The 1,065,000-nt window shown below is 37.3% G+C and overlaps 13 protein-coding genes, 6 long non-coding RNA genes and 1 pseudogene across 30 annotated transcripts in view; 11 read left to right on the top strand and 9 right to left on the bottom strand.

The window, feature by feature from the left end:
- The window catches only part of otud7a (OTU deubiquitinase 7A), a 106,831-nt gene extending 26,308 nt beyond the window's left edge, over positions 1-80,523 (bottom strand). The window contains exons 1-7 of one of the 2 annotated variants that reach the window (XM_048157810.1): positions 80,377-80,523; positions 34,389-34,510; positions 27,234-27,364; positions 9,558-9,740; positions 7,920-8,138; positions 2,363-2,464; positions 2,057-2,184 (exon numbers count right to left, since the gene is read on the bottom strand). In XM_048157810.1, the coding sequence (XP_048013767.1) occupies positions 2,057-2,184; positions 2,363-2,464; positions 7,920-8,138; positions 9,558-9,740; positions 27,234-27,318 (717 nt within the window). In that variant the 5' untranslated portion in view covers positions 27,319-27,364; positions 34,389-34,510; positions 80,377-80,523. The other variant, XM_048157811.1, reaches the window with a different exon arrangement.
- Positions 80,524-85,156: 4,633 nt separating this feature from the next.
- On the top strand, positions 85,157-126,843 carry LOC125247385 (proprotein convertase subtilisin/kexin type 5). Its single transcript, XM_048158640.1, has 16 exons — positions 85,157-85,462; positions 89,477-89,680; positions 90,013-90,081; positions 92,375-92,417; positions 97,861-98,006; positions 102,538-102,732; positions 103,817-103,903; positions 104,080-104,275; positions 106,657-106,880; positions 107,129-107,371; positions 107,795-108,040; positions 110,017-110,215; positions 114,068-114,273; positions 117,792-117,892; positions 118,726-118,897; positions 125,432-126,843. Exons 1-16 carry the CDS (start codon positions 85,255-85,257, stop codon positions 125,830-125,832), a joined length of 2,940 nt encoding a protein of 979 aa, XP_048014597.1. The 5' UTR covers positions 85,157-85,254; the 3' UTR covers positions 125,833-126,843.
- Positions 126,844-133,271: 6,428 nt separating this feature from the next.
- LOC125247386 (beta-1,3-galactosyl-O-glycosyl-glycoprotein beta-1,6-N-acetylglucosaminyltransferase 3-like) lies at positions 133,272-135,400 on the top strand. Its single transcript, XM_048158641.1, has one exon. It carries the CDS (start codon positions 133,916-133,918, stop codon positions 135,398-135,400), a length of 1,485 nt encoding a protein of 494 aa, XP_048014598.1. The 5' UTR covers positions 133,272-133,915.
- A 34,126-nt stretch (positions 135,401-169,526) lies between these two features.
- On the top strand, positions 169,527-172,506 carry LOC125247844 (beta-1,3-galactosyl-O-glycosyl-glycoprotein beta-1,6-N-acetylglucosaminyltransferase 3-like). Of its 2 annotated transcripts, XM_048159357.1 has the most exons (2): positions 169,527-171,096; positions 171,184-172,506. In XM_048159357.1, the coding sequence occupies exon 2, from the start codon at positions 171,186-171,188 to the stop codon at positions 172,428-172,430; it is 1,245 nt and encodes a 414-aa protein (XP_048015314.1). In that variant the 5' UTR covers positions 169,527-171,096; positions 171,184-171,185; the 3' UTR covers positions 172,431-172,506. The 2 variants fall into 2 exon arrangements, with proteins under 2 accessions (XP_048015314.1, XP_048015313.1); XM_048159356.1 differs by having other exon boundaries at positions 169,527-172,506.
- Positions 172,507-184,744: 12,238 nt separating this feature from the next.
- On the top strand, positions 184,745-186,646 carry LOC125248011 (beta-1,3-galactosyl-O-glycosyl-glycoprotein beta-1,6-N-acetylglucosaminyltransferase 3-like). Its single transcript, XM_048159565.1, has one exon. The coding sequence runs from the start codon at positions 185,181-185,183 to the stop codon at positions 186,483-186,485; it is 1,305 nt and encodes a 434-aa protein (XP_048015522.1). The 5' UTR covers positions 184,745-185,180; the 3' UTR covers positions 186,486-186,646.
- Positions 186,647-187,046: 400 nt separating this feature from the next.
- Positions 187,047-191,997, top strand: LOC125247896. The gene is made up of 5 exons (XR_007180197.1): positions 187,047-189,515; positions 189,960-190,026; positions 190,614-190,694; positions 190,839-190,926; positions 191,461-191,997. It is a non-coding gene; the product is annotated as an uncharacterized LOC125247896 (long non-coding RNA).
- Positions 191,998-199,100: 7,103 nt separating this feature from the next.
- On the bottom strand, positions 199,101-201,625 carry LOC125246550 (E3 SUMO-protein ligase ZBED1-like). Its single transcript, XM_048157495.1, has 2 exons — positions 199,851-201,625; positions 199,101-199,751 (listed from the first exon to the last, which is right to left on the bottom strand). Exons 1-2 carry the CDS (start codon positions 201,324-201,326, stop codon positions 199,350-199,352), a joined length of 1,878 nt encoding a protein of 625 aa, XP_048013452.1. The 5' UTR covers positions 201,327-201,625; the 3' UTR covers positions 199,101-199,349.
- Positions 201,626-203,728: 2,103 nt separating this feature from the next.
- On the top strand, positions 203,729-206,693 carry LOC125247002 (annotated as a pseudogene).
- A 266-nt stretch (positions 206,694-206,959) lies between these two features.
- bnip2 (BCL2 interacting protein 2) lies at positions 206,960-232,738 on the bottom strand. 6 transcript variants are annotated; one of them, XM_048157801.1, is made up of 12 exons: positions 231,900-232,738; positions 225,651-225,746; positions 223,344-223,417; positions 223,044-223,229; positions 216,382-216,564; positions 215,901-216,003; positions 213,516-213,647; positions 212,184-212,270; positions 211,992-212,090; positions 211,677-211,712; positions 208,535-208,582; positions 206,960-207,933 (listed from the first exon to the last, which is right to left on the bottom strand). In XM_048157801.1, exons 1-11 carry the CDS (start codon positions 232,247-232,249, stop codon positions 208,570-208,572), a joined length of 1,359 nt encoding a protein of 452 aa, XP_048013758.1. In that variant the 5' UTR covers positions 232,250-232,738; the 3' UTR covers positions 206,960-207,933; positions 208,535-208,569. The 6 variants fall into 6 exon arrangements, with proteins under 6 accessions (XP_048013758.1, XP_048013760.1, XP_048013754.1 ...); XM_048157803.1 differs by lacking the exon at positions 211,677-211,712; XM_048157797.1 differs by lacking the exon at positions 208,535-208,582.
- Positions 232,739-233,614: 876 nt separating this feature from the next.
- LOC125247947 lies at positions 233,615-238,239 on the top strand. Its single transcript, XR_007180204.1, has 3 exons — positions 233,615-234,597; positions 234,744-237,567; positions 237,679-238,239. It is a non-coding gene; the product is annotated as an uncharacterized LOC125247947 (long non-coding RNA).
- A 21,319-nt stretch (positions 238,240-259,558) lies between these two features.
- On the top strand, positions 259,559-275,026 carry LOC125247562. The gene is made up of 3 exons (XR_007180111.1): positions 259,559-259,752; positions 261,815-262,015; positions 274,354-275,026. It is a non-coding gene; the product is annotated as an uncharacterized LOC125247562 (long non-coding RNA).
- Positions 275,027-302,727: 27,701 nt separating this feature from the next.
- On the top strand, positions 302,728-305,437 carry foxb1a (forkhead box B1a). Its single transcript, XM_048159431.1, has one exon. It carries the CDS (start codon positions 303,733-303,735, stop codon positions 304,624-304,626), a length of 894 nt encoding a protein of 297 aa, XP_048015388.1. The 5' UTR covers positions 302,728-303,732; the 3' UTR covers positions 304,627-305,437.
- Positions 305,438-315,525: 10,088 nt separating this feature from the next.
- LOC125247363 lies at positions 315,526-378,862 on the bottom strand. Its single transcript, XR_007180067.1, has 3 exons — positions 378,395-378,862; positions 344,092-344,174; positions 315,526-316,648 (listed from the first exon to the last, which is right to left on the bottom strand). It is a non-coding gene; the product is annotated as an uncharacterized LOC125247363 (long non-coding RNA).
- A 2,401-nt stretch (positions 378,863-381,263) lies between these two features.
- Positions 381,264-392,123, bottom strand: anxa2a (annexin A2a). Its single transcript, XM_048158616.1, has 13 exons — positions 392,024-392,123; positions 391,181-391,241; positions 390,770-390,860; positions 389,991-390,085; positions 389,655-389,768; positions 386,618-386,708; positions 386,464-386,543; positions 386,280-386,339; positions 385,753-385,846; positions 385,570-385,665; positions 384,626-384,684; positions 384,347-384,469; positions 381,264-381,840 (listed from the first exon to the last, which is right to left on the bottom strand). Exons 2-13 carry the CDS (start codon positions 391,229-391,231, stop codon positions 381,781-381,783), a joined length of 1,014 nt encoding a protein of 337 aa, XP_048014573.1. The 5' UTR covers positions 391,232-391,241; positions 392,024-392,123; the 3' UTR covers positions 381,264-381,780.
- Positions 392,124-397,304: 5,181 nt separating this feature from the next.
- On the bottom strand, positions 397,305-431,713 carry ice2 (interactor of little elongator complex ELL subunit 2). The gene is made up of 15 exons (XM_048158501.1): positions 431,553-431,713; positions 431,365-431,466; positions 426,119-426,413; positions 425,886-426,005; positions 425,079-425,213; positions 424,870-424,986; positions 423,799-423,955; positions 423,535-423,719; positions 420,292-421,147; positions 419,728-419,894; positions 418,637-418,766; positions 402,648-402,732; positions 402,343-402,393; positions 401,730-401,970; positions 397,305-397,724 (listed from the first exon to the last, which is right to left on the bottom strand). Exons 1-15 carry the CDS (start codon positions 431,564-431,566, stop codon positions 397,503-397,505), a joined length of 2,877 nt encoding a protein of 958 aa, XP_048014458.1. The 5' UTR covers positions 431,567-431,713; the 3' UTR covers positions 397,305-397,502.
- Positions 431,714-434,971: 3,258 nt separating this feature from the next.
- On the top strand, positions 434,972-447,303 carry LOC125248064. Of its 2 annotated transcripts, XR_007180230.1 has the most exons (7): positions 434,972-435,239; positions 435,472-435,524; positions 436,804-436,946; positions 437,048-437,172; positions 437,275-437,347; positions 446,442-446,568; positions 446,656-447,303. It is a non-coding gene; the product is annotated as an uncharacterized LOC125248064 (long non-coding RNA). The 2 variants fall into 2 exon arrangements; XR_007180231.1 differs by lacking the exon at positions 435,472-435,524 and having other exon boundaries at positions 434,974-435,239.
- Positions 441,885-816,947, bottom strand: roraa (RAR-related orphan receptor A, paralog a). Of its 2 annotated transcripts, XM_048159652.1 has the most exons (11): positions 816,588-816,947; positions 546,132-546,161; positions 460,396-460,481; positions 457,697-457,838; positions 454,249-454,644; positions 453,427-453,548; positions 452,966-453,098; positions 449,723-449,830; positions 446,668-446,778; positions 446,403-446,515; positions 441,885-443,923 (listed from the first exon to the last, which is right to left on the bottom strand). In XM_048159652.1, the coding sequence occupies exons 1-11, from the start codon at positions 816,739-816,741 to the stop codon at positions 443,759-443,761; spliced, it is 1,560 nt and encodes a 519-aa protein (XP_048015609.1). In that variant the 5' UTR covers positions 816,742-816,947; the 3' UTR covers positions 441,885-443,758. The 2 variants fall into 2 exon arrangements, with proteins under 2 accessions (XP_048015609.1, XP_048015610.1); XM_048159653.1 differs by lacking the exons at positions 546,132-546,161; positions 816,588-816,947 and adding an exon at positions 518,876-519,314.
- A 35,877-nt stretch (positions 816,948-852,824) lies between these two features.
- Positions 852,825-870,874, bottom strand: LOC125247996. 2 transcript variants are annotated; one of them, XR_007180213.1, is made up of 4 exons: positions 870,784-870,874; positions 854,856-855,078; positions 854,181-854,715; positions 852,825-854,094 (listed from the first exon to the last, which is right to left on the bottom strand). It is a non-coding gene; the product is annotated as an uncharacterized LOC125247996 (long non-coding RNA). The 2 variants fall into 2 exon arrangements; XR_007180212.1 differs by lacking the exon at positions 870,784-870,874 and having other exon boundaries at positions 854,856-856,614.
- A 102,248-nt stretch (positions 870,875-973,122) lies between these two features.
- Positions 973,123-984,085, bottom strand: c2cd4a (C2 calcium dependent domain containing 4A). Its single transcript, XM_048157658.1, has 3 exons — positions 979,932-984,085; positions 974,778-974,971; positions 973,123-974,666 (listed from the first exon to the last, which is right to left on the bottom strand). Exon 3 carries the CDS (start codon positions 974,633-974,635, stop codon positions 973,262-973,264), a length of 1,374 nt encoding a protein of 457 aa, XP_048013615.1. The 5' UTR covers positions 974,636-974,666; positions 974,778-974,971; positions 979,932-984,085; the 3' UTR covers positions 973,123-973,261.
- The window catches only part of tln2b (talin 2b), a 193,318-nt gene continuing 107,683 nt past the window's right edge, over positions 979,366-1,065,000 (top strand). For both annotated transcript variants that reach the window (XM_048157655.1, XM_048157656.1), the window contains exons 1-3: positions 979,366-979,562; positions 1,062,276-1,062,449; positions 1,064,951-1,065,000. The exon at positions 1,064,951-1,065,000 is cut by the window's right edge and continues 48 nt beyond it. In XM_048157655.1, the coding sequence (XP_048013612.1) occupies positions 1,062,314-1,062,449; positions 1,064,951-1,065,000 (186 nt within the window). In that variant the 5' untranslated portion in view covers positions 979,366-979,562; positions 1,062,276-1,062,313. The remainder of the gene's footprint in view (positions 979,563-1,062,275; positions 1,062,450-1,064,950) is intronic.

Raw genomic sequence — 1,065,000 nt, forward strand, 5'->3', positions numbered from 1 at the left:
ACTGCAAGATCTGAAGTAGGTATGTCAAATAAAGGCGACATACAAAATATGCAGTGCTGGGGCCCCCCTAAGGACAGGTTTGGGAACCACTGGACTATACATTATCCAGCTGGTACGATTTTCTTTCTGACAGTGGTGACAGTTCAATAGATTGGGCTGAAAATCAGTTTGAGAGCCGTCTCAATTTATTGCTAAATTTGACACACTTATACTCTTGAGTTATAGCACGAAAAAAAATGTAATTGAATGGAAAAGCAGAAGGTTGTGTAAACATAAGGAAATACCTCTGAACGTATTAAACACATTTAAAATAATTCCTCTGCACATGCACTTTTCATTTTTCATTTTTCTACCCTGTTTTATCTCAGTGGCATCAGTAAGCACACGTTCTAAAGGAAACACACCCACACGTTCACTCTCATCCTCCTCTCACACTCCCATATGCACACAAACATTTCCACTCCATCCACACCCACTCGTTTCATACGACTTTAATCACTGATACTCATTCAGCAGAAGCTGATTCAAGAGCTCTGGGCCTTCAGGACAATGAAAGCAGTACTGCTAATAAAAAATTCAAGGATCTGCTATCGATCACGCTGCTGATTTCCTGTCCTCCGGTATGCTGTTACAGCAATAAGCTCTTACGCTAAAAGCTGTGGAGGAAACGCACAAGCTAATCAGCAGGGGTGTTTATGGGGAGAGCCATTATGAACTGCAGGCTAATGTTTACGCTTTACAACTACTCACTTGGCAGACGGCTTCTTACCAAACTACTTGCAAGAAGTGCCTTTATTGCATTTGTAATATCTAAGTAGGAAGCTAAGGAAACAAAATCGAGAACTAAAAGGAATGTAAACATTGACAAAAAAACGATCACAAATTAACCCAGTAATAGCATAACATGCTGCTAGTTAGTAAAGTGAGAAGTAAAGTTGCAGTTTATCTACATAAAAGTTTTTTAAACACTTTATGGTAAGTATACACCTATGTTTTGAATATGTTTAAATCAATAAAAAAACTGTTTTTGGTATGTTTGAGGACTTGTGTAAGACATGCTAACATATTAGCAAAAACTTGCTAATAGGCTAGGTGCAAAATGGCAAAAAAATTGAGCCAAGGAAGGACTTTATTTTCTTCTCTTATAATTGTCAATATCCATAACAGAAACAGAAGCAATTTAGAACAGAGCGAATGGTGATAATAAACATTAATGCTAATTATTTTCATTTAAAAATGTTGTCGGAGTTGAAGGTCTCTTGGGTTGCACTTCGGGTGACCCGAGTTTGAGTCCTGGCTCGTGGTCATTTCCTAACCCCGTCCCCCTCTCTCTCCCACTTTGTTTTCTGTTCTCTCTTCAGCTAAACTATCTAAATAAAGGAAAAACGCCATAAGTATACCTCAGTTTCTACACATACATTAGGCTATACGTACAATATGTGGCATAAATTTCACCATTGGCATAGCATGAGCGCAACCAGATTTTTATCGCACATACTTTACACCTTGAAGTTTTTGCAACAATTACTTTGTCCACAAGGTGGCAACACTGGCCTTGGCCATTGTTTCATTAAAAAAATAAATGAATGAGACATAACAACAATAAACTACTGGAGACACAATAACAATAGACGGTGTGAGGGGTTGAGAGATACACGCAACTCTCGTTTATACAAGTACAAAGACATTTTTAATTCGCTCATAACTTATGAACAAACTTTCTTCCAGTAACTTTAATGTTCATAAGAAGCTAATAATGTTCTCAAAACACTTTTTTTTCCCTGAATGTTTTAGTTGGATGTTTTTTAATGTTAATACTTTAACGTTTCAGAATGTTCAGAGAACCTTCAAAAGTAACGTTCTCATGATGTTTCCAAAATCATAAACTGTGATGTTCACTTAATGTTCGCATAACCAAGAAAAAAACATTTTAAAACATTTTTTAAAAAAAATTGACTTTTTGAAAGTTCAAAGTAAAGTCAAAAATAACATTTTTAAAACTTACGCTAGCAAAACGTTCTTAGAACCTATTTTTGTTAGCTGGGTAGTTGCCAACCTCTTTGTTCTGTTGAGTCTGTTGCCACCTCCACCTCCTCTTCAGAGCTTCTCTCTCTGCTCCGCTCTTCATCATGGCATACAGACTCTTCCGCAGCACCAGATCCCGATCATGGAAGCCCCACATTCCTGGAACACACAGACATACGACACCAAGTTAGTCAGAAACACACAACAGCACAATTTAGCCTATATTTCTAATTAAAGGAAAATCACATGAAATCTGTGACTGAACACTTCTCTTTTGTCCAGATGTTACAGATGTTCATGTAAGATGTAACATTTGAGTATGAAAGTTAGTTCTCACCTAAAGAAGCTGCATGCAGAAGGCAGTTGCCGTCTCCTGTTGTGGCTAATGGCAGTAGCTTCTTACAGCTGGTGCACATGGTGGACCACCAGTTCAAACGACCTACAGAATGGTTTAAACACACTGATGTTACTTAAACATGGACTAATAAACACCATCCAACATCCCATCACACTCTTAAAACTAAAACTTATCTTTAAACCTTAAAAAGTTACTGGTCATACTGGCAATTATCTTTATTTAAACGTTTTGTGATTCTTTTAACATTGGGAAATTGTGATATTTCTGTTAATTTTGGACCCTGAATCATAAGCTTGTTTAGCTTAAAGGGTTAGTTCACCCAAAAATGAAGATTCTGTCATTAATGACTAACCCTCATGTCGTTCCACACCCGTAAGACCTTCATTCATCTTCTGAACACAAATTAAGATATTTGTGATGAAATCCAAGGTTTTTTTTTAATTTAATAGAAAGCAACATAATTACTGTCATTCAAGGTCCAGGAAAGTAGTACAGACATCATTAAAATAGTTCATGTGACTGCAGTGGTTCAACATTAATGTTATGAAGCGACAAGAATACTTAACGACTTTCGCCTTAAGTATATCAAGGCCTTAAAGGGTTAGTTCACCCGAAAAATGACATTTCTGTCATTAATTACTCACCCTCATGACGTTTCAAATCCGTAAGACCTTCGTTCATCTTCGGAACACAAATTAAGATATTTTTAATGAAATCCAAGCGTAATTTCCGAGTAATTTGCTGTCATTCAAGGTCCAGAAAGGGATTGAAGACATTGTTAAAACAGTTCATGTGACTACAGTGGTTCAACCTTAATATTATGAAGCGACAAGAATACTTTTTGTGCGCAAAAACAAAACAAAAATAACGACTTTATTCAACCATTTCTTCTCTACACTGTCAGTCTCGTAAGCAGTGAACACAGTGCACTTTCGTGTTTACGTCCGAACGCCGGCTCATTATTGGCCGAGGCTTTAGTGATAGTGAGCCGGCATTCAGACGTAAACACAGAAGTGCTACACTGCATTCACTGCGTATGAGTCTGAAAGGGTAGAGAAGAAATTGTTTAATAAAGTCGTTATTTTTGTTTTGTTTTTGCGCAAAAAAAGTATTCTTTTCGCTTCATAATATTAAGGTTGAACCACTGTTGTCACATGAAGAACAATGTTTAACAATGTTTCAATACCTTTCTGGACCTTGAATGACGGCAAATTACTCGGAAATTACGCTTGGATTTCATTAAAAATATCTTAATTTGTGTTCCAAAGATGAAAGAAGGTCTTAAGGGTGTGTAACGTCATGAGGGTGAGTAATTAATGGCAGAAATTTCATTTTTTGGGTGAACTAACCCTTTAAGGCCTTGATATACTTAAGGCGAATTTGAAGAACGAACTGGTGTGAAATCAGGTCAAAATGATGTTTGGAGTTTGTTTCAGGAGTTTGAAACAGCTTGTCAGAGGGAACTTTCTGGAAAAGTTTGCTCTGACTGGTAAACACGTTTTAAGTACCATTAGTCTGTAGTTATGATGTAATAGGTGGGTGTGGCTCTGAGGCTCCACCTTCTTTTACATGGAAATCTCTTGTTCATTTCTTCTGTTCAGTCCATCGAGGTCAGACGCGAGTAAAAACATAAACTGGAGAGCCGCTTTATAGTAGAAATTTAAGTTGTAATTCTAATTGAAAGAGACACTTGAACAGTTTTTTTTTTCATGTTTAATACTATAAAAAAATACTATACTGTAAAGCTGCTTGCTTTAAAGCAAACTATTTTATCAAGTAGTATCTTAATAAACGTGACGTGACTATTGGAGTGCCGAATTGCAGAGCTTGTGCAAGCATATCCTCATTACTATGATCAGATGCTTTCTTAAAGGTGCTAAAGAGGATCTTTTCGTCGAAACCAAAGACTGTTAGTGAGTTTTTTAAATGAGCGCATGCGTAAGAACAACCCCCCTCCTTCACAGCTCATTTCAAGGGAACGCCTCCCAAAACTCGTGCACAAGTATTGGAACACGAGTGTTTACCATCGGCATTCGCCGTGTCGTGTTTTTTGGATTCATTATGTCGGACTCACCGCAGGTAACTCATAATCTGCAGTTGTTACTCCTGTCTCCTGACAAAAACATTGCATGCAGCGCCTGTGGAGTGTGGAAAGTTACTGGAGCGCACAGCCGCGCTCGTCTCTCACAAGGAACGTCACGGCAGTGATTGACAAGCCAGAGGGCCAATCGTTTACGTGATGATCGCGTAAACGATTGGCTGATGTTTTTAAGGCCCTACCTCGTGCACAGATGATGTATATTAATATTATTACTTTCAGTGCACCTAATAAATAGTCTTTTATCAGTTAGTAAAGACAGTTTCAAGTAATATTGCAAAAATGTATAAAACAAAACATCCTCTTTAGCACCTTTAAGTGCCGTTAAGTAATTTTTTGTTGTGTTTATTTTGTCATTGAGAGGAAAGTGTGCGGCACAAATTTACATATTCATCTAACAGCCGCTCTCAACAGTGTAGGTGGTGTCTGTATGTTCGCTGAAAAGATATTTCTTTTTACCTCTGAGTGAACAACGAAAAAGAACTTCGCAATGAGTATATCAGGGCCTTTAGTTATAATGTATAGCACACAAAGCATATTTTTTTTCATGGCATGCAGTAGCAGAATAAGCAGTCCTCTGCAGCTCTCGGCCCTGAGGCGGTTTGCACTGGGCATTGACCTATCGCCCACTCTTTTCTCTGGAGCTGGTAAAGCTCACCGCGGGCGAACGTCAATGCCTCTACCCTCAGCCCCTTTGCCTCTCTTGGGATAGGGTCTTCCTCCCACAGTCCAAAAGCATTTCCAAAGCCCCGAGGCCATGTCCAAACAGTTAGCATTTTGCTATAGTATATAGCTTGCACAGACTGGAAATGGGTCTGTGTAAGCGGGACCCCCCAATAATTAGAAATGGCCAAAATGGTCCCCCCAATATTTGAAATTCTCTGCATTTACATTTTTAGTCTGGTCTGCCTCTGTGGTCTAACAGTGTTCGTCAATGTCAACAAGATTGAGATGGCCAATGAAATCAAAGTAGGCGGGGTTTACTGTTCACAGAAGCAGAATGTGAATTCCAACGAGAAGGTTCAGTTTAACACTGAAAGACAGTGAGGTAAGACGTAAACAGTGAAACTTTTAATATATAAAAACTGTTTTACAATAGAAATGTTAAACGACCGACAGTAACATCCAGTTATGCAAACTACTTGACTTTATTCTTAAAGGGGCTCTATGTTAGATTTTTTACTTTAATAAAGCATAAAAATATCCCGATATGTTTGCAGATATTTAGGAAACATGCTAAGTTCACCTACTTGTTTCTCAGAAAAACAATGCTACAGCCAGATATTCTACTTTGAAAATATGCGTTCCGTGTCGGAATGTCTGTTTTTGTTTTGGTCTGTGTGAAACGTGTGCTGCCAGTTTATCCAATAGTATTTCAACATCACAGGTTGCCAGTTGGCGGAAAACACCTCGTATTGTAGCCATGGAAACCAGCAAACAAACTGTGTCAGAGAATCGCAGATTCTACCTGACCTACAAGCCTCTGCATCCATCTAAATATCTCTATGAACAACAGCATATTAAAACAGATAAATCAACTCATCAGCTTACAGTGTTTAAGTCTCCTCAGCTTTCATTGTCAATTGCGCTCCCTATTGTTGCTGGCAACCGCGTCTTTGAACGAGGGAGCGGGCCAAACAATATTTTGAATTTGGACTGCAGTACCTATTTTGAACACTGGGTGTCATTATTACATAGAGGCCCTTTAAATATGGCCATTTTGTATTGAAAGTTTACGTGATTTATGCAATTCCTAACAGAGTGTGACGAGACCGAAAACATTTTATGTTTTCAACATATTAGGCGTACAAATAAAAATGCATATGTGCATATTTTAATGCAAATATTATATTGCAAATAGTTCAAAATGGTTATTTCTCAACTAGAATTAGACCTCGAATTTTCTTTACTGTTCTATTTCTTTATGCGTTATAAAAAATTGTTTTATAACGCATAAAGACATGATTTCGGCCTTGCCTACTATTGATCTTTTCCTAATTAACTATCTAGTTTAAATCTAATTTAAAAGACATGTGCCAATTTCTTAGAAACTTTATTGGTTTTATATGGTTTTGTACCACTTTCAAGAGAAGATTCAATTTAATGACACTAAAAATAGAACAGTGTTGTAACTATCAAGGAAAATGAAAAATTTTTCTTACACCTTGAATAAATGTGAGCGCATGTATCTTAAAGGGATAGTTCACCCAAAAATGAAAATTTGATGTTTATCTGCTTACCCCCAGGGCATCCAAGATGTAGGTGACTTTGTTTCTTCAGTTGAACACAAATGATGATTTTTAACTGCAACCGTTGCTGTCTGTCAGCCGTATAATGCAAGTCAATGGTCACACAATCTATAAGAGTCAATAAACATGCACAGACAAATCCAAATGAAACCCTGCGGCTCGTGACGACACATTGATGTCCTAAGACACGAAACGATCGGTTTGTGCGAGAAACCAAACAGTATTTATATAATTTTTTACCTCTAAAACACCACTATGTCCAACTGTGTTCAGCATTCGCTTGGTGAGGTCTGAACGCGCTCTGACAGCGGCAGTGATGTCTAGCACTCATTGAAGTATATGCGCAAGACATCACTGCCGTTGTCAGAGCGCGTTCAGACCTCACCAAGCGAATGCTGAACGCAGTTGGACATAGTGGTGTATTAGAGGTAAAAAATTATATAAATATTCGGTTTCTCGCACAATCCGATCGTTTCGTGTCTTAAGACATCAATGTGTCGTCACGAGCCGCAGGGTTTAATTTGGATTTGTCTGTGCAAGTTTATTGACTCTTATAAATTGTGTGACCATTGACTCGCATTATTTGACTGACAGACATCAACGTTAAAAATCATCATTTGAGTTCTACTGAAGAAACAAAGTCACCTACATCTTGGATGCCATGGGGGTAAGCAGATAAACATCAAATTTTCATTTTTGGGTGAACTATCCCTTTAATCATAAAAAAAAAAAAAAAAAAAAAAAAAAAAGATTATCTTTTTCAAGGTACTTTTTTCACAAAATATCATTTACTATTACATTTAAATAATAATAATAAAAGACTTATTGACTTTGAGGACTGTATGGGGGCCTCTCTATGATATAATTTTCTGTTTTATGATTTTTTGTGCATGTTGATTGGACTACATGACTTAAATTTAATGGACAAAGTTTTTAAATAAAAAGAAATGAGCTATGTTGTTTGGGAAGTGCAGGTTTGTGTTCATTGGTCCGCTTGGCTTTGCTGTTGATCCAAGATCAGGGATTAGTTTAATTCTGTTGCTGCTGTGTTGTGTTGACTCTAGCTAGTCTTATGCAATCAAAGCTGACATTAGTACTGATCATAAATCTGTGTTTATCATCACTGTAACGAAGGGCTAGACTTTGGATTCGCTCCATCACTGATCTGAGAGCAGCGTTTATGGCTCACCGGCCTGCTCCAGGGCCACCATAGTGGATTGCTCTATGAGGTCACGCTCGATGAAGCTGCGGAAGTCCTCGCTGTACACGCTCAGGTCGGGCAGCTGGAATGTGTAGATGGGCATCTCCAGGGGGAACTGTTCCCTGGCACAATCCCCTGACACCTGCAGCCGGGCCAAAGACATGATGGCAGAGCTGGCATGGGAAATGCCTCGAGATAGACGCTTCTCTAGAAGAGAGAGAGAGAGAGAGAGTGGGAAGAGATGTGAAATAAAAACAGATAAGATTTACTTTCTTAATAAATGTTCTTGATCTTTTAATGTTTAAAATCATCACTGCACGCATGTACGCACACACGCACTCACAATCAATCAATCAATCAATCTAGAGCTGTCAAGTCGGTAAGCAAGTCGGTGCTAAAATTTAAAAATGTGATGCTTTGAACACTGTTGAGCGGATTCATGAACACGTCTGATTGGCCTTTGTGTTCACGAGCTCAACAGATATGTCTGTGATTGGCTTCAATGATCAACGCTTCAAAAACATGATGTAAATAGTCATCAATGACGCTCCTCAGATACACATGAAGGCTTCTGAAAGCAGGACTGGTCCGTGATAGACGCCTGCTTTCAAACACTCCCGCTTTCAAAACGCTTTCAAATTCAAACACTTGCGTGTGCTTTTAAACGTTCCAATGTGTTGATCATAGTAGCCAATCATAGACATATCTGTTGAGCGCATGAAAACAATAGCCAATCAGAGGTGTTTACGAATCCACTCAACAGCGCTCAAAGCGTTACATTTTTAAAATTTACAATTTCAGTACTGACTTGGTACCAAACTCTCAATCAATCAATCAATCAATCTGAAATAATTTTTTAATTACATTACAGAGGTTAAATGTGTCAAATTAAATGTCTTTTATGTTGTCTTCAATGCTAATATGATCTAATAGTATATGAATCAACTGAAAAACTGTAATATGTAAAATATAACTGTAAAATTATAATTTTTGTGGCACTATTGTAAATGAAACTGCATTCATTGGTCAGAAGAACAGATAGCTCCACCCCATACTCACACCATTGGTTGAGCCAATATTGTTGGGCTGTTCCCAAACAAACAGAGCCACAGTGTTTACACTTCTCAAGGAAACCAACCTACAAATGGCTAACTTATACTTGTCTCTGCATATTAAAGTCAGGATGAAACAGGAGTTGTGACAGATCTTTTTTTTCTTCACAGTGATGTACATTTGAGTGAAACAGATTATTGAAAAAGGAGAAAATATAAGGTGGGGACTTGGCTCAATCCATCAATTGTTGGCAGGATGGAGGCGGATCTGAATGCAAGCTTGATGTCGATTGTTAGAAAGGGGCAGGGTTTAAGTGGACAAAATTATTGGAGAAGTCACCAAAGAGAAGTCTGTCACTTCAACGTTATGACATCTTGATGAAGGTCAAAAAATTTTTAAAAAATGAAAAATGCATAGAGGAATTGCTCACAATCAGATCAATAACATGTATTTAGAAAATATATAGATGAGGTAAATTTTCATTTCATGCCGAGTTTAAACTGGTACACTAGAAAATAGAGAAAACACAGCAATAAGTCACAACACAAGGAGCTTATAGAGAGCTTTGCTCACCCTGAGTGTTGTCCTCTTGTTTCTGGGGGCATTGCTCAGTCTTGCTGATGTGCTGCGGGGTGCTGCTACGCTCCGGCTGCTTGTAGTAACGGCCCTCATTGAAGACGTGGGGCAGGTTGGCCGTGTGGACCTGCCGGAGCTGCTCATAATCATTGAGAGCGGCGCTCAGGTCCCAGTTTTTACCTGATCCACCACAGACAAACAACAGAATTCATGATACATGGTGAGAATATGCTAATGATTTAACGTACAAAGTTTTCTCCTATGTTTTCGGCAGCAAAGAAAATAATCTTGAAGAAAAAGTTAAAGGCTGCATCCTAAATCACATACTTCCCTACTATATAGTAGGTGAAAAAATGTATGGTGACAAAAGTATGTCCGAATTCTCATAAGAGAGTAGGCAAAAAGTACCCGGATGACCTACTACTTCTGGGGAGATTCTGAAGTGTGCATACGATGGACACTTTACTATCTCATGAGGCCATTGGAGAGGATTTGTGAATGGCAGTCGAAGCGAAGGTCACATTATAATGACAACCTGGCGAATGTACTATGTCCAATTTACATGCACACTACACACATATAGAACACGCATTTTAGCAGTCATGAAGTACTTATTCAAAATAAGTACCTACTCAAGAGAGTATAGTTGCGTCCCAAATGATGCACTATACACTAATACACTATGTACTTATGCACTCATCCATGTAATGTGTAAGGTTATTTTGTCATTTAACAACGAAGTTAAAAGCTGCGACAGTTGAGTGCATGAAGTGTCCAACATTCCACACTTCGTTTTTTCCGTTAATTTAGTGCATCATCTGGGTATTTAAAGTGAACTTTTTCTTTTTGGAATTTTCTGTGTGAACGCACTACTCGCACTATTTGTACTTAAAAACATCATAGAATAGTGCATAAGTATGCAAATTGGGACACACCTTATGTGATTTCGGATGCAGCCGTAGTTAGCTAACTCAATAACGGCATATCCTGTTTAATGGTACATATTAACTATATCGTAGTTAATATATCTTGAGGACTCTAACAGGGTTGCCAGTGTAACCCCTCTACCCAGGTCCTACTCACCCCTACTCACCCCGCCTCAAACCTGGGTCTCTGGCGTGGGAGTCGGACGCTCTAACATGGAGGCTAAAGGCTGTAACCTCTAGTATCAGTCGCTAGAGCATCTCTTGAGATCAGAGGAGTGAGGTTTACTCGCACAGCGACTACTAGCTGGCCTCCGTTACACTCACCCCTGTAAACCTCACTCCCATCCGGGTCACGGCACCAATGTAACCCCTCTACCCATGTCCTTCTCACCCCGCTCTGTGCGGGCCTCGAACCTGAGTCTCCGGCGTGGGAGTCGGATGCTCTAACATGGAGGCTAAAGGCTGTAACCTCTAACATCAGACGCTAGAGCATCTCTTGAGATCAGAGGAGTGAGGTTTACTCGCTCAGCGACTACTAGCTGGCCTCTGTTACACTCACCCCCCTAAACCTCACTCCCATCCGGGTCACGGCACCAATGTAACCCCTCTACCCATGTCCTACTCACCCCGCTCTGCGCGGGCCTCGAACCTGAGTCTCCGGCGTGGGAGTCAGACGCTCTAACATGGAGGCTAAAGGCTGCAACCTCTAACATCAGTCACTAGAGCATCTCTTGAGATCAGAGGAGTGAGGCTTACTCGCTCAGTGACTACTAGCTGGCCTCTGTTACACTCACCCCCCTAAACCTCACTCCCATCCAGGTCACGGCACCAATGTAACCCCTCTACCCATGTCCTACTCACCCCGCTCTGTGTGGGCCTCGAACCTGAGTCTCCAGCATGGGAGTCAGACACTCTAACATGGAGGCTAAAGGCTGCAACCTCTAACATCAGTCGCTAGAGCTTCTCTTGAGATCAGAGGAATGAGGTTTACTCACTCAGCGACTACTAGCTGGCCTCCGTTACACTCACCCCCCCTAAACCTCACTCCCATCCAGGTCACGGCACCAGTGTAACCCCTCTACCCATGTCCTACTCACCCTGCTCTGCGCGGGCCTCGAACCTGAGTCTCCAAGGTGGGAGTCAGACGCTCTAACAAGGAAGCTAAAGGCTGCAACCTCTAGCATCAGTGAGGTTTACTTGCACAGCGACTACTAGCTGGCCTCCGTTACACCAGGTTTGCATAACAAAACCAGCTCAATTTCTATTCAAAAACCCGTTCAATCACGACATTGCATTGCATTCCGTCCTATATATATATATAAAAATCATGAACAATGTTTTCATGCCCACTAAATAGGAAGTGATTGTTAATGAACGTGACCTGGTCTTTATCTTTCATTTCGCTGAGCCACGGTTTGAGGAGTACTGCTAACTCCCATAGGGATTTTCAATCTAATCCCAATTACATCACCTGCCAACACGAGTGCCACAAAACGCCACATCAAACCCTAAACAATGAAGTTCCGCTTCACATCAAGCCTGATAATAAAGAGAGACAAAACGCTTGTGGTTTTTCTCCAGCGTGCTCTGAGTGAAGACAATTTGATGACAATTTGATGAAAGAAACAATAAAGATGTGTTTTTGTTCAGTTTGTTTTGTATACAGAAATATAGAAAGCACAAACCAAGGAAAATTGGAGGAAGATCACAAGAAAGCTAGGGAAACCAAACGCTCTAATGTGAAATGACAGTCACCTCAAGACTCCTACACACAAATGCAGCTGCTTCCATGTCCTCCAGCTACTGTCTTATCTCCATAACCCAAAGGCCTCACAGGGACCAAAAAAACAGGTCGTTCTAACCGTCTACAGGGAGATACAGCGTGTGTGCGTTTCAGGATTTGCCTGTATTGTGGAAACCAAATGTCCCTGCAAGGATAGCAAAACCTGAAATCACCTACATAATGTAAAATTATATATATTTATATAATATACTACTTTTATATACACACTGTGCTGGTCCTAAACACCTATATATTTAAACGCCTATATAATATTGTAACTGCGCATTTATAATGATGAAGTTGCTTAAATGTAATTTTTCATGTAAATATTCAAATATATTCAAATACATCATATATATACAGTATATATATTTATATATATACATATACATACACACAAACATATATATGCACAAACGTTTATGTTAGATGCGATTAATTGTGATTAATCAATTTGACAGCACTAATTTAATTACGTAAAAATATGTATAATTTACAATATATTATATATAAAAAATAATAGAAAGCAAAGTGGAAATAAATAAAATCTTACTTCTTAACTTTTATAATCTGAAGCCTAGCATGCATTTTGTCTAGCTTTCATTCGGACAGTCTGAACAGGGTTTTTACATTCTTACTGCAGCCTATGCAGCACCAGAATCCACATCAATCAATACAAATCTCATTGTAGTTTATCGATTTGTGCATCCTTTGACCAGCCTGAAATTTTAAAAGACATTTTAAGGTTTAATCGAATGACCGCTCAGCACCTCTGATACATGCGTTTCGCAGTTTACTAAGCATTATGGGTCTCAATCAATGTGCTGAAGGCGGTGGATGGCAGCTTCCTGTTGACGTCCCCTTCTCTGTCTGTCCTTTAGGTGTACAATTGGATTTTGTAGACATTATTACATATTGTGGATACAATCAGACCACATAAATATAAAATATCTCAATAATTTCTGAGGTCAGTGCTTTTGAATTGTAAAGCTGGTTACAAACATGGTCAAACACCTAATTTAATTAAACAAGTACCCTTGGGAGCTTTGGCAGCAAAAGGTTTGCAGGGTTTTAAAAGAAAACATCCTGTTCAATTTTAAAAATCAGCTATGTTCAATAATGATATTGAACTGATTCCAAATATTCTCACATGTGAGTTTGAGACATATATTTATATATCTTTTAACAATTTACTTTTAACATTTACTCTTTTTTACCTAAGTGTGTATATATATATATATATATATATATATATATATATATATATATATATATATATATATATATATATATATATATGTGCAATATTAACTGTACTGTTTATAGTAAATATTAATAAAATAAAAATATAACAATATTTATGTTATACTTTTATACTATTTTATAATTTATATTATATTATATTATATTATATTATATTGCTTTGAATAAAAGCATCTGCTAAATGAATAATAATAATGTATATTTCAGTTCTGCGGGCACAGATTCTGCAAGGGCCTGGCTGTAATTCAGAGCAGTACAACCAACTTCCATGCAAGTTTCCTTGTTCAAACAAGACAAAATGAGCAGGTAAAGAATGGAACTGGACAACGAACAACTCTAATTTGGCGCTCTTCTGTGTCTTTGCTAATGAATGAGGACATTTGCAGTCCTTCTGCAAGATGTTACTACAGTAATTAACCTTTTCTTTTCCCATTAATCAGCTACTCTGCTTTATCTACGTTGGGGAGACTTTGCTAATACAGTGACATGTGCGAACGGTCAATCACCATGTGATGTGAAGGGACGACACACTGGATATCTCACAGTGACAATCACGTCCGTTTCTAAAATGAAAAATACTATAAGCTGACTGCATACTGCACACTATATACACTGTATTTTACTAGTATAGTATATAAAACACATTATTTAACAACAAATGTTTCAAACCGTAAATTCAAAAAAATTATACGTTGGATTTACTTATGTCAACAGGTTTCACGTAACTGGGTTATGTTGCATTTAATTAACATTGTTTATTTTAGTAAACTTAAAGGATTAGTCCACTTTTAAATACACTTTTCCTGATAAATTTACTCACCCCCATGTCATCCAAGATGTTCATGTCTTTCTTTCGTCAGATTGAAGGTCAAAATTACAGTTTCAGTGCAGCTTCAAGGGCTTTAAACGATACCAGATGAGTAATAAGGGTCTTATCTAGCGAAACGATCGGTCATTTTCGAAAAAAATACAACCGTTTATGCTTTATAAACAAAATATCGCCTTGAACGTACTTTCCGCTTCCGCATTCTTCATAACGCTTACGCTGAATGTTCTACGCCTTCCCTATTCTACTTACGGAACAAACGCGGCGCCAGTTTCGTTTTTTTCCGTAACTTGAATAGGGAAGGCGTAGGACATTCATCATAAGCGTTATGCTTATTGCATTAGTTATTCCTCATCTGGTATCGTTTAAAGCCCTTGAAGCTGCACTGAAACTGTCATTTTGACCTTCAACCTGTTGGTAGCCACTGAAATCCACTGTAAGGAGAATAATCCTGGAATGTTTTCCTCAAAAACCTTCATTTCTTTTCGACTGATGAAAGAAAAACATGAACATCTTGGATGACATGGGGGTGAGTAAATTTATCAGGAAAAGTGTATTTAAAAGTGGACTAATCCTTTAAGTTTATTACATAAGGTTAATTCAGTGTCATTTAGTTGAGTCAAGTTAACATTCTTAATTTTGTCCAAAACTATTACGTTTATTTATCCTAAAATTAATATCAAAACAAAAATTTAAATTATTAGTTTATTTAGTGAACAATTTTTGCGCTATCCAGCTCTGTGCAAAGCATGATCGGAAGGGCAAATCCTGTTCCTAGTTTCTGTTATGCTATTCAAAGTTGCCCTGACACACTAAACCGACGCTCGACAGCCGACGACCAAGTAGCACGTTCGTTCTGCGCCTGCATAAGATGAAATGCCTTTCCGTACCAGCAGGTGGCAGTAGCTGAACAGCCAATCAGAATGATTAGATGGTCCGACTGACCGATGAGCTCCGACGGCGATTCAACATGTCGAATTCGGCCGAAAAAAGCCGCCGAGGAACAACTTCAGCCGACGGAGCGGAACATACTGAGAAAACTTAGTCGGCTTTGTATTTTCCTGCCTTGACACAACTAAAATCATTTATCTCAACTCAAATGGATTAAATAAAATGGTTGAAAAGAATCATGTTGGACTAACTTAATTTACTTAAGAAAACTGAACAAGCATCAAATGTTATTTTTGGCCTACTTAACTGAAACATTTTTTTTTTTTTTCAAAACAAGAATATTGAGTTGAGCCAAATCACACCTGTTTCAAGTCAGTTTAACACAATGCAATTGTTCAATAAATAAACTGAACTTATCGTAAAATAATTTTTTTGAGTAGTATTAGAAATAGTAGAAATATTTGTATACTATACACAGTATACATACTACATACTGCAGAAATGAAACTAGTAGTTGTGATACCTTATCAGTCCTTTAGAGGGTGACAATACACCCCTCATAAACCACAAATATACCTTCATTAGTGACACTAAAGAATTTTAATTTTATTTTATTTTTTATAATGGGCCTTGTTGAATAGCCATCATGTAATGTCATCTCTCAATCACAATAGTGTCTCTCTGAATAGAGCACAAGGCTCATACCAAAATGTCTGCCAGTGTCGGCTGAGTCATTTTTCCCAGAACAAGCGTACAAAGGGCCTGTGCCTGAGATGAAACACCGAGGCCCTTCCCGCTCAGCTTTCCACAACAGCTTCTGTGATGGTGGTTCCGCAGGGAGCCATTGGAGGGCAACAACAGCCAGGTGGGATGACGTGTTAATGATGAGTGGCACTGACAACCGGGGACACATCATTCCCCTGCCACGATCTATCAGTCAATCAGACCTAAACACACAGCCAAGGATCATTTGAGCCTTGTGGCAGATCTGAGGGCAGTTTTGTTAGGTTTGGTAGGTGAAAAGTTCAGTGAGAAATTTTGTTCTCAAAGAGCTCCAACTGTTTGTCTTGTCAGGGTGAAAGAGTAAGATTTTTGTTGTGAATATATATTAGCTTTATAACAGTATTAGAGAAGCACAAACGTTTCCCAATATCCTTAGCAACCACATAACAATGCCAATCATCCACGCCAGTAGGTGTCAGTGCAAAATCCAAGACTATTGTATTATAAGCACACTTTTACAGTAGTTAAGCTACCGCAAACAAAAAGTAACTATGTTAGCTTTCCTTGTGAAAAAAAAAAAGAGTACACTTTAGCATAATTTTAAAAAGAGTAGGGTACTTATTACGGAAATAATATACACTTTAAAGCAAACTAAATGTAGCTCCATTTTAGACTGCTTTTTTGACCAACTTACATATGACTTAAAGGGTTAGTTCACCCAAAAATGAAAATTCTGTCATTAATTACTCACCCTCATGTCGTTCTACACCCATAAGACCTTCATTCATCTTCAGAACACAAATTAAGATATTTTTGATAAAATCCGATGGCTAAGTGAGGCCTGCATTGACAGCAAGTTAATTTACACTTTCAATGATACTAAAGACGTATTTAAAACAGTTCATGTGACTACAGTGGTTCAACCTTAATGTTATAAAGCGACAAGAATACTTTTTGTGTGCCAAAAAAAACGAAATAATGACTTTATTGAACAATATCTAGTGATGGGCGATTTCAAAACACTGCTTCATGAAGCTTTGAAGCTTTACGAATCTTTTGTTTCGAATCAGTGGTTCAGAGTGCGTGTCAAACTGCCAAAGTCACGTGATTTCAGTAAACAAGGCTTCGTTACGTTATAAGGGTTTCGAAATGTTTCAGAATTTCAATGGTTCACGTGACTTTGGCAGTTTGATATGCGCTCCGAACCACTGATTCGAAACAAAAGATTCGTAAAGCTTCGAGTAATTAATAACAGAATTTTCATTTTTGGGTGAACTAACCCTTTAAGTACATATTTATACATAATTTTATGATTATTTGTACTGCCGAAAGTACTGACAAGCATTTATGGTCAACTAAAATATACTTTAATGTCATTTCAGGGTTAGTAAATCTTGGGATAATTTTCATTTTAAAGTGAACCAATCCTTTAATGGTTAGTTAATAGTGTGATTTGGAGACTAAAGTGTGACCTTTTATTTTTATGAAATTTGCAAATTCCCCACAAGTTATTTTTTGGTTTTATTATTACAGCCTAAATAAAATAACTTTTTCAAATGCTGAAATGTTTAATTTTTCATAACCATAAACTTTATTTTTCAGAAATATATATAAAATTAGTCTGAGTAAACAGAATGTTTTATTTTATAGAAATGAAAACTAGTTTAAAAGCGACAAGAATGCAGTCATGCAATGTCCGTTTCAATTCAACCGGACACTGCATTCCCATAAATATCTTCGGGACAAATCCAGTTGCAACATACTGGACCTCATTCATGAAACACAAACAACAACAATAAATTTAAAGCAAGAATTTACATAAGAATGGTTTTACAAACAGTTTAAACAGAATGTGTTCTGTTTCATGAATGAGGCCCATTAAATAGACTCTGTTTTGTTCATGACACACTAAACATGACATTTACTCTGACTGTTAGCTGATGTATCAGAACTAACAAAGAAATTGAAGACTGATCTAACCTCAAATTTACTATGGTCGGACTGTTTTTAGTGTACAGTGGTGCACACAGTGTTTAGAAGTCAATACACACCCTTACTAAGATCCTGGTGTTAGATGCCTCATGTCGTCTGTGGAGCGTGTCTTGAGAAAAGACTTCTGGGGAAAAAATAGCTTGCAAACTAACAATCAGGGGTAACTAGCATAAAAGCAGGGAAGTTAGCTACATTTTTAGTAGCATGATTAGCCCAGCTGTTTTCAAAATAATGTAGCTTCAGTAGCAAGCTGTTTTGTTTCTGTTTTTTTTGTGTGTGTGTGTGTGTGTGTGTGTGTGTTTTAATACTAAACAGAAGTGTATTTTCTGTGCCCAAGTGAGCTGAAGAAATGATCAAACTGGAAAAACAGCTGGGCTAGTCATGCTGCAAAAATGTAGCTAGCATCATTGCTTTTATGCTAGTTACTCCTATTCAGCAGTTTGTAGGTTACCCCCCCCCCCCCCCCCCCTTCGCTTCTCAAGACACACTCTACAGATACACTCTTATAAAATGGTTAAAGGAGGCAACGAGTTTGAAGCTTAAGAAAGTGCACCCATCATAAACGTACTCCACATGGCTCCATCGCGACTCTCTCTCAAATCGATTCTGAGCTTAGTTTTTAAACAGCAGATGGCACTACTATACCAGTGTTAATTTTGACAGCAAATTTTGATTTAGTTTTAGTCATAGTCTTTTAACTAAAATGCCATTTAGTTTTAGTCATATTTTAGTCATTGGAAATTGTTTTAGTTTTAGTCTAGTTTTAGTCGACTAAATATCATAAGATTTGAGTCAACTAAATCTACCGCCAAAGTGGATGGTTTTTGACCATTCAAGTGCAAAAAGACACGAAAGAGCAAAATCCAGTACTTTTTTTAGGGATTTACACACTTATCATTGAGGTACTATTATAGTTTTCGTTTAAAATTTTTATTAGATTTGATTTAGTTTTTCTGCTTTCATTGTAATTTTAGTTAAAAGTTTTAGTAATTTTTTGTGTGTTTATGTCTTTTAGTTTTTGCTTTTAAATGTCTATAAGTTTTTATTTCTGTTTGTTATTTTAATACCTCAGGTTAAGCTAAAGCTTAGAAACTAGAAGTTTACATTTTTTATATATATATTTATTTTTTTATTTCAGTTAACGTTTATTTCAAGTAATGAAGATTTCTTTGGTTTTAGGTTTAGTTAACTATAATAACCCTTATACTTGTAAAATATATTGAATAATGTGTCAAATAATGTTCTTAGTCTTTCCTTCCTGTGACATAAGATACAGTAGTTTACTATGAATTAAATAGAAATTAAATTAAATACAGTTTATTGTGTAAACAAAATAACAATAATGACCAGGAAAAATAATAATTATAAACCATCCCGAAATACCCCGTGACTCTTATTCTGAAATGTCTGCACTGTAGCAGGCTGTTCATGAGGGCGATAAATATGCATTCTTACAACCGTCTAAAACATCCTACCATATAAACATTGTGTAGTAAACATTGTCATAATTCATCAACATTAGCTTATAAGCAATCGCTTGGCATAAATGTGCGCTATTCATTAATTGCAAAGCAGTTTGAAGTGCCGCTGCGCGAACCTGTAGAGGGCGCAATAGCGCCGCGTTTCCCGTGGTTAGATCAGCACGTTACACTTCAAATGTGCGTATCTTCCACACAGGACAGCAGTCCTGAAGAGATATCTTCCCAAATTGTCCCTCTCTTTCATTTTCATCTCGTTTTTATTCATTAACGAAAATTAGAGTAGATTTCAGTCATAGTTTTAGTCATTCAAAACGCATTTTTATTTAGTCATCGTCTCGTTTTCGTCCGTGAAAAAATGTCGTTGACGAAAATTATGACGAAAATTATTCGTCAACGAAATTAAAGGTCCCGTTTTTCGTGTTTTTTTGAAGCTTTGATTGTGTTTATAGTGTGCATTATAACGTGTTCATGTTTCGTGTGTAAAAAAAAACAGTATTTTTCACATAATTTACTTATCTGTATACCGCTGTTTCCACTGTCATAAAAACGGGCTGATGACTTCCTTGTTCTATGAATTCCCTTCTTCAGAAATACGTAACGAGTTCTGATTGTACCAGCGGTTCCTGTGTTGTGATTTGACAGCAGTTTAGCGCATCTTGCCCGGAAAGGTCACGCCTCTTACCATAACGTGGAGATGCATGCGCTCAGTGTTATTGTAAACATGTCTTTAATTTTACCCTATCAATTTGAGCCGGAATCAGACCCGGTGATTGGACTGCGGGATGAAAATAACAGCGCTTCGACGACATGGCGACAAACACACTCTACAAACGCAACTCTTGTGTATTCCTGTGGGCGGAGGTTAGTCAAAAAACTGTTTTAGTGACGTCATTAAAGAAGGAAGTAGAGGGATGTAGTCCAAACTGGCCGTTCGATGTAGGCGACTTCTGTTAAATAAAATATCTCGCTTGGCATTGAACTTTGAGCTTTAAAATTTTACAGATTTTATTTATACTCTAACAACAACATTACACACTAACTAAAGTTTGAAACATGGGATCACGAAGAACGGGACCTTTAACACTGTACTATACATGCTTTAGAAACACTCATTCTCTGCCTGCTTCCAGTTCCTTTACACACATCACTTAAACCTAAAATAGTCATTCATAAAGTTCAAAAAGGTTGAAGCGAATTATAAATCTCACATTATAAAAGCATTCTGAGCTGAGGTGCAAGTATATTTAACCTCTTACATGACTACGAATGCACTAGCGCTCTCCAGCACTCTTCTTTATGAGCATTTGAAAGTGTGTGGTTAAAAACTAACCTAGAGCGCCATCTGCTGTTAAAACTAAGCTCAGAATTGATTCTACAGGACAATATCAGGATCGATCCAGATTCATTGTATCAATCGAGAATCGATGTATTGTCCCAGCCCTACCACCAACCATATTCAGTTTACGAGGGAAAAGTAATGCCTCTCGCAGTTCAAAACGCTTACACTACGTCCTACACTTTGTGAAAAAGGAAGGCGGTCTGGCAGAAGCTAAATATTTAACATAATAACTTGTTAAATATGAATATTTTTCTTACACAAATGCATCGCTTCACTTCAGAAGGCCTTTATTACCCCACACACCCACCCCCCCATATACAACTAGGATGGCTTAAGGGTGAGTAAATCTTGGGGTAATTTTCATTAAAGCGAACTAATCCTTTAACTACGAATTTTGCCTCAAACTCCTAATTACCGCTTATTAAGTACTAATAAAAAGCAATATGCATGCTAATAAGCAACTAGTTAATAGTGAGAATTAGAACTTAAACTAAAGTGTTACCAAATAAAACCCAAAAATAACCATTGGAGAACATTCTGTATAAGTTCTCTTTAGGTTAAAAAAAACCTCAATGTTCTGGGAAGGTTCATTTTTGGTTATAAAAAGAACCTACAAAGAATGCTCCCAGAACATTCTTATTTGGTTCCCAAAAAAATAACCAAATGGGAACATTAAGGGAATATTCTGTGTTTGCTGGGATGCACTGCAGTCAGCTTTAAACAGACACATACACCTGCAGTGTCTCAATCTCTAGACCAATAAAGGGCCGTTCACACTCTGTGACTTGAAGTGACCAAACGACTGGCACAAAGTGGCATGAGAGACAGAGACTATTGGTATGTTGTGGGTGTTTCCAAATAATTTGTGATCAGACTTTCAGAAGCTATAAACCAGCGGCGAAAACGCCTACTAGTAATATAGCAACATGGCGGCACAAACAAGGCATTGCAGACATATACAGAGGTTACTGAGTGCATGTTACATAAATATATCGGTCCGTGCAGTGCTTCGTGAGCACTTGAGAGTGTGCGTGATGGCTGGGATGCTGACAGCTGGCAGGGTCTGCACTTGCGGCCAGCCTTTGACTAAGTAGTCCAGTTTATGTCTCATTACATGCTCCCGTTCAATACTTCCACTTCTTCCTGTGCGTATGCATGGAAGAGACGTTCGACCCTTTCGAGGGATGTTGAGGACATTCCTGCCGTTTGCTTTCTGGGAACCAGCTCAGCATCACGTTTAAAAACTTCTGTGATACAATTACATAACCACACAGTGGGAGAAAATCACAATTTTATTTCCAGGCCTAATAAGCCATAAACATGTGGATAGAGTTTGTTTCCCCAAGCTTTTTTGGGTACAAAGTATGTTTTGCTTGACTGCAGTGGAGTCATTTATTTGGGATCTAGCGGGAGGACTGAAGGCACTTCATAACCTTTTCATTCATAACTACAGCTTGTTAGAGGCAGGATTGTTTTCGTTGGAGTGAAATGTCAGCGGTGGGGCCATTAAAAGAGCATTAACAAACTGCTAATTCTGAATAACAAGCCTCAGCCTCACTGTTTTTACAGCAGTGCCTCACATTAGAGCAGTTAGAACTGATCTGAGAACAGTCTTGTGGGTTTTTTGCAATTGCTAAGGATAGATTGGGGCAGGGAGGTGCTGATCCTAGATCTTTTTTTCTGAGGAACATGCTTGCTATAAGCATTTAACAGCTATCTATTAACAGAGTCCTCAGAGAAGGGTTTAAATGCACATTAGCACAGAGATAGTAGGATTGCTTATGCAACATCTAAAATAGCTGGTTCAGTGCATTCACTCTAATATATGACATGATTTATGGAGAATAAATGCTGGATCGGACAAAACACTCAGCAACCTGCTTAATCTATGGAAATGAAGTAGCGGTTGCATCATAAGGGGCTTTCGCACCAGAGCAACCTTTTCATAGTTCCTAAAACTATTGGCTGAAGTACTTGGATTTTGCCATGTTCGCACCGCAGGAACTAGGAACTGGGAACTCCTTTTGGGGGAACTAAATTAGCTCCTACTTCAGAGTTGGGTCTAAACCAGCACTATAGGAACTATCAGTGACGTAAGTGTACATTGATTGGCCGAACGCATGTCAAACACTGGCATTTTTAAAAAGCCGTGTAAACATATTTACTTCACGAACATGGAAACCAGCGATAACGGCATTTACCTGTTGTCTGCGGGGTTGTGTTGTCTTCTCCGCCTCGATGATATGTAATACCAAAAGTTGTCACAGGAGATTTTGTCTCTTAGCCCCAATTTTTGCTCTTTCAGTCACTTAAATTATGCGTTTACATTCCATCTCCGTTATCACGAAACCCACAACAAACACAACTCCGATCACGGCATCCTCCATTCAGTTTTTAATGTTTGTAAATGCCGCACTTAAAGACGCCATTGTCGGCCACTTCATAGTTCCTATTCCCGATGCGAATGCAACCAGGAACATGGCCCGGGGGAGAAATTAGTTTTCTGGGAACTATCCTAGTGGCTAGTTCCTATAACTGAGTTTCTAGAACTATTCGGTGCGGAAGCCCCAATATATACATATAAGTACACATGTGTGCCAAGTTTCCTTTTTGTTCTGTCTTCCCTGTCTCCCTGTGACCTATAGATTTAGTATGCGTTAGTCAGTTCTTTGATTTATCATTCTGTTCACCTGTTGTCTCATTAATAAACTCATTAGTTACCTTTGTTTTCTCCATGTATTTAAACCCTGTGTTCTCATCCATTCTCTGTTCGTCTTTGTTTGAAGTGGTTTGGTTAATATTCTCTGTATTTCTCCTAATGAGTGTCATCAAAACCTTTTCAATGGATTATTCCTCATCATGCATTTACTTATTTAACCAACCCATAACAGTGTCCCTGTCAAAAATAATTTCCAATGTCCTTGGAAATATCACCAGGGTAAGACTGATGTGTTTCTCTTTACTCCAACATTCTGTTAAAAACAGGCTCCAAACAGATTAGTAATATCATCATGTGATGATGTGTGATGGTCTACGGTGTGGGCCTCAGATTGAGGTGGCCTTGGCCAGGCAGGTGAAGACAACACTTGCAGCTGAACAGCCACCTATAGCTGATGCTGAGTGAGGCCCAAGCTGAAGCAGGTGTGCGTTTAGGTACATATGTACACTTGTATTCACCCATTATAACCTGAGTGCCTTAAAAGCTAAAAGTCATACTGGAGTAATACTGTTCTCTTATTTTTTCTACTTTCTTGTTGTTGTACCCCCTTTTTTTTGGCTTCACAAAATCTAATGAGCTGCCTCACTGCTATCATCTAAAGCAGCATCCTAAGAAAATAACAAATAGTGGTCGTCAAGTCTGCCATCATAAAAATGCACATTGATTTTATAACATATAATTCTGTTTATGATGCTGTAGGATTGAAAGCCATATAGTTCATTCTTCTCCACCTTCATGTTCTCTTGTTCTTCTTTGAACATCGTTTCTCAAAAGGGTGCACTTCTTTTCTTTTTCTGGCTCTCTTCTCTGTCCTGTTCTTTTCTATAGACGGAATATTTCTCTCCCCTCAGCCTTGCCTTGTTGTTTGTCGATATGTCTCTCACTCTTTCTCTCTTTGGCCCGTCTCCTCAGGACAAAGTGCGCTTGTGTGCCAGTGACTGCGGCCCTCCACTCCTCAATGAGTTCCACTCAATGGGCACAAAGGTCTCCTGGGGGGAGCCTGGTCATAAAGCCATCACACTGGGCCCTAAATCTGCCCCGCCGCCCACCGTGGCAGGCCCTCCGTGCTGCCAATCAGAGCAGAAAGTAGACCAGCACAAAACCCTTATCACAGCAGAAAACCAGAACCCTTGGGACAGTCTGGAATGAGTCGAAAGCATCATCAATGAGCCAAAAGGGACCAGGCAGTTGAAACACAGGTCTAAGCATACTGTGCTCTGGTCTAGACAAAGGTTATTACAATAGACTTCATTAAAAGAGAAGTTGCACATCAACACACTACACTAGAGAAAACAACTTAGCTTGAATTAAATCTCAAGCACAGTGCCACTGTAGATTTGATGGTGCATTTTGCGCTTGACTGAACCATAAATTCAACACAAGCACACCTGGGGAAAAAATCAAACCTAGACACACAGACAGCACACAAACAGAAGGAAAGACGCCTATCATCATTGCCTACATTACTGTCACAGCAGTACTGTAAATCTAGTAAAGCTCAGCAATTTACAATAGACCTGACTATATTAGGTAACACCAACAAAACTCTGAAGGAGTCATATCATTATAAATTTAATTCAAATGACTAATTTCATTTATGAAAGTCATAAAGGCATAACTCCAATCCACAAGGGGGCGAGCGTGGTAGTGCAACACTGTTTGCTAACCGCCACAACCGGAAAAAGAGCAGAAGAAGAAGAGACAATCTATGCATCAACCCAAATCAAGAGCCCTGTCCAAATACCCACACTTGCGGACTTTGCACTTGACCACTTGTCTACTTACATGACGTATTTCCTGTATTTGGCTCAAGTGTTCAAGTAGGTATGAAGACTGCAAGTGTGTGTAGAACTTTTGATTACCCGATGGGACACACTTATAGTCTAGCAAAAGAATGTTTACAGAGCTTTTTTTTTTTTTTTTTTTTTTTTAAATATTATTTCCAGTGCTGTTCAGTGGTCGCTATGTAACTAACAGAAGACACAATATTAAAATTGTGGTGCTTCTTTAAGTGATAAAAAGCAGTTGCAAATGATGTACAAAATACACACAGCCTACCCATCTTTGCATCAATAAAATGTGTAACACTTTATATTTTACTACCAAATTATATGTAATATATAATTAATTTAACTTACAGTCGAATGTTTTTCTTGACATCTCGCGATTTCGGGGCATGTGAGTTCCCGAACATAATGCATGATGGGATATGCTAGCCTCAAATAGCGCTGATCAGGCTCAGGTGCTGGAACAAGAAGTTCAGTCTCTCTTGGCGAAGGAGGACATAGAGCACGTTCCTCCTCCCAAGAAGGGATTCCGGGTTCTACAGCTGGTACTTCATAGTTCCAAAGAAGGATGGGGGGTTATGTCCCATGATAGATCTACGTCAGTTAAACCGTACTCTAAAGAGGTACAGGTTCAAAATGTTGACAATTCAGCTTATCATGAACCAAATCAGATCTGAGGACTGGTTTGTCACGATAGGAAAGGACACATACCTCCACATTTCCATCTTTCCTCAACATAGGAAGTTCTTTAGGTTCGCTTTCGGGGGCAAAGCTTACCAGTATTGCGTTTTTTCTTTCAGTCTAGCATTGTCCCCTCGCACCTTCACAAAGTTCATGGATGCAGCTCTGGCTCCACTGAGATTTCAGGGCATTCTAGCCCAGTCTCAAGAGATGGCGATTCGGCATCAAGATGTCGTCTTAGCCCCCATAAGGTTCTTGCGGGTAAGACTAAACTCCAAAAAGAATATGCTTTCTCAATTTCAGAGGACAACTTTTCTAGGAGTACTTTGGGACTCGGTTACTATGCAGACGTCCTGTCGAGGCAAGGGTGAAGGACAAGGGCTGGTCTTCCCCACACACATTTTTTGTCAGTATGGTGCAGTTTCGTTCCCCATAGCACTGACATCAGTGTTCCCTCAAAAGGGAACGTCTCAGGTTATGACTGTAACCATGGCTCCCTGAGAAAGGAATGAGACACTGTGTCTCCTTGCCTAAGAGCGGCTTGCTTTAGCCTGTCAGAAGCTAAATTTGCTTTGTTCCGGGTATCCTTTATAGCTTTCTAAGGTACTGCACATTGCGTCACAGGGTGATGTTGCACCAATCAGGATTGGAAAAGTTGAGGCATTCCCACTGCGTCAACATCAGACGCTGCATCTCTTTCCCTTCTCAGGGAACCATGGTTACATTTAAGCCATTTGAGGTGACATAAAGCAGTGAAATCTAAGTTGGTGAGTTCTTCACTTTTTAATTACTCTTCCCATTAATACCAATATTTGTTCAAACTGATTTGTGGATGCAGAACCTGCATGAAAACCATAGGTGGGATTTATCGCGTGAATGGCCAGTCATAGTGCAATGGAGGCACTGACACTTCTCATGTGACTTTTCCCTATTCATTCTCAATTACCCCTGACCAAACCCACGGCACGGTCTAGGAAGACTGTTAAAACTCAATGGGCTTGAAGGAAACACCACTAATATATACAAAAGATATACTGTTTAAAATAAAGACCAAAAATATTTGGATTGGTTGTAAAACATTAGTAGATGAAGTTTGTAAGGACTGACCTAAATATTTTTAGGGACATTAAATGAGGTACTGTTAAATGCACCATTAGGCGTCTACAACTAATAAGCACTAAAACATAAAAAATAGACATCCAATACTTGCACATCATTCCAAAAACAAAAAAAAGAGAAAAAAGAACGTGCAAATCTCTTACCTTCTAGCAGGTCTCGTGCCAGACCCGGTTCTGCCCCTGTGGACCGAACAAAGTCTGACAGGACCGCATCCATGTCCAGAGTCATGGGATCATGTGGCTGCGCTGCCTGCCCTGCAGCTTCACACTCTCATCTACAAAGAAATAACATAAACTATCATATAATCAATCCAGAACATAATATAAAAGACAAAACATCAACAAAAAACAAGGGCTGAGCACAAAATGAAGCATTGCCATTACGTCAAGCTGTTATTTGCAGTTCTAAAGTTGCAGTTGATCACATTCAGATTAATCAGAGATGAATGTGGCCTGATGAATGAGTGATATGACTGAGAGGAGTGTCTGGAAACTGATCTCACAACAGCTGACGGTGAGACACCTGGATATGATTAGCCCACCGTACTGCTAGGAATACTAACAAACTCCCAAAGAGAACGTGGGACGCAGCTGTTGGCCATAATGTGGCTTAATTAGAGATAAGAAATAGTGAGATATATTGTGCTTAGGTTACTAAGGTTGATTTTTTTTTCCAGATGAAAACTGATAAAAACAATGACAGCCAATCAGAATCCACCCGACCTTAAATGCACTCAAGTTTTTAAAGTGACAGACAACAAAACTGCAGTATATGTGTATTGCAATATCATGCAATGCTGTGGACACTAATAGTTATTGTTATAGTTATCATTCTTGGTGCGAACGGGCCTAAAGACATTAAGTTGTGGTGGGTCAATTACCTGTTGTGTGTGTGTTTTGGTGCGTTCGCAGTGTCACATGGCCATGTGAGTGAGTCATACCGCTGGACAGCGGACAGACTGGTGTGAGATTTCAACACTGTGATGACAGTATGCGGGCTGCGTGTGGGATTTTTATGCTGGGCTATACTGGCTGACATTCTGCTCAAGGCCTTTTTTGTCATTGCCTTATGAAGTGCGCCATTGTTTGATGCTGGTGAGATCAGTCCAAACCAACTATGCTGGCGGGAGGAGGCAACACCTACAGGTTAGCTGCAATAACAGAGGGCTGTTTATCCGTGCACGTGTGTTGTGTGTCAGACGACCGGACCGATGGCCAGCAGCTTCCGTACCGTCTACGAAGCGTGACACAAAAATTAGAGGAATGTGGAGCTGCCCACAATGGAGAAAAAGCTTAACTTCCCACTACTGAGTGCAACAGAAAAAGCTTAACTTCCCACCACTGACCCGAAACATGCTTTATGATGTGTTCCCAATACAAATGGGCAATGATTGTCAATGATAAAAAAAAGAAAAATATGGCTATATTGGGGATGTAACGGTACATGTAACATGTAACGTGTGGTAATGCAACACTGTTTGCTAACTGCCACAACAGGAAAAAGCGCAGAAGAATAAGAAGAACAGACGATCTACACATAGATATGTTTACGTGTAATCTCTCAACCTGTGTTTCAACTGCGTAAAGACATCAATAAAACAGCTTGAGAATAATATCTCACGTAGCATTACATTTACCTCAGGCAAGTCATTCAGTGTCCACAGCATGTTAGTTCACTAGAGAAAAGAACTCTAGAGGGGAGTGTTTCACTAAATATATTACCTATATTAGCTTATATATTCATTATATTTACTTTACCTGTTAGAAATGTCTTATTTAATATGTTTAAATAAATTTGAAATTCATTTAAAATTTAAAATTAAAATTTAAAAAAATTTTATCCTTAAAAAATGTTGATTTTTACCATCACAGCAACACACAGCAACAGTGCATGTTAAAGGGTTAGTTCACCCAAAAATGAAAATTCTGTCATTAATTACTCACCCTCATGTTGTTCCACACCCGTGAGACCTTCGTTAATCTTCGGAACACAAATTAAGATATATTAGTTGAAATCCGAAGGCTCTGTGAGGCCTCCATAGGGAGCAATGACATTTCCTCTCTCAAGATCCATAAAGGTACTAAAAACACATTTAAATCAGTTCATGTGAGTACAGTGGTTCAATATTAATATTATAAAGCAACAAGAATATTTTTGGAGTGCCAAAAAAAAAACAAAATAATGACTTATTTAGTGATGGCCGATTTCAAAACACTGCTTCAGGAAGCATCGGAGCACAAATGAATCAGTGTATCGAATCTGCTGTTCGGAGTGCCAAAGTCATGTGATTTCAGCCGTTGGCAGTTTGACACGCGATCTGAATCATGATTCGATACACTGATTCATTACTCTCCGAATCTTCCTGAAGCAGTGTTATGAAATCGTCCATCACTAAATAAGTCGGTTTTTTTTGTTTTTTTTGGGCACCAAAAATATTCTCGTCGCTTTATAATATTAATATTGAACCACTGTACTCACATGAACTGATTTAAACATGTTTTTAGTACCTTTATGGATCTTGAGAGAGAAAATGTCATTGCTCCCTATGGAGGCCTCACGGAGCAATCGGATTTCAACTAAAATATCTTAATTTGTGTTCCGAAGATTAACGAAGGTCTTACGGGTGTGGAACAGCATGAGGGTAAGTAATAAATGACAGAATATTCATTTTTGGTTGAACTAACCCTTTAAGTATGTTCAATGAGATTTTATTCTCAGAATGCACTGGTCAACCATTCACACCTGTGTTTGCATACTTGCATGAGCATGTTTTCGGCCACTAATCTAAACCGAACAGCCGAGAGCGAATTTCCAAATTATACAAATCCAATGCACTTTGAGTAAGACTACAAAACCTGTAATAACATTCTGCTACAGCCATTAGAGAAGCCTGACTAACCCTGCAGAATTAAATGTAAGATTAGACCATTCATCCTCTAAAAGAATGAGCACATTAACAATACCGGAGGCTGCTTCTTTTTGTGCTTTTTGATAGGTCACATTTGTGCTCCCAGATGTTGTCAGGTTCAAACAGATGACTGAACGACATATTCAAATACAGCCTGATGACCTTTACACAAACTGTGTAGTAATGGGGGAAAATAAAAATATACAATATAACATAATAAAAAAAAAAAAATATATATATATATATATATATATATATATATATATATATATATATATATATATACAGTACAGTCCAAAAGTTTGGAACCACTAAGATTTTTAATGTTTTTAAAAGAAGTTTCGTCTGCTCACCAAGGCTACATTTATTTAATTAAAAATACAGTAAAAAACAGTAATATTGTGAAATATTATTACAATTTAAAATAACTGTGTACTATTTAAATATATTTGACAAAGTAATTTATTCCTGTGATGCAAAGCTGAATTTTCAGCATCATTACTCCAGTCTTCAGTGTCACATGATCCTTCAGAAATCATTCTAATATTCTGATTTGCTGCTCAATAAACATTTATGATTATTTTCAATGTTGAAAACAGTTGTGTACTTTTTTTTTCAGGATTCCTTGATGAATAGAAAGTTCAAAAGAACAGCATTTATCTGAAATACAAAGCTTCTGTAGCATTATACACTACCGTTCAAAAGTTTGGGGTCAGTAAGAATTTTTATTTTTATTTTTTTGAAAAGAAATTAAAGAAATGAATACTTTTATTCAGCAAGGATGCATTAAATCAATCAAAAGTGGCAGTAAAGACATTTATAATGTTACAAAAGATTAGATTTCAGATAAACACTGTTCTTTTGAACTTTCTATTCATCAAATAATCCTGAAAAAAAATATTGTACACAAATATTTTGTACAATTGTACACATTAAATGTTTCTTGAGCAGCAGATCAGCATATTAGAATGATTTCTGAAGGATCATGTGACACTGAAGACTGGAGTAATGATGCTGAAAATTCAGCTTTGCCATCACAGGAATAAATTACTTTGTGAAATATATTCAAATAGAAAACAGTTATTTTAAATTGTAATAATATTTCACAATATTACTGTTTTTTACTGTATTTTTAATTAAATAAATGTAGCCTTGGTGAGCAGACGAAACTTCTTTTAAAAACATTAAAAATCTTAGTGGTTCCAAACTTTTGGACTGTACTGTATATATATATATATATATATATATATATATATATATATATATATATATATATATATATATATATATATATATACACACACACTGTAAAAAAATGTTGTAAAAAAACCAGCCAAATTCTGACAGTAACATACTGTTTTCCATTAAAACAGTAATGTGCTGTAGAAAACAATGCATTATGGGCAATATTTTTCACAGTAAGCAACTACTGTTAATTTATAGCCCATTTTCAACAGTAATCTACTGTATTTATGTATTACGGTTTTGTGCTGTAGTACGCAATGCATTGTGGGCTGGTGCGTTTTTGAAGTACTGTAAAATACTGTATTTTGTTTTTACGGTAATAAGCTGTAAAGCAATTTCACAGTATTCGTACCGTAGGATTACAATAGATTGCTGGCGACTCTGCTGCCAGCACATTATCGTTATTTTACACAGACATTTTTTACAGTGTACAAATATATACCTCAATATTCAGTGGTAAAAATGATAGACAATTTGCTTATAGATTCATTTATTGCTTATAGATTCATTAAGAAAGTTAGTAGGGTAATCATGTCAAGGACAAAACCTACTTGCCCCTTTTTCTAAGTACAGTACTTCTTTTGTACATATATATCATACTTACTATTAGGGCTGCATGATATTGGAAAATTGCAATATTTTGTTTTTCTGCAATATACATTGCAATATGAAAATATATTTTCACCAGATGACTTGAATAGCTCTATTTGGAAAGAATTAATCATTCAAGAGTGAGTGGGGTGATTTTTTTTGAGAGGAGTGCATAAAATATATGTATATAATTTTTATTTTTATTTTTTTTTAATTTTGCTTTGAGGAAGGCTGAGCAAACATGAAAAATGTGGGTGTTCATACTTGGGTTTACTTTTTACAAGAAGCAATTCAAACCTTTACTGAAAGGTAAGCAGAAAGTGAAAGTAAAAAAAAAAAAAAAAAAAACGGCAAAAAACTATTCACTTGAAATGCCACATTCCCAATTTTTGATCAATTCAATATGATCATAAAATAATAATTATTATTTATTGTTAATCATTATAATTATTATGATTTTATTGTGTATATTATTAAATAATATATAAAAATAAGAAATATATTGTAATAATACTATTGTACTGTTTTTCTTATTTCTTAATTTTCAAACGTTAAACAATCAAGCTTTTTTTTTGTAAATGCTGTGCTTCACTCTGAAATATATTTAATTTAATCACAAGCCATATTGCCATATTGATTTTATTTCAATATGTATATATATATATATATATATATATATATATATATATATATATATATATATATATATATTGTGCAGCTCTACTTATCACAATTCAAAAGATAAGCAAATAACAAAGAAATGGCTAATCCTGAACCTGTATATATCTATCTTTAGACGTTTCTGTGTTTTAACATCAAAAACATATATCTCCAACATTGCATTGCCTTGCATTATTTATCAGAAATCCCAGCACTTTAGCAGCAGTTTAGCTGACCCACTTCCATCCTGCTCTTTGCATTGTGAGGTACATGTGGGGCTGCGCTGGGCCTCATCGTAAGCAAAACCAGTTCAGTAAAGCACTCAAACCATTAGCTCAAAATATCCAGCGGTTCCAGAATGTATTTGGATATAACTGTTTATAAAACACCTCACATGAACTGCCCACTGCCTGACCAGTTCTGTAATATATATAAAGGCAAATACCATCACAATGAACTTCATCCAATAAAACTCAAACATAAATATATCAAAAGTTTAGTACAATCTCAGCCAAATTTCCTTGCTAGCATGTGTTTAAGATCTAGATTCAGTGTGAGTTATGGTGGAGTTTATCCTAGATGTATATCAGGTGGCCACAGCCAATTAATTTTTTTAAAATAAATGCTTTCTGCTAGTTTTTCAAAGCACATTTTGAAATCGTTTGTGCCCATTTGGGTGCTGATAACAGAAATATAATATAAGCAATATGATACTCGAGGCTGTACTGTATTGTGAATAAGTCACGGTTGTTAGCCTGCAACCCCTTTAGCTGTGACTTATTCACAATACAGCACTAGCCAAGGGTTACCACACAATACAAATATTAAAGCCAAGAATATGTAACAATGCAACTTTCATGAATTAAACTCTTACTAAAAGCCTTCCCTCCGCCGGAAAAAATAGTCCTTGACTGTGAACAGCAACAGAAGTTACATTATTACGCCATTAGATGGCGGCAAAGACTGTCTTTATGCGTGTGTCAGTCAGTAGCGAAGACTTTTACATTGAAAAGACTGAATTGTTGTGAACATGGAACTAGATACAACTGACAAATTCTTTGACTAGCTCTGTCAGTCATGGGAAAACCCCTTAACTGTTAAAAGGACAAGATGATCGGACATTTAAACAGATTTTTTTATTATTATTTTTTATTATTTTTTTATATTTTTTATTAATATTTTATTATGAACATAGGACTGACCTGAAGGAAAATGCTAAATCTGAATGCAGGTAATAAACTCGCTCACTCAATCCCTTTCTCACAATACTTTTCTACATAATACAGTACATTTCAATGAACAATATCAATTGAGAACATACAGTTTATGTTGCTAAGAGTGGTTGCTAAGGGTGTGATGATACACAGAACCGTTGAGTGAAGCGGTCATAGCCGTGTTTTATCGTGAATAAAACACAGCTATTGACCAATCAGAATCAAGGACAGGAACTAACCGTTTTATAATATAATATAATATAATATAATATAATATAATATAATATAATATATATAATATATATATTTGCTGTATACCATCATATATATATATATATATATATATATATATATATATATATATATATATATATATATATATATATATATATATATATATATATTATACAAAGAACAATTTCTAGCAGCTCACCATGACTACAAAATGTATATTATTTTAACATTTACATAACTTTTTTTTAAGTTTTGTTTTTTGCCCAGGTAAATAAACACATGCGGTGCAGAAATATGTCAATGAAATTATCCAGTGGCGGTTATTAAAATTCTATGTAAATTTGCTTTTATCAGGCTTCCGTGGAAACAGATTCCGCGTGGGCATCGTAATGTTCCTGTGAAACAATCTGAATAAATGCCAAGCACATGAATAAAGGCATTCTTACTTTCTGTGTTCTCAATGGGAGTTGAGCAGCCACCTCACCACCATGGTTATGTCTGAGGTCACACACTCCTCCTGTCTAGTCCATGGCTGGCAGGTGAGGAAGACTCAGGCTCAAATGCAGGCCTAGAAAAAGAGAACGAGAGAGAAAACGATTAGTGAACAAATCTCACAAACTCTTGTGCCCTATAAACCACAGTAATGTTGTCTGACTTTAGGCACATTACGCAAGTGTGACCCAATATCCCACTGACCCTCTTAAAAACCCCTGCAATCTTATATTGCTGTTTTTGTTCAAATATTCCCTTAAAAACACAGCTGTGAATACAGAAATGATACAATGTTGAAAACAGTTGTGCTACTCATTATTTTTGTGGAAACTGATACATTTTTCAGGATTATTTAATGAAAAGTTTAAAAAACAGCATTTGTTTGAAGTCTTTTGTAACATTTTAAATGTCTTTAATGTCATTTAAATGTAATATGTCCTTTTCGAATAAAAGTATTTAAACAAAACGTAGTGACCTCAAAGTTTTGAGAACATATATTACATTTTTAAATGTATGATCATCTAAGTTAGTGAAATTAGCATACATTTTTTCAATATTTATTGTGAAAATTATTTATGAATGTCAATTTTACACATATTACAACCAACTGTTTTGGCACAGTTTTTTCGAAAGTTAGTCAACTTTTTTTTTTTTTTTTTTTTACAAAGGAAGCAACATTGTCAGTGATGAAAAGCTTGAGATGAAATATGAGTTCAAAGGAAAAAATCAAGGTAAATATCACTTAATGTGGATATTTTATTGTCTTGTCATTTCATTTCAAGCCTCAAATTGGTCAAATTCTGCAAAAAAAAGTGTTAAAATATTATATAATTGTATATTTAGCTAAGATATTAGTCTTAGCAAAGCCAAAGTTCATTGCCAAAGACGGAAAAAAAATTCCTGAAAACATACAGCTGACCACATTACATAAGTATCGTTGCGCAACTGTGTGCGAGTGTTTATGTTGCTGCGTCTGTCTTAGCAACGTAAATATATGTTTGTTCTCTATTGATTTTGTTCATTGAAGCTTAGTAGAAGAGTGTTCTACTGCATTCAGATTTAGCATTTTCCTTCAGGTCAGTCCTATGTTCATGATAAAAAATCCTTTGAATGTCCACTGCGATATCTTGTCCTTTTAACAGTTAAGGGAATTTCCAGTGCCCTGCTGACAATCAAAGCATTTTTCATTTGCGTCTTGTTCCATGTTCACAACAAGTTTCAATATAAAAGTATTTTTACGACTGAGTGACTCGCTCATAAAGACAATCTTTGCCGCCATCTAATGGCATAATAATGTAACTTCTGTTGCTGTTCACGGTCAGGGACTATTTTTTTCCAGCGGAAGGAAACCTTTTAATGATTTTACTTCATGAAAGTTGCATTGCTACATATTTTTTGGCTTTAATATTTGTATTGTGTGGTAACTGTTTCATAAAAGCATTAAGCCCTGTGAAGCTGTGGTTTACAGAATTTATAACAGCTAAGGCGCGTTGTTATGAATTCACTGTAAACCATGGCTTCTTGGGGCTTATTGCTTAAAGGAGCACTCCACTTTTTTTGAAAATAGGCTCATTTTCCAACTGGTACCACTTTTAGCATAGCTTAGCATAGTTCATTGAATCTGATTAGACCGTTAGCATCTCGCTCAAAAATGACCAAAGAGTTTCAATATTTTTCCTATTTAAAACTTGACTCTTCTGTAGTTACATTGTGTACTAAGACCAACGGAAAATGAAAAGTTGCGATTTTCTAGGCCGATATGGCTAGGAACTATACTCTCATTCCGGCGAAATAATCAAGGAACTTTGTTGCCGTACCATGGGTGCAGCAGGAGCAATGATATTACGCCTGCTTGCCTTGCAACCATGGAGACATTTGTGAGAGACGCTGCGTAACATCATTGCGCCTGCTGCACCCATGGTACGGCAGCAAAGTTCCTTGATTAATACGCCGGAATGAGAGTATAGTTCCGAGAAAATCACAACTTTTCATTTTCCGTCGGTCTTAGTACACGATGTAACTACAGAAGAGTAAAGTTTTAAATAGGAAAAATATCGAAACTCTTTGGTCATTTTTGAGCGAGATGCTAACGGTCTAATCAGATTCAATGATTTATGCTAAGCTATGCTAAAAGTGGTACCGCCAGACCCGGAGATCGGCTGAATGGATTTAAAAATGGTAAAACTCAACTGTTTAACTCTAGGGGAGTTGGAAAATGAGCCTATTTTCAAAAAAAAGTGGAGTGTTCCTTTAATTTACACTATAGTATGCTGTTAAACAATCCATCATTTGAGATGTTGAAAACGATACTGCAGTAAAAATGTTCATAACATTCAGGGGAAAAAGCAAAAATGTGTAAAATGAGATCCATATTTGATAGATGGAACATTTCATTAGATCAGAATTGAAGAAGTAGAGATGAGGAATGTGAGAGCCGAGTGAAGACAGAAACTTGAGCCCGGTATTCACTGATCACAGTGATGTAATGCTTTACATGAACTCGTCCTCATGTCCCATGAGAGAGGAACATCACTCTCCTTCATGACAGATGACAAAGCCTGTCAAGCATCCGATAACAGACATGAATCACAGTGAATTTATTAAGGTATTTCTGAGATGACGGAGCAAGTGTAGTATAGTGTGTGTGTGTTTCTGAAATAGCCATACTTCTGTGGACAAAATGGCTGATAAGTATCTTCAGAGGTCAGATACATTTGCTTATATTAATGTTTTTGAACAAACCACAGGACCAGTTCTAGGATTTCAACCTACCCGAATATGAGTCGTTGTTACTTAGAGGACTATTTCTTGAGAATGAATCATTTGTCTATTAATCTAAAAATGGTATTAGTCGGTGTCTTAAAAAATAAGAAATAAAACAACAGAAAAGAGATGCCATGCTAATTTATCATGGTTTTACAGTAGCAACTAAAGTAAATTTGTGGAATAAGAGATGTGTGTGTTTGTGTATATTATGAGGTCATTCGACAGGCACAGAAATAATATGCATACACAATACATATTTGATGTTTCAGCAGGCCCAAAAGTCAGCAGTTTCTACGGCAAGAGCCCTTTGAGCTGCTGTAACCTCAAGAAGAAAGAATCACAACACATAATTCACAGCTATGCATGCTGTACATTGTCATTTCATTCAGCCCTCAGAATGACGGCTCACAGCTCTGACAAGCCATTTATAGAATGGCTGAGTCTCATTTCACTGCATTAGACTGGGGAAGAGTGACAGACAAAGAGATGGACATCTACATTAGCCCAAGGGTCAAAGGTCAGGGCTTTTAGGAAAAGAGGTTGAGAGAGGAAGAGAGGAAAGACTAGTGTCAAGGGACTTGTGTCAATTCTACCCCATTTACGGCCCTTTATATATGAATGCACTCCTAAAAATATTTTATTTTCAAATTCATTTTACCAGAATTTATCAAAATTTACCGTCTTACTCTATTCCTCGAAAAATGGACCAAAAATATTTATTTCAAATTTAAACGCTCTCCTGTTTTGATCCTTGAAGCCAATCACAGACATATCTGTTGAGCTTGTGAACACAATGGCCAATCAGAGGTTGAATGCTGAAATTAACATGAACTAAGATTAATAAATGCTTTATTAGTATTTTAATTGTTTTTCAGGTTAACTTATGTAGTTAAAGGTGCTGTAGAACGTCTTTTTAAAAGATGTAATATAAGTCTAAGGTGTCCCCTGAATGTGTCTGTGAAGTTTCAGCTCAAAATACCCCATAGATTTTTTCAAATTAATTATTTTAACTGCCTATTTTGGGGCATCATTAAATATGAACCGATTTAGGCTGCGGTCCCTTTAAATGCTTATGCTCCCCGCCCACGGAGCTCGCGCTTGCCTTAAACAGCATAAACAAAGTTCACACAGCTAATATAACCCTCAAAATGGATCTTTACAAAGTGTTCGTCATGCAGCATGTCTAATCGCGTAAGTACAGTGTTTATTTTGATGTTTACATTTGATTCTGAATGAGTTTGATAGTGCTCAATGGCTAACGGCTAATGCTACACTGTTGGAGAGATTTATAAAGAATGAAGTTGTGTTTATGAATTATACAGACTGCAAGTGTTTAAAAAAATTACCAGTCTTGTCTCCGTGAATACAGTAATAAACGATGGTAACTTTAACCACATTTAACAGTACATTAGCAACATGCTAACGAAACATTTATAAAGACAATTTACAAATACCACTAAAAATATCATGTTATCATGGATCATGTCAGTTATTATTGCTCCATCTGCCATTTTTCGCTATTGTTCTTGTTTGCTTACCTAGTCTGATGATTCAGCTGTGCACCGATCCAGACGTTAATACTGGCTGCCCTTGTCTAATGCTTGAACATGAGCTGGCATATGCAAATATTGGGGGCGTACATATTAATGATCCCGACTGTTACGTAACAGTCAGTGTTATGTTGAGATTCGCCTGTTCTTCGGAGGTCTTTTAAACAAATGAGATTTATATAAGAAGGAGGAAACAATGGAGTTTGAGACTCACTGTATGTCTTTTCCATGTACTGAACTCTTGTTATTCAACTACGCCGAGGTAAATTCAATTTTTTAATTCTAGGGCACCTTTAAATTATGTTAACAACTGAAACCTTATTGTTAAAAAATGTTAAAAAAAAACACAACAAAATCCTTGAATGGAATCGTTCAGGGGTCCAAGAGGGGTTTGATTTCCCTTGATGCCAAATTTAATGAGCCAAACTTGCAGCCACTGCTAAATTTGATAACTTTTTTCTCTTCAGAAATGAACACCCACAGTTTCTGAAGAAAGCATTTAAAAGTATAGATGGAGGTAATTAGAAAAACTGGAAAAAGAACATACTTTGTTTAAATATAACTTCCACCCACATGTGCATTCACAGAAAAATGAACCAGTTTGTTTACACATAATGCTGCACTGACCTGGCCGCACAAGGACCTGCAGCCTTCTAGTATTTATGAGCCCACGTTAACAAGCTAGAAAACATTCACAGTAAAAGTGTGAGCACGAGAAAGACCCTCGCTCTCACCTCCACCTACGATCTAATCTCTAAAACACTTTCCACATGGCTGCAAAGCCTCACCTCTGCCACACCGTTCACAGTCGACAGAGAAGCCGTTGTCACCATCAACAACAGCCACGCACTCATTCATCACATTTCCCTGTTCTCCCGCTGATCATCAATGTTTCCACGGCTAAATTTAACAGGGTAACCTTCAGAATTGCGCTCAGAGGCTGTGAGGTTTATTTTCAGAGTGTCAGACGTCTGGCAGAGGTGGAAAAATGTGCCATCACACCCAACTGATATGCAAAGCAAGCGCGAGAATTATGGGAAGCAATTACTCACAATTTCTCCACAATATGTACATTGAGTCAGTGTGCATGTGTGTGTACAATTATTAATCCAACTTAAGTTAAGTTATAAAAACACACAAAAACGCTAATATTACAAAGACAAAGACATATTAAATATATTTTTTGTACAAATTCAACAGTATTGTTGTAACGATGTAATAATGTTATGTACAATATAACATGATATAATTTATATACACATACACACACATATATTAAATATTAAATTAAATAAAAACGATGCAATATGTATAATAATCATATATAATATAAATATAAATATATATATATATATATATATATAAATATTCGTTTAATTATTTATACATGAAATAATTCTTATTAATATTAATTAATTAATTAATTAAATTATTTAATATATAATTTTTTCTTATTTTTATTACTTTTTATATGCCCCCCCCAAAAAAAAAAAAAAAAAAAAAAAAAAAAAATATATATATATATATATATATATATATATATATATATATATATATATATATATATATATAATATTATAAACATTAACATCATGATTTTCTGTTAAGCTGCTTTGAAACAATATATATTGTGAAAAGCACTATGCAATTAAATTTGACTTGAATATAATATAATATAATATAATATAATATAATGTTCATTTATGTGATTATTTGCTCATAATGGTTTCAATATATATTTAATATTATAAATTTGTATTATTACATATATGTGTATTACATTATATATATATATATATATATATATATATATATATATATATATATATATATATATATAAATTATAGTATGTTAAAATTTACATTACATTATACATTATATTATTATGTAGTTTATATTTTTCAATTATATTATATTATATTATATTATAATATAATATAATATAATATAATATAATATAATATAATATAATATAATATAATATATTATATTATGGAAATTGAACAGTTACACACTTAAGCGTTGCTGCTAATGTACTGATACTTTGGTTATATTTGTTTGCACTGTGTTGTGCAATTATATTCCACTGTATATATATTACTTTGAATATACTGTGATATTATATTGCAGTTATTTATACTATGTGGATTGTACGTTTTTCCGATGCAGCTGGTCTCTGAGAGCTAAATACATTTCGTTATATTTTTATAATGACAATAAAGTTTTCTTCTTCTTCTTCTTCTATTGTCAAGGTTATGTTCCATTCTGTTGACTTTTATTTTGAATTTTCTGTTCTGTTTCCTTTAGTTCCTCTTTCCCAGTTCTGTTTAGTTTTAGTTTCAGATTATTTCCTCATTTTTAGTTACCCATTAGTTTCACCTGTGTTTAGATTGTTTGCCTTTGTTCAGCTCTGTATTTATAACCCTGTTTCAGTTTTTCTTTGTCAGTTCTCATTTTGCACTTGGTGTGGTTTGAGATTTCTATTAGTTATCTCCAGCGATCTTTTGAGATTAGCCACACGCTAACAATATATGCCCGACATATTTTATTTTGTCTAGAGACATGGAACCGACACTGCTGTAATGTCTATAAAATGTGATGAATGCTAATACTCAAATGAATCCATCGCTGATCTATGAAGCTTTGGTAAAGATCTCTGCTGACACTCCTGGACATAATGAGCAACATCCATCGCACCTGCCAATAGAGACACAGCATTCACACAACATCTGTGTGTGTTGCATTATTCAAGCGTTCCTTACTCCTTCTTCCACAGGTGCTCTTCAGGAGCATACACATTACACACACACACACACACACACCTGGCTGCGTTCCCTCACTCTGAGCCTTCAACATGCAGCCGATTACCTCATAGACCTGCAAAGCCAAAGAGACACAGCTGCAGGTCTAGCAACCCCAAGGAATTCTGGGATACAAGCCCAGTGATGAAAGTAAGACTCAGGACATGTCATGCAGTGCTCATTCACCCATGTGTGCTTTAACAAGGCCAGACTCAGAGTTTACAAAACCGTGTGCTGCCTTCTATAAGAGCCTCTCTATGACTCGCACACTGACTGCGTACAAGGAGCCATTCAAACCTTCTAATGACTCGCTTTCTAGTTCAGTCAAAGGTGTTTTTTCATATTAACTGAGTCATTAAAGGGATAGTTCACCCAAAAATGAAAATTCTGTCATTTATTACTCACCCTCATGTTGTTCCAAACCCGTAAGACCTTCTTCAGAACACAAATTAAGATATTTTTGATGAAATCCAAGAGGTTTTTTTCATTCCCCCATAAAAGCAATGTAATTACCGTCATTCAAAGTCCAGAAAAGTAGTAAAAACATTGTTAAAGTAGTCCATGTGACTACAGTGGTTCAACCTTAATGTTATGAAGCAACGAGAATACTTTTTGTGCACAAAAACAAAATAAAAATAACAACTTTATTCAACAATATCCTCTCCTACGCTGTTTATGTTCAGCGCTTCCAGGTTCTACGTCAGAACGCCGACTCAAGATTTTATTGTCAAACAGTAGAGACCATTTTTACAATCCTATCAATACCTGATGGCTAAAAACGTTTTGTTTAATATCCTGTTTAGCTATTTAGGCACAATATGGAAGATTTTTGCATTAAAATATCCAAAAACCATTAGAACAATGTTATATATTTTGTTGTCTTGTGTACTTACATTATCCCACATGTTTCCAAGAATGTTTAAAGGTGCCCTAGATTCAAAAATTGAATTTACCTCGGCATAGTTAAATAACAAGAGTTCAGTACATGGAAAAGACATACAGTGAGTCTCAAACTCCATTGTTTCCTCCTTCTTATATAAATCTCATTTGTTTAAAAGACCTCCGAAGAACAGGCGAATCTCAACATAACACCGACTGTTACGTAACAGTCGGGATCATTAATATGTACGCCCCCAATATTTGCATAATGCCAGCCCATGATCTAGGCATTACACAAGGGCAGCCAGTATTAACGTCTGGATCTGTGCACAGCTGAATCATCAGACTAGGTAAGCAAGCAAGAACAACAGCGAAAAATGGCAGATGTAGCAATAATAACTGACATGATTTATGATAACATGATATTTTTAGTGATATTTGTAAACTGTTTTTCTAAATGTTTCATTAGCATGTTGCTAATGTACTGTTAAATGTGGTTAAAGTTACTATCGTTTCTTACTCTATTCACGGAGACAAGAGCCATCGCTATTTTCATTTTTAAACACTTGCAGTCTGTATAATGCATAAACACAACTTCATTCTTTATAAATCTCTCCAACAGTGTAGCATTAGCCGTTAGCCATGGAGCACAGCCTCAAACTCATTCAGAATCAAATGTAAACATCAAAATAAACACTGTACTTACGCGATTAGACATGCTGCATGACGAACACTTTGTAAAGATCCATTTTGAGGGTTATATTAGCTGTGTGAACTTTTTTTATGTTGTTTAAGACAAGCGCGAGCTCTTGGGGCGTGGAGCACGAGATTTAAAGGGCCACACACCCTGAATCGGCTCATTTCTAATTATGCCCCAAAATAGGCAGTTAAAAAATTAATTTAAAAAAACCTATGGGGTATTTTGAGCTGAAACTTCACAGACACATTCAGGGGACACCTTAGACTTATATTACATCTTTTTAAAAAAAGTTCTAGGGCACCTTTAAATCCAGAGAAATAAGCAGTTTTAACCAGGACACGGAGCGCTTCGTGTGTTGCCTATCAATGATATCATACCCGTGTTACCCTCAATTTCCGGTTTTATTTTGTAGTAACCATAGAAACACCAAAGATGTTTAATATATTATGTGTTTTAATAGACAGGTGAGCAACTGTTTGGACACATTAATCGACAGAAAACGAATGTGTTATATAGCTCAACACAGTAAGAGTTATTGTTTAAATCTCGTTTTTTTATTTACTGTGAGTACCATGTTTTACCATGCCTAATATCGATCTACCTGTGCAACAAGTGTCTCATAGAAGCCGCCGAGTGAATTATAACAACTTTCAACATACAAATGTATCTAATATGATAAACAGCGCTGCTTTACCCCAAATACGCTTGACCGGAAGAAGCAGAAGTGGCGACTGCGGCATAATAAAAGTCCCGCTGCTCTTGAGCCATGTGTCACGCTCATCTCTCGATAGCAATCATTCTCTCGTTCCGCTCCAACATCAAACTACAGTAACGTTAATAATCTCATCCATGAACATGATTTCTGCTCGAGTGCTATCCCGATTCTTTTCCTCCAGCTGTGAGGTGAAGACGACACCTCCCATGATTCTGCGAAATCAAGGCGTCATCAAGCTACGCCTTTGTTTTGAATAAGCGACCTCTAGCGCCTAAAATTTACATAGTGTGCCTTTAACTAATAGTAAAATTGAGTAAAACCACCATTTAATTCAAAAGGGATAGTAAGTTGGCAGTCAAACTACAACCACATCATGTGCGAAAACCATATGAGTGCAACAAAGTGCCCCAATGTTCCCATTGAACACACATTAAACAAACATTTTCCTCATAAATCACTTATGCAATTACAGCATAGGACAGTTATAAAGATAGAACAAATAGATGAGTCTAATTATGGCTCCAGCACTGGCTCATTTGGCTCAGTCTCTGATATTGTGTGTTTTTGTATGTCGAGCGTCTGTTGTTGTAGTTCTACTGCATGTTGTGCAAAAAGCTTCTCACGATCAGAAGAACTTGCTTCTGTGCTGAAGCCCGTGTCACCACAAGAAAAAGCATCAGGTGAGAGGTAGAGAGAAACAGAGAGGTAGAGAAAACAGACCACAGCAAAACCACACAGTAGCCTGTTTACTGTTTGCAAACAGTGAGAAACTAGCCCAGAGATCAAATGTGTGATAACTTAATACTCAATACACAACAGAGAGAAAACTCACATAAACAAACATTGAATGAGTGACCCAAATATCATATAGATTGTTGAGGTGGACGCTTTTGCTTTAGGCCAATACGTAACCACTTAAAAACCATTCAAAACATCCCAACAATGGCCAAATAGCTTCTTACATAACAACCATTCATTCTGAAAAGGAGGGATGTTAAAGGGTTAGTTCACCCAAAAATGAAAATTATGTCATTAATGACTCACCCTCATGTCATTCCAAACCCATAAGACCTCCGTTCATCTTCGAACACAGTTTAAGATATTTTAGATTTAGTCCGAGAGCTTTCTGTCCCTCCATTGAAAATGTATGTACGGTATAATGTCCATGTCCAGAAAGGTAATAAAAACATCATCAAAGTAGTCCATGTGACATCAGTGGGTTAGTTAGAATTTTTTGAAGCATCGAAAATACATTTTGTATTTTACATTCTGTGGAATCAATTCAATGGAATCAATTCAATGGAAAGGATTCCGGAAGAGAAGACAATGCTGAATAAAGTCGTAGTTTTTGTTATTTTTGGACCAAAATGTATTTTCGATGCTTCAAAATGTTGCGGATGTCCTAATCACCAAAAACAACCACGGCGACATAAAAGTGCATTACCAACGCAACAGATGAATGGATTCAATGGAATCAATTCAATGGAATCAATCCAATGGAATCAATTCAATGTAAAGGATTCCGGAAGAGAAGACAATGCTGAATAAAGTCATAGTTTTTGTTATTTTTGGACCAAAATGTATTTTCGATGCTTCAAAAAATTCTAACTAACCCACTGATGTCACATGGACTACTTTGATGATGTTTTATTACCTTTCTGGACATGGACAGTCTACCGTACATACATTTTCAATGGAGGGACAGAAAGCTCTCGGACTAAATCTAAAATATCTTAAACTGTGTTCTGAAGATGAACGGAGGTCTTACGGGTTTGGAACGACATGAGGGTGAGTCATTAATGACATAATTTTCATTTTTGGGTGAACTAACCCTTTAAGTGTAGCACTTGGACATAACCAAATAAAATTACAAAATTAGTCAAAAAATAGCCAATAAATAAATAAACAGCAGCAGCAGCAGCTAACAACCAATCAGAAGACCCTAGCAACACCCTGGCAACCATCCAGAACAAACTCAAGCATTCGCACAACTCTACAGAAAATGTAAGAATAGTTCTGTTACATTTATATTGTTGTTAATTGCTAATCGTTAATTGCAGCTAAATTCCATTTCTCGACTTGAATCCCTGTAGACATGCTTCTGGCTGCACATTGCATGTTGTTTGCACTGCTGACAAGTGAGAATTTAACTGAGACTAAGGTGCCCGCACAGCACTATTTCCATCAAACATCATCCCTTAACATTAACACCGACTTCCCATCTGGTGCTTTCTACTTATTAGTAGGCCACAACTTTGATGTATGAATATTTATGAGCGCAGTCAGCTCTAGAATGTGTTGGAGGACGAACAACACTGTGCATGATGACCGATGATGAAAGTATGGAGTCATAACATACCAGAACATCCTCACGGAGACACATAAAAGGACATGGATGAGCATGTGTGTCAGCAAAAACACACAGGATAACTATGCTAGCTAACTATGCAAAACAGATGACTAAACTGACAAAATTGTCTGACAAAACTTTTATAAAATGTCTAATTAACAACTATCAGTCCTAAATATTAAAATACCGAATCCAAATTGCCATACTATAGAGTGGATAGTACGAAATCTGTTGATCAGATTGTTAGCATGCTAACATTCAGAAGCCTGTTGTCGTTGCTGTTACTGTAGGTTACAAATCCCAACTGATGGCTAATTACAAGCACCTAATTTATCCATGTTCATTGCTGCTGTGAGACAAATCAGAAAACACTAAAGTGTTCAGGGATTTGAAAGAAGAATCAGCACCCTCCTGTGAAACTGCGCCTCCTTTATATTTAGCAACAAGCCGGAGAAGATTCAGTCTCTCAGACCTAGTTAGAGAGAAACACTCCAATGTTCAAATGACGACATGAGTGATCAAAAAGGGAAAAAGACAAGTCGCAAAGTGAGATTTTCCCTAAACTCTTCGCAATAATGTTTGAAATCATGACTAATTGAATAAACAAGGTGCTTTTTTGTCTAGATCTGGTAATTTACTCATAAATACATAAAAAATGCTATTCATACATATATGACAATACAGTGACTTGAATACTTCTAAAAAGCTTATTTTTTAGATGAATGCTGTTTGATAATTATTCAGCATCAGAACTGTTTTCAACAATGAAAATGATGAGAAATGTTTCTTGAGCAGCAAATCATCATATTAGAATGATTTCTGAAGGATCATGTGACACTGAATAGTAATGATGCTGAAAATCCAGGCTCATAAATCATCTGCTGTGTTCCTCACTATATTATCAACATGTTTGAGTTTGAGCAGTTCAACTGAACTAACACAGAAGTACAAGACGGTCTAATTGTAAATGTAAATCTAAAACACATGCACTTGATATTTTGTTAAAGATATTGTCTCTATGGGCCGCACAGCCTCATGGGTTCACTTCACCCACGTGACCTGCACCTGCACACCAGGGAGGTATGGGGTTTGGTGTTTTGCTGACTAAAATCAGCCGACAACCCAGCAGCTTGAGGCATCTTGATGTGTCAACAAGCCCAAAACAAACACTACAGCATATACTCAGTGTTCTCCACAATATTAAACTTTTCTTTCTTTTTTTTTCATAGAAAATGATCCTGTAAGCTGTATCTCCACTTCCTACATGTTCAGAAACAATACATAATATTCCAATTGTCTGATTTAATACAACACCAGGGTTGGCGCCAGGACCCACGAAGTGACCTCGTGGCGCCTGCTGTACAACATGCATTGTTCTCCACCATCATGACAGTTGAACTAGTCAAAATATAATAGTGAAGAATTATACATGGAATTTAAAACCTGAAACTTTAAAGGGGTAGTTCACCCAAAAATTAAAATTCCGTCATCATTTACTCACCCTCATTTACTCACACCTAGTCGTTCCAAGCCTGTAAAACTTTCATTCATCTTCAGAACACAAATGAAGATCTTTTTGATGAAATCTGAGAGATTTCTGTCCCTCCATTGACAGCTATGGGACTACCACTATGAAGCCTCAAAAAGTTCATAAAGAGATCGTAAAACTAATCCATATGAATTGAGCGGTTATTACAATTTTTCTGATCACTTTATATGATGAACAGATTTAATTCAGGCTTTTATTCACATATAAACATTCATCAACTCACACATCAGATATGGTAAACGGAAGCTCAAGCATGTTTGATTGACGCGTTTGAGAACCAATGAGGTTCATTCTCCTGTTTCACAGGTTCGGTTGAGCTTCTGTTTAAGTTCGCTGATCAATGTTTATATGTGAATAAAAGCCTAAATTAAATCTGTTCATCATATAAAGAAATCAAGTCTCTTCCGAAAATTTGGGCCAAACCGTTCAATTCATATGGATTAGTTTTACGATCTCTTTATGATCTTTTTGAAGCATTAAAGTGGTAGTTGCATAGACTGTCAATGGAGGGACAGAAATCTTTCAGATTTAATTTTGAATATCTTCATTTGTGTTCCGAAGTTTTACCAGTTTGGAATGATTTGAGGTGAATCAACTAATCAATTAAGGCCACCTAATACAACAACTCATCATTAAAGGTGCCGAAGAACATGTTTTCAAAAGATGTAATATAAGTCTTAAGTGTCCCCTGAATGTGTCTGTGAAGTTTCAGCTCAAAATACCACATAGTTTTTTTTAAATTAATTTTTTTAACTGCCTATCATTATAAATGCGCCGATTCAGGGTACGCGGCCCCTTTAAATCTCGTGCTCCACACCCCAAGAGCTCGCGCTTGCCTTAAACACCATAAACAAAGTTCACACAGCTAATATAACTCTCAAAATGGATCTTTACAAAGTGTTCGTCATGCAGCATGTCTAATCGCGTAAGTACAGTGTTTATTTGGATGTTTACATTTGATTCTGAATGAGTTTGATAGTGCTCCGTGGCTAAAGCTAACATTACACACTGTTGGAGAGATTTATAAAGAATGAAGTTGTGTTTATGAATTATACAGACTGCAAGTGTTTAAAAATGAAAATAACGACAGTCTTGTCTCTGTGAATACAGTAAGAAACGATGGTAACTTTAACCACATTTAACAGTACATTAGCAACATGCTAACAAAACATTTAGAAAGACAATTTACAAATATCACTAAAAATATCATGATATCATGGATCATGTCAGTTATTATCGCTCCATCTGCCATTTTTGGCTGTTGTCCTTGTTTGCTTACCTAGTCTGATGATTCAGCTGTGCACAGATCCAGACGTTAATACTGGCTGCCCTTGTCTAATGCCTCGATTATGGGCTGGCATATGCAAATATTGGGGGCGTACATATTAATGATCCCGACTGTTACGTAACAGTCGGTGTTATGTTGAGATTCGCCTGTTCCTCGGAGGTCGTTTAAACAAATGAGATTTATATAAGAAGGAGGAAACAATGGAGTTTGAGACTCACTGTATGTCTTTTCCATGTACTGAACTCTTGTTATTTAACTATGCCGAGGTAAATTCAATTTTTGAATTTAGGGCACCTTTAAAGTTGACATGAAATGGAAGTTACGATAGTCTTTTCTTCCCTGTTGTTTCATACATCCGAGTGAAACAGCTTGTTGAACAAGAATAAAATGTAGGGCGGGACTTGATTTTATCCATGGGGAATTGATTGGATGGTTGTGGTTTGCTATTGGTCGATCTCATGTGACTGACAGGTTATCCCGCCCTCATGCCAGTAAACATGTCATCAGAGAAGAGAAGAGATAACGCTGCAAGAGGGAGGGGAAGTTATTATGATTAAAGATTACGAGGGCACATGCATTTTAAAAAAAATAACGACGTGCGCTTATGGAATACTGCAATTTTCCATAAAAAATAAAAATGGTCAACTTCATGGTGACTTTAAGTACCTGCAGAAGCATGTGTTCTGTGTTTCTGGAGATCAGTGAGGCTGGGCAGGGCAACACTGTGCCCACTGGATGCCAGGAACACCAGATGGAGTCTCCACACCCCTCTGCTGGGCTCAGTTTAATGCCAGCTTTTCAAATTAGACTCTAATGTGCAATCTAATAAGGGTGATGATGATATAATATTTTCTTTAGCTACCGCTACTCTTGGTTTTGGAAAACAAATTCAAAACACAACTAAGTATGACATAATATATTGTTCTCAGAGTTTCAAAATGAATGAAGTGTACTAAAACTTTTTCCAAGCATAAATATAAACAGAAAACAAAATAATATATTATATTTGTAGCTATATGTTTGATATATTTATATTTGGCAAACTACTTTAATATGTATAATTATATATATATATTTTTTAATTATATATTAAATGATTTATATCACATTATGACAATATTACAAAAATATTCTTACATACTCTTAATAATAATAATCTTAGCATGTTTTGAGTTTGTATCACGATCGAATAGAAATGACTAAGTGACGGTCAATCTCTTTTTCATCAAATATATTAACCAACAAGACAATTTTTTCCAATTAAAAAATATAAAATATAAATATTAAATATAAAAAGTGTATGGTAATGACAATCCGCACAACATTAAAGACAGTTATGAATAAGCTGTCTCCGTGATCGTGTTTGCTGTGTCTTTGCATTCTCAGGAACAGATTCTTCACTGATATCTTCAGATCTTCACAGATACCAGACTCATTCGCACTTCAGTTTACACATCTGTCATGTGGTTAAACACTTCACTGCATGTGACATGACAAAATTGGGGTTATTTTCATGGCCTCATTTCAGAGAACCCATCTGGTTTTATCGATATAAAAAGATCACTTGATATCTAAGTTACAGTTTTGTAGCCTTTAGTCTGTGTTGTGAGTTGTCAAAATTAACTATTACAGGATATACAATACAGATTTAATATGTCTGCTTATTAATTTCTCTTGAATCTCTTCCCTTGGGAAAATAGATAAAAAATGATTGATGACTCATCCTGCACTGCAGATTGTTGTCCAATCAAATGCTCTCCAGAATGAGAATGCCCCGCCCCCTAAAATCACCTGTGATCAGCAAGCACCAAATCAAGTATTGTTTTTGTTTGCTTTGCTTTGTTTTGTTTTTTAAATTATTCTTTGATGTTTTATGACTAGAAATATTTTTTTCCCAGTATAATTATAACCAAAAACAATTGTGGTATTTATGAAACAAAATTTGGTATGTATCTTTGTTATGATTGTTTTATTTTTCAGTCACTTTTTCATTTTTTTTTTTTTTTTACTATTTTATTATAATATTCAAAATGTTAAATTGCTAGAATAAAAATAATTTTTTTATTTTATTTTAGTGTACACCTAAAAGTCGACAAAATTAAAGGTGCAATATGTAAGAATTTTGCTGTAAAATATCCAAAAACCACTAGGCCAGTGTTATATATTTTGTTTACTTGTTCAATTACTGGCGAGTGAACGCACAGAGTAACATTATAACATTTTCAACACACTCAAATGTATCTAATATGATAAACAGAGCTGCGTTACCTCATACTCATGACCGGAAAAGTGGAAGCGGCGCCGGCGACTGTGACATAACAAAAGTTCTGCTGCTCGTGAGGCATGTGTTGCGCAATTTCCCAGCGGCCTCGTTCAGCTCCCACAACACTCAGTCCTGCTCTGCTTCATACTACAGTAACGTTAATAATCGCATCCATGAACATGATTTCTTCCCGAGTTCTATCCCTATTATTTCCAGCGGCTGTGATGTGAAGACCACATGGCCCAAGATTCCGCCTTTGTTTTGAATAGGCCTCTTAGCGACCTCTAGCGGACAGAAAATATTACATTTTGCACTTTTAACTCTTAATATACACATTTAAAATTTCTGTTTAATTTATCTTCCCTGGGAAAATAGATAAAAATGATTGATGACTCATCCTGCACTGCACAGATTTTTGTCCAATCAAATGCTCCCCAGAATGAGAATGCCCCGCCCCCTAAAACCAACTGTGATTAGCAAGCACCAAATCATTTATCTAGTCTACTTGCTAGGTTTTTTTTTAATTATATTTTTGAGTTTATTTGTCCTTAAAATGCTCCTCTATATGTTCTGTCCAAACTTCCTGTTTCAACAGGAAATGCGTCAACACGGGGAAAATAATTGGGCTTGTTGAGCGATTTTAATTGGGTCTTTAAAATAAATAATTGCCAATGCAATTGTACAAATCAGTACATTCAAGTCTGTAAAGATCCACATAGTAACAACAAGGATTCAGCCAAAAGAAATGCTTGTAAAACGAGGTCTCTGGTTCTTAATGGACGATGAAATCAAACATTTATCTTTGTGTGGACTTCAAATCAAATTCTCGATAAACTGTGCTACAATTTTGTGGTAAATGTAGAGACAGAAAGAGATTGCGATTCAGTTGTGACATCTTGTTCCAGCCTGATGTCATGATGTCTGGTCTAAACATGACTGATGAGCTAAGAGGCTTATTCAGTACACTGAGTCTACGGTACATTTGCCAAACCAGACATATTATGATAATGTGTTCAGCTGTGAACTGAAAACCTCTTTTGAATTTCCTGTACAAGACAAAGCTGCAATTTAAACTGTGATTCTAAATGGCTGAAAGATCAACAAAAGCCTTATCTCACAATAAAATAGTTTTAAAAAACAATTAATCACAGCTGTAAATGCACTAAGATCAGTTGTGATGGCTCAGCTGTGCATAAAAAATGTATGAATAGGATAAAAATACTCAGTCATCATAGCTATCATATAATATCATCGTTTTCATGGCATGGATATCATAAAGGTAGTACAAACCCGATTCTAAAAAAGTTGGGACACTGTACAAATTGTGAATAAAAAAGGAATGCAATAATTTACTAATCTCATAAACTTATATTTTATTCACAATAGAATATAGATAACATGTCAATGTTGAAAGTGAGACATTTTGTAATGTCATGCCAAATATTGGCTCATTTTGGATTTCATGAGAGCTACACATTCCAAAAAAGTTGGGACAGGTAGGAATAAGAGGCCGGAAAAGTTAAATGTACATATAAGGAACAGCTGGAGGACCAATTTGCAACTTATTAGGTCAATTGGCAACATGATTGGGTATAAAAAGAGCCTCTCAGAGTGGCAGTGTCTCTCAGAAGTCAAGATGGGCAGAGGATCACCAATTCCCCCAATGCTGTGGCGAAAAATAGTGGAGCAATATCAGAAAGTTTCTCAGAGAAAAATTGCAAAGAGTTTGAAGTTATCATCATCTACAGTGCATAATATCATCCAACGATTCAGAGAATCTGGAACAATCTCTGTGCGTAAGGGTCAAGGCCGGAAAACCATACTGGATGCCTGTGATCTTCGGGCCCTTAGACGGCACTGCATCACATACAGGAATGCTACTGTAATGGAAATCACAACATGGGCTCAGGAATACTTCCAGAAAACATTGTCGGTGAACACAATCCACTGTGCCATTCGCCGTTGCCGGCTAAAACTCTATAGATCAAAAAAGAAACCATATCTAAACATGATCCAGAAGCGCAGGTGTTTTCTCTGGGCCAAGGCTCATTTAAAATGGACTGTGGCAAAGTGGAAAACTGTTCTGTGGTCAGACGAATCAAAATTTGAAGTTCTTTTTGGAAAACTGGGACACCATGTCATCCGGACTAAAGAGGACAAGGACAACCCAAGTTGTTATCAGCGCTCAGTTCAGAAGCCTGCATCTCTGATGGTATGGGGTTGCATGAGTGTGTGTGGCATGGGCAGCTTACACATCTGGAAAGGCACCATCAATGCTGAAAGGTATATCCAAGTTCTAGAACAACATATGCTCCCATCCAGACATCGTCTCTTTCAGGGAAGACCTTGCATTTTCCAACATGACAATGCCAGACCACATACTGCATCAATTACAACATCATGGCTGCGTAGAAGAAGGATCCAGGTACTGAAATGGCCAGCCTGCAGTCCAGATCTTTCACCCATAGAAAACATTTGGCGCATCATAAAGAGGAAGATGCGACAAAGAAGACCTAAGACAGTTGAGCAACTAGAAGCCTGTATTAGACAAGAATGGGACAACATTCCTATTCCTAAACTTGAGCAACTTGTCTCCTCAGTCCCCAGACGTTTGCAGACTGTTATAAAAAGAAGAGGGGATGCCACACAGTGGTAAACATGGCCTTGTCCCAACTTTTTTGAGATGTGTTGATGTCAAATCAACTTATTTTTTCCCTTAAAATGATACATTTTCTCAGTTTAAACATTTGATATATCATCTATGTTGTATTCTGAATAAAATATTGAAATTTGAAACTTCCACATCATTGCATTCTGTTTTTATTCACAACTTGTGCAGTGTCCCAACTTTTTTGGAATCGTGTTTGTAAAAAAAAGGTACTAAAAACATATTTAAATCGGTTCATGTAACTACAGTGGTTCAACCTTAATATTATAAAGCGACGAGAATACTTTTTGTGTGCCAAAGAAACAAAATAGCGACTTTATTCAACAATATCTAGTGATGGGCGATTTCAAAACACTGCTTCATGAAGCTTTACGAATCTTTTGACTCGAATCAGTGGTTCGGAGCGCCAAAATCACGTGATTTCAGTAAACGAGGCTTCATTACGTCATAAGCGTTTCAAAACTTCAATAGTTCATGTGACTTTGGCAGTTTGATATTCGCTCCGAACCACTGATTCGAAATAAAAGATTCGTAAAGCTTCAAAAAAATGTCATTTACAAATCAGACAACTTTTCTAATACAGATTTTCAGTGAAAATATTCCATATTATATGTGTAAAAATCTCTCTTACAAGATGTTTCCTGTCAAAATTCAAAGCAAACGTAGCTTTTATTTATTAATTAAAACCATAATGGAACATTTTGAGGTCCTCTGTTTTGAATAATTTCTGTATTAGCTTTCTATTTTCTGTGAAAAGAAAGATGAAATTGATATCAACCACAAACACATGCCTTATTATTATAAACATATGTTCCAGAATGTTATACACACCATGGAGTTTGTGAAGCTAAAGGGATATTGTTACACTGGACACTGAACCGCAGTCACGGGAAGTGCTTCTGCTGTCGGAACCTGCTCGAAAGCAGCAGATTCAATGACTGAATTTCAATGCAGGGTAGAAAAGGCTATTCAGCCTCTGAATCAATCACTCACTTCCAATCTCTCTCCTCCTCCAGCCACAATGGTTAGCTTGTGAGTGTGTGTGGGTATGGATGCAAAAAGCCGGACGGAAGTATGGGAAAGAGTATATGTACCGGATCTGCTGAAGAAGACTCAAGCCTTTATCAAGAGCATGTCAATGTGTTCGGTAATAACTCCAGTCGTACAAGGTACCACCAAACAACTGATTCTAAATCTCAGTGTTTATTATTTCCACATCCTGATAATCAGGATTCCACTAAAGCAAATGGGAATAATTAAAGATATAGTTCATTATTTATTTCGATCAAAACCCTTATGACTTTCTTTTTCTGCGGAACACAAATGGGGATATTTTAAATGATGTGCTTGTTGTTCTTTTCCAGTACAGTGAATTGGAAGTCAGAAGATCACGTCAGAAGACTAGCATATAGTGGTCATATGGACTACTTTTACTGTGTTTTTTGTCATTTTAAAGGGTTAGTTCACCCAAAAATGAAAATTCAGTCATTAATTACTCGTTCTACACCTGTAAGATCTTCATTCATCTTCCGAACACAAATTAAGATATTTTTGATAAAATCCCATGGCTCAGTGAGGCCTCCATTGACAGCAAGACAATTAACACTTTCAGATGCCCAGAAAGCTACTAAAGATATATTTAAAACAGTTCATGTGACTGCAGTGGTTCAACCTTAATGTTATGAAGTGACGAGAATACTTTTTGTGCGCCAAAAAAGCAAAATAACGACTTTATTCAATAATATCTAGTGATGGGCGATTTAAAAAAAACTGCTTTATGAAGCTTCAAAGCTTTATGAATCTTTTGTTTTGAATCAGTGGTTCGGAGCTCGTATCAAACTGCCAAAGTCACGCCCCCCAGTGGTGAACCACTGAAATTTCGAAACACTTATGATGTAACGAAGCCTCGTTTACTGAAATCACGTGACTTTGGCAGTTTGATACATTCACTGATTCGAAACAAAAGATTCATAAAGCTTCATGAAGCAGTGTTTTGAAATCGCCCATCACTAGATATTGTTGAATAAAGTCGTTATTTCATTTTTTTTGGCGCACAAAAAGTATTTTCGTCGCTTCATAATATTAAGGTTGAACCACTGTAGTCACATGAACTGTTTTAAATATGTCTTTAGTAGCTTTCTGGGCATTGAAAGTGTTAATTATCTTGCTGTCAATGGAGGCCTCACTGAGCCATCGGATTTTATCAAAAATATCTTAATTTGTGTTCTGAAGATGAATGAAGGTCTTACGGGTGTGCAACGACATGAGGGTGAGTAATTAATGATAGAAATTTCATTTTTGGGTGAATTAACCCTTTAAAGCTTGACAGACCTAATCCTCATTTGCTTCAAATAAACTATTTGGATATTCCTCAAAAATTCACCTTTGGTGAATTGAGAATGAGAATGATGACAGACTTTTATTTTGTATATCTCATGGCTGAGCATTGTATGGAGAATGACTAAGAATCACTTTGAAATGAGTGATTAACTCTTACTAGCTGAGAAAACATCTATCTGCATATATGATTCCTTTTCACAACTATGGCATTTGAGGAAATGGTTTCATTAATTTTAGATGGGTTTATTAATGCTGGTTCGTCTGACACATTAGATTCAACGTGCACTTCTGTACAAATATTACCAAAGATCAATGAGGTCGGCCACGGTGGATCTATCTCATCTCTTGCATGAGCACTTAGAGAGCTGACTTCTGCGGGTTCAGGTCAAGTCTTTTCGCATGGAAACAAGGAATGGGGTTAAGTGTCGTGAGGAAAGCGCTTTTCGTCACCCCCTCCTTCCCTTTCTAACTCTGTCCCTGGCGCCTCGACTCGTGATCTGGCACGCGACGACATCTCGGAACATCTGCATCTGCGGCCGCCAGTCAGACCCGTCTGGGCGTGTAAGTGTTTGTTCCACCAGCTGACAGAAAGCTCAAAAATCCAGTTCTCACTGCAGCAGCAGATGCTGTAGCCAGCAACAGGCGTCTACACAAACCTGATGGAAGGAGATAGGCATTGAAGGCGCAAACGTGCATGTTGGAGGCCAGCAAACCAAGCACCTTGTAATATACTGGTTTACACTTTACGTATAGTCAGTAGAATGTCGAAAATAAAGTGTTACCATATACTGAAGCAACAGTTTGTGTTGACCTTAGAATGCCTATATTGTTCATAACACCGATAAAGACATATTGGCAACTGATTCATGCACCAATCATATGCATATGTTTAAAGGATTAGTTCACTTTCAAATAAAATTTTCCTGATAATTTACTCACCCCCATGTCATCAAAGATGTTCATGTCCTTCTTTATTCAGTCGAAAAGAAATTAAGGTTTTTGATGAAAACATTCCAGGATTATTCTCCTTATAGTGGACTTCAATGGACTCCAAACGGTTGAAGGTCAAAATTACAGTTTCAGTGCAGCTTCAAAGGGCTTTAAACGATACCAGACGAGGAATAAGGGTCTTATCTAGAGAAACGATCTGTCATTTTCGAAAACAATGTAAATGTATATGCTTTATATAAACAAATAAGTTCCGCCAAAACCGCACTTTCGTATTCTTTAAAAAGTTTACGCTGTATGTCCTACGCCTTCCCTATTCAACTTACGGAACGAACGCAAGGCCAGTTCCATTTTTTCCGTAAGTAGAACAGGGAAGGTGTAGGACATACAGCGTAAGCTTTTTAAAGAATACGAAACCACTAGGAAGGTGATCATTTGTGTTTATAAAGCATATACAGTTGTATTTTTTTTGTAAATGACAGATCGTTTCGCTAGATAAGACCCTTATTCCTCGTCTGGTATCGTTTAAAGCCCTTTGAAGCAGCAATGAAACTGTAATTTTGACCTTCAACCGTTTGGAGGCCATTGAAGTCCACTATAAGGAGAAAAATCCTGGACTGTTTTCATCAAAAACCTTAATTTCTTTTTGACTGACGAAAGAAAGACATGAACATCTTGGATGACATGGGGGTGAGTAAATTATCAGGAAAATTTTATTTGAAAGTGAACTAATCCTTTAAACAGGGTTGTTGCTAGCTGGGCGAAAGGTAGTGACGATTCTAGTCAAAATAATGTGAACTTTTAAAATGAATAGAAATAGGTATGCAATAAAATTTTAAAGAGAACCTATTATGCCCCTTTTCACAAGATGCAATATAACTCTCTGGTGTCCCCAGAATGTGTCTGTGAAGTTTCAGCTAAAAATACCCTACAGATCATTTATTATAGCTTGTCAAATTTGCCCCTATTTGGGTTTGAGCAAAAACACACCGTTTTTGTGTGTGTTCCTTTAAATGAAAATTAGGGCGGAGCTTTAACAGCTCGCGCTTCAGTTGCTCAACAACAACAAAGCCGGAGAATCTCACGCAGCCAAAATGATGATTGTCAGTAACGGTGTTCAGCCTTACATTGTTCAAACTGGAGTCGACACTGAAGGAAAGAAGTTACAACTTTTAGAAAGCATCTGGACATTTCTGAATGGTTAGTGGATAAATTTATGTAGTTGCTGTGGAGTTGATTCAACTCATCAACTAGCATGTGCCGTCATGTTAATCTTTTGTGCAAAACCCGTATGGACGGCCACTATACATAGCGTACCTCTTTGCCAAACAGAGCCATACATATTTTGATCTACACCAAAACTTATGTGACAACTTTTTTTTATAGGATGACATCAATACGCACATAATTTTATCAGTAAAAGGCGAATTGGTTGGAAACAGGCTGTAGACAGCAAATTTCGCAAACTTTTGCTCTGTCAACAACAGATTAGCTCAAAAAGTGGAAGGAAACTTGGGTATTGACACACAGACTCTTGTTTTTCTTTTTTCTCTTTCTGTGGTTGGGCGGGAACATTATTTTGTTCATGTAGTTCTTGTCAAACGCACTAATTTTCGTGCACAACAGTAGCCCTGCAGCAATAAAAATGGCTAAAAAGATTTTCCAAATTAAAAGAGCCAATTTCCTCTTGTAAACTCAGAGATGTTGATTTGTATGGAATTAAATGACCAATTACTACATTTGTCAAAAATCAGTAATTGAACTCAGTTGGTGGTTTGGTTCTGAATGATGGGAGAAACACATTATCGTTTCTGATTTAATCTGAAATAAAATCACCAGCTAATGCCTGTAAATGGTAAAATTTTCCCACATAAAAAAAATTACTGTCCACATAGAGGTAAGGCAAACAACAGACTTAGCTTAGCAGCTTTAGCATTCTCTGTATGCATGGCTTTGGTCCAATCCTTTTCTAGTAAAGGCTCTGTGTTTGGGCCTGGACTCTCCACGGATTGGCAAGGGAACAAACAGAACCAACATGGCTTTGAACGCAGCGGTAGGTTGGGCCGGCTGAGCCAGAACCGGGCCTCTCATTGTGTCTCTCTCTTGTTCCTGTCCTACTTTTCAGCCATCTGAACAAGAGCTCAACTAATGCAACATCAGTTGACCCAAATCTAGAGGGGTCCATCAGGTGTGATATACATGAAGACAATTCCAAAGATTTCCCTAAGTGATTTTGTTTATATTTCCAGTGTAAGGCCCTACGATTTCTGCAATGGAGAATACACAGACAGAAATGTGGACTTCAGTCATAAAAATGGAATTTACAGTATAACACAGAACGTCACAGAATTTGACACATTTTGGATGAACAAATCAAAAGCAGGGCTGTACAATAAATCAATGATATGGACAAGAGTTTTTGAATATTAAAGCACAAAAGACTACTATTTAAATATGAAGTTTGTATGTTCTGCATGTCTCTGTGTGAATGAGTTTCTACAGTTTAGTCTACTACACATATACTTAAGCAAAAATTACATCTTATGGCCAGAACACACCAAACCGACGCCGACGAACTAGTGGCGATGAAAGCAGACTGCGGGGTTGGCTCACGTCGGCAGTGTCTGTGTCCAAAGTTGCCCTGACACACCAAACCGACGCTAAACAGCCGACGGCCAAGTAGCACATCAGTTCTGCGCCTGTGTGAGATGAAATGCCTTTCCGAACCAGCAGGTGGCAGTAGCTGAACAGCCAATCAGAATGATCAAATGGCCCGACGGACCGACGAGCTCCGACGCCGATTCAACATGTCGAATCAGCCGAAAAAAAGCCGACGAGGACCAACTTCTGCCGACGGTGCGGAACATACTGAGAAAACTTAGTCGGCCGACGAAGAAAAACTGCCCGACGGCCAACCGTCGGCTTGGTGTGTTCCTGCCTTTACTATAGCATTTCACCATTTCATTTGAGAAAAACCTGTCATATCATATATACAGAAACTTAAAGGTCTTCATGACAACCTGTCAAAATAAAAGTTTGGTATAACTTAAAAAAAAAAACTTTTTTTGCTATTAAAAATTGTATATTTTACTATTGTACAGTATAATGTACTTCTCGAAGTATTATTATTATTATAAATTATTACAACTTTATTTTTTAAGCACTATCACAATTTTTTCTCCATGTTTTAATTTTAATAGTAAACTTTTATTGTGTAGCATGTTTGCTAAAAAATAAAAGGAATCATTATATTTTCTTTTGATTACATTTTAAAATATAATTTAATCATTTTTGCTTGATACCTTCATTTTATTACACCATTTTTGATAATAAATTTGTATATCATAAATTCAGAAAAACTAACAACACAGAATTTCTAGAAGGAAAATCATTTTATACGCCCCATTACTGGAAAAATTTTAATAAATGATTAAATTGTTAAAGTTATATAAATTGAATTGGTTAGACATGCTTTATGATTATTTAAATTTAAAATGGAATCAAGAAATTTTTAAACGGAAAACACAGAATTTGGGAAAAATATAACAGAATTTGAGAAAAACGTAAGAGATTCAGCGTATTCCATATTGTCTTTTTATTTTAATTTTATTTTTTTAAAATAAATTGTTATTAAATTGTATTATAAGTCTCATGATTTCAATTATAATAGACAAATAGGCGTTTTGATTCATAATATTTAAATTAACCATTAAAAAAAATTAAAAGAGAAAAAAAAGAATTTTGGAAAAAATAAAATGGAATTCATAGGGCCCTACTATCAAAATAATTAGCATTTCCACGTCTGAGGGATGTACAGTATATATAACAAACTAGCTTGTTAGATTTTGTCAAACATGACAAACTAACATACTTTAAAGCTCGAGCATCAAGCATATCTGACTGATGACATTACACCGCATTTACAGACAGTGTGGGTGAGGGTTGATCATTTCTCAACTTTATTGGTTCCCAATTGCTTGAATAGTCAACTATGTAGTTAGTTTTGGTACACAACAGCTTGTTGTTGCCTCGTGAGAGAGTGCTGATGGGAAACAAAGGCTCAGCGGGACATTAGGTGGAGCTGACGTGTCTGTTGAGATCGCTTTGCCTGCTGCGTGTCAGTTTGTGTCTGGGCTGTCATTTTCTTGCACCCATCCCCCATAACAGAGTAAACGGCACAGTACGAATGTCACCGCTGGCCACCAGCCCTTCATCATGCGCGTGTGTTTGTCCAGCAAGGGTGTGTTTGTGCCAAAACACTCAGTGTCCCTCTTGATTGAATTTTCACTGTCTCACTTCACTGTGTCTCAGTGTGGCTTTCTTCCAGATATGATTGACATTGCCCCTCTCTTCCTTTAGAGAAGAGCCCAAACATCCATATCCTTCACCCCTCCTTCATCCTACTCTTTTTCGCCTTTCCCTTCTCTTATGCTATAGAGAGATGCTTTCAGTCTCATCGGATTGTTTTAATTCATGTCCTACTTCTGCCTAGTTGAAGCATGCAGACATCCTCCAAACGTAGTAGAATGGCCTACTTACGTCCAGTGAATATAATATGGAAAGAATATGAAGTTGTTCACCCAGCTTCAAAGAAAAAAAAACTTTTGAACGTTAGTGCACTGTAAAAAAGAATTGTTGGTTTAACTTAAAAAAGTAAGTTACCTGGTTGCCTTAAAATTTTGAGTTCATTGAAATTTAAAATTATAGTTAATACAATGAAGGCGATTGATTTAATCAACATAAACTCAAAAAATTATGTTATCTGAACCACATTAATTATTGAAGTTGATTTGACAAAAAAAAAAAAAGTCTTTACTGCATACAATTCACCACAAGGACTGTTGGGTAATAGTAAAGAAATAAGTTTACACTGAGTGCACATAGTGGCCATAAAAGGGGGCGCTCATGAGCATTGTTCTGAAACTGAAGCTGACAAATAGGACACACTACAGTCTTGTGGACTTCATGGACATGTGCAAACAGACAACTTATCAAGTTAGACAGCAATTAACTAGTAAAAGTCAACCTAAATGGTGTTTGTCACAAATTTTTTTCCCAAAATGTAGTAAAATGTCCATCACAAACTAGAGTGGATTTCACAGCGGGAAGTTATAGGAACTCAGATTTAGGAACTAGCCAGCAGGGTGGTCCCCAGAGAATTCATTTTCCCCTAGGGCCATTTTCCCAGTTGCATTCGCACCGCCAGTAGGAACTCTGAAGTGACGTAAGCCGTAAGTCATTTAAGCGCGGCATTCAACAACGTCATCAACTGTAGGATGGAGGACGCCATGATCGGAGCTGTGTTTTTGTTGTGTGTCATGAGATTTGTGATAACGGAGATGAAATGTAGAAGTTATGCGATTGAAAGAGCAAAAAGGAGTGCTAAGAGACAAAGCCTACTATGACAACTTGCAGTGCTGCATATTATCGAGACAATGCTGCAGACAAAGGCAACAGGTAAATGCTATCTTTCGCTATTTTCCATGTTGGTGGAGTTAGTTCCTTGAATAAAAATAGAGGGTGCCACCAGTGTTTCATATGGCATGCGTTCAGCCAGTCAACGTACACTTACGTCACTGGTCACCATTGTGCTGGGTTAGACCCTACTCTGAAGTAGGAGCTAATTTAGTCCTCCCAAAGGGCGTTCCTATAACTAAAATCGATCCCAGTTCCTACAGTGCGAACGTGCCAAAAACCGGGTACTTCCGCCAATAGTTATGGGAACTATGAAACTGTTCCTCCAGTGCAAAAGCCCCTCAGGATAGAGGTAAAATAAGGTGACCTCAACTCAGGGCAAGTTTACATGACAACAATGTACTAACAATGTACTTTTTTGACGGCAACATTGTCAAAATGATCACGGATCCATGTAAACAATTAAAAACGCTGTATTATACCGCCAGGCCAGTAGGTGGCGATGTCACATGAGTATGAAGTCACACTTTTCACAAATATGCGTTTTTGAATTTTACACAGAGACGATAACGGTATCGTTTTCAAAAATGTGCACTTTGAAACCTGTTTTCAAAAGTTTGCATTTTCAGGCCCCCCAAAAAGCTGTTGTTGTGTAAATGAATGGTCAAAAAGCATAAAAGTTTAAATTTTTAGTTGAAAAGGTTGTCATGCAAACGGCCCCTCAAAAGTAAAGTATTTTAAGAGTTATTACATTTTGATGAAAGAATATTTCAATGGAATAACATGTAACAATGAATTGTTCTCCATATGACACATTCATTTAGCAGAAATTGTACATTTTAGCTGCTTTTTTAAGCTAATCCTACACCACCCTCCACACATTTTAGCTATTGTTCACAAAACAGAAAAGACCATGTCAAATAAAAACAAAAGCAAAAAAGCAGCCTCTTACAAAATGTCTAAACACCTCCTCAATTAAAAGATAAACAGAGAAACTTGTTGATAATGTTAGCACTGTTAACACTTAGTGGCCATTAGGCTACTTAATATTGAAAAGTAAAGGGGGAAACGTAGTGCTCAAAGTACAGTGCAAGTTGACTAAAGGTAAAGTCATAGCCTAAACATGTTTAGCTGTAGCTTCAAAATCAATGAAATTGAAGACACAGCTTCTCAATGTGGATTTTACTGTGCTGTTTAAACCACAACACGCTATTAGCATGCTAACTGTGTGTGTAAATGTATAGGCCTATTAGCTTTGAGACAAAGCAGCATGAAGACATACTAACCACTATTGAACCTCTTAGGCAGCATAACTAAGGATTATTTACTTCTGAAATCATTGGGAGTGAATGAAATACTCCTTAAAAGTGCATGGTGATACAATGACACATGCTAACAACATTACTGCAACATCCAGTAAAACACAGGGCTCCTACACAGGGTAGGTTAAAAACCATTCAAGTGTGTACTGAAAGTCCCATTCAGATTTTTCTCCTGCAGCTGTTCTTGAACTACAATGGAATCAATACCAATTTCATTTCCACATCCTCCTCAAATGCAAACATCTTATAGATTCCTGTAAATGAATCAGTGTTTGAGTCACACTCGTCTAATGTGCGTAACCTGTTAAAAAGCAAACCCGTCAGCTAATTAAATTTCCAGGCCCACACAGAATTGTTTTTTTACATTTTTTTTAGCTTATTCTGGAGGAAATTTTAGCAGAATAGACTTAAATATGGTAATAAAAATCATTCCATGACAACACAATCAGAGGTTCACGGCTAAAAAACGTTTTTTTCTGATGAAAGAAATACATGAATGAAGAAAAAAGCCAAAATATGAAATGCCATGGAATAATATTTACTGATTTTTTTGTAGAAAGGACAAAATGACAATGAAAATCAGTAAATATTCTTCCACAGCATTTAAAATTTTGGCTTGCATCACTATTTATGTTTGCCTTTCTTCAGAAAAAAATATATATTAAAAAAAATCAAAACATTTCAGCCAAGGAAGTTTTTAAAATTTGGCCAATTAGACATGGAATGACACATCTGCAAATGAACCAAAAATATTTACATTTATTTTGAAAATTTTAAATAAAATATTTAAAACTATTTAAAGAGCTTCTGTCCAAAATCCTTTCAAAATACAATGTCTAGTTCAGTCATGAAACTCTAGATGGCACAGGATATGTAACAAGACATACAGGCCAATCAGATCCTTAAAGGATTAGTTCACTTTCAAATTACATTTTCCTGATAATTTACTCACCCCCATGTCATCCAAGATGTTCATGTCTTTCTTTCTTCAGTCAAAAAGAAATTAAGGTTTTTGATGAAAACATTCCAGGATTATTCTCCTTATAGTGGACTTCAGTGGCCTCCAAATGGTTGAAGGTCAAAATTACAGTTTCATTGCAGCTTCAAAGGGCTTTAAACGATCCCAGATGAGGAATAAGGGTCTTATCTAGAGAAACCATCGGTCATTTTCGAAAAAATACACCTGTATATGCTTTATAAACACAAATTATCGCCTTCCAAGTGGTTCCACCAAAACCGCACTTTCGTATTCTTCAAAAAGCTTATGCTGTATGTCCTACGCCTTCCCTATTCTACTTACGGAAAAAAATTGAACTGGTGTTGCGTTCGTTCCGTAAGTAGAATAGGGAAGGCGTAGGACATACAGCGTAAGCTTTTTGAAGAATACGAAAGTGCGGTTTACGAAAGTGAACATGAAAGTGAAGAATACGAAAGTGACGGGGGTGAGTAAATTATCAGGAAAATTTTATTTGAAAGTGAACTAATCCTTTAAATGAGTGTAACTTCAGTAGATCCAATCAAGAATCATCTAGATCATTACCTGACCCCAAACAAAGCCATAACCTCTACCATCAAATGTCAAAACACACGGCCTGTGACCTTCAGTAACCCTGTCCTCAAACCTCCATCATAAGAGCTTCTCACCCTGTCCGTCTCAAATATGTTCTTCAGCCTCACGCCAGCGAGTCCTGACCTGACCCAACGTCTGTCGGATTGAGGGGCATATTTAACCTGTCAGGTCCTCCGTCCCATAGCCTCTGTTCCTGGTCCAGTCTCTGAGCTGTCAGCCAGATTCCTCACCACACTTTGAGTTTCTCCACAGACTGTCAGTCACATCTGAAGTTTGACTCTCACTTCGGCTTATGAGGACATGCTGATCTTTCTTGAGGACATCTCTACTAGGCAGTAAGGCATGTGACTTGTTTTAGTCCTGCCCTATAAGGGGTGATGTAATGATGTTTGGTTACAAAACACTCAAGAATCAATTAAGTGAATTGTGACTATATTGTTGGATGAACTGTTTCTTGAAAAGCTATGAGTTTACAGTATTTAAATTGCAGTATGATTACATAATCATTTTTCATTTTATCTGTATTTGGTTCAGTATTGTGCTGTTCATTTCTCCTACTTTTACATTTTGATTACTTTTGCCGTCATCTAACACTTCTAAAACACAAATAATTTAATAACACTGTTAAATGTAATCTTTAGCAAATCTCAAAAAATGAAAATCCATTTTTCATACTGCGAAAAAAAATACATAAATGAAGAAGAAAGCCAAAATGTTAAATGTCATGGATTGATATTTACGGAGTAATCCACTATTTATAATGAAAATCAGAACATATTTTGGCTTTCATCACTATATGTTTGTCTTTCTTCAGAAAAAAATATTAACAAACTCAAATATTTTAGCCAGGGAAGTTTCTGAAATTTGGTCAATTAGACGTGGAATGACAGTTTGCAAATTAACCAAAATATTTACATTTAATTTAAAATTTTAATAAAATATTCAAAAATATTTAAAATAACCATCTTATTTTATCTGCCAAAATTCAGTACACGCTTAATCTCTGGTCAGCATAAACTGGGATTGTCAAACTGTTTCAGGCTCCGTTTACACTAGTGCGTTTTCATTTTAAAACGCATACGTTCTGCTACGGTTACGCCTGTCGTTTACACTACGCCGGCGTTTTCAAACCTCGAAAACAGAGACCCCGTTTTAGTTTGAAAACATCGGGGTTGCGTTTCAGTATGAACGGACCAAAATAGAGACTTTTGAAAACGATGGCATGGCTTGCCCACGTTCGCACTGTGTATCCTTGACGACCGTGTAAACAATAACATGGAGACTGAACTGCAATCTTTGCTAGCTTTGTTGTCATTTTTAGCAGCCATTGTGCAGTTAAACACTGAATTTTTTTAAACGGTGCCATTCGAACGTTTTTTTTACAAGATGTAATATAAGTCTAAGGTGTCCCCTGAATGTGTCTGTGAAGTTTCAGCTCAAAATACCCCATAGATTTTTTTTAATTAATTTTTTTAACTGCCTATTTTGGGGCATAATTAGAAATGCGCCGATTCAGGTTGCGGCCCCTTTAAATGCTCGCGGTCTCCACCCCCCAGAGCTCTCGACTTGCCTTATCATTGCATAAACAAAGTTTACACAGCTAATATAACCCTCAAAATGGATCTTTACAAAGTGTTTGTCATGCATGCGTCAGATTATGTGAGTATAGTATTTATTTGGATATTTACATTTGATTCTGAATGAGTTTGAGGCTGTGCTCCGTGGCTAACGGCTAATGCTACACTGCTGGAGAGATTTATAAAGAATGAAGTTGTTTATGAATTATACAGACTGAAAGTGTTTAAAAATGAAAACAACGACAGCTCTTGTCTCCGTGAATACAGAAAGAAACAATGTAACTTTAACCACATTTAACAGTACATTAGCAACATGCTAATGAAACCATTTAGAAAGACAGTTGCTTACCTAGTCTGATGATTCAGCTGTGCACAGATCCAGACGTTAATACTGCCTGCCCTTGTCTAATGCTTTGAACATGAGCTGGCATATGCAAATATGGGGGGCGTACATATTAATGATCCCGACTGTTACGTAACAGTCAGTGTTATGTTGAGATTCGCCTGTTCTTCGGAGGTCTTTTAAACAAATGAGATTTATATAAGAAGGAGGAAACAATGGAGTTTGAGACTCACTGTATGTCATTTCCATGTACTGAACTCTTGTTATTTAACTATGCCGAGGTAAATTCAATTTTTAATTCTAGGACACCTTTAATACTGCAGCTGCCTACATGCACAAGAGGCAACTGTTTACACTTCTACGCGCACACCCAGTGTGCATGAACGGTCATGTGACATGCGTTTTCGTTTCTGAAACGCTGTGGAAACGCCAGTGTAGACGGGGATCGTTTTCATTTTAAAACGCTGCCTTAGAAGCTGCAAATTCATTATAATTCCTCAGACAGGTCCACATCCCACAACAAGCTGCTTGACTCGCCATATTCTCCTTAAAAAAAAACTCTGCACTCATCTGAAGTGCTTCTGTATGAGAAATATCACACAATCTTAACCTCACCAGCACACATCTTGTCAGTGGACACTCTTCATTCATATGCGATTAAAATGAACATTATCACTAAGGTCAACACATACTACAACTCTAAACCATGTCAAAGTTAAATTAAAAGTCTTCAGGTAAAGCACATGCCCTTTTACTAAGTGTAACAGTTACATTAAACTAGGGCTTCAACAATAAAACAATAAAAATCAAATGAAAATCGAGTAATTGCTCAATAAATCAAAACTTGAATGAAAATAATAGACATTAAGCACATCTGTGTGCTGCGCATGGAAATCGTCCACCAGTCATGTCATTTTACAGTAGGGAATAATGCATTTCTATGGACACATCTCACAGACACACCTGAAACACAGTGGAGGAGACAAAAGTGTTCAATGCAAACTGTCCTAAACATGAAAATCTCATAAGCACTTTAAAGATCCCGTTCTTCGTGATCCAATGTTTCAAACTTTAGTTAGTGTGTAATGTTGTTGATAGAGTATAAATAAAATCTGTACAATTTTAAAGCTCAAAGTTCAATGCCAAGCGAGATATTTTATTTAACAGAAGTCGCCTACATCGAACGGCCAGTTTGGACTACATCCCTCTACTTCCTTCTTTAATGACGTCACTAAAACAGTTTTTTGACTAACCTCCGCCCACAGGAATACACAAGAGTTGCGTTTGTAGAGTGTGTTTGTCGCCATGTCGTCGAAACGCTGTTATTTTCATCCCGCAGTCCAATCACCGGGTCTGATTCCGGCTCAAATTGATAGGGTAAAATTAAAGACATGTTTACAATAACACTGAGCACGTGCATCTCCACGTTATGGTAAGAGGCGTGACCTTTCCGGGCACGGTGCGCTAAACTGCTGTCGAATCACAACACAGGAACCGCTGGCACAATCAGAACTCGTTACGTATTTCTGAAGGAGGGACTTCATAGAACAAGGAAGTCATCAGCCCGTTTTTATGACAGTGGAAACAGCGGTATACAGATAAGTAAATTATGTGAAAAATACTGTGTTTTTTTACACGCGAAACATGAACACGTTATATTGCACACTATAAACACAATCAAAGCTTCAAAAAACCACGAAAAACGGGACCTTTAAACAAATTCATATCATAACCACAAACTATACAGGCAGCCTGTTAACTGTCAGTGTCCTGCTACTACACTTTGTTTATTGCTTTTTTTTCTCTATTACATATTATAGTAATCATCATAAATCTGGTATCATTTGAAAGCTTAAAACTGGACATTGTGTTTCCATGAAAACGGTACTTAATGGGCATGATATACACATTAAATTTGAAACAAAACTTGTTTAGACATGAATTTTGCATTTTTGAGCCCAAATAATTTTGTAAAACATATATTTTATATATAATGTTGTTATATTTTGTGTAAAATGTTGGTATGTTTAGTTCAGTATATGCGCACACCAGCACTTGTTCACTGAAGTCTGAATTTTAAAAGTTACCATGAAATCAAAACTGACAATTCTTATATAACTACCCAGAATTCTTTGCCACTTGAACCTCTGAAAAAGAGGTGCCATAACTAAAACGTAGAGATAAGGTGTCCGAATTTGCATAATTCTGCTCTTTTCTATGCCATTTTTGAGTATAAACAATGTGAGTAGTGTGTTCACACTGAAAATTGCAAACAACAACGAAACAATTTCCCGATAATACTTAAAAAAAAAAAAAACTAGGGCTAGGACAATAAATCGAGAAATGATTCTGGATTGATTCTGAGATTTTCCAAATGCATCGCAATTCTCTCCTGAATCGATTCTGAGCTTAGTTTTTAACAGCAGATGGCGCTCTAGGCTAGTTTTTAACCGCACGCTAAAACGCTCATGAAGAAGAGTGCTCGTGCATTCGGCTGAGTCTGAGAATGTAATTGCACCTCAGAATGCTTTTATGACGTGAGATTAATGTAAACAGCCCACACAAACACCCTTGTAATTCACTTCAACCTTTTTGAACTTTATGAATGAGTATTTTATAGAAGGGAATATTGTATAGGCTGTTTCTAAAGCACGTAGTGCTAAAACTAAGCTCAGAATCGATTCAAGAGAGAATCACGATGCATTCGAAAAATTATCAGATCCAGAATCATTTCTCGATTTATTGCAAAAATGTATTATCCCAGCCAGCACTAAAAAAAAACAAAAAAAAAACAGCCTCGACCAATAATGAGACGGCATTCTGACGTAGAACCTGGAAGCACTGCACTGTGTTTATTACATCAACAGCGTCAGAGAATGACAGGGAAAAGAAGAAATTGTCGAATAAAGTCGTAATTTTGTTTGTTTTTTGCACACACTTGTATTCTCGTCGCATGGACTATTTTAGCCATGTCTTTACTATCTTTCTGGGCCTTGAAAGTGGTAATTAAATTGCTGTCTATTGAGGGGTGAGAGAGCTCTCGGATTTGATCAAAAATACCTTTATTTGTGTTCCGAAGATGAACGAAGGACCTACAGGTGTGGAACGACAAAAGGGTGAGTAATTGATGACATTATTTTCATTTTTAGGTGAACTAACCCTTTAAAAGTGATAATTCTGTCATCACCTACTCATCCTCATTCAAACCCATATAACTTTCCTTCTGTGTAAAGCAAGAGGTGAATTTCTAAAGAGTATGCAGGCAGTCTTCAATATAATGAAAGTGAATGAGGACTGGGGTTGTCAAGCTGCACAATGACATGAGGGTGAGTAAATGATGACAGAATTTCCATTTTTGGTTGAACTCTTCCTTTCACGAGATCTACAAGTACTCGCTGATTTCCCCTGGGATAACATGGGATTAAAAACACTGATAGAGCCCCTGCTTAGTGTCCTCACAGAGCTTCCACATTTCAGAGATCCCACCATGACATTTCAAATACTACAGATTCTCACACTACTCCTGACTCTTATAAGGTCTCAGAATTATCTATCTATCTATCTATCTATCTATCTATCTATCTATCTATCTATCTATCTATCTATCTATCTATCTATCTATCTATCTATCTATCTTCCTTTGTGGATGAATTTGTCTATGAAGCTATACTGGCAAGCTTTTTCTTGATGTGTCTGGAGTATCTGAGTATCCATATGCATGGCCTGACAATCCAGTAGGAACGTTAACACCGAGATTAGAGACAGAGAACGTGAACAAGGGAGATTTCAGGAAATTAAAGTCATCACAGAATGACCCGTCCCATCTACAAAACCACTCTCTGACCTGGGCAACCCTTCCTGATTTTCTCCCGCTGTCTTTTCAATCCCTACTTTCTCTCTCTGACCACTCCTCCCTACAATCCCTTTTACCCTCTGGGTGACCTCTCCCTGCCTGTGGACAGACCACTTAACATTGCTTCCCCACCTGTGGAGCCGCGGAGGGAGCGGGTAGCACTTCAAAGCCCCGTGCAGTGATTGAGCACTGATTGCTGTGGGCCACTTGACTCATTTCATCTCATCTCAAGGACTAAAACTTCTGGAGAATGAGGTGGGAGGTAGATGGAATGCTGAGGAAAAACATTCTGCGTTTGATGGGATGAGCTTCCTTTGTAAGTCCATTTGAGCAATGGTCTTGACAACTTTTACGAAACCAAACAATCAAAAAAAGGACAATATATTTCACTTTTCCAAAAGTTAACTGCCAAATACATCAGTTATTTGCTATATTTAAACCACTTACATGTTGACACTCTAAATATAGCCTAGTCTAAAAATGCAGAGGATGTTATGCTTTATAGAGTTTCGTCTTAGGAAAAAAACAGTATATTAAATTTTCCCTCACTCTTGATTACATTTACATTTGTTCTTGGCAGACACTTTCCTGCTACAGGGACTTACAATAAAGTGCATACAATGTGTTTATGCCAATTAGTAGTTAAATTTGCATTGATGTGCCAAGTTTGAATATGCATAGACAGGGAATAATGATGATGTAAAATTTCAAATGACCAGAATTTAAATAAAAAAAAAACAAATGGCTTCAGAAGACTTGGAATATAGCAGACAAATATGTATGGACTAACTTTTATGGTGCTTTTGGGGGCTTGGGGATAGTTCATGGAAAAGAGCATCAACATACTGCAAAACATTGAGTTCTACCAAAAGCCTAAAGTATACTTCGGCTTTTATGCATACAATAGGGTATACAGTGCGTAGGGTGACCATACGTCCTCTTTTTCCCGGACCCTTCCTGGCCAGGATTTCTATTGCCTAAAATGTCCTAGTTTTGGGAAACACATCAGAGTAATTTGACCACTAGCATGCAGGCATTGTACATAATCGACCAATCGTGGCTTGTGAGAAAGCGGGATCTACAGATAGGGCTGTCGCGGTTAAGGAATTTCCCTTGCGGTATTTTTGAGTGGCTCAATAGCGCGATATGCGGTATTACCGCCATATATACATATATATATATATATAGAGAGAGAGAGAGAGAGAGAGAGAGAGGTCATATTCAATAACGAAACTAAATAGAGCACTGAAGTAAAGAGAATGTCAAAATAAGGGTCTACAAAACAGAACATAAACCTGACAATAAGATGGTAGAGCTATTGTTGTATGTATAATAGTTAGTTTCGATCCTCGAATCTGACAAAACAAGACTTTCTGCTGATATTTCACGAGTATAAGCAGAACTAACGTTACGCTGCATTCACACGGGGCGTCAGCGTCAACGCTTGACGGAGGGCGTGTCTGAAGCTTGTGTTGACGCGACCGTTATAGTGATTACAGCCAATCACATTACTTTCCGGTGTTGCACGAACGCAGTTGGCTGCGACTGCTCTAGGGTATTTGCATAGGGCGATCTGATTGGATGACGCCTGCGTTGGCGCTTGAAAAGTTGAGAAATCTTCAACTTCTGCCGCTTGGAACGCGAGTGAAGCGACGCAACGGAACCCACAATTCAGTTCGGCAACGCATGGCGTCACCCATTCAAAGTAAACGAGAAGCGTTAACGCCGGCGCCCCGTGTGAATGCAGCGTTACTCATCTCTGTGCGTTCTAGACGGCAGTCAGTGCAGTTACATTGTTGTGACACAAGGTGGCGGCAAGGGACTGTCTTTGAGTCTTTAAATCGTTCATTCAACTGCACGTTCAAAAACGCAGATTCATTCAAAAGAGAGATGAAATGAAACAAGCTGTTGAAATCATTTTAACGTTGAGCGTCACTTTATAAGGCTCAGCTGACCAGTAATGCTTCGATGCTAAGGCAGAGATTTCGCTATCCTTGGACACGACAACTTTTTTTCACGAATATATGTCTCGGCCTGAAGGACAGACGCAGGTAATCGCACACGCTCAGTCGATCTCTCTCACATTCACTGTCTGTTTAGGCTTGTTTAGTGCAAATCTACGGAGCCTCTGTACAAATCACCATGGTACACATTATGCTTTCATTATTACCTTATTTAATATTTAGTACATGTGTATGAAGTGTAAAACGAGAAGGACATAGCCTTTCAAAAAATAGAAAACATGCAAATATCGCGGTTGCTGCGGTTTTTGCAGTGTTCTGCGGTTGGCTCGTCAAAAGCGCGGTATTACGAAATTGCGGTTATCGCGACAGCCCTATCTACAGAGAACAGTCAAAGCATTGAAAATACATTTTAATGCATGCGGACTGTCAACAGAAACAGTGGCATGCAAAGACTTCCACGTAGAAATTGCGTTCCAAAATCACGTTCCATTTCGGTCGCACCTCGATACGACCGAAATGGGCACTTTCACTTTAACGAATAAAGGGGCGGGGGCTCAAGCCATTTTAGGCGATTTAGAAATCCTGGCCAGGACATGTTCGGGAAAAAGAGGACGTATGGCTCCCCTAACAGTGCGTAATGTAAATTATATCATCGTATCGACGTATTTTTGTAGGCCAACCTAGAAACTCGCATCACCCTGGTTCCTTCGACAAAAACCAAATAGGACTTTTTTGGCTTTTGGGTTATTGCAGAAAATAAGGTCTGTGACTAACAAAAGCTTATGATTCTTACACATTTTGTTCATAAAAATCTTTAGGAATTTAGGAATTTTGAAGCTTAAATACATTCGACAGAAGTCAAAAGCTAACAGTAGGCTATAAGCTAACTACACAGTCTTCACCATCAACGTCATCATCACTACACACCAACAACTCTTTCAGTCTGTTTAAAAATTTTTCCCTGAAAGTTCGAGTTATAATAGTTTGCAAGAGCATGATTATAAACAAAACGAGGCTGCGAAAGCATACTAGTGAGTAGATGAGTTTACCTGTTCGGCTGATGAAGTTTAATATCCCAACAATCTCTGTAGTCCCATTTAGCTACTTGTTAGCAACCGCCATTTACGAGACAAGTAAAAGCTTTATAACAATCACAAGAGGGAATTACTGATGTATTTTATATCATAGAATAAAACATGAAAATACCTTGAGCTTGTGTTCACCACATATCTTGTTTCAAGAAAAACTCATTGACATTAGGACAATGGAACTGCAAGTGTTAAAATGCTAACTCGTTTCCAGGGTTTTGCCTATAAAAATATGTCATCCCTGCTCCACTCTATTGTACGCATGTAGCTTGATCCTTCTAACCACACATGCTCTGTATGTTCACCTTGCACATGCGCCTTGAATTTTTAGTTTTTTAGTTTGTCCACAAGGCCAGAACAATAGATGCCAGCGTTGACGAGCCCTTGGATGAAGGGGTTACACGCAGCTCTAGTTTAAATAAGTTCAAAGACATGTTATCGCTCATTACTTTTGGACAGAAAGAGTGCAGACACTGGACAAGTGTGAAACTTTCTCGTGCGCATGTGTTGAGCGCCTATGTTTGCATTAGGGGTGTAGGAAAATATTGATACACGTGAATATCGATTTTCAAAAACACTGTATCCATATTTATTTATTCATGTTTACATCCAAGATTTGTGTCGCTGACTTTGTGTTTGGTTAAACCCGACCGCTGGATGGCAGTGTTATCTCAGAACATAAACTGTGACAAGAAGCGCAAGGGTGCATCGTTAGCGTTAGCATTAGCATTATCAGACCTAGCTCACAAGACGATAGAATTATACCAGCTCCCGCCGCGGTGTATAGAGCTGAAGTGTGGCGTCATTCTGGCTTCCACTATAAAGAAACTACTAAAGAGATCGACAAGAGTCATGTTGTTTACAAAATAAGCCATGCTAAAATCCAATACTTGGGAAACACATTGCTCATTTATCATCCGCTCTGCTAATTTTCAAAAGAATATGTAAATATGTGCTGCACTCTTTCCTCTCAATAACAAAAACACAATAAAAATGACAGCAGTGGCAGCAGCAAGAAAGCATCTGATTGTAGTGATGTGGATGTAAAATATATAAATGCCATATAAATGCAAAGTTTTTACTCAGGTTTTATGCATATGGTGGTGTGTTCAAGACAGAAACTTTTTTTCCCCCTTAAAATAGATTCTCTTACTAAAAAAACAAGAAAAATCTCAATATATCGCCTTTCTTACAGTATCGCAATATATCGTATTGTAACCCCTGTATCGTGATGCGTGTCGTATCGCCAGATTCTTGGCAATAAACAGCCCTAGTAGTTCGCATACACTTATTAAATGGAGCATAGGCAATTAACTAACATAATCATTATAAGAGTATTTAAAAAAAAAAAAAAAACATTTACTTTTACATATTTGTGAAGTGGAAGTAATAAGAAAAACCAAAGAAAAATGATACATCAGTCATAGAGTTCAAAACAGTGGATCTCAACTGGTTTTGCTTGACATAGGACATCAAGTGGCAATCCAACAGATCAATTCAAATTTAAGATATTTAAATGTTTTCTCGCTTTTAAAAGTTGATAAGCTTACTAATTCTTTTAACTATCGATGGCATTGTTGCCATTATATTGCTTGCATTTAGCATTGTTTGTTCCCTCTGTTCATATCCCAAGTGATCTCTTTTGACAAATGAATGAATTTTATGTCAGATTGTGGAGCCGATCTCCAGACTGATCTCAGCTCTGCTAGTAAAGTGTTTATGACATGGACAGAATTCCATGTAGTAACTGATCAGTTGCCAAACATTGTCCCCTGGTGCTATGTCGCACACACAGGCCCTCAGTGGCTGCATCGGCAGGGTTTCCACTTTGGTGCCTTGCCCTGATCATTCCATCTGTCTCCAAATCATCCTCTTTTCTCTGTTTTGGAAAAAAATGCTAGAGTCTTACAGACTGGGTCAATAGGGGCATGCTGGATTGTATGACAGCATCTGAAACAATCAGATCAAGGTCATATGTATTCTTGTGTGCCACCTTCTTGAGTGAAGCATCTAAAGGTCTGCACCGACAGACACTTTGTCGAGTTTTGTCGGATCGGTGTGTTACCTCTGTCTATTGGCATCTGTTGGAGCTTGCTTTCACCTGTTTCAAAATTTCCCCTCTGGGATCAATAAAATAACTCTTTATCTTTTTGCTATTTTCTCATGCTTTGAGTTTAACCTTGAGTCCTAGTAGGATTAATGGCTGTCAACTCAGATTATTTATTATGTACACCTGTTCAACTGCACGTTAATGCAAATATCTAATCAGCCAATCACATGGCAGCAACTCAGTGCTTTTGGCATGCAGACATGTTCAAAACGACCTGCTGAAGCTCAAACTGAGCATCAGAATGAGGAAGAAAGGTGATTTCAGTGGTTGTTGGTGCCAGAGTTTTTTGTAACCTGCTGATCTACTGGGATTTTCACGCACAACCATCTATAGGGTTTACAAAGAATGGTCCGAGAAAGAGAAAATATCCAGTGAGCGGCAGTTCTGCGGATGAAAATGCCTTGTTGATGCCAGAGGTCAGAGGAGAATGACCTTTGGTTCGAGCTGATAGAAAGGCAACTTCAACTCAAATAACCACTGGTTACAACCGAGATATGCAGAATAGCTCTGAACGCTCAACACGTCGAACCTTGAAGCAGATGAACTACAGCAGCAGAAGACACACCGGTGCCACTCCTGTCAGCTGAGAACAGGAAACTGAGGCTACAATTCACACAAGCTCATCAAAAATGGACAATAGAAGATTGGAAATTCGTCACCTGGTCTGAAAGTCTCGATTTCTGCTGCGAGATTCAGATGGCAGGGTCAGAATTTGGCGTGAACAACATGAAAGCATGGATCCATCCTGCCTAGCATCAACAGTTCAGGCTGCTGGTGGTGGTTTAATGGTGTGTTGGATATTTTCTTGGCACACTTTTGGCCTCTTAGTACCAACTGAACATCGTTTAAACGCCACAGCTGACCTGAGTATTGTTTTTGACCATATCCATCCCTTTATGACCACAGTGGACCATCTTCTGATGGCTACTTCCAGCGGGATAACGCACCATATCACAAAGCTCAAATCATCTCAAACTGGTTTCTTGAACATGACAGTGAGTTCACTATACTGAAACAGACTCCACAGTCACCAGATCTCAATCCAATAGAGCAGCTTTGGGATGTGGTGGAACGAGAGGACGTGCGGCCGACAAATCTGCAGCAACTGTGTGATTCTTTAATGTCAGTTTGGACCAGAATCTCTGAGGAATGTTTACAGCACCTTGTTGAATCTATGCCACGAAGAAATAAGGCAGTTCTGAAGGCAAAAGTGGGTCTAACCCGGTACTAGCAAGGTGTACCTAATAAAGTAGCCTACTGTATATACTGCATATTTTTAAAATCACCATTACGAAAAGCTCAAAGAAAAAACAAAGGGATGCTAGACACAAACCTTTATAAAGCTTATCTGCACATTGCCAGAAATGTCTACCTTCAATGAGTGAATGTCTCCTCCTGTTACAGAGAAGATGTTAATAAGAAAAGAAAATATTTTTCAAGGGATTCAATGCACCTAGAGTCAACAAGTCAGCTGGCGATCTTGTGGGTGCTGTTTGATGCTAAAACAAACAGACAAGAGCGTTAAAGGCAACTAGTTGTTTTCTCACGTCATATAGTGCGAGAGAGACGCTCTCAGAATGAACGTAGCCTAAGCTTTCCGATTTTACAAACATACTCTTTTGGCATGCTACTTTTTTTAACCAAGGCAAAGCCACAATATCCAAAAAATTAAATAAAGCTTAAAGGTGCAGTCAGTACATTTTTGTCATAAAAGTATAAGTGGTGTTGGACTCTATATTGACACCTACTGGCCTGGATGCATGAAGTTTGTTTACTAACTGCAATTGTTTATCGTTTCTCGTTTCTCTGTTTATGCTGAGATGTATTTTCTTTATATGTAAGCAATAAGGTATGAGAGGCTGTGTTGTATCGTGAATCGTTGTTAGGCACGAAGCGAAGCGGAGTGAACCCCTTCAGCCATGACTTATTCACGATACAGTACTAGCCTCGAGTACCTTATTGCTTTTATAAAACAGTTACCACACAATACAAATGTTAAAGCCAGAAATATGTATTAATGTAACTTTCATTAAGTAAACGGTCACTAAAAGCCTTCCTTCTGCCGGAAAAAATAGTCCCTGACTGTGAACAGCAACAGAAATTACATTATTACGCCATTAGATGGCGGCAAAGACTGTCTTTATGAGTGTGTCAGTCAGTAGCGAAGACTTTTACATTGAAAAGACTGAATTGTTGTGAACATGGAACTAGATACAACTGACAAATGCTTTGACTAGCGCTGTCAGTCACGGGAAAACCCCTTAACTGTTAAAAGGACAAGATAATACATCGGACATTTAAACAGATTTTGTATTATGAACATAGGACTGACCTGAAGGAAAATGCTAAATCTGAATGCAGGTAATAAACTCGCTCACTCAATCTTTTTCTCACAATACTCTTCTACATAATACAGTAAGCTTCAATGAACAATATCAATTGAGAACAAACAGTTTACGTTGCTAAGAGTGGTTGCTAAGGGTGTGATGATACACAGAACCGTTGAGTGAAGCGGTCATAGCCGTGTTTTATTCACGATATTGACCAATTAGAATCAAGGAAAGGAACTAAGCACTGGCTTAAAGTACTATATAAAGAAAACAGTATTTTTGTTATTAGTAATAGAAATATTAGTAACTCTGGTCATGTGATCTCAAAATGGCACCTGAGGGGGTGATCCACTCCATGTAGAATAAAAGAGGGATTTTTTTTTTTTGGAAACTTATCTGCCTAGAGCAGTGATTCTCAGCGTTATATGATTAAACAACATTTTGAACAATTCGACAATATAGACAGCATAATTACTTCTAGAATGATGACAAAAGTGCTCCGTTAAAAGTTACAATTTAAGGAGTACAATTTCGGGAATTAACATTGTGGAAGCAGGATGGAAGAATCAGTCTCTACAACATAATAAAATATTTTAAACTCAAATTATTATTATTATTATTATTATTTTCAGAGTATAGGCACAAGTATTTATTTATTTGGTAACTAGCCACTTTGTGACTTGCTATAATGCCCAACTAACTGTACATTATCCGTTACATACCTTAATTTATTTTAAATAATTATAAATAAGCTCCCTAGACAACTTGGTTGAGAACCACCAATCTAGAGAATACATCTCAGTATTTTACAAATGTTTCCAAAACAGTTGTGAATTTCTAAAACTTTGTTTGAGCAAAAAATGACTCAAAAAAAGCTCAAATAAAAGAAAAAATATTGAGCCCAACAGCCCGGCTCAGGGCCTAAACGCACCATTGGATAGCAAGTAGGTTGTTTACAGGTACCTTCTTCAGCCCATAGCACCTATAAAGTAGGTAATTTATTAAAAGCATCCATAGGCTTGATAATCAAAGAGCCTTTCTGACATACTCAAACTGATTTCTGCTTGGGATTTGTGCATATAGAGGCAATGAACAAGAATGCATCCACCATCATCCTCCTCCTACATCAAACATACGCTATATTTGATCATTATTTTGTAATCCATGAACGGCTGTTTCCTTTCAGCCTGTTACGCAACACTCCCAGCCCATACTGATATATAGTCATATAATGTGTGTACAGACAAAGAAAATTCAATCCCCACTCATATCGCCATGCATTTGATGATGATGCTCTGGAAAGACGCCCTTACCTCAAATCCACCAAATAATCGGCTATTTATTATGCCACCCAAGTTCCTTTGTTGAACCCGACCTCGATTGGGAAAATAAATAAATAAAAAACTGTATACCCGCAAGATGCGTCTTATAGCGGTCCGGCCACGTACAGAAGACAGGTGCACCTGCCCTGGCTACGCAACGATTCCTACAGCCTCTTATTGCACACAGATGCTCCTTATGTCAGTTGTCTTGTATTTAAGACGCGTCTTACCGTTCCTCAGTCAGTCCTTAGTGTATTCCTCATCGTCCATATATCAGTCCGCTCGAGAATGGCTTTAAAATCATATGCCCAACCCTCTGTATTCTTTCACATCCTCATGTCATTCACTGATGCAGCAGTGCCACCGAAGACACGCCCACCTCATCTCTTACCCCCACTTGAATGACGTAAAGGAGCAACAGACCCCGCCCACATCCCCCTTTCACGCCTATTGATTGACGTAATAAATGAGCTACAGACCCCGCCCACCACTGGAAAACAGCTGCCTGTTAGGACTGCTGGCTCAGTCTACTTTTTTATACGATATTATTTGGTATAAAAGCGAAAGACTATTAAAACATGTATTCATTTTAATAATAATAATATATATATTTTTAATGTTGATAGATAAAGGCATGTTTTTTATCCTTTTTGTTTTAGTATATGTGGTTCATTTTTATATTCAATGTACAACTAGTAGACTACTGAATTTACATAATCTTTTATTTTTTATTTTATAAAATAGAAAGGTTGAATAGAAAAATAAAACAAGTAATACAAATATTTCCATAATCGTGTTTTATCGTGTTTCATTTTCTCAAAAATGTCTTTTCTCAAATGTCAATTAACAGAAAGGGGGCGGTACTTGGCGTTGATTGGTTATTCCTTTACATTTCAGCAGAGCCGTTAAATTGGATAGTTTTTTGTTTTGTTTGTTTTTTTTTAAAAAAAAAAGCAAAACATAGTCTACTCATCTAATAATAAATAAATATCCCTCTATGGTACGCAATATGATATCAATGAGGAAAAAAAAATATTTGTGTTGTTTTTCCTGCTTAAAATTGGACACTTTAACAATATATCAATAAACATTTTCATATTTTTTAAATTTATTTAATTTTTATAAGTTTGTTGCCTCGAGGCAACATTGTACCACAATGGAAAAATGTAAACATTTGGCATTTTCATGTAGAAAAAAGTAATATATTTATTGAAAACATCAATTTATTTAACTAGACACTTGAACAAACAAATGTATCTAGTTTTTAATGTATTAAAAGTTTGATATTTAATAAAAAGTAACATTTTATATCCAGCTGTTGCCCTCAGGCAACATTGTACCACAGTGGAACAAGTATTGCCAAACCATCATATTATTATGTTATTAAGTTATCATATCCATCTTCATTCTTATGTCCATCTTCTCTCTCACCCTCACTCTCTTCCTGATGGATTGTCACTATGATTTCATCTTCCTCATCACAGTATGACTCCTCATCCTCACCATCATCAACTGCCAGTGCTACCTGTTTTATACCTTTATGAAATGCTATAGAAAATGTGCAAATCATAATATGCAGATATAGTATGTGAATTACTATTCTTATAAGTGCATTACAAAATCATGTGAAAATGCCAACATATTTAGATAATTCTAACTCTTTTCCTTACAAATATAATACATTTGTATTCAAACCTATTATGCCTGTATGGCCTTATGCGATTCCATTATGGTACAATGTTGCCTTGAGGCAACACAGTTTTTTGTTATTTTCTCTAAAACATTTGATGATATATAACGTAAAGTTCTTAAAAATACTTCTTTACTTGCCAGTGAAGGTGACAATAAGGTTTTCTACTAAAACAAAACAGACCCTGTAGTTTGAACTGATATATGAACAATACTGTACACTCTGACGCCCTCTGCTGGTCACGTGTCTTCATAGATTTGCACAGCAGTCAGTACATACTCTAGATTAACAGGTTATGAATCAGGGTCCTCTAAAACATAATTTTTCTGTTCTTTGAAAGCCCTTATAATGGATATAAGACAAAAATATGAAATATTGTATAGCTGTCAATAACACTTTATTTTCCATTCCTTTTAAATCCATTTAGGGTAAAAAATTAGGAATGTTTTTGGCAAGATATCAAAATGATCCACAGAGAATATATTGTTTTGTACCTTAGGCTACTTAGCGCACACAATCTGTTTACCGATGAGGCCAAGACAGCTTCACAAGAGCTGAAGTCCTCCGGGACAGAAATAGGAGAAACGCACAAGACAATAATATCATGCAGCATGATCATTTCATCAATCTGGAATGTATGAAGTCAAGAAAAACACATCAGATCTCATGTACTTTGGCAAAAGAAGTGTAAAAGGCTCGAAAAGAAGCTTTGGAACTTGTGAGACTTCCTTCAACAGGAAAGTGACCCAGAACAACAACCACACTGGAGTGGCTTTAAACCAACAGGTTAATGTGTAAAAGGTTAATGTCTTTAATCCAGTTTTTGCAATGGCCTTTAAAATGCTCACATCTATCTTGGAGTTAGTGAAAAAATATACCAAAAAGAATGTGCAAATCTTCTATAAGAAGCTTTTTAATAAGATGTGCAACAGAGAGACCCATAAATATAACTCCTTCAATTTTGACAAATATTAGGCTAACTATGGAAACTTTTAAAACTAATATGTGATATTTCTCCATTGTGTGTGTGTGTGCATATATATATATATATATATATATATATATATATATATATATATATATATATAATTTGTTGGTCCATTATTTATTTAAATTATTTATTATACTTATTTAATTACTAAAAATAAAAGACAAAATGTCTGTGTGTGTGTGTGTGTGTGTGTGTGTGTGTGTGTGTGTGTGTGTGTGTGTGTGTGTGTGTGTGTGTGTGTGTGTGTGTGTGTGTGTGTGTGTGTGTAAAAAAAAATATATATAATATATATATATTGAATATAATTTTTACATATATATATTTGGAATATAATTTTATTTTATAAAAAATAATTTGTTGGTCCATTATTTATTTAAATAAATTATTTATTCATTAATATAAAATTAATTTAAAATTATTTATTAATTATATTCCAAATATATATATATATATAAAATATTTTGTTGGTCCATTATTTATTTAAATTATTTATTATACTTATTTAATTACTAAAACTAAAAGACAAAATGTCTTGTGTGTGTGTGTGTGTGTGTGTGTGTGTAAAAATTATATTCCATATATATATATTTGGAATATAATTTTATTTTATACAAAATAATTTGTTGGTCCATTATTTATTTAAATAAATTATTTATTCATTCATTAATTTAAAATTATTTATTAATTACATTCCAAATATATATATATATATATATATATATATATATATATATATATATATATATATATATATATATAATATTTTGTTGGTCCATTATTTATTTAAATTATTTATTATACTTATTTAATTACTAAAAATAAAAGACAAAATGTCTTGTGTGTGTGTGTGTGTGTAAAAATTATATTCCAAATATATATATGTATATATATATATATATATATATATATATATATATATATATATATATATATATATATATTGAATATAATTTTTACATATATATATTTGGAATATAATTTTATTTTATAAAAAATTATTTGTTGGTCCATTATTTATTTAAATAAATTATTTATTCATTAATTTAAAATTAATTTAAAATTATTTATTAATTATATTCCAAATATATATATATATATATATATAAAATATTTTGTTGGTCCATTATTTATTTAAATTATTTATTATACTTATTTAATTACTAAAAATAAAAGACAAAATGTCTTGTGTGTGTGTGTGTGTGTGTGTGTGTGTGTGTGTGTACGTGTAAAAATTGTATTCCATATATATATATATATATATATATATATATGGAATACAATTTTTTATATATTTTTTTATATATAATAATAATAATTTGTTGGTCCATTATTTATTCAAATAAATTATTCATTAAATTAATTGATTACTAAAAATAAAAGACAAAATGTCTTTCAATATATATATATATATATATATGTGTGTGTGTGTGTGTGTGTGTGTGTGTGTGTGTGTGTAAAAATGTATAATGTTTTACCATATGGTAATATGTACAGTGGGCTACCATCATTTCTATAATTTATAAATATTAATAAAATAATATTTTATATTTTGCCACTGTATATAAATGTATACATTATAAAATGCTTGGTACCGATTGCTGTTAAATATTGTCAGATGAATTATATTTATATATTTTTATAGTATAACATTTTACAATAAGTTTTCATTTGTTAACATTAGTTAACATAACCTAAGAATGAACAATAATTCTACAGCATTTATTAATCTTAGTTAATGTTGACTTCAACATTTATTAATACATTTATTTATTTATTTATTTTTACACATTTAATTTAATATTATTATTACACTGTAAAAATATTGTTGGTTTAACTTAAAAAAGTAACCTGGTTACCTTACAAGTTCATTGAAATTAAAATTTTTAGTTAATACAATGAAGGAGATTGGTTTAATAAACAGAAACTCAAAATATTATGTTATCTGAACTACGTTATTTATAGAAGTTGATTTGACAAAAGAAAAAGTTATGATAACAAATAATGAATTTTTACAGTGTATTATTATAGATTATTTTATTATATATTAATAATAATAACAAGAACAATAATATATATTATATAATGCATTATTGTATTATATAATATATTAATAATACTATATTATTATTATTATATATTATAATGGGGTATAAATCGGTATAAATAATGAACTACTTTGCATTACTGTTAAATATTCTCAGTCAGATAAATTATAGTAAAAATATTATAATGTGCAAACAGAGGTTGAATACTTTGTCCTTTATCAAATAGGACCAGAGGAATGGGTGGACCCCAAAGGCCTGTTGACCAATCCCCTTGAAAGCAACTTGTTGGGCAAGTTTTGTTGTTTAGACGCTCGTTGTCATTTGGCAGTGCAGGACTGACCCACTTCATTGAATGAACCGTGAGTGTGTGTATGGCGAATAGATGCGCTGTGGAACACCGCGAACGATGAACGCCGGTTTGACGCTGTTTACGGTATCATTATGCTTCTTCGGTTTTATTCAAGCCAAATCCCAGATGCAGTCCTGTCCCAGCGGACAGTTCTTGCTAAAAAATCAGTGCGTTCTCTGTCATCCCACCTGCACGGAGTGTGAGGGTCATGAGCTATTCGAGTGCACCGCTTGTGGTTTAGGTAAGTGATAGTTCACTATTACAGAGTGTAGTTTAACTTTGAAGTATGTATTGAATCAAACAGGTGCCTTCTTTGGGTCATACATATCCCAGCTGTCAGTGTGCGCATGCGCAACTCTCTCTCTCTCTCTCTCTCTCTCTCTCTCTCTCTCTCTCTTTAGTGATGTCTATTTACTTTGTGGTAAGATTGTAGAACATTACGGTAGTCAATGAAATTCATAGCAAGTTATAACAAGGAAAACCTTATGCAGAGTTGTTTGTAAGCAATTATTGTCGCTAGCTATATGCTGAATTCAACATGGACACAATAAAAAGATCTATTAAATGCGTTCTTACGACCTGAAATTTCGATATTTAATTAAAATGTAACTCAAAACTCATCTTAAAACATTTTGGGTTGTTTTGGCCATTGTGGTACGAATCTGTAGCAGCATTGTGCAGGTTCACAAAAGGGTTTTCCAAGAGACAATTGGGAAGGCAAACCTCCCAGTCCTCCCTCCACAGCTGCTGCGGAAAAACAATGAAGCTGCTCTCCCTATTTATCAACGTGACAAAGAGTGCTTTACCTCAAAAGAGAGTTTGTTTAGTGACCTCAAACATGAAAGTGTCGTGCGCACTTTTAATTACAGGAAGAGTTGAAATTAAGGTCATTTTAACACAAATTAATCGACTATGTTATTGAACAGTAGGCCTAATCAACATTGCTGAAGTTTAACTGCCAAACACGGAAGTGGGAAAAACTGAGACCACTTCCTTTTTTATCACTGTGGAAAGCTGATAATGTTTCTGTTTGGACAGTTAAAATTTCTTCTGGTATTTTCTTAGCCTCAGTCCCAGCAGTTTCAGATTTACTGAGCACTAAAGCTAGCCTTTTGGTCTAGAAATATATATACCAAGTAGTAGTAGAAGTAGGCTATATATAAGTGTAACGTCTTTTCTGTTGTCCCAAATGACGTACTGTACACTATGCACATATACTGTGCATATCTACATTTTATAAGGCTAATTTGTAATACAGCATCAAAGTGTGATAGCTTCTTTCCTCAAGAAACAGAATTTTTCATAGTCTTTTCTTCCCTGTGATGTATATTCGAACAAAAAGGCTTATCAAACAAGAAAAATGTTGATTTTGTCCATCGAGAATTGACTGGATCATTGTCGTCTGCAGTTTTCAGCGTGAACACACTACTCACATTGTTTGTACTACAAAATGGCATAGAAAAGTGCAGAATTACGTGAACTGGGACACACCTTATCTCCATGTTTTTGTTATGGCACTTCTTTTTCCGATGGCAAAGAATTCTGGGTAGATAAAGGGACAGTTCAGCCAGAAATTAAAATATTTTCCATACAATGACAGTGACATAATGACCTCATGTGTCAAGTATTACATCCATAAAGATTTCCAAGTCGTACAATAGCTGAGGAACAGATCAAAATTTAAGTCATTGTTTACTAATCTTGCCATACACTGTAGCTTTCAAATCAAATACAGTATCTTCTGATACATAACAGCATGCAGATTTGGAACGTCATGAGGGTGAGTAAATAATGACAGAATTTTAAGTTTTGGTTGAACTATTCCTTTAATAATACAGAATGAATACGCAAACTCTGGTCTTTAGCAAACCAAGCCACTCTTTTGAATTCTGTTAGTAGGCGTTCATGGTTGCCATTCCTCCTTTTCAAGCATCTCAAAGAAGAGTGCTGTAACTCTTAATCTCTCTCCCAGGCTGGTTGAGGGGGGAGGCCTTGCATCCATCAGTGTGTGACGGCATTGCCAAAAGTGCCCATTCACTTTCCATAGCCCTTGTTTATGTGTCCTGGTCATGGCAAAACCTGTCAGCCAGATAGTCGCTACTGTTTCTATTTAAAGAAGAGTTCATGATGGACACAAGCAGATGTTAATATTTGAGTTTTCTATTTTAGTTTATATCAAATTTCTGTTTATTCCTGTGATGGTAAAGCTGAATTTTCAGCATCATTACACCAGTCTGCATGTTGCATGATAATATGCTGATTTGCTGCTCAAGAAGCATTTTTCATTATCAATGTTGAAAACAGCTGCTTTATATTTTTGTGGAAAGTATTTATACATTATGGTAATGATTTGTTGTACCACAACATTATTTTTTTTACTCACAAATAAATGTTGCAGTAATGACAATTGGGAGTTCAAATGCACTTAATTGTCATGGAAATAATGTCAAAAAATATATATTAGTCTTAAAAATATCACATGCTCATGCTTTCATGACATTCACCCATGGTTGCTAGTGTTGGAATTACCTCTGACCATTGTAATAATATTAAACATGCTGTGATTTATTAAAAGGAAGCTAGTTATCCATTTAACAGGTAGGACAAAGGACACAAATTCCTTACAAGAGATCCTGACATTGTATATATTTACACTGCTCATAAAAATGAAAGAAAAACTTTAAAAAACATATCAGATCTCAATGGGAAAAAATATCATGCTGATATGGACTGGGTAATGAGTTAGGAATGAAAGGATGCCACATCGTTTGATAGAAATGAAAACTATCAACCTACAGAGGACTGAATTCAAAGACACCCTGAAAATCAAAGTGAAAAAATGATGCAGCAGGCTAGTCCATTTTGCTGAAATTTCATTGCAGCAACTCAAAATTGTACTCAGTAGTTTGTATGGCAACCACATGCTTGTAAGCATGCCTGACAACGTCGGGGCATGCTCCTAATGAGATGATGGATGGTGTCCTAGGGTATTTCCTCCCAGATCTGGACCAGGGCATCACTGAGCTCCTGGACAGTCTGAGGTGCAACCTGGCATAATGTTCTATTGGAACACCAGAGGTGGTCTATTGGATTTAGGTCAGGCGAGCGTGGGGGCCATTCAATGGTATCAATTCCTTCATCCTCCAGGAACTGCCTGCATACTCTCGCCACATGAGGCCGAGCATTGTCATACAGGAGGAACCCAGGACCAACTGCACCAGTGTAGGGTCTGACAATGGGTCCAAGGATTTCATCCTGATACCTAACGGCAGTCAGGGTGCTATTGTCTAGCCTGTAGAGGTCTGTGTGTCCATCCATGGATATGCCTCCCCAGACCATCACTGAAGCACCACCAAACCAGTCATGCTGAACGATGTTACAGGCAGCATAACATTCTCCACAGCTTCTCTAGACCCTTTTACGTCTGTCATGTGCTCAGGGTGAACCTACTCTCATCTGTGAAAAGGACAGGGCACTAGTGGCGGACCTGCAAATTCTGGTGTTCAATGGCAAATGCCAATCGAGAAAATGCCAATCGAGCTCCACAGTGCCGGGCACTCAGGCCACCCTCATGAAGTCTGATTGTTTGGTCAGAGACATTCACACCAGTGGCCTGCTGGAGGTAATTTTGTAGGGCTCTGGCAGTGCTCATCCTGTTCCTCCTTGCACAAAGGAGCAGATACCGGTCCTGCTAATGGGTTAAGGACCTTCTATGATGCTGTCCAGCTCTCCTAGAGTAACTGGAATCTCCTCCATGCTCCTGAGACTGTGCTGACACAGCAAACCTTCTGGCAATGGCACGTATTGATGTGCCGTCCTGGAGGAGTTGTACTGCCTGTGCAGCCTCTGTAGGGTCCAGGTATCGCCTCATGCTACCAGAAGTGACATTGAACCTAGCCAAATGCAAAATTACTGAAAAACAGTCAGAACAGATGAGTAGGGAAAAAAATGTCAGTTGCCTCCACCTGTAAAACCATTCCATTTCAGGAGGTCATCTCATTGTTGCCCATCTAGTGCACCTGTTGTTAATTTCATTAACACCAAAGCAGCTGAAACTGATTAACCTCCCCCTCTGCTACTTAACTGACCAGAACAGTATCCCAGGGATTTAACTGACTTGATGCTAGTCTCTGATTAAAAAGTGTTCCTTTAATTTTTTTTGAGCAGTGTATATATATATATATATATATATATATATATATATATATATATATATCCCCATGTCATGTTAAATTAATTTTGTGGGTCATTGCAGATGAGGAGGGGAAAGAGCGTTTTCTGTATCAGGGTCACTGCAGACTACACTGCCCACGAGAGTTTTATCCAGACCGAGACGAGTACACCTGCCTTCCATGTATGCCTAATTGTGAGATCTGTGCTGATGCCAACGTGTGTGCCAAGTGCAGAGAAGGATACAACCTTAAAAGTGGCATCTGTCTAACAGTCCTGTGTGGAGTTGGTAAGTTTATCTTTTAATAAAACTAATAGTGAATTCTAATACAGCGTTCCAACATGCAGAAGTTCCATTTAATTAGATCATGCCTGATTTGCATATTTAAACATAATTCAAAGAGTGTGTCGTATAAAACGATTATCTTAACGTACTGTGATTAATCAACTGTAGTGTTTTGCTTTACACACATCTCTCAGTTTAAACGAATCAAATGAATGAAAACAAACTGGAACTGGAATCAAATTTGAGGACAAGAACTAGCTATTATATGACTTCTAAGTAATCATGTAACATTTATATACAAAAAGTCTGACACTCACAGACATTTGCTTGAACAGGTCAGGTTCAGGACCCGGATACGCGAGAATGTATAGACTGCAGTATCGGCTGTAAAACATGTTCCACAGGTAAGTAACGCACACTTTTAATGGCTATGTGTATAGTATTTTATGTTTCATAATTTCAATAATGCAATATTATGTAATTTCTGTAAAAACAGAAAAAAGAGACAATTTCTGTCTTCCTCTGAGCAAGTTTACAACTCTTTGTTCAATTCTCAGATGATTTTCACATGTATGACATTATTTTATGCCTAATCCTGATTTTAAGGTTCGAATTCTGACCCAGGCTGTGTATCTCTTTTGAGCTAAGTTGATCGTTGATTGGTTGATTGGTGGCAATGGTTCTATGATCTACTTAAAGGGATAGTTCACCCAAACATGAAAATTCTGTAATTTTCTCATCCTCAATTTGTTCCAAACCTGTATACATTTCTTTTTTCTTTTGAACATAAAGGAAGATATTTGGGAAAGAATATGAAGAATATGGGAAACTGAACAGCTGTGGGACACTATTGACTTCCATAGTATTTTTTTTCCTACTATGGATGTCAACGGTGCCCCAAAGCAGCCTGGTTACAAACTGTCTTCAAAATATCTTCCTTTATGTTCAGCAGAAGAAAGAACGCAGACCCAGATGAACCCAACGGGTTGCAACGAGCACACAATGACAAAGGAGATAAAAAAGACTTTAATCATTAATCCACTGATTAGGGAGAACAATAGAGGAGGGAGGGTGTGGGCTTTGAAGGAGGATGTGGAGCTAGAGACCAAGGAGGGGCTGACAGAGGAAACCACCATGGAGGAGGCAATGGAGGAAGGTGCCAGGGAGGAGATAGCTGATGTCCCTAAGCACAACCATAATAAAGGCCCACAGCGGAAGCAAAGGTGGGAGGAGCCAGGGTGGAGTCAGAGGTCCGGCCACCAGGATAGTTGGAGACACAAGCAGAGCTGAGGAGACACAGAGAGTGGGCGACATCATAGGTCCTGGAGGCCAAGGTGGAGCCAAGGTTCCTGAAGACGTAGGTAGAGCCAGTGGGACTGAGGACCAAGGCGGAGCTGAAGGGAAGGAGGAGCCCGACAGAGCCGAAGGGATGGAGGGATGAGGCGCTGCTGAAAGCCCGGACGTCTGTGGAATAGGTAGAGTGACAACAAGGGAGCCTGGTGGAGCTGTATAAATGACAGTTCCAGGTGGAGCCAAGGTGGAGCTGACTGGTCAATGGAGTGACGAGCTCAGCAACCCAAGGCGGAGCCAGGGGGACCACTTGCCAATGCGGAGCTGGAGACTGGAAGACCCGAGATGGATCCAAGCAGCAGGGTGGAACCAACAGAGGAGGAGCCTGATGGGAGCTAGCAGAGGTTGGGCCAAGGAAGTGGCTAGCATAGGCAGAGAAGGCAGGAGAGGGAGGCTGGGACCTATACGAAAGTTGTATTGACCAACGACGCAGGAGACTTGGAGCTGTGCAGGACCAGCGGAGATGCAGGAGACTCGGAGCTGAGACAGGAAAATAAATAAAGTTACAAATAAAGTTACAGAGACCCTGCATATCTCACAGGAGTAAGGGTGGGGCTCCTGTCCATTCCCTCAAACTCCATGAGGACAACAACAGGAATGAATGATTTTGCCAGCCCATGCACTTGGTCAGAACTTCGTTGGGCTCAGGCTCTGGGGCCTCATGCATCGGATATGGCATCAAGGTGGGCTCGGGCTCTGTGTTTGTGTTGAGCTCTGGCATCCTGTCCTTGATGGGCTTGGTTGGTGGCTGGCTAGGCTCTGAATGAAGTGAATGAACATCCACAACTCACCAGCACCCACTCCACATAGGCGGCAACATTCCCCAGAGGACTATCCACTTGCATGCGTGCCTTGGACCACTCGCTGAGGCTGGTGTAGAAAAATATGCAGATTGAGTGGTCTGGATAGTGGATGAGGCATGTCAGATCTAAAAATTCTGTCGTGTGGTCCTTGAGGAAGTGTTCTCCTTGCTCCAGTAAGGAGAAAGCAGGTGCACAGCAATTAAATCCATATTGAATCGCCATAGTAATCTAATCTAGGTTCAGTTTTCAGTCAGCAACGTGTTGCAATGAGCACACAATAACAAAGAAGATAAACAAAAACAGTCTTTTTTATTTTTAAAAGTGCATTAAAGCTGATACATATATGTAATCTGAAAAATCTTCATTCTTATTTTCTGAAAAAAATAGACATGATGGAAATTTGCAAATATATCTGCTTACAATTTTTTTATGAAAAGATATAATATATTATAATACCTTTGTAATGCATACAGTACATAAAGGCTTTAGGTAAAGTTCAAGATCCAGGGCTGTGTAATCATTGCCTGTTTTGTGTCCACAACAGATGAGCCGGAGGTTTGCAACAGCTGCACAGATGGCTACTTCCTGTAAGTTTCTATTGTATTTTTTAGAAATATTTGTCTGTTTATTTCAGCTGCTATGCAATTTAAGCTATGTTGAAGTTTTCTGGAGAATTTTGCAGGGATACTTTAAAGAGAACAGAGGTTTGATTGTGTGTTTCTCCCTGTGTTATGGCCTCCAGCTATTGTGTGCATCAGATTTCACTTTCAGTCAAGTCTCACACGGTTACCTGAGATCCAAGCTGCTCGACATAGAGGCACCTCTTATGAGTTTTTCCCTCAACTCACTCAATCTGTCCTTCTCTCTCTCTCTCCTCACTAATTTGAGCCCATCTCCTCCTCGCTCGGTTGAAGCTGAAGGACTTTCTTTGCTCAGAGAGTTGGAGTGTCTTGTACGAGAATCCTGACTAATGAATGTCCACTCAGAGAGGAAAAGAGCAATGTTAATCCCCCTGAACATTCCTCATGCTTTCATTGTGCTTGAACCGTTGCCATGGCAGCTGTTGTCCGCCGTCCCGCTCAAACATCTTGCTTAAGTGTTGAGTTCCAAAGTGAGGCACCTCTGTGTCTCAGACGGAGCACTTGATCGGTCATGCTTATCAACTGCTTAACTAGAATAAGATATGTGTTTAACATAGTGCAAACATGTGGTTTATGTAGCTTCATTCAGTTTATCTTTACGTTAAGATTTATTTGGACTCTTTTATAGTTTTAATACATGGAGTACCAGTCAGACATTTGAAGACAAAGTTTTTCTTTATTATTTCCATTTTCCACATTTTAGAATAATGATAAAGTCATAAAAAATATGAAATGACCAAAAAATGAGACTAAAATGCAAAATGTTTATATTTTAGTTTCCTATAATCATTGTCCAATGTCTGATTACAACTTTTGATTACAACAACTTTTTTTCCCTCACAATTGCATGTTTATACCTCACAATTCTGACTTTATATCATGCAATTCTGACTTTATAAATGGCAATTGTGTTTATATCTCGCAATTGCGAGAAAAAAAAAGTCACAATTGTGAGATATAAACACAATTGCAAGTTTATATCTCACAATTCTGACTTTTTTTCTCGCAATTGTGAGTTTACAGTACATCTCACAATTCTGACTTTTTTCTCAGAATTGTGAGATATAAACAATTGCGAGTCAGAATTGCATGATATTGTAACAAAGCGGGAGTCATGGTAAGATCCAAATGCAAGCTTTATTAAGAATGTCGTACAGGCAGGGTCAATCAGGAGCAGACGAGAACAGCAAGGGACAGGCAGAATCGTAATCAGGGTGCAGGCAATGGTCAGGACAGGCGGATATCATTCACAGAACAGTATAACAGGCAAGGGTCAGGACAGGCAGCAACGGGTCAAGAAACAGGAACAGGCAAGATCAAACACAAGCAGACAGGATAGAAGGAACGCTCAGAATTGTCACTAGGAATCAAGACTTCGCGGTGAGGTGGTGTGTGTATGAGTCCTTTATAGTCCAGGTAATGCGCATCAGCTGGGTGTGGTGATTAGTGTGGAGTGTGCATGGCTGTATGTGGCAACAGGTGATTGGTGGAGTGAGTGCATGTGATGGGATGATGGGAAATGTAGTCCGGGGAACTGACAGGATTTGTGACAGATATAAAGTCAGAATTGCGAGTTACAAAGTCAGAATTGCATGATATAAAGTCAGAATTGCAAGTTATAAAGTCAGAATTGCGTGATATAAAGTCAGAATTGCAAGTTATAAAGTCAGAATTGTGAGTTATAAAGTCAGAATTGCATGATATAAAGTCAGAATTGCGTGATATAAAGTCAGAATTGCAAGTTATAAAGTCAGAATTGTGAGTTATAAAGTCAGAATTGCATGATATAAAGTCAGAATTGCGTGATATAAAGTCAGAATTGCAAGTTATAAAGTCAGAATTGTGAGTTATAAAGTCAGAATATCATGATATAAAGTCAGAATTGCAAGTTATAAAGTCAGAATTGCATGAAGTCAGATTTACGTGATATAAGGTCAGAATTAACTGATGAAAAGTCAGAATTGTGAGATATAAAGTCAGAATTATGAGTTATAAAGTCAGAATTGCATGATATAAAGTCAGAATTGCTAGTTACAAAGTCAGAATTGTGAGATATAAAGTCAGAATTGCAAGTTATAAAGTCAGAATTGCATGATGTAAAGTCAGAATTGTGTTATAAAGTCAGAATTGCATGATGTAAAGTCAGAATTACGTGATGTAAAGTCAGAATTGCAAGTTATAAAGTCAGAATTGCGTGATATAAAGTCAGAATTGTATGATGTAAAGTCATAATTGTGTTATAAAGTCAGAATTGCATGATGTAGTCAGAATTACGTGATGTAAAGTCAGAATTGAAAGTTATAAAGTCAGAATTGCATGATATAAAGTCAGAATTGCAAGTTATAAAGTCAGAATTGCGTGATATAAAGTCAGAATTGTATGATGTAAAGTCAGAATTGTGTTATAAAGTCAGAATTACATGATGTAGAGTCAGAACTGTGAGAGATAAAGTCAGAATTGCAAGTTATAAAGTCAGAATTGCATGATATAAAGTCAGAATTGTGAGTTACAAAGTCAGAATTGCATGATATAAAGTCAGAATTGCATGATATAGTCAGAATTGTGTTATAAAGTCAGAATTGCATGATGTAAAGTCAGATTTACGTGATATAAAGTCAGAATTACGTGATGTAAAGTCAGAATTGTGAGATATAAAGTCAGAATTACTGTATGAGTTATAATGTCAGAATTGCAAGATATAAAGTCAGAATTACGAGTTATAATGTCAGAATTGCATGCTGTAAAGTCAGAATTGCGTGATATAAAGTCAGAATTGCGTGATATAAAGTCAGAATTATGTTATATAAAGTCAGAATTATGTTATATAAAGTCAGAATTGCATGTTATATAAAGTCAGAATTGCATGATATAAAGTCAGATTTACGTGATATAAAGTCAGAATCGCAAGTTATAAAGTTGAGTTGCAAGCATTTACTTGATGATGAACAGTTATATTATGAAATATTATTGCTATTCAAAATAAACTTTTTCTATTTAATACATTTTACAATATAATTTATTCCTGTAATGCTGAGCTGAATTTTCAGCATCATTACTCTAGTCTTCAATGTCACATTTCTAGCTCCTGTGCATGCAATAAATCAGAAGACTGACTGGTCAACTTGAAGATTATGTTCTTCCCAAATGGTCTATACAACAGATTTAAGAATCATGATAGAATTATGACAGAAGACTTTTAATTAAATGCCCTCTAGATGATCTTTCATTCTGTTTTCATTTATCAGAGGTCTATTGCCGAATGGTTGATTTGAAGGTTTGAAGGCTGAATAATTTCAGCAACACTGCCAAAGGCAGGTGTGTTGTGGTTTTGGGATGGTGTTCATTTCTCTGGTGTGGTTAGTGTTCTCTGGTTACTCTTCACCCAGTCTCCCTCTGTCAAAGCACTGAAACAAACTGCCTCGGGCTCCCATAGTCTCAACCTTCATTATACTGTATCCCTCACCCTGAAGGTGGAGCTTGTGAATCAGAGTGCGTCTTTGATTCAAAAGTAAGTCTACAAAGACAGTTGCTGCTATGAAGCTGCTCCAAAGTCTTTGTAAGCAAGTTTTTCAAACAGGTCCAAGAGATAGAGGGGTATTGAATTTGTTCCAATTGATACTGAGGCTAAAGAGTAAAGAGTTTTGTGCTCATTATTTTAATGGTGCAAAAACTTATTTCATATTCACACACCATACAGTTTAACCAGCAGCTCAATTCACTAATTTACCAACTGTGTTGAATTTACAGTAAATTCAATCATTAGCTTTGTTTCCAAAGTTGCGAAAAATAAAAAATATTTTACAGATGAAATGGCGATGGAAGCATGTTTTAAAGAGAAAGAAATTGAAATTGGTGCAAAACAGAAATTTAAAAAAATAAAAATTGACACTACTGTGGGGTGCTTTTATTAAATGTAATAAATTACCTGTGATTTAGTGCACCAGACAAAACGTTTTTTGTTTTTTTTTCTCTCTGAGCAGATTATTCAGTCACTTGACTTTTTTGATGCACGTCCAGGAATTAATTGGGTAAAAATTGTAACTTTTTTGATTTTCATCTTTTTTTTTGGACATTGCATAGAAAAAATGCACCAACTAGCATTCTTTTTCGGCACGAACCATTGTTATTTTAGTATCATTGAGATACTAGTATTGTTTTTATTTCTATATTCTTCTTCACTTTAATTTTAGTTTTAAAGGTGCCCTCGAATGAAAAATTTAATTTATCTTGGCATAGTTAAATAACAAGAGTTCAGTACATGGAAATGACATACAGTGAGTCTCAAACTCCATTGTTTCCTCCTTTTTATATAAATCTCATTTGTTTAAAAGACCTCCGAAGAACAGGCAAATCTCAACATAACACTGACTGTTACGTAACAGTCGGGGTATACGCCCCCAATATTTGCATATGCCAGCCCACATTTCCAACAGTGTAAAAGGCATTACACAAGGGCAGCCAGTATTAACCTCTGGATGTGCACAACCAAATCATCAGACTAGGTAAGCAAGCAAGAACAATAGCGAAAAATGGCAGATGGAGCAATAATAACTGACATGATCCATGATAACATGATATTTTTAGTGATATTTGTAAACTTTCTTTCTAAATGTTTCGTTAGCATGTTGCTAATGTACTGTTAAATGTGGTTAAAGTTACCATCGGTTATTACTGTATTCATGGAGACAAGAGCTGTTGCTATTTTCATTTTTAAACACTTGCAGTCTGTATAATTCATAAACTCAACTTCATTCTTTATAAATCTCTCCAATAGCATTAGCCGTTAGCCACGGAGCACTATCAAACTCATTCAAAATCAGAAGTAAACAATATAACAGTATACAATACACACATAATCCGACGCATGCATGACGAACACTTTGTAAAGATCCATTTTGAGGGTTATATTAGCTGTGTAAACTTTGTTAAGGCACTGTTCAAGGCAAGCGCAAGCTCTGTGGGCGTGGAGCACGGGATTTAAAAGGGCCGCAGCATAAAATCGGTGTGTTTATAATGATGCCCCAAAATAGGCAGTTAAAAAAATTAATAAAAAAAAATCTATGGGTATTTTGATCTGAAACTTCACAGACATATTCAGGGGACACCTTAGACTTATATTACATCTTTTAAAAACATAATCTAGGGCACATTTAATCATTTTATTCTGTTTTTGTCATTTTTACTATTTTTTTTTTTTTTTTGCGCAAGGCCGTGCGAATTGCTGTGTTTATGGAATTATCTGACAGAAAAAAGCTTAAATGGCTTCAAAATTCTATAAGGGCTTATCCAAGCATACAACAGCCCTCAAATATTATGTTGAAGGCCTGCTCACCTTTAAAACAATGCAGTCAATATGCGACAAACCTTTTTTGTTTATCTATCCATAAAGATACAGACACCAGTGTCGTCAGCACTGTCCCCAGAGGACCTATGAGGACCGGGGTAGAGGACTGTGTATCAGCTGCCTGGAGCCATGTGTGGACTGCCGGAGTGATGCCTTGTGTCTCGCTTGCCAGAGCGGACACTTCCTGAACAGTGTGTACTCTACTTTTGTTTGCTTTCATTTTCCTGTCTGATAGCCATAGCTGTTTCAGTCACATTACTTTGGCTGGTTAAGTTTAGCCTATAAAGCGTTCATTATTGTATAATGTTTATAAATTAAATCTATCATTTAAATTGATACTACGTTAAAGCTGTTTTTGATTATCCAATGGTGAAACTCCAGAGGGTTGAAACTACAGTCACTTACACTGAACAAAATTATAAATGCAACACTGTTGTTTTTGCCCCCATTTTTCATGAGCTGAACTCAAAGACTTTTTCTATATACACAAAAGGCCTGTTTCTCTCAAATATTGTTCACAAATCTGTCTAAATCGGTGTTAGTGAGCACTTCTCCTTTGCCGAGATAATCCATCCACCTCACAGGTGTGGCATATCAAGATGCTCGGGGGGGGGGGTTTGGGTGTCAGTATCTGGTGTGACCACCATTTGCCTCACACAACAACACATCTCCTTCGCATAGAGTTGATCAGGTTGTTGATTGTGGCCTGTGGAATGTTGGTCCACTCCTCTTCAATGGCTGTGCGAAGCTGCTGGATATTGGCAGGAACTGGAACACGCTGTCGTATACGCCGATCCAGAGCATCCCAAACATGCTCAGTGGGTGACATGGCCATGCAAGAACTGGGATGTTTTCAGCTTCCAGGAATTGTGTGCAGATCCTTGCAACATGAGGTGATGGTCGTGGATGAATGCCACAACAATGGGCCTCAGGATCTCGTCACGGTATCTCGGTGCATACAAAATGCCATCAATAAAATGCACCTGTGTTCGTTGTCCATAACATACGCCTGCCCATACCATAACCCCACCGCCACCATGGGCACTCGATCCACAACGTTGACATCAGCAAACCGTTCACCCACACGACGCCATCTGCCCTGTACAGTGAAAACCAGGATTCATCCTTGAAAAGAACACCTCTCGAATGTGAGCATTTGCCCACTCAAGTCGGTTACGACGACGAACTGCAGTCAGGTCAAGACCCCGATGAGGACGACGAGCATGAAGATGAGCTTCCCTGAGACGGTTTCTGACAGTTTGTGCAGAAATTCTTTGGTTATGCAAACCGATTGTTGCAGCAGCTGTCCAGGTGGCTGGTCTCAGACGATCTTGGAGGTGAAGATGCTGGATGTGGAGGTCCTGGGCTGGAGTGGTTACATGTGGTCAGCGGTTGTAAGGCCGGCTGGATGAACTGCCAAATTCTCTGAAACGCCTTTGGAGACGGCTTATGGTCGAGAAATGAGCATTCAATTCATGGGCAACAGCTCTGGTGGACATTCCTGCACTCCCCCAAAACTTGCGACATCTGTGGCATTGTGCTGTGTGATAAAACTGCACATTTTAGAGTGGCCTTTTATTGTGGCCAGCCTAAGGCACACCTGTGCAATAATCATGCTGTCTAATCAGCATCTTGATATGCCACACCTGTGAGGTGGATGGATTATCTCGGCAAAGGAGAAGTGCTCACTAACACAGATTTAGACAGATTTGTGAACAATATTTGAGAGAAATAGGCCTTTTGTGTACATAGAAAAAGTCTTAGATCTTTGAGTTCAGCTAATGAAAAATGGGGGCAGAAACAAAAGTGTTGCATTTATAATTTTGTTCAGTGTATATTGAAACTCTGGAGAGTTTTATGTCAATAATGCTAATATAAATCGCCATAGAAATGTATGATAAATAAATCACAAATGTATGATAAATATAAACAGGGCTTGACATTAAAGGTCCCGTTTTTCGTGTTTTTTTGAAGCTTTAATTGTGTTTATAGTGTGCAATATAACATGTGTTCATGTTTCGCGTGTAAAAAAAAAACACAGTATTTTTAACATAATTTACCTATCTGTATGCCGCTGTTTCCACTGTCATAAAAACGGGCTGATGACTTCCTTGTTCTATGAAGTCCCTCCTTCAGAAATACGTAACGAGTTCTGATTGTACCAGCGGTTCCTGTGTTGTGATTCGACAGCAGCTTAGCGAACCTTGCCCGGAAAGGTCACGCCTCTTACCATAACGTAGAGATGCATGCGCTCAGTGTTATTGTAAACATGTCTTTAATTTTACCCTATCAATTTGAGCCGGAATCAGACCCGGTGATTGGACTGCGGGATGAAAATAACAGCGTTTTGACGACATGGCGACAAACACACTCTACAAACGCAACTCTTGTGTATTCCTGTGGGCGGAGGTTAGTCAAAAAACTGTTTTAGTGACGTCATTAAAGAAGGAAGTAGAGGGATGTAGTCCAAACTGGCCGTTCGATGTAGGCGACTTCTGTTAAATAAAATATCTCGCTTGGCATTGAACTTTGAGCTTTAAAATTTTACAGATTTTATTTATACTCTAACAACAACATTACACACTAACTAAAGTTTGAAACATGGGATCACGAAGAACGGGACCTTTAACACCCGCCAACCCGCCAAATGCGGGTAGATTTCAGCTGTGGCGGGTAAGACAGCCACTCCCACTAGCCACTTTGGCGGGTTGAATATAATTTCAGTTTACAGCCAAATGATCGTCGAAGATCGTCGTAGCACAAAATTACAATCCAATCACACAATTCGTTATTTACGTGCAGTTAGTGAAGGAGGGATAGGCGGAATTGCGCTGAATGACACACAACAAAAGCGCTCTCTCGCGTGCGCTCTCTCTCTGTGGCGCGCGCGATCAGTTCTCCTCGCGCCTGAATAGTCAAATACACGTGCACACAGATGTCTAAATGTCCATCGTGTGGAGTATCTCGCGTGAATACAGTCGGTTATGGCTTAAGTGGACGTAAACAGGTGGGTAATAACTGGATATGCGTCAGTTACGTCCATGCATTCAGCAACCCAATTAAATAGGCCTACCTGTCTGTCATTAATGTTAATCAAACAACAAAAGATGTTAAATGTAGGCTATATGTTAAATAAACCTACTGTATCTGAAAAAAGATTATTTTTAATGTACTATTGTTTTTGTAATTTGCTTCTTTGTTCTTTTATATAGCCTAACACAAATAACTTATACAATTTCTCATATTAGCCCATGCTCATATTGTCTACCTCTTGCCCACCTGCATACCAGCTGATATACAATGTAGTCTTGATTTGGGTGGTCAATCTGCATTTAAAAGTTTGAAAGGGTTTTAAATCTTCTAAATCAAGTAAAATGACTCAAAATAAAGTAATTTAAGCATAACAAAGTCAACTTTAATCATATAAAATGTAATTTACCAACAGCAAAATTGTGGCCAGTGAAAATGCTGAGTGGCTAGTAACTTTGGAAAACCACTAGCCACAGTGGCTGGTGAGCAAAAAAGTTAATGTCAAGCCCTGAATATAAATGTTTATATAATATTTAAAGTTGAAGTAATTCTGCAACACTTACGTCACCAAACAGAATTGAAAAAAAAAGTTTCCCAAACACTACCATTTTGCCATTGGTCGATCAAATTTACATACATGCATGAATAGTTCAGCCATGAAACTCTATTTGCATTCTGATTGGTTGTTTCAACTTCCACAGCCAATAGATTTCACATAAATTCATTATTACTTCCCTTTATTACCACAACGCATCCAAATGAACACACCAATACTGTGCGCTATACGAATTCTTATTCTAGCCCTCCTCCTCCCCAGCACCACCTGCATAGATCAGCTACAGGGGGTCTCAGCATGTTTCCATTAATTTTATGTTCTGAGCATTTAGCAGAAGCACGTCGTAATTATTTAATTATCATGTAAATATGGTTCAACAAGAAAAAGGTTGAGAATGCCTGATATATCACTGCATGTGCTTCAGAGAAAGGACACATTGTACACAGCAGCATTCACTCATTTGAATAGGAAATATAAATGGGATGCAAATATGGTTAATGCAAAATTTGACTGGTCCATTCATGCAAAGTAATATTCATGTTTTTGTGATTATACACTATCAGTCCAAACATTTACACACATTTACTTATTATTAATACCATAATATTATATGAAATAACACAACTGACTCTTGGCAATTTATAACCTGTTAATCGCTACCGTTCAAAGGTTTGGGGCCAGTAAAATTTTTTTGAAAGAAGTCTCTTATGCTAAATTTTTTTGTTCAAAAATACAGTAATATTGTGAAACGTGTTACATTTCTTATTATTATCAATGTTAAAAACAGTTGTTATACTATTTTTCATGGAAGCTACTTTTTTTTTTTTTTTTTTTAAAGAAACAGCATTTATTTTAATTAGAAATCTTACATTATACATCATTTACTGTCACTTTGATCAATTTAATGCATCCTGAATAAAAGTATTAATTTATTTCAATAGATCAATAAAACGTACTGACCCTAAACCTTTGAATATGTCACAATTGAATGCAGTACGTATTGTTCATAGCTGTGTTAGGTAAACTACTATAAAAATCACAACACTAATGCAAGAGTACACTAAAAATAAGAGGATAAACAATTCTCAGTAAGTCTTTGGACGTAAATTTACATCTTTTTGCATTCAACCTGTCAGATGGCACCTGTGTGAAGGAGTGCCCAGCAGACACATTTAAAGACACCAGAGGGTGGCGCTGTCAGCCCTGTCACAGCTCCTGTCTGACCTGCCACGGCCCTGGAGTGAGAGACTGCAACAGATGCAGTGGCTGGAGCCGCCCAGTTTACGGGAAGTGCCCGGTGATCAGCTGCCCGGAAGGCCAGTATGTTGATGGTGAGAACTTCTGCCATGTAATATAAGAACTATAAAAAATGATACATATACCCTCCGTTGAAAGCTTGCTCTTTATGTCTGTTACACTTGCTGTGATACTGCCCTCTGTTGGCAGTACTACACTTAAAATGTGCTGCCCTGTGGTTCAGCAGGAATTCACAAACTGTTTAACACAGAATTTTTTTTTTTCTTTTTTATAATGTTAATATTTTTTATGCTTTTATTTTAATTTAATGTTGAAATTAATGTGAAATTAAGGTTTCAAGTTTGGAAATCCTCAAATCCCTAATATTTTTTAACAGTATAAAATGGGGGTTGTGTTAATAATTTGCTTTGACCTTCATTCAATGACAATAAAGATCCAATTATTAGTAACACTTTATTTTACAGTGTACTTACACATGTTACTATAGTAATAACTATAATTTATATGCATAACCTAACCCTATAGTAAGTACATGTAGTTAATTAATATTTCTTTAAAAATAAAGAAATAAAGTGTTTAACTTCCTTAAAATAAAGTGTAAAGTTTAAGCAGAATGTGAGCTGTATACACGAAAATATAAGGTCCTCGTCAGTGTTGCTTTATTATTATTTATATTCTATTATAGTATTTATATTATTATAGTGTTATTATTATAGTATTATAATAAATGCCTAATATTTTGAACAAACCTTTATTTTTAGATTTTCATTTTTCATTCATTTTAGTTTTAAGTGTGAGTAATTGTATTTGTATTTATGATTTTTAACATTTAACATAGCTTTAATTTTAGTAATTTAAGTACTTGTCAAAGCAACATTTATAATTTTCATTTAAGTTTTTAATCAGTTAAAGAAAATGATTTTAATAGTTTTATATTTGGGGTTTCTTGGCATCAAAATGATTGTTTGTATTTCCTAAATTTATACTGTTTTCTTTTGCTTTTTTTAAAATATAAAATTCTAATAAAAATACTAAAAAAAAAAAAAAAAAAAAAAGGGGGAAAAAAAAGGGAAATAAAATACATGTAGTAAATCAAGCAAAACTAATAGTTTAGATACAATAACCATGTATTTTTGTATATATTTTCTTACTCCAAAGGGGAAAGTCGCACTTGTCATTACTGTGATGTTTCCTGCCTGACGTGTTATGGACCCAAGGCTCAGAACTGCATCACCTGTGCTACCGGTAACGTATAGGTCAGCTTTCCTTTCCCTCCCACTTGATAAACAGACTGTAAACATTTCCTTTTAATGAATTTATGGTTTAAAGGGAAGAACTTGTTGAATAAATAAGATAACTGCCAGGCTAATTGGTCTCTGTTTGCTTTTCTTAACTATTCTAATAGCTGTCTTGTTTGCTAGGATACATGTTGGAGCAGGAGTCTGTCTGTGTAGACCGCTGCCCTCTGGGTTTCTTTGGAAATAGCTCCAGTCTGCTATGTGAGAGGTGTTCTGCTAACTGTGAGGCCTGTGAGAGCAGAGACGAGTGTGTGAGCTGTAAGACGGACACTTACCAGCTCTATCTGTTTCAGGGCAGCTGCTGGTCCGAGTGCCCAGAGTAAGTCGCTATGGCTGTAACTTCTGGAACATGCTTTACAGGCACCCCAAAAATATATGGACATTTAAAATAAGGCAGCGGCTATTTGCACTAAGTGAAAATAGCATATTTTCTTAGCAATATATGGTATTTACACTAAGTGCAAATAGCTGTAGCTGTTATTTACACTGAAAATAGCAATATATTCTATTTACACTTAGTGACAATAGCAGCATTTTCTTTATTAAAGGTGCCCTAGATTCAAAAATTGAATTTACCTCGGCATAGTTGAATAACAAGAGTTCAGTACATGGAAAAGACATACACTGAGTTTCAAACTCCATTGCTTTCTCTTTCTTATGTAAATCTCATTTGTTTAAAAGACTTCCGAAGAACAGGCGAATCTCAACATAACACTGACTGTTACGTAACAGTCGGGGTGTACGTCCCCAATATTTGCATATGCCAGCCCATGTTCCCAACATTATGAAAGGCATTACACAAGGGCAGCCAGTTAACGTCTGGATATGTGCACAGCTGAATCAACAGACTAGGTAAGCAAGCAAGAACAATAGCGAAAAATGGTAGATGGAGCAATAATAACTGACATGATCCATATCATCATGATATTTTTAGTGATATTTGTAAACTGTCTTTCTAAATGTTTCGTTAGCATGTTGCTAATGTACTGTTAAATGTGGTTAAAGTTACCATCGTTTCTTACTGTATTCATGGAGACGTTATTTTCATTTTTTAAACACTTGTAGTCTGTATAATTCATAAACACAACTTCATTCTTTATAAATCTCTCCAACAGTGTAGCATTAGCCGTTAGCCACAGAGCACAGCCTCAAACTCATTCAGAATCAAATGTAAACATCAAAATAAACACTGTACTTATGCGATTAGACATGCTGCATGACGAACACTTTGTAAAGATCCATTTTGAGGGTTATATTAGCTGTTTGAACTTTTTTTATGTTGTTTAAGGCAAGCGCGAGCTCTTGGGGCGTGGAGCACGAGAATTAAAGGGGTCGCAGCCTGAATCGGCGCATTTATAATGATGCCCCAAAATAGGCAGTTAAAAAAATTAATTAAAAAAAAAAACGATGGGGTATTTTGAGCTGGAACTTCACAGACACATTCAGGGGACACCTTAGACTTATATTACATCTTTTAAAAACATGTTCTTCGGCACCTTTAAATGGGATGCTGCCTTATTGGGAGAATAAAAACCCTCCCTAAACCTTCCCCTAACCCTAACCAATAAACAGTTTTAATATTATTAAAATTTATTTCTCGCAATTCTGACTTTTTTCTCAAAATTGACTGTTTATAACGCGCAATTGCAACTTTATATCACGTAATTCTGAGAAGTCAGAATTGTGAGATAAAAAAAAAAAAAATCGCAAATTACCTTTTTTTTTTTTTTTTGTTACATACTTATTTGTATTCCAAAGTATGTTAAAGAATTTAAATTAGGTTACAAAACTTGGGTAATCTAACAAAATACATCAAAATGACTTTTTAAAGCATGTATTTTGTAATCTGTAGTGAAATACTGTACATTTTAAAAGTAACCCTACCCAAAAATCACTTTTGATATTATTAAACACTCATTCGCAGTTTATTTCCACTTTTAGAACATTATTTTCATTTTTATTAAAAATAAAAGCGAATTTGGCAAAAGGCAGATTTGAACCTGTGTCGATCGCGTTAAAATCGACGTCTACAAGCTTACTCACTATTGCTGCACCACTGAAGACATTGAATTCCACGCATCTTTTTTAAAACTTGAGTGGCCTAACCAGACAAGGGACACTATTTGCACTTTGTGTAAATAGACACTCCATTAAAATAATCAACGGTATATACTGTACATTACCCGACCTAAAAAGCCTCAGCATCCATCTAAAAATCTCTATAAAGAGGAGCATATTAAAACAAGATATCGTCAGTGCCGATAGCCTAGTGGTTAGTGCACCGACATATGGCGCAAATGCATTCATGACGACCTGAGTTCGATTCCCGTCTCGAGGTCCTTTGCCAATCCTGCCCCCCTCTCTCTGCCCAATGCTTTCCTGTCTGCTCGCTACTGTCCTCTCCAAATAAAGGCACAAAAAGCCCATAAATATAAATGTGATAACTCAATAAATCAACTAATCAACTTACAGTGTGTAAGTCTCCTTGCCTTCCAATGTCAATTGAGCTCGCTCCTGTTGCGTGTCCTCAAAATGGCAACCCGCGTGAGCATCGAGTCTGAGGAGAAGGGGGTGGGGTAAACAATATTTTGAATTTGGACTGCAGTACCCATTTCAACCACTAGCTGTCATTCTTACATACCGCACCTTTAATGAACGCAAGAGAAAAAAAAAAACTTGTATCTGTTGTTTTTCTTGCAGAGGTTATTTTGAGACCGAGCTGGGGACATGTGAACCCTGTGATGAACTCTGTCTGACCTGCGATGGCACAAGCACGCAGTGCCTTTCGTGTCGAGAAGGCCTTCATCTGGCCAACGGGCAGTGCCAGCAAAACTGCGGCCCCATGAGCTACGCGGCAGAAGACGGCACATGCAGACGCTGTGCTCCTCATTGTGACGTGTGCACCAATTTTTACACCTGCACTAGTAAGTGATTGTTACTGCTGAGATCATGTGCAAAACTTCACTAAAGAGTAGAAACAGTTACAGCCAATATAAACACGGAAAGCCATTTCACTTTAGCACTTTAATTTTACCGGTTATATTATCCTGTGTGCCATCTGTCCATGTGCAAGGAAGTTTACAGATCATTTATAACACATTTTAATTACTTTCCATGGAATTTAGATAATGTATTTGGAATTCAAATATATTGTGTAACTATTTAATTTCAGGATGCAGTTTTCTCTATTTGCTCTTAAACGGGGCATGCAAGGCTGTCTGCCCCAAGGGTTACTTTGAAGATTTGGATCAGGGGCTCTGTGTGAGCTGCCATTCCACCTGTGGCACCTGCTCTGGTCCTCTCTCTGACGACTGCGAGACCTGCTCTTCCCTCACCCCAAAACTCTACGAGGGCACGTGCTTGGAAGTGTGCCCAGCGGGCACTTATTACCAGAGCTCTGATAAGGAATGCCAGGGTAAAGTATACACTTGCATTACACAGTATTACACATGCAGGTTAAATTTGTTTTATTGTCTCATAACTTTTACAGAGAAATATTGCAGACACTGGACAAGGATGAAACTTTCTAGTGTGCATGTGAACAACATTCCAGTCACATATGAGTGACACGTTTATGTCAAGTTTAGACTTACAACCAGGGTTAAGTGCTTCTACATTAGTGTTTTTCACTTTTCATTTCAAATCAGGTAGCAACACTGGCCCGACCTGTTGTTGTCAAAAAAGAAACGGATGAGATGAAACAACCAACTACACATAACCTAAGCATACTGGTTATATGAAAAACTGATAAAATAATTGTGTATATATGTAGATAAATGCAGCTGATATGCAAACAAATACAAACATTTTGTCATAAGTACCATATGTGGCTCCGTAGAATGTCACCAGACCTGTGCGCGCTGTGAGGGTCCTGAGCCCACGCAGTGTCTCCAGTGTGAAAAGGGTCTCGTTCTTGATCCCAACACCATGATGTGTGGAGTTACAGGGGATTCAGACTGCCCACCCAGAACCTTCCTCCAAAACAACCAGTTCATTTGCCAAGCATGTCATCGGCTCTGCCAGTCCTGCGAGGGACCGGGACCCACTGACTGCCAGACCTGCGCCCTGCCCAACTACCTCCACAGTAAGAATGACTTCAACTTGTCAATACATTTCTATTTTTGTATAGATCTACTACATATTTTTCATGCAAATAAAGTTTTAATTGCATGACAAACAAGTAATTATCTCCCAAATGAAAGTGTGCCAAAATGAGTCAACTTATATCTATGTATGTTTGTATTAACTTGGCAGCTTGCATGCTGTTTTCTCTATGTGTGCACTTCCAAAGAATGAGGGTGTGGAGATTCAGTGGTTAAAATTAATTTTAACTGCTTCTCAAATGTCAGCGAGGTCGACACAGGATTTGAAAAATGCTTATCATTAAAGATGGGACAGTACCCACTTTATTTGGACCTAATTGCTTCACTGAATCACAGACTATAATTATGATTAATTATTGATGTATACATTTTCTATCAAATGTTTAAAATACATAGTGTTGTGTTTTATATGGTGTACACCCAGTGCACAGCTGTAGGTCTTTGCTAACTGGTTAAAGTGTTAGTTCACCCAAAAATGAAAATAATGTAATTAATTACTCACCCTCATGTCGTTCTACACCCGTAAGGCAAGATAACAACAAACAACAGTTTATGCTTTATAAACAAAATATCGCCTTGAACGTACTTTCCGCTTCCGCATTCTTCATAACGCTTACGCTGAATGTTCTACGCCTTCCCTATTCTACTTACGGAACAAACGCGGCGCCAGTTTCGTTTTTTTCCGTAACTTGAATAGGGAAGGCGTAGGACATTCAGCGTAAGCGTTATGAAGAATGCGGAAGCGGAAAGTACGTTCAAGGCGATATTTTGTTTATAAAGCATAAACGGTTGTATTTTTTTTCGAAAATGACCAATCGATTCGCTAGATAAGACCCTTATTCCTCATCTGGTATCGTTTAAAGCCCTTGAAGCTGCACTGAAACTGTAATTTTGACCTTCAACCTGTTGGTAGCCACTGAAATCCACTGTAAGGAGAATAATCCTGGAATGTTTTCCTCAAAAACCTTCATTTCTTTTCGACTGAAGAGAGAAAGGCATGAACATCTTGGATGACATGGGGGTGAGTAAATTTATCAGGAAAAGTGTATTTAAAAGTGGACTAATCCTTTAATGTTATGAAGCAATGACAATACTTTTTGTGTGTGCCAAAAAAACAACCAAAATAATGACTTTATTCAACAATATCTAGTGGTGGGCGATTTCAAAACACTGCTTCATGAAGCTTCAAAGCTTTACGAATCTTTTGTTTCGAATCAGTAGTTTGGAGTGTGACTGCCAAAGTCACGTGATTTCAGTAAACCAGGCTTCATTATGTCATAAGTGTTTCGAAACTTCAATAGTTCACCACTGGGGGGCGTGACTTTTGATACGCGCTCCGAACCACTGATCCGAAACAAAAGATTCGTAAAGCTTCATGAAGCAGTATTTTGAAATCGCCTATCACTAGATATTGTTGAATGAAGTCATTATTTTGTTATTTTGGCGCACAAAAAGTATTCTCATCGCTTCATAACATTAAGGTTGAACCACTGTAGTCACATGAACTGTTTTAAATATGTCTTTAGTAGCTTTCTGGGCATTGAAAGTGTTAATTATCTTGCTGTCAATGGAGGCCTCACTGAGCCATTGGATTTCATCAAAAATATCTTAATTTGTGTTCTGAATATGAATGAAGGTCTTACAGGTGTGGAACGACATGAAGGTGAGTAATAAATGACAGAATTTTCATTTTTGGGTGAACTAACCCTTACAAAGAGACAGAATCTTCAAAAGAATTATTTTCAGACTCCTTGAGAAATGAGGTGTTGCAATGTATATTATGAAAAAAAGAAAGTGTTTTTGACCTTGATGCTTGTAAACCTATTGAAGGAGGCTATCAAAACAAAATTAGGAACTTAAAAATAGCATAATTGGGGCACTTTAACATGTTTTGGTGTTTTAATCTGCAAGTTCTACTTAATTTTACTGGTTTAAACAGACTGTGTTTGTGTTCCAGATGGTTCGTGTGTGAGCAAGTGTCCTGTGGGAACTTACAGTGCCCATGAGGAGGCTGACGGGGTAGACCTGGGTTTCTGTATGCCCTGTGATCATGTGTGTGCTACCTGCTCTGGGGCGTCTCCCAGGGATTGTCTGAGCTGTGCACCAGGCTACCTTCATCTTCTCTCTCATCTCTGTGTTAGCCATTGTCCCACAGGGTGAGATCATCTTACACACACACACAACAAAATTTCATCCATCCACTGGTAATTAAGAGCTTAGTTAATAGGAAAGCAACTAGTATGAGTACCAGATTTTGATTAAACTGATTGCCCCTTAAACTTTTCATAACTTAAAGTATTTTAAAATTGAGTTTAGTTAAAGAATGACTTTGACATAGGTCAAATTGTTATGGCAAGATGAAACGGCAAGGTAAGAGCCTACAAACAATGGCCTGATGAACCACAGACAGGGTGTTGAGCGGTAAAAGCTCATCAGTGCGTGAGGGCAACAAAGGCCATCCCATCTGGTCCAAACGGACAGATGGTTTACTGTGGCACAAGTCACAGAAGAATTTAATAATGGTTTTAGGAGGAGTCACAACACTCATTGCATCACACCCTGCTGCGTATGGGGCTGCTAGGATGGACTGTGATGCTCTAAGCAATATTCTGCTGGGAAACTTTGGCTCTGGCCATTTATGTGGACGTAAATTTGACACGTGCAACCTATTAAACATTGTTGCAGACCAGGTACAATCCTTCATGACAATGGTGTTCCCTGGCGGCATTGGTCTCTTTCAGCAGGATAATGAACCCTGCTACATTACACACATTGTTCAATGGTTTGAGGAACATGATGAAGAGTTCAAGGTGTTGCCCTGGCCTCCAATTTCACCACATCTCAGTCCAATCGAGCATCTGCGGGATGTGCTGGACCAACAATTCCGATCCACAGCGGCTCCACCTCACAACCTACAGGACTTGAAGGATCTGCTGCTAAACTGTAGGTGCCAGATACCACTGGACAACTTCAGGGGTCTTGTAGCGTCTAGCGAGTTTGTACTGTTTTGGTGGCATGCGGAAGACCAACAGCATATTAGGAAGGGTGTCATAATGTTTTGGCTCATCTGTGTAGATGTGGGTGCCCATTGTAATTGCTCGGTCAATTCTTCTTCTTCTCCGAAATGAATCGCAATTTGGAGGGCCTAAACATGTTTGAAATCTCATGAAACTTTGCACACGCGTCAGAAGTGGTGAAAATTTACATCTGGTAAGGGTTTCAGAATTAGGTGTGGCAAAATGGCTCAATAGCACCACCTGCAAAATTTCAATTAAAGGTGCCCTAGAATTCAATATTGAATTTATATTGGCATAGTTGAATAACAAGAGTTCAGTACATGGAAAAGACATACAGTGAGTCTCAAACTCCATTGTTTCCTCCTTCTTATATAAATCTCATTTGTTTAAAAGACCTCCGAAGAACAGACTGTTACGCAACAGTCGGGATCATTAATATGTATGACCCCAATATTTGCATATGCCAGCCCACGGTCCCAACATTATCATTATGAAAGGCATTAGACAAGGGCAGCCAGTAACATCTGGATCTGCACAGGTGAATCAACAGACTAGGTAAGCAAGCAAGAACAATAGCGAAAAATGGCAGATGGAGCGAATAACTGACATGATCCATGATAACATGATATTTGTAGTGATATTTGTAAATTGTCTTTCTAAATGTTTTGTTAGCATGTTGCTAATGTACTGTTAAATGTGGTTAAAGTTACCATCGTTTATTACTGTATTCACGGAGACAAGAGCTGTCGCTATTTTCATTTTTAAACACATGCAGTCTGTATAATTCATAAACACAACTTCATTCTTTATTAATCTCTCCAACAGTGTAGCATTAGCCGTTAGCCATGGAGCACAGCCTCAAATTCACTCAGAATCAAATGTAAACATCAAAATAAATACCATACTTACATGATCCGATGTATGCAAGCAGTATGCATGACGGACATCTTGTAAAGGTCCATTTTGAGGGTTATATTAGCTGTGTGAACTGTGTTTATGCTGTTCAAGGCAAGCGTGAGCTCCGGGGTAGGGGGAGCACGAGAATTAAAGGGGCCGCAACCTATATATCGGTGCATATTTAATGATGCCCCAAAATAGGCAGTTAAAAAAATGAATTTAAAAAAATCTATGGGGTATTTTGAGCTGAAACTTTACAGACACATTCAGGGGACACCTTAGACTTATATTACATCTTTTAAAAAGAAGTTCTAGGGCACCTTTAAGCGCCCTTCATGCTACATTTCACGGACAAGTATGAACTTCGGTAGACACATGTAACAGCCAAATACCTACAAAAAAGTCCCTAAAATCTGAAAACCCAACAGGAAGTGAGATATTTTGAATTTTTTCTGCAAAATTTGTGCAGTTTTTGTCATTTCCAGATGTTGTACTTTAACAAACTCCTCCTACAGCTTTAATAAGATCAACATCATTTTTGGTCAGTCTAATCTAAAGGCCTTTGCAACGTTAAATTGCGCAGATCTTGAGTTTTCGCTGAAGGACATGTCCGTGGCGGCCTGACAAATTTTGATGTTTCGCCATGAAACAGGAAGTTGTTGTAACTCAGACATACAGTACAATGTCGGATCTGCCCCAAACTTCACATGTTTTATTAGAGTCCTGGCCTGAAGACATCTACGTGGCAATATTCAGTTATAGTCAACGAGCCACCTGCTGGTAGCAGGAAGTGTGGCAAATACAAATGACTGAATTAGTCCTCCGATATTTATATAGTTAAATGCATATTGCCCACTGTGCTCTTCCTAAAGCCACAGGGTGGCGGTGGATCCAGGTTCAAGGGATGTTTCATCGCTGCTTGCAGCTTTAATTAACATTTTTTTCCTTTTCTATTTAGAAATTTCACTACAAAATGCCAGCTCATTGGTCATTAAGTGTCAAACATGAAAAACAAGTCAAAAATAACCACATTAAACAGAATATTTCACACAAAAAAAGACAAAATGTAGGGCCTAAAATGAAGTCTCAACCAAACTCAAAAGGATTTAAGGATACATGATTAAAGGATACAGCTATCAGAGACATGTACATTGACAGCATGCGACTGCTTTAGGTTGTAACCTTCTGGAGGCCTTGCTAAAACTCTATTAAAGGAAAAAAGCAACTGTTGGAATATTACCCTTGAAAAGAGCTATGTTGGTAAGAAACAGTTTTGTCTGCAAGCTAAAGATGACAAGCTTTGTATTCAAGGACATATGGGGACATATCGGGGACGCAAGTTTACAATAATTGTAAGTGCGCCGCAAGTCAACACCATTAAAACATGTAAAGATGCTTTCCAGACAAGAAGCAGTGAGTTTTTGTTCTTTTTCCTAGCATTATTATCAATTGATTATTATTATTATTAGTCTAATAGGCTGCATTCCCACTAATTCGCAAATATATTTTGACATATCAGACGTTTTGACGATCGTTCTGAATAGTCGAAGAAAGAAACTCTATGCATTGAAGAATATTATTTCTTCTTCCACCACTACTATTAATTTTACTGTGTGTTCCCACACAGCATGCACACGTCGCGAGCAAGAGCCCGGCTAGCTCAGTAGGTAGAGCTTTAATCAGATCAACATAATATATGGTCAGTCTAATCTAAAGGCCTTTGCGATGTTAAATTGCAAAGATCTTGAGTTTTCGCTGAAGGGCATGTCCGTTGCGGCCTGACAAATTTCGACATTCGCCATGAAACAGGAAGTTGTTGTAACTAGGGCATACAATGTCCGATCTACCCCAAACGTGGATAGAGCATCAGACTTTTAATCTGAGGGTCCAGGGTTCAAGTCTCTGTTCGGGTGAACAAGCCTGTTTGTGTAGCGGTACGGTCTCTAGACATGTTGAGATGTGGTGCTCAAATTGGAAATTCAGGTTTGAGTCTGGCCTGTTTTGATCTCATTACACATTAACTTCCTGCCTCCTCTTCATTGTATGCATACTGTATAATAACAAGAGATACATGTCTTGATGTCCCTTCCTCAGGTATTACAGCTCAGGGGAGCGCTGTGAGAAGTGTGACCCTTCTTGTGAGCAGTGCACGGGCCCAGGCCCGGACGCCTGCAGGGTGTGCACACCTCCTTTGTTGGACCTGCAGGGCACCAGACAGTGTGTGAATCAGTGTCCGCAGCGCTTTTTTGAGAGCGGGCACAGCTGTAGACAGTGCCACACCAGCTGCAAGTCCTGCACAGGTACTTCTCTTATCAATGTTTTCACATTTTATGAGATTCTGTAATGCCAGCATCTACCGTGCCCTCCACAAATATTGGCACCTTTAGTAAATATGAGCAAAGGCGGCTGTGAAAAAAAATCTGCATTGTTTATCTTTTTGATCTTTCATTCAAAAAATTCACAAAATTCTAACCTTTCATTGAATGAAAAGAATTGAAAATGGGTGGAAAAGCTCATTATGAAATAAATGTTTTTCTCTAGTTCATGTTGGCCACAATTATTGGCACACAGTTATTGCAATGTCCTTTTCCCAAGAGAACAGCTCTGAGTCTTCTTCTATAATGCCTGATGAGTTTGGAGAACACCTGAGAAGAGATCAGAGGCCATTCCTTCACACAGAGTCTCTCCAGATCCTTCAGATTCCAGCTCCATGATGGTGCTTCTTCTCTTCAGTTCACTCCACTCATTTTCTTTAGGTTTCAGGTCAGGGAACTGGGATGGCCATGGCAGAAGCTTCATTTTATGCTCAGTGACACATTTTTGTGTTGTTTTTGATGTTTGTTTTGGATCATTGTCCTGATGGACGATCCAACCACTGCCCATTATTGGATTTCTAGCAGAAGTGGTCAGGTTTTGATTTTTTATCTGTTGGTATTTGATAGAATCCATGATGCCATGTATCTGAACAAGATGTCCAGGACCTCCAGCAGAAAAATAGGCCCACAACATTAAAGATCCAGCAGCATATTTAACCGTGGACATGGGGTACTTTTTATCCATGTGTGCACCAAACCCATCTGGTGGGTTTGCTGCCAAAAAGCTCTTTTTTTTAGTTTCATCTGACCACAGAAGCCGGTCCCATTTGAAGTTCCAGTCTTGTCTGACAACTGAATATGCTGGAGTTTGTTTTTGGATGAACAAAGAAGGATTTTTCTTTTAACCCTCCTGAACAACTTGTGGGGATGTAGGTGCTGTTTGATAATTTTTTTTGGCTTTCTGAGACTCAAGACTCAACTAATTTCTGCAATTCTCCAGCTGTGATCCTTGGAGAGTCTTTGGCCACTCAAACTCTCCTCTCCTCACAGCACATTAGGACGATTTAGACACGTGTCCTCTTCCAGGCAGATTTGTAACATCTTTAGTTGATTGAAACTTCTTAATTATTTCCCTGATGGTGGAAATGGGGATTTTCAATGCGTTAGCTTTTTTCTTATACCCATTTTCTATTTTGTGAAGCTCAACGATCTTTTGCTGCACATCAGAACTATATTATTTGGTTTTACTCATTGTGATCAATGATTAAGGGGATTTGTCCTTTGTGTTTACATATATTTGTACTCCTGTGGAACAGGAAGTCATGGCTGCACAATTTCATGCTCCTAGTCACCCTGGTGTGCTAAAAAAATGTAAATGTGAATGGGAATATACTTCAGAGATATTTTACACAGAAGAATTTCTAGGGATGCCAATAATTGTGGCAAACATGTATTGGAGAAAAACATTTATTTCATAATGAGCTTTTCCCCCCATTTTCAATTCTTTTCCTTCAATGAAAGGTTAGAATTTTGTGATTTTTTTTTTTTTTTAATCAAAGATCAAAAAGATAAACAATGCAGATTTATTTTCACAGCCGCCTTTGCTCATAATCACTAAGGGTGCCAATAATTGTGGAGGACACTGTACATCATTATATGGTGGCCCTTGTTTGATCACAAAATGTCATTGCAAATAGATGTTCAGTGTGCTAAAATACATGCTATAGAAACAGCTATGAAATAAAACCGGTTTACTGAACTAACAAGAAAGTATATAATACCTGGAAAAAATCTATTTGCATTCCTGTTCATCTGTAAGGAAGATAGGCCAGAACAGGTTTCTCTGGAAAAAAAGATTTGAAATCTAGTAGTTAGCAGGAAATCATACTTACTAAAAGGAATATTCTAAGTTAAAGGTGCAATATGTAATATTTTTGCAGTAAAATATCCAAAAACCACTAGGCCAGTTTTATATATTTTGTTTACTTGAGTACTTACAATATCCCAAATGTTTCCAACTATTTGTAAATCGTTAGAAAATCATAATTTTAACCAAGGCTCCGGCACGTGTGAGGAGTCGCATGTCAATTGCGTCATATCCGCGTTACCCTCGGTTTCCGGTTTTATTTTGTAGAAACCATGGAAACACCAAAGATGCTTTAAATATATTACATGTTTTAATAGACAAGGGAACAACTGCTTGGTTACATTTATAGTCAGAAAACTAATTGTTGTTATATAGCTCAACACGTTTAGTTTTATTGTTTATATCTAATTTTCTCGTTGTTTTGCGAGTACCATGCTTTACCACGCCTCAGAGAAAAAAACACTATTTTGTCAAGTAGCTAACATAGCATAATCAGATGCAGCTTTATTTTTAGTAACAGTAATACAGCATTTTCTCCATCATACAATACGTTTTAAAATTAATTGCATGCCACCCTCATGCCGTTACACACCTGCAAGACCTTCGTTAATCTTCGGAACACAAATTAAGATATTTCTCCATAGCCAGCAATGACATTTCCTCTGTCAAGATCCATTAATGTACTAATAACATATTTAAATCGGTTCATGTGAGTACAGTGGTTCAACATTAATATTATAAAGCGACGAGAATATTTTTGGTGCGCCAAAAAAAAACTAAATAATGACTTATTTAGTGATGGCCGATTTCAAAACACTGTTTCAGGAAGCTTCGGAGCATAATGAATCAGCGTATCGAATCATGATTCGGATCGTGTGTCAAACCGGCAAACTGCTGAAATCACGTGACTTTGGCGCTCCGAACCACTGATTCGACACAAAAAATTCATAACACTCCGAAGCTTCATGAAGCAGTGTTTTGAAATCGGACTTCACTATATAAGTCGTTATTTTGTTTTTTTGGCACACCAAAAATATTCTCGTCGCTTTATAATATTAATATTGAACCACTGTACTCATGAACCGATTTAAATATGTTTTAGTACATTAATGGATCTTGAGAGAGGAAATGTCATTGCTGGCTATGGAGGCCTCACTGAGTCATCGGATTTCAACAAAAATATCTTAATGTGTGTTCTGAAGATGAATGAAGGTCTTGCGGGTGTGGAATGGCATGAGGATGAATAATTAATGACAGAATTTTCATTTTTGAGTGAACTAACCCTTTAAGCTCAATCAACAGAACTTATGGCACAATGTTGATTACTACGAAAATGAATTTCAACTGCACAAAAGGCAAAAGGTAGCTCTTGAGGTTAATCTTTAAACATTAAAATACTCATTGTTTTAATAATGTAGCCACAAGATCAAGCATGTCGTTTGCTATGGCTAATTTCATGTGATTTCAATGATTAACATAAAATAAAAAACAATATTGTCAATATTGTCATATTATAAAAGGAAATATTAACTAGTGGTTTAGAGATTTAAGGAAATGAAATTCTGACCTCAAAATAACCTCAGATTAGCATCTCTTTGAAAACCTTTCTCTTATGCGGGTTTCTGTGATTTTGCAGATAACACTCCTCAGGGCTGTTTGACATGTGACTGGGGCAGCGTCCTGCAGGATGGCGTGTGTTACCCTCGCTGTGAGGAGAGTCGATATTACTCGCAGGGTGTAAGTGCTCATGAGTGTGTGTGAAAGTTTATCCCTGTATTTATAGTATCATCTCATAATTTACTGCTGTTTATGTGAACAGATGAAACAGATGAGATTTAATCCAAATGTGAGCCATCATCACCTGCCTGTTGTAACAAATGTTCGTCTTTTAAATTTCATTAATTGATAAGTAAGGAAATATACTGTATAGCCATTTAAAATATAGAACAGCTTCATACCTGAAAAATAGTGTCATGTTCCTTGTGCAAGACAATGATATCAGACACTATACATTATGAAAAATCTTTCATGTTTAGTTGTGTGTTGGGGACAAATGTGAAGAATGATGGATTCTTGTCTCTTGCATATTTCCCCCTAAAGCAAAAAACAGAATTATAAAATATAACAACAGATGCACAAATTGACCTAAAAGAATATTAGGGGTTCAGTACAAGTTAAGGTCAATTGACAGAATTTGTGGCATATTGTTGATTACCATACACATTAATTTCTAGTTTTCCCTCCATTTCGTAAAAAAAAAGTAAAAATGTAGGTTAAAGTGAGATTTGTCCAAAAACATTAAAATACCCAATGTTTCAATAGTGTAGGCACAAGACGTGAATAATACACCATCATAACCCTGAAACGAAAAAAGGGCTAAAAAATGTTTTAAGAAAAGTATATGATTCACATTTCTGATTTGAAATAATTAAAAAATGTGTCCCTTTTTCATTGTAATTTTTTTAGTAAAAAAAAAATTCTTTCTTCGTTTTTTTTAGCCAACAATGCACTGCAACTGTCATACAGAACAAAAGGTTTCACTCAACATGTGTCTTTTTTGATGATTTTAGGGAGTTTGTGAACCATGTGACGAGTCCTGTAAACACTGTTCGAGTGCCGGGCCCCAGAACTGTCTCACCTGTCATCCGGGTTTTGCCCTACATGCCACTGACAATCAATGTTTGCCCTGCTGCAAGTCTGGGCAGGAGGACAGGAAGTGCTGTCTCTGTGATTCAGCCTCAGGTATTGCTCTTTAAGCTTCCATAATTTACATAGAAAAGTGCATGCATATTTACATTGGGAGTCATATATTTACTGCCTTACTTACTTAGCATATTATCTATATGAGTAACAAGCCATAGAACAGCTTTTTGTGAGGAACAGATTTACTGAAATTCACAGAAAATCCTCCTCTCCTATAGCTGTCAAATCGTTGTGATTGTTTAATTAAAAAAAAAAAAAAAAAAAAAACTCAACCAGTCACAAAACACTAAAAACATATAATGTTTTAGTTATGCATTATATATTGTTTTCATTCACATTGTATTTTGTGCACAGTTTCACAGCCAGAAATGTTTAGGTCTAATTACATTTGAACAGTTCAGTTAAATAAACTGATTCAGTTTTCCTTTCACAAACCTTTACTTTATACAATAATTTTACTTGTTTTTGCTATTATTTTACAAATATTATATATATATAATATTTGTAAAATAATAGCAAAAACAAGTAAAATTATTGTAGTAAAATTAAAATTATTAAAATTAAAAGTAAAATTATTAATTATATATATATATATATATATATATATATATATATATATATATATATATATATATATATATTACATGTAATCTGGATTACGTAATCAGATTCCAAATATCAAGTACTTGTAATTAGAGTAAACTACTTTTTAAATTACTCGTAGTCAGACTAGTAATCATGTAATCCATAAAAAAGTAACAATTATTTACACAATGACAGTAAGTTGTTCAGAATTCATTGATTCTCCTAATTTTTCATTTTTTTTTATCGTTTATATTTTTTTCATAATAAACCTGCCGCTTATATACATTTGTGATTCTTCGAGTTTTTCCAGAGGTGAGGGGGAAATATAGATGAAATATAGATGAATATATATGAAATAATAATAATAATAATATATGAAATATTTGATGTAACAGTGAATTTCATGTTTTTTAATATTTGTTTTTGTAATGTTGCTGTTTTCTAAATTTACTTAATTTTAAGTAAATATGTTTTAAAATCCTAAGATGTGATTTTGTTTTATTCAGTATTACTATCAGAAAACACTAACAGGTACATTATGTTACGGGTGCTGGTTGCAGAGACGAGACGTAAACGGAAATCCACAATTAATGGGTCTTTAATGAACACAGGAGCAAAACGAACAACCAACACATATAAGATAACATTTAGGACAGACAAGGAGTGAAGGGAGTGAGTCCATTATATAGGGAGTGATGATGATCAGGAACAGGTGCAGGTGATCCGTGATGATGGGGAGATGACGAGGGAAGTGAGTGCAGGTGTGGAAACACGAGGAACATGGGAAATGGAGTCCTGGAGACGAGGGAACTGTGACACATTAGTATTTTGAAGTATTAACTGTCCATACATGCACTTTAAAAAGAATCTGTTGAGGCTCTTGTTGGTGAATAGAATATTTTTTGGAATATATTTTTTCCTTTGTGTCTGTCAAAATAGTACAAGATTTTTTATTTTTAATGAATTTCGAGCCAAATGAATAGACCAGTCAAATTCAGGTTTTCTTTCCTCCTCAGAAGTAATCAACAGTCCAACTGTTACAATGACTGGTACTGTGTTTTAATTAAGTCTGGGAATTGTAATAATAACTTTTTAATAAGAGTAAAAATATGGGTGTAATATTGTGCATATTTTTTGAAAAATGCTCCTCTCTAGATTTTTTTTTTTTTTTAACTGTCGAGTTTATGGTCATTGAATGCCTTTCCTGAGGTAATTGTAACATTTTTGACATTTGTTTGCAAGCTGTTTTATTGACGTCTTTCTGTACTTGAAACAGAAACTTCGTTCTAAATCAAAAGTTACCTGATCTGTCTTATCTGTCAGTATGTTGTCTGTCTTCTTTGATCTATGTATTTTTCACTTCATGAGAAAATGGTTGTTGCGTGAGAACAGTGAGTCTGAAAGAGAGTCGGTGGCCCTGCTTGACAGCATTTTTTTGTAGTTACTGTATGCTAAACATTATGTTTGTTATGTTTTATGCTATGTGAAAGGTGACCTAAAACGCCCTTTTTACAAAATGTATTAAACGTCTCTGGTGTCTCCAGAATGTGTCTGTGACGTTTCAGCTCAAAATACCCCACAGATCATTTATTATAGCTTGTCAAATTCACCCCTATTTGGGTGTGAGAAAAAACACGCGTTTTTGTGTGTGTTACTTTAAATGCAAATGAGCTTCACTTTCCAGAAGAGGGCGGAGCTTTAACAGCTCGCGCTTTGGTTTCTCAACCAAAACAAAGGTGGAGAATCTCACGCAGCCAAAATGACGAATGTCAGTAATGGTGTTCAGCCTTACACTCCGACAAACCGGACACTGATGGAGAGACTTTCTGAATGGTTAGTGGATAAATTTATGTAGTTGCTGTGGAGTTGATTCAACTCATCGACTAGCATGTGCCGTCATGTTGATCTTTTGAGCAAATCCAGCTTTGAATTGACCCTCTTCTGTGAAGCAATCCGGCGTAAAATGACGGCATGGAAACAACACTTTACTACAACAACTCTTCCTCTTCTCTAAAGCAGCCCAACATTGCCTCGCCCCCTTTATTGTGTGTTCTCAGGGGCGGGGTTTATGTAAATTTTAGGATTAGTGATGTCACTAACCCGGGAAGAAGCTCGTTGTAGTCCCTACCAGCCATTTGTTGTAGCCCTTATAAAGCGATTTCTGTAAAAGAAAGTATCTCCTTTTGCATTGAACTTTGAGTGTTGTAACTTTGCAGATGTTGTTTATGCTCAAACAGCAACATTACACACTAACTAAAGATAAAAAAAGTGAAATCAGAATCAACCACCCCTTTAAACTCCCACATTTTACGGGTTTGACTTCATTTGCACTATGCACTCCGAAGCGCCGTGTCTTCTTCTATTGGATTGGATCCGGGAGGGCTGCATTACAGTATTGCGCTACAGCGCCCCACTGGTCAAACTGTGTTATTGCAGGCCCTTCAAATAGGTCATATGAGATCAAAAGACTATTCGACAACAAAAATAATTTTTTATTGTCAACATTGTCGATTATGTCGACTAATCGTTTCAGCCCTAGTGCATAACTCCCTGAGGTCTGAGATCGCGCCGGCGCGTTTTGCAGGATTTTTTTCACATTGCAGCAAAACAGACTTAAAATACTACGTCATTTCTTGTCATAGAGACATAAGTAATATATCAATTGAAACTATAGAATGTCTTCTTTTATTTGTGTACACTCAGAGTAAAAACACAATGTTGTGCTTTTTGTAAAATAAAGAAAACTAACATGATGCGTGATCTCTCCTCTCCCTCTGAACGAACTCCAATCTGATAGTTCTCAGAAAATGAACTGTAACTTATGAATACTAATGACAAAAAAATGACACTTACGTCTAAAGAAACGTTAAGATGTCAGGTTTTAAATCGTATAAGTCAAATCAAAAACAAACATTCTGTGTTTATGTAATCTGTATGAAAAGAGAGCCATGTCAGAAGTCTGTGATTCAGCTCATTACCCGCTAATGCGGCCACGCCCACGGAGCCAGCGCTATTCAGACACAAATTCAGAGGCAATACATGCATTCATCATCTCAATCGTGTATTTATTGTCTTGAAAAGTGTTTATTTGGATGTTAAAGAAATGGTTAGCGATCTCTAGAAGACATGCAGTTAGTTCCTAGTTCCTTTTCTTCTTTATATGAATTTGTGGCCTAAAGGTGTACAGAGAGCGCCCTCCAGCTGCAAGTATGAATTAAAAACACCATTCCTGAAATGTCCTCTTCTTCTTTAGAATAATTTGTGGACTAAATGTGCACAGAGAGCGCCCTCCGGCTGCAAGTATGAATTAAAAACACAGTATCCAGCACTCATAGTGATGACAATAAATATCACTTCTCAGTATAGAAAATGGACATAAATATATAAGAATCCATCAATATTTCTCCAAATGTGCATGCTTTTAAGCTAAAAGCCTATATGAAATGCCAGAGGTAACATAATTGTTCAGACACTTTGCATCACAGAAATAAATTATATTTTAAAGAATATAATAGAATACAATTATTTTAAATTGTAATAATATTTCACAGTATTGCTGTTTATGATGAGCTGAGACATGATTACAGAGGGTTTTTTTCACAGCCTACCTGACTGAAAGGCCTCATTAATATGCAAGTCATTTCAGGTCATTATTATGCAATTATTTTGTCTTCTCAGGCCTAAATGGCCCATTATTCATGCAGATTCACGCCTCCACGCATACTGTGTTTCTTGACAAAAAGTGTCTTACAAAATTTAAATCTCTCTATTGTTTTATATGAAAGAGTAGTCAGCATAATTTTTACATAATTCTGAAGCAAAAACTCTAGTCTACAACCTCCAATAACTAGAAGTCTTGTGAACACAGATTTAATATACTTTTTTTGGCCTTATTTCAGTGACTTAAAGGGATAGTTCACCCAAAAATGAAAATTTGATGTTTATCTGCTTACCCCCAGTGCATCCAAGATGTAGGTGACTTTTTTTCTTCAGTTGAACGCAAATTATGATTTTTAACTGCAACCGCTGCCGTCTGTCAGTCAAATAATAGCAGTAGATGGGAACTTCAACTATAACAGTAAATAAAACTTGCTTAGACAAATCAAAATTAAAACCTGCGGCTCGTGACGACACATTAATGTCCTAAGACACGAAACGATCAGTTTGTGCGAGAAACCGAACATTATTTATATAATTTTTACCTCTAATACACCACTATGTCCAACTTCGTTCAGCTTCCTGTTAGTGAGGTCAAAAAACGCGTTCTGGTGACGGAAATGATGTCTCGCTCACATACTTCAATGAGCACGAGACATCACTTCCGTTGTCAGAGCGCGATCAGACCTCACTAGCCGGAAGCTGAATGGAGTTGGACATAGTGGTGTATTAGATGTAAAAAATTATATAAATACTGTTCGGTTTCTCGCACAAACCGATCGTTTCGTGTCTTAGGACATCAATGTGCCGTCACGAGCCGCAGGGTTTAATTTGGATTTGTCTATGGAAGTTTTTTCGACTCTTATTGTTCAAGTTCCCAATCACTGCTATTATTTGACTGACAGACGGCAGCGGTTGCAGTTAAAAATCATAATTTGCGTTCGACTGAAGAAAAAAAGTAATCTACATCTTGGATGCCCTGGGGGTAAGCAGATAAACATCAAATTTTCATTTTTGGGTGAACTATCCCTTTAAGTTTTTTGTTTTTTCAATAACCACGCATAAACATTATTCCTTCAAAAATACAAACATGTGCATACATGTTCCTCACATATTATTGTAGCCTAGTTTGTGCTGAATACAGTGTAATGACAAAAGTGTCATTACACTGTTTGTATTTTTGAAGGAATAATGTTTGTCACAACACATTCCTCCATAACCATCATTAAAATTTTGTGTGACTTGTGCCACAGTAGACCTTATGTTGGCTCAGACCAGATGGGATAGCCTTCGTTGACATCATGCATTGATGAGCCTTTGGCGCTCAACATCTTTTTGCTAGTTTGATGTTTGTCCCTCCTCGGACCACTGTTGGTAAATTCTCACCACTGCTGACTAGGGGTTGGAGGGAAAAGAAATGGATTCATTGAGGAAAATTTCAGAATTTAGTTTTTAACCGCAGATGTGCGATGGCAGTATTTGTTCTTTAGAAACAGCCGTATTCTGCTTACTTTCAATTCCACACACATACACAAGCACAAAAACCCTTGAACCATCCATAAAATAGTCTTCCATAAAATTTGAAAAGGTTGAAGTGAATTACTAGGGCAATCACAGGCTTTATTGCAGAGGATTTATGCATTGTGAGAAATGCGTGGTTGCTTGATGTTACACTTACAATGTGCGGTCTCGCCCACCATTATTCCTGTGGTATCTTTGTGATTTATGCTTTTTGAAATGCAGCAAGCCTATTTCAGTACACTCACTTACTGACAGACAGCTGCTTTCAAAAGCTCACGCAATGCTCGAAATGCTCAAATTTCAAAATGCTTTTTTGAAGTTTAATGTAAACACAGTAAGTTATGTCTTAAGGCAGGGATTCCCAATTCCCACATTCCTGGAGCCTCCCCAGCACTGCACATTTGTATATTTTTACATTTTGAATGCATTACTTTAAGTTATATGTTGAATTCATGTTTATAAAAAAGACGCTGTAGACCGTGACGTCATATCACGACCGTTACAGCATCCGAAGAAATTTTGCACGTTCAAAGTCTAGTGTGACCGCGGCTTGTGCTTCTACTTGACTGCTGTAGATTCATTTCAGTGTTGATACTGTTGACATGGAAACACATAATTCCCAGACCTAATAATTCTACCCAGACCTTATGGCCTTGTTAGGAGATGATCAATGATATTCGCTTCACCTTTGACTGGTCATAATGTTTTGGCTCATCAGTGTATGTATCAAATGTGTGTGTGTGTATAATATTCATGAGGTTTTACAGTGAAAAGTCCCATTAATGCTATTATGTTTTTTCTTCTTTACAGCATTGTGTCTTGAGGCGCCTGTACCAAGTAAAACTCAGGATGACATTATTCTAAGGTCCCATGCGGTACAGCACGCATCTGCAGCCTTACCTGCTGCTCTGCTGCTAGCCGTAGTGCTCGCACTAGTTGTGTTTGCTCTGGTACAGGCAAGGGCCAAAAAAAGGTTATGCTGGAGACGGAGCTATGAACGACTGAGCGGGGAGGCCAGCAAACAGTCCAGTTCCCGGCCCATGCCCCACGGAGTACCAGAACCAGAGGACAGCGGAGACGAAGCAGATGTGGTCTACACCAGCCGAGATGGATCTGTCTATCGGCGCTACGGTTTCATCCACGAGCCAGACACGGAAGAGGAACAGGACGAGGAAGAAGCTACTGAGAATACACATCTCAACAAAACCTAAAATATGGTCACTAAATATTCAAATTCTACTAATTCTTTACACGCACACTTCTGTGGTCAAAACTAGTGGTCGACCGATATAGGGTTTTTTGATGCGTGATGCCAATGCCGATATCTTAGCTGGTTGGCCATTGGGCCGATATAAAGCTGATATATATATATATATATATATATATATATATATATATATATATATTGAACTGCGAAATAAACAGATTTATTCTTTAGATTGCAACTTTAGCGATAAATGTGCACTTCAAAAGATTTCACAGCTGGATTCGCCAAAGTTTGTGAAAGTTTAGATTCAACCGATTACATCGGTAATTTTATATATTATATTATATAAATATGTGTATTGCTGAATGCTGACAGTGCAAGAAACTCTAGCATTTGCTTTTCTATAACTAATAATAGGAAATTATTCAATTATAAAAGCAAAAAACTATATTATTTTTAATATGCCATCTAATAATTTATTAGACAGAATGGTTAGACAGCAAACTAATAAAGATGGAAATGGGAGCTCAGAGGCTCAGGCGCTGGTGGTCTCAGCGCTTTCAAAATAAAAGTTGCCAAAAAAGCCCTGTTTCCGACATATCGGCCAAACTGAAAAAATTATTGGCGATGCAGATCATTAAAAAATGCCAAATATTGGCGAATATATCGGTCGACTACTAAAAAACCTACAGGATTGGAAGATGGTAACAACAGACAACCCTGTGTACTTAATGGTAAATTGATACATGATAGCATCTTTTTTATGTTCTTTTTTATACATTTATTCCTATATACTGTATATATTTATCTGGAATTTCAGAATATTCATGCCAGCATCTGTGTAGATCACTTTATTGTAATATAACCCTCTCTGTAATGTAATGTTTGTTAATGTTATTAATGATGGGTACCATAAAGTGGTACCAAACATTTTTTGGGTGATTAAAAGGTGACAGTTTATTTAGAGATCTGTTATATTTTCTTAGTAAAGAATATTAAATTCATTTCAGAAAAAGATAATTTCCGTCTCTTTATTAGAAAGCCAAGAAAGTCTTGAAAATGTCTTTGCATACACTGTAAAAAAGTTATCACAACCTGTTTTTTCTTTGGCCATATCAATTGTCGCGAGTTCCCTCCTGGGACCTAGCATTGGTCATAGGAGCCTTAATGGAAACCCCATTTGAGCCCTTGGAGTCGGTCTCAGAATGCTGACTCTCAAAGTGGCTCTGTCATTTGCATTAACATCACTAAAGAGAGTAGGAGATCTTTCAGTAGCCTTGTCCTGCTTAGGCTTTGCAACCCAGACTGGACTACATTCAAGAAATACGTCCTGCGGCTCTTGAGCTAAGTTGATCGTAGAAACCATTGGTGGCTATGGTTTTACGATCTACTTATGCTTACGATGCTTTTGGGAAATGCAGCCAACCTAGTCCCATGGAAAGACGTACCTGTGGGAACGTTTTTGCGAAACGTACCAATACCTACATATCACTGCAGTTTCCAACAGAAACGAACACTAGAGGCAATAAAACAGCAAGCGCTTTTAATCATTTTCATATTATGTTATGTTATGACTTCAAAACGCTTTTATCAATGTGCACGATTTGTAAACGAATATATTTTGGACTTTGCGTCGCATAACCAGTTCCTTATGTTTCACTTTTCTGACATAAGCTTGCTCGGTAGCTCAGCTGACGGAGTTGTACTTAGGACAAGGAAGCCTTGGGTACGAATCCCGTGAAAGACGAGTCACGGTAAAAGAGATCAAAACAAGCTAAAACGGCACAATTACGGATGCTTTTAATGTCAAATTTGCTATTGTTAAGACTATCGGTAGGTTTAGGTGTAGTGTTGGTGGTACTTTATTTTAAAACGTAATGGAAATTTCAAATCAGAACTGTGGTGATTCGTATAAAAACCAACATCATAAAAACGTACTATATTCACATTTATCTGTTCCACTAAAAAGGGAATGCCTCAGGTTACGCATGTACCCCAGTCCCTGAGAGGGGAATGGGGCGCTGTCATACTGCCATGCCCCGGTTACGCCTGTGCATCTTTCTTCTGATAAATTGAATACTTCAATGTGCATTTCTGGCATCTATTTATGGACTCTGAGATGTGCTACGCTACATCAGTGACATCCATAAGTTTGGCCAATCAGATTGATGTGTGGACATGTGTTTCAGACACTGGCTCACACAGAAGCGCTTCCATAGCGTCAACGCCATGACGCAGCATCTCTTTCCGCTCTTAGGGAAAGTTTTCACTGAACAAGACAGCCTAAATCCAATCCTTTTTGAACTGAGCAAACACATTCAGTTTTTAATTGTAGTGTCTGTTCTACAGCTGAAGTGTCTGGTCTCTAACTGAACTAAATGACTTTTATCATGGGGGGGCGGTGCCACGGTGGGCAAGTGAGGTGCACGGGGGTGGATATATGGGATGTGGCAGTACATACTGCCAATAAAAGAAAACCATGGTCAGAGATTCCAGAATCTAATACTTTAAATTAGGGCTGGGCGATGTATCGAATGCTTTTGTCACGCGCATTTCTTCAGTAAAGCCGGTTCCCTGATTACCGCTAAATCGTCATCACCTGCTTTCAAATGGAGCGGCATTTAATAGACAGAGCCGTAGATCACTGATAAGCCACGCAATATCGCGTTCAATATCGATATGTATCGCCGTCGATAATGAACACGATATTGCGTGGCTTATCAGTGATCTACGGCTCTGTCTTTTAAATGCCGCTCCATTTGAAAGCAGGTGATGGCGATTTAGCGGTAATCAGGGAACCGGCTTTACTGAAGAAATGCGCGTGACAAAAGCATTCGATACATCGCCCAGCCCTACTTTAAATTTAGTCACAGTCACATAAAATACAGGTTAGTATAAGATTAAGTAGAGTTACATAAGTAGGACCTGAAACTACCTGTGTGAGATTAAAGGAATCCACCATGAGGTTGTGTTGTGCAGCCTACGCAAATATTAAAATCTCCCAGATTTAACAGCTTGTCACAATGAGGTACCAGGTGTGATAAGAACTCTGTGAAAACTTGATAAACCATCAACTGGCAAAAGTCTACAGTAATATTGATTCCTGAACTGAACTGAAGTCCCAGGAACTAAAAAAGTCATTCAAAATGAAAGATTTGTTAGAGTTCTGGCATTAAATAAAGCCATTTTGACAGAAGAAGAGGTTGTAATTGCAGATGCAGATGAGGCTGATCTAGTTTTTACAGGTGAGTTTTCCAGCAAGTGAATATGATCAAAGTTAATACCACCACTCGCAGCAAACTGTCTAGTGGCGAAATGATGGGTAGTTGACCAGAATGGCGAAATAGCTAGTGGAGGCATGGTTTAGTATAAAGCTTCTCATAGTAAGTGCAACGAGACCCCCAAAGAATATAAAAAGGGCAGTGTGCAATCCCCAGAGTGGCACAGACATTGTAGGTTTCCGGAGGCAAACAGGAGAATGAATTCAGACACAACAGCTCTGAGGTAGTGTAAAAATCTCTACGGTAAAAATTCATCATATTAATGGCCAGTCCACTAAAACAGCAAAAAAAGAAAAGAAAAAAAAGCAACCCATCTACACAACCTGGTTAAGAGAACACAAAGCCAACACTGAATAAAGTAGGGTTTGGGACAGGGCAGAATCCAAATGGAATCTAGGCAAAGTAGCGACAACAGTTGAATGAAATGGAACAAAACACCCACAACACACTGGAGACTAGTGACAGACAGACACACCAACATTCACTCAACCAGAAACACCTTAAAGGGATAGTTCACCCAAAAATGAAAATTTGATGTTTATCTGCTTACCCCCAGGGCATCCAAGATGTAGGTGACTTTGTTTCTTCAGTAGAACACAAATGATGATTTTTAACTCCAACCGTCGCGGTCTGTCAGTCGTATAATGCATGTCAATGGGAACTTCGTCTATAAGAGTCAAAAAAACATGCACAGACAAATCCAAATTAAACCCTGCGGCTCGTGACGACACATTGATGTCCTAAGACACGAAACGATCAGTTTGTGAGAGAAACCGAACAGTATTTATATAATTTTTTACCTCTAATACACCACTATGTCCAACTGCCTTGAGCATCCGGTGTGTGATGTCCGAAAACCGGAAGTGATGTCTCGCGCGTATACGTTAATGAGTGCGAGAGATCACTTCCAGTGTCAGATTGCATTTAAACCTCACACACCGGATGCTCAAGGCAGTTGGACATTGTGGTGTATTAAAGGTAAAAAATTATATACTGTTCAGTTTCTCACACAAACTGATCGTTTCGTGTCTTAGGACATCAATGTGTCGTCACGAGCCGCAGGGTTTCAATTGGATTTGTCTGTGCATGTTTTTTTTTACTCTTATAGATGAAGTTCCCATTGACATGCATTATACGACTGACAGACCGCGACGGTTGGAGTTAAAAATCATCATTTGTGTTCTACTGAAGAAACAAAGTCACCTACATCTTGGATGCCCTGGGGGTAAGCAGATAAACATCAAATTTTCATTTTTGGGTGAACTATCCCTTTAAGGTAAACACAACAAAAACTGGTAGCACTTTACAGTCCTGTTTTGCATGAACATGTACTTTTAGTAGTAATGACTTCAACTGGGTAATAACTAGGTACTAGCCTGGAACTTAACCCATGTAGTTACCTTACATTACTCAGTACTTTTGTGGTAAGTACACTGTAAGTACATTGAAAGTGCATGTAGTGTAAAATAAACTGCAACCCAAAAATTAAATTCGAATCACCTCCTTGTCTTTAAAAAAAAGCACAAAAATCTGTATTACAGTGAGATACTTATAATGGAATTGAATGAGGTTAATCCGTGAACTCGTAATTACCGTAGTACAGCCACAAGACCAAGCACATTGTATTTTGCTAATTGCTGCGATCATTTCATGTGATTTCAATGATTAAAACTTGTCTGGTCATTGGGCAACCTTATTGTCCAGCCCATACACCAGTGTACACGTCATCAGAGCAGAGGTGTTGTGACGGAGAGGGGAACGTTAATGTTTCTGATTATGAGGGTAAGATAAATAATTTATAATAAACACTGAAATGTTCCATAAAAAATAAGAACTGTCAATTTCAATGTCATGATGACTTAGTGGTGACTTATTATAATTTAATAATAATTGTCACGAATCCAGTCAGTTCCGGACTCCATTTCCCATCATCCTCCACACCAATCACCACACCCAGCTGTAGCTCATTACCTGGACTATTTAGGACACACACACACACCACCTCATTGCGAGGTCTTGTTTACTCAGTGTAGCTTTTCTGAGCGTTTGGATCCTGTCTGCCAGTCTGTTATTGATCCTGCCTGTTTCCGGTTTACGATTCTCTGCCTTCTGCCGTTGGACTGTTTATTGTTATCTGGACTGATAACAGATAACTGATATCTGCCTGCCCTGATTTACTGCCTGTATCCTGACCACGATTCTGCCTAGCCCTTGCTGTTCCTGTTTGCTGTTCTGCTTAGACCCTGCCTGTATGACCATGCTTACTTTTGTAATAAAGCTTGCAAATGGATCTCTGCCTGAGTCCCGATTTGTTACAATAATATTATAAGAGGAAATATTTAATAGTGGTTTAGAGATTTATCAAATCTCAAATTTCAGATTAGCATCTAGTCTAACAGCAACATGTTTTCAACATTCTTCAGAATAAATGGTTACCTTTGATCTCATCCTTTATCACTGGGTTGGCAGTGGAAAAATTAAATGTTTTACAATCACATTGACAATTAGAGTTATTAGTCTTTGGACTGTAAATCATGGTGATTTTATCATCATTAATAAATAGCCAACCTCACTTGATCTTTTATCTTGGCTTTGCCACAGCAAAAGTATTTTCTAAACGCAATAACCAGAGGAAATCTAACATATAAGGTCAAGTGACAAGTGCCCAACTAAAGGGAATGCTATAATGGTGACTTCAAATGAAAATTATTTCAACAAAACTTTGCCTAGAGCTACACCTCAGTTAATTTTCAATAACTTTTGTACATCTAAGAAAGAAATAAAGTCAGACTGGTTTCTAATGAGTGAAAATTGTAATGCTGTTTGGGGAGTTCTGCATAATTTTCCTTATTTACTTTGTTAGTGCAGATTACAAGTAGTGTTTTTATTAATCTTGATGATTCATATTACAAAAAAAACAGAACTTGCGTCGAGTCAGTTAAGCTTTTTCCGTACGCTGAATAGGGAAGGCATAGGACGTAGTGTAAGCTTTTTGAGTTGTACACTTTCTTCGTAAGCAGAATACGGAAGGCGATCTGGCAGAAGCTAGATATTTTACTTCATAACTTGATAAATATAGATTTTTTTTTTTTTTACAAAAAAACCCATTGCTTCGCTTCAGAAGGCCTTTATTAGGCCCTTATTATATAGGCACCCTAGAGCCGTATGGAGTATGTTTATGATGGATGGATTTGGATGGAAGCACTTTCTTCAGCTCAAACTCGTTGGTTCTCTTCACTGCAATTATAAGGCTTGGATGCGTCAGGATATCTATTAACTTAAACCTATATGATTCCATTGGGAACACCATCTACTGCTGAGACGTAATTCATTCAGTGCAACACTCACAGTGCATTATGGCTATTCTCTAGCTGTTGAATGACTTTGTGACACTTGTGCACTTGTAAGACATTCTCCATATAGTCACACAATAGTTTTAAGTGCCACTGTTTCTTGAAAGCAAAAGTACGATCATGGTGCTGGTGCACAAAATTATTGTAAATGTAGCGCATTACATGTGACAGTAACAGTGATGACTCAGTGCAAACACAATCCTTTCGTCTCAGCTCAATAAAACTAATTCAGCATTACAATCATTGCATTTCTGTGAGCATTGTGATCTTCCTTTTTAAAGTATTCATTTCATCATTTTGTGGTTTAAAGCAAGGATGATCACTGAAAACAACTTGGGCTAAGTTCAAACTTTAACAAGGCATGTATAGTTTTACAAGGAACATTTTAGTTTTGGTATACCTCCACAATTGTGTAATCTTTTGATAAGAGGCAGCAAAAAAAACTAAAAAAGTGAAATGAAATCCAAATGGAATCTAGGCAAAGTAGCAACGCATTCGAATAAAACTGAGCAAAACACACACCAACCTCCTTGCTTTAAAAAATCGTAAAAATCTGGATTAAAGTGAGGCACTTATAATGGAATTGAATGAGGTTAATCTGTAAACTCATTATTTTAATAGTACAGCCACGAGATCAAGCATGTTTTAAAATAGTCAATTTCAAGTGGTTATGTAAATATTATAAAAGGAAATATTTAATAGTGGTTTAGAGATTTAAGGAAGTGAAATTCTGATCTCAAAATAACACATGCATGTTTCTTTTTATCTTTTTCAACATTCTTCAGAGTATTTGGTTACCTTTGATCTCATCCTTTATCACTGGGTTGGTAGTGCAAAATTTCAATGTTTTACTATCACATTGATAATCAGTTATTAGTCTTTGGATTTGACCAGTGAATGCTAAACAATCACTTTCAACTGTTTGACTATTCCCACAAAATGAGAGAAAGAATTTTGGTGCATACTTGCTTATATACTGAAACTTCAAAACAGTCTATAGAATACTATATAAGATAGACTGGTAATACAAAAGCCTTTGAAGGTAAAGAATATTAAACCCGTGTCATATCTAGTAACAAAAACATAAAACAAACAGCATCCTCAAAGTGACCAACAGATTTAAAGGCTAGTGTAAGATGTGATACAATACTTTAATTGTTACTCTAAATCTCCTTTACAGTTTTGCAAAATGAATTTGTTTTCAGAACATCTTTGGTGTACAAAAAGTGTATAAAGTTAGAAATCAGAAAGAGCTTTATATTTAGAAAGAGCTGTGTTAAATATATTAATGTATAAATAGTGTTGTGTATTGCACATGTTTATTGCCAAGTGGGGGAATTGACTGTTCATGAGATGGATTGCCTGAGGGAAGAAACTGTTCTTATGCCTGGCTGTTTTGGTGTTCAGTGCCTGGGTGTTATTTAATGATATTTTTTATTGACTGCAATATCGGATGATTACACCCTCCTGGTTGGTGATATCCATGTCACCACTGTGTAATAATTATTCATCTCTTTTGCGGAAGTCCGCCCTTCTCCTTTGTATTAGATTTGGTATCTTGCCACAAAATAGGCTGTTTCACACCTCACTGGTACAGGTTCCTTGGCAGTTGTTTCTGGAAAATGATCATTGGAATGAACTGAACATGAGATTTAAAAATCAGAGGATTCTGAAAATAATCTCCATCATTTCAATGTCCCTCTTCTTACTGATCTATACAGGACGAATGACAAATTGCCCTCCTAAGAAAGAGCTGGTCTTGAAAAACTTCCTAAAGCAGGATGTTGGAGAACTACAGGCTTGTTCTGCTATTATTCAAGGAGACATGGACGGAGTGGACAAGGACATTTTTAGGAAGCTCCTGACCTCGAAAAAAAGAACATCCTTGCTATCTGAGTCATTCTATCTCAACGCAACCAAGGATTGTCCATCCTACATCCGAGACAGAGGGTTTCTGATGGTTTCTCTCAGTAAAGAGGAGAAAGATTTCCCTATTGCTTACTCCATGGTGATCCATGAGAAGATTGAGATGTTTGAAAGGCTCTTAAGAGCCATTTACACTCCTGACAATGTGTACTGTGTTCATGTGGACCAGAAGTCTCCTGAGATCTTTAAAGAAGCTGTTAGGGCCATTGTGTCCTGCCTGACAAATGTGTTTATGGCCAGCAAACTGGAGAATGTGATCTACGCCTCCTGGTCTCGAGTTCAAGCAGACATCAACTGCATGCAGGATCTGCTCAAGTCACCTGTCCAGTGGAGGTATCTGCTCAACACCTGTGGCACTGATTTCCCTATCAAAACCAATGCAGAAATAGTTGAGTCTCTAAAACACCTGAATGGAAGGAACAGTTTGGAGTCCGAGGCCGTAGAGTCCAAAAAGTGGCGCTGGCAGTATCATCACAATGTTACGAACGTTGTGACTCGGACCGATGTTAAAAAGTCACCCCCGCCAATAAAGAGCCCTATGTTTGCAGGAAATGCTTACTTTGTGTTTTCAAGAGAGTTTGTGGATCACATTTTCAAAAGCAAAGAGGTTCAAGAATTCATGGAATGGGAGAAAGACACATACAGTCCAGATGAACACATGTGGGCTACGTTACAGCGGATGCCTTCAGTACCAGGATCCAACCCTTCAAACAGAAAGTACGAGCAATCGGACATGAACGCAATTGCTCGTCTAGTTAAATGGAGCTACCATGAAGGAGATCTAAAGAGTGGGGCTCCCTACCCACCATGCACTGGGACGCACAGACGGGCGGTGTGTGTCTATGGAGCTGGGGACTTGAAATGGATTGTGAGGCAACACCATCTTTTGGCAAACAAGTTTGATCCAGAAGTAGATGATGTAGCTATCAAATGTATGGAGGCTTTTTTAAGGTACAAAGCTATTTATGGTCGATCATTACTAACAGTTGATAAATCTGACATTATTTTGTGATGTTTTAATGACAGGTACAGTAACTATTTGTATGTTTTTCTAAATATTATATTAATCTTTTCATGGATATAAATGTAAATGTAATAAAGTATATTATATAATTAAGTTATATTAACAGGATGATGAAAACTTTAAAATACTTGAAATTAATTATTTTAAATTAAAAGATCAATTTGCATTTAAAAATTATTTGTACAATTTAAAGAAGCTCTGTGTTACAATTAATACTTTATATAAACTTTTGGTAATATCTTTTGGTAACATTAATAGATCAATATTTAGACTATGAAACCTTTCGGTGTTATTAAACCTAATTTGTGTTAGTGGAAACATGTAATGCATTATTGACCTTCATGACCTTAGATGGTTGTCTTTACATGTCTCATACAGCTATCATGAGAACAACAGAATAAAATGAATAAGAATAAAACTCAAACTGACGATTCTCTTATGACTCTTGGTTAATTTACTTGTTTGAGCAAATTAATTAATTACAAAACAAGTACATATTTGTACTCTGGAAGTGGGGCTAAATGAGTAAACAAAGTTACTGCATTCCTGACATGGGTCAGACCCTCAGTCACCTCTCAGATACCAAATACAGACATTGCCTGTAACATAAATACCAGAATAGATACACTGGCTTTAAGAAAATTATGATTTCCAATTAGGGATGTTCAAACTACCATTTTATACACAAGGTGCCCAAGGTTAATTCAGGGGGTCCATATACCATGAGAGAAAATAAGTGTATAACCCTAACCTGGCATTATAAAGCATGAATGAAATGCTGGGTTAAAAATAACCCAATTTAGGATAAATATGGACAAACCCAGCGATTAAATGTTTAACCCAAGTGGTTCTTAACTATTGTTTAAAAATGACTATATTGCTTGCTTAAAATGAACCCAAAATAGGTTGGAAACGAACATTTATTAATGTGTTAAATAAATGAACATTTATTACCAAGTTTAATAAATAATAATTAATAAACATTTATTAAATTGATTATTAATAAATGTTCACCTTTTGATTATTACTGTTGTCTCTATTAATTATGTATATGATTTTTTTATTTCCAACATATTTTGGGTTCATTTTAAACCAACAATATAGTATTTTTTAAACAATAGTTGAGTTCAATAAAACTGCCCAATCGCTTTGTTCATATTTAACCCAACTTGGGTTGTTTTTAACCCAGCATTTTTAGATTGTATGATTGCTGATTACTTCACATTACCCCACCTATACATTCCTATACTGTAACTTAAAGGATTAGTTCACTTTCAAATGAAAATTAACCCAAGCTTTACTCACCCTCAAGCCATCCTAGGTGTATATAACTTTCTTCTTTCTGATGAACACAATCTGAGATATTTTAATAAATATCCTGACGCATCTGTACTTTATAATGGCAGTGAATGGGACCCACAAGTATGAGCTGAAGAAAGTGCTTCCATCCACATCCATCCATCATAAACGTGTACTCCACACGGCTCCGGGGGGTTAATAAAGGCCTTCTGAAGCGAAGCAATTTAAAAAAAAAAAAAAAAAAAAAAATTTGTATTAAAAAAAAAAATCCATATTTATCAAGTTATGAAATAAAATATCTAGCTTCTGCCAGACCGCCTTCCGTATTCAAGTTACGAAGAAAGTGTAAACTGGCGTCGCGTCAGTTACACTTTTTCCGTAAGTTGAACAGGGAAGGTATAGGACGTAGCGTAAGCTTTTTGAACTGCAAGAGTTTTACACTTTCTTCGTATGTTGAATATGGAAGGTGGTCTGGCCTTCAGGATCATTTATTGTTTCCCTTTATTTCCTTATATTATCATTACGATTTCCCTGCATTTTTACAGTAAGTTACTGGGAGCACGGTTGCCAGCAAGTTGCTGTATTTCAATTTACAGTCATTGTACTGTAATGCAATTTACAGTATACAGAACAGTACTGTATTACTACAAAACAGTATTTTACTGTATTTTTACTTTCTAATTTGATTTACTTTACCACCATATCTATATTGATACATTATTGCTAAATAATACTACTTAGAATAATTACTAAAAATGTAGCACTGAAACCCTATTGTAATTGTTAGATTCTCTTTCGACAGGACCTGCTGCGGCTGAGGTGAGTAGGAGACTGAAGTCGTGGGGCTCGCAGGTGGAGTTCGCAGATTAATTCAGAGAGGTGTGATTATTTTTCGTTCATTTGCGGCTGACAAGAGCAAGCTGCCGGATAATGATGTGTTGTCTCTCTCATTGATCTCGCTCCTTGCTTCGATCCATGAAGAGCAGGACAAGGCTGATGAGATCGATGATGTTTTTAATAAAAAAAATAAAAAAAACTGAGCGCCCGCTTGTCCTGCATATGATGAGTTTTTGGATGTTATGTCCTGTACCATGGCGAGATTAGATATGTCGTGGACACGCGAGAAGTCAGAGCCCCTTCGCGGTCACCTTGTTGTTTCCTGTTGGTACATAACTGTCACACTTTGGCTGAGTTGTAAGGTTACCAGGACTGATCTGCTCTCTGTGAGCCTCCGTGGTGACTACTTTGTTTTAACAGGGTGTGTTTTACTAAGCTTCTGTGTTTTAGACGTTGCTAGGCCAATATTAGAGGCCTCTCTCTGTAGAGCTCCACCTACTGACGATGATGAGTTGTTAGGCTTTTTAGCCTCCTTAGCTGTTATTATAGGAAGCGCATTAATGCTTGTGAGGCCCCTGCTTTTTCTAGCAGTGTTGTCAAGTTGTTAGGTTCTCTTTGAGCCTCCTTGGCTACTGCATAGAATCTGCTAACAGAAGCATCATGCTGCATTGATAGCAGTGTTTTTATTTCTTAGCGTTGATAGGTCTTCTCTCACTGGAGTGATATTTTTCTGAGGTCTATGCTCCCCCAGTGCTGTTTAGATATTAAGTGAAAGTGGTTGGCTCTCTGTGAGCCTCCTTACAGGATGTTGTTAGGTCTTCTCTCGATTTAGAGAGTTGTCTTTTGAGACCTCCGCTCCTAGAGCTTGGCTACGTTTGCTAAGTCGTTAGGCTTTCTCTGAGCCTCCTTGGCTACTGCGGGTGTCGTCTGGCCTCCTCTCACTAACGAGAGTTATATTTAGGTCTCCGCTCATCAGGACTCCACCAGGGCAACAGTTTGAGTTGAAGGCTCGCTGTGAGCCTCCTTGCTAAACATCCTGAGTGTGGGGCATTGTTAGGCCTCCTCTCAAGTCGTTCTGCTGAGGCCTCTGCTCCTAGAGCTTGGCTATTATTTGCTAAGTCGTCAGGCTCTCTTTGAGCCTCCTTGGCTATTATGAGCATCATTAGGCCTCCTCTTGTTTGTGAGAGTTTTTGCTTTTTGAGAGTTTTTATTTAGGCCTCCTCTCTTTAGAGCTCTGCCACAATAGCAGTTGTGGGTTGTAGGCTCTCTGTGAGCCTCCTTGCAAGACATCCTGAGTGTGGGGCGTTGTTAGGCCTCCGATTAGATAGTCGTTATGCTGAGGCCTCCGCAACTAGGGCTCGGCTATTATTTGCTAAGTCGTCAGGCTCACTGTGAGCCTCCTTGTCTAATTTGAACATTGCCATATCCCCTCTTATTAGTGGGAGTTATCTTATTGAGGCCTCTGCTCTCTACAGCCCCACTAGGGTAACAGTTATGAGTTGAAGGCTCTCTGTGAGCCTCCTTGTAAGCTATCCTGAGTGTGAAACGTTGTTTGGGCCTCCTCTCAATAGGAAAAATCGTTGTGCTGAGGCTTCTGCTCCTAGAGCTCAATTATTATTAGCTAGGTTAACAATTACAAGTTGTAGGCTTTCTGTGAGCCTCCTCGTTGGATATCTTGTGTGTGGAATGTTGTTAAGGCCTCCTCTCGATAGGAGAGTCCTTTTTTCCGAGGCCTCCGCTCCTAGAGCTCGGCTTTTGTTAGCTAAGTCGTCAGGCTCTCTGTGAGCCTCCTTGGCTAATATGAGCATCGTCAGGCTTCCTCTCATTTAGAGACTTACCTTTTTTGAGGCCTTCACTCTCTAGAGCTCCACCTGGATATCAGATGTGGGTTGCAGGCTCTCTGTGAGCCTCTTCGCAGGTTTTCCTGAGTGTGGATCGTTGTTAGGCCTGCTCTCAATAGGAGAGTCATTATGCTGAGGCCTCCACTCCTAGAGCTCGGCTTTTGTGAGCTAAGTCGTCAGGCTCTCTGTGAGCCTCCTTGGCTAATTTGAGCGTCGGCAGGCCTCCTCTTATTTTAGAGAGTTGCCTTCTCTGAGGCCTCTGCACTCTAGAGCTCCGCAGGATATTAGTTACAGGTTGCAGGCACTCTTTGAGCCTCCTTGTGAATTGTCCTGAGTGTTGAACGTTGTTAAGCTTCCTCTTGATAAGAGAGTCGTCATGCTGATGCCTCTGCTTCTAGAGCTCGGCTAGGTGGTAGGGTAGCGTGCTAGGTAGTTAGGTTCTCTTTGAGCCTCCTTGGCTGCTTATCTCAGTTTGAGTGTGTTAGGCCCCCTCTCAATCTGGGAGGTATTATTTAGGCCTTCACTCTGCAGAGCTTAGTGGGCCAGCTGGACTCAACCCGGCACTGCCCTTGGGTTAGAGTGTTGTCAGGCCTCTTGCTGAGGCCTCCTCTCTCCAGGGCTGCTTTCGGAAATTGAGTGTTCTAGGCTCTCTGTGAGCCTTTTTGGAATCTGGCCTGAGTATGAACGTAGCTAGGCTTCTTCTCTTAGAGTCTTCCTTGAGGCCTCTGTTCTTGAGAAGCTCCTGCCTGGTTGTCACTGATGTGCATAGGGATGACTTAGCTCAGCCAATAAGGCATTCATCCCTTCAGCATGGCAGCATGGGTATTTCGTTCACCAAAGCGACCCCTAAGGGATGCAGCGTGAGTTTCCTTTCGAAAGAGAAACGTCTCAGGTTCCCTGAGAATAGGGAATGAGATGCTGCATCCCTTTGCCATGCTTCAGGCATTCCTGCTCGTTCTCCTTCAGACATGAAGTGGGTGACGTTATTTCCATGTGCCCTTTTATACTCATGTACACACCTGTGGTGACGTCATAGGCTACCGCCTGCCAATGTCAAGTTCATTGTTGTGTTTAGACACTGTCATACCGAGGCATTCCCCATAGCAACCCCTAGGGGACGCATTCGTGAGCCATAGAATTGCTGAAAGACACTGTTCTCCTATGTCTGCCATTTGGAGATCATTGATTGTAGAAACAGAGCCAATCAACAAAGGGAGCCCTTTTTGTTCTGTTGACTTTAGAAAACAGATAGTCAAGCAACGCCTCTCTGACTGTAAGGTGTAAATTCGCAATCTTTATCAGGAAACTCAGACTTGCGGAGACATCCCAAGGTGCAAAGCACCACAGGCCATAAAGAAACAATCTCCAGGAAAACCCCCCTCTCTCTTGATTATGCATTTCAAAAGACATTCCAGGGTTTCTTTTAAATCAACAGTAACTTCAATTAATTCACTTTGTTTTAACAGAAAGAGTCTCAGGAGTCCTGCCAATGATAAGAACTAATCACCAGGAGTAGCATTAATTTAGACATATGTATTATGCATGTCTGTATATAACCTGTGGAGTTTTTTTGAAAAGTCTACCTCAATTATGGGAAGTATATGCTGTTTGGTATCGTTGTGATGGATGAATGATTTACAGTATTTTGATGCAAATGATTTGTGTAAGATGTATCACATTTGAACTAGGAAAGTTAATTTCTCAAAGTGCTGACCAAACTCTATAAAGTTTGAGAACAAAGGACCAGTTGGACATGCTAATTACATGCGAGACATAGAAGAGTTGGGCTTAGGACCTGCCCAAATCCATATCTGATTGGTTAAAATACTCTAAAGGGTGGAACCGACATACCTGTTTAAAAAACAATGTCATGCATTGTTTTGCTGCTTTTTGCCTTTGCTTTCGCAGATTCGTGCAGACCTACCATCATCCTGCCTGCACATTATACCTCTTCAAGAGCTCACTAAAACTCATCAACACCCCTGTACGAGTCGGCGTTTGACTTCGCCAAAGAAAATACTCTCAAAGTCCTCTGCTTCTGTAATGATGGGTCAACGGCTTGAGGATCCATTTGCAGCGTCTTTATTAAGACAAGACAGCACAATACAAACAGGGACAAAGCAGTAGCGTAAACAGGGACAGGCTTGGGTCGAGACAGGCGGCAATGAATCAAGGTCTTACAACAGGCAGGGATCATGGCAGGCGGCAAGCAAACAGAGTCCAGGAAACAGGCAGAGATCAGGGTCGGCAGCAAAGGTTCACAGAGGTAAGGCAGTCCAATCGATAACAGGGAAACAGTCCACAAGAAAACGCTCAGAAATGATCACCAAGGCAAATCAAGACTTCGTGGTGCATGGATGCGTGTGTGAGTGTTTTATGGAGTGAGTGTGATGTGGTGCAGGTGTGTGCGCAATCAGTCCCAGGAATGAGGGCCTATGGGTAATGTAGTCCAGATAGGAACAACTCAATATTCCGGTGACGGCTCCCTCCAGCGGCCGGGATGAAGAGCCGCGGGAGCCGTGTTCGTGACAGCTTCCAGCAAATCCTCGAGACACAGAGAGAAATTTACGCAACAACGCGTAACCCGGCAACCAACCCGAGAAGATTCCTTCCTGCAAAGCCAATAACCCACTCATCATTGAACGCTGTCCCTCAGAATTCTTGACCGACCTCCAGCAAAGCAGCGCTGCAAAGATTCCTGCAACTACGTCACAAAGGGAACACATGCTTACAGGAGCATCCCACAAGCAAGTAACACATTCTCCTAAATTTTGCTGAGCTGGTGCAATTTTTATTAAGCAAACGAACAACAGTTGAATTGCTAGTGTATTAATTAGAGATGCTCCGATCAGCATTTTTGGGGCCGATCACCGATTACCGATCACCAAGATCATGATCTGCCGATTGCCGATCACTGCCGATCACAGAATGGCAGGGGAATGGGAATCTTTTATCTACAATCTAGCAGAGTTTGCACCATTTGTAGAAAAGAAACTAACTCTAAATTAACTGTATTGAGAAAAAAAAAAACTTAGTTTTGGATCTGATATAGTTGAGGAACCAACTATATCAGATCCAAAAAATAAAATAATGTAAGCTACTGTATGCCAATGCCATCCTTCCTAAATAACAAAGCAGAGAAACAAGGAGGCCAAGCAGATAGTTACCAACCAAATGGATTCCATAATTCTGAACGTGATATCTTCGTACTATCCTTGCTGTATGGTTCACGTCGTTTAAATGCATCACTCAAGCCTCGTTTACACTGCACGCGTGTGCGGTGCGGCTACAGGAGCTGATACGCGGCCACTCTAGTCAATGCTCGCGTTTACACCAGCCGCGCCGCTTCGCTAAAGATAGGCGCCTCGCCTATTTTTGACGGACGCTGCATCCAAGACGCGCAGCTCAAATACAAAATAAAGACGTAAAGTTAGCCGTTTGCAATGTATGTCGTGATGAAATCCCTCGAGGTGGAAGCAAGCAACGTCATTTTAACACCACTAACATGATTAGGCATCTTAGAACACGCCATACAACTGAATATGCCGAGTATGAGAAACTAAACCAGCCGAAGCCAACAACATCCCCATCCCTCAACCAGCCGACTGTGTGTGAAGCCTCGTTTACACTGCACTACATTGCAAACGGCTAACTTTGCGTCTTTATCGGACACTTTGAAAAACTTCCAAACGGGAGAACTCATGTTGCCACTGACAAGCTCCGCTCTGCTGTTGTGTACCTGTGCGCCGTGCATGCATGTGTGAAAAAGTCGCGCGAGTAATTTACGTCACGTGATCGGCTTTTTTGATCGGCGCTTTTGGAGTTCGCCGATCAAGCTATTTTTAGCCAATATCGGCCGATCATGATCGGTAGCCGATCAATCGGAGCATCACTAGTATTAATTCTCTCAGGTTGTGGTCGAAGAATAGCGTTTAAATCTAGACAATTGGGAATCCATTCACTTTGTTAACAATCTCATCATTTCCCTGTAACTGTACGAATGTGTGTGTGTTTTCATTAGATTAGTTTGTGTGTATTAGAGTGTTACAAGGAAGACGAAGGAAGACGCTCCCAGGAAGACGAAGACGAATATAGAAATCCAACAAGGTTTATTTACAAGACTTAAAGGTAATCCAAAAACGTAACAGTGTGCTACAACACGAGTTAACACAAGCAATACCAGACAACAAAAGAGTGAAAAGGCAGGAACTTAAATATAAGGCAAATGAGGGAACTAATAATGAACACTTGTGATGATTAAATTAATTACCATGACAACTAAAAGGTGGCAGGAAAACAGAACAAAAGGAAGACATGTGACATATGAAAACAAACTAAAAGCTAAAAGTCCATGAAACTAAGATGAACATAACATAACTGTAACAGAGTAGTTTAATAAAGTCTTGTTTTGATTTTTTGCATACATCACTGTCTTGTGCAGTGTACTTAAAAATTACTGCCTTAAACTTAAGATTTTTGCTACCTTGCTCATATCAGTAATCATAACTTTATATTATTACCGTTGGCCACGGGATAATATTTTGTCCAGAATTGATAAAATAACCTAACCTCAATTTTTCGTTGGACGGTTGATAAAGTGTTAAATATTAATTCTGAATCAATTACAGTTTAATTTGGTTCTTATTCACTGCAATTTAATAACCTTTGAGTTATAATCGATCCAATTAGCCCTTACAATTATGACCACTGACAGGTGAAGTGAATTGCTAATATATTCAATATATTATCAAAAACCACAGCCAATCAGAAGAGAGGCTCTCTCTCAGCAAGAGCACAGCAGACACAATGAAACAGGCAAGTACATAGTAAAATTCACAAATATTACACCATTTAAACATTATTTAAAGTACAGTGCAAAGCATAAAAGTGATGCGATCTGGGAAAACCCGTCGGATGTCGCAATGGAACGTTTTCAGTAAAGTAAAAAATAGGTCGAATGTCATTTTTTTTTTTTTTGTCAAAAATGGGTTTTCTTAAAATTATCATTCTATAACATCTTGTCTATCATCTCTGAAAATATCTTGGCAAAATTCTTCTGTTAAGTGCAGAAAAATAGCGATTTCTAGTGGCAAGGCTGTCTGTCTCTAACGTTGCCATTTAAAGGTGGTAAAGAGGATGTTTTGTTTTATACATTTTTGCAATATTACTTGAAACTGTCTTTACTAAGTGATAAAAGACTATTTATTAGGTGCACTGAAAGGAATATTATTAATATACATCATCTGTGCACGAGGTAGGGCCTTAAAAACATCAGCCAATCGTTTACGCGATCATCGCGTAAACGATTGGCCCTCTGGCTTGTCAATCACTGCCATGACGTTCCTTGTGAGAGACGCGCGGCTGCGCGCTCTAGTAACTTTCAACACTATATGCGCCGCATGCAATGTTTTTGTCAGGAGACAGGAGTAACAACTGCAGATTATGAGGTGAGTCCGACATAATGAATCCACTAAGTGTGTGCGCGGCTTAACAATTGTAAGGCCGATTATGAATGTAAATTGATACTTATGACTGATCGCGCTCAAACGCGTCCAGTCAGTTGCTTTCAGTCTGCGATTACAGTCGGTGTTCAAATTCCATGTGAAAGTAATCTGCTTCAGGAGCAGGAAACTATTGCTGTATGTTGAGCATAGTCAGAATGTTTTAGCTAGTCGTAAAATGTGCATCATTTCAAACGCTCATTTCAAAAACTCAGTCGACGAAAACATCCTCTGTACCACCTTTAAGGGTGTACTCACACTAGGCGCTCTGAACCGTGACGGAGCGCATTTGACCGCCAAAGCCCGGTTTGCTTGACAAGTGTGATCACTCCGTTCAGTGCCCAGGCGCGGTTCGTTTAGCCGGCCCTGGCCCGCTTGGAAGAGGTGGGCCAGAGTGTGGTTCGGTTTGGCTCGAGCACGGTTTGCATGCATTGTGAGCGCTAACCGTGCCCGAGCACAGAACAGTTACTACTTTTGTGTGCGCTACTGTCATCATTACGATGGTAAACATCTTTATTACTACTCTGATAGTAAACGTATCAATTCATGTAATTAATTTGAATTATTTGGGTTTATAGCGGGTGGGTCATTCTACAGAAACGTCCACTTTTGGTATGACAAAATGTCTTAAAATATATTTCTTTTTTTAACATTTAAACTTAGACCACATTATTATATTACACTTGGACTTTATGAATACACATAAATGACAGCTTAATGATTTTTTATTTTTTTTGTACATTTATTTAAAGATTGCATGTCCCCTTTTTTTGTCACTGGTGTTACCTTACTACTTTGGCATTTGTAAACATTTTTATGAAATATTATTTCTCAATTTTTTTCTGCACATTCAGTCAGAGTTACAGATTAATAATAATAATGCAAAAAATAAGGAGATTATGTGTTATTTATTTTAATCAGGTTAGTTAAAAGTGTGATTGAATGATGTTAATTCGATTGCGCAACCATGTATTTGCTATAACAATAAAAATCTTTGAAAAACAGTTATAAACCAGTAATGATGCAATCCTTTAAATCTTAATTCTTGAGTGTAGCAGAATTCAATTAATGTAAAATTATTATCATGTCACATATGACATTTTATTTAATGTGACAGACAAAAAACAGTAACACCAGTGACAAAATGAATCACCAGTGACGTATACATAAGACCAAAGATCCTTAATTTTTCAACTAGAATTAAGTAGTTTGGACTAAATTTTTACATTTGGTGTACAATAAAAGACTATCGTTGACACTTAGTGAAAGCAGTCAGTAAAAGATCATAAACAACATGCACTAACAGCACTAAAGTCGCTGCACTGAATTTAGCCAAATCCCCTTAATTTAGCCATATCTGACCAAAGGAGGATTAACAATGAGAAAGAAAAGTTAGAATCATGTAATCTTAGTGCTTTTTTATGCAAAATAACTAAATGAATAGCTTTAAATAAAGTTTATCTATAAACGGGTAACACCAGTGACGGTGACACCAGTGATATTTTCATAAAAAGGTAACACCAGTGACAGTAACACCAGTGACATTTTTCATGAAAAATGCATTTTACAAAATGGCTGCTGCAAGGAATCAATCCACATGTTGTGAATCATGATATATTCACTAAATTAAGTAATTTAATCCATTTGTATTCTAGTTTTTTATAATTCCCTAGCAATAAAGTAGGTCACACCAGTGACTTCAACTAAAAGCTTCATATGAAAACATGATTTTATAATTAAAATATCTGATAACTGAAAAGAGATAGTGGACTTTCCATTGGCCTTTCTTCATTGATCTTCAGGAAATAGAAAGAAGGAAGTCAAGTGATGTCATCAGTGTGATTTTTTCTTTCAAAATAAGAGATTTTTGTTAAAGGTAACACCAGTGACACAACACCAGGGGACCACTACATTCATTAAAAAATGTATAATATTTATTTAGCATTTGGTTTTTTTATGTCATTTACATTATACATTTGATAGTTATGCATACATTATTGTATTTGAAATGGTAGAAAAACCTGTTTGTGAGCTCAAAATAAAGCACGTTCCCTCTGTACATGACTGTGGGGACGAGCACTTCTGTGGCGCTTGGAATTTTTATAATTAATTAAAAAACAAATATTGCCACATTGATGGCTCAACAAGGTTTCATTGTTCAAATAACATATTGTTTCATATTAAAATATAAAAAAATTGTAATCCTAAAGTGTTTTTTAAGTGTAATATTTCTGTAAAGTCTAGGGACAGAAAAGTGGACGTTTCTGTAGAATGACCCGGGTATAGATCTCACCTTATTGATGAACAGGATTTGTAGTTTGTGAGTAAAGCTGCAAATTCCTCCATTAACGTCAGCTGTCTTTGTTATAATCCTCTGATATACGTGCAAGTGAAAATCGCTGCGTGGCATAAATTATAAATATATTATATTTATAAATATATTACGTAAACGCTCATTATTATGGTTTATTCTCTCCAGTATTTAAGAAATTAATATAAATGTGATTAGTCAACTAATGGCTTAAATGAACAACTACTAGTCGACTAGAAAAAAACTTATTTCATATATTTTCGATCCAGCATGTCACAAAGGGTATTCTGGTCTGAGCTTGCGCTCCGCTCGCATGTTCTGACACACTGACACACACACACATATACACACACACACACACACACACACACACACACACACACACAGAGCATCGTAAATTATTATCAATTTAAAATTACATTTGTGTATGACTATACCTATTTCTTTACAACAAAACGCTTTGCAGGTCCATCATCTCTAGTCACACACCAATCATCATCAGTTAGGCTAGCCTATGTGTCCCACCCCAACACACACACCAGCTCAATTCAAGTAACGCTGCATTTTTGTCAGTAATGGTAACGGCATTGTAACAGGGGAAAAAGTAATTAGTTTGATTACTCGTTACTGAAAAAAGTAACGCCGTTAGTTTTATAATGGCGTTATTCCCATCACTGGTGATAGGTAAAATTTTACCTAAACTTTTCGCAGATCACATCACAAATGAGTAGACCCCTTCTGAACAAATACAAAAGATGTATTTTCTTTATGATCACCAATACATTTCATGGAAAGATGGCAAAACTAAAATGTATTAAACATATACATAATAAAAACTGAGACTGTCATTAATAGCCATAAAATAAGTAAATTAGCCAATTTTGTTTAAATTAAGGATTGCAGAAATGAGTACACCCTAGATTTAATTCAACAAATGTATAATATTCTAGCACTTAGTATTCCCTCCATAATTTTGAATATACTGTTCCGACCCTTCTTGGCACGGAGTGTACAAGTTCATTACAAATTGTAACATCTGTGTGTAACTCATGGATGATGAGCTAAATGCCCTGATCTTTAATGGGGAGTGTTGCTCAACTCGCTTCTACAGAATCCCCCATAGGCAAAGACATGAAGACATGTGCACGAGCCAAAAGAGAATGTTAAAGTTCAGCATTTTTTGATAATTATATAGAGAGTCAAACAGGCCCAAGCAGTTTTGTTCTGATGATTGATCTGCTGCCAGATTGGGTAACACTTTATAATAACGTTCAGTTATAAGTCACTTGTAAATTATTAGTTAATGATGAACTAATAATTTACAAAACATGATTATATGTTCATAAATGACTGATAAGTGATATGTTAACATTTTATGAATGTTTTATTAATTCAGTTATAGGTCATTTATAAATTATTAGATAATGTTAAACAAATCATTTACAAAACATGAACATACATTCATATATGATTAATAAGTGATATGCTAACATTTTATTAATGTTTTATTAATTTGGCTATAAGTAATTTATAATTTATTAATTAATGATCAGTGATTAGTTAATGAGTATTAGTAAATTATCATTAGTAAATGATCAGTATATGATTTATTTATGAAGTTGTAAGCTGGTCTGTGTTCAAAAGCACAAACATGCAGGTATGCTAAAGCACTATTTTTTAAGAAGAGTAATTTATTTGTTTCGAAGTGGATAAACATTTATAAATGCCTTACAGTCAGGTGATTCCTGTGGATTATATTAAATCCTTTCACTCATCAGCACAGACTTGTGTTCTGTGTGAAGTGTGTGGGGTCTAGTGATGAAGTGAATGTCTGAACCGGTTTTACCTTCCACTGAAGCTCATATCAGGTGCACAGAGTTAAACACTCCATGTGTGTCAGAGAAGACAGCTGTCTATACCCTCACCAGTCAGCACTTACACTGCACTACACACTACAAAGTGTTCAACACCTGTTATAGATGATGTGTAAATGCATGAATAAATCATTTACAAAGCTTTCTGCATACCCTATTCTAAAGTGTAAACTATTCTTCACTTGTAAATGTGTTACACATCATTTGTAGACCTTTCTTACCTGTTACAAATTATTTGTATATGTATACAAGTCATTTATAACACTTTCTGCATCCCCTATTCTAAAGTGTAAACTATTCATCACTTATAAATGTGTTACATATCATTTATAGACCTTTCTTTCCTGTTACAAATTATTTGTATATGTATACAAGTCATTTATAACACTTTCTGCATCCCCTATTCTAAAGTGTAAACTACTCATCACTTATAAATGTGTTACATATCATTTGCAGATGTTCCTGTTACATGATCCATCTCACTCCATCACTTTACCCAAGCTTAAAATTTACATTATTTAAAAAAAAATAATAATAAAATAAATAAATAAATAAATCAACACTCTGCCACCGTTTAACCAGCACTTAAAGGTCCTCTAAGCGATGTCACGCGTTTTTAGGCCAAAACATTTTTTTTCACATACAGCAAACATCTCCTCACTATCTGCTAGCTGCCTGTTCCCTGAACACACTGTAAAAAAACGCGGTCTCTGTAGTCGCCACAAGCTCCAAAAATGACAACAAAAACAAACTGGTGCAGCCTGGACCACGAATTATAATAAACATGCTCCAGCCAATAACCGACAAGAATGATTTTAAATGCGCGTTCATGACTGTTTCAGGAAGCACGGATGGGAGGGGAGGAGGAGGCGGAGGGAGGGTCTAGCTAGCCTCTGTTTTGTTTGACAACACTTCGAACGTCAACAGGAAGTTACTCCGCTCAGGATCGCTTAGAGAACCTTTAATCATTTAATTTTTTATCTTGTTTTTCATGGAACAGCTCCTCACCATAACATGAAAACGCACCATAAACAGATAATAAACGTAGTCCATTATTTCGTGCATTATTTTCAAGTCTTCAGAAGTCGTACGATGCCATCGTGTGAGGAAAATATTCTTATAACGTAATATATCCATTATACATTAATAATCGTATCAATCCACCGTTTCATAACTTTCAAATTAAAATTGGCGCGTCTAACAATACGACACAGGTTTGCGGCATTGACGTCAAACCTCGCTCCTTATTGGCTGTCACATGTGATTTGCGACTACCATAGAGTGTTTGCGACATGCTGAATTTAAGTTGCTGTGTTAGATTCAACGCTACTCTTAAAAGGATGGTAATGCAGATCAGAGGAATGTTTGCAGCGATTAAACACTTTAATTTCATTCTGTTACTCACACAAAATTATGATTTGCTGTCATTTCGCTGGTAATGTAGCACACGCGTCATTTTGTGTGTTCTGTATAACGTTACTGCTTTTTGTAATGTTTTAAATAAATTATTGGGTAACACTTTACTTGAAGGGGTGTGCATAAGACTGACATGACACCTTCATAATCATGACATGACACATGTCATGAATATGAAGGAGGTTTTATGCATGTTTATGACAACTGTCATTAAATGTCATTCGCTCAATTATGTCATTTTTAATGCAAAGATGACATTGTTTGAGATGTCTTTGTTATGACAACTTGACATAAACCAACACATCATAACCTGTCAGTGTCTTTGTCATGACAACTTGACATTAGCAAAACATCATAACCTGTCATAAACATGACATAGCAGATTAATTATCAAACTTAAAAAAACTACTTAGCTTTATGGGTTAACATTACATTACATTATTTTGGTAACATTTCAGTATAGGGAACACATATACAAACGATTAACTATGACTTTTCCCTCAATAAACTCTTAATTTACTGCTTATTATAGTTAATTGTTAGGTTTAGGTATTGGGTAGGATTAAGAATGTAGAATAAGATCATGCAGAATAAGGCATTAATATGTGCTTTATAAGTACTAATAAATAGCCAATATTTTAGCCATATGAATGCTAATAGTAATAAGCAACTAGTTAAAAGACCCTAAAATAAAGTGTTACCATTATTTTATAACAGTGTCATCTTTTTTACAAAATTTGAAATTGTCTATTATCTGACCTTCTGTTGAAGGAAACTTAAAAAAAAAAAAAAAAAAACATGAAATGAAAAATAGTCATGACACTGTTATAAAATTATTTGTCAGAGTTTTGTCACTTAATGACATTTTAATGACAAGTTCAATTTGTACCACTGTACTTGAGCTCAAGATACATATTTATGACACTATTATAATGGCCTCATGACAGCCAATGTCAAAACCAACGACATGACAGTTTAATGTAATGTTAACCCATAAAGCTAAACGATGTCAAGTTGTCATGACAAAGACACTGACAGGTTATGATGTATTGGTTTATGTCAAGTTGTCATAACTCAGACATCTCAAACAATGTCATCTTTGCATTAAAAATGACATAATTGAGCGAATGACACTTAATGACAGTTGTCATAAACATTCATAAAACCTCCTTCATATTCATGACGTGTCATGTCATGATTATGAAGGTGTCATGTCAGTCTTATGCACACCCCTTCAAGTAAAGTGTTACCAATTATTGTGATTAATGTACATTTATCTGCCTGTTACACTACGTATATTGTCAAAATGGTTATGCTTAAGGTTATAGGGTGGAGTAGGGAGCTTAAAATTATTCTTTTTATACAACAGTATATCAACTAAGATAACAGTCACTGTTAATATATCTATATTGCGTTTTTATTTTTGTGAAGTGGCTAACAAGTGGTCATGTTTAGGTATAAGGGGTGAGTTAGGGGCTCAAAGATATCTATATAATAGTAAAATATATTTGCATAAAAATATTATAATTTTTATATGAAAATATATAATTCAAATATCGGGATTCGTATAGATTTTTATATCCTGTAACTGAAAGATATACTTTGCATATGGCAAATAAATGGTACATTTACAAATTGCAGTTTGTACATAATTTATAAAGAAGATCTGCAAATGATATGTAACACATTTATAAGTGATGAATAGTTTACACTTTAGAATAGGGGATGCAGAAAGTGTTATAAATGACTTGTATACATATACAAATAATTTGTAACAGGTAAGAAAGGTCTACAAATGATGTGTAACACATTTACAAGTGAAGAATAGTTTACACTTTAGAATAGGGTATGCAGAAAGCTTTGCAAATGATTTATTCATGCGTTTACACATCATCTATAACAGGTGTTGAACACTTTGTAGTGTGTAGTGCAGTGTAAGTGCTGACTGGTGAGGGTATAGACAGCTGTCTTCTCTGACACACATGGAGTGTTTAACTCTGTGCACCTGATATGAGCTTCAGTGGAAGGTAAAACCGGTTCAGAGATTCACTTCATCACTAGACCCCACACACTTCACACAGAACACAAGTCTGTGCTGATGAGTGAAAGGATTTAATATGACCCACCTGAATCACCTGACTGTAAGGCATTTATAAATGTTTATCCACTTCAAAACAAATAAATTACTCTTCTTAAAAATAGTGCTTTAGCATACCTGCATGTTTGTGCTTTTTTTGTCATAAATACTTAAGTTATTATAAGTGATAAATAATGTCTTGACTAATAACTTATAAACCATCTACTAATGATCTGTTTGATTTATTTAAGATAACTTACAACACATTTGTAAATTGTTAGCATAATACTTGCTAATCATTTATGAACGTATATTGTAATGTTTTGTAAATGATTCGTTCATCATGAACGAATAACTTATAAGTGTCTCATAACTGAACTAATAAAACATTCATAAAATGTTAACATATCACTTATTAATCATATATGAACGTATAGCCATGTTTTGTAAATGATTTGTTCATAATTAACAAATAATTTATAAATGACTTATAACTGAATTTATAAAACATTCATAAAATATTAGTATATCACTTATCAATCATTTATAAATGTATATTCATGTTTTGTAAATGATTTGTTAATCATTAACTAATAATTCATAAATTACTTATAACTGAACGTTATTATAAAGTGTTACCCTGTAGGGAATCACCTATTGCACCTTTAGGCCACGTGTCCATCAAAACGCTAGGCGCTCTGCTTAAAACGCCTATCTATGAGCACTTCAGAGCGCTTCAGCTGTGCAGCATTTTTTTTTCAATTGAGACGTTTTGTTGCTATGATACGGAATATCTGCCACTCTGTTACTTATAACTGATTTTGCAGGTAATTTGTTTCAGACTAAAAATGTCGACACAATGTGGAATACTTGCTATGTATGTTCGGAGACCAGCAATATTAATTTCTCATCCATTTTGTTCCTTTATCTGTTTGTTGATGTTGTACAGCAAGAATGTTGTGACAGTTGGCCAGTGCTGTATTTGTCCCGCCCCTCCTCCACTCTGATTGGACGGCTGGCTAAAAAGTGACAGTTTTTAAATCGTGCCGATTTCAGTGATCATGTCTCTTAATCGGTGGTTCTATGTCGTACAGTGAGAGAGGTTTAAAGACGGCCGTTTTCCCGGTCTTGTGACCAAAGATAGCCTACGATAATTTTCTGACAGTGTCAGAAATTCAGCATGATTAATGCACAGCTTGTTTGCTGCTACGACCTACGTCTACTGACCAGCCAATGAAAATGCGACATGAAATCAACACGACATGGTGCTAAAACTTAAAACTGCTTACCTCAAGCTCTTTTCCCTTCTTTCGCCATTTCCTTTTTATTTTCAGCACACATAAAACCTACAACTGCCAAAGTGTGATTCAACGTGGTCTTTTTGTTTACCACTAGCGCATGCTGATGACGTTTTATTCTTCTATAGAAACTTGAATCAGAGCCTACAAGTTAACAGGTGACTGAACGTACAGTCTACATGCATGTCATACCCAAGTTTAGTAGATCCATGTCACACAGTATGATAAAGTAATGAACTTATAGGATTGCTAAAATTGTGCAGTGTATCCTGGGCTTAATACACCACTATGTCCAACTGCCTTGAGCGTGGCTTAAGCCGAGTTCAGACTGCACGATTTTCAAAGCAGTCACTGGGTCACTGTTCTTTTCACACTGCATGACTATCTTGGCCAGCATTCAGTCGCTGCGGTGTTCATACTGCACGATGGATCGGCGAAAGTTTTTACACTGCATGACTTTACAATTGGAAGAATCGCCGACAACTCTGTCTGGCACGCAAACTACGTTTCACAACCAAACACACGCGAGATTTTACAAGGAAACAACGTGATGCGCGTATCACGCATGCAAGACCGTTATTATTATTATTAAAAATGGTAGCCCACAAGAAGCTTGCAATGAACGAGCACTGATTTGCCTGTGATTTCGGGCATTTGTCGGCGATTTCTCAAAACCTGTCGGCGAGCCAAAATCGGGGCTAAAATCGTGCAGTCTGAACTCGGCTTTAGGTGTGTAAGCGCTTTTGATTGATTTTAATCGCTTCTCATTGTCGCATCGCATCTAGTGTGGACAGACAAATTGCTCGTCGCTGGAATCTTATCACATCGCGTCTGGTTAGGACACGGTGTAAGATGCGCATTTAAAACACAGACAGAGAAATGGTATGAATATGGAACACTACAGTACAGTACAAATCCGACCCAAATGTTTAATGTCACGATTGTTACCATCTATTTGATCATCATATCATCACTTATGCATTTATTAGCTGGTAAAGTTGCATATATAAAGATAGTGACATGAGAAAGCAAATTGTTCATGCACGAGGCATCAGTGTTTCCGTCTCTACACAATGGACACAACCCTACGTAATCATAGCAAGCGATTGATTCAAAATTTGGACTAAACCACTTAATTGATGTGGATTAGTTTTCCGATCTCTTTTTATGAAGTTTTTGAAGCGTCAAAGTGGTAGTTACAAATGCACTCTATGGAAGGAAATCTGACAACATTCTGTCAATCAGAAAGATCTTCATTTGTCTTCCAAAGATGAACGAAGGTCTTACAGGTGTGGAACGACATGAGGGTGAGTAATAATAGAATTTTCATTTTGGGGTGAACTAACCCTTTAATTTGTCGAAAAGCACTGGCACAAAATGGTAGGACCAAAACACAGTCCTAACTACTTCCATAATGTTGTCAAAACAAACTGAATTTTTGTTTTACACTGAAACAAACAGGTCTAACTGGTAGATAACTATACTAATTATTTCCACAAAACAAACTGAATAGCTGTGTGATGGCCAGGATTTATGCCACACATGATTCTTATATTTTCATCTTTGCATTGATCAATAAATGAAAAGACTTTACTATATTAGTTTGTTTTAATATCTTTATTTGTCATTGTACCAAGTCAGTGCATGGGCTTAGTTATTTGGCTAAAGGTTAAAACATTAAAACCAGTTAAAAATCATCTTTGGCTAAAATGTAATGTTAAAAACATAGCTAAACTTGTTAAAGTTCAATTTTTAATTAAGATGACTTGAAATGTTTGGTACCTGATGTGTTGTAGGAATGGACCAGCCTAGTGACAAAGAGGTTCAAACAGGAAGTTTAACTGTTTTTATGGGAATTCTAAAGGAAGTGAGAATATACCAACTTTGATTTATTAGAGGGGACATAGGAAAATGTGACATCCTGATCGATGTGATTTTTGTTTAAGAGAATTCTTTTTGCATTAAATACAGAGTTCAGGCATGAAACTCTAACCGAACACTGACTGATTCTTCTACACTATGGCACCAGCCAATCAGAAGTATTTCCAAATTCACGCAACCATATATATCGTACCCTAGCATGCGATCGACATGCTGCGCAATGTGAAAGCTCTGTTATCCCTCCTCCTCCTCAGCGCCACCTGTTTGAGATCTGATACGGGGGTCTACCATTCTTGCACCAGCCTTTCCTTTGTTTGTTATTTTTGACTAAGCTGAACATATTATTGTATTTGCTCAGCAGCACCAACATAGCAGATTTTGTACACCAAAATCAAGCCATGTATACTTCATGTCCTATGCCAATAAATGCTGGTTGAATTTAATCCACTCCGAGAGTTGTCATGACTGAACTAAAATTGATCCAAGGCTCTAAATTTAGTTAAATGCATTATGTTTATTCCAGAGTTTGTGTTGTTACTGATGTGAGAATTTATATAGTTTTGTTTCCCCCGTTTTTGTTTTAATTGATGCTGGCCACCCCTTATAAATTCAGTGTATGTCTTGTCTAGTAAGTCGGTAGCACTTTATTTTACAGTATGTGTACTTTCCTGGTACATATATAGTAATTATGTTGTACATACAGGTAAAAGAGTAGTAACACAAGGTACTTACCTGACATGTATGTACATGGAAACTAACAAGAAACACTACTGTACTTTCCAATGGTACATACATGGTAATTACTTTGTACCTATAGACAAGTGTTGGGTAATAACAGGCTCTTACTTATAGTGTCCGTATATGGTAACTAACAGACACATTACTGTACTTACTAATTGTATATACACAGTAAGTAGTACTTACAGACAAGAGTGGGTAATAACAAAGACTATAGACCTTATGTAGCCCCGCCCCTTTTCAGCGTTGCGCTCGTTGTCTTTTGACTTCCGGTTTGTATTTCCACAGCGATATTACATTTATGAATGAACTGCTCGTTTTAAAATCTTCCCGATCTACTGACATTTGTTAAGACACCTGCTTTAAACATAACAATGCTCATGATAACTTTCATAAACTCTACAAGAAGTAAATCCACTTAACAAACGAATTATTCTTTGACAGCGATGCCATAGAAATGAACAGAGCTACCGCAAAACGGAAGTTCAAAGACAATTTTATAAAGATGGCGGTGCGCTTGTCTCTCTGGTAAATAAGGTCTATAGAATAACACAAGACATGTCACTCGTATTGTTTTGAATGGGAGAAAGTGTAACGCGCAATATGGCAGAATAAGTCCCGCCTTCTAAATAAGAACCAATCGGCGATTGGTAAAGTCATCGCGTCACTGCAGCGGCCGTTAGAAGCACTGGTTTCTATAGAAACAGTCAGACGCGCGCCTCCGAAATGAGGCACAAGAGACGCGCATTTAGGTTTGCGCATGCGCATTAGCTTGATCCAGCCTGAAAAATACAGTTTTTGTCATGATTCGAGAGTTTGGAAAAAACATTTATGAGACAGCTGTTGTCAGATTTCATTGGTGATTTCAAATATGAAATTTAATCGTAAGGTTGGCGAACAGTTTTGGAGAATTTGATGTTTCCATTCAAAGAGATGGGAGCTGCATGATGCCCAGGATGCCTGAGAGGCATTTCAAAGATGGCCGCCGAGTGAAATGGCTTGTCTTAAAGGGACTTTGGTAATAACAGGCACTTATGTGTAGTAACTAGTAAGACACATTAGGCTACTGAACTTATTAGTGGTATATACATGGTAACTATGTTGTACTCACGGACATGTGTGGACACAAATAACGGACACTTACTTGACTACTGTGAAACAAATGTGCTTACCAAAATGATAAACTGCACTAACTTTACAGTACTTCATAGTGTTAATACTTATCAAGTATTTCTTTTAAGCAAGGCTTTTGACATGACAACTGAGTATACCAAGTACAGTTGTAGTGTTACTGATCTGTTTGTATGTCATCAAAATACCCCATTAAGTGAATTATTGTCCTGTAAAGATTAGGCAAGTTGAACCGCAAAAGTATATCAAAAGAAGTATCTTGTACCAGCTCATACCCCACTAAGTAATTGTAAATTAGCATTAACTAACTGTATATTACTAGTATGTTCATAATAATCATGGAAATAGGACTTAAAATAAAGTACCCTTGTACATAAACATCAAGGAATACGTGATCCATGAGAATACGTGTGTATTTTTACATAAAATGTGGGTCTACCACACGTACATTTACTTACGTTTTCATACACACAAAGACGTACAACACTGACGTATTTAGAGGACTAAAGTAAAAATACTTACATTAACAGCAATAAAAACGTAAATCAGGTAATGTAAAGTTTGAATGTAAATTAATTCCCCTGTAATAAAATCATGGGATTAATGATTTTAAATCTGTTGTATGTATTCAATTGTCATATCAATACATGTTAAATGGGTATGTTTTGGTTCAGGATGGGTTTAGGGATCTTACATTTATCTACAAAATTATAAAAGGGAAATTATACATATATCTTTATGACATGAAAGATTCTTAAATACTTTAAATTTTTTCGCTCTAAAAACGTAAGTATTTTTATGTTTTAGTGCTATAAATACGTAAATATTGCACGTTTTAGCACCTTTGTGTCTTTGAAAGTTAGGTATGCTCTTACCAGGTGTAACTTACACATTAATTAACTGGTATATTCACTAGTAAGTTCATAGTAAGTACATGGAAATAGGACTGTAAAATAAAGTGCACCCTTGTACATAAACATTACATAGGAATTACCAGCTCTTTAACCTTTGTAATAATAATAAGCATTTTAACACAAGTAGTAAGTACAGTAATGTGTCTGTTAGTTACCACACATAAGCGCCTGTTATTACCCACACTTGTCTGTAAATACAAAATATTTACCATGTACATACCATTAGTAAGTACAGTAATGTGTCTGTTAGTTACCACACATAAGCGCCTATTACCCACACTTGTCTGTAAATACAAAATATTTACCATGTACATACCATTAGTAAGTACAGTAATGTGTCTGTTAGTTACCATATACGGACACTATAAGTAAGTGCCTGTTATTACGCAACACTTTTCTATAGGTACAAAGTAATTACCATGTATGTACCATTGGAAAGTACAGCAGTGTTTCTTGTTAGTTTCCATGTACATACATGTCAGGTAAGTACCTACCCACTCTTTTACCTGTATGTACAACATAATTACTATAGGCTATATGTACCAGGAAAGTAAACATACTGTAAAATAAAGTGCTACCAGTAAGGCTTACTTATTGTATCCTAGAAAGGTGGTGCTGTTTGTGGCTATGGACTATTGTTTGTTGTGATTTTCTAATCCATCACAAGGTGTATTTTCTTTAGCACTGTTAGAAACTGGTAGAACTAAACAATAGGCCAATTTCACACTTCTAGGTTTTTGGCTTGCAGATTGGCCCATGCAGGGTAAACAGCGATGGCTGAGCCTAATAGGAACTAGTTTGGGAATCAAAGTCTTTGTAAGAATTAAATATCATGACAATGTTTAAACCATTTTGGTGACTTATTGGTGAGACTACAAAGCTCTAATTAAGGAATTAACATTTAAGAACTAATTCGAAATGACGTTATATCATTCTCTGTGTGGACTGTGTCTGTTTGGCGCAGATGTGCATTATCACACTCCATGTAAAAACAGTGGGTCTCATTTAGGGCTGCACGATTATTCACAATTTTATCGCACACGATTTGGCAAAGGCTGCGATTATTTTATGTGCAGCTTGTCAGAGCTGTCAGTAGTAAATGCTTCTCAATCTGAAAGACAGAGGGCGATCTAGCGCAGAAACTGCAAATATGCCATGCTGCCGAAGTAGAACACGCATCATTCCATGAAATCCCGAAGGGATGAAGAGTGTAGGGGTCAAAAAAACTCTTTTTTTGGAGCGCACTTCTGCGTCATCTTAACGAGACAATCAAGGAGGATAGACTGTGCAAGCTGTGCCTTTTCTTTAACGTTAGTTTATATATTTATTTATTTTTGGTTTATCGCACCATATTGTATATTGTGTCTATGTATTTGAAACATTTGCATGGACTGATAAAGGGAGCTTAAATTAAAGGGAAACTTAATTCGTTTCCTTAATTAGTTTTGGAGGTGGCTGATGGCTGAGTAACGCGAGACCTCACGAGACCTCACGAGACCCGGTGCGTGATCTAAGATGGCGGCTCCCGTCTGCTAGATTGTTTTTGTTTTTCTCTCATTGTTTTTTCCTTCCACACCTCTCATTTCGTCTTTTTTCTCTGTTTCAAAACCGGATTATAATATTATACATAGTGATGGGAAACTGAGGCTTTTTGAAGCGTTTGAGGCTTTCATTAAATTGTGCCGAAAAAAGGTTCATTACTCGAAGCTTTTAACACAGTGCGCATTAGCGACATCTGGTGGTCAGACTTGTTTTCTACACCATATCTAGCAGATCTACGGTTTGAAAAAGCATGTGACCAGACAATGCTTCGGAAGTCCGTGACATACGGAATCACTTTTGTTTTGGATCAATACAGTTCTATCTGATCTAAACTAATCTCATCTAAATTAATTTGTGACAATGAGACCACAACTCCTGTCATGTGTAGCCTATTCAACGGATTCACATATTGATCAATAATATAAAATATACAATGATGTTGTAGCCCTATGGGAATTTTTGGTATTTCTTAAAATCACTATTTTTATTTTGTTTATTTTTCTTTAAAATGTACATTTCACGAGGTTAAAAATGTTTAAATAATGTATATGTGTTAAAAAATTAAGTAGTAAAAATAACTCACCCTTAAGAGAGATCCAATCAGGAGTCAGGGTGAGAGGTCGCGAGGAAGCAGCAGGAGGAGGAGTCTGAAGAAGGAGAGAAGATGGAGAGACATGAGTGAGAACTGCGCTGTGACTGTCACGTTAGAAATTGGTAAAACACCAAGTTTAATGCGTGTGATAGTAGATGTACTTGTATACTGCACGAAGAGTGAGTTACAGACATTTGACTGAGTTTACAGTGTGAAATTGAATGGTTTTAAGGGACTCGGTTAGAGTTTTCCCTGAGGAGAAAGTGAGAACGGCTAGTCAGCACGATTTAGTTACACAGACTTTGTCAGCGAGTAGCCTGCTCGGTTGCCCTTTTGTGCATCGTCTGAAGAAGCACTTATCTCCAGAACCATCCTCTGCTTAGCGGTTGGACGACGTCTTCAATCACCAGCATCGCAAGCATCGCGTTGCCGCGGCGGGAAGGACGACGCGCCGATCAGCGTTACACAGCAGTGAGTTTTTTCTTCTGCGCCACGGCGCGAAGCGACCATTGTGTTTAAGGTCTCCCCGTTCTCAAGCAACGCTACAGGCCTGCACCGTGTCCAACTCTGACTGTCCGGGTATTCATTTTATTTCATTGAGTGGCCATTTAGTCATTTTGCCGGCTTAGTTTTCATTTTGGGGAATTTAATTGTTTCATTTGAATTGCATATTTGATATTTTAACTGTATATATGTACATACTATTTTTTTGAGTAAATAGTTCAAACAAATTTCTGTTGAAGATTTGCATTACATTGTGTTTACAATATTGATCATTTTGATACGTAAGGCAAGATATTATTGAGTTTACCGAAGACTGGTGTAAAGTGAAAGTGTTTATCACTACTGAGTAAGATAAGTGACTTGTAAATTAATGTTTATTGCACTTATAATATTGATAGTCATTCGAACAGGGTGAATATATTAATGTAACTATAAAAGTTAAGGTTTATTTAACCAAGCATTCGAGATAGCTGCATACAGTTAGTGTTTTATTTTAATTTGGTTATAAAGACATTGTATGATCACTTTGCATTAAGTTTAAAAGCTGCCACTAAGGTAAATGGTAAACAAGTAGGCCGTAATAATTAGGGAATTAAATTTAGCACATTAATTAATATTATAGAGAGATTTTCTAAATAGGAATTCGGGGAGCGCACCCCACAAAAATAGTTAGACACGCTAGGGGGCGCTACAATGTGATCATAGTTGATAATTTTGGATGAGATGTTTAACCCGTATATTCTGTTCGGGGTCTCTGAGACCCCAGCAATAAAACATGATTAAATGCATTTTCCTTTTATGCATCAGGTGAAGCACCAATTTTTTCAAACCAGCTGTCCCGATTTTCCAATACTGCATGACGTTTGAAGCTTCAAACGCCATCAATCACGTGGTATTGTCATTTCGATACAAGCATCGGTACAGTGTGTGATACAATAGTGCTTTGAAAACTGCGTCGGAGCATCGGAGCCCCGGTATCAACCGTCCCATCACTAATTATACAACCTGTATCATTTCAAAGAATATATTGACGCGCATTACAACACATTCTGCTGCACCATGACCAGATCATAACAAAAAAAGTAAAGGTAACCCCATTCCAATCTCCAAGAGACCTCGTCCCGAATCACCTTTCAGCCCAAGTACAACGCCATCGACATCACCCAAACCGCCGTGCCGCACTGAGGTAAGCGACATTTTGCTCTCAATTGAAAATAAACTCACCGGACTTGATACCAGGATTGCACTGATAGAAGTCATACACAAGGAATTCGAACACTATAAACATGAAGAACTGGTTCAGAAGCAAGGCAGACAACTCAAAGGCACAAACTATGGACTCAATGAACATTATCCAAAGGACATTCTCGAACGTCAGAAACAACTATTCCCAATCCGAAAACAGAAAATAAATGAAGGAAAAAAGGCAATCATCACAGTGGACAAATTATACATAGATGGACAACTATATCGCGATAAGGACATTACTCCCTGGCTTTTCTAAACACTTCACTTCCATTCCTGAGCCAATAACTGCCATAATCATAAATTGAACTAAACACACTCTTTCTTTGTTTCTTTGTTTCTTTCCTTTAATCTATAAGATGTGGTCCTACTTTTGCACCTATGTCTCGTGTCCCCCTTCCCATGTTCCACCGTATGTTTGTATTTAATGGTTTCTGTTTTGTTGTTGCTGTTTTGCTGTGTATATTCTGTCAGTTGTGTATCTGTATTTTTGTTAGTCGGCCAACAACATTGTATTGTTATGCACACACACATATACACTACTACACCCACTCGAATACATACACTGACATTTGTACGGTACTAACAGGCCCACACATTAATATACATTTATGTCTATTTTTTTTTACTAAAACAAGTCATCTATCACTTTTGTAACCTGGAACGTTTGTGGATTTGGTTCTCTGACAAAGGTCAAAGTTTTTAATCATTTAAACAAACTACAAGGCGACATGTGTCTCCTGCAAGAAACGCATCTATCAGAATCAGATTATAACAAAGTTAAATCATCAAAATTCAGTCATTTATTCTCAGCTCACTACAATACAAAGCAAAGAGGAGTATGCATTCCAATCAATAAAAAAAAAATCTCTTTTGTTCATAACTCCACCATCACAGACCCTGAAGGACGTTTCATTATCATAAACATCTCCATTAATAATAGCCCAGTCACAATTGGCAACTTGTATGGCCCAAACACAGACGACCCATCCTTTTTCCAGACCTTTTTCGCTTAAATTTTTCTAATTGTCCAGTCATAATTGCAGGCGATTTCAATACAGTTCTAGATCCAACAATAGATAGATGTAATAGTTTAGGCAATAAACGCATTTGGAAATCTGCAGAAACCAGAAAACAGTTCATGAGTGATTCTGGTCTTGGCGATAGTTGGCGTCTACAGCATCCTAACAGTAAGGAATACTCATTTTTCTCACCAGTACACCACTCATATTCCCGCATTGACATCTTTCTCACCAGTAATTCTATCATATCAAATATTTCTGAATCGAAGATCCATCAAAAAGTCATTAGTGATCATGCCCCGGTAACATTAAAATGGAACACAACTAGTCAACATAATCTCACTACCAGATGGCGATTTAACACATCTCTTCTGAAAGATCATGATTTTGACAGTTTTTTTAAAAACAGAGTGGGCATGCTTTCTAGAGACGAATGACCCCCCAGAATCATCTCCATCTATTCTGTGGGAAACAGGGAAAGCAGTATTAAGAGGAAAAATAATTTCATTCTCCGTTTACAAAAAAAGGAAAGTAAAGGATCAACAAGCTGAACTGGAACAAAAAAAATCAAACTACTAGAAGATATTAACATAAATAACCCAACAGAAGAAACAGGATTCATTAAGAAAATATAAACTCAAATTGAACGAATTAATCAACATACATACACAATTCCTAATTCACAGGCTACGACAAGAAAACTTCCATCATAGTAACAAATCTGGTAAATATTTGGCAAATCAAATCAAACAAAATAAGGAAAAAGCTACAATACCAGTGATTATGTACACAGCAGGGAAATCCACCAATTCACCAGAAGAAATGGATCAAATCTTTCAAAATTTTTACAGTAAATTATATTCCTCTGAAAAAGATCCAGATCAGAAAGACAGTGACTCATTTCTCAACAATATCAACCTACCTCAACTAAGTAAACATCAAATAAATACTCCTGAATCTCCCTTATCAGAACATGAACTTTTTAATGCCCTCAAACTCATGCCAAACAATAAAGCACCAGGCCCTGACGGATTCCCTGCTGAGTTCTACAAACACTTTTGGTCCATTTTATCACCACTCTTCATCCGTATGCTTAATGAATCAAAACAAAAATCAAAACACCAGATAGTATGAACACAGCCACAATTTCACTCCTCCTTAAACCAAATAAAGACCCAACATCACCGTCAAGTTATCGTCCGATTTCCCTAATCAATGTAGACATTAAAATCATCGCCAAAGCACTAGCACATAGAATAGAACAAGTCACACCATCTATAATCCATCCAGATCAAACCAGTTTCATCAAAGGTAGACTTTCATCCAACAACACACGTAGATTTTTTAACTTCATGCATTATTCATCAACTCAAAAAAACAAAACCATCATAGTTACTCTCGATGCAGAAAAAGCTTTTGATAGGGTCAACTGGAAATTCCTGTTTTCCACATTAGAGAGGTTTGGTTTTGGGGAGTCATTCATTAATTGGATCAAAATTCTGTATACATCACCTTCAGCCACTGTCATCACCAATGGACTAACATCACATATCTTCACACTGCAACGGGGGACTAGACAAGGATGCCCGCTCTCCCCTTCATTATTCACCATTTTCATTGAGCCATTTCTCATACTTGTACAATTCAAATGCAAACACTCCTTCTCTCCTGTAGCTTACAGTTTAGCTTAATGTTTCCCCCAGGCTGTCAGAGCTGTTTGGACTCAACTTTACTCCATTACTTAAAACAATAAATGATGACCTTCATCGCTGGATGAATTTACCACTATCCATTATGGGCAGAATATCAGTAATTAAAATGACTATACTCCCTAATCTAAACTATTTATTTACATTGACTCCAGTACTACCCACCATCACCTGGTTTAAATCACTAGATTCAATCGTCACTAAATTCTACTGGAAAAATAAGACCCCAAGAATTAAACTGACTACACTACAGAAACCAAAAACACAAGGAGAACTGGAAGCACCACATTTCTACCACTACTTTTTGGCCAATCAGCTCCAAAATATATACAAATGGATTCATCCTAACCCATCAGAAAGCACATGGCTAGATGTTGAACAGTCAATTTGTAAGGACATTAACATTTCAGAATTACCTTTCTATAATCAGACAATCAAAAAGCATCACTGTTTTTAAACGCTGACAATAGCCGCAGCTCTGACAGCCTGGTGGAAATTTTATCAAATCACAAACACCCCTCTTGCACCATCTAAATACACCCCGATCTGGAATAACCCAGATTTCATAGTTAACAAGAAGCCACTCAACTTGCGCACATGGGTAGATAAGGGCATCACACAACTTCAACACATCCTCCTTAATAATAACTTGCCACCATTTTCCCACTTGGTCCAAAATACGGCATTGGGAGTAATTGTTTTTTGGAATACTTATAAATCAAATCATCTATTCAATCAAAAATCGATACTCAGACAATCAATCTAGACCTTTCCCCTCCAATCTCAGAGCTAATTAATATAACCTCCCCAAAAAAAAACTACTCTCCAAAATATATAAAATAATATCCAAATCAGACAATACATTAAGCCTACCCAATGCTAAATGGGAATCAGATTTATCTATTGCTCCCAATGCCGCTTTCTGGACACAAATCTGCAAAAATATCTACTCCATGACAAAAAACGCCAACTTACAACTTATACAGTATAAAGTACTTCATAGTTCTCAACTTACTGGACGGAAATTATTTAAAATGGGTTTTACAGACACCTATCTACACGCTATTTGGGATTGCACCTCGGTTAAAAAATTCTGGGCAAACGTTACCGACTCACTATCCAACCTCATGGGATGTCACATCCCGCTGTCTCCCTCCCTCTGTATATTAGGTGACATATCCATAATCAATTTAAACAGTACAAACAGTCAATTACTCCTAGTGGCTCTAACTACCGCCAAGAAAACTATCCTCATGAACTGGAAATCAAGGAACACCATACACATTGCAACTTGGAAAAATTTAGTAATAGAGTACATCTCCATGGAAAACTTGTCTACCTCCACTCAAAATAATACATCAGAATTACATCCTTCTTGGTCATCTCTCTTTAACTTCCTAAAGTCCTGAATCCACTGACCTTCTTTGTCTGAAGTCATCCTCAATGATATACCATAAATATTCACACATGATTGGTGGGAGGGGGGTCAGGACCCTGGTTAGCTGTGGCATACTAGTCCTGCCATGTGTCGTTCTGAAGCCTTGGGCTTTCACCCCAGCTTGTACCTTCGCATGGGATTTCTTGTCTCCATACATATCTGCAAGGAGGAATGGCAGAGGATCCCCAAATCCATGTGTGAAAAACTTGTTGCATCTTTCCCAAAAAGACTCATGGCTGTATTAGATCAAAAGGGTGCTTCTACTAAATACTGAGCAAAGGGTCTGAATACTGGACCATGTGATATTTCAGTTTTTCTTTTTTAATAAATCCGCAAAAATGTCAATAATTCTGTGTTTTTCTGTCAATATGGGGTGCTGTGTGTACATTAATGAGGGAAAAAAATTACCTTAAATGATTTTAGCAAATGGCTGCAATATAACAAAGAGTGAAAAATTTAAGGGGGTCTGAATAATTTCCGTACCCACTGTATATATATATATATAAATAATAAGTAGTTATATATATATATATATATATATATATATATATATATATATATATATATATATATATATATATATATATATATATAATCAATGAATTAAAACTACCCACCGATAAATTTGAGCATGGTCTGAGTGGCTGTATAAGCAACAAGCAAGTACAAATTTGTAGATTATATAACAGCAACTTGAAAAACATTCAAAACAAAAAAGAAAAGAGAAGGTGATGTAAATTACTAATGTTGTGTAATTGGCCTATTATAATTTGCATGTGAACTGAGTTTGTCACAAGCACATGAGAGCTGGTCACCTTGATGTCTGTCAAGGTTTGGTACTATTTTGGAAGTTGAGATTAGCAGTATAGCTTCTGGAATAGTGTTTGCCATTTATTTTGGGTAATTGAACATGTAAATCTCAAGATTACTTTGTTCAAACCCATTAATAAATGAAAATGTATTACTGCAGTCTGTGATAACACCTCAACAGAATGCAAAAAAGGGGAAGTTAACAAATGACACGTTGAGCAGTAATAGCTTTGACTGGAATGTGGATTGCTTCTCATACTTGTACAACAACACTCCTTCTCTCCTGTAGCTTACAGTTTAACAACATATCAAAACCAAAAGTCACACAACAGTCATGCACCTGCCTCAAAGTATCATTGTCATAGCAGAAAAAGAGCCCTTGCCAAACAACTGTCACGAAACTTAAAGCAAACAATTCTTTAATTTTAGTTTTGAGCCCTCAGGCATAGAATCTTCGGTAACGCTTTAGATTACAGCCCGGAAATTACAGCGTAACTTTCAATAAATTATAGTGTAACTATACAGTAAGTATGTATAAATATTTTATAATTGAGGGGTACGTATGACATACAACTAAGGGGTAAGTATTACATTTGCATTTTTTTTATTTATTTATTTTTTATTTATTAATTACTAGGGATGGGCGATATTATCGTTTGCGATAAATACCGTTGAAAATTCTCCTCATGATAAAAATTTGTCTCCTCGCGATAATTACGATAAGTCTAGTTGTTGACTTATTTCGTGCGCGACCGATTCACTGTTCATGTGTGGAGTTAAAACAAGCATGACGAAAGACGTGAGGCTGAGGAGCAGCTTGTTGTTAAGCGAAGAGTTCCCTTCACAATTTGGAACTGGTTTGGTTATAGAAAATCAGATGTGGAGCAAACTACGGTAATCACTATAAACAAATGTTCAATGAATGAGCCGTATGTCATTCACGCCATCATCACCCGGGTTTTGATAGCGCGCGAGTGCAGGTGAGACCTGAACATCTCACGTTGCTACTGTTTAAACTAAACTCATTTAAACCTTGCCAGTTGCCACTTTAAACATTCAACTGTAAGACGCAAAAGAGAACTTGCGCGCGCTGTGAGGAGATTTATGTGTACTCATCCGAAGCGCGTACACGGAGAGCTGCGTCAGATATATTTTGTAAACTATCTGAAGACATAGTTAGGATTGTTACTTTTTGATACAGTTAGGGCTGTTACGGTCGGCATGACAATCGCGCGACATATATATATATATATATATATATATATATATATATATGAGGTCGCGTTAACTGTTGTTGTTTTTTAGCAATGACGGAAAAAATATGAAGGCCGTCCGTCAGATTACTGAGGCTGATGTAGCTTGTAAATGTAATTCCCACCCCTGCCCAGTAGGTGGTGAGCGCGCTCCAGTGTGGCAGCAGAGCGCGAGTTCAGTCTCCAGAATAAAATTATGCGTTTGATTACAAGCACACAGTTTAGGTATATTTATGATAATAAAGTTATGATACTTATACTTAAATAATTCAGTTTCTAATCCAGTTCATTTTGTTTTAAATGGTTTGTTTTCTTATTTTTCTTGCTGAAAAATGACGGAAAAAATATGAAGGCCGTCCGTATATATATATATAATTATCGTCATTGGTATCGTTATCGCAATAAATACCTGAAATTATCGTGATAATTTTTTTAGGCCATATCGCCCATCCCTATTAATTACTTACCCTGTAACTACATGAAACAAGAGTGTAACAAGCTCCACTTTAATTTACGGCCCGTAATGTCATATTTACCCTGTAACTACATACAAATAAGAGGATAACAAGCTCCACTTTAATTTACGGCCCACACTGTCATACTTACCCTGTAACTACATGAAACAAAATCATATTTCCCCATGTATTAAAAAAGATTGCAATAGTTCTTTCTATTTGCCTTGAAACAACTTAATCAGTGCACTTTCTCGCTAAATTGCTCCCAAACATAAGATTGTTGTCTATCATAACAGTATAAGTACCCCTTAGTTATAAAATATTTACAGTATAAATAATTTGTTATTTTCCTGGTTGTTACCCCTTTATTCCCAATACTTTAAATATTGTTCCCCTATACTTACACATACTTACTGTATAGGTACACTATAATTATTGAAAGTTACGCTGTAAATTCTCTGTAATTACGCAGTACTTTCCGAGCTGTAATCTAAAGTGTTACCGAATCTTCAAGTCTGATAGCCACTCTCCCTCCGCTACATAATTGGTGGGGGGTGACGTGCGAAAGGGGCATTTGCAAGGTTGTAATCCACTAGGTGACGCTAGTGTCACAGAAGCTATATACTTGACCTTTAAGTAAAAAAAAAAAAGTTTCAGAAAGGCAGTAAATTAAACAAGAAAACAATGAAAAAAATAAGCAAAAGCACAATGGAATATCTGCTGCCTTTGACATCACCGCTCAAGAAAGTAATTAGTAGGGCTCTAGTCTAGAGCTCTCACATAAACAATTCACATACATAATTTAATTTGATGTGACCCTAACAGTATATTATGCCTATTCTCTAGTCATTGAGTGTATGATTTGGTAACTTCTTAATGTGGTTCATTATGGGATTGAATGACTGAACTATATAATTTAAATTGTTGTTTCAGACACCACTATGAAATGTGTCAAACCTGAAATAGGGAACAACTAAAAAGGGGCAATTTTTAAACACAATTTCAGTTTGACAACCAGGTTTAAATTAGGCGTGCTGTTCTGGTTCATGTATCTTTCACAGTCTGCCCATCTGAATGTTTGTACTTACTTACTACACAGTCAGTTAGTAGTAACGTGAGAACAGGAAGAAAAAAAAAAAAAAACATGTTTTCTAGGTTGGGTACTTCTCTAATCACAAAATAGTTTCAAGAGCCATCGATTTTTTTCTTGAAACACAATATGATCATGGCATGCAAAGTTATTAAAAAGTAGAAAAAAAATGTAGCTGACAACTCATTAGGCCATTTTTCACGTTCAGCAACATTCCTTCAGCCCCATGCAAACATAATCCATTCATCTCTTTCTGTGAGGATTATGTGCTTTTTTTTAACCTGCCCAAAATATTCATTACTATGGCTATAGACCACTGACAAATGCAGGCATCTTTGTACAACAATACAGGTATAGAGAACACAAAATTCATTAATTCAAGGTTATAATGTCTCTGCAGAAATACATAAAAAACTGAAAACTGCATTTAGACTACTATATGAGCTAAAGGAGTGGCAATAGGCTATGAACTTATCCAACACAAAGTTAACATACTTACAATGAAACCTTTGTCAGAAAAGCTACAGATCTGGCAACTAATAGATAAGATAATCAGTTTCCTCAATGAGACCACTAATAGTTTCAAAATCCAGTGTAAGACACATGATACTTGTTACTTAAATTTTCCTTAATGTTTAAAAATGTATTTTGTTTTAAAAACATCTTGGTGTACAAAAAGTTTACAAACCTTTTTGACCGAATGCTCTTTTTGACTGTAATATCAGACAATCACACTTTCCAAGAAGATGATAGCCACACCTCTGCTGTGTAATTACTGTGATTTTTTTGCAGAGGTTAGCCCTTCCCCTTTGTATGATTTGTTAGCTGTCGCTTCCTGACACACAAGAGAGGCTGTTTTATACCTCACTCACACAGATCTCCTCTCCTGGCAGTTGTTTATTGCAGGTTATAATCTTAAATAAATTAACATGACATTTAACAGATCAAATCAGATGATTCTGAAAATAATCTCCATCCTTTCTGTGACTACAGCCATGTCCATCCTCTTGATGAACTATTCAGAACAAAGGACAAATTGTCCTCGCAAGAAAAAGCTGGTCTTGAATCACTTCCTAAAGCAGGATGTTGGAGAACTACAGGCTTGTTCTGCTATTATTCAAGGAGATGTGGACGGAGTGGACAAGGACATTTTCAGGAAACTTCTGACCTCGAAAAAAAGAACATCCTTGCTATCCGAGTCATTCTATCTCAACGCAACCAAGGATTGTCCATCCTACATCCGAGACAGAGGGTTTCTGACGGTTTCTCTCAGTAAAGAGGAGAAAGATTTCCCTATTGCTTACTCCATGGTGATCCATGAGAAGATTGAGATGTTTGAAAGGCTCTTAAGAGCCATTTACACTCCTGACAATCTGTACTGTGTTCATGTGGACCAGAGGTCTCCTGAGATCTTTAAAGAAGCAGTTAGGGCCATTGCGTCCTGCCTGACAAATGTGTTTATGGCCAGCAAACTGGAGAATGTGATCTACGCCTCCTGGTCTCGAGTTCAAGCGGACATCAACTGCATGCAGGATCTGCTCAAGTCACCTGTCCAGTGGAGGTATCTGCTCAACACCTGTGGCACTGATTTCCCCATCAAAACCAATGCAGAAATAGTTGAGTCTCTAAAACACCTGAACGGAAGGAACAGTTTGGAGTCCGAGGCCGTAGAGTCCAAAAAGTGGCGCTGGCAGTATCATCACAATGTTACGAACGTTGTGACTCGGACCGATGTTAAAAAGTCACCCCTGCCAATAAAGAGCCCTATGTTTGCAGGAAATGCTTACTTTGTGGTTTCAAGAGAGTTTGTGGATCACATCTTCAAAAGCAAAGAGGTTCAAGAATTCATGGAATGGGAGAAAGACACATACAGTCCAGATGAACACATGTGGGCTACGTTACAGCGGATGCCTTCAGTACCAGGATCCAACCCTTCAAACAGAAAGTACGAGCAATCGGACATGAACTCAATTGCTCGTCTAGTTAAATGGAGCTACCATGAAGGAGATCTAAAGAGTGGGGCTCCCTACCCACCATGCACTGGGACGCACAGACGGGCGGTGTGTGTCTATGGAGCTGGGGACTTGAAATGGATTGTGAGGCAACACCATCTTTTGGCAAACAAGTTTGATCCACAAGTAGATGATGTAGCTATCAAATGTATGGAGGCTTTTTTAAGGTACAAAGCTATTTATGGTCGATCATTACTAACAGTTGATAAATCTGACATTATTTTATGATGTTTTTAATGTTTTAAATTGTTTGTAAATATTAGATATATGGATTTTTTTATTTTTATGAAATGTGTTATATGTTTAATACTACACTTTAATAAATAAAATATAAATTATATATAAATTATAAAATATATATAATATATGTTTAATACTACACTTTAATAAATAAAATATAAATTAAAGTAATAGTTTGGGTTTTAAAAATCATTTGTACTTTTTTGTAGAGAAGCTTTCTTTGTGTTACACATAATACTTCATATAAAGATGTGACATTAATGAATTTAAATCAGAATTAAAATACTTACAGAGTACAAAAAAAAAAAAAGATCTCACAAGCAAAGGTAAGAGATTATATATAATTTAGATGTGTGTCCGTGACACAAGGTACATGACCAAATTCAAACATTTAAATTTATGATAAACCAACTACTACTTGCTTGATATTGTGAGGTAACGTATAACAAATATATTTAAAAATGCAAATTTATCTCAACATAGAAGATATGATTTAAAACAGAAAAAGGAGCAAACACAGGATGTGGTTAATATGTGACACATGCACAGAAGAATTTCCTTACACCTACATAATGTCTTACAAAGCAGCTGTATAGATGTATAGATATAGCATATGTGTGAAGTCACAGCAAAAAAGTGTTGGGACATACCTTTGGAGGAGAGACCCTTACAAAAAATAAGTTTTTTCAAGTGTACTATTAGTAGGGGGAGAGTGGGGTAAGATGAGCCATTTTTACTTATGTGGCCCTCAAGATAAGGGAAAAGGAGGTAGAAGTACAATGATAGTATTTCAAGTAATTTCAGGATGTTTCCTATCATTTTAAATGATCAGAATACATCTATGACAAAGGGTACAGAAAATATGGCTTCTTATAAAAAAAAAGTGTTCCTCTGGCTCAATTTACCCCAGGTTAGGGGTAAGTTGATCCGCGTCAGTGGGTGGGTGCAAACTGACCATCTAACTGAATCTGAAAGAAAACCCATGTGAAATTTTAAAGATAATAAACCTATTTTAAAAACTAATTTAATTATCAAATTTCCTTTTACAAATATTCTTTGTAAAATAAATATTTCTTTTTTTAAAGCTAAATTAAACAACATAAAACCAACCAAATGAAGTTGAAATTTCAGCATCTTTAATTGTTTGCATTTCTGAAACAATATGTTGAACATCAAAGTTGTAACCTTCCTATAAACAGACTAAACAGAGAGTTTGAGTAAAATTAAATAAAAACTAAATAAGAATGATTAAATGTCAGTGAAACTAATAAACATTTTAGGTTCTTGACATGGTAGTTTTTCTGCAATGTCGACCATGTTATGCCATTAGAGACTACAGGTGGAAAGATATATATGATTAAACATCCTCTGGTTCATATCAGAGAAGGATTTGGTGTACTTGTCTTGTACACTGTTCCTATCAAATAAACTCAAAAATAAAGAAAAACTAAACCAGTTGCATACTATCACATTGAAATGACACCAGTATGAGTTTTCTGAAAGCATTGTCTTTTAACCAATGATGATCCATTCCGTGAAACATCTGAACCATTATTATCTTTACAAATCATTCATTGAAACTTGTTCTGCAAGCTCTCATGTCAAAGGTAAAACCCTTTATGTATGAATTTAAATAAAGTTTAAGCAAGTGAAGTATCTCAGTGTGTGTGTGTTGCTGTTCATATTTTATGTTCTTATTTTACAAAATCAAAACAATTAAACCATTATCTAACAAGACACATAAAAAAGGATAGTTCACCCAAAAAACAGTACATTTTAAGTCATAATGTACTCATCCTTGTGTTGTTACAAAACCTTATGACTTGTAGCACAAATTTAACACCGCTCTTTTCTATTCTTTAACATTTTATAGTGACCACATCTGTTTAGATGGATAAAAGTTTTCATTTTTTAATGGACTATTCCTTTAAAATTGAATGTAATACATATTTATACCATTTTATATACAACAAATCTAGTAAACGTTGTGTAATATTTTGGTACATTTACATTACATTATAAAGGATGATTTGCTTAGAAACTGATTACAAGGAAGAAATTTTCAGCTGAAACTAACCAACCTGATGCCAAATCTAGTTTATTTCAAGTCAATGGCTACCGTCACTTTGAGAGTCAAAAAACATATACAGGCAAAACAAAATTAATACTCGTGGCTCCTGGCAGTCCATTGAGTTCTTATGAAATGAAACAATTGGTCTGTGCAAGAAACTGAACATTATTTATACCACATTATTACGCATAATACACAGTAGGTATATGATGGTGAGGAAAATCTCCCACTGATTTTTTGCTGCAGGGCCCATTTTGGTAGCCTGATTTTTGTGGTGCACTTGAAGGTGGATGTGGGTATGTCTGGCTTCTGCGATTGATTTTTTGCTGAGGGGCCCATTTTGGTAGCTTCATTCATGTGGTGCGCTTGAAGGTGTGCATGTAAATTACAGGTGTTACTCCGGATGCTGCCACCTTCATCAGGCAGTTTACATATTGCCTCAATGTTTGCAGGTTCAATATTACCACTGGGTTTAAATCCAAAATATTGCCAAATAGGCGCTTTAACATTTCACATTGAAACCAAATCGTCCACCGTCTTCTCAGTCAGCTCGCCTCACTCTTGTCACATGATAAATGAAATCTGGACAATCAATTAGAATTCTCTCTCTCACCGATGGCCCGACACCGATTCTACTTTGAAAAAAAATGGCCACATCAGAATAGAGCCAACGGTGCAGAACATGCTGAAAAAACTAAGGCTTGGTGTGTCCCTGGCTTAAGCTTGACCACACACTAGACGATTGTCAAATCTTAAAGGGTTAGTTCACCCCAAAATGAAAATTATGTAATTAATTACTCACCCTCATGTCCTTCCAAACTCGTAAGACTTTCGTTTCATCTTCAGAATGTAAATAAAAAAATTTTTGACTGAGAGATGTCTGTCCCTCCATTGACTGTCTTTGCAACTACCACTTGCTTCAAAAAGTTCATAAAGAGATTGGTAAACTAATCCATATGAATTGAGCTGTTTAGTCCAAATTTTCTAAAGAGACTTGATCGAGCGATCTCAGATTTCATCAAAAAGATTTTTATTTGCATTCCGAAGATGAACGAAAGTCTTACGAATTTGAAAGGGTGAGTAATTAATGACACAGTTTTCTTTTTTGGGTGAACCAACTCTTTAACTGATTTTAAAACTGTGGGAGACCATAGACATAAGGGCAGTTTCAACTGATTTTTAGCATTATAATCCTCCGAATGCACACACTAGAAGATTCATCCAGACAATAGCTGGGTTTCCATTCAAACGTGAAGTGAATCTTTTCAAATTTCGCGAATTAGGTGTGTTTCCATCAAGTTTTTCAAGCAGATGATGGTGGTACTGGTAACCTAGTAACCAACAGTGACTAAAACACAGTGACAGAGCGTTCGTGAAGCCCAAAAAAACAGCGATCGGGAGCAGAAAATTAATCTTCTGTCACGTTAGGCACAGAGACGAGAGGGTAAGATCCATATGCAGCTTTAATGGGGTAATCCAAACACGTAATCTAAAGACAGGCAAGGGTCAACTCCATAGAACAGTCCATACAAAAACAAAGAAAACAATAACAGAAGCCGGTGACAGTAAATGAAACCACAATAACAAAAGCAGAAACAAACCAGCAATGAACGGGATAATGAGTCCGGGAAGTGGGTTATGGGAATTGAAGTCCAAGTGAGGTGAACAATAGTCCGTGTTGGAGTGCCCTCTGGTGGCTAAATAGGGCACTCCAACTGGTGATCATGACTTCGTAATGACACCACACAGTTGAGGATTTTTTTGGACAAAGAGTGGGTTGCGAGAAGCCTTGAATCAGGCCACACCCCTCAGATTGTTGGGCGTTACATATTGAGTCCAAAATCAGACATAGAATCTTCAAGTTTGAGGCCAACCTAATCCACAGCCTCGGCAACCAGTCCTGGAGCACAACTTCCTGTCACATAATGATGTATGCACAGGAGCTCAAACTTTGAGAATCCATAAAAAGTCAGTCTTCCCAACTTTGCGGCATCCAGGATAAGCACAAGTACCATTTTGCTGAACAATACAATACACGTCTTCCCTCTCTGTTGTAAACAAACAGTGTCAGCTCATGTGTGAGTTTACTCCGGTGCATATGTCATCATGTGACAGGAAACTCACGCTCCAGACCGCTCAGGACCATTTGCCGAGGCTGTGGATTACAGGTAATAATGTTGTAAATAATGTTCAGTTTCTTGCACAGACTGATCGTTTTGCTTCATTAGACCTCAGTGTATCATCAGTAGCCATGAGTATTAATTTTGTTTTGTCTGTATACAGTATCTCACAGAAGTGAGTACACCCCTCACATTTTTGTAAATATTTTATTATATCTTTTCATGTGACAACACTGAAGTAATTACACTATGCTATAATGTAAAGTAGTGAGTGTACAGCTTGTATAACAGTGTAAACTTGCTGTCCTCTCAAAATAACTCAACACACAGCCATTAATGTCTAAACCGCTGGCCACAAAAGTGAGTGCACCCCTAAGTGAAAATGTCCAAATTGGGCCCAATTAGCCATTTTCTCTCCCCGGTGTCATGTGACTCGTTAATGTTACAAGGTCTCAGGTGTGAATGGGGAGCAGGTGTTTTAAATTTGGTGTTATCGCTTTTTGTCATTCAACATTGGAGTCTGATAGAGTGCATGCAGTGTCTAACATTCCGCACTTTGTTTTTTCAGCTAATTGTCACAGACACTTGTGAAAAAAATGCTGTAAAGTGAGAATGATTTCAAAAATAATGCTATAAATAATTTTTATTTTTCAATTTATTTCTATGAACTACATCACATGAATATTTGGAGTGATCATCCTATATCCTACATGTCACATTTCAGGGTATGACACCGGCTCTTCCTGTTGTTTGTCTTGTCCTGTCATTTTTCGGCAGCTCGTGATTGGAGTAATCAGCACTACGGTGCTGATCTCCCACACCTGTCGCTCGTTCCCTCTACCCTTTATATGCCCAGCTGTGTCTCCCCTTGTTGTCAGTTGATCACTTCATGTCGCGTGAATGTTACATGTCTGCATTGCGTTTTTGCTCTGTGTCTCACCTGTTTTATTTTGTGTTCAGGACCCTTAGACAAGGAGTTTAAGCAAAGTCATTTTCTCTTGCTTGTCTCGTACTCGTCTTCTGCTGGGTCATCCTGTCACCTGCTTTCTCGGTGATCTCTCCTGCCATTTTCTGCTGTGTGTGCACAGATACCATGAGAGCCACCAGTTTCCTCAAACTGTCACCTGTTACTTTGACTGTTTCATTTCTGTGTGTCAGGTTACTTTGACTGTTTCATTTTTGTGTGTCAGGTTACTTTGACTGTTTCATTTTTGTGTGTCAGGCTCATTTCTATCACAGTGCTCATTGACTTTTTCACTACAGCCTTCCTGCTTCTCAACAGAGAAGTTGAGGGTAGCCTTCATCATCATGCACCTGGCCGGGCTTGCTAGAGAGTGGGGAACAGTTATGTGGGACAATGAGCACGATTGCTGCAGTTCATATGAGGATTTCTCAGCAGAGCTTTGCAAGGTATTTGACCGTTCGTCACTGGGCACCGAGGCGGCACGGGAATTGTCGCTGTTACAACAGGGGACTCGGTCCGTATCAGAATATTCGATCAAGTTCCGCAGTGTCCTGTGGGTGGAATTTGAAGGCACAATGGGACCATTTTCTCCATGGCTTCGTTGAGCACATTAAGGATGAGATTTACTCGCTGGAATTACCCCCTACGCTTGACGGATTGGTGGACCTCGCTATCCGGGTTGACAACCGGATTTCCATTCGTTCTCAGCATCGAATGAGATTTGGGTTTCGTTCTGCCAGGTCGCCCTACCACTGACGAATCTCACTTCCACATGAATTCATTTCTGTTGGTCAACGCAGGCTCAGAAGGCGTTTGAAAAACTGAAGAGCCGCTTTGTTTCGGCTCCGATTCTCACTAACCCCGACCCGTCTCGTCAATTCATTGTGGAGGTGGATGCGTCAGAGGTAGGAGTGGGAGCAATTTTGTCTCAGAGGTCACCTTCGGATGACAGAGTACACCCATGCGCATTCTTTTCTCATCGTCTTACTCCTTCGGAACGGAATTATGACATCGGGAATAGAGAGTTACTGGCTGTTAAGTTGGCATTGGAGGAGTGGCGTCACTGGTTAGAGGGCGCGGGGGTTCCATTCTTAGTTTGGACCGACCTCAAGAACTTAAAATATATTCGGCCCGCGAAGAGGCTAAATTCTCGGCAGGCTCGCTGGGCATTATTTTTCAGCCAGTTTATGTTTATCATCTCCTATCGGCCCGGTAGTAAGAACGGTAAGCCAGATGCGATCACAGATTTTTGAGGCTGAGGCTAGTCACACTTCCCCGGTGACCATCGTGGCCCCCAGCCAGGTGGTCGCGGCGGTTACTTGGGGAGTGGAGTCCAGGGTCCGTGAGGCGTTACACGATGTATGCTGTTAGTGCCCGAGTCGGTCCGAACTGCCGTTCTTTAGTGGGGTCACTCATCCTGTCTAGCTTGCCACCCAGGAGCGGCTTGAACGTGTGCGTTAATCAAGCAGCGGTTCTGGTGGCACCTCACTGGCGCAGGATACTCTGGAGTTCGTTTCAGCCTGTCCGGCGTGTGTGGTGGGTAAGGGCTCTAATCGACCCTTGGCAGGGCTACTCCGACCGCTGTCAATCCCTTCAAGACCCTGGTCACACATAGCCATGGACTTTGTCACGGGCCTACCCCTGTCTAGTGGCAATACCGTGGTTCTTACCATGGTGGACAGGTTCTCGAAGGCGGTTAATTTTATTCCCCTCCCCAAATTACCAATTTCAGCGAGGGAAACAGCGGTCATTGTCTTTGACCATGTTTTTCACATTCATGGCCTCCCGGTGGACGTGGTTTATGACAGGGGTCCCCAGTTTGTGTCAAGGTTTTGGACAAAATTCTGTCGACAGCTGGGGGCAACGGTGAGCCTATCCTCCGGTTATCACCCGCAGACGAACGGTCAGGCTGAGCGAGCCAGCCAGGACTTAGAGAGAGTCCTGCACTATGTGGCATCGGCAGAGCCGTCAACTTGGAGTTCCAGGTTAACCATGGTCAAGTACGCACATAACTCACTCCCGGTCTCATCTACGGGATTATCACCCTTCCAGTGCTGTTTAGGCTACCAGCCCCCATTATTTCCCTCCCAAGAATCCGATGCCATTGTTCCGTCCGCACATTCATTTATTCAGAGGTGCCTTCGTACATGGAGGCTCGCCAGAGAAGCCCTTTCCCGGACTGGCGAGAGGAACAAGGCGTCGGTGGACGCCTTACAGTGATTATGTTACAGTGATTTTACGAGTTAAAAACGGACATTTCAAGGTAGCTAATGTACAATAAAACGTCTCAGGTTACGTATGTAACCCTTGTTCCCTGAAGGAGGGAATGGAGACGTACGTCAGTAGTGACCAACGAATTGGGATATCGCTAGAGAGCCCTATCAGCTTCGAGTGAACTAAAACAGGCCAATGGAATTGGCGTGCGATATTTGCATAATGCGCACCGCCTCCGACAGGTGTATATAAATAGGAAGCAGATGCAATCGCACTCTGTTTTTCGCTGAGGAGACAACTGGTGTCCGCACAGCAGCGAGGGTACAGAAACTGTGGCGACGAGACGTTCCCTTTCAGTCGCTCACGTTCGACGTACGTCAGTAGTGACCGACGAATTGGGATCCCAACTAAAGCACCACAGTTACGAAACCCCTTCCAGTGCCCAGCGCAAGCTCTAGCCACCCGTCGCACCAACTGGAACGGTGAAGGGGGCGAGCTTTACGGCGAGAGAGTTTACTGCTGTTTTACTGAATACCCACTAAGTAAACTAGACCAGGGTTTCTCAACCACATTCCTGGAGGCCCACCAACCCTGCACAGTTTGCGTGTCTCCTTAATTAAACACACCTGATTAGGGTTATCAGCTCATTAGTAGTGACTCAAAGATCTAAAATAGGTGTGTCAGACAAAGGAGACATACAAAATGTGTATACAGAAACCGATGGCAGCACAACGGGTTGCAGTGCTGGTGAGGCGGCAGGGGCCCGTGGAGCAGAGCTCGGCGGGGAAGCCCTAACCGTGATCCTCAGATTACCCTGCCTACACACCGCCGAACCGTCATTCCGACTGGAGCCGGAAAAAACGGCCGAACAGGGCATAGGGGAGGGGACCCCCGCTCCCTGAGAGTTAAGGAACGAGAGTCTAGATCTCAGCACTGCGATAGTCATGTTCCCGCAGTGAGAACATGAACTATCCACAAAAGCTGCTTCAGCATGCTGAACGCCCAAACACATGATGCAACGATTGTGCCCATCAGCAGGGACCAGGGAACGACCGCACCCAGTAACGCACAGACGAAATGACATCTTTGTAAAAGACGCAGGGTTCGTCTGTGAAGCTCTTTTAGAAGGGGAAGAACAGCTCTCTCGTGCTGAAGCACGCAGGGAGTGTCACGATGTGTTCGGGTACACCACTCCCCAAAATGCAGGAACCGGCCCAAATCACAACCGTACAAGCGTGCTTTTAAATGGGATAGGTTTGCTGTTAAAACAGCAGTTGAGAGCTCAAAGCTCAGCCTCCTCGTTGAAGCTCGTGACCTCGCTGCTGTGCCGTAACACCAACAGAAAGTGCTGACCTCTTCAAAGGCTCGTTTAGAACACTCAAATCTTGAAAAGCTGGAGAGACCAACCGGTTGGCTCCGAAGCGAAAGACAGAGTGCGATTGCATCTGCTTCCTATTTATATACACCTGTCGGAGGCGGTGCGCATTATGCAAATATCGCACGCCAATTCCATTGGCCTGCTTTAGTTCACTCAAAGCTGATAGGGCTCTCTAGCGATATCCCAATTCGTCGATCACTACTGACGTACGTCGAACGTGACCGACTGAAAGGGAACTTCATGAAACTCATCAGTAAAGTTTCAGCCATCATTCGGACGGGGATGATTTTTGGAGTATATTCTTTATATTGCCATCAGGATCAGTGAATCGGGATAAAGGCTATACACGAATTATGATCATTCACAGATCCCCAGCTAACACGTACGGTGGCCCAGTAGTGCACAACACAACAAAATTAAAAAAGCAAACATAAGTTCACAACACAACGAAATAAAGCCACAACACAACGGAATCAAGCCACAACACAATGGAATAAAGCCACAACACAACGGAAATGCTCCCGACCACTTGGGGGCTCTCAGAGCTCGGTAATATTACTATTCCTTGCCACTGTTCTATAAAGTCGACAGCTTTACAAAGATGTCAATACCATGATTAGTTTTAAGTATGTAAGCATTGTATATCGACATGATATATTAATTAAAAATCAACTACGTTCACAATAGCTTCATATTTATACTTGTGAATGCTTTGACGTGATACCCCGGTGCATGATAAAGGGAACATCCACCAATTCCACCAAGTGGTTAAAACGTATAATTTGTATTCATTAAAATTACTTTTAACATTTAAAAACAGACATGTTCAAATTCCAAAGGTTGTTAGTTCCTGTTGGTAAGACTGACAAGCTTTGGAATTTGAATATGTCTGTTTTTAAATGTTAAAAGAAGACAGAACAGCAAGAGTTACAAAAAACACAATAGTCGACCGTGTTGTAGAGCGCTCGTTTGAGGGGATTAAAAGATACCAGCAACTCTATTTTAAATAAGTACAAAGACATTTTATTGTAACTATTTGAGCGAAAAAGACGAGACAAGCATGAATCTCTCTAGTGCGCATGTGTCGAGCACTTGTGTTCGTGAACGCCATCAAAGTCTCGAGACTGCGTGCAAGTAAAAAACAAAGTAACCTTATTTTTCCATGATGAAATGCAGTTGACATTCCTCAAACTTTGCAGTGTGGGAGTTGCTGTGCAGCATGAAAAACAAACCTTTTATTCTTAATGTCAATGCGTTATAAACAGAAAGCAAGCAGAGAGCGCTTCCATTACAGATCTGTCATCACATCATTGAGCTCACGGAGAATATCTTATTTATCATGTTTACAACGTTGGTTATAATTAGATAATTCATGAGATTGTGATTGAACATTAAAAAAAAAAAAAAAAGATTTTTGGATTCTGACCAAATTAAAAGGTAGGTAATAATAATACAAATAATAAAACATTTATTCTCTGAGCATAAATAGGTGCTATAAAAAGACTATAAAAAAGCGCAATGTTTTCGTCTTACGGACAAACTCTCATCAGCCAGTGAACAACAGCCAAACCTTAAATTTCTTGAGAAAACAATGCAGACATTTCAAATGAATAAGGATTTCTTTTCATCAGTTCTTGTTTTTCTTTATGCATTTCTACATTAAGAATACAGCAAGACAAGCTATTAATCCTTTTTTTATGCCATTTATCATGTTAAGTGACACTTTAAAAAGGACACCATACTATTAAGACTTAGCTAGATAATAAACTGCACTTTTAGTAAATAAACAGTAAAACTACAAATATTAAGTAGGCCTAAATACACTGCGTTCCAAATTATTATGCAAGAGACAAATCAGTAAGATTTCTATACAATAAACATTCAGATTTTAGTTTTTCTAAGAAAATGTTTGTTCGTTTATTTATTTATGTCTTTTTAGATAACTGGTATCAATCTCAGACAAAATAATTTGCCAGATGCCAGACAGTTATCTAAAAAGACATGGATAAATAAACAAACAAACATTTTCTTAGAAAAACTAAAATCTGAATGTTTATTGTACAGAAATCTTGATGATATGTCAATTGCATAATAATTTGGAACGCAGTGTAAAAGTCTTACGATCCAAGTTATAATTTGTGGCCCTTCGCGTTGTTAAAATGCGGCACTCTTGGCCTCTGAACTTGAGTACCCCTGGTCTAACAAAATATAAATTTTAAACCTCTTTTTACTGTACCATTGTTTAAGAACCCTCTACTTCCTCTCTAAGCCAATGCAGGACGAGAGACCGCCCCGATTGTAAAGCAAAACGTGATTGGTTGTAGCGAGAGTGTGCTGCGATTGGTCAGCGCCACGTGGCTGTTATCTGATTGGCTTGAGGAGTCGGTGGGTGGAGTCGACCTATTTGTGGATTTGTCTGAGATCCTGACGCTAGAATTGTTTCAGAATCCACAAATGCGTGAGGTGATTCATAAATGCGCAGGAAGAGATCCACAAATGCGTGCAGCGATCCACAAATGCACAGGTGGTGATTCACAAATAAATGCAGGCAGAGTTGTGCTTGTGACATAAAAACATATTTGTGAATATGTTTTTTTTTTGGAAATCTCATTTTATTTATTGAATTCAATTAATTTTTGTGAAACTCCTTACATATATTTGTGGATCTCATTCTATTCATTTCTGGATACAATAATTTTTTGTGAATATCTTTACATTTTTTTGTGGATCATAATCTATTTGGTATTTTGCTACAATCCTATCTCCATACCCTAACAGTATATATGCCTATTCTCTAGTCATTGAGTGTATTATTTGGTAACTTCTTAATGTGGTTCATTATGGGATTGAATGACTGAACTATATAATTTAAATTGTTGTTTCAGACACCACTATGAAATGTGTCAAACCTGAAATAGGGAACAACTAAAAAGGGGCAATTTTTAAACACAATTTCAGTTTGACAACCAGGTTTAAATTAGGCGTGCTGTTCTGGTTCATGTATCTTTCACAGTCTGCCCATCTGAATGTTTGTACTTCCTTACTACACAGTCAGTTAGTAGTAACGTGAGAACAGAAGAAAAAAAAAAACAAACAAAAAAAAACGTTTTTTAGGTTGGGTACTTCTAGTCACAAAATAGTTTCAAGAGCCATCGATTTTTTCTTGAAACACAATATGATCATGGCATGCAAAGTTATGAAAAATTAGACAAAAAAAATGTAGCTGACAACTCATAAGGCCATTTTGCACATTCAGCAACATTCCTTCAGCACCATGCAAACATAATCCATTCATCTCTTTCTGTGAGGATTATGTGCTTTTTTTTTTTTACCTGCCCAAAATATTCATTACTATGCCTATAGACCACTGACAAATACGGGCATCTTTGTACAACAATACAAGTATAGAGAACACAAAATTCATTCATTCAAGGTTATAATGTCTCTGCAGAAATACATAAAAAACTGAAAACTGCATTTAGACTACTATATGAGCTAAAGGAGTGGCAATAGGCTATGAACTTCCAACACAAAGTTAACATACTTACAATGAAACCTTTGTCAGAAAAGCTACAGATCTGGCAACTAATAGATAAGATAATCAGTTTCCTCAATGAGACCACTATTAGTTTCAAAATCCAGTGTAAGACACATGATACTTGTTACTTAAATTTTCCTTAATGTTTAAAAATTTATTTTGTTTTAAAAACATCTTGGTGTACAAAAAAATTTACAAACCTTTTTGACCGAATGCTCTTTTTGACTGTAATATCAGACAATCACACTTTCCAAGAAGATGATAGCCACACCTCTGCTGTGTAATTACTGTGACTTTTTGCAGAGGTTAGCCCTTCCCCTTTGTATGATTTGTTAGCTGTCACTTCCTGACACACTTTTCTGGTATATTAACAAGAGAGGCTGTTTTATACCTCACTCACACAGATCTCCTCTCCTGGCAGTTGTTTATGGCAGGTTATAATCTTAAATTAACATGACATTTAACAATCAGATGATTCTAAAAATAATCTCCATCCTTTCTGTGACTACAGCCATGTCCATCCTCTTGATGAACTATTCAGAACAAAGGACAAATTGTCCTCGCAAGAAAGAGCTGGTCTTGAATCACTTCCTAAAGCAGGATGTTGGAGAACTACAGGCTTGTTCTGCTATTATTCAAGGAGATGTGGACGGAGTGGACAAGGACATTTTTAGGAAGCTCCTGACCTCGAAAAAAAGAACATCCTTGCTATCCGAGTCATTCTATCTCAACGCAACCAAGGATTGTCCATCCTACATCCGAGACAGAGGGTTTCTGACGGTTTCTCTCAGTAAAGAGGAGAAAGATTTCCCTATTGCTTTCTCCATGGTGATCCATGAGAAGATTGAGATGTTTGAAAGGCTCTTAAGAGCCATTTACACTCCTGACAATCTGTACTGTGTTCATGTGGACCAGAAGTCTCCTGAGATCTTTAAAGAAGCAGTTAGGGCCATTGTGTCCTGCCTGACAAATGTGTTTATGGCCAGCAAACTGGAGAATGTGATCTACGCCTCCTGGTCTCGAGTTCAAGCGGACATCAACTGCATGCAGGATCTTCTCAAGTCACCTGTCCAGTGGAAGTATCTGCTCAACACCTGTGGCACTGATTTCCCCATCAAAACCAATGCAGAAATAGTCGAGTCTCTAAAATACCTGAACGGAAGGAACAGTTTGGAGTCCGAGGCCGTAGAGTCCAAAAAGGGGCGCTGGCAGTATCATCACAATGTTACGAAAGTTGTGACTCGGACCAATGTTAAAAAGTCACCCCCGCCAATAAAGAGCCCTATGTTTGCAGGAAATGCTTACTTTGTGGTTTCAAGAGAGTTTGTGGATCACATCTTCAAAAGCAAAGAGATTCAAGAATTCATGGAATGGGAGAAAGACACATACAGTCCAGATGAACACATGTGGGCTACGTTACAGCGGATGCCTTCAGTACCAGGATCCAACCCTTCAAACAGAAAGTACGAGCAATCGGACATGAACGCAATTGCTCGTCTAGTTAAATGGAGCTACCATGAAGGAGATCTAAAGAGTGGGGCTCCCTACCCACCATGCACTGGGACGCACAGACGGGCGGTGTGTGTCTATGGAGCTGGGGACTTGAAATGGATTGTGAGGCAACACCATCTTTTGGCAAACAAGTTTGATCCACAAGTAGATGATGTAGCTATCAAATGTATGGAGGCTTTTTTAAGGTACAAAGCTATTTATGGTCGATCATTACTAACAGTTGATAAATCTGACATTATTTTATGATGTTTTTAATGTTTTAAATTGTTTGTAAATATTAGATATATGGATTTTTGTTTTATTTTTATGAAATGTGTTAATATGTAATATTAATTACATATATAAACATATATGGTCCCACTTTATATTAAGTGGCCTTAACTACTATGTACTTGCATCAAAAAATAAGTACAATGTACTTATTGGGTTCATATTGAATTGCAAAACACTTTTGCTGCTATTGAGGTGGATACGGGTAAGGTTAGGGAAAGCTTTGGTGTTATGGGTAGGTTTAAGGTTAGGGGTAAGGTGTAAGGGATGGGTCAACAGTGTAATTATAAATGTAATTACAGAAATTAATTACAGATGTAATTACATGCTAGTATTTTTAAAATATAAGTACAATGTAAAAACATGTATGTACACAATAAGTGCACTGTATCAAATGATTAATTTAAATGTAAGTACATAGTAGTTAAGGCCACTTAATATAAAGTGGGACCACATATATATATATATATATATATATATATATATATATATATATGTAATGTTTAATACTACACTTTCTGTGCAGGTCATATTATTATGATGCTAAATGTCAAATAAAATATTAATTAAAGTAATAGTTTGGGTTTTAAAAATCATTTGTACTTTTTTGTAGAGAAGCTTTCTTTGTGTTACACATAATACTTCATATAAAGATGTGACATTAATGAATTTAAATCATAATTAAAATATTAACAGAGTACAAAAAAAAAGATCTCACAAGCAAAGGTAATAGATTATATATAATTTAGATGTGTGTCCGTGACACAAGGTACATGACCAAATGCAAACATTTAAATTTATGATAAACCAACTACTACTTGTTTGATATTGTGAGGTAACGTATAACAAATATATTTATAAATGCAAATTTCTCTCAACATAGAAGATATGATCTGAAACAGAAAAAGGAGCAAACACAGGATGTGGTTAATATGTGACACATGCACAGAAGAATTTCCTTACACCTACATAATGTCTTACAAAGCAGCTGTATAGATGTATAGATATAGCATATGTGTGAAGTCACAGCAAAAAAGTGTTGGGACATACCTTTGGAGGAGAGACCCTTACAAAAAATAAGTTTTTTCAAGTGTACTATTAGTAGGGGGAGAGTGGGATAAGATGAGCCATTTTTACTTATGTGGCCCTCAAGATAAGGGAAAAGGAGGCAGAAGTACAATGATAGTATTTCAAGTAATTTCAGGATGTTTCCTATCATTTTAAATGATCAGAATACATCTATGACAAAGGGTTCAGAAAATATGGCTTATAAAAAAAGTGTTCCTCTGGCTCAATTTACCCCAGGTTAGGGGTAAGTTGATCCGAGTCAGTGGGTGGGTGCAAACTGACCATCAAACTGAATCTGAATCAAACCCATTTGAAATTTTAAAGATAATATACCTATTTTAAAAACTAATTTAATTATCAAATTTCTTTGTAAAATAAATATTTCTTTTTTTTATAACTAAATTAAACAACATAAAACCAACCAAATGAAGTTGAAATTTCAGCATCTTTAATTGTTTGCATTTCTGAAACAATATGTTGAACATCAAAGTTGTAACCTTCCTATAAACAGACTAAACAGAGAGTTTGAGTAAAATTAAATAAAAACTAAATAAGAATGATTAAATATCAGTGAAACTAATAAACATTTTAATCAAAAGGTTCTTGACATGGTAGTTTTTAGTTGTCGACCATGTTATGCCATTAGAGACTACAGATGGAAAGATATATATGATTAAACATCCTCTGGTTCGTATCAGAGAAGGATTTGGTGTACTTGTACACTGTTCCTAAACAAAAATAAAATAAAAACTAAACCAGTTGGGTAATATTACATTGAAATGACACCAGTTTATACTTCAGATTTAACTTAAATACATTGCCTTATGTGGGGGAAGTCAAAACGCTGGCTCAATTTACCCCACAGCATTTGGCTCACTTTGCCCCATAGCTGCCATTTTTGGAAAAGCTAGCTAGCTTACCAATTCAGAATAATATTTAGCTAAATGACTTGAATGGTTTTATACGTTGCTAAATCACCAATATGCATCATAAATAGTTTTAGACCCGGACAAATTTGCTTTGATGTAACAGCCATTACATCTGTTATGTTAAAATTTAAATTTGACAAGCCAAAAACATTTTTTAAAGTAAATAAGCGACTTCCACTCCTCCCATGTGCTTCTCCTTTTCACAGTCTGGCAGAAATTATGGGTGGTTCTAAAATATATGGTCAAATGACAATAAAATGGTACAATTGCCAAGATACAGGGGGTGGGTCAACTTACCCACTGGCTCATCTTACCCCACTCTCCCCTATACTTCTTTCAAACTAAAAAATAATGTATACTTTCAGTCTACCTTTTATGTATTTCTCAGAAATATACTTTATGTACTTCTACTGCTGTATATTTGGCAAATACTCTTGTACTCAATTTTTTATTTATTTAATTAAAGGTGCTCTAAGTGATCCTGGGTGGAGTAACTTTCTGTTGACGTTCAAAGTGTTGTCAAACAAAACAGAGACTAGCTAGACCCTCGCTTGGCTTGGCTTGTAGTTGTGTTTACTCTTTTGATTGAGTAGCCTATTAAATACCTTTTTTCCCATAGTTTTACATACTGTCTTATAAACTTACATTGTTTTAAAATATTGATTTATAAAGAAAACATACTGTACACTGTAAAAAGTAAAACATTGGAGTTTTTCGTTTGATATATTTTTTTTCATTCCAATAGCCTAAAATTATTAGATTGTTAAGTAAAATTACATTTTGTAATTTATTTGTCTTTCAATCTATTTTCTTAGATCGATACAATATAAAATTATAACATAACAATGTAATTTAAATTATACATTCGATCAAACGACTTTTAATAGATTAAGCATGGTTTGCGCATGCGCACACATGAAAACTCGAGAGAAGGTTCTGGAAGAGACCGAACGCAGCAGAAGCGGCAGAAGTCGGAGGAGGCGCGAAGCGAACAGGACACGTTTGTCAGGTAAGGGAGGAATTAACCAAAATTGTATGTCTGTGTTATCCTAGCGTTAACATTGCGCCATTTTACAGCTAACGATTTTCCTGGGAAATCCAAGAACTTAATATTATAGACCGATTGAATGGATATTATGAAAGGAAAAAAAATATTTTTTCGCTCTGAATGTTGTAAAAAAAAAAAAAAGTTGTATTCATGACTAAAGCTTTAGTATATTGCATTTCTTTGCCGAAAGAAATGAATCACCTCATGCGAGTGACGTGTAACGTTTCCCGCTCAGAGTTTAGGCTTAACGTTACTGGCTCAGCTCCGGGCGCTCAATGCCATTATGAACGCGGATTTTATGTTTTATGTTTTAAATTTGCGAAGGCAGGAAATGAATGTGAGAAATTAATTTACACTTTGAAACTGTAAAACTAAAACGGATTAATGTTTGGATTTGAATTTTAGGAAAGCTGCTGCTTGGTAGGCCTAGTTCCTGGTGCCAGTTTTGGTTGTCCAGTCTTCGCTGACACTGGTAAGTTGTTTTTGCCATGGAGGGGAGTTGGGGGTTGGGGTCAGTAGGTGATTCGTGCATTACATTCAATACTTATTGCACTGATTCAGGGCTGGAGCAAATGATTACATATGCTGTGTCCCAATTCGCCTACTTGTACTAATGTTACGTCCTAAAAGTATGTACTCTTTTTGTGGAGAAAAAGTATAAACTTTTGAGTGTGTAGCAAAAGAGTATGCAAGCTTTGGGAGATACTACTTTGTCATCTTTAACGGACGGATCTGTCGCGTGCATCCTGTCATCGTAAACTGGCATGTCAATCATCTTATCACAGTTAAAATCCTCCATTCAATCTATTTTAATTTCCTACCTTTTCGGAGAGAAATGTTGTAGCACGTTCATCTACCAGTCGTGTGTTTTCCATGCGGAGACTGTCCTTGTGTGTTTGCAATTTGAATAGGCTATAATGATTCATTTAAAAGTTAATGGCTTAACGTATCTTTGCAAATGTTCAAAATGCTGCTGCAGTTGCAATATAATGTAGATAACATTGAATAAATACATTTTTGCCAGGTAAGATACTGATAATTAATTTACTTATGTTTCAGAAAGATGACAATTTAATATTTGACTGGGAAGAATTGCAAATGTTGTGGGAGAGGTGGCCAGCACTTTTTAAAATGGAAGAGGTCAGTTTTGGTGCAAAACTATGTTGATTCTTGTTCATTTGGTATTCATAACAGTAATATGATTACAGCTTTTGTTACTAATTTAAATAATTTGGTCAATTATTAATCCCAAACTTTGTATTTTCTGCTGTTTTAATTTTTTAGATCAGTGCCGAGTTCATGAGAATCACAACGGAAAAAGGGTGGCGTGACAAAGGAAAAGAATGGCAGGATTTTACATCGTTTAGATGAGGTATGTACAATTACGACTGAGTCAGACTGAATCAAATATGTTTGATATTACCTTAACCGGTCTGTTCTATGGTCGCTATGACAGGGTTGTAGATTAACTTTTTTTGCGCGTAACACTGGTGCTACAAAGGTTAAAAGATTTTTAGCACCAGTAGCCTGAAAGTTGTCAGCACAGACTGATTTCTTTTGTAGCATGTGTGACTAACATTGTTAGCCTTTTCAGTGTGGTGTTATATGGAGGCAATCTGCATGTGGCACAGCTGAAGTGTTATGGATGCCCTGGTTGTTTTAAAGGTTGTATCAGCGATTGCAGGCCCAAACATAAATGATCATATTCATCCTTATGATCCGCTAGCTGCACGCCCCATAAGCAGGCCGTCAAAAAAAACGCCTTTGTAGGCAGCCTAGGGTCTGAGATCTGTACACAAAAACAATAGACCACAACAGTGCTATCAACCACTCAAAACCAAAATAGTGTTTAATTTTCTGAGATACTGATACACTCTTTATTCATTACTATGTATTGTCTTGCCAGGATATGCCAGGTGATGGACTGGAGCAAACAATGGCCGTCTTAATCAGTGAGACAGACAGACACCAGGGTTCTCATTGAGTCCACAGAGGTCCTCAGTAACGTGCCCTCAACCGCAGCTGCTGTAGCAATGCTGTTTGGACTAACATATGTGGTATACCTCGAGTATCCAAAAGAACTGAAATTCACTTGAGTTTTTTCTGAAAGTTTTAATGGAACTTGGCGCAAGAAAAATGACCCCCAAAATATGTCGCCTCTCCACTCTGCTGCATAGTCAATGACTGACTGACAGCCTCCATTTCAGTGCTTTGATGATCACAGGATGGCAGAAATTCTTTCACCCCAGTCTCCACTACATCGTATTAGTAGTTCAGTAGTTGTTTGTTGTTTACTGGATGTGGCAATATCTATGTTTTGTATTTGATTTACATTTATTTCTCTGAATTACATTTGTATTTGTAAAACAATGTTTGTTTTGCCAAAAAAGTCTAATCTTAAAAACAGTGATTTAATAAATCTTTTAAAATAATGTTTGATCTGACTCATTTAAAATATATATATATTGAGAGAATTTAATTTTTTTTAGATTGTCAATTGTAAAGCATTTTATATTACTTGCAATGAATACATATTTCAGATTGAAGAAAATTAAATTTAGATCAAGTCTCTTAAAAACCTTTTTTTTTTTAATTTAAGCCAATTTAAAATATTGATTTACACCAAATTCAGAAAAGAGTTTGCATGAAATGCAGAAAATTAGTTTGAACTGAATGGTTTCTGAACATTAGGTCAATGTAAAATCTTTATTGTGAATGGTTACTTCAATTTTATTAAGTTAATCCAATGTTTCACTTTTTACAGTGTATATGTTCCTAATTCTGAGTGTGTACATTTTTGTGTAGTCCACTGGTAGTGTACATAGGAATTTATTCAAGATCTACTTAACTCTTTCTCCGCCAATGACAGAATTTTCCATTATTTATGACACTATGGCCCAATTTCACAGACGGGGCTTAGACTGAGCCAGGATTAGGCCTTAGTTCAATGAGGGCATAAAGCTGCAGTCTGTAACTTTTTTGGTTAATTTTTGAGCAAGTACATAACCAGCCAGTGTTCAAAACTATCTCTTTACTTAAGCCCGATTCACAACAGTAAGCTTGTAATAATGTTTTATAATAAAATTATACTGGTGGATTTCCACGGGAAATTGGAGCATGCAGCAGTTTGTCTTTGCGTCATTACGTCACGTCTTTAAACAGAAAGGAAGGAGTCCCAGCTAGACTATGCATATTGGATGCTGCTGATATGCATTTCTCACAGCAGCTGAAATAATTAAACTTATCATTTTGATGGCGGATTGTAATTCAGAAGATTGGAGATTCACCCATGGTCAAAAGCAAAAGACTTCGGACTGCGGAGTGGCTACAGAAATTGAAATCTACAGGTAACGCTAATACAGCACAATTTGCAGTACAAATGAAAAACATAGTTTTGTACTCAAAAGTTTACTATGGTTACACTTAAAGTATACTTAATTATACTTTTATACACTAAAAAGTGGGCCAATTTAGTCCCAAGTAGTACTGAAATAGTACACTTGCAAGTATACTACTACATAAAGTATTCTAAAAATATACTTGAATTTTTCTTAAGTATACTTAATAAAATTAATTTAAAATATACTTATTTTTTTGCAACTTATCTTTAAAAACAATGCTTCATCATCTATGAAATATCTCTAGAATGTCTCTAAGCACTTTTTCACACAGGGCCATGTGGGTTTGGATTTTGTTTTCCCTTCATAATAAAAACCTTCATTTAAAAACTGCATGTTGTGTTTACTTGTGTTATCTTTGATTAATATTTAAATTTGTTTGATGATCTGAAACATTAAACTGTGACAAACATGCAAAAAAAGGAAGGGGGCAAACACTTATTCACACCACTGTATATGAAGGATGTTATGAAGGGCTAACTATTTTTAAAATTTATAAACATGAATGTGAACTTATGCATTAGATTATGGAGTAGCAAATCCTGAAACATGAAAACAAGTAGCAGCAGCAAAACCAGAAGCATGCAAAACTTTTGATAAAATTTCCTCCTACTCAGACCACAGAACTCATTTGAACAGTATTGCATTGTCTACACAGGAACCAAAACTACTACTAACAACTATTAAATTACTCTTAGAAATACAAATCAGCATTATAACTTTACAGAGTTATTGGTCTATATAAAAAAATGAGGAAGAGCATTTAAAATGTCTAGTAGTATTTTTTTTAATAATGTTTACAAACACTACAATCTGACAAATGACACATATCCATAAAAAACATGATTACGCCGGTCCGGATATGAATATGAATTGTGATCCGCATTCTAAGTGTTGTTAAACTCGTGCAGAAACCACATTTGTGTGGTTATACTAAATATTGTTTAGTCATATTTTCGATGCATTGGTAGTTAAACTCCAGCTTTGACTGCATTGCGGGGAAAATGCAAAATACTTTTGTGATACTGTAAGATACACGACACGCAAGCTGAACATGCAGAGGTGAACGAACAGCACTGAAAAGGTCTTTTGTGGCATTTGTATTCTCTGCTGTAATGTGATCTAATGCATAATATGCAGTGACTAGATTAAAAGAGTTTATTCTTATGAATAATGTGAGAAAAGCTCAGAAACTGATGACATACTCTCCAGCCACGGTATCCAGCCACCACTCCGAATAAGCCTTTACCATACTTCCGCTGCGGCCTGTATCAATGGCTATGCCCATAGCACAGGATTGTTGTGATTTATGTAAAATTCAGCTCACATACTTCTTCTTAAGACACCAACCTCAGTTTACTATCATTAATTGAGTATTGCGAAACAAAATGGTATGCCAGAACTAAGCCAGATTGTGGCTTTGGAGAAGGAATGTAACCTCCTTACTTCCTGTTCGATCATCTTACAAACTGTAACAATAGTGAGTAATAATTAACTGCTTAAGTGTGTTATTGATCATTTTTGACTTAAAGGGATAATTCACCAAAAAGTGAAAATTATCCCATGATTTCAAGCCATAGGTGTATATGACTTTCTTCTATCAGACGAACACAATCGGAGTTATATTAAATAATGTCCTAGCTCTTCCAAGCTTTATAATGGTAGTGAATAGAGGATGAGATTTTGAAGCCCAAAAAAGTGCAACTATCCATCATAAAAGATAATGATGCAGCTCTAGGGGGGTTAAAGGGTTAGTTCACCCAAAAATTTGATATTTTTCTTACACAAACACAACACTTTGCTTCTGAAGGCCTTTATTAAAGGGTTAGTTCACTCAAAAATGAAATTCTGTCATTAACTACTCACCCTCATGTCGTTCCACACCTGTAAATCCTTTGTTCATCTTCAGAACACAAATTAAGATATTTTTGATGAAATGTGGTGGCTCAGAGAGGCCTCCATTGACAGCAATGCCATTCAAACTCTCAAGATCCATGAAGGTACTAAAGACGTTGTTAAAACCGTCCATGTGACTGCAGTGGTTCTACAATAATTTTATGAAGCGACGAGAATACTTTTTGTGCGCACTCACTGAGCCACCGGATTTCATCAAAAATATCTTAATTTGTGTTCCGAAGATGAACGAATGTCTTATGGGTGTGGAACACCATGAGGGTGAGTAATAAATGACAGAATTTTCATTTTTGGGTGAACTAACCCTTTAATAAAGGCCTTCAGAAGCGAAGTGTTGTGTTTGTATAAGAAAAAATATAAATATTTAAAACTTTAAAAACTTAAATAACTGGCTTCCAGCAGACGACCGTACGTTAAAATGATATAGGGGTAGCGTAAGCTTTGATGCCTTTTGCTGTTCAAACAAACAGGGCTGTGCAACAAACTCAAGATCCTCCTCTTATATCGTAATCCTCTGACATTTCTTTTCAAAAATTCTCGTTTTATACTTCTAATTTGTGACCGGTGTTTTGTTTTGCTCTCTCCTCTGCGCTTCTGTCATGTCAGAGTTCACTCTTTCGCCGTAAATTGGAAAATGGATATTTTTCTTACACAAATGCATCACTTCACTTCAGAAGGCCTTTATTAACCCCCCAGAGCCATGTGGTTATCTTTTATGATGGATGGTTGCACTTTTTTGGGCTTCAAAATCTCATACTCTATTTACTGCCATTGTAAAGTTTGGAAGAGCCTGGACATTATTTAATATAATTCTCATTGTATTCGCCTGAAAGAAGAAAATCATATCCACCTAGGATGGCTTGAGGGTGAGTAAATCATTTTCATTTTTGGGTGAACGAACCCTTTAACCCTTGAGCTGAGAGCTTTAAAGTTGGAGGGTTTTTTAAAAATGACAAATTTTCCTTAACCTTCTCAGTCGCCCCAAGAGGCAAGCAACCACAGCTAGTCTGCACTGGAAACCTGACCAGTGAAGCCCGCCAGTTTGTTATTGTTGCCACAAATGACAAAGTTGTATTTCACTGGAAGATAAGAGCCTCACCTGTGGCTTGGATAAGTTGTTCCAGCGCTGCTATCATCACATATGTGAAAAGTCAGTTGTGGGTTTTTTTTTTTTTTTTTTTGTTTTTTTAAGGACTGTTGAAGTTTAATATTTTGATGATTACTTTTAGGCTACTCGTATGCTGTGGAAAAGATGGCGGAGTACAGACTTGTAAAAATTCCTTCTGGTCTGCCACAATCATCAGATAAAGGGTTATCTGCCTGATAAAACTGGAAAAAGAACTGTTTCTGCAGTCTGAGTTTTGTTTTTATTGTTAATATTCAATGACAATTAATGTGTTGAACTCAAATTGTTTACTTTGTGTTTTATTATTTTAACAACACATTTTAGGTGTAAGAATTGAACACAGTCTGAGTCAATTTTAACACATTCTTTCTAAGAGTGTAAAATAAACTGAAGATGTCAAATTTTAAAGGTGCCCTAGATTATGTTTTTAAAAGATGTAATATAACTCTAAGGTGTCCCCTGAATGTGTCTGTGAAGTTTCAGCTCAAAATACCCCATAGATTTTTTTTAATTAATTTTTTTAACTGCCTATTTTGGGGCATCATTATAAACACGCCGATTTTATGCTGCGGCCCCTTTAAATCCCGTGGTCCACGCCCACAGAGCTCGCGCTTGCCTTGAACAGTGCCTTAACAAAGTTTACACGGCTAATATAACCCTCAAAATGGATCTTTACAAAGTGTTCGTCATGCATGCGGCATGCATGCGTCGGATTATGTGAGTATTGTATACTGTTATATTGTTTACTTCTGATTTTGAATGAGTTTGATAGTGCTCCATGGCTAACGGCTAATGCTACACTGTTGGAGAGATTTATAAAGAATGAAGTTGTGTTTATGCATTATACAGACTGCAAGTGTTTAAAAATGAAAATAGTGACGGCTCTCTTGTCTCCGTGAATACAGTAAGAAACTATAGTAACTTTAACCACATTTAACAGTACATTAGCAACATGCTAACGAAACATTTAGAAAGACAGTTTACAAATATCACTAAAAATATCATGTTATCATGGATCATGTCAGTTATTATTGCTCCATCTGCCATTTTTCGCTATTGTTCTTGCTTGCTTTCCTAGTCTGATGATTCAGCTGTGCACAGATCCAGATGTTAATACTGGCTGCCCTTGTCTAATGCCTTTTATAATGTTGGAAACTAGGGATGTAACGATATCAAAATCTCACGGTACGATACAATTTCGATATTGACCTCACGGTACGATATTTATTGCGATATTGTGGAAAAGCTCACAGTATTGTTAAATAGCTCACGATAGTGTTTGTGATGATAATAGCGAAAAAATACTGACATTTATTCTGCTTTTGCCAGTCAACAGGCAATTTATTGTTGTATTTATGGATCCATGACAACATAAAACGCTGATCACATAGTGCTTTTAAAGTGCAAGTTGTAGTCAGGAACATCAATATTCTGTATAGTAATATTTGGTTGCATAACTGATTCTTCTGTGCAATGTTCAAGTTAAGAAGCAACTAGAACAATTGTAAACAATAGGGAATTCCCTTTAAGTGCAAACAAAGATCAAGTTAAGTCAGGTTTAAATGTGCAAGGCAAATACACTGTGTGCAGAATTATTAGGCAAGCTGATTTTCTGATCATATTTTTTTTCCAAGCACATTTTACCAATTCCAATCCACATCAATCTTAATAACTACTATTAATATTGTTTTTAATCATTTATAAGTGATATATAATTGTTCATGAAGGCTGGAAATGAAAAATGCCTTATATTCAGGTGTGCAGAATTATTAGGCAGGTTTGCTTTTACAGGCAAAATGAGCCAAAAAAAGAGATTTAACTCAGACTGAAAAGTCAAAAATTATTAAATACTCACGAGAAGGACGCAATACTAATGCAATACTAGAATTTGCAAAGTGAAAGCATGACCAAGGGAAAGCAAAATGCTCATGGGGTCAGCGGGGTCATACAAAATCAGGTGGAAAAGAAAAGACACATGTTAACTGCAAAAGATTGAAGAATTAAGGTGAAGAATTAAGTGTGAAACCATCAGGAACCCTTTAGTCTCCAGCGCCACCATTTTCCAGAACTGCAACCTACCTGGAGTCTCCAGAAGTGCAAGGTGTCAGGATCTCAGAGACTTAGGTTAGCTAAAGAATCCTAAAAAATGACCCGCTCTTAATAATAATCACAAGCTGAAATGTTGTGAAATACATGAAGACTGGGTTTTTATAGGCTTTATAGACAGACAGCTTGAGAGTGACTCCTGAAGGACCAGCACCACATCCTCTTGTACCACTGTTTGAAGAATTTATCTTCCAAAATCTGGCAGTAAGGTGTGGGAGTTTACTTTTAGTCCCTCTCTTATCCTGAAATGTCCGTCTTGCAGAGATGGACTAAAAATGATCTTCCAAAACTTACTGCCAGATTCTGGAAGATAAATTCTTCAAACAGTGGTAAAAGAGGATGTGGTGCTGGTCCTTCAGGAGTCACTCTCAAGCTGTCTGTCTATAAGGCCTATAAAAACCCAGTCTTCATGTATTTTATAACACTTCAGCTTGTGATTCTTATTAAGAGCGGGTCATTTTTTAGGATTCTTTAGCTAACCTAACTAAGTCTCTGAGACACCTTGCACTTCTGGAGACTCCAGGTAGGTTGCAGTTCTGGAAAATGGTGGAGCTGGAGACTAAAAGGTTCCTGATGGTTTCACACTTAACTCTTCACCTTAATTCTTAACTCTTTTGCAGTTAATATGTGTCTTTTCTTTTCCACCTGTTTTTGTATGACCCCGCTGACCCAATGAGCATTTTGCTGTCCATTGGTCATGCTTTAACTTTGCAATTTCTAGTATTGCATTAGTATTGCGTCCTTCTCGTGAGTATTTAATCATTTTTGACTTTTCAGTCTAAGTTAAATCTCTTTTTTGGCTCATTTTGCCTGTAAAAGCAAACCTGCCTAATAATTCTGCACACCTGAATATAAGGCATTTTTCATTTCCAGCCTTCATGAACAATTATATATCACTTATAAATGATTAAAAACATTATTAATAGTAGTTATTAAGATTGATGTGGATTGAAATTGGTAAAATGTGTTTGGAAAAAAAATATGATCAGAAAGTTAGCTTGCCTAATAATTCTGCACACAGTGTAAAAGCAGCCTTTTAAAACTGGTATTTAGAAACATAACTTAAACTTAAATAAAATAGTCAGTCAAAAAGCCTTTTAAAAAAACACTGACCTATCATTTAGCTTATATTCACGTTTTTCATCAGAAAGATCAAAATATCTACATTGCAAGGGAGAAGAAAATAAAAACAGTAAAAAAAATCCTTAAACAGTCTGGCAAAAAGCCTTCTGAAAAACACTGAACTATCCTTTAGCTAATGTTCAAGTTTTTCTTTAGAAAGATCAAAAGATCTACATTGCAAGGGAGAAGAAGAGACCTCTGGGCATTTACAATATCCCCTGCTGTTGAAAATACCCTTTCACTGGGCACCGAGGTAGCGGGTATACACAGGTAGGTCTTTGCTAATGAAGACAGAATAGGATACCGCCCTGCATTGTCTCTCCACCACTTAAGAGGGCAAGCAGACAGAGAAACTAATGCTTCTTTGCAGTAAGAGTCAATTTCTGCCTGAATTCCACCTGTGACTTGATTACTGCTAAAAGAAGAGCCAAGGAGGTCCTCAAGGGCATGCTTCTTTAGAGGAGGCACAAAGCTCGCGCTGCTGTCGTCCAGATCTGCTGGATGTGGGCTCCTGGGCAGCACATCTTGGTCCTGGTTCATAAATGATAAAAAGACATTATATCAGCATTTTGTTACATTTTATTGTATTTCTCTCAATTTTCTCTATGGCACAGCGTTAACATTTTTTACCTGTTGTTGCATCTGTGATGCTATTCTTTCAAAGACGTCCTCTCTCTCTCCACTGCCTAGATGTTGCAAGGTCCGAAAGCGTGGATCCAAAGCACTGCTCTCCTGCATGAACTTTTCATCCTCTCCTTGGTATCTGTCAGTAAGATCCTTCAGAATGGCTACCTTCATCAGAGCAATGGCATTTGAGTCGTGATTATCTGTGGCCATGCTGTCTTGAATCATTTGTTTTAGTGGTGAAATGAGAGATATTGTTGGTTGCAACTCATCACAGAGAACAGTTGTGGCCTTTTTTATTGATAAAAGAATCTTCACAAGATCCTCTGCATTTGCAATGTCAGATGTGTCCAAAGTGTCAATTTCACGTGACTTGTGTCTCAGTTCATCACTCAGTAGGGCTGCAGCAACAGCTTGTTGCTGTTCAAGGTAGCGCTCCACCATGTCCAGAGAGCTATTCCATCTTGTCACTACATCAATAATGAGTTTATGTACAGGGAGATTGAGTAGTTTTTGTTTGGTGGTCAGCACGGCTGTGGCTGTAGAACTGCGGTGAAAAAAACTAGCTACACGTCTGACTCTACCGAGGAGGCGGCTCACTGCGTTGACCTTTAAACCTGCTTGGGAGGCCAGGTTTAGTGTGTGCGCAAAGCACCGTATGTGAGGGGACAGTTCGGCTTCCTTTACTGCTACTCGCATGTTGCTTGCGTTGTCAGTAACAACAGCGATCCTTGTTCCAATCTTGTCCAGCCCCCACTCTTTGACTGCAGATTTAAGGACTTCGGCTATGTTTACACCAGTGTGTGATTCGCTAAGCTGTCTAGTTTGTAAAACGTAACTCTGCATTTCCCATTCACTCATCAAAACATGTGCCGTAATAGTGATGTAACTGTGAGTCGCTCTGGAAGTCCACCCATCAGTGGTAATAGCAATGCACTCAGACTGTTTAAGGTTCAACATGACACGGTTTTTTGTCTCACGGTAAAGAGCAGGGAACACAGTTTGACTAAAATGAGCCCGCGACGGCATTTGATGCTTCGGCTCAAGCTTGGCCACTAACCTTTTAAATCCTTTGCCATCTACTGCAGAAAAGGGACGTAAATCACACGCTATGTATTCCGCGATGTACCTCGTGATTTCTTGAGCCCTTGCGCTGTTGTGTGGCATAGTTGTTGAAAATGCCTCCTTCAGGGTTTTTTGACCGGACAGGACTTTCTTTGTGAGAGAATCTGCAAACTTTTCGGGATGATGGGTTATCAGATGACTTCCCATGTTGCTTGTGTTTCCTGCGTTGTATCGCAGTTTACTGTGGCAGTGCTTGCACTTAGTCCATTGTCTGTCCACCACCTTCTCTCCTTTTGCGTTTTTTGACACGGCGAAACCAAAATGTTTCCAGACATCTGATTTAAAAGCTGCAGGGGCTGGCACAATCTCATCTTCGGTTTTGTTGTTTTCATCCTTACAAGTATCGCTGTCGGCCATGCTGGCTTGCTGTGAGCTTGTGTGGACAGCGTGCAGCGTGCAATCCTATTGGCTTAACAACGGTTGTTGTGACGACGCAGCGCAAAGGATCATGGTCTATGTAGTTAACAATGATTTGTTCTGTGGGACTGTTTATTCCTCTTGCTTTTTGACGGACACCTGTCCTTTTAATATTGTAACCCAACCACGACGATATCGAGACACGTTTACCACCGCGATAGCGCGATATCGTCAATATCGTTACATCCCTATTGGAAACGTGGGCTGGCATATGCAAATATTGGGGGCGTACACCCCGACTGTTACGTAACAGTCAGTGTTATGTTGAGATTCGCCTGTTCCTCTGAGGTCTTTTAAACAAATGAGATTTATATAAAAAGGAGGAAACAATGGAGTTTGAGACTCACTGTATGTCATTTCCATGTACTGAACTCTTGTTATTTAACTATGCCAAGATAAATTCAATTTTTCATTCGAGGGCACCTTTAAGTGGTTAACCCTGATAGACCCTGCTTGTAGATGCCTTAAGCACTCTATTAGAAAAGCTATCTTTTGCTACTGACAGCCATTCAAAAGTAACCGTGTGTTGTGTCTTTCTTTTACAAAGAGCATATTAATTTATACATTTTCAATATATCATAGTAGATGTTTTACCAGTGCCCAATTTTGTGATGAGAGATCTTAAAAGCATGAAATGGGACTCTATGCTGCCTTTCATGTCAAGGCTCGTTTATTATGGAGCCAATCATCGTCATCACATTTTTTTAAAATTATTATTGCTTCTGCATAATGATTATTAATCACAGCCGAATTGATAGTCTCAAAGTTGTGTTGTGGGGTTCTGTGTTAACCGAGCAACTACAACTAACCTCCACACCTTAAATTACAAAGCTTGTTTGATAAGCTGATTTTTGGTGACCTCTGCTGGAGACTCCTTTAAATAGACTCTAATTTAATAGACTAGAACTGTATGAGAATATAGTGCCATGTAGAAGAAACTCTTCTACTCAGAATCTCAGAAACTCAGAATGGCATTCTTTTTACCGAACCTAATGTGGACTCCCAAAGCAGATAGTGTAACTTCCTAAAACTGCAGTAGGCCAACCCGAGGCTGACATTGCTTAAGTGGTAAGTCCTTACAACAGACTAGGAATAAAATAATGACAGAATGTTGATTTTATACTCACCAGTATACTGGTGGTATCTTTCTTTCTTCAGTGAAACACTTAGCAGCTTTTCCGTGCAATTCAAGAACACGGTGATTTAAACGGCAAGCACAATAAAAGAAAAAAAAAGTAGTGAATACAACTGGTATGTAATGTTCCAAGTATTCTGAAGCCATATGAATGATTCGTGAGAGAAACCACTGAGTCGTTTTTCACTAGTGTCTGCTGTTGCGTTCAAATATCGAAAATGGCGCCTTTAGAATAACACAAGTGTCACTCGAATTGTTTTGAATGGGAGAAAGTGTAACGCGCAATATGGCGGAATAAGTCCCGCCTTCTAAATAAGAGCCAATCGCCGACTGGCAAAGTCATCGCGTCACTTCAGCGACCACTTTGGAGCAGACGTCACAATGACGTCACTTGCAGCTGCGCGCGCATAGTGGTTGCAGAAAAATAGCGGTAGCAATTGGAGGAAAATAAGAGAATAAGAGAAAAATGTTTTGTTGTGCCTCTGGATGTTGGAATCGGAAATCAAAAAATATAGTCTTAATTTTGAAAGAAAACCATCGTTGAAAACGTCCTTTGAAGCTAAACGGAGACGTTTCACAGACTGGACTGATGACACCTGCAAGGATTAGTCTACTATTAAAGCAGGAATTTGATGTAAACAGTAAGTCTACATAATATTCACATATGCAGTTCAGAGGACATACATACATAGCAGTTACAGCATTGAAATAATATTTAAACCTATAACATTTCACATAGATAACTTTTAAACAGTCTATACAATTTTAATTTCACAATTCTGACTTTTTTCTTGCATTTGCGTGTTTATTACTCCCAGTTCGGACTTTATTCCTCGCAATTGTGAGTTTATTTCACAATTCTGAGGGGAAAAAAGTCAGAATTGCGGGATAAATTGCAATTCAGAAAAGACAGAATAACGAGTATATCTCACAATTGTTTTTCTTTGTAAGAAATGTGAGATATAAACTCAGATTTGCGAGAAATAAAAGTCAGAATTGTGAGATATAAACTCGAAATTAACTTTTTATTCTTTTAATTCATGACAAACAAAAACAAAACAAAGTTGTACGCCTCAAGAGACTTATACGCTTTTAGCTTCTCCTGAGTATAGGCTATACACTTGAGGTGTCAATCAGGTAAATATATATCTCTGGCCACTGGATGCTTGGCCATTTCGTTTCATCATTTAACCACTGACAAGGTGCTATGGCAAACGGATCCGTAGCTGTATCCCACTCGGTAATGTTAATTTTTTTGAAATAACAGTGCTTATCGCTGGGTGAAGCTGCTGTGATATGCCGACAACATTTTAAAAAAATAACAAATCAAAATATTCTATAATGTTTCTAAATCTTAACTACTTTGAACCGCTTCGTCGTAACTCTCTAGTCGTACTGGTTATCACTCCCGGGTTTTCTGCAACCACGATGCGCGCGCATCCCGAATGTTTACAAACAGTAAATAGGCCTATAGAAACAGTCAGACGCGCCACTCCGAAGAGACGCGCATTTAGGTCTGCGTATGCGCATTAGCCTGATCCAGCCTGAAAAATACATTTTTTTTGTCATGATTCGAGCGTTTAGAAACAAAATTTATGAGCCGGTTGTTGTTAGATTTCATTGGTGATTTCAAATATGAAATTTAATCGTAAGGTTGGCGAACAGTTTTGGAGAATTAGATGTTTCCCCATTCAAAGAGATAGGAGCTGCATGATGCCCGAGAGGCGTTTCAAAGATGGCCGCCGAGTGAAATGACTTGTCTTAAAGGGACTTTGCTTTAGTTCTTACAGGTCACCTGACCAATGATCGCAACCGCGTGTTATATATCTTTCAGAGCACTGTGGCCAAAATCGGGCACCCATATCCTTGTTAGTTATTTTATATGGAATACTAGTACGAAGAAGGGAACTAAAATGGGTTAGCAAATCGGAGCACTTAAGTAGTTACAGTGCGCCAGAGGAAAATAATAATTTTACTTTGTAACCATATGCACTTTGTCAGATTTGATGTTTCTTGTTTATGATAGGTTTTGTGTTCTGTCAAATTTAAATTGAACAAATGATGACATACAATTATGACATACAATTATATTATATACATTTTATAAATGCCAGATTGAGGCGAGTTGAAACCTTTTAAAGTAAAAATAAAAATGTATACTTTATTAATTACAAAATCTGCTGGCCAAAAGGTAGATTTTTTTTATTATCTTTATTTAGTGGTTTCGTTAATTATTTTGTGCTTCGTAATTATTTTTGTGACTTACATTTTTTGCCTATAAGCATACAAAAGCCTGTTCAATGATGACGGATTTCTTTGTAACAACTTACCCCATGTAATACCTATAGTCTAAAAACATGCCCAACTGTTTGGGCATATACCTACATGGTAGGCTATTTTATTAAATGCTTTTTGTAGCTTGTGTGTCTTTACAAAAATATACTTAACATCTTCACTAAACCGCTTGTATCCATTAGTATTCTTTATCTACATTTATACAACCTGCATTTGACTTTACAGACAACATCCTTATAAGCATGTTTTTGCCTCTACACAGCTATGATGAAAGGAAATGTCACTTAATTTTCCCCATAAAAATGAATCTGTGGCTAGGAACCAGGGCTTCCCCCATGGATGAGCGGTCCCTACCTTGCCTACTGTTTCCGCCTTAGCTATTGCTGAATCTCTGTGGTATATGAACCTGAGAGGCTGTTTCATACCTTAGTGGCATAGCGAGAGTAGTTTCTGGAAGGTCTGGTTTAAAAATGATAAAGAATTGAAATGACATTTAATAAGCATAGGATTCTAAAAAGAATTTCGATTTTTTCGCAGAGTACAACACTGTTCCTCTATCTGCTGAACTACATAAGGAAGGATTGCCCTTATCATGGGAAACTGGAATTGAATCACTTCCTAAAGCAGGATGTTGGAGAACTACAGGCTTGTTCTGCTATTATCCAAGGAGACATGGACAGAGTGGACAAAGACATTTTCAGCAATCTGCTGGCCTCGAAAAAAAGAACATCCTTGCTATCCGAGTCATTCTATCTCAACGCAACCAAGGATTGTCCATCCTACATCCGAGGGTTTCTCTCAGTAAAGAGGAGAAAGATTTCCCTATTGCTTACTCCATGGTGATCCATGAGAAGATTGAGATGTTTGAAAGGCTCTTAAGAGCCATTTACACTCCTGACAATGTGTACTGTGTTCATGTGGACCAGAGGTCTCCTGAGATCTTTAAAGAAGCAGTTAGGGCCATTGTGTCCTGCCTGACAAATGTGTTTATGGCCAGCAAACTGGAGAATGTGATCTACGCCTCCTGGTCTCGAGTTCAAGCGGACATCAACTGCATGCAGGATCTTCTCAAGTCACCTGTCCAGTGGAAGTATCTGCTCAACACCTGTGGCACTGATTTCCCTATCAAAACCAATGCAGAAATACTTGAGTCTCTAAAACACCTGAATGGAAGGAACAGTTTGGAGTCCGAGGCCGTAGAGTCCAAAAAGGGGCGCTGGCAGTATCATCACAATGTTACGAAAGTTGTGACTCGGACCAATGTTAAAAAGTCACCCCTGCCAATAAAGAGTCCAACCCTTCAAACAGAAAGTTCGACCAATTGGACATGAACGCAATTGCTTGTCTAGTTAAATGGAGCAATCATGAAGGAGATCTAAAGAGTGGGGCTCCCTACCCACCATGCACTGGGACGCACAGACGGGCGGTGTGTGTCTATGGAGCTGGGGACTTGAAATGGATTGTGAGGCAACACCATCTTTTAGCAAACAAGTTTGATCCAGAAGTAGATGATGTAGCTATCAAATGTATGGAGGCTTTTTTAAGGTACAAAGCTATTTATGGTCGATCATTACTAACAGTTATAAAATCTGACATTATATTATGATGCCAAATACTGTCAGTATGATTTTTTTTTTTTTTTTAATTAATTAATTGGATAGAAGTGTTGTAAGAAAATGTTTATTTAGTTTTTGAATTCTATACCTTATTGAAAAGATACAAATTGATCTATGCTACCACTACTATATATATATTGTAAATGTATTAAATATTTTTATATTACACAAAATTGTCTAAATTTATGTCATTCTATCCATGAAAGCTAATATATAATGTTTTTTTTTGTATATATATATATATATATATATATATATATATACACACACACACACCATTTACAGTTATCAACTATACATTACTGGCCTGAATCTTTGACATTACAAAGTCAGTACTCTGAAATATATGAAGTACAAGCAAATATAATTTGCAGGTTTCTATTTTGTTCTAAAGGAGCTTATAACAGAAGTACAGATACCACTATGTATAAAAGCACTTCATCATGTCCTGTTGTCTGTAAGGGAAATGTTGACACAATGTTGAATAACGATTGCAGTGTTGTATAATATTCACGATGACAATGTAATTTTTGTGTGGAAGTTTACTTGCAAGAACATAACATACAAGAACCCCACCCCTCCCAAACCATTAAAGAATGTGAATTGGAAAAATGTTACTGGTTCAATACATTTTTGATTGTTTCCTTACCATCTCCTTTGAACATTTCTCCACGTTCTCAAATCAAACAAGACATTCAGCAGTAAACAATATGTGGTATAACTATGAGATGTTCAGTGAGCAGATGACAAACAATGCCAGACTGTGGCCCTAAAAAAGCATTTCAGTCATAAAAATATATTAATCTTTCTCCTTTATCGCCTTTTGATATAAATATAGATATTTAAATGTAATGTAATGAACATGCATTGACTAGTTCGAAAACAGAGTGCCTTAACTAAGAGCAAGATATAAGAACTAGAACATGTTGACATTATTTACTTATTGAAATGATACATAAAAGGTAATTAAAATGTTTAACGCACAGAAACCAGATGCCATCTGACAGGTGTTTGGCACACAAATGCAACAGGCAGAAAAAAAGTTCATAAAGTAACAGGCAGTCGCAGCTTTAAAAGGGATAGTTCACTCAAAAATAAAAAATCTGACATCGTTTACTCACCCTCATGTCGTTCCAAACGGAAATGACTCTTGTGTGAAACACAAAAGGAGATATTTAGCAGAAAGTACAAGTTGCTCTATTCCATTCAATGAAAGTGACTATCAAAAAGAGCAGCTTCTTTTGTGTTCCACAGGGAAAAAAAACAAAAAAAAACATGGGTTTGGAATGACATGAGGTTAAGTAAATGATGACAGAACTTTAATTTTGGGTTGAAATATTCCTTTAAAAGGCACTTTTCTGACATCAATATCTTGCGTTCTCCAGTTAAAAGAAACCCAATACATTCTTTAATTCTTCCAGCTTCTTCAACTCTTCTTCTGACTCACTCTGGCACTGCAGCAGTTGCTATCTCCACTTTTCCATGCATGTCCTTGTCAATCCTAAGAAGAAAAAATAATGATAACCATAAGGGATAAGAATTAAAAACATACCAACACTTCAGTTTGATTCGAAAAGAACATCTTTTGATTTTTTCCTCACACAATTTAACACAGAGACAACAAAAAGACGGTCTTATGACTTTACACTCAAAGGTTTAGTTTGATCACCAAGACAACTTTTTGATTGAGGTTAAAAACATTGTTATACAAACAAAAGGCATTTAAATCAATTAATGTGAAACTCAAGTCAGTTGATTCTGCATTACAAACTAGTTAAAAACATTTTATGAAGACAATTTGAAGCTTGTGCACGTTAAGCTGGTGTGGGTGGTTTTCAATGTGTTGTCATAAGTTTGCTAAGAAGGTCTGTGTTAGGAAAACAAGGTATTTGAAGTGTATTCTGACTCTAACTCTCTGTTTTTTCCCTATTATGAGATTTAAACAATGCATTCTTTGATGTGTAGTGGGACATGCAGTGAGAAGTGAGAATGTGCATCAGCCAGGCATGCATTTGAAAAAAAAAAAAAAAGTAAACCACCAGTGACTTTACTGTTCAAATCCTTCACCATGAAGTCTGATTTACTGGCATGGTCATACATACCACACTAACAGCAGCAGAACTGAGAGGACAGAACGTCAGAATCTAAATCTGTGAGACGTTCATTACAAACACAAGTAAGTTAGTGCATATGGCCATAAACCTGAATTAGAAACAGTTATTGGATGACTCAGATTTGGAGTATCACTAGCCTCCAATGTTCTGTCTAAACAACACACTTTCATGCAGACCAAAACAATTAATTTGGTAAAAAAAAAAAAAGCTAAATAAGCTTTTCAACTGGATTTTATATATGGCCACTTTATTAGGTACACCTTGCTAGTGCCCGGTTGAACCCCATTTGCCTTCAAAACTGCCTTAATTCTTTGTAGCATAGATTCAACAAGGTGCTGTAAACATTCCTTAGAGATTTTGTCCATATTGACATGAAAGAATCACGCAGTTGCTGCAGATTTGTTGGCTGCACATCCAAGATGTGAATCTCCCGTTACACCACATTACAAAGCTGCTCTATTGGACTGAGATCTGGTGACTGTGGAGGTCATTTGAGTATAGTGAACTCACAGTCATGTTCAAGAAACCAGTTTGCCAACCATCACTGCCAATAATGCACCTAAAACTGTCAATCAAAACATTAGCTGAGTAGGTACTACATTTGAATTTAAATTTACTTCACAACAGCTGAAAAAGTATGTTCTATATAGTATGTATGAAATCCGGACATACTACATCCGCCATGTTGTTACTGTCACATGACCTACCAGCGTCAGTTACATCCCTTCAACTCCATTCACAAACCCGTGGCCACATGGGATGGTAAAGTGTCCATCGTATACGCACTTCAAAATCTCACAGGAAGTCATCCGGGTACTTTTCGCCTACTATGAATACTATGAATTCAGACATACTACTCTGTTCACATACCGTTTTTCGCTTACTATATGGTAGAGAAGCATTCGATTTCAGACGCAGCGATTGTCTCAAACGCACACTGTAGTCTAACGTGGCATATAACAGAGATTTTAAAAATAATGTGCACATAAATGCCGTCATTCAGGCTGTTCACAATATATTATAACGCATTTAGGCAGCCTGAAATCATGATGGCTTGAAGTAGGCTTGCTGGGATAGACGGTGTTGCGGCTGAACATCGGCTGATATCATCACTTGCCCATCACCGTTTTGATTTTTTATAGTAATAAAAATCATATAGTTTAGTTAGAGAACAAACACTAGAATTAAAAACTAAACGTGTCTGCTCAATTCAGCGTGAGCCGAACGAGAATCGCAGCACAGATCAGCAGCAGGAGTTAGATTTTACCTCACTTTTGACTGACAAGGCGATGACGGAAGATTTGGTTTCAAAGCGAAATGTAAAAGCGCCAATTGAAGCGAGTTTGACATTATACTGTTTTGTTGTTGTGTTTTTCATTAAGAATAATACTGAACCCACCATTAAAGGTGCCCTAGAACTTCTTTTTAAAAGATGTAATATAAGTCTAAGGTGTCCCCTGAATGTGTCTGTGAAGTTTCAGCTCAAAATACCCCATAGATTTTTTTTAATTCATTTTTTCAAACTGCCTATTTTGGGGCATCATTAACTATGCACCGATATATAGGTGGCTGCCCCTTTAATTCTCGTGCTCCCCCTCCCCCGGAGCTCACGCTTGCCTTGAACAGCATAAACAAAGTTCACACAGCTAATATAACCCTCAAAATTGTTCTTTACAAGATGTTCGTCATGCATGCTGCTTGCATACATCGGATCATGTAAGTATAGTATTTATTTGGATGTATTACATTTGATTCTGAATGAGTTTGATAGTGCTCCATGGCTAAAGCTAACATTACACACTGTTGGAGAGATTTATAAAGAATGAAGTTGTGTTTATGAATTATACAGACTGCAAGTGTTTAAAAATGAAAATAGCGACTGCTCTTGTCTCAGTGAATACAGTAAGAAACGATGGTAACTTTAACCACATTTAACAGTACATTAGCAACATGCTAACAAAACATTTAGAAAGACAATTTACAAATATCACTAAAAATATCATGTTATCATGAATCATGTCAGTTATTATTGCTCCATCTGCCATTTTTCGCTATTGTTCTTGCTTGCTTACCTAGTCTGATGATTCAGCTGTGCACATCCAGACGTTAATACTGGCTGCCCTTGTCTAATGGCTTGATCATGAGCTGGCATATGCAAATATTGGGGCGTACACCCCGACTGTTACGTAACAGTCGGTGTTATGTTGAGATTCGCCTGTTCTTCAGAGGTCTTTTAAACAAATGAGATTTATATAAGAAGGAGGAAACAATGGAGTTTGAGACTCACTGTATGTCTTTTCCATGTACTGAACTCTTGTTATTTAACTATGCCAATATAAATTCAATATTTAATTCTAGGGCACCTTTAATGTAATCGCCGCTCCCAAATTGGCACATGAACATGTCTACATGCCTAAATGTGTTGAGCTGATTGGCTGATTAGATATCTGCGTTAACGAGTAGTTAAATAGGTGTACCTAATAAAGTGGCAGGTGAGGGTGTATTATCTGGATAATTTAAGAGCTTAGTAAATAAGAAATAAAGAAAATGCAGAATGTTTTCTTCTTCGTTTTATGTCATACCTTGACAGACATTTTTTCCCCAAAAACATTTTAATAAAATGTTGTCCAGTCCTTTGGATCTCCCTGTACTTTTTATATTATTTCTATGTTTTTGATTAAAAATTAAGTAAAATTTAAAAAATGAACTAAAAGCAAAGTAATATTTATAGTATTAAATTAAATGGAGTCTACCAAAATGAAAGAATCTGAAACCGCAACAGTGATAGGCAAAAACTACAGTAAATATTGCTAGCCTCAGTGGATTTTATAATGAAAGGTCAATGCTGCAATTTCAGAGCAAGTCAAAGCTTTTCGCTTTGGAAATTTGACAAATTGTACAAATCAGCTGCATTTACAACAAATTATAGTTAGATGGCACACACAGAAGGAATTTAGCATCTTGATGACAATCAAGGATGGAAAAAAAAAGCTCAAAAAGCAACTTTTGGGCCAATGACCAAGTATAGGTGGACACTTAATAAAGCCAAACGCTTAATTGTTAGTTTCGTGCAATTCAGATAAAGTCTACAGAGATCTGGCAGGGATCTCTGGAATGAAAATACAGATACCTTTTATGTTTTTTCCTATTTTTTTCTTCGTCAAACCTTAGAGGAAAGGCAGGGAGAAGGGGTTAGGGCATAGAGAGTTTCTGAAGATACAACAGCCAACAGAAACTAGTACTTAGCAGCAGATCAGACTTTCAATACAATAATTACGAAGCTGGAATACTGCCGAGAGAAGAAAACAGTATGGAAACTTCAGTATGGAAGGTAATTTATGTATTTAGCATAGCTTGTTCAGTGAAATGTATTTACAGTAGAAACTGATCATTTCCAAACAAAAACCAAAGGAAGTAGTGTTCAGGCAGGAGGAGGGATACTTACTGTTTAATGCAGTCTGGTATGGAAACATACTCCATCGGGACAAGCTCAGCCAGGTCTGTCAGGCTGTACACATACTTGATTTTCTGGCTAAATTTTGAGCTGTAATTGGAAGATTTGCATTGAATAAGGCTGCATTAAGATATGAGGCCACTGCAGAAAATCATATCTGAAGATAACTAGAAAAGGACTGACCTTATAAAAGGTTTCGTGAGGGCCAAGAGAGTGCGAATAAACCAGGACGGGTGCACAATTATCAAAGACTTCAAATTCTTCCTTAACCTTTAACAGAATAAGGTTGTGCGAACATAAAACTAGAATTTTGTTTCCAGGGTTCAGAGATTGTATACATTAAAGGTTTGAGAAAATGTTATTATTAATTTTTCTAAATATTAATTTTTTGTAATATGATTAAAAATAGATTAAAAGGGATAGTTTGAATGTCGAAATATACATTTTATAGTATTACAATATAATATAACAAAAAATATAATGTATTTAAATTTAAATAATTATTATTTTTTTTATTTATTCAAATGTTCATTATTATTAGTGTGTTTTTACACATTATTGGTAGTTTAAAGGATTAGTTCACTTTCAAATTAAAATTTCCTGATAATTTACTCACTCCCATGTCATCCAAGATGTTCATGTCTTTCTTTCTTCAGTCGAAAAGAAATTAAGGTTTTTGATGAAAACATTCCAGGATTTTTCTCCTTATAGTGGACTTCAATGGCCTCCAAACGGTTGAAGGTCAAAATTACAGTTTCAGTGCAGCTTCAAAAGGCTTTAAACGATACCAGACGAGGAATAAGGGTCTTATCTAGAGAAACCATCGCTCATTTTCTAAAAAAAAAATTTTAACCATAAATGCTCATCTTGAACTATAGCTCTCTTTTTCTTCTTCTCTATTTGAATTCCAGCAGTGTAGACACTGCTAAGTGTATTACTGCCCTCCACAGGTCAAAGTTTGAACTAAATTGTCAAATACAATAAGCTAGTGCAAGTATATAACAATTAGTTCAAACTTTGACCTGTGGAGGGCAGTAATACACTTAGCAGTGTCTACACTGCTGGAATTCAAATAGAGAAGAAGAGAGCTAGTTCAAGATGAGCATTTATTGTTAAAACGTATACAATTTTTTTATTTTTATTTTTTAATAAAACGAGCGATGGTTTCTCTAGATAGACCCTTATTTGTCATCTGGGATCACTGTAAACTGTAATTTTGAACTTCAACCATCTGGAGGCCAGTGAAGTCCACTATAAGGAGAAAAATCCTGGACTGTTTTCATCAAAAACCTTAATTTCTTTTCGACTGAAGAAAGAAAGACATGAACATCTTGGATGACATGGGGGTGAGTAAATTATCAGGAACATTTTAATTTGAAAGTGAACTAATCCTGATCTGTGTTTGGAATGAAATGAGAGCGAGGATAAAGACAGAATGTTCATTTCTGGGTGAACGATCCCTTTAAATTACTCAAATGAAATTCTGTTAGTAAACACTGTCAAAGAGATTCTCACCTTCGATCTATTTGCTGATAGCACTTCCTGAGCCAGCCCACACTCGGCATCTTTCGGCGCGAGGTGGCTCCATTCAGGTATACAATCATATAGTTCTCAGCTACAAGCAGTTCTAGGGTTCCTATGACATACCTGAATGATACACAAAATGTTAGTTGCAAAACTACCTGAGGTTTGAAGCATCAGGACTTGTCTACATCACCTCAAGAGACTGAAGGTGCAGTCACATTAGCGAAATTTTGGCAAATAAAGGAAAAAAAAGGTACATTCTCAATAGGATATTGATCAATGGTTTGACAGTCACTTTTAAATCAAGCAGCTTTCTGTTGGACAACAAGCCAAATCCACATAACCCACTTGAAAAATTTCAAAATCTGCATGGGTAAACATTTCGCCCTCACGCGAAATTCCCGATTGTGTGGATTCCTATTGAAATGACTGAAAACAATGGTAAATGTGACTGCACCTTTAAAGATATCTAGACATGTCAGTTAGTTCAACAGAAAAACTTGAATCATTGGTCTCCAAAACAAACACAAAAGAGCCTCAGGTGGCACAGCTATGGACTACAGAGTCAAAATCATGATGCATATTGTTGGGGGGAAAAGACATTACTGCAAAAGGAAAAAAAAAAATGTATGCTATGACTGTAACCCAAGAATTGCGATATTTTGCATATGAAAAGGTCAGGATTTGACTTCTACATGTCCATGAATGTGTGTTGACGAGATTAATACTGTATATAGTGTTTGTCGTCAAATAATTTATCATAATTTTCGTCAACGACATTTTTTCACGGACGAAAACAAGATGACGACTAAATAAAAAACAGTTTTAAATGACTATGATGAAAATCTACTATCATTTTCGTCAACTAATAAAAACGAGACAAAAATTATAGAGGGGGATGATTTGGGATAATATCCAGTCAGAACTGCTGTCCTGTGTGGAAGATGCGCACATTTGAAGTGTAACGTGCTGATCTAACCGCGGGAAACGCGGCGCTGTTGCGCGCTCTACAGGCTCGCGCAGAAGCACTTTTTTACACAAACTGTATTTAATTTAATTTCTATTTAATTCATAGTGAACTATTGTAGCTTCTGTCACAGGAAGGAAAGACTAAGAATATTATTTGACACATAATTCAATATATAGATTTTATAAGTATAAGGGTTATTATAGTAAACTAAAACCATTAAAAAAAACAAAAATGTTATCTGAAATAAAAAAAATAAATAAATAATTTTTTTTTAATTCATCTAATTTCCAAGCTTTAGCTTAACCTGATGTACTAAAATAACTAAAACAGGAATATAGAGATCTAAAAGCAAAAACTAAAAGACAAACACACACAAAGAATCTTTTAACTAAAATTACAATGAAAGCAGAAGAACTAAAAATCAAATCTAATCAATTTTTAACAAAAACTATAATAGTACCTCAATGATAAGTGTGTCAATCCCCGACAAGTACTGAATTGAGCTCCCTTAAGTGTCTTTTTGCACTTAAACGGTCAAAAACTGTCCATACAGTTGGTACAGTTGGTTGTCTTAAGTGAACATGAACAGTTTGGAGAATATCAGATGTATATCAGTGTACTGGATCTGTGTATTGTTAGAGAAATGCTTGCTTAATGCATTACAATTTATCTAAACCCTTTAGATTTTAGTCGACTAAATGATATTAAGTCGATTAAAACTAGACTAAAACTAAAACAATTTCTGATCACTAAATATGACTAAAACTAAATCAAATTAAAAACTGACAGGTTTTTATCTGTCCAAAATTGAAAAAAAATCTGTTTACAAGTGATTGGTCAGAGGAAAAATAGTGGCTCAATTCACTAAAGTTTCACAGTCCTTGAAAAACACAAATATTGCAATTAGTAGCAACACATATTTCATCAGTGTTGTCTGTACACTATTTTTGCAAAGACTACTGGAGAACTATTTGACTGTAATTGGTCACTTTACATGTAAGAGTTACTCTTACTATTTTTAAGTGTTCTTGACAAGAATAAGGTTAAGTTTACACAACAATGGTATACTAAAACTGAAAATAATCCCCGTTCACACGGATCCACAAAAATGACTAAAAATGCTGTATTATTTATGCCAAGCCAGTAGTTGGCGATGTCACTTTGTAAAGAAACACTACGCGCCTATAGACTGAACATGTAATACGCATACACATTGCATTTTTGTTGTTTACATGGAGAAGATAACGGTACATTTTCAAAAGCTTGCGTTTTCAGGCCACCAAAACGCCATTGTCATGCAAATTAATGGCCAAAACATAAAAAGTTTACCATTTTTAGTTGAAAATGGTGTCGTAAAAAAGGCCCCTAAGTCATATGGAACATCACAAGAAACATCTAGAACTCACTTGAAAAGATTGTCCATGATGTATCTGTAATTTGGTTGATTGCTCTCAGGCATAAAGCAAACAGCAAAGACGATGATGGCATTCAATCCATCGCCATAGTAACCTGTGAAAAAAGGGAAATATGTTTGAAAGTGGCCACTGGCAGACGTTTGAAGGTTAGTTTGCACTTTTACAGCTATTAAACAAGTTGACTGATCAGCTCATTGTGGAGTCTGTGTAAATGGCCATTATATAACAGCATGCAAAAGAGGCGCTTAGAATGAAAGCAGCAGCTGTTTGTTTGCAAAAGGGAGGAAGTGGAAAAAGAGGAGTGACAGACGGTAACAGGCGCTTCTGGCTGAAAAGGTGATCTAGAAAAGTGAGAATGCCACAAAAATATATTTGGTTTCACCCACTGACAGTTTGGAATTCACTTCCTGAATGGTGCAAAAAGAAAACGTCCTTGTGTAAATAACACACATGGAAATGTGTGGTCACTGACCTCCATGGCTGATAACCCTCTTGTAGGGCTCAATGGCCTTCATGTCCACTCGGTGCTCCTGCTCTCCGATACGGAAAACTCTCCAGCGACGGCCCTCCTCACGTTCCTCTGTGGTGGTGTACTCCCGCACCGACTCCACTCCTTTACGCAGCAGGTCTGTGCTTTTGGGTTTTGGGAGATCATCTGATGAGGGAAATAATAGGGTGTTATCCATTTAAGATTTGTTTGTTTTTTTTGAGTGTATGTGCGGCGTTTCCTTCACGGTTCAGTTCAGTGACTGTATGATTGGGAATGATGCTTTACCGATTTACAGTTCAAATGAAAAATAAATAATAATAATAATAATAAAAAAAAACATGTTCCGATAAGAGAAATCTGCCCCCCCATCCCCCAAAAACAAATTATTTGCACTTGTCCTATGGTCTTTTGGTTTAGCAGTATCAACTAGAAATGTATTTTATTTTAATATTTTAAATATTTTATTTATTTTTTTCCTCACAATTGTGAGCTTATACCTCGCAATTCAGACTTTATAACTCATGGCTGTGAGTTAATATCTCACAATTCTAAGAAAAGGTTTGAATTGCAAGATATAAAGTCACAATTCTGAGAAACGTCTTTCTGCGTTTAAAGTAATAATTACGAGATCTAAACTCACAATTCAGGTCCACGACTGACTTGAGAAGGCAGAATTTCACAATTGAGTTTATATCTATAAGTATTTGCAATTGATGGTGTGTCTCCCTTCGCAGGGCACACAGTTTGATTAAACGTTTCTCATGTCAGTCTCTTGCATGGTCGCGTGAGAAAAGTCGTGGCTTTCTTTCACCGCAGTGCACAGCAACAGCTGTGCTCACAGAAAAGCAAAAACGCTTCATGCTTTGCTTTAAGAAGTTCTGGGGCCGTTCACAATTGCGTCTTTTCCGCAAGTCAGTTATTATTTCAAATGTAGCCGCGCGGCAGGCGCGCCATAATGGGACACGCTGTCGCGACGCGCAGCAATTCTCAACTTCTCAGTGCCGCAGGAGGTCGTGTTAGATCAGCTATGGCCTTTCCGTAACAAAACATCAAAAGCTCAGCCGAACAGCTGACATAGCTGTCATGGTGTTTTTATATCTTATCTCCATCAATAACTTGAAAATGCAAGGGTGAAATCATTTATCCTTTGAAACATCCTATCCTCTGGAGAGCTCAGTTCATTTGCATGCGCTTTGGAAAGAAGGAGAAGCGGTGCGGCCGCGCCTTCCACGCGTTTTTAGACGCGATATGTGAACGGCCCCTATTCATAATTCTAAGTTCATGTTAAATTTAAAAAAAAATTTCAGTGACAGACAGCCCTATTCAACTGTTAATTTGAATCAGAAGGTTTTTATTAAAATTTTATATTTATTTATTTTATTGAAATGTGATCTTGTATGTACAACAAGGAAAATTATTGAAATTTGTTCATGTTTTTTTAATAAATCTTATTTGAATTTCAGTTTCATTTTGTTCAAAATATCGTGATACGTATCGTATCGTGAACTCCGTATCGAGATACGTACCGTATCGTGACCTGAGCGTATCGTTACACCCCTAGTTCACGAGCCGCTTGAGCTGAGGCGCTACAGCAATCTGTCACGACACTTTAAAGAGCCACAAAACAGTTTTTATTGTTCGAATTTCTTTTAAAAAAAGTTACACAATTTGAAAGCTTGGGCTTTGTTTAATATCATAAGTAGGGATGTGCACAAATAGTCGAATAGTCGTTCTGTAATTAATATTCGAAAAATAAAAATACTATTCGAATTTTACTAATGTTGCTTTGCTGGCCGTAAATGCAGTGAATCCATGATAAATCCTAAGCACTAAAACTCGCAGTTATAACTAAATGCACCGGGTGGCGCTGTGGAGCGTGTTTAACAAGTTTATTTTATTTGATCGTCACATAATGTTGTCGTCTGCCTCGCAAAGTTTGGAATTACTTAGATGAAAATGATCTTACAAAATGGAATTACTTTTGATCAAATTAATTAATGAAACTGAGTTATCATAATATCAACACCATAATGATAAAGCACATGAAATCTAAATACCCGTCGAGTGAGGAAAGACAGCTGTCCATCACTGCATTCACGACAGGTAAGCGCAGCTTTAAGTCATTCCCTAGTGAACCAAGATGATAACTTATCTGTTAGCAAAATGATTTTGAGGCATATGCTTCCTTTAAGTTTCATGGAGGGAGATATATTTACGAACAGAAAACAAAGTGCTAACTTACTGTTTAGAAACTTAGCTTAGCACACAGTTATATTATATTATCTTTGTGTCTCTGCAACGTCTGTCAGCACGGCTCGTTTTCTGACAAGAGCATATGGATATTATTGTTTTTCTCAACATGAACATGTGAACAATATGAACACGATAACCATATATTGACTCGAGTGTATATACGTTTTGTACAATAACTGGCGCTGTCTGCTTTATTAGTATTTTTCCCGCTCGCGCTGCTTGAGATTAAATGCTTTTGTTCTTAATATTTTCTGTTTACACATATTGTTTAATGCTTTGAACTAAAAGAAAACCTTAAGATATAATGTAAGCTTGTTGTGTATATTGCCTAATTGTAAGCTTGTTCAGAAATGGTTACTAAATATTGATGAATATAAAACAATAACGTCTTTCTCGTTTAACCTCATTTAAATAAACGAATATTCGTTTTTTACGAGCCCAAATATTCGAATACAATATTTTGGAAAAATGCCCATCCCTAATCATAAGTAACCTGCTCTGTCTTGTCTGTCGACGTGTTGTCAGTGTCCTCTTTGCTCTGCAGTGTATTTTTCACTCTGTGTGGCGTGACAGCGCCATGGCTTGTCGGACAAAGCAACAGTAACTAAGGGGGGGCACTGTTGCCAACTATTTTCAAAGGAAAGTAGCTAAAGCCTGCCCAAAAAGTCGCTAAATGTCGCTAGATGACGTCATGGGTAAATTAGCATATTCGTGACGTCATCACGCCGGTTGCATTCTGCCTGCCTAATGTGTTTTCTCTCCTAATCCGTGCTCACATAGCCTACTGTATTTTAATACAATATAATATAATATAGCCGAATGTCAAATAAAGCTGTTCTCATATATATATATATATATATGCCTATATAATTTTTTATTTTTTTGTCCGGCAACAAAACGCGTATGATATAATGAATGACATTTTTATACATTTGTAAATTACATGAATTCAGAGAGTTCGGAAACTGGATGAACTAAAGCTCTGTGATAGTGAGTAAAATAAGTGATAATAAGCACACGAGAAAAATGGAAATTAAAACCATCAAACTAAATTCTTTAAATATAAAACAAAGGAGAATCAGAAATAGTGTTTGGTCCGTGGCAACACTGTGTGCTCGTATGTACTCGCTCATTCACATCTGTCAGATGCCGTGCACTCAACGGTGCTGCTGCTCCTCTCAGCCGCTCAATGACGGCAGCGGGAAAGCAAGACCTCGCGCTCACAGGACAGTGCTGGTGACATTTGAAAAGTTACTGAGGTTTGTCCAAAAAGTCGCTAGATTTGTCGCTAGGCGCTTTTTTGAAAAATTGTCGCTAAAGGGGTCTGAAAAGTCGCTAAATCTAGCGACAAAGTCGCTAAGTTGGCAACAATGAGGGGGGGAGGTTTTTGCGAAGGGTCCATTCTGACATTATAACTCACAATTGCAAGTTTGTATCACAATTCTGAAACAGAAAAAGTCAGAATTTTCCGATATAAACTCGCAATTGTGAGAAAGAAAAAAAAAGTCAATTAAAATTTGTATTCAGTGGCCGAAACAATCTTCCATATAAACTTCCTAAAAGTTCAAAACAAGGTACAAATGAAAACTCTGTTTACTCGCTTCTGTGTGCCAGAACACAAATGAGCACATGACTATGATAAAATAAACTCTTTTATGTGTACATGTCTCTATGAAATTCTTAAACCTGTAGCACAAAACTGTCTGTATCACAAACGTTGGCCAAAAATCTCAGGTAGCATCGCATATATTTCTTCAATAGGGAATAATCCTGAATCCATTTCAAGATGCTCCAAAATGTTCCGAGATGGCAGATTAGAGGGAATTACATGAATTTTATTCAAGTATGACAGAAACGGCAAGGATTATTCGCGTGTGCAATGTATTTTCTGAGCTTTTTAAAGGTCCCTTTCTTCGTGATCCCATGTTTCAAACTTTAGTTAGTGTGTAATGTTGTTGTTAGAGTATAAATAAAATCTGTAAAATTTTAAAGCTCAAAGTTCAATGCCAAGCGAGATATTTTATTTAACAGAAGTCGCCTACATCGAACGGCCAGTTTGGACTACATCCCTCTACTTCCTTCTTTAATGATGTCACTAAAACCCACATTCCCACAGGAATACACAAGAGTTGCGTTTGTAGAGTGTGTTTGTCGCCATGTCGTCGAAACGCTGTTATTTTCATCCCGCAGTCCAATCACCGGGTCTGATTCCGGCTCAAATTGATAGGGTAAAATTAAAGACATGTTTACAATAACACTGAGCGCATGCATCTCCACGTTATGGTAAGAGGCGTGACCTTTACGGGCACGGTGCGCTAAACTGCTGTCGAATCACAACACAGGAACCGCTGGCACAATCAGAACTCGTTACGTATTTCTGAAGGAGGGACTTCATAGAACAAGGAAGTCATCAGCCCGTTTTTATGACAGTGGAAACAGCGGTATACAGATAAGTAAATTATGTGAAAAATACTGTGTTTTTTTACACGCGAAACATGAACACATGTTATATTGCACACTATAAACACAATCAAAGCTTCAAAAAAAACACGAAAAACGGGACCTTTAAAAGTATGTAGCGGTTAGCTTAGCAACATGCTAATATAAGACAACAGGAATCAACTGTATGTGTAACTTATTTGAGCTTTTCAAATCAGTCACTTCAAATTTGATTGATATATTGTCTTAGAAGGGAGCTGCCAATGTAGACAGTAGGTAGCAGTAGACAGTGAGGCAGCTAACTAGGTTTTGGAACAGAGCTAATGCTAATACACCAGTACCTACATACATGCTAGTGAAAATATACTTGAGTTTTTAACAGCTCAATATAAATTCATCTGTTATAATGTCTAAGAACCCTTTCACTTTTGTCAGTTTCTTAAAACACTTAAGTACACTTTGCAATAATTTCGAATGACAAATTTTACTTTAAAGTATATTTGAAAACATTATGTTGCAATAATCATTTGCTGTTCTTTAAAGAACGCAAATTTTGATGTGTTGACAAACATACTTAAGTACGTCTACAGTACCTGATTATAATTTTAACTGTAGTGTTATTTAATATAACATTTAAAATGTATATTTTTTAAATGTATTATGTGTAATTAGAATCTATTTAAATACATTACTTACTTAAAAATGACATTAAAGTATATTGAAGTTTACCATAAATGCTTGTAAACTTTAACATATGAAGTTACATTTAAAGATGTACTTAAGTGATTCTAAATGTCAAGAAATTGCATTTAATATAAATTTAAACTATAATACATTTTAATTTAGTTGTTAATAACATGCAATTAAGTGTCTGAAAAGTACTAAATGCTAAATTCTTTTTCACCAAATAAAGCTGCAGTGTTTTTGCCTTTAAAGCGGAACTCAGTAAGATTTGCAAAGCTCCCCCTACAGTTTCCTTCAGTCAATCACACTGTCGTAAATACTCCAAGCGCAGCTCTGGACTACAACGACTACAACGCTCACCAGCGCAGTAGTTTTGGCAAATACAGTACAAGAAAGAGGAGGTGGGTAATTTGCAAATACAGTACACTCGATGGAGGTGGTTAATTTTAGAAATTGTCTTATAAAGTCATAATATATACATTGTTTTTGAATTACCGTAAAGCATTTTGTCACTCTCGCATGAACGTGAGGCGAGATTGTGTCGGGTCGATGCAGCTCAACTTGCAAGTGCTGTATTCTGCCGTATATGTGCCAGAGGGGGTTAGTGCTCACCTCAAACACACCACTACAAGTCAATTAACCATCGTAAGGACTTAGAAAACTTTTTATGAAGGTAAAAAAAGTTACTTAGTTCTGCTTTAAATTCAAAAAGTGATTTAACAAAAATGATCAGGACACCAAAATGAGGCTGATTAACAGAATCAGATCTGATGAGATTGGAGGAAAAACCATGCACAAATCAAAATCCAACCATCAAAATTTTCCAACACAAAAACAATGGATAACGTCTGATTTGTAGTGCCATTTCAAACCATACCAAAAGGGTGATATCTCAAAAAGAAAATGAAATCAATGTTGTAGGACTTGATCAGGGAGTAAAAACATCCAGTCAGGTAACCTTACCACAAACCGCAGGCCTGTAGCCTGTCGCAAACCAATGAGAAGAAACAATCCTTCCAGGACATAGAGAAGAGAGCAGCGGGACAGAAAAACAAAACAAGAACACATAATACTGTTTAACTAAGAGTTATTGCACAAAGCTGGTCCATGAAAAGATCTCTGTGCTGTTAGTAAGGAGCATTTCTACAGGATCAGAAAGACACAAGTTTGCAAAAGGCTGCAAAATGACTAAATAATTCGATTAGTCGCTGTTAGGGATTATGTTATGTTAAACCATTAACATTTAAAAGGTTAAACCACCATCATACCTTCCCACTCAAACTCGTTGCTGTTGTCTGAAGGGGTGTCTATATCATCCAGGTCCAGTTCTGTACTCTCATCCAGCTCATCTGACAGGATCGAGCCTTCACTGTGGTCTAGGTTTAGGCTGATTTCCGGAGCCAAAAGTTTCTTTTTAGTTTTCTTTGCACTGTTTAGTCCGTAAGACTGTGAAGCTGCAATTTAAGTTAAAAGAACAAAAGCTAAATAATAGTTTCCTGACAATAGTAAAAAATGAATAATTCAATCTACATATCATGTATATTTGAGTGCATATCATTATGGCTTACAAGGTGCTCCTTCGCCAGAAGACCCAGTGAAAAGCTCCTCATCAAGCTGAATATCTTCCTCCTCTGGAAGTGGCCTGGCAACCCAAATAAAATATATATATTTTAGGGCTGTCAAAATGAACGTGTTAATTTTGTGATTTCTGTTTAATAAGTTAAAAATATTTAACGCAATTAATGGAGCATCTTTTACTTTATATGATCAAGCTGTCATTCATTCAAATGCTTTTAAAACATTCAAGCATGATAAGACAAAAACACAACTCAAATCGACTCTATGTGAGCACAGACATTTAGCGCACACACACAGAAAGCTGCTTCTCAGACAGAGTTCTCTTTCGCACTTGAATGGACAAAAACACACAAAATTATGTCAAAATTCCCGTTAGTGGAAAGTATCCTTGTAAGCACAATGCTAAATGAGTTATAAAGTCTTAAAAGAATGTAAACCTGCTGTCAATGTTACAACCCGAATTTCAGGAAATGTTGGGACGTTTTTTAATTTTGAATAAAATGAAAAATAAAAGACTTTAAAAATCACATGAGCCAATATTTTATTCACAATAGAACATAGATAACATCAATGTTTAAACTGAGAAATTTTACAATTTTATCCACAAAATGAGCTCATTTCAAATTTGATGTCTGCTACAGGTCTCAAAATAGTTGGGACGGGGGCATGTTTACCATGGTGTAGCATCTCCTCTTCTTTTCAAAAGAGTTCGAAGACGTCTGGGCATCAAGGTTATGAGTTTCTGGAGTTTTGGTGTTGGAATTTGGTCCCATTCTTGCCTGATCTAGGTTTCCATCTGCTGAAGAGTTTGTGGTCGTCTTTGATGTATTTTTCATTTAATGATCCACCAAATGTTCTGGATAGGTGAAAGATCTGGACAGCAGGCAGGCCAATTCAGCACCCGGACTCTTCTACGATGAAGCCATGCTGTTGTAATAGCTGCAGTATGTGGTTTTGCATTGTCCTGCTGAAATACACAAGGCCTTCCCTGAAATAGACGTCATCTGGAGGGGAGCATATGTTGCTCTAAAACCTTTATATACCTTTCAGCATTCATAGTGCCTTCCAAAACATGCAAGCTGCCCATACCGTATGCACTTATACACCCCCATATCATCAGAGATGCTGGCTTTTGAACTGAACGCTGGAAGGTCTCCCTCCTCTTTAGCGTCTGTGATTTCCAACAAGAATGTCAAATTTGGACTTGTCTGACCATAGAGCACTTTTCCACTTTGAAACAATCCATTTTAAATGAGCCTTGGCCCACAGGACACGACGGCACTTCTGGACCATGTTCACATATGGCTTCCTTTTAGTTGGCATCTGCAGATGGCACGGCGGATTGTGTTTACCGACAGTGGTTTCTGGAAGTATTCCTGGGCCCATTTAGTAATGTCATTGACACAATCATGCCGATGAGTGATGCATTGTCGTCTGAGGGCCCGAAGATCACAGGCATCCAATAAAGGTCTTCGGCCTTGTCCCTTACGCAGAGATTTCTCCAGTTTCTCTGAATCTTTTGATGATGTTATGCACTGTAGATGATGAGATTTGCAAAGCCTCTGCAATTTGACGTTGAGGAACATTGTTTTTAAAGTATTCCACAATCTTTTTACACTCTTTCACAGCTCTGCCCATCTTTACTTTTGAGAGACTCTGCCTCTCTAAGACATCCCTTTTATACTTAATCATGTTGATTTGAAAGTCTTTTAGTTTTCATTTTATTCTAATTTAAAAAATGTCCCAACATTTCTGGAATTCGGGTTGTAATAAAAGAACTAAAACTCTCACTCACTTACTCACTGCTCTTTACTGAATAACTATTGTAGCTTTAACAAGCTTTTAACAAGTTTTATTTGTAGTAAAAACTTATTTTAGTAACTATTTGAATATTATTTTGAAATGCAATTTATTCCTGTGATATAAAGCTGAATTTTCAGCATCATTTCTCCAGTCTTCAGAGTCATATTCAGAAATCAGTCTAATATGATTTTGTGCTCAAAAAACATTTCTTATTATCAGTGTTGAAAACAGCTGTGCTGTTTCATATTTTTGTGGAAACTATTTACAGGTTTTCAGGATTCTTTGATTTAAAAATGTAAAACAATGTAAAAGTCTTTAGTCTTTACTGTCACTTTTGATAAATGTAATGTGTCCTAACTGAAGTAATAATTTCATTTAAAACTCTTATTGACCCCAAACTTTTGAATGGTAATGTATGTTGCAATACATATCATGAAAAAAAAGGGAAAAAAGAAAAAAAAACACAGCTATCATACACATACATAACAGCCTACCTGGGGAAATCCTCATCTTGCCACTCCTCCTTTAGCTCCACCCCTTCCATTCTCAGCCGTGCCTCTGTGGTCGCCACGGACTCCTGGTGCTCAAAACTGAAGGAAAAAGAAAATGACATTAGGCAACTGTTTTGACTTTAAAAAAACTTTAGTTCATAGTCTGTTATTCACCCACTAAAAAAACCAATACGTCCGAGCTGAAAGAGTCCAGAAGTCAAAATCCAACACTGGCTGATAGTCATTCATCACAGAGCTCAATAGTTACAGAGAAATGGCTGAAAAGAGTTTTGAACTGCCTAATAAGACCATTGCACATTAAGACGCAGTGTTATGGCATTAAAAAAAAATCCATATGGGCCTCTTTGGTGCGTTAATCTCAAATACAAAGGCATGTAAACCCTTGAGGACTTCATACACAACAAATTCTGTTACATACAAGATAAGCTCTTTTACAAATGGAAGTAGACGAAAGATTTTCACCTTCTTTGGGGAAAGATTTGGGTGGTGACTCTGAAAAGGCTTGAAATTCTTGGACTGTGTTCAAAGTTCAATGTTTTGCCATAAAGAACAAACCCGCTTTAATTTCTTGGAAACGGAGCAGATTAGGATGCCCTTCTTGCTAGAACTAAAGTCATTTCACAGTGAGATCGTCGATAGGACGGGATGCTCCTCAAGAATACAGGGTTGATATTTTATATTTAATTACCAAACACTAGATCCAATGTTTGAATACATTTATGATTTAGACTGTAACAGAAGAAAAAACAGAGAAATGCATTGTCATGAGATGTGTTCAGGCTGAAACTAAAACTATAAAAAAAAAAAAAAAACACACACATTTTCATTACTTGAAATAAAATAAACGTTAACAGAAATGAAATATACAAAAACTTAAAATTATTTTATTTCAGCTAGTTGCCAAGACAACATTTTCCATGTTCATTTAGTTTAACTTGATGTTAATAACATCATAGTAACAAATAATGTTCATCTTCTATGGGGTTTTCAACCCTGTTACCATAATTTGGTATGCGTCTAAAGAGTTTAAAACCCTTATTTGGGTGATTTTTAAAAATTAACATTAAATAAACATCCACTTTAAACAGAAAGTATATATATATATATATATATATATATATATATATATATATATATATATATATATATATAACTATGCCAGAATTGGCAACGGGATTGAAAATAACGGGGTAGCTATTTTGAGAGCAAATGTTTGTTTGTAGCAGTGTTATTTTAGTATAGTATATCTAGTATTGTGGCATTTAGCTTTTTTATATTTGAAGTTTCAATTTAATTTTAGTTTATGTGCTTTTATCATTATTTTTTGTTTAGCGATTTTTTTCATTTAGCTTTATTTTTCAATTTTAGTACTCAATTTAGGACTTGATCAGGGAGTACTTTAGTACTCATTTCAGTTAGTTGCCAAAACAACATTTCTAAGTTTTTCTAACATTTCTAACCTGAAGCTAAGTTGATACTTATATTTTAGTTTATTTTTATTTATTTAAATACAGTAAAAATAGTTCATTAGTTAACACAATAGCTAACGTCAGATTTAACAATGGAGAGTCAATAAAATAGACATTAAAAATTTCTGCTTGTGTTACTTCTAGTTCATTTGTCACACAGGAAATAGAGATAAGATTGCATACTTCATATTTTGGCGAATACATGCATATCAATTATCCAGATATTCCATGTATTCGGAAAACATGCATACTACACACAATATTTAGACTGCATACTGCAAAAACAGCATATAAGTATACTATTTTAAATGCATGACTTTCAATAAAAAAATAAGTTTCTATATAAAATACGCTTTTCATAACCTAAAAATATCTAATTTCCATCAACTTTGTCCTGTTATTTGTGCGTGTGTGTTTTGTGAGTACGGGCTGTTATGTCTTCCGATTTTAATGAATGAGGCACAGCAAAGGAGTCATTCATCCACCAGCTGTTTAGTCATTTCAAAGAGAGGCTGGCGCTCAGATGTGAGGGGGAGACATGGACACTGGTTAACTGTGGATGGGAGCTAATTGCCATGCCATCCATGTGGTAGCTGTCATACTCCTCCAGGGGGAATGTCTGCTGCTCTTTATGCCACCCTTCCTAGAAGAGATCTGCAACAGTTCACACTGTTGTGTCATGGGACACAACGCCGCATGTTTTCTCATGTCAGTTTGCTAAAACTAGCTTTATGTAAATGACTTTCTTCTTTGGAACACACACAATTTTTTTTTTTTTTTTTTTTTTTTTTAATGATGTTGCAACTGTTTTTGTCCATACAATGAGTCAAAAGGGGTCCAAAACAACTTTGGACTCGACTGACTTTTACTGTATGGACAAAACCAACATTGAGATATATATATATATATATATATATATATATATATATATATATATAAAACAAACAAAAAAAATGTGTTCATGACATGAGGGCGAGTATCTTTTTAAGATTTTTTTATTCGATTTTAAATGGATAGAATATTCAATGTTTGTACACACTTGAGGTCAAAGTAGATGACTGAATAGACTATACACACCTGGAGACTGTTATGAATATATAACCTGCAGGCGTATATCTTTTGCATGTAACCACACCCATAAGTAAGTGACAGTAACAGCACAGAATCAAAAGGCACTCTATGAATAGGGTGCAAAATAAAGTGTGAAACTCAAAAATCAAGTTTTATTAACGGTCAATTTTTTTTTTTTTTTTTTTAATAGGGTTTTCAATCAATTTGGTATGTGTCTAAATAGTTTAAAATTACACAAATAAAATTAAAATAAAAACTAGTTCAGAATTGGTAACAGTGTTGCAAATAACAGTAGCTAGTTTGGGAGCAAATGTTTGTTTTAGAATTATTTCGCATTTATTAATATTCTGAATTTGATTTTTTTTTTTTTCAGTTTTCATTTTAATTTTAGTTTGTCTGTTATGTGCTTTTGTCAACTCTTATTTTTACATCAGTTTTAGTGCTTTTAGTACTTCAACTTAAATTATTTCAGTTAGTTGCAAGTAGGGCTGGGCGATGTATCGAATGCTTTTGTCACGAGCATTTCTTCAGTAAAGCCGGTTCCCTGATTACCGCTAAATCGCCATCACCTGCTTTCAAATGGAGCGGCATTTAATAGACAGAGCCGTAGATCACTGATAAGCCACGCAATATCGCGTTCAATATCGATATGTATCGCCGTAGATATTGAACGCGATATTGCGTGGCTTATCAGTGATCTACGGCTCTGTCTATTAAATGCCGCTCCATTTGAAAGCAGGTGATGACGATTTAGCGGTAATCAGGGAACCGGCTTTACTGAAGAAATGCGCGTGACAAAAGCATTCGATACATCGCCCAGCCCTAGTTGCAAGACATTTCTAATTTTCTGAGATTTTCATCTAATACTTATTTTAGATTATTTCAGCTTTATTTTAATTAATGAAAATGTTTTTTTTTACCCTTTTGCATGTAATTAAAGGGGGGGGCTATAATGCTATTTCATGTATTCTGACTTATTTACACTGTTAAAGAGTTGGTGGTGAGCAAAACTGCATCAAATGTCTGTGTTTTGTTGGCAATTGGCAAGCAAGTGCATAAAATGTAAACAACACAAACATTTTTGTTTCCTTTTTATTTATAATGATGTCACAGCTTGCAGATGATCTCTACACAAAAGCTGCAGGAACTTTGCTGCCGTACCATGGATGCAGCAGGCGCAATGATATTACACAGTGCCTGTGACCCCCTGCTTGCACAGGGAGCGTGCCTTGCAACTATGGAGACATTTGTGAGAGACGCTGCGTAATATCATTGCGCCTGCTGCACTCATGGTATGGCAGCAAAGTTCCTTGATTATTTCGCCGGAATGAGAGTATAGATCCTAGCCATATCGGCCTAGAAAATCGCAACTTTTCATTTTCTGTTCGTCTTAGTACACGATGTAACTACAGAAGAGTCAAGTTTTAAATAGGAAAAATATTGAAACTCTTTGGTCATTTTTGAGCGAGATGCTAACGGTCTAATCAGATTCAATTAACTATGCTAAGCTATGCTAAAAGTGGTACCGCCAGACCCAGAGATCGGCTGAATGGATTCGAAAACGGTAAAACTCAACAGTTTAACTCTAGGGGAGTTGGAAAATTAGCCTATTTGCAAAAAAAAAAAAAGTGGAGTGTTCCTTTAAAGGGATAGTTCACCCAAAAATGAAAATTTGATGTTTATCTGCTTACCCCCAGGGCATCCAAGATGTAGAGGACTTTGTTTCTTCAGTAGAACACAAATGATGATTTTTAACTCCAACCGTTGCCGTCTGCAGTCATATAATGCGTGTCAATGGGAACTCCATCTATAAGAGTCAATAAACATGCACAGACAAGTCCAAATTAAACCCTGCGGCTCGTGACGACACATTGATGTCCTAAGACACGAAACGATCGGTTTGTGCGAGAAACCGAACAGTATTTATATAATTTTTTACCTCTAAAACACCACTATGTCCAACTGCCCACCACATCCGGTTGGTGAGGTCTGATCGCGCTCTGACAACAGAAGTAATGTCTAGCACTCATTGAAGCAAAGCGCAAAACATCACTTCTGTCATCAGAACGCTTTTTTTTTTTTTTTTACCTTACTAACCGGATGCTGAACGCAGTTGGACATAGTGGTGTTCTAAAAATAAAAAATGATATAAATACTGTTCGGTTTCTCGCACAAACCGATCGTTTCTTCAATGTGTCGTCACGAGCCGCAGGGTTTAATTTGTATTTGTATGTGCATGTTTTTTTGACTCTTATAGATGGAGTTCCTATTGACACGCATTAATCGGCTGACAGACGGCAACGGTTGGAGTTAAAAATCATCATTTGTGTTTTACTGAAGAAACAACGTCACCTACATCTTGGATGCGCTGGGGGTAAGCAGATAAACATCAAATTTTCGTTTTCGGGTGAACTATCCCTTTAAAGGGTTAGTTCACCCAAAAATTTAAATTCTGTCATTTATTACTCACCCTCATGCCGTTCCACACCCATAAGACCTTCGTTAATCTTCAAAACACAAATTAAGATATTTTAGTTGAAATCCGATGGCTCCGTGAGGCCTCCATAGGGAGCAATGGACACTTCCTCTCTCAAGATCCATAAAGGTACTAAAAACATATCTAAAATCGGTTCATGTGAGTACAGTGGTTCAATATTAATATTACAAAGCGACGAGAATATTTTTGGAGCGCCAAAAAAACTAAATAACGACTTATTTAGTGATGGCCGATTTCAAAACAATGCTTCAGGAAGCATCGGAACACAAATGAATCAGTGTATCAAATCTGCTCTTCGGAGCGCCAAAGTCACGTGATTTCAGCCGTTGGCAGTTTGACACGCGATCTGAATCATGATTTGACACACCGATTCATCTGTGCTCCGATGCTTCATGAAGCAGTGTTTTGAAATCGGCCATCACTAAATAAGTCGTTTTTTTTTTTTTTTTGCCGCTCCAAAAATATTCTCGTCGCTTTATAATAGTAATATTGAACCACTGTATTCACACGAACTGATTTAAATATGTTTTTAGTACCTTTATGGATCTTGAGAGAGGAAGTGTCCATTGCTCCCTCACGGAGTCATCGGATTTCAACTAAAATATCTTAATTTGTGTTCCAGAGATTAACAAAGGTCTTACGGGTGTGGAACGGCATGAGAGTAAGTAATAAATGACAGAATTTTCATTTTTGGGTGAACTATCCCTTTAACATTTGCCAAAAATAGAACTTTTTTTTGTTGTTGTTATTAAAAAAAAACAATCAAACAAGTCCAGCCCAGGTGAAAAAAAAGTAACGCAAAAGTAATGTAAAGCATTACTTTTCATAAAAAGTAATGCAATTAGTTACTTTTTTAGGGAGCAAAGCAATATTGTAACGCATTACCCAACACTTTATATCAGTGTCAAACGACTTCACAAACTAGAATAAAATGTAGGGCGGGACTTGATTTTGTTCATGGAGAACTGATTGGAAGTTTGTGGTTCGCTATTGGTCGATCTCATGAGTGACAGGTTGTTCCGCCCTCACGCCAATAAACACGTCATCATCAGATAAGTTATTTTGATTAAAGATCACGTTGGCACTTCTTTTTTTTTTAAGGTGCACAGATAAACCATTTATAATAAAGACTGCTATATTCCATAAAAACAAGGATTGTGAATTTTGATTTCACAGGGACTTTAAAAACATTACCTTCCATTGTGTTCAGCGGCTGAAGAGAGAGTGTGCAGTGGTCGCACAGGAGTTGAAGTCCTCACGCCTTGTTTTTGTCTATTGTCTGGAGTCGCTGCTTCCTGCGGCGGATCTCCTGTTCGGATCCCACTGTTCCCATTCGCCAGTGAATTCCCTGTTATGGAGTCGTCAGGTAGTTCTTCCGCAGAATGAGCCGATGATAATGATGTTGGGCTACTTATATTTCTGTTTTCTTGCGTCTCAAATGTCCGGTTGGGTGTGTCTGATTCGGGATTACTTTTGTTAGCGTTCATATCACTCGAGTCTCTCTGGTTTGAGACTTCTTCAGTCGCTATCACATCTGTGGCCATGATCGATCACGTCGGATCGATTATTATCGATCAGCAAAACACAAGAAAAACAATGCTTTGCACGAAAAACAAACCTTAATAATAAACCAATCAGGTCTTTACATAATCTAAGATATCTCTGATTAATATTAATACTTATAATAGATTGTGTTTAAAATACGAGCGTTTATGTGGCTATCAAGTACGCTGAAAAACAATCTTGTCCTTTTAAGTAAACTCCCCGATGAGTGTGTTTAGTGCGCAGTCAGTCCCTTTTCCTCTCCTGCTTCCTTCCTACAGCACAACTGCTGTCAGTTTAAAAGATATAAAGGTGAGAATGCGTGTCAATCATATCAAAACACATGCAGATAATACTTAAAATGGTCGATAACGGTCTAGAGGACAGTTTTAATAGCTGACAAACTCTGCAGACCCATCTCATCTGTTGCTTTAACCGGCCGTCATTCTTCTTTTGGAAGTGTCGGGGAAATTAAGGTGAAGTCTGACTCAATAATACCCAAACTTCCGGTCCTTATTTTGATCTCATTCAAAATAAAAGTCTCCGGTTTCTTTACGAATGAGCTCAGAAATTAACATTTTTATTTCTGTAGATTTTTTTAAAAAGTGGAAATATTTTATTTAGTGTTTATTTCGTCAAATCATGCGAAAAGTGCAAAACTAACATTTAATTGTGTGTATGGGATACATAGAATGCTAGCCATGAAATTAGCCTTAGCAAGACTTTCCATCACGTTGTTCGAGATGTGGTGCAAATGACATGGAGGAAAAGTTTGTTTGTTTGTTTCGAAAATTTCGCATAGACTAGTTAATGAAACCCGATATGCCCCGCCAGTGGACATTGTGACCTAATGAGTCGATGTTATAACATTAGGCTGTCAGGTATAGTAATACACTAGATGGCGGCAGAACACTATAGAAGGACCTCGCTAATAATTGAAGATTTGTGATTCAGTCTACACTGAAATCACAATATATTAGAATAACATGATTTATTTTAGATGAATGTTTTTATAGCTACTCCGTGTCAGTACCAGGAGGTTTAGTAAACAGAAAATATACAAGTTATTTTTTCCCATTTTTGGTGCCTCCAAAATCTGGACAAAAGTAATATTTATAAAACTGTTTTAACTTATTTGATTACAAAAATACAGCTGATTATAATTTAAGTCATTGATGTTTTAGTGATTATGCATGTCTACAGCAGAGACTTCTTTTATCAGTCTGTAGTTTCAAGAGCAAACAACATTGACTTTTATCACACACACAATATTATATACATACATATATATATATATATATATATATATATATATATATATATATATATAATACATACACACACACACACACACAGGTGTATACATATTTTACTTATTAAGATTTAAGCTTACACATATGGTTGAATTATTGAAGAAAAAGATCTGTTACAGCAAGTCATCACCATTTTAGTGTTTTAATATATATAATATGTAAATCTCTGAAATTATTTTGAAACGCCAGAATTTTTTGTCAATATAGAATATTATGAGAATATTTTCAAAACTGAACCACTGAAAATCAATGTCCATTTCAAAATGAGCAATTATTATGAGCAAAAACCATTAATGCAAAGACTTTTATTATAAACTATAATTATTCAAATAATTATAACTTATTTATAATAGCTTATAAATGGCATCGGTATATAAATATTTCACTTTTTTTTTAAATAACAAAAACAATTAGATAAAACAATCAATATTCCCCAAGGAAGTGATTCATTTAATGATGAAGTCCATGATTTATTGGTCTTGTCTTTTTATTAAATGAGGTTACTTCATACTGCATGATGAGAACGAGCAATTAGCGTATGCAAATGAGAGAGGACTCTGAGCTTTCACTAATTTTGTGACAGAACAAAGAAAATTTACAGAGCTTATATCTAAAATGCAAAATAGTCACATTAAAAAAATATTGTACCCAAGATATTTTCTTAAATTGGACTGATTTTCATTGCAGCATCATATTAACAGGATATGGATGCTGCATAATGTCTTGGTTGCTTCTGGCTATGGGAGACTGATAAATGTACCACAGATATCTGCGATGTGTGCTCAGGATCATTGAGTATAATCACTAATTAACATACTGCTATTTGCTCTGTCTGATCGAACGGCCTCATTAAGTAACAGATAATCCCACAATATTCAAAGTTTACAGTACCTTTTTGTTTCTGCTCGCTGAGATGTTTGCCGAGGCTCCATACAGGCGTTATACACAAATAAAGAGCAGATGCTGACTTTGATGTGTGAATTTGTGCCCCCAAAAAAGTGCATATCTGGACCATCAGAATTACCCTGGATGTGATGGTTAGTCGTGGATTTCTCATTAACTAAAGTAAATTTGCTTAATAACACATTAAATAGGTTGCAAACAAGATGTTTTATAGCTTTTCTCCTTTCTAATTATCAATGTTTGTTGTCTGATATTACAATGTCTTATTTTCTCCATACAGATGGACTGAGATATTTGCCAACATCCAAAGGATGGTGTTACAAGAGTAAAATACATTACAGGAACTAGTGGGAAGAATAAAATATTGATTTGCTTGTATGCAAATGAGCTCAAATATGCTCATTCCTCACAAATAACCTCTCCCCTCCTCAAACATTTGGAAACCTGTGTGTGATCATGCTTGAGAAACAGATGTGTGTACAACGGGATTTGATTCCGTTGACATCCGGGGTGAATACGATTCCCTTTCTCTCCGTCAGTGTTGTGAATGTTTCAAAAGCAAACTTTCTTTTTCCTGAGTCGGGGCGCGAGTTCCGCACAGAGATGTTTGATGTTTTCCTCTTGTGGAGCTCGACGAGAAGAAGCGAGTTCTTAATTTATGAGGACATAACAAGGAAGCTATTAAACAAACATATTTCCCTGCTTCGGCTGGCATGAAAGAGCCACTCAGGGCGAGAAAGCCCGCGCTTTGGTTTTGCGAAAAGATAATTGCCTAAATGTTTACAAGTTAGCAAGAGTTTAAATCGCACTAACGGTTGCGCTAACAACGCATCATTCAAGATGACCGCATATAAAGGTAACAAAAGGAATTAAAAGGCACTTTTCAGTGTAATACCAAGAGGCTATAACCAATTTAAGCGATTATATTGAGGGATACAGCATCCAATTTCCACAAGTGGGGCAGTGGGAAGTGTTTAGGCTAGTTGAAGTACACGTCTTAATGAGAAAAGACAAAAAAAAAAAAAAAAAAGAATCCATGTGCATGATTTATGCAGTCTGTTTCTAGGAGCACATACATAATTATTTATGATCGCTGAGCCCGAGAAAGACGCGTGGAGAAAGAGAAACTGGTAAAAAATTCAAAAGCAGAAGTAGTTAAATGAATATTTAAGGGACTATGAAATATTTAACGGAAACAAATGAGAAAAACATTTAAAACAGCATGATAAATAATAGTGGGAGTTGTCGGGTGGAGAAAAAAAGCGGCTGCCATGAGGCCTTAAACATCCGCGTGGTGTCTGATCCCGGCCTCGGCGATTTGTTTTCCATATGCCCGTCGTTACGGGGGCACGGTCAGTGTATGAGGGCTGGCGCGTTGCAGGGGAATATTAGCTTTTTGTTGAGAGCGGTTGGATGGATGCCATGGGCTAGTCACAATTTAATGTGTCGACTGGTCTGGTACAAGTGGAGGGCAGGACACTGGCATTGACGAGAAGAAGAGGTGATGTTTTATGCCAGAGGACGGTGTTCTGATGATTTGTTCGACAAGGAAAAATGCTAGGCTACCTAACAGATTGTGCTACCAACATAACATTCATATGGTGTGATGTGGTTTGAGGCTCTATTAGTGTCCAAACTTACCTCAAACCCTAACCCTACCCTTAAAACAATGCAAATATAGTGTTGTTAGCACATTCTGATAGGTAGCATTTTTCGTTAAGACACCGGGCTCTACCTGAAGAGGACAAATATGAAGAGTGTAAGGATTCAGGTAATTTGTGTGCTGCTTTTAACAACAACAACACTAACAACAATATTTGATTTTTTTCCCATTATTTACAGGTAAAAGTCCAAATTTTAAACAGAAACAGTGTAATAATTCACATTTAAGCCTACTTCAAGTAGATTTTGTAAAGTAAAAATGGCAAACCAACACAGTAGTAATTGTTTATCATACAAGAGTAATCAAAAATATCGTTACAATCAAACTTGTTTTAACATTACAATAAATATAGACCAAATAATATGCAAAATTATTAACATGATGCAGGCTGAATTGGGTAATTGACCTTTTTATGTTTGAAAATGAGGTCATGTCATTTACAACATGTGGAAGCATATCCAGATCCTTTTTAAAGTTTATAAACCAATTTATTTGCATGATTATATGGTTTGTAGCATTTTGCTTTTTTTTTTCTCCCTGCTGTCTATAGAGAACAGTCCTATTACCCAATTTTGCATTGCAAATCACTGTAATATACATTATATACACTGAATACACAATATATTCATTATTGAATATTGTAGAGTGTAACTGGAAAAAGCAGAATAAATAGAATAAGATTATATAAAAGAGCAAACAAGTGAATTTAGAGCATTTTTTTTCCAATTAGCATTAAAGTGAGAATTTTAATTTCCCAAATGACTAAAGTATAGTGAAATATTTTTCGTATATAACACAAGTAAAGATTTTTTTTTCTTATTCTTTTAACCCAAAGACTGACGTGGCACCATATTATGCATCTTAAAATTCAATATATTGCCGGGCAATCAAATATGAGAGATCTATAAATGTTTTTATTTTGATGGGGTTTTTTTTTTTTTTCTCTCTTTAGAAAGAGTTGGTAAGTACATCATTCGTATGGTCTTGTTTTTTGAGTTTTTATTTTCTGGCAACAGTCATTGGCCTCTTGTTTAATTTCCATTTTTCCAGATCTGAAAATAATTAAATCAGCAAACAAATAATTAATTGAGTCAATGAGAACAATTAGTTCAAAGACGCCTTTGAGAATTGGTCGTGCATAGTGAATTGGTTAATTATCATACTACAAAATAATTAAGTGGAAGAGCTCTCTGCATGTGTGATACTGCATGTGAGTAGTATTGACTTCTTTTGCATATGAGAAGAAATGGAAACGTTCTGTGGATGTTAAAGGTTCTTAATGAAACCATCAATTCTTATAAAGAAACTTTAGTTTTAAGAGTGTATGCTGCTCTTTACAGTCCCCATCCACTTTCATTATATGGAAAAGAGCAGCATGAATATTTGTCAAAACATCTCCATTTGTGTTCCACAGAAGAAAGAAGGTTATACATGTTTGAGGGTGAGTAAATAATAACTCAATATTAATTTTTGGGTGAAATATTTATACATTTATTGGCATTCTAGAAGCTAAAAAAAATGATTTTAATGTCTGAAACCGTCTCTTTTACAGGTCATCAAAACCTGGATTGATTTTTTTATTTACTCTAATCATTGCACATAACTGTCTTGCATTGGCCCTTGACAAAAGTAATGCAATGACACCCATGTTAAACTCCATTATAATGCGTACTGAAGGTTGTGACACTAATCTCAGTGACCTACACGGCCCATACATCAGAGCGCGTCTATCTGCTGACAGCGTGCTGTATCTAGGGGCCCATGCTGCCGGAGGAGCCACGAGGCAGAGCGATCGGAGCCGTCGCTGTAACCCTGTCCGAAGTCGGAGATCATTACCCCCGTGACTGATGTGCGGGGCGGCCCAGAGTGAGCGCGTTTATTTCCCTACGCAGGGGTGGGTGTCTCGGCCCCATGAGGAGGACAGCCCTTCACGTTTTGTTAGCGTGGTCATGGCTCTCACGTTAAATCGAGGCCCTCTAGCGCACATACGCCTCAGCTTATTCTCCATCCTTATTTTAAGAATCATCCTTCTGTGGATGCTGTGCTTAATTTTATGAGAGAGCAGATATATTGCTGTCATTTTGACAGCATATAAAAAATAATAGCTGTTAAGTATGTTAAGAATAAGGAAAAATGTAAAGTTAGCTGGTCATGATTGCAAAATAAAGTTTATTTTGTTATAATTACCAGCTGACTATACGTTATTCTGCTTATTACAGCATTTTTTAAAATACATTAAGTGAATAAATGGACATGTTTTATTAATATTATATTAGTATATTTTAGATTTATAATATCAAAATAGAACTAATACAAGGCAGCTTTATAAAGAATACCTATATTTTGTAAACTATAATATTAACTACTATTTAAATTGTTTTGACTGTAAATTAATTGCTTGGTGTTTTTTTTTTTACTTCCTTAATATGTCAAGAGCCATGCAGTGCTGCTGTTCTACAGTGGCTGCAGAGGATCGAGTGATTGTTCCTTTTACCATAACACTGAATCTTACTGTAATTTACAGCCCAGGCCAGATATAAACCTTAAGTCAGATTTTACTACTAAGGTGAAGTGTGGCATTGCACATTACAGTGTAGTATTTTCAGACAAGCTCATAAAGCAGAATAATAGTAGTGTTTGCATCTTAAAGATGGCTGCACATGGCCCAGATAGATGACCTGGCTTCACTTTTACAAAACTAACGACCAGAGCAGACCGCTGCAGCTTTGCCATCCAAAAACTTCATTTCACACATTCAGCGTTTTATAAATGCACTCTTTAATTTTTCCATTTATTGCCCCGTGATTAAAATCTCTGGCCCTGTGACCTAAGGGATCATTCTGAGTGATAATGAATGGGATCAGGGCAGAAGCCTGGAAAAGATGGCATCTCGACACATCTTCAAGGTTAACAATGGAGAACAATGGACTGTGTCTTGTACCCTAAAGTGATGAATGAACTGTTTCTAGCATTTCAATAAGTGCCATTATAATAGATTGGACAGTAACATAACAACTAGCATTTCATTTGAAAGCATAGATTTGTGGTTATAAAAATTGTCTTTAAAAAAGTTAAATAAGTCTGCATTACATTTGTTACTCCAGTAGGCTACATGACGACAAAAAAGTCTGTCTTTGTAACAGTTTCACTGAAGCATTCATTCAGCCGGTTCATTCAAACTGCTGATTCATTCTGGAACAAAGCAAGTAAATGTAATATGAATGAACCATTGAATCATTCATCTAACAGATTTGTTCAAAAATACTGATTCATTCAGAAACGAAACATTGAGAAGCATTGGTAAACTTTGGTGAACTATTTTCACTTGGAGTATAGTCTACAACACTTCTAGCATATCTTGGAAAAATGTTAGTAACTTGATATTAACATGACTTCACTTAAGCGTTGAATGAAAGCATTATCAGTCGCAATTGTATTGATATTTATTGCTCATTAATTGTTTAATTCAGTTTACGTCGAAAATAATTATAGGCTACTTTTTTCAAATTGTAAAAAAAAGTTCAAAACATTTTAAAAGACTCGCTGATTAAATGTTTACTGATACGAATGCTGTGAATTACAAATTATTTTATTTTTACTCTTTAGAATACTGCAATCCTCTTTGACAGTTATCGTCAATGGAATATTACCCTCATAATATTGGTTCATCATAAATTGTAGTTATTTTAGGGGCTTGACATGGCAAATACAAAGCAAAATTAAATATAAATACATAGGAAATGAACAAAGCCCCTATGAACAAGATTTGGGGAAAAAACAAGAAAAAAGCAACGTTTGTTCCCATCCATCACAGTGGTTTGTCTGTCTGTCAGAAATGCAACTCGGACGCGCGAGCTGTCAGTGCTTCCCGTTTGATGTTTCCTTGCTTTGACTTCAAAATTCTCAGGATATAAGCACAAACTCTGTTTGAGCTGTGTGGGAAAGGCCTATTGACAACTGTCGATCCATTGATCTATAGCAGGGGACAGAATCTGATGGTGTTGCAGCTAAACTTATAATTGCGTTCACTATCATAAATGTTTAACCGATTACCGGTGCGTACCGGCAAATAAACACCAACAAATCCGCAAGTAACTACCTTGCTATCCCGGTTTTCCTGTCCCATAAAGAATTTAGCATCTCCCTCACAACCAACCAGACGACTACAAAAATACTTCCCCCTTTCTTTTTTTTTTTAAAAGAAAAGAGGAAAAAGATGAAATATTTTCTCTGTGGTTTCTGAGACCTCTCTGTATTTCAAGTGATACTGACCTAAAAAGGTTGATCAAAGCCAGTTGGAACTCTGCAGCCTGCAGCAAGCAATAAATTGGACCATTCGATGTTTTTGCACTGACAAATTATTCTCCTGAGTCCTAACATTCTTGGTAGCAACTCAATTAGCTGGAGACAGATGTAGCAAGTATTCAACATTTAATGTTTAATAGATTTTTCAATATTTTAACATTCCTAGCCCTAGTTAGAATGGAAATGCTCCATTTCATGAAAATAATAACTATTTGCTTATAATCCCCACATAAACGGTGAGTTTGCGCGGTGTACGTGACAGCATCCATATCTGCCTGAGACGGTTCTCGTTCTGTTTAAATCCCTGCAGGCTATTCTGTCGTGTTGAAGTGGCTCACAGCATCTCTCCTTTCATGTGGCTGTTAAAAGACAATATTTCTCCTTTTTTTGTGGAGGATAGACTTTCTCCAGACACCATTCCTCCTGCTTTAGGCATGGATGATGGGGGGGGAAAGAAAATTTGACTAAGAGATGGATGGAACAAACCAGATGACCTCTGAAGTCACATATTAACTTATATTTGCTGCACTCATGCACATATAGCTTTTATTTACCTTATTTTAGGGAGTTTTCTTTTTGTAAACAGCTTTGTATTCATCGTTTTTAAATTTTAAGTATTAAAGACATACAAAAAGGTAAATACTTCATAGTCACCCTCATGTCGATCCAAACTATGGTGCTACAAAAGTAGACCATAGTTAATGGCAGCCATGTCTGTCAAACTCAAAAAAAGGCCAAAAATGTAATTTAGCTCCTGAAAGGACTCAAACCAAGCTAACAGGAAATATTCTGAGAAATTTATGGCAAAGTTTTTTCAAAGCTTTGAACAAACATTCTTCCTGTAATGTTAGAATATTCATTCAAAGTTATCTGGTGTTTAAAAATGTTCTCAAAATGTTAGGCAAAAAAAAAAAAAAAACATTTACTGAACTTTATCTGAAATATTTAGTTCATCTAACTCAAAAAAGGTTGTTACTACAACCCAAATTACGGAAATGTTGGGACGTTTTTTAAATTTGAATAAAATGACTTTCAAATCACATGAGACAATATTTTATTCACAATAGAACATAGATGACATTACAAATGTTTAAATGGAGAAATTTTACACTTTTATCCATTAAATGAGCTCATTTAAAATTTGATGCCTGCTACAGGTCTCAAAAAAAGTTGGCACGGGGGCAACAAATGGCTGAAAAAGCAACTAGCAACTAATTAAGTTAAGTGATATCAGGTCTGTAACATGATTAGCTATAAAAGGGATGTCTTAGAAAGGCAGAGTCTCTCAGAAGTAAAGATGGGCAGAGGCTCTCCAATCTGTGAATGAGTGCATAAAAAGATTGTGGAATACTTTAAAAACAATGTTTCTCAACATCAAATTGCAAAGGCTTTGCAAATCTCATCATCTACAGTGCGTAACATCATCAAAAGATTCAGAGAAACTGGAGAAATCTCTGTGCTTAAGGGACAAGGGTGAAGACCTTTATTGGATGCCTGTGGTCTTCGGGCCCTCAGACGACACTGCATCACTCATCGGCATGATTGTGTCAATGACATTACTAAATGGGCCCAGGAATACTTCCAGAAACCACTGTTGGTAAACACAATCCGCCGTGCCATCTGCAGATGCCAACTAAACCTCTATCATGCAAAAAGGAAGCGATATGTGAACATGGTCCAGAAGTGCCGTCATGTCCTGTGGGCCAAGGCTTATTTAAAATGGACTGTTTCAAAGTGGAAAAGTGTTCTATGGTCAGACGAGTCCAAATTTGACATTCTTGATGGAAATTACGGACACCGTGTCCTCCGGGCTAAAGAGGAGGGAGACCTAACCAGCATGTCATCAGCGTTCAGTTCAAAAGCCAGCAGCTTGCATGTTTTGGAAGGCACTATGAATGCTGAAAGGTATATAAAGGTTTTAGAGCAACATATGCTCCCCTCCAGACGACGTCTGTTTCAGGGAAGGCCTTGTGTATTTCAGCAAGACCACATACTGCAGCTATTACAACAGCATGGCTTCGTCATAGAAGAGTCTGGGTACTGAATTGGCCTGCCTGCAGTCCAGATCTTTCACCTATCCAGAACATTTGGCACATCATTAAACGACAAATACGGCAAAGACGACCACAAATTCTTCAGCAGCTGGAAACCTAGATCAGGCAAAAATGGGACCAAATTGCAACACCAAAACTCCAGAAACTTATAAACTCGATGCCCAGACATCTTTGAACTATTTTGAAAAGAAGAGGAGATGCTACGCCATGGTAAACATGCCCCCGTCCCAACTATTTTGAGACCTGTAGCAGACATCAAATTTGAAATGAGCTCATTTTGTTTCTCAGTTTAAACATTTGTTATGTTATCTATGTTCTATTGTGAATAAAATATTGGCTTAATGTAATTTGAAAGTCTTTTAATTTTCATTTTATTCAAATTTAAAAGACGTCCCAACATTTCCGGAATTTGTGTTGTACTTGTTTCAGAATGTTCAGAGAACATTCAAAAGTAACGTTCCCATAATGTTTGCAAAATTATAAAATGGAATGTTCCCTTAAAGGGATAGTTCACTCAAAAATGAAAATTGTGTCATCATTTACTCAACCTCATGTTATTCCAGAGAAGATATTTTGAAGAATGTTGGTAACAAGACAGTTGATGATACCCATTGGCTTCAAAAAATACTATTGAAGTCAATGGGTTCCCTCAACTGTCTTGTTACCAACATTCTTCTTTTGTGTTCAACAAAAGAGAGAAATCACAATTGTTCATTTTTGGGTGAACTATTCCCTTAAAAATTTTTTTAAAACATTTTAAAAACTGGACATTTTGAACGTTCAGAGAAAACATTTTCATAACTTAATAGGAAATCTTCTGAAGTCATATGACCGTGAGGAACAGGCTTAAATGTAAATTCTTATTCACTGATAATCTCCCAATGGAACAACAAGAGGATGAATAAATTATGTTTTTTCTGTCCTAAACAGATAATGTGTGGTATTAGCAGTGAGGCCGGGATGTCCATTGTCATTAAATGGTTTGCCAGAGAGCGGAATCATGGGAAGACCTAAATATATGACATGCTCTCGTTGAATTATGGGGCCACAAAAATAATCACATCAAGATGTATGTGTCCGTATAACATATCTGCTTCAACCTGCCCCATCGATCACTTCATCAAAGAGCCAAGGTTCTGGAGTGACAGGAAAATGTGCTTAAACTCTCATTGTTTTGGAGAGGGCATGTCATATTAACCCTTGGAAATGAAGTTGTACCAGTGGTCTCCCAGCCAGATTTTTAACGGTGACTGATCTAAGTGCTTTTCAAGCATCATTTATCACAAACGGCTGGACGGTCATCCGGTATGACATAAAGATGTAACTGATCTTCATAACTAGACACTAGACAACTGGAGCGATTTGGTTTTGGCCAGCCTAGACTGTCTTGTCAGGACAGTTGCACCATTTAACGTATAAATATTGATATAATTAGATATTGCTGATGTATTTTGAATTTAATTTGCTTAATAAACTAAGCTGGTTCCATCAAATATTTTCAAGAGAAATTTTAAATAACTTATTGTTTTAAATAACTAAACTAATATTAGTATTAAAAATTAATAATTTACATATTATATATTATTTGAAAATCAGTTACAATATTTTAAATGGTAAACAAAATAAAAATAATATTAACAAAATTATGTTATGGATAAATAATATTTAAATGTGATTATAAAATATTTTAAATAATTGTTTTATTATTAACTTGTAATTTAAATAGTCAATAGTTTTAAGTAATAATAATATAATTACATAATATTTTAAATAATGAATTGTTTATTAAATATTTTAGTAATAAAAATATTATATAAATATTATTATTGTTATTAGTAGTAGTATTATGAAATGCCCTAAAATGACTGCAAAATGTGTTTTTATTGCCTTGTTATGAATATGAATATTTAAATGCTGGGCATTATCAATAAGCATAATTCTTATTGCATTACTGACTAATTATAAAGAATTATAAGATGTCAGCTTAAAAAGTAGATCTGATGCCACTAAACATTGGCACTGCTGTTAATGTTCAATGTTGTGTTACAGATGAAAGCCTGGTTTTTATTGACAGAACTTATCTTTAATTACATTTTTAAATTAATTCTCATGGTTTATTTGTTTTAATGTCGGTACATTTCAAAAGTAGCACCGTCAATATAAATGTGAAACTGTGTGCTTCTGGCGTAACATCAAATTTAATATGCATCAACATATATGTGTGGAAAATATTCTGTTTTTAGGATCACTAAAACCCCTGAAACACTCGATTAAATTAGTGAAGAACACACAGAGACATAATAAATAACATAAAATAAAGTCTGAGTGAGTGAACCTTCTAGAAAAATAACAGCTCAAACAACCCATTTACCACCATGAAACAACATAATAATCCCTCTGTCTCCGGGGTTAAGTGGAATGCCAATATAGTATTGACAAAATGTCAGTCTGGTGCACTGAGTCCTTGTTCACACACTGCTTTATTCGTGTATAGAGCTGTGTGCAGACAGACGCGCAAGTTTATCACTCAAGGTCAAGCCATTCAATGGCGTGACAGGCTTAAGTTTCATTGATTCATGTTTGATAGCTTTATACTGAAACAATGGGCCGTCTTTGTTGGGTTTGTTGTAGGCAAGTGTATAACTGTTCTGTGAAAGTCATTCTTTAGAGGTACACAAGAATGCTAATTCTCTTGCTGCCATTTTTTTAGCTTAATTCCAAGAATCGTAGCATTTCGCAAACCAACAGTGACCTAAAGTTGACCTTTTCGTTGAAAGAGTGCCGTCTTCTATTCATTGTTCATTAAAAAAACGGACCTTTCCCCAACTCTCAGAGGTAGCAGCAGAATTGCAAATCTCTATTTCTCTTCAGAGAGTGTCTGCCTGGCTTTAGCAAGCCGCTATCCATTGGTTTTAGAGCTGAATGCAGCTGTGAGTGGGAATTGGCAGCAGTATAACGGCTTTTATTGCTACACATTGGCTCAGTGGGTTCGAGACTACCACTGTGCATAATTAACTGCCAATGAAATGTTCCCTTGAGTCAATCTGTCTGCTTTATTAACAAAGTAATGTGGTTATGCTTTAATTGGCTCTTTTATTGTTAGCCAAATGAGATCAAATGATAGAACACATGGTTGCAAAGAGGAGACCATTAGTGGTCACAGGCTCTATAAGTAGATGTTACAGAAAGGTGTAATGTCTCCATATCCTGCTTGTCATGATGGGTTTTTGTTTGTTTCCGTGGCTCAGTGTTGGTCCCTCAGAAAGTGACATGTTTGAATACAGCTAGCAAACTGTGGTTTGTTTTAAAGGAGTTTCTCAGTGTAGTTTCAATGAAATCTATAGACCGTATTCAGAGAGGCGCCATGCCATTTATGAAAGCGATAGTTATAATTTTCTACAGCTCATGTTGTCTGGAGTTTGTTTTTTTGTTTTTTTTGTCTACTGAAATGTCTTGGAAAGATTTTTTTGCAGTGTTTTGTCAGCAGAACAATCCAAAAACACAACATAACAGTTTCACCCACTGAAAAAATGAATGTCTATCCCTCACAGCCTCGCTGTCATTCCTGTTAAAAATCAAAGATGGCGCTGCTGTGAATAAGGTCTATGGAAGCTTGTTTCCATAATCAGCATTTTTTTAAATCTGAAAATCTGAATTGTGACTTTTTAGCATTGTGTGAAGTTATAGAAACATAGATGTTGGTATGGCTGCTAACACGTAACTTAGCAAGCTACGTTATTCGGGTTAGCAATAACAAAAGTATGTGGCTACTTTCTTTCATTGTATCTTCTTTAAGTTCACCTAGAAAGCTCATTTGTACGAGTATTTTGAAAGTAAATTGTGATTATGGAGGCTTTTAGCACTAGTGCAACCAAATGAGTTGCAAAAGATGCACATTTAGGGGCCAGATTTACTAAACTGCGCAAATTAGCATGAGAGCGCAATTTTACAAATGTGCCAATGGGAGTGGCAAGTTTTGCTGATGTGCAAATTAAAGAACACATACGCAGTCAAATCATTTACATAATGACCAACGCAATCTACCAAATCTAACGCAAACATTAGTAAATCGCGTTGCGTGATTCATTTACTCTTCTCACATAAATTTTGCGTCTGAAAGGGAAACTACTACAAATGTATATGCAATAAGGTCAGCTGCAAAAACAACTCAGTCCACGCCTTTTCAGTGCTAATTTTGCACTGCGTGTCTTTAGTAAATCCCGACAGTAGTTTTTTAATGCCAAAAGAGGGTTTGCGCTGGCCTTATTTTAATGATCTAAGCACATTGTCTGAAGAGCAGGTTCACTTAGGGATTGGTGTGCTGGTGCGCGTCCCTGTGTGTGTAATAAGCAGAGTGTACAAGCGTTGTGCACCCACATATAGGCGCATATTACTAACGTGCCCTTTAAATAACAAAAAATGTATTGTGGCATTGACTTTAGACCAGGTTTTTGTTGGTCAATGGCGCAGTCGTTTTCAGTTGCCTCAAAATAGCAACACGCCAACAGTGCGCCTGAACACATCTCGTTTTCAGACCAGAATGCCCATGGGTGCAAGTGCATTTGCTATTTAAACTACGTGGGCACTAGACGTAAAAATGATAAGTGCGTTGGGCTGAAACTAGCAAAAAACACTTGCAACACACCTGGCGTTGCATTGCGCTGGGTGTATGTGTCACAGACACGTCAGGTTCCACCTCACTCCCTTACCCACGCACCCAATCACCGGAGTACTGATCACCGCCACCTGCAACTCATTATCACAATCATCACCTCACTACTTAAGCCCCACACTCACACACACACATTGTCCGGTCTCGTTCGTTATACACAAGTTGTATGCTTACCTCAAGGACTCCCAAAACGATACTTACCTGTCTCCATACTCTCCATCGTCTCCATCGTCTCCTGGTCTCCTCGTGTCTCTACCTACCTGTGTGTGTGAGTGTTCCCGTCTGCCAGCTCCAACGCCTTCTTCTGCAACATAAACAAAGGACAGTATTACCTCTCTTTCATCTCCAAGTTCATCTTATCCATCATTGCATTTACCTGTTGCTCTGCTGATTGTCTCAATAAACCCCCAAACTGCTTCTACATCTGTCTCCGGTGTCTATACTGTAACAGAAGACCGGACCATAACAGCTTACAATCAGCATGAGCCGTCAAGACCCTTTCCAGGAGCTCGTGGATGCAGTTCGGCGAGCACTCACTCCTCAACCACCGTCACCATCACCAGCACCAGCCACCGCTGCCACAGTCACCTCTACTTCGCCGGTATTCACCGCCAGTCCCATGGCCAAACCGGCGCCCTACTCAGGATCGGCGGAGGATTGCAGCGGATTCCTCCTTCAGTGTGAGCTGGTCCTGGAGATGCAGCCGCACCTCTACCCCACCGATACGGCGAAAATAGCGTTCATTATTTCCCAACTGCAAGGTAAGGCCCTACAATGGGCAGATTCGCTCTGGACTCAAAATGGATCAGTTGTCAAATCTACACGGCTTTCGTTACCCACTTCAGAGAAGTCTTCGGAAAACCTTTGGCAGATTCTTCAACTGGTGAGAAATTGTATAAACAAGGAAATAAGACTGTTAACGATTATGCCTTGCAGTTCAGAACGCTCGCCGCAACCAGCGGATGGAATGAACAAGCCCTCATCACTACCTTTCGACAAGGTCTGGAGCCTAACGTGCGGCTGCATCTCGCTGCATACGAGGACTCCATAGGACTTGAAAGATTCATCCAACTCGCCATCCGCGTGGGTTCTCGTATGCAGTCGTGTCTCCTCGAGCACCAGGGCCAGTCACAGACAACACCTCTCCTCCGTCGGTCCGAACCCGTCAGCTCCCCAGAACCAGCCCCCGAGCCCATGCAAGTGGATAACTCCCGTTTGTCACCCACAGAAAGACAGAGAAGGCTGACCCTGAATCTATGCTTATACTGTGGATCTCCTGGGCATGTCATCTCCACATGCCCAACCCGTCCTCCTCGACCTGTGGTGAGTGCTATCATTCCCTCTATCCAAAAGATGAAACCACTCTGTAGTAAACTACTGTAGCTTCCATTAGTGGCGCTCCTCGATTCAGGGTCCAGGAAATTTACTCCGGCGCCCTCTGACACCTCGGGATTAATGCCTTCTCCTTCCATTCCAGTGAGCCGCAAGTGATTCGCGCGTCACTGGACCCCTTAAACTGCACGTGGGTATCTTCCACACCGAATCCATCCATCTGCTGGTTCTGGAGGAATCCACCGCTGACGTGGTTCTAGGGCGCCCGTGGCTGGAACTCCACAATCCCAACATCTCATGGCGCACGGGCGAAGTCCTGAAGTGGGGCGACCACTGTTTCCCTGGCTGTTTTCCAGAACTTCCCATTCCAAGATCTCCTCTCTCAACAAGTCTCTCCATCAACGCTACCTCCATCGAAAGTCCCATGGAAAAACGCTCCGTCGAAGTTCCACCCGACTACGCCCCCTTCAGTGACGTCTTCTGCCCGCAACGCGCCTCCAAGCTTCCTCCACACCGGCCATGGGACTGTGCCATCGATCTGTTACCGGGTGAACCAGTGCCCAGGGGACGCATATACCCCCTGTCAGTGCCGGAGGAGAAGGCCATGGAGGAATACATCAAAGAGGCCCTTAATCAAGGATACATCCGCCCGTCTACTTCCCCTGCTGCTTCAAGCTTCTTCTTCGTGGCCAAGAAGGACGGAGGCTTGAGGCCTTGCATTGATTACCGCTCATTAAACAAGATTACAGTCAAATTCCGGTATCCACTTCCCCTCGTCCCAGCGGCCCTGGAACATCTCCGCGGTGCCACTGTGTTCACCAAGCTGGACCTCCGCAGCGCGTACAACCTCATCCGGATACGCGAGGGGGACGAGTGGAAGACCGCCTTCGTCACGCCCACCGGCCACTATGAATACCTAGTTATGCCGTATGGCCTGGTCAACGCCCCCTCCGTATTCCAGGACTTTATCCATGAGGTGCTCCGGGAGTTCCTCCACAAGTTCGTTCTCGTGTATATTGATGACATCCTCATCTACTCCCGGAGCTTGGCCGAACATCGCCACCACGTTGCGGAGGTCCTCAAGCGCTTACGGCAGTTCCATCTCTTCCTAAAAGCAGAGAAGTGCTCGTTCCATCAGCCCTCAGTTCACTTCCTAGGATATGTGATTGACCACAGTGGCATCCGGATGGACGAGGGGAAGGTCTCTGCCATCCAGAACTGGCCCACTCCAAGTACCATAAAAGAACTCCAACGTTTCCTCGGATTTTCCAATTTCTACCGCCGATTCATCAAGAATTACAGCACCATTGTCAGTCCACTCACCAACCTCCTCCGGAAGCAGCCCAAGTCTCTGTCCTGGTCCCAGCCTGCCACAGAAGCTTTTGAGCTCAATCCTCTGCCCGTTCCTGAGAGACCCTGGTCACACCTGGGAGTGGATTTCGTCACGGATCTCCCAGAGTCTGATGGTCACACCTGCATTCTGGTCGTCGTGGACCGTTTCTCCAAAGCCTGCCGTCTAATACCCCTGGAAGGTCTACCGACTGCCATGGCCACAGCGGAATTAATGTTCAACCATGTCTTTCGTCACTATGGAATCCCCGAAGATATAGTCTCTGACAGAGGACCTCAATTCGTCTCTCGAGTCTGGAAGGCGTTCTTCTCCCTCCTGGGTGTGACCGTCAGCCTATCGTCTGGATACCATCCTCAGTCGAACGGGCAGACGGAACGGAAGATCCAGGAGATCGGCCGCTTCCTGCGTACCTTCTGTCACGGCCACCAGGACTCCTGGAACCAGTACCTGGGTTGGGCCGAGTACGCCCAGAACTCCCTCCGTCAAGCCACTACTGGATTAACACCTTTCCAATGCGTACTCGGTTTCCAACCCCCACTGTTCCCCTGGGACGGGGAACCCTCCAACGTTCCTGCAGTTGACTACTGGTTCCGGGAGAGCGAGAGGGTATGGGACTCAGCTCACCACCAGCTGCAGAGAGCCCTGCGCAGGCGCAAAATGACAGCCGACCTTCGGCGCTCCCAAGCTCCAACCTACCAACCGGGGCATAAGGTCTGGCTGTCCACCAGAGACATCAGGATGCGCCTGCCCTGCAAGAAGCTGAGTCCCCGCTTCATTGGCCCGTTCACCATCCTTCGACAGATCAACCCCGTCACCTACAGACTACAACTCCCTGCACAGTACAAAAGAATTCATCCCACTTTCCACGTGTCACTATTAAAACCTCACCTCCCTTCTGTTCTTCCTCCCACAGAACCTGACGTGGCAGCCGCCGAGCCCCCCCTTCCACTCATCCTGGACGATGGAACTGCTTACGTGGTGCGAGAGATCCTGGACTCCCGGCGCCGTGGTGGTCTCTTAGAATACCTGGTGGATTGGGAAGGCTATGGCCCCGAGGAACGCTCATGGGTCCCCAAGAATGATATCCTTGATCCTACTCTGTTACAGACTTTCCACACCAACCACCCAGACAGACCTGCCCCACGACCTCGAGGACGACCACCACGACGTCGGGGTCCTCGGCCCTCAGGAGCGGGCCGTGGGAGGGGGGTACTGTCACAGACACGTCAGGTTCCACCTCACTCCCTTACCCACGCACCCAATCACCGGAGTACTGATCACCGCCACCTGCAACTCATTATCACAATCATCACCTCACTACTTAAGCCCCACACTCACACACACACATTGTCCGGTCTCGTTCGTTATACACAAGTTGTATGCTTACCTCAAGGACTCCCAAAACGATACTTACCTGTCTCCATACTCTCCATCGTCTCCATCGTCTCCTGGTCTCCTCGTGTCTCTACCTACCTGTGTGTGTGAGTGTTCCCGTCTGCCAGCTCCAACGCCTTCTTCTGCAACATAAACAAAGGACAGTATTACCTCTCTTTCATCTCCAAGTTCATCTTATCCATCATTGCATTTACCTGTTGCTCTGCTGATTGTCTCAATAAACCCCCAAACTGCTTCTACATCTGTCTCCGGTGTCTATACTGTAACAGTATGATAGGTTAGACAAGTTAGACATGATAGGTGTCTAACTTTTTTCCCAATGTATTTTATCATTCTTGTGCTGTGAAGTTGGGATGTTTTGTAGCTTTTCTCAATCAACAGTACATAATACATATACTAAACTTAACTGACAATGAATTATGATTAAAACCATTTCACCACCATTTTCTCAGAAAGATTAAAAAACTGGCAGTTGTGACTTGTGTTGACGTTCGAATGCACTCTAATAATGTTGTAAATGCAATAATTTCTACTTGACTTGAAGTTGAAGGCAGCATTACTGTAAGGTAAAAGAACATCATCCCATAATTGATTGCATCGCTTCAAGGTCTTTTGTAAGCTAATTGAATCGAAAGGCAAACATATTACATCTTTGAAGCGACAACTTTGCTCAAGCGAGATTCAAAACTGACATTTGCTGTAGTTGAAGGTTTCACCTGAGGCAGAACCAGCCCTCAGCTACAGAATAATGACTGTGATGTCATTGGTTGTCAGATTTAAGACTGATTAATCATATTTCATGGAGAACACTGGAGATTTCTGCTGCTGTTACTGATCGTCGCAATCCAAAAAGCAGACAGTTATCCTTTAAACGTAATCCTCTAATTTATAGGTATATTTATAGGTAATTTTTTGCACAAAAATGTTTGCCTAATGCTAATTTGTCTAGATTCTAAAATTACTTTATGTGAGTAAACAAGACGATGATGATGTAAACTCATTAATATTAATATTTTAAATTTCTCAACATTTCTTAATGCTATTTTTGGTCTCATTGGTGTTCCAGACATTCTTTTTAAAATGAATTTATTTATCAGTTTAAATTTAATTGTTCTTTGGAACCCAAATACAATATTTTGTTAATTTAGGAATTAATTTTCATGCTTTATATATATTTCCTATAGGCAAAAACAAAGTATCTACAGCTGAATTCTGCTCATGGGAAACACTTGGTTCATATTCTGAACTATCTAGATGTGATGTAGATCATATCCATTTGTACAACCTCAATTTTTGCCTGATCAGTCTACAAATGCAAATACTGGGCATGTTATTGTAATTTTGCATAGCATTAAAAAAGCTGGCCCAAGTTCTTCATTCAAGGGTGTAGATCATTAGTATAATTGTATTTATTCCAGCCAAATTTGTAAGAACACCCTGTGGAAAAGAAAACCTGTTGTGAGCAGATAATTATTTACATCTTTCCTGTGAACAACATGTGCTTCACTTCCTGGCAACACATGTTCAGTCTGAAAATGTCACAGAAGTCTCGTGAGTTAGATCTCGGCGTTTCGGAGGGCCAGTTTCCCACCTGTCCAAACTACTGTTTGCACATGGACTGTGGCCAGATGAAATCAACGTTTGGCAAACAGCTCCAAAGAATTACCAAGGGGCGTCAACTGAGTCTGAAACCATTCAGAAAAGTTTCAGAAACAGAAAGGACACCTAATCTTATGCGAAAACATAACTATTTTACAAGGTGGCAATTTCAAATAAATTTGTACAATGTTAGGGCCTGTTCACACAGAACACGTTTTTTGCTGTTAAAAATGTGAGACGCAGGTCAGTGTAACACAAAAATGGCCTCTTAAAGTTGATCAACGTGTTTTTAGAAGCCCCTGCCATGCGCAAGACGATACAAAAGACATGAGACGCTAACGTAACAGTCAAACACATCCGTCTAGCACGTGTTTACATAGAAAAAGAATGGAAAAGTAGTGCAGTGTAATAAAAAACTGCATTCTGTGTGGACGGCCCCTTATTAGTATGAAAACATAATTTTTTAGAAAAGCATGAAGCTCCACCCCTAAACCTAACTGTCAGTGGGGCGCAAGCAGATTATATATCATACGAAATAGCCACAAATTGGCTAAAATGTAAAATAGTTGCAAATTTGCCATGACTGCATTGTGTTGGAACCTGATTTCACCAAGTGCACTATGTTCCTGGATCAATCTTTGTTGATCCTGGAACAATATTCCAATCAACAAATCAGATTTTAAGGAACAAGTTTACAGTTTGTGTCAAGTTTACAACCAGTGTTAGATGTTTCTACATCAGTAGCTGTTTCCATCACCCTGTTTTTATGCGCATTTTTGAAATATTGCATCAGAAACGAGTGATGGAAAAAAGTTTTTACGCTCGCTTGACGTGGTTTTTGACTTGTGCGAAAAAGAGTTAATGCGAATAATGGGAGATTGAAACGCTTTTGCTGAATAAATTCTGACATTGCAAACATTAAACCCACATGACTAATCTGCTATTTCTGCTGATGGTGTTTTAACACTTTATGTTTGATTCTGTTATGGATGTACTGGCGTTCGCTGTATGTGTGTGTGTGCAATGCATTTACCCCTTGGGGCTTGCCGTAGATAGCCAAGGGTCATAAGCACTTTTGTACTGGAGTGTCGTGGGTTTTTCAGAGTTGTCCTTTCACAGTTGTGTGACGCTTAACAAAGTCAAGAAGAGTCTTATTCTTATTATTATATAATCATAATTGTTTAGGTGAACCCTTCATGAACACTCGGCTACAGTGTTTTATTTACTGTTGGTTACTAGCTTACCAATACCACTGTCATCCACTCAAACAACTTGATGAAAATGCACCTAATTCGCATTTGTCTTTTTTCTTTTTTGCGAACTTTAAAAAGATTCGCTTCACGTTTGGATGGAAAACCAGCTAGTGCCTACATATCATTTCCCTCTGATTTTAGGGATAAGTTAGGTAGGTTAGGTTTAGGGGTAGGGATATGGTTAGGTGGTTAGGAAAAGAATGTTGTTCCAGGATCAACAAATATACTGCCCAACCAAAAAAAAAAGAAAAGTGCTGGAGTAGACTTTACAGAGTGCTCATCTCTTGCATTGTCAATACAAGATCTTGTTATGTTAATGTTGTGATGTTATTTCCATCAAGAGGTGCATCAATTTTTGGTCAAGATCTTGTATTGACAATGCAAGAGGTGAACACTCTGTAAAGTCTACTCCAGCACATCCCAAAGACTTTCAATGAATTCTGAACTCAGAGGTGCCAATGTGTGCCATTCTTTCACAATTTTAACCCTGGTGAATCTTGACATTGTCATCCTGGAATATGGTCATTATATGTCTACATGGTTGTTTAAGAAATTAAAAGCTAGAAACATAATCACTGTAATAATGTAATAATCCATTCATAGATTCTTAAGTATTTGCCTATTAAAATCCAAACAGCGACTTTTTTTTGACTGGGCAGTGTATGTTGACCCAGGAACGCATCTAAGTTGGCAAAATCAGGACGTGTGTTGGGTAGGACCGTAAAAAGGCAGCTTTGACTTTTCTGTTGCAATATCACCGGAGAAGTTTTCTCCGAGCGTAGCTCAGAGAACACAACCACAGGCCTGAACCGAGACTGCAAGGACATCAAACACACCTTCAATGTCTTCAAGGGATTCCAGAGGCCCATTTCCTATCGTATTTTGCTGGCGTACGCTCTAAACAGCAGGCGCAAATCAACAGAGAATTACCTGCAAAGTAGGCCTAAGTTCCTCTCTTCCAAAAACTGCATCATTAGCATCCTGCCAGAGATGGATGGTGACTTTCTGCATCAGCTGTTGGCCGCCAGAGAGAGGGACCGGTGGGCTCCTCCATTCCTTGGCCTGCACGCTGACCTGCCCCTGGTTCTTATTTAACAGTCACGAGGCCATGACCCGAAATAAAGCAGAAAGAGAGACACAAACCAAAAAAAGAAGAAAAAACGGACTTGGCAGCAGGACCAGAGTCCCACCGTCCCCAAAGAAATTAGAGGCAGTAATCATTCAGAGGCAGTTAAATGTTATGGATGCATACGGTTCCGTCCTCCATCCTGATTCTGCATACCTGCCTGCCTGCATCAGGACAAAAGGCCATGGTTGGAAGTGTCCAATTTTACCGTGCTTGACAGGTCAAAAGTGACGAATGGCAGCCATTGCTGAAAGAAGGTTACGTTTAAACACAGTGCAAGGCAATGAGGGGGAATACTTCCCTGACAATGAATGCTAAATCATTGTCAGGGAAACTAATGATAAGGTATCATAAGACAACGGGATAGCATGACGGATCGGCCGCGATCTCGCACACCTTAATCACACGCTGTCTGTTTTCCCCCAGCATTCATCTTTATTTTGCATAGACATGCACATATTCTCCTGCTTCTTGAATGGATACATCAGCTTGTCAGCGCGGGTGTCACACAAAGCTTTATTTAAATTGTACATAGCAGGGTTCTTTGTTGTGAGCCCGGATGATGAATGGAATCAAATAATAATGGCAAAGAATGTCTCAGCTGCATTGAGCTCCTAGAGTGAGAGCCACAGTCATTGCAAAACCACCTAAATAAACTCACAGTGAGGAGATATCATTGAATTTGCCAGAAAATTTGGAAAATTGCATGAAAATTATTTCCACATTAGCATTATTATTGACAATTTCATGTTAAACCCATATTTTGTGTGATTACTTACACAACAAATAAATAATGCAACAAAAATGTGCAATTGAATTATATTGAGTAATTATATAAAATTATATAAATTATATATTATATTATATTATATGTATATATTATAAATTATATATTATATTATATTATATTATATGTAATTATATAAAAAATATATAATAATGTGACAAATTTTCATGAATATAAAATTTTCAGTATATAAATTGGGTGTTTATAAAAGATATCTTCCATTTAAATTTTAGGTTGGGGTCCCTCACCCAAGGATGATCATATTTGGGGGTTGAAAACATTGAAATCCCCTGGATTACATGACATGCGTAACTGCATGCAATTTGATTATGCAGCATTTCATGTAATTTGATTCAAATTTCATCATTGATCGATTTATTTTTTGTAAGGACAGATATTGTGCATTGGAAATCATTTAAATTAATACAGTCTTGTCACCAATAAGCAATAAGCAGCTCCTTACTTCCTGTCTGTAACTAAACATGCTAGACCGCTGTTGTGCAAATCTGTTGCACCTGTTGTTGTAATTTCAAAAACACACAATTGAGAAGAACAAACAGAAAATAAGCCGGAGAACGCAAGGAGTGATGGTGGCATCTTGACAAGTCTTTAAGTAATTCCTACAAGAACAAACACCCCGGGGCTGCCTGGCTTCATTGCTTAAGTTGTTGAGAGGATGGCATCAAAGCACATTATGAGAGCGGCACAATTATTGCATGTGGCTAAGTGAGGTAGTATGATGGAGGTGTCGACTTCTATTCATTTGTATGTGTTTGTAATTGTAAATGCACTTTTTTGGTCAACTTTGTGTCTCACTTTGTGCCCATACTAATGGCTTTGAATAATAATTAAAAAAAAAAAAAATGTAGGATTTTAAAGTTTACATTTCAAATTATTTATTTGTTTGTTTGTTTGTTTCAAAACAACACTCTGTGGTTAAAAAAAAAATATATATTTTTCAAAAAACTGCATAGCAAAACACCTTATCAACTGCATAAACCCTGGTAACAACTCACAACACCATAGCAACCACATAGCAACACCTTGGCAACCACTTAAAACACCATAGCAGCCACCCAGTATGACTTTAGCAACCATCTAGAACATCCTAACAACTGCATTGCAGCACCCACAACACCTTATCAACTGCACATACTCTGGCAACAACTCACAACACAATAGCAACTGCATAGCAATGCCCTGGCATACACCAAAAACGTAGTAATCAACCCAACATGACTTTATCAACCATCTAGATTAGAACATCCTAACAACTACATAGCAACATGTGAAAATACTCAGAACACCTTATCAACTGCATACACTCTGATAACAACTCACAACACCCTAGAAACAGCATAGCAACACCCTGGCAACCACCCAAAACACCATAACAGCCACTCAGTAAAATGTTTTCTTTTGTGTTCTACAAAAGACAGAAAAACATACAAGTTTGGAACAACATGAGGCTGATTAAATAATAACAATTTTCATTTTGTTGGTACCTACATTATGGATTTCAACAAACACCTTACCTGTAACTTGTCTTGCACCGATTATGTTACAAATATAAACAATACCTCAAATCATGTGGCTTGAGAAGGGGTATGGTATTACATACAATATTTATCTGGCAAATAATAAAATGTACAAAACAAAAAAATCCCCTAAACCTTCACTGAAGGAGGAATATTTTAGAAACTTGGCAACACCCTAACAATTGAATAACGACTTTCTGAAAACACTTGACACTTAGAACATCTTTGCAACACCTTAGCAACATCCTGGCAACCACCCACAGCACTCATCAACATCTTAGGAACCACCCAGAACAGTCTTACAACTACAAAGCAACATGCTGAAAATAGAACACCTTAGCAACTAAATATTCTGACAATGACTCACAACTTAGCAACTATATAGCAATGCCCTGGCAACCACCTAAAACATAGAAACCACTGGGCAACAACTCACAACACCTTAACAACTGTATAGCAATGACCTCACAACCACCCAAAACACTATAGGAACCACTGAACATAACTTTACCAATCATGTAGCACATCTTAACAACTGCATAGCAACATGTTAAAACACTCAGTACACCTTATCAACTGCATAGCAACACCCTGGCAATGATTCACAACACCCTAGCAACCACATGGCAACACCCTTGCAATGACTCACAACACTCTGGCAACCACCCCCCAAAACAAACAAACAAAAAAACAAAATATAGTAACCACCAGTATGACATTATCAACCATCTAGAACATCCAAACAATTGCATAACAACATGTTAAACACTCAGAACACCTTATCAACTGCATAGCAACACCCTGGCAATAACTCACAACACCCTGGCAACCACCCAAAAACCCATAGTAGCTACTTAGCATGATTTATTAACCATCTACAACATCTTAACAACTGTATAGCATAACAACTTATCAACTGCATACACCCTGGTAACAGCTCACAACACCCTAGCAACCACCCAATATGACATTAGCAACCATATAGAACATCCTAAAAACTGCATAGCAAAACTCACAACACCTTATCAACTGCATAAACCCTGGTAACAACTCACAACACCATAGCAACCACATAGCAACACCTTGGCAACCACTTAAAACACCATAGCAGCCACCCAGTATGACTTTAGCAACCATCTGAACATCCTAACAACTTCATTGCAGCACTCACAACACCTTATCAACTGCACATACTCTGGCAACAACTCACAACACAAAAGCAACTGCATAGCAATGCCCCTGGCATCCACCAAAAACATAGTAATCAACCCAACATGACTTTATCAACCATCTAGATTAGAACATCCTAACAACTACATAGCAACATGTGAAAATACTCAGAACACCTTATCAACTGCATACACTCTGATAACAACTCACAACACCCTAGAAACAGCATAGCAACACCCTGGCAACCACCCAAAACACCATAACAGCCACTCAGTATGACTTTATCAACCATCTAGATTAGAACATCCTAACAACTACATAGCAACACTCACAACACCTTATCAACTGCATACACCCTGGTAACAACTCACAACACCCTAGCAACTGCATAGCAACGCCCTGGCAACCACCTAAAAAAACCATAGTAACCACCCAACATGACTTTATCAACCATCTAGAATAGAACATCCTAACAACTACATAGCAACATGTTAAAATACTCACACCTTATCAACTTCATACATCCTGGTAACAACACCCTAGAAACACCATAGCAGCCCTGGCAACCACCTAGCAACGTGTTAAAACACTCAGAACACCTTAGCAACCACATATCAGTGGCATTCCTCATAAAGTGCAATGTAGTTTAATAATGCTGCTTTATGATTCTCCAATGCTGTACAGTGAAAACTCCTGCTCATTAGTAACAGGCCCAGCCACCAATAAAGACAACCTCCACCTCGCTCTAGGTTATGTGGACACCAAGCGCCCAGGAATCTCAAGGACGTATCACTCTCCCAGATTAAACAATATTCACTCTCTGTCAAACTCTCCATTCCCAAAACCGCCACGCTGGAGGAAAATGAGCCCCCGCTCGGCCCCCTCTCATGCTTGACAGAGAGAGTGGGGGAGATCGCTTTGGCCTGAAGGAGAGACCAGATAGTGAAATAATCTTTAATCTCTGTCCCTTCCAGGCACCGGCAACACCTGTTATTCTTGATGGCGTCAGGCAAGAGGGCAGCGCGCAGCCTCGTTTTAAAGCTGGTAATTATTGTACTAATTATTCACATAGGTGCCAGGTGATTACGGACGTTCAGGTGAATGCACGTCCTGCACAGCACCAGATGAGACCGGTGCGCAGTCGCTCCTATCCCTTGTTTCCCTTCCAGATATTTGACCTCTTGTGTTGTTTGCAATCTGCACTCGGGGAGCGGAATAACAGGCAGAAACTTTTAATTGCTGGGAAACACTGCTCAAAGACACAAGCTTTAGCCATCTGTTAACTGTTTAGATAGACTCTTTTTTTTCTCTGCGTCTGAACGGGAAGAGGATGTTGTTTTTACGAAAAACAAAAGAGGAGCAGAGGGTTGCTACTGTTTTTCCTTCGTTAACAGATGCTCTCCGCACAGGAAACAACACTTATTTGGATTATACACACGACGAGTTGTTTGTGGTGTTGTACGTTGTTAGAAAAGCGAAATCGTTGGAAAAGCAAATGTAATGTGAGTGCTGTGTTGCACTCTGGAAGTGCACGCCTTCCGTCATCTCATTAATATTCGATGAATCAAATGATTATTTTTGTGTTTTAAAGACTGTATATTTAATTAGGGCCTGGAGGGAATATGGTGCCTTTAAGCCAAATTTATCTGTCCTCAGACTGAATTTAATTCAATTAATGGTGAGAGACCAGAGTTATAGATTTCTCGTTCTCCCTCTCTTTGTTGATAGCGACACCGTTTTCATGAATTTTTCATTCTCAGCCACCAGTTTTGAGGCAATTAACCAGCTACCGAAAATTTTATTCCACTTCTTTTTTTAAAAAAAAAAAAGAAAGAAAAAAAGAAGGAATCTAGTGCTCATTATTGAGGAAGAAATTGGCCTTTCTGTCATCATTTACTCAGATCCAAAATGGTATGACTTTCTTTCTTATGTGGAAAACAAAAGGAGAAGTTTAGCAGAATGTCCAGGCTGCTCTTTTCCATACAATGATAGTGATGTCTATGGCGTTTGTATTTGAAACTTAAAAATGTCATGTGGCGTAAAAGCAAAATCATTTTTTTTTTCTTAAATATATTTAAAAGGTAAAAAGTATATCATCAATTATTAATTCATAAAAATCATTACATATTTGGGGAGTTGCACCACATTTCACACCCTGAACTAACCTTGCTTTGTCATAAAAAGATATGAAATAAGAAATTATTGGATATTTTAAAAAACGTATTGACCTTCACACACAGTCATTAGGTTCTTTCTGCATGTTAGTTGCACCAAATGACAGTTTTTTTAAAAAGTTAAGTGCACTGTAAAAAAGAATGTTGGTTCAACTTAAAAAAGTAAGTTATCTGGTTGCCTTATAATTTTGAGTTCCTTGAAATTAAAAATTTGAGTTAATACAATGAAGGTGATTGGTTTAATCAACAGAAACTCAAAATATTATGTTGTCTGAACCACATTAATTACTGAAATTGATTTGACAAAAAAAAAAATGTTGTGATAACAAATCATGAAAATATTTTTTTTTAAAGTGTGATTTTGTTAAGTGATATTATTTCTAAGTAATAATAACAAAGGATTATACTAAACTACCTAAGGGTTTCTTTTCTAGAACTTCTTTATTTTAATGAGGCTTTTTCTTCACTATAAAATCTCAGCTCAGCTGCATCACCCTGACATTTTTGAACTTTAATTCAGGAATAAAAGAAAGAAAATCATACTTAAAATATGAAATATTTCAAGTTTTAACTAGCACTACAGATTACGTCTATTCAAGCAGGAGTGCAGCATTAATCGGCTGCTACTTTCAAAATGATGTTCATTGACATTATTGGGGTCGTACAACAGAAATCATTGTCCAGTTCTTAATCCACATAATGCCATTTACGGCGTTTTCCGTAAGTCTCAAGAATGATGCCAGTCGGCTATTACACGAAACAAATCAGAGGAATTTAATGACCACTTTGAGCCGCTACTGTAAGTGTTTGAGCTACATACTGCAGATCAAAGGTTAAGTGAGAATGAAAGCAGCACATTTATCCCTTTAAGACTGTTTTGTGAAAATTGCTTCATTTGACGGTGTTAATGTCCTTCCTCCTTTATCACTCAGATTGCCTGACTTATAAATATGAATGTCTGCTCTGCTCGGCCCGCCTCAAATCCCCGGTGGTCACTCTGTCTGCTCACACGGCATATGATGAAGCATTCAAACAAGGGGGGACGTAAGTGACAATGACACTACAAAAGCTCAACGATGAAGCCAGACAGGATCTCATTACGGCACAGGGCTGTTAATGATAAACTATCACAGGTCAGTTGGGAAAACTTGTGTGTGTGACTCTTTTTGTCCAATCTATTAAAATTAAATGCAATTCATACATACAATGACTTGAATGCACCTCTTCTATGATGTTTTTGATTTCTGATTTAAAATTCATTTACATTTTTTGAGGGGCATAAAGTAAAAAAATGTCAAGATAAAATAGAAAAAAGCCTCACTAAAAATATGAAATTCTAGTTCTGCTAAATCGTTTATTTGTTTTTTTCTTTTCTGCTTATTGGCTATTAAACTTTTCTTGAAAACGTTATTTTCTAAACTTCATTTAATGGTCTTTTATTATGCTTTATTATTTGCCCTTTTAGAAACTTGACAGACATGGTCACTTTGAACTGTCTAAAATGGCCTCCATGACAATTCTTTAAAAGTTCTCCTTTTGTGTTCCATGTCTTGTGTTGCTCATAAATTTAAGGACTTAAAGGGTTAGTTCACCCAAAAATGAAAATAATGTCATTTATTACTCAGCCTCATGCCGTTCCACACCCGTAAGACCTTCGTTAATCTTTGGAACACAAATTAAGATATTTTTGTTGAAATCCGATGGTTCAGTGAGGCCTGCATAGGGAGCAATGACATTTCCTCTCTCAAGATCCATTAATGTACTATTTAAATCAGTTCATGTGAGTACAGTGGTTCAATATTAATATTATAAAGTGACAAGAATATTTTTGGTGCACCAAAAAAACAAAATAATGACTTATTTAGTGATGGCCGATTTCAAAACACTGCTTCAGGAAGCTTACAGGTTTACAGGTGTGGAATGACATGAGGGTGAGTAATAAATTACATTATTTTCATTTTTGGGTGAACTAACCCTTTAAAAATGTCATGTTGTGTAAAAGTAATAGCATTTTTTTCTTATATCTTAAATAAATACATGTCAGTGAAGACATCCTAATAATTTTTAAGTTTTTCTAGGTAATATATATATATATATATATATGAAGACTTCAGATGCAAAAGCCTCTAAGTGCCATCTTAAAATTTCTTCTTAAATGAGCATTTTTATCAAGCTTGTATGTTTATGTTCAGTAATTTCACTTTAATGGCAATGAAAATGACATATTAATTGCCATTAAAGTGAAATTACTGAACCTAAACATACAAGCTTCATAAAAATGCTAATTTTAGAAGAAAATTTCAGACGGCACTTAGAGGCTTTTGCATCTGAAGTCTTCATATATATATATATATATATATATATATATATATATATATATATATATATATATATATATATATATATATATATAATTTTTTTTTTTTCCACAAATATCATTTATTATTAAAGGTCCCGTTTTTCGTGTTTTTTTGAAGCTTTGATTGTGTTTATAGTGTGCAATATAACATGTGTTCATGTTTCGCGTGTAAAAAAACACAGTATTTTTCACATAATTTACTTATCTGTATACCGCTGTTTCCACTGTCATAAAAACGGGCTGATGACTTCCTTGTTCTATGAAGTCCCTCCTTCAGAAATACGTAACGAGTTCTGATTGTGCCAGCGGTTCCTGTGTTGTGATTCGACAGCAGTTTAGCGCATCTTGCCCGGAAAGGTCACGCCTCTTACCATAACGTGGAGATGCATGCGCTCAGTGTTATTGTAAACATGTCTTTAATTTTACCCTATCAATTTGAGCCGGAATCAGACCCGGTGATTGGACTGCGGGATGAAAATAACAGCGTTTCGACGACATGGCGACAAACACACTCTACAAACGCAACTCTTGTGTATTCCTGTGGGCGGAGGTTAGTCAAAAAACTGTTTTAGTGATGTCATTAAAGAAGGAAGTAGAGGGATGTAGTCCAAACTGGCCGTTCGATGTAGGCGACTTCTGTTAAATAAAAGATCTCGCTTGGCATTGAACTTTGAGCTTTAAAATTTTACAGATTTTATTTATACTCTAACAACAACATTACACACTAACTAAAGTTTGAAACATGGGATCACGAAGAACGGGACCTTTAATTCATAAAAAGATATTTAGGGAGTCACACCACATTTCACAGCCAGAACTAAGTGAAATAAGAAATGAACTGATATTTTAAAGGTGCCCTAGAACCAGTTTTTAAAAGATGTAATATAAGTCTAAGGTGTCTCCTGAATGTATCTGTGAAGTTTCAGCTCAAAATACCCCATAGATTTTTTTAATAATTTTTTTAACTGCCTATTTTGGGGCATCATTAACTATGCACCGATTCAGGCTGCGGCCCCTTTAAATCGCACGCTCCCTGCCACCCCCCCCCCCCCCCAGCTCTCAACTATAATACAGTGCATTTACAAAGTTCACACAGCTAATATAACCCTCAAATGGATCTTTACAAGATGTTCGTCATGCATACTGCATGCATGCGTCGGATCATGTGAGTATAGTATTTATTTGGATGTTTACATTTGATTCTGTATGAGTTTGAGGCTGTGCTCCGTGGCTAACGGCTAATGCTACACTGTTGGAGAGATTTATAAAGAATGAAGATGTGTTTATGAATTATACAGACTGCAAGTGTTTAAAAAATGAAAATAGCGACGGCTCTTGTCTCCGTGAATACAGTAAGAAACTATGGTAACTTTAACCACATTTAACAGTACATTAGCAACATGCTAACGAAACATTTAGAAAGACAATTTACAAATATCACTAAAAATATCATGTACTCATGGATCATGTCAGCTATTATTGCTCCATCTGCCATTTTTCGCTGTTGTCCTTGTTCGCTTACCTAGTCTGATGATTCAGCTGTGCACAGATCCAGACGTTAATACTGGCTGCCCTTGTCTAATGCCTTGAACATGAGCTGGCATATGCAAATATTGGGGTCATACATAATAATGATCCCGACTGTTACGTAACAGTCGGTGTTATGTTGAAATTCGCCTGTTTTCCGGAGGTCTTTTAAACAAATGAGATTTACACAAGAAGGAGGAAACAATGGAGTTTGAGACTCACTGTATGTCATTTCCATGTACTGAACTCTTGTTATTCAACTATGCCAAGGAAAATTCAATCTTTCTAGGACACCTTTAACAAACTTAATGACCTTCACACACAGTCATGAGGTTCTTTTTGCATGTTCCATGTGGCACATGACATTAATTTGGAAGATTTTTAGCGATTTTGTTAAAATATCAAACAAAAGATTATGCTAAACTATTATGCTAAGTATTTCTTTATTTTAAATAGGCTTTTTTTTTTCAGGGCAGCCTAAAAAAATTATTATTTCATTTCAGGAATAAAGGAAAGAAAATTATACTGTTTTAGAAAAAAAAGCATACAGATTTGTAGCAACAACTACAAGACTTAAATATTTGCTCGTGTAGGGCATCAACACGGGAAATGTCTTTTCATTATGACTGTACATGCAATCTTTTCTTGTTTGACGTCCATCTTTGTCCCTTTGGTCTTTTTGTATGACAGTAGCCACATGTCATAATAGACAGACCAGAGAGCTCAGGCCCAAACACCTAAATTACTCTGCGGTAAACCAGACCTGTCCAAAGATCTCCTTCCATCATTCAAGTGTAGAAATTTATCCCATCTCCCAGCCCTTTTTCTACTTTTCATCCTCTGTTTCTTTCTTTCAAGTCCCAAATCCACGGCGGTATTAGGTGAAACAGATTGCTCGGCGCGCATCTAAACCCACAGCCCACCTCGAGGAGAGCCAAGTCCAATGACAAACATAATTCTTCAAGGAAGTTTGGAAAGACTCGGGCAGGAAAATGGAGTTTGGCGACGGGGTGTCTCGAAAAGGTCAAGATTTGCTGTTTGGAAGCCTAGCTCAAACATAAATGCTCTGTAATACCAGTTCGGGTGATTGCTTTACTCTCTAGACAATGTCAATTTTGTGGAAGGAGTTGCAGATTAAGTCGCCGGTGTGTCAAGGGCCCTCGTGGGTGCCGGTGTCTAGTCTCGGAAACAGGTCCTAAAGCCCATGCCTATTACCGCAGCCACCCACAGGACAGATGTTTAAAGCTTAGGGGCGCAATGGAGAATAATAGCACATTAGATTCTTAATGTCTCCGCTGATGCCGCGCTCATGCGGGAGGAAACTCTCTGGTGGTCCAAACACCTTGCCCCTCTTTTCTCATCCCTCCCTGCTCGCTCATATTTTTCTTAGCTTCGGTTGCTCTATCTCTCCTCATGCCACTTGAGCGATGAAATCCTACCCCGGAGCAAGGCGCCACACACACCATTCATCAAGATATGACCCGCTCAGATGAGGGAGAGGATACAATGGGCTAATGAACTCATTAAAATGTGTGCGCGTGTCGGCGCGAGTGGGCGGATGTGGACGTTTGCACGAGAGCGTCTGCCGTGTGTGTTTAATGTATATGTTTGTGTAAAAGGGAAAGAGGGAAAAATGGCCCGCCGATGTAAAACCATTAGCCCCACCTCACAGTTCAGATTGCCAGCATCCATCTTCGCAGATATGATGGCTGTTTAAAGCGGTGATGTATATCTACTGTGTGCCGTATTCAGAGGCCAAGAAAACTGACTATGATGAAAAATTATTCAAGATGCAGATCCATCATTTCAGAATTGCCCCCGTCCCTCCAGAAAAAACACACTTATACGGTTAAGGCACATAATGTACAAGAAGAGCTTTTATTCCTGTGTTTATCTTGATTATGAGCTGCGCTTATTGAAGTGACATTTAGTATGCATCAATATTTCTACCTAATAATTATGGGTGACAAGAAGCTTCCTCTCAGTTTTAATATTCAACTGTCACATATTAAATAAGGAATATATATATATATATATATATATATATATATATATATATATATATATATAATTTACTTTATTTTGTCGTAATTATGAACGATGAAAAAATTATTAATTTAACAAAAGAAACTTAAATTTACAACATTTTGCAAAAGGTTTGTAAACATACTTTGTTGCAAAAATTAATAAAAATTACTGAACATGTATATTTATATTTATAAAATTTTAAAAATTAGAAAAATTAGTAAAATAACACATTGTGGTAATGAAAATGTTGTGGTCTAAATGATAATAATTGTAATGAAAATTGTCACAGTGCCAAAAAAAAATCATAATACAAAAATAGACAATTTTTATTATGCAAAATATTCTGCAAACTATATCTTCCATATTTTGGGATAAAATTGACATGTTCCTGACAAACTTCACCCTGTCATTGTGATTACATATTTGGTTACCCATATTCTTTAAAATATCTTTTTTTATGTTTAGCAGAAGAAATAAATTCATATAGGTTTGGAACGACATGAGTAAATGTTAACAGAATTTTCACATTTGGGTGATCTATTCCTTTAAAGGGTTAGTTCACCCAAAAATAGAAATTCAATCATTAATTACTTACCTTCATGTCGTTCCACACCCGTAAGACCTTTGTTAATCTTCAGAACACAAATTAAGATATTTTTGATAAAATCCGATGGTTCAGTGAGGCCTCCATTGACAGTAAGATAATTAACACTTTCAATGCCCAAAAGCTACTAAAGACGTATTTAAAACAGTTAATGTGACTACATTGGTTCAACCTTAATGTTATGAAGCGATGGGAATACTTTTTGTGCACCAAAATAACAAAATAAAGACTTTATTCAACAATATCTAGTGATTTCAAAACACTGCTTCATGAAGCTTTACAAATCTTTTGTTTCAAATCAGTGGTTTGGAGCGCCATAATCGCATGATTTCAGTAAACGAGGCTTTGTTACGTCATAAGTGTTTCGAAATTTTAATGGTTTACGTGACTTTGGCAGTTTGATACGCGCTGAACAACTGATTTGAAATAAAAGATTCGTAAAGCTTCATGAAGTGTTTTGAAATCACTAGATATTGTTCAAAAGTCGTTATTTTGGGGGGTTTTTGGTGCACAAAAAGTATTCTCGTCACTTCATAACATTAAGGTTGAACCACTGTAGTCACACGAACTGTTTTAAATATGTCTTTAGTAGCTTTCTGGGCATCTGAAAGTATTAATGATCTTGCTGTCAATGCAGGTCTCACTAAGCCATCGGATTTTATCAAAAATATCTTAATTTGTGTTCTGAAGATGATCGAAGATCTTACAGGTGTGGAACGACATGAGGGTGAGTAATTAATGACAGAATTTTCATTTTTGGGGTGAACTAACCCTTCAACAATGATATTTTACATGCTCATGTCTACATATGTAAGATAGAATCAGTTCTGCACCCCACCCCCTCCTTTAGAGACCCCCATCATCCCTTCAACCCCAGCCGGGACTGGAGGTACACCTTCACGAGAAGAGACCGGGAGTAATTCAGTCCGTAGGCTTAATTAATCTTGTGTCTGATTTGATGAATGGCTCCCAAATAGTGCTGTAATGGTGCGATATCTCTCAGCTCGGAGGCTCCGCTGTTGACAGAGGCTGTGTGAAAGTCAAAACGGGAGCGCTTCACTCTGGGCTTTGTTTGCAAAGTTCCTCTAGTCTGCAGTCATAACACACACACACACACACACACACACACAGCATATAGCCAGTTTGCCCATCTCATGCTGTGTTACTCAGTTTTGACAAAAAATGATTTGTTGTCTGTAAAGAAAAAGTGCAGCGCCTCGGGGGGTAAACACATTAGTGTGAGTAATCTAATGTTGATCTTTCTAATGAGAGGTGCTTAAATGATTTTAAACATACTACTCTAGTTACACATTTGGGACGCATTGAAGTTGACTTTACAATGTGTATAAAGCCATCAGTATAGCAAGGTCATTATAATGGATGGTTGTTCTTTGGTTAATTACCTGTATAACGCACTAATTCCCTCAAAAGTGAAAAATAGCATTTAGTGGATTGCTTTCGTTGTGTTTGGAGTCTGTTTACAGGATTCAGTACAAGTTATCACAAGAAAAAACAATGCAAAAAATGGAATCTACAGTAATCTATTTACAATGGAAGTCTATAGGGCAAGTGTTTCAGACAGTTTAAAAGCCGAAATATACAAATTTTTGTTAAAGCACTTTTATACATTATGTTAGTAGTGAGTTAATGAGTTAGTAAGCAAAGAAACACTGTGTATTTAAACGTTTGCAATGTTTAGTCCAATAAACTTCCATTGTAAGACATTATTGTAAACTACAGTACTACAAACTACTGTATTTAAATCTAAGATTTGCCAGTAATATATGTAGTATATGTTTATATATTATATAAAATGTTTAATTACATTAATGGTAAAACAAATATATATTTTTGCAAGAACAGTAGGGTATAAAATAACATAATATATTAATAACTTTATACATTGCATTTACAGTAGGGTATAAAATATATTAATAACCTCATATTGCATTTACAGTAGGATATAAAATATATTAATAACCACATATTGCATTTACAGTAGGGTATAAAATACATAATATTTTAATAAATATACATATTGCATTTACAGTAGGATATAAAATATATAATATATTAATAACCACATATTGCATTTACAGTACAGTATAAAATATATAATATATTAATAAATATAAATATTGCATTTACAGTAGGATATAAAATATATAATATATTAATAACCACATATTGCATTTACAGTAGGGTATAAAATATAGTATATTAATAACCACATATATTGCATTTACAGTAGAGTATAAAATATATAATATATTAATAACCACATATTGCATTTACAGTACAGTATAAAATATATAATATATTAATAAATATAATATTGCATTTACAGTAGGATATAAAATATATAATATATTAATAACCACATATTGCATTTACAGTAGGGTATAAAATATATAATATATTAATAACCACATGTATTGCATTTACAGTACGGTATAAAATATAATATACTAATAACCATATATATATTGCATTTACAGTAGGGTATAAAATATATAATATATTAATAACCACATATTGCATTTACAGTAGGGTATAAAATATATAATATATTAATAAATATACATATTGCATTTACAGTAGGATATAAAATATATAATATATTAATAACCACATATTGCATTTACAGTAGGGTATAAAATATATATTAACCACATATTGCATTTACAGTAGGGTATAAAATATAATATATTAATCATTATAAATATTGCATTTACAGTAGGATATAAAATATATAATATATTAATAACCACATATTGCATTTACAGTAAGGTATAAAATATAATATATTAATAACCACATATATTGCATTTACAGTAGAGTATAAAATATATAATATATTAATAACCACATATTGCATTTACAGTACGGTATAAAATATAATATATTAATAACCACATATATTGCATTTACAGTAGAGTATAAAATATATAATATATTAATAGCCACATGTATTGCATTTACAGTATGGTATAAAATATATAATATATTAATAACCACATATTGCATTTACAGTAGGGTATAAAATATATAATATATTAATAAATATACATATTGCATTTACAGTAGGGTATAAAATATATAATATATTAATAACCACATGTATTGCATTTACAGTAGAGTATAAAATATATAATATATTAATAACCACATATTGCATTTACAGTAGGGTATAAAATATATAATATATTAATAAATATACATATTGCATTTACAGTAGGGTATAAAATATATATTAATAACCACATGTATTGCATTTACAGTAGGGTATAAAAATATAATATATTAATAACCATATATTGCATTTAAAGTAGGGTATAAAATATTTTATATATTAATAACCACATACATTGCATTTGCAGTATGGTATAAAATATATTATATCTATATATTTATTTATTTATTTATTTATTTATTCATTTAACTTTTCTTTTAGAACTCCAAACTAATTTTGATTTATATTTCAGCTCAAAACAAAGACATGTTCTTGTTAAATTTACTTGTAGGATCTTACAATTCAAATAACCATAAACACTCCTTTTAATTTGTCATTTGTTGGGACGTCTCTGAGGAATAAGAACGCAGAAAGAGATGCAAACAATAACAATTACGCAACTTAAAATCTAAAACTCACATGCATTATTAATCCCCCGGTAAAATACGTTTTCTACCAAATTATTGACAATCTGTTGTGCTGAATGAGGGATACGAATATGCCTGACACTGACAGTTGTTGGTTTGGGATAATAAAGTAAAACCCACCTCTTTAATCTTTAATAGACCCTCACTAATCCCCTAGTTTAACTGGCAGACCCTAAGGGAGCGTTACCGCTGTCTGCGCCACCATAGTGCAATAGAGAGGCAACACGCTCCTTTGATCCATCCAATGTGATGCTAATTTCAGTCAAATTTCAGCATATGGAAATTTATACTCCTTTTGTATGCGTAAGTCGCTGGGTGTGTGCGCGCGCGGGTTTTTGTCTCTGGCATTATCTGATTCGCCATGCCAAATATCACATCTCGCTAACCTGTTAGCCTGTTCCGCAGGCGTTTTAAAGGTTACGACCATCAGTAAGGCTTAAACTGTGTGCTTTTTCTGGCACAAGGATCAAACTATCAGGCTACAAATCATAAAGACTGCACGCTTGTACCGGAGACGCTAAGTTTTAGCATGACTAGCGTGGACGAGCTAACAAACGGATGGCAGATGGGCCGGACGTGTTGAAGATGGGCGATTCGAGGGGTAGGTGATGAGATTCAGAGGCCTCGTCCGGCCCGTGGACTTGATTAAACTAATCTCATCTCTATCAAAGCGTCGCCGGGCGAGCGGACCTGCCATTATTCATGGGCCTGGGGTAATTACAGGCAGGGGGTGGTTTGTGCCGGTGGGGGGAGAGAGTGATGGGATGCTGGTCCTCTAAGCTCTCATACCTTCAGGCTACCAGGGCCCTTGCTTACATTGTGCGTGGGCCTCCTTCATCCCTTGGCCCAATGGGTAGGGTATATTGTAGAGGACCTTAGTGGAGCCCCTTCATCCCGTTTGTCCCTGATGACAGGCCTGCAGGCAGCCTGCAACAATCAGTATACTTTCTGGCATTGATTTGAAATTTTAGGAAAAATAATAGACCTAGTTAACACCTAGTTAAAAGCTATATACCATTCAAACGTTTTGGGGTCAGCAAGATTTTTAAAAATGTTTTTAAAAGAAGTCTTTTATGCTCATTTAGGCTGCATTCATTTGATTAAAGATACAGTAAAAACATTAATATTGTGAAATATTATTACAATTTAAAATAGCCATTTTATATTTGAATATATTTTAAAATGTAATTTATTCCTGTGATACAAAGCTGAATTTTCAGCATCATTACTCCAGTCTTCAGTGTCACATGATCCTTCAGAAATCATTCTAATATGCTGATTTGCTGCTCAAGAAACTTTTATTATTATTGTGAATAATTTTGTAGAACCATGATACATTATTTCAGGATTCTTTGATGAATAGAAAGTTCAAAAGAGCAGCATTTGAAATTGAAGCAATAGCAGCAATAGTAACGTAAGCTATCCAATCAATTTCTGAATGGGAAAAAAAAACAAAAAAAACAAGTCCCACCCTTCATTAGGTGTGTTTGACTTGATGTCAAACACTGATCGGTCCACGCATCGCCACTTCAAGTCGAACACACCTATTTTTTCCTTGTTCAAGAAGCCATTTTACTCGAATATACGTCACAGTAGGGAAAAGACTATCGCAGCTTCGGTTTCATTCATCGGGTTAAAATCTCTTTTAAAAAATAAATCTTACTGACCCCACACTTTTGAACAGTAACGCAGGTAGATTAATAATGGATCATTGAGAATAAAAATACAATAATTCCACCCAAATTTGATGGTTACTATTAGGGTTGGGCAATATACCGGTGAATATGATTAACCTTAGAAATTTGTCAACAGGTAGAGATTTTGGACGATCGTCTCTATCGCAGTTTCGCTCACGTGACATTGCTGTGTTGCTTGGTTGCTAAAACGTATTGTTTACATGCGTTTTTAAGCATTGTGGTTTAAAAACAAGTGATTTTAAACCACTGAAGAGCAGCAAGTAGCGAAAGAGAACTCATTTCGCTATATGAGACACGCACACATAAATCCACTGCTCATAAAATGTGCGAGTAGCCTACTAAAATTCTTTTTGCCGCGTAATTGGGCTTGAACTGTTAAATACATGTACTTACATGTCAAAAAGCCCCTCTTTGCAAGTATCCTCTTAAACACAGTCATTTATGTCTTAAGTGAACGTAACAGTTGAGAAAGAAAACACGTGTAACAGTATATTGGATCAGTGCATTCGGTCTTAAAGTGACAGCAGCCTAATAAACCTGCTGCTGTCTGTCATTAATGTTAATTAAACAACAAAAGAGAGATTACTTTATACAATTTATGTAGTATTTCTGTTGCCTGAGTCATTGCAGGATAGGGCAGCGAGGAAACAAGTCAGCTTTTATATATGTATATATATACACTGTAAAAAATGATGTGATTTTAACAGTAAAAGACTGTAAAAATGCTGCAGTGAAAAACTGTCAATTGGTTTACAGAAAGTTTCCGTACTATATACGGTGAATAACTGTAATAGATCTAACGGTACATTTAATGTAATTTTATGGTAAAATACCATTAAATTCACAGTTTTTGGAAGTGAAAAATAACAATTCATTGTAAAATTTAAAGTGAAAATCTGTAAATTGACATTCCCACAATTCCCTGCGTGACCCTTCACATTTGATATATTTTCGTTGAAATAACTCTGTTTCTTCTTAGTTTTTCTCATTTTTTTCTAATCAGTTATGTACATTAGGGTTTTATGTTACATCTAATGTTGTTAAATTAATGTTTATTGCATTTTTAAAATTTCATGCATGTTACCATGATGGTGTTTAGTGTGTGTGTGAATGACACTGTGTGCACCTTCTATATGTTAGTGTTGTCCTTCTCAGCTTGTGGAAAATCTGCTTGTGATGAACTTTGATTCATCATGTGACTCTTATCACCACTGTGTTTGGTGAGAGTCAGTGTATTATAAAGGTACAAAACAGATATTAGTACTTCATTAGGTTGGTAAATTAACATTATATCAGTTAATGAAATACGTTATTTTACCGTAAATTTAACAGATGTTTTTTTACATTGCTACTGTATTTTTTACAGTAAAGTTCTGGCAACCACAGCTGCCGTTTTTTTACCGTAAATTTTACTGGGATTTTTTTACAGTGTATATATATATATATATATATATATATATATATATATATATATATATATATAAAATAATGTGCATGGTTAAGTCGTTTATCATAAATACTGCAATATTCCATTAAAAAAAGACGTTTTACGATTTTATGGTGACTTTAAAGTGTGTGTATTTTGTGTTTTCCCAGAGCCATTAAAGAAAAAGAGACGGCTGGTGGACAGTGACATTATGGGAGGAAGATGCCATCAGCATTTAGCAGTTTAAACTTCCCTCAATTGTCCATCTGTCATGTATCTATAAAAGACTCTTTCTCTCTCTCACGCACACACACACACACCCAACAAATTCACTCATGCTTTGTGATGGATTAATCAAGATGAAGAGGCACTTGCCCTCTGTGGTTCATCTGACAGTGCTGTCTGTCACGTCAAAGCAGTTTATCTTGTCTAAAAACAATCACAATGTGAAAAATTAGGAAATCTGCAGTTCAATTTTATTAGATAGTACATTAAACAAATATAGTAAAAGTGGCTGGGCAGAGATTTATGTTATGTGGGAGGATCTAAATTATTTACTATGCTGGAGCCTCTGAGGACCACGAGAGATAATTTATCTGATAAAATAACATGCATATTCATATGCCACAGTGTTTTTGAGGACATAAGAGATTAATTGTGTGTGTATCATTAAAAGTTTTCAGTAGGGATGCACAAAATAAAATATTTTATTTAAATGTTATATTATATTACAATTTATATTTTTAAGCATTTATCTTTGTTAACATTAGTTAGTAAAAATCGAATTGTTGTTTGTTCATGCTAGTTCATAGTGCATTAACAAATGTTAACAAATACAACTTTGGACCTTAAAAATGAGTAAATGTAATTAAATAAAAAAGTAAATTTAAGTAAATTTTGAAATTACCATGGACTAAGATTAATAAATGCTGTATTGCTCATTTTTAGTTAATGTTAACTAATATAGGTAACTTACCTATATTAGCTTACCTATACCTATAACCTATAACTTACCTATACCCATTTTATATAAATATATATATATATATATATATATATATATATATATATACAGTACAGTCCAAAAGTTTGGAACCACTAAGATTTTTAATGTTTTTAAAAGAAGTTTCGTCTGCTCACCAAGGCTACATTTATTTAATTAAAAATACAGTAAAAAACAGTAATATTGTGAAATATTATTACAATTTAAAATAACTGTTTTCTATTTGAATATATTTCACAAAGTAATTTATTCCTGTGATGGCAAAGCTGAATTTTCAGCATCGTTACTCCAGTCTTCAGTGTCACATGATCCTTCAGAAATCATTCTAATATGCTGATCTGCTGCTCAATAAACATTTAATGTGTACAATTGTACAAAATATTTGTGTACAATATTTTTTTTCAGGATTATTTGATGAATAGAAAGTTCAAAAGAACAGTGTTTATCTGAAATCTAATCTTTTGTAACATTATAAATGTCTTTACTGCCACTTTTGATTGATTTAATGCATCCTTGCTGAATAAAAGTATTCATTTCTTTAATTTCTTTTCAAAAAAATAAAAATAAAAATTCTTACTGACCCCAAACTTTTGAACGGTACACTGTAAAAAATGACCGTGATTTTAACAGTAAAAGTCTGTAAAAATGCTGCGGTGAAAAACTGTTGATTGGTTTACAGAAAGTTTCCGTACTATATACGGTGAATAACTGTAATAGATCTAATGGTACATTTAATGTAATTTTACGGTAAAATACCGTTAAATTCACAGTTTTTGGAAGTGAAAAATAACAATTCATTGTAAAATTTACAGTGAAAAACTGTATATTGACATTCCCACAATTCCCTGCGTGACACTTCACATTTGATATATTTTCGTTGAAATAACTCTGTTTCTTAGTTTTTCTCATTTTTTTCTAATCAGTTATGTACATTAGGGTTTTATGTTACATCTAATGTTGTTAAATTAATGTTTATTGCATTTTAAAATTTCATGCATGTTACCATGATGGTGTTTAGTGTGTGTGTGAATGACACTGTGTGCACCTTCTATATATTAGTATTGTGCTTCTCAGCTTGTGGAAAAGCTGCTTGTGATGAACTTTGATTCATCATGTGACTCTCATCACCACTGTGTTTGGTGACTGTCAGTGTATTATAAAGGTACAAAACAGATATTAGTACTTCATTAGGTTAGTAAATTAACATTATATCAGTTAATGAAATATGTTATTTTACCGTAAATTTAACAGATTTAAAATGTAAAATTCACATGTAACTCCGTAAGTATGTTTACGGTTTGATGTCATTTTTACAGTATTGTTCTGGTAACCACAGCTGCCGGTATTTTTCCGTAGAAACAACGGGATTTTTTTTTACAGTGTAGTGTATAATGCTACAGAAGCTTTGTATTTCAGATAAATGCTGTTCTTTTGAACTTTCTATTCATCAAGGAATCCTGAAAAAAAAAGTACACAACTGTTTTCAACATTGAAAATAATCATAAATGTTTATTGAGCAGCAAATCAGCATATTAGAATGATTTCTGAAGGATCATGTGACACTGAAGACTGGAGTAACGATGCTGAAAATTCAGCTTTGCATCACAGGAATAAATTACTTTTTCAAATATATTTAAATAGAACACAGTTATTTTAAATTGTAATAATATTTCACAATATTACTGTTTTTTACTGTATTTTTAATTAAATAAATGTAGCCTTGGTGAGCAGACGAAACTTCTTTTAAAAACATTAAAAATCTTAGTGGTTCCAAACTTTTGGACTGTACTGTATATATATATATATATATATATATATGCAAGAATGCATGTGTATAAATATATTTATCAATTAATTATTCATTTATTAATATTATGTTCAAATTCCATGAAAAATAAAATAAAAAATTCCATAAAAAACGTTGAAAAATTCATAAAGCTTGGATATTGTCCTGATCTGCTCCGAGACTTGGGTTGAAGATCCAAATGCAAAAACAATCCAAATGAGCAACAGGGCAGAAAACAGGCAGAGAATCAAAAAACCAAGACAGGAATAAAGAGGCGGTCACACTGCACTTTTCGTTCCATTGACTTCCATTCATATGCATGCGAATGCATATTCACTGCATTCCAAAGTTCAAGTGAACTCTGACCTGCGATTTCGCATCACATGAAGACATGAGACCAGTAGAAGATCAATTCGTCATGGCATGACCTCTTGACTGAATTAAAAGAATGATATTTTTGCAGTAAAGTCGAGTAGGTTGTATATTGTTACATTTTGAATGTATCACTATATGTCATATGTTAAATTCATGTTTATAAAAAGACGCTGTAGACAGTGATGTCGTATCACAACCGTTGCAGCATCCGATTAAATTTCGCACGTTCAAAGTCTAGTGTGACCACGGCTTTACACTCAGAAATGCAGTGTAACAACATACAAGACTTCGCAACAAATGAATGAACACACAAGGTTTAAATAGGCAAACATGAAGGAGATAATGACAAACAGGTAGAAATAATCAGGACATGATGAGTCCAGGCAAAGGATTATGGGAAACGTAGCTTATGAAACAGTAAAGGAGAAAGGGGTGCCCTCTGGTGGCTATTATAGGCACTCCAGCTGGCAGGCGTGACAGGTACAGTATATATTGTAGTTTGATTGGTTTCTAAATATTTTTTTAATTTACATGGTTTTATCCTCTCCAAATAATTATCTCTTACTTTTTACATACATTCTATACAGTACAGTATAAAATCATTGTCAATGGAAAGTCCCCATAAAACATCGAAACCCAACGTGTGTGTTATTTATATTTTAGAATTTACTTTAATTTAGCTTTTACACTTTCATGTCTTCAGACATTTTTTTTTTGTATGCATGTTATGTACTTAAAATGCAATCTGCATTCGTAGCAAACAACCATTTTTGAGGATGTGTTTGGCATAAACATAGCCTAACTCAGATTTTGTTTAACATAATCAGGCATCTATATGCTGCTTTCATATGGACTATTGCAGTTGTCAGGGACAATGGTTGAGCTCTTCCCCTGTGTCAGTGTGTTATGTGTGGGTCTGGGCTGAAGAGACCCATGGGGTTCCTGCTGGAGGAAGTGGGAGATGATGGGAGAGATGGGAGTAAGTAATTAGATCCTGGGGTGAGAGCAGGTCTCTTAGACACGGCCAGTGTTGTGTGGATCCACTCCAGGCTGTGTTTGCTGGTTCTTTGAGCTTCACTGGCCCACAGTCCTCAGGATGTTTTCCAGTATGTCAGCCCGCAGAACCGGGCGATCCCTTGAGACAGGCATCCAGTCATTAGCAACTGGCCATGGCGCAAAGATCTGAGAGAACAAGTTCAACACCATCAGTTCCAGGAGCGTCTCTTTTACTGTCTGTTTTGGAGTGCAGATGTATGGCAATAACAAGTTGCGGTCAAAGGTCCGATTCCTTTGTTTGAGTCGAAGAGAGATGAAAGTTTTGTTTTGGAAAGTATCTTTTTTTATTCACGTTTCTCAGATCTGAATGAAACCCCTGAGCTACAAAACAAGTTCGTAAAGCAGTTGAAAGCTGTCATGGGTAGTAAGCTTCACGAACTTGCTTTTTTTTGTCTCCCAAGGGATGTTTGTACAGAAACAAAATCAATGAGACATGTCAAGGGAAAAAGAAATATGTACCTGAGTTCTGACTGTCTGCAAACTTAGTTTTGGTAGCTTTACACACAGTTTTTATAACTTATGTATTTTAGTTGTTTTTGGTTTTGTTTTTAAGATACAGATTTTACAGAGACTCAAAACAGTGTCTTTATTGTTATTGTACAAAGTAGCAACAAAACAACAGTCTTAAAAATAATATTCATTTATTAAAGGGGCTATATGTAAAATTCAGAAACCCTATTTATTAGTGACACCGGTGGCCGTTAAGTAAACTGCAGACAGAAACTATTGCACATGTAATGCACAAAAGACTGAACATGATTCAATGCCCCGATATACTCAAGGCAAAGTTATTTTTCATTGTCCTCTTAGGGGTAAAAAGAAGTTGGAATATTTTGCAGCGATATACTGTTAACAAACATCCCAATGTTATAGTACAGAATGGAAGAGCGGCGCATGTAAATGTCACATCCTTTTGATTTTTTTCCGGCAAAACGACCCAAGTCCTTCACATAAAAATCAGTCTACAGGCAATCTAGGAAGTTGGGGAAAGTTTCATTTATTAAGTTTCATCACAAACTGTTCACACATTGGCAATAAAAAGCAATTAAAACACTATCAACATAAAAGCCAGTGGCAAATTCCCGTAGGACTGGCCGAGATTAAGCTGTTCTCTGCGGGTACATGAGCGCTGAACGGTCGCTAACGGCCTGGAGCTCGCATCTCTGAAAGTGTCTAAACAAATTTTCAAGTAGGCGCTGTGTTTACATATAAATCGCATATCTGAGGTCTAACCAACTATATTCTCGCCTAAAAACTCTTAAAGGGTTAGTTCACCCAAAAATGAAAATAATGTCATTAATTACTCACCCTCATGTCGTTTCACACCCATAAGACCTTCGTTAAACACAAATTAAGATATTTTTGATAAAATCCGATGGCTCAGTGAGGCCTCCATTGACAGCAAGTTAATTTACACTTTCAGAAGCTACTAAAGACATATTTAAAACAGTTCATGTGACTACAGTGGTTCAACTTTAATGTTATGAAGCGACGAGAATACTTTTTGTGCACCAAAATAACAAAATAAAGACTTTATTCAACAATATCTAGTGATGGTGATTTCAAAACACTGCTTCATGAAGCTTTACGAAGCTTTTGTTTCGAATCAGTGCTTCGAAGCGTGAACGTCACGTTATTTCAGTAAATGAGGTTTCGTTACGTCATAAGTGTTTTGAAATGTCAATGGTTCATGTGATTTTGGCAGTTTCATACTTGCTCCGAACCACTGATTCGAAACAAAAGATTCGTAAAGCTTCAAAGTCGTTATTTTGTTTTTTCCGCCCACAAAAAGTATTCTCATTGCTTCATAACATAAAGGTTGAACTACTTTAGTCACATGAACTGTGTTTTTAGTAGCTTTCTGGGCATTTGCAAGTGTAAATTAACTTGCTGTCAATACAGGCCTCATTGAGCCATCAGATTTTATCAAAAATATCTTAATTTGTGTTCTGAAGATAAACGAAGGTCTTATGGGCGTGTAACGACATGAGGGTGAGTAATCAATGACAGAATATTCATTTTTGGGTGAACTAACCCTTTAAAACTACATTCCGTTACAAAATAACAGTAGTATCTATAAAAAATATAGTGGTTTTGCTCGTCCGCCATGACACTCGCTGGAGTTTTAGATTTAGTTAATGATAACAAGACTGGTATATGTATAACTGCGAGTATAGCAGAAAAAGACAAGAAATGAGCCAGACTCAAACTCACTTTTCCCACATTAGCACCACAGCTACTCAACCGTCATATTAATAATCATAAAATCATATAAATTAAAGAAAGAGGTGTGAACTTGTAATATAACTAAATACGGTTTGGTCTCCGTTATGTTATAGAGCTGTTTGTGTGAAAAGTAAGGAAATGTAAGGAAGCCGAGGGGTCTTAACACGCTCTCCATTTATTTTTTACTGGTCTCAGCGGTCTCATTCCCACCAACTGCTGTGGACTCAGCATCTATTCTAATTCGGTCAAACAAGCACAACATCTCCGGCCGTTTCTCCCCTCCATTAAGATGACTTAAGTGATTTTCTCTTTGCGTGCGGCTTAAGTAAATCAAATACGTCTCTCAAGCCCAGTTATTAAAAACAGTGTCCTTTCGTTCGCCCACCCCTTCTCTATCAAAGCACAGCAATCCTGATTTACACAGTCGAAAAGCCTCCACCGCCGTATCCCACTACCTTCCCAAGGAGATCGAGTAATTAAATTGGTACTTTTTACAAGTCGTACTCAATAAATCTGAATAAATTAACAAGGCATTACTAAGACTGCTACATTAAATTTGCATAGTGTATTTAATGAATATGCAACTGCAAGTGAAAAGGTCTGCTACTGTGAACCCTCCAAATTAGCATAACTACTTCCAGCATGTTTCTTAAATAATGCTCTCATTTGCACATCACTGAGTTGGCTAATTCTAACTTCAGTCAGGGTAGCCTTGTAATTAAGACTCTCGCTTTAATTTTTAATGAAGTTTGTGTTACATCAATCCTGACAGTAATGAGGGGGACATGGAAACAAAAAGGCTTCTAATAATTAAATTCACAAACCAGTTCTAGGGATAATAATTCCTGAGGAGGAATTACATGACTAATTATTAATTAAATATTCATACTGTTGCATGGGCTGGCTCACTTAACTGCTTGTCTTGTAGCAGCTAATGCCGAGATGTAAATCGTCTTTGCTATCACCGCGTCGACTCAAAGGTCCTGGATCCTTTTTAGTGCATGATTAATCATGTTGACACCTCAGATGAAATGCTTTTTATTGGCCGCGTTTATTGAGCCGTTTTACCTGAGTTGGTTTAGCTCCTGTTGAGATTCATTACCAAGCTTTAAGTACATAAACAAACCAACGACGTCTAGTTACGATGATGCACGCATTAGCATTATCAGCATACCGTGTTTGTCAATTTCACAGGCTAGCTTCAATATCCTAGGCCATTTTTGTTCAAATCACACCTTTTTGTGATAAAGTACAAACCTTTGTGCTCCCTTTAGCATTTAGCATTAGCCTTTCAGCCTCTAGCATTCGCTCTGCATTTATCTGACAAAATTTCCAAATGGCTTATTTAACAGTATGTTGTTTTTGACCTTTTCCATTTGGTTATTATCCACGACGCACGGCCGTTCTTGATTTCTCTCTGCGGTCTGAAGCGGTCCATTTTAGCATCATTAAGGTGCTGAAACGGTCTTAACATCTCGGCAGTCTTTGGTCCCAATTGAGGTTTAAAGGCAGAGTCAGATTTCCCCATTTAAAAGGCAGCGTGGCTAATTAAGCTTGGCTAATCAGCTGGTTCGTGTCAGCCGGAGTTTTAGTGCCTGTCTCAGCAGATATCAGTGCGTAGTAATAGCGCTAGGCTAATTGCTACAAAGAGGATGACTGATACCTGCTGAAATTCGCTTTGCCCCCTGACTGCCAACGTGCGTCTATTGACCACAAGAGAGAAAACTGAACACTTACTGCTACTAGAAAAACAGCATTCACTGTTAACATATTAAGAGGCCTAGCTGTTGAAAATGGGATTTAAAACTCAAATGTAGCTTAGAAAAATGGATTATATGTTTGCATTAGCATCCTAAGTGGTCAAATATCTGAAGTCTCATGGTAAGAATGTCAGGACCCTTTAGCATTATGCTTTGTTATGCTAACTGAGTGCTAATTCTTCAACTGTGGACAGATGTCCACTGTATGCTTGGCCCAGGTTCTGATTTTAAAATATGAAAATCCATTATAAAATTATTATTTATTTTATTTTCAAAGCTATAATCTAATCAAAGAGTGCAATTCTTTAATTATGCTATTTTAAGGGTTGCTAATTTTGTTTTAGAGGTCTACGACAATATGTTTACATGCACCCAAGGTTAAAAAACACTCAGAATATACGTAACCTTATTTATATAGCATCACATTTTTTCTCAAATGGTGTCTGAAATGGTTCGATAAAGGATTCAGTCTCTCTAAACTCCTCCTTTCCAAAAGCCTACTCTGAAGAAAAATAAGAAAAATTTGAAAAATAAGAAAAATTTGGACATCTTCATCCTGTTCAAAAGTTTTCACCCCCCGGGCTCTTAATGCATTGTGTTTCCTTCTGGAGCATCAGTGAATGTTTGAACCTTTTTTAATAGTTGTGTTTGAGTCCCTCAATTGTCCTCGGTGTGAAAAGTTAAATCTCAAAATCATATAGTCACTGCTGGAAAGGGTTCAAATATGCAAAAAATCCTTGAAAACTGAAGAATCTGCAGGACCTGGAGGATTTTTCTGAAGAATATTGGCCAGTTTAACTGTTCAAGACAAACAAGGGACTCATGAACAACCATCACAAAACAAACAGTCGTAGATCATCCAGGTAACCACACACAGTATTAAGAACAAACTTTTGAACCGGGGCATTTTAATAAATTCAGCTATTTTTTTGTCTTGTGGACAAAAACATCTTTTATGTAAAATATCTTATCGGGACAGTACTAAATAAAAAATAAAATGCATTTTGTATGATCTCTCTTATTTTGTTAAAATTATTCACATTTTCATAGATTCTACAAGGGGTTCCCATAATTTTTCATCGTCTACTTTTCCAGTTTAAATTGTCTCGTCTATGAAAATTCAAATTTAGTTTAGCCAAATGATAGTGTGTTAACATTAGCATACCTCATGCACAGTTATACTTCATGCTATTTATTTAGGGATATTTTTACTATATTTTTAAGGAGGCATAGAATATGGGAGAATACGGAAGAGGATTAGGGCCAAGCAATAATAAAAAATAAAACCATCCCGAGATTAAAGTTGTTAAATTTCGAGAAAAAACTCGTTAAATTTAGAGAAAAAATTCGAGATAAAATGTTTAGAATAAACTTGTTAAATTACGAGAAAAAAACTCATTAAATTACGAGAAAAAAACTCATTAAATTTCGAGAAAAAAGTCGAGATAAAATGTTGCGAATAAACTTGAATTCTCAACATTTTATCTCGACTTTTTCTCGAAATTTAACGATTTTTTTCTCATAATTTAACGAATTTGTTCTCGTAATTTAACGACTTTTTTCTCATAATTTAATGACTTTATTCTCAACATTTTATCTCGACTTTTTTCTCGAAATTTAACAAGTTTATTCTCAACATTTTATCTCGACTTTTTCTCGAAATTTAATGAGTTTTTTCTCATAATTTAACGAATTTGTTCTCGTAATTTAACGACTTTTTTCTCATAATTTAATGACTTTATTCTCAACATTTTATCTCGACTTTTTTCTCGAAATTTAACAAGTTTATTCTCAACATTTTATCTCGACTTTTTTCGAAATTTAATGACATTTTTCTCGTAATTTAATGAGTTTATTCTCAACATTTTATTTCGGCTTTTTTCTCAAGTTTTTTCTCTAAATTTAACAACTTTAATCTCGAGATGGTTTTAATTTTTTATTATTGCTTGGCCCTAATCCTCTTCCGTAGGAGAATGACAGTGACATCTACAACTAAAAATAATGTAATTTATGTAGCTTATGTAAAAAAAAAAAAAAAAAAATTTTTACAACTGCTATAACCAAACCTACCCTCAATATTAACATTATCTCTGAAGAGCAGTTCATATTTGCTAAAATAGCACTGCTATGCTTTATGGTGTCATGACATTTGGAGTTCTCTCTATATTAATTCACAATATTTCATGCATTTAAGTGAATGTATGGGGTCCATTAGTATAAAACCGGGGTCAAAGTTCAGCTTAAAGCCATAACTTATGGTTCACAATGCAGCTGTGAAATGGGCCTCTAGGTCATATTACAAGTCCAAGGCATTCGGCTCAAAGATAAACCATGTAACCAGCCAGATTTAACAGGTACAGCTGAAAATCTTCTGATTTTGATTTGACTGAAAAGGCCGAACTAATGCAGATCTGTTTGTTTCAGCTCCATTTCAGCTGTAATAGATCAGTCAGCGGTACATAATGTTAAGCTGAATCAACATTTATCTGTGCTCATGCTTGAATTGGTTCATCGGTGTGCATCTGTTTCTACTTGGACACAGTTGTGAATCTGGTGCTTATAGCGATTATTCAGATTAGCACACTTAGCCATTCCAACATAATAATCACTCCATTAACTGCTAATTTCCTAAATTGACTCGTTTTCATTTTGTATTTAACCCCGAAATGACTGAACTGCCAAGAGTGAACTGTTGTTTGGTGTTGGGTAATTTACCTTTCACAATTATTTTGTTACCATCTAAAGATGATGGCATGTAAATAGAAGTCATTTAAAGGAATAACTCACCAGTAACACCAGTTTACAATAAGGTTTCATTTGTTAACATTAGTTAAAGGGATAGTTCACCCAAAAATGAAAATTATTCAATGATTTACTCACCCTCAAGCCATCTTAGGTGTATATATCTTCTTTCAGATGAACACAATCGGAGATATATTAATAAATATCCTTGTTTTGAAGCCCAAAAACTGCATAAATATAATCCATATGTCTTAATAAAGGCCTTCTGAAGTGAAGCAATGGGTTTTTGTGAGAAAAAAAATCCATATATAAAACTTTAGAAATTAAAATAACTACCGTACCTTCAGAAGAACTCAAAAGAATTCATTGTTTTGCCCATACAGTGAAAGTCAATGGGCTTCAAAGTTGTTTTGGATCCAACTGACTTACATTGTATAGACAAAAACAGTTTTATCAGTTAAAATAATCAAATTATCGTCCTTTGTGATCCATTTTCTGGGAACTGACTCCATGCCACGAGTCATTGATGGACGATATACCATATTCTCCTTTACAAAGATCAACTTTCCACAGGTAAAAAGCTCCATCTTTTGTTCTCTTTTTCTTACTGTTGCTAAGGAAACAGATTTTTGAAAGTCAATTATTTGGGCTTGTAATGGTTTTTGCCTAGATAGGGGAATTGCACATTTCCCTAACTATATGAGTTAGGCTCTTAAAGCTACAGCGGTGCAGAAGTCATACGGCTGATTTCAACCATCCAGTGGTACTTGACATTTGTCAGATCTGCACGCTGTGGTTTTTCCTTCATAACCCCAGTACGGCACGCTCCCCCGGTGCTCGTCTTCACCGTCTCTGACAGAGTAAATGTGATTAGTTTCTCCATTTCTTTTGCATAACAAGTCCACATTCAAAATTAGAACATGATTAGGAGGCAATCAAAATTGGATCATGAAGGTGGGCTGATTTGAAGTCGCACAGAACAGGTAGCTGTGAAATTAGATTGTACATTTTTTGAGACTGCCATTTTATAGGAACGAGGCATATTTTCAAAGTTTCTTTAGATCATCAAATCACATTTTTAAAGCTGATTTCAAACTACTGAGTGAGGATGAAGTTATTACTTTTCCGTTTAGCAGAAAAAAATTCTGCTGTTATTTTTCCATAACCGAATGAACTGAATTTCAGAACATAAATTGAATGAAGGAAAATACACTTTCCTTCCAAACAATAATCCTTTTTTTGTGATGCGTTTCATGAGTTCCAATTGGATTTAACATGGCAAATTGTACTTGTGCCATTAATTCCTAATCTCTGATTTGCACTCCAGTTGTTCACCACTGGCTTACCAGACCGCCCTTCCTGAGAATGTCATTACACGGGATGTAATTAGACGAATAGACCGTACGTCATGATTATATTTAAAAGAGAGTAAATCCATTGAACCATAATCTGTGATTGTATTGCACATAAACCGTAAATAGAGGAGGTATTGACCTTTAGAATTGTCTAGCTGACATAGTTGTTTTGCGTCTGTGTCATTTTTATGCTGTTTTATTGCTAGAACCCTGACACAAGGCATTAAATAGCCTCTCTATAGAATAACAGCACTATTCCCTTCAAATACTGTTCTGGATTGTACTTATAAAACTATTCATATAAGGTTAAATGTTTAAGTGTGAGGAAAAATTACATACAACAGCGAATCTCAACTGGTTTTGCTTCATGACCCATGGGCATCAAGTGCCGGCCCAATACTGTACCAAAATCTGTCATTATACACACATATATACATATATATATATATATACGAGATGTATGTGTTTGTTTTGTGTGTGTACACATCCTAAGCATAAGCCCAGAAAGCCCCACTTCTAAGACAGCATGTGAATACTGAATTGAGTTCTCTTTCTCGTCTTCTTGCGCTTGAACAGACAAATTCACACAAAATTATCTAAAAAATGTTTGTCTTGCCGAGTATCCTCGTAAACACAGTCGGTTAGGTCTTAAGTGAACGTAAGCTATTGCTATTATTTGCTTTTATTTTATTACTGACCGTCTACTTGTCTTTAGTAATATTTAGTAGAGATTTATTAGTTAGTAGTTTTTGCTGTGGTACCAAAATTGGAATCGAGAATTGTGAAATTTCACTGGTATATGATATTTAGTATCACAACCTTATTAAGGTTGCATGAATCAAACACAATGAAAACTATTTTAATTGATTTATTTATTACATTTTTGTGGTGGGGCCAATTGGGCCATATATAAAAATTTTTTTTTTAAATAATTAAATATAATAGTATAATGCTTTGAAAATTCTATATTAATTTATAATAAAATATTTATAAAAATTACTCCTTTCATAATAGTTCATATATATTTAAAGGTGCCCTAGATTATGTTTTTAAAAGATGTAATATAAGTCTAAGGTGTCCCCTGAATGTGTCTGTGAAGTTTCAGATCAAAATACCCCATAGATTTTTTTGTATTAATTTTTTTAACTGCCTATTTTGGGGCATCATTATAAACGCGGCAATTTTATGCTGCGGCCCCTTTAAATCCCGTGGTCCACGCCCACAGAGCTTGCGCTTGCCTTCAACAGTGCCTTAACAAAGTTTACAAAGCTAATATAACCCTCAAAATGGATCTTTACAAAGTGTTCGTCATGCATGCGTCGGATTATGTGAGTATTGTATACTGTTATATTGTTTACTTCTGATTTTGAATGAGTTTGATAGTGCTCCGTGGCTAACGGCTAATGCTATTGGAGAGATTTATAAAGAATGAAGTTGTGTTTATGAATTATACAGACTGCAAGTGTTTAAAAATGAAAATAGCGACGGCTCTTGTCTCCGTGAATATAGTAATAACCGATGGTAACTTTAACCACATTTAACAGTACATTAGCAACATGCTAACGAAACATTTAGAAAGACAGTTTACAAATATCACTAAAAATATCATGTTATCATGGATCATGTCAGTTATTATTGCTCTATCTGCCATTTTTCGCTATTGTTCTTGCTTGCTTACCTAGTCTGATGATTTGGTTGTGCACATCCAGACGTTAATACTGGCTGCCCTTGTCTAATGCCTTTTATAATGTTGGGAACATGGGCTGGCATATGCAAATATTGGGGGCGTACATGTTAATGATCCCGACTGTTACGTAACAGTTGGTGTTATGTTGAGATTCGCCTGTTCTTCGGAGGTCTTTTAAACAAATGAGATTTATATAAAAAGGAGGAAACAATGGAGTTTGAGACTCACTGTATGTCATTTCCATGTACTGAACTCTTGTTATTTAACAATGCCAAGACAAATTAAATTTTTCATTCGAGGGCACCTTTAAGTATAAAAATTAGTTATTTCATAATTTCAGCATATTACATACTCTGGATTTTTAATAGAGTAGATACTGGTCAACAACTTTAAACATGTTTGATTTGTATTATGAGCAATATGCTTCTGTTTGAGTGTAATAATGTTTTGATGGCAAAAGATTTAGTTATTCAGAATTAAGGTTATATGATTTGTCTAGGGACTGCCTTTTTCCTATTGGTCTCTGTGGAGGTTTTACTGCAGGGCTACTCTCCCTGGACACTCTCAGTTCAGATAGCATCTCCTGTATTATTAATCACACATGTGCTCAGTGGTCTGCCTGATGTCTTAATCACGCAGCTCTCAGACTGTTGGAACATATGGGCCTATACGAGACCGTTATCATTGCTTTATTTGTATTTTTGACCTTCAAAATGTTCACAGTCTAAAACTTGCTTGTAATACAGTTCAACGACTGTTTTCTTCCATTTTTAAAATTGTTTTCATGTGAAGCCCATGCACCCTAATGTAGTGGCCACCCGTAGTCCCGTTTTCCCATAACCCCACTGCTCTTGATTAGCACTTCTCAGCTTCAATAATTGATGGAGAGCTCTTGATCAACAGTTTTCTCTGAGAAACAATGCAGTAGTACCTCCAAACATTATATATGCATTAGATGACTTTTCTTGCGCCAGTCAAGGGGCTCCTTCATATCGTTAGGCAAGATTAAACAAGCGAAGACGGTGCCGTACATGCGTTCGCCATTAGCATTCTTTAGCAGGAAGCCAAATATTCCGGTACGCCGGAGCCCCGCATTAGGCGCCATCTCCTGCCCTTTGATTAGCCATGGATTAATAGTACCATTCCGGCTTCCTCCAATCCCACACTGTTTTCGGCACAGGTTAGCACATCTTATTATTAAACAAATGAATTAGTGCTTGGAAATGTGTCATGCATATTACCTTGCAGCAGGAGGCACACAGGGCTGGTCAACTCCCGAGGAGCTCGGGAAAGATCCGCCATGCTCAGTTGACTGTTTGCCTGGCCCTATTAACAGCGCCATGATTTACCGGGGGCCCCTTGTTTGTGCTCGACAACGGAGATGCTGTTAATTCGGGCCGGCGTAAATCAGGCCCAATTAAAGTATTTGGATGTCTGTGACAGGCCCTAACTGCTTAAAATGATACTCAGCCATAAACAAAGACACGGGGTGGGCAGGGACAGCAGAGGGTGGTCTAACATGAGTTAGCGAGAGGAGGCGAGTCGCATCTTAAATATAAAGCCTATTGTGTGTTAAGTGGCTAACCTCATTAGCACAATGCTAATGAAAGAGAAAAATGCAGCAGTAAGGACATTTCCATTTGAATATTTTGTAGCCTCAATTTTGTTTACATGCACTATTTTTTGTTAAACAAAAATCCAATTTCAGATTCTAAAAAAAAAATTCTGTTTATAGGAACCTTGCAATCCGGTTCACATATTCATTTACATGTGCATTACCAGCACTATGTCACAAAAAAATTGTACGTATTTAATGAGGTAGCTAATCCGTACAAATTCGTACAACCTCACTCATACGAATTCATATGATTTTTCTAAACCCCAGAGACGGGTAGGTTTAGGGATAGGGTTATGGGTAGGTCATTCGTACGAATTCATACGAATTTGGCAACTTGTCAAATACGTACGATTTAACAAAAAACATACAAATTTGTACGAGTGAAGTCGTACAAATTTGTATGGATTAGCCACCTCGTAAAAAGACGGCATGTTCAAAAATGGAGAAAGCTGCCGATATAATGTTACAAAACTACCGCAAATATAATAGCTGTTTTTGCCTTGAAGTCATATCTAAAATAAATCTGACATATATGTCAGAAGAGCTTTTTAGTATATATTTAGTAAATATTCAGTCTTCTCCACTGACCAGTTAGTAAAGGCCTGTTCACACCAAGAACAATAACTATAAAGATAACTATAACGATATCTATACATATACATATAACGTTCTGTTTATTATAAGCAAGCGCTGCAGTTTTTCGTTGCCAATTTAAATGCTGGAGCTCTTTAAAGCAGGATGGATTCTGATTGGCTGTCAATGTGTTTATCGTTCATCAGCTGGGAAAAATCGTTCTGAAGATTCAAGATTCCAATGATTTTGTTCCTCTGTTGTTATTGTTAAAGTTGTGGTGCGGACTTCAATAATTATCATAGAATTAGAATGCTTAATAAAACTTTATAGTTATCATTATTGTTATAGTTATCGTCCTTGGTATGAACGGGATTTAAAGGGATAGTTCACCCAAAAATGAAAATTCTGTCATCATTTACTCACCCTCACATCATTCCAAACCTGTATGAATTTATTTCTTCTGCTGAACACAAAAGATATTTTGAAGAATGTCAGTAACAAAACAGTTGATGGGCCTGACTGACTTCCATAATATTTTTTCCCAACTGTTTGGTTACCCATATTCTTCTAAATATCTTTGTTTGTGTTCAACAGAACAAATAATCTCAAACAGGTTTGTAACAACTTGAGGGTGAGTAAATGATAATAGAATTTTCATTTTTGGGTGAACTATCCCTTTAAGACAGGACATATAAATAAATATATGCATGTTCGTACAATGTAAAACGCATATTTTTGAATCCGACTGAAAAATAGTCAGATTCAAGAATTTACATGCTTAATTTTTTTTCCTGTTGATCAAATTACTTTGGTCTACACAACCCTTCCAATCCAATCAAAATTGAATTTAAATCGAACCCCATTCGATTGATTGAGTTTACATTAAAACTATTCAGTCCGATTGAGCCATCAATCTGATTGCTAGCAGATTATTTGAGTGCATGTAAACGTAGGCAAAGTCTGAAGATCTGGATAGTCTACAATCCATTCACTTCGGTCCCCTATGCATGACCGGACCCCGTTTGTTTCTTGTAAAACACTTTTTTTTTTGTATCTGAAAAAATATGTATCCGCACCTCATTATCCCATTACCTGCCCTTGGGATACTTTTCACATTGTCCTGATGTATAAAAGGTGTTTTTGTTTATCAGTGCGGTAAACACTAATTTAGGCTGGGGTGCGTGGCATGCGGCTGTGATCTTTAGCGGTTTTAGTAGTGTCCTGGGAGACCGAGACATCCCCAGACGCGTGAGATGAAAGATAGATGGAATGCCCCCTCGCCTGGTCCCAGTTGGCTAAGTGCCTCTCGCTCATTACCAAGGTCTCTATGAGCATGTGGGCCGCACGGAGCCACCCAGCCTCTCCTGATCATATTAAAAGCAGAGCTCATCTGATGACGCCATGCTGTTTACCAGAGTGCCTCGTAAGAGATATTGAGGAGGTGTGTGAGGTCGAATAGTTTACTGACGAGGGAGGGTCATGGGCGTATGTCGTTAACCTTAACTTGTAAATTGGGTTATGGTGTGTATGTTGTCAGTAGATTGTTCTAACAATATTCTTTCTGAAATGTGCTTTTCAGACTAAGCATACATTTGATTGACTTTTGAAAGTTATTTTAGAATCAAACTAAAGGTTGCTCAGCAAGATTTTTCAGACAACATCCAGTGATTTCAATAGGAATCAGTGCAATCAGGAATTTCGTGTGAGGGTGAAAGATTTCCCTACGCAGATTTTGCTTGTGTTTTAGTTGGTTGAGCAAATTCGCCACTTTTAACTGCTTGGTTTGAAAGTGACTTCTGTGTGAATGGTACTTCATTAATCTGTACACTATTGACAATAGACAACTGGACTTTTTTGCCCACAAAATATTTGCTGAAATTTCGCTAATGTGCACCTTAAAGGGTTAGGGTTAGAAATCGCATACTCTTGAGTAGGTACTTATTTTGAATAAGTACTTACTTTTCAAGAGCTAAAAAATATGTTCTATATCAGTGGTTCCCAATCCTGGTCCTGGAGGCACCCCAACACTGCACATTTTGCATGTCTCCTTAAACAAACGCACCTGATTTAGGTCATCAGCATGTTAGTAGAGACTCCAGGACCTGAAAAGGAGAAAGGAGACATGCAAAATGTGCAGTGTTGGGGTGCCTCCAGGACCAGGATTGGGAACCACTGCTCTATATAGTATGAATGTGTGTAGTATAAATGTAATCCGGATGTACTACATTTGCCATGTTGTCATCATCATGTGACCTACCAGAATCTGTTGAGTTGCTTCACTGCTATTCATAAATCCTCTCCCGTGTCCTCAAAGGATAGTAAAGTGTCCATCGTATGCACACTTGAGAATCTCGCCAGAAGTAGTAGCTCATCTGGGTACGTTTTAACAACTTATTTATGAGTACTGTGAATTCGGACATACTACTTTTGTCACATACTGCTTTTCGCCTACTATAGCGTAGGAAAGTATGTGATTTTGGACACAGGCAAAGTGTGCAACACTAACTAATATTAGCTTGGAGATGGAGTCAATAAGAACAAATGCACAGCACAACACAACACAAGCTAAAAAAAAAAAAATATTGCGGTTTCACAGTAACAGTGACATAAACAATATTAATTTGTAATGATTCAATGAGGTCAACTACAATAACACATGAAATAAATTCTTATACAATGTTAAGGACAATGCAGAAAGAGCCATTCTGTACTGTAATGTCAATGCGTCATGCAAAGAAAATAGATTAATTCAAACCAACAATAGTCTCACATAGCCAGATCTATATAGTCTATAGTTTCAAATATAGCAAACTATCATTAACAGTATAATTTTAATTACCTCATCTGTCGATATGATGCCCGTGAACTGCAGAGCTGGTGAAAACATATCCAGATTGTACATCCATCTTAACGGCTGCGAAATGCTTTGTCTCACCGCTGTCATTTTTGTTACGTGTTTATTTTGTTACTGAGAGTAAAGTGAGCAGCACATAGCCTATTTACATATATTAATCTAAACGTCGCTCTCAGCAGTGTGTGCAGGGTCAGGATAACAGTATATGGCTGCAAAGGTATTTCCAACTTTTATTTACTTAATTTACTAAACGAAGAACGGAAATCGTGAGTATATCGGGGCCTTGAGTCTCTTGTACGTTACATGTGCACGTGCGCACGAGCAATGGTTGTTGGCTGCAGTTCGCTTAAAGGCCACCAGTGTCGCTAATAACAAGGGTTTCTGAATAGAGGGTATGCGTCGATGTTACTTTCCCGCCGAAAACGCGCTCCCTCAGCTGGACTGAGTGCCAAATAAAGAATCTACTGCGTGACTGGATGTAATAGGGGAAATTGCGGAAATGCGAGTAGGCTAAAACACCAAAGGTCGGACTCGAAAGTGTTTCTTACAACTTGTCAAATAAACTAATCCATGGATATTGACATGCAGCCAGGAGTCGTGTTTCCTGACATTATGTTCCTGATTTGACGCCGGGGAAATACATAAAGCAAATCTGCCTGTGAATATTTTATATAGGCTAACTACAATATAGGTAGTTTTAAATCCGCGTAATCACTTATATCAATGTTATATATATCGTCATATTGTCCAGCCCTAAAACATATATAGTTTTATAGTATAGTCTTTGTCAGTGTTTATTTTAAAACACAATTATGCAGAATATAAGATGGAAAATATTTAATTGATGAGTTGTCAACAATACAATATGTATGATTTTACCTCAAAATCCAACAACTTTACACAAAATTATAACTGCAAATCCATGTTTCTCTGCCTGGAGTCCAGCTGTTTCTGTGAATTTCAGTGATCCATTTGCTTCTTTTTTCTGTAGCTTTCAGCAGTCTTTAAATATATACCTCAGGTTTTGAGTCAAAGCTATTTGTACAGTCAATCGCAAAGCTATTTTTCGTTTTGGAAGTATTTTGTGTGTTTTTCGCTGCATTCAGGCTGAAAACCAATGCTGCCGCTCAGTCTTTTGCCGCTTAGCGGGCGTGAGTTATAACAGTCGACGGTGACGTCACGTGCATACCCTCTATTTTACATATTTTATTTCATAGACTGTAAAAATATATGGACGACGCACCTTAACTCTCTTCCATTGTAGTAAGTCAAGCCGCCAGTTTGTCTATATGGCGCTGACATCTTGAGTCTTGAGTCTGCACATAGTGAACTTGAAACCCGAGTCTGCGCAGTATTGAGCACGAAGTTGAGCCGCGAATCGCGATATCAAGGTCCCGCCCAAACTCAGAACAACTTATTATTTCGGTGTGAAATAAACAGTTATGGAAAAGTTAAAGCTCCAGTCACCTTGCGAAGATCCAGAAAAAAGTCAGTTGCCGCCTCAATTGCTACTTTACTCAGAGAAACTTCAGCTTCAGCTGTCAATCATGACGTCATACTCCTGTTTTTATAGCATCAAATAATAACTAACTAAAACCAAACTTATTTAAAGAACGAACACTTGAACTAACACCAGCGTGATAATAACTGCCTAAAATGACAGAAATTGTCTTTGGTACTCACTGTGTTTGCACAAGGATTCAAATGAAACCATAAGGGCTCAAAATGAATCTGAGCAGGGATTCAAATAAATTGAACCATTTAAATCACTTTTTGTTCAGAGCAGTGAAGAGAAAACAGTAAACAATGCCTATTGTAAACACCTCACGATCCGATTACCACATGATCATTAATGACATTTTTAAGGAATCTTTAATTTAAGGAAACATTACTAAAGAGTTTGTTTTTTAATGTGATATAATGTGTTTGAGAAGATGGAAGATCTCAGAGGTCAAAGGTTATGTGCACTCAAGGGCCAGCTCTGAGTATTACAGTTAATTTCATTTGACCAGACATATTGATTCATGACATGTTTGTATATTGTGTGTAACTTAGAAATGCACTTTTATTCTCATAGTTAACTAAATTACTATAACAATGCATACTCAGCTTGCATATATATATATATATATATATATACAGAGAGAGAGAGAGAGAGAGAGGTATGAAAATGCAAAGTAAGGAGGTAAGTCTGAGTCTACAAAGAGTTTAGGTTAGCCAGTCTGTTAATTATTTATAATTGTAGTAGTATAAATAAATTAAGTTAAAGCAGTTCCATTCCTGGATGTTTTTGCCATCCACCATTACTTACAAGCTGAGCAGAAGTGGCTTCACTTGAGCTGCTGATCAGTTTGGAAGGTACGACATCCAATAACAAACTGGTATACAGTGCCCCTGTGGCTGTCATGAATTATGCGGTGGTTTGTTACACACACACTAACACAGACACACACACATTCCTGGTCACACTCTGCAGCACAAATACGGGCCCCAGGTAGAGCGCTCATCACTCCTGCTGTTCTTCTCCATATGGACCCAATGAACTGGGGAGAGCTGAGACCCTCCACATGCACACATTGCCCCTCACACACATACACATGTGCCTGCAAATGCACACGGGGAGATAGACAGGTGTCGTTCATTTTGTAGCCGTTGCCAGCTGTGTGTCAGTCTGTATCTAACAAATGTCACAGTTGTGTGCCAGATGTCTGTCAGACACAGGTGGATGAGGTAAAGACTTGATCCTTTAGTTTTAAAGGCTCTTTCCTTCCTCAATACATCCCTCCATACAGCCATAATGATATTATATTCATCTGTGCCATTGTGAGCAGTATGAAATAATGGTCGACTGAAAGTGGGCTGACTGTGGTGAATGTAGGAGCTCTCCGTGGTGCTGAAAAACATCCAGCTGTAAATATGAGTATGATTATGCTGCAGTGAAAAATGTTAGTCACACGCCATCCACTAATACTATCTAATCTTGCTATTTTAGTAGAAAAATAACAATGATCATATAATTAAATAGCAAAAGACATTTTATTTGAATTCATTTCAGACTCAACTGGGTTTTACAAATGAAAAAGAAATGACAACAATATAAATTTGTGATGTTGACATAGTATTTAAAAATAGAAGTATATATATATATATATATATATGGTGACGGGTCATTTTTTTTTGTCCAAAGGCCTTAATAATAATAAAAAAACAAAGATATGTCATCCAAAGTATGTAAGGTAGTACAACTAGATCTCTTTTATTGAATGAATCCAAAAGGTTTTAATTATATTTTGCTACATATAAAGGTATTTTAAAGATTTTGAAGTGTCAAAACGTCATTAGGTTTAATCGTCCAAAGGCCAATACAGCCATTTCATTTGTGATTAAAATATCTTAAAATGTAATAAATGTAAATATTTTTTTATTCTGGCATGATTTTATAACATCATATTTCAGCATAGTGCAAAATGGTATTAACATTCAGTGCTTTGTTATGCAAAAGAATGACCAGAAAAATGAATTTCATTGATGTCATTCAGAGAAACCAATATAAAGGGACCATTTTGGATCAAGTCATGTGGTCAATATCATGTGACAGGATGTGACATCATTCAGACACCTGCAAAGGACCACATCATGAAGCAAAGTAACTAACTCTCTCTTAACTATTTGAAAAATTAATGTTTTCACTTGCTCATACGCATGTCTTGAAACATCAGGTCATTCGGTACAACCGCTATAAAATATGGAAAATGTTCTAATATTATAAAAACTTGTACTAAACATACATATTTTTTGTCATTTTGCTAGCTAGCTATAGCTATAGATATCTATCTATAGATATCAGCCGGTTAGCATATCATCATTCGGTATAACCAAAAGTGTCATTCAGTAAAACTGAAATATAATATAATATAATATAATAATAAACTCCACCATATATATATAAATAAATTTATTTATAAATAAATAAATACATACATAAATACATACCAGCTTGTTTTTTAACTCACAAATTAGCTAACTATCTCACTTTTATTACACCCATTGCATTTTGTTATTCTTTTGCACACCGAAAAAATATTTAAAAATGTTTAGTGTATCAGACAAAGCCCCATGCAGCATACCAACATAATAAATAATAGCCTAATAAACATTATATATATATCTCATCTGTTGGGATAAGACCTGAAATTAGTAAGATCAAGTTTACATTTATTAATTCAGTTCTCAGTAAACTCAACTGTCTCAGTTGTATGTTTGCCCCCACCTGATGGCCGAATGAAGAACTACCTCTTTATAATCTATCTATCTATCTATCTATCTATCTATCTATCTATCTATCTATCTATCTATCTATCTATCTATCTATCTATCTATCTGTCTGTCTGTCTGTCTGTCTGTCTGTCTGTCTGTCTTTTGTTTGCATATTTCCACTTTGGATTTGAAGAAAAAAAAAATGGTCTGGACAAATGAGTCTTGACCGGCCTTTTAGTAAAACCCCTTTTGATTCCCTCAACGTCCCCAACTACAGTCAATTGAGACATCCTCCACACCTGATGTGCTGTATAATGAATGCCTAATTTATGTAATTAGTCCATTAACTGTAATCCCAGCATATGTTCGGCATGCCCTGAAGGCGTTGTTCTCCCAGGTACTTCTTTTTGATGTCACTGAGAAGCAGCTAATTAATTTTACATGCATACTAATATGGGACTCAGCTTAGCGCGCTAACCTTTGTATTTATCGCTGTAACCTTTGTGGGAAACGAAGGAAATCCTGCAAATAACATCAGGAATAACAATATTGCGTTTTCATGGTGTATTAAAATACCACAAAAAATATATTTTGAAATATCCTATATTTATTTATTGGTTTGATTGCAGAGTCCATGTTATAGCCTACATATTACTCTAGCATACTAAAACAAGAATAGTATTTAAATAGCCTGCACTATTTTCATTAATTTCATTTATTTAATCTACAAAGGCTGAGCTCTGTCTGCAGTAGTATATGATTGCACCGCGGTTCCTTTAAGTTATGTGATGATACAGCTAACAAACCATAAGCCCATAATTAAGACAAAGTCCATCAAACAAATGAGGGCAGTGTGAGATAATAGCGTTTAACTGGATTGGCGCACGAGCCCCTCCCCTATAGTTTCTCTCGCCACTAAAGGCTTTTGAGCGTCGTAATGAGAGCCCTCTGTCTGCTAATTAATTGACATTCTCTTGAATATTCATATGCCGCATCACAAATACGCTCTTAATTGCAGCGTAAAACATCTCAGGGGAAGCAAATCGCCGCAGACTTCATTAAAACAATGCTGGTCGGACTCTAAAAGGTAGGATGAGTCAGATGTAAAGGTCCGACAGGTGACCAAAAACTCCCCGCGTCTTCTAACGCGCCTCAGCACCTGATCACGTGTTACTGAAGATAATGTAGCCTACGATAAACACACAAACATGACGACCAAACCAAACTTCGTGTTTTTCCATAAAAATCGTTTATTGTTATGAATTATAATGAATTTTGTTGGCATAGTATCTCGAAATAGTCATTTTGATTACATGTTAATACAAATGTTTACAATGTCAATTAGGCCTACACCGCCAGCCAGCCATTGAAATTTGTTTATTCATTAGTTCTTTGATAAATCTACATTGCCTGCAGAAAGATGAGGCTAATAATGCGATGAAATAGCTAGACATTGAGTTGACGGAGAGCTCAGCTGGTTCTGCTCCACATGCACAACATAGACAGAGCGATTAGCAAACAGGCTAATAGGCTAATAATAATCTTGTATAGTATCCTGTATTCCAGTAATAATTATATGCCAGCTATATCTTTTGGGTAATTTATGTGATTTATATATGAGACGATGTTCTGTTATTATTTGTATGTCTATTAAGTAATCCATGTGTCATTACTCACTTTTTCAATTTTTTTCAATGATTACTCACTTTTTCATTTTTTTTTTTTTTAATGATTAAAGGTCATTTTGATATGTTTTGTGACTAAACTTCTTGAGAAAGTGAATGTTGGCATCAGTAGTTTGGTGTGATTTTTTATTTTGTTTTAATTCCTTGTAGAAAAGCAAAGCAGGTTTTCTTAAAGATAGCCTACTATTTAAAAAATATAAATATGATTATTTTTATTTGATAAAAATATGATTTATATGATTATTTTTTATTATTCAAATTATTATATTAAATAGGCTAATGATAATAATATGTCATCAAAGACAGTATGGTGTAACCGACCCTTTTAGGACCTTGTGTGTCAAGATCATTATATTTAAAAAAATCAAAAAAAAATCATGTTTTATCAAAAGGAAAGGAATATTTGAACACATGGTGTAACCCCAATAATTCATGATTTTGTGCGTGTGTCTATATATATATATATATATAATAGCCTATACAAATATATATAAATTATTGCTGTTATTGTTTGTGTTTTTGTTTGCTGTTTATATTACACCACTTGACAATAAAATATTGGCTATATATATTATAATGTCCCTGCACGGTTTCGCCTCCTTTCGCTCCTTGCATGGATGTAAAAGGCAGAGTGAATATTTCTCCCCCGTCCCTCCTTTTTTTCCTGGGTGGCAGCATATCCCAAAGTTGATTCAGTTTGACAATATTGTTTTGCTATCATTCGCTGCCTTACAATGAATGGCATCGATCCTCTTTTAACAACATTTGTTTCCTATTGTGTGGCGGAGGGCAGACGTGTGAAAGTGGCTGTTTGATTCTCTTTTTCATCCGCGTGACCTCAGCCTTTGTGTCCCATCGCCCTGGGAATGTCACGCCTCACTACTCTACTTTAAGATGCTTCAGAAAGTGCCTTTGTTTTTCTGCCTTTTTCAGACGCACACAAAATTGTTCTCGGTCCCTCCAGCTGTAAAAGATACTTAAGACTAGAGCCCCCGGTTCACAAGTGCAATGCAATTTGGCTTAGACCAACCTTTGTTCAGCTTGTACAAATGACCAAACTCACTCGCACATTATACAGTTGATCTACTGCTGCAGGGACTCGAGCCATTCAAGAATCGTGGTGGCATTTGCAGTGCGCCATTCGAGCATGCACTATCCATAGCGCGCGGGGCTGGAGGGAAGAAAAAGCAGCAAATCTTCAGCGAACAAATACACGCTGCTCGTCCTCGTCACATTGGTTAACCGTTAAGTTAAGGACAAAGCTGATTTCCATGACAGCTGCCGGAAACTTTATCCCGCAAAAAAATAAAAAAAAAGTGCAATGAGTTGGGTGGTCCCTCATCACAGGTTGATACTGTGCCATTGTGCGCGTGATTAACTGTGAAAACATTTGCCTGAGTGTCTGTAGGATCAGCGGAGGAGCGCACGGGCGACTGGGCTCATTTGCATAATATTGCAAATATATTTTACACGGTACACGTGTAATTAAAAGGTCTGGGAATGCTTAGCATTACAGTAGACCCAAGACTGGCGATCTGAAAAATAGGATTGTGTAGGAAAATGACGCTATGTTTTTAGAATTTTTGTCCAATTTAAATTTGAATGTTTATATATTTTAATATGTTAGTTCGTTTAAAATATATAATAATTGTTATTTTGGATAAGTAGATTTTATCACCAGAAAATAACATAGGCTAATAAATGTCCATGTTTTCATTTGGCGTTTATGTAGTGAAGTAGGATTTAACAACAGTTTAGGGATACGTTGTAGAATTGTAAACTATTTTTATTTATAACCGACAAATTTGTGAATATAATATAAAACTTTGAGACATGTAGCTCAAAACTCCCCTGATCTATACAGACGTTGAAAAACACTCTTGTTCATTTACATTTTTCAGAGGTCTGAGTGCATTATTTTTATGCCTTTTCGAGGGCCTCCTTTCTTTCCTTGAACACTAGAAAGTCACATAGTTGTTTTTCTATTGTTTCTTGTCTGGGTAAACATTTGGGCAGAGAAATAAGTCGTTTTTAAGAGCGGTAGATACACACAAAAACACAAAATCTCTCTCGCTGAAGGTGTCGGATACTGTCAGATTCATTGAAGAATACTTGCTCTGTCACACAACCTCGACGTTGCTTCCCAAAGACAGCCTCAGAAGAACTCTGGAAAACTTCATGTGAAAGAAGCCTGGAAAATTGGAATCCTTTGGCCCTTTTCTGTCAATACACAAGCAGAGGAATGACAAGTTAAAAGAAGTACTTCACGGCGCAGCGAGAAGCTGCATGACTTCCTAGCTTGGAAAGAAAGTGTTTCTGAGACGGTGATTGTGTGGCAACCAAGGAAACTATAACGCTTTGCTTGGTACTTTCCTCCTGTTTTGTAAATATTAGCTTCCTGGTAAAAGTCTTTTTTTTTCCCGCGGTTTAGATACAGACCTCTTCCCTCCAGCATCTTCCAAACAGGCATCAAAATAAACAATGCGTATTGCTTCTAATCACTTGTATGGTTGATTCTATTCGCGATCCGTCAGAGCAGTCAGGGGTCTCATTGGTGGATTTATGGAGGAAAATTTGCATAAATTATGAGCAAATCCGCGAGCTCGTGTGTGGTCCATCGCATTGCAAACTCGCCAAGCGGAAAGGTGGCCCTTGGTGAGCTCTGAAAAAAAAAAAAGCTTGAATGGCTATTGCTCAAAATAGGCTTCCATTTGGTTTTCACATTCATATAATTGACTTATGGATATTTTATACAGTTTTCACAACGCCACTCTGAAGGCTTTATTTGCATATCTGAAGTACTTTTCAGTTTGCTTTACATGAGCACAAAAGCCCGCCTGGCATTATGAAGTTTCATTTCAAGAAGGTTATTGTGTGTGTGTGTGTGTGTGTGTGTGTGTGTGTGTGTGTGTGTGTGTGTGTGTGTGTGTTTGTTTTGTTTAAATGTTTGCCCATTTTCTTGTGTACCCTTTAGGTCATGTCAATTGTGTGGCTTTAGGAAAAATAGACCTATCTCACACTTTTACTTTTAAAATAAAAATAATTCTGAATTATGTTATATTAACATATGTTGGAAGCCTTAATCTGTACATAGGTCGTGTCTTTTTATATGTATCCTGTCGTCGGCTTTGTGAAGAGGTTTCTCAAGTAGGTATTGCTGTTAATATTGCAGGATGTGCTCGCGCATTTAAACCCGCAATAATGAGATCTGGCTACATCTTTAAAAGTAAGCGAATATTAATCATTTGCAAAAATGTGCTTTGATTTGTTCACACTTTACACTACAGTGTTAATGTGTATTTGCATAAGTAAGCACCGTGTAATACTAATGAACTATGTGTAATTATTTAGTAGCACGCATCGTCATTGTTATTAATTGCATCGTAAATATGTTTTCATCATTATGCCATAACAAGATTTTGTCACAACAACTTCTTTCATTTCAACCAAATTTTCAGATCGTTAAATTATCAATGAAATAAAAGCGGCCGTGAAATAAAATAATACGCGACGGTTGAAATTTTCATAAAAAAATTAAAAATAAAAAATTCAAGGCGGCAACTGAACTTGCGTTTCAAATTCAATATTTTTAGTGTGATTATAAAGTGTTTTAATAAAAATATATATCGCCTGACTGTAGTAAAAGACCATCCGTGAAACGTTTTCTAGATGCTAATAAACATATGCTTATGGGCTAAATGACACATGTATGACTCCCTTGGCTCATTATAATAACGAGGCGCTCTGGTTAGTCATGTGGAAAAAAAAATGTGTCGCTACATGGTTTAATTTGCCCTCCACATGTTTACGTTGGGATGCAATTGACATTTTCGCTCTAAGGAGGCATAACAAAGCAGGCAAAAGTCATACGAACTGTGTCATGACAGCAAGACAAGCAAAAAGTAACTGTGACGATACAATGCAAACTGCATGCAAGTTCCAGCCAATTTCCATGTCAAACATCCCATTGCTCAGTAGCTCCATTTGTACGTGTGAATTGTAGACCAAGCACCCTACGAAGCGCACAGAAAAGTTCACACACATACCTTCACACACTGTTACCGGGTGCCATCGCAGTTCAATTCCGGTTGCCGAGCCTTTTCACCCCTTTGCTCTGTCTTCAAATGGAAATGATTTCTATTGGCCCAAGGTGTCCGTGTAAATAGGTGTAAATGAAACCAGATTATGCCTTTCTCCCAGCCCCCCTCCTCCCAAGGCGATTGTCATGTGATAGCAAAGAAGTGGCACATTAATGAAGCGCCTCTACAGGGGTCTTTTCTGCCCATGTCGCCACATAAAACTATCAGATGGTTAGAGGAAGGACATGGAGGCAGCCACTTAGCTCTTAGTCTTATCAAGAAAGAGGGAGAGAGAGAGAGGATCTGGTCCATTCAAGCTGGCCTGGGAAGAAGGAAACCCCTACTACTACTTCTTCTTCTTCTTCTACAGCTTCTTTCGTGAGTTCACAGCTCCAGAGAAGTGAACTTGCTGGACGAGTCTCGGCTCTCTTTAAAGAAAAACTTGCATACGGTAAACATTTCCAGCTGAATTCCAACACAAAATTTGGACAGGATGCCTAGACCCGGGAGAAACACTTACAGCGACCAGAAACCGCCGTACTCCTACATTTCCCTCACCGCTATGGCCATCCAGAGCTGTCCGGAGAAGATGCTTCCTCTCAGCGAGATCTACAAGTTTATCATGGACCGTTTTCCCTACTACCGGGAAAACACCCAGCGCTGGCAGAATTCCCTGCGCCACAACCTCTCCTTCAACGACTGCTTCATTAAAATTCCCCGGCGCCCGGACCAGCCCGGCAAGGGCAGCTTCTGGGCGCTCCATCCCAGCTGCGGCGACATGTTCGAGAACGGAAGTTTCCTGCGACGCCGCAAACGCTTCAAAGTGATGACATCAGAGCACCTGGCACCCAGCAAGCCCTCGGACGCTGCCCACTACCTCCAGCAGCACGCCAAGCTCCGGCTCAGCGCCCTGGGCACCCACCTCCCCCAGATGTCCAGCTACAACCTGGGAGTGTCCCAGCCGTCCACGTTCAAGCACCCGTTCGCCATCGAGAACATCATCGCCCGAGAGTATAAAGTGCCAGGGGGGCTGGCGTTCTCCACCGGGTATCCCCTGCACAACCAGCTGACCACAGCCTGGCCCCATATGTACAGCACTAGCGTGATGGACAGCGCGGCGCCCATCTCCATGACCAGCAGCGATTACAGTGCCTACGGTGTGCCCATCAAGTCGCTCTGCCACGGCGGACAGACCTTACCGGCGATCCCCGTCCCGATCAAGCCCACCCCGGCGGCGTTGCCTCACCACATCCCCGCTTTCCTGTCGAACTCTCCCCAGTCGCTGAGCCCGACCTCCCCGCAGACAGCGACCAGCCAAAGCAGCCCTGCCACCCCGAGCGAGACCCTGACGGGTCCCGCGACGCTGCAGTCGGTCGCTGTGCACTGACACCTGCGAACTGGGCCTCCCTATACTCCAAAGTTGAATTTTAATTATAGACCTTGAAAAACACTGGCTATACAATCAAGGCAAGAGCTATCTATGTTGCAGTGATGTTAATTTATGTGTATGTGTTGAGATTTTAAGTGTTCCAATCACATGGATCGACACGGATATCATATTGTAAAATGGAGAGTTTTTACATTTTAAATATCCAGAATTTATGTGTTTATTCGAATGGGTTGACTGCTGACAAAATCCAAGCACTGCGATCTGCTTCGTGTTTGAATCGCACAAGGCAAGTGCTCGTCGTTTTACAGGTTATTATCTCCTACTATATTTGTTAGTTCATCTGAAACGTCCGTAAGTTGGAATCGCTCACTACTTTCATGTAGTTATGCTACTAACTTTCTAGACGACTAAACTTGCAAACCAAAATACTTGATCTAAAACACACACAAACAAGTACACGTATGGCAAACTTGAAAAAAGTTTAAATATAGTTTAGGGTCATCAAGTAAATATGTGAATAATTGCAAATAATTGATATTGAATTGTGTCAAATGCACTTTTTAGTTAGATGTTTTACATTCTATTTTGCAGGAAATGTTTTGTGAGCGTTTTATTTAAAGCCGTGGTGACCATGTGTATTAAATGCCGTACATTTGTACTTTTTGTTCAGATATGAAGCATGCCTTTTCCAGACTTTGTGTTGTTTTGCTGCAAGCATGCGTGCTTTTAAAATATGTGCAAAACGTCTGCATTAAATTATAAACTTGGTCATCAGAATATTTTTTCATTAAAATTGTGTAAACTTAAACAATCACTCTTGTATTCGTTTGTGAATTTAGCTTATGATTTTCTCTTTCCTCACACAGACTAGCTATGTACACTTCCACGTAAAAACAAATACATGAAATATTATTATTATTATTATTATCATCAGAGAATAATGCTGAAATGCAAACACTATAATTATAGATACTTTTTCTCATTTGCTGGAGTAAATCTATATTTTAATTTAATGTTAATAATCTTATATTTTCTTTATTGGCTTTTGATTTTAGATATGTACATTATAGGATATGTTGTCTGAACATCTTTAACGGTATAAAATCGCTCATCGGATCAGGCAGGTGAACGCGTTTCTTCGAGGAAAAGCACAACCGGCGGACTGGAATAAATGAATGAAGCTCTTGATTAGGATGCATGAAGTTACTGTGCCGCAGTCACAGCACACACAAGCGGACTCATTCATCAGCACAGCCACTCACTTCAACACCACGAGCTTTAAACCTTTACATTTAGCGACATTTCATCAGAAGACAGAAATAATTCGTTTCTGAGATTAGTTTAATTCTTAGTGAATTTCACCAGATTGTATTTTATTTTTCCATACTCGTATTCTAAATATAATTCAATTCTCAAAAACTAAAAAATAATAATAATAATTCAATCACCCTTTATTATTTTATCGTATAATTTACCTTAACGTTACATTTCATATTTATTATTATTTCATATATTAGCATTGTTTTGTTTCCTGATATTTTTACCCTATGATTTCAACATTTTCCCCCCTCTTTTTACTCTCGGATTTAATGGGGGGGTCCATTGATAAAGGATATGTCGCGGTCAGAATGCGAGAAACAGGTGCATTGTTTGCGTCCCCGCATAGAGAGCAACAGCCTTCTCCGGGATATTAAGCAAATACATTAGAATTCCGTCACTTTATGCAATTGAGCTGATCAAATAAAGGGTCCCTGGCCACTTCATTCACCCTCATTCACTTGAATAGAAAGTGCAAAGAATTGCAAACTTAGACTGGGCCACCGATGTAGATTTAGTCTTTTTTCAGAAAGACAAAAAGGCCGATTTCTCACAAACACATAGCTGACTGGGGGACTAGGAAACGAGTTCTGAGACCCCTTTGGAATTTAAATCCAACCCCTCCCCCTGAGAGACTGTTTGCACAACACTGCAAGTTTTTTTTTTCTCCACTCTTCCCCTTTTTTTGCTTTTCTTTTCTTTTTACTTTCCTTTTCGGGGTTTGACATTGTGTTGCATTGATGTTTACTCTAGGTTATCATACCGATTTATACAGAAGTGTATGTTTAGTTTTTAAAAGGAGAAAAAGCATTTGCTTAAATTAATAATCTAAATAACTAATATGTAAATAAATAGAATGTTTAACAGGGCTAAAATAAATGTACTGTCCTAAATATTTTTTTAATTTTATTTATTCCCGTATTTTAGAACAAAAAATAGACGTGTTTTACAGACAAATGTGCACAAAACTATTTTTAAAATTATTTTTATTTAAAAAATAATCAGACACATTTCGCAGCAGTAAAATAAAATGTCAAAACGTATTTATATATGATTTTTTTAATTCATTTAATTTAAAGAAGATAAAATGGATAAATCAACAGGCATGTTTAAAATGTCCAAAAATATATATTTTTTATTATTATTGTACTTTAAAAAAGATAAATAATAGACATTTTACTGAATCAAATGTATTTTTCTTCTTATTTCAGGCGCTTATTATATTAATAACCTGTAGATTATTATTTTTTATTTATTTTATAAGAAAGACATAACATAACCAGTGCTGCTAAACAAGTTACTGATAATTAAAAAACATAATTTATTAATTAACTTATTGCACTCCGAAAAATACTGGGGGTTTTTTTCAACCCAGGTTTGGGTCAAATATGGACAAACCCAACCGTTGGGTTTACAATTTTCATTTAAAAATTTAAACCATGGTTGGGGTTGTCCCCAAAATGGGTTAAAACAACACGGCATGTTTAGTTATCTGTCATATGGCTAATAAAACAGTGTAATTTTATGGTATTAAGAACCTTAAATTTCCATACAGTCCCAGCGCACTCTCAAAATACTGGGTTGTTTCAACCCATGTTTGGGTTATGGACAAACCCGACCGTAAATTTCTAAATCCAACGGTTGGGTGTGTCCACATTTGACCCAAACATAAGTTGAAACAACCCAGTATTTTTTTAGTTATTATCTGCCAGCATTTTTTTTTTTTTTTTTTTTTTGCACCTTTACCTTTCACAAAGCGTTTATTTACAAGAAACACAAATTGTGACGTCCATCTCTCGTTTGTTTGCCCTTTTCAGATCAACACTGTCAGGCAAGTCGTCCACCGTCATTATATGCTGGAGAGCAGCAGCAGCATTAGTTTGTTGTGATTTCAGGGCTCGTAATAACGAAGGCTTCAGTTGTCGTTGAGTGGCTTTCTCTGTTCATTAACTCCAACGTGAACTCTGTTGTGTAAGCAAAGACAAAACGATCCATCCACTACATGATCCACTCCTACAAAGAAGAAGGTCATCCTAGGCAGGGGGGATAAAATATAGAGCGAGCCACGCAAAACCACAATGTGGTAGTTTAATTAAAAGAATTCATTACAGTGGGAGCTCAAGGTAATTAGCATGCATAATTTATGATTTGCTTAATGCAAGCCGGCCGAGGCGTCGGTAATAAACTCGACTTAACCTCCAGCGGAGAGAGATGAAATGGACAGTGGACGGTTGTTTATCGTCGAGCAATAAGTCAAATCCGTTTGACAGAACTTTGGTTGATTCTTGGCTTTTGCTGAACTCGAATGACTTCATTTGTTTTGTAGGATGAGGAGTGAACTTGGACTCAGTCAGCAAAGGTAACGAGTAAACACGGTGTTGTTGTGTCAGATGGATGGTTTGAGGGCAAATGGCGCCAAAAAGTTCGTTAAACCAATAATTTTATATCACGGGGGGTTAAACTGACAGGATGTAAATCAAATCGAGTCTTGTTTTAACTTCTTCGCACAAACTGGTGGCGGTTCTTCGTTATTCTTCTTTTTACCTGGACTTCTCCGAAGGTCTGTGCTGACAGAATGAGGCCAGAGTTTGGTTCAGCTCCGCTCTCCTCATGTTTCCACTCATATTATGGGCTGTCAAGATGCTGTTTGTAAAAGCGTAAAAATTAATCGACGCTAAGCAAAAGTTGCATCCAGTTTACTCTGCAAATGTGACAAACCGCACCGCTGGAGGAGGAACGGATGTGTGTTTATGCTTTGCTGATGGCTATTTTGCTTTCTACTTTGCAGCCACACGTTGATTTTTACTAAAACAACTGCAATAAACAAATATATTTATGCTCTCAGTGCATGCTTAGCAAAAAGTAGCTGCTTTAACTGAGGTAGGCACCCATTGTTATAGTGGAGGTGCTAGGAGGCAAAAATGAAAGGATTTACTTACTAACTAACTAACTAAATAAATAAATCAATCAATAACGCGAACTCTGTTGTATAAATAAATAGCGTCATTTAGATGACGAAAATAAATAAATAATTTTGCATAAATAAAACAGTGAACTCTTAAATAAATAAATAAATAGCATCATTAGATAAATAATAATGCATAAATCACGCGACCTATGTTGTGTAAATAAATAAATAAATACATTTGCATAATAAATGAACAATAGCGTCAAGATGAATAAATAAATAAATAATATTGCATAAATAAAACGTGAACTCTTGTGTGTGCTAATAAATAAATAGCATCATTAGATATAAATAAATAATAATGCATAAATAATAAAATTGCATAAATAACGAGAACTCTGTATAAATAAATCATCGGCATAATAAATAAAAATGGCATCATTTGATTGCATAAAAATAAATAACGCGAAATCTTGTATAAATAAGTAAAGAAAAATGCATTAATAAACATTAAATAAATAAATAATTTAGCATTATTATATATAAATTAATAATAATGCATTAATAATAATGCATAAATAACGCAAAATATGTTGTGTAAATAAATTTTTGCATAATAAATAAATAAATAAATAATAGCATCATTAGATGAATGAATAAATAAATAATATTGAATAAATAAATAAATAAATAAATAAAAACAAACTCTTTTGTATGTATAAATAAATAAAATTGCATAAAAATAAATGGCATTATTAGATATAAATATGTAAATAAACAAATAATGCATAAATAATAATATTGCATAAATAATGAGAACTCTGTGTGAATAAATAAATAAAACTGCATAATAAAAGATGCATTATTAGATGAATAGAATAAATAAATAATATTTAATAAATAAATAACATGTAGTCGTGTATAAATAAATAAATAAAATGACATAATAAATAAACAATAAATATCAACTAAATAAATAAGTATGTATGTATTTTGGTCCTTTACACAGCTGCCAGCTTGATCCAAACAGATTTCACACTTAATAAATCTGATGTCACTGCCATATATCTTTATGTTGGGTACATGTAAATAATCTCATTATAGCACAAGCTTCAGAGACTCAGTGGACCCCTCCAGTGGGGGTCAGGCTGGTCTCAGACGCTTGTTTCCAGGTACGATGGACACCAGAGACAGTGGGGTTGGGGTTGAACACCCTTGTGTGCATGAAATTAGAATGTCAACATCTGATTCATGCTGGTGGGCAGTAACTGTGAAACAAATTATGTCAGTGGGAGGCATCGCACATTTTCTACTCTGCTGCGGCTATGAGCTGAATGTGGGGCAGGACTGGATTCCTTGAGAATTAGAAAGAAAAGTAAATGTTTATAATGCAACTGAAGAAAATATGATACAAAAGAACTCGGAAACAATACATTCAGATTTAAACTAGTAGTCGAGGAAGCATACATCCAAAATCAGTATATATGTAGTTTATATTATATTATAGTTTCATGTTGATTAATTAAATGTTTTTCCATGATTATTAGCCAAGTTTTTAGAGTCACGACAGATATTATCTTGAGTTTTCTCCATTCAGGTGCACCTGGTCTCTTAACTTATTAAGATGTTAAACGCATTTCCTCCCTGTTAGTGTTAATGGGGCTAACTTAGCATAGCAGGGGCAATAAAAGAGTTCCTAATTGTTATTCAAGATAAGGATGTGTATTGTCTCAGGAAGGTGATAACAGGAACCATTAGCCGGGATCTTAGTTTTTTAAAGGTCTCTACTTTCACCTGAACGGAGGCTGTCCTGTCTTACCAGTTCATGAGGTCAACTGAACAGCAGTCTCAAAGCACATTTGTTTGAATTCACTGCTTTGCACCTAATTTATCAGAGTGTGTCACCTCATGGTGATATTAATTATATCCGCTGTGAAATATTGCAATATTAGCTGTAGGAAGAGTTTGCTGCAGGACTTCATATTGAATCCCCAGATGTTTTGAAGCGCTTTGAGGATTGCTGTTCCCATGTTCAATAAGAGAACCCATAAATTAACATATGTTCTGACACTTCGAACATCTAACAAAAAGCCAAGCCTCCATTACTGAGTGAAGGCACGCTGAAGCCTCCAGACTCTGCAGGGCTGTGCAGGTTCAGACAGAGCCCAGCGTGAGTTTTTCCTCCTCCTATTCATCACGCTTCAGGCTTCGGGTCTGTCAGTCTGGGCCTCGGCATTCCACGCCGCCAATCCGAAGCTGGAGTGCTTTCCATGAGCACTCTGCAAATATTATTCCCCTCATCTTTGGCTGATTCTGGCCAACAGCCTGTGATGTTAAATCTTGGTTTTGACACAAATTGGAGAATGAACGTGCGGGAGGCTCGGCAATGGCGTTTAGTGTTGTTCAGCATTGTTTGTTTTGGAGGACAATAACAGTTTGGCAAGAATCCAGGTTTTTGTGGTTATGAAACTGAGCATGTCTGTACAGTGAGATTGCTGAACTGAGGATAATTTAGGTGTAGTTGGGATGAATTTGGCTATATAATTTATTTTGACGTAGGGTACATTTTAATTGCAGTCTTGATATTTTTATATTGTGAAATACTGTCTTATATATATATATATATATATATATATATATATATATATATATATATATATTATTATTTTTATTTTTTTTATTTTTTTATTATTGTATTGTATCCTGAAGCCCAAAATCTCAGTATCATTATTTTATAAAAAATATATTTGGTAAACACTGAAACCACACTAGGGTACATTAGAAGAAGGACTAATTATGCAATTAAGATTTTAACAAAAATCTCAGGACAAAGGTATTTTCCATAAATGTCAAGTTGGGGCAAGTTGTCACAGTAATATCAATATAATTAAAAAATATGTTGCAGTTTTAAACCGTTCATTAATGACCATTTTTGTCAGCCAAAACAATTACTTCGTAGATTTTTATTAATGAACTTTGTGTTTCATAATTGTTCTACTGTTTACATTTCATTAAAAAGCCCCTAAAAAGACAATAGTATATTTTAAATACAGATATAACATTAATATTGTAAGTTATGGGCCTAATTGGTGATATGTTTGTAATATGTATGTTAATTAATTAATTAATTATTCATTATATGGTAGCAGTATATTTAAATGCAATGTTACATATAGAAAGCTTTCAGAATTATTGGTAAATATTTTTGATTAACAATAAATCTTACACAGTCCTAGATATGTTGAAGCACTTGTGTCAACCACCTAACCAGATTAATATATATATATATATATATATATATATATATATATATATATATATATATATATGGCATATTTTAATGATATTATGAAATGAATATATTATTATAATTAATTTAATTAATTCTTATAATTAATATTTATTAATATTTATTATAATAATTATTATTATAATAATATACAACTATATTAAAATAACTTTTGCCAGTCTATAAACTATTAACAGATTTATAATATAATATAATCAGGAAGAGAGAAATCTTGGTATAAAACATACAATTTTTGGTTTAGCTTAACCTTTCTTTCTCTTCTTCTCCCTTTCTCTCTCTGTCAAAACTCATTTAACTGCAAACATAAACATCTCCTTTTAATGATGGGATGTAGCAGATTTGGCACTTGGGTGTTTGGGTGCTGAAGGGTCTTCACTGCAAGGCGTTAAATATGTTAGGACAGTAACAGTCTCTGTGGATTTTTTAGTATCCTTGCTATTTCCCCTGCTGCGACAAGCTAATCTATCACCATAGATCTTATCTCTGATTCTGCTGTGGTAAGTCACACCCTGTGCCGCCACTTCAAAGGCCGGCGGGGCGGCATAGGTGCGGGAGGGAGGCTGGGAGAGCTGAGAGCTACGTCCAGGGGTGAGAAGAGATGATGCTGATTAGTGGTGTTAGGGAGGGGCCACTAAGGGTGGGGGGAGGGTGGGTGGTATTTGGGTTCTGGAGTGCCGTGGCTGGAAAGGAGGTTGAACAGAGGTGTGTGCCTTGACAGCAGCTGTCTCTGTATCCTTTTCTCTCTTGGTATTTCTCTTTTCTTTGTACCGGGTCACGGCACCAATGGAGCCCCAGCGATTCATTACACACACTGGTAATTGCTAGCTGGAAAGATCTGTTGGATTATACAGTTAGAGGTTCTATCTTCTCCTAAACTAATCAAAAAAGAATGAATGTGATAAAAATGTTGATAACTGGTTAATTGCGAACAATTACGAAAAAAAACAATGCTAAATATAATTGCTAACATGGGGTTGCATGTCATGCCTTCATTTTCGAAAATCATGAATAAGACCAACAAGGTCTATATAGGACTTTAAAATTGTGGTTTTATTGGGTATTGGTCACAGATTAAGATTGGTAAACCTCAACGCTTTTTTCAACGCTGTCTCACGACCAATTCGCACATATTTTACAAGATGGCTAATTCGTACGAATTCGTACAACCTCACTCATACGAATTCATACGATTTGCCTAAACCCCAGTGACGGGTAGGTTTAGGGGCGTGGTTAGGGGTAGGTCATTCGTACGAATTCATACAATTTGCCTAAACCCCAATGACGGGTAGGTTTATGGGCGGGGTTAGGGGTAGGTCATTCGTACGAATTCATACGATTTGCCTAAACCCCAGTGACGGGTATGTTTATGGGCGGGGTTAGGCGTAGGTCATTCGTACAAATTCATACGATTTGCCTAAACCCCAGTGACGGGTATGTTTATGGGCGGGGTAAGGGGTAGGTCATTCGTACAAATTCATACGATTTGTCTAAACCCCAGTGACAGGTAGGTTTAGGGGCGTGGTTAAGGGTAGGTCATTCGTACAAATTCATACGATTTGTCTAAACCCCAGTGACAGGTAGGTTTAGGGGCGTGGTTAAGGGTAGGTCATTCATACAAATTCATACGATTTGTCTAAACCCCAGTGACAGGTAGGTTTAGGGGCGTGGTTAGGGGTAGGTCATTCGTACGAATTCATACAATTTGCCTAAACCCCAGTGACGGGTAGGTTTATGGGCGGGGTTAGGGGTAGGTCATTCGTACGAATTCATACGATTTGCCTAAACCCCAGTGACGGGTATGTTTATGGGCGGGGTTAGGCGTAGGTCATTCGTACAAATTCATACGATTTTCCTAAACCCCAGTGACGGGTATGTTTATGGGCGGGATTAGGCGTAGGTCATTCGTACAAATTCATACGATTTGCCTAAACCCCAGTGACGGGTATGTTTATGGGCGGGGTTAGGCGTAGGTCATTCGTACAAATTCATACGATTTGCCTAAACCCCAGTGACGGGTATGTTTATGGGCGGGGTAAGGGGTAGGTCATTCGTACAAATTCATACGATTTGTCTAAACCCCAGTGACAGGTAGGTTTAGGGGCGTGGTTAAGGGTAGGTCATTCGTACAAATTCATACGATTTGTCTAAACCCCAGTGACAGGTAGGTTTAGGGGCGTGGTTAAGGGTAGGTCATTCATACGAATTCATACGATTTGCCTAAACCCCAGTGACAGGTGGGTTTAGGGGTGTGGTTAAGGGTAGGTCATTCGTACAAATTCATACGATTTGCCTAAACCCCAGTGATGGGTATGTTTATGGGCGGGGTTAGGGGTAGGTCATTCGTACGAATTCATACGATTTGCCTAAACTCCAGTGACGGGTAGGTTTAGGGGTGTGGTTAGGGGTAGGTCATTCGTACAAATTCATACGATTTGCCTAAACCCTAGTGACGTTTATGTTTATGGACGGGGTTAGGGGTAGGTCATTCGTACGAATTCATACGATTTGTCTAAACCCCAGTGACGGGTATGTTTATGGACGGGGTTAGGGGTAGGTCATTCGTACGAATTCATACGATTTGCCTAAACCCCAGTGACGGGTAGGTTTAGGGGTGTAGTTAAGGGTAGGTCATTCGTACAAATTCATACGATTTGCCTAAACCCTAGTGACGTTTATGTTTATGGACGGGGTTAGGGGTAGGTCATTCGTACGAATTCATACGATTTATCTAAACCCCAGTGACGGGTATGTTTATGGACGGGGTTAGGGGTAGGTCATTCGTACGAATTCATACGATTTGCCTAAACCCCAGTGACAGGTAGGTTTTGGGGGCTTGGTTAGGGGTAGGTCATTCGTACGAATTCATACGATTTGCCTAAACCCCAGTGACAGGTAGGTTTTGGGGGCTTGGTTAGGGGTAGGTCATTCGTACGAATTCATACGATTTGCCTAAACCCCAGTGACGGGTATGTTTATGGACGGGGTTAGGGGTAGGTCATTCGTACGAATTCATACGATTTGCCTAAACCCCAGTGACAGGTAGGTTTTGGGGGCTTGGTTAGGGGTAGGTCATTCGTACGAATTCATACGATTTGCCTAAACCCCAGTGACGGGTATGTTTATGGACGGGGTTAGGGGTAGGTCATTCATACGAATTCATACGATTTGCCTAAACCCCAGTGACGGGTATGTTTATGGACGGGGTTAGGGGTAGGTCATTCATACGAATTCATACGATTTGCCTAAACCCCAGTGACATTTATGTTTATGGGCGGGGTTAGGGGTAGGTCATTCGTACGAATTCATACGATTTGCCTAAACCCCAGTGACAGGTAGGTTTTGGGGGCGTGGTTAGGGGTAGGTCATTCGTACGAATTCATACGATTTGCCTAAACCCCAGTGATGGGTAGGTTTAGGGGCGGGGTTAGAGGTAGGTCATTTGTACAAATCCATACGGATTTGGCAACTTGTAAAATGCGTACAATTTAGCAAAAAAACGTATGAATTCATACGAGTGAGGTCATACAAATTTGTACAAATTAGCCACTCCGTAAAATATCACACCCATATCACTGCTTAACCTGCTCCCATAAAACTTTAATATATTGCAGCATTTTGACCAAACAAGGTCTTCATCAGGCCTATCTGAACACCTGCCAAAGTATGAATGTGCGCAGTACTTCAAAGTACACATAGTTAACCATTTACTTGCCCCATGTTATTACAAACCAGTATGATTTATTTCAGTATGAGATATTTTGAAGAATGTTTCAACTTTTTTCTATACAATAAAATTCAATGGGGTCCAAAACAACACTGGTCTCCAATGACTTTTATTGTATGGACAAAATACACCGAGACGTTTTTCGAAATATCTTCTTTTGTGAAAGAAAGAAAAGGTTTAAGTTATATTAATAATTTAGCATACTGTTTGTGGTAATATTTATAACTTTTTGTTCCATTGGTTCACTACTTGATCTGGGTCCTGAAGCAAAACCAGTTGAAACCACTGTGGAAACATACGAGATCCATCAACTGCTAAGAAACATCCATCAGCCCCTGGGCTTCATCGTTGTACATTTGAAATCTACCACACTGTATTCAACTGCAGAGGAAGCTGATAGTTGACTAAAATAGGCCCCTGTGACATGCAGATGGATGCCTCTTGTTGTCGAATAACAAGGCCCCATTGTCCCGCTAATGTAACTCCATCGGTCTTTGATCCAATCCCATGTTGTGACGATCAGTGTGAAAATTCCCCGTCAAGAGCACGATCCACTACTTTGTCTTTTGTTATCGTGATAATCTGCCGCATTCAAATTCGACTTTGTTCTTTTGTCTCTTTGTCGGCTGAGCACAATGCAGGGTTAATTAGCAGCCGCCGCAGCTCTCCGCGTTCCTCCACTGTTAATCACACTTGAAGTGTCCTCTTCAGAGTCAGCGACTCTCATCAGCGCCTCACTGCAAACACGGCCAAGGTCCAGCTATTAACAAACAAACAACAAACAGAGCGTTGTTAATCCCATCTTTAGGTGACAGAAGAATCGCATCTGTTCATGGTCAGCATAGAAATATCATACAGTGTAACCAGGTGTGGATGAACAACTGATTTTAAGTCATTTTAAACAAACATTTTGAATGATTGCTTAATCTGGCATTTGAGAGACAAGTTTTACATTTTTATCGGTATGTGCATTCTCTGGGATTCGAACCCGTGACCTTGGCTTTGCTAGCGTGACGCTCTACCAGTTGAGCTAGATTAACAAAAACTGCTTGCCAGGTGAAAATATACTTAATTTAATGAATACTAATACCATTTAAAATGACTGAAATCAAGCTAACTTCATGAGGTTACACCAACAAAAGTATTTTTAGGGGTCAAACACACGTTTTCAATGCTAGAGTTACAATCATTCATTAATCATCAATCATTAAAAACCCATATTGATCATCGTTCTGAATATCTGGGTAAGTGTGTGTATTTAATATATGATTTTATATGATATGATTCCATATTTGTACTTGATATGGAGTGCAGAGGCAAAAGAGATTGGTTACAATTTGGGTTAAAACCATGACACTTATTTTTCACCCCCAAAACTGATTAATTTATTTAAAAATACATTAAAAATTCAATTAATGGAGTGACAATGACCATATTATATGGCAAAGTCAGTTCAGGTTGTAAAATGTCATTGTGGTGCGACTACCCAAAAACAAACTCAATTGATATTTGTATAATATACTATTTAACTTTGAAAAAATATGTTTAAAATATTTAAGTAATTATTAGAATGTATAGACTAACATATAATCAATTTAGATAATCAAGTAAAATATATGACTTGGTTACACCACATTTTATTTATTTATATCAGTCATTAAATTTAAATCTTTCTTGACAATGGTAGAAAAATATTCAAAACAATATGAAACCAGTATGAATACAAATAGTACACTTCTAAGAACTTGGCATATGTGTATTAAATTATATTTTTGCTTTTACTCTTATTTGTCATTGATCTATTTACACTTATTCTCTTGACAGACACTTTTATCTCTGGGAATCGAACCCATGACCTTCCTTATAACAGCCTGTCCTCATAGACCGGATCCGAAAGCTTTCCTCATGTCGCATTTTCTCTCAATATTACCCTTCTTCAGAGCAAGATCTCCACGTTCCCTGGTGGTCTAATTTATGTTAAGTCACCAACCTCCCCCATGGCTGTTTTGAAACGTCTGCGAATGGAGACTGTATTGGTGCAGACTAGCGCAGCGCAAGAGTCCCCCGTGAGATTACTCTCCACGGGAAAGAGCCACTCACCGAAACCATCTGCAAGTCCATGGGGCAGTTTGGGAAGAAAGACCAGACTTCTAAAGATCTCCACTCTCAACCCCGCTTCCCGTGCAAAGCGGGTAATTAATTCTGATTCTGAGGAAGTCAGCGGCTGTCCTTGGATCAGTGGCATGTGTAATACATGGAAACCGGTTCCTCTGGGAAAACTGCTTGTCCTGGAATGGACAATCGAGCTCTTCAATGTTTTGAAGCTGAAGGAAAAATCTAGGCTCCCTACAAGTTAAACGCAATTGGCAGCAATTGTATGGAAGCTTGTTTTGGCCATGGAATAAACAAATAAAAATGCGAAAAGCTTTTTATCTCACAATTCTTTTTTCTCAGAATTGCGAGTTTATATCTGACAGTCCTAATTTTATACCTCGGAATTCCAATTTTTTTAGTCATAATTAAAATGTATACCTTGCAATTCAGACTTTATAACTCACAATTTTTACAATTCTGACTTTTTTCTCGCAATTCCAAGTTGATATAAATTCAGAATCACAAGAAATAAACTCAGAATTGTGAGATATAAACTTGGAATTGCGAGAAATACAATCGGAATTGCAAGATATAAACTCAGAACCGTAAGATATAAATTCGAAATTGCGAGAAATAAACTCGGAATTGTGAGATATAAACACGGAACTGCGAGAAAGAATCTCAGAATTGTGAGATATAAATTCGAAATTACGAGAAATAGAACTGTGAGATATAAACTCAGAATTGTGAGATATAAACTCAGAATTGAGAGATATAAACTCGAAATTGCGAGAAATAAACTTGGAATTGTGAGATATAAAATCGGAATTGTGAGATATAAACACGGAATTGTGAGAAGTAAACTCAGAACTGTTAGATATAAACTCAAAATTGTGAGATATAAACTCTGAATTCTGAGAAATAAACTCAGAACTGTGAGATATAAACTCAGAATTGTGAGAAGTAAACTCAGAACTGTTAGATATAAACTCAAAATTGCAAGAAATAGAATTGTAAGATATAAACTCAGAATTGTGAGATATAAACTCGAAATTGCAAGAAATAATCTCGGATTTGCGAGAAATTCAATTGTGAGATATAAAACTCGGAATTGCGAGATATAAACTCGGAATTGCGAGAAATAAACTATAGATATAAATTCCCAATTATCTTTTTTGTTTTTTTGTAAAAAAAAAAACAAACTTGTAAAACGTCGGCCAATACTGAGCCGGCATTCTGACGTAAACACGGAAGCCTGCACTTCGTTCACTCCATCAACTGTGTATGAAAAACAGTTCAAATTGTTAAAGTTATTTTTGTTTTGTTTTTGCACACAAAAAGTATTCCCGTCACTTCATAACGTTAAGGTTGAACCATGTAGTCACATGAACTATTTTAAGGATGTCTTTAATACCCTTCTGGACCTCAAAAGGTGCAATGACATTGCTGCCAATGTGTGGTTCAGATCCCCTTGGATTTTATCAAAAATATCTTAATTTGTTTTCCGAAGATGAACGAAGGTCTTACGGGTTTGGAATGACAATGAGGATGTACTTAAAAACAGAAATTTCAATTTTTTGGGTGAACTAACCCTGTAAGGTTAAAGAAAATGGCTGGTAAGAGTAGTTATTGTAAGTATTTTTAAGACTGTGTTGGAAGTTCGAGTGCATATTAAAGTTAATGTGAACTTTGAGTTATTCTAATAACAGCCAGTAAAAATAACAATGAAAATAATAAAATAGCAGGTCTATGCACATATAAAACACATTTTGCATTGTTGAATTTTTTATATTCTCCTCATGACCATTAGCCTCCGGGTAATGTGTGTTAGTTACAGTATCTGTTTACACATGTAGATGCTAATGAACCTTTAATAAACAAGAAATAGCGCATTTCTGAAGTCAACGGCAATGATACGCTGCCAACACAATCCCAAAGTCACAAAGTTCTCCAAGGAGCGTTTTCCTTGCCCAATCGTAAGAAGAATGTAGGTCGTTTTAATTAATTTGCAAATGCGTAGAATGATGAAATATGATGAAATTAAGAAAAAGCGTACAGTTTTTAATAAACCATTAAAAGGAGAAATGCATTTCCGGAAGCAATTAACTTTGTGCGGACCTCATCCGTATTAATGCATGAATAATTTATCTGGAGTTTGTGGATATTCTTTTTGGCTTCTGTTTACAGTCTCTTTCCCAACTTGTGATACCGATCAGATCTTCAAAAGTCACACTTGCCACCCTTTTTCATGTAATTTACATAAGCACAAGTTTCTGCACATTCAGTTCAGAGCTTCACCTCAGGGCGAAGCATAACTCACGGCTCCTGTTTAGAATTGGATTGACTGGATTGACTGGATAACTGGCTCTCTGACCTTCTTCAAAGACCACTGCACTGACGCACAAGGTTGAATACCTCTGCTTGAGTTTTGGAAGTAATTGATCATGTATGTTGATCTAGCATTTCAACGTATAACTATGTAGAATGTTGATGGACCTACATCAACTGAATAACTTTTGTAACGTCTCTAATCTGTTAAGTATTTGAAGTATTTGAAGTATTGACCTTTTACCGCAGTTTTACTATAGTAACAATAAGTGTAGTAAGATCATAAGGTGTACTATGGTTATTTAGCAGCAATTTTGTAGATTCATTTATTTTGGCAATTAAAGATACAAGTCATATTAAATTACATGCCTGTCGAATAATAACAAAATCCATTTAAAAACAAAATAATACTACAAAAAATTCAGTGTTTTGGACACATGTATGAAAAAATATTACATGCATTTTCTTTATATTGTTTTCCATCCTATAATATTTTTATTTGTTTATTTGCATGTGTTATAATTAGTAATAATAATAATAATAAAAATTCCAAAAATATTTATGTACATAACAATATACAACCAGCATTTGTTTGTTAAAAAATATATTTTATAATCCTTATAATAAAACTAAATAATAAACAAAGAACTATATATATTATTATGATGATGATGTTTCATTATTATTATTAATAACAACAACAACAGCAATAATTAAAGATATGTATGGAAAAATTGTTATTTGTTCTGTAAATAAATAAAAACAAATAACAATTTTAGATTATTATTAATATTATTATAATTATTAACAACATCAACAATAATAATCTAAAATGTGTTATTTGTTTTTTATTTACGGAACAAATACATATTTTTCTAGAAATGTGACCTATAAGTATATACAAACATCTAAATATATATACATCTAGTATTATGATGATATATCATTATTATTATTATAATAATAATAATTATTATTATTATTATTATTATTAACAATAACAACAATAATTAAAAATATGTATGGAACTATTGTTATTTGTTCTGTAAATAAATGCAAACAAACAATAATTTTAGATTATTATTATTATTATTATTATTATTATTTTAATTATCAACAATAATAATCAAATTGTTATTTGTTTTTTTATTTATTTACAGAACAAATACATATTTTTACAGGAATGTGACCTATATCAATGTATATAAACATCTAAATATACATATACATCCAAATATATTCTCAAAAACATACAACCACATTCACATATACCAAATAAGAACACACAAATAGTGAACAAAGAACAAATCTACTTTCTTTTTATTACTATGACTAACTTTTAAAACAAATCCCATAGTCTGCTTTATTGAAGCCATTGTTTACCTTTGGCTAATCTGGACTTGCTACAAATGCCAACGTAAAACTATGGTTACGATGCAAGAACATGGCTACAGAGCGAGCCAAAACTTTCCACAGTTTCCAGTTGACATCTAGCCAAGTAAATATGGTACTGCTGCGCGTCCTGTCCATTAGCCAGCTAGCTCTATGTTCGGCCAGTGTAAATAACCATCTCAATAACAAACAGAGGAATGCAGGAGCCAGTGACTCAGTGTGGGTAAGCCTGTACCGGGCCACTTTAATGACGCCGTCAATGGGGCCTATGCAACACTCTGCTAATTTCTTTTCTTTGGCTTCATTAGGTGGCACTGCAGAGGACAAATAAATCACTGAAGCAAAGTGGAAGAGAAAGAGAGAGAGAGAGGGGTCTGTTGTTTTGTCGCCCCGGGTCACCAAAGTCAAACAAAGTCACCTCTCTTGGCCCCGCCGATGACTTCCGCAAACAAAGCCAATGGTTCTATTATGGGGCAAGTGGATGTCTGGACACAAAACAAGTAGCAGGTAAACCTGAAAGTTCACACTAGAAGTTTCACTCCGTTCTCTCCACATCCCCCTGCCCTTTAAAACTCATCGCAACCAGGACAGCGACCGCAGCGATCTGAAGAAGGGCTCTCGAGCAACACCATGTCCCCGCGAGGGGGGCCGCTCACTCTTTTGAGCTCTTCTCCAGCGGGGCTGTAAAGCGCTGGCCTCCGCAGGCCACAAATCAGCTCCTGAAAGCAGGCATGCATCTTCAAAGGGTGGGCTGCCCCTCTGTGATATACGGCCCCCGCCGAGAACAAGTTAGCCACGGCCAGTGTCTTTGCACCTGGGCCATTATCAGGCGACCAGGATCATCTCCTCTCACCACACATTCAAATGTACAAGTAGCAGATTAGGCTGACTCAATCTTCTTTCCTTCTGAAGGATAGGGCGAGGGAGAAAAAGAGAAAGAAAGAAACCTCCTCGGACTTCAAAAAGAGCTCTCCGCTTCTGTCCTTCTGAGAGAGTGAAAGGCCCGGGAGATGAGAACGGAGGGGGGCTTGTGTATTCAGAGAACTAATTCAGAACTGATTCCTCTAATACACTCCTGAAACACTTTTAATTGTGTTAGTTTGCATTCAAAAGGCGCGTTTGCAGCTTTTAATTGGCGAGCGCTTTGAAATAATTGAAATGTGTGACTTTGTGGGGGACAACTTAAACAGTTCTAATGTGCTTTGCTGGTAGGTGCGGGCCGTCCATTATTCCCTCATTCTGACACTGTGCCATTTTGAAGGGGTCTTGATCTGTTCTCTAAATAAAACAGCTATCAAGGTTTGGCACACCAGTCTGGAACAGTACACACTACATTATACCAAGTAATTACAGTTAGCAATTAGCTTTAAACAAAGCTCTCATTGTGGCAAAGTGTTAATGACCTTTGACCAAAACTATAACTGCAAACAAAACTTTGTTGACATTTTTTCTTAAAGGGGAAGTGTGTTATTTCTTTCAGATTTTCAAAAAAAAAACAAAAAAAATCTCCAATCCAAGCTTAATATAGAGAGAAAATAGGTTTAGGGACCCAAAAGGTTTAAATAATCTGACAAAAGCATTGCCACAACCAGTGGCATGAGTTTGGGGGCGGAACTACAGGGGAAACTTTAAAAATATCTGTTTGTTCAAACAATGGAAGACAGGGGGGAACCAGTTTGGTCATGAAATTATGTACTGCCCTATTAAACTCTAGTTTAACTATAGTTAAAGACCTTTGACCAAAATTATTATAGTAAATAACAGTGTTGACGTTTTTTTAAAGGGGAATCGTGTCATGTTAATATCTCATATATTAGCTTAATATACAGAGACGACTAAAAGTAAGACATTTATAGGTTTATTTCCCCCAAATAATCAAAATATTAAAAAATACTGTGCTGACAAAGCAGAAACCTGTTTGAAAACTGTCATATTTTGTGATGCTAATAGAAATGGCAAATTAGCTTTAAAGATATCATTGATGTAAAGTGTTAATGACCTTTGACCAAAAATATGGCAGTGAAAAACAGAGTTGAATGTTTGATTTTTTTTTTTAATGTTAAAATAGCATCTCCTATCAGAGATGACTAAGGCCTTGTCCACACTTTTTCTCTCCATTTTGGCCTTCCGTCCACACTGAGACTGCGTTTTTGTCAAGGAAAATGCACTCTAAAAAAATGGTTCTATAAAGTACTGAAAGTGGTTCTTTGGCTCGTAATCATAGAGGAACCACTTTAAGTGTAAGTAAGTAAGTAAACTTCATTTGTATAGCACCTTTCACAGATATAGATCACAAAGTGCTTCACAGAGTAAAACAAAACTAACAAAATAAAATTAAACAAATGACAAAAAAAAACACAAAACAATAAAACAAGCACCCCTACAACCCATTTAACCAAAAGCCTGTCTAAATAAAAATGTCTTCAGCTGCTTTTTAAAAGAATCTACAGAATTTTCCGCACGCAATGACAGGGGCAAGGCATTCCAGAATCTTAGGTGCAACTGCTTGAAAAGACCGGTCACCCCGAGTTTTAAAATGAACTTTGGGAACCATTAAAAGGTTTTGGCTTGAAGACCGAAGAGTACGGGAGGAAGAATAAGGGGTCAACAGGTCAGTAATGTACTGGGGGGCCTGTCCATGCAGAGCTCTAAAAGTCAAAATTAAAATTTTAAAATCAATTCTGAATTTGATGGGAAGCCAATGTAGTGAGGATAATACTGGTGAAATATGAGCCCTTATGCAGGTTCCTGTTAAAAGCCTGGCTGCAGCATTTTGCACCATTTGAAGACTACCCAGCGAGGATTTATTTAAATAAGTAAAAAATGAGTTACAGTAATCAAGACGAGAAGAAATAAAAGCATGCATCATCTCCAAGTCCGATTTAGAAATGTTTCTGAAATATTAAAAACAATTTTTGACCAGCTGTCTAGAATGACTGTCCAAAGACAGTTTGGTCAAACATAACACCAAGATTTCTGAGGCTCGTCTGAGCAGAAGAACCCAAGGAGCCAAGGTGCTGTTTAATTTGAGATAACTTATGGTCTGGGGCGAAGATTAAAGTTTCAGTCTTTTTAATATTCAATTGTAAATAATTAAATAACCAGTTCTTTATGCAGGACAGGCAGTCCAGTAAATCAGTTAACTTGTCAAACTCAGAATCTCTAAAAGAACAGTACAGCTGGATGTCATCAGCATAAAAGTGATAAGATACATTTTTAAAACCATGAATTATTTCACCAAAAGGGCGAATATATAATAAAAACAAAATGGGACCTAGAACTGAGCCCTGGGGTACTCCATATGTCAAGGGGGTCATCTCTGACAGAATATTATTAATTGACACACAAAATGTTCTGTTGCTCAGGTAGGAGGAAAACCAGAAGAGCTGTAAAGCACCAAATCTTTGGGCTTCAGTGGTTCTTCCGCGGTTCTTTGGGATGACTGAGGTGCTATATAGCACCGCTACCATATACAGAACCTGTTTAGCCCCTGTACGGTTCTTCACCGGTTCTTTGGGATGACTGAGGTGCTATATAGCACCGCTACCATATACAGAACCTGTTTAGCCCCTGTACGGTTCTTCACCGGTTCTTTGGGATGACTGAGGTGCTATATAGCACCGCTACCATATACAGAACCTGTTTAGCCCCTGTACGGTTCTTCAGCGGTTCTTTGGGATGACTGAGGTGCTATACAGCACCGCTACCATATACAGAACCTGTTTAGCCCCTGTACGGTTCTTCACCGGTTCTTTGGGTTGACTGAAGTGCTATACAGCACCGCTACTGTATACAGAATCTGTTAAGCCCCTGTATGGTTCTTCAGCGGTTCTTCAGTGGTTCTTTGGGGTGGTTAAGGTGCTATATAGCACCACTGCCGTACAAAGAACCTGGTAAGCCCTTTTAAAGGTTCTTTACGAGCCAAAGAACCACTGTTGGTGCTGTTTAGCACCATTTTTGTTGAAGAAATAAAATGCGATATGGCACCTCTTATGGGTTCTACATACCACCATTTGACAAAGGTGCTGTAGAGCACCTTTAAAGATATGGTGCTACATAGCACCAAATGTGGTTCTCCTATGATTACGAGCCGAGAACCACTTTTAGTGCTATATGACACTTTATTTTTAGAGTGTGGAGCTTTTTTGAAAAAGCTCTCCAAAGTGGATACATTTGAAATGCCGTTTTCGCGTTGTAGCGTGAATGGCGAAAACGGAGGTATTTGAAAACGATGCCGCATGTTTAGTCATGTGACGCATATTGTACCCATATAAATCTATAGTTATACCGGCATTGTTGTACCTGCTATTTACATTTACAGTATTGCTCAAGATAAAGGCTCCTAGGTGAATTTACTCACATCTGCTGTCCTGCGTGGCAAAATATGATGACAGTTGCGTTTTAAACACGATTTTGAGCGCGACCTGGATGCAACAGTGAATGATGCAATATTATACTAATAAAATGATCGTGCCAGAAAAATAGCGTGAGAACTTTATTATATCTGCTCTCTCTGCATCATCTCGTGAGCTTTTAGTATGTTGTACGCACAAGCAGTAAGGTGATTTAAGCATTTTCAGACGTTTTAGTGTGAATGAGCAACTTTTGGAAAACGCTAGTGTGGATGAGGAGAGTTTTTAAATGAAAACTCAGTTTTCAAATGTCTCCAGATTAATGTAGACGTAGCCTAAAAGTAAGACATTTATAGGTTTATTTCCCCAAAAAGTTTAAATAACTGTACAAAATATCAAAATATTGCAATGTCAAACAGAACTGGACTTTTGGGATGGAACTGTGGAACTATCTGTTTTCCGAACAATGGTAGACGGTGAGAAACCTGTTCGAAAACATCATGTCTGGTGATGCTAATGATCCATAATTTGCATACAGCTCCTTTAAACAAAGCCCTCAATATGGTAAAGTGTTAATGATCTTAGACCAACACAAACTAATATAAAAACTGCACATTTTCCCTCGTAATTACTCTTGGAGACAGCAGGTGTTACAAAGTGCAAGAGTTGCGTTTGTAAAATTCATCTTTGTGTCTTAGGAAAGTCAATTTTTTTTTCCCCTCTCACCTCGGCAGTAGATCAAGATTTGTTTGAAATTCAACCTCGCCTCATGTCTTGCGTTGCAAAGCCGAGCTGTGCTCACATTGGCACAGAGCTGTGAGCTGTCAATCTTCTCTCACCTCTTTTCTGCCTTCTTCTTTTAAATACTTTTATTTGTCATGGCAAGGTCTGCTGAGTGTGACAAGGTGTTGTAAATCTGTCTTATACCGGGTTACTCATCCATGTTACAGCCTTATAATGGATCCGGGTTGACGGGAGTAGAGTGAGAGGAATATTTTGGTGGATTTCACAAAAGATGGCGGCGTAGGCTATGTCGCTGCATTATTATTTGATTCGTGCACTTTTTTTTATTTTTGAGCATATTTATGGGCATTATATCCCATTCACGTCAGTTTATCAAGCAGTCTGCTGTTGCACGTTTAGTTTGTGTTTCAAAGCAAATCCCTGAAAACGCTCTACTCCTCCACGAATTGCGAGTCATTCTCTCTTGAATCATTTTAATCCTCAGGGGGCTCAAACTCTGGCTGTCATTTCATCGGCCAGTGCCAGAGCTTGGGCTCAGAATAAAACCAGCGTAGCGTGAATATCATTCTGTGGCCGCATGAGCTGCCTTGGTGAGCAGTGGGTTTGAAGAGCGAGGCGTCACGGCCCTCCCTCCGAATGCCTGCCGTCTACTCAGCAACCCTACAGTGAAAGGACCACCCACTTAGGCTTGAGAGGGGATTTCAATCCTGCGTGCGTGTTCTGGGCTTTAGCCCCTTTTTGGACACTGTTTGCTGTTCGTCCGATTGTGCTCGAGGCCTTCTTCGCTCCTCAACGTCCTGTGGTTAAGCTGCCTTTTTTAAAATATTCGGTCAAAGGATGAAATGGGATGAGCGTTCATGTTGAGAGATGTCCGAATCAGATGAATTGGAGATAAGATGAAGTCAAGATGCGTGTTGACTTTACGAATTTGCTTAGAAGAAAATCCTGTTGTGATAATGTGATATAGCTAAATTGGTTTTAGTCAAGTCACTTTTATTTAATATAGCTCTTTATATAATACAAACGGTTCCAAAGTCAGCTTTATAGGGATAAACAGGAAAATAATTAACAAAACTTATTGTAGTGAAGTATTAATGAGATTTGACTAGTGTTATCGTCATTACAGAATATTAAAATGAAAACTACTGTAAATGAAAACATTTTATATAATATGTACTGTGCAGGGCAGATTACTTTCAAATTGTAGTCCATTACTGATTACAAATTACATTACTAAAATTGTAGTTAGTAACAATCTAGATTCTTATTTTAGGTATTCTGATTACTTTTGGATTACTTTTAGATTACTTCTGGCCTAAATCGTTTATCACCTAGATTTGAATGGGATTATTGTGTACCATATAACAAAGAGAAAGAAAATATTTTCCATTCTTTGTTATCAACAACATGAAATGCACTAAGCATTACATTATCCCAGTGTTTCCCAAACTGGAATTAATGAAAGAACTGCAGGGGGATTGTGAGTTGATGAAAAGCTAATGATTGATTAAATCATAAAAATGTAAAATTAAAATGAATAAATGAATTAAAAATAAAAAAATATATTAATTAAATACTAATAAATAAATAAATTAAAAAAATATGAATAATTTTCTGTAATATAGAAAAATTACGAGTACAACATTTTTGGAATCCGATTATGTAATCCACATTACATGTAATCAGTTACTACTACTACAGTTACTAAATTATATGTATATATCACTTCCGGAACTGATGAAAATTCAGTTCGAAAATTTTTTGCAATTCTGGAAGTAACAGAAAACTCTTTCCCATGACCAAAAAATTGCTTTCTAATCTACTTTGCAACTGCAATTCAAACACTTTTCATTGTTTATGTACTTTTTCCAGCATGGCTCTTTTGCTCAGCACTGCCCGCCAATTCTGTGAGGTCTTGTATGTTTGGATTCCCAACTTCAGCGCTCCACCCTAACACATTTGTCCCCAACTCCCCGTCTTCATTTACAACCTGTTTTTATCAGCGCGCCTCACAAAGCACAACAAAACAGGGGGAGGGGAGTGGCTCTTCCCCGTCGGGGCCCGACATCAACGGCAACATTGTCCGTGAAGCCCTTCGGTATCTCCATCCCCTAGTGCAATATACAAATAATCATTTCCATATGCAGCGGAAAGGGTCACGGCATTAGCAGAGGGAGGAATGCTTTCGGAGGGAAATATTGTTCAGCAATGACACAGAAGTAATTTGGGTCTCGCTGAGTGATTCCATCAGGGCCTTTTGTCGCCTCAAAATGTTTGACCCAGGGGTCTGTGTCACCCCTGTTAATGGCCGCCAGAGTCCTGTGACAGTCGGAGAAAGTAAAACATCTCGCAACTAATAGCGGGCCTCTAGAGGCTCAGGCATAAATATTTAAGCGCTCTTGGCTTGTCCCGAATACTAGGGGGTCTCCATGCCTTGTTTGCACATAATGCGAGTTGGAGAGTGAATATGAATGCGATAAACAATCGAAAACTGTACGCTTATCAAGCGGCCCGTCTTGTAATCAACACGAGATTGGTGAACGCCATTATATGGGAATACAAACATGCTTTTAATCCACTTATGTCTTTGGTCCAGAACTCAGGCTAAAGATCTAAGTCTAAACTAAAACAGATTAGCAATGTGATCTCATTTGCGCAGTGTTGCTAAGATTACATCCATCCTTTCCTCATTGAACACCAAATTCTGGAGACTCTCATAAGACTCCATTTCTCAAAGTAAACTTAATTAAATATAGGAGCCGTTGAGGTGGTTTGACGTGCCATGAATGATCGTCCCCACGAACAAAGCTGTTACACAAGCCGTCGAATTATCTCTGTCAAACTTTGGCGTAATCTGACCTGATCCTCTTAAAAATATTTAAATGAAGGCATTTGCACATCAATGGGAGCCATGGCAACCTTGTGTATATTCTTCTTTGGGGCGCCTCTTTAACATACGGCTTTAGAAAAGCACATCTCTTCCGTCATGTTTACAAACAACAAAACAAACAATTCCCAAAAGAAAGAGCTGGAGTATTTTAAAACATCATGATGGATGGAAAGAAAAATGCAGATGACTGAAAAGGAGGGAGCTAAGCCGGAGGAAAAAAGGATCCAGCTAAGTTTAACTTCCTCTCGGAGTTCGGTCTGTTTGATATTATCCTTCAAAGACCGCCGTCTTTTCCCTGATAATTTCAGAGAGTGTTTTGGAATATATTTCAGGCATATCCGAAGTATGAAGTAAGCTGGGGACGTTCAAACTCAGGCTGAAAGAGAGCAAATCTCCCTCTTGTGGTCGAACGTGGAGTCTGCAGCCAATGATTGGCCATGCAAACTCAAGCTTTTTTCTTTCAAATCTGACCCCTACCTTCTTCTCCAAATAAAAATATAGCTAAAAAAATAAGAAAGTCAAAGAAATACACCCCACGCACCAGCCTGTTTGCATCAACCACCATAAATATGGAGATGTTTGTGAAAATAATAGCACTTCCCCATGTACTTCATTTCCATACTGGGAAAACTGTTATGTATTAATATAGCTAGTGGCCTAATTGGGTTCTGGGAGAGCGGATTAATTAATTTGTGGCTAATAGGCACAAACATGAAAAAACAAACTTCTTTACTTTTTCACTCAGATAGAGCATAGCATTTTTAAGCAACTAAAGTAAATTATGCAGATTGTGTTGATTATGCCGACAAGAGAGAGTTCTGTGGGAGGCATCTTAAAAGACTTACTTTCCTGGCACCAAACCAATTGAACATTTCCATAATTAAATCATGTTTTCTTAAATTACGTTCTATTTGGCTTGAGTCCCTGTGATGTATTTATTCAGTTCATAGTGAATCTTTTCGCTTTTACGCCCTGCAAAAGTTGGGATATTTTGGGGTTAAGTCCGCAACCGCTTGCATTTACGCCTACAGAAATGCTATATACGCATATAGGTTGCTTAGTAAGACAGTTCCCTTTGGTACATCCTGTTTCTATACTTCCAGCACAGGTTTGACAGGCCTCGGGATGATCTGCGAACAAAAATAGAGCCAGGGCGACGCCCATCAGCACAAAATATGCCTAATCAGCAAAATCCCAATTAGCAAAATGGCGATTCAATGTCACCTTGCCATTTTCAGCAGAACATTTTTATTGAAGAAAGATTTAAATACCTACACAAGCTTCGTCAAGAGGGGGTTTTTTTATAACTAGAGGCGAGTAAAGTGTGTCAGACCCAAAAGTCGCAATCGGGGGCGTTTTTTACTTATTTGGTTGCAAAAGCAGCCCAAGCATTTTACAGATAAACCTATTAAATATTAATACCAACTAATGACAGTCGATGTGCATAAAGTTGCATTTCCAGCCCCTCTAAACCCTCCATGGTCTCCATCCAGCCTTTCTTTGCGCAGTAAATCAGCACGTCTCTTCACATGTGATAATTCTCCAAAGTTAAACAGCCATAAAAGCCTAAGGAACTCTGACCTTCACCATCTAACTAAGCAAGGAAAGCCAATGATGTGTACCGGTCCGTAGTCACGCTGCTTGCGTTATGATAAACTACGGGCCCGCGGTTGCTAAAAAATAACAGTATGTCTTCGTTGACATATATAGGACCGGCAATTCAAAGCGATCCCAATTTATTTAGCACTAAAATATTTTATTGTTGGCTATAAAGCATATGGCAGAGGGGAGAGGGGAAGGACGAGGATGTCTTGACAGCAGGGCTCCTCCGGCTGCATTGTTCACCTCCGAGGAGAAACTGTCTAAACTTATAAAGGCCTCTCAGAGTGTCAGTCAGGCTGATGGTTGTTGCAGGAGTTCTGCTTTTCTTTTGAAGGCAAGGATTAGACTATACAATTTTGTGATCAAAATTATTCCTATTTTGCAATGAACAAAACTGTGACACAAATAACATATAATGCAGTACTACTCAGCCTGTGTACATTGTTTTTGTTATACACAACACCATATTTTAACACATAATTTATCATCATTTCTTTGAAGCATGTACAGTGTGTTTTATTTAAAGGTTCTGAATGAACTATCAATTAACAATATTTTTATAATATATAAAATTACATATTATAAAAATATTAATACTTTATATTATAACAATGCTATATATATTGTTATATTATGTTGTAATAAATAAAATATATATATATATATATATATATATATATATATATATATATATATATATATAGTATATTTTATATATTACAACATATAACAATATATATAGCATTGTTATAATATAAAGTATTAAAATTATTATATTTAATAACAATAAATACAATAATATTTTTATTTAATAAAAATGAAATTATATATAAATAAGTTTACATTTTATAATATTATCACTGGTTAATGTATATTATTATTAGTATTATTATATATTTAATATAATAATAATATTAATAATTTATTAATAAGAATAAATAAATAAACAAACAATTATTATGAATTAATAAATGCTGTAAATTATGCATATTTAAAGCACTGTTATATATATATATTATTATATGTATTGTGTAATAATAAAATTAATTATATTACAACAATCAAATATGTAAATAGAATAAGTATATATTAATAAGGTTATATTTAATAATTAATCGTATCCAAAATAAAAGTTTGTGTTTACATAATGTGTGTGTGCTGTGTATAATTATGTATGTATAAATACACACACATGCATGTATATATTTAAGAAAAAATTGTTATATTTATATATAAAATATTTATATTTATATATAATATAAATATATAAATATATGTACAGTTTATACATGCAAATATTTCTAAATATATACATATATGTGTGTGTATTTAAATACACAAAATAAGTATACACAGCACACACACATATATTATGTAAACACAAACTTTTATTTTGGATGCGATTAATCGTTTGCCCAGCATTAATTAAAATATAATATTTCATAATCTTGGTTAATGTTCAGTCAATTAATCAGTCAATCTTAGCATAAATATAAATTTGTGTACAAAAAAAGTAGTTAAAAAAATAAATAGGTTTAGCATGCACAATGATGAGCACATTGCTAATCAGCATTGTATTATGGCTGCGTTCATGCATATTACTTTCATTGAGTGCAAATGTAAACACAATCCACTAAATAGTCAGTTATACTGATCACACTGAGTCCCAGTGCCGAGCCTCTCTATTATAGTGCATGGTCATTAACAATCCCATAATGCATGCAGACTGAGAGGAAATAAGCCCTGACTGCATCCTCTGCCATCTCTGCCCTTCACAGCTGTCATGGCAAGATCATAAACAGCATTTATAACAATCTGGCTTTGGGGGTGAGAGTGAAACGACTCCCCCTCACCTTACAGTACAGCTTCCATTCAGACTACAGAAGTCACAGGCTTTATCAAGCTACTGGCTTATGAGTTTTTTTTTTTTTTTTCTTTAATAAAGCACTGAATCATGCATTTCTGCGTAACTTAAGAAGTCACACAAATGCAGTCAATTTTATTAATTAATTCCTGTATTATTTATTGTCAGTGCTGTTACTCATTTCGTATGACTGCTTGACCTGAATGTATTTTCCAAACGCACTGAGTACATTGTCAGTTTCATTTGATTGATTAATTAATTAATCATGGAAATGACCAGAATGCTTTTAGAAGGGATGCTCAGCACATTCCCACATTTATTTGCGAGCTTTTACATAACGCAAACAGCACCAGGCTGAAACAACGCATCCCCTCCTAACAAGAATTTAAGAATTTAAACTCACCGGAGAGAGAATATCTTCTAGGTACATCGTTAATCATAATTAAGCGAAGTGTGACAGCAGCTTAGAGGCCCTTTTACTGAACCACCCCCTCTCATCCTAAAGGAATACTGTCTCATATCTACATTCACATGGATCAGGTGGAAAAAAAACATAAGGTGCATATTACGTTGAGTTTTAGCACTATTATGCCATTTGGCCTTGTATTAAGGCAGATCATCAAGGGTTTTGACCTCTTGTAGTGGAGAGCCCAAAGGCTTCTGGGATGCCGGTCCCTCTAAGTTATCTGTCTGCCTTGCAGATCTATTACTGTTCTTTGCACAGGGCTAAATACCATTTAATTTAGCCATGCTCCCATATTCATCTTCATCTGGTGATTTATGGACTTTGTATGACTCCAGCTAGGAGCAGGAAATCCTTTTTTAGCCTGTTTTTATCAACGTATTTAGCAATAACAAGTATTATTACAGCTGCAAGCAGCATTGAAAGGGCCCTCACACCCGGGGCCACCACCACCCAGTGGCCTTAGGAAAACAGTGGGTGATATGCCCAAATAGTGGGCGACATGCATTCAAGCAGGAAAATATAGGAGAAATATGACAAAGTCATTTCGATGTGTCACACTTCCTGCTGCCAGCAGGTGGCCCTTTGACTATAACTGAATATTGGCATGTAGATGCCTTCAGGCCATAACTATTATCAAACATGTGAAGTTTGGGGCAGATCAGACATTGTATGCCTGAGTTACAACAACTTCCTGTTTCAATTGCACACATTAGCACTTAGCCAAATGTTGCATGATTTAACGTGTTTCTAGCATGTTTGGTATGTCGTGGCATATTTAAATGTGTTTTTGGGAGTGAATTACAGTGTAAAGCATGCCATTTCCTGTTGCCAGCAGGTGGCGCCATGACTGTAACTGAATATTGGCATGTAGATGTCTTCAGGCAAAACATGAAGTTTGGGGAAAGTTGGACATTGTAACAGCTTCCCGGTTAATGGCAAAATATCCCTTTGTCAGGCCACCACGGACAGGCCCTTCAACAGAAACTCAAGATCTTTGCTATTTAAAGTCGCAATTTAACACCTATTAGACTGACCAAATATGATGTTGATCTGATTAAAGTTCTAGGAGGAGTTCGTTAAAGTACAACGTCTAGAAATAGCAAAAACTGCAAAAAATTTGCAGAGAAAATTCAAAATATCTCACTTCCTGTTGGGTTTTCCAGTTTTGCACCCAGGGACTTTTAGGTATTGGGCTGTTACATGTGTCTACCAAATGTCATATTCGTACATGAAACGTAGAGCGAAGGGTGCGTGAATTTGTGTAGGTGGTGCTATCGAGCCATTTTGCCTCACCTAATTCTGAAACCAATATCAGACGAAAAAAATGTCACTACTTCTGACGTGTGTGCAAACTTTCATGAGTTTTCAAGCATGTTTCGAGGGGCCAGTTGGTCTCTTAGCCTGACTAGCTGAGAAGAGTCCAAAACAAAGTCCAGCCTAGCCCAGCTTAGAGACCAGCTAAAACCAGCATACAGAATTGGTGGGCTTATGATTTTTTTTGTTAGCAGGTTAGGCTCAGGTCTCAGGATTGCATATTTATGTGCATTTCCCTTAGTGTGTTAGGATTCACAATCATATTTACAAGAGGACTGGAAGATTTGTTTACGTGGGGTTATGTTTAACCTGTATTCCAGGCTGAGGAGGAAGATGAATTAGTCAGTGTACCATTACCCCATCATGTGGTCCCTCTGGGGAGTTCCCTCCTCCTTCTCATCTTCCTACCACTGATAGACATGGTAAACAACACATGGATAAACAACCCGAATGATATGTCTTTAAATCCTATTAATCTTCTTTTGTCACAGTTCCCACTTGCTTCAAAAAGTGCTATCAATGCTGTACAGTTTAGGTGCTGTTTTTGTGGGTAAATGGACATGAAAAAGATCATTTTCTGTATCAAACTGTTTAAAATATATGAAGTGATTAATTTAAGGAAAATGTTCCTGTGGCGACATTGTGTATGTTGTGTTAGAAGTGAGACCCACTGTCTTTGACTTTGAAAACTCCTGCTTTAAACCAAACAGCTTTAAAATATTAAACATGAAAAACATTGTCAGTGTTACTTTTAAATGAGAATTACACTTCAATTTCTACTATAAAACAGCTCTCAAGTGTTTGTTTTCACTTGTGGATGGAAATGAAGTTTCCCATTTCAAAGAATGTGGAGTCTCAGAGCCACACCCACCTATTACATCATCAACACTGACCAATGGTAGTTTGATGGTGTTTACCAGCCAAAGTGTACTGTTCCAGAAAGTTTGCTTTGGCAAACTGTTTCGAACTCCTGAAATGAACACAAAACGAACTTCGTTTTGGCTCGATTTTGTTCGAAATGCAGTCACACCAGTTTGTTCTTCGATTTTGCTTGAAGTATATCGGGGCCTATAGCAAGCAAAGGGTTACATCGAGGTCAACTCCAAAGTGAAGATGCCCCCAATGCATGTTTTTTTTCCCTCTCTTGCTTTCTTTTCTTCTGCCAAATGAGTGTTCTCCATCCTTGGAAAGGGGGACTTGTTAATTGCCCTGTGATGCCATAGTGCCGTGAAGCTCTATGACAAAATGAGTGTACCATCTGTAGCAGCTGCTAACTGCAGGCGAATGCCCTGGGAGTCTGGCTGCATGCTGCACTGACAAACCCTGCAAACTCTGAAATGTGTGGGGTGCAGCAGGTCCAGCAGTCCCACAGGTTAAATTATTCAGCCCTTTAAACTTGGAGCAGGCTGCACAAGACACCCGGAGGTAAAAAAGCCTCTCAGAGTCTCAGTCAAAACACTTGAAAGAGTTACATGTGTTCCAATTAGATGTTTGCCAACCTACAAAGCAGATGACTCCCTTCATTTGTTGCTCTGACCTGTCAACTCTGGGCAGGTGTTTGACTGAGTGTACTTATTTACCTAAACAGTATGACTGTTAGATATTTAGTGGCCAGACTATTTCAATCTGTCATACTCATTATTATATTTGTGCAACAACTCTTTTCTTTTGAGACAGCAAGAAAACGCTTAGTGAGAGCCTATAGCAACATCCTAACTAACAATGTCCTAAAAACCATCAGCATCCTTGCAACTACCCAAAACACATTAATACCCTCCTAGCAATGCACTAGCAACCATCAACACTCTAGAAACTCCTAGCAATGTCCTAGAATCCACCCAAAACACATTAACACTCTCCTAGCAACCCTAACAGAAACCAAAACATTAGCAACCCCCATCAATGCCCTAGCAACACTAGCAAACTCCTAGCAATGCCCTAGCAACCACAAACAGCCTATCAATCCCCAGCAATGCCTTATTAACCACCAACACACTAGCACCCCCAGCAACCTCTAAAAACACACTAGCAACTCCCTAGGAATGCCTTATCAACCACCAACACACTAGCACCCCCTATCAACGCTCTAGCAACCACTATCACACTATCAATCCCCTAGCAATGCTCTAGCAACCACCAACACCCTAGTAACACCCTAGCAATGCCCTATCAAACACCAACACACTAGCACCCCCTAGCAATTCCATGTCAACCACCAACACACTAACACCCCGTAGAAACCTCTAAGAACACACTAGCAAACTCCTAGCAATGCCCTAGCAACCAATAACACCCTAGCAACACCCTATCAACCACCAACACAGAAGCACCCCTAGCAATGCCCTAGCAACCTCTCAGAAAACACTTGCAAACTCCTAGCAATGCCCTAGCAACCTCTCAGAAAACACTTGCAAACTCCTAGCAATGGAAAAAACACATTAACACTCCTGTAGCAATGCCCTATCAACCATCAACACACTAGCACCCCTAGCAACGCTCTAGCAACCACCAACAGCCTATCAATCCCCCAGCAATGCCCTATAAACCACTAACACACTAGCACCCCAGCAACCTCTAAGAACACACTAGCAAACTCCTAGCAATGCCCTAGCAACCACTAACACCCTAGCAACACCCTATCATCCACCAACGCACTAGCACCCCTAGCAACCTCTCAGAAAACACTTGCAAACTTCTAGCAATCCCCTAGCAACTAACCAAAAACACATTAACACCCCTGTAGCAATGCCCTATCAACCATCAACACACTAGCACCCCCTAGCAATGCCCTAGCAACCACCAACAGCCTATCAATCCCCCAGCAATGCCTTATCAACCACCAACACACTAGCACCCCTTTGCAACTGCATAACAACACCTTAGAAACCACCCTTGCATTATGGAGGCTAGTTTTGCACTGACATTTTACTCACATTTTCTTAGGTATTAATATTATGCAAAAACATCTGGATAGATTTCTATAGACGAATACCTTAGCATTTCTGTTAAATAGACAATCACAGTCTGACATACTACTTAAACATTTTTAAATTTTGAGAGTATAAGTTGACAGAAAGTGAAGGAGAAAATAAGATCCATGAGGATGTGAAAAGGATCTGGAAGGAAAGTCCCAAATGGCCGACAGCCGGATTCTGTTTGATTTCATAAATAATTTGAGTCATCAGGGACACACATTGTTTTAGGCTTAAACATGTTGTTTACTGATGCCACATGTTTGAGGGACAGACACCGCTGTTGGTACACAATAAGAGCCCTTCAGGATTTGGAGAGAATGAGAATCTCACCCTAGGCTCCAATGCTTGGCAAAGATATAAAAGACTTCTGGGAGTGCTGGCTGCGTGTGTGTCTATGCAGTGATTATATGTTTGTGTCTAAAATGGTGTTAGTCCAGAATACCTAGAGGTGCTTTTGGTCCCAGTTGAATGATCTGCATCGCCTCAGAGCGCCATCTTAGATGCATTAATGAGACACGCCTCATCAAATGATGTGGGAAATTAATCAATTCTTCAAATATGTCTCTGTCCCTGCTCACCCACACCTGTTCACCCTCTACATTGCTGCCTGGGACATTCAATTATTTAAGCACTTGGTTAAAATAAAATAAATAAATAGCTTGTTTTGATTTTTAAATCAGTGATGCATAGCTCATTTTAAGAAAAAAAAAATCATTTACATTTTTTTAATTTAACTTTATTCTTAAAATTATGACACTGAGTTTGACAATTTTGATGGATTTTGACTAATCGCAAAATAACGGCAAAAAAAAAAGTTTAAAAATTGGACTTTTTGCACATTTTCTTGCATACCCCGCCTAGTGGACAGAATATGTACAGCAGAACAATTTTAATGTAACATTTAACAGGCTAATTTATTTGATGTGCGGCTATATAAAACCATACACATCATCATCACCTCACATATAACTCTCTATGTGATCGTTTTATTCTGAAATGTTTGATCAGAAATACATCTCCACATCAGAATCTGAGAGTCAGTGGAGAAAAAAAGATGAAAGAATATACTGTCTTTGCCAATGGCCAAAATCCCACTCCTGCTCTCTCAGTAGACTGAGGAACTATAGGAAAACAATAAACGTAATTCCATTTCCACCCGTATCCTTTGAGGCATTTGGCATAAAAAGAAAAAAGGAGATTTCATTTGGAAGTGCTAGTTTGAGTCAAGCATCAGCCTGCCGTCTCTTTGCATGTCTCATGTGAACTGATGCCGGTTTGGCGTGTTGTTCAGGAAAAGAAAGTGATGTGAAAGTGATGCGAAACAGCAGGAAGCACACAGCCTTCTTCTCAAAGCACACAGCGTTCTTCTCAAAGCATTTCAGTCAGCGTCATTGCCCAATCACGAAAAATCATTGCATTAAGTTTACAATATTTTTTTTTTTTTTACATATTTGATATACCTAGCATAGAAGCCCATTTCCACTACATAAGAAAAAAATCATGCTTTGGTAAAACATAATTAGGACATAAAAGCCCGGTTTCACAGACAGAGTTTAGCTTAAGCCAGGATTAGGCCTTAGTTAAATTAGGACATTTAAGTAGGTTTTTAAAATGTCTTAGAAAAAAAACAGTGAGGCCTGCATAGACAGCAATGGTAGTTCCTCTCTCAAGATCCAGAAAGGTACTAAAAACATATTTTAATCAGTTCATGTGACTACAGTGGTTCAACCTTAATATTATAAAGTGATGAGAATATTTTTTGTGCACAGAAATCCCGAAATAATGACTTTTTAACGATCTCTAGTGATGGCCGATTTCAAAACACTGCTTCTGCGCTTTACGAATCTTTTGTGTCGAATCAGTGATTCGGATCATGTATCAAACCTCCAAACTGCTGAAATCACATGACTTTGGCGCTCTGAACCACTGATTCGATTCGTGAAGCTCTGAAGCTTAATGAAGCAGTGTTTTGAAATCAGCCATCACTAGATAGTTAAAAGTCATTATTTAGTTTTTTTGGCGCACAAAAAGTATTCTCGTCGCTTTATAATATTAAGGTAGAACCACTGAACTCACATGAACTGATTTAAATATGTTTTTAGTACCTTTATGGATCTTGAGAGAGGAAGTACCATTGCTGTCTGCAGGCCTCACTGAGCCATTGGATTTTATCAAAAATATCTTAATTTGTGTTCCGAAGATGAACGAAGGTCTTACAGGTGTGGAACGACATGAGGGTGAGAAATATATGACATTATTTTCATTTTTGGGTGAACTGACCCTTAAAGATATTTCAGTGCAAGTTGCTTTCAGTTAAAACAGCTCAAACATGCATTTTAGTCTGTGACTAGACTTAAGTCTGTGAAACTGGGCATATAAGTAATAATAGTTATCATGAGGTAGATAGTCAAAATTATGAAACACTAAGTCATAATTATGAGATTAAAAAAAAATGTCTAAATTGAAATAAAGTAGAAATTATGATAAAAAGTCAAAACTGTGACAAAATTCAAAATTATGTAATAAAAATTGACAATTTATTTAAATGTTTTAAAACTAAGAAACATTACAAAGAAAAAAGAAGAAAAATAATTATTAAAAAATAATATACTGTGTATAAGCATAAACATGTATTTTAAAGGGGTTCAAAGCAGTAAAAAGAAAAAACATACCATAGGAGCATTAGAAGAGACTGGGAATCAGTCAAACAATGGAGTTTGGGTCAAACATATGCTAGATAGAGCTGCCATATTTTAATATAAAAATACTGTTTATGCTTATGTCAAGCGAGTTTACTGTGTGAGTAAACCTCACTCCTCTGATCTCAAGAGATGCTCTAGCAACTGACACTAGGGGTTGCAGACTTTAGCCTCCTTGTTAGTGTCCAACTCCCACGCTGGAGACCCAGGTTCGAGGCCAGCGCAGAGCGGGGTGAGTAGGACCTGGGTGAGCGGTTACATTGGTGCCGTGACCCAGGTGGGAGTGAGGTTTAGGGGGGTGAGTGCAACGGAGGCCAGCTAGTAGTCGCTGTGTGAGTAAACCTCACTCCTCTGAACTCAAGAGATGCTCTAGCAACTGACACTAGGTATTGCAGCCTTTAGCCTCCTTGTTAGTGTCCAACTCCCATGCCGGAGACCCAGGTTCAAGACCCGTGCAGAGCGGGGTGAGTAGGACCTGGGTGAGGGTTTACATTGGTGCCGTGACCCGGGTGGGAGTGAGGTTTACGGGGGTGAGTGTAACGGAGGCTAGCTAGTAGTCACTGTGTAAGTCAACCTCACTCCTCTGATCTCAAGAGATGCTCTAGCGACTGACGCTAGGGGTTGCAGCCTTTAGCCTCCTTGTAAGAGTGTCCGACTCCCACACCGGAGATCCAGGTTCAAGGCCCGCGCAGAGTGGGGTGAGTAGGACATGGGTGAGGGGGTTACAAATGCATCTAACTCAGCAAAATCAGAATGTACTTCTATGGCATATCTGTGAAAACCTTGATTAAAAAAAAAGAACTCCTCTCTGTTGTTTTGTGTAAATGAACTATAATAATCTGACAATTGCGATCTTGAATCGATTAATTAGCATAAGTTATTATTCTACCACCTGTGTGTGACCATGGCTGCGTCCGAAAGCTTAAAAATGCTGCCTCGGGAAGATGCATTTCAAGGTAGTAAGGTGTCAAGGCATGTCCGAATCCAATGTTAGCTTCACTCCCTGTCTCCTGAGATACCTTCATCTGATCGATTTTTGAAGGCAGCATAGATGTATCCTCTGCTGCCTTTGATACACAACAATCTTGTGCTTGCCATTCTGTAACAGTTGAGCTAAAAAAAATAAAGATGCCATCTGAAAGTTGTGGTTGGTGGTCAGTTTGTGTGTAAATGTACATTTTTGACCAATGTTTTCCACTTCTGATGTCAATTACTATTGAAGTAATTAAATATTTGCTTAGTCATCACTCTTGCTGTAGATCATTAAGCGAAATCAGTTTCGTAAGGTCACCTTCGTGCGCAAATGCTGCCTACAAAGTCATTGCCTGATAAGGCAGTGAAGCAACAAGTTTTCGGACACAGCACACGTTACTACAGTCGTGACTAGCTAGTTAATTTCTCCAACGATGCATCGTACTATGGTAGCTAAGCAGGGAGTTATGTCGTTGTATGAGAAACACACCCGTTTCCCATACAATGGCGTGGCTTGCTGCTTAACAACCATATGGTTTTCCCACAATGTTGGGGAAACTAACTAGCTAGTCATGAGTGTTTCCTGAAAAGCTTTGTCGCATATCTGTCGTTTGAACCACACTGGTTCATCGATATAGTTAATGACTTCACACAGGTGGTGGAGTAATAACTTCTGCTAATCTGTTCTAGATCAAATTTATGTCAGATTATTACTTTAATAATTTAATGAACATGACAGCTTTTTTGTTCTCAGTTGTTTTGCTTTATTTCCAGATGTTTCATTCAACCGCAGGTTTCCTCTTACATCACTCCAGTGTTCCCTCAGCTTACTAGAGCACGTAACACATATGCGCACTCTTCAAAAACAGTCCTTTAATTCTCTTGACAAACTAAAAGACATGGAATGGTATTTGTATATATTTGGAATGAAAGGTATAGAATACTGCATGCTTATTTTGCTCAAGATCATGATCTATGTCTATGTCATTCTAACAAGAAACTATACTTCCAACCACACAACTTTGCGATGCTGTTTGCAAATGTCCGTTCAAACTATGGTTTCGGGAAACACCGAATCATTGAACTATGCTGGCAATGATGGAACTTGCGACCATAGTTGGCTAAAAATGCTTTTGTGAAATGCACCTCTGAACAAGAACTCTGATTTAATGACATTTGAAGGCAACATTATCGCCCCCTTGAGGTTTGTTACTGCCACATAAAAGCAAGAGTACTCACTTGCAATGTATTGGACAATGCATTTGCATACTTGCATAAAGTATGTTTTTGGCCTTAGCTGTCCTGCGCTTGTAAACAACAGTGTGAATCAAGCTACCCTCCTCATCCTCTCCACAATACACTTCAGCGAGTCAGCATGGTGCCAATTAGTATGTTTGAGGCAAACATATGCCCCTCCTTTTGTTTTGGATAAAAGCATATAGATGGTATAAATTACAGAGGACAAAAGATTGCTGAGTGTTTGTATGTAAATGTTTAATTAACCCGTGTCTTGATGATTGGGATGGTATAGAGCGCGGGTATTAATCCACTAATAGGACGAGCGACTGCAGAGGGAAGCACACACAGCATGACATATTAATTGGAAACAGCGTGATGTTTCACTTACATACATTAACATAGCCAGTAATTCACAGTCTAATAGGATGTTTGTGTTTGTGCTTTCTCCAGCTATTCTGGGGATAATAATTCTTACAGCAGGTTCTGTCAAAATTTCTAAGCTCTAACAAAAAATAAAAATAATTTGTAAAATCACATTAAAAATTAAAAACCTAAAAAGTATTTCTTATTTTTATTATTTGAATGCACATGTAGAATATACAAAATATATTTATTTTATGTATTGGTTTATATAAATAGGGACTTAGAATCATATTTTGAAAATAGCTGAAAATATGCATTGTACATATAGAGAATATAGCATATGCTAATTTGCATTAAAGGTCCCATCTTCTCTCTCTCTCTAAAAAAACAATTGACAATCTAAATGATTATAACAATAATCTATTTCAATAATTTTAAATCAATAATTTCAAATATGCATACAGCTCTGGTTTGTTTTAAATCAGTGCCTAACCACCACATATTACAAACAAATCCATTTCCAGCAATTCTTTAACAATTTTTTATTATGGATTCATTACATGTAGGAACCCTGAAAGGCCTTCTCTAAGAAGACCCATTTAGGCGCATATGTGTATTTGATTAGTTTTATATTTACTTTAATATTCACATAAATATATGGATAATTCCTGATCACATTTGATAACCCACAGAATGCTTAAGATGAGGTAAGTCGTGTTTCCACATCTCGGGCTTGCCTAAATCACAAAGCCATGAAGAAGGGCACAACGATTCCGTCTCTAAGGAGCATGTTGTTTTGCCTCCGAGGTATGAGTTGGGTTCAACGAATTTTTTTTTTTTTATTTAATCACAGTGTGCATGCGTTTGGCGGAGATGGCAATTATTAGCACCAAAACCCGCCGTCCTTACCGCGTGTGACGTGTTCCCCAGGGCAGTTGAGACAGGGGCACGTGGGGCAGCCTTTCCCGCCATGAAAGACCTGACAGATTCACCTAGAGAAAAATGCAGCAGTTGATAGTTACCAAGGTTACCTTTATTAGAAACTAAACATGTTCACATGCTAAATTTCTGATAGTGAATTGATAAATGTGATAAATGCGTAAAAGTCTGCTCTACAGGCCCGTTTTCCCCGACAAAACACACTTTTCAAGGACCACATGCTATTTAGTAGGCTTGCTATGCTGCGCATTCACTCCAAAACTTTGTTGTTTTAAATATTTGCCTCCTCATGCTAATAGACAAACACCCTTTGACATATCACACACAATGAAATCTTCATGAATATTTAATAGAATTAAATATAAAGACTCCACGACTTGTTTCTGCTCTCGCGCTACTGTTTGCTCCCCTGCAGATAGCAACATAAAAGCTAACCTCAGCTAGTCACAGAAAACACTGCTCTTTGAGTCCGCTATTCTGAGCGAGCGGAGCAGAATAAAAACAGCTAGCGCTCGAAAACTTCATTTTAAAGTCAACACAGGTATATAAAGGAACTAAGATAAGTAGATTTGAAAATAAAACAACGACAAAAAGCTAAACAAACTCCTCCCTTATTGAGTAAACATGTGTTGACAACACTTCGTCACCGTGGCTCTCCTTTCTCGCGCTTTTCAAGGTGGCCTATTTCGCCTGTTCTTAATGTCAACAACCTTATAAGTATTAAAAATGGTATAATGATTATGAATTAGACGACCTGATCAATTATTCATACTTATCACGAATTCAGCCTTCCTAAACAATTATAGTTTTGCCGAACGACAGCGCGCGAAGCGCTTCCCGCTATTTTCTGAGCGCTCAGGGAGACAAGGTGACGTGGGAAGGCGCCGTTTGTGGGAGGAAGGATGAACCCTGAGGAGATTTTCAGGGAGAGAAATGATACGCTCTTTTCACAGCCGTCTCGGAAGTACGCGAGAGATCATATTGTCAAGTCTTTGCGTGTCTTCTTGCTTCTTTTGTTTTCTCCTCGCATTCAAAATAATCCCCCAAGCCTACAGCAATCAGTGCAGCGCACGTCCGATTCAGACGGGAAGCGTCGAGGACGGGGTGGGTCCCTGGTCCCGCGCACCAGGGGAAAGTGACAGCCTGTCTAATTGGGACTAATCAAGCAACTGGGCGCGCGCAGAGACTGTCGCGATCAGAAAAGAAGCGACATTGACCCACAGAAATAGGTACCGCCGTAGGCTGCGTTCATATAACAGCGCGGCTGCATATTAGATCCACCTGCCTTTGCTAGCGTAGATTCATCTCTTTGGTCAATAACAAAAAGGAGAGCGAGCGAGAGAGAGAGAGAGCGCGCGCGCGAATGAGAGAAAGAGATGCATTGAAAAGAGCCACGCTTGACAAATTTCCCACCGCACATTAAAAAGGAGCCGTTCTGAGGATAATGCTACATTATTCTTTTTTATTCTTTCACTCAGAGCTATTGCTTTGAATTACAGAGGAATCTTTGTTAAGAATAAGACGGAGAGGAATCAAAAATTCATCAGAGAGAGTTCACGATGGGCTGAGGAGAATGTATTTTTGTGCTGGAACCAACATTTGCGAAAGTTCCATCTCCTTAAGCAATTATTAGCGGTGATAGTTTGACATGCTCAAGAGTTGTCAACAACTGACTTTAAACAAAGTACAAAGCAGAAATAAACAGAGCCTGGGGCGAAATTAACTTGGGGACCAGCCGCTCTATGAATTATAAATGGCTATCCATTACCACGGCGAATGGTGATACCAGGAGGCCTCGTCAGTGCGGAATACAGTTGTGAAGGGTGTGAAACAAAGCAGGCGGTGAGAAAATGAACTAAACACTGTGTTTTGTGTGTTGTAAAAGATATAGCAAATGAATGACCCTTACTGAGTGGATGAACTTTCCATAACCGTGGCACACTTCTCAGTAGAAGACACTGCATCCATTTATTCACATTTTCAAGAATATTTTAACACTGAGACTTTTAAACTGATGCAGTATAAATGTACTTTATAGCTATTAGCTTTGGTGGCAATTTAGGTAGAAAACCGGATACACTGCATAGCATGCAGTATGGTAGATTATTATGCAATTATGTATATAATGTTATACATTATTTATTATTGTTGTGTGAAATTGTTATTCACTCATTCATGCACAACATTTACACTGGCCTCATGCGTTTCTACAGTGGAACATTTTTAATCTTCTTCATTAGCAGGTTGATCAAGAAAGGTTCCCACCTCTAGAGGTTCAGGATTTGTACTGTGAAAGAACACATACCTTCAGAGCATTTCACTTTCCTTTTAATCTCAGGATACAGCAGTGGCACACATATTGACCCCTGTCAACAAAGAACTGGGAGAAGACTCACCCCCAGAGGTGGATCTGTTGAAGATATATGAAAGCCAAAGCGGTCAACATTGATAAAAGCTATCAGCCATTTCAACTCGACAAGGGACCCGTGACTGCAGGACATCTGTGAGAGGGTGAACGACTTGATTGGCACCAGGGATAGAACTTAAATTCCCAGTTTTCCGTCCCCGCAGAACTCCACCAAAGGCATTTTAGGCCGACCAACCGTATCCTGAGACGTCTCATTAATGGGAAAAAGAGATACAGGAACTAAAGAACATGTAGCAGGTACTCCCAGCTGGCATGTAGCAGGAGGCTTTTTACATAATTTAAAAGTGAAACTTTCATATCAGACATTTTCAATTCAAAAGTGTACGGATTTATTCGGCCTGATTGTCTGTGGAGAACGAAAACCATCCCTGATGAAAAGCCAGATATCTTTTTGCTACACCTCTGCAAACTTCAAAAAGGCTGTAAATACAGTCGGTACAAAAACACTTGAGAGAAAAAACAAAACTTCTGACTTCATTTGAAGTAAACCCAACATTTGCTCTCAAAGTAATAAAGGATCAACAACCTACTACTACGATTGACGGGTCTCGGTAATTACTGCTTCCGCGCTCGTGTAATCGCATTACGATGTGTTAACCAATATATTTATTTATCATTATTCTGTTTAGATTCCCATCTAAAAACACAACCCATCTTCAAAAGTAGCTGTGATGCTCGCTTCGCTGTAGCCTAGTATATTTGAGGTGACTTGAAACAGTGTCATGCAAATGGCACGCACTTAAACAACAAACCCTAAAGGTGTTGTTTTGGAAGTAAAAAATATATATCCGCAGTTTGTTTTGAATTAAAAGTCGCTGCAAAAATAAATAGTAGCAGTAAACAGCATTAAGGACAGTGCAATGGCATTACAGTGCCCTATACAATGTATTTATTTATTCTGCACAGAATTATTTATGATCAATTCATATATGCGATACGAATGCCTTGATGCCTTTGACAGTGATTAGAGGCTTAAAATATGTCTCAAAAAGAAAGAGACAGGCCAAGACAATGGTCAAAACAATACGTCGCATAAGACTGAGCGTCTTTGTAGACACCTAATAGTCCGTTATGCCTCCAAGACATGAAGATGGAAGGTTTGAAGACCAAAAGGCACGCATGTGTTTTGCATATGCATTGCGATTGCGCCAGTGCGGGTAAGGAGGGGTCCAAGCATGAGTGACGGCCGTCATCTTACAGTCATTTTGTTCATAATTAAAATGAACACTTTGTTCTATTATCCATGAGAAACCATCAATGAGTTAACAGACTACCTCTACCAGCCTTTCTTTGGTCAAACCTGTCAAACGCCTCTCCACACTTGAAGGGATGCTAACTCTACGACTCCACATCAGGTAATTACCACTACACACTTCACACCAGCTTTGGGCAGCTCCCAGAAGTATTTGCATTTTTATGTATAATTGGCCCCAAACATGGCAGTTTGATGCCATGAGGACTTTAGAGGAGGGACAGATGGTGAAACGTCGTAGCGAAATGCAGCGTTCCTCATTCATCTGTGCTTCGCTTGTGCATGAAAGCATACGATGCTGTCGCGGAGCTCTTTTTGATTGATTATTCAAAACAAAACTCCACAGCACGAAGCCCAGCGTTGAGCCACTGAGAAGTACTCAAATAGCAAAGGAGTGCAGGGGTCTGAGGAGGTTTTTTTTTTTTTTTTTTTTTTGAAGAGCTGACTAGCCAACGGCGAGCATATCCTTATGCTTTTAGATCCTGTTTTAATCTTTCCCCTGGTTTTAATGATCTGCTTCCTATCCTAGAGTTAAGTTCTTCATATGCCAAGTTCTTGCCTTTACAGAGTGCTCTGAAATGAAATGTAAGCATATATTTATTTTTATAGTTTAAAGGACTCAAGGCTTTGGCAGAAATACACATTTCTGCACTGGAATTAATAAGCATCGTGACACTTGAGCACTAGCCAAAGAGGCTGCAACTAGACTCACATTTCTGTTTTGGTTTTGCTTTCTCAACCTATCCTGAACACTTTTAATTATTTCTCAATAAAATTTCAGAGCAATAAAGCTGAACTATATAATTTCTGTCACTTTCAACCACTTCTGTCCTGATTTCTTCAAGGGGAGGGTCATATGGGTTGGTAAATGTATAGTTTTTTCAGATCTTTTGATGTAATGGACAAAATAAGCTTGCACAATTTACGTATGAACACGCACAGAGGTGAAGGAAAACATATGGAGAGCAGCAGCTTGTGCATCTTTGTTTCTGCTCTGACGCTGCAAGACCACGCAGAACACTGTGAGTGAGTGTTAGAAATCAGGAATGGTGAGAGAACATTGTGCTTGGTACATTTTTCATCTTCAAACCAAACTTGGGTCTTCAGCTGATATAGTTTAAATTCCGCCTGGCTAGTGTGCTTCCCATAATGTTTACGCGTTAGGTCAGTAGGAGAGTAGGTGGTCTTTTGCACTGTTCAAACACATTCGACCACATGAATGTTTACACTACGAAAGCAATCTGGTCGAATGCGCTTTCGACTACCTCTGGAAGTGGTCTAAAGTGGACAAGCTCAAAGCGTTTTAGACCCTGTTTACACCTGTATTTAGCATTGTCCACTTGTGATCCGATCGACTAAAACACATCTTAACTCTCAGGGGTCGGCGGTCGCACCGGCAATACCACCTCGGTTTTTTCCAGTGCGAAAGAGACTCAAAATACTCTGTCAATTTTGGACATACAAATAAGAGTTATACAGCATTCAAATCTGTGGAATATCTTCTTTTATTTGTGCACACTTGCAGTAAAAAGTACAAACATGATGCACAATCTGTCATCTCTCTCTGAATGAAGTCCATTCTGATACCCCTGACAGCAACATAGTGTCGGCCCAGATCCGGCCCACATCTGGTCCGCGTGTAATCCACTTGTACCAGATGTGGGCCACACTATGTTGCTGTCTGGGACTCCTCAGAAAATGAACTGTAACTTAGAGAATACTTGACTACTACACATATGTCTAAAGAAATGTTGAAATGACTTGTATCATTTAAAACCTGACAAATCAAAAAACAAATATTCTCTGTTTATGTAATCTGTTTGAAAATAGTCGTTTGCGACCTCATTATCCGCTAATGCGGCCAAGCCCATGGACAGTGCGCACTATTCAAACGCGAATTCTGAGGCGATCCATGCAAACAAAGTCAACAACGCCTGCATCAACTCGAAAAAATGCATCAAGCTTAGTCAGATTCATGTACTTGCATTATTTTCACATCTGGTAAATATGTAAAAAACTAATTGGCATGACTACAAAATTACTTCAACACTGCAGAAGAAAATATAAGCATAGTTTCCCCCAGAAATTACAACAAAGCAGATCTATAATATATTAATTCATTAATTTTAAGTTTAAATATATTTTTACAAATAATTTTTTCACATCCCATTTTTCTTCCTTGTTGTGAATCTACTCACAATCATAACTGTACAAACAACATGTTCATTCCAATCCAAATTATAAACACTAACCAATGATGTGCCATCATTTCATTTCATTCAAACAAAACACAACTAGTGAATTAAATGATTCACCAAGAACTGTACATAAAAGTAAGACATTCATCCTTTTTCCTCAGACACCCCTATAGTTAAGTTAATCATATACTGCTCAACTTCTCCAGCACAAGAATGAAATATTTATACTTATTCATAATTGGAGAAATAAAAAAGAAATATAGCTGCGAGCAGCGATGGCGGGCCCAAGCCCGGTGGCACCGCCACCCCGGTGGCTTCAGGGCAACTGTGCACAGCGGGCAATAGGCACTTAAAACGGTTAAACATCAAAGGACTATGTCAAATTCACTCCACATTTACTGCACTACAAGGTGCCACTATAGAGCCCCTCCTCCCTGCCCATTTTCAAAGGATTACATGTGCCAAGTTTTAACATTATTCTGATGAATTTTGAAGCAAATCAGGTAAAAATAAGAGGGTGATCTCAATGTATGCTGAAAGTGACACATTTTCTGCTTCCAGTTGGTGGCGCTATGACTTTGAATCACAATAGTCACATCCATGTGATCAGCCTTGTACAACGAAGACTAAGCCGAAGTTTCATCAAAATCAATTAATGTATGCAGAAGTTATAACACTTTGTTTCCCTTTTCTTGCCATAAATTCGTTGCCTCGCCACGGCCAAACCGTTTGAGATATCCAAAATCCGTTTGCAATTAAACAACTTCAATGTGTTAGCAACAAGTTAAAAAAAGCTTGGTGTAAATTGGATAAACCCTGTAGGAGTAGTAGTATAAAATTCATAGCCTGTTTTTTCAAAAAATTAACATTCAAACCAAAATAGCTGACTTCCTGTTGGTCGGAGCTAATGAATGTAAATTAGAAAATTGTCCGGCTTGATGAGAACAATATGTGTACCAAGTTTGGTGACTGTAGGAAAAACAAACCCCCCCACTTTTGTCAAAAGGTGGTGCTACTGAGCCCTCCACCACGCCCATTTCTATGGCTTTGTCCATGTCTACTGGTTGACAATATTGATGTGTGTGTCGAGTTTCATGCAATTTGAAGCATGTTAAGAGCCTCAAAAACACTCAAGAATATTATTACAGTTTGACCTGTTGCCATGGCAACAATATTTCAAATATCAAAAATCCTGTCATAGGTCTACATCTGCTGTGTATTGACATTACACTGATGAAGTTTGAAGCAAATCAGGTAAAAATAAGAGGGTGATCTCAAAACATTTCAAAAAGTGATACACTTCCTGCTGCCAGTTGGTGGCGCTATAACTTTGACTCACAATAGTCACATACATGTGATCAGACTCCTATAACGAACACACTTGTGAAGTTTCATAAAGATCAATATATGTATGCAGACGTTATAACACATTTCCTGTTTCCTTTTTCTCGCCATAAATTCGTTGCCTCGCCACGGACAAACCGTTCGAGATATCAAAAATCCCCTGGCAATTTTTAATCATCAGTGTCTTGACTTCATGCTGACCGAGTTTGGTGGCGATCGGATTAATCGTCTAGGAGGAGTATATCAAATTCCAGAGCATGCGTTTTTCAAACAACCCTTAATAGCTGACTTCCTGTTGGCGTGACGTTTAACTTAGAGCACGAAAGTTGTTCGGCCCGATGAGGTCTATATGTGTACCGAGTTTCAGACTAATACGTGCAAGCGTGTTTAATATATGGACCAAATTTTCAGACCTTTTTCAAGGGGGCGCTGTTGAGCCCCCTGCCACGCCCGGGTACCAGCTTCTGCCCGGCCCTGTTGGCCGCGGATTCCAATGTGTGTGCCAATTTTCAAGAGTTTTTGAGCATGTTAAGGCCCCCAAAAAGCCCCGGAAGACGGAAAAAAAAAAAAAAAAAAAATAATAATAATAAATATAGCTGCGAGCAGCGATGGCGGGCCCAAGCCCGGTGGCACCGCCACCCGGTGGCTTCAGGGCAACTGTGCACAGCGGGCAATAGGCACTTAAAACGGTTAAACATCAAAGGACTATTTCAAATTCACTCCACATTTACTGCACTACAAGGTGCCACTATAGAGCCCCTCCTCCCTGCCCATTTTCAAAGGATTACATGTGCCAAGTTTTAACATTATTCTGATGAATTTTGAAGCAAATCAGGTAAAAATAAGAGGGTCATCTCAATGTATGCTGAAAGTGACACATTTTCTGCTTCCAGTTGGTGGCGCTATGACTTTGAATCACAATAGTCACATCCATGTGATCAGCCTTGTACAACGAAGACTAAGCCGAAGTTTCATCAAAATCAATTAATGTATGCAGAAGTTATAACACTTTGTTTCCCTTTTCTTGCCATAAATTCGTTGCCTCGCCACGGCCAAACCGTTTGAGATATCCAAAATCCGTTTGCAATTAAACAACTTCAATGTGTTAGCAACAAGTTAAAAAAAGTTTGGTGTAAATTGGATAAACCCTGTAGGAGTAGTAGTATAAAATTCATAGCCTGTTTTTTCAAAAAATTAACATTCAAACCAAAATAGCTGACTTCCTGTTGGTCGGAGCTAATGAATGTAAATTAGAAAATTGTCCGGCTTGATGAGAACAATATGTGTACCAAGTTTGGTGACTGTAGGAAAAACAAACCCCCCCACTTTTGTCAAAAGGTGGCGCTACTGAGCCCCTCCACCACGCCCATTTCTATGGCTTTGTCCATGTCTACTGGTTGACAATATTGATGTGTGTGTCGAGTTTCATGCAATTTGAAGCATGTTAAGAGCCTCAAAAACACTCAAGAATATTATTACAGTTTGACCTGTTGCCATGGCAACAATATTTCAAATATCAAAAATCCTGTCATAGGTCTACATCTGCTGTGTATTGACATTACACTGATGAAGTTTGAAGCAAATCAGGTAAAAATAAGAGGGTGATCTCAAAACATTTCAAAAAGTGATACACTTCCTGCTGCCAGTTGGTGGCGCTATAACTTTGACTCACAATAGTCACATACATGTGATCAGACTCCTATAACGAACACACTTGTGAAGTTTCATAAAGATCAATATATGTATGCAGACGTTATAACACATTTCCTGTTTCATTTTTCTCGCCATAAATTCGTTGCCTCGCCACGGACAAACCGTTCGAGATATCAAAAATCCCCTGGCAATTTTTAATCATCAGTGTCTTGACTTCATGCTGACCGAGTTTGGTGGCGATCGGATTAATCGTCTAGGAGGAGTATATCAAATTCCAGAGCATGCGTTTTTCAAACAACCCTTAATAGCTGACTTCCTGTTGGCGTGACGTTTAACTTAGAGCACGAAAGTTGTTCGGCCCGATGAGGTCTATATGTGTACCGAGTTTCAGACTAATACGTGCAAGCGTGTTTAATATATGGACCAAATTTTCAGACCTTTTTCAAGGGGGCGCTGTTGAGCCCCCTGCCACGCCCGGGTACCAGCTTCTGCCCGGCCCTGTTGGCCGCGGATTCCAATGTGTGTGCCAATTTTCAAGAGTTTTTGAGCATGTTAAGGCCCCCAAAAAGCCCCGGAAGACGGAAAAAAAAAAAAAAAAAAAAAATATATATATATAGCTGCGAGCAGCGATGGCGGGCCCAAGCCCGGTGGCACCGCCACCCGGTGGCTTCAGGGCAACTGTGCACAGCGGGCAATAGGCACTTAAAACGGTTAAACATCAAAGGACTATGTCAAATTCACTCCACATTTACTGCACTACAAGGTGCCACTATAGAGCCCCTCCTCCCTGCCCATTTTCAAAGGATTACATGTGCCAAGTTTTAACATTATTCTGATGAATTTTGAAGCAAATCAGGTAAAAATAAGAGGGTGATCTCAATGTATGCTGAAAGTGACACATTTTCTGCTTCCAGTTGGTGGCGCTATGACTTTGAATCACAATAGTCACATCCATGTGATCAGCCTTGTACAACGAAGACTAAGCCGAAGTTTCATCAAAATCAATTAATGTATGCAGAAGTTATAACACTTTGTTTCCCTTTTCTTGCCATAAATTCGTTGCCTCGCCACGGCCAAACCGTTTGAGATATCCAAAATCCGTTTGCAATTAAACAACTTCAATGTGTTAGCAACAAGTTAAAAAAAGCTTGGTGTAAATTGGATAAACCCTGTAGGAGTAGTAGTATAAAATTCATAGCCTGTTTTTTCAAAAAATTAACATTCAAACCAAAATAGCTGACTTCCTGTTGGTCGGAGCTAATGAATGTAAATTAGAAAATTGTCCGGCTTGATGAGAACAATATGTGTACCAAGTTTGGTGACTGTAGGAAAAACAAACCCCCCCACTTTTGTCAAAAGGTGGCGCTACTGAGCCCCTCCACCACGCCCATTTCTATGGCTTTGTCCATGTCTACTGGTTGACAATATTGATGTGTGTGTCGAGTTTCATGCAATTTGAAGCATGTTAAGAGCCTCAAAAACACTCAAGAATATTATTACAGTTTGACCTGTTGCCATGGCAACAATATTTCAAATATCAAAAATCCTGTCATAGGTCTACATCTGCTGTGTATTGACATTACACTGATGAAGTTTGAAGCAAATCAGGTAAAAATAAGAGGGTGATCTCAAAACATTTCAAAAAGTGATACACTTCCTGCTGCCAGTTGGTGGCGCTATAACTTTGACTCACAATAGTCACATACATGTGATCAGACTCCTATAACGAACACACTTGTGAAGTTTCATAAAGATCAATATATGTATGCAGACGTTATAACACATTTCCTGTTTCCTTTTTCTCGCCATAAATTCGTTGCCTCGCCACGGACAAACCGTTCGAGATATCAAAAATCCCCTGGCAATTTTTAATCATCAGTGTCTTGACTTCATGCTGACCGAGTTTGGTGGCGATCGGATTAATCGTCTAGGAGGAGTATATCAAATTCCAGAGCATGCGTTTTTCAAACAACCCTTAATAGCTGACTTCCTGTTGGCGTGACGTTTAACTTAGAGCACGAAAGTTGTTCGGCCCGATGAGGTCTATATGTGTACCGAGTTTCAGACTAATACGTGCAAGCGTGTTTAATATATGGACCAAATTTTCAGACCTTTTTCAAGGGGGCGCTGTTGAGCCCCCCTGCCACGCCCGGGTACCAGCTTCTGCCCGGCCCTGTTGGCCGCGGATTCCAATGTGTGTGCCAATTTTCAAGAGTTTTTGAGCATGTTAAGGCCCCCAAAAAGCCCCGGAAGACGGAAAAAAAAAAAAAAAAAAAAAAAAAAAAAAAAAAATATAGCTGCGAGCAGCGATGGCGGGCCCAAGCCCGGTGGCACCGCCACCCCGGTGGCTTCAGGGCAACTGTGCACAGCGGGCAATAGGCACTTAAAACGGTTAAACATCAAAGGACTATGTCAAATTCACTCCACATTTACTGCACTACAAGGTGCCACTATAGAGCCCCTCCTCCCTGCCCATTTTCAAAGGATTACATGTGCCAAGTTTTAACATTATTCTGATGAATTTTGAAGCAAATCAGGTAAAAATAAGAGGGTGATCTCAATGTATGCTGAAAGTGACACATTTTCTGCTTCCAGTTGGTGGCGCTATTACTTTGAATCACAATAGTCACATCCATGTGATCAGCCTTGTACAACGAAGACTAAGCCGAAGTTTCATCAAAATCAATTAATGTATGCAGAAGTTATAACACTTTGTTTCCCTTTTCTTGCCATAAATTCGTTGCCTCGCCACGGCCAAACCGTTTGAGATATCCAAAATCCGTTTGCAATTAAACAACTTCAATGTGTTAGCAACAAGTTAAAAAAAGTTTGGTGTAAATTGGATAAACCCTGTAGGAGCAGTAGTATAAAATTCATAGCCTGTTTTTTCAAAAAATTAACATTCAAACCAAAATAGCTGACTTCCTGTTGGTCGGAGCTAATGAATGTAAATTAGAAAATTGTCCGGCTTGATGAGAACAATATGTGTACCGAGTTTGGTGATTGTAGGAAAAACTAACCCCCCCACTTTTGTCAAAAGGTGGCGCTACTGAGCCCCTCCACCACGCCCATTTCTATGGCTTTGTCCATGTCTACTGGTTGACAATATTGATGTGTGTGTCGAGTTTCATGCAATTTGAAGCATGTTAAGAGCCTCAAAAACACTCAAGAATATTATTACAGTTTGACCTGTTGCCATGGCAACAATATTTCAAATATCAAAAATCCTGTCATAGGTCTACATCTGCTGTGTATTGACATTACACTGATGAAGTTTGAAGCAAATCAGGTAAAAATAAGAGGGTGATCTCAAAACATTTCAAAAAGTGATACACTTCCTGCTGCCAGTTGGTGGCGCTATAACTTTGACTCACAATAGTCACATCCATGTGATCAGACTCCTATAACGAACACACTCGTGAAGTTTCATAAAGATCAATATATGTATGCAGACGTTATAACACATTTCCTGTTTCCTTTTTCTCGCCATAAATTCGTTGCCTCGCCACGGCCAAACCGTTCGAGATATCAAAAATCCCCTGGCAATTTTTAATCATCAGTGTCTTGACTTCATGCTGACCGAGTTTGGTGGCGATCGGATTAATCGTCTAGGAGGAGTATATCAAATTCCAGAGCATGCGTTTTTCAAACAACCCTTAATAGCTGACTTCCTGTTGGCGTGGTGTTTAACTTAGAGCACGAAAGTTGTTCGGCCCGATGAGGTCTATATGTGTACTGAGTTTCATACTAATACGTGCAAGCGTGTTTAATATATGGACCAAATTTTCAGACTTTTTTCAAGGGGGCGCTGTCGAGCCCCCCTGCCACGCCCGGGTACCAGCCTCTCCGGCGTCCTAATGGCCGCGGATTCCAATGTGTGTGCCAATTTTCAAGAGTTTTTGAGCATGTTAAGGCCCCCAAAAAGCCCCGGAAGACGGAAAAAAAAAAAAAAAAAAAAAAAAAAAAAAAAAATAATAATAATCCTTAGAAGAACAAGAGGGCCCTGCGCGAATTTTCGCTTGGGCCCTAATAAAAAAAGACAATCAAAAATGAAGGTGAACAGTCACGCTGTCATTATTATCAGCCAAATTGTTAAGGTCTGAATTTTAAAGCATTTCTTCTTGATTTCCCAATGTCCCATACAGGCCTACAGATCTTTGGTCCTCTTAAAATATGTTTATAATGAAGGGCCCTCACAAGGAGGCTGTCTAACATTATTAGCATGCTTGGCCTTTTTATCCTACCTGCCCCCCTCAGGCTCCAAGTACACCTGATTTGGTTTTTCTCTCTATCTCTCTCTGCCATAGCCCAGCAATACTTCAAAAACGAACCCTTCAAAAAAGGGTGGAACAGTTAGCATATTCCCCCCCCCAAAAAAGAAAGAACAGATCTTAGCATAGGCCATGATTAAACATAGGGATCAGAGTACGTAGAGCGAAATGAAAATTTTAAAATGCCCATGTCTTGGATCTGAGGTGTCATTAGCATTGTTACAAAAGATCAAGATGAGAGAGAACAAAATGAGATTCACTAGTACACGAGTGCTGATAAGCCAAAGATTTCATATTTCAGAAAGTGCTAATGACTAATTGCATTCATACAAAGCTCTTATTATCACATCTACTATTAGCTTAATATTTCTTATAAACCATTACATTACATACACTATTATCTTTATTTACACTATACCGTTCAAAAGTTTGGAATCAATACGATTTTTTGTTATTCAGCAAGGCAAATAATTTTATCAAAAGTGACAGTAAAGACATTTATAATGTTACATTTATAATGTTAAAGGGTTTCTATTTCATTAAATACTGTTTATTTTTAAATTTTTATCAAAGAATCCTGAAAAAAAGTTTCCATTCAAATATTACACAGCACAAAAGTGTTTTCAACATTGATGATAATAGGAAATATTTATTGAGCAGCAAATCATCATATTAGAATGATTTCTGAAGGATCATGTGACACTGATGCTGAAAATTCAGCGTTGCATCACAGGAATAAATTATATTTTAAAATATATTCAGATAGAAAACAGTTATCTTAAATGTTAATAATATATCACAATATTTCTGTTTTTACTGTATTTTTGATTAAATAAATGCAGTCATGTGTACAGTAGTGTGTACAGTGGGTACGGAAAGTATTCAGACCCCCTTAAATTTTTCACTCTTTGTTATATTGCAGCCATTGCTAAAATCATTTAAGTTCATTTTTTTCCTCATTAATGTACACACAGCACCCCATATTGACAGAAAAACAGAATTGTTGACATTTTTGCAGATTAAAAAAGAAAAACTGAAATATCACATGGTCCTAAGTATTCAGACCCTTTGCTCAGTATTTAGTAGAAGCACCCTTTTGATCTAATACAGCCATGAGTCTTTTTGGGAAAGATGCAACAAGTTTTTCACACCTGGATTTGGGGATCCTCTGCCATTCCTCCTTGCAGATCCTCTCCAGTTCTGTCAGGTTGGATGGTAAACGTTGGTGGACAGCCATTTTTAGGTCTCTCCAGACATGCTCAATTGGGTTTAAGTCAGGGCTCTGGCTGGGCCATTCAAAAACAGTCACGGAGTTGTTGTGAAGCCACTCCTTCGTTATTTTAGCTGTGTGCTTAGGGTCATTGTCTTGTTGGAAGGTAAACCTTCAGCCCAGTCTGAGGTCCTGAGCACTCTGGAGAAGGTTTTCGTCCAGGATATCCCTGTACTTGGCCGCATTCATCTTTCCCTCGATTGCAACCAGTCGTCCTGTCCCTGCAGCTGAAAAACACCCCCACAGCATGATGCTGCCACCACCATGCTTCACTGTTGGGACTGTATTGGACAGGTGATGAGCAGTGCCTGGTTTTCTCCACACATACCGCTTAGAATTAAGGCCAAAAAGTTCTATCTTGGTCTCATCAGACCAGAGAATCTTATTTCTCACCATCTTGGCAAACTCCATGCGGGCTTTCACGTGTCTTGCACTGAGGAGAGGCTTCCGTCGGGACACTCTGCCATAAAGCCCTGACTGGTGGAGGGCTGCAGTGATGGTTGACTTTCTACAACTTTCTCCCATCTCTCGACTGCATCTCTGGAGCTCAGCCACAGTGATCTTTGGGTTCTTCTTTACCTCTCTCACCAAGGCTCTTCTCCCCCAATAGCTCAGTTTGGCCGGACGGCCAGCTGTAGGAAGGGTTCTGGTCGTCCCAACGTCTTCCGTTTAAGGATTATGGAGGCCACTGTGCTCTTAGGAACCTTAAGTGCAGCAGAATTTTTTTTTTTTTTTTGTAACCTTGGCCAGATCTGTGCCTTGCCACAATTCTGTCTCTGAGCTCTTCAGGCAGTTCCTTTGACCTCATGATTCTCATTTGCTCTGACATGCACTGTGAGCTGTAAGGTCTTATATAGACAGGTGTGTGACTTTCCTAATCAAGTCCAATCAGTATAATCAAACACAGCTGGACTCAAATGAAGGTGTAGAACCATCTCAAGCATGATCAGAAGAAATGGACAGCACCTGAGTTAAATATATGAGTGTCACAGCAAAGGGTCTGAATACTTAGGACCATGTGATATTTCAGTTTTTCTTTTTTAATAAATCTGCAAAAATGTAAACAATTCTGTGTTTTTCTGTCAATATGGGGTGCTGTGTGTACATTAATGAGGAAAAAAATGAACTTAAATGATTTTAGCAAATGGCTGCAATATAACAAAGAGTGAAAAATTTAAGGGGGTCTGAATACTTTCTCTACCCACTGTACGTGTATGGGCTTATATTTGTGAGGATGCTGATATTTAGAATAACAGTATGTTTGTGGCGCTCCAGACAAGAGTATGCTTGCGGTGGATAGAACAGAATGACCTCTACTGACGATGTCATCTGTGTGCACTAACTACATTAGTGAGTTTAGGTGCAAAGTGTATATGTGTCTTGGAAGAGGTAGAAAACCTCAGGCATTTGTGAGCGTGGTTTTTGTCCTCTTTTTGTGTGGGTATATCATGCTGCATGTTATTATTTACAAAGAGTGTTAATTAACATCCCTTTTAAATTCCCTGTTGTAGTTTGTATTTGCAGTGCTGACAGATAAAGTAGTTTAGCTGTGCATACCGCTTCGGGACAGGAAAACAAAACTGGTGATGCTTCTGTTTTTTTCCTGTATTTTACCCCTTGTGTGGGATCTGTTGATTAATTATGAAGCAAGAAAGGTAAACCATATTTAAAACCACAACAAAATGGTTTGCCAACCACATTTTCTTTCCAGTGTTTACATATACTAACTATTGAAACAGGAAGCTGGGGCAGGATATAAAGAGTGCAACATTGCTCGTCCACTTTTTCAGTGGCCTTGGTTCTGAAAATATTTTTCCTATACGGATTTAAAAAAAAAGTGTCTGTGTTAAAGAGTTAAAAGTTATAAGTCATGAACCAAACAAACCAGCTATGAGGTAAATGGAAGCTTGTTTCCACCGTGGAATAAAAACAAAGGTCCCACTTTATATTAAGTGGCCTTAACTACTATGTACTTACATTTAAATTAATCATTTGATACAATGCACTTATTGTGTACATACATGTTTTTACACTGTACTTATATTTTAAAAACACCTGCATGTAATTACATCTGTAATTAATTTCTGTAATTACATTTATAATTACACTGTTGACCCATCCCTTATACCCTTAAACCTACCCTTAAACCTACCCATACCACCAAAGCTTTCCCTAACCTTACCCGTATCCACCTCAATAGCAGAAAAAGTGCTTTGCAATTCAACATCAACCCAATAAGTACATTGTACTTATTTTTTTTATGTAAGTACATAGTAGTTAAGGCCACCTAATATAAAGTGGGACCAAAACAAAAAACAAAAACAAAAACAAAACAAAAAACAAAGTAATTGTGAGTTTTTATCTCAACTGAGGGGAAAAAAGCCAGAACTCTGAGAAAAAATAATAGTGATTTTTTTATCTTACAATTATGACATTTTTCCTCACAATTTTGAGTTCAAATTTCACAATTTAGATTTTATATCTTACAATTGCAAATTTAATATTGCAATTCTGACTTTTTTCTTGCAATTGTGAGTTTGTCTTAGAATTCCATGGAAAAAGCATTCAAATATTTAAGTAGTTTGAGAGCATAGAGAAATTGACTTCAGCAGGGTCAAGCTGTCCTGCTTAAAAAAAAAAGCCACTAGCCACTTCCTGGTTTTGGAAAGTAAATAGCAGCAAAAGCAAAACACATCTAATCGGAGACAAGTGGTATTTATATTCTCATTTTAAAGCATTTGACAAAAACAATTTTTTAAATGTTTATGTGCTATACTGTAGGTTAATTGTGTCAATTTTTAGAAGTAAATATCGTACAGACAAAAAAACAACAATGGTCCTAAAATGGACTTATGTGTGTTCTGTCTATGATGGAGGAGGTGATATTTTGGTGACATCTGGGATAATTACCTTTTATAATATATAAAGATTCATACATCACAAAAGTGTATTTTCATGCTGACATCTGCCATAAGAAACAGCGATAAGAGTTTTCACACAGTTTAAGTAGAGGACGCTTTGTGCTGTCTCCCTCTGACAGTTTTCTGAAAAGAGAAGAAGGAAAACATGTGTTTAAACCCATTTTTTTTTTTTTTCCTTTTCCTCCGGGTTCTCCAGAGAATGAAGAGCTGGTAGCCATTTTGAAATGTGCTGGTTCAGGATCAGTGTGCGTATCCCAGGGCAGCACTTTGATCAGTCCTATACCTCCAGACTTCACCTGCAGGTGATGCCGTGTGTTGTGGTCTCAGTGGTCCATAAGCACTCCCCGCACCCACCTAGAGATTTCTGATGAAGCAAGGTTCTTCCAAACACTGTACTTGTCGGGTTGGTCTTCTCTAATATAAAGTTCATAATTAGTTGGGTTTTTTTTCTGCAAAAAAATTGCTTTGGTGTTCAGAGTAGTTTTTCCCGGTATTGCTATGTGGTTGCTAGAGTGCTCTGAGTGGTTTATGCTGTGTTGCTATGCAGTTGTTTTATGGCGTTGATATGTAGTTGCTTAGGTGTTCTTAATGGGTGTTCGTGTGTTGCTATTGTAACAGATGCCAGCTAGTAAGAGCTGTGCGAGTAAACCTCACTCCCCTGGCCTCAAGAGGCGCACTAGAGGCTGTGGTCTTTATTGCCCTTATTAGTACCCCGCCTTCCATGCTGGAAACGCCAGTTTGAATCCCATTTGGAGCGGTGCAGGATTAAACCGGAAGGGTTAAATTGGTGCCGTGACCTGGATGGTAATGAGGTTTGGGGCGTGAGTGTTACGGATGCCAGCTAGTAGGGATGTGACAAGACAGGTATCTCACGAGACGAGATGAGACTTGAGATTGAGTTCACGAGACGAGACAAGATTTTTACACACTATTTTTAAGAAATCCTCAATGGGGACATACATGACTAGAAAAGATATTTTGCAGGTGTATTTGAAATGTTTTAACTAATCATCTTGTAATCAATGTCATTTCAGTTCTACTTTCTGAGTATGAATTATCATATGCAGTAAAAGACAACAATACTCAAGCACTGTAAAAGGTTTTGCCACAAACTCAACTGACTTGACTTCTCTTCTGTATGATTTCAGTCTCTTCAGACCTTACTGTACATGATTTATGAGCTTCTACAACTTTCGACCTCCTAACTGAACTCCTTTCCACAAACTGATCATAGAAATAAACAGTGTAAATAAAAATGGTAACACTTTACAATAAGCTCTCATTTATTAACATTAATGTATTAACCAACATCAACTAACAATGAGCAATATATTTGCTACAGTATTTATTAATCTTTGTTTATGTTAGTTAATAAAAATAGTCATTAATTGTTAGTTCATGATAGTTCACAGTGCATTAACTAATGTTAACAAATGAAACCTTGTTGTATGTGCTTAATAAGATTAAGAGAAAACTGTTATTCATTTTTAAGGTAACACTTTACAATAAGTGCAACCATAATCGCACTCTCTCAATATTCAAAGTGCAAATAAGACAAATTGTCCTTTGATACAGAGCTAAGAGATGGTTACAACTACACAGCCCAGCCTAAAATAGCTTTCATATTGAGAGATATTTGCATTCATCAGAGAGCCGCTTTCAAAATGCGGGGTATTGAAATCACGTTTGAATGCGCGTTCGCGTTTACTTTCACTTTCGCGATCGTGCGTACTCTGTAAATTTGGAGCGGCGGCGACCATTATCCAACTGAATTAAATGTTTTTTTATTTAAATACAAAGCAAAACGATAGTGGAGGCGTAATGTAAAGGTAGCGGTGGCATATTCTTTCCTTATCATCCTAACCACTCTGTCATGGCAACATCACGAGACTACTTTTTGCCTCGACGAGAAATCTCGTCACATTTTAGTCTCGCGAGATCTCGTGACACCCCTACCAGCTAGTAAGAGCTGTCTGAGTAAACCTCACTCCCCTGGCTTCAAGAGGTGCACTAGAGGCTGTGGTCTTTATTGCCCTTATTAGCACCCCGTCTTCTATGCTGGAAACACCAGTTTGAATCCCATTTGGAGCGGTGCAAGTAGAACCGGAGGGGTTAAATTGGTGCCGTGACCCGGATGGGAGTGAGGTTTAGGGGGGTGAGTGTTACGGATGCCAGCTAGTAAGAGCTGTGCAAGTAAACCTCACTCCCCTGGCCTCAAAAGGTGCACTAGAGGCTGCGCTCTTTATTGCCCTTGTTAGTGCCCCCGCCTTCCATGTTGGAAACACCAGTTTGAATCCCATTCGGAGCAGTGTGAGCAGAACTGGAGGGTTGACATTGGTGCCATGACCCGGATGGGTGTGAGGTTTAGAGGGGGTGAGTGTAATGAATGCCAGCTAGTAAGAGATGTGCAAGTAAACCTCACTTCCCTGGCCTCAAGAGAAGCACTAGAGGCTGCGGTCTTTATTGCCCTTGTTAGTGCCCCCGCCTTCCATGTTGGAAACACCAGTTTGAATCCCATTCGGAGCAGTGTGAGCAGAACTGGAGGGTTGACATTGGTGCCATGACCCGGATGGGTGTGAGGTTTAGAGGGGGTGAGTGTAATGAATGCCAGCTAGTAAGAGATGTGCAAGTAAACCTCACTTCCCTGGCCTCAAGAGAAGCACTAGAGGCTGCGGTCTTTATTGCCCTTGTTAGTGCCCCCGCCTTCCATGTTAGAAACACCAGTTTGAATCCCATTCGGAGCAGTGTGAGCAGAACTGGAGGGTTGACATTGGTGCCATGACCCGAATGGGAGTGAGGTTTAGGGAGGGTGAGTGTAACAGATGCCAGCTAGTAAGAGATGTGCATGTAAACCTCACTCCCCTGGCCTCAAGAGGCACACTAGAGGCTGCGGTCTTTATTGCCCTTTTTAGCGCCCCCGCATTCCATGCCGGAAATGCCAGTTTGAATCCTGCTTGGAGCATTGCGAGTAGTACCGGAGGGGTTAAATTGGTGCCGTGACCCAGATGTGAATAAGGTTGGGGGGTGAGTGTAACGGATGCCAGCTAGTAAGAGCTGTGCGTGTAAACCTCACTCCCCTGGCCTCAAGAGGCACACTGGTGGCTGCGGTTTTTTGGTGTCCTGTTTAGCGGCCCCCTGCCTTCCATGCCAGAAACACCAGTTCGAGTCCCACTCGGAGAGATGCGAGTAGAAATGGAGGGTTGACATTGGTGCCATGACCCAAATGGGAGTGAGGTTTAAGGGGGTGAGTGTAACGGATGCCAGCTAGTAAGAGCTATGCAAGTAAATCTCACTCCCCTGGCCTCAAGAGGTGCTCTAGAGGCTGTGGTCTTTAGTGTCTTAATGGCTTAATGGATCGGAGTTGTTTTTGTGTGTGTATGCAGTTGCAAGTATTTACAGAGAGCATGTAAACGATTAAAGGGATAGTTTGGCCAAAATGTAAATTCTATCATTGTTTACTCAACCTCATGTCATTCCAAACCTGTATAACTTTGTTTCTTCTAAAGTACACAAAAGAAGATATTCTGAAAAATGTTGGTAACCAAACAGTTTAATTTCTCATAATATCTTCTTTTATATGCCACAGAAGAAAGTCATACAGGTTTGCCACAACATGAGAGTGATTAAATGGTGACAGAATTTATTTATTTATTTGCGTGAACTATCTATTTAATACACGTTTAGTACAAGTTCGAGTTAATCTATAATGCAATGTAATTCTGCGCACCCTTCTCTGAAAAAGAAAGTTTGCTTTGTGTTTTTCAGGCTGGTTAAAAGGGCACCGTGTCTGCCAGCAGCAAAGAAAAAGAAGCAAACAGGCAAATATTTCTCCCATAGTTTGTGTGATGGCTATAGGCAAGGAACCAGATTCTGAGATACATTTCTATGCTCATTTGCATTGCTGAAAGCAACACAAGCAGGTCAGTCTGTCCAAGCTACATTTAAGGGCACTTACAAAGCTCTGATAGAGAGTTTGATGGATAGCAATGCATTTTGAGGATGTCAAGTGAGAATACAGCTAATTTTCCAAAAATGCATTAGCTAAGTTCTCATTGGTCAACAAATGTGTACGTCAAAGTGTACTGCATAATTTCTGTTTGCTTGGAGCACAACTTTCACAAACCCTTGCACTTTTTTCTTCTACGTCCTTGTAACATAACCTCAAGAACATTGTGCTTTCAAATATACAAACTGCACATTCCTCAGCCGAATCAAACCAGTCAAGAATACAGGGAGCCGAGTGTGCATGAAAAACAACTGCTAGTGATGAAGATATTTTTTTGTATCTTCTTTTTTTATTTCACCTCTTGATGTCTCTGATATTTCCTTCTTCAAAGCTGTAACGCTCTACTATGCCCTAGGGTTAATTAACATGTACCAAACACTGAATGATCAGAGAGAATCGAAAAGCTCCATAGGTTAAGTGTCACATGGGAAACGTGTTGTCAGCCATGGATTCCTCCCGCCCAACCCCCTTGTTCTTTTCAAAGTGTTGTGATAGAGCAAGCCGCAATGAATTAACGGATACTTTTTCAAAACTTTGAATTCATTGTGGCAGAAAAAAGAAATCAGGTATTTTTGGATTCAAACCTTGACATCTTGCCCCCCTGACTTCCTGCATGAGTAGAAAACACAGCAGTAATGTCTATCTATCTATGTATCTATCTATCTATCTATCTATCTATCTATACAAGACTATTTAAATTTGCTTTAAATTAATTAATTGTAACAGTAAAGATATTTACAACATTACAAACTATTTCTATTTCAAACAAATGCTGTTCTTTTGAGCTTTTTTGTATCACGGTTTCCACAAAAATATGAATCTGCACAACTGTTTTCAACATTAATCAGGAAAATGTTATGGAGTTTCAAATCAAAATATGACTTTCTGTTTACGAAACAGGACATTGATTTCATACATGTCCACTGTAGAGGACACCAGGACTTAAATCATGTTTATCAGGCATTTTAGGAGATACAACAAGTGAATAGGGAAAGAAATTATATATCAATATTCCTATTAATTTAGGGGTGTGACGAGACCGGTATCTCACGAGACGAGACGAGACTCGAGATTGAGCTCACGAGACGAGACAAGATGGCGAAATGCATGACTAGAACAAATATTCTGCAGGTGTATTTTAAATGTTTTAACTAATCATCTTGTAATGAATGTCATTTCAGTTCTACTTTCTGAGACTGAATTATCATCTGCAGTAAAAGACAACAATACTCAAGCACTGTAAAAGGTTTTGCTACTAACTCAACTGACTGACTTCTCTTCTGTATGATTTCAGTCTCTTCAGACCTTACTGTACATGATTTGTACTGTATTCATCGGGGAGCCGCTGTCAAATGCGGGGAATTGAAATCACGCTTGAATGCGCGCTCGCGTTTACTTTCACTTTCAACGGTCGCGCGTACTCTGAATATGGAGCGGCGGCGACCGTTATCCGACTGAATTAAATGTTTTTTTTTTTATTTAAATACAAAGCAAAACGACAGTGGAGGCGTAATGTAAACGTAGCGGTGGCATATTCTTTCCTAATCATCCTAACACTCTGTCATGGCAACATCACGAGACTACTTTTCGCCTCGACGAGAAATCTCGTCACAGTTTAGTCTCGCGAGATCTCGTGCCACGAGATCTCGTCACACCCCTATATTAATTATTAGATATTATTATGAAAATGCTGCCAATTATTACTCCCATTATTACACTTCTTTTTTCATTGCATGTTGTTCCAAGAACACATTAATATGCAAATTAGATACAGTGTATAGATACATTGTATTGAATGGGAAAACCCATGTATGGCTATTTTACCCACATATTGCATAAAGTAAAATGGTATATCAATTAATTCCATTATATCTTTCATAAGATAGTTGAGAATCATCTTTATACAAAGTTTGGTTAAAAAAAATCCTGAAGCCTAAAAATGGATTGGTGATTAAAAAAAAAAAATTCCATTGTTTTTGCCTATACATGTCATTTAATGACATTTTATTTTTTAAACAACTTAGTCCTGGTGTCCACTACAGAGGACATAGCATAACATATGAATAAAATAAAATGTTTCGAAAATGGTTTTTTTTCTAATTTGTTTCTTATGCTCTAAACAATGTAATGACGTGAAAAAAATACTAAATTCAAAAAACTTTTTTTGGGGGGGTCTCAGGAGGATATTAGAATAATTTCTGAAGAATCATGTGACACTGAAGACTGGAGTAATAATGCTGAAAATTCAGCTTTGATATCACATTAATAAATTACATTTTAAAACATTCAAATACACAATTATTTTAAATTGTAATCATATTTCACAGTATTATTGTTTTACAGTTTTTTTTAATCAAATAAGATGTCTTAAAAAGACAAAAAAATCTAAAATTCTGAAATTAAAATAAATTCACATCTGAACAATGCTCTGCTTAACTATAAAATATTTTTTATATAAAATTAAATCAACATCAAATATAATATTATATAGTTTCATTTTCTAAAGAAAGTGTGAGTGATGCAAAACTTGTCGTCATTATGTTATAGTAGCATTGTTATGGAGTTTCTAAGGTGTTCTGAGTTTTTTAGCATATTGCTATGCGTTTGCCTCAAAGTCAAAAAAGCCCACAGCCAAGGTCTTTAAAGGTGCCCTAGATTCAAAAATTTAATTTACCTCGGCATAGTTGAATAACAAGAGTTCAGTACATGGAAATGACATACAGTGAGTCTCAAACTCCATTGTTTCCTCCTTCTTATATAAATCTAATTTGTTTAAAAGACCTCCGAAGAACAGGCGAATCTCAACATAACACTGACTGTTACGTAACAGTCGGGCTCATTAATATGTATGCCCCCAATATTTGCATATGCCAGTCCATGTTCAAAGCATTACACAAGGGCAGCCAGTATTAACATCTGGATCTGTGCACAGCTGAATCATCAGACTAGGTAAGCAAGCAAGGACAACAGCGAAAAATGGCAGATGGAGCAATAATAACTGACATGATCATTGATATCGTGATATTTTTAGTGATATTTGTAAATTGTCTTTCTAAATGTTTCGTTAGCATGTTGCTAATGTACTGTTAAATGTGGTTAAAGTTACCATCGTTTCTTACTGTATTCACGGAGACAAGAGTCATTTTTATCTCTCCAACAGTGTAGCATTAGCCGTTAGCCACGGAGCACAGCCTCAAACTCATTCAGAATCAAATGTAAACATCCAAATAAACACTATACTTATGCAATTAGACATGTTGCATGACAAACACTTTGTAAAGATCCATTGTGAGGGTTATATTAGCTGTGTGAACTTTTTTTATGTTGTTTAAGACAAGTGCGAGCTCTTGGGGCGTGGAGCACGAGAATTAAAGGGGCCGCACACCCTGAATCGGCGCAATTTATAATGATGCCCCAAAATAGGCAGTTAAAAAAATTAATAAAAAAAAACTATGGGGTATTTTGAGCTGAAACTTCACAGACACATTCAGGGGACACCTTAGACTTATATTACATCTTTTAAAAACATGTTCTTCGGCACCTTTAAACATGGCTCATGTCCCTCCTTCAATGAAAGTGTTGCAGAGTTTAGCAAAACCATGTCATATTAGCTAGCTACACATTCAACAACACTCAGCTCTGAAACAGCTGCTCTGAATAGATAGTTACATTCACACAGCACAGAATATGGCTGCCAGTCCAATCAGTTTGGAGCAAAATTTTGTAGCATTCACACACAATTGATTATAAACCAGAGTGAGAACTGAATTCTGTAACTGAACTGACTCTCCTAGGAGTCACAAGAGAACATATGTAGTGTGTACATCAAAAAATATAAATAATGAGTCTAGAAGTGACTCATAAAGCATATTTTATATCCTTGATAAGAACTCCAGCAAATCAACAACGATAAGGAGACCTTTAGGATTGTATGTTATACAGGTAAAAATGAAATGTTTCTTTAGTGGACTAATTAATACGCAGTACTCTTCTCTCTCACTGGCTTGCGGCTGACATTTGGTTCATGCTTGAGTGGATGCGGGGCAGATTTCCATCTTTTGCATGACGGGACTGTGGTGTGTGTGTGTGTGTGGGAATGGCTGAAGCAGTCTAGCGCATGGCCTCACAAGGACACTGGCGACGGGCCCGTCTTCAGGAGACGGGATTAAGGTAGCGTGACAATCGTGTATTAAAAGCACTTTGGCCCAATCCGACTGCATTCACAGGTTAGAGGTTCAATGGCAGATGGTAAAATTCACACATGCAGAAACACAAGGAGACTGAAAGCAGGAGGTTGTTTTGTGTTCCTCACAAATGTTATTGTATTATTATATCACTGGACAGCAGGGTTTTGTCCTTTATAAAATTTAAATTTTGATATAGTAAAATATTAATTTATTCTATATTATAAAATTATTTCATAAAAATGTTGACTTTTTAAAATATAAACATTCAGAGCACCATTTAGTATAGCATAAATGTTATGCAAATAATTAATTTATTAAATTAATAGGATGAAATATGTTGAATGACATTTTGTGAAATTTACACAAGGCAAAATGGACGTCCTTTTTCTACCAATATTGCTTGGGTAAGATATGCCATTTGTGAAAGAATTATTCTTAATATTGAGAAACATTTTAAGGATTTGAACAAACAGAAACTGCTACGGCCATCTTTTCTGGTTAAACTCTGACTCCAGCAGCAAATGCTTTTTTCCAGCTTGCCCTCATTAACCCTGAATCACTCAGGAAAAGCGTCTGTTTTATAGCCAAGAAGCTTGTATTAATATGCAACCTCCCGTAATGTTTGTCTTAACCAGTTCTCAAGAAGTTACGATTACAAATATCTTGTCTGTACACACCACGCAGTGAGTCGCTGGCTTGTACAAACAACCCGGAGAGTCGTGGCAGCTGAACAGATGATTAGAGCCACTTCACGGGCAATCATGATTAGCGCCGTTGGCTTTGCGCCACCTTTCCACCTACCGACTGACTGCACCGCATGACCAACACACACAAAATGGAAAAGAAGCCAAGACTTTGTGTGCCAGACTGTAGTAAATCTTTCACACAATGCAGAAGATCAGGTATTATTCTTGATCTCTGTTTTTGTCATATAGAAAAGACCTGATGAAACATTGCTTTTGGGACAATCACAAAAAAGTAAAAAACAAACAAACAAACAAACAAAATGCAAATGTGGCACTTCAATTGCCTATGCATCTTGCTAGGCTAACATGTTTTTTTAAGAAAACAAAGTTTTCAATTAATGACTGTTATTTTTGTATTATTTATAATTTATTATTATTGCAGTGATTAATATAGTATTTTACTCTTTTAGTTTTGTGCGTTTGTCATTTTATGTTAGTTGAAATATTTATATTTAACCTATATTCAACTTATTTTAGTTTTAGTATTTGTAGTATTTCAACACTCTAAAAAATGCTGGGTTGTTTCAATCCAAATTTGGGTTAAATATGGACAAACACAACAATTGGGTTAAAAAAATTTATTTAAAAATATAACAAAAAAGTTGGGTTTGTCCATTTTTTACCCAAATTTGGGTTGAAACAACCTAGCACTTTTTAGAGTGAACTTAAACTCATTTTATTTCAGTTCATTCTAATTTTTGTTTAAGTTTTTTTACGTTTAAGTTTCATATAATATTTATTTTTTTCTTTTATTTAAACATTATTTCAATTAGCTACGTTTTAATAGTTTTAGTTAACAATAACAACACTGACTAAAATGTCAGAAAAAATTTTTTTTTTATTCTTACACATTCTTTTCAAAACGGTTTTCAATTTTTTTTTTCAATAATGTATTATTATGGTTGCACCATTTGACAAATTTTGCTATCAAATTATCTGATAATTTCACATTTTCTGACCATGACAATCATGCAGGTCTACTGGTGTATTTTCTGTGATGTAATCTCCTGTTTTCTAAGTTTTTTAAAATTTTATTTGGTCATGTGACAACAAAATGGCTTCCTGGATGTTCACTAAAGCACACTGACTTGGATTTGGCAGACAAATGTTTTTCAAATATAAAATATATTTAACAAACAGTTCAAATAAAAACTGGTTCACTACTTATTTTTCATGAAATAATAATAAAATAATGACTTTTTTATGAATTTCATCCTTTTAATTGTTTTTTTCTGTCATTTCAATCTCAGAATATTTACACCACCTTGACAGTTTTTACATAAAACTTCTATATTCATTATAGAAAAGGTCTATTCATTGTATAAATGGCATTTTAAGGCATGTTTTGAAGAAATGAATAGATTTAGACAAAAAAAAAAAGAAAAAAAAAAAGAGCATCTCACTGAGCCTTTAGCAAAATTCTGAACAATTTCAACCAGTCCAAACAACACTCAGGCTTCTCTATTGTTTTGCAAACCTTTGGAAAAAAAGACTCCTTTTCTCCAAGTCTTCAGTGTGCAGTAATGCTGCTATAGCACTGCTTGCGGCTTGAAAAGAGGCTGAGGCAGAGCAAGCTAGAGAAAGAGAGAGGATGAACCCAGGCTTTGCCACAGGGAGATCTCAAAGCGTCAGCGCACAGGGGAGAAAGACGGGGCTCCCTGTAGCAGCCCTCAAACAGACAGGCCTAAAGCATTACATACTGCTGATCACACTCACTAAAGGAATCCAGCGAACCCGCCCTTTCTTTGTTCAGCACATCAGGACAAGTTAGTGTTTCCAGCCATTTTCCTTTCTTTGGCTAAAGTATAGTTTGGTTTCCCAGCACAGTATTAGTTAAGAGATACAGCACAGTGCTTCAGTCAATAAATATTCGAACAGATTTCTATTACACCAGCAAATACAGTTAACCATACATGCAATAATATTACAATATACATTTAACATTTACTCACTAGTCTAAAGTTATGTTTAGCAAAATTTAGCATGTCCATGCAGTATACTTTCCCCCTTTTGGAAAAAAAAAAAAAAAAAAAAAAAAAAAAAAAAAAGGGGGTTTTGCAGTGAGGCCATACTACCATTTTTGGTTCCCCAAAGAACCTTTCGGTTTTCCTTAGGATAAAAACTTTTTAATAATCTAAGGAAGACTTTTCCACTATAAAGAACTGTTTCTATGGATGGTAAAGGTTCTTCATAAAATAAAATTATAAAAATATATAAAATTAATTTATAGTAAATACTGCAATATTCTACTAAAAATAAGAGTTGGCAATTTTGATTTCATGGTGACTTTAAAAGCGGGACTGATGTGCCCTTCAAGTGGAGTCAGAAATATCGTAATTACAAGTTCCAAGCACGAGTTATAAAGCGAAGTTGCTGATTTAAAACATGCTGGAAACACTGATCTATAATACAAACAATATAATATAATATAATAGAACTATATTAAATATAGATATCAGTAAGCAGAAATCAAGTTTGTAGCAAATGGTGTAAAGTTAATCACTCAACTTTGACTGTTTGCTTCCCATTTACCATGTATAAGTGAAATAAATTATTTTTTTTTTTCATCATTTTGAATTCAGATATAGTTATTTGGATTTATTGTTCACAATATAATGCTACTTCTGTGTTTTTGCCAACTTGAATGTATGACGTTTCACAATAGCGAACACCTGACTCAAGGTACAAGATGGTCGAGGTCCAAGGTGCATTTGAAGGCAGCAACAGACATGTTTTTCCAGGTATAGATCAGTCACATGGCATTTACACATAAAACGACTGGCTCAGAAAAATGGCCATTAAACAAAATGGCGGCATCCAGGTCAAAATAAACAACAGGGCTGCACAGCAAAGTTATTTTTTCATTCTTCACTTAGGGATAAACAGAAGTTTGAAATATGCAAGAAGGGGTACACTGTTAGCGAACATCATGACGCCACCTACGCAATAGCAACATAAGCTCACAACAAAAACACAGCAGTGAGAAAACAGCAGTTAAGAAAGCATCTGATTATAGCGATGTGGATATGCACTAGCATAGTTATAGAAACTAGCCACCAGGGTGGTTCCCAGATAACTAATTCCCCCAGGCCATTTTCCTGGTTGCATTCGCACCAGTAGGAACTGTCAAGTGGCCGACAGGAACGTCTTTAAGCGCAACATTTATAAACGTCAGCAACCAGTGGATGGAGGACGGAGCTGTGTTTGTTGCACTCACGTGCACAGGGGCGAAATCCCCTTCGGTAGAAAGCACATTCCTGGCTCCTCGTTAAAAATTGCATTCCCAGGGGGGTGGGGGTGGGATCCCCCTTGGTAGAAATCGCAAGGGCACCACAATGCGTCCGCAAAGGGCACTATCACGATCAAAGGGGTAGGGGCTCAAGTCCCCCCGCCTAAAACTAAAATCATTCCTAGTTCCTGCGTTGCGAACTTGCCAAAAAGCGGGTACTTCCACCAATAGTTTTAGGAACTATGAACGTCACATCATGTTTATTTATATACCACTTCATACAATAGATTGCTTTAAAGGTGCCCTAGAATTAAAATTGAATTTACCTTGGCATAGTTGAATAACAAGAGTTCAGTACATGGAAAAGACATACAGTGAGTTTCAAACTCCATTGTTTCCTCCTTCTTATATAAATCTCATTTGCTTAAAAGACCTCCGAAGAACAGGCGAATCTCAACAAAACATCGACTGTTACGTAACAGTCGGGATCATTTATATGTATGACCCCAATATTTGCATATGCCAGCTCATGTTCAAGGTATTAGACAAGGGCAGAACGTCTGGATGTGCACAGCTGAATCATCAGACTAGGTAAGCAAACAAGGACAATAGCGAAAAATGGCAGATGGAGCAATAATAACTGACATGATCCATGATATCATGATATTTTTAGTGGTATTTGTAAATTGTCTTTCTAAATGTTTCGTTAGCATGTTGCTAATGTACTGTTAAATGTGGTTAAAGTTACCATCGTTTCTTACTGTATTCACGGAGACAAGAGCCGTCGCTATTTTCATTTTTAAACACTTGCAGTCTGTATAATTCATAAACACAACTTCATTCTTTATAAATCTCTCCAACAGTGTAGCATTAGCCGTTAGCCACGGAGCACTATCAAACTCATTCAGAATCAAATGTAATACATCCAAATAAATACCATACTTACACGATTAGACATGCTGCATGACGAACACTTTGTAAAGATCCATTTTGAGGGTTATATTAGCTGTATGAACTTTGTTTATGCTGTTTAAGGCAAGCGCGAGCTCCGGGGGAGGGGGAGCACGAGAATTAAAGGGGCCGCAGCCTATATATCGATGCATAGTTAATGATGCCCCAAAATAGGCAGTTAAAAAAATGAATTAAAAAAAATCTATGGGGTATTTTGAGCTGAAACTTCACAGACACATTCAGGGGACACCTTAGACTTATATTACATCTTTTAAAAAGATGTTCTAGGGCACCTTTAAAGCAAGCAGTTTTACAGTATTAGGGGTCATTTACACCACCATTTTTCAAATAAGAACGGAAAACTTTTTATGCATTTTGGCCATTCATTTACATGACAATGCCATTTTGGAAGCCTGAAAACGCAAACTTTTAAATCAGTTTTAAAAGTGCAAGTATTTGAAAATGATACCGGTTGCGCATGTGTATTACGTGTTCAGACTATAGGCTCATAGTGTTTTTTTAAAAAGTGACATCGCCAACTACTGGCCTGGAAGCATAATGCAGCATTTTTAGTTTTTTTGGTGGATCCTTGTAAACGGTGACCTTTTTGACAATGTTGTCATCTGTACACGAAAAACGTGAAGGAAAAACATTTCAATTTTTAGTACATAGTTGTCATGTAAACATACTCTTAAACATAAAAAAAACAGTGTCAGTATTGCTTTCAGTTATAATTAAAACTTCAATTTCTACTATATTTGTACTCAGGACTGTCCACGACAGACTGAACAGCAAAAAAGTATTGGAGAAGATTTTCACTTCAAAGAAGGCGGAGACTCAGAGCAAACCTACCAATTACATAATGGACCAATGGTAGTTCAAAGGTGTTTAAAAGCCGGAGCGAACTTTTCCAGAAAGTTTGCTTTGGCAAGCTGGTTCAAACTCACAAAAACAACTTCAAACAAACTGCATTTTGGCCTGATTTCATTCTAAATGACTTCACACCAGTTTGTTCTTCAATTTAGCTTGCTTGAAGCATTTCAGGGCCTTTACCTAGCCGAGAAACTGCCATTGAGAAGAATGGGAATGCTAACGGATATCTCCACAAAACTTACAATTAAGGAATATTCAACCATGAGTCAATAATTGTATACAGTCCCCACAACAAAGACAGGAAGGACAACAGTGTTTTTCAGTGCTGTTGTTTCAGTTATAGCCTGTGCCGTGGTGACAGAATGACTCTTAGCAGCGCTTCCTCTGTTGTCTGAGTTTGAGCTTCATAAAAGGAAGCTGTCATGACAACACCAAAGGCACCAACCCCATCTTCCCATCCAGAGAGAGCGTCTGCTGGAGACGGGCCACCTCTCAACACGTCAGTCCTTATGCGGAGCCCGTGTGCCCAGAGGCTAGAGTACAGAGGCTGGGGTCGGTGTTTACCATACGCACCGCCGACTACACCACTAATGAACGCACGGGACAGCCGAGACCTTCGAAATATAAAATAATGAGAATTAAGGAAATATTAATCAAACTCTGGCATCCTCAGACTGCTTGTGTTTTAGGTAGCTGGTGAGGATGTTGAGCAGCTCTTCTGGCCTAGCCTGTGGAGATACTGTTTTCCAGAGGACATGGGATCACACATGCACACACACCGACATAAGCAAGCACACTATGTCCCATTATGACTGGGAACTTCTCTAGTCTAGTCCATAATTAAATACCCAGCACTGCACAAGTAGTCAGGCAGGCCATGGGCATCAATACAGACGACAAGAGGGGACGAAATCTGTATTACACAGCCCCCTCTTCATGAGGACTGCTGTCTACTAGCATCTGAACAGCTGTGCTCTCTAAAGGGACATTCACATAGCCAACTGTAGCAACTAATCAACCGAGTGTAGTCCGTTTTTATTGGCTATGTTCTAGCATACTAGTCTTACCATTTCCAGAGTATATGGGTCATTGACGAATAAGGTTTTTTAAAGTGTAAAAAAACATAATGGAGATTTAATTCATTCTGAAGTTTTATTAAGTGTTAACAATGAGATTATGTGGTTTTTATAATCAATTAAAGGGTTAGTTCACCCAAAAATGAAAATCATGTCATTTTTTACTCACCCTCATGCCGTTCCACACCCGTAAGACCTTCGTTATTCTTCAGAACACAAATTAAGATGTTTTTGTTGAAATCTGATGGCTCAGTGAGGCATAGCCAGCAATGACATTTCCTCTCTCAAGATCCATTAATGTACTAAAAACATATTTAAATCAGTTCATGGGAGTACAGTGGTTCAATATTAATATTATAAAGTGACGAGAATATTTTTGGTGCACCAAAAAAAACAAAATAACGACTTATTTAGTGATGGACGATTTCAAAACACTGCTTCAGGAAGCTTCGGAGCGTTATGGATATTTTGTGTTGAATCATGATTCGGATCGCATGTCAAACTGCTGAAATCACGTGACTTTGGCGCTCCGAACCGCTGATTCGACACAAAAGATTCATAATACTCCAAAGCTTCAAAAGTGTTTTGAAATCGGCCATCGCTATATAAGACGTTATTTTTTTTATTTAATTTTTTTGGCGCACCAAAAATATTCTCGTCGCTTTATAATATTAATATTGAACCACTGTACTCACATGAACTGATTTAAATATGTTTTTAGTACCTTTATGGATCTTGAGAGAGGAAATGTCATTGTTCCCTATAGGAGGCCTCACTGAGTCATCGGATTTCAACAAAAATATCTTAATTTGTGTTCTGAAGATTAATGAAGGTCTTACGGGTGTGGAACGCCATGATGGTGAGTAATAAATGACAGAATTTTCATTTTTGGGTGAACTAACCCTTTAACACTGCTTTTGTCAGTTTTAACAAGATGGACAAAATTTGTCACCAAAAAAGTCATTCGGTTTAACCAAAATTTCGGTTTTACCGAATGACACTTTTGGTTATACCGAATGACGATATTTTCCAAAAAAGCTAACAGACTGATATCTAGCTAGCTAGCTAATTAGCTTGCATGAAAGAATTTGTGTTGTGTTGTAACTCGTGGCGAGAGATTGCTCAAAACTGCGCATGCGTTGAACGCCTGTGTACGCGGATGAGTCAAATACGCATACAAAAAAAGTATACCCAGGACTTTAATCAGCTTGCATGTGCCTTGAATTTTTTTTTTTTTTTTTTTTTGCACTAATTATTTTCTCCACAAGGTTACAGCACTGGCCCAGGCATTTCACAGTCGAAATAGAAAAAAAAGGACACGAAAAACAACAACACACAACTGAAGACGACCGCTTGTATGAGGGAAATGAAAGGATACCCTCAACTAAAGTCTAAACAAGTGCAAAGCCTTTTTTCAGTCATAGAGAAACAGCGCAGACATTGGACAAAAATGAACCTTTTTTAGTGTGCATGTGTCAAGTTCGCGTCACAGTTTCGATAAACAGCACAAGCTAGGCTGAATTTTGCAATTCTACTCTCACTAAACCTATAGAAGGTAAGAATAAAGATATGGTCTAAATTTTAAAAGTATCTTCCGATTCCAGCCCAAGTTCAACAGTAATATGAAACAGTAGAGTTCACGTGATCCGTTTTACAGTCCATGGTAGGCAAAGTAAACTGACGCTGCTTAGCAAATCGCTGTGTGTGAACGGAAAATAACGAAAATACAATAGGCCTACATGATACTGTTTTCCCTTTGAGATCCACAGACAAACCCCCTTCACCGAACATTAGATTAATGTAATCATATTTGAACACACTTGACCACAAGCCATTTGAAAAACGTCAATCATTTTCTCTTCCCATACCGGCGTGTTTTCATCGAGGCCTCCTCGTGTTGTTGGTGATGTGGTCTCCCTTTGACATTCATGGGCTCCAGGTCTCATCTGAATGATTGAATGCCGGCGTTTGCCGTGCTAAATTGCGTCGTTTCAATCCGGGAGAGAGTTCCCTCCGGATTCCGCGCGGGTCCCGATGGGCCAGAGCCTTCGAGAAGAACAGCATGTTGTACATCCACATAAAACGGAAAAAATATGAGAGGTACTCTCCTCTTTATGACACAGAAATTAATCTGTCACTGGAGCTCGAAGTAAATCTCAGGCCTGCTTTGCAAAATACTGTTTTAACCCCCTTTACTCTGTATTTTATCTTTTATTGGCAATAAACATAAAACAGCACAAAGGGGTAATGTCCTCATCAATATTATCTCAAAATGATAATAAATTTTAAGGCTTATAAACTTTAGAAGGAATTTTCGTCCTCTAGTGATCTGAATGTAGATCTTCTTTAGTTGTCTGAAAAAGTTATCTGAATAACATTTTTATAGCCTAATATTATTGTAAGAGAATTACACTCATTCCTTGCACTTCTATTATATGAAAATAATTTATTATTTTACCCCAAATTATTATAGGCTACTTATTTGCATAATTTCAGTGTTTATAAAGCTGTCTTTTAAGCGATTTTTATTATTACCCCTTTCTTTTTTTCTTTTGGTTAAAAAAAGCATTATGTATCCTATAAGTATGCATTTTTATGTATTTATGGCATTTCAAGTATGCATTTTTATGTATTATGGCATAAAAAGTCACAAAATTAAAATTTAATGCTATTAAATATTTAAACACATAATATTTTTATTCACACAACAGCTAGAAATGCACTCATTTGTGCAACAATAATAACCTGTAATGTTTTTAAATAAATTTACATATTTTGTAACTAATTTTAAAATTAGATTATATTCTAATTATAATGGGATGAAGGCCACTATACAAAACAAAATGGTAACACTTTACAATAAGGTTGCATTTGTTAACATTAGTTAGTATAATAGTTAACATGAACTAACAATGAAAAATGATTCCAAAACATTTATTAATCTTAGTTAATATGAAACATTTAACCTATAAATACATTAAAATGAAAGTTGGATTGATTATTTAATGGGCATGAACTATACTATATTTGAAAAAAGACACACACATATATATAAATATATATAAATCTTTTTTTTTCTTCTTTTTTTTTTGTTCGTTAATTATAATGTACGTTCATTATTTTTTCCCTCTATGCAGTAGCTAAAATTTCATCCCTTTCTATTTGTAGGAAACATCATCCATGTGAAAAGCTGTCCAGTTCAAGATCTCCAAGCGGCTGTGCGGAGAGAGGTGAGAGATATCTAGGCCCTTTATTCATTTTAATTCCTATCTTACTCCGATCGTTTCTCTCTCATTAGGTTTCTCTCTCTATAAAGGAACGAGGCCTGCTGGGGCCGTTGGAAATGCATTGTCAACTCTTCAGCGGATCTCACCCTCAGAGACCACAAACTAAACAGGGGAAAGATCTAGTGGAGGAACCTCTTTCTGGTATGCTAATCAAGTTAGCTGGAGGTTAAATTAACATTTTTAATTAAAAAATTAGCACCAAACAAACACAGCAAAACACACTAATGATTAAAACATCTAAATAAAGCCTCCTCGCCAAAGAATGAACAGGAGAAGGCAGCGTGAAAACAGTTTTATTGCTCCCATAAAGCACGTCTAGAGAGGAAATTCACATCTAAATGACATTGAGTCGTTGGCCGATTATGTAGTGAAATGAATGGACTGGCTGAGGCGTGTCAATATGTTGTGGGTGATTATCATGGAAATGATTGGGTGTTAAAATACGACGCCGGATTCCCTCAAGTATCCAGTCAGGGAAAGTGTTTTGTAATTAAACCCTTTATGTGGTGATATGTAATTCATGTATGTAAAGCATATTTAAATTTGATTCCAAGCAGAATCTCAAACAGCAGAAAAATACTCTCTCTTTTCTAAGTTACTACTTTTTAATTTCTTTTAAAACTAAAGGGATAAAATATGTTAATTTCATTGGAGATCAAATATTAAGTATTTGTTATTGAATGAAAAATAATAATTAAAAAGGCAGTTGCAAACATCAAAGTAATCCCACAGCAAGTGGTAGATGTTTTCTGGCTTTCAGCCACACAAACGCACCCTGTGGCTCTATCGCTCTCTAGTGGAAATACATAATAAATGCAACCCACTACTTGCAGCTGATTTACAACTTGCAAAATGCCTAAAAAGTATTTGGGTTTGTAAGATGGAGGTTTACCAACTTTTTAATGCCAAATGCGAGCAAAATATAGTGATTCCCATTCGAAGGACCTCTTTCCTAAAATACAAAGGCAGCAAAAGCAGATTCATTTATAGTGTTTGAAAAGAAAAAAATATTGTTATAATATAAAGACAATGTATTCTTTAAATATGTTTACAGTACTAAAGGCAAAAAATTAATACATTATTTGAAAAAGTTATAATAAATAATTAATTAAAATAATTAATAAGTAGCATTTATTTGTGTAGTGTTTTCACAACAGTGGTCCAAAGCATTTTTTCTTGTTACATTTTTTTAATCAAAAATTTGCAATCCCCTAGTACCCCTTGTAAACATCCAATAAATAAATGTATATTTTTGAAAACTAAAGGCTCTTTAAAAATGTGTAATATGTGTATATAAAATTTTACAAGACATTTTAAATTGTTCATTCATGTTCAAATGTAGTGTCCAAATAATTCTTTGAAGGCTCATTGTATCTAAATCTCATATAAATGCAAATAAAAAAGTCCAACATATGACTGTTACTTTAGAAGACAAAAAAAGAGGCAGAAATTAATGTTTTGTTTTATTTCTTAGAATAGAAAAAAGGGGTACATCTGTCTGTTCAGAAAAGTGCGCTAATATCAGTCCACTTTATTGCTGATTCAGTTTACAGTGGCTAAATGGCACATTTAGATCTTCCATACACTCTTAAAAATATAGGTTCTTTATTGGCCTTAATGGTTCCTTGAAGAAGCTTATTATCCCTGGATCCTTTCCATTCCACAAAACGTTCTTCCTAGTGGAAAAAGAAAAATAATGGTTCTTTTAAGAACTGTTCACTGAAAGGTTCTTTGGGGAACCAAAAACCTTTATTTTTAAGAGTGTAGTTCATGTTGCAATCCTTCTTAATGGAAAACACATGGTTAATTCCAGTCTAAGCGAGTGTATGTTTATTAGATGCCTGTCTCTAAAGCTGCAGCAGGGTAGGGACTATATTCAAGGCCAGGCACAGGAGATCTATGTCTGAACCTGCGCAGAGCTTGAGTCCTTCTCGCAGTCCTTCTCAGACTCTGTTGGTATGGTTGATTTAATCGTCTCCACCGCACAGGCTCAGCAGGGCCTTCTGGTAGTCTCCCTTTGTGTGCTCCTGAGAAAATTAAACACAGATATAAAGCAATACATATTTAGAGGCTCCTCAATATCTAATCCCATAGGATCGGCCTTCTATGAAAGCTTGTTTCCGCCATAGAATAAAAAATAAAAAAGGTAATTGGAACTTTTTATCTCACAATTCAGATTTTTTCTCGCAATTGCAAGTTTATATCTTGCTATTCTGACTTTTTTTCCTCAGAATTGTGATATAAACTCTCAATTGCAAGTTTTAAAGTCAAAACTGCGAGATATAAAGTTGCAATTCTGAGACATAAAGTCGAAATTGCAAGTTAGAAAGTTAGAATTGTGAGATACATTATGAACTCATAATTCTGAGAAATAAGGTCGCAATTGCAAGTTATAAAGGGCGCAATAAATAAAGAAAAATGTTAGAAACGTGAGATAAACTCACAGTTGTGAGAAAAAAGTTAGAATTTTGAGATATAAACTTGCAATTCCAAGAAAAAGTCAGAATAGCAAAAGATAAACTCGCAATTGCGAGAAAAGTCAGAACCTAGATAAACTCGCAATTATGAGGTAAAAAAGTCAGTATTGCGAGATATAAACTTGTAATTGCGAGAAAATTCAGAACCGAGATAAACTCGCAATTATGAGAAAAAAAGTCAGAATTGTGAAATATAAACTCGCAATTGCGAGAAAAGTCAGAGCCAAGATAAACTTGCAATTATGAGGTAAAAAAAGTCAGTATTGAGAGATATAAACTTGCAATTGCGAGAAAATTCAGAACCTAGATAAACTCGCAATTATGAGGTAAAAAAAGTCAGTATTGCGAGATATAAACTTGTAATTGCGAGAAAAAGTCAGAATTTTGAGAAAAAAGTCAGAATTGTGAAATATAAACTCGCAATTGCGAGAAAAGTCAGACCCGAGATAAACTCACAATTATGAGGAAGAAGTTAGAAGTACGAGATATAAACTTGTAATTGCGAGAAAATTCAGAACCTAGATAAACTCGCAATTATGAGGTAAAAAAGTCAGTATTGCGAGATATAAACTTGTAATTGCGAGAAAAAGTCAGAATACCAAAATATAAATTCGCAATTTTGAGAAAAGTCAGAATTGTGAAATATAAACTCGCAATTGCGAGAAAAGTCAGAACCGAGATAAACTCGCAATTATGAGGAAAAAGTTAGAAGTGCGAGATATAAACTTGTAATTGCGAGAAAATTCAGAACCGAGATAAACTCGCAATTATGAGAAAAAAAGTCAGAACCAAGATAAACTCGCAATTATGAGGAAAAAGTTAGAAGTGCGAGATATAAACTTGCAATTGCGAGAAAAGTCAGAACCGAGATAAACTCATAATTGTGAGAAAAAAGTTCTCAATTCGCAATGTGTGAAAAAATCAGAATTGCTAGATATAAAATTGCAATTGCGAGAAAAAATTGAGAACCAAGATAAACTTGCAACTGAGAAAAAAGTCAGAATTGCCAAATATAAACTTGCAATCGTGAGAAAAAAGTTAGAACCGAGATAAACTCGTAATTGCGAGAAAAAAGTCAGAATTGCCAAATATAAACTTGCAATCGCGAGAAAAAAGTCAGAACCGAGATAAACTCGTAATTGAGAAAAAAAGTCAGAATTGAGAGATATAAACTTGTAATTACACGAAAATGCAGAACTGAGAAACTCGTAATTGTGGAAAAGTCAGAATTGCCAGATATAAACTTGTAATTATGAGAAAAAAGTTAGAAGTGCGAGATATAAACTTGTAATTGCGAGAAAATTCAGAACCGAGATAAACTCGCAATTATGAGAAAAAAAGTCAGAACCAAGATAAACTCGCAATTATGAGGAAAAAGTTAGAAGTGCGAGATATAAACTTGCAATTGCGAGAAAAGTCAGAACCGAGATAAACTCATAATTGTGAGAAAAAAGTTCTCAATTCGCAATGTGTGAAAAAATCAGAATTGCCAGATATAAAATTGCAATTGCGAGAAAAAATTGAGAACCAAGATAAACTTGCAACTGAGAAAAAAGTCAGAATTGCCAAATATAAACTTGCAATCGCGAGAAAAAAGTCAGAACCGAGATAAACTCGTAATTGAGAAAAAAAGTCAGAATTGAGAGATATAAACTTGTAATTACACGAAAATGCAGAACTGAGAAACTCGTAATTGTGGAAAAGTCAGAGTTGCCAGATATAAACTTGTAATTATGAGAAAAAAGTCAGAGCTGAGATAAACTCGCAATTATGAAAAATAAACTCATAATTGCGAGAAAAAAGTCAGAATCACGAGATATAACTCGTAATTGCAAGAAAAAGTCAGAATTGTGAGATATAAACTTGTAATTACAAGAAGAAAGAAAGATCTCACAATTCTGGCTTTACTTTTTAGAATTGCGACTTTATTTCTCAGAATTGTGAGATATAAAGTCGCAATTACCTTTTTAATTTTTTTATTCAGTGGCAGAAACAAGCTTCCATACTTTTCCACCTTGGTATATAGTAATTGGAAAACAGTATTACAGGAACGTACAGCAATGGTCTGGTACAGAGACTTTCCGTTGTGGGCCTTGAACTCTTGTCTGATCTTTTTGAGGTCCACCTCGCACCTGGACACCATGATCCGGGTCAGCACCTTTTCCTTCGCTCCTTTGCTCTAAAAGACACAAATACGCAACATTAAAAGAGTAGCGCACCGCCTGATGCAATTCTCCTGCAAGACATCTGAAACACCCGCAGATACATTACAGATGAACTTTTTAATACTTTCTTCCAAGCCCATGAAAGTGTTAGTAGATGAAACGTATTTTACCTTCATGGCGTCTTGAAGTCTGTTGGCGAAATACAGCTGTTTGTTTTCAAAGCACTGAACTAAGGAACAGAAGATGTGGAAATTAGATTCAGCTGCTGGGTTAATAGTAGCTTTCTGACTCATAAAAAAACTTTGGATTTGACTTGAACTTAAAGCCTTTTCTAAAGACTTTTGTGGCTTTTAGTCAAAGTCTTAGTTTTAAGGTAATCTACACTACCGTTCAAAAGTCTGGGGCCAGTAAGATTTAACTTTTTGAAGGAAATTATTAATTTTCTTTTCTTATTTAGAGCTACTTTACAGTAGAATCAAACTTTGCATCATTGAATCATTATTTTCCTGTTATCACTGTAAAGCTGCTTTGAAAGAATCTGTATTGTATAAAGCACTATAAAAATAAAGGTGACTTGACACAGAAAACACTTAAATTGTAGTAATATTTCATAAGATTTCTGTATTTTTGATCAGTCTTGCTGAGCATTAGTGACTAAATGTAAACAATTGCAAACTTTTGAATGCTAGTGTGTATGCTAAAGTTGAACAAATTTAACATATATAGACGCATTTAAAATTAACTTTGTCTTCCTGCAAAATGGACCAAAAAGTTTGATGATTAAGAAAGAGAATGTCCCTCCTCCAGAATTATAAATACCACCTCCATATGACTAGCATTAGCAAGTAGCTTATCATGCTTTTGCTGTGTTTCTTTGGTTCCACTAATGCTCATACTTCATTTCCTGTTCTAACCTTAATTTATTGAAGCAAGTGGTTGAAATTGATTTATTTTTAAAGTGTCTTAATTGCTTGATTCAAGGTTAAAGGCTAGCTATACAAAAACAGATGAGCACTTTGCTATATCCCGCTATATAACTTCCTGTTTCAACAGGATATACATCAGCACTGGAAGGAAAACTGAGCTTCATTGGGTCTTCAAAGTAAAGTCTCACCCAAGGTAAGGAAGGACTTCTCCAGATCTCCTTTCACCTCTTTGCGGATGCTCTCCTGCATGTCATAGGGGCTGTAGCTCTTGTATCTGTCAAACACTGCAAAAAGAAACACGAAATTCAAATTAATTATATGTGTGCTGTTATCTTATGGGATGCAAAAAGGGGTTTAAAAGGCTCTCGAACCTTTCTGGAGGTGAGGAACGCTTCTCTCAGACATGATGGAGATCCAGCACTTTACATCAGTGCCTTTCCGTTTGACTCCTGCCTCATACAGGGCCTACACAGAATATAAATATAGCAATATTTAAAATAAATGGAAATAAATAGTAAATTGATAAATATATAATTTCTATAAATCAACAGTTTATATATAATGTATTATAAACAAATGTATTTATTATTTATTAAATGTATTTTATTTACATTTTTTAAGGTTAAATATTAATATTGTGTATTATATATATATATATATATATATATATATATATATATATGTGTGTGTGTATATATATATATATATATATATATATATATATATATATATATATATATATATATATATATATATAGTTTAATAGTTAAACTGAAGTTTAAATACTAATATTAAATACTTTTGCTCTAATATATGCTTGATTTCCAAATAATAAATCCACATATTTAATCATTTTATGTTTCAATTAAATGCTGAGAGATAAACCACAAGAACTTACTCTGGCATCTTCATCGATTTTCTGGTAGTCAACGACGGAGCTGGGCTCATCTCTCTTGGTCTGATGTCCATCATGGTTTGAGAAATTACAAATAATATGTTAAACAGAAATTCTCAGGATCTTAATTCAGACTCTTAAATGGTTCCACATACTATTTGAAGTACACGAGAAATGTTTACCCCACCTCAACCAGAGCCAGCAGGAGTTTAGCAAAGTCTCCAGAAGTATCTCCAGCCACATCCTTCTCCAGGTCCTTCTTGAACACTGCGATAAGGCACGCAGGTTTATATCACAACCACATGCTTCTAATAAGTGCACTTAAATACTCCCATACTCACATTCCTTGTAGACTTTCTTAATCTCCAAGAGCTCAGCATTGCTTCGAGAGCAGACAATCTCAATCAGAGACTCTTCATCTGTTCCAAGACCCTGAAAACACAGATATTATGCTTTTGAGAACCTTGACATGTAGATTTAACTCCCATTTCTTCTAAGCAATAAAAAGTGTCTTTAAAGAGGCCTTTTTAAAAATCTTGATTGTTTTTGAGGTCTACTAGAATGTTTTCAGGCTTGAATGTTCATAAATCACTTTGTTTTCCACGTATTTGACATTGTTGCAGCACCTCTCTTCCCAGTCTGTCAGTAATGCTCTGTTTAGTTCCTATCTCTATGAAGCCCCTCCTTCCAAAAAGTGCAATGTGATCTGATTGGTCAGCTGGACCAGTGTGTTGTGTTTGGTCAACCGCTTTGTGTGTGTTTCGGAAATGTCACACCCCTTACTCTAACCGTGAATTTCAACACACTACTAACTCAACCAGGCTTAGCCCCCCATTTTTTTGCATATGCCTATGACGGGAATTATTTAAATGAGTACAATACTGTACAATACTGAGTACAATATTGTGATGTGTACATTCCTGGAGTTTGTCAAAGAACAAAAGTTTTGCGAGGGAATGCAACATTTTTCAAAGAACATAAAACTTTTGCCAGGGAACGCAACATTTTTCGGGGAAGAAAACTTTTGCGAAGGAATGCAACATTTTTCGAAGAACATAAAACTTATGCGAGGGAACAAAATTTTTTGGGGAACAAAACTTTTGCGAGGGAATGCAACATTTTTCAGAGAACATAAAACTTTTGCAAGGGAATGCAACATTTTTCGGGGAAAATATACTTTTGCGAGGGAACCCAACATTTTTCGAAGAACAGAAAACTTTTGCGAGGAACGCAGCATTTTTCGAAGAACAGAAAACTTTTGCGAGGAACGCAGCATTTTTCGAAGAACAGAAAACTTTTGCGAGGAACGCAGCATTTTTCGAAGAACAGAAAACTTTTGCGAGGAACGCAGCATTTTTCGGGGAAACTATACTTTTGCGAGGGAACCCAACATTTTTCGAAGAACAGAAAACTTTTGCGAGGAACGCAGCATTTTTCGGGGAAACTATACTTTTGCGAGGGAACCCAACATTTTTCGGGGAACATAAAACTTTTGCGAGGGAACGCAAAATTTTTCGGGGAACATAAAACTTTTGCGAGGGAACGCAACATTTTTCGGGGAAACAAAACTTTTGTGAGGGAACGCAACATTTTTCGGGGAAGATAAAACAAGGGAATGCAACATTTTTCGGGGGAACGTAAAACAAGGGAACCCAACATTTTTCGGGGAACATAAAACTTTTGCGAGGGAACGCAAAATTTTTCGGGGAACATAAAACTTTTGCGAGGGAATGCAACATTTTTCGGGGGAACATGAAACTTTTGCAAGGGAGCGCAACATTTTTCGGGGGAACATAAAACGAGGGAATGCAACATTTTTCGGGGAAACAAAACTTTTGCAAGGGAATGCAACATTTTTCGAAGAACATAAAACTTTTGCAAGGGAATGCAAAATTTTTCGGGGAAACTATACTTTTGCGAGGGAACCCAACATTTTTCGAAGAACATAAAACTTTTGCGAGGAACGCAACATTTTTCGAAGAACATAAAACTTTTGCAAGGGAATGCAACATTTTTCGGGGAAACTATACTTTTGCGAGGGAACCCAACATTTTTCGAAGAACATAAAACTTTTGCGAGGAACGCAACATTTTTCGAAGAACATAAAACTTTTGCAAGGGAATGCAACATTTTTCGGGGAAACTATACTTTTGCGAGGGAGCCCAACATTTTTCGAAGAACATAAAACTTTTGCGAGGAACGCAACATATTTCGGGGAACATAAAACTTTTGCGAGGGAACGCAACATTTTTCGGGGAAACAAAACTTTTGCGAGGGAATGCAACATTTTTTCGGGGGAACATGAAACTTTTGCAAGGGAACGCAACATTTTTCGGGGGAACATAAAACAAGGGAACGCAACATTTTTCGGGGAAACAAAACTTTTGCGAGGGAATGCAACATTTTTCGGGGGAACATGAAACTTTTGCAAGGGAGCGCAACATTTTTCGGGGGAACATAAAACGAGGGAATGCAACATTTTTCGGGGAAACAAAACTTTTGCGAGGGAATGCAACATTTTTCGGGGAAACAAAACTTTTGCGAGGGAACCCAACATTTTTCGAAGAACATAAAACTTTTGCGAGGAACGCAACATATTTCGGGGAACATAACTTTTGCGAGGGAACGCAACATTTTTCAGGGAACATAACTTTTGTGAGGGAACACAACATTTTTCGGGGAAACAAAACTTTTGCGAGGGAACGCAACATTTTTCAGGGAACATAACTTTTGTGAGGGAACGCAACATTTTTCAGGGAACATAACTTTTGCGAGGGAACGCAACATTTTTCAGGGAACATAACTTTTGTGAGGGAACGCAACATTTTTCGGGGAAACAAAACTTTTGCAAGGGAACGCAACATTTTTCGGGGGAACATAAAACGAGGGAATGCAACATTTTTCGGCGGAACATGAAACTTTTGTAAGGGAACACAACATTTTTCAGGGAAACAAAACTTTTGTGAGGGAACGCAACATTTTTCGGGGAAACAAAACGTTTGTGAGGGAACGCAACATTTTTCGGGGGAACATAAAACGAGGGAATGCAACATTTTTCGGCGGAACATGAAACTTTTGTAAGGGAACACAACATTTTTCAGGGAAACAAAACTCTTGCGAGGGAACGCAACATTTTTCGGGGGAACATAAAACTTTTGCGAGCGAAACCAAGGTTTCTTGTGGGAATGCAAAACTTTTGCGAGCAAAGGCAAAGTTTCTCGGGGGAACACGAAGGCTTTGACATCATTTTTCCTCCTATCTCTTATTTTCTTCCTTCACCATGTCCCTTTAGGGGCTCATACAAATAGCAATACACTCTAAAGAAAACTGAAAATGTAAAAAAAAAAAAAAACATAATATGTCCTCTTTAATGTTCACCTTGATGGAGCCTTTGATTTCAGAGGCATCATACTGGGCTGTGCTCTTCATGAGGCCCAGGATGACAGTTTCCAGAGAGCCAGACAGCGCCCCCTTCAGGGCTGAGATCATATCCTGAAGAAATGTGAAGAGTGAGCATTATTATGAAAAAGATGGAAAAGGATACATAAACACACAAGTACATAAGGGGCTTTTGCGGCAGAGGAACCTTTTCATAGTTCCTAGAACTATTGGCTGAAGTACCCGAATTTTACTTAATTAGTTCTCGGGGAACTATCCTAGTGGCTAGTTCCTAGAACTATTCAGTGCAAAAGCCCCTACAGTATATATACTGACCTTCTTGGCCCTCCTTTCATATGCAAAGGCGATTTCTCGCCTTTGGTTATATGTCCGTTTAGTGAGAACATCAATTATGGTTTGCTCGTCCACACCTAAAACAAACAATCATATTTATTTATTTATTTTTAATCAGAATGTAACTTAGCCATATGAAAATATCATGTAAAACTAGACTTTTTTTGTGTAGCGATTTTAAAATGTTAATTAGACAGAATCAAATATATTGAATATAACATGTAAATATTTAATTTTCATATTAGGGGCATAAAATGACACAAAAATCGAATTAGAAAAATGCTAACAAATGCTAATGTAATTAGCAAAGGTCATACAAATCTGTTCTGTTTGGATATTTTTGGAATGTTTGGTAAACTTAAAGATGTTAAATCAGACAAAATCATCATTTTCGCATTTAGAACCTTAGTAGAATATTAGTCGAGTGTTTATAAAGCCACTGAATGGGAGGAATCTTGTTGCTGCAATCAGGCGTTGGCCTGAAAATGTTCCACATGCGGTTCAATCCCTTCCAGACAGGATGATGACTCACTTCTACCACTGCTGCCCGTTGTGACCAATTTTTACTTCATTACGGGGTACAGCACACAAAGAAAAAGGGCGGGTCAAGGCCCACGACCAAACATGAATGTCTATTGTTTGTTTAAAGGCTCATCATCATCAAATTACAGGCTTGAACAAGATAGATGGCACAAATACATCTGGCCCTCTCACATGACCTCATCATGTTCCAGTAGAGGGCAGCGGTTCAGCTCGCTTACCTTTAGTTTTGATAGCGGTCTCAATTCTGGCAGCATCCTTATCTGGATCAAAGTTAGGTGCTGGCACCACAGTAGGGTACGTGGGGTCCCCCTAGGGTGGAACAATGCGGTAATGCCATAAATAGATGCTTTCGATTGATTGATTGATTAATCATTACATTATCATGTGGAAAATTATGAAAGCTTGTTTCTGCCACAGAATAAAAAAAATACAAAAGGTATTTATAGCTGATAATTCTGACTTTTCTTGCAATTGCGAGTTAACATCTCGCTATTTTGAGGAAAAAAGTCAGCATTGTGAGATAAAAAGTCACAATTACCTTTTGTATTTTTTTATTCAGTGGCAGAAACAAGCTTCCATAGAAAATAGACATCTTCACTATGGATAAAAAGGCTTGTATGAAAACTTACACCACCCAGTTGGAGAGTGAGCTGCCCTAAGAACTCAGAAACCAAAGCCATCCTGGATTTCCTGTGGAGAGCAGCCACACCTATTAATTTCCATGATATTTTGCTTTATGTGCTGTAAATTGAATTACCAACTGATTTACATTGGTTTTCTGCAACCTAAAGTGTACAGAGAGCAGTCTGGATCTTGAGAGAAGACTTTGAGTGTCCCATCACATGTTTTAGAGAGTTATGTAATGCTGAACAGCACAGAGGGCATGCCAGTTCACAGGGAGAACAGTACTTCATTGCCCCATCTTATGTTTAGAAAAACTTAGTCACTGCCAGAATGACCCATGAGTCATTAAACAAAGCTTTCCTAACAAAAAACACATTATTTTGTTATATACCATCAAGAAAATAAACTGTGAGAAGGAACTTTTTTAAATGCAAAAAGCTACACATAATGTGCAGCAGTTGCTAGGTAATCAGACAAAACAGCACCAGTAAATAGTCATTTTAAAAAAAACAGCATTTGGTAAATCCTAAGCAAACAGACACACCCATGAGAGTGCATGATAGGAAAATTCTTTGAAGCAAGTGAGGCAGATCCATCTATTTCTCACAATGAAATAAGGTTAATGTTTTAAGTGTTAATGATTTAACACAATCCTGTAGCCTGAGGAGTCTTTTTTTTATTTTGAGAAATCTGTTTATGTGCATGCAAAATTGCTAATGTTAAAAGAAAAAAAGTTTATCTTGAAATATATTGTACTTGTAACATAACACATGTAGTTATTTATTTTGAAAAGTGCCTTATACAGAATACAGAAGGTTAAGAACTAAAGAAACAAGATTTGTACTTACTTCAGTGATCAACAGATCTCAGATGCTGTGCAGAACAATCCCAGCTATGAAGTGTGAGATGGGTGTGGTGATTAAATACCAGAGGCGGTCCAGGAGTCTCGAGGTCTCGTCCTCAAATGAAGGTGGGCTCCACCCCGCTATGACACGCCCCTCTCACTCTGTCCAACTCGTCATGGTCTAAAAAGAGGTGGAACCTCTCAGAGTATGAAAAAGGAGGAGGAAACTGTGGCTTATCGTTTCTGATCTGAAGGAAAATTAAGGATGTGTTGGTAAACCATTTGTGAAGTGGTAACTTTGAAGTCTTAAGAGTCTTAAAGGGATCCCTTTAAGACTTCAAAGTCACCACTTAAAAAATGTAATTTACTCACCCTTGTGTAGTATCAAACCTGACTTTCTTTTTCTTTGGTGACAAGCATTGCCAACTAAAAGTACTAAAATAACTAAAACTGAGAAATAAATTAGCTAAATAGAAATATAAAAAATAAAATAATAAAAATTATTTCAGATAACAACGTTTACATGACAACGATGTACTAAAAATGTTTTTCATTTACGTTTTTCATGTACAGATGACAGCATTGTCCAATTGATCCCCGTTCTCGTGGATCCGCGAAAATTATATGTATTATTCATGCCTGGCCAGTAGGTGGCGATGTCACTTTGTAAAGAAACACTACGTGTCTATAGACCGAACATGTTACACACATGCACATGACATCACCATTTTCACAAATTTGCAGAAACAATAAAGGTATCATTTTCAAAAACTTGCAGTTTGAAACACATTTTCAAAAGTTTGCATTTTCAGGCCCCCAAAATGTCATATGCATAAATGCATAAAAAGTGTCGCGTAAACGGCCTCTAAAACTTTATTAAAGTGAAAACTGGAAATATAGAAATGAAAGCTAATTTAAAATATTAAGGCCTGTACACACCGGGACGAATATCGTGCGGGATTATCGCCGACGTTTAACGCCTCGTGACTAAACAAAGGGCGCCAATGTGAGTGTGCACACCGACGCGAAAAACACGAGGCGTAAAAGCGCCATTTTTTTTAAAAATGCCTCGGGTTCATTTTTTTCATTTGACGCGCCGCGTTAAAAACTGCCAGTTCTTGGCCACACCAATAGATGTGTATTATTTCTGTATTTTTTTCTGTTTGTTTGTTTGTTTTACATTAAAGAAATATAGTTGAGAATGTCTATTTCATAAATATGTTTATTTGCACTACCGTTCACTTGCACTACTGTCATTGTTTATTTATTTGCACTACCGTTTCTGTTACCATTTTACCATCTCTCATATGTCTCATATATATATATATATATATATATATATATATAAAAAAAAAAAAAATATATATATATATATATATATATATATATATATGTATATGCCATTTTTATCTTCTTTAACTTTATTAATATCATAAATATGTTTATTTGCACTACCGTTAAGCACAAGCGCCACATACTGGCAGGGAGTGAATTTGCACGTCCACTCTGCGCATCGCCAGTGAAAATCGCTTGGGTATGAACACAAAAACGTCTCGAAAAATGCTGGCGATAAACACGTGCGATATTCGTCCCGGTGTGTACAGGCCTTTAAAGGTCCCGTTCTTCGTGATCCCATGTTTCAAACTTTAGTTAGTGTGTAATGTTGTTGTTAGAGTATAAATAAAATCTGTAAAATTTTAAAGCTCAAAGTTCAATGCCAAGCGAGATATTTTATTTAACAGAAGTCGCCTACATCGAACGGCCAGTTTGGACTACATCCCTCTACTTCCTTCTTTAATGACGTCACTAAAACAGTTTTTTGACTAACCTCCGCCCACAGGAATACACAAGAGTTGCGTTTGTAGAGTGTGTTTGTCGCCATGTCATTGAAACGCTGTTATTTTCATCCCGCAGTCCAATCACCGGGTCTGATTCCGGCTCAAATTGATAGGGTAAAATTAAAGACATGTTTACAATAACACTGAGCGCGTGCATCTCCATGTTATGGTAAGAGGCGTGACCTTTCCGGGCAAGGTGCGCTAAACTGCTGTCGAATCACAACACAGGAACCGCTGGCACAATCAGAACTCGTTACGTATTTCTGAAGGAGGGACTTCATAGAACAAGGAAGTCATCAGCCCGTTTTTATGACAGTGGAAACAGCGGTATACAGATAAGTAAATTATGTGAAAAATACTGTGTTTTTTTACACGCGAAACATGAACACGTTATATTGCACACTATAAACACAATCAAAGCTTCAAAAAAACACGAAAAACGGGACCTTTAATCAATTCTATAATAGTATATAGATGATACTAAAATAACACAAAATAATCATATCATCACACAGTTGTTTAACACAGAATAAGTTCATGTGCTTTAAAAATAATAATAAAAAAAAAAAAACCTTAAAAGCACATTTTATTTTAAAGGCCCAATGTGTAATTTTTCACCGCTAGAGGTTGCCTATTCAAAACAAAGGTGTAGCTTGATGACGCCGAGATTGAGCGTGGAATCTTGGGAGACGTCGTTTTCACCTCAAAGCCGGTAGAAAAGAAAACAACGTTTATCATATTAGATACATTTGAGTGTGTTAAAAAATGTTATAATGTTACTCTGTGCGTTCGCTCGGTCGTTGCTATGAGACATCTGTTGCACACTTGCAGTAAGCTAGATTAATATTAGAATATAATATTAATATATTCTATATAATATTATACTATTATGTTGAAATTTGTGTTAATTACGTTATTGATTATTTGTTTATTATGTGTGTATGTATGTATGTATGTATGTACAGTACAGTCCAAAAGTTTGGAACCACTAAGATTTTTAATGTTTTTAAAAGAAGTTTCGTCTGCTCACCAAGGCTACATTTATTTAATTAAAAATACAGTAAAAACAGTAATATTGTGAAATATTATTACAATTTAAAATAACTGTTTTCTATTTGAATATATTTCACAAAGTAATTTATTCCTGTGATCAAAGCTGAATTTTCAGCATCATTACTCCAGTCTTCAGTGTCACATGATCCTTCAGAAATCATTCTAATATGCTGATCTGCTGCTCAATAAACATTTAATGTGTACAATTGTACAAAATATTTGTGTACAATATTTTTTTTCAGGATTATTTGATGAATAGAAAGTTCAAAAGAACAGTGTTTATCTGAAATCTAATCTTTTGTAACATTATAAATGTCTTTACTTGTCAAAAAAATAAAAATAAAAATTCTTACTGACCCCAAACTTTTGAACGGTAGTGTATAATGCTACAGAAGCTTTGTATTTCATCCTTCGGATGAGACGTTAAACCGAGGTCCTGACTCTCTGTGGTCATTATAAATCCCAGAATGGCCTTTGAAAAGAGTAGGGGTATAACCCCGACATCCTGGCCAAATTTGCCCATTGGCCTCTGTCCATCATGGCCTCCTAATTATCCCCATACACTGATTGGCTTCATCACTTTGTCTCCTCTCCACCAATAAGCTGGTGTGTGGTGGGCGTTCTGGCGCAATATGGCTGCCGTCGCATCATCCAGGTGGATGCTGCACATTGGTGGTGGTTGAGGAAATTTCCCCCTTCAATATGTAAAGCGCTTTGAGTGCCCAGAAAAGCGCTATATAAATGTAAGGAATTATTATTAATTATTATTATTATTATTATTATTTCAGATAAATGCTGTTCTTTTGAACTTTCTATTCATCAAGGAATCCTGAAAAAAAAAGTACACAACTGTTTTCAACATTGAAAATAATCATAAATGTTTATTGAGCAGCAAATCAGCATATTAGAATGATTTCTGAAGGATCATGTGACACTGAAGACTGGAGTAACAATGCTGAAAATTCAGCTTTGCATCACAGGAATAAATTACTTTGTCAAATATATTTAAATAGTACACAGTTATTTTAAATTGTAATAATATTTCACAATATTACTGTTTTTTTTACTGTATTTTTAATTAAATAAATGTAGCCTTGGTGAGCAGACGAAACTTCTTTTAAAAACATTAAAAATCTTAGTGGTTCCAAACATATGGACTGTACTGTATATATGTATATATGTGTATATATATATATATATATATATATATATATATATATATATATATTTTTTTTTTTTTAAACTTGAGTTCGAAATAAAGACTACTACTACTATAACTACTACTATACTATACTATAAAGCGTCTTCGGTGTTTCCATGGTTTCTACAAAATTAAAACGGAAATCGAGGGTAACATGGGTATGATGTCATTGATAGGCAACGCACGGACACGGTCCGTGTCCTGGTTAAAATTGCTTATTTCTTTGGATTTAAACATTCTTGAAAACATCTGGGATAATGTAAGTACACAAGTCAACAAAATATATAACATTGTTCTAGCGGTTTTTGGATATTTGAATCCAAAAATCGTACATATTTTGCCTTTAAACAGTGTATTCATGTTTTACAGTCCATACAGTGAAAGTCAGTGGGGTCTGATGTTGTTTAGTATTAAGTATAAAACAATAATTCAATATTATATAAAAAATTAAAGTATTAATATAAATAAATCAGTAATACTAAAATATAAACATTAGACATGTCCAGATCTACACAAATACTAACACACCCTTTTTGACCCAAAGGTCGATGCAGGCCACGGCCCATGACCTGTCCACAGTGGTAATGCAAACGACTGACGTATTTCTCTGGTGGGTCTTTCGTCAGTTCGTAATATTACACCCTGGGCAAGAGCACATACATTTATGATTCATGCTCTGCTAAACAACTATGCAGATGGAATGATTCTAAACAACTGCCAGCAAGGTGAGAGCAGATTATTACACCACAGAATCGCTTAGTTTAATGACCGTAACTGAAACTAAGAGCACAACAGGAGCATCATACTCAAAATTCTACAAATTGTTCTGTTAAAATTGAAAAACAACATTTTTATTAGACATATAACGTGTTATATATAACCTGTTCTCAACCGTCACATTCCTTTTCTTCAGTTGTGCAAGGAGTTTTACTGAAATGCACACACACAAAGGCACACTTTGAAAATCCACGGGTGAAAGTAGGCTGTTTTAAGCAATGCTAAAATGTCTATAGGGATAGACTAATTCTAATCTTGCATTATATTTAGTATGGAGAGTATACATATTTGAACATACTGTAGGGTGGGTCTCTAATTTTTCAGACTCACCCACATCTTTCTCTCTGACACTGAATTAATATTAGAAACTTTTTACAATGAAAAAGGTTTAAGGAACACAAGAATTGTATTAGAAGTTATATTAAACAACATTTTTTATTTCTTGCTGACAAAATAATACAAAATAGAACACTTTAATGTTAACGGTTTCAGTGTTGTCACAGATTCCTTCAAAATGTACAAAATATAGACATACACAACATACACGTTTTTTGTTGGTTGTACATAATATTAAAGTGGTTGTAAGTGCTTTTGAAAAAAATCAAGTACAGAAATCAAGATGGTGTCTTTTCACCTTCACTAGTTTGGCTAGTTTGCAGGTCTTTCATTAGCTTGACTCTCATGTTGTCCACCCATCCCTGTGTCTTACGAGCGCCTTTTTTATTCTTCTTTTTAGGTGATTGATTCGGATTGGCTGGTTTAGTTGTGCTGGTTGCTCGTGGCTGTCTGACAGCATTTTTTCTTTGCTGTTGTTTAGGTCCTGTCCCAACTTTTGCCTGCATGAAAAGTAGAAAAGTTACATTTGATAAATCATGACATACAGTCAAAGCAAAAATTATTCAGACATTTTTGATATATTTTTACTAGTGGGTGCAGGACACTTTAGTTCATTTATGTAAGTGAGGATAGCAAAATAAAGTAAGCTGTGACATATTATACCCAAAAATTCTTCATACAGTGGACTACCAGTAAAACTGATAAAAATTTGGAAACAAAAATTATTCAGACACTTTGACCTGACCATGTTTTGCTTAAGTTTTGCACAGTTTAACTCTGAGATCTTGTCATATTTTATTACCATGTTTTTAGACTATAGTGAATAAACTGTATTAATGAATGAAATGTTCAAGGTGTCTGAATAAATTTTGATTTGACTAACAAAATTTGGATGTTAGTATTGCAGTTTTAGACTAAAGGCTGTTGGTTCAAATCCCAATAGTGGATGTCCATGAACTGGAGAATTACAGGAATCTCTTAATTTTCTTTTCTTTTTTTTCGTTTTTTAAAGAAATCCACCTCCAATGTCCTAGCATGCCTTAGGACATGCATAAAGAGTAGGCATGTCGTGGCATGTGGACAGTGTGAGTTCCCACTTCCCAGGTTCTGACACATGTTTCTGCTTCAATTAAATTTTAAGTGTCATGTTTCCTCAGGCAGTGCTTCAGTAGGGACCAATGCAATGATGTAAGCGTGTTACACAGCGTAGAGTAGGATGGGTGTGATCTTTACAACCTGTCTCAACACACATCACAGTTGCAAGAGCATCTGACCAGCGTATAAAGAGAACGACCACAATCATTCAAAAACAACCATTGAAATTTTATATTGTGCCGATATTAAAATTTTCAGATACTGACAATTATGTTCATGTTATGGCCAGTAATTGATAAATGGATAATATTAAAATATGACTATTTTGTTAAAATAAAATAAAAAAATCATTTTGACATTTGCTAAAGACTACATTTAACGGTGTTTAAATTAAATTATTATATATCAAAATTAACTTTAAATAAGCTTTAGATGATGACAAAGGTCTAAATGCAAAAATAAGGGAAATGAGCAAAGATTAGTAATACCACAAATTTTGCAGTTGGTTGCGGTGTGCTATTAGAATCATTCACGTCTGTTGTATAATACCTGAGGTTATGGATTTGAAGAAACTGTAATCCTAAGTATGAGCAGTCTTTGCTATGGCAAGCATCACTATCACTAAGAAGCAACTCGGAAATTAAGTGAAAGAAAGTTAGGCACTACTAAAGTGAACTTACTGTTGCACCATCAATTGTTACTCAAACAGATTCATGGCATAACTGCCAGACCATCATGGGTGTGGCAACTGTGCAGGAATGTTGCTTTTGAGATATTATCGAAAAAGTGTCCACTTGGATTATGTTGTCTGAGTGTGTGTGAATATATTTGAGTAAAAGATGCATATCCCTTTTAAACAACTTTAAGTGCTTAAGTCACTGCTTGAACCAGCAACCTTACATTCACCAACTCTTAGCTTTAACCACTACACCACAATACATGGAAATTAGGAGTTTGTATCACGGTTTCAGTATGGTATGCTATGTGCTATGTTCAGGGAAAAAAGGACAAATTAAAATAAAGAAAATAAGAACAAATAAACTACAAGCAACAGCACAAATAAATACAATAGAGTAAAGATTCAAATAAAATAGTGCTTTTCAGGTATCTAATAGTAGTTTTCAGATAAATAAAATAAATAAAATTTATAAATAAATAAATAAATAAATAAAGAGCAGTGAGTGATTTCTTTGTCATTTGTTGTTTAATTAACATTAAAAACATAGGCAGCAGGAATAGGCTTCTTTTCCTTTAAGACATAATGCACAATTATTTTTGACTGTTATACGTTCACTCAAGACATAACCGACTATGTTTGTTAGGATACTTGCCAAGACGTGCATGTTGACAATTTTTGTGTGAATTTGTCCGTTCAAATGCATGACTTGAAAGATAACTCCATATTTGCGCGCTGTCTGAGATAAAGGGATGAGCGCACACAAATCTTCTCACAGCACGCGCGAGTTCTTTCTAACTCATAGCTATAACCACCACACTGCCGAAATACTGGATAAAAGGCATGTTGCAGGCTAAATTCAAACCTAAATTTTCCACATAAGCACCACACTTCAACATGTCTGAAGCACACATGTGAACCAACAACCTTCCATTTACCAACTCTTATAATCACTACAACAGAGAAATACTGGATAAATAGTATGTTGCATTTCGTCAGTAAAGCCGGTTCCCTGATTACGCTAAATCACCATCACCTGCTTTCAAATGTAGCGGCATTTAATAGACAGAGCCGTAGTTCACTGATAAGCTACGCAATATCGCGTTCATTATCGCAGATGAATCGCCTTCGATAATGAACGCGATATTGCGTAGCTTATCAGTGAACTACGGCTCTGTCTATTAAATGCCGCTCCATTTGAAAGCAGGTGATGGCGATTTAGCGGTAATCAGGGAACCGGCTTTACTGACGAAATGCGCGTGACAATCGCATGCAATATATCACCCAGCCCTACTTCCATTTACCAACTCTTATAATCACTACAACAGAGAAATACTGGATAAATAGTATGTTGCAGGCTAAATTCAAACCCAAATTTTCCAAATAAGCACCACAGTTCAACAAATCTGGAGCACACATGTGAACCAGCAACCTTCCATTCACCAACTCTAGCTTTAATCACAACATATGGAAACACTAGATAAGTGGTATGTTGCAGGCTAAATTCAAACCTAAATTTTCCATATAAGCACCACAGTTCAACAAATCTGGAGCACACATTTGAACCAGCAACCTTCCATTTACCAACTCTGAGCTTTAATCACAACATATGGAAACACTGGATAAGTGGTATGTTGCAGGCTAAATTCAAACCTAAATTTTCCATATAAGCACCACAGTTCAACAAATCTGGAGCACACATTTGAACCAGCAACCTTCCATTCATCAACTCTGAGCTTTAATCACAACATATGGAAACACTGGATAAGTGGTATGTTGCAGGCTAAATTCAAACCTAAATTTTCCATATAAGCACCACAGTTCAACAAATCTGGAGCACACACATGAACCAGCAACCTTCCATTTACCAACTCTTATAATCACTACAACAGAGAAATACTGGATAAATAGTATGTTGCAGGCTAAATTCAAACCTAAATTTTCCATATAAGCACCACAGTTCAACAAATCTGGAGCACACACATGAACCAGCAACCTTCCATTTACCAACTCTTATAATCACTACAACAGAGAAATACTGTATAAATAGTATGTTGCAGGCTAAATTCAAACCTAAATTTTCCATATAAGCACCACAGTTCAACAAATCTGGAGCACACATGTGAACCAGCAACCTTCCATTTACCAACTCTTATAATCACTACAACAGAGAAATACTGGATAAATAGTATGTTGCAGGCTAAATTTAAACCTAAATTTTCCATATAAGCACCACAGTTCAACAAATCTGGAGCACACATGTGAACCAGCAACCTTCCATTCACCAACTCTGAGCTTTAATCACAACATATGGAAACACTGGATAAGGGGTATGTTGCAGGCTAAATTCAAACCTAAATTTTCCACATAAGCACCACACTTCAACATGTCTGAAGCACATATGTGAACCAGCAAACTTCCATTTACCAACTCTTATAATCACTACAACACAGAAATACTGGATAAATGGTATGTTGCAGGCTAAATTCAAACCCAAATTTTCCACAAAAGCACTGTAGTTCAAAATGTCTGGTGCACACATGCAAATCAGCAACCTTAAATCCACCAACTCTGAGCTTTAACCACTACACCACACCACCTTTGGAAATACTTCATAAAAAATGTTGCAGGCTAAATTTGAACTGGAATTTCCCACATAAGCGCTGTGGTTCAACATCTCTGGGGCAGACATGTGAACACTGGGCTACATTTCAAAGTGAAAAGATGGTCATACCGGAATGGGTGGACGTGGGGGGAAGGTGCAGGGCGGTCTGTTGTGTTTCTGGTGAAATGGCAGGACATGCAAGGGGTCCAGGGGAACCCAGGGAACCCCTTGCGACACAGCAGGGGGGCCGCAGTGCGCAGCCTGCAAGTGGTACAAACTGCGAGCAGCCTTGGTCTCATTGCTGGCTTTGAAGATGGTCACAAAACCCTCACGAGGTTTGTGGACCAGCAGGTACCGTCCTTCCTGTAAACTGGGAAAGGTGTTAAAAGAGATAAGCTAAAAAGCATAGAGATTGGCTGCTTTATTAAATACACACCATGCAAAACCTATTTGTGTAATCATAAAATACTTTCACATATCCCAGCTTAATATGCAGAGACAACTATGTTTCAATATCTCGACCAGCCCAACACAGCACCAGTGGCTCAACCAATGGCGTGCATTTTGGGCGGGACTATCTGTTTGCCTGATCAGCGGCAGGGGGAATGTTCTTTCAGCTGGTCGGCACAGAAATTTCACTTTTATGGACGGATTGAAAGACTTATTTCACATTAGGAAATGTAAATCTTGCAAATGGTAAAGTAACAAATTTAAATGGATATAAGAAGTCAAAGAAACTCACACTGAGACTTTTTTCAGTAAGTGGTAGAGTGTGTTTAAACATCTAGTTGGCCTGAAAAAGAAATATTGAATCACATTAAATTCCATTAAAACTTGTCTGAGATATAGCCTAATATTAATGCAATATATACTTATTAATATGTTTAAATATAAAAACTAAAACAAATGAATAATACATTAAAAATAATTATATATTACAATATTTCACATAAAAATCTGTGAGAATTTGTCAAACATGCACGCAACAAAAGAAAAGGCTAAAACTTTCTGAAATCAGGGTTTTATATAGTCGAGAGATTTACTCACTTGAAGTCACAGGTGATGTGCTGAATCCAGTCGTCAGGTAACTTCTGCATCTGAGCCACTTCTGATGTGTGTGCATTGATGCGACCTACACACACAAATAGGTAGATTGCTCATTTCTCTCTCTTTTAATAGTCTATAATCTTCTACTTAACGGTCAATATCTAAAGAAGCTAAAGTCAGCGTTGTTATTGTTAACTGAAAGTACTACTACATTTTCATTAATTAAAATAAAGCTGAAATGAAATAAAAACTAAAATAGACAAAATGTTGCCTGAGCAACTAACTGAAATAAAACAAGTTTGAGCCGAACTACTAAAACTGAAATAAATTAAAGCTAAATAGAACTATTTAAAACAAAAACACTGAAAAATACAACTAAAATAACTGAAAACATAAAAATGAAAGCTAATTCAAAAGCTGCAGTGCCTTAAACCAGCTTGTAGTCCGTTTAAACTGAAGAACAAATAAATCGCTGTCCACAGGTGATGCAGAACAGAAGGACATGTATTGACCTGCAACACAAACTGTGAGAAGATGTTGCAATGACTGTTCACACATTGTCTCGTGTCTGTCTATTGTCATCTATGCCTCATAATATTTCACACTGATGTCGTTCAGAGTTCATGCCAGAAGAAAATGAACTCCACGCCCATACTTGTTCATCTGCGAATGAGAAACTCTGCTCTAGCCTTATGCCAAAGAACACAAGACGATAAGGACATGATGAAATTTCAAGTCATGAGCCATGGATGAGCCACAATTGGAGCAGTTTATATGTATTAATTAATTATTAATAAATAAAAAAATACCAATGTGTCAATAACTGATATAATTCTGATACATTTCTCTGCCGTTTGTATCACTCGGTTTGTCCGTGTTACAACGCTTTGGCTTCTTTTGAGCAAATATAAATAAATAAAAATAAACTTGGTCATATTTACCAAAATGTCAATTAATCGATATTCACACTACCACACCAATTCAGCATATTACAATGATTTCTGAAGGATCATGTGACACTGAAGACTGGAGTAATGATGATGAAAATCCAGCTTCATCACAGGAATAAGTTTTGTAACGTTCATCCTGCGTCATTCTGCGATTACAAGATGGCAACTCTGATTCTGTTCAGAGCTGTTGACATCCAGCGAGTCATTAATGATTTGTTTCTATGGCAACACTCATAACACTAAAATCCACATTGTTGCAGAAAAATACTTAATCACTATCCCTTGTGAAAAAAAGTGTGCTGAATTGTAAGAACTGCGCACTTGTAGGTAAAATTTTTTACTTAAAAAAAAAAAAAAAAAAAAAAAATTCACTTTGCAATGTCAAATTAAAAGTTTTATTTATAGGGTTAGTTCACCCAAAAATGAAAATAATGTCATTTATTACTCAACCTCATGTCGTTCCACACCCGCAAGACCTTTGTTAATCTTTGGAACACAAATTAAGATATTTTTGATAAAATCCGATGGTTCAGTGAGACCTTCATTAACAGCAAGATAATTAACGTCTCGGTTACGTATGTAACCCTCGTTCCCTGAAGGAGGGAACGGAGACGTATGTCAGTAGTGACCGACGAATTGGGATATCGCTTAGAGAGCCCTATCAGCTTCGTGTAAACTAAAACAAGCCAATGGAATTGGCGTGCGATATTTGCATAATGCGCACCGCCCCCGACAGGTGTATATAAATAGGAAGCAGATGCAATCGCACTCTGTTTTTCGCTGAGGAGACAACTGGTGTCCGCGCTACAGCGAGGGTACAGAAACTGTGGCGACGGGACGTACGTCTCCGTTCCCTCCTTCAGGGAACGAGGGTTACATACGTAACCGAGACGTTCCCTTTCAGTCGGTCACGTTCGACGTACGTCAGTAGTGACCGACGAATTGGGATCCCAACTAAAGCGCCACAGTTACGAAACCCCTTCCAGTGCCCAGCGCAAGCTCAGCCGCCCATAGCACCGGCTGACGGTGAAGGGGGCGAGCTTACACCGAGAGAGTCTACTGCTAACCACTACCCACTAAGTAACTAGACTACACTGGGGAAGCGAACCCGTAAGGGACGCTGCGGAGACCACTACCTACCCAATGGGGGAGGAGTTTACGTGGGAATACACATATGGACTGGCCCGGGGGGCAGTACGCATATGGAGTCCCTGGGATGGCTCCACCTGGTGGGGGGAGACTCATCTGACAGGTGACAGCAGAGCTGGCTCTGCTAAGGGAAAGACACGGACTCGGCCCGTAGGGAGTTTTAAACCGTGGATAATTACTCATATGGGACCGCTCACGTAGAGGGGTCACGACATATGGGCCCCAGCCAACAGACAGCGTCAGCGACGGATGTAGGCCTGGCCTCAGACACTCCGCAATGTCCGAGCCGAAGGGGGAGGCGGAGGAACTCGACAGGGTTCGCCAAGCGGGGAACTCGACTGGAGTGAAGTATGCACGTATCCGGCCAGTGGCGGGAATGGCATTGCAAGCCGACACTTAGAGCAGGTACAACACGTCTACCGACTAGTGGATGCGAGTACACGTGAAGATACTGGCTCTACACGTAGGCTATAAAACCTAGCGAACGTGTTAGGTGTCGCCCAGCCCGCAGCTCTACAAATATCTGTCAGCGAGGCGCCATGAGCCAGCGCCCAGGAAGAGGCCACCCCTCTGGTAGAGTGGGCTCTCAACCCGAGCGGGCAAGGCACGCCCTGGGATTCATACGCCAAGGCGATGGCATCCAGTGGGCCATCCTCTGCTTGGAGACAGCCTTTCCCTTCTGCTGGCCTCCGTAACAGATGAAGAGCTGATCTGAGGTCCTGAAGCTTCGCGTTCTATCCACGTAAACGCGCAGAGCGCGGACGGGACAGAGCAAAGCTAGGGCTGGGTCTGCCTCCTCCGAGGGCAGCGCTTGCAGGTTCACTACCTGATCTCTGAAGGGAGTGGTAGGAACCTTGGGCACGTATCCAGGCCGGGGTCTCAGGATGACGTGAGAATCACCGGGCCCGAATTCTAGGCACGTTTCGTCGACCGAAAATGCATGTAGATCCCCTACCCTCTTCAGGGAAGCCAATGCAACCAGAAGAACCGTCTTAAGAGACATTAGTTTCAGATCGACTGATTGCAAAGGCTCAAAGGGATGACCCCGGAGAGCTGTGAGAACCAGGGTCAAATCCCAAGAGGGTACGGAGGAAGGGCGAGGAGGATTTAATCTCCTCGCTCCCCTCAGGAATCTGACGATCAGATCGTGTTTCCCCAGGGACTTACCCTCAACTGCGTGGTGATGTGCGGCGATAGCGGCAACATACACCTTCAGGGTGGAGGGAGACAGCCTTCGCTCCAACCCTTCTTGCAGGAAGGAAAGCACGGATCCGACCGAACATGATCGGGGGTCCTCTCGGCGAGAGGCGCACCATTCGACGAACAGGTTCCACTTCAACGCATAGAGACTCCTAGTGGAAGGAGCTCTAGCGGAAGTGATGGTGTCTACAACCGCTTGCGGGAGATCACTCAGAACCTCCGCATCCCGTCCAGGGACCACACGTGGAGGTTCCATAGGTCGGGACGCGGGTGCCACAGGGTGCCCCGTCTCTGAGTCAGGAGGTCCTTCCTCAGAGGAATCGGCCAGGGAGGGGCTGTCGCGAGGAGAATGAGGTCTGAGAACCAGGTCCGAGAGGGCCAATACGGAGCCACTAACAGAACCTGCTCCCCGTCCTCCCTGACCTTGCACAGGAGTTGTGCGAGAAGGCTCACTGGGGGAAACGCATATTTGCGCAGACCCGGGGGCCAGCTGTGTGCCAGGGCATCCGTGCCGAGCGTGCCGCCGGTCAGGGAATAAAACCACTGGCAGTGGGCAGTTTCCGGGGAGGCAAACAGGTCTACCTGGGCCTCGCCGAAACGCTGCCAAATCAGCTGGACCGCCTGGGGGTGGAGCCGCCACTCGCCCGCAAGTGGAGGCTGCCGTGACAGCTCGTCGGCTGCACGGTTGAGCACACCTGGGACATGAGTGGCCCGAAGGGACCTCAGATACTTCTGACTCCACAACAAGAGATGGCGGGCGAGTTGCGACATGCGACGGGAGCGTAGACCACCTTGACGGTTGATGTACGCAACGGCCGCAGTGCTGTCTGAGCGGACTAGAACGTGCTTGCCTGACAACAGCTTCTTGAAGCGGGCCAGCGCAAGACGTACCGCTAGCAACTCGAGGCAATTGATATGCCAATGCAGCTGAGGCCCCGTCCAAAGACCTGCCACTGCATGCCCGTTGTACGTGGCCCCCCATCCCGTGGCAGAGGCATCTGTGGAGACCACAGCGTGCCTGGACACTTGTTCGAGGGGTACTCCGGCCCGCAGGAACGAAGGGTCCGACCACCGGACAAGGGTGCGACAGCAGCTCGGTGTCACGGGGACACGGAGCGTGCCGCACTGCCACGCCCATCTCGGGACCCGGCCGCGGAGCCAGTGTTGAAGCGGTCTCATATGAAGCAATCCGAGCGGCGTGACCGCAGCTGCAGATGCCATATGCCCCAGGAGCCTCTGAAAATCTTTCAGTGGAACCGCTGTCCTGCGCTTGAGCGAACTCAGGCAGTTCAACACCGACTGGACGCGCGCCTCGGTGAGACCGAGATAAGAGATCCTCTGCCCAGGGGCGAGTTTGCTCTTGTCCCAGTTGACCCGAAGACCCAACCGGCTGAGGTGAGCTAAAACCATGTCCCTGTGTTCGCACAACTGCTCTCGCGAGCTGGCCAGGATCAGCCAGTCGTCGAGATAGTTGAGAATACGAACGCCCTGTTCCTTGAGGGGAACAATGGCCGCCTCCGCAACCTTCGTAAAGACGCGGGGTGACAGGGCCAGCCCGAAGGGTAGGACTTTGTACTGATATGCCCGACCCTCGAACGCAAACCGGAGGAAGGGTCTGTGTCGAGGCAGAATCGAGACATGAAAGTACGCGTCCTTCAGGTCTATTGCTGCAAACCAATCCCGGGGACGGACGCATTCGAAAATGCGTTTCTGCGTGAGCATCTTGAATGGCATCTTGTGAAGATACCGGTTCAGGACGCGCAGATGTGGGAGAGCAGATGGAATACTCTCCCGAAGGGCAGGAACCTTCCGCTCCAGGTTGGGCTGGGCACCACGTCCGCGACCGGCACCCTGCTGTTTGGCTGGTGTAGGCTGCTGTTTTGCCGACTTAGCAGGGGCGGAGGCAGACGCAGGCGGGCGCCCTCGGCGACGAGCGGGCTGAGGCTGAGCCGCGGGCGGCTGGGTGGAGGCAGCAGCGGACCGCCGTGGCATGACCTGTCTGATAGCCTCAGCCTGCTTCTGTGCAGCGGAGAACTGTTGGGCACAGCTCTCCACCGCGTCGCCGAAAAGGCCGACCGGAGACACGGGGGAATCCAGGAACCGATGTTTGTCGGTCTCCCTCATGTCTGCCAAGGCCAGCCAGAGGTGGCGTTGCTGGACTACCAAAGTAGACATCGCCTGGCCAACAGAACGCGCTGTCACCTTCGTTGCCCGGAGGGCAAGGTCAGTGGCAGCGCGCAGCTCCCCAAGCAGCTGTTGGTCAGGACCTTCCTGGGGCAACTCCAACAGCGCTTTTGCCTGGTAAACCTGCAAAAGGGCCATCGCGTGCAGGGCGGAGGCAGCCTGCCCACAGGCACTGTAAGCTCTCTCAGTCAGAATTTACAGGCCCGGGACGGGAGACGCGGCTCACCGCGCCAGCCAGCGGCCGTTGGACACAACTGCATCGCAACAGACCGCTCGACTGGCGGGATCCTCACGTATCCCCTGGCTTCCCCGCCGTCCAGGGAGGTGAAGGCGGACGAGGGACCAGGCCCTGTACGAGCCCTATACGGAGCTTGCCAAGACCTGGTCACCTCATCGTGTACTTCCGGGAAGAAAGGCATTGGGGTGGGACGCTGGGTTTGACCAGCGCGACCCCCCCCCAAGTACCAATCGTCCAACCGAGATGGGCCGGGACAGGGTGGAGGGTTCCACTCAAGCCCGACGCACAAGGCGGCCCGGGAGAGCACAGCCGTGAGCTCGGGATCTGATTCGGGCAACGCTACCGTCCCGGGCGGCAGCGCGTCCGGATCTTCCTCCCCCGAGGACTCAGGCTCACCTTCCGATGCAGCGGTCGACATCCGATCCGCCGCCGGCACACCAAAGGTAACGGCTGGACAGTCCGTAGAGGGCCCAGCGGAAACCAACGGTGGCACGATGGGTTGCGGTGCTGATGAGGCGGCAGGGGCCCGAGGAGCGTTTCCGCTCGGCGGGGAAGCCCTGACCGTAATCCTCAGGTCACCCTTCCTATACACCGCCGAACCGTCATTCCGGCCCGGGCCGGAAAAAACGGTCGAACGGGGCACAGGGGAGGGGACCCCCGCTTCCTGAGACTTCAGGAAGGAGAGTCTCGACCTCAGCACCGCGATAGTCATGTTCCCGCAATGGGAACATGAACCATTCACAAAAGCTGCTTCAGCGTGCTGAATGCCCAAACACGAGATGCAACGATTGTGCCCATCAGCAGGGACCAGGGAACGACCGCACCCATTAACGCACAGACGAAATGACATACTGTCAGGGTTCGTCTGTAAAGCTCTTTTAGAAGGGGAAAACAGTCAACTCGCTCGTGCCGAAGCACACAGGGAGTGACGCGATGTGCCAGGTACACCACTTCCTGGACACACCGAGGAACCGGCCCAAATCGCAACACACTTCACTCTTAGGCGTGTGCTGTGAAAACAGCAGTTGAGAGCTATAGCTCGGATCCTCGGGAGCTCGCGACCTCGCTGTAGCACCGTTACACCGGCACACACGGCTTGCTGTGAATCCTCTTCGAGGCAGTTTAATTCACACAAAACAGTCTTCTTAAACAGGACACCACTGAATGGCTCCGAAGCGAAAGACAGAGTGCGATTGCATCTGCTTCCTATTTATATACACCTGTCGGGGGCGGTGCGCATTATGCAAATATCGCACGCCAATTCCATTGGCTTGTTTTAGTTTACACGAAGCTGATAGGGCTCTCTAAGCGATATCCCAATTCGTCGGTCACTACTGACGTACGTCGAACGTGACCGACTGAAAGGGAACTACTTTCAATGCCCAGAAAGGAACTAAAGACATATTTAAAACAGTTCATGTGACTACAGTGGTTCAAACTTAATGAATCTTTTGTATCGAATCAGTGGTTTGGAACTGCCAAAGTCATGATGTGATTTCAGTAAACGAAGCTTCAATACTTAAGTGTTTCGAAATTGCAATGGTTCACCACTGGGGGGCGTGACTTTGGCAGTTTGATATACACTCCGAACCACTGATTCAAAACAAAAGATTCGTAAAGCTTCGTAGCTTCATGAAGCAGTGTTTTGAAATCAGCCATCACTAGATATTGTTGAATAAAGTCATTATTTTGTTTTTTTGGTGCACAAAATGTATTCTCGTCACTTTTATAACATTAAGGTTGAACGATAGTCACATGAACTGTTTTAAATATGTCTTTAGTAGCTTTCTGGACATTGAAAGTGTTAATTATCTTGCTGTCAATGGAGGCCTCATTGAGCCATTGGATTTGATCAAAAATATCTTAATTTGTGTTCTGAAGATGAACGAAGGTCTTACAGGTGTGAAACGACATGAGGGTGAGTAATTAATGACAGAATTTTCATTTTTTTGGATGAACTAACCCTTTAAAATACATTTTAAATTAAAAAAAAGTTAAATATTTAAAAATATTTGTAATGTATTTAAAATATTAAATAAATACATATTTAATACATATTTAATAAATATTTAAAATATGTTAAATGGTCATGATTTAAAGAAGCGCTCTTATTTTGACGTGTTGACTACATACTAAAGCACAGGTAAAGTACTTTTAATTTTAACTGTAGTGTGTTATCCAATATTACATTTAAAGTTAATATTACATGCACTAATATTAAATGCACTAAATTGCAACATCATCATCCCAAATACTTTAGATTTTCCCAGCAAAATCATGCTTCACATAAAAAGGTTAGACTTTTATAGACAACCTAGGAAGTCGGGGAAGGTCTCGTTTTTTAAGTTTCGTTACAAGCTGTTCATACATTGGCAATACTAAAAGTGTTTCACTTGAATTAAATTTAAACTATAAATGACATGCAATAAAGTGTCTGAAACATTACATTCAGTTTGCACTATTATACTGCACTAAGTATATTCTTTTGAAGTATATTATTATTATTATTTTTTTTTTTTTTTAGAAGTATGCTAAAGTATCCTTTTTCACAAGGGATATTATTTCACCACCATATGCTCTTGCAAAGTATTTAAGAACACATGAAGTGTACCAAGTAAAACTAGATATAATAAAATAGTGCTTAAAACAGAAATGTGTAGAAGTACTAATCGTTCCAGCTGTAAATACATTCCTGGGCAATATAAATAGGCCAAGCCCAAAATGGCTGAACACTATACTTTTAATTGTCTTAACTACAAATTATTGGTCAGGAAATTAGCAAGATTTAAGCAAATGCACAACTTAAAAAGCCATTGCTGTTTAAGAAAAACATCAAAGGCAGAAGTTGTGTGTGGAGTGATAAATCACAATGAGACCCGAGTTGCATGGTGATGCTGCAGAGTGGTGCCTTCTAATATCTGCTGACAAATATAATAATAAATGCACCTCTACCACAGTGAAGCATGGAGGAAGTGTGTCATTGTGTGGGGAGCCTTTTTTTGCTGCTGCTATTGGTGAGCTACTTCACCGTGAAAAGCATTTAATTGTTTGGAGCACAGGAGAATGTTGCAGAATGGCTTGCATCCCACAAATGAAAAGTTGTTTTCTAAAGAGGAATGAGCAGATGTCATTTTCCAACAAGACAATGCTCCTGTCCAAATTACAAAGTAGTAGCTTGAGAACAAGTGCACCAGGCTCAACAGTGTCATTTTGGCTGCGTGAGATTCTCCTGCTTTGTTGTTGTTGAGCAACCAAAGCGCGAACTGTTAAAGCTCCACCCTCTCATGGAAAGCGGGCCAGGAGCAGCAGCTCATTTGCATTTAAAGGGACACACACACAAATGGCGTGTTTTTGCTCACACCCAAATAGGGGCAAATTTGACTAGCTATTAAAAAAAACAGCTATAATCTGTGGGGTATTTTGAGCTGAAACTTATCAGGCACATTCTGGGGACACCAGAGACTTATATTATATCCTGTGAAAGGGTCTCCTTTAAAGAAAACAGAGGGGAAGGCAGTTCAGTGCTAAGCTACTTTATCTACAATATTTGTTTTAATTTCCTGACCAGTGATTTGTGATTAACATGGTTAAGATCATTAAAAGACCACTAAATATTTTGCCATTTCTTGGCCCATTATTATTTTTTTGCTTAGGAGTGTATGTACAGACTCATCGCTGTGATATCAGCCCATTCTGTTATCACTAGGGCTGGATCCTGGACTAGACCCAAAGAAAAGATTAGATTCCTTTAATAAGCCAAGAAGAATCTCTAAAGCAAACGATATGCCAAGAGCGAGGCTCTTCTGCATTCTTCTGTGATTCTAAGTTATTTCTTCCTAGAGGCACAGACTGTTGTCATGCATATTTTACTGGCATTCTTGGTGTCACTGTGAATGTTTTAAGTGGATACAAACATCACAGATCTATCTAAATACATGCATTTTGCTAAACTCTCCAAACTTCAGTGGTCAGAAAAGGAGTATCTTTTCCTCTTTTTCCTCTGATGGTGAAACCCAAGTATCCCTACACCCACACTTGACTTGTCATACATACAGTTGCATTCTTCTACAGCCATTTCAAAGTTGCAATGTTGGTTGCTATGGCAACTCTGACTCAAAACAATGAGTCATGAGTCATGAGAGAGGCATGCTGGGAGTTTGCGGGAAGTTCACTTCTGTGCTGACTCCCTTATTAACAAAACTTACACTTGAGAAAATACATGGCTACTTATGCCTGTCTGAATTTGCTTAATTCAAAAAATTTTATTTTAATTTCCCTGATGGCATTTTGCAGGGTGATGCAACTAATATTTGTCAGTCGTGTGATTTACACTTAAATGGTTTTTAAAAAATAGGGTTTTTTCAATTAAAGGTACCATTTCGCACGTCCTGATATTGCTGAGTTAGATGCGTTCCTGGGTCAACATATCTTGTTGATCCTGGAAAAACATTCTAGTCTGAAAATTTAGTCTTAACCCCATTCCTACCCCTAAACCTAACCCTACCCATAAGTTATCCCAAAAATCAGAGGGAAATGATAGATGATTAACACTGATGTAGAATCACCAATTCACGATTTTAAGCCTAAACTTGACATAATCTGAAAACTTGTCCCTCAAATCTGATTGGTTGATTTGAATGTTGTTCCAGGATCAGGCCCGGTACTAGGCTTGCTTGACTGGGGGGGCAATCACAAATTTTGGTAAGGCAGCATTTTCTAGGCTAATATTCATAGCTAACTTTTTGTTTTTTTGATTCATCAAGAATCCTCTTGTGGCTAACAAGTTATAGGCTATAGCCTAATTTGTACTGGCTATGTAGGCCATGTGAATTATTTATGGACATAATAAGGGGCGGAGCCAGACATTGTAAACATTCGGGGCTTAACCGAAATCTATATTTGTCCAATGACATTTTAATTTACTGACATGAAAGGAGCGTTTTTTGTAGTATTCTTGGTTAAAGTTCATAAAATGTACATTATATACCATCATCTAGGGGGGTCCGGGGGCATGCCCCCCGGTAAGAATTTTTTGTGTATTTTAAGGTTAAATGCATCAGTCTGGTGCACTTTGGAAGCTCAAAACTGAGAGCTTCAACCCATGTACAGAGTGCAAATGGAACAAAGAAACAGCATTGACTTGTACCTGGTCATGAAAGAGGGCTCAAACATCTTTTTATTTGTGATATAGAGTCTCAGTCTACATTGTATTTTCGGATGCACACTTCTCTTTAAAACACGCAGCACAGAAACCTCAAACCTGAAAGATTCAGGGCTTCTGGAAAAACATTTGGGGTTCCAGCCCCCTTAGCCCACCCCTAGCGCCGCCCCTGGATATAATGTTCAAATTATTCATTGTTAACGAAATTACTGAGGAAATGTTCACTGACAGCTATCTCAGCATGCAGAAAATATGTTCGGCTGATGCAGATGTGATCCTCATTGTGATATTTTTTTTAGGCTACTTGCTTGAAGATTAGGTGTACACTTGTTTTCGACGTGTTTTCTGATTAATGTTCGTTACTTCCCAGTTCGCATGTTTTTGGATTTTAAGTCCATTTTTGTGAGATTAAATATCATTATAAGCATAATATTCACTTTTTTTTCTGTGGTTAAAGTGGCCGATCCTTATTCAATAGATAAGACGTTTTTAATGTTTATGTAGGCTTATTCATTTTTATTGTTGGCTGCACATTTTTGGGGGGGCACAAGGAAATTCTGGGGGGGCAATGCCCCCCCCCCTAGCCCCCCCTAGACCCGGCCCTGTCCAGGATCAACAAAAATTTTGACCCAGGAACATGTTGAACTCAGCAATATCAGGTTATGCTACCATTTCAGCCATTGTAGCAAAGTAGATTCAAGTAAGAAGTAAAATACAGTCAATTTTAAAATATTTTGTCTTGCTTTATAAAACAAATAATAAAAAAATGAACCAATATGATAAAATAATAAGCAGCACTTTTTGCCTACATATATTTTCACTACAACTTTTAAAGCAAATCAAATTAAAATGCTTTAATTTGATTTGAAGATGTAAACAACTCACTGAATCTATTATGAATTGATTCATCCAAATGTTTACCTACATATATTTTTGCTTCGTTTTAAAGCATGATTTTTTATTTTTATTTGATTTGATAATGCAAACAAATCACTGAATCAGTTGAATTAGTTATAAATTGATTAACTGAAACGGTCTGAACAGATTCACAGAAATGATTAAAGGTATTAGTTAACCCAAAAAATGAAAATTCTGTCATTAATTACTCACCCTCATGTCATTCCAAACTCGTAAGACTTTTATTCATCTTCGAAACATGGATGAAGATCTTTTTAATGAAATCAGAGCTTTCTGTCCCTCTGTTGACAGCTACGCAACTGACACTTTCAAGCCCCAGAAAGGTAGTAAAGGCATCATTAAAGTAATCCATGTGACTCCAGTAGTTTAACCCTCTGGAGTCTGAGGCTGATTTGGGGCCTGGAGAAGTTTTGACATGCCCTGACATTTGTGCTTTTTTCAGTTGTTCATAAACATATTAATGACACAAGTGTCATTACACTGTATTCAGCACAAACTAGGCTACCATAATATGTGAGGAACATGTGTGTACATGTTTGTGTTTTTGAAGGAATAACGTTTATGCGTGGTTACTGAAAAAACAAAAAACTTAAGTCACTGATATAAGGCCAATAAAAGTATATTAAATCTGTGTTCACAAGACTTTTGGGTATTGAAGGTTGTAGACTAGAGTTTTTGCTTCAAAATTATGTAAAAATTATGCTGACTACTCTTTCATTTATAACAATATACTGATTTAGTTTTTGTAAGACACTTTTTGCCAAGAAACACAGTATGCGAGGAGGCGTGAATCTCCATGAATAATGGCTCATTCTCACCTGTGAAGACAAAAGAATTGAATAGTAATGACCTGAAAAGACTTGCATATTAATGAGGCATTTCAGTCAGGTAGGCTGTGAAAAAAAACTTCTGTGATGTCTCAAGCTCATCATGGTATATGAAACATACAGAAAAAATTTATTACAATATAAAATAATGGTTTTATATTATACTTTAAAATATAATGTATTTCTGTGATGCAAAGAGTCTGAATATAGGCTTTTAGTTTAAAAGCATGCACATTTGGAGAAATATAGGATTCTCATATGTTTATGTCAATTTTCTATACAGAGGAGTTATTTTTTATTTAATATTCATTGTTATCTCTATGAGCGCTGGTGTTTGCAATTCATACTGCAGCCGGAGGGCGCTCTGTGCATTTTAGTCCACAAATTCACCTAAGAAGAAGACGATATTCCATGAATGGTGTTTACCAATTCATACTACAGCCGGAGGGCGCTAAAGAAACAAAAACTCACTTAAAACTTATCAATAGAAGAAAACAAACAGGAATTTACTGAATGTCTTCCAGAGATCGCTAACCATGGCTTTTTCATCCAGATAAACAATTTTCAAGGCAATAAATACACGATTGAGATGATGAATGCATGTGTTGTCTCTGAATTTGCCTGTGAATAGCGCTGGCTCCGTGGGTGTGGCCGCATTAGTGGGTAATGAGCTGAATCACGGACTTCTGACATGGCTCTCTTTTCATACAGATTACATAAACACAGAATGTTTGTTTTCGATTTGACTTGCACGATTTAAAACCTGACATTTCAACGTTTTGTTAGACATAAGTATGAATTTTTTGTGATTAGTATTCACTAAGTTACACTTCATTTTCTGAGAACTATCAGATTGGACTTCGTTCAGAGGGAGATGAGAGATCACGCATCATGTTAGTTTTCTTTATTTTACAAAAAGCACAACATTTTGTTTTTACTCTGAGTGTATACAAATAAAAGGAGATATTCTATAGTTTCAATTGATGTATTACTTATGTCTCTATGACAAAAAATGACAGAGTATTTTAAGTCTGTTTTGCTGCAATGTGAAAAAAAACCTGCAAAACGCGCCGGCGCGTTTTTAGACCTCAGAGTGTTAACCTCAATTTTATGAAGGCACACGAGTGCTTTGTTTGCACAAAAAAAAAAAAAAAAAAAAAAGATTTACCACTTTATTTACAAAGTATTAATCTCCTACGCGGGAGCAGGCGTTGTTACATGAACGCACAGAGGAGATTAATGTTTTGTAAATAAAGTGGTAAATTAGTTTTTTTTGCGCAAATTAAGCACTCATGTTGCTTCATAAAATGGAGATTAAACCACTGTAGTCACATGGATTGCTTGAAAGTGGTAGTTGCGTAGGCTGTCAATTGAGGGACATAAAGCTCTCAGATTTCATCAAAAAAATCTTCATTTGTGTTCTGAAGTTGAACGAAAGTCTTATGGTGCGTTCACACCAGATGCGAATGAACCGTTAAAGGTGCCCTAGAACTTCTTTTTAAAAGATGTAATATAAGTCTAAGGTGTCCCCTGAATGTGTCTGTGAAGTTTCAGCTCAAAATACCCCATAGATTTTTTTTAATTCATTTTTTTAACTGCCTATTTTGGGGCATCATTAACTATGCACCGATATATAGGTTGCGGCCCCTTTAAATCTCCCGCTCCCCGCCCACAGAGCTCGCGCTTGCCTTGAACAGCATAAACACAGTTCACACAGCTAATATAACCCTCAAAATGGATCTTTACAAGATGTTCATCATGCATGCTGCTTGCATACATCGGATCATGTAAGTATAGTATTTATTTGGATGTATTACATTTGATTCTGAATGAGTTTGAGGCTATGCTGCGTGGCTAAAGCTAACATTACACACTGTTGGAGAGATTTATAAAGAATGAAGTTGTGTTTATGCATTATACAGACTGCAAGTGTTTAAAAATGAAAATAGCGACGGCTCTTGTCTCCGTGAATACAGTAAGAAACGATGGTAACTTTAACCACATTTAACAGTACATTAGCAACATGCTAACGAAACATTTAGAAAGACAATTCACAAATATCACTAAAAATATCATGTTATCATGGATCATGTCAGTTATTATCGCTCCTATTATCTGCCATTTTTCGCTATTGTTCTTGCTTGCTTACCTAGTCTGATGATTCAGCTGTGCACAGATCCAGACGTTCTGCTCTTGTCTAATGGCTTGAACATGGGCTGGCATATGCAAATATTGGGGGCGTACATCCCGACTGTTACGTAACAGTCGGTGTTATGTTGAGATTCGCCTGTTCTTCGGAGGTCTTTTAAACAAATGAGATTTATATAAGAAGGAGGAAATTCAGTGTATGTCTTTTCCATGTACTGAACTCTTGTTATTCAACTATGCCAATATAAATTCAATATTGAATTCTAGGGCACCTTTAAGCATGAGTGATTTACATTTTAAGTCAATGCAAAGACATCCTGTGGCGCGTTTCGCGCAAATTGAGCATTTCGGGCAATTTGTGCGAGTTGAAAAATCTTAACTTTGGCAAATATTGGCACCACGTTAACCAATTAGGAGCTTGCTCTAGTAGTGACATGATTACGACGTAGCGAGCGGAGGCAGAAATGCGAAACAACAATGGACAAAATCATCGTCGCTATATGTGGATACCCTGCGCTGTACAATAGATCTTTGTACTTTTATAGAAATAGGAATAAAAAGGATCTTGCTTGGAAGAAAGTGAGTGAGGAAGTCGGACAATCTGGTAAGTTGTAAAAAACGCTCTTTACTCAATTTGAGCTATACATATACACATATTGAGACTACAAGCTAGCTAAAGCCGGCAAATTGAGCTTATTCGCCATATTTTACAACTACTTTCCCGCTGACGAGTTGATGCGTTTATTCAGTGGAAGTGTGCAGAAAGAAGTGGAAGAGTCTGAAGCCCCTCCCATGACGCAAATTCACGTCTGTTGTGAAGTGAATTTCCTTTGTGAATGAAGCGAATTTCTCGCGCAAATTAAGCGAGTAAACTCAAAATATTCAAGCGTCCAACTACGTGCAAATAGCACGATTTATTCATATAAGTCGCGTGTGGTGTGAACGCCCCATTACAAGTTTGGAACAACATGAGGGTGAGTAGTTAGTGACAGAATTTTCATTTTTGGGTGAATTAACCCTTTAAAACTCAAACATTTTTGCTACTGAAGTTAAAGACTCGTTATAATGCTCTCATACTACATATGACTCAGGTGACATTTGAATTAAACAGATTCATGACAGATTCAAGATAAAAGTCATGACTTTTCATGACTGCTAAAGTAAAAAAACAAAACAACAACAACAAAAACAACAGATTCCATCAAGTCTCTTACTTATGAAAGACACGGTACTGGAGTGAAGAAGTTTCTCGGCCCACAGCTGACAGGCCTCCGTGTGGGTCAGACTCTCGGCTCCGTAGCACAGCTGATACTCCAGCTTTGGTAAAACATGCACTGGGACGGCCTAAATAAAACCAGACTCAATCATTATCCACTCAAATGGCAGTTATGAGTCACTACACTCTATAAACTGATGCAGAAGAGCATTTTTTTTCAGGACAAGCAGTTTTGACCTACGTTTGTGAACCACTGACTGGAAAGAATCTGTTAATACACTGATAAGACTTAAAAGTTGACTCTACAGCTCCGCACAGGAAAGCAGACCGTTTAAACAAAGGGAGTGGGGGACATTACTCAACCATGCTTAAAATATAAAGAATAATGCCTGGCATGTTGACATACTAACTCAAATCCAAAAAGTCAATAAAAGTTTGCGACAAATCACTGACGAAAATGATAATAATAAGATACAATCAAACCAAATTTTTTTCAGACACCTTGAACATTTAATTCAATAATACGTTTTATTCTCTATAGTTTAAAAAAGTGGTAATAAAATATGACAAGATCTCAGAGTTAAACTGTGTCAGAAAAAAATAATCTTAATTATGTCAGATAACACTTAGTTCACCCAAAAATGAAAATTTGATGTTTATCTGTATAAGCAAAACATGGTCAGGTCAAAGTGTCTGAATTTCTGGTTCCAAATTTTTATCAATATTATACCCCAAAAAAATTGAAGAATTTTTGGGTATAATATGTCACAGTTTACTTTATTTTGCTATCCTCACTTACATAAATGAACTAAAGTGTCCTGCACCAACTAGTAAAAATATATTAAAAAATGTCTGAATAATTTTTGGTTTGATTATTTATTGTGACTGTTTGCACAGGAACTTATGAGTCTGATGATGTTTGAAACTCTTGGGGTGTAAGGCAAGGCAAGGCAATTTTATGTATACAGCAATACAATTTCATATACAATGGTAATGGCAATTGTAATGGTATCCTTCAACCTGGGCAAATAAAGCAACATTTTCACAAAAGGTGTATTGTATTTGTGTATTAGCATGGGTCCACCTCACCCTGAAGGTCTTTTTGTCATGTCTCGGGTGAGCGATGTCCACACTGCTGCGCACCATGAGCAGAATGTCCAGCAGGCTGTAGAGTTTGTACAGAACACTGCCCTCTGCTGGAGGATCATAGTCCATCTCATCCTCAGCACTGACCTGAAGATCCTCCCTCAGAAGACCTGTGATAGATAGATAGATAGATAGATAGATAGATAGATAGATAGATAGATAGATAGATAGATAGATAGATAGATAGATAGATAGATAGATAGATAGATAGATAGATAGATAGATAGATAGATAGATAGATAGATAGATAGACAGACAGACAGATAGATAGATAGATAGATAGATAGATAGATAGATAGATAGATAGATAGATAGACATTTAGTGCAAGAAATTGACTAATTTGGGCTTAAAATGCTAAAAATATAAAATATGGCCCCTTTAGATCCTAGTGATATTATTAAATCACGTTTAAAAGGACATTTGAATAACCCCACAAAATGTAATCTGAGCACAATTTCACTACACTTAACGTAGCCTTTGACTGAGATGGTGTTTTAAGCACTAACGTTTTCTTTGAGGGGCTACCAGCACAGGAACGGCAGCAGGCAGTGTGGCGTCCTCTCCCTGTCCCTGTCCCTCTCTGGACTCTAGGTACGAGGTCACACACTGTTTGACCAGGGAGTGTGTTTTCGGTTCTGGAGGTTTATCTTCTGGGACAGGCGGTTTCACAGCCTCCTGGTTCTTGCTAGGCGTGGATTTCAGCATGGCGTCCTGCATCCGCAAAATCTGTCCGAGCTGATCGCACTCGCTGGATATTCTTGGTCTTTTGATGCCCTTCTTTGTTCCTTTGCCCAGAGGGTTTGTGGTGCTTGGTGTTGCAAGGTCGGGTGCTTGGGGGGAGGACGTCTCACCTGGTATCACCTGGATTTGAAGTCTCTGCGGGGAGACAATGTGATCTATAACTAGTCGTTCTTCATCAGAATCGGAAACCTGGTCCAATTTGTCTTCCATCATCTGTCTAGGCCGCTTGGTGGGAGGACATTTAACAGAAGACACTTTTGAATCTTCACTCGCACTTTCCTTTTCGGAAACGACACTTTCATCCATTGCACCTTTTTCTCCGTCAGCCAAAGATGAGTTTGTTTCTCCTTGTTCCTGAGCCATGGTCAACTCAAGGGGTTCTGTGGGAGTGTTTTGAGACACTGAAGTGTGCTCTGTTGTACCAAAAGAGTCTGTCTGTTTCTTGGGGTTTGGGATAAGTTGAGATGGATTTGTACAAGTTGTTTTTGGTTCATTCTGTTCTTTCACTTTCACTTTCTTACTGGGCTTGTAGGACTCCCCAAATGACTCCAAGTCTGTTAGATCAGTCTCAAAATCCATTCCAGCATCATCAACTGAAACCACATTCCTGGAGATTTTGTCCTGGGCAGAGTAAAGAAAAGTAAATATTATTTACAATGCAACATATTTATACTTTAAAGGTGCACTAGATTATGTTTTTAAAAGATGTAATATAAGTCTAAGGTGTCCCCTGTATGTGTCTGTGAAGTTTCAGCTCAAAATACCCCATAGATTTTTTTTTATTAATTTTTTTAACTGCCTATTTTGGGGCATCATTATAAACGCGCCAATTTATGCTGCGGCCCCTTTAAATCCCGTGCTCTCCGCCCACAGAGCTCGTGCTTGCCTTAAACAGTGCCGTAACAAAGTTTACACAGCTAATATAACCCTCAAAATGGATCTTTACAAAGTGTTCGTCATGCATGCGTCGGATTATGTGAGTATAGTATACTGTTATATTGTTTACATTGATTCTGAATGAGTTTGAGGCTGTGCTGCGTGGCTAAAACAAACATTACACACTGGAGAGATTTATAAAGAATGAAGTTGTGTTTATGAATTATACAGACTGCAAGTGTTTGAAAATGGAAATAGCGACGGCTCTTGTCTCCGTGAATACAGTAAGAAATGATGGTAACTTTAACCACATTTAACAGTACATTAGCAACATGCTAACAAAACATTTAGAAAGACAATTTACAAATATCACTAAAAATATCATGATATCATGGATCATGTCAGTTATTATTGCTCCATCTGCCATTTTTCGCTGTTGTTCTTGCTTATCTAGTCTGTTGATTCAGCTATGCACATCCAGACGTTTTGCCCTTGTCTAATGCCTTTCATAATGATAATGTTGGGACTGTGGGCTGGCATATGCAAATATTGGGGGCGTACATATTAATGATCCCGACTGTTACGTAACAGTCAGTGTTATGTTGAGATTCGCCTGTTCTTCGGAGGTCTTTTAAACAAATGAGATTTATATAAGAAGGAGGAAACAATGGAGTTTGAGACTCACTGTATGTCATTTCCATGTACTGAACTCTTGTTATTCAACTATGGCAAGATAAATTCAATTTTTCATTCGAGGGCACCTTTAATTTCTCTGTGGCAGAGCTTTTATTATGACACAGTCACCGGCGCCGCTTCCGCTTTTCCGGTCATGAGTATGAGGTAACGCAGCTCTGTTTATCATATTAGATACATTTGAGAGTGTTGAAAATGATGTTATAACGTTACTCTGTGCGTTCGCTCGGCGGCTGCTGTGAGACACTGTTACACACTGCAGTAAGATAGATCGATTTTAGTAAATACTGGATGGCTTGTGTTGATAAATGGCAGGGAATTAATTTTAAAACACTGTATGATGGAGAAAATTATGTATTACTGTTACTAAAACTAAAGCTGCATCTGATTATGCTGATGCATGGTAAAGCATGGTACTCGCAGCAAAAAAAAAAAAATAATCAAGAAAATTAGATTTAAACAATAAGACTAAACGTGTTGAGCTATATAACAACAATTAATTTTCTGTCTATAAACATAACCAAACAGTTGTTCCCTTGTCTATTAAAATATGTAAATATTAAAGCATCTTTGGTGTTTTCATGGTTTCTACTAAATAAAACCGGAAACCGAGGGTAACGCGGGTATGACGCAATTGACAGGCGACTCCTCACACGTCCCGGAGCCTTGGTTAAAATTGCCATTTACCTCACGATTTACAAATAGTTGCAAACATTTGGGATATTGTAAGTACTCAAGTGAACAAAATATATAACACTGGCCTAGTGATTTTTGGATATTTTACTGCAAAAATATTACAAATTGCACCTTTAACTACCATTTTTATGCTGACGATACCCAGGTTTACATCCACTCAAAACCGGGTCAAGATGTGGACATATCCCATCTTTCAAATTGTACGTTGGAGATTAAGGTATGGATGTCTAACAACTTCCTGTGCTTGAATAGTTCCAAAATTAAAGTCATGCTTCTTGGCTCTACCCATCAACTGCTATTGTTGTGCTTGCTTGTGTTGTAAAGCGCTTTGAAAAAGCAACTTTTAAAGGCGCTATACAAAATAAATGTATTATTAATAGTCAAAAAGATAATTAACAGATTTATAATATAGTTGTGTAATATAATTGAACAATATAATATAAAATATAATAAGCAAACATATATATAAATACTTAGAAACATTTCCTATTATCAAAGTTTAAAACATTTTTGCTGCTAAATATTTTCTGTAAACAACCATTCAAAGGTTTGGGCCAAGTAATCCAAAACGAATTGCTAGTGAAAAATAATAAATTCTTTTTTTTTTTTCTTTTTTTTTTTAAATGAGCCAATAATTACAAAATCTTGTTAATATTTAATCAGCAGTATTTATTATTTATCTATTCTACTGTTTGGTGTTTTGTGTTCCTCTATTTACACTGAATTCAGTAAATTCAGCTTACCTCAGGAGGAGGGTTCATTTCTAAAGAGATCTCTTCTGAAGCGAGGAAAAATATGGGTCGTGACACAGTCTTCTTGAATGCCAGCTTCACGCTCTCCTCGTGAAACAGCAGACTCCTCTCTCTCCAGCTCATCTCTGTCTTCAGCAGGGGAGGATCTATGTATGCCGTCTTACTCTGACTGCTGCCTGATAACAACCACAACATTCACTGTGACACACAGTTGACTGGATTACAATCTTCTGGTCTCATGAAATGACCCCTCACCTGTCATAGGGTTCATTTTGACCCAGATGGGCAGTTCCCATGCTTCTGTGAACTCCGAGCTGTTATTCAAGAGCTGAAGGAAAGCCTCTTTGGATAAACACACTTGTGGCTCATAAGTAGCGCTGAGTTTTTCAGCGTTACTGTCATTGCTGATGGCCTGCGAAAATTAAGAGGCATCAGAATTCAGACTCAAGAGCTATATTTGATTTCCACAGGCACATTAAATGAATTCATGAGGTGTGGGGACAGAATTTTTTTATGGGTGGCGCCTACTTCTCTTATTGGAGGTCTTGGGCCCCTCAGTCATGGGCTCCAGCTCCTGGTTACCCAGCCTAGTTACTAGTTAGTAAGTTTATTCTATCAAATGCAGTATATCAGAGTGATAATTCAAAACAAAGGCACCAGTGACCCCTAGTGGTTAAGATCACATTTTGCAAGATAGAAACCCACATGCTAAGTCTAAGAAAAAAGGGGCATATTTGGATCCTTTTGCACCTGCAAATTCAGGAAAACAAAGCATAATTTTAGCATGATTAATATATTTTGTATTATATTATTGTATTTGTACAAAGGACATATTTGGATCCTTTTCCACCTACAAATTAAAAGTAAAAATATGCAAAACATTTTTTTTTTAAGGAAAATGAAGCATATTTATCATGATTCATTTTTTTTGTTAATATTATATTATTATTATATTTGTATTATATTATGACATTATTTACATGACAATTTATCAAGTTTCTTACCCCAATTTCTAGTAATAATAATATTAATAGATTATATAAATGGTATGTAATATTTATATATCATGGTAGCATTTGTAGTACATAATTTAGTTCGATATAGATTTTAAACAGGATGAATTTTTTAATGAAAATACAAAATTCTTTTTGTAGAAAAGGTGTGTAATTGTACTTTTGTATTTTGTCATTAGTTTCATGACAATGACAACATACAAATAAGGGAAAAAATAATTTTGGGGTAAAATATGGCCATTTTTTTCTGATATTTGTCCATATGAAGACCAAAGACCAGTAAAAATGACACATTTATAGACAGGCTACTTACAGTGTGTGCTGAAGTTGCTTTTTTAGCTGGAGGAACCACATTTGACACGGTCTCATAGTCTACTGCAAGTTGAGAGTCTTCTGGTATCACTTTTTTCTCTAGCATGTCTATTTTACCCTGAGGAGAAAAACAGTAGACATAGATGAAACAAACAGCAGTATATCACACATTTAAGATAATAATAAAAAAGAACTATAGAGTAAAAGTACCATAGCAAGAAGCTGTTTTTCAAAGTTGAGAGAGATATCACACACAAACTTTACATTGGTCAGGCTAGTAACCTCTTGAATGCTGTAAAACTGTGGGAAACTCTTCACATGTTCCAAGCAGGCTGCGAAATATTCCTGTTGGGGAAAATATACAAAAATGATCCATCAAATATTCAATAATGACAAAAAAACAAAAGAAAGAAAAAAAAAACAAAAAAAGATACAATTATAATAAACAAAAAATAAATCAATCAAATACTCAAAAACAATTTTGAAATGAAAATTAACAAAATAAAATAATAAAATATCAATCATAAAAATTGATAATGAAATAAAAAATAGAAAAAATAAAATAGTATTATTTGTGTATTTTAATATTTTAATTACAAAATCATCAAATATTCAAAAATGATAATGAAATATATAAAAGTGATATAGTAATAAAAAAATAAAATGGAAACAAAAAATCATGAGTAAAATATTCACAAACAATAATGAAATCAAATCAAATAATAAAAAAAATGAAAATATATAAAAATCATGAGTAAAATATTCAAAAAATGATGAAAAAATAAAAATTACAATAATAAAATTTTTTAATTAAAATATAAATATAAATATCAATAAAATATTCAAAAATGATAATTAAATAAAGAAAAATAAAATAAAATAAAAAATAAAATTACAAAATGATACAAAAATGATAATGAAATAAATAAAAACTATAACAAAAAAAAAAAAAAAAAAAAAAAGCAAACGAACATCTGAATAGTAATACAAAAAATTAAATAAATAAATAAAAAATACCTCAGAGTAGCGAGTACTGCCTGGTGGCATATAGTTGTACCGATCAGCGCATGCTCTAGAAACATCCTGTAGGTATTTCATAAACTCCGTCACCTCTTTCCTCACACGCTCCATCAAAGGCTTAGAAATGAGAGACAAGATTAACCACATGAAAACTGCCTTGCATCCATGTACAGCAATCAAAACTGTCCCAATATTAAAGTCAGGCGGTCGAGACTTGAGATGATCTATACCTTTGAATATCTGACAGGCCTGCCACAGAGAATGGCGAGATATGACCTGCGCTGCTTTGCGTTGATGGTGGTAAAGCCAGTGTAGGGCACGAGCGGCTCAGGGAAAGCAAAAATCTCAGTGGTCTTCACAGGTTTGGGTTTAACATGATTTTGAGACGGTTTGCATTCAGACGTGGCCTCATCTGAAACAAGGCTGTTCCTGACATCTGAATCTTCATCACACTTCACAGTCTTTACTTCTGCTGAGGGTCCATCTGGCTTTTTCTCATCTGTCTCCTCTGGTTTGACATCAGAGCTTTGAAGGAAATAATACATGATACACCTCAATAATATATCATCATTTAACCCTGGCAGTCTTCCATCATTTTCCATATATATGTATATATAGGGGAGAGCGGGGTAAGTTGTCACACTCTTCATAACTCCAAAACTAGAGGCTCTATCTCAAAAATCAAATAGCCACTTTGTGTGACTTCTTCTTTAGTCAACTTCCTGTTCACATGTGGTCAAAATCGCTCTAATCTGAGGTTAGCACAATTTTCTTATTTTTTGTCTTAAAAAGTAAAAAATTTGCACTTTAAATTTTATGCAATACAACTTTGTTAGATATGAATGTTAAAAATTATTATTTTGCACAACATAGAGGAGACAATAACGTGTCTTTTGATACTTTAACTGACGCGCTATGTTGAGCTCACCTTGAGATTTAGCAAACATTAGCACACATGTCAGTTTGGGGCAAGTCGTCACATGATGTGACAACATGCCCCAGTACAAATAAACACATAGAACATGCTCAAAAAAGAGGTTCAACATGTTAAAGGGTTAGTTCACCCAAAAATGAAAATTCTGTCATTTATTACTCACCCTCATGCCGTTCCAAACCTGTAAGACCTTTGTTCATCTTCGGAACACAAATTAAGATATTCTTGTTGAAATCTGATGGCTCTGTGAGGCCTCCATAGGGAGCAATGACACTTCCTCTCTCAAGATCCATTAATGTACTAAAACATATTTAAATCAGTTCATGTGAGTACAGTGGTTCAAGAATATTATAAAGCAACGAGAATATTTTTGGTGCGCCAAAAAACCCCCCAAAATAACGACTTATTTAGTGATGGCCGATTTCAAAACACTGCTTCATGAAGCATCGGAGCATAAATGAATCAGCATATCGAATCATGATTCAGATCGCGTGTCAAACTGCCAATGGCTGAAATCACGTGACTTTGGCGCTCCGAACCGATGATTCGATACGCTGATTCATTTATGATCCGAAGCTTCCTGAAGCAGTGTTTTGAAATCGGCCATCAATAAATAAGTCGTTATTTTGGGTTTTTTGGTGCACCAAAAATATTCTTGTCGCTTTATAATATTAATACTGAACCACTGTACTCACATGAACTGATTTAAATATGTTTTCAGTACCTTTATGGATCTTGAGAGAGGAAATGTCATTGCTCCCTATGCAGGCCTCACGGAGCCATCGGATTTCCGAAGATAATTTTTTAGATATTTTTAGATAATCTAGTGTGACAACTTACCCGCCGATGGGGCAAACTGTCACAAGTGCACATTCTCTATTCAATAAAATTAAAAAAATAAAATTAAAATATGCAAAAATCAATCAAATATTCAAAAATGATAGTGAAATAAACATAAAATTAAATAAAATATTATTATTTTGTATATTTTAATGACAAAAATAATCAAATATTCAAAAACGATAATGAAATATATAAAAGCGATATAGTAATAAAAATAAAATGGAAACATACAAATATTTTCAGTAAATATTCAAAGCCAGAGAAAGTTCAAGTGCACATTCTCTATTCAACAGTAAGGTGACCAGATTTCTGAAATGGAAACCGGGGACATTTCCTATTTGAGTGGTCAAAATACCACCAAAATCTCATTTGTTGTTTTCCAATAATTAAAAAACGGGGACAGTGCATTTTTTATTGTTGTGGGTTCCACATTTTACATTAATAAATATTATGATTTAATTTTATTATTAGATTTTTGGTCTGGTTTTAATACAATTCACCAAAATAACTAGCCAGTAGGCCTAACTACAAAAAACTATTAAACTATTACACTATTTTGAAAAATCACATTACAAAATATGAGATAAATAACACAAATAATATTTGCAACATTTATTATTGAATTTAATATTTTCATTTTTTTTAATGAGCTGTTTATACTGTACGAAATTACAACTTTTGTCCAATGACATTTTAATTTTCTGTTAACAACTTTACTGACATGAAAGGAGCTTTATTCTTGAGTAAAATTCATAAAATGTAGGCTACATTATTTTCCCACTGTAATTTATAAAAATATGTTTGGTGTACCACCTCTAGGGGGGTCCGGGGGAATGCCCCCCCGGGGAGAAAATTTTGTACATTTTAAGCTTAAATGCATCAATCTGGTGCACTTTGGAAGCTCAAAATTAAGAGCTTCAACCCATGTACAGTGTGCACATCAGGGGCGATTCTAGGGTCAGAGCTTTAGGGGTGCTGAGCACCCAATGAGCCCCACTGCCACCACCCACCCTCTTTTCACACAAAAACCAAAAATATGTCTATTGAAAAATAACTTTATCATTTTAACATTGATTCAACTAACTCCAAAATCCAGATTTTTTTTTCTTTTTTTTTTGCCTAGTTATTAATTGAATAACGAGACACAAATTCAATCGTGTTTGGTCCCATTTATTTTTGATCACAGTGCATAGGCTACACACAAACTTTTAGTCCAAAAGTGCGCACATTTGGAGAAATGCACGTTTACCTCAGATTTCATTAGATGTAATATAAGCCGGGCCGCACGCCGGGTTTTAATTACCGAGGTCAGAAAATGTAGGATGCTAGGGGGGTTCGGGGGCATGCTCCCCCGAGAAAATTTAGATTTCCCTGGTGTACATATGTGCATTTTAAGACGTTTTAAGGCCAAAAAATTGGATAACAATAGCTTTAAAACCATGTCAACAAATACATGCATGCCTGCACAGTTTTGAGGCAGCTTTAATCGCATGTTTGGTAATTTCATGACTTAACTTACAACAGAACAACGACGGTCATTGCTCGCAGTTTCTTTTGCGCTTTATTTAAGCTATAATAAAGTAATTATGCAGCACGCGCCGGCGCATTTGCGCATGCAATTCTTGAGTGCGCGCCGCGAGCACAGTATAACGGCTGATTGGACAGTCGTGTTAATTTTTCTGAGTTTTACCGACATAGCCTGACAACATCTCTTCTGACTGCAGTTCACTGTTGTTCAACTGAAGCTCCCTCGTCGTCACCTGCACCTTTTCCGCGCTCGTTTGACTTGCGCCTGGCACTGAGGCGAGGTCGGAACGCGCGTCTGAAAAGTGTCCTGTTTGTTGTGGTCGTAAAGAGACAGTTCTATATAAACGCAGCGTTTTACTTGGCGATGTTTTAAAAAAGATTTATATTTTTGGTATTTTATATGCTCTGTTGGTGGTTTGAGGAGTAGCATCACCCAGGGGGGATATTTTTTTTTATACTGACTCCAGTAGGCTACTCACCGATATGGTTTCGGAATCGGAACAACTCTAGGTAAAAGGAAAGAAGTGTGAGAGCTTTGGAGCAGCTTAGTTGATTCACAACACTACATAACGGGTTCTCACTCTGCGTGTGTTTCGCGCTGGATGACGGTCGTGCTGAGCGGTGCAGGTACAGAGAAGTAGAAGAAGAGAACAGGATGACACCATTTGCTAAGGGGGATGTTTTCATTTTCATCCTTAACACATACATTTTAAACCACAAACTACGGAGTATGTTTTGGACATTATTTAACCTTTTAAAAGACGAACAAAAATTTTTAGAAAGACATTTCTTACTCCAAGTTTTAGGGGTGCTGAGCTCCTTTTTAGGGGTGCTGAAGCACCCCTAAAAAAGGGCTAGCCTCGCCCATGGTGCACATTGAACAAAGAAACAGCATTGACTTGTACCTGGACATTAAAGAGGGTTCAAACATCTTTTAGTTGTGATATAAAGTCTACATCGTTTTAGGTGTTTTAGGATGCCAAACAATTATTACAATAAAATAATAATATAATAATGTTTTAGGCCTATATAATTATTCATATGACAATAATATCCATAGGCTATTCTAACAAACGCAATAAATTATAATTATAAATTATTATTTTTTTTAGTTAGGGTACTTTACACAACGTATAGGGAAATTAAAATACTAGTTTGTAGCCAATTTCTAAGATAAATCCTTGAGCTTTAATTTTGATCACCAAATCGCCAGCTGATCGTGTGAGCAATGTGCGGTCTTCTCTTTAAAACACGCTGCACAGACAGACTGTATATTTACTTAATCACTGTATTTTGCTGTTTTATAAGGCACAAAGTCATATCATAGTTTCGATTTTAGTTCCTTGGCAAAATACAACGTAGAGACCATTTATGTTTTACATTTTCGGTTTATTATGAAACGGTGGCGGCGCACAGGATCATTAATGGGAAACACTGAATGAATGTTTAGCTGACACGTGCTAAAGTTGTCATATCAGTTGATATTGAAAACCCTTCAACCGGACCGAACGAGATCTCGAGGCCTGCCGCTGCGCTGAGTAAGTGACAGGAGGCGTACGTGGCTCTGTACAACTGCGGTGTGCGTGAACTCGCTGCCGGTGGATACTGTAGAAAAGCGGTATTGAACTGTTTAACATATTTTAATAGAGAGATATGTTTAGAAAAAAAATATATTTTGACTGCACTATTAAGAAACCTCTATGCTGTATGCTGGCCAGACTTTTTTGCAATGTATTTGCGGATTATTTTGAACGAGATATAAAACGGGGACATTTCCGGGGACAGCTCCAGTCGGGGACGGAGCACCAAAAACCGGGACTGTCCCCGGAAAACGGGGACGTCTGGTCACCCTATTCAACAGTCTACAACTCCGTAATGAGATAAGATATGAAAATGTAATGAATTCAACATATGTGCCCAAGACTTCCTTCTTTCATTTGGTATGACATTTATACCATTGTGATGTATGGTGCTCAGTCAATGTTAGACAGTGTGACAACTTACCCCGCTCTCCCATCCATCCATCCATCCATCCATCCATCCATCCATCCATCCATCTCTCTCTCTCTCTCTCTCTATATATATATATATATATATATATATATATATATATATATATATATATATATATATATGTGTGCTTATATAACTTATACGACCACAGACACCCACCTTTGTAAAAGAGCGTATAGTTCTTTAACGTTAGGCGCGAGGGTGAACTTCTCAAACACATCTCTCGAGAACACGACAGGACCAGTGACAGGAGCATCATCCCTGCGGACAAACGAACTCTAATGACACTATCTTCATCACAGTTATCAATAACACGTGTTTATTTAAAGAATCATGTTGTCACCTACCATTTTAACTCCATGGCCGCAGACTTTTAAACTTAGATGCAGTTCACATCATCGTTAAATCATTGTACCGACTGACTCTTGTCTCTCACACGCTGACGTTCCCTCATATCATAACAGTGCGCCGCTTGAATCTTCCGGGAAGAACCAAAACATGACACAACGGTTCCGCTTCTGATCTGTAATTATTCTATTCGTAATTATTATGTGGTTATTGGTATAATAAATTTGTGCTAAACTCCGGTTAGTAAAGTACTTGCAGTGATATAAAGTTTTGTCATAAAATGAAAAATACCAATAGCTTGATTTACAAAGTTTTTGTATCAGACATTGTGAAAATCGCTCTTTCTTGAATCAAAGTGTACATAATTTAAACTAGGTAATACTGAAGTATAATTAAATGTGGATACATTTGATATATGTTTGTATTTACTTAGTAAAAAAGAATTAGTTCACTTTCATATGAAAATTAGCCCAAGCTCACCCTTAAGCCATCCTAGGTGTATATGACTTTCTTCTTTCTGATGAACAAAATCTGAGAAATATTAATAAATATCCTGACGCATCCAAGCTTTATAATGGCAGTGATAGGGTTCAATGAGTGTGAGCTGAAGAAAAAGCTTCAATCCACATCCATCCATCATAAACGTACTCCACACGGCTCCGGAGTGTTAATAAAGGCCTTCTGAAGAGAAGCGATGCGTTTGTGTAAAAAAAAAAAAAAAAAAAAAAAAAAAAAAAAAAAAAAAAACATATTTAACACGTTATGAAGTAAAATACTTCGTCCTGCGTCTTCCGTATTCAAGTTGATACACCTTGGATGGGTGAGTAATTTTCATTTTAAAATGAATCCTTTAAGTTCAATGAAACATGGATACATTTTATTTATTTAATTACTTAGGCTACCTATAACCAACCAATTATGTTTATGCAAAGACACTGACTTAAAGGGTTAGTTCACCCAAAAATGAAAATTCTGTCATTTATTACTCACCCTCATGTTGTTCCACACCAAAAGTCCTTCGTTCATCTTCAGAACACAAATCCGATGGCTCAGTGAGGCCTCTATAGACAGCAATGCCATTGTAACCCTCAAGGTCCATAAAGATACTAAAAAGATATTTAAATCAGTTGTGAGTTCAGTGGTTCTATCTTAATATTATAAAGCGACGAGAATATTTTTGTGCGCCAAAAAAACAACTTCGGAGCTTTACGAATCGAATCAGTGACTCGGATCTTCTATCAAATGGCTAAACTGCTGAAATCATGTGACTTTGGCGCTCTGAACCACTGATTCGATTCGTAAAGCTACGAAGCAGTGTTTTGAAATCGAGGTCATATAATTAGAATATCATCAAAAAGTTGATTTATTTCACTAATTCCATTCAAAAAGTGAAACTTGTATATTATATTCATTCATTACACATAGACTGATATATTTCAAATGTTTATTTCTTTTAATTTTGATGATTATAAATGACAACTAAGGAAAATCCCAAATTTAGTATCTCAGAAAATTAGAATATTGTGAAAAGGTTCAATATTGAAGACACCTGGTGCCACACTCTAACCAGCTAATTAACTCAAAACACCTGCAAAGGCCTTTAAATGGTCTCTCAGTGTAGTTCTGTAGGCTACACAATCATGGGGAAGACTGCTGACTTGACAGTTGTCCAAAAGACGACCATTGACACCTTGCACAAGGAGGGCAAGACACAAAATGTCATTGCAAAAGAGGCTGGCAGTTCACAGAGCTCTGTGTCCAAGCACAATAATAGAGAGGCAAAGGCAAGGAAAAGATGTGGTAGAAAAAAGTGTACAAGCAATAGGGATAACCGCACCCTGGAGAGGATTGTGAAACAAAACCCATTCAAAAATGTGGGGGAGATTCACAAAGAGTGGACTGCAGCTGGAGTCAATGCTTCAAGAACCACTACGCACAGACGTATGCAAGACATGGGTTTCAGCTGTCGCATTCCTTGTGTCAAGCCACTCTTGAACAACAGACAGCGTCAGAAGCGTCTCGCCTGGGCTAAAGACAAAAAGGACTGGACTGCTGCTGAGTGGTCCAAAGTTATGTTCTCTGATGAAATTAAATGTTGCATTTCCTTTGGAAATCAGGGTCCCAGAGTCTGGAGGAAGAGAGGAGAGGCACACAGTCCACGTTGCTTGAGGTCCAGTGTAAAGTTTCCACAGTCAGTGATGATTTGGGGTGCCATGTCATCTGCTGATGTTGGTCCACTGTGTTTTCTGAGGTCCAAGGTCAACGCAGCCGTATACCAGGAAGTTTTAGAGCACTTCATGCTTCCTGCTGCTGACCAACTTTATGGAGATGCAGATTTCATTTTCCAACAGGACTTGCACCTGCACACAGTGCCAAAGCTACCAGTACCTGGTTTAAGGACCATGGTATTCCTGTTCTTAATTGGCCAGCAAACTCGCCTGACCATAACCCCATAGAAAATCTATGGGGTATAGTGAAGAGGAAGATATGCCAGACCCAACACTGCAGAAGAGCTGAAGGCCACTATCAGAGCAACCTGGGCTCTCATAACACCTGAGCAGTGCCACAGACTGATTGACTCCATGCCATGCTGCATTGCTGCAGTAATTCAAGCAAAAGGAGCCCCAACTAAGTATTGAGTACATGCTCATACATTTCATGTTCATACTTTTCAGTTGGCCAAGATTTCTAAAAATACTTTCTTTGTATTGGTCTTTGTATTGGTTCTAATTTTCTGAGATACTGAATTTGGGGTTTTCCTTAGTTGTCAGTTATAATCATCAAAATTAAAAGAAATAAACATTTGAAATATATCAGTCTGTGTGTAATGAATGAATATAATGTACAAGTTTCACTTTTTGAATGGAATTAGTGAAATAAATCAACTTTCTGATGATATTCTAAATATGACCAGCACCTGTATATTGTTGAAAAGTTGTTATTTTGTTTTTTTGGCGCACAAAAAAATTCTCGTCGCTTTATAATATTAAGATAGAACCACTGTACTCACAAGAACTGATTTAAATATCTTTTTAGTACCTTTATGGATTTTGAAGGTTACAATGGCATTGCTGTCTATAGAGGCCTCACTGAGCCATCGGATTTAATCAAAAATATCTTAATTTGTGTTCAGAAGATAAATGAAGGTCTTATGGGTGTGGAACAGCATGAGGGTGAGTAATAAATGACATTATTTTAATTTTTTGGTGAACTAACCCTTCAACATTTTGACATATTACTCATATTTTCCTCTGTCTTGTTCGAAGATTTCACATTAATTTATTAAGATTTGGCCCTATACTAGATATTATGCTACAATGGTATTTTAGAGAAATACTTATTTTATTTATAGGTTGACTTCTGACGTGTTAAAGTAATTATTGGAAACCGCAGACTTTTATTATGGCAAATTGTTGTCGGTTTAAAGTCCCCCTGGGCAATAATTTTATCCCTTAAAACTCATCTTTCATCACCAAAATGACATATTTAAAGTTTTTTTCCCCTGTGAAATAGCTTGAATGTAACTCTAGTCTACACCCTTGCTTTATTTAGTAGCTTATTCATCTATGAATATGCTGATTAGCCCCGCCTCCACTCACTCGCACGAGCTCGAGAGATCCACTGAACTGAGGTAAACGCTGCACAATGCTGTCGTCTTTTACAACGTCGGAGTCGGACACATAACGGTAATTAATATGATTAGCCTTTTGCCTGACTACATTATCAAACAGCTAATAATGAGTTGCTAATGTTTCACAAACCATGTTCCCGTTCGCCGTGTCAGAGTTAGACAGCAGCCTTCTAACAATAAGTATCCTTACAAACGCTTCGAACAAGATTGACGCTCAGAAAGTTCATCATAATATACATAATACACCTGCTATATTGCTAAATCCACCCAATTTTTCATATCAACAGAAAAATATACCGGGATAACCTGGCTTCTCTTAAGACTCCCCTGCTTCAGAGCGGTAATTTTTTAAACTGTCTTTAGATCACTGCAGTTTTAAAGAGAAAATACTCAGCAATGGTGTTGACTTATGAATTTACACATGGGTTGTTTTAAAGCATATTAATATCACCACATAGACACATAAACAACATTAAAATCTTGATTTTCACCACAGGAGGTCTTTAAGTAAACTCTGCAAGCCACTTCAAACTAAATGAAGCCATAGGTCTACTCGTGTGTGTAGACAATTTTAAAGTTTATATTGCTGCCTCTTTGAGAAAAAAAAAAGTCTGATCTGGTATTTTTAGTAGGCCTATATTGTCACATTTTTTGTTATTTCTTGTTGACTGACTTTTTAAAGGATTAGTCCACTTTTAAAAAAATTTTACCTGATAATTTACTCACCCCCATGTCATCCAAGATGTTCATGTCCTTCTTTCTTCAGTCGAAAAGAAATTAAGGTTTTTGATGAAAACATTCCAGGATTATTCTCCTTATAGTGGACTTCAATGGCCTCCAAACGGTTGAAGGTCAAAATTACAGTTTCAGTGCAGCTTCAAAGGGCTTTAAACAATACCAGACGAGGAATAAGGGTCTTATCTAGCGAAACGATCTGTCATTTTCTACAAAAATACAACTGTATATGCTTTATAAACACACATTATCATCTTGCACGTGCTTCCACTTTCTGTATTCTTCAAAAAGCTTACGCTGTATGTCCTACGCCTTCCCTATTCTACTTACGGAACGAACACGGCGCCAGTTTCATTTTTTTCCGTAAGTAGAACGGGGAGGGCGTAGGACATACGGTGTAAGCTTTTTGAAGAATGCGGGAAGTGGAAGCATGTGCAAGACGATAATGTGTGTTTATAAAGTTGTATTTTTATTTTATTTTTTTTCAAAAATGAGCGATGGTTTCTCTAGATAAGACCCTTATTCCTCGTCTGGTATCGTTTAAAGCCCTTTGAAGCTGCACTGAAACTGTAATTTTGACCTTCAACCGTTTGGGCTCCATTGAAGTCCACTATAAGGAGAATAATCCTGGAATGTTTTCATCAAAAACCTTAATTTCTTTTTGACTGACGAAAGAAAGACATGAACATCTTGGATGAAATGGGGGTGAGTAAATTATCAGAAAAATTTGATTTAAAAGTGGACTAATCCTTTAAATATTCCATTCCCATAACAGCTTTTCAAATGTTCTTCCACTACGTCAAATACAGGAATTTTGTAGTTCTTTTTTAAATGTTGTGAGATTATTCTGCTTCTCCACTTCCATCTCTTTCATTTCTTTGAAGACTGTGTGGAACTTCAACCATGAAATGCATAAAGAAGTATGACACATTGAATAAGAGCCCATTACAAGCGGTAAATTTTATTATGGGATAACAGCACATAAAGCACATCTAAAATCGATGTGTCAAATGCACTTTTAATAAAGGTAATATTAAAGGTACAGTTTCTAAGTACAATATAACAACATTCATATTAGAATGAAAAGTATTTAAAAGACAACATTAAATTTCTTATTTTTCTTTACAGCGGTATTTACAAAATGAATCAAAATACTTATTTTCATATTTAAGAATCAGACAAACAGAAGGAGCAAAACCACTATTGAGAAGAGACTATCTCCTAAAGAGAGTTCCAAAGAGCTGAATAAAAAGGTACATGATCAACTGTCCCCATTTTAAGATCAGTAGCAAACATGTGACGTAAAAATATGTGACAACTGCAAACCGTTCTCTGCTTTTTTCCCCCCATCGCAGGTAAGCAGGAGAAAAATCCATCCCGTCCTGCCCCAGCCCTTGTGCCTCCCCTTCAGCTCAACAAGAAATAGAAGTATGCATAATTTTACATACACATATGAACACTTAAAATACATTGCATTAGTCATTTTGTTTCATAATCATCAACTTAAAACCTAATTGGCAGGAAACAACCGGGAGAATACGGAGTGGATTGTCTATTGTCCGCCAGTTTGTCTCTGCAAATATCCAAACAGGGTTCGTGTTCAAATACATCCAACCAGGGTGCAACTGACTGGATGCAATGTCCCATAACCACGTTAAGTTGTTCGGAGGAAAAGAAAGAGTAGCTTCGGGACATCACAGAGACAATAAAATGCTGTTTCCATGGCTATAAACAAACATGAAATGCCTCATTTACATACAAAAAGACAGCCAATGAAAAGAAAAGTCGGTAACACAAGACAGAATTCACCTACGTGTGCAAACACAGTCATTTGAGTACGTCGAGAACGGTGAAAACAATAACGGACGAATATAGTTTCTGCATCCTGTACCACTGAGAGGCACTCAGCGTTGTTTGCTATGTATTATTGCAAGTAGATTCTGCCTTGCTACAAAGATAAAAACAGGAAGTTTCGCACAAAACTTCGTACGACCGCCTTTGTTCTGTACAATTTATAACACTTAACCGTTGTGTGTGTATGTAAGTGAGCGGATGTCGATAGAAAAAAAACGAAGCGTGTTTTTTAAAAAAAACAAACAAAAGGTAGAATAAACGAAAAAACGGAGGAAGCCAAAAAGTGGCAGACAATCCGATACTTTATCGCGTGTTTAAAGTCCTTCCAGAAAATAAGCACTGGTTTCGAACAATCAAAAATAAACACAATACTGCTGCTTTTTTCCTTTTTTTTTAAGCATGAACAATCGTCTTTGTTGCAAAAAAATTCTAAATTGCGATTTACTTAGCCGATACTTGCTAATAATCTTAAAAGTGGGAAGGAAACAAGCCGCGTCCCAAGACTAGCACACTGATACAGGTACTTGCTGGGTATTTGAAAGTAAATTTACCACTATCGTTAACTTTATCGTTATTATCATTATTATTATTATCATTATTTATCGAGTCCTAATATCAATAATCAATACTCAGTGAAATGAATGGACTAAGAGGGCGGCCTAGTCTATGAATCCATAATTTTTCTTCACAAAAGTAACTTACCTAGCACCACACGTCAGTATAACACAAAAATTAATGTCCGCACACCCTACCGCTAATCGAACTAAGTCTAAAAGAGAGAAGTATACTCAGAACAGAGATATTGTACAGCATGATGTGTCTGATAAAACAGATAAATATTTGCACTGAGCAGGTCTTAATAGCAGTATTTTCTTCTTACCTATACAGACAGAAGTTACAAAGTTACTTTTATACATGTGATCGATAGAACATTAAATATCGTGAATTAAAAGCCGAAAGGAGGACAGGGAAACGTAGCTGTACAGTTTACAGGCCATTTGACGTTCGTAGTTCTCCACCCGGGAACAGAACTAGTCAATATACAAATAAAACAAACAAACAAAAAAAATTGCGAAAAAAATTTAAACGCGATAAATAAGAAAATGTATTTACATGCAGATGTTCAAAGCCTATGCACAAAATGAATCATAATACACCATATATATTATTGCTTGACATTCGATTATGGCTAAAGACTTTTCTTTTAGTCTATTATCTAAACATAGTTCACTTTTAATAACGTGTCAGCTGTGCTTTTGGAAAGAAAACGCAAGGAAAATGATTGACGTAAATCTTAGTAACACTTCAACCTTCAGCTCGAATGCTGTCGCGAGCATGACACGTTCAATCTGCTGATCGGAACTGCGTAAAAAAAAACGGTAAATGTGCCTTTCGACCAAAGTTCAAATGTGAGTGCATAGGCCTTGCGTTTGCATAAATCTAATCGAAATGTTAACGTCGAGGTGCGGTGTGTCATGCTTGTACAGCCTCGTCAAAGGGATTCAAGCTCAGTGCTACGAAAAACATTTTAAATTCTGGGGAAAAAAAAAAAAACTTACGATCTTACATACAATTCACCATCTCACCCTGCTGCGTCTGATCTTTTAAAGCCTTGTCTGGGGGTTTGACCTTAAGCAAACATTACAAATAGCACAAACACATACATTTCCGCTTCTCGCATCCACATTCGGACGTATATTGCTTCTCACATAGATAAAACAAAAAAAAGGGGGAACCACAGTTTAAAAAAAGAAAAAAAAGTAAAACAATGTACAATAAAGACCAAGGGAAAATATTTGAATCTTCCACTGATAAGAGAAACACAGGACTTTTCTCTTTACATGTCTAAAATACCACAGATCCAGAGGTGTTTAAGTACCTTTGCTTGTATTAGAAAAAATAAATTTGTCCCAAAGTTCTACCTCATAGCATATTGCTTTAAAATGTCTAACTACACTGACAAAATACGACATGCAAAAAGTGGCAAAACGTGACTTTACTACAGCTTTTTATCAAACTGACTTGATCATTGGACAGGCAACCGCAAAGCTTGTTCATCAAGGGGACTCCACAGCAGTGGTTACCCTGTAGAAACCCGTATTTGTCTCGCGTGACGATTTGCCCGCGCGGACGTCTGAAGGTGGAGAAAATCATGAAGAGGTATTTGGCACATAGACTCAAACAATTATGAGTGACGATCAGAACAAATCCCCATCCAGAGAAAAACAAAACTGGAAATTAGCGTAGCACGCTTGAGGTTATTATCTTGCTTTGTTTGATTTTAGGGAATTAGATCTTGGAGCTCTCTGGGTGATTTGATAAAGCCAGTGGCCTATGGGGCAATTGAATGAAATGACGCGTTTTGTCTGGTTTATGATGTACCGCTGTCTTCTTTTGACTTGACAGCACAGATGCTAGTGAATAACGGTGTGACATGAGCACATAAATTGCGGAAAGATTTTAAAAAAATGAACGGTAACAGATGAGCATGTGTTCCCATTTGTAGTTTTGTATCATTACCAGGTTCGTTTGGCTTCAATTCTGTTCCTAGTGAGCCGTCTTGCTATCTACATAGGAAGTATCCTCTGAAATAGCACCTTCTAAAGGCCTGTTTACACCTGGTATTAAGATTTTTGAATTTTGGTCGATCGGATCACAAGTAGATGACACATTCCCGTTTACACCTGTTTCTTTTGTCCACTTTCAACCACTTCTGTCCTGATTTCTTCTTTTTGGGTGCACAATTTACATATGAACGCTCACGGAGACGACGGAAAAACATATGGAGGGCATCAGTTTTGTTTCTGCTTTGAACGCTCTGAGTGCGTGTTAGAAATCAGGAATGGTGAGAGAACATTGTGATGGGTACATTTTTTCATCTTCAAACTAAACTTGGGTCTTCAACCGACAAAGTTTAAATCCCATCTGGCTAGCGCGCTTCCCATAATGTTTACGCATTCGGTCAGTAGGTGGAGAGTAGGCGGTCTTTAGTGTCTGTTCAAACACATGAGCGTTTCCACTATGAAAGCAATCCGGTCGCGTTTTCGACTACCTCTGGAAGTGGTCGAAAGTGGACAAGCTCAAAACGTTTTAGACCCCGTTTACACCTGTATTTAGCGTCGTCCACTTGTGATCCAATTGTCCAAAACGCATATTTATACCAGAGCCATAAATGTTAGGTAGATATGTCCTTTTTAATAACATTTGACTATTATTTATCAATTCTTTTTGGTACTGAATGATATTCATAATTTTGCTCTTTTAGTTGTTGTTACTCATACACCATGCGGGAAGAGCGTTTTTACAGATACAGATTTTTTTTTCGCAGTACATTCTGGGATTAACTTGAAATTTGACCAAAATGAAGTAGTGAGGGAGCACGTTTACTTCCCAACTTTTTCCGTGTCGGAAACAGGCTAAAATGCTGTCTAGGTAGGCAGCTCACTAGGTTTTGGAACTGATCTCATTATCTCCCTGCGTTCTCAGTTGTCCCAATATTACTCTCCCTGAGCCGTGTAGTATACAAACTGCTGATTTACAAGGAACTAAACGAACCTGGATTGTCATTCACAGATTGATGATGTATTGTAGTAACCAGGACTTCTTGGGAATGCATTGCACAGACTAATAGTTTGTCAATAGTAGAGAACTTAAATGTAATAAAAGCGCCATTCTTTATCTGTATTGAACATGCCATCAAGATCAAATTATTGAGCTTTATATGCAACATAGAGCTGACTAACTTGTTTAAGCTACCGGCTTCAAAATTGAGTTAGACAAGACTCTTCCCTGAGGAAAATACTTTGTATCATGGAGAAAGAAAAAAAAAACAAAGACATAAAGCTACCAAGATCCACTCAAATTTGGACAAAATGTCAGTTAGCAGGTTGTAGAGGTGATCAATGATGTTTTTTTTTCTGGATTATATTGGGATTTTCCATACGCCACTACATAGTTTTACTGGAATGTTACAATACAACAAATTTTTTCAGACTCAAAAAAGCAGGAAAGACCACTATGGCACATTCAAGAGACGTACAAACACGCGCAACACACAACAGTTAGGTATTCCAAAAAAATAGCACTTTTACTACTATTGTCTTGTTCTTTGAAAAAGACAAAAAAAAAAAAAAAAAAAAAAATCATAAAAAACACACAAATTCTAATTATTGCAGGATTAAGTGCTATATCATCCTTCGTTCTTTCCCTTTTTTTTTTTCTCTCATAGGCTTCATAAGCACTGTACAATGTTACAAAAATAGAGGATTTCAACCAGACAAGGCTTTGAATATTTCTCTTTTTTCGTCTTTTTTTTCCCCACTCTTACGTTCCCGACGAGCATTGTTGCTGGGCAAAGACCCTCACAAGAGCCAGTTTAAGGAAAATCAGCTGTTCACAAACCAGATCTGACTCCTCCACATGGTCATGTGGTGCACCACCACTAGATGGAACCATTAAACAGCATCTGAAATGTGTGGAAAAAGGGTCCACCATTTAATAGACTCTGTGTGCTTAGGTTTGTCCTGCAATGGGACAAAATAACAAGAACTAGAGCTTGATCTGGAGTTTTACCATCATAGCTCCCGTTTAAAGTGGAACTATGTGATGGAAACATTGAAAAATTTGCCCTCCCAGGTCATGTGATCCACCTTTCCCAGCACCAACCTCCGCCTCGCGCAAATAAATACACAAACACGCACTCAAACACGCACCCACCCTCAGCAGCGTTAGGGTTTCCAGCACTCGTTCTCCATAACCGTGGTATTTATACATGCAACACATCACTAGGTAAATATACAAGTCTTAAATTAAAGAAAGGTGCAAATAAAAGTGCCTTATCAATTTTTCACAATTAAGAATAGTCTAGCTACTAATATCATACATGTTATTTAAAATAGATTCTATAAACATTTTTTTTTTCTGTATAGTTTGTACTTATGACCAAATACCCTGTAACACGTTAGAAAACAGGTGGAATGGACCCTTGCATTGCATTGATGTTGGTGGTCGGACCGTTACGTTACGAACACCATTCTGGAGAGGGACTTAATAGCAGATGGCCTTAAACGATATCACTAAGCTAACTATGGTAGATGGAGTCTCTGACGGCTAAAAGCAATCGCGCATATTACGACTAGAATTACCAGAATTCTACGTTGATCCTTCTTTTTTTCTTTTTTTTTTTCGATTGTCCGTAGAAAGGTGCTGTTTTGTGTCAACTCTGCGTTACACTCCTCCTCCGTATCTCTCTTTCTCTCTCAATTCATGTTCTTCTTCGTTTGGTGCTGGTTTGACATCCCCAAAAAAACAAAACAAAAAAATCCAAGCGACGTATGTTTCTACGTAGACTTTTTTTTGGTGCTACAATAACTGCTGGAACAGTTCGGATAATCGACTTTTTGATCTCAACTTTTTTGTTTCATTCTCTTGGCTTGAAAAGGGCTTTAAACTGTGTTCCTCTTCCTGTAAAAAGTTTAAAATGCTGGATTCCAGGCGAATGCGCTCTGGGAATCGTTTTTCCGCTTTGGAAACGAGTCAAAACAATTTATGCTGATTGTGACAAATCGCCAAGGGACCGTTCTGGAAAGGTACGCGTGGACTCTTCAGGTTCAGTCAGAGAGAGAAAGAGAGCGAGGGAGCGTTCGGAAATAAAACAAGTGTCTTCATCTTCTCATCCTCTCCCCTGGGCTCCGAATCCCACCTGTGTCAGTAAAAGAAGGGAACAAACCCCAAAAATAAACCACTGGAGTCAAACCCAGTCCATTACCACCTCCTCCCCCACGAAAAAAATCACAAGGGGGAAAAAAAAGAAAAAAAAAAGGGGGGGGGGGGGTGTGTGTGTGTGTGTGTGTGTGTGTGTGTGTGTGCAGTGTGTCGTCCGTCCAGGTGTGTGTATGTGCAGGGCACTGCTAAAGTGTCTCAGATTTATGCTTGACATTCCCCACGGTGTGACTTCCCCCCGGGCGGGGCGGGCGCGGGGAAGCGCTACCCGTCAACGGGCATGGACTGCTCAAAGTCTGATCCGAACAACTCCTTGTACAAGGGGGGGAAGTGGGCGCGGACAATGTCTGGGTATATTGCTTTGAATGCCGTCAGCTTTTCCGTATGCCGGCTGCACAGGGCTCGCAGCGTGGAGACTTTGCATATCAACTGCAGAAAGAGAAAAAGAGAGAGAGGGAGAGAGATTTTAATTTGGTGGAAATGACCCTGTGGTACTGGGTCAAAAGGCAAAAGGCAGACCCACTAATCCGCAGACACAACACAGATGGTCCCCGGTTTTTCACATGACATTAACTAATCTTTCGGCCGCCAGACCAAATATTGCTTTTCAGATGAAGTCATACATGAAATCCGCTATTTATTCATTCATTCTTAATATTCGATATCATGATGTTTTCTAAAGACTGGTCGGAAATTATATCAGTTCTGTTAAGGCCTGTTCACATTAAGAATGATAACTATAAAGATAACTGTAACGATAACTATGCGTTCACACCAGCGAATAATAATGGTCTGTTTGTTCTCAGCTCACGCGCTGCAGTTTCAAAGTGTGTACAACATGTTTTTGCTGTTCTTGTTGCATTTACACGTATTTAACCAGCAGATGTCCTCAATATGCTCTGTTTCGATTGAATAGCTAGTGTAATCGATCTAATCTAACTGTGAATTTAGCTGACGTAGTCAATATAGTGGAATAAAAACAACGCCTAGTCGTTTTCACTGCAACTTCAAAGGAAGCAAGACAATGTTGTCGGATACCTGAGGTAATTTTATTTGACACTGTTTGCTAGCCTAGCAAAATGATCTCATCGTTAATACTTCTCACCATATGACCGATTGCTTTCCATGTATCGGTTTTCTTTAAAGTATCATTGAAAAGGGGGTTTGACTTGTCAAACAGTGGTGGCTTTTTCTGGACCTCTGCGATTAACTTCTCCGCAATGTCATCTGCCATTTTAAATGCGCGAGCCCTTAAATTAGAATGGATTCTGATTGGCTGTCAGTATTATTATCGTTCAACAGCTGGAAAAAATCGTTCTGAAAGTGATCCCAACTATACCGTTTCTCTATATCGTTATAGCTGTGGTGTGGACAGTGCCATTCTTTTATCTTTAGAATGATTTTAGAACACTATCTTTATCATTATCTTTAATAGAGTGCCTCAGGGATGACGCATTTTTGTAGGCAAAACCCGGAAGCGAGTTAGCATTTTAGGACTTCCGTTTCCAACGCCGTAAAGTCTATGGGTTTTTTGAATGGGTTTTTGCTAAATAGCCTGAAATAAGGTCTGTGGTTAACAAAGCCTCTAAATATTTTCACGTTTTGATCTATGACATAAAACACACCAGTTATAACCCACTTGTGATTTTTTTAAACTTTTACTGTGTCTTAAAAACGGCGGTTGCTAACAAATTGCTAAAAGGGACTACTTCCTTTGGCAGGGACTTTAGACGTCATCATGACAAACAGGACATTTGGACAGCATTTTTTCATGAAAAAGTGGATAAGTATTAATAACAGCGCAGATCATGATCAGCGAGCATGTTTTTAAATAAAGTTGTTTTTTAAATAAAGTTTGAGGAGGCTTGGTGGTGACGACGTTGATCCGCGACTATGGTGTGCTGTAGTCCGTTTATAGCCTACTGTTAGTTTTTAATATCTGACGACTTTATTTAGGCTTCAAAATCTATAAATGTTGTGTTCACTTGTAAAGATTATCTTGATAGACAAAACGTGTAAGTGTCATAACCCTTTGTTAAACACAGAGCTTATTTTTTGCGATTTTCCAAAAGTCTATGGGAAAAATGAATAGGCTTTCAACCGAGGGAACCCGTGCGCCGCTAACTTCTGGGTTGGCCTACAAAAACACATCATCCCTGGGGCACTCTATAGTTATCGTTCTTTGTGTGAACGGGCCTTTATTGTTAACTAAAACTAAAGCTATTAAAAATAATTTTCAGTGATTGAAATGAAGCTGAAATAAAATAAAATATAAATATTAAATGAAAAATTTAAATAAAAGAAAATGAAAATTAGAAATGTTGACTTGGCAACTAACTGAAAAAAAAGTTTAAATTGAAGTACTAAAATTAATAAAACAGAAATAAAAATAAAATAAAGCTAAGTATAAAACAAATTAAATCTAATTAAAATGACAAAAGCACAAGAAAATGACTAAAACTAAAATTAAAAAAACTTTAAAATAAAATAAATTCAAAACATTGGTAAATTCTATAATAGTAAATAATGCTAAAATCACACTGATTTAATTATTCTCTAAGATTTTAACAGAAAGTACATTTTTTTAACAGAAATAAACAAATTTGTTTGTTTATTTATTTAATAATTTATTTTTTTATACATATAACTTTACTCTAATACTTAAAGTAAATATTTGCCAGATAAATATTTTAATAATTTGCTTTGGTATGATGACCATATAAAAGCTAATTGTTTAATTTAATTTAGGAAAAAATGTCTTTATAAATGTCACGCAATATAAATGTTACATTTAATATGTATCTTAATATTGTGTCTTTAATCCATATTTATTCGATAAAACAATATATAGATACATACATACATCACATCTAATGACATCATATCCTGTTCCTTATGTGTACAGTACCTTTGTCAGTATGCCGTCCTCTCTGTGGTTCTTTTGTAGAACATGTTGGAGGGCCAGCTGGATCTTCTGCTGGAGTTTCTCCACCTTCACCTTCTCCTGGAGCCAGGACCGGTCTAAACACAGATTTTCAGATGCCTTTAGCATTGGTGCTCTCCAATGGAAAATGGTTTGAATCCAATCAATACCTTTCCTCCTTTCTTTGAAAATAATTTTTCAGACAAACAAGGTAATTTATAGGTAAACTTTAACACAGAGCCGGGCTTACCTGCAGACATCAACACGAAGGCGGAGAACAGGGCGATCTCGTCTTCAGAGAGGTGCATAGAACACAAGTTTTTCCCAAACTCGAAGACAGAGCTGATCAAGTCGTCGCAGCCTGTCACCGTGGAGACGGAAAGAAAAAGTCGGTAAAAAAAAACTGTGAGACGGAGCAGTAGACAGCGTCGGGTAGACACTTGATCTTTTAGCATGAGATGTCGGGGTGGCACAGAGGTAAAAAACAATACAATCCTTCAGCATAACAGAATGATTTTTCCCGCCATGGGTTTTTCCCCTCCAGGCTAATCATGCTTTGGCGAATGAGAGGGGTTATGTAAGCATGACTGGGGTCACTAACAAGACTGGATAAAAGCCATGACTCAGAGCTCGCACAAACACTGGGAGATCGTCTACAGCAGCACTTCTCAAACTTTCCAAGCCAAGCACCACCTAGAGGGAATGTTCCCTCTAATTTTGTCTTTCATTTTGAATGCAAGCATTAGGACAGGGACATAATATAAATGTAGAAGGATCACACTAAATCGAAACACAATATGCATGAATATACACAATTTTCAGAATAAAAATATTTTAACATATTCATATTTTAAGAAATAAACATATTTTGGTCTGCCTAAAAGCATTTCCACTATTTGAGTCAGGTCATCTTTATGTGGGAAATAGACTTTAAAATCAAATAAAATATCTTGCTTTTTTATATCAATCACAGCTTGAAAACTTGAAAAAATTTATTATATCATTTATTAAGTGATATGCTTAGTCTAAGACACAAAAATATTAGACTTTTAAATAAATTGGATACTAGAAATTAAGCATTTAAAATGGTAAATAATCGAAACAAAATATCCAAAGTTGTGTCAAATACAAACTGTTCACATATTTACATATTTTGAGGAAGAATAACTGGCCTTTTATATCAAATGCAGCTTGAAAACTTTTAAACATTGATAGTCAAAATGCACAAATCTATATTAGGCTTTTAGATACTAGAAATTTATCATTAAAAATGGCAAATAATTTAAATGAAATATCCAAAGTTGTGTCAAGTACCACCTGTTCAAATATTTCCATATTTTGTGGAAGAATCACCCTAATGCTAAAACACACAAACACCACAGCAGTATTATTTAGAAAGGATTGCGTCATGTTTGCATGAATTAATATGCAAATCTTGCATTCTGTTTCAAACGCATAAATAATAAATATACTTTAGATTATTCTTCTGTCTGTTTAGAATGATATCTTGCCTTTTATATCAATCGCAGCTTGAAAACATTGTTCAACACAACACCTATTAAGTAATAATGTTAGTTTTAGATGCACAAATCTATATTATACTCATAAATAAATCAGATATTAAAAATTAAACATTGAAAACTGATAAATAATTTAAATAAAATATCCAGAGTGTGTTGAGTACCACCTGGGGGCACTGCACCACAGTTTCAGTTCTACCAGTTTTAGAGCTACTGGCTGAAAGCTTGGCAAACACATGTAAGCTTGTTAAAGGCGCCACACAAACGACAGGAATAAGATATTACACTCGTTATAAGGCTGAGGACGTCCACAAGAGATATGATTGAATAATCTTTCAGACTGTGTCATCTTGTGTCTAGATTTCTCATAATTGTGTTTGTTTTGGCACTCTGCTTTCAGCCCCAAAAGGTTTCCGATGTGCATGCATAATGACAGAGAAGGGATTTCACTAATGTCACGGCATTCAAACATAAATGCTATTTGCTTACACTAGAAAAACTCTACGCCCAGGCTAAGGCTGTTTAGATGGCGGGTTTGATAAAACACTCCTGGTAGACACTCAATCTTGCTTATTCAGTTCCAGACGCCCACCATATGCAGCAGCTACAGGAGCACAACTGCAACCCTGAGCAGCATCCTCAGTGAGGAAACTAACTCCAGGTGTGGTGGATATGAGAATCTAGAGCCGATCTGGTGTGCTTTATTCGCTTTTGTACGCACTTTATTTTATATAGTACCAGTAACGCTTTACAATATGTAATATTTGTTAACATCAGTTAATGCATTAACTAACAAGAACTAACTAGGAGCAATATAATTTTACAGCATTTATTAACCTTTGTTAATGTTAGTTTATAAAAATGTTCATGTTAGTTCACATTAATGTTAAAAGATAGAACTTTTGATCTTAGTAAATGTTGATTAACATGAACAATGATTAATACTTGCCGTAAAAGTATTTTTAGTTCATGTTAACTAATAAAACCTTATAGTAAAGTATTATAAAGTTAAGAGTTATTTAAGTAAAATACATGCATATATTTTCTTTGTATTGTATTTTACTTAAATAACTCTTATACTTAAAATACTTATTTTATATAACTCAACAATAAGATACTTAACACCATTTCAACCTAAATTTACAGTAATATTTACTATAAGGTTTTATTAGTTGTTATTTCTTATTTATTTACACACTTGTGCCGTCAAACTGTTGTATAAACGCAATATCACACTCGTAGCCGTGCGATATGGCTGTATATCAGCACGCCTACGGACGAATCACAGTCGTGCTGATATACAGCCATATCACATGGCTACTTGTGTGATATTGCTCATATTATATACACCCAGTGATGGGGAAAGTTACTTTTAAAAGTAATGTGTTAGAATGTTGCATTACCTTCTAAAAAGTAAATAATTACATAGTTAATTTTTATGTAATGCGTTGTTAGTTTTGCGTTATGAAACTGAAAAGTAATGTGAATTACTTTTTAACAAATAACATGGATTACATAATTATTACATAATCAGATTACTTTCTGATGTAACAAGTAAAGTAACATATTTAAATTATTAACACCAGTGGCAGATTTTGGACCCTGTGTGTACAAAACAACTTTACGTTCCTTGCAGTTAGGCAAATTGGTTAGGGTCTGCCTGCATTTGAATGCTGTTGCCATGTGTAAAAAAGGTCCTTAGCTTAAGCAAGACACACACATATAGTATTCCAAACACAGATTTTCCACTTCACATACCAAATCCAAGTGGGTTTTGTAACTCACCTAATGACTTAAAGACATCAGGCCCGGCATACTTTCCGTCAAAATAGACTGTGTTGTTCTGAGGGTCGAAGGCACGGCACATTCTGACGAACACCACCTCCAAAGAGCCTACGCACAGATGAGAGACAAACAAAATTGTGATTTTATATAATCAAAAGCAGAAACGCTAGAGAAATATGTGAAGGCAAATGCTGCTAACTGCATTCTCACCACTGCCACAGGGTGTGCTATAGCAAGCATTTGGCCGTGTGTCCACCAAAGCATTTTTAGTCAGCTGAAAACGCCTATCTGAGAGCACTTCGGCATTGCGGTTTTTTTTTTTTCAGCTTTGTTGCTATGATACGGAATATCCGCTGCACTGTTACTTGTAATTGATTTCGCAGATAATTTGTTTCAGACTAAAAATATCGACACAATGTGGAGTACTTGCTATGTATGTTCGGAGACCAGCAATGTTAATTTCTCATCCATTTTGTTCCGTTTTCTCTTTTTTGATGTAGTTGTACAGCAAGAATGTTGTGACAGTTGGTCTGTGTTGTATTTATCCCACCCATCTGGCTAAAAAGTGACAGTGATGAGTGCAGCGTTTTACTCCAAGTTCAACATTCTTCAACTCGAGGCGACCGGTAAAAAATGCCGAGCACTCAGCGCTTGAGCGCAAAAAAGACGTCTCATTATGCTCCTGCCGTTTAAAAAACACGGCACTCCCATTGAAAACAATTGGGAAAATATGCTAGCTACTGGAAAAAAAGCTTTGGTGGACACACGCTCTTAAAAACACGGCGCTCCCATTGAATACAATTGGAAAAGTATGCTAGCTACTGGGAAAAAAAGCTTTGGTGGACACACGCTCTTAAAAACGTGGCGCTCCCATTGAATACAATTGGAAAAGTATGCTAGCTACTGGGAAAAAAAAGCTTTGGTCGACACACGCTCTTAAAAACGTAGCGCTCCCATTGAATACAATTGGAAAGGTATGCTAGCTACTGGAAAAAAAGCTTTGGTGGACACACGCTCTTAAAAACATGGCGCTCCCATTGAATACAATTGGAAAAGTATGCTAGCTACTGGGAAAAAAAGCTTTGGTGGACACACGCTCTTAAAAACGTGGCGCTCCCATTGAATACAATTGGAAAAGTATGCTAGCTACTGGGAAAAAAAAGCTTTGGTCGACACGCTCTTAAAAACGTAGCGCTCCCATTGAATACAATTGGAAAGGTATGCTAGCTACTGGAAAAAAAGCTTTGGTGGACACACGCTCTTAAAAACATGGCGCTCCCATTGAATACAATTGGAAAAGTATGCTAGCTACTGGGAAAAAAAAGCTTTGGTGGACACACGCTCTTAAAAACGTGGCGCTCCCATTGAATACAATTGGAAAAGTATGCTAGCTACTGGGAAAAAAAAGCTTTGGTGGACACACGCTCTTAAAAATGTAGCGCTCCCATTGAATACAACTGGAAAGGTATGCTAGCTACTGGGAAAAAAAAGCTTTGGTGGACACGCTCTTAAAAACACGGCGCTCCCATTGAATACAATTGGAAAAGTATGCTAGCTACTGGGAAAAAAAGCTTTGGTGGACACACACTCTTAAAAACACGGCGCTCCCATTGAATACAATTGGAAAAGTATGCTAGCTACTGGGAAAAAAAAGCTTTGGTGGACACACGCTCTTAAAAACGTGGCGCTCCCATCGAATACAATTGGAAAGGTATGCTAGCTACTGTAAAAAAAGCTTTGGTGGACACACGCTCTTAAAAACGCAGCACTCTCATTGAAAACAATTGGAAAAGTACACTAGCTGCTGGAAAAAACTCTTTGGTGGACACACGGCCTTAAAAACACAGCGCTCCCATTGAATACAATCGGAAAAGTACGCTAGCTACTGGGAAAAAAAAGCTTTGGTGGACACACGCTCTTAAAAACGTGGCGCTCCCATTGAATACAATTGGAAAGGTATGCTAGCTACTGTAAAAAAAGCTTTGGTGGACACACGCTCTTAAAAACGCAGCACTCCCATTGAAAACAATTGGAAAAGTACACTAGCTGCTGGAAAAAACTCTTTGGTGGACACACGGCCTTAAAAACACAGCGCTCCCATTGAATACAATCGGAAAAGTACGCTAGCCGCTGGAAAAAACACTTTGATGGACACACGGCCTTAGCGTAAACAGTCTTCTACAGTAAATGTTCTCATTTAGGGGTGTGTTTCCTAAAAGCATCATTAGTCACAAGTTCCATTAATCTCTGTTGGTAACGACGGAACTTGATACCATAGTTGCTTTTAGAAAAACGCACCCCAGGTTGATTACTGTCATAGCAGAGCAACAATTTGAAAAAATTTGAGTAAGCTGAAATTAGTTAAGCTGTCGACATGTTTATTGTTTGCTACCTGAATAATAACACACATGTGGTATAATGGTCCAGACATTTGACTTTAGGTTTGTTATGTGAGGTTAATATTTGCATACTTGCCAGAGTATGTTTCTGGCCATAAGCAATGTCATAAACAAAGCTTTATTAAGTCACCAATTGGCTGTTTTTTTTTTTTTTTTGAGTAGTGCTGTGTGTGGCTCAGGTGGAGTGTGTTGCTGTTATTGTTGTGAGTGGGAGCAGTAATTCTACAGCGGAGTGCTTTGGTGAGCACAGGCTTAGAGGATAAAAGCCACGTAATAGAAGCCATTACGGAGCTTTAGAAAGATGCCGGTGGTTTAAAATGTCATGTCAGGAGAGAGCGCTCACTCAGTATTTTGTTAATAATTTTGGTCCGGCCTGGCACAAACAAACACTGAAAGCTGTTGCGATCATGACGGGGACAGGGTGTGAGTGTGATGTAGCACTTTGGCCCATTATTTGTGAGGAGATAGTGTGCAGTGGTGGATATCATCTCAATAGTGCCTTATTTTTCAAAGAGCTGACAGATTGTCCCGATACAGTTTTCCTGTATACACAAGAGATACTCATTTGAAGCGCGACACCTCCTGGTTTGTGACATCGGCTGTGTTCAGAATGGAATACTTGCTATAAATACTTACTGTGCAGTGTACTGCTTTTAAATGGCAAAATAGTATGCAACAAAAATACTTTAAAGAGCAGTATTCTGTACATAAACCGCATACTGTGCACGGTATACATACTGCTAGTAGTATGCGATTCAGAAGCACTGCAGCAAAGGATTATTTGCGTTTACGCCCTGTAAACTAAGCCGGGATTGGATGATGGTGATGTGAACACACACTTTACCTGCTTTGAGAAGCACTATCTGATCATTCTGACAGAGTTCCATGAAGCCGTCGATGCGCTTGGCAAACTCCACCACATACTGAATGGCCTCTGTGATTTTAATGGCACACAACTGCCACATGACTTCCCTGGGCTGAGGGGAAACAAAATACAAAACCATTTGCAACAAACGCTTTAAAGAGGCTGTGTTCTTTTGTAGCAGTCATAATCCAGTTTGCATTTATATGACCATTTTATACTCACTCACTGACCCTTAGAAATAAACAGGCTACCATATGTACAGTAATTGTTTGTGGTTACCCAGGGTTGGGTAACACTTACGTTAAGGTTATTACACTTTTACAGCATTTAAACACATCGCAATATCAATGTCCTTGCAAGTTACAACATTAAATTGAAAACATCGCTGCCTGAAGCTTATGAAAGGCTGTGTGCGGCTTTTCAGGAACATGTGTGTTTACCTTGTTCTGGTAGCTCTCCACCTCCTCCTGAAGGAATGCCTGCCAGGTCATTTGTTGAAGTTCTTCTCTCAGGTACTGACACGTCTCCATGTGGGACTTGGAAATGTTCTGGGCCAGATGTTCTAAAACACAACGCAACCTACCGTCAAAAAAAACCCTGTCGCGCTTGACTGCACTTAACGTACAGACATATTGAGCTGTACTATATATATGCATGTGTGCACGAGATGGCATTAGCATTATAAAAAGGTTCTTCCTGCTGGTGGATTCATTTACGCTTACAGAAATGCTGTAGATCTTTCAAAAGATGCAGCATTTTATTAATGTCTCCAATCAAGGAGCTACACTGTAACGGTTTATGATTTGAAGCCAATTTAGAAGCTTGTTGACTGTCTGTGCTTCTATACAAAAGGAAAATAGGACAGTACTTTAAGTACAAAAGTGAGTGTGTGTAATTCATGGGAACAAAGGTCATATTTGCTTTCAGCAAGAACGAGAAAATGGAGACGAGAGAAAGAAAAAAAACAGTATAAAAATTCAATCATGTTGAAAACACATCTGTTAAAAGGAGTCCCAGAGCAGGAGGGGAAGCTAAAAAAATGATTTCCCTTGGCGCGTGCCCTGCTGGATCCTGATTGGCCCTAATTAATGGAAACTAATTAGAAAAAAAGAGGTTCTTTTAATGAGTCTTTGAGATGAGTCTCCAACCTAATGCTATTTTAAGACACCTTTAGCAATGTTTGCCCCACGGTTGGGTTCTTCCCCCTAGTACCATCCCCTTACCCAGAATCTACTTTGCCATTCTTCAGAATTGTCACTTACCCAACTCAGCCATGGAAACGGTGGGGGACGTCTCCCCGTTGGTGAAGGAACAGTAGGGGAAGAAGCCTGAACCCGGGGTGAAGTCGCAGATGGGCTCCGGCTTGATGCCGTTGATGTCCAGGCCGGACTGATCGGGTGAGGGTTGGATGTCCAGGTAGAAGCTGCTGACGCCCGAGTCAGGCTTTGTGCCGTCGGGTGTGTGGCCGTTCATGTAGCCGCTCAGGTCATCATGAAGCTCGGTCAGGCCATTGGTGGAAAGGCCGTAGGTAGGTGTAAGGGGTTCGGCCTCACCGGGCTGCTGCTGGTGGTCCCGCTGTTGCTGCTGGAGCCGGTGTTTCTGCACTTCCGCATACAGGCTGTCCCGCTGTTTCTTCGACATCCGACCGAACTTCACCGCTATAGGGGGCAAAGACATTGTATTAAGAACAGAAATCTCTCTCAAATTGTGACAGCTTCCCTAAATATGATCAAATGCAAGTCTAAACAGGTTGGTGCGCCAACCCAACCTCATGAGAAAATGTAACTGTTTTATAAGGTGGCGATTTCATATGAATTCATACAATGTAATTTGTACGTGTAACATGAAGGTCCACCCCGCTAGACCTAACCCTCAGTGGGGCGTAAGCAGATAGTATGAAAATGTATGGATGAGATCATATAAATTCATACACATTTACCACCTCTTTGACAAAATGTAACAAACTTCCATGCAAGTGTGTTGGGTGTGACTTCCTTGTCAATTGAATGTGCTTATCAAAGGGGGAATTCCCATTGGTGCAATCAATGTGCAATCAACTCAACCTAGGGTTGAGTGCCTTGCTCAAGGGGATGACTGGCTCATGGTTTACATTGACCAAACCAGCAACCATTTGGTTACCAACCACCACACCAAAACTACCCTTGCAGAAGGGTACTTTCAAGACTTCACCCCATAGCCATTGTTACTCAAGAAACAACAAAAGGCACAATCTCTTTTCCCTGAAGACTCTGGCCTTTGAAGGGGAGCTTAGTGTAGTGGCATGGAGAGTACAACTAACTCCCAGGAGCGGGTTTTAATGTCTCTCAGAGGGTATTAGTAGTGTATTGGGTCAAAAAACAAAAACACAAAACACTACTTGGTAATAGCATTAGCTTTTTCCTGCTTTCTACCAAGTCAAAATGATCCAAGAACAGAAAACCTGACTAGCATTAATCACCAATTTACAAGCACTCACAAAAAGGAAAGGCCTTCGGTCGCAACACCTTGAGGAAGTGGCAGAGAGACTGTATAGCTTAGAAAGAAAGAGCAGCTACAGCTTCAACCTGTCTTTGAACTGCAGGAGTGTTAGAAGAACAGGAAGCTGGGGACGAAATACAGTGCGGATCAGATATAAGTGGAGATCAAGTGCTCGTAAAAAGGAAGGGCGCCTGGCAGAGGACAAGTTGATCTACTGATGGCTGGAAAAAGAGATAAATGTACTGGAGAGTTTAGTGGGGAATGAGGGGGATAATGGGGCTTTGACTGTTGGAGACAAGAGGAGACCAGAGAAGATGAGACAAGACAAAAGAGAAGGACAGGAGAAGAGACAATATGTGAGGAGAGAAGAAAAAGAAAGATTTCAGGAAAGAATAGGAGAGGAGAAAAGAGATCAGAAGAGAGGAAATGAGGCAAGAGGAGAGAAAACAAGGTGGGATGAGACTTGAGGTTGCGACTTGAAAAGGGGAGATGAGAGAAAAACAAGAAGACATTTGAGTAGAGGAGACAAGGTGAGAGGAGATAAGATGTGGAGAGGAGACTGGAGACAAGTTGAGACATGAAAAGAGGAGATAAAATAAGAAAACCAGGCATGAGAAGAGGAGATTTGAAGACAGGAAAGGAGACAAAACATGAGAAAATGGAGAGAATGAGATTTGAAAAGAAAGCAGGAGATGAGAAGAGTTGAGAAATGTGGAAACAGACAAGAAGAGAAGAAACAGGATGAAGCTAGAAGATTTGATGAAAGAAGTAGAGATGAGAGGAGACAAGAAAAGAAATAAGATAAAATTGAGATTTGAAGAAATAAGTGGGGATGAGAAAAGAATAAATGAGACAGAATGAGAGGGGAGGAGCTGAGAGAAAAGACAAGACGAGACAAGAGGAAAGTGAATTAGATTAAAGGTGAGGAGACAAAATGATATTCTAAGAAAGTAGGGGATGAAACAAAATGAGAACAGAGGATCCAAAATGAGACTTGAGGACAGTACAAGAGATGAGAGGAGAAAAGTGCAAAGGAGACGACACAAGACATGCTTGGAGGAGACATGAGTGAGGTGTTTAGAATCAGCTCTGAATCTGAGGCGCATGAATGAAAATGAGTGGAGGCCTAACGTCGTTGCAGACGTGTGTGTGTGTCTGGGTAAGCTCTGTGTCTCTGTCCCCATGTAAGGAAGGCAGATGGGGACTGGTGAGCTTCAGTCGGAGTGAAGTCAGAAGTCACCTTGCCTGTCCTGGTTGTGTGTGAGAGAGCAGCCCGGTAGACTCGGAAGACCTGGCCTGATTTCATCCTCCTGTCACGGGCCGTAGTCACACAGCCCAGCCGGAGGCCCAGCAGGGGGCCTCCACACACACACACACACACACACACACACACACACACACACACACACACAAACATACTCTCACCTGGGCACCCGTTAATGCTGCTCACCTGCATTGGCTTTAATGAGCCTGCTTTAATGATGCTCATTTAATAAAAGCTACTTGCTGTCAGATTCTCCACCCTGACTGAGCATGCCCCGCAGTCCAGAACCACAACTGCCTCTTAAATTCATCTTGTCACAAGTTTGGTGAAAAATTAATGAGTAAGGGGTGCTGACAGAACAGGTACTCTACTTAAATGACATGGCAAGACTGGGGACAAAGGTAAGTATTGAATAAAAGTAGTAAAGGCCATTGCATTGTCTACTTAAATGTTTTCTTGAAGTCCTTAATGTATCGTAAAAATTTAGCCATACTTTATTTGTATAAAATGTCTGTGAAACCAGGCCTACAATTATGTGGAATTTCCAAATAAGCTGAAATTGTGTAAAATTACAAAATATACAAAAATATATATTTAATTGTGGTTATTTAGGATACCTATGAACTTAGCCTTTTTAGACATTTAGACATTTTATTCCAAAAATTCTATTTATTAAAAAAAAAAAAAAGATTTCAAAATATAAAGAATGCTATTAAACAAAACATCATTTGAGATGGAAATTACACTGGTGGAAATGTATGTCCATTGTTGGATCAAAAGTTTTCTATGATATGTTCGTCTTTTACTCTATTTGTTGCAATCAAGGTTGTAACTGAAAAACACTCGCTGTCAGGTTGCACGTTCACTTTACATGCTGCTCTACTTGGTATTTTGCATGCATTTGATGTTCTGTATCTGTGGAGACTCTGTTCTCCCTCTGGTGCCTGCTGTACTGGACACGGACTTACCGTCACGTGACATGCCCACGGCCAGACACTTCTGCAGCCTGCAGTGCTGGCAGCGATTCCGGCTGGTGCGGTCAATCAGGCAGTTCTTCTGACGCGGGCATGAGTACGCAGCATTGCTCTGCTGACTCCTCCTGAAGAAACCCTACAGGCCCCAGAGACGGACAGAGAGAGGGTTGGTTAACCCATGCAGGGCTCAACAATAAGGACTTTTTCATTTCTGCTGGCCCGGCAGGGGTCACTGGTTAAGATTTTTACCAGTCCCATCACAAAAAAAAAAAAAAAAAAAAAAAATTTACATTGTAGTTTTAGCTACACATTTTTAGATATTTTTCATGTTAAATTCTTTAATAACAATAATAATAATAATAATACATTTTTTTGATAATTTGCACTAACAGCTGCAAGTTATATATCCTTGTCTGCACATTTCTAAATATTATTTATATAAAATTTATTATAACATTTTTATATCATATTTATATATAAAACATATTTATTAAGAAAAACATTCTAATTTATGCCACTAAACTATCACAAATTATTCTTGCAATTTTAAACCTTTATCTTCGCCATGTATTTATGTTAGCAAATCAACAAAATTGACCTCAAACTCATGGAAGCTTGATTCTGCCACTGAATACAAAATAAAAAAGGTAATTGAGACTTTTTATCTCACAATTCTGACTTTTTTTCCCCGCAATTGCAAGTTTACATCTCGCAATTCTGACTTTTTTTCTCAGAATTGAGTGATATAAACTCGCGATTGCAAGTTAAAAAGTCAGAATTGCGTGACCAACGCTATCTTACGACCAATTTGTATGTATTTTATGAGGTGGCTAATTCGTTCGACCTCACTCGTACGAATTCATACGATTTGTCTAAACCCCAGTGATGGGTAGGTTTAGGGGCGGGGTTAGAGTTGGGTCATTCATACAAATTCATACGAATTTGGCAACTCGTAAAATACGAACGATTTATCAAAAAACTAATTTGTACAAGTGAGGTCGTACGAATTTAGCAAGGTGGCAAATTATCCAACTTGTAAAATATATATGAATTGCCGTGAGATTGGTTTGGAGTTGCAATTGCGTGTTGTAAAGCCAGAATTGCGAGATATAAACTCGCAATTCTGACTTTTTTTTCTCAGAATTGCTAGTTTATATCTCGCAATTCTAACTTTACAACTCAATTGTCTCGCAATTATGACTTTATAACACACAATTTGCAAGAAAAAAGAATTGAAACGAATCTTGGGGTCATTTTCCCCCCTAAGAATTGTGAATCTCGGATCAGAAAAAAAATCAGAATTACGAGATGTAAATCGCAATTGTGAGGAAAAAAAGTTCAGAATTGTGAGATAAAAAGTCAAAATGATCTTTTCAATTGTTTTATTCTGTGGCGGAAACAAGCTTCCATGCATCTATACCTTACAAGTGCATATTATTCCACATGAAGTGCTCATAAAAAAAATATTTCTGTGGCAAATGCTGAACAGATGGTGGCAGCTTTACAAACATTTGCCTCGATCATATAGACATGTTTCCCTTTAGTCAAGATACATCTGAGCAACATAATTCAGCACGATAACTATAAAAAACAATTTGGAACGAGTATTTTTCCTCATTAACAATTGGCACGGCTAGTTCAGAGACGGGTGAGAAAGGTAGTAAATAATGGCGAGTTTGTGCAAGGTTATTAATGTTGAATAACAGAGCCCGAACCCGGTGGTTGGCTCGAGGGGGGGAAGGAGTGGGCGCCCACGTTGAGTTGATTTCTCATCCTTTTGACTTAATGAATTGATTCCAGCTCGTCATTAACACACCCCACTCCACAGCTCCATACACATATGTCTTAATTAGTTGCTCATTGGCTGTTTAATTACTAGAAAACAGCTGACAGCTGCCAAGTTGCTTTCTAATGGCAGCCATTATGAAAGCGGGGTAGGACTGCCGGTGACAAGCAGCGCTCCTTAATAATGCTATGATTTATGGGCCGGAGCGTTGTGCTCGCACATATCATTAAATGTCTCTGTGCCTCGAGTAATTAGTAACCATTAAAGATACATTTCAGCAGTTTATTCTTCAGGCTTGCGCGTTTCTGCCGCCGTGTGAGTGACGGAAGGAGATGCTGAGCAGAGAGTCTGTCTATTGTGCGGGAAAACAAAAAACAAAAACACGGCGTTCAGGAGCCGCGTCCGCACGTTCGTTTCTGCCGAGCCTGCTCGCGGAATGCTAACGAGTCGCTCCGGTGACAGGCAGCAAACAGGAATACACAATAAGCACAAAATTCCTCTTTGCTGAGTGGACGCCGTGTTTGAAAAATGCACAAAAAGAGGAGCTTCGGTGGGAAAGAACGGGGGGGGGGCGTTGTTTCAAAACTGCTAACGACGTGCTGTGATCTAAAGCGCTTCCTAGTTTGACGGTTTTATTAAAAAAAAGATGGTAAAGAAAAACAAGACAAAGGGATTATATTGTTGTCATACTGTAATTGTGATGTTTTTAGCAACTGACTACATGAGTTATTAAGACTCAGATGTTTGAAGAATTGTGAAGTCCTGTAACCACAATAGTAGTTGTTTCTTCTTTAGATAGACAATAATCCAAAAGAAACTTCTCTGTTATTTTCCAGAATGTCTCATTTGTTGGCTTTTCCCGCTTTTTCTTTGTCACACACGCTGACAGGGTTGTTTAGCTTCTTACCTTGCAGCCCTCGCACGTTATCACGCCATAATGGATGCCTGATGATTTGTCTCCACAGATCTTGCAGGGAATTATTTCGATTTGAGCTGCGGAGAAAGAAAAGAGAGAAGGTACTGTCAGGATTTTTCACTGTCACCAGTCACCACGCAACACCTCCTCCACGGCTGCATGTTGCGACATGAAACGGCGCCGAGCTTCAAACGCATCACGTCCCTGCCACCCTCGGCTGCGGCGTATTTGGAGGAGGCCATTCTGACTTTAAACAGAAAACCCTCAAAAAGCATGGCAATCGTGATGTCAACCCGTGACTTAGAAACAAATGGAATAGTAATAAATCACCAATATTTTCTCGCAGAGCCTTTGGGCAGTAATATCAAGAGAAACCTGATTCTTTACCACATGACTGGACCTTTTCCGCCACTGGAATATTGGTTCAAAGCTGCCTGTTCAAATCAAAAACCGCCAAGCAGTTTTACCACCTCAGAGACGAAGTTCAGTCCAAGAGGCCTAGTGTTGACAAAAAGATGATGACAAGAAGGCTTGAGTATTTGAGGAAAAATCTGGAGAGGTTTTTTTCACTACATTAAAAGAAATATGTCATCCAAAAATAACTTTTTGTCATCATTTACTCACCCTCAAGTCATATGACTTAAATTTTTTCATGAAACACAAAAAGAGATATTTAGCAGAATGTTCACGTTGCTCTTTTCCATACAATCAAAGCACATGGTGACCAAAAGCTGTCAAGCTTCAAAAACAACAAAAAAAGCACTCTAAAATTATCTAAAGGTAATATATGTGACCCTGGACCACAAAACCAGTCATAAGGGTCAATTGAAAATCCGGAATCTGAGGGCGCAAAAAAATCTAAATATTGAGAAAATCACCTTTAAAGTTGTCCAAATAAAGTCCTTATCAATGCATGTCCACTCACAAAAATTAATTTTTGATATATTTACGGTAGGAAATTTACAAAATATCTTCATGGAACATGATCTTATAATATCCCAATAATTTTTCGCATTAAAAGAAAAATCGATAATTTTGACCCATACAATGTATTGTTGGCTTATGACAGGTTTTGTGGTCCATGGACACACAAGTGCTATCTTCTGAAATCTGACCGATTTTTGTAATCATATCATATTTACGTTTATGCATTTAGCAGATGCTTTTATCCAAAGTGACATACAAAAGAATAAGTTATGTAATGAAACTCTGTCATTAATGTAGCACGTCAATCACGACTGGTTTTGAGACACAAGAACCAATAATGTTTGGCATTATTGATGTCAAACCTAGCATGACATGGTTTGACACACCATATTTGAATATATACCAGGGCTGGGACAATACATCGATTCTCGATCGATACAATGAATCCGATATTTTCTCTCTCAAATCAATTCTGAGCTTAGTTTTAACAGCAGATGGCGCTCTAGGCTAGTTTTTATCCGCACACTCTCAAATGCTCATGAAGAAGAGTGCTGGAGAGCGCTCGTGCATTCGGCTGATTTATGTAAGTGGTTAAATATACTTGCACCTCAGCTCAGAATGCTTTTATGATGCGAGATTTGTAATTCGCTTCAACCTTTTCAAACTTTATGAATGATTATTTTAGGTTTAAGTGTTGTGTGTAAAGGAACTGGACTGTACAAGTGTTTCTAAAGCACGTATAGTTGGAATATAGGGTTGCAATATAGTGCACAAGTTGTATGTGCTTTCAGGAGCTCGACAGCCCCTAGTCCCCATTCACTTTCATTGTATGGAAACGAGCAGCATGAACATTCTTCCAAACGTCTCCTTTTTTGTTCCATGAATGAAACAACATGTGGGAATAAAAGATGACAAAACTTCAATTTATAAGTGAACCATTCCTTCACAGAAGTACACTTGATATTGATTCCGACAGATAAAACCTGGCACAATTTGTTTAAAAGAGTCAAAGTAAAGGCCACGGCAATATAATCACATCAAAGGACCTGAACCAAACCTCTGGCCATTGCAAAATAGACCTTACCACGCAAGAGCTTCACTCTATATTTAGCCGGATTACAGCTGAACAGTCACTGTTTAATGTAGCCTAAGCATTTTATTTCTACTTGACAGAAATTGCTCCCTCTACTTCTCTTAGATCCCGAGCCAAAGTTCCCCGCAGCTACTTGCCTACCTCCAGCCAAAATACTGTGGCTCGATAATATTTTAGTGAACCTTATAAATCCAATCATACGGAATTAATTTGAACGCATCAAATTGCCACCACTGAGCGATGCATCCGCCGCGGCCCATTTCATCATCTGCCCTCGAGCTCCCGTTGTGTCATCTGGATAATGTCAACGTCCCCACGGCGCGGCCAAGGGTCTCTCTCTCCTGTTCTCTTTCAGCTCTGCGCTGCTGATCCACTAACCCTGTACGCTCACAGTTGGTACACCGTCCGTTTGGTCAACATGCCTGTAAACGGCACATTAGCCCGCATTTCATGTTGCGGTGATCGCTGATATTTGTTCTCCTCAGGAGAGCTTCTTTCTGGGAATTGGCAGATCTGCTAATTCAATATCTAACGATCATGTTATTTTTTTTTATTATTATTAATAAGGAAACCATAATCATTTCTTTTTTGTTGCATTTGGCAAAAAAAAACAAAACAAAAAAATCACGGCCAGTGCACTCTGTTGTTTGTTTTTGTGTTCTCTCGGCATGAGCATTAGCGCGCCAGTGTGTTCCTACTCCTTTAGCATTTTCAGCCTCATTACTTACATAATTTGTTCTGACATGCACTCACAACAACTGAAGCATGCTGTAATTAAGGCTGGCTGTGGTTGAGGTCCAGGAGAGAAGCTGCAGTACCAGGCCCCTGCCAGTAGGTGGCAGTCTAGGGCTGTGAGTTACGTCTTTCCCAGACTCGTAATCCCAGCTTTCACGTTCTGCCCTACAGGCTGAAGCGGCTTGCGCCTCCACACTGCTGGCATCACAGACTACCAGGCTGCGGGTTCGAGCCTGCGGGGCCAGCCGCGGCTCGCTCCCTAGGCGCTGCTCAGAGGGCCCTTCGTTTTAGCCGGAGAGAAGCAGGTACACTTGCTGACAAAGCTCGTGCCACATCAGTCGAAGGCGTAGGAAGTGAAGAGGGCATAACGCTGTGCTGGGCACTCGGGTTTGGGTCTGCCTGCCGCAAATTCTCGCTCTACTCTCCCTCTCGCCAGGCCTCCACATGAAACACTCACAAAGCTCTTTGTCTCCTGCCTGGCTCACGCTGCGGGTTGCCGTGCTGGATCGGAGCTTCCTTTGTCTACGGAGAGCGCTAAACCAAAATTGTTCTGCTGAAAAAAAAAAAAATCCTCACAGCAAGATTAGGATGGGGAGTAATTCATCCAGCTCCAGTACAAACACACTTGCCTAATAACACACACTGTGAGATATTCAGTTGCTCGAACAGTTCCACATGTTTACAGGGTGGTATTTGCCAACACTGGATAACTGAATAACTTCTGGGGAAAAATACTATGGTATATATATATATATATATATATATTATAATGGTTAACAATATATTTATTTGAGAAATCTGTGGCATTAAATACACACACACACACGTTATATATATATATATATATATATATATATATATATATATATATATATATATATATAAAATGTTGTTAATATATTGTTAACCATTTTGAAAGCAAACTGTGACTTAATAAAAAAAAAAATATTTGTTTTAAATCACAGTATGGTTTATAAAGAGTTCACAATGTATTTGCTAAAAATGTCAATAATAATAATAATTAAAAATATAAATTCGCTATGCTTTTTAAAGTGTTCATAATAATAATCATAATAATTGTTGTTATTGTTATTGCTATTATTAGACAATTTTCTTTTAGTTAGCCGTTTAGAAAGCATACTATCTTAATTGTTATAATTAAAATTACAAAACATTAAATATGCTTATTTTTATTATTATTATTATTATTATTATTATATGAACTTTTTAGAAAGCATATTGTGATTTTAATTATTATTATTAAGATAGGATGCTTTCTAAAGGGCTAATTAACAATGTATTTATAAGAAAAATGTCTAATAATATTAATAATAACAACAATTATGATGATGATTACAATAAATACACTTAAAATTATAATATGCTTTCTAAAGAGTTCATATTATTATTATTATTATCATCATCATCATTATATGTACTCATTAGAAAACATTGTGATTTTAATAATGATTATAATTATAATTATTATTATTAAGATAGTATGCTTTCTAAAGGGCTAACTAACAATGTATTTATATGAGAAAATTGTCTAATAATTAACAATTATGATGATGATGATTATTATTAATGCATAAATACACTTAAAATTACAATATGCTTTCTACAGAGTTCATATAACAATGTATTATTATTATTATTATTATTATTATATGACTCTTTAGAAAGCATATTGTGATTTTAATTATATAATTAATAATTAGACAATTCTAATACAAATACATTGTTAATCCTTTAGAAAGCATACTGTGACAATAATATATATATATATATATATATATATATATATATATATATATATATATATATATATATATATATATAAATAATTAAAATCACAGTATGCTTTCTAGAGAGCAATATATTATAATATATTCATAATATACTTATTTGCAAAAGTGACATCATAATAATTATTATTATTAGACATTTTTCTCATATAAACACATTAACCCTCTAGATAGCATACTGACTAATAATAATAATTATTATTGCTATTATTAAAATCACAGTATGCTTTATAAAGAATTCATATTATTATTATTATATAGCCATTTTTCTCAAATAAATACACTACATAGGTTAAAAAAGCCAGATGTTTATCACACCACAGACAAGAAGTGGACTGATACTGCATATCAGACAGCGTTCATGCCATACACCGCTGCTGGTCGAGATGGTCTCAGCCTACGGGCATTATCAAACACACCACAGACACACAACACACACAGTGTTACACAAATGAAAACGCACAGTAAAAGGGCACAGGACCATGGTAATGCTAAAGATCAAACCCTTGCACTAAATGACTCCCATTGTGCCTACACTGAAATGTGTGGCAGCAAAGAGTAAATCTGATGCAGCTTGTTAGTTGGGTCTGCTCTGTTGTGACTTCCTGGAGCCCACTTCAAGGTCACTGAGTCAGAGCTGACAGCGAGACAGAGCCCTGAGGAGGAGTGACGTGTCACTTTGCTGTCCCCTCTCCCTGCTAATGCTATCTTTCTCACCGTCTATCGCCCTCCATCCCTCTCTCTCATTCTACATCCCAATCGCAATCAGGCCCCGTCTCTGCCATGCCCTTTAAAGCCCTCAAATCAAGCCTCATGGGAGACAAGCCCCTGCTCTTGCTAACAGAAGCCCCTCAGTTTCTACTAACATCAAACACACTTGTCACTTGCTCACCAAATGGCCATTTTAATTGGTACGGCACATAGTTCATGCACATAAATTCAGACTGAGGCCATATTTCATAGCACACCATCAGCCGTGACAGTCCGGCTCTCTGAGACTGCTCAGCCATGCTGCACCACAACTGCAAAACACAGCAATAATGTGTCTCACTTTTAAGAACGCATATGATCGTCTGATATTTAAGGGAAAAAGAGCTGTATTCTGTATAAAATCAATGCAGGATGTAGTTTGTCCCATCTTTTAGCCTTTGTATTTAGGCTACTGCATTTGAATCAGCTTAACATATAACAAATACTGAAAAAATTAAAAAAATATGAATGTGAAATGCAGACTAACAGCTCTTTGCTAAGTTACAGGCGAAGCTAGGCTAGGCTAAATTGCTAGGCTACATTTAAAATTTGTGTAAAACTTCAGTATGACACTAATTTTTTTTAACAGATGCAGTAAAATGATATGTTAGTAGACCAAAATCAAAGTGATTGTATCAAAGTGAATGAATTTTAGCAGTTAATAGCAAAGAGTTTCCTTTATTTTGCTAAATGAAACTGACTGTTCCTTATTTTCCTCTGCTAAAGTTGGAACACATTCACACTTTAATTCAAGTCTTTCTTGACAAAACTGCAAAAGAATGAAAACCGCAGCAAAAGGTTGCTCATCAAAAAGTAGAGACAATAATAATTTCACCATAATGCCTGCTAACGCCTCAGCGCTAACTGTCACAGTCGCCCTGTATTCTTTAGCGCATTAGCGCTGACATCAGCATCACAAAGGCGCTCATTCTCCATGCTGAGCGCTTCTTAAAAGTGCTCTCTCCTCATTTGTACCTGAGGAGCTTCGTTCTGAGTGAGGCGAAAAGTGTGATGTTGACACAATATATTGAAGGCGTGTGAAATATTCAGGAATGTTCGCTCGCTAATGGAGGTTTCCAGGAGCCCGCTAGTGGGGGAGGGTTGATTGCTAACTTCACCAGAGTGCTCCTTCCTGTCTGCGCATACAAAATGCTAAGGTTTTTTTCTGTTCAGCAGTATTAAAACATCATGATCTCCATTTCTGCACACAGACGTCAGTGATATTGTTCGTCTGGCGTGCTGAAAATCAAGCTACGTGACTAGCGATAGGCCAAAGCGCTAACAACGCATTTGTGGCACACTTCCTTCTGCATGCAAATCATCACAAAATGCCTCTAGTTATTCCCACTCTGGGCTAAAATCTCGCTGAATTGTTGGATTGTTGACATAACCTGGTGGGATTAGGATTATCCGCTTATGCTTTCAGGACACATACTCATAAAGCTGAGAGCTTAACCCATTACACTAGTACACCAAACATATAGCCAACACTGTTTTTTAGCAAATCTATTAGTGTCTCCACTAATGATCAAAATATGTACCATGAAACCTTATAGCAGTGTTCACAGTGACTAGCAGTGACAAAGCAACTGGAAATCATTCACTTTTATTGCAAGTTGTCAATTTCTGGCCACAGCGACCACTTGAGGTGTAACTAAAGCCCAAAACGCGAATGCTAGCATATGCGTACAGCTGAACACATGTGCATGTGTGTGTTCAGATGCCGCCTTCAGGTGCTTTAGGAAATTTGATAATTTTCACTTCTGAAGTCATGATTATAAGCCTATCGCAGTTTCGACATGAGACGGCATACATGTGCAATTTTTTTACCTAGGAAACCAACGCTATCTCACGACCAATTTGTACGTATTTTACAAGGTGGCGAATTCTTTCGAATTCATACGATTTGTCTAAACCCCAGTGACGGGTAGGTTTAGGGGAAGGTCATTAGTACGAATTCATATGAATTTGGCAACTCGTAAAATATGCACGATTTAGCAAAAAACAAACAAATTCGTACGACCGAGTTTGTACGAATTAGCCACCTCGTAAAATATGTTCGAATTGCTGTGAGATCGGGTTGAGAAAAACACACAGAGATCATCAGCTTTCGTTTCTGCTCTGACAGCCGCAAGACCAGCTGAATGCTCTGAGTACGTGTTAGAAATCAGGAATGGTGAGAGAACATTGTGATTGGTACATTTTTTCGTCTTCAACCTGAACTTGGGTCTTCAGCCGACAAAGTTTAAATCCCTGGCTAGCGTGCTTCCCATAATGTTTACGCATTAGGTCAGTAGGCGCCGAGTAGGCGGTCTTTTGTGGTTGTTCGAACACATTCGACCACATGAGCGCTTACACTACAAAAGCAATCCGGTCGAATGCATTTTCGACTACCTCTGGAAGTGGTCGAAAGTGGACAAGCTCAAAACATTTTACACCCTGTTTACACTTCCACTTGTAATGCGATCGACCACAATGCATCTTAATACCAGGTGGAAACAGGGTCTATAACAACATTTGGCTCAACCAAATGCATGAGTTTGGGATGTAGCTAGATGTTTGAACGGTCAAACTTGACTGAAAACAGTTATTGTTTTTGCAATTCCACTTGGTATCTTTAGTGGCACAAAAATTGCATACTGCACCTTTAAATGCAGCAATGCCATGGGCCTGCACTGTGTGTGTGTGTGTGTGTGTGTAGGAGGTTGCTAATGTGCTTGTGTGTTGACAGCTGTCAGTGACCAAATGACGCAAGCCAGTGGGCTCATATCAGGGGATTATGTAAGTGATTGGACAGCCATGCTGGAATTGCGCAAAGTGCCACATTACAGCCAGATTAACAACGGTCCTTCAGGCCAGAGAACACGGACAAACAGCAGTTTAATCAAATTCCTCTGAAATGTTTCACTGCTGTTCCAGATTGTTTCTGTAAATAACGTAGCCCGTGTACATTATCCAAGCACCCTCTGTGGTACGACACAAACCTCTTGTGCTATTCGGGTGGGTTAAGTATAGGTTTAAGAAAATCTCCAGTTTAGGGAATCTGCTAGCTTCTGTTTGATAAGCTGGTTTTGTTGCAAGAAAATCTCACAGATTTTTGTGATTTGGCCAAGTAACATCACAAAAAATAAGTTTACTTCCACTTCAAATTTCAGAAGAAAGAAGGGAAGGTTATTTGAATGTCAGCTTCACAGGACAGCCATATTCCACCCACACAAACGTAAAAAAACAAATGTGTAATTTTTGTTTAGGGATTGTAGCATGTTGAGCCATTACCATCACTGACCTCATGTGCTATTCTGGATGTCGCGAAACCAATTTAAATGCTATGAATGCTAAAAATTTTGCCATCACGCAACAAAGAGAGCTGGTTTCAAGTCTGCAGACCGGTGTAGAGACAGCCGTTTGATCACGTGGGTTTGTTTGTTAGCCTGTGCGCATGTTTGTTTGTGCTTCCCGTTTAATTCCCCGCGTTTAATCACGGTCCGCCGCCATGATCCACAGTCATTTGAGACCACTGGAGAGCTGAGAAGATCAGAGGAGATAAGGATGAGCGAGCAGGAGAGAGAGACAGAGAGAGAGAGGCAGAGACGAGAACTTCTTATTCTTTTCCTCTTGTTGCTCCTGTAAATCGCTGAAGTGGCGGGTTCGACCCAGTGCTGGCTGCTTGCCTTTGGGCAGCTTTCAGGAGTGAACTCATGCATGCATCTGTGTGTTTGTTTGTGTATGAGGCCATTAATTTTTCAGTGCCACACACAAAACTCAAGATCCCTCCCAGCAAACACAGCAGCTTGTGTTACCGGCGCACTTCTAGATGTACCCAACCGGCTCAGTCAAATGCATTTTGACATGCCATATACAGAGCAGGAGTGTTTCCCAGTTGGTAGTAAGAAGACATCTCACTTCAAGTGACTTTTTCTTGTTTATTTTGTACAGGTATAAAAATAAGGTACTTACTACTGAATATATATATGAAGAGTTCCATAGCAAAAACCTCTAAGTCCATCTGTCATGTTTTCTTCTGAATTAGTTTTTTAACCAGGTTCCTATGTTTAGGTTGAGTAATTTCACTTCAATGGCAATGAAAAGGTTATTAGTCAGTTATTGAAATGCCTTATTTTCAAAAATGTCACTTCTGTCAATTCATTAGTATGTAACGGATTGCAAAAACCTCTAAGTCCACCTCTTTGGACAACTGAGACCGTTTGCACCTGGTGTTTTCATCCATCTCTTTTGCCCACTTTCAACCACTTCTGTCTTGATTTCTTTGAGGACGGGTCCATGGGCAGGTACATGTATGAGCTTTTTCAGATCTTTTAATCTAACGGACAAAATAAGCTAGGCAATTTACTGTACATATGAACACGGCCAGAGACGACGGAAAAACACACAGAGAGCAAACTCTGCAGGACAGTGGCCCTCCAGGACAAAGTTTGGAGACCCCTGCTCTATACCCTTGCTTCATTTAGTATATGCAAATCTATGAATATGCTAATTAGCCCCGCCTCCACTCACTTGCACGAGCTCAGAGATTCACTTGGTCAACAAACTGAGGTAAATGCTGCACAATGGTATCGCTCTTTACAACGTTGGACACATAATGTTGCTACTTAATATGATTAGCCTTTTGATTAACACTCTGAGGTCTAAAAACGCGCCGGCGCGTTTTGCAGGTTTTTTTTCACATTGCAGCAAAACAGACTTAAAATACTCTGTCATTTTTTTGTCATAGAGACATAAGTAATACATCAATTGAAACTATAGAATATCTCCTTTTATTTGTATACACTCAGAGTAAAAACAAAATGTTGTGCTTTTTGTAAAATAAAGAAAACTAACATGATGCGTGATCTCTCATCTCCCTCTGAACGAAGTCCAATCTGATAGTTCTCAGAAAATGAAGTGTAACTTAGTGAATACTAATCACAAAAAATTCATACTTATGTGTAACAAAACGTTGAAATGTCAGGTTTTAAATCGTGCAAGTCAAATCGAAAACAAACATTCTGTGTTTATGTAATCTGTATGAAAAGAGAGCCATGTCAGAAGTCCGTGATTCAGCTCATTACCCACTAATGCGGCCACGCCCACGGAGCCAGCGCTATTCACAGGCAAATTCAGAGACAACACATGCATTCATCATCTCAATCGTGTATTTATTGCCTTGAAAATTGTTTATCTGGATGAAAAAGCCATGGTTAGCGATCTCTGGAAGACATTCAGTAAATTCCTGTTTGTTTTCTTCTATTGATAAGTTTTAAGTGAGTTTTTGTTTCTTTAGCGCCCTCCGGCTGTAGTATGAATTGGTAAACACCATTCATGGAATATCGTCTTCTTCTTAGGTGAATTTGTGGACTAAAATGCACAGAGCGCCCTCCGGCTGCAGTATGAATTGCAAACACCAGCGCTCATAGAGATAACAATGAATATTAAATAAAAAATAACTCCTCTGTATAGAAAATTGACATAAACATATGAGAATCCTATATTTCTCCAAATGTGCATGCTTTTAAACTAAAAGCCTATATTCAGACTCTTTGCATCACAGAAATACATTATATTTTAAAGTATAATATAAAACCATTATTTTATATTGTAATAAAATTTTTCTGTATGTTTCATATACCATGATGAGCTTGAGACATCACAGAAGTTTTTTTTCACAGCCTACCTGACTGAAATGCCTCATTAATATGCAAGTCTTTTCAGGTCATTACTATTCAATTCTTTTGTCTTCACAGGTGAGAATGAGCCATTATTCATGGAGATTCACGCCTCCTCGCATACTGTGTTTCTTGGCAAAAAGTGTCTTACAAAAACTAAATCAGTATATTGTTATAAATGAAAGAGTAGTCAGCATAATTTTTACATAATTTTGAAGCAAAAACTCTAGTCTACAACCTTCAATACCCAAAAGTCTTGTGAACACAGATTTAATATACTTTTATTGGCCTTATATCAGTGACTTAAGTTTTTTGTTTTTTCAGTAACCACGCATAAACGTTATTCCTTCAAAAACACAAACATGTACACACATGTTCCTCACATATTATGGTAGCCTAGTTTGTGCTGAATACAGTGTAATGACACTTGTGTCATTAATATGTTTATGAACAACTGAAAAAAGCACAAATGTCAGGGCATGTCAAAACTTCTCCAGGCCCCAAATCAGCCTCAGACTCCAGAGGGTTAACTATATGTAACGGACGTTGACCGGTAAGAGCCGTGTGCGTAAACCTCACTCCCCTGATCTCAAGAGGCAGTCTAGGGACTGACACTAGAGACTGCGGTTTTTAGTCTCCTTGTTAGAATGCCGACTCCAATGCCGGCGGACCTGGATTCGAGTCCCGTTTAGAGCAGGTGGTATGAACAGGACCTGGATGGGAGTGAGGTTTAGGGGGGGTGAGTGTAACGGACGTTGGCCAGTAAGAGCTGTGCACATAAACCTTACTCCCCTGATCTCAAGAGGTGCTGTAGAGACTGTGGTCTTTAGAGTGGTTAGAGTTCCCGACTCCTATGTCGGCAGACCCGGGTTTGAGTCCCGCTTAGAGTGGGCGGTTTAAACAGGAGGGGTTACATATATATTATCAAATAGCTAACAATGTGTTGCTAATGTTACACAAACATATATATAATTTCAATACTGTGTAATAATATTAGGCCTATATCAAAGTAAGAAATTCGTCATTTGAATGAATCAGTTGAAAACTTAAAACACCATTTAATTATCCACTGCGATCCAAAATATACAGTGTATTTGTATTATTTAATTTATTTCTTAATTGCAGGTTTGCATTAACCTAATTTTTGAGGCAATCCTAAATATTATTCTTCCTTGTGGTGATTTAATAGTGTTCAAAACAGTATCTTATCTATTTTGGCTACAATGGAAGGTTGGTTGAAATGATGTTTTTTTTCTGATTAGATAAATTAAAACATTTTAAATCATTTTACAGCAAATATATAAATCACGAGGAGTGAGATGTACATCAAATAAGAGTGAATATAAGCTATACAGCCCAGCCCTAGTCCTCATTTATGCGTTCTGTGGCAAGAGATTGAAGAGCTTTCTGGCTGCGAGTATGAGCGAGACTGCACTCATGGGAACAGAACAAAAGGATGGGGGTTACGATACAGACAAGTTGCGCGGAGAGGAGCATGTGTGCCAAACTCTCTCCTCCGCCCTGCCCCGACACCCTTTTTCTCTCTCCTCCTGTCTGTCTCCATCTCTCTTTCCTCCTGTCCTCCTCTTCTCAGTGACAGGCAAAGCGTTTCCATCGGAGCAAGGAAGTCTAGAGCCACAGGGCACGCCACCTCTCGCTGTGTCACCGTGCACCTGAATCCCACGGGAATGAGAGACAGGGAAAGGAAGACGAGAAAGACGGAGAGAGAGATGTGCATTTGCATCGCGCCGTCTGTGCTGTGTTGCTCCAACAAACACAAATCAAACGCAGGCAAACCTTCCACATGCATAAACATTTATCTTCGATTTGAAAAGGAGCCATTATCGCAATCATACGGTGCATCAAACGGATTTTAGACCAGGTCTAAATGTGTCATTTGTTTGTAAAACTGTCAGGAAATTTTGTGCAGTTGAGCGAAAGCTCACCATTGTCTATTTTTGTTTACGAATGCCATGTGTGGCAACGCTTGACGTTGCACATCGCTGAGGCTTAGAATCATTGAAGCTGAAACATCAGAGGAGCCATTTTTGGAGTCATGCTCCTGCAGTTTTTTTTTCTTTCCTGTGTCGGAAGATGTTTTTTCCTCATCTGAAACCAGTTTCCAGACTGCTTACGAATACGAATGGGACTCTGCCAGCCGGGCAGGAGAGGCCACGCTGATCTCTAACATGCAATATGAATTTGAGCCTTGTATGGCTGATTTAATCTTCGATTGGGAGCTTCAATCTCCTACAGCTGAGTGCTTTAGTTAAACACCAATCAGATCGCATCGAGCTCTCAGGGGAGCCAATCCAGCTCAATGAATGACAAAACAATAAAACACGGAGGAATGAATATATATATACACTCAGAAAACCTTTGCACAACAACAAAGAGGCTTGTTCGACGGCACAAGGGAATTCTGTTTCCATGTGGTGCTGATGTTTTATACCTGTAATTGCTGCATTAATATGTAATTCCAGCAGAAGCGTCAAGGCTGTGGATTAGAGATGTGCAAAACTAAATATTTTCTAGTCCTGAACATCTAGTCCATTAATCGGTTTTAAGGAAGTGGTGTATATTTAGGCTGGTTTCGGGTTTACCTGACCCCATTTACCTGTGTTTCTTAGTGGCTGTTTATATAAGACATGTTTTTTTTGTGTTAAAAAACTGATACAGCATCTAAAAACTTAACCCTTCCAGATGACCCAAACCCGCAACCTTTGGGTTACAAGTCCGACTCTCTAACCATTATCTATATATATATATATATATATATATATATATATAAGTGACGTGTGGCCAAGTATGGTGTCTCATACTCAAAATGTGTGCTCTGCATTTTACCCATCCAATTGCACACACAAAGCAGTAAGTATTTTTGGTGCGCCACCCGGGGGAGCGATTAGGTGTTGGGTGCCTTGCTCAAAGGCACCTCAGTTGTGGGTAACGACCAACATTTCCTGCTGGTACTGAGACTCGAACCCATGACCTTTGGGTTACAGGTCCGACTCTAACTATTAGTCCACAGCTGCCCCCAGAAATAGTCTGCGAGGCGGCAATAGCACTATACTGTATGTCGGCGTGCTGCCCACGAGGCTATCGGCGGCGACAATACATATGTACTACCACAATCACTGACATTCCTATTCATACTAGGGATAGTCTGCTTTAAATTAACAGGAAAAATACAATATAATTTGCTTACTATGGTTGTGTGAGAAAAACAGACATGTTTGATTTGGACAGCATTAAAATCATGTAGTCTGTGGGTCCAGCGCTACCAAAAAAAAGTGGTGAACAAGGAGAAATGGACATCAGGAAGCCACTATTCTTAGGAGAGAGTATGTGTGCTGGTATTCCAACTAATAATTTAACCACCCACACACACCAATCACAAACCTGATTGACTCAGGCCAAATGGGAAAGCACTGACTGATTTCTACAGAGAGCGTTTTCACGGCAGCCAGCAGGGTTTCCTAATGGACAGCCAATGGGACACGACGAGCCGACCTGCAGCTGGGTCTCTAACACCTGACTGCACAATGTTCCATCCACAGCACCCCGCGGTTCCACTCGGCAGAGATACACTGTACAGCCTGTAATCACTGTGCAGTGAATTAAAGACAAAGCTAAACACATAGGACTACATGTCTGGTTAAGCAGTTTCAAAAGTGGTTAGATTACAGTGTGGCATCGAATATTACTTATTAATGGGCGGTGTTGATGAGTTTCAGGTTAAATACTGTACATTTCAAAAGTGAACCTATGTACTTTCTTAACTAGGGCTGGGTTAAAAATATTGATTTCTCCATCTTAATGAATTCTCATTTTGATGAAACAATATTGATTCTTAAATTCCAAGAATCGATCTTTTAGTCTATGCTGTTTTCAGTTAATGACTGAACAAAACTTTGGATAAGAAACATCTGTCAATTTTATAACGAAATTGAAACAATAAACACCATTTTGGCATTTTTTAATGTGGCGTGACAGATCGCTGTAGCACCTCAGTTCAAGAGGCATGTGAATGGATCATCTCTTCTGCTTTCCTACTAATTATAGCATGGAATAAACATGAACATCAGAAGGTATGTTGAAAGATACGTTTCATATAAACGTGGAATGACGCCAATAAATTACATTTACCTCAGAAAAGCCATTCAACGACCATAAACTTTTTAAAAACGAACTTTACAGAGAAGCATTTTACTAGTTCACAGCATTAGTTGAGAGAAAAGAATCGCAAGCCTGTGAATCAAAATCAAATTGATTCGTGAAATTTGTGTCAATACCCAGACCTATTCTTAACACAAGTTCCTGGTCTTATTGTCAACGATTCATTGGTGCGCATTCTTTTAAAGCATGGATTTAACTCCAACTTGCCTCAACACACCTGCCTGGAAGTTTCTAATATGCCCAATTAGACCTTGATTAAATTCTGCAGGACAGTGGCCCTGAGTTTGGAGATCTTTGTTCTAAAGAAAAAAATAGCTCAGTAATGGCAATTCTTGTCCACTGACATAACCAAGTAGCTGAAATGCTATTAAGACACCATTTTAGCAAAATCACTGTTGGTCTGGCTCTTGTATTCTGGTATGTAATATCCATTTTTCACAATACACTTTATCCCAGTGGATGAAAAAGTTCTGTCCTACATTTTTCTCATTTAATCTTCCTTTTCACAGATATTTCACCCAAAAATGAAAATTGTGTCACCATTTACTCACTCAGGTTCTTCCAAACCTGTATGATTTACTGTCTTCTGTGGAACACAAAAGAAAATGTTTTGAAAAATGTACCAGTGTTCCAATTCGGACCCCACTGACTTCCATTGTATGGACAAAAACAGTTTAATCATTCTTCAGAATATCCCCTTTTATGTTCACAGAAAAGGAACAACGAATGGTGACAATTTTCATTTTGGGTGAATTTATTTGGTTTTACCACTAAATAAATTACAACTCAAACTATTAGTTTGTAAAACAAAACACCAAAAACTACTTACGTTGGAAGTATAAGGGCCAATCATTGTACGATGAAAACCAGTGTTCAATTAAAATAAAGACCGAAGTATAATTTGGTTGGTTGGCCTCTAATAATAAAACATCATAAAAAAATGTTGCCACAACCCTAGTTAAGTGCTATAACTATTGATAGATGTGCAGTATCCAGCTTTAACTGGTTGAAACCGTGTTGCGTTGGCTTGCGTATGTGTGTGTGTGTGTGTGCACGCATACACATGTGTGTGGCTCTGCTGAGATAGTTGAGGGATAAAGCGTTCCATTTACCCAGAGACCAACTCTGCTTTTCTGCTCGTTTCAGGGGAATCGGACCAAACACCTGGCCTGATTCCTTACTCAGCCGTTCCTTCCTTATCCAAGCCTGCATTCACACATAAATCATTAGCCGATCCTTTCCTTCCCAAATGTCTACTTATCCTCAGATTTTCAACCGCCCAACTCGCAACTCCTTGTTATTCACTCGGGCCTATTTGTTGAGTTCTGTTTGATTCGATCGTACGACACCAGCATTGTTGTTTTGAACCGTCTGTCTGTGCAGGCGGGCGGCCTCGCGTTTTGTCTTTCAGAGTACAGTAGGGCACGCTCGGCGGCCCCTGCCCCAGCTGGCCCTGTCTGTCAGCCCCAATAACGTCTCCGGTCTGCTCAGATTGTGTCACCCTCCTAACCATCATATCAGTTTACATAACAAGTGATGTGTCCTGGGCTCCAAGGTCAAAATAGTCACAGTCACTGCCTTTACTGAGCGAACCACGGTAAAGAGTACACAACAATCCTGAGAATGCAATTAATAAAGTTCAGTTCAACATTTTCGATTGAAAATGCTAAAAATGACATGCATACCACCTGAAAAGATGGACTGGAGTGTGTGAGTGTTTCTAACCCAGACATACTTCAGGGACAGAACTGATGAAAAATTCCCAGACATTCGTTAACAATTGACATCAAGGTACAGAAAAGTATGACATACTGAAAAGCACCTCTATCCCTCAAGATCTGGACAATTTTCAAATGAAAAATGTTATCTACTCTGACTAACATCCATTCAAAGAAGGAAAAACAGTTGAGTGGATCGATACAAATTTCCACTCCCGGCTCAAAGCTTTCTGTAATCATTCCACTCCAGGTTTTTAATTTCTCCCTACTCCGAGTTTGCTCCAATGTGCATTGTAACTGCTCTATTTTTAAAGTTTGTTTGGATAATACTTTACAGTAAGGTTCGATTAGCAAACATTAGTTAAGAACAAATAATGTGGATGTTTATAAATGAACACTACCCAAAATTAATAAATGTCATAAAAATGTTAGCTATTTTTTAATTCATTGTTAGGTAAAGATACCTAATTTAATAACTAATGTTATAACGAAATGAACATTATTGCAAAGCGTAACCCTTTTTAAAAAAATGCTAAATCATGTTGGCGCTAGAGTTGTCAAAAGTACCGACTTTGGTATCAAGTTGGTACTGAAATTTAAAAATGTGACACTGACCAATGTTGAGTGGATTCGTAAACTCCTCTGATTGGCCACTGTGTTCACAAGCTCAACAGACATGTCTGTGATTGGCTGCAATGGTCAATGCTTCAAAAATGTTGTAAATATTTTTTTATTATGTGCTTTTTACCATGTGCTTTCAAATGTTGATCATAGTAGCCAATCACAGACATATCTGTTGAGCGCGTGAACACAATGGCCAATCAGGTGTTTACGAATCCACTCAACAGCGCTCAAAGCGTCACATTTTTTAAATTTCAGTAATGACTTGTGCCAAAGTCTGTATTTTTTACAACTGTAGTTGGCGCAATTTCTGTACAGTTGTGAAGAGAGTGACATATTTGATTTTATTTCCATATGTGAAAGAAACTTGACATACACTGATGTCATCAACACTTTTTACCAAAAAATATCTCGCATTCCCCTCTCCATCATTAATTTCAATCACTTGATTGTTGTGTCTTGTGAGGTCTAGAAGTGCGTTTTTTAAAAATCTGAACTTCTTTTAACTTGAGCACCGTATTTTTAGATTCTTGCTGACATGCAGTTGCATTATGGGCCGTTAACGTGTTATCCTCGTATCGGAGCGATCTTAGAGCAAGAGATAACACAGACACTCTAAAAACGCTCCAGGCAAAAAACATACAGCTCTGCTTCTGCTCCGCATTGCTCACATACTCAGGTTAGAAACAGTATGTAGTAACTGCAATTAGCTGCAATTTGAAAACAACAGACGTCTTCTGGCATTTCAGTCACTGGTAAAGCACTAGGTAAATGTGTGCGTGTTTGTATGTGTAAAATAGTGGGATTTTGTGTATATAAGGGAATGGATTCATTACTCAACACACTGGGTAATTCTAGCCTTGATGAGAAAGCATTATACCACCTCTCTCTCTCTCTCTCTCACCATCACATTCTCTTCCCTCCCTCCAGCTACCTGAGAGTGCTGCTCTCTTGTCAGTGAAGGAAAAGAGCAGCCAAGGACAGGCTAGATGAATGACATCAATGGCTTCACCAAGGCACTTGCAAGGATGTGTGACTGAGACAAATGGTCCTTGTTACATTAGAAGGCGATACCGAATCCTGCCATTCTCTGATGGAGCCCTGATAGAGCTGTAACCAGACGCACCCAACCTTTCCACAGATCCGCTGCGTCATGGGACCTCCGAAAGGCAGCTTTCTCAGGCATTCAGCTGGGGCGCCTGCTATCTCTGTGTCTCTCTCTTTCTCCTTCTCTATTATTCTCAGTCGTTAGCTGCTGTCTCCGTAATACCTGTTTGCTTATATATCGTCAGACCAGTAGTTTCCTGTCCTTATAAGAGGTTAGTGAAAGACATTTTAGGACCAGTACATTTTTTTTTTTTACATAATTTCCATGGCAATTAGGATTTCCTCCCCACCAATTCTTATTATCATAATGCAATCGATCGATCGTTTGATCGATTGGTCGAGCGATTGGTCGATTAATTGATTGATAGTTTGATCTTTTGGTCGGTTGATCAATCGATTGATTGAGCGATTGGTTGATCGATCAATCAATCGATTGATCGATCAATCAATCGCTTAATAGATCGATCAATCATTCAATCAATCAATCAACCGACCAAAAGATCAAACTATCAATAGGTCAATCAATCAATCAATCAATCAATCAATCAATCAATCAAATTCAATCAAATTCAATCAATCAAATACAATTATTTAATGTAAAAAATGTTATTAAAATAATAATAATAATAACAATAGCAATAGTAAAATATACAAAATAAATAAATAATCCTAATAAGGTAATGCCAACAAATAATTTCATTGTGTTGAGCTGAATGTAATTTCTTCAAATTGCAAATATAATGACAAAAAAAAAAAGATAAATTAAAAAGAATATTGTTTTAAAGCTGCAGTCCGCATTTTTCCTCTTTGTCGCCATCTCTGTTTGAAATATGCGATTGCAGTCATATGCGGAATAGTTATCGTTACGCGGGTTGCGCATCGGCATGGCTCGTCAGCGCGGATGAATCTAATGTTTGCTGTCAATCACTACACCCATGTGGATACTGTACTTCAGAATCACAGATTCTACGTCTTGAAAGTATGACCAAAATAAGAATTTCACTGGAAAATATCAGCTGAACAAGTAAGTTACATTTCTGCCACTTTTGTTCTGACCAACTGAGGAAAAAAGCATTAGGCCTACAATAAATTGTGCTGTCAATGATGATTAAATCTAACGATCGCTTAGCTCGGATCACGCTAAACCATGCAAATTATTATTACTGTTATACTTTGTTCTCAAATTGTTAATGTTAACAACATCAGCATTGCGTGACTATTATGTGTATTTAGTGTTTATTAGCGTTAACTGTAGATTTCCATTTCTGTAGCCACTCCACAGTCCAAAGTCTTTTGCTTTTTGACGACAGATGAATCTCCAGTTGTCACTGATGATTGTCAGTGTCACATTGACATTTAATTATTTCAGCTGCTGTGAGAACAGGCTATAAATGATCCGTTACCAGCAGCATCCTCACGTGATAAAACCGACTAGCCTGGACGGGACTCCTTCCTTTCTGTTTACGGACGTGACGTAATGACGCACAGACGAACTGCTGCATGCTCGAATTTCCAGTGGAAATCCACCGTGTCGCTCTTATTATAAAACATTATTACAAGCTTACCGTTGTGAATCGAGCTAAGATAAGGAGTTTTGAACACTGGCTGGTTATGTACTTGCTCAAAAATTGATTTTGGATAATTTTTAACCAAAAAAAGTTACAGACTGCAGCTTTCAGTAAACATCTAATGAGGATCACAGCAATTAAAAAATGTGGATTTTGGGGGTAAAATGTGTTAAATTGTCATGAAAGTAATGTCACATGCCAAAAATAGGGGGGGAATTGACCGGAAAAACTGACAGGCTTTGTGAGATTCACCCAACAAATTTGTAGATGAAATGTCTTTATTTCTCTTCTGTCTGCCAGTTATAATGGTTGCTACGGCCCTGATGGATGGAGAGAGAGAGAGAGAGAGAGGGAGCGAGAGGGATGCTGGGAGAATGATAGAGATGAATCTTTATTCAGAGGCAGTGAAACATCTTTGTGCACTATAAAAGGTATGTTCAAGTGATGCCGTTCTTCAAGATGAAAAGCCACTGAAGCATTTACTGCGCCCTTGTACAAACAGAATCACTGCTAATGCAGACCGATCCAATTCAGATTAGTAATGTCAATATTTACCTCTTAAAACATAAACAGCCTGGTGAACTTACATTTATGGGCACAAAACGCTTAGATAATTCACTCGGATTTGCAATGTAAACAGACAACTTATATAAAAACGTGTGTGCAAAAATGAAAGATTATATACATAGTTCTGTCATGAAACTCTAGATGGCACAGGCTGATGGGTCTTAACACAAGCTGAGGATAATTACAGAGTTAACTACTGCCACAAGCTGATTGGTCCATGTCACATCTGCAGCCAATGAGCTTGTTGCTCACACATTTAAATGGCTGGTTACATTCACTATAGCAGTTTGCAGCAATAATCTACAACAACAGCAGCAGCGTAGCAAATCTATTCCACCAAGACCAAATATATTAACATTGTCATATCCATTACCATGCTAACAATCTTCTGAGAGCTGTTATTATAGAAATATATATATATATATATATCAGTTTAGTTTTGCAAGGCACAGAAACTGTTGTATATGGTTATCAAATGTTAAATGTAATGATGGCATATTACTGGTCCACTGGGCACGTGACAGTTCCGTCAACTCCGAAACTCACGCATATCCTTATCGTTGATCCCTGATATGTTACACTTATGACCTGAGCAGACAAACATTCCTTGATCCTACAGTGTGAAATGTGGCCTCACACTCTCTGCTGTCAAACTGAGTTCAGAGACGCCTTACAGCAAATCTAGTCCCCCCTCCATACAAGTGTTTTCACAGCACTGGCCTTGTTCCATTCTGCACGCTGTTATTATACAGCCAGCTGAAATGCATTCTGTAGCAGTAAACGAAGCTAGCGTCAAGCATTGGTTTGTGTTTATGTGAGTGTGCGCTACCTCTATGTGAACCTACCTGCCGCCCAACATGGGGAATTCTAATCCCGGCCAATGAAAAGACATGGCCAGATTAATGATTGCATAAATACATCACAAATCCTGTGGAATTATACTGAACCACAGAGCCACATTCAGCAACAAGGAAAAAAGGCTATTAGAGTCAGCTGATTCGCTGCAAATCCCAGAGACCTGGAAGCCTTCTTGGGTTTTCCTTTACTAGCCTCGTTAATACTTGGAAAGAGAGTCGTTTGAGGATATGGGATGCTTGGCATTGAGGTGTTTAAGGAGCACCTCATCAAGCACCACCAAAAACATGTCACTGTACAGTAGGGCTGTACAATATATCAAAATAAAAAAAATAAAATCTATTACTGCGCTTACAGTTGTGCCAATCATGTTTACACACTGTCTCCGAAACTTTTGGATTGGGTTTGATAATTCAGATTTTCGGCATTTTTAGCATCCGTAGCAAGCATTTTGAGAGGTGTTTTGATAATTCAGAGCCACCGTACACTGTAAAAAATGACCGTGATTTTAACAGTAAAAGACTGTAAAAATGCTGCAGTGAAAAACTGTCAATTGGTTTACAGAAAGTTTCCGTACTATATACGGTGAATAACTGTAATAGATCTAACGGTACATTTAATGTAATTTTACGGTAAAATACCGTTAAATTCACAGGTTTTGGAAGTGAAAAATAACAATTCATTGTAAAATTTACAGTGAAAAAACGTAAATTGACATTCCCACAATTCCCTGCGTGACACTTCACATTTGATATATTTTCGTTGAAATAACTCTGTTTCTTCTTAGTTTTTCTCATTTTTTTTTCTAATCAGTTATGTACATTAGGGTTTTATGTTACATCTAATGTTGTTAAATGAATGTTTATTGCATTTTTAAAATTTCATGCATGTTACCATGATGGTGTTTAGTGTGTGTGTGAATGACACTGTGTGCACCTTCTATATGTTAGTGTTGTCCTTCTCAGCTTGTGGAAAATCTGCTTGTGATGAACTTTGATTCATCATGTAACTCTTATCACCACTGTGTTTGGTGACTGTCAATGTATTATAAAGGTACAAAACAGATATTAGTACTTCATTAGGTTGGTAAATTAACATTATATCAGTTAATGAAATACGTTATTTTACCATAAATTTAACAGATTTTTTTTTTACGTTGCTACTGTATTTTTTACGGTAAAGTTCTGGCAACCACAGCTGCCATTTTTTTACTGTAAATTTTACTGGGATTTTTTTTACAGTGTACAAGCGAACGGCAAAATCCAGAATGGCGTCTGACAAGTTGGTCCACTTCGTCTCGCAGCACAAAGCACTGTATGACAAATAAAGTGCAAAATACAAAGACGGAATATAAAAAGAGATAATTGTGGAACAGCTTGGAAAACAGGATGGTAGTTACTGATTTCTTTACGCAATCTTAGGATTGGATGGACCCAATATTTCCTATTTCCTTCTTTTTCTTTTTTTAAGAAGAGAGAGTACAACAAAATCATCCTCACTGCTTGAGGACTCCATTTTGTATTGTTTTGCGAATTTTTTCGCTCAGTGTGCAAGTTTTCTGTGCGCGACGAATTTTTAGGATGACGACTACGAAAAAAACGCATACAAAAATTTCGGACTCAGTGTGCAAGGACCTTCACTCTAAAACCAGCAGAGCATATTTTTATTTTCAACCTGTCAAAATAAAAGCTCAAAGGGTTATTATTTGAAAATGAGGAAATTAACATATAAATATCGGTATTGTAATTTTACAGTAAAATAAAATATTTTGTTACTCAATTTTACAGTGCAATTGTGTTATTACAATATATTTCTTATTTTGATTAATATTTTATTTTTAATAATATTTCACAATAAAATCACAATAAATATTATTTTATAGTCATAATGAATGTCAAAAACTACCGAAGCCCTGAACCGCATGGTGGGGATAAAAAAGAAAACTTATGGTGGGGAGGGAAAAAAAGAAAACTAATATCGTTATTTCGACATAATATCACATTATTTCGACATATAAAGTAGTTATTTCAACATCATAAGTAGTTTTTTCGACACACAACTCATTATTTCAACATAAGTTGTTATTTCGAGATATTAAGTCCTTATTTTGACAATACATCTCGTTATTTCGACATATTAAGTCGTTATTTCGACATAACTCGTTATTCCGATATAACTTATTTCAACATAATATCTTGTTATTTCGAGATATTAAGTCATTATTTCAACATAAGTCGTTATTATATATCAAGTTTAAGAAATGACGCACAAAATTCAACATCTTCAGTGGCGCAGCAGTAGCGAGTTGGCTCGCGATCGCAGTGGGTTCGAATCCGCCTTTTGCCAAACTCGCTCTTCTCTATTTTCCCATCACAACACACCAGAAAGGCATTTATTTTCAATAAAAACAAAAATAATATTCTAAAAGTGGAAATAAACTGCAACAACGAAATAACGACTTATGTCGAAATAACAACTTATTATGTCCAGTTTTCTTTTTTTCCCACCATGCTGTTCAGGGCTTCCGTAAAAACAGTGGGAATGTGGCCAATTAAAATTAAGAAACAATTTTCAATATTTTTATTCCAGTGAAGCTTTTCCTAAATCGTTCAGCCCTAAAATGATTTTGCCATTAAAAAAGTCTTTAGAGGAAAAATTTTGTTTTTTAAATTTTTATTATCTATGCAGATGAACTCCCCAACAAAATCACCCAATCATTCTAGAATTCAAGTCTGGTGAAAATTCCTATTTTGTTTTTTAAATAATCGCAATATATATTTGTAGAACAAATGCATTTTATTGTCAGGTTTTTTTCCAATATCATGTAGCCCTAATGTACAGAATAAAAATCATCACCACAAATTAAAATCAAACCATTATAAGATTCTACGAGACAGCTCCGCTCAAGCCGGTGAAATAGGAGGAACGTCCCCCTCCCCGCTCCAGGGGGCTGTTCTTCAGAACGAGTACAGAACACAACCCCTTGGCTAATGAGGGGTGACATAGGCCCCCTCTGAGGGAACCCTGCAGGCGGGACCCCTCCAGGCACATTCATTAAGAGATGAAACAGCGTGTCCTGGGGCAGTGCAACTATCCGCCTGGATCCGGACATGTTTAATCTGGGATCCTGAGAGGGACGGCGTGATTGGACACAGCTCGGCTGGCAGAGCAGAGGGAGCCAATGAGAAATTCAAGGCGGTTGCCTACACTGAAAAAAATTCTAATAAGATCAAAAGTGCACATTAATCAGTCGCGTTCATCATATTTGTGCTGCGTGTTTGCCATTTTCTTCATAATATCCCTTCATTATTGGGAAAAATGGGGGAAGAAAGGAATCATTTGAATTCAATTATACAGAAAAAAGACCAAGGGCCATTGGAACTCTGCTAATTAGCATGTAGGCTTTGTATCATGAACCCCGCATACCCTTTTATCCAATTGTATTTTAATATATTATTGTGGAATCTCAGTAATGATGGTGAATGTGGTACGTGTCCTACCAAAAACATTTCTACATGGGCCGCAGTGAGCAGATATCGAATGCTCTTATCATAGCCGTTCATCATTAGCTTCGTGAACTCTCGTATTTATTACCGATGTCTCTTTGTGCTCGTTAGATATGTAGAATCCGTTTCTTGTAATTAGTAACTCCTAACCTTTGGAGCTTCTAATCCCGGCTGAATTGCGGATTTGTACATCAAAGCTCACTTTTCCATATAGCCGGGTCCTCGAAATTTGAGAACTCGCAATTATTTGTATAGCGCGGATACAAACAGCACTTCTCCCTTTTCCTCTTTCAGCCAGAATCCCGTGGGTTTGCAGTAAAGACTTCCTAATCCACTCCAGTCAAATCCAAATATAGAGTTAACACTGCATCCCAAAAACTCTAATGCTGCGCCTAGAGACGAGCTGCGCACGTAAAGTGGAAATGGCTTTTCGCTCTTTTTTTATTATTATTCACATTGTAGATTAGATTTGTTTGGTGGCTTAACACATGCATAGCGATTGCTAACGTGCTCAACCAGTGTGAGTGTGACTGCTCTTTGCAGTCTGTTCCCTCTGCCATTAATTGAGAGTTAATTAAACAATCGATGTTCTCTGGCCTGGCCGTCTAATGTCACAGCTTGTCCAGTGCCTCTGATAATGGGTTCTTGATGTTGATTGCTGCTGAGGTTTGAGGGGAACACAATGTGTAATGAATGTCAGCCTGTTTCCACCTCAGAGTGAAAAAATAAAAGTGGTAATGAGCTATAGTTGCAACTGTGACAAATAATTATGAGAAACAGTCAAGCTTTAATATGTCAAGCTAAAAAGTCGCAATTATGAGTCACGTGAGTTATAAAGTCATAATTGATAAAAATAAATTCATATTGTGAGATAGGAAATCACAATTGTGAGAAATAGTCACAATTATGAGACATAGGGCCAGATTTACTAAACAGGGCATATTAGAAAGAGCGCAATTCCAAAAAATGCAGATGGGAGTGGAAAGTACTGACGACGCGCAAATGAAAGAACACAGACGCAGCCGGATCATTTACATAATGACCAATGCAATATATTAGCATCTGGTTTAAGACATGCTATTTTTAGGCAGTAAATAATGGCACAAATACCAGTAAATTGACTAGCACAAACCTTAGTAAACCACCTTGCATGATTCATTTAAATACTCTCCTCCCATATTTTTTTGCGTCTGAAAGGGAAACTCCTACTAATGCAAATGCAGTAAGGTCAGCTGCAAAAATAGCTAATTCAGCGCTAATTTTTCACTGCGTGTCTTTAGTAAATCCTGACAGTAGTTTTTTTAACGGCAAAAGAGTGTTGTGCTGGCGCAAGCTGTTAGTAAATCTGGCCCTTAAAGTCACATTGTATAACAATTGTCTCATATTGAATCACAAATACAAGTAATTCACAAATACAAGAAATTAAAAAGAAAAAAGCAATTATGAGAAAAAGTCACATTGTGGGATAAGTTATAAGGTCACAATTGTTAACGTGATCAATTTGAAAATTAATTTGATAAATATATTGTCAGATATATGTGAGATAAAGTTGTAATTATTATGATAAAGTCACATTGCATAATACTCACAATTACAAGAAATAGATGCAATTCTGAGAAATAGTCCCTATTATGAAATATTACGTCACATTGTCAGTTATATATTCGCAAAATTACTAGAAAGTCACAATTATAAAGATGAAAAGTTGAAAAATAACTTGTGAGACTGTCCCAATTATGAGTCACAATTGATACAAATAAATTCACATAGTGAGATACAAAATCACGAAAGTTGCAATTATGAGTCACATCGTGAGAAAGAAATAGTTGCAACTTTGAGAAATCACAATTATGAGAAATAAATTCACAGCGTGAGATCCAGTTGCAATTATTAAACAATATAAATGAGAATTACAATTACACAATTACAAGATATAAATTTTAAATTACAAGTAGCAATTATGAGAACCACAATTGTGAGATATAAAGTTGCAATTAAGATAAAGTCACATTGAGAGATTTGGAGTTACAAGAAATAAAGCTGGAATTCTGAGAAATAGTTATTACCATTATGAGATGTCACAGTTGTAATTTCGAGATATAAGCTGCAATTATGACAAATGCATTTGAAAGTATTAAATAAGAAATATAAAAGAAAGAAGAAAGATCTGAGATATAAAGTGGCAATTTTGAGATACTATATTGCAATTGTGATATACAAAGTCATAATTATGAGTAAAGTATTATACTTTGAGGTAGAAACAGGCTTCCAAAAAGATGAGTGTACATAGGGAAAAATTGGGAAAGGTTTCCACACAATGCATGAAAGGGCACTAGTGCAATGTGAGCCTGGAGCATTAACTGGCTTTAATAGGAAATAACATATGCAAGACTGTGATTCTGTGACACAGAATATGGGCATACAGTCAATCTCACCATGACACATAACTACGCTTAACACATTCCCTGAATATGAGCTGAAGAGATTTTTTTGAACCCACCCACGATTATGCTCTAACCAACAAGTCATGTGTGAATCTGTGGAGAACTTGATGATCACACAGTTTTAGGCTTTTTGTGCATGCAATGTTTTATTGCCTGTCAGGTGAAAATTGTAAGTCCAATTGCCTCAACAAGCACCACAATTTGAGGTATCAATCATGTCTACAGCACAAATGGCAGGGAGGTCAATATACTCTTAAAAATAAAGGTTCTTTTCTGGCATTGATGGTCCTATGAAGAACTTTTAACATCCATGGAATATTTCCATTCAAGGTTCTTTAGATTATTAAAATGCTTTTCACACTAAGAAAATAATGGTTCTTTTAAGAACTGCTCACTGAAAGGTTCTTTGGGGAACCAAAAAATGGTTCTTATAAGGCATTGCTGTGAAAACCCCCTTTTGGAAGCTTTATTTTTGGTTTAGGTTTTTTGTTTCTGAGCAATACTAAAACTAATGCCTGCACTGGCATTAGTACTTCATTTTGTACTTCATTGTACTTCAAGTCATTGTACTTCAAAATTTGAAGCACACTTTTTTTTTTTTCCCCAATGGTCCACTTTAGACATTCTACTAAATACAAAAAGTAACTACATGCCAACTAATTCTCATTAGAGTTAGGTTAGGTGTTAGTTCACATGTAGTTGCAAAGTTACTTATAGTCGGTAGAATGTCTGTCGGTGGACCATCAAAATTAAGTGTTGGTAAGCAGACCGTCTACTAATACTCTAATGGGGCGTTCACACCAGTGCGCGAATACATTAAATACATCTAACAAGTAGGCTAAAGACCACAGTGTCTAGTGTCAGTCGCTAGAGCACCGGCTTACCGCCTACGTCCTTTACATTCATATGACTTATGTAAATACATGAACTTAATTTAACTGCGTTGTTTCAACTAAAAATTAATATTGCCAGCTTTACTTAAGTGTTTGTTGAATCAACTTAACATTGCTGAGTGAAACGCACAAATTAATGTTGACATAACTATAACTCGGCAGTGGATCCGTAGTTCCCAGCATGCTTTGCAAGGGACTGCATTAGGAGAGTAAATTTAGGGATTAAAGTGTTATTTTCAGTATTGTTCTGTAATGTTTTTGAATTTTGTGGTTATGTACAAGAGTGGTGCCTGTGTTTAGGCTGTGAGTACATTTTGTAGAGCAAATAGTTAATTTAATAAGGTAAATTAAGTCAATAAATGTGTTCAACTTACGTAATAAACAACATTATTAAGTAGACTGCACATATAAATATTACGTGACATATTCAATGATTTGTATTTACTCAAAGACATTTTGTCACCTTTACTTGAATTTCTTTTGTTCATTCAACTAAATTGTTATTTGGACAAATTACTCAATATAGTTGTGTGGAATCACTTGACACTGCTTTTTTAAGTAAATCCAACAATTCATTTTTTTGAGTGTATACATGGTAATCCTACCTAGCATGATATTGTGCTGCTGAGGTAAACATGCTGTTGCTTCACTATCCTGCTGTGGTTTTACATTCCCAGTGCATTAAAGAAACATAGAATTACTTCAATCTTAAAACACGGTTCCTGTTAAAAGTTTGACACCATGTTCGTATGAGCTGTCCTTTTGTTGTCCCACTGGCTAATGATTAGCTTGAGATAAATAAACAATGACGGTGAGGGGTATTTAAGGGTAAACAGATACTCCACTAGAAACACAACTCAGAGGGGACAATCTCCTTCCTTACAATTCTGAAAAAAGAGATGCCTCACGCAGACTTAAATTACCGCGCAAGTAACCGAATACTCGCTAGCGCTAGTCAGGTATGGACGCTTCAGATGCGACTCAATGTTATGGAAAATCGCTATCTGTTACAGCACCAATAGAGATTCATAGCCCTGTCAGGCCTATGTCTTCATATATAGTGAGATTACAGCAAGGGCGAGTGCGTCTTCTCAAGTCCTCGTCGCACATGTCAGATTTATTGTTCGATAGAAATATAACATATGAAAAACTCTGAACATGGCTTTGAGCGATAGCAATAACCTTGCACGTACCAGAGCCATGATTAATGGCCGCACGCGCGGACAGATCGTCGGGGGTGGAACGCTCCGCAGCGGCTCGTTTGCCGAGCTCGGCGCCGCGGCGGAGACTGAGAAAATATCCTCGCGCTGTAACAAATTGCATTGTCTGTTTATTCCAGTCAGAGTTTATGAAAGAGACAGACAAACAGGAGGTTGATGTATTGGCCTCATGTCACGGTATGGCAAGCACATTCACACATACATTCATCTCTCCGTTTAGAAGCCAAATGATACGTCTAATTTGCTGCGAGCTCAGTTATTTTTAACTTCTCCAGCTGTCAGATAATGGAGCTTGACTGTCAGCGCCGGTGTGTGTGTGTTAAAAAGGTTGCACTCTTTTTCAATTTACCGTTCTGTTTGAGTGAATTAGAAAATCCACATTCCATTAGTGGGGATGATTGACATGTCTTTTTTTCCTTATCAAAACCAAAGGCAGATGTTAAAAAGAGAGAACGAGAGTTAGAAAGGGAAGAGAACCCGAAAGGGGAGACAGTTGACTGGGGTTGGAAACGCATCTTTTCCCAACAGCTATCTGAACTGTTTTGACATTCCCTCCCCAATAATTACAATGCTGTGAATTTGCCTCAAAAAAAGCTTCTTCTGAAATCACTTGAAAGAGTCTTTTTCTCTCGCGCTTATTAATTAGATGAAACTATGTCTGTTCTGGATTGGGTTGATTCGCAAGCTTTCTAAATAAGCCATGAAAGCTTTCCATTCATTGTCTTAAAATCTGTCTCATGATGTTTTAACGGGAATCTGCGTGCAACGTTACAAAAGCCCAAGGCTTGGAAACGCTCTATGTTATTCTCATTTCATCTGAAAAAGAAAGTTCACAAAGGGGTTATTGATTGTCAAAAAACTATGTAAAAAGAATTAATACAAGATAAATCAGTCATAGTATGCTAACAAGAATTCTATAATATTTAAGTTTAATCAGATTCATACACAACATGAAATTGTTACTTTTTAAATATATATTTGGTTAAAGTCTGTTACAGTTTAACCCACATTTTTAATGTTGTACGTTAAATTAGGCCTGGGTATCGCCTAGAATACACATCAAAATACGTGTCTCACAACTGAATTCATAGCAACAAAACACAATATCATAATTGGATTATGACAGAAAGAAAGACAAGCAACACACCAAACACGCAAGAAACAGTCGGTTTCAGAAGTAAAAACTCCAAATTTTTAAAGACAGCCTTACTGTGAGCTACGGGTTTGTTAATCGATAGCATTTGCTTCTGTTGAAGCCGTCAGGCTGCATTATATCAATGTAGTTTTTAAAATAATCGTGTTTAAAGGTGGGGTAAGCCATATTTTAAAAACACTGTTTGGAAGTTAGTCGGGCCAATACCAACAACAAACTTGTAGCCAATCAGCATTAGGGGGCGTATGACAGTAGAGGAGAGAGAACGAGCAAGAGGGGGATTTGAAGAAAGACATTGGAGGGTGCGTTTTGGAGGCGGAGCAATGAAAAAAGGGGTGGGTTTCTTTGGGTTTACTTTAAATATCAACAATGTCCAACAGCGTTTTTGAAATATCGCTTTGAAATACCCACCTTTAACAGCGGAATTTGTGGTGAAATCTACATTAGAGTGCTAAAACAAGCAAAACACATCCAAAAGATCTTTTTAGCTCCACCCACTCAGTCAGTCTGGTTTTTTTACAATATTTAAAAAATTTTTTTTTTTTTGTCAGAGCAAAACTGACTAATCGTTATATGGCGAAACACAAAATTGACTAAAACAAAAAAACACTGTAAAACATAACACTGCCCACAATGCACTTTTTTCTTCACCCCTGGAGGCCTGAATAAGTGTTAGGATTCCCAAAGACAGTGTCTCTCACTTTGTCTTTCTCACCCAAACACAAACATACACACGCATGTACAATTTATTTAACAGCTGGGGCAAATGGACTGGCTGGTATTCTTGAGCACTTGTGATGAAGACGAATCTGAATGCCTGCTGTAATGAGAGCTCTCATAATGGATCTTGTGGCATCCTCACTTCATTTGATAGCAGTGTAAATCTTGCTGACTATATGATCTCAGCGCTGAGGAGGATTCGACAGAATGTGACCAATGAAGCTAATATTACCACTGAAAATACTAGCATATGTTGTACTAGTCCCTTAGCCAGGGTTCTTAACTTACTTAAAGGTGCCGTAGAATTAAAAATTGAATTTATCTTGGCATAGTTGAATAACAAGAGTTCAGTACATGGAAATGACATACAGTGAGTCTCAAACACCATTGTTTCCTCCTTCTTATATAAATCTCATTTGTTTAAAAGACCTCCGAAGAACAGGCGAATCTCAACATAACACCGACTGTTACGTAACCGTCGGGATCATTAATATGTACGACCCCAATATTTGCATATGCCAGCTCATGTTCAAGGCATTACACAAGGGCAGCCAGTATTAACGTCTGGATGTGCACAACTGAATCATCAGACTAGGTAAGCAAGCAAGAACAATAGCGAAAAATGGCAGATGGAGCAATAATAACTGCTATAATAACAATAATAACAACTTCATTCTTTATAAGTCTCTCCAACAGTGTAGCATTAGCCGTTAGCCACAGAGCATAGCCTCAAACTCATTCAGAATCAAATGTAAACATCCAAATAAATACCATACTTACGCGATTAGACATGCTGCAAGACGAACACTTTGTAAAGATCCATCTTGGGGGTTATATTAGCTGTGTGAACTTTGTTTATGCTGGTTAAGGCAAGCGCGAGTTCCGGGGGAGGGGAGCACGAGATTTAAAGGGGCCACAGCCTGAATCGGCGCATATTTAATGATGCCCCAAAATAGGCAATTAACAAAAATGAATAAAAAAAAAATCTATGGGGTATTTTGAGCTGAAACTTTACAGACACATTCAGGGGACACTTTAGACTTATATTACATCTTTTAAAAAGACATTCTACGGCACCTTTAACCAGAAAGATTACCTTTGTCAAAAAGCATCACCAGAATAGTGATAAGTTAAATACGTTTAGCTGGTCAACAGGATGGTCCATCAGATGCTAGGCTAGCACCAACCACCATAAACTGACCTGTACCAACATATCCATGCTAGTCTAATTTGGTCTTTTAACAGCTAAGAAAGTTTTCATAAAAGATCTAATAAAAACGATTTAAAAATATCAAATAAGAAGATAGTATAAGAAAAGAGTTTATGCTAATGCAGACTGATGAAAAACATGTCTCCACTGAACTGTTTACTCACAGGAAAACCTTTGCTAATATTGGTCTCATGGAAGAGGTCTGTATCCAATACTACTCTGTTTTCAACTCCTAACAGAAATATATGAGAAAATGGATAAAAAACAACAAAGTTCGATCTAAGTTCATCTCCAACGGCGAACCTATTGCTAATGCTAATGCTAAAGCTGACTACTGCATCTGACCATTCTCAAGATCTCTCCTGCGCACTTTTGACAATCCAAATCATCTTGACAGAACAAAATTGTGCGTAAGAGAGACAGATAAAGATGGAGAAAGAAAAATAAGAGAGAAAAACAGTAGCAACTGGAAGAGAGACAGTCTGGAAATTTCTGGAAAGATGCTAAGCGTGCTCAGGTCTTGAAATACCATGCCAAAGATTAAATCTAAACCAGGCTTACAGGTAAATGTAGTCAAGTGTCATGCTCAGGTGCTGACCTGACTCCAAAGCTCAGGTAATTCAGGTCTGACCTCACCCTACTGTAGTTAACTGCTTAAAAGCACTAGTGAGAGTTTCTGTAATGATTATGATGCAATGGACATAATTAAGCATTATTATTTGCCTCAGAAGTGGGAAACCCAAATATTGTAATGGCAAATTACATAATTATTTCATGTTCTGCCCTAAATACACTTTTAAGTTTCACAATTATTCTCAGACCTTTACAAAATCAACATGACATCATGTCGTGGTTCAGATGGCATGACCTCACAGTGGTGGAATATTTAAAAGTGCATGTTCTTGATTACATGTCTTTATTTCAGTGCCACTAATCAAAATCAGATGACTTTTCCTGAAAGTAAACCAAGGAAAACTTCTAGTTCATATTTTCCAGAGAGCTGGAACATTTTATTGACTCCAAAGCCGCCTCTGTGCTCGGTTTGTCAATATGGAAATCTCAAATATCTAATAGCTAATTTGTTTTCAGAAGAGCTGGCCAATAAGGAAGAATATATCCCTTTGGCATGAAGTGTTATGTAAAAATGTCTTTTCAAACTCCATGACATAATTAGAATAAGCGCATGTTGTCAAATTATATTAGTCTGTATACTTTACCAATAAACAAAGCCTACTCCTTTTATACACAGTATACGGTATGATGCTAACAGCTGCTTCAGGCTTTTTATTTAATTGAAATATGAGCAATGGAAGTCTAGTATGGATTTAGTTCCTCACAACATTCCACTTGTACTGTTTGGCCTTCCATTTCCCAGAATGCCACTCTTAGGTCCCATGATGCAACAGAATGGCATTTTCAGTTCTAAACTCTCAGCCTACTACATAGATTACACTGCTCTCTTCTTCACAATCCCAGCACACAAATTGCATTTGGCTTGTTTGCAGGAATAAATAAATGACTGGCAACTCTGTCGAAGACGATCGTGTATTGCTTTGGGTGATTTTTATTTTTTATTTTTTTTTTTTTCGCAGAATGAGCCATTGTGGAGCTGCTCTGCGCTAGTTAAATTACAGAGAGGGCTGTAGCGGGGGACTCCTCCTGTCGCAATTCTCTCGGCGTGTTTGTCAACAGCGTAGCCTGTCTATAATTGGTGTAATTGTCAGGTTAAAGCGGGAAAAAACAAAAGTGGGCTAATTTTGCTTATTTTGGCTCGACCAGGGCCATGTCATTAACCAGGACCAGGGATTTGGGACTTTCATGTAAAGATTGAAAAAGAGAGAGAGGGGGGGTTGATAAAAATGGCTGCCTCTTATCTCTGCTATGCATATGAAAGGCTTATGCTGTCTCCATGACAGACTCTACGCCTCGTCAGTGTGGGATTCACTGAGGTAGAGTACAGCAAAGGACAGAGACAGAGAGATGAAATAACGTAAGGAAGGCTAGGAATCATTTTATACGTTTATGTACATGTGTAGGTGTGCGTTTGTATTTATGCATCTGCATGTGTGGCTGTGCATTCATGTGGGGGTGTTAAGCGAGAGATAAAAAGAACGGAGTTGGGGGGGGGGGGGGGGGGGGGGGGGGTATGAGAAAGAAAGAGTCAAGATTACAAGCCACCCTCTGAAAACACATAGTCACCCGCTTGAGAGATTAAAAAAAAATAAAAAATACTTTTTTTTTCTCCTGTGCGTCTTGGCTGAGGTTCAGCCTTTTCAAGTATGTTGTCAAAACAGAGAAGTGTGCATTTCTTTAACAAGCTCAAACCCGCCCCTTAATCTGTAATGAATACTTAATCCGAGGTGTAATATAGCACCTATAATTACAATAATGAGGAAGGGTATTTGAAGAGCCAATCATTTTCATTTCTAAGCACTGCTGTAGTGGTTATTCATCTTATTAATCAACGTTCTCTGAGCCTCTTCTTCTTTTGTTTCTTCGGTTGTGCATCATTCCCAAAATAAACAACATGTCTCTTTGAGCTACAGCTGTATAATTTGTCGGTGCAGCAAAGGCATTTATCTACAAATTTATTTTCAATCTGAGAAGTGCTGGTGTAATGAAAGCCGAATCAAAAATGGAGACAGGATTATTTTAGTAAACAGCAATACCGCCTTCCTGGCAGGGTGTGGGAAGGTGGGTCACATCATGTAAACCTCGTTGCACTCTATTGCATTTTAAGCTGCCTGTATGGGATGTTCATAGGCAGGTACTTTCTGTAGGAAGTGGGGTGGCAAATTTCCCCAAGCTTTGTGAAAACATCAAATTATGATGAATATTGTAAAGGTAATTTCCCATTTGTTATTTCACCAGTTCAAATAAGAGCTGCCCCCATTGCTCAGAGGGAATGCTGGGCTCCCTTGCATTAGCAGGGTCATGTCCTGTTGAGAATTGAATGGAGAATGCTTTTTATATTCCAATTAAATTCCTGAATTTGAATTTAGGTAGCAAACAGGATGCATAATTGCAAATTGATTTTGAACGTAACTTTTAAATAAAAAGTCAAAATCCAGGACTGAAAAAGTTTGAAAGTTTTGAAAAAAAAAAGTATAACAAGCCTTGAAGTTTGAAGGTTTACATGACTTATGGACAAAGGGAGCACCAGATAGATAGATAGATAGATAGATAGATAGATAGATAGATAGATAGATAGATAGATAGATAGATAGATAGATAGATAGATAGATAGATAGATAGATAGATAGATAGATAGATAGATAGATAGATAGATAGATAGATAGATAGATAGATAGATAGAAAAAAACTTTTGTTCAACATCATTCCCCTGACAGACTTCAGTTATGTGAAATCCCTTTCTTTAAACCCTGAAATCAGAGGATGGTCCATCAAGGGCACTTGGTTCCATCCTGTATTAAAGGTGCTCCCATCATTGTTCCCCATGGATCTGCTACAAGAGCCACTGATGGGGCTTAGAGACACTGTCTTCAAATCCCGACTTAAACTGACGCCTCTGATCAACCAACCAGTCATTTCAGTTCTAATTAAAGAAGGCCACTGAAGTGAATCCTCTTCTGGCTGTAAACAAGTCCCCTAAAGATACCGGTCTAAGGCTTACTCTTTTAAAGTAGTGTTATGAGGTGGGCTTATTTCTTTCAATCCAATAGCTTTTCTGGTAGTGGTATGGGTGCAGACCAAGTGCACTCAATCCTAGACATGGAGGTCCACCATCCTGTAGAGTTCAGGGCCATGTCAAAATGGTACCGTACCCTTATCCTTGGTAGAAGCTAATTTGAATTTGGTGAGTGTTTTGCAGCAAGATTTACCATCTAGACATGACCACAGTTTACCTGGCTGTGATTTTCAAGTAAACCCAACAACACTGGTAAGCTAGTTCAGTTATGTTTAGTTACTATTGTAACAAACATCAGCAGTAGTGGACCTCCAAGAGTTAGCTGAAACTCTAACCTACCTTGCGCCCTTCTGATGGGATATCGTGGCCTAAGAGGAGAAGCTGAACCACTTCAAGTAAGACCTGGATTTTCCTTCACTGCTCAGCTAGGCTTTTAGAGTCCACTATCAGCAGCAGGCTAGATTTTAGAGACTGCCATTGGTGATCACTAATGGTAATCATTAGTGTCTTTTTTCAAATGTATGCGCTCATACTGGCATGCACTGCATGTGGACAAAATTAAACACACAAAGGACAGCGTGCCAGCCAGGCCTAAGAGGAATGACGCTTCCTCCATCTACTATCACTCCCACACATAAACGTTCTGTACATTGTTCACCCAGAATTCCCGCCAACTCTTCTCTCCAAAAACAGAGAATCCCCTATTCACCCATTGCAAGCTTTGTTTAACACATTCGTTCTTGGTGACAGATGGATAAAGGCAGTGCGACTTGTGGCGAAAACATCAAGGCAAGGCAGCTGTCCGTCAGGGCTGCGAGGCGGCTGACGGGATAGGAAAATGTGCAGTATGCCGATAAATATTTAATGCAAACTAATGCAACGCATGACTCTTCCCCACTGGCCAGAGGGAGGGGAAATGAGAGCAGGTAATTATCCCAGTGCCCGAAGGCCAAAAATGATGGAGATTGCAGAAAGCAGGGATATTTAGCCCAGCTAATGAAGGCTTGCGTTCTCCTGGTAGGCAGTGGGAGGTGAGTGTGCATCTCTATGTGTGTGTGTCTGTGTGGAAAAGAGGAAGATAGAGCTAGCGAGAGAGTCCTGTGTGTTTCAGTCCATGCAGGCGGTGGGTCTTGATAAGGCATGATTACATAATGCACTATCCAGCGTACTGTGTGCTAACATTGGAGCTCTCTGCCGCCCCATCCCTTTCTCTCTCTGCAGGACCTGTCCAAACCAAGCCATCACATACACACTGGCCCCAATAGAGAGCAGAGCCTGAGGCAGCAGCCAGTGTGGATTACTGAAAGGAATCCTCGCCTTGCGGTTTAAGATCTTTTTCTCCTGAACCTCCTCTAGGATAAAGAGTGTTTTCAGTATCGGCATTAGGCAGGTTCACCTTTGCTGGACTGAAACTGAGATTTGAACCCGAACTCAATCTCATTCTATACCTGCCATCTGCAAAAAACATGGTCTAATGTAGCGCTATTCTGAAGAGACAGTCCCTGCTACAGATTATATCATGGTTGTGGATCCAAGTAGTACAAATCATCATGTGAGGTCAGGGCATTTCATTACCACCTGCTTTGAACCTGTCAAACAAAATGTTCTTCCTTAAGCCTGGCTTGTTTAACCCCGCTGCGTCATCTCCCCTTCCCTTTTCAGTAGCTCTCCAGCATAGGCAAATCGAAAGCAAGCACTGAGTTTGTGCAGCTCCTCGCAATTCTTATGAAAATTTAACCATGCCATTTAGATTCACATGCTCTCCCTAGCTAGGGCACCCACACACTGGCATTGAAATTCTTAATTTTGTTCATCCCAGTTGGTAGAGGAAATGAACGGTAACAGGATTCTGATTTGCACGATAACCTTCCACCTCTGAACCTGTCCAATCAGAGCCCTCTTTATCATGTTAATCTGAGAATGTGTGCGGTGTGGATGCTAAGAAGGAACACCACCTATCCGTAGTCTGAGTCAACTGACTTTGTACACCAAAATGTCAATTCCAATGCTGATCAATTACAGATTAAGTAACTGTGTAGAGGTTAGCATAGAGTGTAATGTAAACAAAAGTAACTAAAGTAACCAGGTACAGCTTTGTATAACACTTCAGCTCTCAGGTTTGCTTTACAGTACTGTATTTTAACATTTCTCATTATGTAAAACACAAATGCTACAGTTTATTTGAGCTCATTTAAAGGGATAGTTTACCCAAAAATGAAAATTATCCCATGTTAATATTAATAAAGGCCTTCTGAAGTTAAGCAATGGGTTTTTGTAAGAAAAATATTCATATTTAAAACTTTATAAAGTAAAATAACTAGCTTGCAGCGGAAGAGTAACCTCTGACCCGGTGCATGACGCAATGATGAAGAAAAACAAGACATCGGTCACGAATTAGAAGTCTAAAACAAGAATTTTTAAAGAGAAATGTCAGAGAATTTCGATATAAGAGAAGAGGAGCTTCATTTTGTTACCCAGCCATATTTCTTTAAACTGCAAGAGGCGTCTAAGATTACGATATTCCTACATCCTACGCTGTACATCGCATCAGGAGTTACTCTTGTGCCGCAAGACAATTTGCACAGTATGCGTACGGTTGTCTGCTGGAAGCTAGTTATTTTAGTATATAAAGTTTTAAATATGGATATTTTTCTTACAAAAACCAATCGCTTCGCTTCAGAAGGCCTTTACTAACCCCATAGAGCCATATGGATTATATTTATAATGGATGGATGCATTTTTGGGGGGCTTCAAAGTATGCCCCCCGTTCACTACCATTATAAAGCTTAGGAGAGCCAGGATATTTTTAAATATATCTCAGATTGTGTTTGCCTCAAAGAAGATAGTCATATACACCTAGGATGGCTTGAGAGTGAATAAATCATGGGACAATTTTCATTTTTGGGTGAACTCACCCTTTAAGCTCTAGTAAAGCAGGAGGGAGAAAAATACAGTGAAACAAAGAAAAAGACAGTGTAAGAGTCATGAGTTGTGGGTTTATAGGGCTAGGCCTCCTGCTATTAGAGGCAGAGTGGTGCAGATCTGTTGTTTGGAGAGTTTGCACAGAGAGGAGCACATCTTTCTCCCTCCTGTCACCAACACTGCATGAGCACCAGTACACACACACACTTGTACACACCTTTACTACACAAACTTGTCTGTTTGCTAGCCTGCTGTGCGCTGGATACCACACACAGTTACGATCATTTCACCTTACCCCTCAACAAGCTAACAAACACAGGTACAAACGCACACACAAGCTCTCCAACACTCCGCACACATGCAAATTCCCGTTTTACATAATTAAATGCATCATTTAAAATCAGGCTTTGATGGTTCCTCTAGTAGCACCTTGTCATGTGGTTGCAGCAAGCGTCTGGGACTGTGATAATTGCATCCCTGTAGTAGAGCTGCTGGGCTGTGCAGCAAACAGGGAATTACCTGCCGGGTCCAGCGCTCACATCCTCACCACACTTGCAGAGAGCCTGGTAGACAACCATAGCATGTTGGGATGTAGACAACATACGCTCACATATGTATGAGCTTGCCTATTCACAACGGTTCTTCAAATGTGGAAGAACGGTATCTTCTGATGCTGTAAATGAACGAATGGAATTTTTTTACGAATTCTCCGCTAATGTGGGTTCGCTTCACGGCATCCTCTGGGAGGAACGGAAGTGGTTGCAGTTGGTGGGGCCACGCCAGATGGGGGTGGAGACAGATGTGGTAGATTCACGGGTGTTATTAATGGAGCGCTACCATCCCAAACGACCTTGAGCCGAGTAAGCAACCCACCGCAAGAGCGAGGACGCATCCAAACTGTATTTAGACAACAAACAGCAGGCACCGGGGGGAAACACGGTGAGCAATCAATGCCACAATTCTACCTCTAATCCCATCTCAAAGACTCACTGGCTGTTCCGCCAACACTCCGGGAACGATCACGCAACCAATCATATTTTATACCGCAATGCTCTGTGCACCAAAAATAGATCTCGATTCATGCCGCATACGCACTAATTCCATAAATCTCAATTTGTTTCCTGCATTATGGGAGATCTGGGCTGAAATGAATCGTTTTACCATTTTTTGAATAGGTTAAAAAGTAAAGCACTCATCTTTGCATGATTTACTCAGTGCATTTGTTTGGGGGATGTGCTGTTATGATATCAAAATCAATGAGGCAGTCTTACAACAAACATAACAGTCATATTATCTCAGTGGAAATTATAATACACTATTAAAAACATCCAGCCAAAATGTAATCGAATATACCAGCAGCCCGAATATATCCCCGGGTTGTGCAGACCAAATAACAATGTTAAAAAATGTGCATATTAATTGCATAAATAAATGTTGCTATGGTGTATAATCAATTACAATTATAATGCCAAATGTTCTTCCCAGATCAGGTCTTTGAGACTCCACTAATGAGCTGATGAAATAAAAAAAGGTATGTTAAATCCAAAATGTGCAGTGCTTTGGTACTCCAGGGCCATAAATCAGACATGTTAATACAACTGGTAAAAATAAATATATACACACAAATTATACATTTTATATTTACCTTCTTTTAGAAAACACTTTTATCCAGCTTTATTTTTAGTAACAGTAATACAGAATTTTCTCTATCATACAATACGTTTTAAAATTAATTGCATGCCAATTATCAACACAAGCCATCCAATATTTAATATGATATTCTAAAATCGATCTTACTGCAGTGTGTAACAGTGTCTCACAGCAGCCGCCGAGCGAACGCACAGAGTAACGTTATAACATCATTTTCAGCACACTCAAATGTATCTAATATGATAAACAGAGCTGCGTTACCTCATACTCATGACCGGAAAAGCGGAAGCGGCGCCGGCGACTGTGTCATAATAAAAGTTCTGCTGCTCGTGAGGCGCATGTTGCGCAATCGCTCCAGCGGCCTCGTTCAGCTCCCACAACACTCGGTCCTGCTCTGCTTCATACTACAGTAACGTTAATAATCGCATCCATGTACATGATTTGTTCCCGAGTCCAATCCCTATTCTTTTGCACCGTCCGTTGAGATGGAGACCACATGTCCCAAGATTCCGCTCTAAAACTTTGCGTCATCAAGCTACGCCTTTGTTTTGAATAGGCTTCTAGCGACCTCTAGTGGACAAAATTATTACATATTGTACCTTTAATTCAGTTGGATAATGGTCGCTTCAATCCCATCCAGCTTGCCCAATGCGAGCTGCAGAGTTGTATGTAGTGCAGCAGGAATCAGAGTTCACTGATCATGTGATGAGAGTAAGTGACGAGATGACTGACAAGACCATGGCGTAGGATTTGTTGCACAACAGATCTACAGAGCCTAAACCTAAGCGTCTGACAAATGTCTTATCTTGTAGAATGCGTGCTCAGCACCGCCACTTCCTATTCACAGAGTACGCGAGATTGAAAAAGCGAAACGCGAGCGCGCATTCAAACGCGCTTTGAAAGCGGCTCACCGATGCATGCATCTCTTAGTTCTGCTTGAAGAAAAATTTGGTCTCTAGTTGCACTTTGAATACTGAGAGAGTACTTTGATTGTGGTTACACTTATTGTTTGCATTTAATAAGACTAAGAAAACATTCATTTTTATTTATACTGTTTTTATTTCTATGATCAATTCTATGTGTTATTTGTGGACTATAGTGTGCACAGAGCGCCCTCCGGCTGCTGGTATGTTGAACACACAGTAGTCAGTGTATACAGCGCTCATATGACGACAGCAGCGTGTTTTGGGCAAAAATTTAATAAAAATTACTCCTCTGTATAGAAAATTGACATAAACGTATGACAGTCCATCAATATTTCTCCAAATGTGCATGCTTTTAAGCTAAAAGCCCCGAGGGATGTTATTTTGTGGAGCTTTTTCATGATGATCGTACAGAGTTTTTTTTCTCAATGGCTGAAGCTGACGCTCATATTTCAATGAAAAGGTAACGACTCCGTTTCTCATATTCATAACTTCCGACGCATATTAACAAATAACGGTTACTATACGATGTTGAGAGTAAAATAAAGATTAAAAATTGATCTTTTTAATGATGTATAGTTTGTCAAGGTAATTACATTAAATCTAACAGTAAATTTGAGCTAATTTAAACAAAGAAGCTTCGGTGCGTCAGCGCGCCAGTGCAGGTTAACAGGTTAAAGGAAAAGGAGTTCAGTTAGGAGGTCAAAAGTTATAGAAGCTCATAAATCATGTATAGTAAGGTCTGTAGAGACTCATGTGAAATCAGGAGAAAAGCCAGTCAGTTGTGTTTGTGGCAAAACCTTTTACAGTCCTCAAGTATTGTTGTCTTTTACCGCAAATGATAACTCATACTCAGAAAGTAGAACTGAAATGACATTCATTACAAGATGATTAGTTAAAACATTTCATATGCACCTGCAGACTATTTTTTCTAGTCATGTATTTCATCATTGAGGATTTCTAAAAAATACTGTGTAAAAATCTTGTCTCATTTCATGTCTCGTCTCGTCTTGTAAGCCAAATGTCTCGTCACACACACGTATAGTGTATTTTTACATATAATGTTCCAGGCATCATTTTCTTTTTGGGGTGGGGTAAATATTTTTTTTTTCAGAGACAAACTAGCTGTTTCAGCTAAATATTCAGGCCGATTCAGAGTCCTACCCTGCGGCCCACAAAAGAACTATGCTTCATTGGGTTCACTGTGTGAGTTTCAGTGCTAACCTGCCTTTCAAGGACACAGTGATGACATTTTTATATTCCGTGTTTAAAAAACCGAGAGTAAAACTGTCCCGAGAAGTGTTTAAGAATTCATCGCTCTCACACAGTCCCTCTGTCCTTAGATTTAGAAGATGTGCAGGACTCGATTGATTTCAGCTGGAATTGATCAATAATGCAGAGCCGGCTCGCAGTCTGTCTGTGTATGAGAGAATAGAAGGAAGAGAATATTTTTACTATCGGCTCGATAATTACCGCAGGGATCGCTAATGAGAGGCGCGCTGTAAACGAACACAATAGCATGCACTGTTTACTTAAGGTTGCTCAAGCTTGGGAAAAAGAGCGAAAACAAAAACACACACGTACACAAACACACACGTAAATCCCTTTTGTATAAATTATGAAACTCCCTAAACCTCTAAACCAAGCAACAACGTATCCCACAACAGATCAAAGGCTCGGCCTAATCAATGCCTACGAAATATGTCAAAGATCAAAAAACGAGACTCCTCGACCGGGCCGGGCGCCCATTATTGTGCTAACGTCTCCCAGAGCATTTTCACACTCCTCTCATCAACAGCTTTGTTTACAATTTCAGCTCATAATTAAAGCTAGCTGGAAATCTGGTGCTAGAGTAGCCATGAGATTCGATCGTAGCGGCGAAGAGAGAACATTCAGCAGCTGATGTTAAGGACGCTCAGCCGCTGATCTGGTTTAATCTCGGGGATGTTTGTAACACATCACTGTAATGAGCTCCAATGAGCTCCTGTTTTCCTCTCGCATGCGTTAATACCGGTTTAGACACCGGGCGGTGGGAGAAAATGCTTTTTATAACAAAGACATTTGTGCGTATGCAGATTTTGGTGTCTGTTTCCTTTTGCCTTTTACTTGTAAAACGTAAACTGTTAAAAGCACTAAACGTGCTGTTGAGATGAGATCAGGCAAACAAACCCACCCACACACACACACGCATACGCAGTGCACAAATGTTTAATTTCTTTACCCTTTTCTGTCTTTCTCTGTGGTCTCCATACAGAAACACGCACACACAAACCGCACGCCAGCCACCACCTACACAAAAGCAACTACACACATCTTCCTCTCAACGTCTCTCATGCATCTCGCAACAAATCTCTTCGCGTCCCTGCTGTCTCAGACAGTGTGGTTGCAAAAGTCTCACGTAAGGACATGTTTTGTCTCTCATCCTCACAGCGGTCTATCTGTTTGTACATTTCATAACTTTTTTTTTAATGTGTGAAATCAAGATTACAGCCTCATTGTCACAGACAGACAGTTTTTGCCGGAATACAAGGGAGATTGGGGTAAACTGTGCCACTTTTTTTTGTGAGAGAAACATAAGGTAATCTAAAATGAAATGTAGAATCGTGACAAAACGTGAGTCACTTCATTATTTTTTTCTTAAAGCCCACATAATGCACTCAGTCTTTGTCTGGAAAGAGATTTCACTCTTTGCTAAGACAAGACGCCATAATTCACAGCCGCCCACATTGTGTAACTGGTAACAGAGTGATGGTATTCATAGAGTGACACTCTTAAGACGAGTGCTGGTCTGAGAGGCTGTGATAGTGATTCAGAAGGTTCTCTGTGGACGAGCGTGTTGTGTCCTTCAGTCGACATATGAGACGAATTAATGCTGCTATCATCGCCAGTCCAGTCCCTCGAAACTATTGACCAAAACAAAACGAAACAAAGAACAGAGTAAGGAGTGCAGACAGCTGCTGCGGCTGTGTAATGACCAGTCGTTGCATGGAAATGAAGGTCGTGGTTGTGATCTCGTATAGCCACAGATCAATTAAACAGGAAAAAAGGAAGAGTGAGAAAGTGATAAATACAAATTTTTGGGCTGATTCTTTTTAAGGTGTATGTGGGAATTTCCAACACGTTTCCTATTAAAAAACAGCAGCAACATACATTTAGGCTACCTGACATGCAAAACTGGTGGGATTTCCAACTAAAGCATTAAACATATAAGATATAGGACGTAAAGGGATAGTTTACAAAAAATTAAAATTTTGTCATCATTCACTCACCCTTATGTCGTTCCAAACCCATAAGACTTTGACGCACATAGAAGCTTCCATGAATATATGTGAATAAAGGCCTAAATTAAATCTGTTCATCATATCTCTTCACATCTCTTCATATGGATCAATTCTATGATGCCTTTATAACCTTTTTGAATCATCTAAATATTGGTTACCTGGACTTTCAACAGAGGGACAGAAATCTCTCAGGTTTCATTAAAAATAACTTTGTGTTACAAAGGTTAATGGGTTTGGAGACATGAGGGTGAGTAAATGACAGAATTTTCATTTTTTGGATGAACTATCCAAATCCACCATCAATATACAAGTATTCAAATTATTTTAACATTTTAAAATATGGTACATCAGTTTATTATTAAGCATTTTAGAACACCACAATTATGTATTTAGTCCAAAGATTTCATGATGTGCTACTATTTTAGTTTGGATATGTTTGGATTGGTTTGTGTTCAAAAGTTAGGTACTAGTTAACAGGTTAATGTTACTAAAAACATCTATCTTTAATGTATTTGGAGTCCCTGGGTTTGCTGAGAGTCTGTGTGCATGATCCCTGGGTCTGTAAAGATTGAAACCCCTGCTAAAATTTGTTTTCAGAGAATGCATCCTGATTATCTTAGCAAGTGTCTTGTTCACTTGTGTAAAATATAAAACATAAACCTTACTAAATTACTCATTAAATGTTATTCCTCTTTGTCTAAAAGCATTTTTTGCTGTGTATTAGGATGTCACGATTTTAGGGGGGATTGGGCCAATAAAAAGACAGAAATGTGGACTCTGAGTTCACTGCCTCTGTGCTGATGCGGCTCTTGTTCGGGATGGACGGCTTCACAGTGTACTTCCAGACAGAGGAAAAGAAAGAAAAAGGGAGGGAGAGAGAGGAAGAACAGACAAGAACCTGTGCTCAGCAGAGGGAGAGCTCTCATCCAGAAACAAGGAGCCCAGGGGAACAACAAAAGAAGAGAGATGGGGTAAGAGAGGAGAAAAAACCTTCAAAACAACAACAAAACACTACTGGCTCTCCAGAGTGGACTCTGGGTGAATGCCAAGACTCAACGTAATCTCTGAAAGTAGATAGATAGATAGATAGATAGATAGATAGATAGATAGATAGATAGATAGATAGATAGATAGATCGATAGATCGATAGATAGATAGATAGATAGATAGATAGATAGATGGATGGAAACAGGCAGTCAGATAGATAGATAGATAGATAGATAGATAGACAGATAGATAGATAGAAACAGACAGTCTGATGTATGTATGGATGGATGGATGGATGGAAACAGGCAGTCAGATAGATAGATAGATAGATAGATAGATAGATAGATAGATAGATAGATAGATAGAAACAGACAGTCCGATGGATGGATGGAAACAGGCAGTTGATAGATAGATAGATAGATAGATAGATAGATAGATAGATAGATAGATAGATAGATAGAAACAGACAGTTCGATAGATAGATAGAAACAGACAGTCCGATGGATGGATGGATGGATGGATGGATGGATGGATGGATGGATGGAAACAGGCAGTCAGATAGATAGATAGATAGATAGATAGATAGATAGAAACAGACAGTCCGATGGATGGATGGATGGAAACAGGCAGTCGATAGATAGATAGATAGATAGATAGATAGATAGATAGATAGATAGATAGATAGATAGATAGATAGATAGATAGATAGATAGAAACAGACAGTCCGATGGATGGATGGATGGAAACAGGCAGTCAGATAGATAGATAGATAGATAGATAGATAGATAGATAGATAGATAGATAGATAGAAACAGACAGTTCGATAGATAGATAGAAACAGACAGTCCGATGGATGGATGGATGGATGGATGGATGGAAACAGGCAGTCGATAGATAGATAGATAGATAGATAGATAGATAGATAGATAGATAGATAGATAGATAGATAGATAGATAGATAGATAGAAACAGACAGTCCGATGGATGGATGGATGGATGGATGGAAACAGGCAGTCAGTCAGATAGATAGATAGATAGATAGATAGATAGATAGATAGATAGATAGATAGATAGAAATAGACAGTCCGATGGATGGATGGAAACAGGCAGTCGATAGATAGATAGATAGATAGATAGATAGATAGATAGATAGACAGACAGACAGGCCATGGATGGATGGAAAGAATTGTGCATAAACGGTTTCTGTAGGAGATTGTTAAAAAGGAGCAAACAGCAAAAAAACAAAAAAAAGACAGAGACAGTCAGTCCAGACTTCATCGTCTTTGGCATCTCATTCTTAATCAGTGCAGTGTTGGGTAGAATGGATGCTGACATGCAAACTGCTCTGCACAACAGGGAATGAGCTCCTAATCAGTAATCAGACTGTCTGTTTAAACGGTAGGGGCTCTTGGTTTCACTCTGGCACAGGTCAAGGGCCTCTCCACAGTCCCTCTTCCCTACTGCGGTACACCCATGCTTGCTACAGAGCAAACCGAAACCCCTACTGTCAACCCCACGGGACTCTAACGGGCAAACAATTCCTGTCATCTCCAGTGTCAGCGTTCTGTTCTTACAAGCATCCAATTGATTTTGTTGCAAAATGGTATTTCTAAGGAACGTATGTGGAAAGAGTTATGAATTCGGTTGAGGACATGCTGATAATTATGCTTGGGTTTCTACTGAAAACACAGTGTTTTTCAAAACTTTTTTAGAATGTCAGAAAAGCTCTAGTGATTTTATTGTATGCTTTAAATAAACAAATAACAGATAAAAATCCTTTCATCTTCATCATTAAAACGCAGGCATGACTTAATTTATAATAAATATATGTGCATATATAACACATTTCAGAGGTCGGTAGGGCTGAGAATGGTTGGCTTTGTTGTTGTGAAGAATTAAATTCATGCCATGTGGTTTGTTTAGAACACAGCAGGCCTAATCAAAGTAACCTTGAGATACAATTTCACGCTTAGACTGCATGCAGACTTTTACAACACGACATGCCAATGTTTCTTGTGATATAACTACAGTCGTGCTCATGTTTCTGTATGAGAACTATACACTGACAGCAGTTAAACGGCAAGCATTTGTGTGGTTGGTTGAGAGTAGATGTTCATACTCAACTGAACAAGGATCAATTACAACGGTCCTGTCATATCAGATCCCTCGGTGTCGCGAATAATGTCTGGCCACTTTGTCTATGCAAATCGCTTTCAGCGTGAATGTGGTGTGCAGTGTATTCAACATCTTTCACAATGCCACCTAGTGTTCTGGAGTGGCATTTATATTTCAATTGTTTTCATATTTGAGTGAGTACAGGTGCTTGATCAGGGGGAACATACTGGATAAGAATGGAACAGCGGGACCCTCGATGGCCCCGGCAGGAACCCCTCTAAATCAACTCAATGTTGCTCATCTCCCTTCTGCAATCAAGCCTCCCACTTGAAGCTGCTTCTATTGTTCTGCCCTTCCTCCATCTCTCTCTTTCAGTCCTTTTCCCTAATCTCATAAAAATTCAGAAGGATACTCCTACATTTTGCTCCTCTCTCTCCTGCCATTCTTGAGAACATTAAAGCTGATCTCCATGGTGAAGAAGGGAGGATGAACTCTCTGGCCTCTCAAGTATGCACTCTGTGGAACCCTGCTTTTCCTGTGAACCAAAAGTGAGGCCTCTTTTTTGATATGTCATACCTTTTTTGTTTGTTTCAAGCTTCAAAATACACCTTTATCTGACTTTAGGACTGATACCTGAATTTAAAACCCAACATTTATGTCCCCAAGTACTTGGAAGACTGCTTGATGTACGTATAAAAGAAGATACTCATACATTCGTCATTGCAATGTGAAAGGAAATAGAGAAAAAATAAACACTGTAAGAATAGACCTGCATTCTCACTCTGATACCTTCGTGGAAGCTTCATACCCAAGCTGTGCATAAAACATGCAGTATAATCAACATATTGTATAACATATCGATAATACAATACAGATTAAGTCTCGGACATACAAGTGAAATCCAAATCTGCTCAACATAGCTCTGACAGTCAGCGCCGATAGCCTCGTGGGCAGCACCGACATATAATGCCGTTGCGCTTCGGGCAACCGGAGTTCGAGTCCCAGTTCGTGAACCTTTCCCAATCCCGTCCCCCTCTCTCTCCCACTCTGCTTCCTGTCTGCTTACTGTCCTATCATAATAAATGCAAAGACACCAAAAAAAAAATATAAAAAAAAAAAACATAGCTCTGGCAAACTTTCTTTACTGATCTAGGATCAGCATCAAAACCTCCACTTGTAACCTTTGGGAAAAAAAGACAGAGATCAAAACTCCTGGATCAGGCTCTGTGGGTTAAGGCTGATTTATACTTCTGAGTCGGAATAGAAGTGGCAGAGAAATGGCAAATAGGTAACGACTTTTGTTGCAGTATGACTGCATGTGTCACCTGAAACAGAGCGTATTCCATTCCTATGGAAGTTGAAAACGCTCGCTCTTCTCCAAGTGCTCCGCGCCAGTTTTTTGACCTGAGGGAGGGGTTCTAGCAGACCAATCACAGCGCTTGCCGTCCGCGTAGAATTGACACATTGTTACATTTTTGAAGAGGTACACGTCAGGCTACGCGTGGTACAAACAACCTACGGCGTACACTCGACGCATAAGTATAAATCAGCCTTTAGGAATGACTTGAGGCAAGCCCCAGATGGATGGATGGAAACAGACAGTAAGATAGATAGATAGATAGATAATGCTGTTGCACTTCGGGCGACTCGAGTTCAAATCCTGGTTCGCTAACCTTTCCCGATCCCGTCCCCCTTTCTCTCCGACTTTGCTTCCTATCTGCTTACTGTCCTATCATAATAAAGACAAAAACGCCAAATATATATATATATATATATATATATATATATATATATATATATATATATATATTTTTTTTTTTTTTTTTTTTTCAGATAGATAGATAGATCGATAACGCTGTTGCGATTCGGGCGACTCAAGTTCGAGTCCCTGCTCGTGAACCTTTCCCGATCCCGTCCCCCTCTCTCTCCCACTTTGCTTCCTGTCTGTTTACTGTCCTATCATAATAAAGGCAAAAACGCCAAAAATAAATATATATATAAAAAACATAGCTCTGACAAACTTTCTTTACTGATCTAGGATTGGCATCAAAACCTCAAGTTGTAACCTTTGGAAAAAAAAAAATCGAGATTTCTCCTGGATCAGGCTCTGTGGGTTAGGAATGACTTGAGACAAGCCCCAGGGGTCTCTGCTTATGTCACAGTGGGGTCACCGAAGAGTGAGGAGAGAAAAGGAGACAATCAGATCTCATCTACCTCCCATGGGTCACCCTCTTTCTCTCAATCGTTCACTCTTTCCAAACACAAACAACTACACTCCTTCATGTATGCCTGCAGTGCAGATTTGATTACTGGCAAACCCTCGGCAACCCTTTCCGACTCTTGTCAGAGAAACCGGGTCAAGTCTGTGAGCTCACAAGAAAGATGATACCGGTTCGATGGAGTTGGGATAAGAGGGCTGACATCTTCAGGGTAGAAAGAGCAGGTTTGTCTGTCTAAAAGGATTTGATTTACCCAGGGATTAATAGTACAAAAGCACAGGTTTGAGGAGTAGGGATCCTGGGAACTACTGTACAGAAGGCAGGGTGGCATAGTCAGCATGCTCACCTGTTTAGGGGCAAAGAATGGGGAGAGCGTCCGAAACCCTGGTCCTGTACATCAGAGTTTCTGTTGCACAATTCTCCATTCTTTTATATTTGAGTCTGACAAAACGCAAAATCGATAATGCTTTTCCCCCCATTTCCTCTTTGATGCAACTTCAAAAGGTTAGTGGACAGCTCTCAGAGGAGTGTTCAAAAGGAGGAAGGAGGAGCAAAAAAGAAGATAAGGAGAAAAAGACACTCCCTGAAGAAAAAAAAATACTGAAGGGGCAAAACAACGTGCTTGGAATTGAAGTTGTGAAAGAAAAGCCCGGTGCGACTAGGAGCACCTTCAATCACCACTGTGGTTTGCCGCATTCAGCCAGTGAGAATGAGAGTAAAGAGCAAAGCGGTCTCACGCAATAATCTCACCTGCACCTGCAGGAGTGCATGGTGGACACCATGTGCACATAGACCTAAAACATACTGCGTGATTACAGCTGCATGTATATCAGTTAATAAGTTACACCCAAGGTACACCTAACTAACCTTGGTGTGGAGTAATAGATACAAGCCTCATTTAAATCTCAAAAGATTCTGTAAACCCTGAACTGGTGGACCCAGGCACTCTTTGAAGACAAATGCGGCAGTGTTTGTCTGGGACCCCTACACTTGTTCTTGTGCAGCCCATCTACCCGCTTCCTCATTCCCATTGTCTTCAAATGAAAACAACCTCATACTCTTTTCCAACTGCATTTTAGTGTGAGAATAATCACCTTTCACCCTACTCTGTGTTTGAGAGGGTAGAGTGTTTGTGCATGTGCGCTTCATGCGAGCACTCTCGGTGTGTGTGTGTGTAGGTGAAGCTGGACCTGTGGTGAATGTGTTATCAGTGAAGTACTGTGAGAAGGAGAATTCTGGCAGGCCTGAAATACATTCTGACAGCCTGAGACATCAAAGGATTCCTTACGACTGTGCTCTTAACGTGGAGTCAATGTAGGAAATTACTCCGAAGGCGTGAGACGACTATCTTTCTGAACAGTCAAATCTCACAAACATAAAAAAAATAAAAAATGATGCCTAACGAAATCTAAAGCAAATGGTAAATAATCAGTAGACTTTGTGTGTTTAGTCAACAGGAAACAACATTCGCAACCCAATTAGTTTCGTAATGCAACATTTCCGTGTGAAATGGGATATTCAACAAAACAAAAACAAAAAAAGAGGGGACTTGAGTTATCTGACAGGAATTGATTGGATCACTGGCACCTGCTAGTTGACACTTACTTAATATTCTGGGTTCATTACAGATTAAGCCTAATCAACAGCACTTTGATTACCACAAAAATTTATTACAATTTTTCCTTAAAACAACAACAACAACATTTTGTTGACAGTGAGGCGCTTACAATGAACCGAAGAGGGCCAATCCATAAATGTTAAAATAACTCAATAGTATGTTTCAATAGTATGGCCACAAGATGTACATTTTTACTTTTTTTTTTGCCATGACAATGTATCATTTAAAGGTAGGGTAGGCAATGTTTTCATAAACACTTTTTGTTATACTGGTTGAAACTGTCCTCACATTCTGATAGCAATCAATAATAGAAGTTGCCTAAAAATTAAAAAATAAGTCTCAGGACCAAAAAAAGTTCCTTCAATCATTGCATTCAATACGATGTCCTATCTGCCTGTCAACATATGTATTTCCATACCATCACATGTAATCATTCCGTTCCATGAGGCTATGCAGAGTTGTAGACAGACAGTCGCCGAGTGCCACAAACAAACAGCGGCTGCATTTTACAGTTCCTCCTGAACCAAAACAACAATCTTAGGCTGCGTTCATGGCACACCATGTTATAACCGTAATTACGAGATGGCAACACTGTTCACGTCCTCAGACTCGGATTTATGCGTTTCTATGTCAACACTATCAACGCCAGAATTAATCTGCAGCAGTCAAGTGGTACAAGTAAGAGCTCTGCAAGTTGTTTACATTTATTATTATCGTAATGTAATGTGCTTTGAGGCATGAGGAAATGTAACGGCGTCTCTCAATCGTAACGCTTTGCAGATTCTTCTCTGACTTCATGTGTTTTGAAGGAAGCGCGGCTTTTGAGACACTCTGAATGGAGGGTAGGATCTTATGCTTTCAAAGCTAGCTTGCTATTGCTATCCTCTCTGAAATTTCCTACCCTACCTTTAAAACCCTAAGATGACCATAACAATGGCAATAACCACTTTTTAGATCAAAACACGTTTTAACAGAAAAACTGCTTTTCACCAAATTCAAAGCTTATTTTTTTCCAAAAATCAACCCAATTTACTTATAAAAGCCTTACTGTAACACACTGTTTTTTTTTAAGGGATAAAAACCAGGGTTTTTTCAAAATCGTATTGAGCCTGGAATATTCCTTCAAAAGGCCTTGGTGATATCAGCTGATAAGGAAAGTGCTGAAAGAAACGTTTTGAACCTCAATAATGTGTATTTAAGTAGATAGGATTAATAATTGTTTCATGTTGACAAAATCTAATGGGATAAAATTAGCACAGGTTTCATTGAGCGGAGACAGAAGCATCTGATGTAACAAGGATCTTTTTTCTTTGGAGTGGAGATTGTCTTGCCTGCCAAGAGGGTGAGTCGAGACTGGCACATGGGACTCATGCCAAACTGTCCGAGGCGCCAGGGCTCAGATGTAGCGTGAGGATGGGTGTGTCCGTGCATGGCATGGGTAACCAGGAGAAGTGCCAGACTACAATTCTTCAGAGAAGCTTTTCCTCCCTCTCCCCCCCTCCCCCTCTCTATTTTCTACTCTCTTTCGTCTCGATTTCACTCATTCATCCGCTCCACTTTCTCTCCCTCACCATCTTCAGACTGTCCGGATGCTTTGTCACACACACACACACACACACACCACTGGAGCTAAATCAAAAATCTATGCTCTCAATGGCCAGTCAATATCTCATTAAGCAGTCACCGTGCCCAAGCTGGCAGGTAATGCATTTCATAGTTCTGACACACACTCATACACACTCCGACAGTCTCTCTCTCACATGCCACACACTGTAATAACCTGTGGAAATGTGGCACTCAGTTTCTTTCACAAGTTGTGATGGAATATGTTCACTCAACCTACAACGATGACAGACTGTGTGTTGTGTTGTCTATGTGTGCGTGTATATGCTCTTATCAATCCAAAAACAACTTCCACATGCCAGGATTGATCCCATGGTTTGATCCAGTCATGTCTTTTGGCAGGTCTAGACTGGACTAGATTAAACTAGATTACAAAGCAGTCAGACACATGCCTATCATTTAGAATGCTGCACTGCCATTAAAGGATCAGTTCACTTCAGAATTAAAATTTCCTGATAATTTACTCTTTCTTTCTTAAATCGAAAAGAAATTAAGGTTTTTGAGGAAAACATTCCAGGATTTTTCTCCATAGATTGAACGGGTTGAAGGTCCAATTGCAGTTTCAATGCAGCTTCATGGTAATGGTCTTATCAAGTGAAACGATCAACTCATTTTCTAAAAAAAAAAAATAATAATAAAAAATTGTATACTTTTTAACCACAAATGCTTGTCGTGCACTACTCTGCAATGCGCCACACATTACGTAATCATGTTGGAAAGGTCACGTGTGACGTAGGCGGAAGTACCGCGGAAGGGTGAAAAACACTTTTTTTTTTGTAAAGCCTGTTTGACTTAGTATTTACTTCCTCGTTACGTCCGCCTACATCATGTGTGACCTTTCCAACATGATTACGTAATGCGTGGCGCACCACAGAGATAGTGCAAGATGAGCATTTGTGGTTAAAAAGTATACAATTTTACTTTTTTAGAAAATGGCTGATCAATTTGCTAGATAAGACCTTTATTCCTCGTCTGGGATCATGTAGAGTCCTTTGAAGCTGCATTGAAACTGCAATTTGTACCTTCAACCTGTTAGTAACTGTTGAAGTCCACTATATGGAGAAAAATCCTGGAATGTTTTCCTCAAAAACCTTAATTTCTTTTCAACTGAAGAAATACAGACATAAACATCTTGGATGACATGGGAGTGAGTAAATTATCATTTAATTCTGAAGTGAATTAATCCTTAATAAAAATATAAGTAACCTCCCTGAAGCAAAATTCTGATATAGCATACTCTGCAAAAGAGTTTATGTTCTCACATTGTGCTGCCATTTACAAACCTCAGTATTCAAAAGTGCTGACAGAGTTAACGCCTGTGCTGTTAAACAATGATCTGCAAGAACATGACCACAGAAGTAGAGAAATTATGCAATACACAGCTATTGCGCCACCCCTGGCTACCATAAGAATGCAACAATTTTTAAATAGCTTTCTTACAAATTTCAGAAAACAAGAGGATGATAAAGTTCAAGTATAGCTATTTTTTTTTTTTGCCCATCAGAATAAAATCTCATTCTGACCACGAACCTGCCACTCAAACAGGCATCTGAATAACATATAGGCCTGGTTTCACAAACAGGGCTTAGACAAACCAAAGGGCATTTAAGTAGCTTTTATAAACGTGCCTTAGAAAAAACATTACTGGTGTGCATCTTGAGACAAAACAATGGCACTGACATATTTTAAGAAGTTTCTTTCAGTTAAAACAGCTCAAAATATGCAGTTTAGTCTGGCGCTAGCTTAACCGGGGGTTAAGATGATAATCCCTCCCCCTCTATTTTAACACAACTTTCAAGAGCCATCATTATTTTTCTTCAAATGTGATTTTTTACATTTTAAAACTGCCAAAAATGCTTAAAATGTTTAATGCAAAAACATTAACACCATACCAAGTGGCATAATATCTAAGCTTAAATATCCATAAAGTTACCGAACTCTATTGCGCCACTAAAGAAAGAGTCCACTTAACACTCCATGCTGACCAGTAATCTTACTCTTTATTTTTAACCCTAGCTTGTGGGCTACATCTTTACTTCACCTTAATCTGATTTTGCCTGCCCTCTTTCTGTCCTTTGTGGCTAACTGGATTACAGGCAATCTTGTTAACCTCTGCTGTGTTACCGAAGAGCCCAGAGAATCACACTAGTCAACAGCACTCTACTAGTCTAGCGACTAAAGAGGGAAAGAGCAAACCACTAACGTTCACTTCAGCATGCAAATGTTATTTGCCTTGACTTTGTTTGTAACGTCTACATGCGTATACATTCATTCTAGCCTGGTACTTTTCAGAACACGTGCAGCAAAACACAGATTTCAAACAGCTCTTTTCCAACACACTTTATAGCTTATTAAAGGGTTAATTACCACACAGATGAAACAGGCCTGTTTTTTTCAGTCTTTGGCACATCAAACAACTTTCTTTAATTATGTAATTAATATTTGGAGTTTTCATCTTAATTGTGTGGAGCAGGCTAGCTCATTTGCATAGGGTAATGAGAGGGATGTTTCCATTACAGGTAATTAGGTACTTGAGAGGCAAGTGTGTGGCTAGAAGGCTGGGAAAGAGGAAAGGAAAAAGGAGGGATGACGGGTACGATCGGAAAAAAGACTGATAACCGTATCACGTTACCTAACAAGGAGGCGTTAGCGTCTGTAACGACATGCCTGTCAAATGACTTAGGCTAGTAATTGCCTGACGTGAACGAAATGTGGTTTCACAGCGAAATCAGTGTCACAATCAGTCGACTGCTCTGATAATGATGCTGAAATTATTCATAATTCTAATATGACATTAAATTCTATGAATGCATTTACAAAAACAAAAACAACAACATAAATAGTAATTATTCATGATTTTAACTTTCAGCAATGCAAATGAAAATATGGTCCCACTTTATATTAAGTGGCCTTAACTACTATATACTTACATCAAAAAATAAGTATGGTGGTATGGGTAGGGTTGTAATTACAGTGTAATTTAAAAAAAAGTGTAATTACAATGTAATTACAATGTAATTACATGCAGAGTTTTTTTTTTAAAACATAAGTACAATTGAAAAACATGTATGTACACAATAAGTGCATTGTATCAAATGATTAATTTAAATGTAAAATGTTAAGGCCATTTAAATACAATAGAAGATGTCTAAAAATACACAATTCTATCAAAATATTGTAACTGATTCACTGCAATTATCAATCTCTAGTAAGTATCAATCTCTGTAAGACATTAGTAAATTATTAAATAGTTAGACACACTGTAGATGTGGTTTGATTGTAAGATTATGGATTCCTCCAGTCTCCAAGAGCTCTATTTTCAGTTTGTAAGCCTCTTCAGAACAACCCACACATGAGACCCGGGGTCAGAGGCTATCTCATACACCTGCTCCATCTCCACAACACAAACTTGCACGATCTTACCCACAATCACACATACACACACTTTTAACAGCCACATGCATGCAAAAAGCGAAACCCACATGCACACTTAAACAAGGCGCTCTCATATTCAGATGCAGGTTCAGGTATGAACAAATCAAACACTCAAAGATCAGAAGAAGACGAAAACATGTGCTTCACTGCAATTCCTTGCTAAATCAAATATGCATAAATATTCAATTAAGCAATAAGGCTTAGCGATGCATTTTGATGAAAAACTCAATACATTAATATGTATGCTATTTAACTGAGCCTCAACATACAGATAGCAGAATTACGAGGCGGTTCAGTGTTGTGGTAATGCAATAACTGCGAGTGCAGTGGAGGTGAACTGTCGAAAAGCTTTCAGTGGGAGATTCACCGAGAGGGTGCGAAGGAGAAGAGTGGTGTTACCGCGGCTCAACACCAACATCCATTGCTTTTTCCACTCTCAACACCTCTCGCCTAATACAGAATGACAGCTGTGTGTGTGCTCGTGCAGAGAGGAGGGGGTGTGTGTCATGGAGCGCTAATGGATCGGAGAGTGTAAATGTGTTTTAAAGTGTATATATACAAAAGAAAGACTTCAAATGAAAAGCAATGAATATGAGCATGCAGGTTATCCAGCCCAGAGGCGGCGGACGAGTGTGTGTGTGTGTGTGTGTGTGTGTGTGTGTGTGTTATGGCGGGGGGTTGGGACCGCCGAGCAGGATTACGGAGGCATGATCAACACCAGTATAGTGGTGTGGCGTTCACCCTGGTTGTTCACGGCCCAAAAAATAGGTCAGTGGTACACGACACACGCCGACGTCAACCAAAACGACAGGCAGTCGACATGTCCTGTGTCCTGACTCAAACTCTCCTCGACCTCCAACAACACAAACACGCACACAAAAACTCTCGCTTCTGACTTGGGACAACAGGACCCCCGGTTCTTGAAAAGCTGGCTACTTAAAATAACCAAAAAATATTACATTTGCTTTCCATTTATCTGAGATTTTCCAGTGCAGCTCAGGAATGGGAAAAACCAGGTATCAGCATCTTTTCTTTCTTCTTTTGACATTCAGCTGCTTCAGAACTTTGTCATTCCTATCAAAGCACTAACTTAATTTCCTTGCATAATAGAAATATATGACAATGCCACAACTTAATTCTACTGGAATAAAAACTTGCACAAGCCAGCAACTCTCTTTCTCTCTCTCTCTCTCTCTCTCAAACAGAGAGTTGGCTGACTATAAATAAAGCCCTTTGCAAGCTCGACTCGCTGGCAAAAAAGGAAGTTTACAAAAAGGACAGACAAAGCCCCAGCATGCTTTTCTCCTCTTACCTTTCATAGCTGAAATCACAAAATACATCATTAAGCTCGGCGGTCCATAGGCGAGCGGTCTTGCGAGTGCTAGCGCGAGCAGTCCACTGCTGTTTCAGCAGCAGCTGGCCAGCATAGCTCTGCCGCTCAGCTGCGCTCGCATGACCACACCAGAATCCATGTGACTCTGACATCAGCGCTCTCTCACTCTTGGGCCCGCCCCCGGGTTGTGATTGGCAGAGGAGCGGCCAATGAGAGGGGAGGGGGAGGAGAAAAGGGGGTTGGGTCTTTTTCTACAGACTGCAGTGGCTGTGACCGGGGCTGATGGGATGGTTGAGGGGGGTTCGGGGCTGCTGTCACTGTCTCTTGTGCTTTATCGCCAACAAGAGAAAGTCATAACAGAAGCACAACGCAAACAAGTTTTTTTCAGCTCTCAATCATGATGGTAGAACAATTTCAAGAATGTTTAGAGTGATATAAAAAAGTAGTGACAAAAAAATAGAAGGCGTTTTAAAAATTATTATAAGACTATTTAATGTATTAAGTATTGTGAAATTATTAAATTATTAGCTTAAGCTAAATTACAGAAACATGCCATCTATCTATCTATCTATCTATCTATCTAAAGTTATTATAGAATAATTACATTTATTAAGTGACAGTGAAATTATTAAGATACAACTTAAAAATTATTGGATGCAACTTAAAAATTATTGGCTACAACTTAAATTTTACAAGTTACAAATTACAGACACATGATATGATCAACCTATGGCCCTTCAAAATTTAAAACTTGACTAACATTTAGTGTGATATAAAAAGTAGTGACCAAAAAAAAGGCAAATAGAAGGCATTTTAAAATTATTATAAAATAAGTAGTGTGAAATTATTAAATATTAAAAAAAGGCTTAAGATAAATTACAGAAACATGCTATCTATCTATCTAGGTGTTAAAAACTTATTATAAAATGATTACATTTATTAAGTGACAGTGAAATTAAGCTACAACTCAAAAAAATTAAGTTGTAGCTAATCATTTTTAAGTTGTAGATAATTTCACTGTCACTTAATAAATGTAAACATTCTATAATAACTATAATACATTACAGACACATGAACAACCTAGGACCCTTCAAAAATTTAAAACCTGACTAATATTTTGATAAAAATTCTGTAAAAAGCAGTTCAATAACTTCAAAATAAATAAATAAATAACTGCAACACACACACACACACACATATATACATATATATATATATATATATATATATATATATATATATATACATATATATATATATATATATATATATATATATATATATATATATATATAGTTCCTTAAAATACAAGAGGCTCTAAACAATTTTTTATGTCTCGAATTAGTAGACTGTACTATCGTGTAATTTAGTGGACACCAGTTCTTCACAGTGCCTGGGACATGTTCCCAACCGACAAACACCCCTAGTATGTATTTGTATATATATAATGTAACTAATGCTTTAGCAATGCAAAGTTTATGCCAATAAAGCTGTTGAACAAAACAGGAGGGGTAGAAAAAGGCAAGAGTCAAAAAAAATGTCATGTTTTCTTTTGTCTTGGCGCTTTGACGGCAGTCTCTCGCTTCCTGTGTGCTAATATTAGACGGGCAGATGAGGCTGCAAGCAACTCCAGATGTTTTCAGAGAGAGAGAGAGAGCGTGTTACTGGCCGTTTCTCTGACCTCCCTCCAGGAGGCTGGTTTCATCTTTTCCTCTCTCGCTGCTTGGTGTCCTGCCTGCTGAGAGAGGCGCTCACACGGGCTGCCCTGGCAGCTGAGCTCCAGAAGATAGCAGGAGAGAGAAGAAGAGAGAGAGACTCATACTGATCCTTCCACCACACAGTGACTGTCTGATGAGTTTCACTATCTCACCATCCTTTTCATTTTCTCTCTCCATCGCTCCGTCGGAGACCCCCTCCCCCTTGTGAGCTCTCTCTCTCTCCCTCTCTCTCTCTCTAATAATCTGCTCAGGCTTCTTAGCAGCTGGCTGCTCATGATTCTGGTCTTAGAGAGAGCTGGCTCCGGCCACAAACCAAACCCAGCTCCATTTTGAGCCTCATAAATGAGCCCCTGCTCTTCTCATCTCCACCCTGGACTAATGTGAATCTGAGATAGCAATATTTCAGTGCTTTAAAAAGAAAAGGGGGGTTGGGAATAATATTATTAAAGCATCTTCTATAATATAACATTGAGCTGTTTTTTTAACTGATGCTATTGCACTGAAAAAAAAAAGAATTGTTGGTTTAACTTAAAAAAGTAGGTTCTGAGTTCATTGAAATTAAAAATTTGAGTTAATACAACAAAGGCGATTGATTTAATCAACAGAAAATCAAAATATTATGTTATCGGAACCAAATTAATTAAGTTGATTTAACAAAAAAAAAAAAAAAAAATAAAAAATATATTTTTGTAATAAATCATGAAAATATTTTTTTTACAGTGTGTCAATGCACTGTGAATAATATATAAATTAATTAATATCTACTAAAATGCACGATTGTAGTGGATTTTTTTTAATAGGATTTATTCCCCATGTAATTATAATTTAAATAATTTAATTATAATTTAAATAATGGATTCATGAATTATCAAATTACACACACGCACACACACACACACACACACACACACACACACACACGTTGGGTTTCCATATTTTATGGGGACTTTCTATAAACATTATGATTTTATACTATAAAATTATATATTGTACATTGTAAAAAAGAATTGTTGGTTTAACGTAAAAAATTAAGTCACCTGGTTGCCTTAAAATTTTGAGTACACTGAAATTAAAAATTTGAGTTAATACAATGAAGGCGATTGGTTTAATCAACAGAAACTCAAAATATTATGTTATCTGATCCACATTAATTATCTAAGTTGATTTGACATAAGAAAAAAAATGTTGTGATAACAAATCAGGAGTATATATATAGTTTTTACAGTGTATCCCCTAACCTGAACCCAAATTTTTTATTTTTTATTTATTTATTCATTTGTCTTTTTTTTTTAGTATGATTTATAAGCTGTTTTCCTCATGAGGACCAAAAAATATCCCCACAAGGACAAAGATTTCTGTTACTGCCATCGATGTGGGGACATTTTGTCCCCATAAAATAGTTACTGGTTTTCCAGGATCTGTGTTTTACTGATAAGCTCTTGTAGCAATGGTATTTTAATAGAAACTATTGTTAGCAAAGTACAATTTGTTAGCGTTATAAACATTTCTGTATGTGTGATAGGCTATGGGTAAAATCACTGTTTACCTGAACGGCTGTGGTTGCTATGCTAATTTAACACTAAATGAGCAGGAATAACTGTGCTGTGAATCCCCTGAAAAAAAAAAAAAAATGCAAATACACACTCCACACCTGATGCCATAAATCTCCGAAATTACCGTCTGATCACGACCTCTTGTGTGATCCATTAGAGGCAGCGAAAATAAATTAACTCATGTTATGTCAACACTAATCCGTCAACGGTCTCCGCTTAATAAGCAAAATATAATTTCCCCTCCATGATTATCAAATGAGGTGTATCATAGCTGAAAATTAGCCACGTCGAAGCAGCCGCAAAGTTGAATTAGCCGCCGTGGAGGTAGTTTAGCTCGTGTCACGCTGTGCTGTTAGCATTAGTGCTAGCAGTGGGCTGTTTTGCCTCCATTAAGCTACTGTGTTTTTGACCGTGTGGTACTCGCGCTCTTTGGATGAGTCAGTCCAACTGCAGCTTGTGGTAAGGTTAAACTGCTTTGCTCTGTTGAGATACTTGTGGTCGGTAGGTAAGCAACAGTACTGTGGTTAGAGCAGACTGCTGAGAGAAAGGGTTTCAGAACAGCGTGCCTCTGGGCAGTGCAGTTCAGGTGCACACGTGTGTACGTGGAGTGGAAAAAAGGCTACATGTGCTCTCGCATGCAAAAACTAACAGCACGTTTTCATCTTCCTAAACCTTTAGATCTCAGTGCGATAACCCAAGATTAGACTTCAAATACGTTATCAGTAATTGTGAAAAAAATGTCTGTGGCTCTGAGAGTTACAGATGAAAAGGAAAGTGGAACATTTATCGTGTGCACGATTGTTTGCAACTGTAGCTCATACAACTTCTCAACTTTGCATATACATTATCACATGATATGGCACCCATTATATAGCCAAAGAGTATCAAATGATAAAACTGATATACAAAAGCATTACTCTCTACAAAATGCTAGGCTTTTAGACCAGTGAGGCATGTCAAATCACACTCTGTAATTTCCTAGTATGTCCCCAACTAGTCACTGGAGACGTTGGCATCTACAAGGTGTCAAAAATCAAACTGTGAAGAACTGCAACAATCGACGGAGGAATTAAGTGGTGTTAATGACAACAGCTGCCACCAGACAGGCCTCGTCTTCTCTGCTCAATGCCCTGGAATGCATTTCTCTCTCTTTTAAACATGGCTTTCCCAAACTCAGAACCAAGGGCTGTGGAGTTTGATGGCAGTCTCAGAAGATGCCACCTATTTTCAGGCAATGAATTGATTAAATTGGTTTGTTCAATCACATCACTAACCCAACCTAGTGACCGTGAATTGCCAAGTAGGACACGTTCCTGGATCAGCATCCTTAATGGTCCTGGTACAACCTTCAAATCAACCGATCAGATAATAGGGATAGGGATAAAGGGTTAGGGGTCAAGGGCTTGAACAATGTTCTTCTAAATAAAGCAGTTTTGTTCAGATTTAGGGTTGATATTTGGGATAGGGTAAGAAAAGGTACTTTCAAGAGGAATGTTGTTCTAGGATCAACAAGTTGTTGATCCAGGAACATGTTTTAATATGCGAAATCATGGTGACCAGTGAATCAAAACCTAAAACTGATGAATGTGATTTCACAAAGTACAACATGTTACTGGATCAATGCCTTTGTTGATCCTGGAACAAGATTCCAATCAACCAATCAAATTTGAGGGACAAGTTTACGGTCTATGTCAAGTTCAGGTTTACAGCAAGGGTTAGGTGCTTCTACATCAGTGTTATTCACATATTTTTTTCCCTCTGATTGTAAGGATAGGTTATTAGGTTAGGGATAGGACTAAATTTTGAGACAGAAATGTTGTTCCAGTATCAACACAATATGTTGATCCAGGAACATGTCTCACTTGGCAAAATCACGGTGAGCTCCTAAAACTGGTCGCTTTGAATTCGTCAAGTAAAATATGTTCCTGGGCCAACGTCTTTTGTTGATCCTGGAACAACATTCCTGTCAAAAAAATGTAGTCCCACCCCTATACCTACCCCTAAACTTAACCCTAACCATCACTTACACCTAAAATCAAAGGGAAACAATTGGTGAATACGAATGGTGTACAAGCCCCCAAACCTGGTTTTAAGTCTAAACTTGATATCTACAGCTAACCTATCCCTCAAATCTGATTGAAATGTTGTTCCAGGATCACATACTAATTGGTGAAATCAATCACCCCCTAGAACCACAAGGCAAAGATTGGTTGACAAGAAGTTCCTGTTCCAGGAACAATAACAGATGTTGATCCATCCCACTTTTGTAAATAACATGAAACATAATACAAGGTGAATGAGTTCAGGAAAGTGTACAACCTTTGTTTACACCACGTTTCATGTGCCATTTTGCCTCAAGCATAGGTACAATCCAATCAGGTTCTTCATAAAACATGAGTAAAGAACCCTAACCCAACAAGGTGATTTTCTAACCGACTTATATCAAATATTGGCCCAGCGTGGGTGTATCCCTACCAAAGTACAGTGTGGGCCAAAGGTGGGCTGTGTCAATCTTTCCCTGTCTCTCTACATAAACACAGCAGCTCTAGTCAAGTGTCTGGCTCTCCACCTCCTGATTAATTCAAGCAAATGTATTTATTGTAAACAACCCCTGTGGGATGGAATTCAATTGAGAGGGGACGCAGAGCATCCACTGGTGCCCCCGAGGAGCCAGTCGGAGGACTGCAGCCGATAATGGGCTCATTAGCAGTCTGTCAGTAGCATCCCACGCACGGGCAGAACAGCAGCTGATCCTCTATCCTCTTTAACTCTTGCCTCTCCTCAACACTGAAACCACAGCTCCATGGAGGGAAGGAGTTTGCTTTAATGGAAAACATAGCATGTAAGTGAAGACAACTTGAGCTCTAAATGCCCCTCATACAAGTGTGAACGATTCGTCAGCACATTACTTGAAAGAAAAAAGTTTGTTTTCATAATGTAAAAAGCACTAGAGGTTACTAGAGGCATATAACTGGAGAAGATTGACTATTTATATAAATTGGAGAAATCATTACGCTAAATAAATTGTTCTTGAAGTTTAAACAGTAGAGCATTAGTGCTGACAATGGCAAAAGGCCAGTTTTTAGTATGGTTTGAGCTAAAGAAAACAACATTTGTGATACCAATGTTGTCAGATTTTATTACTGATTTGAAATGTGTTATTTGAACATAGTTTGGACCAATGAATTTTGGTCTTTCTCAATTCAAGTAGATAAGTGTTATAAAATGTAGATATTTAGAAACTCTCCTGAGGGGTTTTATCATACTAACAGTAGCATGCTAACAGTAACTGTTAACAATGACTGTCAAAAAACATAATTTGGACCAAGAAAGTTTGGTCTTTCTCAATTCAAATAGATGGTGCTGTAAAATGTAGGTATTTAGAAACTCTCCTGAAGGGTTTTATCATGCTAACAGTAGCATGCTAACAGTAACTGTTAACAATGACTGTCAACAAACACAATTTGGACCAAGAAAGTTTGGTCTTTCTCAATTCAAGTAGATGGTGCTGTAAAATGTAGGTATTTAGAAAATCTCCTGAGGGGGTTTATCATGCTAACAGTAGCATACTAACAGTAACTGTTAACAATGACTGTCAAAAAACATAATTTGGACCAAGAAATTTTGGTCTTTCTCAATTCAAGTAGATGGTGCTGTAAAATGTAGGTATTTAAAAACTCTCATGGAGGGATGCTAACTGTTAACAGTGACTGCCAACAAACTAAAACACTTTCATTGAGGTCTATCCACTATAAAGCACTGCTGCTAAAACAGCTAAAGCTCAACAAGCTAAGAAAAAAATCTTGTTACAATCTCAACCTCACCAAACAACTAGTTGGTTTTAGAACAACTGACTCTGATCCTAATTATTTCACACTGAATATTCTGTTTCATTCTGATATATTATGTAAGTTAAATGTGTTACAAATGCTGTTTCAAGTCATATCTTACTGCACCCAGACTAGCCTACACACCAATATTGTCACAAGCAGCTATAACTTATAATGTGTTATGTTTCTCAGCACCCAAAACCACATCCTTACATAATATACACAGTAGCCTGTGAGCTACAGTCACCTACTCTTTGTTTCAAGGTTTATTAAAATGTCCTCTAAACCTAGAGGGAAAATGAAGAGGATGATGGTCTCACCGAAACATTTCGATCTACAGCTCACAGGAAGGAACTAATATCAGTCTATCAACAACATACATCCAACAACATGATCACCAGATAGAGGCCAAAGCTACTGCTTTATCTAGATTAAGCCAAGAGTTTCTTTTACAGACCACCCTGACGGGAGTAACAACAGATATATCATTGATGTGGCACTTTCTCGTAATGCCGAAAGTGACACAGCAACCAGCTCAGACCATTACTGAATTAACAAGTCACCCCTAAATACACACCAACAACCTCAATATGGATCAGTTTAATATATATGCCGAAGAGTGCGGGAGCACAATATCAAACCGTAAGCGCACAAGCCCATATAAAACAATCATAAACCAATTTAGAGCCATTCCAGGCAATTTCCTGTGGCTTCCATCTGAGAAGAGGACTTCAATAAATCACTCCGACAACAAGGGGAATATCTATTTCCAGGATAAATAGACAAGACTATTGGGCTTCTTTTCGTTCAAAGAGAGGGAGACATTACAGGGGGAGTTCAAACACACACACACACAAAAAAAAAACAACATTGAAAGGATTAGTATGTTCTTTTCTTTTGAGAAACATTGATTTGAAATTTTTAGCACTGATTTAATAATCCAGAAATGATATCTAATTGAGATGTTTGATCAGAGACATGCATAACCACCACACAAAAAGGTATCATCATTAAAAGCTATTCTTTGAAATCAGCATTGAAGTGTTTGATTTCTGAAGACCACTTTCTAACTCCAAATGTCATGTTTGAATCTCACAGAAGACGAAGAAAGGGGGTTATATGACCAAAAATGAATCCCCTCATCAAGATCCAGACAAAATGTGCTCCCAGTAGCATCGAACAAAACCAAAAATGGGCCAGTTTCTTCGTTAGTGTGCGATATAATGACACTATGCTCCAAAGAATGACTCAGCCTCAGTTTGGGAAGCAATTATTGAAAATGGGCCAATGTGATTGGTTTCATTGCACAGTTTGGATACCACTTTGGGGAGACGGCTTAAAATAAAATATTGCAAAATACCCACTTTTTACTGGAACATGTCTGAATTAATTTTCAGGTTTTATATTTAAAAACTGCAGGCTTTTGTTGAAACTCTTTATAGCTCTTTTATTTTCTGACTAAGAAACGTTTCTTTTTCCCAAAAACATTTACAAAATCATCAAAATGTAATTGTGCTGTAAGCAAAGATTAATAATCAACAAAATAAAAGGAGCCAAGTCACCAGACGAAACGTCTAGAGCAAATACAAACAGACTTGCCAAGAACAAAGCGCGGAGACCAGAGACAGAAAGCTCTGTTTGACATGTTACTCAAACAAATCTCCAATCCTCCTCTACACTGAGCGTGTTTACTTCAAATTAAATTTGAACCCTTCCAGGTATTAATAATATGGAGACGTTTGGCAGTAAACAATTTGATAAGCATTAAACTCCCCTTGTGCTCGGTCTAATTGAAAACATCAGATGGCCCCAAGCGGCTGTTTGCTTGCTGTTGCCGTCGATGTTGTCGCTGCTCGGTTAGTTTTAATAGAGCAGAGATGTCAAACCAATTTCTTTGTCTTTGGGCATTTTCTCGTGTTGCCGACGTGGCTGAAAGAGACAAACAAATAAATGTGTTTATGAGATTAATTTGAGAGCGGTAGAGAGAGGCAGTCAAGGTGAGCTGTGAATCGCTAATAGCAAGGACAAAAAAATAAGGAAAAAAATGCTCAGAGGACCGAGGTGAAAATACTTCAAAAATGAGAATAAGTGCCTCAGGTGTGGGATCCTATTTAAGATCATATCAACCGATAGATTTAACCGACTGGAGGATTTGTGCTTCACTACGGTAAATGTGTATCGCCTTAGAGCTTAAGAAAAGAGAATAAAAAATGAGTTTTTCTGTCTTAAAAAAATATGCGAAGATCGCATCCAAGTCTTTGGAAAGAGAGTTTGAGAGAAGGAGACAAGGAGGAGGAGGGGACATAACACCATGTACCGGGGTCTGAACCGGGGCCAGGAAGAGATGTTCAGCATCCTAATGATCTCTTTCTTCCTCCCCGTGAAGCCGCACGAATCTCTCTCTCACTGAAAAAAAGGAAGTGGAGGTGATTGGGAGGGGAACCTCGCTTGTGTCTCTACAGGAAGTAGGGCAGGTGATTTTGAGTGTGATAATTACGGTCATAACTAGGCATGAGGGATAGGTAATGGCCCTTCTTATCCTTCATGTGGAGCGTCTGCGGTCACGGCGACTGTCGTCGGCAAAAAGCATGATTATGTTTTTCTTTGCGCGCTACTATGACTGCTGTACGAGCCACGACGACTGCTGAAAAGGGCAGCGGGGGAGCGTGGCCTTTGAGGGGGAAGTTAACGAATGAACTTCATTATTGAGGAGCATACCGGGGAGACCCCCTGGAGCGGGTGATGTATTACCCCGTGTCAAGGAAACACGCAACGCCCTCCCCCAAAACACACTACATCCTCAATGCCAAACGACCACATCAAATCTAAAAGAAGGCATAGGTGAACAGAAAGTTTATTTAAGATAAACAGAGTAACAGAAGACAAAGGCATTCATACTGAAAAAAACACCTGAAAAATAGGGATGTAAAAATAGGTTTACTTAAGATTTTGTAAGGAATAATACAATAAATTGGCAACTGTACAGTATAAAAAGAAAAAAAAAAGAAAAGAAAAAAGATATGAGTAAGTTTACATAAATGGAAATAAAAAATAAGAGTAACCCAATGTGGTAGCTGTACAAATTAAAATAAACAACTTTGAAAAATGCAAAAGAATATGAAAAAAAAAGAATAACACAATAAATTGGCAGTTGTACATAAGGACCAAAAAAAAAGAAACACAAAAACAATTTTGAAAGAAGAGTTGACAAAAAACTAAATTTTACTTAAATTATGGCTTGAAAAATAAGAGTAACCCCCCCCCCCCACCCAAAACAAAACAAACACAATAAGACACAAAACAAAACGTATGAAATATTGAAGCTTAATTTTCAGGTTTTATATTTAAAGACAGTAGGCTTTTGTTGAAACTCTTTATAGCTCTTTTATTTTCTGACTAAGAAACATTTCCTTTTCCAAAAACATTTCCAAAATCATCAAAATGTAATTGGGGTGTAAGCAAAGATTATTAATCAACAAAATAAAAGGAGCCAAGTTACCAGACGAAACGTCTAGAGCAAATACAAACAGACTTACAGCCAAAACAAAACAAAACAAAACAAAACAAAACAAAACAAAACAAAACAAAACAAAACAAAACAAAACAAAACAAAACAAAACAAAACAAAACAAAACAAAACAAAACAAAACAAAACAAAACAAAACTGGCTGCAGTACAAATAAACAACTCTGACAGACAGGGTTGTGTAAACTAAATGTTTACTAAAGATGCTGCATAAAAAATAAAAAGAGTAACTCAAGAAAATGCCAGCTGTACATAATGACAAATATATAAATACTAAAACATTTTTGAAAGTAGAAAGGAGTTAAAAACATAAGTAATGCAAAAAGAGCAACAGTATATAATAAAAACAAATGAAAAAAAAAAAGACAAAAAATGAAAAAAGTTGAGTAAACAATGTCAAATTAAAAATGTAAAAGAGCAAGGCATTAAATGTGCTGTCAATAATGAAAAAAAAAAAAGTAGTGCAAAATATGCAAAGGTTGACTTCAAATGGCCATTGAAAAAAATAAGACTAATGCGAGTAAATGGCAGCTGAACATACTGGGAAAACTGGAAAAACAAGGTAAAAAATATGAATTAATAAATATTAATATTACTTTAGATAAAAACAGTTACATAGAAAAAAAAAAGTAAAACTATTTAGGGAAAAACAAAATCAACTTCATTTGCATATACATGTTGTTGTTGTTGTTGTTGACGTCAGTTCTCTGATGTATGAAAGTACTTTCCAAGCAATAAGGTCAAATTGGCTTTCAACCACAACTGTGGCACGCAATAACTCTTCTCAATAATTTTGCAGTCAGAGGTGCGTCACTCTACCACATCGCTCTACCACACAGGAGCAAACCGCAGAGACCCTCCACCTCTCAGAGCACATATTCAGCTCATTTATTAGGATTTACATTGTCCTGCAACTTTCCCTCCAACTAAAACACCATTATACTCCTCCAAGATACCGTAGCTGTGGGAGAGGCTTTCTCCTGAAGATTGAGGGAGTTCTTGAGGCTACGATACTCCTTGAATTTGGCCCTTTCGGTAGGCCCAAAACAACATTCTTTTTCTTTCTCCCCTTGCATTTTTGAGCTCCTGGTCAGAGGGCTCTCAGCTTTTCTCTTTTACTGTTGACTTATGAGTTAGCCAGGGATGTTTGGGAGCTATTTATCATGGGCCTGGCTCGTCCTGCACCCTCACACATTAGTAATGTTCTCCACCGAGGAGTAGGCCTGTCACAGCTCTCTTCCCCCAGAACCTTTGAACAAGGTAGGTCACGGCGAGGCCTCGTGCATGCCCCACTTTTAGTCTTTCATGGCACCTTTAAGTTCGCCCAGGCCCGGTGCGGACGGAGACGGCCTAGGGGCATCGTGGTTAAGGATTGATGCTTGTGTGACTTGAAACGGAAGAAGCGACAGATCTTTTCCATATTGTGATGTACAACCGAGTGTTACGGATATATGAAAAAGAAAAAATGTAGGGCGTGGACTTGCTTTAATCTATCGATTGTTATTTGGATGTTGAGATGTGGGCGTGGCTCTCAAAAGTGGAGACTTGAAGGGGCAATGCATATTTCAAAATAAAATCTATAACATGCATTTAGAAAAAAGATAGGCTGAATTTTCATTTCAAGCAATGCATTTCAGTATGTGCATTACCTGGGAATCGAACCTACAATCTTGCTGTTAGTAGTGCAATGCTCTACCAGTTGAGCTACAGGAACAGAAAAGTACCGGAAAACATAAGGGGTGAAAAGATGTCTCCTATAATCAGTAAACAAAGCGGCAACCTCATTGGGGGAATTTAAAAAAATCCCCCCAACCTTAAGACTAGTTCTTACATCTCTTCCTGTTTTCAGACTTGTCATTTTATTTTCTGTTTGGACGACAAATGCTGTTTGAAACCAAAACACGGGATTAAGGGATAAAGTTGCTGCACGTCGACCTTGATTCAGTAATCCAGTACATTATTGGGTAAATGTACATTTGTCTCAAGAACACAACTCCTAGAGGAGTGTAATCTCTCTCTGTTACGACAGCTTCTTAACGCAACACAAAATGTGATGAGGGCTTCTTTCTGCAAATCAATCTACCTTAAAATTCCTCCTGAGCTATTTGTAATCTGCGAGGCTAAGGAATATAATATTAAAGGCACCGTTCACCCAAAAATGAAACATTGCCTTCTTATCTTTCTTCCGTGAAACACAAAAGGAGATGTTTAGCAGAATGTCCTGTCTGCTCTTTTCCATACAATAAAAGAAAATGGGCATGGATGCTCCAAAAATCACATTAAAAGCACCATGATAACAGTCTAAATTACTTGTATGCCATATTTCACGTTTTCTAAATTAATGCCGGATAGCTTTCTGTAAGAAACAGACTAAAACGTATGTCATTAAAAGCATGTAGATGACATTTGAACTTCTTTTGTGTTCCCTGGAAGAAAGAAAAACATACATGCTTCAAAAAACGTGATCGAATTTTCATTTTTGTTCTAAATATCCCTTTAATATTCCTTCAAAACAACAATTACCATTAATTTTCAGGAACTATAATGCACTTTAAAAGGTTCTTGAGTTTTATGTTACAAATTTGTACACTTTTTCTGTGTTCGTCTGCAGTGTGTACTGCAGGGTGCAACCGATTTGAATTATGCAAGCAAAAATTAAAGAGGCGAGTTCTTTAATGACCGTGTGGTGAAAAATGAAGTTGATCTTTGGAGCGAGTCCACCACATCATTAAGGAGTCTGCCACTTAATCAGAATGGATACAAAGCCGGCAAGGTGCTAAGTGCGCAGGTGGAGTCGCGCTGACAACCGCTGATACATTAAAACACTGAAAATGAGGGAAAATGGTACAGGTAGAGGAGGAAACAAGACCTGAAAAGGACAAAAAAAGCAAGAAGTTTTCCTTCCTCTGTTTTAAAAGGATGGTTCACCCCAAAAATGAAAATTCTGTCATCATTGCATACCTGTATGACTTTCTTTCTTCTATGGAAAACACAGATTGAATAATGTGCCAGTCATTGCTTTCCATGCAATTACAAATAATGATTACTGTATCTTTCAACCCTCAAAAAGGATGTATAAAAAACATAAAAGTGCTCCATATCACTTATGCACTATATTTCAAGTCTTCTGAAGTCATATGATAGCTTTGTTAAAAGCTTTGTTTTAATTTTTGGGTGAACTATCCCTTAAACACAACTTTCATGAGGACCAAAAGAGACACACAGCTCTAATCTCTCAGATACAGCTTCTGCAGTCTGTTCTTCTGCAGCTATGAAGTGGTTTTCCAATGGTTTTTAAAGTATCTCTAATTTGAAAGACTGATCTCTTTGAAAATCCCAGTCTTTTGCATGGTTTATTCAACAAAATTACAAGTGAATAATTTAGAAACAGAAGTTTTACAGGATAATTATAGTTCTCATTATTCCAGAGTGCATAATTGTCTCTGCACTTCTACAGTTATTGCCATTGTAACTCACATAATAAAGATGGTTTGTGAAGAGGCATAATTCTTAAGGTTCAGCATAATATCCTTATTTCCACAGTGACTAAACTGAAGATTATGTATATATACGTTTGGAATCATACGATTTTTTACCTTTTTGAAAGTCTCTTATGCTCACCAAGACTGAAGACAAGAAACATTTATTATTATCAATATTGAAAACAATTGTGCTCCTTCACATTTTTGTGGAAACCCTGATACTTTTTACTTTTTCAGGATTCTTTGATGAATAGAAAGTTAAAAAGAACAGCATTTATTTGAAATAGAAATCTTTTGTAACATTATAAATTCTTTACTTTCTCTTTTTGATCAATTGAATGCGTCCTTGCTGATTTAATCGATCAATCTGTCAATCGTTCAATCAATCAATTGATCAATCGATGAATTGATCAATCAATCAATCAATAAATCAATAAACCAAGCAAGCAACCAACCAAGCAACCAACCAACCAACCAACCAATCAAACAAACAAACAATGAATCGATCAATCAATCATTCAATCGATCAATAAATCAATCAACTGACCAACCGACCGATCAATACATCAATACATCAATACATCAATACATCAATAAATCAATAAACCAACCAACCAATCAATCAATCAATCAATCAACCAACCAATCAATCAATCAATCAATCAAACAAACAAACAATCAATGAATCGATTGATCAATCAATAAATCAATAAATCATTCAATCGATCAATAAATCAATAAACCAAGCAACCAAGCAAGCAAGCAACCAACCAATCAATCAATCAATCAATCAATCAATCAATCAATCAAACAAACAATGAATCGATCAATCAATCAATCAATCAATCAATCATTCAATCAATCAATAATTCAATCAACTGACCGACCGACCGATCAATACATCAATAAATCAATAAATCAATAAATCAATAAACCAATTAACCAATAAATCAATCAATCAATCATACTAACCCCAAACATTTGAAACAAATATTTGCCAGAATAAGCTGCAATGTGGACCAGGTCTTATGCCATTTAGTCAAAGCTCTGGCTGTGGGAGACTATGTGTGTCTTCTGTGTATGTGTGCGTGAACGCGTCTGCTTGCACGCACCAGACCGTAGAGGAAGCTAATGATGGCACAAGGACATTTCATCAGCACCATCTTAAACATCAGCAGTCAGCCTCCATCAGTGGCGTTCATATCTGCAGGAGCCAGATGACCTCCGTTTCTGTCCTGCCCCATGAATCAAAGCCCTCATTTCATGCTGACATGCTGCACTTGTCGGCCACTGGACGGCTGCGCGAGACAGAAAAGTGATGAGACATGGTGAAAGTGGGGAGTGACAGATAACCGCTTTAGCTTGTACAAGGCCGTACCACTTTACCGAATGGCAAGGAAGGTGCACTATGGCGCCGCCCAAATGCCCACGCAGGCACGTGCCTGTCCACTGTCACTGCAAAGTTGTAATCCACCTTAGCAGATGGAGCTCTGTATACAATCCACAGCAGCAAACACGCGTTGTGTGCATGACGCATGTCACTCGCTGTTGTTTTTCTAGGCTGACATCTCTTCACAACAAGGTCTTTCAGGTCTTCACAAAGGGACAGCACGGCTGGAGAAAAGCTGACGAAGCTGAAGATGGCACAAAGCATGCCCACCATAGAGGGGAAGAGACAGATTATGTGACTACAAAGAAACTGAAGGGGGCCCAGTACCCATCCTTGAGTAACCCCTACTGTAACAACCCCACACCAGACCACAGCCTGGTCAAAAAGGACACAAAAGCAACCATAATGCCAAACCTCTCTCATTTAGACAGCGTCAGCCAAAGAAGGTGATGGAAGAGCAAAAAAAAAAAAAGAAGCCTTGCTTCAATTTATATAATTTATGCAAAAAAACGCATTCACTATGGCCCATTTGCAATTCGGCGAAATGGCCGATCATAATGCTTTTGCTGAAAAATGAGGAGCTGTCATTTTCTGTGGATGGAAGAAAAAGTATCGAGGGAGAGAGAAGAAAGGGATAAAAATCATGCTGTCCTGGTTTACGACAAATAGATGTCTCTATTGATTTCCTTTTTACTGAAGCGGCCCATCCTTCTCTGTTGTGAATATACTGACCTATTTCTGATAAAAAATGGCAGGCTATTATGGATTAAAGCAAAGTGTCCAAAAAGAAAATATTCTTTCCATGGCACAAACAAATGGAAAAAAGATGAAACATAATCTATTGTTAAAATTGGAGAGTGTCAATTTGAATGTGCTGCCTTTTTTTCTGCCGAGTGTCTCTTGTTGTTTGAGGATGGAAAACTTTGGGTTTCTGAGGCATGCTGAGAGCAAAATCGCTTCGTCAGAAAGCGCACTCCTGGGACGCTCCGTCCATTCAAAACAGTCTCTCCTGACGAGCTAGTGTTCACTTCATTTACCAAGCACTTAGCCAACTGGCGTGATAAAAAACATACACCGTAGCATGCTGTGACCATCACTTCTCTTGATAGAGGACATATAACAAATCTCTTCCATATGTCAGTCTTTACAAAACAAGATGTTGAAGGTCACGCCTTGGTGACTTGTTGCTCCTCGATCTCGTGTCACTCTTAAATCCTTTCAATACTTTCCAGCCCTTCATCTGGAGCACATAACCAATCTTGACGAAATCATCATATAAATTTTTCCTCTGAGAGGCGGTATGCCAAATCAAGACAAGATGATTAAATGTATTTCAACAAATAGGCTCTCCCATACAACTCTCATTTACGTTTTAGCTGTACAATAGAATATGTCAGACCACTGCTGGGATGCATTATTGGCTGTGTACAGCATGATTATGTTTAATAAATCCCTACAGCGTTAGATTATCCATAGACGGCTCTCATCCAAGTTCAAGCAAACAACCTCGCTACAGTGACAACTTATAAATAATGATTCATGAAATGCCATAAAACAACGAAGACAAGGAAGTTGTGAAATGCATGTTTGATAAATCATTTGAATGGGTACTGTTTATCACGGTTTTTTTCAAGTCGGCTTTCCTGCTCAGTCAAGATTTGTTTAAAGCTCAACTTCAGGCTATTGGGCGTTTTTCATATTGGTGACTTTTCTAGTTAAATGAGGATGTTTTAAAGCAAATATTTGTTAAATTCTAAAGCAACAAATTGTGTGTTTAAAGGGATAGTTCACCCAAAAATGAACACCCTCAAGTTGTTCCAAACAGTTGATGGGCCCCACTGACTTCCATAGTATATTTTTTTCCATATTATGGAAGTCAATGGGGCCCAAACTGTTATTAAACATATAATGAGAACAATTTGTTGTAGATAAATTCTTATGATATTTAGTCGACTAAAACTAGAACAATTCAGATGCCTAGAATATTAATAAAACTAAATGGCATTTTAGTCAAAAGACTATGACTAAAACTAAATCGCAATTTGCAGTCAAAATTAACTGTGAATGAATGAATAGGTTTTATTAGCAAATCTAAATCTAATTTTTTTTTTAAAATTATATCTTAAAGGTGCCGTAGAACGTGTTTTCAAAAGATGTAATATAAGTCTAAGGTGTCCCCTGAATGTGTCTGTGAAGTTTCAGCTCAAAATATTTTTTTTCATTTTTTTAACTGCCTATTTTGGGGCATCATTTAATATGCGCCGATTCAGGCTGCGGCCCCTTTAAATTCTCGTGCTCCCCGCCCCCCGAACTCTCGACTATAATACAGTGCATAAACAAAGTTCACACAGCTAATATAACCCTCAAAATGGATCTTTACAAAGTGTTCGCAATGCAACATTTCTAATTGCGTAAGTATGGTATTTATTTGGATGTTTACATTTGATTCTGAATGAGTTTGATAGTGCTCCGTGGCTAACGGGCTAAAGCTAACATTACACACTGTTGGAGAGATTTATATAGAATGAAGTTGTGTTTATGAATTATACAGACTGCAAGTGTTTTAAAAATAACGACAGACTTGTCTCCGTGAATACAGTAAGAAACGATGGCAACTTTAACCACATTTAACAGTACATTAGCAACATGCTAACGAAACATTTAGAAAGACAATTTACAAATATCACTAAAAATATCATGATATCATGGATTATGTCAGTTATTATTGCTCCATCTGCCATTTTTCGCTATTGTCCTTGCTTGCTTACCTAGTCTGATGATTCAGCTGTGCACATCCAGACGTCCTGCCCTTGTCTAATGCTTGAACATGAGCTGGCATATGCAAATATTGGGGGCGTACATATTAATGATCCCGACTGTTACGTAACAGTTGGTGTTATGTTGAGATTCGCCTGTTCTTCGGGGGTCTTTTAAACAAATTAGATTTATATAAGAAGGAGGAAACAATGGTGTTTGAGACTCACTGTATATAACTCTTGTTATTTAACTATGCCAAGGTAAATTCAATTTTTAATTCTAGGGCACCTTTAATCAGTCTATTCTATACATGAAATAGAATAAAGAGTACATACTAGGTTTTAATTTCTAAATATTTTAATTTTATTTGTAGATTTGCAAATACACCAAAGAGAAACAAACAAAAAAAAAAAAAAAAAAAATGTAACGGCGAAAGTTGGCATCAGCTATTCATTGTTAGTTATTTTTATACATGCGAGGGTCACAAGAGGAACCTGTATTGTAGAATGACCCATTAATACTTCAGAGAGGTCGGCCATAATGTCTTAATCGTTTGATTGAGATTAGCATGGCTGCCTCTTTGTGACTCTCTCAGTGCTGGACGGGGCGGTAAACAAATGAACTGGCAAGGGTGAGGCCATGCTTCTCAATAAACACTGACACAGCCTGTCCTCACTATGGAGACAGATAAGCCTTCTCTACAGCTCGCTCACTCAAATTCTCCCTCCTTTTTTCCAGAATTCATTTCAATCAATCTGTCTTTCCATTGCTTTTTCTTTCTCTCTGCCTTTCTTACCATTTTTCTATCTCTTTCTCGCATTGAATCAATGTCTCTGCGTCCATGCGGTCACGACTAACCTGTACGGGACTCAGGCGGGCTCCACTAACACTCCACTACAGCTGTCGCTCTCTCTGTGCCGCCCTAAACAAGCAAATACTTCATTTGCTCAATACCTGTCATCCATGACTAACAGCATCAAGGCAGAACAATGCGTTAGGAGAGAATAATTCTCGATAGAATAACAAACCATGGCGTAATACCGAGCCCATTTATCTTCTGCGCTTCATACCCGGAGCTTCTGACAACTTCGGAATATCACATAAATCTAGGCAGATTTCCATGCATGCAAGTAGATTGCGTGTTTATTATTCGGTATTTGCCGGGAAATAAGACATACATACAAAATAATCTGATTTTGAAGACTCCATGAATTCAAAAATGAAGTTGTGTGGCTTTTAGTCAGTGTGTGCTAACTTTGACACTATCTATGTGCTAATTTACTCCTAAAAGTTTATAAAAATGAACTGTTAGCACATTTATTTAGAATCTACAGTCATTTACAGTCATCTACAAAAATCATTAAAAACACTCAGGGCCGTGTCCAAATTTTTGTCCAATCAAATATCCTCTAGAATGTCTTTTTCCCATTTCCACCTGCCTCCAACTAGCAATAACTAGCAAATTATGGTTCATAACTACGATTTAGAGGACCTTCGATTTACCCTCATCACAATGTCCCTTTTTCAATAGGAAATACGTTGATGCTATAAAAGGTGCTTTTGCACCGGGTAGTTCTAGGAACTAGCCACAAGGGTGGTTCCCCGAGAACTAATAGTTCCCCCAGGGCTGTTTTCCTGGTTGCATTCGCACCACCAGTAGGAACTCTGAAGTGACGAGAGTAAGCTGCACTTGTTGTTGTGACTTTTATTTTGACAGCGCGGTGGACCTTTATTTTGACGCCGCTGAGAACGCCAGAGCCTTAGCAGCACACAATGCTCACATTCTCTATCTTCATTAATTTACGATTTGTCTATCTAATATGTTATTTGATAGAACTGTTCAAAAGAAAGAACACAGTATATGAAAAAGTATTAGCATTTGCCATGTGGTTTTTGTCCAGTGTCGCTAGCTGAGCAGAAATACATAATCATGTTTTGCGTGGTCCCCTCAAAGTCGCGTTGGATTTTCTCCTTAACTCGAAAGGTCCATCTATCATTGTTTTCGATGTTCATAGAGTTAGTTTGTGGAGTAAATATATAAGCTATAAACTGTGTGTACACAGCTTTTTTAAAAATGGCGGGTGCCGGTGTTCCGCGTGTGTTCGGTCTATCAACTTACGTCACTGGTAGTTCCTATAGTGCTGGTTTAGACTCTACTCTGAAGTAGAAGCTAATGTAGTTCCCCCAAACTAAAATCGTTCCTAGTTCCTGTGGTGCGCACACAGCAAAATCTGGGTACTGCCGGCAATAGTTCTAGGAACTATGAAAAGGTTCCTCCGGTGCGAAAGCCCCTAAACCGTTCTTGTTAAGAGACTGTAAGTACCTATTAACTAAACCATTTGCAGGTTAATTTCATATGTAAGCACTGTGTCTCTGTGGTATTTTCAAAACATTGCTCTGTTTGTTTGAATATCCCGACCTGCTAAGCATAGCAACATTGGCTCAGCCAATGGCCCGCGATTAGGGCAGGACTGTTTGTTTGTTCAACCAATAGCAGACAGGGGGAGTGTGTAGGAAACCTGTTTAAAAACTGATGGCACAGAAATGACTCGCTTCAGCTGAAGTAGCCAGACATGCAAACATGCTGTTTAGCTGCACAAGAGCTGCTATCTGTTACTGAGTACTAGATCCATGGCCCTAATCATTTTGCTGATCTGTTTTTTTCTTTTTCCGAGGTGCAGCGACTTGGCAAGACAGACGTTTTCTCTGGCCATGGATCAGCCCTGTGATATGAGAGCTAAGAGACACACACACATACCTAAATGCAAACATACATATGCAAATAAAAGATTAAATCCTAGTCTACCGCCTGTAATCACCTAGTACATCTTATCAACATTTCTTGTCATTCTCCCAGACAGGTAACAACAACACCAACGCATCTCACTAAAGCAAAGACTGGACTCTACTGCAGTCTAAATATGAATCCAGGACAGAGTCACATTCTACCAGTGCTTTGAATTCAACTCAGGCATAATTACATGAATGTGGGAATAATTAGCAATATCAAGTCAGTGGCAGGTAACAATTTTCAGAAGTTTAGTACATGAACATGAACCACACCACAAAATATGCGCTTGTTGAGAAGAGGTGATCCATTACTTTTCTATGCAGTTAGAATTACAATTTTCACTTGGAACACAATAAAATAAACAAGTGAAAAAATTCTGTCAACTGACACTGAAAGAACCAGAATATCAAAATTTGGGGGTGGACACTTTTTACATGGACAGTAATAAACCACCTAGTAACAGCCTAGAAACTACACATAAAAACCCAAGAAACTGCATAGTCACATTTGAAAAACACCATCTTAGCAACTTTGCACAGGAAAACACTTATATTTTCTTTTACTTAATCAAGTTAATTCCAGTCTGAAAAGCTTGAACAAAAGAATTCACCTAGAAAACAAGTACTTTTGCATTAAAAGTCCTACAGAACTTTTATAGGACAATATTTTTGTTCTGTCATTTATTTAAATTCCTCGGAACACCCTGTTCTTAACGGGAGACATCCAAGTACTTTATTCCTGTCTGGTGTTGTGCTTTTCCTCTCAAAGAGCTATTAAACAGCACTGTTTATCTAAAGAAAAGAGTCTGTTGCCAGAACGAACCACATGGCCTTGCAGTAGCACTATATAAAAAGGCCGGCCGTAAAACTGTCAAGTTCAAACGCAAAGAAAACCATACATGAAACCGTGCTGTGAAACAGAGCCTGTGGGGAAAGTTTCAGACAGTGTATGCCACATTCTCAAATGACTTGAGAGTGTCTATTCTAATCATACAAATGACAACTAAAAGATCAGCATTTTCAGAAATGTAACTTATTCTGCATCTTATTCTGTTTCAAAAGTATCATTTTTAATACATTATTTTGCCCTTTTATTAAAAGCAAATGAAATGGGGGATGGACTTGAACTTGTTTGCTAACTGCTAGGCCACAGTTCTGACAAAATTAGAAACTTTTGTATTTTGTAAATTTGTATGCTGTATTAACTTAATTATGGTAAACAAATATATTGCCCAGGCCAATAAATCAATGATTTTCGTCATTGCTTCTGTCGATAAATGTGCTAGACTGGGTGATTGTATGAAGAATTTTCTTAAAGGGGGCATATCATGAATTTATTCTCAAAGATGGATCGATACCAACTGTTCATGATCCAATTTTCTTTCTGAATGTGTCTCGTTAGCATGTTACTAATGTACTGTTAAATGTGGCTAAAGTTACCATTATTTCTTAGTGTATTCACGGAGACCAGAGCCATGTCTTTATTTTAATTTTTAACCCAAAAACGCTTCCAGTCTGTATAATTCATAAACGCATCTTCATTCTTAATGAGTCTCTTCAACAGCGTGTAGCTTTAGCCACGTTAGCCGCGCAGCTCGCTATCAAACTCATTCAGAATCGAATGTTGGCAAACATCCACAAAATACGTGCCATACCTATATGATCTGATATGCTGCATCACAAACAGTTTGTAATGATCAATTTTGAGTTATATTTGGCTGTGTGAGCTTCACCTGTATTGTTTTTTCCCTCAGTGTATTGGAATCGTGAGCTTGGGGGCAGGGAGCACAAGCTCATTTGCATTTAAAGGTACACACACCAAATCAGCATATATTTTTTCTCCCACCCAGGCAGTTAGAACATGGTATAATAAAAAATCCATGGCACATTCTGGGGACACCTGAGACTTATATTACATCTTGTAAAAAGGAGCATAGTAGGTCACCTTTAAAGTTTATCTGCAGAGGAGGTAATATATTTCTTTTAATGGGCAATGTGAAATTTTTTTTTTTTTTTTTGCATTAGCCAATTAATAGTTTTTGAAAGTTTGTTTGTAGTTTTGAAAGTTTTTTAATTTTGAGTAAAATTATGTAAACATTCTCATTCGTCATGATTAAGCTGTATTATTTATATCTGTGCATTATATTGGCCACGATAAAAAAAAAAAAAAAGAAAAAAAAAAAGTAAAATTCAACCTGAATGTTTGTTTCTGACATTGGATGTTCATTTATACATAGGCTTTGTCTCTGTGGCACTTCAGAATAACATTGAGTTGGTCAGAGAGGCTGCTGGTGGGTCGTAAAGAGGAGAAATGAAGTATCTGTTCTCTTTGAGAAAGTGCTCAGGCTTATTAAGGGCTGAACGTGCAGCCAGGGGAGGCCGAGAGGGAGCGGGAAAGTGCCTGCTAGCCAACAGCTGCCCTGTAATTTATATTGATGAGGGGACCGGTGGGTTGCTTCCACGGTTTTGATCATTCAGGCAAGAGTGGAGAGATGAGTCTGATGAGTCTGTGTGATGTGTGTGTGGGTAGATGAGAGTTTGCAAAGAGAGTGTGTGGTTAAGACTGCAGGGTTACTGCTGTCACGGGTTGTTGTTTTCTGCAAGTCAAAACAGGTAAGAATACTATTTTTATAGAACCAGAAATGCCAAGTGTTGTTATGGACTACAAAATACAAAAAATGCATATTATAAAAACCTTAGATAAATATAAACTTTTTTTCAACAACTGTAGAAATGAACAGTGAATTTACAGGTGAAATCATTTAAATGAAGGTAGTTTAATGCTTTTACATTACACCGTAAAAAACTGGAATACACTACACAACTTAAAGGTGCCATCGAACGTTTTTTTTTACAAGATGTAATATAAGTCTAAGGTGTCCCCTGAATGTGTCTGTGAAGTTTTAGCTCAAAATACCCCATCGATTTTTTTAATTCATTTTTTTAACTGCCTATTTTGAGGCATAATTAGAAATGCACCGATTCAGGCTGCGGCCCCTTTAATTGATTAAAACTCTCCGCCCCCTCCTGAGCTCTCGACTCTATCATTGCATAAACAAAGTTCACACAGCTAATATAACCCTCAAAATGGATCTTTACAAAGTGTTCGTCATGCAGCATGTCTAATCGCGCAAGTACAGTGTTTATTTTGATGTTTACATTTGATTCTGAATGAGTTTGAGGCTATGCTCCGTGGCTAACGGCTAATGCTACACTGTTGGAGAGATTTATAAAGAATGAAGATGTGTTTATGAATTATACAGACTGCAAGTGTTTAAAAAAAATGAAAATAACGACAGTCTTGTCTCCGTGAATACAGTAAGAAACGATGGTAACTTTAACCACATTTAACAGTACATTAGCAACATGCTAACAAAACATTTAGAAAGACAATTTACAAATATCACTAAAAATATCATGTTATCATGGATCATGTCAGTTATTATCGCTCCATCTGCCATTTTTCGCTGTTGTCCTTGCTTGCTTACCTAGTCTGATGATTTAGCTGTGCACATCCAGACGTTAATACTGGCTGCCCTTGTGTAATGCTTTGAACATGAGCTGGCATATGCAAATATTGGGGGCGTACATATTAATGATCCCGACTGTTACGTAACAGTCGGTGTTATGTTGAGATCTGCCTGTTCTTCGGAGGTCTTTTAAACAAATGAGATTTATATAAGAAGGAGGAAACAATGGAGTTTGAGACTCACTGTATGTCATTTCCAAGTACTGAACTCTTGTTATTCAACTATGCTGAGGTAAATTCAATTTTCAATTCGATGGCACCATTAAAAACCTAGGTATTGTTAACTCACCAACTAAGAAAAACTGGGCATCATACTTACTAAATCACATAAGACTTTCAAGATGTTCCTAACACAACAATCTCAAGCAGAAAAATGTGCCTTGTTGCTAGGAAACACATGACAAATGAAAACATGTTTTCTAAAATAGGCCCAAAACATGTTTGATATCATCAGTCTGAAGCTAAGAAACTGAAGTCTGTGGCCACCCTATACTACGTGATTTTCTGTGAAATCTGGCAATCCAAAATCTGCAGATTGGCTCCGACTGTTGGAAACTAGTGTCGACTCAAAAATCTGGGCAAAAGATGTGTGGTGTATTCCAACCTTAACCCTCCAAATGAAAGGAAATACATAATAGCGATACCATTTTTAACTAAAATCTTTTTGTGTTTTAGCCATTCATTTACACAACAATGGTGTTTTGGGGGCCTGAAAATGCAAACATTTGGAAAAAAGCTACAAAAACACATTTGTGAAAATTGTGACGTCATGCATATGCGTAATTACATGTTCAGTCTATAGGCATGTAGTTTCTTTACAAAATGACACTGCCGACTACTGCCCTGGCATGAATAATATGACTAACTTTTTCATTTTCGCAGATCCATGCGAACAGGGATCGTTTTGCCAACATTGTCGTCTGTACACAAAAAAACGCAAAGGAAAAACTTTTCAGTTTTTAGTACATCGTTGTCATGTAAACGTACCCTAAAAACAATAGCATATTTTCTGGGCTGGTTTTATTTGGTATTAGGCTAGTTTGAGTTAGTTTCGATTGGTCGTTAGACTGTCTTTTTCTCACAGTCCTGGCAACCCTGGATTGGGAGAAATGTGTGTAAATGTATGTTTTGTAGTTATAGCCTTGGGTGTGTGTGTTTGCATGAGCATGTGTATGAGCACGTTCCAGTTCAGTTGCTTTCATGAATGCATTATGGCTGCATATGCGGTCTAGTCGATTGTAAAACGCAAATTTACACAACCCCCAACCAACACACACATCCTGTACATTCTCTAGCTATAATCTCAGCTGATCCCTTCATTAAAGTCAGCATGAACACCATTTTAGTTTCTTTAATGCGCCGTATTTGCAAAATAGGCTAATTTAGCTAGTTACAAATGCTAATTTCTTTCATATCTGGCAAGACCCTTTCTCTACCCATTATGTATCATTTAAACCCTTTCATTGTCAAACAGCAACCTTTGACCCTTGCCACCAGCCTTAACTTGTCATCTTCACACTTCATTCTCTTTGTATTTCTCTCCAACTGCCTCTCTCGCTTTCTCTGACACGCGTCATTAGCATTTCTTTCATTGAGATTAAATAGTGAAGTCCGGTCCGTGGCTTTGAACCCTCTTACTTGAAACGTTCTTTGATTTCACTTCCTTCTGTTAAGGAGAAGTGATCAGCAATGTAATTAAGATAGCAGTAGGGCCCTGGAAGAAAGGATGAAAGATCCACCATTATGCTGGATGAATGGAGAAGACAGCTACAACTGGATATTTCTAAAGCCTTTCAACAAGTCAAGTGAATGTAGACGGATGAAAGAATGGCAGTATTTTTATGTAAAATGACAAGATGAGCTTTCATTAGCTAGATTTACAGCTGACTAAAATGCAAAACAAATACAACCTCTCAGGAATCGGTCAGTGCTAACTAACTAGCAAAACTACTGTTTTCAGTAGCGACTGTAGGTCAAATGTTTTCAAAATAGTGTTGATTTTCTAGTAACAAGGTACTTAGCAGTTTGTAGCAGAAAAGTAGCAGTTAGTGTGACAAACTTGACTAGTTGAACTATTTTGTAGCTTGACAAGCTACATATTTAAAATAGCTTTCCCAGCACTGAAGTTAGAGAAATGTATCCAAAAATCAGCTTTTAACATCTCTCTTTAGAAGCTCAGGTGTGAAATTGAACCGACCTGCAACCTCAACAAAACTTTGAACCAAGATCAAGTCACTGATATACATAATCTGTAGGATGCGCCAGGTCCCGAAAGGTCACGTATGCAACCTGTCAGAGATTCAACAGTCTTCCCTCCAGACCTGATCCCTATCTCTCTCAGACACTTATCAAAAGGAACGTATTTAACCCCGCTCACGAAGGTCATGCACAAAACCGCATCCTTGTTTTCAAAGAGCAAGCAGAGTAGATAATATAGCACCAGTTCTAAAAAAAATGTGATTCCTATCAAGGATTCAGATTTCTTAAATGAACAATAGCAGACAAGCTTTCTTTTTTATACAGTGAAAACATAACTGTGACATAGCCTATTGTTGACCACACACACACACACACACGCACATGGATAAGATACATGGAGAAAAAAAAAGAAATAAAACTTCAAAAACCTAAATTATATATAAAGAAAAAAAAAATACTCACACGTGTGTGTCTTCTTTGTTACTGAAATACCTGCAAGAGAGAGATACAAAACAATAACATTAAATTTATTTTTTCATTATTTCACAAACAGTATGTAAAAATACAGTTGTGTACAGCTGAAACCAATGTAAAATACAGAAAAAGCTGACAGCAAATTGGAACGGAGATGCTGTAAGCCGTGACATTGACCGAGAGCCAAAAGCTAGCTTTGACTGTGTTAATGCTTCCTAGCACTGCCACAGGCTGTGTCTAAGCAAGGTCAGGCAGGTCAGTATGTTGCCGTCACACGGACCAGGCAGTTGCCTTGCTGTCACAGTTGACCTCCACGCAATGAAAATTAACAGGAAATCACATACAGAATGCTAAACAGATCTGTGAATATGTTCATGTCTGTCGGAGTAGCCCAGAAGCCCCGGGTGCATCTTTATGTCTGACCTTATAAAGCATGACTAATGCCACAGAGGCATGGATGGATGTGTGTGCGTGTTTCTGAAACAGAGGGTCCCATGTGGACCGAGCATGCTCATGCTCTATGGGCCAGAGCAGACTAATAGATCCCACTTGTCATGCGGAAGCAATGGCTAATTTTTCTACAGCTTGCATTGGAAACTCAAGGGACGTCGAGCTGACATGATTCAGTAATTCCACAGAAAATAAAAAGAGGTCTGGCCGGCGATAACGATGCTTCAGATGTTTTTTTGAGGGAAGGGGGAATACACGTCAAAGACAGTAAAGCAAATGAGCAGGCACACGTGCACACAGATGCACCTGAGGACACGCCAGCAAAAACACAGAAAGGACCCAGAAGCGAAACTTGAGGCACTCCGATCAAGCTTCAGGATCAACAATGCTATCACTGGAAGCGCACTGTCCAACAACAACATTACACAAAGAAACAAACAAGCAATAATCCTCTTGTAACTTACACCTGCAATCAAATCACAAAGCACTCAGCGTCGGGGTAAATGGCAATGACCAAAATATGACGTCAAACTGTGGCTAATAGTAACATTGGCTAAACACAAAGGTCATTCTAGGAGCCAGTGTAAATGAAAATATTACTTCTATCATCATTTACTCATTCTCATGTTATTCCAAACTCATTAATCGTAGTCGCACAGAAAAGAGTGACCAGTACAAAATTTCATCTTTTGTGATCCACTGAAGAAAGTCATAAGGTTTGGAATGATATAAGTGTGAGCAAATGATGAATTTAATTCCCTTTAAAGGAACATTTCTGTTCTAATGGTGTGAAATTATAACAAGGAGGGTCCAAGGTAATAAGCCATTTATCCCATCTATGGTTTACAAATGAAATAACTGTCCAATAACTGTTATGGTTAAAACTCTGGCTGGAAATAGGAAGAGTCATTGATATCACCCTATTTATTCACTACAGAAATGTATTTTGGTTTAGTTTAGGTAGGATTCATAACATTCAGTCTTGTAAGAGTGGATGACAGGTTTCAGTAGTTGATTACAAGGTGAGAATAGCTAAAAATAGACTATATATTTCCAAGTTCAAAGCAACATGCCGGTAAAATTCAACATGAAACAGCATTCAAAAATTAATAGTCTTTTCATATTCTAAAGGCAACACTTTCCCAATATATCTTCTTTTGAGAGAGAAAGTCATGCAGGTTTGGGAGGTTTTAGAAAAGCTGCATTACCTACAACAGGAGCCTATAACAATGCCTAAATAACCATTTAATGCCATAAAGGGGACCTATAATGCCCCTTTTACAAGATGTAATATAAGTCTCTGGTGTCCCCAGAATTCAGCTCAAAATACCCCACAGATCATTTATTATAGCTTGTCAAATTTGCCCCTATTTGGGTGTGATCAAAAAAAAACGCTGTTTTTGTGTGTGTCCCTTTAAGGCAGGAACACACTAAGCCGACGCAGACGAACTAGTGGCGACGAAAGCAGACTGCGGAGTTGGCTCACGTCGGCAGCATCTGGGTCCAAAGTTGCCCTGACACACCAAACTGATGCTCGACACCAGACGGCCAAGTAGCGCGTCCGTTCTGCACCTGCGTGAGATGAAATGCCTTTCCGAACCAGCAGGTGGCAGCAGCAGAACAGCCAATCAGAATGATCCACCCCTCGCCCGACGGACCGACGAGCTCCAATGCCGATTCAACATGTCGAATCGACCGAAAAAAAGCAGACGACGACCAACTTCAGCCGACGGTGCGGAACACACTGAGAAAACCTAGTCGGTCAACGAACAAAAACTGCCCGATGGCCGACTGTCGACTTGGTGTGTTCCTGCCTTAAAATGCGAATGAGCTGCTGCTCCCGGCATGCTTTCCAGAAGAGGGTGGAGCTTTACATGGCAACATGGCCTTACCCCCTTTGTTGTGTGTTCCCAGGGGCAGGGTTTATGTCAGTTTTAGGGTTAGCAATGTCACTAACCCGGGAAGAAGCTCGCTGCAGTCCCTACCAGCCGTTTGTTGTAGTCCTTAAACAGAGAATTCTTTAAAAGAAAATATCTCACTTTGCATTTAACTTTGAGCATCGTATCTTTGCAGATGTTGTTTATGCACAATAGCTTTGTGAACGTGCTTGTAAGAGAAGTACCTGAGGAGTAACCACAAAAATCACACAACACTGAGGAAAAAAAACAACATATTCCATCACCATGTAAAAAAATGGCCACTTGCACATGCAGCATGAAACAAAACAGGTTGCACTCTGTGGTTATCAGATACCTCATGAACTTTGCTAAGAAGACTGTGAGGACACCGTCAGTCTTTGATCCAACTTCTGTCACTATCACTCATTCTTGGCCTGTCCTCCCTCTCTATCTCTCCCTCTCTCTCCATGCGATCCCCATCCTTATTCTGTAGCACTATCAGCTATCTGTCTCTGATCCTTCCCAAACCACAACAGCTATTCTGTCAATGTCACTTACAGATATGAAAACCAATCTTAACACAAAAAAATGTACTTGCTCGGAAATCATTACTGTCAAAAAGAGGACGCTAGGCTCGGTCAGAAAAATGGCCTGTTGCTAGGAGAGAGAAGGGAGGGGTGGGGAGAGAGCCCACTTCCTCCTCTAGGTGTCATTGGGAGGGCTATGATTGGAGGGTGCAAGGGGAAGGGGCCAGGGAACCAATGGGTGAACAGAGTTTGGAGCTGGAGGGGGTCTGGGTCTAGGCCCTGACACCAGTGAAGCCTGCCAGGTTATGTCTACTCCACTGGAAGATGGGGTGATGGGTCAGTTTGGAGGTGAATCCATCCTTGACAGATGGAAAAAGCTTGTCCGGCCTTCTTCAAAGGACGACATCATGATTGCGGTCACAAAGTGCTGTGAAATTCAGCAACTGATCATTCTACTGGAGGACAGTAAACAATAGATGCAACAGATAGATAGAATGGTAGAAAAAGAGAATGTTAGAACGACAGAAAGAGATAGATAGATAGATAGATAGATAGATAGATAGATAGATAGATAGATAGATAGATAGATAGATAGATAGATAGATAGATAGATAGATAGATACTGGCTCTGACATAAAAATAAACTTGTTATCATTTGTGGACATGAAAGTCAACTCAAGGTTAAAGATTTATTCATGATAATTTCCACTTTTTGCATCAGCCAACCAAAAGGTCATCTTTCCAGATGTCTACAGGTAAGTCATACAAAACTGATATAATCTAGACATTATTTTGTGTGCATACAGTTTTTAAATTATCAAACCATTCAAAAAGACTGTTTCTAACCCATGTCATTTTTAGCTATAAAAACAGAATTTCACAATCATAATATATTACTGTTCATAAAAACTGTCAGGGACAAACAGTGCTGATAAAAATGTTCTGTGTATTTCCTGGAAAATATTCTAAGCATGTCCACAGCTATCATTCATTGCTTTCTTCCTCTTGTAGATTCCATATGCCGAGCACACTGATGACTGTTTGAAGTTAACCTTTAGCACATCTGCCACAGAAGGCCAAGTCGTCCACATTCCTGCCAGGTAAAGTCGTCTGTGTTGCAGATGGGAAAAACATGGCGACAGCGTCACACTGATCTGGGACAGCTTCTGCTGGTGAAACCGTGTCATGTTCATGTTTAAGAAATAGAAAAAAAGATCTCAGACCTGTACAACAAGGTAGGGTCTTTATTCCTTATCCAAATCCCAGTGTAAACAGATAAGAAACATGGTGAAACCAGTCTCATATCAGAACATAAAGGATCTATGCAGGGTCCAAATTAAATTTTTGGACCCTAGACGTGAGCAAGAAGCTTCTGTCGCTACCCAACCAGCGGGACTAAAGAGCGCTATGTGTCTGGGTCTGTCAGGCAGGCTGTGCATCATAATTCCAGCTTCCTTAGCGCCTGACAGCAAATGATTATCATGGATGGTTATTGTCAGCGAGGCCTCTCCGGCAGGGTGCTTGACGCGCTGCGCTAGGGTTCGGCACTCCGTGACATTCAAAGTTAGAGTCTCCTTGACGTAATGGAGCTGTCCCCTCACCGAGCTAATGGGAACGATCCATTTAACCTGTGGCAGAAACACACAGGCGAGGAAGTTCCTAATGCGAGGCCAGTCCCGTGGGGGGGCCCGCTCAACGTTCTCTCTTCCCCCCCGGCTGCTGCCGGTCAGACTGCTTGATTCATTGACTGCTGCTTCACACTTATCCTCATTCACTGTTCAGTCTACGGAGACCAGCGAGGGAGGAGGACAGTGGCTCTCTCAGCCATACAAGGACAAGGCTGGTATAGACACCCCTGGAAAAGTAACAGCTGAGTAGGGGATGACAGAGATAAAGATGGGTGGCTTGCTTGAGGGTTGGTGGACCCCAACGCAATTGTGATATATTGGAAGAATGGACTTTGGTTTATGCTACAATTACACAAAATGGCCCTGAACTGAATGCAATTTGTATTATAAGAACAAAAAAGACCTTCCTTTTTTTTTTTGGTAGGCCTTTCGAGACAAGAAAAGTTCTTGGACATAATTCTGCAATAAAATCGAAGAGTGGGCCCTCTTCTGTTGCTAGACTTTAAGACAATAAGGGTCATCAGAGCCGATAGCCCAGTGGGCAGCACTGCAATATGTAATGCGACTGTGCTTCGAGCGACCCAAGTTCGAGTCCCTGCTTGGGTACCTTTCCCGATCCTGCACCCCCTCTCTCCCAGTTGGGTCGGGTCGGGAACCACTGCTCTACACTTTTCCTATCTGAATAAAAGCAAAAATAAATCTTAAAAAAAAAATGACATTGGTCGGAATCATGTCTGCACAACAGTTCAAGATTTACAGTCAGTGTACACGTGCTAAACCAGTGGTTCTCAACCCACTGCTGTGCATATTTTGTATGTCTCTCTTATCTGACTCACTCAGTTCAGTTCATGGAGCTCTTTCCTAACGAGTTGATGACCTGAATCAGGCATGTTAAATAAAGAAGACGTACTAAATGTGCAGAGTGGTGGGTCCCCAGAAACGCTGAACTAAACAATAGGCCCCAAACTCAACCTATTGAACATGGCTACGTTTCCCAAATGCCTTGTAAGCACAAGTTGATTGTAAAGACCTACTGGTTTCTATGATCTGCTTAGGCTTACAGAGCTTTTAGTAAATTCAGCACATAACAGTAAATACTAATGGACAGTTCTATAAATTGAGGAGTGGACCTTCAGGTTTGGTGGTTACAAAAATGGGGTCTGGATGGACTAGTGTCAATTAACATCTCACAAATTTTAAAAGGAAGTTGTGACAACCACAAATGTTTGTATATATGGAGATTTCCCTCCACTTCTGTTTGAGGTACAGCATCATCAAGAGACAAGATTATGCCCATCCTCCCTCTGACAATAACCTTTTATGAATCATTCATCCTGTCATCTAAATTATAGAAAACATTTTGGTTTCCCAGACACAGACGTCTTAAGCTGGTCAGAAAATAACATGCGGTGCACATTCTTTAGCAGATTATGCATGCTCCTGAGTATTGCCTAGCTCAAAAATGTACAGTAAATTCCTGTCTAAACATACTATGCAGAGTATGGAAAGCATTATCTTTCTTAGATAATCAAATAGATAGCATATTGAGATTTATTATGTTTTGTTATTATTTTATTTTTAAAATCTTTAGCATTGGAGTTCTATGGAGTGAATCTGACTCTGAGGTTAACAGTAATTAGAAACTGAGGATCTTTGGATAACCAATTTTGCAAAACCAGCACTGATCTCATCTCCACCCATATCCCTTATTATGAAAACCAAGAATGCTTTTGCAAGAACTGTGCTATGATCCATACAAGTCAAGCAGTTTATTATATCCTTCATGTACGCATACTATTGAATAGTATATAAAGTGTACTTTCTCATGACAGATCACCTTGTAAATCATTAGTAGAGTTATTTAATCAGAAAAGAGGACGGATGTCATCCAAGTTTTGTTTCGTCAAAGTCATTCTCTTACCCGTTTTGCACTGACACACTTAGCCTTATTATACTTCATAAACTTTCAAATGCAAAATGCAATGATTAAAAAAGCTTGACGATTTTCATCATCTCTCCTCCTAATATTCTAAAACACTTAAGGAACTCCATAGAGAGGCCTTGCACTCTCCAGGGAGGTTCAAGAGAAAAATGACTTCATCTCCAGGCGCTGTTATTTCTGGTCATTTCTAATTGGTTTTAACTAAAATCAAGCCGTCGTGGCTGGCTCCACAGGTTCCCACTGAACAATTCGCCATCTGACATCTCCACAAATAGCAGATTTACATCCAAATTAGTTTTAGAGGACGTAGAAATTACATTGTCGTAGTGTCACGTTGAAAAGGAGAACATGACGAGAAACCAAGCAGAAGTTTGTTGTGGAGACAAATCATGTACAATAGAAGACCAGAGTAAACAAGTAGATGAGCATTTCTGGAAGGAATCTAGAGCAGTGCTTCTCAACTTGATTAAATCCAAACCCAGTTGCATTTTATCATTAGCAATTTTTTCCTTGCTGTCCTAATCAGAACAGGCCTGTCACCACAATAACCACTGATCTAAAGGTCACAGAAGCTCTGGACATCCAAAACTTCACTGCATTCCTCAAGCTCAGGAGTCTCCAGGTAAGTCCCCAAAATTGTCTGGTAGCTTGTGAATAACACATAGCAGCAAAGGGGATTGACGTAGGCCCAGGAAGGGCACATGAACAGCAGGCATGGCTGGCAGGCAGATTGGAGACTCCGACGGAATTTTAATTGTACCGCAGGGAGTCCGGACGATAAGCGCCATTGTTATTGCTAAGATGCAGCACAACAGAAGCTCATTCAGCCGAGTGCTTAAACAAACGATGATTACGGCAAATCGTTCCCACAACACAGCAGAACCATTACGGGCCCAGGCGCAGGAGTCGTTAGTGGCGCGCACGTGAGAATACAGTAATCAGCTGATCGGAAGGAAATACGGATAATGTGTAGTTATTCCTCAGAATGCTGACTCTACATTTGCTTGTGGCCCACTGCGGCTGCACGCCATTGCAGGCAAGGTCCATTCGGACATCTATGCCTGGCTACGTTCATACAGTAGAAAAATATGGTGAAAAACGTTCACACACAGTTCAGATATAAACCAGAGTGACATCTGGACTCTATAATCTAAATGGCTACCTAAAAGAGGGGTTCTCAACTCTGGCCTTCGAGGTCCAATTCCCTGCACAGTTTAGCTCCAACCTTCAAATCAATCTCACCTGCCTATAACTTTCGAGTAATTCAGAATACCTTGATTAGCTTGTTCAGGTGGAGCAAAACTGAAAGTGGGCATCGAGGGCCAGTTGAGAACCCCTGAACTAAAAATTTCAGGATTTACAATCAATTTTGAGAGCGAGTTTGATACAACTGGGCTATGTGAGCAGAACAGCAGTGGACTAGTAACGACTATGCTAAAAGGGAACTGACTTCAGTTATTTGTAGCTGCTGTTTAAACTGGGAGTCATACCTGATAGTAAATACTTTTATAATTTGTCAATCCCTACACTTTTGTTGGCATCTTCAGCTCATTCAGATGATCAGATAGCAGACATGACTCGGGAGGATGGAGGGCCCCGTCCTCTCCCACACTCCAGCATTCCCATTCCTTAATAATCTGTTCGTGATCCCCAGCTGAGCTCCCCATGAAACTTGAACCCACCATCGTAAACACAGATCCCAGCATTCAGCAAGACCACCCTGTAACATATTTGACTGGACCTCTGTGACACAGAACGTCCCACTAAAGTCGTTGGTTTAGCCATGTTCATAAAAACAAATTATGCTCAGTCTATGCTGACATGTTTGGATATTCATCCTTCGCTAATATTTCCCATGCTAAGAATTACATTCCATGTAGCGCTTGCATAAAATGCTCAGATGTGTTTACTTTATGGTGAGAAGCTAAATTTGCCCACGGGTGAAGGCCAGGACAGGGAGTGTACAAAATAATTAAATGAATTTATTTATCTATTTATTTAACAAACCAAAGTCGTCTCCTCGGGCGGAGATTGCTGCCGCATTAACCAATTGCGGACACAAGAGAAGAACTAATCTTTCAGAGTGTGTGCGTGTGAGAAAATCAGTGTTGTGGTCTGTGGTTCAGCTAAGGAATTTGAGTTTTATGTCTTTCTAACCAGACTTCACACTCCTTGCTGCTCTATAAGGCTGACTTAACAAAACACCATAAATATATATGGAGACATTTAACATATCTGTGAGCCAAGAGCTATTTCAGGTGCCCATTCGTCAAGCATACTGGACATTGCTCACCATATGGGAGCTCGAGTGATCAAGATGTAACTTTTGTCATACAGTTGGAACACAGCCAGCCTTTTTTTTCCATATAAAATAAACAAATTGACTTCTGTTATGCAGAGAGATAACAAACAGGATGATAGTATGGATGTAGAACCAATATAAGAGAATATCTTTATACATTTTCTGATGTTTGTCTATGCAAAATTCATCAACATGATGATATAGCATTGTGGATGATTGCCAAGGAATTGTTATGGTAGGTAGCTACGGTGTTCTGGATGGTTGAAGGGTTAGTTCAACCAAAAATGAAAATTTTGTCATTAATTACTCACCCTCCTGTGTTTCCACATTCGTAAGACCTTCGTTCATCTTCGGAAAACAAATTAAGATCTTTTTGATGGAGTCTGAGGGGTTTCTTTCACTTTCAAGGTCCAGAAAGGTAAGAAAGACATATTTCTGTGTGACAAGTATTTGCTGAGTTTCATTCATTTTAAAACACATTTCAGAATTGACTTCACTGAGAGGGAGATATCAGATCGCACATCATGTTCGTTTACTTTATTTTGCGAAAAGCACAATTTTTTTTTTTTTTTTTTTTTTTTGTGAGTGTACACAAAAAAGTACACACTTAACACTTTAGAATGATGTATAACACTGGTATGTGTGATCAAGTAAGTATTTTGAGTCTCTTTCACACTGCTAAGAAAAAAGCAAGGTGGTATCACCGGCGCGACCACCGACCCGAAGGTGTTAAAGTACTCCATGTGACTCCAGTGCCTTCACCTCAGTTTTAAGAAGCGACGCAAGTTCTTTGTTTGTGTAGAAAAACATAATTTAGTACTTTAAAATATTGATCTGCAACGTGCATTAACGACACATGCGTGTGTGTTCAGACTCACAACGCACATGCGCGAGTGTTTACGAGAGCACCACGATGCATACGTTTTGACATTGTTGCATGAAAACACTTTGGATAATATTATTTTGTAAATAAAGTGGTAAATTATGTTTGTTTGTTTTTTTGCAAAAAAAAAAAAAACTCGTAATTAATGACAAAATTTTCGGGTGAATTTTTGGGTGAACTAACCCTTTAAGGCATTACTGAGTAGTTACTAAGGTGTTGTAGATGGTTGCTGAGCCATTGCTACGTGGGTAGTAAGGTGTATTAATAAAAGCACATTCAGCTGTGTGTTGGAAAGCACAACAGTTCTGCTGTGGCTTTTGTTGGAAATATTATTTTGTTGCAAAATAAAGCAAACAATATGGAAAATACTGTGTTTAAAATGTACGTCACTTAAGCCTTGGGTATGCTTTGGTTTTTTTTATGCATACGCTTCATTTGACTCATAGCCTATGCATACACAGACGCTTGATGCATGCGCAGTTTTGAGCAATCTCTTGCCATGAGTAAATACCCATACCCATGTAAACATCTTTGTATTCTTCCATGCTAAAGTTGTACAAATGAGGGTACTTTCTACCCCCTTTGCACAATCTCTTGTCTATATAGGCCTCTATTGTCACTGTAGCTTGCATGAGTTCCGGTCTGTTCCATTTATGCAGTTTTTCTTTGACTACCTTGTGAATAGACGCCCCCAGGGCACAGTTGCCAAAAATTAACACGCATGTGCGCATTTACACATGGTTACAAAAATTCAGCGGTGCACATACAGTATGCGCATACTCTTCTGATGACAAAATTCGTGTCACGCGCAATGTACTCTGATCCTCGTGTATGTATAAAAAGTGAACTATATTTTAGGCTTAAATATTACCTTTTTGTTTGTTGAACTGTTGTATAAAATCAATGTCACATTTGAATAATCGGGAAAAATAACATTTTTGCTCATATGTGTTTAACAATAAAAACAAGAAGAAATCACACAGGGTATATTTCTGTATCAAAGAGAGTTTGAGTCTTAAATAGATCTCTATGCACTCTCTGTGTCTATAATTGTTCTTCAAGCTAGTAAATCCCCACTTTTACAAAGGTACATTGTCAAGAACAGCAGTAATGTGGCATGATTTGCTAGGGCAGCATAGTTTGCAAGCAACCTATCATATGCACGCTGCTTGTGCGGATGCAGTCAGATTTGACCGCAAAAGATGAGGTAATTTGATTGGATGTCACGTATGCCTTTTATGGCACTACCATTTTCCTGTGTTTACACTAGATGCACCATTTTGCCTGTTAGAAATACATGCTTGACTTTAATGTTATTTTAAAATGGGGTAGAATTAAATGAACAACAAAACTCAGCATTTTGCTCATGTCTGACCATCTTTATCACCGCACATACCCCCAGGGGTAGGCGTACCCAAGTTTAGGGAACCACTGATCGAGATGATGAAAGACATTACCATCATGATCATAATTTACATATGGATAGATTTACAACTCAGCAGTAGCTCCCACTGATACAGTGGAAAGGATGTCTGTAAGAACAAACTGTCCTTGCTGAGAAACCACAACAAGCCGTCACATGATCTTCAATTGCATCCACAGACTGGCTAAGCAGCAATTGGTTCTTGAGACGTCTGCAAAGCCCGGACTTTATGACTCATAATGAACACAACGAGAAATTCCATCCCAGAGTTTCCCGGTCTGTAAGCTTGCTGTTGATTCATCTCAAAATGTCAATGCAAAAATCAAAAAAGCACAGCAGATGTATCAACTTCTAAACGTGGCAGTGTGGATTGCAGCTTACATATCTTCTCTTTCATCTCACCATCCACCGAGTGTGTGAACTTTGAGGCAGCTAACGTCGTCTTGAGAAGTGTGGGTCGTCGTACTTTCCAAGGCCAACCACATCTAAAGGCCACATCTACCGCGTTTACCCTCCCTAAGCATTTCACTTGAATGTTTTTCTTTTCCCACCAGCCATCTCTCAGACACCTTTCCACTGGTACAGCAGACAGACTTTTAAGCTAGCGGCTTGAGTGCAGATGAATTAAACATTCCTTATAATCCCAGTCAGAAACAACATCCAGTCTGGCGTGTGTGTATTTGAGTAAAGTGGTGTAGGGAACACGCTTCCCGCTATCCGCAGGGACATCGGCCTATACGGCATGCTGGTCTCAGCTCATTGAATTGAGGAAACTGTAATGGTGAAACCGGGAGGAAGACCGGAGAGTCCACTTTGTCCACATCCTACACCGGCCAATAACGCTAATTGCCCCGGCAAACCTCTCAGGTAATAAAGCCCCCTATTAGCTGAATTACATGTCTGTCAATCCTCTAATTAATGTCACAGAATTACTGCAAACCCCTGGTCCAGGAGAAGGGAAGAAATAGGAGGATCTTTCAAGATGTTTGCGAGAAAGGCAGTATAAACTCTCTCTCTCGGCTACTGTACGCGGCCGCAGCCGTGCCTGGCACTTAGTTCCGCATGTATCTTTCATGTTTTTCATAATTAAAACCTGAGAGCTCGGCCAACACTCTTCCTAGTGTGCTGTGAAGATCAAAGGGGCTCTTGTTACAGAAGAGAGTCGATCAGAGAAGTCACTTTCCAGCCAACGGGGTTCAGGCTTAATGCTTCAATATCCTGCACTTATTTGGAAGTATGTGACGTGGGGGGCCAATGAGGCGGACGGCCAATGACCAAAACAAACTGGTATCTCCTCCCTTAAACAATTTAGAATGACAATATTTGTCAACATCTAACATTTTAACATAAAATAAATTGATAAAGTGCCAACAGGAAAAAAAAATAAAAAAATATATATATATATATATATATATATATATATATATATATATATATATATATATATATATATATTGCTTGCACATACAAAAATTGTCACAGTGACTAGCATGAAAAAAAATGGTGAGAAACGGTATTGCCAATTTAATCAAATGATCTGAGGTATCATTCATGTCACGGTATGGTAAAGGTTTGGAATAATTATTTTTTCAATGTTTTTGAAAGAAGTCTCTTATGAAGTCTCTTATATCACTAAGGCTGCATTTATCAATCAAAAAAATACTGTAAAAACAGTTATATTGTAAAATAGTATTATAATAAAACTGTTTTCCATTTTAGTATATTTTGAAATTTTATTTAATTTTATGATGCAAAAGCTGAATTTTCAGTAGCCATTGATCCAGATATCATTGTATGTATATACACACACACATATATATATATATATATATATATATATATATATATATATATATATATATATATATATACACACACACACAGAGACATAACTTAGAAAATATATTTCCTAATATACAGGAATCTATACATGTTCGGGAACCACATTACCACCTATGAACACACATACCGCCTCCTGCTCTCTTGAGAGAACAACGAGGTTGAGGAAACACAAGGGCACTAAAATATAACAAGTCTAGTAATCAGTGAAATGGGGCCATTTATTTATTAATTTGTCCCATTGACTCTGAAGTAACATGAGCCTCTGGGGCTTTCTGTCTGAAAGCACTGGCTGTATAAATATCGCTTTCTCTTTTGATGAGAAGACAAATCCATTTCCACTGCAGGAAACAAGTCTTGGCATCACTGCCAAACTAGTTATATGACTGGCGTTTAGTCAGTGACTCAAACATCACTAAAATTTTCTTCACTACACCCTATGGCTATTTTGTGATTTTAATAAACAACAACAAAAATCGTATCACATTTGATTGATACAAAGCTAACTGTGATGCTAACAAGAAGAGGCACTTGTTTACTGAAAAAAAAAAAAAAAAAGTGGCAGTGCTAATAGATACTTGGTAGTTTATTGCCAAGTTACCACTTTGTGGAAACTGTAGGTCCGGGAAGTTCTGCAAAGGCTCATTCTCTTGGAAAGGATTGGTGTGCGAACATGGGATAGAGCATTAGCACCCCATAATTTATGTGTTTCAGTTCTAGCCAATAGCACTGTAGTTTAAAAAGCAGACTCTACCCTGCCAAAAGTAGATGACAGTGTCTGATAAAATGATTTCAAACTTTAATACAGTTAACCAAATACAAGTATTGAGGACCTCAAAGCTAATGCCACAAAAAATAAAAAATAAAATTCATGTTCAAATTAGTCAAATGAGTCCTGAATCAAATTCAGACTAATTCTAATTCATGACATCTCTCTGCACTTCAGCTTCTCTAGAATCTTAAGCGTCCCGTCCCCTAAATTATTAAATAGATGGTCACTTGTTCACACAATTACTATTTTCTATATGATGAATGGCACATAATGCACAATACAGGGGATAGGGAATGATTCAGACAGTATAAATATGCTTTCCATCCATGAACCACCACAGCACGCTCCGGTCCAGAGACTAGAGAGCACAGAGCGGATCATATCCGCAAGTCAGCGCAGACCAGAAAACGTATCGGACCCATTTGAATTCTCCACAGAATACTATATTTTAAAGCAATATGGAGGAGATTAGGAGGAGAAACGGTTAGAGATAAGAAGGAAACTGAGGCTTTACCAAGCTCAACGGCTCTGGCCGAGCTGTGATATAAACAAAACGCTATTGGCTATTTAAAAAAAGGGGAGGAGCTGTTCGATATGTCCCACCCTGTTTTCTCGTTTCAGTAGAAATTACATCAAGACACTGAATAATGCTGCACGTTTCAAAACATTTCAGTGGGCCTTTAAGGACTGAAGTACTTGATTTATTTTATTTTATTTTATTTTATTTTATTTTATTTTATTTTATTTTATTTTATTTTATTTTATTTTATTTTATTTTATTTTATTTTATTTTATTTTATTTTATTTTATTTTATTTTATTTTATTTTATTTTATTTTATTATTTTATTTTATTTTATTTTATTTGTGGGCATAAATCTGAAAAATGAAAAAAGCCAAAGAGGTAAGAATAATTCTTACATTTTGCTTCTCGTGTAAATGTGTCTTGTTTTAAGTATGTTTAAATATTTTACTGTACAACAAGACAAAAATATTTTTTACAGGTACCTATAGTTTCTACACTGCCAATTACAGTCATATGAAACGCAGTCAAAAGGAATGCAACGTAAAGCTCTCAAGTGTGTAGTGACCCCCAATTTATAACAAAACAAGAGGTTAACCACAGGACATAGTCATAGAAGGGTCCATACATCCCCCCAACACATAAAGGAAGTAGCCTTGCAGTCCAGTAATTATTAATGACAAAAGTCTATAAGCATTCCATTAGGTGCAAGCAGCTGTCATAAACATCTTAATTAATTTACAAAGCACACGACTGGGGAATTACGACGATGTGAAAATCTGCTTCCCTCTGCCGCTCCATAGCACTGGAACAGATCGGGCTTTTAAATTTTTAAACACGTCTTTCATGTTCTCCAGAGCACAAAAAAGCCTTTGAACAGTCATCTTGTTAGGAGACGCACCTAGCAGCACCGCTACCTTTTGGGTTGTCCCATGGTCCCTTTTTCCGCAAACAGGTGACAAGGCTTTACAGTTCAAGTTTAAAGGGATAGATCACCTGCAAATTGTTTTAAACCCTTAAAACTTTTCAAATTACGTAAAGCACAAAAGGAGATGTTTAGTAGAATGTTCACGCTGCTCTTTTCCATATAATGCCATTTTGTGTTCTGCACAGGAAAGAAAGTCATACAGGTTTGGAACCACATAAGGGTGACTAAATGATGACAGAATGTTCTCTTACTGTATAAGCTGAGGTTCTAATTGTTTTGGTATAAGTTTGTTACACCATAAACCTCATCAATGACTCGGAAATCAACCAAAAATTCAGGGGAAAAAAAGTCCTCTTTTAAAAACAACAGCTGTCACGGATATGATTGCATAAGAACACTGTCTCCAGAGGGAAGGAGAGAGAAATAGAGGCTGTTTGGCCCCCACGGGACCAAGGTAGGACTACCACATTGCACTATTGATGCTCAACTGGACTTCCCAAAGAGTATAGCTCAACTACAGTCAAACTACATATTTGGATGCAAGCCAAATGTGTAATATTATAGTTTACAACAACAGCGTTGTAGCTCTTTTTCATGGTTACTACTAGGCTTCTGCCAGCGGATTGAAAAGTACCTTGTTACTGGAAAACCAGCTCTGTTTTGAACAGCTGGAAGGATGAAATAACCTGGAAGCTAGTAATGACTATTAGCAAGCACTAGCATCTGATTCTCAAAGACACTCTCAGTCTTTCTGCCACCCCCACCCGAATATTTGCATAACCCACTCGTGTGTTCAATGCTAAAACAGTCCCAAGGCTGCTGATCAAAGTCAGCAGTCAATTCACATTACAATACATTGATTTGATGCTTCCTAACCTTGCTAGTCTTTACTTAATGGCTGTCAAAAGCCTTAAGCACATGATAGACCATCACACATCCTGTTTGTGTTACTGCATATTTTAGGGGTGTAACGGAACATGTATTCTCCTCAAACCGTAAGGTACAGACGTCACGGTACGGTTCATACAGTCAGTCACAGGCAATTCTCACTCTATTCCAGAAAGGGGACGCTGTTTGCTAAATGCTACAACAGGAAAAAGTGCAGAAGAACAACAGAAAATCTATGCATAGATATTTTTACGTGTAATCTCTCAACCAATGTTTCAACCATGGAAAGATATCAATAAAACAGCTTGAGAATAATCTCTCACATAGCATTACATTTACCTCAGGCAAGTCATTTAGTGTCCACAGCATGTTAGTTCACTAGAGAAATGAACTCTAGATGGAGCATTTCAATAAATATATGCACTATACTACCTTATTTATTTATTATATTTACTTTACCAGTTAGTAATGTCTTAATTATTTAAATTGAAAACAAGTTTTGACAGTAACTGTGTAAATGATTATATTTCAAAAATGAATTGGAAAAATAATTTACTATAAGTTAATATATAATATAAGTAAATGCAAAACCTGCCTTATGTGCAATTTACATGTTTTTATTTGAGTGTTGATTATTATATCAAAAAACAAATAGCAACTGATTTTCATAGAATTTAATATATCTTTCAAATATAGTTGGATGCACAAGTTACAAAAAAAAAAGTATATTAATTTATTATTATTATTAAAATAATAATAATAATTGCTATAACTCAGCTTTCTGAAAACATAGTTGGATGCAATACGGGTTACTAATTAAAAAAGTCTACTATTAGTAGTCTATTATTATTATTATTATTATTATTAATGCAAATCTGAGCAGTATTTATTTGACTCAAAACAATTAAGGATTCTCAAGTAGGAAACACTACAAAACTAAACAATGCCATAATGTACCTAAATAATAATAACAATAACAATAATTCATCTACCTTTCTGAAAATATAGTTGGATGCACAACAAGTTACTAAAAAGTGCATTTATTATTATTATTATTATTATTATGGTCCCACTTTATATTAAGTGGCCTTAACTACTATGTACTTACATCAAAAAATAAGTACAATGTATTTACTGGGTTCATATTGAATTGCAAAACACTTTTGCTGCTATTGAGGTGGCATACGGGTAAGGTTAGGAAAAGCTTTGGTGGTATGGGTAGGTTTAAGGGTAGGGGTAAGGTGTAAGGGATGGGTCAACAGTGTAATTATAAATGTAATTACAGAAATTAATTACAGATGTAATTACATGCTGGTATTTTTAAAATAAAAGTACAATGTAAAAGCATGTATGTACACAATAAGTGCACTGTATCAAATGATTAATTTAAATGTAAGTACATAGTAGTTAAGGCCATTTAAATAAAGTGGGACCATTATTATTATTAATACTAATGCAAATCAGGGATCTCAAGTAGGAAACACCACCAGTTTCTAATATTACATAATACTTCAATGTAATACTTGAATGTTCACAGACGCCACTTGTCCTTATGCTGCAGCTACATTCGTTTTGAAGCCTGACATCGGAAGAAAACAAAACGGAATAAAAATTGCCTCGGTGCAAAAACTCAACTGGAAAGGTCACCTCTTTCCAGCCTTACAGCTCTGCTGCCTCATGCTCATCTGATGTAATGAAGGAGGAATCGAGTTGCATCCCTCCCCTCTGTGTCCAAGATGGTATCTCCCACTACACTGTATGTGCTGGGGGGGAGGAGGGTGTTTTTCTTCTTTTTTAGGGGAAAGCCTGTCAAAACGTATCAACATCGCTGACATGGCACAGTGACACACTGACCCACAACCGCCAGAGGAGAATGCGTGTGTTACTGCGAGAGGGAAAAAAATAAATTAATAATAGTAAAAGAAAAAAACAGCTATCGATTTATGTAAGAGCGCTAGTCATCGTCACATTGGCTTAGTGGTGTAGGGACTCTTTAATTATTTCTCAGGAGCCAGACAAAATCAGTGTGCCGTGAAGAGACTACATTGATTTCCCTTCAGCCAAAGCAACATACTCACTCTGTGGCGGCCCACGGTAAAGTACTAGAGAGAAGGAAAAGGTGTTTGTCTTATAAAGGAGCTCTGGCACCCAAACAAACGGATGTTTCTCATGACAGAAATAACGGCCAAGTCATGGCAGTCAAAAAAAGTTAAGGATGGGATAAATAAATACGCTCCTGCATCTGAATATGCACACTTCCCTGTTGTATAGTATCTAAAAAGCAGTACATCAAAACAGTTTAAGGGGACCTATTATGCCCCTTTTCACAGGATGTAATACAAGTCTCTGGTGTTCCCAGAATGTGTCTGAAGGTTCAGCTCAAAATACCCCACAGATCATTTATTATAGTTTGTCAAATTTGCCCCTATTTGAGTGTGAACAAAAACACACCATTGTTGTGTGTGTCCCTTTAAATGCAAATGAGCTGCTGCTCCCAGCCCCCTTTCCAGAAGAGGGCGGAGCTTTAACAGATTGCGCTTCGGTTGCTCAACAACAACAAAGCAGGAGAATCTCACGCAGCCAAAATGAGGATTGTCAGTAACGGTGTTCAGCCTTACATTGTTCAAACCGGAGTCGACACTGATGGAGAGACTCAGGAAGAAGTTACAACTTTTAGAATGAATCTGGACGTTTCTGAATGGTTAGTGGATAAATTTATGTAGTTGCTGTGGAGTTGATTCAACTCATCGACTAGCATTTGCCGTCATGATAATCTTTTGTGCAAAACCCTTATGGACTATACATAGCGTACCTGTTTGCCAAACAGAGTCATAAACACCAGGCTAACGTTTATGATTGCTATCAAATGCTGTGAATGGTCTAATATTTTTTCCAAAATATCGCTCAGACAGAAACGGTTCTTTTTTAGCTTGCCAGGGTCAACTTGCAGGCTATCCAAGCTAACAAGACTCTAAATAGTGCCCGTCTATGCAGCCAATGACAGAACAATTAGCATTCTTTGCTCGAACTTTTCCCATGACCTTAGAACTGGTACACCCACAAAATGGAGGCACCGTGGGTGGAAACGTTCAGATTAAAGGGCGGTAATATTATAATAAGATTCCCTTCACAAGTCACAAGGGAAGCGAAATCTGAGCGGCTCGTTTTTTCACATGCTTGCAAAGAAAGGCTTACCAAAACGCCATTACTGGGTTGTCCTTTTTCACGTTTTCTGGTTTGGTAGATGCACCTGGGACCCAATTATTGCACTTAAACATGGAAAAAAAAGATTTTTATGATATGTCCCCTTTTAAATGATGAGCTGTGGTGCTCTTATAGGAAACACAGGTTCGAATATGGCTTGCAACCTGTCCATTTTTCTCCTTAATAGTTACCTGCTACTTTCTCCTGTCTGTAAAGCTGTTTGAAACATGAAACATTGAAGTATAGGGAGGCAGGAAGGCATCAAAACAATAGCCAATAATCCTGAGCATTTGATTGGTCGAAAAAATAAAAATGAAGGAGTGGTAGAAATGAGTTAAAATAAGCTTAAACAAACAGGTATTCATGTTTTTGTTATAATTAAATTTTTTACAGAAAATTCAGCAATGTAGTCAATCAAACTTTTTTTTATCTGTATAAGTTAAAAAAAAATATCAAAGTCTAAAAATATATCCCAGTGGTGGGATGTTTTAAAATGATTTCCTCGCGTTAAGGATTTTGAATTAATTGCATGCTTAAACGTGCTAACATTGACAGCCCTATTTTAAACGCTAGTGTATTTATTAATCATAAAGCATGTGATTCTGTAAATAAAAAATAAATTCCTTTAAAATAATTATTCTATTTCTAAGCATTCTATAATAAAAAAGCCTGCCTTTAAAAACATTCGATAATGGATAGTCATAAAATGAAAATGAAGCACTTCTTCACAGAAATGGCCAAACACAAATGGCAAGCTGTGGCTAACACCTTTGTTTCTGATTGATGTTTGTAGGATGAGTTGCAAACGTCCTTGTGGTTCACCGTAGGCTGGTGGTGGTTGTGCATGTTCTTTTCGGGGAACTAAAATTAGCACCCCATGTGTATTTCCTGCCCGCAAAAGAATCGAAAAAGCACAAACAAACAAACAAGCAAACAGCAAAACATCTTTCAACTCGTTGGAAAATGGTACCTGCGAATGCGTGGGTACTTAACACATTAAATGGCCTCGAAAGGTCTTTCATTCAAATCTATAAAAAGGCCATGAGAGAAGATGATACATTCTCTCCATAAGCCCCACCTGAGGTAAGATACAGCTGTCGGTTGTCGGCATGAGCGCACAACCGTGAACAGAGCATGAACTAATTCGCACTGCAACGATGCATGCATGCATGCGCTTCCCATGTCTAGCCAGACATTTTGTAGAGACTGTGTTAAAAATGCATTGTTATGGAAAGAGAGGCTCAGTTGAGAGCTACACTAATGCGACGGAGTCTCGGTTTGTACCGTCAGCATCACTCCAGCTGTTTCAATAATTTATGAACATGGTGCAGTGGCGAAATGGGAGGGGTTAATGACCTGGGGGGCGGAGTTAGTGCATTTACATCCAATCGGTTTTAATTATTCAGTCAGAAAAAGTGTGCAATTCTTTTGCTGCATCAGAAATCATGTACTGTCTTATTAAGAGCTATATTTGAATTTGAATTTACTTCGTGACTGTTAAAAAAAGTATATTCTATATACACTGTAAAAAATGCTGGGTTAAAAACATCCCAAGTTGGGTTAAAATTGGACAAACCCAGCGGTTTATTTTAGTTAAAGGATTAGTCCACTTTTAAATACACTTTTCCTGATAAATTTACTCACCCCCATGTCATCCAAGATGTTCATGTCTTTCTCTCTTCAGTCGAAAAGAAATGAAGGTTTTTGAGGAAAACATTCCAGGATTATTCTCCTTGCAGTGGATTTCAATGGCTATCAACAGGTTGAAGGTCCAAATTGCAGTTTCAGTGCAGCTTCAAGGGCTTTAAACGATACCAGACGAGAAATAAGGGTCTTATCTAGCGAATCGATCGGTCATTTTCGAAAAAAATACAACCGTTTATGCTTTATAAACAAAATATCGCCTTGAACGTACTTTCCGTTTTCGCATTCTTCATAATGCTTACGCTGAATGTTCTACGCCTTCCCTATTCAAGTTACGGAACGAACGCGGCGCCAGTTTCGTTTTTTTCCGTAAGTAGAATAGGGAAGGCGTAGAACATTCAGCGTAAGCGTTATGAAGAATGCGGAAACGGAAAGTACATTCAAGGCGATATTTTGACCGAAAATGACCGATCGATTCGCTACATAAGACCCTTATTCCTCGTCTGGTATCGTTTAAAGCCCTTGAAGCTGCACTGAAACTGGACCTTCAACCTGTTGATAGCCATTGAAATCCACTGTAAGGACAATAATCCTGGAATGTTTTCATCAAAAACCTTCATTTCTTTTCGACTGAAGAGAGAAAGACATGAACATCTTGGATGACATGGGGGTGAGTAAATTTATCAGGAAAAGTGTTTTTAGAAGTGGACTAATCCTTTAACTCAACTATTTATTCAACTTTTTAATTTCCAACCTATTTTGGGTTCATTTTAAGCCAGCCATATAGTAATTTTTAAACAATATTTGGGTTAAATAAAACTGCCCAGCATGTTGGGCAAACATTTAACCCAACCGCTATAAGTTAAAACAACCCAATTGCTGGGTTTGTCCATTTTCAACACACTTTGGGATGTTTTTAACCCAGTGTAATGAATTATTATTCATTAAACATATTAATAAATGTTCATTTCCAACATACTTTGGGTTCATTTCAAGCAAGCAATACAGTAATTTTTAAACAATAGTTGAGTTAAATAAAACTACCCAGCAGGTTCGGCAAACATTTAACCCAACCGCTGGGTTAAAACAACCCAGTTGCTGGGTTTGTCCATTTCTAACCCAACTTGGGTTGAATTTAACCCAGCATTTTTTAGAGTGTAGTATGAATATGGGTAGTATGAATGAAATTCGTAAGTACTATATCCGACATGTTATTACTGTCACATGACTGACCAGCGTCAGTTGTGTCTCTTCACTGCCATTCATAATTCCTCTCCCGTAGCCTCATGGGATAGTAAATTGTCCATCGAATGCACATGTAGCCGGAAGTAGTAGGTCACTCGGGGACTTTTCGTCTAATGTTTTTTGATAACTATGTATTCGAACATACAACTCTTTTGGTGTAATGTTTTTAGTATATTATATAGTAAGGAATTTGATTTCGGATGCAGCATTTGTCTTTAGATGTAGCAACAACAGGTACTGTAGCACCAAAAAAACAAAACAAAACAAAACAAAACAAAACAAAACAAAACAAAACAAAACAAAACAAAACAAAACAAAACAAAACAAAACAAAACAAAACAAAACAAAACAAAAACAAAACAAAACAAAACAAAACAAAACAAAACAAAACAAAACAAAACAAAACAAAACAAAAACAAAACAAAACAAAACAAAAAACAGTTGACGGAATAGTTTCAACACATCAGACTGCTTTGAGACCTGAGGAGTACTTACTTATCCATCAACTATGAGATGTTAAATGTTCAAATGTTCATATGTTCAACAGATATGTTAAAGTCCAGATGTGTTGAGTTTTTATGTACTCTACCTAAACTAAAGAGACATTATTTTTACAGCACTGCTTTGATAAGGCAGCATATTAGCTACGCTAACAAAGGTAAACTCAGCAGAGGCAGATCTGAACGTTCTGTGATAAACAGCTGGCGCAGCGAGCGGCTTATCTAGGGTGGGTGTGTTTTTAATCTAGTTATTAATGTCGTAAATTAGCTCGTATAATTGAATGTTCATATAACATCACATCCTTCCCCAAAGAATTACTATTGGACTGCTTATAATAATATCTTATTTCCCAGATGAATATTATTGGACTTGAGAATAATTCCATCACTCGGCTAATTCTGGAGACAAAAGGGTGGAGTGGATCTTTGATAAGGGGGCTATGGTTGGTAAAAGAAGGTAAATGGTATAAGATGAACGTTGTTTGACTGGTGACAGCATGAAAAAAAGACAATGTTCTGCCAATACATATCACCCAGAAAAGGAACAGTTTGTGTTTGAACAGAGAAAGATTGTTCTTGTCCACTTGTGTTTTAGGGCAGGGACTCTCAAATGTTTTTGTCAGTCGAATCCCATTGAGCTAAAATATTACTTGAAGTCCCTCTGAAATTTTAAGTTAATATTTCAGTAATTTAACAAACACATTCACAATTCTCTAATATTGGTTAATAGTCACATTACATATATATATATATATATATATATATATATATATATATATATATAATATATATATATATTTACATTTTGTTTAAAATTATATATATAAGAGCGTGTTTTATTTGGATTGTTTTGAATGTTTTTAAGATTTAATTATAACTAGTTTTTCATCAACTTGTAATTTATTTTAAAGATGTTTATTACTTTGTTTCACAAAACAGGAGCCATTTAATATGGAAGCTTGTTTCTGTCATGAAATGAAAAATTAAAAGAGGTATAGAGACTTTTATCTTACAATTCTGACTTTTTTTTTCAGAATTGCGAGATATAAACTCACAATTGCGAGTTATGAAGTCAGAATTGTGAGATATAAACTTGCAATTGTGTGTTATAGTGTCAAATTGTGAGAGGAAAAGACCTTTTTTCCTTCAGAATTGCAAGTTTATATATGACAATTCTGACTTTATAACTCGCAAATGTATATTATAAAGTCAGAACTTCCAGATATATATATATATATATATATATATATATATATATATATATATATATATATATATATATATATATATATATCACAACGATTAACATTATAACACGCAATTGCGAGTTTACATCTCGCAATTCTGAGAAAAAAATAATTTTGAGATAAAAATTCGCAATTACTTTTGACAGAAACAAGATTCCATAATTTAAGGACGAGCTCCACAATATTTTAGAAATGACCTCTGGCACATGCTCAAATGTTTCCACCTGCTTTGTGATAGGAAAGTTTTGGATTTTCTTGGACAATTTATTTGGGATACTTCAAAGAACAGGAAAAGTAAAAAAGTAAAAGGAATGAAGAAAGAAAAGTAGGAAAAGAAATGGTGTACATGCCAAATCAGGTCTGATTAAATTCATTTTTTTCCCGAACTCTGCCGCTGAATCAAAACGCATTTGAGTTGAGCTGCAAAAATGTCATCCGAGACAAAAGTGATTAATTTCAGAACCGATGAAAACACAGAAAAGCAATCTCGAACATGAGCGCGTGATTATTTCATGAATTCTAAATAAAAAAAAAAGAAAACACCTGACATAGAAAATAAATTTTCAAAAGAATATTGCAAGAAAGAAGAAGAAAAAAAAAATAAAATGCAACCAAATTATCTGGAGGCTTTTTTTCCCCAGCCTTCCTCCACTTCTCTTTCCTCAGTCTTTGGAAAAGAGAAATTTATTTCTGCCTTCATCTCTAAATTGGATGCAATTTATTGCCTCTACAAAGCTCGTTTTTCACCGGCCGTGGCAGCCAATGCGTATCTGCCTCCTCAGTGTGGCCTCGGGTGCTAATATGCAGAAAGTGGCCGCGGGGAGACGCGACTCGGTGAAGGGGAGAAGGGAGGGAAAAGCTGGGAGACACAGCCCAGAATCAATCCATGATAGAGGGAGGGAAAGATGAGTGTTTACTCATAGAAATATGGCCGCTCGGGATGTCAAAGGGGGAGAGAAAAAGGTTATATAACTGCTAGGCTGAATCAGAGAGACCCAAGCAAGAGAGACGGACTGATCGGAGGAGAAATGAATAACCAAAGTGACACAAGACAGCACTGAGTGATCATAGGAGCAAGTAGGCTTATGTAGCTAGACAGATTTTTAGGTAAAAGGCTAAATATGCATACAGAGTTGAGAGAACAGGTCATAGGTCAGCGGATTTTGAGTATGTTGTGTCGGCGGAGCGTATCACGTCAGCTAGAACAGGAAATGTGACATGCAGCAAACAGGAAACACACAGGCAACCGTCTCTTTTCAAGAACAGACATCAGCTACTGTGCAAACAATTCATATGACTTTTTCTATGCGAGATTGCCGTGGTCACCGCAACCGTGCAATTCATTAAGTCTAGGGCTGGATAACTTCCAAATTGTTCAGGGAAGTATTGCCACACGTTTGAGTAATTCTCTGCACTTGTTGGATCGCTCCTGTGGACTTTCAGTGTTGCCAAGCATTTGTATTAAACACAGGAAGCGACATTACCTCTGCTTACAAAGTGCAAAACTGCGGTTTGACACGAGCATCTCACTCACCCTCACACTTTCACTGTTTCTCTTCCACAAACGTACTTGCCCACACTTCTCCCTCAGTTAGCTCAAGGTGCAGTCCGTCCAGCGACCTTGCTGTGGAACGCCTACACAGGCAATGAATAAGTATCACATTTCCTTCGTTGACAGCTGACACAGTCGGGCCCAGGTGATATACCAGACATGACAAGTGATTCTAATTAAACGTTGAGGCTAAGGATATAAAATGGCAGGTAGGGAACAAACCCTGTCCGGCCAACCGGCACACGCTAGTCCTAATCTGACGAGCCGGGCTTGTCAGGCCCCGCTCATCGGTTCCGTCAAACTCGGGCCTGAATCCCAGGAGGAAAGTGACAGTTTTCCACCCGAGGGGAAGACGGGACTTGGCGAACCCCTGCCCATCGCAAACAATAAACACTAGGCAAAAGAAAAATCGAGAGCCGGCGTAATGTGGAGCCAGAACCAAGCTTTCGGGCTTTACGAATTTGTCAGACTGCTGTTCGACTGAATGAAGTACAAATGAAGCACTGCCACCGCTGTCCCCAGGCTTAGGTAATACCTGTCAGACTTCCACTTGTTTTGAGGTAGAAACCAGAGACACCTTGGAACCGAACTCACCTGGAGCCACGGGTGACAAGAAACATACATGTTTAGCTTCTTTCTTGTTCGCCGTGACATTGTTGTGTCTCCGTTTCTGTAGATGCTGAAGGTGTTTTGTGTAGCTTCTTTAGAGAAGCGAAGACAGTTAGCAGCTTACTCGGAGGAAAACACAAGCAACGTCGCATTTTTACATCCCGAGAACATCAGGGAAGGTCAGAGTTAGACTTTTCCCACTCCCCACCCGGAATCAAGGCTTACCAGCTGACAGCCCATCATCATCAGGGTTGCCAATGTCACCAGGCGGGGGAGGCTGCCAGTTGGCGCTAGATGGTAGGAGAGCGATTCTCAGGAGTTCGCCAGGAAATCTGTATTTGATAATGCAACTTCACACTCCACTGCCTTCCTCCTTAACTCAATACATCAGACTTTTGGCGTTGTCTTTTCTATACTACAGCAGTCAAAGCCAATGCCTGGCATCCACGGCCGACTAACTTGTTTCAAACAGCGGCTAATGAAGGATGTAATGCCTCTCGTTGTGAGGTGTGCTTGTTCTTACATGCTGAATTTGATTATCGTTCAAGGAGCACTTTCACAGATGAACAGGAAGGGTGGGATGATTATTTTATTGTGTGCTTTTTCTTTGCAATTAAGATTATACATTCGAGAGCTTCTTCCGGAGCTCCTGAACCCTTACTGTCCACATTATGGCGATGCATCAGGGATGTTATAAGTGTCTACGATGAAGAAGAGGAAAAATCTTTTTAAAAAATCTAGTTTACTTCAAATTATTTTGTTTTGAGAAAAAAAGCATTTAAATATTCACATATTTTGCAATGAGGAAGTAAGCTATTTTTCTGTGAATTCTGTGAATAAGCTATTTTTCTTCCGATTCATTAGCTGCTATATAACTGGAAGCATAGGCGCCGATCCCGTGGGGATGGTCGAGCACCCACGGAAAAATACCATTGATTTTAACCAATAAAAAAATCGATTGGAGCTTTCAGACACGATCTTCACCCTTTTTAATAATTTATTTAAGGCTGTTTCTATGGCGATATTTTAATGGCAAAAAGATATCAGCGAGAGCATGACTCGCGACAACACTCGTGAAAAAAATGTGCTTTTGGGTTGAAATTGTCATCTTGCTGCATATAATGCAAATGAAACATCCAGTTGATTGAGTTAACCCTTAAATGCATACCTCGGGTCTTTAGTGACCCGGGACGTCATTCACTACCCTCCTCCTCGTTCATTTTTTAAAGTTAGACATCAACCTTCTTGGTATTCCTCAATCAATTCATTATAAAGAATATAACAAGAAAAAAATCATAAAATTATAAAATAATGCCTATTTTTGTATTCATTTTTTGTAAAAATTGTATAGGGTCGCTAACGACCCGAGGTGTGTATAAGTGTATGTATATTTTTTCTGCACAACAATAATTGAATCTTAGGTTACGGAATAAGTGCAATTCACCTTTATTCCACAAGGTGGCAATGTCTGATACACAATTCTGAAGTGACGACTCATTCAGACAGAAAACGAAATAAGAAACATGAAATGGCTCAGCGATTTACTGCAGAGCAAGTACTGAACGCAATCAAATATGACTGTAACTGTTACTGGATGGATCTGGTGAAGCTGTTAGTGATAGAAATATTGATTTTGAAGATGTTGAAAATTATATAGTTTTGAGAATATGTTTGAGATCGCGAATGGGCTCATATTCGTGACCTCAAACATAAAACTAGCCTATTATTTGCTGAATTTACTGGGAAATGAGCTCTGACGAGGACAGTGGTGATGGCATAAAACATCTGCTCAAGCTGAGCCCTTTCAAGCTCCAAAAGGTAACAAAATATGATTTATTTTATTCTTCTGTAATTGTTAATCTAATATCAGAGGAGTTTTATATTATCACGACAGGTAGAGATCCTTCCGTGTTAGATATAGATCCGGGTCGATAAAGACCCGAATATGTAATAATGATTGGCGAAACAGTCATGCATTTAAGGGTTAAATAAGAAGCGAACTAGCACTGAAACGTGTTGTTTTTGAAATCATGCTGAGGAACTTTGTGGCTCATGCGCGTCAATCTATCGCTTAACTCTTCTTTCCAGGGAAATTACTAACAAAATGTGCACAAACATGTCCCTACTCTTTATATACAAACATTAATTAACTTTTTTGAACTTTATGAGGAAAAAAAATATATGAGGGCAGATTCGAACCACTGATAATTAGAGCAAGGCTGAACCTCTGACTTTATTAACAAAAATTCTACCACGAGATCGGCGCCTATGACTGGAAGAATGACAAAATGCTGTAAATGGTAAAATCATTTGTGCCACTAACCAGGGTTTATGATAACAATAATATGAATTAACACTTAAACGCACAGTGCGGGTCTTTAGTGACCTGGGATGTCATTCAATACCCTCCTCCTCATTCATTTTTTAAAGTTAGACACCAACCTTCTTAGTATTAGTCTTAGTAAAATTATATAGTGACCCGAGGTGTATTTTTTTTCTGCACAGCAATGAACCTTTAATGACTGAATAAGTGCAATTCACCTAAAACTGATACACAACAATGAAGTGGTGTTTCACTCATAGTTACTGCAGGCAGAAAACAAAAAATTAGGAAGTATCATCAGCAAAACTTGAAATGGCTCAGTGATTTACTGCAGTACAAGTACTAAACGCAATCAAATATTAGTATCACTTTCACTTGATGGTGAAAATGATAGTTTTGATAATGTTTGAGATCGTGAACATGAGCCAGATGCTGAATGTACTGGCAAATGAGCTCTGACGAGGACAGTGACGATGGTATAAAACATCTGCTCAAACTGAACACTTCCAAGCTCTGAAAGGTAATGCTTTATTTTATTCTTCTGTAATTTTTACTCCAATACCAGGAGAGTTTTATATTATCGCGACAGGTAGAGATCCATCCGTGTTAGATATAGATCCGGGTCACTAGTGACCGGAATATGTAATAATGACTGGCAAAACATTCATGAATTTAAGGGTGAAAATAATATGATAACAAATAACAGTTTTCAATATCAATAAGCATAACGGACAGTTTTTGTACTGCTAAAATAACAAAGTGGATGAGACCGGAAGCCTTGACACAAGGCTATGCCGTCTTTTACTTTATGAATAAGGTGAATAAGCACCGAAGTTATTTATTTATTTATTTTTCTAAAAGACTATGCCAAACCATAATGAATAGAATTCTTTTCAGTGTTGTACCACATTAACATTTTTGACTATATGCCAACCAAAAAACAAATTAAAATGAATTTTACTACAGAAATTAAAAAGGTGTATTCAAGTCAGTGTATAAGCAAATAGCACAAACACATTTTTTAATATATTAATAAATAAAAAATCATTGATGCATTGACCGTTGGGTAGTAGGCAACTGGGAAGTCAAACAAAGGGTGCAAGAATGCAAGACTACATCATCAAGGGTACCATTTGGCACCTTGTTGTAAAAGCTTTGAGGTCCACAGAGCTTCACCCTGGGTGCAATAAACGAATGGATGACGGTTCTTGTGAAGGATCTCTTTTTTTGAATACTTGCTGTCGTCAAGCAAGAGGATGAAAGATCTGAGTCGAGCTTCCCTCTCATGACAACCCAGCTGGCTGAGCTTCAGCTCTGGCTGAATATACGGGGAGTAAAGATGATTTGCCAATGCAGCCAGGGAAAGATATTCAGCTCCTTCAAGTCAAGCAGCTCTGAATAGTACATCAAGATTATTCATACAATATTAGTTCCAATCCACTGCTATGAGGTAAGAGTTTAAAGTCAAGCAGAGGTGTGTCACTGACAGATGAGAGCCCGATAAGGTAATTAAACTATAATCTATCAGAAAGATATTGCATCAGACTGATCTAAGGTCAGTTTTCAAGTTTCTTTTATATGGCTTTGTAAATGTTTAATGTATTGCTGAACTGTTCACGGGGAGTCCTGCCAGCATTCTGAGAGAAAACGCACTAACTGCTTCCCTGTGCTGTCTGGCCCTGAAGGAGGGAAGAAGGATGAAAGGAACAGAAAGAAGTTGTGTGCTGTACCATGTTTAACACCTCTCTTCCAAACATTTTGGGACTTTAAAGCTATCATTTCATTAAATACCATTTTTTTATATATATTGGGGTCCACTAATAAAGTTAGTTTATGCAAGATTTTAAACTGCAATTACATCTTTTCTTATTTTACGAAATATGCCTTTTTGAGCTTTTTTCACCCTCATGTTGTTCCAAACCCGTAAGACCTCTGTTCATCTTCAGAACACAGTTTAAGATATTTTAGATTTAGTCCGAGAGCTTTCTGTCCCTCCATTGAAAATGTATGTACGGTATACTGTCCATGTCCAGAAACATAATAAAAACATCAACAAAGTAGTCCATGTGACATCAGTAGGTTAGTTAGAATTTGTTGAAGCATCGAAAATACATTTTGGTCCAAAAATAACAAAAACTACAACTTTATTCAGCAATGTATTCTCTTCCAGAATCCTTTCCATTGAATTGATTCCATTGAATTGATTCCATTGAATCCTTTCATCTGTCGGCGTTGGTAATGCACTTTTACATCGCCGTGGTTGTTTTTGGCGATTAGGACAACCGCAACATTTTGAAGCATCGAAAATACATTTTGGTCTAAAAATAACAAAAACTACGACTTTAGTCAGCATTGTCTTCTCTTCTGGGTCTGTTGTCAATCCGCGTTCACGACTCCGCTTCTTTTCTTCTTTCCTGTTTTACGGCGGTTGGCATCCAGCTTATTGGTGCGTTACCGCCCCCTTCTGCTCCGGAGTGTGGTTCACGACTCCACTGATGTCACATGGACTACTTTGATGATGTTTTTATTACCTTTCTGGACATGGACAGTATACCGTACATACATTTTCAATGGAGGGACAGAAAGCTCTCGGACTAAATCTAAAATATCTTAAACTGTGTTCCAAAGATGAACGGAGGTCTCCAACGACATGAGGGTGAGTCATTAATGACATAATTTTCATTTTTTGGGTGAACTAACCCTTTAAGGACAAATATTATTTAAATGAATAAAAATATTTTAATAATATGGAATTAAGCATTTAACATGGAAATAATTTAAAGGACAAAAAAAAAAAAAAAGGAATATATAAAAATCAGCAATTAATAACTTAAAGTCGGCATGAAACAGAAGTTGCGATAGTATTTTTTCCCTATATTGTGACATATATCTGAGTGAAACAGCTTCTCAAACAAGACAAAAATTAGGGCGGGACTTGATTTTGTCAATGGGGAACTGATTGTGAATTGGTTGTGGTTTGCTATAGGTGGATCTCATGTGAGTGACAGGTTGTCCCGCCCTTGTGCCTGTAAACACATCATAGAAAAGAGAAGAGGAGAATTGCATAGTATTTTTTTTTTTTCCCATACTATGGAAGTCAATGGGGCCCATCAACTGTTTGATACAGGAATTTTCATTTTTGGGTGAACTATCCCTTTAAAGTGCGGTCAGATTATCGAAATGTTTCAGAAAAGTTTCATAAGCAAAAAAGATCCATTGTCAACAATGTAGCGATTTATGAAGCACAGCTTACACAAAAGTCACCTTCAAATTGAGCAGTTTTATGTTGGTCAAGGTGGCAAATCTGAATGTCCAACCCATAGCAAAAACTGTGCGGAGAAACACAGCATTGGCTATGCAGCCCAATACGCAACAAACTGTGATGCACTGTGTATTCTGACACCTTTCCATCAGAACCAGCATTAACTTCTTGTTTATTCCACCCATGACCCTGTCACCAGTTCACCACTGTTCCTTCCTTGGACTACTTTTGATAGATACTGACCACTGCAGACCGGGAAAACCCCACAAGAGCTGCAGTTTTGGAGATGCTCTGTCCCAGTCGTCTAACCATCCCAATTTGGCCCTTGTCAAACTCGCTCAAATCCTTACGCTTGCCCATTTTTCCTGCTCCTAACACATCAACTTTGAGGACAAAATGTTCACTTGCTGCCTAATATATCCCACCCACTAACAGGTGGCGTGATGAAGAGATAATCAGTGTTATTCACCTTACTTGTCAGTGGTCATAATGTTATGCCTGATCGTTGTATATATGGTATAATATATATATGGTATTATGGTGACATAATACTATAGTGAAGTACTAAAGATGATAAGCCAGTCACAAATAAGCACTGCACTAAAAGCATTCTGTGTGATTTTCAGGTGTGGCAAACCCTCTCTCTCTCATTTCACTCCTCTGTTCTATGTCCACTCCTGCCCCTCTATTTTGGGTGCCTTTACAAAGCTGCTGATGTGATTATAGAGGATGATGATTACGGTTACATAACAGCATCAAATTAATTTACTGCCCGCAACACAGCGGCAGGAGGAAATCACACTCCCCCCTTTTCTTTCCCTCTCGCTGCTCTGCTGCTTCATGCGTCAAACATTTCCCATCTGAAGCTCCTCCTTCATACAAGCACACATATTCACCCCCCTCCCCGGCAGTCCATTAAAGTCACATCAAGGGGATTAAGACAAACTGGGTCAGTGGAGCACTGCTGTGGAAAAAAAAGCGAGAGGCAAACAAACCATGGCCAAACATCACCGCCAACCTTATAAAGCAGGGGGGGTTGGGGGCTGTACCGGGATTCATAGGCCTGGGGATTGTGTCTGGCTGGGGAAAAGGAGCATTCTTGCAGGCATGGATGAGTGGAGGGGTGTGGAAGATCTGGCCACAGCTAAGATCTCACGAGGGCCCTACAGGCCTGGCCGTAGGAAGAGAAGCCAGGCACATGGTTTTTGTTTTCTGTCTCTCTCTACTGTGTTTCTTCTCTCTCTCCAAGAAGCAAAGACTGGCTCTTCATGATGAAAAGCACTGGCCGCTATGGTGTAGCTCCGTAGGGGAATCGTATGCCAACTTCATGCACACATACTGTACTGTTTTGGGACGCGCTTGATCATTTTGAGTCGAACGTCGCAAAGAGCCGTTTGTGGAGAAATGCCAGCCAAAAACTTGAATTTGGACCCCTTTTTTGTTATTTAGGTAAAAAAAAAAAAAAAAATGTTTTACAACATACATCCATCGGGTAAAATATTGATTTTCTATAGTATCGCAATCTGTCTTTAGTCTATATGCTTTCTTCAGTTGATATGCAAATAAAATTTCACACCTATCACAATAATCGCAATATCATAAGACATTTTGATAAAACAGTCTCAGCTTTCAAATGATGCCAATTTTATCACCAAATTCAAGCAATAATGTCAGTTTGACTTTTTAAATCTGCCTCAGTGCATACGTCACAACAAAGCGTGCATGAACAATCGTTCTTTGCTACTATATATAGCATGAATAAGCATGAACATCAGAAGGTATGTTAGGAGATACAATACAGCTTACAGAAACATATCTCATGTAATCGGCCAATCAATACTTCAGCCATGGAGAAACGTCAATAATACAGCTTATGGACCACGTCAACTGACGGTACATTTACCTCAGGGCAGTCACTCAATGTTCATCGCTCTTTAGTTTGCTAGACAAATGAACCTGGGAAGAGCATTTTGCTATATAAATTGTTAAATACACACAGAAAAAAGTTCACTCAGAAAATGCTTGTAAATTTCAAATAATTACAAAGAAAATGCAAGTAACATTGAATTAAAGGTGAAATGTAGACAGACTGAAATAGTATTTTCTTGTAAAACGTACTCCAATAATGTTTTATTTACAACTTTGAAAAAAAGTTTCACTATCTTTCGTATACAGTATATTCATTATATTTTTACTCAACCTGTCTTATATGTATTAATTATAAATTTTTTAGTCAATTTGACTTTCTCAAACACGTTATGACAACCACCATTTAAATAATTATATCTCAAAAGCTGTTTGAATAGACATTTTTATGGAGCCGGTCCTGAATATTTAGTGGCCTCCATCAAACTTCCCATCATCTCCTGTGGCAACAGTACTGCTGATGTCAACACAACCAACTCTTCCAAAAACGTCTCTCTCTCTCTCTCTCTCTCTCTCTATCAAAAAAAAAAAAAAAAAAAAGTAGAGTCCAGCAAAACCGGCATAGAGGTCTATATTAGAATAAAGTCCGCCAGCACCTGAGGCCCAGCGCAGACGCAAACCATCCGTTTGAAATGAGTTCCCTTCAGAAGCTCTAAATCATGAGATTTGTTCATATTGACTTGGCTACACTGTCCTAAAGTGCTTTTTAAATGACACCAGAGGGAATTTCTCGGTGCCAGCTACACATAAAAATATATGAGATCTAAATGGAGACCATAAACTGCACTCTGAAACAGCACTTTATGCTCAATAAATAAGATTCATGGAACGACACAGAGATGGTCATTATCCCGCAATACTCCCAAAGCACAGCTTGAAATGAGCTGAGGGGGATCTGGCTGTTGTGATTGGGTGTGATGAGGGTAGAATGTGTGTGTGTGTGTATATACAGTATACTGTATTATAGTGTCATAATACCAACATTTTAATAGTCGATATTGGTAACAACTTTATTTTACAGCGTCATTGTTACACGTTACATGTAGTTACTGTAGTAATAACTTGAAATTATGCATAATTACATGCAATTAACCCTAAACCAAACCCTCATCCTAACCCTAAACCTATAGTAAGTACATGCAGTTAATTATTATTACTCAGTACTTAAATGTATAATTACACTGTAATACTGACAAGTAACCCTTTACTTTAAGGTCTCCTTGTTACAGTGTAATTATACATTTAAGTACTGCGCAATAATAATTAACTATATGTACTTACTATAAGGTTAGGGTTAGGAGTAGGGTTTGGTTTAGGGTACAGTGCATGCCATTATGCATAATTTATAGTAACTACAAGGACACTGTAGTTACAACTATTGGAACTGTTTTATTTCAATAGTTTTTATATTTACCCATTATTTTTAATAATTATAAGTAAAACACAAACAATTAGCAAGTTGCCTTCTAATATCGTTCAATTAAACACTGCATTAAAAAGATCAAATGAAAAGTTAGTAATAAAATGAAAATCAAAGAAACTACAGGAAGTGGCAGGTCTATTGCACTTAAACTTTAAGACTTAATGCACAGATCTATTTTGATATATCAGATTTTTCATCTGACATCAGTCATTTTTTTCATCAGAATTGGAATTTACTGTTGGAGTTTAATTTCACAATTCTGAGAAAAGAAGTCAGAATAGCGAGATATAAACACAATTACAAGAAAAAAGCCAGAATTGTGAGTTTATATCACACAATTCTGACTTTACAACCAGCAATTGCAATATATATATATATATATATATATTAAATTATGAGAAAAAAAGTTAAATTACGAATTTGTTCTCATAATTGAACGACTTTTTTCTCGTAATTTAATGACTTTTTTTCTCATAATTTAATGAGTTTCTTCAACATTTTATCTCAACTTTTTTCTCGAAATGTAATGACATTTTTCTCATAATTTAACGAATTTGTTCTCATAATTTAACAACTTTTTTCTCGTAATTTAATGAGTTTATTCTCAACATTTTATCTGGACATTTTTCTTGAAATTTAACGAGTTTTTTTTCTCGTAATTTAATGAGTTTATTCTCAACATTTTATCTGGACTTTTTTCTTGAAATTTAACGAGTTTTTTCTCGTAATTTAATGAGTTTATTCTCAACATTTTATCTGGACTTTTTTCTTGAAATTTAACGAGTTTTTTCTCGTAATTTAATGACATTATTCTCAACATTTTATCTGGACTTTTTTCTTGAAATTTAACGAGTTTTTTCTCGTAATTTAATGACATTATTCTCAACATTTTATCTGGACTTTTTTCTTGAAATTTAACGAGTTTTTTCTCGTAATTTAATGAGTTTATTCTCAACATTTTATTTCGACTTTTTCTCGAAATTTAACAAGTTTTTCCTCGAAATTTAACAATTTATAATCTCGAGATGGCTTTATTTTTTTATTATTGCTTGGCCCTAATCCTCTTCCGTACTTCTTCAAGACGTACAAGCTTGGTGTCTTTTATGTTGTAGAACAAAACATGAAAACATCTTTAGCTTGTGTTCACCACAGACCTTATGTCAGGCTTTTAAACAATCACATTCAAAATCCCATTGATTTCAAGATGATGGAACCGGAAGTTCTAAAATGTTAACTCTTTCCAGGTTTTGGCCAGTCATTTCTGCAGCTGTCAACAGAAACCTTTGACGGTTTTCACAGAGCGCATACACAAATACACAAGGGAACATTTGAATCAGTGTGTTCTGGATTGACCCGATACTTGGTACTACCTGTACTGCAGAAAGGCTGGTATTGTTATGTTTTTAAAATTGAAGTATCGACTTGGTACTTTCCTTTATTATTAAGTCAACCTACCAATCAGTGTGCTTTAGAAAGCGCATTCTAAAACAGCTTCAGATTGAGTCACACTGCAGTACACTACCATTACATCTCATGTCAACTGCCCAGTTGGGTAAAAATCCCTGATGTACACATAAGCACTGCATTTTATTGGGCCTGCACTGGTTTAGCAGACTACAACACAGCACAACTTGTAATTTTCCACCATATCCTGCAGGTTACGCAGGCTGTGACTCCAGCTTTTTCTGAAAGCTTAGCTCTATTTGGTCTGATTCTCCCCCGTGACCGCGTGAGCCTGCGAGCAGGAGAAGATCTAACATTCTCTGACAGCAGATATTCCAAACACTTCCTCAAGAAAAACTTTCCTTTCAGCACTCATATCCTGGCAGATCCTTCCTCTCTCTCCAATAAAAAAACTACTACAACTGTGCAAGCACTCTTAATTATTGTGCATTAATGTTACAAAGTCTGAATCTCAGCTGATGAAGGCCGACTCTTCTTTATACTTATTTAATCTTCCTTTCCTCCTCTCAGTTTCATTTTTCCTCCTCCTTCCTTCCTTTTACATGTGTAATATTTCTCTAAGATAAACTCACACTACCATTCCAAAGTTTAAGGTTGGTTTAAGGTTTAAGGTTGGTATTAAAAAGTAATACGCTCTATCTACTCAATAAAATTGTGGCAACAGATTACAAGCAATATTATTAATTAAATTCAACATATAAAAATTGAGTTAGAATTAATCAAATTAATTCCTTAAAAGTCAACCATTTAAAATGTGTAAAATTAGCAAACACCATTACAAAAACTACAAACTGACATAAAAAGCAAAGAGTCAAACTGCCCAACTAAATGAAACACTGATCACCATAATGGTGACCAAACATTAACATCAACATCTAAACCTCTGTTAATTCATGTGTTTCTCTTTCCTTCAATGATTCTACTTGTTATCAATAGGTGTCTTCAATGTTGACAATATATTTGTTGACAGATGTTGACAGATATTTTTGTTTAAATTTGACATGTTTTAAATGGTTGATATTTAAGGAATTAATTTGATTAATTCTAACTTAATTCTATTTGTTGAATTTAATTAATAATATTGCATGTAATCTGCTTATGGAGTAGATATAGCGTAATACTTTTTACAGTGTACGTTTTTTGAATGTTTTTGAAATAAGTCTTTTATATTCACCAAAGCTGCATTTATTTGATGAAAAATACAGCAAAAACAGTACTATTGTGAAATATTATTACAGTTCAAAATAACTTATCTATTTTAAAATATTTTAAAATGTATTTTTTATTTTTCTGAATTTTCAACATCATTACTCCAGTCTTCAGTATCACATGATCCTTCAGAAATCATTCTAATGCTGATTTGCTGCTCAACAAATATTTATTATTGTTATCAATGTGGTTAAATTAATATAAAATTCAAAAGAACAGCATTTATTTGAAATTGAATTTTTGTAGTTATATATGTCTTTAATGTTACTTTAGTTCAATTTCATATATCCTTGCTAAATAAAAGTATAAGTTTCTTTCAAGAAAAAGAAAGTGTCTTTTTTGCAATCTCCCACGAATATTACATGCATCTAATGCTCAAGTGGAGAACTTCTGATCAATAAACACTCCAAGAGAGGCTTTTTTTTGTTGTATTATTGAGGATGTAATCTTGTCTGGAAAGAAAGGGCAGATGCACAATGCCATCAGGCAAAGAGAGATTTCACAAGCCCGTCGAAGCTATCTGTACTTCAGTAAGAGATGAATGCTATAATTTGCAGATGGATGGTTGCAAAGCAACGTGCCGCACACAAACACATGTGCGGGAAAGAGAGAGAGAGTGAAAGAGAAAGAGGGACCAGATGCTCAGTCTATGAAATGACAGCCATTAACTAATCAGCTACAGTTTATGTAATTGTTGAACATCTTTCAAAGCAAATTGTGTACATGGGTTATCAACTAAATAAAAGCAAACATTTTCTTGCTCTCTGCCTCCCTCTCATTTCATGTTCATTATATCATCATCTGGCAGCCGTTTGCCTGCCATCCTTTAGAGCGAGACAAAGAGCAGAAAGAGACATAGGAGTCGTACCCTCAATCACTGGCTTTCAAGGCCTTATTAAAATTAAATTTGATAATGTCTAAAACATTAATAAGCACAGGATAATCTCACTCACTCAGTATTGAAACACCAGTCTGATAGATCTGTCTTCAGTATGTCTAACAGTGCTAACATTGTCAACATCCAAAGCTAATCTACTCCTTGCATGATGCTATGGTGCGTTGATACATGGTTCCAGATATGTTATGAGTGATTTTTAGTGTTCTGAATGTTTTTAATGTGTTGTTATAGAAATTTAGGTGGCTGTTAGGTGGGTACTTCCTTGTCCAAGTCTAAATAGCCCACCATCTCTGATATATTCTGAAATAAATATGGCTCAGATTCCTCCTTGAGTGTAAGGCTATTTGATTAAATCTGTAACATGTATGGTAAAAAATAAATAAGATTCTTCTGAAAGTCAAATAATGGCTTTGGATAAAAGATGAAGAAGGGCTCACGATAAATGTTAAACTGATAATCATGACTATTTTGCTTAAAATTGATTATTGTAAGAGAATGTCAACTCATACGCAGCATTTACTTGAACTAATTTCCTGACTTATATACATATATATATATATATATATATATATATATATATATATATATATATATATATATATATATATATATATATATATATATATATACATATATATATATATATATACATATATATATATATATATATATATATATATATACATATATACATATATATATATATACATATATACATATATATATATACATATATACATATATATATATATATATATATATATATATATATATACATATTTTAAGTTATGAAAGCTGGTAAAACTAAAACAGTGACAAACAACAACAAAAACTAAAAAATACTTTGGTTGCGTAAGTGCATTTATTCATAAACCACAATTGCAAACAATATAGTTGAGATTCATGTTTGAATTTATTACAATTGGTCACTGAGAAGGTTTAGTGGTACTAAATAATAAAAGTAATAATATAAGCAATAATTAAAGGTACAAAATGTAATAATTTTGTCTGCTAGAGGTCGCTAGAAGCCTATTCAAAACAAACGCATAGCTCGATGACGCAAAGTTTAACTCCCTCGGGTCGTGGTGTGACCACCGCGTTTTTTTTCTAACCAATGTGAAAGAGACTCAAAATACTCCGTCAATGTTGCACATACAATTAAGAGCTATACACCATTTTAATCTGTGGAATATCTTCTTTTATTTGTGTACACTCAGAGTAAAAACAAAATGTTGTGCTTTTTGTAAAATAAAGAAAACTAACATGATGCGTGATCTCTCGTCTCCCTCTGAACGAACTCCAATCTGATAGTTCTCAGAAAATGAACTGTAACTTAGTGAATACTAATCACAAAAAAATACACTTATGTCGTAAGAAACGTTGAGATGTCAGGTTTTAAATCGTGTAAGTCAAATCGAAAACAAAAATTCTGTGTTTATGTAATCTGTATGAAAAGAGAGCCATGTCAGAAGTCCGTGATTCAGCTCATTATCCGCTAATGCGGCCACGCCCACGGAGCGAGAGCTATTCAGAGGCAAATTCAGAGGCAATACTTGTATGCATTGTCTCAATCGTGTATTTATTGTCTTTAAAAGTGTTTATCTGGATGTTAAAGCCATGGTTAGCGATCTCTAGAAGACATGCCGTTAGTTCCTGGTTCCTGTTCTTCATTATATGAATTTGTGGACTAAAGGTGCACAGAGAGCGCCCTCCGGCTGCAAGTATGAATTGAAAACACAGTATCCAGCACTCATAGTGATGACAATAAATACTGAATAATAAATATTATTCCTCTGTATAGACAATTGACATAAACATGAGAATCCATCAATATTTCTCCAAATGTGCATGCTTTTAAGCTAAAAGCCTATATGAAATGCCATAGAGGTAACATAATTGTTCAGACACTTTGCATCACAGAAATACATTATATTTTAAAGAATATAATAGAATACCATTATTTTATGGTATGACGCAATTGACAGGCGACTCCTCACACGTCCCGGAGCCTTGGTTAAAATTGCAATTTTCTTACGATTTACAAATAGTTGGAAACATTTGGGACATTGTAAGTACTCAAGTGAACAAAATATATAACACTGGCCTAGTGATTTTTGGATATTTTACTGCAAAAATATTACATATTGCACCTTTGAGTGTACATCATTTATATGCTTCATCCCAAAAAAAAAAAAGCCAAAAAATTGTGTATGACTTTTCACGCCAAAAATAATGCAGTCTTAGGATGTGTTCACACTTGCCATGTTTGGTTTGATAAAAACGAACTCTGGTGTGATTGTTCTGTTAGTATGGTTCATTTGAATAAGTGTAAAAGCTGACATCCAAACCCTGGTACGCACCAAAGAAGTAGGCCGAAACCCCTAAAAATATGGGTCTCCGTCCGCTTCTAAATGAGCTCTGGTGCAGTTCGACTGAAATATGAATGCAACATGGATCAAAGACATGTAAATGAACTAAAAACAGGTCAGGATGTCACAAGATGTGACCCTAAAAAGGACAAAATGCTCAACCATACCGTTTTTTTCTTGTCATAGTTGCGATTTTGCCCATTACAGATCAGTATCAGAACAGCGTCTGCTCACAGCAGATTTTTGATTGTGTGTGTGACGGAGGGATTCCTGCCGCTGTTTTGACATCTTTACAAATTTTATAAGCTCTTCATGAGTTGTTAGCTCCATACCATCAAATGTTCGCACATACAGCGGGCAAATTTAGCACAGAACACAGCATTGATTTGGATGTTTGACAAGTTTCGTCGCAAAATACATTTTTGTATGTTTATGTTTGGTGTTAAAAATGGCAGTGTAAACGCTAAGCAAACCAGGACTAAATGCATAATTTTCTCTTTTGGTCTGGAGCTGAAATACAAGTGTGAACACACCTTTGATGAATACTAAGTGAAATATGTTAGATGTGTTGAAATGGCTGAACTTTGAGTGGTCTCACATTTCGTATAATTTGAGGTAAAAGTAACCGAAAAGCATCCTAAAAGTGTTTTCACTGAATATGTGCATGGTTGAACAAACAAGGGAACACTGCACCGCTGAAAGCAAATCAATGTTGTGGTAAAGATGTATTTCCACTACTGTAACCTGATAAACACACCGTCTGATTCACGACAAACTCCTTCCGTGTTCATCACGATGACTTGTGTTGACTGTGTCTGTGAGACTATTTCTGTCAGAGTGTGTTTTTTTTCTTTTCTTCACAACCTTAAATTGAAAGAACAGGATGGTCTTGCATTGCACTAAGTAACATCCCTCATCTGATTTAGTCATTCTTAGAATTGAGCGTGTTCTCGGAAAAGCGTCTTTGATTTTAGAAATTGGTGCATAATCGCTGAAACTGAGGGGACTGAGTGTGGTTAGTCAATTCATTACATGATTACTGTGGTTACAGTGCATTTTTGTGTTGAAGAATCTAAGAATCAAGGACTAAGAAAGAAGATCTGTTTTCAAGTGAATTTACTGTACACGCCAAAAGACCTTCACTCTTTGGAAAATGTCATTAACAGAGGATAAACAACCAAAGGGTTTGTTTTAAATCAACTGTGGTAGTTTCATAATGAAAAAAGAACAAGCCATTTCCTTCAGGGCTTTCCTACAATGGATGCAGTTTCAGAAAATGTCTTCTATACATCAAAAATGGAATATTGGAGAAAACATTTCTGTTTTGCATAGGACTGGATAAGGAGAATAAATGTTGAAATTAAGTGTTAATTTATTTGTTTTTAGTGAAAGACCTTCAAAAAAATGAAAGACCTGTTAGTGTTAAATGCTGTTAGATTTGACATTGAGTTTTTGTGGTTATCACTGTGCTGAAGAATAGATACACGAAGGTAAACACTACATTGACTCTATTAGCAATGACTGCGCCAATGCCAGTGACAAGTAATATCTTACTTGTTCATTAAATATACATGTTCAATAAGTTATGTTAGCTGTTGACTTGAACTGAAATTGATAAGATTAATTGGTTCCAGGGCTACAACTCTGGTAGTTGGAACAACTTAATTTTTTTGAGTAAGCAAAATGTTTATGCTACAAATGATTAAAGGAACACTCCACTTTTTTTGAAAATAGGCTCATTTTCCAACTCCCCTAGAGGTAAACAGTTGAGTTTTACCGTTTTTAAATCCATTCAGCTGATCTCTGGGTCTGGCGGTACCACTTTTAGCATAGCTTAGCATAGTTCATTGAATCTGATTAGACCGTTAGCATCTCGCTCAAAAATGACCAAAGAGTTTTGATATTTTTCCTATATAAAACTTGACTCTTCTGTAGTTACATCATGTACTAAGACCGACGGAAAATGAAAAGTTGCGATTTTCTAGGCCGATATGGCTAGGAACTATATGGTACGGCAGCAAAGTTCCTTGATTATTACGCCGGAATGAGAGTATAGTTCCTAACCATATCGGCCTAGAAAATCAGTACACGATGTAACTACAGAAGAGTCAAGTTTTAAATAGGAAAAATATTGAAACTCTTTGGTTATTTTTGAGCGAGATGCTAACGGTCTAATCAGATTCAATGATTTATGCTAAGCTATGCTAAAAGTGGTACCGCCAGACCCGGAAATCGGCTGAATGGATTCGAAAACGGTAAAACTCAACTGTTTAACTCTAGGGGAGTTGGAAAATGAGCCTATTTTCAAAAAAAAAAGTGGAGTGTTCCTTTAAGTTCCTCTAACTCAATGCAGCTTGTTGGTTGAATGTAAATTCACTCAAAGATGTCATAACTCAAAAACCTTGATGCGAACTGTTGTGTTATTTTTTGTTATTTTTAAAGAGTGTACTTTAAAAGATGTATACTTTAAAATATCTAGCAGATATTTACAAAGAAAATCAAATGGGAAAAAGTGTACAAAAACACGTTCTATATTCACGTTCCCCAAGTCAGACTAAAATAGAGGCATAACAGCTGCATGGAAAATTACTATAAAATAAAGTTAATATTTTTCATATTTCTAATTTTTGCCCTGCAAAGTAAAACATTGTAGAATGGTGCATCACGATTCAGATCATCGCTGGTGAGATTAACAAATCTGACCCTCTCAGCAAATGGCTGTGACAGTGTGAAATTTCTTGGGCTTGTTGGCTGAGGGGATGAAAGTCTATGAAAAGAAAAACGGATGAGATCCGCATCCCAAAAAGGAGCCCACTGCTCTAATCTCTGTATTGTAACGGCAAAAAGACGAGTGACTCACATTTACGTCACCATTTGTTTGGGCTTTTTCTTTCCTCACAAATTTCCCTTCCTGCTCCCTCCGTCAGTCTTGCCTTCAGGAGAAGAAGCTGCGCTTTGGAGACGGAGCTTTTTATTTGAAAAGAGTGGGAGGCAGTCGAGAGGGTGTTTTAATCGCTTGTATAAATATTTGCATCCGCATGGCCTGACCCCCTGAACCACCTATTACTCCATCTCTCTCTTTCACTTCCCCTCTCGTCTGGGCTCAGGGGCAGACAGACATGCTTCTTTACCTCTGCCACTCATCCATTACGCATCCCTCGTTCACTCCATTCGTACGACTGCAGAGTTCCTCCACAGCGCAGGCCAGCTTTGATCTGACTCAGTATTCATGAGGCATCTTAGAAGTAGAAGCGCAGCTTCCAGATCAGATTTGTCCTCTGGACATGTAGGATGTATCTGATCTTAGACCAGCAAGAATCTGATCTTAGACCAGCAAATGTGCTCTGAATTTTAAAACGAGTGTTTTTTTTTTGTTTTTTTGTCAAAAAAATGAAAGTCAATGGGGTCCAAACAACATTGTCTGAACCCCATTGACTTTCAAAATATCTTCTGTGGTCCATGGAAGAAAGAAAGTCATACAGGTTTGGATCAACATGAGGAAAAGTAAATGACAGGATTTTCATTTTTGGATCTAATCCTTTAAGATAGAAATGTTTAGAACTTAAGCAAGCCTTAATTATTCAATTGTGATGGTGGGTACCTGCGTCGACAGGGACGATGGGTACAACTATTTAGTGTTTGGGTGGATGTCCCTGCACATGCTCAGCCCTCCCTGTCCGACAGCAGTCTCCACAGAACGTGTGCATCTTTAATTGTTCGGAGGTAAAAAGACTCATCACAATTATAGAGCATTCAGCCAGACTCGGAGCTCATTTAACTCGAGTCATTAGGGAGCCAGAATCCACTAAATACAAATTCCGTTTCTACCGCTCCAGGGCAAAAATACCCTTCTTTTCTTTTTTCTTTTTTTAAGATTAATAAGATAAGAGATTAAAAAAAAAAAAATCTAAAATAAGGAATAAAACTATGATACATTGGTTGAAGGTAGGTATCACTCAAAATAGACTGTCAGCTTCTCTGATAATCATTTTCTTCATGTAGATACCTAGTGGTACTTTACACATATACATATATGTATATATATCAGTGGCGTGCAGTGGTGTTCTGAAATGAGGAGGCACATTTTATATTTATTTATGAATCAATGTAAATTTATGTGCATTACTCTTAAAGTTGACACATCTTCCTTGGTAAATGAACGTTACTTTAGAAAAGAAAAAAAAAAAAAGAAACCAAATACAATTCTATATTGTAATTTTACATTAACAATGTATTGTAATGTTCTGTTTATCAAAACCAAGTCAATCTCATCTAGTTAGTGTTTTAAGCATTTCTACATTCATTCCAAAATAATAACTAAAGGCAATAATAATTTAAACAACATATTTTATTTGTATATTGATGTTTTTCTTTTTAATTGTCAACTTAGGCTATTTTGGATCATCAGTCATGCTCCGTAAACACCGTCTGTCATAGACACGAATTGTATTTTTAATTTCACCAAGCTGATTGCACTAAAAACCCACAGTCATCATGATTTCAGTCCATTTCAAGTTTGATTTTGACGTGACAAAAAGCGGTGATATCTAACTGGGCGATCTGTTTACTTACTTTTCAATTAGTCTTCCCATTGACGTCATTATCTGTTCATTCAAACTGACGCGCACGTCAACAAGAGGCGGGATTTATTGCACAAACCAATCATAACCAATTACATCCGATCATAGCGCGATGGAGACATTGCCTCCTCTCACGTGACTTTCCCCCATTCATTCTCAATTACCCCCCACAAAACCCACCACACACCGGGGGTCTAATGGTTTTCTATGAGAGCAAAGGGAGGCATGACTCCTGCTGTAACTTCACCTGCAGGTGTCGCTGTTGGGCAGTGTTCCTTTAGAAATACGCATGACTTGCGCTCTTTTTAATGTCATAATTTGTAATATTTGTGTTGTTTTATATGTAATATGGATTATTTTCTCATGCTATTTTTTTTGAGGAGGCACTGCCTCCCTTGCCTCCTCGGGGGAAACGCCCCTGATATATATATATATATATATATATATATATATATATATATATATATATACATACATACAGTACAGTCCAAAAGTTTGGAACCACTAAGATTTTTAATGTTTTTAAAAGAAGTTTCGTCTGCTCACCAAGGCTACATTTATTAATTAAAAATACAGTAAAAAACAGTAATATTGTGAAATATTATTACAATTTAAAATAACTGTGTACTATTTAAATATATTTGACAAAATAATATATTCCTGTGATGCAAAGCTGAATTTTCAGCATCGTTACTCCAGTCTTCAGTGTCACATGATCCTTCAGAAATCATTCTAATATGCTGATTTGCTGCTCAAGAAACATTTATGATTATTTTCAATGTTGAAAACAGTTGTGTACTTTTTTTTTCAGGATTCCTTGATGAATAGAAAGTTCAAAAGAACAGCATTTATCTGAAATACAAAGCTTCTGTAGCATTATACACTACCGTTCAAAAGTTTGGGGTCAGCAAGAATTTTTATTTTTATTTTTTTGAAAAGAAATTAAAGAAATGAATACTTTTATTCAGCAAGGATGCATTAAATCAATCAAAAGTGGCAGTAAAGACATTTATAATGTTACAAAAGATTAGATTTCAGATAAACACTGTTCTTTTGAACTTTCTATTCATCAAATAATCCTGAAAAAAAAATATTGTACACAAATATTTTGTACAATTGTACACATTAAATGTTTCTTGAGCAGCAGATCAGCATATTAGAATGATTTCTGAAGGATCATGTGACACTGAAGACTGGAGTAATGATGCTGAAAATTCAGCTTTGCATCACAGGAATAAATTACTTTGTGAAATATATTCAAATAGAAAACAGTTATTTTAAATTGTAATAATATTTCACAATATTACTGTTTTTACTGTATTTTTAATTAAATAAATGTAGCCTTGGTGAGCAGACGAAACTTCTTTTAAAAACATTAAAAATCTTAGTGGTTCCAAACTTTTGGACTGTACTGTGTATATATATATATATATATATATATATATATATATATATATATATATATATATATATATATATGACATCTACCAATCAGCTTGTGCCAGTAGTTAATGCTGTAATTATCCTCAGCTTGTCTTAAGACACTTCAGCCTCTGCCATCTAGAATTTCATATTTTATATGTATATAGTGATCTTATGTTACAAAAATGTTCTATTTCAAATAAATGTTGTTCTTTTGAAGTATTACGTATTAAGAAGTATTAAGAAAAGTATTAAGAAGCACAGTTGTTTTCAATATTTATTAAAAAGCAGCAAATCAGCATATTAGAATGATTTCTGAAGGATCATGTGACACTGAAGACTGAAGTAATGATGCTGAAAATTCAGCTTTGCCATCACAGGAATAAATTACATTTTAAAATATATTCAAATAGAAAACAATTACCAGTAATATAAAGTGTAATAATATTTCACCAATATTACTTTTTTTGACAGAATAAAATTTAAAGAATCATTAAGAATTGAAGTAACTTTAAAGATAGTGTTTTTTTTTTTTTTTTTTCGTAATTCCAGAATACCTTCCTGTCTCATCTTAACATTAAAGACAACTATAAGTCATATATAGAGTTGACACTCTGAAAAGTATAAACACTAACTCTGGCGTTTTCAAAACATTTGAACAATCCGACCAGCCTGACATAGTAACACTGGCTCAACCAATGGTGTGAGATTGGGGCGGGGCTATCACTTTATCCAACTAATGGCAGATGGCGGAGGGTTCATAAACAATTTATACTATGCCTTTCTGCTTGGTAACCCAGAAAATAAACACTTCAGCATTAAAGTTAAAGGCACTTACTACTAGCCAAGGTGTTAAGAGGTACTTAAGACAGGAGATAAAACAAAAGGCCCACGGTTGCTGTAATTTTATCTACAGCAAGCTGCATTTGATGAAAGCATAAGACTTAATGGCAGTCATGACACAAAACACACACTTCTACCTTTGAACTGAAGTAACGGGTTTAGAGCTGCAATCATTTTTGCCAATAATAACTGAAGTAGTTTGCATATTGATGATGTATGTGTGTTAGCGAGACATCCGAGGAAAGGTTTCTAATATAAACAGTCAGTGAGAGAGAACTCAGCTTAGCACGGGGTCTGAAGTGAAGGACGGGTGTGAAATCCATCTGCGTTCCAACGCTTCGGCCCACCAGCGGGAACATGCTCACCTGTCAGCATCCAGTGCCGAGTCACTCGGCTGCCCACCCTCAGCTACTCCTAACCGTCTACCTGTCTCCGTCTCTCACCACTGCTGTCAAGGGCCATGATGCAAAATAAATACTTGCTCAAAACTAAATGCATTGTCATCCACCATACTGTGTGTCTCAGGCCGCAGACATACTCTAGGATCAGTGCTATGTCACAGATCACTGCTGTTATTGTTAGCTATAACTAAAGATATTACAAATTATTTCAGCAGAAATCAAATAAAATATATTAAATGGAAATAATAAAACTGAAAAATGAGTTGAAGTACTAAAATGTATGAAATCTTGTTTCCACCACTTTTTTAAAAAATAAAAAACGATTATTGCAACTTTTTATATGACAATTCTGACTTTTTTCTCACAATTCTGACTTCTTTTCTCAGAATTGAGAGATATAAACTCACAATTGTGAGAAATAAAGTCAGAATTGTGAGATTTAATGTCAGAATTGCGAGATATAAACAATTGTGAGAAATAAATTCAGAATTGCGAGTCAAAAACTCACAATTGCGAGATATAAACTTGCAATTCTGACATTTTTCTCGCAATTCTGACATTTTTCTCGCAATTCTGACTTTTTCTTGCAGTTCTGACTTCTTTTCTCAGAATTGTAAGATATACAGTAAACTTGCAATTACAAATTATAAAGTCCTATTCTGAGGAAATTTTTTTAATATTAATATCTAAAGTTAATATCTCACAATTCTGACTTTATAACTGAAAATTGTGTGTTATAAAGTCAGAATTGCGAGATATAAACAATTCTGAGAAAAAAAGTCAGAATTTTGACTTTGTCACGCAACTGACTATAACTCGCAATTGCGAGTTTATATCACACAATTTTGACTTTACAACTCTCAATTGCATGTTATAAAGTCAGAATTGCGAGATATTAACATTTCTGAGAAAAAAGTCAGAACTGCGAGTTTATATCAGAATTGAGAGATGTAAACACACAATTGCAAGAAATAAAGTCAGAATTGCGAGTCAAACTCACAATTCCGAGATATAAACTTGCAATTCTGACATTTTTCTCGCAATTCTGACTTTTTCTTGCAGTTCTGACTTCTTTTCTCTGAATTGCAAGATATAAACTTGCAATTACGAATTATAAAGTCCTATTCTGAGGAAAAAAATACTTTTTTTTCTCAAAATTGCAAGTTAATATCTCACAATTCTGACTTTATAACTGACAACTGCGTGTTATAAAGTCAGAATTGCGAGATATAAACTCGCAGTTCTGAGAAAAAAGTCAGAATTGCAAGTTTATATCTCAATTCTTACTTTATAACTCGAAATTGCGTGTTATAAAGTCATAATTGCGAGATATAAACAATTCTGAGGAAAAAAGTCAGAATTTTGACTTTATCACGCAACTGACTATAACTCGCAATTGCAAGTTTATATCACACAATTTTGACTTTATAACTCTCAATTGCGTGTTATAAAGTCAGAAATGCGAGATATTAACATTTCTGAGAAAAAAGTCAGAACTGCGAGTTTATATCACTCAATTCTGAAAAAATGTCAGAATTGAGAGATGTAAACACACAATTGTGAGAAATAAAGTCAGAATTGCGAGTCATAAACTCACAATTGCGAGATATAAACTTGCAATTCTGACATTTTTCTTGCAATTCTGACTTTTTCTTGCAGTTCTGACTTCTTTTCTCAGAATTGTAAGATATAAACTTGCAATTACGAATTATAAAGTCCTATTCTGAGGAAAAAAATACTTATTTTTTTCTCAAAATTGCAAGTTAATATCTCACAATTCTGACTTCATAACTGACAATTTCGAGTTATAAAGTCAGAATTGCGAGATATAAACAATTCTGAGAAAATAAGTCAGAATTTTGACTTTATATCACGCAACTCACTATAACTCGCAATTGCGAGTTTATACCACACAATTTTGACTTTATAACTCTCAATTGCGTTATAAAGTCAGAATTGCGAGATATTAACATTTCTGAGAAAAAAGTCAGAATTGAGAGATGTAAACACACAATTGCGATAAAAAAGTCAACATAAAATAGAAATATTATAAATATATGTTAAATATTATCTGATTGTTGATTCTATTCAAAGTTCTGTATAAATCTGAAAAGATAAAACTATAGTAGACTATAGTAGTGTTTTTTTTTTTTTTGAATGCCTCGAATGATTCAACCCAAGTGAAGGATCACTCAGGTGAATCCTGCAGGTTACTTCATAAATTTCATTACTATTTTGAATGATAGTCCACTCCATAGTCCATATTCTTAGTCCATTAACCACTCTTAAAATCAGAATGAAAGCATTCGATCTGCCTCAACACTTCCTGGATAGTCTAAAGACTTGATTCTCCCTGCAGAGTAGAAGGTAAACATAACATTTTGCCGGCTTGTTGTTAACTAAAGCAGTAAGTGCAGCCCCGGGGCAGTGTTTACTCTCGTACCTGCAACCCCTCGACTGCACTGCCCTCAGACTATTCTCCCAGTGCATGTCCTCCAAACCCCCAATGCCTGGTCTTCAAACAGAGCTCGAGACTAGCACAAAGCAAACAAGGGCTCGGTTCAACTTGGCAATGTTGAGCGCAAGGGGTTTGCCTGCAGATTCCACAAAATAAACGCAACCAAGGCGTTGCATAACATTGACAAGAACAAGATTTTCTTCAAACTAGCAAAGGGCCGTTTTGAAACTCCAAACATTATTGCCTCCCTGCAGGGGCGACTTTTGAGCCTCTGAACGAGCCAGACGACAATTTGAAGTTTATTTATTTATTTTTTTTTATCAAATATAATCATTGTGAGACAAAAGAAAAAGCACTTTTTTTCTAACTCCAAGATCATCTACTCAATGCGACATCTTCACATTGAATCGGGTCCCAACTTAACCTCAAATAACTGATCATTTTAGATCTTCTAGGTGGGTTCATTTTCCATTGATTCTTTTGGCTGGCATCCATGACAATAGCATCATTTATAAACATGAACATCCAGATGGTGACAGGCATCAAAGCCAACCCAGCTCCCCTGTAATCTGCACACTGGCTTCCACTCGCAACACCTCCATTAAAATGAATAACATGCTGTTACCGTTGCCCAGCCCTCCCCTTCAAAACAAACTCTATAATTCACCCACATGCAAAAAAAAAAACAACAACAAAAAAAAAAATCTAAATTTTTAGTGGTATACACACACACACATATATTTTATATATTTATATATATATATATATATATATATATATATATATATATATATATATATATATATATATATAAAAAACTGTCCCTTTATAGCACCTAATCATTTATGTCTCCATGTGGCCCCCCACCTCTTTGCATGAGATTGATTTTTAATAAGCAGAGGTATCATCCATCTATCTATCTATAAGTGTCACCTCAGTTCTCTTTCGGGGATAATGTTCTTATTGTATGCAATCCTCTGGGTGCTGGAAGTCATGCTGTCTTTACTCAGAAAAGCAGAGGGGGGAGAGAGAACTGTGGGATTAGAGTCTCCGACCTCCCAGCGCCAACTATCAAAAGCTCCTAGGCCCCGAACGGGACTGAGGACTCAGCAACACTGTTATTTCCTGATACCTGCAGACCACGAAGCGCTAGGCCAAACACATATAAATGTGCTCAATTACGAAGCTGCATCTGATGAATGTTTTCTGGTTAATTTTCAAAGAGAACCATATCTTGTGATTAACTGCAGAATAACAATTACTGACAGAGAATGCAGAGTTTATGTAGCAGATTCAAGTGTAAAATGGATTTAAAACAGAGAGCAAAAACAGACACATGCAATGTTATTCATCTCAGGATACTCAGCATACATATGTCACCACTTTTCACAAACAGGGTACAAATTAGGGTCTGAAGTGCTTAAAAACCTCAAACCTTAAAAATAGAGATTTAAAAAAAAAAAAAAAAAAAAAAATTGTCAAATGGTCTGTTAAAAAGAAAGCTCTCAACCAAATCACTAATCTAAAAAGGTCAAAACAGTTATTATTCTATGTTTTATTTTCTATTGAGTTACCCTGTTAATAAAATTTAGGACATGTCTAAATACAGTTTTATATGGAAGCTTGTTTCTGCCATGAAATAAAAAAAATAAAAAATATAATTGCGACTTTTATCTCACAATTCTGACTTTTTTTCTCACAATTGCGAGTTATAAAGTCAGAATTGCATGATATAATGTCAGAATTGTGTGATATAATGTCAAAATTGCATGATATAAAGTGATAATTGCGTGATATGTCAGAATTGCATGATATAATGTCAGAATTGCGTGATATAAAGTCAGAATTGCGAGATACAATGTCAGAATTGCGTGATATAAAGTGATAATTGCATGATATAAAGTCAGAATTGTGTGATATAAAGTCAGAATTGAGTGATATAAAGTCAGAATGTGAGATGTAAAAATTGCGTGTTATGTGCAATTGTGAGGGGGAAAACAACTGACGTTTTTTTCTCAGAATTGCGATACCTCACAATTCTGACTTTATAAGATGCAGTTGCGAGTTTATATCATAATTCTGACTTTATATCTCACAATTGTAAGTCTGCATCTCACAATTCTGACTTTTTCTCGCAATTGCAAGTTATCATCACACAATTCTAAATTTATATCAAAATTCTGACTTTTTTCTCACAATTGCGAGTTATAAAGTCAGAATTGTGATATATAGCGTCAGAATTGCATGATACAATCTTGCGATTGTGATAAAAAAGTCAGAATCGTGAGATAAAAAGTTGCCATTACTTTTTTTCTTTTTTTTTGTTGCGAAAACAAGTTTCCATAATTTTAAGACCTGACTAGTACTCTGTAATAATAATAATAATAATAATAAAAAAATAGACGAATATTAACATTAAATAGATATACAAAAAAACAAACAAACAAAAAAAAAACTCTGGGTTGAACATTTGTGTTTACATGCATTTTTAATGCTATGGTTTACCTAACATATCTAATAATAAAAAAAATTGCAAAATTACAAACTTAACTACAAAAATAAGTAAAACTAAAAATTTTATTGACAACATATTGACAAAAAAGCTTATTGACAACATATTGAATATTATACCTACATTTGTAGCAGTTTTCACTATTTTTTTGATGTTTATGAGATGTTTGCTGGAGAAAAAAAAAATGTTTAAAATACAGTACAGTTTTGCCGATGTACATGTGATTTTCAAATGGGTATTCACTGACATTGCCGTTCCTCATCTGGAACCCTCAACAATAGGTAATAAGAGTGATCCAGGATCTTCCCTGAACATCTACTTGGTTTAAGAACATGGCTTCTGACCTACAGTACACTGCACTGAGAGCTGGGAAAAGAGAGGCCCATCTGTCTATGTGAGATACACAGTGCCCTTAACAGACTGCGAACAGCCCTCATACTCCCTCTGCCTCCTCTGGGGACTTGAGAGGACTGGACAGAGGCTAGTCAGCAAGTGCCAGGTCTGTCCAAGGTCCAGGGGCACTTCTGGACCCATCAGCCCCTGCTGCTGGGAGCAGACTCAACTCTCAGAGCCCTAATATGGAGAGTCATTATCTGTGGACTTACTGCCTGTGATCTTAACCTCATACAGTGAAGGCGAATGAGAACCATGGAAGTTCATTAGAAAACTACTAGTGGGAACAAATGTGAGAGCACTCGTGCACTTTCTTCTTGACCTGCATGTAAAAATCCAGAGCAAATTAAGCCACACCCCCACTTCGGCAAATTCTTATCAGCGATCGCAATTTCTTAGAGAGCGAAAGAGGACTTTGGCAAAAGAAATCTTGGGGAAATAACCCATCATATATGCTTCTAGGAATCTGATGGTATCAATGTTGTTGGCACCTAATCTGGAGATCAGTGTTCCAATGTGAAAGAGAGATAAGCAGGGAGATCTGTGTCTGAAAGTCAGAAAAAAGAGCTAAGAGCCATTAGACGAAAGCCTTATCCCTTTATGCCTAGAACTCAGGGATGAACTGGCACTATTATACTGATTGGTTGAATCATATTTAGCAGAAAAGTTTCAGCAAAATAGAATATATGTAAAATATTCTATTTTGCAGAAGCTTTAAATGTGAATCAGAATTTATAATTATAATTGTATATTTAAACAAATTAGTTTAATATATTTACATGTTTAATTTCCTACAAAATTACCATAGTGTGCTATATACAGTTACATTTTAAAGGGTTAGTTCATCCAAAAATGAAAATTCTGTCATTAAAGGTGCTCTAAGCGATGTCACGCGTTTTTAGGCCAAAACATTTTTTGTCACATACAGCAAACATCTCCTCACTATCCGCTAGCTGCCTGTCCCCTGAACACACTGTAAAAAAACGCGGTCTCTGTAGTCGCCACAAGCTCCAAAAACGGCAATAAAAACAAACTGGTGCAGCCTGGACCACGAATCATAATAAACATGCTCCAGCCAATAACCAACAAGAATGATTTTAAATGCACGTTCATGACTGTTTCAGTAAGCACGGAGGGGAGGGGGAGGAGGAGGAGGAGGGAGGGTCTAGCTAGCCTCTGTTTTGTTTGACAACACTTCGAACGTCAACAGGAAGTTACTCCACCCAGGATCGCTTAGAGTGCCTTTAAGTACTCGCCCTCATGTCGTTCCACATCCGTAAGACCTTTGTTCATCTTCAGAATACAAATTAAGATATTCTGATAAAATCCGATGGCTCAGTACGGAAGAGGATTAGGGCCAAGCAATAAGAAAGAAATAAAACCATCTCAAGATTAAAGTTGTTAAATTTCGAGAAAAATCTCGTTAAATTTCGAGAAAAAAGTCAAGATAAAATGCTGAGAATAAACTCGTTAAATTACGAGAAAAAAATTTGTTAAATTTCGAGAAAAAAGTCGAGATAAAATGTTGAGAATAAACTCGTTAAGTTATGAGAAAAAACTTGTTAAATTTCGAAAAAAAAAGTCGAGATAAAATGTTGAGATTAAATTACGAATTTGTTCTCATAATTTAACAACTTTTTTCTCGTAATTTAATGACTTTATTCTCATAATTTAATGAGCTTATTCTCAACATTTTATCTCGACTTTTTTCTCGAAATTTAACAACATTTTTCTCATAATTTAACGAATTTGTTCTCCCAATTTAACGACTTTTTTCTCGAAATTTAATGATTTTTTTCTCGTAATTTAACGAGTTTATTCTCAACATTTTATTTAGACTTTTTTCTCGAAATTTAACAAGATTTTTCTCGAAATTTAACAACTTTAATCTCAAGATGGTTTTATTTTTTTTTATTATTGCTTGGCCTTAATCCTCTTCCGTAGCTCAGTGAGGCCTGCATTGCCAGCAAGATAATTAACACTTACAAACGCCCAGAAAGCTACTAAAGACATATTTAAAACAGTTCATGTGACTACAGTGGTTCAACCTTAATGTTATGAAGCTACAAGAATACTTTTTGTGTGCCAAAAAAACCAAAATAACGACTTGATCAACAATATCTAGTGATGAGTGATTTCAAAACACTGCTTCATGAAGCTTAGAAGCTTTACAAATCTTTTGTTTCGAATCAGTGGTTCGGAGTGCGTATCAAACTGCCAAAGTCACGTGATTTCAGTAAACGAGGCTTCGTTACGTCATAAGTGTTTCGAAACGTTTCGAAATTTCAATGGTTTCAATGGTTCGATGGCAGTCTGATACACGCTCCGAACCACTGATTCGAAACAAAAGATTTGTAAAGCTTCAAAGCTTCATGAAGCAGTGTTTTGAAATCGCCCATCACTAGATATTGTTGAATAAAGTCGTTCTTTTGTTTTTTGGCGCACAAACATATTCTTGTCACTTACATTTCTGAGGTTGAAACACTGTAGTCACATGAACTGTTTTAAATATGTCTTTAGTACCTTTCTAGGCATTTGACAGTGTTAATTATCTTGCTGTCAATGGAGGCTGTCAATTTTTATGAAAAATATCTTAATTTGTGTTCCGAAGATCAAAGGTCTTACGGGTTTGGAACGACATAAGGGTGAGTAATTAATTACAGACATTTCATTTTTGGGTGAACTAACCCTTTAAGCAAGAAAATTACTCATAACTGTATCTAAATAAAAGTGTTAAGCGAAACCCAATTATGAAGAGAAAAGTTATTAATTGAAGCTGTATCCCTTTGGTGTCCCTCAGGTGTCTGTTTTGGGCCCATGAGTTTTTCAAACAAATCACAGTCGAGAAAAACAACAACGATCCCATTAACCTAATAAAAACATCATTCATAATGACAAAAACTATAGTGGTCTATAGTGTAGTGCAGTGCTTATTTTAGATATCCCCGGCTCTATTTGTCCCATACCTCTGTTCCTTTACAGGAATCCTCTACAGCTCCCTTAGCAGCTTCCCGCACCCCATCTCTAATTACCTGCTTTACTGTATCTGCAGTCCGATAAAATGCTAATTTCGCAGCACATTAATTCCTTCAGGCTGAACAATAAGCAACACAAAGCCACAGCCCTGCTGTCTGGGGTAAAACGAGGAGGAGGGGTGATCGAGAGAGAAGCTGAAAGAAAAAGAATGAATGAGAGAGAGAGAGAGAGAGAGAGGACGGTTTTCCCCAAGCAGGACTGTGGAGACGGCTTGAATTATCCAGAGGTCAATGAGATGAAGTAAGAGTTCATTGATTGGCCGTTTGAAAAGCAAACAGAAGTGTTGAGAGAGAGAAGGGAAAGCGATGATCTATCGGCAGAACATGAGCAGAGGTTGCCAGGGCAGACCGGGTCAGGATACACCCCTGGGACAGCACTAGCAGATTGAGAGAGACGGGAAGGTTACAAGACGCTGTATCATTTAAACTGCACCTGTGGAACAGAGAAATGCCAGCCCAAGAGAGAGGGACAAATGTCTGTCTGCGTCTACGGCATCAAGTGTGGACCATATGTGCCCGAGTATGTACTTACTGTTGCTGCACAACATGCTGTTACACAGCATGCTTTCTTTTTTAAGGCATTGCCTTTTTATAAACCAACACTATGGGAAGTGACAAGAAAGTATAAAGAGAGGGAAATGTCATTTCTGAGGAAGAAGTTTACCAGGTTTGCGGCATCAGACCTTTTTTGTCAGTCAGGTGGTCCCTTCCCGTCTCTAACTGAGCAGTTCTTGGCTACAATAATATGTTAAATGTCTGGCTTTGTTGGAGTACTCAGGCTATTTTATCTGTATTATTTGTTCGTTCATTCCTTTGTTCACTCTTTCTTTCTCTTCAGCAGGCCAAATCCAAATCTGAGCAAGCAAAATAGAAGGACATTACATGCTTCGTTGACATCTTGGGTTTCACCTCTTTCGCGCCGTAGTCTCTGGATTAGCCGCCAGCTCATACTGGGTGCTTCAGAAATCAAACAGTTTCAAAGCTTAATGACTTTTGCTTTTTAATGGCTTTACTTACGCACCTCATTTATTCCTTTCCGACTCATGATGCAGTAATTAACCAGATTTTTGTTTAATTTCTTAGAGGCCATCAGGACCACTGGAAGAACCGAAAGGAGAAGAGGAAGAGCGCTTAAAGGGTTAGTTCACCCAAAAATGAAAATTCTGTCATTAATTACCCTCATGTTGTTCCACACCCGTAAGACCTTCGTTCATCTTCGGAACACAAATTAAGATATTTTTGATAAGATCCGATTGGCCTCCATTGACAGCAAGATAATTAACACTTTCAGATGCCCAGAAAGCTACTAAAGATATATATTTCATGAAGCTTCGAAGCTTTACGAATCTTTTGTTTCGAATCAGTGGTTCGGAGAGTGTATCAAACTGCCAATGTCAGGCCCCCCAGTGGTGAACCAATTGAAATTTCGAAACACTTATGATGTAACAAAGCCTTTTACTGAAATCATGTGACTTTGGCAGCTTGATACACACTCCGAACCACTGATTCAAAACAAATGATTCGTAAAGCTTTGAAGCTTTATGTTTTGAAATCATCAATGATTAGATATTGTTGAATAAAGTCATCATTATTATTATTATTATTATTATTATTTTTTTTTTTTTGTGCACAATAACATTTCGCTTCATAACATTAAGGTTGAACCACTGTAGTCACATGAACGTTTTTTTTTTTTTTTTTTTTTTAATATGCCTTTAGTAGCTTTCTGGGCATTGAAAGTGTTAATTATCTTGCTGTCAATGGAGGCCTCACTGAGCCATGGGATTTTATCAAAAATATCTTAATTTGTGTTCTGAAGATGAACAAAGGTCTTATGGGTGTGGAACAACATGAGGGTGAGTAATAAATAACAGAATTTTCATTTTTGGGTGAACTAACCCTTTAAACTGAAGGATGATAGGGTGTTGGTTGGGCCGGAGAGGGGGGGCAAAGCTCAGACTCTCTGAAAGGGACACATTTCAGTCCACGGCTAAGCTGCTCTCTTCTCGGTCAGTGATAAGCTAAGCAAAACAGTGATCCATGCACAAATCACTTCCTCTGCAAGTACACAGGAGATTCACATTTGTATAAAAGTGCCTGCGAACTAACTTGTTTTCAATTGTCTTGATTCACTGGAGCATGATGGACATTACAGCCATTTGAATGCCTCCAATAGGCACCATATGTTTGCCCAGGGCCCCTGGCCTGATCTTTGAAAAGGTTCCCGGTAGTTTGTTTTCCAGCAGCGAGGAGATATATCAATGAGATCAGGCGCACAAGTACATACATTCAAACACAAGGTACAGAAAGAAAAGTTTAACAACCCTATAATCTCGTTAATCCAGTGGAACAGAGTTTGAACCATGAGGGACAATGCGGGCATTCTGTCATTCCCAGAAAAGACGACACGGAAAAGACCAGTGAAACACTGGGCACTTTCAGAACGGTTGGCTTTCATTCAGTTGGATAAAATAAAATGTTACATCATAACTTGTTAACCATCTTCCTACTGGCCGTGTCTGTTTCCACTGAGGGTGTGGAGGAACGGGTAGGGTGTGCATTGCCCTGAAGCAAGCAAACTTGCTCTGTTAGCAACTTGGAGGATCTAATTTGCAAGATGTCTGCAAACGTTTATCAAAGGCAGTGACTCGAGAGGTACCTCTAGTTTGGGAAGGTCTGCAAATCTTCAAGGAGTGAACGGCATGATGTTTGTGTCCTTAACCCTAACCCTTTAATTAAAGTCTTACGGTTGGGTGTGGAGATTTATCGGGCATTACATAACGCAGTTGCTTTTACTTTACACGAGTAGAGCGCTACAAGAGAGGGATCTTCAAGTCCCTTTCATCTTAAAGAAGGCTCCTGGAGTGGGCCAAATGTGCAGAAATTCCTCACTCACTTATTCAGCAGAAACACATCCACTCTGCTTGTAGAGTCGAGCCAGGAACTCATGAGAACTGCATTGAAACGCCTGCAGTAACTTAGTACCTCATAATCTGCACCGTAAAATGCAGGAGTTTTCCAAGAATTTCACTTCAGACAGGATGCGCTCAGCTATCTCTTCTCCCTGGGAGGCGTCTCTGCCGAAATGCGTTAACGCGGCGGCCAGGGCACGTCTGCTGCTGCATGCGACGGATAATCCGAAGTATTCCTGCAATGTCTGTGAGCTACACCCCACTACACTTTCTGCATGAATAATCGTGGAAGAGCCGCATAAATTTACATGGCCTTCCAATTTCCCCAAAAAGTCAGGAAAACCCTTTTTTAAGAGACATGACATCTAATGAAATGTAAACCACATTAGGAGAGAGGAAAAGGTAAGAGTAATGTTAGACATGCCAGGAAGTGCAGGCATGTGTTTATGGAGGTATTCTGCAAATGTGTTACAGAGGTGCAATCAATTACTCTAAACATTACTATATAAAAATAGCTTTGTATAATGAGCAGCCTTTCTAACATAGCTTCCTATGATGGAACGAAACGATTTCATACATTTCATGTCCTCTGCACATGAGACTTGAGTTTTGAGGTTAGCATGTTGCTAAGCTAAAAACAAAACATCTAATAAACATAAAAATGCAAAACTACATAATCGTGTGCAGTCTAAAATTAAATTACATAAAGAATACCTGCTATGCTGCCTTGGAATTAGGCTAAAACTAGAATTTGACCACTTGCTTGCTGTTTTTTTTTTTTCAGGGTCTCACAAGTGAGCGCTGTATTTTTAGGATGTTTTAAGAGGTTTTTGAGGAAAAATTTCCAGGATTTTTCTCCATATAGTGGACTTCAATTGGGTACAACGGTTTGATAGTCCAAATTGCAGTTTCAATGCTGCTTCAACGGGCTCTACACGATCCCAGCTGAAGAATAAGGGTCTTATGTAGCAAAATGATCTGTCATTTTCTAAAATGTATATACTTTTTAACCACAAATGCTCATCTTGCACTGCTCTGCGATGCACTGCATATTACGAAATCACATTGGAAAGTTCACACGTGACATAAAAGTCTAACTAAAAGTCAAACGCCCTTTACAAAAAAAGGTAAAACAACAATGTTGGAGGATTTTAAAGGTGCCCTAGAACTTTTTTTAAAATGATGTAATATAAGTCTAAGGTGTCCCCTGAATGTGTCTGTGAAGTTTCAGCTCAAAATACCCCATAGATTTTTTTTAATTCATTTTTTTAACTGCCTATTTTGGGGCATCATTGAGCCAATTCAGGGCTACTGGCCCTTTAATTCTCGTGCTCCACGCCCACGGAGCTCGTGCTTGCCTTGAACAGTGCATAAACAAAGTTTACACAACTAATATAACCCTCAAATGGATCTTTACAAAGTGTTCGTCATGTATTGTATTTGATTCTGAAAGAATTTGAGGCTGTGATCCGTGGCTAACGGCTAATGCTACACTGCGTAGCGACGGCTCTTGTCTCCGTGAATACAGTAAGAAACGATGGTAACTTTAACCACATTTAACAGTACATTAGCAACATGCTAAAGAAACATTTAGAAAGACAATTTACAAATATCACTAAAAATATCATGTTATCATGGATCATGTCAGTTATTATTGCTCCATCTGCCATTTTTCGCTATTGTTCTTGCTTGCTTACCTAGTCTAATGATTCAGCTGTGCATAGATCCAGACGTTAATACTGGCTGCCCTTGTAATGCCTTTCATAATGTTGGGAACATGGGCTGGCATATGCAAATATTGGGGCGTACACCCCGACTGTTACGTAACAGTCGGTGTTATATTGAGATTCGCCTGTTCTTCGGAGGTCTTTTAAACAAATGAGATTTATATAAGAAGGAGGAAACAATGGAGTTTGAGACTCACTGTATGTCATTTCCATGTACTGAACTCTTGTTATTTAACTATGCCAAGATAAATTCAATTTTTCATTCGAGGGCACCTTTAAAGTTGGAGGAGAAACTGAGATGGAGTTTTTCACCCCTCCTGCGATACTTCTGCCTATGTCACGCATGACCTTTCCAACGTGATTACGTAATGCGTGGCACATTGCAGAGCAGTGCAAGATGAGAATGTGTGGTTAAAAAGTATTATACATTTTTATTTATTTATTTTTTTTAGAAAATGACCAATCGTTTCACTAGATAAGACCTTATTCCTCAGCTGTAGAACCTTTTGAATCTGCATTGAAACTGCAATCTGGACCTTCAACCTGTTGGTAACTGTTGAAGTCCACTATATGGAGAGAAATCCTGGAATGTTTTCCTCAAAAACCTTAATTTCTTTTTAACTGAAGAAAGAAAGACAACTAATCCTTTAAACAATTAAAAAAAACACACCTGGAAACTCCTTAGAATTCAGTATAATTAAGATACCTAAATGGAATAACCTTTGGATCTAAAGTGCATCTACAGTATGATGCCTTAAAATGCTAGATTTTGGAATAGAGCAAAAGAGTGTGTGATTAGCAAACATTTTTCAAAGTTTTTTGAGATCTCCGATGTGAAATTTTGATGCCTTTTCTCCATGTCATATTCTAGCATTTTCATGAAGCATTTTCCTGATGTGATCTTACGCAATAGGTGCCACAAATGAAACGACCACAGTGATCAGAAATCACAATAAGGCTCTACACTTCTCCACTATGCTCTCTGATTATTCATGAGGGCTTTTGAGAGGAGATCATATCAGATTTGATGGAGATCCATCAGAGTCTGACAGACGTGCCACTCCATAACCTCTAACTTGCCACTTCACAAACACACCGCAGAACGCTTCTTCGTAAAATTCCCTTCGCAATCAGCAACAGACTTGTACGATCGTGACAATATACTAATCAGGCTCTCTCTCTCAACTCTCTCTCTCTCCATTTGGCTCTTCAAGGCTGGGTTCACGCTCGCAGAAGACTGTTTGCTGAAATACATCCCTTTCGCTGCTTCTGCCAGACATCAGGCACTACTCCTGCCAACTGTCTCTACCTTCTCTCGCCTATTGTTTTCATTGGCTCTCCTGGTCTTTTTTTCTTGACTCATCTCTTCCGCTTGTAACTCCCTCCTCATCGCTCAGTTCTCTTTGACTATGTTAGCACACTAATATGCTACTCTTGCTATTTCTGCAGTACATACACAAAGTACATTACATACACATGTGGATTTTAAAGGTATAAAAAAAAGAGAAAAAAAAGAAAACTCTGTCATCATTTGTTCACCCTCACGTCTTTCCAAACCTGTACGACTTTTTCTTTCATTCAACACAAAAGAAGACATTTTAAATAATGTCTTTTCTCTTTTCCATGCAACAACAGAATAGCCATAGAAAGAAATTGAGGAATAGGAGTCATTATTCATTAATAGTCATTACATTAAGGTAGATAAAAGTAAAATTTTACTTTTACTTGGCTGGACTGCCAAAACTTAAGGCATTTTGCATAAAAAGAAATAAAAGTAATATAACAGTCAAACCACAGATAAGGTGACGCTACTCAGGGAATTAAAAAACATACTTAATGAGATCAATGCAGCATAGAGTAACGCATGTCTGCATATAATATTAAAAAAAAACAGTACAAAAAGTGAAATTTAAGGTAAAAAAAAAACAGCAGCTCGTATTTAATTTCAGATATAATAATTATACTCTGAAATGTTTGTATGCAATTTGGTTGCACATAAGGTAGTTTTCATAAACACTTGTCTTCATGACAAATTTATTCAAGCATACATATGTAATTAACAGTAAATGCACTTCTCTCTAGTGTTTTTGTTTTTATTTTTATGCCTAACTAACGAACTGTGAACATTGGATAACTTTCCTGAGGAAAATGCAACATTAAAGTAAGTGACTTTCTGCATTTGAAACTGATTAAGCAATGAGACATGATTTATTTTGGTAAGTTGTACTGTATCTTTCAACATACCTTCTGATGTTCATGCATGTTTTTCATGCTATAACTTGTATTAAAGTGGAAGAGATGACTGTCACGTCACATTTAAGAGTGTCCAAACTCTATTTATTGTTTGAATTTTTGATAAAATGGACATGATCTGAAATAATGTTTGATGTAGGGAAAAACTGCAGACCTGGCAACCCTGCCTTGAACTACGGGTGATTCATAGGGTCAAACAGAGCCTGCTTTAACTTAATTCTTTTTTTAACTGTTAATGTGTTATTGTCTCATTAACTTGCCCTAAATTCAACACAAGAGATTTCGTTTTTCCGCCCCCTTTAGATTGAGAGGATATAATTGACCCTGATCATTGGCTGTTTTTAAACAATCGGCCGATGACTGATAGTGAAAATAATTGCTTTTATGGGCTGGTACCAATTATTGGCCGATTCATCTGTGCATCTTTGCAGTTTTACAGCAAAAAATGCAATAAACATGAATTTAATAACATAAGATGCAACATAAAACCCTAATGTACATAACTGAGAAGAAAAAAAAAACTAATAAGAAATAATTTTTCAGTGAAAAACCATGTCAATTTAAGTTGGTTTTTTTTCACTGTAAATAATAATAAGACTGGTTCTTTTTTACTTCCAAACATTGTACATTTAAAATATTCTATTGCAAAATTGCATTAAATGTTCTATTAGATACTATTTCATGTATAGAGTAAAGGAACTTACCATTAACAAATTAACAAGTTTTTACCATAGTATTTTTACAGTCGTTAACCGTTAAAATTACATTTTTTTTTTACAGTATACTGTGCAAAATACAGAAGGCTATTCTCTTCTGAACACAGCTTATTTTTTTTCTTTTTTTTCTCTCTGAACTATAGCACCTCCCCCCCAAATATCTGCTCCTCTCCGTCTGCTGCTGCTGGATGTTCGTTGCTCGCCTCCTTGTTTTCCCAACAACGCTGCAACTGCGTCTGCCGTCTGGCACAGCTGTTCTCGCAGGGTCCCCACGGCCTCTTAAAAAAGGCAATAAATCAATCCGGGCACTCAATACAAGCGGGAAATTGACCAATTAAAGTGGCCCAAGATGCTTATGTTCAGGCGGACGATTTTACAAATTGGCCATCTATTTAGACTGGGGACTGGCAAATTCACTGGCTGGATTCAGTCCATTAGTGTTTCTCTCTATCTCTGTCTCTCACTTGTGGTGGTTTGACACTCATCGGTGTCATTTCACCAGCACAGATCAACATAGTCAGGCACCGTGTGCTGGTTTAGAGTGCAATCTCATCTAAAACCGATCTGAAATCCTTTTTTATTACCCAAAATTCCTCCTTACACTGTTTAGTTAACACTTTGATGTATGAATTATTGAATCAAAATTACTTCAAACCAAGAATATGATCATGAAAAAAACAAATATAATAATAATGTTCCCATTATAAGTTATTGAATCTATTTTTATAGCTATAAATCACCTCTAAATAAAAGTGGATATTATGTTACTGTATAGGATGAATTATTTCAATTTCTTTCATCAGTTTTTTTAAACAAGGTATCAGCAAAAAGCAGAAATCAGACTATGTTAGCAAAATAAGCAAACTATTGATATTGGCAAATGTTGTTCTGAGTAATTGGATTAAAATAATTATATGAGATACTTTTTTATTAATAAAAATACACTGTAAACCCTAATGCTCAAAATAATTAATTGGTTTGAGTAGGACAAACTTAAATTAAACAAATTAAGTATTTAGCACTTTCTTTTTCATTCAAGTTCACAGCACTGACATATTTTAAGTAAACTGAACTGTTTCATTGTTTTGAGTTTTATGAACTTATTTCTTTTAATTTGAACAAACAAACTTAAGTTTAACTGAAACTGGGCTGGGATTTCTATTTCCCAGCATGCTTTGACCATGGCACTCAAATAGGAGAGTAAATGCTAAAATTAAGTGTTATAAAATGTTTTTTGTGCAAGATTAATATTAAGTGGGGGATTTTGTAACGATTAATGTTTTGTTATGCTAATCTAGAAGAGTTTCTGTTAATATGGGTTTTTGGAGAATTACTATCAGTGACAAGTGGTGTATGCGGCTTGATTTGAGAGCACGTATTTTAAATCTTTATATTGATGTACTCATTCAGCAATGCTACAACATGCTATTGCTAACATGTTAGCAAATTAGCATTGTCTGAATTAGCTTGTTATAGCTAGCTAAGTTTACACTAATAAAAATGTTTACACTGAGGTTACATGATAATTTTAAGTTAAATGTATGAATTAGTACTCAAACATTTCAAGTTAAGAACAATTCAAATGTATGAGTACAAAATAAAAATCTGCCAGTTCTGCTAACTTAATATTACACATTCTCAAAATTTCATGTTTTGGACTTTACTTAATTAATAGGTCGGCATTCACATTTCACATTCGGTATATCTCCATATATGCCTCTATGTTGACACAGCAGGGTCATATTTCACCATTTGTAGTATGACTGTTATTGTAAGGCTGATTCCAGAGCCCAGGACTTCATTTCAGTGTTATTTGTGCTGCTTTCAGAGTCCGATTACGCCCTCTAAGTCAACCAGCCAGCAAATCTGTGCTGAAAAATGAGAAATGCTACAGGTGTGCCGGCAGCTGTTTGCAATTTTTCTGTGTGCTGGCTTTTTATGGTGCCTCAAAAAAATTCATTATCATTTTTTCCCCCTTTAATGCACGTGCATGTATGTTTGTGTCAAATCTTTTCTTGTGTTATTATCAATCTCAAGGTAATGATCCGGTAAATAAACAGATGTATGGATGTTTCTCTATATTCTGTCTCCAGTGACTAACGAACTGCTCGTTAGTGCTCTTCTTCCTCGTCACGTTGTTTTATCATGAGCAAACGTGTAGCACCCAGAGTTTGGTGCTCAACACTGTTTTTTGTTAAGTTAATTTATGGTACTATGGCAACCGACAACGACAACACCATCTGATCTACATCATCCAAGGTCTGTTTTCCTCCATAAGTCTTGACTTCTACAAACAATTTAAAAGAAGAATAAAGAGTCAGAGAAACGAAACAGAAGAAACACGCAGAATCATAAAAGTCCAAAAAAACTGTGGTTTCTTTTTCTTTTTTTTAAATAAAATAAATAAAATTGTATAAGTTGGTCACAAAGGTAGATATGAGAATTTAACAATTGTGATTACAACCCTACCGTTTCCCGCATTAAATGGCCAAAATTATATACTGAACAAAGATACTAAACAAATGCTATTTACATAACATATTCATGTTATTTATTTATTTAAATTGTATAAATTTAAGTCGTACACATCACAACATCCCTCATTTAATACTTTTGTCTTTTATGAGTTTAATGAAGAACTCTCGTCTTCTGTCCAAACATACCGCGCTATCTTTAAAGAAAGATCGACTTTTATATACGTCAGGTGACCTGTCAATGCGGAAAAACTGTTTTCATTGCAGTTTTGCGAAATATTATTTTTTCGAATTGCCTGAAAACCACCTCATGCAAGCATAAAATTGTTTTGCGATATATGGGAGTTTTTGCGAAATGGACATGTTTCCATTGGGCGTATTTTCAATTCGCAATTTTTATTCGACTTTTACATACGTCAGGTGACCTGTCAATGCGAAAAAACTGTTTTCATTGCAGTTTTGCGAAATATTCTTTTTTCGAATTGCCTAAAAACCACCTCATGCAAGCATAAAACTTTTTTGCGATATATGGGAGTTTTTGCGAAATTGACGTTTCCATTGGGCGTTTTTTCAATTCGCAATTTTTATAGAGTAATGGAAATGCGGCTAGTGAAAGTGACATGTGAAGGCCAAATATGATAAGCCATGTTCTCTGCTTTTAACCCATACATGTTAGTGCACACACTTTAGGAGTAGCGAACACACACACTCGGAGCAACGGGCAGCCATTTTTGCCGTGGCGCCTGGGGAGTGATTGGGGGAGTTAGGTGCCTTGCTCAAGGACACCTTAGTCATTTCCTGCTGGTATTGAGAATCGAACCAGCAACCTTCAGGTTACCAGTCTGACTCTCTAACCATTAGACCTCAACTGCCCTTTTTAATAATAATAGGTCCTCTAGTAGAGACTTTGTAAAGGGCATAATAGGTCCTCTTTGATTCAAGTTGCTTTATGACTGATTCATTAAAAATAATCAGCTCATAAAATTCACAAATTAGACTCCACTGGCCATGTTTTTTTCATATAATCAGCAAAGACAAAGCAATTGAAAGTGACCTCAGCTGTCAATTTCACAGAACTAATTCCTGCCACAGGAAAATGACATTTTGACAAAGCTGATTGGCTAATGGCTCCACACAGAGACTTTCACTAGTGACATTTATGATGCCAATGACTACAAAAAGGGGAAAAAATAAGTCCATTTCACACTTTTCTTCCAAAAAATACTTACTTAAAGAAGTGTGTGAACTACAGAAGAATGAAAAGAGGCAGCAAAGGCACGTTGTGAAGCTCAGCGCTGGTAAAATGGACGGCACTTCATCTATTGAAGAGGCAGAGTGAAGACGCATGAACTTTCACCACCCTCTGAGACATACACTTACTAACCATCATTCGCTCTCTCTGTGTTCAATGATGGATGCCTTATTAGACCCACTCCAGCTTACCCTGATCTGAGATCTGCTTTCAGAGTCTCCCTCGTGATGTCTAAGTTACGAGTACAGCAGCAGCAGCAGGTCTTGGATCAGCACAAACAGGCAACCTCAACCCAGAGCTTTTAAGAAAGAGCCGTAACGCGAAGCGCCCTCCGCATAAGCTTCACGTGTGCCTGTTAAGAAATCTCAATGCAAATTCATATTTCACACATCTGAGTCAGAGCTTTATGCTCTGCGGGAGAAAATCTTCCACAGTAGGGCCAACAAATCTGATTTTTTTTCTTTATATCTGTAATTAAATTTCGAGGGATGTGATTTAAAGCTCTGTCGCAACACTGTAACCTTGCTTTTCTATTTCGACTTATTGGACTTAAATATTTTACCGTATTGCATTTTTAGATGCATTTTTTTCGGCCGTAATTGCGACACTATTACAAATATTTAAATAATACAATAGAGTTCAAGCACTTCCATTTTTGATGCCATCAATTACCTCCTTATTTCTCAATTTCAGCCCGTTAAATATTCATATGACTCTGTAATGAGGGTGAATAGTCCGAATCGTTCACTGTCCCTCGCGGCGGTGCAGCAGTGGACGCGGACCGTGATGAATAAAAGCAGCACATTAGAGCTCGCTGCTCGGCCCACTCGGGGCTTTTCTGGCTACTTTGTCTTCTGGTTAGTGGTGGTAGAGTGCTTCTGCCTGCAGGTGCTCCGCTTAATAACTGCATTCTTCTGCTGCGGCACACATGGAGCATACTGTCGTGTTGAGTTAGCATGCCCCAACACGTCTCAGACTGTGCGTCTGTGTGGGAGGAAGGAGGGTTCATCTTCAGGAGCATTTCATTCGCTATGGAAAACATGCACGTTTTGATGCTTGTCAGAGTTGTTAACAAGATTGGTGACGTCACAGATGTCAGTATTTTTTTTTTTTTTTTTTTTTTTTACTGTGTAAATTAAAGAATTAGTTCACTTCAGAATAAAAATTTCCTGATAATCTTTCTTCAGTCGAAAAGAAATTAAGATTTTTGAGGAAAACATTATATGGATTTTTCTCCATATAGTGGACTTCAACAGGGTTCAAAGGGTTGAAGGTCCAAACTGCAGTTTCAATGCAGCTTCAAAGGGCTCTACATGATCCCAGATGAGGAATAAGGGTCTTATCTAGCGAAACGATTGGTAATTTTCTTTAAAAATAATAATAATAATAAAAAAAAAAAGTACCGACCCAGAGTTTACAAGTGTGGAGAAGGAGGACCGTTCAAAAGTTGTTGTATGTTGAATGACACATATTTATATGTCTTTGTGCTAGTTTACTGTTTAAAATTGTCCTTTTGTGTGCATATCCTGGATGTTTAAATCTTTTGAAACACTGGATCGGTAACTTCCACCTACACCATACGTGAGCTTTCCAACATGATTACGTCATGCGTGGCGCATCGCAGAGCTTGTGCAAGATGAACATTTGTACAGTATATTTATATACATTTTTATTTTTTTTTTTAGAAAATTACTGATTGATTTGCTAGATAAGACATTTATTCCTCATCTGGGATCATGTAGAGCTCTCTGAAGCTGCAATGAAACTGCAGTTTGGACCTTCAACCCGTTGGTAACTGTTGAAGTCCTGGAATGTTTTCCTCAAAAACCTTAATTTCTTTTCAACTGAAGAAAGAAAACAAACAATTTGGATGACATGGGGGTGAGTAAATGATCAGGTAAATTTAATTCTGAAGTGAACTAATCTTTTAAAATTGTAGGCTGATTAATGGAAGGATCCTTTGTGACAACTTTCCCCAAACAAATGAGCTGTGGAAAAAAAAAAAAAAAGGGAAAAAAAAAAAAAAAGGAAAAATGTGGAGATATTCAATAGCTGTTTTTTGTGTAGCCAAAATGTAACTGTATGTGTATGTCAGTGTTGTTATCATTCTTTAAAAAATGTTTTCTGTAATTGAAATAAAAAAAAATAATAATAAAAAAAGCCAGTCACATTACAAACAATGAACATGACAATAGTCATTTACAACATGTAGTATAAAAAAGTACTTGAAATAAAGCTGAAATAAAATCAAATATTACTATTAGATGAAAAACTTGAAAAAAATTAGACATGCTGCCTTGGAAACTAACTGAAATTAAACATGTTTAAATTAGGGCTGTCAATGTTAACGCGTTAATGCATGCGATTAATTCAAAAATCATGGAAGCATGTGAAATTGCGTCATAACGTAATTTTCGTCACGCAGTTAGATGATCTTAAAGTCCATGCTGATTATATCAGAGATGGCAGAGATAATTATTCATTCCAGAGTCTGTTTTGCTTTCAAACACGAACTGTCATTTTCTGTCATTGTATCTGAAGAGCGCGAGCCCTCTCATATCGCGCTGTTCCTGTCTGAACGGAACGTCGAAACATCCCACTGCCAGATGATATGAAAACTATGTTTCTCAGCTAGATAAAGCAAACCAGCGTCTTGCTATGAAAGTGTTGATGGATGATGATTGCAATCTAAGTAAAGACGATTGCGGTGACGTACAGAAGCACACGTGAGTCCGTTATATTGATGCACAATCAAGTCATGTATGAGCGCTCTCGATGCACTGATCGCACATTGTTTTTATGCACAGATATATTTCAGTACATTCACATTGTTTTCACACACATTAAGGATAATGTTTGGATTTGTCCTGTGTACGTTAGTATATATGCAGGTCAAGGCGGTTGGTTTATGTTTTTTTGGCATCTCCATGTGGTCCTGTTCAGTATCGCAACTTGACTGCTGCACATACTATATACACTGTGAATTCTGAAAGGTTTTTTTTTTTTTTTTTTTGCTGTGATTTTTTTATGGGTGCTTTGGTGTAGCCTTCATAAATGTATGAATTATATGAAATCATATCATTTGGTTATTTGGTGTAAAGACATCTAAATTTTCCTTGAAAAAAGCTGAAAAATACAGTTTTGTGAAAATCACACTTCAATCTGATGGTTCACTTTGCTGGATACAGGAAATGATGGCAACATGGACGTGTTAAACAAGATACATGGTGTATGCTTAATTTCACGATAAGTGTGCGATTAATCGCGATTAAGGGTGCATGATTAATCGCAATAAAAAAAAAAAAATCTATTGACAGCCCTAGTTTAAAATAAAGTACTAAAATTAATAAAACTAAAATAAATTAAAACTGAATAGAAATATACTAAACAAAAACTAATAAAAATGACAAAAGCACAAAAAATTACTAAAATGTGAACTAAAAATAAATGTAAAACTGTATATATAAAAATATAAAAGCTAAATAAAAATATTACTACATACCATAATATTATATAAATAATACTGAAATAACACTGATGTTTAAACAAAAATTTGCCCGAAAAATATTCACTGGAGTAAAAAGCACAACAACTAGCCCTGATCGCCACTATTTTAAAGAAAAATAGAACTGAGGGTACAGGAATTAGTTGAAAATACAGATTATGAGATGTTGCAGGCCAGAATCGAACCTAAATTTCCCACATTAGCACCACAGTTCAAAGTGTGGCACATCCATGCTATTGCAGTCAAACAGCTTTCATGCAGCACTGAAGCACTCCAGAAAACAGACATTAAAAACCTTTTTTTTTCCTGCAGTAAATAAGTTTAAAAATCACTGGAATTGCTGAAAAAATGAAAGAGACAAATAATTAGAATGGCATGCTGGGAGCAGAATGAAAAGGAGTCGTGGCGCTATCAGTTTTGATTGGGGCACAGACGCGTCGGCCTCAGCTGTGCAGAGAAGCTTTCAAGTCAAGGACCCTATAACACGCCTCCTTCCCAATCCAATTAGCCTCCCGTCCTTCCGCAGAATAAGCAACCGAGACTGTTCGCTAAACGACTCCAGATGAACTGCTCGTATCATTGTCACATCCATCGACTCTTCCTCTGCCAAACTGTCACCCCTGCAGTGACCACACGACTGACTTAACACTATTTCTAAAGTCAGGCTAATAGGGTGTGAAATAACCAACAGTTAAACCACTTAAACGGAGAAAGAGAGGGTTAACATAAGGTCTGTGGCAAACTCAAATGATGAAGTGACCTTCTCTAATGAGCCGTTTCTCCGGTGGACTGCTTCTGAATGCGTCTCTGCTAAATGATCAGCAGTTTTTTGTTGTTGTTGTGGACCTTCAGCCAAGAGGTTTTTACATTATTTTGAAAAGCAAATCCATAAACTAACACCACGAATCTCCATCGCCAATGCAAACAGAAAGAAAGACACACGATCACATGCAAAAAAGCACGCATGCATGCGCACACACAAATATACACTAAGTCAGCAAGGCTTGGCAACTATCGTACACAGATACATCTTCATCCTTTCTGTTCCCATGGTAACGACTGAAATCGAATTCCCTCTAGAACTTTGGAACAGCGATTCCCTTTTTTCCTCTGTATCATTGCAAATAAGAAGATAAAGGATGTCGGTGCCAAACTAGAATCCATGTGATCAGTGCTGTGTTTTAGTTGTCTTTCCAGACCTTTAGGAACCTTTATGATTAAAACCCTTGATTCTGACAAGTCTGGTCGGTTTGAGACCTGCAATTTGTGGAACTTTATTTAAAAGGAGATTGTTCCCGGTTCATGAATACTGAGAAAAGTAAATATGCGCAAACTACTTTTTTAAAGCCCATTTTTTCATCGTTTTGAAGTTAATGGGAGATTTCAATCACAGGAAGTGGCTTTTCATTTCTTTTATCACAGATACTTATGGAAGCGTGTTTCCACCACTGAATAAAAACTATAAAAAGGTAATTGTGACTTTTTATTTTAACTTTTTTTCTTGCAATTGAGAGTTTACATCTCACAATTCTGACTTTTTTCTTTTATACTTTTTTTCTTATAAAATTGTGTGACAAACTCCTAATTACGAGAAAAATAGTCTTGCTTTCCTCAAAATTGGACTTTATAAATCGCAATTGCAAGTTTATATCTCACAATTCTTAGAAAAGAAGTCAGAATTGCAAAATATAAAATCACAATTGCGAGAAAAAAGTCAGAATTGCAAGATCTAAACTCGAAATTGCGAGAAAAGAAGTCAAAATTGCAAGATATAAAGTCACAATTGCGAGAAAATTATTTGAATTTTGAGATATAAACTCACAATTGCAAGAAAAAAGTCAGAATTGCGAGAGATAAAATCACAATTGCAAGAAAAAAGTCAGAATTGCGAGATATAAACTCACAATTGCAAGAAAAAAGTCAGAATTGCGAGATATAAACTCAAAATTGCAAGAAAAAAATTCAGAATTGCGAGATACAAACAATTGCAAGATATAAACTCATAATTGCAAGAAAAAAGTCAGAATTGCGAGAGATAAAATCACAATTGCAAGAAAAAAATTCAGAATTGCGAGATACAAACAATTGCAAGATATAAACTCATAATTGCAAGAAAAAAGTCAGAATTGCGAGATACAAACAATTGCAAGATATAAACTCACAATTGCAAGAAAAAAGTCAGAATTGCGAGATATAAACTCGCAATTGTGAGAAAAGGAGTCAGAATTGCAAGATATAAAGTCACAATTGCAAGAAAAAAGTCAGAATTGCGAGATACAAACAATTGCAAGATATAAACTCAAAATTGCAAGAAAAAAATTCAGAATTGCGAGATACAAACAATTGCAAGATATAAACTCATAATTGCAAGAAAAAAGTCAGAATTGCAAGATATAAACTCGCAATTGCGAGAAAAAATTCAAAATTACGAGATATAAACAATTGCGAGAAAAAATTCAAAATTACGAGATATAAACAATTGCGAGAAAAAATTCAGAATTGCGAGATATAAACAATTGCGAGAAAAAATTCAGAATTGCGAGATATAAACAATTGCGAGAAAAAATTCAAAATTGCGAGATATAAACAATTGCGAGAAAAAAATCAGAATTGCGAGATATAAACAATTGCGAGAAAAAATTCAGAATTGCGAGATATAAACAATTGCGAGAAAAAATTCAGAATTGCGAGATATAAAGTCACAATTGCGAAAAAAGTCAGAATTGCAAGATATAAAGTCACAATTGCAAGAAAAAAGTCAGAATTGTGAGATATAAACTCAAAACTGCAAGAAAAAAAGTCAGAATTGCGATATATAAACTCAAAACTGCAAGAAAAACAGTCAGAATTGCGAGATACAAACTCAAAACTGCAAGAAAAAAAGTCAGAATTGCGAGATACAAACTCGCAATTGCGAGAAAAAATTCTGAATTGCGAGACATTTCCGAAACACGTTCAAAATAGTTGCCCAATTACAGCACACTGATCCAGCCGACCAATCAAAGCACAAGACTTTGTAAAAGTGCACAACAGGTCCTCTTAAAAAAAAGTCAGTTCAAGTATCTGGACAGCAGTAAAGCAATTCAAAAACTAGATTCAGAATCTCTGACATCTTTTTGTGTCATGTCTCAGTGAACTACTGTCATACATCTCGACTGAAAACAGGTTAGCTATAGGGGTTAGCAGATTGACGTATTGAGCTTCATGCAAGCGAAGTGTCTTTTACCAATCCCGTTCCTCCCCTTGTCCCCATTGATAAAAGTGGACCACAAATTCGATACAAAACCAGTTTGAAGTGAACACTACAGAGCAACTCCCACCAATCCAGACAATTACTCTAGCGGTCTGACATCCCTCCCAGTCTGGCCCTCAGCCAGTGGGCTGAAACCCCATTGTGTGTCTACGGTTTCCTCTCTCCAGCACATACATCACGGGTGGACAGAACACTGTGGTGGAAATAAAAGGGACAAGCAAGCGGCCGTATTAAGTACAACAGCGCGCCATCCATAACCGTCAGCATTAATAGCCATGCCGGCCATTTAATTTTTCATCTACAATGAGGCCAATTAGAAAGAGTTGAAACGAGCCTTTGGAAGGATGCCCATAATTTACAAGCCCAGTGTCACACAACACTGAGGTTCTCCAAACCATCCCTCCCCTTACCTGCCAGAATTAATGGCTTCAGACAACATAATTATCCCGGCTAATCTGGATTATTTTTGTGTGTAAACCAAAGACGGCAACAGTTTGATGAGCATCTGAGGTGAGTTGTTGCTCATCCACAGATCTTGTGTGGTGAGATACACCATGAAGGACTGGGTGGAAACAACAGCGATTTTAAACAATGAGTTCAGACTGAAAAAGTCAATGCATACTGCACATTTCAGAGGGTAAATTATATTAATTTGACTTGAGAGGCAATTTACAAATAACTATAGTGTCCTTTAGTGGCCAATTTCTTCCATACTTATTTAATGAAAATCAACAACAATTATTTTGAACTTTACTGCCATCATTAAGCTCATGAAACATTTAAAAAAAAAAAATGTTCAAAAATGTAATAATTTGTTTTTCATATACTTTTACTCCACAAATCTATCATAATCTAAAAAAAAAAATGTACAAAACAGACACTGTTTTTACACTAAAATCACAAAGAATTGTTCAATATTTTTATGTAACTATTTTGAATAATAATAAAAAATAATAATAATAATCATAATAATGTGTATTATTATTATTATTATTAAATAATTAATCATTCGCAACAACAGCAATAATAATAGTAACAATAATGCAGAATTAATACAAATTACTAGTTTTAGTAATTACTAGTTTTATTATTATTATTATTATTATTATTAATAATAATAATAATAATTGTAATAAGTGTTATTAGTAATATTACACTTATTTAATAATAATAATAATAATAATTATTATTATTATTATTTGATTAATAATTACTAATTATTAAATGATAATGATAATAATAATAATAATAATAATAATAATAATAATAATAATAATAATAATACACATTATTATTATTAACCATAATACTATTTTTGTATATAAAATATCAACAATAGTAATAATACAAATAATTAATACTAATTAACCTATTTATTATTATTATTATTATTATTATTATTATTAATAATAATAATAATAATAATAATAATAATAATATGTGCTAAAAATAATAATAGTTATTTACTATTGAGTAATTATCAAATAATAATAATAATGACAAGAACAATGACTTATTTTAATAATAAAAATAAGAGTCATTTTATTATTGTTATTATTATTATATACAAATTAATAATGATTAACTATTAAATAATAATAATAATAATAATAATAATAATACTACACATTATTATTAACCATAATACTATTTTTGTATATAAAATATCAACAATAGTAATAATAATACAAATAATTAATACTAATTAACTTATTTATTATTTGCAATAATAATAATAATAATAATAATAATAATAATAATATGTGCTAAAAATAATAATAGTTATTTACTATTGAGTAATTATCAAATAATAATAATAATGACAACAACAATGACTTATTTTAATAATAAAAATAAGTAATTTTATTATTGTTATTATTATTATTATTATTATTATTATTATTATATACAAATTAATAATGATTAACTATTAAATAATAATAATAATAATAATAATAATAATAATAATAATAATTATTATTATTATTATTATTTAATAATCATTAATAACACAAACAATAATAGTATTAATAATAGTAATAATAATGATAATTATAATTAATAATTACTTTATTTTATTATTATTATTATTATTGTTATTATTATTATTATTATTATTAAAACATAAAAATAACACATTATTAATTAATAATAATAATAACAATAATAATAATAATAACAACAATGATCTAATAATTAACCATCATTTTTTGTACATAAAATTTAAATAATAGTAATAATAATACAAACAATTAATAATGATTAGCAATAATTATTTGCATTAATAATAATAATAATGAGTCATTTTATTATTCTTATTATTATATATTAATTTAAAATGATTAACTATTAAATAATAATAATAATTATATTATTATTGAATAATTAATAACAAAAACAATAATAGTAATATAGTAATAATAACAATACAAGTAATTATTACTTTGTTTTGTTATTATTAATATTAAATCATAATAATAACACATATTATTAATTAATTAATTAATTATTATTATTATTATTATTATTAATTATTATAATGTTGTTTTTTTATATTAAATTGAGCTCTAGATAAGGACAAAGCTCAGCTGTCAGTATCCTAAGCTCAGAAAATAACGAACTTCCCTCAAAACAAGAATTTGCAAAGCTAGTGGGGAGTGAAACTCAACTACATACGCAGGAAGCAGTTTTTATTTTGCATTTGGCGTTGTGATTCAGGATCTGTGCCTTTGTGAGAGCAAGACCACAGCGGCCAAACGTGCAGGTGCATCAGCAGCCTGTGCTCGCCACACCTGCTCTGGGAACAGCTTCCACCTACTCAACCTACCTGTTGAGTCTTGACCTCTCTGACTGTCGGAACGAGATCTCTGTTCACAGACACAGTGAATGTGACGGCTTGGATTGTCTGTAGAGAGATTTAGGATTTCCATGAGGATTCATTCTCATGGGCTTTAGATAAGCAAGAATCACGGTTCCCACATGATTTGACCAATCAACTTCCATGACTACAGATTTGTAACAATCATTTGATTCAAACCAATAATCATTCATTTGACTAGTTATATCAAAGTCCCTTTAAGACAAGTCATTTCACTCAGCTTCCATCTTGAAACGCCTCTCAGGCATCGAAGCGCAGCTCATTTTTGAACATCAAATTCTCCAAAACTGTTGACTAAGCTTACAATTAAATTTCATTTTTGAAAACACCACTGAAATCTGGCAACAACAGTCTCATAAAGCTTATTTCTTATGTTCAAATAGCTTGTTTTTCATGCTAGAGCAGCAAACGCGCATGCTAGTCATGAGCGCGAGTCTGAGAACGCTGCCTGTTTCTATAGGAACCAGAGATTCTAACGGCAGCTGCAACAGCGCGATGACTTTACTAATCAATGATTGGCTCTTTCACTTAGAAGGCGGGGCTTATTCGCCATATTGGGGGTTGCACTTTCTCCAATTCATAAATAATAGGAGTGCACTGTCTTCCTATATAAAGTCTTTGGTTATATTGATTCAATATATACGCATAAAAATCCGCCTATGTCATGCGTGACCTTTCCAACGTGATTACGTAATGAGTGGCCCATCACAGAGCAGTGCAAGACAAACATTTATAGTTAAAAAGTATTTACATTTTTATTATTTTTTTTAGAAAATGACCGATCGTTTCGTTAGATAAGACCCTTATTCCTCAGCTGGGATCGTGTAGAGCATTTTTGAATACGTTAAAGGATTAGTTCACTTTCAAATTCAAATTTCCCGATAATTTACTCACCCCCATGTCATCCAAGATGTTCATGTCTTTCTTTCTTCAGTCGAAAAGAAATTAAGTTTTTTGATGAAAACATTCCAGGATTTTTCTCCTTACAGTGGACTTCAATGGAGCCCAAACGGTTGAAGGTCAAAATTACAGTTTCAGTGCAGCTTCAAAACGTTCTACATGATCCCAGACGAGGAATAAGGGTCTTATCTAGAGAAACCATAGCTCATTTTCTAAAAAAAAAAAATTTAATTATATACATTTTAACCATAAATGCTCACTACTTGCACTAGCATATTGTATATGACAATTTAGTTCAAATTTTGACCTGTGGAGGGCAGTAATACACTTAGCAGTGTCTACACTGCTGGAACTCTAATAGAGAAGAAGAAGAGAGCTAGTTCAAGATGAGCATTTATGATTAAAACATATAAATTTTTATTTTATTTTTTAGAAAATATGCAATGGTTTCTCTAGATAAGACCCTTATTCCTCGTCTGGGATCACTGTAAACTGTCATTTTGACCTTCAACCGTTTGGGCTCCACTGAAGTCCATTATATGGAGAATAATCCTGGAATGTTTTCATCAAAAACCTTCATTTCTTTTCGACTGAAGAAAGAAAGACATGAACATCTTGGATGACACGGGGGTGAGTAAATGATCAGGAAATTTTTATTTGAAAGTGAACTAATCCTTTAAATTGTTTTGATGTCTAAACAAAAATCATTGATTTTACTTTTTAGTGTTTTATTTTTAATTTATTAGGACAAAAAGTATAAAATTTTAATATCAGCCATAACAATACAGCACGTCTGTATCTGCCAGAACTCTTCCAGGTCTGTAATATGCAAATAACCTGATATTTTCAGCTTTTCTACATGGAAATCCTAGAGAATAAGGTCCTGATTATAGTACACTGACACCTGCTGGGAAAGTCCAAATCCCTGTAAAGTTAACGGAAAAGAACAAGAGTAGGATACTCAGCAGATATATGTTGCTCCTGGGCTGGACGAACACAAGTTCAGAGATAAAACACTTCAAGTCGAACTGATCAACCACTAAAACTGATACGATTAGTCAGCATGGGAGAAGTGATGGAAAATTTTGCCGGGAGCAAAAGCTAACCTCTTTTTTGGTATTCCGACTTGACTGGGCACACATAAAGAATCTCAGCCCAGCCATGCACAAAAAACCTGGAAGTGCAAGCCAGATGTGGAGGCACATGTTCAAGCCTGTAACCCCCCCAAAACTAACACTCACAGCCACATCCCCCTCCCCAATGCAGATTAGCCCATCCTGGGGAGACGAGATAGCACTCGAGGGGGGCAGGTTTCATTTGGCTCCCGAGGCCCCATGAGGAGAACAACTCCACCTGTGCAGTAATCAAAAACACAAGTGAAAAACACCCTATTTTGAACAGCGTGGCATCCTAATGTAAAAGTGGCATGTGGGCACATTTGAAGTGGGTTGTGATTGATCCCCAGCTGCTTGGGAAATTGTCCACCGTCCCTGAATTCAGGTCAGAGTGATAAGAGTTGTGGGTAGGGTCCTGGAGGAGCGGCCCCTCCGCGTGCTCCGCTCCAGGTGTGAGAGAGAGCGCGCATGTGTCTGTAGGACGGGTCATGCCGTACCGGTCGACGTGATAGAAACGGGTGACGTCCACTTCACTGATGCATGGCACATATCAAACAATGCTTCTCCACAAAACCAATTTAGAAGTCTAGCTGTTTGTGCACTCGCTTATTGAAAATGACAGCTGTCGGAGACGTGGCCTAGCAGTTAGTTCAACAGGGTCCAGGGGAGACTGCTTTGAATCGAGTTTGAATAGTCTCAACTCATAATTTCTTGACCCCTCTCTACTGACTGTGTCAATAAATAGTGTCAAAAAGGCAAGTAATTAAAAAGTATTAATAATAATAAACTATATATATAATATATAAACATATGGTTCATTGACGAATACGGTTTTTAAAAGTGTAAAAAAACATAATGGAGATATAATTAATTTTGAAGTTTTATTAAGTGTTAACAATGAGATTATGTGGTTTTTATAATCAATTAACACTGCTTTTGTCATTTTTTACAGGATGGACAAAATTTGTCACCAAAAAAGTCATTTGGTTTAACCAAAATTTCGGTTTTACCGAATGACACTTTTGGTTATACCAAATGACGATATTTTCAAACAATGCTAACAGGCTGAAATCTAGCTAGCTAGCAAAAGGACAATCAAACATTTTATATTTAGTACAAGTTTTTAAAATATTACAACATTTCTCATGTTTTATAACGGTTGTACCGAATGACCTGATGTTTCAAGACATCCGTATGAGCAAGTGAAAACACAAATTTTCAAATAGTTAAGAGAGAGTTAGTTACTTTGCTTCATGACCATGTGGTCCTTTGCAGGTGTCTGAATGATGTCACATCCTGTCACATGATATTGACCACATGACTTGATCCAAAATGGTCCCTTTATATCGGTTACTCCGAATGACATCAATGAAATTCATTTTTCTGGTCATTCTTTCTCATAACAAAGCAACGACTTCTACACATAATTTTAATAGCATTTTGCACTATGTTGATATATGATGTCATAAAATCATGCCAGAATAAAAAATATATACATTTTTAAGATAGTTTAATTACAAATGAAATGGCTGTATTGGTCGTTGGATGGTTAAACCGAATGACATTATAGAATAGAATGACAATATTCTTAATTTAAGCAAGAACACATACATATAAATATATATAAATAAATATATATATATATATATATATATATGTAAACTCACTCTTTATAATAAATAATAAAATATTTAGAATAAAATTCTAATAAACATTTTTTTTGGTAATTTTATTGTATGTGTGCATGCAAATCCCTACATGCCAAAAATGCTTTTAAACCGCTTCTATCGACTTAAACTGTGAAACTGCTGAAAAAACATCTTACACAAAAAATGTTTAAAATCTAACAAAAAAAATAAAAAAAATAACAGTTATTCTTTTGATATTCTTCAAACTACACTAAAGGACTTTCTTTGTAGATGGTTTTATTGAGATTTAAAAGCTGCACTTATAAAATAAACAGTGCTGAAGACAGCAAACAACATCTGCACCACACACACACACACACACACCTCCTCTCATTCTCTTCCAAACCTGGACCACAATCAAAGACTTCCAGAGGAGGAGTGGAGAGCTCTGACAGAAAATGTAATAAAAACTACATGAGCACTCATCCATTTCTAATGGGGCTTCTTTAAATCTTGAAAGGGAGACTTTCAATAGTGCATTAGTCTTTTTCCTTTCTTTGTTGTGTTCCTTTAATGCTTTCCCACAGAAATGTATGCAAATCTCTGGCTAATGCTAACAGCGATGACAAAGAGCCAGTTCCTCCCTGAATCTGTGCCATCCAGAGGACTGCCGGCCAACCCAGACTCTCTTCTTTGATTTCTCTCCGTTTAATAAAGTCATCTTAATGTTTGCAGCAATACAGATCACTGACAACCACCGCCTATTTACTTTTCATTATAGCATAAATATGCATAAGATCCAGCCTAATTATACATGCATTAACATATAATTTATATTTTACATTATAAATATACTGTAAATATGTTAATACCTGTAATATATATATATATATATATATATATATATATATATATATATATATATATATATATATATATATATATATATATATATATATATATATAGATAGATAGATAGATATATGACATCCAAAGTATGTAAGGTAACTATATCTCTTTTATTGAATCCAAAAGATTTTAATTATATTTTTCTACATATAAAGGTATTTTAAAGATTTTGAAGTGTCAAAAGGTCATTCGGTTTAACCATCCAAAGGCCAATACAGCCATTTAATTTGTGATTAAAATAACTTAAAATATAATAAATGTATATATTTTTTATTCTGGCTTGATTTTATAACATCATATCTCAACATAGTGCAAAATGGTATTAAAATTATACGTAAAAGTCGTTGCTTTGTTATGAGAAAGAATGTCCGGAAAAATGAATTTCATTGATGTCATTCGGAGTAACCAATATAAAGTCATGTGGTCAATATCATGTGACAGGATGTGACATCATTCAGACACCTGCAAAGTACCACATGGTCATGAAGTAAAGTAACTTACTCTCTTTTAACTATTTAAAAAAAATAATGTTTTCACTTGCTCATACGCATGTCCCGAAACATCAGGTCATTCGGTACAACCGCTATAAAACATGGAAAATGTTGTAATATTTTAAAAACTTGTACTAAATATAAATTGTTTGATAGTCCTTTTGTTAGTTAGCTTAGCAAGCAAAATTGACCACAAACCATTTAAACAATGTCAGTTCTAGGCATATTGTGTTTCAATGGCAGATTATATGGAGTAACTTACTACAATGTCTGTGACTTATTCACATTATTTATGAAATATTTCATACGGAATATACCAGATGCTAAATATAAATCCCAAAGAGATGTTTCTTGCTAGTGTCTGTGTGTTAGAGTGGCAGTGTGTGTGTGTGTGTGTGTGTGTGTGTGTGTGCTGCGTACTGTTGTCACTGAGTGATCTGCCTCTACGTTTGTTCACAAACTACTTTTCATTTCTCCACCCAATCCCTCTTGGCTTTCTCTCTTTCTCTCTCTCTCTCTCAATCAGTAGAAAAGCCCAGCAAAATACCCCCCCCCCACCCTCCCCTCCCCTCGCTGGAGTGCAGAAAGAAAAAAAAAGAAAAAAGCCAACGTGATCCTCTCTTGAGGGAAATCAGATCCCTGTAAGAGAGCCGGGCCATTCACTCCAGGATACAGATACAGAGCCGCCAACGGACACCAGCGAGAGGAAACGATACTATCACATAGAGAGGAATAAAGGCCGGATTATACCAGGCATAGAGACACTGTAAATGGCATGAAATAAAACCTAAAAATACTGCAAAAGGAAAAAAAACAACTACGGTTGTATAAAAAAACTCTCATTCGATTACAAGAATGGTTATTGAACATCTGCATCCTTATGATAATATTGCAGTCCTTAAATGAAGTACTATTTTGCCCTATCATGGTATTTTGCACATTTAAAATGCTAAAATATTTTTTCCCGCAAACAAATTGTATATGAATTAATACTTTGCCCATCTCACATGCAGTTTCCAAGGTGTTCTGAGTGTTTTTAACAAATATATATGTTTGCTAGAGCACATTTTAGCATGCTGCTATACAGTTGATAAGGAGTCATTTTAGCATGTTGATAAAGATGCTAAGCTAAAGGTTTGCTAAGCTTCTGTAAGTATGTTTTTATATTGATATACATTATTTTTAGCATGTTGCTACACATGGTAAGGTTTTCAGAGTTCTTTTTAACATGTATGTGTTTGCTAAGTTTCTCAGAGCATGTTTTAGCATGTGGTTGCAAATACTTTTGGGAACCATTTTAACATTTTAACAATTTTAATAAGTGGTTGCAAAGGTTTTCAGAATCATTTTTATCATGCTGCTATGCCATTCCAAAGTTTTGAGTAGATTTTAATGTGTTTGCTACTCAGCTACCAGGGTTTTCGGAGTAGTTTTAGCATGTTGCTGTGTAGCAACATGCTAAAGCTACTGCAAAAAAACTGAGTAGTTTTGGAATAATTTTTAAACAGTTTTTCATTTACCAAGCAAAACAAAAAAGTCCACAAAAGTGTTAGCACATCTTGACAAGCCAAATGATTTGATATATCATTCATTTGTTAGCAAAAACCAGAAGAAAAAACATAAATAAACCCTTGCTGTTTGCACATACTGTAGCATTAACATGGCTAGCATCTGAACTACTCAAAGAATGACGACAAAGCAAACCGAAACATCCTAAGATTAAGCGCTCTGGCCATATTTTGCCTGAAAATGCTGTCTAGGTAGTCAGCTCACTAGGTTTTGAACCTGAACCAATCACACTGGTAACAGCGAAGTCAAAAACAGAAAAGTGTTGCTGTAGCTTCTATTCAGAACACACTGGTTTTCCCAGCCTCTTTATCCGCGGTGAGTGAACAGGACAACAGGGCAGCCATTTCTTCTTGTCAATACCCACCACATCCATTCTCACCTGGCTGACACCTTTTACTGGTCAAGGAATGAATCAGTCACACTTACTGTTCTCCCCAGGTACTGTAGACTAAAAAAGGACATCAACATGAAGAAGGACTACAGCGTTTCCCTGTCAGCGGCGGCCCAGAGGGTATGGTGAAAAATCGCCATCGATAAAATAACATTTTTCAAAGAGCGTTACTGCTCTTTTAATCTTCGCCCGCGACAATGGATGGCTTCTGGGATGTGTTTCATTTCATCTGAACACAAACAATCTTTCAAAGGGCTTAATAACAGTTACACAAATGAGCATCATTAATTACCTGCTAATGGAGCAATGACTGTGCCACCTTGTACCGCGCTGTTGTTGCGCTGGGAGATCGGAGCGGGAGGCTATACATATATGCGCAAGTGTTATTAGCCTCATTGCTTGGCGTTTTTTGAATTGTAAAATAAGATAGTTAGTCGCGTGATATCTAAATGCAAATGCTATCAATACGCCAATTTGGGGTCAATATAGTATAAAACACATAGATTTGGTCCTGAATGCTGATTGGTCAAATACAACATTGTGGCCATGCTAAAAAGCATTTTTGAATGACAATTTGTGTCCTTAATAGAATTTTTATACATTGAGTTTTGGTGGTCATGTTGGCGATTCAGGCTTGAGTCCAGCCTGCAACGAGTTTCGATCATGAAATATCGCAATAATAATTGGCTTTGGAAAAAAGATATGCAAAAGTTTGTAAACACCTTCGATGCCCAACACTGTGACTCAACAAGGGAAAAAATACTGGGCCTCATAATGAAAAATTAACTACTTTTATATATGGGTAGGTATATATTTTATATAACATGGACTTTTTTTAATCAAGATATTAGGTTGAAATGTACATATTTAATTTTTTTTTTTTTTTTTGCCTTCACTAATTCATGTAAATAGGTGCACCAAATAAATATTTAAATAAATATATATTAGTAAATATATTAAATCTGCATAAATGACAGAAAAAAAGTTAGATGTAGATTAATTAAAGCATTGTTTTCCACTGGACACTGTTGAAATAGCTTGAAACAGCCACATAATATGTTCATAAAACCATTCATACGTACATTTTTGCATTCAATTAAATCAAACAATTTACATAAGAATAATTTTATGATTTTTATGAGAAATTTGATCTGCTTGTGTTTCATGAATGAGGCCAAATATCTCCAAAGATACATAATTAGAATCAAAATTAAACAACAAAAACACAAACATTTTTTGTGTTTTCTCGCTAGATAAGAGATTATTCATCAACCAGCAAATACAGCTGAATACACTTGGGGCTGACTTAACCGTTGATGAATTAAAGACACAGCAAGCCATCATAAATTTGGACACCCCGGTGTTGTCTGCCTTGTGATAAAGTGCGTCGCTGGATGGGCGCCGCTGCTACGTGTGTATCTTTCAACCGGCTGCCACTTTATCTTCCACATCCTGCACGATTACATCTCCTGGGTTCAGGTAGGGATCCATCATGGCTATTATTACCTGAAGTCACATGCCACATCTATCACCCACTAAGGTTACTATAACCTCAATATTAAGGGAGGAAAAAGATCCACTGATAAACAGTAGGAGAAAAGGAATGGCCCGCACGCTCAAAGGTTTCATCTTCCTTTCACTTTTAATAAGCTACTCAGAGGAATAAAGATTACAGGCCATATTTAGCATGCAGAACAAATCAGGGTGCTACTCGCCCCGCGCACCTGCTAGGAGCTGCTCATTAGAGGCCTATGGTAATAGTATGGAGACAACCTCTGATTGAACAGTCTAGCTAGATAGCGCTACGCTCCAGCTAATGTTCACGCTAGGCTATACGTTACATTAGACTAGAAACATTTGCCAGAAATGACCTCTGTTCCAAAGTGAACTTCATACAGGAGACTCGACTCACAATTGATTTTGAAACTAGTGAGTATGATGTTAGCATGTTGCTAAGCTAACAGCACAATACTCGAAAAAGAGAACGCAACTCGTGCAAACAATGAGTAAAATAATTATTTTTGACACTTGACACTTAAATTTGTCTAAAATGTGGCAGCATGTTAAGATGTCTTTGCATATGAACCCTTAAAACAACCCTCAAAATGTCGCCTGAAGGTGTGTTACATTTACCGCTGTTCAGAGAATTTTTGCAGACGAATTCCCATCATTTTAATAGGAATCCACGCGACATGGAATTTTTTTGTGAGATCGTTGGACGTTGGAAGTTGGACACACAGATTCACTGCATTGACCAACAGAAAGCTGCTTGGTTTGAAAGTGACAACTGATTTTGAACTTAGCATGTTGCTAAGCTAACAGCGCAAAACTCTAATAAAGGATAAAAATAGGCAATTCACACAACATTGAGAAAAAATTCTGATTAAACTATTTATTGATATTTGTTCATACTGAATGAAAAATAGGTTTATTTACCATCAACATTTCTCTCGTCTTGTGGGCCATATTGGATTTCTTCCCCAACTCATCTCACTGCAATGACTTCTGGGATTGCCTTCTCAGTGAAGGATACATGTAATGGCACAATTAATTTTTGCTAAAATGAGGCACAATTGATAGAAGGCAGCACGTTAAGATAACATCTTTCAGAACAGCTACACGTATGAACCCTAAAAATGTTGCCTCAAGGTGCGGTCACATTTGCCGTTGGTCTGGAAATTTTCCCAGATGAATTCCCAGTCATTTCAAAAGGAATCAATGCGCTGAGAGTGAAATATTTCCCTACACGGATTTTGCGACAGGTTGGATTTATGCGTTGACCAACAGAAAGCTGCTTGGTTTGAAAGTGACAACTGATTTTGACGTTACCATGTTGCTAAGCTAACAACACAATAAGGATAAAAAGACGCAACTCGTGAACATTGAGTAAAATAAATTTCTTATTAATCTATTTTTGATACTTTTCGTTACTGAATGAAAAACGAGTCTATTTAACATCAGTTTTTCCACCATTTTTAATTTTTTTCCCACTTATGTCACTGGAAAGGGATTGCCTTCAGCAAAGTATACATGCAATGCCACAATTATTTTGGGCTAAAATGAAGCACCTTAGAAGGCAGGATGTTAACCCTTAAATGCATACCTCGGGTCTTTAGTGACCCGGAACGTCATTCACTACCCTCCCTCCTCGTTCATTTTTTTAAAAGTTAGACATCAACCTTCTTGGTATTCCTCAGTCAATTCATTATAAAGAATATAACAAGAAAAAATTATAAAATTATAAAAGAATGGCTATTTTTGTATTCATTTTTTGTAAAAATTGTATAGGGTCGCAAACAACCCGAGGTGTGTATGAGTGTACATATATTTTTTTGCACGACAATAATTGAATCTTAGATGACAGAATAAGTGCAATTCACCTTTACTCCACAAGGTGGCAATGTTTGATACACAATGCTGAAGTGACGACTCATTCAGACAGAAAACGAAATAATAAGAGAAACATGAAATGGCTCAGCGATTTACTGCAGAGCAAGTACTGAACGCAATCAAATATGACTGTAACTGTCACTGGATGGATCTGGTGAAGCTGTTAGCGATAGAAATATTGATTTTGAAGATGATGAAAATTATATAGTTCTGAGAATACGTTTGAGATCACGAATGGGCTCATATTCATGACCTCAAACATAAAATGGTAAAACATAATTTGCTGAATTTACTAGGAAATGAGCTCTGACGAGGACAGTGATGATGGCAAAAAACATCTGCTCAAACTGAGCCCTTTCAAGCTCCAAAAGGTAACAAAATCCGATTTATTTTATTCTTCTGTAATTGTTACTCTAATATCAGAGGAGTTTTATATTATCACGACAGGTAGAGATCCTTCCGTGTTAGATATAGATCCGGGTCGATAAAGACCCGAATATGTAAGAATGATTGGCGAAATAGTCATGCATTTAAGGGTTAAAATAACATGTTTTGGAAGAGTCTTCCCACGTGAACCCTTAAAACGTTACCTGAAGGTAAGGCCACATTTAAAGTTTTTCTGGGAATTATCTGCGAAACAAATTCACAAGATAAGGATTTTTTTTTTGTGAGAGCGAAAGATTTCCCTATGCAGATTTTGCAAATGATTCACATCGTTGACCAACAGAAAGATGCTTGGTTTAAAAGTGACTTCTGTGTGAGCTTTGCTTCATACATCGCTGCACTTTTGACAATAGACAATGGACTTTTTTGCTTGTGAAATGTCACAGAAATTTCACTAATATGACCACATCTTAAGTAGGCAGCTCACCAGGTTTTGGAATGAGCAATGGTTGTGTCAAGCTAGTGGCTTGTTACAGTACGTAGCTCTGCTGTTGGGCTGCCAGGTGTAATGGAAAGTAAAAATAATGACTTTATCGGTGCGCTGAAAGACGCGACTAATGCTAGTGAAACGGAAGGGTGTTCAGTCAACCGTTTCATAAAAAAATCAATATAAAACAAGTGGTAGGAAAGTAGTGGCTAAGCCTCTTTCAGGATTACTGAAATTTGGCAAGGACAACATCAGGTCAAGAGGTCGGAAGGAAACCAGGGTTTTAGGATACAGCAAACAAACAAAGCGAACATTGCAAGGCTAGTCACTAAGTCACGAAATCATTCAACCCCATTCAAGTTCGTAATATAATTCATATGCAATAACACCACCCTGGTCCTGCTCTGCCCGTTTTATACTTCAAATTACACTTAGATCAGAGCATCAACTCTCATAATACATTCAAAGCAATTAAGTTCAAATATATGCAAAGGATTATTTACTTTGAAACCAGTCTTGTTATTCTGCTGCATATCCAACAACAACACTCATTACTGTGGCTTGGCATCAGAGAAAGTGGAGGGGACCATGTAAATATTTAAAGCCCCCACAAATATATAAATATTCATTCCAGAATGATTTGATGCGCTAAATAAATAATCCCTTATTAAATAAATGACAGCCTAAATAAAACTTTAAAAACAGGATCTAGGGAAATGAAGATGAAATGAATCAGACGGGGTTGGAAGGGATGGAGGAAGTGAAAGAGGTGGGGGAGGGGGTGGTGATGTCAGTTATCACTCCACTACTTTCAATACCTGATGCCAGCCATGCAAAAGAGCCAAACTAATTAAAGACGAACCACCAATTAGATGAGCTTTAGCTGAGGGAGGGACCAAAGAGAAGCCCAAAGAGGAATTCATCCACCTCCAATGGTTAGGGCCCATCGGAAAACTAAGTCTATATCAGATGCCCAAAAATGGCTAGTATTTGAAAGTAATCTTTGTTTCTAAATACACATGACATTAGACATACACCCTTTTTTGGACCTGTTAAAACTTAATATAAAAAAATAAAAAAATAAAATAATATCTGAAAACTTTTAAATTATTTGCTCAGTTAACAAAAAGTAAAAATAAAACTATTTTAAATAAATAAATAGTAGATTTTTTATATAAAATAAAACAACAACTAATACAAATATCAATAAATAAAATGATAGAGACTGACAGACAGACAGATAGATAGATAGATAGATAGATAGATAGATAGACAGATAAATAGATAGATAGATAGATAGATAGATAGATAGATAGAAGGATAGACAGATAGATAGATAGATAGATAGATAGATAGATAGATAGATAGATAGATAGATAGATAGATAGACAGACAGACAGACGGACGGACGGACGGACGGACGGACGGACGGACGGACGGACGGACGGACAGATAGAAGAATAGAAGGATAGAAGGATAGAAGGATAGAAGGATAGACAGACAGACAGACAGAAGGATAGACAGACAGACAGACAGACAGATAGATAGATAGATAGATAGATAGATAGACAGACAGACGGACAGATAGACAGACAGACAGACAGATGATAGATAGATAGATAGATAGATAGATAGATAGATAGATAGATAGATAGATAGATAGATAGATAGATAGATAGATAGATAGATAGATAGATAAACAGACAGACAGAAGGATAGACAGACGGACAGATAAACAGACAGACAGACAGACGATAGATAGATAGATAGATAGATAGATAGATAGATAGATAGATAGATAGATAGATGGACAGATGGACAGATAGACAGACAGACAGATGATAGATAGATAGACAAACAGACAGACAGAAGGATAGACAGACAGATAGATAGACAGAGAGACAGACAGACAGATGGATAGATGGATAGATAGATAGATAGATAGATAGATAGATAGATAGACAGAAGGATAAACAGACAGACAGACAGACAGACAGATAGATAGATAGACAGACAGAAGAATAGACAGACAGACAGATAGATAAACAGACAGACAGAAGGATAGACAGAAGGATAAACAGACAGACAGACAGACAGACGATAGATAGATAGACAGACAGACAGATAGACAGAAGGATAGACAGATAGATAGACGGACAGATAAACAGACAGATAGACAGACAGACAGATGATAGATAGATAGATAGATAGATAGATAGATAGAAGGATAGACAGACAGACAGATAGATAGATAGAAAGAAATACTGATTGCTTAGACAAGTAATATCACAATTATTCATGCTTGTGCAACTTGTCTCGTTTGTGCTACATCGATTAATCACTAAGAGTTAACAAGCATCCATGTTCACATCATGTCACACTTCTCAAAATAAGTCAAACGTCAGATCTTTTTGCTGTGACTCATATATCCTCTCTCAACATTTCCGGCGAGATCCACAGGACAGCGCCACCTCTCATCTAATCCCGCGGCCACGCAACTGCACCTTTATGGCGACTCAGCCTGAGCTATAACTCACCGAGCGGCGGGAACACGGCCTTTGTGATGGCCATGATTAGTCTTTTGTGTTCCCAGGTAGAATAAAGATGAAATTCTACAGGCCAGTCATTGCAGATCTATTTTCAGCATACTCCAAAAAATTATTTCTTTTTCGCTCGCAGTCTATCTTTTTGTTCTTTTTTTATGCCTCTTTTTGAAGGTTTGATATGAAGCCCGCAGGGTCTCGGAAGATAGAGGCTGCTCTGTGGGGAAATACAGCAAAGAAACACAATAGGAGCAATCTTGTCCTTTAGTATGCTTTGTACTTCACTGGACCCCGGTGTGGTCGAGCCATTTAGTACCTTTTTTCAAACCTCAGCCTTTATTGTCTCACTGCACTTTACCTTCACATCCGCAGTTCATTCACGTCACTAGACTAGGAGGATAGACACACAGCATAGACAGCAATGAGTTTCTGGGATAGTCTACCTAGAATTTAAAGTTTTATCATCATTTACTCTCCATCATGTAGTTCCAAAAATATAAACAGTGAATTTTTGAGGAACACTTTTCCATATAATGTTAACTGGGTGAATTGAGACTGTGGTGGTCAAGCTCCAAAAGGCAAAGTGATTCATAAGTTGAGCACTATATTTCAAGTCTTCTAAAGTGTGTCCTCGCTCTCAAAAGTTCAATAAACAAGCTCCAATGTCCAATTCACAAACAAATTGTTCATTTGAGTCGGATGTTTTCAATAAATTGGCTATTCAGATCACAAAACTGGATTGAATGATTCATACACAAATCAGTCTGATCCAATTTTCGAATCACATGCAAACAATTTGTTCTTTTGAGTCTGATCTTTTAAAAAATAATCAGTTAGTCCGGTTCACAAAAACAGACTGAATGATTCCTACTGTACATGAATCGGACTAGTCCAGTTTTCGTATCTCACGCGAACTATTTGTCAGACTCATATAAATCGGTTAATCCAGTTCACATAAATGGACTGAACGATTCATACACGAATCGGAATGATTCAGTTTTCGTACTTCACACAAATGATTTGCTCTTTTGAATCTGATCTTTTCAATGATCCTTGTTCATAAAAAAATAGATTGATTTGTACACAAATCGGAATGATTTGTGATGATATTCACATGAATCAGTTAATCCAGTTCACATAAACATACTAAATGATTCACACACTAATGAGACTGATCTGGATTTTGGTTCGCACGTAAACAATTTGTTCTTTTGAGTCTGATCTTTTCAATAAACCCTTTTTTCGGTTCACAAAAACGGACTGAATAATTTCTACACAAATCTGACTAATCCAGATTTCAAATGTCAGGCAAACAAATCATTTTTTTGAGTCTAAACTCTTCAATGAATCAGTTAATCCGGTTTACAAAACCAAACTTAATGTTTCTGACACAAAACGGACTGATGCGGTTTTCGATTCTCACATGATTTTGAGTAAGATCTTTCAATGAATTAGTTAATCCAGTTCACAAAACCGGACTAAATAATTTGGAAATTAAATTCATTTGATCACATTGTTAACGGCGGTTGATACCACCTGTGCGAAAGAGACTCAAAATACTACAATTTTGGACATACAAATAAGAGTTATACATCATTAAAAACTGTGAAATGTCTTTTTTATTTGTGTACACTCACAGTAAAAACAAAATTTTGTGCTTTCTGAAAAATAAAGAAAACTATCATGATGCGCGATCTGCAGTCTCTTTCTCAATGAAGTCCATTCTGATACTCATTAGAAAACGAACTGTAATTTAGTGAATACTAATCACACAAACATGAGACATATGTCGAAAGAAACATTGAAATGTCAGCTTTAAAATATTATAAGTCAAATCAAAAACAAATATTCTCTGTTTATGTAATCTATTTGAAAAATGAGAGATGTCAAATGACTATATATGTATGTATGTCATTTTGAAGCTTGACAACCCCAGTTCCCATTCATTTTTTTTTTGTTATTCACTATACTGAAAAGATATACAGGCCAGAATATTCACTCTTCAATGGTGCTTCTCGGATTAAAGAAAGTCAAGTGGATTTGAAACAACATGAGGATGAGTAAATGATGACTACTTTCTTTTTTGGGTGAATTCCTTCAATAAAACAAGCTGTTTTCTGCAGGTTTAGTACACTCTGCTTTCAAAACACCAGTGCTATGCAAATACAGTATGTGACGAGGGCCCGAGATGTGATAATTATGGGCTTATTTGTTATCTGTCACTTCTCTTATTGCTCAGGGACATCAGGCGAGTTTAAAGGGGCCCATCAGAGGGGATCGCATTTGCTGGAGCACCAGCGATGATTCAAAGAGAGGCAGACACCCATGCAGTTGAAGAACCTGTCAATAAACTGTCACAGTGACAGCCATGTTCTTCTGAGACCCGCAATGTGTGCCGACTGCTTGGAAATATGTCACTCACAGAGGCAGCCAGCTTTTTCTATCAGGAACCAGAAAAAAAAAAAAAAAAAGTGAATTTGAATTTGCAAGGCGACTGAAAACAAATCTGGTTTTCGATTTAGTTATTAAGTGTTGTATATGCAAAGAGTGAAAAGTTCATAATTCTACGAAAAAAAACTTTATTTGATTACAAAACTGACGCAAACCCTGGTAGAAATGTAAAATAAATAAATAAAAGTAATCTTAGTAAATTACGCAATTATAAAAGACAGTAGGGTTCAAAAGTCTGAGACAATGAAATTGGTTCTAATTTACATTTTTCTAATTTAATTTCTCATTACAGATTATATTATGAGCAAAACAATGAGTGAAAAGCTGAAATTAAAAAAAGAACATGAATTTATGAATGTTTTATTATTTGGTCTGTCCATATTTTGCTTTAAAAAGACAGCAGCACTCGAATGTCACAAGTGCACTTTGGTTAGTGAACTAGAAATAGTGCAGATATTTTTTTGTTAAAACATTTAGCTATTATTATTATTATTAACACCATTAATTTCGAGTTTTAAATGTGATTTAAATTCCAGATTTTGATTGTAGTCTCAGATTTTTGGATGCCACTATATCTATTCAATTGAAACAATGGATGATAACAACAAACTGACAAACAGAGTATAGTAATAATAATAATAGGTAATTATTTTATCTATGTAAAGGTGTGAGCAGAAGTGCAAAGAATACGGTGTGTTTGCCACACACACTTTCTCAAACACACTGTTCAGTTCCTTTAGCTAAGCATGTCGTCTGTCCTTGATCTATATCACGGCATATGAAACGTGATAAAGGTATGTTGTTCGTCATCCATCTTGATTTGCTAGCATTACCAGGTGTATGTATAAGCACAGAGTACCTGCCACTTAGTGGAGGAACCCTGGAACTGTAACCGTGTGTGTGTGTGTGTGTGTGTGTGTGTGTGTGTGTGTGTGTGTGTGTGTGTGTGTGTGTGTGTGTGTGTGTGTGTGTGTGGGAACTGGAAGCAGCAGTGTGTGACCTCGTAAGCGGTTGCCATCGTAACCATCACATCATACGCACACTACACTGTGTTCCAAAGGTCACTAACAGGTGTGATCTAACAGTCCTGACAAGTTAACAACCTTTAAGAGGTTCGACTCCAAATACGGAAAATAAAAACACTGTTTTATGCAAACGTTCAAGATGTGACAGAAAAGTCTGAGAAATAACAGATGTGCATGTGTTTTGATGGAAAAAACCACAGGATTTGTAATTGACACATTACAGCTGCACCTTTATACAAGCTAAATAAAACGTCTTGGTTGTTGGCAGTTATACGATTTATCATTCCTCACAATTTAGCTCTGCACGTTTAACAGCATGTCTTGTAATTACTTAACAGTTTCCTAACTACTGCTACAGTACTTTGTTACATGTCTGAAATAGTACTAAAGTAAAATGAAATTGCAAAGTAAAAAAAAAAAAAAAAAACGTGAACAATAATTTAGATAGCCTTGTCATAGATACAACAAGCTACCCCCCACAAAACCTTGTCATAAAAACAAACTAACCTCGACAAAACAAAACAAAAACAAAACAAACCACAAAATAAAACACCTCATCATAAATACAAGTTAACCCCCACAAAACAATACCTTGTCATAAGTATAAGCCAACCTCCACAAAACAAACAATACAAACCACAAAACAAACAAACAAACATCATAAATACAGGCTCAACTCCACAAAAACAAAACACCATGTCATGAATACAGGCTAACCTCCAAAACAAAACAAAACAAAACAAAACAAAACAAAACAAAACAAAACAAAACAAAACAAAACAAAACAAAACAAAACAAAACAAAACAAAACAAAAAACCATGTCATACATACAAGCTAACCTCCACAAAAAAAAGAAAAAAAAGTCATAGATACAGGCTAACCTGTACAAAACAAAAATAAAACATAAAACATCATAAATTCATAAATAAAACTGTCATAAATACAAGCTAGCCTCCACAAAACAATACAAACCACAAAACAAAACAAAAAACATCATAAATACAGGCTCCACTACACAAAAACAAAACAAAACGAAAACAAAACAAAACACCATGTCACAAATACAGGCTAACCTCCACTCCACTCCACCAAACAAAAACAAAACAAAACAAAACACCATGTCACAAATACAGGCTAACCTCCACTCCACTCCACCAAACAAAAACAAAACAAAACAAAACAAAACACCATGTCACAAATACAGGCTAACCTCCACTCCACTCCACCAAACAAAAACAAAACAAAACAAAACAAAACACCATGTCACAAATACAGGCTAACCTCCACTCCACTCCACCAAACAAAAACAAAACAAAACAAAACAAAACAAAACAAAACAAAACAAAACAAAACAAAACAAAACAAAACAAAACAAAACAAAACAAAACAAAACACCATGTCATACATACAAGCTAACCTCCACAAAAAAAGAAAAAAAGTCATAGATACAGGATAACCTGTACAAAACAAAAATAAAACATAAAACATCATAAATTCATAAATAAAATTGTCATTTTATTTATGCCTCCACAAAACAATACAAACCACAAAACAAAACAAAAAACATCATAAATACAGGCACCACTACACAAAAACAAAACAAAACAAAAACGAAACAAAACACCATGTCACAAATACAGGCTAACCTCCACTTCAGTCCACTCCAGTCCACTCCACTCCACTCCACTCCACTCCACTCCACTCCACTCCACTCCACAAAACAAAACAAAACAAAACAAAAAACAAAACAAAACAAAGCTAACCTCCACTCCACAAAACATAAAACCTTGTCATAAATACAAGTTAACCTCCACAAAACAAAACAATAAAACCCCCTAAACTGACAAAAAAAAAAAAAAAAAAAAAAAAAAACCTCAATAGAGATGTCAAACAAAAGCAAGAAAAGGCCAAGTATAGTCTAAATCTGCACTATTTGTTTGCAGACTTGATTGTCATCTAATGCAATGACATTTTCAAGTGCGTCCAATTACTTTACAGGGCTACTGTATGTGAAGAGTTTTGCTATTTTTCATTTATTTACTTTTTTAATTATTAGACTCGCTTACCTTTATGATGTAATTCAGAAGGAGCAGACCAACACACAGCACCAATTCAGAGAGAGAGGGAGAGAAAAAAAGGAGAGCAAATCAGTACCATAAACAGCACATATTACAGAATTTATAGCACGTTTCCACTACATCAAACAAATAACCCCCCAGCATTTATTTCTAGACTACGCTCATAAAAATGCCTCCTGTATGCGTTGAGATACTCTGTTACACACTACATACTCTGCACTTACAGAGAGAGAGAGAAAAAAAAAACATTCCTAATGAAACAAATGAAGGTACTTTATCAAAGGGCCCTATCAAGATTAGATACGTGCCTAAAAAAAGTCAGAGTTTATGAAAGAGACCCCTACTGGAGGAGGAAAAGAACCAGGGGCTCTCATAAAACCATGCCTACGTCATATTTCAAAAGAAAACAATAAATACATTTTCATGCATTTTTTTTCAAGTTTCCATGACAATTAATAACATTTCCCATCAAATTCTCATTACCGCAACACCTCCACACATTTGTCAAATGTAATTCATATTATTAACATTTCAATTAACATTTTACTGTATTAAAGAAAAAAAAGTATAATTTGCACAAACTTGTTTTTAAGATCAATATTTTTTGCATCTCATGGATTTTTTCATGACAATTAATCACCTTTTCCATCAAATTCTCATTACCGCAATGCCTCCACACATTTCAAATAACATTTTACTGTATTAAAGAAAAAAATCAAGAGGGAAAAGTATATTTTGCACAACCATGTTTTAAAGATTATATTTTTTGCATCTTATATGTTTTTTTTAAGACAATCACATTTCCCATCAAATTCTCATTACCGCAATGCCTCCACAAATTTGTTGAATGTAATTAACATCATTAACATTTCAATTAGCATTTACTGTATTAAACAAAAAAGCATAATTTGCTTGTTTAATAACTTGTTTTTAAGATTTTTTTTCATGCATTTTTTCCATGACAATTAATAACATTTCCCATCAAATTCTCATTACCGCAACACCTCCACACATTTGTCAAATGTAATTCATATTATTAACATTTCAATTAACATTTTACTGTATTAAAGAAAAAAAAGTATAATTTGCACAAACTTGTTTTTAAGATCAATATTTTTTGCATCTCATGTATTTTTTCATGACAATTAATCACCTTTTCCATCAAATTCTCATTACCGCAATGCCTCCACACATTTCAAATAACATTTTACTGTATTAAAGAAAAAAATCAAGAGGGAAAAGTATATTTTGCACAACCATGTTTTAAAGATTATATTTTTTGCATCTTATATGTTTTTTTTAAGACAATCACATTTCCCATCAAATTCTCATTACCGCAATGCCTCCACAAATTTGTTGAATGTAATTAACATCATTAACATTTCAATTAACATTTTACTGTATTAAAAAAATAAATAAAAAATCAAGAGGGAAAGGTATATTTTGCACAAGCTTGTTTTTAAGGTTTTTTTTTGCATCTTACGTTTTTTAAGACAATCACATTTCACATTTGCGCAATGTTTAAAATACTCTAATTTGAGTTAGTTGACAATTAGTTGCAAAGTTACTTATAGTTAGTAGAATGTCTAAAGTAGACCATCGAAACAAACTTTACTGTATTAATGAAAAAATAATATAATGACTTCAAAATCTCTATAAAGGCAAATTTATTTTCGTATTATTGACATTTGTGTAAATGTATAATTGCAATATTTTAAACTCATGATTAATGCTTACGAAACAACGTGACATTTTCAGAACAAGTTAAAAGCGTCAGCATAAAAGCTCCTCCACGCACACAGAGAGGTTGGTACCCAACCTGAAAACACACACTCGCACTCATTATCGACACAGGTGGGTGTAACCCTCTCGGTACGGCTCTCTGTGAGAGCTGTCGAAAAGCTGAATCACATCGGCTCTGACGCGGCGTCAAAGCCCTCGGCCTCCAGCGGCAGTGAGACAGATAACGTCCGATGAGCTGTGCAGTGTAATTGAAGTGTAGATTACTATCAGCCATGTGTTTGCCAGATCAAAAACCCTTTAAAAATACACACAGAGTGCTCGTGTGGAGCGGGCAGAGCTTTGCTTGACTTTCTGCTACCACAGCTAAATGTACAGGAAATTGTAAGCCATTTACACTGAGGATTGAGGCTTTGTACTTGTAAAAATGAGGGTGAGGATTTGCCATCACCTGAAAACAAATCACCACATGGACAGGAAAAAAGAGACAGAGAGAGCGAGCGAGCGAGAGAGAGAACAAGCAAAAACAGGGTACTAATAGTTTTTGTCCAAAAACGGCCATGCTGCACAACCCCACCCACACTCAAAATCTCATTGGTCCAAAGTTCAGTACGAATTAGCTGTAAATTAAAGACCAATAATGTCCTGATATGGATAAATGGAAAGTTTTATTTTATATTATATTATAACATATATTATTGTATAATAAATTACATATTATATTATATTATATTACATTATGTACATTTTGTTTCCCTTAAACGCATACCTCAGGTGTTTATCGTAACAATTTACTACCCTCCCCTCAATCATTTTTATATAGTTAGACATCAACCATCTCAGTATTCCTCAATCTATTCATTATAAACAATATAACAAGAAAAAAAAAAAAAAATATATATATATATATAAAAAAATGTCTATTTCTTCTTTTTTTTGTAAAAAGTGTGTATGTAATCGTGTGAGTACATTTTATCCGCACAACAATAATTGAATCTCTGATGACTCAATAAGTACAATTCACCTTTATTCTTCAAGGTGGCGATGTCTGATACACAATGATGAAGTGACGTTTCACTCATAGTTACTGCAGGCAGAAAACAAAAGAATATGCAAGAACTGAAATTGCTCAGCAATTTACTACAAAGCAAGTAGTGTATGCAATCAAATATTACTGTCACTGTCACTTAATGGTGCATCTGGTGAAGATCAAAGTACTGATTTTGAAGACAATGATAGTTTTGAGAAAATGTTTGAGATTGTGAATATGAGCCAGATGCTGAATGAACTGGGAAATGAGCTCTGATGAGGACAGTAATGATGGTATAAAACATCTGCTCAAACTGAAGCCTTCCAAGTTCCAAAATGTAATATAATATGCTTTATTTTATTCTTCTGTAATTGTTATTAAAATATCAAGAGAGTTTATACTATTGTGGCAGTTTAAGATCCATCAGTGTTAGATATAGATCCGGGTCGCAAAAGACCCGAATATGTAATAATGATTGTCAAAACATTCATGCATTTAAGGGTTAAATGTAAGGGAGATAATGTACATCTAGCCAGTTTTATCGCAAAATAAACCTCTTCCTGAACACCCTGTTTGAGTTTATTTAGTGATAACAACCATTGCACGCTACTTCCCGCATAAATAATTGGACACAAAATATGGATTTTTGTTGAAGTACACAAAACTTCCACAAAGAAAACTAGTTTCTAGCAAGTGGCTTTTAGCCAAGATGACTGAAGAAGTTCAAACTAGATGAACATTTAAGCAACAATATCATAGTACTATTAATAAGGATTTAATTTTCAATACAATTGATAAATATGAGCAGTGTTTTTTTATGAAACAAGTGAGAGCAAGTCTGTTGTACGCTATGAGAGACAGACTTCAGATACCCGGATGGGCGGTACGTTATTCAACGTTGCTATTGACGAAGGCAGTTATTGGGGAGTAATACACCTCAGAACGTCATGACTGATCAATCAGAAGCAAGTATTCCAGAGAGCCGTCTATTATATTAGTAGTAAATTTGGTTTGAATCAGCATCCTATCAGGTACCAAAAGCAGGTAGAAAAAATAGGTACGAATTGCACATTCATATTTTATAGTCTGGGTAAGGCAAGTGTGAACCTGATGAATTTGGGCTCATGGGTTGAATGACAGACGAGACAAGAACTAAAGCATCAGTCATGGGGCAGAAGACATACAGCACAAAGCCACTGTGATCACGACCACTGTTTGATGGTATCCAAACTACAAGCATGGTTCTAAAAGATATGAGGTCCAAAAGCTGCTAGAAAGCAAACTAACACAGAAAAACAAGACTTTCTGTAGAGTGTTAAAATGTACTTACTGTAGTGTTGTCAAAAGTATCGACTTCAATACCAAGTTGGTACTGAAATTTAAAAAATGTGACGCTTTGAGCACTGTTGAGCCGTTTCGTAAACACCTCTGATTGGCCTTTGTGTTCACGCACTCATCAGATATGTCTGTGATTGGCTACAATGATCAACGCTTCAAAAACATGTTGTAAGTAGACACCAATGACGCACTTCACCAAGATACCCCTGGTCTAGACTCTATATTTTGGCCTCAAAATATGGCCCAGTGTCCTCCTTCAATCTAAGTCTATGGTATTTTTCATAAATCCAAACCCTATAAATAGCACAGAATCAACTGCACAATTTGATGTTCATGTTTGTAAAATGATAAATTATAAACAGAAGCTGAATTCTTAGGGTTAGGGGCTTGCTCAAATCCTTAACTCTAAGTAAGAGCAATAGTAACAGTGACTGCTTTAGCAAACAGCACAAGACAGTCGGAGTGAGAGAAGGCTCCACAGAAGTCTCGTAGTTTGCTCTGTTCTTGAGGCGTCCCTCATTACTGTACCTCAAGCTGCATTCCAATCACCCTTTGAAGTGCTTTGAGCTGCTCCTCTCCATGAAAACGAGCACCGTTAATCCACTTGTTAATTAAGAGCGTGTTTGCAGGCTCATGTCTGAAGTGCCCCTTTCTCCTTGAAAGACTTGAAGGGCCTTGAAAGGAGATTGATATCAAAAGGAACCAACTCGATTTTTCACTGATAAAACGAGAGAAGCCATATGCTGACAAGCAGGCGCTTTAATACGTTACTCGTGCGTCGGATCATACCACCAGACTCGAGTGTTTATACTCCGGGCTGTTGCTTACTTGCGCACAGTGGCAGAATTTCGAGAGTCTTCCACTGAAGGAAAGACAAAGCAAGCACCTTGATTCGCTTCTTTGAGAAGCGAGTTTTGTTCTCTGAGCTGTGCGAGGAACTTGGCGCCTACAGTGCAATTCCTGGCTCAATGTGATTAACGCACTTCCTTCCTTGAACCAAATGAAAACACACTAAGAGATTTAAGAGAAGTTTTTGGGGTTTTCAGAGGGTGGAAGGCATGGGTGTCACTTTCATAAAAAGTAGTAGTAGTTGTTTTGTCACAAAATGGCAAAGGCTGAGCTTATTAATGTTTTTTATGATATACTCAAAGTATATAGTTTTGGTAGTTTGTAAGGCTAGGTGTCACCAATTATCTCACATTTCACTTTCAACACGAAGATTCTAATCCACACTTATTTTTATTCACGTGAATGTTATTGTATTTACCAAAATTTCAACCTAGGCTTGACAGTAAACTGCTGGTGTTGTCAGCGTTTTTTGTTAACCCGTACTCCACTTTGTTTTTTATTATTTTTACTGGCACTTTTTTATTCATGCTTCTTTAGTTACTCATTTCTTTGATCAAACCGCTCACCCTCTCACTTATCTTACTTAAAACATTTAAATGATCTTATGTAGACTTGCTTTTTAAAATCAGTAATAAAACAGTTGCTTCTGACAACAGGGATAGCTAGTATATCTGCTTAGCATAGCGTCAAACGTGACAATTCTAAGATTAATATACGGTGGCCCAGTAGTGCACAACACAATGAAATTACAAAAAGCAAACATAAGTTCACAACACAATGAAATCGAGCCACAACACAATGGAATAAAGTCACAACACAACTGAATAAAGCCACAACACAACGGAATCGAGACACAGCACAACGAAATAAAGCCACAACACAACGGAATCGAGACACAGCACAACGAAATAAAGCCACAACACAACGGAATCGAGCCACAGCACAACGAAATAAAGCCACAACACAACGGAATCGAGCCACAACACAACGGAATAAAGCCACAACACAACGGAATCGAGCCACAACACAACGGAATCGAGCCACAACACAACGGAATAAAGCCACAACACAACGGAATCGAGCCACAACACAACGGAATCGAGCCACAACACAACGGAATAGAGCCACAACACAACGGAATCGAGCCACAACACAACGGAATCGAGCCACAACACAACGGAATAAAGCCACAACACAACGGAATAAAGCCACAACACAACGGAATCGAGCCACAATACAACGGAATAAAGCCACAACACAACGGAATCGAGCCACAATACAACGGAATAAAGCCACAACACAACGGAATCGAGCCACAACACAACGGAATCGAGCCACAACACAACGGAATCAAGCCACAACACAACGGAATAAAGCCACAACACAACGGAATAAAGCCACAACACAACAGAATAAAGCCACAACACAACGGAATCGAGCCACAATACAACGGAATAAAGCCACAACACAACGGAATCGAGCCACAATACAACGGAATAAAGCCACAACACAACGGAATCGAGCCACAACACAACGGAATAAAGCCACAACACAACGGAATCGAGCCACAACACAATGGAATCAAGCCACAACACAACGGAATAAAGCCACAACACAACGGAATCGAGCCACAACACAATGGAATCGAGCCACAACACAACGGAATAAAGCCACAACACAACGGAATCGAGCCACAATACAACGGAATAAAGCCACAACACAACGGAATCGAGCCACAATACAATGGAATAAAGCCACAACACAACGGAATCGAGCCACAACACAACGGAATAAAGCCACAACACAACGGAATCGAGCCACAACACAATGGAATCAAGCCACAACACAACGGAATAAAGCCACAACACAACGGAATCGAGCCACAACACAGCGGAATAAAGCCACAACACAACGGAATAAAGCCACAACACAACGGAATAAAGCCACAACACAATGGAATCGAGACACAGCACAACGAAATAAAGCCACAACACAACGGAATCGAGACACAGCACAACGAAATAAAGCCACAACACAACGGAATCAAGCCACAACACAACGGAATAAAGCCACAACACAGCGGAATCGAGCCACAACACAACGGAATCGAGCCACAACACAACGGAATAAAGCCACAACACAACGGAATAAAGCCACAACACAACGGAATCGAGCCACAACACAATGGAATCGAGCCACAACACAACGGAATCGAGCCACAACACAACGGAATCAAACCACAACACAACGAAATCGAGCCACAACACAACGAAATCGAGCCACAACACAACGGAATAAAGCCACAACACAACGGAATCGAGCCACAACACAACGGAATAAAGCCACAACACAACGGAATCGAGCCACAACACAACGGAATCGAGCCACAACACAACGGAATCAAACCACAACACAACGGAATCGAGCCACAACACAACGGAATCGAGCCACAACACAACGAAATCGAGCCACAACACAATGGAATCGAGCCACAACACAACGGAATCGAGCCACAACACAACAAAATCGAGCCACAACACAACAGAATAAAGCCACAACACAATGGAATCAAGCCACAACACAACGAAATCGAGCCACAACACAACAGAATAAAGCCACAACACAACGAAATCGAGCCACAACACAACAGAATAAAGCCACAACACAACGGAATCGAGCCACAACACAACGGAATCGAGCCACAACACAACGAAATCGAGCCACAACACAACGAAATCGAGCCACAACACAACGGAATCGAGCCACAACACAACGAAATCGAGCCACAACACAACAGAATAAAGCCACAACACAATGGAATCGAGCCACAACACAACGGAGTAAAGCCACAACACAACGGAATAAAGCCACAACACAACGGAATCAAGCCACAACACAACGGAATCAAGCCACAACACAACGGAATCAAGCCACAACACAACGGAATCAAGCCATAACACAACGGAATAAAGCCACAACACAACAGAATCGAGCCACAACACAACGGAATAAAGCCACAACACAACGGAATCAAGCCACAACACAATGGAATCAAGCCACAACACAAAGGAATCGAGCCACAACACAACGAAATAAAGCCACAACACAACGGAAATGCTCCCGACCACTTGGGGGCTCTCAGAGCTCAGTAAAGTTAGTTTTCCTTGAAATTGTTCTATAGAGTCAGCAGTAATATCAATACCACGATTAGTTTTAACAGTATGTAACCACCGCATATCGACATGAAATATTAATTAAAAATCACCTACGTGGAAAATAGCTTCATATTTATACCTGTGAATGATTTGACGCGCTACCACGACGCATGATGAAATATTAATTAAAAATCACCTACGTGGAAAATAGCTTCATATTTATACCTGTGAATGATTTGACGCGCTACCACGGCGCATGATGAAGGGGACGTCTGCCAATTCCACCAAGTGGTTAAAATGTATAATTTGTATTCATTAAAATTACTTTTAACATTTAAAAACAGACATATTCAAATTCCAAACTTGTCAGTCTTACCAACAGGAACTAACAAGCTTTGGAATTTGAACATGTCTGTTTTTAAATGTTAAACAAAGTCATTGTAATGAATACAAATTATACGTTTTAACCACTTGGTGGAATTGGTGGATGTTCCCTTCATCTTGCGGCGTGGTATCGCGTCAAATCATTCACAAGTATAAATATGAAGCTGTTGTGCACAAAGTTGATTTTTAATTAATATTTCATGTCGATATACAATGCTTACATATTTAAAACTAATCATGGTATTGATATCTTTGTAAGACTGTCAACTTTATAGAACAGTGGCAAAGGAATACTAATATTACCGAGCTCTGAGAGCCCCCAAGTGGTCGGGAGCATTTCCATTGTGTTGTGGCTTTGTTTCGTTGTGTTGTGGCTTGATTTCGTTGTGTTGTGGCTTTATTCCGTTGTGTTGTGGCTTGATTTCGTTGTGTTGTGGCTTGATTTCACTGTGTTGTGGCTTTATTCCGTTGTGTTGTGGCTTTATTCCGTTGTGTTGTGAACTTATGTTTCCTTTTTTAATTTCGTTGTGTTGTGGACTACTGGGCCATTGTATTAATATCCTGTTTTTCTCCAAGATATACAAAACCACAATATGCTCCAAAATCACTATCAGTCATGTTTGAAAAAAATGTGCTTCTGTGGTCCCATGTTGCTTTTTAAGAAAGAGTGAGACAAAAAATATATTATTTTATAAGATTATATACTGTCATACAGGTTATGTCAATTAATATTGCATTATACCATTCATATATCACAGATATATCCTTGCAATCATGTGTCTATGTTTCACCAGTCAAAATATCTCTATACAGTTGATGTTCATTTACTGGAACGAAAGATAAAATTGAATGCACTTTTAGCACCACTCACTGGACATTTAATTTCCTAAATGTGGTGGTACACACAACAACCAAAGTAATAAAACGTTGCCAGATTCACCAGATTTAATCTCTTTCGAATAAAACTGAACACACTTTCAGGGCTACTCAACTGACATTTCATTTCATTTTCGTTTTCTGAAGTGTGGCGAACTGTATATACAAGGCTGTTGATTTAACATGTTAATTAATTAGTTATGGAAAAATAACGCAAAAAAAATGATTTAACGCACCTGCCCGCAATGCCCATTCAATGGCCCATTCATAAAGAGAGCCATTTACTTAGTTCCTGAATGAATCAGCTGTTTGAATGAATCGAATAAATGAATGATTCAATGACTTGCTCAATTTCACAATTTTCCTTCGCTTGCGGCACATAAAAGAAGAGATACTGTAAAACATTTCAGCTGGTTAAACTTAGAAATGTAAGTTCACCTGCTGCCTTAAAAATGTGAGTTAACTCAACTTGAATATAAGCTTTGTTTCAACTCAAAAATAGTCAAGACAACACATTACTTTAAGTTAAAATGTAAACTTAAAGTAATATGCATTGTCTTGACTATTTGTGAGTTGAAACAAAGCTTATCTTCAAGTTGAGTTAACTTATGTTTAGTTGAGCTAACTCACATTTTTAAGGCAGCAGGTGAACTTACATTTCTAAGTTTAACCAGCTGAAAATGTTTTACAGTGATTTGGAAGAATGTTGGTAACTGTTTTGGTCTGCAAATATACATAAATACCAATTCAGATGTAGCATCTGAAAAAAAAAGCCTTATAGTTGTAGCCTAAAAGTTTATGTGTAATAAATTCTATGTTGAATCAAATAAAATATTTCTTTATAAAGCTATTTTTTTTATAATTTGATGCTTTTTGGAAAATAATGGGAAAGAGAAAAAAGTGGGAAAGAATGCAAACACATTCAAGCTATTTCATTAAGTGGTTGGGACAATATCCACCATGGCACTAAAGTGGTTAGGACACATTACAACCACACCCAGGTTAAAATATGGCTGTTGTGGAAGGGCAAAAACAGGATTTTGGATGAGCTGGGTGGGGCCAGACAATGTGCGATTGTCCATTTCTCTCTCCTCTTCTGATGAATGTTCTGTCGTTCTTCGGTAAACAGGGAGAAGACCTAAAGAAAAGAGAGGCGTGCTCTTGTTCTCACTCATTCCTCTCAGCCCTGAGGGTCTTACCAAGGCAAAGACATAGGAACCAGGCTTTTGCACGGCCCCCCAAACCCCCTACTGTGCCAACAACTCTCCTCTTCTGTTCAATTAATGAACCATAAATAACCCAATGAAGGTGTCAAGAACGAACGCAATTTATCACGGCTTTCACCACTACACTTCACGAGAGAGACCACTCATTCATAGCCTTGCTGTTTTGGCCCCAAACAGAGAAACACTCCCCCCCAAAAAAACAACAGGGGAGTGAAAGAAAAAGATTTATTCCTGCTTGAGCGCTCCAGTCGCAAATTTTTCCTGCACAGGAACTCACAGGTGCAGCGATTTGACAAATAAGCCGGGAGCGGCCGACCGGCTGCCTTTGTTAGGGTATCAAAGATAGAGTGGCAATAAATTTGGTTAAGAGAGAGCGACAACAGACTCGCTGGGCTCCCGTGGGGGCTACACATTAAAAACACATCCTCTTGCCGTCTGGGTTATAGATCACTGAGGCTGCTTCAGGTTCTTGATGAAAAAAAGAAAAAAAAAACTAGACGTAGAATTTCAAGGATATTAGATTACACAAATCTGGAGAACTGCAGCAAAGGGTTGAGAATGAAAAATATTCTAAAACTTTAAAGAAATTTTGCTGTTGGGTGATTTTTGTCACGCAAAATGCAAATCATCTTTTGTTGCCGTTATTTAATAATTCTGACTTTTTAACTCGCAATTGCAAGTTTAGATCACACAATTCTGACTTTATAACTCGCACTTGTGAGTTTATATTTCGCAATTCTGACTTTATAATTGCCATTTGCAAGACTATCTCACAAAATTCTGACTTTATAACTCGCACTTGCGACTTTATATCTCGCAATTCTGACTTTATAACTCGCAACTGACCTTTGCTGGGAGTTTGACTGACAGGCGATCTAACCAATCATAACTCCGAATTACTGCATGAGAACATGATGTGTGGCGTGAGAGTGACATGGCTTGTCGGACATAGCAACAGTAACTAAAGGGGGCGGGTCTTTGCCAGTGGTCAATTGCGAGTTTAGATCTCGCAATTCTGACTTTTTAACTCGCAATTGCAAGTTTATAATCACACAAATCTGACATTATAACTTGCAAATGAAAGTTCGTTTCACAAATCTGACTTTATAACTCACAATTGCAAGTTTAGATCACACAATTCTGACTTCATAACTCGCACTTGTGAGTTTATATTTCGCAATTCTGACTTTATAATTGCCATTTGCAAGATTATCTCACAAAATTCTGACTTTATAACTCGCACTTGCGACTTTATATCTCGCAATTCTGACTTTATAACTCGCAACTGACCATTGCTGGGAGTTTGACTGACAGGCGATCTAACCAATCATAACTCTGAATTACTGCATGAGAACATGATGTATGGCGTGAGAGTGACATGGCTTGTCGGACATAGCAACAGTAACTAAAGGGGGCGGGTCTTTGCCAGTGGTCAATTGCGAGTTTAGATCTCGCAATTCTGACATTATAACTTGCAATTGAAAGTTCGTTTTACAAATCTGACTTTATAACTCACACTTGCAAGTTTATATCACACAATTCTGACTTTATAACTCGCACTTGTGAGTTTATATTTCGCAATTCTGACTTTATAATTGCCATTTGCAAGACTATCTCAAAAAATTCTGACTTTATAACTCGCACTTTCGACTTTATATCTCGCAATTCTGACTTTATAACTCGCAACTGACCTTTGCTGGGAGTTTGATTGACAGGCGATCTAACCAATCATAACTCCGAATTACTGCATGAGAACATGATGTATGGCGTGAGAGTGACATGGCTTGTCGGACATAGCAACAGTAACTAAAGGGGGCGGGTCTTTGCCAGTGGTCAATTGCGAGTTTAGATCTCGCAATTCTGACTTTTTAACTCGCAATTGCAAGTTTATATCACACAAATCTGACATTATAACTTGCAATTGAAAGTTCGTTTCACAAATCTGACTTTATAACTCACACTTGCAAGTTTATATCACACAATTCTGACTTTATAACTCGCACTTGTGAGTTTATATTTCGCAATTCTGACTTTATAATTGCCATTTGCAAGACCATCTCACAAAATTCTGACTTTATAACTCGCACTTGCGACTTTATATCTCGCAATTCTGACTTTATAACTCGCAACTGACCTTTGCTGGGAGTTTGACTGACAGGCGATCTAACCAATCATAACTCCGAATTACTGCATGAGAACATGATGTGTGGCGTGAGAGTGACATGGCTTGTCGGACATAGCAACAGTAACTAAAGGGGGCGGGTCTTTGCCAGTGGTCAATTGCGAGTTTAGATCTCGCAATTCTGACTTTTTAACTCGCAATTGCAAGTTTATATCACACAAATCTGACATTATAACTTGCAATTGAAAGTTCGTTTCACAAATCTGACTTTATAACTCACACTTGCAAGTTTATATCACACAATTCTGACTTTATAACTCGCACTTGTGAGTTTATATTTCGCAATTCTGACTTTATAATTGCCATTTGCAAGACTATCTCACAAAATTCTGACTTTATAACTCGCACTTGCGACTTTATATCTCGCAATTCTGACTTTATAACTCGCAACTGACCATTGCTGGGAGTCTGACTGACAGGCGATCTAACCAATCATAACTCCGAATTACTGCATGAGAACATGATGTATGGCGTGAGAGTGACATGGCTTGTCGGACATAGCAACAGTAACTAAAGGGGGCGGGTCTTTACGAATGGTCAATTGCGAGTTTAGATCTCGCAATTCTGACTTTTTAACTCGCAATTGCAAGTTTATATCACACAAATCTGACATTATAACTTGCAATTGAAAGTTTGTTTTACAAATCTGACTTTATAACATCACTTGCAAGTTTATATCACACAATTCTGACTTTATAACTCGCACTTGTGAGTTTATATTTCGCAATTCTGACTTTATAATTGCCATTTGCAAGACTATCTCACAAAATTCTGACTTTATAACTCGCACTTGCGACTTTATATCTCGCAATTCTGTCTTTATAACTTACAATTGCGAGTTTATTTCTCGCAAATCTGACTATATAACACGCAATTGTGAGTTTATATCACAGTTCTGACTTGATAAATCATGATTGCAAGTTTATATCTTGCAATTCTGAGAAAAAAGTCTGAATTGTGTGAAAAAGAAACAATTACCTTTTTTATTTTTTATTCTGTAGAAAGAGAGCTGATATACTACCAAAGAGGAAAGGGTCAGAGGAATATATTCGGAAGAAGAAGAATTGCAATCAAGCAAGAGCTAGGCCTCGAGTTAATATTGGAAAAACTTTACAGAGCTAGAAAGATGTTATAGAGAGTGGAAAAGCCTGAAAACAAAGTTGCTTTGTTTCTGCTCACAATGTGAGTAGCATTGGATTTGCTGTTTCAAAGAACCAAGATATGCTGCTGTTGTTGTTGTTAAATTACCGCTGATTCATCCACACTTGCACAAGCTGTCTGATGCACCACACTGATAAAAATGGTTCTGTGGTGAAGTAAGTACTGCAGAAAAAAAAAAAATTGAATTGAATTGAAGTTTATGCAGGCAAGAATAAAATAAATAGCTTTAAAGAAGACCTATACATATCTATACATATCTTTCAGTGCATGTTTATTTTATTTATTTATTTATTCATTTATTTTGACCTTGTAATGTTTAATGAAAATGTCATAATCGATCTTCAAGACCGCCTAAACCTTTAGTTGTGACTTTATGTGGGTGCCCAAGTCCTGTTTTTTTTTTTTTTGGTGTCAGAACCCTCCACACTCCCCCATAATGTGCACCCTGCTAGGGTTGAACATTGTTTCTTTAAGCTCGGGCTGAACGCAGCAAGTGCTTGGCAGGAAAAAAAGAAAAAAAAGAAAACTCATTGAATAATATATGACAGCTCGAGTTTTGAATTCAACATTAAAAGTGATGACGTGCGTACAAACTCCACTTTATTTTAATCTCCAGATCCCCGAATCAAAACCTCAGGCTTAAAAGCAAATGTTAAACAGCCTCTCTTCTCACTGAGATCATTTGCAAAGAAAAAAAAAAAAAGGGAAAAAACACAAGCAGGAGCTGAATACATCTGAATATAACCATTTTTCCGCCTGCAAGCTAAGCCGGAACTAGAGTCCCTATGAAATCCTGCTAAACCAATTAATGGTTCCTGTTAACCCACTCATCTTTAGAGAAGGATTGTCTTTCTCAATAACACAGCAACACCTCCCTTTCTCTGACAGAAAGAAAAAAAGTGCCACGGCCCACACGCGCTAGCCGCTGACAAAGGAAAACCAGTTTGGCATCAAGATGAGAGAGTGTCTTTCCCGTTACAGAAGTCCTCATGAGCGTCACTCTTCCTGCGTAACACCTCTGATTCTGGGCATTTGTATCACATCTACTGAACCCCCGTATCTGCTCACACCCTCTCTATACGTAAAACAACTCTCAAACTGGAATTAGCACATATTACAAAACGGAAAATGCATTCAGCTTGTCTAAAAACAGAGCTCTGACGTAAAATCGACTAGTCTGTCTAAAGGAATGTATAATTGCGCTGGTTTAGTCAAGTACACTAGATACCAATCGGATGATTTTCTTATGAGGGCATTCAGAGAGATGGGACTCAAAAAATAGGAACAAAGTAGTTGAGATGCATTTATAGAAGCTGAATTTTTTTTTTTTTAAACTGACATGGCATTCTAAAACAACATTCAAGGCACAAAACACTGGAAACAGGGAGACGTGACTGTATGTCAGCAACAACAACAAAAACTGGTAGATTATGGTGTTAATAAGACCAAGGACAAGGGTTTTATTCCCAGGAAAAATATGTACTGATAAAATGTAAAAATTGAAGTTGCTTTGTATAAAAGTGTCTACCAAGTGCATAAATGGGTGAATCTCATGAAAAAGTGTATATAAAAATATATATTTTGCATACAGAAAATAAAGTCTATACTGCTAATTCTCATTATTGTACGAGAACATAATTTATTAATTAATTTACAGTAGTGCTGCAAGATTGATCAAAATTAACCACTTAAACCGTTTGGCTTAGTGCGTTTATGAAATCGCAAAGGCTGCGATTATTTTTTTATGCGCAGCTTGTCAGTGAAGCACAGCTCTGTGATCAGAAAAAGCAACACACGTCAAACAGCTTTCCAAACATGAGAATCATTTATGAAACTCTAGTCCAATAAAAGACAACATTTAATAACATGTCAGTGCTTCCCATAGGTTTGAAATATACCTGCGGTGGTAGCCGGGTGAAAAATCCTCCTATTACCCATGGCACAAAAATGGTATACTACATGTGACAAACAAATAATGTATGATTTTTAACAGTATTTTTATTTATTGAAATTAATTTTAATTACATAGCATATTACATTTAATTACATATTAATATTATGCATTATTATGCTTTGTAAATTATGCAAAATTACAGAATTTAAATGGTTCACCTTTTCCTATGTTCTCCTTGCTTTCATATAGTGTCTCTCTCAGTGAATGTGACACAGATTTTACTAGTAAAATTTATCAAAAAGAATAATATATGTGTCAAATAATGTTCTTAGTCTTTTCTTCCTGTGGGGGGGGACTACAATAATTTACTATGAATTAAATGGAAATCAAATTAAATACAATTTATTGTGTAAACAAAATACCAATAATGCCCAAAAGAAGAAGAAAAAAAAACGTAGCATGTGACTTTTAATTATAAACAAGCCCGAAATACACCGGGACTCTTATTTTGAAATGTCTGTACTATTGCAGGCTGATCCTTCAGATTCAGACTTTGTAATAATTCATCAACTTGAGTTCATTAGCAATCGCTTGGCGTAAATCTGCACTTTTCATTGATTGAGAATCACTACGAAGCAGTCTGAAGCACTGTTGCGCGACAATGTAGAACGCGCAACAGCGCCCCCTTGTGACTTTGCAAAAAGCAGCGCCCGTGGACATGTTAGCGGAAGTAAACAGTTCTGACGCACACATAACGAGCAGGTACGAAACGACTAGTTATTTGATCGCGGATGGTTTAATTATCTTGGGCGGATATAAAAGTATAAGAGGATAAAAATAATAAAAGCAAAAATGCGTCTCCAAATATACTTGGGCAGCAGTTATTATACCTGGGCGGCCCGCCCAAGTAAAGTCTATGTGTGGAAAGCACTGCATGTTTTTACCCCAAACTCACTTCATAATGTCAGTCGAGTGTTTAAAACAACATCCTTCTGTGAGATGATATGGTTTCTTACACAACATGTTATTTCATAGTATTCTATACAGTGATAAAGGCTATGTCGATTAGCATTGCATTATAAATATACTTTATTATCATGAAAATATCTGAGAAGGCTTGAAGAACTCCATATGATAAACCATATATTGTCATAGTCGTGTGTTTATTGGTTATGTTTAAACAATCAAAGCGTTTCAATCTCCATTCAGCTACAGCGATAATAATATGATACCCATAGGGATTTCTTGGAACAGTAGCCACATTTTCATTTGCGCAAAACTTTTGAGATATTTTCGAAATATCGATAAAAACTATTACGAAATTACGCCATTTCCATTAACCGATGTTATCCGACTAAAACGTCTTTTTTTCCTCTCATGATAAGTCATTACAAAAATCATGGCAACGGATGTTGGTAGGTTTACGTATAACCCAGCCACTGCACTAGCAATTATTTTCAATCAAAGGAGACGTAGACATGCTATCAAAGCATTTATGACATAGCATTGATAAATTGTGGCACTTCTTTGCTGTTTAGAATCCAGTAGCCCGTAATACTTTTGACTTTTACGAGTTTAATGAAGAACTCTCATCTTCTGTCCAAACATACCGCACCCTCTTTAAAGAATGATCGACTTTTACTTACGCCAGGTGACCTGTAAATGCGAAATTGCAGTTTTGCAAAATATTCCTTTTTCGAATTGCCTGAAAAACCACCTCATGCGAACGTAAAAACATTTTTGCGATATATGGGAGTTTTTGCGAAATTGATGTGTTTCCATTGAGCGTATTTTCAATTCACAATTTCAATTTGCACAATTTGTTATCTTTCTTCTGCGGGGCATATTTCGAGATATTTGGGGTACGTTGGAAGCATGGCCTAGCAGTTTGCCCACGTGTCGGGACGCAGACTTCAAATCTGTTTCACATCATTTCCAAATCCATCATTTGGCTTCTCTCATTTCCTGTCTATTCTTTCCACCCTCCGCAATAAAAGCAGCAAAAAGTCAAAATATGAAAAAGACGAGACTATTAAACCAACAAACATTCCAAAAAATGACAATGTGCTGCTAGAGTGCTCATATACTGATCTGGTGCCAGTTTCCTCCATCCTAACCCCACTGTCACAGATACAACTAATCTGATCCTAGACCAACATTAAAGGGCGGCAGCATTAGGCACAGCTCAGCAAGATAAACGACATTTTCTAAAATCATGCTGACATTTTCAATTATCATGCACAAGGCACTGGCACGGCAAGAGCAGGTTTGTCAGGCTGAGGCAGACATTCACCTTATCGCTCGAGGAAGAGTCCGGCGACTGAACAGAATGGGGCTTAGGGACAGAAATCTGGACCTGATTGAGGTCTGGACAGAGGTGGAATTGGACGTGGGCTGAAAACGAGGATAAAGAAGTGGGTGTGGGCGGCACTCGGATTGGTAGATGCTCCGACTTCAACCTGGCATCTACTTGAGGGGTCTTGGCTCCAATGAAGACCTTCAATGAAAGGCTACGGTGAAAGGTCACAGTCTGTGGTGGGTTTTTTGGTTGTGAGTGTGTCAAAAACAGCCAGGTTTGAGTTCATTTCTTCTCAGCAGATCCAAGAAGAGTCAGTGAGGCGGTTAGAAAGACACTCCAGCAGCAATCGTCAAGTTGACACGGAAATTAAATATTTAAAAGCCATAATGTCGGAGTTCATTAAAATGACATTTTAAACAGAAATGTGATGTACATAAATAAGGAAATCCTAAAAGACCGTTAGAAAAGGCATTGGGACAGACCGGGAAAGACCATTAATCTCCCATTGAGGAAAATTGAAAGTTTGTCAGAGGATAGAGCGAAAGCCTGATTTCAGAGGAGTCGGGTAAAGCGAGCAGTTCAAATTATGCAAAACATGGCGACAAGAACAAGCAGGTGTCTCTACATTTCTCCACACCTTGTCTACACCGCTGCTCTTGTCGCTGGAAGGTACGAGCTGAAGTGCTGCCAAAGCTAGCGCACCAAAAACACTCTACGGGCATTTCAGAGAAACTTCTTGGGAAGGTTTCGTGATTAAATACGTCTGGTGAATGCAGAAAATGGCATCTAAACTGCTTTTGAGACCGAGAATCGGTTCAACCAGATTTCAATACTCAACACAAGGACTCTCTTGTGAAATTACATCAGTCATGGTGTAGTTTCGAATCAAGGACTGCATGATATTATGATTAGATCAGTGACATCATATCCTGTGTATACAGCTCAAACACATATTTTAAATAGAAGATTTAGATTTCATTTATTTTATTTCACATTTAATCTTAAATATGTGTAATATTTATTATTTAATACATTATTTATATATCAATCATATATCGTTCTAATTTTTTATTTATATATTCTTATATATGTTTATGCGTGTAAATAATAGCTGAATAATTCAGCTCATTAAAACAATGCAGTTATCAAAATGAAATGCAATCAGCTGATTCTTAACTAAAATGAAAAAATCATAACTAATATTACAAACTTCAAGAACTTATATTTACTAACATGTTCTTATTAACCATTAAAGTACAGTTTTTATGCACTAACTACTAACATTAGTTAAAAAACCCTGATATATATGTTATAAAAGCAATGATCAGCACAAAGGTAAACACAGATATATTTAAGTGCTAAAAAAAAAAAAAAAAATCACAAGTTAATGGAAAATCTTTACTCATTATTTGAAAACATCAATCCTATTCTATACAGACCTGTAAACACGAAACGGCGTGAAACGCGTGAAGACACTTCTACCAAAAAAAAAAAAAAAATCATGTTCGAGACTAATTAAAAGAAAAAAAGTTCTAGAGCAAATGTATTTTTTCTTTCAAAAACATATTTATATATATTCAATAGTTTGGGGTTGATATGTTTTTTTATGTTTTCGAAAGAAGCTCACTAAGGCTGCATTTATTTGTTCAAAAAAACAGTAAAAACAGTAATACTGTGAAATATTATTACAACTTAAAATAACTATTTTATATATGAACATTTTAAATTGTTATTTATTAGCCATTACTCCAGTCTTAACTGTCACATGATATGCTGTTTTGCTGCTCAAGATACATTCATAATTAGGCAGCGGCAAAAAAAGATGGCGAAAAAATATAAATAGCGATAGATGCTATTTACACTAAGTGCAAATAGTTGTAGATGCTATTTACACTAAGTGCAAATAGCATATTTTCTTAGTGATAGATGATATTTACACTAAGTGCAAATAGTTGTAGATGCTATTTACACTAAGTGAAAATAGCATATTTTCTTAGTGCTAGATGCTATTTACACTAAGTGCAAATAGTTGTAGATGCTATTTACACTAAGTGAAAATAGCATTTTCTTAGCGATAGATGCTATTTACACTAAGTGCAAATAGTTGTAGATGCTATTTACACTAAGTGAAAATAGCATTTTCTTAGCGATAGATGCTATTTACACTAAGTGCAAATAGTTGTAGATGCTATTCACACTAAGTGCAAATAGCATATTTTATTAGCGATAGATGCTATTTACACTAAGTGCAAATAGTTGTAGATGCTATTTACACTAAGTGAAAATAGCATTTTCTTAGCGATATATGCTATTTACACTAAGTGCAAATAGTTGTAGATGCTATTCACACTAAGTGAAAATAGCATATTTTCTTAGCGATAGATGCTATTTACACTAAGTGCAAATAGTTGTAGATGCTATTTACACTAAGTGAAAATAACATTTTCTTAGCGATAGATGCTATTTAAGTGCAAATGATTGTAGATGCTATTTACACTAAGTGAAAATAGCATATTTTCTTAGCGATAGATGCTATTTACACTAAGTGCAAATAGTTGTAGATGCTATTTACACTAAGTGAAAATAGCATATTTTATTAGCGATAGATGCTATTTACACTAAGTGCAAATAGTTGTAGATGCTATTTACACTAAGTGAAAATAGCATTTTCTTAGCGATAGATGCTATTTACACTAAGTGAAAATAGCATATTTTCTTAGCGATAGATGCTATTTACACTAAGTGCAAATAGTTGTAGATGCTATTTACACTAAGTGAAAATAGCATATTTTCTTAGTGATATATGCTATTTAAGTGCAAAAGATTGTAGATGCTATTTACCTTGTAGATGCTATTTACACTAAGTGAAAATAGCATATTTTCTTAGCGATATATGCTATTTAAGTGCAAATAGTTGTAGATGTTATTTACACTAAGTGAAAATAGCAATATATTCTATTTACACTAAGTGACAATAGCAGCATTTTCTTGGCGATATGCTATTTACACTAGGTGAAAATAGTGATAGATTCTATTTACACCATGTAAAAGTATCAGTTCTTTGCAATAAGTGTAAATAGTAATTAGATGCTATCTATATACTTTATATTGGCAGATACTATTTACACCTCAGTATTTTTGTACATTAACAGGAGGCAATAATATCATAGAGTATAAATTATTTTATTTATTAAAATTATTAAATGGACACCTTCCTCTAACCCTAATAAACACTTTTAATATTATTAAACACTCGTTTGCAGTTTATTTCCACATTATTTTAATTTTTATTGAAAATAAATTCGAGCTCGGATAAAAGGCGGTTTCGAACCCGCGTCGATCGTGTTAAAAGCCAGGACTTCGAGCCTTACTCGCTACTACTGTGCCACTGAAGACGCTGAATCCTGCATGTCTTTTTTAAAACCTGAGTAGCCCAACCAGACGTTGGTGGGCGGAGCTAGTGTAAATAGCGTTTGCCAACAAGGGATGCTATTTGCAATTAGTGTTAATAGACCATCCGTTATTATTATCAGTGTTCAAAGTGGTCACCGTGATTTTGCCAAGTAAGACATCCTGCAACAACATTCCAATCAACCAATCAGATTTGAGGGACAAGTTTACCATTTATTTCAAGTTTAGGCTTGCAACCAGGGTTAGGTGCTTCTGCATCAGTTTTATTCACATATCTTTCCACTCTGATTTTAGGGATAGGTTATGGGTAGGATTAGATTTAGAGGTAGGAATAGGGTTAAGACAAAATTTTCAGATGGGAATGTTGTTCCAGGATCAACAAAATATGTTGAAAAGCACGGTGACCGTTGAAAGCAGTTGAGGAAACTGTGATACCAGGATTTTATTAAGTACAAAAGAATGGAAATTATCAAAGAATTTGAAATGGAATGTCTATACTGTCACTTTTGAACAATTTGAACAAATTTTGAAAATTGAATGGTAGTAATATTGATATTGAATTTTAATATCAGCTATAACGTGAAAATAATTCAATATTTTTATACTTTTATTGACTCAATTAGAACACCACCACCAAAAATCTCTACCTAGTTCACACTTGTCTACTGTTGCACAGTTTACATATCGTCAAGCCATACAGCCCTACTTTATCTCCTGTTTTTCATGCTGTAAGCAACTGTGTACTTCTTCACCTTGAATAACTTTACCAAGTGCTCATCCATCTATCCATATTCTCCACTCACTCTCTTTCTTCCACTAAACAGTTGGCCCTTCCACTATTATTACCAAGTGTCCTTCAAACAATTCTTCCAGACGACCATCACTCTAGTGAGCCATAAGCTTCACTGCCACCAACGCATGAGCTCCCATCACGCCGACGGCTGGATTGAGACGTTCCATCAGAACGCTGTCAGCAAAACGGAGGCAAATTCGCCACGAGTGTTCGGTAACACCGGGAGGACGTGGATGTGAGGCGGCGTTCGGTCATTGGATGAGGATGTGAGGGGGTGAGTTTTTATTTGAGTCTGAAGCTTGAGTCACAACATCAAATCCTTTCTAATCCTTAGTGAGTCATTGCGTAGACGCTAACAAAAAGAGGCTGTCTTCCCTCATTAGGGTGCACATGTTCAAAATCAACAACGCATCTAGAATTCTAGGAGCCAGTTGGCAGATGGTGTCATCACTTCTTATTGTACAACGTTGCCAGATTTTGCTTAAAAAGTGAGATGGGAGGAACTACAAGTGTGTATCGAATTTAGACTTTGATGATGGACATAAAACAACTTTGATTAACAACATCTGTCACTTTGTTTTAAATCAGAATGTTACTTGAAAACATTGCAGCAACGTTTATGTAAATAGCTTAGACTTTTTTGCCACTTTTTTTGCTTATTTTACAACTTTGTATATGTAAGTACGGTTGTTCTGTTATCGTACAGTATTAGATTTTAAAAAAAAAAATGTCATCCAAAGTATGTAAGGTAGCACAACTAGATCTCTTTTATTGAATCCAAAAGGTTTTAATTATATTTTGCTACATATAAATGTATTTTAAAGATTTTGAAGTGTCAAAAGGTCATTCGGTTTAACCGTCCAACGGCAAATACAGCCATTTCATTTGTGATTGAAATATCTAAAAATGTAATAAATGTATTTAATATATTTTTTTATTCTGGCATGATTTTATAACATCATATATTAACATAGTATAAAAAGTCGTTGCTTTCTTGTGAGAAAGAATGTCCGGAAAAATGAATTTCATTGATGTCATTTGGAGTAACCGATATAAAGGGACCATTTTGGATCAAATCATGCGGTCAATATCATGTGACAGGATGTGACATCATTCAGACACCTGCAAAGGACCACATGGTCGTGAAGCAAAGTAACTAACTCTCTTTTAAATATTTGAAAAATTCATGATTTCCCTTGTTCATACGCATGTCCCGAAACATCAGGTCATTCGGTACAACCGCTATAAAATATGTTGTAATATATTAAAAATGTGCACTAAATATAAAATGTTTGATTGTCCTTTTGTTAGCTAGCTAGATTTCAGCCTGTTAGCATTGTTTGAAAATATCATCATTTGGTATAACCAAAAGTGTCATTCGGTAAAACCAAAATTTTAGTTAAACCGAATGACTTTTTTGGTGACAAATTTTGTCGAAATTTTGTCGAAAAATGACAAAAGCAGTGTTAATTGATTATAAAAACCACATAATCTCATTGATAACACTTAATAACGCTTCAAAATTAATTATATCTCCATTATGTGTTTTTCGTCAATGACCCAAATAATTCTGTGATGCCTAAATTCATTTGTAGCATTTTTTTGTAATTTTTTTTAGTGATTTATATTATTTAGAAAAAATTTTGAATCTTAATATTTATTTGCCATTCATCTGCCAGAATTTTAACATAAGTGCATCCTTAATAAAAATAGACAAACAAAAATAATTAAAAAAAATTGGCCAATAAGATAATTTTTATATTTGAAAGCCGATATAATTTTATATAATTTGATTACAAAGAGGGTCTCACCATTAAAAGCCATGTCCCAAGCACACCATTATAATGATGTTATATTATTTTATTATAATAAGTGACTCCAATCATATTTCAAGCAATTCAAAACCATCATGGTGCGCATCTGAAGTCTGAAGTGTCTCAGAAGGAAATAATCCATTATTTATCACAAATTTTCTTTTTGGGCCGATAACCGTAACATTAAAAATTAACATATATCAGCCGATACTACGGTGGCCCAGTAGTGCACAACACAACGAAATTAAAAAAGCAAACATAAGTTCACAACACAACGGAAACAAGCCACAACACAACGGAATAAGCCACAACACAACGGAATTAAACCACAACACAACGGAATAAGCCACAACACAACGGAATTAAGCCACAACACAACGGAATAAGCCACAACACAACGGAATTAAACCACAACACAACGGAATAAGCCACAACACAACGAAATAAAGCCACAACACAACGGAATTAAACCACAACACAACGGAAATGCTCCCGACCACTTGGGGGCTCTCAGAGCTCGGTAATATTACTATTCCTTGCCACTGTTCTATAAAGTCGACAGTTTTACAAAGATATCAATACCATGATTAGTTTTAAGTATGTAAGCATTGTATATCGACATGGTATATTAATTAAAAATCAACTACGTTCACAATAGCTTCATATTTATACTTGTGAATGATTTGACGCGATACCACGGCGCATGATAAAGGGAACATCCACCAATTCCACCAAGTGGTTAAAACGTATAATTTGTATTCATTAAAATTACTTTTAACATTTAAAAACAGACATGTTCAAATTCCAAAGGTTGTTAGTTCCTGTTGGTAAGACTGACAAGCTTTGGAATTTGAATATGTCTGTTTTTAAATGTTAAAAGTAATTTTAATGAATACAAATTATACATTTTAACCACTTAGTGGGATTGGCAGACGTTCCCTTCATCATGCGCCGTGGTAGCGCGTCAAAATCATTCACAAGTATAGGCCTAAATATGAAGCTATTTTGCACGTAGGTGATATTGAATTAATCTTTCATGTCGATATGCAGTGGTTACATACTGTTTAAACTAATCGTGGTATTGATATTACTGCCGACTCTATAGAACAGTGGCAAGGAAAACTAACTTTACCGAGCTCTGAGAGCCCCCTAGTGGTCGGGAGCATTTCCGTTGTGTTGTGGCTTGATTCCGTTGTGTTGTGTCTCGATTTCGTTGTGTTGTGAACTTATGTTTGGTTTTTTAATTTCGTTGTGTTGTGCACTACTGGGCCACCGTACGATACCCATATGGTGGCCGATATATCGTGCATCCCTAAAAAAAATTAAAATTACTGTAAAATCCAGTTCTTAAAATGCTCCAATCCATTTTACATTTAAGTTGCAGATATTTATATTAATATTTTACTTTTAAATAAGGTGTGTTCAATGGCATATTAGTTTTTGCTATCGTGTTGAAGTTGGCATTGACATTCCAATGTTTCCAGGTAAAATATTTCATAATTTATCCAATATTTCTAAATGAATGAAAGAACTCGACACCTACGGTAGAATCACATGATCATATATGACAAAATGGCTTTCTTAAAGGGATAGTTCACCCAAAATTTTAATTCTGTCAGTGGAAAAGCAGCAAAAGTTCTCACAACTTGTTGCTCTGTGAAACACAAAAGTAGATATTATGAGAAATGTCTCAGCATTTTTGTCCATACACTGGAAGTCAATGGTAACCAAAACTGTTTTCTTCCGAACATTCTTCAAAATATCTTCTTTTGTGTGTTCTTTTGGAACAACATGAGGTTGAGTAAATGATGACTCAATTTTGGTTGAACTATTCCTTTAAACAAGTGACTATGGTATGTATATTTAGCTAACAGCCTTGTAAAAAAAATGCTATTTGTAATTAGCTGATAATGTATAGTGTATCTAGGTCCCTTTTATTTCTCATGTGGTTTTGCTATCAGTATTAGTGGGGCACACTTGTGTCTCGGAGGTGTTGATGGATGGCTTAACACAATATATAAATTATATAACAGCGGGTAAACTCAATACACCCATTATTTCTCCATGCTTTTTTATTTCGCCCCTGCAGAAGCTACAGTAATTTATGCCTCCCCTTCTCCATCCTTTTGGACAAAGTGGAAAGATACAGCCCACTTTGCTGACAGCCGCCACCGAAAAACAGTGATGCACAAACAACAGTGGATGTTTTCTCAGCTTTCATGCACGTTTTATTCTAGGGGCGAGAAAATCAGAATTTAATTAAAGGCGCGGGTATTGATTTAATTGTAACAGTATGTTGATGACTCATGATTGATTGAGGGTTTCTAGATTGTCAGTGGGAGGTCCGGAGCAAAATAACGACTCCTGGGTTTTTCTTTTCCATTAGCTATCAATCTTTGTTCCCCTTTTATTTGGGAAATTAATTTTGTGTCACACATAAAACGACACTCAAATCATCACAAGTCTCCTTCGGCAACCGCAGGCCAATGCAAAGGTTGCTTTTTCTTACAAATGAAGGCAGATCTGTTTAAATGTCAGAAAGAGAGAGAAATGTTTCATAAAGCTTGGGAAGGGAAAAACAGAGTGCAGCACACACAGTCTCAGCCAAGTTGGAGAGGCAAAAACTTCCCTGAGATGGATATCCGTGCACTTCCTGTGTCTCAGAACACTTGATGTGGCATGAATGTCCAACTATGGGATTTCTCAGACTTGCTATTCTGAAGATAAAAATTCACTTTTTTTCAATAAAAAGGTGTATGTACAAAAGATAGCAAAAAGTTTTTTTTAAGAAATTAATATTTTAAATAAGCAAGGATGCATTAAACTGATTAAAAGTGAGAGTAAAGACTTTGATAATGTTACAAAAGATTAAATAAATGATGTTCTTCTGAAATTTCTATTCAAAGAATCTTGAGAAAAATGCATCACTGCTTTTACAACAAAATTAAAATGTTAGGTCACTCAAAAAAAAAAAAGAAAAGAAAAAAGAAATATGTCATTTACTCATGTCGTTCTGAACCTAAAAAGTCACCAGGTTGCCTTGAAATTTTGAGTTCATTGAAATTAAAAATTTGAGTTAATACAATGAAGGAGATTGGTTTAACCAACATAAACTCAAAATATTATGTTATCTGAACCACATTAATTATCTAAGTTGATTTGACAAAAGAAAAAATGTTGTGATAATAAATCAAATTTTTTTTTTAGGGTGTATAAAGACTTTTGTTCATCTTCAGAATGATTTCTGTCCCTGAAAGTGTATTCACCCAAAACTCTGATGCTTCAAAACATTCATAAAGAGATAGTCAAATAAATCCATGTGATTTGAGCAGTTTAATCCAAATCTTCTAAAGAAATGATCGCTTTATATGATGAACAGATTGAATTTGGGTTTTTATTCACATATAAACACTGGTCAATGAACATAAACAAATGCTCAACCATACTTACTTTAGACCTACTACGCACGAGAACAAACCTCACTGGTTCTTGTGGAAGCTCAAACGTACTGCATGACACACTGAGAATAAATCTCATTGGATTACGCATGTCAAGCAAGCATGCTTGAGCTTCTGTTTATCAAAACTGAATGCTGTAAATAGTTGCTGATCAAGTTTTGGGAGACAGAAATGGTTCATTAAAGTCACCCTGTAGTCAGTACTTTTATCTTAAAACTAATCTTTGATTACCAAAATGACATAGCCTATTTAAATGTTTTTTTTTTTTTTCCTGTGAAAATAATTTCTTCAAGCCTTAAAATAGCTTGAATGTAACTCTACACTCATTTAATATACACAGAATCATGAATATGCAAATTAGTCTCCGCCTCCACTCAATCATATTAGCTCAGAATACCTGATCCACTCGGTCAACTTCACTGTAGTAAATGCAGCACAAAGGCAATGTCAATCCGTTCACGGGATTGGTACAAACTTATTTGTGGCGATTTCAAAACTTAAAGGTGCCCTAGAACGTTCTTTCACAAGATAATATAAGTCTAAGGTGTCCCCTGAATGTGTCTGTGAAGTTTCAGCTCAAAATACCCCATGGATTTTTTTTTTATTCATTTTTTTAACTGCCTATTTTGGGGCATCATTAACTATGCACCGATTCAGGCTGCGGCCGCTTTAAATCTCGCGCTCCCTGCCCCCCGAGCTCTCGACTATAATACAATGCATAAAGTTCACACAGCTAATATAACCCTCAAATGGATCTTTACAAGATGTTCGTCATTCATGATGCATGTATGTGTCGGATCATGTGAGTATAGTATTTATTTGGATGTTTACATTTGATTCTGAATGATTTTGAGGCTGTGCTCCGTGGCTAACAGGCTAACATTACACACTGCTGGAGAGATTTATAAAGAATGAAGTTGTGTTTATGAATTATACAGACTGCAAGTGTTTAAAAATGAAAATAGCGACGGCTCACTTGTCTCCGTGAATACAGTAAGAAACGATGGTAACTTTAACCACATTTAACAGTACATTAGCAACATGCTAACGAAACATTTAGAAAGACAATTTACAAATATCACTAAAAATATCATGATATCATGGATCATGTCAGTTATTATCGTTCCAACTGCCATTTTTCGCTATTGTTCTTGCTTGCTTCCCTAGTCTGTTGATTCACCTGTGCACAGATCCAGACATTAATACTGGCTGCCCTTGTGTAATGCCTTGAACATGAGCTGGCATATGCAAATATTGGGGTCATACATATTAATGATCCCGACTGTTACGTAACAGTCGGTGTTATGTTGAGATTCGCCTGTTCTTCTGAGGTCTTTTAAACAAATGAGATTTACACAAGGAGGAGGAAACAAAGGAGTTTGAGACTCACTGTATGTCATTTCCATGTACTGAACACTTGTTATTCAACTATGCCAAGGTAAATTCAATTTTTGATTCTAGGGCACCTTTAAAGCATATTAAAAACACCAAATAGACATATAAACAGTATTAAAAACTTGATTTTCACCACAGGGGATCTTTAAAAATATCTTCATTTGTGTTCTGAAGACAAACAAAGTCTTAACTGACATAAGAATGAGTAATTGATCATTTTTATTTTTGTGTGAACAATCCCGTTAATGTCAACAAAATTACTAAATTAAGCTTGCAAGTGATGTTTGTTAAAGGCACAATGTGTAAGATTTTTGGATTAAAATATTACATGTTGATTTGTGTACTTACATTATTCCAAATGTTTCCAATAATGTTTAGATCCAGAGAAATACGCAGTTTTAACCAGGATACGGACTGTGTCCGTGCGTCGCCTATCAATGACATAATTCCCGCGTTACCATCGATTTCCGGTTTTATTTTGTAGAAACCATGGAAACACAAAAGACGCTTTAATATATTATGTGTTTTATTAGATAGGTGAGCAGCTGTTTGGATACATTCATCGACAGAAAACTAATCATGTTATATAGCTCAACACAGTAAGTCTTATTGTTTAAATCTCGTTTTCTTGATTTGCAGCGAGTACCATGTTTTACCATGCCTAATAATGATCTAGCGTACTGCAGTGTGCAACATAGCAGCTGCCGAGCGATCGCACAGTGAAGACAACACCTATCATTATTCCGCAAAATCAAGGCGTCATCAAGCTACGCCTTTTATTTTGAATAAGCGACCTCTAGTGGCGAAAAATTACATATTGTGCCTTTAAGGAAGAAATGGTGATGTTCTACTATTTTTCAAATGTTCCTTTCAAAGACCTCTTTAAAAGAAGCTATTTTCAGATTTTGCAAACTTCTTGGGACACTTTCTACATCCAGAGTGAAATGTACCGACATCTAGTCATCAATGTGACGGCTCTTTAATGTTCCACTGTGTTGTGTGACTAGCGTAACATACGCTGCAATAAGTGACATTGTTCCCTCCAGCCTCGTGGATTTAATTAGATTTGATAACTTGTTGTTTTATGTCAGTAACTGCAGCTCTTGGCACTTTCCCTTACAAATTTGTTCCCTCTCTTTCACTCCATCCATTTTCCTTCCTTTCTTGCTCTCTGCGGTGGGTCTGATGCTCTCCTCTGCTACTATACCATTATACACTGTAGTTCAGAAGTGAAAAGACAACATAACTACAGCACAATTGCTCATATCCTTGTGAAAATGCTGAAAATTGGCTTAAATAAATCTGAGACAGGTCTCTAGCAAAAAATACGAAACTACTAAATCATTCAAACAAATATTTTGTGCACTGATGCGACAATGTAACCTTGACTTTTTTGTTTTTATTTGTAAAATAAAAGCATTTTTTTTACAATTTAATTGGAGTGAGGAAATTAACATTCATTTCTGTGATTAATGTGAAGTGTTTAACCAGTTTGATGGAAAAATAACACATAATATGATTATTTGTGATTTAGTTAATTAGGTAAACATCATTATAAATAAAATACAAATATTCTGATACATTTTCATTAAAAATACTGACCAATTTACACCCCTAGATTTTATAAAGGAAATTACCAGTTACTTGAGACATCCATGCAATGTGAACGGCTTTGTTTACTATAACAGATTTGAAAATGCATTCATATCCAGTATGCCGCTTCACTTTGGCTTTTACAGACACCTTTTGACACATGATTTTGCAAGGATTGTCATATGAACATCTCACAGCAGTCAAATAAAAAAGATTGATGCACTGCAATACTTGGTGTATCTGCACTGTAAAAAAAAACTGCAATAGTTATTGCACTGTGACTCGTGTATCGTAACAATAATAATGTATCACAGCGATTCCCATTCTGGTTGACCTTCCTCTCTCTGATTTAGACTGTTGAAATCTAAACTGAGACATGAGGAAGACTGATTGATTTTATACTTTGATTAGGTTCAAGTTCTGATATTGCGGTTCAAAATTGCAACTTGACGTAATAATGTAGAATTTTATATTGGCTTTTTTTTTTTTTTTTTTTTTTTTTTACAAAAGCTTTAAAAGTATGGAGGCTTGTTTCCACACGGGAATAAAATTTTTAAAAAAAGTATTTGCAATTGAGAGTTTATATCTCGCAATTCACACTTTATAACTCGCAGAGTTTGTCTCAAGTGAGAAAACATCCGCACTGCGAGATATAGTCGCAATTGAGAAATAAAGTCAGAATTTCACAATTCTGACATTTTTTTTTCTCACAATTGCGCCTTTACTGTATATCTTGCAATACTTTATCGCAATTACGACTGTATATCTCATAATTCTGACTTTTTTCTCACAATTGCGAGTTTACTGTATCTCATAGTTCAGAATTTTTTCTCAATTGCGAGTTTACTGTATATCTCATAATTCCGGATTTTTTTTCAATTGCGAGTTTACTGTATATCTCATAATTCTGAATTTTTTCTCAATTGCGAGTTTACTGTATATCTCATAATTCTGAATTTTTTCTCAATTGCGAGTTTACTGTATATCTCATAATTCTGAATTTTTTCTCAATCGCGAGTTTACTGTATATCTCAATTATGACATTTTTCTCGCAATTGCGACTTTATATCTCGCAATTGACATTTTTCTCACAATTGAGTTTACTGTATATCTCGTAATTCTGCCATTTTTTCCTCACAGTAGTGAGTTTATTTCTCGCAATTTGCATTTTTCTTGCAATTGCGAGTTTCTCACAATTTTGACTTTTTTCTTGAAAATGCGAGTTTATATCTCACAATTTAGACTTTTTCTTCACATTGCAAGTTTATATCTCGCAATTCAGACTTTTTCCTCATAATTAAGATAAAAACTCGCAATTCTGAGAAAAAAGTCAGCTGCCAATTGTGATTTTTTATCGTAATTTGCACTTTATAACTCGCAGAGCTTGTCTCAATTGAGAAAAACATCCGAACTGCGAGATATAGTCGCAACTGAGAAAAAGTCAGAATTGCGAGATATAAACTCACAATTCTGAAATGTTTTTTTCAATTCAGAAATTTTCTCAATTGTGACTTTACTGTATATCTCGCAATACTGTTTTATTCGCAAGTATGACTATATATATATCTCATATTTCAGAAATTTTCTCAACTGTGACTTTACTGTATATCTTGCAATACTGTTTTATTCACAAGTATGACTGTATATCTCATAATTCAGAAATGTTCTCAATTGTGATTTTACTGTATATCTCGCAATACTGTTTTATTCGCAAGTATGACTGTATATCTCATAATTCAGAAATTTTCTCAACTGTGACTTTACTGTATATCTCGCAATACTGTTTTATTCGCAAGTATGACTGTATATCTCATAATTCAGAAATTGTCTCAATTGTGACTTTACTGTATATCTCGCAATACTGTTTTATTCGCAAGTATGACTGTATATCTCATAATTCAGAAATTGTCTCAATTGTGACTTTACTGTATATCTCGCAATACTGTTTTATTCGCAAGTATGACTGTATATCTCATAATTCAGAAATTGTCTCAATTGTGACTTTACTGTATATCTCGCAATACTGTTTTATTCGCAAGTATGACTGTATATCTCATAATTCAGAAATTTTCTCAACTGTGACTTTACTGTATATCTCGCAATACTGTTTTATTCGCAAGTATGACTGTATATCTTATAATTCAGAAATTGTCTCAATTGTGACTTTACTGTATATCTCGCAATACTGTTTTATTCGCAAGTATGACTGTATATCTCATAATTCAGAAATTGTCTCAATTGTGACTTTACTGTATATCTCGCAATACTGTTTTATTTGCAAGTATGACTGTATATATCATAATTCAGAAATTCTCAACTGTGACTTTACTGTATATCTCGCAATACTGTTTTATTCGCAAGTATGACTGTATATCTCATAATTCAGAAATGTTCTCAATTGTGACCTGTATATCTCGCAATACTGTTTTATTCGCAAGTATGACTGTATATATCATAATTCAGAAATTTTCTCAACTGTGACTTTACTGTATATCTCGCAATACTGTTTTATTCGCAAGTATGACTGTATATCTCATAATTCAGAAATGTTCTCAATTGTGACTACTGTATATCTCGCAATACTGTTTTATTCGCAAGTATGACTGTATATCTCATAATTCAGAAATGTTCTCAATTGTGACTACTGTATATCTCGCAATACTGTTTTATTCGCAAGTATGACTGTATATCTCATAATTCAGAAATGTTCTCAATTGTGACTTTACTGTATATCTCGCAATACTGTTTTATTCGCAAGTTGCGACTTTATATCTCACAATTCAGACTTTTTCCTCATAATTAGGATAAAACCTCTGAGAAAAAAAGTCAGCTGCCAATTGTGATTTTTTTCTCTCAATTTTTCACAATTGCAAGTTTGGTAACACTTTGGTATGGGGAACACATTCACTATTAACTATGACTTTTGCCTCAAATTCTTAATTTACTGCTTATTAATAGTTTGTTAGGTAATTGTAGCATTTAAGTTTAGGTATTGGGTAGGATTTAGGGGTGTATATGGTCATGCAGAATAAGGCATTAATATGTGCTTTATGAATACTAATAAACAGCCAATATACAAGTTAATAAGCAACTAGTTAAAAGTGAGAATTGAAGTCAGAACTGCTAGACAAACTCAAAGTTGCGAATTGCGAGATGTAAACTTGCAATTGCAAGAAAAAAAAAGTAAAAAATGTGAAATAAAGTCACAATTACCTTTTTATTTTATTTTATTTATTTTTTATTCTATGGCACAAACAAACCTCCATACATATTCAACCAGAATTTAGTTAGAAACTAGTTTCATAATGTTCATTTTACTGTTTTAGGTCTTTTATTTGCAACATACAATGTGGTTTGCATTATAAAATGTGAAATGTATTATTTTCTTAATGAATAATCATCTTTTGATTTGCATCCAACGAGTTCTACTATAAATAAAAAGAGAAAATCTAATTTTTTTTTATCAAAAAAAGGCACTGCCATGTGGTTGTTTAAAATAGAAATCATTATTATGTTGTATTTCCAGTGTTGTGAAATATATTGTTCTTCTCATATTAAATTGGTCATACCGCACACCTCTACCCAGCACCGATTAATCTCATGTTAGAGGACAGTAAGGTGAACACAGCCAAAAGACTGTATCTGTACCATAAAACCCTTTTGCGTTCATTTTTCAGACAGACACCTGACGCTCCGTATAGAACCACTGATCAATATTTAATCTGGAGAAATAAATTGCGTCTGTTTGTCTTTCATCTTACGAGGGAAATGTATGTATTGTGACAACAGCAGCGACGCGTTAATCAAATAATGGAATAGTGATTTTTGGAGGGGCGAGCGAGCGCGGGACCTCGCCGCTATATTAACCGTAACCTCACGCTGTTGACATGATGCATCTCACGGCCGCTGTCTTGTTACCTCAGCGCGGATCATCTCAGCCTCATTGGATATCTAAGAAAAGATTTAGTTCCCATGTGTGCGTTGTGCATAATATGCTGTAACATGCGCGGATATCACACGCTTGTACTTTTGACCTTCCCAGCGCTGACAGTGAGGAACTATTTTTTTCTCCATTTATTCTCAGGCCCCTTGTCTTCGCAATTACCGCGTTCCAATCTCTCCTCGTCCCCACAGTCACCCACAATACCCAGTAGGATCGCCGGTCTTTCTTGTGGTGGAGCAATTACCGTCCCTATCTCCCTGAAACAAAAAACTTTTAGACTAGGATATTAGGAAATGTCAAATTCAGGTTAGATTTCCCTTTTCTCCATAGGCGACGTGGTTTCCTCACTCGAAGCGTTGCTGTGGCCATACTACATAATGCATGAAGCTCACTGGCTACCCCTGCAAAACATGGTTACCTCACATGCTTTACAAGCAGACAGAACTAGTATACAGCTCTAAATACTGGATGACTTTGAAAAAAGTTTCAATATAAAACTTGAAAGCATCAGAGCCTAGTGATTAGCTGTAGCATGTGAAGCCATTGTGCTCATGCAGGTAATGCAGGTTCGAATCTGGCAGGTAAAAAAACAAACAAACAAAAGAATAGTATTTCAATATGACCATATTTAAAAGTATTTACACTAAACAAAATAATTAACAGCTATAAAAATTGGGCCTATAAATCACCATTATAATGTGTGAATTATAAGTACAGATTATAATAATATAATATAATATAATATAATATAATATAATATAATATAATATAATATAATATAATATAATATAATATAATATAATATAATATAATATAATATAATATAATATAATATATGACACAAGCCTGGTTGGTTGGTCTGTGAAGTCTCAGTTCATTCAATTCAGAAAAAAGGTCCTTGACAAGGTTTTTAAAAGTGTAAAAAAAAAAAAAACCATAATGGAGATATAATTAATTTTGAAGTTGTGTTAAGTGTTAACAATGAGATTATGTGGTTTTTATAATCACTGCCTTTGTCATTTTTTACAAGATGGACAAAATTTATCACAAAAAAATAATTTGGTTTAACCAAAATTTTGGCTTTACTGAATGACAATATTTTCAAATAGTGCTAACAGTCTGATATCTAGCTAGATAATCAAACATTTTATATTTAGTACAAGTTTTTAAAATCTTACAACATTTTCCATGTTTTATAGCGGTTGTACCGAATGACCTGATGTTTCGGGACATGCGTATGAGCAACTGAAAACATGAATTTTTCAAATAGTTAAGACAGAGTTAGTTACTTTGCTTCATGACCATGTGGTCTTTTGCAGGTGTCTGAATGATGTCACATCCTGTCACATGATATTGACCACATGACTTGATCCAAAATGATCTCTTTATATTGGTTACTCCAAATGACATCAATGAAATTCATTTTTCCAGACATCATTTCTCATAACAAAGCAACGACTTCTACACATAATTGTAATACCATTTTGCACTGTGTTGATTTATGTTATAAAATAATGCTAGAATAAAAAATATATACATTTATTACGTTTTAAGATATTTTAATCACAAATGAAATGGCTGTATTGGCCTTTGGACGGTTAAACTTCAAAATCTTTAAAATACCTTTATATGTAGCAAAATATAATTAAAACCTTTTGTAATTACGACAAGATCAGAACAATGAAGAAACTGAAAACAGGCTCTATACTGAAAGGAAATGAGAAACTAGTGGATCAAATCAATCAAACAATGAATAACCATGGAAACTAATGTAAATGAAACATGATACAATGAAAAACCTACTAAGCGGCTGTTTACACGACACCGTTTTTAACTAAAAATTGAAAACTTTTTATGCATTTTGGCCGTTGACCGACAACGGCGTTTCATTAAAATTGATTTCAAACTGCAAGTTTTTGAAAACAATATCATTATCATCTCTGTATAAACTACAAAAAAAAAAAAAAAAAAAAAAAAAAGTGCATTTGTGAAAACGGTGACGTTATGCGCATGTGTATTACGTGTTCAGTCTATAGGCTCATAGTGTTTCTTTACAAAGTGACATCGCCACCTACTGGCCTGGCATGAATAATACAATGTTTTTGGTTGTTTTTCGCAAATCCATGTGAACGGATATCGACAACGTTGTTGTCTGTACGCGAAAAACACAAAAGGACAAACTTTTCCATTTTTAGTACATTGTTGTCGTTTAAATGTACCCTACGAAGTCCAACTCAAACTCAGAAATAACGTGACAATTTCAAACTAGTACTATATACCTTGTTTTTAATGTAAGAGTGGGTGCGGCCATTTATAATTTGAATGTGAGGCTTCCGGTGTCATTCGCTTGTATGTATTTTAGCTGTACAAAAACAATCTGTAACGCTACTTGACACTGCCAACTGCTTTTGTTATCATAGAATTTCCATTTATTAACGTAATCAAACACACTGGTTTGTAGAGCAAATAGTTTTAACATTTACTGCATTTTGTTATTTTTCTGGTTAATTACCTAAAGCAACTAAGAAATCGGAAATCTCGCACATTCAAAGAAAATAGCTTACTTCCACGTTGCAAAATAAGGTGGATAGTGCAAAGTATCTTTAAATGTCTAAAATAAGTGTAGGTGCTAACTTAAGTATACTGGTCCATACTTATGCAATTTATTTTCCCACTACTTTTTGAGGAATATCCCTAGACAGACTCATCTATCTATCCGTGTAAATTCAGCGAGTGAGTCAGTGAGTATGATATGCATGGACACTGGGCGTCTTATCAGCGTCCAGCAGGACAGGCTAATCTCACTCGAAACCGCCACCTGCGTTACTTCCCTCCTCCCGCTGCCAAACACCGAACAACACAACCCATCACTGACAATCCATCTCTCTAGTTTAACATTTTGCTGCTCATTTTTGCTGTTCAAAATGTAATATGATGTAAAATGTGACTAGCTACACATTTTGATTTGTGACTGATGACGTGAACCTAGCATAATAGCTAAAGTAGTTTTCAATGAGCCATTAGTGTGGTAATGTCTAGGGGAGGAAGGAAAAATGCTTAAAAAAAACCTAATCTTGAACACCTCAGTTTGTTGGACACTTATCTTCATAGGCCTTATAAATATAAATAAATACATAACAATACATCAGGATTTGTTTTTCAGAATCAGAAATTTCTGAATTGTGAGGTGCCTAAAGATGACAGTGTCAGGAGAATGGACGAGACGCAACAAACAATTTCCAGTGATCTGGTTTTAAATGAAAGCAGCCCACAGACGGGAAGGGAAGTAGGAAAGGTTGCAGAAGCTCCATCTGCATGCTGGTCTGGACGAGAAATGCATCCCGCATTCGGTGGAGCGGAGAATGGAAAAGTCCAGTGATGTAACAGCTGCTAAATGCAGGCATTCCACATCTCGGTTTCCCTTGCTCACAGTTTCCCCGCTGAGCCTTCCCTCGGTTTCTTCTGCTCTACGTTCCAGTGCTCTGATTACAAACACTGACGAGGCGGAGAGTCGAGGAGGACTTTTGTTAAACTGTCTCCAAAAATAGACCTCTTTCCAAGACGAAAGTGTCTGTAGAGTGTCTGCTCATGGTTATGAGGTCATATCCCTCAACGAACCCTAACCCAGCTAATCATTAAGGCCCGCAAATTTGAGAGCTGATTTAACCTACTATGAGGGAGGAAAACTCCAGACTAGTGATCTACCATTAAACTTTGTAGTAGTCAATTGTGCTGCTGTTTTGACAAGAAAGACTAGATAGGTGTTGGCGCCGATAGCCTAGTGGTTAGTGTGCCGATATATGGTGCAAAAGAGTTCGCGGCGACCCGAGTTTGATTCCTGTCTTGAGGTCCAATCTTGCCCCCATCTCTCCGCCCAATGCTTTCTGTCTGCTCTCTACTGTCCTCTTCGAATAAAGGCACAACAAGCCCATAAATAAAACCTTATATCTTACATTAAATCTTTATAAAGAGAGAGAGTTGGATACACTCAAGAACCGTATTTGCAAAAGTGACCATCCATCTGAAAACCAAAATTAGTTTACAGTTTGTAATTTCTAGTAGACCCTAACAAAATTTCTGAAATATTGGTGGTTTACTAACAACACTTACTGTTTACCATTGTTCAAATAATAATAAAAAAAAAAGTTAGCCGAGCCCAAATTTTCCAAAATTTGTTGAACCAATGTTGATATTTCCAGTCCAATTTGGACTGTTTTCAATTTGGACAAAAAGTTCACGCCAGGCAGCAAAACTCTGCTTACTTCTCAATAAACATATTCTGCTAAATTGTAGGAATAACAACCATATTAAAATAAAGAAACAAATCAATCAAATCAAACGAAATTTTGGCACAATTTTGGTATCTTTTGGCTGTAAAGCAAAAATTGAGATTCAGTCAATTAGCCAGTCATTTGGTTTTATAAATTTGATGAAAAAAAAAAGTTAAATTTTTTTGTAAACTACAGTCGACAGAAGCAATAATTTTGATTGTACTTGCACACTTGTGTAAAGGAGGCAAGCTAGTGAGAGTCCCCTGACCTGAGGCGCACTAGCGATTGATGCTAGACTGCAGTCTTTAGCATCCTTGTTAGCGCGCCTGCCTCCCATGCTGGAGACCCCGGTTCGAATCCTGCTCGGAGTGGGTAGAGTAGGACCGTTCACTTTGGTGCCATGACCCAGATGGGAGTGAGGTTTAGGGGGGTGAGTGTAACGGAGGCAAGCTAGTAAGAGCTGTGCGTGTAAACCTCACTCTCTTCTCCTCAAGAGGTAAACTAGCGACTGACCCTAGAGACTGCGGTCTGTAGCTTCCTTGTTAGCACGCCTGCCTCCCATGCTGGAGACCCCGGTTCGAATCCTGCTCGGAGAGGGTCGAGTAGGACCGTTCACTTTGGTGCCATGACCCAGATGGGAGTGAGGTTTAGGGGGGTGAGTGTAACGGAGGCAAGCTAGTAAGAGCTGTGCGTGAAAACCTCACTCTCTTCTCCTCAAGAGGTAAACTAGCGACTGACCCTAGAGACTGCGGTCTGTAGCTTCCTTGTTAGCACGCCTGCCTCCCATGCTGGAGACCCCGGTTCGAATCCTGCTCGGAGAGGGTCGAGTAGGACCGTTCACTTTGGTGCCATGACCCAGATGGGAGTGAGGTTTAGGGGGGTGAGTGTAACGGAGGCAAGCTAGTAAGAGCTGTGTGTGTTTACCTCACTCTCTTCTCCTCAAGAGGTAAACTAGTGACTGATGCTAGACTGCGGTCTTTAGCGTCCTTGTTAGCACGCCTGCCTCCCATGCCGGAGACCCCGGTTCGAATCCTGCTCGGAGTGGGTCGAGTAGGACCGTTCACTTTGGTGCCATGACCCAGATGGGAGTGAGGTTTAAGGGGGTGAGTGTAACGGAGGCAAGCTAGAAAGAGCTGTGCATGTAAACCTCACTCTCTTCGCCTCAAGAGGAGCACTAGCGACTGATGCTACACCCGGTTCGAATCCCGCTCGGAGCGGGTCGAGTAGGACCGGTTACACTTGAACCTCAGACAAGGTAAAAGTGTATTTTGATAGTTCACAACTAGTTTGATTTGTACACACTATGCAGCTGTCTGAATGGGAGTGAATTCAGTTTCAGAATAACCAAACTCTGTGTGTACAGCACAGAATTAAACACTCAGTAAGAGGAGTGACAACCCTATTAACCTGCAGTGTGTATGTGGCCAATGGAAACATGATTTTAAGGGCTATCAGTTAATACAGAAACACAACAGGAAATGCAGTTGTGCAAAGCACCACATCCTCTCTCTCTCCTCACCCTTTCTATTTGCGTATCCTAGATGCACTATCTCAGCAAGACCCAATATCCTGTTTTGGCTGTAAAATAGTTGTTTTAACCCTTCACCCTGCATGGCCCATTTGTCAAGGAGAGAATGAACAATATCCCAGCGGCCAAATCCTAATACGGGACAAACAGGGTTGAACTTGAGCCGGAATGTCGCCGAGAGAAGGTCCTATCCCAGATAAGTTAGTTTGTCTCAAAGTCAAGGTGGACAGATGGTGGTAGGGTGTTGGAGCTGATGGTGTTGTTCTTGCCTCTCATGTGAGATCATCAGAATGAAACAACTGTCCTTTTTATAAACCGAAACTCTCTCAAAGGAACGTGGCTTCTCATTCCAAACACTTACATTCAGTGCAGTTCAGAGCAGCCGAGCGTGTATCATTATCATTAACATCTATTGTTGCTCAGATCTGGCACACGGAAGAACAAAGACTCACCGTGACCCGGCTCTTGAACCAGGGTAACATCGGATGACACTGATATGAGAGCTTTCAATTAGACAGGCTCCACAGTGCTCCAGGCACAGGAGAGCGAGTGAGCAGGGTGATGTGACAGAAATTAAGCTTGTTACAAACTAATTTCAACTTCGCTTCATCGAAACTTACATTACCACTCCCTCTCTTTCTCTTTCTCTCACTAGAGGCATTTGCATATCCCAGGTAAACTGGGGAATAAAGACAGCGGATCCAATTAATCCTCTTGGGAGCTAATTAGTTACAATTAAATTTCTGCTTCACTTGTTGTACAGGAGTGTGCGGTAAACACGTAAAGAATATGTAAAACTTGCCCGATTTTCACCCAAACTATTAATGTATTCTCACAGAAAAAAACAACAACACTGAATGCACCTTCGGAGAGGCAGATGAAATGTTTCACTTTGGATGGACTTTCATATTCCTGTCTGTGGATATTATATTTTATATATATATATACACACACACATATATATATATATATATATATATATATATATATATATATATATATATATATATATATATATATATATATATATATATATATATATATATATATATATATATATATACACACAAACCAAAAACAAGACAAAAGCAAAAAAGACAAAAAAGACAAATACAAAACAAAACCATAATAAGACAAAAACAAAAAGACAAAATACAAAACAAAAACATAACAAAAAACAAAAACAAAACACAAAAACAAAAAATACACAACAAAAGACAAATATATATATATATATATATATATATATATATATATATATATGTCTTATATATATTATATATATATATATATATATATATATATATATATATATATATATATATATATATTTGTCTTTTGTTGTGTATTTTTTGTTTTTGTGTTTTGTTTTTTGTTATGTTTTTGTTTATATATGTTAAATTTTGTTTATTATATTATGTTTGTATATATATAAACACCTGTGTGTTTTTGTTATATTGGGGTTGTTAAGGTGTTCTTAATGGTTGCCAGCTGATAGAATGTTTTTATGGTTGTTATGGGGTTGCTAAGGTGTTCTAGCTGGTTGCTAAGAAGTTGCTATGCAGCTGCTAGTGTGTTCTAGGTGGTTGCTAAGAAGTTGCTATGCAGCTGCTAGGGTGTACATGGTTGTTAAGGTGTCCTAGGAGGTTGCTAGGATGTTGCTATGCGGTTGCTAACTGGCCCCAAGTCCAAAGAGCCCATTTCCAAATCGCTAAGGTCACTCAGGTCCCTCCTTAAATGCATGTCTATGGGATATTTCCGTCTGTATTATCATAAAAATATTGTTAGTCCACGCACTTATAAAAGTAAAAGAATCACATGTAGTTCTAAACAAACCAATATACATGTATGTATGTCCATTAACAGTGCTGAGTAGTTATTGATAACATGTAATCTAGATTACATATTCAGATTCCAAAAAGTACTTGTAATTCAATTATATTACATTTTAAAATACTTGTAATCAGACTACAGTTACTTTTTTATTGATTACATGATTACATGTAATTCTCACAATGGCGGTAAATTATTCATAATTCATTGATTGTCCCTTCTACTACTTTTTCTTTTAAATTTTCCTTTCTAAAAAAGCCTATTCAATCAATGTGATAAACAAGTTAGGTCAAAAGCAATCTAAAAGTAATCCAATCCAATCTAATGGATTACATTACTAACTACAATTTTTGTCATGTAATTTGGAATCAGTAATGGACTTCAATTGGAAAGTAATCTACCCAGCACTGTCCATATCTCAACTGACACACACACAGGTGTGTTGAGTGTCTCTGTATATTGTCATCACCCATCAACTTTGATTTCCACGTGTCACGCCATCCCACCACGTGTCACTTCCTGTTATGCCATGCAGGGAGTGACAGAGCCAGCACAGGCCGTCCTGTCACACCTCACCTCAGTAACAACAAACAAACAAAGGAGAAGAGAAAAGACACTGGGAGACATAAGGAGACACAGATGCGGCAAGACTGATGGATCCAGAACAAGACGAGACACGCATGCATAAACAACAATGTTGTCACTTAAGAGATTAAACTGTATTAAGTGCTAATACTGTGACACACCTTAGACATCCGATAAAACATCTTTTAGTCACTTAGACGGACAGGATGGAACAGAAATAGATCGATATTTCAGTGAAGTGCCGCTGTCTAAGACACGTGCCGAGTACATATTAAAATGTAGCCGTGATTCTCTCAGAGAGTCGTTTTAAAAGCTCTGACAGGCCATCAAAGCGGGATCTGAAAGATAGAAAATAGACGATCATGACTCTTTTCACACCTTGTCAGTAAGACTAGCCTCTACATCAAAAGGTAGAGGGTAAATCTTTCTTTTTTTTCCCCACAGAGGGATCGGGCTGCTCACTTTGCACATGGAGATGGCTGACAGTGCGCTTGTTAAGAAAACTGTCACCTTAAATCAATAGGAATTCATTCTTTATGCTGGTAATAAGTGAAGAGGGTGTTCATGGGGAGTTTTGCCAAGAGTTCATTTGTGACGGAAGCGCAGTAGGGCGGTATATTATTTTGTGATTCAGTAACATGATAATCATGTTCTGCAAGAAATCTGTGTTGTGTGTGACAGTAATCAAATTATAATGAACTGTGTGTACTTAATGTGACTTAACATGAGGAGAAGCTAATTACTACACATTGTTATTGTTAAATCTTTCTTATTTATATAATTAAATTATATAATATCATCAAAATATAACTCCTTGACTTATATGATTTCAAATGTTTGGGGTTACCATGCTGTTAAACTCATACAGAAGTTTCAAACTTTTTAATGGAAAGGACATCCAAATATGATGATTTCCTTAAAAGTATTCCTTAAAATTAAATTATTAATTTCCTTAAAATATGTTCATGTATAAAGACCCATAAATACTCAGTAGAAAATGTGTTAGTGTGATATCATAATGCTTGTTTTTCCTTAAATTAAATAATTCGCTTTTATATTGTCATTATACTAAAATAAATTATGTCAAAATAATGGTTGGAGATACACTATCAACTTGTATGTATGATGTTTAAATGTTTGAAAATTGTATATAAAAAATGCTGTTTATTACTGTGAAAAACTAGAGCTGTGATGTGAATAGTATTAAATAACCACAATTATTCATGAATCAGAACATTCACATAAATATCAATTAATACATGTATAATATTATATATTAATATAAATATTTATTAATACATTTTATTTAAAAAAATAAGAATTAAATATATTTCTCAAATAAAATAAAAATATTTTTAAAGACAAGAAAATGATTATTTAATCATTTTTTAAATTATTGCTTATTAATTTTGACAGCCTTAAAAATTATAATATATACTATAATTCTCCCTTATGGTCCAAAGGGGGTGTCTGCTCTAATAAGTAGAAAATACATAACACAAATATAGTTTTATATATAGACTCTTAAGTGTACTGAATAGATTATGTGTATAATCAACATTTCTCTTGTTCATTTAAATCATTTGTAATGCATTATGGGAATGCTTATAAGGGATACATAAGTTGTCTTAGAATTTAGAAGGTTGAAAATTGTTCTGCCTACCATCTGAAAAAGCCTTTGTTTTGGGAGCGCACCTATGATGCATTACCTGTAGGCAGCTCACTAGGTTTAGGAACAATCACGGACACTGCAATGTAAGGTTTCTCCCTTTAATTAGCTGAACTGTCTCGACGAGACATCATGCAAAATAATATTACAGCCAATTATGAATTTCACCAGGCCTGAAGTGACAGCCAACTTTAAGTATGCAGATTGTGTGATGATTTCAAAGAAATCCAAACGTACAGCATTACAGGACACATGAAAGAGGAGAAAGCTGCCGAAGGCCTGATTGCAAAAAGGTTACATCATCCAAACAAACCAAGACAAGTGGAGTCGCGTCTACGCCGACAATTTGCTGCTGCATCAGTATTACGTTAAGACAATGGGCCGTCTTCACCGCCGAACACCGGTTTCAGCAGTCTTGCATGCTGTGCTTTGCTCTCGTGTTAAGGGAACAGTTTAAACGCTGTGGATTTCAACAGATGAAGCAGTAGAAAATTTAAACTAGTATGTGCCGTCACGTAGACAAAAGCAGTCTTACACAGGTATACGCCGACTGAACACACAACACAGCTGCAGGTGTCTAATTAGGTGTCCTTGCAACAAGTTTCGGAGAAAAGAAAAGAACAAGTTAGCATGAGAAGGAAAAAATGCCAGTGAACTATCATTCTTCACTTTGGTTTTTATAGTTTTGTTCCTGGAGAAGTGGAAGGAAAATCTTTCCTGCAAACGAAACAGAGACCTACCTGCTGAATACAGTGTAATCAAACTTTAGTCATTAAAACATTATAAATAACTGAAATAAACACAAATGTCAGGGTGTGTCAAAACATCTTCAAGGCCAAAAAAACACCTCAAACCCCAGAGGGTTAAACCTTGTTGAAACAAACAAAACAAAAGACAAAAAGTCAAAACAAAACCATAAAAAAGACAAAAACAGAAAAAAGACCAAATAAAAACCAAAAACATAAACACAAAAAAACAAAAACAAGACAAAAAACAAAAGACAAAACAAAACCATAAAAAGATAAAAACAAAGAAAAAACAAAAGACAAAACACAATTGAAAAACAAAAAAAAACATGTCAAAACACAAAAAAAAACATAAAAAAGACAAAGACAAAGAAAACAAAAGACAAAATACAAACCAAAAACAAAAAAAATAAGACAAAAACAAAGAAAAAACAAGACAAAACACAACTGAAAAACAAAAAAAACGTCAAAACAAAACAAAACCATAAAAAAGACAAAGAAAACAAAAGACAAAATACAAACCATAAACAGGACAAAAGCAAAAAAGACAAATACAAAACAAATCCATAAAAAACAAGACAAAAACAAAAAGACAAAATACAAAACAAAAACATAACAAAAAAACAAAAACAAAATACAGAAACAAAATACAAAACAAAAAACAAAAGAAAAACCATAAAAAACTAAAGACAAAGTAAAAACAAAACCATAAACAGACAAAAACAAAGAAAACAAAAGACAAAATACAAAAAAAAGCAAAAACAAAACAAGATAAAAACAAAAAAAGACAAAAAAAAAGACAAAAACAAAATAGACAAAACAAAAAGAAAACAAAAAAAGAAAAAATAATAGAAAAAAAAGTTAAAAATACAAAAAATAAAGCCGTTTCTTAAACACAGGTAAAGGAAATGCAGAAGGACGAAGGCTGGTCTAGACCATAACATCTGGTCAGAAGGGCGAAAGGGAGGGAGGGACGAAAAGTTAAATAATTAAGTGTTAAAACGCACTCTGCTCAAATTAATTATGTGTTCCTTGAGACGGTACAGAATGGTAAATATTTGAGTTGGTCAGAGTTTGTCTGTGGTTAGATGACTGAAAGTCTCTGGAAATAAAATGAAAACAGAGAAATGGAAATACGTGTGCTTGCATAACCTTCAGATTCCTGTAGTTAAGGATGTCATTAAAAATGACTTGAACTCAATGTGCCTGTTTATTAGGCCACAAATATCTCATTCACAAATAAATAAACACAATATTATATATTTTTCTTTATGACAGTTTATATTTTACACATTAAAAATGTTGATTTTACTTTTATAAATTACTAGGTGACGATTAACAGTTTATTTAATATTAAAAATATTACAAGAATTAGACAAGTACAGATAAATCTAGGTAAAATTTTATATAAGTTTCAATCAGTGTTCAAAAGCAAACCGACACTTCTGTTATGCATCAGCATTCTAAGTGTCACATTTCAGACAAGTCTTTCAACCAAACCACACATCTACAGATTTATATCGTCAAACCCAAACCAGATTACAGCCCCTCCTCCATAAATACTTCAAAAATAAAGCCACAAAACCCTAGTCACCTCTGACTGAGCCTGCGGAAAAAACGGGCAGAACACCCAAGACTGATATATGACAACACCGAGAACTGGCAGATGGACGGATTGACGGCTTCTGAAAGAAAGAGAGAGATAGAGTGCAAACGAGGCAAGAAAAACGAGCAGCAAACTTTCTTTGTCCTATGCCTTTTCCGTCCGCACAGATGCGCGCTGGAGCCAGTGCAGCTGGCTGCCTGACAAATAGGAAAAAATAGTCCAATTTGAGCTGGTCGTTAGCAGTTCGGAGCAGCGCATTCCAGATAAATGAGCGGCCGCCTCAGGTATGGCAGGAGAATCTCTTGAAGCATTCCTGAGAGACTGGGCCTGTATTACGGCACCCCCTTCGCCGTGCCTTCGATCTGCCCGGCCCGGCCCAGCCCGGCTACAGCAGAGGTGACCTTGCCGCTCCGCTCCTGCCGGGGTTCTTATTTTTACCATTACACCCCCCTTTCTTACACACAAACACACACACTCTTAAACTACTAGTACTTTGTGCCCTATTAGTCCAGCTACTAACTTAAAATGCCACAAAAGTGTAGAATATGCTTGCATTAAATTCATTTTGTTTGTTAATATTTTTTTTTTCCCAAACACGTTTGATCCTTACACATGTACTAACCAAGCTCAATGCGACAAGTTAACAAAATACACTGAATGTCAAACAGCTGCTCGACATGAAAATCACACAATGTAAAAAATGACCGTGATTTTAACAGTAAAAGACTGTAAAATGCTGCGGTGAAAAACTGTCAATTGGTTTATAGAAAGTTTCCGTACTATATACGGTGAATAACTGTGATAGATCTAACGGTACATTTAATGTAATTTTACGGTAAAATACCGTTAAATTCACAGTTTTTGGAAGTGAAAAATAACAATTCATTGTAAAATTTACAGTGAAAAACCGTAAATTGCCATTCCCACAATTCCCTGTATGACACTTCACATTTCATATATTTTCGTCGAAATGACTCTGTTTCTTCTTAGTTTTTCTCATTTTTTTTCTAATCAGTTATGTACATTAGAGTTTTATGTTACATTTAATGTTGTTAAATTAATGTTTATTGCATTTTTAAAATTTCATGCATGTTACCATGATGGTGTTTAGTGTGTGTGTGAATGACACTGTGTGCACCTTCTATATGTTAGTGTTGTCCTTCTCAGCTTGTGGAAAATCTGCTTGTGATGAACTTTGATTCATCATGTAACTCTTATCACCACTGTGTTTGGTGAGAGTCAGTGTATTATAAAGGTACAAAACAGATATTAGTACTACATTAGGTTGGTAAATTAACATTACATCAGTTAATGAAATACGTTATTTTACCGTAAATTTAACAGATTTTTTTTACGTTGCTACTGTATTTTTTACGGTAAAGTTCTGGCAACCACAGCTGCCGGTTTTTTACCGTAAATTTTACTGGGATTTTTTTTTACAGTGCAGCCAATCAGAAGATATTTAATGTTTAAATGTATAATTTTGAGCAGTAAGCAGTATTTTAAACCAATGACATTTCACAATATATACTATTGTAATATTTTTTATTTTAATTTTAGTTCTAGTTTCGCATTTTTTGTTTTGTGCTTATCATTTTTATTAACCTTTGTTGTTCTTTTAAATATTTATTTTTAGCTTTAATTGATTTAATTTATACCCAGACAACATTTCTAATTTCCATTCAAGTTTTTATATTTTAGCTATTCACCTAATATTTTTATTTTATTTTATATTTAATTTTTTATAAAAAAAAATCATTTCTTAAAAAAAAAAAAGTGGCACGAAGGCAGCACGAAGGGTTTCCCTATCCAATCTTTTTTTCCTTGTTCAACCGCAAACACGGCATCGTCTCAAGAAAAACGTAGACACGAAACCACTGAAACCGACTCAAAATGATGTGATATACATGCCAGACCAGTATGTGGCGCTGTAATTATGCCACAGAGATACACTAAAATCAGAGACGACGACTTGAAGCATGCGCATAAACCTTGCGATGACATCATCGTTTCACAAAATATACGGATTGGCTGAACACATGAAAACGCAAGTCGTTTTCAGATTTATCCGCTCTTGGACCCGGTTTAAAAAAAAAAAAAAAAAAAAATAGCGGTTTCAGGCTCCCAAAACGCTGGATCCGTCTGGATGAACGCTGATACGATACAAAACTTTTACGTATACAACTAAACTCGTCAAAAATTGAAAGCAAAACATTTGGTATAATGTGCTTTCTCATTTTGTAGCTGAGTAGTCTAAAAAGTCAGTTTTAAGGCAGGAACACACAAAGCCGACGGTCGGCCATCGGGCAGTTTTTCTTCGTCGGTCGACTAAGTTTTCTCAGTATGTTCCGCACCGTCGGCTGAAGTTGGTCCTCGTCTCCTTTTTTTTCGGCCGATTCAAAATGTTGAATCGGCGTCAGAGCTTGTCGGTCCGTCGGGCCATCTGATCATTCTGATTGGCTGTTCAGCTACTGCCACCTGCTGGTACGGAAAGGCATTTCATCTCACGCAGGTGCAGAACAGACGTGCTACTTGGCTGTCGGCTGTTTAGCGTCGGTTTGGTGTGTCAGGACAACTTTGGACACAGACGCTGCCGACGTGAGCCAACCCCGCAGTCTGCTTTCGTCACCACTAGTTCGTCGGCGTCGGCTTGGTGTGTTCTGGCCTTTACAAGCAAGGCATTTTATTTTATTTTAATGTTTTATTGCCGCTTTAATCACATTGTGCCTGTTGCTACTGTACCTTTAAGACATGCTAATAACCTATGTTTAGCAACAATTCACATTGTTTGTTAGGATGTGAAGTTGCTAAATATTGAATAGGTGTTGATATGTAAATATGGGCAGTCATATGTTAATGAGCTCATGATTATGACGATCTTTGAACAAGCCCTTTTTTTCAGAAAGGGTCTTTTCAGACTTTCTGAAGTTTTGAGTACTGTAAGTTACAGTTTGTCTACAAAGTCCTTTATTTCAAAAGAGTAAAAAGCAAAAAAACCTTGTTTGAAGGGACTAATATGATATAATGGTCTCTCCTCAGCACAGACCAGGATATAGAGAACAAAAAGCGAGAGGGGGAAAAAGGGAAGAAGAAAAGGGGAAAAGAGAGGCGGTGAGACAGAGGAGCAGCATAACAGTCGACTCCATCTGCTATGGCTAGGTGAAGGGTAGAGAGTGCACTCCATTAAAAATGTCTGTGAGGGGCTGAAAGGAGTCAAACACTCAGTCTGGCATTTTGACTCTGAAGTTCCCTCGCTGTAGCTTCAGCGCGTGTGCTGCCAGGGACACACTTCCTCTGAGGGAAATCTCTGGAGGCCTATAGATGTCATAGAGACTTCCAGCAGGTGAGGATACGGTCTGCGCCACTGCCAGTCGAGGTAATGAACACAGACACGTTCTGCCCTGCTTGTGATTGAGTGCTACTTACAAAAAAACTAGCAAAAGAATGAGAGTAGAATTAGCATGCTAATTGCTAATGCTAACCTATTGTGTTGGCCTTTCTGTATCATACATATCATTGTAACAAATCTCAATATCATATTATGTTTAGGTAGTCACTTTGACACATGAAATCTGTTAACCCTCTGGAGTCTGAGGCTGATTTGGGGCCTGGAGAAGTTTTAACATGCCCTGACATTTGTGCTTTTTTCAGTTGTTCATAAACATATTAATGACAAAGGTGTGATTACACTGTATTCAGCACAAACTAGGCTACAATAATATGTGAGGAACATGTATGCACATGTTTGTGTTTTTGAAAGAATAACGTTTATGCGTGGTTATTGAAAAAACAAAAAAATTAAGTCAGTGAAATAAGGCCAAAAATATATATTAAATCTGTGTTTACAAGACTTTTGGGTATTGGAGGTTGTAGGCTAAAGTTTTTGCTTCAAAATTATGTAAAAATTATAATGCCTACTTGTTCATTTAAAACAATATATTGATTTAGTTTTTGTAAGACACTTTTTGTCAAGAAACACAGTATGCGTGGAGGTGTGAATCATCATGAATAATGGCTCATTTACACCTGAGAAGACAAAAGAATCGCAAAAAGAACCTCTAATGGTGCTGTATAATAATGAGGCCTTTCTGTCAGGTAGGCTGTGAAAAAAACCTCTGTAATCATGTCTCAGCTCAATTTAAAATAATGGTATTCTATTATATTCTATTATATATAGCTGGCAGATTAGCATTTCTAGTAAACGTGGACCCCGTTTCAAATGATGACTTGCAGTCTTGCGGCCTAGGTATACTTCCGTTTTTTTTAAGCATATGCTAGTGTACACGCACAGTCGAACGCACAGCCTTGGAAAGTATACTTCATTTGACTCATACACGTACAAAGGCGTTCGATGCATGCGCAGTTTTGAGCAATCTCTCGCCCCGAGTTACAATCCATGTAAACATCTTTGTATAATTTCATACTTGAGTTGTAAAAATGAGGGTACTTTCTAACATCTTCGCTCAATATCTTGTCTATGTAGGCCTCCATCGTCGCTGTAGCTTGCATGTGTTCCGGTCTGTTCTGTTTATGCAGTTTTTCTTTGACTACCTTGTGAATCGATGCCCCCACACCACCTTGTGGATAAACGAATTACTGCAAAAACAATTAAATGCACAAACATGTACGCACGGTTATAAAAATCCAGTGGTGCGTGTACAGTATGCGCATACTCCTCTGATGACGAAATTCACATCACGCGCACTGTATGCCGACCCTCGCATACATGTAAAAAGTGAACTATACTTTGGGCTTTACTCGAGCGTGTCTCTGAAGTATACCAGACCACACAAAGTCCCATTAGTCAATTTAAAACTTTAAGTAACAAGCTACTCTTCCAAAAAAATCAATGGTGTTACACTACAAAACTTAATGGCGCTAACTGTCATGGCAAATTGCATATGTCACTTTATAATTGCGCAAACATAGGCAACAGTCAAACTAGGGCAGCACGTTGAATCGTTAAAACCAAAATCATGATATGGCTTAGTTTGATTATTAAATCACAAATTAATATATGTGCTTTTACCAGCTCGATTCGCAGTAAATTTTGCTTGACACAAACTCTACCTCCATACTTATAATGAGAAGCACTTATAAACTGGCTGTTATCAACAAAAGAGAAGCTATGATATCATTATTGTAAAATGATTATAGTTTTCTTTAATACTTTTTTTATATTTTACAATGAAATAGTACAGTAGTCAAAATTAACTCATTAATTTTTCAGTTTAACCCGTTAAAAATATTTAACGCAATTAACACAATATCTATTTTTCTGTCATCCTTTGGTTGCGCTACAGTATATGATCACGCTATCTAGGGCTGGGCGATATATCGCATGCGCATTTCGTCAGTAAAGCCGGTTCCCTGATTACCGCTAAATCGCCATCACCTGCTTTCAAATGGAGTGGCATTTAATAGACAGAACCGTAGATCACTGACAAGCTACGCAATATTGCGTTCATTATCGAAGGCGATTCATCTGCGATATGAACGCGATATTGCGTAGCTTGTCAGTGATCTACGGTTCTGTCTATTAAATGCCGCTCCATTTGAAAGCAGGTGATGGCGATTTAGCGGTAATCAGGGAACCGGCTTTACTGACGAAATGCGTGTGACAATCGCATGCGATATATCGCCCAGCCCTAACGCTATCATTCATTCAAGTGCTATTAAACCATTCAAGCACGATAAGATGCAAAAAAAGAACTCAAATCTGTACTGGCACGCATCTGGGAAGAGGCTCTGAAAGCCGCTTCAGACAGTACGTTAGCACCGCATTGAGTTCTCTTTCATGCTTGAACAGACAAAAAACCCACACAAAATGATGTAAAAATTCCCGTTTTGTCGAGTATCCTCGTAAGCACAGTCTTAAATGAGTTAAATAAATGTAAAGAGTTGTGAGGACATTGGATGTGTGTCAGATCTGCGTCAGGTTTTAAAGTGACAGCAGCCTAATAAACCTGTTGCTGTCTGTCATTAATGTTAATCAAAGAACAAAAGACAGAGAAAATCACTCACTGTTCTTGACTGAATAACTTTTGTAGCTTTAATAAGGATTAATCTATATTCAATTTATAATTTATGCAGTGAAGACTGTGCAGTGTTTGTTCTGTATATTTACGTGTTAGACCTACCTGAAAATCTTAAAGCACTATTAACAAGGTTACATGGGTCAAAAACAATGAAAACAATAACTTTTTTGTGCATTTAAGCATGGCAGTAAAAATCAGAACCGGCCTGACTGGTTGTTTTATACTACAAAATACAGATTTTGGAGATTCAATGAAAGTATTAAAATATATAAAAATACATTAAACAAGCACAGCAACCTAGAGCTTAAAAAAACAAAAATTTTCTCCAAATCGCACAGCCCTAAATAAAAAAATAAAAATAAAGACAATAAATAGCTTCAATATTTACCACCCCACTATGAACAAAAAGCCAATAAGTTTAGAAAAGTTACCTTAATTCAAGACATGTTCTCTGAAAACAAGTCTTAGTAAATTAATCTTGTTTTAAGAATGTTTAGATGTTTTTACTTGCAGACCAATGCCAAAAAGCTAATTAAAATGACGTTTGCAGTGTGCCAACTTTAGTTTTCCAAGCGGTATATTAAATCAAGGAGGCACACAATATTTCACAGCGATTCTCAAAAAAACTCATCAGAGAGAGAGAGAGTTGTACGGGCTGACAGAAGAGTCATAAGTGGTTACGTAAAGGTGACGACCTCTCAATATGCCTTTGATAACTCGGGACAGGGTGCAAGTGTGTGTGAGGGGTTCAAAAACCCTCTATAAGGCTACTCAATGCAGCCTCAGGACATTTTGTTCAGCCATTCAGCATATAATTCAAACACCACTGTGTTGCTGCTGCTGGGCTGTTATCTGGCGGACACACACCGTATATGTACCACTGTGTAGATAAATCCCTACGTACACACACATACAAGCACAATACCTGGTACTAACTGTCATTATCCAATATCGTAGATCAAATCAAACCTCCCCGTCTCTGCGCGATGATTATTTCTGCTTCTTTTCCCGAGCCGTCTCTCATTTTCACTCACTCAGCTTTAACGACAAACAGGGGCTTTGCTGTTACTCGCCGGTCTGATTGTTTATCCGGTCTAAGCTAAGCTCTTTAGTATTGGTCTGGGTATACCTTACAAGCCTGGATGTGATACTGGAGTGCATTTGATTCAATATATTCTACAGGAATATTTGTCCACGGTAAGAGGGGGCTTTAACACCCATGTACTGCCATTGGCGGCCCAGCTAGACCGGAGAGAATGATGGGATAAGACGGAGAGCAGACGCTTTTTCAGCCACAGCCAAAGCCTTGCTTTCCTCTGATCTCTCATGGCTGCCGCCTGCAGTGCCTTTCTCTTTCTCTCTGTACTTACATGTATTTTTGTCAGTTATCTTTCTTTTTTTTTAAGATCCACAAACAAACTACATTTACAAAGTCAGTATTTGAGAACTAACAACCAACAGTGGTCGGTTGCATAAACTGCTTAGACTAGTCTTACAAGTTAGTCATCTAATTCTTTTCTTGTTCTGTTCATAACAGTCAGTTACATGAAAACATAGATTGGTCTAATTTGATACAGAAACGTAAGAGCGATTACCCCTAAATAACTGCTGGTTGATCATACTAGTACTTAAAAGGATAGTTCACCCAGAAATGAAAATTTTACTCACCCTCATGTTGTTCCAAAGTGAGTAAGTGATGATAAAATTTTCATTTTTGGGTGAACTATCCCTTTAAGACACAGTCTTAAAGGTGCCATAGAATTTAAAATTGAATTTACCTTGGCTTAGTTGAATAACAAGAGTTCAGTACATGGAAATGACATACAGTGAGTCTCAAACTCCATTGTTTCCTCCTTATGTAAATCTCATTCGTGCAAAAGACCACTGAAAAACAGGCGAATCTCAACATAACACAGACTGTTACGCAACAGTCGGGATCATTAATATGTACGCCCCCAACTTTTGCATATGCCAGCCCGTGTTCTAGGCAGTATTAAAGGTGCCCAAGAACATGTTTTCAAAAGATGTAATATAAGTCTTAAGTGTCCACTGAATGTGTCTGTGAAGTTTCAGCTCAAAATAGTCCATAGGTTTTTTTTATTAATTTTTTTTAACTGCCTATTTTGGGGCATCATTATAAATGGGCCGATTCAGGGTGTGCGGCCCCTTTAAATCTCGTGCTCCACGCCCCAAGAGCTCGCGCTTGCCTTAAACATCATAAACAAATTTCACACACCTAATATAACCCTCAAAATGGATCTTTACAAAGTGTTCATCATGCAACATGTCTAATCGCGTAAGTATAGTATTTATTTTGATGTTTACATTTGATTCTGAATGAGGCTATGCTCCGTGGCTAACGGCTAATGCTACACACTATTGGAGAGATTTATAACGAATGAAGTTGTGTTTATGAATTATACAGACTGCAAGAAGAAAATAACGACAGTCTTGTCTCCATGAATACAGTAAGAAACGATGGTTTAAACAAATGAGATTTATATAAGAAGGAGGAAGCAATGGAGTTTGAGACTCACTGTATGTCATTTCCATGTAATGAACTCTTGTTATTTAACTATGCCAATATAAATAAAATTTTTGAATCTAGGGCACCTTTAACGTTGTGGAGCTGCACAGCCGAATGGATCGATAATAACTGTTTATGATCCATGATATCATGATATATTTAGTGATATTTGTAAATTGTCTTTCTAAATGTTTCGTTGCTAATGTACTGTTAAATGTGGTTAAAGTTACCATAGATTCTTACTGTATTCACGGAGACCAGAGCCATGTCGTTATTTTCATTTTAACCTGAAAACGTGTGTAGTCTGTATAATTCATAAATCTTCATTCTTTATAAATCTCTCCAACAGTGTGTAACGTTAGCTTTAGCCCCGTTAGCCGTGCAGCATACTATCAAACTCATTCCGAATCGAATTTTAGCAAACATCCACAAAATACATGCCATACTTACATGATCTGATATGCTGCATCATGAACAGTTTATAATGATCCATTCTGAGGGTTATATTTGCTGTGTGAACTTTGTTTATGCAATGTATTATGGAGTCGCGATCTTGGGGGCGGGAGCACGAGCATTTAAAGGTGTACACACACAAATCAGAGCATTTTTAATCCCACCCCAAAATAGGCAGTTAAAACATGGAATAATAAAAAAATCTATGGGGTATTTTGAACTGAAACTTCACAGACACATTCTGGGGACACCTTAGACTTATTTTACATCTTGTGAAATGGAGATTCTAGGGCACCTTTAACATGATGGCTATGTTCATGCAACTGGCCCTAGGTGTTCAAACAGGTCTTGAATAGTCAAAAAAAATGAACTTTCACTGTTGTTAGTTTCACTCAAATCATCCTTGTTCACATGATTTAAAAACTCATGTAACTACATGAACTTAATTTAACTGAGTTGTTTCTACTAAAAATGAGTATTGCCAGCTTTGTGTTTGTTCAGTCAACTTAACATTTCTGAGTGAAACGCACAAATTAATGTTGACAAAACTAACTGGGCAGTGGATCCGTAGTTCGCAGCATGCTTTGCAAGGGACTGCATTAGGAGAGTAAATTTAGGGATTAAAGTGTTATTTTATGTGCTTTTCAGTTAAGGAAAGATGTTGTTAGTTTATGTTAGTGTTTAATGTTCAGTTATGTTGGATTGACTTGAATCAACATGAATGATTTAAATGATTTGTATTTACTCAAAGAAATTTTGTCAGCTGTACTTTACAACTAAATTGTTATTTGTACAAATTTCTCAATATAGTTGTCATCATCATTATTATTATTAATTTCTTTGGTCACTGGTTTGATTGAAAATTGGACAGAAATGGACCCAAACTACATAGATAAGAAAAAGTAGGTATATGGAAGCTTGTTTCCACCACAGAATAAAAAAATAATGATAATTGCGACTTTTTATCTCACAATAAATTTTTTTTTCGCAATTGCAAGTTTATATCTCACAATTCTGAATTTAGAACTCACAAATCTGAGAAAGTACAAATTGTAAGATATAATCTCAAAATTATGAGGAAAAAAGTTCATTTCCCCTTGTTCTCTCTTTTGTTTTTTATATTCCATGGGAGAAACAAGCTTGGGTAACTTCATAGTAAGTTACCCAAACCCTACATGGAGAAAAATTAACTACATTTTTTTATATTTTTATACATTATAATAACAGTCACTCTATTTATAACCAAAATGTGTGTGAATGTAACCATATTTAGAAACAGGACTGACAATATGCTGTGTGAAAGTAGACAATAGTAGTTACATTAAAAAAAAAAAAGATAAACAGCTTTCAGATATCAGAAAAGCATGAAATATTAAATGCTTGCTGTCTGATACATTACACACGGTTCATTACATGTAACAAAATACAAATATTGGTCACGGCCATCAGCATCCTTCAGTTTGTGCAAGACACAGCAAGCCTCCAACTCATTAGCGCTAGTAGCTGGTAATGACACAACTCTAAATGGATTCTATGATACTCGAGAGGACCGATTCATTTTCTCAATCAAAACCCATTTTTCTTATTAAATTATTGCTATTGATTTGCGTGGCTGCGCCTCCGAAATATATAACCCTTGACGTGGTCTACACCTGCCCCCCTTCTTGTTTTGCTAGTTAAATTCAAAGCTCATTTGGAAGCCGGGCTCTTTCATGTAAGTAATTATGTTTCCTTACGGCAATCCAGAGCTGAGACTCTGCCATTTCTGCCATTTCCACAAAAATGGAAAAAGTGGGTGTCGACTCTCCCAGCTGCAAATAAATGGATTGGAATAGAGCGAATCAATTATTGCTTTGAGGTCAGAAACTATTAAAATCGTTTTCCCTCACTCGTCATTGATTATCTGTTTGCCATGAGCACAATTTCATTTTTGCTGTAAAACGTGGCCTGAAGTGTAATGAAGCAGCAATATTCCAGAGTTTTCCATTCTGGCTGTATGTGCATGTATTTTATGTGAGGGTAAACTAGATTTGCAATTCATGATGGCAAGACTAACACTTTTAAGTAAGGAAAAAAAAAAAAAAAACATGTTAAAGGTCTAGGTAAGCAAAGGTGCAGTGCAAATAAAATGGCACATAAAATTTGCTCCGCAGAATTTTTGCAAAAATTGCTAATGTAACCGCACCTTTAACCTTTGCTGCTATTACAACACTCAACATCTTGTCTTCCTTTGAATGTACATGAGAAAGAACAAATAATTATATGATTTCCGTGCCATATTTGAATTGTGAAGGCAAATATATCAACCTGATCTCAAGGGAAAACATAACCATGTTACAAAGTGGCGATTTCGTATGAATTAGTACGATGTGAATCTAAAAAAAAAAAAAGTATGCATCATGGTCCATCCCTAACACTATCCCTTAACATACCCGGCACTGGGATGTAAGCAGATTGTACGAAAACATACAAATGAGATTGAATAAAAACGAAATGTATGAATTCATATGAATGGTCTACCAATTCGCCAAAACGTAAAATAGCCATGAGATTGTGTTGGATATTGTGGTAACGAAGAAACTACCACTAACAATTTAAAATACGAATGTCAGACCTGTGGCTTAGTGCACATTGAGCCATGATGCTCATATGGGAAATCTGAGTTCAGATCTGGATTGCAACATTTTCCGTTCAAGTTTCCCTTCATAATTTCATTTGCTTTTTCTTTCTACTGTACTAAAAGATACACAAATGGTTACAATACTCACTTATGTAATAAAAACAGTGTTTGTTGTTTTACTGGTGGAAAAAGTATAGTTGGAGAAATCCATCATCTTAATACTCGTTGAGTCAGTTATTGCCTGTGACATCTTTAAAGAACAGTAAATAACCGGGAAAAGCTCCACAGACACTGAGATCTTAAAATATTAGGGGCCAGGACAATCTGGGGACACGTCCAAGGAACTGTCAGGTGCTTCATGGAAAAAATGAAGCAAATGTGTTTTTCATTCTCTTATTTCTTCTCTAATAGAGAGTGTAGGTGCTGGCCTTTTCTGTGGGTCTTTGTAGTTTGGCGTCTCTACGGAACAGCGTGAGGTGTCGAGTGTGTCTCGTGTGTGGAGGGTGTGAGCTTCCTGTCAGAGCAGGGACGGTGTGGAACCTTGAGTTGCAGTGGCCCCAGAGGGGCCTGTTCAGCCACCTTACCGTCACGTTAAGAATGCACGTCCTGTCAGCTATTGATCGCCCTCTCTCCGTTCCCTTTCTACTCTTCAGAAAGTACAAATGAGCCTCTCACCTACTCCTGCATCTGCTAGCACCTCATAAAGGCCTGTCGAGCATCAAAAGGGGAAATTTGAGAGCGCACAAGTCGCTCTTGAAGACGTATCCACTTGTCTTTGCTCTTCTCTTTTGTCTTTTTATGTCTCTTGTCCCGACTTTTTCTCTCGGGGGTTGGAAGGAATAACATCTGGGATGTGACCTTTCCTGAGGCATAAAAATGACGCAAAAAACTCTTTTCAGTCATCTGATGGAGGAACTCATTGCCCACTTGTTCTCAGGCTCCAAAATCTCTGCATCTGAACTTGTAGCACTGAGTTTAAACAGCTCAAGCAATGTTTCCTTCTTTTCTTCATCAAAATACATGAAATATTCATCTACTTGAGAAAAATTGGTATTGCAAAAGTAGTCATTTTCAAGGACTCTGTTTTTCCAGTTTCTCCTCAGTCATATTCTGCATTATATAATGCCTGAAGAGCACACAATAATGGGTTCTTTGTTTTTTTGTTAATGTAACTCAAGAGTTAACACAAGTAATTACTGGTCAGACAGTCTGTCTATTTCTGCCACCTTTCTCTCATATTAAACCCTAATTGGATCGAAGGACTTTGACGGCACTTAGAGAACAACAGCGAGAAACCTCTCAAGCCAAGCAAATGGTTTCCATCTCTGAGGTAATTAGCAACCTCAAGGAAACCATGACAGTGACACACTGCAGCTCCAAGAGAAAAGCAGAGTGTTTGGCCGATGCAAGCATACATCTTCTTCCTGCACCTCAGCATCTGTTCCAGTAAACAATGCCTCATTTTTTTATTCACGATGTTCTGGTGTTTTACCAGAATAAAGCTGGCCCCCATCACCTCCATTGCAATAATCTGAAGATCTTTGAAAACAAAAAGATGTAGAGTCCGAGCAATGCCTACAAAAAAGCATTCAGTCCCTTTGTATTCTTCAAGCACCCCGCAAAATACGCCAAAAAAACACTCGAGATACATCAAATTGGATGGAGACTGTTTGTGAACTTCAATTTCAAGTAATTCCTCAGATGTTCGATTGGATTGAGTTTTGTGTTTGACTGAGCCACTGAAGAACTTTCACATTTTTGGTTCAAAGCCTGTGTGGTTTTAGCCATATGTTTTGGGTCATTTCTTGTTGGAAGATGGCATGTTTTTCCCCCAGAACTTTCTGTTCTATGCGTAATACATTTTTCCTTCCATTTTCTCAAGCCCTTTTGAAGAAAAGCATACTCAAGGTATGATGCTGCACTATGCTTCATGTTTATCGATGTTCTGAATCTGATATGACCTATTGTGACTTGCGATATACACTGCCAGGCCAAAAAAAAAAAAGTAGCTGTTTGGATTTAAATAGGCAAAGACTTAAGGATCATTATTGCTGTGATTATTATGTTTCTAGCATGTTCTGTATTTGGGAACAGTTCTTTTAACCCTAATTGATGGAGTGTGTAGCTTTTCACTGTGTCCCTTTAAATGCAAATGAGCTGCTGCTCTCGGCCTACTTTCCAGAAGAGGGCGGAGCTTAAACAGCTCACGCTTCAGTTGCTCAACAACAACAAAGCTGGACAATCTTACGCACCGAAAATGACAACTAACAGTAATGGTGTTCGACCTTACATTGTTCAAACTGGAGTCGGACACTGATGGAGAGATTCAGGAAGAAGTTACAACTTTTAGAATGAAACTGGACATTTCTGAATGGTTAGTGGATAAATTTCTGTAGTTGCTGTGGAGTTGATTCAACTCTTCCACTAGTATGTGCCGCCATGTTAATCTTTTGTGCAAATCCAGCATTGAATTGACCCTCATTTGTGAAGCAGTCTGGCGTAAAATGACGGCATGGCAACAACACTCTACTACAACAACTCTTCCTCTTCTCTAAAGCAGCCCAACATGGCCTCACCCCCTTTGTTGTGCGTTCTCGGGGGCAGGGTTGTTTGTAAATTTTAGGGTAAGAACCTTCTTCACTAACCCGGGAAGAAGCTCGTTGTAGTCCCTACCAGCCAGCAAGTCCTTAAACAGAGAATTCTTTAAAAGAAATATCCCTTTTCATTGAACTTTGAGCGTTGTAACTTTGCAGACATTATTTATGCTCTAACAGCAACATTACACACTAACTAAAGTTTAAAAAAGTGAAATCATAATCAACCACCCCTTTAAACAACCATAGGAAGACACATCATATTCCAGGTTCATCAGGTTCAAACAAGATTCAAGATTCATCAGGTTCAAACACTGAATGAATGGTTGGATTGGCACCTCTGAGTCCAGACCTTAAATACATTGAAAGTCTTTGGGATGTGCTGGAGTAGACTTTACAGAGTGCTCACCTCTTGCATTTTCAACAGAAGATCTTGATCAAAATATTGATGCACCTCTTGATGGAAATAACATCACAACATTTATTTCTATTAAGAGGTGCATCAATTTTTGGTCAATACAAGATCTGGACTTCCAACCATTCTTTCACAATTTGAGCCTAATGAATCTTGACATTGTCATCCTGGAATATAGCCATGATATGTCTTCCTACATGGTTGTTTAAGAAATTAGGGTTAGAAGAACTGTTCCCAAATAAAAAACATGCTATAAACATAATAATCACTGCAATACTGATCCAGTCATAGACTCTTAAGTATTCACCTATTTAAATCCAAACAGCAATTTATTTTTTTATTTTATTTTTGGCTGGGCAGTGTATAAACAGTTTTCAGAACATTTACAGTTTAGATTCACACTCTCTCAAAATCTTCCTTGGAAACAAAAATGTTTTTGCACCATTTCCATACCATCTACTACCTTGATGTGTTTGCTATTGTTTCTCCCATCTCTGTCACAGAGGACTATAACTTCTTTAGAATTACTGTAGGCTTCTCTCTGGCCTCCAATACCATGGGCCTTATTTCCCAGACACTCAGTCCTGGAGGACAGCCAGTTCTGGGACAGATTCACTGTTGTTCCACCACAACAGCGGCTTTGCTGGACTGAGCTTCTAGGTATATTCAATGCCTTGGAAATTTTTTATGTCATCGTCTTGACTAGAATTTTTCAAGAGACTAGGCTCAGATTTCTGTGGAATGTTTCTTTGGCCCTGTTTACAACTGATATTAACATCTGTCTGGGATACAAATCAAAAGTGGACAGTAATGCCTAAATAAATCAGTATTCTTATCTTGTTTTCAAGTAAAAATATCTTAACATTTTTAAAACAAAATACATTTACCTGAGAAGCAAAACTAGGTAAAAATGTAATACTTGTTTTCAGAGAAATACCCTGAAAGGGGTCTTCCTTTGTTATACCACTTTATTTCTTGTTTTAAAAACCTCAACACAAAACTAAATGGTAAATACTTATCAATTTGGAAAAAGTAACATTATCAAGCTTACGTGAATACCAGAAACAGGTGACTTTTTTTTAGAATTCAAGTGAAATTCAGAGTAAACATTTGGTGTTTTATGTTTATGTAATATTTATGAATAAAAATAGAGACTGTATTCCTTCTACACTACAGAGTACTTTGAGTTACAACATACTTGCCGTCACGTAATAAATTTGGATAAGTTCCAAAAGGGTGAGTATGAGCTGGACTTTGTTAAATAACTTCTCTTTTATTGAGGCTATAAGATGATCAAATTTAAACTGCACATTTAAACACCATTGCTCTATTCCAAATTGTAGCAATCTGCCTATGCAAGCAGTAATTTAAGGTATCATAGGCATGTTATGATTGCAAAGGTTATGCCAAAAGGTAGTTAAGTAAATTATGCTAGAGTATCTAGAATGCAATTGACCGTTCGCAAAGACCTGCCCCCTTTAGTTACTGTTGCTACGTCTGACAAGCCATGCCACTCTCACGCCACAGATCATGTGAAAAATACATTGCAGAGCAAAGAGGACACTGACAACGCATCGATAGATAAGACTTTGATATGAAACAGTCTCAAATTTCAAATTTTGTCATTTTTTTGAAAATCGTGAAACGATCATCACTTCCTACTAGTTAATTCATAGCATCAAATAAACATGAATGAACATCAGAAGGAATGTTGTTTCAATCACGGAAAGATGTCAGCACATACAATTTTTCAAGTTCAAGTCCACAGACGTTAATCTACTAATGCTGCCTTCACGTGCTATCAGAAATGTGATAATTCCCACTTCTGAAGTCGTGATTACATGTTCATCACATTCAAGTTTCGAAATGGGAGGGCGTTCATGAGCAATTTTTATCTAGGGAGCTCGTATTTACGATAATTCAGAGAGCACAAGAAAGCAACATAACGGATTCAGCGTTATGATTGGTTAGATCGTGTGTTAATCAAACTCCCGGCGAAGGGTCAATTCGATAACGTATTGCAACAAGCTCAATGGTAAAATAAATCCAAGAGCCAAGAGAAATTAACATTATTAAAAAAAAAAAAAAATCACTTAAAGGGTTAGTTCAGCCAAAAATGAAAATTCTGTCATTTATTACTTACCCTCATGCCATTCCACACCCGTAAGACCTTTGTTCATCTTCGGAACACAAATTAAGAAATTTCTGTTCTTTTTACTGCTTCCTGAAGCTCTGATGCTTCATGAAGCAGTGTTTTGAAATCGGCCATCACTAAATAAGTCGTTATTTTGTTTTTTTGGTGCACCAAAAATATTATTGTCGCTTTATAATATTAATATTGAACCACTGTATTCACATGAACTGATTTAAATATGTTTTTATTACCTTTATGGATCTTGAGAGAGGAAATGTCATTGCTCCCTACGGAGGCCTCACTGAGCCATCGGATTTCAACTAAATATCTTAATTTGTGTTCCGAAGATGAACGAAGGTCTTGCGGGTGTGGAATGGCACAAAGGTAAATAATAAATGACAGAATTTTCATTTTTGGGTGAACTAACCCTTTAATTAAGAAACATACAGATTAAAAATAGGAGTATTTAATGCAATTTTTGTGTATTCTATATATTTCTATGCTTACTAGATTGTGTTTTTAGCTTAGCAAAATGCTAACATCAAACTCTACTCCCATTTGGTGCATGGAATTGCTGCCTACAGTATAATAAGAATGTTCCAAATGCTACCTTAAAGGGATAGTTCATTTTTGGGTGAACTATCCCTTTAAAAAATTAGCTTCTTATTTAGGCATCGCACTCAGTTTTGGAACAGGAATTATATTTTAGTACAAATGTTTCTATTCAACATTCAAAATCAAACCATAACATTTGACAACCCAGAGCATATAGATTACCATTTAAAAAGAAAAGTGATTATATCACACTGCAGGTGCTCAGAGACGTCAAAATCAATTAGGTCTATAAAAAGACATGCACAATGAATGAAACCCCTTGAACCCTGAGGTGATGCATCCTTGAGTTCATCTTTGGTTCACTCAGGCTTGTATACATATCTTTACACCAGTTTTCCTTGGTGCCAAGAGTCTTTTTATATTGATATGGTCTATCAGGGCATGTGCTAGCAGATAAGCATTTAGGATGGAGCACAAGACTAGAAGATAAATTCCCTTACCTGGAGTCGGATGATCAAGGGATGGAAGCAGGAGAAACAGGGACAGAAAAAAAGAGAGAGAGAGATAAAGAGTTACATCAGGTTTCTCATAGTTTGTTTCCCATACAGTGATACCAAGCTAAATAAATTGTTAGGTCATCCGTGCTCATGTCAGACTAAAAATAATAACACTGCAAATAAGACAACATAGCTTGTCACAACAAAGGACTTCTCTTCTCTCTGGTAAACAGTGTGATTAATTTGTCAACACAAGCTCACCGATAGAGCTACGCCGTGTGTGTTTGGCATGACAAGCGGCATTAGTTGCGAAAAAACAAAAGCTCTTCTGGAGACTTCAGCCTAATCTAGTAAAGCCGGTTCAATCTCCAAATGCCACCATCTATAAGGCCTCGGTACTGCGTTTCCCTCCGTCAGGGCTTTTAGCTGTAATGGATGATTCCACGTTTTATACTTCAGCCTCACACGGACACGAATTACTCTCTTTTACGTGCTAACGACAAGCGAAATGGAAAACAGCGAGGTGCGGAACGGAGAAAGATCTGTCCGCCTTTATCCAGGACGCTTCCCTGTTGTTAGACTGACAGCACAGACACTCCCGAGACTATTTCGGCAGAGCGCTCGGGAAGAGGGACGTTGGACCTCCGCTGGGAGAGCGGACTCAGTCGTATGTATGGTTAAACACTAGAAACAGTTGTTAGGGGAGCATGTTGGAGTGTCTAGGGGATTGGAAGGCACCCTAGGGAGCCAGAGTCCAGCTGAGCACATCTCGGTATGAGCTTCACCCAGCTCTGAATACTGATGCCTATGACTGATTGCCTTGTCTGGGAGATCTAATTTGAAAGGTGGACAGTGATGAATGTCTCTTCCTACGCTCATGGCCTGTCTGATGTATTATGCATCTACGGCTGATCACAGGGCCTGATGAGGCGCGCTGAGACGGTACGGTGCGACCAAGGCCAGACGTGTCCTTCGCACCATGACACTGTTTATATAAATGACTGCATCTCCGCCACTTATATCGTTCGTGGCTACGCAGGAAAGCTAATAGGGGCCGGCGTTAATGGGGGATGACTGACTGCAGCCGTCCAGCCCTCGTGTTTGATGGGCCGCAAATTTGACAAAGTCTCTTAACACCGAGACCGTACCGGTGCGCCCTGTCAGAGGGAACTGTAATTGTCAGAGACGTAAGTGTTGAGCTATCGGCTGCCAAACTACCACTGTGATCCTGCTGTCCACGTGCATTTATACCTACGGTGAGAGCTTTTTCTCTGACGCGGTCAGAATGACCCTTATCTTTGCTATCTGTCAAGTCCGACCATCTGATTTAAGAGTGGACGCTTTGATCTCAGAGTACCGGTCAGAATGTTTTGATGCTGACGCAGTCTCGCAAGGTAAAACTGCAAATGCAAGCCGTAAACCCTGTTGTTAGCCTACAGGAGAAACTGGTAGGGAGACCGTGTTGGGTTTTGTTCCTCACTCCAGGAAAACAACATGGGTAATTGCGTCTGAGATTCTTTGTTTAACTGTCCACCAGGAGAGCAGTTCTTGCCACATCCCTCTGGCCCTTCCTTAGTGCCCATCAGCCATACGTTTTTAATGCACACTTGCACTATTGACTGTAGTGGTTGTGACCGAATCACCGGCAGGCCCCGGGGAGCCCAATGTGGGCCCTTACAATTTAAGCCTCCTCTAATTGAGCCATTTTCACATCAACAGTGTTTTTTGTCAGAAGGGTCTGCTGGTCTCTTGCTCTCGGATCTGATTTGCACCCTCTCAGAGCACAACTATCGACCCGGAAGGTCTGCGTCAGGTCAGAAATATCCCAGTTACATGGGCCTATAGTCTGCAGGATTTATGGCAGATAGTGTGCATTGCAGTATTAAGTGCTAACCTTGTAACTAGAAAGCAAGCTACAAACCAGGTTACAAACTAATTATTTTAAAGTACTTCAACTACAAATAAGGTACACTAAAGTAGTTTGCACTCAAGTTATATAGGAGGGTAATATCTTAATATAAATTCTATTAAGAGGATAGATTACACTAAATAATAATAAAGGATATAAACATAAACAGCCGTGATTAACTAATATTTAGCTTGGTCAATGACGTGACAGGTCTTTTTTTTCCCAAAGGCCTTTATAATAAAAAACAAAGATGTGATATCCAAAGTATGTAAGGTAGTACAACTAGATCTCTTTTATTGAATCCAAAAGGTTTTAATTATATTTTGCTACATATAAAGGCATTTTAAAGATTTTAACGTGGTTTAACTGTCTAAAGACCAATACAGCCATTTCATTTGTGATTACAATAACTTAAAATGTAATAAATGTATACATTTTTTATTCTGGCATGATTTTATAACATCATATATCAACATAGTGCAAAATGGTATTAAAATTATGTGTAGAAGTCGTTGCTTTGTTATGAGAAAGAATGTCCGAAAAAAATGAATTTCATTGATGTCATTCAGAGTAACTGATATAAAGGGACCATTTTGGATTGTCAATATCATGTGACAGGATGTGACATCATTCAGACACCTGCAAAGGACCACATGGTTGTGAAGCAAAGTAATTAACTCTCTCTTAACTATTTAAAGAAATAATGTTTTCACTTGCTCATTTGCATGTCCCGAAACATCAGGTCATTCAGTACAACCGCTATAAAACATGGAAAATGTTCTAATATTTTAAAAACTTGTACTAAATACAAAATGTTTGATTGTCCTTTTGCTAGCTAGCTAGCTAGCTAGATATCAGTCTGTTAGCATTCTTTGAAAATATCATCATCATTCGGTATAACCAAAAGTGTAATTTGGCAAAACCGAATGACTTTTTGGTGACAAATTTTATCCATCTTGTAAAAAATGACAAAAGCAGTGTTAATTGATAATAAAATCCACATAATCTCATTGTTAACACTTAATAAAACTTCAAAACGAATTATATCTCCATTAGATTTTTTTTACACTTTTAAAAACCTTATTTGTCAATTAACCAGCTATTCTTTTTAAGCAGTTAATATACGTTAACTGTCACGTAGTGTTGTCAAAGATATACTAAAATATATCTGAAATGGTTCCAAAACTCCTTTTCTGCAGTATCGATACACCAATACCAGCTGCGCATTCTCACTCTCTCTTCTCTCCGACAGCGACAATATTAGTGCGACAGGTTTCACCCTCAGACCCAAAAAAAAGATATAAGTGGCGCTCTCATAAAGCCACCTCTCAAACAGCTCGCGAGTACCAAATTGAGCTCTTTTCCATGGCTTATTGCGCTTAAGTAGTCAAATACATATAAAGTTGTCAAAATGCCCATCTTGCCAAATATTCAGGTAAACAGTCAGTTTTTGAACGCAAATATTTGAGAGAAAACGCTTGCTGTGTAACAGTATATTGGATCTGTGAATAAGCTCTTAAAGTGACAGCAGCCTAATAAACCTGTTGCTGTCTGTCATGTTATTCAAAGAACAAAAGACAAAATCACTTGCTGCTCTTGACTGAATAACTTTTTTATCTTTAACAGTAAGCAATAATCTGTATTTAATTTTTACAATGAGAACTATCCAGTGTTTCTATAGTATTTCTTACCTGAATACTACTGTTAGACTCACCAGAAAAACCTGAAGCCATGTTTATTTAATTTGTCTCTTTATTCTATTGATATTTATTTGTGCTATCATTTGTTCTTATTTTATTATTGACTGTTTTGTCTTTTTTCTCTTTGTAAATGTAATTCAAAATTTTGAAATAAAGCCATTCTGCACCAAAATTACCCAAATTATCAAAAATTATGAGATTATAACAAATTATATGTATGGCAGGATATATGGCAGTTTTACCTGTGGTATCGAAAATGTATATAATGTAGTAGCAATCTATAGCTACATGTTGAAAAAATATTATGAAACTGTCACACCACTGAAAAAATGTAGTTAGTAGTGTCTTTAATGAATTAAGTTAACGCTGGTATATTGGCAATGTGAAAAATAAGCATCTCAGACAGGGGTGCAACAAATGATACAATTCAACTGATAAAGCACACACACAAAAAAAAAAAAAAAAGAGTTAGAAGTGGCGTATGATACACTGCCACTTCAGGCTTCTATCTACAAATCCAGATCCTCTGGCTTTAAGTGTCTCTCACTTTCTGGCCCATTATCTGAAGCCTGCATTAAGCATGACTCTCATTTGTATAAATCTGCATGCAAATTATGCGGCTGTGGTGTTTACCCCAGCTGAGAAAGAGAGGAGGGAAGCCATCTTTAATTCATTAGAAAAACACACGTCGCGGGAAGATCTTCAGGAGAAAGAGAGGGCTTTACATTATCCAGCATGTTTAAACACTTCCTCAGTATGCAGAGGACGGCACCATTAAAGTGCTGGATAATAGGTGCGAAAAGGCTCCGGCAGTCCTTCCTCCAATGAGTCATTAATTAGAGCTGAAGGAGGTTGAACGGCGTGTTCAAAAGCTGAGGATTCTTCATTAGTTGCACACCGCTCTTACCCTCACGCAATTAGCCCCCTCAGACCGCTAATGCCGCTATTGTGGCTAACGCCATTGGCTATCACTGTCAGACGACTAGCCGCTATCAGCGAGGTGAACTTCCCAATTCCAGTGTCAGCATTTAAGAAGTCGTTCCCGTCACCCGAGCGCGTGGAATATTTTGCGTGTCTAATTGCAGAATATCTGTGCGGCATAATTAACGGATGAGAATAGATTTTAGCAGAAGACACTGCATGTGATCTCATTAGCATTGTATCAAAGGCGCATATCAAAGTTGCAAAAAATTAGCTTTTGTTTTATGTTCCTTTCATCTTTCTGAGGGCTTTCTGTAAGCATTGTTCATGTCATTAACCTCGACGAAGACATTAACAAAGCAGAATTTTAAGGGCTTCACTGACATAGTCATTCAACAATGACTGCCAATCTTCCATCAAAAAAAACAGACGAAATGCTCAGAATAAAAGGCATTTTTAATGGCTCAATTGGTCACGTTGAATTGCAAAAAACACCAAAACACCAATGAAAATCCACTACAAACAAATGTCGACCTTGGACAATTATATTTTTTACAACCTTTTTTTTTTGCTCATAATGTTTCCAAGCACAATGTTTTGGACTAGTTTCACAATCTGCCTGTTTAACGGAATTTGACTGCATCCGTGTGGCATTTTTCATTCCTTAAAATGGTTTAGTAAGCCTATGCAGGTCAATTCTGTTTATTACTATGCATTGTCATGATACATTCAAATGAAAATTCAATTTAAAAAATGAACAAAACACTGTGCGTATTGGTTTCACTTTATTTTGATGGTCTTTTTAACACATTCTGTTGACTACAGTATATGTAACATTGCACCTACGTGTCTACTAACTCTCATTAGAGTATTAGTAGACTGGTAGGGTTATAATAAGTTGATATGCACTTGCAAAGTTACTTATAGTCAGTAGAATGTCTTTTGGGGGACCATCACAATAAAGAGTTAGCAGATATTAAGCAGACAGTCTACTAATACTCTAATGAGAGTTAGTTGCAATGTCAATTATAGTCAACAGAATGTTCAAAAGGGACCATCAAAATAAAGTGAAATCTGTGTATTTAGTGAACTTTATAATAATGACTGGTTGAAACAATAGTTTAGGTGCCATAAATATTAAGATATGCATTGAATAATTGGTTAAAAACATCAAAATACACCAATCAAGCATAACATTATGACGACCTTCCTAATATTGTGTTGGTCTCCCTTTTGCTGCCAAAACAGCCCTGACCCATTGAGGCATGGACTCCTCTAGACCCCTGAAGGTGTGCTGTGGTATCTGGCACCAAGATGTTAGGAGCAGATCCTTTAAGTCCTGTAAGTTGTGAGGTGGAGCTCCATGGATCGGAACTGTTTATTCAGCACATCCCACAGATGCTCGATTGGATTGAGATCTGGAGAATTTGGAGGCCAAGTCAACACCTCAAACTCAATGTTGTGCTCCTCAAACCATTCCTGAACCATTTCTGCTTTGTGTCAGGGCACATTATCCTGCTGAAAGAGGCCACAGCCACTAGGGAATACCGTTTCCATGAAAAGGTGTACATGGTCTGCAACAATGCTTAGGTTGGTGGTACGTGTCAAAGTAACATCCACATGGATGGCAGGACCCAAGGTTTCCCAGCAGAACATTGCCCAAAGCATCACACTGCCTCCGCCGGCTTGCCTTTTTCCCATAGTGCATCCTAGTGCCACGTGTTCTCCAGGTAAGTGACACACACGCACCTGGCCATCCACATGATGTAAAAGAAAACGTGATTCATCAGACCAGGCCACCTTCTTCCATTGCTCCGTGGTCCAGTCCTGATGCTCACGTGCCCACTGTTGGAACTTTCGACGGTGGACGGGGGTCAGCATGGGCACCCTGACTGGTCTGCGGCTATGCAGCCCCATACGCAACAAACTGTGATGCACTGTGTATTCTGACACCTTTCTATCAGAACCAGCATTAACTTCTTGAGCAATTTGAGCTACAGTAGCTTGTCTGTTGAATCGGACCACACGTGCATCAATGAGCCTCCCATGACCCTGTCGCCGGATCACCACTGTTTCTTCCTTGGACCACTTTTGATAGATACTGACCACTGCAGACCAGGAACACCCCACAAGAGCTGCAGTTTTGGAGATGCTCTGACCCAGTCGTCTAGCCATCACAATTTGGCCGTTGTCAAATCCTTACGCTTGCCCATTTTTCCTGCTCCTAACACATCAACTTTGAGGACAAAATGTTCACTTGCTGCCTAATGTATCCCACCCACTAACAGGTGGCGTGATGAAGAGATAATCAGTGTTATTCACTTCACCTGTCAGTGGTCATAATGTTATGCCTGATCGGTGTATGATTTAGGCCCATTGCCCTAGTTGAAAAATGCTGCAACCACAATATTCCCTGAAAACCCCAATTGGAGACCAGGCCATTAGTACAAGTCACCTAGTAGAAACAAGACCAAGAGAGGACTCAATGACGTCATGTGTAACTAGAAAATATTTAGAAGTACACTTCGCTTGCCATGTTTCTAGAGCGTCAACATGATGCGTAAAACTGAGCACAAAATGGTGACGGAGAGATCTCACGAATAGAGCTGAATCACGTTAATCACGTCTGATGGAAGACATCAGAGAGGTGTGCCAACGACAAACACGGCGCAGGAGGGGAGGAAGCGGGCGCAGGAAGAGCACGAGGGAGAGAAAAATGTGAGAAGAGCGCTTGAGAAAGAGGCGACAGGCCTGATCTAAGGGGAGAGTATCATTTTCATATGCACACAAACACGGAGAGGCACAACAAACGGGCGCGAGAGTGTAAACACGCGCGCACGTGACTCCAGACGCCACTGTTCGCTCTCGGCCCGTTATTTATTTAATTCCCCTCCTGTCGTAATTCACAGATAAGCCGGAACAAGACAAAAGCGAGGGGAGGGGAGCGAAAACATGAACGATATAGTCGTTTACAGGGCTTCTATTTTCAGTCGGGGACAGCTCTCTCGCTCGCTCTCCCGTGATACTGAATTAATCAAATCCAAAGGACATCATCTTCAAACCCGACGTTCCCCAAAGGCGAGCATCTCATTGCCTATGCAGGCAAAGAAACTTCACAACAACCTAAAAATACAGCGACTCCTGGCAGCGAGGTAGAGCTGCTTCAAGTAGCAGTCAGAGGGGAGGCAGGAGTAACTAGCAAACATATGGGAATAGGCATTGTGATTAGATGCAAAGAAGTCGAGCTTTTGTAAACAGCTTCGGCTGCTGAACACGACCATGGATCTCGGGCTGATGCAGTCGTAGCTCGAGTCTGGGCGGCTGCCAACGTGCTTCCGGGTCACGCCTAGGTCAGACGGGCTGGCTGGAAATTAGACCAAAAACTGCAAGGGGTTTCCAACAATATCAAGGAATCCTCCTATAAACATGACTTCAGACAGAAGAGGAAGTCCAGTCTGGGTAAGCTTTGGATTCATGGACCGTGTCTGCGGACAAAATGAAGTAATTACCCAGGATGCCCCTTTTCCACACAGTGCTGGTCGCCAATCCAGCCTCACTGACTAAAAGAAAGTTAGTTCTGGCCATATTCTTCCATCATTCGTGATTAAACAGATGTGATAACTAGCATTTCCTTGTTATTTATTTTATATTACAGTATATTCAAATTCTTGAAAGAAAAATGCTCTTAAAAAAAAGATTGTACAGTAAATAACTTCAAAGTACATCAGAATAGCTTCATATTTGTCTCAAAAGATGAGAGGTATAATTACTTTACTGTGTTGTTTTAGTTAGTATTGATTAAACATTTGAAATAGCTAATTTCATGAAATTTTACAAAATTCTAAGAACATTTTATGAAATTCTAAGGTCTTACTGTAAATAACTTAGTAAAGTTAAGCCCTATATATATATATATATATATATATATATATATATATATATAATATATATATATATATATATATATATATATATATTTTTGGTTTTGGTTTTGTTTTGTTTTTGTTTTTGTTTTGTTTTTTACATTTTTACAGTCGAACACAGCCTTGGAAAGGACTTGACTCATACACATACACAGGCGTTCTCTCGCCACGATGTACAACACATATAAATATATTTGTATTCTTTCATGCTACAGTTGTAAGAATGAGGGTACTTTCTAACCTCTTCGCACAATCTCTCGTCTATGTAGGCCTCCATTGTCGCTGTAGCTTGCATGCGTTCCGGTCTGTTCTGTTTATGCAGTTTTTCTTTAACTACCTTGTAAATTGACGCCCCCTGGGCACAGTTGCCACCTTGTGGATAAACAAATTACTGCAAAAACAATTAAATGCGCATATATGACCTGCGCATACCAAGTATGCACGGTTACAAAAATGCACATACTCTTCTGATGATGAAATTTGCATAACGCGCAATGTGTGAAGTATACTTTGGGCTTTAGAATAACCTCGCTGTTGTCTCAAAAGGTGAGAAGTATAGTTAATTTACTGGATTGTTACAATAAGAAGATTAAACATTTAAATTTTATGACATTTATGAAGTTCAAAGAAATATATTTACTTATATTAATTTTAATTTATGAAACATTGAAAGTATTCTTCATCCATCAGGTGTGATTAAACAGATGTGATAACTAGCATTTCCTTCTTATTTTCAAACAAATAAAAAATTAAAACTATTCTTAAAGTTTGTACTCTAAATAACTACATATCTTCTTAAAAAACAATACCAAAGCTGAAAGACTGAAAATGTTGTAATAGTCAAAGCAACTAGACTATACAGTCAATGTCAAATCATGTTATTTTATATTTAAGAAGAAAAATGAGTTGTTCTTAACAAAACTGAGAACTTCTAATAATTTTAAGAATTGCATCTAAAATTTTACGAAATCCCCCCCAAAAGTTGAAAAACTTTTTTGTGAATTCAGCCCCAGTGGTTCTTGTCTTGACCTTGAACCTGAGTAACGTTATCACCTTGTACATTTTACAAAATACCAGCACCAATTTTTGTGATACAGTATGGTTGTTAATGGATATCCAAGACAAATAAAGCTTGCAAAGAAAAAAAAAAAGTACAACAAGATAAGCAAATAAATGCAGCTTTAGGGTATTTTTCCTTGGCCTTTTTTGAAAAGTTTCGCATACAGACGACAACATTGTCAAAACAATCCCCAATCACACAGATCTAGGGGAACAGCTAATAACGCTGTATAATTCATGCCAGGCCAGTAGGTGGCGATGTCACTTTGTAAATAAACACTACACGTCTATAGACTGAACACGTAATACACATGCGCATGATGTTGCCGTTTTCACAAATTCACGTTTTTGTAGTTTACATGGAGACAATAGCAGTATCGTTTTCAAAAACTTGCACTTTGAAACCCGTTTTCAGGCTTGTAAAATGCCGCTGTCGTGTAAATGAACATAAGTTTTCAGTTTTTAGTTGAAAACGGTGTCATATAAATGCCATGTTAATTTAGTTTGTACAAAATAAAGTTGAAAGTTGTGTGTCAACTAAGGCCGGCGTGATGTGCGAAATTTGTTGAAAGTTATGTACAGTAGTAACATTGTATGCATTTAAGCGCTAATTGTGAGCTGTGGTGTTCACGAGAGAGATATAGTTTCAAATCAGATCTGTTGTGTCCAAATAATTTAATGTCTTGCCCCTTCTGTACTGATAAAAACTGACAAAACACCTGAAATAAAGCAAGTCTTGTGTATATGCTAAAATAAATAACCAAAGCAGACAGCAATTCAATAACACTCATCACCTTCCTTTCCTTTTTCCCACAACCCTAAAAATCAACACTTCAGAATGACATACACTGCTGAATCACTCATTTGCATGCATAAACACTTCTGCTAGTCATTCAAATATGATGCAATTTGTTCAAAGACAAAACAATACTATTTTTTTTTTTTTCGTATGTGCCCTTCAGAGTGCATCAGCTCAGCGCTGGTATGGTGCCAGGTTTCCATGGCTACGCTGAATATGACACAACCTGTATTTCAATCTGGGAAGGTAATGAGAATAGACAATTTACTCTCCCATCACTCATTGTCAGTGTCCGTTATCAACAAATCTGTCTCACCTTCAGTTAAAGTCTCTGCCAACTGCATGCTTATTATTACTGTGCTATTAAAAATTCCACCCCTGTAACTTACCAGAGAGAGAAAATTCTGCATTTTTATAGAGACGCCAAAGAAAAAAAAAGACACAGCGGTAAGAGGTTTGGATAATTCATAGCAGACTGTTAATACCATCTTGGCTTTAAACAGGATTGTTTGTTTACAGAGGAAGCGGAAGAGTAAATAGATACTTATTATACTTAATTGATATATTTATTTAACAGTTCTCGAATCTGATTGGCTGAAAGCCGTGCGATATTCTATTGATAACAGCACTTCTACCTTTCCACCGTTTGTATCACTCTGCTTGAAGCGACTGTCATGGCAGCAGAGCAAATCTATCGTATTTTTTTTTTTTTTTTTACAAATACTACACTTGTTGAATGTAGTTGTTTAGACCTGAAATATGTGACTCATATTCAGTTATAGAACCTATTTTACAATTTGATTTCAGAGATGCAAGCTCCAGGCCGTCAGCAGCCGTTCAGTGCTCGTGTACCCGCCGAGAACAGCTTCATCTCAGCCAGTGCTTTGGGAATTTGCCGCTGGCTCTTATAGTAGTTAAACATGAGATAGAATTCATTTTAGGTACATAAAATGGGCAATCTTTGGTCTTATTAATCTATTACTTGTTCCTGAGCAAATCAAATTGGTGTTATGTTAAATTTAATAATTTAATATTAAGGCTGTATCTATTTGTAGAGCAGTGCTTTTGTAGCCTACATTTGACTGAATTGTACACGTGTCTATTTTGTTAATTTAAATATTGTTGTTCAATAATTATTATTTTATATAAAATAATATGTTGTATTTGGCATTGAGAAAGGGTCCATTAGTGTGTAATATGGATTGAGTGAAAGATACATTAAAACACCATTAGATTGCGGCAAACTTTAAGAGTGAATGAGACTTTTAAATTGAGAGGGACTTTTGTAAACAAAGGTCGTTGTTTTAAGCGCTGTTATGGAAATTTCCTTTAACTGTAAAAAGGACAAAGATTGCTTTCCTCAGCAGACATTAAAACTGATTTTTATAATGGATATAATATTATGGACATCGACCTGAAGAATGAATGTTATATCAGACAAAGCCCACACAGCAGGAGACTCCTAGGCGGATCCGCATTCAAGTCGCCAAACCCGCGTGACTTTCATATTCGTTTTGGCACCACACAGAGGATCAGCTCCGCCTCCGGGTGGCGCTGTAAATTCTACTGTCAATCAGCGGATCCTGAGCGGAGGTAAGGTTTTAATCGCGGATGCGGAGCAGATGCAGCGTGGAGCCACGGCGGGTCCGCGATCCGCCATCATTGTGGATCCGTCACTGCGCGCAAGTGGACGCCGATATGGGTCCGTTCGCGGATACGTTTCGGAAGCCGAGATACCTCCGCGGCCGATCCGCCACGGAGTCCTTTTGCTGTGTGGGAGGTAATGCTCGCTCAGGCGATCTCTCTCTATATATAATAGCATATTAATGCATACTGTTTGGACACATATTTTTTAAAAATTCATACATTTTGTAATGTGCCAAGTTAAAAGCAGACATTATAACTGAAAAAATTAACTAAAAATAGTAAAATATTTACTACATAATACTACAAAATAAAATTGCTATATATACAGATAGACAATTGCTATATAAAAGGATAAACAGATTTTTAAATAGATTAGTAAAAATACTACATACTAAAATTACTTAAAAATTAAAGATGTATAGAAAATTTAGTAAAAATACTACATAGTAAAAATTACTAAAAAATTAATGATATATTTTTACAATTTATTAAAAAAATAAAAGCTCATAACAAAATTACTATAAAATTAAAATGAAAGCTGAAAATATATATAATAATATTAATAAATAATATATTAATAATACTAAACACTACTTTGCTGTCAAAAATGCCATATATTCTAATGAAACTGTATTGAACACCATGATGTTGGTGTCTGTATCACTGACAAAACTCATCTGAATATTCCAGGACGTCCACACACCTCTGTGTTACCTAAAACAAACATTGGGATGAACTTCCTGTGCAGGTCCCTTATAAATTGTCTATAGTGCATAATGGAATGCCGGGGCTCGTCTCTGCACTATGAATGAGACAGTGAGCTGCCGTGGGGGAGGCGGTGACATGATTGTGATTGGACGAGACACTGAGAATCCAGATCAAAGCAATCTCTAGTGTTTTGGCCCCCAGCGCAGTGTAGAGCGGGGCCCACACACACACACACACACACACACTTTTTCTCCTTCTCTCTATCTTTTCCTGCTTATCTTCCTCACATACACACTCTTTTTCTCCCTGTGTGTAGCCTACACTCATTTTCCCTCCCTCTCTCGCTTTAACTCGCTAGTCTTATTCTCTCTGTGCAACGGTCTCAGTTTCTCTCTCACAGACTTTTTCCCCCCTCAAACTCCCCTTTCTTATCGCTCTGTCTCTGTAAATGCCTCTCTCTCTCATCCACACACACTTTTTCTTGGTCTGTGTGACATCTCACTCTTTGTACAAACACATTTTCCCGGGGTAGCCATCTATCTCTCACTTTTCTTTTTTCTGTCGCACACACAAGCTCTATTCAAAAACTTAGCAAACTGCCTTGTTTACTGCCAGCACATTTAGCTGCTTTTTAATGGGAAGGGTTGACACAGAGCACATTCGTCACACTCTTAACTCAAGTTATGCTATTTTCTTATTAATTGTTGCTTACGTAGATGGAGCGTCTTTGGTTGTTTTTTATGCATCTTACGCCATTAGGATCATTTTTTGTGCTGTGTTGTCAAGATAAAGTAGTTAGACTTAAGATGACCTATTATGCTTTTTTTTTTACATTTTCAGCTTTCTTTAGTGTGTAAATGTTGCTGTTTGAGCTTGAAAATGGTCTGCAAAGTTTTAAAGGGATTTATTCTCTTTATCAATTGTAGTCTTGAATTTTCTTCTGGGAACGAACACGTCAGGATATTCATCATTTAACCCTTAAATGCATACGTCGGGTCTTTAGTGACCCGGTACATCATTCACTACCCTCCTCCTCATTCATTTTTTAAAGTTAGACATCAGCCTTCTTGGTATTCCTCAATTAATTTATTATAAAGAATATAACAAGAAAAAAATCATAAAATTATAAAAGAATGCCTATTTTTGTATTAATTTTTTTGTAAAAATTGTATAGGGTCGCTAACGACCCGAGGTGTGTATGAGTGTACGTATATTTTTTCTGCACAACAATAATTGAATCTTAGATGACAGAATAAGTGCAATTCACCTTTATTCCACAAGGTGGCAATGTCTGATACACAATGCTGAAGTGACGACTCATTCAGACAGAAAACGAAATAAGAAAAACATGAAATGGCTCAGCGAGCAAGTACTGAACGCAATCAAATATGACTGTAACTGTTACAGGATGGATCTGGTGAAGCTGTTAGCGATCAAAATATTGATTTTGAAGATGTTGAAAATTATATAGTTTTGAGAATACGTTTGAGATCGCGAATGGGCTCATATTCGTGACCTTAAACATAAAAATAGCCTATTATTTGCTGAATTTACTGGGAAATGAGCTCTGACGAGGACTTTGATGATGGCATAAAACATCTGCTCAAACTGAGCCCTTCCAAGCTCCAAAAGGTAACAAATATGCTTTATTTTATTCTTCTCTAATTTTTACTCTAATATCAGAGGAGTTTTATATTATCGCGACAGGTAGAGATCCTTCCGTGTTAGATATAGATTCGGGTCGATAAAGACCCGAATATGTAATAATGATTGGCGAAACAGTCATGCAATTAAGGGTTAAGTAATTACCACTCAAGGGATATGCAAAATAAAGGGGCATGGCCTGGTTGAGTTGCATGTAATGTGTTGAAAAGGTAAGGGGCGAGGCATTTCCGAAACACGCTTCGAAAAGGGTTGACCAATCACAACACACTGATCCAGCCGACCAATTAGAGCACACAGAGCACTCAATTAAACAGAGCATTACAGACTGCAAAGAGAGGTGCTGCAACAATGTCAAATATGTGACGAATAATGTTTTTGTTTTTTGAACATTCAATTAAAAAAACCTATTCTAGTAGACCCCAAAAACAAAATCAAGATATTGAAGACTGGAGTAATGGCTGCTGAAAGCTCAGCAAGAATATATATATATATATATACATAATGCTGCTGCACAAATATCATATATCAATGACCCATAGCAGATCTATACAGGTGGAGCTGGGGAAGGAGGAGGGTTTTAGAGGAACTCTGAAGCGCACTGCAGACTGCTATAGTGAATGTAACCAGCCATTTAAATGTGTAAGCAACAAGCTCATTGGCTGCAGATGTGACATGGACCAATCAGCTTGTGGCAGTAGTTAACGCTGTAATTATCATCAGCTTGCATTAAGACCCATCAGCCTGCGCCATCTAGGGTTCCATGACAGAACTATATATTTATTCAAAATTTGATATTAAATTATATTTCATAATATTACAGTTTTAATGTTTTTTTTGGTCAAATAAATGCAGTCTTGTTAATATAAGAGACCTTTTTCAAAAACATCTTTCAAAAATCTACCTCCCTTCTCTCACAACTTCCTCAAACACATACATTCAGGTAGCGAAACGAATGAGAGCTCATTGGCACCTTCTATCTGTCCTTGCCACTGATATCACACCCCGTTTCACTTTCTTCCCATCTCAACCCATTTCAAGTCTTGTTTTAAAATTCTGTGATTTCAGTTTTCCATCAGAAACAGTGAAACTCACATTTGCATTTCTTGCTCCTAAGTGACTTTGTCTGTTGTGCGGCTAATTTAGGGAAACCACTATATTCAATTTCCAATTTCATTAACATGTTTGGTCAGCCTTTTCCCATTCCTCTAAGTGGCTATTATTTTCTTAGTGAAAATGAAGTACATATGACTAACTTCAACTTCCAGATGCAATACACTTTGTAGGTCCCAAATAAAGCAACACTGAAATAAATAATAAATAAAACAAACTTTGGTGTAGAAACAACTTCCACTCAGAAATTGTTGGTAATTTTTTTTGCAAACAATTACCTAAAAAAAAGAAACATTGAATTAAATATTAAATCTTAAAGCAATTTACTTGTTACATATTATATAGTAATAACATAGTAATAACAGTAAATTATGCATAATTGCTTGCAACTAGCCCTAAACCAAACCCTAATCCTAACCCTTCAGGCACATACATGTAGTTAATATTACTCAGTACTATAAATGTATAATAACACTGTGATAAAGACACCTTAAAATAGTGTAACCATATTTTTATGAAAAGTTCTCCAATAATTTTTAATTTACAGCTTCGAAAAATAATTTTTAAGAGTGAATGAACTACCAAAGGTTGTGCATTTCAAAAATTTTCAATGTGAAGTTGAGAATCTAAAACTCACTCAACTATGGTGAAAATCAATGCAATGCAAAACTTTAGAGTCTTATTAATTTAAATCTGCTATAAGATGAGACACCAAATTATAAATTAAAGTTACTGTACATGCATCCATAAAAATAATAATATTAATATTAGCTCTTATATAATATTAATAATAAAATAAAGTATTTATTTAGAAATTAATTACATTTATTAGTATCATTGTTATTGACAATATACAAATAATAATGATAATAATATTAATAATAATAAAAGCAAATGTTTATTTGCCATTTACAATGGCTTCAAATAGAGCTCATGAAAGTTATTAAAGTTATAATGTTGTTTATTTAAAACATTATCTCATTTGTAAGGCCATGAATGCTGAACATAAGCTCTGTAGCTTTTTTTCTCGTGGTTCTGTGGTACTCGGCTAATTAAACCACATTCTCCTTTGTGTAATTTGTTCATTCTGCTGTACCGAGCAAAAGCCCAGATGAATATGCGTGCCGTGTTTCATAAGAGAGATATGAGCCCCTCATGTCCCTGTTCTTATCTCCCTTGCAGCCGCTTGAATTTCCACCGACGTAATTATGTGACGTGGCCAAGGCCTTTAATGGTTTCATTTGGTCATCTAATTTCTTTTCCACCTGTACACATTCCTGACAAGACTACAAGATATGTTAGAGTGACTTTTAAAATGAGCCTTTCCCTCAGAGCTAGCCTCTCTCTTGTCAGATTATCTACCTATTAGCATTGCAGGTTATATAAAAACAAAACAAAAAAAAAAGTACTCCAGTTGGGAGATTGTAGTCTATGGAAGCTACTGAATAAAAAAAAAAAAAATGTAATCGAGACTTTTTCTCTCACAATTATTTTTCGCAATTCTGACTTTTTTTCTCCGAATTGTGTGATATTTGACTTTTTTTCTCAGAACTCGCAATTGAGTAATATAAAGTCACAATTTTGAGTTATAAAGTCAAAATTGCAAGATATAAACTCGCAATTCTGCCTTTTTTTTCCTCGGAACTCACAATTGCGTTATAATGTCAGAATTGTAAGATATAAACTCACAGTTGGGAGTTATAAAGTCAGAATTGCGTGTACTTGCAATTCTGACTTTTTTCTCAGAATTGTGTTTATATCTCGCAATTCTGACTATAACAAGCAATTGCGAGTTATAAAGTAAAAATTGAGATATAAATTTGCAATTCTGAGAAAAAAATTACATTGGACTTCATAACTCACAATTGTGAGCTTATATTTTGAGAAAAGTCGTCAGAATTGCAAAAAAAAAAAAATCAGAAATGCAACTTCATATCACACAATTCTGACTTTATATCTGGCAATTGTGAGAAAAAGTCAGAATTACGAGATATAAAGTCAGAATTGAGTAATATAAAGTCACAATTTTGAGTTATAAAGTCAAAATTGCAAGATATAAACTTGCAATTCTGACTTTTTTTTCTCAGAACTCGCAATTGCATGTTATAAAGTCAGAATTGCGAGTTATAAAGTCAGAATTGAGTAATATAAAGTCACAATTTTGAATTATAAAGTCAAAATTGCAAGATATAAACTCGCAATTCTGCCTTTTTTTTCCTCGGAACTCACAATTGCGTTATAATGTCAGAATTGTAAGATATAAACTCACAGTTGGGAGTTATGAAATCAGAATTGCGAGTTATAAAGTCAGAATTGCATGTTATAAAGTCAGAATTGTGTGGTATAAACTTGCAATTCTGACTTTTTTCTCAGAATTGTGTTTATATCTCGCAATTCTGACTATAACAAGCAATTGCGAGTTATAAAGTCAGAATTGTGAGTTATAAACTAAAAATTGAGATATAAATTCGCAATTCTGAGAAAAAAGTCACATTGGACTTTATAACTTCCAATTATGAGCTTATATTTCACAATTTAAAGAAAAGTCGTCAGAATTGCGAGAAAAAAAATCAGAATTGCAACTTCATATCACACAATTTTTACTTTATATCTGCCAATTGTGAGAAAAAAGTCCAATCCAAACCAAACAAAAATGTTTTCATTAAAAGTTAACCTTAAATAGTTTGGATTGATTTTTATTTTTGATTTTGATTTTTATTCATGTAATATAAGTCTAAGGTGTCCCCTGAATGTGTCTGTGAAGTTTCAGCTCAAAATACCCCATAGATTTTTTTTTAATTAATTTTTTTTAACTGCCTATTTTGGGGCATAATTAGAAATGCGCCGATTCAGGTTGCGGCCCCTTTAAATGCTCACGCTCCCCGCCCACAGAGCTCGCGATTGCTTTAAACAGTGCATAAACAAAGTTCACACAGCTAATATAACCCTCAAAATGGATCTTTACAGTCATGCATACTGCATGTATGCATCAGATTATGTGAGTATAGTATTTATTTGGATGTTTACATTGATTCTGAATGAGTTTGAGGCTGTGATCCGTGGCTAACGGCTAATGCTACTGCTGGAGAGATTTATAAAGAATGAAGTTGTGTTTATGAATTATACAGACTGCAAGTGTTTAATAATGAAAATAACGACAGTCTTGTCTCTGTGAATACAGTAAGAAACGATGGTAACTTTAACCACATTTAACAGTACATTAGCAACATGCTAACAAAACATTTAGAAAGACAATTTACAGTAAAAATATCATGATATCATGGATCATGTCAGTTATTATTGCTCCATCTGCCATTTTTCGCTGTTGTCCTTGCTTACTTTTAATGATTCATTAAGATTTTATGTTCTCTCAACTATTGTCTTAAAAACTGTGGAAAAGATGAGCTCTTAACATCACAACACAACCAATAACTAACAATAATGCCAAAACAACAACAAAAGTAAAAAATTTAAAAAAAAAAAAAAGTCATTCATCATTCATTCATTCTGCAACGTATGCTGAGAACTCACAAACCCTTTAAATTGTCATGGAATGGAAGCAGCAATAGTTTTTTCTTCCCAATTGTGATGTATATCCGAGTGAAACGGCTTCTCGAATAAGAACAAATGTAGGGCGGGACTTGATTTTGTCTATGGGGAATTAATTGGATGATTGTGGATTCCTATTGGTCGATCTCATGTGAGTGACAGGTTGTCCCTCCCTCGCGCCAGTAAATGCATCATTAGAGAAGAGATGTCATTGCAAGAGGGAGGGGAAGTTATTTTAATAAAAGATTACGAGGGCACATTAATTAAAATGTTTTGGATTAATATCTAACTAAGGGGAATTCTTACAGAACTCCGGCGGAATCATATGTAAGCACTGGAGATCTGTGTGTTTGAGAATCACAGGTGCAAAAAAAGGCCCTGCAGTCACATCAGCGCTCGGCTGCCATTAAGTACGGCAAGGTTCTCCGCCGCATCTCTCTGTCAAGCGGTGTTATATTGACGACAATGCGCAGGCAATAACAGGGGAGTGCTTATGGACTCCTGACAGTGCACCAAAGGCCCTCGCCATCACAGAAGGACTGCTGTTTCTCCTCAAAGGAGAGCGACAGACCCTTCCAAAGTGAGAGGCTTTTATCCTGCATCTTTGAGCGAGAGAGAGAGAGAGAGAGAGAGAGAGAGAGACTCACACTTGATTCCCAGCGGCCCTCGCTGATTTATATGCTACAATGCGTTAGTGGCGTGCACTCGAACTCTCTTTGAGGCAGCGCTAAAGACCCGCCGCTGCCTTTTCAACCCCGCTGCCTCCTAATGGAATTTACTGGCTTTAAAAAGCATCACATATTCCGAATGATAACATGCCATTGAGTGGTATCTCTTATAGATTAAAGTCAATCTCTGTGGTACTCTCAGAGAAAGAAAGGGGGAGAAAAGAGAAACAGACTGAATGTGTGGCGTTAAAGTGAGAGTCAAACACGCATTGGACCCCTGTGAGTGTCACATGGATATAAATGAGTTGCCGTTTCGTCACATACACATAAATCAGTAAAAGATGAACCACCGACACGAGTTTGTCTAAGAAAGAGAGCGAAAGAGAGGGAGCTTTGCTAAAATGCTTTATTAATGTTCATATATTATCAAGGTATTCACTAAAATATAGAAAGATGTGAGGAAATATGGCGATATGTGTGTTAAGATTTTTATGTTTTATTTAGTTATTTGGAAAGGGGTTTCTATGAATTAACTGCACAAATTGATGCTCAGACAACAAAACAAAAATGTATGTATGTTTAAGCTGTTAAGGTCAAGAGGTCGAGGTTTTGGCCAGATAGTATGGATAGATGCCGTAACTTCACAAGCATATGTTGTGAACATTCATATGTTCACAACATATGAATCTCAAGTATTCCTTTAAAAGTAGATGCAGAAGTTGTATTTTTTGGTAAATGTAAAGGCCCTTTAGTGTTAATTATTTGAAAAAGTAAATGTGTTACTTTACTAGTTACTTGAAAAAAAAGTAATCTGATTACTTCCCCCAACACTGGTAGCAAAACTAAGTTATAGTCGCAATTAAGAGATAAAGCCGCGACTGTATGATATAAAGTTCCACTTATAAGAAATAGTTGCAAATAAAGTTACAACTGTGAAAGAGTTGCAATTGTGAGACATAAAGTCGCAATTATAAGATATAAGTTAATATAAAGTACCAGTTATGAGAAACGGTCACCATTGCGAGATATAGTCGCAATTATGAGGAAAACACTTCAACTGTGACTAATAGTCGCAACTGTAAGATATAAAATCATAATAACAAAATAAGATGCAACTGTGAGAAAGTCACAGTTATGAGATATAAAGTATAAATACCAGAAATAAAGTCGCAACTATGAGAGAGTTGCAATTATGAGAAATAGTCACCATTGTGAGATATAGTCTCAATTATGAGAAAAAAAAAAAAACGTAAATAGTGTTGGGAAAAGTTACTTTAAAAGTAATGCATTACAATATTGCGTTACTCCCCAAAAAAGTAACTGATTTTGTTACTTGGTTACTTTTTATGTAAAGTTACATTACTTTTGCATTACTTTTAAGGCTGATTTATACTTCTGTGTCAGACCTACGTCGGAGCCTCTGTTTTCATTTATACTTCTGCGTCGTTGTCCGCGTCGACGTGCATGCAGACCGCTAGGAGGCAGTGTCCGCGGTCATGTTGAGTATCAAGGCAAAAGCCAAAGAAGAAGCAGCTCGTCATGTGCGTTGTCAGAAAAGCTTACAAATACAAGCGGCAAACAGGTAACGACTTTTGTTGCAGTTTGACGGCGTTTGTCCCCTGAAACAGATCGTTTCTTCATTCCTATGGAAGTTGAAAACGTTCGCTTTTCTCCGATTGCTCCGCGCCAGTTTTTTGACCTGAGGGAGGGGTTCTAGCAGACCAATCACAGCGCTTGCGGTCCACGTAGAATTGACGTAGTTACATTTTTGAAGAGGTGCACGTCAGGCTACGTCGTAGGCTACTCGTGGTACACACAGCCTACGCCGTAGCTACGGCGTACATTCGACGCAGAAGTATAAATCAGCCTGTTTAAAAAAAAATAAATAAATAAAAAGTTCTATTTTTGACAAATGTAAAGTCCCTTTTGCATTACTTATTTGAAAAAGTAACAGATATTTTGTTGTAAATTTAAAAGTAATGTGTTACTTCACTAGGTACTTGAAAAAAGTAATCTGATTACGTAACTCGTGATTCGTGTAATAAGTTACCCCCAAAAACTGGTAGCAACTCTAAGTTATAGTCACAATTATCAGAAATAAAGTTGCAAGATATAAAGTCTCAATTATAAGAAAGAAGTTAATAAAAAGTACCAATTATGAGAAACAGTCACCATTGTTAGTTGCAATTATAAGGAAAAAATCACAACTGTAAGATATAAAGTCGCTATTATAAGAAATAAAGAAGCAACTGTGCGAAATAAAGTCCCAATTATAAGAAATGGTTGCAGTTGTGAGATATAAAGTCACATTTGATAAAAATAGTAGCAGCTATTAATGCTAGCAGCAGATCTCGCCCCACATTGACTACCATAGTAGGGGGAAAAAAACACTATGGTAGTCAATGGGGGGCGAGATCTGCTTGGTTACAAACATTCTTCCAAATATCTTCGTTTTTGTACAGCAGAACAAAGAAATTTGTGCAGTTTGGACCAACTTGAGGGGGAGTAAATGATGACAATTTTCATTTTTGGGTGAGCATATGATTGAAACATAGTTCACCAGTACAGTGCCAGTGTGACAACACAAGGAAGTCAAGCCTCCAAACCTGCAGACCCTGAACTGGGACCACCTGCAGTGAAAGCAAAGAAGGAAATCTGAATGAATGGCAACGGATGGACCGCACAGCGAACATGTGTGCAATTATTATGCCATTTGCCTCCACAGGATGTGGGTTTGGGGCAGTTCCAGGTACAATTTCTCAGATTTTCTGCCAGAAACCTGGAAGCCTGGTGTCATATACAAGTTTAAGAAGCAAAATGGTTTTGTTTGAATCGTCGCAACAGTCAAATGACCACCGGTCTGGCATTTGTTTGTGTATAAATGGATGTGGTATTGAAGGCCATGTGTTTCACTCAGCATCTGGCTGTAATCCACCGCCCAGCCCTCGATTCATTCCTGTCGAGGAGAACTGGAGCAGACCCTGACTATGCAACTTCGAAAACACAGGGACATCCTGAAAGCTGCTGACAGAGAAAACAGCCGTCAACACTAATGTTGAAAACCGAGTCAAGATGCTTGGCCTACAAAGTCAAAAAAGTTTAGGACTCATAGCAACAGTTTGAAAAAAAAGTGTGGTTTGGAAAAATTACGCAACGCACTGGGCTCGACAATACAGATTTTATTCCTGCATGTCCGGTCAGGCCAGTAACTCAGATTTTTAATTGCCCTGACAATGTTTTCACTGGATGCAAAAAAAGTCTATAATTTTTTATTTATATTATTAATTATACGTTTAATTAAAAATAATTTTGATAACACTCATTAATTTACTTTGGTTAGTTAACATGAACTAAGAATGAACACTACTTCTACAGCAAATATATGTATACATATTTTTGTGTAATTTTTCATACATGTACATGTAAAAATGGGTCAATGACGTGATGGGTCATTTTTTTGTCCAAAGGCCTTAATAATAATAATAATAATAATAATAAACAAAGATCTGACATCCAAAGTATGTAAGGTAGTACAACTAGATCTCTTTTATTGAATTTAATTATATTTTGCTACATATAAAGGTATTTTAAAGATTTTAAAGTGTCAAAAGGTCATTCGGTTTAACCGTCCAAAGGCCAATACAGCCATTTCATTTGTGATTACAATATCTTAAAATGTAATAAATGTATATATTTTTTATTCTGGGATGATTTTATAACATCATATATCAACATAGTGGATAATGGTATTAAAATTATGTGTAGAAGTCATTGCTTTGTTATTAGAAAGAATGTCCGGAAAAATGAATTTCATTGATGTCATTCGGAGTAACCGATTTAAAAGGACCATTTTAGATCAAGTCATGCGGTCAATATCATGTGACAGGATGTGACATCATTAAGACACCTGCAAAGGACCACATGGTCGCGAAGCAAAGTAACTAACTCTCTCTGAACTATTTGAAAAATTAATATTTTCACTTGTTCATACGCATGTCCCGAAACATCAGGTCATTCGGTACAACCGCTATAAAACATGGAAAATGTTGTAATATTTTAAAAACTTGTACTAAATATAAAATGTTTGATTGTACTTTTCTAGCTAGCTGTTAGCAATGTTTGAAAATATCGTCATTCGGTAAAACCGAAATTTTGGTTAAACCGAATGACTTTTTTGGTGACAAATTTTGTCCATCTTGTAAAAAAAATATGACAAAAGCAGTGTTAATTGATTATAAAAACCACATAATGTCATTGTTAACGCTACAAAATTAATTATATCTCCATTATGTTTTTTTACACTTTTAAAAACCTTATTCATCAAAATATACATATATGGGTGTATGTGTGTTTGAAAAATTACATTAAAAAAATAATAATTATACACACACACACACACACACGTATACATGTGTGTTTGAAAAATCACAAATCATTCTTATGTTTGACAAAAGCTCTATAAATCTATAAAAGCCAGCTATGTAATTTGTGATAAGTTTAAATGAGCAGAACATGCCAAAATGTTACATTAAAAAAAAAAAAAAAAATTTTACAATGTACTGTAGTTATCAACTCTCTGACACCGACTGTGGATGTGAAGGTCATCCTTACACACAAAAATAAAGCACCAGACGTCCTTTAAAATGGTCTTTTACCCTCGGCAACACAGTGAAACATGCAAAGCATTGATACAAAAGCACCGCATATGCAAACGAAGCCCGAACAATAGAGCCAAATTTATCTTATTCTCATTAAAACAGACAAATGTAACGGCATACACACCGGCGAGAACGCGCGCATGAGTTAACTAAGTGTACGAACAGGAAGACATGCCGGCCAGAGGCGCAGAGCCAGACAGACTGAGGTCTCTCTCTCTCCGTCATGGTGAGTCAGTTCAGCAGCGTGGTTCATGTCAGGACATGTTTCCCAGCAGCTGGCTCAACAGGACCTCTTATGCAATAAACAGGGAATCAGAGAGAGTCAGAGAGAAAGGTAGGGAAAGTGCCTCTAGTGCAAAGAAAGAGGGAAAAGACGAAGAGATAACAAAAAAAGAGGAGTGGTTATGATTGGAGGAACTTCATATAGCATGGAGAACAGGACAAAGAGCAGGTGCAGCGGCTACATGCCCTTCAAGAGCACCAACTTTCATCATGTATAAAAAGCTTCTCCTTGCTGGAATGTGCAATACGGCAGTTTATATCCAAAGGACATGAGCCGGTCATTAGCACTAAATAAACCCGATGGGATAAATAAATGCATTTTGATTCAAATTGGCATTATTTGATCACATGAGAAGAAAAAGATAGAGGATATGAAACTAGCAACTGCGTATTAACACGGTTATCATCCAAATATATGACCACATTTGAATGCTAACGGGTGACCAATCAGAAACAAGAGTTTGAATTTAATTGCACTTAATTGTAATATGTAATTGCATTTACAGTTTTGGTTGTCAGCTATAGGTGTAATGTTTATCTTTGTGAATCTCAAACATATACAGTAATTTGATTGGTTTACTTTGCCGTCATATCATTAGATGCATTAAGGGCAAAAATGGTATTTGCAAAATTCCATAACATTTCATTTTTCCTCAAATATATCTGCATCTCTACATAGGACTAGTGGCTTGAAAAATGCTAGATTAATATAATAAATATAATATAATATAATATAATATAATATAATATAATATAATATAATATAATATAATATAATATAATATAATATAATATAATATAATATAATATAATATAATATAATATAATATAATATAATATAATATAATAACAATTTCACATAACATAACATAACATAACATAAAACAACATATTATAATATAATATAACAGCATCCCTATATAGGACAAATGGTTTGAAAAAAGCATAAAATAAAATAAAATAAAATAAAATAAAATAAAATAAAATAAAATAAAATAAAATAAAATAAAATAAAATAAAAAAGCATCCCTACATCGGACAACCATTTTGAAAAAAATATAGATTAATATAATATAATATAATATAATATAATATAATATAATATAATATAATATAATATAATATAATATAATATAATATAATATAATATAATATAATATAATATAATATAACAGCATCTCTACATAGGAAAAGCGGTTTGAAAAAGGATGATGAATATAACTAACATTAATTAATTACTGATCTTCGCAAACTTCTACAGTACAGTCCAAAAGTTTTAGAACAGAACAGTACAGAACCACTAAGATTTTTAATGTTTTTAAAAGAAGTTTCGTCTGCTCACCAAGGCTACATTTATTTAATTAAAAATACAGTAAAAAACAGTAATATTGTGAAATATTATTACAATTTAAAATAACGGTTTTCTATTTGAATATATTTCACAAAGTAATTTATTCCTGTGATGCAAAGCTGAATTTTCAGCATCATTACTCCAGTCTTCAGTGTCACATGATCCTTCAGAAATCATTCTAATATGCTGATCTGCTGCTCAAGAAACATTTAATGTGTACAATTGTACAAAATATTTGTGTACAATTTTTTTTTTCAGGATTATTTGATGAATAGAAAGTTCAAAAGAACAGTATTTATCTGAAATCTAATCTTTTGTAACATTATAAATGTCTTTACTGCCACTTTTGATTGATTTAATGCATCCTTGCTGAATAAAAGTATTCATTTCTTTCATTTCTTTTCAAAAAAATAAAAATAAAAATTCTTACTGACCCCAAACTTTTGAACGGTAGTGTATAATGCTACAGAAGCTTTGTATTTCAGATAAATGCTGTTCTTTTGAACTTTCTGTTCATCAAGGAATCCTGAAAAAAAAAGTACACAACTGTTTTCAACATTGAAAATAATCATAAATGTTTATTGAGCAGCAAATCAGCATATTAGAATGATTTCTGTATTCTGTATTTCTATATATACTTGTAATACTCTTCAATCAGCGAATGAATCGTCAGACATGCAGATGAACATACAGATACAGATCAAAAGACTGAAGAATATTAATCAGTATATTTAGTGTCTAAGATTCACAAGAGTCATTTCTTTGTAAATCAGACACTGACACACTGATTGCTTGTATTTGCATGAAGCTCACGAGGGCAATTCAACAGCAAGACGTTTTCTTGCCATTATTTGATAGTAAACGATCTTTTTTAGCTCATCGCATTGAATTCAGTCAGTAAAATCGCTTTCACGTTATTCCGCTGTGGTGATTCAGATTCAGCAGCACTTAAAAAAAGCAGTGCAGTGACTAATCCGGCTCAATAAAAAGGATCAATTTATGAGTAAAAACCCACAGTTATAGTTTAGATCGAAGGATCGATTATCGCTAGCTCAAGGGAATCCTCCGTTCACCTGTGCAGCTTTGCACCTACAGGCCTGATCATCTGCAGCCGGCGCAGCTGAAAACCATCTGCTGCGGTTGGAGGGAACCGGACCGCCTTAACAAGTAGGCAAACTGTCAGGCAGGATTAATGCGCTACCTTAAACCTGAGTTAATAATAAATGAGATGTTTACTCATTCAGGGGGGAGCGCATAGATAACAGACCTCCAGACCCCTCCTTTAAGTGCCAAAAAGATAAATTCTGGTTAAGTGGGACCTGCCTGCCTGCATTATACCCACCTCCCCCTGCTCCCACCCCGTCATTACCAACAAAACAAGGGCTTTAGCCCACTTACTGAAGGGAAAGGTCAAATTACAAGCTCTTTTTTGGTTCCCATAATGGATATGCAGCTAACCAGCGACTATTTCCCCAACCACAAGTAGGGTCAGCGCCGCAGACTCGCACATAGGGCCGTATGAAATCAGTTTTATGTTTTCCCAAAATTCTGTTTTAATGCTTAAATTAAATTTTAGAAAGCCAATAGTATGTCTAATTAATAGAAATCATGAACCTTATACTATTTAAGAGCCATATTTGACCCATGTTTGGTACATTTTTTTAAATAAATTTTTTATACCCAATGGTTCAGTTTGTCCATATTTGACCCTCACATGGATTGAAACCCTAATTTTGATTTATCCATCTGAAAATTGCCAAATTCCATGACTTTCCGCATTATACTGTAAATTCCATTTTTACGACTGGATTCTGCGATTCAGTCCACATTTTCCGCATCACGGAAATCCCTACACGCTGACTGGACTACAGTGCACTCCGTCCTGAAAAGCAGTGTCCATACTTGAGGAATGTTCAGAAAGGAGAACCTTTGATATCTGGACGGTACATGAAGAGCAAAGCCAACGCTCCTAATTCCCTATAAAGCCCAGATGATAGCTCCTGGATTTGAGTTGATCAGTCTAAGCTCCCACAGTGCTTTGCTCTTAAGACCGGTGGGGCGGCTTGAGCGGAGCGGCGTGTCCGAGGTTCGGCCCCTCAGCTGCTGCTGATGCAGGCAGAAAATGTGGGAAAGAGAAAGAGCAAAGGATGGCATGAATGCCCTGAGAAAGCATAGAAATGTCTTACTCCGGCTCCTTCTTTGCATTCGCCCTCGAAGGGGATTGAACTAATGAGCCCTACCGTTCTCCACTGGGGCCTTCCCAAGACAGCCCTTCTTCAGCAATTGGTTCCAAAGGGTTTAAAAAAAAAAAAAAAAAGGCGTCTGCCGCGGAGCTCCTATCTGTCTGCGAGATTACAAAGTAATAAAATAGATGGAGGGACAGAAAGGAGGCATAACGTTGCACGATATTTGCAAACACAAGAGGTTCTTGTGCACAGCTTCGCAAACGATGTGATCATTTACACACGCACATTCCCTCAGAAACACCTCATGATAATAATCACTGTCACTTCCATTTTACAAATGATATTAAGAAAATAATTGACTGATATTTTTGACTGTTTTAAATTTAAATGTTGTGATAACCAATACACAAGCTAATTAATAAAAATATTACATTATTTAATCACTGTTTTTGACTAAAACTAAACTAAGTAAAATAAAAGCATTATTATTATTATTATTAGACTGATTATTTTTTTATTATTATATTATATAGAGAGACTTTTGACATTTTTACATATTATTATGTAAAAATGTCAAAACAGTCTCTCTAAATATTTATATCATATTACATTATATTATTATTTTACTTATACAGATCATTAAGTATTTTAAATTTAAATGTTCTGATGTTCTCATAACTAGTAAGCAAATAAATACATTTCAATGTTAAAAAATGTATTTATTTAGTAACAAAAAAATATATTATTGAATATTTGTAAAAATGTCCAAACAGTCTCTAAATATAACAACATATTATTATGTGTTATGTTTTGTGTTGTTATGTTATGTTATATGTGTTGTGTTGTGTTGTGTTGTGTTATGTTATATGTTATATGTTATATGTTATGTGTTATGTTATTATGTTATGTGTTGTGTTATGTTATGTGTAATGTTGTTTTATGTTATGTTTTATATTATGTGTTGTGCTATTTTATGTGTAATGCTGATTTATGTTATGTTTTGTGTTGTTATGTGTTATGTTATTATGTTATGTGTTGTGTTATGTTATGTCATGTAATGTTGTTTTATGTTATGTTTTTGTTATGTGTTATGTTGTTATGTTATGTGTAATGTTGTTTTATGTTATGTTTTATATTATGTGTTGTGCTATTTTATGTGTAATGCTGATTTATGTTATGTTTTGTGTTGTTTTGTGTTATGTTATGTGTAATGTGATGTTATGTGTTGTTAAAGGGTTAGTTCACCCAAAAAATGAAAATAATGTCATTTATTACTCACCCTCATGCCGTTCCACACCCGTAAGACCTTCGTTCATCTTCGGAACACAAATTGAGATATTTTTGTTGAAATCCGATTGCTCCGTGAGGCCTCCATAGGGAGCAGTGACATTTCCTCTCTCAAGATCCATTAATGTACTAAAAACATATTTAAATCAGTTCATGTGAGTACAGTGGTTCAATATTAATATTATAAAGCGACAAGAATATTTTTGGTGCGCCAAAAAAAAAAAAAAAATAACGACTTATTTAGTGATGGCCGATTTCAAAACACTGCTTCATGAAGATTCGGAGCACAAATGAATCAGTGTATCGAATCATGATTCAGATCGCATGTCAAACTGCCAACAGCTGAAATCACGTGACTATGGCGCTCAGAACAGCAGATTCGACACGCTGATTCATTTGTGCTCCGAAGCTTCCTGAAGCAGTGTTTTGAAATCGGCCATCACTAAATAAGTCGTTATTTTGGGGTTTTTTTGGCGCACCAAAAATATTCTTGTCGCTTTATAATATTAATATTGAACCACTGTACTCACATGAACCGATTTAAATATGTTTTTAGTACCTTTATGGATCTTGAGAGAGGAAATGTCATTGCTCCCTATGGAGGCCTCACTGAGCCATCGGATTTCAACAAAAATATCTTAATTTGCGTTCTGAAGATGAACGAAGGTCTTACGGGTGTGAAACGGCATGAGGGTGAGTAATAAATGACAGAATTTTCATTTTTAAGTGTAATGTTATGTGTTATGTGTCATGTTCTGTTATGTTTTATGTTATGTGTAATGTTATATTATGTGTTGTTATGTTATGTTATATTATGAGTTATGTGTTATGTTCTGTTATGTGTCATGTTATGTGTCGTGTTGTGTTATGTTTATGTTATGTTATACGTTATATAAAATATCATTTAATTACTTTACTTATTATGACTGATATATATCAACGTGTTTTAAATTTAAATGTTCTGATAACCGATATTTACAAAACTAGTAAATAAATAAATAAATGTTACAAAAATACAATTATTTATTTAAACAAAAACTAAAAAACTAAATCAATAAAGATTATTATTATTATTATTATTATTATTATTATTATTATTATTATTATTATTAATGCAGAAGCTACATTATATTTCTCAGCAATGAGGCGGAAACATTGATCTTTGCCATCAGCAGAGAGAAGCTGCACAGATACTTCACACTTGAACAATCTCTTTTTCTCTCACTGTGTCAGGTGATTCTTTCCTTTACGTTGTGCATTAAAATCGTGTTAATGTACTCCTACTGTAGCCATGGATAATACATGCATTACATGTATAATATAATATAATATAATATAATATAATATAATATAATATAATATAATATAATATAATATAATATAATATAATATAATATAATATAATATAATATAATATAATATAATATAATATAATATAATATAATAGCTAGATCATACTGGTTAGCATAATGTTCTTCAGAATGCTCAGCTTGTGTTTTGTGTCTAACTAAGCAACATGTCTCATGTTTGTAACTAAGGAGGAGCATAAATTTAACCACTAGTCAGGACGGAGTCCCTCAAAAGCCTCAAATGTCCAAGCACCATCTCAATCGCCTATATAGCTTCACAGGCGCCCCGTTTTGTCCTCATAGACTGAGATTGTCGACTTGCTTTCGCCTCAAAAGTTTACCTACCGCCGTCTTCATTATAGTCTGACCGCAAACTGAAAACAGTCAATCCCTGTCAGAAACAAATGTCGGATTTCCCAGGCATCAGTCAGCACAAAACAATTTCAACAAAGTCCAGCGGGACCTGAAAATGTGACGAGGCGTGCGTCGCTCCGAATACCACCCCTTTCGCTAGCAACAGAGATGTTTTCCTGGCAACCATTCACAAATAAACCATTCAGAGACTGAATCACTCACGAAGAGGGAGAGAAAACACTTGGTGTCAGGCTCTTTATCCGTAATTGTAACAAATTAAATCAGTTTTTTTGAAAGGAAGCTGCTTTGATGAAAGAAGCTCCATTGTTTCCTGCTGTCGCGGTCCAACCACTAACACACGCAATCACCATCCGACATTAGCTCATAAACTCTCTCAAAGATTTTGCAAACGACTGCCCCAACGCATCTCCGTCCCCTCCTCGTGAGTGTGTGGTCTGCCGAGAAACGCTTCTTTTATTCATATTTGTTATTTAGAGCTCCTCGGAGGGGGAACAAGGGCCTGTGTACCAGGCAGATCTGCTTATGCTCCGCCACGCTTCCTCTGTTCTCCAAAACAGCCGTGGCACGCCGCAGTGTGTCTGGAGAGTCTGGGGGGACGGAAAGCGAGACACTTCTCTAATGACTGCCGTGTTTGGCGCAATGAATCACTTTTTCCTGAAAACATGTCCTCTAGTCCTCCATTTGCCAAGTGCTACCAAGTCAACCAGGGACCAAAAGAGCTAATACTCTGAGGTCTACCTGCTGGTATAAATCATTAAAGCACTTCCTCCGCCGAGATAATGGAGCGGTTTGTATATTTCTTATAGCACAAAGGAGCAGGAATTGTTCCCTCCTTGCCACTTTCATTTGCCTTTTTAGAAGCAAATTTAGTTTGGTTGAGTTTTGAGATCGAACAGAATGGCTAATACTGTATATAAACACCTGATGAAGAATTAAATCACAGAGGACAAACTAAACATATAGTGTGAGAGATTAATAATTTACAGACTTTAACTTAAAACTAAAAGTGCTCTAAATAAAATATTGCTGTAGTGTTAGAAAGTCTTCAACAGTGTTCCGAAAATCAAAAAAATCTATTTCATCACTCACAATTATCTAGATAAAAAAAATGTGTTCAAAATAGTCCAAGAATTACGGACAACACAGAGCATCCTAGTTTTAACTTTAGAGTTGACAAGTTTGATTATTTCTGTGAATCAAGTCTTTTTCAATGAAACTGAGACAATATTTTCAAAAGCATGAAATCTCCAGATGTGCCACAAAGTATAGTTTATTTATAATGTACATTAGGAATGCAAAGCACTCTAGATTTTCAGAGTCTGGGTTCACTTTCTAAGCCAGGGACAGTGGGAATGCAAAGACAACTGGCATTTTTTTTTAGTCCAACAAAAGAGGCTTTAACCCTTAAATGCATGACTGTTTCGCCAATCATTATTACATATTCGGGTCTTTATCGACCCGGATCTATATCTAACACAGAAGGATCTCTACCTGTCGCGATAATATAAAACTCCTCTGATATTAGAGTAGCAATTACAGAAGAATAAAATAAATCGTATTTTGTTACCTTTTGGAGCTTAAAAGGGCTCAGTTTGAGCAGATATTTTATGCCATCATCACTGTCCTCGTCAGAGCTCATTTCCCAGTAAATTCAGCAAATAAAGGGCTAGTTTTATGTTTGAGGTCACGAATATGCGCCCATTCGCGATCTCAAACATATTCTCAAAACTATATCATTTTAACATCTTTAAAATCAATATTTTGATCGCTAACAGCTTCACCAGATCCATCCAGTAACAGTTACAGTCATATATGATTGCGTTCAGTACTTGCTCGCTGAGCCATTTCATGGTTTTCTTATTATTTCGTTTTCTGTCTGAATGAGTCGTCACTTCAGCATTGTGTATCAGACATTGCCACCTTGTGGGATAAAGGTGAATTGCACTTATTCCGTCATCTAAGATTCAATTATTGTTGTGCAGAAAAAATATATGTACACTCATACACACCTCGGGTCGTTAGCGACCCTATACAATTTTTACAAAAAATGAATACAAAAATAGGCATTCTTTTATAGATTTATGATTTTTTTCTTGTTATATTCTTTATAATGAATTGATTGAGGAATACCAAGAAGGTTGATGTCTAACTTTAAAAAATGAACGAGGAGGAGGGTAGTGAATGATGTCCCGGGTCACTAAAGACCCGAGGTATGCATTTAAGGGTTAAGAGGGATCTAAAGAGAGAGTTCATCCAAAAAAGGAAATTATAACATGATTTACTCACCCTCAAGCCATCCTAGGTGTATATGACTATCTTCTTTGAGACAAACACAATCGGAGATAGATTTTTAAAAATATCCTGGCTCTTCCAAGCTTTATAATGGAGGTCAATGAGGTGTTGTATTTTGAAGGCCAAAAAAGCACATCCATCCATCATAAAAATAATCCATACGGCTCATCCAAATCATTTTTGGGTGAACTGAAACTGAACTTCCATTTTTTGACTCTTTGAATTACCATTGTGTATGAAATGTGCTATAAAAATAAAATTGCCTTGCCTTGACTTGAACTATCCCTTTAAGTGTGAAAGTATTCTTGAACAAACTAAACAGAAGTGCGTTTCACAAGAGCATTGTCAGCCCACTACGGTTGCATGTTCCGTTGAATTGTGATGGCAATGACTGAACTTGCGACCATAGTTGTCTTCAGGAAACGCACCCCAATCCCGATCCCAAGAAACAGACACTGAGTGACATGATCGTGCTTACGGAACGCATATGACAGGGAGACATCACCATGTGTTCAGTGACCTCAACGTTTCTCCCTCATTAACTGAGCAGCAGTTCCTGCCCTCTATGATGAATTTGCTCCCATCTGATAGATGATCCTGCATTTGTCATGGATGCAAAACACAACTGATTTTAATTCAGCTCCATGTTAATTACATCTCATTTGATTTTAAAAGTCATGAATCACAATACCGCACCCTCTATTTGAGTGCTCTCGTTCTTTGAGAGACTCTGAAACAGGCCCCATTTCTTCTCTCAGAGAGGGCTGTCTGTTTTCTTTCTATAATATTGTTTGCGTTTTTTCGTTTGTCTGTGAAAAAGCGCATCAGTGCGCAGAGAAAGCGGTTATGCGATTGAAACCGTAGCCATGTCTGGGGCAAGACGTTGTGACTAACCAATTAACGCTCTCGTTTTTTCGCCTGCCTCTGTCGAGGAGGGCCAGAGAGACTTGGGAGCAGTGATATGACTGGTGTCGGAGAGCACATCAAAGCGGGAGGCCTGGGAGAGGCCCGCCGTTACCTTTGAACATTGGAAGAGGATTGGAGGGACAGCCAGTACTCTTCAGGCTAGACGCAGATCACAGGCTGAGCAGGCGCCCCGGCACATGCTCTTGCACCACGCTCCGTTTCAAAGGCGCCCTAACAATCCGGCCGCCGAGTCGGTGCATGATCTTTCTCTTGTTCTCGCAAAGGGACTTGCAGAGGAGTGTCGTGAATAGGTGTTGGTAGGAGACAGCATTTAAAACTGATCTGGTATCTTGTTTTTTAAAGATATATGGAAGAGTTGAGTTGAGATACAGTCATATCGAAATATTGGAATTTCAATAAGAATCCACGTAATCAAGAATCTCCCATGAGGCCAAAAAAATTCACCACACATGTTGGTCATGGAAATTCACCACGCTGAACAACAGACAGCTGCTTGGTTTGAAAATGACGTCTTTGTGAGCAGTGCTTTATACATCTCTACACTATTGCCAATAGAGCTTTTTTGCACATTAAATTTTGCTAATGTGGCCACAGCATTTATGTATCTAGGACTAGGGTAAAATGTTGTTTGTCATCACATAACCCACAACTCTACAACATAGGTTGAGAAAACTTCGCTAACCGGTTCAACAACACAATTGAGCCTTGGTGCTCATGTGGGAAATATGAGTTCAAATCCAGCCTGCAACATTTCCAGATTCCATTTCCAACTCTTTTCCTGTCCATATCCACTATAGCATTAATAAACATTGCAAAAAGACTTCAGAAAACAACTTATACACCACAAACAGAGACAAACTGGCTCCAGTTTTAAGTGGTTTCAGTCCTACACAGCATATAAAAAAAATTCTCAAAGCTAAACAATCAAGTGCTGAGTCACAACAATACTAAAGCCCCATTGTCCATTAACAATAAAAGTACTTGGCACAAATGTACAATAAATCCCAAAGATTGCATAATATTCTGTATTACTCAAGTTCATTAGATCAGAATAAGTGTTTTGCTTATGCAGCCTGATCGATGACAAATACTGGGGTCTTACAGGCGGCCATTGAGTTAGTTAATATTCAGCAAGTTTTTCTTAAATGTGAACTGTCATCAGAAAGCTTAAATAGTCTTGCTGTCCAATGGGACAGATAACCAAAGTTAGCTGACCCTGTACTGTCTTGCGTATTCAATTACATCTATCCCTCTACCACACAAAATATTAATTACTCTCATTACATTTCACACTCCCCATGTTAAGTGTTCAGTAACAGCTGAGATTTGGCTGAAGCCTTGGTGGTTGTTCCATTGTGAACGTATATCAAATGTGATGTTATCTGTACCAGACAGTTAATCCCAAATGAAACGCCTTCATATCTGACCTATTGCACATCGATACACACCTTGACTAGTATCTCTTTTGCATTTTTGCTCTTTCTCAACCCTCACACCTTAAATTTTGTAACCTAATAGCTGCCATGTATCTTAATGTTTCTGTAGCGATCCTCTGAAAAACTCAACAAAAGCTTTTGTTCAACTTCAAGGCCTTCCAGCAAAGCACAAATGCGTTGGTTCACGAACTCATAAGAGCAAGGTTTTTGTGAAACGAAGTTGTTGCAATTTTTCTGGAACAAATCATTTTCTTCCTTCTCCCATTTTTCCTCTGCAAGTGACTCATGAGACAATTATATCTTGCTTTACCTCAGAGAAAACCGACAAATTTAGCATATTCGCGTTAGCATATACCACACAATGATTTCCGATTTTAATTGAAACGGGAGAGAAACGACTTCTGCTCCTCCCTGTGTTACAAAAACCAAGAAGTAAATCTAATCGTCTTGGCACAACCTGATCTTTTTCTAATCATCCGGCAAATTCTGACAGAAAAAGGCTTAAGTGGGCGAAGGTGTGTGAAACAGTTTATTAACATGGACGATTATCGAGTTAAGCAGAATGGAGAGAGAGAGAGAAGGAGGGGGGAGTGAGCTGGCAATTTGCTTGCTCTGTAGACTCATCTCCTCACATCTTTGGAAAAAAAATGTGGAGAGGACTCCCAGGCTCACAATAAAGGAGAATACTCTCATTCACGCCCGCCAATTAAAAAGATAATTATGCAAATGTAGCATTTACTGAGTCAGCGAGTGGGCAGCCAGAGAGGCAGAGGGAGCGGCGGCGGCCAGAGGAGTAGGATTGACGCAAGTGTGCAGACATAAAAATCTCTAACACAAATGCACGTGGGTAATTCTAGTTTGGCGCGAACACTCCTACCCACCACCTTTGATTACCTTAAACTAAAAAAAAAATGACATCTAAAGCCAGCCTAAACCTGTGCTTGGAAAGCACACAGTGGTGGGCTTTAAATATCAATTAGCATGCAAGCCCCGCCCACTCTGTCATCAATGAATGTAGCGGAAAGAGGCCCTCCGACAGCCACCACCTACTGCCATTGTTGGTTTTGTTGAGAGGAGGATGCATTGGATTTGGAACACGCAAGCAGCATTTTGTTAGTGATGTCTCGACTAAATTTAACATCTCCATTAAACAAAGCACTAGATAGGCTGGCAAATGTCCTACATGCCCAGCACATCTTTGATATTTTCCTTAAAGCTGTCGCTAAAAAAAAAATCCTAGCTTGTTGACAAGCTTGCTATAATTGATTACCGGTAGAAGCACTCTCATTACTACTTAGCAAGAGTGAAAAGAAATCATTTTGATTTAAAAGGCTCACCACTCCACAGATTAAGCTTCAAGAGTGAAGCTTCAAGTGTCTCAGTATGCTAATCACTCTGAAATGCTAATGAAACACAGAGAACTGACAGGATTTCAATACAATTCTTTTTTAAAGACAGTGAAACTGCTATCTTCATTCTTACCCCTTTCAAACAAACCTTGGAAAAGGAAAAGAACAAGCATAGAATTTTTAGAAAAAGACATCAATCGCATCAAGTAACTGGTACTTATATCCAATTGGGCGTAAACATACTTTTAGGAGCGTTGAAATGTGTGGAAAAGTACTATGCATAGTCTTGAACATCAACAATGGTACCAGACAAGCAAGGGTCATAAGGACACAGGACATAACCCTCTTAGCTTTCAACAAAGTGACCTCTGATCTACATTGAGGGTACCATAGCCTGTGTCCTCTCTAGAGACACACTTAGATCCCAATGTGTGCCTGGTGGCATGGGGCACCCAATCTGCAAGTGAACCTTGGACACATTTGAACCTTGGGATCGAGTGGGGAAAGGAGTTCAATGTTGAGGAAGAAAAGGACAAGCATGCTTGGGTGTAATTGAATCTTTTAGGAGGTTTAAAGGGTTAGTTCACCCAAAAATGAAAATAATGTCATTTATTACTCAACCTCATGCCGTTGCACATACGTAAGACCTTCGTTAATCTTCAGAACGCAAATTAAGATATTTTAGTTGAAATCCGATGGCTCAGTGAGGCCTGCATAGGGAACAATGACACTTCCTCTCTCAAGATCCATCAATGTACTAAAAACATACAGTGGTTCAATATTAATATTATAAATCGATGAGAATATTTGTGGTGCGCCAAAAAAACAAAATAACGACTTCTATAGTGATGGCCGATTTCAAAACACTGCCTCATGAAGCTTCGGAGCATTATGAATCTTTTGTGTCGAATCAGCGGTTCGGAGCGCCAAAAGTCGCTTGATTTCAGCAGTTTGGCGGTTTGACGCTGATCCGAATCATGATTCGACACAAAAGATTCATAATGCTCCGAAGCTTCCTGAAGCAGTGTTTTGAAATCGGCCATCACTATATAAGTCGTTATTTAGTTTTTTTGCCGCACCCAAAATATTCGCGTCGCTTTATAATATTAATATTGAACCACTGTTCTCACATGAACTGATTTAAATATGTTTTTAGTACATTAATGGATCTTGAGCCATCGGATTTCAACAAAAATATCTTAATTTGTGTTCCGAAGATTAACAACGGTTGTTGAATGACATGAGGGTGAGTAATAAATGACATTATTTTCATTTTTGAGTGAACTAACCCTTTAACCCTTAAATGCATACCTCGGGTCTTTAGTTCATTCACTACCCTCCTCCTCGTTCATTTTTTAAAGTTAGACATCAACCTTCTTGGTATTCCTCAATCAATTCATTATAAAGAATATAACATAAAATTATAAAAGAATGCCTATTTTTGAATTAATTTGTATAGGGTCGCTAACGACCCGAGGTGTGTATGAGTGTACGTATATTTTTTCTGCACAAAATTAATTGAATCTTAGATGACGGAATAAGTGCAATTCACCTTTATTCCACAAGGTGGCAATGTCTGATACACAATGCTGAAGTGACGACTCATTTAGACGGAAAACGAAATAAGAAAAACATGAAATGGCTCAGCAAGCAAGTACTGAACACAATCAAATATGACTGTAACTCTTACAGAGGATGGATCTGGTGAAGTCGTTAGCGATCGAAATATTGATTTTGAAGATGTTGAAAATTATATAGTTCTGAGAATACGTTTGAGATCGCGAATGGGCTCATATTTGCAACCTCAAACATAAAACTAGCCCTTTATTTGCTGAATTTATTGGGAAATGAGCTCTGACGAGGACAGTGATGATGGCATAAAATATCTGCTCAAACAAAATACGATTTATTTTATTCTTCTGTAATTGCTACTCTAATATCAGAGGAGTTTTATATTATCGCGACAGGTAGAGATCCTTCCGTGTTAGATATAGATCCGGGTCGATAAAGACCTGAATATGTAAGAATGATTGGCGAAACAGTCATGCACTTAAGGGTTAAGCATGTTGTGTGTTGGGAACTTGACATGGTTGTCCCTCGGAGAAATCAGAGAGTTGCTGCAACATTTCGAATGGAGACCAATTGCTCTGTAGAGAATCAGTACTCAAATACATACAGACAAGCTAAATTAATTGAAATCAGTCATCTTTAACATGTTAAATGATGCCTGGCACTGTTCTACCTTGACATAGGGGCTGTATGTTGAATATTAGAGATGGTAATTACATGGGACATTAGGAGTTATTAAGTAACACTTGAAGCTGGCATGTGTTTCCACTGCTGTCACAACTCAGTAAATGATTCTTTTTTCTGAGAGCGCAGTGGTGGATGGAGTAATGGAGGGTGGTTGTGCACCCTCACCTCACACCTTAAACAATCCAGAGTCTCATTGACTCTAATTAGTGGCTTCTACCTGCTGCAGTTGGTGAGAGGGATGCATGTTATTACTGTATGACTCATGTGGGGAAAGCAAGGAAATATCCCAGTGTGATTCCGTCCCTGTCTTAAACACACATATACTCACTGAGGTACATTATTCTCTTGCTTCTTGCGAAGTGCCATTGCCACTCTAATAAAAAGACAGCTGCACTTCAGGCTCTACAATAATAAAAAAATAAAAAAATCGAGATCAGCCCTTCCTTCTCTATCCCACGCTGAGGGAAAGCTTACAGAAGTCAGCACTACTCCACTTGTTTGATGTTCTGTTGTACGGGGGTTCATATAGGGTGCTTAGATCAGCTTCCTGTCTGCTGAGGTGGAACCTTCTAGTTGGCAAACAAGTGAGGGATTTTGATATGCAGCATCTATTCAGAAAGCACATGTGATAAAAGCTTGTGGCCCAAAGTTCATATCCTTTGGACATCATTTGAAACTCATAATGTTAAAGGTTTAGTTAACCCAAAAATGAAAATTATCCCATGATTTACTCACCCTCAAGCCATCCTAAGTTTATATCACTATCTTGTATTAGATGGGGGGCACATTTTGAAGACAAAATAATGCATCCATCCATCATAAAAGTAATCCACATGGCTCCAGGGGGTTAATAAGAGGGGGTTTTGTAAGAAAAATATCCATATTTAAAACTTTATTAACTATAATAACTAGCTTCCGGCAGATGCCCGTACACATTAATTTGCGGCGGAACAGTAACCTCTGACTCGACGCGTGACGTAATGACGACATGGAAGCACAGAGGATAGAGCAAACACCGGTCACGAATTAGAAGTCTAAAACAATTTTTAGAGAGAAATGTCGGAGGATTTCGATATAAGAGAAGAGGAACTTGAGTTTGTTGCCCAGCCCTATTTGTTTTAACCATGAGAGGTGTCTAAGCTTACGATACTCCTACGTCATACGTCGCATCAAGGGGTTACTCATTTGGCGAGAGTTTTTTGGGGGCTTAAAAATCTTAACTACCATTATAAAGCTTGGAAGAGCAAGGATATTTTTAAATATATCTCTGATTGTGTTCGTCTGAAAGAAGATAGTCATATACACCTAGGATGGTTTGAAGGTGAGTAAATCATGGGACAATTTTCATTTTTAGGTGAACTAACCCTTTAAAGAGTGTTCACACTGGGAGCAACTGAATTGCGTTAAGTCAATAAGTCATTATAGGTATTCTTTCTCAACTTTGCTCAAGTTCGTCCCTGCCCCAAATAGCACAATTGATGTGTATTTCGGGTCATACAGGCTTACAATGTTTATCCCATGCATGTCCATGAAGTTCTCAAAACTGTAGGTTTCGAATTTTTAGGTATCAGAAAGGTGCTTACGAATACCCCATTGCGTCTTTTATGTGCCAAACTGTGGACATTTCTAGTCAACTGTGTCTGTTGCTCTATTCACCCGGTCTCATTAAAAATGAAAGACTTCCGGGCAATTTGATGTTTCACCGTCAGTGCGAAAGCCTCCATGTGTGTGTTGTTTACGGTACCACCCCAAAACATCTCAGATCCCAGAATCTCTTTCCCTCTGGACACTTATCTGGGAATACAGCCGAGGTACCTCTACAAATTAGTTTATTACTCTGTCTTCACGTCTGCTTTCCTCATCTGTTCCACCACAGCACTGCTACATCTCAACACATCTTCTTTAAAGCTTTAACAGGGGCTCTAGGCTATCAGAGGCTCCAATTACACCAGCTTTTGCAGTCCTTAATTGAAGCCCTTTGGTGTGAATTTGTTCTATTACCCAAGTCTGATAGGAAAATGAAGACAACATGGTTAAGGAGCCCTGTACCACTGTACAGAGGGATTTCTGGCATTAATAGCGTCTGAGGGTGCGCCCAAGCTCTCACTCTGAAAATGGCCCCTCCTGGAGTGATAATCCGTATTTTGTTGCAGTGGATGATTATGAAAGCCAACTGCTCTGAGTCAGGCACCAGCTCTGCCTGATGAGAGAGAAAGAGAGAATTACAGAGACAATAAAGCGGCTATTTGAGTCAACTGTTAAGGAGTGGATAAACTATGCCCCTTTAAAAGACTGGCACCATGGATATCCTATCCAGAGCCGGCAATTACGATCTGACGTTTCTCTAAATGTTTTATGAACACAATAACCACGGTTCAATTACGCCGATAAGGATGGTCACTGCATGTTTTTGTACTCAAACTGAAACCTAAATCAGAGGGTTAAAATCTACTTACTTAACACAAATAAACAAAGCAAAACGGAATCTGTGAGCAAGACAAAGATGTCATGTAATTTTCCACAGTAGACTGGAATGAAGTTAGTAATTTGGCCGTAATTACGGGCTGCTAAATAATTGAGTGATTACAGTTTAGATTACAATCTCTAAAACAGAAGTAATTCCTTTCATTTCAGATGGAGAGGAATTGCATGAACTTTGAACTTCTGATCTGCTTCCAGATCTGGAGCGTGGCACACCCCAGGTTCCACAGCTTCAGAGTGGGTCAGATCTCACGTTTCCACCCGCAATCTGAACACATCTAAAAACAGCCACCAGACCCTCATTAAGGAAGACCCGCTTTAGAGAACATGAATTATTCAAGGATCAGAACACTGGCCCGGTCTCAACATCCACCCCTCGTGTCTGATCTCGTCAAGTTTACAGCACATTTTTGCATTTATTTGGTGGCGTTTAACTAAGTTTTTTCTTTTTTAGATTTTTTTCCCAGAATGCACATGAGGGGGGCACATGCAGCCACAGTGGCTTGATGGGGATAAATATGGAAAACATTTGAAAGATAACCCATAAGACTCATGCAGCCCCAACTTCTGTGACTGGTTTACTGGTTAATAATTCATTACATATATAGTGCTTTTCTCGGCACTCCAAGCACTTTACATATGGAAGGGGGGAATCTCCTCAACCACCACCAATGTGCAGCATCCACCCGGAAGATGCGACGGCAGCACCAGAACGCCAACCACGCACCAGCTTATTGGTGGTGAGGAGACAGAGTGATGAAGCCAATCAGTATATATACTGATTGGCACTCCAATCAGTGTATGATTAGGAGGCCATGATGATGGACAGAGGCCAATGGTCAAATTTGGCCAGGATGCCGGGGTTATACTCCTACTCTTTTTCGAAGGACATCCTGGGATTTTTAATGACCACAGAGAATCAGGACTTCAGTTTAAATTTGTAATATAAGATGTAATATAAGTCTCTAATGTCCCCAGAATGTGTCTGTGAAGTTTCAGCATAAAATACCCCAGAGATCGTTTATTAAAGCTTGTCAAATTTGCGGTGGAGCTTTAACAGCTCACGCTTCGGTTGCTCAACAACAACAAAGCTGGGCAATCTCACGCAGCCAAAATGACAATTGTCAGTAACGGCATTCAGCCTTATATTGTTCAAACTGGAGTCGGACAATGATGGAGAGACTCAGGGAGAAGTTACTGAATGGTTAGTGGATAAATGTATGTAGTTGCTGTGGAGTTGATTCAACTCATAGACTAGCATGTACCGTCATGTTAATCTTTTGTGCAAATCCAGCATTGAATTGATCCTCGTTTGTGAAGCAATCATAGACAAGGACCCCTTTAAAGTCTCATCCGAAGGAATCTTTTTTTACAAGGGGCGTTAGAACCCACACAGACTACAGGGTGAGCGCCCCCTGCTGTCCTCACTAAAGGCAAGAACACACATTAAGCCGACGCCGACGAACTAGTGGCGACGAAAGCAGACTGCGGGGTTGGCTCACGTCGGCAGCGTCTGGGTCCAAAGTTGCCCTGACACACCAAACCGATGCTCGACAGCCGACGGCCAAGTAGCACGTCCGTTCTGCACCTGCATAAGATGAAATGCCTTTCCGTACCAGCAGGTGGCAGAAGCTGAACAGCCAACCAGAATGATCAGATGGCCCGACGGACCGACGAGCTCCGACTGAAAAAAAGCAGACGAGGACCAACTTCAGCCGACGGTGCGGAACACACTAAGGAAACTTAGTCGGCTGACAAACAAAAACTGCCTGATGGCCGACCGTCAGCTTGGTGTGTTCCTGCCTTATCACCTCTTCCAGCAGCAACCTAGTTTTCCCAGGTCTCCCATCCAGGCACTGACCAGGCTCAACTTTGCTTAGCTTCAGTGGGCAACCAGTCTTGAGCTACAGGGTGATAGCTGCTGGTTAATGAGAAACTAGCCTTGGTCTTTGGCACCATAACCATTTTACATTTTATATATTCCAAAGCTTGCTGCCACTTGTCTAGGGATCTCCTCTTATCTGCTTCTCTCCCTTGAGTTCTCACCTTCGCATCTCGTAACTTGAAGGATAAAGTAATAAAACTGCTCAACTTTAGGATAGGATAGTGAATCTCCTCAAGTGTACAGTAGGACTCAATGTTAATATGAATCAGTATCTAAACAAAAACATTGTGTAAACACAAGCACATTTCACTGACAGCAAATGTCCCAAAAACCAATGACCAACTTACAATTACACGTCATCTTCAGCAGACATGACATCAAAACTAAAAACTCGCCTGTTGACAATGAAAGCGACCATTAGTGACACACTTAGCATGCTAGTTTTTAGCTTGCTAGTTGTTTGATGTTAGATTTTTTAAATGGTATAGCAGAGTACCAGTTTGTTCCATCACAAGGTACATAGCGCCCAGCCCTGAAAGAAATGTACGTAAACTGAGAAGCTGTGATTTAATCCAACAAAGAAATGTACGTAAAGACTGCAGGTAGCTGTGCAGCGTACTGATAAAGCAGAGCTGTTCTGTGTCCAATCTATTCTCTGAAGAGCACCGCCAGAGCTTGTCAGCTCTCATCCGCCAGTCTCCAGACAAGAGCTTTCCTGTGTCGTAGAGTGACCTGTCTGACTCCCCTAGTACTGACAGCCATTGATCATCACCTCTCTTTCTCCATCACTCAGCTTTGGCCTCAGCTTGTAAAAGCACTCAGTTAGTGGTCATCATCGCTGACATCGCCAGCTTCTGTATGCCATCACTGAGTAAAGTCCAATAAACAAACACTCCACTGCAGCACTTTTGAGCCATTCAAATAGGTGATGGCTGTAAACACAGGCTACAGTGGGTTGCCATCCCATGAAAAATGATGCAACGAGAAAAGCCCAGCATTCACATCTCATCAAAATTACGATAACCATTAATGGGAAAAAAAAAAGCGTCAAGTAACATTGGCTACATATAATTTTCACATTAAACCACAATGGTCAAGTTGCCAAGTTTTCAATAACAATTTTTTTTTACTACTTGGAAACTCGTACTTATGGTAATTCCGACATGATGTGGATGCACAATAAAACAGAAATAATTTAAAAGTATATTTTCAAACATTTTTACATTTGATCTGATACTGAAGTAGATGACTTTTGTCAAATATTTGATAAGAAACTAATTATTAAATGATGCCGTTGTAGGCAGCCCCTCCTTGATCAATTTTAAAAGATCTTGAAGGAAAAAGCAAGGTTAAAACATACATTTATGTCAAATTGAGCCCTATTGAAGGGCAGACTAGCCTACTTGCTGTATGGGCAATCGTCCCCTTAAGTCATTTCACTTTAATTTCCACATCTGATAGCACAAAGAATGGTCCCTGTAATAGGGATAAGCTCAGCATTGGCCAGAGCTAAAAATAATAAGGCTCTTGATGTTAAGAGACCAAGTTTTGTTCTCCCAAGTCATTAGCTGAGATCCCCATTACTGCCTCCATATTCCCTGAAACACAGTAGTGGGGCCGGAGCAATGGTGCGCTGTGCGTTCCTTCCTTCAAAGTCACTCTCAAGAGTTAAGAGCTCCAACCAAACGTCTTTGTGTCTGGGAGCAATTATACCATGGACCTAATATATCAGTTCAACAGCTGAGATCTATGTAAAGCCCTTTCTTTTATTGTTAATGAATATATTGTTAATATTTAGGGCTGCGACTTTAACATGATAGTTTAGTGAGATTGACAATAAAAAAATAAAATTAACAATTAATGTGCCTGTTGTAGGCACTAAAAATAGCACAAAATCTAGCACATATCAAAATATATATTTTTTTGTACTGTACATTAATTTTAATATTTTATTGTTAATTTATAAAGGACGTTAATATTGGCAGTTTATCGGTTATTGGTCATAACGTGAAAATAATTATCAGCTTATTTACCAGAATTTTAATAATGGTACACTGTAAAACAAAAAACAAAACAAAAAAACCTCCGTTTAATGTAATTTATGTTGAAATGACTTAAAAATCCAAGTTGATGTTGATTGTACTTGAAAATTTAAAAGGCAGCAACTTATTTCAGTTTTATTCATTTTAGTACTTCAGCTTTTTATTTCAGTTGGTTGCAACATTTCTAACATTCATTGTTAGATATTTATATTTTATGTATTTAAGCTTTACTTGAATTATATATATATATATATATATATATATATATATATATATATACACATATATATATATATACACATATATATATATATATACACATATATATATATATATATACACATATATATATATATATATATATATATATATATATATATATATATATATATATATATATATATATATATATATATTATACAGTACAGTCCAAAAGTCAGCAAATCAGCATATTAGAATGATTTCTGAAGGATCATGTGACACTGAAGACTGGAGTAACGATGCTGAAAATTCAGCTTTGCATCACAGGAATAAATTACTTTGTCAAATATATTTAAATAGTACACAGTTATTTTAAATTGTAATAATATTTCACAATATTACTGTTTTTTACTGTATTTTTAATTAAATAAATGTAGCCTTGGTGAGCAGACGAAACTTCTTTTAAAAACATTAAAAATCTTAGTGGTTCCAAACTTTTGAACTGTACTGTGTGTGTATATATATATATATATATATATATATATATATATATATATATATATATATATAATTAACAGTTTACACATCTGCCACAAAATGTCAAAATGATTTTCATTTAGGGAATTTTCTCTGCAAAAATTAGTATTTATCATAAATTTGATTAAATCAGTATATCATGTAATTAATTTTATTATAATGTTAATCAGCTGACAGCCCTATTAATATTAGTAATACAACTAAAATTTGAAAAGCTTACATCAAGAAAGAATGATTTTAATTGGACAAATTACTCCAACTTAACAGAATGCAAGATAAGCAATTATTTTGTGATTTTAAGGTCTATGCTTTAAAAAAAATGCATATCTACACACTATAACAATAAAAAAAGTGCAAATGTCTTTTTTTTGTCTGCAGGTTACAGCACATGCATAAAAGAAGCGCCCTAAGATAACCTCTTGTGACCTTTAGCATTCATAAACCAACTTATCACCTGTAGACTGTGTTTTATCACCACAGGACTACTGAACCAGACCAAACAAAAGCCCGGCGAAGTCTACTTCAGAAGGTCGTCTGCATCTTAAAGGTTATTTACAAACATCTTCTTTGCCACCTGCTTATTTTGTGCTACACGCCCAAAACCTCAGTTCTTCTCTATTGACGGCAATAAAAGTTAAAAAGTTAGCCGCTATAAATGTGATGTATGTGACAGCGGCATTTCATCATTTATTGTAGCAGCGCCCAGAAACCCAGCCTGGCCCAGCGGAGCCCAGAGGAGTTCCTTTATCTCCATGATAAACTCATCTGGCATGATTTATTAACGAGAGAATCGCGCCGCTCAGCCCATGCATGAAGAAAAAAGCCTCTGGTACAATGGGATACTTTAGAGGAAGGACAGACAATGTCTGGAAAACTTTTTTAAACTGCGGCGGAGTAGGTTTGAATGCCACAGTGAAAAATTACGCTTGCAACAGATGTTAAAGACTCTCGTCCGTTGATTGATGCCTACAGTATGTGAGAAGAAACGCGTCCCTAACAACGGAATTCACACAGACAGAGGCTAAAAGAGATATACAAAGTCTCGAGATTGCGTCCCTACGGTATATCTTTCGTTATATTCGACAGATCAGGCTATATTCATGTAAATCTCTATCTTTGATATGTTTCATGTTCTACCCACAGTCCCCTGAGATGGTGGTCCTGCACAAAGTGACCTTGTAGAGGGCTGTTCTGAGAGCAGTGAAGCAGCTGTCTTCTCACATCAGCTCTGAGCGGCTTTCTCCTGCTCCTCAGAGTCCGACTCTGGCACCTGACTGCACAAAACAAGTCCTGCATCATTTCATTCTTTGAACTTCCATCTGCTACCAACTCAACCAAGGGGCCGTTTCCTATTTTAACTTTCCTTGTGTGCTCTCTGTGTCTGTGTAATATATGTTCGAAGTTCGAATACCCTACAAAAATATGTTGCCTTTCATGTCAAAGCAATAGCCTAAGCATTAACAGTTAAAGGATTAGTTCCCTTTAGAATTAAAATTGAATTGAATGAACAGCATGAATTACAAGATGTTTATGTCTTTCTTTCTTCAGTCAAAAAGAAATTAAGGTTTTTGAGGAAAACTTTCCAGGATTTCTCTCCATATAGTGGACTTTAATGGCTACCAACAGGTTGAAGGTCCAACGTGATTACATAATGCGTGGCGCATTGCAGAGCAGTGCAAGAGAAGCGTTTGTGGTTAAAAAGTATATAATTTTTTTTTTTTTTTTTTTTTTTTTTTTTTTAAATGACCGATCGTTTCGCTAGATAAGACCCTTATTCCTCGGTTGGGATCGTGTAGAGCTCTTTGAAGCTGCACTGAAACTGCAATTTGGACGTTCAACCCGTTGAACCCTGTTGAAGTCCACTATATGGAGAAAAATTCCTCAAAAACCTTAATTTCTTTTCGACTGAAGAAAGAAAGACATGAACACCTTGGATGACATGGGGGTGAGTACATTATCAGGAAATTTTTATTCTGTAATGAACTAATCCTTTAACTTCAACACATGTCCACAAGATGTCTTAAAATCATTTAAAATAAGAATTTTAAAAGCTTGAGACTTTTCTAGACCTAAAAAAAGTCATGAAAATTAATAAAGTATTAAAAGGTTAGTTCACCCAAAAATGAAAATTATCACGATTTACTCACCCTCAAGTATGTATATGACTTTCTTCTTTCAGACGAACACAATCGGAGTTATACTAAAGGTGCCCTAGAACCAGTTTTTACAAGATGTAATATAAGTCTAAGGTGTCCCCTGAATGTGTCTGTGAAGTTTCAGCTCAAAATACCCCATAGATTTTTTTTTAATTAATTTTTTTAACTGGCTATTTTGGGGCATCATTAACTATGCACCGATTCAGGTTGCGGCCCCTTTAAATCTCGCGCTCCCTGCCCCCCGAGCTCTCGACTATAATACAGTGCATTTACAAAGTTCACACAGCTAATATAACCCTCAAATGGATCTTTATAAGATGTTCGTCATGCATGCTGCATGCATGGATTGGATCATGTGAGTATAGTATTTATTTGGATGTTTACATTTGATTCTGAATGAGTCTGATAGTGCTCTGTGGCTAACGGGCTAAAGCTAACATTACACACTGTTGGAGAGATTTATAAATAATGAAGTTTGTTTATGAATTATACAGACTGCAAGTGTTTAAAAATTAAAATAGCAACGTCTCTTGTCTCCGTGAATACAGTAAGAAACGATGGTAACTTTAACCACATTTAACAGTACATTAGCAACATGCTAACGAAACATTTAGAAAGACAATTCACAAATATCAGTAAAAATATCATGTAATCATGGATCATGTCAGTTATTCTCGCTCCATCTGCCATTTTTCGCTATTGTTCTTGTTCGCTTACCTAGTCTGATGATTCAGCTGTGCACAGATCCAGACGTTAATACTGGCTGCCCTTGTCTAATGCCTTGAACATGAGCTGGCATATGCAAATATTGGGGGCGTACATATTAATGATCCCGACAGTTACGTAACAGTCGGTGTTATGTTGAGATTCGCCTGTTTTTCGGAGGTCTTTTAAACAAATGAGATTTATATAAGAAGGAGGAAGCAATGGAGTTTGAAACTCAATGTATGTCATTTCCATGTACTGAACTCTTGTTATTCAACTATGCCAAGGTAAATTCAATTTTTGATTCTAGGGCACCTTTAAAAAATATTCTGGCTCTTCCAAGCTTTATAATGGGAGTGAATGGTACCTGAGATTTTGAAGGCCAAAAAAGTGCATCCATCCATCATAAAAATAATCCATACGGCTCCAGGGGGTTAATAAAGGCCTTCTGAAGGAAAGCGATGGGTTTTTTTAAGAAAATATCCATATTTACAACTATATACTATATATAAAATTATATACTATATACTATACTGTAAACTATAATCACTGAGTTCCGGTAACGGCCGTACACAAGTCTAGTTCCGGTGGAAGAATGACCTCTACCTTGACGCATGACGTTGGATGTAAGAGTATCATAAACTTAGATGCCTCTCGTGGTTCAAACAAATATGGCTGTGCAACAAACTTAAGCTCCTCTTCTCTTATATCGAAATCCTCCAACATTTCTCTTAAAAAATTCTTGTTTTAGACATCCAATTCGTGACCAGTGTTTTGTTTTGCGCCTCTACGTTTTTCAATACGTTATGCGTCGGGTCAAAGGTCACTATTCCACCGGAAATAGACTTGCATACAGCTGTTACTGGAAACCAGTGATTACAGTTTGTAAAGTTATAAATATGGATATTTTTCTTACAAAAACCCATTGCTTGACTTCAGAAGTCCTGCTAGAGCTGTATGGATTACTTTTATGATGGACGAATGTGCTTTTTTGGGCTTCAAAATCTAGGGTACCATTCAGTACCATTATAAAGCTTGATAGAGCCAGAATATGTTTTAATATAACTCCGACTGTGTTCGTCTGAAAGAAGAAAGTCATATACACCTAGGATGGTTTGAGGGTTAATAAATCTGGTTGTCAATATTGTGGATTAACCTTTTTTTTCTTACCCTAATCTGGCACCATATCTCAGGGGATACAGACAAATATGGTACAACAAGATCAACATATGACTTTGATTTTTCAGCATCTTAAGACAATGTTCACAATTAATATTAGCAGTTGTATTGCAAGAAAACTAAGATTGATATATAACTACTTTCCACAAAGGGGGGAGGGGATTGGTTCTTCGAAAAGAGTCAAAAAGGTTGTATTAAGGAAACTGATCTGAACATATAACGCAGTGGTGCTCATGTGGAAGATACAAGTTCGAATATGAACTCCTGTGGCACAGCAAAGTTTTCAATCTGCCGCATTACACTTTCACGTAAATCTCAGACAGCTTGTAGGAGAGCAACACTCTATCACACATTTCACATTATAACATGCCGGCGGGTGAAATATATCAATTATGTAATAATCTTAATGGCCCAAACAGTCTCGCAAACTGCAATATCTAGATCATGACTCGCTTCCGAGTGTGCAAACTGAGCCAGATTATCAATCACCAAACGCAATATGAGAGATGACAGGATGTTGTTATGGAGCGATATGAATTACACCACTAAAGGGAGAGACCACAAAATCATTTCCTGAGTGATTTATAACAGAGAGGCAGGTAGGATTGCAGCGTACAGAAAGAACAATATCGTTTTGTCTTAAACATATCATTTTGTTGTTGTGTATACAAGTGTAAAAATGAGATCTTGCGTAATGGTTTGTGTTCAAGTTAAAATTATGATTCCGTTTGACTTGTAGTTTGAAGACTGCAAAGCATTAGATGTTTTACTACAAACGTAGAAACAAATGTTCATCCAGCTAATGTGAATGTGGTTTTGGTGTCGATATTTTCCGCCTTTTTATTGCACAGTTCCCAATTTGGTGCTTTGACTGATGGCTCCTTTTTCTTTATTGGCTGCCTGACAAGCAAACTGGAAACCACAATGTGCTCGCAAGATGAACAGCTTTCATGGTAAAATATCCATGCTGCTTCACAGAGACACTTTTGACATGACACCCACATTATGTAGTGGAAATGGTATATCACAATCTGTCATATGTTTTGTCTCAACGAAATCTGGATTGCAGATGGCAGCTTTCAAAGGCCTATTCAAATCTATGAAACAAATTAAAATGAGAGGGGGAAAAAAGTACAACATTTCTATAATATGTTGTGACTTGTTACAACATGAATTTAATATATGCCGGGAGTTTGATTGACAACCGATCTAACCAATAATAATGCAGAATCCGCCATTTTGTCCGACAAAGCAGTCAGGAGTTAGAAGATTAACCATTAATTAATACAGCAATCTGTCACGACACATTAAAGAGCCACAACACGTTTTTTATTGTTCGAATTTCTTTTAAAAAATTACACACCTGCTCTGTCTTGTCTGTCGACGTGTTGTCAGTGTCCTCTTTGCTCCGTGATGTATTTTTCACTGCGTGTGGAGTGACAGCGCCATGGCTTGTCGGACAAAGCAACAGTAACTAAGGGGGGCGGTCTTTGCGAAGGGTCAATTAAAGGTGCCCAAGAATGCTTTTTCACAAGATGTAATATAAGTCTAAGGTGTCTCCTGAATGTGTCTGTGAAGTTTCAGCTCAAAATACCCCATAGATTTTTTTTTATTCATTTTTTTAACTGCCTATTTTGGGGCATCATTAACTATACACTGATTTTGGCAGCACCGCCCCTTTAAATGGCATGCTCCCTGCCACACAAGCTCTCAACTATATTACAGTGCATTTACAAAGTTCACACAGCTAATATAACCCTCAGATGGATCTTTACAAGATGTTCGTCATGCATGCTGTATGCATGCTTCGAATTATGTGAGTAAAGTATTTATTTTGATGTTTACGTTTGATTCTGAATGAGTTTGAGGCTATGCTCTGTGGCTAACGGCTAATGCTACACTGTTGGAGAGATTTATACAGAATGAAGTTGTGTTTATGCATTATACAGACTGCAAGTGTTTAAAAATGAAAATAGCGACGGCTCTCTTGTCTCCGTGAATACAGTAAGAAACGATGGTAACTTTAACCACATTTAACAGTACATTAGCAACATGCTAACGAAACATTTAGAAAGACAATTTACAAATATCACTAAAAATATCATGTTATCATGGATCATGTCAGTTATTATTGCTCCATCTGCCATTTTTCGCTGTTGTTCTTGCTGGCTTACCTTTTCTGTGCACAGATCCAGACGTGAATACTGCCTTTCCTTGTCTAATGCCTTGAACATGGGCTGGCATATATGCAAATATTGGGGTCATACATATTAATGATCCCGACTGTTACGTAACAGTAGGTGTTATGTTGAGATCCGCGTGTTTTCCGGAAGTCTTTTAAACAAATGAGATTTATATAAGAAGGAGGAACCAATGGGGTTTGAAACTCAATGTATGTCTTTTCCATGTACTGAACTTTTGTTATTTAACTATGCCAATATAAATTCAATTTTTGATTCTAGGGCACCTTTAAGTATTCGCTAAGTTATCACCAAAGTTTGCGCTATTGCGCTATAGATCATTTAACTCTTACGCTGCTCAGAAGTCTGTCCGAAATCAGTTTCATGAGGTGACTTCATGTGCAAACGCTGCCTGCAAAGTCCTGATAAGGCAGCGAGGCAATAAGTCAGCTGACTAAGTTTTCTGATGCAGCCACAGTTCACTGATCACCTGACAAGAGTAAGTGACGAGATGACTGACAAGTAACACCTAAGCTAAGCAGGCCTTATCTTAACATCTAAGCATCTGACAAATGTCTTATCTTGTAGAATGAGTGCTCAGTAGCACCGCTTCCTATTCACAGAGTACGCAAGATCGCAAAATAGAAAGTGAAAGTAAAACGCGAGCGCGCACTCAATATGTAAGCTATCTTAAGCTGGGTTGTGTAGTTGTAACCATCTCTTAGCTCTGTATAATGCTTGAAGAAAAATCTCCATTTGCACTTTGAATGTTGTGAGTACCTTGATTATGGTCGCACTTATTGTTTGCACTTAATAAGACAAAGTTAAGAGAAAAATGTTATTCATTTTTATTTATACTGTTTTTATTACTACGATCAATTTGTGGAAAGGAGTTCAGTTAGGAGGTCAAAAGTTCTAGACGCTCATAAATCATGTTGAATAAGGTCTGAAGAGAGCTTTATTGCGCTACATAAAAATGAAATACATATTCTTTTAAAAAGCACACTTCCACTAGTATTAATAACAACTACTGTAATGATTTTTTGTATGTATTTGCACCTGATTAAGAATATATAATATAAAGCATAAAATCCACTATAACGGCTTCATACGTCTTTGAAGCAAATAACTCAATAGTGTAATCACGTCATCATTGTTACCATGTAGAACGGTGATGAAACATCCCACTGATGATTTTAGCACTATATAACGAGAGTTAGGAGCTGTGCGGACACGTTGACAGCCTCTGCAGAACGCATTTCCGCGCAGGGGCTTTTTTTAACCGTCTTGTTGGCTGTGATGGTACGAGCATTCAAGGTGCCAAGTCAAGCAGGGGAGGACTGCCAAAGAAGTGTCTGGCAACAGCCTCAGCCCTCTCCTGCTGGATCTGTCGCTTATGCGGAGGAACTAAAACCTCAGGCCATTATTGTACCCCGACTCTTCAGTTTGACTTTAGCCTAATCCTCTCCTCTCAGGTAATAGCCACTTAACTTCAAGTTATTTAACAGAGTACAGACTAAAATTCAAATCAAACAGGCTTTCTAGGAAAGTAGCTACTGCTTTGCGGAGGGCACTCTTAAAAACATACTTATATTTACATGACAGACATCTCATTTTCTCAGAGCTTAGCAATTGCACATGCAGAGATTAGCCATGGTGCTAATGTGGATGTCATAGGTTTGAGTACAGCCGCAACAAACACGGGCATAAAAAACGATGTCCTAAATGAACTTATCAAAATACATGAAGTGTATAGCACTTGTGGTGAAGTGTTACGTAGGGGTCGGGAGTATTGTACCAGAGTAAATATTCACAAACATTGATGTGCAAAATTGAGTCTGCCTTTGTGAGTTGTTTCCTGTCTTCTTTCGACTATTAATCTACTTGCAAACTACTTTCAAAATTGCCAAAAATAAAATTTAGGCCAAGAAAATTTCCTAATTTAACTTATTAAAATTCACCAGTGTGAAAATTTTCACAAACATAAGTGTTGACGCAACAGATTCAAATCAGGCTTGCATATTTTCTGTTACTTTTCTATTAATAAAGTTCCAAAATGCACAAAAAATAAAATTTAGACTAAGAAAATGTCCTAATTCAACTTGAAATGCATGTACGCATACAATGTTATGAAGCACTTGTGGTGCATTTTGGGAAATAATTTTTGTACAAGTGTAAAAATTTTCACAAAGTTTGCAAATTTTCACAAGTTTGAGTCTGGCTTGCATCATTTCTGATACTTGACCTCCTACCAATAAATTTCTAAAAAAGCCCCAAAATGAAATGGTCATAATTCAACTTAAAGGGTTAATTCACCCAAAAATGAAAATAAAGTTGTTTTTTTACTCACTCTCATGTAGTTTCACACCCGTAAGGCCTTCATTCATCTTCAGAACACAAATTAAGATATTTTTGATGAAATCCGACGGCTCAGTGAGGCCTGCATTCACAGCAATGAATGAATTTCCTCTCTCAAGATCCATAAAGGTACTAAAAAAACATATTTAAAACAGTTCATGCGAGTACAGTAGTTCTATTTTAATATTATATAGCGACGAGAATACTTTTTGTGTGCCAAAAAAACAAAATAACGACACTGCTTCAGAGCTTTACGAATCGAATCAGTGATTCGGATTTCCTATCAAACGGCTAAACTGCTGAAATCACGTGACTTCACATGGCACTCCGAGTCACTGATTCGATTCGTAAAGCTCTGAAGCAGTGTTTTGAAATCGGCCCATCACTATATTGTTGAAAATTCGTTATTTTGTTTTTTTGCACACAAAATGTATTCTCGTCGCTTAATAATATTAAGGTAGAACCACTGAGCTCGCATGAACTTTTGAAAATATGTTTTTAGTACCTTTATGGATCTTGAGAGAGGAAATGTCATTGCTGTGAATGCAGACCTCACTGAGCCATCGGATTTTATCAAAATATCTTAATTTGTGTTCCGAAGATGAATGAAGGTCTTACGGGTGTGGAACGGCATGAGGGTGAGTAATAAATGACATTATTTTCATTTTTTGGTGAACCAACCCTTTAAAGGGGACCTATTATGCCCTTTTTCAAAGTCTTGATTTTATTTTTCAGGTCTGCTAGAATAGTTTTTCATGCTTGATTTAAAAACAATCAAACAAATTTAAAACATTTTACACTGTTGCAGCACTTCTCTTCCCAGTCTGTAAGTAAATGCATTTCCCAAAAGCATCATTAGCCATCTATGGTCGCAAGTTCCATTGAGATCGCAAGTTCCTCCTTCTGAATTGCGTGCTCTGATTGGTCGGCTGGACCAGTGTGTTGTGATTGGTCAATCGCTTCAAGCTCATTTCGGAAACGTCACGCCCCTTACCATAACCGCGAGTTTTGAAACACTACAAACGCAATGTGGAATAGTGTGTTTTGTCAATAAAAGAGAAAAAAGAAAACTGGGCTTTTTATCCGATTAATCGATTAATCGAAGAAATAATCGGTCAACTAATCGATTACCAAATTAATCATTAGTTAATCATTAGCCCTTATTGAGGCATTTCAGGAAGTTCAGAAACAGTTCTTACTGATATAGAGAATGATTGTAGTGACTTTGAACTTTGCAGACCTTTTTCATGCTCAAACAGCAACATTACACACTAAAGAAAGTTGAAAATGATAATTATAATAGAGAAAAAAACAATGCACATGTGAGCAAACAATGTTATGAAGCATTTTGTACCATTGAGAAAATATTCATATTTGATCAATCAATCAAGCAGCAAGAATGTCAAAAACAAAATTTACAAAACAAAAAAATTCAACTGCATTTGGAGCTTAAGTGATGCATTATGGGTAAACAGTGTTACATAAGCTTTGGGTGTTTCCGTACAGTATGGAAATATTCACAAACAACGTACACGTTTCACAGACAGACCCGTGCGCTCTCAGTTTCCTCAAAAGTCTTTCACGGAACGACACGAGAAAAGTGAGGCATCGTTTTGGTATGGAGGACGGAAATAAATTCCTCAGCGGAATTGCACAAACTTTCTTGTGGGTGACCCTCTCCCTGCGCCGCAGCTGCAGCGGGAGGAGTGATGGAACGAGCGCTTTCCAGCAGTTAAAGACAAAAACGGCATCTTTCTCAATTGTTCTCTGAAGCGAGATTACTCCCCGGGGGCTGAGACGGGTAACCTCGCCATGCTTCCCTTCGAATTTAAAAGACTGCAGATTAATAAATCATAATCCCCAAGTTATTACGACAACCCAGGACTGTTCCGTCACCTTTTTTGTGTTGGATCTCAAACCTGCGGATCCCAGGAGGCTGGGCACATCCAGGCATTTATAAGACGTGTGGGGAAAAAAACAAACAGGTGGAATAAACCTCAACGGGGCCTCTCGCGCAGCTCCGCGCCCAGGCTCCCTCGCTCTACCTCGTGTCAAGCATGGGTTTGAATGGCACAGGCACTGTATTCCTCTTCCTTTCTTTCTTTCCCTCTCCTTTTCCCACCTAGCTACGCATGTTTAGCTGCCACTGGGAACGCTGCTCCAGGTGTTCATTGACTTGCATGAAGACAAGTTAAGTTCTCACGCTTCTGTATGCGCTGGCAAAAACCTGACATGCGAGAATCGATCGGTTGTAGTTAATATGCTCGCAGCATTCTTTCACCGCAGTAATAACTGTCTCTTGCAAAAAAAAGAACGATGTCTGTTTTACTGAGAAACTTCCAATGATTGTAGATACAAGAAATTAGATTAACACGAGTCGGAGCACAGAGTCTGGCCCTACACATCGCAGCAGTTGGTTTTAACAGATGTAGAAGAAGGTGAGAGAACGGACTAAGCAGAGAGAGACAGAAAGAGAGAGTTGCTCGGAAGCCCACATGGCAGCGCTCGGAGGTGCCGGGCGAAAGTGAGGTGCTGTCGTTTTCAAGGACACTCCGTATCCCTGGGTACTTGTTGAAGAGGAGGAATTTTATTAACCCCAGTGGCTCGGCCTTCCATTTCTTCATCTCGCCGAAGCAAAAACCGTCAAACCATTATATTACGGCATTGCTTTGAATGGCGAGAGCTAATTTGACTGGGGAGAAATTGCTCTACGCGAGGTCAAGATAATGCCACAACAATAGCAGAAATGGGCCATCATAAAAATAACTGGACGGGTAGAACAAAACTTTTAGAAACGCAAAGTGCTCCATTTTTTCTGGGACAGCATACGCCGGCATGACTAGATAGAGTGAGCCCCATTGAGTATAAGAGAAGCAAATGATTATACTCCAAAGTGAAGGGAACGTCTGAAGCGGAGATACAAAACTTTCGGCAGTATTTTTAAACTTTTTGCAGAGGAGGTGACTTTAAAAACTCCTTGGTTTTAAAACATCTCTGATAAATTTGATTCTAAAACTGCCTTATCATGGTAATAAGGGTGTCTATACACCAGAGTTTAAGGTGCGTCAAAGAGAACTAGGATTTCATGTAGGATGGTGTGTAAAAACAAGGATTTTAAAAAAGGATTTACAGAAACTCAAAGTTTTAACATTCGCTATAACGCATTCTGACATCTGTTGACCAATGAGAATTATAGAACAGGTTTTTCTCTTTTGGAAAACCAATACGCTTTATTCTTGCTCAATTTTTGATCTGACTGTGTCTATTTTTGTCTTGTTTTTCAGTAAAACTCGTCTACTTTAAAATGAAAATTACCCCAAGATTTACTCACCCTCAAGCCGTCCTAGGTGTATATGACTTTCATCTTTCTGATGAACACAATCGGAGTTATATTAATAAATATACTGAAGCGTTCAAGCTTTATAATGGCAGTGAATGGGAAACAATGAGTATGAAGCTCAAGAAAGTGCATCCATCCATCATAAACGTACTCCACACGGCTCTGGGGGTTAATAAATGCCTTCTGAAGCGAAGCAATATGTTTGTGTAAGAAAAATATCCAAATTTAATAAGTTATAAAGTAAAATATCTAGCTTCTGCCAGACAGCCTTCCGCATTCAACTTACGAAAATTACGTTAAAAACTGTTACGGTTTTTCCGTAAGTTGAATATGGAAGGCGGTATGGCGGAAGCTAGGTATTTTACTTTATTTTATTATATAAGTATTATATACTTGTTAAATATGGATATTTTTCTTACACAAACGCATCTCTTCACTTCAGAAGACCTTTATTAACCCCTCAGAGCCATGTGGAGTACGTTTATGATGGATGGATGCACTTTCTTGAGCTTCAAACTCGTTGATCTCGTTCACTGCCATTATAAAGCTTGGATGCATCAGGATATTTATTAATATAACTCAGATTGTGTTTATCAGAAAGAAGAAAGTCATACACCTAGGATGGCTTGAGGGTGAGTAAAGCTTGGGGTAATTTTCATTTTAAAGTGAACTAATTCTTTAAGGAGCAAAAATATATAAGATGATACTTATTTTCAGAAAAAGTAGCTACAATGAAGTATTTATTCTTTTGCCAAATGATATTGTTTTAAGCATAAAATTAACAATTTAATGAGGTTCAAGGTTCTTAAAACAAGAAACAATTTGCCAATGTGGAAGAGAGAAATCATTGAATTTACTATTAATAAAATAACTGATAATAAATTGCATAAAATAATGTAACAAAATAAAAATGGATTACATTATATTCTACGTTATATTTACAATATAAAATACAATATAATATTGTTTTGAAAATACATTTTTCCTTCAAGAAAATTCATATCGTTTTAACACTATTTTAAACACTATTTTAACATCTACGCCTTGATGTGCGTGTACTAAAACTTCGGCGAGGAGACGGTGCCTTTCCTCATGTCTTTGTCGTACAGGACATGGCAGTATGACAACATCCTGACAACCCCCCTGCTCTTCACAGGCGACACGAGACTTCAGTGATCCACTATAATTAACCCTGGTCCGAGTCCAGCCCAGGTAGAGAGTGAAAGAGCAGAGACTGCCAACGCGTCTGCCAGACGGTCCGCATTCCCCAGCGGTCCTTCTCTGCGCGGGAGACGCTTTGACACTCTCCTCCGACTGCCTGTGTGCGATAGATTTAGCAGACAGCTCCATCCCAACGTTCTCCATCTGCGGCAGTCATTATTAGATCGTCGGCAGGGTGACTCCCCGGTCCTGCCCCGCAGTCTCTTTGTGAAACAGGAATCGCACCGGTTAAATGAATAAAGAGCGCGTGAAAGGATTTGGCTACTCTTTGAATATCTGACTTGGGTTTAAAGCCGGGCAGAAAACAGTCAGACAAGAGAGACAAAAATGGCCATATCAGAGATGTTCAGCTCCTCTTTCAGGGTGGAGAAGCATGGAAAGGCGCGCAACGAGAAAACAATGACAAGTTAATTATGAAAGACAAAAATGGCGGTGAAAGATTAGTTAGTATTCAAATCCGTTTCTGTGTCTAGGGATGAGAAGCGGGGAAGGCTTAGCAATGCTTAAAGATCTGCGGGTGAAAAACACTTCTATTTTGCCTTTCAAGTCCTCCCCGTACAAATTCACTCTGTTTTTTATTTGATATCACCACTAAAAATTATGTCTGGGGATGGACGGAGTCCATAAGCTGCTCATTGTCTTCAGTTTGACCAGGTGCTTGGCACCAAATCGCACCCGTCACACTGCCAGCAGCGGTTGGCTTCGGTGCAGTTCTGCAAATATATCATTCTCCTCCAGTCCTGCGAGGAAACGCAGAGGAAGCACATTACAAACAGGTATAACAACAAGGAGACTGCCGTAACGATTTCTGTCAGCTTGCCATGCACTTTTGGGATGAGAAGGACTGAAAACGTCTGATTATCTCAGTCAAAGTGATCTGAAATCCAAAAAATATATGTATATTACATACTTGCAGTTGTCTCTGAATATTAAACTTTAAGTAAAGGAAAAAAGGCTACACTTTGGCTTTAAATAAGCCATTAGTAGGTTAATTTTCCAGAAAAGTGTAAACACTGTCTGTCTTCTGAGGAGCTATCAAAACATTTCTCTGTTTGTTTGAGAATTCCAACCAGCCAGACATAGCAACAATGGCTCAACCAATAGCATGAGTTTGGGGGCGGGGCTATCTGCTCCTCTAACCAATTGCAGACAGGGAGTGTTTGGGAAACACTTTTGAAACAGTCATTATTTTTTTTCGATTCTGTATTTGTTTGAGAATTCCGACCAGCCAGTCATAGCAACAAAGGCCCAACCAATGGCATGAGTTTGGGGGCGTGGCTATCTGCTCCTCTAACCAATTGACCCTTCTCCAGGAATTTGATTGACAGGCGATCTAACCAATCATAACACCGAATCCACCATTTTGTCTTGAACTGAGACACTACAGCGATCTGTCACGACACATTAAAGAGCCACAAAACGGTCTTTATTGTTCAAATTTCTTTAGAAATGCCAAAATTTGAAATTTGAGACTTTGTGTCATACCAAAAGTTACCTTCTCTGTCTTGTCTGTCGACGCGTTGTCAGTGTCCTCTTTGCTCCGCAATGTATTTTTCACTGTGTGAGAACATGATGTGTGGCGAGAGATCGGCATGGCTTGTCGGATATAGCAACAGTAACTAAAGGGGGCGGATCTTTGCGAACGGTCAATTGTAGACAGGGAGTGTTTGGGAAACACTTTTGAAACAGTCTTTTTTTTAAAATTCTGTTTTTGTTTGAGAATTCCGACCAGCCAGTCATAGTATGGCTCAACCAATGGCATGAGTTTGGGGGTGGGGCTATCTGCTCCTCTAACCAATTGTAGACAGGGAGTGTTTTTGAAACACTTTTGAAACAGTCATTATTTTTTTTCCAATTCTGTTTTTGTTTGAGAATTCCGACCCACCAGTCATAGCAACAATAGCATAACCAATGGCATGAGTTTGGCGGCGGAGCTATCTGACCAATTGCAGACAAGGGGTATTTATTAATGTATTTATTTTTTTTTTTAAATTGCAGTTCTGTTTGGTGAAGATAGTTCCAAAGAAACTACACTTCAGATTTAAAAATAATAATAATAGTAAAAAAAATTCTGTGAATGTGTGAGCCTATAGGGAAATAACGAGAAGAATATCAGAGTGCAGTAAACTGTGAAACTGTTTGCGCTACAAATCAGTATATTTATAATTAAGACAATGCATTGCAATAATATGGTAAGAAATACCAGTGTTAACTGTTTTGTACAGCTAAAAGTAAGTACAAAGCGAAAAAAAAGGTGGATATAACACCAAATATCCACATATATACCCTTAGTCACCCATGGGACTAAAAAAATACAGTCCAGTCTCTCTCTTTTGTTTGGCTGCTCTTTAGCTACAGCACACTCAGCAAATACGATAAGAGCTCAAAATTCAATTATGTAGCACTAAACAAGATAATAATACAAATCCTACAGAACGAACAGTGTGCTTAAGAAGTCAACCATGCGTCTGCGCTCCGACAGGCAGCTAATTTATTAGCACTACAACTGCTGAATTTAAATACACTGACAAGTTGACCCACGTGTTGAGAGGAATCGCTAGCTTGCATTATTCCTCTCAAATAATCTCGGAATTACACCTACCTAATGGAAGAGACTATGATAGAAGAAAAGTAGCAGATTTAAACATGTTTCTTGAAATCTTGAGAAGGAAAAACAGTGTCCCAGTCTAAACTGTAGGATAAAATTGATAAATAGCATGGTCTAATATTATATGTTCTTGACATGTTAGTTCAAGCCGTTAAGTCCTACAATACTTACCACAAATGCAGGAATACAATAGCACTTACAATAGTTAAGAGCTATTGTATCCCTGGACTGAAAGTATACAGTGTTCAAGTACAATCGAACCACAAGATGTAGGACTAAAAAGATTAGGGTTAGAGTTGCTTCAAGACTTGTGATTATTAATGTCGCATTTAAATCTTGAAGAACATGGGTTACCATCAAAACACAATTGTTCAAGTTTAATTTATTGATCCCATTTCCACCTCTTTACCTGACAATGGGTTAGGGTTAGGGGTTTTCTGAAGCAAATGCTACCTAAAAGAACCAAACAGTAGTAGAAGCCAAAGAACAAGGTCTTCTCCAAGAAGTTTCTTTTGATAAGCTCCTTGATGATTGTTTGTTTGGTTCTATTTGGTTCATTTAAGGAGCACTCGCTTCAGAAAACAAGAATATTTTGCCACTTTTATTGCTCACTTCCACAGGTAGACAAGGGTGTTATAATGCTCCTACTCCTACTCGTGTTCAGGTTGAACGTTATGTGATACACAATTATAGCTTTGCTGCATTGTGAAGAAGATAAGGACAAAAAGAGTGCCAGTGAACTGATTCCGTGTCCATGGCGTTGGGTCAAAAAAGCCTCAGCGTTTAAAAGGAAGGTTATAAATACTCTGTGCACTCTGAGTCAGCTGTGCACAAAATACCCTTCTGTTCCTCCTGTCACCTCCTGGTACCTTCACGCTATGTGGACATACCGGAGCATTGAGGGAAGGAGGGATGAAGAGAGGAGAGGGGGAGAGATGAGAGGGAATGGGGGGGACCAGGGGGTGAGGGATAAATTAGCCAAACCACTTAGGTGATTTCAACTAAAATTAGCCATACTGCCTGTGGGCTCCATCAATTCTCAACTTCCTGAAACTCTGACAAGCATGGGGCAACTTTCTCCCAGCGCCCCGGAGAGCCGTCGCCTCCCTTCCCTTTCCTCCGTTTGTAGAAGATTCTCTCCACCACGAGCAACATCTCTCGAGCATCAAATGAGGATGGACTAGTCAGACCGTCTAGTATTCTATGCTACCTTGAATATTTTTAGCTTATTTTTAGAGTCCAACAGTTACCGTTAATATGCCAAAGAATGCTGCAGGACGTTTACATTTTACACTTAAAAAAAAAAAAAAAAGGTTCCAAAAGGTGGTCGTCGTAGCAATGCCTTAAGCCCAAAGTATAGTTCACTTTTTACATGTACGCGAGGGTCAGTGTACAGTGTGCCTGATGCGAATTTCGTCATCAGAAGAGTACATGCGTATTGTACGTGCACCATCGGATTTTTGTAACCGCGTGTGCTTGTATGCGCAGGTCGCACATGTGCATTTAATTTTTTTTTTGCAATAATTAGTTTATCCACAAGGTGGCAATTGTGCCCTGGGGGCGTAGATTCACAAGGTAGTCAAAGAAAAACTGCATAAACCGAACACATGCAAGCTACAGCGAAAATGGAGGCCTACATAGACGAGAGATTCTGCGAAGAGGTTAGAAACAACAACTCTAACATGAAAGAATACAAAGATGTTTTCATGGGTTGTAACTCATGGCGAGAGATTGCTCAAAACTGCGCAAGTGTGGAACGTGTGTATGCGTACGAGTCAAATGAAGTATACTTTCCAAAGCTGTGCGTTCGACTGAGCGCGTACACTAGCGCACTCGTAAAAAAAAACAAAGTATACTCAGGGCTATAGAAGGACCATTTTTGGTAGGGATGCACTCAAATGAAAATTCTGGGCCCAAAACAGAAACCGAAAAGAAATTATAAATTAATAATCAATTAATTAATCAAACATCCAGAGCTAGTGTCCACACACCTGATGTTTAACTGTTATAGCTTATCCAAATTGTGTACAAGAAATAGACGCTGAGCCCAGTCAAAACCCCCATCGAAGAAGCGCTAATTAAATGTGTTTCGGTCACTGATTTCAGCCCTCCAAAACCATTTTGACCCGAAACCAAAAATAGCTGTTTCGGCCGAAAATTTCCGGAAGCTGAAATTTCGGTGCAGCCCTAAGTTTTGGTTCCCCAAAAAATCTTTCAGTAAATAGTTCTTAAAATAACCTTTTTTTCCTTAGTGTGAAGAACATTTTAAAAATCTAAAGAACCTTTAGTACATTTGAAAGATTCTATGGATGTTAAAGGTTCTATAGATGTTCTTCATAGAACTATAGATGCCAATAAAGAATCTTTCTTTTTAAGAGTTAGTCATCAAGACATTCGGTTCCAGTGTTACACTCTTTCTAGCTGCTTTTGAATGCACGCATGTGTTTTAAGTCAATGTCCTATAAGCAGGGGTGTCCAATCCTGCTCCTGGAGGTGCCACTTTCCTGCAGAATTTAGCTCCAACCCGAATTAAACACACCTGAACGAGCTAATCAAAAGTTTTCAGGATCACTTGCTGCATCCAAAATCACTACATTTGGTTTGCAGCTTCACGGCAGTTAAAAACGTATTTTCTATATAGTATGAAGGTGGGTAGTATGAATCGAAATTCAGACGTACTACATCCACCATGTTGTCTCTGTCATATGACCTACTGCGTCAGTTTACCGCAATTCACAAATCCTTTCTCATGGCCTCATGGGATAATAAAGCGTCCATCGAATGAGCACTTCAGAATCTCTGCGGACTTGGTAGGTCATCCAGGTACTTATCACATTCTGTTTTTCGAATACTATGCATTCGCGCATACTACTTTGTAGGTATATTGTTTTTCGCAAACGATATAGTAGGGAAGTATTCGAGCACAGCTCAGATGACCGTCTACTTCCAAAATGTGTAGCTTTGCACATCACTTACGGCACCATACGGCTTCACACAGAACATTCGCAAGATTCCCGAGATCGGGCCTCCCAGTGGGACTACGGATGGACATGTTTCATTCAGCCCAAACGGCACAGATGTGCCCATAAACCCGCGTCACGGCCCGTCTCGGAAAAACGCACCACGCTGTATGATTAAGGAAGACAAATGACTGTGAAGAGCTGTTCTCTCTCGCCCTCTGATTCAAAGAGACGGTTGAGTGAAACCACTCTCTCCGAGACTGCACCAATATGTGCCGCTCTGCCTCACATGCTCCCTGGCTCTCTCTCTTTTCCCCAGGTGTTCCTTCCGTCTGTTGACTCACTCTGAGCTCGTAGAACTGAAACCACATGCTTTCATTCCCGTCTTACCTCTACCGGGTCGTTCGACAAAAGCGGGTGCCATTTGTCTTCCTACATGTGTACGAAATTATTTTAACAACGAATATCTTATGGAATTACTGAAGTTTTCTAAATGTAAATCAACAAAAAGACAGTAATTTCATGGGCTTTATTTAGCCTTTCTTCCCCTCTGTTTCCAACTTCTCCTTGCTATATTAGCAAATATACATCATTTTCATGAAACAATTTATAGAAATGGTTGAAGCTTTGTCCACAGGTTATGCGTCAACTCTGTTAGCAGTTTTCTTTTAAATAAAATGAATAAAAACAAAAATGCTTTCATTCCGTCTTACCTCTCTCTACCGGGTCATTCGGCAAAACGGGTATCATTTGTCTTCCTACATGTGTACGAAAATATTTTAACATCAAATATCTGATGGAACCGTTTGCTGTTTTATTGTAGTTTTCTAAAAGTAAATCAACAACAATAAAAAAAGAGTTCATGGACTTTGTTCGGCTTTTCTTCACCTGTTTCCAGCTTCTCCTTGCTATATTACTAAATATACATCATTGTCATGAAAAAATTTATAAAAATGGTTGAAGCTTCGTCCACAGGTAATGCGTCAACCCTGTTACCATCATATTTTTCTTTTAAACTATGAACTATAAAATGAATAAAAACAAAAATGCTTTCATTCCATCTTATCTCTACTAAGTCATTCGACAAAACGGGTGCCATTTGTCTTCCTACATGTGTACAAAAATATTTTAACAATGAATATCTGATGGAAATGTTTGCTGTTTTACTGTAGTTTTCTAAATGGACATCAACAAAAAGCCAGTGATTTCATGGATTTTATTTGGCCTTGCTTCACCTCTGTTTCCAACTTCTCCTTGCTATACTAGCAAATATACATCATTTTCATGAAAAAAATTATAGAAATGGTTGAAGCTTTGTCCACAGGTTATGTGTCAACCCTGCTACCATCATATTTTTCTTTTAAACTAAGAACTATAAAATAAATAAAAACAAAAATGCTTTCATTCCGTTTTACCTCTACTGGGTCAATCGACAAAACGGGTGCCATTTGTCTTCCTACACGTCTACAAAAATATTTTAACAATGAATATCTGATGGAAACGTTTGCTGTTTTACTGTAGTTTTCTAAATGGAAATCAACAAAAAGCCAGTAATTTCATGGATTTTATTTGGCCTTGCTTCACCTCTGTTTCCAACTTCTCCTTGCTATACTATAGCAAATATACATCATTTTCATGAAAAAAAATTATAGAAATGGTTGAAGCTTTGTCCACAGGTTATGTGTCAACCCTGTTACCATCATATTTTTCTTTTAAACTAAGAACTATAAAATGAATACAAACAAAAATGCTTTCATTCTGTCTTACCTCTACTGGGTCATTCAACAAAACGGGTGCCATTTTTCTTCCTACATGTCTACAAAAATATTTTAACAATGAATATCTGATGGAAATGTTTGCTGTTTTACTGTAGTTTTCTAAATGGAAATCAACAAAAAGCCAGTGATTTAATGAACTTTATTTGGCCTTTCTTCACCTCTGTTTGCAACTTCTCCTTGCTATATTAGCAAATATACATAATTTTCATGAAAACATGCATAGAAATTGTTGAAGCTTTGTCCACAGGTTATGTGTCAACCCTGTTACCATCATATTTTTCTTCTAAACTATGAACTATAAAATTAATAAAAACAAAAATGCTTTCATTCCGTCTTACCTCTACTGGGTCATTCGACAAAACGGGTGCCATTTGTCTTCCTATATGTCTACAAAAATATTTTAACAATGAATATCTGATGGAAATGTTTGCTGTTTTACTGTAGTTTTCTAAAAGGAAATCAACAAAAAGCCAGTGATTTAATGGACTTTATTTGGCCTTTCTTCACCTTCACCTTCTTCACCTGTTTCCAACTTCTCCTTGCTATATTAGCAAATATACATCATTTTCATGAAAACATGTATAGAAATGGTTGAAGCTTTGTCCACAGGTTATGTGTCAACCCCCTGTTACGATCATATTTTTCTTTTAAACTAAGAACTATAAAATGAATACAAACAAAAATGCTTTCATTCCGTCTTACCTCTACTGGGTCATTCGACAAAACAGATGCCATTTGTCTTCCTACATGTCTACAAAAATATTTTAACAATGAATATCTGATGGAAATGTTTGCTGTTTTACTGTAGTTTTCTAAATGGAAATCAACAAAAAGCCAGTAATTTCATGGATTTTATTTGGCCTTTCTTCACCTCTGTTTGCAACTTCTCCTTGCTATACTAGCAAATATACATAATTTTCATGAAAAAATGTATAGAAATGGTTGAAGCTTTGTCCACAGGTTATGTGTCAACCCTGTTACCATCATATTTTTCTTCTAAACTAAGAACTATAAAATGAATACAAACAAAAATGCTTTCATTCCGTTTTACCTCTGCTGGGTCATTCGACAAAACAGATGCCTATTGTCTTCCTACATGTCTACAAAAATATTTTAACAATGAATATCTGATGGAATTGTAGGCTGTTCTACTGTAGTTTTCTAAACGGAAATCAACAAAAAGCCAGTGATTTAATGGACTTTATTTGGCCTTTCTTCACCTCTGTTTCCAACTTCTCCTTGCTATATTAGCAAATATACATCATTTTCATGAAAACATGTATAGAAGCTTTGTCCACAGGTTATGTGTCAACCCTGTTACCATCATATTTTCTTTTACACTATATAAAACTAATAAAACAAAAATCAAGTGAACTTCAGGTTAAATTGTCCCCTTTTTATAACTTAATGGTTTCTTATGATTTACAGTAGTGGGTGATCTTAAAATGTCCACCCTGTTACTATGAATTCTAAACAGCACATTGTAGTTTCACAACCTAAAGCACAAGCATTCTAATTTCAAAGTAAACTGTAAAACTGTCATCCTGTTACCGTAAATGTGGTTACCTTTTGTCAGGCATAATTACATACATACAAAATTTCTACCAATTGTAAAATAATAATAATAATAAAATCTACCTACCGCTTCCTCAATTCTTCAAAATTACCATTTTATGGGTTCATTGCCATTTTAATAGGGGTCATGCCACCTGAAACCGGGAATGCTGAATCATATTTAATTCTGCAAGTGTCTACTACTCCATAAGAACATCATTGATAGGTTTGTCCTTGTGGTGTACCACTAGGATCTGTCCGCCCTTCAAAAAGAAAAACCGGGCGGCATATGGGGCGACGTTTATGCCCACCTGGTTCCCACAGGCGCCCTCTCTCTCTGCCCATACCAAATGGCCAGCCTTAGTATCTATCTTAGCAGACAGGTGGCCAACCTGCCCTGAAAAATTAATTTCACATTTATTGTTAGTGTGTGTCAGGCCTCTCTCTGGACAGCTTGTACAATGGGGCCGTATCCCATATGGTGCCCTATGTAAACCAATTCATCACCAATTCCAGAAAGATAATGATAGTTCAGAATATTCTGATTAATATTCAAATATACTATACTGGTATAATGCTTAAATAGAAGCATGTGTGAGTTGTTCAATTTAAAATTTTCTGTAAAAAAAAAAAAAAAAATGGCTGTGGGAAATGTTAACATTATCCAGTGAGCGCACACTAATACATTTGCTCACAACAAACTCAAAAAGGCAGAAAATGTGCTGCTTTGATTCACTATGACATATAATCAGACACGCGTACATGGGTATAGAAGAAAAAAAACCCTGACAGCTTTGGTTTCCTGCCTGACTGCCTAACCAGACCCACAGACCCCAAACAGATGAAGATTTAGACATTTCTGACGATCCGCCGTAACGCGTTCAAACCAGCAGAGTACACGGAACTGACCTATTCCTTAATCGCTTTTAATGAAGACAATGTGAGCCCGTGGTTCCACTGAGACAGAGCGCTTAAGCGGCTCCCTGATCGGCCCAGCCATGAACAGCCACAAAAATGAAGCTGATGAATCCTAATTCTGGAATTGTGAATTTTGAATCGCTCTCCTCCCAGTGTACCTTTCCCCCACAGACTCCCATATCCATTTGTCCAATTAATGGGAATATTACTCCAATTAAAATGTCACATTCAACATGAATTTCATGTGAGATGACAATGGCTTTATGGGGTTGTTAAATTCTTCAGTGCAGGAAGAATCACTGCCAAAAAATCATAATTATAATATTTGCACAAAATAATTTATTTAGACAATTTAGTATCATTAAATGTGACAGTTTTATGATAACAACCCAAACAAAACTTCACACTGGATAGAGCCAACACTAAAGTGGATTCTATATAAATTCAGTAAGGGTGAACATAATTAAGGAATCTGATGCTTGCAAATTGTATTAAATAAGAAATAATTTTGTTTGGTTATATATCGACACGAAACAGCATTCGCAACCTATTCTATTACCGAAAAATATGAGACATTTCCATAAAATTTCAAGAGGAGGGAAAAAATACATAAAGAGTTTTTAAAATTAGTGTTAAGGGACCGCGAAGGTTCAATCAAGATATTACAAATACATTGTTTTTTTAAGGCTGTCAAAGTTAATGTTAACTAGGGATGCATGATATATCGATAAGCATATCACAACAGCTTGCGATTTTAATACTTCAAAAAGTTACGAAAAGTAGATAAGACGCAGATAGAGAATAAACTGAACACATGACTGTTACATATATGTGACATGCTTAATGTTATTAAGCGCAATAAGCCGTGGAAAAGATTCAATTCTGTAGTCACGCACAAAGAAAGCCGCCTCTCGGACAGCGCGCAATCCCGAATTCAGTTCTCTTATGCAGCTTATATGGCCAAATACACACAAAATTATGTCAAAATGCCAGACTTGACTAGAATTCATGTAAATACGGTCAGTTATGTCTTAAGTGAATGTAAACATTTGAGAAAGAAAATGCATGTATAACAGTATATTGGATCTGTGCAGCTCTTAAAGTGACAGCAGCCTAATATTCCTGTCAAGAAGACGTTAATGCTAATCAAACAACAAAATTATATTTTATATATATATATATATATATATATATATATATATATATATATATATATATATATATATATATATATATATATATATATATATATATATATATATATATATATATATATATATATATATATATACACATATATGCATATATATGCATACATACATACTGCATATAGTTCTTATTTTTAATAACAAAAAGTATCATAACAAAAATAATCATTTTCAGTTATATCATTTTCAGTTTTAAAATATATTTAAATATAATTGAAATTTATTTTACACAGTGAATACATTATTGTATTGCATATCGAATATCGCATTATTTAACGAGTTATCACATATCACAACCCCAATGTTAACTCAAGATAGAGCACCGTTTTTCTTTTTTTTTTTAAGAAATCAAAACTTTTATTTGCATTAAAAAGTGACAGTAAATACATTTATAAAGTTTTGTATTTCAAATATATACTGTTTTGTTGTTGTTTTTACTTTCTATTCATCATGGTTTCCACAAACATTGATAATAAGACGTTTCTTGAGCAGAAAATCATCATATTAGAATGATTTGTAAAAATTCAGCTTTGCAACAAAAAAATAAATAATTTTTTTAAATTGTATTAAAATACAAGCAGTTTATATAAACAGTTAATATTTCACAATATTTCAGTTTTTACTAAATATTTGATCAAATAAATGCAATCTTATTGAAAACTTTTCAAAATCATCTCTTTTTTTTCCTTTTTTTTAAAATTGGATATAAAAAATTGCATTTTTTTTAAATATAAAAAACGCATACCTGCATATACTGCAGTTAAATACAGGGTGGAAAAAACATTGCAAAATTTGTGGCAAAATTCTCTGTAAAACTGTGTTAATAATAAATAATATTTATTGTTAATATAACTTAAATTTGAATTTGAAAGAAGAAATATTTTCCAGATAACAATATTTTAATTATTTGTTTTAGCTTTACTACAATGACTACATTAAAGCCAAATACTTTATTTTGAAACAACATGTCTTCAAAACATTGTGCTTAAAATGTCTTTATAATAAAAAATATTTTTAATATGTAAATACTTATATATAAATATATAAATAAATGTGGGTACTTGAAACGGGTATTAAGTCATACATGGCATATACCGATGGCTAAATTAAGATAGCTCTACGATTTGGCACATTTGTACAGCTGGTTGCCTGTTTATCAGCTCTACCTGTGAGGCGAGATCCTCTCTGTACATCTCTGCAGTCCTAAACACCGCTGAGCACCTGTAATTTGTCAGCAGTGCCGTTCAGACAGCCTGCCAGACGTACAGGGGGTCAACCTAAATTAAAACCTTTTGATCGCACCGCTGTTCGACATTAGAAACCTCACTGCCACTTTCACCAATTATGAAACCGTCAACATCTGTTTGTTCCTCGCCATTTTAACACTTGGCCCTCGAAGCTGCAATGTTACGCAAGAAAGCCGCCCATCTCAGATCTGGGTCTAAACTAAACATTGCGACTCACCACAAGCAGCGCTAACAATAACACGGACCGTTCTGGATGTAGATGTTAGATGAAAACCAAACCGAGTCTTGCTGGAACAATAGTGCGACTTTCTATAGTTCCTGCAGGAAGAGAGTTAACTTCAACACGTATGAAAATAGATTTATTTTCCTCATGACCTCCACTCAGGCTGAATTCTTTGCAAATATATGCAGACAAATGGTCCGATCTCTAAGGGGAACGTTCTCTGGGAATATCAGAGCGTTCCTTACCTCACATTATATTTCGGGCTTTATCTATTGTTTGTGTCTGACAAGGTGCTCCACCGAATCGGTCGGGCTGTTATATCAAATTCAGTGTAATAACCTCCGGCCTACTTTCGGGAGAAGGAAAAAATGAGAGAGACAGAGGAAAGTCGGAAGACAAGGGAGAAGTTACGATGAATAAGAGAGGAGACTTCCAAGGACACGCTGGACTTCCTAATGGAGTCTCCAGGAGCGGCGATGTTGGCCCGGAACGAGGTGAACAGGACAAACAGGATTCCTGGCCAGGCGCGGAGGAACGCCAAGGTCAAAGGTCTAAAACATCCCATGCTTGCTTCGCTGTAAGCGAGTAAAGGGAGCGTAACTGATTGAATGCTTTATAAAGGTACATTAGCACCAATAAAATCCTGAGATTTATAACCAGTTTTATTATAACTGCTTAGGTCACAACACAAGAGTTTCTACACAAAAAAAAAAAAAAAAAACGAGCCTGTAAATTCAATCGTAATATGAAAATATGGAACTTTTGACGGTTTGTTTTGTCATCTGCAAAGATTACAGCAGCGTTTTGAGTGCGTAGAAAATGCACATGCTGTTGTTTTTGGTGATGGCTGAGGCTCATGGGAGATTTATGACCCTTTAGAAATATATAGCTTGTCAAGAGGAGGCCCTTTCAACAGAAAATGCTTATTTTCCCTATTAGACCTCTCCGGCGCACTTCAGAAGCACACGCGCACGCTCGCACATCAATGGACTACATCAAAAGCCGCTCAAGAGTAATAGAGTGGCAAATGCTTCAGAACACAGAGCTGTAAATGAACACAGACCTGCCTGGATTGAAGTTTAAACACAGCTCACATATTCTATACAATTACAGATTTTGATTAAAAATCTGATGAAATCAAATGAAACGGTACTTTTTGACCAAATATATAAGGTTAAAATAATCTGCCATAATAATTCAATCAACTTGTAGATTGAAAATTTGTATAAAAAAGCATCATATTTAATAGATTTAATACATTTCAACATTGATAATAAAGCCCAGCAAGCAATAGTCGTCATTTCACCGTCTCGGATAAAGGGTTAGTTCACCCAAAAATGAAAATTCTGTCATTAATTACTCACCCTCATGTCGTTCCACACCTGTAAGCCCTTCGTTCATCTTCGGAACACAAATTAAGATATTTTTGATGAAATCCGATGGCTCAGTGAGGCCTCCACTGACAGCAAGATAATTAACACTTTCAATGCCCAGAAAGCTACTAAAGACATATTTAAAACAGTTCGTGTGACTACAGTGGTTCAACCTTAATGTTATGAAGTGACTAGAATACTTTTTGTGCACCAAAAAACACTGCTTCATGAAGCTTCGAAGATTTACGAATCTTTTGTTTCGAACCAGTGGTTAGGAGCACATATCAAACTGCCAAAGTCACGTGAACCATTGAAATTTCGAAACACTTATGATGTAACGAAGCCTCGTTTACTGAAATCACATGATTTTGGCAGTTTGATACACACTCCAAACCACTGATTCGAAACAAAAGATTCATAAAGCTTCGAAGCTTCATGAAGCCGTGTTTTGAAATCGCCCATCTCTAGATATTGTTGAATAAAGTCGCTATTTTGTTTTATTTTTGGTGCGTAAAAATTATTCTCGTCACTTCATAACATTAAGGTTGAACCACTGTAGTCACATGAACTGTTTTAAATATGTCTTTAGTAGCTTTCTGGACATTGAAAAAGGAAACGATGTTGCTGGCAATGCAGGCCTCACTGAGCCATCGGATTTTATCAAAAATATCTTAAGTATTAGGGTGGATGGTATAGTGATTAAAGGGTTAGTTCACCCAAAAATGAAAATTCTGTCATTAATTACTCACCCTGATGTCGTTCCACACCCATAAGACCTTAGTTCATCTTCAGAACACAAATTAAGACATTTTTCATAAAATCTGATGGTTCAGTGAGGCCTTCATTGACAGCAAGACAATTAACACTTTCAATGCCCAGAAAGCTACTAAAGACATATTTAAAACAGTTCATGTGACTACAGTGGTTCAACCTTAATGTTATGAAGCGACGAGAATACTTTTTGTGCACCAAAAAACAAAATAATGACTTTATTCAGCAGTATCTAGTGATGGACGATTTCAAAACACTGGTTCATGAAGCTTCGAAGCACATCAAGCGAACATGCTTGAACGTCCGTCAACTGATGTGTGAGCTGATGAATGTTTAAATTTAAATAAAAGCCTAAATTCAATCTGTTCATCATATAAAGCTGTCATCTCTCTTCAGAAAATTTGGACTAAACCGCTCAATTCATATGGAAGCTGTCAATGGAGCTGTCAGATTTCATCAAAAAGATCTTCATTTGTGTTCCGAAGATGAACCAAAGTCTTATGGGTTTGGAACGACATGAGGGTGAGTCATTAATGATAGAATTTTCATTTCTGGGTGAGCTAAGAGAGACATATGGATAACATAATTGCAACATGTTTTAGTGCCAAACTTACCATTGACACCCAGGATAGAGATCTGATTAACCCATTTTATCAAATGTTTCAACCAAACTGATGTATGATATTTAATTTCAAACTAGTTCCTCCTCTCTTGCTGCCATCTTGAGATTTGGGCTTATGACAATTCCATATGCCTTCATTAAAAGAAGCACTCAAGGGCTTTATTGGTAAACCATCAACTTTTAGTTGAAAGTAAAACAAATGACAGACGTTCGGGCCCCTTGGCGTCACAGAGAGCGGGCATCGCAGCAAAGACATGCAGTTCGACAAAAGCCCGGCCAAGCCTGAGCTGGATAGAGGTAAAAGACGCTCTTCCTCAAACGAGCGCATCGTTCTTCAAAAGCCTCCTGCCATTACCGGCTCATCATCAAGACACTTGAGGGGCCGCTTTACCCCCAGCGGTCCGCCTGGAGCTGCCGGCCAGCCCGCGTCCCTGCGAGGAGCTGCCGCGAGGGGAGAGATGGGGCTCGGACCCGACGGGTCCTCCGAGCCGGGTCCGTGCCGCACGGCTGAGGCCCCCGCCAATTCCCAGTCCAACTGTCACTGCTGGCACGGGCCTCCGCCCCTTCAAGCACATAATCTGTGCTCGCATGGCTGTTAAAGCCCTCCGCCATCATCACACAGCCCGTCTCCGTCGCACACACGAGACTGCAGAGCATTGTCTGCAACTGTGTGCTTCTGTCATCAGATATGAAAGGAAACAAAAGAACTCTACAGTGTTTCTTGTTTCTTGATCTGTAACAGGAAAACTTTGGTGCGTTTGTCGTCCCACAATTCAAACCGCACAAGAGCACTGATTCTAAAAATAGAGCGCTTGCATCGAGTTTTCTTATGCTACTACAAATAATAGATAAGGAAGACCGCACCCTTGCAGATGTGAGTGGAAAGCACGTAATTTGCTTGGCTTCACTTGAGGAACTCTACAATCAAATTCTTTCACTCTCTGCAGGTATTTAACCAGTAATTTGTTTGTTACTCGGCCTTAAGATGCAATCCCATTTAACATTTCTCAGTGAAATTTTGTGGGCGAAATCCATTGGACTGGTCAAAAACAGAAATTGAAAATAATGTTTTGGTGATTAAATGTTAGTAATTCTGTCATTTTCAATTTTGGTAATCCCACTATTTAGAATTTTGGTAATTCTGACATTTTTAAATTTGGGTAATTCTGACATTTTTAAATTTGGGGTAATTCTGACATTTTTAAATTTTGGTAATTCTGACATCTTTAATTTTTTTTTTTTTTTTTCCGCCATTTTGAATTTTGGTAATCCCACTATTTAGAATTTTGGTAATTCTGACATTTTTAAAGTTGGGTAATTCTGACATTTTTAAATTTGGGGTAATTCTGACATTTTTAATTTTTGGTAATTCTGACATCTTTATTTATTTATTTATTTTCGCCATTTTGAATTTTGGTAATTCTATCATTTTTTAATTTGAGTAATTCTGTAATTTTTAAATTTTGGTAATTCTGACATTTTTAAATTTTGGTAATTATGCCATCTTTAATTTTTTGTAATTCCGCAATTTTGAATTTTGGTAATTCTGTCATTTTTAAATTTTGGTGATTCTGTCATTTTAAATTTTGGTAATTCTGTCATTTTTAAATTTTGGTGATTCCGTCATTTTAAATTTTGGTAATTCTGACATCTTTAATTTTTTTTTATTCTGCCATTTTGAATTTTTGTAATTCTATCATTTTTTAATTTTGGTAATTCTGTCATTTTTAAATTTTGGTAATTCTGACATTTTAAAATGTTGGTAATTCCGCCATCTTTAATTTTTTGTAATTCCGCCATTTTGAATTTTGGTAATTCTGTCATTTTTAAATTTTGGTGATTCTGTCATTTTTAAATTTTGGTAATTCTGTCATTTTTAAATTTTGGTGATTCCGTCAATGTAAATTTTGGTAATTCTGACATCATTAATTTTTTTTTATTCTGCCATTTTGAATTTTGGTAATTCTATCATTTTTTAATTTTTAAATTTTGGTAATTCTGACATTTTTAAATTTTGGTAATTCCGCCATCTTTAATTTTTTGTAATTCCGCCATTTTGAATTTTGGTAATTCTGTCATTTTTAAATTTTGGTGATTCCGTCATTTTAAATTTTGGTAATTCTGTCATTTTTAAATTTTGGTGATTCCGTCATTTTAATTTTGGGTAATTCTGACATTTTTAAATTTGGGTAATTCTGTCATTTTTAAATTTTGGTAATTCTGACATTTTTAAATTTTGGTAATTCCACCATTTTTTAATTTTTGTAATTCCGCCATTTTGAATTTTGGTAATTCTGTCATTTTAAATTTTGGTAATTCTGACATTTTTTAAATTTAGATAATTCTGACATTTTTAAATTTTGGTAATTCCACCATTTTTTAATTTTTGTAATTCCGCCATTTTGAATTTTGGTAATTCTGTCATTTTTAAATTTTGGTAATAAGGAATTTAGTGTGCTGTTCAGGATGTCGTGTGCATAGGTGATAAACCAGTCATAGTAAAATTTATCGGCAATGAGCCGCCTCTCTGTATTTATGCTGAAAAAAGATAAAACGTGTCAACAGAGAAGGGCTAATTATTTCGGTCAATGATTTCAGCCGAAAAGGAAATTCATTTTTTAACATCTCAACCGAATATTTTCAGCAGCCGAAATTTAGGTGAATCACTATCACTAATATAACATAACTGTTCCATTAGTGATAATTTATACTGTTCAATGCTTCATTTTGATTGGCTGAAAGACATTCTAAGGTGTTATATAGCTGTGCATTTCTAAAATACCAAGTCCTATCCATAATTACTAATTACAGTTCTATTTATTTCAGTTAATAGGATGAAAATGACAAAATATGACATTTATTTCCAAAAATATGTTCTATATGTATGGAAAAAAACAAGCTTTCTCAAATAACTGAATAGAAAAGTGTCTTAAAATTTAGCTTTCAATTTAATAACAGAGGCTAGAGTGACTTTTTGGCTGTTTCTTAAAGGGTTAGTTCACACAAAAATGAGAATTCTGTCATTAATTACTCACCCTCATGTCATTCCACACCCATAAGACCTTCGTTCATCTTTGGAAAACAAATCAAGATATTTTTGATGAAATATTGGCTAAATATGTGATAATTAAATATGTGTATTAATTCTTTTGGGGATCAAATACCTCTCGGATTTCATCAAAAATATCTTCATTCGTGTTCTGAAGATTAACGAAGATCTTACTAGAAGTGGTAAATGCCTCACTTCTCTCTGGGACTTTTCCAAAATCCCTGAAAACTGCAGTTGTTAAGCCCCTCCTGAAAAAGAGCAATCTGGATAACACCATATTGAGCAACTACAGGCCAATCTCAAATCTTCCTTTCATAGGCAAGATCATTGAAAAAGTTGTTTTCAATCAGCTGAACAAGTTCTTAAGCTTGAATGGATACTTTGACAACTTTCAATCTGGTTTCCGACCGCATCACAGCACAGAGACAGCACTCATAAAGATAATAAATGATATTCGCCTAAACACAGATTCAGGTAAATTATCAGTGCTGGTTTTACTCAACCTCAGTGCTGCGTTTGACACTGTTGATCACAACATTCTTCTTGACAGGCTCGAAAACTGGGTTGGGCTTTCTGGGATGGTCCTTAAATGGTTCAGGTCATACTTAGAAGGGAGAGGTTATTATGTGAGTATCGGTGACTATAAGTCTGAGTGGACATCCATGACATGCGGAGTCCCTCAAGGTTCAATACTTGCACCCCTCCTGTTCAACCTATATATTCTGCCACTGAGCCAAATAATGAGAAAGAACCAAATTGCATATCACAGCTATGCAGATGACACCCAGATTTACCTAGCCCTCTCACCTAACGACTACAGCCCCATTGACTCCCTGTGCCAATGCATTGATGAAATTAAAAATTGGATGTGCCTAAACTTCCTTCAGTTAAACAAAGACAAAACTGAAGTCATTGCATTTGGAAACAAAGACGAAGTTCTCAAAGTGAACACGTACCTTCACTCTAGGGGTCAAACAACTAAAAATCAAGTCAGGAATCTTGGTGTGATTCTGGAGTCAGACCTGAGTTTCAGTAGCCATGTAAAGACAATAACTAAATCAGCATATTATCATCTCAAAAATATTGCAAGAATTAGATGCTTTGTCTCTAGTCAAGACTTAGAGAAACTTGTTCATGCTTTCATCACCAGCAGGGTGGATTACTGTAATGGGCTCCTCACTGGCCTTCCCAAAAAGACCATAAGACAACTGCAGCTCGTACAGAACGCTGCTGCCAGGATACTGAGCAGAACCCGAAAACATGAACACATCACACCAGTCCTCAGGTCCTTGCACTGGCTTCCAGTTGCATTTAGAATTGATTTTAAAGTACTGTTACTCGTTTATAAATCACTCAATGGCCTAGGACCCCAATACATTGCAGATATGCTCATAGAATATAAACCTAACAGATCACTCAGATCATCAGGATCAACACACTTAAAAATACCAAGGGTTCACTCAAAGCAGGGAGAGTCTGCTTTTAGCTGTTACGCCAGCCGCAGCTGGAACCAGCTTCCAGAAGAGATCAGGTGCGCTCCTACAGTAGCCACATTCAAATCCAGACTCAAAACACATCTTTTTATCTATGCATTTGCTGATTGAGCACTGTGCTATGTCCGAACTGTTTGCACTTTATTTTATACGTATTATCTTTTTATTCTTTAAATTCCTTTTCCTGTTTTTATTTCATTTTTAATGTATTTTATCATCTTGATTCTGACTTTTAAAGCATTTTAAATATTGCGGTAAAATTCTCTGTTTTTACTGTTATTTCTATTCCTTATGTTCTATTTGTATTATTATTCTTTATGTAAAGCACTTTGAATTACCATTGTGTATGAAATGTGCTATACAAATAAAATTGCCTTGCCTTGCCTTGCCTTACGGGTGTGGAACGAAATGAGGGTGATTAATTAATGACAGAATTTTCATTTTTGGGTAAACTAACCCTTTAGTATCAAGTATCTAAATCAGTAGCAGGAAATATATTTAGTTTTGCAAAGAAGAATATATGTGAAATATTTGACTCAGGATCACTGAATCATTGAATTCATTTAATTTCGCTTTTGCCCCATTGCTACATGCAACAAATTCAGATTTTAAGCTCACGAATCAGCTAAAACACATCATTTGCCATGACGATGCAGTAAATTAGACAACGCTAACAGAACCAGATGTTAAGAAGTCATTCCGAACCAGTTCATGATTGCCAAATCAAACAACCAATGAGAAAAACCTCCTTCAGAACCAGATCCAAAACAAGCTAAATCAATCTACGCTCACAAACATCCTCAGTAATACTGCAGTCTCATACTTCGAAAAGACGGCAGTCAATGTGTCACAAGGTGTCCGCCGCATCAATCTCAGGAAGCACGGAAGACTTCCTGCTGCCATCCTTCTCTCCACATCTCCCAGTGACAGAGCGCTAATGTCGCGCACATCCAGGTGAGAGTGTGGCGCGTGTCACGGAGCGAAAAATGGCCGAGCTCGCCATGCTCAGCCGTCTCCTTTAATTGGGTAAAACAAAGTAATTTGAATGCAGCGCAGGGGGGCGTGAGGGGCTAAATGACAGGACAGAAGGTCAACGCTTCTCCCTTACTCCACTGAGCGTCATCCACCAACACGCCCAGCATGATTTTGAGTTAATATTGAGATCTATTATCCAGCAGCCCTCCGCCATCTGCCCCACACGTGCGCACCGGCTCAGGCAATCAACTGTACGTGCTGTGAGAGACAGGGCTACAGTGCATTTTTCAGCTACTGTATGTGTGCAATGCATTATGGGTCTTTTTGTCTTGTCATGCGGTTAGTCATGAAACTTCACATGTTGTTGCTGCATGATCTCTCTCACTTCTGTTGCTTAGTCTAAACCTCAAAGAACATAACTGGTATAAATGTAAAAATAAATAAAAAAACAGATAAAAGGATCTCAAGGGTTCAACGTTAAAGATGGGCCACTGGTCCGGGCCAGTATAAGAAATGTTTTCACCAGTCGAAAGAACTGTCATTTGCCGTGCATTACCAGTTGTAAGACTACAAAACAAATCGATAATATTTTGCATCAAAAAAAGTGTTCAAAGTGTTCAAGCTATGGAGTTAAATGTAGTCTTACATATCTGTCTGCAAATTTTATTTTTGTAAATGAATGAATTCTTCTAAAATGAGCATTTTTATCAAGCTCATATGTTTATGTTCAGTTATTTTACTTAAATGGCAATGAAAATGACCTATTAATTGATAAAAAAATGATAAAAATACTCATTTTAGAAGAAAATTTCAGATGGCACTTGAGGCTTTTGCATCTGAAGTCTTCATTAAATTTAATTTACCTATATATATATATATATATATATATATATATATATATATATATATATATATATATATATATATATATATATATATATATATATATATATATATATATATATATATATATATATATAGGTAAATTAAATTTAATGAAAAATATAAATATTTTAACATATAGAAAAAAAGCATTGCTGAAACTGAAAAATGCTTTAAAAAATTGCTCGCCTATTTAGTACAGGAAAAAAAACTATTTTGTATAGAAAACTATGAAAAAAAAATATTTTGGTAAGTTAAATTTAATGAAAAATAATATAAATATAAATAATATATTTTAACATTTAAATAAATGAAATATTCTACCAAATATAAGTCATCATGTATATTACATAAATTGAGATAAATTGAGAATAACGATTTTTTTTGTTTCAAACAGAGATCACGATTCTCCCATGATTCTGAACAGACAACAAAACAAAATAACATGTAATTTACTAGTGGTTCTGATAAAATGTTAGTTGCTGCAGTCTATTTAAATTGTTTAATTAATCTGAATTATATTATTTTATTTATTTATTTATTTATTTTTAAATTGGATTGATTGAATGATTCAATGACTCACTCATAAATACTTCACTTGTTTCATTACTGGATGAATCAGCATTTTTTGAATGACTCTCTTGAATGAATGATTCAATGTCAAATACATTTTTAAAATTCTAGTGACTTATTAGCCCTGTCCAAATGCCCACACTTTACACTTGACCACTTGTCTACTTACAAAATGCAAGCGTTTAGATTTTTTTTTAAATTATTATTTTCAATACTTTTCATTTTAAAATACACTTCTAAATGTCTGTTCAGTGGTCGCTATGTAACTAACAGAAGACAATTTTAAAATTGTGGTGCATCTTTAAGTGACAAAAAGCAGTTGCAAATGATGTACAAAATACACATAGCCTACTCATATTTGCATCAATAAAATATGCAACACTTTACTACCAAATTATATGTAATATATAAATAATTTAACTTACAGTCAAATGTTTTCCTTGACATCTCGCGATTTCGGGCATGTGAGTTCCCTAACATAATGCATGATGGGATACGCTTAGCCTCAAATACCGCTCCGAAGCAGTATTCAAAGTGTGGGTTAGTGTGCATTAAGGGCACTGCACTTTGGCATTTTTTAAGACATGGGACAGTCTTGCGCACTAACTTCCTGTCGCGTACACGCACTGTCAAGTGGCCAAGACCGCAAGTGTGGGTATTTGGACACCTGGTTGCGTAATGATGTAATTGATACAATTGTTATTTGAAGCGGCATTACTTTCAAAATGTAATTTGCTCTATTTTGATCTATTCTGTAGACATCAGTGTTTATATCCAAAATATAAACCTTTATCCAAGTGCATATTGGATTATATGAAGATTTGTAACAAAGAAATAACGTGATGTTGAAAAGATTTGATTGTAAAGTTGTTGATAACTGCTCTCTCTGGGTCAGCAGCAGAGTCGACTCAGATTTGAATGTCCCGGTGTGATTTTGTCAAAGGTTTAATAAACACAGAGGAATCATTGTCATTTAGGGTGAGTGTTTGAATTGAGATCTTTTAACAATTAATCGTGCAGCTCTACAATATATAAAGTCTTAAAAAGCTGTAGCGTGAAAACAGGCAAATGCAAAATGTGTTCTGCCTCTTTTTTTAAGAGGTATTCAACAGTGCAAAATGCACTTACAAAGAAATACACTGAGTAACAAGCTATTTGTGGTGAAAAGGCAATCGAGTGGTTTTCAAGGAACCTTTCCAAGAGCGTTCAATGGAGGGTCAGGAAGAACAACGGTGGATCCTTTAGGGAGGTCAACCTGGTGTGTCGACAAAGTATGAAGATTACACTGCTGTGAGATAACCGGAGCAGTGCCTCAGGTGCACACACACACATTGCACACATTGGTTTCAACACAGAGCTATTTCCACATTCCTCTGGCCGCTGGCCTGCTCAGATGTTTCAACAAAGCAGCTGTGGTTTCATTGAAAGGAAGAAATAACAGAGGAAGAAAAATGTTTAGGGGAGTTACTTCAAACAGATGAATACTTCACATACCAAGTCCGCCACAGTGTGCATCAAAGCTATTCAAATTTGATATTTCGTTTTGTAAACCATGTCAAATTTACTTGTAAATGCAGTGTAAGCTCATACTTGAACTACAAAAGAACATTCACATGATGTACTTTAGTTATCTTAGAAAAGAGATGTTAGTGGTGTTTGCTAAGGTAAACAACACCATTTAGTATAGCTCAATACTTAGGTGTAAGCGATCTGCCAATTTTTGCCTGGTTAGTAAAACGGGCCAAACCAAAACCAAAAAAACAACAGATTTACATTGAAAAAGGAACCAAGGTTTAAGCATATCCTAGAGAGTGTGCTTTGTTGTGAGCACTTTTGACTTGGGCCAGTAAGTAACCACTAAGCACCCTAGCAACACCTTAGCAACTGCATATCAGTGTCTTTTTCAATACCCCAGTATTGTGATGGCAAGTTACAGCTAATGTACTTTGCAGCTCCAACAAATGACTGCCAGTGTATGTCGTTTTTTTCTCCCAGGTGCAGCTCATGCTCAGATCAGGAGATGTGCAACGCTTTGGGCTATGTTGGCACAACCTTCCTGGGAATAATCCTTTAATGTGTCCCATGAATTTGCATGAAGCGTTTTTAGGGGAGGGCGGGGTTGTTGATCACCTATAAGCAAGTGTGTACCACAGGGTTCCGCGTTAGGCCCGATGCCTTTAGGGCTCAATCAGGTGTTATATGTCTGTTTTAGGACACCGCCATCAATCTTCCCCCGTCCACTCGCTCTCCCACGTGGGATCAAATCACCAGCCTCAAGTACGTACTTAGGCATCACGTCCCAGCTGCCAGCTTTTGTACTGTGACGGTACTTATTTGTCAGTTCTTTGTTATGCCCGGCATTGGTTTCTTGCCTGCGCAGACTCTGCAGAACTCATAATGGAAAGCTGGTGTAAATGTGCCATCTTATTCAATCCGTTTCAAAGGAAGCTTCAACAGAGGCGGCAGTGCAAATAAGCTAATTGACACTTTCAGTTTTTCCACATCTAACCTTCACTCTGATGATTTCTACATGTGTTAATGTCTCACACCACAGAGCAGATCTACAGATGGCTTATTCCTCACTACAGAAACCTTAAACACAACAATTTTGATAGGAAAGTCTAAATCGGTGTTATAAAACCCGATATTTTGCATGACCAGACGCTAGTCATGCTTGGCTCATTTACATGCTACGTTCATGACTCATTAGCTTTACTGAAGTCAGGGGTACTGAGTGGATGACAAGTAATTCAGTCATCTTGACAGACTGAAGTATCGTGGAAGCAACTGCGCAATGCGTTTTTGTTCACCGAGGTGTTCTTTTTATTAGTTTTTCTCTTACGGCGTTGAGTGATAGAGCACGCGGCAGTGAACATTAGGCCTCGGGCCACATGGAGGGCGAAAGTGAGTGGGGAACCTATGTTGACACCTCACTGGCTCCGTTAATCCGACCTGTGAGTGATGGCCGGGAGTTTGAAAGGCACTTTGTCCAATTAGAACCGTGCAGCAAATTTCCACCTGGCCCTGACAGAGATGAAGTGGCTCTTTTGAGAAGACACAGTGGCTTCCAGCCAGGTAAAAGAGAAGTCCAAAAGGTTCTAGTCCAAGTAGCAATTAACAAACCTCAACTGGACAACCCCCTAAATGCAAATTGAAATATCGCAATCAATTAAAACCGAAGATTGTCATTCACCTTGGCGTGTTTCAAAGTAGACAAACTGCCACGTACATTGTCAACGCCACTGCGACGGGTCAATCACTGTCACAGGAAAGGAAGTCGCCGAGCCGCGCAGCAAATGGACTCCCGCTGATACAAATGACAGATGTGTCTAATAAATAGCCTGGCACATAATAATTTCAACTCTACCCATTTTCTGCAGACCAGAGGTGTAATTTCAACCGTACAAATGTGAAAAATCAAACATCCATTCAACTTTCAGCTTACTCCCTCAGTGCCGTAGAGGTGGACCACACTCACTGTGCCTGATTGCTTTGTGTCAGCCACTTACATGTGTTACAATCATTCCCTAAACTAAATCAGGCTTATTTTTGAAGCCAATTTACAAATTAAACCTTCACTCTGATGATTTCTACACGTGTTAATGGCTCACACCACAGAGCAGATCTACAGATGGCAGATTCCTGTCACAAACCTTAAACACAACAATTTTGATATGAAAGTCTAAATCAGTCTAAATCTTAAAAAGGTAAAAGTTCACCCAAAAAAATATGAAAACACTATCATTTATTCATCCTCGTGTTGTTCCAAACCCCAACGCTGCTACTTTTTCATGACGGTTGTATAAGACACTCAACAACCAATGACACTTATTTGAAATTGTGAATAATGATATAATTACACAAAGATATCGTATAACTTCTGAAGCCCTGAAAAAAAGTGCTGCATAAATTACTTTTATGGAGATTTTTTTGTTGCCACTTGATAGGTCATATTCATTTTAAAAAGTCATGTTATGGAAAATTTCTATTATTTCTTTGTATTCCAAGGAAGAAAACGGCCTGTGGGTTTAAAAAGACCTGAGGGTGAATAAATAATGACTGAATTTTCCTTTTTTTTTTTTTTTAGATGAAGTATTCAATTACGGATATCGCAACGGCTTGTGCCCCTAAGACGGCAAAACAGATGATTTGATAGACAAATTCAGAAAGTATGTTGTTGTTCGAATTGATGCATATCAAGATAGTCAAATTTGTGCTGAGATCAGTGTAACATAACCTTTACCATCCCACAAATGAGTTTCTGAAGAAGTGTTGGCGAATTTCCTCAAACACAGTGGCACCATTGTGCTCCATCTAACTTTTTCTTCGTTAAAATGCAATCAATTGCTATACGTCTGCCAGCCATGTGGTAAAAACTTCAATCTTTTAATCTGAAATTAATGCAGCAATTATAATGGGGTCTCAGAAAGGAATAATTTCACATTTCAAAATCCTTGAGCATTAACTGATGGCTTCCATCTTCCTAATTCTGTATGTCTATTTCTGTCTGTCACGTAAAAATAGGGTTTTAATAACCTGACACGGGGTTAATTATTGCATCCCGGGAACCATATTAGGAAAATAAAGTAGTAAAACACTGATCGATAAGGCTGATAAACTTTGGCCTGAAGATGGAGGGACATGATTGGTGCAGCAAACATGACAGCGGGAGAGTCCCGTTCTCCATCACTGCCAGGGTCCAGTGGAAACGCCGTTCTCCATCACTACTCAATCAGTTCTTTCCCTGGTCATCTATCCACAAGCTGAGATTAACTATTCATTAAGTAAAAGAGAAATCTCATATTCTGTTTATGACATCATATGAAAAAAGACTCAGTCACAAGTTAACAATCCAAAGTTTCCAACAGTCTCTGTAAATCATAATTACTCAGAGGCTAAATGCAGTCAGGGTAAAATGATGTCTTTTTGGCACTTTGTTAGATTATTTGTTACATCATAAATAGAATGACTTGGATGGATGAAAACAATGCTCATAAAAGGCACACTATGTAGTTTTCACCTCTAGAAATCGCTTTCTCAAAACAAAGGCGTCGCTTGATGACGCCTTGATTTCGCAGAATCATGGGAGTTGTTGTCTTCACGTCAACAGCCGGTGGAAAGGAATCCGATGAGAATCATATTCATAGATGAGCTAAAAAGTAATACGCTCTATCTACTCAATAAAATTGTGGCAACAGATTACAAGCAATATTATTAATTAAATTCAACATATAAGAATTGAGTTAGAATTAACCAAATTAATTCCTTAAAAGTCAACCATTTATAATGTGTAAAATTAGCAAACACCATTACAAAAAACACAAACTGACATAAAAAGCAAAGAGTCAAACCGCCCAACTAAACGAAACACTGATCACCATAATGGTGACCAGACATTTTCAATTCAATTCTTAATTGACGTCTGTCTGTTATTCAGATATTTTTGTTTAAATTTTACTTGAATTTTATTTGTTTTAAATAGTTGACATTTAAAGAATTAATTAGATTAATTCTAACTCAATTCTATTTGTTGAATTTAATTAATAATATTGCTTGTAATCTGTTGCCAAAATTGTATGGAGTAGATATAGCATATTACTTTTTACAGTGTATAAAAGATTTATTAAAGGTGCCATTGAATTAAAAATTGAATTTATCTTGGCATAGTTGAATAACAAGAGTTCAGTACATGGAAATGACATACAGTGAGTCTCAAACTCCATTGATTCCGCCTTCTTATATAAATCTCATTTGTTTAAAAGACCTCTGAAGAACAGGCGAATCTCAACATAACACAGACTGTTACGTAACAGTCGGGGTGTACGACCCCAATATTTGCATATGCCAGCCCATGTTCCCAACATTATGAAAGGCATTAGACAAGGGCAGGCAGTATTAACGTCTGGATCTGCACAGCTGAATCATCAGACTAGGTAAGCAAGCAAGAACAATAGCCAAAAATGGCAGATGGAGCAATAATAACTGACATGATCCATGATAACATGATATTTTTAGTGATATTTGTAAATTGTCTTTCTAAATGTTTTGTTAGCATTTGTTGCTAATGTACTGTTAAATGTGGTTAAAGTTACCATCGTTTCTTACTGTATTCACGGAGACAAGAGCCGTCGCTATTTTCATTATTAAACACTTGCAGTCTGTATAATTCATAAACACAACTTCATTCTTTATAAATCTCTCCAACAGTGTAGCATTAGCCATTAGCCACGGAGCATAGCCTCATTCAGAATCAAATGTAAACATCAAAATAAACTCTGTACTTACGCGATTAGACATGCTGCATGACGAACACTTTGTAAAGATCCATTTTGAGGGTTGTATTAGCTGTGTGAACTTTTTTTATGTTGTTTAAGGCAAGCGCGAGCTCCGTGGGGCGTGGAGCACCAGATTTAAAGGGCCACACACCCTGAATCGGCTCATTTCTAATTATGCCCCAAAATAGGCAGTTAAAAAAATGAATATAAAAAAATCTATGGGGTATTTTGAGCTGAAACTTCACAGACACATTCAGGGGACACCTTAGACTTATATTACATCTTTTAAAAAAAAGTTCTAGGGCACCTTTAACATTACTGTCGTATGAAGCAGAGTGTGGAGTGGAACGAGGCCGCTGGAGCGATTGCTAATGAAAGACAAGCGCGACACGCGGCTTGAGAGCAGCGGAGCTTTTATTATGCTTCCGCTGCTTCTGGTCATGAGTATGTGAGGTAACGCAGCACTGTTTATCATGTTAGATACATTTGTGTGTTGAAAGTTGTTATAATGCTACACTGTGTGTTCGCTCGGCGGCTGCTGTGAGACACTGCCAACTACAGTAAGCTAGATCGATATTAGGCATGGTAAAACATGGTACTCGTGGTAAATCCAGAAAACAAGATTTAAACAATAAGACTTACTGTGTTGAGCTATATAACATGATTAGTTTTCTGTTGATGAACAGTTGCTCACCTTCTCTATTAAAACGCATAATATATTAAAGTGTCTGTTTCCATAGTTTCTACAAAATAAAACCAGAAATCAAGGATAACGCAGGTATGATGTCATTGATAGATGATGTTCGGACGCAGTCCGTGTCCTGGTTAAAACTGCTTATTTCTCTGGATTTAAGCATTCTTGGAAACATTTGGGATAATGTAAGTCAACAAATAACACCGTTCTAGTGGTTTTTGGATATATTTAAATGCAAAATCATACATATTGTGCCTTTAACCTTTAAATCAAATGTTTTTTTCCCATTAACACTTTACAACAGTCTCATTAGCTAGCGAACTAACAATGCGTAATATATTTTTACAGCATTTATTAACCGTTAATGATAGTTAATAAAATTACAATTCTTTCATTGTTCAAGTTAGCTCACAGCGCATTAACTGATGTAAACAAATACAACTTTGATTTTAAAAATGTCTTAGTAACAGCTGAAATTAACATTAACTAATATTAACTAAAATGCTATATACTGTTCATTGTTTGTTCTTCTAGTGTAGTTAACTGATGTTAACAAATTTAACCTTACTGTAAAGTAAATAAATTACAAAATACAGACTCAATGGAGATCACCACAGTCATGCCAACTACGACAAAAATATTAATGTGTGTCTTTATCAAAACTGCTGTAATCTACAGGAAGAGCAGAAAGACTATTCCTTTTTTCCATCAATGAAATTGTGTTTTTTTTTATTCTTTCATCCTATGGCTTATAATGACTGACGGCTTGATTGCAAAATTGCTTAAATCAATGTTACAGAAGAAAAAAAGAAAAAAACATACAGGCTTGATATTAAATTCAACTTTTTAAAATGTTAAATATTTAACATTTTAAATAAATTAAGTATTTTCAATATCATACCATCATATCATATTTTCATATTTTCATAATACCATCATATTTTCCTGTAGTATCAAAATTGGTATCAAGAACTGTGAAATTTATGGTACTGATAGCTGAAATTTTGGAATTATGACAATCCTTAAAGGGATAATTCGCGCAAAAATGAAAATTCTGTCATCATTTACTCAACCTCAAGTTGTTCCAACCTTATATGAATTTCTTTGTTCTGTTGAACACAAAAGAGGATATTTTGAAGATAGTCTGCAACAGTTGATGGCCCCCATTGACTTCCACAGTATTTTTTTCCATACCATGGAAGTCAATAGAAAGGTTTCAATCCAAGGATTTTTTTTTTTTTTTTTTTTTTTGAGAAAAAAAGGTTTAACGCTTCAAAATGTTTAGCAATATAGGTTTATCTTTAGGGCATAAATTCTATGTCAATACTTGCAAATGTTGCAAAAATTGGTTTGGAAACACTTTTTGTCGAGAAAAAGGGCTTTAACGCAACTAAATGTGGTGTCACATGACAGAATTAGCCTAGTTGTAATGTTGCCCATCAACTGTTTGGTTGCCCATATTCTTCAAAATATCTTCTTTTGTGTTCAGCAGAAGAAAGAAATTAATACAGGTTTGGAACAACCTGAAGGTGAGTAAATGATGACAGACATTTCATTTTTGGGTGAACTATCCCTTTAATGCTTTAAAATAAACTGATAAATGAAAAGAAGTGAACATGCCTTAATTGAACAATTTAACAAGTAACTAAAAGGATAAATGGTAGAATAAATGGTGAAATCTCTGCCTGAGAGAGTTAAGTTGAAGGTCAGGAAGGACAAACCGAGTCCTCGGCGAAACCTTGTCCCCTCCCAACCGCTGTAAGACATTTAAATAAGAATGAACTAATGGATTCACATCCAATGCAACTCAACATGATTAATAGTTATGGGCATTGTTTAACCACTCTGGTCCGCTGGTTCACTGTAATTGGTGAACAAAAAAAAAAAAAAAAAAAAAAAAAACGAGAGTGGGTCTCTGATATTAATAATTAGCTGGCTGAATCGTCACAGGAAGAGCCGAGTCTGTCCAAGCCTGCACGATTTTAATCAAAGACTGAAAATAGGAGCTGATTATAATCTGCATTGAGAAGTCACCGGGGGTGTTTGAAGAATACGACATGCCCGGATGTGAGGATAATTTGATTAAGAGCTTGCCGCACCTGAAGGGACAAAATTTCTGTCTCTTTTTAACTCTATTTACTGGATTAGGCGCCGCTTCTTAATCATATATGAATAATCAAGTACATTGAGTGACACTAATTCAAAACACAGCTTATCTTTTTGATCAGCCAGATTTTTATTTGTTAGGGGACCCGAAATTGTTTTAACACGAGAAGGATGAACAGTCACTTAACTTAGTCATCTGAACGCGTGTTAAAATGAGTCAAAATCAATTATACGCCGAAATGGCTGAATAAATGAAAATTACATGCATGAAACGCGTCTGGGGCTGTAAGACCTAAAAATTCAATTTGATACGAGTGAGTGAAGAATAGATGTTTGCGTAATTCATGAGACAAAGAGATACTATAAAAAAAAGAAAAGAAAGAAAGTAAGACACACACATATGTATGAATTACAAGCCAGACGTTGTGATTTCAATGACTCGGAATTCACGGCAGATACAAGCAAAACGGAAATGGCCTACTTTAGCATGTCCCTCCTGTGTCTCCATACTTGCGTTTATGAGCATGGTAAACACATCTTGTAAGGGAACGTTTTAAGATGAAAAGCAGACAACATTACACAACATTTGTGTCCATTACAAAAGAGTAAGAAAAATAAATGGAAACAAAAGCATGTGGCAGAATATGGCTCATTTTAAGTTCAGCTAAGACCAGCCTGAAAGTCCTAAACCTCTAAACCTCTTAATTTTTACATTTCTTTCCAAGTTATTGGGCAAATGACAATTCTACACTTAAAAAGCAAGATAATTTAATAGAGAAACAACAGTACATATGATATTAAGCCTGCACTGTAAACCCTAACGCTCAAAATACTTTAATTGACCAAATTAGTTCAGTTAAATTAACTGTTATAAGTACTTTTTTCTTTTGAGTTCACAGCACTGACATATTTCAAGTTAATTGTACTGTTTCATTGTTCTGAGTTGTATGAACTCATTTCTTTTAATTTAGACTAACTTAAGTTTAACTGAAACTGGGCTGGGATTTCTGTTTCCCAGCATGATTTGCCCATGGCACTCGAAAGGGAGAGTAAATGCCGAAATTAAGTGTTATATAATGTTTTATTGGTAAGGGAGATTTAGTAGTGATCAAGAGTTTCTGTTAATGTGATGTACAAACTCAAAACTTGGTAGTTCTGCTTACTTAAAATTGGGAACATCATAACTCAAATGTAACTGATTACCTCAAATTTTTTGAGTTAGCCCAACTTATTCGGGTTTACAGTGTGGTCTTAGTGAATGAATCTTAAATTAAAAAAAAAAAAAACATTTAAAAAAAATAATATTCAAGTAATATGATACATAGAAATTCAATCTTTGTCTTCAATCTTAATATATTATGCAGAATTTTTTGATTTTTTTAACTCAAAAACAAGTAATGAGGCTAAATATAAAAGTAATAAATAATTTTGGTAACATTTTACAATAAGATTTCATTTACTAATACTATGAACTAACAATAAAAAACTAAAGCATTTATTAATCTTGGTTTTAACATTTAATATTAAATTATTAAAATCAAAAGTTGTATCTGTTAATATTATTTAATGGATCTAATATGAACTAACAATGAACAGTTTTATTTTTATTAACTAACTTGAACAAAAAATAATAAATAATGCAACAAATGTATTGCTCATGGTACATTAAGTAATGGGACCTTAATGTAGAGGGTTACCATATTGTTTTGTATTGTACCCTGAAAAAAATATTATTTTTTAAAGTTAAAGTTAAGATTATTGGAGAACTCTTTACAAAAAATTCCATTCAGTGTGTTACTTGCCATTTTATGTAACTGTTTGTGAAATTTACAAGCAATTTCTGACTGGAAATTATTTATAAACCAATTTTTTTTCCAGTGTACTTTGCATTGTCAATGTGGTAAAGTCCGCCCACAACCCCCATACCTCCAGAATGTGATATATTTCCAAACGAAACAGGATGTTCAATGTGAAAATAGAGTTAGATCAAATGAGGCCATGTAGAACCAATGCCTAGCTTTTACGTTATTGGTTAACACTATCCATTAACAAAGTGAGGACAGCAGAAAAGAGCAAGGCATGCACAAAAGGTCTGGGAATTGCTAGATAGTAGTCTTTTCTCTTTACAAAAGCTAGCAAGTGTTGAGATCCATACAAATCTATGATGAGATTGACTATCATCTTCTTTCTGGGTGCTTTCAAGTTCATTGTTCACTAATTTGACATTAAAAACAGACTACAGCACTTTACGTTCATTCTCATGAGTTGCCTATGGAAATTCCACCGAGAAATCCTGTCGACCTTGGTCACCCCCTACGTCTCCTGTGAGGACCCAAAGGAGCGGCCCATTTCCAGGTCCTGCACCTCAGCGTCACAGTCCCCAATACACCAAAGGCCTAGTTAGGTCACAGCCCCACCCCACAACAGTAAATTTAGACCTCTTTAAAGGCTTCCCATAATGCATCTGGAGTGCATTAACTCATTACTATTTAAACTGTCTATCTCAGATATTAACTTCTGTAAATGGGACGTAGATCTGAGATGTCCCTCGCCGCTGGAGATGTTGCATCAAAATCTGGTTCTTGTCACCAGCTGAGGGCATATTTGCCAGCCCCAGTTTGGCCACTGGTGACTTTAACTCCAAAATAAGCTCTCCCATCAGAGCAAAACTTTCAATTTAGTTCAAAGAGGGTAAACTTTGTCTAATTTGGATACCACAACATTAATTATCCATGAAATATCAATATAGGAGATGTGGGGCACTTCTAGTAAACTTCAAGTGCAGTTTAAAAATCGTAAGATTTAAGCTACCTTGGGTAGTAGAAATTTGAAACACTTGCCAAAATGTATGCAGATGGTGCAAGAAACTTTTCAAAAAAAACTTTTCAAGACCTAGTTTCCTGAAAAGCATAAGAACTTTTCAACTGCGACAAATTTCAGCAAAAACTGAAATGGTTTTCCACCTATTGCCACTGAGTAGATGACAAAATCACAGTGGATGTTTGGTTCGATCCGAGGTATTATTGTCCTTTATGGTGTGATCTCAAAATGGCTATTCAAAAATTACCTGATGGCGTTCAGCCATAAAATAATCACTGGACCTCATTTATGAAACACTAGCAAAATTAATTTAAGCCAATCAATCATTCAACCATTCTTGCATATGTTTTGGCATTGAACTGAATTTCAATTTCAACGTAAATCATTGCAAAAACATTAAAGCATTCTTACATAAACTGTCACAATTAATTCAATGAGTCAGACTAAAATGTAAAATCCATAAAACTATATGTAAACTGTGCAAATGTTCATAAAACCATTTTTATGCAAATAACAATTCAACAACTGATACAATTCATAAAACTATTCAACTCAACAAGCAAAAATATTCTTATGTAAATTGTTGCAATCAGTTAAATTATCAATCACTCAATCAATCAACTATTTAGAAAACATAATTCAATAAATTCAATGTGTATTATTATAATGTGTAATGTGCACTTATGTAAATAAACAACTAAAACATTCATAGAACTATTTTTACGCAATTGTCAATCAAGTAAAAATACTCATAAAACTTTCCTTATGTAGCAGTAACAATCAATTCAATAGCAATTTATGCAAAATTTGTAAAGCACTTCAACAACCTTAACATTTAAAACACAATTTTTACGCAATTGTCAAAGTAAAACTATTCATAAAACTTGTCTTATACAGCAGTCACAATAAATTCAATAGTAATTTATGCAAGATTCATAAAGCACTTATGTAAATTTTCAATCAATTTAACAATCTTAACAATTATAACACTATTTCTAAGCAATCAATTTAAGTTAAATTATTTATAAAACTTGCCTTATTTAACAGTAACAATCAATTAAATAGCAATTTATGCAAGATTTGTAAAGCACTTATATAAATTGTCAATCAATTCAACAACCTAAACATTCATAAAATTATTTTTATGCAACTGACAATCAATTTAAAGAGGTCCTTGATTATGATTTTACCTTTTTAACTTTAGTTAGTGTTTAATGTTGCTGTTTGAGCATTAACAACATCTGCAAAGTTACGACGCTCAAAGATCAATGCAAAGGGAGATATTTTCTTTTACAGTAATCGCTTATCAGGGACTACAACAAACGGCTAAAACGAGTGTCTTCCTGGGTTAGTGACATCACTAACCCTAAAATTTATTCATCAAGTATTAGACAAGGGCAGGACGTCTGGATGTGCACAGCTGAATCATCAGACTAGGTAAGCAAGCAAGAACAACAGAGAAAAACGGCAGATGGAGCAATAATAACTGACATGATCCATGATATTTTTAGTGATATTTGTAAATTGTCTTTCTAAATGTTTCGTTAGCATGTTGCTAATGTACTGTTAAATGTGGTTAAAGTTACCATCGTTTCTTACTGTATTCACGGAGACAAGACTGTCGCTATTTTCATTTTTAAACACTTGCAGTCTGTATAATTCATAAACACAACTTCATTCTTTATAAATCTCTCCAACAGTGTAGCATTAGCCGTTAGCCACGGAGCACTATCAAACTCATTCAGAATCAAATGTAAACATCCAAATAAATACTATACTTACGCGATTAGACATGTTGCATGACGAACACTTTGTAAAGATCCATTTTGAGGGTTATATTAGGTGTGTGAACTTTGTTTATGCACTGTTTAAGGCAAGCGCGAGCTCTGTGGGCGGGGAGCGTGAGCATTTAAAGGGGCCGCAGCCTGAATCGGCGCATAGTTAATGATGCCCCAAAAAGGCAGTTAAAAAAATTAATTAAAAAAAAAATCTATGGGGTATTTTGAGCTGAAACTTCACAGACACATTCAGGGGACACCTTAGACTTATATTACATCTTTTAAAAAGACGTTCTACGGCACCTTTAACAATTTATGCAAGATTGGTTTTATGAACAATTTACACAGAAAGTACTTGGTCTTGTGTTTAATTGCCTGCAGCTTGAATCAACTGTCACTGAAGCTCACAACAAAGATGAAACGTGTTGCAGAGTGCAGAAACCCAAGCACTAACTCTAGATCATAGTCTTCACCTTAACAGCTTTTTATAAAAGGAATGTCAATTATGCTTCTTTAATTGTTGTACATGACACCACAATTGAAATCATCTCATGATATCTAGAGATTTGCAATATCTTCACTCCAAAGGTGATTTTGTAACAGACTCCGTGGACTTTGAGTTGTGTTGTACAGCAATAATTTCATGTGGAAACGCTGAGACGGATTTCAGGGCTTCTAAGAGATATTGATTGTTCCCAGCTTCAACGTGTTGTTCTGCCCTGTTTATCTAATATAAACCACATCAGTGATCAGTCTTTTAAACCAGTTCAGCACTTAGCGAGAATCTGACGTCTCTTTGGAGGAAAGGCGCTTTAGAAAGTTAACTGATTGTTTATGGTCGATCACACACGAAATACGTCAAATGAAACAGCTTAACCTTTGAACAAACACATTGTAATAACACCCATCTTAAACCATACCATGGTGTGATACATCACACCTCTGATGATCAAAACAAGAAGGGGAGGGAGGCATCATTATGTCAGGAGGAAGGCTGCCAAACAGTGATCCTCATTTTGGGTCTTCACTCCAGGATGTTGGCCTGGCATTCGCCCTGGCATCACAACACAACTTGGCTTTGCTCGACCAAGTTGGACTTTTCAGCTGATGACTAGTCAATTTTTTGGATGGCTCTTAGAAATCTCAAGAAATGTCTGTTTTATAGGGTCAAATATGACCCAAACAAAAAAAGAGAAAAGCCAAATTTTGCATAAAGCCTATTTAAGAATTTTAAGATATCCACATTGTTACATTATTTTAATGACAATTAAATGGATTTTCCACAAATTTCTCATTACTGTAATAAAATTAACTACCGTGATGCCAAAATTGGGATTTATTTTACAATTAATAATGTCACTAATAGGGTTGGGAATCCAAAATCGATTCCTGTTCTGTAATCAGATGCTTAAGGTCAGGAATCGAATACTTGCTATGAAATTAAAATTTTGATTCTCTCATCTATTCCTTTGTGTGCATTTTAATATGACTTTTAACCATTCAAGCGAAAGATGACACGTATCGCACACATCCAAAGCGCGCACACAGAAAGCCGCCTCTCATACTGTATATTGCGCGATACTGAACTGATACTGATATGGAAGTTCTCTTCCGAATCTTTTTGCACTTGAACGGACAAATACACCCAAATTTGTCAAAATATCCTCATAAATACAGTCGGTTATGTCTTAAGTGAACGTAAACAGTTGACAAAGAAAATGCATGTGTAACAGTATATTGCATATGTGCAGCTCTTAAAGTGACAGCAGCCTAATATTCCTGCTGCCGTCTCTATAAAAACGTTAATCAAACAACAAAGGGGGTTATGTCTTAAATGAACGTAAACAGTTGACAAAGAAAATGCATGTGTAACAGTATATTGCATATGTGCAGCTCTTAAAGTGACAGCAGCCTAATATTCCTGCTGCCGTCTCTATAAAAACGTTAATCAAACAACAAAGGGGGTTATGTCTTAAATGAACGTAAACAGTTGACAAAGAAAATGCATGTGTAACAGTATATTGCATATGTGCAGCTCTTAAAGTGACAGCAGCCTAATATTCCTGTTGCCGTCTCTATAATAACGTTAATCAAACAACAAAATTCACTTGCTGTTCTTGACTTTTGTAACTATATTTGTAATGTATATTTTATTTATAAAGTGCGGTGTTATTTTACATTTGATTATGGTTTCTGTATCTGAATACCTTAAATCTTAAAACACTGTTTATTTCAATTGTTTAGTTGTATTTAGGCTATTTGTGCGATTGCTAATATGTTTATTTATTGTTTCTTAATTACTGAGTGTTTACTTGTTTTTAATAATGCTTGAAATTTATATTAGTTAGGCTAGTTGTTGTTAGTTGTGTTCTTTTGTCTGTTGATTTTTGTCCATGGTATTCAGCTACCATGACTTGTAATAAGACTTGGAATAAATGTGAATGATATCTAAGTTTGTTTGTTTTTTTACCTTATTAGAATCTAAATAAGGAATCGATAAGTATTGGAATCGATAAGCAGAATCGGAATTGGAATCATTAAAATTCAAAAGATACCCAAGTGTCAAAACTGTCCCTTTTCCTTACTTCAGATCAAGATTTTGGGATGCAACTGCCTTCAGATAAGCACAAAAGGGTGACTTCCTCTACGAGCCTGTTCAAGCACGGGGAAATCCTAATCCCTACTATTTGAGAATGTCACAGGCTCCTGGAAGCATGGCTGTCAGATAAAGCTGCACACCAGCTCTGGGCTTCAGGAGAGCTTTTTCGTACAGAAACCTTGTTTAGAGGCCTCTACTCCTCTACGGCCCATCCGTCTTCTGTCATCGCTGGGTAAACATACGCCAGTGCTCCTGCCCACAACCCTCAGAGTAAAATAGCACTGGCTGCAACATTAAAAGTCCTCAGACTGGGGCCAGTGACTGGAGCCCGTACCAAGCTGGGGTTTTCAGCAGCATATTGCTGACCAGCCAACAAAAACAACTGCCACGGCCAGACTACCATTAAGAGGTGTGTGCTCCATTAAAAGCAGCATGTAACTGCATATCTGTAGACAGAAGTAAGTCGAATAGTTCATGCAAAAGTGAAAATTCTGTCATTGTTTACTCACCCTCCTGTGTGACTATATCAATATCTTGGCCACTCTTTTCCTTATAATAATGGTAAAAAAAAAATAATAATAATGATAATAAAAAAATAAAATACAATACTTTTATAGGGTCAATGACGTCATGTGACGGGTCATTTTTTTGTCCAAAGGCCTTAATAATAACAAAAAACAAAGATATGACATCCAAAGTATGTAAGGTAGTACAACTAGATCTCTTTTATTGAATCCAAAAGGTTTTAATTATATTTTGTTATATATAAAAGGTTTTTTAAAGATTTTGAAGTGTCAACAGATCATTCGGTTTAACCACCAAACGCCAATACAGCCATTTCATTTGTGATTAAAATATCTTAAAATGTAATAAATGTATATATTTTTTTATTCTGGCAAAATTTTTGAACATCATATATTAACAGTGCAAAATGGTATTAAAGTTATATGTAGAAGTCGTTGATTTGTTATGAGAAAGAATGAATTTCATTGATGTCATTCGGAGTAACCAATATAAAGGGACCATTTTGGATCAAGTCATGTGGTCAATATCATGTGACAGGATGTGACATCATTCAGACACCTGCAAAGGACCACATGGTCATGAAGCAAAGTAACTAACTCTCTTAACTATTTAAAAAATTAATGTTTTCACTTGCTCATATGCATGTCCTGAAACATCAGGTCATTCGGTACAACCGCTATAAAACATGGAAAACGTTGTAACATTTTAAAAACTTGTACTAAATATAAAATGTTTGATTGTCCTTTTGCTAGCTAGCTAGATTTCAGCCTGTTAGCAATGTTTGAAAATATCGTCATTCGTTAAAACCAAAAGTGTCACTAATTGATTATAAAAACCATCTCATTGTTAACACTTAATAAAAATTCAACTTGAATTATATCTCCATTATGTTTTTTTACACTTTAAAAAAAAAAAAAAAAAAGTATAAAAAGCATTTGGGGTCTTCATTCCTTTTGGGTGATCTATTCCTTTAAAAGCCCGACAGGGTGGTATAATGTTGAATGTAGGGTTGTCAAAAGCACCGACTTAGGTACCAAGTCAGTATTGAAATTTTGTGACAATACCAGCATTTCCCCCTAGCATTTTGAGCGCTGTTGAACAGATTCTTAAACACCTCTTGATTGGCCGTTGTGTTCATGCACTCAACAGATATGTCTTTAATTTGCTACAATGATCAACGCTTCAAAAACGTGTTCTAAATACACATCTTTGACGCTCTTCACGAGTGCTTACAGGCGTCTATCAGCGGATATATTAGGGATCCGCTGATAGACGCCTTGGTACAGAAGTTGATACTTTTGGCAACCCTAGTTGAATGTGTTAAACTGCACAGGTTAAGCTTGAGCACATTGGGCGGTGCGACGTTAAACGCTGGTGTCGGTGTACAATATTTGTTAGGCTAATTGCAGGGTTTGAATAAAGGGGCTCAGCTTGGCTCATTCAGCCACTAAAAAATCCCCCCTGCTGGAAGGAGTCAATCAGCACACCGCCAGGTGACAGATTTCACCATCACACTCTGACACCGAGGCTAGGAGCAAGCAAAATATTGTTGTCTGCCATGCCAACTAATAAGTAATTATAGGCTAGTCCTTCACAGATGGCAGACCCCACAGTCATTCCGCTGTCTTCCAATAAAGGAGAAATTAAGTTAAGGCGCTGCTCAGCACATGTGCATCTGCAACCTGAACAAGCCTGAGTCTAAACAAGCGGCGAACGTGCCTGAGAGTTAACAGGAAAGATCCCATTAAAACAAGCTCATGACACTGCAAATCTACTCAACTTGATTGATGTAAATCCCATGATTCATGCACTCATGTAATTAGAGGTGTACAATAGACATCGCCACTAAAAGGTTGGAAAGCAAACCTTTGTTTGGAGTTACTCCAACTGGAATGATCAAAGAATATGTTTTCTTCCAAAATCTTAAACAAAAAAACTTGCCTAAAACAGAGTACAATACTGATACTACCGTTCAAAAGTTTGGGGTCAGTAATACTTTCATTGTTAATGATTTCGAAAGAAGAAGTCTCTTATGCTCACCAAGGCTTTATGATGAAAAATACAGTAAAAACAGTAATATTGTTAAAAATTTAAAAGAGCTGTTTTCTATTTGAATACATTTTAAAGTGTAATTTATTCCTGTGATGGTAAAGCTAGATTTTCAGCATCATTATTCCAGTCTTCATTGTCACATGATCCTTTAGAAATCATTCTAATATGCTGATTTGATGCTGAAGAAAAATTTTTATTATTATCAATGTTGAAAACAGTTGTGCTGCTTAATATTTTTGTGGAAAAAAAGTTATTATATTTAAAACATTATTATATACATTAATATATAATTTGCATTACAGTATTTCGCCACCGATAGCCTAGTGGGCAGCATGTGGAAATATATCGCTGTTGAGATTCGGGTGACCCGAGTTCGGGACTTTTCCCGATCCCGTCCCCCTCTCCCTCTCTCCTCAACTTCGCTTACTGTCCCATCATAATAAAGAAAAAAACTGTAATGCAATTTTTTAAGATTTATTTTTGGCGTTTTTGCCTTTATTATGATAGGACAGTAAGTGAAGTTAAAGAGAGAGAGAGGGACGGGATCGGGAAAGGTCTGCAAGTCGGGACTTGAACTCGGGTTGCCTGAATCGCAACAGTGCTGTACTGTAGGTCGGCACACTGCCCACTAGGCTATCGGCACCAACATACTGTAATGCAAATTATATATTAAGTTCTATATCTAAAGTTCTCTTATGAACCATATTGACACCATTTAGGGTACTTTTATGGTTTTTTGTCCTTTTTAGAGCTGAACATATGAGGTCACTAAACTGCCATTATGTGGAAAAAATGCATTAAGATTCTTCAAAACCATGACATGAGGGTGATGGCATTACAATCCATACCTAGATCACAATCAATACCCAGTTAATAAAAAAAGTCCTATATTTTTTACATTAAATAACCAATTTCACTTAAATGCAAGATTATACACGTAAAATGGAAGCAAAAGACCTTCATAAGATCAAAAGCCCTAAAGCTACAACACACAAGCCTGAACTTCCATTGCTGCTAAAAACAGATCATTAAAGATGCCATATGTAGTCATAACACACTCTCTAAATGATTTAAGCATTTGTTTGCTTTCTCGTCTGACCCTCCATTATCCTTCAAGTGCTCCTCTCAAATAAGACGTCAAGCGTCAACACTCAGGGTTAAAACAACACGTGTCTCTCTTCAGCTATGCCTTTCAACTCCTAGAAGGTCAAATGTGATGTCTGACCTGCTCAGAGTTCTTTTGTGGATGTGGACAAGCACAGGTAAAAAATAATAACAAGCAAAAATGAAGTCAGAATTGTTGTGTCAAAGGCCAAGTTTGGGCATTGTGTAAATAGAAAATGAAAAGGGAAAATGTGTTCCTTTCTAAATGTCTTCACACCCACATGTTGGTTTCTGTGGACAAAGCTAAGTGTACCGTCTGAACAACGCACTATAATTTGCAGAATGCTTTAGATGTTTGACACAAAAAAACTAAGCCACAATGGCTGATCGTTTACTTCTTTGTTGAATCATTTTAGATGTGTGCAATAAATCTAGATAAATATATATCTGAAATAAGACTACATTAAGTAAATTCAATTCCTCAAAAAAGAATATAAAAAGATTGTTTACACGACAACGGTATACTAATACTTTACGTTTTTTGCATACAGACGAAAAATTCGTCAAAATGATCCCCGTTCACACGGATCCACGAAAAAGACTAAAAACGCTGTATTATTCATGCCAGGCCAGTAGGTGGCGATGTAGCTTTGTAAAAAAACCAAAAAAAACACACTACACGTCACTGAACACATAATACGCATGCGCATTGACACCGTTTTCAAAAATTGTAGTTTATATGGAGGCGATAACGGTATCATTTTCAAAAACTTGCACTGTGAAACCCGCTGTCACATAAATGAACGACCAAAAACGACCAAAAAAACTAAAAAGTTTTTCATTTTTAGTTGAAAACAGTGTTGTGTAAATGGCCCCTAATGTACCACTAGGCCAGTTATGATCATGAATTTTGTGCTGACCATTAATTGTCATGCAGACAATTGAAATTAATGTTTTGTTAGTGTTACTTGCAGTATACATTCTTTTATTTAGGAATCGTTTATAATATAATAACAACATTTGGGTAACACTTTAGTTTAGGGTTCAATTCTCACTATTAACTAGTTGCTTATTAGCATGCATATCACTAGGATATTGGCTGTTTATTAGTACTTATAAAGCAGATATTAATGCCTTATTCTGCATGATCTTATTCTACATCCCTTAATCCTACCAATACCTAAACTTAACAACTACTTTACTAACTATTAACAATAGGGATGCACCGATATGAAAATTTTGGCCGATACCGATAACCGATAATTCTTTATATTTGAAAGCAGATAACTGATTTATTGGCCGATAAATCCAAATCCAAATTTTTATATTATTTTTGAGAGCCTGATTACAAAGACAAAAGTCTCAGCATTAAAAGCCATGTCCCAAGCACACAATTATAATGTTCTCATTATAATTTTATGTAGCCTATATGACATACTTGCGCTGTACGTGTTGCACTTACGTGTATTTTTCTTTTTGAAGTGATTCCAATCATATTTCAAGCAATTCAAAACTATTATTGTGAACAGTATGCATCTGAAGTGTCTCAGCTTAAAGGTGCCCTTGAATCAAAAACTGAATTTATCTTGGCATAGTTGAATAACAAGAGTTCAGTACATGAAAAAGACATACACTGAGTTTCAAACTCCATTGCTTCCTCCTTCTTATGTAAATCTCATTTGTTTAAAAGACCTCCGAAAAACAGGCGAATCTCAACATAACACCTACTGTTACGTAACAGTCGGGATCATTAATAGGTACGCCCCAATATTTGCATATGCCAGCTCATGTTCAAGGCATTAGACAAGGGCAGCCAGTAACGTCTGGATCTGTGCACAGCTGAATCATCAAGCAAGCAAGAACAACAGCGAAAAATGGCAGATGGAGCAATAATAACTGACGTGATCCATGATATCATGATACTTTTAGTGATATTTGTGAATTGTCTATCTAAATGTTTCGTTAGCATGTTGCTAATGTACTGTTAAATGTGGTTAAAGTTACCATCATTTCTTACTGTATTCACGGAGACAAGAGCCGTCGCTATTTTCATTTTTAAACACTTGCAGTCTGTATAATTCATAAACACATATTCATTCTGTATAAATCTCTCCAACAGTGTGTAATGTTAGCTTTAGCCACGGAGCACCATCAAACTCATTCAGAATCAAATGTAAACACCCAAATAAATACTATACTCACATGATCCGACGCATACATGCAGTATGCATGACGAACATCTTGTAAAGATCCATTTGAGGGTTATATTAGCTGTGTGAACTTTGTTTATGCACTATATTATAGTCGAGAGCTCGGGGGGCAGGGAGCGTGTGATTTAAAGGGGACGCAGCCTGAATCAGTGCATAGTTAATGATGCCCCAAAATAGGCAGTTAAAAAAATTAATTAAATAAAATCTATGGGGTATTTTGAGCTGAAACTTCACAGACACATTCAGGGGACACCTTAGACTTATATTACATCTTGTAAAAACTGGTTCTAGGGCACCTTTAAGGAAATAATCCATTATTTACCGGCTTTAATATATTGGCGAAATTTTCTTATCAGGCCGATGATAACAGTAAAAAAGGACATAGCGGCCGATACCGATATTGTGACCGATATATTATGCACCACTTAAACAGTATTGATAATGATATATATTAAATATTAGGAATGCAACAATATGAACATTTTGGCCAATACCGATAACCGATAATTCTTTATTTTTGTAAGCCGATAACCAATATATTGGCCGATAAATCTAAATCCATATAATTTTGAGAGCCTGATTACAAAAGTCTCACCATTAAAAGCCATGTCCCAAGCACTTCAACATAAATCAAACATATACAGTACAGTATCCTAGTTTGAACCAGTGTATTTTTAAAAACATTTTGAAAAAAAAACATCTAAAATTAATATTACCGTTTCAAACAAGTGCCAATGCACAAGCGAACTCTTGTCGGCTCTAAAACACAGGCAAACAAAGAATTCACAACATTCTTTTACAGGATTGTTTTCATTATAATTTTATGTAGCCAATTATTTATCGGCCAGATTTTCTTTTCAGGTCGATAACATTAAAAATGTTCATATATTGGGTGATACCGATATGATGGCCGATAAATTGTGCATCACAAGTAAATATAAAACAGGCAAAAAACTAAAGTTAGTGAAAGAGAAACAATGGTTGTGAACTTCTTTCCTGAGATTTTCTTTCCATAATTTTCAAAACGCGTCGTTTTTGTATAAAAATTAGTCTATTGGGTGACATTTAGGTCAACATTACATAAACAGTTTTAATAAGTCTCACAGCCAAAAAGATGCTATTCTGGTCATAAAAACAAGCCAAGTGCAGTTTAAGGATGTCTTTTCTCAAAATGTATTATATACTTTCTTAATAAAAGGGGCAGAAAATGTTTGAACTTGAATAATCTAATAACACTATCTGAACTTAAACGCATGAAAGGAAAACTTCAATTAACAGAAACAGAGTTCCTATAATTTTCTTTAGAAATTTAACCGGTCATCTTGTAAAAGCCTCAGTCATATTCCCTTTTCACTTGAGATCAAAGCAATGTGGTTTGCTTCGTTTCATAGATCTGCTGAAAAGTGTTTTAATTCAATTCCTGCGCTGAGATCGCCTCCGAAACCCACAATCACAGCCAATGCAGCCAAAGTCAAATAAACTTACTTACACACCACAAGCAAAACCACAAACTGCTTGTGGTTAACTAATAATAAACCAGTTTCGCATGTGGAACCCTACTGTGCGCAATTATGAGATCTGACTAAACCGCAATTTTCAGTGTTTAAGCAGCCAAAATATGATTAACAGTCACAGCTGCTAAAATCTGTACTTGAGTGTGACATTGATATTTACGTATAGTCTAAAAAAAAATGTATATGGTTTAAGAACACCATCAGCTATTATAACAAATCAGAATGTATTAAACTTTATTGTTGCAACATTTCCTGTCTCTCTCTTACAGTGTCTATTGAGGCTGCACAATTAAAGAAAAAAAAATAATATTAAATATCTATAGTGATATTTACAGCTCCGCAGCAACACATATTTATGCATGTTGGGTCATACATCAAAGTTGTGCACATGAATACAATGCACCACTTGTCACCATGATGGTAACTCTCCAAAAACCCACATTAACAGAAACTATTCTAAATTGGCATAACAAAACATTAATCACTACTAAATCTCTCAATTAACATTAATCTAACATTATATAACACTCAATTTTAGCATTTACTCTCCCTTTTCGAGGGCCACTGGAAAAGCATGCTGGGAAATAGGAATCCCAGCCCAGTTTCAGTTAAACTTAAGTTTGCCTAAATTAAAAGAAATAAGTTCATAAAACTCAAAACAATGAAACAGTTCAGTTTACTTAAAATATTTCAGTTCTGTGAACTTGAATGCAAAAGAAAGTGCTAAATACTCGTAAAAGTTGATTTGACTGAACTAATTTGTTTAATTTAAGTTTGTCCTACTCAATCCAATTAATTATTTGGAGCGTTAGGGTTCAAAGTGTATCGGTATGTTGACTTAAATCAAGAATAAAGCAGAATTTACACACCAAATCACAAGCTCAATAAAACTTGATGCCAAAAGTCCAAGATAAAATATATAAAAAGTTATCAAACTTGTGCACCATGTACACTTTTGAAAGTCACCAAGTAATTTTAAATTGTTCACTGAAATTATGTTGACAGTTTAGTCACTGTCTTGATCTACTAAAGTAATTTAATTCCAATTCTATTACCAAAAATGATTAATTGTGAATGTTTTTTTTTTTTTGATTTGTCATAAATCATGTAGACCTATTATGTTGAAAAAAAAACAGCCAAATTTTGACTTTCATATATGAATCAATAATAATCAATTATGAATTATTAATAATAATAACATATTTTTAGTATTCATACTAACAGCTGGGTATCAACTTTTCTAAACTTTTGCCGCTCTAATAGACAACTACCGGCATTATCAATAGCTGTTTAGTTTATGGTCCATTAACATTTACGAGTTTCCACAGAAATATAGATTTCGAATGGTGGATTTTGATTTATAAGGAGTCTGGTTAATATTATTGTGAATTTTAAATAATCATACCTCAAACATGAGTTCTCAATGTAGAGTTTTTTAAGTATGATTCTAAAAGGTTGCTAAATCAGGACTACAACTACCAAAATGATGTATGCATCATTGATGAATCAGTAAAGCATTAATTGCTTCTATAGCAACTAACATAAACGCTTCAAAATTCATATTTGACGTATGACTGTATCACTTATGATATAGAACAAATTGTCTCTCACATACTATATTTTAGTCATAAATCAAAACCTGTCATTGTAAAACAGCCTCCAAACTGACGTCATGACCGCACAGGTCTTTATTGACTCTCTTGGCGTGTTTGTTGCACAAGTCTTGCGAAAGCAAAGTGGATTTCTAACACAGGCGAGCAGAGCAGTCCCACTGAACACTTTGTTTCTCATCGCCCATTCACACAAGGGTTACATAACAGGGCTAAGGCGTTCTTTCTTTTGCCTTTCCCTTCTAGATGCACTTTAGTCCTGCTGTAAAGGGTGGGGGTGAATATAGGTCAGCAGGTTAGGAGTGTCTCAAAGTCAATCTCCTACTTTTAAAAAAATGGCACAGACTTGCCTAAAAACTCCCATCCGGACAGAGCCTCCCTATACCTGCCTCCTCTGACTGCTATTACATAACTGCACAGTGCTGGGAAAGTACCATGCAACAAAAGTGAAACAACGTCCTTCTAAAGGGCTAGAGAGGGAACGGGAGATTTATTATAGATTCATTAGGATTTAAACCATGCATGCAATTCATTTTTACTATTCAAAGTAATTTCTGCTAATTTTCTAATCGACGACAAACATGAATAATTTATATAAACTAAGAACAACACACATGCGCGCATCACCTTCACAGTCCAGCGGTAATATTTTCGTTTAGGACGCAAGTGGACCCGAGTTCAAGTCCCGGACTTGCATACAATTTTACCTAATAAACCAAACAAAAACAAAACGACATTACGCAAAGTATCACTACACACATTCGCCACAGCGTTATCATAAAAACACGCTGAATCACAGACTTCAACATTACAGATATCGAATGATTTTCCCTGCTCTGTTTATGGCAAAACTTGTTACATAACCAGCTTACATTCCACATTCAACATATCAGCCTCTAAATATACCCCTCAGCGCGACACATAACAAGCTGAAAAGAGATTCACAATGTTACTTTATACTGTCACGTCACTTTTTGGTCTGTATAATCGCAGATACATTTTGCATTGAACTTGGATGAGTTGAATAGAGACACCGAAGGGGGAGTGGCTAGAAATCTACTGTCTGTACTGTAAAACAATCATATTTAGACATAGATTCATTACATTTAGATATTAAATCATTACGGGAAGCTCAAATGCCTTTAATGTTTATTTTACATATGCAAAATATATATTTGTGCGCCTCCGATAAGCATACGAACACGTGCAATGGGCAAGTAAAGGCATGCTGACAATCAATGAATGAAATATAAAAAATATAACGCTTAAAAAAATAAACAAACATCTAATAAAAACACTGCGCGTGCCGTGAATTATACCACTGCCTCATTCTCATTTAAACAGTCTATACTCCACATAAGTTCGACTTGAGAACGTTATTATGTACAATGATATATCTTTATATTATTTTACACCATTATTTAAATCAGAAATTAACTTTCATATTGCCAAATTTTGATTTTTGTTGATAAACGAATGTGTTTATTTTTTAGTCTTCAGTGTCAGTGCTGTCATACATCCAACAATGGCAGGCTCCTTCGGTTTATACGAGAACAGCAACTCTAAAAGCATCTTAAATCCGATATATTTCATAAAAGCCGTTTATTCCAATTCACCACGCGCTTTCCAGTGAAACAAACGCACTGGAATCGTTTTTTTACGCGGTGCGCGCGCCATTTAAGTTGAAATGAATTCACTTTGAAGTTTTGCTCATCATCACTACGGAGAATCAATGTCGTATCGATTCCAAATAATCAATGTCTCTCACCTCTGTTGGTGCTGGAGCAGCTCTGCCGGCGCACCGGGGCTTGGTGCTCAGCTTTGCGGAGGGTCTCCAGGTTTACCGGGGTTTCCCTGACCGGGGTAACCGGCTCTGAGACGCCGTTGCCCGGGTCGCTCGCTGGATCTGGAGGGGACTCCATGTTGTGCTTTCTTTTGGAGCTATTGCTGCTGGTGTATCACGATGCGCCGCGATGCGATTCAGAGCTCAGAGGTTTGGTGTAGCTATGTATTTTTCTAGCAGAAGTAAGAAATGTTGAACAGGCGAGTGTAGACAGAGGTGGGTGTGTAGGTTTGATTGTCCACTGGCAGCGCTAGAGAGGAGCTCCGGTGCAGCCGCTCAACAGGGAGACACTGTCAATAGCCGATGAATGGATGTGTGTGAGACCTATTAACAGTGGCACTTTCATGGCTTTGCCCATGTTTTAATGATACAGCCGCACATTTTCTGCTTTAAAACACATAATATGTGATCTCTAAGCGCACATATTGCGCTTTTGCTCAGATTAGACATTGCTGATATGTTTTTATAATCCCTGCATCTACACTGTAAAAAAAAAAAAAATTCATTTTTTTTTTCAACATTTTTTTTCTTGTCAAATCAACTTAAATAATTAATATGGTTCACAGATAACATAATATTTCGAGTTTCTGTTGATTAAATCAATCGCCTTCATTGTATTAACTCAAATTTTTAATTTCAGAAAATTAAGGCAACTTACTTTTTTAAGTTAAACCAACAATTCTTTTTTTTTCAGTGTACACGTTTGGTTTATGTGGCAAAAAGTATGAGAGCTGAAATTTTATATAGCCTATATATTATTTACACATAATCAAGACTAGGAAATACATTACAGCATTTTTCTTTGCCTCATTACATTTGGTTACTCAATAAACATTGCTTACATTTTATAAATATTTTATTCCACATTTGAAAACATACCAATTTTAAGTCCTTCTTCACATATGCATATTTAAGACGTAAAATAATAAACTCAAAATCGGTTCACAAACACAACTATTCTTTACTGTCCATTTTTCCTTATTTGTGAGTTAGCTAATGTTAATGAGAAAATATTTTTATACCCAGGTCTATAGTAAAGTTATGCAAAAATGTTCATCATAACTATTTATCACCATCTTTTAGCTACGAATGTAAGATTTATATCAAGGTTTGGCAGCTCAAATGCCTATAAAGTACAGTAAAGTTTTAACCTCTGAATGGTTCTTGATTCTGGAGACAGACATATTATTCCAATATAGGTATAAGAAATTTATTTTAAGGTATTTCTTATATTCCTGCCTTGCATATTAAATATTCAAGATACTTATTTTATGATTCTGATGATGCACAGGCTATTATTGGCAGAATAACCCAAATACAGCTCATATAATGTGCTGATATGAAATTATTGCACAAGTTAAACCTCAAACTATATAAACAATACCTTGCATTTAGCAACAAATGCAGCTTGTTGCACTGACTAAAATAACTAAAGTGTCACTCTCGTTATGTTTGTTTAATCAGTGGAAGAGCGCAGTAGATTAAGTTGGTCTGAGCTCTGACTTCAGTTGATCGAAGCCTCGGGGAAAGCAAAGTTTTATAGCAGCATGTTTAGGGCGTGTTTTTATACTAAACAACAGCAAACTCGAGGTGCCCTTATTAATGAAATATTTCGTTTGGTTGCGGGTTCTCCCTGCGGCGTTATAAACAGCATGCCTGCCGCATGTGATCAGTGCGGAAGAGCCACGCCCCCTCAGAGCACTGCACGTGGACTTTGGCATGGTCTTGCAACTTGGATATGACAAGCTAAACAAGTCAAGTTCACCGCGTGCACGAGTACGTCGAAGTGGTTACGTTTAGCTGAAAGGTCAGAAAGGAATAGTAGCATACAATAAGGTCTCATTTGCTTACAGTGGTTAATGCATTAAATAACATAAGAAAACAATGAGCAATATATTTTAACAGCATTTAATAACCTTTTTTAATGTTAGTTAACACAAATGTTCATGTTAGTTTACAGAGCATTAAACAGATGGGCCTAAATGTTGAGATTAACATTAAGATTAGGCTAATAAATACTGTAGTGTTCATATAGTTCATGTTAACAGATCATTTTAAAGTGTTAGAAAAGGAATTAAAAAACTGTAATGTAAGTTACTTGACTGTAGGCTACTATCACATCCAGCTCACCTGTTCAGGGATTATTAAAGTATAATTTCTGTCGCCATTTACTCACCCTCATGTCGTTACAAACCTGTATGACTTTCTTTCTTCTAAAGAAACACAAATTACTAACAATGAAAGTGGGAACGGACCGTCAAAAAACAAAACAAAACAAAACAAAAAGTCTTCGGAAACCATGCGATATGCCTAGCTTTGTGTGCTTGCTAACAAATCGAGATTCAAGTCGTTGTTTACTGATAAACTAATCTAATATTATACCACTGTTTGTAAATTGTATTCATGCATGTGCAGATTTAAACTTGGCGCGTGAAGGTGCGTCGCGTCTTCCGAACGCAATTGGTTCTCACGTGTCTTGTGACTGATTGCGATGTCGGCTACCTAAAGCGCGTTGTCCAAAACGAGTGAGCGTAAATTTACTAGTGTCGTACGAAGTTTTACGCCAAATTGGGTGCCTTATTAGCAAACCTACAAAATTACTATTTAAAATAGTTAAGAGTCTTTAAAAATACGTAAATAAAGTGATGGATTTTTATTACATAGCCTATAAGCTATATCAGTTTAATAAATCGAATGAAACATTTCTTTTTGTGATTTCAGTTAACTATGGAGCGCTGGACATGACATGCAGGAAAAAAAATAGTAGGCTAAATTGTGTACACGATTTATTAATTCGTTCCCTCGATTTACTAAAATGTGTGCATGATTTACTATTTCGTTCCCTTGATTTACTAAAACGTGCGCACGATTTACTAATTCGTTTCCTCGATTTACTAAAAGGTGTACACGATTTACTGTTTTGTTCCCTCGATGTACTAAAACGTGCGCACAATTTACTATTTCATTCCCTCGTTTTACTAAAACGTGCGGACGATTTACTACTTCGTTCCCTCGATTTACTAAAACGTGCACACGATTTACTATTTCATTCCCTCGATTTACTAAAACGTGCACACGATTTACTATTTCATTCCCTCGTTTTACTAAAACGTGCGGACGATTTACTACTTCGTTCCCTCGATTTACTAAAACGTGCGGACGATTTACTACTTCGTTCCCTCGATTTACTAAAACGTGCACACGATTTACTATTTCATTCCCTCGATTTACTAAAACGTGCGCACAATTTACTATTTCATTCCCTCGTTTTACTAAAACGTGCGGACGATTTACTACTTCGTTCCCTCGATTTACTAAAACGTGCGGACGATTTACTACTTCGTTCCCTCGATTTACTAAAACGTGCACACGATTTACTATTTCATTCCCTCGATTTACTAAAACGTGCACACGATTTACTATTTTGTTCCCTTGATTTACTAATATGTGTGCACGATTTACTATATCATTCCCTCGATTTACTAATACGTGCGCACGATTTACTATTTTGTTCTCTCGATTTACTAAAACGTGTGCACTATTTACTATATAATTCCCTCGATTTATTAAAACATGTGCACGATTTACTATTTCCCTCCATATACTAAAACGTGTGCGCGATTTACTATTTTGTTCCCTTGATTTACTAAAATGTGCGCACAATTTACTATATCATTCCCTCGATTTATTAAAACGTGCGCACAATTTACTATTTTGTTCCCTTGATTTACTAAAACATGCACACGATTTACTATATCATTCCCTCGATTTACTAAAAGGTGTTCGCGATTTACTATTTCGTTTCCTCGATTTACTAAAATGTGTGCACAATTTACTATTTCCCTCGATTTACTAAAACGTGTGCACAATTTACTATTTTGTTCCCTCGATTTACTAAAACGTGCGCATGATTTACTATTTTGTTCCCTTGATTTACTAAAACGTGCACACGATTTACTATATCATTCCCTCGATTTACTAAAACGTGCGCACAATTTACTATTTTCCTCGATTTACTAAAACGTGTGCGCAATTTACTATTTCGTTCCCTCAATTTACTAAAACGTGCGCACAATTTACTATTTCGTTCCCTCGATTTATTAAAACATGCACATGATTTACTATATCATTCCAAGGTTATCAAGCTAAAAGTTCCACATACTTTAGCTTCAAAAAGTATTTAGACACTCATGCCACATTAATTAAATGAATGTCTTTACATTATATAACATAATATGAAACTATGTGCCATTAAGCACACTTTTCAAGCAAGTCATTGTACAAAAAGACATTTGTTAGGTTTCAAATGATAATACATGAAATGTTAGTAGAACATGTTCATGGTTATTTGATTAACTAATTTTCTTAGGACACCTTTGTGAACTTGAGGGGAACTGACTTATATCCACTAAAAATCACTTCGGGACCACTTAGTTAAACTTTAAAGGGATAGTTCACCCAAAAACGAAAATTCTGTCATCATTTACTCACCCTAACACATTATTCCACACTGTAAAAAAGAATTGTGGGTTTAACTTAGAAAAGTTAAAATTAAAATTTTGATTTGAGTTAATACAAAGAAGGCGATTGGTTTAATCAACAGAAACTCAATATATTATGTTATCTGAACCACATTAATTATTTAAGTTGATTTGACAAAAAAAATGTGATAAATCCTGTATTTATTTATTTTTGTTCTCTTCAACACAAAGAAAGTTATTTTGAAGAATGTTTCTAAACAGTTTGTGGGGCACCACTGACTTCCATTGTATTTTTTCCCATTGAAGTCAATGGTGAAGTTAGTTCTGAGAAAAGCTTTAGCATTAAAGCATCATATTGAAATTAATTATAATTTGAATCAGCAAGGGTGAGAGTTTCATTTTTACTAGTTAATTTTGAGGCTGCATGATGATGACAGAATTTTCCTGTCAGAATTCACTGGGAAGTAAGGTGACTTTGGTAAAACTTTTTAGTAAAGTGACTTTGGTAAAACTAGAATGTGATGTTAAAGTTATATTTTGTGCATCTACAAAAAGTCTTTACATGTTAAAATAACTCTACACCAATTTTCAGCTTATCAGCCTAATTGTTGTGATTTCAGCATCATAACTATCTGTACTATGAATCTTTATTTCAGATTTGATCAGCTGTTTCTGGCATGCCTCTCACAAGGTTTGTGTGTTTACACTGACGATGGCCTCCAGCCATGTTATAATCCAGATTCAAACAGCAAGATCAAACTTAAAGCAATGGCAAGACATCAAGAGCCCTTCGAACATTTGACTGTTTTCAGCCACTTCATTTTCACAATAAGGAATCGACTTTGACATGCTACAGTAGCTTTTCTTTTTTAAATTGTTCATCTCAGGGAGAAGACAATTGCTTGTTGCGCTTTTCTCGATATAATGGCAGCGGTTGTTATTTCAGTATAGGGAATGGATTCAGGGAGAATAAATAACAGGGATCTTACATGGAAAAAAAAGAGAGTAAAAAGACAGTATAAATGAAGCACAGCCATTAAAGAATGTAGAACTGCACATTATAATCTTTTTACACAAAATACAAACAATATGTATTTAATCATTTTTAATCTAAAATTTCATATGAACTGCTTTGCCTAAATAATGAGTTTGTGCTTTATAAAAAAATAAAATTATATATAAAATATAAAAAAAAAATGTATATTAAAAATACCATGTAAAATGCATGTTATAAATTTTATAGCATTTTATATTACTTTACATATGAATTTATATTAATATATATTTGATTTTAAATCTAACATTCTTTGTATGAACTGCTTTGCCTAAATAACATTTGTGCTTTATAATAAATTAATATGTAAAATGTAAATAAAATATGTATATTGAAAAATGTCATATAATTTTTTAAAAAAATATATATTAGAAATTGTATATTATTTTATATTACTTTGTATATTTATTTATATTTAACATTTTTTACAGGACTGTTTGTGCTTTATAATAAATAATATTATATAATATAAAATATAAATAAAATATGTATATGGAAAAAAATACAATTTATAAAATTATTTAAAACATAATATTTAATAATAATAATAATAATAATAATAATAATGTATTATTTTATATTAATTTGCATGTTACATATTAATTTATATTAATATATTATAAATTAACATGTATGTAATTTACAGAGTATAACATAATATATAAATTTAAATACATTTTATACAACATTTTGTTATTAATATATAAGTTATATTAATATTATATATGTTCATTTATTATATATTGCACATATATCGTGGCCTATAGACATTATTTGAAATTTATTTATTATTTATTGGATTTTTGGACTTTTTAATTTATTGTCAGTTATGGCTGATCTGTCTGGCTAGTCATTTGTTATTTAAAAAGTAAAAGTCTGCATTTTAATCAACAAATCATTCTGAATTAGTTCAGCCTGAAGCTTCTGTTGTGCATCTGTCATCAGAATTTTATTATCCTTTTTTCTGTTATTATTATTTCCCATTACTATCTACTATTATCTAATCTTTGCGTATTTTCCCCTCAAAATCATCTCTACATAGTCTGCTTGGCCTATTGACTTCAGGTCCCTTGATTTAAAAGCGTTTTATGATGTCTGGGTGTTCCTTGCTATGATTGCTTACATGTTTTCTCATTTACTCTTTATAACAAGCCTGTCAGGCAAATAATGTCTCTCATTTCTCCTCATTTTCGAGATGATAGTCAGTTCAGCAGTGATGAAAGATAAATCGCTGCTGTGTTTCTCTGTGTAATTGCACTTCTATGGTATGAAAAGATGAAAATATGTGGTCCAAATTGAAATAAGTTGATCTTATGATGTTTTTTCGTTTTAGTTTAAAAAAAAAAAAAAACCTTGGTAACAATTTACAGTAAGGTTTCATTTGTTAGCATTAGTTAACATGAACTATAATGAAAAATACTTCTAAAGCATTTAGTAATCTTAGTTAATGTTAAAATATTATTAATGGACCTGAGCTAATATTAACAAATAATGAATAGTTGTATTTTTATTAACTAACATTAACAAAGATTAATGAATACTGTAAAAAAAAAATATATATATATATATATATATATAATAAGTAACTTTTTAAAAAGGCATAATACTAATTATAGTATTATGCCTTTTTAAAAAGTCTTGATTTTGGGTCTATACTAGAATAGGTTTTCATGCTTAAAGGATTAGTTCCGCCTTCCATATTCAAGTTACGAAGAAAGTGTAAAACTCTCGCAGTTCAAAAAGCTCACGCTACGTCCTACACCTTCCCTATTCAACTTACGGAAAAAGCTTCATAACTTGAATATGGAAGCCGGTCTGGCGGAAGCTAGATATTTTACTTCATAACTTGTTAAATATGGATTTTTTTTACACAAATGCATCACTTTGCTTCAGAAGGACTTTATTAACCCCCCGGAGCCGTGTGGAGTACGTTCATGATGGATGGATGTGGGTGGAAGCACTTTCTTCAGCTCATACTCATGACCCCTGTTCACTGCCATTATAAAGCTCAAATGCATAAGGACATTTATTAATATAACTCCGATTGTGTTCATCAGAAAGAAGAAAGTCATATACACCTAGGATGGCTCGAGGGTGAGTAAAGCTTGGGCTAATTTTCATTTGAAAGTGAACTGATCCTTTAAAGGTTCCCTAGAACTTTTTTAAAAGATGTAATATAAGTCTAAGGTGTCCCCTGAATGTGTTTGTGAAGTTTCAGCTCAAAATACCCCATTGATTTTTTTTTTATTCATTTTTTTAACTGCCTATTTTGGGGCATCATTATAAATGAGCCGATTCAGGGCTACTGGCCCTTTAATTCTCATGCTCCACGCCAAAGGAGCTTGCGCTTGCCTTGAACGGTGCATAAACAAAGTTTACACAGCTAATATAACCCTCAAATGGATCTTTACAAAGTGTTCGTCATGCATGCATCGGATTATGTGAGTATTGTATACTGTTATATTGTTTACATTTGATTCTGAATGAATTTGAGGCTGTGCTCCGTGGCTAATGGCTAATGCTACACTGTTGGAGAGATTTATAAAGAATGAAGTTGTGTTAAACATTTAGAAAGACAATTTACAAATATCACTAAAAATATCATGATATCATATGTCAGTTATTATTGCTCCATCTGCCATTTTTTGCTATTGTTCTTGCTTGCTTACCTAGTCTGTTGATTCACCTGTGCAGATCCAGACGTTACTGCCTGCCCTTGTCTAATGCCTTTCATAATGTTGGGAACATGGGCTGGCATATGCAAATATTGGGGGCGTACACCCCGACTGTTACGTAACGGTCGGTGTTATGTTGAGATTCGCCTGTTCTTCGGAGGTCTTTTAAACAAATGACATTTATATAAGAAGGAGGAAGCAATGGAGTTTGAGACTCACTGTATGTCATTTCCATGTACTGAACTCTTGTTATTTAACTATGCCGAGGTAAATTCAATTTTTCATTCGAGGGCACCTTTAAAGGTGCAGTAAGCGATTTCTGAGAAACACAGTTGATGTTTGAAATCAACCCAAACAAAAACACCCTTACCTCCATTGCTCCGCCCCCAAAATGCAAGAGATGTGTCTCTATCATAGCTGAAAAAAAAGAAAATTATGCTTCGCAAAAAATAAAGGGCAGTTGACAAACGAATGACAATGAAGAACAAAAAATGAACAGTACATAAGAGTATACGTAAGCATGAGTTTGTTGTTCAAATCTTCCTCTTGCTCACTCTCTCTCCTCCCCCATCATGAGTGGACACGCCCCTACTGCTGATTGGCTACAACTTGTGTTGTGCTGCTCAGTCCAATCCACTTTCAACAGCGTTCGCAGAAATCACTTAAAAGTTTGTAAAATTTTTCACCTTTAAAAGTAAAAAAAAAAAAAAAAGTCACATATTTGACATTGTTGCAGCACCTCTCTTCCCACTCTGTCAGTAACGCTCTGGGGTGCTTTTCCCGAAAGCATCGTTAGCCAACTATGGTCGTAAGTCCCATCAAACTCTATTGGTAATGACGGAACTTGCGACCATGGTTCGCTTTTGGAAACGCACCCCTTTTTAGTTTGTTGTCTCTAGGAAGCCCCTCCTTCCAAAAAGCACAGTGTGCTCTGATTGGTCAGTTGGACCAGTCTGTTGTGATTGGTCAACCACTTCAAGCGTTCTTGTGAAATGTCACACCACTTACAATAACCACAAGTTTCAACACACTATTAACTCGTCTCAATCAGGTCTTGTTCCTTTTTTCCTGCAAATGCATTGGGTGGGAATTATTTAAATGAGGACTATTATGACATGTTCGTTCTCTGAAGAAAACTCAAGACTAAAATCAAGGCATTTCAGGGAGTTCAGAAACAGTGCACTCTAAAAACTAATTCAGGGGACCTTTAGTCATTACTTAAATATATATATTGTTGTGAAATAAAAAATCAAGTTCTGAAATGCTGTTAGACTTTTTACTTGTAATTGTTATTTTATTGAGCTTGGATGACACACAAATTATGCCTATTGATTTTAACATTTTCAGTTAATCAAAAATGTATTACATTTTAAGTTCTGTTAATGTAAAATACAATCTGATGACGTGTAAACATGATTCATTGTTTTGAGTTGTATGAACACTTCTTTTAATTTAGACGAACTTAAGTTAAGTGAAACTGGGCTGGGATTTATATTTCCCATCATGCTTTGCCCATGGCACTTGAAAGGGAGAGTAAATGCTAAAATTAAGTGTTATGTAATGTTTTTTGCACAAAATTAATGGTAAGGGAGATTTAGCAGTAATTATTGATTTGTTATGCTAATTTAGAAGAGTTTCTGTTAATGTGGGTTTTTGGAGATTTACCATAATGGTGACAAGCGGTGCTTGGTAAGTTCATGTTACTTAGAAATGCATTTTATTGTGTCCAAAAAGCGTCTTCACCTTACTTAAAACATTATGTTGAATCAACTTAAATAGTTGCATTCATGTTGACAATTATTAAGTTACTTAGAAATGTGTTTTTATTGTGGCAAAAAACGTCTTCACCTCACTTAAAACATTATGTTGGATCAACTCACAATATTGCTTTGAATTAATGTAATTCTCCCAATTGGCTTAAGTTAAAAATTCTAGTGGAAAACGTTAACATATTTTTTTTTTTTTTTTGTTGAACCAATGTTTTATTTTTTAGAGTGTGCTTACTGATATAGAGAATAACTCCCTTTGAAGAGACTTTTTACTTTATAACTTTACAGACCTTTTTCATGCTCAAACAGAAACGTTACACACTAAAGAATGCTGAAAATGTAAAAAAATAAAATAAAATAATAGGACCCTTTTGATGTTGATTATTGCATTAACTAACGTTAACAAATGGGACCTCATTGTAAAATTTGGTAAATCTTTGATCTTGTAATCTTGTAAGATGTACTAAAAAAATGTCAAGACTGTAGGAAAAATCGAAACATGGTTGCACAACCATCATCGCTTTTAAGGTTGTGTATTTTGGGAGCTCTCCAATCCACATCACTCCCACCTGGGTAATTGGCCCTAAATTTACTGCATCATCCCAGTCTTGGTTTCTACCTCTCTTGGTCTTTACTGAATTAACAGCAGTGAAATGTGAGGTGTTATGGAACATTGACAAAACAACACCTTTACACAGCTAAAATAACAGTGTCTGTCAGAACGGTCAGTACAGATGCATCCAGAGGATGGATGTTTTTTTCCTTCCATTTGGGGAGATAATCTGCACCTTTGTCTTTTATCTTCAACAGACCATTTTCATTATCTTCAACAATGTGTATTGATTTTGGAGTAATTATGGCTCTCATGAATCTTCTGCATTTGGAAATGTAATTTTGAATGAATTCTCACACTGTTGCATCGGTGTAGGCGTATGAACTTGTTCTCTCTCATCTCCCCTTTCTCTGAAGACATTAAACATCCTCATTAATTGCCTTCTTGCTAATGAGAGGCATACCAATTACGCACCGTAACGTCTAAACTGTTCGCATTGATGTGTATAAGGAAATGCCAACTTTGTTCAGGTTGTGTATACTGCATATAGGACAGGTTAGATGAGTTATCTGACATTGTTTGTTTAGTATCGTTTGAAGGGCGAGGTTGTGGTTATTCAAAGAGTAAATCATGCTGAAATACAGGTCAGATATATTTTTCATACCTGTGAAATATGCGTAGTACACCACAATAAATATTTATATAAAAATGGGCGTAGCGTACCATGACAGAGCCAGGTGATTGGAGAGGGTTTGGATAATAATTTTTTATTAACTGAAATAAAGCTGAAATAAAATAAAAAAATTTTTATATATATATATATATATATATATATATATATATATATGTCACGATCACAGTCTGTTCCTGTTCACTCCGGACTCCATTTCCCATAATCCTCCCTGTCAGTCACATGCACTCACTCCACCAATCACCTGTTGCCACATACAGCCATGCACACTCCACACTAATCACCACACCCAGCTGATACTCATTACCAGGACTATAAAGGACTCACACACACACCACCTCACCGCGAAGTCTTGTTTCCCCAGTGTACAATTCCGAGCGTTTATATCTTGTCTGCCTTTCTGTTACCGTTGCTGCCTGTTCCTGTTCCTTGACCCGTTGCTGCCTGTCCTGACCCTTGCCTGGTATACCGTTCTGTGTATGATATCCGCCTGCCTCGATCTTCTGCCTGTACCCTGACTACGATTCTGCCTAACCCTCTGCTGTACCTGTTTGCTCCTGATTGACCCTGCCTGTATGACCACACTTACTTTAATAAAATGCTGCATTTGGATCTCTGCCTCAGTCCCCCTTCGTTACAGAAGACTTCGCCGCAACAACGATCCAGCAGCTTTCCCGGAAAACGTTTACACGGTATGGACATCACTCAGTTGTTATTATGGAGTTCGCAGGGCACGCGATCGTTAGAGGAATATGTGCAGGAATATTTGGATATTGCTCACCTCTCTGATCTACCGGACTGTGCTTTGATTGACTTCTTCTGTGATGGCGTCAACCAACCTCTCCAGGATAAACTAAGACGAGAGGGACCGCGTTCATCACTCAGCAGCTTTTTGGACTTTGCTTTGTTGTCGGTTGGTTCTCTGCTTACTGTGGGGGTCGTTGAGGAATGTGACACCATGGTAGATCACGTAATGGCCGCCGCGCCAGGTAACACGCACAAAATGGCGGCTACCATCACAACAGCAACAGTTCATGTCCCCACTGATCGCCCAGAGCAACGTCACGCCTTCGCTGATCGCCCAGAGCAACGTCACGTCTTCGCTGATCACCCAGAGCAACGCTACGTCTCCGCTGATCGCCCAGAGCAACGTCACGCCTTCGCTGATCGCCCAGAGCAACGTCACGCCTTCGCTGATCGCCCAGAGCAACGTCACGCCTTCGCTGATCACCCAGAGCAACGTCACGTCGCCGCTGATCGCTCAGAGCAAAGTCACGTCGCTGCTGATCACCCAGAGTCACGTCACGTCTCTAGATCAGTCCGGGAGCGGAGAGGGTTGCGTTCCAGTATGGCTGATCCCCCACTGACTACGGTCCGAGCAGCTGGCATCCCCAAGTCCTCGCCGGCCGCTTCGCTCTCAAACCAGTCGGCCGCTACGCTCTCAAGCCCGCCGGCCGCTACGCTCTCAAGCCCGCCGGCCGCTACGCTCTCAAGCCCGCCGGCCGCTACGCTCTCAAGCCCGGCGGCCGCTTCGCTTTCAAGTTCATCAGTTTCAACGCTCTCAAGTTCGTCAGTTTCAACGCTCTCAAGTCCGTCAGTTTCAACGCTCTCAAGTCCGTCAGTTTCAACGCTCTCAAGTCCGTCAGTTTCAACGCTCTCAAGTCCGTCAGTTTCAACACTCTCAAGTTCACCGGTTGCTATGGACTCAAGCGCTCTGGACGCGATGGACAAAATGGCTGCTTTGCCAGTGCCCACGGGCAAGATGGCCGCCCCTGCGGTGCTGAAGGTTGTAGGGGGCGTTCCAGCCACTGAGTCCGCTCCAGAGACCGCTCCAGCTGGTGAACCATCGCCTCACTCTCAGAGGAGGAGGAGGAGGAGGAAGAAGAAGACGTCCTCCTCTCCTCAAGACGCAGACGCCCTTCAAGAGGCCGCTGTGGGCCTGGAGACCACTCCAGAGGTCTCTCCTGCTCCGCCCAAGCGTCATGCTCTACCAGCACCGCCTAAGCGTCTTGCCCTGCTGGCGCCTACTGAGCTCCTCGCTCTGCCGGTGCCACCTGTGCTTCTTGCCCTGCCGGCGCCACCTGTGCTTCTCGCCCTGCCGGCGCCACCTGGGCTCCTCGCCCTGCCGGCGCCACCTGGGCTCCTCGCCTTGCCGGCGCCACCTGAGCTCCTCGCCCTGCCGGCTTCACCCACACGCCTGGCCCTGCCAGCGCCACCCAAGCTCCCTGCGCTGCCAGCACCACTCAGGCGTCTTGCCCTGCCGGCTTCACCCACACGCCTGGCCCTGCCGGCGCCACCCGAACTCCTTGCCCACGAACCTGCGAAGAGTCCCGCTGAAATCCCCAAGAACTTTTTGGGGGGGGGCAGTGTACCTGAGGGTGGGGAGCTTGTGGGTGGGGACCCTGCTCAACCATGGCCTTTAAGGGCCCCTGAACTACTATGGCCATTCATGGACTGTAGGCCACTAGGGCCATGTATGGACTCTGACCTGCCGTGGCTGGCCAAGCCACCTGACCTGCCGTGGCTGTCCGAGCCGCCTGACCTGCCGTGGCTGTCCGAGCCGCCTGACCTGCCGTGGCCGTCCAAGCCGCCTGACCTGCCGTGGCCGTCCAAGCCACCTGACCTGCCGTGGCTGTCCGAACCACCCGACCTGCCGTGGTTGCCTGAACCACCCGACCTGCCGTGGTTGCCTGAACCACCCGACCTGCCGTGGCCGCCCAGGCCACCTGACCTGCCGTGGCCGCCCGAGCCACCTGACCCACCGTGGCTGCCTGAGTCCCTGGGGCTGCATTGGAGATCCCGTTCCCGGCTGCTGTTAGATCTCCAATGCACCCACCCCCCCCTCCCTAGCTGTTCCTTTACGTCGCGAGGACGCGCCTTCCGGGAGGGGGGCGTTATGTCACGATCACAGTCTGTTCCTGTTCACTCCGGACTCCATTTCCCATAATCCTCCCTGTCAGTCACATGCACTCACTCCACCAATCACCTGTTGCCACATACAGCCATGCACACTCCACACTAATCACCACACCCAGCTGATACTCATTACCAGGACTATAAAGGACTCACACACACACCACCTCACCGCGAAGTCTTGTTTCCCCAGTGTACAATTCCGAGCGTTTATATCTTGTCTGCCTTTCTGTTACCGTTGCTGCCTGTTCCTGTTCCTTGACCCGTTGCTGCCTGTCCTGACCCTTGCCTGGTATACCGTTCTGTGTATGATATCCGCCTGCCTCGATCTTCTGCCTGTACCCTGACTACGATTCTGCCTAACCCTCTGCTGTACCTGTTTGCTCCTGATTGACCCTGCCTGTATGACCACGCTTACTTTAATAAAATGCTGCATTTGGATCTCTGCCTCAGTCCCCCTTCGTTACAATATATATAATTTTTTCATAAATATATATATATTTATAAAAAACTTGGCAACTAATTGAAATAAAATCATTTTGAAAATAAAGTTGAAGTTGTTAGGTTTTCTTTCTGTATCACCTGTGTTCTGTTCCTGTTTCCTTTGTTCCCCATTGCTCTTCATTTGTTGTCATGGTTACTAATGATGTTGCACACCTGGTTCTGGTTTTTTTTTTTTTTTTAGTCCTGTGTATTTAAGCCCTGGATTTAGTTCATTGTCCTGTATTGTTTTTGAATTTAAGCCAAAGCTGTTATGTTTTGTACTCCTGTGATTTCTGTATTTTGGATTATCTTCTTTGTTTTGTTTTTTAATAAAGTTTAATGGCTGATATTTAGATTTACCTCTCCTTGCTCTTCCATCATCTTCATCTGCCTGGCCCAACGCGACAGAATACAGGACCTTAGAAAAGATTATGGCTCTTCCAGCAGTTCTCCTCCTCCTCACCCAGAATGACCGGTCCCTCGAGGACCACACCTGTGAATTCCTGGACCTAGTAAACCATACACACTACCCTGACAGTACATTGATTTCCTTTTTCTGGACTGGCTTAAATGAACAAGTTAAACAACTAGTCCTCCTGTCCACTTATTTATGGACTTTGTTTCCTCCACTGGCTCCCTTCAGTCCCTCATCTTCCCCTGGATCTGCCTTGAGTCTTCCGGTCGCCAGCTCTGCATTGGTGCTTTGATCCCCTGACTTTACCTCAAGCCTCCAAGCCCTGGACTCCACCTTGGCCCTCCGACCCATCGGCTTCACCTTGGATCCTCACTCCCTTGGGTCCACCATAGTACGTCATCCCTCCGGCTCTGCCTTGGCCAGTCATCACCTTGGTTGCATGATGGACTTCTGGCTGCGCCTCGTCCATCAACCCTTTTGTCTCCACCCGGCTGTTCCTTCCCTCTGGCTTTACCGTTGTCCTCACTCCCATCAGCTCCGCCCCAGTCTGCCGGGCCCCCATCTCCATCTTGATCCTTCAAGCCTACGGTTCCGCCTCAGCCCTCCAGTCCAGGTTCTGGTTAAGTTTGTAATTTATTCCTGTGTATTTAAGCCCTGAGTTTGGTTCAGTTCATTGTCCTGTATTGGTCTTGAGTTTAAGCCAAAGCTGTTAGGTTTTGCACTCCTCCGATTCCTGTATTTTGGAATATCTTCTTTGTTTTGTTAATTAATAATTTTAATGGATGATATTAAGATCCACTATCCCTGCTCTTCCATCATCTTCATCTACCTGGCCCAACGTGACAGAAGTACGAAAGTAAAACTGACATGTGAACACCTCAGTCATTTCCTGCCATTATTGAGGGTCAAACCCGCAACCTTTGGGTTACCAGTCTGACTCTCTAACCATTAAGCCACAACTGCCCTGTGACTGAAGATACTAAAACTAAAATAAAAATAAAGCTAAATCGGAGCTCCTTTCCCCAGTACATTCAGTACCTGGCACATTCACAATTTCAACCATATTCTCAAAACTATAGTTTTCAACGTCTTCAAAATCAATACTTTGATCGCTGACCGCTTCTTCACCAGATCCACCATCAAGTGACAGTGACACTAATATTTGTTTGCATACAGTACTTGCTCTGCAGTAAATTGCTGAGCCATTTCAATTTTTGCTGATGATACTTGTGTATTCTTTTGTTTTCTGCCTGCAGTAATTATTAGTGAAACATTACGGCATAATTGTGTATCAGATGATTTTTGGGTCCAGATGGTGTAGTAACAGCATCTACCGGCAGGAGCTAATGCAGCCTCAAGCTAAACCTTGATCCTTCAGTTTTAGATGTGGAACAATTTATTACATTTTGATGACAATTATGAAGACAAACATTATTTTTCTTTGGAATAATGTGAACTGATGAATTGTGCCCAGTAAGACCAAGAATGTGTTTTAAGACATGGCCAGTTATGATTTAATGTTGACTAAATTGAGTGATTTGATTTTGAGAGAATCAACAATCGAAAGCCATTTATGGAAGAAACCTCAATTAATTCAAGAACTGTTTATTGTGTCATTCTTTATGTAAAATCCCTCAACTTTCCTTTGGAAGCAGAGTTTATACAGACTTCCAAACATTTGGTCCCATCCTCAGCCAGTAAACAAAATAATGAGAAAATATGACTTCAAATTCCTCTCAATCATCCCTCTTTTCTGGAGGTTTACACAAATCCAAACAGTCCAGGGAGGGATTCAGAAAAAGAACTACCAACATCCATTTAAGACATTACATACTTTTTTCGTAACAAACACAATTGAGTCTAATTCTCCAAAAGTGCCCAACTTTGTCCTGCTGCTTTGTCTCCACATGCCATTAGCAATAAGTGTATTGACCACAAGAATCTCACCGTTCCTCAATATTTTACTATAAACTGAAGCAGGAGCCGGGTTACAGAAGAGGTTGAGAAGATCTTGAGATGCCTGTGGTCAGCTTTGACTTTGAGAAGTAAATTAAAAAAGAATTGACTGTAAAACAATGACAAAGCATCTTAATGTTGCCTGAATACAATAGAATGGCTTGTGAATAAACTAATGTGTGCTTGAGTGATTTGAGCATAAGATCATAATGAGAGGCTGGGGGGTAATATTACTTCATTTTTAAAAACAACAGCTATCACTTGACCACAAGCAGAAACAACAAAGTCAGTTCACTGCATCTCTGGTTTGTTGTTAGCATGTTGCTAAGCTAACAACATAACACTATTAAGTATTACACACAAATTTAGGTAAATATAGTCTCTTTTTTCAAAATAAATTGACCTAATTTTATTATCTATAATGTTTAGCATTCAATTAAATAAATGTAAGTAATATTACATGAGCAAGAGTGTTGTTTTATTCTGAATATCAGCATGAGGCAGCAAGTAATCAGGTAGTTTTTTTTGTTGTTGTTGTTGTTCCTGATTGAATCAGTGTTTTAAAAGAATCACTTGAATGAATGATTCAATGCTTTACTTATAAACAAAGCTATGTGTGAAATCAATTACTCTCTGATAGAAAAAGTACTTAGCAACTGTTAACAAGTACATTCTATATAGTATGAATGTGTGTAGTATGAATGTAGTCTGGACGTACTACATCCACCATGTTGTCACTGTCATGTGACCTACAGTGTCAGTTACATCGCTTCACTGCAATTCATAAATTCTCTCCCATGGCCTCACGCGATAGTAAAGTGTCCATCGTATGCACACTTCAGAATCTCGCCGAAAGTAGTTGGTCATCTGGTAGCTTTTTACCTACTGTTTTATGAGCACTGTGAGTTCGGACATACTACTTTTGTCACATACTGTTTTTTGCTTACTAGTTTTTTTGCTTACTAGTAATTATGCGATTACAGATGCAGCCATTGTTTTTTCACCCCGGATCTAACGTCGTTATGGTAAGCGTCGGGACATTTCCGAAACACACTCAAAACAGTTGACCAATCATAACATACTGGTCCAGCAAACCAATCAGAGCACATTGTGCTTTTCAGAAGGAGGGGCTTTATAGAAAATGAAAATAAACAGAGCGTTACTGACAGACTGGGAAGAGAGGTGCTGCAACAATGTAAAATATGTGAAAAATTGTTGTTTCTGTAACAATTTAGAGTTATTGTTTGTTTTTGTTTTTTTCAGTGTAGTCCAGGTTGACGTCTAGCTTTCATCAGCACATTGTTTACATGGGGATTTTACGTTTATGATTGATTTTATTAGAGGTTTTACTTTGTTCGCATTGTCAAGCACTCCTTCAAAGTCTTGTCTCAAAGACTAAGAGTGTTTCATACCCTGAAATTAAGCACTGATACAAATGAATCAAGCGAAACGAGTGCTAGTGAATTATTTCGTCACCATATGACCGGCAGATCTGGTCGGCTTGTGCCACGCTCTCTACCAGCAGTGGAAAAATAAACAGGTTTACAGTCTCGAGGCTGGTTGAGAACCTGATGAGGAGTGAGAAAAGCAAGCAGAATCACAGCCTGTCATGTTTATGCATTTACGTGGGGATAATTAGTCCGTGGGGCGACATTTCCCGACACAAAAATGCAGAGGGGGATGATCCACAAGGGATAATGTGGGAACATCTACAGACCAGTTTTAAATGTCAGTGTGTGTGCGTTTGTATGTGTTGGAGTGTAAGATAAAGCACCGATACAAACCGATGACGAGTCTTTGACCTACACGGGTGTGACCAAAGAATGCAAACATCATGTTAAAACAACAAACAAGACACTATGAAGAAGACGTCGCAGTTTGTAATTGCTTTTCATGGCCTGAACGTCCCAAATGTGTAAAATTTACCACCTATGTTTTTCCATGGAAAATAGACAGGCTGACCCTTTCACCTGCAACGACTTCCTCTCCAAACCAATGGACAATCCCAATGGATCCAAAATTCATATGTTGAAAGGACGTTCAGTGTAATTGAGTGTGTGAGACTTATAAACTGCCCATTCCGAACTTTCCACAGGGAAAAGTCTGCAAGATGAGGCCCGCTTCCTCATTGCCCCCATTCAAGTTCCGCGCCGACCCCTTGACCTCTCGCCGTCCTGGCCTTTGACCTCCCTCGTCCCGCGCTTTCAAAATTCAATGCCGTGAAGCACCACCGAGGAAAGTAGAGCAAAGGAGATGGAAAGACAGCGCAAGGTAGAAAAAGAGAGCAGAGGGAAAACTCTCCTTTCTTACATCACCGATCATATCCCACCATCGGCCCACCGCCACCCTTCCCATCAGCCCCCACCCCTGTGTTTAAATCCAAGAAGAGGCAAGGACGAGTCTGATACACCGGTGCTTTCATTTTTTGAGTGATGATGAATTGCTGCCGCCGTGCTAGACCGGAGCAGGGGAAGGATGCGGCGGATGCCGGGCGGGAGACACTCCATGCCTGCCTGTGTTTAAAAATGATTGATTAAACTGACACCGGCGCAGGAGTGCAGAGCCGCTCTATTTTTCTCCCTCATTATGTAAGACAATATTTCAAATCAAGAGAGCACTTGAAGAGGACAGCGCAGGCCCCCAGACAGGACACCCTTCAGATAAAGTTTACAGCCAAAATATGAAAGAATATGTCTATATGGGCCTCATTTTCAGTTAGACTTTTGGCATAACAAAAACCGCAGACTGATCGTTTATGTGTTTAAAATGATCTTTTCATTCTTGATATATGCTTCGATTTGGCTTTGGGCATGGAAATGCACAGAGTTTAATTTTCTTGGGCTTGAAATTATTCTAAAATAAATTAAATGACAAGCTGTTTTTGCTCTGAAAAAAATCGAGGTATTTTACTTTTTGACTGCTTCCAAGGGATAATGATTTCAGTTTCCTTTTCTTTTTTATCCTACTCTAGCCAGTGCTCTAAAAAGACGAGAAAAAATGAAATTAGTGGTTAAATGCAATATTAAAACAGTGTCTTTATTATTATTATCAGTTGGGTTTATTTTGGTATATACTGTGTGTTTATAAAACGGTTAGTTCCTGTCCTTGATTCTGATTGGTCAATAAATGTGTTTTATTCACAATAAAACACGGCTATGACCGCTTCACCCAACGGTTCTGTGTCTCACTACACAACACCCTTAGCAACCACTCTTAGCAACGAAAACTGTATGTTCTCAATTGATATTGTTCATTGAAGCTTACTGTATTATGTAAAAGAGTATAGTGAGAAAGAGATCGAGTGAGCGAGTTTATTACCTGTATTCAGATTTAGCATTTTCCTTCAGGTCAGTCCTATGTTCATAATAAGAAAATCTGTTTAAATGTCCGATGTATTATCTTGTCCTTATAACATTAAGGGGTTTTCCTGTGACTGACAGCGCTAGTCAAAGCATTTGTCAGCTGCGTCTTGTTCCGTGTTCACAACAATTCAGTCTTTTCAATGTAAAAGTCTTCGCTACTGACTGACACACTCATAAAGACAGTCTTTGCCGCCATCTAATGGCGTAATAATGTAACTTCTGTTGCTGTTCACAGTCAGGGACTATTTTTTCCGGCGGAAGGAAGGCTTTGAGTGAAAGTTTACTTCATGAAAGTTGCATTGATACATATTTTTATTCTTCATATTTGTATTGTGTGGTAACCGTTTTATAAAAGCAATAAGGCACTCGAGGCTAGTGCTGTATTGTGAATAAGTCACGGCTGAAGGGGTTCACTCCACTTTGCGTCGTGCCTAACAACGCTCTTCAGCCGTGACTTATTCACGATACAGCACAGCTTCTCGTACCTTATTGCTTACATAAATCAAAAACTAAATTAATCAGCACATATTGACAATATTTGAAATCACAATACCAAGCTCTATTCCTATGACATATTTAGATGCAGATTCGTATTAAATTATAATTAAAATAGTAATTATGATAAATATCTATACATTAAATACTGTATATGTAATGTGAGGGCCAAACCTCTGAGACTATATTGAAAATGGCATAAAAATATAATTTAAACTTTTAAATAACCAGAACATTTTAGGATTTTGAAAACAAATTTTAACAAAGAAACGTCATGATGTAAAATATTTTAATAGTCTCATTTCTTAACATTAGTTAATACATTAAACAAACATGAACATGAATGAAAAATATATTTTTACAGCATTTATTACCCTTCGTTAATTTTAATAAAAATTGGGGAAAGTTACTTTTAGAAGTAATGCGTTACAATATTGCGTTACTTCCTAAAAAGTAACTAATTGTAACTCAATTAGTTACTTTTTATGGAAAGTAATGTGATACGTAACTTTGCATTATTTTTTCTTATAGGCTAGGCTTGCTTGTTTGTTTTTTTAATAATGAAATAAAAGTTCTATATTTGGCAAATATAGAGGCCCTTTCACACCATAAGTGAAATGAATAAGCCTCAGGCTGAAGGCCTGCATGTTTGTGCAATATTCTGAGTTTGACCACATGATCTTTCTTTATTTCATCAGTAACTGCCAGTACTACCATTTTTTTGTAATTAAAAGTTGTTCTTGTGTTTTTACAGCACAGAAACGGTGCGGCTGATGCGGAGAGCAGAGCAGAAACACAGAGCATCTCCATTGTGTGTAAAACTCTGATCTGACGCAGACATCAAACTGAGAGATGGAGTGACACGTTTGTGGTAGTTCAAAGTAATGACTGATGTGCAGCATGGCAGACAGACGCCTGACACCGACACACACACAAACAGAAGGGCTCCTGGGCAAAGCAAGAGAGCCTTTCACTCAGGAACATTAATCCAGCTCTCGATGCTTTCTGCATTGTTCCAGACCAAAATGTTATTTGACAAAGCCGGTGCTAATAATATACATTTAAAAAAGAAGAAACAAAGCAATGCGAGTCCACTTAAGGTGTCTCTGTGGCGTAACCAGGCAATGCTACCAAACAGCACCATCTAGCAGCTCTGAGATGCCTAAAAGTGTCAAAATCCTCTGTGATAGCAAGTACTGCTAGAACTTTTGAATAAATTGATTGGCTCAAAGAGAATAACAACATTTTTATGTTTGGAGATGGGATATTTATTCAAATCATATTTAATTAGAAAAAAACTGCCTATGTATCATGATCATCTAAAGCTCAATAACATGATTTCAGTTCCTGCACCTCAAACAATGAGCATGGCACTAGCAACACTAATGTCATGGGTTTGATTCCCAGGGAATTATGAATTGAAAAACTCTATACTTTGAATGCAATGTAAGTTACTTCAGATAAAAGTGCCACGAAACACAAACTGCTGTAGAATCAATGATTTTATATATATATATATATATATATATATATATATATATATATATATATATATTTGTGACCCTGGACCACAAAACCAGTTGTAAGTCACACGGGTATATTTGTAGCAATAGCCAACAATACATTGTATGAATCAAAATTATCGATTTTTCTTTTATTGCCAAAAACCATTAGAATATTAAGTAAAGATCATGTTCCATGAAGATATTTTGTAAATTTCCTACCATAAATATATAAAAAAAATTTTAGGAGTGGATATGCTTTGCTAAGGACTTAGGAAAGATACATTTTTTAAATAATAAAAAAAAAAAAAAATCAAATAATTATTTTATTTTATTATTTTGAGGACAAAAAGTAAAAATAGATTTAAGGATACAGCAAGTCAAATTTAATCTTTATACAGTCATGGCTAGATTTAAGAATACATACTTTTTTTTACACATTTTTTTTTTAAACATTGAATTTTTAAATTTTTTTAAATGTAAAAAGTCAAGATTATCAAGTAGGATTTTTGCAGTTATACCATTGACATTTAAACGGAACCCTTAAAGAGACTTGATGAGGGGGAAAAAAAAATTATTCTTTAAAAAGAGGAAAAAATATTTTCAAATGCTTTTACATTTTCAAATGCTTTTTTAATCGTTTTGCATTCCCCAGATAAACTTTGACCCTGATTAAACATGGTATTAAGATGCGTTTTTGTCAATCGAATCACAAGTGGACGACACTAAGGTGTAAACGGAGTCTAAATCACTTTGAGCTTGTCCACTTTCGACCACTTCCGGAGGTAGTCGAAAACGCATTCGACTGGACTGCTTTCGTAGTGTAAACGCTCATGTGGGCAAATGCATTTGAACAGCCACAAAAGACTACCTACTCTCCACCTACTGACCTAACGCGTAAATATTATGGGAAGCGCGTTAGCCAGACGGGATTTAAACTTTGTCGTCTGAAGACCCAAGTTTGGTTTGAAGTAGAAAAATGTACCCATCACAATGTTCTCTCACCATTCCTGATTTCTAACACGCACTCGCAGCGTTCGGCGTGGTCTTTCGGTTGTCAGAGCAGAAACGAAAGCCGTATGTTTTTCCGTCATCTCCGGTTGCGCTCATGTAAATTGCATAAACGTATTTCATCCATTATATCGAAAGATCTGACCCTCCCCTTGAAGAAATCAGGACAGAAGTGGTTGAAAATGTACAAAAGAGACGGATTAAAACACCAGGTGTAAACATGTATGCATCTCCCTCGTCCACTTGTGATCCGATTGACCAAATCCAATCGATCTTAATACCAGGTGTAAACAGGGCTTTTACATTTGCTCGCAAAAAACTCATGTCCCTTTAGGGGCTCCATACATTTGACAACTGGTCATGCCATAAAAATTGTCATGCCATAAAAACTGTCATTAAATTATCTGACATATTTAAACGAATACATAGTTCAACCCATCCAACCAAATAAATAAATTATGGTTTTGTAAAGAAATTCATTTATATTTTCAGCAGTTATATACTTTAGCACAAGCTTTTATACCAAAATGTTTTTCGGATTAATTCAAAAATTCATTTAAGCATGTTCAAGCTTTTACCCGGGTGGGGTATTTTAGAAATAAATTAATTGATCCCTAATATAGAGTGCACCAGTTTGACTAAAGCCACACGTCTCTTGGCAATGTTATGCAATTATTAGAATATGGCCTGAGCACGAGAACTATCGCATGTATCAGACGTGTCGTTGTGTTGTTTTCAGATCTGTTGCACTCGTGCCTCTCAAAGTGTCCAGAGTCAGAATTGAATCATGGGATGTGTGTAGAGTTCAAATGACTGGGGAGACTTGCGGCGCTCAAAATCAGGAGGTGAAAAATGGCGTGGTTATTTGTACCTGACAGAAGTTAAGAGCCTCTCCCCGCGGCCCAGTCGCTCCCTGCTGACCGCAAGCCTGCCTTCTCCTCTAGCTGCAACTCACCTTGCTAGAGACACACACACACACACACACTCACTCAGTATCCCAAAAGGTGCGTAAGATGGCCTACTATCAGCACAGCGCTCTGCAAATACTAGGCCAGAGGTGTGCGGGTCTTGGAAAGGTCGAGGGACGTGCATGTATTTATGTGGGGGGAGACGAGTGTTTGTTGTGTTTTGTTTGTGTGTGTATGTTGGTGGAATTTCATATTAATCTCAGGGAATGACTGAATGGAGCCACTGATGTCACTAAGGGAACGTCTCTACTACACTGGTTTAGCATGTACTTTTTGAGTACAATCAACAAAACAGGTCAGAAATAGGCTAATGTAAAGTCAACATGGATTAAAAATATATTAGAATGACTTTAAAAAGTGTGTAAGGTTAGGATAAACATCATAAGACTCATTAAATACTCTGAGTGAGAAATTATGTTCTAGTTTTAATAGAATTTTTTTAATAGAATTTGGTTTAGGCACCTTAAAGTCAACATAAAATCAAAATGTACTCTGTTAATTTCTTAATACATATTAAGGGTCCCGCCCTTCACATTTTCCCATTGAATATCATGTTGTACTCGGACATACGCCACATTATAAACTAAAACTGGTTTTAAATACTCTTGTTCACTTTAATAATGAGGATCCAGTTTCTCAAAGTAATATTTAAACCAAGCTGAAATTAATATCTATATATTAATCTATATTAGTTTATCTGCATAATTTTGCAATTAAATAATTGTGAAAATATGAAATGATAAAATGTGAAAATCAGAGATGGCCAGAATTATGTAAAGATGGATCAAGATGGTGATGGAAGAAAAAAAAAAAAAAAGCTAAAATTAAATTAAAAACTGTATTAAATGAATATTTAATGAACATTTAATGCATAAATATTCATAATATTAAATGCTATTTATATATATATATATATATATATATATATATATATATATATATATATATATATATATATATATATATATATATATATATATAATATTATTTTTAGCCCATGTAATGCATTAGTCAATACTGTACTTTAAGATTTTAGTATTTAAATTTATTAGTAAAATACATTGGGCAAATGACTTCCCCTCTACAATGAATATAAGATAATCAGAATTTTATAGATTCAAGATTCATTGACAAATGATGATCAAGATTCAATGCAAAAAATACATAGGTCTCTTAAATATAAAACAATTTAGTATTTTATGTATTAAAATGTAATGTATGTAATGTATTAACATTAATAAAATTGAATATTATATTATTTAATACACATAGGCTAACGTTTTATGCTGATCCAACCACCCAGATAACAGAAAACGTTCTCAGAACTTTAGCTAACAAGGTTCTCTCAAATTTGTGAACAAACACTCTTCCAGTAATACTGATAGAATGTTAGTTCAAAGTTATCTGGTCTGTAATAATGTTCTCAAAACGTTAGCACAAACACATTATCTAAACATTGTTCATAGTGTTTTTTCTGAAGCCTTTTAGTTGGACATTTGTCTAACATTTTTTAAATTTTACCACTTGTTTCAGAATGTTCAGAGAATATTTAAAAGTAACAATCCCATAATTCATGCAAAATGGAATGTTCCCTAACGATCACATCATAGATGCCTCATTAGCAGCTGTTTCTATGGGCCACTAGCCATCCGCTATATTGAAACAGTCAAAGCCCGTCAGTGAACATTCGAGAGCAAGTTGACTGAGCATCTGCAACTGCAGTTAGACGCATGTATGAATATCTATATCTGCAATAGACTTTAGCAGATGATTTTGCTAAACTAACACAATACAACAAGACAAAGGTGTCAGCTAACACGACATTAAATGTTATCATGGTAAAAGTAAAAACATTAAAAAGTACCATAATATAAACTTGTAATATTACAAGTTGTAGTTAATACATATAAAACACAAACCAACACATTCTCACCTGGTTATCCCATTTCTTCGTGGATTTAAATCTTGGCAGTTTCACAACCAGAAGTTGCTCAATGTGGCATCATTGATTCTTATTGATTGGCATCATTGATTGACCTTTCCAAGATGGCGGGCGTGCCTAAGTGTCTGGAGCGGTCGAATGTGGCATCTACATATACATATCTATGGTTCACATTACCAAGGAAAAAATTATAAATTAATGGGAACATTAGCAAAACGTTCTTAGAACATAATTCTGTTAGCTGGGTAGGGTCCACAAACCAAACTGTCATTAAAGAATATATCCAGAAGGCTTGAACCTACGGAGCCCCTAAATGGACATGGCGAAGGAAAAGATATGAGATGGAGGAAAAATGATTTGTCAATGCTTTTGCGAGCGAACACAAAGTTTCTCAGTGGAACGCAAAGGTTTTGTGAGTGAACGCAAAGGATTTGCAAAGAAACACAAAGTTTCTCGGGGAAATGTAAAACGTTTTGCGAGCGAGTGCAAAGTTTCTTGTGGGAACGCAAAGGATTTGCAAAGAAACGCAAAGTTTCTTGGGGGAACCCAAAGGTTTTGCGAGCAAATGCAAAGGATTTGCAACAAAACGCAAAGGATTTGCACCAAAAAGCAAAGGATTTGCAACAAAACGCAAAGTTTCTCGGGGAAATGCAAAAGGTTTTGCGAATGAATGCCAAGTTTCTTGTGGGAACGCAAAGGTTTTGCGAGCGAACGCAAAGTTTCTCAGGGGAACACAAAGATTTTGCGAGCAAACGCAAAGTTTCTCAGGGGAACACAAAGGTTTTGCGGGTGAATGCAAAGGATTTGCAAAGAAACGCAAAGTTTCTCAGAGAAATGCAAAACATTTTGCGAGCAAATGCAAAGTTTTGTGAGCAAACGCAATGTTTTGTTAGCGAATGCAAAGTTTCTTGGGGGAACGCAAAGGTTTTGCGAGCGAACACAAAGTTTCTCGGGGGAGTGCAAAACGTTTTGCAAACGAACGCAAAGTTTCTCGCGGGAACACAAATGTTTTGCGAATGAATGCCAAGTTTCTCTGGGGTAACAAAAAGGTTTTGCAAATGAATGCAAAGTTTCTTGTGGGAACACAAAGGTTTTGTGAGCAAACGCAAAGTTTCTTGGGGGAATGCAAAATGTTTTGTGATCGAATGCAAAGTTTCCCGGGGGAATGCAAAGGTTTTGCGAGTGAATGCAAAGGATTTGCAAAGAAACGCAAAGTTTCTCAGAGAAATGCAAAACATTTTGTGAGCAAATGCAAAGTTTCTCGTGGGAACGCAAAGATTTTGCAAAGGAATTTAAAGTTTCTTGTGGGAACGCAAAGGTGTTGTGAGCAAACACAAAGTTTCTTGGGGGAACGCAAAGGTTTTGTGAGCAAACGCAAAGTTTCTTGGGGGAACGCAAAGGTGTTGTGAGCAAACGCAAAGTTTCTTGGGGGAACGCAAAGGTTTTGTGAGCAAACGCAAAGTTTCTTGGGGGAACGCAAAGGTTTTGTGAGCAAACGCAAAGTTTCTCGGGGGAACGCAAAGGTTTTGTGAGCAAACGCAAAGTTTCTCGGGGGAATGCAAAATGTTTTGTGAGCAAATGCAAAGTTTCTTGGGGGAACGCAAAGGTTTTGTGAGCGAACACAAAGTTTCTCGGGGGAACGCAAAACATTTTGCAAGCGAACACAAAGGTTTTGCGAGTGAACGTAATGTTTCTCAGGGGAACGCAAAGGATTTGCGAGTGAACGCAAAGGATTTGCGAGCAAACGCAAAGTTTCTCAGGGGAACGCAAAACGTTTTGCAAGCGAACGCAAAGTTTCTCGGGGAACGCAAAACGTTTTGCAAGTGAACGCAAAGGTTTTGCGAGTGAACATAATGTTTCTCAGGGGAACGCAAAGGATTTGCGAGTGAATGCAAAGGATTTGCAAAGAAACGCAAAGTTTCTCGGAGAAATGCAAAACATTTTGTGAGCAAATGCAAAGTTTCTCACGGGAATGCAAAGATTTTGCAAAGGGATGCAAAGTTTCTTGTGGGAACGCAAAGGTTTTGTGAGCAAACGCAAAGTTTCTCGGGGGAATGCAAAATGTTTTGTGAGCAAATGCAAAGTTTCTTGGGGGAACGCAAAGGTTTTGTGAGCAAACGCAAAGTTTCTTGGGGGAATGCAAAGGTTTTGTGAGCAAATGCAAAGTTTCTTGTGGGAATGCAAAGGTTTTGTGAGCAAACGCAAAGTTTCTTGGGGGAACACAAAGGTTTTTTGAGCAAACGCAAAGTTTCTCAGGGGAATGCAAAATGTTTTTTGAGCAAACGCAAAGTTTCTCGGGGGAACGCAAAGGTTTTGTGAGCGAACGCAAAGTTTCTCGGGGAACGCAAAGGTTTTGCAAGCGAACGCAAAGGTTTTGCGAGTGAACGTAATGTTTCTCAGGGGAACGCAAAGGATTTGTGAGTGAACGCAAAGTTTCTCAGGGAAACACAAAGGTTGTGCCAGCGAACGCAAAGAATTTGCAAGGAAACACAAAGTTTCTCGGGGGAATGCAAAGGTTTTGCGAGAGAATGCAAAAGCATTGACTTATTATTTTTCCTCCCATCTCATAATTTTTTCCACCACCATGTCCCTTTAGAGGCTCTGTATGAACGTATACAAAACAATGTACTTGCTTATATCTACTTCTCTTCGGGCTATCCGAGGTTTTATATTATAGGAATAGATGGGAGGCACATGCCGTCTCCTTCATGATTCTTGACAAATTCGAGCCATCACACATTACCGACCGGGTCTGTGAAGCTGGGCGGGCTACTAATTTATCCTTTAGCTCCGTGGAGCTGTATATCACAACACTGAGGAAGACAAATGTCAGAACACATGTTGCCAGACTGGGGCTTTGAGCACAAGATTCCTTTAATTGGGTGAACAGGGACCGGGTCCAATCCCAGGCACCCTCAGCGTCTTCTTCTGCACCCTCCTCCTCTCTCCTCTTTTTCTTTATACATGTTAACAAAAGGCAGGAAGATGAAAAAGACAACATCTTTCCCATCCCTTGCTTTGTGCCATTATAGAACAGACGCGCTGAGGGTAAAGAGGTACGACGCTGAGCTTCAAGGAGGCGAGCTTTATATAACTTCCTTTTGAGTTTTCTCCTTGTTTCATGTTTATTTCACTTCGTCTTTTCCACAGCCACACAGTTGTGATTGACACTGGCTTCCTGCGCGCTGTAATAACAATTATTCATTATAGACACTCGCAGCGAACCCACTGATAGCTCCTGGATATATTTGTCAGAGTTTAGGAAGATGTGTTTAAGAGCGCCTTAAAGGAAAGAAAACCTAAAGCTCTTCCGAATATCTGTTCATCAACGTTGTGATCTGATGCATGCCCCTTTTTCACCCTTGCGCCTCTGTTAACTGGGTAACTTTTTTAGCTTTATAGCAGAGGGAATAAAGATCACATAAGAATCGAGAGGCTCAACACTTGCAAAAGATGACGGAGAGTAAATGAACGTGAAGCTCACGCTGATTCTGTGCTGCACAAAAAAAAGGGGGAAAAAAAGAAGGAAAAATCTCAATCTGCAATATTTTCTTGTTTTCCTGTAAAAACATCCCTCAAGCAAAATTGTGTAAGATATTAAGGCCTGTTTTCAGAGAATATCTTGCCTTTGTATTTTGTTTTTACATGTTTTATGCAAAATAAATAATTACAATTTAAATACATTTATTTAAATGATTTAAATAAGTATATTTTTACTCAATTAGCAACTTGCATTTTCTTGTTTTAGTAATTATTTAATAATTAATAATTGTACAAAATGTATTATTTAAATGATTTATTATTTACATAAATTATTTAAATACATTATTTTTATTAATTAATCATATATTTGATTTAAACTAATTATTTAATTAATAATAATAATAATATTAATTAATTAATATTACAATACGACTTTAAAAATCTATTTGCCAGTGGAGTCGAAAAATAAACAATTCAATTTAAGACTGGGGCAAGTTGTCACACTTTTTACTTCAGTAAATATTTCTCAGGGTAGGTTTATTTCTCAAGGACAATTACTATATAGTTCATACCTTAAAGTCTTGGTAAAAAAAAAAAAAAAAAAATAAATAAATAAATAAATTAAACATTTCCATTGTTATTGCAAAGGAAAAAAGTTATACAGCTCACTGTACACACACTGACCTATTGTGACAACATGCCCCTATGGTGATTTTCAAATATGTATGAATCCCACACAAAAATCGTAAAGTTCTGAGATGCTAGGCCCAGTCTTAATATGTTATGCAATTGTGCTTCTCAAAGATGGTTAGATCAAGACAAAAAATATTATTGCTTTGCATTCATGTCCCTCTAAATTCCCTTATGACTGAATATATGACATCTGACATTGCAAATAGCCCATATGAGCCATTTCTAAGCTCACACTGTTGAAAAGGAAGTAAAAGTTTAATGTGGAATAAAATACTAATGTAGTAGCTATACCACATTCTCATGCACTGACTGTCTTAATTTCTCAGAAGAGTGTGCATAATATAATTTTTTCCTTCTGACACATTTTAAAAGAGACGTATTCACAGGAGTAAAAAGTGTGACAACTTGCCCCTGTCTCTCGCCTATGTCTTATGCATTTATTAAATATATTATGTAGATGTTTAGTACACTGCATTTAATCAATAGCACTAGGTTGGGGACGTTTATTTTTTCATTGTGTAAAAAAAAAAATGCATTCATATTATTCAAATATTATGGACGCAGATTTATTTAATGCTATATCTCCATTGATTCGTTAAGAGGAGATGGTACAGCGATTTATCAGCGGCTCCATCTGGGTTCATCTGTCAGTAGTCCGTTTGTGAAGCACCATCCCTGCCTGCACTAATTAGTGAATCTGGGCACAGCCGTACAAAGAGGCCTTGGATAGATTTGGGGAGAGCTTCAATAACCCAGCTCCACAATCTGGCCTCTGTCCAGTTCTTCGAAATTAATTCATGTTCCCTGAAGTAATTACATAAGTGTGTTTGGTCCATGTGGATTTTTCACAATACACATTTTAATTAACGCAATAATTCAGATCAATTGTGCAAGACCTGGATTATTGCACCTTCAATAACAAGAATGGGTGTTTTCAGCAGGAAGCAGAATATTGAGTTTGAATAGCCTGAAAACAAAACATTGCATTCATGATAATACAGTTTCAAAGGGTAAACTCAAAGTATGGTCTAAAATTTGTTTTGCCTTTCCAGAGGGCATGATGAATATCTATCTATCTATCTATCTATCTATCTATCTATCTATCTATCTATCTATCTATCTATCTATCTATCTGTCTGTCGATCTATCCATCTATCTATCTATCTATCTATCTATCTATCTATCAGTCTGTCTGTTGATCTATCTATCTATCTGTCTGTCGATCTATCTATCTATCTATCTATCTATCTATCTATCTGTCTGTCTGTTGATCTATCTATCTGTCTGTTGATCTATCTATCTATCTATCTGTCTGTCGATCTATCTATCTGTCTGTCGATCTATCTATCTATCTGTCTGTCTGTTGATCTATCTATCTGTCTGTTGATCTATCTATCTATCTATCTGTCTGTCTATATATCTATCTTTGTCTGTCTGTCTGTCTGCATGTGTCTATCTATCTGTCTGTCTATCTATCTATCTATCTATCTATCTGTCTGTCTGTCTGTCTGTTGATCTATCTATCTATCTATCTATCTGTCTGTCGATCTATCTATCTGTCTACCCAACTGTCTGTCTATCTGTCTACCTAACTGTCTGTCTATCTATCTATCTGTCTGTCGATCTATCTATCTATCTATCTATCTGTCTGTCTGTTGATCTATCTATCTATCTGTCTGTCGATCTATCTATCTATCTATCTATCTATCTATCTATCTGTCTGTCTGTTGATCTATCTATCTGTCTGTTGATCTATCTATCTATCTATCTATCTGTCTGTCTATATATCTATCTTTGTCTGTCTGTCTGTCTGCATGTGTCTATCTATCTGTCTGTCTATCTATCTATCTATCTATCTATCTATCTATCTGTCTGTCTGTCTGTTGATCTATCTATCTATCTATCTATCTATCTATCTATCTATCTATCTATCTGTCTACCCAACTGTCTGTCTATCTGTCTACCTAACTGTCTGTCTATCTATCTATCTGTCTGTCGATCTATCTATCTATCTGTCTGTCGATCCATCTATCTGTCTACCCAACTGTCTGTCTATCTGTCTACCTAACTGTCTGTCTATCTATCTATCTGTCTGTCGATCTATCTGTCTACCCAACTGTCTATCTACCTATATGTCTGTCAATCTGTCTCTCGATCTATCTATCTGTCTGTCGATCTATCTACCCAACTGTCTGTCTATCTACCTATCTGTCTATCTTTCTGTTTGTCGATCTGTCTATCTATCGATCTGTCTTTTCTTCTGTCTCTCGATCTATCTATCTGTCTGTCTGTCTATCTTTCTATTTGTCGATCTATCGATCTCTGTCTTTCTTTCTGTCTATCTATCGATCTCTGTCTTTGTTTGTCGATCCATCTAGCGGTCTTTCTTTCTATCTGTCATTCGATCTATATATCTATCGATCTCTGTCTTTCTGTTTGTCGATCCATCTATCTGTCTTTCTGTCTGTCGATCCATCTTTCTGTCTATCTATCTGTCTGTTTGTTGATCTATCTGTCTGTCTGTCTATGTGTTTATCTATCTATCTGTCTGTCGATCTATCTATCTAGATAGATATCTAATTAGAGAAATGCAGCCCACCAGATCATTTTCACCCCAGTCACCTGTAGTTTAGGCCTCTTTTCACTCAGCCCTGTGTTTATCCGTGAAACAAAACATGTCGCTTCAGTCCTGCCTCCGCATTTCTCTTTCTCCCCCCCCTCCCTCCATCTCTATCCCCCCAGCCAGACCTCATGGTGAGCTCCAGGCACTGTTTATTGATCAGCTCAAACTCCCAAATAAACGAGCAGAGAATGAGAGCTATGCTCGAGGGAGCCGAGCCCAGTCCCGGCTCCTTGGGCTCCCATCAATTTTAATCACCGCCCTAATGAAGAGACTCCTCTCTGCTGGATGTCCATAACTCAGAGCAGCGCACTGCTACCTCCGCCAGCGCCACCAGATCAGTCTTCCCGCTCCCCCTCGCCTTCGATACCTGCCTAATGCCCCTTTTTCTAAATAAACTATGCATTAGCTAATGGCTCACAGGAATGATAATGGATAATGGCTGGGGAAATCTCATTTTGAACTGGAACAAAAAGGGAGAGGCTGAAGTTTTGTGTGTTTAAAGAATATCTTTGAAAAGTCATATACATCTCAGGCTACGGTTCAGCGAGGTAGTGTTCCCAGTTGGCGTCTTACAAGAATAACCTTGGTAAGACATGCGTTTTTTCTTCACTATTAGGGATATTTCTTCATGCAACTCTAACCTTTCATGAAAGGCATGTCGCTCCGCCATATGTCTGTACTTGTTTTGACCTTGAGAATCCCTGAATTGTGTGCAGCAATAGTCCCATTTAGACTGCAAATGCCATGTAATTTTTAAGTGGTTATTTTTCAATGGATACATAACTGAAATCTACTATTATGAGTCAACGTCTCAATGTAATAGCTTCGACCCAGGTAAAGAAACTCATAAACCTCTGCACCAAAGGCCCAGAGATGTCTTTCTTCCGCCCCCTCGTCCTCTTAAAGAATATAAGAAGTTTTGGAAACTCTAAAACCCCAAAAACTTTTCTGAGCTGCTGAACCAAGTGCTCATATTTTACTTCTGGTGACGCCCGGAATCTTTCTCCGGCATCTGGTCCTCTCATGCCGGGTAAGGGGAAGAATCCATCACCTTCCCCCAGGGTTTGCATAATCTTCTCATGGAGGTGAGGTGCCACGGTTTTGGCTATTCGCTGCCTCGTCCTGGGATTTCATCTGTCTGCTCATGTTTGATATCTGAACTCAGCAGAGTACAGACACATATGTGCGGCTCATAAAGCTAGCGTGGTTTATGGAGTGGTCTGACAGGAGCACTCGCTCCAACTCGAACGATGAGAGCGAAACTATAGCTCTAGAACAAAATGGATCGTTCCTTGAGGAATTCTGTAAGACTAATGGTGAATTTGACTTTTCTTACCAAACAACATCATCCAGAAGCTAACTGGCTAGTTTCTTTCAGACTAGTATTAATCACTGGCCATGCTATCTGATAAATCAAACTCAGTTAATGACCTTAATATTGCAATTCGTTTTGAATATAGTGTATTGTATTGATAAATCCCATTATCACTGTGCTGAACTAAATTATACCAAAATCTGATGGATCAACACATGGTCAAATGGCCTGTCCAATTTTTAAAATTAAAATGATTTCCTGTTGTGTTTTGTATTGTGGAGCTGCTAAATAACAGCATTTCTGCAGGACGACATGGGACTCCCTCTCAACTAGGACATATTAACAGCAGCTACTCTGAAACAGACAAAGAGAGAGAACAGCTGAAAAATAACAGTAATGTTTGATCTGTCATTTATGGCCGTGTTCATGGGGCAGTCTTTGTGTGGATGCTGGGATTTGCTGTAGCCCTTAGGCAATGTCTGCTATGTGTGTGTTTGGATGCATGAGGGGGCATTTGGCCAAATGGTCAGAGAACAAGACTGATAAAAGGGGCCTGAACTGCAGCTGAGGTGATCCTCTGATAATATCACCGGGGAGGCTTGTGCAAACCCGACATCACACCGGGAGATGTCAGACATCTTTGCCAGAATTATGCAAAGCCCCCCTGCCTGTCAGACTGCTTGAAAGTGCGTAAGTGTGTGTGTGTTTTCCCTTCTAATAAAATGACCCGCTGGTCTCTCTCGGTCTGCCCCAGCCATAGGAAATCTATCTTGAAGTGATTATTTCATCAGAGTGGTCAGGTCCCCTCTGAGGGCCTGGCTGTGTGTGTGTGTGTGTGTGTGTGTGTGTGTGTGCATCTGTGTGGATGTGTTCTGTGTGTGTTGCTCTCTGGAGGAAGTCTTTCATTCATGTAACAGGCATGAACGACTCAACCCTTCGCTCATTTAAAGGGCTTTTCCTGCAGACTGCAGTCGACACCTCTGCCTTGAGGCGATGAGCCATGATGGGGTTGCAATGAAAGCCGCCAAATAGTAAATCCTTCCTCTCCGTTCACCTCTGCTTAACACCAGCTGTGGTGGGGTGTCCGTCAAAGCCACAGGAACTTAATTTTGTGTTTGTGGAAAACTAAACATGATAGCACCTTCACATACTACAGAAAAAGAATATGTCAAAAAAAAAAAAAATAGTAAAAAAGAAGAAGAAAGTAAACGAAGCAAAGCAACAACACAGTAGACAAAACAAAGCCTGGACACAACTAAGCAAAGCAAAACATCAAACAAAAAGCAAACCAACAAAACAACACTAAACAAAACAAAGCAAAGCAAAGCAAAACAAACAAAACAAAACGAAAAGCAAAGAAACAAAACATTAAACAAAACAAAAACTGAACACAACAAAGCAAAGGAAAAAAAAAAAAAACATAAAACAAAAGGCAAAGCAACAAAACAACACTAAACAAAACAAAGACTGGACAAAGCAAAGCAAAGCAAAACAAAAAGCAAAGCAACAAAACACTAAACAAAAAGCCTGGACAAAATAAAGCAAAGCAAAGCAAAACAAAGAGTAAAGCAAGCAAAACACTAAACAAAAAGCCTGGACAAAGCAAAGCAAAACAAACAAAACAAAACAAAAAGCAAAGCAACAAAACATTAATGAAAAAAATGAACACAACTAAGCAAAATAAAACACAAATGAAACAAGAAAAAACAAAACAAAAACTGAACACAACAAAGCAAAATCAAACCAATTTAAAAAAAAAAAAAAAAAAAAAAAAAAATTAAAAAGCTCTCTGGGGAAGCAGCTTTTGCATATGAATTCTAATTTATTTGGCCTATCAGTTAAATCAGTCACTAAATTGAAGTTGACTAAAGGTTTTTGTTTTGTTTTTTTCCCTTTTGTTTGGTTTTTGTTTTCATTTCATCCATTAGCATATTAGATTCGACTGCTAATATGTTTTTCAAATCTTCATTTTTATATACAGAGAGAAAGGAAAAAGGACAAATGATGCAAAAACATGCAAACAGTAACAAAGTAGAATCTCCTTGAGAATTTCAGTAATATATTAGTATATTATACAATATATTACTATATTAAATATAATTTTCAGTGACTATATAGCCCATAGGTTTATGGTCTGGTGTCATCTTGGGGACAGCGGGAGGAGATGCTAACTGCACTGATAAATGGGCTTTTACTGTTCAGCTCTGCCTATTAAACGTGTTTCTTATTATCGATCAAGCTAAACAACCTGATGGAGGGGAAGAGAAGTCACCTTGATATAATTCTATCTATCAATCATTCCTGAGGGCTTCGCAGACACGGCTGGCACTGCCATTAGCACAGACTGGCATTGTGTTTGGAAAGAAGAGCTATAGGGTCTTTGGTGATTAGAGCGATGAACGGTCAAACATCATATATATATATATGATGATGTTTTATAATCGTTCGATATGTATAATAATTCAAATCTAATTTATTCTGGTTGACAAACATCTGCATTATAAAGGTATTTATTTTCAGTCATATCACAGACATTTTGGCTGCGTTTGTTTTACTCATCCTCTTTTCCTCTCCCAATTTTGTATGCATATTTGCTGGAAAAAATATAGGATTGGTGAAAATATACATGCTTGGCGTATGGTTAAGCTTGCTTCTCTTCTAGACTCAGTATTACCATAGTACAGAAATCTACCATGAAAAATTAGTCAAGAATGAAAGTCTAAGGAGCTCAGAGATCACTTAAGCCTAAATCCTGGGGCTAAAAATAGCCCAAAGTTCAAAATATGGGCATAAGAGTGCCTTTGTATCCTTTCTGGATTTCTGAAAAATGCTGTTTGAATGGGCAAACATCAGATACCATTTAAAATGTAATTTTGAGTGGCAAATGAAGCATATTTTTTGCATTAGCAAGTGACAGAAAATATTCCTTTTGGCATTTCTACTATTGTTCTAACCTCAGACTCCAAGTCTGATTCTTCCATCCAAAGCAACAGCTGCTGGACCTTCATCTTTTGTTAAAAAACCTCAAGACAAGAGTTTCCAATGGAGCTGGAATGGAAAAGATACAGAACTTACATATCACAAGTCATTATCGACAAAGTAAGATCACAAAATGGAAGACTCTCAGATCTCACCAGGATCCATGGGGAGTGCAAATAAGGTGGTTTTCTCTTACAAGAAGCATGACTAGTAGCCGATACTCTTGATTTCAAGGTTGCATTTGTTGGATTTCCCATCATATGCACAAACTGAAGCAAGACGCATGACTGGGGTCATGTTCTTCAAATACTTGAGTGCCTTCAACACCATTTGGAAAGCACCAACTGAAATCAAAAACACCATCTTAAGTCATGCGGTAGGGTTATAAAGACTGACGTTTGATCTCAGAAGTGAAGAGAAATTGAAAAACGAGATCCATTTTTGTCTGTTCCTCACACAAAGCTATCATATGGTTTCAGAAGACTTGGAACATAATGTACGAGTCATACTATGATACTTTTATGCTGCTTTTTTTGTCCTATTTGAAGCTTGACAACATTCATCCCCATTGATCTTCATTTTAGGTGTAAATAAGCAGTTAGGACATTCTTCAAAACATCTCCTTTTTGGAATGACATCATGGTAAGCAAATGGGGTCCTTTAAACTCCCTGAAACTTTGAATGCATCATCTGTAGGTAAAAAAAAAAATAATAAAAAAATTAACAAAAATATAATTTAAATATCAAATGTATCTGATCATTGTAGCAAAATGTTATCTGTTTAAAGCTAGCAATGATAAAATAATCACAAAATAAAAGCGAAAATTTACCTTTAGGCTCCTCATGACGGCCCTGTTCTCAGCTAAAGGTCAATGACTCATCCATGTGGCTGCTGCGGCCCTCCTCTTGTTCTCCAGCCGCTCTCCAATCAGGAAGGCGCAAGGAAACAATTTGCCCAACACCTGGTCTGGGATCATGCTGGAACACGCTCAGTCTGCACTCGTTCGGGTCGCAGCCGTGATGGAGCTCTCGCGGCTTCCAGAAGTTTCTGTACTGTTGAAAGACATATGGCTGGGCACGGTTTTGCGTAACCTCTCAGAGCCCTTACCATCTGCCTGCAGGCCCAGGTGTGCCCGGTCTGGCAGGCTTCACCTCAGCTTCCCCGCACCACTGGAGTGCTGTCATTCACCGCTGCACTTCAGCTGATCTCAGACCAGCTCCAAATGTTAAATCAATGAGCCAGCGGCGGCATGGGCTACAATTAAATCAACAACAGATTGAAAATGAACTCTGTTCTTCTTTTCTGTCACATAGTGAAGCTATATCAGGATGTCGCTACACAACAGATTAACCACAGTCATTTATTGGTCCAAATGTACTGTTTCTGTTGATCTGAGATCTGTTCCAGCCAGAAGCTACTTTGAAATTGCAGCTTGCCAAGTGAAAAGCTAATCAGAATTTAAAGCAGTTCAACATTCAAGCGACCCTTTTAAAAAAGTAATTAGCTACACTAACTGTTAATAGAAAATAGCAAGTAGCACTGAAGCTACTTAAAAAAAAAAAAAAAAAAAAACATATCTTTTTAAATAGCCATCTACTTATCTAATTGATAATATAACAAGCTTTTATGGCACAATAACTGTGAACAAAGTGATTTTGGAATTGTAACATTACAATGAACAGTTTAGTATTTGATCGAGCTACACTGAGTACTTGTTAAAAAGGTGGAGATCTACAGGAAAAGCTACTATTTTAAAATCAGTTATTGTTTAGTATAAAAGAGTCACTATCTTTAGCTAGTTACTCACCAACACTGATTTCAGTTCAGTTTGCCATTATTAGGGCTAGCCAAACTCGCCGCTGGTTCCTTCAAGATTTTCCTATGGGGTTTCTAATGGGTTTTTCCAATTTATGAGTAAAATAAAGCCTGTGGTAAATATAATTTGACAATACTTTGACGTTTTGTTCTACAATGTAAATTACACACCCATACTGAAAAGCAAATTTTGAAGCAGTTATGTTCATTTTTGAAAATGCACATTTTTAATAAGTATCTAGATAAGGCAGTTTGGGGTGTGAGTGTGCTGTGGAGAACAAAACGGCAAACTATCGTCAAGTTATGTTTACCACAGACCTTTTTTACTCACAAATTGAAAAGCCCCAAAGGAAAATCTCGAAGGAATCAGCAGCGAATTAGACTTCTATTTTTCAATCAGTTCACAATGGATAAAATCCCACCTATTTTTTTCTCATTGAACATCCCGTTTTGAACAGAAATATGCCAGATTATGTATTTAAATGGGTTGTAAATAGCAATTCACATTGAACCATATTCCTGAAAATGGAGCAGAATGAATTGTGTAAATCATTTGTAAAGTCATTCTGACATAAATATACTGGAGCCAAACCTCAGAAAGAAGTCCAACAATCCCACACAGTGTTCCTGTACATGTAAAACACTAAGTTGTACTATGCTAAATGTGAATAGGCTTGTACATGTGTGCCCTATTTATGAATGTTTGGAATTTATTAAAGGGTTAGGTCACCCCAAAATTAATTTACTCACCCTCATGTTGTTTCAAACCCGTAAGACCTTCGTTCATCTTCAAAACACAAATTAAGATATTTCTGATGAAATCCAAGAGGTTTCTGTTTTCCCTATACACAGCAATGTCATTCCAAATTTCAAGGCCCAGAAAGGTAGCAAAGACATTGTTAAAACAGTCTATGTGACTGCAGTGGTTCAACCTTAAAGGTGCCCTTGATTCAAAAATTGAATTTACCTCGGCATAGTTAAATAACAAGAGTTCAGTACATGGAAAAGACATACAGTGAGTCTCAAACTCCATTGTTTCCTCCTACTTATATAAATCTCATTTGTTTAAAAGACCTCAGAAGAACAGATGAATCTCAACATGTTATGTAACAGTCGGGATCATTAATATGTACGCCCCCAATATTTGCATATGCCAGCTCATGTTCCCAACATTATGAAAGGCATTAGACAAGGGCAGCCAGTATTAACGTCTGGATGTGCACAGCTGAATCAACCGACTAGGTAAGCAAGCAAGGATAATAGCAAAAAATGGCAGATGGAGCAATAATAACCGACATGATTCATGATAACGATATTTTTAGTGATATTTGTAAATTGTCTTTCTAAATGTTTCGTTAGCATGTTGCTAATGTACTGTTAAATGTGGTTAAAGTTACCATCGTTTCTTACTGTATTCACGGAGACAAGAGCCGTCATTATTTTCATTGTTAAACACTTGCAGTCTGTATAATGCATAAACACAACTTCATTCTTTATAAATCTCTCCAACAGTGTAGCATTAGCCGTTAGCCACGGAGCAAAACCTCAAACTCATTCAGAATCAAATGTAAACATCAAAATAAACACTGTACTTACGCGATTAGACATGCTGCATGACGAACACTTTGTAAAGATCCATTTTGAGGGTTATATTAGCTGTTTGAACTTTTTTTATGTTGTTTAAGGCAAGCGCAAGCTCTTAAGCTTCTTTTTAAAGGGCCACACACCCTGAATCGGCTCATTTCTAATTATGCCCCAAAATAGGCAGTTAAAAAAATGAATAAAAAAAAATCTATGGGGTATTTTCAGCTGAAACTTCACAGACACATTCAGGGGACACCTTAGACTTATATTACATCTTTTAAAAAAAAGTTCTAGGGCACCTTTAATGTTATGAAGTGACGAAAATAACTTTTTTCCCCCCACAATTATTCAACAGCTCCTGCATCAGCATCACACGCATGTGTCATGATGCTCACATGAACAGCGTCAGCCAATAATAAGCCAGTGTTCTGACATAGAACACGAAAGCACTCCACTCTGTTTACTATGTGAACAGCATAGGAGACTGACATGGAAAAGTCGTTATTTTTGTTATTTTTTTGCACACAAAAATTATTCTCATCACTTCAGAACATTAAGGTTGAACCACTGCATTCACGTTGACTATTTTAACAATGTCTTTACCACATTTCTGGGCCTTGAAAGTGGTAATAACATTGCAGTCTTGGAGGCCAGAAAGCTCTCAAATATCTTAATTTGTGTTCCAAAGATGAACTAGGAACTTGCAGGTTTGGAATGACATGAGGGTGAGTAATTAATTTCAATTAATTTTGTGGGTGAACTATCCCTTTAAATCTGAGGTATTTGAAAGGTTTCTGGATCTTGAGGAGACTTTAAATTTTTTACGTGCAAATTACTCAAAATTTACTTATATATTTACGAAGGTTTTTCAATGACTTTAAATCTATTCCGTAGATTTTCCACCAAAATCAACAGAAAAAGTATAAACTGTTCATGCCACTGAAGGCAGCTTTCAGCAAAGTATTAAATTATTTGGCTTTGTTGACAGTAAAACCATACATTTCTTTACCCATGAATGGCCTCTGCATCTCTGACCAACAGCATTCAGAATATATTGGAGGCCTTGATATTGCAGTTTCAGTCTCAACTGTACCTTTATACAGTCATGAAAAGACATGCAGTAATTGAAAAAACGTATTCATTCAATAACTTGAAGGCCCTCGCTGTGCCACCTGTTGCCAAGCAGGAAAGTCCTCTATTATGTTTCCTGTCATTTAGAGCCAGTTTGAAATAACTAAAGCGAAACATCCATTACAAACGCAGTCTTTAGCTCTGCACATTTTGTTCCCTAAAGGAAAACAACGAACCCAGAACCACAAGAGCATCCTTTTGAGGGCATACAAGGTTGTGATGGGAGGGTTTTGTAAATGTTGATTGTAGGGACGTTCTAGTAACATGGTCTGCTGAATTATCAGACTACAACATAGGATCGCAGGCAGAAGGAAGCTAGCGTTTGATCACTCATCAGGTGTCAACGGCAGCTCCGAAACGCAGGCCGAGGCGGCTGCTCTTGTTTGTGCCTCGCTCACAGCTCTTCAAAGTGTCTCTGCGGCTCGCCAGCGCTCATTTAAATGAAACTTTCTTTCAAATTTTACCGTTGCTCCTGTTGACACAGGACAGTTTCCTGAGAAAAAAAAAAAAAAAAAAAGAGTTATTCATCTATTTCTTCCTTTATTCCTTTTGCATTTTTTACTCTGCCCTCTTCTCTCGCTCATGTTTGTGAGGATGATTAATGGCTGGATCTGAGATGCAGAACAGAGGTTATCAAAGGATTTGAGCTGTTCTACTACACCACATTAATTACATCACGCAGCAGGGAAAGTGCCGGGCGGCACTAGGAAGTATGACAAACACGGTTTTGATTTGCAGAGAAACTATGTTTGCTATTGTAAATTTAATAATAATTTATTATAATAAAATACTCAGAATTTTACTATGAAATCAATGCAGGCTAAGCCCTTTTTTGTCGTCATAAATAATACTGTAAAAAAAAATAACTATATTGCACTGCATTGTGTGATAATAGTGTAATTTGTGGGAAAATACTGTAAATCTTTAACAGAAATGAGATTAAATGGAGAATGTTGTTGATGTGCCTTGATTTTTCTCATGAGAAAGAAAAACCCAGTTATCTCACATATGTCTCCCAGAGTTTCAGAAGAGATTTCAACATCATTTGTACTCAAATGCTATTGATCTTAAGGCTCTTGCTGTATTTCAATAATTGTCTCACACTGTAAAAAATTATTTTCATGATTTGTTATCAAAAAATTTTTTCTTTCGTCAAATCAACTTAGATAATTAATGTGGTTCAGATAACATAATATTTTAAGTTTCTGTTGATTAAACCAATCGCCTTCATTGTATTAATTCATTTTTTTATTTCAATGAACTCAACATTTTAAGGCAACTTGCTTTTTTAAGTTAAACCAACAATTCTTTTTTAACAGTGTATTAGTGTCTTTCTATATTAATTTCCTAAGAAATTCTAGATGAAACATTTGAAAGAAAATATTTGAAAGACAAGTATTACTATTGTTCATTAAATTAATATTAATATTAAAACAAATCATTATAAAACTGCAGTTTGTTCATGCTGCATTTAAACAACATAATAGTATCGACATTTGAACACATTATTACAATTAATGTGTAAATATACAACTCATATTGTATATTGTAAACCCCGATCACAGTTGCTAATTGATTAATAATAATAATAATAAACGCTATATCTGTAAAACTGTGAAAGCACAGCAACTAGTAGCCTATAATTTCTTACAATGCACTTGATTCACAACAGAAACCACCTCATATACATAATGATGAATATATTATCTGAGCCTATCGTGCAAGAGAAAGATGGTCAAACTCTCCCCTTCAGTCGCAACAGACAACCTTAACTTCTCAAGTTAACTTTAACGAAAAGGAAAAGAATCGAATCTCTGTATATACGCGGAGATGGTAAATGTTAGCCCGCCTGCTGCATCCTACTCCATATCACTTGGCCCGTTATGAAAAATAGTTTGCTATTTTGGAACCCCCTGGCAGCCATAGTGGATCACCACAGACCCCGAGCTCATTTATCTTTTGTCAGAGATGAAGCCAAACTAACGCCATCTCCCGAAGCGGCTAAAGAATGAGGAGGGGAGAAGGGAGGTAAAAATAAACCGCCGGCACTCAGGTAACGACACGGAGAAGTCACTTTACAAGTAATGTGTGGCTTTTTAAAAGTGGAACTCTGTCGTTCCATTAGGACATTAAACACTTTTTGTTCCCAGGCAACCTGATTAGAACTGTCTTTCCCCAGCTGAAAGTTTGGGAAGAAACATGACGACAGAGAGCAAAATAAGAGAAGTGTTTTGCTGACTGGTGAATGACTTGCTCGCTGTTCTGAAACATTAATGTCTGACAGAATCAGCTCAAATTGAGGCGTGATGGAAACTGCAGAGCTACTATGAAACAATTATGCTTGTTTTGTCCCTTTCTCTCTCTACTCCGACAGAGAGTGCATTAATGTATGCTAAATCTTTATAATAACACTGCAGGTGAGATGGGGGATAGCTGTAATGTCTACAGCTATACTGTATGTCAGTAACTATAAGGTTTTAAGTCAAAAAGCCAATTACACAAATAGGTTTCGGACATACAGTTTGAGCCATTAAATTAGGATCATTTTGGTTAGATTTTTCCTCCAAATTAAAATTAAAGTATTGTCATATTTTGCAGGCAAGAAGAAAACACAATAAAACCACAATGACTTTCAAATTTGAATCAAAAGGTTGAACTGTGTAATTTCATAAATGCTGAAGTTAGATGTCCAATGTGTTTTACAGATTTTGTTTTACACATGTATTTATAATTTTAGGCAATTTCTAAATTACAGTACATGTTGGCCAAAACAATGATTTGATATTTTAGTACGTTACCTTTTGATTTCATGAATTTTAGAATTGTTTACTGTTTAAATTGTGCTGAAAAGCCTTTAATAGACATTGTGACAACATGCCCCAGTATTAAATTACCTGTATAGATATAATGTATATATTTTTTCTCCTGGACAATAATGGTGGAAGAATGTTTATAAAATAATAAAAACTAAACCTTTTGGGTTCACTGGAATGTCTGTATTTATAATTTGCTTAACTTTGTTTTGTTTTTTTAATTGATCATATAAGGAACATTATTCATGTTCATAGACTTGATTGAGCTTTTAAGCTTTTAAAGATTACTTAAAGGGTTAATTCACCCAAAAATGAAAATTATGTCATTAATTACTCACCCTCATGTCGTTCTACACCCGTAAGACCTTCATTTATCTTTGGAACACAAAATAAGATATTTTTGATAAAATCCAATGGCTCAGTGAGGCCTCCATAGACAGCAAGATAATTAACACTTTCAATGCCCAGAAAGCTACTAAAGATGTATTTAAAACAGTTCATGAGACTACAGTGGTTCAACCTTATTGTTATAAAGTGACGAGAATAACGACTTTTCAACAATATCTAGTGATGGCTGATTTCAAAACACAACATTTACAATATTGAGGTTGAACCACTGTACTCACATGAACTGATATAAATATGTTTTTAGTACCTTTCTGGGCAATGAAAATGTTAATTATCTTGCTGGCAATAGAGGCCTCACTGAGCCATCGGATTTCATCAAAAATATCTTAATTTGTGTTCCAAAGATGAACAAAGGTCTTACGGGTGTAGAACGACATGAGGGTGAGTAATAACCCGAGGTGTGTAACAGGGCAAGTATATTTTTTTCTGCACAATGAATCTTTGATGACTGAATAAGTGCAATTCACCTTTATTCCACAAGGTTGCAATGTCTGAAACACAATGATGAAGTGATGTTTCACTCATAGTTACCGCAGGAAGAAAACAAAAGAATAGGAAGTGTCATCAGCAACACTTGAAATGGCTCAGCGATTTACTGCAGAGCAAGTACTGAATGCAATTAAATACTGGTGTCACTGTCACTTGATGGTGGATCTGGTCAAGATTTGATTTTGAAGATGTTGAAAATTATATGTTTGAGATCGCGAATATGAGCCAGATGCTGAATGTACTGAGAAATGAGCTCTGACGAGGACAGTGATGATGGCATAATCCATCTGCTCAAACTGAACCCTTCCAAGCTCCAAAAGGTAACATTTTATTCTTCCGTAATTGTTACTTAGGAAATTTTATATTATCACGAAAGTTAGAGATCCATCAGTGTTAGATATAGATCCGGGTCGCTAAAGACCGGAATATGTAATTATGATTGGCGAAAGATTCATGCATTTAAGGGATAAAAATCTCATTACTTAGACGATAATAATAAATAAAATTTAAGTTTTACCCCTTTTACACAACACCATTTTGAACTAAAAATGGAAACCTTTTTATGCATTTTAAGCATTCATTTACACAACAACAGCATTTTGAATGGCTGTTTTTGAAATTATACCATTATCGTCTCTGTGTAAACTACAAAAAAAGTGAATTTGTGAAAACGGTGACGTCATGCGCATGACGTGTTCAGTCTATGGGAGCGTAGTGTTTCTTTAAAAAGTGACATTGCCACCTATTGGCCTGGCATGAACAATACAGCATTTTTTGTCGTTTTCGCGGATCTGTGTGAACGAGAATGTTTTGACAATGTACACAAAAAAAAAAAAAAAAAAAAAAAAAAAAACCACAAAGGAAATACTTTTCCATTTTCAGTACATCGTTGTTGTGTAAACATACCCTAACAGGCTAAAAAAAACTGAATTGTGGTATTTGAGCAAACATGACTATTGCATTCACATAGTCTCAAATATCTCTGACTCTCTCACTTTTCTTCCCCGAGGCCATGTGATTGCCCATCACTTCAAGGTCTGTGGCTCCGAGCACGACTGAGTGCGCTCGCCAAGCGATAAACCAACAGCCTCTGAATAACACATCTGCCTGACAGGGCAATGACCGGCCGGCTCTCTCGTCTCTGTTAAATAATCGTCCCAGAGTTCCTCGCCGCCCAGGTATCAGCGTTTATGATTTTTACTCAGGCATAGTGTAGGACGGGACAACAATCCTCATCCCATGTGCTCAGTGTTGCAGCCGGCTGCCTCGCCACGACAAAGACTGACTGACTCCTTCTTCTATTTATCACAAATACACACGCACCACAGGGGAGCGCCGTCACAGTTTCGGTGGCATCGGTCCAGAGAGATAAACACTCCGGCCCGGTGCTGTACCTCTGGAACTCTGTCAGTCAGGGTGCATGCTGGGATTATAAATAAATAAATATATGGGCGCTCCGTCGTGATTGCCTCTCCATGCCTGATGTGGCACGCTGATGGCTTACGGCCACCGGAGATGAGCACCTGATGACAAGTCAAAAAGCACAAATGACAAGCTGAGCAATGTTCCCATAGTGCAACACGTTGATACAACAAGATAGAAAACATCGACTGTCTATCTTAGTGTTTCCCTTGTCTTGTCATAATGTCATAAAATCTGAAATAAGTCATACAGTAAGTCATGCTGCAATATCATGTCACACAGTATTTGAATACTAACTACGTTTTGAAAACAAAACTTTCATTTTGGCATAGTTACTACTCAAATATCAAACTCAAATGTTATTTGCTAAAATAAATGACTATTTAAATGCAATATTTAATTTGAAAGAAATCATGCAGTCATTTAGCTGATGAAATTTCAAAAATACATCTACAATGTCCAGAAAACATGGTTTCAGAAAATTAGACAACTGACCTTTATGAGCCGTTTAAAAAAAGATGCATCTATTTACACATTTTAAAACTACTGTTTAAAATGTAGGATTTTTACAGTTTTATCTCTTATGCTCTCTAAAACTGACTTATTATTAGCAAAAATACAGTATAAAGAGGAATTTTGTGTAATATTACTGTAAAAATGAACAGTGAAATTAATTAAATGAAATGAGTTCGTTTCACTCAAATAATAACGAAAGTTCATTGTACTTAATAGAAAAAAGTTGTGTGAACTCAAAATTCGATTGTAGTAAGCTGAACTTAATATGATTGAGTTGCAGCAGATTTCTAATTCCCAGCATGCTTTGCGTCAGACTGTATAAGGAAAATAAATGTTGAAATTAAGTGTTATTTTGTGCATTTGCACAAGATTTACATAGGAAGACATAAGTTAATGTTTAATGTTGTGCTATGTTGGGATTTACAGGGGGTTCTGTTATGTTAGTAGAGTAGGGTAGTGTTAGTAGTGTTACCATTGTGGTGTAGAGAAGAGCCTGTGCTTAGGTTGAGGATGGGCTGCAAAACTTTTAAAGGTGCCCTAAAAATTGAATTTACCTTGGCATAGTTGAATAACAAGAGTTCAGTACATGGAAATGACATACAGTGAGTCTCAAACACCATTGTTTCCTCCTTCTTATATAAATCTCATTTGTTTAAAAGACCTCCGACGAACAGGCGAATCTCAACATAACACCGACTGTTACGTACCAGTCGGGATCATTAATATGTACGCCCCAATATTTGCATATGCCAGCTCATGTTCAAGGCATTAGACAAGGGCAGCCAGTATTAACATCTGGATCTGTGCACAGCTGAATCATCAGACTAGGTAAGCAAGCAAGGACAATAGTGAAAGATGGCAGATGGAGAAATAATAACTGACATGATCCATGATTACATGATATTTTTAGTGATATTTGTAAATTGTCTTTCTAAATGTTTTGTTAGCATGTTGCTAATGTACTGTTCAATGTGGTTAAAGTTACCATTGTTTATTACTGTATTCACGGAGACAAGAGCCGTCGCTATTTTCATTATTAAACACTTGCAGTCTGTATAATTCATAAACACAACTTCATTCTTTATAAATCTCTCCAACAGTGTGTAATGTTAGCTTTAGCCACGGAGCATACTATCAGGAGCATACGGAGCATCTCATTCAGAATCAAATGTAAACATCCAAATAAATACCATACTTGCGCGATCAGACATGTTGCATGACGAACACTTTGTAAAGATCCATTTTGAGGGTTATATTAGCTGTGTGAACTGTGTTTATGCTGTTTAAGGTGAGCTCGGGGGTGGGGAGCACGAGAATTTAAAGGGGCCGCAGCCTGAATCGGTGCATATTTAATGATGCCCCAAAATAGGCAGTTAAAAAAATGAATAAAAAAAAAAATCTATGGAGTATTTTGAGCTGAAACTTCACAGATACATTCAGAGGACACCTTAGACTTATATTACATCTTTTGAAAACACGTTCTACGGCACCTTTAAGACCATATATGTATGTTGTTTGATTATATAATGACAGTCTCTTTGATAGTTAAAGGGAACCCCTGGTGTTAAGACTTGTATGGCTTAATATAGCATAAATGATGTCTCTTAGTGAAATATGTAGTAGAAAACCCATGAAAGATTTACGTTATTTAAAAAACCCATGACATATTTGGACAATGGGCGGCGCCATTTTGTTTGTGTTCTATGTCGATGATGTCAAATGGTTGCACTCACCGCTCTACTGACACTGTCACATTGCTATTTTTAACGCAACACAACTCGGAATATAATATACAATGCCACATTGTGCAGATTTTTGGTTGTAATTTTCAGTCGATGAGCCACAAGAGAAGCGATGTAAGTCTTTACTGCTTTACTAGCGATAAGAAGAGAAAAGAATAGGAAGTTGTGCAGAATGTGGACGAATAAAACATCCTAACTGCGTCTTTGTTCTCTTCACTTTAGCCTTGATGCAGGCCCGGATTAACACAGTGTACTGCCCTAGGATGACCACATTTAAAGTTCACCCCCCCCCCCCCCCATACAATTTATATGCTAGTGCAACATGAACATGTCATACTAAATATCTTTTTTCCATCATAAAAGGCATGTATGAGGACTACATGCAAAACCATATGTTTAAAAAAACATCAAATAAGCTAGTGCAAGGACGACTCTTGCAAGCAACCATATCAACAGCTGAATTCAGCACCACAGATGCGCACAGCAGCAAAACACATACACTGAACTTTACAAGCATCTAAGCAACCATCTAAAAGAGAAGAAAACCGTTCCACAAATTTCAAATCGGCAACAGCGTCACATATTTGCCCAGAGATAATGGTAAATAAGCCTTACCTTTAGCAGAAAATCTTTTTTCTAGACTTTGTGCACCCAAAATCGTTAATTAATGCTGCCTTCACATACTATTGGAAGCGTATTGTATGTTTTATACACAGCGAAAATTGCCTGCATTTGACCGAAATTACAGAATCGTCAGCAAGCAGACTATCTAGATAGCACTGTGAATGTTTATATGGTTGTCAGAGCATGGGACACTACATAGGCCTATAATTTTGGTTTTAATAAGATTTTCCCAATAAATAGGCAAGAATAGCCTAAACCTGGTGTCCTCCATGAGTCCTGTTCATTCCGACAACAAAGCACTCGAATGCAACAATCGTGTAATCAGGACTTCTTAAGTGGGAATTATGAAATTTCCGATAGCACGTAAAGGCAGCATCAATCCTCAAAGTCAGCAGGGAGAGCGCAGACAGCCGCTTCTGTCTCATGGTTGTCCTGAGTTTATTCTTCACTCTTTTAAGTTGAGAGAAGGATCTCTCGCCCTCGCAGTTGGCAATGGGCAGGGTAAAGAACAGTCTGAGTGCAACGAATACACTTGGGAATGTCTGTAGCCCATTTTTTCGTAAAATTTGCAGCATATCCTCAGGTGAACGATTTTTCAAAAAAAACTTGATTTTGCAGGTACTTTTTAAAGGTGGCTATGTGTCGTGATCTTTTCTCTTTTTTTTTTTATTTACATTTCGCACAACCGCTAAGCTGATGCTGCCTATCCATTCTGATTGACTCTGACTGGGAGGGGGTAAATACACTGTGACCTGACCCAATCGCAATTCTTTATATGTATATATTTTATATTCTATCTGTATATATTGTATCATTAACTGTTCATTTTGTATCCGTATCTTTCCAGCAAAATTATATATATACAAAACATTAAACATTTTTTAAAAAGTCTAGTCATTACCTTAATCACTTGGTGCCGCCCTATTGACTGGTGCCCAAGGGCACTCGCCCAATCCCGTCTATGGATAATCCGGCCCTGCCCTGATGACTTTGATACTTTTCATCTGTATGTTTTGGGGCAACGGTAATCTAGTAACGCATACAGGTCTTAATATCTGCAGGGTTCCTTTTATCAGCCTTTTTCAATTTGAAAAAAAAAAAATCGGTCCAAATATGTCATGGATTTTTTAAATAACATAAATCTTTCATGGGTTTAACATCATTACGTTATATTAAGCCATACAAGTGTTAACACCAGGGGTTCCCTTTAAAATAGCATGTGCTATTTGCTATTTATAAAACGGTTCATATAAACGGTTAGTTCCTGTCCTTGATTCTGACTGGTTAATATCCGTGTTTTATTCATGATAAAACACGGCTATGACCGCTTCACCCATCGGTTCTGTGTCTCACTACACAACACCCTTAGCAACCACTCTTAGCAACGAAAAATGTATGTTCTCAACTGATATTGTTCATTGATGTTTACTGTATTATGTAGAAGAGTATTGTGAGAAAGAGATCGATTGAGCGAGTTTATTACCTGCATTCAGATTTAGCATTTTCCTTCAGGTCAGTCCTACGTTCATAATAAAAAATCTGTTTAAATGTCCGATGTATTATCTTGTCCTTTTAACAGTTAAGGGGTTTTTCCATGACTGACAGAGCTAGTAAAAGCATTTGTCAGTTGTGTCTTATTCCGTGTTCACAACAATTCAGTCTTTTCAATGTAAAAGTCTTCGCTACTGACTGACACACTCATAAAGACAGTCTTTGCCGCCATCTAATGGCGTAATAATGTAACTTCTGTTGCTGTTCACAGTCAGGGACTATGTTTTCCGGCGGAAGGAAGACTTTTAGTGAAAGTTTACTTTATGAAAGTTGCACTGATACATATTTCTGGCTTTAATATTTGTATTGTGTGGTAACCATTTTATAAGAGCAATAAGGCACTCGAGGCTAGTGCTGTATCATGAATAAGTCACGGCTGAAGGGGTTCACTCCGCTTCACGTCGTGCCTAACAACGCTCTTCAGCCGTGACTTATTCACAATACAGCACAGCCTCTCGTACCTTATTGCTTACATAACATTTAACCAAGATCTGAATGTGATGTAAATGAACTGTATGTAATTAACTTGGCCCCGCCCCACTTGTCACAGAAATTTTAAGTTCTACTAACTTAAAAAAAAAATGAGTTAGTTTACTTAAATATTTTGAGGATTCTGAACTTATTGAGTTTTACAGTGTACAATCTAAAATAACTTTTTATGCTGAATTTTCAACATCATTACTCCAGTCTTCAGTGTCACATGATCCTTCAGAAATCATTCTAACTTGCTGATTTGATGCTCACTATTTTGTGGAAACAGTGATAAATTTTTTTCAGGATTCTTTGGTGAATAGAACGTTGGAAAAGAAAATAGCATTTATTTGAAATAGATATATTTTGCAACATTATAAATGTCTTTACTGTCACTTTGATCAATTTAATCTGTCAGTCCTTGTTGATTAAAAGTACTATTTTCTCTCCAAAAACATTTGAAAGGTAGTGTATAGTACATCTATCCCTCACAGACATGGTACGAAATATGGTGCTGTTTGTGGGGTTAGACCCTCCTAATTAAGGCCTAAACCCTCCAAAAAATAACACAAGTTATTTTTAATCACAGTCGTTTACAGATTGTTAAGGCAGGGAAAGTAGAGATAAATTCTTACAAATAACTTTTAATTTGACTTCCCTCTGCGGTCTTATTTTTGAAGGCGTCTTTTCGCAGTCTTGCACACACTGGATATTCCTTGTTTTTAGTGCCTTTGTAGTACACCAAAGTTTTAAAGGGGAGGGGTAGGGGAGCATTGCTGCTCCCTCTGGGAGGGGTAGATGTTGCCCTCGTTCAGCTTTGGCCTGCTTTCTTTGTTTTATCCTATTCTGGTAACATTTTTTCAACGCCAACCTGGTAAAGTTGTGAAATGCCCATTGTTCTCCTGACAACAGGAGTTGCGGGGGTTGAATCCTTTGACATGAACCCAAAGGAGCGCTCATGATAAGTTATTGAGCTTGTGTAACCAGGGCCACTATTGCATCTGCCTTTGTTTTCACTTTTTTAATACCACACCCCATAAGCACTGTCATAGAGTCATACGCCAACATTTGAACATGGCAATTAAAACTGCAACATAAATTCAGTAGCTATATACAAAGAGAGCATTTTATGTAAGCACAACCTGCTGTTTTTCACTGCTTAAGAGTTATTTCTGAACTGAGCCTCCAAACGATGGAAAACCAGTGTGGATGAAACATCAGACATGGGGTGCACAACCCTAACAGAGCTCCTAATTAGCAGGAATTGTGGAAAGGCTAGCAGTGGCTTATCAGGACACAAACAAGTACATGACCATGGTCCTTAAAAAAAATCCTTTGAAAATGAGATTCAAACAGTTATCACTTGTGAATAGTAATAGTGGGCCGCTCATTAGAAGGTCGAATGAAAATGTTCATGTGGAAATCATTTACATTTAATAAGGATATGTGCTTAAGCTTGAGCTTTTACTATAATACAAACATGTTTATTTGTGGCAATTGCATTCAGTAAAGCACACAAACGGTTAACATTAGAAGGAGGAATATGGAGATATGTTTTTGGAATCACGTGAAACCCGCATACTGAATTCCTTTAAAATACAGCTAAATGGAAAGCTGGGTAATATCTGGAACATTGTGCCTGAAGCATGTTACATATCAAATATATGCACAGCCTAAAGGAACATCCATAATCTGAAAAACCTTTCTCAGTTATGGGGCATGGTTTTCATGAGTGAGGTATAAAACACTAATTTTAATCTACAGTTATGAAATAGTGACACATTTTTAAAAAACGAAAGACAAAAGAGGACAAAGGTATTGCAGACAAAAGAGTTCCTATTCAAACTCACAACCATTTGTGCATGTGATAAAATCTTTCTAGTTTTTTATCCTCTTTGAACTAAGTGTCTACCACTATAACTCAGTTTCTCATTCAATCAAATTTTGAGCGTATTATAGCCGTATATGGCACTAAACATATCGTTAAACCATAAATTACCAAATATATATAGGCATGTCGTATTTACATAAAACATGCCTCAGCAATTGTATGTTTGTGAGAGGATAAAGTTTGTGAGGTACAATCGCCAATATCAGAAGTACTGATATTCAGACTACGTCATGATTGCGAGTGTGATATTGTTTTTATACAACAATTCGATTAATAATAAGTTAATATTGAGTAACTTACATTTCTTTTTCGCCCCGCCAACGGAAATGGTTTCAATAGACGCCACAGCAGAATTAACCGTCGCGTCTCTAGGCAACACACTGCAGCGCCGCAGCGGTGCTTCGTTCCTGAATGAATCAACGTTTTTGAACGAATCGATTCAATGAATTCAGTGACTCACTCATTAAGACAGTCAGTTGTCGCCACTGGCTTCCATTTGATATTGCTAACATGCAGATTGTGGTGCTTGTAGCATTTAAAACATATTCATATTTATTTACAAACAATAGCTTAGAATTTTATCAGCAATTTAACCATAAAATCATAAAATAATTAGGCTATTGATTTATTGGTATAGTCTAGACTCTAGAATTTTAATATTGGGTAATCCTTAAAGGTGCAATATGTAAGATTTTTGCAGTAAAATATCCAAAAACAACTAGGCCAGTGTTATAAATTTTGTTCACCTGAGTAGGCTACTTACAATATCCCACAGGTTTCCAACTATTTGTAAATCGTGAGAAAATTGCAATTTTAGCCAAGGCTCCGGGACATGTGAGGAGTCGCCTGTCAATTGCGTCATACCCGCGTTACCCTCGGTTTCCGGTTTTATTTTGTAGAAACAATGGAAACACCAAAGACGCTTTAAAGGCACTCTAAGCGATCCTGGGCGGAGTAACTTCCTGTTGATGTTCGAAGTGTTGTCAAACAAAACATAGGCTAGCTAGACGTTAACTAGACCCTCCCTCCTCCTCCTCCTCCTCCCCCTCCCCTCCGTGCTTCCTGAAACAGTCATGAACGCGCATTTAAAGGGATAGTTCACCCAAAAATGAAAATTTGATGTTTATCTGCTTACCCCCAGGGCATCCAAGATATAGGTGACTTTTTTTCTTCAGTCGAACGCAAATTATGATTTTTAACTGCAACCGTTGCCGTCTGTCAGTCAAATAATAGCAGTGGATAGGAACTTCAACTATAACAGTAAATAAAACTTGCTTAGACAAATCCAAATTAAACCCTGCGGCTCGTGACGACACATTGATGTCTTAAGACACGAAACGATCAGTTTGTGTGAGAAACCGAACAGTATTTATATCATTTTTTACCTCTAATACACCACTATGTCCAACTCCGTTCAGCTTCCGGTGTGTGAGGTCTGATCGCGCTCTGACAACGGAAGTGATGTCTCGCGCTCATTGAAGTATATGGGCGAGACATCACTTCCGTCGTCAGAACGCGTTTTTTGACCTCACTAACAGGAAGCTGAACGAAGTTGGACATAGTGGTGTTTTAGAGGTAAAAAATTATATAAATACTGTTCGGTTTCTCACACAAACCGATCGTTTCGTGTCTTAAGACATCAATGTGTCGTCACGAGCCGCAGGGTTTAATTTGGATTTGTCTTAGCAAGTTTTATTTACTGTTATAGTTGAAGTTCCTATCCACTGCTATTATTTGACTGACAGACGGCAGCGGTTGCAGTTAAAAATCGTAATTTGCGTTCGACTGAAGAAACAAATTCACCTACATCTTGGATGCACTGGGGGTAAGCAGATAAACATCAAATTTTCATTTTTGGGTGAACTATCCCTTTAAAATCATTCTTGTCGGTTATTGGCTGGAGCATGTTTATTATGTTAAGTGGTCCAGGCTACACCAGTTTGTTTTTATTGCCGTTTTCGGAGCTTGTGGCGACTACAGAGACCGCGTTTTTTTACAGTGTGTTCAGGGGACAGGCAGCTAGCGGATAGTGAGGAGATGTTTGCTGTATGTGACAAAAAATGTTTTGGCCTAAAAACGCGTGACATCACTTAGAGCACCTTTAATATATTACACGTTTTAATAGACAAGGGAACAACTGTTTTGATATATTTATAGACAGAAAATGTTGTTATGTAGCTCAACACGTTTAGTCTTATTGTTTAAATCTAATTTTGTTGATGTTTTGCGAGTACCATGCTTTACCATGCCTCAGAGAAAAACACTATTTTGTCAAGTAGCTAACATAGCATAATCAGATGCAGCTCTAGTTTTAGTAACAGTAATACAGCATTTTCTCCATCTCACAATACGTTTTAAAATTAATTGCATGCCATTTATCAATACAAGCCATCCAGCATTTAAAATATTCTAAAATTGATCTAGCTTACTGCAGTGTGTCTCAAACAAGTGTCTCACAGCAGCCACCGAGCGAACGCACAGAGTAACATTATAACATTTTCAACACACTCAAATGTATCTATTATAATAAACAGAGCTGCGTTACCTCATAATCATGACCGGAAAAGTGGAAGCGATACCGGCGACTGTGTCATAATAAAAGTTCTGCTGCTTGTTAGGCATGTGTTGCGCAATCACTCCAGCGGCCTCGTTCAGCTCCCACAACACTCGGTCCTGCTCTGCTTTATACTACAGTAACGTTAATAATCGCATCTGTGAACATGATTTCTTCCCGAATCCTATCCCTATTCTTTTGCACCGTTCGTTGAGGTGAAGACCACATGTCCCAAGATTCCACGCTCAAACTTGGCGTCATCAAACTATGCCTTTGTTTTGAATAGGCGTCTAGCGACCTCTAGCTGACAGAAATCCTACATACTGCACCTTTAAAGTCACCATGAAATCTAAACTGACATTTCTTATTTTTTATGGAATATAACAGTATTTTTTTTTTATATAAATGATTTATCCATGCACATCATTGTTGTAATTCATGTACCGTCATAATCTTTAAATAAAATAACTTCCCCTCTCTCTTGCAGCAACATCTCTTCTATTCTCTGATGATGTGTTTACTGGCGTGAGGGTGTGACAGACTGTCAATCACATAAGATCAACCAATAGCAAACCACAACCATCCAATCAATTCCTGATGGACAAAATCAAGTCCCGCCCTACATTTTTTCTTGTTAGAGATGCCATTTTACTTGTACACACATCACAATACAGAAGAAAAGACTATCGCAACTTCTGTTTCATGATGACTTTAATTATATTATGCAGTATGTATTTTTAGTTAATAGACTGATGCATCTAAAACAATATATTTAACAGGTTTGGTTCCGGAGCCATAAAGATTGGTATATAGCCGTATTGTTTGAATAAAACATAAAAGTATGGACCCATCATGGCAAGAATCTGTGGCACAGTGTCCAGGAATGCTGTTAATAATGAAGGGTGTTGTTAGCGAGCATGCATGAGTGTGTTTTATCATGTGTATGCTTGAATCCATGCGTAAACATACAAACAGACTGCAAATACTGCCCAGCCAACTGGCAGTCACATCCAGCTGGGTTACAGGCCTGACTGCCTAATGAAAGTCTCTCTCTTTCTTTCTGCCTCTGTTTCTCTGCATCTTTCTCACCCTAGAGATTGCAACCCTTTTAAACTGTACACTGTAAGAAGAACTGAGGGGTTTGCAGGGGCTCTGGCTTCTGCATGCATGCTCTCATACACCCTACCCAAAAAAAAAAAAAAAAAAAAAAACACAGGAGAGGCACACACACACTGACAGAGGGTGTAGCGTTTTCTTTACATCTCAACACGTCCATATCAATTGTCCAGCTGTGCATCAAAAGCCCATTAATGCAATAGTAACCTATTTCAACATACAGGAACTTATTGATGCTACAGAGGCTCACCAAAAACAGATGGGAAATCAAATGTCTGGACATGAAACTGCTATTTGAAAAGGTCCATATTGATTTTTTCTCTGATAAAGTCAATGCATGCACTTTATTCAGACTGGCATGTCCTCCTCAGGGAATCTTTTACATCTAGACCTACTCATGAGGCTGTCGATTTAACCAAAAGAACAAGCCCAGAAGATATTTTTATTGCTCAGAGGTTGCTCTTCTATTGCTTAGGACACTTTTTTTGCACTTGAATTAAATTTTTTATGCTTAAACACCTGGTAGATATCACTAAATTAGCTCTGTGGGAGTTCACATCAAGAACGATAACTGTAAAGATAACTAATGATAACTATATTAGCATCATTCTGTTTATTATAAACATGCATTGCAGTTATGTCATCTACCGCTTTAAATGATCAAGCTCTTTAAAATCATGTTTCTGAATGCCTGTCAATGCTTTTATCATTCATCAGCTGGGAAAAAATAAACATTCTGAAAGTGATTCCAACTATATTGTTCCGCTCTGTTGTTATAGTATGGTGTGGACTTTTGCTGTTCTCATAGAATTAGAATCATTATTAAATCTTTATAGTTGTATTTATCACTATAGTTGTCGCCTTTGGTGCGAACTGGCCTTTTTGGGTCTATAAACAGAAAATGGCTCTGTAAACAGCATAAAAAGAGTTAGGAATGTTTCTTGCATGTAACCAATCAGAGACACTTGAAGACACTTTATGTACCCGTTAAAGGGTTAGTTCACCCAAAAATGAAAATAATGTCATTAATTACTTACCATCATGCCGTTCCACACCCGTAAGACCTTCGTTAATCTTCGGAACACAAATTAAGATATTTTTGTTGAAATCTGATGGCTCAGTGAGGCCTCCATAGCCAGCAATGACATTTCCTCTCTCAAGATCCACTAATGTACTAAAAACATATTTAAATCAGTTCATGTGAGTACAGTGGTTCAATATTAATATTATAAAGTGACGAGAATATTTTTGGTGTGCAAAAAAAACAAAATAACGACTTATTTAGTGAGGGCCAATATCAAAACACTGCTTCAGGAAGCTTCGGAGAGTAATGAATCAGCATATCGAATCATGATTCGGATCGCGTGTCAAACCGCCAAACTGCTAAATCACGTGACTTTGGTGCTCCGAACAGCAGATTCGACACGCAGATTCATTATGCTCTGAAGCTTCCTGAAGCATTGTTTTGAAATCGGCCATCACTATATAAGTCGTTATTTTTTTTATTTTTTTTGGTGCACCAAAAAAATTTTCGTCGCTTTATAATATTGATAATATTGAACCACTGTACTCACATGAACTGATTTAAATATGTTTTTAGTACCTTTATGGATCTTGAGAGAGGAAATGTCATTGCTCCCTATGCAGGCCTCACGGAGCCATCGGATTTCAACTAAAATCATGCATGAGGATAAGTAATAAATTACAGAATTTTCATTTTTGGGTGAACTAACTCTTTAAGTGCTTACGAACTTGGATAGTATAGAGCTATATCGATTTAACTTTGGACTTCAGTTGGTGATACACACAACAGTAACAATATTGCTTAGCATAGAAAAGTAAACAATAATGTTGTTAAAAAAAAAATTAAATAATATTTCTTTTACCTTGCCTAGCTTAGTTCGTTTGAGATTTTGAGGATCTGTCCGTATTAGCATCTGTCTAATTTGGCTAGCTGCTACCAAGTGACAGATAAATCAGTCCGCTGTAGTTTAGCATTAGCATTTAGCATTATTTTTCCATGGCTTTAACAGAACAAACCACTCAACTGGCTGTCTTTGTCTGAAGGCAAAGAAATAAAAAACTGTCTAAAAGAAAATCCTGAGATATTTTTTTTGTGATTTGAGAGGAACTGAACTTCCTGACAGACTTTTAAAGATGCTTGCAGTGCCTCACACACACGTTAAGCGCTTATGAACAACAATGTCCTTTACTCAGAAACAGTCTGCTTAAATGGCCTTTGCTCTGTGGGCCTATATATCGAGACTGCAAGGTCTAATAAAAGGTTCAAGTGAGAGTGAGTTTCTCCACGAGGGAAAGGGCAACAGTTCTTCCCTGTGCCCTGCTTCCATTAGCGCAGTTCCCTTGTGTGTAATGACCAGGCCCCGCTCGGCCAGACAAATGCTTATCCCGGCGTAAGACATGAAGCGATCGAGCCCCTGCCTTGAACGGCATGGCTGGAGTGATTCGGGAAATAACGAGGAGCCGCAGCCTCGGTCTTGACCGGGTCTGGAAACAACTGAACGCTCATTAAGAGCGGACTGATGGGGAAGAGAGAAGCTAATGCAGCGAGTCAAACGGATTTGCTTTCTCTCATTATTTCTCTTCCTGTCTCTCTCTCGGCTCGCTTCCTGTCCCCGCAGTCTCCCTTTAAATAATTCTTCTCATCCCCTCATAATCTGAAAACGAGAGGGTGCACTTCGCCCATTTAGAGAAACTCTTCAATGAAAATATTTAAGCAGTCTAGTCAAACACCTTGTGGAGAGTTTGAGCCCATAGAGGCTAGCAAAAGGGGCCGTGAGCCAGGGAGCAGTTGCTGAGAATGAATGATTAGGGGCCGCCCGTTCCTCGCCAAGTGCCATGCGGCCAAAGTGGCTTGGGTTTACAGGGGCGTTATCGATAATTTATTGGATCATCTGCTTTTTCTCTCACGCCAAGCCAAGATAAAGCGGAGTGAGGCCTCTCGACAGAAGCTGGCGCTCAAGCTCACTTCACCAGAGCGGATGGTTCGACAGACGCCAATGAGTTATTTGCATCAACAGATGGGATTTAGCCTTGTGACTGCATTGTAACGCTGTTGTATCAAGAGAATGGGGCACAATTTGAATTTTGAAGTTATCTTTTCCATAGGGGAACTTGAATTTGGCTAATTGGTTGAGTAAAGTGTATCGCGTTTTGGAAAACTCTTTTGACGCTGGGAGTTTTTGGCAGTAACAAAGTATCTTTTCTTGTGCATTACAGTACATCAATTCTTAAAGTCTGTGTGAGTTGCCTTTTGCAAATCGTTTTACTTACAAAATATCATAAGTTTCAGAATGAAATGGAATATTCAACAAGAAAAAAGGGCAGGAATTGATTGGACTGTGAAAAGTGGCAGTTCCATACCAAAATGAAGTCAGATATGAATGCGAGTTTGCTAAAACAATATCGAAATAGTTATTTGGCAATTGGTTAACATTAGGGTTATGACATAAAAGTAATTTTTTAGTCCTAAAAAAATAAAGGTTCCAAAAGGGTGTTTCCACAGTAAAGCCACAGAAGAACCATTTTTGGTTCCCCAAAGAACCTTGAGGAACATTTTTACTCTTGATAATTAATTCAAATAAATGCTAAAATTCATTCATTCATTCAAATAAATGTAATCTCTTATGCACTTTATCTCAGTGTCTGATTTAAAGCAAGCAGAATGCTAGATCTAATGAGCTGTAAATGAAGAAAATAACCATAATTTTTACCCTTCCGGTCAAATTCTACACTGCAAACATCAGTAACAGCTTTAAGTTGTCAATGCTGGCAAATGACGGTCGCCGTGATTTTTCCAAGTAAGACGTATCATATACAAATATACATATTTTGTTGATCCTGGAACAACATTCCTGTAGGAAAATTTAGTCCTAACCAATTTTTTCCCCAATAAACCTAACCCTACCCATAACCAGAGTGAAATGATAAGTGAATAACACTGATGTAGAAGCACCTAACCATGGTTGTAAGCCTAAACTTGACATAAACTGTAAACTTGTCACTCAAACCTGATTGGTTGATTGGAATGTTGTTCCAGGATCAACAAAGATGTTGATCCAGGACCATATTGTACTTGGTGAAATCACATTCACTGGCAAATGACCATGGTATAAGCGAGATAATCCACAGCTAGCTGTGCATTAAATGATTTGAAAGCACTCCACTTCACGTCGAGTGGTTCTTTGCCTCCACGTTGTGCATTAAGAAAGGAACAATTGACGACGAGCTGTTGAATGCACACCCCAGGTGGTAATGCCTTCAAGACTTTCCTGGAACTACTTTAGCCGTGCGTTTTCCTGAAAATAACTGCACACCTTAGAACGTTCGTCCAATCAGATTCAAGCATTCAACAGCCCCGTAGTATAAAATTGTTTAATGTACAACTAGCCCTGCATTATGTCTTACATGTACTTGCCACATTTAGATTTTTAAATGATTGTTCCTTTTCTTTATTGACATTCTTATATGTCAGTGACTTCTTATCCAATAGCGGAAACACAAAGTTTTTTTAGATGAAGAACAAGTGATTACAATTGAATTTGATTATGAAAACAATTTTTTTGTGTGGAATAACATGCACCGATAAATCGTTCACAGTAACTCCAGGAACATGAATTAAGAGAATTAGTGGGGTTTCACGTTCACTCTACAATGCCTCCATTCATTCGCTCCGGAGTTTAAACAGCTTTTTGTAATGACAGCCTCTCTTCATTATCTTCCCAATGAGTCACTTGTGTCTTGAGCTCAACGCACAGCCATATATGCGAACATGCTTTTACCTTAATAATTCATAATCGAGGAGGGATGCTGAATAATTGAACTGAACTTGAAGGCATTTTTGCACAGTGAAGCTTTTACATTGGGCTTGATGTATCTGGAAGAGAGAAAGAGAGAGAGTGGGGGGCGGGGTATAATGTTAAGCTGTGTTTTCACCACTCGTCTCATTGATCAATAATTTAGCAAGACCCTCTGACTGGGACCTACACTCTAAAAAGACTCTAAACTAGCCAATGACACAAACCGGTTTGCCCCCATCCCGAAATCCCTTTCCACACTCCTTAATCTACCATTACCTCATATTGCAAAAAGACACGGTTGAATTCTGCACAAATGGAACTCGGTCTCCACAGTTCTAGGAAATACTGAGGCAATATTACAGTAAGTGCCTTTCATCTAGGAAATGAGGATTGCTGGTGGAAAAAATTGCATAGCCAATAAGAACCAATGTGGGCACTGCAGGGCAGCCATGCTCGCGTCCTCCCGGTGCCGAGGGGCTGATGGGAAAAAGAGCACGCTCAGGGCGGCGCTTCACACAAGCAAACTCCTGAGCTTCAGCCTCGCTCGCCGAACCATCATCAAAGGCTGCAGAACAGAGAGAAACTGCCCCGTCGACTCTGATCTCGGGTTGTTAAGGCACGGCAAGTGACTAATTAACACAAAAGAAATGAGCGGGTGCCTGCAGAGCACTAGGCTGAAATGAGGGGAGCTTGAATGTACCTGGAGAGCACATGAATTCATAAAATGTGTAGAGGCCTGGTGGAACCAAGTTTAAATGGTATGCAGATGCACTTTTGGGAGGGTTGAATCAAATTCTGGGGCAATTTGAGGACATCGATTGCGCTTCCTCTGATCTCGGTTTGCAGACAAACAGGCATGGGTATCGCAGAGGGTGTTAGCAATTTATACTTCACCCAGACATGATCTTGAAGCTTGAATCATTTGTGTCCTTCTATGCCAAAAGAAGTAGATATTACGGAAATAATATACTTAAGCACATGTTATGTTTTTGGGACACTTAATTGCACATTAATTGCAATTAAATACAAATGTATTATAGCTTAAAGTTTATATTAAATTTATATAGCTGGACTTAAAATTGCTTTTTATGGCCCACTTAAAGGGATAGTTCACCCAAAAAATGAAAATTCTGTCATCATTTACTCACCCTCAAGTTTTTCCAAACCTGTATGAATTTCTTTCTTCTGCTGAATACAAAAGAACACCCAAGAATATGGGTAACTAAACAGTTGATGGGCCCCATTGACTTATATAGTATGGAAAATACTATACCATTAACTGTTTGGTTACTTCAAAATATCTTCTTTTGTGTTCAGCAGAAAAAAGAAATTCATACAGGTTGGCTGAAAACTGAACACAGACTGAAACTCAATTTAATTGTTAAAATTTCCAAGGATCAGCATTCTCCCCCTAAAAGTGATCAGGTAGACCAAACCGTATGTCGTAGAGGCTTGAAACTTTGAGGGCTGGTAGCCCTCACGCATAACCTGATATTGCTGAGTTCAACATGTTCCTGGGTCAACATTTTTGTTGATCCTGGAACAACATTCAAATCAACCAATCAGATTTGAGGGACAAGTTTACAGATTATGTCAAGTTTAGGCTTAAAATCATGAATTGGTGCTTCTACATCAGTGTTATTCATCTATCATTTCCCTCTGATTTTTGGGATAACTTATGGGTAGGGTTAGGTTTAGGGGTAGGTTTACCCCTAAACCTAACCCTACCCATAAGTTAGTTAGTTAAGACTACATTTTTAGACTGGAATGTTGTTCCAGGATCAACAAAATATGTTGACCCAGGAACACATCTAACTCAGCAAAATCAGGACGTGCAGTACTCACACCATCTACAACATCACCAAGGCTCACCCTGATTGGCCTGATGGGGGCACTACAGCAACTAAATTGCTCATAACTCCTCAACCGTTGGGCAAGTTTAGGTCTTATATCATTGGAATCAAGTGTCTTATATAATTGAAATCCTTGACTCGAGACGAACAAAAGGCAATCTCTCGCAAAATTTTGGGGTATTTTGGATTTTTTGAAAAACATACTTTTGTAAACTACTCTTAGGTTTTTGGCCCAATCAGAACCAAACCAGTGTAGCGAGATTCTCTGGAGTCTGATTGTCAATAATTAACAAAAAATAGTTGAAATTTCGATTCACAGTCTGTAAGGGCCGCCAAAATGTTTGAAGTGAACAGAGCCACTTTAACTAAAATAGCTATAGCTTGTAACTTTTTTCATTGAACTCGACACACATAAGAGCTCATTCTGTGGTCGCATGAAAAAGGAAACGACTGGCCACTTGGTGGCGCTATAACAGAAAAAAAAAAACATGACAATAGCTATAACCACCCAATCGTTAGTCCAATTGGCTTGAAAATTGGCATGCAGTGTCTTTGTCCAAGGTGCCATGATAGTTTTTTTTTTTTTTAATTGAACAATTAGTCATGTACAAACAACATGGCAATATCAGTACATCTTTGCATTAGAATATACAGTACAACAGGAAAAAGAAAAAAAAATGTTTAAAAAACATAAAAGGGTCTTTTTTTCTGTAAATCATATTCTTCGCCATGATAGTCTATGAAGACATTGGTGTATCTCAAAAAACATGGCCGCCATCAGCCAATAAAGTTTGAGCAGCTATCAGACAAGGTTAACGTAGACTGATGGGAACAAAACTTTCTGAGACTCACAGCCCTAGAGGCCTGTGAGAAATTCAAAAGAAAACGGCCACCGGGGGGCGCCGTCGCATTTTTCGCATGCATAAAGGAGTCAGGGGGCAAATGTAATGGGGCAATTGTAACATCTCAAATTACACTAATCAGAAACGAGACTGAAACCATGAAACTAATTTCTACATCACGTGATGTTTTGCACATGGCCACGACATTCGTACCACATGGTAAAACTCTTTATTCTGAGCAACTTTGCCTCTAGGACCGCCGCTGTCCATCGAATCGTTCATTAAATATTGGAGATTATTTCAAAAACCAACTTTGGCAAACTAGTCCTAGATTTTGGCTCGATAATGGTTAAAAAGCTTTAAAAACCATATATATCCTATGGTAAATTGCCTGTATTGGTTGTAAATAGTCTTTTCCACCTATGATCGAGATGGTTACAGGCTTGCTAATTAAAACATAATACCTTTTCTCACGTGCTTAAAGGCCTTAAAGTGCTTGAACCTCAATAATTGACCCTTCACCCGGAGTTTGATTGACAGGCGATCTAACCAATCATAACGACGAATCCCCCATTTTGTCCGACAAAGCAGTCAGGGGAGTTAGTAAATTAATGTTGGTGGACTTGAACTCGAAAAATGATGTGTACTGACGTCTTTCTGTGGTTAAAATGTGGTTCATTCATGTTTATTTGATGATATAAATGAACTAATAGGAAGAGATGATCGGTTCATGAGCCGCTTGATCTGAGGCGCTACAGCGATCTGTCACAACACATTAAAGAGCCACAAAATGATATTTATTGTTTAAATTTCTTTGTATCATATCAAAAGTAACCTGCTCTGTCTTGTCTGTCGAAGCGTTGTCAGTGTCCTCTTTGCTCCGTGATGTATTTTTCACTGTGAGAACATGATGTGTGGCGTAAGAGCAGCATGGCTTGTTGGATATAGCAACAGTAACTAAAGGCGGCGAATGGTCAATTAGTCTCGCAGCATTATTTTTTGTGGGATTTTGTTTTTGAGGGGTACATATAATAAATTTATACAAGGTCCAATGAAACAAAATTGTATGTTTTTTTTTTTTAACTTAGACTGTCATGTTTCTTAGTGTAATATTAAGAGATTGTAACGTTTAATTTTAAGGATGCTTACTTCTGTATAAGTTTTACACTCGGTCGCCACTTTACGTCCAATGTACAAACTTGTCCTGAAGTAAAACCAATTGAGAACCGATGTTCTACCTGATACAGGAAGACATTGAGAGTGCTTCAGTCTGCCGTAGAGCGTGTGCCATGGGGCCTAAGACATGGATCGTTTGTTATTCCCGCCTGCCTGTGGGATTACTCAAACATTGTTCAAAGCTCAAACCAAGACAAGCAAAAAAAAAAAAAAAAAAAAATGCCTGAGGTTATAAGCAACCGTCACCACTGAGAATCTGAATACGACGATATCTCCCCCATTTAGAGGTCAAGCTGGGCTTTGTCTGAAATGATTTATGATACCGAAGCTCACCGAGGACTATTGAGGAAAATGCATGTCACCCTGTGTTGCTTGGGTAGAAAAACACCATCTGATCGCTGGTGATAGATGGATTCGTTGGTAGTGGAAGCTTGTGGAGATGAAGACTGGCACAACATGTCCGAGGCAGCGGTGGTTAATCTTCATCTGCGGTCAGAGGATCCTTGTGTCCCCTCAAGTTCATGTTTTCCTGTATCGATTAAAGCTTGCTGGATGAGCCCTGCTGTTTTAAGGGGAAAAAGTTCTTTGTGATGAGTTTCTCTGCTGACTTATCTCCATTGTTCTGGTACTGGATAAATAGTACAGCGCTGGAAAGAAAAAAATCACAAAGGATATCTCTATAGTATCTCAATGGTTTCTCCAAGATCTCCAATAAGATGGAGCGCAAATGGAGAACTTTTCTTGGGTTTCCTGCTTCTCAGATGTTTCTCCTGAAAAGAAGACCCTTCATTACATTTCAGAGTATACTGTACATTCAGTTCAAGCATTTTCCAGCAAATGAACCCAGGACCTTGGAAATGCTTTTTTAAAAATCTGAAATCGAAGTTCCAGAAGTTCCAGAAGTGATCTCAGCTGTTTCTCTGTGCTCAGATTTGCCGAAGTACCAAATCTACAAGCAAAAGTCAGAGATTTCAATATGAACTTTTCTCATGATGTCCATACTGATCTGAAGTATAATATAATATAATATAATATAATATAATATAATATAATATAATATAATATATTTTTATATTTTATTTAGATAAAGCAAGAGTATAAATAAATCTGCATAGTTGCATAATATAAACATTTTTGTTTCTATATTAATTTTCCCAAGAGATTTTTAGATGTGATTTATGAAATGAGTGTATAATAATATAGTATAATTATAAATGTTATTCTAATAAACAAATAGAAATATAAATATAATAATAAATCATTACAAGCTATATTAAATTATATACAGTATGTTTTCCTTTTGTATGTGAACAATGATTTTTTTTTTATTTCCATACTTCTTTTTTGGGATTTTTTTTAAGTGACTTCTGAAATGAGATTATAATATAATATAATATAATATAATATAATATATAATATAATATAATATAATATAATATAATATAATATAATATAATATAATATAATATAATATAATATAATGTAAACTGATAATATTATATAATATTATGTAATATCAACATTTATAACATACATATTATCATTATATAATGAACAAATTTAATTATAATAATAATAAATTGCAAAATATATTACATTTTTATATACAGTGTGTTCCTTTTGTATGTAAACAATGATTTTGTTTGTTTCTATATTTATTTTCCCTAGGGATTTTTCAAAAGTGACTTCTGAGACAAAGTTGATACTTCACTGAAACACAACAGAGGAATCTCCTGAGCTATGGGAGCTCACCATCTGAATAAAATATTCCTCTGGGAAAATAAAATAGTCCTCTGGGAGGCTGGCATTACTCGGATAGTCACACAGATCATTCATAATGCTTGTAAATATGCTTGTGGGTCATAAAATTTTGATCAAATATGTAAAAAACACATTAAACTGAGTGTCAAGCCGATATCGAGCACACCAGACCGCCTTACACTGCTTTGCTTTGCCTGTTATAAACACAGACATGGAAGAGAATCAAAAGACAGCAAGTGTGCCACCAGCCGCCATGGGAAAGGGCCGCAGCGTCTCTCCGCTCGTCTCTTGTCTTTGTCTTTCCTTCAGTAGAGAAAAAGACAACAGCGGCAGCTCAAATGTGGCGCATAGTCATGCAGGTTATATCTACGCCTGTGTTCTACAAAGACATGATGGCAACAAGCACTTAATTTGTGGTTAGGCCTTTATAGTGAGGTGTGCTTATCCCCACAGGAGTTCATTATATCCACAGGCCTGCTTCATTGTGTTCTCCCCCCCCCCGACACACTCCTCTTGTGGGGTGATTTAATGCAATTCTCTCGGTAATAAACAACTGAAGTGCATGACCACAAACACGCCGCATATATTATCCTTTTGTTTTTTTTCCTTCTTTTTTCTCTTCAGAAGGTTATTCTATCATGTAAATGAGTCTGTGCCAAAACATATTTTATTAGCATGTTATTATTCTTGCAGAGTATCATTTGGAGTCAAGAATGTGATTTTTATTGCCCTTCAGTGGACTATTATAGATTATTTTATTATGCAAACAGTGAGGCCTTTAAATATATGAGATGATGATTTTAAATATGATGATATTAAAACGTCAAATGGAAGGAATTCATATAAAATCATAAAAACATTCAAATAAATTTTCCTTTTAGCTTTGTTTCCATTTAGCTTTCCTTTTAACTTTCCTTTAGCACTTACGCTATGCAAAGCCAGCAAAAATAATAAACAAAATTCATATCTTTCCTAGCAAAGAGTGATCTCTTAAGTATGGAAGCTTTCCACCATAAAATAAAAAAGGTAGTTGCGACTTTTTATCTTGCAATTCTGATTTTTTTCTGAGATATAAACAGTGGTGTATAAAGTACTCGAAAACCATACTTGAGTAAAAGTATGGATATCTTACCAGAAAATGACTTTGGTAGAAGTTAAAGTAGCTGTTTTGAATGTTACTTGAGTAAAAGTTTTAAAGTATGTGATGTTTTTTGTACTTAAGTACGAAAAGTATTTTTTTTGATATTAAACGTACTTAAGTATTGAAAGTAAAAGTACAAGTAAATGTAAAATACAAAAGGAGCAAAAAAATATTAAAAATTGTTCTATACACAGTTTGAGCAGCAAGATTGTGTTCAGTTTTAACTCTCTTACATTTTGTTTCTTTAAATTAAAAAAATGGCTAAATGTTTATTGTAATTTTTATACATAAAAAATACTAATATATTAATTATACATTGATCGTTCATGTTAATTCATAGTGCATTATAACTAATGTAAGAGACAACTTTAAAATGTTAAAATGTAAATGTTGAAATTAAAACTGAACAATACTTTTATTAACCTTGGTGGCATCATCACGCCTGGGCAGGATGTGCTTGATGGCCTCCGTCTGCTTCTGCACCGCCGAGAACTGCTGGGCAAAGTCCTCGACGGTGTCGCCGAAGAGGCCGGCCTGGGAGATGGGGGCATCAAGAAAGCGAGCTTTGTCGACCTCCCTCATCTCAGCCAGGTCCAACCAAAGATGCCGTTCCTGGACCACCAGGGTGGACATTGTTTGACCCAGGGCGCGTGCCGTGACCTTCGTCGCCCGGAGGGCGAGGTCGGTCGCGGTGCGCAGCTCTTGGAGCAACCCTGGTTCAGCACTACCCTCTTCAGGGCTTTAGCCTGATGGACCTGCAGAATAGCCATGGCGTGGACTTACCCGCTTTGGACGGGAGACGCGGACGATTCCGCCAGGTGGCCGCGGACTGCGGGCACAAGTGCACCGCAATCGCACGTTCCACCTGCGGGATGTCCACGTAACCCTTGGCGGCTCCTCCATCGAGGGTAGTGAGAGTGGAGGAGGCAGAAGACCGAAGTCTGGCAGTGTGAGGTGCCAACCAGGTCTTCTGGAGCTCCTCATGCACCTCCGGGAAGAACGGCACTGGGGCGGGACGCGGCTGAGCGCTACGCCCCGACCCCAGAAACCAGTCATCCAGCCGCGAGCGCTCGGGACACGGTGGAGGGTTCCACTCGAGCCCGATGCCCGCGGCGGCCCGGGCAAGCATGGCTGTCAGCTCAGAGTCCGCCTCCGACTGAGCAACCGCCCCAGAGGGCGGAAGCTCGGAGTCATCGTCGGACTCTGAACCGTTCAGCCCACTCCCCGATGCAGCGATCGACATCCGATCCTCTTCCGGAGCGCCGAAAGTGACGTGGGGCACCCCCGAAGAGGCATCTCAATGGCACATGGTGTTGTTGAGGAGTGGGAGGTTCGTGGGGACGGACCCGACGAAGTGGCTCCCACTGTGATCCTCAGATCTCCCAGAGCACTAGCCTGGCCGGTGGCCGCTACAGCCGCCGGCGCTGGGGTAGTGACAGAGGGGCCTCTCACTTCCGTGTTAAAGAAGGAGAGGCGCGATCTCAACACCAACATGGACATGCCCTCGCAGTGAGGGCATGTACCATCCACGAGCGCTGACTCAGCGTGCGGTCTACCCAGACACGTGAGACAGTGGTCGTGGCCGTCAGAGGAGGTCAGGAAACGACCGCATCCAGAAACACACGGACGAAAAGACATCTTGAAAAAGACGCTGATTGCCCGTGCTTGCTCTTTCAGTATACCTCACCAGCCGAAGCACCCAGGGATGAGTGTAGCACCGTCCTGTGGGCAGCGTGCCGTCACACCCACCGCTGAGCGTGCCTTCCCACCAGCTGGAGAGACTCGAGCAGCCACCAGAACAAAAACAGCGAGGTAGCAATTAAAATTGCTGTTTTTTGCTCTTTTTTAGAAATTCACTCTTTAGAGGTGAAGTGCGCAGATCCAATGCGATCGGCTCCGAAGCAAAAGTATGAATGAAGGTGAGTATGCCGGCCCTATTTATACCCGGATGCTGGGGGAGGGGCCCGGCATGTAAATCTCACAGGCCAATTCCCATTGGCTTGTTTTGTATCCTTGGAGGTGATTGGGCTCCCTAGCGAGACCCCATTACGTCAGTATCGACGTAACGTCGAACGTGACTGACTGAATGGGAACAAACTATACGAGGCATCAGTGATATTTTTTATTTCGCCTCTAGAGGCCGCTCTCGTAATGTCTCGTAATGACAGCGCACTCTTCTCATCCGCTCCAGCAACGGACGCAACCCGGAAAATGAAATCAACCGTGGTTGTGCGAGCACTTGTTTGCACATGCTTGCTTGCAGTCTGTGTTCTTCCGACTTTATTTTGTAATAAGTAACGAAAATGCTTTGGGAAAATGTATCGGAGTAAAAGTATACAATTTATTTAGGAGATGTAGTAAAAGTAAAAGTTGACAGAAATATAAAAACTCAAGTAAAGTACAGAATCTCCCAAAAAATACTTAAGTACTGTAACGAAGTATTATTACTTCGTTACATTACACCACTGGTTATATGTTATTAATTGGTGCAGGGATGACATATTTTTGTACGGCAAAAACAGAAACAGGTTAGTATTTTAGCATTTCCGGTTCCATCGTCCTAAAGTCAATGGGTTTGTTAATGCGTTTTTGGTTAAATGATTGAAATAAGGTCTGTGATGAACACAAGCTCAAGATATTTTCATGTTTTATTCTACGACATAAAATACAATCAGTAATACCCTCTTGTCAGGGTAAGAATAACAAAATATGTAAGAATTATAAGCTTTTGTTAGTCACAGATCTATTTTCTGTGGTAATCTACGTCTAACGTACTGTACATGTACTAGTCGAAACACACTTTATGTGAGAATACCTATGAATACTAATTAAAATAACATTTGAATTCAAGGTTAAGATAACGGGCATAAAGTCATTGATTTGAATCTTTCTTTGTACGCAGGCTTTGTTTGTATGTCCGATTGCCTCGGTGCACAATTTTACACACACATACACACAGCTGCTCCATAGCGGCGTCTGTAAGTGCGTTCTCTCACATACAGGGCTGTGTTCTTTAATGCCTTGGTTCAAGTGTTCGTTTTTAAACCTTCGCCTTGAGCTGCGGCGACTGCTGACCATCTGTGGCAGTGGAGGGGACAACTGTTGCTAGCTAAATTAGCCAGCTCCATCATCTTGATACATCAGTGGAGTACCTGGGCTCTCGATGACCTTTCCCTCTCCCTGTATCCAGCCCTCTGTCCTCGCTAATATAGATGCAAACAGAACTGGGTCAAGCTCCAGGTATAAATCTTCCTTGGCAAGGCACAGCGCTGTTTGCCAGGTCTCCACCGCGGGCACGTGTGACGGACAGAGAAAGAGAGAGAGGGAGAGACGTAGAGAAAGTGGACGGGGACCAGGGCTGGAGGCACCGATGGCATCGTCACTGCCCGTGGGTAAAGAGCAGGCGGTTCGGTGCCCGAAGGCCTGCCTCCTGCTCAGCTAGCAGTTGGTCTGTACCTTGTGTTTCTTCGAACGGCAGAGTGTTTTTATAGGAGGGCTGACCAAGCATTTATTTCCTGTGCCTAAAAAGTCAGCATGGGCTGAGTGTGTTTTTTAAGGGAAATGAGAAGAGCGCATAAAAATTACATGATTCTCAAAAAACTGGTCGAACATTTAAAGTCATTTTATGGGTTCAATTACATATGGGTACATTTTGTAGGATTTCTTCAATATCTATTATATATTTAAAAAAATATATTATTTTTTTTTATATCTTTTATCTTTTTTTATATCTTTTATCTCTTTTATATCTTTATATATATATGGGTCATTGACGAATAAGGTTTTTAGAAGTGTAAAAAAAACATAATGGAGATTTAATTAATTTTGAAATTTTATTAAGTGTTAACAATGAGATTATGTGGTTTTTATAATCAATTAACAAAATTTTGGTTTTAACGAATGACAATATTTTCAAACATTGCTAACAGGCTGATATCTAGCTAGCTAGCAAAAGGACAATCAAACATTTTATATTTAGTACAAGTTTTTAAAATATTACAACATTTTCCATGTTTTATAGTGGTTGTACCGAATGACCTGATGTTTCGGGACATGCGTATGAACAAGTGAAAACATGAATTTTTCAAATAGTTAAAAGAGAGTTAGTAACTTTGCTTCATGACCATGTGGTTCTTTTGCAGGTGTTTGAATGATGTCACATCCTGTCACATGATACTGACCACATGACTTGATCCAAAATGGTCCGTTTATATTGGTTACTCCGAATGACATCAATGAAATACATTTTTCCGGACATTCTCTCTCATAATAAAGCAACGACTTCTACAGATATTGTTAATGCCATTTTGCACTGTTTATATATGATGTTATAAAATCATGCCAGAATAAAAAATATATCAATTTATTACATTTTTAGATATTTCAATAACAAATGAAATGGCTGTATTGACCTTTGGACAGTTAAACCGAATGACCTTTTGACTCTTCAAAATCTTTAAAATACCTTTATATGTAGCAAAATATAATTAAAACCTTTTGGATTCAATAAAAGAGATCAAGTTGTGCTACCTTACATACTTTGGATGTCAGATCTGTTTTTTATTATTAGTAAGGCCTTTGGACAAAAAATTACCTGTCACATCATTGAATCATATATATATATATATATATATATATATATATATATATATATATATATATATATATATATATATATAAAACCTGTTGCTAGGGTGCTCTAAATGGTTGCTAGGGCGTGGCTTGATAGCTTCACAATGATCCTGAAAGACTGATTGGTTGCCTGAGTAAAATGAGCCCACCCCCTTGTCTCTATGACATTGTGATCCAGAATTATGTTCAAGACAAAATCCCTATGTAATTTATCATAGTAGGAAAAACACATGCAGTCACTTCCTGTTTCATTTGCATGGCTTCACCATAGTATGTCTATGGAAGAACTTTGGGCAGCTCTTACAGTCCAGGGGTACAACTTACACCCCATTGTAAGGTATGTTCTTACAGAGCCTGTCAGCCACGTTTCTACGAAATCCTCGCTCTGAGCTATGACTCGTCAAAGTTTGTCGCAATGTTAAGTCTATGGGATTTTTCGGCCGATTTTTGCCCGCTAGGCGAACATCGTACACCCAATCACTTATAAAAGTCATAGCACACTATTCCTCAATAATCTGCACGATTTGACACCTCATTCATGGGTCTGCTGTATGATAAATGGTGCAGGAGGAGTAGCGCGCCAAACTTTTGTGTGGAATAAAAATAATAATAATAATAAGTATGCAAGAGAACAATAGTGATACTTTGCCAGATGCAAGCACCACTAATAATAATATGATCATAATTTACTTTCAGAGCTGCTCAGTTTGGCGGGACATTTCAGACGTTTGTCATTCATCATGTTTGTAAACAAAGAAAAGAAGGTCCAGCTAATATGATGAGAATAGAATATAGCTGCAGCCTGGAGATCTCCAAATGGGGGTGGGAACTCCAAAACTGGCCGTGACTTCATCCCATTGACAGACAGACAGACACATGATGCATGATATTTCCCCCCCAAACCAGTTCAGAGCAAACTCCGCCCCACAGCTGATTTTAAAGATTTCATTGGTCATGTCAATGACAGACAATGCTAAAACAAATACTAACCCTTAACCCTACCCTACACCCCACCTTTGGCAGTAACTCCCCAACTGGACTTCGCCGGACAGTGGAACCTTTTTTGTTTGTTTCCAGCATCACTACCCACTTCCTACCCTGTGAATCTCATTTGCGAATCTTGCAAAGCGACACGGTCAAACATTGCCATGCGCCACAATTCCCACTTATATCTCGGTGAGGGGTAGGGACCCGGAGCTTCAAACTCGGCCCCCCGTCCGAGTCCCCTCGGCCCTGTCTGAACCCCACTGGCCATGAGCTTTGGGACTCCCATCAGTTCATCTTTCAGCGAGAAACAGTGGCTGTATCTGAAAATCCCCCACTATACCCTTAAATAGGGCATTATTTGAGGGGACAGCGAGTGCACTCATTCAATCCCACAATGCACCGCAATAATGATTGTACAACTGATGCTTGCTCAATGGCTAGAGAATACCCATAATGCACTGTGAGAATCACACGCCAAATTAATTTCCAAGTCTGACCAGAAGATGGCGCCTGCAGCTGAATCATCCATCCATTTTCCAAACTGCTGGTCCAATGTGGGTACAGCGTAATATCATACTGGTATAAATTAATTTTTAAGTGATTATTAAATTGTTTAATTAAGGTTTATACACAGTTTCCAAGACAGAGTTCAAGATAAATATTTTCATCTTACTACTTTAGCTTTCAATCACAAAAATGGCAGCCCTTTCATTCACTCCTTCAAGTGGTCTATATTAGTGGCGGAAACAAACTTTCATAGTAATTTGCATACTTCAAAATGAGATATTTAAATGTAGTTTTTAAACATGAGAGAACAAATCAAACAGCTTTGATCCTCATTGCACTGACAAACTTATTCCTGTCAATTTCTTGGTTTTGAATGGAGTTGCATCCTCACAGCTATAGCGTTTTTAGGTGTAATTAAGTTACGTTTCAACAACCTTGCGCAAAGGACAGTCGTTTTATGGACATCATGTCACAGCGGTGACATACCGTCTGTGTAAAATTAAATCCTCACTTCAACATTACATCTCTGTGTGAAATCATAACTCAGGTTTGAGAGAACAACAGGCCTAGTCTGCAGAATACAGTCCTAATCAATTTTACAGCTGCCTTCTGGCACTGCACAGGTAATGAGTAAGAAGTGGCTACAAATCTGAACCCTGACAAAACCATGAGTGACTAGCAACTCTTGTTTTGTAAAATCGGAGAAGCTTTATTGCCTTAACGTCTGTTGGAGCTTCGCTCACTCAATATTTACAGCCGGCTGCAGAAGTGATGACATGATTTAAATGGACGTTTGCTGAGGCACTTTTTTATGCAAAGGCTTTTAGGAGCTGTCTTTTTCACAGCAGCGGCGGACCGTTCCATTGCACTGTTCCACAGGGGTGTTGTTTGGAAAGATTTCATGGAATAGTGCCATTTTACCCAGACAGACCAATTCCACAGGCTGCCATTAGCCTCATGCTCCAACGTACACACACCTGCGACTGATATGTTCTTTCCTTTGAGCTTCTTTGCTTATGTAATATATAGCCGGCCCTTGGGTGCTGTGAGGTAACGTGTGCTGAAAGCTCACTATCCATACTTGTGTTGTTGTCTTTCTCCGCTAGCACGTAGCACAAAACTTGTACTTTAACTCTGTCAGTGCCAGAACAAAGGTAAATAAGTGACCTACTGACTGAAGTTAGCAAATTAGCAAAATGCTACATAGTGCTGCATGCTATAACTTTCTTCATGCTACTTGCTAATATGAATTGTTTTATATGGATATCTGAAGTTAAAAGCCATCAGATTTTTTTTTTTTTTTTTTTTTTTTTTTTTTTAGAAATTAACTTGATTTTTGGGCTAATTCATTCATAGAGATTCCTTCAGCAATAACCTCCACCAAACATGTCTTGTAGCAGCTTAGCAGATTAGCACACCATTTTGAGAAGATTCCTCCTTAAAAACTCTGGAGTTCATTGATATTTTGGGAATTCCTTGCGAAAACAGCTCATTTTGCGTCACCCCAGACCTGAACAGCGCATAAGCGTTAATGGTGGTGATGTTGAAATCATGTGACCAAAATTTAGTTCATTTATAGCCTACGTTTAGCTTTTATCTTTTGGGTGATTGTATATTTGTTCATTTGTATATGTTCTCTCTCGACAACTGCTTTCTCTCATTTTCATCAGAGAAAAATGATCAAAGGAAAGAACCAATGCTTCCAAACTAAAGTACTGCAGCTTTCTGTCGCAATCAATGAACTGTAGCCAACAAGACAATTGGTCTTAAAACACAGCAAAACATTCATATTCTTGAACTTGTATTTTGAAACTAAAACAAATCTTTTAAATGTAATTTTAATTTTTAATTTGAAAGAAATTCATCCAAAAATAAATAATCACTCATGTTCCACACTTGTATGACTTCTGTATAACACAAAAAGAAAAAAAATTGGAAGGATTCCCATTCTTTCTTTCTTTTAATGTAATTACAAAATAAGGTCCAAGCAAGATCCAAATCAGTCTGATTCGCAAATAAATAATTTAGACTGGTTTTGTGAACTATAGATGAAATGACTCATTCATAAGATTTGACTATTCGTTCAAAAATCAGGCATCGCTACTTTTGTCAAGGAAAGCTAGGGTGGATGTCAAAATTTTCAGTGAATTACAACTTAAATTGGATCTGTTACTTACATAAAGCTATCAAATGACTTCAGAGGACTTGAAATACAAGTCACGCCTTTGTGTTGTTGCATTCTTTTTGAATTTTTAAAGCCTCAGCCCTTGTTCATTGTAATTGCATGGAAACCATAGGCTTAATATTTTCTCCTTTGGTGCCCTGCAGATGAAAGAAAAGTCAAAGGGAACAACATGAGGGTGAGTAAATGACAAAACTTTCATTTTGGGGTGAAATATTGATGATATTTAATATATAATTGATTTTTTTGTCCAAACAATTGTAGCAAAGCTTGAAATTAACAATTAAGAGCAATAATTGGGTTGGAAACAGGATGATGTGAAGAAATGTTGCTCTCACATTTACATCATTTACTCACACCAAAAATCTTTTAATGCATCATAAAGGCAAAATGAAAGAGAATTCAAAATAAATCCTATTGATACGGCGCACTTTCTCCTTCAAGTTGTTTCGCATACTTCAAAACAACTACATATACTGGAAGTGCCAGAAGACAAACTAAAGTACAGTACAAACAGATGAAATAAATGATTATGGAGAAGAATTCCCCACAGCGACGGCTGAGTACCAGAGGAGTCTGTGAACTGGGAGCTCATGCTAGGCATTTTGGTTCCTCTTTTGAACTGATCTTAAACCTGTTTTTGTGATAAGATACCTGATGCTACATTTTCAAAACTCTGGACCAAGATCAGCATAAAAAGACAACCACCCTGGGGCTCTAGCAAGGACTAAAAAATACACCTGCACGAATGCATGCATCAGGCGGACTCCAGGCCGCTCGGCAGATAAATCGTGGTCTCTCTGACCAGGAGTGTCGGCCTCCAGGTGCTCTCGCTAGTCGGAGTGATATTTCCTGCTCAGCTCCTCGCAGCGCTGTGGCACTGCCCGGGGATGCAGCAGGACTAAATGAAACACGGACACTGTACAAGTTTCCAATCAAAATTTCCATAATTCATTTCCACGCCATTTTTTTTTTTTCCTGGAGTGCATATTGGTGGGAGGGAGAAGGAAACCCTGAGCACACTCTCTCAGGGAATAGAAATCCATGGGCTGTCGGAAGAAGCTACCAGGCATCAGAGTAGAAATGCTCTGACATATTCGGCCACTGAAAATGTTCTGCCAAAAATGACATTTAAAGGACTGAAAGACAAAAATAAACTGAAAATACCAGAAGTGTTGACACTTGATGAATGTGAAGTTATCCAGATTTCAGCATATCTAATGTATATGCTGGTTGATGATGATTTGCACTGATTAGAAATCAGCCAATATTGTTTTTTTCTGATGATATGATCCAATATCCAGTACAAAAAAGATTTTTAATTGTTTCCACATTGACAAAAATAACCAAATTATCATTTTATTAATAATAATAATAATACATTTGAAATAATAATAAAATACTGTATGATTACTTCAGATGATGATTGTTATTATTATTTTATTAGAATTGTTAGAATTAATAATAACAGTTCTAAAGAATAGCAATATTATTATTATTATTATTATATTTTATATCATTATTAATATTGTTGTTATTATTTTAACTACATAACAATAGATTACAAAACAAATTAATAATAATTATAATAATAATAGTTCAAAATAATAGTTTGTTGTTTTTATTCTTCAGAAATAATGCTAATAATACTTTTATATCAAATATTCATATTTATTGTTACCTCAACAAGCTGGAGTGTCCATGATCGCCACCAGAGGGCACTCCTCCCATCTCCCTTGTTTTCCCATCATGAACGTCAATTCCCATAACCCATTGCCTGGACTCATTATTGTTTGATCACTTCCACCTATGTGCCATATCGTTAACTCTGCATTTATAAGCCCTGTGTTTTCAGTGTACATCAAGCTCTGGTGGCCACCAGTCCAGAGCCTCTTCACGACATGGCCCCCACGCAACAGCCTCTTTACGACATGGCCACCACACCAGAGTCTCTTCACAACATGGCCGCCACACCAGAGTCTTCAGCCTTCATGGTCGCCAGATGTTCCGGCCATCATGAACGTTGCACCTGAGGCTACCAAGGCAGTCCCTAGGAGTCTGAAGCTGGCTTGCAGTGTGGCAGATCCCCGGCTGGTGTCGACGCGAGCAGCCGGCATTCCAAGATCAGTGCCATCTGGCCCACCGGCCTCAGCACTCTTTAGCCTGCCGGTTTCTGCGTTGCCTGTCCCAGAGGTTGTTCCCTTGTCCTCAGTACTCTCCATAATGGCGCCAGCCATTTTGTATGTTTGGGCCGCACAATGCTCTCCAGCCCATGAGTCCGCTCCAGAGCCCGCTGCTGCCCCAGAGCTCAATTCTGTGTTGGTTCCAGCCCGTGAGCTCCCTCTCTGCCCTGATACAGCCACCAAGGTTGACCTTGAAATTCCTGTCTGCCCTGATATGACCATGGACCATCTTTGAACTGCCCGTCAGCCTTGATGCGACTACATAGGTCGTCCCTGAACTTCCTGTCAGCCTTGATGTGGTCACAGAGGCCATTATTGAATTCCCTACCTGTTTCGTCCCAGCCAGAGAGGCTGTTTTGAGTTCCTGTGTCTTGGCCGAGGAGGCCACGATGAAAGAGTCTGCCCGCCTTGCCAGCCCTGTTATGGCCACGAAGGCTATAACTGAACTCTCTGACTATTTTGACATGGCCCCAGAGGCCAACCCTAAACTCTTTGTGCTCTTTATTCCAGTTCCACCTGATGCCCTGGTGGTCTTCTGCTCCACCGTGGTGGCCCTCAGCTATGCCTGGGTGGTATTTGACCCCGCCAGCTCCATCGTGGTGGTCACCAGCTCCACCGTGGTGGTCTTCAGCTACGCCCTAGTGGTCTTCAGCCCCGCAAGCTCCACCGTGGTGGTCACCAGCTCCATCTGCTATGCTGTGGTGGTCTTCTGCTCCTCCATGGGAATCTTCAGTCCCATTTGCCCGGCTGTGGTGGTCATCTGCTCCAACGTGGTGGTCTTCATCTCTGCTGAGATGGTCTTCAGTCCCATCAGCTTCACCCTGGCCACCTGCCCAGCCTGCTTCGCCCTGGCCACCTACTCAGCCTGCTCTGCCCTGGCTCCCTGATCCGCCTCAGACTCCGGTTTTCTTCCACCACATGGGCCTGGCCCTCCGTCCCTCCACAGCTTCAGCCTCCACTCCACCTTCCTCCTGGATTCTAGTGTCTGTTGTAGGAGTGTCTGGGAGTCACTGCTTAAGTGTTGCCCATGATCGTCACCAGAGGGCACTCCTCCAGTCTCCCTTGCTTTCCCATTATGAACTACAGTTCAGTTCCCATAACTCACTGCCTTATATTATATTAATATTGAAAGAAGGTAGAAGACATCTAATACAAACAGAAATAAACAGAAAATATTCATTTTTATGGCAGTGAGTCAGCTTTGTAAAAATTTGTTTCTGTTACATTTTATTATTACTTTTAATTTGTAGATTGTTGTTCCAAAACAAAGGATAAGCATTTTCAGTTCAGTTTTATGTATCCAGAATTTTCAGATTCAACCAAGAATTTTCATTTTAGTCATCTGTAGTACCAATCGATACTTCAGACCAAACTAGCTGTCTGTGATGCTCAGTATGGCACGACTTTGAAATCCTCCACAGCTTGCCAGAGCATCCGCAGCAATTCTTAACGCTGTATATTTCAAAGCTACTTCCTCACAGTTGTTTCTTACCTTATCAATAAATAACGTCTCGCTCTTATCCTCCTTTCTCAATATCTCTTTATATTTACCTCACTGGCTCGTTCGCTTCTTCAAGTCTTTTAGTTACCACTGGATGTCTAGGGGCTGCTATAAAGAGCAATACCTATTCTCTTTGTCTGTACAGTTTAACATTTCCCGGCAGTTCGATTTGTATTTTCCCCCCTCACGCTCTCCTTAGAACAATTTTTTATCGGAATAGGTCCCAAAACGACCGGCCAAGCAGATAAACACATTTGATCAGGACTACTTTGTTGTTTACTTTGTATATTTCCAAAAGAGACAAAAGGCCTCAGACTCAGGCAACCACCCATAAAGCACGCACACACATTCACAAACACACGCTTTCAAACCGTATGTTGCTATGGAGATGCGATTAAAGTTTAACTGCACTCTCGAGCCAGACTTTCTGATCCCTCATCTTCACCGCACTTCCACCTTTAAATTGTTTATGTCTCCTTTACATATCATTTATTATACATTTTATTGACGGTTTTGTCAAAGAGCTTTTAATTTGAACTGGCAAAGGAGTGCATTTGTGAACCCGCAACAAACCAGAAATGCAGCCAACTTGTAATCCAAGCACGAGAGTAAAACGTTCCTCCCGCTGTCTCTATCTTTTTCCCTCCTCTCTCTCTCTTCTTTCTCCATTGAAATGGCCTGGACACCAGGTGCTCATGTAGATGTAGAGCATTTTTCCCTGTGGCGTGATAAATTGGTCCACATAAAGAGGGTATTCATCCAAAAAACTACAGTCTGCCTCTCATAGTCCTGTGTAGAGAAAAAACTGACAGAAAAGCAATGGATATCACTTAATAAGTCAACACACACTTAGCAATCGCTGCCATACTCCCCACAGGTTGGATTTTGTGTGTAAATTAAAATTCTGTCATAATTTACTTAACCTCATGTCGTTTCCAAACCTCTATTACCTTCTTTCTTCTGTGAATCATAAAAGAAGATATTTTGATGAATGTTTTAACTATTTTTGTACATACAATGAAAGTCAATGAGGTCCAAAACATCTTTCTTTGTGTTCCACAAAAGTCATACAGGTTTGAAACAACATGAGGGTGGTATTTTAAATGTATTTCTTTTTAAATGTAAGTCTATATTTTGGCTTGTTTTCTTTGAATTCTGCATATTAAAGTGAATATTACTACTACTACTAATAAAATAGCCTAGTGTAGGGTGCTTGACTAATGCTGCCTCACTATTGTGTGTCTGTTCATGTGAAGATCTCTCTTGGATTAAATATTTACCACCACAATACAGCAGTGACAGCAAACATCACTTCTGCTCTTGAAAGGTCTGCTCTTATCAAATGTCCCTCCTTTGAGTCCCTTCACCAGAATCTTGCTTGCCGAAGCACTTTTCTGCACTGGATTACTAAGATGGTATCGCTGCCTGTTCGACAATATCGCCACAATACTCAGTGTGACAAAAAAAAAGTACAAAAAAAAAAAAAAAAAATACTTTACTTTCAGCCGAGGAGGAAGAAGACAAAGAAAAAGGCAGAATTCTCAGTGGGAGATATCGCCTGAGGTAAGACACAGGTGGATGAAGCCAGGAGCAGGGTCACAGTAAAGATTTATATTATGTACAAAGTAAAGAACAAGAAGAAAAATGGCCGTACGTGGAGCATTGCAGTGAAGCGAGTGAACCAGCTGTTCATGAAGCGCAGGGGGAAGTGGTCAGGTAAGACAGAGGCCTGGAAATAATAATCACAAGCCCATCTGCTGACCTGAGACTGCATGGCCCCAGGGCCCAAGGCACACCGCCCTCCGTATGGAGCTTATCGCCCCTACACGGGCAACGTATTCAGCCCAGGCATGGGTGCGACGGGCTTCTGACACGCGGCCACATGCTCCCATTCTGTGTTTGTTCTTGTTACTGTGCTGAAACAATGTGCATGCTGCTAGGTTACTACTGTGACGGCTTTGCACACAAGGGTGGACGCGGAAGGGTATTTCCTCAACTACGGAGACTATGCCCCTGATATGCCTAGATATCAGTGTTTTACCTTTGCACTAGATCTAGATTTTCAAACATAAAATCTTTATCCACAAAAATTACAGAGTCACAAAAAGAGTAATTTTCAACCCCCTTTTGCCTTCAGGACTGCCATAAACATGGTACTGGAAACATTCCTCAGATATTTTGGTCCATATTGACATGATAGTATCACACACTTGCAGCAGATTTGTCAGCTGCACATCCATGCTGTGAATCTTCCATTCCACCACATCCCAAAGCTGCTCTATTGGATTGAGATCTGGTAACTGTGGAGTCAGTTTCAATATAGTGAACTCACTGTCATGTTCAAGAAACCAGTTTGAGATGATTTAAGCTTTGTGATATGGTGCGTTATCCTGCTGGAATTAGCCATCAGAAGATGGTCCAATGTGGTCATAAAGGGATGGACATGGTCAGCAACAATACTCAGGTTGGCTGTGGCATTTAAATGACGCTCAATTGGTACTAAGAGGCCCAAAGTGTGCCAAGAAAATATCCCCTACACCACTACACCAGCAGCCTGAACCGTTGATACAAGGCAGGATGGATCCATGCTTTCATGTTATTTAAGCCAAATCCCGACCCCCCCATCTGAATGTCGCAGCAGAAGTTGAGACTCATCAGACCAGGCAACGTTTTTCCAGTCTTCTATTGTCCAATTTTGGTGAGCCCATGTGAATTGTAGCCTCAATTTACTGTTCTTAGCTGACAGGAGTGGCACCGGTGTGATCTTCTGCTGCTGTAGCTCATCTGCTTCAAGGCTCAACATGTTGTGCATTCAGAGATGCTCTTTTGATCTAATTTTTTAAACAAATGATGGCGTCATTTCCACCACACTCAAGATTTGGCTGGTCAAAATGGTTAGATTTCTTGTTTACCAATGATGACAAATTGCAGTAAAAAGCTTGAGATGAAATATGAGTAAGGGGAGGGTTGGGGAAAGACCTGGCGACTTACCTCTGAGAAATCATCGCCATGAAAATTCATTGACAGTCTATCGCGTATGACAAGAGATGGCCCATAGAATCACCAAGAGTTGGATATGACTGAAATGGTTAATGAATGAATGAAAGCATATATGCAATGCTAGCTATACAATTAGCCATTGCAATACAAAAATGTCAACCATTTTATTTCAATAATGTTAAAAAAGGCAATTACCACTCATTACCACTCATTATAACATTTAAATTAATGCATCATTTCAAATCAAGATGTAAATTGTTTAAATTATGCAAGAAAAGTGAAATAATTTAATTGTGTAAATATATTATTTAATGCTAACTATAAAATTAGCCTCGCAAGACAAAGGCGCGTCAGTCAATTTTATTCCAAAAACGTTAAAAATGTCATTACCACAATGGTCAATTTCATCAGAATGTTTTTTTAACATAAATACATATTTGAGATGTGATCGAAATGTATCAAAATGTTCAAGTCAGTTAAATTTTTTACCATTAATACAACAGTGACAGTGATGATCTTGAGATTTCAGAAATTTCATCTCAAGCTCATTACCGACACTGTTGTTTCACTAACTAGAAAACTTTATTAGATACATTTAAATCACATCTCAAGCTCCAGATCAGTGTCAAGCTCATTGCTGACACTGTTGTAAATGACTTGACAACAGAATATTTTTGCTGTGCATCATTTCCTATCCAGCCAATATTGTCAAATTATGCGAAAAAACTGAAGTTAAATTTAATGTGTGAAAATATTAACATGGCTATAGAATTATAATTCCCATTTCTGAAGTCGTGATTACGAGCTCATCGCATTCAAGTTTCAAAATGGGAGGGCATTCATGAGCAATTTCTACGAAGGAAACTCGTATTTACGATAATTCCAAGAGCATGTAAAAGCAGCATTATAAAGGGTGTTTTATCAATTTACGAGTAAAATTAAGCCTGTGGTAAACATAACTTGACGATACTTTGACGTTTTGTCGAAACATACGTTTTCAAAAGTAAACATGCTTCGAAATTCACGTTTTCGTACGTGATGAGTGTTTCAACAGATATGGGTGAGTGCAGTTTTTGCTGTAGAACAAAATGCCAAAGTATCATCAAGTTATGTTTACCACAGGCTTTTTACTTATAAATTGAAAAACCCACCAAAGGAAAAATCTCCAAGAAATTAGACTTCCGGGTTCTGATGTCATCCCTTCTGTCACTCTATAGAGTACCTCAGGGATGACATGTTTTTGTAGGACAACCCGGAAGTTAGCGGCGCATGGGTTCCCTTGATCGAAAGCCTATTCATTTTTCCCATAGACTTTTGGAAAATCGCAGAAAATAAGCTCTGTGTTTAACAAAGGGTTATGACACTTACACATTTTGTCTATCAAGATAATCTTTACAAGTTAAAGTCATAAAGTCATAAATAAAGTCATCAGATATAAAAAGCTAACAGTAGGCTATAAACGGACTACAGCACACCATGGTCGCGGATCAACGTCATCACCACCAAGCGTCCTCAAACTTTATTTAGAAAACAACTCTATTTAAAAACATGCTCGCTGATTATGATCTGCGCTGTGTATGAATACTTATCCACTTTTTCATGAGAAATGCTGTCCAAATGTCCTGTTTGTCATGATGACGTCTAAAGTCCCCGCCAAAGGAAGTAGTCCCTTTTAGCACTTTGTTAGCAACCACCGTTTTTAAGACACAGTAAAAGTTTAAAAAATCACAAGTGTTATAACTGCTGTGTTTTATGTCATAGATCAAAACGTGAAAGTATTTACAGGCTTTGTTAACCACAGACCTTATTTCAGGCGATTTAGCAAAAACCCATTCAAAAAACCCATTGACTTTACGGCGTTGGAACCGGAAGTCCTAAAATGCTAACTCGCTTCCGGGTTTTGCCTACAAAAATGCGTCATCCCTGAGGTACTCTATGACAGAGTCTTCTTTAATATATTTTGGACATGGTAAGTAAATATTAAATGAAATAAATTAGTGGAAAAGTAAAAAGTGTGTTTCAAGAAAATGTATGTTCCTCACCGTTCCAAAAGTTTGAAGAAACACAATACATTCACCTGTGTATCTGGAAAAATGAAGCCCTGTTGTCTTTTTGTTTATGCAGAGTGATTGCTTTAGATCCCACGTTTGTCTAATGGCTGTTATCCCACAGCAAGTGTGATGATTTATCAGACTCGTGTTAAATGTGATGAATTTCACGATACGGAATAATACACAGAGGGCGCTTTTCAACATCAAAGCAGAAATGCCTTGAGAAAGCCGATCCAGGAGCTCATATGTCTAAAAGCCAAACTAGTTTAATTTAACCATTTATTTGGCGGTTAATAGCAGCTTGAGATGGCACATTAACGAAACCTGGGATTAAAACATTTATCATATTAGAGTGCTTATAGCTGATTTCCAGCGCGCGCATCCGTAATGGCCTCTCCTGGAACAAATCAATATTGTGTTACACCATAATTGACCGATTAGGAGGCTAAGAAGAGTGAAAAGTCGAATTATAATTATACGTGATAAAAATGAAGGGCTGGAGGAACGTGAGGAGAAGCCACAAAGATGAGCCGAACCAGAAGCCCCTGAACGGCAGCTATGATATCACGGATCCGCCATCCCGCTCTCCCTTTGAACCCACTTAACAGGCTGCATTGACAGGCGCTGAGTCTTCAACGCGGCCCCGGCTGCTAATTACGAGCGTCAGGGCTCCGCGAAAGAAGAGGATTTTTAAACTGAACCCTAGCATCTGCTGCAAGAAAAGGGTACTTACTGTTGCCACGGCAAACATGAGGCTTCGCCTTTGACGGGAACTGAGCCCCGGTCCGGCATATAAAGAACTCACAAGTCATAAATCACCACGGTGTAGGACAGGTGCGTGGGCCAAAGAAGAGACGCTTGAGGAGGGAAGCGCTGGAGTCGACCATACAGGACGTCTATGGAGAGGAACTTATAAGTAAATATATGCCTAACAACCAAGATCTTTGACTCAGAATCCAAGAGAGGGCCTGATGGGCTTCCATAAAGTTTAAAGTTGACCCTTCACTAAGCTCCGCACCCTTTGGTTACTGTGGTTCTCTGAGACGAGCTGGACAGACCATCTCATAATGGAACTGGAGATATTTGTGAAATATTTAGTAAAATGTGATCTAAGAAGTAAAAAAATATATATATTAAAGCTGCAGTCCGTAACTTTTTTTGGTTAAAAATTATCCAAAATCAATTTTTGAGCAAGTACATAACCATCCAGTGTTCAAAACTATCTCCTTATCTTAGCTCAATTCACAACGGTAAGCTTGTAATAATGTTTTATAATAAGAGCGACCTGGTGGATTTCCGCGGGAAATTCGAGCATGCAGCAGTTCGTCTGTGCGTTATTACGTCACGTCCGTAAACGGAAAGGAAGGAGTCCCGTCAAGGCTAGTCGGTTTTATCATGTGAGGATGCTGCTGGTAGTGGCACATTTATAGCCTTTTCTCACAGCAGCTGAAATAATTAAACTTATCATTTTGATGGCGGATTGTAATCCAGAAAGGATGACAATCATCAGTGATAATTGGAGATTCACCCGTAGTCAAAAAGCAAAAGACTTTGGACTGTGGAGTGGCTACAGAAATTGAAATCTACAGGTAACGCTAATATACACTAAATACATAGTCACGCAATGCTAATGTTGTTAACATTAACAATTTGAGAACAAAGTATAACAGTAATAATAATTTGCATGGTTTGGTGTGATCCGAGCTGAGCGATCGTTAGATTTAATCATAATTGGCAGCATGATTTATGCTTTTTCCTAATGCTTACTTGTTCAGATGATATTTTCCAGTGAAAATTCTCATATTGGTCATACTTTCAAGATGTTGAATCTGTGATTCTGAAGTACAGTATCCACATCGGTGTAGTGATTGACAGCAAACATTAGATTCATCCGCCGAGGAGTCATGCCGATGCGCAGCGCACGTAACGAAAACTATTCCGCATATGACTGCAATCGCAGGTTTCAAACAAAGATGGCGACAAAGAGGAAAAATGCCGGAAAGCAGCTTTAATAGATGTAATTCTTTGGCTGGAATGACAATGAAATTTTTTATCTGCCATTTTCTTTTCGCTCTAACACTATTAAAATGGAGACTAGACTAAAATGACATTAAAGGGTTAGTTCACCCAAAAAATGAAAATTCAGTCAATAATTATTCACCCTTATGTCATTCCAAACCTGTAAGACTTTTGTTCATCTTCAGAGCACAAATGAAGATTATTTTTTAATGAAATCTGAGAGCTTTCTGTCCCTCTATAGACTACAAAAAGTCTATTAGTTTTGTAAAACTAATCCATATGAATTGAGTGGTTTAGTCCAAATTTTCTGAAGAGACACAATCTCTTTATATGATGAACATATTGAATTTAGGCTTTTATTCACATATATAAACATTAATCAAATCACACATCAGTTGTGGTAAACAGAAGCTCAAGCTTGTTTGCTTGACCCATGCGAGAGCCAATGAGGTTCATTCTTGTTTTTGAGCTTCTGGAAGAGGTTTGTTCACGAGCATGAAGCAGCAGGTTTGGTTGAGCTTTTGTTTATGTTCACTGATCAATGTTTATACTGTACATTTTAATAATCTAAAGAACATTTTTTTTTTTCACTATAAAGAACCTTTTGTCCAATGGAAATGTTCCAAGGATGTTTAACGTTCTTCAAGGAACCATTGATGCCAATAAAGAGCCTTAATTTTTAAGAGTGTAGGGTTACGGGTTTCTTCAAATCAGTAATTCTAAGTATGAACAATAGTGAGGCTAATAATGCAATTTCTTGCTTACATTCTTTCTTATTGTGAATCATCTGTGTGCTTAATCTTATCAATAAAAAGGCTAAACAATTCTTGCAACCCTTTCTAAGGAAGGCAACCATGCAGAAATGAGATTGTTTTGTAATTGTATACGCATTCACATGCTGTCAAAGCTCCCAGACGTGCATTCAGTATGCATAACACAAAACAACCTTTATTGGCTCTGATGGAGAGCAATAAACAGATCATCACCCCATCACAGCCATCATATTGCTGACCTAAACAGATGTTTTGTCTTACAAACGGCAGCCTGTGAAGTTCGCAAGCAGGCTGTCAGTGACGATAGTATTGATGCAGTTTTGAGGGCTGAAGAAAACAAGAACTTTGCTGAGGTTCCCACTTTGAAATGAGAAGGAGATCCACAAAGCGGAGGCAAATTTTAATTACATCGATTCAGCTCCCCAAAATGTATAATTCTTCCACCCAGTCAGCACAGTATGTGTTTTCTCTCGCAGCCGAGGGGAGACGGTGTGTTTTGTAAAGCCTTGCACTTCACACAGTCAATACACAAAAACCACGAACACAAAAGCTCAATTTTGCCACTATCAACATAATAAGTGAAAGTTCTGTGACAGAGGTGGCAAAAAAACACATTATTCAAAAGCCCCACTTAAAAATGATCACCGGCGCAAAATGGCAGGGAGGAATATGAAATATGTTCTAGATATTTCATGTCATTTTGTGATTCTAACACTATATCGGAAAGAAGTGAGATGTTTGTTGTTTACCCCATACTAACTAATTTCATATTTTATTAACACTTCTATTTTCTTGCAGAAGACACATCTGCCATGCTGATCCACCATTTTGCAGAAGGTAATGTTGTTTTTTCTAATGGATGTAGACATTACGCATACAGATTACTTTTCAATGTCAGCAAGATGTCAAAGGAAGAAAAGCAAAGCAGACATATGTGGAGATAAACTCAGGAGAAAAGATTACGTGCAGTTTCTATTTTCTCTTTTTGGACTTTTGGGCCTGCAATATGAATTATTTAATTACAGAATAGTTGCTGTCTTGTCTAAAATTGCCTGCATTTGATCTTTCATTCAATTATTTCTACACTCTTTTACAGCAACACCATTTTTTTTTGTTTTTTGTTGAACAGATGTAGAATAACCCATTAACATCAATCCAGACCCAGAATAAACAGTGCGAGGATAACTGCACTTTAGTGAATTTCACCCCTGTTATTATTAGGACTATTAAACTGTTAGTTCATCCAAAAAATGAAAATTCTGTCATCAATTACTCATCCTCATGTTGTTCCAAACCCATTCCAAACATTAAATTCATGACAATTAAGCATGTTGTTCCACATATACTGTAATGCTGTAGTTCCAGTGCTGACAGTAACAGGGTTGACAGTTTTAAAGTTTGTTTAGCAAATACATTTGTTAGGTGTTTATTGGCAGGTTGTCATATGATATAGAATTTAATGCTGATGGATACAGATATTCCAGTTGTTTAAAAAACAACAGGGTTGACAATTTTGGTTAATTTATCGTACAAATGAGAATACAAATTAGCCACAGATTTGCAAAAACTTTAAATAGTTACGGATTGGCATTAAAGTGTGTTGATATTAGCCTTGAGCTCAAGGTCATGACACTGCAAGCTGTTTATTAGAGAATTAATAATGCTGATATTTCTAAAGCTTTTTTTATTGTACAAAATCATGGTAACAGGGTTGTCTATTTAAGATTGGCCTCAACTCACAAACCTAACAAAAAATTGCCTGCATTTGATCTTTCATTCAATTATTTTTAACACTCTTTTGCAGCTACACCATTTTATTCTGTTGAAAAGAGGTTGAATAACCCATTAACATCTATCCAGACCCAGAATAAATGGTGCAAGGATAATGTTCGCTTTAGTGAATTTCACCCCTGTTATTATTAGGACTGTTAAACTGTTAGTTCATCAAAAATAAAAAAAAATTCTGTCACCAATTACTCATCCTAATGTTGTTCCAAACCCATTCCAAACACTGAATTCATGACAATTAAGCACATTGTTCTACATATATTCTCATTATTGTAATGCTGTAGTTCCAGTGCTGACAGTAACAGGGTTGACAGTTTTAAAGTTAATTTAGCAAATACATTTTTTAAGTGTTTATTGGAAGGTTTTCATTCGATATAGAATTTAAAGCTGATGGTTACAGATATTCCAGTTGTTTTAAAAAAAAAAACAACAACAACAGGGTTGACAGTTGTGGTTAATTTAGCTGTTATATATTAGCCAACACAATCTCTTGAGTAAATGTAACTATTTTACACAATTTCTTATGAATTTGTACAATGTGATTCCTACATTTCTATACAATTAATTTGATTGTAGATTGTACGAATTCATACAAATTAGCCGCGGATTTGCAAAAACTTAAATAATTACGGATTGGCATTAAAGTGTGTTGATATTAGCCTTGTGCTCACGGTCATGATGCTGCAAGCTGTTTATTAGAGAATTAATAATGCTGATATTTCTACAGCTTTTTTATTGTACAAAATCATGGTAACAGGGTTGACTATTTAAGATTGACCCCAACTCGCAAACCTAACAAAATATATTGCCTGCATTTGACCTTTCATTCAATTATTTCTACACTCTTTTGCAGCTACACCATTTTTTTTTTTTTTTCTGTTGAGCAGATGTTGAATAACCCATTAACATCCATCCAGACCCAGAAAAAATGGTGCAAGGATAACTGCGCTTTAGTGAATTTCACCCCTGTTATTATTAGGACTGTTAAACTGTTTTTAAACTTAAACTTAAACTGTTTTTAAGTGTTTATTGGAAGGTTGTCATACGATATAGAATTTAATGCTGATGGTTACAGATATTCCTCTTTAAAAAAAAAAAAAAAAAACAGGGTTGACAATTTTGGTTAATTTAGCAGTTATATATTAGCCAACACAATCTCATGAGTAAATGTAACTATTTGACACAATTTCTTATGAATTTCTACAATGTAATTCATACATTTCTGTACGCTTAAAAAAAAAAGTAAGCATGATGGCCCACGCTGCTAAACCTAACCCTCATTGAGGCATAAGCCAGTCGTACAAATGAGAATTCATACAAATTAGCCACAGATTCACAAAAACTTTAATAGCTTTTTTACTATACAAAATCATGGTTACAGGGTTGACAATTTAAGATCAGCCCCAACTCACAAACCTAACAAAATATTTAATAGCACTTGTTGATGAAAAAATTCACATCCTGAAAAGATGATGTCATTATGACTGTACATCATTTTAATAAGGTAGAGGTTATTATGATAACAGGGTTGACAGTCGGGGAAAAGTCTTTTTAGTGAAATATTATTAGTATTTTTTTATATTAAAACATAAAATATTGTAAAATATTAAAATCTAAAGTGATTTTCACAGTGATTCTCATTACTGTCATTACAGAATTTTGTTACATATTTTTATTACATAAAAACACTAATAGAATTATTGTTATTATTGTTTAAAATTAAAATCATTCAAATGAAAGACAAATACATTTTTTCCTTTTTCAAAAATATATATCATATTTTCAGGTTACACTAATGAAAATGATATGAGTACAAAGTAGATTTGTGCATTATTATAATTAAAATGTGGGTGGGAAATGTGCAAAAATAGCAAAATGTAATGTAATGTATGTGCTATTCATCCTGTTTAGGGATGTTAAAAAAAAACATGTAGCCCCACAGCATTTAAGATACAGTTTCCTGTATCACATACGAATTGATCTGTTTCACCACTGCATGCCCAGTTCTCAGTCAAAAAAAGAAGAAAACAGGCGAGGAGAAATGATCCGTGTTCTACGGATCGCCTCAGGCATGAATTAGTTTCCACCTGCCCTCCTCTGTTACGCACTTAGCACCCTCTTTTTCTCTGTAATGGCAGTTGGCGAAAGCCAGGGGCTAAAGAACTCTTTATGTTCGCTGGTTTGTTTTGAAGGCTGAGTGTGGAGGTGGCCATGGATAATTTTGCCGGGTTAACTACTCTGACCTAAAGGTAATTGTCATAAAAAGTGCTGTCATATGCCTTTTACGTCTCGCTCCTGTGTCTTTCTTTAGTGTGAGCTGGTTTGCTGTGAGAAGACGCGGAGAAAAAAAAGCTGTAAACAGCATCCGCAAAATTTTCACATCAACATTAAATCAAAATTGACCTCCTTAATACATGGCCAATTGTGCTGGAACCAGTTACTGGATGTCTACAAATCCGGCCTTCAAACAGACATTCAACCCAGTTATAAAAAACATAAAAAAAAAAAAAAAAAAAAAAAACATTCAAAATGATTTGATTCAGATTCTTTATCCAATCAAAAGCAATTTTTTTCATATAATGGTCATATGCAACAGTTTCATGTTTGTTTGTTTTTTTTATCCCTACTACAATGATGATTAAGGGTACGTTTGTAGTATGTAGCAATGCAGTAAAAATGGAAAAGTTTTCCCTTTGCGTTTTTTGCATACAGACAATAACATTGTCAAAATGATCCCCATTCACACGGATCCACGAAAACGGCTAAAAATGCTGTATTATTCATGTCAGGCCAATAGATGGCGATGTCACTTTGTAAAGAAACACTTGATACACATGTGCATGATGTCACCATTTTCACAAATTCGTGTTTTTGTAGTTTACACCGAGACAATAACAGTATAGTTTTCAAAAACATGAACTTTGAAACCTGTTTTCAAAAGTTTGCATATCCAGGCCCGAAAACGCTGTTGTCGTATAAATGAACGTCCAAAACACATAAAAAGTTTTCTGTTTTCATTTGAAAACATTGTGTAAACACCCCCTTTAGTTTATGGGTGGGGCTTTATAGTTATTTTTTAGTTTAAATCCAATGTATAGTTCACTTTTTATGCATATGCAAGGGTCAGCGTACAGTGCCCATGACGCAAATTTCGTCATCAGAAGAATATGTGCATATGTAACCCCTCCTGTTCGAACCACCCGCTCTAAGCAGGACTCGAACCCTGGTCCGCCAGCATGGGAGTCAGGTGCTCTAACAAGGAGACTAAAGACCGCAGGCACTAGCGTCAGTTGCTAGAGTGCATCTTGAGTGAGGTTTACATGCATAGCTCTTACTGGCCTACAGTCACCCCCCTAAACCTCACTCCCATCTGGGTCACGGCACCAATGCAACCCCTCCTGTTCAAACCGTCCCGCTATTTAATTATTGGAATACATAAATAGAAATAAATATTTGATTATTACTTTTATTTATATTAAATCATTCATAAACATTATTTATTTACACTTCTAAAATTAAAAACTATTTATTTGTATATTATTTATTTATTAATTATTTATAAATAAATGAAAATTTAAGCTATGAATAGAAGTGATTTAATTTTGTTTTCCTTAAATCTTGCTAGATTACTTGTTCTTCTGAAAAAAAAATTGGACTTAATGGTGCCATCGAATTGAAAATTGAATTTACCTCGGCATAGTTGAATAACAAGAGAAAAAATGGCAGATGGAGCAATAATAACTGACATGATTCATGATTACATGATATTTTTAGTGATATTTGTAAATTGTCTTTCTAAATGTTTCGTTAGCATGTTGCTAATGTACTGTTAAATGTGGTTAAAGTTACCATAGTTTCTTACTGTATTCACGGAGACAAGAGCCGTCGTTATTTTCATTTTTAAACACTTGCAGTCTGTATAATTCATAAACACAACTTCATTCTTTATAAATCTGTGTGTAAAACAGTGTGTAATGTTAGCTTTAGCCATGGAGCACTATCAAACTCATTCAGAATCAAATGTAAACATCCAAATAAATACTATACTTACACGATTAGACATGTTGCATGACGAACACTTTGTAAAGATCCATTTTGAGGGTTATATTAGCTGTGTAAACTTTGTTTATGCACTGTTTAAGGCAAGCGCGAGCTCCGTGGGCGGGGAGCACGAGAATTTAAAGGGGCCGCAGCCTAAATCGGCTCATAGTTAATGATGCCCCAAAATAGGCAGTTAAAAAAATTAATTAAAAAAAATCTATGGAGTATTTTGAGCTGAAACTTCACAGACACATTCAGGGGACCTTAGACTTATATTACATCTTTTAAAAAGACGTTCTACGGCACTTTTAAATAAACAAACAAACAAACACATATTGGGTGTTATCTAGGTTTGTTTTGCCAGTCTTCTTGTTCTTAACTGTACTAGATTAGATTTAAATAAATGAATAAATTACAATTTATTTTAAGTTTCAATGAATTAATTAAATTAATTAATTAATTATAAGCTATAGATAGGAGTGATCTAGGACTGTTGCTCCTAAATTTTGACAGATTTCATGTTCTTCTGATAAATAATAATAATAATAAAAAAAGAAACATTAGAAGGCCTGATTTTCCAGCCTAAATCTGGAGAGGAAACTGTTCCATTTTGTGTGCGCCACCCTGTCGGTAGAAAAGGAGCTTGTGCAAACCTAATATAGCCAAGCCTGTAAACGTATGATTAGCATATAGCTAGCACGCCCATCCATGAGGTCCATCATTTTTGTTAATTCCACAAAACAGCCTCTAAAAACGCTGGTAATCGCTCGTGGGAATTTGGATGTGAAAGCCCACTGTGAGATCCAGGCAGGGCTGCTTGAATTAGCAACCGGCTGGGCTGATGTTTCAACTCGCTGAAGCCTTGACAGTGCTTTGTAGCAAATGATTGTTCTCCAGACAGCTGAGCGAGGTAGTGCGCTCGCGCTCCGTGTTGTTTGAAAGCCCAAAAGGATACGCAGCGGTATCATCAAAGTCCAGCACGCCTTCCATGTGTCAGCCGAGCCTTAATCTCCCTCTCTGAGGGCAACGTCTCTGATCACTCTATTCAATCGATGGTGTTTGAATAAAGGAATATAAGAGATCTATAGCCTGCGATATTTCAGCGGTGTACAATTATGGAAAAGTATCAGACGGTTTTACGGCTCTAACTGTGACAGATACTATCAATCACTAGTTCTACCAACTCACACGCTAGATAAAGTTGATATTAGCTTAAATAGGACACATCTGTTTCTGTTAGTTGAGTCAAAGTTTAATTAATTCTCAAGTCGTTTTTATTTTTAGATGCTGTGTTTTTATTTATTGCCATGCAGTAATGAGGTTGAATAATGGAAATGCGTTGCTCCGCAGTTAGCTGGGGGTATGCGACGCATCAATGCGCAACTTAGCAATAAAAAAACAAAACACACGTAGCGCTCTGGTTAAACCCCACTTTGTACCTTTTTTCGTCTTTTATATCACCTCAAGACTCTCGTTTACACCGGAGAATCACTGGAGGATCATTTTTTTCTCACAACTTTTTAAAGAGAAAATTAGTCTTCTCCCCTCCAGCAGAGTTCAAGGACAGGTCTGTACAACCCAGAGAAACACACGGCAGCTAAGACCTTGGCTTCAGATGGAAACGGCATCTAGGGACCATTTCATGCCTGGATTGAGCTTAGACAGAGCCGTAACCTTAAGCCCTTAGCTTCCTAGATCAATAGGAGTTGAACCAGTGCAAGTGCTTTGTGTTCATTGGTCTTTTTCCCAACATCTAAGCGCACTATCTTGGTGTTATCTTTGGCATGTCACCAGTTTAAGCAACGGCATTGGAAGTGATGCCACAGTATCCTGTAAGTTATATCAAAATTCAAACGCATACAGCCATGTTTTTGTTGCCTATGTGATGTCATTATTGTGGAAACTGCAAAAGCTAATTACAAACTTCTGTCTAGGTTCAGATCTATCTATCTATGCAATTCAAACACACAATGATTTGAATACACCTTTTCTACAATAAACACATTCTTTAAATTCTGAATTAACTTTCATTTTGATACTTTTTGGGGCATAAAGTCAAAGATGTCAGGGTGGTACAACTTTCCTGATATCACAATGAAGAAATAAACTCATTAAATAAATAAATAAATAAATAAATAAATAATAATAATAATAATAATAAAACTTAGTTTGGATCATATTTTACTATTAATTAAATAAAATTAAAAAATTGTTAAAATTATTCATTTTTTTAATGAAAAAAAAAAGTCATTTGGTGCAACCAAAAAAAAAAAAAAAAAAAAGCTATAAATAGGAGTGATCTAGTTTTGTTTTTGCTTTTCTTGATTTTTCTTGAAAAAAAAAAAAAAAAAATACAAAAACAAATAAACCAATACCTAAGCTATGGAAGCTTGTTTCCGCCACTAAATAAAAAATTTAATTATAAAAAAACAAAATTTAAAAAAAAAATTAAATAATTATCTCACAATTCTGACCTTTTTTTCTTGCAATTGCGAGATATAAACTCACAACTCTGACTTCTTTATAAGTTTTAAAGGAATAAAGACTTCTTTCTCAAAATTGCGAGTTTATATCACAATTCTGACTTTATAACATGCAATTGTTAGTTTATATCTCGCAATTCTGACTATAACTGACAATTGCGACTTTATATCATGCAATTCTGACTTTATAACTCACAAATACAATCATATATCATGCAGTTCTGAAAAAAAAAAACTCAGAATGGCGAGATAAAAAGTTCACAATTATACCTTTTTTATTTTTTATTCAGTGGCAGAAACAAGCTTCCATACTAAGCTATAGATAAGAGTGATCTAGTTTTGTTGTTCTTCAGAAAAATGTACTTGATGAAAATAAAAAAAATAAGCTATAGATGGAAGTGAAAGGTTTGTTGTGCTTAAATCATGCCAGATTTCTTGTTCTTCTGAAAACATTTATTTTATGAAAAACATTTTAGGGCTGATGTGAAGCCAGATTTTCCAAAAAAGTAATTTCATGCAACCAACAAAGTCATGTACAGACCTTCAAAACTGTGTGTATCAAGGTTACTACTGTAAGTTATCTTAAATTATCAGATAATTTGACCTTTTTATGACAAGGTAAGGTCAGTTCAGGTTGTAATATGTCATGGTGCAACTCCCCAAAAAACATCTTTTTACTTTGAAAAGCAATATTTAAAATAACTTTTAAGATGTGTATACTAACGTGCATTCAAGCTTTAGTAAAAATGTTATTTTACTTGATAGTTACACCACGTGACGTTACATTGAATCTTTTCTTGAAAATGGTATAAACGTTTTTCAAAACAATATGGAATCAACATGAATCCAAAGACTACATTTCTAAGGCCATTTTAAGCTTTTTTTCTTTATTGTCGACGCTGTATTTTGTCATTGACACATTACATAAAATGTAACATAAAACATTTTTAAACAACATAACATTTGCGGTCCATGCGCTTTTCATTCATTAGCCCTGTTGTATATTCACATCTCTAAATTGTCTTTCACCGATCATGTCCCACAGTAGGGAGTGACGGCAATAAAATCATGCCTTACAAGACTTTACTATAATTAGCCTAGCATGAAAAGTTCTTTCCCTGGTCAGATGGTCAGCGCTTGAGGGCAATATGTCACACCGTGTGGGCACAAAAGGTAGCCAAATAATGTCTATTGAGGGCCAGGTGCAACGGCGCAAAGATTTGGCAAGAGTCTGCCAATTTTAGGCAATGCTAGGCTAAGTGTACATTGCCAGGCTTCTAGCAAGAGACTAGTTTGAGACGTAGTTGTACAGTTTGCCCTCATGGACCAATTGGTACCCCCTCATCCAGACTTGAGGAACTTGATGTCCTTGAATGACTCCAGAAAGTTACAAAATAAAAGGAACAGAGGAAGGGAGAATTCAATGTCTAACAAAGCTGAAAAAATCAACTATGGATCTCTGTAATAAGTTCCAATGCTAAATCTAAAGCCCCTGTTTTGGCTGCAGAACTAAACAAATGAGGTTTGTCTCAGTAATGATGTATTTGAGCAGAGCGCTCCATGCAAGGGCAAGACCTTAATCTGTCTTCATTTGTCTGACTGCGTGAACTCAACTCACTGCTTCTTAGTGGGCATGCTTTCAGACATCCAATGCACTTGGCTGCGTCAATAAATAGTACATTGAAAAAGATCAAAATCAGTTCTATTCCACATGATAACAGTCTGTGTCCCCAGTTATGGCTATGTTGTTGAGGTTTAAGCAATTTTTAGGTTTATATACACTCCGTATTGGGGAAAGTTACGTTTTACAATATTGCATTACTAATTGTGTTACTTAGTTACTTTTATGGAAAGTAATGTGTTACTTTTGCGTTACTTTTTCTCACCTGTGCTGGTCTTGTTTGTTTGCTTTTTAATAAAAAAAAGTTTATATTTTTGGCAAATGTAAAGGCTCTTTCACACCATAAGTGATATGAATAAGCCTCAGGCTTAAGGAAATGCAAATTCATGCCTGTACAGTAGAGGGCGCATCTCAAACAAACCTTTCAGCTACTTCAGCAATAAAAAAACACAAATGTGATGTTTATCTAAAGTTATTTTTGCTTATAAGTTTGGTTGAATTGGATCATTGAAGGTCAGCAGGAAAGACTTTAGTTAATAAAGTGAGATTAAACACATAAAGTATATTTGTGTTATTTAACATATTTGATTACACTGCAAAACAAATGCTTTTCTTACTGAGTATTTTTGTCTTATTTCAAGTACAAATATCTAAAAATTCTTAAATCAAGATATATTTTCTATAAACCTTATGTAGCCCCGCCCCTTTTCAGCGTTGCTCTCCTTGTCTATATATATATATATATATATATATATATATATATATATATATATATAGCCATTATCGTTAAATTATCATTAATGTAATATTTAATAATAAAATAAAATATAAAAATATATTATTTTTGTAATTTTTTATTATTGTAATATTTAGCATAAATGTAAGCATTATCTTTAACCTTTAAATATAAACAGGTCCAATATGTGTATATATATATATATATATATATATATATATATATATATATATATATATATATATAGTTAAAACCTAAAAATGTTATGTAAATATATATTTTTTAATATTCAGGGGCCAGCCATGATTGCTATATGGTGACTCATTCAAAAAATATATTCATTTATTAAATATAATATTTAAAAAAAATCTTTATTTTTATGAATTTTAATATATTTAATATGTAAGCTTTATCTTTAACCTTTAAATAAAAAAAAAAACAATTTTACGTATTTTTTATACATGAGAAAAAAAAAGATTCTATTCATTAAATATAAAATTATATATTATAATGAAAATCAATCTTTATATGAGATATAAAGTGCAAGGCATTGTTAAAACACATGCAAATAAATTTTTCTGACATCTTTGTTGAATCCATGACCCTCTGTTGACCTCTCACATCATTGCGCCTCAAGTGATTTCCACACCTTTCACTTCCACAGGGTTTTCACACCATTACAGTATACTGCATTACACATATTGCATATCAACTCTATTTATATAAGACCTTAATCAAAAATGTTTGTTAAATAAACAAAATGATGTAATAAAGATGCTTTATCTTATATACATTATGTCACAGTCATTAAAACCTGTCAATATTTACTTTCTCAGAACAAAGGCTCAGTGAAAATGTTTAACATTCAGAACTGTTTTTCACTTTCTTGGGGAAGTTTTGATCAATGAATACAATACCAATCCCAACCAGCACAATAAAACAAAACGAAAAAAGTCTCAAAGTCTGGAGGTACCGCTAGTTATCTGTTTCCCAGCTGAAGTTTTGGGGTTAGGATAAAGGAGTGCGGTGTCCTTGTAGAATATGGATGATAAATTGTTCTTGCTGTATTGATACTGTGGTTATGAATCTTTCAAGGTAGATGGAATGTGAGAAGAAAGGCATCGGAGGATAAACATTAATGACGGGTCAATTTTTTGCGACTCCCAGATCGATGCATAAATAAATAATTATCATTCAGTGAAATGCATCGATTATCCTCTAATGGGTAATATCAGGTTATTTATCATGTTTCTAAACACATATAATTTGATGAACAGCATCTTGACAACACAAAGTAAATGACTGCGCACTTTAAGACAAAACCGATCATTTTGTGATTGGACTGCACTCTCTGAACTCTCTCAGATACCAAGAACTTTCTAACTCAACAGTGTTTTACAGACTGAACCTGCAGCCCAGCAACAGGGCGAACATCAGTGTGGACCCTTGGTGCACACAACGGGTCACAACCTCTTTACACACGGCCCCACGGAGGCCCGGGTCAGCACACACCTGAACCCTTCCCCTCGCACTGGGCGTCTGGGCTCAGAGCCACTGAACCATCCTGACCCCTACTCCACACTCTTACTCCTCTGAGACTTTACAAACAACACAGGAGACACACACTGGCAGTTTGTTAACATATACTTCATCGTTTGCAGCCAGTCGGGGGAATATGGACAGAGGTGAATGTATAGACACTTACTAATCGATGATAAATGGGCTGAATTTGTATGCATGATGGCAAGAAACTCTAATTAGTTAATTATCAAGTTAAAATTATTATATTTATGCGACACACAAATATCACAACAAACAAGTTCCTGTAAAACAAAACAAAAAATCTAAATATCTTAAAAATAAATCTTTATATAATAAGAATGTATATGAGAGAATATATTAAATTAAGTTTATATGCATCACATTAATTTTTTTACAACATTCTGTGAGACAATTAACTATTTATGTTAACAACAATATCATAATTATACAGCAAAATTTTATTTTGAAGATTTATTTGAAGCAAAATGTTACAAAATAAGAATAAATATGAGAGAATATACATTGAATTAAGCTTTTTTAACTTTATCATTTGTATTTTGTATTTGTAACAAAATTCTATGAGGTTTATGTTTACAACTTGCCATATAAAGGAATAATTAACTTCAAGAGTCTTATTTTATCTAATTATCTAAGTCTAACAATCATACACAGTTATGCTTGAGGATGTTTTTACAACTTTACTGGAAAACAAGAAAAATACAGATTAAAGATACTTTTTTTTTTTTTTTTTTTTGCTGTGTACCATTGGCAAACTATACATTTTCTTTGAGGCCCATCTTATTAAGTCATAATTCTATTAAATCACTATTAGTCATAAGTATTCAGTGTGAAGTTTTACGTTACAATTTATGCATCCATTTTGTGTATTGTCGAAGAATAATATCATAAAGCTTACCAGAAAATGCTCATTTAGCCATTATGACGAGACAGCTTGTGTAATAAAACTACATTTCCCATAATTCTGTTTGTTCGTCATTTTGTTGTAGTGTTAAAAAAAGCATCTTGTCTTTGTCAAGAAGTAAAAAAAAAAAAAGGAAGCTGACTAGTAATAAGTCTATTCAATCAAAAAGATTGTACATTGTAATTGTGACTTCCAAACTCGTAAGGAGAAACTTCCCAGGAGGACCTGAAGGCATATCATTTTCCATGAAGGCAGGCCACTAAAAATCATCCTGTATTTTGGTCAATATCACCATCTTGTGGACATGAACCTGTCTGTATCCAAGGTACCTCAAAGCAGAGGAAGGGCTCAAAGAAATCAGTGTCTGAGCTCTACAAAAGAGAAATCTGAATGTCCCACCATTCAATGACATTCTAAAGAACTGTGTGCTTTCAACTTTATGGCAAGTTTGGTGAGGTATTTTTTCTGTTCCAACATGAATATACGAGGTACATAAAGAAATGATTTATGGAGTCTGTTGTGGCAGAACTCGACTGGCCTACAGAAAACCCAGACCTGAACACCTTTGGGAAGAATTGAAAACTCACTGATGCTCTTGTATCTAAATGGAAGCAAAATCCCTGCATCCATGTAAAGTACTGGAAATCCTTTCCCAGACGTTTGCTGTTAGAAAGGACCAACTGCCTATTAAATGAACAATGTGTCATCATTTACTCTTCCTCATGACATTCAAAACCTGTGGTACACAAAGATATTTTGAAGACTGATTCTGCTGTTTTTGTCAATATAAATTCAATGGGTCCCAAAACTTTCAAACTCCAAAAAAGACATAAAAGTAACCTGAAATGAATCCATATGATTTGATTAGTAGATTCCAAGTCTTCTGAAGATGCAAAATCACTTTGTTTGAAATGTTTTTTTGTGTGTGAGTGTATAATATTAATATGTAAATAGTTAAATAATAATAGTGATAAACAGTATTCAACAAATGCACAGACTACATCCAATATGGCAGCACCTCAAACATCAACTATCGGCACGCCTACATTGGCTCTCACATGTCACATGACCAAACATCATAACGCACATGGTTTAATTTGAGAGTGAATTCTTCAAAACATCTTATTTTGTGTTTTGCAGAAGAAATAAAATTATTCAGGTTGGGAATGACAAGAGGGTGATTAAATGATGAGACAATATTCATTTTTTGGTGAACTATCCCTTTAAGGCCCATGGTTTTTAAATTAAAAACTCAACAAGCAAATATAGATGTGCTTTTTGGGTGTCTGCATACTTTTAGCAATATGCTATAGGAAGACTCAATATTTCTGTACTAGATATTACTATCCCAAAACTGAAAAAAAAAAAAGAAAAAGAAAAAAGTGTGATTGTCCAGCAAAGAGTAACTGGGAAAAGAAGAAAAGCAGTAAACAAGACACTCTCATGAGTGAAGTCATTTGTCCACATCTTCACCTGCTCAGGGTCAGACAGGAAATGAGATGACTTTATCATTGTTGTCACTTTGTCTTTGGTTGGTTAGGCAGCTTCCTCTCATGGATTGGCTTCGCGGATGATGGCGCAGGTGAGCTCCGCCGAGAGATCCTCCACCTCTCTCCAAGAGCCCCACTTTTTAATATGCAACATCTGTGCCGGGGAGAGCGTTCCAAAATGGCTGCTCCTTGGAGGATGACAGCGGAGTCTGCTCAGAACTTGGGCAGGGGGCGTTTGTAACTGCGAGGTTATACACAGATGTTAGCGATGTTCACAATGTCACTTTGTCCTTTGTTACAATGGCCCGGGGAGGACTATTTTTGGGCAAGCGCTTCTTTGCTTTAACTTTTCAGTGAGTTTTTGCTGTCCATATAATGTTTCTATGCTTTGGGGTCACCGGACACCTGATCGACCAGGTGCTGCGGCGATAACCTGACAAGCAGCGAGAGCTCGAGACTCATTGGTGTGCCCGCATTCTCCACCAAAATGGCAACAGGCTTATCCGAAATCTTAAGAATGTGAGCGAGGAGGATTGTGCACCTGCTGCTCCTCTGGGATCTCTGGATCTCAGAGAAGGAGGCCTGGGGACTTGTTAGGCATCACAGGGATGCTGGAGATTTAGGGGAAAGTGTCTGTGTGTGACTGCCTGTGTATCTTGTTGAGCAGACCATCTCTCTGTAGACGCTAGAGGATTCACAGACGAACAAAAACACTGTGAGAATGATGACTGAGCCCTGAATAAAGACACGTGAAAAGAGCGCGGTGACAGCTGAGAAACACAGACCTCTGTACTGTATATCCGGAAACAACAAAAATATACTGTAAGAGCGGTTTCGCTAACGTTCCCATTAAGTTATGAAAATATTATTTCTGAATGTTCTCTGAATGAGAACAAAACATCCAGTTTTTTAATGTTTAAAAAAATTATGTGAACAATTATTTTTATCATTTTGTAAGCATTATGGGAATGCTACTTTTGAATGTTCTCTGAAGATTCTGAAACAAGAGTAACGTTTTTAAAAAAACAGACGAATGTCCAACTGAAATATTTCAGAAATAAAACATTTTTGGTTCCTTCATTTTTGTACTTACATTTTTGTACTTACATTTTTGTACAACACTATTAAAGACCAGGAAACGCTGAATTTTCTATTAATGTTACTGGAAGAAAGTTTGTTCATAACTTTGAGAGAACCTTGCCAGAATGTTAGCTAAAGTTCTGAGAAAGTTCCCTGTTAGCTATATAAACAAGTATATATCTGTATGCTAAACAATTTTTATTCTTCTTCTCCAGAATCTTCTGCAATTAATTAATCTCAAGCTGCTCGAAAGACACTTTTTGCTTGAAAATTAAATTCTCTCATTATTCACCGTCATTTTTTTCCCTTGTGAAACACAAATTAAGATATGTTAAGTTCACACCACTATTACTGTCAAGTTCCAAAAAAAGGACTGTTTTGTGAGAGAAACCAAAACAAATTTTTTAAACTTCATCTTCTCCAACAAAGCTCTGAAGCCTAAATGGTGTTCAGATTCAAAAATGACATGAATATGCAACACAACTTGCTGCAATGGCATTTGAGTCTGGACTGAAAGTGTTGAACTGAGACCAATCAGGTGTAAGTCTGATGAATTTAGCAATGGTTAAGTGGAATGAATAAATATGTTTCCAGTTAAAGGCAGCATAAAACTGACATTTCTTCTCAAATGTGATGTATGTTCAAATGAAACGATATCTCGAACGAGAAAAAAGGCCGTTTACACCTGGTATTAAGATGCGTTTTGGTCGATCAGATCACAAGTAGATGAAGGAGGCACATTTCAGTTTACACCTGGTGTTTTAATTCGTCTCTTTTGTCCACTTTCAACCACTTCTGTCCTGATTTCTTCAAGGGGAGGGTCTATGAGCAGGTAAATGTATGGGTTTTTCAGATCTTTCTATTTAATGGACAAAGTAAGCTCACACAATTTACATATCAACGCTCCCAGAGACGACATATGGAAAGCATCAGAAGTTTAAATCCCGTCTGGCTAACGTGCTTCCCATAATGTTTACGCATTAGGTCAGTTGGCGGAAAATAGGCGGTCTTTTGTGGCTGTTTGAACGCATTTGATCAAGTGAGCGTCTACACTATGAAAGCAATCCAGTCAAATGCATTTTCGACTACCTCTGGAAGTGGTCGAAAGTGGACAAGCTCAAAACGCTTTAGACCCTGTTTACACCTATATTTAGCATCATCCACTTGTAATCCAAAAACACCCCAAACACCACATCATTATACAAGGTGTAAACAGGGCCAAAATGTAGGGCAGGACTGGAATTTGTTCATCAGGAATTGGCTGGATTGTTGCTTCAGCTTTAAAATGTAGCACACAAGTCATATGGACTATTTTAATGAACTGTATGCTGTACAGAGAAAAATTATAAACATAGGCTATTTAAAAAAAAAAAGTTTGAACGTGACTTGCATAGGTCACGTTTCCATCGCAGGAACTTTTGCCAGGAACTAGGGATATTGAGGAGGTACTCAGTGTGTTTCAACTGGAGGAACCAGGATCTAAATGAAGTTACGGGTAAAAATCCCCCCCCCCTCAAAAAGTCCCTGCTAGCTAGGTAGTACTTTTTCAAAGTTCCGAAGCTTTTGGGGGTGGGACCTGGGCGCTAAACATGCTGATTGGTTGAGTTCATGCAGCATTTTGATTGGTGGACTCCACGCAGCATTTTAAGGTGCGTTCACGCGGCCTCGTAATTCCTGTAGTTACGAGATTCTAGCTTGTAAAAAGCGTTCACGTCCTCATAGATCTCAAAATTACAGCTTGTAAGCTTGGAGTTTTCTGAAAGCTCCCAGATGTACCATGTGGCCGCTGTATCACCTGACCACTGTAGATTCATAGGCGTTGATAGTGGTGCCATGGAAACGCATAATTCCCAGTCCAAAGACGTGAACAGCTCCGAATATAACGTCACATGTTGTCATCTATTCTGGTAAATACGAGGTGGTGTGAACGCAGCATTATTTCAACCATCATTTTTAAAAGTCTGTTGCGGTGTGCAGTAAGAGTTGTTTGCTATTCGAATCAACAATGGAGTTTCAAAATAACGACCGATGGACCAACAAGCTTTATTAAGCTTATGTGTGGAGGACAAAATCCACTGGGAACTGTAAAGTTCCTGCTCAGTCCTACATCACCGGGCTAATCTTCACGGTACTTTAGACCGTGATGGAAATGCAGACAGCAACAGGTCTGGGGGGAAAAAAAGTTCCTGGGATAAACTGTTCCGGGCAATTTCGGTGGAAATGAGGCTATAGTAAGAAAGTTCCCTATAACTAACTGACAGCGATGTCAAGATAACATCTGTATACTGAATTACAATTGGCCTTCTCTTCTTACATTTATTTGCATATTGGATTTTGATTGGCAGCACTGGTGTGAATTCTCATACACCATCAAGAGTTTCTGAGGCAGCGTAATTATGCAAGAACCGAAGCTTAAAATATGATCTTAACTGAAACTGCTGCCACATGTATATTCTTCTGGAAATGAAAATCTAGTTTCATTTTTTGTGGTTTGAGTTAAACAATGTATTATCTAATAAAACGGAAAGTGCAGGCATGAACACGCTCTATCAACAGTGAAGAATAAAGCATGAGGTAAGTCACAACAACTGATCCCATCTGTGCTGCAGTGGGAAACAGTTCCACAGTTTATTAATATTCCCCTTTTTAAAGAACAAAAATAATTTAACTATGATCTTAGGGTGTGTCAGTGGGATTATATACCGCCAATTATCAAACAAGACAACGAGGAGAGACCAAGAGCGAGCGAAATTAGAAATGAGAAAAGAATATCGGTGAGCTTCTTTTTTGCATGCTTACGAAGACATTCATATTTAATACTCATCATCAGGGGCTGCGTTTGAGCATAGGAAGATGCCGCTGCTATTTTTTCCCACACCCCTTGAGCCAACTCCTTGTGACAGCCCTCCGCTCCATCCCAGCAAATTATTCGCATGAGTTCCCGCGAACAAAAACAGCCCAGTGCGAGCGAAGCGAGGCCCGGCCGACGCCGAGGAGGAGGACGCGCGCTATCCTGCGACCGGGTAGGGGGGAGGGGACGGTCGGGCACGTCAATTCGGATCAGCCGTCTCTCCGTACTTTGCATCATCTCAGTTAGAGGATGAACGCAGAAGAGGGGAAGTCGAGCAAAGATCCCAGCTGCCATTGAGAGGGCCGAGATTATGCGGCCATATGTGGAGAATGGCGTGAGATAAGTAGCCGCTGAAACGCTGAGGTGGCTTTTCTGAGGCCTTTGATGCCTGTGGAGATGCGAGTTGACTACAGGGCTTCTGAGAAGACTAGCTGTCTTGACGTGTTCTTTGTCACTTGGATTTAGCTTAACGTTAGTCTCTTTGATACAATAAATAACAGCACGCATCGTATTCTGGTTGTGAAACTATATGCAACACGAACATGTGATTTGACATAAAAATATCATTATAGCTGGATATTAAATCAACATCTAAGCGTCTTTAGATGATGGAATTCAAAGGCACAGTCTTTTATCTTCTTATGATAATGTATTTAATTAATGCAGTTGGCTTGGCAAGGCTACAGCACTAAATAAACTGATTTTTTTTATTTATTTTGTTTTATCTAAATTCTTTGAACAAGATATACAAAGATGAAAAAAGGTAATATATTCTATGAAATCATATTTAATGCACTATAAAGGAGTTCTTAAGCCATTCTATTGCACTAATGTTACAAAGAGAATTATATATAGCTACCTAATAATTATATTTATGCTCTCATAAATATTTGTAACCACAGTTGATTCATTATGATACTGAACTATTTATTAAAAAAAAGAATGATCAACACATTGATATCTTATTCCCATCCATAGTATAGACTTTTCAACTTTACAGTTTCAACCTCCTGTTACTCAAAAAAAAATAAAAAAAAATAAAAATTACATTTCTATATGACCAAAAAGTTAGCTTTAAAAATCAGACTGCAGTATGTGTTGATGCTGTTAATTAAGAAATCTCTAAAGCATTGGTCTCACATCCTTACTTCTCAGCAGCGCTCAATGAAACAAGCATTTATGTAGAGCGCAACAGCATCCTCTCCTGACCGGCCCTGTTATGACATCTTTAGGATGAAGAGTTTGGGTTTGACCACTGGTCCGCTGAGACCTGATTAGTAAATCATCTTTTCTCTGGCCTCCTTCTCAAGGATATGAGTTGACGCTGAAGGAGACTTGAAAAATTGACTATCGTAAAAATAAACTTGTCTTCGAAGATACATGCTCACAGAGCCCCAAATTGGCCCAAATTTAAAGCTATATACATAGACATCCCTTCAATTACACTGACTCGCAAAGTACATAGAGGACAGAGAACTTTATAGGACTCAAAGCCAGGCTCTTTTGATTTATGCATGACAACAAACCCATTTTTAATTGACTCTGAAATACGATAAATCAAAGTTGTGCATCAGGGTGTTCAATTAAAAGCAGCATGCATCAATTATGAATGAATAATGAGGTTTTTAATACTCTATTTGAGTAACCTACGCATGACAGCTTTGGTTTTAAACTAGTTCATTGGCGTTCCAAATGGTTAATGAATAAAAGAGCAAGAAAATAAATTGAAACATCATTTCATACATTTTTATAAGGAATCAGCCTGTTTGATTTGTACAGAGCTGTATATATTTGCTCGAATTAGTTGTAGGGATTTGTTAGGAACCTAAATCCTGGAAAAAAAACGTAATCCTTTTGTGAAAGGTTTCGCGTGTACCACTGTCACTCTGCCGTCTGAACAAACAGCGCATGCAGGATGTGTCTCCTAATTGCTGTAATGGAAGACTTCTTGTTGAGGATTTATGAAAGGCGCATACGCATTACCTGCAAGCATGTTTGTGTTTTTGTTGCAGCCTTTTTGCTCAAAACCACATTCAACAGCACAGCGTGCCATCCATATTCATGCGATATTTGCTGGGAGGCATTTTTGTGTCTCCTAAAAATAGCACGTGGAAGAAAAAGAGACTCACAAAGCCACAATGCTGCATTCGTATGAGCTTTCTGGAAGGAAGCCGGTAAACAAATGTCTCCTCACTGAACCTTCCGCTCAATCTGCAGTGTAAACAAGAGTAAATTATTTGTAAGGTCACTTTAAGGTAAAGTTAAGGGTGTCGATACACGAGAAGTGATGAAATAATGCCGCGCTTTGTGCCTCTGAGGTCTGACACTTATTTCCATATGACAACGTAGCTCATAACTCATGTCATGTTGTGGCTGCCTATAGGACTGTATAAAATAAGAGCTGGGAGTGTGTTTAGTGTGTTGTGGTGACAAATTTATGGATTTCGGATATTGGCTTGTGAATATGTCACTCTGGTTTGTCTGATTTAGATGGAAGGTTCAGGTTTTTTTGGTAAATGTCACAGGTGTTTGCTCAGATAGATAGCAAAAACAGTTATGCACTGTGCATTATAGAACATTAGAATGATATTTGATCAATATTTGGTCTGATCTTCCTTCGATTACAGTCTTTATAATAATTATACAACATATATAGTAAAACTCATTGATGAACACTGATGTTATCAGAATAAATTAAAGGCAAATTTAAAGAAATACTACAATTTTTACACATCACAGTAATGTCAATGTCTTTTTTTTTTTCTTTCTTTCTTTTTTGCATTACAACAATGAGAATTTAGTCATTTCCCCAGAACATTTGTATGACATTTTTTCTTCGGTAGAACACAAAAGAATGCTTCCAAGCCGCTGGATCCTCAACAACATGGTAAAAAATCCTGCTTTTTTACCTTTATTTTCATCCACTACTCTTTTCTGCCCAATGTTTCTTCACTGCCACAGCAGCAAACAATATTTTTCACGTATTTGGGGGTTAATATTAAAGAATTTTTGTTCCTATTCTCCATTACTGACAAAGTCAAGAGTGTAGTGGAACCCTATTCCATTAAGGTTGTATTGTAAGCCAGTGACAATCTAGCTAACCTGACCTACTACACTTGTCATGAACTTATAAAAAATAGCACACTGTTATAAATTATGGTCTATTCTTGAGTTGAAAAGATTGTATTACAGATTGTATTAGCATCACAGATTATATTAGTATTTGAATCATTGGTCACGTTAGCATGGATTTAAGCGACTGCTGTTTAACACCATAGGATGATGTGTGGGCCTCACCAGTCAGGAAGTTAAAACCACATAACGCCTCCTTTGACTGGCCGATGGGGCTCGCCCGTCCCATACTGTGAGCTTGCATGCTTTTGTCGGTTGCTTCGTGGGTCCTCTCGGTTGAGTGGTTGGAGTCTTGTGCGCTTGTGCGGCCACTGGCAGGGCTCGCCCATCTGAGGCTGTGAGCTGCAGGCTCCTGCCGGATGATGTGCGACCTCTCCCTGGTTGGGTAGTTGGAATCGCTTGCACCCCGTTTGACTGCTGGTTGGGCTTACCCGTCCAGTGTTGCAAGCTACAGGTTCTCGTCGGAGGCTGTGCGACCCCTCACCTGCCAGGTGGTTGGAATCATTTGCACCCCTGTTTGACTGCTGGTGGGATTCACCCATACAATGCTACGAGCTGCAGGCTCCCGTCGGATGCTGTGCAACCCCTCCCGGTCGCTTGCACCCCCGTTTGACTGCTGGTGGAGCTTACCCGTCCAGTGCGGCAAGCTACAGGCTCTCGTCGGAGGCTGTGCGACCCCTCACCTGCCAGGTGGTTGGAATCATTTGCACCCCTGTTTGACTGCTGGTGGGGTTCACCCATACAATGCTACGAGCTGCAGGCTCCCGTCGGATGCTGTGCAACCCCTCCCGGTCGCTTGCACCCCCGTTTGACTGCTGGTGGAGCTTTCCCCTCCAGTGTTGCAAGCTACAGGTTCTCGTCGGAGGCTGTGCGACCCCTCCCGGTCGCTTGCACCCCCGTTTGACTGCTGGTGGAGCTTTCCCCTCCAGTGTTGCAAGCTACAGGTTCTCGTCGGATGCTGTGCAACCCCTCCCGGTCGCTTGCACCCCCGTTTGACTGCTGGTGGAGCTTACCCGTCCAGTGCGGCAAGCTACAGGCTCTCGTCGGAGGCTGTGCGACCCCTCACCTGCCAGGTGGTTGGAATCATTTGCACCCCTGTTTGACTGCTGGTGGGGTTCACCCATACAATGCTACGAGCTGCAGGCTCCCGTCGGATGCTGTGCAACCCCTCCCGGTCGCTTGCACCCCCGTTTGACTGCTGGTGGAGCTTTCCCCTCCAGTGTTGCAAGCTACAGGTTCTCGTCGGAGGCTGTGCGACCCCTCACCTGCCAGGTGGTTGGAATCATTTGTACCCCTGTTTGACTGCGGGTGGGGTTCACCCATACAATGCTACGAGCTGCAGGCTCTCGTCGGTATGCTGTGCGACCCCTCCCGGTCGGGTGGTTGGAATCGCTTGCACCCCATTTGACTGCTGGTGGGACTCACATGTCCAATGCTGCGACCTGCAGGCTCCCGTCGGATGCTGTGCGACCCCTCCCTGGTCGGGTGGTTGGAATCTCTTGCACCCCCATTTGCTGGTGGAGCTCACCCGTCCAATGCTGCGACCTGCAGGCTCCGGTCAGGCAGTGGAATCACTTACCCATCTGATGCTGTGAGCTGCAGTCTCCCATCAGATGCTGTGTGGGCCCTCCTGGTCAGGTCATTAGAATCACTTATGCTCCCATTCGACTGGCCGTGGGGCTTACCCATCCGATGCTGTTAGCTGCAGGCTTCCATCGGAAGCTGTGTGAGCCCTTCCAGTTGGGCAGATGGAACCTTTCGTGTCATTTTTTGGAATACTGGTGGGGCTCACCCGTCTGATGCTGCGAGCTGCAGTCTCCCATCAGATGCCGTGTGGGCCCTCCTGGTCAGGTCATTGGAATCGCTTATGCTCCCATTCGACTGGCCGTGGGGCTTACCCATCCGATGCTATTAACTGCAGGCTTCCGTCGGAAGCTGTGTGAGCCCTCCCGGTCGGGTGGATGGAACCTCTTGCATTATTTTTTCAAATTCTTGTGGGGCTCACCCTTCCGATACTGTGAGCTGCAGGCTCCTGTTGAATGCTGAGTGAGCCTTCCTGGTTGAGCGGCCAAGCTCCTCCTCAATAACGCCAATCTGTCAACTGGTGGTGCAATTTGAGGGTTTTTCTTTGTTAATCCATCTCCCAATGGCTGTCCTGTTATTATTATCCTTTTTGGAGGAGAACTGTGGTTTCGGCCAAATTCCGAGTTCGGAGCCCTCTCCTCAGACAGCACGCCAAATACACATATTCTGTACTCTAATTATAAGTAAGTGTGAACTCGTGAAATGATGTATCATCAACAAAAAGTTTGGGAGGAGCACATTTACGTTGAGATAATCTACCCAATCAGCACGAGAGGAGGCCTATATATACTTACCAGTTTTTCAGCATCCCTCCTCCACCCCAACTCTTCACTCTCAATTATTCCTTTCCCAGCCAGAGATGGGGGGGGGCATGCTCTGGGTTCGGGCCAAATTCCAAGCTCGAATCCCTCTCCTCGGACAGCATCCCAAATATTCTATACTCTATCTGATTATATGTAAGTGCGAACTTGCGAAGTGTAGCATGCGGCTGTTGCCATGTTTTGTGTGGACATGCACTCAGTGGGCTGCGTGTTTGTGTCACGTTTTGTGAGCACATGGCTTTGTTTTGGTTGTCTATGTGCCATGTGCTCCACTGTCTTTTGTCTTTACCCCATCCCTCTTGTTACCTGATTATTGGTTTATTCCAGCTGTCCTCCCTCATTACCCTCTTTGTTTGCCCTCCTATTTATTCTCCCTGTGTTCTCTGTCCTGTGACAGTTTGTTGTCATACTTTCTATGTGTGCTGTTCTCCCTAGCCCTGCCGTATCCTATTTGTAAGCCTAGTCGTGTCCTGCTCCCAGCCTGGTTGTGTGCTCAAGCCCTGCTCTGCATGCTGTGCCTGAGGTCTCAATGTTTTCCCTTTAAGGGGTAGTTTTAGTTTTTATTCTTCTTCTACATGAAGTTTGCTAAAGTGCAGCTCTACATTTGAATCCTCACTTTCTGCACCAAATCTGACATCTTTAAAATATCTTCTTCAGGGTTCTGCTGAACATTAACATTTAAATAGGTTAAATTAAATAGAAAATTTGGGGAAATACACTACTGGTCAAAATGTAAAAATGTAATAATATATGGCTACGTTCACACTGTGAGCCTTAATGCTCAATTCATGAATTTGTTCAGATCTGATTTTTTTTTTTTTTTTTTTTTTTTTTTTTGTATAGCTGTTCACAATGATGTTTTAAATGTGGCCAATATCAGATTTCCAGTGTGAACAGATCATGGTTCTGAACTGACCTGCATTCGCAAAAGAATGATACAAACGGAGTTGCCAGGTTTTTACCACAAAATCCACTCAATTGCTTCTCAAAACTAGTCCAAAACTAGCCCATCGCATTCCATGTGCTATCCCGGTATAAATTGCGTTCAATTTCAATAAAGTCCGGTTAAATATCGTGTTAGTGCAGTTGCTTCAATCCAACAGAGTTGCAAAACAACCTGCAGCAACAGTGAAAAAGTAACCCAATTCTGTGGGAAAATCGCGGACTTGGCAACACACACAATGTGTTGTCATACTGAGGTAAACATGGAGGGCATTAAAGTAAGCGATTACTCATTTATTATAGTGAGATCTGCCGCGGAAGCCAGCGAAATTATGCACAGGCAATATCAAAAATAAAGACAATGATGTGACAAAAGAGAGCAGAGTTTTGGAACTTTTATGATACGAGCCCTCATGTTTTGTATTATAGAGCTGTCTCTGTATGAGTTCTGACACATCACTGCCCTCTACTGACTACCTTTCACAACTGTCTTGATAACGTTGGGTATGTAAAATCTTTGAATAGACTCCCATGAGCGCAGAATCGTGACGAATGTTGATCTCGAGTGATGTAAAAATCGCATGAACTTATGACTGCTCACACTGCGGTCGCATTATAAAACATCTTTCCTGTATCGGATTTAGTACCACATATGGAAGTGGCACAAATCGAAATTGAAAAGATAAGTTTCCATGTGGTTTGTACTGTTCACACTGTCATGGGGAAAACAGATATGAGTCACATGTGGGGAAAAAAATCAAAATAATTTCTGTTTTAATATATTTTAAAATGTAATGTATTCCTGTGATGGCAAAGCTGAATGTTCACAGTTTCCACAACAAAACAAAAAAAAAGTATGTTTTCAGCAGGTTCTTAACTAACAAATCAGCATATTAGAATGATTTCTGAAGGATCATGTGACACTGAAGACTGGTGTAAGTATGCTGATAATTCAGCTTTGATCACAGGAATAAATTGCATTTTTTTAAAAAAAAAATAGAAAGCAGTTATTTATTATTTCATAGGTAATATCACTTTATTTTTATTTATCAATATAAGAGTATAAGATACTTTCAAAAACAGTTTGACCGGTAATGTAATGCCTCTTATCTTTATTATTATTGTTACTTTTATTAGTATTATTAGTAGTAGTAGTATTATTATAAATAAATTGATGTTCAGCAGTAGCTAATCTTTTAAAATGAAAAGAAAAAAAAAATCAGAAACAATGTGCATTAATAATCTTTTAATCTGAGCTCTCTACATGGCAGGTTATCATGGTCGCCAGTAGAGGACAGCACTCGCTCAGTCTTTGGTGGTCACCACCTTTTGTCATCATAAATTAATTGAAAGTATTTTTCATTCTCCTAACTGAAAAACATAAACCACTGCACCAATATCTCACTAGACCTACAAAAACCAGACAGGAAATACTGAACTTTGATATTCAAAACCTCTACATATCAAAGATAATCACATAATGAACCTTTATTTGGTAGATTAAATAGATAAATGTTCCTGTGCCCTTAAAGAATCTGAAATACACTTTGTTGTGCCTCTCATATACCTTATGCTTTTTATTGTTGTAAGGTTCTGTTCATTTATTATGCATGCTTTTGGTTTGTGGCAAAGCTCCCAGGTTAAATTGCATCACATTTTGATTTGTATCACTCTGCTGCATCCGATTTAGCAGTTGTGTTTCCGATCACAGGCGATAATGGTTACTCTTAATGTTTAAGAGGTTAAAAGTTGTGTCCGGTTGGAAAAGCTTATTTCTGGGAAGTTTGGAAATAGCTGCTGTGCCTGAGGCTGTCTGTCTACACACACATGCTCACAGAAAATCATGACAGACCTGCAAATGTGAACCACAACATGGAAGATGTTGACCCAGATGTGACCCGGACCATAATTTAAACCACAGATATGATTATGCAGACATGACTGCAGTGGATGACGTCCGATTGATTTTTAAATGATGTCTGTGACTGGAAGAGAACAGAGTATAAAAGATAAAGGACACGTCACTTGATTATAATGAGGCACCATTGTCTTTGATCTTCTTTAAGAACTCAACTGGCTTTCCATATTTATGAAACCACATTATACAATACAATAGCAAGACAAGTGCATTATGTGTCACAGTTATGTCAGTAAAATGAAGAAAAATAAAATAAAATTTAAAACACATGTGCCAAGTTATTAGAAATGTACTCTTTGTTTTCAAATGGTTTTAAAAAACTTTTCTACTATTTTCAAAAATGTTTAAAATTGATGACTCTAAAAATGTCATGTGGTGTAACCATAAAGTAAAATGAATGTACGCACCTTAAAAAAGTTTTTTCTTTAATATTGTAAGGCTTGATTTTCCTGCTAAACAAAAACTGAGATAAAGCGTCCTGCAATAAAGTAATAAAACTTTAATCTGGAAAGAAGATCTCAAAGAAGTAGCAATGGACAACGCCTTGCCCCCACTCCAAAAGGACAACGCCCCCCCCCCCCTCACACACACACACAAACTCTCCTTCCCCCTGCCTCAAGTCACTGAAAGTTATTCAAAACATATAATGTAACTTGTGTATCTATTGTTTTTCCTTTTTCATGTTTGGTATCATTTAATTTGTCTTGCGATTGGTAAAACGGTCTCAATTTCACAGCAGTCACTAGAATTATGAAGAAGATTGAAAACTAAGGAAAATTCTGTCCTCTTTTGGGTGGTGCCTTTTGTGAAAACCCACTTCTCTCCCCCCAAAACAGGTGCTGGTATAGTAAATATTTACAACCCTTTTGTTCTGGTTCTGGTATAAAAGGTAAAGAGCAAAGCAGTCATGTGGGATCATCTGTAGCCCCCACAGAGATGGGTGAATGTCTGAGGACATTCACCCATCACTGTGTATATATGCATTTCTTTGAGTAATCAATGTTATGCATTTAACATTTCTGAATTGGCTTCTAATTGTCTAATTGTAATGTAATTGGCATGATATATTTTTACTTGACAAATAAAATGTTATATTTGATTTACTCTGGATTCTCCTGATATCATTATTACCAGTAAATTATGGGATGCTAATACTACCGTAAATCTGTGTCCAGGGTAAAACAAACTGAAGGCGCATGAATGAAGGAGCAGTAGGCACTTCATCTGAAGACCTTTTGATTTCTGTTTACCACTGATTTAGCAAGTTGTATGGAAGTGGCTAAATTAAAATACACTTTTGTTCGAGTGAGCAGTAGGCAACCGACTAAAGGTATTAGCCAACTTATTACACCCTCTGACGAAGATCAGACTGGCGAGTTTATGTCCGTGAGTTTACCGCGAAATCCCGGGGCGAGTATCTCTGTGCGGCATCGGGTCCCTAATGACTGAACAACTGAAATATGGAATATCCAGAATCATCAAATATCTAAACTAATGCATAACTAATGATGAATTTCTAATTGGAAACACAACCTAAGTGTAAGAATCATTTGAAATTGGAGTCAGATTAAACGAGTAAAATTAAGTGAACTTCATAGAGACGCTGAAAAGACATACACGCTTAAACCTTCCCTGTCCTGTGGGAAACCGTCATTGGACCCATTAGGCGGGCCTTACAATATTTTAAAGTAATATATATATATATATATATATAAAACAAATATGACCAATTAATTTTTTATCAAATTTTTGGGGAGTCATCCCACATGACATTTTACAACATGAACTAACCTTGCCTTGTTATAAATACAAGAAGGTCAAATTATCTGATATTTGAAGAGATTTGTTGACCTTGAAACACTCATGAAGGTCGGCGGGGTCTTGTCTTGTTGGTCACACCACATGACTTTAATTTGGTGAACACATTTTTCAAATATTTTTAATTAATCTTTGTATTAATATTTTTTACAATTATTAAAAAGCAGTCAGGTTGTTTTGTTAAAAATTAATAATAAAAGTTTCTTTTCAATAATTTTCATCCTTTTAATCATACCATTATGATATCGGAACATAATAACACACCAAGCTGCTCAATTTGAGGTACCATTGAGGTTCGGGGCACGAATGTTGAGGGACAAGCTGCACACTAAGGTTTAATAATTTGGGTATGTTTTAAATAAAAAATCCAATCTGTGATGTTATTTCATGCTGTTTACTGTCAGTCAGGGATATTGTTTCAGAATAATAAGACAGAACATGTGCTGGATCTCTTTTCATAGGCAGGCGACACACTTCTTATGAGCCTTGTTGTTGACAGCATGCAGGGCAATTAAGACTAGAAATGAACCACATGCTGCACAGTTTACCCCTCTATGAGCTGTTCAGATGCCAGGGGCTACACTGAGCTGTCAACCTGTAGGATGTCTCTACAGGTACCTGTCACACACACACACACACACACACACTCACACACACACATCCAGCCTGTCATCGCTTCCACCATTAGAGAGTGACATGTGTACAAACAGCCCCATGCTACAAGATCTACAAAGCACACCCACACGACATGTGGATTGTGACCTTAAAGGCAGAAATCAAATGCGTGTTGAGCAGGTAAGCATGCAGAGACATGTTTTTCAACACATATATACATATAACTGCATATTCATTACAGAAAAACTGAATTTTCTTTGTTTTCCATCAAAACAAAGTCTGAGCTGGTTGGCCTTTTACCGTTATGTCTGACATTATGTCTGCATCAACAGAAACCCATTTACAAACCAAATCAGTCCTGGCAGAACGCTGGTCATTCATCGATCACAAAAAGACACTGCCGTGGTTGTTGGAGACGCGAGTCCCCACAATGAATGAAACACATTTTGTCTTGATATTTGAATTTCATTATATTGGCACAAATACTGTTATTGTTCAAACTCGGGCTCATGTCCTTTCAAAATTCCCAATCCAAAAATTCCCAAGATTTTCCAGAGAAATTATCTGTCTGACCAGTAACTACCTAGCAACATTCTGCCAACTATTCAGAGCAACCTAACAACCATCTAGCAATGTCCTAGCAAACACTAAAAGCAACACCCTAGCAACCACCCAAAACACCTACAACACAGACCAAATGAACAACCAAGCCAAGCAACCCCACGGAACACTTTAGTAACCAGTTAAGGAAAGTTACTTAGCAAAGTAATGCATTACAATATATACTCCCTTAAAAATGTATTATGTTACTTTTGCATTACTTTGACTGTTGCGATCCCATTGGACTTATGATAGCTGCCTGAGTCATAATAAAGCACTGTTCACCAGAGGAGAACTGCCCCCCCCCCCCCCCCCCCCGACTAAGCTTTTTTCCCCATTTTAACACCTGTTTGCCACCTGTTTGTCACCTGTTGGAGTTTGGGTTCCTTGCCGCTGTCGCCTTTGGCTTGCTTAGTTGGGGACACTTGACATTTGCTATTCATCAGTGTTTTGATCTGCCTGCATTGACACCATTGAAAGCGAACTGAACTGAAATGGATGATGACATCACTGTTTACTCCAGTGCTGATATAGATAAATTAACTATTGATTCGAATCAATACCGAATTTACTTAAGATGGATACTGACACCATTTTCTTTAAGAGGTGCTGTGCAGCCAAAATTATATATCAGTTATCACTGTAAAGCTGCTTTGACACAATCTGCATTGTAAAAAGTGCTATGTAAATAAAGGTGACTTGACTTGACTACTTTTTCTCATCTGGGCTGGGCTTGCTTGTTTGTTTGTTTTTAATAACAAAAAGAGTACTATTTTTGGCAAATGTAAAGGCTCTTTCACACCAAAAGTAAAATGAATAAGTCTCATGCTGAAGGAAATGCAATTTGAAAAAGTAACTCAATTTATTTTGTAAATTTAAATGTAATGAGTTACTTTACTAGTAACTTGAAAAAGTATTCTGATTCTCGTTGCAGAACACACAATCCTTGTTCCTTGTGTCTCCCCAACAATTTCCTCCATATTCTTCTTTTCTTTTTCTTTTTTCGCTGCAAATCAGCACACAGGCTGTTCATATTGCAAGCTTCTTGCGGGCTACCATTTTTAATAATAATCCCAGTCTCACATGAGAACTCTGGTCTTGCGCGCGTGATATCGCGTTGTTTCCTTGTCACATTTCGCGTGTGTTTGGTTGTGAAACGTAGTTTGCATGCCAGACAGAGTTGTCGGTGATTCTTCCTATTGTAAAGTCATGCAGTGTGAAACCTGACGCCGATCCATCATGCAGTGTGAACACAGCAGCGACTGAATGCTGGCCAAGAGAGTCATGCAGTGTGAAAAGAACAGTGACCCGACTACTTTGAAAATCGTGCAGTCGGAACTCGGCTTTAACAACAACCCAAAATACTCAAGTAACCATCTGGTAAGCAATGAGCCAGGATATCTTAGAAACTACCTTGCAATGCCATAGCAACCACTCAAAACACCTTAGCGACCATCTAGCCACATTCTAGCAATGACCCAAAATACATCAACAAACATCAAGAATAGTCCTAAAAAACCAGCCAGAGCACCTAGGAAAATGCCTAGCAATCACTTATCTTAGCATATCTTAGCAACGACTAAGAACACTCCATTAGCCATCTAGCAACAAGCCAGGACAATCTTAGAAACTACCTAGCAATACCCTAGTAACCGCCCAAAATACATTAGGAACCACATAGCCATATCCTACTGTAACCAGCCACAACACTTTAAAATAATACCACTGATTTTCAACTACCCAGAACAGCATAGCAAAGACATACAGTAGCTTTTGAATTTAAAAATCTCTCATTACACTGGCTAGGATTTCAAAGTGCATACAGCCTAAACGGCACTCGGACATCAAGCCTTTTTTTAAACTCTGAGACATGGCTTTGTCAAGTAAACATTCAAAGTTTATTTTGACAAACTTTTCTGTTTTTCATTCCCTTTTCTTGTGGTTTGTTCATCAAAAGTGGAAGTTTGAAAGGATGTTGAGAGGAAAAACAACCACATTTGTATCACGATTCAGGTCAGCACAGTGGAATATTCAACACTGTTAATTGCAGGCAGTATTTTTCCACAACACAACGTGGCATATTGAAGCGGAAACCCTCTCAGACAAGGTGAATTGATTGGTTTAGCACTTCAAAAGATATTTTAGAAAAAACTGAGTCAGCATGAAAGGGCCTTGGTGCTAGCAAAGGGCTTGCAACAGACAGCATCCGACGTTTGATGTCTTTGAAAGGCCAATGTAACAAATATCCAGCGTCTGAGTAAAGCAATTAATAAAAAAAGTATGCATTTTTAGAAGAAATGTTGCGCTTGTCTTTGCATGATGCTAGTAAGTTTTTGGTTATCGCCACAGGGCTTTAATATGCGCCTTTACAATGTTGATGGGTGTAGAGCAGAGGTGGGCAAACTCAGTTCTGGAGGGCCACTGTCCTGCAGAGTTTAGCTCTAATCCTGATAAAACTCACCTGCCTCTAGCCTTCTAGTAATCCTGAATGAATTGATTAGCCGGTTCAGGTGTTGGAGCTAAACTCTGCAGGACAGTGGTCCTCCAGGACCGAGTTTGCCCACCCCTGGTGTAGAGGCATATGGGTGTAAACACCAATCAGGCATAACATTATGACCACCTTCCTTATATTGTGTTGGTCCCCCTTTTGCTGCCAAAACAGCCCTGACCCATCGAGGCATGGACTCCAGACCCCTGAAGGTGTGCTGTGGTATCTGGCAACAAGATGTTAGCAGCAGATCCTTTAAGTCCTGTAAGTTGCAAGGTGGAGCCTCCATGGATTGGAATTGTTTGTTCAGCACATCCCACAGATGCTCGATTGGATTGAGATCTGGGGAATTGTGAGGCCAAGTCAACACCTCAAACTCATTGTTTTGCTCCTCAAACCATTCCTGAAACATTTTTGCTTTGTGGCAGGGCACATTATCCTGCTGAAAGAGTCCACAGCCACCAGGGAATACCGTTTCCATGAAAGGGTGTACATGGTCTGCAACAATGCTTAGGTAGGTGGTACGTGTCAAAGTAACATCCGCATGGATGGCAGGACCCAAGGTTTCCCAGCAGAACATTGCCCAGAGCATCACACTGCCTCTGCCGGCTCGCCTTCTTCCCATAGTGCATCCTGGTGCCATGTGTTCCCCAGGTAAGCAACGCACACGCACCCGGCCATCCATGTGATGTAAAAGAGAACATGATTCATCAGACCAGGCCACCTTCTTCCATTGCTCCGTGGTCCAATTCTGATGCTCACATGCCCACTGTTGGCACTTTCAGGAGTGGACAGCGGTTAACATGACTGGTCTGCGGCTATGCAGCCCCATATGCAACAAACTGCAAGGCACTGTGTATTCGGACACCTGGCTATCATAACCAGCATTAACTTCTTGAGCAATTTGAGCTACAGTAGCTCATCTGTTGGATCGGACCATACGGGCCAGCCTTCGCTCCCCACGTGCATCATTGAGCCTTGGCCGCCCATGACCCTGTCGCCGGTTCACCTTGGACCTTCCTTGGACCACTTTTGATAGATACTGACCACCGCAGACCGGGAACACCCCACAAGAGCTGCAATTTTGGAGATGCTCTGACCCAGTCGTCTGGCCATCCCAATTTGGCCCTTGTCAAACTCGCTCAAATCCTTACGCATGCCCATTTTTCTTGCTTCTAACACATCAACTTTGAGGACAAAATGTTCACTTGCTGCTTAATATATCCCACCCACTAACAGGTGCCATGATGAAGAGATAATTAGTGTTATTCACTTCACCTGTTAGTGGTCATAATGTTATGCCTGATAGGTGTAGGTGCACACTGGTCACGAGAGGGTGCACTTCGAGAAAAAAAAAAAAAAAAACCCTCTCCCACTGTCATTTTGGGCCATAGGCAACCGCCTATATCATCTATGCCACCAGGGTTGCCAGGTTTGCCTAACTGCAATGGTCAATTGCTATTCAAAACCTGCCCAGTCACTGCCAAATCATGTTCTGGAGGGTTCCTCTGTTAAAAAAAAAAAAAAAAAAATTACATTTTGGGGGGTAAAAATGGCAAAATTATGAGATATAAAGTTGCAATTGTGAAATTTAAAGTAACACTGCATGATATAAAGTTGCAATTATCAGAAAAAAGCTTCAAGTGTGAGATATGAAGTCACAATTGGAAGATATAATGTTGAAATTACAAGAAATAAAGTTACAAATTATCTTTTAATTGTTTTGTTTTTTTTCTTTCATAGCAAGCACCACTAATAAGATAAACCTGTCAAAAAATGACAAGTGAACACGTTGGTGTATGTCAGGTCAGACAGGGCGCAGACTGCCCTACATAAGTGGCATAACCTTTATTAAACTGTGACATTTACAGGAGTAGTTCACCTGATGTGTCTCGCCGGGTTATGAAAGATCCAGACCAAACAGACTAGACATTCATTATTAACACTCATGATGTTTAACCACATTCAATGTATGATTAACTCAAATGTTTTTATACAGGCTGACTTTTAGATCCTCGCACTGAGTACTCAATAATTCATTCTGTTCTGTACATCAGAGCTCAGGCATCTCACCTAAGTCTGTCTCATGATATTATACAAGGGCTTAAAGTTATGAACACCAGCTCCAGTACATCTTTATGTCACAGCAACCTCCCAGAACATCTTATCAACCACCTAGTAATTCTCTGTCCACACAGAACATCTTAGAAACCACCTAAAACAACCCTTCAACCATCCAGTACAGGGTTCCTCAACTCCGTCCCTGGAGGGCCATTGCCCTGCAGAGTTTAGCTCAAAACTTTGATCAAACTCACCTATGTAATTTTCTAGTAACTATGAAGACCTTTATTAGCTTGCTCAGGTCTCTTTGATTAGGGTTGGAGCTAAACTCTGCAATGCAATTGCATATGCAGTGACACAGACTTCAAAGGCCACACCTTCAAAGTCCATGAAGGTCGAACTGAGTGTTGTTAAATGGGACAGTCTAGCCTACAGAGGATTGCTCTTGTCACCAAGCAACATTTGTACTGGACTTTTTTGAAAGTTATATTCAACTGTCTAAAACCAATCAGGGTTCACAACCTGTCTTAATATGTTCACCACAAGTAAGTTCAAGTAAGTTGAAACCCAATATGCATTTGATGGAGCCTTCAATATGGGACAGCCTTTAAAGGATGCAGTCTCCAAATCGGGACGCAGCTCCTGATTAGCTGGTTTAAGTGTTTTTGATTAGGATTTGAGCTAAATTCTGCAGGAACTCTTGCCCTTCAGGAACAGGTTTGGACACCCGCTCTAGAAACACCCTAGCAACCTGCCAGAACACCTGAGAAAATGCCTTGCAATGCCAAAGAAACAACTCAGAACACCTTAATAACTACTTAAAATGCTCTAGCGACCATCCAAGAACAGGGTGCTCAATCCTGCTCCTAGAGGGCCAACAACGTCCTGCAGAGTTTAGCTACAACCTGCTCCAACACATCTGCCTGGGAGTTTCTAGCATTCCTGAATACCTTGGTTAGCTGGTTCAGGTATATTTAACTGGGTTTGGAGCTACACTCTGCAGGACCGTTAGCCCTTGAGGAATAAGATTGGGAACCCCTGACGTAGACAGAATGACCTAAAAACAAGCCAGAACACACTGGTCTCAAACTCAATTCCTGGAGGGCCACAGCTCTGCACAGTTTTGCTCCAACCCAAATCAAACATACCTCATCCAGCTATTCAAGGTCTTCAGGATTACTAGAAACTTCCAAGCAGGTGTGAGTTGGAGCTAAACTGTGCAGAGCTGTGGCCCTCCAGGAATTGAGTTTGAGACCACTGCCTTAGGAACTACCTATAATTAGCGATGCCGTAGGTCAGGACTGCTCTATCCCAAAGGCAGAAATGCAATGTCTTATGGAATAAACTGAATTAGCAGAGAAAAGCATGCACAAAAATGAACATGTGAAAACAAAAGACAAAAAGAGTACTTACGAAATGGTCTAAGGAAACAATTTTCATTCCTGTTTTAATGCTTTTCTTTATCCTTTATTTTATAACAGATGACACTAAGAAATAAACAACAACAACACACACAAATACCAAAACGTACCATGGCATTCTTTAAAGTACCTTGAAGTACTATGCAAATACCACGCATAAATGTAGAGATCTTTCAGTACTATATATCAAAATACCATGGCATTACCATTTGATTCTATCACTGTACCATGGTACTGCCACAGTACTTTATAAGGGAAGACAAATATCTTGCTTTTGAAAACAAACCAAGCAATATACAGCACCTTGCAAAAAATTCAGAGCCCGTTTCACCATTTTTCCCAGGCTTCCACACAGTTCTTTTAAAGTCATGGCTTCTTTTGTGCCACCCTCAGATGTTATGCAGAGCTCTTGACATGCTTGACTGCTGCACCTTTATTCTGCTCTGAGCTCCTGAACTCTGGAGCTCCTTCAAAGTTATTGTTGGCCTCTCCGTGGTTTCTCTCACAAGTCTGGGAGGTTTGATATAGCTTATATTTTCTGATAACCCAATATGCTGTGTCCACTGGGATATCCAAACACTATAAAATAGTTTTTTCTTTTCCTAATTCATGCATTTGTTTTACTTTATTTCTAACCTCTTTGGAACACACTTCAGTCTTCGTTTTAGAGAGAGATTTTATATCTTCTCAACAATTATGCATTAACTGTGGGGTTTTGTATGAACGTGGGAGTATTTTATATATGATTCACAGGTAGAGGGTCAAAAGTAAGAATACTGCATCCTCTTAAAGGGACAGCCACTGATCAACTCATGTATACGGAGCCCAAATCAAATATGGAATCAATCCTCATTGTAAAATCAATCAGTAAAATCAATTTTCATTCTTACAGGTTATGTGATGAACGCTTGACATCCGCACACCAACAAGGTTTGATGTTATTGGCTTGTTGCCATATTTGATCCCTGTGTTCTTGGATTGTATACTGACATCTACTGGTGTGGATTTATCGACATATTGGGTGTATATGAGACACGTGAGAACCAGCATAAGATATTATGTAAAAAAAAGAAGAAAAAAAAAAAGAAGAAAAAGTCAAAGGGGTTTGAGTAAACAATGACAGAATTGAATTTCATCCTTCATTTTGAATGGGTGAACCCTTTTAAGAACACAAAGCAATGTCACATATCAATTTAGATTTTTAGTGCTTAAAACTAAAAATGTCGAACTAAATTTCAACAGAACATTTTCAAAATTCGATTAAATTGTAAAAAGAGATTCGGTTAAGGCTCTGGATACTTTTGCAAGGCACTTCAATGGCTCAATAACTAAAACCGTCATGTTTGTATATGCTTATAGAAATGGCTTTTAATGGCTTGCGCAGGAGAAGCCACTGTAACTCCTTGTATCCGTGCAAGTGAGAGCCTTTACCTCCTCATTTGAAAGAGTAGGATTGAGTATTAAGTTCTCAGTGTGGTCTAAATTCCGTTAATTACAGCGACTGAAAAGGCTTTTCAGACGAGTGCGGCATGGATTCCACCCCCTTGTTGTGTCTTTCACTGAAAGCGTAGTCACAACGATGGCTTCAGCGGTAGGTGGGTGGGTGTGTGTTTTGGCTAGTTGTCTCTTGCAATAAGCTTCTTCTCCCACACAGTGATTCACAGAGCAGGACACACATATACAGTAGCCCATAAAACAAAACAAACGGTAAAAAAACGTTTACTTTCTTTATCATGCAACATTACGCCTACTTTATTGTTTGTAGTGCTCACATTAGTGTTATATTGCCTGCATTTAAAAGAAGAAACAGAATTTTAAAGGGATATTTCATGCAAAAATGAAATTTCTGACATCATTTACCAACCCACATGTCCTACTAAATCTGACTTCTTCAGCAGAACACAAAAGATGATATTCAGAAGAATATTTCAACTGTTTTTGTCTGTACATTGAATTTAAATAAAAAAAAAGGTAAGTTTTCAAAAATCTTTGTACAAACTATTTTCCTTTTTTCTTATTAATTTAATGTGAGTGTGCTTGTGTGAGTGTATAATAATGATAATTAAAAAACTTGTAAATTCAGCTGCATCCATTAATTCAGAAATCTAAGAGCCAACTGCAGAAACATTAGGGGCCATTTAAGATAAGCACAACCATTTTACTAAAAACAACATCCCACACCATAAAGGGTTTTCTGGATCATTTCACATTACCCATGAGTCACCTCACTTATCATTAAGACATCTTGAGCTACAAGTAAACAGCCCAACACTAAAGCTCACAATTTGCTTTTTTACCCCAGTCTATTCAACCAGATGGTTCAATCTCTAAAGAAATCAATGTGATCTTTCACTACCATTTCATTATAAAAGGGTGAATCATTCAAAATATTTTAGAACATGCCATATTCAACACAATCTCATGGCAATTCATAATTACTTTACATTTTTTAACGAATTGGTGGCTAATTCATATAAATTTGTATGATCTCATCCATACAGTTTTTAGTATGATTTGCTTGAGACAATTATGTTTAGCCATGGACATTCATGCTTACTTTTTTTCCTAAAACTCACATGCTTTTGTACGATTTAATACAAAATCGCCTGTGGAATCAGGTTGCCATATTTCACAAATATATATATATATATATATATATATATATATATATATATATATATATATATATATATATATATATTCCCAATATCTGCCATTAGTTAATAAAATATTAGTGGTGTTATCATTAAGACTATTGTTCCACACCCGTAAGACCTTTGTTAATCTTCGGAACACAAATTAAGATATTTTTGTTGAAATCCAATGGCGCCGTGAGGCCTCCATAGCCAGCAATGACATTTCCTCTCTCAAGATCCATAAAGGTACTAAAAACATATTTAAATCAGTTCATGTGAGTACAGTGGTTCAATATTAATATTTTAAAGCGACGAGAATATTTTTGGTGCGCCAAAAAAATGAAATAACGACTTATTTAGTGATGGTCGATTTCAAAACACTGCTTTGGGAAGTTTTGGAGCATTATGAATCAGCGTATCGAACCATGATTCGGATCACGTGTCAAACCGCCAAACTGCTGAAATCATGTGACTTTGGCGCTCAGAACCACTGATTCGACACGCTGATTCATTATGCTCCGAAGCTTCCTGAAGCAGTGTTTTGAAATCGGCCACCAAAAATATTCTCATCACTTTAAAAATGTACATTTTGAAATACTAAAACAACTGACTTAAATCTAAAACTGAAAAAAAAAAAAAATTTAAAACTGGAAATAGCTATAAAAAAAACTAATAAAAATGAAAAAAAAAAAACCCAACAACCAATTACTAAACAAAATATAAAAATAAATGTTAATTCAAAATATTAATAGAAACAGTAAAAAATACAGTAAAATACAACACTTCAACTTTAAAATGTATCACATCTCTGTGACTGCGGCAACAATTCAATAGACAGAGCTGAAAATAATCTTTATTCTTAAAGGGATAGTTCACCCAAAAATGAAAATCATTTACTCCCCCTCAAGTTGTTCCAAACCTGTATAAATTTCATTAATCTGCTGTACACAAAGTGTACAATATTTGGAAGAATGTTTGTAACCAAGCAGATCTTGCCCCCCATTGTCTACCATATTTTTTTTCCTACTATGGTAGTCAATGGAGGGCAAGATCTGTTTGGTTGCAAACATTCTTCCAAATATCTTTCTTTGTGTACAGCAGAACAAAGAGATTTATAAAGGTTTGAACTTGAGGGGGAATAAATGATGACAGAATTTTAATTTTTGGGTGAACTCTCTCTTTAATTGAAGTTGAATGCTAGTTTAAACAATATTTATGAACAAAATTTGACATAAGAGTCAAATATTGTTAAGCTATAGCAACAAAAACTTTGTAAAAAATGGAACCTTTGAAGATATTTCTAAAGATTAATTGAAAATAAGTCCTTGGTACACCAACCTTCGCAGTCCTGTAGTCTGTTTTGTCTCAAGGTTTGGCTAATTAGCATAGCCAGTTAGCATTTGCTAGTAAATACAGCACACTCTGGGGCCCAAAATACATATTTCTCCATTGAAAGTCCTTCAAAAGTAGCCGTAAATTGTTAGAAAATAAATCTTAAGAATTCTTGTCATGTTTTCTGGTGTTCCTGCACCAGTAGAGCAAGTGCCATTGAACTGAAATGAACAGGTATGCTAACGGATATCTTACTTCTGGTATTGTTCCAATACTCCATTGTTAAACATACAAGGACCATTTTTCATGTTTGACCTAATTGCTGTGCCCTTTCCATAGAAAACTGTACACACAAAATTAAAACTTGTTGAAGAATTGGCATTATGTAATACAGTGAGCCGGCATACTGTACAACAAACTCAGCGTGTCGGTTTGTAAAACCACAGAGGATAAAATAAGGAAGAATTCACAGCATGAGCTCTAGGAATGACACTTTAAAGCTCTTCACCTGCTGCGGCCCCATCGTGAGCTTCTCTTTGCCTCTCTGAGCACCTGATTATGCTGAGAGAGGCTGCTTTAGACTGCACTATTGTGAAACAAATCTGGATGTCGTCGGCACATCTTTTCCTGGTTTATTTCTGACATATCCAATAATAGCTTCCACTCACGCTTCAATGACACTTATATTATTTGAGCACTTCCTTTAGCGGTGGTTTGACGTCTACTTGAGCATATGGGGAGGGTGACGGATCAAAAGAGCATGACATGGTTTCATCTGCTTCTCTGCTAAGATGGACTTGAGTAAAAATAACACAAGCATAAATACATGTAAATATTGTTTTTCTGTACGGTGCAGGATCAATGAAACACTGAATTGAATATAATTCACCCCCTGCTGCATCTATTTTTGAACCTGTAAGTGAAGTTATAGAAGATCTTCACTTGAAGTGAGATGTTAATCTATTTATCCATCCATCCATCCATCCATCCATCCATCCATCCATCCATCCAAATAGGCTACTGTTAAAAAGTATTCAGAACCATTTTGTCATTTTCCATCCATCCATCCATCCATCCATCCATCCATCCATCCATCCATCCATCCATCCATCCATCAATCAGTCTATCTATCAATCAATCAACCAATCAATAAACAAATCAACCAACCAATCAATCCATCCATCCATCAATTAGTCTATCAATCAACCAATCAATAAACCAACCTATCTATCTATCTATCTATCTATCTATCTATCTATCTATCTATCTATCTATCTATCTATCTATCTATCTATCTATCTATCTATCTATCTATCTATCTATCTATCTATCTATCTATCCATCCAAATAGGCTACTGTTAAAAAGTATTCAGAACCATTTTGTCATTTTCCACCCATCCATCAATCAGTCTATCAATCTATCAATCAACCAACCAATCAACCTCTATCATCTATCCAAATAGGCTACTGTTAAACAGACAGTTACTGTTATTAAAAGGTTACTGTTATTCAGAACCATTTTGCCATTTTCCATCCATCCATCCATTCATCAATCAGTCTATCTATCTATCAATCAACCAATCAATATACCAATCAATCAACCAATCAACCTATCCATCCATCCATCCATCCATCCATCCATCCATCCATCCATCCATCCATCCATCCATCCATCCATCAGTCTATCTATCAATCTATCTATCAATAACCCAACCAATCTATCTATCAATCTATCTATCAATCTATCAATAACCCAACCAATCTATCTATCTATCTATCTATCTATCTATCTATCTATCTATCTATCTATCTATCTATCTATCTATCTATCTATCTATCTATCTATCTATCTATCTATCTATCTATCTATCTATCTATCTATCTATCTGTCTATCTATCTATCTATCTATCCAAATAGGCTACTGTTAAAAAGACAGTTACTGTTATTAAAAGGTTACTGTTATTCAGAACCATTTTGCCATTTTCCATCCATCCATCCATCCATCCATCCATCCATTCATCAATCAGTCTATCTATCTATCTATCAATCTATCAATCAACCAATCAATATACCAATCAATCAACCAATCAACCTATCCATCCATCCATCCATCCATCCATCCATCCATCCATCCATCCATCCATCCAAATAGGCTACTGTTAAAAAGTATTCAGAACCATTTTGTCATTTTCCACCCATCCATCAATCAGTCTATCAATCTATCAATCAACCAATCAATAAACCAATCAATCAACCTATCATCATCCATCCATCCATCCATCCATCCATCCATCCATCCATCAGTCTATCAATCAACCAATCAATAAACCAATCAATCAACCTATCCATCCATCCATCCAAATAGGCTACTGTTAAAAAGTATTCAGAACCATTTTGTCATTTTCCACCCATCCATCAATCAGTCTATCAATCTATCAATCAACCAATCAATAAACCAATCAATCAACCTATCCATCCATCCATCCATCCATCCATCCATCCATCAGTCTATCAATCAACCAATCAATAAACCAATCAATCAACCTATCCATCCATCCATCCATCCAAATAGGCTACTGTTAAAAAGTATTCAGAACCATTTTGTCATTTTCCACCCATCCATCAATCAGTCTATCAATCTATCAATCAACCAATCAATAAACCAATCAATCAACCTATCCATCCATCCATCCATCCATCCATCCATCCATCAGTCTATCAACCAATCAATAAACCAATCAATCAACCTATCCATCCATCCATCCATCCATCCAAATAGGCTACTGTTAAAAAGTATTCAGAACCATTTTGTCATTTTCCACCCATCCATCAATCAGTCTATCAATCTATCAATCAACCAATCAATAAACCAATCAATCAACCTATCCATCCATCCATCCATCCATCCATCAGTCTATCAATCAACCAATCAATAAACCAATCAATCAACCTATCCATCCATCCATCCATCCATCCATCCATCCATCCATCCAAATAGGCTACTGTTAAAAAGTATTCAGAACCATTTTGTCATTTTCCTTCCATCCATCTATCTATCTATCTATCTATCTATCTATCTATCTATCTATCTATCTATCTATCTATCTATCTATCTATCTATCTATCTATCTATCTATCTATCTATCTATCTATCTATCTATCTATCTATCTATCTATCTATCTATCTATCTATCTATCTATCTATCTATCTATCTATCTAATATGCTACTGTTTAAAAAAATCTGTCAGTCCATCCACCCCTCCATCCATCCATCATGTGTGGAAACTATGGCACCTTGTTTTTATAAAAAATTATAATAAACTTGACAATGAAAACTGGGGCATTCTTTCAAAAATATTAATAAGAATTCAAATTTCCTGCTTCAATCTACTTTGCATTTCATTGAAGACTGGAAATTCTGTTTTAATCTTTCTTTACTAACTATTTTTCTCATTTTTAATAAAGTACCCTGTCATTGGTTGTTTTTATGAAGACTCCACTGGTGGAGACTGATATGTGTTAAACACTTCCAGGCATGAAAATGGATTCAGGTTTCCAGAAATAACCACTAATTAATTCACATATTTGAAAATAATAGGCTGCAATATATTGCCCCAAAAACGTCTTTTAAATAAAGTTCCATTTGAGTCCTATAGGGGTCGCTGCTGCCATAGAAAAGCATCTATCCACTTTTAACTTGAATACGTATTTAGCTAAGAATTTAGTAAGTATTATAAAAATTAAAACAAACAACTAATGCATCGAGTACACTATAATGCAGTGAGAAAATATGAGTTGGAAATATAATGTTATTTGCTATGAAAAACATTTTGTGGTCTTTTTTGGGAAAAAAACACTTATTCACCATTCTAGAGAATTCAAAACATCCTTTCAGTCCTGAATCATAAATGTCCCTCATTAGATTGTTCTGAATTCATGAATTTCATCAGTCTGTCATCATAAAGGGATACCAACCATACTTAGCCCACTTAAAACAGTCCTCGTGAATTTTTCTGAAAACCAGATTAGCACCTATTGAGATTATTGCTGCTAAAAACTAGCATCCATTCAGCTTATAGTGTCTAGTCCATTAGCTTTTGTCGCATGAAAACACAATTTAGCATTAAGTGTTCAGAGAGAACCACTCCAAAACCTTTCACTATACGACAAAATTTCCCACCTACAGTTTTTTGGAGAAGATCAAGGGCGCCAAACAACGCTAGATAAGCTAATCATTATGCTAAGAGCCTTTAGTGTTGCTAAATCAATTAGTGTATGCAAAATAACTATAACAACAAACTTGTTGTTCCATATTGTTTTGTTTCAGTGATTTGGCAATCATGTTTCTTGTTTTTAACTGTGGGCAATGATGATCGTACATTTAGCGGCACATTATGGGGATCAGATGTCAGCCACCTGGATTTAGGTGAGTCATTCACACTATTTAGCTTTAGCCTTGTCCAAAACACACAGTGTCTCTTCTTGTCATCTACAAGGGCAGTGACAGAAATGCTTATGTGGCATATAGGCCTACTAATTATGTGGAAAACGGCATTGAGATTTCATGTGTGCCTCATTTTATTAGAATCAGACTGCTTAAAATACTGTGATCTTGAAGTTAAACAATCAAATTATGACACAATTCAGAGAAATAATGCCATTAAAACATGTTTCTCTGTATTTACAGCTTAGAAAATGATCGACTTGTGCATAGGCCAGTCTCACGTGAGGGCTGTGGCACATGCAGGGCTGATGGTTTGGCATTGGTATTAGCTGATGATTCATAAATGCATTCAGGCTCTGGAAGTGAGCATGAATGAGCAGCAGCCTCTGGTCTGTCAGTGAAGTATCAAATTAAAGTATCCGAATAATGACACATCATTAAGGTTTAAGCAATTTTACATCTTATACAGCCATATGCCCATTGCTAAAAGGATCTCTTGAGACTTTTATGGCATTTATCTGACACTTCAGAGAGACTTACTGAAAGTCATTTGACATAAAAGACCGTCATGGTCAACAGATGGCAAGAAGGATATTCAGAAAGTCATCTGTAAGGAATAAAACAAATCATTACCTGTAAAACGACTAGTTATAGCTAGTAATGTCAACACAGTTTGTTTATATCACTTTATAGTAGCTTCAATCAATGTGTCATTAACAATTATATAACATATATAGTGCTTGACAGGTCAGCAGTTCATGTGCACATAAACACACACCGGCCACTTTATTAGGTACACCTGTTCAAATCCTCTATCTAAAAACTGAGCTTCAGAATGATGAAGAAAGATGATTTAAAGGAACACTCCACTTTTTTGAAAATAGGCTCATTTTCCAACTCTCCTAGAGTTAAACAGTTGAGTTTTACCGTTTTCGAATCCATTCAGTCGATCTCCGGGTCTGGCGGTACCACTTTTAGCATAGCTTAGCATAGTTCATTGAATCTGATTAGACCGTTAGCATCTCGCTCAAAAATGACCAAAGAGTTTCAATATTTTTCCTATTTAAAACTTGACTCTTCTGTAGTTACATCGTGTACTAAGACCGACGGAAAATGAATAATAATAATCGTAATAATCAAGGAACTTTGCTGCCGTACCATGGGTGCAGCAGGAGCAATGATATTACCCAGCGCCTGTGACCCCCTGTTTGCACAGGGAGCGTGCCTTGCAACCATGGAGACATTTGTGAGAGACGCTGCGTAATATCATTGCGCCTGCTGCACCCATGGTACGGCAGCAAAGTTCCTTGATTATTACGCCGGAATGAGAGTATAGATCCTAGCCATATCGGCCTAGAAAATCGCAACTTTTCATTTTCCGTCGGTCTTAGTACACGATGTAACTACAGAAGAGTCAAGTTTTAAATAGGAAAAATATTGAAACTCTTTGGTCATTTTTGAGCGAGATGCTAACGGTCTAATCAGATTCAATGAACTATGCTAAGCTATGCTAAAAGTGGTACCGCCAGACCCGGAGATCGGCTGAATGGATTTGAAAACGGTAAAACTCAACTGTTTAACTCTAGGGGAGTTGGAAAATGAGCCTATTTTCAAAAAAAGTGGAGTGTTCCTTTAAGTGACTTTGAACGTGGCATGGTTGTTGGTGCCAGAGTATTTCAGAAACTGCTGATCTACTGGGATTTTCATGCACAACCATCTCTGGGGTTTACAGAGAATGGTCTGAGAAATGCATTGCTGATGCCAGCGGTCAGAGGAGAATAGACGGACTGGTTTGAGCTAATGGAAAGGCAACAGTATCTCAAATACCCACTTGTTACAACCAAGATATGCAGATGAGCGTTGCTACAGCAGCAGAAGACACACCGGTGCCACTCCTGTCAGCTAAGAACAGGAAACTGAGGCTACAGTTCACATGGGTTCACCAAACTGGACAATAGAAGATTGGAAAAACACTGAGTCTCGATTTCTGCTGCAACATTCATGGAGGGTCAGAATTTGGCGTGAACAACATGAAAGCATGGATCCATCCTGCCTAGTATCAACAGTTCAGGCTGCTGGTGGTGTAATGGTGTGTTGGATATATTCTTGGCACACTTTGGGCCTCTTAGTATCAATTGAACATTGTTTAAACACCACAGCCGACCTAAGTATTGTTTCTGACCATATCCATCCCTTTATGACCACAGTGGACCATCTTCTGATGGCTACTTCCAGCAGGATAACGCACCATATCACAAAGCTTAAATCATCTCAAACTGGTTTCTTGAACATGACAGTGAGTTCACTATACTGAAACAGACTCCACAGTCACCAGATCTCAATCCAATAGAGCAGCTTTGGGATGTGGTGGATTGGGAGATTCGTATCATGGATGTGCAGCCGACAAATCTGCAGCAACTGTGTGAAGATATCATGTCAATATGGACCAAAATTTCTGAGGAATGTTTCCAGCACCTTGTTGAATTTATGCCACAATGAATTAAGGCAGTTCTGAAAGGTCCAACCCAGTACTAGTGAGATGTAAATAAAATAATAAAATAAAATAAAATAAAATAAAAAATTGCAAAATGTGGGGGGAAAACCCAGCTGATATTTATGGTCAGTGTAAGAGTGTGGATGAAAGCCCCGCTCAGATGAAAGGCAGGATCTTCCATGTTTTTTTTTCCCTCCCAGCCTTTCTGTGTTGCCATGGATGAGAGAAAGAGAAAAGACATTCGGGCACAAAGGTGCTTTTTTAATGCTAATTAAGGAAGATTTCCTCATGTTCTGTTTGCATTATTGATGAACTGCATCTACCTGTTTCCAACTCTTGGTGATTGCTTCTGTCCAGTGTTCTGAATAAAATAAAGGGATGGAAATTGGAATTATGAGGACATTTGGCTTATTTGATTTTTTTTTTTTTTTTTTTTTACAAATTATTACTCTGTATGTTTTAAACTTTAGATTGTACTGTACATTGAAAAAAAATGGTATCCTAACATGGTAACATCTAAATTAACTGGTTTTAAGTGTTTTATATATATATATATATATATATATATATATATATATATATATATATATATATATCGCTGTTATTATTGATTATAGCGGATTATTGATTATATAATATCAACCTAAAAACTATTTTTTATTGGTTATATAAAGTATAAATAGCTCTTTAAGGTAAAAATTGCAGGTTAACACTTTTTACAGTGTAATCTCAATGCTCTCTCTTTGCTGTAAACCCTGAATTAACATTCACAGAGTTTCCCATCATCCAGGAATTCAACCAACTTTCCATGCCATATAATCATCAGTGACAGGGCTGATCTATTGGCCTCTAGCAGGTGCTGTTTGCAGTCTGTCTAATGGCTATTAAGAAAAGATTACGTAACATCCTGCCCCATAATTAACCAGGGAATCACAAGGCATGTTGTGCTATGATGGAGCCTGTAGGCATAGCTTATTTACCCTGATCCAACTCCCCATAGAGTCAATCAGAAAAAAGCCTATGAGTTCATCTGAGCAAAGAAACACTGAACTAGTATATAGCAGGGGAATATCCACATGAGGTCATATCCGTGATGCCAAACACATACGACTGATGACTGGGAGAAAAAATGAAGTAACAATTTAAGAGGGAAACTCTACATATATTTTGACTGCGGAAATTGTGTGTGATAACATTTTTGAACTGGTCAGGACTAGCTAAAGTTTTAGAGTCACAAAATTTGCAAAGGATCACATGAATTTGAAAAAAAAAAAAAATCTTGTATTTAACAAATCTTTCAAGCCTATATTTTTCTTGTGAATTCTCATCTAAATTTATTATTTGATGGTAATTATAAGTGATTTGATACAAATTTATTGAATAGGGATTTTAGTCAATGTTGTGGTAATGACATAAAACCAGGAAACAGGTACTGTACATTTTTGGGTAAAAAAAATATTAATGAACACTTCTCACACATTTTCTATGGCATATTAATTACTCCTGAAAAAAAAAAAAAAAAAAAAAAAAAAACATAAATCATGTAAATTTAAAAACTGTTTGAAAAAATTTAAACTACAAAATGCCAAAAAAAACAGTGAAATAAAATAAAAATCATGTAATAACCATTAATCTTACTGTATTACCTTTCAATTAAACTCTTGCTAACTGAAAATATTTGGTTTTTATGGCATATATTACTTAATCCATGAAAACATACAAACCCGATTCCAAAAAAGTTGGGACACTGTACAAATTGTGAATAAAAACAGAATGATGTGGAAGTTTCAAATTTCAATATTTTATTCAGAATACAACATAGATGACATATCAAATGTTTAAACTGAGAAAATGTATCATTTTAAGGGAAAAATAAGTTGATTTTAAATTTCATGGCATCAACACATCTCAAAAAAGTTGGGACAAGGCCATGTTTACCACTGTGTGGCATCCCCTCTTCTTTTTATAATGGTCTGCAAACGTCTGGGGACTGAGGAGACAAGTTGCTCAAGTTTATGAGTAGGAATGTTGTCCCATTCTTGTCTAATACAGGCTTCTAGTTGATCAACTGTCTTAGGTCTTCTTTGTCGCATCTTCCTCTTTATGATGCGCCAAATGTTTTCTATGGGTGAAAGATCTGGACTGCAGGCTGGCCATTTCAGTACCTGGATCCTTCTTCTACGCAGCCATGATGCTGTAATTGATGCAGTATGTAGTCTGGCATTGTCATGTTGGAAAATGCAAGGTCTTCCCTGAAAGAGATGACATCTGGATGGGAGCATATGTTATTCTAGAACTTGGATATACCTTTCAGCATTGACGGTGCCTTTCCTGATGTGTAAGCTGCCCATGCCACACGCACTCATGCAACCCCATGCCATCAGAGATGCAGGCTTCTGAACTGAGCGCTGATAACAACTTGGGTTGTCCTTGTCCTCTTTAGTCCGGATGACATGGCGTCCCAGTTTTTCAAAAAGAACTTCAAATTTTGATTCGTCTGACCACAGAACAGTTTTTCCACTTTGCCACAGTCCATTTTAAATGAGCCTTGGCCCAGAGAAAACACCTGCGCTTCTGGATCATGTTTAGATATGGCTTCTTTTTTGACCTATAGAGTTTTAGCCGGCAACGGTGATTGGCACGGTGGATTGTGTTCACCGACAATGTTTTCTGGAAGTGTTCCTGAGCCTATGTTGTGATTTCCATTACAGTAGCATTCCTGTATGTGATGCAGTGTAATACACTGACAGCCACCAAAAACAGGTGTTGATGAGAAAGTCACATGATGAACCAAAGTTCATCACAAGCTGAGAAGGTGAATAATAATATATAAAAGGTGTACAGTATCATTCACACAAACTCAAAACACCATCATAGTAACACAAATGACACTAAAGTAATGTAATAAACATCAAATGTAACATAAAACCCTAATGTACATAAATTATAAGAAAAAAAAACTAAAAAGAAACAGTTATTTCAATAAAAATATACATAAAAAGTGAAGTGTCACGAAGGGAATTCTGGGAATTTTTTTTACTGTAAATTATACAATGACATTCTTTTTCACTTCCAAAAACTGTAAATTTAACAGCATTTTTACTGTAAAATTACATTAAATATAAGGTTATATCTATTACAGTTATTCACCGTATATAGTAAGGAAACGTACTGGTAACCAATTAGCAGTTTTTTACAGTAGCATTTATACAGCCTTTTACCGTTAAAATGACGATCATTTTTTACAGTGCAGCCTTAGGCCTGCATGGTTGTTCTTTGTCGTCACCTGGTTGTTAAATCCAAGGCTATTGCCAGAAGCTTCACATCTGAGTTATTATCATACGTGTTCTTCTCACATGCATCATGTCTAAAAGGTGTATCTTGTTTATATATCTATAATTAGATTGAGTTAACTATAATCAGCATCTTGTCATGATTGATGTCAGAGCCGGTCATGGCTGATGTCACCTCTATAGCGTGTGTGTGTGTGTGTGTGTGTGTGTGTGTGTGTGTGTGTGTGTGTGTGTGTGTGTGTGTGTGTGGACACGTATGTGTGTCAGGATTACAGTGGCTACATAACCCAGTACAGCTGCAGTCGTCTCCACACGGATCCAGTACGTGCGAGACTCACACATGCCCAACAAACCTAATAACCCCTTTATACTTTGACTGGAGGACCAGTGAATTCAGAGATTTTTAAAGGGAACTCTTATGTGTACTGTACTGTTAGCCCAGTTGTCATCGAATCTTCCATACCTACAATAATAAATGATGGCGGCAGATTGAAAGAAGAATTTTTATAAGGTCAGATAGGAGAGTATGCTTAACTCTTCAAACTAGCTTCTGAATGGTTGGGAAAATCAATTGATTTGGTATACATTCAGCATGTCATCAAGTCATAAACATGATAGAGGAACATTGTGACCTCCAAGCAAACCAAATATATGAATCAGGCTATGAAATGTTCACTGGAGTGCAAAAGTGTAATATAAACCTGCACTGTAATATACAAGATGTTAATAATGGCAGATGTGCAAAAAGTGTTTAGTCAAAAGGTCAGATGAATATGAGCAGTTAAGGCCCAGTTAGTGATCAGACTTAAGATCATCCTTGTCATTGTCATCATTGAATTACATTAAATGCACTTAGCAACCACCTGAAATTTCTTAACAACCACCTACCAATGCCCAATGACCAACCAGCCATGATACCCTAGCAACTGTTTATCAATGTGCTAAAAACATTAAGAACACCATGTCAACCACCCACAACACCATAGCAACTGCATAGCAACACCCTGGTAACCACCAAGCAACCACACAAAACACCTTAGCGACCACATATCACTGTCCTTGCAATTGCATTGCAATACGCTAAAAACAAAGAACACCTTAACCACTGCATAGCAACACCCTGGCAACCACACAAAAAAACACCCAAAACACCTAACCCGGCACATCAGTGTTCTAGTAACATAGCAATGTGCTAAAAACACAAACACCTTAGCAACACCCCAGCAACTACCCAGAAAACCATACAAAACATCTTAGTAATCACATATCAGTGCCCTAGCAACTACATTGCTACATCCTGGCAACCACCTTGAAAACCAAAGCAGCTGTGCAGCAATGTGCTAAAAAACAACAACTTAGCAACTGCATAACAACACTCTGAAGACCACACAAAACCCTTTAGCAACTGTGTATATTAATGTCCGAGCAGTTGCATAGCAAAGTACTAAAAACAGAATAGAACACCTACACAACCGCATATCAAGTCCTAGTAGTTTCATAGAAATGTGCTAAATATACATAATATCTTAGCAACTGTATAGCAACACCCTGGCAACTACACAGAAAACCACAATACACCTTAGAAACGGCATAGCAATGCAGTTAACCACCCAGAACACCCTAGCAAATGCATAACAGTGTGCTAAAATTCACACAAAACACCTTAGCAACTCCTTATCAATGCCTAGCAACAACACAGCAACACCCTGACAACTGCTAAGACAGGCCAACACCACTCATATTTTCTTCAGAAAAAAAGTCAGACCATGAGCACCTCATGTTTCTAGAATTAAACAAAGTCAGTCCAAATGTTTTTATGGAAGGACATCCATGCAAGCTTATTTTTGGGAGTTTGAGAACATCTATGCAAGTGGTTATTGGGAGTACGAGACCAGTGGAAAGATGGAGATCCAGGCACAGGTTGCCATGTCGAAGCCACTCCTCAAAGGCATCGTGCATGACTGAGCCGATTCATTTTCCCATGCTGTGACGCAGGAACACGAAGCAGCCCTCATAACCATGGCCTTCTGATTACTCTCAATGACCGAGACACACTGACTCTATATGCAGAAGGCCGACTAGTTCAATTAACTCCAAATGTACTGTAAACACATGACTAGGCTAACACGACAGGCAAATAAATTGATGTTAAATTGCAGTGAGGTTTCGCTTTTACCTCGATGGGGAACAGGGCCTACAGAGGCTCACTTCTCAGGTCAGATGTCTTTAGGATTTCAAAGACATGTAAATCAGTCTGACAAAGCCAGACCACAAAATGTTCTCACAACTGTGTGTGTGTGTAAAAGCCTTGCCCATATGCTTAATGCTATTTAGCAGAAGCAGGAAGAACATGAATATAATTTAGCAGCTTATTTTCACTATGTACACTGATTATATTAATGCATGCAGCGCCTCGTGATCTTTGGTGTTTCTGTTGACAGTTGCGTTGGGGAAATGTTTTGCATTGCAGCCCTTTCCCAGCACAAGAACAAAAAATGATTATGGCTTACAAGAACAAACAAGTCTGTACAAGGAATTTTCATTTTACATTTATGATAAGAAAAGGAAGATACACAACTAAATATTATTACAGCTCAACTTTTTTTTACAACTGCACAGATATATGTTTAAAAAAACCTCACAAAAATGTTCTAAGAAACACTTTAACAATCACATGGCAACCAATCAGATTACCCTTATTACTGCATGGCAATGTCCTAAAATGCATACAAAACTGCAACGCCCTAACAACTTTAGAGTAATGTGCATAAAAACACACAAAACACCTTAGCAACCGCATAGCAACACCCTCTGAAAAAGAAATCACAAAAAACACTTTAGCAACTGCATAACAACAACCTAACAACTTTAGAGCAATGCGGAAAAAAACATAAAACACATTAGCAACCACATAGCAACACCTTATGAAAAAAATCACAAAAAACAAATACTTTAGCAACCCTATAGCAACACCAAAAACAACTTTAGAATAATGTGCAAAAAAACACACAAAACACCTTTGCAACTGCATAGCAACGACCTATGAAAAAGAAATCACAAAAAACACTTTAGCAACTGCATAACAACAACCTAACAACTTTAGAGCAATGCAGAAAAAACATAAAACACCTTAGCAACCACATAGCAACACCCTATGAAAAAGAAATCACAAAAAAACACTTTAGCAACCGTATAGCAACACCATAACAACTTTAGAGTAATGTGCAAAAAAAAAAACACACACAAAACACCTTAGTAACCGCATAGCAACACCCTATGAAAAAGAAATCACAAAAAACACTTTAGCAACTACATAACAAATTAAACAACTTTAGAGCAATGCGGCAAAAAACATAAAACACCTTAGCAACCACATAGCAACACCCTATGAAAAAAAAAAAAAAAAATCACAAAAAACAAACACTTTAGCAACCCTATAGCAACAACCTAACAACTTCAGAGCAATGCACAATGTGCTTAAAAAAACTCCACACAAAACACCTTAGCAACTGCATAGCAACACACTATGAAAAAAATAACACAAAACACTTTAGCAAATGCATAGCAACACCATAACAACTTTAGAGCATTGTGCAAAAAACACAAAAAAAACATAGCAACTGCATAGCAACACCCTAACTACTTTAGAGCAATGTGCAAAAAAACACACAAAACACCTTAGCAACTACATAGCAACTCTCTCACTATTTTAGAGAAATGTGCATAAAACACACAAAACACCTTAGCAACTGCATAGCAACTCTCTCACTATTTTAGAGAAATGTGCATAAAACACACAAAACACCTTAGCAACTACATAGCAACACCCTAACTACTTTAGAGCAATGTGCAAAAACACACAAAACACCTTAGCAACTGCATAGCAACTCCCTGACTATTTTAGAGCAATGCGCATAAAACACACAAAACACCTTAGCAACTACATAGCAACACCCTAACTACTTTAGAGCAATATGCAAAAAACACACAAAACACCTTAGCAACTGCATAGCAACTCCCTGACTATTTTAGAGCAATGTGCATAAAACACACAAAACACCTTAGCAACTGCATAGCAACACCCTAACTACTTTAGAGCAATGTGCAAAAAACACACAAAACACCTTAGCAACTGCATAGCAACACCCAAACTACTTTAGAGCAATGTGCAAAAAACACACAAAACACCTTAGCAACTGCAGAGTAACGCCCTAACAACTGTAGAGCAATGAGCTAAAAAAGCCTACAAAAAAACACCTTAGCAACTACATAGTAAAGAACTAACGTCTTAATAGCAAAACACAAAACACTTTAGCAACCACATAGCAACACCCCACCAATAGCCCATATCACATACTAGCAACAGCATACTGTAGTAATGTGCCAAAAAACACAGAAAAACTGTATAGCAACTGATGGGGGTGGATTCTAGAATCCACAGCCACTTCAATATATATCTTTTGAGTGATTTATAATCAAGTTATTAATCAACATTTATTCTTCTAAATGATTTGAATGACTTCTTCAAAGTATGTTAAAGCATTTATTTTCCTTTTCATCTTCAAACACTCGAGAATAATGTACCTCTCACTGAGAGAAAACTTATCAGTATGTTTAAGATAAGTATCATGTTCAACCAACTTCAACCTTGGAGAAGCTATGCATCCTTATCTGTGTGCGCTAGTATTCTGTGTTACAGATGAGTATTGGTGAAAGATGAACAACTGGTACCCTGGATAATGGAATTACTTGTTTTTCTCGACAAGTTGGCACCTAGAAGAGCAGTTCACTCCATGCCTAAACCATGGTCTTGGTGTCGTCCGAATAATCGTTAGAGAAGTTTATCTATTTCTTAGCCAATCAGAATCATTCAACCTGAAGTAATGACATAGTTAGTGGACTCTGTTAGAGTATAATTGTTTTGGAAATGTGAATGTATGCAGGGCGGCCTTTAAAATCTGACTCTTGGGCTTCATTCATCATATCTGGTCTTTGCAGGGGAAAGCACCACTCACATTTTCTTAAAACTTAAAATCTAGTTCTTTCAAATCCCTCCTCTTTCCAAACCTGGAGAAACGAAAGTAAACATCACTATGACTTCACCAAGTCACAAGACTTACTAAACAGATCTCAAATAACTTCCCGCCTGCAATCAAAACATATAAAGCAACCTCAAACATAAACTAGCTGTTAAATTGGCAAGCCATACCAAGAGCCTGTCAAAATACAAACAGACGATAAGGAACACATGCTTTGTGTCACATCTATTGTTGGAATCGTATGGAAGGAAGCCAGCAAAGATAAAGAGCAAACAGAGTCTTTACCGTAAACCATTGTTTTTGCTCTATTGAAGGAAGTGATACTCCAAAAGTTTATTTAGGGTAAACCATAATAAATTAAATGTGCAAATAAAGTGGCATCTGCAACTGTCATTCCTTGTGACAGAATGCACCATGTGATGTGCGGTATCAAAGTAGGGTTGCCAACTGTCTAGGTTCTTTATAGGATAAGGTGACAGGTGTCGGTGTTTTCCTGGGACAGTCCCGGTTTTTGGTGTTCTGTCCCCGACCGGAACTGTCCCTGGAAATGTCCCTGTTTTACAGCTAGTAGTAAAAACATTGTTGAAATAGTCAACTTGACTACAGTGGTTCAACCTTAATATTATGAAGCAACGAGAATACTTGAAAAAACAACAGAAAAAATATTAACAAAATCAAAAATTGCCGGGAAAGTTTCTGAAATTTGGTTGATTTGACACGGAATGATCCAAATGTGGTTATGTCTAAGAACCTTTACATCTTTTATACACATACTGTACTTAACTGCAGATACTGAAATGACATACACTGTTTGTTACAATACAACTATTTTGAGTATGTGCCTTATTCTCCTATAAAGAACCACAATTGTCCCTTATTTTCCTTTCCTGAAGTTGGCAAGCCTATATCAAAGTGATCTGGTCTTATAACAACAGCAAGCAGGATTGCTAACAGCATGATGTCATGGCCATTACAGAGATCAGGAAGTAAATTTGCCAGTTGTCAATTGCAGTCCATGTTGACTCTCATAGAGTGCAAATACAGCCAGATGTGACTGACAATGATGTCGAACATAATAAACATTGCTCTCACGGATAACCGATAGCTAATAACCGCCTTATGATGAAAATGTGTCCACACAATATGTCCATTTATTAATGAGGTGGACAAGTGACAAGCTAATCGTTATGTTTTCACAAAACAGAGGTGTTGCTATGCATTAATTCATCACATTGGCAATATGTTTGCCTTTAAATCTGTTCAATATCCACGTCAGAACCACATTCTAGTCAGCTTTACTACAAGTTCTTCCTGTCGAGGCTTAGATAAGACCAACATTTTCCTGTTGCTAGCATTAGCTCGCTTCATACGCTTCACCCGTTTCCTAGTTTTTTTCTGGAAAAACAAGATAAAAGCTGAAACTGTCACTTTTAAGGTGGTGACTGTACTGTTCTGTTCTGTTCTGTTCTGTTCTGTCGTAACTGTGACTTTAGTAATGAGTGTGGGAACATGCAATTATTCTTGTGGTGTCTCATCTCCAGATGTTTAAACCCACTGATATTAGCGTGACTAGCCAGGCAGAACATTCCAGCCAGGTATATCATCTCCGAGGAGAGGACCACTGAATACCTGGCTCCCTAATAAGGCACTTAGATTTATCTAGCTATGTGCCTGGCACAACATGTGTGCTTTAGCTGGTGAAGCTAGCTGACTAGCCTAGCAAATATAAACTTACGTAACTCGTGCCACACTGTTTGCTTCACATCAAGCAGCTTTTTGAGGAGAAATTTGTTTAGCAATGCCCTATAGCAACCGCATAGCAACACATTGAGAACACCTTAGCAACCACATAGCGACACCCTTTGTGATTTCTTTTAGCATGAACGATTAGCCACATGATTCTTATGTCGCCTCTGGCTTGCTTAGTTGGGGGCACTTAATATTCAACAATATTATTGATCTGACTGTACTGATGCTGTTGTATGAGAATTTAACTGAGCTTGACGATGACAGTTTTTTTCAGTAGAGTTGCTTTATAGATGAAACAGAACTGAATCATCACTAAACTGACTTCAGCTGAAATGCATAATCTTCCTGTTATCACTGTAAAGCGCTATATAAATAAAGGTGACTCCTAAAATAAAAGTAACCAGAATTCCCCTGGTGTGCAACAATGAAATATGTTTTCTGAAGGTTACATGTCATATGTCAGTTCTTAGTAAATCCTGTATGATGTTTTATTGGTTAATTGATGTCATTCCTCTCTTCCCAGGAACACAGAGATGCACCTGCGTAAACAAGCAGCAGCAAAGATGACCGCCTTTCTGTCCACAGGAAAGACATTCTCTTGGCACATATTCATGTGAATCTAGTATCTTCTGCAAAGATCTGGAAATATATAAATGACAACATACAACACTACAGGTTACACACTTTGTGCATATGACAAAATGTGCTCAGAATCCCTCCAATCACTCATTTAGTTTATTTATTACCTTATAGCAACATTATAGAAAGTAAGTAATGTAATTATATAAAAGTGGTTCATGTGGTAACATTTTTTAATGACTGAATATAACGTTATGTCTTATAGAAAAATATAGTTTAATATAATATAATATAATATAATAACTGCTAAATATAATGTGGTAACGTGGTAATGTGGTATAATAAAATAAAATAAAATAACAACATAAAACATGCTTATAGTAATGCTATTATACATTTTAAAATATTAAAATATTATTATTTAAAATATATATATATATATATATATATATATATATATATATATATATATATATATATATATATATATATATATATTTAATATGATGGAGTCAACCTAACATCAAACAAAAAAAAAAAATCCAAGCCAGGAAAAGTCATGAAATGTAAAAAAAAAGAAAAAAAAAAAAAGAATAGAGCTGTCAAATTAATCGCATCTAACATAAAAGTTTGTAAATATATGTGTGTGTGTGTATATATGAAGACTTCAGATGCAAAAGCCTCTGTTCAGTTATTTCACTTTAATGGCAATGAAAATTACCTATTAATTGCCATTAAAGTAAAATTACTGAACCTAAACATGAACCACATTTTAGAAGAAAATTTCAGACGGCACTTAGAGGCTTTTGCATCTGAAGTCTTCATATGTATATACATATACACACATATATATATTTACAAACACACACACATATATACATACAGTACAGTCCAAAAGTTTGGAACCACTAAGATTTTTAATGTTTTTAAAAGAAGTTTCGTCTGCTCACCAAGGCTACATTTATTTAATTAAAAATACAGTAAAAACAGTAATATTGTGAAATATTATTACAATTTAAAATGACTGTTTTCTATTTGAATATATTTCACAAAGTAATTTATTCCTGTGATGCAAAGCTGAATTTTCAGCATCGTTACTCCAGTCTTCAGTGTCACATGATCCTTCAGAAATCATTCTAATATGCTGATCTGCTGCTCAAGAAACATTTAATGTGTACAATTGTACAAAATATTTGTGTACAATATTTTTTTTCAGGATTATTTGATGAATAGAAAGTTCAAAAGAACAGTGTTTATCTGAAATCTAATCTTTTGTAACATTATAAATGTCTTTACTGCCACTTTTGCTTGATTTAATGCATCCTTGCTGAATAAAAGTATTCATTTCTTTAATTTCTTTTCAAAAAAAATAAAAATAAAAATTCTTACTGACCCAAACTTTTGAACGGTAGTGTATAATGCTACAGAAGCTTTGTATTTCAGATAAATGCTGTTCTTTTGAACTTTCTATTCATCAAGGAATCCTGAAAAAAAAAGTACACAACTGTTTTCAACATTGAAAATAATCATAAATGTTTCTTGAGCAGCAAATCAGCATATTAGAATGATTTCTGAAGGATCATGTGACACTGAAGACTGGAGTAACGATACTGAAAATTCAGCTTTGCATCACAGGAATAAATTACTTTGTCAAATATATTTAAATAGTACACAGTTATTTTAAATTGTAATAATATTTCACAATATTACTGTTTTTTACTGTATTTTTAATTAAATAAATGTAGCCTTGGTGAGCAGATGAAACTTCTTTTAAAAACATTAAAAATCTTAGTGGTTCCAAACTTTTGGACTGTACTGTGTATATATATATATATATATATATATATATATATATATATATATATATATATATATATATATATATATATATATTCACCAAAAATTATTCAGACATTTTTGATATATTTTACTAGTGGGTACAGGACACTATAGTTCATTTATGTAAGTGAGGATAGCAAAATAAAGTTAACTGTGACATATTATACCCAAAACTTCTTCATACAGTGGAATACTAGTAAAATTAATAAAACTTTGGAACCAGAAATTATTCAGACACTTTGACCTGACCATGTTTTGTTTAAAGGTGCAATATGTAATATTTTTGCAGTAAAATATCCAAAAACCACTAGGCCAGTGTTATATATTTTGTTCACTTGGGTACTTACAATGTCCCAAATGTTTGCAACTATTTGTAAATCGTGAGAAAATTGCAATTTTATCCAAGGCTCCGGGACGTGTGAGGAGTCGCCTGTCAATTGCGTCATACCCGCGTTACCCTCAGTTTCCGGTTTTATTTTGTAGAAACCATGGAAACACCAAAGACGCTTTAATGTTTTAATAGGCAAGGGAACAACTGTTTTGATATATTTATAGACAGGAAACTAATTATTGTTATTAGCTCAACACATTTAGTCTTATTGTTTAAATCTAATTTTCTTGATGTTTTGCGAGTACAATGCTTTACCATTCCTCAGAGAAAAACACTATTTTGTCAAGTAGCTAACATAGCATAATCAGATACAGCTTTATTTTTAGTAAAAGTAATACAGAATTTTCTCTATTATACAATACGTTTTAAAATTAATTGCATGCCATTTATCAACACAAGCCATCCAGCATTTAATATGATATACTAAAATCGATCTATCTTACTGCAGTGTGTAACAGTGTTTCACAGCATCCGCCAAGCGAACGCACAGAGTAACGTTATAACATCATTTTCAACACACTCAAATGTATCTAATATGATAAACAGAGCTGCGTTACCTCATACTCATGACCGGAAAAGCGGAAGCAGCGCCGGCAACTGTGTCATAATAAAAGTTCAGCTGCTCGTGAGGTGTGTGTTTCACAATCGCTCCAGCTCCTCGTTCAGCTCCCACAACACTCTTTCCTGCTCTGCTTCATACTACAGTAACGTTAATAATCGCATCCGTGAACATGATTTCTTCCCGAGTCCAATCCCTATTCTTTTCCACCATCCATTGAGGTGAAGATCACATGTCCCAAGATTCCGCACTTAAACTTGGCGTCATCAAGCTACGCCTTTGTTTTGAATAGACCTCTAGCGACCTCTAGCAGACAGAAAATTTTACATACTGCACCTTTAAGTGTTATCTGACATAATTAAGATAATTTTTTTCTGACACAGTTTAACTCTGAGATCCTGTCATATTTAATTACCTTTTTTTTTAAACAACAGTGAATAAACTTTATTAATGAATGAAATGTTCAAGGTGTCTGAATAAATTTTGGTTTGACTGTATATATATTTACATACTTTTATGTTAGATGTGATTAATCGCGATTAATCGATTTGGCAGCACTAGTAAAAAAATCTTTAAAAGTCATGTTTTTTCTAGCTAATATACATTTTTGAGTTATGCTCATTTAAAAAATATTTCTTCAGCTATAAATTACTCTTTGTAAGTGAAATATCTATAAAATCATGTTTAAATCCTTAGATTAGTGGGAAAAGTCCTAGAGAAATCATGGCACACTTTGATATGAAAAGCAATCCAACACGTGGCAATCAGCCACCAACAGGCAGTGGGAACCACCTGTAAATCCCCATTTGCAACACAAGGGTGCCAACTGAATCAACATGGAATACAAAGATGGCCGATATATCAGCTCCCACACAGACTCTATTGCAATGGCCTGTTAAGCCATAAACACTGTTCAGATCTATGTGCAAAGGGGGCAGCGGGTGCAATAGAGGAAATGCTGACGGTAACCCAGACTGAGAAAACCCATTGCACAAAGCATCCTGAACAATAAGCACAATAGCACAGTGGTCTTTCCCCTTTATGTGCTCACCGGAGGGGGATTACATGTACATCACTAATACAAAACACAAGAGGGGGCTTCTGACAAGGCCGTCATAATGAATTATTGAAAAGACTCGAAGCAACATGGAGCATGTTTGTTAAAGGTGCTAAAGAGGATGTTTTGTTTTATACATTTTTGTAATATTACTTGAAATTGTCTTTACTAACTGATAAAAGACTATTTATTAGGTGCACTGAAAGGAATAATATTAATATACATCATCTGTGCACGAGGTAGGGCCTTAAAAACATCAGCCAATCGTTTACGCGATCATCGTGTAAACGATTGGCCCTCTGGCTTGTCAACCGCTCCAGTAACTTTCCACACTCCACAGGCGCCGCATGCAATGTTTTTGTCAGGAGACAGGAGTAACAGCTGCAGATTAGGAGTTACCTGCGGTGAGTCCGACATAATCCACTAACATCGACACAGCGAATGCCGGTGGTAAACACTCGTGTTCCAACACTCGTGCACGAGTTTTGGGAGGCGTTCCTTTGAAATGAGCCGTGAAGGACTTACGCATGCGCACATTTCAAAAATTCAGTAACAGTCTTTGGTTTCTCAGTCGACGAAAAGATCCTCTTTAGCACCTTTAAAGTAAGGGATAATGTACAGTGAGCTGGTAATTATTGCAAAATAAACCCAAACAAGTGGTTTTGCATCACCCTAAAGGGGTTTATTCCAGTTAAGTTTATTTCCAAATGATGGTTTTGTTATATACACACACACAGTGAAATATGCAGTGATTATAAAAACTATAACTTTACTTTACTTATTAGTGCTATCAAACGATTAATCGCGATTAATCATAATCAAAGTTTGTGTGTACATAATATACATGTACTGTGTATTTTTATTATGTATATATAAATACACACACATGCATGTATATATTGAACAAAAATATATTTATAAAACATAATTTTTTATATAATATATATTATATATAAATATATACACATGTAAATATTTCTTAAACATGTATGTGTGTGTTAGTATATACATAATAAATATACACAGTACACACTTATGTTAACACAAACTTTTATTTTCGATGTGATAAATCGCGATTAATCATTTGACAGCCCTTGACAAATAAGGGTTTTTTTTAAAAAAAATAATGGAAATGGAATTAATTTTGAAGTTTTATTAAGTGTTAACAATGAGATTATGTGGTTTTTATAACCAATTAACACTGCTTTTGTCATTTTTTACAAGATGGACAAAATTTGCCACCAAAAAACTCATTAATTCATTCATTAATTTTTAATATATATATATATACTGATATAAAATCATGCCAGAATAAAAAAATATACATTTATTTCATTTTAAGATATTTTAATCACAAATTAATTGGCTGTATTGGTCTTTAGACAGTTAAACCAAATGAAAAATACCTAAAATACCTGTAAAATACCTTTATATGTAGCAAAATATAATTAAAACCTTTTGGATTCAATAAATGAGATCTAGTTGTAATACTTACATACTTTGGATGTCATATCTTTGTTTTTTATTATAATTAAGGCCTTGGGACAAAAAAAAAAAAAAAAAAATGACCCGTCACATCATTGACCCAAACACAGTTATAATACATTATAATACTTCCTTATTACACCTTTTGAAATTATAATGGATTAAAACACATGACTAACAACCCTTGTTTTCAGATGTAACAAGGGATCTGCAAATATTATAATGCATTTCAACTTTGGTTACAATCATTTATGAAAAGATATAATGCATTATAATGTACATTATGAATACCTTATATACATAAAGGCTTTAAGTAAAGAGATACCAAAATCTTTTCCAAAACTGCATATGTTTGGTCACATGATTTTGGAACAACATAAGGGTGAGTAATTATTATTTTTTATCTAATAAAAATAATATTATGAAATGAACAAAAAACATTTTACGGTCATTTAAGTTTTTTTGTTTGCTTTTATCAGAGATTAAAATACATTAAATATGGCAGTGTTGTCAATTTTCAATTGACCTGTAAATGATTAAAGTGCTGGGGCACTACACTTTTCTTTTAACCTTTAAAACTAAATGTTTTAATATTTGTCTTAGTTTGCATTTTCTTTGCACATTTCTCAGTCCTTCTTTATAGCGCTCATCCCCAGAGCCAGACTAAGAGCTTTTAGCTTAATATTTAACTACAGATAACATTAACTTAAAATAGCAACGGATGCTCTTAATGATACATCAGTGCTGTTGAAAGCAATGGTTATCACTCCACAAAATAAGTTTATGGTCCTGTCTACTTTCTCTAAAAACAACCAGCTAGACTATTGATAAATAGACTGCTGAGGTAAGAACTGCATTTCGGGCCTCTTAGCTAAGTGGAAGTACAAGCAAAGACAATTTAATAAATTAAATTGACTCTCCAATGCAACAAACAGCAAACGTAAAGTGGATATATTTAGTAAATAATGCGATCAAACCAATGTTTTGCCTGTCATAAACAATGGTTTCAAATAGAGAAATTATTTGTAAAATAAATGACTGGGTAATCAAATCTACTTTGATTGATGCCAAAGCAGATGTGCTCGGCCAGGCTGGCTGCTCATAAATCAAACGCTTAATTCAATTTAATTTGATTTGGGTACATAATAATTAAAAAAAAACTTCTGAACAATAATCAAAAAATGCAGAACGGGGACAGAAAAGAACAGTTAATTCATCTGGAAGGCCAAACAAATAGCAGTGATTGCTGTTGACAGTGTCTAACTGTGCAGAGCTCGACGTGGCAAGACGTTGGGCCTAACCATGCTGAAAGAAGTTGCCTGGCAACTGTGAGCTCTTTCTCTCATTTTCTCTACAGAGTATGCCTGGACTTTCTAGAAAAAACGTGAATGAAGTCTAACTGCCACTTCTCTAAAGAGGACTAGAGCAGAGCGTCATTTCTTGCACTGTGACAGTAAGCAAATAAGTTGTAGCAAATCTGTTGTGCTATTTTATGCAATTTACATGCATTTCCAGCTTGCACATTAGATATTTACAGTAAATTATGAATTATAGTTAATTATACAATTCTATGAACATGATTGAACTGACAGACAATAAAACGAGCAAAAAAGTTCCACAAAATGTGCATTAAAAAAGGCACCCTTCAGAGCAACCACCCAAAACAGCCATGCAACAACATAGAAACACCCTATCAACCACCTAAAAAACCCATAGCAACACCCTGGCAACCACCCACAACATCCTAACATTGTGGCAGAAAGTACACTGCACAGGTAAACATATTCAGAAAATGCAAAAGTCTAGTTTATAATTATATTTTGAGTAACAATTTCATGAAAATTGTACAATAACATTATTTGGTTATAAAGTAAATAAAAAATCTGGTCATACTTTAGATTAGAGTCCAATTTTCACTATTAACTAACTATTAACTACGAATTCTGCCTCTGTAAACTCCTAACTACTGCTCATTATTTGTTAGTAATGTAGTTGTTAAAGGTGCTCTAAGTGATGTCACGCATTTTTAGGCCAAAACATTTTTTGTCACATACAGCAAACATCTCCTCACTATCCGCTAGCTGCCTGTCCCCTGGCCTGAACACACTGTAAAAAAACGCGGTCTCTGTAGTCGCCACAAGCTCCAAAAACAGCAATAAAAACAAACTGGTGCAGCCTGGACCATGAATCATAATAAACATGCTCCAGCCAATAACCGACAAGAATGATTTTAAATGCGTGTTCATGACTGTTTCAGGAAGCACGGAGGGGAGGGGGAGGAGGAGGAGGGAGGGTCTAGCTAGCCTCTGTTTTGTTTGACAACACTTCGAACGTCAACAGGAAGTTACTCCACCCAGGATCACTTAGAGCACCTTTAAGTTTAGGTATTAAAGGTCGGGTAGGCAATTTAAGAGAGAGACTAGCAACACCCTCCCTTCAGAGCATCGCACATAACACTACAATAATAATGATTGTAAACAACTTAGAGAGCTCTTACCTGTACCACCTGACTGCTGCAGATTCATTTCGGCGTTGATAGTGTTGACATAGAAACGCATAAATCCGAGACTGATGATGTAAACATCTCAGAGTACAATGTCACGGGTTGCCATCTTGTAATTACGGTTATGACATTGTGTGAAGGCAGGATAAGCTTGTTGTTTTGGTTCAGGATGGATTGTAAAAAGTGCTGTTGTTTGTTTGTGGCACTCTGTGACTGTCTGTCTACAATTCTGCATAGCCTCATGAAACGCACTGATGATGTATGATGTCTGCGCAAGCAGGGTGCGCGGAGGTATTGAAATACATATGTTGACAGTCAGGTAGGACATTGAATGCATGATTGGATGAACATTTTTTTTGGTCCTGAGACTTCCACAGAAGATATATGTACATGTTTTTAATATTTAGACCACTTCTATTATTGATTGCTATCAGGATGTGAAGAGAGTTTCAACCAGTATAACAAAAACTTATTTATTTATTTATTTTTTTTTTTTTTTAAATTGCCTACCGTATCTTTAAGGGATATTGAATATGGTCATACAGAATAAGGCATTAATATGTGATTTATAAGTACTAATAAACAGCCATTATCCTAATAATATGCATGCTAATAAGTGAATAGTAAGAAATGTACCCGAAACTAAAGTGTTACCAAAAATATAAACAAAAAAAATATATAATAATGAATAATTATATGTAGTCACATTTGGTTATTAATTGCCTCCTAAACAACTCTTACTAGATTAGTCTTAATGAAATGATTAAAACAGTCATCTATGAGCATCTGTTAAACATGTTATGCATATTCTGATGGTTATGGATATGTGTGCTCTTTATGTATATTTTAAGAGGCCTGATTTCCATCTTTCATTCATTCCCACTATATCTCTCTTTCTGCATATTGATGTCATGCATAAGAGCGCAAATAACCTAGAGCAGGTTGTACGCGGTTTTGTTTTCAAGTATTCATGGACATGCATAAATGCGACAGTTCTGCCAGCAAAGCACATGACAAACCCATGTGCTTCAACATGTTATGTGATCAAAGTGCTTTTGCGCAGGACAGAGCATTATACTTGCTCTAAAGTTAAAGGATCAGAGTCTAAGGGGTCTGTCCGGATCTTCAGCAACATTTTCTGTGACTGCTAACTAGCATGACTAAGGTAATTCTATGCAATTTTTATTGTAATTGGACATTTTGAATCTCAACCCCAATATCGTGCACCTAAAACCTGATTTTTTTCATCATTATTCTTAGAAATCAGTCTTTCATATTGATCTGGAATCAGTTTAGCTCTTGAAGTATAGGGGTTTAAGTGGGATTAACTGGTTCTAGATCAGCGGAAAATCATACCCTTCCTTCTACTCATGCTAAATGCTTGCCTAGTTGGCATGCCTTGGCCTAGTCAGCAAGCCTGTTTGAGAGAAAAAAAAAAGGGGGGGGGGGGGGGTTAATGAGCATGAGCCATCTCTGTCTCAAGTTACTCTGTTATAATCCCTGCAAAGGTCAGCAGGAAACAACAGGCTTATAGGAAATCAGAGAAGGTGAGTTATTTTGCAATCAGTGCCGCCTTGTTATTATTTACCTCTTCCAGTGAAAGATCAGTGAATGGTAAGCCCCACCATTTAGGTATTACTGACGTCTCAAAAGGCTTACTACTGCTCTTTTAGGTTTAGCCCTGAGGAAGCAGTATTAAGGTGCTGCTACTGTAATTGTGAATTTCAGATCCCACAGACAGGCCATTTTTAAAACCTGCCTATTACTAACACCTCCCAGAGAAATGGCTCTGTGAGGAAGGAAAAAAGGAAGCCACATTGATTTACTTTACAAGGTGTACTCTGCCTGAGGAAAGAGTTAAAAGGCAGTCTTATTTGACTGATACAAATATGTTTTCATCTGCCACAAGAGCAATTGTTTAGCGTTTTCTCCATCAAATTAAGTAATCAACATCTGTATTGCATTTTAAAAAATCTTGTTACATGTAAAACGTCAAAGTGTAGCGGCAATCAAGCCGCTCAAGATGAGACAAGGAAAAATGGAGGCCATTACGGAAATGAGGAACCTTTTAAGGCTGCCATGCTTTGATTCAGTCACAGCTGTTCTCATCATAAATAAATGATCATTTGTTGACTGAATACCTAAAATTATGCTTCCCGTCAAGAACAGAAGACCACAAGACTGATACAGTTTTTGCCGTTTAATAAAAAAGAAGTCTTTGGCAGATAAACAGATTTGGCAATAAATAACACAATAAAATACATACAAATACATACAGGCACACACTCACACAAAATAAATTAAGCAATTTGGATCAGTCGAATTTATAATGTGACAATGCTTGAGAGAGGAAGATCACAGTTGCCCAGAATATAGTCTCTTTTCATTGTGGACATCTTGTTTACGACTTTGAATCGAAGCGACCTCTGGCAGAGATCATCTTCTGATATACCATCAAAGAAAAAGTCCTCATTAAAGATTGGATTGCGGCTCTTCCTGATGACCGTGCTGCGCTGCTTCTGGATTTTTCCAGGCATGAGAGAGAGGCTAACACTGCAATTAATGCTTTTAGGGTCCACTGATAGAGCATACAGGCCTTCAGCACTAATGAGGCGGACACGAAGTCTCTGGTTTTCAGGGCAGTACTCTGCTGACAGTCGCAAGGTCCCGTCCCTTCCTACAGGCACCAAATTCTCTTTCATCACCCTCTCCCGGTGCAGAACCAAGTCCATGGGGAAGATAGCTGGAGGTGCCAAGCCGAAACCACACTGGAGAGGTTCTACAAGGCCGTCGGATGCTCTCCTCATGATGTTGGGGCTGTTGTCCGTGGAACTGCCCTCATCTGTCGATAAGGAATTGTTTCTGGACATGGCAGCCTTGCGGAGGTTGCGGTAGAGGATTTTCTCATGGTTAAGTGCTTTAAGGAGAGAAGATTTTGGTGGGCATCTGTTCAATAGAGGAGAACTGAAGGGGGAGGATTCTGCCGAGGAGGTAGTATCGCTATCCAGAGTTCCCTGTCTGTGCAGGGTGAAGCCTTTTGGAGAAAGTCTGGAAGTAAGAGTGTTCAGGCTAAAGGAAGAAGGGGAGATTGAAGATGGCAAGATGGGGGAAGATGGCATGGAAGATTTGGAGCAAGTGCTTGATCTACTCCGGGGAAGAACCAAGGGGATTCCACTTGAGTTAGGGTCGTTGTGGAAGAGGGACTCCTTTCTCCTGGTGTGGGGACTTTCCAGCAAGGTGCAAAAGCCATAGCAGGTTTGAGCTTTAGCCAAGTGGGGCAGGGAAAGCGCAGCCTGGCTTTGAGGATCAGCATTGGTGGTTTCCTCATCACTACAGCCATTGTCATATGGCCCATCGTCAACACTCTCCACCTGGATGATATGGTTATTGGGTAGCTCTCGGTTATTGGCCTCTCTCTTTGGACTTTCTTTCTCACATGGAGACACTCGGATACATGGAGTCGGCCTCCCCTGCTCAATACTCTTGCCCTCCACTGGGCTTGATATCTTGGGGGGAATGCAGAACTCTGGGATGGTGTCTGGGGTAATGATGTTTGGACACAGCAAGACTCTCTTGGCTTTGTCAATGGATGACTTGTCTCCAAACATGATGTCTCCGATTTTGAAGCTGTATTCCGTTATGGGAATTGGCAGGTTGGTCCTTTCGACGGACACTCTGATCTTATCTACCACCCACATGGGAAGTCAGTTTGGACTCAGGCTAGAAACACTGCAAAAATGGAAGAATCTATGGTTAGAAGTCTGGTCCACTTAGTTTTATATCAAAATTGTGCAAAAGTCTTTCCATCTTATAGCCAAAACATTTTTGTATGCTGCTTACCTTGTGTACTTGATTCTCCGGTGGAGGAATTGAGCGTCTGTTCAGACAGGTCCTTGTTCTATACGCTGCATTAAACAAGGTCTTCAGGGTGATTGCCAAGAGTCTCTAACCAGCAGGCTCAGACTCTCTCCTGTTAGACCAGCTTCTCTTTGTGACACATGTGAAGGGCTCTTGGCCTTTTATACAGAACAGCACTGTGGGTGGAGAGAAGGGCTATTTGATCACGCCCACAAGTGGTAAGAGAGGGCTGCCCTGCTTTCAAGGCTAAAGGTTCCTATAGAAACTCGCAAGCCACAACACTTTATTCTAAGCAACCCAAGACTGGAAAAGTTAAAGGCCAGTCTGATAAGCAAATTGCAATGAAATCCAACACATTTAGCTGATAAAATAAAGGCATGTGTGTGTGTGTGTGTGTGTGTTTGACTTTCCATTACTCTGTGCAAGAAACTGTAATATTAGATGTAGGTTATAGGTTAATGATAACTGAAAATGATGCATATCCAAATGCCTCTGGCATTTTTCATGCAACGATGACAATATTAGTTATACCAATGACGGAATACAGATTTTGATGTATCTGGGTCAGCAAATACAAAGGTCTAAAGCAAATTTACAGAGCTTTCAAACTCATCTACACGCTAGGCACATTAATCCCAAGTTACGCACTAATGGAAAGGGGCCTGCTGATTGTGTGATTAGTCTACTTACTTTTTTGGCCTTTTGGCAATTCTTATTCATAGAGTTATTTATATTTTCAGAACCATATTTTATTCATATTGTTGGAACCGTTAGTTAGTCCACATGTTAATTGCATCACTGAAACTACAGAAACATTGGTCCCACTTTATATTAGGTGTCTTTACCTAGTATGTACTAACAAATACAGACATTTCAATGATGCCCTCTTGTGGCAGGATACAGAGGAGCTTTGCAAAATTTGAATGTCGGGTCTGCTGTATAGTTCCCTAATATTCACCTGATATTCTTAATATTCACATATCTCTGTAAAATCTAGATTTAGACTAATTCCAACAGACACTTCCTGACTATTTACTTTGATAAAATGTGTGCAGAGTAGCCTCTGGTTATGTACTGGTTATGATTTACAGTATCTTTCTCACATACTACAGCTGTCTTCGACGTCATGCTTGATATTTATGTCTTTGTTTACTGTTAGCTCATGGTCAAAGTTCAAGGGGGTATTGCAGTAACCTTAGAGAATCATAGATGTTGGGCAGACGTAATGATCCTAGAATGTAGTGATGCCTTTTTGATGGTTTCTAAGAACTGTTGTGATCACATTGAGTAATATTTAAGGCCTTAACAGCAGGAAAGGCTTACTCTAATGTTTGAAAAGCATGAAGTAAACAAGTGCTTCAATGTTGATAAAACTTTTTAAATAGCACTTAGAAGTCATTTAGAGATTATGAACAGCTGTACAGGAAATAATTGCTATATAAATATGATTGTGTGATATATACTGACTCAGACTAGTTTTGTGGCTTTTCTTTAAAAAATTACGCTAAAGACACATCCCTTGAATTTAGGCTTTTATTCACATATGAACATTCATCAACTCACACATCAGTTGTGGTAAACGGAAGCTCAAACATGTTTGCTTGACGCGTGCGAGAACCAATGAGGTTCATTCTCGTAAGAGGTTTGTTGCAAGCAGGTTCGGTTGAGCTTCTGTTTATGTTCACTGATCAATGTTTATATGTGAATAAAATCCTAAATTAAATCATATAAAGTGATCAAGTCTCTTCAGAAAATCAATTCATATTGATTAGTTTTACAATCTCTTTATGAACTTTTTGAAGTGTCACAGTTGCGTAGCTGTCTATGGAGGGACAGAAATCTCTCAGATTTCATCAAAAATATCTTCATTTGTGTTCCGAAGATGAACGAAGGTCTTACGGGTTTGGAACGACATGAGGGTGAGTAAATGATGACAGAATTTTCATTTTTGGGTGAACTAACCCTTTAATTACTATGAACTAACATTTAAATTAATAATTTGATACAATGCACATATAGTGAGCACACGTTATTACATAGTACTTATATTTGCATGTAATCAAAGCTGTAATTCACGTTGGGTTTTCATGTTTTATGGCTACTTTCCATAGAAATAATGATTTTTATACTGTCCAATCTGTATATTCTACCCCCTAAACCTACCCATCACAGAAAACATTCTACATATTTACATTTTCCAAAAATATAATTCTGTATGATGTACTTTTTGTCCTCATAACGTAGGGTTTACCAGGACCACACACACAAACCCTCACCCTCACTGACAGTTCCTCCTGTTTTTCTTCTTCCTAACAGGTCCCTTCCCTGTGAGCAGCATCTGGTTTTAATGATTATCATGGGTCACCATGTAATGAGCATCATGTGTTTTAGGGTCACCTTTAAATGTGACCTCAGAATACCATCCTGAGAACTGTTTCACTACTGCTTCAAAAACAACCCATAACCCATTTAAGGAAAAGTGGGCCTCTAACCGTATGTTTATAAAGCACTGAAAACAGGGCAGGGATTGAAACCTGCAGTTTTTAGTGTGAACACTAGAGGACAGCATCCTGTCAATTATGGGGACTAATGCTTTTCCGTCAAATGACTCTTCGAGGTCAAAGGGGCATGAGGATAAGCTGTGGCTGTGCTGATGACCGCCTCTTTATTTTTTACATTTCCTTCATTTTGGTTAATCCATAATATATTTTGCATTTATATTTGTTGTTTGTTCATGTGTATGGAAATAATATCTTATATATTTCAAGTATAGTGGTAGTGAAGTAAAAGTAAATGATATGCATATATATATATATATATATATATATATATATATATATATATATATATATATATATATATATATATATATAGCAACAGATGCAGGTTCATATGGGATGCTGGTTAGTTGAGTTCTTGTTTTCCTTTGGTCCATCTGTGAGTACTACACGCACACCTTTTAGTTCTTTTTCTTTTTTTCTGCATTCGACAGTACATAACCTCTAATAATACATCTAATTTTCTGCTCTATTAGCCTCATTAGCTGTGCTTGCATATTCATCATGTACACAAGCAGCAGTTCAAGCTCCATCACCACGACAACACTATCAGTTACAGCCACAGATCCAGATGAGCTACAGTGTGCACACACACATACACATACACATACACAAAGACGAACAGAAACTAAATCATAGCTTATGTACGTCCATACGCTTCAGGAGAAATACTCAATACATATTTCATAATGTCCCGGGCTGGTCATTGCAATAAAGGTCACTCTGTGTACAAGACAGACTGCAGACAGACGTCTGTGAAGTCTTTAGGGACCGGCCTATAAATGTTTGATGACAGCTCTCTCTGAGTATCACTAACATAGGGAACCAGAGAATCTCTCTAAAAGAAACAGTTGACTTGTCCATTTTTTCCCTTTACATCTGAATTATACAAGTAACACTCAAATGTTAAGGGGGAAAAAAAATACCACAAAGTATTATGCATTTGTGAGTACATTATCTCTGTCTGACACATTGTACATTGTATTGGCATATTTAGTCGCAGTAATAGTGACCTCAAAAAAAAAAAAAAGTACTATATCATGTCTGATATTTGACCATTCTGAGAATATTAGCAACTGCTGAAAACAGAAATGGAAATGTTCACATTATTTCCACAGTTCCAAAAAGAACAGACAGTTTTTGTGTGTAAATATTATGTAATTTTTTTTAAATTAATTTTGTGTAGAGTACATCTAATTTTCTATCATTAAATTGTAATATATATTTTATGTCATATATTTACATACACACATATTTGATTATATAAATTACATTATTTATTATATATTTATTTTATGATTTTATAATACAATTGTACACACACACACACACACACACACACACACACACACATATATTATATATACACACACACACACACACACACACTGAATTTTGGCCATCTCTAGATATCAGAATCAAATACACTATATATATATATATATATATATATATATATATATATATATATATATATATATATATATATATATATATATATATATACATATACACACACACATACACACAAACATATATACAAACATATACACACATGTATACTTTATTATATAACTTACATTATTTTATAATACATATGTGTACACACATGTGTACAAACTGTATATATATATATATACACACACTGAATTTTACAGTAGGCCTATATACTGGAATTATATGGGCCATCTCTAGATATCAGAATCAAATACTATATAGATAGATAGATAGATAGATAGATAGATAGATAGATAGATAGATAGATACACACACTCACACGTTTAAATATTAGACATTAGGCCAAGTATTCCTATTACTTCACTATGCACATTTAAAGGTCCAGGTTTAGAGATCAGCTCAAGTTGCACGGGCAAACACACACACACACACACACACACACACACACACACACGCGCACGCACGCACGCACGCACACACACACACACACACACACACACACACACAGATTTATGCATGTATGTCTTCAGTTGAATATCTGGGCGTGTAACACTGATAGTAGGCAACGAATCGCTCAATAATCGCACTTCAGCTGAAGGACTTATCTCAACATCATATTGCCTCGATGGGGGACCCTAGTAACAAGAGGGGCGGGGCTTCGTGTTCCAGAGGCAGGACCGCAGTTCAGCTCGCGCTGCCTCTAAATCAACTCAATCATCTCTCGCGCACGAGAGCGCGTGCTGCCTTTTAGGTAAGAAATTGTGATTTTCCCCCTTGTTCTTATTTGCAAATGAACCGTTTTGAGGCATCGCACGTGTAGTTCCTCTTTTTTTGGGAGTTCAAGCCGCTTTGGTGTTGATTTATGGTGGACATGTTATGATGGAGCCGAATGAATGGGCGGTGTTGAGTCTCGTGCGGCGTGATGTTTGAATTCTGCAATCTGTCAGTGAATTTGATGCCAGTGATTTATTCCTCCTTGCATGTGAGTGGATTGACCGTGCATAATGATTATCTATCAGAATTTTGCCTGTTGACATTTTTAAATGTACGTTGCTATTATTATAAATTCAAGGGTCATTTCAGCTGTTCTCGCATGTAGAGTTGCTTGACACAGTTTTACCTTTTCTGGATATGTTTTAGTTAGTCGCGTTGATTTTAGGTAGCATGAAGTCCTACGGCGTATTGACATCGAGGAACGGGGTCGCGTAGCTTCCCTCTCTCAGATGATGGATAGATTTCTTTGGAAATGATGGCCTATTTACATGCAAGGTGCCAGCGTAAGCTGTTTGCAATTTACTTAAATCTAGCGATGTGAACGAATCGTTTTTTATTCGGATCTTTTCAATGAACCGGCTCAGCAAACTGGCCTGAAGGAATCGGTTCGAGCGTCTCTCGAGTCAATAACTCAGCTACTTATTGAACCGATAACCTTGACTGAATTTAGAATAGAATAGATTTACTCACCCTCAAGCCATCCTAGGTGTATATATAACTATCTTCTTTGAGACGAACACAATCGGAGATATATTTAAAAAATATCCTGGCTTTATGGGGGGCGCAATTTTGAAGCCCCCAAAAATGCATTCACCCATCGTAAAAATAATCCATACGGCTCCAGGGGGTTAATAAAGGCCCTCTGAAACAAAGTGATGGGTTTTTGTAAGAAAAATATCCATATTTAAAATTTTATAAACTAAATAGCTTCTAGTAGACGACCGTACTGCGCAAGTCGACTTGCGGCACACAAGAGTAACCCGTGTCGCGATGTATGACGTAGGATGTAGGAGTATCGTAAGCTTAGTCGCCTCACGCGTTTTAAACAAATATGGCTATGCAACAAACTCAAGCTCCTCTTTTCTTATATCGAAATCCTCCAACATTTCTCTTAAAAAATTCTCATTTTAGACTTCTAACACGTGACCGGTGTTTTGTTATGCTCTATCCACTGCGCTTCCGCGTTTGTCATTGCGTCATGCATACTCTTTTGCGCAAACCGATGCGTACGGCCGTCTGCCGAAGGCTAGTTATTATAGTTAATAGCATTTTAAATATGGATATTTTTCTTACAAAAACACATCACTTCACTTTAGAAGGCCTTTATTAACCCCGTATGGATTATTTTTATGATGGATGGATGCATTTTTTATTTGGGCTTCCAACTTTTAATACAGTTTTTCTCTAAACTTCCTCTAAACCCCTGATCTAAATCATGGCAACAACAAACTGGACAAATGAAATGACAATAATAACCTTATTAATTTGGCTTATGGCAGCCGTTTTTATTAAAAATAAATCCATTTAAGCTTTTTTATTATTACAACACCGCCAGCTGACCTCAGTGTCCTCAGAGTTATGGCATGTACTATGGTATGGTATGTATTTATTATGGCTTGTGCATATGACAAAAATTCGTGTATATATATATTTTTAAGTAATATAGGCCACACCCTTCATATCTCACCAGCTTCAGACAGCCATGTTGAATTCAAAAATCGACATCGGCACTTGAGACTACATTTATGGTGAATTTGGTACAGATCGGGCCAAAAACCTAGGAATAATAATTTTTTTATTATTATTATTTAATATCCTTGGTGAAATATGTCTCATAAAGCTGTAAATTTGTATGTAGCAATTTGTATATTAATTTTACCTCTCATTATGTTAATCTGTCATATGAGCCCAATAGTTGCTTGATTGCAAAAACACTGTAACAAACATTATGTTATTATGTTATGTCAGCTCTCCCAGGAAAGCTATCAGAAGATTACGCACTGAATCCTCAATCCAAAATGCATTCATGCCTACAACATAATGTATTCATATTTGCTTTAGCGTTACACACACATCTGTTTTTCAGATAGCAGTATTAAAAAAAGAGACATGGTATTTGCACTTTATTTAAAGTCTTTAACGGCAGTCTTCTCGACAGTTAATAGCCTGAAATGGATTATTGTCTTAGGTAATCACACATAAAGGAATACATGGACTGTGTGGAAGTCATATCCATATATCCGGCATTTCAGGCTCTTTGAAGAAATCCATGTTTTCCTCTAGTGCAGTGCCACACCCCTAGGAATCCGTACTGTACTTCAAAGACATGTCAACTTGAGATGCATGAATGTTACGTTAGAGCAGTGCATATCAGTGTATAAGGGACTGGACTAGCAAGGATGAGCATATTGTTCTATTTAGCAAAATTACCTTAATCTGGATCAATAGATCTGGATTTGATAATTTGGTGTGATCAATACAGTTTAAATGTAATCCGATTGATTGAAAGTGCATTTCATTTATTCATCACCACCATCACATGCATGCAAGCAGCGTTGATTGAGGCAGGATGACGCATGCAGTGTGACTGTGACACATATAATATGCACTTTGACCTAGTTTTAACAATCTATTAACATCGTCAATCAATCATGCCCTTAGTCCTATTTGTTTAGTTGCTTTTAAAAAAAACAGCCGGATTTGTGTTGCCCTGGGATACGTTAACTTTCAGATTTATTTTGCATAAATTGCTTTGCAATTTTTGAATCTGTGTCAGTGTCAGATGATACACAGAGGGAGGCCGCCATCACTACTGCAAGGAAAAGGAAATTAGCACTGCTGTTTGACAGGAAAAAGGGATGTTTCTGTATGCGCTGGACTTTGTCACAGTCATATGAGGTCAAGCTGGTGACCTCTTAGTATTATATTTTGTTCTTAAGGAGACATGAATTTTTATTATGGCGAAACCATCGGATGTCTGTTGCAGCAACACTCTAGCCAAAAGTAATTAGTATGAAAACGTTTGACAGAGCATGAAATCCTAATGATGTTTACATACAGTGCAAATTAGACATTTACGGTAACATAAAAAGCATAATTCAGCAAGACCATTTATGAAATGTTTTATATGTTTTTTTATAACAACAGTTAGTTCTGGTCCTCGAATTTGATTGGCTGAGAGGCGATCAGCACCATGCGATATTCCACCAGTATCAGCACAGGGACTGTTCACCGTTTGTATCACTCCGCTTGTCTCTGCGCGTTCTAGATGGAGCATTTCTCCCAGCGAACGGCAATGGTGGAGGAGAAAACCCGTGACGATTTTTGAAATACTACTGTTGTTGTGTCACGCAATGTAGTTTTAAAGGATTAGTTCACTTTAAAAGGAAAATTAACCCAATATTTACTCACCCCTAGGTGTATATGACTTTCAATACTTTATATTAATAAATATCCTGATGCGTCCAAGCCTTATAATGGCAATGAATGGGGCCAACGAGTTTGAAGCTCAAGAAAGTGCATCCATCCATCATAAACGTTCTCAACACACGACTCCGGGGGGTTAATAAAGGCCTGTGTAAGAAAAATATCCATATTTAACAAGTTATAAAGTAAAATATCTAGCTTCCACCAGACCACCTTCCGTATTCAACTTACAAAGAAAGTGTAAGGCCTCTCGCAGTTGAAAACGCTACGTCATACACCTAGAGATACAAATTAAATAAACTTGTTTTTCAGATACAGTAGGTTTATTTACCATGTATACATTTATTTATCATCTTTTGTTGTTTTATTAATATTAATCGGTGCATCCCTAGCTATTATTGTTCATTAAATTTGAACTTTGCACACCACTTTACGAGGCTAAATTGACAAGTAACACTGAATCTGATGCTGCACTTCATAGAGCTCTCACAGCAATTTGTATGTATTCGTACAGTTCAACCTCACCCGTACGAATTTGTAAATTTTTTGCTATATTGTACGTATTTTACGAGTTGCCAAATTTGTATGGATTCCTATGAATGAACTACCCCTAACCCTGTCTCTAAACCTACCCGTCCCTGGGGTTTAGACAAATCATATGAATTTGTACGAGTGAGGTCATTCAAATTCGTACGAATTAGCCACCTCGTAAAATACGTACAGATTGGTGGTGAGATAGCGTTGGAAATTCCCTTAACCATTAAAAGGATTCTACAACAAAAATATCGGCACACATGGACACGGCAAACTGATTTATTATTTTTTATGAATTTATGACTTGACCTAGAGAATGAAAGCTATACCAGATGTAGGTAATCACACGCTCTCTCTTTCTCCTTCATGGCTAGTTCTAATGTAGCATTTTCAAATTAGTAACAGAGGCTTGGGCTCAACTTTTAAACTTTCAACTTGAGATTTGAAATTGTGGCGGAAGAAAGTAGTTCCGCACACAAGAGGGTTTTTAAAGACACTCTGTTGTTTCTTATTTGTTTAAAGGTGCCGTAGAACGTGTTTTCAAAAGATGTAATATAAGTCTAAGGTGTCCCCTGAATGTGTCTGTGAAGTTTCAGCTCAAAATACCCCATAGATTTTTTTTGGATTCATTTTTTTTAACTGCCTATTTTGGGGCATCATTAAATATGTGCCGATTCAGGCTGCAGCCCCTTTAAATTCTCGTGCTCCCCGCCTAATATCTAATCGCGTAAGTATGGTATTTAATTGGATGTTTACATTTGATTCTGAATGAGTTTGATAGTATGCTCCGTGGCTAAAGCTAATATTACACACTGTGGGGAGATTTATAAAGAATGAAGTTGTGTTTATGAATTATACAGACTGCAAGTGTTCTTGTCTCCGTGAATACAGTAAGAAACAATGGTAACTTTAACCACATTTAACAGTACATTAGCAACATGCTAACAAAACATTTAGAAAGACAATTTACAAATATCACTAAAAATATCATGATATCATGGATCATGTCAGTTATTATTGCTCCATCTGCCATTTTTCGCTGTTGTCCTTGCTTGTTTACCTAGTCTGATGATTCAGCTGTGCACAGATCCAGACGTTAATACTGGCTGCCCTTGTCTAATGCCTTGAACATGAGCTGATTTATATAAGATTTATATAAGAAGGAGGAAACAATGGTGTTTGAGACTCACTGTATGTCATTTCCATGCACTGAACTCTTGTTATTCAACTATGCCAAGGCAAATTCAATTTTTAATTCTAGGGCACCTTTAAATACTTGCTCCATTGAACTGTTGTATAAAAGCAATATCATACAAGTAGCCATGTGATATGGCTCTATATCACATTTTAACAATTCAATAATCTTTAATAACACTAATAATTTAATTAGTTAACAGTTAAATGTAATATTTAGTAAATCCCAAAATGAATATCATTTTTTTCCTACAGTACATTATAATATTATGATGTCTACATGCAGTTGTAGCTTTTAAAATCATTCATTTCAGTTTTACATGTTTTATTTCCACTTTATTATAAAAAAGAATTTTCATGTACAGTATTTAAACATCGGCCATAACATAAAATTATCAGCTTAATATTATCAGCCATAGTTTTATTATCAATGCATCCATGATTAAAATTATATCCAGGTGCATTATTTCTTTAAACTGTGTTTTGATCACCCAAGACTGGTTGCATCCTTCTGTTTCATGAAGTCTGACTAGTAAAAAGGCCTCTGCTACTCTGACTTGACTTGACACAAGAGGAAGGATGTGTGTTTTTGTGATGAAAGGGCATGATGGGAATTAAAATGCATGATTAATGGACAGAGAGCTTGATGGTAAAGGTTATTGCTCATTATGTGCATTGATTATGTTCTGCTTCTTTTTTCACCTGCATGATTTAAAGATCGCATCTTGATAAAACAAGTTTCCCATGATCTCAAAATTGGTCGTATGGCCACTTTTGAACATGCGATTGTGTATCTAGTATAAACTGGTCAAATTGCCAAGTTAAAAGTATGAAATCATGTTTGAAATGCTCTTTGCATTAACTGAAATCTTATGCAAGTTATAAAACTTTTAAAAATTGTTTCCATATCATCAGAAAAGAGAAAATGCAGATAACACCTGCTTTCCTCTGGTTGTATATCCCGTATGTGAGGTTATAATTAGCTCTCCCTCTAATGTCACAATCTGGGATGCGGGTTTTTGCTTGCCAAGTACATCAGATAAAATGTACGACACCAGTGACACCACACGCAGAGGACGAAACAAGAATAAAATGATGAGGAATTGGACGAAACAGTCAGCTGAAAATATAAATTCATGTCAGGTTTGGCTTTGACTCTTAAATGATCCAAGAAGCAAATTAAGAGAGATATTTCAGACGCTGCAATTTCTGTACAGGAATATCTCATGAAAGTTGACTAATTGACTAGTAGTCCAACAACTGACTAGGTTGATTAGTTAATATAGATTTTTTTGCATTTAATCTTTAGGGCCCGAGCACCGATGGTGTGAGGACCCTATTGGAATTGCTCAGCCAATTATTCTTCTTCTCCAAAATGAATTGCATTTTTGAGGGCCTAAACGTTCTCAAAAACTCATGAAACTTTGCACACGTGTCAGAAGTGGTGAAAATTTACATCTGATATGGGTTTCAGAATTAGGTGTGGCAAAATGGCTCGATAGCGCCACCTACAAAATTTCAATTCAGCACCCTTCGTGCTACGTTTCACATACAGTTATGAAATTCGGTAGACAGATGTAACAGCCCAGTACCTACAAAAAAGCCCCTGGGTGTAAAGTTTGTAAACCCAACAGGAAGTGAGATATTTTGAATTTTCTCTACAAAATTTTGGCAGTTTTTGCCATTTCCACATGTTGTACTTTAACAAACTCCTCCTAGAGCTTTAATCAGATCAATGTCATATTTGGTCAGTCTAATCTAATGGCCTTTGAGACGTTAAATGGCGAAGATCTAGAGTTTTCGCTGAAGGGCGTGTCCGTGGCGGCCTGGCAAAGTTCAATGTACGAAACATACTCGAAAACTCATGAAACTTTGCAGATGCGTCAGAAGTGGTGAAAATTTACATCTGATATTGGTTTCAGAATTAAGTGTGGCAAAATGGCTCGATAGCGCCACCTAAAAAATTTCAACGAAGTGCCCCTGACACTACGTTTCACATACAGGTATGAAATTTAGTACACACATCTAACAGCCCAATACCTACAAAAAAGTCTCTTGGAGTGAAATCTGAAAACCAACAGGAAGTGAGATATTTTGAATTTTCGTTGCAAAATTTTTGCAGTTTTTGCCATTTCCAGATGTTGTACTTTAACGAACTCCTCCTAGAGCTTTAATCAGATCAACATCATATTTGGTCAGTCTAATCTAAAGGCCTATGAGACGTTAAATTGCGAAGATCTAGAGTTTTCGCTGAAGGGCGTGTCCATGGCGGCCTGGCAAAGTTCGATGTTTCGCCATGAAACAGGAAGTTGTTGTAACTCGGGCATACAATGTCTGATCTGCCCCAAACTTCACATGTTTTATTAGAGTCCTGACCAGAAGACATCTATATGACAATATTTAGTTACAGTCATAATGCCACCTGGGGGCAACAGGAAATTACATGTTTTACACTGTGATTAACTCCTCATAGAGATTAAACCAGATCAACATCATATATGGCCAGTCTAATCTTAAGGCCTTTGAGATGTTAAATATCAAAGATCTTGAGTTTTCGTTGAAGGGCGTGTCCGTGGCGGCCTGACAAAGTCTGATGTTTCGCCATGAAAGAGGAAGCTGTTGTATCTCAGGCATACTATGTCTGATCTGCTCCAAACTTCACATGAGTGATAAAAGTCCTGGCCTAAAGACATCTATATGACAATATTCAGTTAGCTATAGCGCCACCTGTTGGCAGCAGGAAGTGTGGCACTTTTACATGATTTTGCCATAATTCTCCTGTATTTACTCGCTCATATGCATGTCGCCCACTGTTCGCTGTTTTCCTGAGGCCAACGGGTGGCGGTGAGCCCGGGTGCGAGGGCCCTTTCGTCGCTGCTTGCAGCTTTAATTAGTATTGAATTTTTTAGCACATTTAAAGGTACAATATGTAATATTTTTGCAGTAAAATATCCAAAAACCACTAGGCCAATGTTATATATTTTGTTTACTTGAGTACTTACAATATCCCAAATGTTTCCAACTGTTTGTAAATCATGAGAAAATTGCAATTTTAACCAAGGCTCCGGGACGTGTGAGGAGTCACCTGTCAATTGCGTCATACCCGCATTACCCTCGGTTTCTGGTTTTATTTTGTAGAAACCATGGAAACACCAAAGACGCTTTAATATATTACACGTTTTAATAGACAAGGGAGCAACTGTTATATATGTGTATATATATTTATAAATAGCTCAACACGTTTAGTCTTATTGTTTAAATCAATTTTCTTGTTGTTTTGCGAGTACCATGCTTTACCATGCCTCAGAGAAAAACACTATTTTGTCAAGTAGCTAACATAGCATAATCAGATGCAGCTTTATTTTTAGTAACAGTAATACAGCATTTTCTCCATCACACAATACGTTTTAAAATTAATTGCATGCCATTTATCAACACAAGCCATCCAGCATTTAATATGATATTCTAAAATCGATCTATTTTACTGCAGTGTGTAACAGCATCTCACAGCAGCCACCGAGCGAACGCACAGAGTAACGTTCTAACATCATTTTCAACACTCTCAAATGTATCTAATATGATAAACAGAGCTGCGTTACCTCATACTCATGACCGGAAAAGCGGAAGCAGCGCCGGCGACTGTGACAGAATAAAAGTCCCGCTGCTCGTGAGGCGTGTGTTACACAGTCACTCCAGCTCCTCGTTCAGCTCCCACAACACTCGGTCCTGCTCTGCTACATACTACAGTAACGTTAATAATCGCATCCATGAACATGATTTCTTCCCGAGTCCAATCCCTATTATTTTGCACCGTCCGTTGAGGTGGAGACCACATGTCCCAAGATTCCACTCTCAAACTTGGCGTCATCAAGCTACGCCTTTGTTTTGAATAGGCCTCTAGCGACCTCTAGCGGACAAAATTATTACATACTGCACCTTTAATTAGCATTGCTTTGTCACTTAGACAGTTTACGTGGTAAAACTCTCAGAAGCATTGCGCCTTTAAGTGTCCTCTTTAAACATTGCTACTACGGCCTTACGCACATTCCCGTTTCTACTCAGTGTCACTGTTTTTGTTATCCCAAGCTTTACTCACCCTCAAGCCCTCCTAGGTGTATATGACTTTCTTCTTTCTGATGAACAGCCGTGTGGATTACGTTTATGATGGATGGATGCACTTTCTTGAGCTTCAAACTCGTTGGCCCCGTTCACTGCCATTATAAAGCTTGGATGTGTCAGGATATTTATTAATATAACTCTGATTGTGTTCATCAGAGAGAAGAAAGTCATATACACCTAGGAAGGCTTAGGGTAATTTTCATTTTAAAGTGAACTAATCCTTTAAAAATAGTCTAACAATAAAAACACACCCTGAGACAACTTCATTCTGTTCCAAACCATTGGGCTCCAGCTGTTTTTGAACGCAAGAAAGCATTTTATTTAAACATACCCATATAAATGTGTCCGATCATGGTGAAACCAGCATAATTATGCAAAACAAGCCACCAACTAGTCGATTTTGAAACTATCTTGTTTTGCGCAATCCTAGTATCAGGATTCCTCACATTTCTTACTGTGTTGGAAAAGAACAAGCTCAAAGCAGCTGTATTTTGCTCATTGCCAATTATGTGTCATCCTTTTGGTGACCTTGTGCTTTTAAATTATAAGCAATTAAGTGACGAGAGCTTTCTGAATGTTAAAAGTGATGTTTGTTTCATGTAGTGGTTTTATTCAAGATCAGGAACTCAGAGAACTGTTGCGTTAATGCTTAGTCCTAGCATTTCCTCTTAATCTGACTAACGAATTCTGTGACGCCCCATCAATAATGTATTGATCGATTGAGACAGAGTACTCTGAAAGCAGCACTTTCAAGACGCTGTAAAAACCAGCAACCAACTTCATTCTATACTCCTCTGAAGCTGGGATGAGGTAATATGATCGGGTAATTAATGTGAGTCATATCAGCTTTCCTCTTGTACATTCCCACTATGTATTTTCACAGAGAGGGTGTAATTAAAATCACGTCTTCTGAATGTGTTTTCTTTTTTGCGCATTGACTTGGATCAAGGGCCTGCTATTAAGGAGGTCATTGTCAAATGGCTTTGGATTACATTAGGCTTTTATGTCTTGGATTATTTAGTGTAAGGATGTCCTCTAAAATTAGTAAAAAGGCAAGAAGTCATTGTTTGACTGTTGTGGATGGTTGGCTAATCTGATACACATTTTAAGCTTAAAATAATACTCTTAAATAGGCCTGCAGGCCTTAGTACTTGGACATTAGCAAGGTGCTAATAATGTCATGTTAATCCTAGGTTATGCCATAAAGGATATAGGGGATTAGTCTAGGATAAAAATCAATAATTTATTTATAGTTATTGGTATGGTTCATCCAAAAAGGACAGTTCTGTCAGCAGATAGTCTTTTGCTATTTTACTATTATATGGCAATTTATGAGTGATAAAAATTGTTTTATGGTGGTTGTTTGGAGCTTGAAAGCCACTGGTCCCAGTTTATTATTATATGGAAAAGAGCAACTTGAACATTATGCAAAATATCTCTTTTTGTGTTCTATGGAAAAAGAAAACTCAAGAAAAATGGTGTTGTTAATTATGACAGAATTATAATTTTTTGTGTGAATTATTTTGTTAAATCCGTTGTAACTACCAAATACTCCAGAAGAGAATTCCAAAATTCCCACTTAAGTATTCCATAGGATTCTGAAGCTCTTAGGCACACTGGAAAAATCATGGTGGTAGACCAATATAGTTGGCAGCCAAGCTGAACATATTGATATGGATTCTGTGGGGTGACGTTTTGTGTGGATGATTTCTGAGGCTCTTGATTATAATCTTTATTGAATATGGTTCATTAGGCTAATTGAATAAAATTTATTCACTTCACTTATGGAATTGATTCTGAGTAATTAGTTCAAATCCTAACAGGCTGTGGTTGATTTGCTTGGTTTACTATCAGTTTAGTTTGATGTGTTTTGGTTTGATAAATTAATGTTTTCTACCATTATTGACAGCTCTTACAAAATACTTCATAAACAGTTCTGAATTGAACCGTACTTATCTGATAAAGCTTTGTATTTTCTGCACAGAAAACCTTATTATAAATACAATAGATGGAGGGATAAAGTTTCTTGCAAGTTAGTCTAACTGGGTAATGATCACCCAATGTAATGTTATTCATTGTAATAGTTGGTAACTTCCCTTTAACACGATTCAAGAGCTCTAAACGATAAGCTGTCTTGTATTAACTAGCCTGACTCTCCCTTTCCCTCTGCAAATCAATTAGCAAGTGCTTTCCCTCTTTTTGTTGTTGCAGTTGTTTCATCTCCAAGAATAACAGGCCTGCTTGGAATTCCTCAGGAAATGTTTAGTCGATGGACCAGGAGACAAAAGGGTTCATGGCTCATTGTCAGCGTAGAGAATCAGTTTGGAGATTGTCCTCAAATGAGCATGAATATGTGGGTGTTTTTATGGCTGTACTGTTTAGTTTCAGTTCAACCTTTGGGTTCTCCATCCCACTGGTATGCTAGGTTACTTCATCCCAGCGTAGATTCTTGATTACTTGTCTGATGAATTCCCCCCCACCCCCCAAGTCCACAGGGTGCCTTTTATAACAGAAGCCTTCAAAAGCCAATTTACCCAAAAATGACATTTCTATCATTTACTCAGCCTCATTTTGTAAAAAAAAAAAACGTATGTGGTATGACTTACTTTCAAAAAAATTGTACATACAACGAAAGTCAGTGTTGTTTTGGACTAATTGACTTCCATTTTATGAACATTCATTTTGTTTTCACATTCAGGTTTGTTTGTGGATGAACTATCTCTTTAAAGACAACAGAAAAACTTTTATGGTGACAATCAAGACCTTGTGGGTGGGAATAACAATATTATTCAATAATATCATAGCCTAATTTTCACAATCCTGTCAAACCTCCATGGATGAATGAAGTCCTACCTTACCTTTTCTCCTGTGGATATTCAGCGTCACTCGGCAATACACCACATTATGGAAGTTACAGTGGGGAAAATAATTATTTGATCCCCTGCTGATTTTGTAAGTTTGACCACTTACAAAGAAATGGTCTATAATTTTTATAGTAGGTTTATTTTAACGGATAGAGACAGAATATCAACCAAAAAATCCAGAAAAACACATTATATAAATGTTTTAAATTGATTTGCATTTCAGTAAGTGAAATAAGTATTTGATCTCCTACTAACCAGCAAGAATTCTGGCTCCCACAGATTGGTTATGTGCCCGAGTGGAACACAGATTAGTCCTGTCGCTTTAAGAAAGTACGCCTAATGTCAAAGAAACCAGTGTGTAGAATCTGTATCTTCCTTTCCAACCTCTTCACCACCATGGGCAAGACCAAAGAGCTGTTAAAGGAGGTCAGGGACAAGATTGTAGACCTTCACAAGGCTGGAATGGGCTACAAGACCATCAACAAGCAGCTTGGTGAGAAGGAAACAACTGTTACTGTTGGTGCGATTATTCGGAAATGGAAGAAATACAAAATAACCATCAATCGCCCTCTGTCTGGTGCTCCATGCAAGATCTCGCCTTATGAGGAAAGGATGGTCATCAGAAAGGTGAGGGATCAGCCCAGAACTTCACAGGAGGAGCTTGTTAACAAGTTCAAGGCAGTTGGGACCACAGTCACCACGCAAACCATTGGTAACACACTATGTTGCAAAGGATTGAAATCCTGCAGTGCCCGCAAGGTCCCCCTGCTCAAAAAGGCACATGGACAAGCCCATCTGAACATCTAAATGATTCATAGAAGGCTTGGGAGAAAGTGCTGTGGTCACATGAGACCAAAATTGAGCTCTTTGACATCAACTCAACTCAACTCACTGTGTTTGGAGGGAGAGAAATGCTGACTATTACCCCAAAAACATCATCCCTACAGTCAAGCATGGAGGAGGAAACATTATGCTTTGGGGCTGTTTCTCTGCTAAGGGTACAGAATGACTTCACCGCATTGAGGGGCCGATGGGCGGGGACATGTACCGTAAAATTCTGGATGAGAACCTCCTTCCCTCAGCCAGAAGTTCCAGAACAGATGGGTCATGGATGGGTCTTCCAGCATGACAATGACCCAAAATATACCACCAAAGCAACAAAGGAGTGGCTCAAGAAGAAGCACATTAAGGTCATGGAGTGGCCTAGCTAGTCTCCAGACCTTAATACTATAGAAAATCTGTGGAGGGAGCTGAAACTTCGAGTTGCCATTGACAGCCAAGAAACCTTAAGGATTTAGAGAAGATCTGTAAAGAGTGGACCAAAATCCCTCCTGAGATGTGTGCAAACCTAGTGACCAACTACAAGAAACATCTTACCTCTGTGCTTGCCAACAAGAGTTTCTCCACCAAGTTTTTCTTGAGGATCAAATACTTATTTCACTTACTGAAATGCAACTCAATTTATAACATTTATACAGTGTTTTTTAAATGTATCTTTTGCTTGATATTCTGTCTATCCGTTAAAATAAACCTACCATAAAAATTATAGATCCTTCATTTCTTTGTAAGTGGTCAAACTTACAAAATCAGCAGGGGATCAAATAATTATTTCCCCCACTGTATATGCATTGTGAATCATGTTGTCTTTAACACTAAAAGATAATTTATGAGCTCCTTTAATTATTTTAATTGCAAGGATCAGTGTTGACTATGATTCAAGCAGTTAAAATGAGCTCTTTCATTCACAGGCCAGTAGATAACAGGAAGAAATGTAGTGCTGTATCTTTTGTTCCCAGTTAGGCTGTTTAGGTTCAATAGAAGAGTGTTAATCGGGCTTGTCCATGTGAGTCGTCCTCATTGAATGGTTCCTCGTCTGGCCGGGTCCTGCTTGTAAATGTCTCAGTGTGGATTGTATTATTGTTAGCTCTGGTACTCTGTGGATTTGTAGTGTACAGTAGAAAAGGACAATGTGGTATTGTTTGTTTAGGTCTGTTTTGCCTGCTTGCGTCAAGTGCAATCGATGAAAATTGTGCAATTGAATAAATAATGCCTGAAAGCAGGGGACGTCAGCATATTTACAGCACTATACTCTAAAACCATTAGCAGTAGTTGCGTGCGTGCCAGCTCTCATCAAAGTCGAGATGACAAAATCTTTCCCATGAGTCCTTTTGTGGTCTCAGAACCACACCTCCAATCATTTTGCCTTTCTTTTCCAATGTTTTTTCAGAAGATCTAAACTCGGCAGAAGTGTACTGCACTGGGGTGTGGGGGTGCGGTTCTGTGGGTCTCAATGTTGAAATGATTCTCTCTCCCTCATTTACATTTTCCAGCTCTCCACTCATTTCCTCTCACCTCTCCTCACAGTCGGAGAACACTCCGAGGGGGCTCAATGGGATCGGAAGTAAGCAAAATAAAGGGAAGACCAACAGAGTGTGTCCGAGTGTTCGGGCAGTGCTCTGTGATTACAGAACTCTATCTATGTAGCTGTGTTGTGAGTCTGTTGCTGGGTTACTGCTCAGGGAGTATGGGGTGTTGGGAAATGGGTCAGTCAAGGAAGTCACTGTTTGATCAACTTTGGAAGGTTTGTACAGTTGCCAGGAGTTTTACTCTTAGAGACTTATTGTTAGAAGACGTTGCTGTTTATGTTTGGCAGATGTTGATTATAAGGATCAAGGTGAATATGATTGCAATGAACATCTTGGTGATGACAACGGTGTCGAAGATAAAGATATTTCTGTTTCCTCTCTGAAATGACTCCACTTACACTGCTGTTTTGCCATCATCATTATCACCATCTGTGGTATGTTTTGTATATGTGCTGAAGACTCGTGTAGACTTCAAGGTAGAAATCAGCTCCGTAATTGGTAAGACCTTGGTAACCAGTTTTTTTTTGTTTTGTTTTTTTACATTTTCTGAAGAAATAAAACACCACAACATGATTCTGGGTCAGGCATCTTCAACCCTGCTCCTGGATACCCACTGTCCTGCAGAATTTAGCTTAAACCCTAATCAAACACACCTTAATCAGCTAATCAAGGTCGCTTGAAAATAAAAGACAAGAGTGTTGTAGCAAGTCAGAGTTCAGCTTTGTAGGACATTGGATCTCCAGGAGCAGGGTTGAAGATTCCTATTCTAGGATAACACGGGTGGTTCACCAAGGTGTTTCCTTGCAGTCGCTTAAGGTGTTCTAAGTGGTTTTAAGCACATTTCTGTATAGATGCTAGTATTTTATGAGTGGTACTAGGTGGTTACTTGCGGGCCAAAATCAAAGGATTACACCCCAAGTGATATTCTTGTCTCTGGATATGTTTGTAGCTTGATTGGTGTGGGAAGAGTAACATGCTGAAGTTCCAAAGATTTCCATATCTGCCATTGTGCAATTAAATTGGTAGTCCCATCCCAATGGCACACCATTGGTTGAACCATATGTTGACACATCAGACCGCTTAAACAAACATAGAAATGTTTTGATAACCTCAGAGACAGTGTTACTCTTCAGGAATATAGCAGTTATAGTTGTCTCTGCATTTGGATATGAAAGTGAAAGTGACATGAGATGGCCAGGTATGGTACTCGGAATTTGTGCTCTGCATTTCACCCATCCAAGTTAGGTGTCTTGCTCAAAGGCACCTCAGTTGTGGGTAATGAGATTGAAAGAGAGCGCTGTCCATTCACTCCCCCCACCTACAGAGACTCGAACCTGCGACCTTTGGGTTACCATTTACCAAGTGTATGGGTGTATTGCTTTTTTGTTTTATTGTTTAATTTTATATTGCTTTCTAGGTTTCATATTCTCTTTTTATGAAGTAAAGATGAATAAAGCTGGAAAGATAGTCTGTCAGATGTTTTCTTTTTTTCATTTCTAGTTTGTCACAAAATATACATTTTGTCCTGCATTAACTTCACACTGAGGTGAATTTATTCAGTGATATTGTATTGAGTCAAGAAATCATACTGTTATATTCCTGACCTTGTTGTTCCCTGGAGAAAGACAGCAATTACAAATATTGGCCCTTGTGAACTCTTTTGACCCATGGGTCAATGCTTTGTGCAGCCTTTGTGACCTTAGCCCAGGAATCAGGGGATGCATGCTGGTAGTATAGTCTCAACATAAAGATACATGCATGCTCTTGGGATTTATTGATGGATTTGGAGGGCACAGCTTGTAAGATTGCTTGTGTATTGAGGAGACTCTGGTAAACTGCTTGGAGAAAAAGCTTTTACACGTTGTCCTTTGATTAATTTTCTGTGGAAGATCATGAGATACTGTCTCACGCACACTGGGGCATTGTGGAAAAGGGCAGTGGTTGATTCCCTCAGGCGACTGTTCACACAATGTGGAAATGAACTCTGGGAAAGTGAAACCTCAATCTGAGTTGATGGAACTGTGCAGCTTCTGTTAAGCAAGATTTTTTTCTTCATCCAGTTTACACAGATTAAAGGCGTCTGTAAGATTGTATCACAGATTTTTGCATTTTGAAATGATTGATTGGTTAGCCGTAGTGTTCAGTTTTGTTTAACTAACCTGCAGGAAAAAACCCTGCTTGCTTAAACCAGCCTGAACTTTAGGATAGTGTTGTCAAAAGTACCGACTTCAGTACTGAAATTTCAAAAATATGACGCTTCGAGCACTGTTGAGCGGATTCATAAACACCTGTTCATCAGATATGTCTGTGATTGGCTACAATGATCAACGCTTCAAAAACATGTTGTTAGTAGACATCAATGACGCTCTTCACTGAGCGCTTACAGATACATACAGTAGCGTTTGAAAACAAACATCTATCACTGGACCGGTCCGCTGACGCCTGCTTTCAAACCCTTCCGTTCCCGATTTCAAATTCAAACACTTCTGTGTGCTTTCAAACCAGTGCGTTGATCACTGTAGCCGATCACAGACATATCTGTTGAGCGCATGAACACAATGGCCAATCAGAGGTGTTTACGAATCCACTCAACAGTGATCAAAGCGTCACATTTTTTAAATTTCAGTACCGACTTGGTATCAAAGTCTGTACTTTTGACAACACTACTTTAGAAACCATCTTGGGCTGGTTTAAGATTTGTGTGTGTGTTTTCATCAGAATATGGAAATATGTAGCTTTAATTAGTTCTTATAAACATCTTAAAAGAACAGAGGCCTGTATTAAAAATGGTAAATTGAGATAAACATCTCAGAAAAGATTTTAGTGATATAAAGAAAATCTCAAGATAACTTGTTTTCTCTAGATAAATTTTGTTGTTTTGAGAAATAAAGTGAACTGTTATTTTTGTAATTCTGTTTGGTGCCACTAGTTGCGCAGAAATTACACAGTGCAGCTTTAACTGACCCAGAAACCACATGCCAAATCCTTTCTGTATCAACCAGCATCACTCAGCTCCTTCTGTTCTGTTCTTCAGCTAAGAGAGAGCATGTACATTTGGCAGTGTCACCATGACTCCAGTCCATTAAGAGAATTAGCATGGGGTTCTCCCGGGGCCATGTTGGATGGGATTGCCCCACCAATCAGCACACAGACAGCCCCACTTGGCAGCCCATCCCCTCTGGAGTCGTAGGTTAATGACAGGGCCGCTTAAGAGATTGCTCACTGCACAGCTCATTCAGAATGAAGCAGAAAGAAGAAAAGGCATGATAAATCGATCCGGTGCCGATGGGTGTCTGTCTGTTCTTCCTGCGGAGGCATTGATTCTGTGATACTGAAGATTTTTAATCAGCATTTGCGGGTAATGAATTGCCACCATGGCTGCAATGTTTATTCTCATAAGTGCTTGTAGCTATACAGTGATTTTTCAAATGAACTGAATTATGATTACACCTTGTATCGAAGGGATGCAATGGAATAAAAATGCACTCTTGTCACTGGTAAGAGCAATTAAAAATCTTTTTCTGAGATTCACATGCATTTATCACCTGCCTGGAAGTTGTCCTTGTCCAGTGTCTAGAAGACATCTGAAGATGTCATGCTTGTTCTGTGTTTACTGTTGGGAATACTGCTAAGCTTTTCTGTGACAAGTTGCTGACCCAGCAACAACAGCAGCAGCCTCTCTTCCTCTGCCTCTCTTTCTTCTGCTCACTGTACTCTGCTTGCCTACTTTCTTTCCTATTATGGAATGGTTTCACATCTTTTCTTTTTGGAAAATGTTTCTCCTTTCCTTTCCTTTCCTTTCCTTTCCTTTCCTTTCCTTTCCTTTCCTTTCCTTTCCTTTCCTTTCCTTTCCTTTCCTTTCCTTGTTTTTGCATCCCTAGCTATTTCTTTGCCTATCCTATCCTATCCTATCCTATCCTATCCTATCCTATCCTATCCTATGTTTTTGCATCCCTCCCTTCCTATTTCTTTGCCTGTCCTTATCCTATATGATCCGATCCTGTGCTTTTACATCCCTTCCTATTTCTTTGCCTATCCTATTCTTTCACATCCCTTTTTCTTTTCTTTTCTTTTCTTTCCTTTCCTTTCCTATCCTTTCCTATCCTATCCTATCCTATCCTATCCTATCCTATCTATCACATGCTTTCACATCCCATCCTGTTTATATCTATCCTATCCTTTCATATCTTTCCGGATACCTTTTCTTGCCTTTCATATCATATCCTATCCTGTCCTGTCCTGTCCTATCCTATCCTATCCTATCCTATCCCATCCTATCCTATCCTATCCTATCCTATCCTATCCTATCCTATGCTTTTGCTTCCCTCCCTTCCTATTTCTTTGCCTGTCCTATCCCATCTGATCCGATCCTGTGCTTTTACATCCCTTCCTATTTCTTTGCCTATCCTATTCTTTCACATCCCTTTTTCTTTCCTTTCCTTTTTCTTTCCTTTTTCTTTCCTTTCCTTTCCTTTCCTTTCCTATCTATCATATGCTTTCACATCCTATCCTGTTTATATCTATCCTATCCTTTCATATCTTTCCGGATACCTTTTCTTTTCCTTTCATATCCTCTCCTCTCCTCTCCTCTCCTCTCCTATCCTATCCTATCCTATCCTATGCTTTTGCATCCCTTCCTGTTTCTTTGCCTGCTTTCGCATCCCTTTTCTTTGCCTTTTAAATCCTATCCTATCCCTTCCTGTTTCTTTACCTGTCAGATAGGATCATGTTTTCAAAATCAACTAGTTGATAGGTTGCCTGAACAACTAGTTGACTAATCAGCCTTTAGGAAGCTCTATATAATTGGTTAAGATTAAGTTCCAAGATTTGAGATTTTAGAGATTTGGATTGATTTGAGGTTCACCTGATCAAACACATTTCATAGGGGTTGTTGGAGCAGTAGATGGAGCGCAACAGAATATAAAGCAAATCTTCTTCTTTTTTTCCTTTCTTTTTTTTTTTAAGTGGAATAATTAAAAAGTGCAACTTTATTAATTTAAAAATCTAGACACACTTGTCAACCTCACTAATCTTTTGTTGGACAACTTATTGACTAGCTGACCATTGCGACCCATCACTATATCCTCTGTGTTGCCAGCACCTCACTCTCAGACTTGAATGGGATGTGTGCAAACACAGCATGCTTTCACCTGAGGGATACACATAGCTTAGAGAGAAAGTGAAAGAGAAAGGACTTGTATTGTGTTAGCATACTGCATCATCATTGACCTTGTCATAAGGTCATAATTAGGTTTTGTTCCCGCTGCAGATAGTAGTGAAATTGACTCTGCATGAGTGATATCAGAGAAACGTGCAATGGCTTGCTTCACAAGCTCTTTGGTCGGGCTGTTTATAGTGCGTGTGTGTTCTGATGTGTCTGCAGAGTGGAAAATCTCACTGCAGGGCCTGTTTAATTCCGCACATGAGCTTTTTCATTACCCTCTACTTTAACTGTCCGTTCTAATCGCCAGAGCAATTAGCTGCCCGATATGGTGCATATGAGAGGGTGGAAGAAAAGATAATGTCAGGATCTCTGAGGATTCTTGCATTCACAGTGTACTTATGATTATTTTGTCCTCTAAAATATAAAGACATCATGCCGGGGAACAAGAATAGCTGAAGACAGCTGCTCAGTTCTCCAGGTGAATGTGTACAGAGCTGTTTGCCTATGTGTATTTGTGCTCTTAATGAAGAACAGGGTGGAGGACATTTATCAGGTCAGAGGGACGACCAAAGAGATGTGATGAGTGAGTTGCCTTTTGAGGTGCTTTTGTATCAAGTAGAAAGACACTGTATCATATTACAACATACTCAATAGCTGTATCCAGTCTCCTGTGTCCATGTACCTATGTTTACCTGATTGTTACTGGCTTACGCATTGTGATATTACTAAATACACATAATATTGTCGTTCTGTCAACTGATGTTTTATGAATAATTTTCTTAGAGAAGTTAATTTACTGAAAGCTTCAAAGCAAGCTAGGTTACCTAGTTTTAGGGCTGCAACAAACGATTATTTTGATAATCGATTAATCTATCGATTATTAGAACGATTAATCGACTAATCATCGATTATTGCACTGATTAATCAGTAAGCTTTGTTCGATTATTCTACTTTAGCAATTAGTTAAAATATTGAGTTATACTGTACTTTAACTAGTAAATAAAACAAGGAAATCACTTCAGCTTTTGAAAGTGTATTTTTAATGATTTTCAAGCCAACTGAATAGACCAATATCCTTCAGGTTTTCTTTCCCCCTCAGAAGTCATCAATAGTCCAACTGTTACAATGACTGGTACTGTGTTTTTAAGTCTGGGAATTGTAATAACTTTTTAATAACAGTAAAAAATATATGTAATTATGTGGTGTTGTTTTTTTTTTTTTAAAATATACACTACCGTTCAAACGTTTGGGGTCAGTAAGATTTTGATCACAGGAATAAATTACACTTTACTGTATATTGACATAGAAAAGCGGTTTTAAATTGTAATAATATTTCACAATATTACTGTTTTTATTTGTATTTTTAATCAAATAAATGCAGGCTTGGTGAGCAGAAGATACTTCTTTTAAAACATTAAAAAAATCTTACTGACCCCAAACTTTTGAACAGTAGTGTGTGTGTGTGTGTGTATATATATATATATATACATACACACACACACACACACACACACACACACTATCGAATTTATGGTCATTAAATGGCATTCCTGAGGTAAATGTTACATTTTGTGTGATATATTTGTTTGCAAGTTTTATTGAGTTCTTTCTACGGTTAAAACTCTGATTAGATGATTACATTAGAGATGGATTCATTTCAGTAAGTTCAGTAAGTACTTTTTGATGTTTATTCACGTTTATTTTGCGCTGTAATAGAGAGGAATAGGTTCACATGCCGCTTAGCGATCTGCCGCTCCACGTTAAACAGCGTCACAACCACAAGTATAGTTTGAATCCCGTAGTAAAATTGACAGAATTTAAAAGCTGAGACTTAGTTTTATATCAAAAGTAACCTGATCTGTCTTATCTGTCGGACCGTTGTCTGTGTCTTCTTTGCTCTGCGATGCATCTTTCACTGTGTGGGACGTGTGGCATGAGAACAGTGAGTTTGAATGAGAGCTGGTGGCCCTGCATGACAGTATTCTGTAGTTATGCTAAACGTTATGTTTGTTATGTTTATGCTATGTTAATCTCCCACATTTCACGGGTTCGACTTCGTTTGCACTATGTACTCCAAACCGCTGACTTCTTTTATTGGATCTGATCCGGGAGGGCTGCATTACAGTATTGCGCTACAGCGCCCAAATCTTTCCCACTTGCGCGCTCTCTGGTTACACCGCGTTATTGCAGAAAAAAACATAAATCTGCCAAATATTTGGTGAGTTGTTGAGTTGTGAGTTGTTGTTATTCTTCAAATAGGTAATATAAGATCAAGAGATTTGCGTCTCTCTATTCGACAACAAAAATATTTGTCGACAATTTTTTATTGCACTCCTTCGACATTGTTTCACTCATTTGAACTACATTTCAATAATGACTAATTACCATTCATCATTCTGTTTTGTGTTTGACTAATCGTTTCAGCCCTACCTAGTTTATTAAATTAATTCACAATATGTGCACATTTATTATTAATGTGGGGGGTGATGCGTCACACAGGCACAACAGCACTATATGACAGATGTAGCTATCACTTTTATTTGTTTATTAATTTTTTTATTCCAGCCAGTGAGTCCACTCCAGCCAGTGAGTCCACTCCAGCCAGTGAGTCCACTCCAGCCAGTGAGTCCACTCCAGCCAGTGAGTAACTATAGCCTATCACGAACTAGCTCCAGCCAGTGAGTCCACTCCAGAGCCCGCTCCAGCCAGTGAGTCCACTCCAGAGCCCGCTCCAGCCAGTGAGTCCACTCCAGAGCCCGCTCCAGCCAGTGAGTCCACTCCAGAGCCCGCTCCAGCCAGTGAGTCCACTCCAGAGCCCGCTCCAGCCAGTGAGTCCACTCCAGAGCCCGCTCCAGCCAGTGAGTCCACTCCAGAGCCCGCTCCAGCCAGTGAGTCCACTCCAGAGCCCGCTCCAGCCAGTGAGTCCACTCCAGAGCCCGCTCCAGCCAGTGAGTCCACTCCAGAGCCCGCTCCAGCCAGTGAGTCCACTCCAGAGCCCGCTCCAGCCAGTGAGTCCACTCCAGAGCCCGCCCAGCCAGTGAGTCCAGCCAGTCCAGAGCCCGCTCCAGCCAGTGAGTCCACTCCATCGCATGCTCTCCCTGTCAGTCCCGTGATGGCCAGGAGGGCTGTCTTCACTTTTTATATTTTGGCTGTCTTGCGTGCCTGGAGGATGCACTCAGAACAGCCGAGCCCGCTTCAGCCAGTGAGTCCACTCCAGCCAGTGAGTCCACTCCAGCCAGTGAGTCCACTCCAGCCAGTGAGTCCACTCCAGCCAGTGAGTCCACTCCAGCCAGTGAGTCCACTCCAGCCAGTGAGTCCACTCCAGCCAGTGAGTCCATTCCAGAGCCCGCTTCAGTCAGTGAGTCCATTCCAGAGCCCGCTTCAGTCAGTGAGTCCGCTCCAGCCAGTGAGTCCACTCCAGAGCCCGCTCCAGCCAGTGAGCCCGCTCCAGTCAGTGAGTCCACTCCAGAGCCCGCTCCAGTCAGTGAGTCCACTCCAGAGCCCGCTCCAGTCAGTGAGTCCACTCCAGAGCCCGCTCCAGCCAGTGAGTCCGCTCCAGCCAGTGAGTCCGCTCCAGCCAGTGAGTCCGCTCCAGCCAGTGAGTCCGCTCCAGCCAGTGGCTCTACTACTGAGCCCGCTCCAGCCAGTGGCTCTACTACTGAGCCCGCTCCAGCCAGTGGCTCTACTACTGAGCCCGCTCCAGCCAGTGAGTCCACTACAGAGCCCGCTCCAGCCAGTGAGTCCAGAGCTCCACTACCAGAGCCCGCTCCAGCCAGTGAGTCTACTACAGAGCCCGCTCCAGCCAGTGAGTCTACTACAGAGCCCGCTCCAGCCAGTGAGTCTACTACAGAGCACGCTGCCGTCCCAGAGCAGCCCCAGCCTGGGCACGCTGCCGTCCCAGAGCAGCCCCAGTCTGAGCCCGCTGCCGTCCCTGAGTCCTCCGCTCTCCCTGATACGGCCACGGAGACCGTTACCGAGCTGTCCGCTCCCCTTGATACGGCCACGGAGGCCGTCACCGAGCTGTCCGCTCTCTCTGATACGGCCACGGAGGCCGTCACCGAGCTGTCCGCTCTCTCTGATATGGCCATGAAGCACCCTTGGCCTACTGCCCTGCCGCCGTCCAAGCCTTCTGCTCTGCCGCCACCGCCCAGATCTTCTGTCCTGCCGCCGTCAACCAAGCCGTCTGTCCTGCCACCGTCGTCCAGGCTTCCTGCCCTGCTGCCACTGCCCCGGCCGTTGGAACGTTGGAACCCGCCTGGTCAGTTCCGCCAGCACCGCCCTGGCACTCAGCCAGGATTCCAGAGGCGCTGGCACCAGCCTGGTCAGTTCCTCCAGCACCACCCTGGCACCCAGCCAGGACTCTAGAACCGCTGGAACCAGCCTGGTCAGTTCCTCCAGCACCACCCTGGCTATCAGTTGGGGACCTGGATCTGGCCCATCTGGCCCACCATCCCTCCCCCTGATCCTCCTCCTGTCCACCTCCCTCCTGAGTTTTTTTTTTTTTTGTGTTTTTGTTTTTTGTCTGGTGGAGCGTCTGGTAGCCGCTCCTTTGAGGGGGGGTAATGTCACGATCACCTGTGAGAGTGCCTTCAGCCTCTAGAGGGCACTCCTTCCCGGACTCATTGTTTCACTCATTTCATGAACTACATTTCCCATATACACTCCCTGGACTAATTACCATTCATCATTGCACCCAGCTGTTTTGTGTTTGTTAATTAGTGTTTGTCTATTTAATCTCAGTTGTGTCTGTCCCTGGTTGTGGTTCGTTGTATTTGTTACGTGCACTGTTTATATCTCTGGCTTGTTGTTTTGTGGACTGATTACCTGGATTTTGACCTCTTGCCTGCCTTGGATTACGTTTCTGGACTCCCCAATAAATACTTATGCTGCACTTGGATCTGTTACATCTTGTTCTTGTGCACCCGTGACATTTACACGTTCAGATCAAGCCTCCAACATGCTTCTGTTGCGTTGTTTTCACCCTCTAATGAGTCTGAGTAATATGCGTTTACAACAAAAACAGCACAGCCGCTAACTGAATACAAATATGTAGATTTCACGTGCTCATAACTTCATGAAAAATGCACAGATCATAGAAAATGGCACATCATTATTTAAAGCAGATTCTCACGATTAAAATGAAAACTTGGCTAAAAACATGTCTCGCATCTTTCCGGGATGCAGTGTGTATCCAATGATCCCGGAACCATCCATGTTCATTTTCCAACGTGGAATAACACAAAATAGGTATCATCTTAGAAACTCAGCTTTTTAATGCATCTAACCATTTTGAAAAACTCCTAACGAGCGCTGAGAAATGCCTCTAAACCGGAGTTTACCGCCCGTGGGCGCCATCTAGCTGCAAAAAAATGCAAAAAAAACACTTTATTCAACTATACTTTATGCTATCACCACAAAATTTGAACCAGATGCAGCTCACATTTAGGAGAGCCTTCCTGAGTTATTCCATGTCAAATAAAAAAAAATAAAAATTATTCAAAAAAATTATATATTTTTGTCTTTTATCAGCAGTTTCTCAGCATAAAAATGTCCAAATGTAATGTAATTTATATTTTCTAAAAATTTAAAAAGAGTTCTATCAAATGATACCTTTTGACTATCCTTGCTACAGTTTTGGAGTTGAGTCTTTACTTTTGTGTATGTTACTCAGAAAAGAAAAAAAAAACCTCTAAAAAAGCCTTCAGGTCTTGAAGGGTTAAATGCGGTAAACATTTTAATGTGTTTTTTTCCGTAATTAATGAATCTAATTAATGCGATAAATTCCCAGCCCTAATTTATCCTATTAGTAGTTATACTGTATATTAATAATCAACAAAGGAGTGTGTTCACTAGCATATTAAGCTTTGCTGCAGTATCCAAATAGGTATTGCGAATCATGATATTTTAATGGTAGTGGCATTGACTTGGAATTTTGATACTCAGATGAGGATTTTTCACTGTATTACCAAGTCTTGTGTAGTCTTTTCTGTAAATGGTGACATTGTTTAGCATCTGCTATTATTTGATATTAAACATGCATAGGTAAGGTACCCTCAGGCTACCCTCATGTCCTCCAAGTTCGATGTCGATATGACCTCACGTTGTTCTGTTTTCCCTTTCAGTTGCCTGTTTGAAACAGAATCTCAATGCAAAGGGACAAAGCATTGGTTTCCTCTCACAAACCCAGTCTGAATTTTAATTGCCAATGAAAATTTAAGGAAAGTAAGGAAATCTGTGCTATCCCCCTTCATCTCCAAGCCAGAAATCTCCATGGAATTCAGGCAATTCACAGGGGCGCAATCAAACAAATAGGCTGAATCCCAGTTTGCATAATATCAGTCCTATATAGTATGCAAGATTAGGATTAGCACATCCCAAAACACGTTTAAAAAGACAGTGTTGGGATGATGTATTATTTGGTGGATTTCGTACATGGGTTTTCGGCTAAATTTACCCATAATTCCTTGCACCCACACAAGAGGTCTGTTTGCGACAGTTCTGTTTTTGGGTATCAATACAGATTTCTCTCAATACAGGCATTTTGGCTCACTTCCTATGTACAAATATACATATATTGCTGTCTGAATACTAGTATTTAGTGTAGTACTTTAGCTATAACCTTGTCTCGTTAGCTTGACACAGTTGGGCTTCATTTGGAACCAATATACCATTTTATTTTTCCCTCTGTCGCTTTACATTTATGTCTGGCTGTTTCTCCTCCTTGTGTTTAATATATAATACTCTGCTCATTAAAGTGTGCTGTATTCATGCTGCCTCATTATATGGGATACGAACAGAGTGTTGGCCCCTTGAGAGCTTTGCTCATGAATGCTGGGTAAAGGGTGCCTTTTATTAATAGTAGAGGAACACAAGGTGCTATGATTCACTGAGGCCAATGAGTGTGTTAATATCAGTGGCAGATAAATGCGCGCTGTATGGTCACAATAGGACATAAGTGCTAACATGTACCAAAGCTGTAGCTAAAATGAGCAGAAATCCAGTTCTGAATGTAATGGGTGGAGAGAGATGTGGTGCAGACGCTCTAGTCCTGTAGACAAAGGAGTGGGTCACGTGCTCACAGGTTCATATAATGCAATAATGCATGAGATAGATATGGGAATTTTAGACAGGTGGGGTTTGCCGTCTGTAATGGAGTGCCACGAGCTTAGACATGATTCAGTGATTATCCCGCTCCACCTGCATCCACTGCTCCAACTTAAAGTTGGAAGACAAAGGGATGATGGTGAATGAATGGAGGAAGACCTGTCTTAAGATGTGAGATAAACAGCTATTGGCATTGCGATTAGATGGAATCTTTTCGATTTTGCTCAGTTCTGGTTAGTTTCAGCACACCCGCAGATCATTCTCTTTCTGTCTGATGATATAAATAGACAAAAATGGCAAGAACTTTCCATAATTTGCAAGCTCCAGTCTGATTGAATGAATATACATAATTTATTGTGTGTGAGTTTTTAACAGTTTGCAGTTTACAAGTTCATTTCACAATTAAAATTTCCTGATAATTTACTCAACCCTATGTCATCTGAGATGTTTATGTCTTAATTTCTTTTCAGCTGAAAAAAGAAAGGTTTCTGAGGAAAAAAATCCAGTACTTCAACAGTTACCAACGGGTTGAAGGTCCAAATTGCAGTTTCACTGCAGCTTCAAAGGTCTCTACATGATCCCAGATGAGGAATAAGGGTCTTATCTAGCGAAACTATTGGTCATTTTCTAAAAAAAGTAAAAATGTATATACTTTTTAACCACAAATGCTCATCTTGCATTGCTCTGCGATGGTGAACGTGATTTCACCAAGTACAACATGTTCCTGGATCATCATCTTTGTTGATCCTGGAACAACATTCCAATCAACCAATCATATTTGAGGCACAAGTTTACCATTTATATCAAGTTTAGGCTTACAACCTGGGTTAGGTGCTTCCACAACAGTGTTATTCAACTATCATTTCCCTCTGATTTTAGGAATAAGTTATGGGTAGGGTTAGGTTTAGGGGTTGGAAAAAGGTTAAGACTAAATTTTCGAATAGGAATGTTGTTCCAGGATCAACAAAATTTGTTAATCCAGGAACATGTCTTACTTGGAAAAATCACGGTGACCTCTCTGCAATGCACCATGCATTACGTAATCACATTAGAAAGGTCACGTGTGACGTAGGCAGAAGTTCCAATCCTGTGTCTACAAAACGAACTTAACAAGGCTAAGTCAAACGGCCTTTAGGTAAAACAACGATGTTGGACGATTTTGAAGTTGGAGGAGAAACTTGTCCTACCATGGTACTTCCATTTCCAACGTGATTATGTCATTCATGACACTTCGCAGAGCAGTGCAAGATGAGCATTTGTGGTTAAAAGGTATATAAATGTTAATTTTTTTTTTAGAAAATGACTGATCGTTTCACTAGATAAGATACTTATTCCTCGTCTGGGATCATGTAGAGCCATTTGAAACTGCAATATGGACCTTCAACCCGGTGTACCCCACTGAAGTCCACTATATGGAGAAAAATCCTGGAATGTTTTCCTCAAAAACCTTAATTTCTTTTCGACTGAAGAAAGAAAGACATTAACACCTTGGATGACATGGGGTGAGTAAATTATCAGAAAATTTTAATTCTGAAGTGAACTTTTCCTTTAATTTTATTCATCGGGAATTGATTGTATTACTAAAAGTGGGCGTTACATTACCTGAATGTGAACGCTTGCGAAGATTGGGAAGACAAACATTACTTCTTTGAAACATAACGTGAGCTAATGATTTGTAAGACCATACATTTCTTTCATGTAGACTTTTTTTCCAATATATCTCAGATTTATGATTCATAATGGTGCATATTTGTATTGTTCCACAGAAAATATTTCATGCACCGCATGCATTTTTAAAGATCCTATCGTAAGTGCCACGAGCTGAACTTCTGTCTCGAATTCATGTTTCACTTGCCAGCTCCCATCTCATTTTTTTTTTCAAAAGAGGCAAATGCTGCATGATAAAAAGGTATATAGAAATGTAAAATCTAAAGGAATATCTAATAAGGATGTTGCTGAGGCATTGAGGTGATTTATATTAAGGAATGTTCGGATTGGTGTCTTGTCCACAAAATGCAAAGCATTGAATCTCCCCAATTAAAGTGACTGAGCTTTTACCTGTTATCAGTCCCACAGCCACAGCTAGAGTTAATTTCCTTATCGCTGATCCCAAATCAGTGCTACAGGCAGGATTACAGATGCATTGATTTAATGACCGTCAAACCGGGGAAGAGCAAATCACAGCGATGGAAATATGTGCAGTATTTACAATTTGATTTGATTTCTCCGTTGCCAGGGGAGAAAGGCTGTAATGAATTATGAGGCCATCATGCGAACGGAGCTGCGTTGGATTAATTCACAGGGGGTTTGACTGAGGTTTGAGTTGCTAAAACGTGCATTGTTTGATGAGAAGCCACATTTGGATAGAAATAGAGAATTCAGGTCATGTCATAAGGCCACCCAACAACATGCTCAACATGTTCAGGGCACGACGGTGCGAACGTTGAAATTTAAGGTCATAAGTCTTAAATATCTTAAAAGGTATAACAAATGTATTAATTATCACTTTAAGAGGTCTTAAAAGGGGTCATAACATTTTTTTTTTCTTTTAATTTACTATGTGTGTGTGTGTGTGTGTGTGTGTGTGTGTGTATTTTGCATATATATAAAGGTATTTTAAAGATTTTGAAGTGTCAAAAGGTCATTCGGTTTAACCATCGAAAGGCCAATACAGCCATTTCATTTGTGATTAAAATATCTTAAAATGAAATAAATGTACATATTTTTATGCCGGCATGATTTTATAACATCATATATCAACATAGTGCAAAATGGTATTAAAATTATGTGTAGAAGTTGTTGCTTTGTTATGAGAAAGAATGTCCGGAAAAATGAATTTCATTGATGTCATTCAGAGTAACCAATATAAAGGGACCATTTTGGATCAAGTCATGCGGTCAATATCACGTGACAGGATGTGACATCATTCAGACACCTGCAAAGGACCACATGGTCGTGAAGGAAAGTAACTAACTCTTTTTTAATTATTAGAAAAATTAATGTTTTAACTTGCTCATACGCATGTCCCAAAACATCATGTCATTCGGTACAACCGCTATAAAACATGGAAAATGTTGTAATATTTTAAAAACTTGTACTAAATATAAAAGGTTTGATTGTTCTTTTGCTAGCTAGCTAGCAGGCTAACTAGCTAGTTAGCTAGATATCAGCCTGTTAGCATTGTTTGAAAATATCGTCATTCGGTGTAACCAAAAATGTCATTCGGTAAAACCGAAATTTTTGAATTTTTTTGGTGATAAATTTTGTCCATCTTGTAAAAAATGACAAAAGCAGTGTTAATTGATTATAAAAAACACATTACCTCATTGTTAACACTACAAAATAAATTAATTATAATTACTAATCATCAATAAAATCAAAACAATGAACAGTTGTGTTTGTATGATCTAACGTTAACCAAAATGAATAACTACGATAACAAATGTATTGCTCGTTGTTAGTTGGTTTAATAATACATTATTAACATTAATTTAAATTAGTTAACTATTAACCAATACTACCTTACCCATTACTTAATGCATTTTCATTGCGCCTCCTAATTTTTTTTTTTAAAATGTGCTCCTAACTTGCTAAATGTAACTTGGCCATGTGTGGACCGACATATCCGATTCCTTTCATGGCTGTTAGGTAGTGAGCTAAGCTTAGAGACTAATTTAATTACTGCCCTTCCCACCGACCCCCACTTTATAGGAGAGCATCACTAATCATTAGGAATCCTTTGAGGGGGTGGGGTGGGTAGGAGTGGCCCTTTTTTAGTCGGAAACGCAGTGTAGCGCACACTGCCGTTTAATTTTCCAGGGAATCTTCACAGCCGGGATTAGATGGCTTTTTTCCAGAAGGTTCTTTCCTAACCCAGTGACCTCTAAACTGTGGCTGGCAGCAGCTGTCGCACAGATGTGCAGACAACCTTAGCCATACTCAGCTTCGGCGAGTAAAACGTAGCTGTCGTAATTGATTACAACAGTGATTTGGAGTTCTATAGAATTGTTTCTTTAGGTCTTTTATCTCTCAGTGACTCACTCATAATGACTTCTAAGCTAAATTGCTTGACTGAAGCATACAGTATGTGTCTGTGCTGTAGGTGCATCTGTAGATTTGAAAATTTGTGTATCAGATGGCGGTTACCTGTAATTGTAATTGAATACTGTGCAACCTCAGTTTTATATTGTAAAGAAAAGTTTTGTGATTGCATTGGTAATCAACTATTGTTGATTCTTTGTTTGAATTCTGATGCTCCAATCATGAAAATCATGAACTATCAGTTAAATTACATTTAACTTTTAATGTCTTTATTAAAACTAGGGTTGTCACAATACCAAATTGTCAGTAGTCTGTAACAATAACAGCCAAATTTCAAGGTTCTTGGTACCAAAATGATTTGCGACAAAGTCCCTTTAAGACAAGTCATTTCACTCGGCGGCCATCTTTGAAACACCTCTCGGGCATCCTGGGCATCCATGCAGCTCCTATCTCTTTGAATGGGGAAACATCAAATTCTCCAAAGCTGTTTGCCAAGCTTTCTATTAAATTTCATATTTGAAATCACCAATGAATTCTGACAACAACTGTCTCATAATTTTTTTTCCAAACGCTCAAATCATGACAAAACTGTATTTTTTAGGCTGGACCAAGCTAATATGCATGCGCAGACCTAAATGCACGTCTCTTGTGCCTCATGTCGGAGGCGCGCGTCTGACTGTTTCTATAGAAACCAGTGCTTCTAACGGCTGCTGCAGTGACGCGATGACTTTACCAGTCGGCGATTGGCTCTTATTTTGAAGTCGGGACTTATTCCGCCATATTGCGCGTTACACTTTCTCCCATTCAAAACAATATGAGTGACATGTCTTGTGTTATTCTATAGTCTTTGTTTGCGAGCATGCAGAGATTATGCTGAACAAACTCTGGCATTTAGAGCAGATTCTGACTAACTTAAACGCCTCTTATTGGCCATTGCATTCATGCACTCAACAGATGTCTGTGATTGGCTACAATGTTCAATGCTGCAAAAGCATGTTGTAAATAGAAACCTTTGATGGTCTTCACAGAGTGCTTACACAAATACAGATGGGAGCGTTTGAAAGCAGCATCTATTAGTGGGTGCTGGATTGACCCGGTACTAGCATTACTGAAGAAAGACTGGTACCATTATGTTTTTAAAATGTAAAATTTGGTACCAAAGTACTGGTACTTTTGACAACCCTAATTACAACCATCATTGATTTTGAGTTTGAATTCCGATGTCTCAATTAAGTATCACTCATTTTTTGTGATATGTTAGTAGCTATGTTTCCATCCACCTATTTTTGGGATATAAATAAAATGCTGGATGGAAATGCCAAGATGCAAATAAATTCTAAAAATGCACATAAAACACTTATCTGCTCAACTGAGGCAGATGTTTTTTTATCCGATAAGGAGACATGCACATAAACTGAGATGGAAACACATTTAACTGAACAGATTCCTTGATGCACAAATGAAAAACTCACGTGACTTTGCCTCAGTAGTGGATGTGATTGGATAACTGGACCAACCAATGGACCAATTTCATTGCACAGCATCTCAAATGTTGGTTTGGTCATTCAGAAATGCCTGAGCCAAAGTCTGTCATTGAAATGGTTGGGTATAATTCCCTCCCAGTAGCATCTAACATGATTGCATTCCCAAATACCAGGCATACTTCTACAAACACAAGTTAACATGACAGTATTTATTGCATTTAGTCTGTGTAAGTAATTTATGATGTACGAAAAAAGAGCCACAGTGGTTTCATTAATTGTAAGAACTTCCGTTTTTATTACAGATATTTTGCACCAATTTCCAGTGACGATTTCGTTATCTTTAATTTTTTTTTTATTGAAAAAGTGCTTTATTACAATTTTGCACCAAGTAAATATGCAACTTTGAGTGAAAACATAGCTAATAATTTTACATTTGAATTCTAAAGCCTCAATTATTATACAACCCCAATTCCGTAAGTGTTTTTTAAATTTGAATATGTATGAAATGAAAACTAAACGACTTTCAAATTACATGAGCCAATATTTTATTCACAATAGAACATAGATAACATAACAAATTTTTAAAGGGAGAAATTTTATACTTTTATCCACTAAATGAGCTCATTTCAAATTTGATTCCTGCTACAGGTCTCAAAAAAAAGTCTCAAAAAATATTTTTTTGATAAGATTCAGCTGGGAGAACATCTAGCAACTAATTAAGTTAATCGATATCAGGTCTGTAACATGATTAGCTATAAAAGGGATGTCTTAGAGAGGCAGAAGGGATGTCTTGAAAGAGTGTGTAAATAGATTGTGGAATACTTTAAAAACAATGTTCCTCAACGTCAAATTGCAAAGGCTTTGCAAATCTCATCATCTACAGTGCATAACATCATCAAAAGATTCAGAGAAACTGGAGAAATCTCTGTGCCTAAGAGACAAGGCCGAAGACCTTTATTGGATGCCCATGGTCTTCGGGCCCTCAGATGACACTGCATCACTCATCGGCATGATTGTGTCAATGACATTTCTAAATGGGCACAGGAATACTTCTAGAAACCACTGTCGGTAAACACAATCTGCCGTGCCATCTGCAGATGCCAACTAAAGCTCTATCAAGCAAAAATGAAGCCATATGTGAACATGGTCCAGAAGCGCCGTTGTGTCTTGTGGGCCAAGGCTCATTTAAAATTGACTATTTCAAAGTGGAAAAGTGTTCTATGGTCAGACGAGTCCAAATTTGACATTCTTGTTGAAAATAACGGACGCTAAAGAGGAGGGAGACCTTCCAGCGTGTTATCAGCATTCAGTTCAAAAGCCAGCATCTCTGATGGTATGGAGGTGCATAAGTGTATACGGTATGGGCAGCTTGCATGTTTTGGAAGGCACTATGAATGCTGAAAAGTATATAAAGGTTTCAGAGCAACATATGCTCTAGTGATCGACCGATATTGATTTTTTTATAACCGATACCGATTATTTGCATGTTTATGTACCTGATAACTGATATGCAGAACCGATATTTATTTACTGTTATACTTCTGTTTTTGACAATTATTACAACACAAATGAGCTGAACAAACCATTTTATTTATAACAATCACTCCCTCCTTGCATACAAAAAAAAAAACCTTTATATTTATACACAAATAAATAGAGGGGTCTGAGTCCAAAAAATTAAAGTGCACTGTTACTAAGTGTCTTTGTTTTAAAATAAAAGCTTTGAGGTAAAAAAATAAAGCACAAAAATGATTATAACATATTGGTGGATGCCAACTGACAAAGTGCTGTTTGACTATAACTTAATCAACCGCGCTCGCGCATGGAGATAATAAATAATTAATTTCCACAAAGCGGTAGGCTATATTTATATGTGTATTAGCGAAATAATTGTTATGTAGTAAATGATAATATAATCTAGGGTGTTTAAACAAGATAATCTTGTCAAAAGTTTCATTCAGTACAGTGGCCGTGCTTAAGCCTCCTGATCATCCGTCAGTTGCTAAGCAATATGAACGAACTTTTTCTTCTAGACTAATGGTGAGCAAATACAACAGATAGAGAATTAAATTCAGCGCTTTTATTTTCAACATGCACTCATTCATGTCTGTTTTATTTACTCAATGAGTTCGTCTCAATTGTTTAGAAACAAGCTGCATAAATTAACAGCTTGATTAATCAGGAATTTATGTCTCAGATCTCATTTGTGCATGTCTGTTATGTTAAATAAAGTTGATTAATTAAAGCAAACCAAGTAGAACATATACTTTACCTGTGCACTGAGTTGTTGTTGACTGATCTCCTCAGACGCCCGGGCTGCAATAGCGGAAATCTCAAAAACGGCCACAAGATGGCGCCGTAAATCGGCGAATCCGATATTACAAAACCGATACCCGATTATGGAAAAATGCTTAAATATCGGGAAAAATATCGGTAAACAGATATATCGGTCGATCACTAATATGCTCCCTTCCAGACGACGTCTGTTTCAGGGAAGGCCTTGTGTATTTCAGCAGGACAATGCAAAACCACATACTGCAGCTATTACAACAGCTTGGCTTTGTCACAGAAGAGTCCAGGTGCTGAATTGTCCTGACTGCAGTCCAGATCTTTCACCTATAGAGAAAAATACATCAAAGAAGACCACAAACTCGTCAGCAGCTGGAAACCTATATCAGGCAAGAATGGGACCAAATTTCAACACTAAAACTCCAGAAACTCATAACCTCGATGCCCAGATGTCTTCACACTGTTTTGAAAAGAAGAGGAGATGCTACACCATGGTAAACATGCCCCCGTCCCAACTATTTTGAGACCTGTTGCAGGCATCACATTTGAAATGAGCTCATTTTGTGCATAAAAATGTAAAATTTCTCAGTTTAAACATTTGTCATGTTATCTATGTTCTATTGTAAATAAAATATTGGCTCATGTGATTTGAAAGTCTTTTAGTTTTCATTTTATTCAAATTTAAAAAACGTCCCAACATTTCCGGAATTCGGGTTGTAAGTATCACTGATTTTTTGCTACGCCAGTTTTTAATTGTAAAGGACTGTATAGTGATTCTATTATTAATTTGTTATTTGTCATTTAGATAATGGCACAAAAGTCCCAAAAACCTAGTATCTTTTGATAAGCAAAGTAAATTGGTGCAAAGAGTCACCAAAGTGCAAAGAAAGTCCTTCCTTCTTGTGTTCCGTTCATAAATCAGATTCGAGTAACATCTGCAGCGGTAATGCTAATGTGGCCCAGTATGGAGAGACAAAAAAGCGCATTGATTTCATTTCCTGGCCCTCTGTGTAGCTTTGGACTAGATTATACGGGAATGTCATATCTAAGAGGAAGATTAGAGGAACCTGTGTCCATGGGGACTGAGACTGTGTGCTCTGCCTCACAAGTAGAAGAGCTTTAGTTTAAGACGTCTGTTTTTCCTCGCTCACACTCTCACTCACACTTAAATCTCAAATAAATCCCAAGAGAAAGACCTCATGCTTGTTCCATACTGACTTTTCATGTAATTGGTCAAGCGTCTTTGTCTCTTTTGGCGTATAGACAATGAAACATATCTGGTGCTGTCATCTCTGGCAGTGATCTTTCACTTTAATTAGAGGAGTTCTATGTTTTCCATTGTGTGGTCTGCCAAAGAGTCAGAAACATTTTGTGTGAATATCCTTAATTTAGAATTGGAAACTAGACATTAAACTTTATACTTTCAGAAAATGTTACTGGTGTTATTGTGAATGATTCTTAAGTGCACATTCAAAATATTTGTCATAGTAATTTTTTTCTCAATGTAATAAATTGCTTTATCTCCAGAATGGCTTTTCTTTTCAGCTTACATGATCACTGGCTTCACCTAGGCTGTGCAAGCATTTGCTTAATGTCAACTAGTAGCCAAGTAGCTATTTAAGCATTGATTTAGGCTGGGTAATGCTGCCCATTTTTAAAATCTTGTCAATACTACTCAACTAATTAATTGAATTGAATTTAATTTAATTCTATCTAACACTAGAGTATATTGATGCCAGTTAATTTAAAAATGTTTCCTTGAAAGCTTCCTTTTCTTGCCAAATATCCTGTTTTCACTATTAAAACGTAGTAGTAAAGTTGGCTATAAATTATGTCCATGTTGGCTTCAAATTTTACACATTAATAAACAATCCTACAAATATAAATAGGCTATATGTAAAAAAATATATATTTAAATAACAAGCTAGATATTTTGAATCCATGCATGGTTATGGTTGCTAGCCTGTTTGTTTACAGTCATTCAGTCATTAGTTGGTACTAGCTTGTTTAGGTGGTCCGTAGCTAAGCTAGTGGGAGCGCACAATAAAACCAGCTACCATGGTCCAAAACTCTTACGTTGGCATTACCCTTTTTTTTTTCAACAAGAAATATATTTATTGAAAGTTTTGAAAGTGTACAGAACATTTAAGGATAGACTAACTATGGTTAGTCTTACGTTGCCGAACTTTTAGACTGACGGTCGGCAGAAGGTCTGGACTCCATTGCAGCTTTCATTGGCCAAGGACCGTCCAAGAGGCCGTCTGACTGACATGTAAAGCAAATCACAAATTTACTGCAACAATGGCACATCAGTCTTTCACATCAAATTTATAAAATCCAGCATTTAGATGATTCTGATAAGCGCTGATAAGTCACAGATGGAAAAACAACTGCTTTCTTTTTCCATGAGGGGGTTTGCCTTTTAATGCTGTGACGGCTTTGTTTCCAGGAGGACCGTCAAAGAACGTGACATCCAAGAAATCCTGTAGAATTCAACCAACCAGATGACAACTTCAGAACTCCTGGAGTGTGTCCCATTTTATGTGCCTTATGCTTCAGCCGTTCAGCCAACAGTTGGTGGGCGTGACTTCTGAGGCTGAGACTAAACTATGGTTAACTAGTGTCATGATTCTGTCAATATTTACAGTGCTAACTGAATTTTACCTTAGAAATAGTTATTCCTACTATTGAAATTCTATAATAAATGAATATGAAATCTCTTTCAAACAATGTAGGTTACCACATACAGTAGTAGTAGTAAGGGATTTTTGTAAGGGATGGTTCTGTGAAAATTCACCAATCTGTTTCCTCTTTATTATTCTGAACTGGAATTATATTTATGCTCTCACATCACATACTTCTCTGATACACTAAGTATTGTTCATGCATAATAATGGAAAGGGACTTTGCTGAAGTCATCCCTTTGAACAGGAAGCAGTCAGTGTACTGAAAGTGTGGGATGTTTTTGAGTAGGTATGACATATACCCCCCTTAGCAGTACCACCTGTCCGTCCTTTATCCGATGGCATTTGTTCTGAGACATGACTCTCGTCTTTATGTCCCCCTTGAGGGAAATGTTCAAATTCAATAGCCATGAGACTTTTTGTGGCATAAGCAGTTCTTTTGATACTGTCACATAAAGCCGTGCATAAATAGCTTTCATTATATCCTTGTGGTACAATAAGCTTGAAAGCATTTTTGACTTGCATTAGATTACACTGTACAAGCTTTACTCATGTTGGTGTTAGGAATAGATTTGATCTGAAACCTGAACAAATTAGTAAATGTCAAGTAGCAGAAAGGGCATTGAATTAGTTTAATTAGAATGTGAACATTAGCAAGCTTTTCAATGTTATTGTCTACAGCACACAATAGCCTTATGAAAATGTACTATGGTTTTACTATAGTAACTCTAATGTAATTCTCAATGTGCAATCTACTAGATTAAAGTATTTAGGGCGAATGTGAACTAATCAAATGCTCAAATGATTTTTGCTGAAACTAGTTCCCAGCTTGCTTTGCTTGGGACTTAATGTGGAGAGTAAAAATGCTTAAATTAAGTGTTATTTTATGTGCTTTTGAGCAAGATGTGAAAAAGGGGATACTTGATAGTGTTTATTAGTGTTTAATGGTCAATTTGGAGCATTTGCTTAGGCTGTGAACTGGTACAGAGCATCATTACTGATTTGCTCAAAGAGCGTTTAATGCTTAGCACTTAGCTTGCTAATTGCTAGCTAATAGTTTATTAGCTAGCTAGTACAATCTTATAATTCAATCATGTGACACAAAAATATATGATACCAAATTAAATCCTGTCAGGGGACCATAAAAAATCACTTTGATAGGCCTTCCACTTTATTGGGTCACCTAAAAATGACTTTACTTTGTGATGTTGTTTAACTTAATTGGTTCATCTGGGACCGATGTACATTATTAAATCATGTAAATCCAACACATTTTTTTTCAGTGTATAAATTAAGTAAGGAATAATTGATGATGGGCCGTTGAATTATTCGAAAATAATGCACAGCCGAGGTGGTAATGGGACTTGAAGCAGAGGTTTAAAACAACTGAAATCATTTGCCGAAGTGATATGGACATGTAATGTGGTCAAGACCTGTCTGGAACTACTTTAGCTGTGCGTTTCCCTGAAAATAATTGCACACCTTAGAACGTTCGTCAACCAATCAGATTCAAGCATTCAACATCCCCCATAGTATAATGTAAATTAATTCTCTATTTGAAGAAAATATACTGTGTTTATTACAGCTATGACCGTTTCTTCAGTTCTTGCCTATGAACTTTTCTGGCTAAGGCTTTTTGTGTGATTTGATTTGTATTTTTAAAGGGTTAGTTCACCCAAAAATGAAAATTCTGTCATTTATCACTCACCCTCATGTAAGACCTTCGTTCATCTTAGGAACACAAATTAAGATATTTTTGATCAAATCTGATGGCTCAGTGAGGCCTTCATTGACAGCAAGATAATTAACACTTTCAAATTCCCAGAAAGCTACTAAAGACCAAAGTCACGTGATTTCAGTAAACAAGGCTTCGTTATGTCATAAGTGTTTTGAAACGTTTCAATGGTTCATGTGACTTTGGCAGTTTGATAAACGCTCCAAACTAGGGCTGCACGATATATCGCATGAGATTGTCACGCGCATTTCGTCAGTAAAGCCGGTTCCCTGATTACCGCTAAATCGCCATCACCTGCTTTAAAATGGAGTGGCATTTAATAGACAGAGCCGTAGATCACTGAAAAGCCACGCAATATCGCGTTCATATCGCAGATGAATCGCCTTCGATAATGAACGCGATATTGCGTGGCTTTTCAGTGATCTACGAAACAAAACTGATTCGAAACAAAAGATTCGTAAAGCTTCGAAGCTTCATGAAGCAGTGTTTTGAAATCGCCCATCACTTGATATTGTTGAACAAAGTCGTTATTTTGTTTTTTTGGTGCACAAAAAGCATTCTCGTCGCTTCATATCATTACAGTTGAATCACTGTAGTCACATGAACTGTTTTAAATATGTCTTTAGTAGCTTTCTGGGCATCTGAAAGTGTTAATTGTCTTGCTGTCAATGGAAGCCTCACTGAGCCATCGGATTTTATCAAAAATATCTTAATTTGTGTTCCAAAGATGAACAAAAGTCTTATGGGTTTGGAACGACATCAGGGTGAGTAATTAATGACAGAATTTTCATTTTTGGGTGGACTAACCCTTTAATGAGAAGGTTTTACGGGATCCTCTGAAATATTAAAACATTACCAAAGGGATATTTTTGTGTTGTGTTGTGTGTGTGTGTGTGTGTGTGTGTGTGTGTAAACACTGGTCTGGTTCATGCTGCTGTAATAAGAGTAAGACCTCAGCTCTCTTTAATAAGGTGACAGGCCACAGTTGTTGACCATTTAGCTAATTATGCACTCTACATTCAGGACATGGCGTCAGTGGTTTGTTTATACAAAACCAAAATGTTCTTAACTTATTTAGATGTAGAAGATGACAAATCTTGTTCATTCAGATAAAGATTATGAATTATGATCTTTTCTGGTCCTAATCTGAAGTCTTTCTCCATAATGAGCACAGATGACTAGACAATTAAACTACCTTTGCCAGGAGACAGAGACGTTTAATGAGCCTGTGAAGTTATAAGCGACTGCTTATAATGATTTAACTTCCCTATCAGATCGGGTTCATTAAGTTTTCCTGAAGCAATTCAGGACTTTTTCCACAGTGTTGATTTGCATCTATGTAGTCATGGAGCCTGCTTTTAAAATGTCTATAAAACACTATAGAGCCAAGAATGCCTATTGCTTTTAGCTTGCACGTTAATTAGAGTCGAGCAGAGACTTCATATAAAGCACGCAGGCTTCGGTATTTCATAGTAGCAGCTTAATTGTGGCGGTGTAATGAGGAGAACCAGCAGGATATGGTGATTTGAGGGTTAGAGATTTCGTAGGGTTGGCAGGAGCTGGTCTCGCAAGTCTTAGCACTTGATTCTGGTTTCTAACTGGATCAAATGTTTGTGCCGATCGAGACAAGCCAAGACTGTATTTTAAATTTAAGACTGTATTTTAAGTTTAGTAATCAAAAGCAATAATATTACACCATCTCAAGTGTAAGTTTATTTTAACAGAAGCCTGTTTTATTGTTCTTCAGTTAAAGAGGTAGTTCACCCAAAAGTGAAAATTGTCTTAATTTTTTCATGTCATTCTAAACCTTTATGATTATCTTTCTTGTGTGGAACACAATAGAAGATATTTTGTGAACCAAGCAACACTGGAGCCCATTGACTTCCATTGTATGGATTGAGAAAAAACAAACAAAACAAAACAAGACATTTCTCAAATTATTGGTGGACTATCCCTTTCAGTCAAATTTAAAATAAGATGTTATTGTATGCAGTATTCAGTATTTTATTGCGATAAAACTGGTGAGTTGCTGTATGATGTACAGTAAAAAGATAAAATTTGGTTAAAATATTGATTTGGATAAATTATTATTTGCATTGCATAGCTGTATAGATTTTAGTTTTAAATAAAAGAAATTTGATTTGCTTTTTTTAATTTAAAAAAGTAAAATATAATAATGTTTAAGTACAATAAATAAAATTATTTAAATAATATAAAGCCAACTAAATAATTTTAGTTATAGTAATTTTATTATTAAAATATTTCCATTTAGTTGATTTTATTTTTATTTCAGTTTTAGTCATTTTAGTAATTTAACTTATTTAAAAGTTTGTTTTAATCTAAAATTATTTTATTTAATCTATTTCAATGAATGAAAAAAATATTTTCATAGTTTTAGTTAACTATAACAACACAACAAAATGGCAAAATAATTGTTACTTGCAGCACTAAAACTATTTTTAACACTCAAATTGTTATGCTGATCAATGGAAAATAAATTTATTTGATTATAGACAAATTAGACAATTCAAAATATTGGTAAATTATGGGGCTTTTCCACTGCATGATGCGGTTTGGTACGGCTCGGTACGGCTCACTTTTTGGCGCTTTTCCACTGCATGGGACGGCTCGGTACATGACGGTACGGCTCGCTTAAAGCGAAGCTCCCCCTACAGGTTCCTTCAGTGAATCACACTGTCGTAAATACTCCAAGCGCAGCTCTGGACTACAACGACTACAACGCTCACCAGCGCGGTAGTTTTGCAAATACAGTATAAGAAATCTCGACGGAGGTGGGTAATTTTCGAAATTGTCTTATAAAGTCATAATATATACATTGTTTTTGAATAACCGTGAACCATTTTGTCACTCTCGCGTGAACGTGAACATGAGGCGAGATTGTGTCGGGTCGGCGAGATTGTGTCGGGTCGGCGAAGCTCAACTTGCAAGTGCTGTTTTTTGGCGTAGACGTGCCAGAGGGGGTTAGTGCTCGCCTCAAACACACCACTACAAGTCAATTAACCATCGAAAGGACTTTTCTATTTATGAAGGTAAAAAAGTTACTTAGTTCTGCTTTAAACAGTACCACCTTAGTGGAGGTTCCAAGCGTACCGTACTGATACTAAATGTGACGAGTAAACACTGCAGATCTCTGATTGGTCAAAGAGAATCGTCACTACCAGCGTCATTGGATTTGAAACATGAGACACCAAACCTGCTAGTTTTAAATAGTCAGTAACAGCCACCGCAGTATCATTTGTTTGTGCGACTTTTTTAAAACGACTTGCCTTAAACGACCGTCGCACACAACTTGAAAAAAAAAGGCCATATCGTGGTTAGTAGACAAGGTGCAGACTCGTTGGTAGCCGAGGAGCGGATCCATGGCAGTAAAGGCGGCACAACTATATCAGTCTATAATCCCACTGACTTTGAAGTGGTACTAAACTGCAGTGGTAAAGCAAACCAAAAGAAAAGTGGAAAAGTGCCATTAGATAAATGCAAAATAGAAGCATGTTCACTGGTGGTCTCAGACTTTAGGACCCCAGTGTATTACACGTCATGCTTCTAAATTCAGTCCATGTGATGTTCTGAATGCTCAGCTGTGGATTGTAAATGAACGCTAATTAATGTAATGCCATAATACACACGTCGTCCCTGTCTCCTTAACAAAGACTTAAACCACAAACAAATCTGTTCAATCTGTTATATCTATTTTATCCACTTGCAATCAACAAGTTTTAATACATAAAGTGGACATATTGAATCATTCCTCGAGCAATTTAAGAGATTTATTTTGGTGTGATTTTTGAGCTTTTGACAGAAACTTGGCTTAGTCCGGCTCTGAGTGCTCTGTTACCCACAATTCCCTTTCTAGATATGCCTTTCCGTCTGTTCTCAGTGAATCAGCTCACTCCAGACATCCATCATGTCCCTGAATAGCGACTCCTCAGGGGCCGAAACACAGTATCATGCTCTTTCCAAACAAGGGGCTTCTTCCACGCTAGCGAGAGATTCTTGCAGTACCGACTGGATATGACGTCACCAAAGAGCAACTGTGCCACCAGCAGTGACCCTAGCACAGTGTCTCTTTTATTCCTCTGGTCTTGAATTCTTGAAAGATGTGAATTGATTCTTGGTGTTCTGTATTTCCTGTGTTTCCTGTCTTCAAATGGTTTTTGTTGCATCTTATCAATCTTCTGTGCTACATGGGAGACGTCTGTTCAACACATGCCATCTTCATACAGATCAGCACTGTTCATTGACTGCAGTCACTCACAGGACGGTTTTATAATGTCGTGTTGCTTCTTTATTGTGTAGACACAGGAAAAGAAAGGACAGGAAATTATAGTGAGAATAAGGGGAACAGGATCTGCTGAATTACTAGGACAAACTACTAGGTGAAAAACATGCAGCTAGTCATTGGAATGTCTAAATAAATAGTCAACTTTTCAGTCTGACAGAATGAAAAATGAATTTCCGTCATCGTTTACTCATCCTCATGTCATTTCAAACCTGTGTGACTTTCTTCTCTGGAATAGAAATGATATTCTGAAGAATGTTTCATCTGTTTTTGTCCATACAATGAAAGTCATTGGTGTCCAAAACAAACAAAATTGGATCCCACTGACTTTCATTGACTGGACAAAAACAGATGAAACAATATTTATAGACTTTATTTTGTTCCGCAGAAGAAAGCAAGTCATACAAGTTTGGAGGTAGATGAGGGTGAATAATTGATGTCAGAATTTACACTGGATGAGGGGGAGACTGAGTGTTGATGTTTAGAATTGGATATACAGTAATATGACATATTTGCCATTAAAGGCTCGAATACACAACTTTTAAAAATTGGAACAGATTTTAAAACAGTATGCATCATACACTTGTCAACTTTGAGAAAAACTGGGCATCATATACTAAACAACTGAGGATCACACATTACCAGATTTTCCAGTCATTCCGACAACAGCAAATCCACATAGAAACATGTGCCTTGTTGCCAGGAGATGCATGACAAATGAAAACAATATGTATTCTAAAATCGTCTCTAAACATCAAACATGTTTGATATCCTCAGACTGGATAGAATCATAGTCTGAAGCTAAAAAATTGGCGTTTGTGGCCATCAAATAGCTACTACACATTTTTTGTGAAATCTGTCAACTCAAATCTGCCGCGGTTTTCCCATGGAATTGGGATACAATAACACTGTTGCCGCAGGTTGTTTTTCATGTCCGCGGGTTGAAGCGACCCAAAATAACATGATATAAGCCCCTGGAATGCAAATTTTACCAGAGGAACCCTGCCAAAAAACGAAAAAACGTGGATTTTGCCCCCCCCGGAACACAATTTGAGTAGCAATTGGGCAGGTTTTGTTGTGAAAACCTGGCAACCCTGATCTACAGATTCGCTCTGACATACAGCAACTAGTGTCTACTCATCCAGGCTGTAAATCGGGGCAAAAATCTGAGCACAAGTAGGTTAAAGGTGCAGTATGTAATAATTCTGTCCGCTAGAGGTCGCTAGAGGCCTATTCAAAACAAAGGCGTAGCTTGATGGCAAGTTTGAGTGTGGAATCTTGGGACATGTGGTCTCCACCTCAACAGACAGTGTAATAGGACTTGGGAAGAAAACATGTTAATGGATGCGATTATTAACGTTACTGTAGTATGAAGCAGAGCAGGACCGAGTGTTGTGGGAGCTGAACGAGGCCGCTGGAGCAATTGCGCAACACACGCCTCACGAGCAGCGGGACTTTTATTATGCCACAATCGCCGGCGCTGCTTCCGCTTTACCATATGTATCATATGTATTGACAGCACAATTTTTATTGTGAGGTTATGATGTAAAATTATGATAACTACACTGTAGCTGCTACAGTAACTAACAAAATCTATCCAATACTGGATTTCGTAAGTGTCTGAAAAAGACAATTTTCACATGCCACCATTACATATTGCTTCATGCTATATTGCAATACAATACAGCAAATATAGTTTGACAGTAAATTATCAAATTAATTGATTACTGTTTAGTCAGATGATATGAAAGCGATTACCACTTGTTCAATAAATATATACACTCGTGTACATTCAAACACAATAATTGGGCATACATAGCAAATGCGAGTTCAACGATTTGCGCGAGTAGATTACATACAAAGTCAATGCAAAGACGCGATCAGATGCGTCCTCACGCGGGTCTAGAGACGCGATGCCCCGCGTTTGGCGTGTATGCCCCATAATACTAATCGTGTTGATCGTTATAATGGCATATGTTTTCTGTAAAGATACGAATCAAAACAACTCACCTGTCGAGTAAAACACAAGCGAGATCGGCATCTCTTTCTAGGTGAAGTTTGTCGCGAAGCTCTCTCCATCTAGAAAATGCAACACCGATATTTATCCTCTCTCTTTCTCTCCTCTTGTCCCAAACTCTTCTTGGGTCGTTTGGTTGGCCCATACACCTACGTTTACGGGAGCTGTCCTTGTCGACAGAACCAGCGGCAGATGGTAAACAGTAATTATGTTCCATAAATAAGTAACACAATCTACCATAAAACGTGCAAGAAGTAAATAAGGAACTGCTTGAAGCAAGCTAGTGGTTTGCTGGACGCTAGACACTACTTCCGCATTTGTCCACGACACTGTTCTCATGTGGTTTCTACGCCAGTAAAGGCGGTAACAAAGGGTAACTGACGTCATTGACAGGTGACTGCACTGCCCTGTGTCACTGTTTAGAATGGGAATTTTCTCATGATTTACAAGTAGTTGAAAACATTAGAGATATTGTTAGTAATCAGCTGGACAAAATATATAACACTAGCCTAGTGGTTTTTGGATATTTTACTGCGAATATCTTTAAATTGTACCTTTAAGGTATGTTAAAATTTAAGGTACGTTATCTGAGAGCGCGCAAAGAGACTGTTCTTGGGTGCGTTTCTCAAAAGCAACTATGGAACTAAGTTCCATCGTTACCAACAGAGTTCAACGGAACTTGCGATCATAGTTGGCTAACTATGCTTTTGGGAAACGCATCCCTGATTGGCTGTGTTTTATGATTGATAGTTTTGTGGCAAGCCCCATTTTTGCATTCATCTCCGACAAGTAGCTTATTGCGGATTGTTGTTGAATTTTTGACCCTGCCTGCTGTTTTACAGCTGAAAAAGAAACGAAAGATCTGGAACAACAACAAACTACTAAAGATGCACTACATAAAGAGGGGGTTGAGAGATACACGCAACTTTAGTTTAAACAAGTACAAAGACATTTTATTGCTCATATAACTTCTGTAGAGAAATAGCGCAGACACTGAAGAAGGACGAAACTTTCTTGTGCAGGTGTCTGCACACTCTATCAAATGGAATATACTTTGAAAGGCTGCCCGTTCATATAAAAACTGAATTATACTTTGGGATTTAGCTAACAGTTCAAATATTAAAGTTAGCAAGCAAAAGCTTAGCATATTGTTAGTCCGCTAAAATTTACTCTCAGGGGTCGGCGGTGGCACCAGCAATACCACCTCTGTTCTTTCTTACTAGTGCGAAAGAGACTGTAAATTCTCAGTCGATTTTGGACATACAAATAATCTTAGTTATATCATTAAAAACTGTGAAATGTCTTCTTTTATTTGTGTACACTCACAGTAAAAAAAAAAAAAAATGTTGTGCTTTTTGCAAAATAAAGAAAACTAATATGATGCGCAAGCTGCAGTTGTGTCTCTAAATTAGTTTTAGCATCCCTTTTAAAAAAAGATAATTAATTCTAGATAAGCTAACTAATCAACCCTGATAGTTGGTTGTTGGGCAGCTAGTCGGCTATTTGTAGTGCTTTTTTAGAACTAAAATACTTTTTTGTGTTTTTGAAATATGGATTACCTAAACTTGTTGAACATGTGTCTCGGGATTTGAGGTTTCCTGCCAAATGGATGTCATCTGGCCATGAACGGTGTTCTCATCCTGATCAGACTTTGACAGAGCTCCAGTTCTCTCGGACAGCCGCTGAGAGTCATAAGAGGAAGTGCTCTACATTTCTCCTTAGGCTCTTTCCATTGCTTCCCTCGACATCCGTACACCGTCCCACTCAGGAAGGGAATTGTATTGGGAATGTCTCCCGAGGGCCCCCAAGGGTGCAGCTGAGATTATAAATCATTATTATGTAATGTTATGGATTTGTCCTCTGGAAAGTGTAGGCGATTCAGGAAGTAGAGGAGTTGCAATATTCAGGTAGTGGGCTCACAAAGAGCTCATTCCTCAGAAGCATTTCATGCTTCTGTCAGCCCTGATTTTTCTCCTGCTGCTCTTAGAGAGTGCAGAGACTTGAGTGTGTCATTGAAGAGCACAAATTCATCACTTCCTGTTCCCTTTAGCTGACAGCTCAGGAGCTGATTCCCCGATACTCATGGCGAAGTTCTTAAAGAAGCGGTACCTCTTAAGTGGCATACTGTTAGTGAACATCCCAACGCCACCTACTCTGCTGGGAGTGGCGTTTAGATGATTATATAAAAATGAGCTGCATGCTCAACAGACTGAACAGAAGAAATAAACCAGAGAAGATTTTAGAAGAAGGCGGAGCCCCGGAGCCACACCTACCTATTATGTAATCACCACAGGCCAGTGGTAGTTCAAAGGTGTTTACCTGCCAGAGCGAACATTTCCAGAAAGTTCACTTTGGCAAGCTGTTTTGAACTCCAGAACAAACTCCAAACGAACCTCGTTTTGCCTGATTTCCTTCGAAATGACATCACACCAGTTTATTCTTCAATTTTGAAGTATATAAGAGCATTCATTTCCACAGGATATGTTGCACAGTATAACTACACTGGCCTTTTAGAGTTCTGATTGGCTTGTGCCAATCATTCTGAGTCCTCATGCTTCAGTTTTGGCTCAAATGTGTAGCCTTTTTTAAAGTATACTTCATTTGATAGAGCGCATGAACACATGCGTGACGCATTCGCACTAAAAATTTCATCCTTGTCCAGTGTCTGCGCTATTTCTATACCAAAATTACAATAAAAATGTCTTTGTACTCATTTAAACTATAGTTGCGTTGCGTTGCCTAACAAAAACACTTGTCAATGTAGGCATTAGTTGTCGTTGCTACTCCAGCGCTGCGTCTGAAATTGAATACTTCTGTACTATATAGTATGCGAAAAACAGTACGCCAACAGGGTACATCAGAATTCATAGCATTCGAAAAATAGTAGGCGAAAAGTCCCGGAATGACTTACTACTTCCGGCAAGATTCTGAAGTGCGCAAGCGATAGACACTTTACTATCCCATGAGGCCACTGGAGAGGATTTATGAATGGAGGTGAAGCGACGTAACTGCACTGGTAGGTCACGTGATAATGACAGCATGGTGGATGTAGTACGTCTGGATTACTTTTTTAACGGCTGGGAAGTAAGTTCAAATTCAAATGTAGTACCTACTCAAACAGTACGTGATTTCAGATGGACCAAAGTAGTTTGTTATTATTGTTACAACTCCTCGTTTTCGGCTGTGAAACGAGTTGGGCCAGTGTTGCCACCTTGTGGACAAACTAATTAGTACAACAAAATTCAACTTGTGAGCTGAGCATAGTGAGTATGCATATACTAAGTTAATTATAAAATTTACATCTCTTGTGCCATGTTCGCAAACCATACACAATAAAAACCGAATAATACTTTGGGCTTTATAAGTTCAGATCCAGAAGCAGAAGTTCTTTATGTTCTTGGAAGGCTCCCTGACATTGTGGTTTAGGGTGTGAGCTTGTAAAGGTCTCTTGTAATAAAACGAATAGGACGCTTGGCATTTGAAACAGTTGTCAGGCACAAATGCCAAACTGATTTAGTCTACATCGTTGAGATGTTTTAAACATCTATGGTATGTGGTGGATATACAGAGTTAACCATTACTAATTCACTGTTGACAGTGCACAATTTGCAGATTTAATGTTGAATAAAATTTGAAAATGTTTTCAATGAGAGACAGCATTGTACAGTAGATGATTTCAATACAGTAAAATATATTTTATATGCCACATATGTACAGTATATGTTGCAAGAGAGTTCTTGGCGCTGCTTCGCATTAGACTTGCTCGTATATTATCAGTGCCGGGGTTTGCCAGCCTCCGCAGAAAGACATGCTGTGATTTAAGGCATTTTGATGCTTTGCATGGTGGCAGGGGTTTTGTAGGCATGTATCCGTTTCTTTCATACTCGGTTTCTCAATCCTGTCACAACAATATGTAAATATTCCCAGGCTGTTTGTGCAAAGGTTGCTCTTTCTGTTTGCATATACCTCTTATTATTTCCCTATTTTTGGATAACACTTTGATTTCTTCAGCACGTCATTTTCCGTTTCTCACAATACATTTTTTTTATTTATATTCCTTTTTACCCTTTGAGGTTTCCTGAATTGTGTAATTGACTGCTGTCAAGACCTTGATGTGGTCCAGACATTTCCCACCATCTGATTTGCAGACATATCTCTGCTCTTCTGGGTGATTGAGGTTTTTAATTCTGTGGTTTGCAATTTAAAATGTAAATTATTGTGTTATACAAATTACAGAGTGTAATTTATATAGTCGGAAATTACCAAATGTAGAGTTATACATATAGTTTTGTAAATAAATAAATATGGTTTTAAAGCAATTTTACAAAAATTTATGTATCAGTTTATTTAATGTTGTAATGCTGCTTAGGGGGAAAATAGAACAATATGTGTTTTTTGTTAGAACAATATGTGTTTTTTATTTTTTATTTAAATATTTTAAAGCTACTTTATTTATTTATTTATTTATTTATTTATTTAGTGTTAATGTTGTAAAGCTGCTTTGGAAATATATATGTATATATATATATTTTTTTATGTTGCTTTATTTATAAGTAAAATCTAAAGATGCTAGGAGCAATATTATTTTAAACCTAAAGATGTTTTGGAATAATATTTATTTTTAATTTTATATTATTATTTTTTTAAATCTAATATTTTAAATGTTCTAAAGTTGCTTCAGCATTTATTTACTTTTAGATATTTATTTATAAAGCAATAAAAAGTTGTTTCTTACTAATAAAATACATTTTTTTTTTTTTTTCTCTCTCAAATTTTAAGTGGACCCCTTTGGTGCAATAACTTGACTAATGGGTCAAATATGTGTCAGAAATACATACAACGTGGCCCCTTTAAGATTTATTGTAGGAAAGGCTGGTCCTAGACTTATTGAAATGGCCAGATTATCTCCAAGGGAGGCCTCTGTGTCCATGTGTCATGCTGGAAATTGGGAAGGCCTCTGAGCTCATTACAGGAATCAAGTTAAAGAGATATGTTTGGGCTTGACCAGGCCTCGGGCTGTAGCTCACCAGACTCAAACCCCTATTTCCTTTCCATCCTCTCCCCCGCTAATGACCAGTTTCAGTGACCTCCTCTCCAGCAGCTCTATACTGCCTGTTTGCCCATATGCATGCTGGTATAATGACCAGCCCTAATGGCAGGGTCGACTGGAATCAAACACCCCACCGCAAGAGCTCCTTTGTTCTGTTAACAGTCCCCATTTAACCGAGTGACACATGGAGGAAGACAAGCATCACGGCCTGTAATTAGACCTTAATGTGTTCAAAGACTCACCAAGCTTGATTCGTCTGTCGTGAAAAGACAGTCGACATTTAGATGCTGAATGAATTTCGCCCCTATAAAATTAGACTGCATAACAGAAACAAAACAATTGAATTCTTCTCATTGGTGATTATTCGTTTGCCTTTAGAAGCATTTAGGGGGTTTTATGGGTATGGAATAGCTATTTAACATTAGAGCTGGGTGATAAAACGATAACAATGATTATCGCAATATAATTTTCCTTGATAAATGTTCGATATAATGTTTATGCGCCAAAAGCGGAAAGAAACGGCTTTATATTTAATGAAGCACATACAAAAGACCTGAACCAGAAGCGATGCGAATACGAAAGTTTCTTGCGCACAACCCCCATTAGAACAGATACGTTTACTTGCTGACCGGTCTCGATCACGTGACCACCAAACAGCGCTGTGAGATATATGGGGCATTGATGCGACACAGTTTTCAACTAAAAAGGAAAACTTTTTATGCGTTTTGGCCATTCATTTATATGACAACAGTGTTTTGGGGGCCTGAAATCACAAACTTTTAAAAACGAGTTTCAAAGTTCAAGTTTTTGAAATGATACCGTTATCGTCTTTGTGTAAACTACAAAAATGTGAATATGTGAAAACAGTGACGTCATATCAAGCAAATTGTGTGTTCAGTCTAAAGGCGTGCAGTGTTTCTTTAGAAAGTGACATCGCCATCTACTGGCCTGGCAGCAGAATACAGCATTTTCAGTCATTTTCACAGATCTGTGTGAACAGGGATCGTTTTGACAACGTTGTCATCTGTACAAAGAAAAAACGTTTCCGTTTTTTAGTACATCATTGTTGTGTAATATACCAAAAGTGAGAAGTGCTTGAATTCAGTGAAGAACGCCAATGGCTCTGTGATTTAAACTAGTTTAAAGCCAAAAACAGTGCTGACATTCTCAACAGCACTGACAAACACGAAAAACGTTGTGCCATGAACGATCCAGTTAGAAGGCTTTTCAATCTACAAATAACCAACATTTTCCTTGGATTTACTGTAGTAACACTAACTGCAACATGGTATTGTGGCAGAAATGTGGGATATTCATATTGAATTTTATTATATTATTAATAGAGACATGTATTAAATTAGTAATGGAATATAAACATGCAGAAACTAAAAAAAATATTTTTTCTATGAAGATATTTATTTTAAGGAAAAAAGACTGAAAAAGGATTTTACTTAAGTTAACTCATGCATATTTTGATGTAGAAAAAACATTTTATTGTAAATTATGATTTTTTTACCTCAGATTTGTGAAATATTCACCTGTTTTTGTCATGTTCTGGTTGCAGCTTTCACTCAGGAGCAGAAATCTGCCTTTAAACTTAATAAACTTAATAAATATTTGACATTTATCTTAATAATTATCAATATCAACTGATATGAAAAATTTAATCGTGATATTTTTTTGGCCCAGCCCTACTTAACAAGCAGGCTTTCAAGTGCTCCCAACATGAAGTGCTTAGATCAGCAGCAGTGATTCAGCAAGATCATATTGTCAGTTGACTTCCTGTTTCTAATGGTGTGTCTGTTCTCTTTTCAACTGTAGTGATTTGATTTCTGTGGCCAAGAAGGCAGGAATCTAATCATTCTGTTCTGCATTTTATTTATTCATTTACGCATTATATATAGACATAAAGAATACATGCATTCAGGGGTATTTTTTGGCAGATGTCTTTTGAGGCACTCGCATGTTCAAACCATGGCCTACAGTAGCAGTTTACGCACTTGCTCCGACACATTAAGTAGTGGTGCTCATACGGGCAACCCAATGTTTTTTTTTTTTTTTCTTTCTTTTTTTTCTTTTTGCCGCCCCAGACAACATTTTGTGGAGAAGAGGAATAAAGTTTAGCGAAGGCTAAATCCAAATTTGCATACTTTTATGAAATATAAGTAGAGACAGATAATAGGCTTCTCTGCTTAATTGGTTAACAGTTCATGCATCATTGCATTCATGATGCATGAACTTTTTAACAGACATTCATAAATGAGTAATGTGGAATATTTTAGACTTAATTTGCATAATGCAATTAATAATAATAAAATAAATGATTATTTATAGAAAAACATTTATGAAGTTATTTATAAAAATGGGTAATTGACGAATAAGGTTTTTAAAAGTGTAAAAAAAAACAATAGAGATACAATTAATTTTGAAGGTTTAATAAGTGTTTACAATGAGATTGTGTAGTTTTTATAATCAATTAACACTGCTTTTGTCATTTTTTACAAGATGGACAAAATGTGTCACCAAAAAAGTCATTTGGTTTAACCAAAATTTTGGTTTTACCGAATGACACTTGGTTATACCGAATGACGATATTTTCAAACATTGCTAACAGCTAGCTAGCTAAATGACAATCAAACATTTTATATTTAGTACAAGTTTTTAAAATATTAAAACATTTTACATGTTTTATAACGGTTGCACCGAATGACCTGATGTTTTGGGACATGCGTATGAGCAAGTGAAAACATTAATTTTTCAAATAGTTAAAAGAGAGTTAGTTACTTTGTTTCACAACCATGTGGTCCTTTGCAGGTGTCTGAAAGAAGTCACATCCTGTCACATGATATTGACCACATGACTTGATCCAAAATGGTCCCTTTATATTGGTTACTCCGAATGACATCAATGAAATTCATTTTTCCGGATATTCTTTCTCATAACAAAGCAACGACTTCTACACATAATTTTAATACCATTTTGCACTATGTTGATATATGATGTTATAAAATCATGCCAGAATAAAAAATATATACATTTATTACATTTTAAGATATTTTAATCGCAAATGAAATGGCTGTATTGGCCTTTGGACGGTTAAACCGAATGACCTTTTGACACTTTAAAATCTTTAAAATACCTTTATATGTAGCAAAATATAATTAAAACCTTTTGGATTCAATAAAAGAGATCTAGTTGTACTACCTTACATAATTTGGATATCATATCTTTGCTTTTTTATTATTATTAAGCCCTTGGACAAAACAATGACCCGTCACATCATTGACCCATATATATTTTGTTGCTGTTGTTAATAATAATAATAACCATAATATTATATGCAATCTAATGATTGTATTGCAATGATTGATAAAAGCAGAGAAAATCATCATCATCATCATTTTTGGTATTATTTATAGTTTGTGTGCTTTTGTGATCATTAGATTAACAATAAAATGCATTATGACTTTTATTATTATTATTATTATTATTTTGTCTTTTGTAAAAAAAATAAAAAATAATTATGAATAGAATTATTATTATTATTATTATTATTATTATTAAATATACATATTATTTCTTGTTTTTTATTTTTGTGTCAAAAGGCAGGCATAAAAAAATAAAAATAAAATAGTTTTAAAAAATAATAGTTCTGTATATCGAGTTATTGGACATTTGGAAAACATTCGTTATTGATTGTAATAAAACAATATGTAAAAAATATGTAAAGCAAAGGTAAAGTATGTATTTGCGAGAAATGTTACATATATGAAATAAGCCAGTATGCCACATTATTGCATCTTTCAAATAATAAAATCTTTGCAAGCCAGTCCTCTAGTCCAGTGGGTTGTGGGTAATAAATGAAAAGCAAACACGGATGCATACTTCAAAAAGACCACAGAAACCGAGTGCCATCTGGGAAACTTTGATATTCTCGATTATTTGAGCTGCACTAATCCTAACTTTGCGTATTATATAGGATGGATGGTATACGAATTGCGATTTTGCTAAAACCGCCATCTTTGTAGCAACCTTTGACCTTCCGTCCCTCATATTATTGCCCATCATTTCATATCCCTTCTCCGTATGAATAAAACAGGAAAAAAGGCAAAATACTATACACTGAAACTTTAATCTACAGGTCCAGGTGTTCTGACTCACACTGGGCTTCAATAAGGATTAGCCTTGACTCTTTCCAAAGGTCCCTAATGAAAGGTGGAGAGCTTTTGTTGCTCCTGGTGAAGGCCCGGAGGGCTGAATTGTAGTGCATGGCTCGGAAAGTGGCCTCATGCACCGTGACTGGGGCACAACAACAGCCACCGGCCTTGGGAATGGACCAAACTCTGGTTGCCATGGAAACCTGCGGATGTGGAGCATGAAAAAGCGCCGCCTGCGAGTTGCTAACGTAGCGTGGCAGCATCCCTCTTCACGTGTTAAAGCGCTAATCCTCTCGCTGCTCCCAGCCTCTTCCTGTCGATCTCGCTCTTTACCCACCGGCGGTATCAGAGGAGATCCAAAAAGCCTTCACTTCCTTTCTCTGGCTCACAGTTGGAGCTTTTAGGTGCCCTGGACATTTCAGTCGCCGCTTTGGCATCATATACTGGTGTCGTTCCAGACATCGCAGTGCAGTTGAACATTGTATAGTAGATGTCTTTAAGAGCAGAGATGGGCGTTTAAATGCAGTCTGCCAGTGGAGAGGCTTAAGAGGTTGGCTGTTCAATAGCGCTCCGCTGCTTTTGAGTGACATAAAGCGAGCGAGAGAGCAGGAATGTGTTCGGAATATATTCCCCGCTCCGTGCCGATCAATGTGACCTACTGAACCCATGCTATTAGTTTCTCATCAGGGGAACACATGACTGCGAGAAAACCTCTGTGTTTAAACTTGCTTCACCCGGACTTCAAGGTTAGATGGATTGTTCTTCTAATGTTACCGTCTGCTCTTGCTTTACAGTAATTATTGGGTTGTGTTGTTAGGTACATGATATGGTGCTTTCAGCCACCTCTTCATGCAAGCTTCACATGAACAGCCCTAATTACTATTGTAATGAAAAAACTGAAATTGTATTATTTATTATTACTATTATGCAATTAAACAATTTGAATAATAATACATAAGATCAAAAATTATAAATAAATCAACAATAATAATGTAGAAAATAATAATAATAATAGCAATTGTTGTTGTTAATATTATTGTTGCTATTTTTGTTATTGTTATTGCTATTATTATTATTATTATTTAAATAATTTACTTTTTAAAATAATGCATTATATCAAATGATGTATTAAAATCGGGTAACACTTTAGAATAACTCACGCTATGAAGCATTAGTTAAGCATTAGTAAATAGTTAATTCATCATTTATAAAACATTAATAGACATTAGTAAGCCATTTATAAATACAGCTATAAATGCTTTGTTCTTGATTTATAAGCATATCTATAATGAGTTTAATAATTGTATTTTCATACTTTATTAATGATCAATTTATCATTTCTACATTATTCACAAACCAGTAATTTAGGAGTTGTCAGTGGTTCATAAGATCATTTAGGAAGTGAAAGTAAATGATTAATAAAATATTTAAATGTACATGTATGCATCTTATTATTTAGACATATAGTATTAGTTACTCAGTGTGTTAATAAATGCTTTATTAACATATTCCTAGTGTCAAAACTATCTTGGTACTAACTTTAAAACATTAGAGAACAGCAGTGCAGAAGATCACTGAACCTTTAAATCTCATTTATAAAAGCTTTACAAAGCATAAATCGTCCTCACTTTAGATGAGCTCACAAAAATAGTTAACTGACCACTTCTAAATGTTTTATAACTACCTGAATTAATCATGAATTGCAGTAGGAATATGTGTTAATAAAACATTTACTAACACACTAAGTAACTATTACTGTGTCTAAATAATAAGATGTATAAATTAATGTTTAAATAGTTTATTAATCATTTACTTACACTTACTAAATGAACTACTGACAACTCCTAAATAACTGGTTTGTAAATAATGTAATACTTAATTTAGAAATGATAAATTTATTATTAATAAAGTATGAAAATACAATTATTAAACACATTATAGATATGCTTATAAATCAAGAATAAAGCAATTATAGCTGTATTTATAAACTACTTACTAATGTCTATTAATGCTTTATAAGTGATGAAATAACTATTAACTAATGCTTAACTAATGCTTCATAGTGTGCAGTTATTATAGTGTTACCTAAAATCGTTGTTGTTATTATTATTATTAATTAAAATTATTTATTTTTTTAAATGTATTATATCAAGTAATGTATTATTTTTATAATACAATATTAATAGTAATAATTAATAGTGTTATTTTTTAATGTTATGATTTCTGTTATTTTGTTATTAATTGTTTAAATAATTCACTTTTTTAAATAATGTAGTTAAGAATTTATTATTACTATTAGTAGTAATAATCATAAAACAATATGTAATATATGTATAATGTAATAATAATACATTAGTTCAAAAATGATAAATAAATCAACAATAATAATGTAATATAATATAATAGCAATTGTTGTTGATATTATTATTATTATTATTATTATTATTATTAATATTAATAGTGCTATTATTATTATAATTATTCACTTATTTAAATAATTTACTTTTTAAAATAATGTATTATATAAAATAATGTAGTGTTATTGTTATTATTAGCCTTATTATTATTATTATTATTATTATTATTATTAATAGTAATAATTATTGTTGTTTTTGTTATTGCTGTTATTTTTATTAATTTAAATAATTCACTTTTTAAAATAATGTATTATATCAAGTAATGTATTATTATTATTATTATTATTATTATTATTATTATTATAGTGTATATATAAGTAATAATAATAATAAAACATTTTGTAAAAAATGCATGTATTAAATTATTAATTGATTTACTTTTAAACTGTAGTAATAATAATAATAATAATAATAATAATAATAATAATACATTATTTAAAAAATAAATATAATTATAGATTATTAATCATAATAATAATAATAAGTATTGTTGTTGTTGATATTATTATTATTATTATTATTATTATTATTGTTATTGTTATTGTTATAGTTGTTGTTGTCTTTTGGTTCTTTTTGCCTGGATATCTACACTAGCAATAGGAGATCAAATCACAATATTTGGCAAAATCATTTTTTATTTTGTCATTTAAATCATGCAGCCTTTTTCTTAACCAGAAAGACCTCTGTTGTTTAACCAGCTTCACCAGCTCAAGTTAACTTTTGTTGGCTATGCCAGTGTGGCAATGCAGGAACATTGTTCCTTTAATATAAATCAACTCGGCATTTGCTCTGTTCACCAGAAACGCCCTTATTTGCCAGCTATCCACATCACTGCACTTCCTTTGAACATTGTGAAGTGAATAATGTTTTGGAGGACAAGCCGCTGCTTTTTCGCTTCTTGAAGCCAATTTAAACTTCAATTTTTCATTTTTGTTCCAAAGCTTTTAGTCTAAACTGTGAAAGGAAACGTCTATGCTTTGAGTTCTCTTTTCTGCCTTCAGAAAATAATGGTCGTTTCTGGTTTGCTTTGGACTCCCAGCGTTTGCTTTTCATATTTAGCGCTGACTCTGGTTGTTGACCAATCATTAATCATTGTGGTGTCCATGCAGTGAGAATACTGCCAGGCTAATAGAGAGTGGAGGGGAAGCCAGTCTTGCATGAGTGCTTTATCTAACAGTCTCACTGAGTGGACCACGTTCTCTTATTTAGGCCTTGGCTGCATGGAGAGGGATGTTTGAACTCGTTTACAGGTCAAGTGAACACTTTGAGCAGGTAATCGGTTGATGAAAACAACATTTTAGCTTGAATTTTGAGAGATGGCTCACTTTAGCAAAGGCTTGATCCAAATGTGCAAACCTCTTCACACACACACAAAAAAATGTTCTGAATAGGGGTTAAACAAAAGCAAACAAACAACCAAACAAAAAATTGTTGTATCTCAATTTTTTTTTTTTTTTTTTTTTTTTTTACAATTTTATTACCTTTGCTTCAGTGAATACATTTATATTTAATTTACACTGTGAAGACTATGCAGTGTTTTTGTACATTTAATTACTTTATACAATTTATGTAGTATTTATTTCTAGTCCGTGAAGTTTTTCAGGTAGGTCTATTTAATTTGTGTCTTTGCTCTATTGTACATTTGTCCTATTGCTTATAATTAGTTTATTTGTGCTTATTTTATCTCTGAATGTTTACTTGTTTTCAGTAAGCTTGAGGGTTTCTTTTGAACTTAGGCTAGTATTCGTTTTTTTGTGGTATTGAAATTGGTGACGAGAATTATGAAATTTCAATGGTATCAAAAATGTTGATATAACCTTAAGGCAAAAATAACTATATCATGATATATATCGTTATCGTGAAATAAAATTACTCATATCAGGGAGACAGGAAGGAAAGCCAAAACACGTGTAACCATGTGTCCCACCAAAAGCGTGTAGAACTTGCAATGCCTTGGTGGAAGAGTGGAGTAACATCTCACAGCAAGAGCTTGCAGATTTGGATGAGTCCATGAAGATGCACTGTAGTGCTTAAAAGCAGCTGGTTTACTCACCACATTTTGATATTGAGCCCCGCTATGTTAAGGGAAATGTCTGTGAAACTTTGTCTCGGTTGTTAAATATTTTTTATGTTCATAGAAATATTTACATATGTTAAGAAATTTACTGAAAAAAAAAGGCAATTGAAAGTAAGAACACATTTTATTTTGCCTGCTCATTTCCACCTTTTTTCCATGTCCAGGTGTCTATGGGAATTATTCCTCTTTGCCTGTCTCAATCTGCTGTCCTATCAATGAAAACAAAAAGAGAGAGAGAAGCATCTCCCCATCTAGTCCTTTCTACAGTTCCAGCCATCTTCAATGCCGCTAGCTGACAGATGGCTTTCTCCCATTGCTCTTTCAATTTTTTACAAGCAGTCTGATGCGATCAGACTCATTTCACCTCCCCACCAGACTTTCCACAGTAGCTCTCTGCAGGGAGGCTAGTGTCGAGAACACCTCAAGTGGACCGAGAAGTGTTAGTTAAGCCAAGTTTACAATACAAAAAGGACTTTTTTTGGACACTTGTGAAATATCATTCAAAGTATTACAATATTTTATCAAAATTCTCTGTCCCCGATGCTCTCAAATATGTAGAAAAAAAAGTAGATTTATTTAAATATAATATAATGTTACGTCATGTTACATTGTCACGTTACATCATGTTACCTAATGTTACTTCGTTACAACATTTTACATCATGTTACATTGTTACGTCATGTTACATTGTTACGTCATGTTGCGCCATTTTACCTCATGTTACGCCACGTTACGTCATGTTACTTAGTTACGTCACGTTACTTTGTTACGTCACATCATGTTATGTTACATTGTTACATCATGTTACGTCATGTTGCGCCATTTTATGTTGTTACGTCACATTACGTTGTTACATCATGTCATGTTACATTGTTACATCATGTTACGCCATGTTGCGCCATTTTACCTCATGTTACATCACGTTAGGTCATGTTACTTTGTTACGTCACATCATGTTATGTTACATTGTTAAATCATGTTGCGCCATTTTACGTTGTTACGTTACATTATGTCACATTATGTTATGTTACATCGTGTCATGTTACGTTACATCATGTCATGTTACGTTACTTTATATTATATTATATTATAGGATTCTATTAAATGTTTTTCTATTTTCCATTTTTAATGGTTACATTACATTTTAGTTATCAAAAACATGTCAAATTAATTTAAATTAGGAAACATACAATTTAACAACAATTTCTTAAAATGTATTATTATTATTATTATTATTATTATTATTATTAGTGTGCAATCTAAGTTTTTTGTTGCAGATTTAAAGCATGACAGAATGACAAGTTTCTGTTTTAATGTCTGAGCAAAAAGTCAAAAATAGTTAGAATCGGAGATTGTGTGTGTGTTTATATGTTGCGATATTGTGTGAACGAGTTGAGATGACCTTTGAGATAAAGCTAACACAATTGTGCTCTACAAGCCTCGTGTATATAGACAGGTAGGGGTGCTGTCATGGCAACAGTGGCCGTTGGGTGCAAATGTACATCCAGCAACATGTAACCGCAGTCACTTCCCACTCTCCTGGCTTTGATCAACAACACTCTCTATATTTTTCTTTCCCAGAGCCATGAAATACACAACGTCATGGTGTAGACAATACACTCAATCTCTGCCTGCCACAAGCTGTTTCTGTCCTCTCAGTCGGACTTATACGATTTAAGACCGTGGTACACACAATCTAGTTTATCTAAACCTGTCAGATCCATCGAGCCGCGCCATTTTTTTATGCTAACTCACATAAACTCCTTGCTTGATCAGCTTTACTCAATCTCAAAGCGTCCCTTTCGCTGTTCCTCATGTTTAACCACGATCATGTTTCCAAACATCTCTTGTTCTTCGCTTTCAAGACCTACTCTAGTCAGTCACTGTCAAAGTCTTGATCGCTGTCCTTGACATTACTATCAGAAGGGAATATCGACCCAGTTCTAGCTTCTCTCTCTCTCTCTCTCTCTCTCTCTCTCTGTCCATTGCCCATGTGGATGGTGGGCCAATTACATGAAGATTCTGTTTGAATGCAGTAATTTATTCAAAAATATATTAAATAAAATAAAAACAAATGTCAGTGGTACTGGTACATCTTTTCTGATATCATAATGAAGCCTGATTAAAAATTAAATTCTTAAAAAAAGTACAGTAGTTTGGCATAATCTTTTTTTATTATATATTTTAATATATATGATAAAAAATAAGATAAAATTATGATTAAAAATGATTGATTAAAAATGTAAGATATATATATAATCAAATCAAATCGATTAACCATGATTAATCACATCTAACATAAAAATTTGTATATAGTATATAGTGTATACACATATATCCCCTGTTGAGATATATATATATATATATATATATATATATATATATATATATATATATATATATATATACACATACACACACAAACTTTTATGTTAGATGCGATTAATCACGATTATTTGATTTGACAGACTTCTATGCTAGATGCGATTAATGGCGATTATTCGATTTGACAACACTAATGTATTCTTAAGTGTAAGGAGTATATGTTGTTACTTTTCACTTGATGGTTACACATGATATTTTTAGATTCATTAGATCTTTTGTTGAAAATGGTATAAAAGTTTCTCAAAACCAAATGAAACAAACATGAATACAAAGAATTAATTTCTAAGAATTTGGCACATGTGTTTTAAACACGATTTTGAAAAGCTTTTTGTTTTCTTTATCATGGACCGTCTTTATTTGTCACTGACCCTGGTTCCATGGTTGGAAGATTGCAGTGTTGTGATTTACTGTCCTTGGCAAGCAGCGTGGGATTTATGTTGCACAGGGCCATTCGCGTGCGGCTCACTGCTAATGGGTTAGAGGCTAGGCTAGCTGACTCGATTTAGTCAGCTCATGTTCTGATGACATTTTATTGGCTCTTTCTTTCTAAACTGATCAGAGGCCTGTGATAAACTTGTAATATCCTGTCGCCCCGTGTTGTTTTTAGTCTTCTCATGTACGATTGTTTTAAACTGACCGGAGACCTGCGTTATATGTGTTACTCTGTTAAAAACACTCTTGAGGGCCATTTTAGTGGCTTTGGCACCCGTCTTGCAGTTCTGCAACCCTGTCTTTTGAAAATGCAAGATGTTCTCTGTGTCTCCTTTGAAGGTGCACAACATGTCATTGTTGTTATGAGCTGGCGAGCGGAGAGTATTAGATTTGTCTGGAAACTGTTACGGTGAAACGAGAAATGTGACATTCTTAATGTCTTTTTTTTTAACGTGTACATGATTTCTAACTAGAACAGATGAAAATGTTTAGTTCTACAGTAACTCTAAACCACCACCTGTGGTTGGTTCAAAATAGCGTTCTGCCCTAATAAAAAATAAATCCCTTTTACATTTAATATGTGTGAAAAAACCAATTCCCATACCTCATAAATCAAGAGTTGTATTCTAAGGTATATTCTATGGGACATCTGTCCCTTAAACCCCTTATGTTAACCAGGTGGATAAAATGACCACTTTCGAGGATGAATAATCAGTGGATTTGCCACATAATTGGCATACAGTCTTTGAGTTTCATTTGAAGGACATGGTGCCATGTAAACTAGATATCTATGTGTAGAATATTTTTATGTCTGTAAAATAGTCCGCAAATATTTTTAAATGGTTAGTTTTCTTTTTGTTTCTGAGGCACTTGAGTTTTGTTTGCTGAGGTTTTTGAGGTGTTTGAGTTTCATTTGCTGGTTTTCTTAAGGTATTTGAGTCATTTGTATGAGGTTTTTGAGGTATTTGCCTTATCTTTTTTAAGAGGTTTTTGAGGCACTTGAGATTTGTTTGCTGAGGTTTTTGAGGTATTTGAGTTTTTGATTTTTGTTTGAGGTCTTTGATGTATTTGAGTTTTGTTTGCTGATGTTTTTGAGATACATGAGTTTTGTTTGCTGAGGGTTTTGAGGTATTTGAGTTTCGTTTGCTGAGGTTTTTGAAGTATTTGCTTTATCTTTTTTATGAGGTTTCTGAGGCACTTGAGATTTGCTTGCTGAGGTTTTTGAGGTATTTAAGTTTTTGTCTGAGGTTTTTGATGTATTTGAGTTTTGTTTGCTGATGTTTTGAGATATATAAGTTTTGTTTGCTGATGTTTTTGAGGCACTTGAGATTTGTTTGCTGAGTTTTTTTGAGGTATTTGAGTTCTCTTTTTGAGTTTTTTTTGTTTGAGGTCTGAGATATTTGAGTTATTTTTTATGAGGTTTTTGAGATACTTGAGTTTTGTTTGCTGAAGTTTTTGAGGTATTTGAGCTTTGTTTTCAAGATACTTGAGTTTTGTTTGATGAGATAGTTGTTGTCAGATTTCATTGGTGATTTTAAATATGAAATTGAATCATAAGCTTGGCAAACAGTTTTGGATAATTTTATTCCTATTTAAAGAGATAAGAGCTGCACTTGCATGCCTGAGAGGCATTTTAAAGATGGCCGCTGAGTGAAATGATTTGTCTTAAAGGGACTTTGGTTATACTATGTCTATATCCTTCATTACTGTCACTGTACGCTTGCTTTCCATTGACATTTGCAGTTACTTTACGGTCTCTGGCATGTTTACGTTTGCGATACTGTATCTAAATGGTCAGGACTAGAGGGAGAGGAGTGAGGTCGGGAAAGAGGGGCGGAGTATTAGTAATTGAGTCCTTTGTTTTTTTTTTTTTTTTTTCTTCATGAGTGAGAGTGAGAAGGAGAGAGGACAGAAATAGCTTGGAACAACAGGCCAGTGTTTCTGCCTGATTTGATTACATTCCTGGCAGTGTGTTTTTATGTTTCGCTCTTGAGGGAGCCGCTGGAAGGTTACTGGAGATCAGCAAACCTGCTACCCCTCCTCTCCCCATCTTCCAGCTGACTGACATTCCCTCCGACAGCGGCCTGACGAGAAGTCTGTGGTGTTCAGTTGTAGAAAAGCTTCCTGTGAGGTTAATTGATAATGCCAGCTGCCCGCCCCACATCACAGAATGCACTGCAGTTCTCCACCACTGAGAAGGGAGGTCTGGCTGTCTCCTTGACCACGAACCCTCAGTTTGGGTGGACTTCAATCTAAAAAAAAAAAAAGTTGAAATATACTCAGGGATTTGAGTAATTTTGCCTCAAATTAATTAATAATGTTTCTAAAACCTTTTGATTTTAAATAATCGTTTAAATGTACCCATAAATCCTTAATTATTGGCTTTTCATCCTTCAGGGTTTAATTAAATTAAATGTAACATTAAAATAAATAAATGGGGCTGCACAATTAATAAAATAAAACTGAAATTGTGATACACTTTGTGCAATTATCTAATCAATGACTGCGATTTAATTAAGTGTATCGTCTGTTGTTTTAGAGTTTAGGATGGCTTTGTTTTATGCAAGCAACTCATGAGGTGGGGTTTTCAGCATCTCAGAGTGGCTCAGTTTACAGTAAATGCAGCAGACTTTGTCTCTGCATGTGCTGCGAGTGTAACGTGTGTTTGGTAACAACAGTAATCTATTTCTGTCTAATTTATTTTTTACAATTAAAGTTAAAACATTGTTATTATTATTATTATTATTATTATTATTATTATTATTGTTGTGGTTGTTGATGATTTGATTGTCTTCCTAAAACACCAGTATGAATGAAATGAGGGCTGAGACACAACTAAAAAGAGGGTTGAGTCCACTTTACAATCCAGATACAAAGTGAAATGTTTATCATATCGCAGTTCAAATTGCAACATATGACAAAATAATCGCAATTTTTGGGGGGCAAGTTGTGTAGTCCTATATATAAATATTTTTGTTTTAACTAAATAACATTTTATCTGTTTACTTGCATGTCATGTGACCATTAACCAACATCAGAGAACTGTGAACTTGTGTTGTTAAAGTAATGACATCTTAACTTAAAATCTTATGGGGTACTTCAAGTATGTCTGAATTGTTCAGGCTGACAAAAGTTTGGGAACACCTGCTTTAGATACAGTTGCCACCCAAAAAGCAGAAGTGATCAGATCCAATCCCCCAATTCTCTTTGTATTCACATTACAGACAGGTCTGAGACAGGTCACCTACCACAGCGTCTGGTTGATAAAGCTCAAACTGTGCAAAAACACTTTTATTTGTCTAGTGGTGGGTGTTAATTTGCCACCCTGCTATTTGTTGTTGTTGTTGTTGTTGTTTTGTGACTCACAAAAATAAGCATGATTGTAGCATACACTGTTTGTCAAGAATTAACAGCAGTTAAGTAGCCACTGAGTCAGAATGGCTTTTTATGTACTGTTAAAACATAGAGAGCAGTTTCACTCCTGAATCCAGACTGTTAGGGAGTGAATTGTAATGGAGAGACTAGTATAGGGGAGCTGATGTGTTTTTTTTTTCTTTTTCTTTTTTGTTGTTTTGAGTTAGTAGGACTCCTACCCTGTGAGGTGTGGTTAAGCACTACAGACACTGTGGCCATGACAACCCAAGCGGGTGGGTGTATGAGTATATGCAGCTGTCAGGGTGGAGATGATATGCTCCCTTCCTCTCACACTTATTCTCTCTGTGTCTCGTTCCTGTCTCTGTAATAAGATAAGGAGGGATTCTGAATGTATTATGTATTCTTAGTCTTAATTAATCCTCTCATGGGCTCTCACTCAGTCTTCTCCCACAGTATGTCCTTGGATCACAACCTAACACTAATTAACTGGAAGTTTTACTTTGAAGGGCAGGAAGCTGCTTTTGGCATGGATGTCACTTTACAAATGCTGCAAAGTGGACATACTGGTTGTGACATCATGAAATGGCAAATGCCTAGCTTGTGAAAATTAATTGGGTTGTGCACAAATAAATTAAAACAATCTTTTACAGTTTTGACAGATATTCTATGTGATGTATTCAGGTTTATTGCAGATTGTTTGCTCATTTCAAGTCAAGACTGAAATGTAAACAAATTTGAAGAGAATCTTTCTGAACTTGTTTGATAAAATGTCCAATTATTTATAGCTAGAGACCTGAATACTTGGATACCAACATTTAAAGGTAACTCTTTTGACCCCTTCATTACGGAGCTTTGTTACCACCATAGCAATGCACGTTAACCCTCTGGAGTCTGAGGCTGATTTGGGGCCTGGAGAAGTTTTGACATGCCCTGACATTTGTGCTTTTTTCAGTTGTTCATAAACATATTAATGGAAAAAGTGTCATTACACTATATTCAGCACAACCTAGGCTACAATAATATGTGAGGAACATGTATGTACATGTTTGTGTTTTTGAAGGAATAACATTTATGCGTGGTTATTGAAACTTAAGACTTAAACTTAAAACTTAAGTCACTGAAATAAGGCCAAAAAAAGTATAGTAAATCTGTGTTTACAATACTTTAGGGTATTGGAGGTTGTAAACTAGAGTTTTTGCTTCAAAATTATGTAAAAATTATGCTGCCTACTCCTTCATATAAAACAATATATTGATTTAGTTTTTGTAAGACACTTTTTGCCAAGAAACACGGTATGCGTGGAGGCGTGAATCACCACTGAATAATGGGCCATTCTCACCTGAGAAGACAAAAGAATTGGATAGTAATGAGCTGAAATGACTTGCATATTAATGAGGCATTTCAGTCAGGTAGGCTGTGAAAAAAACCTTCTGTGATGTCTCAAGCTCATCATGATATATGAAACATACAGAAAAATATTATTACAATATAAAGTAATGGTTTTATATTATACTTTAAAATATAATGTTTTTCTGTGATGCAAAGAGTCTGAATATAGGCTTTTAGTTTAAAAGCATGCACATTTGGAGAAATTGGATTCTCATATGCTTATGTCAATTTTCTATACAGAGGAGTTATATTTATTTAATATTCATTGTCATTTCTATGAGCGCTGGTGTTTTCAATTCATACTTGAAGTCGGAGGGTGCTCTCTGTGCATTTTTAGTCCACAAATTCATCTAAAAGAAGAAGAGGCTATTCCATGAATGGAGTTTCCAATTCATACTGCAGCCGGAGGGCGCTAAAGAAACAAAAACTCATCTAAAATTCATCTATAGAAGGAAAGAAAACAGGAACTAACTGCATGTCTTCTAGAGCTCGCTAACCATGACTTTTACATCCAGATAAACACTTTTCAAGACAATAAATACACGATTGAGACGATGAATGCATGTATTGCCTCTGAATTTGCGTCTGAATAGCGCTGGCTCCGTGGGCGTGGCCGCATTAGCAGATAATGAGCTGAATCACGGACTTCTGACATGGCTCTCTTTTCATACAGATTACATAAACACAGAAGGTTTGTTTTCGTGACCTGACATCTTAACGTTTTTTTAGACATAAGTTTAATTTTTCTGTGATTAGTATTCACTAAGTTACAGTTCATTTTCTGAGAACTATCAGATTGGACTTCATTCAGAGGGAGAGGAGAAATCACGCATCATGTTAGTTTTCTTTATTTTACAAAAAGCACAACATTGTGTTTTTACTCTGAGTGTATACAAATAAAAGAAGATATTCTATAGTTTCAATTGATATATTACTTATGTCTCTATGACAAAAAATGACGGAGTATTTTAAGTCTGTTTTGCTGCAATGTGAAAAAAAACCTGCAAAACGCGCCGGCGCGTTTTCAGACCTCAGAGTGTTAAAGGGATAATACACTCAAAATAAAAATTGTCATCTAAAGCCCAAAGTATACTTCACTTTTTACGTGTACACGAGGGTCAGCGTACAGAGCGTGTGACGTGAATTTCGTCATCAGAAGAGTACACGTGTAGTGTAAGCGCACCTCCAGATTTTTTTTTACTTTGTACGCACAGGTCACACATGCACTTTGTTGTTGTTTTTTGCAGTAATTAGTTTATCCACAAGGTGGCAACTGTATCCTCGGGGCGTCCATTCACAAGGTAGTCAAAGAACGACTGCATAAACAGAACAGATAGGAATGCATGCAAGCTACAGCGACAATGGAGGCCTACATAGACGAGATTGTGCAAAGAGGTTAGAAAGTACCCTCATTTGTACAACTCTACTATAAAAGAATACAAAGATGTATACATGGGTTGCAACTCGTGGCGAGAGATCACTCAAAACTGCGCATGCCTCGAATGCATGTGTATGCGTACAAGTCGAATGAAGTATACTTTAAGGCTGTGTGTTCGATTGTGTACACTAGCGTACATGTAAAAAAAACTAAGTATACCCAGAGCTTAAACGTCATTCTAAACGTGCCCACAAAAGAAGATATTTTGAAAAGGTGAAGAAGATATAGTGAAAGTTGATTGTGTCCAATGTTGTTTTGGATGTCACAGATTTGGTACAACATGGTATGGACAAAAACACTTCTTTTGTGTTCCACAGAAGTCGTCGTCATACAGGTTTGGAATGACATGAGAATGAGTAAATGATGACCATTTTTATTTTTGAATGAACAACTCTTAATGTAAGAACAATCGGACCTTGTGCTTCTAGTGCACTATAACTCACTGATAAAAGCATCTGCAAAATGATAAAGTAGTAGATGGTGTGTGAGTGCGCTTCTGTTTGTGATGCTTATGAGTCGTGAGCATCTGTATTTGGGTGTTGTTTTCCGACCCCGCCTGACTGTTTGATACTCTGCCCCCGTGCTTGTTAGGAAAATCATGTCTCTGTAGACTTTCAACTTGATCACAAGGAATCAATGTAAATCAGACTAAATAACACAGGAACCTCTGAAGATGAGAACAGCTCTGGAAATTTTTGAAAACACATTACATTGTTAACACACTGATTGGTTTGTGAGATCCAGTGAGTTTGAAAGAGGCCAAATTGACATATGGTTGAGGGGGAATTTCGGTGGGGATTGGAAAATGAGAGAGAGAGAGAGAGAGAGAGAGAGAGAGAGATGATGGTGGTTGTTCTACATTGTGGGGGTATTTTTAGCGTCTGAAGAGCCTCTTTTTTGCTTTTTCCCAGAGACAAGGATTCATCATTTTTGTCAGCATGCATAGGACCAGATTAGCACTTATATAGATGAATAAAAACTGAACCGGCACAACTGAGAGAGGTTCTTTATAACAGCAATGCCATTAACACTCTCTAATCATCTTTTCCTCTTTTCTCTCTCTCACTCTTGCTTTCTATGTTATTCAGCTTTAATTAGCACTTTTAGCAACAGCACTGTAAACTTACTCTTAAACTTAAACTTACTGCCTTACTCTGGAAATGGCAGTTTACAATACAATAGTGAGGCTGACTAGGTATCTAGACCTTTTTTCTTTTTTACGTATCTAGATTTTTAAAATATATTTTTAGATATTTATAACAGTGGTGATCCAGTTAGCATGCTCTTAGAAAAGTGCTGTTGCTACAACCAGATGCATTTAGAGAGACAAACATAGTGGCTTGTAACCTCTTTATGAACTTAAGAATGCCTTTTATGCAAATGACTCGCATCCGATTGGGAAATTCATCCAATTAGGGTCAGGTAAACTGAAACCAGCAAAATTATATGGGGCTTCCAGTTAAGACCAGTAGTTCTGTAGTTTAAGCATGTTTTTCACATCCCTGGTTTTGTGCTGACAGGTGTTACCAGCTTAGCTGTGATGCTGTCTAGTAGGGTTGGAACGACACGTTGATTACGCACTGTTTATGTTCTTCTGACGCTTCACACAGTTGTGTTCATTCAGCTTTTTGTTTTTTATGAGCTTGACATCACCTTTCTATAACCAAACTGACACCTGCACAACCCGCGCAGAATTAACAGAACCACACTGGACAACTAGTTGTCTGCCACATCATATAATGTGAGAGCCACTGTCAACTATCATTTCAAAAAGTCAGTAACAGTCTTTGGTTTCTCAGTCGACGAAAAGATCCTCTTTAGCACCTTTAAGCACCTTGAGCAGACTAAAATGGCTAAAATGGTGGGAACACTTTCACTCAGCAACCATGTTTATTGATCACCTCACACTGGTATGACCTAGTATTTCCAGCCAGGTTGTAAAGTGATCTGAGACAATTTGCTGATAGGCGACACAACACTGAATCTCATCTTGTGTCCACTTCACGTGCTTCGTCTGCAGTATTCTTTGATTCTCCTCCGGCAAGACCGCCAACCTCTCCTAAAATACGATTGACCCAATTACAGCACAACGGTGTCTGCCATTTTATCAGAAGACCAAAAAATCCGCTCAGGGTCCCGGTGCACTCTGATGTAACTAAGAAGCCAATGTCTTGAACAGATTTAGCAATTATCTTTGTCTCCGGGTCAACGTACCATTGTCATTTGCATTCAGAACTAGAGCAGGGATTTTCCACACTATCTACTCAGCAGAATGTTCTTTCCATACAAATTGCAGGCTTCAAAACCAAATAAATGTGTTCATTTGCTCAAAAAGCCTGACTGAATGATCAAACAATCAGGCGCATCATGTTTGGGATCATCAGGCTTTGTCGCTCTGTCCTGGTTTAGCTGGAGCGTGTATTAATTTGGTACATCTGTAGAAGTCCTTAAGGACTTGTCTATGTCCCTCCCTGTCCCATGGAGTCTCAGTGCTGTAGCCAGATGTGCCAAAATATCTCAAAATTACCTGACTAACCTTCCTCTTCTACTACTGAAAGACTACCAGGTAACCAGGTAAAAAGTTTGGCTGTTTATCGATGGTGAAGTTGGTTATTTTTTTGTGTTAAAAAGATTAACCCCCTCGAGTCTGAGGCTGATTTGGGGCCTGGAGAAGTTTTGACATGCCCTGACATTTGTGCTTTTTTCAGTTGTTCATAAACATATTAATGGAAAAAGTGTCATTACACTGTATTCAGCACAAACTAGGCTACAATAATATGTGAGGAACATGTATGTACACGTTTGTGTTTTTGAAGGAATAACATTTATGTGTGGTTATTGAAAAAACAAAAAACTTATTATTCTCACCTGAGAAGACAAAAGAATTGCATAGTAATGAGCTGAAATGACTTAATGAAGCATTTCAGTCAGGTAGGCTGTGAAAAAAACCTTCTGTGATGTCTCAAGCTCATCATGGTATATGAAACATACAGAAAAATATTATTACAATATAAAGTAATGGTTTTATATTATACTTTAAAATATAATTTGTTTTCGATTTGACTTACATGATTTAAAACCTGACATCTTAACGTTTTTTTAGACATAAGTGTAATTTTTCTGTGATTAGTATTCACTAAGTTACAGTTAATTTTCTGAGAACTATCAGATTGGACTTCGTTCAGAGGGAGAGGAGAAATCACGCATCATGTTAGTTTTCTTTATTTTACAAAAAGCACAACATTTTGTTTTTACTCTGAGTGTATACAAATAAAAGAAGATATTCTATAGTTTCAACTGATATATTACTTATGTCTCTATGACAAAAAATGACGGAGTATTTTAAGTCTGTTTTGCTGCAATGTGAAAAAAAACCTGAAAACGCGCCGGCGCGTTTTCAGACCTCAGAGAGTTAAGGATAGGGTTAATGTTATGTAGCCAAGTTGGACATGGACTCAATCAACCCTATCCCACACTATACCTAACCTCAATATCAACCTACCATTGCCCTCTGATTTTAGGTGTAGGTTGGACGGAAATTATAGGTTGATAAGAATGTGGATTGCTAGTCAATGTGAGGGAAAAAAGGGTGAAGATGCTTTATTGCACTGTTGCAGTGAAGACCCAAGCTAGACTGCCACACTTAACTCAAAATTAATGCAGTTTGTAAATCCGTTTACCACAAAATGTGAATGAATTTGTTCTTGGTGTAAATTAAGAAATGCAAAAATTGTGGTTTCTATAGTAATGAAGCTCAGGCTTTACATCCGAGATGGTTCTTGATGCCCTTCTGCCTTTTCCAGAGTAATGTCAATTGATGAACCTTATCCAAATGGCATTAGAGATTGTTTGGACAGTTGTCCATCGCTGTAAAAACATTTGGGGTGATGCTGTTATTTTAAATCAGGTTGAGTGGGATTCATATCGAGGCAGCCTATAATTTCTTACAGCATGTTGTTCCTGGACCAGCAATGTCCTACTTGGGTAAACCACGTTATGCATGATACACTTGTGAAGATACTCATTCAAGTCATTCTACTCGTTGTACGTATAAGGATGATAAAATGATAACCCAATTTTTCGCAAATTAAAATAGTTTTTTTTCTTTATAGATTATGAACAGGAATCCTATACAGATGCCTTGATATTATCGATCCACAAAAGAAACTCTTTGTTTTCCAGTCTCTGCAAGGCAGAATATTGTATGCATATGGTACATCCTGTCTCATATTTCTGCTCTAATCACAATGCACTTAAATTTCATGCTTAATGCATACAAGACATGCACGATAAGATAAATAGTACTCCCTTCTGTTCCTGCAGCAACCCACAATACAGGAATTGCAATGAAGCAATGGCAATGATTCTGGGGTACAGGATAAATCAGACAAGGCTCTTTATGCCTCCTGTATTTATGAAGGCTGATTAATGTGTTTATGGAGAGGCAAGCTGTTTTTAAAGTCATCTGATTTATGGTTTTTCAATTACTCCCAGTCCGATGACTCTGAGATTGTTAATATGGATGTCATCATTTTCAGTTTGGGGTTGTGGATGGTTGTGGATCTAAACACACTAACTGTTAACATCAGTAATCGCTTACCATAAGAATGGTAAACAGCTGTACTGTCCAATGAGAACAGTGTTTTCTGTGTGGTGGTCAGGTGTGGTTGCAACAGTTTTGAGTGGTTGCCAGGGACATTGCTTTGCAGTTAGATGGTTGCTAGGGTGTTCTGGATTGATACTAACCTGTTGCTGTGCTGTTCTTTAAGGCATTGCTATGCGGTTACTGAAGAGTTTTTAGGCAGTCGCTAAGATGTGATTGGTGGTTTGAAGGCAATTTGCTAGGGTGTTTTGGAGGGTTTCTAGGGCCCTTGCTAAGCAGTTGTGAGCGTATGTGAGGTGGTGGTTACTGTGTTGCTAGGCATTTGCTTGAATGTTGTGGGTGGTATTACTAGGCGATTGTTAGGTGGTTGCTAGGGTGTTCTGGGTGGTTGCTTACTGGCCCAGGTCTAAATAACCCACCACCTAGTTTTCTATGAAATTACAGTATCTAACATGTTAAACCATGATTGCTGGTGTCTGGTGTGAGTTTAAGTATAGCTTCAACGAGTACCACATTTCTTCCCATCATTTTCTTGTTATTTCTTTCCAATCACTGTCAATCAAAGTGGGGGGAAAGGCTACAACATGAACCAAATCACAGTGTACTGATATGGCTGGATCGAAAAAGGTGAGCACATACTGTACATGAGTGATCCAAGACAGCAGAGGAAAAAATAAGCGAAGGAGATGTGCAGGGTATTACAGGGATACAGTCCAATAATGAGCCGCTTTGGTTCGGTTTCTTCAGATGATCCCAGTGATCTGATTGTCAGGCAGTGAGATGCTGAATGGGGTTTGTGGAGATTCAAGGTAGGCTAGGTGTGATAGACGGTGTTACGGGTGTTACACAGTGTTCAGCCACACACTGATTAAATCACTTTCCCACCACGTCACAACATCAGGGTGAGTTAATGGATTAACTTTCCATTTAATCATTGGGTATTTATTTGCATACTTAAAGAATGCCTCATTCTGAGCTCATGTCCAGTTTCACAATCTGATGAGACTTTCAGTCAGAAATTTGCATGTGATCTCTGGAAAGTCATCAGTTAAAGAGCAGCATTATGTCTAGTGCATACCAGAGCAGCTAGGTAAAGTGGATGATCACCGTGATACGGGGTTCTTGTGTTTGTGTGTGTTTGAGAGGGAGCGTGCTGTAGATCGCCCTCATGTCTCTCCATATCTCGATCTCCCTCAAAATATCCTGTTTGTCTTTCCAGACTAAAGTTCGCTCAGACCAAACCTAAATGGATTGAGTGTTTTCATTCGACAAAAATATGATATAGAAGAACAAGACCTATGATCATCCCTCCATTTATTCAACCTTCGTTAATATTACCTTTGATATTGCCCTTCCTTTGTTGCGGTGCCAATGTTTATAATAAAAGTAAGCCTCACAAAGATAGGCCTTGTTTAACGCAACCATCCCGGTCTCTCATTGCTAGCAGCTGGCCGGTGATGTTTACAAATCACAGCTGGAGGTTCTTGGGTCCATCTTCCAAAGCGTTCAGAATTCTTGCTCCGGTTCCGAGTGCAAACGCTTCCAGATTGTTTCTCTATGGGGCCTGACTCTCATACCAACCAGGGCATGAGAAAATGGTTTGGGAGTGCACATAGACACACATTCGCACACAGTGTGGTCATTACCGTCAGAGAAGTTTGTGACTCACTGCTTTGCTTTTAGATGTTCAGAGAGGGAGGGTTATTTGGACATCTGGCAGTACTGCCATTAAACACATTAAGGAAGTTCTTAACAATTAAAAAAACGTTACGTCTGTAGTACTAACTGTCAGTCATGTGTGTAAACAGAATGCTCGTCATAGCAACACATATCGAATGGTTTAGACTTAACAGAAGATAAATTTGTACGTGCTGACATCGCCAAACAGTTCTAGATGAACCGTAGCCTTAGACGTCATATGCCCGGACCGGCCATGGACTAGTCAATCACTTTGATGCATATTGTACACAAAAATGGCAAGACAATGATTGATTTTGCCAGACACAACCTTGGTTTTAGCAATTCCAATCTGATTAGCTGCGTCCCAATTCTGAGGCTGCATTCTTAGGCTGAATGCATCACAGCGTCGCGACAAAGGTTGTCCCAATTCGAAGGCTCCTTTTAATGCGGCCTACAAATGCATCCTTCGTTTCCAGTGTCATGAAGGATAGAACAAGTGGATCCTTCGCAGCCTAGCCTATCCCAAGATTCATTGTGCTTCGGTGATGACTGGATTCTTTTGAGAGTAAATACCAGATCACAAACACCCTTTTTGTTTTGAGACAGTTGAATGTAATATAACTTATTTTAATGCTTGTTTTGTCTTATTTTAAGTCATTTTAACTCCCTGAGGTCCAAAAAGCCTATATGAAATGCCATAGAGGTAACATAATTGTTCAGACACTTTGCATCACAGAAATACATTATATTTTAAAGAATATAATAGAATACCATTATTTTAAATTGTAATAATATTTCACAGTATTGCTGTTTATGATGAGCTGAGACATTATTACAGAGGGTTTTTTTCACACCCTACCTGACTGAAAGGCCTCATTAATATGCAAGTCATTTCAGGTCATTATTATGTGATTCTTTTGTCTTCTCAGGTGTAAATGGCCCATTATTCATGATGATTCACGCCTCCACGCATACTGTGTTTCTTGACAAAAAGTGTCTTACAAAAACTAAATCAATATATTGTTTTATATGAAGGAGTAGGCAGCATAATTTTTACATAATTCTGAAGCAAAAACTGTCAGGGTTCTGTCACTTCGGTCTAGTTTATTTCTTGGTTTTGTGACAGAGCTCTGACACTCCCGTTCTTGTCGTGTTTTTGTGTGAGCGTACGGTCTCGAGTGTTCTCGGGATTTTTATTTTTTTATAATAAAAATCACAATTTTTATTATAATTTTTGAGCAAAATAATTATGATTATCAATTTAACCATTTTCGTGCAGACCTAGTTTACAGTACCATATACATTTCTTTACATTAAAATGTGTGTATAACTTAAAATATATATATACGTACATACATTTGTTGTTAGAAGATGTGTGGCACACACTAAAACTCATTTTTATATAGTTTTTTTCTTTAACGCATTTAGCATATGATGGACATATTTTGTTGAATGATATGGGCAGTCATGGTGAAAATAAGCTGCAGTGTAAACTAAACTTTGTGATAATGGTCAAAAGTCTAGATAAGCAAAATATGATGAACTCATGCACCTCAATCCAGGTCTTATAGTTTGCTTATAGTTTGTATGTAATACCTGTTCATAACTTGTTTTACTGACAATATTTGCGGGCACCATATCTTTGCATAAATGATACATGATGGTGTTGGTTATTTCTTTATCCTTTTTTGAATTTGCAGTTCACAAATGCCTGTATTATCAATGTCTTTAACCATTGTGTTTGCGTCTTTTGCAGCGTCTCGCACATGACACTGCATTTGTACTTAGTTATCAGGGTAAAAGAAGTAAAAGAACTTTTTAAAAACGCATCTATAGGCCTGAGTTTTGTGTTTTCAACCAAAAAAGCATATTCCATGTGAATGTTTTGCCACAACGATAGTTTGACATTCTTACAAATTACCTGGCTCTATGATACATCATCTCTCCTGTATCCAAAATATTCCCAAACCACAGATGTTAATTTTTTTTTGCCAAGTCCTTATCCTGCCCTGAATTCAACTTTCCTGTTTCTGTGTTGTCTTCCATGTCTCAATGATAAACCCGCTCTGTTCTGTTCTCACCCTAGATTTAGGCATCCTGCATTCAGATTGCGCACTGTCGTGGCTAGCGGAAAAATTGTGCTTTCTGCGGTTTGGAAATCGGCACATCGCGATTATATTACGATTTCGATTAATTGCACAGCCCTAACTCAGAGTACACTCCCCTTCCAATCACATACTCTTTAATGAATTCAGGACTAGTGGCCTCTGGGGCTCTGCTCTTTGCTTTTGTTATTACTGCAAATCACTACACCACAATCCCTTCCAGATGGCCCCATCTTCTCCCTCTGCCCAATTGAATTGCCAGTTTTTACGACTGCACCCCAAAGCATGTTTTTGTGCATCTTTTTGTCTACATCCGGAAACTTCTTGCTGTTTTTTTTTTTGTAAAATACAACAGCATAACTTAATATGACCACTGTTGTGGAGAGGCTCTGGCTTTGTTTAGAGAGTATGCCCCCGAGAGGCACTTTAAAGTCCAACGTTAAAAGCAGATGATGCTCAGAAAAGCATCATGTCAGATTTCATGTCTGTTGCTGAGGCGGGACTGGCTAATTAGCTGATCTTGTTGAACTTTCTGCTAGGGTCACAGACAAAATATTTTTTCAAAAATCAGAAGTTAAGACTGCAAAATTAATTCAAACATATTCTAAGTATATTTACCAAATTATTTTTGGTTTTATTTTGGTGTATTTTATTTAATTTTAATAAAGTTTATTTAATTTTAGCTTCATTTATTTGATCTTTTTTGTTGTTGTGTTGTTTTTGTTTTGTCTTTGTTTTTGGTTAAGCATTGTAACCAATCAGATTTGTCCACAGTGAGCGTAAATCTAATGACAGATCATTGTCAATTCACTAAGGCAAGAAAACTAGAATAGAAAAGATAAAATCAAAATTAACATCAAATTATCAGCAAATATGCTTTGTCATCTTGCAGTCCTAGTAGAAGTTGCATCAAAACTAGAGATTTCCAAATGAAGGATTTGGATAGAACTAGAGTAACATTAAATTTATATAAATAGCTGCTTACCTCACCCCTTTTACAGCTCCTCTGGCAAACCTCCACCACCCCAATTCCACCTTTAGTCTCTATAATTAAATCAATCCCGGGGGTGGTGTTTAAGGAAAGAGTTTGGGTTACTTTTACTTCTCCGATGCACACAGCAAATCAGATCTCTTTGCCGTTTATCATTCTTAAAGTTCTGAACATCTACACTTCTTGTTAGACCTAGATATTTTTTAGAATCTGTGTCTGCAGAATTGAAGTAATGAATTTCTTCTGATAGGGCACTCATGCCATATCTGCAGTCCAATATCATAGGGATGTGGGGATGGTCCACTAAGTAATCACTTAGAACACACCCTAGAAACCAACTAGCAATAGCTTAAGCTGGAACATACTACAAAATTTTTTTTTTGCCCTGATTTGCAGTCTGGATAAATCAACAATAGTTGCCAAAAGTCTGCACAATTCTGCAGATTTTTGGACTGTCGGAGTTGACAGATCTGGGTGGGATATATTAGGCGTACGGATTTGAGAGAGTTGGACAAGGGCCAAATTGTGATGGGTGTTCCTGATCTGCAGTGGTCACTATCTATCAAAAGTTGTCCAAGGAAGGAACAGTTGTGAACCAGTGACAAGGCTCATTGAAGGCTCATTGATGCACGTGGGGAGTGAAGGCTGGCCCGTGTCCTGGTCCGTTCCATCAGAAGAGCTACTATAGCTCAAATTGCTCAAGAAGTTAATGTTGGATCTGATAGAAAGGTGTCATAATACATAGTGCATCGCAGTTTGTTGCATATGGGGCTGCATAGCCGCAGACCAGTCAGGGTGCCCATGCTGACCCCTGTCCACCGCCGAAAGCGCCAACAGTGGGCATGTGAGCATCAGAACTGGACCACGGAGCAATGGAAGAAGGTGGCCTGGTTTGATGTATCACATTTTCTTTTACATCACGTGGATGGCCGGGTGCGTATGTGTCTCTTACCTGGGGAACACATAGCACCATATTTTCACTATGGGAAAAAGGCAATGTTCTGCTTGGAAACCTTGAGTCCTTCCATCCATGTGGGTGTTACTTTGACACGTACCACCTGCCTAAGCATTGTTGCAGACCATGTACACCCTTTCATGGAAATGTTATTCCCTGGTGGCTGTGGCCTCTTTCAGCAGGATAATGCACCCTGCCACAAAGCAAAAATGGTCCAGGAATGGTTTGAGGAGCATGAGTTTGAGGTGTTTACTTGTCTTCCAAACTCCCCAGATCTCAATCCAATCGAGCATCTGTGGGATGTGCTGAACAAACAAGTCCGATCCATGGAGGTCCCACCTCACAACTTACAGGACTCAAAGTGTCTGCTGCTAACATCTTGGTGCCAGATACCACAGCACACCTTCAGGGGTCTAGTGGAGTCCATGCCTCGATGGGTCAGGGCTTTTTTGGCAGCAAAAGTAGAACCAACACAATAATATGAAGGTGGTCATAATGTTATGCCTGATCGTGTATATATTGTAGTCTATGACACACCTATCTACGTGTTGCCATAAAATATAATACAAAAGTAAATTAACAGAACATGCCCAACAGTAGCCTCAATATTTGACTCATCAGATAAAACACATGACTCGCCTCTAACTCCCATTGTAATCTGTAGAGTCCATACTGCCTTTGTCTACCCACCCAAGACCGCATCCTCAGTCGCTTAGTGTATGATGCCCAGTTTTTCTCTGTACCCATTGTGCATGATGCCAAGTGTTTTAAAATTTGTTCAGATTTTAAAAGTCTTGTAGTATATTTCAACCATTAGTAATAGCAACCACATAGCAATGTGGCGTGAGCTTTGAAAAGCAGAGTACTATTGACATTTGGCTTACAATTAGCACATTTTACCTTATTTAAATCCATTCCCCAAATTTTCCATCACAATCATTCAAAAGTGTGAAAAAGTGCAGATTTGTGGTGATTCCTGCTTTCCCAGTGTCCCCCGGGAGTCAATTATTAGTGCATGTAGAGAGTCACATGCTGTTTAGGGGTTGAGCAGTGTGAGAGTGGAATGCTTTGAGCCTGGCTGGAGGTTCGGGAAGAAATTAGAGGTATTTTACAGCGTCTGTCACGCAGGGCCAGAAGGAGAAATGGGAGTGCTCAGTGCGGAGCTTCTGGGAGGTTGTAGACGAGAGATTAAGGGGGCAGGTGGTACCTTGCTTTGCTTCCCCTCTCACAATCTTTCTTTTTCTCCGTCTCTCGGACTCAGTCATAAATGAGCCATAGTTGCCATCATTTGCATTATGCACACCATTATATCAGCAAAGTCAGACAATTGTTTGTACAGTTCAGCTGTTTTTTGTTTGTTTTTTTACAAAAATCATGAAGTGTTTGGGGAGTCACACCAAATGACATTTTTCATCCTGAACTAACCTTGTATTTTCACAAAAAGGTCAAATGATATGATATTTTACAAGACTTTTACAAGACCTCACTAAAGCTAATTATTACTTGCATGCGGCATTTGGCAAGTGTTAATTTGGTTCTCAAGTATAAGTGTGTGTCGTTTCTGGGACTTCTCATCAAAACCTCTACATGTCCCCTGTGTGCCCTACTAGGAATGAAAGGACTATACAGAGCTATTCTCCTTATTATTATTGTGTGTGTGTGTGTGTGTAGGCTTGGTGACTGAGTGAGAAGGCAGTGTGGAGCTCGTTCACAAGTCCATTATCAAAAAATGATCCTCTCTGTCTTCTGTTGAAGTATGATTGGCTCTCGTGAGATACTATCAGACAGACACATCTCAATTCATACTCTACTCTCAATTGCGTCAGATGGACTGTCTGATTGAGATACCTGGCTGTTCAGAATTGTTGCTTTGATGGTCAAGTCAAGTCACTTTTATTTATATAGCGCTTTTTACAATGTAGATTGTGTCAAAGCAGCTTTACATTGATAACTGGTACATAATTTTGGCTGCACAGCAGCTCTTAAAGAATAGTGTCAATGCAGGCAGATTAAAGCATTGTTGATTATCAAATGTCAAGTCAAATGTCAAGTGTCCCCAACTAAGCAAGCCAAAGGCGACAGCGGCAAGGAACCCAAACTCCAACAGGTGACATCAGGTGGCAAACAAGTGGCAAATAGGTGTTAAAATGGCGAAAAAAAACCTTGGGAGAAACCAGGCTTAGTCAGGGAGCCAGTTCTCCTCTGGCGAACAGTGCTTTGTTACGATTCAGGTTGCTATCATAAGTCCGATAGGATCACAACATTCAAAGTATTTATTTCAGTTCCATCTAGTTGAGGATTGTATTCATCACGCCGGTATGGACGGTTGTTGAGGAACTGTGCCACTGGTTGTCGTGTTTATGAGGCCTTCACGATGAATGATCTAGTTGACTCAATCTCTGCTGATACTTCAGGGTTGTGTTGTGGTCGTGTCAAGGCGCAGGTCCTTGGTCTCACCTGGATATGGCCCGGATCCAGTTGACTACGGTAAACCTCGGGATAAACAGAAAGACTAATATTAGCGTAGATGGTCTTTTTAGTATTTACTTAACATTTACAGTGTTAACCCAGGTTTGCAATCCAGTTTTATTTGATTCTGTCATAATTTTTGATCTTGCTTGTGAGTCTGATCTTTATTATAAGCCTGATCTCTTTTGCAAGTCACATCTCTGGAATGAATCTGATCTCAGTTACATATCTGACCTCTGCTCTGAATCTGGTCTCTCATCTGAGACTGATCTGTTACGAGTCAAATCTCTAGTATGAATCTGATTTCTATTGCAGGTCTGATCTCTGGTCAGATCTCTTATACAAATCTGATATCAGTGACGCGTCAAATCTCTTATATGTTTCTGATCTCTGTTACAAATCAAACCTGTGGTATAAATCTGATCACAGTTACAAGTCATAGCTCTGCTCTGAATCTGATCTCTTACAGATCTGATATTTGCTAAGAGTCTGATCTGTTACAAGTTAAATCTCTGGTATGAATCTGATCTCTGTTGCAAGTCAAAACTCTTATACAAAGCTTAAGTCAGTTATGAGTCAAATCTCTAATACTATTCTGATCTCAGTTACAAGTCTGATCTCTGTTACAAATCATATCTGGTATAAAGTCAGATCTCTGCTTTGAATCTGATCTCTTGCAGATCTGATACAAGTCAAATCTCTAGTATGAATCTGACCTCTATTGCGAGTCTGATCTCTGGTATGAGTCAAATCTCTTATACAAATCTGATCTCAGTGACAAGTCAAATCTCTAATATGATTCTGATCTCAGCTACGAGTCTGATCTCTGTTATGAATCAAACCTCTGGTACCACTGGTATAATCTGATCAGTTAAAGTCTAATCTCTGGTACGAATCTGATCTCCAATATGAATATACTCTCTGGAATGAATCTGATCTCAGTTACAACTCATATCATCTTTGAATCTGATCTCTTTCAGATTGAATATCTGCTCTGAGTGTGATCTGTTACAAGTGATCTGTTACAAGTCTGATCTCTGGTATGAGTCAAATCTCTTATACAAATCTGATCTCAGTTGTGAGTCAAATCTCTAATACGATTCTGATCTCAGTTTCGAATCAAATCTCTGGTATAAATCTCATGTCAGCTACAAGTCAGTCCTCAGCTCTGAATTTGATCTCTGTTGCAGATGTGATCTCTGCTCTAAGTCTGATCTTGTATGAGTCAAATCTCTGGTATGAATCTGATCTCGTTTATGAGTCAGCAAATTTCATTTTCTGCTCTGAGCCTGATATTGGTTACGAGTCTGATCTTGTGACTTGTTGACGTCTTTGAACTGTACTATAGGAGCAAATCAACCGTACTACCATAATTCACAAATGTTCTGCTTGGTCTCAGTCTCTCTGTAACCACTTTTCCTGCTTTTTAAAACTTGAAGGTTTCTCTCTTGAGCAAAGATTACATTTCATAGATGTGATATTTGGTAGAGGTTGAGTGAGCTTAGGCTAAACACCCAGTTGGCAGTAGAATCTTTTCCTCTGCTCAGTATTTAAAGGGCAGTGCTGTTCTACTAATCTAATAACTACATTACAGACGTCTCTTGACAGTAAGGAGCTCATATTGTAAGCCTACACAAAGCTCTGATCTCTCTCTCTTATCTTCAGTGGCAGGCATATTTCATTAATCAGTGCTAGAGTTGAAACTGAATTGCAAATCTCTGCATTCACATTTACTTCTGTTCCAGTTAATCCAGATAAAAGCATGTTTTGATGTAGTTGTGTGGACCTCAAAGAATGGATGGGTGCTGGTAGTTTCAGAAAAATTGAAAGATTTTTTTCGTTACAGGTGTGCTAGTGGGCGCTCCCATTCGAGCAGCAGTCACGATGGTGGCCCTGTCGCTGAAGATTTGCGTGCGACAGTGCAATGTGGTCAAGACAATGCAGTTTGAGCCCTCAACTCCGGTTTACGATGCCTGCCGGATTATCAGAGAGAGAGTTCCAGAGGCCCAAAGTGGACAAGGTAAGAGTTACAAAACATTCCTCCATGTTTCCCGCCATTTTTATACTCTTCCACGAGAAATACAACCCCCTTCTTTGAAGTCAACATTAAACAACATTTGCAACGCTGTGGCTCTGTGATGCTTTCAAAACATCTCTTTGTTTGTTTGAGCATCAAAATCAGTCAGACACAACAGCACAACTAGTGGTGGGAGTTTGGGGATCGGCCTATCTTTTTTTTTTTGTTTGACCAATGGCAGATGGGGGCAGCATTCAGGAAACTTTTCAGAAGTTTTGTCTGGTGACAGTAGCTGTTCAAATTGACTAGAGATGCACAGGTCAATCGGCCATATATTGGAACCAATTTATTTTGGCCGATCTCTAGGGCTGGGTATTGACACAATTTTCACAATTCGATTTGATTACTATTCACATGCTTTCGATTCGATTACGATTTTGATTATTTTGGATGTAGTATATCAGATACAGTACATGGCAAATGTTCTAGAGGAAAATTACATAATCATAATTCTACTCCAATTCCTTTTTTTGAAATATAAACATTTAAATCGCGTCTTATTGAAGAAAATTAAAAATTATAATGAATATATAATGGTGCATAACTATATTTATCAGAATGCTGCTTTCTAGAGTTCACTTTTCTAGCTGACTAATGAGTTTATGGTCACTGAATATGTTTTTCTGAGGTAAATGTGACGTTACATGACATTGTTTACAAGCTGTTTTATTGACATCTTTGCGAGGTTGAAACACTGATTGAGCTATTACACGAGACATGATACAGATTTCAGTAAGTTGTACTGTATATTTTACCATACCTTCAGATGTTTAGTCATGTTTATTTTGCGCTGTAACTGGTATTAAAGCGAAGGAGAAGATGTTCATATGCGCTCGTGCTGCCGCTTCTCTTTAACTGAGCCGCTAAAGCGATCTGTCACGCCACATTAAACAGCGCCAAAACGGTATTTGTTTTTTGAATCTCATAATAAGATGGATGTCCTTTGAAATCTAAGACTTTGCTTCATATCAAAAGTAACAAAGCACAAAGATTATTGCGATTTATTGGATGGGAGGCGCTACATATTCTACTCATTCATCAACTGAAAACAGACTAGACTAATCCATTCTTGGGATTTAAGAATAGATATCAGTTCGTAAAAATGAGAATTGATTAAAATAGAGAAATCGATTATTTTTTTACCCAGCCCTACCAATCTCTATTCCGGACTTGCGATGACATTTTCTTTTCCTCTTACCTCCGTATAATGCCTATTAAAGCAGTGTTTATAAGCACAGCGCTGCTTTTTGTACAGCTCTAACTAAGGAAACGAAATCGCTGCTGTTCCATAAGTGCCACCTACTGTCAGAGAGTGAATTTGCATTTTTATTCGGTCCTTCTGCTGTTTTTGTTTTGTGCAGGTATGTCTTATGTAGCTTAATTTTGGAAAGCTAAAGTTAGACCATTCTGTTTTTGCTTTTGGTTGAGATTATACAATCTAATTTAAATAAAAACGTGTGTAGCATCTTTGTTTGGATTGTGATTAAAATGCAGCGGTTGATTCTAATTTTAAATGGCTAGAGTTTTTTTTTTGTTTGTTTGTTTAAGGCCAGTTTGGCCTGTTATAGAGAACAAGAAATAAACAAAGGAAAAAGAAATCTGCAACCGGTAACTGAATCGGCCAATTTGTTTGTTAAAAAAATCTGAATCGGCCATGAAAAATCATGATCTGTGCATCACTAATACTGACTTTGGCACATGTTTTTTCACATTTTCTAAGAAAAAATCTCTGGTGTAACTAGGAAAGGGTTTAAATATGGTATAACATGTTAGAGAAATATTTTTTTTAATATTGCTTAAACACACTAGGGGCAGGGGGTACTTTATGTTAGGTCTAAATTTCGCAAAAATCTGCAGAGCTTGACAGAAGTTTGGATTTCAGGCTAAATGTTTATACCAGCTGCTTCGCATCAGTAGATGTTTCTGTATCCATCATGTCAAAACTTGGGCGATAAAGTGTTACACTATGTGCAACCTCAGCTGATCACCAGTTCTGCTTCAGACTGAGTCGGATGGATAAATGCACTCTCTCTTTCTATCGCCACTCAAGTCATCAAACCGCCACCAACTCAAACATTAATGCTCTCTGTTCATTGGAGCTTGCGAAATGGACTTGTGTGCACTATCAGCTCAATAGGAGTCATCACTTCAGGATGAGTCTACAGCTCTGCCACTTTGTGTGCATTCATTATACGCACGGTTACAGTTATATGACTGTCATCCCGTGCGGCGCGCATGATTGCTGCCCTCGATGGCCACAATGAATTGGATTCATCTTATAAATGTCAATTGTTTCCTTTTGGAAATGGACAAATTGCTTTGTGGTTTAATAAAGAGTTTTATATTTATTATGACCATGTTTGTAGATCTAACAGGAGCTCTTTGATTAGGTATCTACTTCCATGGGGCAAGGAATTGTTTTAATCATGTAAAAATTATTGCAGCATCAGATTACGGGCTCTTCCTGTCCGATGATGACCCCAGAAAAGGAATC

Source organism: Megalobrama amblycephala, linkage group LG15 (assembly GCF_018812025.1).
Source record: "Megalobrama amblycephala isolate DHTTF-2021 linkage group LG15, ASM1881202v1, whole genome shotgun sequence".
NCBI classification, from domain to species: domain Eukaryota; kingdom Metazoa; phylum Chordata; class Actinopteri; order Cypriniformes; family Xenocyprididae; genus Megalobrama; species Megalobrama amblycephala.

Coding starts and splice junctions, on each gene's coding strand:
- LOC125247385 (XM_048158640.1), top strand. CDS start 85,255: ATGCGCTGTGGAACACCGCGAACGATGAACGCCGGTTTGACGCTGTTT. Junction 98,007..102,537: donor GAGCGGACACTTCCTGAACA/GTGTGTACTCTA, acceptor TCAACCTGTCAG/ATGGCACCTGTGTGAAGGAG. Junction 108,041..110,016: donor CCTGCCCAACTACCTCCACA/GTAAGAATGACT, acceptor TTTGTGTTCCAG/ATGGTTCGTGTGTGAGCAAG.
- LOC125247386 (XM_048158641.1), top strand. CDS start 133,916: ATGATTACACCCTCCTGGTTGGTGATATCCATGTCACCACTGTGTAAT.
- LOC125247844 (XM_048159356.1), top strand. CDS start 171,120: ATGACATTTAACAGATCAAATCAGATGATTCTGAAAATAATCTCCATC.
- LOC125248011 (XM_048159565.1), top strand. CDS start 185,181: ATGACATTTAACAATCAGATGATTCTAAAAATAATCTCCATCCTTTCT.
- LOC125246550 (XM_048157495.1), bottom strand. CDS start 201,326: ATGGCCGACAGCGATACTTGTAAGGATGAAAACAACAAAACCGAAGAT. Junction 199,752..199,850: donor CATCACAGATGCAACAACAG/GTAAAAAATGTT, acceptor TTTATGAACCAG/GACCAAGATGTGCTGCCCAG.
- bnip2 (XM_048157797.1), bottom strand. CDS start 232,249: ATGGCCACAGATGTGATAGCGACTGAAGAAGTCTCAAACCAGAGAGAC. Junction 223,418..225,650: donor CAAGATGAGGATTTCCCCAG/GTAGGCTGTTAT, acceptor TTGGGTTGCCAG/GCCACTTCCAGAGGAGGAAG. Junction 212,271..213,515: donor TATCAGCAAATAGATCGAAG/GTGAGAATCTCT, acceptor ATTCTGTTAAAG/GTTAAGGAAGAATTTGAAGT.
- foxb1a (XM_048159431.1), top strand. CDS start 303,733: ATGCCTAGACCCGGGAGAAACACTTACAGCGACCAGAAACCGCCGTAC.
- anxa2a (XM_048158616.1), bottom strand. CDS start 391,231: ATGGCTTTGGTTTCTGAGTTCTTAGGGCAGCTCACTCTCCAACTGGGT. Junction 390,086..390,769: donor GACCGCTATCAAAACTAAAG/GTAAGCGAGCTG, acceptor TGTTTGTTTTAG/GTGTGGACGAGCAAACCATA. Junction 386,709..389,654: donor AAATCAAAGGCTCCATCAAG/GTGAACATTAAA, acceptor CTGTGTTTTCAG/GGTCTTGGAACAGATGAAGA.
- ice2 (XM_048158501.1), bottom strand. Junction 426,414..431,364: donor CTATACGCTCTTTTACAAAG/GTGGGTGTCTGT, acceptor TTTCCTTCAAAG/CTCTGATGTCAAACCAGAGG. Junction 423,720..423,798: donor CAAAATGAACCCTATGACAG/GTGAGGGGTCAT, acceptor GGTTGTTATCAG/GCAGCAGTCAGAGTAAGACG.
- roraa (XM_048159652.1), bottom strand. CDS start 816,741: ATGGAGTCCCCTCCAGATCCAGCGAGCGACCCGGGCAACGGCGTCTCA. Junction 453,549..454,248: donor CGTTTCCATGGCTGAGTTGG/GTAAGTGACAAT, acceptor GTTGTGTTTTAG/AACATCTGGCCCAGAACATT. Junction 446,516..446,667: donor CTTCGTGTTGATGTCTGCAG/GTAAGCCCGGCT, acceptor ATCTGTGTTTAG/ACCGGTCCTGGCTCCAGGAG.
- c2cd4a (XM_048157658.1), bottom strand. CDS start 974,635: ATGTGGGTGGTAGATAAGATCAGAGTGTCCGTCGAAAGGACCAACCTG.